At 38.5% G+C, this 1,125,270-nt stretch overlaps 24 protein-coding genes, 5 long non-coding RNA genes, 4 other non-coding genes and 2 pseudogenes across 52 annotated transcripts; 21 read left to right on the top strand and 14 right to left on the bottom strand.

The window, feature by feature from the left end:
* Positions 1 to 14,079: 14,079 nt before the first annotated feature.
* LOC149499627 (uncharacterized) lies at positions 14,080 to 15,987 on the top strand. Its single transcript, XR_016325613.1, has 2 exons — positions 14,080 to 14,410; positions 14,877 to 15,987. It is a non-coding gene; the product is annotated as an uncharacterized LOC149499627 (long non-coding RNA).
* Positions 15,988 to 16,194: 207 nt separating this feature from the next.
* On the top strand, positions 16,195 to 18,074 carry LOC149499626 (uncharacterized; the record flags this gene model as incomplete). The annotated part of the gene is made up of 1 exon (XM_089739335.1): positions 16,195 to 18,074. A coding segment is annotated over one exon (576 nt), but the record flags the coding sequence as incomplete, so codon positions are not given.
* Positions 18,075 to 24,205: 6,131 nt separating this feature from the next.
* Positions 24,206 to 32,482, top strand: LOC149499625 (uncharacterized; annotated as a pseudogene). Its single transcript, XR_016325607.1, has one exon. The product of XR_016325607.1 is annotated as an uncharacterized LOC149499625 (transcript).
* Positions 32,483 to 58,521: 26,039 nt separating this feature from the next.
* LOC149499624 (uncharacterized) lies at positions 58,522 to 60,415 on the top strand. The gene is made up of 6 exons (XM_089739730.1): positions 58,522 to 58,531; positions 58,611 to 58,797; positions 58,872 to 58,937; positions 59,159 to 59,296; positions 59,385 to 59,452; positions 59,548 to 60,415. The coding sequence occupies exons 1-6, from the start codon at positions 58,522 to 58,524 to the stop codon at positions 59,880 to 59,882; spliced, it is 804 nt and encodes a 267-aa protein (XP_089595856.1). The 3' UTR covers positions 59,883 to 60,415.
* Positions 60,416 to 88,154: 27,739 nt separating this feature from the next.
* Positions 88,155 to 104,129, bottom strand: Nup58 (nuclear pore complex protein Nup58). The gene is made up of 13 exons (XM_028174005.2): positions 103,875 to 104,129; positions 103,174 to 103,460; positions 102,638 to 102,730; positions 102,298 to 102,435; positions 96,854 to 96,904; positions 96,462 to 96,539; positions 96,099 to 96,229; positions 94,970 to 95,120; positions 93,788 to 93,931; positions 93,215 to 93,376; positions 92,491 to 92,613; positions 91,730 to 91,813; positions 88,155 to 88,636 (listed from the first exon to the last, which is right to left on the bottom strand). The coding sequence occupies exons 1-13, from the start codon at positions 103,952 to 103,954 to the stop codon at positions 88,515 to 88,517; spliced, it is 1,644 nt and encodes a 547-aa protein (XP_028029806.2). The 5' UTR covers positions 103,955 to 104,129; the 3' UTR covers positions 88,155 to 88,514.
* Positions 104,130 to 185,447: 81,318 nt separating this feature from the next.
* Positions 185,448 to 660,357, bottom strand: brat (tripartite motif-containing protein brain tumor). 12 transcript variants are annotated; one of them, XM_089739319.1, is made up of 5 exons: positions 659,955 to 660,357; positions 538,060 to 538,089; positions 341,191 to 341,284; positions 274,836 to 274,919; positions 185,448 to 191,102 (listed from the first exon to the last, which is right to left on the bottom strand). In XM_089739319.1, exon 5 carries the CDS (start codon positions 191,081 to 191,083, stop codon positions 188,546 to 188,548), a length of 2,538 nt encoding a protein of 845 aa, XP_089595445.1. In that variant the 5' UTR covers positions 191,084 to 191,102; positions 274,836 to 274,919; positions 341,191 to 341,284; positions 538,060 to 538,089; positions 659,955 to 660,357; the 3' UTR covers positions 185,448 to 188,545. The 12 variants fall into 12 exon arrangements, 8 of the variants coding, with proteins under 8 accessions (XP_089595445.1, XP_089595449.1, XP_089595446.1 ...); XM_089739323.1 differs by lacking the exons at positions 538,060 to 538,089; positions 659,955 to 660,357 and adding exons at positions 204,857 to 204,914; positions 341,486 to 341,671 and having other exon boundaries at positions 274,832 to 274,919; XM_089739320.1 differs by lacking the exons at positions 538,060 to 538,089; positions 659,955 to 660,357 and adding exons at positions 204,857 to 204,914; positions 341,486 to 341,671.
* LOC149499623 (uncharacterized) lies at positions 214,198 to 215,960 on the top strand. The gene is made up of 2 exons (XM_089739729.1): positions 214,198 to 214,206; positions 215,403 to 215,960. Exons 1-2 carry the CDS (start codon positions 214,198 to 214,200, stop codon positions 215,943 to 215,945), a joined length of 552 nt encoding a protein of 183 aa, XP_089595855.1. The 3' UTR covers positions 215,946 to 215,960.
* On the top strand, positions 415,840 to 415,946 carry LOC114242764 (U6 spliceosomal RNA). Its single transcript, XR_003624668.2, has one exon. It is a non-coding gene; the product is annotated as a U6 spliceosomal RNA (small nuclear RNA).
* LOC114242768 (U2 spliceosomal RNA) lies at positions 442,052 to 442,131 on the bottom strand (annotated as a pseudogene).
* Positions 660,358 to 688,394: 28,037 nt separating the features above from the next.
* Positions 688,395 to 729,167, top strand: LOC149499622 (uncharacterized). Its single transcript, XM_089739821.1, is given in 6 exon segments — positions 688,395 to 688,677; positions 727,885 to 728,406; positions 728,409 to 728,435; positions 728,438 to 728,732; positions 728,797 to 729,067; positions 729,069 to 729,167. Coding segments are annotated over 6 exon segments (1,497 nt in total).
* Positions 729,168 to 735,721: 6,554 nt separating this feature from the next.
* On the top strand, positions 735,722 to 740,525 carry LOC114242752 (uncharacterized). The gene is made up of 2 exons (XM_028174016.2): positions 735,722 to 736,543; positions 739,646 to 740,525. Exons 1-2 carry the CDS (start codon positions 735,752 to 735,754, stop codon positions 740,096 to 740,098), a joined length of 1,245 nt encoding a protein of 414 aa, XP_028029817.2. The 5' UTR covers positions 735,722 to 735,751; the 3' UTR covers positions 740,099 to 740,525.
* Positions 740,526 to 794,522: 53,997 nt separating this feature from the next.
* Positions 794,523 to 799,885, bottom strand: LOC114242711 (uncharacterized). The gene is made up of 3 exons (XM_089739317.1): positions 799,806 to 799,885; positions 798,598 to 798,634; positions 794,523 to 798,277 (listed from the first exon to the last, which is right to left on the bottom strand). The coding sequence occupies exons 1-3, from the start codon at positions 799,830 to 799,832 to the stop codon at positions 795,564 to 795,566; spliced, it is 2,778 nt and encodes a 925-aa protein (XP_089595443.1). The 5' UTR covers positions 799,833 to 799,885; the 3' UTR covers positions 794,523 to 795,563.
* Positions 799,886 to 812,673: 12,788 nt separating this feature from the next.
* Positions 812,674 to 826,225, top strand: Fib-l (silk fibroin light chain). The gene is made up of 7 exons (XM_028174031.2): positions 812,674 to 812,741; positions 820,930 to 821,012; positions 822,214 to 822,409; positions 823,104 to 823,247; positions 823,898 to 823,986; positions 825,053 to 825,197; positions 825,784 to 826,225. Exons 1-7 carry the CDS (start codon positions 812,706 to 812,708, stop codon positions 825,877 to 825,879), a joined length of 789 nt encoding a protein of 262 aa, XP_028029832.1. The 5' UTR covers positions 812,674 to 812,705; the 3' UTR covers positions 825,880 to 826,225.
* Positions 826,226 to 828,517: 2,292 nt separating this feature from the next.
* On the top strand, positions 828,518 to 841,458 carry LOC114242760 (uncharacterized). The gene is made up of 6 exons (XM_089739333.1): positions 828,518 to 831,941; positions 833,344 to 833,515; positions 834,512 to 835,249; positions 836,022 to 836,180; positions 838,318 to 838,490; positions 841,022 to 841,458. Exons 3-6 carry the CDS (start codon positions 835,055 to 835,057, stop codon positions 841,362 to 841,364), a joined length of 870 nt encoding a protein of 289 aa, XP_089595459.1. The 5' UTR covers positions 828,518 to 831,941; positions 833,344 to 833,515; positions 834,512 to 835,054; the 3' UTR covers positions 841,365 to 841,458.
* Positions 841,459 to 844,495: 3,037 nt separating this feature from the next.
* On the bottom strand, positions 844,496 to 863,457 carry LOC114242719 (uncharacterized). The gene is made up of 9 exons (XM_089739332.1): positions 863,340 to 863,457; positions 860,267 to 860,508; positions 859,390 to 859,630; positions 858,555 to 858,710; positions 857,732 to 857,788; positions 852,697 to 852,857; positions 851,695 to 851,866; positions 851,110 to 851,205; positions 844,496 to 844,627 (listed from the first exon to the last, which is right to left on the bottom strand). Exons 1-8 carry the CDS (start codon positions 863,376 to 863,378, stop codon positions 851,146 to 851,148), a joined length of 1,128 nt encoding a protein of 375 aa, XP_089595458.1. The 5' UTR covers positions 863,379 to 863,457; the 3' UTR covers positions 844,496 to 844,627; positions 851,110 to 851,145.
* A 1,242-nt stretch (positions 863,458 to 864,699) lies between these two features.
* Positions 864,700 to 877,123, bottom strand: Etf-QO (electron transfer flavoprotein-ubiquinone oxidoreductase). The gene is given in 16 exon segments (XM_028174026.2): positions 864,700 to 865,880; positions 866,287 to 866,361; positions 866,876 to 866,989; positions 867,627 to 867,734; positions 868,455 to 868,572; positions 870,344 to 870,468; positions 870,844 to 870,999; positions 872,803 to 873,022; positions 873,584 to 873,696; positions 874,022 to 874,120; positions 874,123 to 874,180; positions 875,360 to 875,451; positions 875,803 to 876,001; positions 876,184 to 876,296; positions 876,502 to 876,606; positions 876,983 to 877,123. Coding segments are annotated over 16 exon segments (1,818 nt in total). The 5' UTR covers positions 877,017 to 877,123; the 3' UTR covers positions 864,700 to 865,791.
* Positions 877,124 to 878,887: 1,764 nt separating this feature from the next.
* Positions 878,888 to 910,725, bottom strand: MCTS1 (malignant T-cell-amplified sequence 1 homolog). The gene is made up of 5 exons (XM_028174028.2): positions 910,587 to 910,725; positions 885,072 to 885,224; positions 884,243 to 884,343; positions 880,295 to 880,496; positions 878,888 to 879,068 (listed from the first exon to the last, which is right to left on the bottom strand). Exons 1-5 carry the CDS (start codon positions 910,595 to 910,597, stop codon positions 878,987 to 878,989), a joined length of 549 nt encoding a protein of 182 aa, XP_028029829.1. The 5' UTR covers positions 910,598 to 910,725; the 3' UTR covers positions 878,888 to 878,986.
* On the bottom strand, positions 907,502 to 909,561 carry AdipoR (adiponectin receptor). The gene has a single exon (XM_028174027.2). It carries the CDS (start codon positions 909,210 to 909,212, stop codon positions 908,052 to 908,054), a length of 1,161 nt encoding a protein of 386 aa, XP_028029828.1. The 5' UTR covers positions 909,213 to 909,561; the 3' UTR covers positions 907,502 to 908,051.
* Positions 910,726 to 910,781: 56 nt separating the features above from the next.
* On the top strand, positions 910,782 to 913,304 carry LOC114242702 (WD repeat-containing protein 18). Its single transcript, XM_028173957.2, has one exon. The coding sequence runs from the start codon at positions 911,946 to 911,948 to the stop codon at positions 913,284 to 913,286; it is 1,341 nt and encodes a 446-aa protein (XP_028029758.1). The 5' UTR covers positions 910,782 to 911,945; the 3' UTR covers positions 913,287 to 913,304.
* A 1,344-nt stretch (positions 913,305 to 914,648) lies between these two features.
* Positions 914,649 to 932,919, top strand: Ankle2 (ankyrin repeat and LEM domain-containing protein 2). Of its 3 annotated transcripts, none has more exons than XM_089739316.1 (15): positions 914,649 to 914,828; positions 914,913 to 915,132; positions 915,424 to 915,453; positions 916,448 to 916,603; positions 919,903 to 920,066; positions 920,699 to 920,839; positions 921,847 to 922,020; positions 922,351 to 922,503; positions 924,566 to 924,726; positions 925,485 to 926,479; positions 927,417 to 927,538; positions 928,426 to 928,562; positions 929,218 to 929,349; positions 929,568 to 929,754; positions 930,352 to 932,919. In XM_089739316.1, the coding sequence occupies exons 2-15, from the start codon at positions 914,949 to 914,951 to the stop codon at positions 930,442 to 930,444; spliced, it is 2,829 nt and encodes a 942-aa protein (XP_089595442.1). In that variant the 5' UTR covers positions 914,649 to 914,828; positions 914,913 to 914,948; the 3' UTR covers positions 930,445 to 932,919. The 3 variants fall into 3 exon arrangements, with proteins under 3 accessions (XP_089595442.1, XP_028029792.2, XP_028029793.2); XM_028173991.2 differs by having other exon boundaries at positions 914,904 to 915,132; XM_028173992.2 differs by lacking the exon at positions 915,424 to 915,453 and having other exon boundaries at positions 914,904 to 915,132.
* Positions 932,920 to 932,922: 3 nt separating this feature from the next.
* On the bottom strand, positions 932,923 to 954,687 carry LOC114242726 (uncharacterized). Its single transcript, XM_089739315.1, has 18 exons — positions 954,586 to 954,687; positions 953,454 to 953,804; positions 952,649 to 952,743; positions 951,462 to 951,615; positions 950,224 to 950,352; positions 949,307 to 949,491; positions 948,205 to 948,291; positions 945,776 to 945,898; positions 945,136 to 945,297; positions 944,387 to 944,821; positions 943,602 to 943,748; positions 941,053 to 941,150; positions 939,827 to 939,988; positions 938,381 to 938,454; positions 937,243 to 937,312; positions 936,616 to 936,702; positions 934,582 to 934,778; positions 932,923 to 934,252 (listed from the first exon to the last, which is right to left on the bottom strand). The coding sequence occupies exons 2-18, from the start codon at positions 953,638 to 953,640 to the stop codon at positions 933,093 to 933,095; spliced, it is 3,552 nt and encodes a 1,183-aa protein (XP_089595441.1). The 5' UTR covers positions 953,641 to 953,804; positions 954,586 to 954,687; the 3' UTR covers positions 932,923 to 933,092.
* Positions 943,275 to 943,467, bottom strand: LOC114242766 (U2 spliceosomal RNA). The gene has a single exon (XR_003624670.1). It is a non-coding gene; the product is annotated as a U2 spliceosomal RNA (small nuclear RNA).
* TRNAR-UCU (transfer RNA arginine (anticodon UCU)) lies at positions 954,018 to 954,090 on the top strand. The gene has a single exon. It is a non-coding gene; the product is annotated as a tRNA-Arg (tRNA).
* A 4,267-nt stretch (positions 954,688 to 958,954) lies between the features above and the next one.
* Positions 958,955 to 962,654, top strand: lsn (vacuolar-sorting protein SNF8). The gene is made up of 4 exons (XM_089739334.1): positions 958,955 to 960,385; positions 960,920 to 961,121; positions 961,913 to 962,059; positions 962,432 to 962,654. Exons 1-4 carry the CDS (start codon positions 960,118 to 960,120, stop codon positions 962,562 to 962,564), a joined length of 750 nt encoding a protein of 249 aa, XP_089595460.1. The 5' UTR covers positions 958,955 to 960,117; the 3' UTR covers positions 962,565 to 962,654.
* On the bottom strand, positions 962,648 to 971,541 carry LOC114242723 (uncharacterized). 3 transcript variants are annotated; one of them, XM_089739327.1, is made up of 8 exons: positions 970,712 to 971,138; positions 970,270 to 970,348; positions 967,749 to 967,932; positions 967,025 to 967,148; positions 966,142 to 966,290; positions 965,069 to 965,167; positions 964,195 to 964,269; positions 962,648 to 963,430 (listed from the first exon to the last, which is right to left on the bottom strand). In XM_089739327.1, the coding sequence occupies exons 1-8, from the start codon at positions 971,081 to 971,083 to the stop codon at positions 963,292 to 963,294; spliced, it is 1,221 nt and encodes a 406-aa protein (XP_089595453.1). In that variant the 5' UTR covers positions 971,084 to 971,138; the 3' UTR covers positions 962,648 to 963,291. The 3 variants fall into 3 exon arrangements, with proteins under 3 accessions (XP_089595453.1, XP_089595455.1, XP_089595454.1); XM_089739329.1 differs by having other exon boundaries at positions 970,879 to 971,047; XM_089739328.1 differs by lacking the exon at positions 965,069 to 965,167 and having other exon boundaries at positions 970,712 to 971,541.
* Positions 971,542 to 971,720: 179 nt separating this feature from the next.
* Positions 971,721 to 972,461, top strand: LOC149499621 (uncharacterized). Its single transcript, XR_016325609.1, has 2 exons — positions 971,721 to 971,928; positions 972,287 to 972,461. It is a non-coding gene; the product is annotated as an uncharacterized LOC149499621 (long non-coding RNA).
* Positions 972,462 to 973,451: 990 nt separating this feature from the next.
* Positions 973,452 to 988,093, top strand: HDAC11 (Histone deacetylase 11). The gene is made up of 8 exons (XM_028174009.2): positions 973,452 to 973,600; positions 973,693 to 973,816; positions 974,464 to 974,574; positions 974,745 to 974,836; positions 975,147 to 975,351; positions 975,889 to 976,055; positions 978,149 to 978,257; positions 985,480 to 988,093. Exons 1-8 carry the CDS (start codon positions 973,593 to 973,595, stop codon positions 985,654 to 985,656), a joined length of 993 nt encoding a protein of 330 aa, XP_028029810.2. The 5' UTR covers positions 973,452 to 973,592; the 3' UTR covers positions 985,657 to 988,093.
* LOC149499620 (uncharacterized) lies at positions 979,317 to 983,436 on the bottom strand. The gene is made up of 2 exons (XR_016325612.1): positions 982,665 to 983,436; positions 979,317 to 979,530 (listed from the first exon to the last, which is right to left on the bottom strand). It is a non-coding gene; the product is annotated as an uncharacterized LOC149499620 (long non-coding RNA).
* On the top strand, positions 983,467 to 983,659 carry LOC149499619 (U2 spliceosomal RNA). Its single transcript, XR_016325724.1, has one exon. It is a non-coding gene; the product is annotated as a U2 spliceosomal RNA (small nuclear RNA).
* Positions 988,094 to 988,603: 510 nt separating the features above from the next.
* On the bottom strand, positions 988,604 to 1,003,416 carry LOC114242747 (RIB43A-like with coiled-coils protein 2). Of its 2 annotated transcripts, none has more exons than XM_089739330.1 (9): positions 999,647 to 1,000,154; positions 997,691 to 997,831; positions 996,165 to 996,325; positions 995,552 to 995,687; positions 991,980 to 992,084; positions 991,049 to 991,188; positions 990,325 to 990,412; positions 989,527 to 989,633; positions 988,604 to 989,094 (listed from the first exon to the last, which is right to left on the bottom strand). In XM_089739330.1, the coding sequence occupies exons 1-9, from the start codon at positions 999,767 to 999,769 to the stop codon at positions 988,953 to 988,955; spliced, it is 1,143 nt and encodes a 380-aa protein (XP_089595456.1). In that variant the 5' UTR covers positions 999,770 to 1,000,154; the 3' UTR covers positions 988,604 to 988,952. The 2 variants fall into 2 exon arrangements, with proteins under 2 accessions (XP_089595456.1, XP_089595457.1); XM_089739331.1 differs by lacking the exon at positions 999,647 to 1,000,154 and adding an exon at positions 1,003,284 to 1,003,416 and having other exon boundaries at positions 988,605 to 989,094.
* LOC114242722 (uncharacterized) lies at positions 1,003,410 to 1,104,529 on the top strand. 3 transcript variants are annotated; one of them, XM_089739312.1, is made up of 17 exons: positions 1,003,410 to 1,003,755; positions 1,062,149 to 1,062,284; positions 1,063,806 to 1,063,983; positions 1,073,904 to 1,074,290; positions 1,077,399 to 1,077,520; positions 1,089,958 to 1,090,227; positions 1,090,994 to 1,091,310; positions 1,091,421 to 1,092,968; positions 1,093,263 to 1,093,461; positions 1,095,472 to 1,095,612; positions 1,097,279 to 1,097,432; positions 1,098,789 to 1,098,930; positions 1,099,500 to 1,099,619; positions 1,100,309 to 1,100,498; positions 1,101,833 to 1,101,988; positions 1,102,283 to 1,102,480; positions 1,103,069 to 1,104,529. In XM_089739312.1, exons 1-17 carry the CDS (start codon positions 1,003,563 to 1,003,565, stop codon positions 1,103,184 to 1,103,186), a joined length of 4,569 nt encoding a protein of 1,522 aa, XP_089595438.1. In that variant the 5' UTR covers positions 1,003,410 to 1,003,562; the 3' UTR covers positions 1,103,187 to 1,104,529. The 3 variants fall into 3 exon arrangements, with proteins under 3 accessions (XP_089595438.1, XP_089595439.1, XP_089595440.1); XM_089739313.1 differs by lacking the exon at positions 1,095,472 to 1,095,612; XM_089739314.1 differs by lacking the exons at positions 1,003,410 to 1,003,755; positions 1,062,149 to 1,062,284; positions 1,063,806 to 1,063,983 and adding an exon at positions 1,064,151 to 1,064,164.
* LOC149499618 (uncharacterized) lies at positions 1,013,160 to 1,020,442 on the top strand. Its single transcript, XR_016325614.1, has 2 exons — positions 1,013,160 to 1,014,918; positions 1,016,451 to 1,020,442. It is a non-coding gene; the product is annotated as an uncharacterized LOC149499618 (long non-coding RNA).
* Positions 1,104,530 to 1,115,303: 10,774 nt separating the features above from the next.
* LOC149499616 (uncharacterized) lies at positions 1,115,304 to 1,121,528 on the bottom strand. Its single transcript, XM_089739726.1, has 2 exons — positions 1,121,237 to 1,121,528; positions 1,115,304 to 1,116,681 (listed from the first exon to the last, which is right to left on the bottom strand). Exons 1-2 carry the CDS (start codon positions 1,121,262 to 1,121,264, stop codon positions 1,116,422 to 1,116,424), a joined length of 288 nt encoding a protein of 95 aa, XP_089595852.1. The 5' UTR covers positions 1,121,265 to 1,121,528; the 3' UTR covers positions 1,115,304 to 1,116,421.
* Positions 1,118,222 to 1,120,410, top strand: LOC149499617 (uncharacterized). Its single transcript, XM_089739649.1, has one exon. It carries the CDS (start codon positions 1,118,268 to 1,118,270, stop codon positions 1,119,840 to 1,119,842), a length of 1,575 nt encoding a protein of 524 aa, XP_089595775.1. The 5' UTR covers positions 1,118,222 to 1,118,267; the 3' UTR covers positions 1,119,843 to 1,120,410.
* A 676-nt stretch (positions 1,121,529 to 1,122,204) lies between the features above and the next one.
* LOC149499615 (uncharacterized) lies at positions 1,122,205 to 1,123,758 on the top strand. The gene is made up of 3 exons (XR_016325598.1): positions 1,122,205 to 1,122,303; positions 1,122,893 to 1,122,967; positions 1,123,576 to 1,123,758. It is a non-coding gene; the product is annotated as an uncharacterized LOC149499615 (long non-coding RNA).
* Positions 1,123,759 to 1,125,270: the final 1,512 nt, after the last annotated feature.

Raw genomic sequence — 1,125,270 nt, 5'->3', positions numbered from 1 at the left:
CACGATATTATATTTAAGTGCAGATAAATCTCAGAATAACATGTTAGAATTATTGTATTATTCTTTTTCTTGTTAAACAACAAATGGATATTCAAAAGTGTTTATTATATTTTATAATTTACGATACAAAACAATTTTATAAGCAAAATAACATTTCTTAATAAGAATATTAAAAAAAAACGCTATCACTGTTATAGTACATTATCAGAAAAATATATATTTATTTATCTGTTTTGATTTTTTATCAACAAAAACTGATGAAGTCGAAATCATCAATGTGGTTTCTCTTTTTTATCTCTTTAGGTTTTCATGGAAAAGTAAATTTTGGTTTTTCCGATTCGAATTTCCTTCAGCTACAATTCTCATTACGGTCTGAGAAAAAAAATTGTGCACATTGTAAGTTACATTTTACACTGGTCGTGTAATTGGTGGACCCATCTTAGGATATTTTATCTCGTGTATTTTTGGAACAAACTGGCAAGAGCAACTGTATCGTGCAACCGCCGCGGTGGTCGACCACAGACTGAGTTAGCTTGACGTTTGTCTACCTCGCCCGCCCTGCCGCTCACATACCTCTGGCGGTAACTATCGCTTCCGCGCACACTATAATAACTTACGTGTTTTTACACCGACTTTCTTCATATTCCAGCACCATTAGTGTCGCTAAGAAAACATCAAGACAGACAAGCTGACAGTGACAGGCCCAGTGACACATCGGAAGCGAAAGTTAATGAAGAAACTTAAATCAAGTCGATTTATAATAAAAAAAACCTCTAACAGAAAGTTAATAAGATAGATAACATAACATCACCCGTCTTGAAAAGTTTGAGAGAATCTTCTATAGCTAACCAAAGTCGCAAACTTAATTAAATATAACTGTAGCTGTAGCTATTTACAAAAAGTCGATTAGAAAATATGAAAATTGATACGTACATCGATCCCATAAATATATATTACCTAAAAAAAATATCTGAAAGCTTATCAGACAAAGATAAACCCTCAAAAAAAGGCTAATATATAATGTTGCCACGGATAAAATAGATGGTTATGAGAACCTAGGCGATGATAAACGATCAAGGGGTTCAAGGGGCTTCAAGGGTTTCATAAAAGTATGAAACAGCCTATTGCACAATATAGAAACCGACAAATTAGCTATTATAATTAAAAGATGCAATTCGAGCTGTAACTAAAGCTGTTACGAGGTAAAGCCTTGTTCGGACTAGGCGAGTATTTTAGTCGAGTACCGAGTAATTTAGTGGCTAAGCTACTCGCTACTCGCCCGAAAAAATAGAAAAAAATGGATTGACTTGACTAAATTATTTACTAACCTACTCGACTAAATTTTTGGTGCTCAGACACATTTAGCTACTAAATTACTCGGTACTCGACTAAAATACTCGCCTAGTCCGAACAAGGCTTAATAGCCACGTTTGGCGATCAGGGACCAACGAACATGGGTGCATTAAATTTGCTGAAAACTTGGGGAAATTCTGCGGAACCGCATTATTTTTCTTGATGGAAAAAAGCCTTTATAATATATGACGTGCCACATCTTTTCAAATCAAACTAGTCTATTGAAATGTTACATTTTTTAGGCCTTACCTTGCGTTTTTTAGAGGACGTAATTTTATTTTTTTGATGTGTACGGGGGGTAAGTGTAAAGCTAAAATCAAGTTTGTGGGGTCGCCACCCTTGTCCCACGGCCGCCATCTTGAAAATAGGGGTTGAAACGGTTTTTACGATATATCTCTTAAACTATTTATCTGATAAAAAAAATTTGTTAACGTTTTTTGTTGCAAATTAAATTCTCTATAACTTTGGTCCAGTAACTTTTTGTCGTAGAACTATAAATAAAAAAGTTATAAGTGAAAATGTTTAGAAATTCGAGAAAAAAATTTATATTTTTCGATATAACTTTTTTTTTATCATTTAAAAAAAAACGATATCAGACCATTTTTGTAGATCGTTTTTTAAGGAACAACTTTTATAGGCAACATTTTTTCATTAAGTCAATAGCTAAGGTTTTACAGCGCTCCGAAGTGAGTACTATTTTTCAGTACTCTTAACTGTACATATTTTATACGTGGGTACTAATAATGTGTCATAAGTTATTTTTTATTTTTTTTATTTTGTTATTATAATTCTTTTAATTAGTAATTTTGCAATGTTATTAATAATTAATTATTGACACTTTTCCACTCCATTACAGAATTTTACAATTACTGATTTTTTAAATAATTTTCAATGTGACGGCCGTTACCGAGAATGCTGTCCAGGTAGAAAATACCCAAGCGACCATTAGGGAACAAAAGAACAGCTGCCTGCTATTATTATTATCATTATTTCTAACCTCTCTTACTGTACGAATAGTTGAGAATATTGTGTTGAAGTTGTCGTTCAACTTATATCTTTTAGTTGTGCTACATATTTCTCTACGTGCGGATGTATTTTATTCTATTTTTAATTGTGAAGACGATTTCGAATGATTTTAGACACGATTTTAACTGCAGTGAAAACTATTCCTTTTTAATAGCATTTAGACTTTTTAAGCGTGCTTTTTCTATTATTCCATCATGAGTGATTGTTTTATTTGTAAAAAACCTTTAGGTGAAAATAAAATAAGAACTGTGAAGGCAAAAGGTGTAAAAACTTTACTAGACCGAGCTGTAGCAAAAAATTATGAGGTTAATGAAAAATTTTTACGAACTGTTTCTGAAGTTACTGTACATATTGCGTGTTATTGTTATTACGTGGACAATCGAACTGATAATGTTGTTCGTCGTCGCAGCAGCAGCTCCAGTAGTTTATCTTCAGTTTCAGAAGCTCCAGAGCCAGACTTTGATTTTATGAAAAATTGCTTCATCTGTGCCAAACTCCAGGAGGGATACTCGAGATTGATCTGGCATATCCGATGGTCAGGAGGGTAGCACAATCCTTGAACCTACTTCCGAGAGATCCCATTCGCAACATCGCGAAGTCATGTTTACGGAAATGATACAGGAACATGTCAATCGCGGCGACCATCATCAAAAATCCACTGTCATTCACCCAATTCCCATAAATTCTCCGAGCCTCGTGTAATGACATGCCTTTCCCTCCACATGACACTACTTGGTCCTCCAGTCGCTTTTGGACAATATCTAAATACTCATCATTGGTGATACGGGTCAGTCTGTAGATCCCTAAGATATATAAGGCTAGGGCCTTCTCAGTCCAATTATGTGGATCCTCGGTACTTGCTGTCCCTGGGTTTACTCCGATCGGGATCATGTTTTCTGTCGGGGTATGAACTCCCGCTTCCTCTATCATTTTTATTACCACCGTATAAAGAGATAAAAAAATGTTCACCAATTACAGTGAGCAAAGCAGGGTCAACTCTCTTGTTGAGAAACAAAGCCGTTCCACTTGCAAACTCTATATGTTTTTCCAGGGTTTTCACAAATTTCATTTTACCGATATTGTAAGGAGCTGAAGTTGTGTCACATCCCGAAAAAGCATGAAGAAACAGCAAGTTATCCGCAATGACATCTCCGTATATAAAACCTGACGCACTATATAATTGTTCTGCTGTTCGTCCTTTTGATGGTTTTAAAAAAAATACATTTGCTTGTTCTCTACCAAGTGCTGTGAGCAATATCACTATATCAAATATCTTCAGCTACAATAGTAACGGTATTGAATAATGGAGATGCAGCAAGAGCAGAGCGAACGATAAGACTGTCTGCATCTGATTCTGCTTGGTCAACAGTGAAACCTATTTCCGAGAATACAGTTTTAAGAAGTATAATAAAGTTAGATTTGTTCTTCTCATTACCAAGAAATTTCTCTTGTGATAACGTTGGTATGGTGTTCTTGTCAAATTTAACTTCTGTCGACTGGTGTTTTTTCGTGCGGCGCAAACGCTCCCAAGACTTTGTTCCTGCGACATCAGGGTCGTCTGAGTAACCGTCAAACACAATGCTTGCAGAGAGCCCGAAGTGTTCTTGTACATATTTGACATATTTAGTAGTTATATCATTGAACGATGAATTTCGATCCCAAACTACTTTATGTAAAAGCAAACCACCGTCAATGACAAAATGACTCCTGGCGTTGATGTTAGAGGATCGTTCCACTGGTGTAGGCATTAAACAAAGATGACTTAGTACCTTTTCTCATGCCATCCTCCGCGAATAATGACAATGGGAAAGGTGCTAATTCATACCCTAAGTACGCTTTGACATCACCGACTGTTTCTCTTGAAATACACATTCGTTGAAATAAGAGTAATGGATTAATAACGTCACGAGATTTATCAACTTCAATAGTACTTGTCATAGCGCTGAAAGGAAGAACCTTATTTTTACGCTGAAATGATAGCCGTTGAAAATCAGTTCCTGTGATATTAGTAATCAAATCTTCTCCTATCTCAAAGGCACGTTGACAATTAATATTATCTGAAGCAACTATACCGTTAGCAATGCAAATTAATTCCAAGCGATCTAGGATAAAGTCATGAGTTGCGAACCAATTATCGACTTTTTCAAGATCTTCATTGTCACGTTGTATGCGTGAATCTCGGTAATCAATATGTTGTTCTGAAGTATCCATTGAAAGGTTGCAGTATTCTGTTATTTGCTCACAAACATCTTGTAGACGTATCGTTCCAAGGGTCCACGATGCCAGCGTACTCTCAAATACCACGGCCGTGCGTTAATCCTCCAGATGATTTGAACATTCCCATAAGAGTCTGCTCAATAGTTTGATCAGACATGATCCCACTCCAAAATTTATCCGTTCGTCTAATAGTAAAATAGCCTAAAGCTGTAAAAGAGTGAAATTCTTCAGGAGTCATTATTTTCTCAAGATTCAGCATATCTTGCAAGTATAGATGACTCGAGTTGGTATACAAGAAATGCCCACTTGAGTGGAAAATCAGGAGCATGTTTCTGATAGTCTTCAGATGCAAAGACCAATTTCCGGAGCGCTCTGCCTCTATAAAATGTTTGAGAAGAGTGACCAATCTGTAATATTGAACCCATAATGTTGCCGTTGGTCCTTTGCTTTCCAGCATACTCAAAGCTTCCTCAAATTTGGTAGTTAATTGTTGAAATAGGGGATTATGTATAGCTTCAAAAATTCTTGTTCTATCAATATCAGTACTATTATCATCCAGAAAATCTCGTTCTTCTTCTGTAAATTCTATTAAATCCATAACTATTTTTGTTACTTATAAATGCACTAGCAAATGAGCACGTACAGCCCTACCATACGCATGTCCAGACATTATGTGCTGTACACAGTTCTCAGCCTAAATTAATTTGAAGATATCTTCGAGTCCACTACCAGACATGATATATCCAATCGCACCTATGAACGACATGAGCAAATGGAACCCACCTAATCGAACTACGACCTTCGATAGATCGGTATTAGGATCAGCAGCAGCTGTTATGTCTCGAGCCTTCCAATATAGCTGTTGATCAAATGTCACAATGCATGTTTTTTTATTGGAAGCTTTACATTTTTCAATAGAAAACAAAAGTGATGTTAGAAGAGTGTCGTAATCTATTGGTGGAGCGTTTATAAATGGCAAACATATAATTCGACTTCTTTGAAAATATTTTTCAGCAGTTGCTTCGATCATAAATCCGTTCCATCCGCTGATATTCACAGTACATGACCATTTACCATACAGCCACATAAAATCACAAGGTTTAGGAATAATTTGTTTGGTCGATTGTGTGGCCCTTTCAATTACTGAAACATTTATTTTACTCAGACCGACGGTTTTGCCTTTTGAGTAGGATGCAAGAGGAATTAACCCAAGCGTAGATTTAATTGAAGCTGGTATTTTTTTGGATACTCGCGGTAAACTGGTATCAGTTTCGATACTGTCGTAAGGTGTAATGCTTTGAATACCACCCATCGCATGGAAAGTATTATTACCATCAATTGTATTGCAATTAAAATCAGCATTGTCAAAAACAAACTGAAAGAAAGCATGAGGTAAGATATTACGTGCCGGACGAAAAGCACAAGAATCTTCGAATAATGAAATGGCATTATAGGATGCGGAGAATCCTAACGATGAAAGAACATCAATAAGATTACTGGAGCCATACTTTTTATACAAGAAAGATCCAACTCCAAGTAGCAGAGGAGAAATAAATGAAGCAGGTCGAGTAGCTGCAATGATAGAGTGAGCAATTGATGCGCACTTTCTTTCCGCTGCATTTAGTGACTTGCGTTTTGATTGGCAAATAATTCCTTTCAATAAAAGTGATAAAGTTTCGGGAATTAGAGTATTAACATCCTTCAGAAAACTATCAGAAGGTGGATACTCCTTTGTCTCGTAATGCTGTGACCGAATATCTTCCAAAATAATAGCAGCTGCATCTCTAACTATTTGTAATCTCCTGAAATCGATTTCATTAAATCCGTCATGAAGAATTGACACTCTTCACTATTATCATGTAAGTAAGCAACAACATCCGCCATTGCTGCGTCAATATAATTTTTTCGTTCATCCTTTCTATTTGTGACCAACCATTTTTTGGAATACAATTGCTTGCTGCAGTTGTTATGATACTTTGCTCCAACTTCCACTAAGCTGGGAACATTAGCTATGCGATTAGCAATGTCCATTGCAACGTCATCGGAACGTCTGTTTATAAGCTCCATAATACTTGTTTTTGTACTCTCATTACATACATTACAAACCCGCGATTGTCGGTTTGTACGCGAATTACTTGGATCCTGAACCGCTTTGGCACAGATGAAGCAATTTTTCATAAAATCAAAGTCTGGCTCTGGAGCTTCTGAAACTGAAGATAAACTACTGGAGCTGCTGCTGCGACGACGAACAACATTATCAGTTCGATTGTCCACGTAATAACAATAACACGCAATATGTACAGTAACTTCCGAAACAGTTCGTAAAAATTTTTCATTAACCTCATAATTTTTTGCTACAGCTCGGTCTAGTAAAGTTTTTACACCTTTTGCCTTCACAGTTCTTATTTTATTTTCACCTAAAGGTTTTTTACAAATAAAACAATCACTCATGATGGAATAATAGAAAAAGCACGCTTAAAAAGTCTAAATGCTAATAAAAAAGAATAGTTTTCACTGCAGTTAAAATCGTGTCTAAAATCATTCGAAATCGTCTTCACAATTAAAAACAGAATAAAATACATCCGCACGTAGAGAAATATGTAGCACAACTAAAAGATAGAAGTTGAACGACAACTTCAACACAATATTCTCAACTATTCGTACAGTAAGAGAGGTTAGAAATAATGATAATAATAATAGCAGGCTTTTTTGCAGGTTCTTTTGTTCCCTAATGGTCGCTTGGGTATTTTCTACCTGGACAGCATTCTCGGTAACGGCCGTCACATTGAAAATTATTTTAAAAATCAATAATTGTAAAATTCTGTAATGGAGTGGAAAAGTGTCAATAATTAATTATTAATAACATTGCAAAATTACTAATTAAAAGAATTATAATAACAAAATAAAAAAAATAAAAAAATAACTTATGACACATTATTAGTACCCACGTATAAAATATGTACAGTTAAGAGTACTGAAAAATAGTACTCACTTCGGAGCGCTGTAAAACCTTAGCTATTGACTTAATGAAAAAATGTTGCCTATAAAAGTTGTTCCTTAAAAAACGATCTACAAAAATGGTCTGATATCGTTTTTTTTAAATGATAAAAAAAAAGTTATATCGAAAAATATAAATTTTTTTCTCGAATTTCTAAACATTTTCACTTATAACTTTTTATTTATAGTTCTACGACAAAAAGTTACTGGACCAAAGTTATAGAGAATTTAATTTGCAACAAAAAACGTTACCAAATTTTTTTTATCAGATAAATAGTTTAAGAGATATATCGTAAAAACCGTTTCAACCCCTATTTTCAAGATGGCGGCCGTGGGACAAGGGTGGCGACCCCACAAACTTGATTTTAGCTTTACACTTATATTACCCCCCCTACACATCAAAAGTATAAAATTGCGTCCTCTAAGAAACGCAACCCCAAATGTAACTTTTCAATGGACTAAACGTCAAAACGAGAGTAAAGCTACCCGCTCAAATTTTGAGTAATACGGTTGCAACTATACTAAAACTAGATTGATAGTGTTGAAAACCAAAGAGAAAGACCGGAAATACTTCAAACAGCACACATGGTTGAAGAACTTGATCAATTATTTAATAAATAAAAATTTGCGTAGATGGGTGTACGAGCTCACAGCCCACCTGGTGCTAAGTGATTACTGGAGCCCCTAGACATCTACAACGTAAATGCGCCATCCACATTGAGATATAAGTGTTGGAATATTTGTTAAGAATAGTTTCTAAACTACTCTGGTACGTATTCACTTAAAAAAAAGTGTATAAGAAAAAATTTAATACAACTCCGTGATGGCTGATTAAAATTATTTATTTCTCTGATCGTTATAACGCTGCACAAAAACCAACAGGTTATGGGCCCAGAGTACCCAGAGTGCATAGAAATTTCGCAAGGTGAGAAAAATAAGTACAAATTGGAATATAATGTAAAAATAATAGTGTCCATTGTTGGAAATATTTTGCAAAAAAAATGGCGTCAGCAGTGTCAGTAACAAGCACCATAAATTATTACCCACAACTAAACGTGGAAAATTACAATAGCTGGAAGTTTCGACTGAGATGTCTATTAGACGAAAAATCTTTATTAGAGGTAGCGTCAAGTGGCGTTATAGAATTAAAACAAAAAACTGATGATGCGGCTGCAAAAGCCCTAATAGTAAAATGTGTACCCGATAAGTACTTGGACATCATAAAAGATGCAACAACTAGCTACACAATGTTAGCCAGTCTGGATAAAGTTTTTGAGAGAAAAGGTATTTTCAGTAAATTACACTTGCAAAGAAAGTTATTGTCTCTTAAGCTGAGGGATGATAAATTGGAAGACTATTTCATGAGATTTGAAAGTCTGATCAGAGAAATAGAAAATATTGATAAAAAGATGGATGAAGAAGATAAAATATTGTTACCGAGTCCTGGCAACCCCCGACCGTGAGCCAGCGCTAAAACTATAAAAACGATCCCTCGCTGCGCCTTTGCCTCTTTTTTGTGCGTGGCGTTCGTGTGTACGGTTCTTGTTGAAACATGTTTGGGACTTGTGTAATTTTAACAGTTTTCGTTAATAATAAATTGAAATCATTTTGTTAAAAGTTTCGTTAATTCAGTGAAATATAATTAGGCCAGTTCTGTGTTATTTATTTCTTTTTGTTAACTACCTCACTTCTAGTCGATAATAATATGTTATTTGCTGACGGGTATGTCCAAAAAGTACAACACAGTGATAACTGCTATTGAAACAATGTCTGCAGGTAAAATTGACATGAAGTTTGTCAAGGCTCGGTTATTGGACGAAGAACTCAAACTGATTAATAAAGGTGAAGAGTATGATACAAAGAATGATGTAAGTTTTACTGCCTCAAGTGTAGAATGTTATCGTTGTCACAAAAAATGTCATTTTGCACGTGAATGTAGAAGCAGAGGTCGTGGCTATTCAAGGATAAACATTAATAATAAAGGTATATGTGGTAAAAGAACTGAAGAACAAAATAATACGACAGAAAGCATCCCAGAGGATAAATATAATTTTCTAGCAATAACGGAGTGTAATCTAAGTAGAGAAGGGCAGTTTACACCCTTTACTCTTGCATAAGCAACCGTACAAACTACAATTATTTTATTGTACAAAATGGGCCAGCTTCTACAAGTGATATAAAAAGAAATAAATTAAGCAAAATGTCAGTAAAAATAGTTTCCACCATAGGAGATGGATTGAATTCGAAAGTAAAATTATAAATTAATTTCATTTCTTAAAATCAGACAGTTAGCTGAGATTGAGAAACATTAGATGTGTAAATGAATACTTAATCACATTGTCATCTCTATAAGCTATTTGGCACTATTTACATTTAGTAAAAAAAAAAAATATATGAACCTGCGTCAATTTAATCAGGACGCATTGGAAAATTTATACGGCCAAATACGTCAACATTGTCCTACTAATAGAAATTGAAGTTTGCAATTCTAACACCAATGCACCACTAAGCAGAGGGCGCAACTGCCAAAAGGATAATAATTAAATCATTATAGACTTTCAGGAAATTGTTTTTCCGAATAAAAAATATCAGTCTGTGAAACAGACAGAGAGTGCAGCTGATGACGATTGTGACCACTTCAAAAACGATGATTTTCAAGATGTTCCTGTTTTGCACTTAGCTGATAATATTGAGCAACAAAATTACTTGACGGACATGGAAGACAAATTCAAAAATTTGAGAAGCAGCCCACAGTATATGTGAGCCACTATTTAGCTTCTGTCCTTCTGAAAGGCGTGGACTGTCTGCGACAAGTATTTTTGATGAGAAAGTGAAACCAAATATCCTCTCAAAATATATGCAGCTACTCTAAAACAGAAATACTTGCAAATGTTGACTTGTCGTGGATGTGTGAGGAACACAAAAATGTAATGGTGGAAAAATTATTGCAACGCGTAAGTCTAGTTTTTATAAGAAATCACTGTAACTTAACAAATCATTCATTTGCGCTCAGTGAAGAGGCCTCTGCAGATAAAGAAGGCGCAACAGCAAGGCGTTGCAAAATAAATATTTTTAATATAGAATTGCTTATGTAAAGTATATTCTTAAGTCTTGTGTGCCTGAAATAGGTTATGCTGTGTTTCAAGTGTCAATATATCATCATCTGCCTAGCCTCAAATACAAAAATGGCTACCAACAATTTTGCCTACAAAAGTCAATCCCGCAGTTGTACCCTAGATTGTGGTCTATCGTTGAACGATTTTTTATAGCATTCCCATCGTCCTATTTGTGTGAACGTGGAACTGTGACAACGCTGCTTACTAAAAAGATAAATCATTTGCAAGTTACCAAACGCGGCGACTTACGACTGTTGTAAAATCGAACCTGATGTCAACAAAGTTATTGACATAAGAACATTCAGACATTAACATTAGAACTTATATCTCAAGGTGGGTGGCGCATTTACGTTGTAGATGTCTATGGGCTCCAGTAACCACTTAACAACAGGTGGGCTGTGAGCTCGTCCACCCATCTAAGCAATAAAAAAAAATACTAAAAAAATATTTGTGTAAAACGCATTATGCGAAAAATCAGAGTTGAAGGTAACATATCCTTCCAACCCACGCAAACAGTGGCGATTACCTTTGCGAGTTCAGCTTCGTTGCCATATTACGTATACCTGAAGATATGGAGATTGCCGGTACTGCCTTTCATTCCTCCGGTAAAGCAGTGCTTTAAGTGCTTGAGGTATGATCACCTATCTAAATACTGTAAAAATTCTAAAACGGTGAGGGACACAGTTTCAAATCTGCACGATTAGCTTTGAGAAGGCTGTGAGCTGTAAAGGTGTACACATAGCCATATCTGGTAAATTTCCGATCAAGCAAAGAAAATAATAGAAAAGAAAAGAAAAAAAATGTTATTCAACGCGTTTTTGCAGTGATTTTCAATGAAAACAACTTTCCAGCTTCGAAAAAGATCCTCAGGATACTCCTAAAGTTATATTGTCTGACAACCCCACACAATGTGGTCTCGCCTTGTCGTGGCGGTGCCAGTTGCTGGTTGCCATGTCCCCGGCTGCCTTTTGGTGGATACAGGGGAGGTCCCTTCAGAGGAGGGTACCGGTTTACCGGCGTGGCTTCGTAGAAGCACACCGCAATCCCTACCAAGTAGAGGGGACGGGGGCTGCTGCCTAGCAGGGGCCGTGAGGATGCGAACCTCTATAAAAAATGCCCCAATCCCATGTTTAATGACACCTGAGGATGGGATGAATGGCTGGCTGGAGGGAGTCTAGTCGCAAGGGTTGTCACATTCTGTAATCCCCACTTGGTGGGGGGCGGGGACCGCTGCCTAGCAGGGGCCGCGAGGATGCGAACCTCTATAAAAATGCCCTGAATGGATGAGTGGCTGGCGGGTGTCGTCGTGAGGGCCGTCCCAGGGGACCGACTCATGGTTAAATAACAAAGGAACAAAAACAAATGATGACATACTTTTTGAAAAAAATACCCCAGGAGGGTATCACATTAAGTGGAGAATCCCTCATTGCTTCCAACTCAGTGGGAGCACGCAGCCCCGCGTATTCTGGGGGCAGCAAAGCATGCCATGACGAAGGAGGCTGTGCGACGGGCAGCGGAAAACCGGCGAAGAGGTGCCAACGCTGGATCCACGCGCGTCAGCGACTGCGAGGCAGCTGGCCGGAAAGGGCCAATCGCCGAGAGAGTTAGGCGGAAGAGGAAGACGAGGGGAGTTTCTTCACGCGAAGGGGAAGGGGGGCTAACGTCGTATTTTGGCGCGGATGCCCCGCCGGAGAAAGTAGTGGTACTCTCCGATGCGGCCTCTGCTGCGGAAGAGATGCCACCCCCTAAAGGAAGACCTGCCCGGAAGACGGGCACACCGTCACCGGCGCCGTCATCGGCGTCGATGTCCGTCGCTTCACTAGACGGACGGACGACAGAGGACAATGAGGACCGTCAAGTCGTATGCGGCCAACGGCACTAAGACCAAAGCCGCTGGCCGCAAGCTGCGAGAAGTGGTCTCGCAAGTCTCGAAGGTTCTGCCTTCGGTTGCTTCTACCAAGGACCAGGTGATACAGCTGATGGCGGAAAATTCAAGGCTTCGAGCACAGCTACAAGCACAGCAGCAGCCCGATGACGAGGTTGCTGCTTCCAAGTGGGGTAAACGCGACGAGGTCGTCGCCCGCATTGCCACATGCCGCTGGGTCGCGGACTCCTCCGGCATATGTGCCGGCGGTATCACCGCGGGTCTCCGTGGTCCCCGTCCCTCAGCGCCAGCAGGCGGACCGGTGACCTCTGCTGCCACCATCGCGTGAAGTACAGTAGCGTTCGCGTCGCCGCGCTCTAGGGGAACGACAACCGTCGAGCGGCAGCAAACATCCGCGGGGCCACGGACCCTGGCCCTGCCAGAATCGAGTTACTACAGCCTGGACGAGATTATGGGCCGCACCGTCCAGGCTGTAATAGAAAGGCTGAGTGGCGGGCTGGCGGCTCTCGAGGCGAGACTTATTGTCTCTGGTGACGCTGAGCAGCCTGCGTCTGCACATGCCGCGGTGTCGGGTGCCCCAGCCACCGTAGAGGCTCCAGCCACTAGGTCGGAACCGGGACGAAACAGAACCAAGCGGGGGGCAGCGCTAAAGCGAAGCGCCCGTTACAAGCACCTCAACTCCGTCCGCTGCCTCCGCCCCCGTCTAACATGGACGAAGGGTACGTTCAAAAAATGATACGATCAAAAAGAAAAAAGAAAAAGAAAGTCGTGCGCAAGAGATACAGTGAAAATTAAGAAAATTGGACAGTACACAGAATAAGAAAGAAGATGTTAAAATTACACAAACTGCATAAGGCGGAAGAAACGGCGCGTTTAGGAACAAGGACATGGCATTTCATGAAAATACCAGGAATATATTGTTAGGAGCAGTGATTGGACTGTTGCTACTTGCAAGTCTATTTGGGTTTTATAAATATTACAAGAAAACACACAAAAAGTAAATCCAGCAAGAAATAAACCTGAGAATGCTACGCAGATCGGTTAGACTGCAACCCACAAATCGAATTCAGAATTCAGATTCAAGCTGTTTAAAAGTGCATTTATCCTTTTTTTTAGAAAATCATTGTGAAGAAAGTGTGCAACATTTTTTAATATTTTATAGTTATTTTTTTCGTTTATCTTTTAGAATAGATATCTAGCTCGACCCATGTTTGCATTCCGATGTCTTTATATGGCAAGCCAGCGCTACTACAGTTATTCACGAAACATGGTATGTAAAGGGGAATGCCCATTTCAGGCCCAAAGCGGACAATAGATTAGAGAAAAAATACTTAGTGCATTAATTTTGTCATAAATAAATATGCATTTACTTTCTTCCAAATGGCCAATAAGTAGTTTAAAAAAAGTAACTATATTGAATAAACAAGGTTTTTGATTTTTGCGGGAAAAATATTGCCAACATCAAAACCTTTTACGTATTAAGTTAAACATTTTAAGTATTTGAGAATACTTAAAATGTTTTATTTATATGTTTTATTATATTAATGAGTTAATAAATCGATTTTAATCGATTATAAGCACATAAAATAACATCAGAGACATTGGACATGGAAATTTCCAATATATATCCAAAAACATAAAAAATAATGTGTACTCGTAAAAAAAAGATTAAGAAAAATAAATCAACTATCGGTTATTTAAAAAAATAATCGATATATCAATTTAATGTAATTATTTTCCGTTATACTGACAACACTGAATTTAATCTGACTGACTGACGCTTCGCTTGCTGCTTGCGCTTACGTTCAAGATGGATGTGTTTTGATTTTTTTCGATTTATTTTAGTGGCTCTGTTTTATGGATCTTATCCTCCCTTCAAAGACAACTTTGGCTCAGCAATTAAGGATCACAGCTACATTCGATTATGGATACCGATCAATAAATAACGTTTCATACTACGACTGAAAAACATTTTATGAATTGTGGTTTTAACCAGACCGAGATTCTAAACCATATATTGGATAAAAATACATTAGGAACATCTCTCTTATCATAATTAATAAATTAAACATTAAGAAAAGAAAAGTTCTTTAAGTATCTCACAATCCGATACTTATTTATATAGAAAATTAACCTCAAAACTATTTTTTATTTATTTAATTTTTATAATAGTGGCATCAAACTCAAAATATTTTTAAGATATCTAATACATTTAAGAATTTGAAACAGTCCATTTTTATAGTAATATTTGATGTCCATCTTGGGCCCAACACACTATGGAGAGTGGGCATTCCCCTTTATAATTAAATTTTAGTAAGGTATGGAAAATGAATTAATAGAATGCTTAGAACAAATTAAAAATATTAAAAAAATATTTGATTAAGAAAGGCAAGTCAAGATTTTTGGGTAATGTAACAAAAAATAAATTTAGAAGCCACAGTCGCAGAAACGGTGTACGGACTTAAGACTCCCCGGAGGCGTATTTCCATTTCCGTGTTCATTAGGAGGCGGTACTGCCTTGAAACACGCATGGGTTTGTCGCGCTAACTCCCGTTAAAAAATCGTGTTCAATTCAAGGCACGTGTCCTCCAATCGCGCACGGGTTTGCAACGCCAACTGCCCTTCTAAACACGTGTTCAAGGTGATGCATGGAACTTAGCCATGAAGTTCGCGCGATTTTGTAAACATCTCTGCGCTGTAGAAAGAAAACATGGGACTGTACTTACCACATCGCTACATTTGAATGACTTGGATCGTCAACAATTTGCAAAATTCGCTCTGGGTGACCAGTTTTTACCGTCATTTTTTGAAAATATTACGGGCACAGATAGTGAAGACTGCCAAAGTGACTGTTGTACCAAACACTTTTGAACTTCCAATAAATCGAGCGGAAAACAGTGTAATTATCAACAATGAAAACTTTGAAAATGCTATTCAAAATATTAAAGCTCAGTGGCAAAGAATTACTGATATCTTGGAGAAGGATTTAAATGCTGCATACACAAACAAAAACAAAGTTTGGATCTGATTTGTCGAAGCCAAAAACTCCATCGAGTATTATATCATTTATAGTTGAAAAAAATGTCCGACGAAAATCTCGAAAACTTAATGTACAACCAACATCGCTCGCTCGCCGCAAAGAAAGAGGTTTACCATGCAGTGGAAGGATTCAATCAGGACGACCAGCCAAATCAAAAACTGTGAAAAGAAAACGTGTTCATAATATTGCATCTAATATTGATGATAATGAGCCTCCTGCCAAAAAACGTTAATTTTATAAAATTACTTAATTATATTTGTATAAGTACCTACGTTGATTGCCTGCAATACAATACCATCTTCATACATCTTTGAATATAGATATATTTTGGTCCTAATAAAAGGTTAAAGACTTTGTTTGAGTTTTCTTGCCCATTCATTAAACACAAAAGTGCCTTCGAACAAACACGGATTTGTGGCGCTTAATCAAGGCGCATACTCCTTGCAAACCCGTACGCGATTGGAGGACGCGTACCCTGAATTGAACACGTGTTTAGAAGAACAGTTGGCGTTGCAAACCCGTGCGCGATTGGAGGATACGTGCCTTGAATTGAACATGATTTTGTAAAGGGAGTTAGCGCGACAAACCCGTGCGTATTTCTCCCCGGAGAGCTGATAATAGCTTCCTCGACACTAGAAAAAATTGAAGATGCCACCGATTTTGTGGTACAATTGCGTGACAAAATGTCGTCTATACGCCCAGTGCCTGCATCTCGACATCGTAAAAACTCTCCGTTTATACTTAAGGAATTGGCAAGCGTTTCTGATGTCTTTCTGAGAGACGATACCATCCGCAGGGTATCGCAGCCGCCATATACAGGTCCATTTAAAGTACTAGAACGCTCCCCTGATGGAAAAACGTTCACACTATCCATGAAATATAACAAAGTTGTCGTGAGTGTAGACAGACTTAAACCGGCTTTCATAGATCACATTGATGATGAACGGAATCAAGCTGAGCATTCGTCTTGTCAACAAAATCAAGCCATACTACCAATGAATCTGGAAAATCCACCGCCGCTGTTGCCGCTTGCAACAAGGCTGCTGTCAATTCCGATAAAAGTTCAAGATGAGAAAAAGATTCCTTTTTGTGATTCGAGTCCAATTCCAAGAGTCCATTCGGTCGCAGCACTATAGAGTCCACAGGCATTGAATAACGCAAAGCAGCCATTATTGAAAAGTTAGCCCCGTTAATGCCGGCAAACAGGAAACAGTTTTAGATTAACATACCAACAAATGAGACTATTAAAAATCTTTTGGAAGAAGACTAGCTTTATATAACGGCCCAGAATTTCCAAAGATATTTATTATAAGAAGTATTTTTTTTAACATGTTATGTGCATCGATACGTTTAACAGACTATTAATAATTATTCCCGATTTTATAATTATATTCTTGTAAAAGAGTCACGTCCTTAATGTGTATTTACTAAGCTTATTAAAATAAGATTAATTTAGTAATTTGACTGAATAGTTCAGAAAAAGTACATATATGTAAGACTGCCAAGTTACTGTGATCTCAGAAAGTGCCAATAATAGAATTAAGTCGTTGTTTTTAATTTTTGTAAAATGTACGAGGTAATTTATTTCAAAATGTTAGTTTAATGAACACCGTTTTAATACATACACAAAATTGATTGTTTTATTTAAGTATACAATATTTACAAATGTAATTATTATAATATACTTGTGATACCAGAAAATTTCCTTTCAATTAATTTAAACCTTTTTTTTAATTAACGCCATCTAGCGATTGTACGTGGCGCAGTGTGGATAATTCGATACTTAATTTATATATGTTACCGGAAATGTATGTAATCCGTCATTGTATACAATTCCTAGGAAATGTATGTAATTCCTAAAATCGCATGGAAATGTGTGAAATAAATTATATTATACTTACACATTACACATTTCCTAGGAAATCTATACATTTTCTAAATAGCAATCGGAAATGTAAAACATTTAAGATATTGGTGGGTACGCGGGGACAGCGGGACGAGTCTTGCACTACGGTCCGTTGCCAACTTGCAATCCACTGGAACCGGCCAGGGATTTAAGAAGTGCCTTTGCAAGAAAAACTGTGCTACATCAAGATGTCTGTGTTTTAAAAATAAAGTATTATGTACTTCCAAATGCCATTCGAGCTTACCCTGCAAAAATAAATAGCTATATGGACTGACAAAGTATTATAATATAAAGATTTACTTTTATACTTTGACATTTATAATTACTTAATTATCAGACTGATTACTTGCCAAATGAAAATTTGATTTTATAAGAGTAAATATAAGTTGATTTTGTGATACGTTAAAAGTTAATAGATAGTTGATTTTAGAAGTTTTAATTAGTAAGATAATATGAATATATTATTATTATTTTACGGTATGACTGTTACCCGATTGTCTCAATAGTGTTATAATAAAAAAATATTATTAACAACGTGTTTTATTACAGAAAGCATTTACTTTATACATTTCCTAATACGATATTGGAATTATATACAATTCCGAGGAAATTTATACATTTCCTAGGATATCTATACATTAAATAGTTTTTCAAACAATATTTTATACATTTCCTAAATAGTATCGGAATTGTACACATTTCCTAGGATTTGTATACAATTCCTTGATTTCATACATTTCCGGTAACACAAATAAGTACACAAATAAGTTCTTTTACTCGACACTGCTTGTGCCATTTTGTCTATTATTCGACGACAAACTTTTCACATCTTTGGCATGCAGAATCTTCGAGAAACGATACCTTATTAATAATATAAAAGGACAAGTTCACTTTGTCTAACTATCTTTCGTGTAACATGCAGAATTGTTTGATGATCGTTATATTGTATATAGGCGAGATCGTGATCTAACAAGTATAAATCCAGAAAAACGGGTGGGGATGTCATAATTGCAATTAAGAAAAATATTAACACATTTAGATTGCACGAATTTGAAAGTAATAATGGGATTGAGGATTTGTGGATTCAGCTCAGCTTTAAGAAAGCCGATAGACTTATTAAAGTTTGTGTATGTGCCATCTATATACCACCACCAGTACACATGGCGGAACTTGAGCAGTTTGTAGAAAAAGCGAGCGCTAACCTCTCAAATGTCGACCATTCTTTAGTTTTAGGAGATTTTAATCTGTCTAACTTATCATGGACACTTAATAATGACAATTCTATCGTCTTACAGGATTCTTCATGCCCATTTTATCACATTATGACCGAATTTATGGCTACAAACGGCATGAAACAACACAATCTCGTAAGAAATCTTAAATCTAAAATAGTAGACCTAGTTCTTTCATCAGAGCCAAATTTATCCGTCACTGAATCTGACAACATTTTAACGTCAGTCGATAATTACCACCCCCCATTAGAATTTGTTTTCACAATAAATTCAGACAATTGTCTTGATCCATGTCAGTTACCAAGATATAACTTCCACAAAGCTGATTTTGATACAATTATTAATGAGTTTAAAAAAATTAATTGTTCTGACTTATTCTCATCTTGTAACAATATAGATGAGATAGTCACACAATTTTATGACATACTTCAAGGTATTACAGGTAAATCGGTCCCAATGACTAAGCCTAACTCCAACAAATACCCTGTTTGGTATTCTAGTAATCTAGTTAAGAGACTTAAAGAAAAAAAATATAAGAGCACGATTTAAGAAATATAATAATCCAATGGACAAAATAGCTTTAGATATATTAAAAAGCAGGACGGATCAGTTGATGAAGCAGTGTTTTAGCGATTATTGCAAAAACATTGAAGAGAATATTGCCAAAAACACTAAGTATTTTTGAACCTTCGTAAAACAAAAGCGTAGTAGCGATAGTAGCGGTAGTAGCGATTTTCCATCTAATACTCGTATGTATTTAGAAGACAAAAATGCTACCGATGCGAGTAATGTAAGTGACCTATTTGCAAAACATTTTTCATCCATTTACAGCAAATGCATAAACTCTCACATCACTAATATCTCTCCTAATAATACTTTAGATTCTAAAGTAAATTTAGAAAATAGAGCTCACTTTCGTTAAACACCCTGATCATACCTGAGTCAGAAATATTGCATAAGTTAAAAAAACTAGACTTAAATAAAGGCCCAGGTCCAGATGTTTTGCCTCCAATATTTTTGACTAGATGTGCTAGGCAATTGTCGTTATGACTAACATTGATATTTAATGAATCTCTTCGATTAGGGCAGTTCCCTGACTACTGGAAAACTGCTAGAATTGTCCCTATTCACAAAGACGGCTCCAAAAATAATATTAAAAACTACAGACCTATATCAATTTTATCAATTATACCAAAGAGATTCGAATCATTAATTTACCCGCACCTAAATAATTTAGCTAAAGTGTCACTAATAGAACAACAACACGGTTTTATACGCAAAAGGTCCACAACTACCAACCTTGTAGCTTTCACGGACAATGTAACTTATCATCTTGACAACGGTATCCAAGTTGACGCCATATACACGGATTTCAGCAAGGCCTTCGACAAAGTTGACCACGCAACACTAAACTCAAGACTTGCTTGTGTTGGAGTTGGGGGATCTGTTCTTAAATGGTTAAGATCTTATCTTACCAATCGTAAATCCCACGTGGTGGTTAATGGTGTTCAGTCTGCTGAATTCTCGGTTACTTCTGGCGTTCCACAAGGGTCACACTAGGGGCCTCTTCTGTTTTTAATTCTAATTAATTCAATAGTACAATGTTTTCACCATACCTCTTTTTATTTGTTTGCAGATGATCTCAAAATTATAAGACCTATAAAAACTTTAGATGATGCTAAACTGGTTCAAGATGATATTGACAGACTTGCAAAGTGGTGTAAGCATAATAAATTGCTACTTAATACTGACAAATGTTATCAGATCTCCTTTACCAGAAATAAAACACCGATAGAAACATCATACACAATAAATGGTAAATCACTTAAAAGAGTGGAATGCATTCGTGACCTAGGTGTTCTAATAGACAGTAATTTTAACATTTAATGCCCACCTGGATAAGATAATACAGAGCATTCCGATAGAGGCACCCGTCACGTGCGGATCGTCCGGCTTTTGTTCGCCCGGCTTTTGTTAGCCCGGCCATTGTTCGCGCGGCCTGTGTTCGTGGTACATCTGCCGACCAAGTGTTTTTCCTGGAAGTTTTTATTTGTTTTGTTTCCTTTTGTTATTTCTGTGTTCGTGGTACATCTGCCGACAAACTGTTTTCCTGGAAGTGTTTATTTGTTTTGTTTCTTTTTGTTATTTCTGTTTTGTTGTTTTTTTCTTTGTCCTGTAGTAATCGCGCCGCATCGCCACCTGTGTTCAATAGAACCGCTCAGTTCCGAGAAGTTCGGGCCTCGCCGCAAGGCGATTGTTTTCTAAGACCCGGGGTAGCCCCACCTGGGCACGTAACCATCATGGACGCTGTATTTGCGGAATTTCTCCGGCTTCGCTACCCAAAGCTCACTTCCGAGTTTCTGGCCTTCAAGGCCGATCACACCGCGAGCCCTCTCGTGGACTCCACCGAGCTCGCTGCTCCTGCGTCGCCTGTACCTGCGTGCAAAGCTTCTGCATCGAGCACCGCAGCCTCCGTCGTGCCTGCCGTTCCCGCGTCGTCTATATTGGCTAGGAAAACTGCTGCGTCGTCCGCCGTGGCCACCGTTCCAGCAGCGCGATCATCCGCAGCCTCCGTCGCGCCCTCCAAAACTCCTGCTCGTAGGTCACCTGCGCCCGCCTCCTCGCCCTCCGACTCTGACTCGGAGATGGAGGTCGACCGCGCCCCTGCCTCATCGACGGATGGATTCACCCTGGTACAAAAGGGTAAGAAGCGTGCCGCGGAGTCTCGAGCTCCCGCGGCCGCTAAAATTAGCAAAGCCGCAAACGCGTCGCGCCCCCGCCCTCAGACTCCCGTTGCGCCTCCAGCCCGTGCTAGTCCGTCGCCGCGTCCGGTGGCACAAAATAAAACCCAGTCCCCTCCTCCGGTAATCCTTCAAGAGAAGGCAGCTTGGGATCGAGTTTCCCTGGCCCTTAAGGCCAAAAATATCAATTTCACGAATGCCCGTAACCTCGCGAACGGCATTCAAATTAAGGTTCGAACACCCGACGACCATAGCGCCCTCTCTTCTTACCTCCGTAAGGAGCGTATAAGTTTCCACACGTATACGCTCCAGGAGGAGCGCGAACTCCGTGCCGTCATACGTGGCATCCCTAAAGAGTTGGATGCCGAGCTCGTCAAGGCCGACCTTCTCGAACAAGGCCTACCGGTTAACTCCGTACACCGCATGCACACAGGCCGCGGAAAGGAGCAATATAACATGGTTCTCGTCGCCCTCCAGCCTACCCCCGAGGGTAAGCAAATATTCAACATCCGAACGGTCTGTAGCCTTTCCGGAATCGCCGTCGAAACCCCACACAGGAAAGGCACACCTAGCCAGTGCCATAACTGTCAATTATACGGGCATTCTTCCCGTAACTGTCACGCTCGCCCCCGATGCGTCAAGTGTTAAGGCGATCACGCCACGGCCCTATGCACTCGCGATCAAAAAACCGCGACGGAACCGCTTAGCTGCGTCCTGTGTCGAACACAGGGTCACTCCGCAAATTACCGCGAATGCCCCCGAGCCCCGAAAATAAATCGCCGCGTCGCCCGCCAAAACCGCCTCCGAGCTTCCGGCCCAGACATCAAAGCCTCGGCACCCTCTGTGTCGCAGGCTAAGCCAGCGTTCGTTCCGGCGCCGGTGCCCATTGTCTCGGGCCTGGGCGAAACCGCTGCCGTACACGAACACGGCTACAACTCCCTCCTTCGCAATTCGTCCCGCCCCAGCGACTCATCCCTCTCCCGCGACTTGCCCTCCGACCGCGTCCGACAATCTCGCTTTAGCGATCGACTTCTTTCAGTCGATCAACTTTGAGCGCGTTAACGCTTTGGGCGACGCCATTCGCGCTGCCTCCACTGCACAATACTTTATCGCCGTTGTGCAGGAATACGCCGACGTATATGCGTCATTAAATACGTACGTCCTCCCCTCCCTCACTCCGCCGGTAATCAATGGCGTATAAGTAGAATAAAGCCCCTATCCGTAACGATAGGATTTTTTAACGCTTACGGTCTCGCAAATCAACGTGATCAGGTTTCTGACTTTTTGCGTGACCATCAAATTGATATCTTTTTAGTGCAGGAGACCCTACTTAAGCCCGCGCGCCGTGACCCTAAAATCGCGAACTATAACATGGTCAGGAACGACAGGCTCTCTGCTCGTGGTGGTGGTACCGTCATTTACTATAGAAGAGCCCTGCATTGCGTCCCGCTCGATCCTCCCGCGCTCGCTAATATCGAAGCATCAGTGTGTCGAATCTCACTGACGGGACATGCGCCGATCGTTATCGCGTCCGTTTATCTTCCACCGGATAAGATCGTTCTAAGCAGTGAAATCGAGGCGCTGCTCGGCATGGGGAGCTCTGTCATTCTGGCGGGCGACCTAAATTGTAATATCAGGTGGAACTCACACACCACAACCCCGAATGGCAGGCGGCTTGACGCGTTAGTCGATATTCTCGCCTTCGATATCGTCGCTCCGCTAACCCCGACTCACTTCCCGCTAGATATCGCGCATCGCCCGGATATACTCGACATAGCGTTATTAAAAAACGTAGCTCTGCGCTTACACTCGATCGAAGTAGTTTCAGAGTTAGATTCAGACCACCGTCCCGTCGTTATGAAGCTCGGTCGCGCTTCCGATTCCGTTCCCATCACGAGGACTGTAGTGGATTGGCACACGCTGGGCATCAGCCTGGCTGAATCTGATCCGCCATCGCTCCCGTTTAGCCCGGACTCTACCCCGTCTCCTCAGGATACCGCTGAAGCCATAGACATCTTAACGTCACACATCACCTCGACATTAGATAGGTCATCGAAACAAGTTGTAGCGGAGGACTTCCTTTACCGCTTCAAATCGCCCGACGGTATTAGGGAACCCCTTAGAGCTAAGAACGCCTCGATACGCGCCTATGACAGGTATCCTACCGCGGAAAATCGTATTCGAATGCGTGCCCTACAACGCGACGTAAAGTCTCGCATCGCCGAAGTCCGAGATGCCAGATGGTCTGATTTCTTAGAAGGACTCGCGCCCTCCCAAAGATCTTACTACCGATTAGCTCGTACTCTCAAATCGGATACGGTAGTAACTATGCCCCCCCCTCGTAGGCCCCTCAGGCCGACTCGTGGCGTTCGATGATGACGAAAAAGCAGAGCTGCTGGCCGATACATTGCAAACCCAGTGCACGCCCAGCACTCAATCCGTGGACCCTGTTCATGTAGAATTAGTAGACAGTGAGGTAGAACGCAGAGCCTCCCTACCACCATCGGATGCGTTACCACCCGTCACCCCGATGGAAGTTAAAGACTTGATCAAAGACCCACGTCCTCGCAAGCCTTCCGGTTCCAACGGTATATCCAACCGCGTTATTAAACTTCTACCCGTCCAACTCATCGTGATGTTGGCATCTATTTTCAATGCCGCTATGGCGAACTGTATCTTTCCCGCGGTGTGGAAAGAAGCGGACGTTATCGGCATACATAAACCCGGTAAACCAAAAAATCATCCGACGAGCTACCGCCCGATTAGCCTCCTCATGTCTCTAGACAACTGTATGAGCGTCTGCTCTACAAACGCCTTAGAGACTTCGTCTCATCCAAGGGCATTCTTATCGATGAACAATTCGGATTCCGTACAAATCACTCATGCGTTCAACAGGTGCACCGCCTCACGGAGCACATTCTTGTGGGGGGATATAAATCAAAAAAGAAATGGACAATCACATCTCCCGTTTATCCAATCGTTTCTTTCAATTGGCAATAAGACAAGCCACTTGCTGAAATTTCGTTTCTTCTTCAACCCTCTGCCCATTCTTCCCATATCGCGGAGGTTAACACTTCTGAAACACCGCTACATTATCGAGCGGTAGACTAAAAAAAGACTTAAAGAAAATATGGTGGACATACTTGAGAAGAAAGAAAGAAGAGGAAATACCAAAATTTAAACTAAGTTAACTCTAAAAAACAAAACATTGAACAAATCAATTTTTTAGATTTAAACTGCCACTGCCCAAGAAAATGTCAAGAGAATATTTCGAGTGAGAATAGAATAGTAGAATTCCAAAAATTTTATGCTTTAGGCTCATATGAACCACAAAATATGTTTATAGCAGCTTGTGTGACCAAAATACCAATAAAACGTTCTTACGTTCCTGCTAGTACCAGTAATTCAAAGAAGAAAACATTTAGTCGAGAATATTATCTAAATAATGTTCTTGTTAGTAAAAAAAAGGTTTTTAAACACTCTTCAGACGACCTTCAAAAGGGTAAGTGTCATCCCTGTGCAAAAAACGAGTAATTGTATAAAAGATAAGCGTGGTCGACAAGGCGGGCACTATTATTAAGCAAGTACTGAAAGCGAAGCTTTTATCGTAAACGTAATAAAGAAACTGCCTCTTTAATCTGCATCCTGTATCTTTAATGCATTTATTTTTTATTTTTTTATTTCTTTCCTGGGTGGACGAGCTCACAGCCCACCTAGTGTTAAGTGGTTACTGGTTCTACAACGTAAATGCCACCACCTTGAGATGTAAGTTCTAAGGTCTCACCTTCGAACCGAAACGCATTACTGCTTCACGGCGGAAATAGGCAGGGTGGTGGTACCTACCCGTCCGGACTCATAGAGGTCCTACCACCAGTAATTACTCTTGAAATAATTTTAAATTTGGCGCCTTATAACTCAATATGAATATGAGATGATATATTATAATCTATGGCAATACTTGCCTCTCTCTCACACACTACTTGTCTCTCTACTCTACAAAGTATAACTGTGTAAAACTTAGTGTTATTTATTTAATCTAACAGGTTATGGGCCCAGTAAAAAGCCTATAAATAATAAAAGTGCTAAATAAACTTTAAAATCAGTGATAGACAGTTTTGCAGTGAACATAACCTCTCAATAAGAAGCGGGAAATTTGTTTTTTTTTAACTAAAATCCACCGAATAAGATTCTCAATCACAATGAATAATCAAATGGCATTCATTGAAAAGCTATCAGGCCGTGATAACTTTGCAACTTGGCGATTTGCAATGCAAACGTATTTGCAACACGAGGAGCTGTGACATTGTATAGAAGAAGATAAGGTAAAAGATACAAAACGAGATATTAAAGCAAAAACAAAGATTATTCTCTCAGTGGATCCGATAAACTATGTTCACATACAAGAGGCGTAGACTGCGAAGGAAGTTTGGCACAAATTATCATCAGCATTCGATGACTCCGGGCTAACACGCCGAGTTGGTCTACTGCGTGACCTTTGTAATGTTTAAAATATTGCTATAAATTACATTGAAATAAAACTAGCGCCACTTTGCTATTGGCTATGAATTATACTGTGTCTATGCCATGTACTTGAATAAAAGTTAGTCTAAAGTCAATCTTTACTGTGTTTTAATAGGTTATGGGCCCAGTGCAATATTTCGTGTTAAAAATAGTATTTTTGCTTAAAGCTATCAGTGAACTGTTTCTGGATAAACTTTATAAGAAGAGTGAAAATCAAACGTTCCTAATTTACCTTTTTGTGTGTGACAATCAGTTACCGTGTGTGTGGTTTGACGATATTACAAAATGGCTGGAAGTTACATTGTTAACGTGCCTAAATTGAAAGCTCGCGAAAACTTCGACGAGTGGGCGTTTGCAGCTGAACATTTTTTGATGTTGGAAGATGTCGATATTCATAAGCTAGAATCATCAACCGATGCTAGTTCTATTGATGAAAGAAAAGCTAAAGCTAAACTTATTATGACAATTGACTCTTCAATTTATGTTCACATTAAAAACGAGCAAACAGTCCAAGGTGTCCACACACCAAGCGTTTCTGTATGATGACTGTGGCTTCACGCGTCGGATCAGTCTACTTCGTCAGCTAATATCAATTCGATTACAAGATAGCGAATCAATGGAAGCATATGTAGCGCAAATGGTCGACACGGCACAAAAACTTAAAGGGACGGGTTTCCAGATCACTGATGAATGGATCGGTTCATTATTATTAGCGGGCCTAACAGATAAATTTGCTCCTATGATAATGGCTATTGAACATTCTGGATTAGCCATTAGTACGGATGCCATCAAGTAAAAATTACTGGACATGAATTCAGAAGTTGGCGGCACTGCAATGAACAATGCCTTTTTGTCAAAAGGTTGGCAGCAACGTAAAAACCAGTGTCACGGAAATGGGAACGTGAGCAAAAATGTGGCATCATCCTGCCACGGCTACCTGAATGCGGACCTGCGCGCAAAAATCAGGTGATGCGTGCGCGCGCCAATCAGGAGCCAACGCGCGGCCGCGTTATCGCAGGTGACGCCGGGCTGCTGCGCCGGCAGTCCGCCACAAAGCCTCGTACTGATCGCGCGTTTCTCTCTCATTTTTGTAAATTCATATATTTGTTAATCGTTTGTTTTGTGTCTCGTTAATTTGTTAATAATCTGTAGTGTATCGTGTTGTCGTAATATATAACTATTTCTCGTATTGTTTCGTTTAATTTACCGACATCGTTTTGCTTGTGGCCGGACGCCGTTCGGGTTCGATTCCTGGACGTATCGACTGTTAGTGGGTTGATACCTGAATATAACCCGCTACAAAAACAACATGGCGGAGCTGTCAAACTCGAAGACAAAAATTATTCGGTGTTATCGATGTAAACAACAAGGACATTTTATGAATAAATGCCCCCAGAATAGTCGTAACAGGACAGAAAATGCGTTTCCTGAATCCAGAGAATCAGTTTCATAATTCGGATTGGTACACCGACTCGGGAGCGAGTTCTCATATGATTGTTGATAAAAATCGCCTGGAAAATATTTTGTTCAGCCACCCAGTGAAGAATATAAAAGAAGAATGAGAAAGATGTGTTGTGCATACCAAAACTTACTACAAACATGCTATCAGTAAGTCAGCTGATTCGGAATGGTAACAGTGTCTGTTTCGATGAAGAAACTTGCTACATATACAACCGACAAAATATACTGATTGGAAAGGCAGATTTAGTAAATGGAGTCTATAGGTTACGCATCAAGCCTGACAAGTTGTTTGCTGGCTCAGCTACAGATGCAACTAGTGCGGTATGGCACAGGTTTGGTAGGTTTGGTATGGTAGGTAGGTAGGAAGGTATTGATGTAGGTGTAGATCTTATTAAAAATATTTTTCAGGCTTGGGAGGAGTCGCATAATGCGCTTGGGGTATTCTGTTTAGAATTATCTAAAGCTTTTGATTGTGTTGAGCATTAATACATTGTTGAGGAAATTACACCATTATGGTATTAGGGGCGTTTCATTAGAACTTATTAAATCTTATTTATCCGGAAGAATCCAAAAGGTACACGTTAAAGGAAAGAGATCTTCCGGTGTCTTACTTAATATGGGTGTTCCTCAGGGTTCCATATTGGGTCCCTTCCTATTTCTTGTACTTGATCAATGATTTACCAAAGTTTATTGAAACCCGTCACGAGGTCGTGTCATTCGCTGACGATACATCTGTATTGTTTAAAATTAAACGATCAAAATCCGTCATCAAACATATTTTTTCCTGAACCTCCCAGCTCTGAACAAGCCATAGAGGCGACCATAGAGGATGTTGCTAATGCTCTTGCATCTTTTCAGATTGGTTCTGCTGGCGGGCTTGATAGCCTAACTCCACAGCACCTTAAAGATCTAACTAGTGGCAGCTGTGGCGCCGTCGGCCAGTCGCTTTTAAAAGGCTTAAAAGATTTAATTAATTTTATGCTTTCGGGTAAAGTCAATAATAAAATCATTGATTGACATTCTCTATGGTGCAAATTTATGTGCTCTAAATAAGAAAGATGGGGGAGTAAGACCAATTGCCGTGGGCACGGTATATCGCCGTCTGGCAGCCAAAATCTGTTGCAAGAAAAACATGGAAAAATTAAAACAATACTTCCAACCAGTGCAATTAGGTTTTGGTTCGCGAGGCGGCTGTGAGGCTGCTGTCCACGCCTTAAGGACTTTTCTCCATGAGCAGGGAGGGGATGTGGTTCTCTAAGTCGACATCAAAAATGCCTTCAATTCAGTAGATAGGGCTACCTTGCTAACACAAATAAAAAACAAAATTCCTGATTGTTACCCATACCTTTGGCAATGCTACAGTCAAAATTTAAAATTAGTATACAAGAATAACCTAATATTTTCTCAAGTAGGCTGTCAGCAAGGTGATCCTTTAGGACCGGCCATTTTTAGTTTAGCAATCTTGAAATCAAAATTAAACATGTGGTATCTCGATGATGGCACCTTTGGAGGCGATGTGGAGACTGTTTTAGATGTTTTTTTATTTTTAAAAGAAATTTTTTATGAAATTGGTCTCCAAATTAATTTAAATAAATGTGATTTTTTTGTTTCAAATGATAAAATTTCGTTACCAACTTTAGAGAAAATTAAGAAGCTTATTCCTGGCATTAAAATTGTAGATAAGTCATCAATTCGTCTCTTGGGTGCTGCCCCAATCTTTGAGGAGTCCATGCAGGACTTCGTTAAAGAGAAAATCCTAAATTTTAGTGCATGTTCAGGCCGTCTACTCAAAATTAACACCCATATGGCTTACAACATCATTAGATACTGCCTTTTCGTTTCCAAATTTACCTACTACCTCCGGTGTTGTCCAATCTGGACACAGAAAACTCTTTTACAGGATTTGGACAACATAGTGAGAGATACACTCGTCGCGGTTCTGAACGTAGACATGGACGACCGAATATGGTCCCTAGCTTCTCTCCCGATAAAGCTTGGGGGCCTAGGCATCCGCAAAATTTCATGTGTAGCATTACCAGCATTTCTTGGTTCAGTCCACAGTACTTACGAACTCGTTTCAAAAATTTTGTCTTCGCCTTTATTGGATCCAAAAATCACTTATATGACTGAAGCAAGAAATGAGTGGTTACTAACCTGCCCTAATACTGATCTGCCCACGGTCCCGACTTCTCAGCGATTGTGGGATGAGCCGCTCTGTGAATTAATACGTAAAAATTTACTTGACTCATATAGAGATTCAACAGAGCGTGCTCGCCTCCTCGCAGTTGCAGAATGGGAATCGGGGCTATGGTTGCAGGCCCATCCATCACTTCACTCTAATGTCCGACAATAGCTTTCGTTTAGCAACCTGTCTTCGCCTGTTCCTTGCTGTGTTCAGCATTACTGCCAGTGTGGCAACATTGTCGACCGCTTTGGTTACCACGGGCTCTCATGCGTGAAAAGCGCTGGCAGAATATCCCGCCACGCCAACATAAATGACATCATCCGTCGGGCCCTTGGCAGCGCCGGCGTGCCAGCCATTCTAGAACCGAATGGTTTGGTGCGAAGCGATGGTAAGAGACCAGGCGGTATGTCGATAATTCCCTGGAAGATGGGTCGGTCGCTCGTTTGGGATGCGACTTGTGTAGATACCATGGCACCGACACATCTTCCTGGGACTAATTCTAACGCTGGCAGCGCTACCTCAACGGCTGAAGGCCTCAAACGACGGAAATATGAAAATCTCTCTAAAGATTTCATTTTTGTTCCGTTTGGGGTGGAAACTTTGGGCCCCTGGGGCCCATCTGCTAAAAGCTTTTTTAAGGACCCTAAAAAAAACTTTTTGAGGCCTCTGGAGACCAGAAGGCCGGTACGTATTTTGCACAAAGAATTAGCATTGCTATCCAGCGTGGAAATGCTGCCAGTCTTCTGGGAACTTTGCCAACCGGCGGTGAGCTAACGCAGATTTTCTATTTATAAGTAGCTTTACATATTATAAATAAATATAAATCTGTATTTCTTTATTCAATTTATATGCTAGACAAGTAGACACTAACATTACTGTAAGTGGAGAGACACTGGAGCTTGTGGATTCAACAGTTTTTCTTGGTATAACAGTTGATTCCAAGCTGCAGTGGGGTCCTCACATATGCAAGTTAGCGAGTAGACTTAGTTCTGCAGCGTTTGCGGTAAAAAAAAATATACACGTATACTTAGTCTGGCCATAAATACTGTTACAATTAAAAATAAATAAAATATTACATTTGAATTTGGAATCTGTCATTTTTATATGATTGCTCATTGAGTTTTCTCATTTTGGCGCCAATACATTGTACAATATTTTGCGATATTATAATGGATAGGGGTGATAAAGAGAACCGAATCGCTGTGATTGCATTACATAAAGTAAGTATGGAGCCAAATGCAATTTTTAAAACTCTCCATACGCTTGGTATTAGTAAAATGTTTGTGTACCGGGCTATTAATAGGTGCAATGAGACCTCCTCTGTTTGTGACAGAAAGAGATCTGGCCGTCCATGTAGTGTTCTTACGAAAAAGGTGGTCAAAGCAGTAAGGGAAAGAATTTGAAGACATCCTGTCCGAAAGCAAAAGATTTTATCTCGGGAGATGAAGATAGCACCTAGAACCATGTCGCGTATTTTAAAAGATGACTTAGGACTTGCAGCCTATAAGAGAAGTACTGGTCATTTCTTAACTGACAATTTACGGCCGTTTTCAATAACGTATCTGAGTTTACGGATAGATAGCTATCTCCGAATATCAGCAAGAGCGTATCTATCCTTAGTTTGCGTTTCACAATCACGGATAAGTGCTATCTCTCTTTAACCAACAGTAGATAGCTTCTTCCCTCCGATTTATCCGAGCCTCTTGATACGTTTCGTTCTACTACAAATACGAAACAACATCAGGATCAAGATTTATTTTATTTTATTCTAAATTATAACTATAATTTAACCAGCATGTCGTAGACTATCATAAACACATTTGTTTATAACAAAAAGTAATAAAAACATATGTAGATTTTTTTAAATTGGATGTATTGCTATTTTTATCCTAGTCGAAATTATGAAACGAAACGTTTTGAGTCCGTTTGCCAATAAGCAGTGATCAGTTTCTTTTGTTTGTTTTTCTATTGTTTACCTACTATATTAGATGATGACTTACCTCCAAAACGCTTTAAAGCTTTCGTTTATAATTCTAAGTGTGCTTATAATTAAAGAGCTACAGTGAAATAAAATGAATTCTGTAAGTATCTATGAACTACATTGATAATAATAATTTTACTTTGAAAACTTTGAGTTCAAGTTTAGAAAATATATATTTTTCAGTCAAGAAAGGCAACACCCATGACAAAAGATGAGACAATGATTCTAGCAGAACTTGTGGCGGCGAAAAAACATTTCAATAATAAGGCAACAAATGCCACAAACAATAAATTTAAGCAGGCTTGGCAAACCCTTGTAAATGATTTTAATTCGTCGATTCTTCGTTTCCCACGAACTCCATCGCAGCTTCGACTAAAATGGGAAAACTTAAAGAACGCTACCGCAACATAAGAAACAACCTTAGTAAGGTTAGTATAATTAGTTGATTGTTTGTCTCTAATAACACATTAATAAACATGATTTTTTCTTCAGGTTGCCGTAGTATTTGAAATAATTATGCTCTTTGTTACATGCTGCAGATGGTAAGGTTTGCAGATGAAATTTTGGATAAAGCATGCACATTGTTGTAGGTCACATATAATATTTTTAACACTTTTACAGCCAAGCGGACACAAGATGGAAGAAAAGAAATGCAAGGCTAGCATAGGGACAATGCATTAGCAGAATATCTAATAGCAAAAAAGAGACTTGACTTGGAAAATAAAGAAAAGGAGATTGTTGTAGCAAAAGTTAAGTTAGATTTAGATAATGCAGTTTAAAAAATAAAAAATTAAAAACTTACTAAACTTAAAAAGAATATTAAATTTCATAAATTAAGTAGGCAATAATAATTTTATGTTAGATAGTTTTTTAAGTATATGTACAAATTCTAAATTAAATATCTTGCATGTATTAACTACCATGTAATTATCATTTTGGAAAATAAAAAATAGTCAAATTATCTTTGGAGTTTATTTTATAAATTATCTTTGGAAGCAATTATTTATAAATACATAGTTGTATTTCAGATGTAAGTTTTGAAAAATTGTTACGAACAATTATATTATTTTCCTGTAATGTATCTGCGACTGAAATTTCTGATTCTAATTCTCTAAATTCATACTTCTGACGATATTATGCAGCATGGCAGCTATAGTAACAGCTTGCATATTTTCTAGTTTTAATCTACTTTTCAATGATATACAGGGAGTCTTCTTTTACAAACACCAATGCATCTGAAAATTATACATTATTCGCTTACATTATTTTACAATACAGTATAACAAACTCTTAACTAAAAAAAAAATTACCTCTCTATAGTATTTCTTGTTTTAATATGTGATTCATTTTAAATCATTCCGATTGAGTATGTGGGTTAATTAATCACGTTAAAAGATAGGGTTGTGGGGATAGCCTCTATCGGCAAGCAAATAGCAATTTCCAAGTCCACCTTGTTATCAATGTTCTCTTGATATGTAGATAATTTATTATAATAGTGTCATATTAAATTCATATAAACACCTAAATATATAATATAAATAAATAAAAATATAATAATAATAATATAAATAAAAAATACCTTTTCAATCGGAATGGTTAATTATAGTTGTATCATGAGTAGACCCAGGCCATCAAGCAACAACATTTTGAAACATCAATGATGCATTGCACACAAATTACACATTCAAAATACTCTTTTTCTATTTCTAAATTCCTCTCCTATATTTGAATCTGTAACACAAATATAAAATGTAGAGGTATCAGTGTGTAATAAGAATGAAGGTAAATAGCCTACCAGGTTATTGTATTAGTATATGAATGTCATTTAGGGCACCATGGGAATCCAGCAGTATTATAGAATTCCTGTTGAGTGTGATTTTGTAACACAACAAAAATTAGGTATAATTTTGCTATTGCTATACACAAATATAAGTTGTAATAACGAGTACTTTTATGGTTAAAATTTATCTTACCTTTTTGACGTTACACTCAAATATGGTCTCATTAAATTGGTCAATTCATTCACAACACCTTTGCTCAGAAATCTATAGTCAAATTCGTAATTATTGATCTTCGCCATGTAATTCAGACGATCTTTATTTTCCTAACCATATGATATCGGCCTCACTATCACTATCTGCATCACAATCCATTATCATTTGAAATAATTCCATATCACTATCATCACTGCTACAATATTCCAATATGAAGAGAAACAATTATTAAATTATAGCGATTTACTTTCGAAAGATAAACATGTAACCGGCCGATTTTGACAGATAAGCGAATGCCTTTACTAGAGATAGCGTCGCCTACCGGAGAGTTACTTAAAACTCATATTGAAACGGAAGTAAGCACGATTTGTATGAGCGTTCTATCTTTAGCAGGCTATCCGTCCTCCCGACGACGGATAGATAAATCCGATAGGAACTGCCGTCCGTCGATAGGTTATTGGAACGTAAGTAAGGACAAAATGATAGATTTGTCTATCTTTAGTAACCGAAACTAGGGATAGATAGGTTATTGAAAACGGCCGTTAGAAGAGAATAGGGTGGTAAAATCGAAACAACTACTGAAGCGGTACGCAAAGGGAGGTCATAGAAAAATTTTGTTTACGGATGAGAAAATTTTTACAATTCAGCAACATTTTAACAAACAAAATGACCGTATTTATGCTCAAAGCTCTAAGGAAGCTTCCCAATTAGTCGACAGAGTGCAACGTGAGCACTATCCGACTTCAGTGATGGTTTGGTGGGGTAAGTTATGAAGGAGTGACTGAGCCATACTTTTGTGAAAAAGGTATCAAAACATCGGCACGAGTGTATCAAGATACCATTCTTGAGAAGGTAGTGAAGCCCCTTAACAACACCATGTTCAATAATCAAGAATGGTCCTTCCAGCAAGACTCGGCGCCAGATCATAAAGCTCGGTCTACGCAGTCTTGGTTGGAAACGAACGTTTCGGACTTCATCAGAGCTGAAGACTGGCCGTCGTCTAGTCCCGATCTTAATCCGCTGGATTATGGCTCCTGGCCTTTTCATTTTTCATTATTATTATTATTATTTTTAATTGTATTTTTGACTTGTCATTTCCTTTATTGTAAATATTTGTATTTATTTAAAAAGAAAGTAAATATTTGAGAGAAAACAAAAAAAAAAGCCCGCTGAGTTTGTTTCGCCGGTTCTTCTCAGGACTGTGGCTTTTTTTGGAACCGGTGGTAGAGTTCACATTGATATTTATATTTTGACATTCAACAAGTGTGTCATACCGACATCTAAGTTGAAATAAATGATTCTGAACTTGAATTTGAATTATGCACAAACCAAAGGCATAGACTACAATGAAGCATTTGCACCAACGGTGAGTATTCCAGTTGACCTTCATGTAAAGTTGTAAAAGGGTGATGAAGAAGCTGATAAAAGTATACCATACAGACAAGCGGTCGGCTCCCAGATGCACGTAGTCAGTGTGAGTCGTCCCGATATCATGTTTGCTGTCAGTCTGGTGAGTCGTTATCTAAATTGTTATAACCAAAGTCACTGGGAACGCAGTGAAGAGGATTTTCAAATATTTGAAAGATAAGTCTCCACACACAAGAATCCCACAAAATAACAACAAAGATATACCCATTGGACTTTAACTTGTAACTATACTTGAGATCTTAGAACTTATATCTCAAGGTGGGTGGCGCATTTACGGCTGTGAGCTCGTCCAGCCATATAAGCAATAAAAAAAAAACTTTACTAGTATTGTTATTTAAATATGTACAACTAAAACAAAAACATAAAAAATAATGTGTACTCGTAAAAAAAAGATTAAGAAAAATAAATCAATTATCGGTTATTTAAAAAAATAATCGATATATGAATTTAATGTAATTATTTTTCGTTATACTGACAGTACTGAATTTAATCTGACTGAGTAACACTTCGCAGTTCGCTTCATTCAAAATGGATGTGTTTTGATTTTTCTTTAATTTATTTTACTGGCTTTGTTTTATGGATTTTATCCTCCCTTCCGAATGCCGATCAATAACTTTTCATACTACGACTGAAAAACATTGTGTGAATTGTGGTTTTAACCTGGCCGAGATTCAAAACCGTGTATATGCCCTCCTGTGCTATTTTTAGATGATTTACTAATTGTGTATGAAGATGAAGAAAATATAGATATTTAAAGAAGCATGTGTGTATTTTATAACCTAAAAACTACAATTGGGTAAAAATACATTAGGAACATCTCTCTTATCATAATTAATAAATTAAACATTAAGAAAAGAAAAGTTCTTGAAGTATCTCACAATCCGACACTTATTTACATAGAAAATGAACCTCAAAACGATTTTATTTATTTATTATATTTTTATAATAGTGGCGTCCATTTCTGTTCTCCTTCAATCAAAGGGGTTAATTGAGGTATCGATTTCATTATCCAGAATTTTTTCATCTTATATTCAACAGGTAGCAACCGGATTGATCCTCCTTCTTCAAGGTTCTTTGTTAACCTAGAAACGCAGATGAATTGGTTAACTCAGAAAATACCCGGGGTCCTTGTCAACGAGATCAGTTCTATTTCACCCCATCTCGAGCTGGAGATCAAGGGAGTTGATAGTGACAACAACCAACTTATACTTCTCGTTCAGGTCCCGAAAGTAACCTCAAGTTTTCAAATATTGAATTTTGTTGAATGGGAACCGGAAATCATCACGGATGGAATCTGTTACACATCTCTTAGGAGATTCATGTATCTGGCATTTCCCCCTGAATCGAATACTGACATCGTCGGGACCTTCTTTTGATTGATCCAGCCTCTTGCCAGGTTGCTGGATATATGTGTGAATCAGATGCTATCCTAGACCACATACCTGACCTGTCCTTGAATAATGTTTGTACTAAACTTAAGAAAACCCATCGAAGGACCAGATCTGTTGAAGATCTTTTTTCCATTGCATCAGAACCATCATATGATATAACAAGGATTCTGAACAAAACACTTTTCCCTTCAAAACGTATGAATCACGCGTAGAATCAGATTAGCCAACTCGAGTCTAGAATTGAGGAACTAATCCGTTCAGCAGAGGATCAAAAACGCAACTCAGACCTACTTATCAGTCAAGCCAAGCGTGATGATGTTCTGATTAAGGTCGTGATATTTCTCTCAACACCATCTATCATTATCATGTTAAGAGTAATTGGATGGTTACTTAAGAAAATATTCACTGAGTTTAAAGAAAAGAAGCAGAGGAAGGATCAGATTGAACTTATAACGGCCATAAGGGAGGCTACTAGCCAGATTTAGGATAATCAAAACCAGTATCAGAAGTTCCTGAATCTACCCAGAAGTAAATGTCATAAACACTATTTATCAATACACTGAGACCCACCGTACCTAAACAGTTTATACGACATTATTCCCTCGTCATTTCCTGCCTCTTGGGAAACCCTTAGAACCCAGGATGTGACACAAGCCTGGCATTCTTTAAATCAAACGGTTATTAAATATTTAAATAAGGAGTTCCAGTCCCAGGGTTTTCTGTTAAAACGGGCGAGACAAGTGTTGACCTCTACAACGTTTAGGACATTAAAAAAGCCACAACTGATACCATTGACACTCACCTTAGCAACAGAATGGGTGGGCCATCAACCCCCAGTGCAAGTACCCCAATTGAAACCATCACAGGGACCCTCCTTAAAACGATGACAAGGGTGAAGAAATTACAGCGGGTTCTGACTTCCGAGGTAGTGAAAGCAAGGAATAAGGACATCAATATCGGCAGGCTACCATCTGTTCTTCTCCCTGCTCTCACCGGACCATCCATAGTTCAACCGACACAAAATCCTCTTGGATTCCCCATAATATCCAGTAAGGAGGACTTGACCTTCTAGGATATTCCATTTAAATTTACTAGGTGCAAACGCCTCATACTACCCTGCTAGGTTAAGAAAAAAACCCGACATATGACATAAATATATAATTTATTTAAGGCGTAGGTTAAATCAAGAGTGACAAACTCCTAGTAACCCGGATCCAAACTTGTACAACAGCATATTTAAACAATGATTAAAGATAAATTTCCTGGGGTGGTGGCAGTATATACCATGTGGGTCTTCATTGTTATATTGATACCATACTCCCAATCTGCAGCGAGCTTTGTATCCGTCCAACAACATCCCTACACAGGAGCACTTGTTGATGCTTATGATAGACAGACCCTCATTATCAAGTTACGCTCACTAGTGTCATAATGGAAGGTGCGTTCAAGCATCTCGACTTTAGAGGAACCGACTCAAATTATCGCACGAATCTCCTTAAAACGATTGGTGATTTTGAGATACATTATATCAAACAGCTCCAGGATCTTCTTGCCTCGGACCGCGACGAGGAAGACACAGCGGAACACACACTGGCGCGTTGCTCTGGATTCGACGAGCAACGCGCCGCTCTCGTCGCGGTCATAGGAGAGGACCTCTCGCTGCCGCGCGTCGTGGCTACGATGCTCGGCAGCGACGAGTCCTGGAAGGCGATGCTCGACTTCTGCGAGTCCACCATCTCGCAGAAGGAGGCGGCGGAGCGAGAGAGGGAGAACTCTTCCCTTTCCGCACCGATCCGTCACCGTCGAGCCGGGGGCTGGAGGCGGGAATACGCCCGTACGTCCCGGCCTCCCCCCGGTGAAGGTCAAGGGGCGACCTGAGGTGGGGAGGCCGCGCGGCGCGCTACCCGCTGCCGTGGAGTAAATAGAGCGACCGGTCGACGGTGTACCGCGTCCCGACCCGGCAGGCTGGTTCTGGTCCAGTGGGGTATTCCGGGACACCAGCGGCACCGTACCGAGACGGCTGACAGTAAAACTTTTCTTTTAGAATGCTGGCCACAAAAAAGTTTATTGAATTCGAATTTCGAATTGTTCATGAAAATAAAAATGTTAACTTTTACAATTTTACTCATTTTTAAATATGGAGTGGACGCTTAAAGAAGACCGTGTTGCAGTTATTGCGATGCATCGTTGCGGTTACGCGCCAATTCAAATTTTTAACATACTGAAAAATTTGAATATAACCAAAAGGCCCGACGGGCTGCCGTACCGAGACGGCCGACGTTTTAGAGCCTTCGATTCGCCTCGAAGGCTCCGTCGGCTGGGCGTCCTTGGGGTGAGCCGCGCCGTCTGGTTGTAGTGTTGACCGCGGTAACCCCCCTACCTCATCCGGGTTCTGACCTCGGAGGGGATCGGACGTCGGGTGTAAGAGTGCAGGGGAGTCGTTTAGTGGGTGGGCCCTAAAATCCTCGGGCCCGCGGTCTGTTCACAACACCATGCAGATTGTTGAGTCTCACATACCCCGCGCGCCCCTTTTGCGCGGGGACCTCGTAGGAGGTTCGGCCCTCTCCACGAAAAAAAAAAAAAAAGATCTTCTTGCCTACCATTCGGAACTCATAGTATCTCCTTATCCAGTTGAAGTCGAGTCAGGAAATGGAAGAATTATCGATATCACATCCATTAAAAAACGTCAAAAAAAACAGATTTGGCGAGCATTCTTCTCAATCTTACGTGCAGTGAGACCTGTGGCTAGAGTTGTCAGGGTGGGCGGCCGTTTGTCTCGTTCTGGTCTTGAGTTTAGTCATAAGCATCCTGCTCTGTTGCCACGTCATTCTAGGTTCACGTACATGATCATCGAAGCAATTCACAAAGAGAATTGTCATCCTGGGTTGGGAACGACACAATATCTTTTGATGCAGCTGTTCTGGGTGTTCTCTTCTAAACGTGCTATTCGCCATTGCTTGTCAAAATGTGTTTCGTGTTATAAAATTAATCCGAAATTATTGGAACCATTCATGAGTGACTTGCCGGCTTCTCGTGTGAATCAAGTCAAACCATTGTCTATTGTTGGCGTGGACTACGCAGGTTCATTCCAAATCAAACTCGGTAAGCAACGCGGTGCCAAAATCGGTAAGGCCTATTTGTGCCTATTCGTATGTTTTAGTACCAAAGCATTTCATTTGGAAGTGGTTAGTGAGCTCTCGTCCGAAGCTTTTATTACTGCCCTGCGTCGTTTTGTTGGGAGACGCGGTAGGGTAAATATTATACACTCCGATTGTGGTACGAATTTTATTAGAGCTCAGAAGATCCTTAATCGTTATATGCATTCTGCTTCTGAGTCTCAAAGCATTGAATTTAAATTCAATCCCCCATCTGCTCCACATTTCGGAGGTGTATGGGAAATACATATTAAAGCAGCTAAAACTCACTTACATCGTATTATAGGTAATCAAACTTAAACGTTCGAAGAGTTAACAACACTTTTCGTTCAAATCGAAGCTTTGCTAAATTCTCGGCCGCTTTGCTCTTTGAGTTCAGATCCTAATGATTTGAGCGTTTTAACGCCGGGACATTTCTTGGTTCTGGAACCACTGACCATCGTTCCAGATTCTAACTTGTTGGATGATAAGATGTCTAGATTGAACCGCTGGCAATTGATTCAACGTTTCCAGCGGCATTTCTGGCAACGCTGGAAGTCCGAGTATCTGCATTCCCTAACTCAGAGAGCAAAGTGGAATAAAAGGGGCGAAACTTTGAATGAAGGTTCTGTTGTACTGATTAAGAGTGAAAATACAATGCCGTTGCACTGGCCTTTAGCTCGTGTCTCCAAGCTTCACGCCAGCCCTGATGGCGTGGTTCGTATTGCCACTGTCCGTACAGCCAATGGCAAATTCTATACTAGGCCATTGACGAAGTTAGCTTCCTTACCTATTTATTCTTATTAACTTCTAAAATTATTGTCTTTAATTTAATTTAGGTTTAAGTAGTAATTTCCTTAATTTTCAATTTATCATTCTAACTTAGTGGAAAATCCAATAACTTGTAGTTAGGTGGGCGGTATGTGCCGTCTTCGCGGCAAATTTTAAACCTGACATTTTACATCACCATTCGATGTCCTCGTTCGGATCCATCAAATGACAGCGAAGCTACATCGCATGCACACACACATCGATTACGAACGGGAGCCGAGCAACACGCAACCAAATATAGAATATTTAAACATAACCGAATTCGACGACCGCGGGTGAAGTTAATTTATATTAAATTAACAAAGGCCTAGTGATTCTAGAACAGTGCACGCGTCCAGAAGCTCCGTGTGGCAGTCCCAGGTGCGTATGTGCAATCACTCATTTTTTGAATCCTAGACGTACATCGGGGACCTAGGATACCTAGCTGGGCAAGTTCCGTATCTATCCCCGACCAGGGATCGATTGGTTTGTCCTGACCCAAGTGTGTGTGTCACGAAGCTAGCCGGCTAAAACAAACTATCGAGCCGGGAACTAACGTCTCACATACAAATATATTTTTTAGATATCCAATACAGTTAAGAATTCGAAACAGTTCATTTTCATAGTAATATTTGATGTCCATCTTGGGCCCAGCACACTATGGAGAGTGGGCATTCCCCTTTATGCGCGGTGCGGCACCTGTTGAGGCTTTGCCAGAGAGGGAGGTATTATGGAATGGAAAAATATAAAAGCATGGCAAGAGATTTGTGTAATTTTAAATGGGAAATTTGAAACTCTGTCAGATAGAGAAAAAAACCAATGATGGTGAGTTGCATTTATTTTAATTAAATTGTTTAATCATAATAGCGTAGATGACTACATAGTCCTCATTATGAATATATATTTTACCATGACACTCGTCCTTGTTCGGAAATAAAGTATTCAGCAAATCTATTACGAACTGCGTTTTCCGTTTCATTTAGATTGCTTCGTAGACTATTTGAACTACGTAAGGTACGAAACTCTGAGTTAGTCGTATTTATTATATCATTGATATTCTCGTATTTATGAACAAAGTAATACGCAGCATAATCTTACTAAATCTATAGACAAATTGAGAGACACATCTAAAGGGCGATTAAAAATTTGCCAATATTGAACATTATTCCAAATGCACATTCTACATATCTTCGAGTTCTGATTAGCCAGTAATTCAAGACGGATTTCGTTGCATCAAGTTGTTGACCACTAAATGGTCGTAGTAAATTGCAATGTAAGACGAATGCTTCATCCGAATGCGTAATTCAGTTGTATTATATTTTTTAAGTTTATCTCGAATAATAATTATTGATATCGACGTAGGAAAGCATATTTGCTGTAAGTAGACAAAATACCTAGTGACTTTTTACTACCATTAGAATCAGAAAAAAAGCCGCATCGAATGACCCGGGTCCTGTGTCTCTACGGTGAAAAATAAATTACATACGCCGTTGAAAACAGCCGTACTTATATTTTTTTAGCAAGATTAAATTCTGTATGTAGACCATAATCTAGTCATTTTAGACATTTTGTACTTACAGCAAAAGAGGGACTGCATTTTTTGCTTTACAAATACATACTTCTTCCCGTTTAAAAACTTAACGCTACTTACAGCATTTCTGCGGCGTATGATTTTTACATTATTTTACAGTTTTTGTTATTTACAGCAAATCATCACGTATTTGCTTTAAAAGCGCACACCACATAATTATTAGAAATTAGAGATAATGCATTTTGATAAATCATTTATCATTTCATTTTACCGTTACGCCATTTAGAAAATGACAGTACTTTGAAGTTGTGTCGGTGTTACCGCATCGCTACCGGCTCCGCCCGCACCCTTCATTCCTTATATGACATTCTGTTATTGTCTCATTATAAGCGTGGCATTAGATTTGGAACGTCGTGTGTGCTGAGTGTCCGTAATAAGTGGTGTGATTTAGATTGAACCTGAGTAAAGTGTCGATAAGTATTTACGTATTGTATATTTACTGGTGGTAGGACCTCTTGTGAGTCCGCGCGGGTAGGTACCACTGCCCTGCCTATTTCTGCCGTGAAGCAGTAATGCGTTTCGGTTTGAAGGGTGGGGCAGCCGTTGTAACTATACTGAGATCTTTAGAACTTATATCTTAAGGTGGGTGGCGCATTTACGTTGTAGATGTCCATGGGCTCCAGTAACCACTTAACACCAGGTGGGCTGTGAGCTCGTCCACCCATCTAAGCAATAAAAAAAAATCGAAACTATCTAATACAAGCAAAGATATTTGTAATCGGCCATAATTAGGTTTAAGCATTTTTTCTAGGTAGTTTCAAAGTATAAAAATAATAAATTTACTTGTCCTTCTACAGATTTTTTATGAATATCGTCACACCTGTAATCCCCGACGGAATAGACATTTCACCGACGTATTTAGTCTCCAATGTGACTGGTGGCGAACCAACCAATATACTACGAGCACAAACCCGATTACGAGCTGCAATTGAAGAAGCTTCACAACAGTAAAACCACAATATATTACATTTTGCCATAGCCGGGAATCAACCCGGAACCTCATGACCTATAATCAGCAATCACAATCACTAGGCCAACGAGGGTAACAAGATATTTTTATATTTTTTATAAACTGCCTTGCTTATTTTACATGGCGAAACGCAGGGAACGGATGGACGAATTGAGACCTCTTCAAGAAAACATTGTTGAAGAGCATTCAAGAAAGAAACATAAAATACAAATATTAAGCAACTAACTTTACCTACAAGGCAATTTAATTCTTTCGAAAATGAAGAAGAACAAAAAATTAAAATACCAGATCGAAGAATCTAATAATTTTTCGCAAAATAATTGCAAAACGACACTATGTCACTCCAACTTTTCGAAACCCAGAAAATACATGACTGCAACCGACCACATACTTAAATAAATTTTACCGCCACCGTTTCAAGCTTTGGGCTTGACGGAAATCTCATCAGACTTGCACAAAGATTGCGAAATCACCCACGAAACATGTATTACAAAACATGCTAAATTAGATTTTACTGTAACCATTGAGAATGAAGATGTTTTGAATGAAAATATTTTACATTTAAAAGCTTGTAAAACCTACTTTCCAGTTAAAAATGACGGTAAGAAAAACCCAATGTCTCTATTCTATCCCAGAATTAGGTGGTGGAGTTGAGAGCAATATGGAACAGCCTCAGAGTAAATCACCAGCTACTGAGAAGAGAGCTATGATCGAAAGCAACGTAAAATTGATGGACCCTGAAAGTCTACCCTCCGGTCTTAGAGCATGTGCAGCAATAGAGAGCAACGTGCAAACGCAACTTCAATGTCTTAAAGTGCTCAAGAAATCTCTTCAGTTCTTTTACAAGTGTTGCTACTCAAAGTAACGTGCTACAGTTTCGGTGTCCATAAAAATTTTGTCAGATGTATTTTTTTATCTGCTAATAGTAGGAAATTTATGTTACCACCTGGTAATAGAACGACATTTAATGTTATTGTCAAAATAAAACTTTCACAACAGTATCGATGTCCGTTAAGTAGTGCGTTATTTAAAAATAGCTAAAATTTTGGTGTATTTTATGGTTCTGTGGCGTGTATATATTTTGTGTAGCTTTAAGTTTATTTTATTGTATAGTGTTATTATTATAGTGTATAGTGTATTTAGTCTAAAATATATTTTATGTTAAATTAAATAATATTATTTCCGGACAAGCAGTTAAATTTTATATATATATAGTGGTGGCTACGCATCCTCGGCGCCCGCGGCCCGATGGAGCGGCTCCGCTGCCGGCCGTGCAGTTCGATCAGTTGGCTCGCCACTACGGACACGCGCGACGTATATGTCTCTAAATAACGCTGCTTCCGATTAGCTATAATTTCCTTGTAACTTCAGCTTTGTTGCTTTCTCGTGGTACATATACTCCTTCTTGTGGTGTTGACTATTATTGTGTTTAAAAATAACAAATAAACTGTATAAACCTGTGGGAACTATTATTCAGTTTTAACACCCTACGCTAACTAAAACCACAGTTCAAAAACTTTAGCTGGTACTTTAAATCTAGAAAGGTATGTATAGAGTTAAAAATATTGCGAAATACTGTGTATCGACATTAGTGATTCAACTTGCTTGTTTCTATGTCTTTTGGCCTGCTGTAAAGTATTTGTTTGTTTACGCCGTCAATGGTATATGCAGTAGAGAAATAAATAAAAAGTTTATTTGTGAAGTATTTGCTGTTTTTGTAGAAACACTTTCGATCTATGAAGGTGTAATTTAGTTATTGTAAATAAATAGAAACAATATTGCAAGTGTGTGTATATAAATTTATCTATATAATTTATTTATAAATTAAATTATAAACAATAATATTGTGTGTGTGTAAATATAATATATTGTGTATATAAATAAATTCATTGAAGTACGGCGTCTAAGCTTACATACGGAGCCGAAACGTAGTCGCTGAACGTGCGACTAGTTTACCAACTAAAAGTAACGCAGCTATGCTTGGTTTATTTATCATTGCGAGACCGAATACGTAATAAAGTCATTCGGTCAAAAACCAAGGTGATTGATATAGCTCACAGAGTCAGCCCACTGCCACTTCACCTTACTGAAGTGGCAGTGGGCTGGTCACATATTATTATGCAGAACCAATAACCGTTGGGGTGGGTACACGTGTTCTGGAGTGGAGACTGCGAACCGGCAAACGTAGTGTAGGACGCCCTCCTGCTAGATGGAGCGACGACCTGCGCAAGGCAGCTGGCAGTGACTGGATGCGTAGAATCGAAGATCGGGTTCAGTGACAAGCTTTGGGGGAGGCCTATGTTCAGTAGTGGACTGCCGCAGGCTGATGATGATGGCGTCTAAGGCAAAAAGCAGCCAGCTGTGGAATCACTTCGAGGAAGTAACTCCGAATAAACAGGCGAAACGTTGCTATTGCTTGCGAATACTGGTCATTCATTCCAGTTCAATAGGAAGCCTGAACCGGCATATGAAATCTGTACATCCTACCATGCAAATTAACAGCAGCAGACAGCTTACAACTGTTAATAACTAGCGAAGCACAGACGGTTCTTTCAAGCGTTGCGCATCTAGTTTTTTTTTTCAGGCCGGGGGCCGAACCTCCTACGAAGTCCCCACAGCTAGGGGGTGCGCGGGGTATGTGGGACTTGACGATCTGCAAGGTGTTGGGAGCAGACCGCGGGCCCAAGGAATTTTAGGGCCCCCCCACTAAACGACTCCCCTGCACTCTTACACCTGACGTCCGATCTCCGTCCGGGGTCAAAACCCGGTCAGAGTAGGGGGGTTCCCGCGGTTAATATTACAACCAGACACGCGGCGCCAGCCCGAGGACGCCCGACCGACGTGTCGTCGAGGCGATAGTCGACGACCAACGATGTCGGTCTGCGCGATACGGCGGCCTTACCAGGCCGCCTGGGCGATGCCGCTGGTGTTCCGGGATACCCGCTGGGCCAGAACCAGCCAGGTCAGAACGCGATACACCGCCGACCGGGTTGCTCTTCCACAGTATGTTCGGCGACGACAGTGACGACGGAAATTCGGACCGCAGCCGCCGACGCGTCGTCCCGTCCTCCTGGTGCCAGCGCGCTAGAGTGACGGTAGCGTGCGGCGCAGCCTCAACCCCCTTAGGTCGCCCCCGTGACCATCACCGGGAGAAGACTGCCTCCTCATAGGGGCCGGAACTATACAAACGCCCTCCTCCGACTCCCGGCTCAGCGGCGGCGGCACGGCGCCGAGAGGGAAGAAGAGTTCTCCCTCTCCCGGATGGTGGACTCGCTCAAGCATCGCCTGCCAGGACTCGTCGCTGCCGAGCATCGTAGCCACGACGGTCGGAAGCGACAAGTCCGGTCCTATTTTTGCAACGAGTACACGGCGTAGCAACAGAAACAAAGCGGTCACACACGGTAGAAGTGAAACTTATAAAAAATAAGAATAATCGCAAGGGTCAACCACCAACTACTCCGCAATGCAATGGAGCAGCCTCAACCTGGGGTAACCGCCTGCATTATCACGGTATATCTACGCCAGGTATTTTGCGGACCCAGTTTGTACGCACCTTGTCATTCATTATGAATGACATTCCAAATTTATCTGAGCAACAGCTCGCCCAACCACCAACCACTACCCACTACCCAAACTACACTCGCGAGCAAAAGTTTGGAATCACTTACTTGAAATTGATTCCGCGCGATCTTGTGTACTAAATATATTTTTGATAATCATAAAAATGAGATCATTTTAAAGGTTGAATTCCTAACTTTAAACTGATACCAAATTCATTAAAATCAAGCCAGTATTTAAGAAGTTATCTTGGATTAAGTGAAGGAATAACGAAAAAGACGTGTTTCAATTGCTTGATACGTCGCGAGTTGCGGCCTACTGACCCCTATAAAAGCACCTGTTATCGGATTTTCTTTATCAGTCGACTTTCACACGTTGACTGGTACATATCTCGGCTACTTTTGACCCTTTACCTTGTACGACAATTGGGACAACACCTACAGAAGTAGCACAAATCGTAGCCCTATTGCAAGAAGAGCTCAGCCAGCGGATTGTCGCTCGTCGGCTCCAAATAAGCCATTCCTGTGTTTCAAAAGTTTGCAAGCGCTTTCAAGAGACTGGTAGCTTTATCCCGAGACCAAGATCTGGACGGCGCCGGGGCACATCGGAGAGGAATGACCGTTTTATCGTGTTAACCTCTCTCCGAAATCGGCATTAACCTGGTGTCGACGTCCAACAGGAGCTCCGAGATGTTCGTAGGGTAGCAGCTAGCAAGTAGACAGTTCGTCGACGACTCAAGCAAGCGAATCTGACTCCAAAAAGGCCTGTCACAGGCCCGAAACTCACGGTAGCTCATCGACAAGCACGCCTTCAATTTGCTCGTACCAATCTTAATTGAGAGGTTGAGCAATGGAGGCAAATCCTGTTCTCCGACGAGAGCAGGATGTGTTTGCATGGTAGCGACCGAAGAGGTTGGGTCTACAGGCGGCCTGGGGAGCGATTTGCGCAGTGCTGTTTCGGTGAAACAGTGGCTTATGGGGTCGGCTCTTGTATGATGTGGGCCGGCATTTCCTTCGACGGTAGAACCGAGCTTGTTTTCGTGCCTGGTGGGGGACGAGAAGGCGGTCAACTTCGGACGGGTACATTTCCAATATTCTGCTGGAACATGTCGTTCCCTATGCGGGATATGTCGGTGATAGCTTCCTCCTTAAGCACGATAACGCTCGTTGCCACACTGCCCGTGGAACAACTGAATACTTCGAAGAAGTCTATATCGCCACATTGGACTGGCCTGCGCTCAGCCCTGACTTGAATCCTATTCAGCACGTGTGGGATGAACTGAAGAATAGGGTTCGTTCCAGAACTTCTGCTCCTTCATGCCTGAATGAGCTGAAATCGGCGTTGATTGAGAAGTGGGAAGGTATCCCACAAGAATCAATTCAAAAGCTGATCAGGTCTATGAAGAATCGTCTTCGAGGAGTTATTGGGGCAAGGGAAGGGAACACAAAGTACTGACATTTAATTTTAAGGCTAAATAAATTTTTTATTTATTAATTTTTGTTTTTTTATGCATTCATTATTTTTCCATATTTCCTTTGTTTCCTACCTCCTTCACTTAATCCGGAATAGCTCCTTAACTACTGGCTCGATTTGAATGAATTTGGTATCAGTTTAAAGTTAAGAGTTCAACCTTTAAAATGATCTCATTTTTATGATTATCAAAAAAATATTTAGTACACAAGATCGCGCGGAATCAATTTCAAGTAAGTGATTCCAAACTTTTGCTCGCGAGTGTACTTCCCAACCACAGAAGAAACGCGCCCGTGGAAAAGGCGCCAAGCAACGTGCAACGGATAAGTTCATCCAAAACACAAACGCAAAGCAGATTCAGGAGAGACGTGAGGCGGCTCAGCGTAGATTAGGCGTATTCAATCAAGATGCCACACTTGAGCATGCTTGAGCAGTCTTAAATCTCTTACGGTCTCCATACAACCGCGTGCTATCCCCTTGTCCGTCGCAACTCGTGGTGTCGGCTTCACTACCGTCGCCGAATACAGTAGATTGGTAAGCAGTTGGAATCATGCAACTGTCGTTTCAATCTGCACAATATATCAGTACTATCGAGTACCTTATTTCTATTCTATTTGAAGGGTGGGGTAGCCGTTGTAACTGTACTGAGACTAGACTAGACATCTAAGCAATAAAAAAAAAATCATCTTTAAAGTGTATCACTCACGATACGTGCAGCATCGCGAGGAGTCTTATCCTCTGTCATCGCGATTCATACTTAACGAGGAATATCGTCAAGTTCTTCAGACAGTTTCGCAGGTTTCAATTAGTATGTATAATATAGTTGCGCATCTAGTGCCACAAGCGTTGACGACCAACCATTACCTAGTAGATCAATTAACCAGAAAGCTCCTTCGATGGCCGACTTTGCGGTATCGAAGAAAACATTACTGACGAGCCGAGTACTACTGCTTGACGAATAGTTGGTGAAAATAATTGCCAGATTAACAACCTTGTAGTTTTCAAAATGGCATTACGCTTTAATTTTTTTTTAAATCGTTTTTGGTTTAGTTTTGGTTTGTAAGCTATTTTACGTTTTAGTATCAATTTAGACCAACTTTTAGCTTTGTGAGAATATTAGACGAATAGGCATTGAGAAACTCTTTTTTGAATTCTCCTTAGACATAACTTGGCTCCAATATTCTTTTCTTCGTTAGTTTCGTATGACTGTGTAACTAGTATTTTCATTTCTTACAGAAAGTTTCAAGGATCGAAAACGAAATGCTATTTCGAATGCCTTGATAACGGTGAGTTTGCACTATTTTCCCGTTATATCATTTGCTAACAAATATTATTAATTATTTACTTGAATGAATTAAGACCAACTAATGGTCCTTCCTTTTTTTATGATTCAGTTTCGATCGAGACAGTCGTTATTAAGTCTCGTACTAACACACCTCAGATAACTGTCTCGAGTGGGTGGCAGCATTTATGTTTTGCAACGCAGCGTATTATATGCTTATTGTCAAGTGGACCCGGAACTAGTTTTTTTGGAATGATCAATTAAAGACTAGCTACTAAAAACTTATATTATCTTAATTTTACGTATTTGGGGGTCCGTTCCATGCATTTCCGAATCCACAAAGTTTGTTATAACAACATTCGCCTTTGCAACAGACATTTCCAAAAGTACTTCATGGACTTACTTAAAAATTCAGTTCCAACATTATTTATTGGTAAATCGTAATAATTAATATTATACCTTTTATTTATGGAAATTTGTTAGAAGTTATACAGTGTAGATAGATTAGTGTAGATGTAATTATAGAATGAAAATATTATAATATAATAATAATATTATAAACAATATTAATTTCTTGCTTGTAAATATTTCAGGCCAAAATTATGCAGCTCACATCGAAATTGATAAGACACAGTGGTTGAGTGGAATTGTGCCGCCTTCAAGTATGAATAATGTGACAAAAATTGAAAGTATCATACAGAAGTATGTAGGTGCCAATATCTGTCTTTTTTAATAAATTACCCTAATACTGAGCGGGATAGTTTTTCTAGTATAATTGATTTTGAATATTACACTTCTTTTCAGCCTTGAAGAAGAGCTCAAATTATAATTTGACTTATTTGAAATTGATGTCACAAGTGAAAGAGTTAAAGAATAAATGTAGAAAGCAAATAGATGATATTAAAATAGCAGAGAAGCTTTCAAGGACTAAAGTTTTTCTTAAATACATAGATAAATTACCTGAACCCATAAATCTTTTTACAAAGATGCAATTGAAAAATGCATCTAAACCTAGAGGGAGGAGATTTTCTCTAAATGAGAAAATTATATCTCTAACTATTCTAAAGCAGAGTCCGAAGGCATAGAGGGAGGAGATTTTCTCTAAATGAGAAAATTATATCTCTAACTATTCTAAAGCAGAGTCCGAAGGCATATGATTATTCAAGACAGATGTTTGTTTTATCATCAAAACGAAGCCTTCAGACTCTGCTTAGTTTATTTTCTGTCAAACCGGGTCTGAATCTACACATTTTAAAAGATTTAAAATCTGCACTGAGGAGGTGCCTGACGAGAAAAGAACTGTGAATCTAATGTTTGATGAAATATCAATTTGTCCTGGAGTGACCTATGATCCTAATACAAATGCAGTGATAGGATTTGAGGATATGAGATCTACTAGTAGGAATAAAACTCGGGCTGACCATGAACTTGTTTTTATGATCAAGAGTGTCAAAAGTATCAAGTGTCAAAAAGCAAACAACCCATTTGTTTTACTTTTTGTAAAAGTTCAACAAAAGCTATACACCTAAAAAACCTCATAAAATTATTATTGTGCTAAAATTACAAAACATCGGTTTTATTGTTATTAGTTAGTTGCGATCAAGCCAGGACAAATGTCAACGCACTAAAGAACTTACATCAGGATACAAGGGAGGATTTGAAGGAAGGACATGGAGGTTACATAGAAAAAGTCATTGAAATTGACGGCAAAAAATATTTCCTCTATTGATCCATCACATTTATTAAAAGGCGTGAAAAATAATTTACTGATTGTTTCGATTACAAAAACAAAAATTATCCAACGCAAGTCACGCGTAAACATAGAACCAGCGACAATATATTCATCGTGTACCAGTCAAGGGACAGACGGTTCCACCTCCAGAAACGACGCTGAGCCCAGGGAGCGCGAGGCAGTGGAAGGAAGGTGAATCGGTAAGTTATCAGGCACTTATTTCGTTCCTTACTGTACACTGATCAAAGATCCTTTATTTGTGCAGGATGGTGTCATGAAGCGAGCAAAATGGGATCATATTATTATTAGAATGTTGTTGGATGTCGATAATGGTGATGACGAAATTAGATTAGTCAATAAATTGACGGAAGCACACATTACAGAAAAGATCCCAAAAATTATTTGCTGCACAAATATTCAGTCAAAGAATCTCATCACCTCTGAGATTCCTTGCAAGTGAGTGTTGTATATGAATTTTTAAATTCAATTTTATTTATGTACAAACAAAGTTTTTACTAGACGTATGATATACTTACATGTATGATTTAGCGGTAAACTATTTGATTATGCTAAGAAATTTATGTTTTTCTCCTGAATAATTCTTGTCAAAGCATTAAATTGCTGTTACGCTTAACCCATATATGCCCAAGAGCACTTAAACGACCCAAGGGTACATGTTCGGTACTAATCCGCCGTAAATGAAAACTATCAACGATTATTTGAGTTTAATACCATCTATCGGTTGTTCAAAGACTGACTTATGTTATAAGCACGGTGCATAAACCAAACTAAGTGACTAACTAAAATAACATTTGAAAAGTGAGCGTACAAGTCGGGACACATTTTTTTCGCTGAAAATTTTATACCTTTGTTGACAAAAATGTAAGTATTTATTATTGAGCTTGGAATTTTGTACATATTGTCGTTAAATTAGTAAAGTTCATATATTTTGATGGTAAACAACTAATAAGATCTCTTTAGACCTATTTATTTTTGCTGATATTGAATAAAAATGTGTGGGTCGAAATCGACCTTTTGGGCATATATATATATATTTTTTATTGCTTAGATGTGTGGACGACATAATTGATATAATTGATAATTTCAAGCTCATTAATATTAAGAAAACTGGTGATTTATGAGGAATATCATTTAAGGTTGTTGGCGACAGCGGCGTCGCGTCATAATTATACAATAAGCTGTATAGAATTTGTAATAGATTAATATAGAAACGTATATAGACATAGATATAGAGTTACATAGACATAGAGTTATAAAATAGATAAATAAATAGAGTGCATGGGCATATAGATAGATAAGTAAGTATATAGATAACGTGCACATAGATTTACCATTGAATAGAAGGGAAGTAGCTATAACCATATCGAAATAAATAATATACATTTTTGCCTTATTATTCCCGATAGTTTTAAGATTAACTTATTAACTTAAATGAACACGCGCCCGGCCCGCGTCCCGAAACCATGTAACAAACAGCATTTATCTGTGTTCAGGACCGGGTATTTTGTTTATACGGGCGCGTAATATAGATTAAGCATAGAATAAGTAATATGTATCGATAGGGAATGCAACATAGAATAGTTAAGTATGAGGCACTTGTATATAGATTTAGTGAATAAATAGATATAACGACAAAACCGAGCCGATCATAGTGAAAATGATCTCGACAAGAGCAGTATTTTGCAAGAGCTCTCTAAAGGATTACACCCCGAGGTAGTTAAGTGACCCTACGACGTTGTCAGGTACCTGCCGACCTACAACCTCCCGACCTGCCGACCGATTACCTGCCAACCGCCGGCCGCCGACCCTCCGAATGAAGATCACCGAAGAAACGCACGAGTAAAGACATCAGCGTCTCGAAGAATTTTATTGAAAAATTAAAGATTTTTATTGAAGAATTGAAGACTATTGAAATGATCGTCGGTTATTGAATATAGAAGAAATTCGGTTGTATTGACAGATCGGTTGGCTCGGTTTTACGTTCAGTAGGAAAGTTTTGAGTTCTAATTTCGAGTGAGCTTGTACGATATCGTACACCTTAGGACCCTACATTGACTGCTTCAGATCGACACGAGTAATCGCCATGAGAGGAGCATCCGGCGTCTTATATATTTCAAAAAATCTTATAAGATTAATAAACCCGTCCAACCCGGGTTGACGTCACTCGCCTTATTGACACGTGTGACGTGCTGCGTACCCAACAAAGGTTATAAAATCCATTATTGATATAATCGCACCTTACCTTGCTACAATATTTAATGACTGTATTAATTGTGGTGTATTTTCTGATCTAATGAAATATAGTAAAATAATACCTTTGTTTAAATCTGGTAGTACTTTTGACTGCTTTAACTTTAGACCCATTTCAGTACTACCTACATTGAGTAAATTTTTGAAAAAATTATTTTGGAACAACTTTTGAACCATTTCAATTCCAATAACTTGCTTCATAACAAACAATATGGATTTACTAGAGGTCATTCATCAACTATTGATGCAGGTGTAGATCTTATTAAAAATATTTTTCAGGCTTGGGAGGAATCGCATAATGCCCTTGGGGTATTCTGCGACTTATTTTGATTGTGTTGAGCATAATACATTGTTGAGGAATTTACACCATTATGGTATTAGGGGCGTTTCATTAGAACTTATGAAATCTTATTTATCCGGAAGAATCCAAAAGGTAGACGTTAAAGGAAAGAGATCTTCCGGTGTCTTACTTAATATGGGTGTTCCTCAGGGTTCAAGGAGATCAAAATTCTAACTTTAGCGTCACAATACATTTTTGAAAATTTATTGTACGTGCGTAAAAACATTGAAGAATTTCTCAGTCTGCGATTTGCATAATGTGAACACTAGGAACAAACATAGGCTTGCGTTGTCGGCGACTCGAATTAAGAAAATAAGCAACTTTTTTAGGGGGCTGGGTGTACAGCTTTTCAACAAGATCCCACAAAACGTTCAATTACTACCTTTTCATAGATTTAAGAAAACTGTCAAGGAACGTTTGTGCAACAAGGCATATTGTAAAGTTAAGGATTATTTACTATAGTAGAATTATTTTGTCCGTGCAGTTTGGGTCATAAAAAATCGGAGCAGTGAAGCGAGCATTTCGCTCTCTTCCACTCACGAGCCTTATGGACGGGCATAGAGCGCATTATTGTTGTCGATAAGCGTTATCGACAGTGTATTTAGTTTTGTCATTTTGTGGGTTAGTGATAAAAATGAAAGAAAACATCACTAATCTAACTCTATTATTTTGATTAAATTCTACAGTTTTGGTACAAAACAAATTGTGTCACTAAAGAAATTCAGAGAGCGAATGCATAAAAACACACAAAGCGTTCGCTCCTGGCCTTTTCATTTTACATTGTTATTATATTTATAATTGTATTTTTTTGACTTATTTTTTCGTTTACTGTAAATATGTTTATTTATTTAAAAAAATATATGAGGAAAAACAAAAAAAAAACCCGCTGAGTTTGTTTCGCCGGTTCTTCTCAGGACTCTTTTTGGAACCGGTGGTAGTGTTAACATTTTTATTTATATTTTGACATTCAACAAGTGTGTTATGCTGACATCTAAGTCGAAATAAATGATTTTGAATTTTGAATTTGAATTGAAGTATGGGACTGCAAGAGTTCAGCCTGGACTCTCTCTGAAAGTGATGTCGAACGCGCCATTGTCCGTGCGTAGATATGCCGCTGACCATATGATTGTGGTTTCTCAAACCCGAAGGTGTGCCTACTGCAAAAGTAAGACGGTAAAAATGTGCCGATCATGTGGAGTCAATCTCCAAGACAAGTGTTTCGAGAAATTCCATGCCTACATAGCCAAATATTTTTATGTCTAAAATGTCTAAAGTTTCCTGTTGCCAATAAATTATAATGTTCCTAATTTGTTGAATAAGATATTCTTAGTTGTAAAGTTAATAACAATAAAAACCAGGTTTGATCATGTAATAAAAAGTGTTTTATTTACCTATACATTTCTTTACATGGCTGGAGTATATTTGACCCAGGGGTCGATTTTGACCGACTGAAAAAAAGTACTTCCAGTTACTGAAACTGAAAATTATTACTTTTCAGGTTAATAAGTATCCTTAGGCACAACAATATCCAAAATTCATAAAAATCGGAGATCTAAATCTTTCTGGGCATATATGGGTTAACCTCGCTTGTGACTATAATTTTATAATGTGAAAACAGAAACAAATTAATCATTAAAGTATTTCTTCTTTTTTCAGAACTAAAAATATTTCCTGAGGATTGTTCACAGACTGCTGACTTCCTTTTAATTTTTGACAAATTATTTGATTCATTTAATGGTCATTCTTATCAAAAATCTCCAAACCAATACACAAATTGCTTAAAAAGAAATTCTCCTCATTTTAAGTTATGGCATTATTTACTGCTCATATTAGAGTCTATTAAATTCGATTCAGTAGTTATAAAAAATAATGTAGTAAATAATAAACACGAATTAATTCCTGCAATCTAAAACTGGATCCATAACATAAAAATATTTAAAGAATTGTGGCATTATTTAAATCAATACCACATTATCAGTAATTTACTAACTAGAAATTTCAATCAAAATTCATTGAAGAATTTTTTTAGTAGTACGAGGGCTGCACTAAAATTATCGGGAATGGAATATTTCCACTGTTCCTGTCATATTAAAATCTTATTAATTGAAAACTCCTTGGTTTTAAAAATCGAATACCATTTATTTATTTTAAAGAGGTTCTCGGTCTTGTCACGAGGTTTTGTCAAACTTGTTTAGTCATTGAGAAAATGGAATTGACTCGAGAAAATTCAAGAGCGATGATTTATTATGACTTTCGAAGTGGTTTAACACAAAACAGTGTATTGACCGGATGATTTCTGCATTTGGTGATGAAGCCCCATCCAAAACCACAATTTATCGCTGGTTGGAACTCAAATTCAAATTCAAATTCAAAATCATTTATTTCAACTTAGATGTCAGTATGACACACTTGTTGAATGTCAAAATACAAATAACAATGTTAACTCTACCACCGGTTCCAAAAAAAGCCACAGTCCTGAGAAGAACCGGCGAAACAAACTCAGCGGGCTTTTTTTTCTTTTTGTTTTTTCTCAAATATATTCTTTTTTTTAAATAAATAGAAATATTCACAATAAAAGAAAAAACAAGTCTAAAAAAATAATAATAATAATGAAAAATGAAAAGGCCAGGAGCGAGCGCCTCATTCCCACGTAGTGCCATCTAGTAAATAATCCTTAACTTTATAATATGCCTTGTTGCACAAACGTTCCTTAACAGTTTTCTTAAATCTATGAACAGGTAGTAGTTGAACGTTTAGTGGGATCTTGTTGAAAAGCTGTACACCCAGCCCCCTAAAAGAGTTGCTTATTTTCTTAATTCGAGCCGCCGGCAACGCAAGCCTATGTTTGTTCCTAGTGTTCACATTGTGCAAATCGCAGACTCTGGGGAATTCTTCAATGTTTTTACGCACGTACAATAAATTTTCAAAAATGTATTGGGACGCTAAAGTTAGAATTTTGATTTCCTTAAACTTGTCCCTCAAGGATTCCCTCGGGTGCATATTATAAATAGCACGAATAGCCCTCTTCTGCAGGATGAAAATCGTTTCGACATCGGCAGCATTGCCCCATAGCAAAATGCCATAGGACATAACACTATGAAAATAACTAAAATAAACCAAGCGTGCCGTATCTTCATTAATATACATTCGTATTTTTTTTACCGCAAACGCTGCAAACTCAGTAGAGTTTCAACGTGGACGTGTCAAGCTCAGTGATGATCCCCGTCAAGGTCGTCCAATAACTGCAGTCACCCAAGTAAACGTAAAAGTAAAGTCATCGTGGCCTAAAGGCTAAGACGTCCGGTGCATTCGTATCGAGCGATGCACCGGTGTTCGAATCTCGCTGGCGGGTACCAATTTTTCTAATGAAATACGTACTCAACAAATGTTCACGATTGACTTCCACGGTGAAGGAATAACATCGTGCAGTAAAAATCAAACCCGCAAAATTATAATTTGCGTAATTACTGGTGGTAGGACCTCTTGTGAGTCCGCACGGGTAGGTACCACCGCCCCGCCTATTTCTGCCGTGAAGCAGTAATGCGTTTCGGTTTGAAGGGTGGGGCAGCCGTTGTGACTATACTGAGACCTTAGAACTATATTTTAAGGTGTGTGGCGCATTTACGTTGTAGATGTATATGGGCTCCAGTAACCACTTAACACCAGGTGGGCTGTGAGCTCGTCCACACATCTAAGCAATAAAAAAAAAAAAAAAACGTTGATGCTGTGCGTAAGCTGATTGAGGAAGATCGACATGTGACATACCGCGAAATTCAGGCAACTTTAGACATTGGCATAAGTCAAATACAAATAATCTTGCATGAACAATTAGGTGTAAAAAAGTTGTTTTCCCGATGGATACCGCATTCGCTCTGTGAAGAGCAAAAAGCGGCTCGCGTTACTTGGTGCGTCAGAACTCTCGAAAGATTCCACGCAGGATCCTCAAATGCTGTATACAACATTGTATCAGGTGACGAATCCTGGATATACGCGTACGAACCCGAAACAAAAAACCAGTTACGAGTTTGGGTGTTCGAAAATGAGTTAAAGCCAACAAAAATTGTTCGTTCACGGAGTGTTGCAAAAAAAATGGTGGCCACGTTTGTTTCCAAAACCAGCCATGTTACGACTATTCCTCTTGAGGGACAAAGAACGGTTAATGCAGAATGGGATGTTAGCATTTGTTTGCCACAGGTCGTTTCTGAACTCCGTAAAGAGAACTGCAACCGCCGCATCATCCTCCATCACGACAATGCGAGTTCTCACACCGCGCACAGAACAAAAGAGTTTTTAGAGCAAGAAAACATAGAATTATTAGACCATCCGCCGTACAGCCCCGACCTAAGCCCTAATGATTTCTATACTTTCCCTAAAATAAAGAATAAATTGCGTGGACAGAGATTTTCATCACCTGAAGAAGCTGTGGACGCCTACAAAACGGGCATTTTGGAGACTCCAACTTCCGAATGGAATGGTTGCTTCAATGATTGGTTCTATCGTATGAAAATGTGTCAAATTTCGCGGAGAATACTTCGAAAAGCAATAAATACATTTTTAAATAGTAATGTTGTGTCACTTCGTTAATTCCCGAAATTTTCAGTGCCGCCTATGTATTAAAAGTAACAGTTTTAGAAATATTAATCCTAATTATAGTCCATTTATTAGTGCTTTTAAAACATTGCTCATTAATAATTTTAGTTCACCTCATTCTCTAGGAGCGAATTGTGAGAAAGACAACAATTATCCAATAAAAATCTTTACAAACTTTTTCAATCAGAGGTCTGATGACATTCCCAAAATAGATAATTCTTTTGATATTGACCACCTAATATTAGTAGTGGGTCAATTAATAAGTAGCGATTGTTTGATTTATGCTGAATCAATGAAATATGTATCAGGGTATATTATAAAAAAATGTAAATCAAAGATTTTTACTGGACGTGCTGCTTATCTTATCTACGAGATTGATTACACTAAGAAATCTTTGTTTCATCTCAATCACAATTTTATCACAAGCTCATTTCATATATTTATTTTAATGCTAATACGCATTTCAGACTTCAATCGATCGTTATTGAAGAGTTGCCACCCGGCCAACCACAGGAGAACCCACGGCACCCTGAGAGGGTATGGGTGCTCCCTCCTAAGGTCGCGAAACACCCAGGGTGTGTATTTCTGGTACTTTTAAATATATTTAAGTTTTTTAATAGCAAAACAGTATCTGTAGCTTTATTTTCAGATCGGAATTGTGGAGGCAAGACCTTCCGACTTCGGACCTGGATGCTTCGGTGCCATCACCTGCCCTGTAACTATATTATTCAATAATATAAACTATTTTATAAATAAATAAATAATGAAAAATATACTACAGAAACTAAATTTTTGAGCCATTAAATTTATTAAATTTTTATTCAATAATTATTGGTTAGTTCGAAATCAAAGAAAAACTTGAATTTTGAGATAAGGTGCCTTAACTTATTTTTTTATTTTATTTTGTACTCATTTCTTAAATCAATTTTTTTGTAGATACTTAGAATGTGGGCCCGGGAGTAGCCGGGCCAGCACCCCGTTCATGGAGCGGCCCGGCACTAGCGGGGCCAGCACCCCGGTTATGGAGCGGCCCGGCACTAGCGGGGCTAGCACCCCGGCCACCGAGCGGCCTGTGTAAGTATACATTTTATACACATGCAAATAAACATATTTTTATTCGTATTTTTTTTATATGTTATTAAATATTCTTTCTATTTTGTAGTATCCCTTCGTTCTCTCGACCTCCTCGTCCTCTTCGCGAAGACGAAATTATGGCTCTGCTGAATTACGGTAAGTACATTATGACATCAACCTTTTTATCAATACTCGCGAAAGTAAAATACCTATTAAAATCGAAACCATAACTAATAACTTTTTCCTTTCAGGCAGCGAAGAGGACTTTGAGGACGAAGATATTCTGCAGCCGCCGCTGGTTCCCCGGTCGACCAGGATGTGGCTGGACGAAAAGGATGAGGAAGTTGTACCAGAAGCAGAGAGGCTTAATATTAATTTGGAGTGGCCTCAACCTCCTCAACCTCTTCGTCCATCCGCATCTGCTCCAGTGGACGTCTCACCGACGTCCACATTAGAACCTATAGATAAGTTTAAATTCGAATGGAGAAATATCTCAATGCCTCAAATAGAACCTCATTTAAGGCGAGAACCTTTCTCCGAAATTATTGGTCCATCGGTTTCTTTCGCGCCAAGTCAAGCTCTATAAAATACAGCCAATAGTAGACCATTTAACGACGTGACGCTGAAGCTATAAACCTCAGCTTCGTCGTTTATAAATTAATAATTATTAATTTTCTTATGATCTATTTCAATTGAACTAAATTGATACCAATTTTGTTTTAAAATAGTTTGTTTAGTTCTTATAGTTATAGTATTACATTTGAATAGTTGTAGTTTGTAAGTTAGTAATATATGAAAATACTGATATAAAATATTGTAAATAGCCTTTTGTAAATTCTACGAGAAGATGATTTTAATTAATGATGGGTTTGTCAACGGTTTTCAAAATTTGCAATTATTTAGATTAACTGTGGAATATGTTGGCTAAGGTGTGTTTTCTGTATGAGGAGATATAAAAGGAAGTGCCCAAACATGATTACGTTTTTTACATTTTCATTCTGTGAAATCTAATATAATATACTTGCGTGACTGAGTATATTAATAATTTCTTAAAACTTAAGTGATAGGCTCAAGCAAGATATCCCTACGCGCTGGAATTCCACATATGACATGTTAACCAAATTCTTAAAAATAAAAGAATCTGTTATCGCCACGCTTGCAATTATGAGGCCAGACTTAAGTTTGCCTCAGGAAGATTGGCCAGTAATCGAAAAGCAACCGAACTTTTGATTTTCTTTTACGACGTCTCCGTAGAAGTTAGTGGTGAAGATTATGTGTCTGCGTCTAAATGCATTGTGTTTTGCAAAATAATAAACCGAATGCATAGCAAATATTCTCCCAACGGCTTAGAAAAAATTGTAAGCCTTCATAACACACTGAAATTGCAAACGCATGCAAGGTTTGCAAAGGTAGAACACAATGTTCTTCTTCGTGAGGCTACAATATTAGATCCGCGATTTAAAAAAGTGGATTTAATAATTTAGAAAATTTTAACAGAGCTGCCACAACAATAAAATCCAGAATGGACACACAAACGGAATCCGTAAAAGAAACACCAATTCCTCAGCCTCCAGTAGCACAATCTGGTGAATCCGGCTCTATTCGGGATGAATTTGATGCCGAAATTGCTATTCTCGTGCCACAAAAGCCAACTGCAGCGGGTATTGTTGAATTTGATAAATACATGGCAGAACTATAAATTAAAAGAACAGAAAATCCATTGCTCTGGTATAATGAAAGATAAGCTGTGTATCCGAGGATATATCAATACATGCTCAAAAGGTTAAATACTCGTATCACTGCCACGTGAGTGCCATGCGAGCGTGTATTTTCGAAAGCTGGTCTGACATTAAATGAAAGGCGGACTCGGCTCAAAACAAAAAAAAGTATCGCAATTACTATTTATAAGCTGTAACTAAAAATGTAAATATTAATTTTATTTATATAAAAAAATCCGTGGTTGTATAAAGAAATCCGTGCTGGGTTCCGGGCTCTCCACGCCCTTCACTCGCTGAAGGGTGTTACCCCTGGAGACGCTCTGGCTCCCTCTCTCTTCCCCTTTTGTTTTTTTTGTATTTCTTCTTTTTTCAGAACAAAAAATACTTCCTGAGGATTGTTAACAGACTGCTGATTTCCTTTTAATTTTTGAAAAATTATTTGATTCATTTAATGGTCATTTTTATCAAAAATCTCCAAAATAATACACAATCGTTCTGGCTATGGGGGTGGTCGTTAAAAGCCGTTTAGAGGACTATTGGAATACCGCGAGGGACATTTTTTATACTCCGGGCTTCTCCGCGGAGATGTCGTATGACCGTTTCCAGCTGTTGTCCAAATGCCTTCACTTTAATAACAACGAATATTGTGACATTGCAATGTTGACACGACGCCAAGTCAAGCTCTATAAAATACAGCCAATAGTAGACCATTTAACGACGTGACGCTGAAGCTATAAACCTCAGCTTCGTCGTTTATAAATTAATAATTATTAATTTTCTTATGATCTATTTCAATTGAACTAAATTGATACCAATTTTGTTTTAAAATAATTTGTTTAGTTCTTATAGTTATAGTATTACATTTGAATAGTTGTAGTTTGTAAGTTAGTAATATATGAAAATACTGATATATAATATTGTAAATAGCCTTTTGTAAATTCTACGAGAAGATTATTTTAATTAATGATGGGTTTGTCAACGGTTTTCAAAATTTGCAATTATTTAGATTAACTGTGGAATATGTTGGCTAAGTTGTGTTTTCTGTATGAGCAGATATAAAAGGAAGTGCCCAAACATGATTACGTTTCTTACATTTTCATTCTGTGAAATCTAATATATATACTTGCGTGACTGCGTGAATCTGTGTTTTGTTAAGTTCATTTTGGTATATGAATGGTTACATAATTAATAAATTTGTTTCAATTATTTTACATTAAACATGTGACAGAATTTATGACCTGACTAGGTACTTTTAGAATTTTACTCATTTTTAAATATGGAGTGGACGCTTAAAGAAGACCGTGATAACCAAAAGATTCGTTTATCGTACCATCAAACGATACAATGAAGACTAGTGTAGATGACAGGTCAAGAAGTGGTCGCCCTCGGTCTGTTAGGACTCCAGCAGTGAAGTTTTTTTTTGCTGGCAGCACTGACCGCTACTTGTCAATATTATTGTGCTCTCCCAATTATTATTTAAATTAAAATATTTATAAGTTTTGTATTGTGCTTAAAATTATTTAAACGTATATCTAAGTGATACTATAAGTTTATTACTACGTAAAACATTGAATTAGTGCATTTTACTGCATAATTGTAATTTTTATTTTATTTTACGAGGGTACTATCAATTATTTTATACAAATCCAAAATGATGACCAGAGGTACCAAAGCTCGTCAAGTTGATGACCAACTTCAAGTGGCTCTTCAGCAACTAAAAACATCACGGGAACAGTGTCAACAACTACTAAAAGAGAGAGAAGACAACGAAGTCGAAACACTCCAGGTAATAAAGAAAAATACCATGTTGAAAGGACAGTTGTCTCAGCTCTTCATTGAATACAATGAAGTTCTTGAGACTAACAAGAAATTACAAATTGTTGTAGACGGCTTCGATCAGTGCAGCGGTGAGTATGTTGAGTCGCTCCAACTCTCAGCTGAACTGAAAGTCAAACTTTTTTTTTTTTTTTTTTTTTTTTTTTTTTTTTTTTTTTTTTTTTTTTTTTTTTTTTTTTTTTTTTTTTTTTTTTTTTTTTATTGCTTTGCTGTGTGGACGAGCTCACAGCCCACCTGATGTTAAGTGGTTACTGGAGCCCATAGACATCTACAACGTAAATGCGCCACACACCTTGAGATATAGTTCTAAGGTCTCATATAGTCACAACGGCTGCCCCACCCTTCAAACCGAAACGCATTACTGCTTCACGGCAGAAATAGGCGGGGCGGTGGTACCTACCCGTGCGGACTCACAAGAGGTCCTACCACCAGTAATTACGCAAATTATAATTTTGCGGGTTTCATTTTTATTACACGATGTTATTCCTTCACCGTGGAAGTCAATCGTGAACATTTGTTGAGTACGTATTTCATTAGAAAAATTGGTACCCGCCTGCGGGATTCGAACACCGGTGCATCGCTTCAACACGAATGCACCGGACATCTTATCCGTTAGGCCACGAACTTTCTGAGGCACATGATTGTATCTCTAATTTACAGTTAGAGATAATAAATCTAAAAGCCCAAAAAACACAAGTGTAAGAGATATTCTAAACTAAATAAGTTTATAAATAAAACGGAGAAACTATTAAAACCTAGAAAATCTATTAATTATATAAAAACTATATGCAAAGACCGAAATGCACTGCGCACAAAACTAAATACTTCACTTGAAGAATTACAACTTGTTCATCACAATCATGAGTTAGAAATAGAAAAGTTAACCTCACAAATAAATTCATTGAAAACAGATTTGGACAGTGTCACTAAAAACTATGAATATGCTCAAAAAGACATATGTGAACATATATCGGTGATGGATAACCTGCTTGATTTATGTAATAATAATAAAGAGCGATTTGAATCTTTGACATTACAATATGCTAATTGTAAATGCCACTGCTCTATAGCGGGTTCTCCAGTACCAGACTGTTCCAATAGTCAAAATCAATTTTCTAGTTCTACCTCTAAGCCCGTTGTAAACAACATAATGAAACCTGTGCTTACTAAAAACATTATTAAAATATTCAGTGATGAACTAGGAAAAAAATATGGGTGTAGCGCTGAATGATCTGTGTTTGGGACAATCTGTCATAAATTATTGTATGCCTGGGGCTTCATGTACCCACATACTTAATAAAATTTTAAATGTGACTCATTGCCCTAACACAACAATAATTATAATGATTGGGAGAAGGGGAAATGCAGATATAAGAGATATAAAATATCAAATAAATCAATTATTAACACTACAGGTGAAAAAGATCATCATGTTTGCATTTCCATTTATTCAGAGTATGCCAGCAGAAAATAAAATAAGACATAGCATTAATGATTTCATGCAAACAGTTTCTAATGTAAATAATTATTATGTCATGACACCATGCAAATCAGAAAATACATTATATACTATTGACATTAATTGCATGATAAAAAATAAATGTATTATTATGACAAAATCTAACAAATACTATTTAGGTAGCTACAATTTTAGACAAGTAGCAAACTCGCTACATTATTTTTTACATATTTATCTAGCCATGAATTTGGCTAATCAACCTACTGCTTCTTTTGAGCAGGAAAAAAATATGACATTTATTAATTTGGAATCCGTTCCAAGTAATTTAAATTAAATCCTAAGACAACAGAGTTTACCTCTTGCAGTAAACATGATTTATTTGGACACAACCCATCAACAAATAATGTTTCTTTGAAAACAACTGTGATCAACCTGGTGCATCAGAACTTCCAAGGTTTGATGGGTAAAGAACTTGAAATTGATTTGTTCCTAGATTTTAATAAAGTCAATGTTCTATGTGTAACTGAACATTGGCTTAAAAAATATGAATTAAATTGTAATTTTAAAAATCACCAGGTTGTGAGTTCCTTCTGCAGAGAGAATGCTATACGAGGTGGCTCACTGATCATTGTTAATAAAGATTATAAATGTAAGGAACGTAGAGACATTGTGAGCCTCTCTGTGCAACGGATTATTGAAATGGCCTGTGTAGAGCTTGAGCGATTCATTGTTGTAAGTGTGTACAGACCTCCTGATGCGTTATATGATTCTTTTGAAAATATTTTGGAAAATGTATTGCTAAAGCTTTCTGTCTCTAATAAACAAATTTTTGTATGTGGTGATTATAATATCAATCTTTTAGAAAACACAAATACCACTATTAGATTCAGAACATTGTTAAAGTCATATAAACTCCCAAACTTATTTCTAGAGCCTACTAGGACAACGACCACATCGGCAACATGTTTAGATAACATATTTACAAATGTAACACCGATTAACAAAAAAATTATTAATCAATTAACATCAGACCATAGTGGACAATTTGTGTCTTTTGAATCTATTATGAATTCTAAAGATAAAAATACTCTTGTGATTGTACCTATTAATAAAAAACGAATTGAGAAGTTTAGAAATAATATTAAGCAAGAACATTCAGAAATTATTTATAACAAAAACCCAAATTTATCATACCAGAATATGTTTGAGAGAATTAATATGGTCTTTACTGATGTATTTATTCCTAAAACTGTAACATTAAAAAACAAAACTGTGTTCAGCGAGTGGGCCACCACCGGAGTGTACAAAAGTAGAAAAAAATTGTATGATCTGTACTCTGAAAAAGCTTATAATAATGATGAAACATTTCATCAATATGTCAGGAACTATTCCAAACTATTTAGAAAAGTTTGTTTAGCGGCAAAATCTTTACATTTAAGTGATTTAATCAAAAATGCCCCTGACAAGATAAAGATGACTTGGAACATCATTGGTAGAGAAAGTGGAAAAGTCAGAAATAGCCATCAAGAATTCTCGTTAAAAATAGACGATAAATTGGTAACTAGTCAGTCATGAAGATGTGGCTAATGCTTTTGAAAAGTTTTTCTCTGACATTCCAGTTTCAACTACCACATCTCTAAATTCATCCCCCACAGCAGCTGAAATATTATTGCATAACCATGTCAAGAAATGCAATAAAATTTTTAAATTTAAGAAAATTAATTCAAACAATATAATAAAAAGTTTTAATAGCCTTAATGTAAAAAATACAGCTGACTTGTGGGGAATATCAGTAAAGGTTTTGAAGTCTGTAATAGACATTATTGCTTCTCATCTTGTTAGTATTTTTAATGATTGTATTAAGTGTGGTGTATTTCCTGACTTAATGAAACATAGTAAAGTGATTCCTCTTTTTAAATCTGGTAGTACTGATGACCCCTCTAACTATAGACCTATTTCAGTACTCCCTACGTTGAGTAAAATCTTTGAAAAAATTATTTTGACACAACTTTTAGAACATTTTAATTCAAATAACCTGCTTCATAATAAACAATTCGGGTTTACAAGGGGTCGCTCTACAACTGATGCAGGTGCTTATCTAATCAAAAATATATTTCAATCTTGGGAGGAATCGCATGATTGTCTTGGAATTTTCTGTGACTTATCCAAAGCATTTGACTGTGTTTAACATGAAACATTGGTGAGGAAACTACATCACTATGGTATTAGGGATGGTGCATTGGAACTTATTACTTCCTATTTATCAGGAAGGATACAAACAGTAGATGTGAAAGGAAATAGATCTTCAGGCACCACGTTGAAAATGGGTGTACCTCAGGGTTCCATTTTGGGTCCTTTTTTATTTCTAATATATATAAACGATTTGCCTAGTTTTATTGAGTCCCGACACGAGGTCGTATTATTCGCAGATGATACATCTTTATTATTTAAAATTAAACGACAATTACAAGTCTATGACGAAGTGAATGATGCGATTTCGTGTGTGGTTCATTGGTTCCGTATCAATAACCTATTATTGAATAGTAAGAAAACGAAATGTATTAAATTTACTTTAAAATGTATTAAATCATCTTTAAATGTGAGACAAGTAGATAGTAATGTAATTGTTTCTGAGGAATCATTGGAGCTTGTTGAGTCAACCGTATTTCTTGGTATAACAGTGGACTCCAAACTGCAGTGGGGACCTCATATTCATAAATTGGCGAGTAAGTTTAGCTCTGCAGCATACGCAGTAAAAAAAATTAGAATGTTAACAAATGCGGACACGGCTCGTTTAGTTTACTTTAGTTACTTCCACAGTGTCATGTCCTATGGCATTTTGCTATGGGGCAATGCGGCCGATCTAGAAATGATATTTATTCTGCAGAAAAGAGCTATACGTGCTATTTATAACATGCACTCAAGGGAATCCCTGAGGGAAAAATTTAAAGAAATTAAAGTTCTCACTATGCCATCCCAGTACATCTTTGAAAATTTGATGTATGTTCGTAAACATATTGAGGAGTTTCCTAAGATGTCGGACATACATAATAGAAATACTAGGAACAAACACAAGCTTGTTGTGCCGATGAGTAGGTTACATAAGATACGAAATTCATTCGGGTGTTTGTCTGTGCGCCTGTACAACAAAATCCCACAAGATGTTCAGAACCTACATATACATAGGTTTAAGAAAACTATTAAAGAACATCTGTGCAATAAAGCTTACTATAAAGTCAATGATTATCTAGAAGATTGGACAAAGTGGGAATGAGTTGCTCGCTCCGGGAATTTCAATATTGTAAAATTGTTATGTTATAATTACTTATTGTAATATGAATATTTAAAAAAAAAAAAAAAATTTAAAATAAAAATAAAAATCTAATATTTAAAAAAAAAAAAAAACATGCCCGCTGAGTTTCTTGCCAATTCTTCTCAGGACGGAGGCTAATTCTTGTGAATTGGCGGTAATTCTTTTGACGTTCAACAAGTATGTACTTTCATTTATGTTGAATAAAACTTTTTTGATTTGATTTGATTTGATTTGAAGGCGCGAATTCAAAGAAATCCCAAACGTAAGCAGAAACTGTTGGCCCTTCAGATGGGGTTAAGCAGAACCACGGTGAAAAGGGTGTTAAATGAAGACTTAGGGCTTCGGGCATATCGAAGAAAAACAGGACATCGTTTGAATGCTCGTCTAATGGACCTGAGACTGAAGATATGCCGTGCTTTGTTGAAGCGGTACGAGGGAAAAAAATATCGGGAAATTCTTTTTTCGGATGAAAAAATTTTTACCGTAGAAGAGAGCTACAACAAACAAAATGATAAGGTGTACGCACACAGTAGTGAAGAAGCGAGCAACCGTATTCCGCGTGTCCAACGAGGTCATTTTCCATCCTCGCTCATGGTATGGTTGGGAGTTTCTTATTGGGGCTTAACAGAGGTACATTTTTGTGAGAAAGGTGTAAAAACGAATGCAGATGTGTATCAAAATACAGTCCTGACGAACCTGCTTCTCATACCATGTTCAATAACAGGCACTGGGTATTCCAACAAAATTCGGCGCCAGCTCATAGAGCGTAGAGCACACAAGACTGGCTGGCGGCGCGTGAAATCGACTTCATCCGGCACGAAGACTGGCCCTCTTCCAGTCCAGATTTGAATCCGTTAGATTACAAGATATGGCAACACTTGGAGGAAAAGGCGTGCTCAAAGCCTCATCCCAATTTGGAGTCACTCAAGACATCCTTGATTAAGGCAGCCGCCGATATTGACATGGACCTCGTTCATGCTGCGATAGACGACTGGCCGCGCAGATTGAAGGCCTGTATTCAAAATCACGGAGGTCATTTTGAATAAACTTTAGTGTCATAAGAATCTATGTTTTGTTAAGTTCATTTTGGTATATGAATGGTTACATAATGAATAAACTTGTTTCAATTATTTTACATTAAGCATGTGACAGAATTTATGACCTGACTAGGTATATTTATGTTAGTATACCACTTCCTAAATGTAAGATCATATTGGGGTAAGTATGGCTTCAAACATATAATGGAAACGATGACGCTAAATAGATCATTCACTTCAATGACAACTCAATACACAAGCCCGTTGGTCACTCAAACCACGACCGTCTGCATAAAATAAGACCTGTAGAGGCACATTTGAATAAATTATATTTGAGTGTGGCACCATTTGAGCAGAGACTGTCCTTAGATGAACAGATGTGCTGTACGAAAGTAGCGCATTTCATGAAACAATACCTCCCCAACAAGCCCCATAAGTGGGGTTCCAAGCTATATGTTCTGTGTTCATTGTCTGGTTACGCCCACAACTTTGAAATTTATTCTGGAAAACAGGATATTCAATACTTAAGTGATGAACCTTATCTTGGTGTAGTAGGCAACACAGTCATCAGATTGTGCCGTTCAGTTCCACGAAGAATGAACCACATAATTTATTTTGATAATTTTTCTTCGTCAATTCCTTTGTTATATTACCTACATACTCAAGGTATATATGCATTGGGCACAATTCAGAGGAACCGCCTCGGTAAAACCTGTAGGTTGCCGGTAGTAAAAGAGTTCATGAAGGACTCTGTTCCAAGGGGATCATATGAGGAACTCGTAGCAGACTATGAAGGTGGATATCTCGGTAACTTGTTGGAAGGAAATAATCAGCTTGTTACGTTGGTATCTACTTATGTTGGTTCCGAACCAGCTGAAACTGTCAGCAGATTTGATAAGAAACAAAAGAAAAAAGTCTTTTTTGCCTGTTGCAAAATTGTAAAAGATTACAATGCCCACATGGGTGGAGTAGATTTGATGGACAGTTATTTGGGCCGCTATAAAATTCGAATAAAAAGTCAAAAATGGTACATTCGATTATTTTATCACATGATCGACATGGCGGTAATAAATTCATGGGTACTTTATAAAAAACACCACCATGACACTAGGTGATTATAGATCAGATTGCCAGTTGTCTACATACATATTTTTTCATAATAAATACCTATTTTTTATACCAAATTTTTTTCATTCTTTTTTATGTTATATGTACCTAAATACCTACCACGTAAAATTTTTTCCAAGCCGCAATAAAAAACCATGCATTTAAGGGTTATTTTTTTTTTCAGGTACTTAATTGACAATTATTATTAAATCATAATACAAAGTCATCTTAAAATGTAATACTGTTTGACACAACAAATTTGTTGTGTAAAGACAATTACATTCTGTGTCCACACCTTGGCTTATCATGGCCTTGGTCTTCGACACATTTTATCAAGGCACCGACATGTTATTTATTACAGATTCCAGGGTTTATTCCAGGTTCGTGTAATAATCCGCTGCATTTTGTATTAAGTATGAACGCTGAAGAAACAAAAATGTTATTACGTTGTTCATTTTACTGGTGCCAAAGATGTGATTTTGCTTTATACGATCACTATCCAGCCGATGAATGTGATTATTATAATTAAAGGTTTTTACTGCATTAGTAGCCGTTAAGCCTCCTTTTTCATTATGGTTCAAAAAGAACAGAAACGATATTTATGTTACCTACTCGAATCAAACTTGTCAAGGTAATTTTGTAATACTAATTAATTGTTAAAATTGTTTAAATTTTTTGTGTTACTTTGATGTATCTGCGCCGTATTTAAGTTTAGAATATTATTATTATTAAAACTAAATAGAGGCATGTATAAATGTTCCTTTAATATTTGAATAGGGTATTTTATAAACTAAAAATATTTAAAAGTCCTTTGACAGCAGTTCATACTTTAGTCTATATATCTTTAAATTATTCTAAAATATAATAATCTAATTATGTATTAAAAATAATATCATAATTATAATAATTATTATAATTTGAACTGCTGTGAACACTATATATAAAATCATAGTTTGTTATTCCATTTTGGTTACTTTCCCATAAAAGCGAATACGTATTTCTTACTTACTGGATGAAGAGGCGAGCTTAGGAAGTGAAGAGGAACAGGAGACAGCTCTCCTTGTTGCCAATAAAGGGTGGAAAACAAAGCCTAAACAAAATAAACAAGTAGAGGTTGAAAGCAATACAAATCAGAACAAAGCAAATAAACATCGGTTCGAATGCTATAATTGTGGCAATTGGGGGCATTTCGCCCGAGAATGTCGTTCTCCTAGACAATCCAAGACTAGAAAACCTCAGCAAGAAGGTGCAGACATGTTAGCATTTTATGTGGAAAATAATTCATGTAATGCTGAAGAGAATACATACTGGGATTCTAGATAACGGTGCCTCTGCTCATATGACATTTAGAAAGGATTTATTTGTGGAACTATTTGAATGTAACCAGAAGTCATTGACGTTGGGAAATAAACAATCTGTAGAAGTATCTGGCATTGAAAAAGTGATGATACAGAGATATGAATCAATGAACAGTGGGAGACTAGTGAACTGAATGTGTCGTATGTTCCAAGTTTAAGAAGAAACTTATTCTCTGAAGGGGTGATCATACAATAAATTTGAGACCAAGGATCAATAGAAATTATGAAGCAAATCTTGTACAGTTGTCATTGCCTCAAACATATGCAGAGGCATTAAATAGTCAACAAAAGGCTGATTGGTCTGAAGCTATTAAAGAAAAATTGTCAGCACATAAAGAATACTATACCTGGACTGCGGTTGAAAAGTGTGGTCAACGAACCCTTGCTACGAAGTGGGTTTTTACCATAAAGAAGAATGAGAATAATGAAATTGTAATGTAATATTTGAAATGTAAATTGATAATAGAATATTCAAAACAAGCTTTTAAAATCAAAGAATTAAAGTTCAAATATTTTGTGGGAATGCAAATAGAGCATAGAAATAACAGTACATACATTCATCAGGAAAATTATATAAGTCCGATTATTGAGAAGTTTTGTATAAGTTATGCAAATCCTGCCAACATTCGAGCAGATGTCAATGTTATTATTTCAAAGAATGTTAATGAAGTTGTTGTTGATTTTCCTTATAGAGAAGCTTTTATCTTTTTTTTGTGTTATTTTTAATAGATAGTTTAATTTTAGTGGGAGTATTCCATATATAAAATGAAAATTAAACTATATAAACATTAGGTGGCATCACTTTAGTAAATGTATTGTAATTGAGTGTTCTTGCTGCGTAGGTGAGAGAGAATAAATAGGTTTGTACTGCTTTTAAATTGAAGTGTTTTCAACCAAAAAACCAATAACGCAATACAGTGACTGTGAACGGCATTTGCTACAGAAACATGATAAAGGAGTTGTTGTGCCCTCAACTGGACGGTATGGATCTGGACATGTGGTTTTAGCACAACAGCGCCGCCTGCCACACAGCGCATGAAACAATCGATTAATTGCAGTAACGATTTCCAGAACAATTTTTCTCCAGAAGTTCTGACGTGAACTGGCCACCAAGATCATGCTATTTTATGCGGCGCGATTTTTTTTAGGGTTTGTGAAATCTTGGGCCTATGCGAATAAACCAGAACTAATTTCTGAGTTCAAATGAGAGATCCAACGCGTCATCGCTGCATCGTTGAGATATAGCTACATCTCTGTGAAAATTCATGACAAATTTAATAAGAAGAGTAATAATAGCCTGCCAGAGCCGTGGGGGTCATTGGACGGATATTTTATTCCATGCTTAATACTTCACCTAACTTTTATTGAATCAATAGCTAATGGGAATATAGGTAAATAGTAACTTCAGAAACCGAGCATTAAATAACTGATAAAACGTAAAAAAGTGTAGATAATGTGTTGGTTTTTAATATATTGTGGTATTCATGCATCATTCATATAATGATCATCATTTATACCATGTTTTATTTTAAAACTTTAGCGATCCGAAAGATCCAAAGGTAAAAGAAATGTGGATAAATGCGACAGGAAGGGGTCCAAGCTGGTTCCCAACAAAAAATCACACCATATGCTCGTCCCACTTTGAGCCAAAGTGCTTTCAACCATTGAAGAAAGTTCGTTGGCTCTTCGAATGGTCGGTCCCAACATTGAAGTTGCGTATGGTATTGATGAATTATATGGAACCTTCCACATCCAAAGTGTGCTTTTATTCTGAATTGGATAAAAAGGATCCTAATTTGGTAAGTTAAACTATTTTACAACCTCAAAAACTTGTTTCTTTTTTTTAATATAAATATAAAACAAAGTAAGTTTTTTATATGAGAAATTATATAAATGCGGAATGTTTTCTTAATTACAGACGGTTGCTTTAAAACTTCCAACCGGAACCGAATCACAAAATCTCACTTGTGAAAAAAACGATAATTCGGAAAATACTGCTCCAACGTCTACAATATATGGTATCGATACAAACTTTAATGCTCGACAAAATAGCATTTTGGAACATCAAGAAAATCTGGAAAAAAATGATCTCATCGAAACACCTAGAAAGCGTAAATTACGCCAATTGATTTTGGTACAAGACAGTTTCATAAAAACACAAAAAATGCAAATCAGAAGGCTTCAAAAGAAAATCAGCCGTTATCAGAAAAAAATTGCTAATTTAAAGGACATTTTGAAAAACCTTAATGAAAAAAACTTCATTAGTGCTGATCACGTTACGCAATTAGAAAACATTGGAGTAACCGACCTTATCCAGCGTTATGAAAGAAATGTTTCATCGGGTCAAAGTACTAACCAGAAATATCCGCCTGCTTTAAGAATTTTTGCCACTACTCTTCACTTTTATTCGCCAAAGGCGTACGCGTATGTAAGAAAAAAAATCCAAATAGCTTTGCCTCATATTCGAACCATAAAAAAGTGGTACCAATCTATCGATGCTCAGCCTGGATTCACGCAAGAATCATTAAAAGCGATAAAACTTAAAACTGCCTGCACTAAACACAAATTGTTGTGTAATTTAGTTTTAGATGAAATGGCAATCAGACAGCATGTAGAGTGGGATGGAAAACAAATGCACGGGTATGTTGATATTTCTAATTCTGCAGAACAAGGGGATTGTTTACCCGAAGCCAAAGAAGTTCTTGTTTTTTACCGTTCTTTTAGTTACCGCAATTAATGGGGCTTGGAAAATACCAGTCGGGTATTTTCTCATTGACGGTGTCACAGGAGAACAACGGTCTAATCTTGTCAGACAATGTTTGGAATTATTAGAAGATACAGGTATTCAAGTTACCTCGATGACTTTTGACGGCTGTCCAGCCAATAACACCATGGCTAAGAAACTCGGATGTTCTTTTGAAGTTGAAAACTTAAAATCATATTTTGAGCACCCCGTTACTCGTCAACCTGTACATATTTTTCTCGATCCATGCCACATGCTGAAGCTATTGAGAAATGCTTTTGAATCATATGGATGTTTCATGGATGCTTCAAATAGGTGTATAAAATGAGTCATCTAAAAAATCTGTATGACATTCAGGATAAAGAAAAACTGCACTTAGCAAATTACGAAAAAGTCATATCTTTTTCAAGAACCAAAAAATGAAAGTTCGCTTGGCTTCGCAATTATTTAGCAACAGTGTTGCAGATGCCCTAAATTTTTGTTGTGAACTTCAAATCGCTGGTTTTGATGATGTAGAAGGCACTGTGGAATATCTAAAAACTATCAACAACTTGTTCGATGTGTTAAATTCAAGGCATATGGCCCAACTCCATTATAAAAAACCAGTTTGGCAACAAAGACAAACAAACAAACAAAGACAAGGTATTTGAAACTTTAGAAAAGGCGAAACGGTGTCTAACATTTATAAAGCTTTCAGATGGTACAAAAACTATCATTACACCCAGAAAAACCGGTTTTATTGGTTTATTAGTGTGCATAAAAAGCCTCAAGGTTTTGTATATACAACTAATTGAAAAGGACCAAAAACTTAAGTACATTCCGGTTTACAAAATCAGCCAAGATCATTTAGAGCTTATGTTTGGACATATACGGTCACATGGTGGATGCAGCACCAACCCAACGGCGCGACAGTTTCAAGTAATATATAAAAAGCTCTTGGTAAAGTCGGAGCTTAGAGATGTAGACCAGGGAAACTGTATAGCTCTTGAGGAGGTTTCTTTTTTGTCGTGCTCTTCAGCTGTCCAAAATATAAATCTGACAATCGAACCATGTAAGTTACACGAAGGTAATGACGAAGACGAGATGAGTTTGTTATATGAACAAGCCGTATTTGATGAGGAAATCAGTATACTTGTACAAGATGTCACAGAATTTAGTAGCCAGGTAGTGTCATACATAGCTGGATTTATAGTTCATCGTTTGCTAAAATTGCTGAAGTGTGATACATGCTGTAGCGGTTTGATTGCAGATACAATTAATGACAAGCACCTCAAGTTAATAAAATTGAAGGATAAAGGCGGCCTTATATTTCCATCTAGTGACGTAATAACCATATGTAAACGGATGGAAGTAATAATAAAAACATATATTCTTTCATCTGATACCACGAAAATTTCATCAAAAAATATTAGACAAGAGCTCATGTCAAAATCTTTATCGCATTTTTTAGGTATGAATCTTTTTGAAAAAATTAATTTTCACCAATTTAATCAATCGCCAATGAATAACAATTTAATAATACTTATAAAAGCCGTAATGGAAAAATATGTAAACATAAGATTACACTACTTAACTAAGAACGCTATACCTAAACTGTCTAAGCGGCAAGTTTTAAATAAATATTTACATTTTACTGGTCAATAAAATCCTTAACAATAAAATTCTTGCAGTTTTACTTGTGTTTCTCTTGATTCGCGAAGTTGATATCCTAACTGTTTCTTGGTAGTTAATATAATTAGTTAATATTCCAATTATGATAAAACTTCGCTTGTATAGAGTACCTACGTTCGAGTGAAACTCCGGTATAGTATTCAAGTCAATTTATTATTATTATTATAAGTATTATAGTCAATAAACTTTTAGGAGAGAGAGCAGATAATATAGTTAACTGAATTTTATTCGATATTTTTCACGATGATTATCACACACACACACACACTATGATTATCACTTAACATCAATAGTTGCATAACTTGCACATGTGTGTTTATTCAGAGTCCGTAGCTACACGTAAATGCGCCGCCCTCTTTTTGCATGTGTTCTATTCACGGAATAGATAAATAAGGTTGGAATGGTAATGTAGGCGGGGCAAGCGTGCCACAGTTATGATCGAACAAACATAACTCGACCGATTCTTTCATTCACCGCGTTTAGTGCGCTTCGGAATACTTGGGCGAACAGATCTCCGCTTTATAGTGCCGTGTTGTGCAATTATAACTTGTAAAACAAAAAATCAGACCTCAAGTATAGAGCGAGGAGGTATATCTTTCGATCGGTAAGTCGAAATTACCATTTAATTACAATATTATTTGTCTAAAACATAAAAATATACTGAGCATTATGAAATTCCAAACATTAACAATATTATTGCAGCAAGTTATAAATAGCATATATTGCACGATGTGTACTCGCCCAATGAACGCAATGACCAAGTCAGCTTCCAATGTACTACATGCATTGCGTTCTCTACACTTCAATCTTTGAAATTTCGGCCTTTGCCCTGATTGGCCGTGGTGCACGGCGCTAGTTTGTCAATAGTGAGGTGACCATGTGGTGAAATAAAATCATCGACAGAATTCTCGACTATATTTACATTTGACATGGATAATTTTTGCATTATTTTATATTTAATTAATGATACCTAGTATATTCTTAGTGAGACGTATTTTGAGTAAAATAAATATGTATTATTATTATTGAATTATTATCATTGAATTAAAGTGAAGGTATAATATAAAGGGACATGTAGACCTCTCATTTACGGGTATTTACTATATTGTCTAAGACGTATTAAAATCTAAGTAAAATGCCATTTGACTTATGCAGATAATAAAAAATTTTAGGTTTCCTAAAGAACCTAACGCCATGGAACAATGGATTGACGTGACAGGTAGAGGAAACTGGAGACAAAGACGAGTACTATTTGCTCTAAACATTTTACTGAAAATGATTTTACCATAAAAAAAATCAGAATACACTTAGTTCTGAAATATTCATTCGCAATTAATAGCAAGCGCCAACTGCTTAACAAATACGTTTTATTCCAGCGACAGTGACTATTTGTAATTAATAAAAGTAAAATAGTTTTTTTTTTTCAATATTTATTTCATGTTTCATTTTCTCCATTCATTCATCAGATAATTTATCGATAAAGAATATCGATTTTATCAAGCACTAGCGTGTATGAACATTTTTATTGCCTTTTTGCGTGTGTGAGTGTGTATGCCTACGGGTGTTTTGTGCTAGTTTGCGAACGAATATCTGTCCTGAGATTTATGTGTGGGTGTTTTTGTTGTGTGCGAAATACTTGTAATCACAGTGTGTCTATGTGTAGAAATTAAAATAGTGGGGATGAAGCGGCGACACTGGTTCTAATACAAAATTAGAGCAAAGGCCTTTCCAACCTTATTTATCTATTCCGTGGTTCTATTAATGAGTTTATTGGTGTTGCTGTAAGTTTCTTCGTGTGCGGGAGAAATATGAGCTCGTGTGCCGTTCTTACAATTTTTGGTTTTGTGTGAGTGAAGTAAGTGGGAGAAACGCGGAGACATCTGAACACGAATAATTTTTTGTACAAAGCTAATCTCCTTGTTTCTATGATCTGTGGCCCTTACACTATTTGTAAAGACTGATTATGGGGACATTCTTAAAATTGACAACACTGCTTTCAGTCATAAAATGAGTCGACTATTATCAAAGCCGGCAATGTGACTTTTGGAGAATTATTGGTAAATCAGAAAAACGAATTATTGACTTTGTATTCCATTGGCAGTCACAAAAATCTTCTGAACGACATCTTAGATAAATAACAGGTTAAGTTAATACTTTATTTAATGCAGGTTTTGAACCGTATTCTTTGAAGGAGACGATTGATATTCAAATCAATCTGTATTGCCATATCAATAACATTTTTTTGTCCAAATGCACAGATTGCCACCTTTGATAATAGACGACTCAAAGAATACAATTAAATCAAATAAATAACTAATTAAGCACATAAAGTTAACCCCACATACGATTTCGATCAAATGAACTAAGAAAATCTAAAAAATATTTTATTATTTTTGAGTATAGTGTTGTGGCTATATTCTTTTATTATAACGCGGTGCTGATTTTGGGCATTGTCCTTTAAAACATCATTCCAAGTTGGTACAGTAACTGCATGCACATGTTTTGTTTCTGAGAATTTGAAAAGACCCGACACTAAAGTAAGTCCTATTGTTTTCTTTCCTGATTTTAATGGCCATTGAAGACAGATGTGGATACCTATTCAAATTGTTTACAATACAGCTTGACCCCCCCCATTACCACTGACGAAGTTAGAGACGCGATCCACAATCTCCAACCTAGGAAGGCATCCGGCTCCGACGGCATTCGCAACCGCGCGCTAAAACTCTTGCCAGTCCAACTGATAGCAATGTTGGCTACAATTTTAAATGCCGCTATGACGCACTGCATCTTTCCCGCGGTGTGGAAAGAAGCGGACGTTATCGGTATACATAAACCGGGCAAACCGACAAACGAAACATCTAGTTACCGTCCGATTAGTCTCCTCCCGACGATAGGAAAAATTTACGAACGGCTCCTTAGGAAACGCCTCTGGGATTTTGTTACCGCGAACAAAATTCTCATAGACGAACAGTTCGGATTCCGCTCTAAACACTCGTGCGTACAACAAGTGCACCGCCTCACGGAGCACATCCTGATAGGACTAAATAGGCGTAAACAAATCCCGACCGGCGCCCTCTTCTTCGACATCGCGAAGGCGTTCGACAAAGTCTGGCACAACGGTTTAATTTACAAACTGTACAACATGGGAGTGCCAGACAGACTTGTGCTCATCATACGAGACTTCTTGTCGAACCGTTCGTTTCGATATCGAGTAGAGGGAACTCGTTCTCGTCCCCGTCAACTGACTGCCGGAGTCCCGCAAGGCTCCGCGCTCTCCCCGTTATTATTTAGTTTGTATATCAATGATATACCCCGGTCTCCGGAGACCCATCTAGCGCTCTTCGCCGATGACACGGCTATCTACTACTCGTGTAGGAAGATGTCGCTGCTTCATCGGCGACTCCAGATCGCAGTAGCCACCATGGGACAGTGGTTCCGGAAGTGGCGAATTGACATCAACCCCACGAAAAGCGCAGCGGTGCTCTTCAAAAGGGGTCGCCCTCCGAACATCACTTCGAGCATCCCACTCCGTAGTAGGCGCGCAAACACCTCCGCCGTTAGTCCCATCACTCTCTTTGGCCAGCCCATACCGTGGGTCTCGAAGGTCAAATATCTAGGCGTCACCCTCGACAGAGGGATGACATTCCGTCCCCATATAAAAACGGTACGCGACCGCGCCGCGTTTATTCTAGGACGACTCTATCCAATGCTTTGTAGTCGAAGCAAACTGTCCCTCCGCAATAAGGTAACTCTCTACAAAACTTGTATACGCCCCGTCATGACGTATGCAAGCGTAGTGTTCGCTCACGCAGCCCGCACCCACTTGAAATCCCTTCAGGTTATTCAATCACAATTCTGCAGGATAGCCGTCGGAGCGCCATGGTTCCTTAGGAATGTGGATCTCCATGATGACCTGGAGCTCGACTCATTTAGTAAGTATCTACAGTCGGCATCGCTGCGCCATTTTGAGAAGGCGGCACGACATGAGAACCCTCTCATCGTAGCCGCTGGAAATTACATACCCGACCCAGTAGACCGAATGGTAAACCGTCGACGTCGCCCAAAGCACGTCATTACGGATCCTCCTGATCCATTAACGGTGCTCTTAGGCACCACAAGCACCGGTCACCGTCCTCGTCGAACCCGTCGCTTGCGACGAAGGGCTCGACGAGCGAACTAACCCACAGACACAGCCCACTGAGTTTCTCGCCGGATCTTCTCAGTGGGTCGCGTTTCCGATCCGGTGGTAGATTCTGCGAAGCACTGCTCTTGCTAGGGTCAGTGTTAGCAACTCTCTATGTCGGTATTAGCAATGTTATATAAAGCAATGTTTTTAATTAGGCGGTCATATAGCATTCAGCCGGGACCTTTGTTCTAGGTTATTATAACTGACATGTTGTTCTAAGCGATGTCGCAGTAAACGGTTTTGATTGTATATGAAATGAGCTTGTGTAAAAAGTTGTAGATGTATCTGGGCTTCGGTAACCACTTAACATCAGGTGGGCCGTGAGTTCGTCCACCCATCAATGCAATAAAACAAACAAACAAAAATTTATAAAAATAAGGGTAATTACGCTTCAGAGGCCAAAGGCCGGGCTTGGTGGCGACTACCACCACGCGTACGGACACGACCGCCACCACGACCACCTCTTCCTCGGCCACGGGCTGCATCACGAAATAAAAAAGTATTACTGGTGGAAGGATCTCTTGTGAGTCCGCACGGGTAGGTACCAGCACCCCGCCTATTTCTGCCGTGAAGCAGTAATGCGTTTCGGTTTGAAGGGTGGGACAGCCGTTGTGACTATACTGAGACCTTAGAACTTATCTCAAGGTGTGTGGCGCATTTAAGTTGTAGATGTCTATGGGCTCCAGTAACCACTTAACACCAGGTGGGCTGTGAGCTCGTCCACCCATCTATGCAATAAAACAAACAAAAAAAGTTGTAAATGTATCTGGGCTCCAGTAACCACTTAACATCAGGTGGGCCGTGAGCTCGTTCATCCATCTATGCAAATAAAAAAGTATAAATTAGTTCAAGAAGTCGGCTTAAGCAATGAATCCAATCACTGGTACAAAATTTAAAAAAATCAAATATCTAAAACAAAAAAAAAAATTATATCAAATTGATATCAAATTTATGTACCGTATCTTTGTTTTTCAGCATCGGCTGTCAAACCCGGTCTGTTAAAAAGCCGGAATCCGGACGCATTGGTGTGTTCGTATCTTTGAATTCGAAATTTTTAAATTTACGACTAAGATACATGTCCTTTGTAATACTTATATTGAAGTTCATTAAAATATTGATCTCATTACAAAAATCGTTTGGATTTTATTAATTTTTCTATTAAAAACGACCGTTAGGTTCAAAAAATGGCGTGACCTTCACGTACCGTGGCTTCAAAAACGGTTTTTGTCATAAAATGCAAATAACATTTACTCCATGTTAATAAAATATAATGAATTAATACTTACGATTCCATGTTCTCTACGAAAAATTTCACAAAACCGATAAATTTATTCGAAATTGACTTAAACGTCCGACCGCTCGAAGCTCGAATTTCAGACTGATTCACACAGCCGCGGTCAGTTATTTTGTCGAAAATAATGTGCGAGAGAGAAGGTCCATTCATTAGGTACAGTTTTAAATGTGTTAGAAAGAATAAAACATAATATGTAGTAGAATATCTGTTAAGAGTCCAAATTCCGGACTATTCGCAACCGGAATCCGGCGGCTCAACAGTTCACGCATATCTTGTTGCAACCGGAATCCGGTTATCAACAGACGAGAGACCTAGACACGTAAGGTTGACAAGTATAGACAGTTTCAAACTTGTACCGACCCGCGCGTTGATACTCTAATGCAACAAGTAGGGTTTATATCCCGGTACATAACTAATTTACCACAATTAGTACCTACTCAGTTAGTATCTGAATGTCAACCTTGCGATACTCTACCATCTACAAGTCAATTTCCATCCACATCTCCTTTTTTAACTAATCCATCACTAACTTCTTGTAAACTCTCTTTGGGAGAATTAGGCACCGAGTTTGATGAAAAATCTATTGTTCCGCCGGCAAATAAAGAACGATTACAAGAACATTATTTATCTGTGGCCAAAATTTGGCTCTAAAACAGACACAAGTACATATAGGCAGTCAGGTTAGTTGTTGCGGAAACATCCAGACCACCATGTGTGCCCTTTCAGGCATATCTCTCAATTGCTAGAGTATTTTAGAAATAGAAGGGACACTGATAACAAAGTCACCAGTTTATTTATATCATTATCAGGAAAATTAAAACCTGCATCTCGGACTATGATTGCAGGATGGATTCATAGTATATTTAATGATGCTAAAATTGATGCTACTCCTGGCAGTATCCGGTCAGCTGTAGCCTCAAGAGGTTGGCTAGAGAATAGACCTGTTCAGGAAATATTAGATAGGGGAAACTGGAAGACATATAGAAAATTCTATTGCCGTCCAGTGGAGACAACTAGTGTTACTAGTCCTAATGTTGATTTGTTGCGTAAAAGTTTTTCAAATATTTAATTATAATAATAATACTTAAGTTTTATTAAGTTTGTTTTGATTTAAATGAAAAATGACTGATTTTTGATACTCACTAATTATTATTTTTTATTTGGAAGAGATTCCAAACAATTTACAGAAGTTTATAATTTTGTTAAACATTTATGTTACACAGATAAGGTTGTGTTATAGGATTACTTTATGTTTATTTGATTTTACTTAATATAAATTTGATTTATTCTTAAACAGTCTTATAATTTGTGTTCATCATAGCATTTGTGTTACCACCAGCAGATACCAAACAGGTCTTCACATCAACGCTGTGTGTTTTAGGAAACCACATAATATAACTGTTTTGCATTACAACAAAACAGGTATTATGTGTTGAATGAAAAACAGCGTTGCAGCAAGTTTCTTACTGGTTATCTGAAGACTCTATGAACTGTCAATGTCAATTGACAAGCGCCTCAAAGGGTAGAAGAGGACGCACGCTGGTGAAAGAACCAGACAGGTATATAAAGCATAGACAATCTGGTAAGTTTTCACCATAAACTATAGAATAAGGGCATTTTCACATCAGCTTTCTTCACATCAACGCTGTGTTTCATTCAACACATAATACCTGTATTGTTGTAATGCAAAACAGTTATATTATAATCTTTAGAAGCGATCGTTTCAAGGATAATTTTGATAAGTGGCACTCGAATTATACTTTAGAGACCGAATGCAATCAAACTATTTCCTCTTTTTCTGAACTATACACTACCTAAATTTACCAAAAGAAATTAACTCTTACAGTCATATCGGTAGGTGTTACGAGCCTCCATTATCCAAAAAATATCTAGAACTTTTGCGAACGTACATGTCCAGGACTTGATTTATCGGACCGATTTAAGTGAACTAGATCCATACAATGAGCTGCATTGTTTACGTCCAGAAAATATGTACTTCGACGTTGAAGTCAGAAAAAATGCTAGTTCGAGATAGGTGCTGGTCTTTATTGTTCTGGGAGACAAAATTTGAGTGACCTGTGGACTAATGATGACACAAGCGTGGAAATATTTAGGCTTGTAGTGTCCAAATAACGCTTTCATTTCATCCAAAGCTGCTTGACCTTTGACGATACTTCTATTCGTGATGAAAGGAAGCTAATAGACAAACTGGCACCAATCAGGTAACTATTCGAAACATTTATTGAAAATTGTTAAATATCTTATGTCCCAGGAGATTATCTAACCATCGATGAAATACTGGTAGCTTTCCGAGGCCGATGCAAATTTCATTAATACATTCCATCCAAGCCGACTAAATACAGTATCACTAAATAGTTTGATAGATGCAAGAAATCCCTACAGCAATAACCTTTAAATATATCCTGGAAAGCAGACTGATAATCGATATTTTATGAGCAATAAACCGTTTGATGTTGTGGATCGCATTGAGCAGCTGATTTCGAAAACAAACCGTAACATTATATTTGATAACTGGTTCACAAGTTATGAACTTGTCGAACATTTTCTCAAGGAACACAAGTTTTTTTTTTATTTACTTTTTTTTTAATTACTACAAGGAGAACTAACAGCCAACTAACATAAAATAATAATGTAACAAATAATAGAGTCAAAAAGCCAATTAAATGTTCCAAAAAGACGTCAATTTTGTTTCTCATGTCCCAAAAAAACAAGATAGCTTTACTGATGTCAGCTTGTCAGCTTGCACCATGACAATAATATTGATGATTCGACTAGAAAAAAACAATAGCCGGAAACCAATACATATTACACCTCAACAAAATATGGAGCTGATGAGCTGTGCGCTACATATAACATGTGTCGCAATTCAAAAAAGTGGACTTTGACAGTTTTCTACGTTATTTTGAACAAGTCTGTCCTTCACGGACTTATTCCACCAGTTCCAAAAGGGTTTATTATATCACTCTCTAAAGCAAAAGATGCTATCCCGGGAGATGAAGATAGCACCTAGAACCATGTCACGTATTTTAAATGATGACTTAGGACTTGCAGCCTATAAGAGACGTACTGGGGTATTTCTTAACTAATCATCTAAAAGAGAATAGGGTGGTAAAATCGAAACAACTACTGAAGCGGTACGCAAAGGGAGGTCATAGATTTTTTTTATTTACGGATGAGAAAAATTTTAAAATTGAGCAACATTTTAACAAAGAAAATGACCGTATTTATGCTCAAAGCTCTAAGGAAGCTTCCCAATTAGTCGACAAAGTGCAACGTGGGCACTATCCGACTTCAGTGATTGTTTGGTGGGGTATTAGCTATGAAGGAGTGACTGGGGCATACTTTTGTGAAAAAGGTATCAAAACATCGGCATAAGTGTATCAAGATACCATTCTTGAGAAGGTAGTGAAGCCCCTTAACAACACCATGTTCAATAATCAAGAAAGGTCCTTCCAGCAAGACTCGGCGCCAGGTCATAAAGCTCGGTCTACGCAGTCTTGGTTGGAAACGAACGTTTCGGACTTCATCAGAGCTGAAGACTGGCCGTCGTCTAGTCCCGATATTAATCCGCTGGATTATGATTTAGGGTCAGTTTTAGAGTACGGCTTGCTCTAAACGCCATGATAATTTGGAGTCCCTAAAACAATCCGTACGATTGGCAGTGAAAAATTTTCCCATGGAAAGAGTGCGTGCTTCTATTGATAACTGGCCTCGACGTTTAAAGAACTGTATTGCAGCCAATAGAGACCACTTCGAATAAGCTTTTTATACTTTAAATTGTTTTACATTTATGTATTAAACTAACACACTGTAAAAGTAATAAATGTTATTTGCAATAGATTTTTTTTTCCTTTGTCTCAGAATTTATGGCAAGACTAGGTATGTATTGATTAATAATAAAGTATGCGTTTTAAGTTACTTTTTCCATTATCATGAACATACTAGGTAAATAATAGATATGTAAACAAGTGGTAATTGCATGCTTGTCGTATAAGTGGCCAGTGGCTGAGTGGCGAGCCCTCTCTCATGTGGCCCGTTATTCTTTTCTTGGAATAAATTTTAATCCAACCCATGGTAGTGCTCAGTAGTTGTTAATGCCTCTCACCGTCAACCTTCTGAGGACTAACCGGGCTGAATGTCGTTTATTTTCAGTGGTCGATCCGAACGAATGCTTCGGTGATAATTACTTATACAATTTAATTATGTTGTTTTCTAGGGCCCCGGAGAAAGCATCAATATGTACTTGAATGCCACGATTCACTCAAAATGTTATCGTCAAGGCCTTACAAAGACCTTGATGTGCATTCGGATCCATCTAAAGAACTACAGAAATACAGATATTTTTTATACACAATCATCCCCCTTCGCTTTACTGATATCTCAAACAAACAACATGAAAAAGAAAGAAAGAAACCCAATTACTCAATCAATCAGTCTCCGCTATACGCTAAAAGGATTTGACAACGTTGGTACGATAGAAAGCCATGAGCCAAGAAAATTCTAAGATCTAATTCTAGATCTCCAAAGATGTTTACCAACACCCTATTATACTAATAGCCAAAGTTTCTATCACAAAAAGCTGTGGATGTTTAAACGGTTATAAACTTTACGGTTATAAACTCAGTTCTAAAAGAAAGCTGGTGTTTCATGTGGGACGTAACCGTGGCGGGTCTAGGTGGAAAGATATGGCATCAGGAATAGTTGAATTTCTTGAACAGACTGTCGATAGTGCATTGAAAGAAGTAACCTTATGGAGCGACATTTGTGCGGGGCAGAATAACAATGTCTACTTGATGGTGGCTTACTTCTGGATATTAACTCAAAAAGAGCATTTGTAAATAATAAACCACAAGTATTTACTAAAAGGACACACTCACATGGAAGTGGATGTGATCCACGATAGAACGCAAAAAGAAAAAGATCCAGGAGTTTTCCAATTGTTACTCCCTGGCACTGGCAGCAGTTTATTAAGAACTGTTCAAGAAATAATAAAATTAAAGTGATTAATATGGAAACCGATCACTTGTAAGTATTTTTCTGCTTTTTGTGAAGGATCATCACTCCTTTTGTTCACAGAAAAAACCGGATGCAGGAGAAACCGTGCCTTATTCGACTATAGTGTGGATGCACTTCCGAAAATATGAGATGGGTTCAACAATATCCTACAAAATTTCTTTTGACCAGGAAACATTCGAACAAGTCAGTTTTATTAGAAACAAACGAAGAGCATGTTCGATAACCACGCCGAAACCTATTCGAGAAACTCGAAAACCCATTTCAAGACTGAAATACAACGACTTACAAAAATTATTGCGAGGGATTCCATCCATGTTTCATGAATTATAAGAATCTTCCACGAGCGGAAGTTCCTGACTTGCCTGAGGTCTACGAGTGTGCTGTTAGTCTCCTACAAATAATGAGATAAATAAATATTTCAATTTCTTAGCACAGACTTATTATTTTTTATATATAAAATGAATCTCCTGCCTCCCTCGTCCCCTTCAAAATTATTTCAAGGTACATTGGTATTACTTCATAATATTGTATACCTCTGAGAAATGCATTTTTAAAAAAAGGTATATAGCCTCAAGTCCATAAAATTAGATAATATATAGATTTATCGTAATTATATGTAATTCATGATACTTCCGTCTAATTATTATAAAAAATTCAGCTAAGTTAATTACTCTGCCTCTATTATAACTTTTATAAACTCTTTTAATAAATTAAAATAATTGTTGAATAAAACAAATACTGTGATTTGTTTTATTATTTTTGTATTAAACACTGCCACGCCTGAGAAGACGGCAGGACACACTTTTTATTGTTATTATCATTATTAAGAATGTGATTTTTTTATATACATATGTTATTAGGAATCATCTGAATACCACGCCGTTCAGTTCGACTATTAGACCACCAGACTCCAGACTCACTTTCGTTCTTATTCAGTTTGATGACAGCAGTTTGTACTGCGTAGTCTCAGTCTGAACGCAAGTCAAGTCAGGTTGAGTTCAGTAGGTGAACCCCATTGCCTAATACTTGAAATTACACAAGACGTTTTTCACTTCCTAAAATACGGCATCAGAATTATTTGAAACTTTAATCGGTACTAGTTATCACACGCACAACATACAAACGGGACCACATTTCGAAAATAAATATAATAAGACAATAAAATTTTATAATACAAAATAATCAAATGTTTTGCTCAGTTTTGGGCAGTGCACCATTATAATATACTAATAAAACAATTCATTATCTCGTGAATGGGATTTCCCACCCTGAGAACGGTCCAAATGGACCGCATTGACAAAACCTATCCTGCAGTCTCATAATAGGCCCAAACATTAGCAAAATGGTGGTGTCGGGCGTCTTGGGAGCTCACACCGGTGTGTACCACCACCCTATTTCAGTCGTGAAGCAGTAATGCGTTTCTGTTTGAAGGGCGGCGCAGCCGTTGTACTGTAAATACGGAGACTTAGGACTCGTGTCTCAAGATAGACAGACGGCGTTGACGTAGTTGATGCCTGCAGGCTCCAGTGCTCACTTAACCACCAGGTAATCCGTGAGTTTGTTCAATTAAAATAACTCAATATAAAAAGCGGCTAAATTTGGATGAGCACATTAAAATCCAGGTGTTGGTCCACCAACCTGTCCATTTATGGCGTGAGGCAGAGATGCGCACCAGCTTGCAGGGTGGGGCGACCGATAGAAGCCTGGAGGCGTCCATATGATGTCGCATGGGATGATATATATGTATACCATGTATGTGTTTATTAATGTACGTAATATTCTTATGAATTTGGTTATTTTCGCATTAAGTAATGCAACTACCACAGTATTCTCTAGACCACCCTTGGTTGACTGACAGACAATGCCTCAGGCATTAAGTCCGCCATTATACCTTTGCACATAAAGTTTAAATAAGTGTGAAATAGTACAATAGTATCTATTCGTTATGTTCATAAATAAAATTACACACATACTCTTACCTTCATTTTCAAGATGGTGTTTTATCCTGTACACAAGTCTTCTTTAAATTTACTCAGACACATACAGCACTACTACAGTACCCTAATACAAATATAATAAATATTAATATTATAAAAACATTTATCTTAATCCTGAAAATTTAATAGTTTTTGGCACTTCGGGGATGGTTTTTGACATAGTAATATCAACGCATAATAGTGGATGGACAAGTAGCTTTAGGAAATATGTGTATTTAATACATTTAGCGATATTCACAGCAGAGCACAATTAGATTTCACTAGTTAAATATGAAAACGACTATTCAACTCGATCATTAAAAACATTATCCGTGCACTAGCACTACACAACAGCGGCCGATAAACAAACACTTCCAGACATGAATTATTTTTAATTATTTTTCAAGATTCACTCGCGTTTATTAGACAGTGCACTGGTCCAATGTCCGATTAGCGCTAACAAAGCGCTATCTAACGCCAATATCATTGTTTTCCTCTCTTCCCGGGCGGTTTCTGAAGCTGGAATGAAGATGGGCCCGTTAACAGCAAGGTAGACGTGGAATTCGTCTGCGGCGGAGGATTCGAATGGGGAGGCCACGAGGTTGCTGAAACAAAACCAGTCAATCAACTACTGAAGACACAAATCGTCTTCTCGCATTAAAACTGTATAATCTCAAAACTTACTAATTTTACAAGAGAGTGAGTTTTAATGGATTAACATGTGGTATTTTTAATATTAATCTTCTTTGCAACATTTATTTTTTATTTTTTAACAGTTGCATTAACTGTCTTTTAAATTAAGATAAAATTATGTACCTATTAATTTTGTTAATAGTCGTAAAAACATAGGTAAACTAAAAAAAAAAACTAAATTAAGCTCTTTTGACAGTATTTATGAGAAAAATACTGGTTGACACCAAATAATTCCGCATATTATCTCAATTTCGAATATTTTTGGAAATTGTACACTTTTAATGCGAAAAGACGAAATGAGGACTGATGCAATGCACTCGTCGAGGCTTTAGGACAACGAACAAATGGAAACCTTACCCAACTCCTGTTTTTATTTGTTTTAATGTATCAAAAGTCAGAAATTTTTACTGGAGACGAGTGAAAGCATTTTTAAAAACATTTTTTTAATGTATTTTATGACCTGGTAACTAAGACCTTTAAGTCATGTCTTATTTTAATTTATATTCTTATTTTTATGAAAAATGATAAAATGGAGTGAAATGAAATGACAATGATTAATTTCAGACATTAATCAACTGGGATGAAATTAAATAAAATGAGATAATATGGGATGAAATATAATCGCAGTAAAATGGTGGTTATTTACTGAGATTATTTCAGTGGACTTTTTGGAGGAACCCGAGAAGTTACGTCCAGCAGCTTTGTTTCATTTTCCCACATTTGTGAACTTTCACAGATATTAAACAGTTAATAAACCACCGTTATTACACATTTAAACCTGAAAAAACACGAAATAGAAAAAATCACACAACTTCACTCCTCGCGTTCCCGCCAAAAAGTCTTTTAAAAACAAAAAACGTACATAACATAGATAATACACATAAATTAGTTATAGATAAGCAACTCAAGCACTCAACAAAAATGTTGACGGTCGTCGGCCACTAGATGGCTTCGTTTCGATTAGTTTCTCATTGCTCCTGTTAATGGCAGTAACAAATTACCTATTATAACGGAACGTAATTTCCGAACGTGCGATACCGCCCCCGCCGCCGCCTTACCGCCCGCTGAGACAGAGCTCTTTGAGCGCGAAAACACACGCCCTCAGCGCGCGCGACGACGACCAGTAAAATATTGCGAGTCTTAGATTAACTGTACGATTCTCAACTCATTTTGTATTTTATGTTAGTTATTGTGTCGCTTTTTATATTAAAACCTCATACCAAATCAGTGTAAACATTATTTCTATATCATCTTCGCCAACAGCCCGGAACAACGAACTCACAAAAACTCACAAAAGTCCCGCCAGTCGGACTTGTAGTGTTAAACTATCCTATATTTTATTTTTAATGAAGGATTTTGTAAATTATCAGAAACCACAAATTTTTAAAATTTATTAAATTTGTCTATAACAAATAAAAACTTGTATGATTTATAATTTTTTTATTTTTTGTGATTAGTCACACAATAATTAAATGCCTTAACTTTAACAATTTAAAAGTTTAGGGGCAACCGCCTAAGATGTCGATAGTTTCCAAAAAAAAATGTATTAAAGATCTCAGTTTTCAGGGCCCTGATAAATAATGTGAAAGGACGTATCGGCGGCAAGTCGTGGTGTGGATCAGCATAGCTCATTCCTGGCATAGCCTCCTTACCGTGGCAGCCGCTAATTACAGATCCGACCCAGGCGACCGGGGCAAGGGAAGGCATCCATCTCCCGATAATTGTATTGTCCGATCCTCCGGATTCTCTCTCGGTGCTTTTAGGACCCTCAAGCACTGATCACCGACCTCGTCGAGCTCGTCATTTACGATGGAGTTCGACGAGCGAACTAGCCCACAGACACGAGCCACTGAGTTTCTCGCCGGATCTTCTCGGTGGGTGGCGATTCCAATTCGTTGGTAGATTCAGTGAAGCACTGCTCTTGCTAGGGTCAGTGTAAGACAATTCTCTCAGGTTGAGCCAGTGAGCCCAGCGTCCACAAAAAGCTGGAGTATCCCTTATACTACCAGCTAATAGATAGGGGAAAATGACATCCTGCTTAGTTTTGCACTAAAGCACTCATGCTTTTCGGTTTAAAGGGCGGGGCAGCTGCTGTACTGCTCTTCGGAGACTTCGAACGTGGGGTCGAGGAAAATAAACGGCGTAGATGCCGCCTCCCACCACAAGATATTAACTCCAGTGGTAGTATCTGTGGGCGTTGGTAGTCACTGAGTACCAGATGGCTGTGAGTACGACCACTCACTCAGTGAAATACAAAAGTATATAATTTGTGTACAATATTAGACGGTAGACGCTTCGAACTTTCGAAAGAGATAACGCAACGACGTTGTCCCCACATCAAACTATCAATTATATGGTGAGATTATTTGTGGTTATGTGTATTGTCCTCCGGGAACCTCACCGGAGCAGTCAATAAAATACTAAGTATATTGACATGTTTATTCGCATCAGCGGCCGCGGTGGATCACTGCACGTTAAACACTGACTAAATTAAACGGGGCAGGGTATCATTCCCATACAATACCATTGCATCTATGTGTTTCAATGATAGTTTAATAACGTCCAGGTTAGACGCCATAGTTCTGTGCCGTATCTCTTTTGCGTATTTCTACTTGTATTTCAAGGTAGGTATAAGAAAATCATAAATAAATAATAGTTTAAAAAAACTATTATAAAAAAATACGCTTTTTTACAATCAAATCATTTTTTGTTACACTATTTTAAATTCAAATTTATTAAAATTTATTTTCTATTTTTTAGTTGAATTTTCTATAAAAGCGTATTTTGTTAGTTTTTTTAAACTATTATTTATTTTTAATTTTTTTGTAGAATATCAATTTTCTCAATACATATATATTTTTTAATTTTAAATTGTCATCGATCCTTAATAAGTATACCAAATTCGAGTTAATCCGACGTTTTGAAGGGGGTCAAAATCATGTTCAATGATTCCGTTAAGGGCATACATACGTCTGAAGCTAATAAAAGCGTATTAAAATACATACCGCTGTTATCAACATTCGTAATCGGCGTCAGATTGGACCCGATATAGCTGAAGGGCGTCGGCCCGGCCAACTGGTGCACGCCTCCTGCAAGCGATCCCATTAGTTAGTGCGTCGTCCTCCCGCCATATTTTTTTTTATTGCTTAGATGGGTGGACGAGCTCACAGCCCATATGGTGTTAAGCGGTTACTGGAGCCCATACATTTACAACATAAACGCACCTCCCACCTTGAGATGTCAGTTCTAAGGTCTCAGTATAGTTACAACGGCTGCCCCACCCTTCAAACCGAAACGCATTACTGCTTTACGGCTGAAATAGACGGGGTGGTGATACCCACTCGCGCGGACTCAAATCGGTGGCACCGGAGCAGAGTTCATCCATATTATCTGGAACCGCTGCGTTCATCGACAGAGCGCTTCCAGATATCTTTTTTGCTACATACCGTCCGGATATGGAATGAATTCCCCTCCACTGTGTTTCCCGAGCGCTATGACATGTCCTTCTTCAAACGAGGCTTGCGGAGAGTACTTAATGGTAGGCGGCGGCATGGCATTGCTGACGTCCATGAACGATGGTGACCACTTACCATCAGGTGGGCCGTATACTCGTCTGCCTACAAAGGCAATAAAAGTTGTTCGTGAACAAGTGCTAGATCCGTATGATACTTCTTTTATGCGGCACCTAGACACCAGCATTATCACTGCACACCGGGGGCATTAATAGCTATGTACTGCAACAAAGAAGACTGAACTATATCCATACCCAAAGCAGCTCTAGGGTCGGCCAGCACGGCACTCACTCGGTTCACTTCACCGGTCAACGTAGACTTAAACTTTCTTTTACCGCTAACATCCTCTTGTAACATTTGGTCTAGGCTTGTGTTATCTGCAATAACATATTCCACTATTTGCGTACACTATAAAAGGAAGCTATTCGCAAAGCAGATGTGACATTAAATAGCTAATGTAAAACATTGGGAAAATATTATTGATATGAACCTCGGAATATCGGAATTATATAAACTTCTTAAAGAAAATTTAACTTTTTTTTTATTGTTTAGATGTGTGGACGAGCTCACATCCCACCTGGTGTTAAGTGGTTACTGGAGCCTATAAACCGAAACGCATTACTGCTTCCCGGTAGAAATAGGCAGGGTGGTGGTACCTACCCCCGCGGACTCACAAGAGCCTACCACCAGTAATTACGCAAATTATAATTTTGCAGGTTTGATTTTTATTACACGATGTTATTCCTTCACCGTGGAAGTCAATCGTGAACACTTGTTAAGTACGTATTTCAAAACGCCTAGCGTCGTTTACTCTTTTTTAGTTTATATTTTAACATTGTACACATATATCTGAACATTATAGATATTATTGAAATATGTAGTGTGTTTGACTTTTAAATATTCCGAGTGAAAACATCCCGCGAATAGAAAGAACAAATAACAAACGACACTATTAGTTTTGTAATAATGTCGACTAACGGTTCTGTAGGAGGTCAAACGTGGCAGCCGGTTCCTTCAGTATGTAGGTCCTCAGGTTCTTGTACTGACGCAGCTGCTCCTCGACTTGGGAATGTACAGTCTGCAGCCGGCCCGCCAGAGCTACCAGCGACTCGTGCATACGACGAATGCCTAGTGTTAATTCTGTAATAATTTTACTTAAATTAGTAAATAATGATATTTTTTTAAAAGTACATGTGGGTTCCATCATTTTTTTTTTTTATTACTTAGATGGGTAGAGGAGTTCACAGCCCACCCGGTGTTAAGTGGTTACTAGAGCCCATAGACATCTACAACGTAAATGCGTCAACCACCTTGAGATATAAGTTCTAAGGTCTCAGTATAGTTACAACGGCTGCCCCACCCTTCAAACCGAAACGCATTGCTGCTTCACGGCAGAAATAGGCAGGGTGGTGGTACCTACTCGTGCGGACTCACAAAAGGTCCTACCACCAGTAAAGTGTGGAATCCATCCCCTCCAGTAAGAACAGCTGCAACGACTGATGGATCTTAATTAGTAATTAAAACACATTATCGCTGTCGTCAAACACTTACCCTTTTCGGTCAGTAATTTGGGTGTCGATTGCATCTGTTTGTCTGCGATTTCCATTTGTCTCCTAAACGTTATTAGATGCTGTTCAAGTTCAGAAATCAGGTCCTTCACGTACTGAGGAGGCGCCATGCCTTCCAGCTCCGAACCTGAAAAAAATTACATGAGTTTCTGATTTTGCTATGTAACCTGAATGACCTCTTGGGTTGACCGTCAATGGTCTTGAGCATCTTGAGTTATGAGAACCTTATCAGCCCACTACACTACTCTCAGAGTTGTTCATATTATTATAATTTGAATTATTACTACATATTACAAATAGCACTTTTTGAGAGTTTGTATAACATGATTAAAGATTTAGTGTGCGATAGGAGATATCAGTTAATTTAATTTATAATATAATTAATTAATAAACGTTATAATTATTTTTCAACACATATGCGGTTATATATTATATAATAGTATATAGCAGTGGTGTTTTTTTTTTTTAGGAAGGTAAGATTACTGGTGGTCGGAAGGCCTTTCCAGTTTTAGCAGGACAGGTGGGCCAGCAAATGCTCAGCCAGGAGAGGATTTATGTTCTATGGATATCATACGTCTCGGTAAGCAGCCATCAGCATAAGCAGATCAACGTGGTCGAAATCGGAGTGGAACGCAGCACCGTCATCATTATTATTTTTTTTATTGCCTTTTTAGTCAGACGAGCATACGACCCACCTGATGATAAGTGGTTACAGTCGCTCATGGGCGTCAGCAATGCCATGAGCAGAGCCAAGCCGCTGCCTACCATACTATTTAGCCCACTGAGTTTCTCACCCGATCTTCTCAGTGGGTCGCGTTTCCTATCCGGTGGTAGATTCTGCAAATCACTACTCTTGCTAGGGCTAGTGTTAGCAACGTCCTCAAGTTAGAGCTCCGTTAGCTCACCTACTCGCTCGCTTACACAGGCAAGGACTCTCAAGGCTACCAGCTTAGATAGGGAAAAAATAGTAATGAGTAATGTATGTATACTATACTTGAAGTGTACGTATACTATACACAGTAACTATACTTGAGACCTTAGAACTTATATCTCAAGGTGGGTGGTGCATTTACGTTGTGGATGTCTATGGGCTCCAGTAACCACTTAACACCAGGTGGGCTGTGAGCTCGTCTACCCCTCTCAGCAATAAATAAAAAAAACATACCGGGCGCCGCGTTGTCCCGCAGCACGGTGTCGGCGGCGGCGAGCGCGGCGGCGGCGGCGGCTCGCTGGCGGCGCGACACGCAGCGCGCACGCGCCACTTCGCCGCACACGCGCGCCGCCTCGCGCGTCAGGACCGCCGCCTCGCCCGCCACCTGCCACAAGCGATATCACGATAGTACTATGTCACTAGGGATGATCGATATTCATTGATGTTTAACTGGTAAACATCGATGTTTTGGTTTCGATAACATCGGTACATCGATATTATGATAATAAATTATCAAATTATCAGATTTTTGGCGGGAACGCGAGGAGTGAAGTTGTGTGATATGTTTTATTTTGTCTATTTAGTGTTTCTTCAGGTTTAAATGTGTAATAAAGGTGGTTTATTAACTGTTTAATATCTGTGAAAGTGCGCAAATGTGGGAAAATGAAAAAAGCCGCTGGACGTAACTTCTCGGGATCCTCCAAAAAGTCCACTGAGAAAATCTCAGTAAATAACCACAATTTTACTGAGATTATATTTCATCCCCTATCGTCTCATCTCATTTCATTTAAGTTCATCCCAGTTGACTAACGTCTCAAATTAATCATCTTCATTTCATTTCATATTATCATATTATTTCATAAAAATAAGATAAATTAAAATACGACGTGACTTAAAGGTCTTAGTTACCGGGTCATAAAATCCCTTAAAAAAAAGTAGGAAGAAATCGCTGTTAGTCAAAGAATATGGGTTTATTATATACTTCGCTAACAAGTAACTAATTCTATATATGTTGATGTGGTGAGTACCGCTGTATATGAGTGCTGAACGTGTACCGTTGTTTTATACTACGGTTTGAGTAAAACGATGTAAAAGTGCTGATGTGAATGCGCGCGTGCCCTCTACGATACATGACTCGTATGCTTACTCGTATTACTTACTTACTTACTCGTATGATACTCGATGTGCCTTCTTCCCTAGGTAGTACAACTATTTTAAACTAGATGACACTGAATAACGTAATCGAAGTCGAGTCCAATAATTAAACGCCCGCTTATAATCCGTAAAACGTGGTTTTAATTAATAAACCTCAAAAGTCACGAATTTTTCTTGTTTAAATACTTAAAATTATTTGTAACCATACCTTATGCAGTGGCTTGATAGACACTCGCATAACTTCAGAACTCAGAGACTTTTGTTTCTTGACAAATTCTTTGAATGAATCCACTGTTGTTGAAATCTCATTTGGCAGCTTGGTTTGCTTTGGTGGCTCAGCTGTAAAATCATTCAAAAAGCACATTGTTTAAACTAGACATTTCAGTGTTTTTTTATAGTTTTATACTACCCAGATGGAACAATCACAATACCATACATATCACAACGTGAATGCTGCCATGGTATGTCTTGGCACATGTGAAATTTCTCACCTTCAAACCAGAACACATAATACAGCAGAGAGAAGATGGTGATATTCCTATTTCAATATAAATTTAGCATATGGACTTACTTTTAGCATCTGTAGTATTCGTCACACCAATACCACTTGTAGCCGGTGCAACTCCTCCAAGGCCGAAGCTTGATGTCCCTGATAATATCCGTATTATTTTAAGTACACACAAAACTTTAACTGGTCTGTAGCGGCGTAACACAGCGTAACTTTACACATTTCAATATAGTAATTGAAACCTAAGAAAATACAGCTTAAATTTTAAGGAATAATTCAGTTTGCTATTATCATTATTATTATACTATTATTTGGATACCACTATTATTGTAATAAATTCTCATATCAATAGAGAGCAATAAAGTTAATGTTACCAAATATTTGCCAAATGTTCAAATTTAAACATCTTTTAAACGCAATGTCAATATCACATGATAAAAGTTTCAGTAACTTACCTAATGTCGATGGCTGAGTACCAGTTAGACTGGTTGTACCAAGCTTAGGTCCTGGGAAAGAAAATTAGGTTTATTCATGTAAATGATGAAAATGATTGGGTGGTTAAAATAATGATCAACATTTCTGCCGTGCTTACGATAAATACAGTAAGTCACATTTTTGTCGATATTGAGTTAAGCATATATTTGGAATGTAGAGATTGAGACCTACATTTCTGTATATTTAAAATTTTTAAATGTGGTATAGAAACTTAAATAAGGATAAGCATAATTACAGTAAGAAACATTTTGCGCCAAAACATACTTATTATAATTGCAGTATGGGCACATACGGTTGATTTTTTCATAAAGTTTAAACCATTTCCTATGTATTGATACAGTAAGTAATTTTGCTATTATTATTTTTAAGATATGAGTATTTTTCATCAAGTATCACTGAAACATATTAACAGTAAGTACCACATACTTTTATTATATTAATTGTTGAAAATAAATCATTAGTTACTAAACCTTAACATATCTACAGTAAGTTCAACTTACTGTGTATATGATAAGTCAGCAAGTTAAAATATTTATTTTTATGCATAGTCGTAACAACAGCAAGATTCACTACTGTAATTATGTTATGGAATACTTTATATTAAGCGTAGACTTGTCTGGAACATGTTAGGTAAACACGTTACTTACTGCAAATATTATAAGGTGTTTAGTTAAAGTTGGGAGGGCTCAATTCATACTAATGTATAAAACAGGTCATAATGAGATGTTTCAATCATTGGACCTTTTACAATTTTACAAACTAAAATTGTAAAAACCCAAAAGTTTCCTGAGGTGAAATCTAAAAATAGTCCCAGAGGAATCACTGCAGACCATAAAGCAGATATTATACAGAAGCTTGTACCTCTGATGCCTGAGAATAGAAGAGATTTTTGGTTAAACATTTCGAATTCTGCAACAAATCTATTAACCGAATAGTTTTGAGTTCTTTTTTTTTTTTTAAATAACAGGGGTTAAAGTATGAAACTGCCGTTTTGTTGTAATAGGTACTTCGAATTGACATAGAACCTTCATGCTTTGAGATTTTTTAGTAAACATGTGCAACTTTCCATTATCGACTTTCAGTTTTTTTTTGTTATTCAGCTTAGACAAGAAAGATCGAAAATTCGAGTGATTTTTTAATACGATTTCCGACGCGGAACTAACGCTGCAGTAACAGCTCGCAATATCAATGTTGCGTTTGGAGAGGGGACTGCTAATGAACGCACCGTGCGATTTAGTTTAAACGCTTTCGTGATGGAAATTTTGATTTGAAGAACGAACCACGTGGTAGACCGGTGAACAACAATGAATTGAAAAATATGGTGGCAGCCGATCCGAGCCAAACTACCTAGGAATTAGCGGCATGGCTTAACGTTACCTTACCAACAATATTTACTATTTGCACCAAATCAATAAAATAAAATAAAATGAAAAATGGTTGCATTATGATTTGACTGATCTGCAGAAAGAAACGCGTGCTGAACCTTGTGTTGCCTTGTTGAATCGATACAGAAATGAAGTAATATTGGATCGAATTGTGACATCTGATGAAAAGTGGATTCCTTACGATAACCGTAAGCGAAAAATGCAATGGCTGACCTCATGTCAAACGCCGCAACAGTGTCCTGAAGCAAAGCTTACCAATCCCTGTATAGTAATGGTACCTAACTGTTTGGGGATCCCAGAATGGTGTTATTCACTATAGCTTTCTCCGATCTAGTCAAGAAATAACGGTAGATGTCTACTATGCCGTCCTCCGAACAATTATAGTTAAAATTGCAGTGAAACAGCCCTTAATCATGAATCGATTTTCACCATTATTGGTCCATGATGACGCGAGACCTCATACAGCACGAGAAACCGTTTTAACTCTACAGGAACTACAATTAGAAACCATTGGTCACCCCCCGTATTTGCTAGACATTGCTCCAACGGACTACCATTTTTTTCGTAATTTGGACAATTTTCTACATGATAAAAACTTTTCTTCCCAGGAAGTAGTACAGAATGCTTTCACACAGTTTGTAGAATCTAGATCACCAGAGTTCTATCGCAAAGGCATAAATGACCTTTCTATTAGATGACAGCAATGTATAAAACAATATAATAATGGAAGATATTATGACTAAATAAATATGTTAAATAAAAAAAAACGAATATCAATTTTTCAGTACAAATCGGCAATTTCCTACTTTAACCCCTAATATACTTATATTACTAATCAATTAAAGGACATTTACTATTTTACCATAAACGATTTATTATTAATTTGTAAGATTGACGACTTATTTGATAAGTTCTTGTATCGAGGATTTCATAATCTACATAATAGTTTAGTAGTAATAACCGTCTTAAGAGGTTAAATGACTTATTAAAGATTTTAAAGTACCTTATTAGATCAGGGTTGTGCAGAGCGTTCTGTCAATCTACGTATTAGTATTTTTATTATAAAGATTCCAAAGAGAAAACTGTCTTAGTTTTTTTAGAAACAAAGTGTTTATTTTTGGTGTTTTTTTATTGTGTACAAAGAAGTACACACACGAATTGAAAAAAAAAGGTACGGTAAAGGTGTTGTTTGTGTAGATACCTACAGAGCTTAGTTTATTTGGTTTATGATTATGTGATGTACGAAGCAGATTGTACAAACACGAATTGATTCTTTTTAGTTAGTTTATGATATGATTTTCAATGCTTAAAAAATTCAATAAATGGAACTGATTTTAAAATTTTATAGTATTAACAAAGTTGTGTAATTATTCTATTAAGCTGTGATTTCATAAGATCTCTTTTGTTTCTTTTATCTACAAATAATATCGAGGAAGAGTAATTAATTATGGTTCCAGTGCTTTATGATAGATGCCATAAGTTTACATATTGCTCCTAGATATAATTACAGTAAGTGATTAAGTTTTATTACGCAAATTGTGCAATTTTTGTTATTCTGTTTAAACATTTACCTCATTCCGTAATCATAATTGCAGTATGTAGTTCAAACTAAAGATTGTTACAGTAAGTCACACACTTACTGTACCAATGCTTAAAAAAATGATTTTTTTTAATTATTAATTCCTTAATATAAATATTTTTTCAAGCTTTATAATTTAAATATTATTTCTAAATAAAAATAATAATAGGCAAATTGTTAAAAAAGCCTATATTTATCTTAAAAATTTATAAAAACTTAGATATGCTTTATACTTCGCGAGAAACGTCAAAAGTAAAATTGAAATCTTTAACCGCGTTTTTCTCAAAAGTGTCTCCAAGGCACTTACTGTATATATCACAAGCACGGCAGATTTGGTTTATGAAAGAGGAATTAAATTGAAAAATTGAGAAAGGAATTTAGGTATTCTATCTAGATTTTAACATTTTTTGAGTCATTAATTATAAGTAATGTAAGTCAAACAATAAGATCGACCATTATCATCCGATGCCTCAACATTTGGATTTATTTTATGTTTTATATGTTATTTCTTGTTCTAATTTATTGGCAGAGGAACAATACTGATAATTTCCCAATTTTTCGCAAAACAAGCAAATAGATATTAAGCAAAATAGGAGAAAGAAATTACTTGTAAAGTCAAGGTAGTAGTAGTAAGGTACTTAATAGTTTTTTCTTTGTTTATTGATATAAAATTCAAACGCATCATATAACTTGAACAACAATATGTGCGAAAACATATAGTGTAAATGTTTTTATTATTGTTTGGTGGATCTATACAGAGTCGCCGTTAACATGACTAAATTTTATAACTGATACTCAATTTACAAGATGCAACGGAACCCTGTTTCTAATACTTTAATAGGTTTTGATCTTTATAAAAAGTAATATGTGTCTAATTATGTAGTGTTACATAATTTCACACTACATAATTAGACAAAACAAGAAGTTATATTGTCAAATAAAATTATTGTCTTATCATGTAATCACTAAGAATGCTGGATAATTCCGAAGGTAACAAATTTAACTACTATCTAATATTATTATGGATAGAATAATCTAGTTTTAGTTTTCACCATATTCAGTTCAGCAATCCCTCTTAAATTAAGACTTCATGACTTCAACTTTAAAAAATCATGATATTGAAAATTTTCATAAAGTAGCATTTACTCATTAATCTACAATAATATATAAAATACACTACCAATGAAAGCTAACGAAGACATCATGCTATTTGTGTCTATGTATTTAAGTATCATAAAGTTATCTTTTATTTACGTTTTAAAAGTTAATAAATATAACCTACTATGTCTTTGGTACTGATCTCAGGAAGTCTAAATATTTTACATATATATTTTCTAATTCTCACAAAATGAAAGTTAATAATATTGATTCGATAAATTCATCTCACCAACTGTAGGAGTGACAATCTGATAACAGTCTCTAGAAGCACATTTTAATTTGTAATCATCACGTTTTACAGGACTTAAATCTTCAGGTATTATCAGGACATTACTAGTGGGTGCTTGAAAAGATTGGAATTTTGGTTTGTAGGATGAGAAATGGTCGGGATACATGGCACTGGAAGGATTATGATCTCAATTTGTATGATGTAGGCATTCTCCACTCGGTTTTGGGTTATAAATGGCTGTAGTTATTGTCAAAATATGGAGAAAGTCATTAATAATTGTTTGTTAATGTTTTTGCTGCATTTTATGCTGCATTTCTTATTGCTTAGATATGTGGACAAGCTCATAGCCCACCTGCTGTTAAGTGGTTACTAGAGCCCATATACATCTACAACGTAAATGCCGCCACCCACCTTGAGATATGAGTTCTAAAGTCTCAGTATAGTTACAATGGCTGCCCCGCCATTCAAACCCAAACATATTACTGCTTCACGGCAGAAATCCAAGCAAACTCACAAGAGATCCTACCAACAGTAATTGTCATCAACTGTCATCGACATGTTAAAACTTTCGCCCTTGTACTGTTGCATCTAGCTTGCTGATAAATTTAAGCACGGATGGATGAAATTACTCATTTTCCCACTCCATTGAGAGGAATTTCTATGCTTGTTTTCAGTATTTTCACAATTTTTCAAACTCTTTCTTTATTGCAGAGATTGTTTGGCAAGCCCACATGGTGTTAAGTTTTTACCGGAGTCCATAGACAGTAATAACATAAATACAGCCATCCACCTTGAGACTTGAGTTCAAGTCTTATTTTATAGTTTAATTTCCCCACACAGCAAACCAAAACGTTTCATTGTTTCACAAAATAAATAGGCAGAGTGGTAGTACATAGCCATGAGTGCAGTGAGTGAGTACTGCCAGTGTGGGCACAATACTTACATAGAACAGCAAATAGTAACAAATTGCATTTAATTTATATGGAACTGTTTCACTTGTGAGCGTAGCTCAGACGGTAAACTGTTGGTTAAATGTTAGTAAATAGTACATACCAAATAAACTACTAGATGTAGTGGCCGTGCCAGTGGCTCCCAATAGTCCAAACCCTGTTTGAGTAGTTGCTGTACCAAGACCAAAACTCAGACCCAACCCAGTAGTTGATGTAGTAGCTGGCTGTGTCCCAAAACCACCTGAAGCAAACAAATAATTTATTAAAATCAACTTAAATAAGTAATCTTAAAACAAAAAACAATATATTTTTTTTTTGTAAAGTCCAAAATTCGTAATAGTGTAATCAATCATTCTATGATTTGTTTTTGCAGAAAAAAATCAATCAAGTCAGACTGCAGTATAGATGTGAAGTATATAAATAATTTATTTACTATGACAGACCTAAAGTATTTGATCCAAGGCTAAAATTTGACCCAGCAGTGCCTGTACCAAAAGCCGGTGTTGTAGTCGTCCCAAATGCTGAAGTGCCTGTGCCTAAACAAGATTATTATTACACAGTTAAAAAAATATAATAAACTAAAAGAATAGTAAGCCTTAAATAAAATTTGTCCATTTAAGCCTTTCAGCCTTTCTCAAAGTGGGCGATAACGCCCGCTTGTGGTCGCTGCAGGCCTAAAGGGGGTAAGAAACCCAAAAAAAAATGGGGCCGTTGTGTTGTGGCTTGGGAAGCGATTTGTAATTTCATCTAGGAGGACTTTAAACACCAACTGAGGTCTTGCTATAGTGGTTTTTTAAGTAGTTAAAAAAATGGGGGTGCTAAAAAAGAATTTATTCTCAAAGTGGGCACTAGACAAAATATGTTTGGGAACCCCTGATTTAAGTGTTTTCAAATTCTAGCCATTATAAAATATGACATCACAGCACAAATGCTTTCCAGACATGCATTAACTTAAAAAATTAACAACAATTAAAAATACCAAAAGTAGGAGCTGTTGAGCCGAAGGCCGGTGTAGTGGTTCCAAATACTGGAGCTGCAGAATTAGCTCCAAAAGCAGGTGTTGAACCAAAACCTGGATTAGTTGTTGTACCAAAGGCCGGAGTGGTTGATGCACCGAAAGCAGGTGTAGTAGTCGAACCAAATGCCGGTGTTGTCGAACCAAAACCTGCACTACCAAATGCGGGCGCTGGAGTAGCAGATGTACTCCCAAAAAGGCCTGTTGATGGCTGAGATGTTGCAGTCATGCCAAATCCTGGGGTTGCAGGTCTGCAAATAAAAATATTAAAATTGTTATGCATCAAAAGGTCTCAGCCACAAGCACTTCATTAAAAATTAAGAAAAACTTAAACAGGTATTTGACATACACTTCTTATCGTATTCTTAGTACTAGAACTAGTAGTCAAAAACTACAAACTTATTGAGAACTTAAAAAGTACGTTTTACAACTTACACTATCGTTGGAGATGTAAATCTTTAACGTTTATTAACCTTTTAGAACGTAACGCACTACTTACATATGGTTACCGCCAATTTTTGAGATTTCCAGAAAAGGAAAACATTTCAACCCACATTAGGTGTTGATGCAGATTAAAAATCCACGTTACCTATTTAAAATACCGAAAAGGTTTTCTACTAAGAAGGTTACTACTTAAAGTATAGTAAAATACGTAAGTCACTTACTTGTTGGTACCGAAACTAAAACCTCCTGCGAGTCCTGTGGTAGCAGGAGCACTTGAAGGTGTGCCGAACGAGAAAGACATCTTTGCTAATTTCAGCACTTTTCAGTTATTCACATATCATTCTTCAAGTGATTTAAATTTGAACTAAAGCCAGTAAGGCCTGTTAATAATAACACAGAGTGATCAAGACAAGTCGTTGCTTGAGCTATGAATTGAGGACATTGAGGTTGAAATAGGTGAATGAAGTTAGCCCCTCAACAATTTTTTTTTTTCCTATTTTATACTTATTTTCTATTAATTGGTTTGTTCATCATTTGTTCATGATTGTTCACTGTTAATAATTGTTTGTTCTGCATTTATTTATTTAAAAAAAATATTTAAAAATATACCTACAAGTTAGCCCCTCTAATGCAATTTTTAATATTTTTTCATCCTTAATGACTCGTAAATATTCATTTTCGATTGTTCTTATATAAAACACTTTTGTTCTCTTTCGAAATTACTCGTTTTTTGTTTAATTTACTATTTTTATTAGTTGAATAAATGTATGCAAAATATGTGTACTGCGCATGCGTCAACTATAATGCCTAAACTTTCTACGCGGTTTTAATCGTGAAAAAAAACAAATATAAATCCTGAAGGAGCAATTAATTGGTATACAGTTTAATTAAAAAAATTAAAAAATAAATAAATGAAATAATGTGCATTGGCGTTAAGTTAGACCAAATACATTTTTTCCATCCTTATCGTTATGAAGGTATAAAAAAGATAGGGAGTTCACATAGGTAATATAAACAAATAAGTAAATATGTTCATTATTTATCTTTCAAGAGATAATGTAGGTATACATTATAATAACTTTTTTACACAGTCGAAATTATATTCCTAACATTAGTAAAATAACATTTTAATACGATAAGTAAGAGGATGGAAAAAATGTATTTGGTCTAACTTTACGCGAATGCACATTATTTCATTTATTTATTTTTTAATTTTTTTAATTAAACTGTATACCAATTAATTGATCCTTCAGGATTTATAATTGTTTTTTTTTTCACGATTAAAACCGCGTAGAAAGTTGAGGCATTATAGTTGACGCATGCGCAGTACACATATTTTGCATACATTTATTCAACTAATACAAATAGTTAATTAAACAAAAAATGAGTAATTTCGAAAGAGAACAAACGTATTTTATATAAGAACAATCGAAAATGAATATTTACGAGTCATTAAGGATGAAAAAATATTAAAAATTGCATTAGAGGGGCTAACTTGTAAGTATATTTTTAAATATTTTTTTTAAATAAATAAATGCAGAACAAACAATTATTAACAGTGAACAATCAAGAACAAATGATGAACAAACGAATTAATAGAAAATAAGTAGAAAACAGGAAAGAAAAATTTTTTTGAGGGGCTAACTTCAGTCACCTGGTTGAAATGACATGCTTCAAGTTTCTTTTATCAAAAAGTACTCTGTGGTAGCTTCAGTGCGATTCACAGATTCATTTTATGTAACAATAGTCAATCAAAAGTTGTGTTTTTACTTCTGTAAATTTACCTGATTTTTTTAGTATTCGTATAATCGCGAACTAATTCATCAACTTCAGTTCATTTCGCTTTACATTATAATAGGTTAAAAGAAGAAAATATTAGACTTGGCTTAAAGGTCACGTTACTAGGCCATCAAATCTTCAAAAATAAATTTGGTAAACTCGACACCTAAGCTGTCCGTGACAACAAAAGTTGTTTAATATTCCAATATAAGGATGAGATTAAACCATAAAACCAGTTTTAAATATGTCAATGAATTGCGAAAACCAAAAACTATAATATTATCCTAGTTTAACTAAAATATGTTTTCACATGTTTCTGTGGGCGGTGGTTAATTAATGTTGTGATACGCTCCGGTAATTATTTGATAGGGGGCCGTGAGCTTGTTCACTTAAGTATGTATTAAATAAATCAAAAGATGTTGATCAAAGGAAATTTAATAGATTCAATTGATACCTTTTTGAACAAACAAAAAAAGTATAAAACTATCATTTGTAAAACGCGAAATGACAAGATATTGTGATGTTTCTGTTTCGTTTCGATAATAAATTAATTAATTCTAAATGAATCATTTGGCGTACGGAGGACATTTGTACAATTCGTGCAGAATTATTTTCAAGACAACTCCGGTAAACACAGGAATTTCCTTCGTTTTGACGGCGTATCCGAAACCATATGTTAGGTCCGAACGGCCTCCAGTTATGGAGCCAATTGAACTCCATAAAAGACTATTTACAGGAAACACGAAGGTAGAAACTGGACTGATGAAAGCAGCTAATATTGTAAATTATACTTACGTTTAAAATAAAAATGTTTTTCTCTTCCTCGTATGTTCATACGTATTGTTACTATACTATGAAGTCGTCGTGGCCTAAAGGATAAGACGTCCGGTGCATTTGTATGTAGCGATGCACCGGTGTTCGAATCCCGCAGGCGGGTACCAATTTTTCTAATGAAATACGTACTCAAAAAATGTTCACGATTGACTTCCACGGCGAAGGGATAAAATCGTGTAATAAAAACCAAACCCGCAAAATTATAATTTGCGTAATCACTAGTGGTAGGACCTCTTGGGAGTCCGCACGGGTAGGTACCACTACCCCGCCTATTTCCGCCGTGAAGCAGTAATGCGTTTCGGTTCGAAGGGTGGGGTAGTCGTTGTAAATATACTGAGACCTTAGAACTTATATCTCGAGGTGGGTGGCGCATTTACGTTGTAGATGTCTATGGGCTCCAGTAACCACTTAACACCAGGTGGGCTGTGAGCTCGTCCATCCATCTAAGCAATAAAAAAAAATCCTTTTCTAGAAAATTTAAATAAAAAACATCAACTTATTTATTCATCAAGTGTTCACCCAATGATCGAAATTCGACCATTATTCCATTATTTTATTTTGTTGTCGACATTTTGGACTATTAAACTTCGAAAGTTTTGAAATAAAAGTATTTTATGATATTTTTCCCCTACCTACTTGTTGGTAGGCTAAGAGGCCATTCCGGCTACGCCCGGAGGGACAGGTGAGCTCACAGGATGAACCTGAGTGAATTTGCTAACACTATCCATAGTAAGAGCAAAATCTTTCACCGGATCGGTATCGCGACTCACTTAGAAGAACTGGCGAGAAACTCAGTGGACTGTGTCAATGGGTCAGTTCGCTGGAGGACGGTGACCGGTGATTGAGGGTCCTAAAAGCATCGCGAGTGAATCCGGGCGATCCGAGAAGTTTCAGGGAACGGCGGCTTTACGTTGCCGCGTTGCGGTCGTTAAGTAACTAGCGGCGCCCACGTTAAGAGGATTTTCGTGTTGCGCCGTTTTGTCGAAGTAGCGTTCTGACGTTTCCTTAAGATACTTACGTATCGGTACTAGATTTAGGTCGTTAGATCTACATTTTACACAAACTATGGTGCTCCGACAGCTATCCTGCACAAAGTAGGATTGGATGACCTGGAGAGAGTTAATATGTGTACGGGCCGCGTGTGCAGGTTTTGTAGTGTCACCTAGTTATGAAGGGACAATTTAATTTGTTTGCAAATTATGGGGATGAAAGCATTCTAAGCTCCTCAATACCACTGAGTCAATAGTAAAATAATAATAAAGGAAAATTATAAACCGAAGATGTAATAGTACTTATTGACCGTTGTGTTTTCTCTTAATTATTTTTATGACATACATATTTGTTCTTTTCTTCCTCATCATTGCTAGGCTGCGGGTTTTAAATATTAAGTGCCTACGGGTCTATTCCAATTTATTATTTCCAATTCCGAATACGGGTATGTAAGCTCACGGACTGAGCCCGATAGAGTGACATTTTATGGCAATTATGGTTATGGAATAAGCTAACGTTATAATTTAGAATATTTAACAGTCTTTAAAAATATATTGCGTGCACAAGGAAGCGAAATCGATGTCAGCGTTGCGGAAATCGTAGTGTAGTGTCTAGATTGTATGTACAAAAAGAGTATTTTGACGCCCACCTGTTCTGGTAAAACTGGAAAGGCCTCTGGGCCACCAGTAATCTCTCAAACATAATATTTTGACAAAACACATTACCAGACATGAGTGATGTGATTGATACAGAAAGTTTCGTGCTGATTCTCTTTAATAGTGCATTGGGAATCCGTGCTAAAATCGTGACGATTTAAAAGCGGATTTTTAGACCTAAATGAATTAAAAAATATATTTATTGGTTCAGGCAAGCTGCCATCTTGTCTCTTTATTCCGAGTAATAAAGGTATTGTCTTATCAAGAAAAAGTATCAACTTATTGTAAAATAAGTAGGCGATTTAAAAAAATAAAAGGTATAAGCCAATAAATATTATACTTAGTCTTATACATCATTTATATTAAAACCCGTCTAATAATTCACGTCTTCAATTCGAAATAATAATACGCCGTTACAATTCACAAAGGCAATTAAACTTGCATGAAGATAGGAAACTGTAGAGCTGATTACTAATAAATTCATTAAGATAACGTGGATTTGAATCAAATAATATAAAATGTAGGTGATTGGGGTTACAATATTTATATTTAACCAGTGTCATTATATTACTGGCGGTAGGACGTCTTGTGAGTCCGCACGGGTAGGTACCACCACCCTGCCTATTTCTGCTGTGAAGCAGTAATGCGTTTTAAAAAAAAAAAGGTATCTCAAGACGAGCCGGTCGAGGTGCCTGTGCTTTGTTAGCGTAATATATTTCAGAGGAATTTTTGGCGGGAGCGCGAGGAGTGAAGTTGTGAGATTTGTTTTATTTTGTCTATTTAGTGTTTCTTCAGGTTTAAATGTGTAATAACGGTGGTTTATTAGCTGTTTAATATCTGTGAAATTGCTCAACTGTAGGAAAATGAAACAAAGCCGCTGAACGTAACTTCTCGGGATCCTTCAAAAAGTCCACTGAAAAAATCTCAGTAAATGACCACCATTTTACTAAGATTATATTTCATCTCATATTATCTCATCTCATCTTCATTTCATTTCATTTCACTCCTATAATTTTTCATGAAAATAAGAATATAAATTAAAATAAGACATGACTTAAATGTCTTAGTTACCAGATCATAAAATCCCTTAAAAAAATATATGTATGTCGTGGTTAACGACTTTTAGTAATATTAAGACGTTGTTTTGACTATTATTTTAAATGATGAAATGTTGTTTTGATAAATATCACAAAATGTAGGTTGGACTCCGTAACGCCACAGTATAAAATGCACTGAAGTAGGAAACCTATGGAAATGAAACGTCAACAAAAAATTCGTGCCACTGTGACGTCATCTGGCCACAAAACATGGCGGTTTTAGTGCTGCCCAGAAGATTTTAATGTTAGTAGGTTTTATCGATAAACGTTCTTGGCTTATTTTATTTTAAATATTGTTGAGTATGAATGTATTTGTAGAATTTATACTTTAATAGGAATTAAGTATATTGTTATATGCAAAGAAGATGTGATTTAGATATTATGTGAAATCTAAGACGAGTTCGTGCTTCAAATTTTCCAAGTAAACGATATGACGATTTTTAAAATTTGCTACACTGATTTTATAAAGGTGTCGTTTGCCGCAAAACATAAAGATATGGCATAGTACAGTGCCATCAACCCATTTCTAGCATGCTGAATGTTATCGTATTTTGAGTACGTGTTTTTCTTAGACTATTACAATCTATTTTAATTGTTTTGCTGACTCTAAAGTCCGTAATAGACTACCGCAGTGCACCTCAAGGAAGGTGCACCGCACCATTTGAATCACTCTCACTTGAGAGTGATTCAAATTTTAAACTTATCAAGGGACCGCCTGATAAAAAAAAACACCTACAGAACATTTATTCGTTAATGAAATTACAAACGTCATTCCTTGTGACTTCCTCTCTAAAATCACTTAATTAATAAATATTTAACGAATTTACAATAGTGTTTTACTCACTGGGGACTAAAACTATTTTATTTAAATAGTTGCGAAGAGATTTTGTCGGTAGCCTTTTTCTCGAAATATCTAAACAGAATGTCTAAATATGTTTTGATGACATATTTTAAAGAGGTATTTATGATTAGTATCATGATGAATAGATTCCGACCGAAAAATGGTGTCCGATATTTCGGATTCAAATACATTATTAAGTGTATAATCTATGTTTCGGATGAGGGCTCCATAATGAATTTAAATATATGTATATAGATAATAGTTTTGGGGCATCGACTTTCTTGAGATCCTATAAAATATGTTTTAATTATTATTTTTGTATGTTTTAAGCATGATAAAATTAGAAATTTTATATAAGCAATCATATTAAATCGATATCAAAGTCAATAAATAATGTACAACCCAAAACAGGCGGCCGAACTGACGTGACAATGACATTTGGCGCGCTAAACATGGCGGATTTTCGGCCTCATTAGACGGAGACGGAGACATTTACGTATATTCATGTTTCATTTTATGTACGCACTGAAATACTGTTATATTGTTTTCCTGCGAGTTACAGTGCTGAGTAAGAACGAGATAGATATATGTTTATGTCTGTGCCTTCAAAATGGGTGCTATTTATATAAGCAATTGTACGTATAGAACAATATGTCGTGTCCCTACTATATAGGTCTATGATAAAATGGCGGTACGTGGACAGAGTTGTGGCCTCTCCCGACAAGGCGCGTCGACACCTCCGCCTCCGCCATTCGCCCAATCACGATGTTCGACCAGCCCATACCGTGGGCCCCGAAGGTCAAATATTTAGGCGTCACCCTCGACAGTAGGATGACATTCCGCCCCCATATTAAGACGGTACGCGACATTGCCGCCTTCATTCTAGGACGTCTCTACCCGATGATATGCAGGCGAAGTAAAATGTCTCTTAGAAATAAGGTGACACTCTACAAAACTTGCATACGCCCCGCCCTATGCAAGTGTAGTGTTCGCTCACGCGGCCCGCACTCACTTAAAATCCTTCCAGATTATTCAATCCCGTTTTTGCAGGATAGCCGTCGGAACCCCGTGGTTCGTCAGGAACGTCGACCTCCATGACGACATGGACTTAGAGTCCGTCAGTAAGTATTTGCAGTCGGCGTCGATGCGCCACTTCGATAAAGCGGCACGACACGAGAACCCTCTCATCGTGGCCGCCGGTAACTACATTCCCGATCCTGCGGACAGAATGGAAAGCAGTCGACGTCGCCCAAAACACGTCATCTCGGATCCTCCCGATCCACTAACGGTGCTTCTAGGTACTTCAAGCACCGGTCACCGTTCTCGTCGAACCTGTCGCTTGCGACAAAGGGCTCGACGAGTAAATTAACTCTCAGACACAGCCCACTGAGTTTCTCGCCGGATCTTCTCAGTGGGTCGCGTTTCCGATCCGGTGGTAGATTCTGCGGAGCATGGCTTTTGCTAGGATTCGTGTTAGCATCGTCGTCAGGTTTGAGCCCCGTGAGCTCACCTACAAACGTTAGGGCGAAGCTGAAATAGCGTCTCAAGGCTGTCAGGATAGGTAGGAAAAAAAAAAGAGTCGTGGCATTCCGTGTCAGACAGTCATTCAGTCCGTATCGGACTGTCCGTCCGTCTCAGTCAGTGAGTCTCTGGCAGTCAGTCAGTCAGTCAGTCGGTCTGTCGGTATGTGGAACGAAACTGTCGGTTTACCCTGTCATTGTGAAAGTTGTGTGTGTTGAGTTTCAATAATTATTATTCAAAAGGTTTTATTGACTTTTTATAAACTGAGTTCAACCAAATACGAGTGATGACGGAAACTACCGCTTAGCCATCCCTGGCGCCCGCCGACATGTATAAATATTTCAGACGTCTTTATGGCCTAAATGATAAGGCGCCCTCTGCATTCGTATCGAATGATACGACTGTAGCGGCGTTCGAAAGCCGCAGGCTAGTACCAAATTTTGTAATGAAATTTTTTATAATGAATAATTGCTAGCAGCGGGATTTGAAAAATGGCACATTCGATACGAGTACATCGTGTTTTTTTTTTTTATTTGTATGTCTTACCTCCTTTGAACTCTCGGCAGAGTGGTCGTGGTCGTCAGTGTGCTTAATGCGATTTTTTTAACGTTCTCCATAGCATAAAAAATAGTTCAAATTTGTATGTACTTGGAACGTATGTCTATATTTGCAGCTAGGGGCGTTGTTCCAACTGCATACAAATTTAAGTTAACTTTTACGCTATCGAGAACGTTAAAAAACTCGCACTAAGCATACTGGTCGTGTGGTGGTGCGCTTTACAAGACGCCATTCCTCGCGTACCGTGTCTTTACTACGACGACATTAAAATTATAACATTTAACTTAAAATAAATATATTATTTTATTATTTGTAATAAATTACTTCGATTACGGCCAATAATAATCTCGATACAATGTTTTCCTTATCTAACTGCTAGATGGCATCTCTACCGATATTTCGAGTAATCAACAGATGGCGCTGTACCAGTTTTGCGAACAATTTACTGCGTGCTATCCTATTTTCATTCTACAACGGAGTTTCTCATAATTAGATATGGTATTTTGCAGAATGATGATTTATGGGCTGAAGAGTATGAGAGAATATATTATTATAGGGCTTTTTTTTTGTTGTAAATATAGCACGTTATTTTAGAAAAACGAAATTCTTTTATGTTCGTTTAGTTGCGTGGACCCTAATGTAAGAGTTTAAGTCGTGAAACCGTTTTGAATGATAATTGAGAGTCTTAGTAATAAACACTTAATGTAATTCTTTCTTAAGGAAACATAAGGGCGTTTTTAAAGAGGTAAGGAAAAAGATATTAAAAAAATCAATATCCGTTTAATCACAATAACCCTCAAAGTTAGTTTGAGTACTTCTCGTTCGCGCTGTAGAAGTTTGGTTTTTCCACGATTCATTACGATTTCAATCCAAAGTCAAGCCGGGGGCGTAACTCGTGGCCAAGTTTAATTGACTTTCAAGATTTTTAATTACAAACTCTTGAAAAGATACACCGGTGAAGAACTGTGAAGTCGTCGCTGGGACGGAATTGGATTAAGAAGAATTATTAAGCTTTATTGATCAAATTATTTTCAGTTAATGGAAAATGTTAATATTTGCTCGTTGTCCGTGCGTTTGCGCATCGATCATGGCGACCGAATTTATTGAATATATGTCTCTCGATATTAACGATATTAACGACATTAAGTCGGATAACTTCCTATGAAGTCGTCGTGGTCTGAAGCATTAAAGAGTTTGTGTTGAAATCCCGATGGCAGGTACTACTGATTTTTCTAAGGAAATACGTACTTAGCACGTCACCACGAACAACTTGCACTGTGTCATTGCTGACGTCCATGGTGGCCAGTATCTCTGATGTGGACCGTGCGTGCACACACGACGGAAGAAAATGTTTTTTATTTTTATTTTTTATTGCCGTATTGGCAGACGAGCATACGGCCCACCTGATGGTGAGTGGTTACCGTCGCTCATGGACGTCAGCAATGCCAGTGGCAGAGCCAAGCCGCTACCTACCGTTTAATACTCTCCATAAGCCTCGATTGAAGAAGGACATGTCATAGCGCTCAGGAAGCACCGTGGAGGGGAGCTCATTCCATAGCCGGATGGTACGTGGCAAAAGAGATCTCCGGAAACTCCCCATGGAACATACGGTACAGAACACAGAGGGAACCGAAGTCCCTCCGCAGACCCAGAGGTTCCAAACGATCCGTAAGAATGGGATTATCTACAATCCGAACGGCTCTTTTCTGTATGGAGTCAAATGGAAGTGGCTGGTATTTGGGAACCCCAGCCTAGAGGTGGGAGCAGTACTCCACGCGAGAAATGTATTGTCGTGGTTAGTGAAGTCATTCAGATTGGTGCGGTAATGCCTATTGGTACCGACAAGAACTTAGACTCTCATGGGCCTTTAAGAACATTAATATGAGCTTTGCGATAGAATTGAAACTTTCAGAAATGTCCTATCTTATTCTCTCGCAGCCTTTTGGCCTTTAATAATAAACGCTGCCATTCATCCTGGCGCTGTGCATCACCGTATCTGTCAGGCAGTTGGAGCTCGGACGGGGCGGCGTCCCTCCACTACAACCATTTCATCGCCCGATCCTGTTCCATCACTATTTTTTATTTTTTATTGCTTAGATGGGTGGACGAGCATCCATTACAGCCCATTTGGTGATAAGTGGTTACTGGCCCATAGACATCTGCAACGTAAATGCGCCACCCACCTTCAGATATAAGTTCTAAGGTCTCAGTATAGTAACAACGGCTGCCCCACCCTTCAAGCCGAAACGCATTACTGCTTCACGGCAGAAATAGGCGGGGTGGTGGTACCTACCTGTACGGACTCACAAGAGGTCCTACATGCCCTAGCCACCTGCGCTGGCCCTCACGGCGTATAGAGAGCGCCCCCGCCTGGCTAATGTGAGAGCGGTCCGTAATACAGCCTAGCTTGCTGCCGGCTAAGTTACATGGGCTCACTGATCAAAGCAAGGTGTGGTCCTCCTGCACTTTTTGGGGTCCATGCAAGGGGCTCGCAATCTTTCGCTACGCTTGCTTTGCTATGAAAGCTTTTTTACGAAGCCCACAAGAAAACAGAAACGATCACAGTCTTCAATTACCAGCTTAATATTATAGCTTACAAAACAAAAGTCGTTTCGCTTGTAAGCCGCATAACCTAAAAAGAACTCACTAAAGTTTTCGACGATTTTCCCCCCACAATTCACATTTATTTCGAAACATTTTTGTATGAGGTTAGTTCTGAATTCTAGCATGGAAAAACACATTTTAACTACCTACTAAATAGATCTAAGAAGGTCTTTGAATGTTCCAAATACAAATCATTGCCACTGAAATACATTACAAAATTGCACACTGAAATAAATTTGTGTTTAATTATTACTTAGTGAACAAAAAATATAGAGACTGTTCAAATATAGAGATTACATAAGTCAAATAATCAATCAAGAAAACATCTTTTATCAATATTATAGTGATGTAATGACACTCATTGTAATGTAAAACAACACGTGATTTATAATCACCACGTGTTATTTCAATACTTAACCTAAAAACTCATACAGGTGTTGATTTGCTAAAATCATTATAAATACCGGCCGCTCTGCCGACGATGCTCTTGCTAGGGGTCGTGTTAGCAACGTCGTCAGGTTTGAGCCCCGTGAGATCACCTACCTACTAGTTAAGGTTACGTGATCCATTCGTGTCCGAGCCGTAGTACAGTACGGATCTCTCTGGAATGTTGTTATGCTTCTCGTGAAATATACGCAGCTCACCAAGTTCTCGTGAAGTTTTGTTTCGGAAGCCCAAATATGAGTCATCGCCAACAAAGCAATAACCGTGACGTCGGCAATGCTGACGTCAAACTTTTAAAAACATTCCGTCAGCGTTCCTCCCTCGTCTATATTTATAACAGAATATTTAAGCGTCATTTTCACCGACAGAAAGACGCCCAATTAACTTGAATATTTGCACACACATCAATGATCGATGACAATACAATAATATTATCAAATCTCTCCAATATTTAGACAAGTGATAACAGGATAAAAACTGTGAAATTAATTGTTATTTCGGTTTGCTTTTTAATTTAAGCACATTTATTTTTTACTTATAATATTATTTGTTTTGCTTTATGTCTACTGATAATTGTTTCGAAAAAGTAAACAGTTTTTTTTCCATCTTTACGAGGAAGAATATTGATAACAAAACTTAAATGAAAATTTAATGTACAAAATTACTAAATCTTGAGGTAGGAGTGTTCATAATCGAATTTCGGCCAATCGAGAAACATTAATATTGATAAATTGAAATGTATTTCGTCGACGTCCTACCGATTACGGGCCTGTAATAATTGGGAAATCCGTTTCAGTAATATTTTGTATATTTTAATATGATTTTGTAAACATTGACTTATTGCTTTATACACATACACGTATCATCTACGAACAATCAGATATATAATTTAAATTGACCGATCTAACTAGCACATCCACCAATCTATGCAATAAAAAATAAAAATCACTAAATAATAAGTATTTTTTTCTTTTTTATTTATTAGACACACAATACACATTACGAGCTAAGAAAAAAGAGATGCACAATAACGAACAACAAGTAAATAATCTGGGTAATAAATTGTAACATAAGCATGTGCGCACGACTAATCAAGATACATAAATATACAATGTTCCTTACAAGTACTACTAAGTACACAATGTTCCTTACAACTATAGCATAAAATAATAATAGAACGAAAACTAATCTAACTTATAATGTTATGAAAGTAATTCTACTCACAATAAACACTAAACATCTGTTAATAAAAAAAAAAAAAAATGTATCCGAAGCAGTTGAATCACCGTGAAGATTATCGAGAAGATACTTTGAAATAAACATCCATCGGATGTGTGAATGGCTGGTGAACTTCAAAATATGCGAATTTACGGAGTTACTGGCACGATATATTCTCTCACACCCCACCGGTAGCTGCGATTGTCTTGTTTGTTCTTTCCGCCAACACAACAGCGTAACTATACAAACTTCGAGCTTATTCTTCAAGGTCGATGGCGGCAATCACTTTTTTGTGTCCTTTCGAAAATATACCCTGATTAATTATAATGGAAAATAAATAATCTTCTTCTTATTCTTCTAGGTTCTCTCCCATCTGCCGGGAACGTGTTATGAGCTTTTTCGGACACATCATGCGGTCTCCCAGACATGAATTAGAGAAGCTCATAATAACGGGTCGCATAGAGGGCAAGCGCGCCGTGGGCAGAACGCCAGCCAGATGGTCAGATCCAGTAAGAGAAGCATTTGGTGGTAGTCTGTACCATGCGTCCATACCACCCATTATCGAACACAGTGGAAGAACGTCACATGTGGTCGCGATCTTCAACAGTGAGGGAACAATATAGAAGAAGTTCTTATTCTTCTTTGTCTCCTTATCTCACTAGGTGGGGTCAACACGGCGAATTTTTTCTATTCCATTCTCCTCTATCAGCCGTCATCTCAATACTTACTCCTCTATCTCTCATATCATCATTCACACACTCCATCCATGTCTTCGATCGACCTCTTCCTCCTCTACCTTGCACTACCATTTCCATACATCTCCTAGTCACATACATCTCCTCTCTACGCATCACATGTCCATACCACGCTAACGGTCCGTTCTTTAATTTATCAATCATTGGGGCTACTTTCATACTGCCTCTGATATACTCGTTCCTTATAATAATATCTAGTAAAGTTTGTAAAAAAAACGAAGTTTGTTTTAAACATTTTCGTTTCATTAAATAGAACCGAAATATCTTGACGGGATTTGCGAAACAAGCTCGGAAACGGAGCGAAAATGTGTCGGACTCGTCAGTCTTTAAATAGATTTAAGGCTTTCAGAGAAAAATGTCGGAGGAATCATAGGAAGCAAGAGCCTTTACACCAAGGAAGCAATTAGCACCCACTCAAAAACGTCGACCCCGGACAGTCAGTGTCTGTCCCGAAGGCCGCATCTAGACGTTTCGATGTGGCCCGCACTTTGAGATTGTTCAATAAAAACATACCTTCCTTTTACTACCGTACTCTGGTCGATGAGCAAACCCATGCTATTCTTCTTTTGTTAGTGTCTCTCTGCTACCGGAGCTTGGGTGCAAAGAAGATATATTCGTATAAAACGATGCGACTTCATGTCGAAGAGTGACGGGCTATTTGGTTTAAGCGATATTTAGCTTAATACGCGACATTTATCTTATTATCATTTATTATAAAGGTGCGTTTTATTTGGTATTAGCATCAACAGTTCGATGTTTTTAATCGATTTGTTTTTAATCAACATGGAACTGCAATTAAAATTAGCGCTATTTAACTTAATCTATCTAATCGTTTCCGAAGACACCCCCGCTGAGTACGTCCCCGTTACCCTGTAATGAAAGATTTTACAATTCGTAAGGAAAAAGTTGATATTTCATTCCGACCGTCGACCGATTTTAACGAACCAACTTCTTTCTGTTTGCTAGGTTTAATTACTGCAATTGTTCCGTTCTGATGAATAGTTCGCAGTTCTTTGAATCGGAAGATCGGTCTGTCGAATGCGAATTAATCTTTCTTGGTTAGTTTTCAATTACAGTAAAACCACTTTATGTAGTCTCTTCTGAACATAATCCGGGCTTTGTGTGTGTTAAGCTTATGATAGGAACAGGCCTTGTTAGAGCTGGTGTTAGTTCGTTGTTGATTGTATAACCCCTTGAGGTTAACTCGTCCAGTGCATTCGCATCGACCGATTCGACTGTGCCGGTGTTCGAAAACCGCAGGCATAGTGCTTAGTGCGAGTTTTTTAACGCTCTCGATAGCGTAAAAGTTAACTCAAATTTGTATGGAGTTAGAACGTTTGCTTACATTCGCCGTTAAGAGCGCCGTTCCAACTGCATACAAATTTGAGTTACCTTTTACGCCATCGAGAACGTTACAAAACTCGCACTAAGCACACAGGTACCAATTTTTGTAATGAAGCACTCAGTTTTCCACAGGAGAAAATCGCTGAATCGTATGTGGGAGTTGAACCTCACTAAAAACTCCTGCCGCTCACAGCCGGTGCTCTACCTCAGACCGGGCTGGAGCTCAGTCGGGGCTAAGACGGCGGGACAGGGTTGACGCAGAGCATATTACATCCATCCCGCCGTCCCACAGATGTCGGACCACGACACGACCACCGGTTCCCTCGGTCGGCGAGCCGAAGCCGAGAGCCCGCCCTGAATGGCGCCGCTCTACACCTTCCCCCGGGGCGGTCGGGGGAACGTGGTCTAACATCACCCGGCTTCCTACTGCGTGCGAGTGTGCAAAGCACGTCGCCCCATGTCTGGGTCCCTCCCCGCAAAAAGCGGGTGGGACTCCAAGCTCTTAGGGGGCCGAGTCACAGAAGCACGTACTTAGCGCATGTTCACAGATGACTTCCACGACGAAGAAATAACGTCGCGTGACAATAAACACGCAAAAATTTAAATTTGCGCAATTACTGGTGGTAGAACGTTTTGTAAGTCTGCACGGGCAGGCACCACCACTCTGCCTGTTACTGACGCGAAGCGGTGATGTTGATAGATGACTCGATGAGATTGATGGATGTAGCCAGATAGAACTGAGACTTAGTGCTGATGTAACCGTTATACTATAGAACCGAGATTTAGATGTCTGATGGTGGGTGGCGGCATTTACATTGTTGAAGTCTATGGCCTACAGTTACCACTGAAAGTAGGCAGGCCAAGTTATTGCTGAATGTTACTTGCTTACTACAGTGGCTCAGTTATCTGAAATAGATCTTTTTTACTGGTGGTAGGACCTCTTGTGAGTTCGCACCGGTAGGTACCACCACCCTGCCTATTACTGCCGTGAAGCAGTAATGCGTTTCGGTTTGAAGGGTGGGGCAGCCGTTGTAACTATACTTGAGACCTTAGAACTTATGTCTCAAGGTGGGTGGCGCATTTACGTTATAGATGTCTATAGGCTCCAGTAACCACTTAACACCAGGTGGGCTGTGAGCTGGTCCACACATCTAAGCAATAAAAAAAAAATGGCATGCGGTTACCACTGAAACAAGGCAAGCCAAGCTATTGCTGAATGTTACTTGCTTACTACAGTGGGTCAGCTATTTGAAATTGATCTGATAAACCTCTATTCACCCTGCTCTGCGATAGAGTATGTGGAACCTCGAGGACTGCAAGACCTTTTCAACATCATCGAGCAACCGGGACCTTGAACGTACAACCGGACGTTTTCTGATCTGACGAAACAGATGTACTCTCCTCATTCTCAATCATTTCCAGAAGCTTACTGTCCATCTGGTATTGATTAATTAGGTACTTATGCTCACAGACTGACGTCACGTACGATGAGACGGTAGTTCGAACTCTCAATTGAATTGTATAACGTCTGTTGTCCCTTTGGAACTGGAACGTGCGACTGTTTCGGGGAAGAAATAGGGGGGGATCGTTTTAATCGGGCTCGCCTTGAACTAATATTTAGACAAATTAAGTTTCAATTGGGGATGCACCTAATGAAATCCCTGTTGTGTTATGCACAAGCGTAAGTGCACCAGGAAGGGCGAGACATCGTGGGATAAGCAATACTTACTCCTAACTCAACCGAATAAGGGCCAAGAGCTCTACAAGAGTGTGTGATCCAATATGATGATATCACGATTTGACTCAAAGCGATCATTGCACCATGAATCTGTAAACGCAATTAAGTCTAAACTTCCCTTTACATAGCTTCCTGGACAGTACAAAAATAATATTAACATTGTTTACGCTCTTAAAACTGCCGTCTTAAGGACTAATTTTGCTGGATGGGGTACATAGCTATGTTTGCCAGACCGCCCTTTGTTGTCTAGCGACTAGACTGCAGGGGTGGGGGCTGCATTTTGTTTTATTTGCTTGGTCGCGACGCCCTGTGATTGTGTGTGTGTTTGTGTTTTGCACGATCGATGCGTGCCCAGCACCTAAAGCGCTCAGAGATTTTAATTAGGAGAGAAATGTTTCAATGTTCAAGGAAAATATATTGAGACAGATCGTTGTATATTAAAGAATACGGAACGAACCATTTGGACTGTTTTCATTCGAAGTATTCAAGACAAGGATGGGAAGGGGAGGGATGCAGACTGGCATAGTCTTGCGCTTAATCTGTAGTTCTTTTTTTTGCCCTTATCCCAGATTACGTGGGATCGGCCCAGCATGTCCTCATAAGGATTTGGCATGAGTCTTATCCCCGGCTGCCGGCCGACGCCAATCCTCCTTGGGTTACATCTCCATATATCAATTGCAACGTGCTATAGAGTGACTTTTTTGTTTATTATTTTAGTGTTACTTTTACTCTATCCATACTTTGTTCTATGATTTGCATTTTATTACTGGTGGTAGGACCTCTTGTGAGTCCGCACGGGTAGGTACAACCACCCTGTCTATTTCTGCCGTGAAGCAGTAATGTTTTTCGGTTTGAATGGTGAGGCGGCCGTTGTAACTATACTGAGACCTTAGAACTTATATCTCAAGGTGAGTGGCGGCATTTACGTTGTAGATGTCTATGGGCTCCGGTAACCAGTTAATCCCAGGTGGGCTGTAAGCTAGTCCACCCATCTATGCAATAAAAAATATAAAAAAATATTAATATTAATATTATTGCTTACTCTACAGATACTCTTCTATATTCATTGCATAAGATCTATTACAATGAAAATACAATACAATTCTATAAAACATTAACTAAATTAACAATTAAATAAAAAATAACGTAGAATAAACTAAACTATATATTATTAAGTTAGTTATTGCCAATAGTGGCGTTTGCGCCCATATGCATTATCTATTGTCTGTACATTGTTTTGAAGGTTTACTGGTGGCCCGGAGGCCTTTCCAGTTTCACCAGGACAGGTGGGCGAGCAAAGGCTCAGCCAGGAGGGGTGGGATTTGCTAACAGCTACCCGAGAGCCTCCGAAGGAAACCTAACAACTCAAGAGTAGCTGCTTCGCGAATGAATCTACTACCGGATCGGAATCGCGACCCGCTGAGAAGATCCGGCGAGAAACTCAGCGAGCTGATTCATGGGTTAGGTTGCACGGCGAACTCTTTGTCGAGTTCGACGAGTACGGTTACCGGGGTCCCTAAGCCTGCTCCTAGTGTTAGAGCTGAAGGCGTCTAATGCAAAGGTTATTGGATCTGATGGATCCGTAAGGACGTGTCTAGGTCGTCGACGGTGACTGGCTCCTGCGTGATCAGGATTCGGGGAGTAGTCAGCGGCGGCAACGATAAGGCGATTATCATGACGCATAGCCTTATTGAAGTACCGTTCCGACGCTGACTTCATGTATTTCTGGATAGATTCGAGGCCCAGGTCGTTGTGTAGGTCAACGTTCCTCACGAACCACGGAGCTCCGACGGCTAACCTGCAAAAGCGGGATTGTAGAGATTGGAGGGTGTCTATGTGTGTGCGGGCCGCGTGAGCAAACACCACACTCGCGTAAGTCATGACGGGCCTTATGCAAGTTTTGTAAAGTGTCACCTTGTTCCGAAGGGACATTTTACTCCGCTTACAGATCATGGGGTAGAGTCTACCGAGAATAAACGCGGCACGGTCACGGACTGATTTTATATGCGGGCGGAATGTCATCGATGCATCCAGGGTAACGCCCAGGTACTTGACCTTCCTGGCCCAGGGTATGGGTTGTCTAAAGAGAGTAATCGGAGGTGTGAGATTCCTCCTCTTAATACGGGAGGAAATCCGTGTGGAGCTTCCCCTCTGAAATAGCACCGCAGTACTTTTCGCTGGGTTGATGTCTATGCGCCATTTTCGGAACCACTGTCCTAGGGCTAGGGCTGCGCTCTGAAGCTTCTTCGCGATTAGGGACTTGTTTCTACTGGAATAGTAAACAGTCCTGTCGTCGGCGAATAAAGCTAAATGGGTCGGTGGCGACCGGGGAATATCGTTAACGAATAAGCTAAATAGGAGGGGTGAGAGGACAGAGCCTTGCGGGACTCCAGCTGTGAGAGGTCGTGGGGAGGAGCGGGTTCCCTCGACTCGATATCGAAAAGCTGTACATTGTACACCGCGTTCCGTAGTATAGGTACTTATAGTGACCCCAAAACAAAAAGCAGCGGTGGTTATTTGTATGCCGTCGGAGTTGGATTTATGGCGACGAATAGTAGAATTAAGTAATTTTTCATCTTTAGTAGCATTTTTTATCTTTAGTAGTAGCTTTAGTTTTTAATAATGTTTCAATCATCGATGTGGTTATTGAATCGATTGAGAAGAGAGAACTGGTTACAGTTTCAGCGCCGAGATTATTTTATTAATTGCCCGTGTATGCCGATGAGCATATGGCTCACCTGATGGTGAATGGTTAAAGGCGCCCATGGACTTCAGGGGCAGAGCCAAGCCGCTGCCAAGGAGGTCCTTGTCGAATATGTTCCAACAAATTATAACATTCTAGATAATGTCTGTGTTCGGGGACTGATTCGTAATACGAAATACTACCTAAAAGTCCATTTAGCACTGTATTTCTACTATCAGATTCGAGTTTTTTATTCTGTCTATGCTTTTGTCGATTTTACAACAATCGGTAGTAAAGATAATTGTGGATATATCGCTCGGACACTATCGCGTCATATCGATCGTCACCTGTGGCCCGGTTAGTGGAAATTTCCGCTTGACGTTTATAATATTATAATCTATATACGAGGGCTGCACTAAAAGTATCGGGAATGGAATATTTCCACTGTTCCTGTCATATTAAAATCTTTTTAATTGAAAACTCCTTGGTTTTAAAAATCGAATACTATATATTTATTTAAAAAAAGATTCTCGGTCTTGTCACGAGGTTTTGTCAAACTCATAGATTATACACTTGTCAAACTTGTTTAGTCGTTGAGAAAATGGAATTGACTCGAGAAAATTCAAGAGCGATGATTTATTATGACTTTCGAAGTGGTTTAACACAAAAACAGTGTGTTGATCGGATGATTTCTGCCTTTGGTGATGAAGCCCCATCCAAAACCACAATTTATCGCTGGTTTGCTGAGTTTCAACGTGGACGTGTCAAGCTCAGTGATGATCCCCGTCAAGGTCGTCCAAAAACTGCAGTCACCCCAGAAAACGTTGATGCTGTGCAATGGCGGATCCAGGGGGAGGGTCGTGAGGGTCATGACCACCCCTTGAGCTGGGTCCAGGACTTAGGTGGACCACTAATTGAATATAATGATTCTATTTATATATTTTGTCACCATACAGATTTTATGTAACTACATACCTTCAATATTTAATTAATTTAATATAATATAATAACTTTGTAAAATGGCAAACGTTTGGAAACGAACGCATCTAAATTTGACTATGTGACCCCCTCCTGGCGACAAAGCTGGATCCGCCCTTGATGCTGTGCGTAAGCTGGTTGAGGAAGATCGACATGTGAGTTACTGCGAAATTCAGGAAACTTTAGACATTGGCATGAGTCAAATACAAATAATCTTGCATGAACAATTAGGTGTAAAAAAGTTGTTTTCCCGATGGATACCGCATTCGCTCTGTGAAGAGCAAAAAGCGGCTCGCGTTACTTGGTGCGTCAGAAGTTTCGAAAGATTCCACGCAGGATCCTCAAATGCTGTATACAACATTGTATCAGGTGACGAATCCTGGATATACGCGTACGAACCCGAAACAAAAAACCAGTCACGAGTTTGGGTGTTCGAAAATGAGTTAAAGCCAACAAAAATTGTTCGTTCACGGAGTGTTGCAAAAAAAATGGTGGCCACGTTTGTCTCCAAAACCGGCCATGTTACGACTATTCCTCTTAAGGGACAAAGAACGGTTAATGCAGAATGGTATGCTAGCATTTGTTTGCCACAGGTCGTTTCTGAACTCCGTAAAGAGAACTGCAACCGCCGCATCATCCTCCATCACGACAATGCGAGTTCTCACACCGCGCACAGAACAAAAGAGTTTTTAGAGCAAGAAAACATAGAATTATTAGACCATCCGCCGTACAGCCCCGACCTAAGCCCTAATGATTTCTATACTTTCCCTAAAATAAAGAATAAATTGCGTGGACAGAGATTTTCATCACCTGAAGAAGGTGTGGACGCCTACAAAACGGCCATTTTGGAGACCCCAACTTCCGAATGGAATGGTTGCTTCAATGATTGGTTCCATCGTATGGAAAAATGTGTCAAATTTCGCGGAGAATACTTCGAAAAGCAATAAATACATTTTTAAATAGTAATGTTGTGTCACTTCGTTAATTCCCGAAATTTTCAGTGCCGCCTATGTATATAAAAATGAATTGCTGTTCGTTAGTCTCGCTAAAACTCGAGAACGGCTGTACCGATTTGCAAAATTTTGGTCTTGAATTATTTGTAGAAGACCAGAGAAGGTTTAAAAGGTAGATAAATATGAAAATGCTCGGAATTAAATAAAAATAACAGTTTTGTTTTTCCTTTGATGTGTCCCCCGTCGGACGGATTCCTCTTGTTTGTTTTAAGTTTATTTTATACAAAAGTTTAGGTCTTTTATTTATCGATTGAGGCACTACGAGGTTTGCCGGGTCAGCTAGTATTAATTAAATTAATATCTACTGGCAGTTCCGTGTAAATGAACGCTCACTATACGCTGCGATTACCGCCATTTTGAAGGTACCCGAGCACTATCTGTCGATCATATGAGGAGAAACATCCCTGAGGTACTGTTACAGGTGCCCTCTGACGCATTGTCTCTATTTCTCTCTTCTTGTATTCCTTTTCCTGTCTAAGGCGTGGTCGGCTTTCCTAATTCGTCTGCGCCAGGAATTTCTAGCCTGAGTTATCACAATGTCAAGATGAGTCTCTAGCAAATTTTCTCACCTTAAAGCCCCCAAAACCCCCCCGTATGTGCTCATTTCCAACTTTGACGAGTCTGGTAACACGCATTGTCTTTTTTTTATTTTTTACTGCTTAGGTTTGAGGACGAGCTCACGGTTTACCTGGTGGTGAGTGGTTACCGGAGCCCATAAACTTGTTATGCAATTCTTCCGTTGTTTTGTTGTTGCAACGTAAATGCACAATCCACCTTAAGATATAAGTTCTAAGGTCTCAGTAAAGCTACAATGGCCGCCCCACCCTTCAAGCCGAAATGCATTACTGCTTCACGGCAGATATAGGTACCTGCCCGTGCGAATTTACAAGAGGTTCTACCACCAGTGTCTGTCTGCTTAAAGCGAATTAATTATTATTTAAGCTCGTTTAGAGTGGATTTGGCTTTTGCAGTGGAAACGCGTCATAGTTTGTATCGGTTCCTTTAATTTTTCTATTTCAATAAGATCAGTGTCAATTAATATTTCTTATGTTTTTAAAATAACTCCTTGGCTCGCCCCGTTACAGTGCTAACTGCAAATGTACAAAGCTTCATTACACTCGATATCAAATCAAATAAGAAAAAAATATTATTCAACATAAATGAAAGTACATACTTGTTGAACGTCCAAAAGAACTACCGCCAATTCACAAAAACTAGCCTCCGTGCTGAGAAGACCTGGCAAAAAACTCAGCGGGCATGTCTTTTTTTTAAATATTAGATTATTTATTTTAATATTAGATTTTTTTTAATATTCCTTTTTACAATGAGTATAATAACGTAAAATAAGTAAGTAGATGACGTCAAACGATCACCTTATGTTAAATCGAGAAGAAGACAGATAAGCGTTTATAACACTCTATTTTAAATCTACTTAAATTGCAAAATCTTTGTTTTGTAATTTTTAGGCGTGTATCGACGAATAAGAGAAATACGATAAAAGCCTAAATCGTGATAATGGCAAATTCAATACATATCGGGAACAGACTAGTATGTCAATCAGTCTATTTCATATAAAATTTTGTAAATTATAATTTTTAAACAGACTTATATATTTTGCTATTCAATACATGCTTACTTACTATGTAACACTGTGTACTATGTATGTATGAAATTTATTAAGAAATTAAAAAAAAAAATTTAGGCGCCGATTATCCGCTTGAATATTCCGTCGGAGGCTAAAAGCATACGGAACAATATTTATAATTTCAATTCATAAAATGACTTGTTTTTCCGTTACTGTACATATTTTTACTTGTTTAAAAAAAAACTTCGAGAAAAGAAAAAGTCCTCTGAGTTTGTTTCGCCGGTTCTTCTCAGGACTGTGGCTTTTTTTGGAACCGGTGCGGTGGTAGATTTCATAAAATTAAATATTTCAAATTTGGATATTTTCCATATATTAGAGACATCATTTTCCAAAGAGGTCGAGTTTCCAACAATTAAAAAAGAAATTCACACATAAATACTTATATGAATTGTTGCAAAAAGTGTATTTTTGTAATAGGCCATAGAAATGAGTTTTTAACATTTTGTGATAATAGTTTCCAGTGGGTCGATCTTCTCACTGGGTCGCGTGATCAGAAGACCGGATCTGGTGGTAGATTCTGCGAAGCACGGCTCTTGCTAGGGTTCGTGTTAGCGGCATCGTCAGGTTTGAGCCTCGTGAGCTCACCTACTAGTTAAGGCTACACTGATATGGTCTCTCTAGACCATCAGCTTAAGTAAAAAGAAAACAGTGTGAGGTGGAGGCGTCCTAAAAAGACTTGAATAGACTGTTCGTTAGAGGATGTGCGAGAGAACCGTGTGTGCAGAATGCAAAGAAACTGAAAATATCCGGATATCTGTCTCCGGCGCCAGCACCGCCATTAGCTGCGTCATGTATGACGTCATCAATCTTTACGTCCATAATTTCGTTGTTATTTGACAATAACTCCGACCTCCCATGTTTCTAACGTAGTCCGTAGTCTTGCTATTTTATATTTTCAACAACATTAACTTTGTAAAATAACAGTTTTTTATTTATTTATTTTTATTGCTTAGATAGGTGGACGAGCTCACAGCCCACCTGGTGTTAAGTGGTTACTAGAGCCCCTAGACATCTACAACGTAAATGCGCCATGCACCTTGAGATATAAGTTCTAAGGTCTCAAGTATAGTAACAACGGCTGCCCCACCCTTCAAACCGAAACGCATTACTGCTTCACGGCATAAATAGGCAGGGTGGTGGTACCTACCCGCGCGGACTCACAAGAGGCCCTACCACCAGTAATTACGCAAATTATAATTTTGCGGGTTTCATTTTTATTACACGATGTTATTCCTTCACCGTGGAAGTCAATCGTGAACATTTATCAAGTACGTATTTCATTAGAAAAAATGGTACCCGCCTGCGGGATTCGAACACCGCTTCAACACGAATGCACCGGAAGTCTTATCCTTTAGGCGACGATGACTTCACATTAGACAACAACTCCGACCTACGGTGTTTCCGTAGTCCGTAGCCTTGCTATTTTATATTTCCAACAACATTAGCTTTGTATAATAACAGTGTGTACTCCCCTATTATAGTTTTATTGGAACTGCGGCGTCTATCAGTGCATAGCGTAGATCCGTGTGCTGGAGCGTCGCGTCGCATCGATCGACACCTGTGGCAGCCTCTGTGGCGGCAGACTTCCCCGTGACGATAGAACGTAAATAGATCGCCTTTAAATTTAATAAATATACAGAATTATCGTTTGGAAATTGCTAAATTATTTCCGTAATAATAATGACTACATTATATCTTTACTGGTGGTAGGACCTCTTGAGAGTACGCGCGGGTAGGTACCACCACCCTGCCTATTTATGCTGTGAAGCAGTAATGCGGTTTGAAGGGTGGGGTAGCCGTTGTAACTATACTTGAGACCTTAGAACTTATATCTCAAGGTGGGTCGCATTTACGTTGTAGATGTCTATGAGCTCCAGTAACCATTTAACACCAGGTGGGCTGTGAGCTCGTCCACCCATATAAGCAATAAATAAAAAAAATCGTTATGACAGATCAAGATAACTGAGATGAAGATTTATCAAAAATATTTATGAGTAGTAACAGCGCCATCTAGCGGCATCAATGTAAGTTTCAAAGTCATATTTTTGTATTAAAGAAAATATGCATAGCGCATTTATCTATCTTCAACTAAAACTCGATACGTCCTTTCAAAGGTCCCATGGTAATAAAATCTTTCAACGACATTGTCACCCGCTTCTATTTCTTATGTGACGTCATCTTGAACTTAAGTTTTTCAATTATTTATATTTCTGATGATCATAAAATAGTACTAAGCCATCGAGCTGTATTTTATTATTATATATTACTAGCTGTAACCGTCCGCTTCGCTGGGCATTTACAATTAACATTATTATTTCTCACCCCCACAAAGATTCTCATCATTAACGACCCCGTAACTGGTGTAGGAAGTCCAACACTCATATAAATATTAGCCTATCTATGAAGTACATGTATTTTCTACATGGATACCAAGTTTCAAGTCAATCGGATGCATGGTTCAGTAGTTATAACGGAACATCCGTAAAAACCACCGTAGATTTATATATTAGTATAGATTGTATTGTTGTATATCATTGTATTTTTTTGGATTTATAAATTTGCGAATAAAATTCAGTTTTAAACTATTCCGGTTGGATTGGTATGGGCTATGGGTGGTGTATTTTTTTTTGTAGTACAATATATGTAATTCAATTGTAATGTAACGGCCTAAAGTTGTATTTTGACGCCATATTTTAAAACGTCGACGTTATTCTTTCGTTGAATTTTTCGCATTCTAAGTTCTATTCATCTAAACCAAATGAATAACGCGTCATTTTTAATCAGTCTCAAAGTTAAACCACCAAAATAATTCGAAATAATTTTCGAGCACGACATTTAACGTTCTACGTCTGTCTGCATTTTATTGCATTACGTATCCCCCGGACAGAGCGTTTGAGAGGCAGGATATTTTGCAGACACATAAATTGCAAAAGCTTTCTGTTTTCCCTCAACTTCCGTGAAGTACTAATGAGAGGTTGATGACAGTCAACTTTGTTAAGTCTTCTCCGCAATGCGACTGCACTTTCTTTGTTATTGAGCTTTTGATAGTGTTCTTTCGGTTATTTTATGTTATTTTCTTATTAGCTGTTATTAACTGACCGAGAATGAACGACCATCTCCCTCCATTTTCACCGGATCGTCCGCGACTTTGATTGACTTATCCATGTTATTTAGATTGAATCTCAGTTTTAATAGTAGCAGCGAGATTATTAGGAAACGGATATTGAAAGTCGAAGCCATCTTGATGCTTCAAGTTCTGAAGCTTAGAATACGTAACACGTGGTCACGGATGACAAAGTCTTTTCTTTTTTTAATTATTAGTAAAAAATATGAACTAATTATATTTAAAAATATTTATTACGATATCCCGGAGAGTAAATAAATGATTAGTAAAAAATATGAATTTACATTTTGGACTTTTTTTAATCGTGGTATATGAAGGAGCATCCGGTCCACCTGGCGCAAAAGGCATGCTGGAGCTCATAGACACCAAGTGAATACATTCAAGCGAAGTAATTCGAATCATGTTTTCAACTCAAGAAAATCTAGCCCATGTTTCTAATATAATTATGTATTAATTCTTTGCTCAAAAAAGTCATTTTGTTCGTTGATAACAACATTGTTTGAGAACGCCACGACTGACTTGACTATTTTTGAAGTAATAACTTCCTATGGGAGGGTAATCGTATCGTTACGTAACGCGTTACGGCGCCAGTCTGTCTAGCTTCTCTTTCTCTCACGCATACGCAGCGGTACTGAGAATGTATGTAGCTCCTAACTATTTATATATCTTTTGTCAATTTATGTTACAATTTTCCTTATATTATCATATTAATATACATAACATTTAAGTAACAACCTAAAGTTATCTCAAGTTAAACTATTCCAATATTAAGTAGTTCAACTTAGATTAGTTTATGTTATTACTTCTGTCAGACATTCAGAGACGCACACTTTTTTATTATTATATTAAGCCATTCCTAATAGTCAAATGTCTCAGCTACAGAAGATCTGGAAGAATAGAGGGATAGGCCTGAAAACTAAAACCAGACTGGTGCGGACTCTTGTTTTCTCTATCTTCTTGTATGGAGCTGAGACATGGACGATGAAAGCAGCAGACCGAATGCGCATCGATGCTTTCGAAATGTGGTGTTGGAGACGCATGCTAAGAATTCCGTGGACAGCCTTCCGGACTAACGTGTCGATATTGAAGCAACTGGGCATCAAAATCAGACTGTCTACTGTATGTCTGAAGCGGATCCTCGAATATTTTGGTCACATTGCGAGGAAAGACGGCGATAACCTGGAAAAACTTATGATCACAGGGAAAGTAACAGATCTAGAGGCCGCAGCCATACTCGTTGGTCCGATCAGATCCGCACCGCTTTGGACAGTACAGTGTACAGCGCGCTGCATGACGCCATGGACAGGGGAAAGTGGAAAAAGATCCTAAGATTGAAGCTCATGGGTGATGGTGGTCACGACCCTCAGACATGAGGAGCACGACTCGAGGAGGAGGAATAGTTAAAAGGACTTAGCGATCCTTGGATCCTTACAGGATCCTTACCGATAATTGGACAAGAAAATTCATGCTACACGAGAACCCTCTCATCGTGGCCGCCGGTAACTACATTCTCGATTCTCCAGACCGAATGGTAAACAGTCGACGCCGCCCAAAACACGTAATTTCATTCGTCATTCACTAATGGTCCTTTTAGGTAACCCAAGAACCGGTCACCGTTCTCGTCGAACCCGTCCCTTGCGACGAAGGGCTCGGCGAGTAAATTAGCCTACAGACACAGCCCACTGAGTTTCTCGCCGAATCTTCTCAGTGGGTCGCGTTTCCAATCCGGTGGTAGATTCTGCGAAGCACTGCTCTTTCTAGGGTTAGTGTTAGCAACGTCGTCAGGTTTGAACCCCGTGAGCTCACCTACTTGTTAAGGTTACCCTGAAATGGTCTCTCAAGACCATCAGCTTAGGAAAAAAAAAGCATGTTAGATCAGCTAGTAATTGCTAATGCTTTGTAAGTGCCATTCTAAGCTCTGCAAAATGTGATTGCAGTGTATTAATGTCAGTTGCTGACGATAATTACGATTTATTGTCGAGAGAAATGTGAGTGAAGCACTAAACGAAAAGAAAAATACGCGTTGCGTCCGTCTCGGTGATTAAGTACAAAGGCCGAAGGACTTTGTCAATTATTCGACCGAACGTGGCTCTGAAATACGCGATTCAAACAAGCGATGTAATTTTTTTTTATTTCCCGGTCCGTTTCTTCTTACGGAGGAGCCCACAGTCGTCGTAGTCTAAAGTATAAAGCGCCCAGTGCACTAACATCGAGCAATGGAACTGTTTCGGTGTTCGATTTCCGCAGACAAGTACAGATTTTTATAAATCTTTTGAAATTTCTTCTATTAAAAAATATGTTTACTGGTGCTAGGACCTCTTGTGAGTCCTCACGGGTAGGTACCACCACCCGCCTATTTCTGCCGTGAAGCAGTAATGCGTTTCGGTTTGAAGGGTGGGGCAGCCGTTGTAACTATACTAAGATCTTAGAACTTATATCTCAAGGTGGGTGGCGCATTTACGTTGTAGATGTCCATGGGCTCCAGCAACCACTTAACACCAGATGGGCTGTGAGTTCGTCTACCCATCAAAGCAATAAAAAAAACCACACGTTCACGAATGACTTCCACGATGTAGGAACTGCATAAGGCGCGGGGCACAGTGAACAATCGATTTCGGGTTGATGCAGGTCACGGAAGGGCCACAGTCCACCCTGCGTATGGTTTCCGACTCCCGTACGGAGACTGCACAACAGGTTTCTACACCGGTTGGTGGGGCAGCTTTCCAGGGTGGAGTTTAGACACCCAAGTTCAGGTTCTCTACTGTCCTAAAAGTAAATGAAGCTGGTAGCGGACACCGTTTCGTTGGGTCTCCTTATACTCTCGTAAAGTACTGCGGTGCTGTTTCAGAGGGGAAGCTCCACACGGATTTCCTCCCGTATTAGGAGGAGGAATCTCACACCCCCGATTATTCTCTTTAGTCAATCCATACCCTGGGCCAGGAAGGTCAAGTACCTGGGCGTTACCCTGGATGCATCGATGACATTCCGCCCGCATATAAAATCAGTCCGTGACCGTGCCGCGTTTATTCTCGGTAGACTCTACCCCATGATCTGTAAGCGGAGTAAAATGTCCCTTCGGAACAAGGTGACACTTTACAAAACTTGCATAAGGCCCGTCATGACTTACGCGAGTGTGGTGTTCGCTCACGCGGCCCGCACACACATAGACACCCTTCAATCTCTACAATCCCGCTTTTGCAGGTTAGCCGTCGGAGCTCCGTGGTTCGTGAGGAACGTTGACCTACACGACGACCTGGGCCTCGAATCTATACAGAAATACATGAAGTCAGCGTCGGAACGGTACTTCGATAAGGCTATGCGTCATGATAATCACCTTATCGTAGCCGCCGCTGACTACTCTCCGAATCCTGATCACGCAGGAGCCAGTCACCGTCGACGCCCTAGACACGTCCTTACGGATCCATCAGATCCAATAACGTTTGCACTAGACGCCTTCAGCTCTAGGAGCAGGCTTAGGGACCTCGGTAACCGTACTCGTCGAACTCGACAAAGAGTTCGCCGTGCAACCTAACCCATGAATCAGCTCGCTGAGTTTCTCGCCGGATCTTCTCAGCGGGTCGCGATTCCGATCCGGTAGTAGATTCATTCGCGAAGCAGCTACTCTTGAGTTGTTAGGTCTCCTTCGGAGGTGCTCGGGCAGCTGTTAGCAAATCCCACCCCTCCTGGCTGAGCCTTTGCTCGCCCACCTGTCCTGGTGAAACTGGAAAGGCCTCCGGGCCACCAGTAATCATTCAATCATAAAAAAAAAATAAAAAAAAAAAAAAAAAAAACATACAAGACGACACAGAGTAGGGGTTTCCCGCGTTCAACACTACAACCAGACTCGCGGCGGCACCCCGGCGACGCTCAAGCGACGGATTGTCGAAGCGACGGTAGGGGTAAGCACTAAGCTCCTTATCTATTTGCGATATCTATTTGCGATTACTTCCAAATCCGTTCACCCATTTTTAAATAATTTAACATGATAAACAACGAACCAGAGTTTCACATTTGTTACATTAGTATAGGTTATTACAGATAAAACAAAGTCTACTTACGAGCTCCAACGGCGTACGCTATTACAGACGCGGACGGATGGGAGACGCGTTCACAAAACGCTCGCGCCTATTTCCCAGAGGACCGGCACTCCGGATCGCTATAAAACGACCTCGACCTTGTCCTAAGGGCGTCGACATCTCAACAACGAGTAATTCTGTCCATGCAAACTGAGTGTGTATTATAGGCATTACTTTTATACATTTAAAAAAAAATTGGATACGTATTTGCTGTGACATTCGGGTATTGTATGCTCAAAACACTCTTACGACTTAATTTACTAGTAAGGTTAGGCACAAGCATGTTGTGTTCCTCTGAAATTTAATTTTCCTTTATCCCATCAGATAGACCGAAATATGTTCTAATGCGATGGTCGAATATAGACACGACTCGGAAAATTATAATGTAAACAAACAAACGTCGACATAAGAAGCTGTGTGGTTCGTTCTTAACGTGTTTTATGTCATGTGAAAACATTTTAAGTTTCCTCCATCAAATACCAACAGTTTCTGTTTACTGGTGGTAGGACCTCTTGGGAGTCCGCGCGGGTAGGTACCACCGCCCTGCCTATTTCTGCAGTGAAGCAGTAATGCGTTTCGGTTTGAAGGGTGGGGCAGCCGTTGTAACTATACTTGAGACCTAAGAACTTATATCTCAAGGTGGGTGGCGCATTTACGTTGTAGATGTCTATGGGCTCCAGTAACCACTTAACACCAGGTGGGCTGTAAACTTGTCCACCCATCTAAGCAATAAAAAAAAAATTAGTTTCATCTCCAAATAATTTAACTGGTTATTCAAATAACGATTAGTATTTAGACCCAAAGATTTGGCATTATAATGACCCGTTTATTTTAAACTAGCGACCCGCCCTCGCTTCGCTTCGGAAACATTAAAACACACATGAAACAAAAAAAAAAAAATAAAAAAAAAAAAAAAAAAAGTAGCCTATGTTCATCAGGGACAATGTCGGCTTCTAATGGAAAAAGAATTTTTCAAATCGGTCCAGTAGTTTCGGAGCCTATTCGAAACAAACAAACAAACAAATCTTTCCTCTTTATAATATTAGTATAGATAAAGAGAAACTGATGGTCCGTCATCCCAACTGGTCGAATCGGTTTTCTATTTCATTCGGTTTTCAGTAGTATTCTAATTGTATTTATCCAACATTCTCTATCTAACCTGTTAATATCATCCACGGGAGCCAGAACGGGAACTGTGTAGCACTTCTTAGGAGGAAATACAGAGGATTATTAATGACAATAGTCTGTGCTAGACAAGATCTTAAGCATTGGTACACCATTTTGTGATTTCCGATTCAAAGTTATCATCGTATTACTCTAAGCCCACTGAGTTTCTCGCCGGATCTTCTCAGTGGTTCGTGTTTCAGCTCGAGCAGCTTCAGGTTTGAGCTCACCTACACATGTTAGGGTGAAGCTGAAATAGCCTTTCAAGGCTGTCAGCATAGGTAGGAAAAAAAATTACTCTAAGTACTCTGACGGATGGGATGACCGTTATTTTCATGAAACCCGGAATCATCGTAACTGACATAGTCCGAAGGATCGCGAAGTTGATGTGATCGTAGAAAAGATACTGCTGGGGCAAAAAGGATCTAGATAGGCGAGCGCGAATCGGAAGACGCAGCATGACTAGGTTTCCCAGATTGTGAACCGATATTGTTAAGGTCGCAGGAATCTGCTAGATACGTGCAGCGCCGGTCTGGTCGTAATGGCAATTGTTGGGAGAGGCCTAAGACTAGCAGTGGCCATCTATGGGCTGATGATGATGATGATGATGATGATGAGTCTTCGAAGAAATCTAAATACGCGCCGACTCGCACTTTGCGTTGAGCAACCCGTATTTAAACTGTGAAGCAATTCAATAATCCCTAATATCTGTCCAAAATTATGGAAATTTACAAAAAAATACATTTCTTATTGGACCGTTGTTAACTCCGTTCTATAGTTTTCTGTTCTGAGATCTTCATTCTAGTTAAAAATTATTTTATTATCTGCAATTTATGAACCCTACAGTTAGAGAAGATAAACGTATAAAAGACTGTGATCTATGATCGTCTGTTCTAAGATAGCGCGAGAGTAATGTATTTTACTTTATAAATTCGCGAATGAAACAAGTATTTTCAAGTAAAGCCGTAAATTCTTAAGAGAAAGCAATTGTTAAAGAGAGAAATTGGCGATATATATTATGATGAGGGTATTAGGGACAAGGGTGGGAACGAATTAAGGATATGTCCACTATAAAGATGTGAAATAAACATGGAATTTTAAAGAGGAAGGCCAAAAATTGTTGGGACAGAAATGAGTGAGGTAGAGGTGTTATAGAGGCAAAAACATAGTCATTGTCGGTTTGGGAGTCATTTGTAGATAAAATAATGCTACGTTAACGCTACGCCGCTACGAAACGTGTTAGTAAAATTTTAAATAGATAGCTTTATTATATGCGGTTTTCGAGGATTTGTTTGTTACTAAATAGGAGTCGGGTGGTACTCGCTTTGATTTCCCACTTTACGAATGATATGGAATTCATATGACAAAACAACTGCCACCTGTTGTACGTTGATGGAACTAAGCCAGAATCCAATTTAAATGCGCCAACAACAACAGAACTGTACAAAATTTCATTTCATTACGTTATAGCTACATTAATAAATTCGAATATTATAACCGAAATATCATAATAGTTTATGTTGTTTTTTTTTCTACATATTACTCTTGTAAGTCCGCACGGGTAGGTACCACTACCCCGCTTATTTCTGTCGTGAAGCAGTAATGCGTTTCGGCTTGAAGGGTGGGGCAGCCCTTGTAACTATACAGAGAACTTAGAACTTACATCTCAAGGTTGGTGGCGCATTTACGTTGTAGATGTCTATGGGCTCCAGTAACCACTTAACACTAGGTGGGCTGTGAGCTCGTCCACACATCTAAGCAATAATAAAAAAATCCTTTTTCTCGTATCAGGGGTCGTGCCCGCTAACTTCCATAACCTCACGCCCTATCCTCTACTATAGTTTAAGCTGTGCAAAACTATTGGAAACACATTCGGCGAACTTCGAATCTACAAGTAAACCGAAACAATTTGCAATGTAAATAAACGTCGTTGTTATTATCACGAAAATCCGAATTTCCCTTCCGACAAAGGTAGTTATAATCGTCAAATTCACGGCAATTAATTGTTTGTGAAAATGTAACGCCGAATGGTCGTCGGCCGGTCGCACCGCTGTTTAGTTTGACAAATCCGCTCGTTAATTGGAAGGCGCGATCGCTACGAGGCTTAGACTTTGTTGGAAGAGCGGAGCGGGAATTGTGCTAGGCTTCTTACCAGAGGATCATATGCGACATTAGTCTGTGATAGTAATCACAATATACGGATCTATAAGCCCCACTTTTTTGACAATTGCTTTTACTATTCTAGTATTCTAGATTTATTTCCGTATTTTCTAACTTAATCCTCCTTATGTGGGATTAAGCTTGCTTAGTAGCAAACAAAATGGCAGTGATAAATTCTTCCTCCTTAGCTTAATTACCTCAATCTGGTGGGAGGACATCTTTTTACTGGTGGTAGGACCTCTTTTTACTGGTGGTAGGAGCTCTTGTGAGTCCGCGCGGGTAGGTATCACCACCCTGCCTATATCTGCCGTGAAGCAGTAATGCGTTTCGGTTTGAAGGGTAGGGCAGCCGTTGTAACTATACATGAGACCTTAGAACTTATATCTCAAGGTGGGTGGCGCATTTACGTTGTAGATGTCTATGGGCTCCAGTAACCACTTAACACCAGGTGGGCTGTGAGCTCGTCCACTCATCTAAGCAAAAAAAAAACTTTTCAATTGGAATAACTAGTATTCTATACGTTGAGCCGGAATATATGATTGTTATACAGCAGAAAGAGGTGGTATCTCCTTTTATATTTTTGTGGAACGGTACCGCTTGATCTCGTAATGTACTTATCATCAGTAATTGCATATAATTTTTATTACAAGTTGTTATTCTTTTATGTTGGATGTCATTCGTTAAGACCTTTTAAGTTCATGATTGATTACGATTGAGCGATTTTTGCTCAACTGACTATTCGTCGGAAGCAAGTCTGTAATGCGCATATTGAACATGTGAGTGTTCCAGTATACCCTGAACATCAAATGTCCAGTGAACTTGTTCGCCCATCGACGTCGTTAAAGTAATTTAAGTCTGGACTTTTATAGGTCGGTCTGAATTACCATGAAATGTTATGACACCAATTATGATATCAATAATTACGTTCAGTTCTTACCTAAATTGCATAGTTACTCGCTCATTTGTAGTTCTAGATTAGTTGAATTAGCGAGACCAAAGTCACGCGCCGCGTACTTGATTTTGGATTCTAGTTTAAATCAATTTCATATTTTTATGACCCGGTTATATCACATTTTGAAAAATAATCGCCATTTCTTCAGAACGGCAACAGCAAATTTAAAATTTTTATTATTCGTCCAATATTAAAATCGTAACCGCTTCAGATTATAAAAACGCTATTTTACGATTAATAAAGCGGCAACCTTAACTAGCGGTTACGCCTATTCAAATAATCGTTTAGGTTTATTGCGGAGAAATTCGATATAGGTATTCCGATGAAGTTATTTATTTTAGGAGTAACAAAGGGTCTTTTGTATCGTGTAATGAATTACCATGTAACAAATTCTCGAAAATTATTAATTTATAATACAAAAAAAAGGAAAATACAACGTAAGTATTAATTTCGAAATGTTTCGTTTCGTATTTACGGGGGTAAGTACGTGAAGCTGTCGAGATTTTAGATCTCAATAAATGGGCGGGACAAAGTTTTTCTTTGAGGTCCCTCACTGGGAAATACAGATGGATGACTAGACAAGAAAAGAGGAGTCATCGTGGATGACTGGATGTTCAGTTCTTCGGTGTGTATGTGCAGTGAAGTTGGCCCAATAAGAATCCGTAAGATGTTCATCTATACTAATCTATACTAATATTATAAAGAGGAAAGATTTGTTTGTTGGTATGTATTGAATAGGCTTCGAAAATACTGAACCGATTTGAAAAAATCTTTCACTGTTTGAAAGCTACACTATTCCCGAGTGACATAGGCTATAATCTTTTTTGAAAAAATTTAGGGATCCTTACTAAAACTCCAATAATGTAACCCAAGGTGTAAAAAAATACCAAAGTTATTCTTTACATCGCGTGCCCTGCGAAAACGATTGATGATAGAATAAAATAATGTACTGCGACTTTGTAGAGTACATTATTATTTACAAATCGTGTCGTGACAGCATATATCTAACTATTATAGTTATGCGCAATAAGTAATTAATAAGTCTTCTTTTATTTAAAAAAATAAATCGTTAAATATAGTTGAAATTTTTGTTAATTATCCGAGCGGAGCCGGAGCGGAGCCGGAGCGGGCCGCTAGTTTTTTATATTTTTCATAACGTCTTTACGCAGACGCTCATACCGCCCATGTCATGGTGAGTGAGTCTGAGTGTCGCTCGTGGACGTCAGAAAGGGGTAGAGCTAAGCCACTACTTATCACGTAACATTAATAATACAAACAGTCCTTAGCTAAGGGGTAATTCTAAATGTGGAACATCGGAGAAATTGAGTGTGCATATCTCTGAAGACTTCACTATCTAGCTTACTGTAGTTCAGAGAAGCCACTTCGATGAAAGCGATACATAGCTGAAGTCATAATCCTGGCTACTTCTGGTTTCATGGCTTCTGTCCTGAACGAACGCGATTGTGTCTTTGACGTCATGTCTCAAGCCGTGTTGGTCGTGTGCCCATTTGCAAGAATTGATATTGGCAATGTAACTCAAACTCAGCGACTATTTCACTTTTCAAACCGGAAAGCACGACTAATTCGAGGTAGAAAATGGCACGGTGACATTTACATCTTACTTAAGCGGCTTTACCGCATGCATTTTTTGCGATTTCGACTTTTATTCCAACACTAGCTGACCCGGCAGACTTCGTAGTGCATCAATCGATAAATAAAAGACCTAAACTTTATTTAATTCAGAGAATTTTCATATTTATCTAATCTTTTAAACCTTCTCGGGATCTCCACAAATGATTCAAGACCAAAATTCGCCAAATCGGTCCAGCCGTTCTCGAGTTTTAGCGAGACTAACGAACAGCAATTCATTTTTATATATATAGATTGTGGAACTCATATCTGATGAATATGTGTTCAGTGGGTATATCATTAGAAAACTTTTTTTTTTTTTTTTTATTGCTTAGATAGGTGGACGAGCTCACGGCCCACCTGATGTTAAGTGCTCATTGGAGCCCGTAGACATCTACAACGTAAATGCGCCACCTACCTTTAGATATAAGCTCTAAGGTCTCAGTATAGTTACAACGGCTGTCCCACCCTTCAAACCGAAACGCATTACTGCTTCACTGCAGAAATAGACGGGGTGGTGGTACCTACCCGTGCGGACTCACAAGAGGTCCTACCACCACGTCCTATCTATACGCGGGGTTCGAGCCCCGGAATAGTGGCATACTAATTCACCGACCCTCTTAACCATTAAGCCGTGACTATTACCAAGCTTATTAGATCGCTCTTAGCGATAAGACCGCCAATTGTACTTTTTTGTATTTAATGTATCGCACTGGGTATCTGTTTTTTGTGTACAATAAAGAATACTCTCTCTCTCTCTCTCTCATTAACCGAACCAAAGCAGTGTATGAACATAAAACATTTCATACAAAGTTTTTCATGCGCCCGCCAAGTTTTGTTAAGTAAAAGCTATTGTGTTCGTTTCAAAATTAGCATATAAATAGGTTAGGAGATGTCTTCGCAAGTAATGAGAGTTGCAAGGCGAGGAATGATGAACGACTGGGAAAGTGCCTTGTGGCTTCAGACGCTACTACGAGTATGCCTTATATATAGCAGTTGAAATAGGTGCGAGTTTCTGTTTGAATCTATGTTTTTTTTTATTGCTTAGATGAGTGGACGAGCTCACAGCCCACCTGGTGTTAAGTGATTACTGGAGCCCATAGACATCTACAACGTAAATGCGCCACGCACCTTGAGATATAAGTTCTAAGGTCTCAGTACAGTTACAACGGCTGCCCCAACCTTCAAACCGAAACGCATTACTGCTTCACGGCTGAAATAGACAGGGAGGTGGTACCTACCCGTGCGGACACACAAGAGGTCCTACCACCAGTAATTACGCAAATTATAATTTTGCGGGTTTGATTTTTATTACACGATGTTTTTCCTTCACCGTGGAAGTCAATCGTGAACATTTGGTAAGTACATATTTCATTAGAAAAATAGGTTCCCGCCTGCGGGATTCGAACACCGGTGCATCGCTTTAGGCCACGACGACTTCAATGTAGGTATTAATATGTGAACCAAAAACTATGTACACCTTTTTACAAAAATTGCGCGGCCGGAGGAGTATGAAATTACCCACACTTATAGAGAATATAGAGAAGGAGCGCCCACAGCCGGCGCCCTACCCCGGACCGGGCCGGACCCCGTAGGAGTTATTGAGACGGCGGGACAGGGTTTACGCAGAGTATATTACATTCATCCCGCCGTCCCACAGACGCTGGACCTGCGGCCGCCGGCGACACGACCACCGGTTGCCACGGTCGACGGGCCGGGAGCCCACCTTGATGGCGCCACGTTGCACCTTCCCCCAGAGCGGTCGGACCACTAGTTCCAATAAAAATGTGAATTCGCTCTCTAGGGTCACGTTTCGAAATTTGCAAACGCCTGCTATTTCGTAAAGTTCCCGTAAGTTTCGTAAAGTATTACCTTCTTGTTTTTTTGTAAAACTGTGTACTCTTCAGATTGCACGCCGACTCAACTTATCCATTTTGTAGAAGCTCGGTATTACCACAAGGCTGACCGCTATCTGTTTCCAGCGCATATTTCATCGCGTATTCTAGCTCAAATACCTCGGTCACATCGATCATAGAGACCTTGATAACCTAGAGAATATGATGGTAGTACCACCAACCAGCGTATTTCTGCCGTGAAGCAGTAATGCGTTTCGGTTTAAAGGGCGGGGCAGCCGTTGTAACTATACTGAGACCTTAGAACTGATATCTCAAGGTGGGTGACGCATTTACGTCGTAGATGTCTATGGGCTCCAGTAACCACTTAACGCCAGGTGGGCTGTGAGTTCGTCCACCCATCTAAGCAATAAAAAAAAAAAAAACGTGGTTGCTCACCTGCCCGCTAGTCAGATCTGATAAAGAAGTCCACCAGTCTGCCAACAACCTATGCCATAAAGATCGGCGAGGACACGAAGACGTGAATAAACATAGTGCATCGAGTGATCAACACTTCAAGCTAGACACGACCTTCAGCAACGAAGAGACGGATTTATTTATTTTATTTTATTTATTTATTAGGCACACAATACACATCACAAGCTAAAAAGATACATGAAAACACAAGTAAAAAGAAACAAAATCTGGCTTGCAACATAAGCCATGTGCGCACAACCAAACAAGATAAAGTGCTGAATTTGTACACAATGTTCCTTACAACTATACGACAAAATAACACGATAAAAAAACTAATCTAACTTATAATCTAAGGAAATAGTTTTATTCACAATATACAATTAAACAATTATACTACTAACTTATTACTAACGTGGCAACCTGTATAGATAATATTTTCACAAATGTAAAACCTTTACATAAATGCATTATTAATCATTTAAGTTCAGACCACAGTGGACAATTCTTATCTTTTAAAATTAAATCTGTTTCAGATGTTAATAGTACAAGAAAGCTACCGTTATTAGACGTTTGGAGAAGCTTAGAGGTAAAGTTTTGGCAAAAATTCCGAATGTTTGTTATAGTGAAGATCCTAATGTTCATTACATGGATTTATTTAATGTTATTAATTCTGAATTTAGTGCCATCTTTACTTCTAAAACTCTGATCTTACATAATAAAAGATCATTCAATTAATGGGCGACTGTTGGAATTCACAAAAGTAGGCAGAGATTATACGATCTCTATCATGAATAATCATAATAAGTCATTTCATGAGTATGTCTCTAAATATTCCAAGCTGTTTAAAAAAGTCTGTACGTTGGCCAAGTCATTGCACTTAGGCAATCTTATAAAAAATGCACCTGACAAAATTAAAATGACTTGGATCATTATGCCCTTTAACATTTTAATAAACGTAACAAACCTACAAATAAATATATCCAGCTCAGTTGACGACTTTGCCAGTTCGTTATAGGTGCGACACATTCGGGTAATTGGATTATAATATGATATATTGTTTTGGTAAATTAGCAATGCAAACAAATTCTTCTTCTTTTTAATCAAAATGCTTGGATTAAAAAAAAAAAGAAGAAGTGTACTCGTATCGAGTGAGGCGACTATGTCCGAACTAGAATTCAAATGCTAATTTTTTCTAGTTAATAAACACCAGATATGTGTTCGCGAATGACTCTCATAAAGAAAGTTCTTCTTCTTCTTCTTCCTAAGGTTTTCCGGGTCTAGTGCTAGAGTCCGCTTTTCTGCGTAAACTCCTTTGATTTGAAATTTGATGAATGTAATTAAATAATTTGCGCAATTACTGGGGTTACGCAATCCTGAGATTAGATCTAGGTGCTACTTGTACGATTTAGCTAATATGTACTGTAATGATTGTAATTTGTTTTGGGAAACAATAAAAAAAATTAGCAATAGATATATTTTGTGCCCCAAAGTATTTTTGCGTAACAATGAACTGTTTGTTGTTTGTTTGACCTTGAGGCTGTAATGTCTACGAGATTCGTTGACCTTGAAATGTTGGCAAAATCTCGATTTTAAATCTAGATTTTTCCATTCATCCGCTTATGATAGATACAAATGATTTATTATGGCTACTTAGTATTTTATTACCAGCGAGTTTTTGCCCGCGACTTAGTCCGCGTGTAATAGTTACTTTGGGATAACGCCAAATTTTACCGACGACTACATTTACGTAGAAGGTGAAAATATTTTTGAATTATAGAATGTTAAGGAGCTATTTAAGGTACCAAAATCACGCTTTTTAACCGACTTCAAAAGAGGAGGCTATTAGTGCTCCACTCGTATTGGTCTTAACGTGATGTTATATTATATCCTTCCTCAATAAATAGGCTATCTAACACTGAAAGAATTTTTCAAATCGGACCAGAAGTTTCTGAGATTAGCACGTTCAACCAAACAAACAAACTCTGTAGCTTTATAATCTATATATATAAAAGAAAGTCGTGTTAGTTGTTACACTATTTATACTATTGCAGCCAAATCCGATTAGAAGACTCAAGAGAGCCGACGTGCTACCCTACTAAGGCGAGACGGAGCATTGACTCTGCCCCTCCAAACCAATTGTTAAATCACAACTCACCTGATTATAGTCTTGGCGACTGATCGCAGGTGTTAAAGTAGAAATTAAATGCCGTCAACAATGTCTCAATAGTGCAAGAATGAGTAGAGAACGTTTAGAAAACAAGGCAGCCGGCTAAAAGATCGAAGATCAAAAGTTTCTTCCGCAAAATCGACACACGACTGTAGCAATTTGGCTCCGAAACACGTCCACTAATTTCGTTTAAAAGTCGAACCTCGATTTATTGGGGCTTATCTGAGTGGATTTATTCGTGCGACTGACTCGATGGTGACTTACGTCTTCCTTTTGCTTGGCTACCTCACATTTATACGTATTTGTGATGTGTTTATTGAACTCACAGTCCGATGGCAAACAGAATTTATGAAGTTCATAAACTAAAGGCACGCCGGTCTTGTGCTAACTCTTACAACTATAATAATTGTATAATGTTACTGGTGGTAAGTGAGTGAGTCCGTGCGGGTAGGTACCATCGCCCTGCCTATTTCTGCCGTGAAGCAGTAATGCCGTTCGGTTTGAAGGTTGCGGCAGCCGTTATAACTATACTGAGACCTTAGAACTCATATCTCAAGGTGGGTGGTGGTATTTACGGTGTGCATGTCTATAAGCTCTAGTAACCACTTAACACCAGGTGAGCTGTGAGCTCGTCCACACATCGAAGCAATAAAAAAAATATAGATAGCAATTAATTGACATTTACATCTTTTTTACACATCGCCCAATCCATCGTCCGCGCTATCTTGCTTTTATCTTTTAATGTCTTCTTTATTTCTTATTCACACCTAAACGCTTTGTTATAAACTATTTTTGTACATTCGTTTTGTTTTTATTCTTACACTAGCGGCCCGCTCCGGCTCCGCTCGGGTTTTTAACAAATTGTTTTATTTTTTTAAATAAAATAACACTTATTACGGCACAACTATAATAGTTACACATACGCTGTCGCGACACTTTTTGTAAATAATAATGTGTTCTACAAACTCGTACATTATTTTATTCTATCATCAATAGTTTTCGCAAGGCACGGGATGTAAAAAAAATGTTAGGTAATTTTTTTACACCTTGGGTTACATTATTGGAGTTTTAGTAAGGATACCTTATATTTTTCAAAAAAGCTTATAGCCTATGTCACTCGGGAATAGTGTAGCTTCCAAACAGTGAAAGAATTTTTCAAATCGGTTCAATAGTTTCGGAGCCTATTCAATACAAACAAACAAACAAATCTTTCCTCTTTATAATATTAGTATAGATTTATGGTATTCAAAGATAAGCCATGACAGTTGAGTTGATCAAACAGATTATCGTTAATGAAAAATTTTGCAACGAATTTGTCGCACAAAAAACACTAGACCGTAATATTTTCTTTGATCCGAAAAAGACTGAATACAGTCGTAAAGCTCAAAACAAACACCTAAAAACGACTCTTGTATGAAGTACCTCGAATATTCGATGGATCTAATAATCCACCCTCAAACTTCCCCCATATAATATATATTTAATAATAACGAGTCCTTCTATGGGGTGAGGGAACACAAAAATCAATAGTGCCGTCTGGGAGGGTCTGGCCCTCTGAAATCGGGGTGCATCCCGTCAAAATGTCTGCATTCGGAACCCTGCAGTGTTGCCATGGAAACCGTGATGAAAGAGCTCGGCATGGGACGAAATCAAACTTCATTGCCAAGGTTACAAAGCCTATGTACGTATGTCTGTGTATATGTGTGTGTCTGGATTATAGTTAGTAATTATTTTTCGTTTGAATGATTTTGAGACTTCAAAGAGATTTCTCTTATAAAGGTTTTATTTCCTTGTTGATCATCGTAAATATTTTCTTTGTTCTTTTGTGAATGATAAAAAGTCAAGTGGGCAGGCAGCGATATAGTATTTGCCCGTAGCTTTACTGGTGTCCATGGGTGATGATCACCACTCATCATCACCGTCTTCGGTAGTAAAAAGAAGTGGTAATATAAGTTTTAAGACGTAAATATTAGAAAAAAAACGTTTATGTTTAAAACACTTATCCCACTCAGTTTGTAATTTTTGTTAAACTTTATTCAGCCTTTCTAAAAGAACTAGCCGTACTCACCCGCTTCGCTGGGCCTTTAAAATTAACATTGTTATTTATTGTCATTATTGTTAGGGAGTCCAACATTCATATTAATATTAGCCTATCCATTAATTACATGTATTTCCTACACGAATACCATGTTTCAAGTCAATCGGATGCATGGTTCAGTAGTTATAACGGAACATCCGTAAAAACCACTGTAGATTAGTTTTTATTTAGTTTATTAGTTAGTTATTAGTATAGATAATTATTAAGCGATTAACTACAAATATAACAGGTTAATAGATTCATTTCATGCAACACCTTAGAATAAGAGCTTAGTACAAACACAAAGGGAACTAAAGCATGTTTATTCCTCGACTAAAGTGATAAAAAATTGCTACAAAGTTCTGAAATATAATTACGATTAAATCAGTCAATTATTGAATATATGTACCAGTTTCGTTACGCATGCAAATTTCAACCTTAACAGTTGGAATAAAACTCGTGCAAATAGAAATATTCGTGTAGTAGTACACGGTCGCGGTAACTGAAAAGCTTTGTGGGTGCAAAATTAAATTTGTCGTTCAGGAATCAAATCGTTTATTGAATTTGTCTCGTGTGGTGCAGCGTTGAACGGTAAATGCAAGTTGGTTGTTGGCAATAGCGAAGTGTACTATTTAAGTTCGTTCATATCACACGATATTACATGCGTGTTTTAGGGTTTTTAATACGCTTTTATTAACTGCAGACGTATGTATGTTTGTAACGGAATCTTTGAACATTATTTTGACCCTCTTCAAAACGACGGATTAACTCGAAATTTTGTATCGTATTAAGGATTATTAAGTATTAAGGTATTAAGGATGTTTGTATTAAGGATCGATGACAATCCAATACTAAAAAAATATTCAAAAAATTGAAATTCAACTAAAACATGAAAAATAAATAATAGTTTAAAAAACTAACAAAATACGTTTTTATAGAAAATCCAACAAAAAAATAGAAAATAAATTTGAATAATTTGAATTAAAAATAGTATAAGAAAAAATATATTATTGTAAAAAAAACATGGGGTGCATGGTATCAGTAGTTATAAAAATATTTTATGGACAGATATGAGTAAAAGGGTTATTTTGATAATATCCTGAAAAACACCCTACGCTTTTTTTACAACAATTTTTTTTTTCTTTCACTATTTTTAATTCGAATATATTAAAATTGATTTTCTATTTTTTTGTTGGATTTTCTATAAAAGCGTATTTTTGGGATTTTTTAAACTATTATTTATTGTATTATAGCATACATTGTCTAAAGCGTATAAAGGTGAACACGTATCAAACGACGCGACTGTGACGGATAATATTTCTATTAGGTAGGCATTGCAGGCAGGCAACTCGTCAAATGTAGAAGTTTACGTAATTACTGATTGAGCATTGGGTATTCACAATAGGTACAACAATCTAGCCTATTTCAGTGACGTAGCTGTTTGTATGGGGAAATAATCCTCATACGAATCTTTTAATGGTAGGCAGCGGCTTGGCTCTGCCCCTGGCATTGCTGGAGTCCATGAGCGGCGGCAACTGGTGGTAGGACCTTTTGTGAGTCCGCACTGGTAGGTTCCACCACCCCGTCTATTTTGGCCGTGAAACAGTAATGCGTTTCGGTTTGAAGGGTGGAGCAGCCGTTGTAACTATATTTGAGACCTTAGAACTTATATCTCAAGGCTGGTGGCGCATTTACATCGTAGATGTCTGTGGGCCCCAGTAACCACTTAACGCCAGGTGGAGTGTGAGCTCGTCAACCCATATAAGCAATAAAAAATAACCGCTCATCATCAGGTGGGCCGTACGCTCGTTTGCCTACGAGAGCAATCAAATAAAACAAATACACTGCCAAAGTCGTAGTGTTTCAAGGTTGGTTTAATTCTGCCTTTAATACGTGCCTCTCATATGAGAGTTTGTGTGCACGATGAGTTTTAGACGATACAATATTTACGAATTACATATTTTAAAAGCAAAAATCTAATATTTAGTTTGAACGTTAAACATGGCCGTCGGTAGCGAAAACTATGATCTTAATTAAATTACGTTTTTATTCAAACAAAAGAAGAAAATTTTCAAGGAAATCATGTTCTATTATAAATACAGAAAAGTATATTAAAGTAAAACTCGTAAAAGAATTAACCACATTGACTTCCAAAAGCTAGATATAATATTTACAATATGATTGTTATTTCGAATTTTCAGAATGCATTTATTCTAATGCAAAAAAACGTAGCTTAAAGCCTCTCCAAAAGTATCCCTCTGAGACGAGTGACCACACCTGACATGAGTGTGGTCAATGCTAAGAAAAACCATTTTGTTTCAATATATGTTTTCTCTACGCATAGATACATATCGAGGGGTGAAAAGCGACATTTTTGCAACTTTACAGGCGAGCTATTTAAAGTTTAAAATTTGGAAAAATACCATAATAAAAAGCTTCTGTAGATATAAGAATCGAGTAAACTTAATTGACGTTCAGTTAAAAACGTCGAGCTGTTGATGCTATTATATTACCAAATAAAAGACATTTAATTACAAAGATAAATGTCGCGTATTAAGCGAATTATCGCTTAAATCAAATAGCTTTTTATCCCTCGATATATATTTTTAAAAGCGTCATATTTTTAAAAGACGTATTTCTTAAATTGCACATGCAGATACAAATGCGATTGCATGCAGCATAGATGCGAATGTTGCGATGGATGTGTGGAGTAACGAGAATGGATAGAATACGGAATGAATGTGTTAGAGGAAGTCTGAAAGTGGCACCTGTGACAGAGAAGCTGAGAAGTGCGCGTTTGGGATGGTATGGACATGTGATGAGACGAAATGAAAATGAGGTTGGTAAGAGAGTGTTAACTATGAATATGGAAGGATATAGAGGAAGAGGTAGACCTAAGAAGAAATGGATGGATTGCGTGAAAGACGATATGTGTTAGAGGGGAGTGAGGGAAGAAATTGTATATGATAGAGAAGTATGGAAAGAGAAAACATGTTGCGCCGACCCCAGGTGACTGGGAGAAGTATAGGAGAATGATGATGATGATATGTATTTCTTAAAACTTCATATTAAAATATACGTCAGAAACGTTCTCTTTATGACCTCTAGAATCTCGTTGGCAGCGATTTGGTCTCCCTGGCATTGCTGACTTCCGTGCTCACCTGTGCTCATCAATGTCGTTTTCATTGCTGATGACTACCCACAATAAATTATGTTTGTATGTTATGAGAACTCATTGATAGATACAGGTATTTCACTTGATGTTCATTGTGTAATTATCAAGTTATTTATTTATATTCTGTATAAATCATAAAAATAAATAATAGTTTAAGAAAACTAACAAAATACACTTTTATAAATAATCATTTTTTCTTACACTATTTTTAATTCAAATTTATTTAAATTAATTTTCTATTTTTTAGTTGGATTATTTATTAAAGCGTATTTTGTTAGTTTTTTTAAACTATTATTTATTTTTCATTTTTTAGTTGAATTTCAATGTTTACAAAAAAAAAATTGAGTTTTTTTTTACATATTGAATTGTCATCGGTCCTTTATAAGTATACCAAATTTCGAGTTAATCTGTTTTGAAGGGGGTTAAAATCATGTTCAAAGATTCCGTTACAAACATACATACGTCTGAAGCTAATAAAAGCGTATTAATAACGTCGCACTCGTTGTGTGTGAACGGCCCGACACGCGTTGCCATTCGTACATCCAATTACAGCATCAAGTCCTATGAATATTCCGCCCATATCGAGAACGGATTCGATTATGCCTCAACTCTGATCAGCGAGAGAGCTTATAAGCTATATATAAGTAACTTCGATTTTTAAATTGCAAATCTCAGTTCTTCGGACAATGCGAGAACATTATTGAATGGAGGTTGAAGTGTGTGTCGAGATTAAGTTAATTTTATTTGCATTTTGTTGATAACTTTTTTTTTATTGCTTAGATGGGTGGACGAGCTCACAGCCCACCTGTTGTTAAGTGGTTACTAGACATCTACAACGTAAATGCGCCACACACCTTGAGATATAAGTTCTAAGGTCTCAAGTATAGTTACAACGGCTGCCCCACCCTTCAACCGAAACGCATTACTGCTTCAAATTTTTAAATTTATTTACAAAATTTTACGTAAAAATATTTAATTTTTTTCGAAACTGTAAAGGATTACATTAATTATATTTATAAATCCCTAAGCTATGCGATATCCTGATGCTTTTTATACCACACATTTCTTGAACACAAATATTTTTTTTGTGAAAAATGTCTAGATACTTTTAAACAATGCTTTATTTGCAGATTTGTCAGCTTTGTAGTTCTGTTAGTGTTTGATCTTCCAACTGTTAAATAGAAGGTGTCCATCATGTAAACTAGGCTGAATGTGAAAGTTTTTATTTTTTGATGCATTAATGTGTGTGATAATTTAAAATTTAATGATAAGTGTACACTTCATAGCGTGTACCCTCATCTCGATCAAATTGGAACGCATGTGTTGTTCGCGGCAGATTGTATCTGCACGTGCGGAACATGCCGTGTCATCAGGAAATACACATAATCTTTATGTTAATTATTATTATTAGTAAATTCTGTTGGGCTAATTTTGATTGCACGATGTTTATCCCTTCACCGTGGAAGACATTCGAGAACATGTCACATACATATTTTAGTAGCAGATTTATGAATCAAATGTTTAAATGTTTTAATAATTTTGCTAATTTGAATTTTAATTTTACTAACATAGTTATAAGTGTTACTCTACTAACAACATATGGACTTATAATGGTCTGAATTAAATGGGTTTTTTTTCACACCAACACGAGATTTGAACACCGGACTATATAGTGGCATCGCTCTCTACAGGCCGTCTTATCCGTTAGACCATTGTAACTTCAAAATCAAAGTATACTGAAAGTTGAAATTAAAGTTATCTAAATTAGATTCCTGATCGGCGTCAGTTTCTTTACTAAACTTATTTGGTACTCTAAGCTGACTCTATTTGTTCGTATCCCGCATGTTTTTACGAGGGCGGCACTGATAATTTCGGGAATTAACGAAGTGACACAACATTACTATTTAAAAATGTATTTATTGCTTTTCGAAGTATTCTCCGCGAAATTTGACACATTTTTCCATACGATGGAACCAATCATTGAAGCAATCATTCCATTCAGAAGTTAGGGGTCTCCAAAATGGCCGTTTTGTAGGCGTCCACAGCTTCTTCAGGTGATGAAAATCTCTGTCCACGCAATTTATTCTTTGTTTTAGGGAAAGTATAGAAATCATTAGGGCTTAGGTCGGGGCTGTACGGCGGATGGTCTAATAATTCTATGTTTTCTTGCTCTAAAAACTCTTTTGTTCTGTGCGCGGTGTGAGAACTCGCATTGTCGTGATGGAGGATGATGCGGCGGTTGCAGTTCTCTTTACGGAGTTCAGAAACGACCTGTGGCAAACAAATGCTAGCATACCATTCTGCATTAACCGTTCTTTGTCCCTCAAGAGGAATAGTCGTAACATGGCCGGTTTTGGAGACAAACGTGGCCACCATTTTTTTTGCAACACTCCGTGAACGAACAACTTTTGTTGGCTTTAACTCATTTTGGAACACCCAAACTCGTGACTAGTTTTTTGTTTCGGGTTCGTACGCGTATATCCAGGATTCGTCACCTGATACAATGTTGTATACAGCATTTGAGGATCCTGCGTGGAATCTTTCGAGAGTTCTGACGCACCAAGTAACGCGAGCCGCTTTTTGCTCTTCACAGAGCGAATGCGGTATCCATCGGGAAAACCACTTTTTTACACCTAATTGTTCCTGCAAGATTACTTGTATTTGACTCATGCCAATGTCTAAAGTTGCCTGAATTTCGCGGTATGTCACATGTCGATCTTCCTCAATCAGCTTACGCACAGCATCAACGTTTCCTTGGGTGACTGCAGTTTTTGGACGACCTTGACGGGGATCATCACTGAGCTTGACACGTCCATGTTGAAACTCAGCAAACCAGCGATAAATTGTGGTTTTGGATGGGGCTTCATCACCAAATGCAGAAATCATCCGGTCAACACACTGTTTTTGTGTTAAACCACTTCGAAAGTCATAATAAATCATCGCTCTTGAATTTTCTCGAGTCAATTCCATTTTCTCAACGACTAAACAAGTTTGACAAAACCTCGTGACAAGACCGAGAATCTTTTTTTAAATAGATAAATGGTATTCGATTTTTAAAACCAAGGAGTTTTCAATTAAAAAGTTTTTAATATGACAGGAACAGTGGAAATAATCCATTCCCGATACTTTTAGTGCAGCCTAGTATATATAATTTAATATAAATAGAAAAATTAAAAAGCCTTTTACTTGATCTTGCTACATTGCTTCTTAATTTTATAAATTTATTTATACTATAACACTACGTTTAATTACTAGCAAGGTCGCCAGGTTGGGTAAAGGCCTCCTCCAATGATGACCACTTCTCTCTATCCTGTGCTAATTGCCACCACTCTGGGCCAGCAGTTTCTTTTATTTCGTCCTCCCAGCGGCCTTCCTCTCTTTTTTTTCCTTGAGGTCCTCTCTAAGCCTCGCTATATGATCGGCTCATTTCCACTTTAGCTTTTGGGCGTAGGTTAAGGCATTATTAGTTTTTGTTATTTCTCTTATATTTACGTGTCTGATCTTATCAAGTTTTTTTATTTTATTTAGAGCATGCTTCTCTCCTCGTTGACAGGATATATTTTAGTGTGTACATATAAATGTACCTAATAAAATTTTGTTCTGGGATTTTCGTATAGAAGCCAAATTCGATCAATTACAGTGACACATATCTTTTGTCGTGCTCAAGATAAAAAGGTCTAAGTGCGTTATGCGTAGACATTTCCATCAGGACACGGTATTTGTTTAGGCCGAAAAAAAAAATCCTTTGGACTCAAAGAATCGTCCCGGAACGCGTGAGAACAGATAAATTATATTTCGTCGAGCGAAACAGAAACGGTATCTATATATTAATACGTGAAGCTAAAACTGTGTATCCCTTTTTACAAAAATTGCGCGGACGGAGGAGTAAGAAATTTTCCACACTTGTAGAGAATATAGAGAAGAAGTGCACAATGCTAACATTTTTTTTAAAATAATGCATAAAATAAACATTAAATCAATAAAGAAAACATTACACACACTACATACCATGTATTTGACGCACACACGCACTATTTATTGTCAAACTTTTGTTCTTGACGTCTATGGTCAAATTGAGAATAGATTAAATATTGTTTGTCTTTGTTAATATTTTTATAGTGTAGTCTTGGCGAAATTTGTGATTTTCATAATAGTGTACAAACTTACAATTCCAATTAATTATAGTCGAATTTCGACTACTGCGGGACCACTAGTTAACATAAAGCTAGGACACGGTACTGATATGAATATTTACGAGTACGAAATTAAAAGTCAGCTTCGGACGTTTCTCTGTCACAATTTAAATTCAAGCTCAATTTATTTGACGATACTTTACGCTTTGTAATACCACAATGCAGTACGTTGTTATGCTGAGAAAAACTCGTAATTCATATTTTTTTGCCTTACCTATTCGCTACACTGCTCGCAATCACTGCTGCTGCTTACTGGTGGTAGGACCTCTTGTGAGTCCACGCGGGTAGGTACCACCGCCCTGCCTGTTTCTGCCGTGAAGCAGTAATGCGTTTCGGTTTGAAGGGTGGGGCAGCCGTTGTAACTATACTTGAGACCTTAGAACTTATATTTCAAGATGGGTGGCGCATTTACGTTGTAGATGTCTATGGGCTCCAGTAACCACTTAACACCAGGTGGGCTGTGAGATCGTCCACCCATCTGAGCAATAAAAAAAAATCAAACTCGAAAATAAATAGCTTGCGATTGATTGTAAAAAAAAATGCTGTGATATTAGAACGGATAGTACTACCGTCTTCCGGTCGAGGTCGAGGGCGAGGCGGGGTGGTTCCGGGACACGATGCGTCGCATTTGTGATGCGTCGATGCCCCGGATCGGCCCTCGACTTCCTAATCGCCAGGCGTACTGGTGGTCGCCCGAAATTGCGCAACTCCGCGTGGAGTGCGTTCGGGCGAGGCGCGAGTGCGCCAGACATCGCCGCCGCCGCCTGCCGCGGCGCAACGATCCGGTTGCGTTCGCGGCAGCAGAGGCCCGGCTGCACGGTGCATTTCGCGTCGCGCAGAGGGTATTGCAGCTGGCCATCAGAAGAGCCAAGAACCAACACATGGAGGGTCTCTTGGAGACGCTGGATGAGGATCCGTGGGGGCGGCCCTATCATATGGTGCGCAATAAAATGCGCCCATGGGCCCCCCCGATCACGGAGCGTCTCGAGCCTCAGCAGCTGCGGGACATCGTCTCGGCGCTGTTCCCGCAGGAGCGGGAGGGATTTGTCACTCCCGCTATGGACGCGCCGCCGGACTACGACGGCGAAGCCCCTGCTGAGGTGCCCCATATAACGGGGGCGGAGCTCCGTGTGGCCGTTCGCAAAATGTGCGCGAAGGACACTGCACCCGGCCCGGATGGCGTCCATGGCCGGGTTTGGGCCTTGGCTCTTGGTGCCCTGGGGGACCGACTCTTGAGACTTTACAACTCCTGCCTCGAGTCGGGACGGTTTCCTTCATCGTGGAGGACGGGCAGACTCGTGCTGTTGAGAAAGGAGGGGCGCCCGGCGGATACTGCCGCCGGGTACCGTCCCATCGTGTTGCTGGATGAGGTGGGCAAGCTGCTAGAACGCATTCTGGCAGCCCGCATCATCCAGCATCTAGTCGGGGTGGGACCCGATCTGTCGGCGGAGCAGTATGGCTTCCGAGAGGGCTGCTCAACGGTAGACGCGATCCTTCGCGTGCGGGCCCTCTCGGAGGAGGCCGTCTCCAGGGGTGGGGTGGCTTTGGCGGTGTCGCTCGATATCGCCAATGCGTTTAACACCCTGCCCTGGTCCGTGATAGGGGGGGCGCTGGAACGACATAGAGTGCCCCCCTACCTTCGCCGGCTGGTGGGTTCCTACTTAGAGGACAGATCGGTCACGTGTACCGGACACGGTGGGATCCTGCACCGGTTCCCGGTCGTGCGCGGTGTTCCACAGGGATCGGTGCTCGGCCCCCTTTTGTGGAATATCGGGTATGACTGGGTGCTGAGAGGTGCCCTCCTCCCGGGCCTGAGCGTAATCTGTTACGCAGACGACACGTTGGTCGTGGCCCGGGGGGGAGTTTTGCTGATTCTGCCCGTCTTGCTACGGCTGGGGTGGCGCATGTCGTCGGCAAAATTAGGAGATTGGGCCTCGACGTGGCACTCAGTAAATCCGAGGCCATGTGGTTCCACAGGCCCCGGAGAGTGCCACCTGTCGATGCCCATATCGTGGTTGGAGGCGTCCGTATCGGGGTCGGGGTGCAGTTGAAGTACCTCGGCCTCATTCTGGACAGTCGTTGGACCTTCCGTGCTCACTTTCAGAACCTGGTCCCTCGTTTGTTGGGGGTGGCCGGCGCGTTAAGCCGGCTTCTGCCCAACGTCGGGGGGCCTGACCAGGTGACGCGCCGTCTCTATACGGGGGTGGTGCGATCAATGGCCCTATACGGGGCGCCCGTGTGGGGCCAGTCCCTGGCCGTGGGCCAATCTCGGCGGTCCGTGCTGGAGTCATGGTCCAGACGGCTGGCTGATCCTTCGGCTGGTCGTAGGACCGTCGAGGCGATTCGCCCGGTGCTTGTGGATTGGGTGAATCGTGACAGAGGACGCCTCACTTTCCGGCTCACGCAGGTGCTCACTGGGCATGGTTGTTTCGGTGAGTTCCTGCACCGGATCACAGCCGAGCCGACGGCAGAGTGCCACCATTGTGGTTGCGACTTGGACACGGCAGAGCATACGCTCGTCGCCTGCCCCGCATGGGAGGGGTGGCGCCGTGTCCTCGTCGCAAAAATAGGAACCGACTTGTCGTTGCCGAGTGTTGTGGCATCGATGCTCGGCGACGACGAGTCGTGGAAGGCGATGCTCGACTTCTGCGAGTGCACCATCTCGCAGAAGGACGCGGCGGGGCGCGTGAGAGACGCACAATCCCGCCGCCGTCGGGCGGGGGCCAGGGAGGCGGATCTCGCCCAAGCCCTGGCCCTCTAAGTGTTTCGGGTCCCCTCACATGTCGGTCTGGGGACCGGCGAGGGGGCCTAAGAAGACGACGTGCAAGCTGCTCTGCACGCGTTTTACGCAAGAGCATCCGGGTGATGGAAGGCCGGCTATCCTCGACCCACGCTGGTTCTGGCCCCGCGGGGTATTCCGTAGGGTAACCCACTCTAACCGGCGCCATCTAGGCGGGCTTCGGACAGTCTGCCGACTGAGAGGGCTGGTGGTCGTGGCGCCGACGACCGCCAGTCCGACGTCCCGAGGGGGAGGGCGATGGGAGAGATGTGCTCCGCACTAAACGCTTCACTTTCCCCCCTTTGCCTTGTCATGAGGTCCAACAAAAAAAAAAAAAAAAGTCTTGCACTTTTCTACCTCAAATCAGTTACCGATTTTTTTTCCTACCTATACTGATAGCCTTGAGAGGCTATTCCACTTGAGAGGCTATTTCAGCTACTCCCGGACGGGTAGGTGAGCTCACGGGCTCAACCTGAGAGAATTTGTTAACACTAATCCTAACGAGGGCAGTGCTTCACAGAATCTATTACCGGATCGGAATCGCGACCTACCTAGAAAATCCGGCCGCCGCATCCAATTGGCGCATCCCACCTTGATACATGAGTACTGTCTATTAATGCAATGGTCAATAGCTGGCCCGTCAAACCGAAACGCATTACTACTGCACGGCAGATATAGGCAGGGTGGTGGTACCTACCCTAGCGAGTACACAATACGACATACCACAAATAAATTTGAAAAAACAAAATTGCGACTTTCATTGCACTATATCGGTATTTCATAGTGACAATATGCGTTATCTTCTCATACGAGTACTAGGCAAATGTGCACTAACAGAAATTTTTTCTTGAAGAATCTACTACAAAAAAAAAAAATGTCCAAAAAACGAAAGTCCATTTTATCTTAATTCACTCTCCGCTTTGACAATTAAACGAAAGAAAAAAAGGAATCATTCTCCGAAATACGTAAGAGGGCCCGTTTAAGACGCGTTATTAATTCACTTTAAAAGGTACGGCGCTAATTAATACTTCAATAGGTCCTAATTATAACGGGAGGGCGAAATGAAAAATGTCTCTTCTAATATATAATCTGAAAAGCATTCGGGGTACCTACTAGTTAATTAGATCGCATTGTAAGTGCGGGCAAACACGAACCTAATATGTGTGATTGAAATACTACCACATCTTATTAGCATTGTGCTAGTGTAGAATTCATTTTGGATAAAGATTTTATCTCTCGCTAAGTAACTGGAAAATTAATAATCTACGAATATACACGACTTGTAATGGTCGTGCTTCTTGCTGATACTTGTTTGCTTGAAGTATTCCTTCGTTGCTATTTTAAAGTTTATACTGGTGGTAGGACCTCTTTGTGAGTCCGTGCGTGTAGGTACCACCACCCTGCCTATTTCTGCCGTGAAGCAGTAATGCGTTTCAGTTTGAAGGGTGGGGCAGCTGTTGTAACTATACTTGAGACCCTAGAACTTATATCTCAAGGTGGGTGGCGTATTTACGTTATAGATGTCTATGGGCTCCAGTAACCACTTACCACCAGGTGGGCTGTGAGCTCGTCCACCAATCTAAGCAATTATAAAAAATAAAAAAACTACCAATGTATCCATCCTTAAAGAGCTCCAAATCAAACAAAGGCTTTCGTCGATTGTGCAATTGCGGATCCTTAATACGTTTGGACATATCATTCGTAATGAAAGCTCATTGGAGCGTTTAGTGGTTCAAGGAAGAGTGGACGGTCAACGCTCTCGCGGCCGATCATCCACAAGTTGGACAAACTTGATTAAGTCATCTACTAAGTGTTCCCTTACTGATTGTACACGTACCGCCACAAATAGAGAGAGAGATGGAGAAGTCTCTCAAAAGCTGCAAACAAGCATTAAGACATATGTAACCACGACCACTCCGTCAGGAGTGTACGACTGAGAAGCAGAATTTTAAATTCAGAAGAGGCGGTTATATCAAAATTGATATACTTGATCCGCATAGAACGTATTTTAGCCACTGAATTTCTTGCCGGATCTTCTCAGCGGGTTGCGATTCCGATCCGGTAGTAGATTCAGCGAAGCACTGCTTTTACTAGGGCTAGTGTTAGCAATTCACTCAGATTGAGCTCGTGAGTTCACCTACCCGTCCGCACGAAGTTGGAATAGCCTCTTAGGCTACCAGCGTACGGATAGGGAGAAAAGTGGCAATTGACCGCTGAATATATCCAGGTACTGTGAGATATGTTTTGGAGCTATTTTATTAATACGCTTTTATTAGCTTCAGACGTATGTATGTTTGTAACGGAATCTTTCAACATGATTTTGATCCCCTTCAAGACGTCGGATTAACTCGAAATTTGGTATACTTATTAAGGACCGATGACTATTCAATATTTTAAAAAAATTGATAAAACTTGAAATCCAACTAAAAAATGAAAAGTAAATAATAGTTTAAAAAAAACTAAAAAAAATCGCTTTTATAGAAAATCCAACTAAAAAATAGAAAATAAATTTTAATAAAGTTGAATTAATAATAGTGGAAGGAAAAATGATTTTATTGAAAAAAAGCGTTGGGTGCTTTTCAGGATATTATCAAAATAACCCTTCTACTCATATCTGTTCATAAAATATTTATAACTACTGATACCATGCACCCCACGCTTTTTTTTACAATATAATCATTTTTTCTTACACTTATTTTAATATTATTAAATTTAATAATAATAAATATTATTATATTAAATTTTTTAAGCTATTATTTATTTTATTTCATCCGTTACTCCGGCAGTTCTCAGTTCATTTGTTTAGGACTAAAGTTACGCAAAAGAAGGAAGACTTAAAATAATTTTGGCAGGAACCATGTTTAACACGTGTATGTTTAACGAAGGGTTTCATGATTGACGTGGCAGTGGGCAGAGGACATTGCTCGTAAAACAGATAGCCGCTGGGCTTGAAAAGCTCTCGAGTGGAAACTGCGCATCGGAAAGCGCAGCGTGGGTAGGCCTCTCACGAAGTACACCGACTTCTGGTTAAAGGTTGCTCCAATCTGCTGAATGCAGGTTTAGCTGGTCCGGTTATTGTGGTGGTCTTTGAGAGAAGCCTATGTTCGCCAGTAGACATCTTTAGTTTGTTAAAAAAACTTATAAAACACAAGACGTCTCTTGTTTTCATGTTCTTTTCAATATTTTTTTTGTGTTACTGTTAACATTTAAATTTAACCTATTTTTCCGCTGTATGTAAAATTGCTGTAATTGTCATAGTGTATTATAAGAGATTGCTGTACATGCCTGTAACTAGCTTACATACCAGTACTTAATTTTATACTTGTTAATTTTAAGTTTAAATGTTTTGTGTGTATTGCTGTTGGTGTGTCTAAATAAAAAAATTAAAATGTCCTTGAGTTGTTAGAAGTCCCCATTATTTCCTATGGATAATTCAGAAATAACCACTTTTATATCTTTATGAAAAACATTTTATTTGGTCAGTGACATCGAGATAGTAATTAAGGGGAACAAGACAGATAATTGTTAGCGAAATTGCTTTTAGCATTACCGAGAACACTTGTCGTACACCCAACTTTTCTCAAACAAGATTTGGTGAATCAATAATTTCCTTTTGAATTCGTCATGGTCGCATCTTGTGTCCTCTGTTCTGGTATTATTGGCCTCTTATTTACTATCCAGAAACTTGTTGTTCAGGGTAGGGTCAATGGTAAGAGCTCTCGTGGACGAATCCCCATGCGCTGGACTGATCAGGTGAAAGACCTTACTGAAACCCCACTTAACGAGTGTGTGCGCCGGGCCTCGGTTCGCAAACTATGGAAAACATCTCTCAAGGCTTTAATAAGCAATAGTTCCACATGATCACGACTGCTCTGCCAAGAACCGATTATGATGATGATGATGATGATGATTTACACCAAGAACTATTTTATTAAAACACAATTAACAGTTGGAATGAAAATTATTACAAAAACCGTAATCTTCTTTGATATGAGCATAAAAATCCGTCGCATTCCTTTAAGTCGTTGTCGGGTATAACGATTCTATCCGGTCGAGTACATTAGAATCCGTTTAATAGGATTATGCGCAGTCGTGTAAAAAGAACTGCTCTGCTGCACGGGCGAACACAGCATGTGACGTATTGTTGACGCGCGGGACTCCAAAGGATTTCTTTATTTATAATACGATTTTTGCTACATTCATTTATGTTTTTTATGGCTCAGATGGGTGGACGAGCTCACAACCCAGCTGGTGTTAAATGTTACTAGAGCCCAAGGACATCTACAACGTAAATGCGCCACCCACCTTGAGATATAAGTTCTAAGATCTCAGTATAGTCACAACGGCTGCCCCACCCTTCAAACCGAAACGCATTACTGCTTCACGGTAGAAATAGGCAGGGTGGTGGTACCTTACCAGCGCGGACTCACAAGAGGTCCTAGCACCCGTAAAGTGTTGTTAGCCGATCAGCAGACTTTAAAGATAACATCTAAGATCGGATTTACGGGTTCAGGAATGACTCGGTGCAGGATATAATGAAAATTAGACATGCATTGATTTTTTTTATTACGTATTATTGAAGTACTAACAATAACAGTGGAGGGCCGCTTTGTGAGCCCGTAGCTTCGTGCTATTTATTTGTGACTAGAAATAATCGGGCCTTATACTTAGAATTGTTGGATAGAGATTATAAAACAAAGAATTATGATAGCATAAAGAAGAAAAATGCACGGGCGTAACGTCGGAAATCACTAACAACAGTGAGTTTGTCTGTTCATAAACCCATCTATGCACGTCATCGTGGCCGTCGGTAACTACATTCCCGATCCTGTGGACAGAATGGAAAGCAGTCGACGTCGCCCCAAACACGTCTTTTCGGATCCTTCCGATCCATTAACGGTGCTTTTAGGTACCACAAGCACCGGTCATCGTCCCAGTGAATTAACCCGTAGACACAGCCCACTGAGTTTCTCGCCGGACCTTCTCAGTGGATCGCGTTTCCGATCGCGTGGTAGATTCTGCGAAGCATTGCTCTTGCTGGGGTCAGTGTTAGCATCACTCCGGTTTAAGCCCCGTGAGCTCACCTACACGCTAGGGTGACGCTGAAATAGCCTTTCAAGGCTATCAGCATAGGTAGAAAAAAAAGACTATTCAAATAAAATCGTCGTGCCCTAAATGATAAGACATCTGAATCATTCGTGTCAAACGATGCGACTGGCCAGTGTTCCCAACAACTATCAATTTTCCTAATGAAATACGTAATTAACACATGTAGCAATATCAAATAGCTTTCTACGGTGAAGGAATAATGTCGTGTAATAAAAATCAAACTCGCAAGAATTGTAATTTGCGTAATTACTGATTGTAGGGTGTCTTGTTAGTTCGCACGGGTAGCTACTACCACCTTGCTTATTTCTGCCGTGAAGCAGTAATACGTTTCGGTTTGAAAGGTGGGCAGCCGTTGTAACTATACTGAAACCTTAAAACTCTTATCTCAAGGTGGGTGATGCATTTTACATTGTAGATGTATATGGGCTCCAATAACCACTTAACATCAGGTGGGTTGTGAGCTCGTCTACCCATATAAGCAATAAAAAAAACATGTATCTATGTATTTATTTTGGCAATGTAATTATAACCTAGTGTTCATTTTACTCATGTCTACTATAACTCTTTAAATGATCGCCATGGATTAACTTCAGCACAGCTACGCAATTCTTGTATCTCTCACTTCATCAACGAGGGTTGAAAGAGAATGCCTGCATGGCGTTAAGTTCGCCTCTTTACAATATTTTTGTGCAATAAAGAATTTCCATTCATTCATTAATTCATTAAAAAAAAATTCAAAAAATCTTTGGCAATTTTCCGTGTTCAACAAACCATTGCTTTAGCACTTGCAAACAAATTCATTTCTTTTATATGTACGTAAATATTTCACGATAAATAGCTGGTATTGCGTTGACTGCAGTACTTTTTAGACCCGCAATGCAGTTAGGATATGTTTATCGGAATGCGGCCTTCTGGTTTACTTCATGCGTAGTGTATATGTATCCACCTGGCGTGATACGTATATGAATTGATTGATGGACATTAAATTAGTTTCTGGGTTATTTTAAGAATTATTTGGAGCACCCACCCGCTAGTAAGATTGAAGGATGAAATGACGTATTGCTTCAGAGTAGCCCGATGTTTCAGAGGAGTATGCAAGTATCCTTTTTTGTTAAACTTGTTTTTGTGAATTTTTCGTAACAGAAATAAATGGAAAGGTAGGGTTTCTACATTGACAAAATTGTACCGGATCTTATCTAATTTTAATGTTTAGTTCTTTTTTTTTTTTTGTATAGATGTAGTGAAAGCTGTACTTTTTTTAATAATTTTTTTATTGCTTAGATGGGTGGACGAACTCACAGCCCACCTGGTGTTAAGTGGTTACTGGAGCCCATAGACATCTACAACGTAAATGCGCCACCCACCTTGAGATATGAGTTCTAAGGTCTCAGTATAGTTACAACGGCTGGCAACAACAACCAATCAACGCAGACCAGGTCGCGAGTGAGTACTCTCAACAAATCGATCTATTTCATATATTCAGTATAGTCGTAGCTGAGATTAGGCGCGTTACTTGCTTTAGAAATGTGTCAAATAAAAAAGGTAAAATTTCTGGTCGAACAACATTAGGTCTACAGGTAACGGACATTAATACGAATAGTAAAACCAACCGGTCGTAATCCACACAAACAAATGCTCTGGTACAGCCACCCTAATCCATTAGGGTCGTCTCTGCGTGGGGTAGACTGGATCGATTGTTTTCCCCATGGAAACACCGTGATGTGAATCAATACTTGTTACATCCCCTTTGCGTTACGGGATTTTGCGCCATGTCAGCATGTTTGATGACAAGAGAATCTAATTCAAGGCCGGGTTTATCAAAGGGTCCCCGATCAACGGGTTTAATTAGTGGGTTTTATTAAGTTATTGCGTGTTTTGTTGCGAAATTGGAAAGACTTATCGATTCGGATATCGGGATGCTGTCTGTTTATTTGTTAAAATAAATTTATTGTATGTATGTATTTTCTTTAATAATGTGTTGTTAATAATACACCGCAACATACCTGCTGTATCTTATGTTATTATACCTTTAAACGAGCAATTCTCTATTATATATTATTATATATAATCTGAATCTCGGAAACGACTCTAACGATTTTCATAAAATTTATTATACAGGGGATTTCGGGGGCGATAAATCGATCTAGCTACGATTTATATTCAGAAAATGTTGTGTTATTCGTGTTTTCAATAATCAACTTTATCGATAATCAACTTTATGACTCTTCCCGGCATCTATTGGCGAATAATAAATAATACTAGCTTTAAAGACACAACAAGATGGCGTTATAAATACTGTATCTTTCTTTATCTGTCCAGAATTTCGGGTAATTAAACGGTTGTCCGGAAGAGATCGCTTTTAGCGATAAGATCGCCTATTGTACAAACGTATCTGCTTGTTGACTGTTTTCTGATGTTAAATGTGTTTTGATGTGCAATTAAGTATGTTCTCTCTCTCTCTCTCTCTCTCTCTCTCTCTCTCGTTCTCGGAGTTGATGATGAATTGGTTTTCTAATGATTTATTAGGGATTACCTACGTCAGTTCTTATATATAAACTATTTGATCAAAACGAACCTCGAAGTTAGAGGTACAAAGTTAGATAAGAATTATTCCAACGTCATTAATCAAAATTATCTCTAAAGTATAATAATGTTATATTTATACGAAAATAGTAAGTTTTTGTTTTTAATTTGATCTATAAATGAGTCGTCTATTATCAAAGGTGGCAATCTGTGCATTTGGACAAAAAAATGTTATTGATAAGTCAATACAGATTGATTTGAATATAATCGTCTCCTTCAAAGAATACGGTTCAAAACCTGCTTTAAATAAAGGTTAATACTTAACCTGTTATTTATCTAAGGTGTCGTTCAGAAGAGTTTTGTGACTGCCAATGGAATACAAAGTCAATAATTCGTTTTTCTGATTTACCAATAATTGTCCAAAAGTCACATTGCCGGCTTTGATAATAGTCGACTCAAATACATTCAACAGTCCTATAAAGTGATTTAAGTTCCGAGATTTATACAATTAGAATACTTAGGTTGTGCGACTATGATAATTTGATGAACAGTAAAATGGAGCGTTGATAAAATAAAATAAAAGCGTTACGTTTTTAATTCGAGATGGCAGTGATTTGATTTATTACTTGAATAATTAATTAACTTAGGTGTTAAAATACTAGTTTTTGAGGACATTATTTGAATTAATTAATATTGTTAATCCTAATGAAGCCGAAAGATTCGAAATTTAAAAATAAATTGTGAGTGTGAGTATGTGTCAGAAAATAAATGACACTACATATAAATATCACGATCATAAAATAATATTGTATCGAATCAACATGAATTGAAAAAGTATGAACTCGTTTTTAATGTTATGAGAGAAATGTTTATTTAATTAGCACCTTCGCCGATAATATTATAATTCAAGGACACCCGTACTTAGAGAGTATTCATATAGAAAGTCAATTCGCCGGATATAGCTGAAACGCATATTTTTTTCTTTTAAATGATCGCACTGGCTCCACCTTTTGTTAAGCGTATAAACATTATAGCCAATATTAATAACTACCCGGTCGATGTTTCAATTGTGTATGTTAAGTTTGTGAATTACTTGTTTCTCCGGCAAAACAGACGTGTTTCAGATTTAAATAAAGGACAATAAGTATACGATCAAATAAAAACTTCGACCTGATGCGACAAGAGGCGACTCTATTCTCTGGTAAATCAATGGATCGTAGACCAAAATATAATTTAAATAAAATTTTATTTTATTAATAATTATAGAGGCGTACAAAGTTATTACCAACACGTACTTCAGTTATATATTTTTATATGTCTCCGAACGCAGTCACGTCACCCATAACGACCCCCTGGAACCTCCGGGTCTGCGGAGGGACTTCGGTTCCCTCTGTATTTTATACCGTATGTTCCATGGAGAGTGGTCTGAGCAATTATTTGAGATGATCCCCTCATCTCCTTTTTATCACCGCACATCGGAGCAGAGTTCATCCATATTATCTGGATCCGCTGCGTTCATCGACAAAGCGTTTCCAGAGGTCTTTTTTGCCACGTACCATACGGCTATGGAATGAGCTTCCCCTCCAAGGGTGTTTCCCGAGCGCTATGATATGTCCTTCTTCAAACGAGGCTTGCGGAGAGTATTGTGCGGTAGGCAGCGACTTGGCTCTGCCCTCGTTATTGCTGAAGTCCATGGGCGACGGTAACCACTCACCATCAGATGGGCTGTATGCTCGTCGGCCTACAAGGGCAATAAAAAAATCTGATCGTTAATGGTCACCATTGACTATATCAGAACCGCTAGAGACTTCAGCATTACGTCATGGGACCGAAACAAAGCGGTCCTTCCATACAAATAGACAAGCTTAATCCGAAAGCCGACAAACGCAGCCTTTCAAATAAGAAATGCGAGGTCTTTTCTCTCAAAGCTTTCTTGGATATTTTTTTACCTGGATGAGCTCAAGCACCCGAGGCGCTGTGTGTCCGACATATAGGCAATTTAATGTGTGTTTAATTATCTAAGAGAATAATTCAAAGCGGATATCTTTGAACGGAAGGTTCGAGTGTAATTGAATATATCTTGAAAGTAAACGAGCTTAATACAAAGGATAATAAACAGAATGAAAATCGTGAACGACATTTTTTGGAAACAGTATCGCAATTAATCTGATAAGTTTGGCGAACAATTTTTTTTTTTTGCTCGGTTATGTTAGCTTGGTAGCTTTCTTATTGCGTGCTTGCTTTTATTGGGTAGACGACCTCACAGCCCACCCGGTGTTAAGTGGTCACTGGTGCTCATAAACATCTTTTATTTATTTATTGCTTAGTTGGGTAGACGAGCTCACAGCCCACCTGGTATTAAGTGGTTACTGGAGCCCATAGACATCTACAACGCAAATGCGCCACACACCTTGAGATATAAGTTCTAAGGTCTCAGTATAGTCACAACAGCTGCCCCACCCCTCAAACCGAAACGCATTACTGCTTCACGGCCTAAATAGGCAGGGAGGTGGTACCTACCCGTGCGGACTCACAAGAGGTCCTACCACCAATCTACACGATAGCAGACTTTATTATAATTTATGTAATATCCTCGCAACTTGTATTATGTACTTATAAATACATAATACACTTGCTAATATTAGTGGGTCGTCGTGTTTGCTCATTTGCGAGCGAACGTCACAAAAAAACCGATCGCATCCGATTTCATACAGGAATTTCATAAATAAAATGAAGTTTCGAAGCACGTTTGAAAAGCGCTACTAGTTTGCACATCAAAAGCGCTTTGTGAATTTCGGACGATACGTAGACGAGTCTACGGAAATGCTACGTGCTACGACGTAGAGCTAATGTAGTCAGTTCATATTCTCATGAAAAGTAAATTCTCAAGGGTGTTTCTTCAACTTTGTTTGTTTCTAAAATTATGATAGAAAACTATTTTAATATCTGATTTGGATAGTTTTCTTTTTTAATTCTAAGGCTGACGACAATACGGCTTCACAGAACGGTAAGCGTGACGTCATTTGAGGCTAAGATAATAATAACGAGCTAACAATTGAGATATATGTATACAGTGATATAGGATATAGCATTACGCTTTGTGGGTGTTAGAATTATTTAATTTTATTTAGTAAATTTTCGTTTAAACCTTATGTAATCTCTATATATACGAATGAATAGCTGTTCTTTAGTCTCGCTAAAACTAGAGAACGGCTGGACCGATTTGGCTTATTTTGGTCTTGAATTATTTGTGGAAGTCCAGAGAAGGTTTAAAAGGTAAATAAATATGAAAATGCTTGAAATTAAATAAAAATTACAATTTTGTTTTTCCTTTGATGTGTCCTCAGTCGGAGGGATTACTTTTGTTTGTTATAAGTTTATTTTAGAAAAAAGTTTAGGTCTTTTATTTATCGATAGAAGTACTACGAAGTCTGCCGGGTCAGCTAGTTAGAAATAAATTCAACGCACTACGATGCTTACATGTATCAGAAAAGCACGACTGGAGGAGGAATCAATTAATATAATCGTTATATATATAGTTATAATCCTTAGTATGATATGTGAATGATCCTTTTAAATTAAGGTACTTTTAGCGGTTTTTTTTATCACCGAGCTAACTCACTGAATCCTTTTTTTTACTGGTGAGCAGAGTCCATGAACATCGCAACGTGAATTCCAAAAAAAAGAGCCTCACTCTTCAAACTGAGAAGCATAACTATTTTATTAGCCTACAGTCGTCGACTCCTGCACGAAAATGTTTGATCAGTGTGTGACCTTTTTTTTGTTTTTTTGTTTCCTACCTAGCTGAGAGCCTTGAGAGGCTATTTCAGCATAACCTTAACTAGTAGGTGAGCTCACGGGGCTCAAACCTGACGACGTTGCTAACACGAACCCTAGCAAGAGCCGTGCTTCGCAGAATCTACTATCGGATCTGAAACGCGACCCACTGAGAAGATCCGCCGAGAAACTAAGTGGGCTGTATCTGAGGGTTAATTTTACTCGTCGAGCCCTTCGTCGTAATCGACGGGTTCGATGAGAACGATGACCGGTGCTTGAGGTACCTAAAAGCACCGTTAGTGTATCGGAAGGATCCGAAATGACGTGTTTGGGGCGACGTCGGCTGCTTTCCATTCTGTCCGCAGGATCGGGAATGTAATTATCGGCGGCCACGATTGACGGTTCTCGTGTCGTGCCGCTTTATCGAAGTATGAGTGTGACCAGTTGACAGTGGTGACATATGGCATGGTAGCTCACAATGGGCCTTATCAGAAACATAACTATTACGTGGAAAATATGTGCAGGATAGCGATACCTACTCTTAGCTCACATTGAATGTATTTTTTATTGTATAATATTCTTCTTCTGAATCGACATCTTCATTTTTGTAGGTCGTGTCTAGTTCGATGACTGTTCTCTCATCAGCCATTTCACAACTCTTCTCGATGAGTCTTGATCTTCAGTAGTTTTACGTGATACAGATACAAGGATCCAGGTAAGAGTTGCTATCAATTTCGACTTACAGGTCGACGCTCGTCTATTATCCAAAACTCATCATTTTTTATTTATTTATTGCTTAGATGGGTAGACGAGCTCACAGCCCACCTGGTGTTAAGTGGTTACTGGAGCCCATAGACATCTGCAACGTAAATGCGCCACCCACCTTCAGATATAAGTTCTAAGGTCTCAAGTATAGTTACAACGGCTGCCCCACCCTTCAAACCGAAACGCATTACTGCTTCACGGCAGAAATAGGCAAGGTGGTGATACCTACCTGCGCGAACTCACAAGAGATCCTACCACCAGTAAAAAAAAACAATAAAAAATATAAAATAAAAAAAATAATGAAAAAGACTCCAGACAGACTCCCGACTAACTAAATCTCCAAAAGATCCATTTAAATTGTTTCGCCGGAGGATTTCGTTCGTATCCCCCGGATCCACGTACGAGGAATCCCTTGTAACTGACAGCTTGATGCATTACCCTCGAGCCGTTTTTATGAGACTCCGTACAGATTGACGGGAGGAGACGCGATATAGCTCCTGGTCGTTGCGGTTTGAGTGCCACGTGCACAAGATAGCCGGACTAGATAAAATATTTATTTATCAAATACCCTCTTTTTCTATCACTACTTCTTGATTGAGGTAATCATAGATATTGATGATGGAATGTGTTACGAGTCCGTGCGGGCTCGTATGAACGTATTTCTATACTGACTATGACAAATTTTCACAACGAGGTGGCCACTGCTTAACTTATTTGGTTGACTCATTGGAGCAATTATTAACATTCTTAATAATGGGGTCGTGGAGAATGTTTTTTTTTAGTCTTTTGTTGTGTGGTAAATATCTGTATACACATGTATTGAAACCAATATAAAATAAATAAATAAAACAATATATGTATGGTCATAGACAACAAGTTAGAACTCACTGGCGCACACAACGTGCATTTATAATGAAAGAATTTGTCTACTATCACGGATAACGGGTCTTAGATAAGCTTAGACGATTTGGAATGACCAAGAATGCAGTGTCCCAGCTGCATAATACTTGGAGATAGGATTATATTGCTCAAGACGAAGATGAAATTTGTGCGCAATCTCGTCACCTTTATTTTTCTCAGTAGGGCTGAGTACTGGACTCTAAGGTCTGCAAGTCGCAAACGGGTTGATGTCTTCGAAATGATGTGCTAGAGACGAATGCTGCGGATTCCATGTACTGCACATAGGTTAAACGCCTCAATACTCGCGTAGCTCGAAATTAAAACAAGGTTTTTTAGTATCTGCCTCAAGCGAATCTTACAATATTTCAGACAATTGCCAAGAAAGATCTAGAAGAATCTAGAAGAATCTAGAAGAATCTAGAAAACTGGTGTTTACTGGCAAAATGAAAGGAAAAAGTTAGCAGGGGCGCAGAGCGATGCGTTGCTCTGGCCAGGTCTGCTCCACTCTCGATTCCATCGTCTACGATGCTGTCAGAGTCACTAAAGAGAAGACGAGATGGCTCAATATCGTAAGGACGAAATTCAGGACCTTAAAACATGAGTAGCTCGATTAAAGGTGGAGGAAATATGTATATGTATCAGTCTCTAGTGCCCATTGTACAGAGCATTCTAATTTGGGCCAGATGCCCATGAGTGATTTGTCTCCCAGTCTTAATTTGCTCAGGGCAAGTGGTAATATATCCAATTCGAGGTGAGTTGCTTGCCCATTTAGATAAGCGGTGGCATTAACATAAATATGTTAATACGCTGCGGTTTGCTAATGACAAGCATCAGAGCGGCATTATTATAGTCTGCACATCATTAAGAAAATTCGATTGCTTTGTGGGTACGAGTGAGCGTGCATCTTATTGTAATTTTTACGGACTTTACTTTAAGATCTTCTTTTTCCCAGTCGTAAACTCTTGACAGAGTGGTCGTGGTCATGCATCAGTCGGATCCTCCGATACTCTCGTGATGCGACGCCATGTGGCACGGTGTTTCACAGAGAGCAATCATTTATGTTGGAGTGAGTCATAGATTTCATGAGGTCGGTCCATCGTGTTGGAGATCGTCCGCGAGAGATTTTAAGCTACTACTTTCTAATACTACATAAATGGTACTGAAACTTTTTTATTATGAATGAAAGATTACTGGTAGCCCGGAGACCTTTCCAGTTTCATCAGGACAGGCGGGCGAGCAAAGGCTTAGCCAGGAAGATACTGAAACTGTCTCGTTTCTGGGACGAGCTGCCATTTATTTTTTTCGAACTATAGGTGTTTGTTTTTAAGTAATTCGAAGTGCATATGTCTATTTGAGTATATAATGTGCTATTCGTGAAGAATTTTGTTGAGTTACTGGTGTCTTGTCGCGTATCTCTGCCACGAAGTATTAACGCGTTCCGGTTTCAAAGGTGGGGCAGGTATCTATATATTAATACGTGAAGCAAAAACTTTGTATCCCTTTTTGCGAAAATTGCGCGGACGGAGGAGTAAGAAATTTTCCACACTTATAGAGAATATAGAGAAGAAGTGCACAATGCTAATATTTTTTTTAAATAATGCATAAAAGATACATTAAATCAATAAAGAAAACATTACACACACTACAAACCATGTATTTGACGCACACACGCATGCATACTATTTATTGTCAAACTTTTGTTCTTGACGTCTGTTGTCAAATTGAGAATAGATTAAATATTGTTTGTCTTTGTTAATATTTTTTATAGTGTAGTCTTGGCGAAATTTGTGATTATAGAAGTATAAAATACAATCATAATAGTCTACAAACTTACAATTCCAATTAGTTATAGTCGAATTTCGACTACTGCGGGACCTCTATTTGTTCTATAGAACTGAGACTTCGAACTAGTCTCAAGATTGGAGGTGGCATTTACGCTGTCAATGGACTCCGGGAACTACTTAACACCAGGTTGATGGTGAGATCTTTTACCCGGTTAACCAATAAAAAAAGCCAAACTCGTAGTCATGACTGCTCTGAATTAATGTTATTGATGCGTTGTCGGCTCTTATCGGAGCACGCGATAAAATTCAATAGATAATATTAGATTATTTTCATTGTAACACGTATCGAGTCGATTCGTTCGCTTGTACTGTTGAAAATGTATTTATCCTTTATATATGAGTATGAGTAATGAAATTATTTGCGTCTTATTTAAACTATAAGTATATCTTTGTAAATAATTTTATTGATTATAATCTTATTGTATGTCATAATGTGGTAACCAGTAATCACAGTAATAATAGTTTATTGGACCTCTTGTCAGTCCGCAGAGGTAGGTACCACCACCCCGCCTATTTCTGCCGTAAACTAGTAATGCGTTTCGGTTTGAAGGGCGGGGCAGCCGTTGTAACTAGACCTTAGAACTCATATCTCAAGGTGGGTGGCGGCGTTTACGTTGTAGATGTCTATGGGCTCCAGTAACCACTTAACAACAGGTGGGCTGTGAGCTCGTTAAACTTTTTTTATTGCCCTTGTAAGCAGACGAGCATACGACCCACCTGATGGTGAGTGGTTACTGTAGCCCGTAGACTTCAGCAATGCCAGGGGCAGAACCAAACCGCTTCCTACCGTTAAAATTACCGGTAAATAAATTTGAATGATTCTTTTATCGTGGAGTTCATTCGTTCACACGTATCCGATACTTTAATATTTAAAAACGCATGCTGTCTTCTTAGGCTCTGCCACATTGTTCGATACAAGTCGAATATATTCATGCCATGGAGATTCTAAATTATCTGGTCTGGTTTATCTTCTTTCTTCTTCTATATTTTTTTTATTGCTTAGACCGTGCTATCTAACGTGCCGGCTAACTAACACTGAAAGAGTTTTTCAAATCGGACCAGTAGTTCCTGAGATTAGCGCGTTCAAACAAACAAACTCTTCAGCTTTATAATATTAAGTATAGAGTATAAATAATGTTAGCTCAGTTCTTTATATTCAGAAGATTTTAAGGATTCACTTTAGAGCTTATAATTTCGGCGCATTAATACAGTTTAAAGCTTTACTGAAATTAGAATTTCAACAAAACAATTCCATACAGCAAAATTATAGATTAAATAAATAAATCGATAGATAATGGGACAACAAAAAATAAAACACAAACTTTCAAACCAGTTTCTTTATTTCTTGTTCATTTTAATACAACGTACAAGTAAAATTATCATCAGATTATTTCTTATCGAGTCCTTAACTACTAACTTAGCTGTAATCTGAGTAACAATGCCTGAGTATCCATAAATTATGTCGACATAATTCAAGAGGTCAACCCACGCGTTAGAAAAAAGAAAATTAAAAAAAAACTCAATAAAAAATTTAAAAATTGCTATCAAAATTGGAATGTAAGTGAGATTAATACGTTCCAAATTACATAGAAATAATATTTAGGAGAAAAAAATATAATAATAATAATGCAAAACCGTACTGCAAACACAACTGTTCAAAATACAAATCATATTAATACGAATGTACGCTAATTTTGTGTAACTTCATATCACTCAAGTTTGTTACAAAGATTATCCTGTGAACGCTATGCACATGAACTGGCATATGCTTATAAGATATTAAATGCGATTATATTTTCGCGAACGCTTTTCATAGTCTTTCGATGGGCGTATTAGGTCACAGATCATCTGGTGTTAAGTGATAAATGAAGCACATAAACATGACAACCGTAAGACCTCCCACTTCGAATATAAAAGTATGAATTCACACAAAACTAACGTTTGATATTAAATTATTAAAAAAAAACTAACCTAAAATACAATATTACGAATAACATTACCAACCGCAGGACATTAATTCCCGTTAATAAAATATAAATTAAAATTATTCAAAACGTATTTATTCATTGTCATCTCTTAGAAGATGATAAACTTGTACCATAACTTTAATGTTGGATTTGTAATATCAAAACCACAAAGTCTAATGCTGGTTTATTGTTTCAAGCGAAACACAACCTCCAGGTTTGTTATGGGATGCAATTTTCCTTCGTGCGAACATTTGCAGATACGACTTTGTGGTTTTGCTAGCAAGAATCGTAATTCGAAATCGAAAAAAAAAACATTTGTCCATATTAACAAACCGCTAAAAGTTCTTAAAGATCTAGATCCCAAAGTACCGGGGAAATTTGTTTTTAAATTGTATTTGATGTTAAATAAAGAAAATACTTTGTTCGACACTTTTCTAGAAACTCGTGGAAGTTTTTATTATTATTTTTTTATCATTGCTTAGATGGGTCCTGGGTTACCTGGTGTTAAGTGGTTACTCGAGCCCATAGACATCCATATCGTAAATGCGCCACCCACCTTGAGATAACTAAGACTTTGATAACTGGTTTTGTGAGGTTTCTTTTTTTTTCTTTTTCTTTAAAAAAAAGTTATATAACTTTCAAATACATTTGCTACAAAGAGAAAAGATTATGGCGGAAAGAATTTTTTTATAAAAATGTCTCGGCTAAGGGTTTAAATCACTGTCTTCTTTGTGTTTGATTTACAACGGAGATTTTACTGTTTTATTTGTCTAGACGTAAATCTTGAAATGTCTTAAAGCCGATTTTGGCTTTTCGAAACTATTCTCTTACAGTACGTGGTAGATTGCGTTTTTGTATAACGAATTCACAGAGTTATTTCGTCGTGCTTTTTAGATGAAGTTTGTGTACAGGGTTATTTGTACCCCTGTTGAAAAAGATGGCCGTAGGTTGATTTGATGATACAAAAAAAGTCTATTAATGTATCACAAGTTTTTTTTTTTAATTTATGGTTTAGATAGTTGGACATGCTCACGGCCAACCTGGAGTTATTGGTTACCGGAACTCATAGAAGCCTCCAACAATATTAATACCGCTACCCACTTTGATACGTGAATTCTATATATCAGTTTTATAGTACAACGGCTGCCCCACCCTTCAAACCGAAACGCATTACTGCTTCACGGCAGAAATAGGCGGGGTGGTGGTACCTACCCGCGCGGATTCACAAGAGCCCCTACCACCAGTAAAAAACTCGGATGCCTTGAATTGAAACTGAGAATTGAAACTGAATGTACTTCGGAATCTAGATTTACAAATAAAATTACAAAGATATAGTCGAACATCGTGACTAGAACGAACGCATTTCGTGTCATCACGAAAATTAAGGAAGTATTACATGTATACAAAGCTTAGCTTGTAACTTAACGCGTAATGGAAACTTAGGGGCTAACTTAACTGATACATGACTGACTAGCGTCGACGCACACAATAAGTTAAATAAATAGTTTAAAAAAGAAAACCAGTTGTTATTTTAATGAAACATTTTCAAGTTTACAACAGTTTTGACAGCAATACATTTATTTTTGTATATTCATTTTGATGTTTGCCTCGTTGTGATCAAAATATGTTTTCGTATATTTGTTTATCTCACACGCATTCGTATGGCAAATACGAGAGTGACAACTTAAAATTTTCAATTAGAGCCCACAATAAAGTCTTAACTGTTTAAATTTCAAAGGAAACTCCCATCAGCCAACATGCCTATGCCTATATGTGCCTCTGACAACGAAACGACAGCCATATCGTGTATAACCAGGAATTTCCGGGAGAGGGCCTATTTGCAAACTTAAAACGGCCTTTTGTTTGCCTATCGCGTCTCGTAAGCGGCACGATTAAAGTTGGCCTCAAGTTTAATTAAGTTCGGTGACATCCGCCCGTCACCGGCTTCATAGCCCGACTGTCAAAACTGCGTATTTTAGACAATCTCGATTGACTTACAACAATTCTAAAGTTACATTTTATTTTATTTTTTTTTAATTGTAGAATGAAGTATGCAGCCTACTTAAAGAGAAGCAGTCATCGTTGCTCGTGGACATCAGCTGTTTCAGCGGTACAGACAAATTACTGCCTTGAATTTTGTATAAAAAAAACATTTTTTTGTGATGCGATTTATCATTATATGTATTGTTATTATTATTATCTATGATATTATTTATCATTATATTTTTTTAACTTGTTTGTCGATTTGAGATAGGGTTGTTTTAATTTAGAGAATTCATATTCTTTCTGATGAGGAGAAATCAATTATAATTGTGGTACATAAACTTGAATGTTTTTTTTACGTAAAAGTCTTGTGAAGTAAGAAACTTTAGGACACAGTAAAAAGGTAACATTGTTTTAAATTAAGCGACTTACGTTCTCTTGCGCTTACTGCTTGTCGCGTAATTGCTGATGCCCATGAGCGTTACTATTGAAATCTTGTTGATTGTGTAGGTACTACATAATATATAGGTCGTAAAATTTTCCGAATGCAAATTGTACTTTTTATTCCTGAAAATCCACAATCAAACTTTACATTCTGCGTAAGTCAATCGACATTGTTCGTTTTGTTAAAAAAAAAAAAGAATTTTCTGAGCAACATTTCAACGTAACGCGTGTATATTTACGAACATTTAACACTGTGGGTTGATATAGATATTAAAATTCGAAGGTGCTCGAGAGGCGGAAACAGGTGTGTCTTAGAGATCATTAAAGAACTGCCCAATACGATCTAATTTAACATGAACACTAAACAACTAAATTAGCATCGGCGGTTCGCCTGTATTAAGAATCGATTCCCGTATTGTCTCGAGTCTCGAGTGAATATTTAAAAAAAATCTAATATTTAAAAAATAATAATCTAATATTGAATATTTAAAAAAAAAAAAAGTCATACCCGCTGAGTTTCATGCCAATTCTTCTCAGGACGGAGGCTAATTCTTGTGAATTGGCGGTAGTTCTTTTGACGTTCAACAAATATGTACTTTCATTTATGTTGAATAATTTTTTTTTGATTTGATTGATTTGATGTAGTCAATCGGACAGGCGTACATTCTATTCGTGTAGCAGGCCGAACCGCGTCAACTAAATTACACCACACGTTATAATACCTAAACAGATTATAATGTTGGTTAGCGACAAAGTTCATCATCATGAAAAAATATATCATCGGTATCATTCAACTCCACATAAATTCAAACCGTCAAAGAGCAATCCGCTTTGGACAATTTCATGTTAACCTTAACAACATTTTGGCAACAAATATCTTTTTTTATTTATAGGTTTGATCTAATTAAACGGTTTACTTCCGATTTTGAAAACATGACGTAATCATCTATCGTCTATGAAGTATGAAAATAGAAAAGTCGATTTCGATAGTGAAATGATTATCGTTTTTAAATGACATGGCGCTATCAAATTCAGATGGCGCACTAAGTTAACCGACCTTTTTTTTTTAATTTATCTATCAATTACATTTAACAAAATTAAACTAACCTCTTAGTGCGCCAGCTAAAGTTACAAGCGCGCGTCCTTATCATATTCAAAAAGAAAAAAAAGAAAAGAAAACACGGTTTGCTGTAATCAGTCTTAGAGTTTGAGTCATACTTTCTATCTAACAAACGAATTCTTAATTAAATGTAGGCCAGAATTAGACTGGATTCAGGTAACTTTTTGAATTTTAAATACTTAAATGAGTTCTGAATTTCGAGAGCCAATTCGACTTGGTCATGCAAAAATGCAAACTTTTTTTTATTTATTGCTTAGATGGGTGGACGATCTCACAGCCCACCTGGTGTTAAGTGGTTACTGGAGCCCATAGACATCTACAACGTAAATGCGCCACCCACCTTGAGATATAAGTTTTAAGGGTCTCAGTATAATTACAACGGCTGCCCCACCCTTCAAACCGAAACTGCTTACTGCTTCACGGCAGAAATAGGCAGGGTGGTGGTACCTAATCGCGCGGACTCACAAAAGGTCCTACCACCAGTTAAATTGTATCTACGAAATATTATTAATTCGCTATAAAAAGTATTTTGGTTGTATCAAGGTTCTAATAAATACTGTCAAGTGACGTAGATTACGATCGATTGTTCTCTACAACAAAACTTATCCCAATTTACGTGCATTATTGCATAACCAAATTCAACTGATGCACGTTTGATTTATTCCCGCGTTTTTTTTTTTGCTATTCTGATAACTTTTAAGATTTTATAGGAGACTTTTAGATTTCGTAACATTACGTGTAATATTAGTACAGAAATGCAGTGCGATTAAGACGATGATATAAAATGTTTGTATACATAAAACGTTGTTCTTTTAACTCGTTACCAAAAATCTATTCGATTAAAATTTGGAAAGGGACTTCATCCGGCTAAGGTAAAGGCGTCTTGTATAGTAAGGCTCTCGGGGAAAATTTGCTGTCACTCATTTATCACTAGGGCGAGACGGACTGAGGCGGTCCTATACGCATACGACAGAAAGTTAATCTTATATAAAAAGAGACATGTTTGTTTGTGTGTGTAAGTGTCGCACCGCGATCTGCCTCTTACCCACACAAATCAGTGATCTTAAATTCCCAATAGAATCGTACGGTTCGTTATTCAAAATGGCGTTGCGTTTTCGCGCGCTTTTGTATTGTCAAATTCGAAAATGTCAGTGATAAGTGTGCAACAGCCGTTAGGTACGTCAATCTTAAAACATACACTACCATCGTTTTAGAGCTACCAACATCGAATATTCATATTATTAATATTAAACCTTAAACGCTAGAGAGTACAAAAAATAAAGGAAATATTGAATATATGAAAATCAACACAGCGAAAATTATCGCTTTTTTTTTTTTTTTTTCAAGAACAACACGTATCTTTTTTTTACGTTTACAGTAACATTATAAAATGTAATTTTACATTTACTTAATATATGTAGGTGTGAAGTAGATTTCACCAAGACTGTTCTCATGAAACCGAAGGAGAGAGAGAGAGAGCGCAGAATCCTACATGAGAAAACTCTGTGCGTTAGTTGAAACATTCAACATTACTTGTTTGTTTCCCTTCGTTTATTTCCAAATGTATCAAAAATATCAGCCAAAATAGCCCTTTCCTTTAGTGAAAAACCTTGATAGATTACATACCGAACAGTCTCAAAGATGAGTCAATACAAACTTCAATGAAGATATGCATAGAAATTAATAGTTACTTAAAGCAATAACTACAAAGAAAACTACCGCGATATTAATCCTTATTACATAGACAATAACGTTATAAGATACATCGCTTACGACTATATAGAAACACGCAAGGGGAGTCTTTATAAAAAATCGAAAAATGAGAACATTACATTATCCGTTAAAGATAAAACATTCATTCAAATTTAAGGCCACGGCGCAATATGGTGTTTCAGTAGTTTTATTTAAAACTTTAGTTCGTTTGGATTATAATAAATTTTTTATGTAAATGGTGTCGTGATATAATCGTCGGTGCGATGGTCCTGTTGGGCGTGCATTCACGTGGCTATATTATGATTTACGTGTACAGATACAAGTTTCTTATGTAGCGAGTGAACTTAAATACTACAACGTTAATACTACGGAGAGCACTATGAGAGACGCGTTATAGACTACATTCGTTAAAAAAATATTCGATTACGGTGATAATAGAACATTGAAGCTCAAATGTTACTTAACAACTAACGTATATAATGCGACCCCTAAAAATACAGACTAAACCGTACGATAACACTACGATAATTAGGACATATAGTTATAAATTTAGTTGATCATAAGCATTGGTTCATTACAAATGGCAGGATGGTTTAATATTGTATAAAACTGTGTGGACAAAGCGTGTGGACGTAAGTCTAACGCCCGGTCAAATACCGCGTTGATATTATTAAGATATAACATTTTAATCTAAAAAGCAATTAGTACGAGGACTAGCATCTTTTGGAAAGATTCCAAATCAGTCAACCGATAGGCAAACATTGGAACGCACTTCAGGTGATTTATGTCAGCTAGGACATGCACCTCCCGCGAACCCTAGTCGGGTATTGGCGGATGTGTGTCCAACATTTGGGAATCCTCATAACCGTTTTGCCTAAGCCATGCCGCTTGGACGATATGTCGTCCAACCAAAAAATTTCCTAATAAACCTTTCATTATCAACTTTGAACAATCCAAACCGAGTATTGTCATATATTACGAACGAAGCGTAATTTCAACATAAACTTCACTAACCGTTCCCACGCCAATTCAATTCATCAATAAAAAACGCATACCTGATATGTAGTAATTTGCTAGACAATCTCATTCATTATTTGGAATCTTTCCTAATATATTATGTAAAAATATTTATAGCTAAAACACACACGCTTACGACAATTATTAATCTAATGAAAAAATTTAAGATGCTTAAACTACTCATGTTTTATGGTTTCACTAAAGATAGACAGACAGACACATAAGGAAAAAATACGTTCTAATGTATTATGGAAAAATACATGTCTTAATTTAAAGAAAGCCGCGTCTATCGGCCCAGTATACGAAATAGTAAAGTAAAGCATAGTATATATATTACGCAACTAGTCCAATATATTATAATGGTAAGTATAATTAATATCGTATAAAACACCTAAAACTTAATTTTAAAATTAACTGTAATTCCGTATCATTACGTGAAAATAAATGCTTTCATATACTAACGTTTTAACATAGAGCGATAGTAAAATACTTTCATTTTGTAATAGTAATAATAATAAAATGTATTATAAATTCAAACGTGTTTCAAATTTAAAAAAAAAACAGCTCAATTTCTTCGAGGATGGATGGTTTGTGCTCATATGTGCATAGTTTCATTTTACCTTAACTTACAACAATCAAATTCTCTTGGGAATCTCAAGGAAAACGTCTCGGAACTTCATTCCGTATTCAAAAGTTAATTTATAACTCAACGTCAATCATGAGAATTCATAAAAAAATTAATTATAAAAATTCAATCTTAATCGATCAATGAAAATTTATCAAAAAATTACGTGAAACACCAACGTTCTGTGCAGTCCACTAAAATTATTATATTTATTAGCGAATCAAATCATTGCTGCTTTATAACAATGAACGTCGCCATACCAAGTTCGCCTCATAAAAACCCACAATGAAAGCGAAATAGATCAATCGAATACAATGTGATCATCGAAATATATATTGCGATTAAACCAATACACAATTCCTGAGCAAAATGTTGGCGAAACACGATAATGTCGATTGGTGAGACGCAAACTAAAGGCCCGTTTACGCGACGCGTTTACTCATATGTGTTCGCGCGTTCAGGTAGAGAGTTATAAACGCGCGAACATCGTAATTAATTCAGGCGCTAAATTCGATTTAGTTTTCATTCATTCTAATGGAAATGGAAACGAAATGCGCAAACAGGCCTCTCTATATACAAACAGCTTACGTTCCAAACGCAAATTACAAATTCAACGACCATCTTAATACAAGATCAAATTTTCAACCATTTATAATCTGACAAGCTAACATCAATATTATAATCTACACGATGTATACATTAACAGGTGAATTTCTAGTAACTGTCACAAATTACCGAATTATTAATTATTTTTTTTTTTTTCAAACAATTTCTCATGATTCGTACCTCTATCGATATGGTTTATTTAAACCCTCATGATTATCCGGTCAAATTCGGATATCATTTCATGCGTTCAACAATAAGCCCCGATTGCGTTCTCTCGACCAACAACATACGTTTAATTCTAAACAACACCTTAACATTATTAATATTATCGTTGATATTATTGTTTTAAATTTATAAAAATACACACTTTACTTTCAACATTCGGACCGTTAGTTCCATCACTTGTATGCACCCCGGCACCCCTTAATCCTATGTAACGCTACAAACATTTAGAACACTACAGTATTTACATTTTAAATACACTTCCTGAGATGAGGTGGGAAAACATTAGAGAAATACGGGCGAAGAGTTGAAGCTTACATATCCATCAATATTAAAGTTTCAAACTTACGGGATGAAGAAAGAAAAAGAAATAAATACATTAGTAGATTGGAATACGTTTTTGGACGTCTCGTTTGGATTTTTCTTGTCAAATTCAATGTAAAAGCTGTTAAAAGATTGTTTTTGTGTTTATCTAAACGGCGACGTCTAAAAACCACCTAGCTTGGGGTAAAAAAGGCAACGCCAGCAGCATTCAAGTCATATGATTCTGTGATTGATTTTACAAATTTTGGTGATTTCGTTGTAAAAGAATTCTTCGTTTTCCCTAATTTAAAATCTTAAGAAATCTTGCCGAGTACAAAAAATTATAAAAACATTGCCGTGGCTAAAGGGCTTAAGTCTAATATGTGCTAATCTTAGTAAAATGTTCCCTATAGTAATTGACTTGGAAAATAGGTATTGAATTGCGCAATAGAAATTTTGATTGATCGAAACTGTCCTTAATTTGAACGTGGATGGATAATTTTAAACTTGAATAATGCGGACGCGAACTAATCAACAGTGTCACAAAATATTAGTCTAAAAACTCGCGTTATTTTTCGCACGCAAAACATATTTGGAAACACATCTCTTTCGTTAATTGATTTAAATGAAACAAACATTTGATGTTTGTTTATGCTTATCGCAATACACGACGAAAAGCCACATTGAACTAACCAAATACTCGTGTACATTACGATTCAATGTATGCAATATTAAATTTTCCAAAAACATTTAATGGTTATTTAAATCGTATATCCAAAGGCGGAACTGTTTCGAAAACTCAACATCTCTATCACCATGCTGCTGTGGAGGGGACAGGTTCAAGGACTAAGGCTGTTAAGAAAGAATCTACCTCACAGAAAGTAATGCTTACGAAGTTATCACTTACGTTTTACTTATCAATTACAAGAGAATATTTATAGCCTAGTCTCATAAGAATGTGTATTTATAAGATGCATCCAAAGCAGATACACAAGATAATTTTAACGAAGTGTTAATGGACAATGTTAAAACGTCTGAATGTGTCATAAATGTCATTTTGATCGGGACATTTTATATATAGAATTCCGATTATACAAAAATATATAAAGAAAACTTTTATTATTTAAAACTCTTTAGTTTTCAAAAAGGATTTTTCTGCAGTGTCATTCAGTGTTATAGAGTGAAGTCTATCATTCTGTAATAAGAGAGTTCAGTTTTGTATAGTTTATTAATACTGTTTAATTTTTTAATATTAATTTTAAAACAGATTACCTAAGTGCTTTAAAGGTTGTCATCTTATTATATGTCAGAAAATACAATTAAATATTTTATTGTTTATTCCTTCTGAAGTACTTCCTCCATATCATTATAATAATACATAATTAAATTTTAAATATTCGAGAGTGTATATTTCCCCTGTGTTATCTTTCGTTTTTTTACCGTAACAAGAAGTTGATTGATTGTAACATGATTGTTGTTGGCATTTGATTTTTGATTACAATTCATTTTTATTTCGAATTCGACGACCCAACTTTATCAATTAATAACATAATGAGTTTTTTCTTCTGAATGTGTATACGTGTTATTTTGATGTTATTTTCGTCAAACTTGTATTGACCTTTATGAATAACATAATATTGACATTTTGGTAACAGTATCAATTGCTATATAAGGTCTATTGCAGTGATTCTCAACCACTGTTCGGCGGCGCTTTTGTGTGCCGCCAAATTTAAAAAGTGTGCCGCCAAATTTTGCGAATATATAATAATGTTAATATTATTAAATTATATAATTTTAAAAGAAAAATATTTTAAACATGAATATATATTTAAATCCACAAAAAACAATTTTATAGTATATTTTAGTTTATTTCGTATATTAAAATTTTTTGATAAACTATTTATGCAGTGTGTTGTAGTAAGTAAATCATTTTTATCTTCTTTTTTTGTGTGCCGCCAAATTTTGAAATCGTTAAATATGTGCCGCAACAAAAAAAAGGTTGAGAATCACTGGTCTATTGTTATCATGTCGTGTTGTGAGCGACTTGTAAGTGTATGTGTCTATTTTTGTGTAACAAATTCTATGAGGGGTCGTTAACAGTTTGCTTAATCTGTAAAACGCCCATTAGGTGAGTTTGTTACACGAATACCACTGAAACCTATACTGAATTAAGGAATCGCATTAGAACCGATTCATTCGTTGAATTAATATTGTTTTTTTTTTTTTTTTTTTTATGATTGAAGGATTACTGGTGGCCCGGAGGCCTTTCCAGTTTCACCAGGACAGATGGGCGAGCAAAGGCTCAGCCAGGAGGTTAATATTGTATTTCGTCACGTCGACTAAATATCAGGACAAGATCAGGGACCAAGTTTGTTTTTCTGATTATTATTTTTATTGCCCTAGAAGGCAGACGCGCGTACGCCCACTTGATGATTAGTGGTTACCGTCGCCCATGGACTTCAACAATGCCAAGAGCAGAGCCAAGCCGCTGCCTACCGTAATAGAAGCATTAATAATAACAGTATTTGTTGAAATAAGAGAACTCGTATGAGATTTTGCCGATGCGGGGGCTACCTATGTTGGACCGACCAGGTTGGTTCGGATCTCCACGCCCCAGTTTCCGACTATCCGATCGAGATTGAGTTCGTCAGTGGATTTTACCAGGCAACTAAAAGCTCAGAGGTCAGAGTCAGATTCAAATATAAGCAGTTTGACATTGTCCCTTAACACTATGCGGTGATAATTTTGAACAAGGACCACGGAGTTCCGAAATCATAGATTAGGAATGTGGCTTTCAGTTTCATGTCAATAAAGAGATTCACGGTTTATAGTGTATTCTTTGAAGTGTGCTTGAACGTATATAGGCAAAATCCTTGACTGAACAGTAACTGCATTATTTTGTATTACCTGATTATGATTGTTCCCTGGTTAACTATCAGTGTTTCTAAAGCCTTTTTTTTAATCCAAGTTATTTTAGACACAGTTAGAAGATCACAATTCATTTATCAACAGGTCCGCGGTATTGCGGGTTTCGCGTGTTTCATAGTTGACTATAGGCCAGGTCACAATGTCAATAGACTGCCAAGAGGCAGTCGTGAGCACTCGTGAACACTTCAATTTTAAGTTTTTTTTCTGTCGCACAAAATTAATACGCCACGCGTGTAATTGTGGCATCAACACTTATTTTAGATGTCTAAGGACTAATTGGTTTTCGCTATACAGTTACCGCCTATTCACTGAGTATTGGGATCGATAAAAAAAAAAATGAAAATGAAAAAAGATAGTCGTAACATATGCTTTGCAATTCGATTTCTATGCACTACTCTTAAAATCAGAAGAGCGTCGCATACTCTGTACAAAACATATTTCGTGATTCTTTTACTTACGTCATATAGAATACTTACTAAATCCATGTAGTTTTGTTCCCGACACCAACTGTTCACCAAAATAGATGCAGTATGTACACACACGAAAACACACTAAAAACTACACCGAGGACATTTGAGTCGTCTATTATCAAAGGTGGCAATCTGCGCATTTGGACAAAAAAATGTTATTGATATGTCAATACAGATTGACTTGAATATAATCGTCTCCTTCAAAGAATACAGTTCAAAACCTGCATTAAGTAAAGTATTAACTTAACCTGTTATTTATCTAAGATGTCGTTCAGAAGAGTTTTGTGACTGCCAATAGAATACAAAGTCAATAATTCGTTTTTCTGATTTACCAATAATTGTCCAAAAGTCACATTGCCGGCTTTGATAATAGTCGACTCATTTGTGCTAAAAGACTTGGGAGAAGATTGACTAAGGAGAAGAGTGAGAGGAATTTCTGTTGTGTTCTCGATTGATTCGATCACCACTTCGCAATCAAGGTTTTGAGAACTGAAGTCAGGTAAAACTGTGTAAGGATTATCGTTCGTAGAAAGATGGGTAGTATTGGCGAATTCTTGATAAATCTAGAGCAATTTAAAAGCAACATACATATCATAACAATTCGTTATAATGTTGTTACATCGTTGAGGCTATTGCCACGGAAAATAACAGTAAGAAAGCACGGTAATATCATTTTTTTAAAGTACTTTTTCGAGTTCTTCTGTATCATGTAAAATTGATTTACTCACAAATGTGTTTAACAACAAAATCCGATCTTTTCTTATAATCAGTTGCGTCTAACACTTTCTGTGATTATTGCTAATTACGTCTCTGTAATAATATAAAAGTTTGCTCTCCAACCGTACCCAGTCTATTAACACAAACATGCATGATTCGATCTCAAATATTTCAATCGAAACGAATCAAGATCAAATACCCGCCACTACTGAAGCGAAAGCGAAAAGGAAAATAATAATAAAAAAATAAAACACACGATAAAACTGCAATGAACTGGTATTATTATAAAAAAAAAGCAATTATACAACAAAAATAATTCAAAACAAAACGACGTACATTAATTTAAAGAACAATTGTTTTATACAAATAATTAAAAAAATATAATAATAATAATAATAATAATTATAACAACAAACATCGACAAAATATATTCAAAGACAAAAAAACATGTTTTCAATTTTAATCAGTCCACGAGATTTCTTTTTGAAATGCAAATATAAGAATGAAATAGTTTTCCATTATTTTAAAATTAATTAATTAATAATTACGATATTATGCATATAAAAACAAATAATATTGAATGTAAAAAATAAGCTTAATTTTATTCTGGTTTGTATCTACTGTCATTTTGTGAAATATAAAATTAAGAAAAATAAAATAAAAAATCAAAACTATAAAAATCAGCTTTACACATGCGGAGGTGTAGTTGTCATAATTTGCAAAATATTATCGTCGAAAAATTAATAATTTCATAAACTACAATACTATACTTAAATACAAATGTAATGTGTTTAAAGTCATTTATATTAAGTAGTAGGTTGATTATGTAAAAAAAAACACGAATGAAAACATAAAATCGATTTTATGGTTATGACGAATCTAGAAGTCTTTACGTCCGTTATCACTAGTTACCTCAGTTCTAGCAAAGGATACTATAAAATACATTGAAAAAAAAATTAAATTTTCTCGACATATAAAAAAATGAAACATGCAAAAATAATTCGGTAAAACAACTGAGGCGAACCTTTTTTACGTCCCAACTGATATCCTGTCTACCTGAATGTAGCTATCAGAGGATTAAGTGAAAAACAAAGGCGGTCTCATCTTAGTTTTATTAGGAACAGGGCAGTCTATATAAAAAAAATCATTGGTGAGTGATCACTGAATTTTGGAACACACTAAGATACGACCGACGAATGTTATTCAGCTAATCCGTTGAGTTTCTAAAGAGGAAGTTCAACTATGCGATCGAAGCAACGCCGAGACACCCGGATATGACGGCACACGATAAAAAAAAAAAAACAAGAAATGAGATAAAGATTTAAGTCGTTCCGCGAGACATTTCGCGCCGAATTCAACAATAACGGTGCTATCGGGGAAGATGGTATCACGGACCACAAACCAGAGCCGTTATCGCGGATATCAGCGTCAATGACAGGTGAAATCAGGAATTCAGATCATCTCTTACTCTTAAAATCAGAATATGGTACATATTTACAAAACAATACTAAATATCACTTATTCAATCACAACATTGTATGGCACATGACGAGCAGGTATTCCAAGAGGCGTTTGGATGTCAGGCAACGGTGACGTCATCGGCGTGGCTTCAATTAGCAATTTAAAAAAATATTATACGAGGATATATCACGAAGCTGTAACGTATAACCTAAAGTAAAATTAATACAGATCAATTTATGAGAACGATCTCGAGCGCACTAATCAAGGATCGCATCAGATCTTAACTTGTCATATGTCAGCGAAGAATACTTAAAATCATTATCGACTAAAAATAAAAACCAAAATCACTAATTAAAAAAAATAAAAATCAAAACTAAAATAATTCAGCTAACACACTCAAACACACGGTAATTAATATTAAAAAAAAAGTAGCATGACATATTGAATTCAAAAATAATAATAATGATAATACGAAATATTAATCGTTACATGCACCGTAAATACTACTTCTAAAAATATTAAAAAAAAAATCGCTTTTCTTAGAAAAAAAATATCTTACCAGTTTAACAAATTGTATAATATTTTTATTAAGAGCAGTTGTTGCAATACTCCATTAAGTAAAACAGAGACACACATCGGTGATGTATCCGAAAAAAAAATCTCAAAACAAAAACCAATCTAATATAAAGAAATTCTAGCGAAACGACATTTTACTAAAAGTGCTCTACTAGTTACTACCGTGTCCAATTCATATTATAAAATAATAATAATAATAATAAACTTACTTATATTTGTATAAAAACGTATAATTAACCGAGAATCTATTAATCGGTAAAAAACAACAAAGAGGAAATTATAGTTCGTGGGATCTCAGTGACTAGGCGGTATCGCGGAGATTGTTGATGAATCTTTCATGAATCAATGCTGTTTCTATTGGGAAAAGAACATTTACTTTCAACGGAGAATTTAGACTATGAAAGACGCCAAACTCACTCAAATAAATGCTGTCCTATAGGTTTGTGATTCTCTAAACTGCTCTACTATCTATAGCTTCAAATGGTAATTCAAAATGGTTCCCGAACGCCGCGGTCAACATTGCCATTGATAAAACCCCTAAAATCACATTCCCCTCTTTTTTTTTTTAATACTACGTCAAATAGGTAGTAACCAAGATTGTCCATTTTCAGCTCAATCAATTTAACACTTACCTAATAATAATGTAACAACTTCTTACTTAAGTTTTCGTATTTTCCACCGACACAGAATAAGTGCTAATTAAAAACAGGAAGTGCCATTGTGCCGTAGAATATTCCTTAAAACTAACAACAATACATCTCGATGCTCTCTCTAATACAATAAAATCACACGCTTAACACCTAACAATTTGTTAAGTAATAATAGTTAAAATATTGGTCCAACAAATGGGCTAAATAATACAAATGCCCTGAATATCATCCCTAATACAAAGGTGTTGGGGATATGAAAAAATATTTTTCGTAAAATCAATAATGATAAGGGATTGAGAACATCGGTCGAAAATTGTTTTCCGATCTGATGGAATAATCTCTATCATTGAATAGGTACTTTAATAACAATGTCAATACTATAAACTAATCTCATTACAGTTTCGTTTGGGAATAATTCATACAGAGATCTCATGTCAGAATACATGATGCTTTATCAATAATAAAATCACGATCACATCGAGACAGGCGAAAGATTACGACACTTGCACTTTTAAATCATTAAGTTCAATTGATTTCAACACATAATTGTCCTTCGGTTGTGTAAAATTGACACGTGCGGTCATTGTTACAGAAGAGTCTATTGCTGGCTGGGTGAGATTGGGTTCGGCCATTCCTTCAATAAAATCTTCTGTAAACGAATCGGAAGGTTCACATGCCTATTGGGGGCACTTGTACGTAGCGGTAGATGTACAGCCGGTAGTCCTTGCTCGCAAGTACAACTGAGCCGTCATCCATGAGCGCTACGTCGAAGCATTGAGCGTGTTTGACTTTACTTTCGAGGGCAGATACGAGTTGGCCCTCCTGCGTGAAGATCGTCAGATTGAAGTTGTTGTGGTTATCGGCGATCAAGATCTCACCAGCTGCGTTGATGCCAACGCCGATCGGATAATTGGTGACACCTTCGCCCCCGATCTGACGCAAGTAAATACCGTCATAATTGAATACTTTGACGCAATGTGCGCGATTGTCACTGATGAAAATCTCCTGCTTATCGTTAACAACGACGCCGTTGGGGAATTCCAAGTGCTTAGAGCAGCCAAACTTCTGTAGTACGTTGCCCACTTGATCGAAAATGATAACCCGCATTACTTTGCATTCGACGACAACGATACGGCCCTTGTTGTCGACGGTGACTCCGCGGGGATGTTGCAAGATGTTTGCCCCGAATTTGCGTACAAACTGCCCGTATTGGTTATAGATCTGGATCTGGTGTGTTGGCGATCGTTCTGTCACAATTATGTCACCTGATGTGCGAACAACAGCGACGCGGTTAGGATACAGTAACTGGCCGTCACGCTTGCCGCATTCCCCGAATTGGAATTTGAAACGACCTTCTTTGTCGAAGATCTGAATGCGGTGGTTGTTTGTATCGGCAACAATGATATCGTTCTGAGCATTGACCGCGACACCGCTGGGTTCCGTGAATTGGCCTTCCATAACGCCAAACTCTCCGAATTTGCAATGGTAAATCATTTTTTGGCGTTTGATTTGAGATTTAGGCGGGAACATAGCAGTGGAAATCAATTTGTTTGTTAGGTCTAGCAGAGGATCGGTATGCGCCACAGCGGTCAGTGAGTATGGGTCAGTTGTGGTTGGTGGAAACAGGGCATCACATCCACCGTTGGACCATTTTTCGTATGGATTAATTCCGTTTAGATTCATATCTCCGATAGCAGCAGAGAAAGGCCCGAGGCTGTTCACGCTGTTGAATCGTTTTGAAATCAAATTAGATTCGAATGGCGAAGTAGACTGGCTAGTAGGCCCTAGAAGCCCATTAGTAAATGGACGATCCAAAACTCCGTTCAAGCCGGTAGGTAGATGAATGCCACCGTTCAAGCTTCCAGAGCTTCCGTTCACGCTGCTGCTGCTGGATGATGAGCCTCCATTCAACAGGGATCCGTTTGTTGGACGAGCGATCGGTGGTTGTTTAGTCGGACCGACGTTTGCTTCTGAGCTTGAGCGTACGTACCCGAAAGTGTTTCGTACGCCTACCTGGATGGCTTGGTAGTTGGAAACAAATTCCAGTTCGCATGCTGTCTGTACGCTTTGTTCGGGGTTAGAGCTCATCAAGGATTGCAGTTTGGTATCGAGAAGTTTCCTGAACATAAGGATCTCAGCGATGTTGGCGCATTTCGTCAGTTTCTCGACAAAGTCGCATGTCTGATAAATCTTATCCACAGTTTCCTGCGCCTTTTGTCCAACCACTGTCAGGGCAATTTGTTTGGTAGAAAATACACTTTCTAGCTCTTTTAGCAGTTCTTGTTTTCGTTCTTCCAACATGGAGCGATAGAACTGGAAAGTGTCGTTTATCTCATTCTGTGCCTTGTGATACTGAACTTGTAATTTTCCAGCGGCGTGCTCTACTGTCTTGACCACGTGCCTTATTTCAGTTGCGCGGGTCTTAGCTTCGTTTACCGCTTGCTGCATGAGCTCCAACTGTTTGGGACCGGCGTCAGAGAGATGCTCGCAGTCGTGCAGAGCTGCTGGGTGCTCTATAATGGTGCATTCCTTACACACCGGCACGGAGCACGTACGGCAGTAATACTTCAAGATGTCATTTTTGTGTCTTGGGCAGAATGCGGTTTTCTCTCCGCTTGTCGTAATAGTAGTTCCCAGTATGCCTTTGTCGTCTTTCATGTCGGTGAATGCAAGAACTCGATGGCCTTCGAAGCAATGCATGAATTGGTGTGCCATGACGCAGTTGGGGCAGAGGTAGTTTGCGCAATCAACACAACGCGCTACGGCGTCAGATTCCTTGGATTTGCAGCCGGTGCAACGAGCCAAGGGAGAGCTTGTCTGTCGCCCAGATGAGAGCAGCTCAGCGTCTTGGTCGACAGCAGCGGCGATCACTAAATTCGTAAGAAGGCTGTCAACACCACCGGGTGGCAATTGAGTGTCAACACGACAAGTAACGCACGTTACTCTGTCGGGGTGGGTCTGTTCTCTGTCCAGGCAAGCCCGGCAAAAAGTATGAAAGCAGTTAAGTACTTTGGGGTCGATGAATGTCTCACGGCAGATGGCGCAAGTGGTATCGAGTCCGTCGAAGTCGCGTAAATCACATACGGCGGAGTCGCTCGCAGGGGGTGATGAACCGCTGAGAGTGAGGGGCGATATGGAGCCACGCTCCAGCGAACCTATTGAGTTGGCACCGGGCAGCGACTCAAGGGACGGGGTGCGTGAGGCCATCTTCAGGAAACCGGCATCCCTGAAACAATATAAAGCAACACTTAATTTTTTCCAATTCTATATTAGATATATACAAATCGTAGTATAAAAAGTGGGATTTCTATCGAATAATGTGAGTTAATCTATGAAATACAAATCGAACAAGTGTAATGTGAGCTCGCAATTTTAGGCGTTTCTATTGGAGAGAAAATGCACTTAGCCATTACTGTGGCGTCCTAACCTTAGATATAAGCAAGGGGGTGCCATAAAAGTGATAAATAGAGATGCTTTAGTCAATATTTTCGGGAAATTTACGATGTGTACGTTACTTTCCGGAAAGAACCGAACGGTATTTTCAAACGTCAATAATGGGCGAAATGCAGGTTCAAAAGGAGAATGTTGTGAGGGCAATGCAGTTTTTGGGATGAGGGGTTGCTATAGCGACGCTTAGGGCGCCCCGCAAGGGAGCTCGAGAGGGGAATTTATTTTAACGCCCCCGTTTTTACCTAAGGGGTGCACATTTCCGAGGTGAACGGCCTCTCGCGGCTAATACTGCCGTTTCAACGCTACATTCACAAATTGCAATTTTGGCAGTTTTCGTTCGTAGAACGTTGACAATTTATCATTTTGATCTATTATCGTGGTACGTGTTTCGGAATAAGTAAATATTGGAAATACTAGTAGCGCAAGAGGTCTCCATTACGTCTCTCCGTTATTAGAATAGACGATAAATTTTAATTTAGTATAACAATGTCTTTGTTGTGAAATCGCCTATATTGTCCGAAGTTCATTTAATTTAGTTATATTTTGCGAAAATGAATTCTACGAAATTTATTGTATGAAATACGTCGAATTACTAACGAGAGCAAATTGAAAATTCCTTTCAATCTTGAAAGATATTGGTAACTACGAGTCTATTCACACATACATCTAACATAAATAAACGTAAAATAATTCTGTCATAATATCAGTAAGGTACAGAAGATTTTAGACAAATGCTTTTTCATGTACTATATAGCGTTAGTCTAAATCGATTCTGTGTGTTTCGTGCAGTACATTAATTTTGAATATATTTAATTGCGTGGATTAGATCACGAATCTATACTAATATTATAAAGCTGAAGAGTTTGGTTGTTTGAACGCGCTAATCTCAGGAACTACTGGTCCGATTTGAAAAATTCTTTCAGTGTTAGATAGCCCAGTTATCGAGGAAGGTTATAGGCTATATAACATCACGCTAAGACCAATACAAGCGGAGCACCAATAAAAAATGTTTCAAAATCGGGATTTTTTCCCTTTTGAGAGCTTCCGCTGTGTGCGCTGCAGAAACGTTAAAGTTTCGTTAAAATAATGTATGACAGAATAGTTGCCCTTTAAAAAGTCAAAAAAAAAGTCCGTGGCAGCATATGTCTATATGTTAAGGTTAGCTAATTATAACGTTTTTTATGTTAGCCAAATTTGTTCTAAAATAAAGCATTATTTGTGAACTCGGAGTCGCGGGCAAAAGCTAGTAAACAAATATTACTGAATGTTTTCCCGAGCGGATAGTGAAGACGAGTGGCAGGCGAATTGAGAATTTGCAATGGATCACGTTCTATGTGAATCGGCCGGACATTCACGTGATGGACTCTAGCCGACGCAACATTACATCGCAGACCAGGAGGTGGACTGCTTTTAACCTACTCAATCTCTGTTTACTGGTTACACATCTTTTTTGGTTCTGATTTTTACTGGTGGTAGGACCTTTTGTGAGTCCGCACGGGTAGGTACCACCACCCTGCCTATTTCTGCGGTGAAGCAGTAATGCGTTTCGGTTTGAAGGGTGGGGCAGCCGTTGTAACTATACTTGAGACCTTAGAACTTATATCTCAAGGTGGGTGGCGCATTTACGTTGTAGATGTCTATGGGCTCTAGTAACCACTTAGCACCAGGTGGGCTGTGAGCTCGTCCACCCATGAAAGCAATAAATAAAAAAAACATCGAGGGGTGAAAGGCGTCATTTCGCTAAATACGCGACATTTATCTTTGTAATTTTAAAGGTGCGTTTTATTTAATATCAGCATCAACAGTTCGATGTTTTTAATTGAACTTCAATTAAGTTCACTCCATTCTAAAAGCTGAAGAAGCTTTTTTGTTATGATATTTTATTCAAATTTTAAGCTTTAAATGGCTCTCCTGTAAAGTCGCCTTTCACCCCTCGATATTGTACGCCGCGAGGAAGACAATTTAAACTACTTAAAGCTTCGCCTTCACATAATATCACAAACAATTCTGACAAGGCAACTGAGAACGAACTCCACGTACTTAATGAATCATACAAATGTTTTGCAGTTTTTTAAATAGATTCGGAGTAACTGCGATGTTATATTTGTAATCGAAGATAATAATTTGGATTGCCTACCAATAAAATGAATTCATATTTTAATCGACTTTAGTTTTATATGAGCGATCTCTGCTTAAAAAAGCAGACAAAAAAAGACAAAAAATAAATAAAAAATTATTTTTTGTCTTTGTAGGCAGACGAGCATACGGCCCACCTGATGGTGAGTGGTTACCGTCGCCCATGGACTTCAGCAATGCCAGGGGCAGAGCCAAGCCGCTGCTATGATTAAAGCTACATAATTTCCTGTCGTGTATGTAAATACATCCTGAGTTTATATTATCATATAATTTTTATTATACAGCTCTGTTTATTTTATGTTGTTACGGGTTTAATTTACATGCCTAGCTCCTAGACCGAGTCGTCAGACAATGCCAGCTCGATTGCATTGCCATAATTTATTGCATACAGAATGACCACTCGGGACATCTCAATGAAGATACCCATCGGTATTTACACAGACAGACGACAAATAGCTCCAATCCGCATTTCTATTGTAGAATAGAGTTGGATCTATGTTGAAATGATTCTACGATCGTAACTTGACTTTAGGATAATCACATCATGCACTGCATTCTCTATGGCTGGGCTATGCATTTTTTTTTAATTGTTCTTGATTTCACCATGTGTTAAGCGGATTCATTGTGACATGGTAATTATGCGTATTGAATGAAAGAAGTGTCATGCAAATCTTGCAGGTACTATTTTTAATACGCTTTTATTAGCTTCAGACGTATGTATGTATGTTTGTAACGGAATCTTTGAGCATGATTTTGATTGACCCCCTTCAAAACGTCGGATTAACTCGAAATTTGGTATACTTATTAAGGACCGATGACAATTCAATATTAAAAAAAAATGAAAAACAGAAAAATTTTTAAATTCTGCCTGTGCCTGTCTGTCTACAAAGGCATTTAACAAGCCTATACACACGCAATATATTTTAATATCTATATCGATGTACGTTAGTTTAAAATAGGATGGCTTTGTTCCAGGGTACCCCTTGGGGGGATATCTTCATTTTGAGATTTATAGATTCTAGAAATGCTGACAAACGACATTTATCGAAATTCTAATTAATAATAATAATAAAAACATTAATCTGTAGTAGAGTAGTACAGTACTAACCAGATAATCAAAGCGGTCAAATTTTAATGTGTTTAAAGAAAACTCGAGAGGTTGACGGAAGTTCGTATGCCATATTATTATTAATACGTGAAGCAAAAACTTTGTATCCCTTTTTACGAAAATTGCGCGGACGGAGGAGTATGAAATTTTCCACACTTATAGAGATTATAGAGAAGAAGTGCACAATGCTAATATTTTTTTAAAATAATGCATAAAAGGTACATTAAATCAATAAAGAAAACATTACACACACTACCATGTATTTACACACACACACTATGCATACTATTTGTTTATTCTCAAACTTTTCTTTGCAGGCTGTCAGTTATAATCTGTCAAATTGAGAATAGATTAAATACTGTTTTCTCTTTATTAATATTTGTCTATAGTCTTGACGAAATCTGTGATTATAGAAGTATAATAAATAGTCCTTGACAATAGAATCATAATAGTGTACAAACTTAAAATTTCCATTAGTTATAGTCGAATTTGAACTACCAGGGGACCACTAGTATTAATAAAAATGATAATTCAATAACGAGCATTTGAAGCTTTAGAAGCGTAAGTTATTTGGTTAACGGTATAAATCTCTCCTAATACCACATTATTATAAGATATTTATTATACAAGGGTATTTCCAGCGAAATTACATCTTAGTTCCGAAGACCAAGAGCCTGTTCTGGGAGGCCATTAATTGCGATCGGGTCGAACAGGCTTAGGGAGCTCCGGAAGGCTTTCTCAACTATCGTAAATCACTGCGACGTTCACACGAAAACAACGCTACGTGCTTAGAAAATAAAATGTAGAATTGTGTGTGGATATCCGATCGGAGGGATGGGTCTCCCGAGCTGGCCGGCGTCACCTAGGTGAGGTGGAAACTATTATTTTACGGTAACATGTACTAATTTTGGATTGTTGCTAGGGATACTGTTGGCATTGTTACGTGTCTTTGTGACTTTGTGAGTACGACACGTATGTATTTTTATGAGAAATATCACATACTAGTGGTAGGACCTCTTGTGAGCCCGCACGGGTAGGTACCACCGCCCTGCTTATTTCAGCCGTGAAGCAGTAATGCGTTTTGGTTTGAAGGGTGGGGCAGCCGTTGTGACTATACTGAGACCTTAGAATTCATATCTCAAGGTAAATGGCGGCGGTTGCGTTATATATGTCTATGGGCTCTAGTAATCACTTAACACCAGGTGGACTGTGAGCTCGTACACTCATCGAAGCAATAAAATAAAAATAAAAACTGTGTTTGGGTAGCCCTACAAATGTGTAATTTAAATTAATTATATATAAAATTACATTTATTGTACATATAAAATACAATAATAATGTTATTTTATTAGTAAAGGTTTAGGGCTATGAAAATCTAACTTTCTACGTGCAAAACATACAAAATCAGAAATATTTAAATTCCAAGTATCAGAACTTTGTTTGTCTTGTCTTGATGGGAGTCTCTAAATTAGAAAAAAGAAATGCCATTACTCGATTGAGCATTAAAAATATGTGAAACAAGTGAAATGTTCCGTTTTGTGACTCGTTGTATCAAAAATATATTGTTAAAACTACACTAGCGCCATCTTTTAACGTCGATGGTACTATAAAAAAACGTAACTTGCAATGCTAAGTTTCATCGCATCGAATCAACGTTAAGATATCGCATCAAAAAAGAACAAACAAAGAAATACCTATTTATTTTATACTAGCTGACCCGGCAGACTTCGTAGTGCCTCAATCGATAAATAAAAGACCTAAGCTTTTGTATACAATAAACTTAAAACAAACAAAAGGAATCCGTCCGACGGGGGACACATCAAAGGAAAAACAAAATCGTTATTTTTATTTAATTCCGAGCATTTTCATATTTATCTACCCTTTAAACCTTCTCTGGACTTCCACAAATAATTCAAGACCAAAATAAGCCAAATCGGTCCAGCCGTTCTCGAGTTTTAGCGAGACTAACGAACAGCAATTCATTTTTATATAGATAGATAGATAGATAGATATTATCTTTGCATTCTACAGATTAATAAATACTTTTTAAACATCGCGAAAGCGTCGTTCGATTTTCGAAATAGATCGAAAAACACTTTGGGTTGCCAGCGTACATTATTCAAAACTTCTCAACACTTGTAAAACTTAAAATTCATGAGACCCCGGCGAGCGAACGGCGAGCAAATTTTTTAGGGTTGGCAACTAAGCCCTTTTTTATACGGTCACGTTCTTTTATAACGTCCATGTACATAGGGGCTGCCATTCTGTAGTTCAAAATAATACATACACGTTTTTATCATCTCCAGATTTTACGATCGACGATCAAATACGTTTTATGTTATTTAGAGTTAAAAAAAATTAATTAAAGTACATATTATCTCCACAATCTCTTAGCCCGATTATTCGTCACCGTTGGAAAGATTTCATATCTTAGCCTCATTGTCTAACGTTAATTTATTAGCTTCCATGTTAAGTGGTTACTGGGGTCCATAGAAATCATAACGCGAAAATATAGCCACCCACCTGTCACCGTAAGACGTGTTTAATATTCCCCTAAGAAGAACCGAGAAATTTTATTGGTTTTTCATTGATTTATTTTCCTCAATTCCGAGAAGAAGATTAAGGCACCATTCCAAAAATAAATACCAAAGCAATAAAAGAATTTTGAGCTTTGCTGTGTTTTCTTTTGCAGGTATTTTTACTGGTTGTAGGACCTCTTGTGAGTCCGCGCGGGTAGGTACCACCAACCTGCCTATTTCTGCCGTGAAGCAGTAATACGTTTCGGTTTGAAGGGTGGGACAGCCGTTGTAACTATACTTGATACCTTAGAACTTACATCTCCAAGTGGATGGCGCATTTACGTCGTAGATGTCTATGGGCTCCAGTAGCCACTTAGCACCAGGTGGACTGTGAGCTCGTCCACCCATCGAAGCAGTAAAAAAATATATAATAATCTCTAGTAACATTGGCTTAGAATCCGTACATGCATCTTAACTAAAGTTTGGGCTGAATTCAAATTTAAGCATTCAATGAAATTCAAACAGTTAGCAGCAATGTAATATAAAATACTTTAAAAAATACGATAAGTTTTAGGAACATTTAAACCATTTAGCTCTATAATTTTCTTATTACAAAACTACGTTATACGTGACTTTTACTTTATCGACAATTAAATTCACGCGAGACATATTGAAATTATTGTTGGCTCGATGTTGGTATTAGTTAGAGAGTTTAAAGCAACCACCGGAAATTGAATATTCAAAACAGTCTGTATAAATATTCTTGTTTCAGGCGCCGTTCAATCTTCCACGTACATTATGCGCTGAAAGTTTACAACGAAAGCAGAATGACGGTAGAGAAAAATTAAACAAGTTACGTGGCGCGACTGAATTACTTAACGTTTAATGAAAACTCAGTAGAGTGGACTAAGGACGCAATTTTCACCGGCCACCCCCCCGTCTAAAGTGGCCAAAAATATTCAAGTCGCCTTCCTACAGGTCTGTACTCGGGTACTGCAATGTTTGACCCCCCATTTTATATTTTCCGATTGTCACAGTTAAGTGGTCAAAAAATTAAGAAATTTATATATTTAGTGAAGTTAAAATCTCAATTGCATTTTATGATAGTTTTCTTTCCCTTCAGACCGGACCGGATGATTTGTTCGCGGCTAGAACAAGCAAGATGGCGGTACCTACCCGTAAATAAGACCCTAAAAATAGGCGCTTTAAGCTATCTAAATCGTCGAATCAATTTACAGAGTTAAATGTACTAAATTAGAAAACATTTTGTCATTTGTATAAGTAAAAGAATTAAAATGTGAAGTAATTAATGTAACGCGGCTGTATTTCAATGGCGTATTATATTTTAAAAATCGCGAACTAACAATAGAATACCACGAAAATCGGATATGTTTTTTTTTCTTTTTCTTCTCTTCTATTTACAATTAGCAAAGCCGACTCTTTTTGCTTCCGATCTTTGATATGACTTAGATCTAATTGCTATCAAATTTCAGAAGGCCAATCCGAAGATTTCCGTTTCAGAGTCTATAGATAACATACTTACATAGGCAGATCGACTGCTACACCTATTTATTGTTATTTTAGGACTAAATTTCGTCACGTAGGTCCAGACAGTCATATGCAGTCATAGTGCTATCATACGAATTCTAATAAATACAATAACAACAGTTCAACTGTTCACATGGGTACTTCGTTTTCAAAAGATTTTATGCTTTACGCTACTTGGACCACGATACTTTTTTACAGATCCTCAAATTTCGACCTTCAGACCCCCCAAATCGTAACGTTAATTTTATTTCACTTAATCCGGGATCACCTGAATCCGGCCAAGAACTTTAATCTTTAATATTGAATGACAAGACATAAAACTTGTTCAATAAAGCCGGAGATATGCAAATCTCGAGTCCTTTATAAATAAATTATGTATGAGAGTTCGAAGAATAGGCGGGGAATACAAGCAGAGACGTGACGAGAGGGAGTGACGTAACGAAGTCATCTTCTTCAGATGTTTGCATCTCCGAGCAGTCGCATAGAAAAAAAATTGCATCAACGATATTTTAGTATTACAATATTTTCTCGTCGTATATAATAGTTTTCGTAACACAAAATATATTCTTACTGTTTAACCCTTTGAGTGCCATATAGGTCACCGGTGCCCTACGCGGTGCACTGAAGTAATTATGCCTAACTGCCTTCTTTTTTGTTAGAATTTTTTCTAATTGCTTATATGGGTGGATGAGCTCACAGCTCACCTGGTGTTAAGTGGTTACTGGAGCCCATCGACATCTGCAACGTAAATGCGCCACCGACCTTGAGATATAAGTTCTAAGGTCTCAAGTATAGTTACAATGTTTGTTTTATATATGTTAATGATGTTTTAGTCTCTTAGGTAAATCAAAAATAGATTCGTTCTCAGTATCTTCGGATTCATCTTTTCCGGAGTCTACTAGATATTCCGGCACCTTAGTAAGATGATTGAAGTGAGAAATCGACGTAATTACTTCAGGGCGCCGCGTAGGGCACCGCTGACCTACACGGCAGCCAATGTGTTAATTTCGCTTTTATTATTATTTTATTATTACGTCTTGAATGCTTTTGCTTAGTTTTCGTGATCACCTTAAAAGCTATTTTGATTACGTGAAAGCTAAAAGCTTTTTTTTCTTCTCGTAAAGGTGTCATAGAAATTTGCTACTACATTAAGTAATATGTGAGTGAAGGGAGAACTGAATCTTTTTTCGTCGTAACACGTGCGAGTTAGGCATTTTTTAAACAGACTCAACAGGTTTTTCCGTAATGGATATAAATAAATATACTGAAGTAACATAATATGTCATTATTTGTCATCTAAAAGTTAATTGACGCTAAGTAAGCTTTATTGGCCTTTTTTATTCAAGTCGATTTACATTCGGAGATAGAGTTCTGGAATAGGCTATTAAGAGCCTATTTGTTAGCTGTCCATAATATATCAATGGCCACAGAACGGTTAATTGTTTTATTCCTTTTTTATTCATAAACTTGTTAGGAAGTATCATACATATCTGGTGGTGGAGATTCCATATTTCAGAAATTTAGAACGAATATTGTCATTCATCAAGTTTTTTATTATCGAGGTTACTAAAGAAACCCACAGACACAAGCCACTGAGTTTCTCGCCGAATGTTTTCAGTGGGTCGCAATTTTGATTCGGTGGTAGATTCAGCGAAGCACAGCTCTTGTCAAGGCCAGCGTTAGCAACTCCATCCAGGTTGAGCCCAGTGAACTCACCTATCGGTCCGTGAGCAGCTGCAATAGCTCGTTAGGCTATCAGAGATTAGATAGGATAAAAATTTACATACCCTCCTTATGGGACATTAAAAAAAACAGCGTGTTATTTTTTCGTGCCGCATCGAAATTTTGTATGAGGCTGATTTATGTAATGAACTAGTCAGACATTAAGTATATGTAAGGATTTTCGCGGCGTAAGTGCTGTTTGTTGTAACTCAACAGGGTGAAATACGCGGGACTACAGAGAGCACGAAGAAACCAGGAAACAAACCTTCGCTTGTATGCGAAACAGATACAGGGTGATTTTTTTTAGATAACTAAACACATGTAGCGTTAGCAAAAAAATTCTTAACACGATAACGATTGTTAATTTATGCTTTATTAAATTTTATGCATTAGACACGATTACATTTTTTTTGTTATTAAAATATAACTTCCTTACTTGTAATACCAGGTGACCGCAGTACTCATAATTTACTTTATAGATATGGAATATAAATTGATAATTACTTTTGTGAAGGGTTATCTATTGAATCTGTTTAAGTTAGTTCTATGGTTGCCTTTTGTGCTTCGTGCACGTTTTTAGAAGGGACATAAAAGAATTGTATTTTTTATGGTAAATAAATTGTGACATATTTAAAAAAAAAGTTTGTTATTCATAACGTGAGCAGTCACTTAAGAAGGGGGGAGTTAATACAGGTCTTTGAGCCTAGTAAAAATTCCAGCTCTCTAAGGATTTATTACTGAAAGAACTAACCGAAAAAAATTTATAAATTTCTTTTTAATCATTGTAAAACTTTGAGAGAAACATATAATAAATATTATTTTCATTATTACATGATTTGTTTGTTCGTAATCTCTACACTCGTCTTTATGCAATTGAATTTCCACTCCTAGCTAGTCTAAGGATATTAAAGGAGGATTAAATAATATATTCTCATATTGTTATTTATGTTTTAACAGACCTTAACGAAAACAGTAAAGGTATGACTATAAAATTTGCTCCAGTAAAACAGTTTTGCAGTTAAAAAAAAAGCAATATTTAATCTTAAATTTACAATATCGCGCACGCTCTATGCGCGAAGGGTTAATGCCTGCGGTGATACATGACACGGCGTCCGGTTATCCGGCAAATAAACGGGATTATGTCAGAAACGGTCACGCTGCACGATTCCCTCTTGTATCATATACTCATGCAGAAACGGATTATATACTGTCGCTTTATGTAACGAAGCAACTGGGGTGTAGGCAGGCGTACATGCTTAGTGCTGATAAATTACTCTCATTTATATCATAATACGAGGGTTGCGTAGTTGGGGAGGGTCGGATCTAACGCACTCATTGTTTCACATTATATTTTTATTATTACGAAATGTTGGCTTTGTGAAAATAATAAACTAGCGGATATAATTGACGATTAGAACATGTTGGCGCTTTGTGGCATAATGTTTACCTCGTGTTTTTGTGGGGTTTGCGGGATTTTATGGATATAGGCAGTGTAAGGGGTGCAGCCAAACCGCTCAGTATTGTTTAAAATTTTTTTTTCTCCATTCATCAGTTTTGGCTTCATACGAATATTTACTGGTGACAGTGGACAACATAGCGTGAATGGCGCTAATTTGTAAAGAGCGTCTACTCGCCGGCAATTAATAAAAAGATGGACGCGACTGTTGATACTGATACGAGGTTGGTAATCCCGGATTCAATTATCAGATGATATTAAACAACGACCATATTTGAAGGTGTGGCAATCTTTCCCTATTTTTTTTATATATTTTGTTATTGCTTAGATGTGTGGACGAGCTCACAGCCCACCTGGTGTTAAATGGTCACTGGAGCCCATAGACATATACAACGTAAATGCCGCCACCCATTTTGAGAATGAATTCTAAGATCTCAGTATAGTTACAACGGCTGCCCCACCCTTCAAACCGAAACGCATTACTGCTTCACGGCAAAAATAGGCAGGGCGGTGGTACCTACCCGTGCGGACTCACAAGAGGTCCTACCACCAGTAAAATCATTCAATCAAACTATTCAATCAAAATATAGAGATTACTAATCGTTTCTCATGACGATCGTACGATTATATAGTTTCGTTATGTTTAATTAATTAATCGCAGACGTTAATGAACGATTCTAAAGATAACGTGACTGGGTTTTGGTATGTCGGAGTCATTATGATTCGCTAGGGATGTACGAACGACGAATTATAACGTTAATGAGAAATAAGCGACGTCGCGCGAATCTGATTTCTTGAACGTTAACTACATTAGTACGATGGTAATTACACTCTATTTGATTTGTAGTTGAACGCCATAGAGATTACGAGGTTTTTTTTGTAGACAAGAATAATTGTCTGATTGGATAAAGGTTTCCTAATCTAAATAAATTTGAAGTCGTCGTGGCCTAACAGATAAGACGTCCGGTGCATTACGGCCTGGCCACGGGGATCGGCGGTGCGAACAGCGAAGCGGTGGACGAGGCGACCATTCGCGCAGCACCGTTTGCAGGCCACGGGTACTCAAGTTCGCCGCCGCGACTAGTAAGGAAGTCCGACAGCGAAATGTCTATATCGAAATTATCTCGATATTGCTTACAAATTAATAGTTTTTTGGTTCAGGACCTATTATTTGGAAAATATTGTGAAGTAGATGATTTGAATAAGAATCGGAGTATACCTATAGATGGAGAATTCCACAAGAAGTACGAGAAATACTTTGGGTGGCTAGACTTCCAAATAGCTGGTCTAGCTAGTATTTCAGCTATATATTTTTTTTATTGCTTAGATGGGTGGATGAGCTCACAGTCCACCTTGTTTTAAGTGGTTACTGAAGCCCATAGACATCCACAACGTAAATGCGCCACCCACCTTGAGAGGTTCTAAGGTCTCAAGTATAGTTACAATGGCTGCCCCACCCTTCAAACCGAAACGCATTACTACTTCACGGCAGAAACAGGCAGGGTGGTGGTACCCACCCGCGCGGACTCACAAGAGGTCCTACCCCCAGTAATTACGCAAATTATAATTTTGAGGGTTTCATTTTTATTACACGATGTTATTCCTTCACTGTGGAAATCAATCGTGAACATTAAAATTTGTTAAATACGATATTCGACTACCGGTGCATCGCTCAACACCGGACGTCTTGTCCGTTCGGCCACGACGAGTTTAAAAATATAAAAAAAAAATTAATAAAAATATAAAATATTAAAATTTCGGCGTTCATTTTTCGCGGCGAAAACAACTAAACTCATTTAATCACTGCACTATTCGCCGCGACTACCGCTCGACTCCGTGGCTTGCGCCGTCCTTATTCATGCATTTGTTTTGCTCGCCCGCCGCATCGTAAGTCGCCCGCGCGATTCGCTCGGTACATTTCGCCGGTCGCTTCGCCGGTCGCCGGTGCGCGTGGCTTGTTAGGTACATTTCTATGCTCTTATTTTAGTCGCTAGACGCTTCGCCGTTCGCACCGCGCGAATATTCGTATCGGCGAATGTTCCGTGGCCAGGCTGTTAGTGTTGAGCGATGCACCGGTGTTCGAATCTCAGGCGGGTACCAATTTTTCTAATGAAATACGTACTCAACAAATGTTCACGATTGACTTCCACGGTGAAGGAATAACATCGTGTAATAAAAATGAAACCCGCAAAATTATAATTTGCGTAATTACTGGTGGTAGGACCTCTTGTGAGTCCGCGTGGGTAGGTACCACCGCGCTGCCTATTTCTGTCGTGAAGCAGTACTGCATTTCGGTTTGAAGGGTGAAGCAGCCGTTGTAACAATACTGAGACCTTAGAATTTATATCTCAAGGTGGGTGACGCATTTACGTTGTAGACGTCTATGGGCTCCAGTAACCACTTAACACCCAGTGGGCTGTGAGCTCGTCCACCCAATCTAAGCAATCATAATAATATTGTCTGATTGAAGGGATCGAAGGCTAAAGGTTACCTAATCTAGATACTACTATATTACAGAAACAAGTCGGGTAAATCAGTCGTTAGGAAGGTCAGGGACGTAAGTTATGTTTTTTTGGGGGGGAAATGATCTTTCGCCGAGCTAGTGGAGTTGCTTGGTAGACCGACGTTTTGGATCTTGTTCGGAACTTGTATACATTTAGGTTTATCTTGATAATATCGTAACCGCTATTTAGGCATACGTTAAATTACTTATTTTATATGGATAGCTACCGATACCATTTTGTTTTGTATCATGTGTTCTCTCAGTTTTGAGGAGTAGGGATTTCTACTATTTCTCTTATTTGAAATCTAAAAAAAATCTAGATAATCGTTCTAAGGAACTAAAATGGTTGCTAATCTTCGAGTGAGGATTAACCAATAAAGAAGGACATCGCGGGCCATGACGTCATTCCCATTTTAAAAACGACATGAGATGGATGTCCCATTCTGTTGTAAAATGGCGAAGGCACCTAACTAACTAGAACGCATCATTGCTTTCCCACAATGCCCAACGAAATACCTATTTTGTTTTATTCAGTTACCTTAATTTTCGCCATATAGAGTTCAATGTCCTTTTCCACGGTGATACCGGATACTTACCTGTAAATAAAATATTAATAAATTAATAAGAAGTAATTAAATAAATAGGCAATCCGACAATACTAACAAATCTATCTAAACGTTTTAAGACTTGAAATAAATTCAATTAAAAAAAAATTGAATGTTTTTTTATTATTAAAATGTATATGGGGTAAGTTCGAACACTTAACACCAGGCGGTGCGTGAGCAGGTCTATCGTCCTGGCTAAAAAAAACACAGAGCGGTACATTTATTGTTAATAACCGATCTGTTTATGACTAACGTAGTGTAAACAAAATACAAAAACTTCAGAGGTGTCCAGGGACACCCGGATGGAACGAAGTTCCTTTCGATTAATTAGTGAAGGAATTGTAATTTTTTTTTAAGATATAATAATAAATTACGGCATTATGAAGAAGAAAAAGACAATACTATGAACTAAATTACTATTGTTGAAACGCTATCTCGAGAAACTGTACTCATTACGCGGACCAATCGGATACGAGCAATGTCACGCGATAAGCGCCTACACGTTGATTGGTCAGAATGACGGATCTAAAAAGTGTCGTGACAACTTTTCGTAAGAATTTATAGCAAAAAGTGTCGTGACAACTTTTCGTAAGAATTTTTTCCGTCTAGCCCCCTTTCACAACGCGCGATAAGGAACTTCGTTCCAAAAAAATATTAACATTTTAAAATCATCAGCTTGAAAGCTCCGACATAAAAACTGTATTACCTAAAAAGCTCATCAAAGGCGAACCGTAAACCGCTTTATGTTTTAAATCGTTAAAATATTGTAAGTGCCAACTTTACTGTGCCGAAAGAAGACTTGTTTTTTTATTTATATGTTTTTATATATCAATTGAAATTAATTAGTTCGCAGATAAATTTATGTTATGAATTTGCGTAATAGTTGGTAGTACTTGCATCTACTAATTACCTAGGTAAGGAAGACTTAGGTGTTACTCATAGACGTACTTCCTAACGACTGTTTAAGATTTTATATTTTTTATGTTTGTTTTTATTGCTTGTTACAACGGCTGTCCCGCCCTTCAAGCCGAAACGCATTATTGCTTCACGGCAGAAATAGGCGGGGTGGTGGTACCTACCCGTGCGGACTCACAAGAGGTCCTACCACCAGTAAAAAACTCTCTCAAGTCTATAAAGTAAACCGAGAAACCGTAGTAAGGAGTCCAGCTGAAGGCCGACCAGACGATCACTGAATGACGCTTAATGAAGCTTAAATCGAAAATTAAACTTTAAGCGCGATCACAACAAAAGCTCGATTACGAGCCGTCAGATTTTATAACAATATTCCGTACGTAAAGCCTACAACGTAATTAGTCTATTTTGCATTAATTTATTTCGCACTCCGCCGGAATTTCAAGTGCTTAATAAACTTTTTGTATTAACTGAAGCCGGCAAACGCTGCCTTTACAATACAGCGAAATACGAACGATGATAATTTCTAAGAATTACGTTGTTACCATTTGATTGTTTTGTTTAGTTTCGGGTTTAAAATAATTTCTCAATTACTGTCCTAAATGTATGTTCATCATCATCATCATCAGCCTTTATCTGCCCACTGCTGGACATAGGCCTTCCCCAATGCCTTCCACATAATGCGGTCCTCCGCCTTCCGCAACGACTTATGTTCGCTTTATTATAATAACGATCAAATTGATACTTAAATAAATAATAATAAAACAATTACTGTCATCATATGGGAAACAGAACTTATATACGTATCGGTTTTAAATATTTATATATGTCTAATTGTTTAGAAAAAAAAATCGTAACACCTTTTTTTGGCCGCGGTTGAATTCGACCTCAGTGGGCTGTGTCTATGGGTTAATTCACTCGTCGAGCCCTTCGTCGCCAGCGACGGGTTCGACGAGGACGGTCACCGGTGCTTGTGGTACTTAAAAGCAGCTGTACTGCATTAATGAAATATTACAGCTACGTTTTAAACAAAATTCAGGAGAACAAGGTTAGATATTGTTAATATTAGTTAATGTTAGAAGTCGTCGTAGCCTAAAGGATAAGACGTCCGGTGCATTCGTGTTGAGCGATGCACCGGTGTTCGAATCTCAGGCGGGTACCAATTTTTCTAATGAAGTATGTACTCAACAAATGTTCACGATTGATTTCTACGGTGAAGGAATAACATCGTGTAATAAAAATGAAACCCGCAAAATTATAATTTGCGTAATTACTGGTGGTAGGACCTCTTGTGAGTCCGCGCGGGTGGGTACCACCACCCTGCCTATTTCTGCCGTGAAGCAGTAATGCGTTTCGGTTTGAAGGGGTGGGGCAGCCGTTGTAACTATACTTGAGACCTTAGAACTTATATCTCAAGGTGGGTGGCGCATTTACGTTGTGGATGTCTATGGGCACTTAACACCAGGTGGGCTGTGAGCTCATCCATCCATCTATGCAAAAAAAAAAAAAAAAATTATTTTCGTATTGAATTTAACTATTATTGGTTGGTGCGAGATTTAGTCAGTCGAAAAGTTAAAAGCCTACGGTTCGCTGTGCGTTGAAGCGAACTTTATGCAAAAACCCGCAGTCGGACACGTCGCCGCGGTATTTCAAAACGAATAGTTGGCTGCATTATGACGCGCCTGATTAACATATTAATCAAAACGTATAGTGCGGTTGTTGGGTTTATTATTTATTTTTTAATCTTAGCCGAAAATGGCCGGAAAATTAAGGATGTAATGTATTATGTGAAGTGGCGTTTTTAATAATCGAAATACATTAATAATGCTTAGAAAGGTTATAGGTAGAAAGGAACAAAGTTTATACCACAGTGTGCTTAGTGCGAGTTTTACGGTACCTTACCACTTATATATAAGGTATATAAGTAATATAGTGCTACCAACAGTTAATTTCACTTTCCCTGACTATAAGTGCTTTGTCAACTAAAGAAAGGTTTTTAATTAGTATAGTAATATATTTTGTGTATTTTTTTATAGTAATATAATAATATGATAATTATTAATAAAATATTCATAACGCCGAAAAATGACGTAGTTGAAATTACTTTTAAAACTCAGCGTCTGCCCTTATACTATTGGTAAAGACTGATTATGGGGAGATTCTTAAAATTGGCAACACTGCTTTCAGTCATAAAATAATACAATAAAATCAAATAAATAACTAATTAAATACATAAAGTTAACCCCACATACGATTTCGATCAAATGAACTAAGAAAAGGTAAAAAAATATTTTATTATTTATGAGTATAGTGTTGTGGCTATACTGTTTCATTATAACGCGGTGCTGATTTTGGGCATTGTCCTTTGAGTTAACTTTTACGCGTTCGAGAAGCTAAAAAGCTCGCACTGAGCACAACGCTTCTTCAATTTCCAGCGAAACAGTACACATAGATGGTGTAACCTCTAACATAATATATACATATGCCGACACGCGTTTATCTATAATTTATTTCGCCAGCTGTTCGAAAAGGTGTTGCAAGCATTAAAACTGTCAATTACGTCAGCTGACGATTGTATAGATAGAAGAAACGATTATCAAAAATCCGTTGCCGACGTAAAATCGTTAGTAGAGAACGAAAAAAAAAATCGGCAAATGAATGATGCTTCAGCTCACTTAAGTCGCCAGCTGTTTCCGTTGCACAGCTGATCGACCGGATATTGGCCGTTAGAGAGCACCTCTCCATCTCTTTCTCGCTCACGTAATACGTTGCATCTGTCCCTTACGGTGTTTTTAATTTTTCACTCCCCGCCCGTTAATGAAACGTCGGGCGCTTTCGTTTTCGTTAGGACTCTTTTTCTGCCAAACAATTTAACGAGTCGAGTTCTCTCGGTAATAATTCCGGTGAAGCAAAAGTTGATGCTTCTATAACGTTCCGATGAAAGGCGATAATGTTTTATATTCAAAACTCATGTTTCGGAATGGCTTTTTAATTACAAAACATAACGTTTTGAAATGGAAAGCAATTTAAAACATTAAAGCTACTTTGAGCGTACAGTTTCCAGTGCATTTCGCGTGTCGTTATTACAATACAATGTAGCTTTTTATTTCATAATAATGTGGAACTTCTGTATTTTTTTTGCTCTACCTATTCGCTGGTAGCCTAAGAGGCTATTCCGGTTTTGTGGCGGACGGGTAGGTGAGCTCACGGGCTCAACCTGAGAGAATTTGCTAACACTAGTCCTAGCAAAAGCAAAGGTTCACAGAATATACCACCGGATCGGAATCGAGAGCCATTGAGGCAATCTGACGAGAAACTCAGTGGGATGTTTCTATGGTTAATTCAGTTGTTGTACTCCGATAACTGATTAGAATTAGGTCTTATTGTACCACCATCCTGCTTTATAAATTTCTCCCATAAAACATTTCCGATTTGAAGCGTGGGGAAAAATATATCTCTATCCATCAACCTTCTAAAAATAAACATAAAAAGTCATTTTGTATTCTTTGAAAATTTCCGAAGAACAATAAACAGCGTTATCCACTTTCCGCATAGAGATTAAATTAATCTGGCAACTTAAAAATGTATAGGTACGTTCATTTAAAAGCTTTACAATCAATTTAAATTGAGTATTGTAATTTTGTTCAGAACCAAAAACGGACAGATTGTTTTGGTTTGAATAATTAAAGAACGCGGAACATCAGAGCATTAAGTGAAAAGTTTCGAAGTCTGTTTGTGTGTTAACAAGGTTTAATATTAAATGTAGTGATCATTCGGGGACTATACATGTTTAAGTCGCCGAAAATAACGAAACAACAGATTCTGGGAACCAAATAATGTTTACGTTCTCTTTGAGATTCCTTTTCAAATGTAATGCGACATTATAATCTTATACCTTTAAACGAGCAATTCTTGTATATACCTATATAATCTGAATATCGGAAACGGCTCCAACGATTTTCATAAAATTTAGTATACAGGGGACTTCGGGGGCGATAAATCGATCTAGCTACGATTTATTTTCAGAAAATGTTGTTTTATTCGTTTTTTTAATAATCAACTTTATGACTCTTCCCGACATCTATTGGCGAATAATAATATTATTTTCCTCAATTGAGGGCAACTAACCGCTTTAAAGACACAACAAGATGGCGTTATCAAAAAAAAAAAACTGAGCAAAGCTCGGTCATCATCTAGTGCATATTTACTTGAAGTTTTCTATAAATTTATTGTTATAATATCATTCAAACGAATTACGTCATTTCTTATGCGAACTAACGTACTTAGTTTGTATACAAATTAAAATTTATTAGTGGAGCCAGGTAGGTTGCCAATGACTGCTATGAAAGATGCTAAGGATTAGGCTATAATTCGTATTTAAATAATCCAATATGGCACAGAACATCTTATAGTATAGAGGGATGCACTATTGTCCAGCCGCTGAGAGAATACGAATTGACTTAAATTTAACGCAAAACTATAGCTATTGTTTTATGTTGACGTAATGATTTTTTAATCATAAGTATTTATTATTATGGCACAGGTTATTGTTTATAACAATAAAATAATTTAAAATCCAATGCCACTTCACAATTGCGTCATTTGTCTGGCTAGTCACGACAAATTTTTTTTAGCGAGTAGGCTATATACCTATAGCAGTTCAGAAAATTACTTAAAGATGTTAAATACCACTGTCTTGTATGTTTCTAATGTGGAGCAATCATGAATTTCAATTTGAAGCATAGGATAGTATTAATACAATAAAATTGAGACTTCGATTGCATTTAGGTATATAAGATAGTCTGTGAACAATTCCTAATTTTCAAGACAATTTTTTTGTTATAATCATTGTACAGTCGATTTTTTTTATTAATTGTTTGTAGCCTAAGGGGTTATTCCAACTTTGCGCGGACGAGTAGGTTAGCTTAAGGGCAATGCAGTCTAAACAATACTGAGTGTGTTATTATTGTGTCTCTGGGAGACACCGCTGCATTGCGACGCGACTGTACACGCAAAGCTATTAGCGCCGCGATTATTGCGGTTTCTTTGAAAACATTCGTGTTTTTCATTGTACACATTGTAAGCAATGGATGTGACAAATTTTTAAACCATATAGACACTAGGTGGCAACACTACCCTAAACTGTATTGTAATTGAGTGTTCTTGCTGTGTATAATTAATGTGATTAAGTAAGTAAGTTCTCAGTGGGTCGCGTTTCCGATCCGGTGGTAGATTCTGCGAAGCACTGCTCTTGCTGGGGTCAGTGTTAGCAACTCTCCGGTTTGAGCCCCGCGAGCTCACCTACAAACGTTAGGGTGAAGCTGAAATAGCCTCTCAAGGCTATCGCCATAGGTAGGAAAAAAAGTGTTTGTATGTATGTACTGCTTCTAATTATATTACTTTTAAAGAAGAAACCGATAACCCGATAATTTTCCATTATACGAGATTGTCGTAACAAGTCTTTTGTTTCTTTAATTCGACTGTTTCACGGAAGGTCAGTGCGATCAGACCTGAGTACAATCTATTAGGCATAAATGTTCCCTATATTACTGTTGATCATACATTGCGCGGTACGAGAGGTTAGAATTCCATCTTTTTTATTGCATAGATGGGTGGACGAGCTCATAGCCCACCTGGTGTTAAGTGGTTACTGGAGCCCATAGACATCTGCAACGTAAATGCGCCATCCACCTTGCGATATAAGTTCTAAGGTCTCAGTATAGTTACAACAGCTGCCTCACCCTTCAAACCGCTACTGCTTCATGGCAGAAATAGGCAGGGTGGTGGTACCTACCCTTGCAGACTCACAAGAGGTCCTACCACCAACAAACCTACCAAAATTTTCCGCTTAATAACAAAATTTCTGTATTATATTTAGGAGTCGACAGAGTACGCAAATCATCACGGTCCATTCAGGAATACGATGCGAACAAACCTCGTGTTCTAAGGTACAAATACTGGCGCATGCTCTCGTCGCTTTGACTTGCAAATGAAGGGCGCCGCGAGTTTGTTACAACCGACCGACGATCGAACCACGATATCCGTGTAACATCGACGACAAAAACATTGTAAGGCCCGCGTGAAAAATCGTTCGGATCTGTCTTCTTATGAGGGTTCCACAACATGATTCCTTAATATATTATACGAAAAAAAAAACAGCGAATAACTTCTTGGTGTTGTACCTTATTATGATTGTATTTCTTTTTAGGATTCCGCATCTAATGAAAACGGTATCCTTAAAATTTTCATCCGGCCGCCGGTTTGTGCTGTTTTTATATTGCGTATCATTGTTCCGCGGCGAAATGATTGTCAAGCAAGGCAGCTTCGTAAAACATTCAGATAAACTTATTTTGGAGGGTATACGCTAGAGAATGCTTCTAAGCAATGTATCTAAGATTGCGATAGGACAAAATAGGTCGGTGATTTGTGTTCTCTTCAACAGGGAGAGGGATTTATAAACTAGATAAAAAATATTAAAATTTAACAATCACTCGCAACGAATAACAATCGTCTGACTCGCTGGTGCAATGTTTAGCGTCCCTGACTGTTGCGCTCAGGGTCGTGGGTTCGATTCCCACATCGGACAAACATTCGTGTTATCACAAGGTTTTTTTCTCTTTGTCTGGATGTTTATTATCTATATACACGTGTATATATTTAAAAAAAGAGGTGCGATGTCGTGGGACACCGGATAGGAACGAAGTTCCTTATTATAAAAATATTAATTTTAAGTTCTATTCGAAGTATAAAGAAAATAAAACTGGAGGTTTCGCAACAACCCACGGTCATTCGGTAACGTGCGAACTTATTGTGGTACACTTCATTCACGGATGCTTGCTTAAGAGTTAGTGTATTGCGCAAACAAACGCTCTGAGATCGTGGTCAATGAATGATAAATAAATATGTTATTTTTTGTACGTTATTACAAAGTTTAGTCGTACACTGTGTGCATTTCTTTTAAAAATCTTACGTTACGGACGTTTTTTCCGTTTAGGGTACAACTCCGCATCGTCCCATAAGGAACTTCGTTCCAAAACAAAACGTATATAAGTATATGTATGTCAGTCTCTGGTACCCATAACACAAGGAATCCAAATTTGGGGCGGATGTCCGTTTATGATTAGTTTCCATATTTTTTTTACTATTATTTATTTAGAGTCACTGTTAAAGTATAGACTACCTTGAGTTAAGCAACCGTTTCTTCGCTAAAATTCAACAGCTAGATACCTTTAACCTCACTTTAACATTGTGAATCGTAAACCATCCATAGCGAGCCGCGAGTCACTACATAGTATAAAACAAAGTCGCTTTCTCTGTCCCTATATCCCTATGTATGCTTAAATCTTTAAAACTACGCAACGGATTTTGATGTGGTTTTTTTTAATAGATAGAATGATTGAAGAGGAAGTTTTATATCGACGCTTCAAAGGCAAACGTGACTAAGCGACAATAATTGCTTTTTACATAAATTATAGGCAATAACCATATTCGATGCGAAAAATAAATAAATTTCTAGGTCTATTAAAATTATTTCAATCCTGCAGCTAGATTCGTTAAAATAGATTTTTTTTTTCAGGTATTTGGACTTTAAATTATTATTAGTCTACTGTAAGTTCACGCATCGTCGCTTAGTCACGTTTGCCTTTCAAGCGTTGATATGTATAATAACATCCATTAAATAGTGGAGATCTCAATAATAAATTACAGTTTCCGAAGCGAAGCGAGGGCGGGTCGCTAGTTAACTATAAAGTGAACCTTGCTTTCAATTAAAAGAGCGCCGCATCCAAAGCAAATCGCAAATGGTCAAAAACCATAACTAAGCTCTTGCGGATCTCGCACTTTTTTTTTTATTGCTTAGATGGGTGGACGAGCTCACAGCCCACCTGGTGTTAAGTGGTTACTGGAGCCCATAGACATCTACAATGTGAATGCGCCACCCACCTTGAGATATGTTCTAAGATCTCAGTATAGTTACAACGGCTGCCCTACCCTTCAGACCGAAACGCATTACTGCTTCACGGCAGAAATAGGCAGGGCGGTGGTACCTACCCGCGCGGACTCATAAGAGGTCCTACCACCACTAATATCAGTTAAATCAAGTTAAATGGTAAACGTTGTAACGTTATTTGTACAGCGCATTTCATTTCAGTGCAGCGTTCCAGAGATTTCAGTGCTTCGTTGTCTAGAATAGTAATAACGCGGTTTTATTAGAGCACAGTGGTTCCTAAACTTTGTAGAGATTACATTCGAAATTGTCAAAATGTAACATTGTGAAGATTCGGTGAGCTTTCGTATGAGTTTCACGTTCAAGTTCTAGACAAAGTCAGAAAGGGACAGATTTTTGTTCATTAAGCCATTAACAATGTTAAGGGTGACAGCATTTAAGATATTTTGTGTTTTTGTTATCCTAAATGGGAAACTGCTTTACAAATAGCTATGCCTAGTAACTATGAGAAGTATGTTTTTAATTTCGCTAGGAAGCTTGGATAGCCTCTATAGTAATGCAGTATTTTCTTCAACAACAAATAATTTTAATGTAAAATTAGGTGTTTGTCAGTACATCTCAAAAATGTCCGCTAGTAACATCTTAGTCATGGTCCTACGAAAACTAATAAAGCATTGAAAGAAAAAAAATTAAAGTAGTTTTAATTATTAGAAAATATCAGGTATTTTTAATTAGTTTCATTAGTATTTTATATCAACATATTTACTGGGACGTTATTGGCTTACTAGATATGTTAATCTTGCTCATTCATCATATCAGTAGCACTGAAAAGTAATCATAATTTATTCATCAATATCTCACGCACCGTCAATAATTTACGAAATGAAATTTTATACTAAAACTAGCTGACCCGACAGATTTTGTAGTGCCTCAATCGATAATAAAAGACCAACCGAAGGAATCCGTCCGACGGGGGACACATCAAAGGAAAAACTGTTATTTTTATTTAATTCCGAGAATTTTCATATTTATGTACCTTTTAAACCTTCTCTGGACTTCTAAAAATAATTCAAGACTAAAATTAGCCAAATCGGTCAAGCCGTTCTTGAGTTTTAGCGAGACTAACGAATAGCAATTCATTTTTATACATATAGATATTTCATCATCATCTTAGGCCTTACAGCGCAGGGTGGGCCTTAACCTGGTCCAGTATGTCTCTCCAGACTGCTCTGTTCAGGGCTTTCTCCTTCCAGTTCTTGACGCCGATATTTTTGAGGTTGCATTCCACGCCATCCAACCATCGGAGTTTGGGTCTGCCACGACTTCTGCGGCCCTCTGGTTTGCGATAGATATTTGGGCCATTAATATTGTGCGAACCAAACACTTATATAAGAATAAAGATCATTGGGCGTTTTTTACCCGCTTTTTTTAAAGTCGCGAACATAAACCAAAACACTTTTAAATCATAGTGCTTCCAATCATATTTAATATTATGTGGTTATTTTAATTCATAACAATGGGAAAATGGAAATAAAAGTAAAATGAAATTCATATTTTAAGTTGACTATTTGTCCTAATTACTAAATATGACCGCTCAGTAAGTTAAAATATCACTTATATAGTTTATAAATATAATAAATGAGAATATAAATAGAGAAAATGAATTGGCTGATTACGTGATTCGAAACAACTTAAACAGGCAAAGAGTTGCATTCACGCCGATAGAGGCAAACAATCCCGAATTAAGAGATTTTCCACAATTAACTTACGACGAGCTATTTTTATTTACCTTGGGAATATACCATTTGAAATTGGCCAAATCTTATTGCCATGAACACATGCGGCCAAACGGAGTGTATATAATGGAATTATACCATCGCAGAGAGTTGGTAGAAAATAAAATATTAATACGAGGCAGAATACAGTCTCGTCACATAAGAGCAAAACGCTATTATACATATATACTAATAAATCCGGCATTGCAAGGAAGACAAAGCCTCGAAGGGTATTACTGTTCCTGTATACACGGCCGCCGCACTGTAGGGAGTTGCGCGCACATCGCCAGTGTGGTATACTTTTTATCTTGGGCTATATATCAAGAAGAATTTCACGCACCTGCGGCGTTTTTAGACGAAACTCTTGTAGATTTGGATGCGGCAGAATAAAAGTAAAGAGAAAAACATGTTTTTTTTATTCCTTTTTTCCTCTTGAATTATTGCACAAAAAAGTAAAAAAAAATATTTTTTTTAATGTCCAGTTTCTCCTTATTCCCACGGCTCACAGATATGGGACCTATACCATTGTAAACTAGATTCAATTGCCTATCCACCAGACCTAATTTCATTTTTGTTCGCTGTAGGTAAGTGTCCCATACAAAGGTGCCCGATGTCCTTTAACGATATACCATTAATATCGCGTTAGGGCTTAAAAGCGTCGTTGTAACGTTATAAGGCTTAATGTATTCACAGTGTTACATAACAAAATTATTCCCAACTGTGAACTGTCAACAGCAGTCTACGTTGCGTGAACAACTTATTTTATAACGTTGTATTGAAGTTCAGAAGCTGACGTTAATTACACCGAAACGCAGCCGGTGTTTGTCGTGATGGCAAATTATATTTCTGAACTACGAAGAAACGTGTGAATACAAATTTTAATTGTCTCCGACAAAACGAAATGAGGTAATCTATACTAATATATAAGTAGACAGAGGTTTTTTTTTTTGACGACTTTTTGGCGGGAACGCGATGAGTGAAGTTGTTGGATTTGTTTAATTTTGTCTATTTAGTGTTTCTTCAGGTTTAAATGTGTAATAATGGTGGTTTATTAACTGTTTGATATCTGTGAAAGTGCACAAATGTGGGAAAATAGAACAAAGCCGCTGGACGTAATCAGACGACCCGTCATCAGCTTTTCACCTCTCGATAAATGATGTTATACTAAACATTATAAGCTATAAACTTTATTAGTGTATTATAAAAAGTCCCAAGTTAGGTTTTGCGTCTGTGACGGTTTTTTTAGGATTGAAGGATAATTCTTTTTTTCTTTTTTTATTGCCCTTGTAGGCAGACGAGCACACGGCCCACCTGATGGTAAGTGGTCAACGTCGCCCTTGGACTTCAGCAATGCCAGATTACTGGTGGCCCGGAGGCCTTTCCCGAACCCGTTCTCAGAAACGGTTGTCCACAACATCTTACCTATTCCTTTTAAGAAGCAGTTCTGAAAAGTTTTTGCATAATTTATGGCCTCCGATAATGGCCTAACACCAGGTGAGCAGTTGTCTATCTATTTAGTTACAGCCATAAAGTCAGTTACTTATAAGCATCAACATAAACATAAAAATCCCTTGCGATTAATACTGCTGAGAAAGAAAAATATCTTATATATAATACCTTAAGCTAATTCACTTACGTAAGTGAAACCCGAAATCGACAAAAGACACACACACACACAACAGAAACAAAATTCGCAATCCCGGTACAATATAGCGGAATCCCGGAATACGGAATCTATGGAATTCCTTTGCCACGAAGTTTTATAGCCCAAAAAAAAACCAATAAAATTGTATAAAGAAATGGCCCTAAAGTTGGACAATGCCACTTACCGGATTGCCTCTGTCGCTATATGTGTGTGAATGTTTCCTCTAAGCCATTGTGTACAATTCTGTTCTGATCTTATTGTTTTGAGGGTAGAAGTAGGTATCTTACCGTCATTGAAACCTGGTACCTTTTAATTGCCAGTTCGTCCGATGATCGTAATTCTACCATACTCAATGACACTTGACTATTTAGATCTATTTATGTATTACATTACGTCTTTAGCTGTGTTACTGACATTTTGAAAAAAAAACTCTTATTTTTACTTATCTCGAGATATAAAAATGAATTGCTGTTCGTTAGTCTCGCTAAAACAACGGCTGAACCGATTTGGCTAATTTTGGTCTTGAACTATTTGTGGAAATCCAGACAAGGCTTAAAAGGTAGATAAATATGAAAATGCTCAGAATTAAATTAAAAAAAAACAATTTTGTTTTTCCTTTGATGTCCTCCCCGTCGGACCGATTACTTTTGTTTGTTTTAAGTTTATCTTATAGAAAAGTTTAGGTCTTTTATTTATCGATTGAGGCACTACGAAGTCTGCCGGGTCAGGTAGTCTTTATTAAATTTGTTAATAACTACAAAGAATCAATATGATCGATTCACAAAAATAATGTTATGCCTTTGCCTATGCCCTCAACGATTGAAGAGGATTTTTAAAACTAGCTAAACATTGATAACGAGATAATTGGTTGTGAATAAAACCGTCCGAAGTCACGAGTCTGGTTGGAGCTTCACACCGAATCAAATACAGCAGACAATAACACCTTTACCCGATACATTAACTGATTAAATTGCAACAAGGGTAGTCTGATGTTACTATGTAAATTGTCGGTGTACAAAGGTCGGATTCGATGCCATCCCAAATATCCATCGGGACGACCGACTGAAGCCTTGCTCGTTAATTCGACAACGGTTGATTAAAACGACAACAACGGAATGCATATTTTTTTAATCTTTTAATGCCCTTGTAGGCAGACAAGCATACGGCCCAGCTGATGGAAAATTGTTACCGTCGTCCATGGACTTCAGCAATGCCAGGGGCAGAGCCAAGCCGCTGCCTACCGCTTAATACTCTCCACAATCCTCGTATGAAGAAGGACATGTCATAGCGCTCGGGAAACACCGTGGAGGGGAGCTCATTCCATAGCCGGATGGTACGTGGCCAAAAAGATCACTGGAAACGCACTGTCGATGGATGAATTCTGCTCCGATATTCATTATTTTCCTCTAAAACGTTAATGAATTTTTAGTATTTTTTTCACAAAAACACGCATCGATACGAACATAATGGAGTTAAAGAGCCGCCGCGTTATAAACCGTTCTTTGTGCGGGCCAAAATCTATTACAATCGTACACGGCACTGTAAAAGAACACTCAATCAATCATTCGCGTTCATCCATCAAAAACATTCAACAAGTAAAAACAAAATGTTTTCGGGCGTTCAGCCCTGAACGAGGCGATGGCTCGCAACGGGCAACACCCTGTAGCGTGCTGAGCGCGTCTGTGTGCGTGCGCCGGCGTACACACCTCCACGTCGGTGTGCGTGACCGGCCGCGTAGCCACGTATAATGAACTTGTGCGAGTGAGTTAGGGATGGCAGATGTACGTTTCACACGCAGCTGTCGACATTTCCCCTCTATAAGCCGTAAAGTGCTGTATTAAACATACGGCACGCGCTTTGCTTTCACATTATTAATTTCGTCTCTTCATTATTATTATTCAATTGTTGTACTTTGTAACGAATGCTGTTGCCATGCGCCGGTGAAACGTTGGCCGATTGTGTTACCGCCGCGATCTATTGTGCGTGAATTAAAACCCTGAATTAATTTATATAGAACGCTTTTGTTATTTAACTAATAACCAGTTTTATTTTTTTATTTTTCGTTTTTGTTCTTGTTTCTATTTATGTATTAACTAGATTATGATCGAGCTATGCTCGTTTTTTTTTTGATAACGCCATCTTGTTGTGTCTTTAAAGCGGTTAGCAATTAAGAAAAATAGTATTATTATTCGCAAATAGATGTCGGGAAGAGTCCTAAAGTTGATTAACGATAAAGTTGATTATTGAAAACACGAATAAAACAACATTTTCTGAAAATAAATCGTAGCTAGATCGATTTATCGCCCCCGAAATCCCTTGTATACTAAATTTTATCAAAATCGTTGGAGCCATTTCCGAGATTCAGATTATATAGGTATATATTAATATACAAGAATGGCACGTTTAAAGGTATAAGATAATCATGAAGCTCCCTTTGATGTAAAGATAGTTAAACTTTATTATATTAAGTTATATTTATGTACATAACAAAAATGTTATGTGATTTAAATATAAAGATTTGTTGAGTTTCTCAACAAAACTCATAACTCACATACAGTGATAAACAGCTTACAAGATAATTCACTCCCTGTGCGTTTTATGAAGTAACACATCAAGTCGAGAGTTCTCAGCCAAGAATGGAGTCATTTTTCAATCCTGGTTTGCGATAAACATTAAGGCAGCGTTCACACACACACGTCTTGATTTGTTAGTCCAACATAAACCCTTTTTTTATACGTTCCATTTTCTGTTACATAGAATTATTTTAACACTACACCGAATATTTTTTTTTTAAATAACTCAGCAGTGTAATTTGAAAGTAAAGTTTTACTTTTGCGACAATTTTGTTATAGAGTTAACGGACAAAAAAATGGTTAGTATGCCCACACCCTATTGTGCCCTACGTTAATTTTAGACAGAAGGAAACACGAATACAAAGATAAAATGTGTACATTAACGAAATTTATGTATGTGGGTGTGACTATGGTTCAGGGTTGCCACGTATCTAGATTTAAATCATTCAGAGAGTGCCTTCTCAAAACGTGATATTACTTTGATTTACGTACAAACATGGCTTTTGAAATTACAGTATATTGTTATGTGACAAATAAAAGGGTAGTATTCTAGTGTTTAGTAGTGTTTATTAGGGCACGGTGGGGCAGTAGATACTGCTTGGTTCAGACTGCTGGGTTGAGGATCGTGGGTTTTACTCTAACCTCTGGCAAACATCCGTGTGACTGACAGATTATTTTGCTCTGTCCTTTGGCGTATATAATGTTTTTAAATTTTATATATTAGTTTATATATATATATATATGTATTCAGTCTCTGGTTCCTTGAGTTTTGTAAATTCTATAAAATTTTATTTGTTTATTTATAGGCAGTAGGAATATAATAAGGCCATGCACTTAATAATATAGATGCAGTTAATAGACACTAGATGATAACCGAGCTTCGTTCGGTTTTTTTTTGATAACGCCATCTTGTTTCGTCTTTAAAGCGGTTAGCTGCCCACAATTAAGAAAAATAGTATTATTATTCGCCAATAGATGTCGGGAAGAGTTTATTATTGAAAACACGAATAAAACTACATTTTCTGAAATTAAATCGTAGCTAGATCGATTTATCGCCCCCGAAATCCCCTGTATACTAAATTTTATGAAAATCGTTGGATCCGTTTCCGAGTACCAGATTATATAAGTATATATTAATATACAAGACTGTTTGTACTGGTTGTTCGACTTTCCGAGGGATGATTATGAAAATAAACTTGGATTAGAAAAACTTGTATATTCAATAAAAATCAATAATCTTCGGATACAGTGTCACTTATGACAAGGGTATCATGACAACGGATTTGCGTATTACAGCGCTCTCTAGTGACGGTTTTAGGAGTTGGAAAAAACAGGGTGAACATTCCGCCCACCATGAACTACAAAAGTTCATAGCCAACAATGAGGCCATCAAATTTTACATGTACAATTAACATTTCCATGAAACCGTAACATCTTAACCTAATAGTAATCAATAAAGAACTGCTCAACATGAACTAAATATAAACTATCACATTAAAGAAACCATAATAACGACAAAGTTCAGTCAAGGGTTGCTTTTAAACAGTTCGTACTTACAACTAAACAATAACAAAATACTTAATAGCTGATGCATCCAAAGATACATTTAAGTTACATACATTGCATGAAATATCTACAGTTATTCAGGTAAGTAATGTTAAAAAGCGATAGGCAAAATGCAAAGTTTGGAGACTGGTCTTACAATTTTAGATTTCTTACATTTGATAGTACCCTTGTGACATTATCTGGAAGTCAGTATGCTCTGGTACGACCTTGACCATTCGATACATCTTAACTATGTCCGCTGCGAAACATATAGGATAAGTACGCCATTTCATAATTATGTGTCGTAACTCTGGTTGAAGCCTTGGACCTACCAATAAATCATTGTTCAATGACTTGCCGCTGGTACCCTTACACGAAGCGTCGAAAACAACGCCGACCTTCGTTGTACTTTTGTCCTCGCGAACAACCAACTGCATGATGAGGTAGATAAACGCATCCTGGCTTAGCAGCTTCTTGTTTGTCATTAATTACTTCTATATGATTCATAGCCAGGTGGCTACATTTATTACCTTGGATTATTCTTGCTTCAAGAATGGATTATTTTCAAGTTTCTTCTTGAGCAAGTGGATTGTTGTCGCGAAAAGGAAGACCTACAACATAACGACCCAAACTGTCCCTAGTTGTAGTGGATTCAAAGTATCTTTCACAGGATTCTTCTTCCTTGGATAAAAGTGGATGATGCTAGTCAGTTTCAATCTCCCAGAACTGACGCAGCAAATCATTGATTGAGTTGTCATGGGTATGTGCGCTAATAATGTAAGGAGTATCCCCACTAACTTAAACTCGTCCCGACAGGATCCATCCCAGCTGTGTATTTTGAGCTGTCAAGGTTCCAGGTGGATTTCTCAATATGCCTTCTGACAAAACCTGACCATACACATCAGCGCCCAGTAGAAGATCTATATTGCTTGGTGTACCATATCCTGGATCAGCCATCTGCAATTGCAACAATTCCGGCCAATCCTGTAATTGAATTTTCTGTGAAGGAAGAGTGGATGTTAGGCAGTTTAAAACATAGGCTTGAACGGGATAGCTAAAAGAGTTATAAGTGGACTGTACTTTAAATTGAACCATATGTTTTACTGAAATACTAGATTTTTCTCCTCCTAAACCAGATATGGTACTTAGAACTGGCAACCTTCAAAGCTGCAAAAGTTGAACTGCGTGTTCACTAATAAACGAGGCTTGAGAGCCCTGATCCAACAATGCCCTAAGTGTGTGATACATACCCTTGTTGGATACATAAACTAATGCGCTAGCTAACATTACTTGACTACTTGATCTCATTTCACTGTTAGAAAAATGGCTGACAACACGCTCCACGTGATCCGCTGCCTGCGGTTCTTGTGCTGGCTCCCGCTGTTGATTAGTGGGCTGACTAGGACCCGCCAGGGTCGGATTGTGAGTGCCGCCTTCCTGGTGCAGCAGCGAGTGATGACGTTGGCCACAGCACCGACAAGCCGTGCGTCGTTTGCACTGTGTTACCGAATGGTTAGCTCCGAAGCAATTGAAACACAGTTTTCTCTTCTGGATGAAGTCCCGGCGATTCCCGATGGCTTCTTGTACAAATTTCTTGCATTGATAAAGCAAGTGATGTCCCGAACAGAATGGGCAGGATACAGACGTCGTCACGCTGAACACCTTCGGTTTATCCGCTGCATCTTTGCCTCTAAACTCTCTTCTTTGGTTTGGTTCTAAAAACTCGAGTGCTCGATATCTTGATTCCAGGAATGATTGGAACTCGCTTAGTGTAGGCAATCGATCAGCCTGTTCGCTTAGTTTTTGTTCCCATTGTTTCTGGGATTCATTATCCAATTTTATTGTGATGAGATATATAATCAGGATGTCCCATGTCGATACAGGTATACCAAGGTTAGATAAAGCGTGCAAGCAATCATTTGTCGTATCGAGTATTTGTTTAACACCGTTGGATGACTCTGAAGATAAAGCCCTTTGGCCCACCAGCCTGGCCAGAATGCTGTTCGCGATGTAACGTTTGTTATTGTACCTTTTGTTTAATAGCTATATTCGTTATTTTCGCATCCCAATATAACATTCTGGTGATTTTCTTCAAACTAACCAGTGTTGTTCCAATAATTGCAATCTCGTTTCGATATATTCCCTTGTTATTCTAGACGCAGGTGACTTTTTGAAATTAATCTTTGCCTTAAATATCTTATTTTGAATATCGGTTTTTTAATATAACTGTCCGGGCCCATTCTTCACATTCACTAGTACTTAGCAACGAAATAGTTTTGTGTTAATTACGGTTTGTAACATTCTTTGCACTTAAAATTGTTGTTTATCATTAGTTGTTTTCTTATCTGGCTCGTATTGGACCATGTTCGACTTTCCGAGGGATGATTATTAAAATAAACTTGGATTAGAAAAACTTGTATATTAAAGTAAAAAATCAATAATCTTCGGATACAGTGTCACTTATGATAAGGGTATCATGACAACGGATTTGCGTATTACAGCGCTCTCTAGTGACGGTTTTAGGAGTTGGAAAAAACAGGGTGAACACTGGTGGTAGGACCTCTTGTGAGTCCGCGCGGGTGGGTACCACCACCCTGCCTATTTCTGCCGTGAAGCAGTAATGCGTTTCGGTTTGAAGGGTGGGGCAGCCGTCGTTACTATACTTGAGACCTTAGAACTTGTATCTCAAGGTGGGTGGCGCATTTACGTTGTGGATGTCTATGGGCTCCAGTAACCACTCAACATCAGGTGGGCTGTGAGCTCGTCTACCCATCTAAGCAATAAAAAAAAAAAAAAAAAAAACAAGAATTGCTCGTTTAAAGGTATAAGATATTAAAAAATATATGCGGAATACAACAAGGAATTTTTTACATACATTACATACAACAATTATTTTTTTCCTCATCATCCAATGTGTAGACGCGAGATAAGCAAACTATGAAAATATTTAAAATTTGGTCGTTGCAAATGAAGGACACAGACTGCGGGAAGAAACGATAAGAAGCGGCAGTTCTGCGTTAAAGGAAGGATGCACAATACCTTTATGTAGTCCTTACTGCAGACTCGTACCACTTCGCGATGAGAAACACCAACGATTTCACTTATTTACGTATTTAACATAACAAAGACACGAAGCGCGCGCGCGGTTGTTCAGCCATATTTTTTCGTCCCGATGTCACCACACGATCTCGCTCGCACGCGTCCGTAGGTAAAGTGCCGGAGAGGGATGGGACAGGATTTGCAAAACCAAATTAAAAATGTTGCTATTTTTCGAAACCTAAAACTAACTAAGTTTTAAACCAGCGCAACCATTCCCCCGGGCTTGAAGGGACGCCTTCAAAGTATTATCTAACTAAAACGTGTATTATCTAACTAAAAACTAAAAAGTGTATTATCTAACAAACGAATAACAATAAATTCAAATAAGTACGCTACGTTTATCTACTACTACGCTATGTTCCTACAAGAATTAAGAATCTATACTATATCTATATACAACTAACCTAAATAATATGAAAAATCTAAATGAGCTACTGGTTGGGTAGTGGGCAGAGTCGCACCACGGGACGCAAATACGATCCGATCGCGGTCTTAACCCGTGCAATGCGTGTAACTCCCGTAGAGTCCGGAAACACTTCTTCCACGACACCCAAAGGCCAGTGTAGAGGAGGCGAATTATCGTTAATCAGAATCACCACCGAGCCGACGACGACTGGATCGACCGGCGTGTTCCATTTGCGGCGTGATTGCAACGTATGAAGGTATTCCCGTCTCCAGCGCTTCCAAAACGATTGAACTAACTTGTCTAGCAAATCGTGTCTAGCAAGAGTAGTTAAATTTTCATCGATTTCTTCCGCAGGCAAGCATTTCAAAGGCGTGAGATTCAAAAAATGCGCAGGAGTTAAGGCAAGCGGTTCTGAAGGATCACTAGAGAGTGTTCTACATAAAGGTCGTGTATTCATTACCGATTCGATCTGAGTGAGAACAGTACATAGCTCTTCAAATGAAAGAATTGTATCACCTATAACGCGATATAGATGAGACTTTAAGCTTTTGATATTAGCCTCCCAATTTCCGCCAAAATGGCTAGCTGTCGGTACATTTAGGGACCAATCAATGCGATTTTCAGCTAAGACGTGACCAAACTCTGTATTATGATACTTTGAACAAAGAAATTCATGAAGTTCTGAAAGCTTGCGTTTAGCACCTATATAATTTGTTCCATTGTCCGAATAAATTCTACCCACCGGGCCTCGTCTAGATAGGAACCGCTTGAAGGCTCCCATGAAACTAGCTGTGCTTAAATCACCAGCCAGTTCTATATGTACTGCGCGCGTAGTCATGCAAACAAATAAACAGACGTAAGCTTTGGTAGAACGAATACCTCGCCCACGTGTTATGGTAACCTTGAAAGGGCCAGCATAATCTGTACCCGTGTGAATGAAGGGTTTAGCGGATTGAACGACACGACAAGAACGATGATCCGCCATTTCAGGGAATGTTGGCTTAGGACGAAGTCGAAAGCAAGGCATGCATTTGTGTATCCTATTCCTAATTAAATTACGAGCAGAAAGTATCCAATACTTCTGACGTAAGAGCGCCATCAGCAGGTCAGGACCGGCGTGACAATTTAATTTATGATGATATTCGACAAGTAAATTCAAGATCGGATCTTTGCTCGGAAGCAAAATGGGATATTTCTCGTCGTAGCTCAAGTCAGAGTTTCTTAAACGTCCCCCTACTCTAATTAGTCCATCTTTAAGAAATGGTTTTAAGTGTCGAAATGCAGGGCTACAAACTTGACCTTCCTCGAGCTTCGTGATCTCAGCGCGAAAATAAAACCGTTGAAGTTCACGAAGAATTAATAACTCAGCGAACTCATAATCCGATGCTGACATGCGATATCTGTGAGGTAACAATTTTACAAATCGACAAACGAAAACTACACTGCGCAATAGTTTAGACCAAGATGAGATACGATCTCCTAGTGATAATATAGGAGATTTTTCATTTAAAGTAGCGGCGAGAAAAGTCTGTTTCTTTTCTTCCGGCGCCTCAGGCTCTACGGAAGGATTAAAAGGAACAGCAGGCCACTGCGCGACATCCAAATGTGCCCAAGGGGGGCCACTAAACCAAAGCGGGTGATTAATTATTTGGGAAGGAGTGAGGCCACGCGACAAACAATCAGCGGGATTGTCTTTACCAGACACGTGATATAGATTTTGTGGAGATAAATAGCTTTGTATCTTCGTCACTCTGTTAGCCACAAAGGTGCTCCATCGATGAGGCGATGAATGTGTCCAACAAAGTGCGACTGTTGAGTCTGAAAACGCGAATATATTGCGAAAAACAATGCGATTTTGACAAGCGACTACTACATTTTTTATGAGCTGAGCGAGTATGAGAATCGCGCAAAGCTCAAGTCTGGCGAGCGACACAACCTTTTTAGGAGAAACCTTTGATTTTGCTGTTATCAAACGTATTGTATTATCATTGTTATTTTGAACGTGAAAATATATCACCCCTCCATATGCTTTCTCACTGGCGTCCGCGAAACCTAAGATAGTCGCGATGCTGTCGACGTTCATACCTACGTGACGTGGGATCTTTATATGAGAAAGCAAAGGAAGTTCTTCTTTGAATCGGCTCCACATTTTTACTATATCTTCGGATGGAGTGTCATCCCAGTCACAATTGCTCAGCCACAACTGCTTAATAATAAGTTTAACGAACAGGACGACCGGTGCGACAAATCCCATGACGTCCCATATTTTAGCAACACATGACAGTATTGTACGTTTAGTACAAATTTCAATCGGAGTGTAAACTTTTATACAAAAACTGTCCGACGTAGGAGACCAACACAAGCCGAGTACTTTATGCTGGTTCGACTCATCGAACTCCTTGACACCTGGCAGGCGATGCGACGGCGGGATCGAATCTAACACTACTTGTGAGTTACTCGTCCACTTCACCAGCTCGAACTGACCGGCCTTCATGAGACCTATCATATCAGAAGCGGTCGATATGCCGATGTCTTCAGTTGGAATTGAATAAACAAAATCGTCCATATACAGGCTAGTATCAATAATTTCTCTGGCCCGCGGGTAAGCGACACCTTCATCAGCTGCCAGCTGTTTAATAGTACGCAACGCATGAAAAGGACTAGACTTAAGCCCGAAAACTACACGATTAAATTCGTAAACTTGTAATGGTTGTTGAGGAGAAAAACGATATAGAATGCGTTGAAAACGCCTGTCAGATTCTCTGACTCCAATACTCAGAAACATCTGACGAATGTCAGCGGAAAGGGCAACCGGAAACAAACGAAAATTAATAATAATATTAAATAAATTTCCTTGGAAATTTTGTCCACGATATAACAGATCATTGAGCGAAACATTAGTAGTAGTCTTACAACTACCATCGAGTACGACTCTTAATTTGGTTGTGACCTTATCTTGTCTGATTACACCATGATGCGGAATAAAATAAGAAATATCTGAACTGTCACAATCTACAGCTGAGAGATAGTTCTTCTCTAAATATTCGAGAATGATGTTGTCGTACGCTAATTTTAGTTGCGGAGAAGCTTGCATCTTTCTCTCTAAGCAGTAAAATCGATTTTCACTCGCTTGACGCGAATTACCGAGAGTGTTAACATCACCTTTAAAGGGCAAAGCCACCACGTATCGTCCGTCACTATCTCGTGTGGTAGTACTGGTATAAAACTCCTCAGACATTTTGTCCTCGGGGCTGAGTACAGACGGCACGTCTACCTCCTCTAATTCCCAAAACTTCCGAATTGTGGAGTCTAACGGGTCTCGGGTACAGCAATATGAAACGCTCTCGTTGCTAGCTACACGAACGGGAGCGTCACCAACAATAACATAACCGAGGATAGTCTCTAACGCGATCGGCGAGGCATGCGAAGGCCGTCCTTGAACCTTGTTCGATAAGAGCAGATGCGGGAAAATCGAAGCTCCAATCAACAGTTGGATCGGGCCTGGGTTAAAGTAAGTATCGTCTGCCAATGCTATGTCTTCGAAATTCGATAAAAGAGAGGCATCAACTGTGGTAGTTGGTAAACGTTCAGTAATTTTATCTACTACTAACGACTCCATAGTATAATTTACGTTACGATCGAAACGAGAATAAAATTTTATTTCTACAGAACCTTCAATTGTTTTGCTAGAACCTCCTATTCCCTTTACTACGGAACAAGCAGGTCTATTATTTATGTTCAAACCCAATCGTCGACAACAATCACGAGTGACAAAATTGCTTTGAGACGCGCCATCCAACAACGCGCGTACACAATGCTCCCTACCACGTGAATCAATAATAACTACACGTGCGGTCGCAATTAGTACCGTAGTAGGACTGCGTAAGATGCGGTTATAACCCTTCGATAAAGTGCACAGCGTTACGTCATCCGTGCTGACGCGAGCTGGAGCAATGCCCATATCATTTAAGCCTACCGAATAAGGCATGGAGGGCCGTGCGACAGCCGATGCTCGTGTACCTGGTGACTGCGTGCGTCTAGCATTCGAATGCGCTTTACTCGCGACGGGTTCAATTCCGAAACATAATAAAGTGTGATGCTTAGAATTACATTTTTTACATAAAGAGGACGACCTACACGCGGAAACACGATGACCGCTACTTAAACAATTTATACATAAATTGTTCGATTTGACGAATTGAAACCGCTCATTCGGTTTGTAACTATTAAAAACCCTACATTTATAAATTTGATCATGTTTGTCACGACACAGACTACATACCGTTGACTCAGAACTAGATGTATAAGCCTGTGTAGATGATAACTTAGAGTCAAACTGCCCTTTGTTGGCAGCCTTGGGAACTGATGACGTGCGCTCTAATACTTTTATGTGATCACGAACAAAAGACACTAGATCTACAAACAATGGTATTTCGCATCCCTTATTATTTAAGCGCTGATAGGATTCAAACGCACGGGCAGTGTCTGTGTCTAATTTTTTAAGCGCAACATGCAAAAATGTAAAATCCGATAGGTCATTGACCTTCAAGTTTTTTAAAGCGGCTACCGACGATGCGAACTTGTCCAAAAACAATTCTAAATTACTAGGCTTCGCAGAAGAGATAGGTTTGAATTCAAATAATTGATCTAAATACGCAGTAGCAGATAGACGTTTATCTTCGTATTTGCTATTTAATAAATCAAAAATTAACGAATAGTTTTCGGCGCTTGGAGTAATTCCCGCGCATATGGAACGAGCCCTGCCGGTTAATTTGCCTATCAAATAATAAAGTTTCTCAGAGTCCGTTAACGATGTATTATTATGTACGACATTCCGAAAGCTAGAGATAAACAAAGGCCAGTTTTTTATATCTCCATTGAATTCGGGAATTTCTATTGGGGGTAGTTTTGGAATCCTATGTTGACCAGCCAGCGTAACGTGATCCCCCGTTTGCGATTGCGATTGTAACCTTTTGGCAGCTCGTTTCACGCAGCCTAAGAGATCCTCAAACGCCGTAAGAGGTTGATAATTAACTAAATAATCGGGATTAGCCTTTAACTCCAACATGATTATTTTATCGAGCACACCCTCAAAATCCTCACGCAATGAATCTACTGTTTCAAAGTCGCACAAAAAAGCGTCAGCGTTGAATGACTTTGAATCCATATCTCTAACTTGGCTAGAAATGCTTTGCATGCGGGAGAATATCCTATCTCTTTTGGCATATAACATCTTTAAATTAGTATCTGAAGGTGCCATTTTAAGATAAACGTAAAATAAATATTTCAAATTAACAAACTAACGATATTCGAAGCGGCGGGAAAGGTAAACACCTACCTACGAGTACAAATTTATGCGAATAGTACAAATGTTAATAAATATTTTAGAGTAAAAAACTAAAGATAATATTCGAAGCGGCGGGTTTTCTATCTACCTAATTTTATATTGTAAATAAGTGAATTTTAAGAAATAATGTGAACGAAAACGATATTAAAGACGAAATCAGGAAAAGCGATATTTTTTCGAAGTACCTACTTGGTACGCGGTTCTAATTATATTAGGTAAATTAGGTAAACCTAGGCAATGGTTGGCGCTGTTTTAACACGAATCCGGCTCGTTTGGACCAAAAAATGTAGACGCGAGATAAGCAAACTATGAAAATATTTAAAATTTGGTCGTTGCAAATGAAGGACACAGACTGCGGGAAGAAACGATAAGAAGCGGCAGTTCTGCGTTAAAGGAAGGATGCACAATACCTTTATGTAGTCCTTACTGCAGACTCGTACCACTTCGCGATGAGAAACACCAACGATTTCACTTATTTACGTATTTAACATAACAAAGACACGAAGCGCGCGCGCGGTTGTTCAGCCATATTTTTTCGTCCCGATGTCACCACACGATCTCGCTCGCACGCGTCCGTAGGTAAAGTGCCGGAGAGGGATGGGACAGGATTTGCAAAACCAAATTAAAAATGTTGCTATTTTTCGAAACCTAAAACTAACTAAGTTTTAAACCAGCGCAACCACAATGTATGACGAGTTATAGTAAGAAGTACAGTGCAGTAAGAAGTTATCGATAATCTAGTATGATAGATTTTTTTCGTCTTTTTTGTCTGTCAACCCTAGCTATTCAGAATTATTAGGGCTCAAACGATTCCGTGCAGCTCCGGTGTATTTACGAATGTTTGCGGATGGAACTCAAAGTTTAGAAAGTTCAACGGTTTCAAACTTTTCTATAAATACGATTCGGAAAATAAAGCCATTTTCAAATCGGATTCGCGTCGATTGACGGTCAAAACGGCTTAAGTAATTACTTTAAAAAAAATTATTATGCTTTTTTATACTTTATAACTTAGATAGATGAAAGCGCTCATAGCCCACCTGGTATTAAGTGATTACCGAAGCTCAAACTGCACAATTCCGAAATAGTAGACCTGTGTTATATCTCCGCCTTCGCGACATTTCCTACCATCATAAAACGCAGATATATCTATTTAATTTTACCAAAAAAATTGGGTCATAAATATTATTTACTCATTCGTTTATTATTAGCATGTGCACATATTTTATTAAAACTAGATAATTAAAAATCGTAAGGCCTGTAGACGTGTGGAAACGCCCTTACTATGGCTTTCAATCAATATTAGGGTACGATGCTCCCTTCCTACACATACACTAGAATATTTATATGTTAATAACCTCAAGGTGTTGTTTTATATGTGGTGAATAATTTCATTTATTTATGAATTTACGAAAATATACTACTATGGATCCGCTGATCCGATATTGCAACATAAACACATTGTATGATGTTGTTATTAATAATAATCGAATATCGGCGCCGCGCCCACTGGGCTTCTCGCCGGATCTTCTCAGTGGGTCGCGTTTCCGATCCGGTGGTAGATTCAGCGAAGCACTGCTCTCGCTAGGGCCAGTGTTAGCAACACTCCGGTTTGAGCCCAGTGAGCTCACCAACACGTCAGGGCGAAGCTGAAATAGCCTCTCAAAGCTATCAGCATAGGTACGAAAAAAAAATCGGCGCCGCGTGTAAATACACTCAGTGTGAGCGCACCCGAGTTATCGTATTACACAATCAATACGATGTAGGTACGAAGGGGAATGCACCCGCTATTCCCCCTAAAATTTGTATAAGCGTGATCACGCATTATAATTAATTAAGTGAATATTAAATTATAGTTTTTAAACTACTACTGAAACTCGATCAAGATCTAATTACTTAGTTTCTTGCCGGACCTTCTCAGTGGATCGCGATTCCGATCCGGTGGTAGATTCAGCGAAGCACAGCTCTTGCTAGGGTCAGTGTTAGCAATTCTCTTAGGTTGAGGCCGTGAGCTGATCTGATTGTGCGTAGTTGGAATAGCCTCTTACTTTGCTGTGACTGGCGCTATTTGTATTAAAAAAATATTTTCTTTTAAATATTTGAGCGCCACCTGTCTCTTAACTTGTTAGCTATTACATTATGAACTTTCTTATTAGTTAAATACAGTTAGTTTTTGCGTAAACGTGAACATCTATCCATTAGAAAACTCTTGTTTATAATATTATTAGAATATTATGTAATGTTATTAGTAGGATGAATGTTAGGTTCCGTAACTAATAAAATGAATAAAGCAATTTTTCTATTTACCTACTCTTACAGAATTATGGTGTTGGTCAGTAGCTGTTGTAGGTGATTCCCGATTGACCACAACAGGGTTGTTAAAAAAATTAAAGATGTGTATAAAAGGTATTTCTTTTTAATCAGTTTTTAATCATCATTTTGTAGCTTTAAACAGATACTAGTGTGGGTTCGTCAACGTTATGCCCTAGATCAACTAAGTTAGTTACGATATATCGAAATACACAAAGAATGGAAACGAAGGGCACATGCAAAAAAATAATAAATAAAATTTAATTTTATCGCGAAAGTTGTCTTTTGTAAAAGGAGTATCCCTCTGCTTTGTGGGAGAATGAATGCGCATAATTATCTAACACGCAGGTAAAGAGGTAATGAAAAACATCTTGGATAAAAATTAAATTAGCATATGACATAGGCGACGGAGCACACGGCGTTCCTTTTTAAAATCTTTTTATACCGAAATAAATGTAGGGGATACTTTATGGCGGCAATTTTTTTTTTTTCATTTTTCGTCCGTCCATTTTCCTTTCGCGCAAAAACATTTTTCCTTTGTCGTCGGATTTAAAGTGACAAATGGGAAATTACGGTGCATTCTGCAAAATGAATTATTCCGTTTAATTTCGAACCCTCCCCGTTTGGATTAAATGACGCTAATTAAATTGTGTAATAGCGTTTATCGTCGGCCATTTTGAATCTAGAACTGTCATTATTGGCGCGTGTTTTAGATAACAACTTATGTTCTATGAGAGTTGGTTTGGCAAACTGAATAACTAATCCAGTTCGTCATGGACTCATTAGTTCTGTGCTTTATTAACCTCCACTCCTGATTAGGACAAAAAGACGAGCTTTTTATATTTATAAATGCACATAATATAGGTTTATCGTATACCTTTTTTCTGTTATGTATTACTAGATGATAGAGATTTTTTTTTATAACGCCATCTTGTTGTGTCTTTAAAGCGGTTAGTTGCCCTCAATTAAGAAAAATAGTATTATTATTCGCCAATAGATGTCGGGAAGAGTTGATTATTGAAAACACGAATAAAACATTTTCTGAAAATAAATCGTAGCTAGATCGATTTATCGCCCCCGAAATCCTCTGTATACTAAATTTGATGAAAACCGTTGGAGCCGTTTCCGAGATTCAGATTATATACATATTATTATATATTAATAAACAAGAATTGCTCGTTTAAAGGTATAAGATTAAAATACAGCTATGCTCCCACCACACTACGTTTACAATAGAAAATAACTATTTCGAGAGAAGAATATCTACATCGTCCGACCCCTCACGGAATCTGTCTGCTAACCTACTCGTTCGCACTTATCAAAACATTAGCGAGTGCGATAGAGATGAAGGCTCCAAAAACAAATTTGGACAGAGCCCTCGACAGCGGCTCCCCTAAATACAACTGACACGTGACCATTTTAGGGATGATTTTATAAAATAGGGTGAGTTTGTGGAGCCCTTATTTAAAACGTTCCCATTTTATTTTCTTTGATACAACCTCAGATATTACTTCAGCTGTGAGATAATTAAATTTTATATTGCACTATCAGAACTAATAAAGTCTTGGTTGTTGGAGAATTTATTGAAGTTCTAGCTTCGACTTATTAAATTTTATATTAATTGAAAGTCTAGTCCTATTTGTAAAGTTCAAATTAATAAAATAATTTAGTATAATAATTTTAAAATCTACATAACTACCGCCGATTTCATTCTATTTTTTGCAGAGGTTTAAATTTACTGTCTGAAAATCCGGTCACCGTCCTCGTCGAACCCGTCGCTTGCGACGAAGGGCTCGACGAGCGAATTAACCCATAGACACAGCCCACTGAGTTTCTCGCCGGATCTTCGCAGTGGGTCGCGTTTCCGATCCTGTGGTAGATTCTGCGAAGCACTACTCTGGCTAGGGTCAGTGTTAGCAACACTCCGGTTTGAGCCCCGTGAGCTCACCTACATACGTTAGGGTGAAGCTGAAATAGCCTCTCAAGGTTATCAGCATAGGTAGGAAAAAAAAGTCTGAAAATGTATTGAAAGCGTCGAATTTGTAAGCAATGTTATGGTGTGCGATTATTTCGTTATTTTTTGCCTATTCATCCTAGTTACCTCAAAGGGTTATAGAGTATAGTTATAATAGTATAGTAACACGTAGTGACCTGACGGACTTAACCTGGATATTTTTTTAACACTAGCCCTAGCAAGAAGACATCGCGATTCACTGAGAAGATCCGACGAGAAATTCAGTAGGTTTTTTTTAAATCGACTGTCGCTGTTACATTGGACAAAACTTTTAGTGCCATTCCATTGAACCGTAGTTCATTAGTAAAAGTTACCAATAATGAGCAAGTGGTACGAATAGTATAGGAGTCGCAGACATAATTAAAACTTTTTTACTGTCATTTTTTTAGCTATTGCATTGTAGCTTTTATCGCGGGCTTTGAACGCGGCGACCGAATCAAGAAATTCCATAACGAAAATAAAACCTAAAAACCCCACTCCGCCCACCATATAGCTCGCGTTCAACACATTCACACGTTGCGCTTGTGTAGGTATTGTTTGTGAATAAGCGCGCGGCGTGACGTCGCACTGCATGCGCATCATGAAAAGTCTGCACATCTCTCTCTTGCGCGGGTCTATAAGTGTGAAGGGGACAGTTAATGTTTATAAATATAGCGTGGTATCATTTTATAATTGTTTTAATATTAAATTATTATTGTCTAATTATAATTGCATAACTTGATAAAAAAATGCTATGCAATAGCTTTACCGCGGCAGTCCCCGAACGCCACACGTGTTTTTTTTAAAGAAACTAAAAAGTCTGAAGTATAGAACTGAGATTTAGAAAACTTATTACTCAATGATCCGAGGCATATAAATTGTTGATGACCATGGGCCCCGATTCCACTTAGTACGAGGTGCGTCGTTTTCTCATCAAACCAATGAAAACATGTAAGCACGAGACGCTGTCACTATTATACTTGTTACTAGTGACTCAGAAGCTCAGTTAGACCAGTGAACCGGATAAGACCGTGGATTCAGTGCTAATATAAATCAATAAAAAGGTTTTTGTTTGCAGATCATCGAGTATATATTAAGGAAGGAATGAGGGTCCGGGTGTAATTACAGAAGTTCCATAACGATAGCGATCGTAAATAGCTTTTAGTTTTATTGTTAACGTTATAATATTATTAATTGCTGTTGTTTTAAACTTGTAATTTATAGGACGTGTATCGGCGTTGCGTTAATTTAAAGCTCGAGCCGAAACGGAGATTGGTATTGCTGAATTTTGTGCTTCGTTATTTGTTTAAATATTGATGTTGTTATTTAAATTGACGTGTTTTTTTTGTTTTGCGTATATCGGTTTAATGTGTCTTTATTTGTTAGCAATAATTACGCTCTGTTTACATATACAATATTTATTTTTATGTACGATTTTATGTACGGTTTGAAGGGTGGGGCAGCCGTTGTAACTATACTGAGACCTTACAACTTATATCTCAAGGTGGGTGGCGCATTTACGTTGTAGATGTCCATGGGCTCCAGTACCCACTTAACACCAGGTGGGCTGTGAGCTCGTCCACCCATCTAAGCAATTTAAAAAAAATGGGTAATCATTTACGAAAATATGAAAAGCTACAACGGCTGCCCCGCCCTTCAAACCGAAACGCATTACTGCTTCACGGCAGAAATAGGTAGGGTGGTGGTACCTACCCGCGCGGACTCACAAGAGGTCCTACCACCAGTAAAAAATTTAAAAAATTAAATAGTAATTACATTATTGCTGTAATGTTTGATAAAAATCCATATTTGCGATACGTAATACATGATCTTACTATTACTACGGTCGATTTAATTATCAAAATATACTGTTTATTTAGCTCTGGGATCGTAGTAGCGATTTTTCCTTTGAAGTTCTCATTTCGACTGTCCCGAAAGTGCTTTTACGTCTTCTCTTCAATTTCACAGGGGTTTAATGTAAGCTCCTTAGCCGTGAGTAAGCCACGTTCAATGCGTGAATACTCATGGATGAAGCAGATTCAGCCGGCTGTACTATTGGAAGGGACATTAACTTTCTGCTTAAATTGTTTTTACGGTTCGATTTATGAGAGGAAGCGGTTTATACTTTATATCTCATTATCGTTCGTACAAAAATCACCTATACAACTGAAAACATCATTTCATAATTTGTAATTAGCTGAAGTATATATACATTTTTTAGAACAACCTTATTTTGGTAACGGGGCGTTTTCAATTTTGTTGCCAAAAAAGTAACGATTTCATGAATTTAAATTTCTCAAATTTTTTCAATTTTTTTTTTGTATTTAGGCATGTCCAGAATAAAAAATGCTTCATCCCAATCAAGTCAGTGACTAATTTATCGATAACGTTATATAATATTCATTTATATTTTTCATTTTACGCATTTGATAACAACGCCAACACGGATGACAATTTAAATAGGATTTTTTTTAAAGCTTAGAAATCGTACTTCTTTTGTTCTTAATAATGTTCTAATATTCAGTTAGTTTTCCTTTATTATTGTATTATATACTGAGTGCTGACCACGTGCCTGTTGTCATGACAACAAATTTACTGCACCTATAATTACGGTAACATTAAGGTTATGAGAATTAAATCAAATAACACGCTTTTGGCCCCACATTTGAAAACGACCTTAACCAAGGTTAGTCATTATTTCCATTCTCTTATAGTTTGGACCACAACGACTAAGTCCCTTGAAGGTACCTGCCAGTGTTAGCTCCCCAGGAGGGCAGGACCTTTATGCTTTACCTGTCTTCAATATATCGGAGTGTGGATTTATTTATTTGCCATTGTAGCGAACATTCCATTTACTTTTCATAACACAGGATTTGGGTACCAGTTTTCTTGTAAAGCTTTTAATAGGTTTGGCTTTTTTTTCACCGTATAAAGCTCGAGTGTCCCGAGAAGTTATTAATTTCGTCACTTAGAACTAGGCAAACTAAAAAATTTTTTTTATTGCCTAGATGTGTGGACGAGCTCACAGCCCACATGATATTAAGTGGTTACTGGAACTCATAGACATCTACAACGTAAATGCACCACACACCTTGAGATATAAGTTCTAAGAACCAGTAATTACGCAAATTATAATTAATGCGGGTTTCATTTTTATTACACGATGTTATTCCTTCACCGTGGAAGTCAATCGTGAACAATTGTTAAGTACGTATTTCATTAGAAAAATTGGTACCCGCCTGCGGGATTCGAACACCGGTGCATCGCTATATACGAATGCACCGGACGTCTTATCCTTTAGGCCGCGACGACTTCAATATACAATGTTTCGTTAATTTTCGTGATTGGCCGGCGCTTTGTCTACAGGACGAAAGCCAATAAGAAGTTAAACAAAAGAGAGTTTTAATAAAACTTTTGGTGTTCCAAACATGCGCCCCGAATCAACTCATTCTACTTAAACAAACTTATTTTTGCTTCGAGTAAACAAAACAAATCCGAAAAACTTTGGTTCACGAACGAACTCCGCCTTCGAACAATAACGGAAGAATGTTCTCGAATATTTCAGTATTTACTTAATTTCGAAATTTAATTAACAGATAATCGAAAGCCCGATAAGAGCCTTAGAGCTTGTAAATCTGCGAACAGATTTTTGTTTGTTTTATAACGCGACGACGTGTATAAATTTATAAAGATTCTGTCTGAAGTTTCGGTCGAGTGAGATCTAACGATTACATATCGACGCTTAAAAGGCAAACGTGACTAAGCGACAATAACTGCTTTGTACATAAATAATAGGCAATAACCATATTCGATGCGCAAAAAAAATATATTTCTAGGTCTATTAAAATCATTTCAATCCTACAGCTACTAGCTAGATTCTGCTACAGCTAGATTCGTTAAAATAAATTTTGTTTTCAGGTATTTCAACTTCAAATTAGTCTACTGTAAAGTTCACGCATCGTCGCTTAGTCACGTTTGCCTTTCAAGCGTCGATATACACATAATAAACAACAACTACACAGTAAGAAAACTATTTAAGAACAAATTGGTATGTCTCATTCCGTGTATTTCTAGATTGGTAGATGGCACCGATCACCTGATGTTAATTAAGGTACAAATTTAAACTAAAAATTGTCACTAACTCACATATTTCTTCCACGAAGTATTAATGTGTTACGGTTTTAAGAGCACTTGGTATATTGTCTGTCTCGTCATTATTTTACGTCTCAAAGTTGACAAGCGCGTTGTGATGTCTATGAGCTCCGGTAACCACTTAACGGCAAGTGGCCGGATAACTATTCCGCCTTGGACCCAGAAAATTTCGCGTAAGTAAAAATTCATTAATAATAATAAATGACTTGATCAACATTTGTCGAATGAAACTGACAGTCTTTTCACTCAAGATTCTTGACTAGACTTCTTCTAAGAGTGGCCCCTTGCCGATTCAGATTTATAATCAGATTTTTAACGGCCGTCTGGCTTAGTGGTGAGTGACATGGTCACTACACAAGGGGATCGCGGGTTCGAATCCCGCCAAGGGAAGATATTTGTTTGATAGGTAAATATAAAATGTGTTTTCCAGGGTTATGGATGTATATTAAATACATGTATGTCTATAATAAAAATCTTACATTTATTTCCATTATCTGGTACCTATAACACAAGTTCTTCACGAACTTAGTACGGGGCCAGTTAACGTGGCGTGATTGTTAGTAAATATTTATTTATTTATATTCATAATTGTAAAATTAATTTAAGTGCGTAGCGTGTTTTCGTTATTTTACTTACAGTTTACAATTAGGCGATGTGACGTACTTACCTGTAAAAAGAAAACAATTATTAAATAAATCAAAATTTTAAGTGTCGATAATTATATTGCTTTTTTTTTCTAAATACGGATTGATGGGTTGATTGACTCATCGTTTGGCGTCTTTTAGTAACTTTACCCATCATCCCAATTTTGAATCATAAAGTATAGGTTTAAATTTTATGATAGCAGAGGCTGCGTTATTTAAGCCAGAACCCGATGCTGCTTGCGAAAAACCTAGAATAATTTTATTGTCGGGCTTCACAGCAGTAAGCTAGAAATTAGGGGTGAAAGACTATTTGGTTTAAGCGACATATATAATACGCGACATTTATCTCTGCAATAAAAGTTCCGTTTTATTTACTATTAGTATCAACAATTAGATGTTTTTAATTCAACTTCAATTAAGTTTATCCCATTAAAATAGATGAAGAAGTTTTTTTTTATTTATAATGGTTTTTTTTTTTCAAATTTCAAAGTTACAAAAATTTTGCTTAAACCAAATGATCTTTCACCCCTCGATATAGATTTTGTATCTTAAGTAAAACGAATTAAAGATGACTTTAAAAAATAGATCCCAATTCAACTAAACGTAATGCTGTAAATCCCCAATATAAATAAGTCTTAACAAAACCAAAAAAATGTACAGCGTTGGTAATCTTTCCACGAATCCTTTTGTATTGTATTCTGTTGAACAAATATTGGAGCAAACATAACATTCGGCTGATACGTGGTAACAAAAATATTTATCAGTTTTTATAAGACACACAGTTTTAATATTTCTTTATATTACGAAAAATAAGTTTATTAAAATCAAATCTGAAGTGTTTTTATTCTTATTTATACAATTTTAATTTGTAAGTGTTTGAAACAACATTTTTGGTGAAAATATAGTCGCGTCTCGCTAATAAACTGAAAGGTTTGGCGAGTTCATAATTTTAAGTTGTGTGTTTGTAAGGTATTACTGAAAATAAAATAAAACTTGTTTTAAAAGCTCGTTCAGCTTAAAATATAACTTCGTACGTACAAATTTGAAAAGATTCATAAATTATGGATATCATTCAAACACATGTTTTGTAGCACCGCGACACGGATGGTATAGGAAAAGTCTTATCTTCACGAAAATAATTCATTAAGCAAGGTTTAATAAATCACAAAATTAACAGTTTTTTTTTTATATAGACGCACGTAAAACCGATTTCTGGCGTGGCGACGCATGCCGTGGCGACGCGTCGCCATGCGCAATCGACTGTGCGATTCTCTCCCACTCGATCCGGCGTTAAGCCATCTCTCTCGCTACACTGAGCTCGGATAGTGTATACAGTGTTGTTTACTACAGTACACATAACCTGTGTTTTACTTGAAAACAAATGATTTTTTCGTAATATTTTATTTTATCATTAGGACATATTTAGTTCCTATCACAATCTGTTCTTTTCTTTCACATTTTTTTTGTGTGTCAACATAACGAAATCATTTGATCCAATATTGGAACAAACACGGGAGTCGACAAACAATTGTGAATGTCAAATAGTCCCCAATCGAGACACGAGAAAGCCGTTTCGAGGTTTAAGAGTTTCAGAGTAAGCAGAATTAAGGGTTGCGAAATAAGGGCAGCACAACTCTATAACGAAATATACTTTTTATTTTCGTTGTATCTATTTGTCCGTATGTCACAGCTGTAACACTTTCAAATATAATTAATGACGTAATATAGACGAATTTTAGAAGGTAATATAAACTATGAACTGCTTTACAATTGTGAGTTTTATTGTTTAAGCGCATGAGCTCACTGTTCATCTAATGTTAAGCGGTTAATGAAGCCACACGACCTGATCGTGTAAGTAGTAAGTAGTCCTTCTAAATAGATGAGATTTAAAGTGAAAAAATCAACGGCACATGCGTACAAGGATATGCGTATGCTTTAGATATGAAAACAATAGGTGTGTTTTTCATTATATTGGTCACTAATTAATAAGGTACTCGTTTTTGAAATCATAAAAGTGTTGAACACTTTGGATAAACGTAAAAAATCATGTTGACACTTTAAGGGAATATTAAACGAAATTAGATTTTTATGTAACTGTAGATATACGACAAAGGGAAGATCTTCCCCTTTTTTTTTCCTACCTAAGCCTCGAGAGGCTATTTCAGCGTGACCTCACTAATAGGTGAGCTCGCGGGGCTCAAATTGCCGATGTTGCTAACACGAATCCTAGCAAGAGCCGTGCTTCGCAGAGTCTACCACCGAATCGTAAACGCGACTCACTGAGAAGATCCGGCGAGAAACTCAGTAGGCTATTGTAGGAACTCAGTAGACTTCAATGAAGTCCATAGAAGAACGAAACACGAGTTCGCTTTATTTTAGAACATGTTCAAAACTAAGACGACGGTTTTTTTGTATAGCAGTGTCTAAGATTCGTCAGCCATAGATGAAACCGCCAAAGGATGCTCTCTGAGCCTTTGAATAAAACATCTCATAATATAATCTATGCCGTTCCCAGACGTCTTTCATTGTGGACGAAATTGAATTTCTCCCTGTACCTTATCTTAGGCATTCACGAATATAGTTTGACTAGACCCTTGGAGGTGTCGCAAATCGAATGAACCGTCGCACGAATTCTAGACAAAAGGTGTCATACGAATCAATAGTGAAATAGTATTCTTGTTATTCGAGTTGATGTTTTGAAATTGCTTGATTCGGTGATTCCGTTGATTGATAACAGATGTCGCACTTTTTCTATTAAATATAGGTTTAATGCTTCAGTGATTAAATAGTAAACATTACGTACTTTACGTCAGTCGGAAACAAAACAAAAATCTGGACCCTCGATACGCCTTGACACTTTAGCTAAAGTAATATTTTTAATAAATCCTTAAAAACCTTAATTATTAATAGAGTAATCATTTTAATAAATTATTAGTTAGCGTAGTATAGACATGTGATGCGTAGAGAGGAGATTCATGTGACTAGGATATGTATGGAAATGGTAGTGCAAGGTAGAGGAGACATGGTAGTGCAAGGTCGACCGAAGAAGACATGAATGGAGTGAATGACGATATGAGAGAGAGAGGAGTGAGTGTTGAGATGACGGCTGATAGAAGAGAATGGAAGAGAAAAGTTAGCCGTGCCAACCCCACCTAGCGGGATAAGGTGAAGAAAAAAAAAGATTTATAGTTTTATTGAGTACCTAGCTTTAAAGAAAGCCCTATTTAAATAACAAACACACTGTTTGATAAAACTGTGGTCCTGATGTTCATTACTAAGTCTATGGCATATTGCTGACGTCCAAAAGCGAAGATGACAACTAACTATCAGATACGTCGTATGTTAATCTGTCAACAATGGTTATAAAGGAAAATTGGAACGAAATTGCTGACGGAAAGGCCATTACAGTGAAACCAACCCGTGCCGCGATCATATGTCAAACAAGCAATTACATAGTAACTGTTTGAATTATGCGCTATAAAGTCATGTTTGGATAGATGAGTCACTCGCGCCCAGTTTTAGGAGCGGTTTGGCCAAACATTAGTGGAGGGCGATAATGTGGGGCACACTTGTTGCTGTGCCCAATTATTTGTAGATTCTTTTTCACTCATGTTTTATGTATATTTGAATATAGTGTTATGTTTTTTTTAAATATTTATTTATTTAACTTAATGCACAGAAGTACAATGGCGGACTTAATGCCTGAGGCATTCTCTAACAGTCAACCAAGGGTGGTGTAGAGAATCCTGTGGTAGGTACATTACTTAATGTGAAAATAACCAAACTGATAATAATACTTCATACCTATACAAACACATACACGGTATATACTTATATATATCATCGCATACAACAACGTACACAATATTATATCATGATAATAATATAAAATTTACACATACATCTATATATAATCTTTATCATATACCCGTATATTCACATACATATTCGTATACACATATATTTAGCGTCATGTTTTAATTAGTTTCGAAAGTAACGCGCTGCCATCAATCAGAAATTCTAAATAAACATCCCTTGAGCTATGTATACTTCAAAAAAAAAACAACGGTCAATGCCCTAGTTCGTGCTTTCAGCCCCTATTTTTAGTGAGAAGCTTCCGGTCAATATAATGTTAGGTGATTCATGAAGATAACGCCGTATTGTGACAAATCGCATCTGAGACTAAGTTTTTTTTATTTTTCTACCTAATCTGATAGCCTTGAGAGGCTATTTCAGCGGAACCTTAACTAGTAAGTGAGCTCACGGGGCTCAAACCTGACGACGTTGCTAACACAAACCCTAGCAAAAGCCGTGCTTCGCTGAATCTACCACCGGATCGGAAATGCGACCCACTGAGAAGATCCGGCGAGAAACTCAGTGGGCTGTGTCTGAGGGTTAATTTACTCGTCGAGCCCTTCGTCGCAAGCGACGGGTTCGACGAGAACGATGACCGGTGCTTGAGGTACCTAAAAGCACCGTTAGTGGATCGGGAGGATCCGAAATGACGTGTTTGGGGCGACGTCGACTGCTTTCCATTCTTTCCGCAGGATCGGGAATGGAGACGTAGGATTGAGATAAGAACAGCTTCAATTCAAGGGCATGAGAGGCAGACTGATGCTATGAACACACTTCGGATGGTCAAAATCAAGGCCACGGTTTCTGTGAAGGCTAATAAGGCTGTTATAAATGCGGATAAACAAAAATTTGTCTAACTTCGAATTATTAACACATAATGTAACCTCAATTTGTTTTAATTCTTTTTTTTTGTTTTTTTTAGATTAATTAATTATTATTATTTTATTATTATAAATAGTTTATCTGTATTTTTTCAGTGAGAAATTGTTAGTTTTAATTCTATAAATATTGTAATATCAATTTTACGTATATAGGTAGATGCTTATTTCTGTTTCATTAATGTACAATTTTTAATAAGAAATGAGTTTTCGTCTAAATAAAAACTATTAATTATCACTTCCTAACATCGATGTTTCTTTTCGATAGACAAATTCGATAGATTTCCAAGCAATTACACGGACTCCACTATTAAAAATTCTAAAATAAATAATTCAAATTCGAATCATAACAGTTCCTCGTATAATGGCAAACGAATTAAATACGATCGCTAAAGGGATTGAAACGTGATCATAAATGGCGCGAACTTGATAATTTATCTACAAGAATCGATTAGGTACATATCGATTACGAGACGGCACGGATTTAGAGACGGGCCATAAAATTTCATTGAGCGTTTGCGTATTAAAAAAAATAATCAGAACGACGCCTATATTTATCCTAATACATCCGCCGTTACCGAATACCGGCCTGTACTAGGACCATATAAATAGATGGATGTAGATAATGTGAACGCGGCCCCACGGTCGGATTGTTATCATTGTAATCTAGCGCTCGGCGAATTGAAAAACTTATATGAAGCGTAACTTTGAATTATCGTTTTGTTCGTTACGAGAAAGTTCCGTACGCGCCTCGATAATTCCACGATATTCGGGTTCAATTTTCGAATTATTATTTGAACGAAATTATTATGAATATTATTATGATGTGTGTAGGTATGTGTAGGCTTCTCGTATTGCACGTCATTGAGCGCGTTCCTCGGCTTCTCTCATCCAGCAGTGGACTGCTATAGGCTGATGTTGATGACGATAATGATGATGATATGTATGTATGTTCATAGTTTTCATTATTTGGTTTGCAAAGTTGTTTCTTTTTTTCTTTAAATACCTTTTAAAGTTTTGTATTTATTGTCTTAAGATACTTAAAACTCGTGCTCCAAAGTCGGTTGTTACCTTTTGTCCATGGGCCTTTACCATGCTTACCAAACAGGCTGAGTCAAGCGTCAGTACTGGTGAATATTGACACGAGAACACAGGGAATTACAGAGCACGCAATGAAAATAAGCAAAATAAAATAAGCACGGGGTGAACGACCCTGTATGATGCAGTGTTTACTATAGATTGCGGCTTTAACGATATCTTTTACTAAATACAAAATTTACTTAAATCAATATTATTCATAATCGCTCGAAGGTTTTTAACGTTTTATAAAAAAAATGATTTTATTTTTCATAATATAAAATAAATAAACTATCTTAATATATTTTAGCAGGCTTTGTATACGCTCAATAATTGATTATGAATTAGTTCTTTAGGCGCTAGTCCAGATTTTCTTAAGTTACACTCCATAGGTATAATAATGAAAAACAATTTGCATATTTCGCGCATTCAATGTTATTATGCAAATATCATGTATGATTAAAAATTATAGATTGGTTGCCAATGGCTTTATATATATATATGTACGTTCAATTCGTTATTTTTTTTTTTTTTTTTAAAACATAGCTGCTCTAATTTATGGCCTTTCGTAAATATTTTTTGTTTTCGCTAAATCTGTCCAATACAACGTGCGAATAATTCAATATCTTTAACCTTTTCTTAAATATTTTATATTAAAAACAGTCCAGTTATTAATCATTAGAGGCGGGTAGAGATACCCACCAGCACCTATTTCTACCGCACAGGCTTTAGCGATGCAATTTGAAAGGGGACGTCTGTAATGCAATTGAGGTTTCGACCTCACGTCTCAAGGTGCATTACGGCATCGTTAAGTCTATGGGCTAGTCAGACAATCTAGAACGATAAAAAATCCTAACGAGACTATCAAAATCTCGAGTTCGGTCATCGCATAGTATTAAAGGCGGTATTTTTGGTAAGCACAGAAAAAAAAAGTGAACATATATGGGACGTTTTAAAGGCACACATGAAATTAACGTTTTCTTATCTATGTCGTAAATCATCATACCACACGTTTTTTACCTCTTTACAAAGGTTTTTTTTTCGGTTTTACCTAGACTCGCGATTTCATTTTTGGACGTGCTCAGACGTTCCTCCACGTTCGAGATTTTAGATAAAACGGAGGGGACACAGTATTTAAATTGTACTTCGTAACCGATTTTCCAAGACCCCCCACAGTGACGCTAGTCGTTTGTCATTTACAATAATTCACATTATTCTGTATTACATGAATTTAGTTCAGTATTTAAGGCGGGTCAAGTTAAGTCGGCTAAGTCGGAGCCGAGCGTTTTCGGGGTTCATTAATTACTTTTTTTTTTAACGTTACACAGGAAAAGGGGGGTGGTTAGGCTTCCGAGTTTTGTTTGTCCAAAAGCTTTCAAGTCGACTGTCACTTTTTATTTACATGCTTTTTTATTCACATATTTCTTTTCTTATTACTTATTTAAATGACAATTTTAAAATTTTCAGTCGAATTATCGTAAGGGGTGGCTTTCGCGTTCATATATCTATGGGCTTCGGTGAAACCTTTACACCACATGAGTCGTGAGCTTGTCAAAGTATCTAGTGCCGTAAATCAACTCTATTTTTAGGAATATGACAATTGGGTTTTGAACACAACGAATATTCAAGGTGAAAATAAAGTTATTGCTATTTAGCTACCTCCAATTCAATACAAGACCTACAATTTTCAAGGACGGTTAACAATGAGTAAATAACGACTCATAAATCTGAGCCAGACCAAATTTCTATTTACAATATTGTTTCGATCCTATTTAGTAGAATATTAGGTCGTAGACGCCAACAAAACAGAAATACTTATACGATACTTACCCTACGTTCGTCATTGTAATATAGGTACTTTAAACAAATCAACTCGATTTTGTAGGTAAATCTAGACTATTATCGAGTCGCGCGCTTCAGCTCTTACAAAAGGGTTGTTACGTGACGTGTTCGCGTTTAGAAGTGATTAATATTCGACGCAGCAAGACCGCAGTTTTATATTCTGTAATTGGCGTAACTTTAGAAGAGCCGTGGATTACTAAGCAATCGACATGTACATTTGGATTGTTCCAATTGTGAAGAAACTTCTTTTTTGGGTTCTCAAATAGTTTGTTCCGTGTTTACTCCGGAAAAACCATACGATTTGGCAAGTCGTCGTGGTCTAAAGGGTTAGATGACATACTGATATTGAGCGATGCGACTAAGCCCATGTTAAAATCCCTCTGGCAGGTACAACCTTGACGAATGACTCCTGCAATGAATGAATCATGTAATAAAAATTGTAGCCTTTTTTTATTGCCCTTGTAGGCAGACGAGGACACGGCCCACCTGATGGTGAGTGGTTACCATCGCCCATGGACTTCAGCAATGCCAAGAGAAGAGGCTAGCCGCTGCCTACCGAGCCTATCCATTGCCGAGTCTATCCATTGCTCGCTTGTCGCAATTAAATTGGGATCAATGAAAAAGATACTACCTTCAAAATCTTAAAATTCGTTTGACCGTCAAATGATAGCAATTTAGTCTCTCTGATTTCACGGTCTCGGTGCAGGCTGGCTACGTGCCAAAACATAGGTTGGCCATTTAAAAGGATCTTAGCGGAATTAAAAGGTTCAACGTTGAAGAGATCCTTTTCGTTTGGTTTTCAATCAAGTCAAATTATTTCTCGGAAGTCTCTTTATATATTTTCTAGAAATAAATTGTAGATATATTCATAAAAGCGAACAAGAAGTTTATTTTATTTTATATTATTGCTTAGATGGGTGGACGAGCTCACGGCCCACCTGTGATGGTAAGAGGCAGAAATAGGCAGGGTGGTGATATCTACCCGTGTGGACTCACAAGAGGTCCTACCACCAGTAATTACGTAAATAAAGTGTACCTTTGTAGATAATTTTGCTTCCTGCATCTGAATAAGGATGTGTGTACAGGCTTCTGATGATATACATTATGCAGGTTTGGTTTTATTAGCGATGTTTTCTTTTTTTATTGTTTCATCCCTAACATTTACTGACGGCTTACAATAAAATGTTTATGTATATTATATTTTTTGATACCAAAAATGTATCTGCCTTACGCTTTCTACTTCGTCTCGCTTAGAGGAATAACAACTGTAGTCGAAATATTGCATGGTGTCTTCAACCAGGCGTTTGACTACAATTGTTTTATTTTTAGCTTACCACCTTAAGCATTAAGGCATATCCTCCTACGCCTTGCGTCATATTCTTCAATGATCTTAATGCCGTCTTTATCACTCTCTCGCACGATCTATCTCCATCTGTTCTTTTCCATTTATAGTCCTTATATCCTTACCAATATTTCATAACAAGCAACGCGATGAGCGGCCAAACACAATCAAAGATAATTTAATTTTGAAAATCGAAACACACAAACCGTTACAGAGCGCCATCTTGGTGTCGTTAAAAAGTCAAGAGACCCTTTTCTAAGAATACACCTGACCGTGTGAATTCGTAGTCAAATAGGGGAATAGTCATAGGGGATCGTAGAAATATTTCGAGCCAAAAGCCAAAAAGCAAGCGAATATGACTTTAATAGCCTCATATTTCTCACATTTATTCTCAAGCTAAGTCTTTAAGAACACGTCGATGATTTTACGGTTGAATTTCCCGTGGAACTCTTAAGTGTATGTTTAATAGTTTTAACGGTTTCGTAACTCTATTGTAAATGATACTAATTTGTGTACGTAGTTGTATTTTCTTTGATTCCGGTGAGAATTTGAAGTCTTTTGTTGCGCAGAGGTCGTTACTTGATTTAATGTCATTGAACTTTTATTATACATATGTGTCTATAATTTCGCAGTTATATCGAAGAGTGTTCTATTGTACTTACTTATTTTTTTATATGGTATATTTTTTTATAGTGATGTTTTTCGAGAAAGCGTTGTGAAATATATAGGAAGATGTAATTTCAATGCAATATATACTGATCCCAGGCTACGTAACCATGACGTAGGGCTCTGAGATTATGTCCCCGGTGACAGGATGTTGTATAAGTTTATACATATTTTTTTATTGCTTAGATGGGTGGACGAGCTCACAGTCCACCTGGTGTTAAGTGGTTAGTGGAGCCCATAGACATCTAGAACGTAAATGCTTGAGACATGAGTTCTAAGGTCTCAGTATTGTTATCGTCATTTTTAGCGCTAAAAACTCAAAACTTATTTTTTAGGCTGTGGATTCGATATAAATAAATATGACCATAACCTTAAACATCAAAATAACAAATAGGCTATCTATATATATAAAAATGAATTGCTGTTCGTTAGTCTCGCTAAAACTCGAGAACGGCCGGACCGATTTGGCTAATTTTGGTCTAGAATGATTTGTGGAAGTCCAGAGAAGGTTTAAAAGGTAGATAAATATGAAAATGCTCGGAATTAAATAAAAATAACAATTTTATTTTCCCTTTGATGTGACCCCCCCCCTCCCCATCCGACGGATTCCTTTTGTTTGTTTTAAGTTTATTTTATACAAAAGTTTAGGCTTTTTATTTATCAATTGAGGCACTACGAAGTCTGCCGGGTCAGCTAGTAATTTATAAAAATATAGTGTGTAATTACCGAAAATATAACGATAACGGATATTAAGTAAGAAGGAAAAAATCTGCTATCTGCGAGCTATTTTTGTGTGCGCCGGAAATATTAGAATCACAAGTATATTATTATATTGTAAATGGAAGTGTTTTTCTCAAACAGTCCTTCAAAAAAGCCCGTTACACCATATAATCTGTTTATTTGTAAGCCATTCTCGTCAAAATAGTGAACCATAACATGTATAAGAAGAGGAAAGATTAGGTTTTGTTTTTTGTTTTTTACGTTGTATTTTTTTAATGTGTTTGTTACTGTGAGGACCAGATTTGTATAAAAGATAATTTATAAAACAATAATACATTACATTTCTCGAAGCGAAACAAGGGCAAGTCGCTAGTATGAATTTTCTAACATTAGACGCATAATACCTAGTTAAATTTAAAACGATAAGTCAATAGCTTGTTTTTAAAAAAATACTAACGTAAATCTGGCTAATCAGTTTCTTAGGTTATTATAGTTTACTAGCGGCCCGCTCCGGCTCCGCTCGGGTCTTTAACAAAAATTTCAACGATATTTGACGTTGTTTTATTTTTTTAAATAAAAGAACACTTATTGCGGCATAATTATAATAGTTAGACATATACTGTCGCGACACTTTTTGTAAATAATAATGTGTTCTACAAAGTCGTTGTACATTATTTTATTCTATCATCAATAGTTTTCGCAGGGTACGCGATGTAAAGAATATTTTAGGTCATTTTTTTACGCCTTGGGTTACATTATTGAAGTTATAGTAAGGATCCCTAATTAAAAAAAAAAATTGCCTATGTCACTCGAGAATAGTGTAGCCTCCAAACAGTGAAAGAATTTTTCAAATCGGTTCAGTAGTTTCGGAGCCTATTCAATACAAACAAACAAACAGATCTTTCCTCTTTTTAATATTAGTATAGAAGTATAGACATAGATTTCACCCTAAATTATGCCACGCCTTATAAATTTGCATTTCGCATTTAACAATATTTTGTTAATTTTTTTAATTTTTTTTCTCCGAATAATTACAAACGTCGGAAATCGTAAAGTAAATCGCAATATAATCACTACCGACCATACACCGATCTATTTATAATCCCCCGGCCAGTGTCAGCGCGTTTCCATTTATCCGTTTATTAACCTTTTCAATCAATTAGCGCTTTATAGCTATATTGTAATGTGCATGTTAATTATGAACAGTCAGAGAGAGCCGCTTTTCAAATCAATTCTAGATCCGAACCGATTTGCGGAGCGTCACATCAAAACGCACGATGCTGTACGATTTTTTATCTTATGCGGAAACGTTAAGGGTGACGTTTGTCTGTTTGATTCGAGAGTCACGACCTTCTTTGTTCCGTGTAACCTTTAAAGGCGGAATGAGTCCTAAGCCTCATTAGGACAGAGACCGCGATTTAAAGGTTCTTGCATTAATTTGTTTGAAATGTTTTTTATTTTTTTTAATTTTAATGTCAATATGAGTTTCATTTGAAAATTCCCGCCATTTGAATAACATTGAGTTTATGCACGATCTGGATCTCATTGTTGTTGTTTTTTTTTAATAGGGCAATTATCGTTCAAATATCGAAGGAGCCGTGGTCTAAGCGATAAGACAGCTCATGTACTTGTAGCGAGCGATACGACTGTGTCGATGTTCTAATCCCACAGGCGGGTATCAAATTTTCGAATGAAAAAACGCACATATTATTATTATGTTTACAAAAGACTTCCATAGTGAAGGAGTAACACGCAAGAAAACGTGATTGAGAAACAATTGATCCACGAACCTCAAATATAAAGGAGGGTGCTGGCATTCGCGTTGTGATGGTCATACCCGATCCTGTAGACCGAATGGTAAACAGTCGACAACACGTCGTTACGGATCCTCCCGATCCATTAACGGTGCTTTTAGCTACCTCAAGCACCGGTCAGTTTTCGCCGAACCCGTCGCTTGCGACGAAGGGCTCGGCGAGTAAATGAACCCATAGACACAGCCCACTGAGTTTCTCGCCGGATCTTACCAGTGGGTCGCGATTCCGATCCCGTGGTAGATTCTGCGAAGCAATGTTCTTGCTAGGGCCAGTGATAGCAATACCTCTGGTTTGAGCCCCGAGAGCTCACCAACACGCTAGGGTAAAAGCTGATATAGCCTCTCAAGGCTATTAGCATAGGTAGAAAAAAATTGTGATGCTCACGGGCTAACCACTTAACGGCGTAACTAACACGGTAGGCCGTGAGCTCGTTCACTCATCTGAGCAATATTATTTTTTACCGAAAACACACTTACGTCTAATAACAAAAAGCTGAGCAAAAACAAAGGATATGTACCAATTAGTTTTCGAAGTCCGAGGCGCTTCTCACGGTAAGCCGAGACAAACTTCGGCCGGAACGGATTGATCACGTTTTTAAACTATCAAAGGCTGTTCCGATTCTCGATTACGGCCGTTGTGACGTAGGAACAGGCCTAAATTGTTACGTGACGTAACGAAGCCTTGAACAAGATACAATGCCAAAAAAAAAACATGGTAACCGACACGCGACATTGACGGACCAACCACTTTTAAAAGTACGGACCGCCTTTGTCAACTGTCAAACTTGTGACCTTTTCGTTCTGAGCGAAATTAGTTTTTAATAATCAATAATAATTTTGTAATAGTGTGTGTGTGTTTTTTTAGTAATGACCGACTCGTTCGCGGTTCTTAGTTTAGAGCATCTGTTGAAACGGTTACATTCTGTTTTCGAATAAAGCCCCGGTCTTATTAACGTTATGAAACGGTGTCACAAATACGTTACTAAATTACTCTGAATAGTTACATAAGAGTAGTTTTAAGTAATACATAATCTTAATCCACAAGTTTCACTTACCAAAGCAAACCGAATCCGTGCATTAAAAAAAATTAAATATGTTTTCTTCGTTTACTTATAAAATACCTAAATTACGGAACACACACAAGAACAGTAATTTCAAAAAAGGAACTCACTTATTCTAAATTTGAACGTATAGTTAATAAAACAAACTAAGTAATTTTGGGAACAATGACTAGAATTCAAAAGCGCGCGGGAACACGACCGCTCGCGTCAACGGACGAATCATAACTGAATGCGAGGGTCATGTTTTCGAAAATAAAAAAAGTTGAGCCGCCGGTACAGGCACCCATACTTTACGGACGAGATCATTACAACAAAAAGAACCCTAAATATTATCGGTTCGAGCTAGTCGCTTCTCAAACTTGAACGCGCAGGTTTAATGCACTTTCCAGTACTCTTTATTATTCAGATATGGGGTCATTTAAGTTTACTAACTCTGGTTTTCCTTAGACACATCAGTATAAATCGAAGTGTAAACTTTACAGAGTTTTGTTAAATTTGACAACTTTAACTTTGTTTATTCTTAGCACGTTACTAGTATATTTTTACTTAGATCATTTATGTTGTTTGAATTCATGTTTAAGACGGAGAATGGTTTATTTTGTGTTTACCAATATTATATTGTGAAACTAATGCATTGATGTAATAATGGCATTATAATTAGTCTTGAAAGAACTTGGATACGCGTGTATTTTATCAATTTTAACATTTAAAATTACGTAATAATGAAATCACTTCATGAAATTAAATTGGTTACTTAACCAACTGTTCGTATTTATTTAGAAGATGCTACGAAAAAAAAAACCATATTATATCGGTTTTTTCGTTCATTTATTCGATTTTTTATATATTTTTATTTATGAATTTTTATATGCAACTTGTCAGTCAACAATTTTAGCTATGCTTCTGATATTTCTAATATCTGAAGACTATTAGATCATAGTATTCATGATAGTGAACAATCATTATTAACATATAAACAACCAGATGTAAGTTAAATAAATTTTCATTGACTCATAGTTTGTTTCTTTGTATTATGTATTAATAAAATTTATTTATCTACCAATTTTGACATGTATTTATTTTTATATACATACGGTTTTGTGTTTGGCGAATTTACTTACATTTTAATGTTCTGACCGGTTTTCAAGGCGAACGGCCAGCGTTCATTGTACTCAATATTACGGACAGGCGAATAAAAATAAATAAATCTATATCATTAGATATAGCTTACGCAACGCTTTATCCGTTTATATCTTTTTACGTTTTCTCACGTTCATCAATCAAATCTTCGGATTTAGGTACTATTCGTTTAAGATCAAATAGTAGAATTAATATTTATTTTAAAGGTTGTTTGGTGAGAAGATGAAAAGAAATGGCTTGGAAAAACATAATAAAACACATAAGTAGGATGTTGACATCAGAAATGTTGTTGGTGTATCTTCGATAAGTTTTTGATTTTCAGTAAAAGCTTTGCTACAACAACTTGCTTCTTTTTTACGACAGAGCATTTGAAATACTAAAATTTATGAAAGTGAAGGTTTTTTTTTAAACCAAATGAAATTTTATATCATATGTATTATCATCACAAGTGTAATTTGATCATGATAAATCGTTACACGTTATTCTTGTTAATAAAATATCCAATCAATAACTTGTTATCCTTATAATAATGCAATTTTGTTCTTCCATCGTCGATGTCATTCATCAGCAGGCGTTAAAGTCGTATTCAGTTCGAAAAATCTCATTATTATTTTTATTGCTTAATAGGTGGACGAGCTCACAGCCCACCTGGTGTTAAGTGATTACTGGAGCCCATAGACATCTAAGGTCTCCGTATAGTTACAACGGCTGCCCCACCCTTCAAACCGAAACGCACTACTGCTTCATGGCAGAAATAGGTAGGGTGGTGGTACCTACCCATGCGGACTCACAAGAGGTCCTACCACCAGTAAACTGTAACTGTCCTATCATTAAAGCCGCGACATAGTCACCACTCACTAATATTCTATCGACTTACTCATTAGACCACGACATATTTAAATGATATGCAGGAATATAATTATGAAATGAACAACGCTACAACGTGTGGAATTGTTTGGTCAAGAGGTTAGCGACGGAGTTGTGTAATACTTACAACACCAAGTTGAGGAAAAAAACAAAAAGCATATACTGTTTTAAATTACTTTTAAATAGGTATGCATACATATTTATAAAAAATACATAATTTTAACGGGCCGTTTAGATCGAAATAATTGTTAAAAACAATTTACTGCGATCTGTTAACCTAGGTCAAGAATTCGAAAATTATAGTTTCTAGACTTCCTGCATCAATATTATTTACTAGAATTGTTGTATTAAGATGTTTATTTTATTTTATTTATTTGTTTAATTCAAACTAAATTTGAGAGCCGCTCGCTTGGGATTCAAGTTGTGTTGCAGCTGTCGTTCCTACACGCACATCGCGCGCGTGTGCGTTACATTTATTTGTATTAGTGTGAGTGTTTTCTGCAGGGGTGCCCAACAGCCATTTATATTGTTTCCGAGGGGGGCCTTTAATTGATTTTTCGATCGATACGCGTACCGTGACTCGTACCAAGTTCAAATAGATCTTATTATTATTACCGATTTCCATGCCTTCGACATTTAAAACGCCCAAATAATATTGACATTAATTATGTAATGACAAAACAGAAATTGTATTTTATTTGATTTTTTTTGTATAATGTAATATAATATAATGTAACTAAATTATGTGTGTATTTATACTGAGATAAAATTTACTGAACAACAAAGGAATTGAGTGCCAACTAACAATTACAAGAAATCCAGGTAGAATTCGTTCCTTACGAAGCAAAAACTCGAGGTGAGTCACCGTTCTCCGAAGCGATTGTGATAAGAGACAGCCAAGCGATTTTCGTCGTTACGCAATCAGGATTAAGAGCGTTCTGTGTAGTTGCTAGGCTGTTCGAAACAGTCTGCCTAGATCAATTGATATGCTAAACGCGACAACGACTAGGAAATCAACAGCCAACGATAAAATACCAAGTTGTTGGTATAAAATGTATTTTTGTACGACTTTTACAATCATAGCTTTGATGAAATTCACGCATTTTAAATGACAAGACTTTTCGGGAACCTTCTATATTGGGTAAGCGGTAAAATGGACTACACTTTTTAATCGAAATATTGCCACCCATGATTAGGCTTACCGCTAATCTTTGTTTGCTGTGACGGTACTTATACAAGCTTAAGCCCACTGAGTTTCTCGCCGGATTTTCTCAGTGGGTCGCGTTTCCGATCCGGTGGTAGATTCTACGAAGCACTGCTCTTGCTAGGGCCAGTGTTAGCAACGTCGTTAGGTTTGAGCCCCGTGAGCTCACCTACTTGTTAGGTTACGCTGACATAGCCTCTCAAGGCTATCCAGCTTAGGTAGGAAAAAATAATATGGGTATCATAGTCGCCTTTTACGACACCACCAATCCAAGTTCTATATTAGAATAATCTTAGTATCTTAATACTGAACATTAAAAACTCAACAAACAACAAATTTGCTAAGCAGATAAAAATGTTTTATTAACCTACCCCTATTCAGTGCGTCACAGTTGTAAAACCAGTGACTCTTGACCACCAGCTGTTTCCTTCGAGTCTAATTTACCTATCGCCATATGGTGTTACAGTCATTCTGGTAAATTTAGGCATGAAATTTTTACGTGGGTCGGTAAAAGAATGTTTCAAATGAATAAATCATCGGCCGCCGGCTGATATCAGGTCTGCGGACTCTTAACACCAAGTTTATCTTGAACGCGTCCGCCTACGTTGCGCCCGAGCTTACACCACTCTTCTTAGATGAACGATATGATGGCTGCCTTTTCAGGTATTATTGATGCGAGATCACAATCCGCCATTTATTAATGACTCACCGGAGTCCATGGACATCAGAAGGTCGACGCCATCATTAACTTTGAGAGAAACCTTCGATCGTTTAAATTACAGTTGTTAAAATGTTCAATCTTGAATCCACGGGTGATGATTCAGTTTCAATAGATTTTTGGTTAGTACAGTTTTCTAACTGATGACAAACCTTTTTCGGAGTCAAAAAAGAATAAACAAAGCCAGTGTATAATATACAGTTCATGTGAACATGCAACGCGTTGAGGTAGGCCGGATGTTTTAGCAATTATCTATAAATAGGTAACCGAAGGTATGGTGCAGGACTGCATTCAGGCGACGGGTACTGGGGGCGATTTGCTATGTTCGCTCCTGAAAACGCGATCTTGATGATGATTATGGAATCGTCTATAATTACTTAATTACTCGTTTTTCTTTTTTTTTATGGTGGAAAATTGTTTCATCATAGTCGGTTAGTCTTGGCAGAGAAGTCGCCCATAGACACAGCCCACTGAGTTTCTCGCGGTTACTCCCGGTTTGAGCCCCGTGAGGTCACCTACACGTCAAGGAGAAGTTGAAATAGCCTCTCAAGGCTATCAGTATAGATAGGAAAAAAAAAGAGATGTCGTGGTCATGTGGAGTCTTTGTTTATTATAGGAATTATGGAGAACAGCTGTCAAGGCTATAATAAACAAGAAAAACCTATTTAGGTGATTTGAAATTTGAATGGAAATTCATCATCATCTATACGATTTAGCCCGGGCCAGAATGAGAACAATTCTGAAGGTTTCACTTCTAGCGCAAGTAAGGGAACGTGCGTTTTTGCTACTATGTGATCCTGATTATTTCTTTTTTTAAATAAATTTTACAATGACTTCCTCATAACAGTTGTAGAGTTAATTAAAAAAAAAAAAAACTGCGCCTTTGAGATTTATTTCTTTGAGTCAATTCTGAAAAAAAAAGCAGTTTTTGTAAACTCATCAAAATAAATCTCTAGTATTTAGAACGTAACGAAACTCAAATTAAAGACTTTGAGTAAAATCAAAGTATAAAATTGCTGAACTTTAATTCTACAGTTGAAACGTTTTCAAATAAATTATTAAATAAACTGCTACGCGATTCAGGTTCAATAAAATTTGCCGCCGATACGAACGATGATAACTAACAAACAAACTTAAATTATTTTCAGTCTAGCGTCTTCGCAAATGCTTGTTTGAACAGATCAACTTAACCTTTGCCCGTGACCTCCTTGCTCCGACCCTGCTCCCATATACTACCAGAGGTCAACGGACCGGTGAACGACCCCACATGACTCGTCACATGGACAATATTTTTTTATTTATTTTTCAACTACCCACAAGTGTGTGATTCAGAGGCGAAGCGTTGACCCAGTTGGTTTCGAATTTCGAACCTTCGACGACGCAGTACACATCCTTTATACCTTTTTTTATAATAGATATACATCTTTTAGGGCTGTGACACTCTTGATAAATGAAAAAATCGATGCGAAAAGTTTTCTTTTTCCAACATAAAACTGATTAACATCTTTTGTGTACATATTCAGTACATTAGTTTGAATCAAACAGTACGACGATTTTAAGCGTTGGAGCTAGAGCTGATATGAACATGTAAATTCATTAATTTATTTATATCAGCAATGTGTTTAATGAATAGTGCGGCCGAGGTAACAACATAATTGAGCCTCGTATCTTATGCTCCACTGTGGCTTTTACGACGTGGTACCGATCTTTGCGAGGCTGCAACGTACCCACCCTATCGTACCGCAGATGGATAGGAGAGTAAGTGCCATAGCTTCAGGGCAAAATCAACCATTTTTTGATACGAAGCTCTTCTGGATTTAAACTTAATGTTTCTTTATTTCTTTTTTAAGGAAAAAAGGTTAGTCGACATCACAGGAGACCGAAGAGCTAGCAGCCACCACGGACAAAGAATTACTTTAGTTATTCAAAGGAGGAACGCTGCCAGTATCTTCGGAACGATGCCTAAAGGGACTCCTTTGAATAATACATTTTAGTTTTTATTATATTTTTTAAGGTTTTTATTTACGATTTAATTAATTGATATTGATATTATTATAAATGCGAAATTAAGTTTTTATCAACATTAACGCGAGGCTGTGGGTAAAAACTAGTATTTAATAATTAAGGCTTTAAGTAAACGCGATCAGCGGGTTTTCCCGAGCAGGGCGGGTTAATAAATAATGCAGTTTCTTTTCAATGAACTTGTTGACATATTACATTACTCGCGTTGGTCGGGCAAGCTTTGATCGGGGGGACATTTTTGAGAAATATTTATACTAAAAGTAATAGCAACGCAAATTTAGTGACAGTCGTACCTTATTCTGGCAGTTTTTTTTTTATTTATTTTTTATTTCTTAGATGGGTGGACGAGCTCACAGCCCACCTGGTGTTAAGTGGTTACCGGAGCCCATAGACATCTACAACGTAAACGCGCCACCCACCTTGAGATATAAGTTCTAAGGTCTCAAGTATAGTTACAACGGCTGCCCAACCCTTCAAACCGAAACGCATTATTGCTTCACGGCAAAAATAGGCAGGGTGGTGGTGCCTACCCGTTCGGACTCACAAGACGTCCTACCACCAGTATTATTTTAAACTGACACTAAATTTAGAGTTTGGTTCTTTGACTATATCTCCTAAATGGAACTGATTCGATACGAACATTTTGCTTTATTGAGAGACTTAAGTAGAATATACTTCAGTATTGAATAGACTGCTCCTTTGTTCGCTGCGGGGAATGCAATCTCTTTCCGGGGTTTCGGAAACCAATTTTTCGATTTCTTTTAAAACGTATTCTAAAGCAAGCTCTCCATTGTACGAACGTTTTAGGTGATCGTGATTTTAAATTTTATATTTGACTAGCTGACCCAGCAGACTTCGTTGTGCCTCAATCGATAAATAAAAGACCTAAACTTTTGTATAATAAAATAAACTTAAAACAAACAAAAGGAATCCGTCCGACGAGGGACACATTGAAGGGAAAACGAAATTGTTATTTTTATTTAATTCCGAGCATTTTCATATTTACCTTTTAAACCTTGTCTGGACTTCCACAAATAATTCAAGACCAAAATTAGCCAAATCGGTCCAGCCGTTCTCGAGTTTTAGTGAGACTAACGAACAGCAATTCATTTTTATATATATAGATTATATAGGTTAGTAAAAGATTTTTGATATACAGTACATATCGACGCTTGAAAGGCAAACGTGACTATGCGACAATGCGTGATCTTTACAGTAGACTAATTTGAAGTTGAAATACCTGAAAAAAAAAAATATTTTAACGAATCTAGCTGTAGTAGAATCTAGCTAGTAGCTGTAGGATTGAAATGATTTTAATAGACCTAGAAATAATATTTTTTTGCGCATCGAATATGGTTATTGCCTATCATTTATGTACAAAGCAGTAATTGTCGCTTAGTCACGTTTGCCTTTCAAACGTCGATATATTAATTATTATTAAGTAAGTACATATTTCATTTAAAAAAATTGGTACCCGCCGGCGAGATTCGAACACCGGTGCATCGCTAGGTACGAATGCACCGGACGTCTTATCCTTTAGGCCATGACGACTTATAAGTATGCTTATAAGTTTAAGGCAACACATGTTAAGTCAGACATCCCCGGCACCTGCAATCGATACAGATGGTGTCCGCTTACGTGTGGTGCAAGGAGATACCCGACGGAAGGACTCGACCGTGCTCCATTTGTTTTGTTTGTTTAAATATCTGAACCGACCAGATCAGGTAGAGAGATGAGAGCTACTCGTGAAAGGACACGTTGCGGCCAACAGGATTGATCCTATTATAGGACCGCGCAATTTTTAAAATTTGTTTTTATTGCTTAATTGGGTGGAAGAGCTCTCAGCCCACCTGGTGTTAAGTGCTCACTGGAGGCCATAGACATGTACAACGTAAATGCGTCACCCTCCTTGAGATATAAGTTGTAAGGTTTCAAGTATAGTTACAATGGCTGCCCCACCCTTCAAGCCGAAACGCATTACTGCTTCACGGTAGAAATAGGCAGTTGGACCTCTTGTGAGTCCGCACGGGTAGGTACCACCACCCCGACTATTTCTGCCGCGCAATTCCTTCCAGTTTAAAGGGTTATTTTGTTGTTTCAGTGTACTTTACGTATTGTTAAAGTGTATTGCGAATTCCACCTGGCTGGGCACTACCAGAATATATCTATCACACAACGACCCAAGCGTTTTGATTTTTAGGGTAGATAAGTCTTTCAATTACGTTGCAATTACAATGTTTCTTCGCGAGTGGTACCGCCAGAATACAACTGTTAGTTCATTCTGTATGGAAAGAAATGTTAAGATTTTTTTATAGCAAATTAGAGGGTAGTCAGCACCAGATTCAAATGTTTATACACCTTAATCGTCCGTAAGCACGAAGCCCTGTTAAACATTCAAAACGTCGGATATAATAACAATATAACAATAATGACTACGAGATTAAACCGTAATAGTACCTGCCACGTGTAATCAATACTCTGTAACGCAATAAATCATTCGATCATAAACAAAATGATTTTGAATCTATGGCCATGGTACGAACACGCAATTACTATATTGCAACAAAACCATATTACGTATTCGATTTAAATTTCATATCGAAAGGTTACTTATATTGTTCATATTATTTTCGCTAGATTAATTAGAAATTAGATAACTTAACGAGGTAGATTTAAAAAAAATAGCACCCATTTTATATCCAAGTAGGAGTTTGCGGCACGGCAATGGAAAGCAAACCAAATCTGAGCCTTGATTGTTTGTTTGAACAATAATGGGCTTTGCCTCTTCATATAGAGACGTAAATGAACACGCTGGATCGATTAATACTTGATGCTTAATACTTTAAATTATTTTGTTCATAATTCATCCTCGCCTCGGCATGCGGTGGCCCATCAGTATAATAATGCAAGCAGATTTTAACATTGAGATCGAATAGAGGCAAAATATGCACATCAGAACTCAAGCTATTGCGTGCTATCAAATAACAGTCCGAAGCGAACGTACAATAAACAAAAGAAAATGATCGACAACACAATTACGTAAAATTAAAACTGACTTTAGGCACGCGAAGACGACAACGCTATGATTTGGGATAAATTATTTAAGAAAATTAAAATACATTATTTATTCTTTATTGACGTGACAACGTCTTATAATTCGATGGAGCCGGCTGCACGCACGAAAAACCATGACTTATGCGGTGTTACCTCGCTCTGAGGCGTTCCATTTAAGGCTTGAAGTGCAAGCGAGAGCGCGCAACGAGCGACAAAGAGGCACAATCGGCTTCCGCGTTCGGCAGCGTTTGACATCTGTCTCTCTCCTACTTGAGTGAGCGATGCATCCGCGTGGACAGCTGCTATACAATAATACATTTACATGTTTTCGTCAAGTATGAAGTTCAGTAAAAAGTTAATATGGTGTCAATTGTCCATACAAAATATCTATCAAAAAAATAAAATGAAAATTATCTTTTGAAAAATGAAACCATTCCATCAGTATTTTCTTATGACGTTGTCACGTTCAACTATCGTCAGTAAACCGACTTTACAGACAACCGATTTGTTTTTTATTACTGCGCCATTTCAGTACACAGTAGTTGTACTAGTGACTATCATATACATTGATCATGTGACAGAATTAGGATGTATGGCGGCACTACTTTGCGTTAGGCAGCGGCTTGGCTCTGCCCCTGGCATTGCTGAAGTCCATGGGCGACGGTAACCACTCACCATCAGGTGGGCCGTATGCCCGTCTGCCTACAAAGGCAATAAAAAAATAAAATAAAAACTTACCCAATTAAAACCTTCTAGTTCATTTACTAACATATTACTTACTGTATGTTGTGTGTATAAAATAGGTATGATTGTGCTGTGAGCACTTAGAGAACGTAGGTTGAACATACTACTACTCCAAGTGCTATTATTCTTAATAAGTTCTTAAAATTAAAACTATATATTTACCTAGAACTTTTTATTTTGATGTTTTATTTACTCTAAAATGAAACCCGAATTTCATCCGAAAATATTTCGCGAGAACTTTACAATCAATACCTACCCTTGAGAATAGGGGACGCAAAGTACCCTATGACATCCCCTTGTAAAGGCCAGGGGTAATCGAACTACCCCTCTTGCAGTGGGAATGTAAACAGACGCCGGTCGGATCGATATGGGGGTGTAAACACGGCGGTTGCCATGACGACCGCGAGATTTCATAGCTTGAAGCTTCCGTATGCCGCCAGACTGTTGCACCACAGAGCATGGTAAAGTAGCAGTATCAGTTTATTTGAGATGGCAATGATGGACACAAATAAACATAACATAAAGGGGAATGTCCATTTCAGGCTCAAAGTGGACAATAGATTAGAGAAAAAATACTTAGTGCATTAATTTTGGCATAAATAAATATGCATTTACTTTCTTCCAAATGAGCGCCACTACAGTTTACAATAAGTAGTTTAGAAAAAGTAACTATTGAAAAAACAAGATTTTTGATTTTTTTGCAGGAAAAATATTGCCAGCATCAAAACCTTTTAGTTATTAAGTAAGCATTTTAAGCATATAAATAAAACATTTTAAATATTATCATCAATCAATCGATGTTAATGAATTAATTATAAGCATAACATGAATTATAAACATAAAATAACATGAAAGACATACCCACTGGACTTTACTGGTATTGTTATTTAAATGCAACTAAAACAAAAACTAAAAAATTATGTGTACTCGTAAAAAAAAAGATTAAAAAAGTAAATAAATTATCGGTTATTTAAAAAAAATTATCAATATATCGATTTAATGTTATACTGACAACACTGAATTTAATCTGACTGATTGACACTTCGCTTGCTGCTTCGCTGCCTGTGCTTAAGTTCAAAATGGATGTATTTTTATTTTTCTTGGATTTATTTTACTGGCAATGACCTTTTTTCCATTTTACTATCATTACTTTTTCTATGATCTTGTAAATTGGCGTTATGAAACATTGTAAATATTTCCACTGAATTACTCCAAGAGCTGCTTTACTGCAACTTAATCTGAACTGTGTCTGTTATGACGCCGACGCCATAGCTTATACAATGTACGTAACAAAGAATTAAACAGTTATTCTTGAAATTATTTAATCAGTTCATTTCGGTATTTGTATACTGACATCCTGCATTATTGTAATATGTACTACTACTATGTTTTGTCTTTGTTAAAAATGTAGTAAGTCGCTATTTTTGGAAACACTATGTCTTGTTTATTAAAACCGTTGAAGGTGAACACATTGAAGTTTACCTGGATATATTACGTGCAATGAAGAATCAATTAAAATTGGATAGGAATTCTCTGAACAGGTTTAAAATTTTTGGTAATGTTTCAGAAGGTATCCAGTGTCTCTTTCCCGCAACTCGGAAGAGGGTATTCACCGTCCCTTTCGCGCAGCGCGGGAGATGATATCGCGTTTGAAATATAAGTGAAATTTCTTTCCGCTGTGTTCTGGTTTTCTTAATTTTTAGCGATAATTTAAAATACTAATCTTTGTAAATATTTTAGAAACTAAACTGTTCACACCGTTGCCCTTGCAATGTATTAGTTCATATATAATCCAATAGATGTCGCTAAACGAAATAACGTCGAGTGGTTTGCGAGACGCTCTGTCTATTTTCTCACTCTCGCTCGTCCTAAATTGTATCATTTCTCTCTAGCCGTAACGAATCTGTCGCGAGTTAAATTTTACCCTCAACGTGCCTAACGAAGTTTCACGAAGTACATACTAAGACGTGCCGACAACTGCACATACAAAAATTCTTCTTTATACTAAATGTAGTATGTTTTGGTTAGTCTATACTAATTAATATATTAGTAAGTAAGTAATATATTACAAAATTAAACATAGCCGAGTATAATTTACATAATATATTCAAAACAAAAACACTAATCAATGTTCACAATACACAAATTGTAAAATGGGAAAAGTATCTTAGAAACGTCAAAAACACGCGCCCCTCGTTCTCTCTCTCCTCTTTTACATTACGAAACAAAACAGCTTCAAACAAACAAACCCAAGTCTAGTATGCACGCCTTCTTGTTCTGCGAACAAACTTTTTGTTACAGCACTTTGTTGTTATTGTTACTGCAACAATACAGTAATTTGTTTACATTTCTAACTTTTTATATTGTTCGATTACAGCTCGCGTTTTGTTTTCTTAAATTGCGATAATCATTAATTCGTTAAACTTTACAAGAAAATTGTGGCGTAGCCTAACTTTATGCCTCCTTTTGCATTTTTAAGCTTTTATTTTGCGTAACATATGATTTTAGGTTGCTTTACGAGGGTAGTTTATAAATATTCTCACTATCTATCATCGATCGATGCTGAACATTCAAATTTTAAATCGGGTATTAAAAATCTATGTTGTATCGAAGTTTGGAACTCAAGATAATGAAAAAACTAAGTGAACGGTTTCGGTTGTCAAGACTGATTCATTTCAATACGATAAGAACGATATAAATTTCAGATAAATTGGATACATTCGATTAAGCGCTCATCATTACGTGAGGCACATTAAACAGACCCTAACGAGCTCTTACTTACTAATGCGTAGACTACCGTCCTTCTTCACGAACGATCAGGGAACGAAATCGATGTTAAAAATTTGCAGATGATTTTTTTTCCCTACCTATTCTAGTAACGTCGAGGGGTTATTCTAGATTTACCGAACTAGTAGGTGAGCTCACGGGGCCCAAACCGGGAGTGTTGCTAACACTGGCCCCAGCAAGAGCAGTGCTACGCAGAATCTACCACCGGATCGGAAACGCGGCCCACTGAGAAGATCCCGCGAGAAACTCAGTGAGCATGATGATATTGCGTACCTACTTTGCGATACTACTAGATGGTTATCGCAACCTTGCCATTTCTTTCGTGAAGCAATAATTCGTTTCCATTCGCAGAATAGGAAAGCGGTAACTAAAAAATTAACGTGACTTTGGCCTGAAGTGTCAAGGTCGCAATCCGTGTTTACATCTATGAGCCCTGATAACAACTTAAGGGCGAGCTGCGAGCTCTATATACTAATAAAAATCAGGATTGTTCGTTTGTTTTTAATACGAACCCACTAAAATCTATCTCACACCAAAATAATGAAAATTCAGCAACGCAAAGTCACATTGAACCTTCCAAAAGCAGTGCTTACCTGAAAAAGAAAAACATTGACTCGTACAATAACAATGCCTTCGAATATGAAACAATAACCGTTCGGTTTACTGAAACCCTTGCGGTAGGTACCCTTTGTTTGGAGAACAAAGGGTACCAAAATACGAACTTCAGTACAACCTATCTGTTTCATAACTCGCGAAAGGTACGTAGGAATGGCTTTAAGAGTTTTCATGATCATGAAAAATTACTAAACCTATCTCTGTTCTGTCTATCTATGGCAATCCTGAAAAATGAACTGAATAGCTAAGAGAATAGCATTTATTTTACCATACACACAACTACCCGCAGGGCTACTAAGATCCGCAAAGCAGCAGTAAAATCTAATTAAACTTCTTCTATAGGACAGAATTATTTGGGAAAATCGAAAAAGAATTATTCTTTCACTTTTAGTAGGGTGTCTTGTGAGCCCGCATGGGGGGTAAAACCACCCTGTCTTATTTCATCCGTGAAGCAGTAAACGTTCAATTTGTTGGGCATTGATTCATTTACCTTGGTGACGTCTATGGATTTCGATAACCATTTAACACCAGGTTCGACAATCTAAGTAAAATAAAATATTAACTAAAAATCTTGTAATTGTTATCTAGTTTGTTTGTCCATATGTCCGTATCTAAGACAGTTTAGTACAGAGATGCAATTTGAAGTTTAGTGCTCTTAATCAACCCAGAAACCCAAATGGGTGATGATTTGAAATTCCGAAGGATATTAACTAAGAGTATATTTATTTAGAAAAACGAGAGGTATAAAAACAATGATCCAGAACGCAAGCTTTTTTATGGGGATCTTTTAAAATCACATCGAATTTAATCTTGACTTGCGTATGTCCCACATATTTGATATAGTTTCTCTTAGTTTTTAACGATAGTGTGATAATTAATATTCTGCAGCCATAAATCGGATGATTACAAGAAAAGCTGGTATTTGTCAATGGTGAGTCACCTTAAATAACAAAAAGTAGCTCACTTAATTTCAAAGGGGAAAAAATGGATTTAAACCATACATTATACATTGGCCTAAAATTTGAAGATCTCAAAAAAAAGATATATAAATCAACTCTATGCTTTTTAAAATTTTAATCATTAACTTTTAAACCTGCCGTGAAAATTTTTCTCGACTGCAGAGTTTAATGATAATGAAACGAAAGCCAATGAAAAATCTCCCTAATTTTGAACAGAAAGAATACTGCAGTATTATCGCTTGGTCGTTCCAATCTCCAGATGCGACATAACCAGTTACATAACAATATGATCAGTTTAAAAACTAAAACAAAACAAAAAACGATGAAATACCAAAAAGAACTAACATTTGATTTTATCTTTTTTATAGTTTTAATACTAGAGCGATTTTTTTAAATAAATTTTTTATCATCGTTACTTGATTCGTGTAAAAAAATTTCAAGTTCATCGGACGTGTTGAGGTCTGTGATAACGATGATCAAAAATGGAAACAAAAATACACACCGACCTAATAAAAACGTGTTAAAAACCTTTATACAATGTTTAGTGAAAATTTCGCACGAAACCCACCTCGACGAAGGCTCTGCGGATTTTCATGCAAATGAACGCGACGAATATGAGAATTACTTAATTATGTATATTCAGGAATATTTGCACGTTATAGAAGCTTTAGAATTTAAATGGGATGTCGGTAGCGTGGCGGTGTTCTCGTATGTTTCGAGTTTCGAAAGAGAACAACTCAAAAAATAAAACCCGGTATTGAATGCGATTTTTTTCCCTAACTATGTATTCGCTGGTAGCTAAAGAGGCTATTCGACTTAAGAGAACAAATTGTGATACACGAACAATAACTGTAGCGGTTAAAAGTGCACCTAGTCCTAATTCCTTTTTTTTTATTGCTTATATGGGTGGACGAGCTACCTGTTAAGTGGCTACTGGAGCCCATAAACATCTACAGAGTAAATGCGCCACCCACCTTGAGATATAAGTTCTAAGGTCTCAAGTATAGTTACAACGGCTGCCTCGCCCTTCAAACCGAAACGCATTACTGCTTCACGGCAGAAATAGGCAGGGTGGTGGTACCTACCCGTGCGGAATCACAAGAGATCCTACCACCAGTAGAAATTCAATATTCCTGTATCGAATTTTTAAATTGACTATTGTATATTGAAAAGATGTCAGGACTAAATCAATACAGCCTTTTTCAGCTCCGAAAGGATGATAGAAAATAATTTTAAAAGTAACAATCATTAAAAATCGCGTTCTCGAATGTAAAGAAAAACCTTTAAGTATTTAAAACCTTTAAAACTCTTTATTTCTACAAAGATTATTCTTTGACGGATTCACTCACCTGTCGTTCAGTAAAGAGAGTAGTTCAGTTTTGCATAGTATATATAATGCTGTTTAAAATATTAATTTAAATAGAGATTTTAATTGAAAAGAAAATTGAAAGCCTTTTAAGGCTTTTAAGGTTTTCAATTTTCTTTTCTTATTTATATTGCAGACTAGCTGACCCGGCAGACTTCGTAGTGCCTCGATCGATAAATAAAAGACCTAAACTTTTGTATAAAATAAACTTAAAACAAATAAAAGGAATCCGTCCGACGCGGGGGGACATTTTGATGTCCCCCCGCGTCGGACGGAAAAACAAAATTGTTATTTTTATTTAATTCCGAGCATTTTCATATTTACCTTTTAAACCTTGTCTGGACTTCCACAAATAATTCAAGACCATAATTAGCCAAATCGGTCGAGCCGTTCTCGAGTTTTAGCGAGACTAACGAACAGCAATTCATTTTTATATAGATAGATAAATAGATAGATAGATAGAAAGATAGATTAATATTTTAATAGATAAATTTCCTGTAACTTTAATTTAACATTGTCAATAAAGTCTTATTTATATTACAGAAAACGCAATTAAATCTTTGATTGTATTCATTCATTCTGGAGTATTAACCATCTAAACAATATTTAAAAAAAAAACCATTTTATTTATTGTCAGTAAAAAAACTGGCAACATTCGAATTTCCATTGTACACGGCGACAAATACGAAATTACGGAGTACACACACGCGTTGAGTATTTAGAATTTGGCACGTCACCGAATTCGCCGTATAAGCCGCTTTGAACGTCTCTGACTCGTGAAATTTCGTGATTACGTATTACATATTATTAATGAAAGCTAAAATTTTGATATCGGTGTTGCCGAGTTTAGAGAAAATTTCGAGAGTAGGTATGTAAGTTTATATAAATTTTGAACAGTCTAAAGATTAGAAAATTTAACCATATAAATTTGGGCTTTGATGCTGATGACGAGTTTTGAAAGAAAAACTATGAATAAATAAATTGTTTATTAGCTGACGTTTCGGATTATTTGCTCGTTAAAATTTAGAGAAAGTCAACGTTGGTTGGTTGAGTGGTATATTTTGTTTGCATGAGATCGATAATCTCTGGATACAATTAAAGATGTAACCGATTTATTAAATTATTTCTTGTGGGCATAATATAAGTATAATGCCCACAGAGGGGATTCGGTTCGAATGCGCTACATTTTATTATATAAATATGTATATAACCTTTATTACGAAGAACATAACACAAAGCATCTTTTGAAATTGAATTACGTAACTAGATATAATGGTTCATTAAGGCATAAGACCTTTTCATGAGAGGACTAATTAAAAAAAAAGATGTAACACAGATGCATAGATTACTTTCGAATTATTTTTTCTAGTATTCGAAATTCAAACAAGCCGCGCATCCACTCACAGCATCTGTTTAGTTTAAAATGAAGTTGAGAAAGAGCAACGGCACATATAAAAACAATTCCTAAGTGTTTGTGTCGTGTGGAAATTTGGAACTTAGGTTTTTTTAAGGTCTCATCACGACTTGTTCATTCTGTTTTTGTTCGATCTATGTAATTTCGGTTTAGATTTAAAACTTAATTTTATTTTTTTAATATGCTTTTCGTAATTCATTCCTTTAATCCGCCTTTAAATTTGGAATCAAAATCTTTTAAGCTTTTAAATAAATTTAAAAAGTTTTTTTTAACATCCTTTTTATTTGTTTAGTTCTTACATTATGAATACGTGAAGAATCATTTTAAATGACAAAATATTGGTACTTAGCTAAAATCAAACTTCTTTCTAAATTCTTTATTGGACCATATTGATTGTATGTTTAACTTGAAATAGCGATAATTAAGCTCCAAAGGCCAATAAAAAAGTTTTAGTTGCGGCCATTTTGGAAATTAATTTCAGACGTTACAATGTGGAAATTGAATAGGTCGATTTCCGGAATTTAAATTTCGCAAACGAGCGAGTCACGCGTCATTTTCAGCAGCCAGTCAGCCTCACTGTGGTTGCATACAACGCGACCTACTCAACCGCAATAACTCGACGCAAACTACTGATTTAAATTTTAATCATACAATAAAACCGACTAATGTTTGGTTTAACTTAAACAAACTGTTAATCTGATGATGAGGGCACATTGCGATATTTTTCCCTACCTATGCTGATAGCCTTGCTATTTCAGCTTCTCCTTGACGTGTACGAGTAGGTGAGCTCACGGGGCTCTAACCGGGAGTGTTGCTAACCTTGGCCTCAACAAGAGCAGTGCTCAGAATCTACCACCGGATCGGAAAGGCGACCCACTGATAATATCCGGCGAGAAACTCAGTGGGCGCTTGCCCTTAAGATGCTACGGTCAACTAATGTTAAAAATGTACTAAGTTGTATCTCACAAAGTCGATTTAAAGTTTTTAAGTTTGTCGATTCATTTATTCGAATAACACGCAAAAATTATCTTTATAGTCGATTCCGAAGATACGCTTTCTTTTTAAAATTTTGATCAGAATGAAAATATGTAGTATATAATGAAAATAAATGAGTTATAATGGTGCACCTGCGATGGTATTACAGTCAAAACCGTTTACTGCGACATCGTTTAATACAACATGCCGGTTATAATAACCTAGAACAAAGGTCCCGGCTGAATGCCATATGACCGCCTTATTAAAAATATTGCTTTCTACGACATTGGTAATAACGACATACCTCATAAAACGACCACATTTAACTAATATTTCGGAGAATTAGATCTGTTAGAACGACCGGCTCAGCTGTATCGTAAACAATTTGAATAGGTATCCACATTTGTCTTCAATGGCTATTAAAATCAGGAAAGAAAACAATAGGATTTAGTTTTCTAATTCCTAGAAACAAAACACGTGCATGCGGTAGAGTCAAAGCCCGCTTCTTCATATCTCTTCAGTTAGTTTGTTACTTATCTATACACAAGATGCACCAAAACTTTGTGGAGTTATTCGTGAAACTTTCAAAATATCGCAAAGAAAAAGAAAACTAATTAATATTGAAGAAAAATCGCGTATTATGTAAATATATTTTTCCAATAATTCCCTATCGATTTATTTGTACTTGCACGATACACATTAACCATCACCGGTTGTTACGACTATCGGTTTTTACGACTGAATATGCGCAGTCCCTTCGATGTCGTTATAACAGATTTTGACTGTATATTAAAAGATTTTGATTGAATCAATAATCGATAATTTTAAATCGATTCACGATTAGGTCTTCTTAAGAAGAGAAACCATCACTGAAATTAGACGAAAATACTTTTTAGAGAATCATTCTAGAAGGTACCTCTAAGCAAAGGAAGTGAAGTTTGTTCTTGTATGATAGAGATGCAGACCAGGGAATCGTTTCTCGACTAGGGGTACTCTTTATTGGAGTTTTTTTTTCCTACCTAGCTGAGAGCCCTTAACTAGTAGGTGAGCTCACGGGGCTCAAACCTGACGACATTTCTAACACGAACCCTAGCAAGAGCCGTGCTTCGCAAAATCTACTACCGGATCGGAAAGGCGACCCACTGAGAAGATCCGGCGAGAAACTCAGTGGGCTGTGTCTGAGGGTTAATTTACTCGTCGAGCCCTTCGACGACAACGATGACCGGTGCTTGAGGTACCTAAAAGCAACATTAGTGGATCGGAAGGAGAGGAGTTAGTAGAACACTCAGATATACAGAAACTTTCAAAATACCGTCCCTCCGAAGGTTCGGGACGCACAAGCCGTAATCACGTAGATCGCATTTAAATAGCAAAAATTATTAATACGCTTAATACAATTACATTTTGAAGGTAAACAAGTTAATTATATTATTTTGGTTTAAATAAACCAGCAAAATATCCGCTCATAATTGCTTCCTCAAACGGTGAACTCAAGTAAAACACGTAGGTAGATTCACTAATTAATTTCTATTTAGCAAAATTTTATTTCTTATTAAATTAAGAGTAGGTACTTTTATGATTTGATCCCGAGTATTTTTTATCTTTTTAATTATCCGGACTATACGTTTTGCATATGGAGGATAGATGTAAGGAGCACTGTCTGAGTGTGCTAAGTGTCTACTAAAACAAGGTGGCGCCATAGTAGCAAGCGGAAAGATTTAAAAAAACAGCGCCATACGGGTGGTAGGACCTCTTGTGAGTCCGCGCGGGTAGGTACCACCGCCCTGTCTATTTCTGCCGCGAAGCAGTAATGCGTTTCAGTTTGAAGGGTGGGGCAGCCGTTGTAACTATACTGAGACCTTAGAACTTATATCTCAAGGTGGGTGGCGTATTTACGTTGTAGATGTCCATGGGCTCCAGTAACCACTTAACACCAGGTTGGCTGTGAGCTCGTCCATCCATCTAAGCAATAAATAAAAAAAATACCGTGTCTGTTACCAGCAGCTTCTCTAAATTGTCAGTCACCTCTCTTTTTGTCACTAACTACGCTAAACCACTAAAATATTTTAATAGATAATTTGGAACAGCGAACGGATTGTGAAAAGAGCATTAAAATTTTATTAAAGTTTTACGATGATAGGTTTTTGTTGATGCATTACAGACGTAACAGGGGTCGAACTATACGAAGAGGTGAATGACATCTCCTTGAGACAAGAAGTGATGTCGCGCTAACCTAAATGCTATTCATTACGGAAATGGCTTTTTTTTCGGGTTTCGATGTTGTCACATGTGGAGCATGCTGTGTTAGTTGAAGTATCAAATATCTTACGTAAGGAGTCGTCGTGGCCTAAAAGATAAGACGCCCGGTGCAAGCGTATCGAGCGATACAACTGTGTCGGTGTTCGAACACCGCCTGCAGCTACTATTTTTTTCATTTAAACACGTACTTTTTTCATGTTCATGAACGTCTTCCACGACGAAGGAATAACTTAACGTAATAAGAATCAAACCCGGACATTTTATAATATAACTAGCGGCCCGCTCCGGCTCCGCTCGGGTCTTTAACAACAATTTCAACGATATTTGACGTTGTTTTACTTTTTTAAATAAAAGAACACTTATTGCGGCACAACTATAATAGTCAGACATATGCTGTCGCGACACTTTTTGTAAATAATAATGTGTTCTACAAAGTCGTATTTTATTTATATTTTATTCTATCATCAACAGTTTTCGCAGGGCACGCGATGTAAAGAATAGTTTAGGTAATTTTTTTACACCTTGGGTTACATTATTAGAGTTTTAGTAAGGATCCCTAATTTTTTTCAAAAAAGATCATAGCCTATGTCACTCGGGAATAGTGTAGTTTCCAAACACTGAAAGATTTTTTCAAATCGGTTCAGTAGTTTGGGAGCCTATTCAATACAAACAAACAAACAAATCTTTCCTCTTTATAATATTAATATATAATATATTAGTATAGAAGTATAGATTTGCGTAATTACTGGTCGTAACGCGTTTTGTGAGCCCGCACGGGTAAGTACCACCGTCCGGTCTATTTTTGCTGCGATGCAGACACAACTACAACACGATTGAGACTTAGACCACACTAGACGAGTGGCGGCATTCACATTGGGTTCTATTCTGTCTATGGGTCTGGAAAAAATGGACCCCAATTTCATAGTCACGGTACCCAACGTCATTTCACATTCTGGTTTCTGCTTAACTCTAAATATCGCTTGGAACGTGTCCCGTAACTATCTGAGATGAAATTCAGATTTGGCCACTTGTATGAAGACGCTGTTTCAAAAGTACATATTTTGTTGTTAATTCGGATTATTCAGTTTAATAATTCTCCCAACTCCAACGTAAATCTCGGGGGCGAATCAAATATTCATGAGTCGAGATACTGAATTTGTTGTAAATCATCTAACTTTGGTCGTTTAAGTGTTAAGCGTTTGCGAGATAGACTCGGCGGGTACATTTTTAAATAGCCTTATGCTATGCTTGACGGGCTTTTGTTTTAATTTTGCGAAAGCTCTCGTGTCACTCTAACGGTACTTAATATAAGACCCGCCTCGTTAGTCTGGTCGTTTGAGTACCAATTGCGAAAATCAATTCGGATAATATGTGGTCGGTATTAGGTAGCTAGAAAATCTTAACTTGGACTTATCAATTTTGAAGGTCTTTGTGGTCCACCTAGTGGAATAAGGTGGAGAAAAAAAGAGTAGTGCAGTCGTTTTTGTGGCGAAACTGCCTTTATGATTTTCACAGACATCTATGCCTACTTAACTCGAGATGGACCGTGACCTCGACTACCTATCTATACTAAACAATTACACATTAAATATGTTTTACTACTTTGCTTGTCCCCCCGCTCGCAATTCCCTTTGCTGACATTAAAGTTATATTTATATTATTACTAGACTCTAGAGATGTAGTTGTAGTTTTGTTTGCTTTATTTTTAGGATTTTTGTTTCAGTTAATATTTCATTTTAATTCTCTATTTTTTTGACATGGGTATTGAAATAATACCCTTGTCACTCCAGCTCCAGACCAATCGAATGATACCTAATAATATGTCGAAATCCATCAAAAGATCGACTGTGCAACGCGCCAAAGAATTAGACATACACACCTTATATATCGCACCTTTAGAAATTAAGTGCCTTAACTAAAAATATTTTGAGAAAATGAGTTTTCCTCTTCGAATGATTTATAAAAATGTATTCTATTAGTTTATAAAATTAAAGTCTCTTTCAATTCAGAGAGGACGAACGTACTCTTTCCATCTCCTTTAAATCATGCGCATACTTTAAAGTATTAAAATCGAAAAACAAGAAAGTGTCAATTAAGCCATTTCAATTCTAAAGGTGCGATAATATGTTCGAAAAACAAAGCCTAAAAATTACAATTTATTGAATTTTAGTCTCTTTTTACACGTACTTACGTTTTGATATCGTTTGTGCGATATCTAATTCATGATTGGCTCTCGGCACTCCGCGTCGCTGATGGTGCGGCAGCTCGGAATAATCTGGAACAATAACGCCAAGATTAGTACGAGTCAAAGAAGTCTGAAGACCGTATTCACCTTCAGTAAATTCTTATTCGACACCGTAAAGCTCATTGGTCAATTCACAAGTGTTATGTGTTCAATATTGTTGGAATTAAGAAAAGAATGGACTTATTGAATCACTCCGAAATTCCTCGAGGCATTTTTTAAAATTTTTCACACTCAATCTTTAATGTTTTCGCAAGAATATTCTATGCTATAATGTTTTTAATTTTTTCCCTACTTATTTGCTAGTAGCATATCGGGCTATTGCAGTTTGCAGGCCCGGACGGGTTGGTGAGCTCACGGTTCTAACCCAGCCCTGAGGTCTAGCTCTAGCAAAAGCAGTGCTTCGCAGAATCTACCACCGGCTCGGAATCGCAATCCAACGAGAAGATCCGGCGAGAGACTCAGTAGGCTGTGTCTATGGGCGGTTTTTAAGTACCGGCACCGGGTTTTAGTACCGCCAGCTTTGATTCCCTTGTTTTTTCTTTTGCACGCGTATTTTTATTTCGAGCGCTAACAGATGGCATGGATAGTGGATTGAGCAAGGTACAAGGGAAAGGAAATACCAACAATAAGTATTGCAGCGGATAATTTCAAAGAAGATGTTAGATACCGGACATCTTTGCAAAAGATATTGTACACAACCGGGAATCAAACTTTCAACCCGTGTAATCAGGCAACGAGGCAATACACCAGCAAAAAACGTTAATTTTTAATGGACTTCAAGGGGAGATTCTCAATTCGAAGTGTGTTTTTATCTGAAACTTTTGGAGATGCAATCTGAAATTTATTCGAGATTATTTTGTACATTTTTGTACGGTACGAAATTCACGATGCCAATCGTTTCGAGCTTGTTAAAAGTTGGCGATGATAGTCAGACTTCGGCGAAAGAAGTTGCTTTTTGGTAACAATCACTATTTTCCGCCGACCGGTATACTTCGTATCTATGAAAATATCATTGTAACGTGAAAATGAGAGTGGCAAAATTTGATTAAATCGAGTTAAATATGAAATGAAGAAGCGTCTATTGTCCAGGATAGGATTTTAAAATAACATATCTAGGCCGAAATTATGCTCGAAGTCATAGAAATGAAAACAGATTATTATACTTTTAGGCAGTCTTTCGTAAATCTTCTTCTATATCTATCCCTCACTGCTGAGGATCGCAACCACATGTGACGTTTTTCCACTGCGTTCAATCATGGGTGGCATGTGCCTCATGGTACAGAGAATAGTAAATCTGACTCACAAAGAACTTTGCGTCCTAAGTAACCCGCAACTATGTCTGCAAGGTCGATCGTTCGGTACATGGTTACGTTCTAAATGGGATCACGTAATATTTCTTATTATTACATTTAAACATTATTGTTTCTGTTATTTGCTATTACATTGAACTGGCATTATGTGTGTTTCCGGTTATAATGTATTTTTGATGGCGGCGTGTTGGCACGTAAATATGAAAGAAAATAATGTTTTGTGAATCGAAAGAAAAATGATTAATTTAGTTTTTTGTTTGGGTCGTTGTGCTATGAGACCTCGTGAGTTGGTATTGCCGTTCTGGCTGAAAGCAATCAAGGGTCTGAAGAGCGAGGCGACAGGCGCTAATTCAACGCAAGCGACGAAATGTCATCCGGTCCTTCATTTCGTAAGGTGACGGTTGTCGCGTTAGTTGTTTTGTTTTTGGGAAAAATAATATCTTGTTTTTCGGCAGTCAACGAGTGGCAGCCACCCCTACTCTACAAATAATTCAACTCTACAATTGAATATGCAATTTCGAAAAGGGCACATGTCGCATATTTTGTCAAATGCGTTTTTTCATGTACATGTAGTTTTGAGGCTTACCTACTCATTTTATAACAATTCCAGTAATTTTCAATTGCTATTTAACACTAAAATATATATCAAAAGTTAATATTTTAAATTTTACGCTGCTTTAGAAAACAATCAGTTTTTTTTTTCATTTCCTGAACATTTTACATTTACAGAGATGTGCCTTTTTCGAAATTGCATATTCAATTAATAATCAGCTAAAAATTAGGGTACATAAAAGTAACGATTTATTTTGCCTTTTGTTGTTTATAAATGAGCTAGCGATCATATTATAAGTAATTTGTTATTCAGAACACACTTCAAGTAGCTACGAGCCTAGACTGTTTTATTTCCACAATTAATTTTGACCTGAAACATAAATAACTATTGTTGAGAACAGATTTCACGAAAAACCTAAGAGTTCACAAAACAACTGAACGCCAGGAACAGTTGGAGCGCTATTTAGGAACTATTCGAGAATTCTTCGCAGAGTCCGGAGGCATCCCGCGAAGCATTCGGTTAATGAAAACTGCGAGATTAATTGCGAAACGTAATCGCAATTGCGAATGCTATTCACGGTTATAGAAAACTGTAATCGAATGACTGAAGTTTTTAGAAGATATTAAGAATTTATTGAATAAATAAAAATCAATTTGTTTCGCTTGCATAGGTACCATAGTAGAGAAATAAATATTCAACAAATAAAATAGACTAAGCTAAAAACTACTCAAATTTAAAATACAATGTAAAATTAACTTGGAATCAAATTAAAAATTGAAAAAAAGGTTGAGGCAATTAGTAAATTATTTCGTCTGGTTGTAGACGTGACCGCGGTAATCCCTATACCTCTACGAGTTCTGACCTCGGAGGAGATCGGACGCTTGGGCGAAGAGTGGGTAGGGCCCTGAAAACATCCTTGGGTTCGCGGTTTCGCAGTTGCGTACCAGTCCCACATACGCGCGGGGACCTCATAGAAGGTTCGGCCCCCGGCCCGAAAATAATAATAATAAATTATTTAAGGCAAGGTACTATCCGACTATTGATCAGCTTTGAATGCCTGTCCGTAACAGGAGAATGTCTACCTTATATTCATGTTTAGCTTCCTTGACTTGAATATCTTAAGTACCGATAGTTGGGAATGCTCTAAGCCCGTACGTAGGTAATAAATAGTACCAAGATCTGCTATTGTCTTCCGGAACAATTGCGCTTTCCGGTCAAAAAGTATACAGGTTATGCATTTGAGATTTTAACCTAAATTGTCTTAAGATAGTCAGATGGTGACATCTTCCGGTGTTTATGGTCTCTTATACCTCACACCAGATTAACTGTGATCTCGGCTATCCGTCTAAAGTGAAAATTCCAAATAAACCACATTAATGCCTAAAAATAAAATACCTTCTCTGGGTGTGACTCCTTAAACTATTCGCAGATAGTCAAATTCTGCTGAAATACTACGTGGTGCGTCCTTGTTCATATTTAATACACGAATAAATTTGCGCATTAAATTATTTTTATGTGAATAAGTGGTTTAAATGTAAGCAACCGGTACTAATATTACTCGTAAACAGAGGAATAGTTAGATCAGATAAAAATCATGTTTTTGCACATAAAACTAGAGTTATACAATTGCTATTACTAAGAATCAAAGCGATATTAATCGCGAAGGCGGTTTAATAATTAGGCCGGCGGTCTCGGGACGAAACTGGGGACCCCGATAATGGACTGCCAAATGAGAGGCAAAAGCACTTCTGCGTAACTGCTCCTAGCTGTTTTTCGTTACGACAGAAAATCGTTTCATTTCTTGGTAAGTGAATTTTGTTATTCATTTACAAGACATTTTTGATGACGCTTTAGAATTAATGAGAGCGAGGTTTTTTTTTTAATTTTGAAGAATAATTTTAGACTTCCCCGAGCGCGATCGTAATTCCTCTGAAAATGGCATACTATATTGAGGACATGCGTTTAAATTCGCAACGCCTTGGCTTTGTGTTGACATTGTAAGGCCAAAATCGAAGTTTATAGGCCATATGAGTACCAGTCTTAAAAAAGAATTACCTCGCTAAATTTCAAACGAAATGCCATTTCGAATGTTTCCACACGAAGCTGGGGAGGGCCACACGTAAAACTCCGATCACCGTTGTGAGTTTTGATTCGAAAACTTTTAGTTTGGCACGTCAGGTGTTCGCCACGTTGTTCATTCATCTAAAACTAATTATAACGAAACGAAATTCGAAAGGAGCTCGAAACCGAAACGTTCAAGGTTATTTGGCGGGATAATTTATTTATGTTTATGATTTTTACCTGGGAGTGCGTCAGCTACCTGTGGGTTCCTTGAATTTTTTGCCCTCAAAGGATTACTTTGGCTTCGCGGAGACCGTTCGGCTAAACAGGCTTGAGTCACGAACGTCTATTATTATTCATTTTAATTCGAATCGATTTTCTCGAAAATTAGAACATCGAATGATTTGAATTTCGTTTAGTGTCTAGACTCTGAATGGCTACAAAGATGATGCCTTTTGTCTTTTACTTATCAAACCAAGGTTGCTTTGCTAGCCCCTCTTTGATTTGACCTTAATCCAGTAACACCAAATAGAATCACCCGCTATGCAAATGTGAAGGTTTCCTACAAATGTAATCAAAATCAGTCGAACCGCTTCGGACTCCATAGGGAACATACACACGTCGACTTTATTATAACATTCTTCATAGTTATAAATATATAAATGTATATGTAATGTAATTTGTTTCCTAAAGTGATTCCTCTCCATCTGATGGTATTCTGGAAGAGCACGCTCTTAGCGTTAAAACCGCCTATTGTATTTAATATTTTGCATTATTGGTTTTGTGTACAATAGGGAGTACTCTCTCTCTCATCGACTTTTATATATTTAGATTACGTAGGTGTGCGAAATCACGGCCCAAATGGTATTGGCGGAAACAAGAGTGCTTACAGTTCACTACGTCAATGTCGCCGCGGCCCGCCAATAGAAATGTTATCGAAATCTCAATTGTATTCCGCAATTCAACCACATCTCAAGCTGGAAAATATTACTACTGCACGGCAGAAATAGGCATTGGAGGTACCTACACGTGCGAGCTCACAATACGCCCTAGTAGTAGGTAAGGTGCATCCGGTATCTATAGACAGTATAAGTCGTCGTGGCCCAAAGGATAAGACATCCGGTGCATTCGTGTCTAGCGATGCACCGGTATTCGAATCCCGCAGGCGGGTACCAATTTTTCTAATGAAATACATACGTACTTAGCAAATGTTCACAATTGAGTTCCACGGTGAAGGAATAAAATCGTGTAATAAAAATCAAACCCGCAAAATTGTAATTTGCGTAATTACTGGTAGTAGGACCTCTTGTGAGTCCGCGCGTATAGGTACCACCACCCTGCGCCTATTTCAGCTGTGAAGCAGTAATGCGTTTCAGTTTGAAGGGTGGGTCAGCCGTTGTAACTATACTGAGACCTTAGAACTCATATCTCAAGGTGTGTGGCGGCATTTCCGTTATAGATGTCTATGGGTTCTGGTAACCACTCAACACCAGATGGGCTGTGAGCTCGTCCACACATCTACGCAATAAATAAAAAAAGACATCTTTCTTAATCTACTATGTTATTTAAGATCGTGTTTCATCTTACTGTAGTCATCAGTGAATAAAATAAATCTAGATGGATGGTCTAACTCGCAACCTATCTAATGTTCAGTGCTGACATATGGGGACGAAATCTCAATTATATTGTAAAAAAAATTATCTACTCTTTATGGAGGAAATTATGACACTGACAGTTTCGCGGTAAAAGCGAATGAAATTGGAGTTCAGTTTCGTGACATTTTATTAACATACCCTATATTATCTTTTTAGGAAACATATTATTATGTAGGTAAAATTAGGATCTCCGAAAGTCTCATTTGTCCCCAACCGACCCCAATGATAAAGCTACGTAAACACGACCTCGCTCGAGGCCAGTCTAACACGTACAGTCAACACATAAACTGTAACTTACTTAAACTTGTTACAGCTAATGAATTGTTTGGGGAATTGTACTAACTCTCGTCTGTTATGCGCGCCTGGTATTCCAGCAGAGGTTGTTACTGAATTAATAATTGAATTATTCGAATATATTTAGGGGGTTTTGATTAAATTTCGATCTAACATGAGAATATATTAACGGTATCTTAATGATACAAAAAAATATATCCTAATAATGATTCAGTGGATTAACGACAAAGGGAAGATCGTACACCGACTGGGTGATATTGTTCGGTAAACCGACGCTTCTAATGTTATTTTTTTTCCCCACCTAAGCTGATAACCTTGAGAGGCTATATCAGCGTCGCCTTAACTAGTAGGTGAGCTCACGGGGCTCAAACCTGATGACGTTGCTAACACGAACCCTAGCAAGAGCTGTGCTTCGCAGAATCTACCAGCGGATCGGAAACGCGACCCACTGAGAAGATCCGGCGAGAAACTCAGTGGGCTGTGTCTGTGGGTTAATTTACTCGTCGAGCCCTTCGTCGCAAGCGACGGGTTCGAAGAGAACGGTGACCGGTGCTTGAGGTACCTAGAAGCACCGTTAGTGGATCGGGAGGACGAATGTTGTTGTTCGGAATTTGTATATATGCAAGCTTATCCTGAAATTGTCGTAAGCGAGATTCAGGCATCTGTCAAATATCTTGTGTTGTATGATGGCTACCCGTCACAATTCTATTACAATTCACATGATATACGCGATTGGTTTGTGGCTTGTGTTACTTTGTTTTGCGTCATATTATAACAATGAAAGTGTTTTTTTTTATTAAGCACTTGCTCTATAACGTTCAAGTGGCCGCCAACGAAATTTGTCAAATAATCGAACACATCATTTACAATAGATCGTCTCGCCGGAACTATCATTCGCACCATCTGGATGGTTGGCGTTCCACTACAATGCGTTTCAAAAACAGTTTTCTGCCACGCACAGTAAATCTCTGGAATTCGTTGCCATCAGCGGTCTTCCCCAACAACTGCGACATTGGGTTATTCAAGAAAAGAGCATATTTTTACCTGAAGGGTAGGCAACGCACTGGCGTCGCTGGTGACCATGGGCGGCGGTGAATCACTTACCATCAGGTGACCCGTCTTGCTCGTTTGCCTCCAAGTTGTTATAAAAAAAAAAAAAAACGGAATGTCGTCTCAGTAACCACAGTAAACAAAAATTTCAGAATTGAAACTACCTAGTTGATGAATGAATATCCAAGAGTTTATCTCTGACAAATTTTGTATTGATGTGTCAGTCTGATAACTTTTTTCGGAGATGCCGGGAGAGATCCCTAATCTAGTTAGAAGAGGATGAACGAACCCTCAAATACAAATATCATACACTACGAGCTCTGGTGCATAGTGTTACTTTCTCTGCCTATCTAACTCACTGGTGGTAGGACCTCTTGTGATTCCGCACGGGTAGGTACCACCACCCCGCCTGTTTCTGCCGTGAAGCAGTAATGCGTTTCGGTTTGAAGGGTGGGGTAGCCGTTGTAACTATACTGAGACCTTAGAACTTATAATATCTCAAGGTGGGTGGCGTATTTACATTGTAGATGTCTATGGGCTCCAGTAACCACTTAACACCAGGTGGGCTGTGAGCTCGTCCACCCATCTAAGCAATAAAAAATAACTGCCAGTAGCCTCGAGGGGTCATTCTGGTTTCACAATGACTGATGGACCAGATCATGGGGTTCAAGAATAAATAATTTACTAAAACTAGCCCTAGCAAGAGCAGTGCTTCGCAGAATCTACCAATGGATCGGAAACGCTACACAGTGATAAAATTCGACGAGAAACTCAGTGGGTTAGTGTACCTTCAGAGACGCTTTTGAAATTTACCAGTAGCTAATGCTGAAAGATTTCACTTGCACTAGAATAGTGATGAGCAAATTTGGTTGGTCTTGCTTTGTTCATGACTACATTAGAGGCAAATGAGCCGGGCGCTTTAGTCAATACGAGGTTATCTGAGAGTGTTGCTACATAAAATGTTTATTCAGTTAGCCAGCACTGACCAGCTATTACGACTCGCTGGGCCGATGTAAATGTAGCATGCGTGCCGATGATTTGCTCACCGGTAACATTAAATTTAAGGGTAATTTAAATGTATATAGACACTTAAAAAACTCGTTTACGGCTTTGGTGGTAAAAAGTCTATAATTACTTGACTTCTGGCATTCACAACTGGGCTTTTAGTGAATATGATTGCAAACGAATTCATTAGGCATTTGTTTTTTTTTATTGCCCTTGTAGGCAGACGAGCATACGGTCCACCTGATTGTGAGTGGTTACCGTCGCCCATGGACTTCAGCAATGCCAGGGACAGATTCAAGCCGCTGCCTACCGTTAAGTACTGTCCACAAGCCACGTTTGAAGAAGGATATGTCATAGCACTCGGGAAACACCGTGGAGGGGAGCTCATTCCAAAGCCGGATGGTACCTACGTGCGATGGTTTTTGTTGACATTGATGACTTTGAAAGTAGTAATTAGGTATTTTTTATTAAATCTAAAAAAATATATCGAGATATTTCGTATGAGATGAGAGTCTGGTTACCGCTTTGTAATTTTCCGATAAGTATTTTTCTATTGATGGCAACATAAAGTGTTATTCCGGCTACTCACGGTCGGATAGGTGAGCTCACGTGTTCATTATGAGAGAACTTGCTGACACTGGCCCTAGCAAGAGCAGTGCTTCGCGCAATCTACCACTGGATCGGAAACGCGATCTCTTGAGAAGATCCGGCGAGAAACCCGGTGGTTTTTTTTATGATTGAAGGATTATTGGTGGCCCGGAGGCCTTTCCAGTTTCATCAGGACAGATGGGCGAGCAAAGGCTGAGCCAGGAGGGGTGGGATTTGCTAACAGCTGCCCGAGCGCCTCGGAAGGAGACCTAACAACTCAAGAGCAGCTGCTTCGCGAATGATTCTGCTACCGGTTCGTAATCGCGCCCCGCTGAGAAACCGGCGAGAAACTCAGCGAGCTGATTCATGGGTTAGATTGCACGAGTTCGGTTACCGGGGTCCCTTAGCTTGCTCTTAGTGTTAGAGCTGAAGGCGTCTAATGCAAAGGTTATTGAATCTGATGAATCCGTATGGACGTGAGACTCGGTGGTCTGTGTCTATGGACTATTTCGTTGACGGTAACCGGTGCTTGAAGTAAGTTTAATAAGTCAGAGACAGCGTACATTCTATATTAATACTCCAATGAAACGTTTCATCCAAACGTGTTTTTTGGCTAAAACAAATCCTTCTCAATAAAACTCGTTACAGGTTTTTTATTATCTCGAACGTTTATGTCAACATTACCAGAACGGTCTTAGATAAATGCGTGTTACTAAATCAAATAAATCAATTTTGAATCTTAAGAAAAATACGAAAAAAAAAAAAAAAAAAAAGAATTTCTTATTTGCGTCAGTCACCTTCACAAGTGTGCCGAGACAGAGAGCAAATTAAATCTATAAAAGCAATGAACTTGATGATGCTTTGTTGGTTCATACTGACAGACAAGCTAGCAGAGAACAATTAATGGAAATACCATTTAACAATAGAGATATACTGTAATAAAGCATTTACATATTACGCGATTTCGGGCGATCGTATTACCCGGGTATTCCCCCATATAACGTGGGGATTTCACACGTTATATATATAGATTACTTATATGCTCACAGCCTACCTGGTATTAAGTGGTTACTGGAGCCCATAGACATCTACGACGTAAATTCGCCACTTACCTTGAGATATAAGTTCTAAGGTCTCAAGTATAGTTACAGCGGCTGCCCCGCCCTTCAAACCGAAACGCATTACTGCTTCACGGCAGAAATAGGTAGGGTGGTGGTACCTACCCGCGCGGACTTACAAGAAGTCCTACCACCAGTAAAATATTTCTGTACATGCTGTGAAATTTATAATACAGTACAGTATAGTACAGTTCATAATTAATTTCCCGTAATTTTGCGCAGTGTGTTATTCTAAATTTATTAAGTTTGTGCTTTCCTAGTTTTTGTATTGTAAAAACATTGGTTATATTATATTTTATTTGTATATACATATTATATTATATTTGTACATAACGCGTCATATAGGGTTATACAAGCGCGTTATGTGAGAATACTCCTGCAATGCTTTCATATAACGCGGAATCAATATATCTTATTATAGTACTCAAATGTGAGGACTTGTTAATATGCCGTAAATTTCTAACGGCAGATCGGAGCCTCTTATCAAATACAGAGTTATCAAACACCACCAAGTACCATCGGAAATCCTCAGACTATTCTATGACTCAGTAGGGATGACATACTTTAAAAAAATGTAGGCTTTGAAACGTATATGGATTGACGAATAAGACGCAACCCTTAAGCCTTGTTCGGACTAGGCGAGTATTTTAGTAGAGTACCGAGTAATTTAGTGGCTAAACTACTCGCTACTCGCCCGAAAAAATAGAACAAAATGGATTGACTTGACTAAATTATTTAGAAACCTACTCGACTAAATTTTTGGTGCTCAGACACATTTAGCTACTAAAATACTCGCCTAGCCCGAACAAGGCTTTAAGGCGCAAAATATAAAAGAGTCCACGGCAAAAATGATATAAACAAAAATGCCTTGTAATGTTATATTTATAAAGTCGAGAACTGAATTCACTATTTTTCTCGGATTTTGTGAGTCGGTAGACACAATTAAAACTAATTTTACTGTTTAATCTAGAGTTCGTAATATAAATTTTATCATTCTCAACGTAGCCACGGACAAGTAAGCTTGCATTCGTCGACATTTTAATATTTTGCAAACTACCGTCAATTTTTCTATAATGTAATAAAATGAAAATAATGAAAGCGAAATTGAACCGTAAAATTTGTTTTAATTATAACATTCATTTTTAATTGCATACTCGAGCTTGGATGAATCATATTAGAATGAAATAAAAACCTTACGTACGCTTTTGTTGCAGGGCTAACAAATTTATAATGAAGTAGGTCATCTTTTCTGTACTCAACTAAAATTTATGAGTTTCGGTTTCTCGCCTCCGAAAACATTACAAACGATGTTATAACTCAATATTTATTTTTATTATTGCTTATATGGGTGGACGAGCTCACAGCCCACCTGGTGTTAAGTGGTTACTGGAGCCCATAGACATCTACAACTTAAATGCGCCACCCACCTTGAGATATAAGTTCTAAGATCTCAGTATAGTCACAACTGCTGCCCTACCCGCGCGGACTCACAAGAGGTCCTACTATCAGTTAATCACAAGAGGTCCTACCACCAGTAAATTATTATTTATATTAAATATTCTGTTATAGGTATAATACATATTCACTTTAAAATATACGCACACGGTCTGGCTTTAAATACTAGTATAATAAATAGAAACAAAAACCATTTAGCCTTGTAACAATATTTTTGGTGACAGTACGCCATATTAAGTTGTAGCAAATTAAGGAAGATCGCGCGGGTAGTTTTACGACTGTAATGAAAAATGGTTTTTATTGTTTTCATTCTATTTTATTCTATCAGCCCACAGACGTCTACTGCTGGATATAGGCCTCCCCCAAGCCTCGTCACAAAGAATGGTCCAGCATCGAACGGATCCACGTGAACCTCGATATGTCGGTCCATCTTGTGGGAGGCCCACCCACGCTAATAGTTGTAATGCTAAGCGGTAACCAAAGCCCGTAGTTATCAATGTAAATGCCATCAACCACCTTGAGTATTGGATTATCCGCGGCAGAAGCGGGACGATTAGGCCAACCGTGCGGACTCACAGTTAGGTACATGACCAGTAATTACGCACAAACAAGCGAATGGTTGATCTGTTGATAAGCGGTTACTGGAGCCAATGAACATCACGGTGATTGCCACCGCCGACTGTGAATCACGCGGTTTAGTTTTCAATTTGGCCGTCCCATTTTACAATCCAGAATGCGGCAGAATTTCGATGTGAGCTCACTCACACACGCCACAAGTAAGTCATACTATATACTTAGAATACTGAAATCAAGTTAACGAATACAATTTACAAACGCCGAATATTTTGGAAACATAAATGTTAACGATGCGAAGTTAAAACTCGATACTTTATATTTCAATCAAACTTCCAAAGTTCGTCTAATAAAAACAGCGAAGCACGAAAGAACACTGCGGAATCTCTTAAGATGCCTTTCTTATCGTGTAATCGTCTTATGAAAGGGGATTCGTTGATAAACGCGCGAATTTCCCGACATCTACTACAGCCATTCGCCGAACACCGGCAAATGAAGTTTAAAATAATAAAAATAATTAAAACCATTGTCTTCTGAGCTGTGGACGTGGGTAGCGCAAAGCCATTGTGGTGAACCTTAGGAGAGGTCTATGTCCAGCGGTGGATGGCTGTGGACTCATGATGATGATATGACGACTGACTCGGTGGTGCAGTAGATAGAGCCCTTGACTCTTGCGCCGAGGGTGTCGTGGGTTTGATTCTCACATTGGACAAACATGCGTGATGAACAGGTTTGTTTGCTCTTTATCTGGGTGTGTATATTTAAACGTATACTTGTATGTATGTATGTTTTACTGGTGGTAGGACCTCTTCTTGTGAGTCCACGCGGGTAGGTACCACCACCCTGCCTATTTCTGCCGTGAAGCAGTAATGCGTTCCGGTTTGAAGGGCGGGGCAGCCGTTGTAACTATACTTGAGGCCCTAGAACTTATATCTCAAGGTGGGTGGCGCATAAACGTTGTAGATGTCTATGGCCTCCAGTAACCACTTAACACCAGGTGGGCTGTGAGCTCGTCCTCCAATCTAAACAATAAAAAAAATATGCATGTGTGTAAGTTAATCTCTGGGACCCATGATACAGGGAATCCTTTGTCATGGGTCCTATTGTTCATTTATTGATAGCTGCTACACTTATTAGAAATATATTTTAGGAGGATATTTTTTATTGCCCCAGCAATTTTTTCTGTGGTCGAAGGGACCTAGGTATTGACAGTTGTGATCGAAAGCTTTTCCCATTACTTGAATGAATATCTGACATACAATTCCGAGGAAAGACTTTCACATGTCGTAGGGATGGTATTCTTGCGTTTTATTTAATTCATAATCAGGATTTCGACTACTTCACAGCTGACAGATCACAGTAGAAGTATTTATGGTTTCGTCGAAATTTGACTTCCACACAATATAATGTTTAAGTGAATTCCCAAAGTATTCATAGTCATCCATCTATGAATATATTAATTGGCTGAGTCAGACTCATCTTGTTAGTCCAAAGGAAGTTTCGTCTTTGATGTCCCGAGTGTGGTTGCTCGCGAACTTTCAGTGCGGTGTAATAGGCCTCTTACAGAAATGGCTCGACCCAAAAAGGCGCATACAACATGAGGTTCTCAAGCCATTTTCGGTGTAATTCCTGAACTAAAAGAGAAGAATTTTGGGAATCGGACGTTTCAGTGAGATCAAAACTCAAAAGGTCTCAATCGTGTCGGGAATTCAGACAAATTTGGAGGTTATTTCGATAGAGATAAGCCTCAGATATGATTGAAGGATGCCATTGATAGAGGGTAGCGTATTTTTGGAGGTAATTGGGCTGAACTCAATTATACAAGAAAATGTTGGAGGTCTGATGGTAAAAGTTAAGTTCTACTTTTTGATTTTATGTAGATCCAGAATGTTCTACGATGCTTTTACAAACAACCGATTATAGAGCAGGTAGCTATGGAGGCTTTAAGATTTAAAAAAAAAAACGCGCCAATTTATAAACTAAAGCAATTTAAAAAACAATTGATGACAAGAGTAAATGAACCTAAGCATAGAACTCACTAAAAAACTACTTCTGCAGACGTGTTGTGAGTTGTCAATTGTACACACTAATGACTTGTCTACTCTATCATTCAACTTGTGTATATTATTCTCAAGGTCCACCCAGTAGACCACGGATCACCCACCAGACCCACCAGAGACCAAGAGACTATAAAAGTTGTCGCTCTCTTCTAACAAAACTGATGGCAGCGTCGCGATAGAAATACGAATCATACCTGAAGAAGGGAAAAGGGTAGGGATATGGTTTACCCCAAAACATAGGTTCTAGTTATACCGAATCAAAATGACCTCTTGACCTTAGATAACCTGTATGGGATCCATTATGAATTATGCTTCGATATAAATGTGGCGCTTCTGCGCAAATCCCACAGACATAGCACGTTCGAATAATTGAATCAAGGCGACTACGCAAGTAAGTCCTAGTTATTTGAGAATTGAGAATATTTCATGGCACTGTCGATACATTACCGGTTACCGTCCTCGTCGAACCCGTCGCTTGCTAGGGCTCGACGAGCGAATTAACCCATAGACACAGCCCACTGAGTTTCTCGCCAGATCTTCTCAGTGGGTCGCGTTTCCGATCCGGTGGTAGATTCTGCGAAGCACTGCTCTTGCTAGGGCCAGTGTTAGCAACACTCCGGTTTGAGTCCCGTGAGCTCACATACATGTTAGGGCGAAGCTGAAATAGCCTCTCAAGACTATCAGCATAGGTAGGGAAAAAAAGAGATACATTAAACTGATTTGATCTACAACCCGAGATCCTAAGTAAAGCGTCATTTTTGATACCACAACTGTATCCTTTATAATCTGACACGTAGAAAATTGTACAAAACGAAAGCAAACACTCAAGACTGTCCATAGATACCGTTACACAATATAGTCCTAAGCAAACAGAGGAATATGAAAACATAAGAGCATTGTGGGTGTATCAGAGAATCTATCAAATGTACCTATAACCCTTGAAATTTATATTTCTCCCATATATTTATTGCAAGTGTTTGATGTTCAAAGTGGTTTTGATTCTCGGAGCTTTCGGATTCGTATATAATTCTTTGCAATGCAAATACAGTCTTTATTCGAAAGGCAGGCCGGATCGAAGGGTTTTTAGCTATATACAGCGGCTTGGCTCTGTACGCCTGACTTGCACAAAAAGAAAAGCTGGTTCTATGAAATGGAAAAATTATAACTTTTTTTTTGTATCGCAAGAATTACAGGTGAAATACCCAAATTGTATTAGAAAAAATCTTGTCTTGTAAACTACATGTGTATCACTGCGTAGGTTACAAAACTGTACTAGCATTATTGCAGTTTTTTTCCTTACTTATTTATTGGTAGCCACGAGGGACTATTCTTTTTTTAATTTTTTTTATTGGTTAGATGAGTGGACGAATTCACAGCCCACCTGGTGTTAAGTAGTTACTGGAGCCCATAGACATTTACAACGCAAAAGCGCCACCCACCTTGAGATATAATTTCTAAGGTCTTAGCATAGTTACAACGGCTGCCCCGCCCTTCAAGCCGAAACGCATTACTGCTTCACGACAGAAATAGGCGGAGTGGTGGTACCAACCCCTGCGGACTCACAAGTGGTCCTACCACCAGCAATTACGCAAATTATAATTTTACGGGTTTGATTTCTATTACAGGATGTTATTCCTTCACCGTGGAAGACAATCGTGAACATTTGTTGAGTACGTATTTCATTAGAAAAATTAGTACCCGCCTGCGGGATTGGAACACCATTACATCGCTAGATACGAATGCACTGGACGTTTTATCCTTTCGGCCACGGCGACGACAGCTTCACCGGGCTGGTAGTCGATATTGCAGACCAATAGTGGAGTGGCTAATTTGAACAGGAGGATATGCTTAATACTACTATAATTAGACATTTAACACGAATAATCTTTATAAACGTTTCCCTGATTTTACTAACACTTTTTTATTAATTTAAACAAAAATACGTTCCGTATTTTATAGAACTCAATTATGTTTTTTTTTACGATCGAAGCAGAAATGTGAATCGGTAAATGAATATTTTTTTACCTAACAATTAGAACGAACGTTAAGCTGGTAGCTTTTTTTAACTAGCCAATAGTTTCAGCAGCGCGAAAACCAATTTTGTTCGCCATGTACAGCCCGCGCTCAATCGAAATGTAGAATTCTATTCAACGGTAATAGAAAATCGTATAAAAAGGCCAGATGCAATCTCGTGTAGCGCTTAAATTCGATTGTGAGAATTTCCTAGTCGCAGATTTTTTCGAACTATTTCCGAGGTATGTTAGTTAAAAATTCGTTAATATTTTTATTTATTGCTTTTAGATGGGTGGTCGAGCTCACAGCCCACCTGGTGTTAAGTGGTTACTGGAGCCCATAGACACCTACAACGTAAATTCGCCACCCACCCTGAGATATAGCTTCTCAAGTATAGTTACAACGGCTGCCTCACCCTTCTAACCGAAACGCATTATTGCTTCACGACAGAAATAGGCAGGGTGGTGGTACCTACCCGCGCGGACTCACAAGAGGTCCTACCACCAGTAATTACGCAAATTATAATTTTGCGGGTTTCATTTTTATTACACCATGTTATTCCTATCTTCCTTATCTACGGTTCACCCGGGACACCGTTAGTCAATTCATCGCAAAGGACTCTTTTTAGTTCACCTTTGAAAAAAGGTGTGCTTTGGCATCCCGGAAACGCCAAGATTTATTTTGCAGCATGAAATAAACACCCCAGCATGAAGTTGTTGATAAAAAAAGTTCTGAAGTTTCGTGATAATCAAATAATGTTCATCATCGTATCTAATGATCACAAAGTTAGTGTTCTGTTTACCCAGTAAATCTATTTTGACATTAAAAAGGCTTAAAACAAACAATAGTGCAACCGTAATGTTTTAATCATCTTATTTTGTTCGCATCAACGCACATTACATAGTCCCATCCACTTCATCCCTCATGTTGAAAACCGTCCACACAATGGAACCCATTGAGGACGCCAGATGGCGCGACTGTCGCGATAAGGGCTCGTGCATGCGGGCCACTTGAGCCAGATAACAGCTGTTCTATTCTGCACTGTACTTTGTAGTGAGTGTAGAATTCCCTTATGAATTTCGGAATTCGGAAGGTAAATAAAGACGTTGGTTAAATCAAAATAAATAATCACGAACAAATCACACAATCATTACTTTGACAGAGGATTGATGGTAATAATCGGGACGGAGTAGCGTTTTTTTTTTAATTTCCATGTGAGCTTTCAAAAAACTAGCAATTTTCTTGTGTTTTAACCGACTTCAAAAAAGGAGGAGGTTCTCAATTAGAATGTATGTTTCTATTTTATATTTGTTACCTCATAGCTTTTGACTGGGTGAATCGATTTTGATGATTCTTTTTTTCATTAGAAAGTTGACGCTTCCCGTGTGGTCCCATTTCAATTTAGTCCAGTTCTAATAATAGTATCCATGAGAAAACTATATAAGTCTTAAATTTGCATTAAGTACGTGCGCGACAAATAGATGAATAACTCAATAACTCAATATCACGCCAACCGATTTCGATGATTATTGTTTTTAGTGTATATTAATTTGTTTTGGAATATATATTTTTTCTACTCGAAGTCTGTTTTTGTTGAACCATGCCTATTTATATTATCGCACGTGTTTTCTCGTGCACGTTCATTATTTGACACCAATCGGGGCCAAAATGTACAACTAACAATATCTTGATCAACAATTTTTTTATTTTTTTTTATTGCCTAGATGGGTGGACGATCTCACAGCCCACCTGGTTTTAAGTGGTTACTGGAGCCCATAGACATCTACAACGTAAATGCGCCACCCACCTTGAGATATAAGTTCTAAGATCTCAGTAGGTATAGTTACAACGGCTGCCCCGCCCTTCAAACCGAAACGCATTACTGCTTCACGGCAGAAATAGGCATGGTAATGGTACCTACCCGTACTGACTCACAAGATGTCCTACCACCAGTAACTTATCTAATAGTTTACGTTGTTGATGTCTATGATTTCCGGTAACCATTGTATCAAATACAGTAATCCCTCCTATTACACGGTAGGGTTGGTTTCGCGTTTTAGGAAACGCGTTGTAGAAATATTCTCGCATAACTTCTCAGGTTATAAGAGGTAGTCGGTACTTCACGCCTGGACAAAGGCTTTTGCTTTATAAAGCACAAGTCCGGCCTCGCGTGGAGTACTGCTCTCATCTCTGGGCCGGGGCTCCCAAATACCAGCTTCTTCCATTTGACTCCATACAGAAGAGGGCCGTTCGGATTGTCGATAATCCCATTCTCACAGATCGTTTGGAACCTCTGGGTCTGCGGAGGGACTTCGGTTCCCTCTGTATTTTGTACCGTATGTTCCATGGGGAGTGCTCTGAGGAATTGTTCGAGATGATACCGTCATCTCGATATTACAATTGCACCGACCGCCACCGGAGTGGAGTTCATCCATACTACCTGTACCAGTCAGAAGTTTTGATCGGAACTTCGACTGTCACAAGGATGCGTCATGATATTTTAATGCCTATTTAACCAGTAATTCCAGGTGGGTCAAGCGCTTTTTAAAAATCCACAGGTTTTTTTTGCTTCAAATGAAGGATGAAAATCCACATGCCGCTTTAAGGGAAATAATGTATTTCTAGAAAGTCTTTTGTATTTTTAACAAGTTGTAGAAATAATTTGAATCATTCATTTAAGAATTGTTTGAGGCGCTCATTTTAATCATGAATTTAGTTTTAGTTTTACCAAACAAAAACAATTGCTGACAATAAAAGTCAATTTAAAACAATACTGTCTCAATTTACGAAACTTAAATTTATTTAGCTCGGGAAGCTCTGTGATCAAGGGACTTTATCGTATTAAGAACAAAGTTCAAATTCCGAGTTTTCGTGTCATTTGAATTGACGTACATGCGGGTACAGCAGTGCTTTTACTTAATGAATAGTCCACATGTGCGAAGATAGGGGCGCCCTCTATACAAAACAATGACTTTATTATACAAAACTTTCGAACTACAACAATCAACCTTATCTTTTAGGCCTTATGTCTGAAACTACGTTAATTTTGTTGTGACAAAACCCGGGAGTTTCACATATAACGATAATAGATGGCAGTGTGATGAGGCTTGGGAGAACACGAGAAATTTCGATAATAGAGTTAAAAACTTTTGCTCAGAATACTTTAAATACGGGTTTCTGAGTATTTTCTTTCAACAAATAACATCTAAGAATTTGTGTTTTGCAACAAATTTATTGAGAAAATCAAAAAGTGTTTTTCTGTTTTAGTCAAGTCAAGCATTCAATAAATAAGATTGAGAGAGCTAACAATAGGTAACTATCAGGACGTGTATGTTGACTTTTGAAGTGGTTACAGGATCTCATAGATATCACCATCAACTGTATCGAATGTCCCAAACATCACCGATTAGCGGACAAAATTAGTGGTATACTAAACTTTCGAATACATTCATTGATGATACATTTAGGTTCACGATATTAAACTGAAGCCCACTGAGTTTCTCGCTGGATCTTCTCAGTGGGTCGCGTTTCCGATCCGGTGGTAGATTCTGCGTAGCGCGGCTCTTGCTAGGGTTCGTGTTAGCAACACTCCGGTTTGAGCCCCGTGAGCTCACCTACTAGTTAGGGTTACGCTTATATAGCCTCTCAAGGCTATCAGCTTAGGTAGGAAAAAAAATAAACTGACTATGAAATATTATGTATTTTAGGGTAATTTTACTTTTTATTTATTTTGGGATTAATGTAGAGAATACTGACGTTCCAACCACTGCAGAAATGTTTAATTCAATCAAATAATCGAAGCAAAGTAATGCGAGGAAAAAAGCTAAATTTTCATTTACAAGTAGTGAAATTAAGTTTGTTGGTTTAGAAATGTTTCACGTAAGAATGGCGTAAATGTCTATATATAATTTTATAGTTATTTTCTAGATAAGAAACTGTATATTATTATAGGTTATTATGATCTCATCCCGATAACATTTGACTGTTTGTTATTTCGAATTTTGTACTTCACACGTCTATATGACGTGTGTACTTCACACGTCACACGGTACAAACAAAGATAATATTAAGTAAAATTAAACTGATGTCAATGTTTGTATTTTTATATTGAAGTTACAGATAAACTAATAAATTATCAGTATTAATTAAACCATTACGAATAATATGCGCTATCGAATTCTTGTTAAAACTTTTGTCGACGATTGTACGTGAGCGTTTATTGAATCGATTAATGTCACGAATTAATCGTCAGAGCCGAAAGTTCTATGCAAAATAGTACATTTGTATATTTAACGAAGGGATGAGGAGGCCATTTGTAGCTTATATAACATTTTGTCGTCGTAATTTATTTGAGACTAGCGGCCCGCTCCGGCTCCGCTCGGGTCTTGCAAAAATTTCAACGATATTTGACGTTGTTTTCTTTTTTTAAATAAAAGAACACTTATTGCGACTTATCTACAATAGTTAGACATATGCTGTCGCGAGACTTTTTGTAAATAATAATGCGTTCTACAAAGTCCTAGTAGATTATTTTATTCTATCATAAATAGTTTTCGAAGGGCACGCGATGTAAAGAATATTTTAGGTATTTTTTTACACCTTTGGGTTACATTATTGGAGTTTTAGTAAGGATCCCTATTTTTTTTTTCAAAAAAGATTATAGCCTATGTCACTCGGGAATAGTGTAGCTTCCAAACAGTGAAATAATTTTTCAAATCGGTTCAGTAGTTTCGGAGCCTATTCAATACAAACAAACAAACAAATATTTCCTCTTTATAATATTATTATAGATTATAGATTATAGATATAGAAGTATAGACAACGTAACTCTGACCCTGTTATTCGAGTGGAGGAGTCGGTATTCATTCGGGATTCGAGAACTCCGAATTTCGGGTTCTGAAGTTACGACTTTTTTTTTTAAATGGCCGAATCCCCTGGGCTCCTAGCCACTGTCCTCGAGACATAGCATTGTAATAGGTTATCCTACATCTCAGACGGGAACGACTAAATGAAAGTGTTTTTATTTTTATTGCTTAATGGGTGGACGAGCTCACGGCCCACCTGGTTTTAAGTGGTTACCGGAGCCCATAGACATCGCAATGTGAATGTCGCTATCTTCGAATGATTAGGACTACGTCTTAATTGTATGGTATAGCAGTTGTCTCAATCTTTCATGGTAGGCCGTATGCCTACAAGGATAATAAAGAAAATCCTTCAAATTGGAACCCCGAACGGTTTCGGAGTAGAAAAAGTAAGTTGGTCATATCTACCCGACTTTGTTTATAATAGCCACCGGTGAATTCACAAATTTAAATTTTTTTCGATTTTTATTACACGATGTCATTTATTTATCTTTCAGCTTACATAAAAACGTAACTTCATCAAGAAAGCAACACCCGCATCTCTCGATACGCCGGTGCTACTACCTCGATTATCCCTGTCTCTAAACGACCAGACACTCGCAATATCAGTATCCGATGTCCGTAACATTAAAAATACCGTAGTAATAAAGCGAAGAGATCCACAAAGAACGTCAAATTGTATACATCCCTTTAGACGCGATCGAATAAAAAATTAAAAGCAACGACCTCAGTCACCTTCCCAGTCGAATATACCCGCAGATGCTAGAAAAAAAATCCAGTTTTTTTTTATGTGAATGCTCGCATTAATAATTCATTCGTAATCCCCCGAAGTTGGTGGTGGGATACGAAATGTATTTTACGACACAATCGACCGCGTCTTATACGCAACGAATAAATAGGGCCGGATTTAGTTCTAAGAAGGCTCAACTCTAATTCTTCTTCCAGTGTTGTTTTCACCGGCAATGGAATTTCATTATACCTATATATAGATAGGAGAAACTTCCCTTCTCTGCTAGTTGTTAACCGATTTTTTTTCTGTAGTAGCTATTGACGAGCTTATCAATAACAAAATTTGAGAACCTTTTTTTGTGACTCCACGTATACTAGAAAAAATGTCAGTAACTAAACTAACGAGAAAAGTACTACATAAAACGATTCTAAGCCTTGAGGTGTCAGTGATTGTGGGCGAATTTGGTTTTTAATCTCTGAGTTCATTGATTATATCGGAGACATTAGATACCTACACTATGAAGATCTTAAAGGTTCTAATCCGATCATTGTCCTCGTCAAGATTTCGACGAGCAAACTAATCCATAGACACAGCCAACTGAGTTTCTCGCCGGATCTCCTCAGTGGATCGCGATTCCGATCAGGAGGTAGATTCTGCGAACCACTGCTCTTGCTCGAAAGTGTTAGCAAACTCTCAGGTTGAGCGCGTGAGCTAGCTATCCGTCCGCGAGAAGCTAGAATAGCCCCTAATGCTACCAGCCAATAGATGGGGGAAACCTGTCCTACTACGCAAGACTGTCTTACTGTGTTATTTCTCGCGTACTCGTATAGCTTTGAGACTACACCGGTATTCAAATTCCATAAGTACATAGATAATACTTATAACGGCCTCTTTTCCTTTTGCCAGACACTTTCCAGGTCAGTGCTCTCGTGGATAGGTGGGTATCGGGCTTTCTTTGTGTGATCACTGAGTAAAGCAGGAACTGGGCGTCTTGGGCATGACGTGGGAGGAGCTAGAACAGACAGCCCAAGACCGATGCAAATGGAAGAATTTGATTCGAGCCCTGACGCCCCAGCAGAGGGTAATAGGAAAGAAAGAAGAAGAATAATAATTATAACGTGTTCACGAATGACTTTAGTTAGGGACGCAGTATCCTGCTTATTGCAACAAAATTAATTAGAAGCTACTTAAAATTTAGGGGGATATTTATTTTTAAAAAGAACAAAGTCTAAGGAATCACTCATCTAATTGATGTGATTTTTCATGTCTGGCATAATGTAATACGGTTATACCCCATTGGTAGTAGTTCATAATAATCGATTAGACCTATTTTCTGATTGTCAAGACAAACTCAACAGTACAACACTACTGCATCAAAAAGCCCGTAATTATACTCCAACTATACTTTGTAAACATCCACGTTATGGACACCAATAACGCCACAATGGCTTAGTATAGTACATCGGGAGCACGAATGGTCTTTTGTCACGCTACCATCTTGCTAATCACTACTTGTGGACTATGAATATACTGGAGTTGCGACTCGAACTTACATTATGCATTGAGCTGTTTCGTTCTTTACTAGTGTTGTGGATAAACTGATTAATCGTTCACCTAGGGTTTTCGAGGCGGATCGAAAATGACCAGTTATAGAATCGAGTATTTAAAGATATGGCACAGGAGATGCTTTTTATTGCCGTTGGAAATTGCCACTGAGGCGATTACTAGCAAGTTCAAAGGCGGGCACGCAATCCAATTCGTTTTGCTTATGCTAGTCTCCTATACAAGTCTAAGCTATTTGAAACCTGTTATCAGAGGATTAATAATATTTATACGGGCGACGGTTGAATTGACTTTTGCCTGACTGGCATTTCAAGACATCTTGCTAATCTTACTAAATTAAAAAAAAAACTTCTTTTTAATTTTAACTCACAAAGTCTGTGTCTGGTAGATAAGCTCACGGGGCTTTACCTGACAGAATGTGCTACCACGGGTCCTAGCAAGAGTAATGCTTCGCAGAAGCTACCACCGGATCCAAATCGCCATCTACTGAGAAGATCTGACGAGAAACTCGGAGGGTTGTTTCTAGACAAAACGATGTTAACACACATGACGTTGTAGGTAGATTTGTCTTAATGTTTTTATGACCATCTGTTTGGCGGCCCTTTTTTATATTCCATACACGGGTAAACGAGCTCATTGCCTATCTAGTTTTAAGTGATTGTCTGAGCTTATAAATGTCGCGATAAGCATGAGGGTCGTTAAATACGTTACGTTACATTACGTTAATAAGATTTGTGTCTCAATTGTATAATATAAGGGCTGTTGATCTCTTCAAACCGGAATATGATTCGCGTCAGAAGCCGGCAGAGTGGTGGTACACAATACCAGAAATAGCCCGTAGAAGCTGAAAGCTTTAAACTGCTTCTGAAATAAGTTTTCAATCAGTGATAGTCTCCACTTAACGATGACTTATTATGATTGTGGTCGGTGTATTTACTAACGTCAAATAATCAAACGAATTTTTGCGAATGTCAAGGAACAAATTGGAAAGAAAAAGAAAAAAACAGCTCCCAAAGTCACAGTTTCGCATGCGGCCCCAAACCACGCGGTGTTTCAAATGAAATTCAAGTCGTCCCAAAAGCTGATAAAACCTTACTTTTTGCGGTCGAATGCGTAAAACTTTTTTTTTCACTCCCATTCGGCGACTCACGATGAACTCTAACGAATATCGCTATGAATTATTCTAAAGAAGTTTCCAGCGTGCAACCGAAACATCGGAAAAAGGACCGGAGCAGGTAAACAACAAGACGCCGAGTTCGCAGATGTCGAACTTATGCTAATGGCGATGGAAACCCTCAATTTGTGGATTCTCTTGCGGTCCGAAATTATGCTCGGCCGACGGAGCCGTCACCCGGCATTCGTATTTTCAAAATCAAGCATCTAAAATTTATATCCACCAATGACGTGTATATATATAATCAAAGCCACCAATCTTTGATTATATACACGCCTAGATGGAGCATTGTCAACAAACGACGGGCAATAAACAGTCTTCAATTGCGCTATATGTGTGAGTATCGGTGGTGTATTTATTGTAGTCACACTGTCAAGGTGTGCGTGTTTAGGGATGCCTGCTCCAAATGATTGACTTACGTTTCTTTCGTTGTTTATTAAGATAATGATTTAAAAAAAATAGGTTTAATACAGTAATTATTTTGTAGATTTATTTTATTTAGTGACAAAAAATTAAATGAAAATACGTGTATATAATCAAAGCCACCAATCAGCTTTCGTTACGTCGAACCGCCAGATTCACGTTCTAAGTATTGACCAATAAGGGGTAACCTTTCGGTCGTGTGAGTTTACGATCTAAGCCCATAGACAGCTACAGGGTAAAAATAGCCTCATCTTCCGTTTTTATGATTTGAGGGAGCAGGGCACGACGTCCGTTACCGTCTCCGGGAGGGTAAACAACGCGGACGGAATTTTTTCATCAGTAAATTTTTTTTTTTTTTTGACTAGCACCATCTGCGGCAATCTCGTCGCGACCAAATATTTGGAGACCGCGTCGCCGTGCAGAGTTAATTATAACAGCCCGGAATGTTTTACGGGTACGCTTATGAAATTTCATTACCATCCTTTCCGCGTGCGAAGCGAGAGCTTATTAAATTTTGTGATTTTTCTAATACAATTATAATTAGACGCCTGTTGAGTGCTCATAGGATTGCGGTGTCGCTACATTAATTTCATACGGTTTTTAATGGCAATTAATTTTTTGTTCCCATCAAATCCATACTGATATTATAAATGCAAAAGTAGCTCTGTCTGTCTGTCGCGCTTTCACGCTAGAACTACTGAACCGATTTAATTTGGTACACAGATAGTCTAGAGCCTCAGAAAGGACATAGGCTACTTTTTAATGCGAAAAAAGGGTTGTATAAACCGTTGGAGTTACTCGTACACATAAGATGTAAAACGGAAATTCTTATTTCAAATATTCCCACAAAAAAGCCCGTGACAGCTTATATCTATCTTTTATTTGTAAGCCATCATTGCCAAAATAGTGAACCATAATATAAGAAGAGGAAAGGTTACATTATTTGTTCGTTACGTTCTTTTTAGTGTGTTTGTTACTGTCAGGACTAGATTTGTATAAAAGATACTTTAATAAGATCAATAATAAATCATACTTCCCAAAGCAAAGTGAGGGCGGGTCGCTAGTATTCTATATTTACCTGTGTGTAAGCTTACAGCCCTGAAACGACATCTTGATGTTAGTTACTCTTTAAACTACGTCATACGTGGGGTGCGCGTTAACTAACTCTTATAGCGAAATGCCTAATAATAACAATATCCGTTTGTTTAACTTTGGTACGACTTTCTTGTCACAGAACATATTAAGAACACTCTGAAGCGTTTTAGGTTCTTTTTTCAATTATCTTAGAAATACGTTATCTTTACATTGTACAAAGATCGGTTTTTTTTGTTGACACCTATGGTAACCTTAAGGAGTTATGGCCACTTCACCTAACGTGTAGGCAAGCTCACAGGTCTCAGTCCGGCGAATTTACTAACACTAGCCCTAGCAAGAGAAGCACTTCGTAGAATCTACCCGCGGATCCAAATAGCAACTATTGAGAAGATCTCAGAGAAACTGTGTTAGTAGTAAACTCAGATATACTGTTCGAAAGTTCTGGTTTTTAAAAAACATATCATTTTGACAGTGACACGGTCAATTTAATTTTCTTCGATAACTGATTAAAAACAAGGCGAAGGGAAATTAAGCGCTTCGATTGTCGTACGTCACCCCGAAATTCGTAGTGTTGCCATATCCCAGTCTAATTCGCAACACGACCGCATTATTTGCGCGTAGTCCTCGACTTGCGGACGGTAAGGTAAACACAACTGACCAAAATAAACATACGTGCTCATTCGCCTTCTGCTCACTGTGGGATTACCTGGAAATAACGAGTAAGTCAGGTTACATTAGAATGAAAATTTAAAATTTAAAAATAATCTTATTAACGCATTCATGTTATTATTAAGAGTCGTTGAACTCCAACTATGGAGATCTTTAGGCGATGTTCCTTCCAACCAATGAAGAAAGCGCAGTTATTAATTAAGACCGGACTCCAAAACTGACCGTAAGTTAATTCGAAAAATTCTAAATTAATCTCGAACATTCGAAACATTCAACTCAATCTAAATCAAATTTCAAATTCGAACACACAGATCCGTAATTTTTTTCTTCTAAAATCAAAGGCCAAGACATTGGGTGTAGTAAAGCCGGTGCAACGGCAGGGGCCACACGTGGCGGCACACACGGCCAGATCCAGAAATATACGACGTAAACACACCAATATGTTCACAAGTAATGAACCGAACACTTGGCCGTCTCTATAAATAGATAAATAAATAACTACGCGGCCCGTTTGTGTGTATGTGGTTGTTTTTGAAGCTTGTTTTTTTTTTCAACTCGCCAGGGGAAGATGCTGTTTACGTCGTAATAAATAAAGTAAACAAAATTAAAATGGAACTAAAGAAATTCAAAACGGTTATACGTTTTTGCGTTCAAAGGTTTTGATCTAGTGATTTGTATGTTTTAAAATTATGTAGACAATTTTGAGATGAATTAGTCGTGTGTGAGCTCTTAGGGTCGCGATTCCGATCCGGTGGTATATTCTCCGAAGCACTGCTCTTGCTAGGGCCAGTGTTAGCACCACTCCGGTTTGAGGCCCGTGAGCTCACCTACACGTTAGGGCGAAGCTGAAATAGCCTCTCAAGGCTATCAGTATAGGTAGGAATAAAAGCCCTTAGGCTACTAGCGAATAGATAGAAAAAAAAAACTACAATTCTAATGTTCGAATTTTCAAAGCCCGTCCACAAAATCACAGTTTCGTAGGTTTGACGCTTCGAAACTGGCTGAAAGGCAGGCCGAGAAGCCGACCGCGCGACAAAACACAAAAAAATAACAAACACCCAGCCCACGGACCTTTGTTGTGGTGGTCAGTGCCTTCTGCAAAACAAAAATAAGACAAAACGAACGGAACAGGTCGGTCGGGCCCGATCGCGACCAGTCAAACGACTTTTAGCGTCCGATCCCGTCTAGCGCCGAAACGCGATTCTCGGCACGCCCTTATATAAACCTTACGTACGTTCTAGAATCGTCTGCGTTAATCGAATATTCGAAAATAGTTTCGTTTTCTTTAGGAATTTCTGTCGCAAGTCGGAACGGAATCTATTTTGAATTATGTAACTACTTACTGATTTACGAAAACAAAAAAAAAAACAAACAAACTACATAATATGACACGGTTTCATTTATTTATTACACTTTATCTATTTATGTATGTCTAACGCATTCTTGACTTTACAAAAGATAGCACACACACGATACATAAATGTTAATATTTAATCAGTGTTAAATTAAACTTAACATAAACAAATTAAACATCAACTCAAGACTATTGTGTTGATTTATCACAGGGACACAGTATAACTCAGATGTTGATCAGTTCGTCCGATGTGATTGTCCTTTAAATGGCATTATAGGAATGGCTTCGATGACGGCTCAACACAGACATGAGGAGTTCCAGCTCTATAGACACAGCCCAACGAGTTTCTCGCCGGATCTTCTCAGTGGGTCGCGGTTCCGATCCGGTGGTAGATTCAGTGAAGCACAGTGGCTCTTGCTAGGGCTAGTGTTAGCAAATTCTCTCAGATTGAGCCCGTAAGCTCACCTACACGTCCGGGCGTAGTTGCAATAGCCCTTTAGACTACCAGTGAATAGGTAGGGGACAAATAAGTACTTAAATTAGACCAAAAACGATCACACTCAACAAGCCTCGATTTATTGGCCACATCCACGTACGCTGTTCTAGAGGAAAACGTTGCACAGAATAGTAGAGCTTTTGGTGGCACATCAGAATCAGCCACATATTCAAAGCGCCTCCTTCCCGCACCCAATACTGAAATCGGTCTGCTCTGATAGAACGAAATTTATTTAAATGGTATCCTTAATCGAATGTGTTTTAGGAATTAGGAATATTCTTCGTATATGGTTTAGTGGTGGTAGGACCTCTTGTGAGTCTGTGCGGGTAGGTACCACCACCCTGCCTATTTCTGCCGTGAAGCATTAATGCGTTTCGGTTTGAAGGGTGGGGCAGCCGTTGTAACTATACTTGAGACCTTAGAACTTATATCTCAAGGTGGGTGGCGCCTTTACGTTGTCGATGTCTATGGGCTCCAGTAACAACTTAACACCAGGTGGGCTGTGAGCTCGTCTACCCATCTATACAATAAAAAAAAAAAACGACCCTTGGAATGAAAGGTTGTCTGTCCGAACCGATCATAAAATTCTATCTGAAGCTATGTATAACGTAAGAACAGGCCTCTTAAGAGGAGCTGCCTAGTGGTTTTATCAAATCTAGAATGTGGACCGCATTAATGCCTTCAGAGGAGCGACCAGTACCAGTAGAGGGACGACCAGTCTAATAATGAACAGTCACTAATGCTCACGGGAGCCGTTGCCTACCACTGTTTTATTGAAGTGCAACTTCGTTCGAGAATAAAATTTATCTCGCGACAGATTCGTTACGGCTAGAGAGAAAAGATACAATTTAGGAAGAGCGAGAGTGAGAAAATAGACAGAGCGTCGCGAGACTACTAGAACATGGAGAGAGGGAAAAAACAAAGCGAGCTAGGTTGTTTCTCTTATACACAGCATTCCCTATTCTCCGTCTCCGCTTTGCGTGGCTCTATGAAATCGGAAAAAATGAAGTTAACCACAATGCTACACGCCGCCGTAAAAGAAGTTTCACTTCTTCACTTCAAAAGAAGTTTCACTTCTTTCACGTGCACCAAGTTGCACACACACCTTTTTTTATAAATTTGCCGGAATTTATTTTGTGGCGTCTCCAAGCCCTGCTATGACCGGAATGTCGACTACCTTTGGAGGGCAATCTAACAAAATTCAAACTGCCAAGACTGCTTTGCGAGAGGCGGGAGTTCACTGTACGTTATACCATCAGTTCTTAGCAGGCATATTTAACAGTAATAAATGTAGTGCGTAATTAAAAAACAGCAAAATCACAAGAGAACATATCGTCTATAAATACCGTCTCCACCCGCGGAGAACTAACCAGACATTCTTTCAAGGCCAACAAAACGACTACAAAACATATGGACTTAAAAAAAAGAACATAAGCGCAACATTCATTCGATGACCAACCTAATATGATCCTTAACAACCAGCCAGTTCCCTTTATTTCTCGTTTTATAATAAGAACACTAAAGAGCTTGGTGGATCTTTGTGCACTGGAAGTCATAAGTGACCAATACGAGAAGAGCTGTCGGCTATATAGAAGTGTAGGTCAATCGAGGTCTAACGTAGTTGGAGGTACAGTCACCCCAAGAAAGGTTCTTTGTGGTCAGTGACCATGGGACAAGAATAACGTGAGCTGGACAAGAATGACGTCAGGCGAGGCAACTCGATTTATGGATGCAGGATTTGTTGATTGCAAAAAGGTATGTAAGACGCTAAAAACATTCTTCGATTCATAAATTGATTCACCAGAAAATTCTCACGAAATGGTATTAGTATGCTCGATTAATGGACTTGAATTTGGTGTTTTTATAAATTAATTGTATTATTAGGCTTCTTAGTCAAACAATCTTAACGTATATTTGCCACATAAATACGCGATGATCGCTAGATATTACTGGTGGTAGGACCTCTTGTGAGTCCGCACGGGTAGGTACCACCACTCCGCCTATTTCTGTCGTGAAGCAGTAATGCGTTTCGGTTTGATGGGCGGGGTAGCCGTTCTACTTGAGACCTTAGAACTTATATCTCAAGGTGGGTGGCCTGTTGTAACTATACTTGAGACCTTAGAACTTATATCTCAAGGTGGGTGGCGCATTTACGTTGTAGATGTCTATGGGTTTCAGTAACAACTTAACACCAGGTGGGCTGTGAGCTCGTTCACCCATCTAAGCAAAAAAAAAATAATTAAAAAAATAGATATATAAAAAATCATATTCTTTTCATTCAAGATAGAAGCATCTCACCACGCAACATGTCTTGGAGAGTTTCATCCAAAACGTCTCCACTAAAAGGCGATAATTTTCCCATACATTTGAATAATGCGAGGGTCGGCCTCCCAGAATAGACTACGCCATAAGCATTCGTATCACGGAGCAACAGTTCCCTGAAATATTACTCCCCGCTATCCACCACTTGTCTCCTAACAAAGTTCCTAAGTAAACACATATAAGTGATAAAGAGAAGTTCTTTGGTACTTAGCTATATGTTTTGTCTCGATACGGGGTTGAAACAGTATGGCGAATAGTCTTGAGAATTGAATAGTCAATAGAGATCCTTAATTAGTGCTATAACTTTGTACAGCCTTACGCACACAGCTAACAAACCAAATAACGATATAGGTAATGTATGTTTGGGTACATTTTGTTAATTTTCTATATTAACAAGTCATATCGACTTCCCGTGACAGCATACGACCCATCGGTGGGCTTAGATTTAAAGTTTACCTACATGTTAAGAGTAATTATTTTTCGGAATCTCAGTCCTAAATGAGGCTTCGCAACAAAATCCACAAAACAATTTAAGGGTTTCAATACTTTTGTGCAGCTAAAATAGCGAGAAACGTCTGGTTTTGTGTCTGAAACACGATAGTTTCCGATGACGCAATATAGAAGAGGGTAGTGGTATATTATATGACATCTTAACAAATACAAAAGGCTGAGTGAAACAAATAAACATCATCGATTTATCTGATGATGCTTTTGAAATATACTTTTAACAGCTATCCACAGGATATACCAATCTTTAGACATACATATGTATATACAACGGAAGTCATAAATAAAATTACGATCACATTACTGAATTTCTGTACTGATTCTCTCGTGCCGTACTTAAAGTAACGAAGGTACTACCTGAGCCTTCACTCGAGGATTTATCGCCAGACGAAATTAACCTTAAGATGTCGTGGGGAGATTTATAATGAAGGAAACGTATTTTTGAGGGCAGTTTAACACGGATTTAACGTCGGAATCCTAAAACGCTATAGGGATTGAAGACTGTAATGCTATTTGCGAATGATTTTGTAATGAAAATTTGCGCGATTTTAGGATTCATCGCTCTAGAGAATGTTTTATGTATCTTTAAAACATTTTTAGAAAATTTCATAGCTTATCTATTTTATTTTTTATTTATTTATTACTTAGATGGGTGGGCGAGCTCACGGCACACCTTGTGTTAAGTGGTTACCAGAGCCCATAGAAATTTACAACGTAAATGTCGCCGCTCACCTTGAAATAAGAGTTACAAGATGTCAGTATAGTTACAACGGCTGCCCTACCCTTCAAACCGGTGGTACCTACCTGGCGGACTCACAAGAGGTCCTACCCCCAGTAAAAACTAAAACTAAAAGATTAGTGAACTAATTTGGTTGATGTACTCGCAAATTGAATCATTACGAGACTTACGATTCTTCCAATGACACTGTAGATCCGTTTCTCTTAGTAAAATCTCTAATCTCAACAATTTTATGAAGTAACATTTAAGAAAATACCTTTGAAGACTCGTGAAAAGGGACGAAATGAAACTCGATCAGTAGCAAGCCTCAATTTCGTCGGATGAGATCTAACGCCTTTGGTCTGAGCTGAATAAGTCCTCAAAAAAAAAACAATTAAGCCCTCTTTATCTACGAGGGAAAACGAAAGTGACAAATTTGACTTCCAAAATCTTTAAGCTTAAGGTTTGGGAGCCATTTACATATACAGATGTAGACGCTGTAATCTTCTTAACGAGGTTTTTTATACGGTTGTTCCTAATTTGGTTCCTCTCTAAATTATTAGAGTAAAAGCTCAGATTATGTGCATTTTCTGTTTATTTGTCCAATACCAATTGAAAGGGTTTAATCTTACGTTTTTCGTTGTAATTATATTACATTTTTCGTGGTGACTGACAATTAAGTATATAATATATCTATGAATAAAGATATCATACATTTTTATTAAGCTACTCGCCGTAGGTACTCACCCGCTTCGCTGGGCATTTAAAATTAATATTATTATTTATTGTCATTATTATTAGGAAGTCCAACACTCATATAAATATTAACCTATCCATTAAGTACATGTATTTTCTACATGGATACCAAGTTTCAAGTCAATCGGATGCACGGTTCAGTAGTTATAACGGAAAATCCGTAAAAACCACTGTAGATTTATATATTAGTATAGATTGTAGTTGATTTATTTAAAAATAGCCCAAATCAGATAGATGTACGAGGCATCTAAATGGTCATTATAATGCGAGACGAGTACAATGATACGTCGAAAAAAAAAAGCAGGAAAAAAACAATTGATAATCAAGAATTTACATATCCAGAATGATTGAATGGACGGAAACGGTTATTTCGTACAATGATTTGGTCATTTACCAGTGGATGCAGGAAAGAGGCGCGGCGGTACCCCAAAAGCTGACGTGAACACGGATACTCCTTTTGGAAATGATGTCATGGGAAGTAATTTAACAAATACGTTTACGAATATTAAAACTTACTAATGAGAAATCGAAGAAGCATTTACCCGCATTACCGTTATTGAAGCGGTTCGGATAAATGGCTACATAATTGTTGGTTAATATTTTAAAATACAGCTAAACTATGTGCGATGTTTTTCAATATTTTCAATACTTTTTTTTCAATACCTTAGGAAACTAGTTTTTTTTTTATATTACCTAATTAAGCCTTTAATTTAATTATTTAAGATAGCGTTGTTCACATTATGGGATTTCTAAAACGAGTAAATATTTCCCCAACAAATCTTTTGCTTCTAAATTATAACCAATTTTAGACTTAAACAAAATTTACGTAAGAATCATTGAAACAAAAACCCTGTGATGACTTTGAAAGAACCTTTAAACTCGAATAAATATTTATGGGCCCTTTTACTCAGTAATCCTCTCGGCGAGACCTCGGCAAGGTTAATCCTGGAAGGAGCGACGAATAATTTAAATAGATAGGTATTAAAAATCATTTTCAGTCTCAAACATCGAAGCAAAACGAAGTATCTCTCGTCTCCGTTTTAAATAATAAATTCGGGAGGAAATTTGAAAACAATAGCGTAACCTTGAATGTCTTCTAAGATCAGTATTATATTAAGCTTGGAAGGATTCTGGGTAGGCGGGGTGCTTTCATCAAATTTTATGAAGATACATGAATTTTGTGCTTTAATGTTCCGACCGTTTCGTCTCTAAGAAAGGTCGATCTTGTGACTCATATGTGAAGGAATGTAACCTGTTCTCATCCTCTTTACATTCCATCTTCGAATATGGTGTCTCAAATTAAAGATCTGTGTGTATCATCGTCTCCTGTCTTTTAATTTTAATATTTTTTGGATTAACGTTCATGTTCGTCGTTGGAAAGGAATCATAATTTGATTGATAGTCCGCAACGTAAGCAGTGATAGTACCGAAAAATCGGATAGATCAAAATCAACAACACCATTCTTCACTTCTATTATCTGGGTCGTAAAGTTTATTATTCTAGGGGTACGAATGGAATTCCAATATGGCGTATAAAGGATGCGTTATAAAAAAGGTTGAACGCATGTGGGCGGTCTGTGCGTGTTCCATCTTGATGTGCCTTGGCAGGAGGTGAAATGATTAAACGTAGACACATTTTTGGTTATGCTTTTGATTCTATGTTGATTTTAAAATGGTAAGAGTTACTGTTATAGAGATTACTTATCGGATTTTACTGTAATATACTTAGCTTTAATTGTTCTGCTGTATTCGCTTAAGAACCCCATTTTGCATTCTTTTTTCTTAAAGAGATCACACATTACGTATTGAAGTTTCATTTTAATTATTTGTTGTGTGGTATTAAAATTTTAGGATACACAAAACGATATTCTGCTATGCGTCAATGTGCTAGAAATTATTAATCCAATAAAATCATCACTTCTTGGAACAATATGAAACACTAAAAAAAGACTGCACATATTTCTTACACTTATTATAATTAAAAAATACTGGTAATAAATGTAGAATAAAATAATAAGTCAAGGTTTTTCTTTGTTGGCTGACAAGGGTAACATCTGAGGGTAAGCGATTATCGTCGCAATTGGCACGAGAAATGCCAAGGGCAAAGCAAAACCACTGCGTAAAAATTACTAATTAAATAGTTAGGAAATGGAGAAATTCTGAAAATTTTACTTAAGTTTGCTCAATAGAATGCTTAGCTCATTGTTCATCTGATGTTAACTGGCTACGGGAGAATACCGCCCCATAGGGCCTTAAGAATATTTGCCGATGGGACATAGACCAACTAAATAGTTTTTAAAGGAACTCGTCTAGGAATATGCAAGCCTTTTTCGGTATTTTTTATAACGCTTACGAAACCTAGACTAGATACAAATACGTGTCTATATCGCATTGCCTAACGCCACGCAACACTTATCCAACTCTTGTTACACATATCGTGTCACATACAAAGTAGTGTGTTATTATTATTTCTGTATTTACTATTACCGACATGTGATTCGGTAATATAGTTAATCAACAGAGGTACGTGGCCTATTTAACACTCCTCCATTTTTCATTTTGGGACTAAATATTGTTATTTAGTCTTTCCGGATTATTTCTTCCCCTCTCCAATCGTTGGTAGCCTAAGCGTCTATTCCAACAGCGCGCGGACAGGGCTAAACTTGAGAGACACCAGCCTTAACAAGAGCAGTACTACGCCGAATCTACCACCGGAGTCATCCCATTTAGCCCTATCTTCCGCCATACGGTTTGGGGATAAAATGGCAGTAATTTTCTACACTTTTGTCCATGTAGACAAATGATGGTAAATAAATGATACGGAGTCCGCAACGGCCATAAGCTTAAGGCGAAATACGTATGCTTTTTTTACGGAAACAGGTCTTGTGGTATATATAATTCAATTCCGTATTGACTCACGAATGTATTTCTTACAATCCCACACAATTATTAGAACACCAGAAAACGCAAGTCAACAATCCATAAAAAAATCTCGAATAATCTCATTACAGGCTATTAGAGATAAGTTCAAATCGCTTACTTCTCACACCGCGCAACATCGTTTCAGTAATTCTAAACTTTAACGTAGCATCATATATGGTTTATAATCGATTGAGTTTCCCCATTTTATTGTGTGCGTTATTGAAATTTAATCCCGTTTAATTCTTTGGAATTGTATTAAGGTATAAAGCATATGACGTACCCAATTCTGTTGAAAGTGAAAAATGTGTGAACAGATCGAGAAAATAAATTGTGTGTGTCAAATAAGCGAAATCAACATTATTTAATAATTTTATTAAATTATAATATAACGTTCTGAAAAAATATTTTTCACGGACAGACATAGCGTAGTGAAAGCTCCTTATTCGCGCTTCCTTAATTCGCGTTTTCACTATTCGCGGATCTAATCTGTACAGGCACATTGATAAAAAGGATTCCAATATGTATATATCCAACGGATCCTATGTAGGCGCGTCGTCAAATTGACTAATAAAAAAGTAAAATAGACCTTATTATTATTATATGTTGTAAACACTGCCTCGCCTGGGAAGACGGCAGGACACACTCCGGCGAGGTGGGCAACAATCGGCCGGAGCGTTAGGGGTCTATTGGGAGAGAAACCGGCGAACTATACGGGCATTATCGAGCAATACTTATTATTATTTCCGACGTTTCTAATACTTTAGTTTCCGTTACTCCGTGACCACGAAAAGTAGTTTTTAATTTTATTACACGATGTTATTATACCTTCACCGTGGAAGTCAATCGTGAACATTTATTGAGTACGTATTTCATTAGAAAAATTGGTACCCGCCTGAGATTCGAATACCGGTGCATCGCTCAACACGAATGCGCCGGACGTCTTATCCGTTAGGCCACGACGATTCACATGCGTAAATGTGGGTAGGTAGCCTCATGTAATTAACGTAATGATTAAATTTGCATTAACACGCGAACGTTTGGCTCGATCACCGCTCGAGAGCCGCTGTACAAACACGATTTGTAATTTTAAGGAATCGAGTATATCCGCCCGGCGTCGCTCTTGGATCTAATCGGTGTTTGTTGAATGTGTATTTTTTTTTACTGCATACCCACCGTTTCTTATTAATTGTTTATTCGTCTACTTGCGCGATGACAGTAAACTTGATGATACATTGTATCCTCTACGGTTTTCGGGATTTATAGACATAATTTGGACTAATTTGACGGTTCGATTTCGCGTGTTTTATTTATTGTTACTCAGGGACGTCTTAAACTAGGATGGGGCCCTTGGGCACATAAGAATTTGAGGCCCTTTTGGAAAGTAAAAAAAGCGAATTATAATAACATTTTTTACTGAGTATGACCATTTATTATAGGTAATCAAATACAGTATGATATAATATGTCATTAATGATATTAGAATGCTGCTGGTTTTTTGGTTACGATTTCGATAACGGTTTCTTTCGGGATTTCTGTTGAGCAAAATCTTCTATTATAGGCATAGTATATGCCTTGTAAATACCTTCTGATTACTGATTTGTGAAAAAAGTGTAATGTGCCCGACAAAAATGTTTTGAGATAAACGTGTGAGAGAAATTGTCGGTCTTTTGGGGCCCCCTGAGAATGGGGGCCCTGGGCACGGGCCCCGTGTGCCCTTATGGTAAAGACGGTATTGTTGTTACTATATATATATTATTATTATTTCCGACATTACGACTACTTTGGTTTTTGTGGGCACGACCAACGTTTGTGCATTAAAACGAAAGATTAAAGCGTAAAAATAGTTTTAATTTTTGATGGTAACATCAGCATTCCACCATTCCACTAGCTTCCTGAATTGGAGGGCCATTTTAAAAGTAATCTTACGCTCTTAGTTGTAACTCCAAAATCTGTGGATGTAATATCGTCACTCAATAAGAGTATATTACCGATGTTGGTTCCAAGCTTGAACATGAGGTATTTCGCGAAATGGGCACGTGTTCTATTTATTTATTTATTAAAGTATGATTGTAGTTTTGTATGTTTGTTTGCGTGGTATGCGTTCGGAAATCTATTGACACCTATTGACTTGGATTTCGTAATTGAAGACTCTTGGCAGGTTTATCCTATACTGTAGGCGATTTATAAATATTATCGATAAATTAATCTATTAAATGTTATAACCACGGTCGCAGTGAAGCGTAATGGGTCTTATATTGACGCTATCCTGACCGCTTTTGGTGTGAAGAAGTCAACGTTACGGATAGAATTGTGATAGAACAGCTGATATACAATGGCTGATTTGGTTGTACATTAATTAGCAACCCTGAATTTGGACAGAGGATGGTAGATTCGATTCCCTAACATTGATTGTGCTGAACAGGTTTGTTTGATCTTTGTCTGGGTGTCTATTCTCTATATTGAGACGTGTAAGGCTATTTATTTAGGCGAAATTTTTGCTATTTTACAGGAGCGCAATTTAAAGTTTAAAATATTATAAAAAATATTATATAAATATTATAAAATATTATATAAAGTTTAAAATTATAATTTGCGTAATTACTGGTGGTAGGACCTCTTATGAGTCCGCACGGGTAGGTACCACCGCCCCGCCTATTTCTGCCGTGAAGCAGTAATGCGTTTCGGTTTGAAGGGTGGGGCAGCCGTTGTGACTATGCTGAGACCTTAGAACTATATCTCAAGGTGTGTGGCGCATTCACGTTGTAGATGTCTATGGGCTCCAGTAACCACTTAACACCAGGTGGGATGTGAGCTCGTCCACACATCTAAGCAATAAAAAAAAAAATTGAAAAAAAATATCATAACAAAAACACTTCTTCAACTATTTGAATAAAGTAAACTCAATTCAAATTCAACTAAAAACATCGAACTGTTGATGCTAATACCAAATAAAACGCACCTTTAAAATTACAAAGATAAATGTCGCGTATTAAGCGAATATTTATTTTAAGGTATTCAAGATGTATCAGTCTCTATTATTAAATATTATAATATAAATAAGATAATTCATTGTATCTGAGATTTCGACATCATGTTTCAAGGTGGATGACGTGATATTTATGAATTGCGGATTAATTAACTAGTTCCATCATGCAGGAACAAATGAGGCCTAATTGGGAGAAGAGGAGGACCCCTGTCTTCTTCTTCTTCTCCCTGTTCTTCTCTGGAGGCGCCGGAGTCCGACATAACCCGGTCTCTTGCCCCCCTCGACCGGGTACCCGTAAATGGTGTCCCCAGCGTTAAAAAAAAAAAATAAAGGAACAAATGAGGCCTAATCAAACGCAGTTAAATCCAAGTCTCAAATATTCAGGTAAACTACAAAACTCGGCCCTAAACACGTCATTACGGATCCTCCTGATCCATCGAAGTATTGCTCTTGCTAGGGCAAGTGTTAGAAACACTCTCGGTTTGAGAAGCTGAAATAACTTTGTTCGGATAGCTACGATATTCTTTATTTTAAAGCAGTTTTATAAAGAATGAGAATATTACTAATAATATGAATTTTAAATGGTAAAACTTCGTTTATTAGTACTTAGTACAGAGTAAAAACAAATTGTGAACTGAATTTGTTAGAGATTTAGCTGCATTTGTTATAACATGAAAACACTAAACCGTGTCCAACTAACTAAACAAGATAGCGCCATTGTTAATCCATTTTACGACATTAAGGCGTTTAGCTGCCTTTGATTTTATAGGCCTCAAATATACATTTATGTATAAAAACAAATCGAATAAGGAGTGGACTACCCGCGTTTTCTTTTCGATTGGACCTACACTGTTGGAACACTAGTAACAGTTCCGGTTTATTTAATTTATCCGGTATCGGCGTTCCGAATACGTCATAATGACCGGAACCCGATGACTTAGCAGTTCACGGCTGATAAAGAAAGGCAACTCGAAGGTGCTTCCGACAAGACCACCTCTTTTGTTTGACACCTTGACACACAGTTTGCCTTTGTTATTTCTTGTATTTCACAGCGTTCCACGTGTCTATTGCAGACTCAGGAAAAGCGGTTCGAAATTCAATGTGACGTTTAACCGACTTCGAAAAGGAGGAGGTTCTCAATTCGACTGTATTTAGTATATTTGTTTCGGTTTTTCGGCAGGGTGGCGGCATTTACATAGTTGATGTCTATGGGCTCTCTAACCACTTAATTACAGGTGGGCCGACAGCTCGTATACCCATCTAAGGAATAATAGTAAAAAGTGTTCTGAGGACTATTTGTCTAGGCGGTCCAATTGCGATGATTCTGTTTTTATTTGAAACTTGGTGCTCCATATTATTTTTATTGCCGTTATATGCAGTTGAGCATATGGCATAATGGTGAGTAGTTACCGTCGCCCATGGACGTCAGCAACACCAGTGACACAGCCAAACCGCTCCCTACCGTGAAATGATGCCATTTAAATTTTATCATTGCATATTTAATTGCCTTCGACAACGTCGATGACATTTTATCATGATGAAGCCACTAGGTAATATCTTTACGACGGAAATACGCTTATTATGAGCCAGACCGGAAGACCAGCTTAGTCAAAAAGCAGTTAAAATTACATACGTATGTTTATTTATAAATATAATATAATTTATTTTCGACTGTCATTGCAACTTTGACAGCGCGATAATTGTTTCTGTTTTTTTTCTCCTACCTATGTTGATAGCCTTGAGAGGCTTATCCAGCTTCGCCTTAACATTAGGTGAGCGCACGGGGCTCAAACCGGAGTATTGCTAACACTGGCCCTAGCAAGAGCAGTGCTTCGCAGAATCTATCAATCAACCACCGGATCGGAAACGCGACCCACTGAGAAGATCCGGCGAGAAACTCATTGGGCTGTGTCTGTGTGTTAATTCGCTCGTCGGGCCCTTCGTCGCAAGCGACGGGTTCGACGAGGACGGTGACCGGTGCTAGTGGTACCTATAAGCACCATTAATGGGTCGGGATGATTCGTAATGACGTGTTTTGGGCGACGTCGACTATTTACCATTCGGTCTACAAGTATGTAGTTTCCAGCGGTCACGACAAAAGGGTTCTCATATCGCGCCGCCTTCTCAAAGTGAGTTTCTGTTAATGACTTATTTATAATTTATTATCTTCGGCCATCCCTCGCCGCACATTACAATTGCAGCTGACCGACTACGTGCCTCTGACTTGGTTTCGTAAACACACGGTCAATGTTTGTAAAACACGTTGCGCAAGTCAAGGTGCAACGCGGACACGTGTGTTCGACATTGTGACGTCATCGAAAATGCGTTGTCGGCTCATGTTATTTTGCTAAATTATTTTATACTCGACTAGCAGCCCGCTCCGGCTCCGCTCGGGTGTTTAACAAAAATTTTAACGATATTTGACGTTGTTTTCTTTTTTAAATAAAAGAACACTTATTGCGGCACAACTATAATAAATAGTTAGACATGCTGTCGCGACACTTTTTGTAAATAATAATGTGTTCTACAAAGTCGTAGTACATTATTTTATTCTACCCACAATAGTTTTCGCAGGGCACACGATCTAAAGAATATTTTAGGTACTTTTTTTACACCTTGGGTTACATTATTGGAGTTTTAGTAAGGATCTCTAATTTTTTTCAAAAAAAATTATTGCCTATGTCACTCGGGAATAGTGTAGCTTCCAAACAGTGAAAGAATTTTTCAAATCGGTTCAGTACTTTCGGAGCCTATTCAATACAAACAAACAAATCTTTTCTCTTTATAATATTATTAATATTATTATTAGTATAGAATTATAGATAACTTCAATCGTAGGTATATGGAACGATTCGTAAAATTTTTGACTTATAACATTCTTCTTCCCAGTCGTTTGCACTCTTGGCGGAGTGGTCGTGGTCGTCATTTCGGGTGGTTGGTTAGGCTATCGTTGACGGGACACTTTAGGTCTGCCTTTATTTGGTCGGTCCTTCCTAACGGTCATCTGCCGCGCGGTCTTGTACCCTCTATCATGCCCTACACCACAAGGCGCTCAACTGAGTCCGACTTAACACAGTGGACATTAATAGACAGTGACGTAATTAAAGGGTGACAGGGCTGACAAAATGGCCCCCGTCCCGGGGGACCGCAAACCTAAAGTAATGGAATCATTACTTTATGTTCGCGTACATCATAACTTTTTTTTAGAAAAATTATAAATTTTATCCAGGGTTGAAAGTCTATTTGGTTTAAACGACATTTATTTTTGTAATTAAAGGTGCGTTTTGTTTTGTATTAGTATTATAATGTGTCGATTTTGAAAGGTTGTCCAGTTCGACTAATGAATTTTCCAAGAGCCTTGGATGCTATGACACTGGTATATAGCTACCAGCGAGGTCATATGCAAAATTTACATTGAAAATTGAATAGAAACATTGAAACAGCAAAAAACAGTTTTTGTTTCCTCTGGAAGCTTACCTTAAATCATCATCATTCTCCTCTGCCCTTCTCCCAGTCACCTGGGGTCGGCGCAACATGTTTTCTCCTACCATAATCCTCTATCATATACCATACCACTCCCCTCTTACACATATCGTCTTTCACACAACCATCCATTGGTTCTTAGGTCTACCTCTTCGAAAAACTTCCTGGAAGCTTACCTGTAAATAAAAACACAAAATACAGTAACGTACTAACTAATTCACTAGTGGTAGGACCTCTTGTGAGTCCCCACGGGTAGGTACCATCACCCTGCCTATTTCTGCTGTGAAGCAGTAATGCGTTTCGGTTTGAAGGGTGGGGCAGTCGTTGTAACTATACTGAGACCTTAGAAGTTATCTCAAGTTGGGTGGCGCATTTACGTTGTAGATGTCTATGGGCTCCAGTAACCAAACACCAGGTGGGCTGTGTGCTCGTCCTCCCAACCAAGCAATAAAAAAAAACTATGGGAATTTTAAGGGACAAATTTCGTCACTAGCACAAGAAACCTATGATCTTGAGATTAACAAGTCAGTTGATGGTTAAACACACAAACGGGCCACACGCCACCCGACCCGAGTAATCCAGCTACTATATAGTGAACGTCAGTACACGATGGGCCGTAATGAGATAACGGTGGGGGGTCAGGTATTAAAACTTCAAACTTAAACGGGTTTAAGTCGGCTTTGAGATTCGTCTTGTATTAGCTCTATGTGGTTTTTGATCAACCTGCGGACGTTCGCGTTATTATATGTTATATGTTAAGAGTTTTAATCGGGTATTTAGGTACGAAGCTGGTATTTATGTATGTGGAAAGTTATTTTTAGGTCGGTGAACGAATAATTGTCCGATTTGGGTCCCCGAGGGTTGTATTAACTGAAACGCCACTGGTTATGCGCCGAAAAATGCACTTTTTTATTGCAACAATTCTAGTAATCTCGAGGGGTTATACTAGATTCACAGAGTGAGTAGGTGATACGGGGCTCTAACCTGACGTACTTTATTAAAAACTAGATGATGATCAAGCTTTTCTCGGTTTCTTTTTTGATAACGTCATCTTGTTGTGTATTTAAAGCGGTTAGTTGCCCTCAATTAAGAAAAATAGTATTATTATTTGCCAATAGATGTCGGGAAGAGTTGATTATTGAAAACACGAATAAAACAACATTTTCTGAAAGTAAATCGTAGCTAGATCGATTTATCGCCCCCGAAATCCCTTGTAAATTTTATGAAAATCGTTAGAGCCGTTTCCGAGATGCAGATTATATACATATATATTAATATACAAGAAATGCTCGTTTAAGGGTATAAGATATATACACCATTTGTTTGTTTCCAGTTATTATTATCATTATGCATTTATTTACCCATTTTACATAAAAAATAAGCAGTAAAATTTCGGTTATTCCCATATATTGCGTGTTTATAATGCTAAATGTAATTTCCTAAAAAAATTTAAACAAAAATTTGGTTATCGTTTTAGTTTAACGCGTATAGAAAAAACATTTCACAAATGTCAGAAATCCCAGTTGCAATTTTCTCCTATATTTATAGTAGGTACGAAAATAATAAAAACACATAACCTAATAAGGTGGGGGGAGGATTTAATTCCGAAACTTTTACTTTAATATTTTTGGCAGATTGTCAACTTAATCCGGACTTAATAATAATATAATCTATTCCGAGTTCAAGCAGAGTTCACATTTCACTGATACAACAGGCAAACAAGAAATTTCCGGGAAGGCCATACTGAAAGCATGTGTTTAGTAGCTTGGATATGCGATATCTCTCACGATCTTCATCTTTGAATGCTTCCGAAATTGTTAGATCTTAACATATAAGCACGGTAATATGACCTATGTCTTTAGTCTCTTACACGTGTTTCCCCGATAACGTATTAGTCTCAGAGTTTTAGTATTTAACATTTAAAATTTGTTTCTACCTGAAAACCAGATTCGATTTTTTTGAGACTTACAAAAAAAAACTTTAAATCTCACTATACTATGTATATATTAATCTATGAGCAAGTTTTTGTACTTGTGCAAGTTTGTTAAGTCCGCACGGGTAGGTACCACCACCGCCCCGCATATTTATGCCGTGAAGCAGTAATGCGTTTCGCTTCGAAGGGCGGAGCAGCCGTTGTGCTGTAAAAATCGAGACTTGAAACTTACGTGGCAAGGTGGGTGGTGAAATGTACGTTGTTGATGTCTATGGGCTCCGATAACTACTTAACACTAGGCAGACCGTGAGCTCCTTCACTCATCTAAGCAATAAATAAAAACACGGAATGTGAAACAAAAACGGATCCAGTTGTTATGAAAGATTTCTTTAGGTGTTGAAGAGCTTATTTATATATTATGTTGGTCATTCTATTTACTTTATGATCATGTGAATTTTCTATCCAAATATTCTGTGATCGTTCAGTGACTCTCGTCTACATTCAGATTTACTTGCGGCAGGGCCATATTTAAACTCGACACGGGTTGGAACCACCTAACCGATTTCTGTAGCGTAGCAGCCATGAAGTTCAGTTTGAAGAGTGAGACAGATGTTTTAATATATTATGCTATTGAGATTTACCCTTTACATCAAAGGTGGGTGTCGGCATTCGCGTCGTGATATCTATGAGACAAGCGACTTAATAACATGTTGGTGCTGAGAACTTCTTTGGTTTTCATCCCTACCTAATCGTTGGTAGACAAAGGGGTTATTACAACTACCGCGGACTGGTATGTGAGAACTTGGTAATACCTGGTCCTAGCAAGAGCACAGCTTCGCTGCGGTAACCACCTGACCGGAATTGCGAATTGAGAACGTTCACACGATGTTATTCCTTCATCGTGAAGTCGATCGTGAACATAATTTGTTGAGTACGTATTTCATTAGAAAAATTGGTACCCGCCTGCGGGATTCGAACACAGGTGCATCGCTAGATACGAATGCACCGGACGTCTTATCCTTTAGGCCACGACGACTTCAAAAGACTTGCAAATACTATACTGTTATCCTCATCAATTTGATTTGCCTTAATAGGCGCGTTAATAGATATATTAAACCTTCAAATCTAAGAAGTTAATAATTAAACAAAAACGAATATACTGTTAATTGTTGAAATGCCTTAAAATTAATCCTCGGTATTCTGCGAAATATAACGTAACTGTAGTTACAGTCTTCGCGTTATGATTAATGATGTAATGGTAACCGAAAGCGCAATTTATTCTCAACATTAAGATATTTTCTAGAACAATTACCTTTAAACTCGATGCAAAACAATGAATAAGAAGATAGGGAGGACTGTAAACATTGAATTGTGTCCTGCTCAGACACCGTATTTTTTCTGTAGGTTAGAAGGGGACGGATACCCTTATAGAATTCGGTATGAGTCAATCACCGCAATGCTGCCTCTCGCTTGCACTTCGTAAACACGTATATTCAAGAGCAGGAAAGATCTATATTATTCTATATTATGGTGTTCATCACGTTTACTCATTATTCGAATACGTGTACCTAAATCGAGGCATTAATTATAATGTAATTTGATTTATTTTGAGGAATCTCTTTGAAGTTTACAGATATAGCTTTAACAGAATCTGTTAGGTTAAATTTTCGAATAGCTCTATTTATGTGTTTTGGCAGAATAAAATTACAGCGAAATAATTTAATCCAATGTGACATATTTGACAGCTGTCAAACTTTTTGGATTCCTTTACCACATTATCTGGTACGTGGTTAATGAGACAAATTGAAAAAAAAAAAAAAAAAACACTAAATTCAAACATCGAATTCGACGGTGCGAGACAAAGGCAGTCGTGACGGTTCGGTCATCCTTCAAGGGAGGAACGTTTATAAAAACCCACGCGGTGCCGACTCCGGGCCCTAATTTTACCATAACAAAGAACGGGGCTGGTCTGTCACTCCATTGTTTAGGCCAGACGTTATTTAAATACGTCCCAACGGCCTCAGTCTGGCTCCAGACTTCCGTTTTTTTTTCTTCTTCTCTTTTTTTATAAGAAATCTGTAACTCGAGTTTATTTACAACAGAAAAGTTTTATACAGTCTCGTTTTTTAGTTTTTAAAGTTGTTTCGCTGCACAAACATTGGCAGTCACGTTTCAAAATTATGGATCGGGGTCTGATATTTGAGTAATATTCTTATTTTTAATACGCTTTTATTAGCTTCAGACGTATGTATGTTTGTAACGGAATCTTTTAACATGATTTTGACCCCCTTCAAAATGTCAAATTACCTCGAAATTTTGTATACTTATTAAGGACCAACTTTATTAAGTCAATATTAAAAAAAATTGAAAAATAATAATTGGGAAAATTGAAATTGAACTAAAAAATTAAAAATAAATAATAATTGAAAAAATATACAAAATACGCTTTTATAGAAAATCCAACTAAAAAATAGAAAATTAATTTAAATAAATTTGAAATAAAAATAGTGTAAGAAAAAATGATTTCAAATTTATTAAAATTTGTTTTCTATTTTTTAGTTGGATTTTCAATAAAAGCGTATTTTGTTAGTTTTTTTAAACTATTCTTTATTTTTTAAAAACAAAATACGATGACATTGCGATGCTTCGTCTGGTAATTGAGTGGTTGGCTGTTCTAAGATGGCCGGCCACGTTTATTTGAGCTACAGATAAATTCGCGTCAGCCAGTCAAGAAGTCAAATTATTGACCTCACTTCCTTTATGAGTAAACAGGGTAGTCTGAATTTCCTTTGAATTATAGATAGCGTGGTAGATTCAGAGAAGCCCTGCAGAGAAGGGCAGATGTTTGCAAATTCTTTCAGGTTTGAACTCCGTGAGCTCAGCCGCTAGTCACGGTGAAGCTAGAATAACTCATCGAGGCTACCAGAAGATAGGTATTCAACATTTTATATAAATAACCTATTATATGTAAGACTTTAATATTTTTTTATTTTTCATCTCTATTTCGACGTTCCCTAGTATGATGGATATCTGCAACATCAAAAAGACAACGAGCATACGCAGACGCAGATACCGAATATCTTAAGCAAAGATGACTCTGATCAGTCATCGAACCTGAACCTCATACGTCATGGTCACGAATCACTAAGCCTTTGTGTCTAAGCAGTGGTCATCAAAATTCATGCTGCACATTTTAACGCGGATCTCACAACTTTAAACATTAAGGAGATTATGGCAGGAGTCGCTAGTTCATTCCGTGATTTGAAATTGGACAGCATCCAGAAGCTTCTATCGGTTCTGTCATATCCGACGTGATGAAGACAAGACATGTCGCATTTGGAATGGGAGAGAACCGAATAAATTTCTTTCGAATTACCCCACCCTTCAAGAGGAAACTCACTAATCTTTGCTATGTATTAGGGCAGGACAGATAACACCGTGCGTGTTCAGGACCTTTTACTACCAGCGCTGCTACTAAAAAGTGATTTTCAGGGGGCAATAACGAGCTGCCCATAAAAAGAAGTTAAAACAGTATTTCAACAAATAAAATCATCACATCTCGGGTTGTACAAAATTGTATTAAAATTACATATTACGTTCGCATTTTGCTGTTTTTATATTGCTCGCGTAAATGCCGTCATAGACATGAGGTTTATATCTCAGTTGCATAGTATTAAGACCTACCCTTCAAGCCGGAACGCATTACTGCTTCGCGGTATAAAGGAGCAGAGTGGTGGTACCTATCCGTACAGGCTCCCAAAACGCGGTACCAGTACGCTCAGTAAAATTTAAATCAGTGTCCTTAGTGCGAATTTTTTATCTTTCTCGATAGCGTAAGAGTTAACTCAAATTTGGCAAACGTTAAAAAACTCGCACTAAGCAGAAGGATTTAATATTCGCTTGAATTAGTAGACCAGGTAGAGACTATACCCACTGATGAGTTCAAATCATTCCCAAAAAGCTACAGATGAGGATTCCGAAATTCTAAACCCGGCCACTCATTGCGTATATGCAGATTCCTGATCGTCGACTTTTATTACTAAGCTCCTCCCGCACTAAGGATGTCTACAAATAGAATTCAGAGTATTCCACAGAGTAGTAAGCTCTGTAACGGAAGCACGAAGCTATTTAAGTTTGTTAAAATAAATCTATTCGGTTCCCTTTATGGCCCTTTCCGTTATACATTCACCCTTTGATCGATATTAAGGGATTTCGTCTTATATTTCTGTTTAAATACTCTCGTGATTATTTTTGAAGATTTAATGTTATTTGAGACTGACAGTTACACTCCTCAATCAAAAGGCCTTAAGTGATATCCATAGAACATTAATGTTATTGACTGTTGACAGCTAATTGGCGATTAACCACTTGAAGATCTGAAGTCATAAGTCTTGATAACGACTGTTTATTCTTCGAACCGAAATGTGATTGCTTTGAAGTAAGATTAGATGAAGTCATCCTAAGATTTGTCTGACTCTGTGATACTGTGGTTGCCGTCTCTAAATGTTGCGTCGAGGGTCCTGGTTCGATTTCAATCCACATCGGGTAAAAATTCGTGTGATGAACAAGTCTGTCTGCTCTTTGTCTGGGTGTTTATTAACTCTATCTCTCTCTCTCTCTCTCTCTCGCTCTCTTTGTCTCTCTCTACACTACACACTACATCTTTTCACCTATTTTGGGTCTTCCTTTAGATCTCCGACTGGAGGATCGAACAGCAGTGCCAAAATTCCGACGTAGTCAGGTGGTCTCTTTTATACGTGACGATACCATGGTTAGGTGTTCATTAAATATATATGTAAGTATGCACATAAGTCTCTGGTTCTCTACGGGGAAACTTAATTTGGGGCCGGATGACCGTACCTTCCCGATTATTATTTAACTTCAAAGCTTTATACAACAATTAACCAAGTTATTTAACGTAATACAATACGGAACATCGGTTGGATCATAACTAGTTTCGGCCAATAAAACAAATCCAAGGAATTGTTTGAAATCGTATACCTATATACATTAGTACTTTTGTTTTTATTTCGCGAGACATCCAGAGTTTTAATGTAAAGCAAATGACCTTAATTCATCTTGGCGTTCCAAGTTTTTTCCTCCTTTTAACTTCCAAATATAAATCGGCTTATATTTTCAATGAGACCAAACAGGATGGTGTTATGTGTGATGTCACGGGTTCAAGATTAGATAGCTTAGTACGATTCTAAGGTTATTAATATCCAAATTACTTAGTAACATCAAGGCTGTTTAGAGTTTTTTCAATACCTTTCACAATCCAACGATTTCACGCGTAGTAATCATCATTCTCCTGTCCTTGTAGTCACCTGGGGTCGGCGCAACATATTTTCTCCTTCCATACTCCCCTATCATATACCGTTTCTTCGCTCACTCCATTCTTACACATATCGTCTTTCACGCGCAGTAATCATCTACATTTATAACTAACAATGAACTTATTTCGTTTAGCATCAGTAAGATTTACGAAACAACGTCTTTATTAACTCGTGCCGGTTGATTTAAAGCTGGACGGGTGGGATGCACCCGCCCCGCTGGGTGAGTAAGTTGGCCACGTCACCCCGATGACCCGAGATCTTGTTCGCTATTACTTAACGAAACCTCAAGCACCGGTCACCGCCCTCGCCGAACCCGTCGCTTGCGACGAAGGACTCGGCGAGTAAATTAACCCACAGGCACAGCCCACTGAGTTTCTCGACGGATCTGCAAAGCACTGCTCTTGCTAGGGTCAGTGTTAGCAACATTCCCGGTTTGAGCCCCGTGAGCTCACCTACATGTCAAGGCGAAGCTGAAATAATTCCTTAAGGCTATCAGCATAGAAAGAGAAAAAAGAGAAAACAAAAACAAAGAATTAAACAAAACAAAAAAATAATCTCTGGCATGTAAACCGACAACGCTAGAGATAATAACGAATAGTCGCTAAACAATTTCAGTAGATTCAATTAAGAAACTTGTTACTCTATTGCAGTCCCGCAATTGAAAGTCAACATGACAAGTGACGTCACAAACACTAGTAGGTACGCAAAGCCGAACGTATAACCTATTTTATTTGATGAACAAACAAATCTGCCGAAATTGACACATGTCGAAATATATAAATTAATTGTTTAAATAGCGAATTATCGACAGCCGGCTCGATATTATGTACCGTTGACAAAACAAAAACCTCTTTTTTTATGACTTAATTTCAAAATTACTTCCAATCCGAGCAGCGTTGAATCCATTAGACGAAAAATTAATCGTTCAAAATCTAACAAAGCCACAATAGCTGTTAACCTGTTGAACGACATTCGTTCACGACTGTACCGAATGCGCCAAGGGTTGTTCAGGTAACCGTGTCAGAAAAAACAGGTAGCGCGAGAGCGAGACAGCCTTATCTGATCTCTTTCACACTCGCGCACGTAATTCTCCCGAATAACGTGTATTCATGAATAAATAAAGCGGGTGCCTTCTTTGTTCTGTGGTATTGTTGGAGTTATAATTGAGATATTGGACCATTATATTGCATTTTAAATCTGAACTATAGACTTGTTTTAAGTGACATACAATATTATGATGAAAGATCATGAATTGAATTTATGGTTTAGATTTTTTTTTATATTAAATCCAATTTTAAACGTCGACACCATTGATTGAGAAAACAGTTTATAGGATATACTAATAGTGGATGTCCTTCCTTTTTTAAGAGCACTGCGATAAACTGTAAATATATTGTAAAAAACTTTAAGATAAGTCTCCTTCGTTCTCCCGTGCAATTGAATAAAAACGATACAATATGTCATAAAATTTAATCGATTATTTTATTTCGATTAGATAATATGTATCGGAATCTAAAGACGCCTATGTCAAAAAACTGTCTATAGGTTTCAGGCTTTAGAGCATGGCTAAGAATTACATTCATATGTATAAAAAAACACTATATTTTGTTGTGCATACAGTCATAATGTTTGAAACGTTCTGTTTTTAAACATCGAATAATTTTCCAAATTTGAATTTAAAAAAAAGAACATCTCAAAATCTCGTATTCAACGTGCCATTACACGCAACATAAAAGTCAACAAACGATACGGCTCATACTAAACCGCAAACACTAATAATAAAACTCAAATATATATATATATATTATGAGGTTTTCATAAACAAAATTTCCGTGTAAAGATACATCGGGTCGTCGACCCAATCACCCGGCTGTGCCTCAAAACGTTTCGGTTATGACGTGCGAGAGTATTGACCGTTTTGCATGTTTACTCCAATGAAATACATGTACTCCGAAACGGATTGAGTGAAACGGAACGACGCCGCGACTCGTAAAACTCTTAACGCGTTCTAAGTTCGAATGGAAATGGAACGGAAAAATAAGGAGTTACGGATTAGAATAGCCTCTAATCAATACGTATTAGAATTGGATCGGTACGTATTAGGTTAGAATATGTTCGACATTCCCTTTACGATTAAATTTTATATTTAAGATATTTTTTCGAATGGTTAAATTGTTAGGTTTAAAATTTTGTAGGTTATAGATGACTCTCAGACAGCCATTGACAATGTCATTGTATTATAAAACTCAGCCCAGTCTTTGGCTTACGGGTTTATATGATAATGGCGCCCCCCCTACATCTATGATATGACAAAGAAGTTTTTTTTACATGCAAGCCGATTCCATCCTTTTATTGAATGTTCTGTCGTTTTTTTGTTGGCTAACAGAAAAGGGTAAGAACGAGGAATCATAATCATGTAACGATTCTTTTCGCCTAGCTTTATATCTATCTTAATGCTAAATCATTAAAAATATATTAGTACTTACAATGTCTCGTTAAATATACTACGGAACATCAGAATGACTTATTAATCTTGTATGCTCACCTCGAGCTCACAGTAATGATCGATGTTGGCCTTTTGTTTGGTTTATCAAAGAACAAATGATCATAGGTGTGAACAAAGTATTGATAGGAAACAGATATTATACAGGGTTGCTTTGTTCAATAGTCAACATTGCAATACATAACAAGCGGTTATCGGTTGGCGATAAATAACTAATGACTGATGAAACTCGGCGCTATGAGAATTTGTTGAGCGATAGAAAAGCTATGCCTTTAAAGGAATTCAGTAATACATCAATTTTAATTAATCCTTTGAGCGCGTGCCGTCGATAGATCGACTCTTTTAATGCGTATAAAGTGCAGAGCGACGGAAAACCGACTATTGAGCGGTTTGATTATAGGTATTAGGCATCGACTTGTAACAGACGGGTCTTGGCGCGCGCATGTATAACGTATTCAATAAGTTAATATAACATTTATAAATAACCATATAAAATTATTTTGTTGTTAATTCAGCCATTGGTTTTTGTATTTTTTTTTTAGTTAGTTTTAATAAGGTACTTTTTTTAAAAATCCTTTAGCATTTTCTGCAAAATACATGTCAAAATAAGCTCAACACGCAAAGGATTAACTGAACTCAGTGTCCAAGCGGAGGTCTGATAGCATGAAATTTATTAAAAAAATAGGCGACAAACTCAAGACATGTTTGTAAAAAAATATTTAGTATTACTAACGCGTACATTAAAAATACCAGTTATTTTAGATCCATGCCTACGTAAAAATAGAACGTCTCTCTCAAAATTCAAAACAAGCGAATTTCAATATTCTCTTAGAAGTCTTGATTGAATTATTATTCACTTATGAACTACTCGTAAATAGAAAACAATGGTGCGAATTTAAAATCTTACATTTTATGTAGGTACATTACGAACCTTTATATTTGACGTTATTATCATAGAAAGGACCCGTTAAATTTGTTTGGAAACAATAGTAATTTGATCGGGTTCCTTTTTATCCTGTATTTTCCAGAGTTGAAAATATAATATGAATCATTACAACGTAATAGATTAACAATACAGAATGGTTAGTGCTACTGTTCACGAAAACATTTCTCGGAATCATCTACTCGAGTGGAATCACGTAGGCATTACACTAACATTGTTACCGTTTAATTAATGTCAACAAACTGACGTTCTTTTATTTATTAGTCACACACATTTCGAAGATAAGTAAACGAGTTAACAGCCCGTCTGGTGTTAAGCTGTTATCGGAGCCCGCGATCATAGCGACATGAGATGTAAGTCTCTATTGTTTGGCACAACCGTGATCCTACCTTATCACCTGATGTTAAGTGGTTACCGGAGCCCATAGACCCCATAGACTTAGTTTTTCAGACCTAAGGCTGGCCTACCCTTCGCACCTAAATATCTTGGTGCTTATCCATCTGCTTTACCTATCCGTGCGGGCTCACAAGAGGCCCTATCACCTGTGCCCTTGAATCAGGGACCTCTCGCGTGCGAAGAATGCGTGATTGCGCTAAGCTACAACCGCATTTTTTTCCATAAATACGTGTTAATTAAACTATTTTTTTAGCGTTTAAGGAGTTATTGACTCATCGCGACTTCCGCGTCATAATTGGTACATCGGTCAAGACAATGAAATGAATGGTATTGTGTCATGTTGTATGTATACGTTATCTTTAAAAACCTTATGACCTATGGACCTAAGGGATTAAAGCGTTGCTTTTTTATTTATTTTTATTGCTTAGATGGTTGGACGAGCTCACAGCCCACCTGGTGTTAAGTGGTTACTGGAGCCCATAGACATCTACAACGTAAATGCGCCACCCACCTTGAGATATAAGTTGTAAGGTCTCAGTATAGTTACAACGGCTGCCCCACCCTTCAAACCGAAACGCATTACTGCTTCACGGCAGAAATAGGCAGGGCGGTGGTACCTACCCGCGCGGACTCACAACAGGTCCTACCATTGCTACTATACCGTTGATCGAAAGCGCAGTCAGGTACCAATTTTTGTAGGAAAATAAGTTTCAACTACGTGCTTCCGAACGAGTTCAAAGATGCGGGAATAACATCGTATAGTAAAAATCTGACCAGCTAAATTAGGTCCATTAACCACTCAAAAATAGGTGAACAGCGAGCTCAACTAGCTTGCGCATTAAGCCTCACTTAGGTCCTTTCGAACCGGAAAACGTGGTTGCCTAATACCTTCAAAACATATTATGGTGGTAGGACCTCTTGTGAGTCCGCATAACTAGGTACCACATGAACCTTAGGTACGTGAAGCAGTAATGCGTTTCGGTTTGAAGGGTAGGGCAGCCGTTGTAATTATACTGAGAACTTAGAACTCATATCTCGGGGTGGGTGGCGACATTTACGTTGTAGAAGTCTGTGGGCTCCGGCAACCACTTAACACCAGGTGGATTGTGAGCTCGTCCACCAATTAACGCAATAAAAAATGAAATAAAAACACGTTTTTTATCGCGTAAATGTGTGAAATGGCTCTTTTAATTAGATAACTGAGCTAATATCTCTTGCCAACATTGAGAAGTGTCTCAATTGCACAGTGTCTCAATGAGGGGTACGTGTGGACTTATAGTGGGACGGTCTTAACCAATAAGTACACAAACATATTTAAAAAATAATTAAAATACGTATTTCCTATGAAAAATTTTCCAGGGCATAGTCGGTCCATTTCCAAGTGTCTCCTTTTCCTTTAGGACGATTTTTATAAAGTTTTAATGATTTTATCGATATTTTAAATGTGATTTATTGTACAGTTCATTAAACCAAAAACGATTCAATTAAATCATTACTATCGATATCTCTTAAAATTACTTTCAGACAGAGCTGAAACTAATATTCCTTCAAGATTCCAGATAATTCTTTACAAAACGCGACAAAGGGTTCCGAGAATAAGCCGAACCTGCTATTCCAAGAGAAGCACTCATCCCCATGTTTCATTTCAGAACCAATCGACCCCATTGGACATTTAAAGGCGTAAGAAAAACACGAGAATAATAATAAAAAAAAACATTAATATCGCACTTTACAGCCAAGATAAAACATCGGGCCCCGTATCTAAATTGAGACATTTTATTATTAGGAAATACGATTCCGACAGTCATAAAGCCACCGACAGCGAAACGAGTTATTATATCTGTTTACGGGTTCTGAATGTTGCAAACAATACCAACACCGAAATGAGAATGAATCCGGAGAATTATTCAGTAGAACATGCCTCATCGCATCGAAAAACGCTTGTCTATACTTCTATACTAATATTATAAAGAGGAAAGATTTGTTTGTTTCTTTGTATTGAATAGGCTCCGAAACTACTGAACCGATATGAAAAATTTTTTCACTGTTCGGAAGCTACACTATTCCCGAGTGACATAGGCTATAATCTTTTTTGAAAAAAAATTAGAGATCCTTACTAAAACTTCATCAATGTAACCCAAGGTGTAAAAAAATTACCTAAAATATTCTTTACTACGCGTGCCCTGCGAAAGCTATTGATGATAGAATAAAATAATGTACAACGACTTTGTAGAACACATTATTAATTACAAAAAGTGTCGCGACAGCATATGTCTACCTATTATAGTTATTCCGCAATAAGTGTTCTTTTATTTAAAAAAATAAAATTTTGTTAAAGACCTAAGCGAAGCCGGAGCGGGCCGCTAGTGAAATATAATAACGACAAAATAAGTCTTTGTGCTGAGGCGTTTCTTCCGTTTTCCGCGTTCGAGCAGCGAACCAATGTCAATGCCATTATCCCCGGCAAGGTTATCGCTGCAGTGCGTGTTCTAAATTCGCCATTTGCATTGATGCCTGATTGTGGTAGCTCGCTGCGCTAATAGATGGCAGCACCGGTCGCGGGCTGGGCCGCTCGCCGGTGACTCACGTTTTTCGTCTGTGACGCAGTTTTTCCTGTCGCCAGCCGCGTACGACCGTGACATTTGTGTGTCTGACCGATTGCACGGCCTTCGCTGGCGGTCATCAACTCCGCGCGTGAGTCTGTACGCGTTACCTTACGCTGCGTTTTCACTAGCCGAATGAGAATAGTCAACGTTCTCGCTCCCACTTGCGTAAACACTGCAGCTATCAAGATAAAGAACGCTCGTTTGTTCCTTTGAGCGTAAAAAAAACGTTTCTCGCTCATGTAAAATAGCTTTAAAATGTTATTATTTTAAGGTCGTTGCCAAGCGATTCGAAGCGAGGTGTTCTTTAAAATAATTATCGCGAACGCGGTGCTTTAAAATAAATTGTTGGCGAAACGGACGGAATGGAATTCAAGCCACAGGAAACGTCTGATGTAAATCAGATCTGTTTAATAAAAATAAAAAAAAACCGCCACGGTGTTTGTTCGTTGAAACAATGGACGCAATTATTTGACGGTAACAAAAAAACAGTTCAAATTTTTAGTCAATGTCCTCTTTCAAGTATATCTGTAATTGGATAGAACGAATTCATAATTGTGTTTGGAATGGAAGATTTAACATAAAAAAAATTGTATGTGACTGGCAACAAAGTGCCTCCAGTTTATTGAATTAGCCGCTTGTTTTGCGACGATCAAAATAATCGATCGATTTTATTATACGTTCAAAAAAACACTAAAACGTAGTTGAAGTCAATTACATCAGCATTATTGAGGATAACTCAAAAACTACTGGTCAGATCTTGATAAAATATATGGAATGGAATCACACGACAAACACCGACTTGCAAATAAAAAAAGGGTTTTTTATTGCTTAGATGTGTGGACGAGCTCACAGCCCACCTGATGTTAAGTGGTTACTGGAGCCCATAGACATCTACAACGTAAATGCGCCACACACCTTGAGATATAGTTCTAAGGTCTCAGTATAGTCACAACGGCTGCCCCACCCTTCAAACCGAAACGCATTACTGCTTCACGGCAGAAATAGGCAGGGTGGTGGTACCTACCCGCGCGTACTCACAAGAGGTCCTACCACCAAAACCGGTTCCTATCGATAACCTAAAAAAAGTTGAGGTCAAAAAAAAATACAGTCAAATTTCAAACCTCATTTTTTGAAGTCGGTTAATAAATACCAATGAATGACCTGAAAATCGATGTAAAGAAGCGACGGTCAAATCCCTTATCGCTTAGATAAAAAGGCTTTTAATCGACGCGTTCGTTACATTGTCACGATCTTGATCGATTTTTATGTTAATTACGTGTCATATTTTATTAATGATTTAGTGAAATCGGACCACACACGAACATATAATGGGATATATCTATATCAGGTACTTCGTCTACAACATCAACAGAGCACGAGTCTTAGAATACACAGTAGTGATACCAAGAAAGGCTTTGAAATGTTTGCGGAACTATTGGTCTATACAAGGAAACATTCACTATACCTACTATATCGGCAAGGTTAGAAGTGAAGGCGTTGCAGATAGTTACGAAATCCCACGTTCTTTAGGTTCATTGAATACTTTAAACTATTCGAACGCATTTGACACAATGAATATAGTGTAATTTGTTTCGATAACGACATGTCAGCCGTTGAAAGTTCGTCATGTTAGGGACAAAAACAATGGTAGAAGTGAGGTCACAAAAAGAGTCAACGCTCCCAGGTGATTACGATCTTTAGAACATTCTAGAAAGAACAATACGTGACCGGAATCTACGTCGTTAAAGAACGTTCTTCGATCATTCAAATATATTGTTAAGTATGTTTACTTTGGCCGGATGTTGCAAGCTTGGCATCGTACGCTGGAAAAATAAATCGTTTAGGTCAGCTATAGTGTGTTTAAAATGGTTCATTAGAACGCATCTTTTTTTCCTTACCTTATCATTGGTAGCCTAATGGGATATTCCAAATTCGCGTGGACCGGTAAGTGAGCTCACGGGCTCAAATTAAGTTTTTTTTTTATTGCTTAGCTGGGTGGACCAGCTCACAGCCCACCTGGTGTTAAGTGGTTACTGGAGCCCATAGACATCTACAACGTAAATGCGCCACCCACCTTGAGATATAAGTTCTAAGGTCTCAAGTATAGTTACAACGGCTGCCCTACCCTTCAAAACGAAACGCATTACTGCTTCACGGCAGAAACAAGGGCGGTGGTACCTACCCGCGCGGACTCACAAGAGGTCCTACCACCAGTGGAATTGCTAACACTAGCCCTAGTAAGAGCAGTGCTTCGCTGAGCCTACTACCGGATCGGAATCGCGACCCACTGATGACTGATGCACGTATCATCATCGCACGAACTAACGTACGAACATTAAAAATTAATATCTTCTATTGTGTCAAATGAAATCAGAATTAGATTAAATTCCATTACCTTTCCAAGTATCTTTGTCCCTGCTTCACGTTATTCGGAACGAATAGTCGTGTTAAGTTTTATTTCTCCTTGCCCCAGAACATGTCCAAGTGATTTTAGCCTATATTCCATTATCTTATCGATCGAATTACATTACCGTCGTACAGTACGATAACATTATTTTAATACGCAATCCGTTTTAGACGCATTAACAACATTATCGATAATGTTATACTAGACAGATGCAATTCTTAAGTATCAGTGTGTTTAGTGCGAGTTTTTTAAGGTTCTCGTTAGCGTAAAAGTTAGCTCGCATTTGTATGGAATGGGATCGTTTGCCTACGTTTGCCGCTAGGGGCGCTGTTCCAACTGCATACAAAATTGGCTTTTAACTTTTACGCTATCGAGAATGTTAAGAAACTCGCACTAAGCACACCGGTGTAGTGGTGACATCTCCACTGCACAAGGGGGTCGCGGGTTCGAATCCCGCCAAGGGAAGATATCTGTATGATAAATATAAAATGTATTTTCGAGGGTTATGGATGTATAATATTAAATATATGTATCTGTATAATAGAAACCTTACATTTATTTCCGTTATCTGGTACCTGTAACACAAGTTCTTTACGAACTTAGCACGGGACCAGTTAACGTGGCGTGATTGTTAGTAAATATTTACTAATTATTATTATTACAAAATTTAATTGTGTTGTCAGATTAAGAAAGCATTTTTTTTCTTTAAATCCAAAATCTATAGTCATCATAATCGTTACGATTAAAACTACTTTTCGTGGCCACGGCAAAACGGGAAACTAAAGTATTAGAAACGTCGGAAATAATAATAATAATGTCTATTTTACTTTTTTATTAGTGAATTTGACGACGCGTTTACAAAGGATATTCGGTTGGACTCTCGCACTAAGCACACAGTTTTACAATAGTACGTATTAACATCAGAGCGACAAGTTAACGTTTAGCATGCAACTGGACACGCGTAAGTCAGACAGAGGAATATAACTAATTTAAGTCGGCGATAGTGAGTCAGAGTATGTACTAAATCGGTACAAACAACACGAGCATGGGAAACGAACTGCGTGGCGTCACGCTGCGTGGACAAAGAAAGAGGGGGTTCGTTAAGAATCGGTGTGTGACGCTGAGAATGCGTTCGTCCTGTGTGTCTAATGAATCGCGCTTCCCAATCCCAATCAAATGTTACACGAAAGAACTTGTAATTTGTCGGAGAAGTAATTTTTCAATTTTACGGTTGTTGGAGGGAGACGGGTGATGGGAGGTTAAGAGTTAAACAAAAAAGAAAACATAATGTTCTTCTTGTTGTGACTGTCGTGTCTGTTATTACATTCGATTGTTACAATCAAATGAAAAAATTGTCGTATGATTTGGATGTATTTATCTATACTATACTTAGTATCTGTGGGATATAGTTTGTATCTGTTTATAAAATAGTATTTGGGAATACGATGGAATTTCAGGACGAATTGACATCGAAAATCTAATCAAAAACAAAAATGTCGAAAAACTGTAATTTGGAAATGTGTATAAATTTTTTGGCAACTTTTAGATTGGTTGGCAATACTTTTAGAGCTCATCGTGTGGGTTAATGAAGAATACATCTGTTTTCCAACAATATATTAATGTTATACATATCTATAAATTAAAATTTCATTAAACGTTCTGGTTCCAATTGTTATTGCGGTGAGGCGTCACCAATAAAGAGACTTTGACCTCATGTCTCAAAAGTGAAGTCGTTATCACTCATGGCCGTGAGTATCAAAGTATTTTCCATTACGTATATCCTATGTTTAAATAATAATGATAATAAATAAATAATAAATGGAAACAATACACGCACGGTCATCCGGCCCGATTTAGAATTCCCCATGTTACGGGTATCAGAGACTGATAAACATATTTATATATACTAGAGGTCCCGCAGTAGTCGAAATTCGACTATAATTCATTGGAATTGTAAGTTTGTACCCTTTTAAGATAGTATTTTATACTTCTATAATCACAAATTTCGCCAAGACTACATTATAGAAAAATATTAACAAAGACAAACAATATTTAATCTATTCTCAATTTGACAACAGACGTCAAGAATAACAGTTTGACAATAAATAGTATACATGCGTGTTGCGTCAAATACATGGTATGTAGTGTGTGTAATGTTTTCTTTATTGATTTAATGTATATTTTATGCATTATTTTAAAAAAATATTAGCATTGTGCACTTCTTCTCTATATTCTCTATAAGTGTGGAAAATTTCATACTCCTCCGTCCGCGCAATTTTCGTAAAAAGGGATACAAAGTTTTTGCTTCACGTATTTAATATATAGATATGTTTAAATATACATCTGTTCATCACACCAATGTTTGCTCGAAGTGGTAATCCAACCCACGACCCTCCGGACAACAGTCAGGTGCAGTGACCACTGCACCACGCGTTTTTTTTTTCTACCTAAGCTGATGATAGCCTTGAGAGGCTATTTCAACGTAACCTAACTAGTAGGTGAACTCACGGGGCTCAAACCCGACAACGTTGCTAACACGAACCCAAGCAAGAGACGTGCTTCGCAGAATCTACCACCGGATCGGAAACGCGACCCACTGAGAAGATCCGGCGAGAAACTCAGTGGGCTGTGTCTGAGGGTTAATTTACTCGTCGAGCCCTTCGTCGCAAGCGACGGGTTCGACGAGAACGGTGACCGGAACCACCGCGTCCGTCGGTCAGACAGTGTATAGCTAGATATTTTATAGTCCTTAAGCACACAGCCGTTCTTACGAGTGTTTGTGTGTGTGTGTTGCAGAATAGAATGCCCCGGATGATCGGACCGCTTCTCACGTTTATTACGCAATTATTTAGCAATTAACAAGTTCAATGTAGACTAGACAGACGGTTTCTTCTTGAGGAAAACAATACGAGCACTAAACTTGACGATTAATTATCACGCGATGCGATTTTTTTCATTAAATTTTTGTATAGATTGAGTAGATTCACAATTTATGATCTTCGAATTCTGTAGTTAACCTTTGAAAACCTACTGATTTTATTATTACAATTGTAAGTAATGGCAATTGTTTTTATTTTATTTTTTATACTCGTAACTCGCTTTTATTAGCTTGACCTCTATCTAATGTAAAGGAGTTTTTGAATTAAATTTTTCCTAACTTCAGAATTTTGATTGTTTCGATAATTTGCTCACATATCTAGTACCGACGACAATACAACAATTTTATTACTTTTTCTTAATACCCTAATCAGGATTACCAGCATAAAATAAAGTTTATATTTTTATTTCGTATGATCGTTATGTATTGTTAAAAGTTATGCTATTTATAATATTTATTAGTTTTTAATGTACCTATTTTTTTTTATGTGTAACTAGACTTATCGGGTAGCTTGGTGTCTTCAACCCGAAGTCAACCGTACGTTACACGATTAAAGCCTCATTTGCATTGTCATTTCAGTTATTCTCTTCAAAAGACCTTTGGTTCAGTGCGGGCATTAATTAATACAAGATTTTTGTGCAAGACTTAACATTTTGTTAATCTAATCTAACTTTTATCGTTGTTACAACGCTAAGTTTCTTTCACTTACGTCTAACTTTGGGACTGCGGGAATATTTTTATAAAAGTTTTTACGTAGTTAAGCGAGGGTTGTCAATTTATATATATTTTTTGTAAATTTAAATTAAATACCGAGACTTTTGTTTGAATATTTTAAGAGCGAAAATTTCATTCCAAATTATTAATATAATTTGTTCTAAAAAAATCAATGTATTTCATCCAAGACGTGTGTTTGGTCTTTCGAAGAATTTGAGAACCATGTATTCAAATCCAATCGAATCTTCGACTTAGTATCTCAAGGCGGTACCGACTCTGCGTTCCGCGAAACACCAGGTGAGACATCTTGACCACTCGATCTGACCGGCAGTTTCTTCGATGGAAAAATTGACCTTTAAACCTAGCAAACTGCTTCATTTCTTAAGAATAAGACGTGTTTGAAGGTTTTTAGCACAACGTCAATTCCAGGGTAGAACTTGCATGTTTGTAATGGCAATTGACTTTCGTTACCATAGCGATAGTAACGAGTCCCCTACAACTTTAATGATTGCGTTCTACAATTGAATGATTGTCCTTAATTGCAGCCCGGCCGTTTCGTAAAAGCACCCAGGATGCGGTATAACTGCCACATGCGTTTACAGGGAAAAAAAAAAAAAAACCATGGGAAACATGAGTACGGAGGAGAACGGACAAATTGCTAGTTACGTAATGTCGGCTTTACGGTCTCGTGAACTTGGATTTTGTCGCCAAGGTATTTGACAGATGTCAAAATTGTTTTTTTTTTCCCGAAACACTCCCAGTGTTAGTAGTTACTGAAGCCATCGTGAGATCGAAGTTACTTTTTTTTTCTCCTACCTATGCTGGTTTTTTTTTTAATTGCTTAGATGGGTGGACGAGCTCACAGCCCACCTGGTGTTAAGTGGTTACCGGAGCCCATAGACATCTACAACGTAAATGCCACCAATGAGATATAAGTTCTAAGGTCTCAGTATAGTTACAACGGTTGCCCGACCCTTCAAACCGAAACGCATCACTGCTTCACGGCAGAAATAGGCAGGGTTGTTACCTACTCGTGCGGACTCACAAGAGGTCCTACCACCAGTAATTACGTAAATTATAATTTTGCGTTATATATACTACATGGCAGTCAAATGGTTATATTAAGTGGTTAATTTGTAATAAAAAGGTTCGATTACTATTTCATTCAAAAACAACAGTCCGCGCTTAATTACCATAGTTACAACGGCTGCTCCACCCTTCAAACCGAAACGCATTACTGCTTCACCTAGAAACTAGTGGTAGGACCTCTTGTGAGTCCGCGCGGGTGGGTACCACCGCCCTGCCTATTTCTGCCGTGAAGCAGTAATGCGTTTCGGTTTGAAGGGTGAGGCAGCCGTTGTAACTATACTGAGATCTTAGAACTTATATCTCAAGGTGGGTGGCGCATTTACGTTGTGGGTGTCTATGGGCTCCGGTAACCAATTAACACCAGGTGGGCTGTGAGCTCGTCCAACCATTTAAGCAATAAAAAATATATAAAAAAATACCATAACACAACATAATATGGTCCTTCGAGGACCAAGACAAGGTAAGGCAAGGCATCAATTTTATAGTTTTCTTATATGAAGTGATTAATATGTTGCTCTTGGAGGCTGGAAGACGCAATAGTATACCTTCCCGCCTGTTTCCTTCTCGAACAGAACTCACTTGACCGTTTCAAGGACGAGACAAAGTTAATACGATAAACTTTGACAATTACCGAATGATCCAAGGTTGGATACTTTTAGTGGAGTTCCTGTTTTTGACGACGGTACAGCCTTTTCAACCTGGGTGATATCAAGCTGATATTGTCTGGTGTTTCTGCTTTTGATGCCATTGGTACAAGTAGACTACCCTTAAGGGAGCGGCGTCGGTGCCAGGACTACCAGGGAACTAGAATGAATCCTCAAGGAACCAAAGCGTCACCATCTTAAAACATTCCGTTTGTCATCTTAACAAAAAAAAAGGTCACAGTATTCCGAACTCGTTTCTGTCTAAGTAACTCATTTATTTGTTCTCTAGAGAAGAAACAAAAAAAAATTAAGAACCTTTTAGCTTTGTCACTGTCGGATAAAGGCCCCTTTGAATTAGGAAAGCATATTATTATACCGGACTCTCATAGAGTACGTACAGAAATAGAAGGGTCGTCGGATTAATGCCTACGGGCCCAGAGCGATCGGTCCCTTTGATTCGACACGATTTGCATCGCATTTCAATCCCGACGTGCATGTCTTTGTATTTGGGTTATACGGGTTTCAGAATTTATCAGTGAAGAGAAGATATTTTATATGAATCAATAACATCATAGTTCGTTTTAACAAACTAATGTTATATCTTGATTGTTGTATGAAACTAAGCGATTGTTGTATGGTTTCTATGCAACAAGATAACAATTTTAATGTATCATAAAATTAATAATCTATATTTTTTTTCCTTTGCAGGTTGATGAGCATACCCAAGTCGCTACTTCATGAGTACTCTGCACAAACCCTGTTTGTAAAAGGACATGTCATAGCCCTGGAGAAAGACTTTGGAGGGGAGTTCATTCCAATGCCGAATAGATCGTGGCAAAAAGATGGCATGTCACAGATCTTCAGATACACATTATGGTTGAATTCAGGGGTTCCAGGTACTACGGATTAGTCCTGCTCCGGTGGCTGGAGGCGCGATGCTAAAAACGGTATCGGTGCATCGTTTGGAATAATACTTCAGAGAACTGCCCATGGGATGTACGGTATAAGAGAGAGAGTCTCCGTAGACCCAGACGTTTCAAGCGATCCGTGAGAACGACTTTATCAACGATCGGAACGTTCTTCTTCTGTATGGAGCCAAAGGAAAGTAGTTGGTATATGAGAACCCCGGCCCGGAGGTGGGAGCAGTACTCCACGCGACGCCAGACTAGTGTCGACTACGGCTTCATTCTCTCCAAGACTCCCAAGAATTTAGAAGCCAATTTCGGTAAATTTCATGTTTGACAACGTTTCATGGCTCCATGATATTATTATTTAAGCAATAAAATATGTCCAACGAGCAATACGATTCATTTTAACAATTTCTCGTTAACTCTTAACGATTGTTATCAACTTTTCAATTGAATTTTATCACTAACACCAACTGGACGTAGTGTTCTTGTAAACAATGATATCACAGCGATATTAAAATGTTTGAAGACAGATTATTGACCTATTATTATTAGTTTTATCGCGAGAAAAACTTGGAACTCGTTAGGAAAGTACATAATTTATATCACGACAATAATTAAACAATTTAAATTTTAAGTATAGGTATGAACGGAGACGGTAATATTACGGGTGCGTTCCAAAAATACTTGGATGCACTGTGTGAAAGAGGATATGCGAGAGAAGGGGGGAATGTAAGTTCAGAGATTTCGTGTGATAGGCCTGAATGGAAAAAGAGGACATGCAGGTTCGACCCCACGTAATATGGGACAAGAGCAAGAAGTAGTGTAGGTTCCAACATGCTACATTGTTTTGCCGGTAACAGTACCGACTTCGAGTTTGAAAGTTGACAATTGAGATTCAACCCGTTGACCGTGAGTATGTTTACTCATAATATTTCCAATAAAAATACCTTCCTCGATACATTTAAGATTTTCGTGAGGAATACTGCGACTACGCAATTTTAACTGTACAACAAAATTATGCTACTAAATTGAAATTCCATATTACTGTTAACTGCGCCTTTAGTTGTTAATTAATTAGGAATGTAAATATTATTTAGCATAGTCTACGGTGACATTACGTTTGTTTCGAAGTATACATATTATGTGCTTAGAAGTAGTTGGATTTACTGATTTACCATGACAACGCAGTTAGTCCGTGGGTGTAAGACGTGGGCACAACGTTTGACGAAACCACACTTCGAATGATTTCTACACCATAAAAAAAGAAACATATGAGTCGTCTATTATCAAAGGCGGCAATCTGACTTTTGGACAATGATTGGTAAATCAGAAAAACGAATTATTGACTTTGTATTCCATTGGCAGTCACAAAACTCTTCGGAACGACATCTTAGATAAATAACAGGTTAACTATTAACCTTTATTTAATGCAGGTTTTGAACCGTATTCTTTGAAGGAGACGATTATATTCAAATAAATCTGTATTGACATATCAATAAAAAATTTTTGTCCAAATGTACAGATTGCCGCCTTTGATAATAGACGACTCATATTTTGTTGATACATCAGGAAGTTCATTCACGTCTTCACTATGTTACAATACACCGATTTAAGCTTTACATAGTGAATACGTACCACGAAAATAGATCCAGTTTGAAAACAATCCCGACGTAAATAAATTCAACAACAATAACATTACCTTACGTCTGCCGCTGAATATACAAATCGCTGGAAGCAACAAGTAACAAAATACTCTGTAAGCCATTTGAAAGGCTTCAAATCAAATGTCAGACAAAAGGTTAACGATTATGTAAGTCACACGAGAACCTCGATTCCATGCATTGACATGCAATACAATAGTTTAATTACATATTCGAACACGGATAAGACGTTACGTAAGGTAGACGCAAGTTGCAATAAAAAAAATTAAGTCTTACCTACTTAGCGCGACCATTGAGGTCAATGACACAAAAACGGATTATGAATCCGAGCGGCAGATACGTTGTAGGCATTACAAATTGTAATTAGTCATGCGGAGACGTCACTTGATCTATGTATCTGATTCCAAATTTGAAATTTTAAAATGCCAGTCCAACGTGTATCCAACGTAACGGAATAAATGAAAGAATGTATTGTTCAAACATACCTGTATCGAGTCGAATGAAGATCGTTCACCTTCCGACAACGTGAAGCTTTGTTTCCACACAACTCGACGGCTCCGATCAATCCAAACAGTTTATCTGGAAATCAAAAATGCCTTTGTTCAATATGGAAAAGCAGATTCATTCCAGGTTCCACCGCCCGATTTCGTTTGTAACGGACAAAAAAAAAACGAAAACATGTGCAAGGTATAAATAAAGATGTAAACAATGAACATGTGTAGACGAGGCGGGTGGCCGACAATAAAAATTTAAAAACGCACAAAATACAACATTACTAACGTAGTTAAAAGTTCACGTTCACAATTAGTCCACTGGCACGATAAAACAGCGATACACGGGTTCGATGGTCGTTCCGGTACGAAACTAGTTTATGTTTCGGTTCGCTTGTACAATGCGACAGACATCCGCCGCCTACGACGGTCGACGCGAGACTGAGCGACCGCAGCGCCCTCACGCCGCCCCGCCGGTGTCGCGTGTGTGCGTGACTGCCGGTGCAAGCAGGGTGCCGCCCTCTCTCGCCCCATCTTCCTAGACACCATTTATAAATACAACCTATGAGTATATTTTTTAATTTTGAAAATAGAACTTTCACATTTCGAACTCGCGCACATACACAATCGTTAGAATTGTAATTAAAAAGAGATATTATTACGTAATAATAACGTACTTTTTTTTTTTGTTTTACGCACGACCGTGAACCTAACTACGGTCATTGGCATCAACGCGAGCAACGTAAATATTGTAAATGTTCACCTCGTATGTAACAATGGGGCATCTGTTCGTTTGAATTAACGCGTGAAGAAGCGTAATACAGATTTTACGCATCGGACTTGTACTATACAGGTATTCTACTTTTGTGTTCGTTTATACGGGAAACATTATCTGCGTTTAATTATAAAACAAAAATATGACGCTCAGTCTACGGTGACCACGAAAACTGTGAACTAAATACTTTAAATTAAATAATTATATACAGAATACTTTAGATTACTTAGATTAGACGCATTATACGAAAACAGTGTAAGTTGTTAATGCAACATCGCGATAGAAAACCAAAGTGTATGTATTCAGAATTATCATCACAATCTTGAGTTGTTTTGAGTTTCCACGAAATAGTCTTAGCGTTTGCATTTAGGCTTGCCTAGAAAAAACAGGCTTTTAGAAGTTTGCCTTCACACATGACAAAAAAACGTAGTGGACAAAAGAAGCAATGAGTCAACACAAAATAAAAACATGCAGTCCAAATTGAGAATCCCGTCTTGAAGTCGGTTGAGTCTGTGTTTGATCGTAAACAATGCCTTCGCACACGATTTGCCCGATTGTTTTGAATTTCGGTACAGTAGTTGTTAGGGTTCAGGTTAGGTTTTTGGCTTAGAGCCTCTAACGCACGACAGGTGACGCGGGAGTAGCTTTAACTTATTTTTAAATTTCATACATTTAGCGATAAATACAACGGATCATGACCGGGTCTTTAGGTGTGGTCCTTATAGACAAAACAGGTACCAAATTGACATCTGCTTACCAATCGATTAGCTTGTTGTTTTTAAAAAACATTTCGAATTTTTTCAACCAATGATTGCGCGAAGAATAGTTATTATGTTCGAAATTCGATCACCGGGCGATCAGTACATAATATATGTATTTTTAATATTTTTAAATGCTTACTCATCGACTACCTGAACAGATAGGTGGAAGGTGAGGTTTTTTTGTGTTTCTTTTTCAAATATCGAATGGAACAGTGACGAAAACCTGAATTAGAATATTTGAGAGATTTATATAAATTAATTTTAAAATTGTCCGAGGTTCGTATTCAAGTAAGTCTCGCACTACGATACGTGACCGTCAGAGAAAGGTTTCCATAAGATCAAACTAAATTGGTTTGCGGTCAATGACGAAAATACCGAGAAAAATAGGTAATGTCTTTTTAGTTTAAGCATTCATCATGCACTGACGCATCGGACGGCCTCAACTCAAGTCCAATCACATTTTAAATATATTAAATTTTGAAACTGGTTTGGAATTTTTCTATTTTTTTCTCTCAAACAAGCAACATTAAGATATAAAGAACTTTGTTACTTACACTCTAGACAGAGCGCAGCCTGTACTGAAGAAATTAAATATAGATGTCAAGTCATACATGTTGTCTTCAAATTACTATGGCGTCATTACTAGGAAACATATCACTTGTCTAATATTGTTATGCACTCAATTTATTCGCACTGGTGCTGTAGAATGCGCGCGTTTTTATAATAACGCGTTCGTAATTCAGTGGTACGGTAGCGTACTTTTCAATCGGAATTATAGAGGTCGGCTAAGGAATAGGGTGGTATGTATTGTTTTTTAATGTGTGGACGCGCTCACGTCCCTCCTTGAAGTGTTAAACTATTGACTGCTGTCCTTGATTGATGATTGATTTCTTCTAGCATTATTTTTATATTGTTGACATTTTTAATTATACTTAAGTATTGTTACGCCGGTAAGAGTAGCGCCATCTATCGCCGAATAGCCGAACCAATATCGAAGGATCTAGTAGCATCTAGAACGCGCAAGAAGTACAGCGCCATCTATTGTCAGATAGCGGAAACATACAATACTCGACTTGTGTGGAATATTCTCGACGATTCTAGGGATTTCGTCTCGACTATAAAAGCGTGACACGTAGTTAGTCAGTATTCGGAACTACTCGAAGCGAAGCGGAAGAAGCGAATTGAGAATTTTCAAATGTTCTGTGTGTGTTCTAAGTGATAAATACAGTTTTAATTTGTACTTCGGTAGAATTTTTTTATTTATCCCGAACCCCCAGCGCGTAACAGTATATTTTCTGGGGTTTTCACGAGTCCTAGTCATAATTGAAACTTTAGATTACCATTACAAACGTTATTATTTCCTGGCCTGGTTAGGCCAGGAAATAATCTACGGTTGTAGAGGGCGGCTTGGCTTTGCCCCTGGCATTGCTGACATCGATGGGCGACGGTCATCACTCACCATCAGGTGGGCCGTATGCTCGCCTACAAGGGCAATAAAACAAGGCGTTTGTTGGAGATCTTCTCAGGTCAGAAAGTGCATTTGTCGTAAACAATGTTTAATGAAAACCAGAATTAACTACGTGATCTTTTTGGATACTTGCTATATTTCGCATTCATGCAGTAAGGCGGATTTCATATTTTTTCGGAAGATTTTGAGTTTACTCTGCGAATCAATTTTTTTGATCATTATGTCTATCACTGAACTAAAATAGCCTGTTAATGAAATGACGCGTCGATGTGAATAAAAAAAAACGCGGGTCTATACAATTTTTTTTTTATTGCCCTTGTAGGTAGACGAGCATACGGCCCACCTGACGGTGAGTGGTTACCGTCGCCCATGGACTTCAGCAATGCCAAGGGCAGAGCCAAGCCGCTGCCTACCGTTCAATACTCTCCACAAGCCTCGTTTGAAGAAGGACATGTCATAGCGCTCGGGAAACACCAGTGCGTGGTTCTAAATATGAATTCTACACTACAAACGCATGCTCACCGTAAACGGCTAATGACGCATCTGCTTTGTAAGCGAAATTCTAAATTCAAAACGGCTGACTCAGGCGACGGCCGGACGCTCCACATAAAAAGTCTGTTTAAACCAAACCGATTTCCTTCGAATTAATATTTTCCCATTTTCCGTTTTGCTGATCGTGATTCTAGCCATTTTAAATTAGGTTCTCAAATAAATTCCGTAACAATATATATATATTTTATTAATTTCGATGGTGACGTAATTTTTTTGTTATTGTTGTGTAGTCTGGTCTTCAAGTACCCACGAGCTTCTTCCATTTGACTCCATACAGAGGAGGGCCGTTCAGATTGTCGATAATCCCATTTTCACGGATCGGTTGGAACCTCTGGGTCTGCGGAGGGACTTCGTTTCCCTCTGTATTTTGTACCGTATGTTCCATGGGGAGTGCTCTAAGGAATTGTTCGAGATGATACCAGCATCTCGTTTTTACCATCGCACCGCCCGCCACCGGAGTAGAGTTCATCCATACTACCTGGAGCCACTGCGGTCATCCACAGTGCGTTTCCAGAGGTCTTTTTACCATCCGGCTATGGAATGAGCTCCTCTCCACGGTGTTTCCCGAGCGCTATGACATGTCCGTCTTCAAACGAGGCTTGTGGAGAGTATTAAGCGGTAGGCAGCGGCTTGGCTCTGCCCCTGGCATTGCTGAAGTCCATGGGCGACGGTAACCACTCACCATCAGGTGGGCCGTATGCTCGTCTGCATACAAGGGCAACAAAAAAAAAGTCTGAGAGCATAATTAAAAGTACTTTCTCAATTTAATACTGAATTATTTATTGTCATTATATCGAGGGTAGACAGGGTATTTAGTTAAAGCGATATTTATGCAACTCTACAGGAGAGCCATTTAAAGTTTAAAATATCATAACAAAAAAGTACTTCAGCTATTTGGCGTAAATGATGGGGTAAATTTAATTGAAGTTCAATTAAAAATATCGAATTGTCGATTTAAATAGCAAATAAAGCGGAAATTTCATTACAAAGAGAAATGTGGCATTTTAAGCGAAATGTCGCTTAAACCAAATAGTCCTTCGATATGTATAAATTATGACATGAGTTTCAAAACTGAATAGAACACTAACAGAGCCCCAAGATTTTCTTCTGTAGCAACCAAGTAAATTAAAAAAAAAATCCAACAACATTGGATAAACTTCGAAAAAAAAAGTCAAATTATTTTTATCCATAAATTGATGCTTCCCCCTTCTGGCTAAGCCTGTGCTCGCCCTGTCGTGGTGAAACTGAAAAGGTTTCCGGGCCAAGAGTAATCCTTCCTTCACAAAAAAAAAACGATGACTTGCAGAATTTGAACCCAAGATACGCGCATCGCTTCGCGAGAATACACCGGTCGTCTTACACACCGGACCAGAGACAATTTTCTAGTCATCCTCGTGTTCCAACTAAACATAGTCATATAGAGCTGATGTTACCTGCAGTAGGTACCTATGATTATGCATATGATTCTGATATAAACAGAGACATCGCAGATAGTGTAGGGTGACCGTGAACGATTTAATTATGCGCTCAACCGCCACCCCTGTCTGGCCGTCTAGCCGTCTGCCGGCATCAGGAAGGGTCGGTTGCCTAGCAACCGGCTCACACACGTACAGCCACACCAGTAGTAGCCGACGCGCCGGTATATTGACTCGTTCGCAATTTTGGGGAGTGGCCGTCGAATATCGAATGGAATTATTGCATTCAATCCCTACTGATGACGTCTGTGTCGATTGCAACATCAAAATATATCTCTCGTTGTTGAACGATAAAAAAAAATAGTTTCGTCCAATATTTTTGTTGTCATGATCGGATGACCGATGACGCAGACACATTGTTGAGTGGAGACCGTGTAGTGGCAAGTGGGATGACCTATCAAGGACCGAAGACCTAATAAAAGTCGCTGGGACCTAGTAAAAGGTAGATGCATTCGGCAACGGATCGGTTACATTGGAGATCGATTGAAGAGTCCTATGTTCAGCAGTGGACAGTCACAGCCTGAGATGATAATTGCCCAATGTTGATACCCAAAATTATTTTATTAACGCAATCAGAGACTCTATTATTTCATGTCCACACGATTAAGAGGAAAACCTCGTTTAAAAAAGTACTTCATAACGCGTGAGGTTAATTTCAGAGTCGGACGGGTACATGGCGTAATGAACTTTGGAAACGCTCTGTGGAATAACACAGCTGCTCCAAGTGCTAGAAAGGACCGAATAAGTATGAACAAGTCGTCGTGGCTTAAGGGATAAGACGTCCGGTGCATTAGTGTTGAGCGATGCACCGATGTTTGAATCTCAGGCGGGTACCAATTTTTCTAATGAAATACGTACTCAACAAATGTTCAAGATTGACTTCCACGGTGAAGGAATAACATCGTGTAATAAAAATGAAACCGGCAAAATTATAATTTGCGTAATAACTGGTGGTAGGACCTCTTGTGAGTCTGCGCGGGTAGGTACCACCGCCCTGCCTATTTCTGCCGTGAAGCAGTAATGCGTTTCGGTTTGAATGGTGGGGCAGCCGTTGTATTTATACTTGAGACCTTAGAACTTATATCTCAAGGTGGGTGGCGCATTTACGTTGTAGATGTCTATGGGCTCCAGTAACCACTTAACACCAGGTGGGCTGTGAGCTCGTCCACCCATCTAGCCATAAAAAAAAGAACGCTGGATGAGGCGGTGGTAGAAAGAACACGACATGATCATCTCAAACAGATCCTAAGTGTATACGTAACTTCTTTTCTTCCTAATCGTACACTCGTGACAGAGTGGTTGTGGTCATGCATCTGTCGAATCCTGCGATACCGATGCTCTCGCGATGCGACGCCATACGTAACTAGACTGATGAACTGAAGAACTAGATGGCGTTGAGGCATCCTCTGTTCTCTAAAAATCATCTATAACGGAACTAATATCAAAGTCGAAATGTCGAGAACATCTCTAATGATGTTCATTTGCTGAGCCCAACAACTTTATCACATGTCGTGAAGGTGTAATGTATAGCGAAGTTTTTTGAAGGACAAATGCCGCCGCGCCGTCCGAGGACGTTGACCTCGCGATTTGTTATCTCGGTCGATTTTAAATACATTGCGTGGATTGAAAAACATAACAGTAACTACAATATCTATTCTCCAGCAATTCCTTTTCTTAATACGTACATGAGGTCAAAATGCGAACGGGCTTACAAATATATTAAGCTGGTTATCAAATGTTTCGTGAAATAATCGCTACGTCTAAAATCGTAAATAAAGTAGTAAAAAAAAAACAAAGATCAAGAAAATCTGACAGACATAAAACTGGCGTTGAAAACCGACCCAACGATAGATTAAAAATATTAGGTAGTATCTTAGGTAGAAAACCTTTCCATTACGAAACATGGTTTTCTTCAGTTTTCTCGAAGTATGGTCTTTTTTTTTATTGTTTAGATGGGTGGACGAACTCACAGTCCCACCTGGTGTTAAGTGGTTATTGGAGCCCATAGACATCTACATCGTAAATGCCACACACCTTGAGATATGAGTTCTAAGGTCTCAGTATAGTTACAACGGCTGCCCCACTTTCAAACCGAAACGCATTACTGCTTCACGGCAGAAATAAGCGGGGTAGTGGCTGCTACCTACCCACGCGGACTCACAAGATGTCCTATCACCAGTAGGACCCGAATTAAGTTACTTATACGACTAAATCTCATTACGAAATTTGTCGTCCGCGTCCAGGAAGACCGCAGAATATTCGTCGCGTCGAAAATTGTCAAACGTGAATAATAAAACGCTAGATTAAACCGTAAAAGTCTTTATTATTCCTCGAGTACCAGGGAGTGCAATAAGACGTTCATTTAATTGTAAAGGGGTAGTGGAGTTTGTATGAAAGATTAAAACGAAGCTAGAATGAACGTGTATTAGTCAATTCGAATTAACTATAAAGGAATACGTCTTGCATTAAGTTTGAAGATAGAAGATTGAAGAAGAAGAGACGAGACGAAGAAAGAAGAAAGAAATTCGGTCCAACCCACAAAACCATGCTTGCTACTTTCAATCCTGCACTTCATCACCCCTGCCTCAATAGGCAAGGAGATTCAGTCAGGGCGGAGGGGTTTCCCCGCGGCCCGCTCCGCGCCCCCGCAAGGGGACGCGATGACCCCACGGATTTTTAAGTTTGAATTAAAAAAAATATTTATATATTTTTTATTGCCCTTGTAGGCAGACGAGCATACGACCCACCCGATGTTGAGTGGTTACCGTCGCCCATGGACTTCAGCAATGCCAGGGGCAGAGCCAAGCCGCTGCCTACCGCTTGTAGATTAAAAACATAAAATATACGTCTAAATAGTAAACCGAAGTAAGAATTTTTTCCATTTTTTTATCCTGTCGAAACTGTTCAGGATATTAGAGTGAAGTTATAAAATTATTGTATCGTGATTGGTCCTTGATGCAAGTTTTCAAGTTAATTGAAGGCGATGGCGATGACGTTCAAAGATTCCGCTACATACAAACATTTATACATACCAAACACAAAGTGTGTAAAAATGTTTGAATTTTACGAGCACTGCAGACATCATAGAACACCAAATATCTGACAGGGACTTTTTGGCGGGAACGCGAGGAGTGAACTTGTGTGATTTGTTTTATTTTGTCTATTTAGTGTTTCTTCAGGTTTAAATGTGTAATAACGGTGGTTTATTAACTGCTTAATATCTGTGGAAGTGCAAAAACGTGGTACAATTAAACAAAGCCGCTGGACGTAACTTCTCGGGATCCTTCAAAAAGTCCACTGAAAAAATCTCGGTAAATGATCACAATTTTACTGAGATTATATTTCCTCCCATATCATTTTCATTACATTTCATTTTACTTGGTATCAGTAGTTATAAATATTTTATGAACAGATATGATGAGTAGAAGGTTTATTTTGATAATATCCTGAAAAGCACCATGGTTTTATTTTCAATAAAATCATTTTTTCTTACACTATTTTTAATTCAAACTTATTTTGTTTTTTCCTCGCATTCAAAAGGCAGTGATCGCGACACGTGCCTTCCTATAGCGCACAGTTTACTTTCGTTCAGTCCGCGGAGGCGTGTGATAACGGCTCGACGCTCACATCCGCGCCAAGCCTCCTGGAACGTTGATCACGTCAGGGAAATACAAAAAAAGCGAACTGTATCCTCTGCGAAAAATCGACCTGCACTGTTGAGTTATCTTTTGTATTTCTGCGGCCATACATTCAAACATTAGATAGGGTTGTGTGAATAGTAGGGTCACTCCAGATACCATGGTTTTTTATTTTTTTTTATTGCTTTGATGGGTGGTTCTGGTGTTAAGTGGTTACTGGAGTCCATAGACGTCCACAACGTAAATGCGCCACCCACCTTGAGATATAAGTTCTATGGTCTCAGTATAGTTACAACGGTTGCCTCACCCTTCAAACCGAAACGCATTACTGCTTCACGGCAGAAATAGGCAGGGCGGTGACACTTACCCCTGCGGACTCACAAGAGGTCCTACAACCAGTATGATATGATTCTGTACATGTTGATATTCAAGCAACTGGTACTGTACGCGAGATCAACATTAGCGGAAGAATCTAATATCTCATACCAAGACCAGTTTAAGATCTCAGTTCCTATGGCTTCCAAAGAAGTAGAACCCGAATATGCCTGCGAGTCTGCGAAACCAGTATGACATATATGTAGGATTGGTAAGAACGGAACGTATGAAAAGAGTGTTGAACGGAGCGTTAAGATGTGAGTGAGAGAAAACGGAAAGAAAGAGAGAAGAGAACGACAGATGGAAGATGGCGAGGACGGTTGAAAAATGAACAAGACGTAATAAAAGTGTTAATTATTATTATTAGAACTGAAGATTTTGGAACAGTGGAAGTTTTATTTTATGCGCTGCGATCCTTATTCTACATATATTTTCACAGGTGCTCTCACAATGGATCCATTGTTAATTTTCATTCGGTAAGTGAATAAAGATCAATCCGGCTGGTAATATGCCAACGCCGATAATCCATAATTGAATTCGACACTGGACTTAATGAGGTTCCACACGAACGAATAGACGGATATTTATCAGTGTGATGCAGGCTTTATTCGCCGGCTAGTGTTTACATTGCAGAGCGATATACTACATAGAGCGGGCTGAAAGGATTAAATCGATTGTTGGTGCTACGCGGTCTAGGTCTACTTTAGAAATTTTATCCATTAACTGTCTAACAATATGACATGATCTGTGAACGCGCATATCATTTGCAGCAATAGACAATATCGTCACAACTTTTTTTCTTGTTTAACGTTGTAGTCCAATAAGATTCTGTTACTTTTCTATACTTCTATACTAATATTATAAAGAGGAAAGATTTGTTTGTTTGTTTGTTTGTATTGAATAAGCTCCGAAACTACTGAACCGATTTGAAAAATTCTTTCACTGTTTGGAAGCTACACTATTACCGAGTGACATAGGCTATAATCTTTTTTGAAAAAAATTAGGGATCCTTACTAAAACTCCAATAATGTAACCCAAGGTGTAAAAAAATTACCTAAAATATTATTTACATCGCGTGCCCTTCGAAAACTATTGACGATAGAATAAAATAATGTACTACGACTTTGTAGAATACAATTTATTAATTACAAAAAGTGTCACGAAAAAGTGTCCTTTATTTAAAAAAATAAAACAACTTCAAATATTGTCGAAATTTTTGTTAAAGACCCGAGCGGAACCGGAGCGGGCCGCTATACGTAATATTTACGTCTGACGTTTCTACTAAAAACTTAATTATAATTCTTAGCCCTCGTGTGATAATTTTCTGTCAAACCCTCAATGATAGAATGTACGAATATTGGTAACCAATAAAAACCTTTAATATGTAGACAAAATAACAAATATGTTTCAGTGAATTCACGAATGAATTCAGTTAAGAACTTATAAAAAAATTTTTTGTGTAATTACTGGTATTGGACGTCTTGTGAGTCTACACGGGTAGGTACTACCACTGCCTATTTCTGCCGGGAAGCAGTAATATGTTGCGGTTCGAAGGGCGAGCCAGCCGTTGTATTACAGAACTAAGACTTAGAACTCATGTAACAGGGTGGGTGATGGCAATTACGTTCTTGATGTCTATGGCTCCTTAGTTAAGTCAGTTAAGCCTTGAGCTAACTTCATTTCAATTCACTGGTCTAAAGCAATTAAAAAATTAAATACGTAGGAGATCATTTTTCAAAATAAAGACTTTTTTCTTTGAATATGTCTTGTCAGATCGTGTTTTTAGTGGTGTGCCGAACATTCGCCGAATACGCTCAGTAGACTTCTTTGTCAAAACATCTATATGTCGCATCCGGGTCAATAGTTCGGAATATCAACGATACACAAACGTCAAAGTGACAGAATGGCCGTGTCGTGGTTGACGACTTTTAGTAATATTAAGACGGTGGTTTTGATTATTATTTTAAATGATGAAATGTTGTTTTGATAAATATCACAAAATGAAGGGTAGACTCCGTAACGCCAGTTATAAAATGGCGGTACGTGGACAGAGTCGTGGCATTCGTGTCAGACAGTGATTCCGTCCGTCTCTGTCAGTCAGTCAGTCAGTCGGTCTGTCCGTATGTGCAACGAAACTGTCGGTTTATCCTGTCATTGTGAAAGTTGTGTGTGTTGAGTTTCAATAATTATTATTGAAAAGTTTTATTGACTAAACTGAGTTCAATCGAATACGAGTGATGACGAAACTACCGCTCAGCCATCCCTGCCGCCGCTTACGACATCAGAAGTGGGATCAGGACTCTACTCTCACTGGCGTGACGTGTTTGAACATGTTCGAAGTACAGCAAAAAAAAACATGATGCAGATCAGAATACTAGTAGTGGTACGCCACAAGAGCGTGAATGCAGCATACGTAAGTCGTGTCATAACGTCTGCTACCTCGATGGAAGATCTGAGCCACGAAGAAATCGTCACATCTTACGTTCTGGCTCATGTTGCCCAGTTGACTCTCGACTTATCACATGGCATTTACTAGCGGAAATACGACACGTAACAAGCTATTGCAAGAAATTAAGGCAAGTGCAAGTCTCAGGTGAAACTTCGATCGCAATAATGGATCTGTCATGACGAGTGGGTAGTTCCGACAAGAATTAATTTTAAGCGGCTGACTTCTGCTAGAGTTACATGGCACTAGTGCAGTAAACCAGGACATGAGACTGTGAATTGTCGCTGAAATTTTAGAATCTACTAGATTCAATACCAATAACATTACACGTTCGATGACTTCGGGCTCCAACAAGCAAGCAAACAAGAAAGCAAGCAAGTTTCCGTGGGGAAGAAAAATTGACACATCTGAAGTCGTCGTGACCTGTAAGATAAGACGTCCGGTGCGTTCGTGTCTGGCGACGCGGCGGTGTTCGGATCTCGCTGGCGGATGCAAGTTTTTCTTGTGCGTGCTTGACAAGTGTTTGCGGTTGGCTTCCGCAGTGTGGGAGTAACATCGTGTAGGAGAGGTGGAACCCGCAAAATTGTAGTTTGCGTGGTGGCTGGTAAGATTTGCTGTGGTAAAAAGTTTGCGTGGTGGTAAAATGTCTTGTGAGTCTGCACAGGTAGCCGGAGGTGAGAATTCCGCGGTCGCGGCCCATCCAGTCCGCGAGAACCGGGCAGATCGCCTCGACGGTACGGAGGCCGGCCGACGGGTCCGCCAAACGACGAGACCACGCCTCCAGCACGGACTGCCGAGATTGGAGCCCCCGCGCTCCGGCCGCACTTGCGCTAGGGCGCGCCGCCTCGTAGGAGACTGTGAGGTATCCTTGAATAACTCTGACTGCGATCGCGCGCTGCCGGCGTCACAGCGCGGCGACGTTCTCGTGGGTAAGGACGTGGCACCAGACGGGTACTCCGTATAGTGCCATTGACCGCACGGGTACCATCACCCTGCCTATTTCTGCCGTGAAGCAGTGGTGTATTTCGGTTTGAAGGGTGGGGCAGCGGTTGTAACTATACTGAGACCTTAGAACTTCTATCTCAAGGTATGTGGTGCGTTTACGTTGTGGATGTCTATGGGTTCCAGTAACCACTTAACACCAGGTGGGCTGTGAGCTCGTCCACACATTAAAATGAAGAGCGTAATCAAACGAAATTAGATCCGAAGTTTAAAGGGCCGTTTAAAGTAGTTGAAGTATTGGATGGTGACCGTTGCACATTGAAAGCTTTAAATTCAAATCGTACTTACAAATACCCACATGATAGGCTAAGAAAAATGCCAGCATGACACATACCAGTCGAGGTTGATGTAAATGATGATGATGAAGAGCAAGCTTAAATTGTGGTGAAAACTCGAGTAAGGATAGTCTATCGGTCGTATTGTGTTCGACCGTACCAGTAGCTATTACGTAGTCTTAGCCCGGTAGAAATCGGTTGTCTCTTGAGGCAACTTAAGTAGTCCGTGGGTGCGCGGTGCGCGTTTGGCTCTGGCGGAGGTCGGGGTCTGTAAAGACCATCGTGTGTAGTCAGCGGGTGATGCACACGGGCGATCCACGCTGTGGATGCGCATCATGAGGGCAATTGCGATTGCTGGTTGGCTGGAAAGCCGTGGCGTTAGATATTTTTACTCGGAAGTTTTCTTTGATCTGAGTTCCTGTAAGCTATGCCTGATTTGTACAGAGTAAATTTGAAGTTTGATGAACGACTGTGGTACGTACTCTGGCTGCTGAATAATGAACTTTGTATACCCTATTGTTTGATTTGGTTAAAATGGTATTAAAACAGTTTAAAGCTTTGATGACTTTAAATTTTCCGATAAGTCGTAAAGTGTAGTCAGGAGGGATCGAGCGGAACAAGTGTTCTCGTGGATGTTTTTGATTGTAGGTTAACCATCACACGAGGACGTGTACAGCCAGGAAGACCGTGTCGCAATCAACACTTGATTGCTGCAGCCAATACGAGATATGGGACGCAAGCGCCGTCTGTCGGCGCTCGATGGGTCAAGTATTCACCGGCCGAGCGGAGCGACATGCCGGTAGCTGTGTAATATCGAGTATTTTTGGTAAATGAGAGCAATCTGGTGAGTCGTATTATTTTTATTTGGATTCTGGTGCTGAATGTTCTCTTGTCGAGAAATCTATATGCGATGGTTGTCATAAAAGGTCTGTTGATTAGAGTCACAGGGATGACTGTTGATTAGAGTCACAGGGATGACTATCATTGAACACTTGGAGTCACAGGGATGACTATCATTGAACACTTGGAGTCACAGGGATAACTATCATTGAACACTTGGAGTCACAGGGATGACTATCATTGAACACTTGCAGTCACAGGGATGACTATCATTGAACACTTGTAGTCACAGGGATGACTATCATTGAACACTTGCAGTCACAGGGATGACTATCATTGAACACTTGCAGTCACAGGGATGACTATCATTGAACACTTGTAGTCACAGGGATGACTATCATTGAACACTTGTAGTCACAGGGATGACTATCATTGAACACTTGTAGTCACAGGGATGACTTAGTTACTGTGTACATGAATTGTACGGGGAGAATTTGCAGCAGTAGTAAATCACTTATTTTCGTTTGTGTAATCTTACAATGTCGTTATAGAATTTGTGATGACACAAGACTTTTATTTTAGTAGAGTGGTCAGATATGGCCGAGCGTGAATGATACTGTGCGGTATTGGCTTTTGTTTCAGATTAACACACGAGGACGTGTGTAACACAGGATGGCCGTGTCGCATCCGGGTCAATAGTTCGGAATATCAACGATACACAAACGTCAAAGTGACAGAATGGCCGTGTCGTGGTTGACGACTTTTAGTAATATTAAGACGGTGGTTTTGATTATTATTTTAAATGATGAAATGTTGTTTTGATAAGTATCACAAAATGAAGGGTAGACTCCGTAACGCCAGTTATAAAATGGCGGTACGTGGACAGAGTCGTGGCATTCGTGTCAGACAGTGATTCCGTCCGTCTCTGTCAGTCAGTCAGTCAGTCGGTCTGTCCGTATGAGCAACGAAACTGTCGGTTTATCCTGTCATTGTGAAAGTTGTGTGTGTTGAGTTTCAATAATTATTATTGAAAAGTTTTATTGACTAAACTGAGTTCAATCGAATACGAGTGATGACGAAACTACCGCTCAGCCATCCCTGCCGCCGCTTACGACATATATATTAATACGTGAAGCAAAAACTTTGTATCCCTTTTTACGAAAATTGCGCGGACGGAGGAGTATGAAATTTTCCACACTTATAGAGAATATAGAGAAGAAGTGCACAATGCTAATTTTTTTTTAAAATAATGCATGAAAGATACATTAAATCAATAAAGAAAACATTACACACACTACATACCATGTATTTGACGCACACACACATGCATACTATTTATTGTCAAACTTTTGTTCTTGACGTCTGTTGTCAAATTGAGATTAAATATTGTTTGTCTTTGTTAATATTTTTTGTAGTGTAGTTTTGGCAAAATTTGTAATTGTCTATACTAATAATTTAAAGAGGAAAGATATGTTTGTTTGTTTGTTTCGAATAGGCTCCGAAACTACTGGACCGATTTGAAAAATTCTTTTTCCATTAGAAGCCGACATTGTCCCTGATGAACATAGGCTTAATTTTTTTTTTTTGTTTTTGTTTTCATGTCGACACCTCCATGCAATAAAATTGTAACTCATTTTTTGAGATTTTTGGTGAGAGTAAAATGAAAATTCCAAATATCATAGCTATTCAAGGTTTCACTCTACAATCTTCGAAAGTGTTGTTATCCTATGTTTTTAATGTGCACTATTGTCATGTACTTTAAGATTATAAAAAAAAAGTTGTTTTCATGGCTTTTCATGACTTACGTGAAAAACAATGCCTAGTCAAGTCACTTGAGTTACAGTGACAAACATTGTATGTCTGAGTTACGTCCTTTATTTTTTTACTTATTATGTTTTTTATCTTTTCAAACAATTGTAACTCTGAGTTACAATTTTATTGCATGAAATTTGTATGTAAACGTTCAATTGTTTTTCATACAAATAATTGCAAATTTCTTAAAAATCCTATCATAATGGACATAAGTCACTATAACAGGATTAATATTAATTAAAATATTTGATTGTAAGACTAAAACTGCAGCTTACTGACAAAATTTATTAAAAGTTAATTAGAACAAACACTTATTAAAGCATCGCACGCAGTACCTACCTACCATTTAAAATCAGCCGTTAATGACAGGAATAACAAAAAAAATCAACTCCATTTTCTTGTTTGGTAACATTAATAAAATAGAACTCAATAACAATTAATTTTCATCATCACTTTTGTTATCTTCAGCTAATTGAGTTGAATGTGGAAGATTTAAGTAAAATTCTGGAATCGCGTTGCACTTGCATAAACTTACGAGATCTTTAAAATTTCCTGTGGAAATTGGGAGTATTTTATCGTTGAGTAATATTTTTTTTATTGCTTAGATAGGTGGACGAGCTCACAGCCCACCTGAAGTTAAGTGGTTACTGGAGCTCATAGACATCTACAACGTAAATCGTAAATGCGCCACCCACTAAAACGGGTAACGGAATACTTTCTTCCTCTGGCTGTTCACATGAGTTGTTTCTTTAATTCTTGTCGATTTTTAATGCGTTTCCAAGCAACGTTAATAGTTAGATATTGGCTGCTTAAATAATCATATTGGAAATATATTAAATCTTGGTTTTCTTTTTCTATTTTAATGTGTTTTAATTTAGACCACATTACTTTTTCTCATAACTATCCAAGTTGTTTTTATCCGTCAGAAGCCTTTAAAATCTAGAATTACATTCTGATCTAATTCAGCTACGACTAAGGCTCGCATGTTGTTATAGCACATCTAATTAAAGTGATCCATTGCTCTAGTACGTAAATAATTTGATTTTTGTTCCGTAGTGCATGCAATGCATGCATGGCATATCCTTCAGATTGCGAATGTCCAACTTCAAAATAGTTATGTATAATCGATATGCCAAATATTTTACACGCATAGGAAACATAGCTATTATTATTCGGTTATGGTTTTGTCCGCCACAGCAATTAGAAAAAAAGTTAAATATTTAAAAGCCTTCTTCATATTTCTGTTTAATAAAAAGAAACACAGCCTGTTGTCTCATTCCATACGTACGAATATCCTTTGGACTTTCCTAAATTTAAGATGGTAAAATTATATACAGCAAATTTCCTTCTATAGTAAAATAATGAAAGTTCAGACCAGGGTGTTGTCAAAACATTATGTAAGTCATAAATGGCTGTGACTATGCTTGGATTTCTTTTGGATTGAAACTTATAAGTCAGATACAGAGGTTTTGGCTTATGAAATTCTATGTTGTATTCTTTATAAAACATATCTTTATACTGTCTAGAATTTGACACTTGTTCTGTTGGACAATTAACTTTCATCCGATCAACATAAAGTCCATATAATTTAGAGTATGTTAAAAAGTATAATTTGTAAAGTATAATTTGAAAGTTCTTTTTCTTACGGTATGGGAATCAATTCTAGGGGTTAATGATAATAATTTCTGACAGAATCTTTCACTGCATCTGGGATCAGATTTGTTCGACTATTATGACTTCCTCTCAAACCCCTTGTTATAATTCCTGTCCCTCCTGCATCTATCTCCTTGTAAATAGTTTGCAACCACATGTCGGTAATACAGAGAGTGTCGAAAATCATATTTTTACAAAACCTTTTCTTGTCGCCATCAGCATATAAATAGTAATTAAAGGACTAATGACGTCGTGAGTGACAAATAACTGATGTTGTTATTTATTTTCGTTAAACTCTGTCTACACATCTACATACAAAATTTACTTGCCTTGACTCAGACACCAAAAATCTTTAAAAATCGCATATCTCGCCGTTTCCGATATCCTTTCTTTACAATTTTTAATCATGTAAATCGCACACACAATGCAAGTACACTCGGGCGACAAGATCGTAATGCATCTTAGGGGTCAGGCCCACACAAAAACTAATATCAAAGTCCGTGCAAAAACATTGTAACTCAGGTTACAATGCAGTAGCATGGTATTTTGTGTTCATAAACTCCAGAGTCATGCTGTGCAAAGATTGTGAATAAAGTTACAATTTTGTTGTATGTCATTGATTAGATATTCGTAATATTTTGTGTATTGTAAATAAAGTTACAATAACCTTGCAGGTTAATCTGTTTTTTTTGGGGATTTACAATGCTTTTACCTCTTTCATAAAATCAAATTGAATAGGCGTAGAGTTACAATTATTACACAGAAAAAATCCTTTTACTTTTTGTATAAGAATAGCATTGTAACTCAAAATTTGTAAAAAAATGAGTTACGATGTTGTTGCATGGAGGTGTCGATGTGTGTTTTAATGTTTCCGAAGCGAAGCGAGGGCGGGTCGCTAGTAGAAGTATAAAATACAATCATAATAGTGTACAAACTTACAATTCCAATTAATTATAGTCGAATTTCGACTACTGCGGGACCTCTAGTTTTATGAAATACGTACCTACTGTTAAAATAATTTTGATTAGATAAAACATATTAGTCGTGGTGTAGCGAGAAGACGTGATCGCGTTTTTGGTGAACGAAATCAATACGAAATTTACGAACGCGAAATATTTCGTGAGGTAAATCTTTGTTAAATATTATATGTATTTATATAATAACTAGCTTTCCCGTCCGCTTCGCTGGGCATTTAAAATTAACATTATTATTTTTCATCCTCACAAAGATTCTCATCATTAACGCCCCCGCAACTGGTGTAGGGAGTCCAACACTCATATAAATATTAGCCTATCCATTAAGTACATATATTTTCTACACGGATACCAAGTTTCAAGTCAATCGGATGCATGGTTCAGTAGTTATAACGGAACATCCGTAAAAACCACTGCAGATTTATATATTAGTATAGATATATATTTACGTTGTAGATGTCTATGGGCTCCAGTAACCACTTAATATCAGGTAGGCTGTGAGGTCGTCCACCCATCTAAGCAATAAAAAAAAAAAAATCTGTGAAGACGATAAATTCTCTTCGATGTTCACGATTCGTAAATATATAATATAATTAATACTATTATAGTTTTACGGTAAATTTATTACGCGTTGATTATTTTAATTATATTAAAAAACATTTAAATTATGTTGCCGTATTCGTGATTACGGAAGGCTACGATGCTATTCGGTAATATTTCAATATTATGCTAACTATCGTTTAATTTTTATTAAAGAAACTAGGTGACACGGCAAACGTTGTTTTGCCATATAAATTATTTTTAGGAAAAATAAATAACCTAGATACCGACTGCAGCGCCATCTGCTGGGCAGATTTGTAAATCTAAGCCATTCTCGAATCCACATGAAGGTACACAGAAAATTTCATTAAAATCGGTCCAGCCGTTTAGGCGGGAGTTCAGTGACAAACACACGCACTGAAGAAATATATAATAACCGATTGTCGCGGTATTTTGATTAGAAGCCCCAAAATTTCTATAGCAATGGGATCATATCCCTACCTACAAGATGGCAAAAACTTATTGAACAAAATGGTACCTACATACTTTAGTTAAATGTAAATAAACTATTTGGGAGGCTTAAACGACAAAGGGAAGATCTTCAATCGAGCGGGTGATATTTGCTCGGTAGACCGACGGTCCGAATGTTGTTGTTCGGAACTTTTTTTTAATTGTTTTTGTAGGCAGACTAGCTTACCGCCCACCCGATGGTAAGTGGTCACCGTCGCTCATGGACGTCAGCAATGCCAAGGACAGAGCCAAGCCGCTGCCTAAGATTAAGTACTCACCGCAAGCCTCGTTTGAAGAAGGACATGTCATAGCGCTCGGAAAACACCGTGGAGGGGAGCTCATTTTTTTTTCCCTACCTATGCTGATAGCCTTGAGAGGCTATTTCAGCTTCGCCCTAACGTTAGTAGGTGAGCTCGCGGGGCTCAACCGGAGAGTTGCTAACACTGACCCTAGCAAGAGCAGTGCTTCGCAGAATCTACCACCGGATCGGAAACGCGACCCACTGAGAAGATCCGGCGAGAAACTCAGTGGGCTGTGTCTATGGGTTAGTTCGCTCGTCGAACCCTTCGTCGCAAGCGACGGGTTCGACGAGGACGGTGACCGGTGCTTGTGGTGCCTAAAAGCACCGTTAATGGAGAGGGGAGCTCATTCCAAAGCCTGCGTATATATGTAAGCTTATCTTGAAAATGTCGTATGCGAGATTCAGGCATCTCAAGTTCAAATATCTTGCGCTGTATGATGGCTACCCGCCACAAACTATATTAAAATTGTTGTGAATTTTCTTAAAAAATGCGAAGAAATTGTTTCCCCAACCTATTATATTCAAATATATATCGACATTCATGTTTCTGGAGTCACACAAAGAACTAACAGCTTCTTGAGGTCTGACAGTTTGTTTGACTTGGATTTTCATTTTCACCATGAGAATGTTGTATAAGGGAAAACGAACTTCTTTATTAAAGTTGCATGTTTTAATTAGAAACATGATAATTAATGTAAATTGTTTTCTGCGACTCTTTCATTTGGGTTTCAGAGACGTGATTATCACAGTATTTGATTTGTAGTGATTTTAATAGTTGGCATTGACAATGACCTCCTGATTTTGTTGCCATGTTATTAACATTGTAAAAATTGCTAAAAAGGCCAACCGTACAGCCAACAGTACTCGTGAAACACTTCCAAATAACAGGTGAGGGCACAATCGATTTAATGGTCGATTTAATTTAGCTAGTGGTAGGACCTCTTGTGAGTCCGCACGGGTAGCTACCACCACCCTGCCTAATTCTGCCGTGAAGCAGTAACGCGTTTCGGTTTGAAGGGTAGGGCAGCCGTTGTAACTATACTGAGATCTTATAGCTTATATCTCGTGGTGGGTGGCGCATTTACGTTGTAGATGTCTATGGGCTCAAGTAACCACTTAATAGCAGATGGGCTGTGAGCTCGTCCACCCATCTAAGCAACAAAAAAAAAATGATTTGTAGTGATTTTAATAGTTGGCATTGACAATGACTTGCTGATTTTGTTGCCATGTTATTAACATTGTAAAAATTGCTAAAAAGACCAACCGTGAGTACTCGTGAGAAAACTTTTCCAAATATCAGGGCACAATCGATTTAATATGAAGAAAAAAAAAACTTCATGTTTTTCGGTATTTTGTTATTATTTTGAACTCAATAGTATGTGCCTAAAGTTTATTTTCATGAATTCGTAACGAATTGAAAGCAAATAAACAATCTAATTATACGTCTGCGGTAAAAGGAATTGATATTCTTTTGAACGCAAAATTCTGTTGAAGTGATGCTGTTTTATTACACTTGCGTCGGATAAGTTGTGTAAGCATTTTGATTTTATATTTATAGCACTTATATATGGGCTTTTAAATAATTTCTTAAATAATCTCATGATGGGCTCCGGTGAACACTTAACGTCAGGTGGGCCGTGAACTCGTCCGCAATCCTAAGCAATATTTTTATTTATTAATTATTAAATAATTATTAAGCACAAAAAATCAATACAGAACAGCGATATTCACGTGAATGATGTCTATGGGCTTCTTAAGTGTAACTCAAGCTTAACGTAGCTTAACGTTGTTTGTTCATGTACGTTATTAATAAAAAACTTGTGGTAGCTTAGAAGACACTGGTGGTAGGACCTCTTGTGAGTCCGCGCGGGTGGGTACCACCACCCCGCCTATTTCTGCCGTGAAGCAGAAATGCGTTTCGGTTTGAAAGGTGGGGCAGCCGTCGTAACTATACTTGAGACCTTACAACTCATCTCTTGTAGATGTATATGGGCTCCAGTAACCACTTAAGACCAGATGGGCTGTGTGCTCGTCCACCCATCTTAGCAATAAAAAAAAGGCCGAGAGCTCGTCCACAATCCTAATCGATATTTTTAAAATTAATTATTATGCAAAAAAAATCAATACAGAATAGCGATATTCAGAGTGAATGATGTCCATGGGCTTCTTAAGTGTAACTTAAAGCTTAACGTAACTTAACTTTATCTGTCCACCTACGTTATTAATAAAAAAACTTGTGCTAGCTTAGAAGACAATACAATAAAATTAAATAACAAAAAAAAATCGTACCTATCTCTTATTCGAGTTGAAAACTGATTCAATTGCTCAACAGATTGCTTCCAACTTCTCTTTGTGCTATTCGAAACGAAGCTCATTTGAGAGAGGGGGGAAAAGTTTCACAAAAGCTTATTCCCGCGTCCACTTACTCTCAACGTATCCGGAATTCTATTCTTCGGTTTTTGAACTTTTTAATTTCAGTACAAATTCTTTGTTAGTTTTGTTCGAAGCTTAGCTGCGACCGTTGTTCGTGATCACAAAAGCTTTATGAGTGGTTTTCTTTTATTAGCTAAAACAGGAACGTAAGCTCAATATTTCACTGACGCTGAGAGGTAGTCGTCGGTCGCGGATGCTGGATATAATATACATGCATGCAACATATTTCTTCGGACACATCGACAAGGGAAGTTTATTTCAGAGCTTAATTTATTATGTATTAGCTGACCCGGCAGCCTTCGTAGTGCCTCAATCGATAAATAAAAGTCCTAAACTTTTGTATAAAATAAACTTAAAACAAACAAAAGGAATCCATCCGACGGGAGGGACACATCAAAGGAAAAACAAAATTATTATTTTTATTTAATTCCGAGCATTTTCATATTTATACCTTTTAAACCTTCTCTGGACTTCTACAAATAATTCAAGATCAAAATTAGTCAAATCGGTCCAGATGTTCTCGAGTTTTAGCGAGACTAACGAACAGCAATTCATTTTTTTTCATTTATACATATAGATTATTAAACGAAAATATCCATCACAGTTTAACTGGTGGTTTTATCAACCCGCCCTATATTTGCCGCAACTTAATTGCGTAAGAAAACCTTTAAAACCCATAATTACTTTTAAAATAAATATTTTAAAGAATATTAATAACGCACTATACGGAATCTGACTACAAAACTGAATCTCTCTAATGAATGACGATATGAGAGAGAGAGAGAGAGAGAGAGAGTCAAGACAACTACAAGGGCAATAAATAAATAAAAGTGGAGACAAAGAATAAGATGAATTGTTAGATGTTTGGGGGGTTTAGCTACTTTTTTTGGCACTCAAACGATTTAGACTCTCCTTGTGAGGCAACGCTGTCCGGCTAGGGGGAAGTACTCCCCAAACGGGGCATTGGCCACTGGGGGTGCACAATGGGTCCCCAGATGGGAATACCCATACCAGGTGTGAGGGCAAGAATAGGGTGGTGAACAATACAGGCCCGCGAGGGGCTCTTATTATGAGCGTTCCCATACCACTCCGGTTGGATCAACTATCGCACACTAGCCGGGGGGCTCAAGGGTTCCTCACAGGGCCTTAATCAGGTGGTGTGGCGTGCAAGCTAGCTATTGTAGAGTTGCTTGTGGGTACTACCATCAGCCTGCTCGTAAATAGCACGAGATAGTCTCCAGATGTAACTCTCAAGCGTTTCCACCCACACCCTGATCACGGGCCAGAGTAGGTTTGCTACCCTAAAAAGAAAGTTTGAACGCAAGCCATGACGAAATTCTACGTTCTTCACATAATCGTCTCTTACAATGTCCTATCCATCGCTCAGATTTTTTACATTCTTCTTTCTTTGTACAGTCCATAATATTATGGAATTCGCTTCCCAAAGAAATCAGGATGATCAGCAATCGCTTTACTTAAAAACTCAAAGTTCGCGAACACATCCACAAAAAACTGGAAGAATCATCTCCAAACTAGTTTATTTCATTTTTCAATTATTATTATTATATTATATATATATATATATTTACTTTTAGCCATTCTTAACTATAATACTAAATTGTGTATTTTCATGTGTTATTGTGTGTAATTATGTGTATGTATGTATTTTACTATTTTATACATAGGTATATTGAATTGTAGTATATGTATTCTATAATACTGAGATATTATTTTAAGGAAGATTTTTGTTTTGAGTTTGTTCTTTTTTTTTGTTTTGTTGTTGTTGTTTGTTTTTTTTTTTGTCAATGCACCTACCATGCATTATCTCTGCACCACCCTATGGTCGACTGGAAGAGAATGCCCATGGCATTAAGTCCGCCTGTGTACAAGTTTTGTTTTGTGCATAAAGTATAAATAAATAAATAAATAAAATAAATAAAACATCGATCATGATAAGCACCCCTAGATTTTTCCTTCTAATCTCTCTCATTCCATTACCACGGCCTTTGTCAGTTCTTAAATAAATGACGTAATAAGTTGCTATCAACATTTCGTCTTTTATTTCATTCAGGAATGTTTCTTAGCGGCATAAAGATGTAAGTTAATGCGGAGGCACGCCGAAAATTGTCTTAAATGCGTTCTGTGCGAAAAAAATTGGGTTTTTTACATCTGCAAAATACGCTTTGGATTTTTCAGTACATACACCGAGCATCTAGAAAAATGAATGAAATGTAATATTTTTTTCACTTTTTGGTATTTAAATTTTTTTTTTATTGTACTTTTTCACAATAACAATAGATGTATGTATTATATTTGAACATGTTATAGAACCAATAACAGATCAATGAATCTTATCGGAGACATAATCCGAGGATGGTTCACGTCAGACAAGGGGCTAGTCGTAAAACCAATGCCATAAACTTATGCAAGATAGTCTTTCATAATCTGGGATTAGGACCAGAAGAAGATACACAGAGTTTGTAATTTACATACACTATTTACATACATTAATTTATACTTTACGAAGTCGCTTTTCTCAAATAGAACTCGCTGCGTACTCAGCAAATAAACAAACAAAAAAATCGTAGTAGGTGCTATTCACGATACCTCTGTTTCGGTAGCCATCAGACAACACAAGATATTTAACAAATGCCTGAATCTCGCTTACGACATATTCAAGATAAGCTTGCATATATACAAGTTCCGAACAACAACATTTGGTCGCTGAGGTCACTGAGTTTCTCGCCGGATCTTCTCAGTGGGTCGCGTTTCCGATCCGGTGGTAGATTCTGGGAAGCGCGGCTCTTGCTAGGGTTCGTGTTAGCAACGTCGTCAGGTTTGAGCCCCGTGAGCTCACCTACTAGTTAAGGTTCCGCTGAAATAGCCTCTCAAGGCTATCAGCTTAGGCAGGAAAAAAAAAACAACCAACATTTGGACCGTCTGTCTACCGAACGATTTCACTCACTCAGTTTAAGATCTTCTCTTTGTCGTACTGGTGACCCCGACGTGATCTGAACACGCAACCTTCTGATCTGGAGGGGACTATTGGTGCGATTTTTACAACAAGATGGTATTCTTCCAGTAAACAAAAGACACCGCATATATTATTTTGTAACAGAAGCGATTATGAAACTATAATGTTATGAAGTTTATCCAGTTGCTAGCCTCGCGACATCTCTCAACTTTATGGTAAAAGCTTTCAAGTGAAAAACGACTTTATAACTACAATAAATAAGGGTTTATATTCATCCGCAAAGTTTCAAAGCTTTTGGGCTCTCCCGAGATTTCTGGGCGCGGATTACGTTCGTCCACCTGAAGCAACGTAAATAAAATACTTAAGGTCTTTATGATGGAAGGCTTTTGATTAAAAACCGTTTTTCTTTTTATTTAGGACAAGATTACGTCAAAGATTAATCAAACTGAGATAGATGTGCCAGAGAACAGCTTCAAATTTTTTTTTTTTATTGTTGCTTAGATGTGTGGACGAGCTCACAGCCCACCTGGTGTTAAGTGGTTACTGGAGCCCATAGACATCTACAACGTAAATGCGCCACACACCTTGAGATACAGTTCTAAGGTCTCAGTATAGTCACAAAGGCTGTCCCACCCTTCAAACCGAAACGCATTACTGCTTCACGGCAGAAATAGGCGAAATAATCGCTGAAGCCCAGAGATAGCTCAAAGTTAATGTCACCGTATTGAAACAAAATCAATATTAATTGCATTACTATTTATGATTGATGTTTTACTCTTCAAACCAAAAACGCACAATTGGGACAAAGCACATCATAGCTTTGATGTAATTTTCACAACTTTATAACATTTTATTAACTCTTATATTTGTATACGGATCAAAGACATGGTGGCGTGATGACAACATATTTGCCTAACTTCCTGACGAGGACCACAAAAAAAAAGGAAAATTAAATATTAATTTAAATTGCGTGTTTACAGCTTTTAAACACATTTTTGAAGTGAAACTTTTTTAGGCGCGTTGAGAGTAAAATTTTACTTGCGACAAATTCGTTGCGGCTAGAGAGAAAAGATACAATTTAGGACGAGCAAGAGTGAGAAAATAGACAGAGCGTCTCGCGAACCACTCCACCGTGGAGAGAGTGGGAAAGCGAGCTAGGTTGTTTCTCTTAAACGCAGCATTCCCTATTACAAGAGGAATTTAATTTAAGGATAAAAAATGAAGAAAACCACAATACTACACACCGCTAAAGAAGTTTCACTTATTTCACGTGCACCAAGTTGCACGCGCACCATTTTTATTTTATTTTAGTGTTTATTCTTCTTTCTTTTATATTCAAAAAGAAAACACATTGGCAATAATTTAATTGAATGGTCCGTAACGAACATCTTATTCTCTGTCTCTGTGCCCGTTGTTAGGTAATTATTAACTTGTATCAACATATCTCGCACACCGTAAAATATGAATATATCGCGCATAGATAGTAGATACACATCGAAAATCATTTATTCAGAGTTCATTAGCCGTCCGATACAATTACCAGTTTCGTCTTAAATAATTATAATATATTAAATTACAAGTCAACAACATGTTCACGGAAATAACAACACGGTTAGCGAATGGATAACTCGTTGATACAACTCACTTTAATTGTAAATCTTCATACTAGCACGTGTAAATTTAATGTGATTGTTTTTTTTAATTTATTCATAGATAGAAAACATAATTAGATGGACCTTTTCTGAATCATTGCAGAGAGGTACACAAAAATTTTCTCGTAATGCAGCTATTGCAATCATATGTAGTATGTATATAAGATTATCTATTATCTTTCTTCTTAAAACAAAACACTATGTGATTCATCTAAAACAGAGTTTTATTTATTAAATACAGTTAAACCTTTACTTAACAAATATCAACTAATGAAATGACTATGTACTAACCTAAAACAGAGAATCGACAATTAAATGTTCATGCTTTACTGTTCTTATAATCAAATTTGATTCGTCCTTTTTACTTTTATAATTAACAAAGAGTTTTATTAAAAATTGTTGAATGTTTTTCTGATACCTACCTACACACCCAAATATTAATGGTTCTGTCAACGTCAACGTCAACACAAAGCTTTTTTTTTTTTTTTTACCACAGGAGAAAATCGCCGGATCCCCACCCGCACGGCATGTTACATGTATGTTGTTGTTTTCTTTTATTACTGTGTCCTTACTAACTTATTTTTAAGAAATAACTGTTACTAACATTTATATGGATCATTATCTGAAATAAAGAATTTAATAATAATAAAAATAATGAGCAAATAGGACACACTCTACGGCGCAGCGGAGTCAACGCAGCATCAATCAAAATGAGTGGCAACCGCTTGGCAGGAGAAGACCTGGTCGCCCTGTACACACTTGGCGACGCACCGTAGAGAGTGAGATGAGAACTGCCAACGTGACCTGGAGTGATGTCAAGGAGCAAGCGCAAGACAGGGTAAAGTGGAGACAACTATGTACCAGCGGGGTACCCTAGGACTACAACAATAATAATTACTACATAGTATAAAACAAAGTCGCTTTCTCTGTCCCTATATCCCTATGTATGCTTAAATCTTTAAAACTTTTTTAATAGATTGAGTGATTGAAGAGGAAGGTTTATATGAATAATAACATCCATTAAATAGTGGAGAAATACTGTTATTTTTGAAGTTTCTAATGTGATGTCGTAAATAATCAATATAAAATTTCATTTTTCCGAAGCGAAGCGAGGGCGGGTCGCTGGTCAGAAATAAATTAGTGTCTTTCACGATGAAGCAGTTACATCTTGTAGGACTGAGTAGGTATCAACATCCTCCCTTTTCTGCCGTGAAGCAGTCATGCGTCCGACTCGAAGAGGGGCGGGGGTACACCCGTCACCTGAACCCAATTACGACTTCTTGGCGGCGTCATTGTGCTCTAAGTTCATCGGAGGTCAAAACGAGATGGCCTCATTTAGTCGTTGTGAACTCATTAACTTGGCCCGCGCTTAATTTTGAGCCAAAAAAACGCAACAATTTTCTTGATAAAGCAGGAAGAAAAAAAAAAACGTAATTTTCCCGTCCTATTGCTACGAAGTGGTGCTTCGAGTTAACGATGAATCAGGGCGGTTGTCAGCCAACTCATAAAAAAAATTGCAGCCACAACCCTGATTTGGTTATCCTAAATTGTATTTATTCATTAGTTTGGCTATGCTTAGTTTGTCATTGCGAGACCGAATACGCAATGAGGTCATTCGGGCAAAAACCAAAGTAATCGATATACCTCGCAGAGTTAGTAAGCTGAAGTGGCAGTGGGCTGGTCACATATATCGCAGAACCGATAACCGTTGGGGTAGACGTGTTCTGGAGTGGAGACCGCGAACCGGCAAACGTAGTGTAGGACGCCCTCCTGCTAGATGGAGCGACGACCTGCGCAAGGCAGCTGGCAGTAACTGGATGCGTAGAACCGAAAATCGGGTTCAGTGGCGAGCTTTGGGGGAGGCCTATGTCCAGCAGTGGACTGCCGCAGGCTGATGATGATGATGATGATTAGTTTGGTATACGGACTTACTGGTCATCTTTTGTTAAGCGGTTGCTGTAGCTAATAGCATCGCTACAAGAATACCATAGTAGGCTTCGAAACAGAAGTTAGTATCAATTGTTTTGTGTATCGACGGGTCCATACTTCGCTCAGAGATTCTTAACTGATTTGCGTCAGAATCAAGGTGGATTTTTGCTCCAACTTAACGATTCAGTATTATCTTCGGTTTTCGCGAGTCCTAAACATAATTAAAAGTAATTAATACGCTTGTATTAGCTTCAGACGTATGTATGTTTGTAACGGAATCTTTGTACATGATATTGACTCCCAACAAAACGTGCATGGTATCAGTAGTTATAAATATTTTATGAACATACATGAGTAGAAGGGTTATTGTGATAATATCCTGAAAAGCATCCCACGCTTTTTTTACAATAAAATCATTTTTTCTTAGACTATTTTTAATTTAAATTTATTAAAATTTATTTTACTATTTTTAGTTGGTTTTTCCTATAAAAGAGTATTTTGTTAGTTTTGTTAAACTATTATTTATTTTACGATTTAATTTGGATTTTTTTACTGTCATTATTATTGTCATTGTTTCTGACTTTTCAAATGTTGTACAGTTTTCGTGATCACAGCGACTTTCTGTCAGTGATAATATAACCGCGAGATTGTACCGTGAAAGTTTTTCGTTGTAATAATAGCTTTAAAAATTATAATCCGTAATTTTATTTTTGTTAAACATGTTCATAATATATAATGTAAGAGACAGCTGAATTATTCCAATTAAGGCACAGTACCTGTGGGAGTATTAGTTAGGGGAATTTCGTAATTAACGACAGGGGCTGCGAAGTTTTGAAGATATTTCGGGAATTCTCTTTAACGCTCGTAAAGTCTGCAGGATTAGATTCTAATATTTAAGTTTCGGTGTTTTCTGAACTGTAAGTGAGCTTGTCTACGCCGTTTATTACTTTACGAAGATCCGTGGTCTTGTTAAGTAATATGCGTTCTTTATGTTTTAATGCTGGCTGTAGGACCTCTTGTGAGTCCGTGCGGGTAGGTACCACCGCCCTGCCTATTTCTGCAGTGAAGCAGTAATGCGTTTCGGTTTGAAGGGTGGGGCAGCCGTTGTAACCATACTGAGATCTTAGAACTTAAATCTCAAGGTGGGTGGCGCATTTACGTTGTCGATGTCTATGGGCTCCAGTAAACACTTAATACCCGGTGGGCTGTGAGCTCATCCATCTATCTAAGCAATAAAAAAAATGCACTAGGAGGTGGGAGGAGCCGGAACTTCTCAGCGAGTCTGCTGGTATTTCATTCATTAGCGAAGTAGCTGTTTTGTTAGGTCTCCTTTGGAGGCGCTCGGGCAGCTGTTAGCAAATCCCACCCCTCCTGGCTGATCCCTTGCTCGCCCACCTGACTTGGTAAGACTGGAAAGGCTTCCGGGTCACCAGTAATCTCTCAAACATAAAAAAGAGGTGGGAGGAGCTGAAGGCCCAACTGCCTGAGGTGATTTGAGGCAACCTTTTAATTATTTCTTCATAAACACTCTAAGACTCTCTAGAGTACTCTAAGTACTCTAAGACAGTTTACTCACTGACTGCTCTCCAGTCTCCTCTTAAGTCTCTAACTTGGACCGTCCAGTCAGCGGTTCGAGAGTATCAGCATTCGAGGGTTCAGTACAGATATATAAGAGTACGCTCGTCGGTCTACTAGGGCAATAAAAAAAACATGAGTTTTAATTCTCAGTTTTATACTACGACGGCTGCTCCACTCTTCAGGCCGAAACGCATTACTGCATCACGGCAGAAACAGGCAGGGCGGTGGTACCTACCCGTGCGGACTTACAAGACGTCCTACCACTAGTAAAGACGTCCTACCACCAGTAAGACGTCCTCACCAGCTTGTCCCACCACCACAAGCACCTGCTATGTGCTTGATAGCTGTCTTCTGTCTATTTGATATCATTCACCCACGCTTCAAAAGAGCAACCATTTTTTTACTTTATTGCCTATAAAAGCATGTAAATTCAATCAGAATCGTATTTTTGTTTCGGAATGTGACATATTATTTTTGCTGTATTTACTTTTACTTTATTTATTTAGCTTCTGTTTCCACCTTTTGATCGCAATTCGACACGTGCGTCTGTTGTTTTTTTTATTACCAAAAAGCGACTGACATGTGCATTTTACGTGAATTGTTTGTTTGCGTTGCTTAAATTAATTTAGGGTTCAGCTATAGCGAATGAAAGCCTCACAGAATTGCGGTTGCGTCTGTCTGTATGTCACGGATTGTTTGTGTGAATCTAGTGAACGGAACCGTTGATTTTTTTCTTTTTTATTGCTTTGATGTGTGGACGAGCTCACAGCCCACCTGGTGTTAAGCGGTTACTGAAGCCCATAGACATCCACAACGTAAATACGCCACCCGCCTTGAGATATAAGTTCTAAGGTCTCAAGTATAGTTACAACGGCTGCCCCACCCTTCACACTGAAACGATTACTGCTTCACGGCAGAAATAGGCAGGGTGGTACCTACCCGCGCGGACTCACAGAAAGGTCCTACCACCAGTGTATATATTTAAGCGCACAGTGTTAATTTGTGTAGTTAATATTAAATGATTATCTTATTTAAAAATACCTATGTGTTTTATGCTATTTAAATATGTATTAAATTCAATAAGTAACAAAACAAATCGGTCGAATTTGTATATGAGTGAAAAAATTTTGAGACAGAGCTGTAACAATACATCAGTTAACGCAACTGAAAAGGATCAATACTGTTATTCATTTAATTCGATTTAAGACAAGTGAAATTATCCCATCACTACTTTTTACCAACACTAAGTAAATTATTTTGTATTTTATTACAAATCAAATAAATTGGTTTCCGTAAGATTCTTATTACTGTAAGCGCGTCTTCAATATTATTAATAATATGAACTATATAATCTAAATCTGTTTCTATATTTTAAGGTTTCTTTTTCTACTAAACAAATTCTGGATACTTCGAATATAAACTTAATTTAACTTGAACTTAATTAAGCTTAAACTAATTTTGTCACATGTCTACAATTTCGTAGGATATCTACAATGGTCTACGCCGTAGAGCTCGTAGGCGGCGAGGTAAAATGTCAGATGCCTTTCATAAAATTTGAATATATGATTTTATTTAGTAATGAGTTTCGCCATTAAAAATAATAATTGAAATTACAGAAATTTCATTAACGAATAAATAATTTAAAATATATATCACTTTGTTTATGATTTTAAATCATAGTTTAACAAAACTGATTTCAAGTTTAATCTATATATCAGAATTTCTTCGTAATATTAATATCAAAGAAACCACAATTAACTTATACTGAGATAGGGATTAGATGTGTGATAACAGCAGGTCTACAAGCTGAAACTCCTTATAATTACATCGAATTTCATATCTAAATCGTTTTCATATAACAATAATTAAATATTTGTCTATTTTCATTGTTTTTATTAATTAACAGCAACGGTACTTAATATTTATATGTAAATATTGACCAGACTCGTAAGACACAATGTTTGTTGAGGTGAAATCATGTATTCTGAATTTTTCTTTTTTTTATTGCATGGGTGGACGAACTCACAGCCCACCTGGTATGAAGTGGTTACTGGAGCCCATAGACATCTACGACGTAAATTCGTCACCCACCTTGAGATATAAGTTCTAAGGTCTCAAGTATAGTTACAACGGCTGCTCTACCCTTCAAACCGAAACGCATTACTGCTTCACGGCAGAAATAGGCGGGGTGGTGGTACCGACCCGCGCGGACTCACGAAAGGTCTTACCACTAGCAGGAAGCTTCTAAATCGGAAACATAATTTTTGTAAGATATATTGAGGCAGTACGCAATATAATGTAAAAAAAAGCAGTAGAATATGGGTTCATAGATATCTATAATACTTTTATATTTACTGAGTTAGACACTAAATAATAGCTGTGATTGAATTGCTCCTTCGTGGCCGATTAAACTTTGAGGTAGCTTAAGCTTCAAAGGAGAGTTTAACTGTGATTGAAATTACGAGCTGATCATCAGTGATCGCTTAAACATTCGAGTTTAGTTTAGTTTTACGGTAAATAATAAATAATAAAAATTAATAATAAAAAAAAAACTGATACGATTGATATACATAGTTTACACGGTGGTAAGATTTTAAATGTTAGCCTAGTCGAACCTGTATATTTCTGTCACCACACAAAATTAACAAAGATCTTGTGTCTTAATGTAATGTAATTTAATGTAATGTAATGTAATGTAATGCAATGCAATGCAAAGCAACGCAATGCAATGTAATGTAATGTAATATCCATCGGCTTTGGTAGCCGCTTAACGCCAAGTGGGCAATTCAAACATCAAACCCATTAAAAAGTGTTTTAAGCCATAGTGTGTAAGCCATTAAAAAGTGACAAATAATACCGAGGTTTCGCTTTTCAGACCTTTTCATAGCTGTTTTGAAGATTAACTATCGGGTTTTAATTCAAAATAGTGAAATTCACGGTAGAACTACCATTTGGCCACGGAGCCAATGGTGATCACAACACTAATAATGTCCAACTTGAAAAATGAGAACGAATTCTCCATTGCATTCTTCAACTTAACTACGAACTTGGACACGATACTGAAACACAAGGAAGAGGCCGTCCTAAAAAGATTCCGATGGACTGCGTGAAAGAGGATTTTTTTTTTCTTCTACTTTTACACCTGCGATCAGTCGCCAAGACTATAATCAGGTGAGTAGCGATAGGTTATGGTTTGGAGGGGTAGAGCCAATGCTCCGTCTCGCCTTAGTAGTGAAAGAGGAAATGCGAGAGAAAGGTGTGCATTTAGAGATGCGATAATAGGCCTGAGTGAAAAAATAGGACATGCTGTATCGACTCCACACAGTCGAATGAAGCCAAGACGAAGAACTACGTACTTGGATTCATTACTGAAATGCAAGAAAGAGGCCGACCTAAAACACTCAGATAGACTGCGTGAAAGAAGAATTGCGAGAGAAAGGTGTGCATTTAGAGATGTCATAATAGCTTAAGTGAAAAAAGAAGACATGCTGCCACGACTCCACATAGTCGAATGACAGCAAGACGAAGAACTACGAACTTGGATCCATGACTGAAACGCAAGAATCCGTCCTAAACTACTCATATGGACTGCGTGAAAGAGGAAATGCGAGAGAAAGGTGTGCATTTAGAGATGCGATAATAGGCTTAGGTGAAAAAAGAGGACATGTTGTATCAACTCCACACAGTCGAATGAGGGTAAGACGAAGAACTACGTACTTGGACCTATGACAGATTCGTGACAGAAAAACTCATAATAGTGGTATCCGACTAAGCTGGTTAAAAATACGGTCTAGCTCAAGCATTAGTCAGTTACAGCTTTTAATTAACGTGTTGACGTAACAATGAAATGTCATTAGCACGATACAAAAGTTAATGGATTATTTTACGAATCTTACTATAGGGTAGAGACGAAAAAAATCAACCGTCTCGGTATAATGTAATATTTTATCTCCTTACACTTTTGCTGATGAACCGATTTTTTTAATTTTTTGTACTAACCTAAGAAATCAATCTCAGCACTTATTCATCATTTCACGGTTTTTACTCGGATAGGATTGAAATGTATAATTTTAGCACACGTAGTCAAATCGAAACGAAAATGATGTTTATATGAAGAATCCGTCTTACAAATTCGATTATTTTTTTAAATATATTGTTTTTAATGTTCGCGAAAGCTATCAATCGTAGATTGTTTGATGAAACAATGCTTGTCGGTAGCAACATCCTATCTATTTATAGTAAATAGTGGCCTTCTTGATGACCTATTCCATTTCCTATTCCATCCTCCGTGACCTATTCCATTTCCTTCCGCACCTTTCTTTTTTTCTTTTTTTTATTGCCTTGTATGCAGACGAGCATACGGCCCACCTGATGGTGAGTGGTTACCGTCGCCCATGGACTTCAGCAATGCCAGGGGCAGAGCCAAGCCGCTGCCTACCGAAAATTCTGTTCTTTTATGGCTTTCATAATCCGGTTTGAATCGGCTCTTTCCATATAAGCGTAATTAAAATAAATTTCATCAAAACGGTTCCATAGATCACAGAGCATATATGTGAAATTAATATTCGTATAATTAATGTCTATATAAATATTAAATATCTATAAAAGTCGATGTATGTATGTCTGTACTCTGTAGTTTAGGTGATTCTCTGAAGTTTGGTAGTGATCAGACCAAGATCCATTCACAAGATTTTCCAGCAAAGCGAGCTGGGTTTGATTAATAAAATATTATACTATTACTTGTTCGGACTGACTTATTATCAACGCAAAGCCGAAACCACTATGGCTAAAAAACTGTTATACGAAATTGAGTAAAGATTTTTTTTAAAAGATTTTAATAATAAAATAAAAAATACAAAGAATTATAACGACAATGATGGCAAGTGTGAAGCGTAGAATTAGGAATAGGACTGACTGGGAAAGAAGGAATTGCTCTATAATAAAGGATCATAAGTGCTGATGCTATAAATTGACGATGAAAGCAGAGTTAGGAATCAGAGGGTATTGTAAGAAAACGAGAAATTATAGGTCACCGTCCTCGTCGAACCCGTCGCTTGCGACGAAGGGCTCGACGAGCGAACTAACCCATAGACACAGCCCACTGAGTTTCTCGCCGAACTTCTCAGTGGGTCGCGTTTCCGATCCGGTGGTAGATTCTGCGAAGCACTGCTCTTGCTAGGGTCAGTGTTAGCAACTCTCCGGTTGAGCCCCGCGAGCTCACCTACAAACGTTAGGGCGAAGCTGAAATAGCCTCTCAAGACTATCAACATAGGTAGGAAAAAAAAAAAAAAAAAATTATCGCTATTGGTGCTTTTTGCTATACTTGCGGTACCTGAATCGCGCTAACGACATTTTCAATATAAGTTTCCTTATACACAAGCTACGAACAATTAGGCCGTTATGGAAAGCAGTCGACGTCGCCACAAACACGTCATTTCGGATCCCCCCGATCCACTAACGGTGCTTTTAGGTACCTCAAGCACCGGTTACCGTTCTCGTCGAACCCGTCGCTTGCGATGAAGGGCTCGACGAGTAAATTAACCCTCAGACACAGCCCACTGAGTTTCTCGCCGGATCTTCTCAGTGGGTCGTGTTTCCGATCCGGTGGTAGATTCTGCGAAGCACGGCTCTTGCTAGGGTTCGTGTTAGCAACGTCGTCAGGTTTGAGCCCTGTGAGCTCACTTACTAGTTAAGGTTCCGCTGAAATAGCCTCTCAAGCCGTTAATCTACGGAACGACTCAACCGCGCGGCGGAAGATATTCCCTATGTATAACCCTTATCCGATTCCTCTTAAAAGCTATTGGCGGCCCAATTATGAAAACGCTGTTACTAGCTTGACCCGTATTTGTTCTTCTATGTATCTATCTATGTATGTACGATTTAGGAAAATTTTAACGAGATTTTTACCAACTTCAAGATGACTGATAGTATTGAAAATTATCAGACTTATCAATAACTTATAACAATACTTTAGCTTCATTCTGACCAGAATCACTGGGATATTGGTTTTAAAAATCCACATTTACGATTTAATCACGTTTTTGTCATTATATTAAATCCAACGTTTTTAACATCGTACAGTTGTCGTAGTCACGAAAGACAAGGGCTTAAGGTGTGTTAAGATTATTTTTATTTTTTTATATTTTTTTTATTGCCCGAGCAGCCATTCGGCCCACCAGATGGTAAGTGGTTACCGTCACTCATGGATGTCAGCAATGCCAGGACAGAGCCAAGCCGCTGCCTACAATTTAATACTCTCCACAAGCCTCGTTTGAAGAAGGACATTTCGTCAACATTTGAATATTGTATTAATCACCGTGTATCTTAGTATTTAAGCACTTTCATGTTTTATTTCACAGGGAACGAACTAAAAGTGGCTTGAGGTCTGATATGCAGTAGGTGATTTTTTTGCAATTAGCATAGTTTATTTACATACTACATCATATACTACATTCTCTTAAACACCAGTATCAGTGAAATATCAACAGCATTTCATGAAATTATTGTTTAATAACGACTAGCAAGACAATATAAGTTGCCAAATCTAATTAACTCGGCAACAGTCGCGTAGACTGCTAATATTTGGGAGCTGCATACAAATTATTCCACTTACAATGATATAGGTATGTAAACTGGAAATGGCATATTGAGAATTCAAAATTTTAAGCACATTGAACATGTCTATTAATTTTTCATCATTTTTACTGATGGTAGGACCTCTTGGACGTGTGGACCCACACCCGGGTAGGTACCACCACCTCGCCTATTTCTGCCGTGAAGCAGTAATGCGTTTCGATATGAAGGGTGGGGCAGCCGTTGTAACGATACTGAGATCTTAGAACTTATATCTCAAGGTGGGTGGCGCGTTTACGTTGTAGATATCTATGGGCTCCAGTAACCATTTAACACCAGGTGGGCTGTGAGCTCGTCCACCCATCAAAACATTAAAAAACAATCGCGGCAAGTTCCTTACAGCGACGCACGTGACATCGTAGCCCCTGACACATAATGACGGCGTTCTTTTCTTTAACGATAACCATACGTGATACGTCAACTGTCAAACAGACTCAAACGTCAAACCGTCCGAAACTAGTGTTGCCATCGCTGTATCGATCTTACTCTAGCTATTTGACGTTTTCGACTAAACTCGATTGATCACGTTTGCTGAGACTGCGACATACATATCGACGCTTGAAAGGCAAACGTGACTAAGCGACAATAACTGCTTTGTACATAAATGATAGGCAATTACCATATTCCATGCGCAAAAAATATATATTTCAAGGTCTATTAAAATCATTTCAATCCTACAGCTAGATTCGTTAAAATAGATTTTTTTTCAGGTATTTCTCAGGTATATTTTAAATTAATTTCAACTTTAAATTAGTCTACTGTAAAGATCACGCATTATCGCTTAGTCACGTTTGCCTTTCAAGCGTCGATATATAATAGTAGTTAAAAGGAAGGAAAGAAAGGAGCAACCGACCTTCTACCGAGTAGTCCTTTTGATAATTATTGATTTTCTGTTAATTTGTTTTTTACAGTGAAAATATACGTCTATATTAATTATCTAAACTGTTACTTTAAGTTCTCTGCAATGTGTTACCAAGGTCAAACGATCATCCTGCTTCGTATATTTGTTCTGTAACTGGTGTCCGGTTGCTTATTACCGAAGTGTATATTCATGTCGCTTCCATTACTAATACATTCGCGACGTGACGTCAGACGCGACTCGAGCAATATCCTCAATATTACCTACGTCTGTTATTAATATACAACATACGTGCATTGCTCAGTGCCTACCTACATACGTACGTGTGTTGAAGACAAACCATATTATTAAGTTGGTAAATCGACGTAAAACAAAATTCCTCTGAATGTAGGTTCGGTATGAAGTACTAGCTAGCGAAGATAAATAAGAGAGAGAGAGAGAGAGAGAGAGAGAATACACTTTATTGCACACCAACTTAATTTACATTAAAAAAAAAAAAAAACAGTCAAAAAGCACATATGTACAATAGGCGGTCTTATCGCTAAATAAAGTTGTCTTAAAATTAGTTATCCAAATATTTTATTGGACTTTTTTATGTTTGTCGTTTTTTCGTTAATCAAACGTTCCTTACAATATTTGTTCAAAATGTTCTTGTCTCTCTCGCAAATATTTTTCCGCAAATCGAACTTGTGCTACTTTAGTAAAAGATCAGAGAGGTCAATGAACCACTTATTTCTGGGATTTTTAACAGGAAAAGTATTATTATTTATTAAGTATTTAACAGAAAATGTCATTCTAAGCCCGCACTGACTAGAATACAAACCCACCACTAGAATGGATCCTCAAATAAAATCGTGGCCATGTCTGATAATACCAATACGCCAGTCCTCTGAGGAGTCGTTTGAGGTAAACCCGTCATCTCTATTTACTGTCGCAACACCCACCATCGGCTCAGAGCTTATTTTTACTTCTGAAACTATTCTGTTGGTTGGGCAGTAATGTGATTTTTTTGTCTTGAACCACTTGGGCTTGTAGTGAAATTTCTTCTACTGTTTCTAGCGCGCCATGAATCATCACCTTTTTAATCAAGATTTGAGAAAAGGCATCAGCGATAAGTAACATATTGATAAACCACAGTCGCCACTCATCATAAGATATACGTGTACATCGCCATACCTATTTGCTATCAAAGGCTATAAAATAGCGTATATTTGAATCTGGTATGATTCTATTTATATACTGGTGGTAGAACCTCTTGTGAGTCCGCACGGGTAGGTATCACCGCCCTGTCTATTTCTGCCGTGAAGCGTAAGTAATGCGTTTAGGTTTGAAGGGTGGGGCAGCTGTTGTAACTATACTGAGTCCTTAGAACTTATATCTCAAGGTGGATGGCGCATTTACGTTGTAGATTTCTATGGGATCCAGTAACCACTTAACATCAGGTGGGCTGTGGGCTCGACCACCCATCTAAGCAATAAAAAAAAAACTCAGTAACTAACTTATTTGCTTTTGTTCAACAGAAAAAATTGTACCAGCATCCTGTCTATTACCGCCAGTCATGGGCTTTGAAGGATGAGATAGCTTTTAGTGCACTTGGGCTTTCGATAGCACGTCTCAAGTGGCCGATCGCCATCCTGTTGATTAGTACTGCGATGCAATCACACTTAATGGGTAAAAAAGCTCTCACTACAACACAATCGAAGCTTCGATTACATGACTCCTGGGTGCGACATTCAGTTCAAGATAGACGTCTCGTGAATTACAAAATAAAATTGGCAACGAATATCTCATTTAGTTTGGTCCATATAATTATCACAGTCACCAATGCAAATAGACTGTAAATAACTCAAACCTTTTTTACACAAATGTACATTATTGTAATATTTCGACAATACTTCTCATTGTTTTTCGTATAAAAAATATTCAAGTGACGAAAAGACGAAAACTATTAACTTTATGGACCCGAGTTCTAAGTTACGAAGCCTGCAAGGATCCCACGTCAAAACGAAACTTTTATATGTTCGCGGACGTGTCAAAAACCCTTGCAGATTTCCGTGACATTATTTTGTTTTTTTCACGATAAACGCGTATGTCGCCGGTAGTTTTGGGATCTGTACTATAATGTTATAAATGCGAAAGTTCGAATATTCGAATGTATTTTACTCAAAAAACTGAAAATTGTGAATCAGATTAAGATGAAAGATTTTTTTATTGCTTAAATTGGTGGACGAGCTACCAGCCCACCTGGTGTTAAGTGGTTACTGGAGCCCATAGACACCTACGACGTAAATGCGCCACCCACCTTGAGATATAAGTTCTAAGGTCTCAAGTATAGTTACAGCGGCTGCCCCACCCTTCAAACCGAAACGCATTACTGCTTCACGGCAGAAATAGGTAGGCGGTGGTACCTACCCGCGCGGACTCATAAGAGGTCCTACCACCAGTAATAAAAGTTCGCACGAAAAGTGAAAACTGGATTAACAAATAACGTACTTTCTATCAAGTTACATAACGTGATCTGGGTAACGCTTCTGGCTTATATATTCAATAGTAAATACGACAAGGTAATACATAAGGTACATACACTAGGATAAAATAGGAATCTACAAATCGACCGGTGCTTTCTTGACTAGAGTGTATTTAAGAGTGCACTTGAAATGGGAGCTCCGCTTATATTGGTTATCAATTAAGATTGAGAGGGTTTTAAAAGATTTTAAGACCCTCTCAAAGGGTCTTAAAGTTTGACACTTATAGACATTACGCCTTAGGTACAACTAAACTTTTTGTTTTATTGCCCTTGTAGGCAGACGAACATACGGCCCACCTGATGGTGAGTGGTTACCGTCGCCCATGGACTTCAGCAATGCCAGGGGCAGAGCCAAGGCGCTGCCTACCTACCTAACAAATAAATAAATAAAAATAATATAGAAAAAAGTCATATGATATCCAAATTTATTTAAATAAATTGGAAATCGATTCTTATAAATTGATAAATTATGTTTTATAGTGTAGACGATTTTATTGAATTTTTGGCAAAATGAATACTAAATTTTAAAATGTGAACGGATTTAATACAATGGTCAGTTCTTGTTTCAATGAAATATATTGTTCGAAATGGAGAGGATTGAGGCAATCAACATTAAAACAATTGGTAACGAGCAAGCATTATTGAGCGTAATATTAATTTTGATATCTTATTTGATATCTCCATAATTTGCGTTTGTATTTTATCAGCTTAAATAGCTTAGTCTAAGCAGTTACTAGAAATAAAAATCCTAAATTGGTTAGACCCACCAATGCGGGATTTTCAACTCACAGCACTCATTAGACTCATAGAATTATTTTGTTTACTACGAAATATCTAAATAGCTATGTCTGTATAAACAAAAAAATTATATTATTAATAATACTAGCGGTCCCGCAAAGAATTATCCAATTTGTTGCCAGCGTTCTGAAGTTACATTACAATACATTAGGCAAATTCATTTTTATATATATAATTATTGTAGTATAGTTATAGTATATGTAGTATATATATATATATACCTATCTTGCTGAAGCTTACATGATACGCTTAATGTATTTTTTTAACAGTGAATATTTAAAAGTCGTTTCAGTAGTAACGGCCACCCTGCCCATTACTGCCGTGAAGCAGTAATGCGATTCAATATGTAGAGCTATATACTATGGTAAAACTGAGACTTAGAACACGTGTCTCCATGTGAGCGATGGCATTTACGTTGATGATGTCTATGGGCTCCGACAACCACTTAAGTGAACTCGTCATTCCAGTTAGTAGAAAAAAAAAATCTTAAGCTTACTCACTACTTAATCCCTGGATATATTATTGCTTCATGTGTATCATCGACAAACAATACTAAGTCAATCTTCAGTATCTAAAGCATTTAAGAACAAAATTCCCGAAACAATTTATTTTTAGAAGAAACACAATCTTGTCATCCAATCATTGTGTGGAAAGCTAAGCTAGCTATTATATAGTATATAAAAAAAAAACAACATAACAAAGACACAATGTCGGCACGGTAAACCCGGCCCGGTTCAATGCAATCATACAACAAATATGACCCGGTTCTAATCGCGGACCGGGTCGCAATCGGTCAAAATGTCCGGCCGAATTGCCAGCTTATTATGGCCCCTAAATTTTATTGTTCTAACCTTTAATAGAGCTCTTTCGTCTTGGCCAATATCGATTTGACCGTGCGTCATCTATCTTTGCTTATAATAAAATTATAAGCGGGTGTTTATTTAACTTACTTACGACTTTATCACAGTCGCCGTAATGCCTAACCATTATTCGAATTTGGTATTAATAGATTTATTGAAATAAATTTGGGCTATCATTTAGTTCAGTCAATAAACAGAGTTAGTACATTGTATATAGCATCTATTTTTCCTTAAATTTATCAACCAATGCACTTACTATGTTATTTTCTGAATCATCGTTGATTGACCGGTAGAGAATGCCTTAAGTATTCTGTCCGTGAATGAAAAATAAATCGTATGAAGTATGTAATAAATTGATAAATGAAATTAAGTTTTATTTTGCTTCATTTTACAAATACACTAGAAACTTAATTTGACTTGTTTTAAAGTCGGCGCACCGCTGATAATCCTAATTTGACAAAAACTAACGTTTCCAGTTGGTGTCGGTTTTAACCGGATTTTTCTAGTAAGTTCTGGGCCTATCTTTTTTTTTTATTGCTTAGATGGGTAGACGAGCTCACAGCCTACCTGGTGTTAAGTGGTTACTGGAGCCCATACACATCTACAACCTAAATGCGCCACCCACCTTGAGATATAAGTTCTAAGGTCTCAAGTAGGCCAAATTGTTAACTTAAGTACTGTTCTGTGAAAGTCGGTGATGTTTTCAAAACAAACCAAGCGAAAACTAAAATACACAAATCCGTTTGAGACCAACACAAACAACCTAAGCTGATTTAATTAGGGAATCGGACGACTTGTACATTAATTTACGGTTTAATTCGCACGAAAAGGTCGAAGCGAAATTTTAATACAATTAGGATTGCGAATTTTAAAATCAAAATTAAAATGTCGACCGCCGTGCGGACGCCGCGGACTCGCAGATTTAATTTTATAATTGAATTGTTTTCCGGGCTGTAGTGATGTCGGTCGCCGCTTCGAATTCGCTAACGACCGCTCTCTGTTTTACAATGAAACCTTTTGGACTGGCGAGAAAATGGTTAAGCATGTTTGTGCGTGTGTCGTAAAGTCACCTCGCAATCGTTCTTCAACGCAAGTCGGATATTATACAAAACTAGCTGAACCCGTCCGCTTCGCTGGGCATTTAAAATTAACATTATTATTTCTGACCCCCACAAAGATTTTCATCATTAACGCCCCCGCAACTGGTGTAGGGAGTCCAACGCTCATATAAATATTAGCCTATCCATTAAGTAAATGTATTTTCTACATGGATAACAAGTTTCAAGTCAATCGGATGCACGGTTCAGTAGTTATAGTGGAACATCCGTGAAGCCGCGGGGTGAAGCTAGTCTAAAAAAAGTAGCCTAAGTTACTCCTTATATCATCAGCTACCTATTTAGTGAAAGTCCCGTCAAAATCGGTCCAGCCGTTCCAGATATTAACCGGAGCAAACAGACAGACAGACAAAAATTGTAAAAAATGTTATTTTGGTGTGTATGTACCGTATATATATTCATATGCATGTAGTAAAAAGCGGTTATTTCTATATTACAAACAGACACTCAAATTTTATTTATATGTATAGATGATATTTCAATTACTCGAGACCGCTCAAGTGTCTGTCTGATATTGACTTCAAAGTCACATTACTACGCGTTCGATTAGCCCACTGAGTTTCTCGCCGGATCTTCTCAGTGGGTCGCAGTTCCGATCCGGTAGTAGATTCTGCAAAGCACTGCTAGGGCCAGTGTTAACAACACACCCGGTTTGAGCCCTGTGAGCTCACCTACACGTCAAGGTGAAGCTGAAATAGCCTCTCAAGGCTATCAGCTTAGGTAGGAAAAAAAAAACGTTCGCCTATTTTCAATCTTTTCAATCACTATTCGCTCAGTTGCCGAAATTAGACTATTATCACTGACAGCTAAATATTTGTATTAATTTTATTGATAAAATGGTATTATGTTGTTTACATATTTTTTCCGAGAGTCAGGAAAATACAGTGTACTATTTTTTATTTTTAATATAAATCTTAAATAATATTATAGCTTAATATATAATACTAAAAAATACGGTTTTGTTGCTACCTGAACTAAAAAGTACAGAATGAGTTTCTATGTACAAGTAAAAAAATGTTAAAGTAATTAGTAAAATTATCGTAAAAATGCGTGCGGAGCTAGACATCAATTATTGTAAATATTTTAATGGCAGCTAATGGTAAAAGCAAAATCAACATAAAACATCGAAAAAGCAACCGATAGTTTTTTTTACATGAAAGTATTTTTTTAGTGCCGTGTAGGTCACTTCAGGGACGGCTGTCATATCTAACGAAGACCATAGCATGCACAGACGCGCCTTAATACGTGGCACAAGATACTACCGTGCTATCGTGCTTCGCCGTAGTAAATTCATTAGCGAAGCAGTTGCTCTTGAGTTGTTAGGTCTCGTTCGGAGGCACTCGATGAGCTGTTAGCAAATTTCACGCCTCCTGGCTAAGCCTTTGCTCGGCCACCTGTCCTGGTGAAACTGGAAAGGCCACCAGTAATGTTTCAATCATAACAAAAACACAACACCGTGCTACAATAATCCGTACCGTCGTCAGTCTGATCTGAATTATTGGAATTTTTTGTTAAATTACTATATTATCGTCCATTCTTGATAATTATGGGAAGTTTCAATTCAATGTCCCTTCACCGTCCTCGTCGAACCCGTCGCTTGCGATGAAGGGCTCGACGAGTGAACTAACCCATAGACACAGCCCACTGAGTTTCTCGCCGAATCTTCTCAGTGGGTCGCGTTTCCGATCCGGTGGTAGACTCTGCGAAGCACTGCTCTTGCTAGGGTCAGTGTTAGCAACTCTCCGGTTGAGCCCCGTGAGCTCACCTACAAACGTTAGGGCGAAGCTGAAATAGCCTCTCAAGGCTATCAGCATAGGTAGGAAAAAAATAATTCAATGTGACTCTTTAAAGCCGTTGAAAATCACGTTCAAAGATTCCCTTACATACATAAAATACGTACCGAGCTAATAAAAGCATTTAAAAAAACATAGTCTTACACAAGTACAAAAAGTTACTAATCATCTATTTATTTAAATACAAAGTAATAATTGTATTTAATTTCATTGTGGGAGCCCACGAGGTCCTACGTATGTCCTTTAGATGTAATGTTAAAAACAAATTACAGGGCGAAGTAACATTTAATTCGCGGCGTTACCAAAAATGTTAATGAAGGGTAGGCAGAAAAGTATAATAATTTTATACGTAAAAACTTCCCTGGCTTTAGGTATAAATATGTTAATTGCATGAAAACGAACGAAAGGGTGCGTTAGTAGTCGCGATGGAATGTTATGAGGGAAACATTCTCTGGATTCATTTAAACTTCTATTTTATCACGATTCTATATATGTGTTGAACTGGGATGTCTTGCTGGTACAGATGGGCGATATGACCGAAAAGCTCACGAACGAAAGGCGACTGACAGGAAGATTGAAGTCGTCGTGGCCTAAAGGATAGGACGTCCGGTGCATTCGTGTTGAGCGATGCACCGGTGTTCGAATCCCGCAGGCGGGTACCAATTTTTCTAATGAAATACGTACTCAACAAATGTTCACGATTGACTTCCACGGTGAAGGAATAGCATCGTGTAATAAAAATCAAATCCGCAAAATTATAATTCGCGTAATTACTAGTGGTAGGACCTCTTGTGGGTCTGCACGGGTAGGTACCACCGCCCTGCTTATTTCTGCCGTGAAGCAGTAATGCGTTTCGGTTTGAAGGGTGGAGCAGCCGTTGTAACTATACTTGAGACCTTAGAACTTATATTTCAAGGTGGGTGGCGCATTTACGTTGTAGATGTCTATGGGCTCCAGTAACCACTTAACACCAAGTGGGCTGTGAACTCGTCCACCCATTTAAACAATAAAAAAAACGCTAATTTAGTATAGCATTAAGATATTTATATACACTTTTAGATATTTTCTCTTCGAACAAAAGAAATATGCGGTGGATTCCAACCGAGCGACCAACTTTATTTGAAATCTGAGAATTCTTAGTTTCAAAAACTTCCTCACCTATAACAAATTTTTCAAAATTTAATTCAAATCAGTCAATCTGGGATCTTACAAGAAGATCCGTCCCGAAACAAAAAACTGTGATTTTAATTAAATGACAACATCATGGCCTTACTTCTTGGATTGCTTTGTGTTCAGTTGCATAATCTTACATAGAAGGGACTTAGGTTAAGTTGCGATTTAGTTATTTAATAAAACGTTGTCCGCACATGTTGAAGGCGAAAACGTTTGCAAATTGTATTTGTGAAAATTAAGTGTGCGTTCGTTTATCACACCGATTTTCTAATTATTACCTTTTTAATGCTGTGAATGGACATATAAATTCACACTCCATCCAGCAGCTAAAGGAGTCAATGAACATTGTAAAATGGAGGCCGTACTACCTTGAGACAAGAGATGGCGGCCTCAATAGTATCTCACAACGGCTGCCCTACTCTTCAAATCCGAGCTTAAGATTGATTCATTACAGAAATAGACAGAATAGTGATACTACCACTCACAAAACGCTCCGCCCAAAAATGTCGGCCGGGGATCGCAGTATGCATGTGCAGTATTGAAATTGCTGCTGCCCCTTCACCGATCTATTCTTTAAGATTCCTAATTTCAATTCTTTAATTCTATTATTCTTTAGATTTTATTAATCGTTCTTCATTTGATATCCGAAGTTGAATTTGAAAACGATCGTCAATAAAATTAATTTAATTAAATATTACATAATCATTATTATTTAAATGTAATCAGGGTTTAGTTATATACATATTTCTTTTCTAATACCTAAGTGTAGAAATACATTTTTTTTTACTGACAGTGACAAAGTATTACTCTGGATTATATATTTCTTAAAATAGCTCATTGTATTTTTACTTTTTTATCACGAGTATGTATCAAGATGTTGTCAACCATTCCACTGTCCATTGCACATATACTTTAAGTGAGAAATGTCATTACTGATTGTCAAATTGTCAATTTTTTGTATTAATGACTAGCGACCCGCCCTCGCTTCGCTTCGGAAACATTAAAACACACATGAAACCAAAAATATAAAATTTTTTTTTTTTTTTAAAAGTAGCCTATGTTCATCAGGGACAATGTCGGCTTCTAATGGAAAAAGAATTTTTCAAATCGGTCCAGTAGTTTCGGAGCCTATTCGAAACAAACAAACAAACAAATCTTTCCTCTTTATAATATTAGTATAGATCACTTTGTTGGTGCAATTTAATAAATAAATACTAATATTAATGTAATACTACATACAACACAGCATTCTCCTAAGTTAAGCTAAGCATAAATTTAGTTATTACTGTATAATTATTCTCGTAGTTCGAGCGACCATCAAAACAGCGGTGTTCGCGGCGGAAATATACGCATTACATACGCGTTCGCATTGCCCATTAAACATACAGTACGGTGTAACACGCGGCCGCATTTTAATGGCGTTCCGGCCATTTTAATTACAATTACGGCCCTTTTATTGTGACTCCATTTGTAATGTTAGCGAATGTTGGAAAATAGCCTTTCACGTAAATTGAGCTGTTTGTCTTCCATAGATCAACTTTAAGGGGGGCTTGTGTATGCGAAATGTATTGTCGTTTTAAATTATGGTGAGTTGGAACAAATTTTGGGTCCAACATGGGATTTTGATGGACGTAAGTGGGAACCAGTGTTGTGTATCCGTTTTTTTGGGATCGATAGAGCCTTTTTAGAGTAAATGCCGAGAAATTTAAATAGTATATTGTAATGAAAGTAGAATTCGACATTTCGTTTTCCCCTATTTCGAAAGCGGAACTGTTTTTTTGAATATTTTTTTTATTGCTTAGATGGGTGGACGAGCTCACAGCCCACCTGGTGTTAAGTGGTTACTGGAGCCCAACGACATCTACGACGTAAATGCACCACCCACCTTTAGATATAAGTTCTAAGGTCTCAAGTATAGTTACAACGGCTGCCCCATCCTTCAAATCGAAACGCATTACTGCTTCACGGCAGAAATAGGCAGCGTGGTGGTACCTACCCGAGCGGACTCACAAGAGCTCCTACCACCGGTAATAAATCAAATCCACTACCTATCTCAAATCTCAAGGGACGCAAATTCTTATGCTACTTACATAATTGGTAATCGTAATCGTAGTAGTAAAACCATTTCAGAGTAATATTACTGTGAGAGGGATTAAGAGATGTTTTTTTTGCTTTTTTTTATTGAAGTTTCCGCGCGCGTATTTTACGATCATGTGTTATTCACGTGTAATGGATGTCCGGGTATCTGAACACGAAATTCCTGATACGGAATCCCGATGTGGACGTTCGGTGTCATAATGTGGAAATTGTGGCTAATTCAAAATATTTTTGATTATCCTGACTATGCAGATATTGGAAAAAAAAATCGGTTGTCTGTAAAGTCGGCTTACTTACGATAGTTGAACGTGACAACGTCATAAGAAAATACTGATGGAATGGTTTCATTTTTCAATTATCGCAATTATCGTTGCTATAAACATATGACACCACATTCACTTTTCACTGAACTTCATACTTGACGAAAACATGTAAATGTATTATTGTATCGCAGCTGTCCACGCGGATGCATCGCTCACTCAAGTAGGAGTGAGACAGATGTCGAACGCTGCCGAACGCGGAGGCCAATTGTGCTTCTTTGTCGCTCGTTGCACGCTCTCGCTTGCACATCAAGCCTTAAATGGAACGCCTCAGAGCGAGGTAACGCCGCATGAGTCATGTTTTTCGTGCGTGCAGCCGGCTCCATCGAATTATAAGACGTTGTCACGTAAAAAATTCTTAAATACCATAATGATATTCCTGGCAAATGCTGTCTTCGGAAATGAATACTAATCGAAAATTAAAAAAATATTTACATCCCTTCAAATAAATATATATTTAACCGAAACATTACTATTATTGATCGGCACTTTAGTAATTGGTATTTATTTTATTGTGTGCTTGGAGGACTCAACCGGTTTTGGTGTAAATGGCTACTAGAAATAATAATATAATCACATCTTGAATACTGGTGGTTGGTTGGGGGTTGGTGCTTCCCGCTTCCGTAGGTTTAACCCGCGATTCCCTACAAGTGACCCCTGGGTGGTGCTAAACGGGAGCCGAAAACATAACCGGTGGTAGGACCTAGTCCGACTGGCTGGCGACCACCCTCCAACTAGAGTCCGCCGCCAAATAGCCTAGCTGTGTTCCGGCGTGTGGGTTGGAGAGCCAGTTCTATTCCTTCCCTTTCCCCTTCCTTGCTGGGGGTGAGTCTTGGTGACGCCTGGAACATGCGGAGCAGACGTGCGTACGAGCTCACGGGGCGTGATTGTTTGACAGGGGTATAGGGAGACCCAGTGAAACGGTATCCGCTGCCGCCCGCCGGTCAGTAGGGGACCTGAACCCGGGTGTCTCTACTAAACTCCGCCCCGGGAAGCTGTCCCGCCAACCGGTGCAAAATCCTGTCGTGCGGTCGTCGTGCCGGAGTCGGAGACCGGAGTGGATCCCGGCGATCGCACGCAGAGTGGACTGGGGGCCCTTCCATGCCCTGCGTCAGTCTCTCACGCAACCCGTGGTCGAGCACGTACTATGTTCCGCGCTTCATTCAGGTGTTGCCTCGATCTCACCTCCAACATCCTACCTCTCCTAATCCTACTCTCCGGAAATATAATTTATGAAGTCGAAGAAAAAGAAAAGGGTTTTACAGGCGGTTCCCCATTCCACATTTAATGTGGATTTCAGCAATGTCAGGGGCCTACATAGCAACCTTGACGCCGTACACCACCACCTTGAGACGGCGCAGCCTGCCCTGCTTTTTTTAACGGAGACGCAGATATCTGCTCCGGACGATACCTCATACCTTGAATACCCCGGCTACGTATTGGAGCACAACTTCCTGCGTAAAGCCGGGGTGTGCGTATTCGTCCGGGCTGATGTCTGTTGTCGCCGTCTTCGGGGCCTCGAAAAACGGGACCTGTCCCTCTTGTGGCTGCGCGTAGATCACGGGGGCTGTACCCGAATCTACGCGTGCCTGTACAGGTCCCACAGCAGTGATGCAGGTTCAGCTCTGTTTGAGCATGTGCAAGAGGGGACTAACCGCGTGCTTGAGCAGTACCCATCTGCGGAGGTGGTGGTTCTTGGAGACTTTAACGCTCACCACCAAGAGTGGTTGGGGTCCAGAACCACTGACCTCCCGGGTCGGACTGCCTACGATTTCGCCTTGGCCTACGGCTTCTCCCAGCTGGTGACACAGCCCACCCGTGTCCCAGATATCGAGGGGCGCGAGCCTTCTCTGTTGGACCTTCTGCTGACCACGGATCCGGCCGGATACAGTGTGGTGGTCGACGCTCCACTTGGATCGTCTGATCACTGCCTTATCCGTGCTGTTGTACCGCTCTCTCGTCCTGGTCGTCGAACGACGACCGGGTATCGAAGAGTTTGGAAGTATATGTCAGCAGATTGGGATGGATTGCGTGAATTTTACGCATCCTACCCATGGGGGCGGTTCTGCTTTTCCTCTGCTGATCCTGACGTCTGTGCGGGCCGTCTTAAAGACGTGGTGCTCCAGGGGATGGAATTGTTTATTCCGTCCTCTGAAGTGCCCGTTGGGGGTCGCAGCAGACCCTGGTATAACAATGCCAGCAGGGATGCTGCACACCTCAAGCGGTCCGCATACGTGGCATGGGATAGTGCCAGGAGACGTCAGGACCCTAACATCTCAGAGGAAAGGCGGAAATATAACGCCGCTTCTAGGTCCTACAAGAAGGTTATTGCCAAGGCGAAGTCGGAGCACGTCGCTAGAGTTGGCGAGCGATTGAAGAGCTATCCCTCCGGGAGCCGTGCTTTTTGGTCGCTCGCCAAGGCTGCAGAAGGAAACTTTTGCAGGTCTAGTCTCCCACCACTGCGCAAGTCCGATGACAATCTGGCCCACAGCGCGAAAGAGAAGGCTGACCTTCTGGTCAAACTCTTCGCCTCGAACTCGACTGTGGACGACGGGGGTGCCACACCACCGAACATCCCTCTGTGTGATAGCTCCCTGCCAGATATCTGCTTCACACAGTGTGCAGTCAGGCGGGAGCTCCGACTCCTGGACGTCCATAAGTCGAGTGGGCCAGACGGCATCCCCGCAGTGGTTTTGAAAACGTGCGCCCCTGAGCTGACACCTGCGCTAACGCGTTTGTATCGCCTCTCTTATTGCACTAACAGGGTTCCGTCTTCATGGAAGACCGCCCACGTCCACCCTATCCCCAAGAAGGGTGACCGGTCAGACCCATCGAGCTACAGGCCTATCGCGATAACTTCCTTGCTTTCCAAGGTGATGGAGCGAATAATTAATACACAACTCCTGAAGTATCTTGAAGATCGCCAGCTGATCAGTGACCGACAGTACGGTTTCCGTCACGGTCGCTCAGCTGGCGATCTTCTTGTATACCTTACTCACAGGTGGGCTGAAGCCTTGGAGAGCAAGGGCGAGGCTCTTGCTGTGAGCCTTGATATCGCGAAGGCCTTCGACAGGGTCTGGCATAGGGCACTTCTATCGAAGTTACCTTCTTACGGAATCCCCGAGGGTCTCTGCAAGTGGATCGCTAGCTTTTTGGATGGGCGGAGCATCACGGTCGTTGTAGACGGTGACTGCTCTGATACCATGACCATTAACGCTGGCGTTCCACAAGGTTCGGTGCTCTCCCCCACGCTTTTCATCCTGTATATCAATGACATGCTGTCTATTGATGGCATGCATTGCTATGCGGATGACAGCACGGGGGATGCGCGATATATCGGCCATCAGAGTCTCTCTCGGAGCATGGTACAAGAGAGACGATCAAAGCTTGTGTCTGAAGTGGAGAACTCTCTGGGGCGAGTCTCCGAATGGGGTGAATTGAACTTGGTTCAATTCAACCCGTTAAAGACACAAGTTTGCGCGTTCACTGCGAAGAAGGACCCCTTTGTCATGGCGCCGCAATTCCAAGGAGTATCCCTGCAACTTTCCGAGAGTATCGGGATACTTGGGGTCGACATTTCGAGCGATGTCCAATTTCGGAGTCATTTGGAAGGCAAAGCCAAGTTGGCGTCCAAAATGCTGGGAGTCCTCAACAGAGCGAAGCGGTACTTCACGCCTGGACAAAGGCTTTTGCTTTATAAAGCACAAGTCCGGCCTCGCGTGGAGTACTGCTCCCATCTCTGGGCCGGGGCTCCCAAATACCAGCTTCTTCCATTTGACTCCATACAGAAGAGAGCCGTTCGGATTGTCGATAATCCCATTCTCACGGATCGTTTGGAGCCTCTGGGTCTGCGGAGGGACTTCGGTTCCCTCTGTATTTTGTACCGCATGTTCCATGGGGAGTGCTCTGAGGAATTGTTCGAGATGATACCAACGTCTCGTTTTTACCATCGCACCGCCCGCCACCGGAGTAAAGTTCATCCATACTACCTGGAGCCACTGCGGTCATCCACAGTGCGTTTCCAGAGATCTTTTTTGCCACGTACCATCCGGCTATGGAATGAGCTCCCCTCCACGGTGTTTCCCGAGCGCTATGACATGTCCTTCTTCAAACGAGGCTTGTGGAGAGTATTAAGCGGTAGGCAGCGGCTTGGCTCTGCCCCTGGCATTGCTGAAGTCCATGGGCGACGGTAACCACTCACCATCAGGTGGGCCGTATGCTCGTCCGCCTACAAGGGCAATAAAAAAAAAAAAAAAAACCACCATTCAGCATGAGACATGAGACAGCTTGAGGCAATGAGATTTGAATTGTTTTTTTATTTTTTTATTTTATTTGGGTAACCAATAGTACAAAACAAACATAGAATATGTATGTAAAAAAAATTTGCTAAAACAATAACCAAACAAGTTTCCATTATCAAAACCACATATAAGTAGAAAGTGAACAAAGGAAAAATAGAGAAATTTATAATTTATCGTATAAAGGTTTGACTACGCCGTAGCCAAAGCGATCAGAATGTTAGTCACTTATCGGTCGACATTCAACGTGTCTGACTATTATTAGCATATCTCATTTTTTAACATACATTTATGGTAAATAAATGTGTCCTTTTACTGTCTCATGTGTGTAGCTTAAATGAGTTAGTGCACGTGACTAATTAATGTGCAAAAATAACAAACTTACACCAAAAAGTCTCGTTGAAACAAGCTTTAAAACCTTTACAAACCTGACTAATAGACAACTGTAGCCTATACTTGACTAAACTAATTAAATTAGGAACCAGTTTTTTCCGATTACAGTTTACGTTAATTACAGAAAAAACAAACCAGTTTCTGGTTTGATTCGCTGAATCAATTTAGATTGAATTCGTTTTAAAATGCAAGCAAAAAGGCGAAAGCTAGTTAACTGATTTTAATTATCAACTAATTCTGGTTGTGTCTAATTTAACGAAAGATAAACTAGAGGTGTTTGTTTATACAAAACGTGTTTTAGATGTAATTTAAACATTTTTCTACTGGTGGTAGGACCTCTTGTGAGTCCGCGCGGGTAGGTACCACCACCCTGCCTATTTCTGCCGTGAAGCAGTAATGCGTTTCGGTTTGAAGGGTGGGGCAGCCATTGTAACTATACTGAGACCCTTAGAACTTATATCTCAAGGTGGGTGGCGCATTTACGTTGTAGATGTCTATGGGCTCCAGTAATCACTTAACACCAGGTGGGCTGTGAGCTCGTTTACCCATCTAAGCAATAAAAAAAAAACATTTTTTTTTTAGCTAAAACAAACAAAATTATCTGGGTTTCGTTGTTGTTTTTTTTTGCTTAGCTGGGTGGACGAGCTCACAACCCACCTGATGTTAAGTGGTTACTGGAGCCCATAGACATCTACAATGCGCCCCCCACATATAAGTTCTAAGGTCTCAAGTATAGTTACAACGGCTGCCCCACCCTTCAAACCGAAACGCATTACTGCTTCATGGCAGAAATAAGCAGGGTGATGATACCTACCCGTACAACCGCGCTTAAAAACTTAGCGCTGTTTTTACGATTCACATTTTCTCACGTCACTTTCGAATGTAATTTTATTTGTTGGTGATCCTGTTTTTTGTAGCTGTCTGAATATATCCGAATTACGTCTCGAGATGAATCTTTTTAAGTAAACGAAGAAAAACAGGACCCTGTCAACGGATACACGCCCTTAATTTGATATATATTTTTGGTTTATATTCCTTATTTTTGGTTTTCTTAGTTGGACATTTATAACATTAAACAGATGTGACCGAATTACGGCTATTTCAAAAGAATCGGGAATTTAATTGGCAAGGTTTTCATACATATTTTTAAAACGCAGACAGATGTTTTTTTTTTTTCCTACCTAAGCTGGTAGCCTTGAGAGGCTATTCCAGCGTAACCTTAACTAGTAGGTGAGCTCACGGGGCTCAAACCTGACGACGTTGCTAACACGAACCCTAGCAAGAGCCGTGCTTCGAAGAATCTACTACCGGATCGGAAACGCGACCCACTGAGAAGATCGGGCGAGAAACTCAGTGGGCTGTGTCTGAGGGTTAGACAGATGAAAGGCGAATACACAGCTCTATTGTCGTAAGCTAGTTACCGAAGCACTTAAACATTACAACATAATTACAATATGTGTGTATTTTTATATATGTTGTATTTTACTGTCTCAATCTCCAGGAGCCTGCCTACCTCTAAGATCTTATTATACTCACTACCATTAGTAAATGCGCGTGAGCGATCTTGGTGGTAGAACACTCAAAGAACACAGTTGACTGTTAATTATCCGGAGAAGGGCGGAAATGCGGGCGGGTGTGTGGCGACAACGCCTTTGTGATATCCTTACCACCCTTATTGGTGGTAGGACCTCTTGTGAGTCCGCACGGGTAGTTACCACCATCCTGCCTATTGCGGCCGTGAAGCAGTAATGCGTTTCGGTGTGAAGGGTGGGGCAGCCGTTGTAATTATACTGAGACCTTAGAACTTATATCTACATGGTTGGTGGCGCATTTACGTCATAGATGCCTATGGGCTCCAGTAACTACATAACACCAGGTGGGCTGAGAGCTCGTCCACCCATCTAAGCAATAAATAAAAAAAACTTTGAGCTTACATAATTTAACACCTTTAGTTACAATTGGTATTTGTATTATGCATAATTCATTATATTATTGTGAATAAAAAAAAAATTGTAAATGTTATTGTTGTTTAATTTTTTTATAAATAAAAACCAATTGATCATGGAGTGTTTTGGTAGGGACCAGGTTAGCAAACCAACGACATCGATCTGAACAAACATCTCAGGACTTGGCAACACCACAGCACGTGTCGATTTGGACAAAAGCGTTCACGAACATTGGCCCATCTTTCCAACGCGTACATACTAAATGAACTCTACACCCTTATTAACACAAAAGATGCTTGCAAGCAAACACATTTAACCCACTCAACCTCAATAACAAGATGGTTGTTAACCCTAAAATACACGGGCATTAACTTTTACAAGCGAATTAGAATAAAGTGCGTTGTAAATTATTGTCGCAGTAAAGGGCTAGGCCCGGTTTAACTCATGCTACGTAATGATGTAATGGAGTTATGTGTACGGCGTTGGGGAGTATACATGTTTGAAATATATATAAATGTAATGTACTGTTTTGTAAATATCTATCTATCTGCCGTGAAGCAGTAATGCGTTTCGGTTTGAAGGTTTGGGTAGCCGTTGTAACTATACTGAGATCTTAGAATTTATATCTCAAGGTGGGTGGCGCATTTACGCTGTAGATGTCTATGGGCTCCAGTAACCACTTAACACCAGGTGGGCTGTGAGCTCATCCACACATCTAAGCACTAAAAAAAGTATCAATGTAAATAACAGTTGTTTTCACTGAAGCAAGAGCGCTACGGCATATTATTTTTCAAACGAAGTTGGAAAGTTTCATATGCGATAGGTAGCGGTTTGGAAGTGCTTCTGTCGACATCCATGGGCGAAGATAACCACATACCATCAGGAGGACCAATTGAACGTCTGCTTTTGAAAGTTTAAAAAAGACGGTCACCCGTCTAGAATAGGATAATCAAGTCATAATTTAACTTTTCATGTCGCGATTCTAAACGCGAATAAAATAATATCGATGCATACAAATAAAGTCGTGGAATTGTTTTCATTAAAACAATCGTTATGAATAAGCCGAATCGCTAAAGTCAGTGAAGCGAAATCGATTGAAAAGAATATGTCCGTAAAAATGACATCACATTTTTACGTGCGGAAAACCTCTGAGGCCGTCAACGGCGCGTTCGGGTTTCAATAATGAGGCTGTACATGACACAAATAGGATTGCGTCCTAATTCAGATATTGAGGTTGAATTGGAAAAACGTCAGTATAAGTATGTAACTACCTACACACATTAACAATAATTGATTGTGAATGTATCAAATTGATTTAGTTTATATGAAAATAATTTTAATATTAAATATATTGTAAACAAAACGCGCATGGTGCCAGTGAAAGTGAAGAATTGACGTGTTTATAGAATTATACCTCTGGATGATTCCGTCGAAGTAAACATTGCACTATATGACTCATGTGCAACAATGCGATAATTGCTGGTGGTAGGACCACTTGTAAGTCCGCGCGGGTAGGTACCACCGCCCTTCCTATTTCTGCCGTGAAGCAGTAATGCGTTTCGGTTTGAAGGGTGGGGCAGCCGTTGTAGCTATAACTATACTGAGTTCTTAGAACTTATATCTCAAGGTGGGTGGCGCATTTACATTGTAGATGTCCATTGGCTCCAGTAACCACTTAATATCAGGTGGGCTGTTAGCTCGTCCACCCATCTAAGCTATAAAAAAAATATCCAATGGTTTGAGCTATGTAACAAACTTAGATCATTAACACTGGTGGTGGTGGAGTGGTATATAATCTAAGGTAACAAATTAAGAATCATTCGTAATAGAAATATTTTCAATTTGTGAAATGTAACAATTTTTACTGTAGTTTTTCCATATACATATACACTTTATACATAAATGAGTTAAAGAACAAAGTTAAAGCAAAAATGGAAATATTTTTTTCACATTTTAGATTTAGAAGCAGCAGAATACTTATTAAGTGTCTAAGATGCGAACTACTGTTTTCTTCTCGGGCTAAACTATGGAAAGTTTGGGGACGCAGAAAGAAAACAAACGGTATTTTGCAAAAGGTATTCATTAAAATTCGCATCAACCGTGTTTGTTACCTTATAAAATGAAACCGCAAATTATAGTGTTTGATAAGGGTAGGTTTGTTATGAGTAGGCTTGAGATGAGCTCGCAAAGGGCTCGAAAAGTGTCGTAGTGCTCCTAGGCCGGGCATGGAACGGGTCTTCGGAGTGAACCCCCTGCTATCCGGGCATGGGCTCCATACCTTTAAACGGGCAGGAGTGAAGACTAGCCCAGCAATGATGCTTTTAAATTTAAAGACAGTGCACGCGTAATTAACTTAGAAATAGACACGTCGTCCATGGGTTTTGGTAATATTTATTCAAAGGCAAACATAATTAGACTGTTAAGTATTTTTGGATTAGTTACTACAATTAATTTAATATACATATTATTATATAAAAACGAATTGCTGTTCGTTAGTCTCGTTCGTTAGTCGTTATAGTTAAATTATTTGTGGAAGTCCAGAGAAGGTTTAAAAGGTAGTTAAATATGAAAATGTTCGGAAATAAATAAAAATAACAATTATGTTTTTCCTTTGATGTGTCCTTTTGTTTGTTTTAAGTTTATTTTATACAAAAATGTAGGTATTTTATTTATCGACTAGCGACCCGCCCTCGCTTCGCTTCGGAAATATTAAAACGCACATGAAACAAAAAAATAAATAAAAAAAAGTAGCCTATGTTCATCAGGGACAATGTCGGCTTCTAATGGCAAAATAATTTTTCAAATCGGTCCAGTAGTTTAGGAGCCTATTCGAAACAAACAAACAAACAAATCTTTCCTCTTTATAATATTAGTATATAGATATAGATTGAGGCAGTACCTTCGTACTGTTCCTCGTACCGTACCGTACCTCGTTCTACCGGGTTAGTTGCTAGCTAGTTGTTAAATAAATAAATGAATAACTATAAATTTGTTCTGAAACTGTTAGCAAAAACGAATCTCTGATAGTAAGAGATACCTGAAAAGTTCACATTTAAAAACCAGTTTAATTTTTAAGGACGCGCAATGTAACACAATTAAAAGTTAAAGAAGTCAACGCTCTCGGCTGCCAGCTGCCATCGCGTTCCATTGCGGGATCACGATAAATATACTAACTGAAACTAGAATTATTTGTCTAATATTTAATATAAATAAGATAATTAAAACAATGTGTTATGTACCAATTTAAATTACTGTTAAGTCGATACGAAAAAAAATAAACTTATGAATAAATAAAATTAACTAATTGTTTTACAGCAAAATATGCTCATGTCAAGGCAGCGCGTTCTCTCTTGAAGAGTTGAAGAAAGAAAATATTGCTAACTAGCTTTCAGTTATGCTGAGTTGAGCATTGGATATAATACTACTTAGTCTCTCGTTCATATAAGGGACAGGAATGTTTCTCAAATACACACTTCAAATAGTTCACGATTTCAGAGCACTTGTTCGCACCGCTCTTGTCTAAATGTTGCCATAAAAAGGAATGGTGCCAAAAACTAGGACATTATATGGTTCGGGGTCATTTAATGGGCAATGTGGCTATGTTAATGTCATATTAAGACGTTTAGGGGTCATGTTCTTAGGTGCTTGCGATTATGGAATCATGTTGTAGAATTAGTGAAAGTCTTGAATTTTCTAGTATACTTGAATATTTAGGGATAATCATGAAATAATAGTTTTGAACCATTTTAAAGGGTTGTAATGTCATATTCTGGAGGAAATTGTTTAATTGCTAGTGACAAATTTTAGCTCGTATTAGGTACAAAAATCCTGTGTGGTCTTAGTTACCATAAAAGTGAGACACCATATATACAATTCAAATTTAGAGTTCGTCATCACTTTTCAAGGATGGTGAAATTGACTATGTGACCTCTATGAGCTTTAGCAACTACTTTACACCAGGACAGTAAGCTTGTTTTCCCGTCTAAGCAAATAAAAAAGTAGGTAGTGGCATACCCGTTATTTTGTCCACGAGCTAGGCTTAACATTGGTTTTGTCGTTTTTTGCTCGTAATGGAAAGGCACCATTGGGGTCACCTGTAATCCTTCCTCGGTAAAATATAAATAAAAAACCATTGCAGCATTAGTGTTACCAACTCTCATTCCTACAAAACTAACAATTATTTATTACCAAGCATATAGCATATAAATTTAGCAATAAGATTGTACTCATTAAATGAATATTTGACGTCATTAATTTAGTACTCAGTCTTCCACTGTACGGTACAAATACAAACTTATCACATAACGCCTTAGGAACTTATGTTATGAACAGTCTTAACTTGCGAACTAGTTACATCAATAGGGAGCATCAGAGAGGAGCCGGTGTGCTTAATCCGGCCGCGAAGCAGTCATCTATTCCAATTACTAGAGTGGTTATCTCAAAATTAATTCAAATTTCGACCCGAGGGTGGGTTTGACGCAAGAGGACGCTTATTTATATACATATTTAGATGATTAAAAAAACATGTATGGTCTATTTCTGCCCAGTTTGGTATTTTCGTCGTCTCAGAAGAGTTCATAGAAATGCTCATGGAAAGTGTGAATCGAACCGACCCTCGGCCTCGGTGTCAGTCAGTAATTTCATATACATTAGAGGTGTAAGGCACTTCTTCTTATTTCACACGTAGTGTTACTCGCGGATAGTGTTGCTCTTTTATGATATCTGCCTATTTTCGGGAAAAACTAAAAACTGCTCCTACAGCCGATTTATGTTCTCCTCTGTCAGCCATTAACGACGCGACCGCCTTGAACTAAAGCTAATCAGCTTAATGTAACAATCAAAACTATTAAGAAATCGAAACAGCTTTAAAACTTCACAGCCATCTATCTCTGCATTCGAACTAACGTCATTAGAGACGCCCTTAATGAGTGATGCGAACAATTAAATTAACGTTCTGACACTTACCAGTTAATTACCTCAGAATTAGAGATACGGCGCGTTCATTACACTGGGAGAGTAAATCATTAGTTGTAATGACAATTATACAAGTTCTAAACTCATTAGACGTGTTCGCGTTTAATGGACTGTGTCTCGAAAGTTGAGAACGCCTCAAAAATGTAGGTATCTGGCAATACCAAACAGTTTTTTTAAAAAATCCCATTCTCTGAAACCCTTTTTGTTAGTAATTCATGAACGGAAGATTATCAGTTAGGCATGCGAGGCACGAAATCAGAAATAGGGTGGTTAATAAAAAAGTATGTCGAGAAATTTTTATCGAATACCGGAAATCGAAATATGGTGTGTGACGTCGTTGTCTTAGTGTGCAAAAGGGATAGCTAGATAGATGTTCTCATTCTGCCTCATTCTTTTATTCAGCCATAAAAACATTCTCAATCACGATAAATTCGGTTCACCTCATAGATGAAAACGTTTATTCATTCTCATGAAAGGCTATGTGTGGTAGCTGCGGTATCGAAATGAAAACTGTAACATCGTTGCACGCGATTCTCTAGGGTCATTGCGGTTTTTACGGTCACCATGATTCTGGTCAACGTTTTGTATGGATTTGTTTTAGTGAATTTGATACCACGATCAAAGGTAAAAAGGTAAACATAAATGAATCTTTGTGAATTATAGCTTTTTATCTATTTGTAACCTCTACCAAATGACAAGTTGCTTCATTTTCTTCCGATAAGTGAGATTAACATCACTCGTAGAGGCCCCGATAACTTAGAGAAGCTGATGGTAGTTGGTCAGGTTAACGGGAGAAGATCACGCGGACGCTCACATACCCGCTGGTCTGATCTGGTAAAGACGCTCATCGACTTGCCAATGACCGAGGCTATAAAGACCGCCGAGGACAGGAAGACGTCGGGGAGCATTGTGCATCGAGTGGTCCATATTTCAGACTAGACTCAGAAGAAGAAGAAGAAGAAGTAAGATTAATAAATATTTATGGTGGAACGTATTGAATGTTTGCCGTACCACTTGTGGCGTCTTGCCCTTTGTGGCGTTGATTCTCATAAGTGGAAGGAAGGGGAGGGAAATTTTATCAATCTAATTAATAGTTTATTGTTTTAGTGTGGGCGAAGAAACATCTTCTTTGTTGTATCTGTACGGAGTTACAACGATAGCAGTTTTAATTACATGGACCAAGAGAATTTGTTATTACTTAGATGGGTGGACGAGCTCACAGCCCACCTGGTGTTAAGTGGTTACTGGAGCCCATAGACATCTACAACGTAAAATGCGCCACCCACCTTGAGACAATAAGTTTTAAGGTCTCAGGTATAGTTACAATGGCCGCCCCCCCTTTCAAACCGAAATGCATTACTGCTTCACGGCAGAAATAAGCAGGGTGGTGGTACCTACCCGCGCGGACTCTCAAGAGGTCGTACCACCAGTAGTAAACTGCTTCTACAGCCAATTTATGTTCTTCTCTGCCAGCCATTAACGACGCGACCGCCTTGAACTAAAGAATTTGTTATTACCTATTTTAATAAACTAGATAGGATATGACCAGTCTGCTTAGTGCCAGTTTTTTAACGTTCTCGATAGCGTAAAAGTTAGCCCAATTTTGTATGCAGTTGGAACAGCGCCCCTAGCGGCAAACGTAGGCAAACGATCCCATTCCATACAAATATCAGCTAACTTTTACGCTATCGTGAACGTTAAAAAACTCGCACTAAGCACACTGAAGGACTACCTATTGTTAAGCGATTAATACCACGTATCGGATTTAAGCGAGAACACCGCTTCCCATTTTGAGAAAATTCGAGAAGGAAAGTTAACTGAGAAGAGCCTGCTATTACTATACACAAGAAAATCAAAAAAACTTCAGAGGTGTCAAGGGACACCCGGATAGAACGAAGTTCCTTTCGATTAATTAGTGAAGGAATTGTAATTTTTTTATTAAGTTATAATAATAAATTACGGCATTATGAAGAAGAAAAAAACAATACTATGAACTAAATTACTATTGTTGAAACGCTATCTCGAGAAACTGTACTCATTACGCGGACCAATCGGATACGAGCAATGTCACGCGATAAGCGCCTACACGTTGATTGGTCAGAATGACGGATCTAAAAAGTGTCGTGACAACTTTTCGTAAGAATTTTTTTCGTCTAGCCCCCTTTCACAACCCGCGATAAGGAACTTCGTTCCAAAACTGGAAAGGCTTTTGGTTTAAATTATTGGTCACCCTACCAGTTGGATTATGTGACCTTGTCATATCTGGGGTAACACAGTCCCAGTGCACCTAAGGTAGAATTGAAAATGTGACCTTTGTCCTTTTTATTTAATATTAAATTAAGCTTCACTCACAGATCGTGTTAGTGGTTAAAAGTTAGAGGGTAGTTTTAAATAACTAGGTTAAGTGACTTTTACGATAAATTTTGACGTGGCACTAATTTAAAAAAATGTTTTATGTCTCATTGTCTTCACATATAGAGCACAGCGTGAAAACCATATTTGAGACTGAGTTGAATTGAAGTCAAGTGAGCACTGTTAGTCCAAACGATAGTGGTACATCAGAAGTTACAACGGCGAGCTTGCAAAGCATGCTACTCTTCAGATAATAAAAAGAAGTCATTCTAGAAGTTCAGACGGAAATAAACCCCTACTCTCATATCAACGAAAAGCACTATTCACTTACTAACACAAAGGGAGCTGCTCAATCTTTTTACAATATCTGGTGTTTGCTGTTGTTGTTTACACTGGTGGTAGGTCCTCTTGTGAGTCCTCGCGGGTGGGTACCACCACCTTGCCTATTTCTGCCGTGAAGCAGTAATGCGTTTCGGTTTGAAGGGTGGGGCAGCCGTTGTAACTATACTTGAGGCCTTAGAACTTATATCTCAAGGTGGGTGGCGCATTTACGTTGTAGATGTCTATGGGCTCCAGTAACCACTTAACATCAGGTGGGCTGTGAGATCGTCCACCCATCTAAGCAATAAAAAAAATTGCTGATTTTCAATTATAGTAAATTTCTTCTTCTCAATCGTGTCACTCTTGACAGAGTGGTCGTGGTAGTCATGTAGTGTGCGTCTTACGATGTTAGTATAGCAAATAAACTACTGAAAAATAAAATGTGTTTTTTAATTACGTTTTTTTTTATTGCCCTTGTAGGCAGACGAGCATACGGCCCACCTGATGGTGAGTGGTCACCGTCGCTCATGGACTTCAGCAATGCCAGGGGCAGAGCCAAGCCGCTCCCTACCGCTTAATACTCTCCACAAGCCTCTTTTGAAGAAGGATATATCATAGCGCTCGGGAAACACCGTGGAGGGGAGCTCATTACATAGCCGGATGGTCTTCTTCTCCATCGCTCCCTCATTGCTGAGGATCGTGACTCCGTTTTAGCTTGTCGACTGTCAGCCTCCATCGGTTCCGGTCAGTTGCCTGGTGTAGTGCAGCGCTAAGTGGTCCGCTGGTTTGCTCGGAGATCTGGTCGGACCAACGTTTGGGGCTCCGGCCTCTAGGACGTTTTCCTTCTACTTTCCCAGTGACCATCAGACGTTCCAAGTTGTCTACACCTCTGCGGGCAACGTGGCCGTTATATAAGCTGATGTAGGACCGAGATGTTCGTGCGATGGGCTGTCCATGGAATCCTTAATAGGCGGCGCCAGAAACAGCCGGATGGTACGTGGCAAAAAAATATCTTTGGAAACGCACTGTCGATGAACGCAGCGGTTCCAGATAATATGGACGAACTCTGCTCCGATGGCGGGAGGAAATCCGATGGCGAATTGATTCGATTGTTTCATAATAATTTAAAATTATTAAGACTCCAATTTTGATTCAGTGACTCCACGGAGAAGTGTTTGAGTGCATTTGTAAATGTCGTTCACGCTTAGTCGAAGAGCGAATTTTATCATTAAGCGTTGAATATTTTTATTGCTTATATGGATGGACGAGCTCACAGCCCACCTGATGTTAAGTGGTTACTGGAGCCCATAGACATCTACAACGTAAATGCGCCACCCACCTTGAGATATAAATTCTAAGGTCTCAGTATAGTTACAACGGCTACCCCACCCTTCAAACCGAAACGCATTACTGCTTCACAGCGGAGATAGGCGGGGTGGTGGTACCTACCCATGCGGAATCCCAAGAGGTCCTACCACCAGTGATTACGCAAATTATAATTTTGCGGGTTTGATTTTTATTACACGATGTTATTCCTTCACCGTGGAAGTCAATTGTGAACATTTGTTGAGTACGTATTTCATTAGAAAAATTGCTACCCGCCTGCGGGATTCGAACACCGGTGCATCGCTCAACACGAATGCACCGGACGTCTTATCCTTTAGGCCACGACGATTCATAACGTGCTGTATTTCCCCTTAAAAAAAATAACTATCGTCGATCAGCTCTTTTGTAACATAAAATCCACTTTACCTAAGCCCTTGCGAAACGAAGTGTATAATAAAGGAAACAAATCGCACTGCAAAAAAGCTTTCGAGCGCTTATTTCCTGATGATTTTTCGCCGACGTGTGTGAGAGAGCTTACAGGGACTTTCGACTGCGTTGGCATTACGGTCCTCAGTGTACGTGATACGTTTTTAAATCGTCTTATTCTAAGGGTTTCCTTACTATTGAACGAGTCAATAGGTCTGCTGTTTGACGCCGAAAGCCGTTTCAGAGTTATTGTAATAGTTGCAAATAAGAGTTTGTTATTTGGGCGAATAGGCTGACGATATCGCACGCGTCTGTTCACTAAATTTGACGTCAGGCCTCAAAATGGGTGTTAACATTTCTTTTGGAGTCGGATCTGGATTTGCGGCAAAAAAACTGCATAATATACCGTCGAATTCTTCTATATTCTTTACTAGTGACCCGCCCTCGCTTCGCTTCGGAAACTGTAATTTATTATTGATTTCTCCACTATTTAATGGATGTTATTATAAATATAAACCTTCCTCTTCAATCACTCTATATATTAAAAAAAAACGCATCAAAATCCGTTGCGTAGTTTTAAAGATTTAAGCATACGTAGGGACAGAGAAAGCGACTTTGTTTTATACTATGTAGTGATTGATTATTTACAAAGGAACTCCAACACGTAGCTAATTATATTTATTTAAGCAAAAGTAATCGTGAGATATCTCAGAGATAATTGATATTATGATCATTGCGAATTCAATTTCCTTCATTTTCTCATCGGATAAAACTGGAAAAGTGTTAAATCGAGCGCCCGATCTAAAGTACAGCCGGTCCGACGCGACGTCACGATCGCTAATGCGACGAAGAAACAAGTTATCGTAACGATAACGGCACACGAATGGCTTTCCGATATTTAAAGGCACAAGGGTGTCGATTAAGATGATACTTTGATTTAATATTTACGAAGGCATTAATTGCTTTAATGTGAGGCGAAGGGATTTGATATTGCAATTATGGCCGATCCCACAAGTCTGAAAGCTAGTGTCGGAACATGCACATATAACGCATTCAGACATCGATGACTTGGGCGTGTGGTTCTTTATATGTACAGTTTAACTCTTATAGAAGGTTTGCAGTCTATCTATATCGGAGTTCATGGATATCACAACATTAGTGTCGTCCACAGTGTTGCCAGGTTGGATTGAAAAAAATACAGTGTTCCGTTTAGGAGGTTTACGACGAAGGAAAGATCTTCCACCGAGCGGGTGATATTGCTCGGTAGACCGACGGTCCAGGTGTTGTTGTTCGTAACTTGTACATATGCAAGCTTATCTTGAAAATGTTGTAAGCGAGATTCAGGCATCAAATATCTAGTGTTCTGTGATGGCTACCCGCCACATCACTCCCCTCCGAGACCGGAGGTCGTGTCATTTGGTGAGCGTAGTCCGTGCTGAGATTAGCTTGCAAGTGTCAGTGCTGCTCGAAGTTTGCGGTGAGTCGAGACTGAGTTTGAATGCTGCGTGATGAGGCAGTGTAGTTGCGTGCCGTAGGACAGAAAGCGCGGTGAGTCGGCTGCGATGGTCCTGTTGAGGCTGCGATGCTGGCTTGCTGTGGGACGACTGTCGATGACTTGCTTTTTATCTGCGAGAATGCGGAAATTGTGGTAGTCGAAGCTCTTGAAGCGCTGATGATGAAGTGTGAAGGCTGCAATTGTTCCGTCGCAGGTCACCAGTTTGGAGGCTTAACGACGGAAGGGAAGATCTTCCACCGAGCGGGTGATATTGCTCGGTAGACCGACGGTCCGCATGTTGTTGTTTGGAACTTTTGTATAAGCGCTTTATCTTGAAAATGTCGTAAGAGAGATTTAGGCATCTGTCAAATATCTTGTGTTCTGTGATGGCTACCCGCCACATTCCGCATGTAAAATTACAGTAGATCGGAAGGAAAATGCAGTAAATCATAAAACTCATTAGAGTGTTTTTCAGTGAAAAAAGACATACTTTTATTGGAAAAGACTTTTGAAAATTTCTGCTTTTAAGTTCTCTTTTTTTCGGCGTGGAGGGTCCTTCGCCGTCGCTTTCACGAGCTGACATTTTAGTGACAATTTTAAAAGTAATACTAATTATAATACAATTAATCCAAACAATGTAGCCACTATTTCAAAATGAACACTTCATTGTAAGGTTCTAAACTTACCTACTATTATCCGCAATATTGCAACGGTAGCTTACAGTAAACAAAGAATATGCTAAATATAAACATCACAATTTTGTCAAATAATAGTTATCTATAATCTATTCCCCGTTCTGTGGGAATTCCCCGACTGAAGAGGTAATGCTTACTTAAAGTAGAACACAGTGCGGTTCGTTTCATGCAATGAATGACAAATCTACTTTTTTTTGGTCGTTAACATTAAAAGTAACCGTGTTTTTTGCTGTTCACTGTACACTGTATAGCCGGAATACAGTGTACAGCAAAATCAGTAAAATTACAGTAAATCTCCTGTAATTACAGTGCACCTGGCATTACTGGTCGTCCCATCACCTTGAGTCAGAAGTATTTTCGTCACATTTCAAATGTAAATGTGTGTGTGTGTTTTAACTTTACTAACAAATATGAATAAAATTTTACGACCCAAGCATTCTATTGCAGGGTTGTCCCTGACTATATATACTGAGGGTCTCTAAGCTACAATTTTACGATTGTTTATTGAAAGGGATATTATAATGAACACATTTGCTTCTAGCAAAAACGATTTCGAATCTACAAAACTTGATATTAATGGATGTACGTTCGACTTTTTTCATTATATTGATAAAATAGGGAGGGAAGAGAAATTTTATATTCGAAGAGAGAACTTTGAAGGGCTTTAGGAATTTTTTTGGAGGTTCGTTGCAAATCAAAGGAATATGCGGAATGTCGGCTTCTTAATGATAAGCCCTAGAGGTGTGACCGTGAGATTTATCTATCTTTATCTGTGGTACAGATTACAATTGGGAGGTTTTAGAGGAAAATTTTTTTGTTCGCTCCTGACTGCAGACTCTTTTAGTGTTTTTGACGGCAACTTCATGACCGATATACATATTAATAGCCTCTTTAGGTTTAAAAAGATTTTCTTAAACAAGTTCACTCACCTGTCGTTCAATGAAGAAAATAATTCAATCTTACTTAATAATAAAAAATAATAAAAGAAAATAATATAGTTTCAAATATTAATTCACATAGAAATATTAATGACTTTAAATGTTGTTTTCGTATATAGATTTGAAATTGTCGTGGCCTAAAGGATAATACATCCGGTATATTCGTGTTGAGCGATGTATATTTAAATCAATGGATGCATCGGTGTTCGAATCCCAGGCGGGTACCAATTTTTCTAATGAAATACGTACTCAACAAATGCTCACGATTGACTTCCACGGTGAAGGAATAATATCGTGTAATAAAAATCAAACCTCGGTAGGACCTCTTGTGAGTCCTCGCGGGTAGGTACCACCACCCCGCCTATTTCTGCCGTGAAGCAGTAATGCGTTTCGGCTTGAAGGGCGGGGCAGCCGTTGTAACTATACTTGAGGCCTTAGAACTAATATATCTCAAGGTGGGTGGCGCATTTACGTTGTGGATGTTTATGGGCTCTAGTAACCACCTAACAGCAGGTGGGCTGTGAGCTCATCCACCCATCTAAGCAATAAAAAATAAATAAAAAAAAGATTGAGGGGGATTATAGTGATTTTTTGGGCAATTGATAATTTGGATATTTGTAATCTTTGAGCTTAGTACAGACTAGCTCTATCAATGATTTTACTATAAACTGATACAATTTTATTAATTTTAAGCAATGCATTGTATTGCATTTCTAAATCTTTAAGAGAAGATTGAGATATCATTATTATATTATTGTTATTACAGGGCATTGATTCTGCGAGGAATCCAGTGGCAGCCTCACGCCATCAAGCTGTTAGGTATTTAGTCCAACTGCATACATTAGAAGCATATTCGCTTACCGAAATGCATTATATTGCATTCTAAATCTTTAAGAGAGGATTGAGATATTTTATCATTATTATATCTATATATTAATACGTGAAGCAAAAACTTTGTATCCCTTTTTACGAAAATTGCGTGGACGGAGGAGTATGAAATTTTCCACACTTATAGAGAATATACAGAAGAAGTGTACAATGCTAATATTTTTTTTAAATAATGCATAAAAGATACATTAAATCAATAAAGAAAACATTACACACACTACATACCATGTACTTGACGCACACATGCATGCATACTATTTATTGTCAAACTTTTGTTCTTGACGTCTGTTGTCAAATTGAGAATAGATGAAATATTGTTTTTTATTTTTTAATATTTTTTAGAGTGTAGTCTTGGCGAAATTTGTCATTATAGAAGTATAAAATACAATCATAATAGTGTACAAACTTACAATTCCAATTAATTATAGTCGAAATTCGACTACTGCGGAACCTCTAGTTATTGTTATTACAAGGCATTGATTCTGCGAGGAATTCAATGGCAGCTTCACGCCATCAAGCTGTTAGGTATTAGATTAGTCCAGCTACATTATAAACATATTCGCTTATCGATTATACCGGAACTGCCTTTTCCCCTTCTTACAAAACAGTTTCGCTCACCATTTTGTGTTGTCAGATAAATGAACTCGCGTTTCATCGCCGGAAGATCGCTCATCTCGCTTAATTAGATCGAGGTTTGATTAAACAACTCATATTGTATTTTCCTTTCAACCAAGATCAGGTTTTTTTTTGTATTGCCTTTGTAGGCAGACGAGCATATGGCCCACCTGATGGTAAGTGATCACCATCGCTCATGGACGTCAGCAATTCCAGGGGGAGAGCTAAGCCGCTGCCTACCATAAAGTACTGTTTTCACTGGTGGTAGGACCTCTTGTGAGTCCGCGCGGGTAGGTACCACCACCCCGCCTATTTCCGCCGTGAAGCAGTAATGCGTTTCGGTTCGAAGGGTGGGGTAGCCGTTGTAACTATACTGAGACCTTAGAACTTATATCTCGAGGTGGGTGGCGCATTTACGTTGTAGATGTCTATGGGCTCCAGTAACCACTTAACACCAGGTGGGCTGTGAGCTCGTCCATCCATCTAAGCAATAAAAAAAAAAATAGTGCTCTCCGCGAGCCTTGTTTGAAGAAGGACATGTCATAGCGCTCGGAAAAGACCGTGGAGGGGATTTCATTCCGTAGCCGGATGGTACGTGGCAAAAAAGATCTTTGGAAACGCACTGTCGATGAACGCAGCGGTTCCAGATAAACGGTCAACGTGTATTCAGTAGCAGCAACAAGCTTTTTCTCGAATATGATTTTTATACGGTTTCGTGGGTATTTTTACATTTTTTACCAGGTCCTTATTAGCGAGATAGCAGGTGCCAAGTTATAGTTGTAAATATTGTAATAAATCTTAGCCTAAAATACTACGAGAAGTCATATGTAGTCTTCTTAAAGATTTATTTTCAATTGAAATGAGAGCTCAGATTATCTAAAGTATAAAAAGAGGCTAATACGTTTTTTTATTGTGGAGGTTGTTGCTTATGTTTGATCTAAATTTTTGTTTAATGCCCTTTAGGCAGCCGAATATACGGCCCATCTGATGGTGAATGGTCACTAAGGGTCGTGAAGTTCAGCAATGCCAGAGGCAGAGCCAAGCCGCTGCCTACCGCTAAATTTGGCTCTCCGCAAACCTTGTATAAAGAAGGACATGTCATTGCGCTCAGCAGACTTCGAATAAAGGGAAGTTCATTCCAGAGCCGGGTGGTAGTGGTAGAAAAGATCTCTCTGGAAACGCACTGTGGATGAACACAGGGGCTCTAGGTAGTAAGGATGAAATCTGCTCTACTCTCTGCTGAACTATGGTAAAAATGAGACGACGAGATCATCTCAAATACAAGGCCAATAAAAAAAAATCTTCAGAGCACTCTCCATGGAACACATTGTACAAAACACGGAGAGAACGGAAGTCTCTTCGCAGAACCAGAGGCTCCAAAAGATTCGCGTGAACTTGATTATCGCAGATTCCGAACGACCCTCTTCTAAATGGAGTCAATCCAAAGGAGGCGTGGTATTTGGGAGCCCCAGCCCAGAGGTGGGAGTAGTACTCCACTTGAGGCCGGACTCGTGCTTTTTAAGGTCTTTGTGCAGGCGTGAAGTACCGCTACGCTCTGTTGAGTACTCCCAGAATTTTTCTCGCCAACTTGGCGTAGAAAAGACACGAATGTATATCAAAGATGTCCTATTGAAACAGAACACTTGCCAGAGACGTATTAAGAGAACCGACAAAGACAAGTTTTTGTCAACAAAAAATAAATAGAAGCCATTTAAAAAAAACGTCAGAGCATTTTCATAAATTTAAATTTCATTTACAAATAACATCCTCGCTAAGAAAAAAAGAAACAGATCGACGTATTTCGAAGAGGTCTTTCAACTTGACACAGGTTACGGTACGTTTATTTGTAATTTTGAACGAACATACAGTGTGCTTAGTGCGAGTTTTTTAACGTTCTCGATAGCGTAAAAGTTAACTGATATTTGTATGGAATGGGATCGTTTGCGTACGTTTGCCGCTAGGGGCGCTGTTCCAACTGCATACAAAACTGGGTTAACTTTTACGCTATCGAAAACGTTAAGAAACTCTCACTAAGGACACAGATGTATATTTTTGTAGCGAAAACTCCTTTAGTGCTGTTGTGATTTGAAACTCCATGAAACGGGAATGACGCTCGGAAAGCGAAGCTGAAAATAGTAATGTATACATACATCTATAGGATTTAGCCGGCAAGAGAATTAGATTCACTAAGTGCCTCATTTGCACTGCATGTAAGATTTCTTGTTGAAAAAACCTGTTTTTTTTATTGCTTATATGGGAGGACGAGCTCAGAGCCCACCTGGTGTTAAGTGGTTACTGGAGCCCATAGACATCTACAAGGTAAATGCGGCACCCACCTTGAGATATAAGTTCTAGTCTCAAGTATAGTTACAACGGCTGCCCCGCCCTTCAAACCGAAACGCATTGGTGCTTCAAGGCAGAAATAGGCAGGGCGGTGGTACCTAGCCGTGCGGAATCACTGGAAGGCTGATGAAAAAAGTGCTCGAATAATATCCGCATTTACGCGGATTCCACAATATAATACTTAAGTTCAACGACACTGAATTTTGTTGGAATGGAAACAATTATGCCATTATTAAAATTTGAGTTCGATGAACTTAGCAAACGTAAATCCACAATTCCGGCCTTGTAGAGGTCGCTTGCCTATTACACACAATATATAGATTGTATGTACGTATATATATGTATTAAGCTAACTTTTGTTCGTCCGTATTTCACGGGCTGCCGCACGATCTGATTGCGATTAATCTTTGTCAACTTATTGCTTGTTGCTTGCCCGAAGATTGTAGACATAGTACAATGAATAAATACACTGAACTTGGCGCGCAGTTAATTTCAACGAATCGCTATCCTTACCATCAGTTGTATTCGTACAATAATTAATACACAACACTAACCATTTTTTACAATCGTTTTTCAATACACTAACCATTGCAAATTTAGTGTATTTTAGAAGCATCTGCTTAAGTTTTCTGGAGCTTCGCAGTGCCTAAAATTGCTGATGTTCGTGAGCGACGATGATCACTTACCTTCAATGGAGCTGTATGTTCGTGAACATACAGTCATACATTTTGAAGTCGTCGTGGCCTAAAAGATAAGACGTCCGGTGCATTCGTGTTGAAGCGATGAACCGCTGTTCGAATCCAGCAGGCGGGTACCAATTTTTCTAATGAAATACGTACTCAACAAAGTTCACGATTGACTTCCACGGTGAAGGAATAACATCGTGTAATAAAAGTGAAACCCGCAAAATTATAATTTGCGTAATTACTGGTGGTAGGACCTCTCGTGAGTCCGCTCAGGTAGGTACCACCGCCCTGCTTATTTCTGTCGTGAAGCAGTAAAGCGTTTCGGTTTGAAGGGTGGGGCAGCCGTTGTAACTATACTGAGACCTTACAACTTATATCTCAAGGTGGGTGGCGCATTTACGTTGTAGATGCCTATGGGCTTCAGTAACCACTTAACACCAGGTGGGTTGTGAGCTCGTCCACCCATCTAAGCAATAAAAAAAAAGAACATGTATGGATACATATACGAAGCTAATGGTTTTTCTATGACGTCTCCTTAGGAGTTAAGTGCATTTCCGTCTGCGGCGTTCGAATCCCTCTCGGCTAAGGCACTCTTTGTTTTATGTTACCGGTATCAAGGACTTTAAAGATTTAACGTATATATGAGTCGTCTATTATTAAAGGTGGCAAGGAGTCCCGCAAGGCTCCGCGCTCTCCCCGTTATTATTTAGTTTGTATATCAATGATATACCCCGGTCTCCGGAGACCCATCTAGCGCTCTTCGCCGATGACACGGCTATCTACTACTCGTGTAGGAAGATGTCGCTGCTTCATCGGCGACTCCAGATCGCAGTAGCCACCATGGGACAGTGGTTCCGGAAGTGGCGAATAGACATCAACCCCACGAAAAGCGCAGCGGTGCTCTTCAAAAGGGGTCGCCCTCCGAACATCACTTCGAGCATCCCACTCCGTAGTAGGCGCGCAAACACCTCCGCCGTTAGTCCCATCACTCTCTTTGGCCAGCCCATTCCGTGGGTCTCGAAGGTCAAATATCTAGGCGTCACCCTCGACAGAGGGATGACATTCCGTCCCCATATAAAAACGGTACGCGACCGCGCCGCGTTTATTCTAGGACGACTCTATCCAATGCTTTGTAGTCGAAGCAAACTGTCCCTCCGCAATAAGGTAACTCTCTACAAAACTTGTATACGCCCCGTCATGACGTATGCAAGCGTAGTGTTCGCTCACGCAGCCCGCACCAACTTGAAATCCCTTCAGGTTATTCAATCACGATTCTGCAGGATAGCCGTCGGAGCGCCTTGGTTCCTTAGGAATGTGGATCTCCACGACGACCTGGAGCTCGACTCTTTTAGTAAGTATCTACAGTCGGCATCGCTGCGCCATTTTGAGAAGGCGGCACGACATGAGAACCCTCTCATCGTAGCCGCTGGAAATTACATACCCGACCCAGTAGACCGAATGGTAAACCGTCGACGTCGCCCAAAGCACGTCATTACGGATCCTCCTGATCCATTAACGGTGCTTTTAGGCACCACAAGCACCGGTCACCGTCCTCGTCGAACCCGTCGCTTGCGACGAAGGGCTCGACGAGCGAACTAACCCATAGACACAGCCCACTGAGTTTCTCGCCGGATCTTCTCAGTGGGTCGCGTTTCCGATCCGGTGGTAGATTCTGCGAAGCACTGCTCTTGCTAGGGTCAGTGTTAGCAACTCTCCGGTTGAGCCCCGCGAGCTCACCTACTAACGTTAGGGTGAAGCTGAAATAGCCTCTCAAGGCTATCAGCATAGGTAAAAAAAAAAAAAAAAGGTGGCAATCTGTGCATTTGGACAAAAAAAAAATATTGATATGTCAATACAGATTGATTTGAATATAATCGTCTCCTTCAAAGAATACGGTTCAAAACCTGCATTAAATAAAGTATTAACTTAACCTGTTATTTATCTAAGATGTCGTTCAGAAGAGTTTTGTGACTGCCAATGGAATACAAAGTCAATAATTCGTTTTTCTGATTTACCAATAATTGTCCAAAAGTCACATTGCCGGCTTTGATAATAGTCGACTCATATTATGTATACGTGCTTGATAGAGGCATTGGTCGTGAAAAGATAATGGTGAGCGTTCATTGACCTTTTTTAACAAATTACTTATGTAACTATTTGAATTATTAATTAAAAAAAATACTAAACTATATAGTTTCATATTTAAATGTTTTATTATTATTAAATCTTTATTTCAGTAGAGAAATCGTACGTTTTGCAAGTGAGTATTATGTACTTATAATGTATGTGTATGCTAGTATCTGACAATTGATTCTTTCCCAAATGCCTGCTGCAAAGGCTATTAATTAAAGATATTCTCAATCTTACAGATAAATGTCTCGATATAAACATTCTACTTTCATTGCAAGATGAATAATGAACTGAATTACATTATGCGGAATAATATGAAAGTAGTGCAGAATCTATTAACAATAAAACAAACAATTTTAGTACTCAACAAGGCGCCTGTGCATAAGCGTACTTACATAAGACTTGGAACTAGAATAACTTGTTCTTAAGTTATGTCTAAGCACGCCGACCGCAGCCGTTAAAAGGGAATCTTGTATAAGTGAGAGTAATCTGTTTGCCTTGCGGTCATTAAGTTTGAAATTGTGATTAATCTTTATATGCCACTTATGAAGAAAAATGTGTGACTCGCTTCAGAAGTACATATCGTCGTTGTCAAACCAAAATCAAATCTGCTATGTACCTTTTTTGAGATTTTTTATTTTGACCTTTTCGTATAGTTCACAGCCCTGCATATAGCAGATTTTGGTTTCATAGCGACGATATACTGAAGTTGGGAAGCTACAGAGAAGATTAGCATGACCCGTGCGCAAGGATGACAGGAAAAGCCATGCAGTGTTCCATATTTTTGCCCACCAGCAATTCAATGGCCCTACCCTACTGAGTAGGAAGGTTATGCCCAGGCTGAGGGATACGCCCTAATGCCCGTACCATACCGGAAATTTTTGCCCACCAGCAATTCATTGGCCTTACCCTACTGGATAGGAAGGTCATGCCCAGGCAGAGGGGTACGCCCCAATGCCCATACCATACCGGAGTAAGGTTGAACAAAACCCGTCTATTACGTGTGACTTTGTTTTATTGCTGCTAAGAAAGATCGCAGTGAAAACTGCGTCGAAAAATTATGGCTTCAAAGCACTAAAAAATATATATATTGAGTCAATTTTGGTTGCACAATATAGAGAAATAAATATCTAACAAATAAATGGATTAAATTGAAATTATTAAAATTTAATTTGGATATAAATATAATTATATTAAAAGACTAAGTCTAAACTGGGCCAATTCTGTTTTAAAAAGGGAAGCGTGCGTGGGGAAGTCAGTCTGTAGATTTTTTTTGATTTTGTACATAGTTTAAGGCGCAAGAGCTCCACTACGTTTTTTTTTTGTTGCTTAGATGGATGGACGAGCTCACAGCCCACCTGGTGTTAAGTGGTTACTGGAGTCCATAAACATCTATGACGTAAATGCGCCACCCACCTTGAGATATAAGTTCTAAGGTCTCAGTATAGTTACGACGGCTGCCCCACCTTTTAAACCGAAACGCATTACTGTATCACGGCAGAAATAGACAGGGTGGTGATACCTACCCGTGCGGACTCACAAGAGGTCCTACCACCAGTAAAATACACCGCAACATTAAATTTAAGTCGCATTAAAAAAACCTAACCCTTGCCTAAGCTTACCCTTAACAATGATATATAGTGAGGTTCGTAACACTAAGTATTAACTAGCTGTTTACTCGCAATGTGGTATTGATTTATATAGTACACTAGCGACCCGCCCTCGCTTCGCTTCGGAAACATTAAATTTTATTATTAATAGCTGAGTCTCGCGATGCTACCCGCGGTTATTGTCGTACCGCGAGTGACGCCGCGAGGCGAAGCTAGTCTAAAAAAAGTAGCCTAAGTTACTCCTTATATCATCAGCTACCTATCAGTGAAAGTCTCGTCAAATTCGGTCCAGCGGTTCCAGAGATTAGACAAACAGACAGACAGACAAAAATTGTAAAAAATGATATTTTGGTGTATGTACCGTATATATATTCATATGCATGTAGTAAAAAGCGGTTATTTCAGTATTACAAACAGACACTCCAATTCTATTTATATGTTTAGATATATGTATAGATTACATTTAAATAAACAGAAACGTGTTCGTTAAGTGAAATGAGATAAGCAATTCGGTAGAATGAGCCCGTTAAAACCGCACGCTAGTATGCGCAGAGGGCTGAGACGGTATAGCGTTACCAGAAATAGTTATATATATGTTTACCTGAAATTCATACCGTGAATCTTCTCCAGCGGTTTCATTTTAGTTTATTTTATTGTTCTGTTTATTGTAGCATTTATAATTAAAATCACGCTTTTTACTTACACTATTTTTTCAACTAAATTAATAAGTTTTATACCCATTAATGTTTTCGTAAACTGGGACGTATTTAGAGGTATTTTACTCGTGGTAGGACCTCTTGTGAGTCCGCGTGGGCAGGTACCACTGCCCTACCTATTTCTGCCGTGAAGCAGTAATGCGTTTCGGTTTGAAGGGTGGGGCAGCCGTTGTAACTATACCTTAGAACTATATGTCAAGGTGTGTGGCGCATTTACGTTGTAGATGTCCATGGGCTCCAGTAACCACTTAACACCAGGGGGACTGTGAGCTCGTCCACCCATCCAAGCAATAAAAAAAAATCCTTTGAGGTTAATCGGAAAAGTACCGAGAGGTTTTGTTATTTGTAAATGCAATGGTTAATGTTGATTTTGTAGGGATGTCGGTTTCCGTATCACACCTCGGCTCGTCTATCCTTATCCTCATATCATGTTTAGATTTGGCATGAGCTTTAGCACCGTCCGCTTGTGTGATGTCAACCCTCATTGGGTTAATTGATTAATTAATCCCTTCTAAATCGTGTCACAGGAAGGAACTTTTCCGTTGCTTCTCTCGATTTTTCTTTTACTTTATACGTTTTTGGTTTTATGATTTGCATTTTATTCTTTATGAACATCACTACATAGTATAAAACAAAGTCGCTTTCTCTGTCCCTATATCCCTATGTATGCTATAATCTTTAAAACTACGCAACGGATTTTTATGCGGTTTTTTTTAATAGATAGAGTGATTGAAGAGTAAGGTTTATATTTATAATAACATCCATTAAATATTGGAAAAATCAATAATAAATTACAGTTTCCGAAGCGAAGCGAGGGCGGGTCGGTAGTTAAGAATAAGGCTTAGATTTTCAAATAAAAAAAAAATAATTGTATTCCACCACACATTCAATTCTTTTTTCTGTATTTACATAATAATGTCCGTGACTAGCATATCTGTAAAGTGCATTATTCGAAGCATTAGAAATTGCAAATAAAAATAAGTTAAAGGGTGAAACCGCAAAATGGTTCAACTAGACCGAATACCGAAGAAAATAATTTACTACTGCTTTACTAATACTTTACTACTCGCGAATACCGAAGAATACTTTAGTAGTAATGAATGTAGATCGATTTACTTTTGTTGAATTCAGCTTAATGTGGTGTATTATAAAAAACATTTGAAGCTCTTAAGTTATTCAAACATTTTTATTTTAATTCTAATTATTTAGAAAAACTCTCACTTACGGACAGCAAATGATTGTTGTTCGATGGTGATTCTTACCTGAAAATAAATAAAACAGAAAAATTAGTAATATCATTTTTATAGGTTCATATTTAGCTCCGTGCTGGGCAATTACTGCTTGCTGGCCATGATCGATACTGCCATCACTAGACATAAAGTTCTCACGTCATTGATTCCATCCCGCAAATGGACGCCTACTAATATAATCTACTATTGTTTAAATAAATATGTGGTAATATGAGTCGTAGTGTAAATTTTTGCACTATAAAAATAACTATCAATGAGCAAGTCTAATGCATTTTTTTCTTCTCCTTGCTCATTCATTTCTACTTCTTCCGAGTCTTTGGATTAGGGTGTGAACGGAAACGGTATCACATCTGTCAATTCTCTATCTTAGTCTATGTCTAGCCTTTGTAGGTTGTATGCCCTGTCAAAGAAGTTACACGCCACGACAGGATGGGTGGCTCCGGAAACCAATTACCTATTTTCTTCCTCATCGTTCCCTCATTGCTGAGGATCGCGACCACATGTGACTTTCCTCCATAGTGTTCGATCATATTTACTGGTGGTAAGACCTCTTGTGAGCCCGCATGGGTAGGTACCACCACCCTGCCTATTACTGCCGTGAAGTAGTAATGCGTTTCGGTTTGAAGGGTGGGGCAGCCGTTGTAACTATACTGAGAACTCATATCTCAAGGTGGGTGGCGGCATTTACGTTGTAGATTTCTATGAGCTCCAGTGAGGTTCAGGTGAACTGTGAGCTCGACTACCTATCTAAGCAATAAAAGTTTAAAAATCGTGAGTGGCATGGTATAGATTGTCCCGAGGGAGAGGGTGATGGGAGAGATGTGCTCCGCACTAAACGCTTCACTTTCCCCCCTTTACCTTTTCATGAGTTCTCTTTCATGCGAGGTTTGGATGCTGGTTGTTGAGCGACAGGAGGTTTTAGTCGGTTCAACTCCTCCATCCCCAGTGGAGGGCGGAAGTCCGGTGATTTCCTCTTGACAAAAAAAAAATATATTGGTTTTACATTAAGTGATCCAGTGAGCATCGATAATTGTGATGAATGAAACGTTTTTCGTTTGACCGACGGAGGTGCCGACCGAGCGACGCATTAACAATTGCGATTGTTAAATAAACGTTTTCGAAACAACAGATTAATTATGTTATTGTAAACGGCGCGGGGCGATTGCTTCGACCGGAAAACGAATTTTCACGTGAATCGTATTCCCGGAAAATACATTACCGGTTTTTATTTTTATGTGTGCGCGGATGATAAATGATTTTGTGCATTCGTGTTTCACTGAGATCGTAATGTTTGCTTACGTCATTTTTGGTGACAGATTACCAGAATTACTGGTAGTAGGACCACCCTGCCTATTTTTGCCGCGAAACAGTAATGCGTTTCGGCTTAAAGGGTGGGCCATCCGTTGTAACTATACTTGAGACCTTAGAACTTTATCTCGTGGGTGGCGCATTTACTGTCTATGGGCTCCAGTAACCACTTAACACCAGGTGGGCTGTAAGGTCGTCCACCTATTTAAGCAATAAATGAACAAGATATAACGGTGGCTAGGTTTGTATGAGCAGGAGAAAATCACCGGACTTCCTCTAACGCGAGCGGGGTATGATTGGGCCACTACTAGTAAGGTATTAATCAACAACCCGCCTCCGAACTTTTTTTTTTTTTTTTTTATTTTTTTTTTTATTGCGTAGATGGGTGGACGAGCTCACAGCCCACCTGATGTTAAGTGGTTACTGGAGCCCATAGACATCTACAACGTAGACGCGCCACCCACCTTGAGATACAAGTTCTAAAATCTCAGTATAGTTACAACGGCTACCCCACCCTTCAAACCGAAACGCATTACTGCTTCACGGCAGAAATAAGCAGGGCGGTGGTACCTATCCGCGCGGACTCACAAGAGGTCCTACCACCAGTAATTACGCAAATTATAATTTTGCGGGTTTGATTTTTATTACACGATGTTATTCCTTCACCGTGGAAGTCAATCGTGAACATTTGTTGAGTACATATTTCATTAGAAAAATTGGTACCCGCCTGCGGGATTCGAACACCGGTGCATCGCTTCAACACGAATGCACCGGACGTCTTATCCTTTAGGCCACGACGACTTCGCCAGAGATGGAACTCGATCGAGAGAACGTAGGCGAGGTATTTGAGAGGTCAATGAACTTATCAAAATTCATTTTTCAGATCAAACCGAATATGTGTATTTTTATGGGTTATTGATTCCTGAGACGATGACTGTAAAACTCTCATCGAAATTTTATTTGTGCACTGCACGTAATGTAAGACAATTAAAAAAGGATAATGGCCTTAAAGGGCAATGAACTTTTAAAACGCTATGTTTCAATTACATTGATTGCCAGATGAGGAAAAAATATGACACCCAAATGTTGTAAGCTTTTATTTATTTATTTATGTACACACAAAAAGGAAGACATAGTACAGAGTAATAGGAAAATTATGTACAAAGGCACTGCTTATTTCTTTAAGAAATCTCTTCCAGAAGACCTGCGAGAGGATTATGAGAATAATAATTAAAAGTGATGAGTGTTCTACACGAACAGCTCAAATAACAAATACAACATGAAAATTATAGTAATGCACATACACATAGCAAATATTGTTAAACTTGAATACAAAATATTATAAGTAACACAGTATATACGAAGAGTATAGAACAATGATCATTCGGTTGATGAGAGATAGAATCTTTGAATGAAGAATCTTAATATTTATCTAACATACCGGTTACAATTATGTAGCCGCATTAGATTAAGTTACATTCTTCCCTGAAAATGTTGAGAACGTAAATAAAACAAAAGGCATGTTCGTAAAATATTGCTTATGTAAAAAGGATCGCGAAGGGGATAAGTCCATTACGGACCATCTGGTACAGTCGAGTGTACAAGTGGGATCGATAGGAATTCAATAAAATTAAAGATTCAAGAAGCGTACTCGGGGAAAACTTCGCAAATACGTTCGGTCCAAATCAATAAACGAACGATATTTTATTTATTTATTCCCTGTTTATATTAATACACAATGCTTTTAGGATTATGGGATTATATTGCACCAGAAATTGTAGAGCGATTTTTTACTAAATATGTAAATATAAAAATTTACGACACTAAAAAACCTTTTTTTTTAAAGTCAAATAAGCTTGAAGTTATGCTTCACTGAATAGATCTCTGGTCGGTATTCGGTATATAAAGACGAGTTCTAGTTACACGCCAATTAAAAAAAATCTTTTAAGCTGTGTTTATTGGAAAAGCAGATTAATTCGTCGAAAAATATTGAAAACGCTACAGCTTGTAACTTGAGAGGATTGGTCGCGTCACCACTTACGGTTAATATATTTATTTACAAAGTACTGTTCCGGCGGAGCGCTTCCGATGACTACGCCAGCCCACTGAGTTTCGCGCCGGATCTTTTCAGTGGGTCGCGTTTCCGATCCGGTGATAGTTTCTGCGAAGCACGGCTCTTGCTAGGACTAGTGTTAGCAACGCCTTCTGGTTTGACCCCCAGGAGCTCACCTACACCTAAAGGCTATCAGCAGCAAAAAAAAACTCCGCCTTTAGCCTATCCTTCCTTCAGCATAGCTCTATGCGTTTCTATTAGACCTGCTGATGCAATAGGTCTATGGGCTCGTACAAGGAAACAAGCTGCCTATTTTTGAAGAGAAATGCGCTGCGGATTGAATGATGCCACATCTTCTTCTTTTTGTCTCCCCCTTAAACCACTAGGTGGGGTCGGCACAGCGAATCTATTCTATTCCATTCTCCTCTATCAGCCGCCATCTCAACACTCACTCCTCTTTTTCTCATATCGTCATTCACACACTCCATCCATGTCTTATTCGGTCGACCTCTTCCCCCTCTACCTTGCACCACCATTTCCATACATCTACTAGTCACATTCACCTCCTCTCTACCCATCACATGTCCACACTGCGCTAACCGTCCGCTCTTTAATTTATTAATTAATTTAATGATTCCACTTCTGTTAAATATCATACCCGTCACTTTAATTCAAGGTGTGAAGTATCTGAGCATTAAGCATCGAGCGAGTCGGGGGCTTTGTCTACGTATTCAGCGCAATGGAATAAAAATCTATGTAGGTATGTTAATGTTGTTAATGTTACCTTTCCATCTAATTGCGATGAAACTTGTTACAGTTGCTCTTAACGCTCCAGGTAAGGGTTGGTGAATCCATTTGATCCTTTCATCAAACCGTTATCGATCTGGTGAATTGTGAACCTCAATTTATTCGCACACTTTTGAATGGCGTGCGCAATGTGTGTTGGAGTCGTTCTCGTAAACGAGAAAATACGAAATCAGAACAATAAGCTTTAAAAATCTGTTTTTTTTATTTTGCAAAGCACGCGAAATGTAATCTATTTCAAATTCACAGGGCGGTAAACGTACTCGCGAAATTCAGATGACAGTTGATAGCTGCATTCATTATTGCATTATTTGTTCACCAAATGAATAATAATAAGCCTTTATTGCTGTTTTCATAATTTAATAAATTACTTAATAACATATTAAATTTAAAGTCAAATTATAATTAAGTATTTCGTTCGGCGTTCGGTGTGTTTTCAAAACAGCTTGTCTCTCGACAAAGGCCTCCCCTAAACATTGCCAATATTCTCTGTTTTTGACCATTCGACTCCAATGCGGGCCGGCTACACTCTTCATTTCATCTTGCCAACGTTTTGGCTGTCTTTCTTTTTTTCTACACCACCAAATATAAGCTGGTAAAACAATAAGTACTTAAATAGAAAACCGGCGGCTTTTGATTAAAATACCACTTGTGTTACATTTGGAGGTCTTGTTGGCTTATTGTTATAAAGTTCAATAATCTCTTAAATAAACATTTATGTGAATAAGTTATTTGTTGCTTTTCGAGAGACATGAGCCTACCGTCAAGCAGATGTTGCTGAAATACCCATAAACAAAACCCATTGAGTTTCTTGTCGGATCTTCTCAGTGGGTTGCGATTCTGTTTCGTTGGTAGATCCGGTAAAGCACTGCTCTTGCTGGGGTAGATCTTAGCTCACCCACTAGTCTATTGGCAGATATGTAGGCAAAAAAGCTGTAACGTTTATGCGCCGTTGAGGCAAAAATGAATTACCACTTTTTTGTATCTACCTGCTTGGATTCAACTAATGTATGGGTAGACTAATAAATAAACAAGAATTTTATTTATTCTTAGTTTCGTAAATGAATGATATTTCCTGCAAACTTTAGGTCGGAGTTTATCCTTCGGCTGCGAGAATGGTGTTTTAACGTCCTGTGTACGCCTGCCCTTACTGATTTGTATTCAGCATACGTTGTTTACAGGCTTTAGTTTGACTTAGCTGTTTTTTCTATTTGCCTTTTTTTTTGGTATTCACAGATAGTCCATTCGATTTACCTACATTCGTGACGTGAGAAACTGGATCCCATTATTTGATATTTGTTGACTTGCCGTAAAATAACCATATTAATGTTACCGTTGCTGCTGAATAGGAATTCGTAAGCTCCTATTATAGTTCATATCGGCTTTATGTAGCAATCTTGGATGAGTAGGTTGCACCATCCTGCCTAGTTATGTAGGTACAATGGCTTTTTTTTATTCCTTAGATGGGTGGAGGAGCTCACAGCTCACCTGGTGTAAGTGGTTACTGGAGCCCATAGACATCCACAACGTAAATCCACCTTGCGATATAAGTTCTAAGGTCTCAGTATAGTTACAACGGCTGCCCTGCTCTTCAAACCGAAACGCATTACTGCTTCACGGCAGAAATAGGCGGAGTGGTGGTGGTATCTACCCGCGCGGACTCACAAGAGGTCCTACCACCAGTAATGTTACAATAGCTGTTATACCATTAAACATTCATATCCTCTGTGGTTACTTCTTAAGGCCAGATGGACAGTATGTTTCTGTTTGGCCTTTGGTTTTTATTGCTAGTTATATAACTAAATATCCAAGTTGCCACGTCGAATCGTGCACCCGAAACTAATTAATTCCAATAATTTACAGAATAATCTACATCCTACCAGATTCCGGCTTACATACGAGCAACTTTGGCCAAGTTCCCTCCGACGTCTTGTTTGACGCCTTAATGGATTTTAGCGGATGGCTGCGACGAAAACCGCGAATCGGAAATTAATACGAACTAAGTGCGCCTATCGGGTGTGGGCTATGGAGAAATGCGTGATGACTACGGTAATGACTACTTAGAACGTGTCAAACTGGCGCTGGGGCATCTTGAGGGAGTTTGTATAGATAAGTACAGTTTCCATTATCGTTATGACCTAAATAATAACCACATTAACGTTTTCGTGCGTGTGAAAAACCAGATCTCTTCATGTGCACTCTATTCATTTTTTTTATTGCTTAGGTGGGTGGACGAATTCACAGCCCACCTGGTGTTAAGCGGTTACTGGAGCCCATACACATCTACAACGTAAATGCGCCGCCCATCTTGAGATATAAGTTCTAAGGTTTCAAGTATAGTTACAACGACTGGCCTACCCTTCTAACCGAAACGCATTATTGCTTCGCGGCAGAAATAGGCAGGGTGGTGGTTTTTTTTTTTTTATGATTGTTAAATTACTGGTGGCCCGGAGGCCTTTCCAGTTTCACCAGGACATGTGGGCGAGCAAAGGCTCAGCTAGGAGGGGTGGGATTTGCTAACAACTATCCGAGCGCCTCCGAAGGAGACCTAACAACTCAAGAGCAATTGCTTCGCGAATGAATCTACTACCGGATCGGAATCGCGACCCACTGAGAAGATCCGGCGAGAAACTCAGCGGGCTGATGCATGGGTTAGGTTGCACGTCGACCTCTTTGTCGATTTCGACGAGTACGGTTACCGGGGTTCCTAAGCCTACTCCTAGTGTTAGCGCTGAAGATGTCTAATGCTAAGGTTATTGGATCTGATGGATCCGTAAGGACGTGTCTAGGGCGTCGACGGTGACTGGCTCCTGCATGATCAGGATTCGGGGAGTAGTCAGCGGCGGCAACGATAAGGCGATTATCATGACGCGCGGGCGCGCGCGGACTCACAAGAGATCCTACCACCAGTTGAAATTTCGGTCTCTTGCCTTTCGCATCCAGTTCCTACCAGCTATTTTGACCAGGTCTTCCACTTCATTAGTTGTCTACCCACGTTACGGCGTCCAGTATTAATTTTTTAGACGTTTGCAAATACCAACGCCCCTAGCTGAGCCCGTGCGTCCGTGAAACTGGGAAAACTTTTGGATCACAAGTAATACCATCCAAAAAAGGACAATTGGAATACAATCGATACTTTAAATCTCATTTCTCAAGGTTGCTGTCAGAATTCACGTTGTGGTATCTGTGGATTTCGGAAAACACTTAACACCTCATCGGCCGTGACATTTCTTGCTATTTTTTAAATAATATTCCTTTTTAATTCTTCAGAAAGAAGAAATTCTCAAATCTGACTAATGTAGTAATTGGTGTATTAATAATATAGGTACATACAATAGAAGTATTCATAATTCAAATCAATACCTAAATAATAAACATTGATGTTATTGCGATTATTACATTTTAAAATCAGCAATAACTAACCGTTTACTGATTTGTAAATAGAATATGAAAAAAGTGCTTGCTCCATCAGTATCCTTTTGAAATTAGAAACATTTATGTTTGAAATAAACCGAACGGGAATGGTGGATAGACAGACAGACAGTTTTTAAAAAAACAAAACCTCTCTCCCGGTCAGTTTTCGTAATGTTCGTTTTAGAAATGGGGATTTTACATGAAAACATCAGATACCACGGAAAAAGCTATTTCCAAAAGAATTAAAAAAAAAAAAACGTTAAAATTAGTAGAGCGCTTACTTCATTGAGATAAGCTTTGAAGTTATTCACATCAAGTTTTAAAGTGGATGATGTTACCCGGTAAGTTTTAAGCTTATGCCAGCAGCTATTTAAAGCTCTGCACGTTTTACGAGACTTTAGCTGTAAAGCGATTTTTAAATTGTTTTTGCAAATACGGGAGAGCGATCTCCAAGCTCATATAACTTTAAGTAATTAACGGACCCAAAAAAATTACAATGCGATTTGCGTCAGCCACCTTGAGACATGAGGTCGCTGTCCTAATGTCTGTTCTACCCGTCAAGCTGGAACGTATGGTTGTTACTCGTTAAAAAAGTCACTATGGTGGTAGCTATGCGTGTTCACATAATTTCTACCACTAGGAAATAAAATAAAACAAAATGTTGCCAAAAAATAAAATCGACTGTGAACAAAATAAAATAATAGATCATGAATTTAGTCAAAGCAAATTAAATTTCCATTTTGAAGGATAACTCAAAAAACTACTGGTCGGATCTGGTAAAATTTTAATAGGATGGTCAGATCTGGTAAAATTTAATCTGGTACCATCGCCCCGCCTATTTCTGCCGCGAATCAGTAATGCGTTTCGGTTTGAAGGGTGGGGCAGCCGCTGTAACTATATTGAGACCTTAGAACTTATATTTGAATGTGGGTGGCGCGTTTACGTTGTAGATGTCTATGGGCTCCAGTAACCGCTTAACACCAGGTGGGCTGTAAGCTCGTCCGGCCATCTGAGCAATAAATAGAAAATGGATCCGGCATGAACGAACAACTTTCAAATAAAAAAGAACCATAAAAACCGGTTCACCTAAAAGTCGCCTCGATAGTTTACTCCATACCACAACGGTCTTTCTACAACCCGCCAACACAATACCTGAGTCTTCAAGCTGTGTAACTTTGTCTAAGTGAAGTTACGGAACAGGGAATTCCCTCAAGATTAAGTATATAACGGCCCAACTTGATTGCACTTAGCTTCATCGTAGGCTGATGTTAATTATGAATACTAACGTCCTCAGAGATTTTCGCGCACGAAACTCGATTTAGTCGTAGCTTTGCGATTGTGATTTTTAACTATTAACAAGATATTTAAAATCTTTAGAATACAAATAATTGATGACCCGAAAAGTGTAGTTAATGAACGGGATTTAATGAATTGATTAGGTGACAACAAATTTTTCAGTGAAATAGTGAAAATTTATTGAGAGTGCAATGGATTTTTGGAAGAATCTGAAAGCTTTTTCACTTTTTACTGATACTCAACGGATAATAAGCGACTAGCTAGGCGTATGATGATGTGATTGCCAATAAAATTATATGGTCAAATATATGTAGCTCCTGTACGTGGTAGAAGTAAAGTTTTAAGTTAATTACTTAGTTTATTTTAAATCATATTTTATATTATTTCGTTAAGTTAATTACTTAGTTTATTTTAAATCTTATTTTATAGTATTTCGTTTTATTTTTTCATTTTTAGATTTATATCATCTTTGTGTCACATTTGTATTCAACACATGAATACCTATAATACTAATAGTTGGGCTTAGAGTTTCTATGTCTATTCAAGAAAATTCAATTCTAAATATACATAGTGGCTACATATTTTTTTAAATTACGAACATATGTACATACATTTGCATAAATCAATTTGAATTTGTTCGAGAGAATATTGTAAATTCAAACTTAAAAATCTTAAATTATGATTTTTCGGTTCAATGTTCGATTAGAATAAAATTCTAAATCAATGTTAATGTCCTCTCGATTCCACAAGATTTTAGTAAATCAGAATTCACCTTGAAAAAGTTCTCATGAATTAGTAATTGTACGTTAATTAGATTTCTTTCTAATTTCGGATTATTTCGGCGATTTTTTCGCGAGTGTGACGCCTACTTCGTGCCACGATATCTTACGTTCCATATCTATACTCTATACTAATATTATAAAGAGGAAAGATTTGTTTGTTTGTTTGTTTCAAATAGGCTCCGAAACTACTGGACCGATTTGAAAAATTCTTTTTCCATTAGAAGCCGACATTGTCCCTGATGAACATAGGCTACTTTTTTAAAAAATTTTTTTAATTTTATTTTTTTGGTTTCATGTGTGTTTTAATGTTTCCGAAGCGAAGCGAGGGCGGGTCGCTAGTGAGTTATAAAAACGGATAAAACATGATTATATGACGGTAGAAATATGGATGATAATATTCTTCTTCTTCTTAGTCGAATACTTCATTGCTGGAGGTCGTGTCCCTGAAAGCCCTTCGTGGCTCTTTGTACCATCAGCTTCCATTTGCTTCGGTTTTCGGCTTCTCTCAGGGCGTTCGCAACAGAGGGCCCAGTGAGCGCAGTTATCTGATCCGACCAACGGTTCGGTGGCCGGCCGGCGGGTCTTTTCCCTTCTACCTTGCCCACCACAATCAATCTTTCAAGGTTGTCTGGTGGCCGCCGAGCAATGTGACCAAAGTAACCAAGAACCTTCTGGCAGCAAATCGTCGACAGTCTCGTTTCTATACGAAGTTGCTCGAGGACAGATTTGTTTGTTCTCTTGGCGGTCCACGGCATGCGGAGCATTCTTCGCCAACACCAAATCTCGAACGCTTCTATTTTTTCCGCTCTATTGTTTGTTTAATTTTATTACCCGTGTATATATTATAAGCGAAAACACAAACAGACTTTAAAAAATAATCGAAAATCTATAACAAATTGAAAAAAAAGAGCATCTAATATACAACCCAATGCTTGAACAACATGTACATTGTATTAGCACGTGTGTTTGTGTGTGTTAATGGCATATCAGTGTAACTGCGAGCTTTAGATAACCTAATTCGTAGGGCCGATTCAGTGTCCAATGTGTTCATTGTGTTAAGTAAGCGATTCGCTAATGGTCATTGTTTTGATACAGGTCGAATGATGTGATAGTTTAAATATGTTTTTTTTTGTACGCGAAAACGATGCTGCTACCTTGAGGTTGAAGCCTCAAAGGTTTCGGAGTTAGGAGTGACAGTCTCACAATACTCTCTACCACCGTTACTGTTATTGTTTAATTTCATCCGGCTACACTACTCAAGGTCTCAAATCGCCTCATGTTCATACGTAACAATAATCTATACTAATCTATACTTATACTTATTACTTATAATATTATAAAGGGGAAAGATTTGTTTGTTTGTTTGTATTGAATAGGCTCTGAAACTACTGAACCGATTTGAAAAATTATTTCACTGTTTGGAAGCTACACTATTCCCGAGTGACATAGGCTATAATCTTTTTTGAAAAAAATAAAGGCATCCTTACTAAAACTCCAATAATGTAAACCAAGGTGTAAAAACATTACGTAAAATATTCTTTACATCGCGAGCCCTGCGAAAACTATTGAGGATACAATAAAATAATGTATTACGACTTTGTAGAATACATTATTATTTACAAAAAGTGTCGCGACAGTATACGTCTAACTATTATATTATAGTTATGCCACAATATGTTCTTTTATTTAAAATAATAAAACAACGTCAAATATTTCTGAAAATTTTGTTCGGAGCGGGCCGCTAGCATAAATAATAAAAATAACGACCATGGCATCTTTCATCCGACAGGAAATAATACACAGACAGCAGTAGTTCACTTAATTCTGTTCTAATTTATTTGTTATTCCTCTTGTACAAATTTTTAGGTCTTTGCTGACTACAAAGTATAGAGCATACCACTTTTTTCCGACTACCCCCCTTTTATTTCGTTCTTTGCCGCTTTTTTGATATGCCTCATCCCACTACAGTCATCGCTCCCACTAACATGTTGCCATATGACAATCCCAAAATCTGTCTTAACCTTAACATGTAAAATTTTATATTAAAGTTATTTTACAACAAACCTTACAAAGGTAAAGCATCTATCAATAGTGTATTTTTCGGTATTGGCGAATCATAGACGTAATTGAAGTAATGACAGTGGTCGTCTGTGAGAACACGAAAATTAAATATACGTAAATCATTCAAAACGTTGGAAATAATGCAGTGATGATAAAAAAAAGCGCGAAATTAAAACCGATAAGTGTAATGATAAGCAATGCAATAAAGCTAGTAAGTGATGGTGATAGGGCATTATGGATAATTAATAGTAGAGTACGTATGGCTAGGTAATATTCGACCTTTTTCTGTCGCAAAACAATTTGGCGTTTCAGTTTGACGTGTGGGACAGTTGCTATGCAACATAAATGAAACTTAGACCTCATGTCTCAAGGTGAAAGCCTCATTCGCGTGACGACAATGCCGCGGATAGCTTCACCTAAATAGCGCAATATAAAAATCTTGGAGTTAACGTAGCGCTGACGTGGTACGTAAGAACTAGTCAATTTATCTGCTCTCGTGAGTTAGGAGAGTGCTCGACCTCCTCCGTGCGGGCACTCAACTCTAGACAGACTCTTAATTAGTTAGGTATAAGTTTGACATTCAATAAAACTCTTGTTGACATTTGGTGTTGTTTCCCAATTCACATTTGGTTCTTTTTTCTCAAACAAAAAACTTAGGGTGGCATAAAATAAAAAAAATACAAGTATACACCTATATCTGGCATAAAACAAGGAAGCATTTCGGTATGCACCTATTATTGGACATTACTTCATCATTAAAACAATCTAAAATTTGTAACAGAAAATGTTAATCTTTAAATAAATGGTAAAAGACAAAATAATTAAGCACTATCTTCTGGACTATTTGTCAACCTGTTTTCTTTTTATATTTAGTTTTTCATAGGTTTTTATCGTATCAATATTTTATTTGGAAATAATTAGTGTTGATTAATCAAAGTATTAACAAAAAAAGGAAAGGAAATATATTAAGACGCTCGGTCCATCGTATCGAGCGATACAACCGTGCCAGTGTTGGAATTCTGCAGGCAGGTAGTATTTATTTTCCAATGAAAAAATACTTGACCTATCTATGTTCATGAAGTCTTGTGAGATGTAGTGTAGGGTACTAAACAGTAAATAATGCGCTTTGATTTTAAGGGTGAGGCAGCCATCTTGCTAAAAATCCGAGACTTTGAAATCGTGTTTCAAGGTAGGTGACGGCATTTGCGTTGTTGTTGTCTATGGGCTCCGATTACCACTTCACACCAGGTAAGCCGTGAGCTCATCCCCCATCTAAGCAATAAAAAACTACTAATGCTCTACGCGAATACTATAATAGCTTGTAATTTGTTTACTACCAAATGACGTCATTATATGGGGAAGTTGCCTTAAACCGAGTTAAATAATGTGATATATTCTCTATTCGACTATATATCTCAAGGTTAGCTTCAGGTTGTGTGACTTGGTGCTGTCCATGAGCTCTGATACTTATAATTTTTATTACAATTCATTTCATTTCATTACATTACATTAATTTCCTACGGTACTCTAAAATTCAACTCTAAATAAACTTTCAACGAAATTAAATATGAAAGTGTCGCAAGAAATGTCGCAATTTTTCTTTAGAACTCTCCCATCGCCGAGTTCGTGTATTGAATTACATTGGATACAAGGTATACACGAATCATTTTAACTCGATATGAGCTGGAAGCTGAAAAATTGTGTGCCCGCTCCGGAGGGTTGTAACGTGAAAATGTATTTTCAGATACACACTGGAACGGGAATGTGTGTGTACTATGATTAATTGAAACTGTATTAGACGACAGTATTCGTGATATTCTCTCGCGGATACTGTGAATTAGTCGAGATATATTTTTTACACACACTACCATGTATTTGACGCACACACGCATGCATACTATTTATTTATTATCAAACTTTTGTTCGTGATGTATGTGGTCAAATTGAAAATATATTTATAGTGTAGTCTTGGCGAAATTCGTGAAGAAAGTAATTTGAGAAGTATAATAATCTGTGAAAATAGAATCATAATAATGTACAAACTTACAATTTTAATTAATTATAGTCGAATTTCAACTAGTATCTATAGAACGGCCGTCTGGTGTAGTGGTAAATGACATGGTCACTACACAAGGGGGTCGCGGGTTCGATTCCCGCCAAGGGAAGACATTTGTATGATAAATATAAAATGTCTTTTCTAGAGTTATGGATGTATATTAAGTATATGTATAATAAAAATCTTACATTTATTTCCGGTACCTGTAACACAAGTTCTTTGCGAACTTAGCACGTGACGTAACGTGGCGTGATTGTTAGTAAATATTTATTTATATTTATTATAGATTATATTTTGCCGCGTATCATTCTGCTTTGGAGTGTGCTTTCTTCGACGGTATCTCTTCAGGGCAATGACATGTCATTTGTCAAACGAGGTTTACTTAGAGTATTCAGTCGTTGCTGACATTACCTTGGCATTGCTGACATCCATGAGAGACGAACTACTCCTTCCATAAAGTTATAGAGTCGTGTAAAATCTCTACCTATGCTGATAACCTTTAGAGGTGCCGTCAGCTTCACAGAGCGAGTAGGTGAGCTCACGGCGTTTTAGCCTGAGGAGTTTGCTAACCCTAGCCCTAGCGAGAGCAGTCCTTCGCAGAATCTACCATCAGAAGTTTAGGTGCTTTGATCAAATAAATTCTCAATTAATATATTGGTGGTAGGACCTCTTGTGAGTCTGCACGGCTAGGTACCACCACTAGCCCGCCTATTTCTGCCGTGAAGTAGTAATGCGTTTCGGTTTGAAGGGTTGGGCAGCCATTGCAACCATACTTGAGACCTTAGAACGTATATCTCAAGGTGGGTGGCGCATTTACGTTGTAGATGTGTATGGGCTCCAGTAACCACTTAACACCTGGTAGGCTGTGAGCTCGTCCATTCATCTAAGCAATAAAAAAAATTACATAATTTCGCTATAGAAACGGACAAGGTTTTATGCATAAGTCCTTTTCGTTATACGGACAGATCGTGTCGGAACAGTGTGAATTTATTACAAGCAAATGTTTCACTCGGATTTCAGTTCTCGATCCACGTTCAAAGCGCTAAGAGAATACCGTAAACGATGCAGAAACTTTCATTCAGTGGATTGAGAAAAGCAGTATACTATTTTGTTTGGTCCGTGAAAATTGTTCTCCAATTTTCGCTTAAATATAAACTAGATGATGGTAACGCCATCTTGTTGTGTCTTTAAAGCGGTTAGTTGCCCTCAATTAAGAAAAATAGTATTATTATTCGCCAATAGATGTCGGGAAGAGTTGATTATTGAAAACACGAATAAAACAACATTTTATGAAAATAAATCGTAGCTATATCGATTTATCGCCCCCGAAATCCCCTGTATACTAAATTTTATGAAAATCGTTGGAGCCGTTTCCGAGATCCAGATTATATATATACAAGAATTGCTCTTTTAAAGGTATAAAATAATAATAAGCTAAGATTCGTTATTTTAGAACCGAAAGCCACGTGGCACTTAAAGGCTAGTTGTAAAGGCGGATGTAAAGGGGGATGCTAAAGACCGGGCAATGAGGAGGGGCTTAAGTAGGAAAACTAGACTAGACTAGACTAGATAGAATACTAGACCGGGAAAACGTTAGGAAGAAGAAGATGAAAAATATTTTCAACTAATATGTGTTCATTTGGTACATATCAAGCGTCTTTATAATTTGGATGTTTTATGAAAAATCTGTTGTCGCGATCGGTCAAGTTTTTTTTTTTTTTTCCTACCTAAGCTTGTAGCTGTGTAGCCTTGAGAGGCTATTCCAGCGTAACCTTAACTAGTAGGTGAGCTCACGGGGCTCAAACCTGATGACATTGCTAACACGAACCCTAGCAAGAGCCGTGCTTCGCAGAATCTATCACCGGATCAGAAACGCGACCCACTGAGAAGATCCGGCGAGAAACTCGGTGGGTTGTGTTTGAGGGTTAATTTACTCGTCGAGCCCTTCGTCGCAAGCGACGGGTTCGACGAGAACGGTGACCGGTGCTTGAAGTACCTAAAAGCACCGTTAGTGGATCGGGAAGATCCGAAATGACGTGTTTTGGGCGACGTCGACTGCTTTCCATTCTTTCCGCAGGATCGGGAATGGGTCAAGTATTGAACGGTGTTTCGCTTTTATTGTACCGGCCTGCCTTAGACGACACATTCGGTCTCGGCTGAAGAGTAAAGTAATCGTATCGCATAAGATGTCCCACCTCATCAGTCAAATTGGACAAAGGTATTCCCTTCGCAAAGAAGCAATGGAAACTTATTTTCAATAATTTTTTTTCGATTAGCCATTATTACTAATATAAATATTTACGACCTTGATTATTTAATGGCGTCGCGTCGGTAAGCCTTTGTAATACAAAGCGATCGGTGAACGAGGAATCACTGCTGCCACGTCACTTATCCCCTACAAAGCGCCAGGTAAATTGATATTGCTTAACTCCACCAAATTGGAAACCGCCTCGACTACATCGGTCCCGGATCCTGAGTGTACTCGACCCAATTTAGTCGCATCGCAATCGTAATCCGACAGAGGATCCGAGAGCTCGAGTTTATGCAAATGATTAAATATTCATTAAATACAGATCATGCAAATTTCAGATTGTTATTTTGCTAAGGGTGTTTTGTTAAAATAACGTCCCGGTGTTAGTTTGTGCTTGTGATGAATTCTTTAGACTGCGCGCATCCAGTTGATTAGTTATGATAGGTACATGTAGATACTGGTGGTAGGACGTCTTATGAGTCCGAAAGGGTAGGTACCACCACCCAGCCTGTTTCTGCCGTGAAGCAGTAATGCGTTTCGGTCTAAAGGGCAGCCGTTCTACTGTAAAAGCTGAGACTTAGAACTGATGTCTCAAGCTGGGTGGCGGCATTTACGTTGTAGATATCTATGGGCTCCGGAAACCACTTAACACCAGGTGGGCCGTGAGCTCGTCCATCTATCGAAGCAATAATAAATAATTAAAAAGTTCGACTGGCGAGCTTTGAGCTCATTTTATAGGAAAGAGTAATTAACGATTGTAATAATCGGACAAGATACCCGATAGTAATAGACTATACAGATCTCGTGATAGTATTATGGTAGAAAATGCCTTTAGTAACTGAAGCCCATGGTCTACAAGGGTACTATAATGACGGAAGCATGCGTTAGTGTTTGAAGGGTAGGGCAGAAGGTAATAACGAGATAATAATTTCGGCTTGACCTTTTGACTTTCGCAGATAGATGTCACATCAATGAACTCGGATGAGCACTTAATTCCCGGCAGGCCCCACCCATGATAAGTAGTTATTGTCGCTTATGAGCACCAGCAATGCTATACACAGTAAATTTACTGATTATTGCAAGTTTAAATGTAACATTGTTATCTAAACAGGCTAGCCTCAAAGTCCGGCGCAGCTCACTACGATGACGCAGACAAACAACATAGTTACCTAACAGGCAGGGTTTAATTTACGTCCTTATTTCGTAACCAACTTGCGTAACCCATGATCTACTGACACACTGCTGTAAAGGATGGACAACACTGAATTAAATTGTTACTAAGAACTTTTCATATTGTCCGATTCTCTGATGTAATTAAAACTAATTTCACGGTTTAATCTGGCATTACTGCATTGCAATACCGGTGGTAGGACACCTTGTGAGTCCACACGGGTCGATCACCCTGTCTATTTCTGTCGTGAAGCAGTAATGCATTTCAGTTTGAAGAGTGGGGCAGCCTTTGTGACTATACTGAGATCTTAGAACTTATATCTCAAGGTGGGTGGGGTATTTACGTTATAGATATCTATGGGCTCCACTAACCACTTAACAACAGGTGGGCTGTGAGCTCGTTCACCCATCTAAGCAATAAAAAATAAAAAAAATATTTCCCATTTTTTGGTAGGTAACAGGTATATTCCTATAGCTACTGTCAAGGATAAACGCGAAAAGACGTCCTATTTATCACTGTCGCAAATCACTTTGACGGCTACTTTAATAGCCAAAAACAGTTTTTGTATTTTTGAATAATTATTATTAAGCGTTCTCTTGAACCGTGTGTCCAGGCTTCAAAGCACACGATAAGCTTTACATAAGCGCTATCACGTAATACAATGACAGTCTACCCTTGTATGCCCACAGAAGGCACATGCGACAGGCACGTGGGTGGATTGACAGTTTTCACTCTTTGTTCTATCTAGTGTCAATAGGCAGTCATGATCATTTCCCTGTTCCAGTTTACCTTGAGACATGAGGTCGGGGTTATACTGACTTTAGAGGGCACAGGAATGCTTCGCGGTCTTGTAACACTCGGTAATCGTTAACTCATATATAGTAGAGGAGACCGTGAGAAATCGAACTTCACCCATCAGATTATAATTATTAAACACTTGCATCGGTCCTTAATACGCGTGCGAATTTTCAAGTTAATCGGAGTCTTCAAGTCGGTGAAACTAACTATCAACGTTTCCAATGGATTCAAACTAACTTACGAAGATAATAAAAGCGTATTAAAAAACCATGCGATCTTTCGTCTTATAGTTTATGTGCTGTCAGCTCTGCATTTTCCAAACACATACACAAAAAAAAAAAAAATTAAGCTGTAGTTTGTCTGTCTTTTAACTAACTAGCCCCTGTATATATATTGTGTGTCTTATCTATATATTAATACGTGAAGCAAAAACTTTGTACCCCTTTTTACGAAAATTGCGTGGACGGAGGAGTATGAAATTTTCCACACTTAAAGAGAATATAGAGAAGAAGTGCACAATGCTAATATATTTTTAAAATAATGCATAAAAGAAACATTAAATCAATAAAGAAAACATTACACACACTACATACCATGTATTTGACGCACACACGCATGCATACTATTTATTATCAAACTTTTGTTCTTGACGTCTGTTGTCAATTTGAGAATAGATTTAAATATTGTTTGTCTTTGTTAATATTTTTTATAGTGTAGCCTTGGCGAAATTTGTGATTATAGAAGTATAAAATACAATCTTAATAGTCTACAAACTTACAATTCCAATTAATTATAGTCGAATTTCGACTACTGCGGGACCTCTAGTTTGTTTTAGCTACATCAACAGCGATCCTGTCATCAAACATTCTTAGCTACTCACTTAATTCTTAGTTACAATCTGTGACCTTGCTTGTTCACGAAGCCCGCTATAGAAAGCAGAGTATTAGTATTATATACTCTTGACAATTGACATTGGCGAAATCTAAAAGGAAACGCTATAAACCCAAGAGATAGATAGATAACATTATAAGGTGATTTAGCCCGATAAGTAGTATAGTTGATGTATAAAATAATGTGTGCATATTGTGTTGCTCTTGTTTTTTTGTAATTTAAATTTCTAAATTTCTCTTCTTGTTCACTCTCTACTTATATGTGATTTTGATTGTGGAAACATATTTGGTTATTGTTTTAGCTATATTTTTTTAAAATATTATATATGTTTGTATTGTACTGTTTGTTTCCCAAATAAATATATAAATAAACTAGCGACCCGCCCTCGCTTCGCTTCGGAAACATTAAAACACAAATGAAACAAAAAAAAAAATTAAAAAAAGTAGCCTATGTTCATCAGGGACAATGTCGGCTTCTAATGGAAAAAGAATTTTTCAAATAGGTCCAGTAGTTTCGGAGCCTATTCGAAACAAACAAACTAACAAATCTTTCCTCTTTATAATATTAGTATAGATTAGTATAGATAACACAAAAAAATTATAGTCAATTATTTCTTTAGATATTCGGTTGGTGATTTTCTTGTTAAGCGATTACAGATATGGAACAAAAACCATCTGTTTCTCATGTCCGTGTTTGTTTTTCCGTCGTGTGTGCGTTCGCATTTTATTTGTCCATTGAACTTCAATGCAGAGTTCTTGGTAATGCTTCGGCTATGGTTTCTGGCACAGCACTAACAAATCATGACAGGTGGGACCGTAAGTGGTTTCAAAAAATTAATATTGTACTTTGTAATATATTTCGATAGGTAAAAAATAGGTGTAACAATTTTTTGTATTCTAATTATCACAGACTAATTCTTGTACGTAATATTTTAATGGCATTACCACATATTTTACAACAAACAATGAGATACGGCCAGTCTATTATTTGTTATTGATGCAAATTACCCAAACGGGAATGAGGGGATTATTCTGGATTCAATTGCGTTTTAATTAATAGTTAATAATGGGTTTTAGATTATCCGTATCTGTGACATGCAATGGATAATAATGATTACGGATTAATTTCGGGACATCGTTTTTAGTATCGATACATTGTCGAGCATGATATTAATGATATGAGGATTATAGACGAACTAGTATATATGAGGCCTATGAAATCAAAGGCAGCTAAACGCCTTAATGTCGTAAAATGGATTAACAATGGCTCTTTCTTGTTTAATTAGTTGAACACGCTTTAGTGTTTTCATGTTATAACAAATGCAGCTAAATCTCTAACAAATTCAGTTCAAAAATTTCATTTTTACTCTGTACTAAGTACTAATAAACGAAGTTTTATCATTTAAAACTCAGATTATTATATTCTCTCTCATTAATATTCTCATTCTTTATAAATCTGCTTTAAAATAAAGAATATTGTAGCTATCAGTACAAAGTTATTTCAGTTTCTCAAACCGGGAGTGTTGCTAACACTGGCCCTAGCAAGAGCAGTACTTTGATGGATCAGGAGGATCCGTAATGACGTGTTTAGGGTCGATTTTTGTAGTTTATCTGAATATTTGATAGACTTGGATTTAGGCCTAGGCGCACTACGGTTTTTTCCCGGGAGCGGTTAACCGCTGCAACCGCGAAACCGCTTAAGACGCACACACTACAATTATTAACCGCGAATGCGTCCGCGATTTTCAAAGTTTGAAGATGGATAAATTTCAAAAGAGCAGTAGCAGTGTGGCTCTGGTACTAAGAAATAGATAAAAAGACAACGGAAATTTCACAAATGTTGGGTCTAACCACTTACTAGCCGTAGATTTGAGAAAGAATTCTTTCATAAGAAATATCAAAATTTAAGAAAACTCCTAGAGAATTTTTTCAATTACTATCTGATGTCAGTAGCCAGTTTCATGGAAACAATTTGTATTCGAATATTTTGTATTCGTTTTCGTGTTTCATAAACTCACACGGTTATTAACCGCTGCGGTTTCAACGTAGTGCGGCCTAGGCCTTAGCTGCCTTTGATTTTATAGGCCTCATATACGTCATACAGCAGTAGTGACGAAATTAAATAGTTCAATAAGTGTCTCGCCGGATCTTCTCAATGGGTCGCGTTTCCAAACCGGTGGTTTAATCTGGGAAAAACTGCTCTTGCTAGGCCTAGTGTCATCACATTCGCCAGATTAGAGTCCCGTTAGTTCACATACTCGTTCAGAAACATGTTTAAAATACAATAAGGTCTATCAACTGTGTAGCATCTCGTTACCGCGATTCAGGAATTGTTGAATTTACGTGCAGCGACATCTGTTGATAACAAACTAAATAGAAAAAATCTTATGTTACGGACGTTTTTCCCGGTTAGGGTACCCCTCCGCGTCGTCCCATAAGGAACTTCGTTCCAAAAATAAATTAATTAATAGTCCTGTAAGTATGAGTTTGGTAAATCCAACACGAGGGCATTTAAATGTTGTGAAGTAAGAACGTTGTGTCATAAATATCCCAGTCCACGAAATTAGTAAATTGACGTAATCACTACACATGTGTTATGACTATGCCACTCATACCTTCCATCGTGAAGCAGTCATGCGTTATGGAGTGAAGTATGGGAGTGATGTTGGACCAAACTATTTGGGATTCCTAACTCAAGCTCAAAGGGGAAGGTATTCCATAGTGACGTGAACAGCTTCTCTTCGGAAAAAAACTTTGGTTTGACACAACAACCGTTTAGTAACAATTTTTTCTATAATCTATATATATAAAAATGAAACCCGTTTTCCGTTGTCACGACATAACATGAAAACGGCTTGACCGATTTGGCTAATTTTGGTCTTGAATTATTTGTGGAAGTCCAGAGAAGGTTTAAAAGGTATAAAAATATGAAAATTCTCGGAATTAAATAAAAATAACAATTTTGTCTTCCCTTTGACGTGTCCCCCGTCGGACGGATTCCTTTTGTTTGTTTTAAGTTTATTCTATATAAAAGTTTATGTCTTTTATTTATCGATTGAGGCACTACGAAGTCTGCCGGGTCAGCTAGTACTATAATAGAATTCTAACAAGTAGGGGAAACTGTAACAAAATTGTCCTCGACTACTATCGATGCGAACTTTTAACTTACGTGAAACAAATTGTAAACAAATGACTTTGAAATACATACTTTGTGAAAGTATTCTGTTGATGTGAATTCGTTGCTTTATTTTAGGGTAAGAGTTTTCAAATGCCGCACTGTTGCCTAAATTGAAACAAGACTGAAGTACATCCTATCCATAAATGGATAACAACTTTTTTTCTACTTATTCGCTGATAGCTTCACGGTCATCCCAGTTACGCCCGGATGGGTAGCTGAGCTCATGGGCTCAACTAAAGTTTTTTTTTTCGAACTTCCTTCGAGGTTCCCGCTCCTAGAGGGGTGTGGGACTTGAGGATCTGCAGGTGTTGGGAGCAGACCGAGGGCCTAAGGAATTTTAGGGTCCTACCGCAGTAAACGACTCCCCTGCACTCTTACACCCGACGACCGACCGGTCATCGAGGCGATAGTCGACGACCAAGACCAACGACGCCGGTCTCTGCGGTACGGCGGCCCTACCAGGCCGCCCGGGCGATGTCGCTGGTGTTCCGGGATACCCCGCTGGGCCAGAACCAGCCTGCCGGGTTGGAACGCTATACACCGCCGACCGGGGAGAATTTGCTTACCAGCCCTAGCACAATCAGTGCTTCGCAGAATGTACCACCGGATCGGAATCGCGACCCATTAATTAAATCCGGCGGGAAACCAATGGGTGAGAGTGATTAAATTCAAATGCGTAGTAATGAAATGCTAAATATGAATAACTTGAAACAAAATAAGAAAAAAAACGAAAATTTGAACCTTAAATGTAGTTTTGATCACGTCATGCGACTCGCGAAATATTAATTTTCCGCCTGTCCAATAAATTAATTTAATGTTACAAACAAAAATTCTAGTGTTTCGTGGGCGTTTAGGTATATATATTATTATACTTAACCACCAATACTATCACAAAGCTGTCAGCATCAATGTAATGTTAAATAGCTGATCTTCGTCAACGACTAATGAACTGTCGCAGATCGGTCGTAGCCGCAGAGTAAACACGGGCAGTGTGTTTAAAATTACGAATGGCACAATTACTATTAATAGATGTATTGTGAGTGCGTATGCAGTTTTTATATCGAGGGATAAAAGGTTATATGGTTTAAGCAAAATTTCGGCTTAATACGCGACATTTATCTTTGTAATTAAAGGTCGTTTTTTTTTTGGTATTAGCAACAACAATTTGATGTTTTTAATTGAACTTGAATGAAGCTAGTTATGATATTTTTTTCAATTAAAAAAAAAAAAAAAAACTCTGTATGGCTTTCCTGTAAAGTTGCAAAAAAAAAACCAAATAGCTGAAAAGAACAGATACTACACTTTGATCTTAGCCAAAAGGCTGAGAAGCGAGGGCTCTAAAAAAAAAAAAACCTGGTTATAATAAAGAATAAAAAAAAAAGAATAAACCCAAATAGCTTTTCACCTCTCGATATCATTTGTTTTACGTTTGTTTCGGAACTTTAAATTCACGAAATTAATTTTAAAACGTCACCTCTACTAAGAATACGTTCTATGTAAGGTTCATTATGTAAATTGTATGTACAAAGACGGTCTATTTGCGCTGGATAGCCTTTACAGTTTGGGTCCGCGGTCGATTCTCATTGAGAGCTCACTTGATGAGCTAGGTAGGTTTGTTGATTACAACCACAACTCATTAGTACTTCGAAAGGTTTTTTTATTATTTTTTATTGCTTATATGGGTGGACGAGCTCACAGCCCACCTGGTGTTAAGTGATTACTGGAGCCCATAGACATCTACAACGTAAATGCGCCACCCACCTTGAGATATGGGCTCTAAGGTCTCAGTATAGTTACAACGGCTGCCGCACTCTTCAAACCAAAACGCATTACTGCTTCACGGCAGAAATAGGCGGGGTGGTGGTACCTACCCGTGCGGACTCACAAGAGTTCCTACCACCAGTAAATACCAATTTGAACGAAAGCAAAAAAAAACAATATTGTTTTCTGGGGTCTTCTTACGAGTCGGGGACATAATTAAGACAATTTTCCTTGGAAATAACAAAATTAAATTAACAAATACGAGGTTAAATTATGATTTTAATTTTTATATTTGTCACTTCAGTGATAGCAGGAGAATCGTTATCGCATACGAATATCTAAGACTAGCCGTACTCACCCGCTTCGCTGGGCATTTAAAATTAACATTATTATTTATTGTTATTGTTATTAGGGAGTCCAACACTCATATAAATATTAGCCTATCCATTATGTACATGTATTTTCTACATGGATACCAAGTTTCAAGTCAATCGGATACATGGTTTAGTAAGTACTAGATGATAACGCCATCTTGTTGTGTCTTTAAAGCGGCTAGTTGGCCTCAATTAAGAAAAATAGTATTATCATTCGTCAACAGATGTCGGGAAGAGTTGATTATTGAAAACACGAATAAATTTTTTGAAACATTTTCTGAAAATAAGTCGTAGCTAGATCGATTTATCGCCTCCGAAATCCCCTGTATACTAAATTTTATGAAAATCGTTGGAGCCATTTCCGAGATTCAGATTATATTATATATATACAAGAATTGCTCGTTTAAAGGTATAAGATAACGGAATATCCGTAAAAACTACTGTAGATTTATATATTAGTATAGATTACATTTCTATTAGAAATTTCATTTCGGAAGAATTGTACGACATAGAAGAGTAAGGTTTTTTTTTAAGAAAAAAAAAAGCATATTTTATAATGCATCATCCATTTGCAGCATCCTTCAATATAATTCGGAGCGCGCCGACAGGTTGCCCGATGGCTTATGACGTGCTCTATCGCTTTTAGTAAAGATGTGCTTTTTTGTGTGTGGTACAAGCTTTAATTGTGTCCCGAGAGAAATATATAAATCGCTTCTAGCCCACCAGACGTACGCACGTCCTTACGTATCCTCCCGATCCATTGACGTTGTTTTTAGGCACCACAAGCACCGGTCACCATCCTCGTCGATCCCGTCGCTTGCGACGAAGGGCTCGACGAGCGAATTAACCCATAGACATAGGCCACTGAGTTTATCGCCGGATCTTCTCAGTGGGTCGCGTTTCCGATCCGGTGGTAGATTCTGCGAGGCACTGCTCTTGCTAGGGTCAGTGTTAGCAACACTCCGGTTTGAGCCCCGTGAGCTCCTACACACGTTAGAGCGAAGCTGAAATAGCCTCTCAAGGCTATCAGCACAGGTAGAAAAAAAAAACCAGACGTACGCCACTCGAGACGCTTTGTTTAGAATGAGCTGAATGTCGGGCTAATTCTAAAATAATTAGTATATTTTTCGGTAAAATATTTATTTGGTTCTATGTTTGTGTTGTTTTACGCGTTTTTTTCCCATTGAAACTTAGGTCGTTGTCGGAGTTTTGGAAAAGGCTTTCTATTTGGAATGTTCATATCATTTCTCTGACTCATTAACTGCATGATCCATCAACGAGATCCTTCAACCGCTTGTAAGCTTGCAATTTTAGCAGCCATTGAATTTGTAAGCACTTATGGAAGGATTTTTGGAAATTCCACCCCTAAGAGCGTAAAATAAGGGATGAACTATCAGGTGTTTAAAATTATTTGCTGTTGGTAGGGCGTCACGTTAGTCCTCACGGGTGGGTACCACTACCCTGCCTATTTCTGCCGTGAAGCAGTAATGCGTTCCGGTCTAAAGAGTGGGGCAGTCGTTGTACTGTAAAAACTGAGACTTAGATCTAAGGTCTCAAGATGGGCGCCGGTATTGACATGACAAGGTAATAACATTTTTATTTACTAAGTCGCTAATTGTACTAAAAGTATAGGTTTCTTGAAACCTGCGAAGCTGTTTTTCACAAGTTTAAGGTATTTTGTTTACGAACGCATCGACGAGAAACTTTCATATACACAAACAGTTTTATTTATGTACTAGCTGTACCCGTCCGCTTCGCTGGGCATTTAAAATTAACATTATTATTTCTCACCCCCACAAAGATTCTCATAGGGAGTCCAACACTCATATGAATATTAGCCTTATCCATTAAGTACATGTATTTCTACATGGATACCAAGTTTCAAGTCAATAAGATGCATGGTTCAGTAGTTATAACGGAACATCCGTAAAAACCACTGTAGATTTATATATCTATATATTAATACGTGAAGCAAAATCTTTGTATACCTTTTTACGAAAATTGCGCGGACGGAGGAGTATGCAGTTTTCCACACTTATAGAGAATATAAAGAAGAAGTGCACAATGCTAATATTTTTATAAAATAATGCTTATAAGATACATTAAATCAATAAAGAAAACGTTACACACACTACGTACCATGTATTTGACGCACACACGCATGCATACTATTTATTGTCAAACTTTTGTTCTTGACGTCTATTGTCAAACTGAGAATAGATTAAATATTGTATGTCTTTGTAAATATTTTTTTTAGTGTAGTTTTGGCGAAATTTGTGATTATAGAACTATAAAATACAATCATAATAGTGTACAAACTTACAATTCCAATTAATTATAATCGAATTTTGACTACTGCGGGACCACTAGTTAGTATAGATTGATAAATATATCGATCTGGCGTAGTCTGCGTAATTCACGCTACCGCTTCTCAATTGAGGCGCTCCTTAGAGGCCCCTCAGCCGTCTTGCCGACACCCTCGTTTTCAATATCAATAATCAAATCCGACCGCTCCGACAAAGCGATGAATCAAGTTTAACTTTGTTATTTCACTCGCTTCAGTATATTTTTATACGGAATATAAAAAGAAAAAAGATGGCGATTTTATTTACTATCATGTCACATGAGTTCGTTTTTATTATTATTAAATCTTTATCTCAATTAATAAAACATTAATTTTGTTAGTAAGTATTACTTATAATATAGGGAAGGACCAATGGGCAAAAGATGAAGAGTCCGACCAAGGAGATGGATGGACGAAATAATAGGAACAACAAGAAAAGAAAGGGGAAGTTCAAAGCCAAGAATAAGGAAGAGTGAAATAAGTTGGAGGAGGCCTATACCGGAAGTGGGGTTCCAATAGCATAAGTTCATATTTGTAATTTTTATTCGATAAGGTGTTTTCTTTTTTTTGGAAATAAAATGAGCCTATTATTGTTATTATTACTTATATAATGTTAGTAACTTAAAAACCTAGCACATTACTATTCTTACGCCCGTAAGAGTAACGCCATCTATCGCCAAATAATCGAACGAATATCGAAGGATCTAGTAGCACCTAGAACGCTCGAGAAGAACAACGCCATCTATTGTCAGATAGCGTAAACACAATACTAGAGATGTGTGGAATATTCTCGATAATCGTTGTGGTATAAACTATAAAAGCGCTGCAGGGATGGCATGCAGTCAGTCAGTAATCGGAACTACTCGAAGCGAAATTCGAAGCGATGTTCAGAAGACTGTTGCTACTGTCACACACTCGACGCAATAACCAATTTTTAACACGTTTTTATTTCCTAGTTCTGTATCTATCTTGACACATTGCCAGAAAGAGAGGCGATAATTTAGAAAAGCTGCTGGTAACAGGCAACATATGCGGAAGAATGCCCAGAGGCCTTGTCCAATGCGCTAATTCTTCGTGTCTTAGGTCGTGCTACATCATCGTTGTGGAATCTATGATTCAGTCGTTGTACACCACAATTGAGACTGCTTATCCGACCCGCAATGGGGTAAAGCAAAGCCGCCGTCGCCAGATACATGTCTAGTCGTATCCCTCAGATTCACGCTCGGTGCTATTAGGACCCTCAAGCATCAATCGCCGTCCTCGTCAAACTTCTCAAACATGACGATCGACGATCGGACTAACCCATAGACAAAACACACTGAGTTTCTAGCCGGACATTCTCAGTGGGTCGCGATTCCGATCTTGTGGTAGATTCTGCGAAGCACTGCTCTTGCTAGGGCTAGTGTTAGGCGTAGCTAAAATAGCCTCGCTACCAGCAAATAAGTAGGGAAGAAATATAACTGAGACTAAGTTAGGTTAGTGGCATTGAAATGAGCTTGTCCGCACATTTTGGGCGATAAAAAAGATCATCTTTCAGGAGCGATAAGATATTTTGTAGCTACATAATTAAGCAAAGACGTGTACGTCCTTATTGAATTAGCGTTAAGTGTCCTCATAATTACTTTATCTTATTAACGTTATTGTAAGATAAATCTTCGGAATATTATTTTTGTCTTAATATCGGAGACGTTGGATTTATTCATTTAGCTTATGTTGGTAGTTGATTCAATTCGTGATTCGTAATCTGATTAGTTTTTGTAGCGAATAAGTTTTTATCAGTTGGTCATATTATAGTAGTAATGAAACAGTTGAGTTTGTTTATTCTTAGTTTGTCAGCCGATTTTTTTGTACTAGTATTAGATAAGTTTCTTTGTTAATAAAACTTTATTCTCACCTTTACCAAAAAATATGTAAATAACATAACATAAGTAAAAATTAAATATATAGAACGAGTGTATCTAAATTATAAGGTGTAAAATGGTTATCAATACTTGTAATGGAAGTTAATATTTCAGGATCCCCGATGCAAATTGAAGGTAGTTGTCTAATAGCCCGCTGAGTTTCTCGTCGGATCTTCTTAGGGGGTACCGATTCCAATCCAGTAGTAGATGCATATGCGAAGCTGCTGTTTTGAACTTTCCTATCTCCTTCTGAAGAGTTCGTTTTGTTTGCAAGCCCCACCTCTCCTGCCCGAGTCCTTGCTCGTCCATTAGTCTTGGAGAAGGTGGAAAGACTTCTGGACTAGTCACAGTCCCTCCACCCCAAAAAAATCTAGCAAATACACCGCTCGTTTCTTCAAAGCTATTTACACTACATGTCAGGTGACTTTTATTTGTGTTACATTGCGTGTTTGCAAAGCGCCTTAACCCTTAGAACGTTTTTTTTTTCTATTACGTCAAAAAACAAGGGAACGTTTTCAATATACCCCGTACAAACGGTTGGCTTTTAATATTCGATTGTATATTTTTCAACGGGCGAATCATAAAAGAGAAATCACGTACAAACAGAAGCCATATTTCAAAGCGGCGTCGATGCTGGAAGCGTTCGAAGTAACGACGCGAGTTAGTCGTGTGACGAGCGTGAAAAATGTACGTAAATTGAGTGAAAATATTTACTTCAATTTGTTTACTGAGATTCGTATCATCAATACGCTTTTATTAACTTCAGACGTATGTATTTTAATGAGTAAGTGTGTTAATAGATAAATATATGCCACAGTATGTTAATATGTAACGGAATTTTTGAACTTAATTTTGACTCCCATCAAAACGTCGGATTAACTCAAATTGGATCGATCGATCTGAATCAGGATATTATCAAAATAGCCCTTCTACCATATCTGTTCATAAAATATTTATAACTACTGATACCATGCACCCCACGCTCTTTTTACAATAAAATCATTTTTTGTCACACAATTTTTTATTCAAATTTATTAACATTTCTTTTCAATTTTTTTGTTGGATTTTTTATAAAAGCGTATTTTGTTAGTTTTTTTTAAACTATTATTTATTTTTTGTTAGGTCTCGTTTAAATTGACTTTAGACGCGTGTAATTGTGCCAGTGATTCCGTGAATTGTTTACGTATTCGACTAATTGAGGACATGAGTGGATGAAGGGGTTAAGTATCATTTTTAAGATTTTTGAGTTTTTACATTGAATGAAGATATTCTTCTTCCTATTCGTACACTCTTGACAGAGTGGTGGTGGTCATGCATCAGTCGGATCCTGCGATACCGATGCTCTCGCGATGCAACGCCATGTGGCACGGTGTTTCGCGCAAAGTGAGAGCAATCATTTATGTTGGAGTGAGTTACATATTTTATGAGGTCAGTCGATCGTGTTGGAGATCGTCCGCGAGATCTTTTGTCCTCGACTTTCCCTTGCACCACCAACCGCTCAACGGAGTCCTCATTACGAGTGATGTGCCCGAAGAACTTGAGGATCCGTAATTGGACTGTTGACGATAGTCTCTCCTAGAATCAAGGTATTATGTGCCTGTAAACCATATTAGACCTTAAAACTCCGGGTTTAAAGGCTATTTTTAGAAATTGCATGTGACGAAGGATTTATGTACGAAGAAAAAGTACAAGTAACAAAAGCTTGTTGCCCGTTTTGTCAAAATTAACAAATTGTATTACATATATCCCCTTCGTCCACTCACGTCTTCACGTCAAAGCTCAAAAACTCGAATTTCGCTTAAGGCACCCCAAAACAAGAAGGGCCAGCGAATACCTACCAATTACAAAACGCTGTCGTGTACAACGCAACTGGCGTACGAGATTCGATTCAGGCCGGGTTCCTAAATAAATAAACAAAATGAAACAGCGTCCTGATTTTGCCATTCATACGATGAATCGGGCAATTTCGTTGCGGGCCCATTCGGCTTCGGCGTTTGTGAACATCTTTTGTGTCATTGAGAAGGTCTGGCGTTTGCGTCTGCATGGTCACGCAATCGTCCGGTATGAATTTCGTATTCCGGACAAAGCGAATAAATTGAATTTTAGATTCTGTCAAGCGAATGTTGCGGTGGTGGTTTCGAAAAAAAAAAAGCTTGTAATGTAATAGTTTTGAACATGGCATCTCCTAATGCCGCCATGCCGTAACCAAATTTGACTGGCTCTCTCTCTCTTCAATCGGTCCCTCATTGCTGAGGATCGTGACTCCGTTTGATTCCGTCAACTAGCTTCTACATCGATCCCCTTCTGTAGTTTAATGGAGTGCGTCGCTGACAGGTATTTTTGGTTCCTCCACTATTTGGTCCGACTATCGTTTGGGACCCCTAGGCCTTTTTCCTTCGATTTTACCGGTCCACCACAAGGCGTTCCAAATTTGACTCTACATGAATGTAATTAGCTATGGATATACATAGTTAATCTGTAAAAACACGTGTGGCACTCGGTGACTGTCGCGGTAAAGCTATTGCATATAATTTTTAATCAACTTATGCAATTATAATTAGATAATAATACTTTAATATTAAAACAATAATAAATTAAGATGCTATATTTATAAACATTAACAAAAGCAAAACATTAACTGTCCCCTTCACACTCATAAGCTAGACCGCGCGAGAGAGAGATGGGCAATGATGAGAGATGACAAATTTTTCATGATGCGCCTGCAGTTCAACGTCACGTCACGCGCTTATTCACAAGCACTACACAAGCGTAACGTGTGAATGTGTTGAACGCGAGTTACATGGTAGGCAGAGCGGGGGTGTTAGGTTTTATTTTCGTTACGAAATTTCTTGATTCGGTCGCCGCGCTCAAAGCCCGCGATAAAAGCTATGCAATAGCTTAACAACGAAACGGTGTAACTGACATCACGTTTAAATTTTAAAAGAATGCTACATATTTTCATATGTAGCTCAATGTTTTGATAGTGTCGGTTGCTGTGTTATCACAGCTGACAGACATAATGTGGTACTGTTATGTCAATACAGTAAGTGGATCACTTGAAACGGCTAGGTCAAGAGCATGTCGCCTAACTACAATGACCCAACCATGCGTAACCCAGTGCCTAAATCTCAACACCAAAGAAAAAACAAAAATAATTGAAATACGAAACCACACGACGCTGCTCCGGACTATAATCTTGATGAAAGAAGACATCCGTCCCCGAATTTCAGAGGTCTGGCTACATACAGTTTACGAGTGTCATAAAACCCGATAATATACTTAGCGGGATATGTGCGTGATCGAAATATGTAGGGCCGTGTCTATTTATTTGTTACAATGTTGAATGGATAGAAAGAATTTAGGTCTTTTTTTTAAAGGGATTTTTTGACCTAGTAACTAATACCTTTGGGTCAAGACTTATTTTAATTTTAATGAAAACTGCACTATCACTTTTTTATATATGACACATGATCATATGAAATGAGATGAGATGAGATGATATGGGATGAAATATAATCTCAGTAAAATGGTGGATTTACGGGGACTTTTTCAGTGGACTTTTCGGACGATCTCGAGAAGTTACGTCCAGCAGCTTTGTTTTATTTTCCCAGATTTGTGCACTTTCACAAATACTAAAAAGCCAATAAATCACCGTTATTATACATTTAAACATGAAGAAACACCAAATAGACAAAATAAAATAAATCACACAACTTCACTCCTCGCGTTCCCGCCAAAATTCATTTAGGTTTTCATCACAACTAAGCATGTAGTAATGGTAAAAATGTTCGGTAAAATCGTGGCTGTATGTAATATAAACCTTCGCTTGTTGTTAATAATAAGTAACAGAGTAAATAATAATAGAGTTTTTAATACTTAGAATTGTGATATCTAATTTAGATATATATAACATATAAATTCTAAGATTATTTTGAGGAATAGCGGACTTAGTACAAAAGTCTGACAGATAAAAAATTATCCAAAAATACAAAGCGTTCTTTTATTTGTCACGTGCTGTAACTGAACTCTTTTGAATAACAATGAACTGTGAAATACGAATCGATTGTGACGTCACAAGATGGTAATCTTATCTTGGTAGTGTCCCCGTTCGCTCTACGTTCCAAGCCTCACACGGCACTCCACTCGGAACCTTTGTCGAAGATTTTGAGGTCGTCGTGGTCTAAAGGATAAGACGTCCGGTGCATTCGTATGTAGCGATGCACCGGTGTTCGAATTCCCCAGACGGGTACCAATTTTTCATATGAAATACGTACTTAACAAATGTTCAGGATTGACTTCCACGGTGAAGGGATCGTGTAATAAAAATCAAACTCGGAAAATTATAATTTGCGTAATTACTGGTGGTAGGACCTCTTGTGAGTCCGTACGGGTAGGTACCTGTCTATTTCTGCGGTGAAGCAGTAATGCGTTTCGTCTTGAAGTGTGGAGTAACCCTTGTGCTATAAAATTTGAGAAATTAGAACTCATATTTCAAGGCGGCACTTATGTTGTTGTAGATGTCTATGGGCTCCGGTCAGTACTTAGCATAAAGTGGACGGTGAACTTATCCATAGCCCTAACCAATAATAATATAAAAATTGGTCTATTCTTTAAAAATATATATGTTTTAAACTGTCTTTACTAGTGTATAATGACTTCTACAAGTAAACCGTATATTGGGCACGTACGGAAACTCTATTACGACATCAATAACGTACATATATTAATGGTGTCGTAAAACGAACTAATATATAGTATAGGCGAACGGGCTTGTTTATTTGCGTCATATTATGGCTCTATCTCTAGATAAGAGGTTTTATCAGGCAACGGTTACTATGTAGCTTTCGAAGCTTTCGTCGGGAATTCATGCATCGGATTGTACTTGTCAGTGAAAGTTCTTGTGTTGTTAGGGCTTATGGTGAGCCTTTAAGGGCAGTATCCACCACTCTATTTTTGCAGCTAAACAATACAATACTGCGTTCATTTTTGAAGGGCAGATTAGCCTCTTTAGAGGCCTCAATTGGAGATTTTGGACCTTATTTCTCTAATGGGGGGTTAATAGGGCGAAGTTAGTCTAAAAAAGTAGCCTAAGTTACTTCATATACTATCAGATACCTATCAGTGAAAGTCCCGTCAAAATTGGTCCAGCCGTTCCAGAGATTAGCCGGAACAAACAGACAGACAGACCGATAGACAGATGTAAATATTAAAAATACATTTTTGGTGTATGTACCGTGTATACATTTATTAAAAAGCGGTCATTCAATATTACAAACAGACACACTTCAATTTTATTTATTTGTATAAATGTAGCAATCAGATTTTCAATATCGGAGTAGAGCAAATGAAGTTGCTTGATGCTAATAAATTTCATCGATTTCTTTTCCCTATTTAACCACTGGTAACCGAAAGGGCTATTCCAGCTTCGCTCGAAGCTCGAACGGACTGGGTTTAGTGATTGACGCTCGCCAGATATCCAATACTGGCGGCTTGACCTGTACAACCACAAGGTAAACTGTAATGCTGAATATCTTTCTTTTTTAGTTATTTTCATTGCTAAGGTCAAGTGATTACCGGAGCCCATACAATATCTACATCAATAAATCAATCAATGTTCATCAAGACGGCCGTCTGGTGTAGTGGTAAGTGGCATGGTCACTACACAAGGGAGTCGCGGGTTCGAATCCCGCCAAGGGAAGATATTTGTATGATAAATATAAAATGTATTTTCCAGGGTCATGGATGTATATTTAATATAAGTACGTGTATAATAAAAATCTTATATTTATTTCCGTTCTCTGGTACCTGTAATACAAGTTCTTTACGAACTTAGCACGGGACCAGTTAACGTGGTTAAAAAAAAAATTAGGCATGAGTTCCTTATCGTTCCCTCACTGATGAGGATCGCGACCTCATGTGACGTTCCTTCACTGTGTTCGATCATGGGTGGTATGGACCGTATGGTACAGACTACCACCAAGAGCTTCTCTTACTGGATCGGACCATCTGGCTGGTGTTCTGCCCACGGCGCGTTTGCCCTCAATGCGACCCGTTATTATGAGCTTCTCTAATTCATGTCTGGGATGATGTGTCCGAAGAAGTTCATAACACGTTCCCGGCAGTTTTTTTTTATTGCTTATATGGGTGGACGAGCTCACAGCCCACCTGGTGTTAAGTGGTTACTGGAGCCCATAGACATCTACAACGTAAATGAGCCACCCGCCTTGAGAAATAAGTTCTAAGGTCTCAGTATAGTTACAACGTTTGCCCTACCCTTCAAACCGAAACGCATTACTGCTTCACGGCAGAAATAGGGAGGGTGGTGGTACCTACCCGCGCGGACTCACAAGAGGTCCTACCACCAGCAAATAGGATGTTTAGTTGATATTAGATGCTTAGTTTTATAGATCAAATGTAATGAAGAGTTCACCTGTACAACGTAGAACCACTGCCTTCATTCACACAGTGCGTTTCCAGAGATTTTTTCTGTCCTCTACGTACGCCATCCGCCTTAATCCAATGACTTCAACGATTCTATAATCTATCACTCAATTCCACTGTGAAATTTTTAGAGTATGCGCTATTACAAAAGCAAGTGTCACGTTAAAACTTTACTTAAAAATAGCAGTTAATTGTTATTTTTTTTTTTTTTATTGCTTATATGTGTGGACAAGCTCACAGCCCACCTGGTGTTAAGTGGTTACTTGAGCCGATAGACATCTACAACGTAAATGCACCACACACCTTGAGATATAAGTTCTAAGGTCTCAGTATAGTTACAACGGGTGCCCCACCCTTCAAACCGAAACGCATTACTGCTTCACGGCAGAAATAGGCAGGGTGGTGGTACCTACACGCGCGGACTCACAAGAGGTCCTACCACCAGTGATTACGCAAATTATAATTTTGCGGGTTTGATTTTTATTACACGATGTTATTCCTTCACCGTGGAATTTTATTTAACTGTCGCTGCGTTATTCAAAAAGCGTTAATCGTTAATAGTTGTAGCGTGCCACAATACATTAACACATTTTATTGTTCATTATTCTAATTAATTCTAACACGAAAGGAAGGCCTCGTTTGAATAGTTTTTCTTATTATCTTTATGTTTAAGAGCTGACCTACTTTATTTATCTATTTGAAAATTTTAAGATAGAATAAAAAAATAAAAAAAGAATTAATTTTAATTAAGATTTATAGGTTATTTAATTGTTTCTCAAACTTTTTAAATTTTTACGGTAATAAACAAAAACTCGACAAGCATTTCAATAATTTTTTCGCAAGTTGACTAATAAAATTAATGTAGATAACGGTAAAGCATGTATCCTTGGATGCTTTTTTTATTTTTATTGTTTTAGATGGGTGGACGAGCTCACAACCCACCTGGTGTTAAGTGGTTACTGGAGCCCATAGACATCTACAACGTAAATGCGTCACCCACCTTGAGATATAAGTTCTAAGGTCTCAGTATAGTTACAACGGCTGCCCCACCCTTCAAACCGAAACGCATTACTGCTTCACGGCAGAAATAGGCAGGGTGGTGGTACCTACCCGTGTAGACTCACAAGAGGTCCAACCACCAGTAATTACGCAAATTATAATCTTGCGGGTTTCATTTTTATTACACAATGTTATTCCTTCACCGTGGAAATCAATCGTGAACATTTGTTGAGTACGTATTTCATTAGAAAAATTTGTACCCGCCTGTGGGATTCGAAGACCGGTGCATCGCTACATACGAATGCACCGAACGTCTTATCCGTTAGGCCACGACGACTTCATATTGAGTCTTATTTTTGAAAAAAAAAAAATTGTTTTTATTGCTAGATGGGTGGACGAGCTCACAGCCCACCTGGTGTTTAATGGTTACTGGAGCCCATAGACGCTTAACGTGCGAGCGAGATAGATGGATGAACGATCTGTTGTGTAACGCAGCGAGACACGGGTCAGCACGTATCGCGTTATAGTTATATTTAAAACGTAGCGTAGCCTTACAAAGCGCAGCGTAGCTCTATTATAGCAGCCTTTTTTCCGCAGTAATAGGAGCGAACACATTGACGTAACATGCGTTGATATCGATTAGTTATCCTTACAAAGGATGGGCTTTGCTTAGGTTGTTTTTTTTCCCTACCTATTCGCTGGTAGCCTAGGGGGCTTTCCAGCTATGCCCAGACGGGTAGGTTTTTTTTTTCCGGGCCGGGGGCCGAACCTCCTACGAGGTCCCCGCGCCTAGGCGGCGCGCGGGGTATGTGAGACTTAACGATCTGCAGGTGTTGTGAGCAGACCGCGGGCCCAAGGATTTTAGGGCCCACCCACTAAACGACTCCCCTGCACTCTTACACCCGACGCGACGTCCGATATCCGTCCGCTGAGTAAAACCGGCGAGTCTCTCAGTGGTCTGTGTCTTTGGGTTAATTCACGGAATATTAGGTACGAAGCAGAGCACAAAGAGAACCCCGAATATAAGAAACACTGTATAATACTTCCTATATCATTTTCTCCCATGTTAAATCTTATGAATATAAGTGTCTGTCTCTTTTTACTGTCGGTTTTTCGTTTCATCGGCTTTCGAATCACATAGATGCCAAAGAAGTTTTCACATCAAAAAAAAAAAAACTTCAACAGCTTTATGCACAAATAAAACATGTCATTCCAGTTTTCATTCGCGGTTTATTCGGTAAATACGCTTTGCGGAACATTACGTGAACACAAGCACCCATTCCGTATGTACGTATTTTGTGCAAACAACTCTGTGACGGGCGTAAGCAAAATAAATATAAGGGTAAAACCGTGTAGGTACTTGGCAGCGGAATCGTTTCGGTAACCGTTCGGGCTATTTAGCATAGATCCTGATTATTATTTTTAATACGCTTTTATTAGCTTCAGACGTATGTATGTTAGTATGTAACGAAATCTTTGAATACGATTTTGACCCCCTTCAAAACGTCGGATTAGCTCGAATGGACAGTGCCCAAAAGTGGGCCAACTTTATGTCAAAACTATTTGTAGTTGAAAAACTATGACTTATTTTTTCACGTTGTTTAGTTTATGTATCAACATTTTTTCACTCTGGCATTGTTTTACAAAAAAATTAATTACTTATTAGATAACATTCCAAAACTGAGTGCCATAGTTTTTAAATTCGCCAATAAGCAAAGGGCTTAGCCCATACAGCCTTATAGTAAACTTATATGCTGCCAAACGAAAGAGTTGTCTGTGACTTGAACAACAAATAAAAAAATTGCTAATGGTTGTAATTCACAGACTTTTTAGTTTATTTTTGTTCAATTCAATATTTATATATTGTAATCATAATTATTACTTAAAACCATGAATTATTTAATATTTTTGGATATTAATGATTCCATTAGTAAAAATCTCAATGGCCTACCATTACTCTATTCTTATTATATATGATCAGAGAGTTTTGGCAGCAACCCGAGTGAAGTGTCACTTGAAGTTTTATTTTAATGATTTTTTAATAGTTTATTGTGATGTATAATATATAAATTGGGTGTTGCTTTGTGTATTAAACGTCAATAATCGTTGTTCACGATTATTGCGGCATTGGAATAAAACTGTGACTAACATAGCAGTGACTGTTTTTTTTTTCAAGATAAAAGATCTGCGGATATTCACGCTCACTCAATGTGCTATTCATCGAGTTGACGTCAAAACTCCCAAAAAGCAATAAAAAGAGATACACCGGCTTTTTATTGACATGAAAATAATATAACTACGACAGACTAGGCTGTATAGGCTACACTCTTTGCCTGCTTATTGGCGAATTTAAAAACAACAACAACAATATCGTTGCCGGCTTCCGGATTTTCATTTCATTTTATTATTATTATGAGGATATAATAATAATAAAATGTACGTAAGGGCTTATTTCTAGCAACATTAACCACAATTAACTTATTTAATATTGTAAATAATGATAAATAATAATAAAAAATGTAAATGATGAGAGCGATTATTAATTTCGAAGAAAAAAATTAACAACTTAATTTTAGCTGCAGAAAAAAACAGATTTCTCTTAAATCTGGGTGAGAATATAAAAATCGTTTTCTGGATATGAAACGATATTTCTTAGTCTATCAAATTAAGTTAAAACCATCATCACCGACAACTTTTTTTAGGGGCCCAAACGCCCATAGAAAATGGGCATTGTCCTTTGGTATACTTATTAAGGGCCGATGACAATACAATATTAAAAAAGAAATTAAAAAAATATGTTGAAAAAATTGAAATTCAACTAAAAAAATAATAATAGTTAAAAAAAACTAAAAAAAAAACGCTTTTGTAGAAAATCCAACTAAAAAATAGAAAATAAATTATAATAAATTTGAATTAAAAATAGTGTAAGAAGACATTATTTGATTGTAAAAAAAGCGTAGGGTGCTTTTCAGGATATTATCAAAATAACCCTTCTACTCATATCTGTTCATAAAATATTTATAACTACTGATACCATGCATTGCATGCAATATATTAAAATTTATTTTCTATTTTTTAGTTGGATTTTCTATAAAAGCGGTTTTTTTTTGTTTTTTTTTTAAACTATTATTTATTTATGTCACTAGCGCACGTACTATAAAGGTAATGTCAAAAAAAGATATCTACCGCCATCGAAGTAGAGTTTTACAAATTGTAAGTTTTTTTTTATTGCCCTTGTAGGCAGACGATCATACGGCCAGCCTGATGGTGAGTGGTTACCGTCGCCCATGAACTTCAGCAATGCCAGGGATAGAGCCAAGCCGCTGCCTACCGCTAAGTTATAATGGTGTTGTTTTTTTAAGACTGGCAGTTATCCAATACGCGCTAATTCACTGTATGTTTCATACAAAATTCACGACGTTTTCTTTTTATTGCCGTATAGGCAAACAAGCATACGACCCAACTGATGGTGAGTGGTTACCGTCGATCATGGGCATCAGCAATGTCAAGCAATACCAAGCCGCTGCCTACCGCTGAGTATTCACCGGAAACCACGTGTGAGAAATTAAGCCACGCGTATTAATTAGATCGCAAAAGATTTGAGTATATCGATGGTTGTGTTCCTAGTGTTGTTTGTATAAATTAATTGATCAATACCGAATCATCGACAATATTCTTTCGTGATCATAAAAATAATTCAACATTTCTATATCACTACATAGTATAAAACAAAGTCGCTTTCTCTGTCCCTATATCTCTATGTGTGCCTAAATCTTTAAAAGTACGCAACGGATTTTGATGCGGTTTTTTTTAATAGAGTGATTGAAGAGGAAGGTTTATATGTATAATAACATCCATTAAATAGCGGAGAAATCAATAATAAATTACAGTTTCCGAAGCGAAGCGAGGGCGGGTCGCTAGTATAATACATTCGAAATAATTCGACATTTCAAACATAATTAACATTAACAGACCATTATCAGACCGTTATGACTGTCGGTACTTGAACCATTGTACCATGGTTCAATTGCAGATTAAACAATAATAATAATAAGAATAATGGTTGGTTCGAAGTAGGTATCAGTGGAATGGAATATTTGAAATGTATTCCACTGATAACTACTTTTATTAAATGTATATTTTTTATTTGATTGGCTTTGTTAATTTTAAGTATGTTTCAATGATACTATGTACGCATATGGACTTATTGTTGTCTGCAATAAAATAAATCATTCATTCATTCATTCGTTCATAAGCCTGTAGTTAGCGTTGTATACAAGACTTTATAGTACCCCATTAGGCTGGCTACACCCTTTAATCGTAAATTAATTAATAGAAATACTCTAACTTGGAGAAAATTTACGCTGAAACGCAATTTCGGTTTGCGGTTTTAATTTAGCAGCAGGAGGTTCGATGCGGGACCCAGTTTTTGTTGGTACGAACCGATTTTAATTATAAAGTAATTTTACTCCATCCATTTTTTTGTATATATTTTTTTATTGCTTAGATGTGTGGACGAGCTCACAGCCCACCTGGTGTTAAGTGGTTACTGGAGCCCATAGACATCTACAACGTAAATGCGCCACCCACCCTGAGACACAAGTTGTAAGGTCTCAGTATAGTTACAACGGCTGCCCCACCCTTCAAACCGAAACGCATTACTTCTTCACGGCAGAAATAGACAGGGCGGTGGTACCTACCCGCGCGGACTCACAACAGGTCCTACCACCAGTAATTACGCAAATTATAATTTTGCGGGTTTCACTTTTATTACACGATGTTATTCCTTCACCGTGGAAGTCAATCGTGAACATTTGTTGAATACGTATTTCATTAGAAAAATTGGTACCCGTCTGCGGGATTCGAACACCGGTGCATGGCTTCAACAAGAATGCACCGGACGTCTTATCTTTTAGGCCACGACGACTTCAAAATGTACCCATTATGCGTGTGTATATCATCATCAGTCATTAGACGTCTAATTTTTGACATAGACCTGCCCCAAGGTTGACCACAATGACCGGTCTTACGCAGTCGCAGTTTTTACTGGTGGCAGGCCCTCTTGCGCACAGGTAGGTACCACTACCCTGCCCAATTCTGACGTGAAGCAGTAATGCGTTTCGGTTTGAAGGGTGGCGCAGCCGTTGTAACTGGTGGTAGGACCTCTTGTGAGTCCGCACGGGTAGGTACCACCGCCCCGCCTATTTCTGCCGTGAAGCAGTAATGCGTTTCGGTTTGAAGGGTGGGGCAGCCGTTGTGACTATACTGAGACCTTAGAACTATATCTCAAGATGGGTTGCGGCATTTACGCTGTAAATGTCTATGGGCTCCGGTAACCACTTAACACCAGGTGGGCTGTGAGCTCGTCCACCCATCGAAGCAATAAAAAAAAGTCCGCTTCCAGACGATTCTATGACCACGTCGGCCCCATTGCGAGAAGCCTACTTGCGCTGCGTTTCGCGGTGTGCGTTCATCATTCCAGAACTTTTCGATCTCAACAACCACATGTTCTTTGAGCCCTTTGTCTTATTGTGCCCTGCCCACTGCGCACTTCCAGCTCGCAAGCCTTCGGGATATGTTCGAGATGATACCGGTATCTCGTTTTTACCATCGCACCGCCCCCCACCGGAGTAGAGTTCATTCATACTACCTGGAGCCACTGCGGTTATCCACAGTGCGTTTCCAGAGGTCTTGATTTGCCACGTACCATCCGGCAATGGAATGAGCTCCCCTCCACAGTGTTTCCCGAGCGCTATGACATGTCCTTCTTCAAACGAGGCTTGTGGAGAGTATTAAGCGGTAGGTAGCGGCTTGGCTCTGCCCCTGGCATTGCTGAAGTCCATTGGCAACAGTAACCACTCACCATCAGGTGGGCCGAATGCTCGTCTGCCTACAAGGGCAATATCCCAGCCACTTCGGAAAGCGTTCACGTATTAGGCACTATTGAGTATTAGACCAGTTTACTGCGATTGGGAACTGGTATTTATAAGAATCTTTCTGTCCTGTCCTGGTCGATCTTCACGTTATGTGGCCTGCCCATTGCCACTATATCTTGGCAATTTTACAGTTTCATACGAGTATATTTACCTATTTGGTGAAAGTTACTCATTATGACGTTCTCTATAGTGAGTATTACTATTCGCCAAGTTCATTATGGTAATGAAATCAATCTCAAAACAAAAACAAAAATGAGGATGACATTAATTTTTAACTGTACTAATTTTAGCCAGCCGTTAAGAATTCATTAAAAGACCTAACAGTTACTAGAACATATATATATATTTATTTTTTATTGATTAGATGGGTGAACGAGCTCACAGCTCACCTGGTGTTAAGTGATTACTGGAGCCCATAGACATCTACGACGTAAATGCGCCACCCACCTTGAGATATAAGTTTTAAGGCCTCAAGTATAGCTACAACGGCTACCCCACCCCTCAAACAGAAACGCATTACTGCTTCACGGCAGAAATAGGCGAGGTGGTGGTGCCTACCCGTGTGGACCCACAAGAGGTCCTACCACCAGTAATATTTATCATTATCATTAACAATACAGATACCTATATTTTTTTCGAATCAACACATTCAAGAACTGTAAGTACAAATAGCCACGTGCAAGTTGTGTAATAAAATCGAAATCAGTTGCATAACACCGAAGAAAATAGCTGACATTGGCATTACTTAGTGAAAGTGTAACCTAGAAGTGGTGCAAGGTGAAATGCACTTTAACTCCCTTGGTTTACGGTTCAATTGAAAAGGCGAATTCATTTCAATGTTACCTAGAAAATGTACGACTCAAAAAATGTCTTATTCGCGTGAGTTAAGGTTGCTTTTAATTGACAGCGTTTTCCAATAGAGGTCGGGGCACGTTAGTTTTTTTAAATCGAATTCGAACGATGTCATTTAACGTTTGACGTTTTATCAAAGAGTATTTTAACAGTAGGTAATTTAATTTAGGGTAAGAAGATTCGATATTGACCGATGTGTTATTGTATTGAATAAATAAAAAAAATTGTATATATACAAGATGCCATATCCAAAAATGTCGTGAGAACTGACATTAGGTATTTTTTTAATTTATTTTTTTATTGGATATATGGATAGATGACTTCACAGCCAACCTGGTGTTAAGTGGTTACCGGAGCCCATAGACATCTATAACGTAAATGCCGCCACCCACCTTGAGATATGATGATTCTAAGGTGTCAGTAAAGTTACAACCGCTGCCCCACCTTTCAAACTGAAAAGCATTACTGCTTCACGGTGCGGACTCACAAGAGTTCCTACCGCCAGTAATTACGCAAATTATAATTTTGCGGGCTTTATTTGAGCCGACCCGAGTTTTTTTGAAATCTGTAGTTTGGTTGACAATCTGACGGCACGGCTACTAGAAATTATGTATCAGTTTGAAAGATGTAACAACTATTCTATTTTACAATTAAGACTGTGAAACCACATCTTAAGGTGACTAGTGGAGGTCACGTCCTAATGTCCATGGGCTGCAGTAACTAGCCCCATATAATTATTATTAGCTAATTTAGCAATCAAGTGCATCGAGAATTAAAGATATTTGGTGATTTATATTATTATTTTTTTCCTACCTAAGCTGAGAGTCTTGAGAGCCTATTTCAGCGTAACCCTAACGTTTGTAGGTGAGCTCACGGGGCTCAAACCTGAGGACGATGCTAACACGAACCCTAGCAAGAGCCGTGCTTCGCAGAATCTACCACTGGATCGGAAACGCGACCCACTGAGAAGATCCGGCGAGAAACTCAGTGGGCTGTGTCTGGGAGAGTGATTTATAATAAAACAACTACTTACATAATCTTTGAAATGTGTCCATTATTTAATTCTGAAAGACCCTAATAAGTCACGTACATTAAATTTAGGCAACACGAAGCATATTTCAAATGATAGCCCGCTCTGTAATCCTTAATATATGATGAAATTCTGTGTGCGTTTGTTCATAATTAGATATAGAATATTGCTATATACAGCCTAAATATATTTGGGTAATTCTTTCTTCTTTTGTAATTTTTTTTTATTTTTATCTTCTATGTAATTGTTTATTGGTAACATTTCATCGTTGGACTACGCGATTTTTTAATAGGTATTTTTTGTGAAGAAATTGTTTATCTATTTTTTAATTTACAAATTATGAAAACATTAACGGCCGTCTGGTGTAGTGGTAAGTGACATGGTCACTACACAAGGGGGTCGCGGGTTCGAATCCCGCCAAGGGAAGATATTTGTATGATAAATATAAATGTCTTTTCCAGGGCTATGAATGTTTATTAAATATAATAATATGTATGTGTATAATATAAATCTTACATTTATTTCCGTTATCTGGTACCTGTAATACAAGTTCTTTACGAACTTAGTACGGGACCAGTTAATGTGGCGTGACTGTTAGTAAATATTTATTTATTTATTTATTTATGTTTTACGGTAGGCAGCGGCTTGGCTCTGCCCCTGGCATTGCTGAAGTCCATGGGCGACGGTAACCACTCACCATCAGGTGGGCCATATGCTCGTCTGCCTACAAGGGCAATAAAAAAAAAAAAATTCGATGTTTCATACAATTCTGAAAGCGACGACCGAATTTTTTCTTTCCCTTTTTATTATTACCTATTCGGAAAAATTTTGGGATTGTGGACAATTAACTAAATAAACTTGTCTATAAAGGCTTATGACGTCACAGTGTTCCGTCGTATTACCACGTCAGTTCACAAAGAATTCCAATTCTGTTTTCAATGTGAAGTTTAAAACAGTTGCACGCAATGAATACATGTGTACATACATTGACTTTTCCCGAATCTTGATCACGCAGGAGCCAGTCACCGTCGATGCCCTAGACACGTTCTTACGGATCCATCAGATCCAGTAACCCTTGCATTAGACGCCTTTGGCTCTAACACTAGGAGCAGGTTTACGGACCCCGATATTCCTACTAGTCGAATTCGGCAAAGAATTTGACGTGCAACTTAACCCATGCATCAGCCCGCTGAATTTCTCGCCGGATCTTCTCAGCGGGTCGCGATTCCGATCCGTTAGTAGATTCATTCGCGAAGCAGTTGCTCTTGAGTTGTTAGGTCTCCTTTGGAGGCGCTCGATGAGCTGTTAGCAAATCCCACCCCTCCTTGCCGAGCCCGTGCTCGCCCACCTGTCCTGGTGAAACTGGAAAGGTCTCTGGGCCACCAGTCCATTCATCATTCATAAAAAAAACATTGACTAATTCCATAAGCATCGTCCATCATTTCAGTCCGTAAGATCGAATTCTTAATTGTGCTACCCTGTTGTACCCCTCGAATCGGAACGCGTTGAACAGAAATAGGGTAGTGGCATAGTATTGACTACTTAAGTGTGCCGTATTTATTACGATTTACTTCCACGATGAAGGAATAACACCGTGTAAAAAAAATCAAACCCGCAAAATTATAATTTGCGTAATTACTGGTGGTAGGAACTCTTGTGAGTCCGCGCGGGTAGGTACCACCACCCTGCCTATTTCTGCCGTGAAGTAGTAATACGTTTCGGTTTGAAGGGTGGAGCAGCCGTAGTAACTATACTAGAGATCTTAGAACTTAATCTCAAGGTGGATGGCGCATTTACGTTGTAGATGTCTATGGGCTCGAGTAACCACTTAACACCAGGTGAGTTGTGAGCTCGTCTACCCATCTAAGCATTAAATAAATAAAAACTATGCCGAAAATGGCAATCAAAAGTCTTTCGATCTTTCTTAGGGTCATTGAAAAGCTGGTAAATTTTAAGGTTTCACATACATTGAACGACGCAGCAATGTATTCGTAAAAGGCTTGCAGACTTCGTTACGTAATAAAGAAAACGGCGATGGAAAAATGTTCTGATGCAAGTCGAATAAGAGTCGGCCAGTCATCAAGGAAATTATACGTAGATCATTAATCATTTCGTACGACCTCTGGTCTCTCTGTTGCGCTGACATTACATCAGTAAGAATTTTTTTACCTTTAAAATATTTATATTGACATCAGAATCTAAGATTCACCCTAAATAAGTTTTAGTTTGAGAACAAATTTAGTGGAAATAAAAAAAGTGTGTGTGTCCGCTCCGACGCACGACTGGAGTTTACTGGATATAAAAAATTAAACGAAACAATACGAGAAATAGTTCTATATTACGACAACACGATACACTACAGATTATTAACAAATTAACGAGACACAAAACAAACGACTAACAAATATATGAAAATACAATAATGAGAGAAACGCGCGATCAGTACGAGGCTTTGTGGCGGACTGCCGGCGCAGCAGCCCGGCGTCACCTGCGATAACGCGGCCGCGCGTTGGCTCCTGATTGGCGCGCGCACGCATCACGCAATCAGGAGCCAATCAGGCGCATAACGCATTTCGTGTGACATGCTAGTACGATTTTGATTGGCGCGCGCACGCATCACGCAATCAGGAGCCAATCAGGCGCATAACGCATTTCGTGTGACATGCTAGTACGATTTTGATTGGCGCGCGCACGCATCACGCAATCAGGAGCCAATCAGGCGCATAACGCATTTCGTGTGACATGCTAGTACGATTTTGGTCCCCATAATTTTCATACCCCGGGCCTATATATGTAAATCGATTCTAAAGGAGTAAACTCCAAAAATAAAAAAAAACATTTATTCTTTTCTAAATTCAAAACATTCACAATTGAAGAACAGACGGGAATAACGCAATTAATAATAACGAGCTCTGAATTCGAAATTTCAAATTCTCGTTTTGGAACAACGCTATCTCGGGCCGATCGTGGAACCGGTGACGTCACCGGAGACGACCCAATCGTATCTCAATAATTCATATTTCGAACAAGAACAATTGGGTACAAGCGAATAAAATACCCGAATATTTAAATAGTGATTGCTTGCTGGTTGCTTTTTAGGCAGCGGCTTGGCTCTATCCCTGGCATTGCTGAAGTCCATGGGCGACGGTAACCACTCACCATCAGGTGGGCCGTATGCTCGTCTGCCTATAAAGGGGATAAAAAAGTCAACAACTATATTAAAAGGGTAGACAGATATAACACACGCCTGTAAAGAGAAAATAATGTATGCTATGACTAGCATCTCATTACATACAGTTAATTAGTTTTTTATTTAGTTTAATTAGTTCAATATATTGAAATAATTGTTACGTTATAATACCTCTTGTAAAAAATAATCTTTTTATTTATTTATTTAATATTTAAAATAAAAAAAGACATGCCAGCTGAGTTTCTTGCCAGTCCTTCTCAGGACGGAGGCTAGTTTGTGTGAATTGGCAGTAGTTCTTTTGACGTTCAACAAGTGTGTACTTTCCTTTACGTTGAATAAAAAAAATTGATTTGATTCGATTGTTTTTTTTATTGCCCTCGTAGGCCGACGAGCATACGGTCCACCTGATGGTGAGTGGCTACCGTCGTCCATGGACTTCAGTAATGCCAGGGGCAGAGCCAAGCCGCTGTCTACCCTTGATTTATATTAATGTTGTAAAAATTTTATGGCATAGAGAGGAGGCCTGCGGTATTAGCGGTAGTTACTCCCTCTTTCCTCCCCGGTTCCGTGTCGGGCGGGATTAGATGCTCGAGGAAGCAGGCAATCGTAAAAAGGAGACGTCTAATGGATTGCGTCGTAGCTACTATGTTCGGCAAGGACACGAGAGGATGTTGTACATGTTTATGGGCTCCGGTAACCACTTAACACCAGGTGGGCTATGAGCTCGTCCACCCATCTAAACAATAAAAAATTAAAATACCGGGAGCCTATAGACATTAACGACGTAAAAGGCGCCTCCCAAACCCACCTCACAAGACGCTCTACCACCAGGAACAAACCAAATAATAATTTTGCGGTTTCGATTTTTATCACACGTTTTTTCCTTCATAGTGGAAGTGAATTGTGAGTTTTCGTTAAGTAAGTACATAAGAAAAATTGACTGTCCAGTTTGCTAGATTTGAACCCTGGCGCATCACACCACGTTATTATGCAGTCTTATCCTTTAGACCACGACGACTTTCGTATTATTTAGTATGTTTATCCAATGTCTAATTCAAAATCCAATTCAACGACCGTCTGGTGTAGTGGTAAGTGACATGGTCACTACACAAGGGAGTCGCGGGCTCGAATCCCGCCAAGGGAAGATATTTGTATGATAAATATAAATGTCTTTTCCAGGGATGTATATTAAATATCTGTATGTGTATAATAAAAATCTTACATTTATATCCGTTATCTGGTACCTGTAACACAAGTTCTTTACGAATTTATCACGGGACCAGTTAACGTGGCGTGATTGTTAGTAAATATTTATTTATTTATTTATTTTATATATTAAATTTCTTATTCAAATTCGTTCGATTATGTTGTTCATATTTCGAATGGATCGCAATTGGCAAGCATGTTTTTTTTTTCTTTTCTTTTTCGTGTTTAATTTTAGAACATTTTTGTCGGACACGTTGGCTACATTGTACTCGTTTTACATCGATACGATCTGTTGGCGTGAATTGGGCGTTATTGTTCCATAATAGGGTACCTACCTACCATTGTGGCGTTGTTCCATTGTTCGTGGAAAATTTATAATTGGAACGATTCACGAATTTGTTTAAAGGAAAATGTTTTTTTTTTGTAAATGATATTGCGCGTTTTTTTTTTTTTGTTTGTTAGTTAATTCGATTTGCGAATTTATTTTGTGCAAAAATTTTGTACACAGGTCTTGCTGAAGAAAATTAAGAATTTTAATTCCGTTCGAATTGGTTTTATTTGGTTTGGCTTAAAGGAACATACGAGTATTAAAAAGCGGTAAACGTTTACGGGAGCCAACAGACTCCGGAACGAAAGCTTCGAGACATGAGGCGGAACCGGTGGTAGAGCCTCTCGTGAGTCCGCGCGGGTAGGTACCACCGCCTTACCTATTTCTGCCGTGAAGCAGTAAAGCGTTTCGGTTTGAAGGGTGGGGCAGCCGTTGTGACTATACTAAGACCATAGAACTTATATTTCAAATGTGGGTGGCGCATTTACGTTGTAGATGTCTATGGGCTCCAGTAACCACTTAACACCAGGTGGGCTGTGAGCTCGTCCACTCCTCAAGGCAGTAAAAAAAAATTTAGGTCGCCAGTACCCTACGCGGTGAACTAAAGTAATTATGTCGATATCTTCTTACTAAGGCGCCGGAATATCTAGTAGACTCTGGGATAAACGAATCTAAAGATACTGAGAATGAATCTATGTTTAAGAGGCCTAAAAGATTAAAACATACATTAAAAAACAAAAGAAGACAAAGCAAAAATCGACTTGATTAGGTATTTCAGTGCGTCGCGTAGGGCACCGGTGACCTACAGGCAGTCAACGTGTTAACATACGCTACTAAAAAGACTAAGTATTAGAAACTAGCGACCCGCCCTCGCTTCGCTTCGGAAACATTAAATTTTATTATTGATAGCTGAGTCCCGCGATGTTATGTCCCATCGTACCGCGTGTGACGCCGCGGCGCAAATGTAGTCTAAAAGAAGTAAAGCCTATGTTACTCCTTATATCATCAGCTACCTATCAGTGAAAGTCCCGTCAAAATCGGTCCAGCCATGCCAGAGATTAACCGGAACAAACAGACAGACAGACAAAAAAAAATTGTAAAATTGCTATTTTGGTGGTTGTTTTTATTGCCCTGGTAGGCAGACGAGCATACGGCCCACCTGATGGTGAGTGGTTACCGTCACCCATGGACTTCAGCAATGCCAGGAGCAGAGCGCTGCCTACCGCAATACCGTGTATGTACCGTATATATATATATATTCATATGCATGTAGTAAAAAGCGGTTATATCAATATTACAAACAGACACTCCAATTTTATTTATATATATGTATAGATGTAACTGCACGATTACCCTATGCGATATGAAAACCTCGAAACATGGTAAATGACCCCTAAAGCCTGTTTTCGCTTGACAGTTGATTCTGAAATTGGTCGAAAATAAAATAACAAAACAGTGGCAACTTGCATGTGATTTTGAGCCTTTCGTCTCGGAGGTAAAACGTACATTAGTAGCGAAGTTTAAACGACTTTAGGCTTTACTACCTCGAAGTAAAGTACAAGTGATTTATGTTTATTGAAAAATTAAAGGCCAATCAATTTTAAGCCTTACAACATTGGATTAGAGTTCATGCGAACGACGTGTTTAAAACGGAAATACTCAAAGATTTCCACAGTTCGTTAACCTTTCGAGGAAAACATTTAGATTATATATTTTTTTCGTTTATAAGATTTCAATTTATTGGGTATATTATTGTGCTCTTCAATGATATGTTGGAATCGTTTATTCAAATAAATATATTATATACCAAATTCGTAGCAATAGGTTATTAGAATTGAGGCTTATAAAATCAAAGGCAGCTAAATCCAAGTCTGTCATATATTTAGGAAAACTACAAAAATCGGCTATAAACACGTCATTACGGATCCTTCCGATCCATCAAAGTACTGCTCTTGCTACGGCCAGTGTTAGCAACACTCCCGGTTTGAGAAGCTGAAATAACTTTGTTCGGGTAGCTACAACATTCTTTATTTTAAAGCAGATTTATAAAGAATGAGAATATTACTAATAATCTGAATTTTATATGATAAAACTTCGTTTATATTTGAGTACAGAGTAAAAATAAAATTTTTGAACTGAAATTTGCTAGAGATTTAGCTGCATTTGTTATAACATGAAAATACTAAAGCGTGTCCAACTAACTAAACAAGATGGCTTCATAGTTAATCCATTTTACTACATTAAGGCGTTTAGCTGCCTTTGATTTTATAGGCCTCAATTGTTCATAGTTTATTGTGAGTTTTTTTTCGGGTTGCTTAGTGTTTAGTAGCTACCAGATACTATCAAACTTTCATCCACCTTCAACCTTTAAAACTGAAATATGAGTCGAAGACTATCATGCTATATGAAGGCTAACCCGCTTTTCAAAACGAAACGCAAGACTGCTTAGCGGCAGAAGATATCCAGGGTGATGAGCCCGATATACCGGTAGCTCCTAAATTTCACTTCTTTTTATCACACGATGCTATTTCTACACAGCGGAAGTGGTTGTTTTTCTTTTCTATTCGCTGATAGCCTAAAGGCCAGGTTCACACGGACTGGTAGGTGATCTCACTGGCTCAACCTGAGAGAATTTGGTAACACCAGTCCTAGCAAGAGCAGTTCTTCGTTGAATCTACCATGGGATCCGAATCGCGACCCACTGAGAAGATCCGGCGAGAAACTCAATGGACATAAGTATTAGAAGAATTGGTAGATGCCTGCGGGATGGAACACAGGTACAACTGCTTACTTCTTCACGAGTAAACCGGGCTTATGCTTGAGACCACGACGATTTCAAAATAATATGTTGGACTACTAATCTGATAGGTTCATTGGCCTCGTAAGGCCATTTAGAAAATAACCTTATTGACTCGAGCACTACCAAGGAAAGTTATCAGAATTCGTTCCATTCGGAGGGTAGACGGTAATTTCATTGTTGTTTAAAATTCGACCTCATGTCTGAGCGCATGCTTCTATTAGTGCCCCTACAAAAGAATCTCATTGACTCGAGCACTGCCAAGGAAAGTTATCAGAATTCGCCCCATTCGGAGGGTAGACAGTAATTTCATTGTTGTTTAAAATTCGACCTCATGTCTCAGCGCATGCCCCTACAAAAGAACCTCATTGACTCGAGCATTGCCAAAGAGAGTTATCAGAATTCGCCCAATTCGGAGGGTAGACAGTAATCATTGCTGTTAAAATTCGACCCCGTGATTCATTCCCGTTTATCTGTGCTGTTACGAAAAGATACGTACGTTCAGTCTTGACTGAGGCAATATTATTATTTCCAACAGCGTGGCAGCCACGACGTACTTACCTAAAAAGAAACAAAAAAATATATTATGTAATAAAATCATAATGTACCCCACGAGCTTCGAATCCATGCGTTATTATTACTCCAATTAACGTTGACAACCCTATTCTTTATTGTAGCGCTTCACGAATAAATATGCGCTCTAAAATATATAACGTAAACCCGAAACTCCTTTGAAAGTAATACACAATGGGTTGATTTAATGCGCGTTTTTTTTTCGTTTACATTTGTTTGCAAGACTTTTTTGGTTCGCGTTAATTTGTATCGTTTTTAACAATGTACTATATGATTTTGGGGAGTAAGGGGAGTTCGGAATGCTACCTTCACCGGCCCTATTGTCAACCCCACCTGCACGCACCGGATGGCGGCGGCGACCAACAGGTTGCCGTGGTGCTCCCTGCTAGAAAACCAACGGGGCAATGGCGGTATAACCATACACACCCGTCAGGACAACCTGTACGGAAGAGGCGTCAGAAACCTTGGGGATCAAATACCCCCTAAAATTCTGGTGCAGAAGGCAACGGGAAACCACTGCACTAATTTCCCACGAGAGTCATGAGCAGGTCGTATCCGACTGATGCATGACCACGACCACTCTGTCAAGAGTGTACGAATAGGAAGAAGACTATATGATTTGGTATTAACGTGTCAAGGAAAAATGGTTTATATTAGCGATTTTGTGTGGATTTGGTGGATTAATTTGACACGCTGTAATTAACTTGTTAGACATATATTTTAGAGAATTGTTGCAAATTCAAATGCATTGCCATTTAAATGGCCGCCATAGTCGTTCAACATGCTGTTTTATCGGCAAACGCTCATCCGCACTGCTGACAGATATTTTGACGTTGACAACTGACAGCCTATAAGACGTCAGTCACGTTGTGCGATGTTGCCATACTAATTGATTAACTCTGACATACGTATATGTTATTACATAATCTGTACGGAATCTTTGATATAGATTTCTTACTACGTAGAACTAGAATCTTAGACTTTAAGACGGTCGATTATAATAATAAAAAATCACACATGGCAACACCGACAATAATACACATAGCTTCTATATAATGACTAATATGAAACAGGATTAACAAAAATGTTAGTTCGATTTGATATTTAAACGTGTTTCTGATAAGAGTAGGTACACCGGGCATCTAATCCATTCTCACAGTAATGAGCTGGTTAATGAATTTTACAGAAACTGTAAGGTGATTTGCCTTCTGCCTAACACGTAATGTAAATAAAAAAAATACCATGCATGCTATTTCGATTTACATTGCTGGTTCATTAAACGACTAACACAGAGAGCTTAAGGTCAGCTAATTAAGATCGATTTTCCTGAGTCTTCTGTTATAAAAGGCAAAGGTAACGTAGGTCGCGTTAGAGCCTGCATTTGGCGGGAAACGAAACAAAAGTTCAATGACCCTGAAATAACATGTATGAATGAACTCACAGAGCCAATTATGATCATTATAGAGTCCGTGTGAATGTATCGCTAAACGTGTGTTGTATGTAAAGGAATATATTGATTATATACATACTTTGTGTTGCCGTAATAAATATATATTTAAGTAAATAGAGCGGTGACTCTCTAACGACATCTTGAGAAATTTTTTCACAGTCACATCATTTTTTTTATTGCTTAGATGGGTGGATGAACTCATAGCCCACCTGTTGTTAAGTGGTTACTGGACCCCATAAACATCTACAACGTAAATGCGCCACCCACCTTGAGATATAAGTTTTAAGGTCTCAGTATAGTTACAAAGGCTGCTTCGCCCTTCAAACCGAAACGCATTACTGCTTCACGGCAGAAATAGGCGGGGTGGTGGTACCTACCCGTCCGGACTCATAAGAGGTCCAGTAATTACGCAAATTATAATTTTGCGGGTTTGGTTTTTATTACACGATGCTATTCCCTCACCGTGAAAGTTAATCGTGAACATTTGTCAAGTACGTATTTCATTAGAAAAATTGGTACCCGCTTACGGGATTCGAACACCGGTGCATCGCTAGAGACGAAATGCAACGGACGTTTTACCCTTTAGGCCACGACGACTTTTAAAATGATGATGAACATTTCTTTAATGAACAATAACCGTTATTGTGACGCAACTGATCTAAGTGCGTCAAGCCAAGCTTAACACCGACTGGACTGTGAGCACGATTCGCGGCAGATAAAATCATATTTCAAACTATCTTTAATACAAAACGTTTCACGAGAAATTATATTCTCTGTAACACCTATTATTAGAGTCGAGTCGTGATGTTTCAATGTACTTAATAACAATGACCCGTGTGTCGTCCGCGCGTCACGACTCCGACCTCAAATCCTTGTACACGTGAAACGACTGTCAAGTTACTTTATAATTAATTTTCTCGCCCGCTCTGTTGCCTTGAAGACTACATACGTGTGAGCTAGACAAGCTCAACTGTAAGTCTACTTGTTTTAGTATTTGTTTGCCTTCAAAAGCAGCAGACTTGACGGAGAGCTTTCGTAGTTTCTGTTAACAGGTACCAGCAGTGCCATGGATGGAGCTAAGTCTGATTCGAAATCTAAACTCGAGCTCATTAACCCTTTGAGCGTGAACCGTCGATAGATCGACTGTCTATTCATGGGTATAAAGCGTGGAGCGTCGGAATACCGACTTTTGCGCGTATTATTAACCTCGACAGACGGGACTTAGCGCGCGCATGGATAAAGTTTTTAATAAGTTAATAAGCATTAAAAATTACTTTTATGTGAATTTAGCATTGATTTTTGTAATTTTTTTAAGTTAAATTGTTTTATGAAGTTATAGGATAATCTAATATATTTTCTTGTGAAAATAGTTTTTCAGCTATCCATTGGAGGATTTGGACACGTGACTACCATTACCTAACGCCACTGAATCCCCTAAACTCATCTGCAATAGCAATCTTCTTCTCGCTTCGGTTTCCTCAATACTGAGGGTCGTGACCACCTCCTTGCAACAAGAGTTTATTCCGGATCATTCCAAGCCATTTGCTTCTATCTGCCGCCGAGTGTAGATTATTGTGAACTGTGGTGTCGAGGGTAGTGCGGATCTGGTCAGTCTTCTTCCGACCACCCTGCTAGTCGCAATTAGCTTCTCCAAGCTGCCGTTATGCTTTCTTGCAATGTGGCCAAAGTATTCCAGAGCTCAACGTAGGCAGATGGTACAAAGTCTCGTCTTTATCTGGAGTTCTTGGAGCATCAACGCGTTGGTGCGACGTGCTGTATAATAGCAATACCTTCTCTTTATTATCTTCTCCATCCTAATTTTGTTCTACGTCCTGCCCCCCACTGATGTCCCCTAACCGCGTAGGCTCATGTTTCGTAAAACAGCAATGTAACGCAAATGTAGTTGACGTCTGATTGTTGTCAACCTCGCACGCGGTTCCCTGAAGCTGCCATACTTTAAGACAAATATTTTTTGTATGGACCCTAACGCCATCTTGTAGCGGATGCCTCTAAACTTATATGTTGTTAAAGTCTTTATTTGTTATAGACAAATTGATTAAATTTTATCAATTTGCAGTTTCTGAACAATTTACAAAATCCTTCATTAACAATAAAATATAGGATAGGTAATATGTTACTGCCATCTATAGGAGAAATGAAAAACTAATCGAAGCAAAGCCATCTAGTGGCCGACGCCCGTAAACATTTTTGTTGAGTGCTTCAGTTGCTTATCTATAACTAATTTATATGTTTTATTTATGCTTGCGCGTTTTCTTGTTTTAAATCGCGTAACATTGCTTGTAATGCCAAAATAATACGGTAGTAGAACATTTTCGAACGCCTCTCTCACAGTGGTGCGTTTTTATTTTGAAGAACAGTCCTTATACTCCCCGTGTGTAGTGTTGATTTTGGCTCGTTTTTCGCGATTCGCACGCAAAATAAACCAGATTTTAATGTTCAATTACACTTTCCGTGGTTACAGATGGTAATAATAAACGCGTCATTAAACAGTAAAATTAGTTTGAATTGTAATAAATGGTACTCAAACTGTGTTCGCCCTAGTACGTGTGTAATACGTAAAATACTCTGCGATACGCACTGTATGTGTTTAAGTTTTAGAAACATACCTGTGTAGGGTTGTAAGGACATAATTTCGTGTTATAACTGGAGGGAGGACCTCTTGTGAGTCCACGTGGGTGGGTACCACCACCCTGCCTATTTCTGCCGTGAAGCAGTAATGCGTTTCGGTTTGAAGGGTGGGGCAGCCGTTGTAACTATACTTGAGACCTTAGAACTTGTATCTCAAGGTGGGTGGCGCATTTACATTGTGGATGTCTATGGGCTCCAGTAACCACTTAACACCAGGTGGGCTGTGAGCTCGTCCACCCACCTAAGCAATAAAAAAAAAAAAAATAAAAATTCACATGAGCTACATATTGTGACATTGTATTGAAGAAAAACGTATTAAATGATAAGGTGAACGCCAGAGGACGCCAAGGAACCCTCGATTGGGGCGGAAATGCTCTGAGGTATTATTTGAGATGAATCCATTTTATCATCGCAACACTTGTTCCAAGAGTAGAGGACATCTTTAACGCATAGAAACAGTGCACTCTTTTTTTATGATTGAAGGCTTACTGGTGGCCCGAAGGCCTTTCCAGTGTCACAAGAACAGGTGGGCGAGCAAGGGCTCAGCCAAAAGGGGCGGGATTTGCTAACAGCTACCCGAGCGCTTCCAAGGGAGACCTAAAAACTCAAGAGTAGCTGTTTTGCGAATGAATCTACTACCGGATCGGAATCGCGACCCGCTGTGAAGATCCGGCGAGAAACTCAACGGGCTGATGCTTAGGTTAGGTTGCACGTCGAAGTCTTTGCCGAGTTCGACGAGTACGGTTACCGGGGTCTCTATTCCTAGTATTAGAGCGAAAGTCGTCTAATACAAGGGTTATTAGATCTGATGGGTCTGTAAGGACGTGTCTAGGGCAACGACGGTGACGGGCTGCTGCGTGATCAGGATATCAGTGCACTCATTAAGGATCTGTTTTGAGATAAATATTTTTTCTAGAAGGACGTGTGGTAATTGACAGCGTACTTTTTTATTTTTTTTTTATTGCTCAGGTGGATGGACGAGCTCACAGCCCCCCTGATGTTAAGGGGTTACTGGAGCCATAGACATCTACAACGTAAATGCGCCATCCACCTTGAGATACAAGTTCTAAGGTCTCAAGTATAGTTACAACGGCAGTATGAGACGATAGCACAGGGCGATAGCGTCAGCGCAGGACAATGTGAATTTTGGTTAATGCCTCGACCGCATGCATGCCTTAAGGAAAGGAAAAAAACAGCTTAACTTCGGGCGAGTCTTTAAATTTCGGGTCTTTATATTTATAAAAATAATAATAACAAGAGCCGGACAACCCTAAGTACACGGCAGTATGCGAGCCTCCAAACTATACATATATTTTACACATGGCAAAGTTGCCAACAAACATTAATCATTCACAACTTCTGTACAGATGCTTCTAACGTACGACTTTCGTGCTCTTTGTAAAAATATTGTTTTCGTATTTACACATCACTAATCATATATTTTTTCAGTTATAAAAATTGGATCGATGTAGGTGTACTGGAATGGTTTATTTCTAGGTGTTCTGTCGCGTTTGAGTGGCAACCTCGTTTTTTTTATTGTTTAGATGTGTGGACGAGCTCACAGCTCACTAGGTGTTAAGTGGTTACTGGAGCCTATAGACATATACAACGTAAATGCGCCAACCACCTTGAGAAATAAGTTCTAAGGTCTCAGTATGGTTACAACGGCTGCCCCACCCTTTGAACCGAAACGAATTACTGCTTCACGGCGGAAATAGGCAGGGTGGTGGTACCTACCCGCGCGGACTCACAAGAGGTCCTACCACCAATACACTAGGAGCAAGCGCAAGACAGGGTCAATACAACAAAAACAACCAGATGTCCTGTGACTATTATTCTTGAAAACTCTGCTGTATCACATTTGGAGTTCAGTCACAGATTTCTTATATCACAGCCCAATAGTCACAGCTCGACAACTCCCTCAGACTCTCGCTATCGATACTATCATTACCATCACCGCGTTTCAACCTAAATCACGGTAAACACGCGAAATAACTAAAGTTTCAGTAGCTAATTACATAGTATCCGGAAAGCCCAGCTTACGACTACCGTATAAAACATTTAAAAAAATTGCACCTGCTTCAAAGCTGTATCAACGTAGCTTTACATAATTAACACATTAACTGGGTGACACACCCATTAAGTCAGGAACGGAACTATTTTGCCTAGAACGAAGGTACCTTTCGAGTACCTAGTGCATATATTAGGGCTTAATTATCGCATGCTAGACCGCAATTCACCTTATCTCAGCTCACACTGGTGATAGGACCTCTTGTGAGTCCACACGGGTAGTAATGCGTTTCGGTTTGAAGTGTGGGGCAGCCGTTGTAACTATACTTGAGACCTTAGAACTTATATCTCAAGGTGGGTGGCGCGTTTATCTTGTAGATGTCTATGGGCTCCAGTAACCACTTAACACCAGGTGGGCTGTGAGCTCGTCCACCCAACTAAGCAATAAAAAAGAAATACTATCTTCGTTAACTGGATTGGATTTTACGAACATCAGTAATTATTATGACATCATGTTTATATAGCAGATATATGGAGAAAGTATTTAGTAATACCGTAAGAAGCAGACGTCATGATAGTTTATGACTGTTTTTTATTCGGGCCAAGGGTTCCCGTTATATATCTCTAAAATGTTGGGAGTCCTTAACAGAGCAAAGCGGTATTTTTATATACTTTTTTTTATTGCTTAGATAGACGGACGACATAGACATCTACAACGTAAATGCGCCACCCACCTTGAGATATAAGTTCTAAGATCTCAGTATAGTCACAACGGCTACCCCACCCTTCGAACCGAAACGCATTACTGCTTCACAGTAGAAATAGGCGGGGTGGTGGTACCTACCCGTGCGGCTCACAAGTACTGCTCCCACCTCCGGGCCGGGGCTCCCAAATACCAGTTACTTCCATTAGACTCCAGAAACGGACATTTCGGATCGTCGATAGTCCCGTTCTCGCGGATCGCTTGGACCAATCGCCCACCTGACATCAACCCTCCTTGGCTTATATCTCTATTGGTATATCCATTACAACGTGCCATAGGAATGGAATTTTTCTGTCTTTGCTTTTGGTTTTTTTTACTTCAGTTCCGTCTTTGGTTTCATTACACGATTTGCATTTCATAAATATAAAAATTTACGCTAAAATTTAGAATTTATTTTCAAATACAAAAAAAATAAAATATGATCCGGAATTGTCGCATCATTCAATACAAACATACCGGGCGTCTTATTTGTCAGGCCATGGACACTTCACAAGGAAGTCTGAAGAAGGTCTGCCCTTCCTTAGGCTATTAAAAAGAAACGTATGAAAATTTTTATCATTAAACAGGGAATAAAATTTCTGTCTAAGTTGTTAAATGTGTGTATAACATAATGTATGAATTTGAGTTTGTCCTTACAATATTGTACGGTTGTTTGAATTTAAATATTATTTTGTAAATTCCATGTAATATTTTTTATTCTTGTTCATCTAACGATTATCTGGAAATCTCTTTAATTATTATAAGTACAATCGTACTTCTAAGCTTTATTGATTCATCAAAGAATTGTATTAGTGTAATATTTATTTATTACAAAAACATACAATTTTAATCATAATAACAAATATTGAAACGATATTATCTGCTGTAGTCATAGACTGTGTTGCAGATAACAACGCCAACCCCCACACACAACGAACAATAACATATAAATTTAAATATTTCATAAACCCATTATAATAATTAATTTTAGATACAATTATCAAATTAATACAATATTATTTCAAAATCTAGAAGTACAATTAGTGTATGTGTGTGTGTGTGTGTGTGTATGTCTGTAATAATAAAAAAAACTTGGTCTATATTTTGTATTATCAACATATTTCTTCCTTAAAACAAAAAAAAAACATTAGTTTCACACAAAGAAAACATATTACACATCGAAATACGTATTCGCATGTAAATTGACGAAACCCTGATGAATAAATAGAACAAATGCTTCGAAGGAGAAAAGGGTCAAAGGACGTTTTACTGCTTTCATGTAAATGCGGGACTCTTGGAAGGAAATTTCAATCTTTGATGTTTAGTTGTCAATAGGAAAGGTGTTTACAGAACGATAAATGTGCTTTGTATTGTGTTTCTAAAGAATTATCGGTTTTTCTCGATACGCGAACGAATGAACTCACCTGTTGTTAGTATCCACCGAAGTCTATGTCGTCATTTGAGACATGAGGTCGAAACCTCAATTTTACTGTTTAACAGCGACGGAATGGCGTAAAACTATCACTAAAGCTATATCTATAAAGTCACGAACGAATGCTCATTTTTAAATATTAAATTATTGTACAGTAATTGTACAATATGTTTGAGTTCGTGACGTAGCAGATAGCTTGCAGGCAAGTCGTCTCCGATGATGCCTCAACCTCGACATACTAGATCCAAGCTCCCATGGTAGGCCCAAGACACGCTGGTTGGATGTGGTAAAGGTGGATATTAAGGGGAAAAACCTCAAGCAGAACAATGTCGAAGGCCGGGCTAAGAGCAGGAGTTTAAGTAGGAAAGCGGACCGTGGCACTAGGTCGGGAAAACGCTAGCAAGAAAAAGACACATGTATTGTACCATAGGTTACGAAGCTATTGTAGGGTCTAATTAGTCATAAATGGTCCCTGTTCCTACTACATCGGCGTTTAATTATCTAAGTATTTTAATATAGTTTAACTAACGACATGTGTAGATTTCGTTTTGCTGATTTTCCGAAGTAAATTTTCGAATTCATATTATATTCATATTATTATTGGGAGGAGGGTTGTCTAGTGCTTGGCTTTGCCCCTTATATTTCTGACGTCGAAGGTCAGTGACCATTTTTAATCAGATAATATATACAGAGAGGATATCGAAAATAGAGAGCGGTTGAAACGGTTCCTTAAGCCGACAGTTCGAATGTTTTCCCTTGAGGCATGTAGTCCTAATCTATAATGTTTTACCCTCAGGTTTTACCATAAGGTTTACCCTCAAAACGAAACACATGACTGCTTTTCGACAGGACTAAGCAGGATAGCGGTGAGCTTATAATATTCCCTACTAATTCAAAATAGTTTCGATAGTCCGCTACCACCGTTATATTGGTATGAAATTACCTGACTGACCGCATTCTTTGATTTAAATTATCAACTTGATTGATGGATCTCTCGTTAGGCCATTTTGAAGACGTACTGAAAATTCCATCCAAATATCCAATCCAGCCATTTGCGAGTCTGTAAATAACATATACATTTCGACTTTATCGTTTTTTTTTCTTTTAAACTGTTTTGTTCCTAGATTGCGTTTTAACTACTTTTAAATATGTTACGTACGTCCGTATGTATATTTCCATGTTTTTTTTTAATTATTATTTCGAACGTACGATTATAACTTATGTAGTTGTCTTCTGACAAGTTCAACGTTCCGCGCGTCTCGAGGTCATCGCGGTATTGTATTATTTACACCGATGCTGTCCGGATTTTCGGTGTTTTATTAATGTGTATGAGCTAGGTCAGTGGTCGGAAACTTTGTCAACCAAAAGAGCTAACTATAGATAACACACAATTGAAACTTATTCAAAATGTCTTGTGTTTCATAAATGTTTACTCGTCTCTTACAAGGTAGCATTCCGAGCCTAAACTAAGCATTTTGCGCGGAAAACCGTAGCCAAAGAGACAAAGAGCTGCGCGTTGCCAATCACTAGGCTAAGTGATTTTAATCAATGACTTGACGTCATATCTTGATTCGTCAAAAACCTTTTTTTTTCGGGCCGGGTACCGAAACTCCTACGAGGTTCCCGTGCCTAAGGAGCGCGCGGGGTATGTGGGACTCAACGATCTGTAAGATGTTGTGAGCAGACCGCGCGCCCAAGGAGTTTTAGGGCCTACCCACTAAACGACTCCCCTGCACTCTTACACCCGACGTCCGATCCCCTCCGAGGCCAGAACCCGGAAAACCTTGCCTAAACTGGATCGATTGATGTTTTTTACCATGACACTGAAAATCGGTGGGGCACAAAAGTACTGGAATTGAGACCTTGTACTGGACGTCGTAACGTGGGCAGTCAAACGACGATGACGAGGTCAAAACAGCTTGGTAGGGTCTGGATGCGAAACGCAAGAGACCAAAAAGAATGGAGTTCATATGAAGAGACTTATACTCAACATTGGGTCGACACAAGTTAAAGATATACCGTCTTTTTATTAGATCGACCTATATGTAACGAAATCTTTCAACATCATTTTCACTAGCTTCAAGAATTCCGATTAACTTGTAAGTTTTCACACGCATCAAGGACATATGATAATACAATAATTCTATACCTTTAGCCTTTAAATCAAAATCAGAAGTGAAAAATTAAACATTCGATTTGTTGTTAGCCCTTTTTCTTTAGCTTTAAAAACATTCTTTAAATTAGATTGATAAACGAACTCACGGTACGACTGCTGTTAAGTTGTGACTGAGTTCGTAGATTTCACAAAGTAAATACCGCGCCCATATTGATTTGGAATTGCGTGACCTCGTTACAAAACGGTGTAAATATAAAACTTAATTAAAAGTATTACTAAAATTTTGCACGTAACATATTTATTGTTGTATATTCATTTTGGACAATGGAATAGACTATTGCTGTTTTGTATTGATAAGCTCAATGACCTGACTTTAACTAGTCGATTGTGACCTTAACATGATAGCAAAAAAAGCTTTTTGATACAGAGATTGTTTGATAGGCAGAGATTTTGTACGGGAACAAAGTGAATTGGATTCCTTGTCGATTTTAGTAAGATTTCTTAGGAGCATTCAGCGTAAAAGTAGAGAGGTATTTTCTTCTTTACGCATCGATCTGTCACCATTGGGCTGGGGAACAGAAGAAAGTTTGCTCCTAGTACCATTTAGCACATCACCATCGTACTGCACATCACCGAATTAGATTACATCCAAACTATTTGAAACTGTCTACGCTCATTCCCAGTCCTTTCCAGAGACCTCTTATGCCACGTACCATCCGACTTTGGAACAAACTTCCCTCATCACTGTTTCCTGAGCGCTGTAAATGTCCTTTTTCAAACGAGATTACGAAGAGCCTTTAACAGTACGCAGCAGTTTGATTATGAATAATGTAATTAAAAAAAACCCAGATACCACGTAATGTAATGCTTAAAAAATTACCACGTCAATCCCTGATGCTAAATTTTATTCGAATAACTTCTATTCGTCAGTTGATACCATTGTTTTGCTGAAAATCCTTTTTGGGTTGCAGTCTGAAGTGGGGATAGCCATTTATTGCCAATACGATCGGCTTTCGGCGATCAACGTTGCTTAATACCACCTGGGTCGTGCCTTCACCAACACTGGGAGCTTATAACATAGCACTTCGGTGTCGATTTTACCCATATACCAAAAAAACAGAGCATAACATATCTTTAACAATACCTTTAACCTGTAACGTGCACGTCAAATAATGGCATATTTCATTCGGGATACCGAATCCCGGAATGATTTGTGACTTCGACCCACTGAAATTGGCATTATATCACGGCATTGGCACAAAAAAAAGCGACACGCAATATGTCATATTTGGTGGTTGTGATTCTGCGAGTGTTAAAATATGGGTATCGGTTTTCGGTTAAAACTGAGAATTCCATTTATTTACCGCGTTCTAAGTATGTCACTTGTGTGCCTATTTGTGTGTCACAAAGAAAATACTTAGAACATGATTGAGAACATTAAATTGCATAATATGAGTATATAAACGGGGAAAAAGTCGTATGACTTGGTCACTTGGCCTCAAATAGGACTTCCTGTACTATGGGAACCAGAGAACTAATATTACGTTACTTACGTTTACATAATATGTATACACATATACACATACATACTTATATAAATATAAATAAATTTGCTTGTCACACGATTGCTTGCCTCATGTGGAAATGAACTTGCTAAACCTTAGTCTAGCAGGACCACTAACTACAGTGTCCTCAATCAATTTATTTACTACTTCACGACTAATTCATGAAGCTGTGTATGAATAAACATAGAAAACAGACGCAAAAAATAAACCTAAACTATTTTCTTCCGTGTTAAAAACTCTCTCCCTCTCTTCCTAAATATTCATCCGGCATGGTGGTGGGGTCAGCTTTCCTTATTTCTCTCCTCCATTTCGCTCTGTCTTCGACATCCTCGTCAGTAAAATTGCATTCCCTCTTGTTCTTCAGGGCTAAATCTTTCCACCTTGACTTGTGTCTTCCTCTAGGTTTCCGACCGGGGAGGTCGAGCTGCAGTCCCAAAATTCCGACGTAGTCTGATTTTTTACGTGAAAGAAAGTACGTAAAATGTACGTTAAAGTATTTAGCTTTTTACGTGACTAATATCAGTTCAGACTCGTCTGCAACTTGTCAGCGATATTGCTTAAAAAATATATATCCACAAGGCGTGTACAAAATAGTTAAGCTGTGGACTTCGAATGCCATAGTGGCGCGTTCTAAAGTTCCACCACCTAACACAGGGTAATTTGCAAGAAAACCAGTGCACAACAGAAATATGTACCATTTTACGTGTGTAAAAAATTCTGTCGAAAACAAACTATGAAAAATAACTGTACCCTTCAGTTGGAATCCATTCTTTGCGCTTTCAATTCTATTGTGTCGTTGAATAAAAAATAATAAAAAGCGAACTGTCTATTGAATTCGTAGTAATACTTATCTGTTGACACTGTGCCAAATGTCGGCTCTGTTAATAGGCGATTTGCTATCAACGGGCTTGGTTTTTTGCCTTAGTGTCTAGAAGAGGAATTGTTTGAGATGATTCCATCATCTCGTTTTGATCATCGTACCGCCCGCCACCGGATTAAAGTTCATTCATACTACTTAGAACCACTGTATTTATCCACAGCGCGTATCCAGAGACCTTTTTTGCCGCGTAACATCCGGCTTTAAAATGAACTACCCTCCACGGTGTTTCCCGAGCGCTATGACATATCCTTCTTCAAACGAGGCTGGTGGAGAGTACTTAACGGTAGGCAGCGGCTTGGCTCTGCCCCTGGCATTGCTGACGCCCATGAGCGACGGTATCCACTAATCATCAGGTGGGCCGTATGCTCGTCTGCCTACAAGGGCAATAAAAAAAAACACCAAAATAGATATTTTACAATTTTTGTCTGTCTGTCTGTCTGTTTGTTCCGGCTAATCTCTGGAACGGCTGGACCGATTTTGTGCTCTGAGGAATTGTTCGAGATGATACCGGCATCTCGTTTTTACCATCGCACCGCCCCCCACCGGAGTAGAGTTCATCCATACTACCTGGAGCCACTGCGGTCATCCACAGTGCGTTTTCAGAGGTCTGCCACGTACCATCCGGCTATGGAATGAGTTCCCCTCCACGATGTTTCCCGAGCGCTATGACATGTCCTTCTTCAAACGAGGCTTGTGGAGAGTATTAAGCGGTAGGCAGCCGCTTGACTCTGCCCTGCCATTGCTGAAGTCCATGGGCGACGGTAACCACTCACCATCAGGTAGTCAGGGGGCCGTATGCTCGTCTGCCTACAAGGGCAACAAAAAAAAAAAAAAAAAAGTCTGCCTACACAGGCAGTAATTTTTATGCTCCAAGCTTGCTTTTTTTTTATTTTTTTTATTTCTTAGAAGGGTGGACATTTGTATGCTCCAAGTTTGCTTTTTTTTATTTTTTTTATTGCTTAGATGGGTGGACGAGCTCAAAGCTTGCGTCATAGAGTCATGACTGGCAGTGCAATAGTAAAATAGAGATAATTTTGAATGATTCCTTTCAGTGTTACAAACTTATTCAATGCATGTATGAACGCGTGTTTAAGTTTACATACAATTATGGCATTCTTGTATATTAATGATTAAACATTTAATATTCATTGTTTAATTCAATTATGTGTAGTTTTAACTGGCTGTTTCTTTGTCTAGTGGAGGTCGCCGGAGTTATTCGCGGGGCTATTGCTCGTGCGAAGGTTTTCTATACATTTCCCGATATTTAATATGAGGTTTTATTATTTGATTGGCGTTCATAAGAATTGCTTAATGGTTTTTTTTTCTGCACATTGTAGCGGTGTATGCGCTCCATCTAATGGTAAGTAGTCATTGTGGTCCATCGAAATGAGGAATGAATGTGGTTAGTACAATATTAAGAAATCGGCGAATAAAATCTTGATCCTCCATGACTGAATTTTTTTTTTTCGTTGTGGTAGTCTATGTTCCTGACGAACCACGGAGCTCCGACGATTATCCTGAATAACGGGTTTGAATTATTTGAAGGGTATTCAAGTTAATGCGGGCCGCGTGAGCGAACACTACACTTGCATAGGTCATGACGGGGCGTATGCAAGTTTTGTAGAGTGTCACCTTATTTCTAAGAGACAATTTACTTCGATTGCAAATCATCAAATAGAACATGACCACTGTAAGCCGTTTAAAACGTTGGAAAAAAAATGATAAACAAGATATTTTTTTTATTGCCCTTGTAGGCAGACGAGCGTACTGCCCACCTGATGGTGAGTGGTTACCGTCGTCTATGGACTTCAGCAATGCCAGGGGCAGAGCCAAGCCGCTGCCTACCGCTTAATACTCTCCACAAGCCTCGTTTGAAGAAGGACATGTCATAGCGCTCGGGAAACACCGTGGAGGGGAGCTCATTCCATAGCCGGATGGTAAGTGGCACGAACAAGCAACGAACAAACAATAACAACAACTTAAACCAATTATCGTCCGGTGCATTCACGTTGAAGCGATGCACCGGTGTTCGAATCCCGCAGGCTGGTACCAATTTTTCTAATGAGATACGTACTCAACAAATGTTCACGATTGACTTCCACGGTGAAGGAATAACATCGTGTAATAAAAGTGAAACCCGCAAAATTATAATTTGCATAATTACTGGTGGTAGGACCTGTTGTGAGTCCGCGCGGGTAGGTACCACCGCCCTGCCTATTTCTGCCGTGAAGCAGTAATGCGTTTCGGTTTGAAGGGTGGGGCAGCCGTTGTAACTATACTGAGACCTTACAACTTATATCTCAAGGTGGGTGGCGCATTTACGTTGTAGATGTCTATGGGCTCCAGTAACCACTTAACACCAGGAGGGCTGTGAGCTCGTCCACCCATTTAAGCAATAAAAAATAAAAAGTTATCACGTTATTCCTTACGCAAAAACAATGAAAATGCTTGTAATGCACCATATATAGGGCTGCTCCAAGCGAGTACGCAGACCGCTTTTAGCTCAACAAGATTAGCTATGATAAATGTACATGCTGTATGATTTGTGCAAACAATGGGTAATAATGTCTTCGAGTGGGCGTTATGTGTCACAATGACCCGGTTATTGTACATAGTCTTGTTTGTTTTAGGCGCGACCGTTAGGAAGGAACCTGTCACCCGATAATTTCGATCCTCGTAATTCTGTTTTCTGCTCTTTCAAATATCCATGAAGATACGAAAACACGCATGGAAATTAATAATTAATTGAAATTGATTTAAATATCGATTTATAGAATATTTCTTTTTAAAGTTGACACTTTTAAAATTTTTATTTAATAAATAATTAATTTGCAAATTTTTGTTAATATAACGTATTACTTCTTCACCTTTTTTTAAATTTTTAATTTATGATTATATGAATGATAATGATGCTACGATAATTTGAATTATTTTATACTTTATTTTTTAAATATAATAATCTATTTACGTAATTAGCTTGCCTTTATAGTTTGACAAGCGGCCCGCTCCGGCTCCGCTCGGGTCTTTAACAAAAATTTCAACGATATTTGACGTTGTTTTATTTTTTTAAATAAAAGAGCGCTTATTGCGGCATAACTATAATCGTTAGACATATGCTGTCGCGACACTTTTTGTAAATAATAATGTGTTTTACAAAGTCGTATTTCACAGGGCACGCGATGTAAAGAATATATTAGGTAATTTTTTTACACCTTGGATTACATTATTGGAGCTTTAGTAAGGATCCCTAATTTTTTTCAAAAAAGGTTATGGCTTATGTCACTCGGGAATAAAATAGCTTCCAAACAGTGAAAGAATTTTTGAAATCGGTTCAGTAGTTTCGCAGCCTATTCAATACAAACAAACAAACAAATTTTTCCTCTTTATAATATTACTAGCGACCCGCCCTCGCTTCGCTTCGGAAACATTAAAACACACACGAAACCAAAAAAAAAAAATTAAAAAAAAAATAAAAAAAGTAGCCTATGTTCATCAGGGACAATGTCGGCTTGTAATGGAAAAATAATTTTTCAAATCGGTCCAGTAGTTTCGGAGCCTATTCGAAACAAACAAACAAACAAATCTTTCCTCTTTATAATATTAGTATAGATTCCACTTTATAATATTATTATATTATAATAATATAAAGTAAAAGTATAGATATCGCATTCCTTAGTTTATCTGTTCTAATTGTGAAACGGTGTTTAAAACAGTTTTAATTAATTGTTATTGTACATGTTTATTCTAGACTATGCTATGCTTGCTTTAGGGATACCTCATATTAGCTTATATATTAGTTTCATTAATTATCTGTACAATTCATTCCATATTAGCCTATGTTTGGTCTTATAATGTATGGTATTTACACTTCATTCAAGGACGAATCAACAAAGGGAAGATTTGACATCAAACGGTTTTTGTTTTTGTTCGTAACTTGTATAGACCAAAGTCGTTGGCGCGTTTTTTCCATTGGCCCGCCCTGGACGCACCGCACGCAACGGGTTATATTTTGCTTAGTATTTTTTGCTCATAAATGCCTTTTTTTTCCTACCTAAGCTAATAGCCTTAATTTACTCGTCGAGCCCTTCGTCGCAAGCGACGGGTTCGACGAGAACGATGACCGGTGCTTGAGGTACCCAAAAGCACCGTTAGTGGATCGGGAGGATCCGAAATGACGTGTTTTGGGCGACGTCGACTGCTTTCCATTCTGTCCGCAGGATCGGGAATGTAGTTACCGGCGGCCACGATGAGAGGGTTCTCGTGTCGTGCCGCTTTGTCGAAGTGGGCTATAAATGCCGGCGTTCGATGCGTGCAGTGCAGATAGCGCACGCAGTACTATGTATTATTAAATCATACAGAGCAAAATAAAATCCGTTGTGTACGGTCCGACGATGGCCAATGGACGCGTATCTTTAGACATCTGTCAAATATCTTCCATTCTACAATAGCTATATAGCGATAATTTAACCCACTGAGTTTCTCAACGGATCTTCTCAGTGGGTCGCGTTTCCGATCCGGTGATAGATTTTGCGAAGCACGGCTCTTGCTAGGGCCAGTGTTAGCAACACACCCGGTTTGAGCTCCGTGAGCTCACCTACACGTCAAGTAGAAGCTGATATAGCCTCTCAATGCTATCAGCATAGGTAGGTAAAGAAAAGCGGTAATTACAACTTTTTGTAGCTGAAAATGTTTACTCTTGTTACATTATTTAGAGAATGTGTTTTATGGACCAACAGAAATCTGCATTTTATTAGTGTGCCGAAAGAATTACCAACAACCATACGAAAAGCGAAGAGTAGATAAAGCCTAATCAAAAACAAAAGTTGTATTAAATAGGTTGTTAGACAACAGGCTACATGCGGGTATTAGGGAGAAAAATACGACTTCGAGCTACTACTAACAACTGCTGCTGTTTATAGTGCTTACTACACGTTTTTATTTTTTATTGCTTAGATAGGTGAACGAGTTCACAGCCCACCTGGTGTTAAGTGGTTACTGGAGCCCATAGAAATCTACAACGTAAATGCGCTACCCACCTTGAGATATAAATTCTAAGCTCTCAGTATAGTTACAATGGCTGCCCCACCTTTCAACGAAACGAATTACTGCTTCATGGCTGAAATAAACAGGGTGGTGGTACCACCCATTCTAACCGGCGCCATCTAGGGGGGCTTCAGATAGCCTGCCGACCGAGAGGGCTGGTGGTCGTGGCGCCGCCGACCGCCGGTCCGGCGTCCCGAGCGGGAGGGTGATGGTAGAGATGTGCTCCGCACTAAACGCCACACTTTCCCCCCTTTGCCTCTTCATGAGTTCTGTCTCATGCAAAGTTCGGACGTGGGTTGTTGAGCGACAGGTTTTAGTCAGTTCCAATCCGACATGCCCCGCCCACCATCCTCAGGGGAGGGCGGAAGTCCGACGATTTCCTCCTGACAAAAAAATAAATAAAGGATGGTGGTACCTACCCGTGCGGACCCACAAGACGTGCTATCACCGGTAATTAATTGATGCTAGAAAACACAGACAGATAAAATCAATTTTATATTAATGTGTTTAGTATTTAGGGCCTCCACGGGTATTATGCACTAAAATTAAAATTTTGTCCAACGTATATAATAATATACACTACTAAAAGTCGGTTGTAATCATAATGTCACACCTATGGAAATTATACACGAAACAAAGACTTTTCTTCATTAGACCGACATACTGTCCCGCATGAAATATTACGTAGCTAACTCATTAGCGCCGTTTTCGTTCAGCACAATAGCACAAAAAGAAACAATTCCACTGTTCTAGTTACCTGACGAACTAATGCGTATAAATGTGTACGTTATCATGTGTAGTTTCGTGTAAGGAGTTGGGTGGTGCAGTAGCGTGTGTCCTGTTTGACAGCGGGCTTATGAGCGGATTTAAATTTTGTATATTTAATTAAAAAGAAGTAAAAGAAGAAGAAAGGGAAACGGGGGTGGTTGAAAATCAGTGCTGTTAGATTTATCGATCTTGAACACGACACGAGAACCCTCTCATCGTGGCCGCCGATAACTACATTTTCGATCCTGCGGAAAGAATGGAAAGCAGTCGACGTCACCCCAAACACGTCATTTCGGATCCTCCCGATCCACTAACGGTGCTTTTAGGTACCTCAAGCACCGGTCACCATTCTCGTCGAAACCGTCGCTTGCGACGAAGGGCTCGACGAGTAAATTAACCCTCAGAGACAGCTCACTGAGTTTCTCGCCGGATCTTCTCAGGGGGTCGCGTTTCCGGTCCGGTGGTAGATTCTGCGAAGCACGGCTCTTGCTAGGGTTCGTGCTAGCAACGTCGTCAGGTTTGAGCCCCGTGAGCTCACCTACTGGTTGGGGTTTCGCTGAAATAGCCTCTTAAGGCTATCAGCTTAGGTAGGAATAAAAAAAAACCACCTTGAACAGCATTCGCTGAGCCACCCCCTTTTGCCTTTTTATTTTCTTTTATTTGTATTTTATTTTATTTAATGTGAAGGGCAATAAATGAAAGACTTTTTGGCGGGAACGCGAGGAGTTAAGTTGTGTGATTTGTTTTATTTTGTCTATTTAGTGTTTCTTGAGGTTTAAATGTGTAATAGCGGTGGTTTATTAACTGTTTAATATCAGTGAAAGTGCACAAATGTAGGAAAATGAAACAAAGCCGCCGCGGCGCCGGCCGTAGCTTTTCGGGACCCTCCAAAAAGTCCACTGAAAAAATCTCAGTAAATGACCACCATTTTACTAAGATTATATTTCATCCCATATCATCTCATCTCATTTAATTTCATCCCAGTTGATTAATGTCTCAAATTAAACATCATCATTTCATTTCACTTCATATTATAATTTTCATAAAAATTAAAATATAAATTTAGACATGACTTAAAGGTCTTAGTTATCAGGTCATAAAATACCTTTAAAAAAACAATAAATGATTTTATTATGATTATTATAATCTTGAGATTCTAACATCTGGATTCTTATGATTATTATTACAAATAAATTATTTATGTAGCATTGAAAATTTCACCCAAGATCTGAATGTAATATTTCGTTACTTTTCGCAAGTCGCGGACGTGATTAAAGTTACTTAACATGATGGGTCGTTAACTCGTCCACATGGTATTAAGTGGTTATCGGAGCCCATAGACATCTACAACGTAAATGCCACCACCTTGAAATATGAGTTGTAAGGTATCACTTTTAACAGTACAGTATTATAATATCCAATTTTTCGCTTTGTTCGCTTTACAAGTGAAATGGTTATTTTCTTTTATGATTGAGGGATTACTGGTGCCTCGGAGGCTTTTCCAGTTTCACCAGTACAGGTGGGCGAGCAAAGGCTCAGCCAGGAGGGGTGGGATTTGCTATCAGATTCCCGAGCGCCTCCGAAGGAGACCTAACAACTCAACTCAGCAACTGCTTCGCGAATGAATCTACTACCGGATCGGAATCGCGACCCGCTGAGAAGATCCGGCGAGAAACTCAGCGGGGGTGTAATGGTTAATCCTTTAATTCGATTCCCTGCCCGCGTTCATATTCTTATCGAATATATTTGTTACTTAGGGCCGGGTGTACTTTTTCTTGTCTCGTGTCTTCCATACCCATAATGCTGGAGAATAATTTAACATAAGACTTTTGCAATAGAAAGCACCTTGAAAACCGAATATATTAATTCAACTCTTAACACCACAAAACTGCTCGTAACAATAATTTAAATTAAAATTAGTTTGCATTGATTAGGTTTTCAATAAGCTTGCTGATATTGGGTCTTTTTTTTTTTTTTTCCTACCTATGCTGATAGCCTTGAGAGGCTATTTCAGCTTCACCCTAATGTTAGTAGGTGAGCTCGCGGGGCTCAACCGGAGAGTTGCTAACACTGACCCTAGCAAGAGCAGTGCTTCGCAGAATCTACCACCGGATCGGAAACGCGACCCACTGAGAAGATCCGGCGAGAAACTCAGTGGGCTGTGTCTATGGGTTAGTTCGCTCGTCGAGCCCTTCGTCGCAAGCGACGGGTTCGACGAGGACGGTGACCGGTGCTTGTGGTGCCTAAAAGCACCGTTAATGGATCAGGAGGATCCGTAATGACGTGCTTTGGGCGACGTCGACGGTTTACCATTCGGTCTACTGGGTCGGGTATGTAATTTCCAGCGGCTACGATGAGAGGGTTCTCATGTCGTGCCGCCTTCTCAAAATGGCGCAGCGATGCCGACTGTAGATACTTACTAAAAGAGTCGAGCTCCAGGTCGTCGTGGAGATCCACATTCCTAAGGAACCAAGGCGCTCCGACGGCTATCCTGCAGAATCGTGATTGAATAACCTGAAGGGATTTCAAGTTGGTGCGGGCTGCGTGAGCGAACACTACGCTTGCATACGTCATGACGGGGCGTATACAAGTTTTGTAGAGAGTTACCTTATTGCGGAGGGACAGTTTGCTTCGACTACAAAGCATTGGATAGAGTCGTCCTAGAATAAACGCGGCGCGGTCGCGTACCGTTTTTATATGGGGACGGAATGTCATCCCTCTGTCGAGGGTGACGCCTAGATATTTGACCTTCGAGACCCACGGAATGGGCTGGCCAAAGAGAGTGATGGGACTAACGGCGGAGGTGTTTGCGCGCCTACTACGGAGTGGGATGCTCGAAGTGATGTTCGGAGGGCGACCCCTTTTGAAGAGCACCGCTGCGCTTTTCGTGGGGTTGATGTCTATTCGCCACTTCCGGAACCACTGTCCCATGGTGGCTACTGCGATCTGGATATATTGGGTCCGCAACTTTTTCAATATATAAAGAAACTTCGCGAATCCCGATTGATGGACGCCAATACAGTAACGGAGCGTAGGAGGCGTGGTAATTTTCAAAATACGTATTCAAGACTCTTGTACTTATATAGTATATTATGTTTGACGAATCATTTCTCTTCATCTTCTAAACATACATTTAGAAGTTAAGTGTTAATTGGGAATGTCAAAGCTTGTTTAGCTTTCAATGTCTCCGAGAAACCTCTAGGTATTGTAATACAAAGATATTAGCGACTAAACTTCAGTGTTTCATTAAATAATTAACGATTTTAGGCTTTAAACGTGTCTAGCCGTCTGTTTTTTTTTTTATTGCTTTGATGGCTGGACGAGCTCACAGCCCACCTGGTATTGAGTGGTTACTGGAGCCCATAGACATCTACGACGTAAATGCGCCACCCACCTTGAGATATAAGTTCTAAGGTCTCAAGTATAGTTACAACGGATGCCCCACCCTTCAAACCGAAACGCATTAGTGCTTCACGGCAGAAATAGGCAGGGTGGTGGTACCTACCCGTGCAAACTCACAAGAGGTCCTACCACCAGTAATTACGCAAATTATAATTTTGCGGGTTTGATTTTTATTACACGAGGTTATTCCTTCACCGTGGAAGTCAATCGTGAACATTTGTTGAGTACGTATTTCATTAGAAAAATTGATACCCGCTTGAGATTCGAACGTCGGTGCATCGCTCAACACGAATGCACCGGACGTCTTATCGCTTAGGCCACGACGACTCCAAAGATATTAGCGACTAAGCTTCAGTGTTTCATTCAATAATTCACACGATTTTAGGCTTGAAACGTGTCTAGCCGTATGCTCTTTTGTTAGGGATAAATGTTTGGATTTATTTTTTAGTTTCCTGTTACGTACATCGGCAAAACGCTCTTCCCAACCCTATCTTCAAGGAACTGCCTAGTCACCGCACTCGATCACATTTCACGTAACGACCTGTCTACTGTAATGCCGTAATATTTTTTTTTTGTAGCGATCTTCAAATTACGGTCTATGTTACGAGTGTAGATGGGGTAATTAAATTTGTTGGTAGAGTAAAAAAATATTTCTGGCGTGAAGCAGTAATACGTTTCGGTTTGAAGGGTGGGGCAACCGCTGTATTGCAAAAACTGGGACATTAGAAATCATATCTCAAGATGGGTGGCGGCATTTACGTTGCAGATGTCTATGGGCTTCGGTAACCACTTAACGCCAGATAGCCTGTGATCTCGTCCGCCCATCTAACCAATAAAAATAAAAAACAATTTATTATAGGTGGGAAATTTTTAATTAACGATTGATAAATTGAACTAAATCTGATGATGGAGATAAAAACGGGTATGTCTTTTTTTTTTTTTTATTGCTTAGCTGTGTGGACGAGCTCACAGCCCACCTGATGTTAAGTAGTTACTGGAGCCCATAGACATCTACAACGTAAATGCGCCACACACCTTGAGATATAGTTCTAAGGTCTCAGTATAGTCACAACGGCTGCCCCACCCTTCAAACCGAAACGCATTACTGCTTCACGGCAGAAATATTATAGGAAAAGTATAAATCAATTGATGACAGAGCACTTTATTTCGTACTACGTAGATGATGTACTGAGAAATAAAAAGAACTTTGCCCACGAAGATAAACCGACAATTTTGTCGCATCATACACACTCATAGGTAGGTGGGCTTGAAACAATTTGTATCTAGGATGTAGCTAGATTTCAAAAGTTTTGTGAAGAATATTCGTTGAGGATGGCTTTGAATATTCAAACCAGACTATGAAATAGGGGGATAATTAAGCTCGAAAATAATTTGAAGGTTATGAACGATAGAGAAAGTAGCAGAAGAGTAGTCGTATCATATGATTTCTATTAATTCAGTGTTCAACTTTTATTAACGTTCCCATGATTAATGTTCTTTGAGAACCATACAGTGTTCTTGTTCTATTGAGGTTTTAAAAGCGCTTTCAGCGGTAGTTTGGCTTCATTGTATTGACTCACCATTAAGGCGAATTTACATTACGAAATTAGTGGCGTGAAATTAATTTCGTGACATTAGTTTTACCAACAGTTTCACGTGTAATTTAATACTTTCGTAATGCATGCATTAATTTCATGCATGCAAATTAGTTTCGTGCCCTGCGCGATTTTTTGGTGAAATTAGTGTCATGCAACTAATTTCATAGTGTAGACGCGACGTGAAACTAATGTCGCGAAAGCGCCTGCGCTGTGCGGACGTGTGTATTGTTAGTTCGGACGCGCTTCAAGCGTTGAAAATGGCAAACCAACGATGGAGTACAGAAAAAAATATAGATCTTATTAATGAATATCAGCGACAACTACAGTAAAAAATCAAAATTATCTTCACTCATTCGAAAATAGTTTTTATAGCTCTCAGGATCTTCATCTGCTAATTCAGAGCATTGCACCTAAATGCCTTCTTGGTAATCATCCTCAAATCTACCAACGTCTTTTTTTCTTGATAGTCTATTTTTAAGTTTATAGGTATATAAGCGTTTCTGTAGCTACATTGAATATAGCAAAATATAGCTTTGATGCTGAAGGCGCCATGGTTACTGCGATACTGTGAATTTCGCGACACAAATTTTTTAACGAAATTACTTTCGCATATATCGAAACTATTTTCGTGAAACTCAGCTCAACATGCATGACACTAATTTCGTAATGTAAACTCCGCATTAGACCTTATGCTCATCTATATCGTTAGAAAACTAAAATGTATATTAAATCGCTTTCACTCGCACCGCAGACTGCGTCAGCGGGATTTTATACGTAAATTATTTCTTTACGCGGGAGACGGGCATGTTTCTGTTATAATTTGAAGATAAGAGGAGGCGGCGTGCCGAGCAACGATAACGCTTATTAAAACCCCAGAGGACCCCTCTGACAGATGATATTACTGAAAGTGTATTGTTAGCGATATATAGTTCGTGTGAATACCTATACTAGAACATTTTTATGTGATTGAAGGGTCCATTGTGAGAACGCGTATAAGGTATTACTATGCAGACTATTTTTGCCGCGAAGTAATCGTACTTTTTAGTTTAAAGGATAGGCATTACCAATCCAAATGTAGGTGGCAAACTATTAAGGCTAATTTGCGGCAGAAACAGACGTATTAGCACCTTTCACAGGTGAATTTAATATGGTAACTGGTGTACCACGGGTCGTAAAGTTGATGACGGCATTTTTATATCACATCCATGGATTCTACCATCAGCTTTAGTCTTGTTGAAACTTTTATATACTATAAACATCTAAAAAAGACTTCAAATCACTCTTAAAGGCTCTATAAATTCAAGGTATGTACAGTTTTTAACGTTCAAACATCCGAAACTACTAGAAAACAAAAGAAAAATGTGATAATTTACCTTGAGGTGTTGAGGTTCGGTAGAGAATTCTCGAATTTCATATTAGTTTTTTTGAGTAAATTTGTTTATATACGATCTTTGTGTTACCTGTAACAACAAGAGAGGCTAATTAAGTATATGTTATACGAATGTTTACTACAGATATTAATAAAAACTAGAGGTCCCGCAGTAGTCGAAATTCGATTATAATTAATTGGAATTGTAAGTTTGTACACTATTATGATTGTATTTTATAATTCTATAAACACAAATTTCGCTAAGGCTACACTATAAAAAATATTAATAAAGACAAACAATATTTATTTAATCTATTCTCAATTCGACCACAGACGTCAAGAACAAAAGTTTGACAATAAATAGTATGCATGCGTGTGTGCGTCAAATACATGGTATGTAGTGTGTGTAATGTTTTCTTTATTGATTTAATGTATCTTTTATGCATTCTTTAAAAAAAATATTAGCATTGTGCACTTCTTCTCTATGTTCTCTATAAGTGTGAAAAATTTCATACTCCTCCGTCCGCGCAATTTTCATAAAAAGGGATACAAAGTTTTTGCTTCACGTATTAATATATAGATGATGGGCTCATATGAATGATGTCATAAACTGTTTTCAAAGCGTTAAAAGTAGTTCCACTTAAAAACGAAGAAAACTTCACTTTAGTCGCCTCATTAGTCGAGTCAAGGTGACGTCATTAGCTCTTTTGACTACTTAAAGCCATGTATTTATATTTATACATTTTACTTTTTTATTTATTGCTTAGATGGGTGGACGAGCTCACAGCCCATCCGGTGTTAAGTGGTTACTGGAGCCCACAGACATTTACAACGTAAATGCGCCACCCACCTTGAGATTCTAAAAGGTCTCAGTATAGTTACAACGGCTGTCCCACCCTTCAAGCCGAAACGCATTACTGCTTCACGGCAGAAATAGGCGGGGTGGTGGTACCTACCTGTGCGGACTCACAAGAGGTCCTACCAACAGTAACAAACTGCTTATTATATGTATCCATATATGTATGTATGTATTTATGTATTATGTATGTATATGTGATTGTGTAATATATTTTTTGTGTGTATGTATTTGTAATTTAATATAAATTTCATTGCACCTACCACTATTTACTCTGCACTACTTTTGACTGGTAGAGAATGTCTTAGGCCAATGTAAATTTTACATGAATTGTAATCTATATCTACTTATCTATATATATAAAAATGAATTGCTGTTGGTTAGTCTCGTTAAAACTCGAGAACGGCTGGACCGATTTGGCTAATTTTGGTATTGAATTATTTGTAGAAGTCCAGAGAAGGTTTAAAAGGTAGATCAATATCAAAATTCCTTTTGTTTTTTTAAGTTTGTTTTATACAAAAGTTTAGGTCTTTTATTTATCGATTGAGACCCTACGAAGTCTGGCGGGTCATCTAGTAAATAAGTAAATAAAGTCATTGTTAGACTTTCTCGAAATCTGTGAAAAACAACGTCAAATAAGCGCGTAGTATGAATACTCAGGTCGTTCGTTCAGCGCAGGGTTGGACGGGAGCCAACGTGTTGCTCTCGTGCCGAAGACTTACTGAAGACAGCTGTCAATGCGATAATAAATCTTTTATTATCCGATCGGTTAATACGCCCTATAAGTCAGACTTACACGTGAATTTAATAGGATCTTTCAGTTCATTTTACACCCAAGAATAATTGTTATATCAACATGATACTTTGCAATTGTGTTTATTACTTTTTTTTTTGTTTTAGCTTAGACGGGTGGACGAGCTCACGGCCCACCTGGTTTTTAGTGGTTACCTACCTTGAGATATGATTTATAAGGTCTCAGTTTTTACAGTACAACGGCTGCCCCACCCTTCAAGCCGAATCGTATTATTGCTTCACGGCAGAAATAGGCAGGGTGGTGGTACCCACCCGTGCGGATTCACAAAAGGTTCTACCACTAGTGATTATGATGAGTGTACTGAAATATTGCAGTATTGAGGTGATGATCAAGCCGGTGAGCAATCGATGGCTACTTGTCAATTTATCATTCTTGGGCTTAAGGCTGAACGATGAGCTTTTCTTCACCACCTTTGGGACACCTTAGCGATTATAGCATAGTTATGTTTGTTTTAGATGTGTTTAATGTCTTAATGACTTAGTTTATTGAGGGGCTTAATGTTACTAACCGGGAACAAGTCCGCACGCGGTTACCTAGCCCTAAAATAGGATTCCCTCTACTAGGGACTAGATACTGACATACATACTTAAATACGTTTTAATTAGATACATATATAGAAGAAAAAAAAATTATCTAGATACAAAACAAACCTGTTAGACACACGAATGTTTGCCCAACGTGGGAATCGAACCCACAATCCTCAGTCCAGCAGTTATAGGTGCTAATTACTGCATCACTGAGTCAGACAAAATCTTGATTATTATTGTTTTGTTTATTTAAATTTGTTCATCGTTTTTTCACAAAATTCTCAATAGATTGAGGAGTACTAAACTGACGCCTTTTTATAATTCAATCGTGAGTCTTCTTGAGCACTCGACATGCTTTTTTAGTTTTTTTATTACCCTTGTAGGCCAACGATCATACGTCCCACCTGATGGTGAGTGGTTACCAGAGCCAAGCCGCTGCTTACCGTTTAAAGTCCCTGTCTACTGTTTCAATCATTTAGAAGGTCGCGGTGCATATTTATGTACGACCACCCTCAATATACCACCCTCAACGTTTTGACCGTAATTCAAATGAGAATAGTTGAATGTAACAAAACTGTAACAATAATCAGTTTAGATTAAATACCAAAATGAGCGAACAATTATTTTTAATGAAAACAGTTGTAGTCAGACGCCACACAATCGTCCTTCAGTCGTACCTTTATCTCAGGAAATTTACATATCATTAAGATAGTAAAATCATTGACTTCTCATTACCTAATGCGGGTTCCGTCTGCAACGTCACTGGAGAAGGACATTAGCATACAGACCAACAGTTCTGTCTTGGATATTATTGGTGGACTTTTTCGATATTAATTGTAGTTTTTAAGAAATTCTCGCCCAAAACACGTCATTACGGATCCTCCCGATCCATTAACGATGCTTTTAGGTATCACAAGCACCGGTCACCGTCCTCGTCGAACCCGTCGCTTGCGACGAAGGGCTCGACGAGCTAATTAACCCATAGACAGAGCCCACTGAGCTTCTCGCCGGATCTTCTCAGTGGGTCTCGTTTCCGATCCTGTGGTAGATTCTGCGAAGCACTGCTCTTGCTAGGGTCAGTGTTAGCATCACTCCGGTTTGAGCCCCGTGAGCTCACCTACACGTTAGGGTGCAACTGAAATAGCCTAATTCAAATTCAAAATCATTTATTTCAACTTAGATGTCAGTATAACACACTTGTTGAATGTCAAACAAAATATAAATAACAATATTAACTCTACCACCGGTTCCAAAAAAAGCCACAGTCCTGAGAAGAACCGGCGAAACAAACTCAGCGGACTTTTTTTATTTGTTTTTTTTCATTATTATTTTTTTTAATAAATAAAAACATTTCAAGGCTATCAATCAGCATAGGTAGGAAAAAGAAAAAAGAAAAAAAAGGAATTCTTTGTTGTACATTGCTTGTTGAAGTCAGTCGTACATATCCCGTCCGACACGGCAGAAACTTGACAATAGACGGAGTAAAATCGGAACTTCGTTTTATTTATAAAGAACAGTTATCACCTTTACCACGCCTTGTGAACCGTTCAGTGTTCCTTACCAACTGTACATTCGTAAGCAGTAAAATAAAATAAAAGTACTGTAGTATAGTATATAATAATATGTAGGGTACTTTGTAGCATACCATTATCTCCATGTTTGAGAGAATAAAAAAAAAACTGTTTTTTTTACATTTAAAATTGGTAGAATTGTGATCCTAGTGTATCTGAATTTTTTTCTAAATTTGAATTAAAAATAAATAAATTACAAAGTGAATTGGCACAATGTGAAAGATCTTGTATCACTGTTTGTGAAGGATAGTCAAAGTCAGGGTGGCAATAGCAGGATGATATTGTATCAAGGGCGTAATACATTACGCTTCGTAGAAACATTATTTCGTGCGACATTTTCGAAGGAGGAATCATATCGATAAAATATTCAAGGTGAAGGAATTTAAGGAACACGGTAGATCGCAATAAAACAGTGTTATCCAAACGAGATAGCTCGCCGGACGCCTTGGCTCCAGTTGCATTGTAATATTAATCTAATTGTAATTATATTTCCAAATGGCCAGCGGCTTGGCTGACCCCCGAAAATTGCTGATGCCCATGGACGATGCTCACCGCCCACCATTATATAGACTGTATGCCCTTCATTTTCGTGAGTAATAATATAAAATACGAATTCTTAATAAAACTTGTAAAATTGATCATGAAACATATCTTTATCACAACTCTAAATTTGTAGTTGAAATGATCTTATGAGATGACTCGTGTCGATGTGAATCTTAAACTTATTCTAATATATTGAATCTTTTGCCTCTATCCCGGTTCAAAACCGTTAAATCAACGTCGCGGCGTCGTTCGAAACCTTGAACTTGACAAAGCGCTCCTTGTTCCCGAAGCACTAACAAATGGCTATACAGTTCACCTAATTAAACATCTTACTCAGAAATCCTTGAAGAACGCAATAAAAACGAAAGCAAAGGTTTGTGACCTATGCAATAAAAACTGCATGAAACCATTCGAACTAAAACGGTAATGTCGACGGACTCACCGACTCGGGTGACCTTAACCAAATTCCTACAAAAATCATCCATAACCCGTTCTGCTTTGGTCCAGAACCACATAAACGGAACGAGTCCGTTAAGCTCTTCCTGGAATAAAAGACAATTGCCGTCGAGTACCGAGCGATTTCCAGTACGTCATATTCCGAAAACACATAAACGACAATGTAAGCTTTATTGCCGTTAATCTAGAATCGATTTTATCGTGCATCGAGACGCTGAAACAGCTGGAGTCTGCGTAACGTTCTTTGTGGAGCGCTAACGCATACCAATACCCTATTTAAAACTGACGAATATGGTTCATTTTTCTTCATACAAACGAATAACTAAATAGCGGAGTATATTAAGCGACGGAAATAGATTGTATTGGAAAATGGGTTTTATTGTTTAGGGATAAAGTCGATCGTGGCTTGTTAATAGGTACGACATTGCATTCCAGTCGGTGCAAACGACTTCTCGACGACATCGTCCAGACAAGGGCAGCAATCGTACGAGGGTATCGCCTACACATAACATATTCAATAACAAGGCAGAATGAATGCTTAATGTTTTGCGCTTCATTCTCGTACTACGAATAGTTCAGTTTTTTACATTTGCAATTTGTTTTTATTGTGTAACTAGCGACCCGCCCTCGCTTCGCTTCGGAAACATTAAAACACACATAAAACAAAAAAAAAATTAAAAAAAAGTAGCCTATGTTCATCAGGGACAATGTCGGCTTCTAATGGAAAAAGATTTTTTCAAATCGGTCCAGTAGTTTCGGAGCCTATTCGAAACAAACAAACAAACAAACAAACAAATCTTTCCTCTTTATAATATTATTAGTATTAGTATAGTATAGATTTTATGAGACATGATTTACTGGAAACTCTCCAACTAATCAACTCCCTACGAGTCATTAATCATATCGATTTTAGCAAGTGCATCATCAAATTAGCCACAAGAAATTCTTGGTTAAAAATATTCACTCCTTTGACGTCATTGCTTGGTGCATTTTTTTAAATGATGTTTATTTGCTACATAGCGAATGCGAGAAAAGAATTAATACTCGATGAAATTTGAACCCAACATTTTCAATCTACTGCATAAAATTTCTGCTTGGGTCAATTAGATTCATCTATATATTAATACGTGAAGCAAAAACTTTGTGTCCCTTTTTACGAAAATTGCGCGGACAGAGGAGTACGAAAATTTTCACACTTATAGAGAATATAGAGCAGTGCACAATGCTAATATTTTTTTTAAATAATGCATAAAAGATACATTAAATCAATAAAGAAAACATTACACACACTGCCATGTATTTGACACACACACGCATGCATACTATTATTTATTGCCAAACTTTTGTTCTTGACGTCTTTGGTCAAATTGAGAATAGATTAAACATTGTTTGTCTTTATTCATATTTTTCTATAGTGTAGTCTTGGCGTTGAAAATACAATCATAATAGTGTACAAACTTACAATTCCAATTAATTATAGTCGAATTTCGACTACTGTGGGTCCTCTAGTATTTAATAAATTTACATGTGAAACACGCTTCAGTTTTTGAAGATATAAGCGGATCTTTCTTATCCTATCCTATTACATATTTGAATTATACATACCTATTAATTCTCGTGTATGTTTGTATTTTCTTTGAAATACATTAAAGATGAAAATGAAGACTCATTTGTTTGAAATCGTGTAAAAATATCGCTTGTAATCTGAAGATAACACTCAGAGATCCTTTTACGTTTTGGCTACTTCCCAAATAAACGCGCTATGAAGCTGTGAATTTATTTGAGAGCCCCAATATATGAAAATAGTAAGGAAACTGTTCCAATTGGTTAATAAGAATTACATTATTTTTTACTGGTGGTAGGACCTCTTGTGAGTCCACACGGGCAGGCACCACCGCCCCTCCGGTTTCTGCCGTGAAGCAGTAATGCGTTTCGGTTTGAAGGGTGGGGCAGCCGTTGTAGCTATACTGAGACCTTAGAACTTATATCTCAAGGTGTGTGGCGCATTTACGTTGTAGATGTCTATGGGCTCCAGTAACCATTTAACACCAGGTGGGCTGTGAGCTCGTCCACACATCTAAGCAATAAAAAAAAAAAAAACTTTCTTTTTCTCGTAATTTGTATAGTATAATTATGTATGGTGTAGTAAATTCATTATAGTACATTACCTAATAAAAAAATCATCTAAAATCTATTTTTAGTATATAATAGATAATAGAATTTGTTAGTATTAATAGAAGTAATAATAGAATTTGTTAGTATATAGGTTAACCATTTTAAATGTTCAATTATTTTTAAATGCATTAAATTTTTAAGTTCCCTTTTACGTCAGAACCGCCTTATAAACTAACCGAGGCAACACAAAAGATGCAACTTCATCACAAGTTTTGTCGCGACCAGACAAAGCCGCATTTACAAACTTTTCTGATCAAACATTTACACGGAATTTACACAAAATGAAACTAGAAAATTCAATAAGGCGTATCCTTTTTAAAGTTTAAGAAACTTTGAGAAACTAAAACTTGATCATGCCCCGTCCGAAGTATTAAGCTAGACTTGAAGACGGGATTCTAACAGTTCCCGTTTCGCTGATGGCTCATTGAAGATTCACTTGGAAATGGAGCTTGGCCAAGTTTGAGACAGGGTTATTCGTATTCTCGACTTAGTTAGTTTTGGAAAGATGCGTTATATTCATTCAGTGTTAACCTATGAATGAATTTCAATTTTTTTTTGTTTAATCTAGATGATATGTACATTTATTTCTGTTGAAGTTTCAAGCATTGTCCAAGGTAAATAATGTTTGCCATTAGGCAATTTAATATTATTGTAGCTTAAGGAAACAATGAATAAGAGTCTTAAAACAATTATTCTTAGTGCATTATGCGCTGTACCAAATTTGCCTTGAATATTTTATTAGATAAATATTTTATTACGGCGAAATAAAAAACGCTAAACTATTCAACAAAAAAATAGAGATAATATTATTAACAAATATGAAATACTTACAGATAATTTTTGGGTATTTGTGCTGTCTATTAGTATTTAAAATAAAAGAAAGTGACAAAATAAAATTGAAACTAACAATACAACATAATGTTTCTTAAAATCACAGTTAATATTTATATGAGCATCATTATCCCACAACAGTGTTCTTCTGTTATTTATGAAAAACAAATCCATCACAAAAATTATAGAAATATCTTCCACGCCTATGACTTTTCAAAATCACCACCTTTATGATTTAAAAACACATAAAAATTGCTTCAATAGTAACATAATTAGAATCAGCAGATTATTAGAGAATTGACGCAACAATGTAGACGTGTATTATATTGAAGGTGTAAAATTTTATACACTCATTTTACGACACTACATTTTGGAATCTTCATTACTTTAAAAGTATGGCAGTTTTGCAGTCTCCTAAAAGAGTTTATGAAGCATTAAGCCGTATCTGTCACAGCGATCTTACGACGGCACTGTAGCTTAGAGCGATGACAATGCAATTAAAGTGATTTAATAAATGTCTACACCAGTGATTCTCAACCTTTTTTTTTGTTGCGGCACATATTTAACGATTTCAAAATTTGGCGGCACAAAAAAAAAAAATATTTACTTACTACAACACACTGCATAAATAGTTTATCAAAAACTTTTAATATACGAAATAAACTAAAATATACTGTAAATTTTTTTTTGTGGATTTTAATATATATTCATGTTTCAAATATTTTTCTTTTCAAATGATATAATTTAATAATATTAACATTATTATATATTCGCAAAATTTGGCGGCACATTTTTGAAATTTGGCGGCACACAAAAGTGCCGCGGAACAGTGGTTGAGAATCACTGGTCTACACAGTAATAATACGTGTAATATGATGAAACCCGAGTTGGTGTCACCTTGTTACTTTAACTTTCCGCAAAACATCAACTAGCCCGTGAGCTTGTCTACTTTTATATACAAAAGAAAAAGAATTCAGCCTCCCAATTATAACTTTTGTGTGTTCCCTGTAATGATGGTCCAATTATTTTGTGTTGCGAAATAAATGTCTTCCAAATATTCACATGAGATATTCCAAGTCAAATCGATGATTGTTAGCTTCATACTCAATCTTTCAAATTATAATTCTTAACGATTGTTCTTGTCTATACATATAAATAAAATTGGAGTGTCTGTTTGTTTGTTCCGGCTAATCTCTGGAACGGCTAGACCGATTTTGACGAGACTTTCACTAATAGGTAGCTGATGATATAAGAATAAACTTAGGCTACTTTTTTTAGACTAGCTTCGCCCCGCGGCCTCACCCGCGGTACGACAATAATAATAACCGCGGGTAATATCGCGACACTAAGTTATCAATAATAAAATTTAATGTATCCGAAGCGAAGCGAGGGCGGGTCGCTAGTATATTATAAATGTGACTAGGAGTTGTATGAAAATGGTAGAGCAAGGTAGAAGGGGAATAGGTCGACCGAAGAAGACATGGATGGAGTGTGTGAGTGAGAATATAAAAGAAAAAGGAGTGAGTTTTTTTATTGCCCTTGTAGACAGATTAGCACATGTCCCACGTGATGGTGAGTGGTTACCGTCGCCCATGGACTTCAGCAATGACAGAGGCAGGATCAAACCGCTGCCTACCTACCGTAAAAGTGTGCGTTGAGATGACGTCTGATAGAGGTGAATGGAAAGGAAAAAATCGTTGTGCTGACCCTACCTAGTGGGGACTAAGGTGGAGAAAAAGAAGAAGAGATTCCGACCTCACGTATCAACGTATCCGCTTAACACGACGCAGACTAAGCTCGTTCATAAAAATCTTAGCTGTCGTATCGAAAATGGTTAGAAGCAACTGAATATTCTAAAACAATTGGCACAAAGGCGCATCACAATACAGACAATCACTTGGATTTAGCGTCCCAGTACAATACTCAACGCAGTTTGCATATTAATGGAGCAATCTCGGAATATCGCGAACGACTCTACTGTTATTGTCACTGTGCCAATGTTCCATAATCCCCAACTCATGTAGCACAAACATCACAGACTAAATCAATAAGGAATATTTAAATACAAATATGCAATCTATCAATATTAATTGAAGAATATAAACTGTTAGTTACATAATAATCACACGTAGATTTGCTATCATATTTTAAAATGGTATGCGCCCATGTTTATTTTGTTAACTTGGAGGCTTAATAAAAATTTGAAACCACTCAAGAAACAGCTGCAGTGTAATCACAAGCTTTTGAAAACCTCCTTCCGTCTTCATACGAAACTTATACCACCGCCACCACCACCCACCTTGAGATATAAGTTCTAAGGTCTCAAGTATAGTTACAACGGCTGCCCCACTCTTCAAACCGAAACGATGCTTCACGGCAGAAATAGATTTTTTTTTTATTGCCCTTGTAGGCAGACGAGCATACGGCTCACCTGATGGTGAGTGGTTACCGTCGCCCATAGACTTCAGCAATGCCAGGGGCAGAGCCAAGCCGCTGTCTACCGCTTAATACTCTCCACAAGTCTCGTTTGAAGAAGGACATGTCATAAAGCTCGGGAAACACCGTGGAGGGGAGCTCATTCCATAGCCGGATGGTACGTGGCAAAAAATATCTCTGGAATCGCACTGTGGATGACCGCAGTGGCTCCAGGTAGTATGGATGAACTCTACTCCGGTGGCGGGCGGTGCGATGGTAAAAACGAGATGCTGGTATCAACTCGAACAATTCCTCAGAGCACTCCCCATGGAACATACGGTACAAAATACAAAGGGAACCATCCCTCCGCAGACCCAGAGGTTCCAAGATAGGATATATTATATAATATATGACATATGTGTAATATTAATATGTAGGACGGAACGTCTTTGTCAAAGTTTCAGCGGAGTCCACTCGACGTTTGTCTGTGCAAAGTTTGACCATGCTAGACGAGGCACGTCACTAATTAGGCACTTGGAACACGAAGCACGCTAGCCTTGTAACGCCTAATTCGACAAGCTTATGTTGTGTTTTAATTTAAATTGTTTCCTGCTAATGAGTATATGGTGCCCGAATAAAAAGACAATACTCTTTAAGGATCGTTCATTGTTGCGGACTATGGAAGAGGCCTACATGCAGTACTGGATTTGAAGTCGTCGTGGCCTAAGGGATAAGAAGTCCGGTGCATTCGTGCTGAGCGATGCACCGGTATTCGAATCTCAGGCGGGTACCAATTTTTCTAATGAATTACGTACTGAACAAATGTTCACGATTGACTTCCACGGTGAAGGAATAACATCGTGTAATAAAAATGAAACCCGCAAAATTATAATTTGCGTAATTACTGGTGGTAGGACCTCTTGTGAGTCCGCGCGGGGGTACCACCGCCCTGCCTGTTTGTGCCGTGAAGCTATAATGCGTTTCGGTTTGAAGGGTGGGGCAGCCGTTGTAACTATACTGAGATCTTAGAACTTATATCCCAAGGTGTGTGGCGCATTTACGTTGTAGATGTCTATGGGCTCCAGTAATCACTGAACACCGGGTGGGCTGTGAACTCGTCCACCCATCTAAGCAATAAAAAAAACAGGCTGATGATGATGATGATTCTTTGATAAGTATATTATTGTCCAATAACATACAAACTTATTCTTACGCTGGTAAGAGTAACGCCATCTATCGCCGAATAGTCGAATTAATATCGAAGGATCTAATAGCACCTAGAATGCTCGAGAAGTACAACGTCATATATTGTCAGATAGCGGAAACACACAATACTCGACTTTAGTGGAATATTCTCGACGATTCTAGGGATTTCATGTCGACTATAAAAGCGTTGCAGAGGTGGCACGCAGTTAGTAATCGGAACTACTCGAAGCGAAACGGCGAACGGATCACCTGAAGCGAAGTGAAAGAAGTGAATTGAGAAATTTAAATTGTTAAAGAAGTGTTTTAAGTGTTCCAAGTGCTAATACAGTCTTTAATTTGTACTTCGGTAGAATATTATTTATCCCGAACCCTAGCGCGTAACAGTATTATTCTATCTAAGTTCTTATATTGTAACTATACAATTAACCAATTATCCAACTATAATCCATATTAATACTCCAATCTCCTAGTATCTTCGACAGCAGAACTCCTTTACGATCAATTTTTATTTAAGGACTTCGTCGGCCCGTTCATATGAAATAAAATAAAAACGTAGAATTAACATGAACACTTTGAGTGCCGCTGGTGTGTATTTATTGTATATGAACGGAACTGATACAGGGTGTGAGTAGATGTAGTATTTTTTTTTTTTTCGTTTTTCTCTCGTCTTATATATAATTAAAAGTACTTTTACGCTTTAACCGGTTTTATTATATTTGACTACAATTATTAAGGAACGGACGTATTGTTTGTGATCTAGAAAACTGTCAAGCGTAATAATACCTTTATTTATTTAAAGGGACTGTTTCCGATCTTACCACGGCAACGGTATTAGTAAATTCGCGAACTTATTTAATTGACTAGTAAGAGAATATTACTGTCGGGCGCCCATGTTGACCTGACACTATACTTATACACTAACTACACTTGAGACCTTAGAACTTATATCTCAAGGTGGGTGGCGAATTTACGTTGTGGATGTCTATGGGTTCCAGTAACCACTTAACACCAGGTGGGCTGTGAGCTCGTCCACCCATCTAAGCAATAAAAAACACCGTGTCGACTGATTTCAATTGTTCTTCAAAACGTGGAGTACAAATAATTTAATGAAAATGCTTTTAAAACGCGATATTAAAAGTGCAGGTGTACCCATAACTGCGGTCGTTATTTGGTGGTACAATTTATATTTGGAAAAGAGCTCTCGAAGAATCAGTGGCTTCAGGTAATAGTCATGATTCACGAAGGCTGGTGCGATGGTAAATGAAGTTGACGCATCACATCATACATAGTATAAAACAAAGTCGCTTTCTCTGTCCCTATATCTGTCTGTCCCTATGTATGCTTAAATCTTTAAAACTACGCAACGGATTTTGATGCGGTTTTTTTTAATAGATAGAGTGATTGAAGAGGAAGGTTTATATGTATAATAACATCCACTAAATAGCGGATAAATCAATAATAAATTAGTTTCCGAAGCGAAGCGAGGGCGGGTCGTTAGTCTCAAACAACGTTTTCAGGAACAACTGAAGAACACCCTGTATAGTTTTAGTAAAACGGAAAACCTATTTTCTCGGTAAAAACAAAAGGTGCTTTATTCGATTTGGCCGTGTACGCTGTGATTGCGACGCACTCTTGCTACAGCTGATTTCGTTACCTGAAATTGTTTGAAGGGCCGTCACACGTTTATCGCCTGTGCGGTGTTTGGGAATGATTCTATTTTCTGATGTTGTAAACGATTTGTTGGCAGCGCTTCGACAGAGAAAGCTTTTTAGAATTTCTTTATATGTTTATCGATGTCAACGTAAAATGTATCTTCTGTCTGTTTAAATTAAATGAATGTTCCTCTGGACGCACCTGTATGTCCTCTATGCGATAATAAGTCAGTATATTGAGTTAAAAATTTGTAGTTACTATTAGGTAGATTTAAAGAAGACCATAAAATAATTAACGCGCGAAAGACGGCGTGTGAGTAGCATTAACAAACGCATATTTTTAATATAGTCAGCAATAGTCCACAGCGGAGTGTGGCCGGTTTTACGATTGTTGTGCAAAGCTCTTAGGTCTTAAAAAACGACAAATAAGCATCCATTGGTGGAGGTATTGAGGAGGTATTTGACGTGAATATAGGACGTGACTTTTGGCTCAAGTTCTTTTACAGTTTTGATATAATAACGATCAATGACTTATTCGAGATTAAAAAAATAATACCGGCGACAAGTCCTACACAATCATCTGATCCAAAATTAAGATTCCCTTTATTATTTGAACCAGAAACTGATATACATACATACTAAATATGCACTCAGCCAAAGAGGCAACAAATCTATTCATCACAGGTATGTTTGGCCGACTTGAGAATCCAACCCACGAACCCAAATCCAGTCGGGGTGCTAATTACTGCACCACTACTGTAAAGCTGTTATCATTGAATACGTTAACTGCAATTAACTGCAATTAAAGTGGCCTTTTGAGGGCAAGAGTTGGCGTCTTAAACAGACTTGGATGAACGGCAATAGATGGTGAATAAGGATATCCGAGAGAAAGGTGTGGGTGCAAAGTAGAAAGAATGAAAGAGAGAACATTTTACAATGATGAATGTTACTGGTGATAGCACGTCTTGTGAGTCTGCACGAGTGGGTAATACGACCCTGCCTATTTCTACCGTGAAGCAGTAATACGTTTCGGTTTGAAGGGTGGGGCAGCCGTTGTAACTGAAACCTTAGAACTCAAATCTCAAGTTGGGTGGCGGAATTTACGTTGTAGATGTCTATGGGCTCCGGTAACCACTTAATATCAGGTGGGCCGTGAGCTCGTCTACCCATCAATGCAATAAAAAAATGAGACCACATAGTAGGATAAGGGTCAGAAGAAGAAGACAAAATCGTAAAGAAAACACTTTTAGCAATAGAACTAGCGTAAATTTTGTAACGTATTATAACGTTTTGTATTCATATGTATTGTTACATTGTAGTTTCTTGTAGTTAATTTTATGTAATTTTTTGTTATACTAGAGCAATAAAAAAAAAATTAATCAGATCCCAAAGAAATTAAATATCCTTACATTAATAGGCCCATCTCCAGGATCTGATATTAAAGCACAGATCTCCTCCTAAAACGTTTCTGCAGTACTCAATACAGTTACAACGAGACATTGCATCTTATAAGCTACTCAAATTAGATCCAATACACTTATCGAACTAGTCTCAAAGCGAAGGACAACTTGGCGCTTCAAAGGAGACGTAACTAAATAATTAAACCATCTCTTAGTCGTCTTCAATCTTGATAATTAATAGCTCTAGTGCAGTATTAGCTGATCAATGCCTAAATATCGCTTTGTACATTGTGTGGTTTGATACTAAACCAGACTTTGGAATTGGAAGCATTAAGTCGAAATTCGACTATTTACAGTGAAAATCTCTATTATACAAATTCGCGTAGGCATTTAAAGTGAATATTCTATTTATTAATTCTGATTGATTCTCTTTCTATCTATTCTAATGAATTGTCTTTGTGCGCGATTTTATTGAAAAACAAAAGTACAAACTTTCACATTTATATTATTGCTACGCCCTGGGGTTCGGGATAAATAAATGTTCCAGCAAAGTACGATTAAAAATGTATTCAACACTTAGAATAGCTAAAACACTTTAAAGTTCTCACTTCGCTTCAGTTGATCCATTCGCTGTTTCGCTTCGAGTAATTGCGATTACTAACTGACTGCGGGCCATCTCTGCAACGCTTTTATAACTGATACCACATCCCTAGAGTTATAGAGAATATTCTACACATTTTGAGTATTGTGTTTCCGCTATCTGACAATAGATGGCGTTGTACTTCTCGAGCGTTCTAGACGTTACTAGATCCTTCGATATTCGTTCGGCTATTCGGCGATAGATGGCGTTACTTTTACCGGTGTAGCATTATTATTAACAGATAAATTTTATTGTTGGATGAACCAGCTCACGTACGATCTGATGTTAAGCGGTTACCGGAGTCTACATCACAACGTGAATGCCGTTTAGCCTTTGAGCCAGAACACATGACTACCTCGCAGCGGAAATTGTATCTGATCCTATCAAGGCGACTTATATACCTGTATCAAGTGAGAGAGTAAATTGCATTAGCGCAACAGTTAAGCTCAGAAAGCTTTATATTTCAAAGCCGGAAATATTAGAAGTGATTTTAAATAGGGATAGGCAACTGATCTTCCGTGTGGTTTTTGGTTTTTTTTTATTGCCCATGTAGGCTGACGAGCTTTAAAGCAGTTAGTTGCTCTCAATTATGAAAAATAGTATTATTATTCGCCAATAGATGTCGGGAAGTCATAAAGTTGATTATCGATAAAGTTGATTATTGAAAACACGAATAAAACAACATTTTCAGAAAATAAATAGTAGCTAGATCGATTCATCGCCCCCGAAATCCCCTGTATACTAAATTTTATAAAAATCGTTGTAGCCGTTTCCGAGGTTCAGATTATATAAATATACTAGCTGACCCGGCAAACGTTGTGTTGCCTTAAATAAGATTTCTAGGGAAATTCTACTGTAGAAATAAAAACCTCATTTAACTACATAATACCTCATTATAAACAAAAAAAATATATCCACAAAATTAAAATAAAAAATAAATGTTTGGGGTGGACAACCCTTTTCACTTAGGGGTATGAAAAATAGATAGTAGTCGATTCTCAGACCTACTGAACATACTATTGATACACAAATAAAACCAAAAAAACATGGCTGAAAAATTTATAGTATTGTATAGCTCTCAAATTATATATTAAGTGTATAATCTATGATGTATAGTGAGTAAGTAAGACAGGAGACCGGCTTCGTCCTCATCCCTACTACGTGATGTTTGCTGGATGAGTGGTGACACCTGGCGGGGATAGCTGATCAATTGATAGTTGATCAGTAGTCGACCGGCGAGGGCGGGAGATCAAATTCAATTAAAAAAAAATCATAATTAAAGGAACTTGAAATTATAAACTCTGAATAAGAATTTATCGTACTACAATTATAAAATTTGATTGCCATCTTGCAACCTTATTGCAGATCTGTGCATAGAAAAAAAAATATTAATCGGGGTGGAAAAATAGTGGTTGATCATATAAGAGTGAAAATTGAGAGTAATATGATTTTTTTTATTTTAAGGCATAACAAAATGAAATAAAAAACTTGCCAAAAAAATTAAAGTTTATAATTAACAAATAAAAAATAGCGGTTGATCATAGAGGGATGAAAAATTGAGAGTAACATCAGATTTTTTATTTTAATTAATGGCGAATTAAAAATAAAAATGAAAATCTTGCCAAAAAAATTAAAGTTTATAATTAACAAATAAAAAATAGGGGTTGATCATAGAGAGGTGAAAATTTCAGAGTAATATGATTTTTTTTATTCTACGTCATGACAAAATAAAAACAAAATACTCGCAAAAAAATTTTAATTTTTTAATTAGCAAATAAAAAATAAGGGTTGATCGTAGAGGGGTGAAAATTTAGGGTTGTATGTATTTTTGTATGCTGTATCATAAAAAAATAGAAATTAAAAATTTTGTCTAAAAAATAAATAAAAAAATTTAGGGGTGGACTACCCCTAACATTTAGGGGAATGAAAAATAGATGTTGGCCGATTCTCATAGATACCGGATAAGCACAAAAAATTTCATCAAAATCGGTCAAGCCGTTTCGGAGGAGTATGGCAACGAAAACTGTGACACGAGAATTTTATATATTAGACTAGCGACCCGCCCTCGCTTCGCTTCGGAAACATTAAAACACATATGAAACCAAAATAAATAAATAAATAAAACAATTAAAAAAAGTAGTCTATGTTCATCAGGGACAATGTCGGCTTCTAATGGAAAAATAATTTTTCAAATCGGTCCAGTAGTTTCCGAGCCTATTCGAAACAAACAAACAAACAAATCTTTCTTCTTTATAATATTAGTATAGAGTATAGATATAAAAGAATTGCTCGTTTAAAGGTATAAGATAAGATAAGATAAAACTAGGAAAAAGAAACTGCTTTTGAACATTATCTTAATTTCCGTCGCAAGGTTAAATTTCGAACGTTATACACTGCTTTTCGTAAAATCACATTTATGTTCGGAATATATTGGGCCGTTTTCAATGAACGAGAGAGTGTTTTATTGGTTTATATCACGCGAGTTCTAAATCTAGGATTGTAAAGCCTAAATATTTTAGTGCCTAAATAAATTCAGGACAAGGTTATTTTGGCACGCATTGGCCTAGCCGAAAATAGGGTCGGTGCTGTAATCACAGCGTAATGTCAATTCGAATTCATCGTGTAAAGGATAAGATACCCAAGTTGCTGGTATGAAGCGATGCGACCTGTGCCGGCGATGTCGACGTCGCCCAAAACACCTCATTACGGATCCTCTCGATCAATTAACGGTGCTTTTAGATACCACGAGCACCGGTCACCGTCCTCGCCGAACCCGTTGCTTGTGACGAAGGGCTCGACGAGCGAATTAACCCATAGATACAGCCCACTGAGTTTCTTGCCGGATCTTCTCAGTGGGTCGCGTTTCACTCAGGTTGATAGGAGACTTAATCAGCTGAGAAGACCCGACAAGAAACCCAGCGAGCTTAAGCCATGGGCGAGTATCTCTTATCCCGACGTCGGAAAAAAATCGTATTTAAACTAAAACTAAGACGGATAAAGTTTTTAGACATGACTAAAAATCAACTGTGGGTAGTTCTAGTTTTACCTTTAACAAATCACCGTACAATTGTCCAAGCATTACCTTGGTACTTGAATAGCTATTTGCCTCGCGCCATTAACTGTGATAGACCATTAACCCGCTTCAATTTTTTTTTAAAGAACCCAAATCTCATCACGGTTCCTCCAAGGCTCATTTCCTTTTCCACGTACGATTTCTTTTTAATCAATTAGCCGGAAAAATCCCTGACACATGACGTTCGCACTCTAAACCCTAAAGCGATTGCTTTAAGTACCTACCCAATCTCAGGGATAATGGTGTGGTGCAAAACGTGAACTGAAGGCGTTTTTGTCTTATTCGAATACATTATTTATTTATAACTTCATATACTAGAAAGTATAAAGGCGGACTTAATGCCATAGGCATTCTCTAACAGTCTACCTTAGGGGAGTGCAGAGATGAAGCTTGGTAGGTGTAGTGTGAAGGTGATATTACTTAAGCGTATGTGTGTATATAACATACATAATATTTATAGATACAAATATTCGTACTTATAAATACAAATACATAAATATATACATATAAAAACATATATAAACAAATATTATCATAGCTTTAATGCTTTAGAATTGCTTGTTGCTTATGAATCGCGGTATTTTTTAATTATTTATTGAGCGACATCAAAAACTGGGAATTTTCTTCGGTTTCCATGAGCCATAGAAATAATTAAAACTACTCTTAAGATTTTATTACACGTTACTTATTGTGTGTGCCGGCGTTCGAATTCCGCAGGCAAGCACCGATTTTTGTAATGAAATATTGCACTAAGTTCATATTCACGAATCACTCGATGAAGGTATAAAATCGTTTTTATATTGAATCGATAAAATGTCATATATATAAATAATACATTTTTAGGTAAACTATTCTGCGAAAAGTTCATTACTTTTGAAATATAACGATTAGTTATCGCTAACATAATTAATTAAGAGGGTCTAATTTAAAGCAATCTATATCTATACTAATATTATAAAGAGGAAAGATTTGTTTGTTTGTTTGTTTCGAATAGGCTCCGAAACTACTGGACCGATTTGAAAAATTCTTTTTCCATTAGAAGCCGACATTGTCCCTGATGAACATAGGCTACTTTTTTTATAATTTTTTTTAATTTTTATTTTTTGGTTTCATGTGTGTTTTAATGTTTCCGAAGCGAAGCGCGGGCGGGTCGCTAGTGTTAATATAAAGTTAAATGAATCTAATCTCATATTTTTAACATTATTACCTATAATTATTTTGGTACTCTTTTATAAAATCACTGTTAAAATTTGGCATAACTGTGAAATTACATTACGGTAAATTTACTCCACATTTAGTACATTAAAACTGTAACATAGAGATTCTACTAAATTAGATACTTGTTTTTTTTTTATTGCCCTGGCAGGCAGACGAGCATACGGCCCACCTGGTCGTGAGTCGTTTCCGTCGCCTATGGACGTCAGCAATGCCAGGGGCAGAGCTAAGCTGCTGCTTACATTCTCTCTACAGACTCTAGATAGGAATAAAATAATATTATTTTTGCACAGGAGAAAATCGCCGTATCCCCACCCGCGCGGCAGGTGGGGTATGTGGGAGTTGAACCTCACTAAAAACTCCTCCCGCTCACAACCGGCGCCCTACCTCGGACCGGGCCGGAGCCCAGTCGGGGCTATTGAAACGGCGGGACAGGGTTGACGCAGAGCACATTACATCCATCCCACCGTCCCAAAAATAATATTATAATTATAATTTATAATTAAAATAATATAAAATAATATTATAATATTTTTCTTGTCACCGCTCGATTTTAGTGGCCACCAATCTGTCGTCTTGAGTGAGCCGTATTAAATGTTTCTGAAGGAGTAAACACAAAAAACTCCTCGCTACCGCATATGCCTTAAGCCATGATTTAATCGTAAGAACTTGACTCTCGGCCTCACAAGATTGCTTTTCGAGTATCATTACCTAATGTTCACTGAGATACGATGTTTTATTGTACTTTATTCTATATAGGTTTCTTCTCTGTGCATTACCGGTGGGCATACGTGATGAGCCTTTACCTTCAGATGGGCGCTAAGCTCCCATGTTTGTAAAAAAGGGTTTTGTTTGAAGGGTCTAATAACCCTGGCCGATATTCGTGTTATGTTATCTATCAACTTTTTACATTACTCTATTATTGTATACCAATTTAAAAATAGTAGTAACCCGTTTTTTTTTTCATTACCCTTGTAGGCAGACGTGCATAAAGGCCACCAGAAGGTAAGTGGTGACCGTCACTCATGGACATCAGCAATGCCAAGGGCAAAGCTAACCTAATGCCTACCATTGAAAACATTAAAAATAATGCCGAATGGGGAATTTTGGACTTTGTCAAATATAAATTTTAAAATTAAATTTCAAGAAAAAAAAAAAAAAAATACAAAACATAAATATAACACAATACAAACACGCACACGACTATTACTGAAATGTACAACTTAGTGTATCAAGGTTTTATTTACCATATTTATTAACAATTTCAACAGTCCCTAAGCCTTATGTGAAATACACATTACTGGAGGTACGGCGTCTTGTGTGTCCGCACGGGTAGGTACCACCACCCTGCCTATATTTGCCAGCCATCTATTTGGTTTGAAGAACAAGACAGCTGTACTGTAAAACAAGACAACTGTACTGTAAAAACTGAGATTTAGAGCTCATGTCTCGAGGTGGGGTATTTATATCGGTAACCCCTTAGCATCGGTTGGACGGTGACCTCATTCACAAATCTAGGCAATAAAAGAAACATTCAAAATACAATGAAGCTTCAACCAGGACGCCGTGTTTCAACATCGCCAAATCCACCAGAAAATAATTATCAAAATAACAGCCGATTGTTATTGGAAATCTTTAATTGGAAACGAATTCGCTTTGATGTAACAATATCTCTATTTAATCATTGAATCATTCAGTTTTAATTATCAATTAAACAACGGACTTTGTAGGGATCTATTTTACCTTAAATTATTTCAAAAATACTGCAGACAGGTACTGATTTTTATAATAAGTCATATACTCACTTAGCATGGTTTCACGAATGGCTACCACGCTTTATCCTTTTAGTGCTGCGCTTATTTGCACATATTTTGCAAAAATTGCTAAAGGATTTTCGAAAAAATGTTGGCACCTTGTAAAAAACTTTAGCCTAAAAAAATACAAAAATAAACGGTAATTATAAACACCCATGATTTTTGACACCACCTTTTTTATTTAGTCATTGAAAAAATCTCTTGTAGGCAACCTAAAATATTTGCTATTAAGAATAAAGTTTCCGATTTTTATTCTTAAATCATTCAAAATTTTGTCGTTAACGAAGTCCTCAAAGTACTTACTTACAATGTCTTAAAAAAATTGAATTAAAACACACTCTAAACTCATATCGAGAGAAAGATTCGATAAGGGTGACTGAATTTACAAATATTTCTATTAAAATTTTCTTTGATGAGAGAACCCGAAAGTTTTCCGAGAAGAAACGGCAAAGGAATATCAAGTGTTGTTTCTGTTTTCTGTTGGATTTAGTATATCTGTGGATTTTTTGACACAACAACTAATTAAAAAAGACTTTAGAGGAAGAGATAGACCTAATAAAAAATGGATGGATTGCGTGAATGACGATATATGTAAGAGGAGAGTGAGCGAAGAAATGGTATATGATAAAGGAGTATGGAAAGAGAGAACATGTTGCGCCGACCCTAGTTGATTGGGAGAAGGGCAGGAGAATGATGAACTAATTTACCAAAATTTGATAAAATATATAATTGTAGAGCGCGTTATCCGAGATAGCCTGACGGCTTGGCTCTCTCCCTGGCATTGCTGACATCCATGGGCGACGGTAACCACTCACCATCAGGTGGGCATCGTCTACCTGCAAGAACAAAAAAAAATCAAACAACCCTAAATAAAGCGGGTCAGTCACCCTGTGGTGTTCTTCGAAGTCTATGCTATGAATTCACGTAACAACTGAAAGCTTACCTATAAATATAATTGTGACTTTGAAGCTGTGTCCCAAGTTATTCTCGTAACCACTTAGTACCAGGTGGTTCGTAAGCTTGTTTTCATGTGCAAACCAAGCCAACTAAGCATACTCCTACGATATATAATTGTTTCCATACTTAAGTGTAATGTTAACTTATTATGTTAATTTATTTGGGAAACGCTACATACATTAATATATAACATATAAATATCATATATACTGTATATAAAGGAAGAAAACTACAATGACGAACATTTTTAACAAGAAATATTTTTGTTATAATTATAGTAGTTAATTATAGCAGTGTCAAATTATGGAAGTACCTACTTGAAATAGACCAATAAAAACTGAACAAAATATAATATAAAGTTACTGTTTCTCGGGCAATGCTTTTCTATTTAGGTGCGACGAAGCGAATTTGTCTCCGTTTTACAATTTTAAAATCACCGTTGAAATGAAAACGAAATGAATGAAAATCTAAAGCTTTCGAACAATCAAAGAGATTGGCACTCGCAATTCAGGAGAGGAAATTGATTCAAATTCAATTTCGGCCAATTAAAATTCACGAAAAATCCTTTTTTCGTATTTTCAATTCGCCAAATGGATCGAGTACAGTTATCCATTTAGTTTATTTAATACAAACGGGCGTTTACAAACTTTAGAATTTTTTATTTGTTACTAGCTGACTCGGCAGACTTGGTAGTGCCTCAATCGATAAATACAAGACCTAAAGTTTTGTATAAAATAAACTTAAAACAAACAAAAGGAATCCGTCCGACGGGGGACACATCAAAGGAAAAACAAAATTGTTATTTTTATTTAATTCCGAGCATTTTCATATTTATCTACCTTTTAAATCTTCTCTGGATTTCCACAAATAATTCAAGACCAAAATTAGCCAAATCGGTCTAGCCGTTCTCGAGTTTTAGCGAGACTAACGAACAGCAATTCATTTTTATATATATAGATAGACAGGCTGTTTATCTATAAGCGCTTGCGAACACACTTAATATAACATATCTGTGTTTCAGCCCACAGATGTCCAGCTTCCCCCAAGCCTCACCACAACGGTCGGTCCTTCCCTGTCGGCATCCACCGGATCCCCGCGAACCTCAATAGGTGGTCGGTCAATCTTGTGGGAGGCCATAACGCCATAACACATATTAATCTACAATTTCACACACGCGTCCACTGGTCCAATTTTAAATCTACATTCTAGAGATTTAGCCATAAATTATTTAAAAGTCTTTTATTAAATTTCAAACGTTTTTAATGTAAAATTGTTTTCGAGCGTTTAAAAATACGTAAACAAAAAACGCCCGTATACATTGGTCGTGATGAAGGATTTCCTGAAATCCGCCTCTATTTTCAGGAAACAATGTTATCGACGGGCAACTTAATTTTTAAAAATGAAATCAACAATGCTGTAGTTTTTAGCGGTCTGTAGTTCATTTGTTATTTTGCTCAAATTGGTCTTAGTTAGATGTCCATGGACAGAAGCGCTATCGTATTAAGTGGACACAGAGGCCCATAAATATCACAAACTGAATGCAGCCAACAATTTTTAAAGCGAAGCCTTAGTGTGTGGAGCTTCACATTTCCTCTCTGTCATAAATAGTGGCGCAGATTTAAATTGACTTTTAAATAATCTGTCATAATAGCTGGGTTCTTTTATATATTTTTTATTGCTTAGGTCACGAACGGAGCTCACAGCCCACCTAGTGTTAAGTGGTTACCGGGGCCCATAGACATCTAAAACGTCAATGCCGCCACCTACCTTGAGATATAAGTTCTAAGGTATAGTTACAACGGCTGCCTCACCGTTCAAACCGAAACGCACTACTGCTTCACGGCAGAATTAGGCAGCGTGGTGGTACCTACCCGTGTGGACTCATAAGAGGTCCTACCACCAGTCCTTCACCTTGCGAAAACTGGATGCGAAAAGTAGGAGACTGAAAATAATGTAGTGCACATGAAAAGACCTACACTCAATATTGGTTGGGCATAGGTTGAAGAAGAGAGAGAGCAAAGTTGACTTTCATTACCCGCCTAGTACTAGTGCCCAATATCAACCCTGACAGACCATGAACATCAAACAACAGGTCCCGGTGTAACATTGTGACATCCCCAGGGAATTAATATCCATTAGGTATATCGCATCTAGATGTCCGAGATCCGAGAGTTCAAATAGCAATTTATAATTAATTCATTCATGTAGCATAGGTAGTGGGGAAACAGTATGACAAGGTTTTATTTAAATAGCGCGAAAATTCTTTGGCTTAGTAAACAGTAAGTATGGTGCACTTGAAATCACTGGATGCTACTATTTAGTGCTTTAAAAGTGCACATCACGTCCTCTTTCCATACGAAAACCACAAAATTTATATATTTTTTTTATATTCTATGTTAACTAATACTCAGCAGATCTTAGAAAAAATTACTGTTTTGTCATCGGTGGCTTACGTGTGCGCAAATTTTCAAGTTAATCGGACTTCTTAAATGGGATAAAAAAGACGTTGAAAGATTTCTTTATATACAACAAACAACCGAAAGAAAAAACTTTTACTGGTGGTAGGACCCCTTGTGAGTGCTCAAGGGTAAGTATCACCACCCGCCCATTTCTGCCGTGAAGCAGTAATGCGTTTCGGTTTGAAGGGTGGGGCAACCGTTGTAACTATACTGAGACCTTTGAACTTATATCTCAGGGTGGGAGGCGCATTTACGTTGTAGATGTCTATGGGCTCCAGTAACCACTTAACACCAGGTGGGCTGTGAGCAATAAATCTATATCTATATATATAAAAATGAATTGCTGTTCGTTAGTCTCGCTAAAACTCGAGAACGGCTGGACCAATTTGGTTAATTTTGGTCTTGAATTATTCGTGGAAGTCCAGGGAAGGTTTAAAAGGTGAGAAAATATAAAAAAGCTCGGAATTATATAAAAACAAACAAATTTTTTTTCCTTTGATGTGTCCCTTTTTTTTTTTTTTTTTTTTTTTTTTTTCCTACCTAAGCTGAGAGCCTTGAGAGGCTATATCAGCGTAACCCTAACTTTAGTAGGTGAGCTCACGGGGCTCAAACCTGACGATGTTGCTAACACGAACCCTAGCAAGAGTCGTGCTTCGCAGAATCTACCACCGGATCGGAAACGCGACCCACTGAGAAGATCCGGCGAGAAACTCAGTGGGCTGTGTCTGAGAGTTAATTTACTCGTCGAGCCCTTCGTCGCAAGCGACGGGTTCGACGAGAACGGTGACCGGTGCTTGAATTACCTAAAAGCACCGTTAGTGGATCGGGTGGATCCGAGATGACGTGTTTTGGGCGACGTCGACTGCTTTCCATTCTGTCCGCAGGATCGGGAATGTAGTTACCGGCGGCCACGATGAGAGGGTTCTCGTGTCGTGCCGCTTTATCGAAGTGGCGCATGGACGCCGACTGCAGATACTTACTGATGGACTCTAAGTCCAGGTCGTCATGGAGGTCGACGTTCCTGACGAACCACGGGGCTCCGACGGCTATCCTGCAAAAACGGGATTGAATGATTTGAAAGGATTTTAAGTGTATGCGGGCCGCGTGAGCGAACACTACACTTGCATAGGTCATGACGGGGCGTATGCAAGTTTTGTAGAGTGTCACCTTATTTCTAAGGGACATTTTACTTCGCCTACATATCATCGGGTAGAGACGTCCTAGAATGAAGGCGGCACGGTCGCGTACCGTCTTAATGTGGGGGCGGAATGTCATCCTACTGTCGAGGGTGACGCCTAAGTACTTGACCTTCGGGGCCCACGGTATGGGCTGGTCGAACATCGTGATTGGGCGAACGGCGGGGGCGGGGGTGTTGACGCGCCTAGTCGGGAGAGGGATGCTCAGCGTGGTGTTCGGAGGGCGACCCCTTTTGAAGAGCACCGCTGTGCTTTTCGTGGGGTTGATGTCGATGCGCCACTTCCGGAACCACTGTCCCATGGTGGTAGCTGCGGTCTGAAGTCGTCGATGAAGCAACGCCTTCTTCCTACACGAGTAGTAGATGGCGGTGTCATCGGCGAAGAGCGCCAGATGGGTCTCCGGGGACCGGGGTATATCGTTGATATACAAACTGAATAGTAACGGGGAGAGGGCGGAGCCTTGCGGGACTCCGGCTGTGACGTGACGGGGCCGGGAACGCGTTCCCTCGACTCGATATCGGAACGAACGGTTCGACAAGTAGTCTCGTATGATGAGCACGAGTCTGTCTGGCACTCCCATGTTATACAGTTTGAATATCAAACCGTTGTGCCAGACTTTGTCGAACGCCTTCGCTATATCGAAGAAGAGGGCTCCTGTCGGAATGGGTTTCCGCCTGTTCAGCCCTAGTAAGATGTGCTCCGTGAGGCGGTGCACTTGATGGACGCACGAGTGTCTGGCGCGGAATCCAAACTGCTCGTCTATAAGAATTTTATTCGCGGATACGAAATCCCAGAGGCGTTTACGAAGGAGCCGTTCGTATAATTTGCCTATCGCCGGGAGGAGACTGATGGGGCGGTAACTCGCGGTTTCGTTATTCGGTTTGCCCGGCTTGTGTATGCCGATAACGTCCGCTTCTTTCCACGCCGCGGGAAAGATGCAGTTCGTCATAGCAGCATTTAATATCGTGGCCAACATCGTTATCAGTTGGGCTGGTAACAGTTTTAGCGCGCGGTTGCGGATGCCGTCGGAGCCGGGAGCTTTCCGTGGTTGTAGGCTATCGATCGCCTCCTTAACCTCGGAAGTGGTAATGGGGGGTAACGCGTCCGAGGGCGGCAGGGAAGCTCTGCGCTCGACCTCCCTGTCGACGAACTCGGTGTGTTCGGGGTCCGCGTGTTGAGTGCTGGTGGTGCACTGTTCTTGCAGTGCATCGGCCAGCAACTCTGCCTTGTCATCGTCATCGTAAGCCGGTGGTTGGCCTGAGGGGCGTACGAGAGGCGGCATAGTGACGATAGTTTCGGACTTGAGGGTCCTAGCTAGTCGCCAGTATGCTTGGTGAGTGGGCGCGAGTTCTTCTAAATAACTATCCCAGTTTTCGTTTCGGGCGTCGCTCAAGCGGGATTTGACCTCCCGCTGTAAGCGACGCATCCGAGTCCGGTTTGAATCCGTGGGATATCGATCGTAGGCCAATGTGTCCCCTTGATGTGTCTTTTATTTATCGATTGAGGCAATACGAAGTCTGCCGGGTTAGCTAGTAAAAAATAAAAATAAAAATCGAAAAAATCGGAAGACGCTATACTGTTTCTCCGCGCGCGAGTTACACACGTAACGGAATGAAATACTAAATCCCCCGCGAACGCTTGTTAGCTTTTCATTTATTTCCCCGCGACCCTGCTAATACGTTTTCATTACCGGATCGGAGGATCTTCACGTGCGACGAGTGTTTGAAGTGGTCTCAACAATGTTCCCAGATTCAGAGGCACCTGATTTCGCTGGATTAAATTTAATCTCGGGGAAGTGTCACAGAAGATTGCAGGCTTGTGACGTTAGCTGACTGGATCATTGTATCATGCTCTACTGCCAAACAGAAGGTGGAACGGGGTATATACTAAAATAGGTTCTTCATGATCGGTCAGAGGTCAGAGTCTAGGCATCATTAAGGTAATATCTTGATAGGTTAGTAGTACAGAAACCATCGTAGAATGAGCTCCCATTCCAATCCCAATTTGAACGGACTTTTTTTTGACTTTTTTTATTGCTTAGATGGGTGGACGAGCTCACAGCCCACCTGGTGTTAAGTGGTTACTGGAGCCCATAGACATCTACGACGTAAATGCGCCACCAACCTTGAGATGTAAGTTCTAAGGTCTCAAGTATAGTTACAGCGGCTGCCCCACCCTTCAAACCGAAACGCATTACTGCTTCACGGCAGAAATAGGCGGCGTGGTGGTACCTACCCATACGAACTCACAAGAAGTCCTGCCACCAGTAGTAAATAGTGCGAATGAAACTTCAACATAAATTTCAAGCCAACTACTACAAGTCAACTAACAAAACCGTTCGGGCCATTTTGGGCCGGAAAGACCATTTGGGCTCTTCCAATGATTAAAGCAACAATAAAAATCCAACTTAACTTCGGATACAATTGAAGTAGAAAATTCGTAACATTTAGTTCATTTTGTACTAATCAAACGATAGTCAGAACAATGAGTCACGGCGGTTGTAAAATAAAAACATTGAACTAGTAACCTAAATTCTGGAAATTGCATATATTTTAATCGACTTAAAAAAATGAGGAGGTTGTCATTTCGACTGTTATAGTTCGAAGAAAATTTATTTATTTATTTGAAAACTGATGCTTCTCTTGTAGTCCCACTTATCAGAATCTGTTTTTTGTTTTTTGGGTTATTGCTTGATAATGCACGTACAATTGTTTAAGGCTACATTGTTATTATTCGGTGTCTTAAATCGAAATTTAATTATTTTGTATTAATTATAACAAATAAATGAAGATAAAACATCCTTTGTCAATGTGATTATTGTATTGCTGATTTTTGCTTCATCCCTAGTATTTTTTTCCTACTTAATAATTATTGGTAGCATGAGGGGCTATTCTAGTTACGCACGGTTCGGTGATTATAGGGGGCTCAACCTCTTGCTAACGCTACGCAGACTTGCTAACACTAACCGTAGTTTGAGCAGTACTTCGCTGAATCTACCACTGGATAGGAGTCTAAACCCACTCAGAAGATCTAGTGGGAAGCTCAGCAGGTTGTGTCTATAGGCTAGGTTATGACCTTATGACTATATTAATACTTATCTATTATGACCTTAGAACTCATATCTCAATGTTGGTGGCAGTATTCACGTTATAGATGTCTATGGGCTCCAGTAACCACTCAACACCAGGTGAGCTGTGAGCTCGTTCACACATAAAAGATAAAAAAAAGTGAACTCTTATTCGATGGGTTTGACGAACATATTGGCCAGTGCTTTTAGGGCCTAAGAGCACCGTCATTAGATCGGGAGGACCCGATAGGTCATGCTTAGGACGACGGCGGCTGCCTGAGCTGGATATGTCGTTTGAGGCGGACACGATGAGAAGGTTATCATCGTATCACGCTGATTTCTCGAAGAACCTCTTTAGTAATCATTGGAGTACGTGGGCAGCACGATGATCTTGAGACATGAGGTAAAAATCAACATTTCTCTGTGTAACAGCTGTGTCAAATCAAAAGGCACGATGACTTTGCGAGCGGGTTCACGATACGCCATACCACAAGTAGAAAAGAGTTTGCATAAAATACTGTTCGTATTTTAATTACACTACGTAAAGTTAATACGTGTAATGTTATTGTCTAGACTAGGTCGCGCCGAACTAGGTCGGCAGATAGTGTACAGGAAACAACAAAACATTTGCAATTAATTAATTGTAATTTTTGTCATTACGCACTAAGAAAACTTATAATTAATCGTACTTATAGAACCGATTGCAATACGATTTGATGTAACAAATTTGGAACGTTATTAAAAAATTATGACGTCACAAAAACAACAATCCGCTTTAGGACACAAAAAAAATACAACAATACAAAACAAAACAATATAAGCAGCGAAAAACAAATTTACCTTTCAAATTTCGAATTGTTTCGAACAATGTTCCAATTGACACTCAACGAACTCACTCAAAGGACAGTAAACACTTAATTCGTATATTTAAAAACAAATGGTCGACGTATTTTTTTTTTTTGGCTCAGAGTTTAAAAGCACGCGGCCACGGAACGAACGTACGGTTTGTACTGAATCGAACGATAAACTAATATTTAGTGACGCGATTAGCGGTTGCGTATCGATGTCGATAAATCAGATATGACGTCACTAGTTTTACGACGTTTTCGAATAGAAAATGAAATTATATTTGCATTACTTCAATGAATTAAGAAATGTAAATTTTTGTTGTTCGAATCTTGAAGTCGATTTTTATTAGTGTTGTTTATTGATAGACGATTTCATGACCAGCTAGATTTAATCTATCCTCCCTCCTCTTCATCCTTGCGTCGCTCTCCCCATTGCTGAGGGTCGTGACTCCCCCGCTGCATTATTCTCTGATGTACAATCGCTCTCCTCTTCCACGATCCTGGGTTTCGTGGAGGGCATCGTGGTACTTGATGTCCAAACAAGACCGCATTTTTTTTTATTGCCCTTGTAGGCAGACGAGCATACGGCCCACCTGATGGTGAGTGGTTACCGTCGCCCATGGACTTCAGCAATGCCAGGGACAGAGCCAAGCCGCTGCCTACCGGTAATTTGATCCGACCATCTCGTGAGACTGCGTCCTCTAGAACTTTTGCCCTCTATCTTGCCTGTCACGATCAGCTGTTCAAGGTTGTGGCATTTTATCTAAACATTACCCATACAAATTATAGTAATATTTATGGGCTATCACTTCCATATAGAACGCATCACACCTTCGTGACAGAAATAATAATACCCGAACCGCAATTTTTATCTATTCTATACTAATATTATAAAGAGGAAAGATTTGTTTGTTTGTTTGTTTCGAATAGGTTCCGAAACTACTGGACCGATTTGAAAAATTCTTTTTCCATTAGAAGCCGACATTGTCCCTGATGAACATAGGCTACTTTTTTTTATTTTATTTTTTTTTGTTTCATGTGTGTTTTAATGTTTCCGAAGCGAAGCGAGGGCGGGTCGCTAGTTTTTATATATTTACGTTATGTCTGGTGGTATTGTGTGGTCGCACAAACATAAACCTCCATTGTAATTACTACAAAATTTTATTACTTTTATTACTTTGACAAGTGAACGAGGTCACAGATTACCTGGTGTTGAGAGGTTATCGGAGTCCATAGATATCATAAGGCGAATGCCCTTGAAACATGGAGTGTTTAAGTCTCAATTGTATATATCCCATCTTTCGATCCAGAACGCATGACTGGTTTGAAGTACCTACCGGTGTGAGCTCAAAAGACGCCCTGCCACCAGTAATTACGCAAATTAGAATTTTTACGATTTTGATTTTTATTACACGATGTTATTCCTTCATCGTGGAAGTCATCGTGAACATCTGCTAAGTACGTATTACATTAGGAAAATTGGTACCTGCTTGTACGATTCGAACACAGACATAGTCGTATCGTTCGATGCGTGTATATCAGATGCCTTATATTTTAGGTGACGATAACTTTTTTTTATATATATTGAGGTTCAAAGAATAGAACAGTCTACAATATAATTCAAACTTCGACCTTATCCAGCTTGACGTAAGACATCATTTACATTAGTATCCACGCTCGTTCACTGGTTACCAATAAAAACCAACTAAAAGTTAAATCAAACCAAAAAAGAATTCGAAAGGTGTTCGACCTAGCCCAATAAATGTATAGTTAGGATTACATAATGTCGTTTTTTTTTTGTGTTTATCATAATTAATTATGCATTCAACATTGTTCGCCGTTGATCAAAATACAAATATGAACTTTCACAGCGATAAAATACGTCGGTTGGCATTGTCGATTTATTAAAGAGATATCCGCATAAAACTAGAAACTTCCTGCATTCTTCTTAAAAAACGTGATTCCAAAAATGTTTCAAGCATATCGGTAACTGTCAGATTTATGGCACAGGATTCTTTATTGTTACTGCATTAACGGAAAATCATTTGAATTTTGACAGCTGTTTTTGAGAGTTGACAGTTAACAACGAATTATTCTTTTTTAGAGATTTCACGTTCTGCTAACGAGGCTTTTAAGGCAAGTTTTATGTTTTCTTTTTACCTTTTGTTCCCTTAAGAAATATGAAAATTGCCCGACGGCAAGGTCTACGGCGTCGTGTTGTTCATTGCTTGTTTTTTTATATTGATGATTGATTGATCGTAGTTCAAAAAGTTTTCCTAAGTCCGCCTAGACGGCACCGCTAACTATTACCTTCGGAATTAGAACCAGTGTGGATTAGGAAGTATTGTTACCTGGGACCTGGCTGTTCGTTTGCAAGACGTGTGTAAGTAAGCTCACTCGCCATATTCTGTGGTCTGGATCCGAAACATCCGGGTGGTGGTGGGGATCCGAAACATGGGAGGACAAGGATTTGGATGAGATCCCTACCTCAGCCCCCGACTCTACGGCGGCAAACTGGTCCAGATGGATAACAGTTCTCTCTCTTTTACCTACCTCTGCAAGATGATGTACAGAAATCGAACATCTCAGCATTTATATAGAAGGTAACAACCTCCCACCTATGGTAGACTGCGAACGTATGCTCAGCCATCTCCAAGTCAAACCATACTGATGCCGCTTTGCCCTCGGCTCAGCTCTGATCTCAAGCATGTTTTTATTTATTTATTTTTATGTTGCTTAGATGGGTGGACGAGCTCACAGTCCACTTGGTGTTGAGTGGTTACTGAAGCCCATAGACATCTACAACCCACCTTGAGATATAAGTTCTAAGGTCTCAAGTATAGTTACAACGGCTGCCCCCCCTTCAAACCGAAATGAGTAGGGTGTTGGTGCCTACCCGTGCGGACTCACAAGAGGTCCCACCACCAGTAATTACGCAAATAAGAAATTTCGCGGGTTGATTTTTCGATTTGAAAGCTTGGTGTCAGAAGTCAACACGGTCAGTTGTCAGTCACAGACAAGTTTTCTTTATCAGCAAACTATCTCTAACATGATAAATTTCTAAAATGGTTAATGTTTTCACATAAATATTTAAAAAATTTAATAAGAAAATAATAAGTTTAGTAACTCAGGAGTTCGGAGAGTTTATCATTTAATTCTAATAAGAAATTCTAGAGAGCATCCCCCCAAAGCCTTGCGTTCCCAGCTTAGCCTTGGACTGACTTACATCATTCCGTGGGTATCATAAAAGGCGACTAAAGGACATCTTCTGGCTACCATACAACTATAGTATCCCCAAGGAGGGTTGACGTCTGCTAGTTGTAAAACTCATGCCAAGCCCCTATGCAACATGATGAGAGGACTTGCTACGCCGACCCCACGTAATGTGGGATAAGGGCAAGAGTCTCGTGATTGAGATGATATTGAATCAATTAACATTAATTAGTTGAAGCTAAGTGGTAAGGCTATGGTAGATGAGCTTACATCTACCCAGCCGCAAAAACAACAAACCAGTGCCAGTAGCTGGGTAGATGTAAGCTTATCTATCCAGCTACTAGCACACGGTGTTACTGGAGTCCATAGTCATGACCTCGCCAATGCCGCGACCCACAGTGGTCGATTTCCATTTTCATTTCACATGTATACACTATCAGATCTTAATAAAACTGGCCCGGATAATTAATTGAGCAAGGTATAATCAAAACAAAAACAGCTTTGTTTTTCCTTTTTGATACAAGTTTTAAACTACGACTTTGTGTAAAAGTTTTTAAGATATAGTCCAGAGGTGGGCGATGAAATTCTGTGTTCGATAAAAATAATTCACTATCATTCGCATTGCACGCAATGTAACACAAATACAATTCAGCCGGTGCACAGGGTCAACGACCTCGGGATGCGGTTTACGGATTCTCAAAGAATATTTCTCAGCATATTAATATTGTTTTTTGTTTACAATGAAATACTTTATTACTATTGTATCGGTTTTGCAAATACTCTATTTAATGAACAGTAAACGTCTTTAGAGATTTCTATTCTTCGAAATTATTATCAAAATATTCAATCGAATATCTTCAAAATCTATCTAGATTAATCCTGAACAACTGAATAGACCACTTTCGATTCTCTCGTCTCATTATGCTAATCGTTTCTTTATCTCACAATAATCAATACATACATCAAACAACAGTTAATTTTATGGGCCAAAATCTTGTGCTCTCCGTTTAAATTTCGCGTGTATTTTACATAAAAAAAAAGCTCACATATTTATTTAAGGAAAGAAACTTGTAAATAAATGTATTGATTTTATCTTATTTCCGCTTCGTTTCTCTTCCTAGACCTTAATGTGGGCTCAGTTTTCCCCGTCCTCTCTGTTTTACTGTTAGCCAAACAAACAATTTAGAATGTCACGAAATACGATACGTCGTAACATAATTTTATAATAACAAATTAGTTTAAACGAGAAACGCTCCTTCGAATCTCTTACACAATATCTTAACCAACTATATTTGGAGCACAATTTTGAACGTCAGTGAAAAAGGCACTTACGACATTACAAAACCTAATTACTATGCAACGAATTTCATCACGGCTCCTATCGCAGTAACGGGGCAGGCATAATAACACGGACAAGAGCCAGTTTTAAACTTAATAACACTGAAGCTTAACGTGTCTGTTAGCTGTTAGTAGATCGCGGTACACAAAGAGGTTCGGTTGCGGTGTTTGTGACGAGCGGAGCGGGAGGTCGTTGAAGCTAGATTGATTACTAAACGATTTCCTTACCGCTAGCTTACATTACTTAGCCGGTTTAGAAGCATACAAGTTTACATTCACAACAATAACAACAAAACAACTGTTGGCCTATAATAGCACAACGTCACTTGTTACCCACAAGTATTGTATTATTATAGTATTGTATTGTATTTTTTAGTTGGATTTTCTATAAAAGCGTATTTTGTTAGTTTTTTTAAACTATTATTTATTTTTAATTTTTTAGTTGAATTTCAGTATTTATTTTAAATATTGAATTGGGATCAGTCCTTAATAAGTATACCAAATTTTGAGTTACTCCGACTTTTTGAAGGGGGTCAAAATCATCTTCAAAGATTCCGTTACAAACATACAAACATACTTACGTCTGAAGCTAATAAAAGCGTATTAAAAAGCCACTTGTGAGTGTCATTAAAAGCCTCTAAAAGTTTCATCCGAGGATGGGCAGCAGCGCTATTTGAGTTTCAGCGATTCTGCCTATTACTACCGCGAAGCATCGACTAAAGTGGATGTCGGGATTACGATATCTATGTCCTCTGGTTACCAATTCACACCAACTAGACCTTGACCTGGTCCACCGTTCTACGTAAATAATAATCCAAGTGTTGATTTAAATACGCAGAATGATCTTATCTAGTATAGTGGTATATAAAAAACCTTTCAAGGGGCTACGCTTTGGATCTTTTCTTCTTGAGGCTAGGTTAATAAAAACTTACTGGGCAGTGGTGCGATTGCGTATGACACAAAGGGCTCGTCTTCCAACGCCGATATACATTCCCGCTATATCTTCACACCAAGACCGTATCTCTTATCCTTATAGCTAACACCAATTGCATTCAGAAACTCATTTCGTGCGATACGCTGCTTTTTTGTTAGAAAATTATCCTGAAAACTTAATTTTGATTTAATTTTTGAAGTTTTTTTTTCTTAAATCCATTTTGAAATGAGGAAACAAGAATTTTAAAGATACTATGAATCAATAATTTTAAAGATACTATTGCACTACTTGGCGACCTATGCACGTGAATTGTTTTTGCTACAGGCACATACAGGCAACCCTGCTGTAACGACACGATGATTATTACATCAATTCGTGAACATTTGTTAAGTACGTATTTCCTCAGTAAGATTGGTGTCTGCCTGATGGATTCGAACACCGACAAAATCGCATCGCTCGCTGCAAACGCACCTGGCGTCTTATTCTGAAGAATACAGATAGAGTCCTCGACGTGAATTTACAGAATATTAACGAAAAACGACCACTGAGTTTTTCGCCGGATCTTCTCAGTGGTCCGCGCTTCCGATCCGGTGGTAGATTCTGCGAAGCACTGTTCTTGCTGTCAGTGCTAGCAATATCGTCAGGTTTGAGCCCCGTGAGCTCACCTACTTGTTAGGTTACGCTGCCATAGCCTCTCAAGGCTATCAGCTTACATAGAAAAAAAAGATGTGTGGTGTCCTGGGACACCGGATAGGACCGAAGTTCCTTATTATAAAAATATTAATTTAAAGTTCTATTCGAGGTATTTAGAAAATAAAACTGGAGGTTTCGCAACAACCCACGGTCGCTCGGTAACGTGCGAACTTATTGTGGTACACTTCATTCACGGTTGTTTGCATAAGAGTTAGTGTATTGCGCAAACGAACGCTCTGAGATAGTGGTCAATGAATGATAAAAAAATATGTTATTTTTTGTACATTATTACAAAGTTAAGTCGTACACTGTGTGCATTACTAATAAAAATCTTACGTTACGGACGTTTTTTCGCGGTTAGAGTACCCCTCCGCATCATTCCATAAGGAACTTCGTTCCAAAAAAAGACCTGAACTTACAGAATATTAACGAAAAACTAAAAAAAATCGGCTTACAAACTTCCGTTTCACTTCGAAGTCGTTGTTATTTCTTGACGACTTCATCAGATCGCACTTTATCACGCTGTTATCGCGGCTGGTTACATAACAATGACGTAAGCCTAAGAACTTATTACTCTAACATTAACCAAGTCTGTGTCTAAGCGATTTTCACAGTGGTTCGCGCGTGTACGTATAGTAAGTCGACGTGAATTTAATACGAGCTAATGTGACGCACGTTAGGAAAGAGTTTCAAAACAGAACGCGTTATAAGATAAAAAATAATAATTACAATTACAAATTGAGATTCGGGAGACCAATTAATCCAATAGTAACATTACCAAAGTTAGTATCAGTATCCATTTGACATAATATATCAGTCGTGCTAAAAAATTGTAAATGAAACATACCGATCAAATAAAAATTACTTTTTTTTATCGCTTCGATGGGTGAACATTGGAGCGTTGGTCTACCGAGCAATTACAGCATGCAGCTTGTTAGAAGATCTTCCCTTTATCGTAATCCCCAAAGCTAAATGATATTAAAATTCTCAGTTTTCACTGGTACATTTTGAGAGCATCACTAAGGGCCTCTTTCAGAGCGGCATTATATTCATTTCCCTTTTCACACCTGTCCGTATTGGGTGAATCGATCCTCGAATTCTTTCATTAAACTTTGTTAATTTCGTCCCCTCTTTATCATCTTAAATTGTTCGTAAGAGAATTTTTCTCCTCATCTAAAAGGCCCTGCTATTGTAAGCTCGCCGGGTGTGGGGGGTTTCGTTGTTTCCGAGTCTTATGATTTAAATTTTGAGAGCATTTTCGGAGCTAAGAAAATTATTACATAAATAGAACATGTAATAACATTGTTTATCTGAATTGAATTGGTTTCTGTATACTTTAGTAGAACGTAATTAAAGCCCTAAGGATACAACATCTTCGAACAACGCTGTGAACGATACATCGATTCTAGAGCTGAGAAACGCGTCTCGATTATCGATTATCGATATTTCGCAATTAAAGTGGTCACTGTTTAGAGAAAACAAGATTTTTCTCTTTGGCTCACCTTCGAAATCAGAACATGACATGACTTTATTGGTAGGGCTTGTTGTAAGTCCGCACGGAAAAAAAAAGTACCAACACTCTGCTTATCTCTGCCGTGAAGCAGTAATGCCTTTCGGCTTGAAGAGTGGGCAGCCGTTGAACTATACTGAGACTTAGAACTCATGTTTTAAGATGGACGGTGGCATTTGCATTGTTGATGTCCATAGGTTCCAGCAACCACTTAACACCAAGTGGGCCGAGAGCTCGAGCTTCCATCGAAGCAATAAAAGAACAACAAAAACACATGACGTGAAAGCCTTGAGATATGAGAGTGAAGTTTAAATTATATTGAAGAAATCAATCCCAGCCTTCCAATCGAAACTTTCGATCTTCTTCTAATAGGTAAAATTAATTGATTGATTATTATCACAGTTCGCATTACAATACAATAAGAATAATAAAACTTTGACTTTCATTATATACCATTGTACAGCGCAACTGATACTGATAAAAGGGAATTTTCATTTATTAGTATTATCGATTTATTATGCAGGCATTTTAGGGATATATTATTATTAATATTTTCGTTCAGGTAGATTTGAGCGACGTATTAAAAAAAAATTTGTGCGCATTCGACATGAAACTTCTTTTGCGGTGTGTATTATTGTGGTTTTCTTCATTTTTCAACCTTAAATCAAATTTATCTTGTAATAGGGAATGCTGTGTATAAGAGAAACTACCCAGGTCGCTTAGCCCTTTCCCTCTCTCCACGGTCGAATGGTTCGCGAGACGTTCTGTCTATTTTCTCACTCTCGCTTGTCCTGAATTGTATCTTTTCCCTCTAGCCGTAACGAATCTGTCGCGAGTTAAATTTACTCTCAACGCACCTAAAGAAGTTTCACTTTAACAGATCCTTGATATATCTGACTACCTCCATTTCCTTTTAATGGTTTTTTTTTATTGCTTAGGTGGGTGGACGAGCTCACAGCCCACCTGGTGTTAAGTGGTTACTGGAGCCCATAGACATCTACAACGTAAATGCGCCATCCACCTTGATATATAAGTTGTACAGTCTCAATATAGTTACAGGTCTCAACTCTCAATATAGACAAAGGTTTCAATATAGACAGAACAAATGCAGACATATAATATAATTTCCGCACTTAACATCGATATGGTATGTTTCCCAACATTATAATGCAGACACGGCTTGCAAGAGACGCCGGAAGCTATATTCCGGAAACACGTACCGACATTCCAGATATCAATTTGATTCTACGCAATTTAAATAATCATTAATTAATGTTGAAAGAAAATTGTTCATTAATTTTGACTGTTAATATTTATGAGACTTTATTACACGCGATTGTAGAGTTCGACCATAGAATTGTGGTGTTTTATTTACAATATTTGATGTCAGTAGGGTTGCCACAACACGTGAAATTCAGATGGTCAGTATATTTCACCATACAATGCTGCTTCTGTCTTGCTGTATAAGAATTTGCCACTGGTCATCAAGCGATTATTGCTGCTGTAGTCACTGACCTTGAGATATAGTCAAAGTATCATAGAATAAAGTTGCAAAGGTCACTTTTTAGGAATTTATAAGTGTGTATCGCCTAAACTACATATTATTGTCAAACCACATCATTAAGGATGTGGTATTTGAAGATACCCCAACCTACCGAGAGGACAATGGTTATGGTTCTAAGACTTGCCAGTGGGGCATCGAGTTGGCGTGAGGTGATGAGATTTAGACTCCAAACTAAACGCATCACTTTGGCGAAATACGTACTCAACAAATGTTCACGATTGACTTCCACGGTGAAGGAATAACATCGTGTAATAAAAATCAAACCCGCAAAATTATAATTTGCATAATTACTGGTGGTAGGACTTTTTGTGAGTCCGCACGGGTAGGTACCACCACCTTGCCTATTTTTGACGTGAAGCAGTAATGCGTTCCGGTTTGAAGGGCGGGGTAGCCGTAGTAACTATAGTGAGACCTTAGAACTGATTTCTCAAGGTGGGTGGCGCATTTAAGTCATAGATCTCCATGGGCTCCAGTAACCCCTTAACACCAGGTGAGCTGTAAGCTCGTCCACCAATTTAGCAATAAAAAAAAATTACTGTCATTTTCATACTTCGTTCAGCTTGCCTCAAAGATTACAGGACCATGAAACTTACCTTACATCAGTTGAGCTATAAGCTATTCAGAATTCCAGGCAAAAATAACAATAGTGACATTTGATTCTACAAAATAAATAAGGCTTGACAACACCAAAACAACATTACGATTTCAAATCGCTAAATAACATCCGACGTTTTGTATCATCGCGCTACGTACGCCGGATTCGCACCTAATGACCGCCATTTAATGTAAGCTTTTAACGTTTATTTGTATATCAAATTAAGGATACCTGTTGATCGGAGCCCGTACCAGCGCCCGGTGCGTACCTATAATTTGTTGATTCAATGTAAATTGCATCTTCGGCAAACGTTTAGCTAATAAAGCGCTTCGGGTGTTTGCTCCCTTTTTTTTGTTTGCTAAAATTCTTGATTGACTTGTATTATTTTAGCTTATTGTGTGGTTATATTGACCTAATGAGAATGAAGGAGTTATCCCTACTGCTGATTATAAATACTGAGATCCTAAATGTTTCACGTGCTATTTATTAATTAAATGCGTTTTGTTATATCGCAAATATTTTGATAAAGAAAAGTTTGGCGCATAAGGTGATAAGTAAAACGCTTGGAAAACATCATAGATATATGCTTGGTCCAAAGTTAGATGGTACATTCCAAAAAAAGAGACCGAAAAGTTACTAAATGAGCATACTAGTATGGATGCACTCTGCTCCGTTGGTGGGCGGTGTGATGGTAAAAACTTAAAAAGAATAAAACAGTCTCATCTTGAATAATTCCTGATTCTCCATGAAACATATAAAATAAAAAGAGAGAGAACCGGACTCGTTTCACAGACCCAGACGCCCAAGGGATCCATGAGAACGAAATTATTGTCAGCCTCAATAGCCTCTTCTGCTTGAAGTTAAATTGACGTGGCTGGTTTTGGGAGCTCATGCCTAGAGATGAGAGCAATATTTCGCGTGAGGTTAGGCTTGCGTTTTAAAAAGTTTTCACCTTCCAAATGACTCTGATCCTGAATATCACTCGAAATATCGACCCCAATAATCCCAGAACTTTACCAAGGTTACAGGCATCCTTCTTCAAAATTACGAATAAAATACAGGTCTATTTCCAAAACAAAAACAGTTAAATGTGAAATAATATAACTAGAGCAGTGCAATTCCGGTAAAAAACGAATTAATGGCAGCACCGAAAACGGAAAAATTCATATAAACGTCATTACTTGTCGCAACAATTGCTCGTGTACTACTACAAAGAGATGACAAATGTAATCAGGACAATTACACTTGGGCTGCGAGTCGGATCAAAGCGAATTGCTTTATCCGTCAACCGCGTTTATTGTTGTCTTTTTTATATTTTTTAAAGCGGCTCTCAAGGAAACGAGACGCCCGGAGACATCTCCGGGGGCTTTGAAGTGTTTTCGGTCATGAGGCTGTACCCACAATTGTTTCTCCTTTGTTTTATTGAGAAAGGCTTAGCGCACCGTGTGCTTACCGCGAAATACGGGAACGGGTAATTGATTTGTAAATAATGCGAAACGTTTTCCTGAAAATTTCATTACTGTTTGTTCTGTATTTATTTATTTTTCGTCTCGTTTTCTTATTATTTGGTGATCATCTGCTGCAATTTTTTTCTGTGGAAACCCATCTCCTTCTTATTTTATCTTTTGTGACTTAGATAATTGCTTGTGCTTAGCACATTGTTTTTTTTTTGACGATGTTATTAAATTATCTGACGTTATTTTTTTCGTGCAATAATAAGCCTTTTAGCAATCTGTGGTTATACAATTCATTTGACTGTTTAAGTTATTCTGGTCGACAAAACATTAATAAAAAAACATAATATTATAAGTTCATCATATTAATGAAACTATTTTTATATTATATTTATTGAAATACTAAACCTACCTTCAAACATCCACATCTAACAAAATTAGATATGAACTCTTTCATATTAACCGACCCAAATGGTTTCGAAAGATCGAGAATCCATAACGATAAACTTTTTAATATAATCATTCGACCGATTAGATGTACATTAGTAGAAATATCATCAGCGACTTAGCGTCAAATGCATTGACATTGACGGCACCTATTTAAGAATTGCCACGACGAAGTATTTGAATTGGAAAATTTTGTGGATCCGACCATTATGATTGAAATTATTATTTTTCAATTCCGACTGACTCGGTGGTGTAGCGGTTAGCGGCCCTGAGGTCGGTCCATCGTGTTTGAGATCGTACGCGAGATCTTTTGCCCTCGACTTTCCCTTGCACCACCAACCCCTCAATGGAATCCTCATTAAGAGTGATGTGCCCGAAGAACTTGAGGATTCGTATTTGGACTGTTGACGATAGTCTCTCCTGGATGTTGAGCTCTTTCAGGATCGAAACGTTGGTACGGTGCGCGGTCCACGGAATTCTGAGGAGACAACCCATAACACCGGGCATATTAAATTGTGTCCAGATGACCGTGCGTGTTTTGTTTCCAGCTATTTTTATTATTAAGTCTCTCAGCGCACGTGTCTTCCAGTTGAAAGAGTTAGGTAAATTTATTTATTTATAACTTCATATACTAGAACGTATAAAGGCGGACTTAATGCCATAGGCATTCTCTAACAGTCTACCTTAGGGGAATGCAAAGATGAACCTTGGTAGGTGTAGTGTGAAGGTGATATTACTTAAACATATATATATATATATATATATGTTTAAGTATATATAGTATAAGTAACATATATATATATATATATATGTTTAAGTAATATCACGATATATATAGCGATACAATCGAAAATGTTACCTTACATCTCGAATATCCATTTAATGTTAAAATTATTTAAAAATTATAAATTTATGTCACCGACTATTATTTGTTTTTATATGCTTACTTTGTACATATGGTGTAAATAAAGTGTAATATTATTATTATTATTATTATTATCCACGTGCTCCGTAACCAATCGCTACACCAAAAGCAACTCACCTTAAACACTTCCAGCCGCCCAGCAAATACCTGTAACAAAAAAAGTAATACAAACCTAGAAAAATATATATATACAGAGACGAGGACCGACATTTTGGCCATCAGTAAAAACTGTACTTAATAATGTCGGATAGCGCCGTTTATACTTCAGTGAAGCGAAGTGAAAGAGCTCGCATTAGGGCGGATCATTCATCACGATGACAGATCATCTCGACTCGGCCCGGTGACAAATGTTAGGGGGTCAGGTAAAAAGAGATACGGTCCAGAGTTTCACTTAACGAATTCTTGATGACTCTAAATATAGAACGGGCTATGAAGAGAATGCGAAAATAAAAAAATAAAAAAAGCGAATCTTTGTTGCTTAAGAAGCCATAAATTAAGATTTCTTTTTCATTAGCATTAATTAGGAGGTTGGCTCAAGACTTTTGCTGTACACTCTCTCTTTTATGGTTGCTTAGATAGGTGAACGAGCTGACGGTCAGCCTTCGATATAAGTGTGCTTAGTGCAAGCTTTTTAACGTTCTCGATAGCGTAAAAGTTAAGTAAATTTTTTATGCAGTTGGAACAGCGCCCCTAACGGGAAACGTAGGTAAACTTTACAACTCCATACAAATTTGAGTTAACTTTTACGCTAGCGAGAACGTTAAAAACTCGCAATAATCACATAGAAGCCATAGAACAAGGGTAACGCTCCGTCTAACTTAAGACGTGAGTGCTGCACCACCCTTAAAACAAAAACGCATTCTTCACGGCAGAAACAGGCGAGATGATGGTACCTACCCGGACTCACAACACCTACCCCAGCATACCCTCAAAACATTACATTTATATGACGTTATTTTTTTTATTGTCCTTTTAGGCAGACGGCCCACCTGATGGTTAGTGGTTACCATCGCCCATGGACTTCAGCAATGCCAGAGGCAGAGCTAAGCCGCTGCCTACCTTTAAGTACTCTCCATAGGCCGCATTTCATAAGCCGCGCTCCATAAGCAGTGTTTGAAAAAGGATATATTAGAGAAAGATTGTATCCTTTAAACATATTATTATTTAGAAGCCACAATTGCTTACTTTTACGATTTGATTTTGCGTTGTTTATTTTCGTTTTATTAATTCCCACTATTGAGTATGCTTAATATTTCTTGTGGTCCCGGCAGATTGATGAAGATATTTTTCGCGTTCCTGTTCGACAACGATAATATTGTTATGCGCTGGGGTTCGGCATAAATAAAAAAAAATTGCTTCAGCGCTTCAGGTGATCCGTTCGCTGTTTCGCTTCGAGTAGTTCCGATCACTGACTGACTGCGTGCCATCTCTGCAACGCTTTTATAGCCGATACCACATCCCTAGAATTATCGAGAATATTCCACACATTTCGAATATTGTGTTTCCGCTATCTGACAATAGATGGCATTGCAATCCTCGAGCTTTCTAGGTGCTACTAGATCCTTCGATATTCGTTCCCCTATTCGGCGATAGATGGCGTTACTCTTACCGGCGTAACAATATGATTCAAGGTTTCCGTCTTAAGTAGAACCGTCACTGTCGGAGCGGTGTCTACGAAAACATCACGATGCAAAAACCCCAGTGTCGTGACAAAGCCGGTAATCAGAGTCAGGGAATTCTCGCTTCCCCAACGACAATGTATAATTATACGAAGGAGTTATTACGTAAACACGAAATCATTAACCCGTGAACAATCGGCGGCCCGTAACTGATAAATAACGGTCGGCCACGTATCATGGCGTTCGGAAAATTTTGTATAACAACGTTCGAAATTTGAATCGAATCGCTGATTTACGACGCGTCCGATGATTAACCAGACGATATTACCATTCGAATACGATTTGGTTTAATTAGAATGTATTGTTACACTGATATCGGGAAGGTACTTCTGAAATGGAACAAAATTTTGAAATTTAACTGGAAGTTACGTATTTCCTGGCAGGAAAGAGCAGGTGTGTTCACTCCGGGACGGCCGGGCTCTTTGTTCTCGTTTGGAATTTTACATAAATCCCAGATTAGAATATTTATAAATTGTTAATTCGAATTTCGCAATTTAAATCTGACATTTTTTTTAACGCTACATCTGTTGACATGTGTTTAAATAAAAACTTTTTTAACTTAATCGTCACAATGTTTTCAATATATATACTATAATAATATTATAAAGAGGAAATGTTTGTTTGTTTGTTTGTATTGAATAAGCTCCGATACTACTGAACCGATTTGAAAAATTCTTTCAATGTTCGGAAGCTACACTATTCCCGAGTGACATAATGAAAAAAATTAGGGATCCTTACAAAAACTCTAATAATGTAACCCAAGCTGTAAAAAATTACCTAAAATATTCTGTACATCGCGTGCTCTGCGAAAACTATTGATGATAGAATAAAATAATTTTCTACGACTTTGTAGAACACATTATTATTTACAGAAAGTGTCGCGACAGCATATGTCTAATTATTATAGTTATGCCGCAATAAGTGTTCTTTTATTTAAAAAAATAAAACAACGTCAAATATCGTTGAAATTTTTGTTAAAGACCCGAGCGGAGCCGGAGCGGGCCGCTAGTTGATAATATAGAGGACAATACTGACTTAGAGATGTCGAATAAAAAGCGGTGTATCATGTTTGATTGTACAAATACACGTTTTTTAGACGACTACGCCTTCAAAAGAAACCGATAAGTGAAGCTAATTTGAGTTTTTCTCTCATAAAGTAACCAATGAAATTCTCCATTACGCTTCGCCATTATTCCTAATTTACCCCGCAAAGGCGATATTACGCAAGCCCGATTTAAAAAGCCCGCTCTGGTACTAAATTCGCATTTTCTTTTGCCTCGAAAGTAAACTGTTCAACCAAGAAAGAAACAGGGTATGTTACAAAATGTCTTAAGGTATTAAAAATATCGAAAAAGTCGGTTTTCTGTAAAGTCGGTTTACTGACGATACTTGAACGTGACTACGTCATAAGAAAATACTGATGGAATCATTTTTCAAAAGAAAATTTCATTTTATTTGTTTGATAGATATTTTGTATTGATAATTGACACCACATTCACAAGTACACAAGTAGGAGAGAGACAGATGTCGAACGCTGCCGAACGCGGAGGCCGATTGTGCCTCTTTGTCGCTCGTTACGCGCTCTCGCTTGCACTTCAAGCCTTAAGTGGAACGCCTCAATGAGTCATGTTTTTTCGTGCGTGCACCCGGCTCCATCGAATTATAGGACGTTGTCACGTCAAAATCGTATTATTTTGACACTACGTACACAAACATTATAACTTAAATTACACTGGTCAACATAAGAGATAGGTCTATAACCAAATAAACCACGCGGTTTCTGTTACCGATGCTTATAAACGCCATTCACGCTCAATATAAGACACAGTTAAAGTATTGACTGATCCTCACTTATTGTTAATGCAGATAAGCGCACGGTCCAGTGTTAAATGGTTACCAGAGTCCTTAGAACTATGTGATTGAACTGGTCATTGTATTTTATAACTATTTTCCCACCAATTAAACTGGAAGGCATTAAACTATGCAATCTTGAAGTCGGAAGGCGCGGTATGGTAGACAGGGACTTGGTTGTGCCCCTGGCATTGCTGACGTCCATAACGTAAGGTAACCCTTTACAATCAGATGGGCCGTATGCTTGTCTGCTTGGAAAGGCAATAAAAAAAAGAAGTACGATAGCACATTCTTATTCATTTGGAAAACAACCAATCTATATTGCATCTAATTGTGTCCAATCTACGCTAGGGGCGCTGTTGTAGCACCATTGAAAATCGGGAATTTTGATCTATTTGACAGCTGCGAGGGGATTATCGGTTCAGGGATTATCAACTAGGTTGATAACTGGTCCCTCTCTTGGTGTTCGACATTTAGAGTATGACAAATTTATAGATCAAGGATGTTACGTTTTTAAAAATAAGTAGTGGTCCCGCAGTAGTCGAAATTCGACTATAATTAATTGAAATTGTAAGTTTGTACACTGTTATGATTCTATTGTCAAACACTATTATATTTCGATTATATAATTACAGTATTCGCCAAAACTGCACTATAGATCAATAATATTAAAGACAAACAATATTAATCTATTTTCAATTATTATTCGACCACAGACTTTAAGCAATAACAAAAGTTTCCCAATTTACAGTAAACAAAGAGTATATTTTTATGTATGTGTTGTGTCAAATACATGGTAGTGTGTGTAATGTTTTCTTTATTGATATAAAGTATCTAATATGCATTATTTAAAAAAAATATTAGCATTGTGCACTCCTTCTTTATATTCTCTATACGTGTGAGAAATTTCATACTCCTCCATCCGAGCAATTTTCGTAAAAAGGGATACAACGTTTTTGCTTCACGTATTAATATATATGTCGTGGATAACGACTTTTAGTTGTCGTGGATAACGACTTTTAGTAATATTAAGACGGTGGTTTTGATTATTATTTTAAATGATCAAATGTTGTTTTGATAAATATCACAAAATGAAGGGTAGACTCCGTAACGCCACAGTATAAAATGGCGGTACGTGGACAGAGTCGTGGCTCCCCGTCATCTGACTGCCGGAGTCCCGCAAGGCTCCGCACTCTCCCCGTTACTATTTAGCTTGTATATCAACGATATACCCCGGTCTCCGGAGACCCATCTAGCGCTCTTCGCCGATGACACGGCTATCTACTACTCGTGTAGGAAGATGTCGTTGCTTCATCGGCGATTCCAGATCGCAGTAACCACCATGGGACAGTGGTTCCGGAAGTGGCGAATAAACATCAACCCCACGAAAAGCACAGCGGTGCTATTCAAAAGGGGTCGCCCTCCGAATACCACTTCGAGCACCCCACTCCCCAATAGGCACGCAAACACCTCCGCCGTTAGCCCCATCACTCTCTTTGACCAGCCCATACCGTGGGCCTCGAAGGTCAAATACCTAGGCGTCACCCTCGACAGAGGGATGACATTCCGTCCCCACGTAAAAACGGTACGCGACCGCGCCGCGTTTATACTAGGACGACTATACCCAATGCTTTGTAGACGAAGCAAACTCTCCCTCCGTAACAAGGTAACCCTCTACAAAACTTGCATACGCCCCGTCATGACGTATGCAAGCGTAGTGTTCGCTCACGCGGCCCGCACCAACTTGAGACCCCTTCAGGTTATACAATCCCGATTCTGCAGGATAGCCGTCGGAGCACCATGGTTCCAGAGGAACGTGGGCCTCCACGATGACCTGGAGCTCGACCCCGTCAGTAAGTATCTACAGTCGGCATCGCTGCGCCACTTTGAGAAGACGGCACGACATGAGAACCCTCTTGTCGTGGCCGCTGGAAACTACATAGCCGATCCTGTAGACCGAATGGTAAACCGTCGACGTCGCCCAAAGCACGTCATCACGGATCCTCCTGATCCATTAACGGTGCTTTTAGGCAATACAAGCACCGGTCACCGTCCTCGTCGAACCCATCGCTTGCGACGAAGGGCTCGACGAGCGAATTAACCCACAGACACAGCCCACTGAGTTTCTCGCCGGATCTTCTCAGTGGGTCGCGCTTCCGACCCGGTGGTAGATTCTGCGAAGCACTGCTCTTGCTAGGGTCAGTGTTAGCAATTCTCCGGTTTGAGCCCCGTGAGCTCACCTACACAAGCTAGGGTAAGCTGAAATAGCCTCTCAAGGCTATCAGCATAGGTAGGAAAAAAAAAAAAAAAAGAGTCGTGCCATTCCGTGTCAGACAGTCATTCCGTCCGTCTCAGTCAGTGAGTCTCTGGCGGTCAGTCAGTCAGTCAGTCAGTCGGTCTGTCGGTATGTGCAACGAAACTGTCGTTTTATCCTGTCATTGTTAAAGTTGTGTGTGTTGAGTTTCAATAAATATTATTCAAAAGGTTTTATTGACTTTTTATAAACTGAGTTCAACCAAATACGAGTGATGACGGAAACTACCGCTCAGCCATCCCTGACGTGTGCCAACATATAGATTTAGTACTCATTATAATTCTATGTAAAATATAAGACTTCCTTTAAGACTTCCTCTCCTTATAAGAGATCCTTTACATTCACTTACATTATTAAAATGTTTGATTCATTAATATGAGCACCCTAAACACAAACACACCCCTAAATATAATTACGTATATTTGTATAGTAGATAATGTACACAATCAGCATTCAGTTACAACGTTCTTCTTTAATGCAGTGTAACCATTGAAATTTTGGAGGCCTACAAATTCAATATCCCTATAAACAATCGCAGGAGATATTGTACATTATATTTTGTAAAGTTCATTCTTTATTTTTATTTCTATTCATGTGGTAGCTTCGTCTTACAAGCATTGTGTTTAAAGCATTTTTTTAATATGCTTTTATTAGCTTCAGACGTATGTATGTTTGTAACGGAATCTTTGAACATCATTTTGACCCCCTTCAAAACGTCGGATTAATTAGAGATTTGGTATACTTATTAAGGACTGATGACAATTCAATATTCAAAAAAAAAATTTGAAAAAATTGAAATTCAACTAAAAAATTAAAAATAAATAATAGTTTAACAAAACTAACAAAATACGCTTTTATAGAAAATCCAACTAAAAAATAGAATTTTTTTTTTAATAAATTTGAATTAAAAATAGTGTAAAAAAATGATTTTATTGTAAAAAAGCGTGGGGTGCTTTTCAGGATATTATCAAAATAGCCCTTCTACTCATATCTGTTCATAAAATATTTATAACTACTGATACCATGCACCCCACGCTCGTTAGGTAGAACTAGTTACAACGGCTCCCCACCCTTCAAACCGAAACGTATTCCTGCCTCACGGCAGAAATAGGCGGGGCTGTGGTACCCACCCGTGCGGACTCACAAGAGGTCCTACCACCAGTGAACTCCTAAACGGCTGGACCGATTTTGATGAAATTTTCTGTCTGTGCTCCAGTAGGTTCGAGAATGGTTTAAATTCACAATTGAATATTGAGTTTTTTTTTATTCATTAAAACAGTCTAATATCTTTACAATTCAATTACAAATTTATTCAAAAAAGTTTGAAATTTATGACGTGTACAGGACAACGTCTGTCGGGTCCGCTATTCACATATAAATTCGATACACTAAATCAAGCATCCAAGGGTTAAGATATGTAAGATCGAATGCAACGTACTTGGCCTAGATTCTGATGTCGAAACCGTTGCATTACCGCAGTGAAGGTGCTCCAAGGATGCCAGCGCGAACGTCGCAACTGTGTGAATGTAATTGAGGTTATTTTATTATTTAATGTATCACCACCGGCGGCGTCACGTACGCTACACAATCAGAGTTCTGGGAATGTACCGTAAACACGTTTCACTGCTTAGATTAATGGACCTCACCTGGTGTTAAGTAGTCACCGGATCCCATAGACGCCTACGACGTAAATGCCGCCACCCACCTCGAGACATAAGTTCTAAGGTCCCAGTTTTTACAGTACAACGGCTGCCTCACTCTTCAAACCGAAACGCATTATTGTTTCACGGCAGAAATAGTCAGGGTGGTGGTACCTACCCGTGCGGAATTATGCATGTTTAAAAAATCATTTTGTATTAGGTCTAATTTTCACGTATTTTACAGATGCGTTGGAGCCACGCTATCGAGGGAAAGCTAGGAGCGTTACACAGTTGTTGGCTAAATACATTACCGGTCATTTAAAAAAATTAATGTATTCCATAGTTGATCTAGTAAATGGATAATGTTTTACATTAAGAATCGAATCTAGAAGTTCATCTGTACCCGTAATGAGAATTGTTAATACGAGCTACGACTGCCTAGTAGTCAACGGCTACTTACTTGTACGAACCCAGGAAGAACCCTTAACATCTCAAGCTATACTGTACACTGATTCTTCCATTCTCTCCTGAAATAAAAACAAGGATCTCAAAGGATCACAACGAGATAAGACCACACCCTGTATAAGAAAATATTTACAGCTACAAATACAGAGAAGCGTATGTAATATTTTTGTTATTTCTCTGAAATTATTTGGTCTTTACGAAATAGGAGAAATGTTATTGAGAATCCCTCAAGTTTCGAGTGATTTAAGTATTTACGAACAGCAAGAGTTACCCTTCATCACTGTTTTGCATTAGGATAGTGGTGTGACAGTTCTCAAATAGATCCAGGTTTGTCGGAAAAGATGACGCATAGCTGCCCATTGCATTCTTAAGCATCAATTTTGCTATATACGTTCTGCAATTAATTTCTCGATGATTCCGCAAGTATCTGATATATCGAAAAAAAAAAAAACTAGAGAACGTTTTTCAACAAACAAACATCTGGCATTAACCACTCGTGTTGTGTAATATGTGTTTATAGTCATTCAACATTTTTACACTGGCCGTTACACAGAAAACTAACGATTAACGCCAACCGTGCTATTAAATATCAATTTGCGGTAACGGGTTAAGGTTATAGACAGAGAATACGTACTTTAATAATAGCTGTAGTTGTCTAAAGTTTATTTGTCACTGGAAAAAAAAGATGAGGTCCAATGACCTTTTAAATTAAACCAACCAATATTAAGGCCAAATTAATGTGTGTGTATAAAAAATCACCTTCTTTCTTCTACAAAGATAAATTCGAAAGCACATTTTCAAAGACTGGAACTGACGTTTCGCATTTAATAAACTGCCCCTTTGATCGTTTATATCCCTTAAAATTTCTTACGAAACTTTATTCCGCTCCATCTTGGGCCCTTCAAGTCAAAACGCCATAAAATATCGCAAGTTTAGAGCGAGCTACCCGTAAAAACGGAACAAATTGTATGTAAAATGAAATGAGATTCAGGGTAAGGTCGTTTCGGTAAAACACAATAAATTGGCTATACTTTTATTATTTTCAGTCGAGCCCATTACCTTTTTCAAGCTGATACTCCAACCCATAGATATCGTAACGTGAACGCTGCAATCCACCTGGGGGCATGTGGTCGTAGTCTACATTAAAATGTTGAAAGTCTCTCCCACCCAACACTTGGCATATGGTCGTAGTCTAGATTGAAATTTTATAAGTCTCTCCCACTCTTAAAATCCGGACGTGGAACTACTTAGTGGCAAAAATGGGCAGGATATTGGTACCTCCCTATCAAAAGCCCATACGGCTGCTGCTATTCTAGGCCACATATTCTAGGAACCCATAGCTAAAATATATACCCCTTTATACAAGCAAAACTAGCATAATGCTATAATAGTCGCTTACAATAGTCATAATCATCATTATCACGCCGCGTCTTTCAGCACGCGGTCGCCACTCGAGAACGTTTTGGCCCTAGATCTCCTTCTGCTCTACTAGAATTGTGACCTGCCCTTTGCCACTTTAACCTCGCGAATCTTAGGGTTATGTTAATGACCATGCACCCTATGGATCTCTTAATTTCTGTGTCAGTTTTGCAGGAAACCTCCGAACAAAACCCTTTTCATTTTTCTTAAGGTAATTTCTCTTGATAAGATTCATTGGTCAAATACTTTCATCTTGATACCCTGCGGTAATTGGGAAAAGAAGATTATGCGCAGCTTTCCGTCCTTCCTTTAGTAAAAAGAAGAATCTAGTTCGTAAACGCAATAAAAACAAGGATTTTGAAGGAACACCCTGTAGTCATCGCCATGACGACGCAATGTTAGTAATCGTTGTGTATAACACTTCTTTTCGTACATAAATATATATGAGCGGGGCACAATTTTCTTTTGTGCATCTTTTCATTACTAAGGGCCTCTTCGCGTCTCGTTCAAATGAGAAGACGGCGTAATGTATAATACTCAGTCGTGTGTATTATCTTTATTACTGTAGATTTTTTAGGAACGACCGTGTATTAATTTTGAACTACGTTGTTTTGTTTTTTTATTTATTTATTTTTCCCTACCTAAGCTGGTAGCCTTAGGGGGCATACTAGCGTAACCGAGCGAGTAGATGAGCTCACGGGGCTCTAGCCTGAGGATATTGCTAACACCAGCCCTAGCAAAACGAGTCCTTCGCAGAATCTACCACCAGATCGGAAACACGACCCACTGAGAAGACCCGGCGAAACTGGGCTGCGTTGGCTGCTATGGGTTAATTTACTCGCGGAGCCCTTCGTCACAAGCGACGGGTTCGACGAGAACGGTGCTTGAGGTATCTAGAAGCACCGATAATAGATCGGGAGGATTCGAAATGACGTGTGTTTTTCTTACTAAGAATCACATTTTTGTCATAATAAGTTCGCTGGGAGCGGAAGCCTCTGCTGCTACTTCCAAACGCGACTTGGTGATGGAATGTCGTCGGTGTTTTTTTTTTTTTTAAACTGTGTAAAATAAGCAATCAGAATTCGACGATAATCTCTGACAATATTCAATTTGTGTACTATATTTTCTTTTTGTAACGATATTTCTTCTTTAGAGATTTTGAAAGGAATCCTAAAGAAAATAATAAGAAAACAAAAATTGGTAACTAAACACTTGAGAAAATCTTTTGATTAGCTTGGATGTTTGATAATATAATCAAATTTTCGATTTATCTTATTCAGATTCAATCGGCGTTCGTTAACAGGATTGACGTCATGTTGAAATGATTTATGCTCTTTAAATTGATGCGATATAATTATTTGAAAATTTCGATTTCATTTTAACAGAGCCCAGATTGAATTATTAAGAATCGTTTATCGTAATTAAATTTGAATTGTTGTTGTTTGACTGAGTGGATGCATCCAAAAAAGTGGACTTTTTTATTACGTAGATTGGTGTACGAGCTCACGGCCCATGTGAGGTTAAGTGGTTAGATGAGCTCTTAGACATCTACAACGTAAATGCCGCCACTCACCTTGACGCATGAGTTTTAATGTTTCAGTTTTTATAGATACAACCCAGAAATCACTTCAGATTTTTTTTATTGCTTAGATGTTTGGACGAGCTTACAGCCCACCTGGTGTTAAGTGGTTACTGGAGCCCATAGACATCTACAACTTAAATGCGCCACCCACCTTGAGATATGAGCTCTAAAGTCTCAAGTATAGTTACAACGGCTGGCCCGCCCTTCAAACCGAAACGCATTACTGCTTCACGGCAGAAATAGGCAGGGCGGTGGTACCCACCCGCGCGGACTCACAAGAGGTCCTACCACCAGTAATTACGCAAATTGAATTTTGCGGGTTTCTTTTTTATTACATGATGTTATTCCTTTACCGGGGAAGTCAATCGTGAACATTTGTTGAGTACGTATTTCATTAAAAAAATTGGTACCCGCCAAGAAAGAAACGCATTACTGCTTCACGGCAGAGCGGTGGTACCTACCAGCGCGGACTCACAAGATGTCCTACCACCTGGCGGACAGTTGGATCCCATCAAACAGATCAGCTCATCCATCTAGATATATCAGTCAAAAAAGGAGCTAACACAATGGATAATCTGAAAATTGTTGTATCGAGTCGACGGAACCTCGCACAGAGCACCGGGTCATTGACATCGTACTACCTACTTTATTAAAGTAATTACCCGCTCGGTCAGGACAGTTCATTCACTCAATTGTTCCGATCCGTGAATCGTTGGATTTCGATCTGAGAGTTGAGAGTGCGTTGACTGGGTACGAAATAATGGACACGATTTTTTTTTTCGAATCACTCTACCCGCCTCTCCGAACCTGTTAGATAATTGCGCGATTAAAGTACTTTTATTGACGGTCAAAGTCGCTTTGCCGTAGACTATATGCTTCGCGGAAGACACGAGCAGAACGATGGGCTTACTTATACTTTTCCTACCTATGCTGATAGCCTTTAGAGGCTATTTCAGCTTCACCCTAACTTGTAGGTGAGCTCACAGGGCTCAAACCTGACGTTGTTGCCAACACGAACCCTAGCCAGAGCCGTGCTTCGCAGAATCTAACGCCGGATCGGAAACGCGACCCACTGAGAAGATCCGGCGAGAAACTCAGTGGACTCTGTCTGTGGGTTAATTTACTCGTCGAGCCCTTCGTCGCAAGCAACGGGTTTGACGAGAATGATGACCGGGTGTAAATCAATAGAAACGCGGTTATGACCTTATGCCTGAAAACGAGCAGCGCTTGCCAAAGTTTCTTCAAACTTTTATAGTTAAGTGGGGACTTGGTTTCCAACTTTTCAAACTTGGTAAGCTGAAGTTCAAAAGTTAACACACGAGTCACCATCGAGTATCAGTGCAGTTTCAAGATGATATTGTGGGTGTTAGAAAAATGTATTGCGTGGCTTAAGTCAGATCCCTGAAGCTCTGAGACAGTCGAGTTTCTTTGGTGTTAAGGCGAGAAAAGTACAAAAAGAGCAAAGATCAAATAACAAACGTCCTTAACAAACTTACTTCGACGATCATATCTAAAACCAGTGGTACAACAGTACCCAACGCTATTCCATTGCAAAGCTAACCGTTCTAATGCTTTCAAAGATAAATGAATGTACGTTATATTAGGAGCGCAGCTTACTGCTTAGTTCCTTCAAACCTCATCTGAAGGCTATGTCAATGCGTCCAGAAAACACTTAGTAGAAGCTTTCATTCTAGAACCAGGTAGTTTAAGGGAAAATTAGGTCTGAAAACGGCTTCGAGCAGAACAAATTCTGCTCCAATAACTATGGTATCAGTAGGCAGACGAAGATACGGTCTACCGTCGCTCATGAACGTCAGCTATTCTAGAGGCTTACTGGAGCTTACTGGTGGCAGGACCTCTTGTGAGTCCGCATGGGTAGGTACCACCACCCCGCCTATTTCTGCAGTGAAGCAGTAATGCGTTTCGGTTTGAAGGGTGGGGCAGCCGTTGTAACTATACTGAGACCTTAGAACTTATATCTCAAGGTGGGTAGTAGATTTATGCGGCTATGGGCTCCAGTAACCACTTAATACCAGATGGGCCGTGAGCTCGTCCACCCATCTAAGCAAAAAAAAGGCACAGCCAAGTCGCGGCCTGCTACAAGTCTTAAACACTCAGCAGTACATATAAAACAACATGCAAAGTCGCAAGTCTGGTCAGATAATGCGATAAAAATACCTCAGTATACTGTATTCAGCAAAATAATTTTAATCGAATCGTTTCAGATCAGTCCCCAGTTATCACATCACTATTTCGTCGATATCGGGTTAAGCCCAGAATATATTTATTAATAGAGCAATTCAATTTACAAAGTGACCCAACGAGTATCGATATGACCCCGAATTTGATTATTTTTCCATCGATACCGATATTCAATAAACGAAAAACGTAATTTATTTTAATGGTACGTTAATGAAGGAAAGTTATTTTGTTTATTTTACGCACAATTTTTTTGTATACAGAACCGTGAAGGGTAGTTTTAGAAAATTTTGCTTTTATTTGAGGTGAAATCTTTTGTATCGGATATACTCTATGGCATATGCGTATCCTTAACAAATTCCACCTGAAATTACTCGATGATATACAAACAAAAAGTGGTTTAATGGGTAGGACCCTAAATTCCATGTTTGCGTCTGCTCCTAACATCTTCAAACCGTCCAGTCCCACAAAACTTGCAGGCGTTCTAGACGCGAGGACCTCATTAGTTCGGCCCCGACCTTACAAAAGGAGCGTACTACTAGTAGAGTAAGCCAGCTTGGATAAATACCAAAATCCTGCCTATCTCTGCCGCGAAGTCAAAACAAGGCATTTCTGATTAAAGCACAGGATATTCGTTTTCTTTTTTTTATTTCTTTTTTTATTGCTTCAATGGATGGACGAGCTCACGGCTCACCTGGTGTTGTGGTTACCGGAGCCCATAGACATAGGCATGGGCAATGTAAATGCCGCCACCCACCTTGAGACACGAGTTCTAAGTCTCAGCTTTTACAGTACAACGGCTGCCATGCCCTTCAGATCGAAACGCATTACTGCTTCACGGCAGAAATAGGCAGGGTGGTTGTACTGACCAATACGAAATCATAAGACGTCCTACCACCAGTTTCAATACAATCAATATCTCGGCCTCTTGTCTCCAGATGTATAGCAATAGTAACATTGACGGACCGTAAGCTCTCGACGAATGTATGCAATGATATAATAAAATGTTGTCTTTAGGATTACCTTATGCATTCCTGAAGGTAGCTCGGACGGTCCAAATGCTGCTTTAGGGAATTCGTGTATCCAGGTTTGTCTTGAAGCTGACGTTAGCAGTATTTATCCGAAGTTGGGTGGTGCTTTACAATGTGGTGGATTTCACATTAGGTTTTATATGGGCTTCAATACTTAACATCAGATAGATCGATCTAATCCATAAAAATATAACAGTAAAACATTTGGAAGATTGTTTTTTATCATTGTCAAAACTTCCAAACGATCTTTACCACTGTCTTTAAAATAATAACATCTTTTGTCTTATTCCTTAAACTTAATTTCAAATGAAAATCATTAACAAATTAAACTACGACCTCTCATTAACAAGAAGCTTTCGGAAGCACCGAAAATGCTTTCAATATTACGACGTCATCGAAATATGAAAAGGGATGATCCCGTATGACTTCACTTCGCAGTCCCGACAATAGCTTCTATTGAAAATTGCGAAACACGTATTCGATTCGACAGAATGAACTATTGAATGAGATCCGTCGGGAGTGAACGAATCTTTTGAATGAACCCCGCGTTATCTGTGGAACGCAGCGATCGGGTAAGGTTTTGAAGATTTCTAAATAAAGTAAGGCGTTATAGGATTTTTGTAAGTTTAAATAGACAGACTAAGGGCGTTGCCTTGCATATAATCCTAGTCAGTTGTTAGTTAGCAAGGAGAAAAGTAAGAAAACAGAATGAAACGATATTGTAAAACGGAAGAAAGAGAAAAGAAGGAGCAGCTAAAGGAGGTTGCCACTGACTTACGTCACATCGAGTCCATCAATGTTAAATTATGTTTATTTATTAAACAGGTTAAGCATTTTATTTTATCGATTAGATGGGTGGACGATCTCATAGCCCATTTGGTGTTAAGTGGTTACTGGAGCCCATAGACATCTACGACGCAAATGCGCCACCCACCCCAAGATATAAGTTCTAAGGTCTCAAGTATAGTTACAACGGCTGCCCCACCCTTCAAACCGAAACGCATTACTGATCACGGCGGAAATAGGCAGAGTGGTGGTACCTACCCGCTCGGACTCCCAAGAGGTCCTACCACCAGTAATTACGCAATTTATAATTTTGCGGGTTTGATTTTTATTACACGACTAGCGACCCGCCCTCGCCTCGCTTCGGAAACATGAAATTTTTTTATTGATTATTTACGACATCACATTAGAAACCTCAAAAATAACAGTATTTCTCCACTATTTAATGGATGTTATTATACATATAAACCTTCCTCTTCAATCACTCTATCTATTAAAAAAAAAACGCATCAAAATCCGTTGCGTAGTTTTAAATATTTAAGCATACATAGAGATATAGGGACAGAGAAAGCGACTTTGTTTTGTACTATGTAGTGATGTTATTCCTTCACCGTGGAGGTCAATCGTTTGTTGAGTACGTATTTAATTAGACGTTCATGAGCAACGATACCACTCGCCACCAGCTAGGTCCTATGCTCGTCTGCCTACAAAAGGAATGAAAAAATCTCAAACCAGCAAAACATTCCAAGTTTTATTAACACATATAAATGGACTATCGTATGTTTGTCTAATGCGAACGGATGAGTTCTCGTGACATTCAGAAATGTGCACCCGAAGCTATTGACTTTGAGGTCCACCGGGTCGGTAATAATGATCCGCTTTGACCGGTCACACGGTAACTCGCTACTAAACGCCGCCAAATGGCGTTCGCGTGCTACTTTTATTTAATTCCTTATCTACTGTAGATAAAACAGTTTTATGGTCAGATATTTTTTTATAAGCGTTGATAAAATATTTCGATTGGTGTTTATAAACTCCAATAACGGTAACACTAATGTCCTCATCAAGACGTGAGGTCAGAGGCACTGTTGCGTTTCCTAGTGCCCCCATGTCTGGTCAGGAGGTTCCCTTAAGGGGTTATGACGACCCCCACAACGTTCCCTAGTTGAAGAAGTTGTCGTAGACTACGCGACAGAATTATGATAAATACTCGTGTGGGCTCATAATGCATAAAAGCGCCCCCTATTACTACCATGAGTAACGCAAATTTATTAAATTTTCAGATTTGATTTCTACTACACGATGTGTCACTTTATTCGTGGATGTCTTTCTTTTTTTATTGCTTAGATGGGTAGACCAGCTCACAGCCCACCTGGTGTTAAGTGGATACTAGAGCCCATAGACGTCTACAACGTTACGCAAATTATAATTTTGCAGGTTTGATTTTTATTACACGATGCTATTCTTTCACCGTGGAAGTCAATCGTGAACATTTGTTGACTACGTATTTCATTAGAAAGATTGGTACCCGCCTGAGATTCGAACACCGGTGCATCGCTCAACACGAATGCACCGGACGTCTCATCGTTTAGGCCACGACGACTGCCAAGTAGGTAGAAGAATTGTTACTTGCCTTTGGGAATTTGAACAATGGCATAGTCGTTTCGATGAGAGGAAAGCGTCTTATCCCACAGGCCAGAACAACTTCGAATTTAGTTTGTTGACGGTTGTTACATGGTGAGACTTTTACTACAAGATACTTGAAAAAGTACATCTAATTATGTTGTTTTTGCCTTGACGCTTCAAGACAGACCGGCATCAAATAATCTCGTAACAACCTGCACCAATCCCTACCAATTTAAGGTGAAACATAATCATGAATGCTAATACTCTTTAAGGCTCATAAAATGAAACTGTCGTTGTGTTGATGGGAAACTATATGGATTTTTTTGAGATAATCCCTCCATCCATTTACTGGTGGTAAGACCTCTTGTGAGTCCGCACAGGTAGGTACCACCGCCCTGCCTATTTCTGCCGTGAAGCAGTAATGCGTTTCGGTTTAAAGGGTGGGGCAGCCGTTTTAACTATACTGAGACTTTAGAACTTATATCTCAAGGTGGGTGGCGCATTTACGTTGTAGATGTATATGGGCTCCAGTAACCACTTAACGCCAGGTGGGCTGTGAACTCGTTAAGCTATAAAAAAATCTCCTTATCACAATTGCACCCTTCGCCACCACAGCAGAGTTCATCCATGTCAACCATAAAGCCCTTGCGTTCATACACAGTGCGTTTCCAGAGATATTTGTGACGTACCATCCGGCTTTGGAAACTCCCTTCTATGGCTCTTCAAACAAAGAGGAACCTGAGTATCTGACATACGCGAACAATAATGACCACAGGTAGGCCGTATATCTAAAAATCCAATTTAAAAAAAGACATTTTATTCGACGCCTAACTTACTATCATATGTAAATTGACTTAAGCTAAATACAGCCTGAAAAATCAATGGGCGTGAAATTAGTGTTATATCTAAAAATCAATACATCACTGACAAACGTTATCAGATAAACCAGTAAAATAAAGCCGTGGGTCTGTTGGAACTAGCACAAAAATACGATTGGAAATGGTTCACGGGAGAAAAAAACCTTGGCTGTACATTAAACCGGTCCATGGGCAACTCCAGATATTCACGATAACCACGTCATCAGGTAGGTCGCTAGCTCAACTGTCTCGATAAAAAAAACTTTTACTAACCATTCACAGAGATAGTTGATAACTGAAATTCATATAGGTGGTTGGCTAATTTAGAAAAAAAAAAAGTGGTTGTAGATCGAAATTGGGTGCCTTTCGTTCTCGCTTATCTATATCTATGCTAATATATAAATCTACAGTGGTTTTTACGGATGTTCCGTTATAACTACTGAACCATCCATCCGATTGACTTGAAACTTGGTATCCATGTAGAAAATACATGTACTTAATGGATAGGCTAATATTTATATGAGTGTTGGAATCCCTACACCAGGTGCGGGGGCGTTAATGATGAATGAGAATCTTTGTGGAGGTGAAAAATAATAATGTTAATTTTAAATGCCCAGCGAAGCGGACGGGTACATGTAGTAAATATATAAATCTTGTGTAACATCAGTCACGTTATCATATCATTCACAAACATATTTAATAAAAAAGTGTTTGTGCTTTTGTTTGCTATTCTTCTCTTCTGTTTGGTTTGTAGGTTGTCTTTTTTTCAAGCATAATCTCTTAGCACCCTGTATACATGTGATCAAATTGGGAACATACTCTATGTTTAGTTAAAAAAGGCTATTAATAAGATAATTTGGTTTGTCGGTCTTTGTCATGCGAAATTTTAATGATGACGGTTATTTTGAAGTCTCCTGCTAACGCAAGCTACTGAGCTGATCGCTAAACGATTTTGATTAGAAATATAAATATGTATATGTCTAAGTATATATCGAGGACTTATAGGTTATATGATTTACTGGTGGTAGGACCTCTTGTGAGTTCGCACGGATAGGTGCCACCACTTTTGCCTATTTCTGCCGTGAAGCAGTAATGCGTTTCGGTTTGAAATGTGGGGCAGCCACTGTAACTATGAGACCTAAGAACTTATATCTAAAAGTGGGTGTCGCATTTACGTCGTAGATGTCTTTGGGCTCCAATAACCACTTAAGACCAGGTGGGCTGTGAGCTCGTCTACCCATCTAAGCAATAAAAAAAAGACAATCTGTTCACGCAAGCTTCGTGGGTGTACAATGAGAGATTACGTTCATTGCCTTTAATTTTGATTAACGACATTCAAATTTTGTTCAGATATGATATGTCGGCATCAAGGGATTTAAATTTACAATAGTCACTAGTCAAACTTGGCCCGATTTGGGATTTTCAATGAATTTCACACAAAAGATCCTAAAAGACAAATGCTTTAAGTACCTTATGAAAATAAATTATCAAGGGTTTTGGCTTTACGAAGACGTGCGCTGTGCGAATCTGAAATTAGCGTATTCCGATCCACACATACTACTACTAGCTGATGAAATACTATCAGAAAGGTGATAGTTTATTTCCACACTACTTTTTTTATAATAATTCCTATAAACTAAATCTGTGACATCGGAGTGCATTAGTTTATACTAATATTATAAAGAGGAAAGGTTTATTTGTTTGTTGGCTCCGAAAGTACTGAACCGATTTGAAAAATTCTTTCACTGTTTGGAAGCTACACTATTTCCGAGTGACATGGGCTATAATTTAAAAAAAAAAAAAATAGTGATCCTTACTAAAACTCCAATTATGTAACCCAAGGTGTAAAAAATGTACGTAAAATATTATTTACATCGCGTGCGCTGCGAAAACTATTGATGATAGAATAAAATAATGTACTACGACTTTGTAGGACACATTATTATTTAAAATAAAGTGTCGCGACAGCATATAGCAATAAGTGTTCTTTTATTTAAAAAAAAAAACAACGTGAAATATCGTTGAAATTTTTGTTAAAGACTCGAGCGGAGCCGAAACGGGCCGCTAGTATTATTATAAGGTGGAATACACTTGGTTTGGCCGGCTCATAGAATACCCAATGAAATATTCCGTACCCAAGATACTAAAGTTATAATCCGGGACTTTCGGCCCGAACCTCTTTGTTCCTAACCTCAACCAGAGATTCTCATGTGAACGGTTATCTTTTTGCGGTATATACCAAAATAGGTTCTCCACGATCGGTCATAGGTCACAGTCTAGGCACGATTAAGGTAATATCTTGATGGCTTAGTAGTACAGAAACCATCGTAGAATGAACTCCCGTTCCGATCCCAATTTGAAAGGACTTTTGTTAACTATACTAACTTTAACCATACTGACTCAGTGATGCAGTTATTAGAACCCCTGACTGTTAAGCCGAGGATCGTGAGTTCGATTCCTACATCAGGCATATATTCGTGTGATGACCATGTTTGTTTGCTCTTTGTGTGAGTGTTCATTGTCTATATATGTTTCTATTTAAAGCGTATATAAGTATGTTAGTGTCAGTTTCTAGTACCCATAATACAGGGAATCCTAATTTGGGACTAGACGACCTTGTGTGATTTGTTCCCAGATATAATTAAAAATAATAACCAAAAATTACTGTATTAAATTAGATTTACATATTTATTTTTAATGGCGGTAGGAGCTCTTGTGAGTCCGCACGGGTAGGTACCACCACCCTGCCTATTTTTGCCGTGAAGCAGTAATGCGTTTCGGTTTGAAGGGTAGGGCAGCCGTTGTAACTGTACTTGAGACCTTAGAACTTATATATCAAAGTGGGTGGCGCATTTGCGTGATGTCTATGGGCTCCAGTAACCACTTAACACCAGGTGGGCTGTGAGCTCGTCCACCCATCCAAGCAATAAAAAAAAAAAGGTGGGGAGCCATTGTAACTATACTAGAGAACTTAGAACTTATATCTCAAGGTGGGTGGCGCATTTACGTTGTAGATGTATATGGGCTCCGGTAACCACTTAACACCAGGTGGGCTGTGAGCTCGTCCACCCATCCAAGCAATAAAAAAAAAAAAGGTGGGGAGCCGTTGTAACTATACTGGAGAACTTAGAACTTATATCTCAAGGTGGGTGGCGCATTTACGTTGTAGATGTATATGGGCTCCGGTAACCACTTAACACCAGGTGGGCTGTGAGCTCGTCCACCCATCCAAGCAATAAAAAAAAAAAAGGTGGGGAGCCGTTGTAACTATACTGGAGAACTTAGAACTTATATCTCAAGGTGGGTGGCGCATTTACGTTGTAGATGTATATAGGCTCCGGTAACCACTTAACACCAGGTGGGCTGTGAGCTCGTCCACCCATCCAAGCAATAAAAAAAAAAAAGGTGGGGAGCCGTTGTAACTATACTGAGATCTTAGAACTTATATCTCAAGGTGGGTGGCGCATTTACGTTGTAGATGTATATAGGCTCCGGTAACCACTTAACACCTGTGCTGTGGGCTCGTCGACCCATCTAAGCAATAAAATAAAAACATATATCAGCATTAAAACAAATTTATGCAAGCAAATTCCTATAAAACAACATTTATTGTTTGAACCACAAGGCACTATTCCGTAATCGAGGTCAAATATCTCAGAATGAGCGGAGTCTTATTAGGCGTAGAAGCGGTCCGAGGGTCCTACAACTACTCGTGGTAATGAGACAGCTACGTTCAGCTAGCACGAGCTGTTTCTTATCTTAATAAGGCAAGACACGGAATCTTCTTCGCTTTTTTTCCCTAATCTTCTCTATAATCGCTTGGGGCTATTTTAGCTCCGCCGGCTTAGCACGCTTATGGGGTTCAACGTGAGAAAATTTGTTCAATTGCCCTAGCAAGAGCTGTGCTTCGCTGAATCTACCAATGGAGCTGAGAAGATCCGGCGAGAAACTCCGCGGGTTATGTCTGTGGGTTGAGTTAGACGAAAATTGTGCCAGGAATGCGTAAAAGCACCGAAAGTGGATCGCGAGGATCCGAAAGGATATGTCGAAGGAGCTTTATCGTGGAAGTCGCTAGCGTACTCGCGTTAAGTGAATATTGTAAGCACACCTATTCCTATTAAGCTAAGCCTATTTCTGCAGTAATTCGTCTCGGTTTGAAGGGGTTTTTTTATTGCTTAGATGGGTGGACGAGCTCACAGGCCACTTGGTGTTAAGTGGTTACTGGAGCCCATAGATATCCACAACGTAAATGCGCCACCCACCTTGAGATACAAGTTCTAAGGTCTTAAGTATAGTTACAACGGCTGCCCCACCCTTCAAACCGAAACGCATTACTGCTTCACGGCAGAAATAGGCAGGGTGGTGGTACCCACCCGCGCGGACATACAAGAGGTCCTACCACCAGTAATTACGCAAATTATAATTTTGCGGGTTTCATTTTTATTACAGGGTGGGGCAGTCGTTGTGGATATCTATGGGCTCCAGTAACCACTTAACACCAGATGGGCTGTGAGCTCGTCCACACAATTAAGCAACAAACAAAAAAAATTGTTCTTTATGAGCTTCTTTGAATGCCGACAAAGCCGCATCGCTCGATGACTATATCGACCGTGACGAATTCATGAGCAATCTGTTTTCAAGTTGAATCATTAGTCCGCCATTAAGACACTTCAAGATGGGTTAATGCGTAATTCTTCTTGATTGAATTTTCCTGTCGTTGCGCATATCCGTGGCGTATTGCGTTGCAGCATCTTGCGAAATCGAATGCGAGAAATTGCACAATAATATTGCGCAAACACAACGTTGTCGGGCTCCGCGGGACACAGCACAAGCCATACTTACAATCGGTAGTCAAGCATACAGAGCACGCAATCGTAATAATTTATAAGGGTTTTGTTAGTATTTTAAAATACTAAGTACCGAAAGCCTGATCGCTGAATTAGCAATGTCTGTTTTTTTTTATTGCCTTTCTAGGCAGACGAGCATACGGCCCACCTGATGGTAAGTGGTTACCGTCGTCCATGAACTTCAGCAATGCCAGGGGCAGAGCCAAGCCGCTGCCTACCGTTAAGTACTCTCCACAAGCGACTTAAAGTGCAAAGACAAAAAAATCGCCATCAAAAACTTGCAATATTACGTAAATTATTTAAATTTTATTCGAAACAACAAGCAAACGTGTCTTAAAATGAAATGCCAAAGCACATGGTAACAATAATCAATAAATAATCCGACTAAATTTAAAAGTTATGTGTTTTTTATAGTCTGTGTAGGACAAAGTACAGTGCACTGTATAGAATGCAAAACAACGAGACTACCTCAACGCAGCGCAGATAGGGCAAGGGCATCGGACGCGGTGCAGGGCGAGAGTGCAAACGGACATAGATTAAAACGCCTATACATGTAGACGTATTTTCTATTTATTTATTAGGGAAACCAACAGTGTTATGTAAGTATTATCTAAAGATATCGTAGTTAAGTTAATAAAAGTTTAATATAAAACATATCGTAGTTAAGTTTATAAAAATTTAGTATAAATAATTAAAGACTGTCAATTAGTGCATAGAAATGTGCAATTAAGCTAAGGAGCACTAATTTTGTTGATTTTTACGTGTTTATCTTTTGGAAGGTTTAAAAATTTATTTACGAGATTCTGCAATACAGATTGTTGTTTTATTTACTAAACCATTAGACAATAAAGCCATTACCATAAATTAATTAAATATTTTTTTAATATTATTGAAATATCTTAAGTCAAAATATCGGGTAGTTATGACCCACCCCCACATCCGTGTAGTCATTTCTCCCCCATGACACCGGGTTAAACAAATGTAGGTTTAACGACGGGGGGAAGATCTTCCACCCAGCGAGTGATATTGCTCGGTAGACCGACGGTCCGAATGTTGTTGTGCGGAACTTGTATATATGCAAGCTTATCTTGAAAATGTCTTAAGCGAGATTCAGGCATCTGTCAAATATCTTGTGTACTGTGATGGCTACCGCCACACAAACATATAATATTTTTAAAAAAAAGTGCGTGCGTACAAAGTACACATGTCAGAAGTGAAACTTTTTTGGCAGTATTTTTTATATTTATACAAAGCTAAAACTTTAGATTTCCGAGACTTAGAGGAAGGGAAAAAGGAGGATATGTTCCCACCAAAAGTCTGTCAAATGTCAATCTCAAACCTCAGTGTTGACAGTCACATTATGTTTAGATTTCTAAATTGCAAATGACTAATATTTTGCCAATTGAATTGACAAATTTAATTTCATGCTATTTGATTAATGTTCCAAATTTTTTTCATTTCATTTCAATTCCTATTAACATTCTTCACAAAAAAATTATAAAATATTAGGCTGTATGGTATGATACATTTGCCTTTCCAGTTGGAAAAATACAACAACTACTACTACTGACATTTGACAAGTACTAAATTTCAATAGTAGTTTGATGTCACTTCCGTTGCATACCTGCGTGACGTTCTGTAAAAATTTTACCCTCATGCGCCTAAAGAAGTTTCACTTAAAAAATAGCTAAAATAATAAAATAACCTTACACTTTACAACTTAATAATACTCATCGGACTAAATAGCTCTGTAAATATTATTAATAATATAAATATTAAAATTCTCACGGATCGTTTGGAGCCTCTGGGTCTGCGGAGGGACTTCAGTTCCCTCTGTATTCTGTACCGTATGTTCCATGGGGAGTGCTCTGAGGAATTGTTCGAGATGATACCGGCATCTCGTTTTTACCATCGCACCGCCCGCCACCGGAGTAGAGTTCATCCATACTACCTGGAGCCACTGCGGTCATCCACAGTGCGTTTCCAGAGGTCTTTTTTGCCACGTACCATCCGGCTATGGAATGAGCTCCCCTCCACGGTGTTTCCCGAGCGCTATGACATGTCCTTCTTCAAACGAGGCTTGTGGAGAGTATTAAACGGTAGGCAGCGGCTTGGCTCTGCCCCTGGCATTGCTGAAGTCCATGGGCGACGGTAACCACTCACCATCAGGTGGGCCGTATGCTCGTCTGCCTACAAGGGCAATAAAAAAAATAAAAAAAAAATTATATAAATATTATAAATTTATGTTTTATTCTTTTTTATACTAACCATACTCGTGATGACATCTCTGAGCGAGTTCAAGACCTATGCCATTGTATTCTCATCTATCTACAACTCTCAATCTATTAATTATTATTAAACGTACTAAATTTTTAAAATCATTCGAAAGATACCGAAACTTTTTGCGTACGATGACAAAAAACATCAAGGTTATTTGGGCCAATTATAATAAAAAAAACCTTATAATATATTGGTATTTCCAGTCATTTCAGAGACAGCTTCTTGTAGGCAATAAACAGTACGATGATGTTCTTTCTGTACAATGCGTATTCTACGAGAGTCTTGACCCCGGAACGTGACCAGCGCGCGATCGTTGCCACTGAGTTCAATCAGACGACTTATACTTATGTATGCATTACAGTACTTCCGCGACTGTGAGAGACTTTATTGTTTATTTTGTTACTTTATTAAGAAGATTACTTTATTAAATCTTTAGAACGACACCTTTGATCTATCTATTAACGACAGGGTTACTTTTTTTAAAATTTAGATAGATTATAATTGTCACAGTAGCGCCATCTATTAGTGTGTAGTACGAATTAGATTCCAACATCGTTTTAGGGTATTTGGTTTTTTAGTTACCGAATCTTTTACATATTCTACGCGACGTTAACCTCTATTGAGATTACACTACGTTAAACGCGTTTACTTGTAAAGGGTGTAAGCAGAACATCATTGAAGCCGAAATAAGAACAAAGTTATTTAATTGAAAATAGCATTATTTCGCACCGCACTAGCGTCGACCCCCATTTTCGTTTGTCATACATTGCGTGCAATGCAATAAGTCGCACAATGCTCCCACTCGTTTTCCAAAGCCATAGAGCGAGAACAAAGCATTTTGGTGTTAATTAATCTCATAGATACATAAACGCCATCTCCCACCCGAGACATCAGTTCGGAAACTCGAGACATTGGAATAATGTCTTTCCCACCTTATAAATTAGAATGAATTTTCACGTTATGCATGTCGTACCATAAGCGTCAAGATGCAATTGTTACTAACTCAGGATAATTAGATGGTTGTAACTAAATTTATTGGGTAATTAAATAAATCTGGCAACAATTTTAAATCAGTCTTAACATACATGGTAAAGCTGGTTATGAATGTTAATACGTACTCAACAAATGTTCACGATTGACTTCCACGGTGAAGGAATATAATCCTGTAATAAAAATCAAATCCGCCAAATTATAATTTGCGTAATTACTGGTGGTAGGACCACTTGTGAGTCCGCGCGGGCAGGTACCACCACCCCACCCATTTCTGCCGTGAAGCAGTAATGCGTTTCGGTTTGAAGGGCGGGGTAGCCGCTGTAACTATACTTGAGACCTTAGAACTTATATCTCAAGGTGGGCTGTGAGCTCGTCCACTCATCTAAGCAATAAAAAAAAATTTAGTAGCAGGACGCCTGGTGTTGCCGTATCAAATGTAAACCACAAATTTACAGGCTTTGGTCACAAATCGCCGGACTTCCGCCTACATATTGAGGGCGGTAGGCGAAGCGTGCCGGAATTAAATCGACTGGAACCGCCTGTCGCTTCACAATCCGCATTAGAACCTAAGGGGGCAGTCCGAAACGTTTCGCGCTGAGTGGATTAATTACTCCTAAGAGACATACAAACAGTCGGTGTCTCAGGTGGCCTCTAGATCAGCCAGCTATCTGAAGATCGTCTAGACGGTGTCATTAACCTGCTGGATCAAAACCAGAAAATTTATAGATTTGCTCAGTTATTGGCCTTTTGTATATCCAGACGAGTAAGTACCAATATACTGTCCATTTTTGCCGTGAAGCAATCATGCGTTCGAAGAATGACGTAATATGACTTCGACCTTACCTGAAGCTGGTGTTGAAAGTTGCGAGGTGATGCCCTTGGGCTCAGGAAATCCTTATCACCACGTCAGACATGATTGTCTGCCCAATCACAATAATAAACGAACAGTAATAATTAAAAAAAAAACTTGCGAAACGACCTAACTTTACACCTTGAATATCCAGCCAGCCATTGTTAATTATTCTCAAATATAAAAATAAAATTTATGATTTATTATTGACTTTTGTAATATGCCAAAGCTAAATCTAGCACTATGCAGTTCCTGACAGGTTTTCCCACAGCACGTGCGGTCTTCTTGCAAGCGTCGATATAAGCGGAGCGGGTTTTATTAAGGTTTTATTTTTCGTGCTATTTTTTTATTTTTTTTTATTGCTTAGTTGGGCGAACGAGCTCACAAGCCACCTAGTGTCAAGTGGGTACTAGAGCCCATAGACATCTACAACGTACATGCGCCACTCACCTTGAGATATAAGTTCTAAGGTCTCAGTATAGTTACAACGGCTGCCCTACCCTTCAAACCGAAACACATTACTGCTTCACGGCAGAAATAGGCGGGCCTCGTTTGAAGAAGGACATATCATCGCGCTCGGGAAACACCGTAGAGAGGAAGTAATTCCAAAGCTGTCGTTATTAGTTCCATAAACGTCCAATAGGTGGCGCGTATATCGTTTCAAATGCTAACTGTTCGGTGTATAGTATATTTTGCGATAGTCCTGATAAATAGATAGACCCGGATGTAGCTCTGAGTATTTCATTATAAATCAAAATTTTACATATATTCGCTTATGATAATTTCCGCCGTCACTGGTACCGCACGCTATGTAACCGACAGTTGTATAACAGGCCTCGTTTGAAATATGCTCATTGTTATTAGTATGGTTTCCAACTGATTACGCAACTAAAGCTTCGGGTTATGAAGTTTCGCTGAGTTTTAAAACTGAGGACCGATAGAATTGTGAAAGCTTTTAATTGTTTCCCGACTTATTTTCTTACGTCGAGTATTGTTTGAGTTTTACTAAAAAAGTTTTTCACTGAAAATTTTTTTTGTTTGGAAATATAATGAACACGTACAAGATTTTATAAAGCAACTAGCAGAACCGGCCCCACGTTGCTGTGGCTAAGGTTTTTGTTTCTAAATAACACATGACCGGCTATGCTAATACCAAAAATTAACAAAGTAGGAACAATTGGATTTCGCTGTAACGCGTTTACTGCGAAATAAATTTCATTTATACTTTAGCCTCAGCAACACGTGATGTTTTGCCATCGAATTGTAGCTTATGTGAAACGTTGGTATTTTTAACACAGCGCCATCTATGAGATATTAATGTCAGACAGCATGACGTAAAAACTGATTTAAGGTGCCATCTGTTTTAGACTTATGAAACTTACAATTAATAACATTAATGAACATAAGAAATCATTTTATTGTTATTCAATAAATATTGTGAGCATTAATTGAAACAAAAACCATCCCATGGCCTAAGTTGGAACAAAACACATATTTAAAGAAAAAGTTAAAATCGGTTCAGTAGTTTAGGTGTCCATCGCGGACAAACAACGTGACACGAAATTTTTAAATGTTAAGATATTTACTATTTAATTAATCTATTAATGAAAAAACTAAATATAGTTGTTTATCTAAAGATCAGCTGATAATGTCTTAGGCATTCAGTCTCACTAAGATCGTTACGCCAATTTTCACTACAGCGTTGAGTGTCGACAAAAGCATATGGACATCATCTCGTGATATCGACCAGTATGGGTTTGGAGTATGCTCTACTCCACTAAATGCAGTTTTGAGATCGTAATATGCAGGTTTACTCAGAGAAAATTTCGACACCGCAGGAAAGCCATGGAGTAGGGCTATTCTAGGCCGGCAAGTAGTCAGCAAACGTCATAAGAGACTCCTTCTTCTCCTTACGTCATTCTCCTCATTACTGAGGGTCGTGACTCCCTCGCTACCTCAATCACTCTTGTACGATTGTTCTCCATCTGCTGCGTTTTTTGGCCTCGTGGAGCTTGATGTCCAACTAAAACCGAATTTGATTCGACCGTCTTCTGGAACTGCGTCCTCTGGGACGGTTACCCTCTAGCCCGTCACCATCAGCTGCTCAAGATTGTGACCCTCTTTTCGAGCAATGTGTCCAAAGAACTCCAATACTCTACGAACGCATATTGTGGAGAATAGACAAAAGTATAAGAGACAACCGAATCTATATTTCAGTATTATCAAAACTTTTGCGGTTCTTCTTCTTCTTCTGCTTTTTCTTCCCGGTCTAGTGTCAGGGTCTACCTTCCTACTTAAACTCCTCATCTTTGCCCGGTCTTCGGCACTCTGGGTGAGGTCATTCTCCTCCATAAGCGATTACAGTTTTAAATACTAAGCTTATGAAAATTAAAATATATATTTTTTTCAAATCGCTTGCACAGCCGCCAGGCGTCATATCACAAATTTACCGAATCTATGCAAAGCGTTTATCGGTTGGATCACGGCGCGCGCGTTGCAACGCTGATTTATGTATCGGCCCGGCCCGCGCAACCGGTCCGACCGGTGCCGCTATTGCAATGCTAGTGAACCAACGACTTTATAATAAGCACGCAATTTTCTGAACGAAAATAGCTTCTGCGCGTTTCGTTAGAACTAGCTTTCCGGTTTTGTATCATCTGATCTTTTTTTTTTCTATTGCTTAGATGAGTAGACGAGCTTACAGCCCACCTGGTGTTAAGTGGTTACTGGAGCCCATAGACAGCTACAGCGTAAATTCGCCACCCATCTTGAGATATAAGTTCTAAGATCTCAGTATTGTTACAACGGATGCCCCATCCTTCAAACCGTTTTTTTTTTTTTTTTTTTTTTTTTTTTCCTACCTATGCTGATAGCCTTGAGAGGCTATTTCAGCTTCGCCCTAACGTTAGTAGGTGAGCTCGCGGGGCTCAACCGGAGAGTTGCTAACACTGACCCTAGCAAGAGCAGTGCTTCGCAGAATCTACCACCGGATCGGAAACGCGACCCACTGAGAAGATCCGGCGAGAAACTCAGTGGGCTGTGTCTATGGGTTAGTTCGCTCGTCGAACCCTTCGTCGCAAGCGACGGGTTCGACGAGGACGGTGACCGGTGCTTGTGGTGCCTAAAAGCACCGTTAATGGATCAGGAGGATCCGTAATGACGTGCTTTGGGCGACGTCGACGGTTTACCATTCGGTCTACTGGGTCGGGTATGTAATTTCCAGCGGCTACGATGAGAGGGTTCTCATGTCGTGCCGCCTTCTCAAAATGGCGCAGCGATGCCGACTGTAGATACTTACTAAGGGAGTCGAGCTCCAGGTCGTCGTGGAGATCCACATTCCTAAGGAACCAAGGCGCTCCGACGGCTATCCTGCAGAATCGTGATTGAATAACCTGAAGGGATTTCAAGTTGGTGCGGGCTGCGTGAGCGAACACTACGCTTGCATACGTCATGACGGGGCGTATACAAGTTTTGTAGAGAGTTACCTTATTTCGGAGGGACAGTTTGCTTTGACTACAAAGCATTGGATAGAGTCGTCCTAGAATAAACGCGGCGCGGTCGCGTACCGTTTTTATATGGGGACGGAATGTCATCCCTCTGTCGAGGGTGACGCCTAGATATTTGACCTTCGAGACCCACGGAATGGGCTGGCCAAAGAGAGTGATGGGACTAACGGCGGAGGTGTTTGCGCGCCTACTACGGAGTGGGATGCTCGAAGTGATGTTCGGAGGGCGACCCCTTTTGAAGAGCACCGCTGCGCTTTTCGTGGGGTTGATGTCTATTCGCCACTTCCGGAACCACTGTCCCAGGGTGGCTACTGCGATCTGGAGTCGCCGATGAAGCAGCGACATCTTCCTACACGAGTAGTAGATAGCCGTGTCGTCGGCGAAGAGCGCTAGATGGGTCTCCGGAGACCGGGGTATATCATTGATATACAAACTAAATAATAACGGGGAGAGCGCGGAGCCTTGCGGGACTCCGGCGGTCAGTTGACGGGGACGAGAACGAGTTCCCTCTACTCGATATCGAAACGAACGGTTCGACAAGAAGTCTCGTATGATGAGCACGAGTCTGTCTGGCACTCCCATGTTGTACAGTTTATAAATTAAACCGTTGTGCCAGACTTTGTCGAACGCCTTCGCGATGTCGAAGAAGAGGGCGCCGGTCGGGATTTGTTTACGCCTATTTAGTCCTATCAGAATGTGCTCCGTGAGGCGGTGCACTTGTTGTACGCACGAGTGTTTAGAGCGGAATCCGAACTGTTCGTCAATGAGAATTTTGTTCGCGGTAACAAAATCCCAGAGGCGTTTCCTAAGGAGCCGTTCGTAAATTTTTCCTATCGTCGAGAGGAGACTAATCGGACGGTAACTAGAAGTTTCGTTTGTCGGTTTGCCCGGCTTATGTATACCGATAACGTCCGCTTCTTTCCACACCGCGGGAAAGATGCAGTGCGTCATAGCGGTATTTAAAATTGTAGCCAACATTGCTATCAGTTGGACTGGCAAAAATTTTAGCGCGCGGTTGTGGATGCCGTCGGAGCCGGGTGCCTTCCTAGGTTGGAGGTTGTGGATCGCGTCTCTAACTTCGTCAGTGGTAATGGGGGGTAACGCGTCCGAGGGCGGCAGGGAAGCTCTGCGCTCGACCTCCCTGTCGACTAACTCGGTGTGTTCGGGGTCCGCGTGTTGAGTGCTGGTGGTGCACTGCTCTTGCAGTGCATCGGCCAGCAGCTCAGCCTTGTCATCGTCATCGAATGCCGGTGGTTGGCCTGAAGGGCGTATGAGGGGAGGCATAGTAGCGGTAGTTTCGGATTTGAGAGTCCTAGCTAGTCGCCAGTATGCTTGGTGGGAGGGCGCGAGTTGTTCTAGATAACTATGCCAATTATCGTTACGCGCGTCGCTTAAGCGGGAGTGGACTTCGCGTTGTAGACGACGCATCCGAATCCGGTTTGAATGCGTCGGAAGACGATCGTAGGCCCGGATTGCCGCGTTCCTAACTCTTAAGAGATTCCTAAGATCGGGGGACAGTCTGATGCGGTGGAAGCTGTCCTCCACATCGACTTCTTTAGAAGATCTAATGATCGCGGAAGATATGTGATCGGTAATGATGTTTATGGATTCGACGGTGTCCTCGGGGGATAGATTCGAATCCGGGCCGTAAGGGAGGATTGGCGGAGCGGTGTCGGCTAGGCACGTGCCCAGCTTATTCCAATCCACCATGGTCCTCGTAACAGTGACTGGGTTGTGGGGGCGACCGAGCTGCATAACGACAGGTCGGTGGTCTGAGTCGAGCTCTGACATTGCTTCGATGGAACGCAAGCGCAGAGTTACGTTCCTAAGCAATGCCAGGTCTATAGTGCTCGGACGGAGCGCGATGTTATACGGATAACATGTTGGAGTTGGGGGACCGACTATTTCAAAGGTGAGGTCGTCTATAAACGCGTCGAGACGCCTACCGTTAACGTTAGTACGATGGCAGTTCCACCTAGTGTGGTGGCAATTTAAATCGCCTGCCAGGATGACGGAGTCTCCCATGCCGAACAGTGACTCGATGTCACTGCTCAGAAGGGGCTTGTCCGGGGGGAGATAAACGGATGCGATGACGATCGGCTGGTGTCCCGTCAGCGAGATACGGCACACTGACGCCTCGATATGTGAGAGCGAGGGAGTATCGAGAGGGACAACGTGCAGGGCCCGCCTATAGTAAATGGCAGTCCCGCCTTTGGAGGCGGTGAGTCTGTCATTCCTAACCATGACGTAATTCGCGACTTTCGGGTCGCGACGCGAGGGCTTCAGACAGGTTTCCTGCACTAATAGAATATCTACAAGATTATCGCGGAGGAATTCGAAAATTTGATCGCGTTGCCGCGCGAGTCCGTTAGCATTGTAGAATGCTAACGTAAGGGAATACGGTTTTTCTCTACCTTTTTGCGCCATTGGTTACCGGTAAAGATTTTATAACGTACGCGACACGGACTCGTAAACGTCCATGTGATCGAAAGCGGCCGCGAGCCGCTGTTCGGGGGTTACCGACCTACGGATAGCGTCAGCGAACGATCGCAGACGGTCGAAGTTGACCGCGGTGACGAAGTCACGCACGAGCGCGAAGTCGTTGGCGGCAGAGGGTTGCTGGGGACGGAACGCGGGCGCGGGGCGAGGTGCGAGCAGGGGCTGGGGCGCGGGGCGTGTCACGAGCGGGGGCGGGGGTGCGGTTTCCGTTCCCGCCTTCGTATACGGCAGCGGTTTTTTCCACGCCGACACCGTGGGAACTGCAGCCGGCACGAAGGCGGGTTTCGGCACTGAAGGCGCCGAAGTCTTTGGGCCGACGGTTCGGGGGGCTGGGTGGGTCGGACGTTTTCGCGGAGCCCTAGGACATCCACGGTAGTTCGCGGGGTGCCCTTGCTTAAGGCATAGGACACAGCTGGGAGGTTCGGTCGCGGTTTCCCTATCTCTAACGCAATCTAACGTAGCGTGATCGCCGAGGCATTTCACGCAGCGGGGGCGCGCGTGGCAATTACGCGCCGAGTGGCCATAGAGTTGGCACCTGTAGCACTGCCCGGGAGTGCCACGCTTGTGGGGGGCTTCGATCGAGATCCCGGATAGGCCGCAAATTGTCGTGAGACATGCGATCTTCTTTTTGGCCTCCGGGGTGGGTTCTAACGCCACGAGTATCATATTATAGGGCTGTTTGCCCCGCCCGCTGTGCATCCGGTGCACACTAACTATCGGGAGGGCCTGAGCGGTCAGATCCTCCTTAATGTAGTCTATTTCTAGCTCCTTAGGGACTCCGCGTATTACTACGCGGAGCTCGCGGTCCTCCTGAAGAGCATAGGTGTGGAAACCTATGTTCTCCTTTCGGAGGTATGCTGAGAGGGCCCTATGGTCGCCCGGCGTTGCGACCTTGATCTGAATCCCATGCGCGACGTTACGCGCATGGGTGTAGTTAATTTTATTTGCCTGAAGGGCCTGGGACACGCGATTCCACGCTGTCTTCTCTTGAAGTATCAGCGGGGGCGGGGCAGCTACTTTGGGAGCGGGCGCGGGCTTGGGACGCGGCGGTGGGGTTACGCGGCGCGCGGAGTCCGACTCCGGTGTTACTACTACTTTCGGTCGAGAGGCGGACGCGGATTTCGTCTGTTTTGTCGTGGAGTTCCGGGACTCCACGGCGCGAGTACGCTTCTTTCCACGTGTCACTGTTTGGAAACCATCCGAGGTTCCGGGCTGAGGGCTGGACGCGGATTCAAAGTCCATCTCCGATTCCGTATCGGAGCCTGAACTTGAGACTACGGAGGTCGCGACGGACGATACGAGCGATGACGTAATCGACGCGGGCGCGGGGGTGGGGGTAGCGCTAGGCGCTTCGTGAGTCGCATCGTCGGAACGTGCGCTCGAACTTAACGCGGCGGCGGGGGGCGCGCGGCGTGCCGCCGAGGCACGGTTGAAATACGCGGCGACGGACGCGGGGGGGGAGGGATTGCCACGAGAGGCCCTAAATGCTAAATATTCGGCCCTAATTGTCGGGTACCTATCCCGGAGGAACCCGACAAGATCACTGTCACAAACACTTGCACTTTCTTCCATGTTTCTTCTTGCTTCTTGCCCGGGGGGGGCGGCCCCGGGACTTTTGTTGAACTCGCCGAAAGGCGAGGCCCCGGATAGGATTTGTAACCCCCCTGTGCTGCAGGACAGCAAGGAGCAGGGGGGGGGAATGCCTATGCCGTGAAAACGGCAATCGGCGGGGAAAAGGAAAGGAACCCGCTCGGGCTGTATAGTGCTACAGCAGGCAGAATCGCGAGCGGGGGTCTAGTCTTGAAAAAGACTGTTGTTTTTGGGAAGGGTTAGGAAATCGCTAGCCTGTGAGTGCCACAGGAAGCTGAACGTAGCGATTGGTTTTGCCTTGAAAAAGGCAGTTGGTAAGGGTGGGTTCGCGGTTACAAAACTTTAGCGCACAAAAATGGACCTCGATACGCAGATCGCAAGCGACCAACGGATCGGCACGTCCGCACTACCGAATTGTACGCACGATGTATTCACGGTCACTACACTGTCGAGCACAACTGTGAGTTCAGAGACGCAGCTCGCAAGCGGGCCACGGATCGGAAAGCACGTCCGCGCACGACCGAGTCGTGAGCGAGAATAGCTGTTCCAAACCGAAACGCATTAACGACAGAAATAGGTGGTGGTACCTACCCGAGCGGACTCAAAAGAGGTCCTACGACCAGTAATCACGCAAATTATTTTATAATTTTCTTTCAAATTCTTTGTTTGTGGCTCCGTAACACAGCAAGTCTACTTGGTTAAAGCATCTCATATCGTTTCATTTAATTCCAATTGATTAGAGACTCAAACTGAATCATCTCATTTCGCTTCACATCGTTTTTAATATAACACTATGTGTACACACATATAACATGTGTGTTCAAAAAGAAGAAGGAAAACCGGAAGAGACAAATTCATTTATTTTCGAAGGCCTAAAAACATAAAAATAAATTCCTTTATGACGTGTCCGTTGATGTAACATCGGCCGCGATTGCAACACTGAACGCTAAAAGATTAATAATCCAGTTATTTCGCTAAACTCCCGAGTTAACAGTTTTGTTGCGACACAAGACTACGAGCTCGAACACGTGTCCCCGGTTACAAAACATTGCGAACCTAACAATTGCTTCGTTACATAGTTCTGTCAAAGGTAATTCGATTTGATTCATGTTTTAAGTATCGAAATCATCCGTGATGAAATGTAATTTAGATCTATTTATGAAATTTAATAGGTTGATAAGTTAGGCGTTTAGGACATTGTACTATTTTATTTGATAAATCATTGAATGATTTTATTATGGATTGTAAATTAAATGACGTTTGCAGGAAAACAGTCACGCGTTTGATGCTTGGGACAATATTGGTACCTCTATTACCCTAATATAGGACCTCTTGTGAGTCCACACGGGTAGGTACCACCGCCTCGCCTATTTCTGCCCTGAAGCTGTAATGCGTTTCGGTTTGAAGACTAGGGAAGCCGTTGTAACTATACTGAGACTTTAGAACTTATATCTCAAGGTGTGTGGCACATTTACGTTGTAGATATCTATGGGCTCCAGTAACCACTTAACACTAGGTGGGCTGTGAGCTCGTCCACTCATCTAAGCAATAAAAAATAAAAAAGACTAGAATGATCCGTGAATCTTACATACTTTTCTCCTTGCCTTCATTCATTGGCAAATTAAATTACTTACTCAAAAGTCTTCATCAAGATTTCCTTATTAATTCAATCGTACCTGCGAACCAAAAGAAAATCAATTAATGCATAATTCTTCATGGCTGATTTATTACGGAGAACAGAAGAGTCGCATTCGTACAATATTGATATTAAACACGACTCATTAGAGTTTTTATTTTAGTGACAAAGAACGTATTTGATATATTAGACTGATTGATGATACCGCAAAGTCGCGATTCTGCTCAGGCCGTAGATTTATTGGAGCAGCTGGCCTTGTGCTGTCTGGTGTCGTTGGGAGGGGCTCGGACGGCTATTAGCAAATCCTTTCCCTCCTGGCTGAGCCTATGCTCGCCCACCTGGTGAAACTATAAGGCCACTATGGCACCAGCAAACTCCGTCCCAAAAAACATATTTTAATCACAATGTCAAGGTATAGGTTGCCTGCCACTAAGCCTGAGGTTTTGTCATACACATTAGTTAGCATTTTAATGAGGCAACACGGTCAGCATAACAAAGATGGAAGATTGTTGCATATCAATTACTAAGTGCATTATCTGCAGACTGATACTACTAGGATTCCAAAAGGATAAACAAACCAGCAACTGTTCATTCATTTATGGTCTATCAATTCACAATCTGAACATTAAGCAAGATAAAGCACCTATAAAGCAGTGTGCTCTCCTTTATCAAGAGCTCTCGCACTCGCAGCCTTTTCTAATACTGTCATCGCTTCATCGCCTTACTGTAACTTTTTTTATTTATTGCTTAGATGGGTGGACGAGCTCACAGCTCACCTGGTGTTAAGTGGTCACTGGAGCCCATATACATCTACGACGTAATTGCGTAACTCACCTTGAGATATAAGTTCTAAGGTCTCAAGTATAGTTACAAAGGCTGCCCCACCCTTCAAACCGAAACGCGTTACTGCTTCACGGCAGAAATAGGCAGGGTTTTTTTAAATTTTTTTATTGCTTAGATGGGTGGACGAACTCACAGCCCCCCTGGTGTTAAGTGGTTACTGGAGCCCATAGACATTTACAACGTAAATGCGCCCCCCACCTTGAGACATAAGTTGTAAGGTCTCAGTATAGTTACAACGACTGCCCCACCCTTCAAGCCGAAACGCATTAGTGCTTCACAGCAGAAATAGGTGCGGTGGTGGCACCCACCCGTGTGGACTCACATGAGGTCCTACCACCAGTAATGTTCCATAAGTAATGTTCACAAACACTTTTCAGAAATTATTTCTTCAATTGGCAATATTTACGGTCAGATCCCGAAAAGACTACATTATTAAGGACAAAATTTGCCCCAAATATCATGTCGGCGTCAATGTTGATAGGTACAAGTCATCCGAGGCGTAAGTGTATAATTGATTTAATGAAATATGCACTTCTCAGAATGTTTGCGTTGTGATGATGTCATGCAGTAATAAAACGAGTCTCGCTGATAAATTGCCGATTTAAGTGACAAGAGCAAGCTATTGAAACTGTATCTGGTATAATAAAATCAAACAGTCCGTGGCCTGATGATTGATAAGCTCGGTTTGGTTCGAGTGATGTGGCCCTAAATACAGGGAAAGGGATGTTTTTTTCACGGTAGACTCGCGTTGAAAAATATTGCTACGCCGGTAAGAGTAACGGCATCTATCGCCGAATAGCCGAAACGAATATCAAAGGAACTAGTGACTTCGAGAACGCTCGAGGAGTACAACGCCATCTATTGTCAGATAGCGGAAACACACATCAAAAATACTCGACTTGCCCAGAATGTCCGCGATAAATCTATGGATGTCGTATCGACCACAAAAGCGTTGCGGAGATGGCAGGAAGTCAGTTAGTAATAGAAGCTACTCGAAGCGAAACAGCGAACGGATCACCGGAAGCGAAGCGGAAGAAGTGAATTGAGAATTTTAAATTGTTCGTTAAGTGTTGAATACAGTTGTAATTTATACTTCGGTAGAATTTTTATTTATCCCGAACCCCAGCCCGTAACAATATTGTCTTCTCTGTGCAATAAAATAAAACCGGAAATTCTATTAATTACCACAAACGCTGTTAGTTTAGATGGATTTTACTATCATCTTCGTCTATCTCTGTCGGGTAATAAGCGTTCGAAAGCCGGGCACATTAATCAAAAGAATCTAGATGTCTGTGTGTAGGTCATGTTTATTGGAATACAATTGACAGACCAATTTCAAATCAATCTATCAATATCTACCTGTTACAATGTGTTTACAGTAGACGATTATGGTATCAATACTAAAACCTACTCTGAGACAAGAGAATGCATTTTCAACTGTGTTTTTTTGGAACGAAGTCCCTAACCGGGACAAAAAGTCCGTAACGTAAGATTTTTTATTAGTATTGCACACAGTTTACGACTTAACTTTGTAATAACTTACAAAAAATAACATATTTTTTTATCAATAAAAAAATCATAATAAAAAATGTATACGCGAATAATTATTTCCTTTATACCTCGAATAGAATTTAAAATTAATATTTTTATAATAAGAAACTTCGTTCCTATCCGGTGTCCCACGACACCATACTTTTTTTTTAAATTATAATTCACACGACTATGTCTATGTCTACAAACTAACTAATGAGTTTGCCTATTGTCAAACAAACAAAAGCAACGGTTACAATACAGGAATTTATTGCGACACCAAATCTCGTTAATCGATGGACATTTCTGGAACTAACTGGAGCAGTATAGATACGGTAATGTTTCTGAGAACGCGAGAGGAAATGAAACAATGCGATATGACTATAATATGTTGTGTGTTTAGTCTATCAACGCGTCTGTGGGAAGTCAGAATCGTTTAGATACCATGGGGTGCATGGTATAAGTAGTTAAAAATATTTTATGAACAGATATGAGTAGAAGGGTTATTTTGTTAATATCCTGAAAAGCACCCCACGCTTTTTTTACAATAAAATCATTTTTTCTTACACTATTTTTGATTCAAATTTATTAAATTTTATTTTCTATTTTTTAGTTGGATTTTCTATAAAAACGTATTTTGTTAGTTTTTTTAAACTATTATTTATTTTACATTTTTTAGTAGAAATTCAAGCTTTTCAATATTTTTTTTAAAATATTGATTTGTCATCGGTCCTAAATAAGTATACCAAATTTCGAGTTAATCCGACGTTCTGAAGGGGGTTAAAATCATGTTCAAAGATTCCGTTACAAACATACATACGTCTGAAGCTAACAAAAGCGTATTAAAATACGCTCTGTAGATACGCAAATTTATAAATTTAGCAATTTTCGATTTTTATTCCACGAACTCAATATTGAATCATCGAATTTCTTCGCCAACACATATTAAATACTAGCGTATATTTCCTTGAAAAAATGGTACATTCCTGTGGGATTTGAACACTAAGACGGTCGTATCTATTAATACAGATACAGTCGGCGTCTTATCTTATAGGCCACGATGACTTTTATTCGATCTTGGATCGCGAGTTTGGCAATAAAATCAAGTTGTTAAACATAAGCCATAGTAAATTTATCTTGCAGAGATTCTTGAGCCCGCTTTACTCTGATAAACATAGATATTAGCAGAAACAAGCGCATTAGTGATACTGTCCTAACGATGTGAGTCCCGAGTGAACTAAACACAGTTGACCGACTGCAACTATTTCCTGCTGTGAGCTATGACGCAACTTAAACATAATGCATGACATCAGGCGTTGCGCTGGTCATTTAAATATCACACTGATTGGTTCAATGAACTCCATTCTATTATTATTATTGCATTTCTAGATAGCCCAGCATACGGCCCAGCTGATGGTGAGTGGTTACCGTCGCCCATGGACATCAGCAATGCCAGGGGCAGAGCCAAGCCGCGGTCTAGCATTAAGCACTCTCCGTAAACCTCGTTTGAAGAAGGACATGTAAATATACCAGAGCGGTGAGCATTATTAGGGGAATGTGTGAGTATTAGAAGTTGTCGAGTATTTTATGCGAGTTTTTTTAACGTTCTCGATCGTGTAAAAGTTAACTACAATTTGTATGCAGTTGGAACAGCGCCCCTAGCGGAAAACGTAGGCAAACATTCCAACTCCATACAGATTTTAGTTAACTTTTACGCTATCGAGAACGTTAAAAAGCTCGCACTAAGCACACAGAATTGCTACCGGTAAATGTACCGAGTTTCATAATAAACTCATGAATGGCTTAGAGATGCATCGTGGACATATAAGATACATACATACCTAAAAAGATAAATTGTATTATAACTATATATAAAAGTAGAACGAAATATAAATAGCCGTTCGTTGGTAATGTCGTGTAGTGAATTCAATTTGGTCGAAAAGCATCCAAAGCTCCAGGGATCGGAGCTTTCATAAAAGTTTCTGCGAACGGACGTAGAAGTGGATTACAGTGGTTGCAAATTGTGTAACGGGAGATTTAATATAATATGTTGTTTTATATTATTTATTATTAATCGGCTCACGTTCCACTTACTATTAAGTTATGATCTGGGCCCATAGACATCAGCACGTGAATGTCGTCATGAATCTTGTTGTAACGTTGCAAAGTCACTGTTCTGGTCGTCAAAATCATTGGATTGTCCTCACATTAGAACCTTTTTTTTATTGGTGGTTTTAGATTGGTGGACGAGCTCACAGCCCACCTGGTGTTCAGTGGCTACTGGAGCCCATAGACGTCTACGACGTAAATGCGCCACGCACCTTGAGATATAAGTTCTAATGTCTCAAGTGCAGTTACAACGGCTGTCCCACCCTTCAAACCGAAACGCATTACTGCTTCACGGCAGAAATAGATGGGGCGGTGGTACCTACCCGCGCGGACTCACAAGAGGTCCTACCACCAGAGCCTCATAATTGTTTGTCATAACTGCGTGTTTGATCTCTCCAAAAGCGCCACTAATTATCGAACGCGTTAAATCACTCCGGATCCATTCAGAATCCGTTCGCGTGTAAATTACTCGGAAATTCCATTGTCGCTGAAGAGCTCTCGACTCTCAACTACAACATTCAATATCTCGACGCGTCCGGCGGGCGGTAGCGATTCACGAGATTCCGAAGACAGTGTTACAAGCACTCGGATATATCCAGATGTTTCGGGAATGTTAATTATATAATCTATATATTATATAAAAATGAATTGCTGTTCGTTAGTCTCACTAAAACTCGAGAACGGGTGGACCGATTTGGCTAATTTTGGTCTTGAATTATTCGTGGAAGTCCAGATAAGGTTTTAAAAGTAGATAAATATGAAAATGCTCGGAATTAAATAAAAATAACAATTTTGTTTTCCCATTGATGTGTCCCCCGTCGGACCGATTCTTTTTATTAGTTTTAAGTTTATTTTATACAAAATCTTAGGTATTTTATTTATCGATTGAGGCACTACGAAGTCTGCCGGGTCAGCTAGTAATTATTATTTTTCTGACGATTCCCATCAAACTATTGGGGCAAAGTATTAAAATCATTATTATATTGTAATCTGTTCTTGATACTTGTGCAAATTTTCAAGTTAATCAGATGTCTTGAAGTTGATGAAAATCATGTTGAAAGATTGACGTTACATTGATAGATGTAACTCAAGGTATTTACAGCGTATTAAATGCAGTTTGGTGAATAATTAAATATCGTTTGCTGATGTTTCCGATTGTATCGAGAGTATTAATTGGATCTACAAATAGCAGCGTATCGTTGTTTTGTTAAGAGTTTTCTATCTATTCATTAATTAATATCATTTCAATTTAGCTTGAGATGATTCAAAATTTATTTATTTATTTATTACACTTCATGTAAAATTTAGATTGGCGGACTTAATGCCTAAGGCATCCTCTACCAGTCAACAAAAGGCAGTGCAGAGTAAATTCCGACAAGAGTAAGTTTATCAATTATCTATCTCGGCTGTCAAAATGCAGAGTAACGAATTAATGTGTTAAAAGCACTAAAATCACTTCGCACAAAGATTCAACTTACACCTTATTGGTTGTGCAAAAAAAAAAACTATTTTTCAATACCATCAGTCTAGCAACCCACTTTCTCTAGAGACCACTAAACTCACAAGGCTTCCGCTTCCTGGCAACACAACTAACACCAACCTACTCCGGATTCACTCAAGATTACGTTAATTAAATCTATAAAATCTGACTAACTCAAACATATTGATTGGGTGGTCAACAGTTGAGTCTCTAGGACGTATGTCTGTAAACGTCAATTAAAAAAAAATCGCACACGATGCCTGTGAGCTTCGGCCGTAACATTTACTCAGTATCGAGTGATTTAACGTCCTCGATAGCGTAAAATTTAACTCATTTGTATGCAGTTGGAACAGCGCCCCTAGCGTCTAACGTAGGCAAACGTTCCAACTCCATACAAATATGAGTTAACTTTTACGCTATCGAGAACGTTAAAAAACTCACACTAAGCACACAGTCATAAAACAGTTTTACTGGCTCGATTCACACTTACGTGTTAAATATTATTACTTTATTAGTCCATTCCTGGGTTTATGTGTGATATGAAACGTGATTTTTTCCGCTTAATTCGTTGCCAAGTCGGTTTTTGGAGGTAAGCGAGTCCGCGAATCCGGTAATTGTAATTACTTCTCGTAACGTGAAGTTGTTTTAAAAAAAAAAAAACATTTTTTCGGTTATTTACGCTGTGTTTGTCTTGTTTTCAATGTTACCCAGATAAGATAATCACCACAATTGTAATACTGGCGTTGACTAGACCAGTTAGTGGATACTATATAGAAGAATATCATTCGTGTCGAGTGATTCGACAGTACTGGCATTCAAATCCCGCAGGCGAGACCCTAACTTTCCTAACGATATACGCACCCAGAAAAATGTTCACGAATGACTTCGACGCCGAAGGAATAACATCGTAATAGCATTTAATATAAATCCAACCCGCATATACCTATATTATGATTTGCGTAATTACGGACAGGTTTGCTCATTGTCTGGGTGTTTATTATCTATATAGATGTATTCGCAAAACAGCTGTCCTTGTGATGTTAGGTCTCATTCCAAAGCGCTCGGACAGCTGTTATCAAATCCCACCCCTGCTTGAGCCTTTGCTCGCCCACCTGTCCTGGTGAAGCTAGAAAGGCCTCCGGGCCAGTACTCCTACTTCCTTCATTAAAAAAATCATAAATGTCAGTCTCTGGTGCCCATGACACAGGGAGTCCTAATTTGGGGCCGGATGACAGTCTGTTATTTTCTCCCAGTTATTTATTATTATTTAGTTACTAGCGAACCGCCCTCGCTTCGCTTCGGAAACATTAACACATGAAACCAAAAAAAAAAAAAAAATTTTTTTTAAAAAAAGTAGCCTATGTTCATCAGGGACAATGTCGGCTTATAATGGAAAAAGAATTTTTCAAATCGGTCCAGTAGTTTCGGAGCCTATTCGAAACAAACAAACAAACAAATCTTTCCTCTTTATAATATTAGTATAGATTACTAGAAAATTGAGATATAGCATTCGAGTCTCGACGTGGGTAGCAGCTTTCACGTTGTGATGTCTAAGGGCTTCGGTAACCGTTTAACATCAAGTAGGTTACGAGCTTGATCACCCGTCTTTGAATGTATATGAATCTATATCAAACTGTTCTTCTACCAGGTTACGTAAGAATTACGAGGGAGGGTCGAATCACGAATACGGAGTAACGGTTCAAGGCTTAAAAAAATAACCAAATAAACTCTGGTTTAGACACACGATTCTTTTTTTGGGTCCTCCTTGAAGGCGCTGGATTTAAGCAAAACGGATATCCAAAGAGTGTAATTTTAAATTTGAATCCCTTGCAAGCTCCGATCATATTCCCGCTTCTTTAAGCGTTACACGCAAAGTATTATAATAGCTGAATTAAGTCCACTTTTTGCACCGTCATTGCATAATACTAGATCTGTCTTTAATATTAGGCAGTGCTGACCTCCTCTTCGTCGCTGAGAGACCACTAAGGAAGGGGAGATATGAAGAACCTCAAAAGAGTCACCACGAGTGTTATATTATCTGATTTAAGCTGTATTTTCCTGTCTTCACCCCGCTGCCAAAATATCTCTACCGCTTGCGCATCACATAATTTCGAACCATATTTCATCCACATACATACATGGTGTAAAAATTTGAAAGCCACGCGAGTTAGTAATCTATTTCTAGGATCAGAACATTCTAAAAGATTTTGTTCTGTAATTTTTTTGACAAATGAGTAAAAGACTCATGTAACAATTTGATTATGGTGAAACTTTGCCGACCGAGAGGGCTGGTGGTCGTGGCGCCGACGACCGCCGGTCGGGCGTCCCGAGGGGGACGGTGATGGGAGAGATGTGCTCCGCACTAAACTCTTCCCTTTCCCTCCTCTGCCTCTTCATGAGTTCTGCTTCATGCGAGGTTTGGACGTTGGTTGTTGAGCGACAGGAGGTTTAGTCAGTTCGACTCTGACATGCCCCGCCCTCCATCCCCAGTGGAGGGAGGAAGTCCGAAGATTTCCTACTGACCAAAAAAAAACAAATATGGTGAAACTTTAAAAGCAGTCACCCCCACCCTGTATCATGGTACCGTGACAATAATTTACCCGCCTTCCAAGACTAAACAACATTAATTATAGTAGTATCAACGAAATTTATTACACGGAACATCGCTATAAAAACAATTAACGACGCCTTAACACGTATAAATAAATATTTAGGATGTGTTAATCTAATCGATTTGATTCTAAGTAAACTTTAGATGTATCTTCATTTAAATAATAATCAAATTAAATAATATAATATTATATGTGAAAAAATAATTTTATTTGAAATTAATTCAAAGAGCACACAAATGTGTCTTTTTTTTGTTGAGCAGGGGATCGAACCTGTTACGAGGTGACGGCGCCTAGGAGGCACGCAGATATGTGGGACTTGATAGTATATACAGATATTGGGAGCAGATTGCGGGACCAAGGATATAATTAATAAATATAAAAATGAATTGCTGTTCGTTAGTCTCGCTAAATTCGAGAACGGCTGGACCGATTTGACTAATTTTGGTCTTGAATTATTTGTGGAAGTCCAGTAGATTAATATGAAAATGCTCGGAATTATATAAAAACAAACAATTTTGTTTTTCCTTTGATGTGTCCCCCGTCGGACGGATTCCTTTTGTTTGTTTTAAGTTTATTATATACAAAAGTTTAGATGTTTTATTTATCGATTGAGGCATTACGAAGCTGCCGGGTCAGCTACTATGATTCATAAACTTATAGAAGGTAGTTGACAAAATATTGATATTTCGACGAAATAAACTAGAGTCATCCGTGATCTTGGAAATTTGGAAGTATTCGAATAAAAAAACACACATCTCTTGCACGTCTCACCAAAAAAATATTGATTGATACACTAATACCCTATCAAGTAATGAAAGATACGTATATCCATGACCTTAGAATGCCATGCCTTCATTAGGAAAATTTAAATTCAGGTCATCGCGTAACTGATGGTCCTTCAGAGCTGTAAATGGTAATTTTAATAAAATATAAGCTGCTAAGTACCTCTGAGACTGCGAGCTGTTTCAAACCAGGGTAATACTCGGGCGAGGAAATAGGTCTTCTTGCAAAATGGTGTTTAATATACTTTGACAGAACAGATTCTCAATTGTTTATTTTATTTTATTTTTATTGCTTAGATGGGGGACGAGCCCACCTGGTGTTAAGTAGTTACCGGAGCCCATAGATATCTATAACGTAAATGCCGCCACCCAGCTTGAGATATGAGTTATAAGGTCTCAGTAAAGTTACAACGGCTGCCCGACCCTTCAAACCGAAACGCATTACTGCTTCACGGCGGAAATAGGCGGGGTGGTGGTACCTACCCGTGCGGACTCCGAATAGGTCCTACCACCAGTGATTACGCAAATTATAATTTTGCGGGTTCGTTTTTATTACACGATGTTATTCCTTCACCGTGGAAGTCAATCGTGAACATTTGTTGAGTACGTATTTCATTAGAAAAATTGGTACCCGCCTGCGGGATTCGAACACCGGTGCATCGCTACATACGAATGCACCGGACGTCTTATCCTTTAGGCCACGATGACTTCGAAAATCATTATACAAATATAACAAGACACAAAAAACATACTTAAGTCTAACTCTAACGTTCCTAACTGCGTCCCACGCCAAGTTGCGCGTTTTATTTAAAATTTATTGCAAGTTAAATGCACAAAGGGACGCATTATATTTTAGCTTGCACAGCATTCGTTCCCGGATGCTCCGTTTCTTCCCGGTTCATCTTCATTCTGTACTCTTTATCGCTAGTGTTTCGCGAAATAAACAATATTTGCTTAATACCCACTGAATTCAAAGTCTTTACTTGAATGAATAGCGGAAATAATTAACTCGAGTCTAATAGGCGGATGCAATTCTTTGAGTTTTAATCTTGCATTAAATTTTCGGTTATAATAAAAATAAGAAAAAGCCGGTGGTGGCCCAAATGCAAAAAGCAGTCTTGCTGGACAATGGACAATCAAGTTCGCAGGTTTCTCACCCAATAGTCCCTAACGCTCCGGCCGATTGTTGCCCACCTCGCCGGAGTGTGTCCTGCCGTCTTCTCAGGCGAGGCAGTGTTGAATACACATAACAATAATAATAGCTGGAAACAAATCAGGCACGGGCATGCGGCCCTAAATTAGGAAACCCCGTGTTATGAGTTGCAGAGACTGACATACATACTTATGTATGTTTTAATTTGATGTTGCCGTGGCCTAAAGGATAAGACGTCCGGTGCATTCGTATTGAGCGATGTAACGTTGTGTAAATCCCGCAGGCGGGTACTAGTTTTTCTAATGAAATACGTACTCAACAAATGTTCACGATTGACATCCACGGTGAAGGAATAACATCGTGTAATAGAAATCAGACCCGCAAAATTATAATTTGCGTAATTACTGGTGGTAGGACCTCTTGTGAGTGTACCTACCGCCCTGCCTATTTCTGCCGTGAAGCAGTAATGCGTTTCGGTTTGAAGGATGGGGCAGCCGTTGTAACTATACTGAGACCTTAGAACTCCATCTGAAGGTGGGTGGCGACATTTACGTTGTGAATGTCTATAGGCTCCGGTAACCACTTAACACCAGGCGGGCTGTGAGCTCGTCCACCCATCTATGCAATTTTTTACTTATTTCATAATACCAACAGATTTTTCAACATAGCTTTGGTGCATATAGTTGCAATTTTATTTATTCTATTAGAACCACTTTGATGTTTTGATCCCGCATTTTTTTATCGCATTACGTATTAATTACCGATGTTTTCGTACTGCTTTCGTCCACGGAAGACGGAGACGAAAACTATACATTGTAAAGGGGAACCTCAGAAGAAACGTCTTAACACGCTATGACAATAAATACTGTTACGCCCGTAAGAGTAACGCCATCTATAGCTGAATAGTCGAACGAATATCGAAGGATCTAGTAGCACCTAGAACGCTGGAGAAGTACAACGCCATCTTTTGTCAGATAGCCGAAACACAATACTAAAGATGTGTGATGTATTCTCGATAATGTGGAATTTTATTTATCTCGAACCCCAGCACGTAAATATACTATCGGCACATTAAATAAATACGAAATCGCTATTTAATTCATAATTTTATTAACCTTCGCTCACCGCTGTCAATAAACACACTTCGTTGAACAACACTAAATACATTACGAAAACAATTAAACTCGAAGCGATGGAATCGAATCTGTCGACTTATAACACAATTAGTACGCGCTCCGTATAGCGGCCGGTTCGCGATGTTCACACGCAACCGGTTGCGCAACTGTCGTTGATTGGTCGACACGGTGTAAACGGGGACCAGTTCCTTACACACGACAGCGAAGAATCGCTAATTAATTTTTCATGGTACGCTATTGTGATTTCTAGCTCACTGAGTTTCTCGCCGGATCTTCTCAGTGGGTCGCGTTTCCGACTGGTAGATTCTGCGAAGCACGGCTCTGGCTAGAGTTCGTGTTAGCAACATCGTCAGGTTTGAGCCCCGTGAGCTCACCTATACGTCGAGGAAAAGCTGAATAGCCTCTCAAGGCTATCAGCATAGGTAGGAGAAAAAAAAAGTAACTTCGACCTCACGATAGCTTCAGATAACTAGTAACACCAGGAGCAAACTACGCTGATATGTTCTCTCTAGACCATCAGCTTAGGTAGGGAAAAAAAGCGACCCGAACGACACCTCCTTAGGAGAGTGATCACAGACTCTAAGCTAATGGTCTCAATGTTTTTTTTAACTTTCATTCATTTATTCCCGTAACTTCAATTGCGTTTACTAGTTCTCGCGTTTAATAAGTACTCTGTTAACTATATATTAATGTAGCTGCAAAAAAACCTAACAAGCTCCGGTTATATTTCATCAACCACGGAATCCGACTTCATTTAAATTTGTTTAGACTCTTCTGACAATCACAGCTCAATAAATAATATTATGACAAATAAACAATACAATAGTGGTTAACATGTGCTAAAAAGGCAATATTCATGTCGAATCTATGGGCTTCAATTTAACAAAAGACTTTTATCTCGAAAACCGATCGCGGGCGAAATAATCAGTTATAAATGTTCGGTGTTGGAAACACGTTACAAAATATTGACCGTTGATTATATGCGCTAACGTGACTTGGGGTCGTTGTACTCCCTGATGGGGGACACGGAGCGGGGGATCCCACTGCCCCATCGTAATTTCCCTGACCAGGCAGCGGGCTTGTTATCTCCTAGTTCGTTCGTTAAGTACTTAACTCTTGCAAACATTAATTATTTATTTATCGTATGGCATTTGTTTACACTGCGTGGTTATAATTTAAGTTTACAGTTTGTGAAATAATCGATAACTTCTTCTGTTACATTTTTGAGATCTTCCACTTGGCCTGCGAATCTCGTTAGTGGGCATTCCATGACAATGTGGCGTATAGTTTGCTCTGGGCATCCGCATTCACAGCTTTCTTTTCCGTCCAGCCCCATCTCTTCCGCAGTTGGTTACAGTGACCAACTCCCGTTCTTAGGTGGTTAAGCATGCACCAGATTGGGCGTTTTTCTTTGAAACTAGGTGGGCGGGAGTGTGGGTTCAGCTCGAACAGTTCAGGTGGGATACATCTGGCTGACCATTCTTTAACCCAGGCCTCGTTTGTGTTCCAATTGGAGTGTGGTTGGTGTGTCTGTAATGCCGGTGGGTTTCGTGACTTCAATCTCGTCGGTTTGAAGTTGGCTAGGTCCCTGTTGATAGGCAGCTCGGGTCGTCTAAGCGCCTTTTCTATCTCTGCGTATAGGTGGTGGGTGCGGCGAATAAATATAATAAATAAAAATAATAAAGCCTTTTATTTCCCATTACCTAAGTAATACATGTAAATATTCTTAAATATATATGATTTTTATATTTTGATCAAATTTTATTGCTGTTTATTTTTCTTCGATAGGAACCCCTATTTGGGTATAGGCCTGCCATCTCAATCCAATTTTTTTTGCTCTTAGCTCGTTTCGTCCATTCTTTTCCAGCGGTGACTATGATATCATCACTCCATCGTTTCATAGGTCGTCTTTTTCTTCTTTTCCTATTAGGCCCTTCCCATTTTGTCGCTTCGATTGTCCATTGTTCGTCACTGTAGCGTGCTACGTGGCCAGCCCATCGCCACTTTAATCTTTTAGTGAAGTTTAGGACATCAATTTGTTAGAGAGAGATAGAGAGAGAGAGAGAGAGAGAGAGAGAGAGAGAGAGAGAGAGAGAGAGAGAGAGAGAGAGAGAGCGAGAGAGAGAGAGAGAGCGAGAGAGAGAGAGAGAGAGCGAGAGAGAGAGAGAGAGAGAGTATTCTTTATTGTACACCAAAAAATAAATAAACATTGCGATACATTAAATACAAAAAAGTACAATTGGCGGTCTTATCGCTAAGAGCGATCTCTTCCAGACAACCATCAGGTGGACAAGAATTATTTGGAAACGAACTACGCGCGGTGTACCAATCCAGTGAAATGCATATACATATATGTACACATACATATACATATATCCGTAAATATACATACAATTAATACACAATGTATTATAACATAAAAATAATTATTAAAAAAAATAGTTTTGCCTTTTTTCGTATAAATTCACTTGCAAACATTACCAACGATAAGTTCGCCGTTCTACGCAGCTGTGTGTATTGAGGTCGCGTGCGTCCGCGCACGTGCATTACTCCGTGACGTGTCGCGATAACTTTCTTTGTTTTCGATGCAAATGTGCGGCGCGGCGGCGAATTGTTTTATTTATTTCGTAATGTAACATAATCATTGTTTCCGAAACATGTTGTTTTAAAAATGTCACATGCCGTTATTATTAAGCAGTTGTTCATTATTAAATGGCTTGTTTCGGCCACGAAGTTTAATAAAGCTTACGCGTTAGGATTTCTGTATTGTTTAATATTCATTAATGAAATCTATACTAGTCTATACTAATATTATAAAGAGGAAATAGTTGTTTGTTTGTATTGAATAGGCTCCGAAACTACTGGACCGATTTGAAAAATTATTTCACTGTTTGGAAGCTACACTATTCCCGAGTGACATGGGCTATAATCTTTTTTTAAACAAATTAGGGATCTTTACTAAAACTCAATAATGTAACCCAAGGTGTAAAAAAATTACCTAAAATATTCTTTACATCGCGTGCCCTGCGAAAACTATTGATGATAGAATAAAATAATGTACTACGACTTTGAAGAACACATTATTAATTACAAAAAGTGTCGCGACAGCATACGTTTAACTATTATAGTTATGCCACAATAAGTGTTCTTTTATTAAAAAAAATAAAAAACGTCAAATATCGTTGAAATTTTTGTTAAAGTCCCGAGCGGAGCCGGAGCGGGCCGCTAGTTAATAATATAATGGTACAATAATAATCGTATCTAGTTAGGCAAAGACAAAATACATATGTAGTTATGTTCTATTAGTTGCTCTGTTAATAGATCCATTTTTTTCTTTTGCTTAGTACTTATAAAGTTTCGGTGTTACCAATTAGAACGATTCGGCACTAGTCAGTTAACTTTTTTACAATGTCAATAAGAAAACGAAAGAGTCAATGTTATAAATAAAATGTATCTTATGGAAAATTAATTTTCGATTTCGTTGATTTACGATCATTTGTCTAACTAACACTAATCTAAAAAATAATCCATAATGACATTAATATCAAACATGTTAGCTTCGTGACTGAAGATAGAAAATTTATAATGGCAAAATAAAGTAAGTGAATAAACAAATCCTGCTCAGGTCAATGAAGCTTCTTTAACCTTAAAGGATTAATTCAAAACAGAGTATTATGAACAATACGTGAAACGAGAAAATTATCAGAATGTTTATTAGCAGGTTATTCTGTAAAAATTAAATGAAAACACCTGAGTGGGTGAATAAACAAATCCTATATTCAATGTAGCTTCTTTAATCTTAAATAAATAATTAACTAAAATCAGAGTATTATGAATAATACGTCAAATGAGAAAATAATCAGAATGTTTATTAGCAGGATATTCTCCAAAAGATTAAATGAAAACACCTTTCCGAATTGGAAATTCTAATCCTACCTTAATCCTTACATTGACTTGCAGAGTGAATTCTAATTACGACATCATCAGTACTCACCCCACTGCTGGATATAGGTCTGTCCCAATTCACAAAAAAACGAAAAGTGACAGTAGGTTTAAGTGAGCCAAAAACTAGACTCATCGCCAACAAATTGGAATAAATTTAACAGGGACACTTGTAATGGATGTTAAGAAGTCATTACTCTTGGAACTCTGACCTCATCTCGTACTTAGATAAGGTTTTTTGAGTATCTTTTGCACGATAGCCGTCGGAGCACCATGGTTCCTACTGAATGTGGATGGTTTTAGGCACCTCAAGAACTGGTCACCGTCCTCGTCGAACCCGCCCGACGAAAGGCTCGACGAGTAAATTAATCTATAGACACAGCCCACTGAGTTTCTTGCCGGATCTTCTCAGTGGGTCGCGTTTCCGATCCGGTGGTAGATTCTGCGAAGCACTGCTCTTGCTAGGGCCAGTGTTAGAAACACTTCTGGTTTGAGTTTGGATTATAGTGAACATTCATTTCTTTTAGGTCACATTCAGTCTCAGCTGAGTGTATCAACGGACCTCAGAAACTGAAAAGTATGCGAAGCGTCGAAAATAATATCGAGGGTGAAAGACTATTTTTTTGCTTAGTTGAATGGATGAGCTCAGGCAGGGTGGTCGTACCTATCCGTGTGGACTTACCACCAGTAATTACGGAAATTATAATTTTGCGGGTTTTATTTTTATTACACGATGTTATTCCGTCACCGTGGACATCAATCGTGTACATTTGTTAAGTACGTATTTCATTGGAAAAGGTGGTACCTGCCAGCGAATTTCGACCTTAGGGCGAACATTAATAAAATTAAAGATACAAAATGGATTTAAAATATCGAAATCGGCTTTTCAATCACACGTAACGTTCACGTGGATCCAGCAAGGGGGATCCGGAGAAGACTCTCAAAGTCGTCGTGGCCTAAAGGATAAAACGTCCGATGCATTCGTGCTGAGCGATGCACCGGTGTTCGAATCTCAGACGGGTACCAATCTTTCTAATGAAATACGTACTCAACAAATGTTTACGATTGACTTCCACGGTGAAGGAGTTATTCCTAATCGTGTAATAAAAATCAAACCCGCAAAATCGTAATTACTGGTGGTAGGGCGTCTTGTTGTGAGTCCGCACGGGTAGGCACCACCACCCTACCTATTTCTGCCGTGATAATGCGTTGCGGTTTGAAAGGTGAGGCAGCCGTTGTTACTATACTGAGACCTTAAAACTTATATCTCAAGGTGGGTGGCGCATTTACGTTGTACATGTCTATGGGCTCCGGTAACCACTTAAGATCAAGTGGGCCGTCAGCTCGTCCACCCATACAAGCAATAAAAAATAAATAAATAAAATTACTTTGTGGTTCGGTTCAGTTAAGAAATAAGTTGCACATATATAGTAATGAGTGATTAGGAAGCATTTGCGGCAGCTACAGAAGGCCGACGCCACACACAAGAGGTACACCGGTTAATACTCAGACGGTCTTTTATTTCCTGAACGAATGTTTTCGACAAACCAACTGTTATCAAACAGTCAATTAGCGAACAATCAGACCGTGACGGTTACGTAGTCTCCAAGGTCGATTGACTCCGACACGCTCCAGAGACCACGGTACGAGTCTACTTTACCGCTTGAAGGTCGACACCCGAAATAGCTGAGTTGCGGAGACGCTTAGAGAGGAGGAATAGAGATAAGAACCACAACGATTTCATTACCAATAATCAGTATAATACAATTAATAGATCGCCAAAAAAATAAAAATAAAAGCACAGACGTTGGATGTAGTAATGTAAATTATTTCTTCTTTTTAATCAAAACTCCTTAACTTAAAACCGAAATACACAATCAATTTGCGGGAGATTCAGACGAAATGGTGATACTTAAACATTCGCGAACTCATAATATATCCAGCCGCCTTTATCCTGAAAACGACACAGAGGGTAATAAAAGTCATAGTCAAACAAAATTTATAAAATTTCTACGTCTACGGACGTCTAATATCAATAAACACGAAAATTCCCATAAAGTTGACGACCACGGTCGTTTAGTCATCGATATTAATCAACAAATGAATGGTGATGAAATAAAAAAAGCGTTAAAATGAATCCCCGAATCATATACATGGCGTTCGATGGCCTAATTACGGTCGCGACAATGATAATTTCCGCGCAAATCCCGAGTAAAAACAGAATTTAGCCGAATCACCGCCGAAGCACCGCCGCACGGCATTTTAATCGCCGAAGCGCCGCCGCACTATGACTGTGACGATTTGAATTTTTTTATGGTCGCCGAAGCACCGCCGCACCATAGCCGCGACTGCTTACGTAAAAGTGGGTTCGCTGCTCTACCGCCGAAACACCGCTGCACGGCATTTTAATCGCCGAAGCACCGCCGCACCATAGCCGCGACTGTTTAATAAGAGTGGGTTCGCTGCACTACCGCCGCACCACCGCTGCACTACAGCAGTGACATATCATTCTCATATACATACATATGTGTGTGTGTGAATGTAAACGTTTTTTACGTCGAGTGTTTATTAAATGTAAACGTAAAAAAATCGAAACGTTCGGCTATGCTTCGGCTGTGGTGCGGCGGTGCTGGGAGATTTCTTTCGAAGCGTGCGGCGGAATTTTCCGCCAAATGGCGGTGGTGCGGCGGTGGTTCAGCGTTTTGGTGCGGACACCGTGCAGCGGTGGTTCGGCGATAGACTTGAAATTATTATTTTTATCAAAAAATTATAATTTCATTTTTACTCGGGATGGAAATTAAAAACGTGCTACCCCTAGCTGATACGAGCGAATATGGTCCGTAACATTATATTCCTTGAAAAATGAGGTCAGATATGATTCATGTTCATTTTATTTCATTGCTTCTACTGTACTGTGTAGATATTGAGGAACTAAATAATCTGATGCGAAAAGGAATTTGGACAAACGAACGTATAGTTCGTTATCTCGTGAGCGTTATCATTGAGATTCCTTCTCAACTATTTTTTTATTTTATTGCCATTGTAGGTAGACGAGCATACGGCCCATCTGATGGTAAGTGGTCACCGACGCTCATGGACGTCAGCAATGCCAGGGGCAGAGCCAAGCCGCAGAGCCAATATCGACGAGTGAACGAGTTCAAGGCCTATCTGATGCTAAGCGGTTACAGGGGACCCGTCGATATCAATAACGCAAATGCCCCCCCCCCTGCTCGAGACATGAGTTTTAATCTTCGTTTTACAGAACAACGGCTGCAAAACTCCTCAAAGCGCACAAAGCCCAAACCTCGCAAAGGCATTATCACGGCAGAAATACGCAACGTACATACCTGTGCAAATTCACGAGACATTTGTGGTTAATCGATAAGAGAACACAGCAGGTGATGATGATGACGTAACAGTCATATTCCAAAGATAGAACCCAGATTAACGTTGCCACAATTTTCTGGGGACTTGGGATCATAGCTTCCAAACTTAAGGCCTGTAATATAATTCTAGTACTAACTAACAAAACCCAATGCTTAAGCGGTCACTCTACGATCAGCGGGTAATTTTAATCATTGCTAAATTATCTTTTGGAGTTTGAACTGTCTCGAAGTTTGGCCACAAAAGGGCAGTTAAATTCTCGCATAGGGTTTAGACTGTTATATTGAAAATTGCGGGAAATTTATAGCTTTTATTTAGCTTCGAATCTCGTATAACTTACGTAACTATACTGAGACCTTAAAACTCATATCTTAAGGTGGGTGGTGGCATTTTTGCTGTAGATGTCTATGGGCTCCGCTAACCACTTAACACCAGGTGGGCTGTGAGCTCATCCATCCATCTAAGCAATAAAAAATAATAATAATAATACCGCATTGCTTTGTTGAGAACTCCCATCATTTTAGATATAATATATATAGCTTGCGGGAACCCTTGGCCCGAATAAATAAATCATAAACTATCATGACGTCTGCTTCTTATGGTCCACCCATCCACCCATCCATGCGAAAAAATAAAAAAATATATACAAAACTGTAATGTGTAGGTAAATTTTGTGTTAAAAAGCTAAGTTTATTTTAAATACAAGTAACATGGACATCATCCATCCGGTAACCACTTAAAACCACTTAGCACCAGGTAGACCGTGAGCTCGTCCACACGTCTAGACAAAAACAGGGTTCGACAATTTAATTATATTTAAATTTTTGAGAAATGTGTTAATCAAATTTCTGGGAATTAGTAATAGATATGTCTGTTTAACTTCTAATTTATAATAACACTGTTTATAAACATTTCCACTGTCTTATTTTATCTAATACAAACTAACACGAACGAATATTGAGGTATTTACGATTTTATTAAAAGATCGTTATCCGAAACTTATTAAGAGCTTTTCTTTATTAATTCCGTTAGCTTTATAAAGCGCCGGTCATTACTCGTTGCGTAAGACGCGACGATTAATCATCTCGCTTCATTTTCGTCAGGCTTGACGGATTTTGTTATTAAACTAAATAGCGAATCTTTTTCGTGCCGAAACAAATATTTAAACTAATTAAATTGGACTTTTAATCGATATTCACATAGATTTGGAGGTATTTTTTCTACCTATTCTAGTGACCTCGAGGGGTCATAATAGATTCACCAAGCGAGTGGGTGAGCTCAATGGGATCTAACCTGAGGACGTTCCTAACACTAGCCCTAGCAAGATCAGTGCTTCGCCTAATGTGCCACCAGATCGAACGCGCTCCACTGAGAAGATCCGGCGAGAAACTCAGTGGGAAACATCATGAAAGATTTGGGGGGATTGTATGAAAGAAGATATGTGAGAATGCAAAGATGACGTATATAACTAAGAACAAACCATGCATGATCATCTGGCCCCAAAATAGGATTCGCGATTATGCGTACTCACTGGTGGTAGGACGACTTGTGAGTCCGCACGTTCGGTTTCAAAGGTAGGACAAAAGTTCTACTATGTGGGTCACGGCTTTACGTTGTTGACAGCTATGGGCTCCGCTAACAACTTAAAACCACGTGGACAGTCAACTCGTCTGCCCAATCTCTTCTCACTCTCGTGTTGATAGAGTGGTCGTAATCCTTATTTAATGATGGAGGGGGCAGAGTTGATGCGGCTCACGATGCCCCGCCATCTCTACCGTCTCAAAGCCATTCTTCTGTACTCATTTAGGGGACCTTCCACTGTAGTTTTAATTTGGTCGGTCCACCGCATTGGTGACCAGCAATATAGAAAATTTCAAAAAAATTCCATTCACCCACATAACTTACTTAAAAACCTCAAAGATATCAGGTACAATGACAACGTATGAACTACACGAAAGGTTGTTTATCAAGAAGCCAGGTTAAAAGGGTACGGAACACGATAACTGCGTAACGACCTCAACACGACCTCATTTGTAACGCCGATAAGACGACCTATCCTAACTTTTATCTTTAACGTTGAATTGTAAATTTTTCCGAGACGATAAATTCAAGTTTATTTTTATTTTATACGGTTTAAATAAACTCAATGGTTATTTTCCGTATACCTTGAATTTTTGGTTAATTGTTTAGACTTTATGTATAGAAGACCGTAGGTTTAAGGCGATATTTTATTTATTTGCATCTACCGTTCCTTTAGTCAATAAAAACTATACGGTACTAGATTAAATTACTTTTTGATATTTTATTAATTCAAATTTGTTGTAATGTTAAAAACGTGTGTGTAGTTTCCACTACAAGTGGATGAATTAAAACTAGTTTTAAAACGCTTTGATCTTGTGACTTTTTTTTTATTGTTGCTTTATTATTTTTGATTTTTCGATTACTGCACAGACGACTAAGTTGTTGTTTGTCGGCTTTTGAATGTATCACTCAACGCGAGATTAAAAGTTAAAGTAGTTTTATTTATGTCTAGTACTTGCGAAAGACGAAAAAATTAAGTGCTTAGTAACGGTAGGGTTGATAGTCCCACAGAGACATCCCATGAGTGAGTGGGTTTCATGCCGTATTTAGTGGGTCGCGATTTCGATTCGGTGGTATATTCTTCGAAGCACTGCTCTCGGTAGGGCCAGTGATAGCAAGTTTGAGCAGGGCTAGTGTTAGGTTTACTGGTGGTAGGACCTCTTGGGAGTCCGCACGGGTAGGAACCACCAACCTGCATATTTCTGCCGTGAAGCAGTAATGCGTTTCGGTTTGAAGGGCGGGGCAGCCGTTGTAACTATACTGAGATGTTAGAACTTATATCTCAAGGTGAGTGTCGCATTTACTTTGTAGATGTCGATGAGCTCCTGTAACCACCTAATCCAGCCATTTATTTCTGTATGATTGAGTCCATAATAATAATAGAATAATTATTTTTTAAATTATTATATAAATACTTATTTATAAAAACAAAAATGGACCTGTTGTTGAAATCCCACCAACATTGTCACCGGCATAAGTACCGCCACCAATTAGTGGCGTGTCTCCGATACGCCCAACCATTTTTGTGACCAACCAGATAAACCGAGAGGGAATACAATGTTGCTGACGAGGATGTCGAAGATAGAGCGAAGTGGAGGAGTAGAATAAGGAGAGCTGAAGAGAGTCTCAAGGCATCTCGTACGCTCAACGTTGTTGCGCTCATAGGCTCCGGAATGCCGCCACATCACTCCTTATCGCCGCCAGCAAGTTTATTAATTATGCGGGTTCCGATTTACATACAAAATGACCGATAATGAACAGGTTATAGATGCTCATAATTCTATTTAAGTACAGTTTAGTAGAACGATAGCAAAGCCGTAAATCATTAGCATTATCACTTCACTGACGTGTGATTGTTCTAAAAGTGGCCACTGGATTGGAGCATTACTACAACTTTATAATAACTGAGAAGTAATTGTAATTTATTATAGTCTATTAGTAGTATTTTTCTTTTAATAAAGTTTATTGATATTATTTTTCGGTGGTTACAGATGCCGATCACAATATAACTGATGCCACTTCGAACTTTTTTTTTATTGCTTATATGGGTGAACGAGCTCACAGCCCACCTGGTGTTAAGTGGTCACTAGAGCCCATAGACATCTGCAACGTAAATGCGCCACTTACCTTGAGATATAAGTTCGAAGTGGTAGTACCTACCCGTGCGGACTCACAAGACGTCCTACCACCAGTAATTACGCAAATTATAATTTTCCGGGTTTGATTTTTATGACACGATGTTATTCCTTCACCGTGGAAGTCAATCGTGAACATTTGTCAAGTACGTATTTCATGAAAAAAATTGGTACCCGCCTGCGGGATTCGAACACCGGTGCATCGCTAGATACGAATGCACCGGACGTCTTATCCTTTAGGCCACGACGACTTCAATTATTCGAACTTCAATTATCTTAACAGCTACCCCCGTCTTCAAGCCGAAAGACGTGACTTGTTCTTGGTGGGAACAGCGAGGACGGTACTTTCTACCCGTGCCATACAACTCCACCTGGATAATGCCATACGTTTTCAACTGGACAATACCATTCTATTCGTGTCTATGAACACCGGTATGAACTTCACTAGTGTGAAGACTGGTGATGCACCGTGAACTCGTTCACATCAGACGAGCGTACGACCCACCTGATGGTAAGTGATCACCGTCATGGACGTCAGCAATTCCAGGGGCAGAGCTAAGCCGCTGCCTACCATTAAGTACTCTCCGCAAGCCTCGTTTGAAGAAGGACATGTTATAGCGCTCGGAAAACACCGTGGAGGGGAGTTCATTCCAAAGCCGGATGGTGAGTTAAGCTCCTCTACTTTTCCCGATCTTCGGGTCTATTCTATGCAATAAATAAAAATGTACTCAAGTTGTTTGTCGTTTTATTGTACGTACAGGAAGTTGTTTTTAAGAATTTTAATTGAGAGGGATTGACGATTGAATACTCGAGCATCTGCGCGTGAATCAACTATGAGTAATACGGTTCTTGGCTTATCGTAATGGCGACAATGTGTTTTGCGAGATAATTTTATTTGAACGCAGAGAGCTACCGGCCGTCTTGCTACTGTGTTTCACGGTAGTATCATTTTTTAAATAATTTTACTAGCTTCAAACTCTATGTAACGTAATTTTTTGCAAGGTGACTTCTATAAACTTCAATACGTTCGATGAACTTGAAAATATGAACGTGTATCAGGGACCGATTGCAAAAGAACAATTTTACTTTTTCTAACCAAATATCCGGAACAGTATCGTTCGGTTGAAATTTTTCTAATAATTTTTAATTGAGTTTGCTATTTAATACTTTTTGGAACGAAGTTCCTTATGGGACGATGCGGAGGGGTACCCTAACCGGGAAAAAACGTCCGTAACATAAGATTTTTATTAGTCATGCACACAGTGTACGACTTAACTTTGTAATAACGTACAAAAAATAACATTTTTTTTTTTATTCATTGACCACGATCTCAGAGCGTTCGTTTGCGCAATACACTAACTCTTAAGCAAACAACCGTGAATGAAGTGTTGTACCACCGTAAGTTCGCACGTTACCGAATGACCGTGGGTAGTTGCGAAACCTCCAGTTTTATTTTCTTTATACCTCGAATAGAACTTAAAATTAATATATTTATAATAAGGAACTTTGTTCCTATCCGGTATCCCGGACACCACATCTTTTTTTTTAATGTCACTCACATATATTAGCAGTAGGACGTCTTGTGAGTCCGCACGAGTGGGTACCTCCGCCCTGCCTATTTTAGCCATGAAGTAGTGATGATTTTCAATTCGAAGGGTGGGGACAGCCGTTGTACTGTAAAAACTGAGACTTAGAACCACGGCTTAGAACCTATTGCGGGTGGTGGCATTTACATTGTCTATGGGTTCCGATGTCCATTTGACATCAGGTCGACCAAGAGCTCGTCCTATCATCTAAGCAACAAGAAAAACGTTGAAGAATGGGAGAATAGTTATTAAATAGAACTAAGAGCATGTACGACTTTAAGTATCATAGTGCCGATATTCACGGCGCGATAGTCTCTTGAGACTTTACGAGAGCAAAATAATTAATTATCAAAAGGTAGCGGTTTCTTTGCAATGGCTCGTGTATATAAATGAATAGAAAGTAAATACAAAATTTGTTTCGTAATCGAACGCTTCGAGTTTTGGGAAATTTAACGTTTTGTTTACATAATTCAGTTACGAACAATGGTTCGTAGCTTCGCACGCGTAATGCGTAATGAGTGTGGTATTTTTTTTTTTTGGAAAGACTTTTTTTTGATGTCAAGCGAGTAAATTGTAAAAGTACAAGTGAGTAAATGCTCTCACTTATACTGAGACATAAAACCGAAGATGTAACTGCTGTTCCGCCGCTACAGGTGGATCCCATTTTTTTTTATTACTTAGATGGGTGGATGAGCTCACAGGTCACCAGGTGTTAAGTGGTTAGTGGCGCCCATAGACATCTACAACGTAAATGCCACCTTGAGATATGAGTTCTAAGGTCTCAATATAGTTACAATGGCTGCCCCATGCTTCAAACCGAAACGCATTACTGCTTCACGGCAGAAATAGGCAGTGCAATGGTACCTACCCGTGCGGACTCACAAGAGGACCTACCGCCAGAAAACATTTTCAAAAAACCTCTTTTAATTTATTAAGGTTGGTGATTTGCCTATTACCAATAATGCTGAACACAACATTTGGTTGCTCCTGCGTAAACACGAACACTCGACCGCTGGAAACCCTCGAATTAATTAGCTTGTTTCACAGTAATTAGCTGTCAGATTGTAATGTAACTTTAATTGGCATATCCGTCAGATGCTATTAAATGTTTAGGATTGTTCATGCATCAAATCTATACTTGATATTATAAAGAGGAAAGATTTGTTTGTTTGTTTGTATTAAATAGGCTCCGAAACTACTGAACCGATTTGAAAAATTCTTTCACTGTTTGGAAGCTACACTATTCCCGAGTGATATAGGCTATAATCTTTTTTGGAAAAAATTTGAGAACCTTACTAAAACTCCAATAATGTAACCCAAGATGTAAAAAACTTACCTAAAATATTCTTTACATCGCGTGCCCTGCGGAAACTATTAATGATAGAATAAAATAATACTACGACTTTGTAGAACACATTATTACTTACAAAATGTGTCGTGACAGCATATGTCTAACTATTATAGTTATGATGCAATAAGTGTTCTTTTATTTAAAAAAATAAAACAACGTCAAATATCCTTGAAATTTTTGTTAAAGACCCGGGCGGAGCCGGAGCGGGCCGCTAGTAGATAGATATATATATATACGTTGAAGGATATGAACGGCATGATTGAATTAGGTGGTTTAAGGTTAGACAGTATCAAGCCGTCCACCTTGGGATTTTTTTTTTATTGCCCTTGTAGGCAGACGAGCACACGGCTCACCCGATGGTGAGTGGTTACCGTCGCCCATAGACTTCAGCAATGCCAGGGGCAGAGCCAAGCCGCTGCCTACCGCTTAATACTCTCCACAAGCCTGGTTTGAAGAAGGACATGTCATAGCGTTCGGGAAACACCGTGGAGAGGAGCTCATTCCATAGCCGGATGGTACGTGGCAAAAAATACCTCTGGAAACGCATTGTGGATGACCGCAGTGGCTCCAGGTAGTATGGATGAACTCTACTCCGGTGGCGGGCGGTGCGATGGTAAAAACGAGATACCGGTATCATCTCGAACAATTCCTCAGAGCACTCCCCATTGAACATACGGTACAAAATACAGAGGGAACCGAAGTCCCTCCGCAGACCCAGAGGTTCCAAACGATCGCATATAGCGATATATCGCATCGCAGCAATATATATTATATATAGTTTCTACCGATATCTAATATATATATATATCGGTAGAAACAGGCCGAACTCCAAAAGAGTGGGATTTAACTGTTGCTAAATTCGCTTTTGGGACATACCCTTTGCCGATTATGTTATTGTTTCGTAAAGAATTGTCGGCTCTATAAGACATCTAACGCAATTATAATATTAAGCTTTACGCTGACATCATAACTAATTAGAATTGTAAAATTTACATTGCAATCATAGTGTATTGATCGCCTGCTTGGGTTTACAACACCATGTCTAGGGTTAGATAAAGGGCAGGGTCGGTGGTATAATCTCATCTCTTTACTGGTGGTAGAAGCTTTTGAGAGTCCGCACGGGTAGGCACCACCAGCCTGCCTATTTCTGCCATGAATCAGTAATGCGGTTTGAAGGGTGGGATGATAGCCGTTGTAATTATACTTGAGACCTTAGAACTTATATCTCAAGGTGGGTGGCGCATTTACGTTGTAGATGTCTATGGGCTCCAGTAACCATTTAACACCAGGTGGGCTGTGAGCTTGTCAACCCATCTAAGCAATAAAAAAATAGACACGACGCACAGATATTTTCAGTGAGTCCAAATTCTAAGGCAGACGTTAACACATTCTTCCAGGTTGAGCCCTGTGAGCTTATCAACCAGCCAGTACGGTGAAGTCAGAATACCCCCTCTAAGTTATTGGCAGATCATCATCATAGTCGGTTACTCTTGGCAGAGTAGTCGTGGTCATGTCGAATCCTTGTTTATTATACCTTGACGGCTGTTTTCCATAGTTCGCAAACTGACGCTTGGCAGATAGGAAGGCAGAAATAAAAGTTGAGATAATTAACTCTAACTAATCAGGCCAATAAAAAAGCAAACTATTTTTCTTACAGTTCTAAGCAACTTTGATTTTTTTTTGGTAATTAAAATTTAATAAATTTCCAAATAATCGCTTAGGCAAAATGAAGTCAAATCTTCTACAACAGTGTGGTTGAGGTTTGAAACCTCGATACTCGAATCTCGCAGGCGAATAAAATAGAAGATATTTTTATCAGAGTTCTAAAAAACTTTGATTCTTTTTTGTTAATTTGTTAAAATTCGATAAATTTTTAAAAATCGCTAAGGCAAAGGGAAGTGAAATCTTCACTAACCAGGCCAATAAAAAAGCAAGCTATTTTTCTTACAGCTTTAAGCAACTTTGAAAATCTTTTGTTACTTCATTAAAATTCAATAAATTTTCAAATAATCGCTTAGGCAAAAGGAAGCCAAATCCTCACCAAACAGGCCAAAAAAAAAGCAAGCTATTTTTTTTACAGTCCTAAGCAACTTTGAAAATCTTTTGTTACTTTATTAAAACTAGAGGTCCCGCAGTAGTCGAAATTCGACTATAATTAATTGGAATTGTAAGTTTGTACACTAGTAAGATTGTATTTTATACTTCTATAATCACAAATTTCGCCAAGACTACACTATAAAAAATATTAACAAAGACAAACAATATTTAATCTATTCTCAATTTGACAACAGATGTCAAGAACAAAAGTTTGACAATAAAATTAAATAGTATGCATGCGTGTGTGCGTCAAATATATGGTATGTAGTGTGTGTATTGTTTTCTTTATTGATTTAATGTATCTTTTATGTATTATTTTGAAAATATATTAGCATTGTGCACTTCTTCTCTTTATTCTCTATAAGTGTGGAAAATTTCATACTCCTCCGTCCGCGCAATTTTCGTAAAAAGGGATACAAAGTTTTTGCTTTACGTATTAATAATATATAGATTCGATAAATTTTCAAATAATCGCTTAGGCAAAAGGAAGTCAAATCTTCTACAACAGTGGGGTTGAGGTTTGAAGCCTCGATACACGAAACTCGTAGATGGGCGCGCCGGCGATTTCGTCGTCGCGAATTGCCATTACTTCGCTTCGGAGACTTGGAATCAATGGATATTATCCAATTGGAGAGGACCGAACTATTCATCGGGAATGAATGCAGGCTATAAACCATAATTTGGGGATTGGTATTAGGGCAGCCCCATACCCCAGAAAAGCTGCTTTCCTGTGTAGAAACGGACTTCCCTCGTGCAACACACAGACGAGGGTATATATCCGTCTAAGCTTGAAACATTCACAAACACGATTCAGGCTTTAACCACTCATTCCAATGAAAACAACTGTTTCTTATAAGCTAAAACTAAATAGATCGCCCTCTTATAAGTCTGTAATGATATTTTAATGCTATTTTCGGTGGTATGTTATTGAATAACAAAAATTGAATGAGAATTTTGTAAATGCCCGAATCGGTTTTGAGTGCGTCAGTGAACAGCGCCATCTAGTTACCGTGAAAGTAACAAATTTGGAAAAAGGTTGAGAATGTTACGTCCTTACATTGTAATTTGATTCGAATAACATCTTTTTCATTATAGTTTTGATGAAAAATTTTGTTGGTTAAATTATTAGTAGAGATTTTTTGCAATGCACACAACTCTGTAAGCGCCCTAAGCATGTAAAATATATGTATTTCACGCTCATACTATACAAACTTTATTTGACTATAATATTATATTTTTCTACATAGTTAATATTTTTCAAAAGTCCTAATGCAACAAATTTAATCATCCAAATAATATAGCCAATTAGAAATCTTCTTAAACGTAATGTCGCTGTGGTGAAGATGAAGCTTCCCTATTTCAGCTTTTCACCATTATTTTTTTTCCACAGCATAAAATCGCCGTGAACCTCACTAACAGCATTTTGGCCTAAGCTAGGTCGATCGCTTTTTTTTCCTACCTCAGCTGATAGACTTGAGAGGCTATTTCAGCGTAGCCTTATCTAGAAGGTGAGCTCACGGGGCTCAAACCTGACGACGTTGCTAACACGAACCCTAGCAAGAGACGTGCTTCGCAGAATCCACCACCGAATCGGAAACGCGACCCACTGAGAAAATCCGCTGAGAAGCTCAGTGGGCTGTGCACCAATTCTTACATCCATTCATGAAACAAAATATTACACCATAATAATAGAATTGATCGCTTCCTAGTTACTGTATCGCGACACCCGAGTTCGGTTCCCAGTCGGAACCACTGCTTTACTTAATTTCATTTATTGACAAGCAAAATTTTAAATAAAAAAATATTAATTTTGTATTAAGCTAAAGTTCGTGAGTTAAAGTTTTAGTTCATCTAACAGACAATCATCTCTAGCACTCTACATATATCTACTCTACCTGTACACAACTCTATATGTCTCTATATATCAACTCTATGAAGTAGTTTTACGAAAGACATTTGTTAACAAGTGTTCTGTATTTTAAACCGACTTCAAAAAAAGACGAGGCTCTCGATTCGACTGTATATTTTTTTATGTTTCTTACCCCTCATAACTTTTGACTGGGTGAATCGAATTTGATGATTCTTTTTTTACTAGAAAGCTGTCGCTAGAATTTAGTCCATTTCTGATAATGGTATCCATAAGAAAACCGTATAAATCTTAAATTTCCATTAAATACGTCCGCGACAAATAGATGAATAACTCAGTAACTCAATATCACGCCAACCGATTTCGATGATTATTGTTTTTAGTGTATATATTAATTAGTTTTGGAATATCTTTTTTTTTTCAATTTGTAGTCGGTTTTTCTTAAAGCATGTATATTTACAATTATTTTACTTGCGTATAGATAGGCCATAACTCTGTACCTATTTGTTCGCGCTCACAATACTCATACGTCTTTGAAATTTTCAAACAGAACATATTATTGTATTTCGTTCGATTTTAAGCGTCTAATTTGGATATTTATAATTGTTTGTCCAGCTTGAACGCTCATGTGACGGGTTCAGAACGCAGAGCCAAAACCAGTGGGCCTACAAACTTGAAATGTTAATGATGTCTTTTATATTTTAAGCATTGATTGCGGAAAGAAATTTTGAAAATTCATCTCGGTAAGGGTGAAAACGGACGATTTAAAAATGATTATGTAAAAAAAGAAGCTATCCATTTTTTAATTAAACTTAGAGAATTGCAGAGAATCAGGTACACATTGCACCTGCTTATTTAGAAGTCGTCTTGGCCTAAAGGATAAGACGTCCGGTGCATTCGTGTTGAGTGATGCACCGGTGTTCGAATCCCTGGCGGGTACCTATTTTTCTAATTAAATACGTACTCAACAACTGTTCACGGTTGGCTTCCACGGTGAAGGAATAACATCGTGTAATAAAAATCGAACCCACAAAATTATAATTTGCGTAATTACTGGTGGTAGGACATCTTGTGAGTCCGCGCTGGTAAGGTACCACTACCCTGCCTATTTCTGCCGTGAAGTAGTAATGCGTTTCGGTTTAAAGGGTGGGGCAGCCGTTGTAACTATATTTGAGACAAGGCCTCAACGTAGGTCAAGGTCTCAAGGTCTCTATAAGTTCTAAGGAGAACTTATATCTTAAGGTGGGTAGCGCATTTACGTTGTAGATGTCTATGGGCTCCAGTAACCACTTTACACCATGTGGGCTGTTAGCTCGTCCACCCATGTAACCAAGATTAAAAAAAGAAGTAGAAATAAGTACATGAAATTTTGCAAATTTTATTCTTGAATGGTAACATTGGGGGGCTTTTTATTGCTTAGATACGTGGACAAGCTCACGGCTCACCTAGTCTTAATTAATTGCTTACCGGAGCCCATAGACTTCAACATCGTAAAAGCTACCACCCACCATGCGACATAAGTCTTAGTTTTAACATTATACTTCAGCAGAGGATAATAAGAAGGAAATATGAAGAAGGTAAGTGATAATATGGCCGTAGTTATATTTTGAGTATGGGTTAAATTAAAAACTAGTGATGAAAATTCTCAAACAATTCATCAATCTCATTTTTGCAGTGATTAACTATGAATTATTTACAAATTGTTTTAAACATTCGTGGCCGTTTAGCAAACTCTATTATTGTACGGGTGCTCCATTACATTGATGACGACTGCCGGTTATCAGCTGGTAAGTATACTGACAGTTCTACCCGTGAACATGGCGCTTGCAATTACTGAAAAAAAAATCCGGAAATTCATAAAATATGAATAATGTTTAAAGAATGTATTTGTAACGCGTATATACGTGTTAAACATAAGATCATTTATTTATATTTAACACTTCCTAACTATATTATATATATATTTTCGCGTAGGTACTATAAAAAAAATAGAAACTTTTATTTCACCCATAAAAAAAAAAAAAAAAAAAACTATATATATATTTAACACAATGTTTTTTTTTATTAATTATTACTATGTTATTATTTTTATTTAATTTCTTTAAGTAGATTTGTTTTAAGTTTAAGATTAGCGTGAACCCCTCTTTTTGAGGGTAAAGACCTCCTCCAAATTCGTTTACTTAATATTAATGATAAATTAAATGTTTTTTAAATGATATAAATAACAAAAGGAAGTCAAATTTTCTACATCAGTGGAGCTATAAAAAAAATAGAAACTTTTATTTCACCCATAAAAAAAAAAAAAAAAAAACTATATATATATTTAACACAATGTTTTTTTTTATTAATTATTACTATGTTATTATTTTTATTTAATTCCTTTAAGTAGATTTGTTTTAAGTTTAAGATTAGCGTGAACCCCTCTTTTTGAGGGTAAAGACCTCCTCCAAATTCGTTTACTTAATATTAATGATAAATTAAATGTTTTTTAAATGATATAAATAACAAAAGGAAGTCAAATTTTCTACATCAGTGGAGTTGAGGTGTGACCTCGATCGATACCGCGACGGTTTCCCCCATTGGGGTGAAATCGACGGGGAACTTCTGGAAAGCTAGCACACATGCGTTGCTGCTGACTTGACTCTGGGACGCGATATGCGCCATCCGAGGGGCTCCTGTACCAAGCCGTCAGGCCTGAAGGAATCACGACACTGCCTTTTAAGGTCAAGGCTGAACCGGGAGAGGGTATTTATGGGATTAGAACAGCCCCATCAACCCCATCACAACTGCTTCCCTGTGTAGAAACGGACTTCCCATTAAGTTGAACGGAATTATACTATATATAGGACAAACTGTGAAAAAATCATAAGCGAGATTTAGGACTTGTTTCGTTTTATCAATGAAAAAAATACATTATTTATTTTTAGATATTTTTATTATTATTAAATACAAATTCATATCTGAGTTTATATTTTTTTAAATGATTTTTTTTATTTTATTTTAAATTAAAACGTTGAACGGAGTACGCACATGCGGTATAACGTTAGTGCAAGTGAGATGCCGCATTACTTTGAAAAACACCACGGATCAGCGCCATCTAGTTTTTCGTTACAGAATTAATTTTATGGTAGAGTTTTGTTTTGTACTTATGGAATTATTTTATTTCATATTTTTGTTTTACAATTATAATTATTTTTCTTGTCTGCAACGCTTTTACGTAATAAAGACTTATTATAAAATAAAGATTGGTTATAAAAAACAAACTTTGTAGCCAAAATTATTGGACTAGCTATTTTAAAGACACACCGGGTTATGTAATTACGGATAAATAGGTTCTTTTAAAAAAAAAACTTACAGTAGGTAGTAACACTGCACAGCTTAGTAATAAGTACAAATAGCAATACATTGGAACTATGATGGACTATCCAGGATAGGCATTATCGGATTTGCCTCTCAAATGAGGGCTACTTACCAGTTTTCTGTCAGTGGAATAGTGAAGAACCGTGTTCACAAATGCTCACGGATGCTCACCCGTACTTACGTTCAGTAGTGGTTTTCTTTAATCTAATTCGACCTAGTCCGTTTCTATTTTCGCAAACTAAGGTACAAGTAGATTACCACCACCCTGCTTATCATTCCCGGGATCCTTTGAGAGTGTTAGTATGAAATTCAGACTTCAGACTTCGTACTTAGGTGTTAGTTGGCATTCGCGTAATGATTGTTCAAGGGCGTCTTGTGAGCCCGCACGGATAGGTGCCACAGCCATTTTTCTGCTGCGAATCAGTAATGCATTTAGGGCCTCAAGAGCACGGCAGCCCTTGTAATGTAAAAGTGGGACTATATCTCATATCTCAAGGTGGATAGAGAGCAATTATGTTTTATTTTATTTCCTTTGTAGGGAAACAAGCATACGGTCCGACTGATGGTAAATGGTTACCGTCGCTCATGTTCGGGATCTAGTCAAGTCGCTGTATAACATTACACCGCTGGGCTCCGGTTAACAGTTAATACTATCCGGGCAGTGAGCCCGTCTGCCTATCTGAGCAATAAATCGTCTTCTCGCATTAAAACTGTATAATTTCAAAACTTACTAATTTTACAGGAGAGTGTTTTAAATGTTTAAAACATGTGATATTTTCAATATTAATCATCTTTGCAACATTAATTTTCAATTTTTTGGGTTACACAGTTACATTATCTGTCTTTTAAAGTAAGATAAAATTATGTATTAATTTTGTTAATAGTAGTCAAAACATAGGTAAACTAAAAAAAAAAAAACTAAAACTAAACTACGCTCTTTTGACAGTATTTATGAGACAGTGTCATCACGGATCCTCCTGATCCATTAACGGTGCTTTTAGGCACTACCAGCACCGGTCACCGTCCTCGTCGAACCCGTCTCTTGCGACGAAGGGCTCGACGAGCGAATTAACCCACAGACACAGCCCACTGAGTTTCTCTCCGGATCTTCTCAGTGGGTCGCGTTTCCGACCCGATGGTAGATTCTGCGAAGCACTGCTCTTACTAGGGTCAGTGTTAGCAACTCTCCGGTTTGAGTCCCGTGAGCTCACCTACACACGCTAGGGTAAGCTGAAATAGTCTCTCAAGGCTATCAGCATAGGTAGAAAAAAAAAAAAAGATGATACCAAATGATTACGCATAATAACTTAATTTCGAATATTTTTGGAAATTGTACACTTTTAATGCGAAAAGACGAAATGTCTAGGAGGTTCGAATTCCAATATAATAATTAATGAGGTTTAATTAAGAACATCCGATGTCGTTTCAATATTATATACAAAATTTTCCTGTCCCTTTTCGAACATTTGAAACAATTGTAGTCACTATTACATACGAGTTAAGTCCGAAAATAGATTACCATTGAATATTTACCTCTTATTTTCCTTATTAGTTTGAAACAAATCGGAGTTTTATGTCATCAATTAATATTATGTTCATTTTGCCGATGAACGAATGAAATGTTAAAACTGAGAAAGTAATGTAACATCAAAATCGATCGGGATGTTTTGTTTTTTTGTTAACCCTAGCATAGGCAGTTGGAGATGACCACGACTTTTTGTTATTACCAAAAAATAGAACGTTAAAAAATTCGCACTAAGCACACAGATAATGTTTTGCGTTTACTGGTGGTAGGACCTCTTGTGAGTCCGCGCGGGTAGGTACCACCACCCTGCCTCTTTCTGCCGTGAAGCAGTAATGCGTTTTGTTTTGAAGGGTGGGGCAGCCGTTGTAACTATGCTGAGATCTAAGAACTTATATCTCGGGGTGGGTGCCGCATTTACGTTGTAGATATCTGTGAGCTGCAGTAACCACTTAACACCAGGTGGACTGTGAACTCGTCCATAGATCTAAACTATAACAAAAAATATATGTTACAATAAAAAAAATCGTGTCCACCTGTGGGTTTCGAACACCGGCGCATTCACATCGCTCGCTACGAAGACACCGGGCGTCTAATCTTCCAGTCCGCGCGTGAGCACACAGCATTAGTGAAACCGTGCACGCCAAAACTTAAGGCGAAGTCTATTCGTGGCATGTATTTTCAATCGCAGAGTGACACTCTGCTCGGGTGATAGACAAACAAAGCTTAGCGGCAATATAATTTCTGCTTTTTAATACGCTTTTATTAGCTTCAGACGTAGGTAGGTATGTATGTTTGTAACGGAATCTTTGAACATGATTTTTACCCCCTTCAAAGCGTCGGATTAACTCGAAATTTGGTATACTTATTAAGGACCGATGACAATTCAATATAAAAAAAAATTGGAAAAATTTAAAGTCAACTAAAAAATGAAAAATAAATAATAGTTTAAAAAAACTAACAAAATACGCTTTTATAGAAAATCCAACAAAAAAATTGAAAATAAATTTTATTAAATTTGAAATAAAAATAGTGTAAGAAAATATGATTTTATTGTAAAAAAAACCATCTTGCGTACGCAGGGCCTTGGGCCTACCCAAGCTACGCCTTCTTGCAGTCACCGCTCGAGAGCGTTTCGGCCCCAGAACCCATATGTTCTAAGAGGAATGTGCCCTGCCCACTGCCACTTCAACGTCGCAATCTTTTGGACTGTGTCGGCTACCATGGTTTTCCTGCGAATATACATAATTCTGTATAACTCCAAGCGTATCCCTCTTGGCTTTATAGCATTGCTCTTATGGTGGCCTTGAACTTTCTGATAAGGCCCGTTGCGAGCGATCAAGTTTATTATGTAAAAAATTAAAAGCATAAAGAAACATTTAAGCCAACACGAAAATAAGCGGACACTAAATCCGCGTTTTATGTAAAAAAATAGCGTAAAAACGTATACGTCTAGTTACTGGGCTCGGTTTATTGGCAATAAATGCAGGAGGCCACTTAAAAGAAGGGGTCGGGGTGAAGAGTAAGCGTGTGGTCTAAGAATATAAGCTTAGCGATTTAGTTACCGTTAGTTAGCGTTATCTACGTAGATTAGTAAATGACCTCATTGCTTAAGTCTCAGCTGCATATCGGTTGTCGGAGCCTTCAAGCCGGAGGTAATGTTTGCCTAGCGCCAGAAATAGGCTGGATGAAGGTGGTGGCTTGGTGGCTAGCTCATAGACACAACCCACTGAGTTTCTCGTCGGATCTTCTCAGTGGATCGCAATTCCAATCTGGTATTAGATTCAGCGAAGCACTGCTCTTGGTAAGGCTAGTGTTAGCAATTCTCTCAGGTTGAGCACGCGAGCTCACCTACCGGTCCGCGTGAAGTTGAAATAGCCCTTAGGCTGCCAACGATTAGGTATGAAAAAAGGTAGTGATAATTAACGCGAAAACCAATAGAACAAAAATATTCCAATGAGTGGTATTAACCAATTTGAGTTTCAAATATAGAACCAAACGCGGATTAAGCATAAGAAACATCGAAAAGATGAAACAGAAAAGTATTTACCTATGGCACGTTGCAATGTTTAAGCCAAAGAGGTTTGACGTCACATAGGTGGCCAAACGTAAATTTCTTGCCTAATCTCTACGCAGCGTGATAAGAGAACATTCTGCACCGACCCCAAGTAATCTGGGATAACGGCACAAAGAAGATGATATTCTGCCTATATCTACGCTCCGATTTTGGCCTCAAGTTTCAAAGAGGCTGGCCGAAGTCGCGTCACATGTCAATTGGGTTCGATAACATCCCGAGCAAGCACCGTCTAATGCGCTATGAAAACAAGACCCTTTTATTTTGTACTAGCTTTTGCCCGCGACTCCGTCCGCGTGGAATAGTTACTTTGGCATAACGCTAAATTTTAGCCCCACTTTATTTACGTAGAAAGTGAAAATATTTTTCAATTATAGAATGTTAAGGTGCCATTTAAACCCCTATTTTAAAACATTAAATGGGCTATCTAACACTGAAAGAATTTTTCAAATCAGACCAGTAGTTCCTGAGATTAGCGCGTTCAAACAAACTAAATCCTTCAGCTTTATAATATTAGTATAGATTATATTTAAGACTGTATCAAGGTCGATAATGGCTTGCAACTCGCTCGCCAATCTGCTTTGTACCACAGGTGCCCAATAAATTAGTGTTGCAGCCCCCGGCCAGCACTTAAACGGACTAACGGTTATTGTGTTCCTTTGCCATTTCTTCACGGAGCTCTCTCTCAGCTTTTAGTATCAATCTTCGTTCTCCCGCAAGTGGTTCATATTTTAATCTCAGTATTAAACCAGCTATAAAATTTTGTATTTTAAACACAATTAAACCCTTTATGATACGGATTTTTTTTTTATATTTTGAGTCTAAAACGCTGGTTTGATGTAGTAAAGGGGGATATGGAGGAGCATAACCTCATCCAGAACGAAGCCAAAAACCGGGCTAAGTGACTTTAAGTAGGATAGCGGATCGTAGCACTAGACCGGGAAAACGCTAAGAAGAAGTCAGCATCAACGTTTTTGATATTGTATTTATTATTAGACTGATAAGCGATTTCTAAGTCTTAGTTTTATAGTACAACGATTGCCTTGCACTTTTTTTATTACTCTTGTAGGCAAACGATCATACGGCCTACCTGATGGTGAGTGATTACCGTCGCCCATGGACTTCAGCAATGCCAGGGGCAGAGCCAAACCGCTGCCTACACAAGTCTCGTTTGAAGAAAGACATGTTGTAACGCTTGGGAAACACTGTGGAGAGAAGCTCATTCCAAAGCCGGATGGTACGTGGTAAAAAAGATCCCGGAGGGAAGAAATCCGGAGAAGCCGGATGAAATCATCTCAAACAATTCCTCAGAGCACTTCAAACGGTAAAGCATCACTGATGCGGTAAAACTATTCTGCTCAGAAGAAGCCCTACTACCAGTAAAACTTCGACTCTCAAGTCTCAGGAGTGTGGTTTTCACTCTGAACGAAACAAGTAGAAAAGTCGATGACAGAAATAGATAAAATAAAAATTATGAAGGACTTCAGACGGAAGGAAACTCGGATTTATTCCCCGAAAGGTTGCCTACTTAACGTCAACCCTTCTCAGGAGTTTGAACTTAAGTAGATAGATTCATGAGACGACCGAAATGGAAGTGGATTGACGTATAATACATATGAAGAATGGAGTGCGGAAGACATCACCGCTGCACAGTTTGGTTTGGATGAAATATTTTCTCCAGTTGAGAACGTCACACACGCCGCCCTCAAACTATGTCTCCCTCTACTATAAGAACCAGAGGCTGATATACTCTAATGCGTTTAAATATTTTATTTTTTTATTTTTTTTATTTCTTAGATGGATGAACGAACTCACAGCCCACCTGATGTTAAGTGGTTACTGGAGCCCATAGAAATTTACAACGTTAATGCGCCATCCACCTTGAGATAAAAGTTCTAAGGTCTTAAGTATAGTTACAACGGCTGCCCCACTCTTCAAATCGAAACTCATTACTGCTTCACGGCAGAAATAGGCAGGGTGGTGGTATGTATCACATCAAATAATCAATGTAATTTCATCCCTTTCAATTTTGCCGACGTCAGCTAAACAATATTCGAAGTAAAGAAACCCGAAATACACAGGACTTAGCCCCTTGAATTCACAACAAAGTTAAACGCGAAAACGAAAAAAAAACCTCGTTAAAAGAAACGCCTCTGCGACGTCGGAACAAAGTATTACACGATGCAAAGAACAGCCAAAAACAATAAAAACTAGTGCTCTGTTTGCTGTGGGTTCAGTACTCGCTAGTTCTTGTCAACATTTACTAGTAATTTTTACTATAAACTCAGACTTAGCTCAGACAGAAGTACCTTTTTTTTATTGCTTAGAAGATGGATGGACAAGCTCACAGCCCACCTGGTGTTAAGTGGTTACTGGAGCCCATAGACTTCTACGACGTAAATGCGCCACCCACCTTGAGATATAAGTTCTAAGGTCTTAGTATAGTTACAACGGCTGCCCCACTCTTCAAACCGAAACGCATTACTGCTGCACTGCAGAAATAAGCAGGGTGGTGGTACCTACCCGCGCGGACTCACAAGATGTCCTACCACCAGTAAAATGTTATAACATTCTTCTTATTCCGCATCCAACTGTCCAAATTAACAACCTTATTGGTGGCCTATGTGTTTCTTGACTCCCGAGGGGCAGGGTGATTTCCTCCTAACCAAAAAAATAATAATAATAATGCGTTTCTTGCAAAATACCCAGTAAAGATGGCTTTTGAATGAGCGGAACATTCTGTTCAAACCATTAGTTAACCATTATGAACTCTATCAATACTTTCCTTGACATAGCGGTGATACCAGTGGTGGCTTCTGAGGTATTTTTAAGAACAACTCGTGATTAATATCACTATTGGTGGAGCACTTCGTGACCTACAGCTTAGATTGATGGGTGACACAGCTGTTATATTACTGGTGGTAGGACCTCTTGTGAGTCCGCGCGGGTAGGTGCCACCACCCTGCCTATTTCTGCCGTGATGCAGTAATGCGTTTCGGTTTGAAGGGTGGGGCAGCCGTTGTAACTATACTGAGACCCTTAGAACTTATATCTCAAGATGGGTGGCGCATTTACGTTGTAGATGTCTATGGGCTCCAGTAACCACTTAACACCAGGTGGGCTGTGAGCTCGTCCACTCATCTAAGCAATAAAAAAAAAAAAAAAAACGAATTTAATGGTCACCCAGTAGTCGAAATTCGACCACAATTAGTTCAAATTATAATTTAAACATTATTATGGTTATTTAACCAGTCCAAAAACTTTAATCACAAATTTAACGAAGGCTACACAATAGACAAATATTATTAAAGACAAAGAATATTAATCTATTCTCAATTGAACCACAGATTTTAACACTAAGCAAAAGAGTATATTATATGCATGTCTACCTTTTTTTAATTTTTTTATTACTTAGATGAGTGGACGAGCTCACAGCCCACCTGGTGTTAAGTAGTTACTGGAGCCCGTAGACAACTTCAACATAAATGCGCCACCCACCTTGAGATATAAGTTTTAAGGCCTCAGTATAATTACAACGGCTGCCCCACCCTTCAAACGAAAACGCATTACTGCTTCACACCAGAAATAGGTAGGGCAGTGGTACCTACCCGTGCGGACTCACGAGAGATCCTACCACCTAAAATAAACAATGATAAAATATAGTTTCGACCAGACGAACTAAAGCCCTTTCAAGCTTATTCACATTCCCAGTTGCCAATTCACTTCTTCTTCTCACTACTGAGGATCGCGACCACATGCGACGTACTTCCAATGTGCTCGATCATGGATGGCATGGACTGCATGGTACAGACTACCACCGAGTGCTTCTCTTGCTAGATCTGACCATCTGGCTGGTGTTCTGCCCACGGCGCGCTTGCCCTCTATACGACCCGTAATTATGAGCTTCTATAATTCATGTCTGGGAGACCGCATGATATGTACGAAGAAGCTCATAACACGTTCCCGGCAGATGGAAGAGAGCATTTTTCGGATGTCTAGCTGCCAATTCACTTACACGGATCTAAGCGCAGCATATCGTGAATAACGTAGTGTGCGAATTGAAACTGAATTTCCAGTGAACACAGATGAAAAATAAAACTGAAAGTGTACTGCGCTAAACAGCAAGCACACTTCCCTCGAAACAATTGATTCTAGCTGAATTAGCTTTGAAATAATTTCAAACTGTTTTCGAACTTTGAAAACAGCTTCCAAATTGGCTTCCCGGCTTTTGGTGCCTTCTTTAATTTAGTTTGGAAGTGTAATTGTTGGTTGGTTGTATTTACATTCCTTAAATACATCTCACATATGTATTTGGGCTAGTGGTCCCCCGGTAGTCGAAATTCGACTATAATTAATTAAAATTACTAGTTTGTACGCGTAGGTACACTATTAGGTATGGTTCTATTGTCAAAGACTATTTATACTTCTATAATCACAGATTTCGCAGACAAAACTGCACTTCAGACAAATATTAATAAATACAAACAACAAAATAACCTGAGCAGAATTTCTGGGATGATATAAATTTTAATTTTGGCTAGAGATTAAGATTTGGCTAATTTTGGTCTTGAATTGTTCGTGAAAGTCCAGAGAAGGTTTAAAAGGTGGAAAAATATGAAAATGCTCGAAATTATATAAAAAAAACCTTTCCTTTTTTCCTTTGATGTGTCCCCCGTCGGACGCCCGAGTAAAAACAGAATTTAGCCGAATCACCGCCGAAGCACCGCCGCACGGCATTTTAATCGCCGAAGCGCCGCCGCACTATGACTGTGACGATTTGAATTTTTTTATGGTCGCCGAAGCACCGCCGCACTATAGCCGCGACTGCTTACGTAAAAGTGGGTTCGCTGCTCTACCGCCGAAACACCGCCCCGAGTAAAAACAGAATTTAGGCGAATCACCGCCGCACGGCATTTTAATCGCCGAAGCGCCGCCGCACTATGACTGTGACGATTTGAATTTTTTTATGGTCGCCGAAGCACCGCCGCACTATAGCCGCGCCTGCTTACGTAAAAGTGGGTTCGCTGCTCTACCGCCGAAACACCGCTGCACGGCATTTTAATCGCCGAAGCACCGCCGCACCATAGCCGCGACTGTTTAATAAGAGTGGGTTCGCTGCACTACTGCCGCACCACCGCTGCACTACAGCAGTGACATATCATTCTCATATACATACATATGTGTGTGTGTGTGAATGTAAACGTTTTTTACGTACAGTGTTTAAACGGCCGTCTGGTGTAGTGGTAAGTGACATGGTCACTACACAAGGGGGTCGCGGGTTCGAATCCCGCCAAGGGAAGATGTTTGTATGATAAAAATAAATGTCTTTCCAGGGTTATGGGTGTATATTAAATATATGTATGTGTATAATGAAAATATTATATTTATTTCCGTTATCTGGTATAAATGTATAAACGTAAAAAATTCGAAACGTTCGGCTATGCTTCGGCTGTGGTGCGGCGGTGCTGGGAGATTTCTTTCGAAGCATGCGGCGGAATTTTCCGCCAAATGGCGGTGGTGCGGCGGTGGTTCAGCGTTGTGGTGCGGACACCGTGCAGCGGTGGTTCGGCGATAGACATGAAATTATTATTTTTATCAAAAAATTATAATTTCATTTTTACTCGGGCGGATTCCTTTTGTTTTTGTAAGTTTATTTTATACAAAAGTTTAGGTCTTTTAGGCACTAGCCTAAATCGATAAATAAAAGACCTAAACTTCGTAGTCGAAGTCAGCTAGTTTAAAATATATTTCCACACATAAAATCTAGGGAAATTCCTTATAGTCTATCGATAAGTTTTTAATAATGATAGCTTGAAGCTGCGTTAAATAGCAAGGATAGTCTTTTCTTTATCATAGACACTTGCCTGCTGTGTACCGTTGGCAAAAATAGTAAAAAACACACTAAATATTACACAACACGTCCTCTGAAGAAACACCTTTATAATCCCAAATCTCGATTCAAGGCCTCATGTATTCAGAATGTAAATTGCGAATAAACCAAGCGAAAGTCGTCACTCGAAGACAAATTGCCAATCAGGAGGTAAGTCAGTTCTAAATGTCTCCGGTACGTGTCAGACGCAATGACAACTTATTCGCGCCAAATACAGCCGCGGGACACACTGCCTGCGTCTTTGTCAAAATTGCGGACAGCGCCATCTTTTGTACGATTTACTAAACAAATAACACAAGTATTTTTTGTTTTACTATTCATACATTTCAATAATTTCTACATTTAAATGTCTACGACTCGCTTTGGTGACCATTTTATTTGATCGATAAAATTATTAGCGTTGCTAGTAAGCTGATAGGTTAGGAATACTTTTATCAACGGGCACATTGTAAACTTAATGGACCTATTTTACCATTTCTGCTGTGAAGCATCAAGCGTTGCGGTGTGAAAATTACACTACCGCTTCAATACAGTTTACAGATCATATTTTATTAATGAGACTGTGTAGCCGGAAGCGCTATGACATCTCATTCGGCCTAGCATCTTCCTTTCTCTAGACCAGTGTGCGTAGTGCGAGTTTTTAACGCTATCGATAGCGTAAAAACGTAGACAAACGTTCCAAATCTATACTTGAGATAACTTTCACGCTATCGAGAACGCATAAAAAACTCGCACTGAGCACACTGATTAGACTATTTCAAAGCAGGCTAAACCGCATAAGAAATGTATAGTCATAAATATTATGCCTCTATGTCTAATACAAAGCGTATTTTACCCTAAAGCCAATTAATAAAGTTGTCCATCCCGGCGAACGGTGTGTCACTAGCGTAAGATCGATTGGGAGCTCGGTAATTTACGGAGGTACGAATGCGGTCCGACTACCCGCGAAAACGGCGCCGTTTCCTGGCAATCTTGTGCCGGAATTATGAAAATCGACCGTTCCGGATAAAGGAGCGTTAGCCGCCAAATTGAAAGACATCGAAAATCTCGTTGATTTATTACACAGGATTTTAGTGTTGCCATGTTTTGAAAAAAAGTAAAAAATAATGGTGAAATAGTTTAAAGTCGTCGTGGCCTAAAAGATAAGAAGTCCGCTGCATTCGTGTTGAGCGATGCACCGGTGTTCGAATCCCGCAGGCGGGTACCAATTTTTCTAATGAAATACGTACTCAACGAATGTTCACGATTGACTCCCACGGTGAAGGAATAACATCGTGTAATAAAAATGAAACCAGCAAAATTTTTGAAAATGAAATATAAATAATTAAACGTTACAAGATAACGTCGATGCGCCACTTCGATAAAGCGGCACGACACGAGAACCCTCTCATCGTGGCCGCCGGTAACTACATTCCCGATCCTGCGGACAGAATGGAAAGCAGTCGACGTCGCCCAAAACACGTCATCTCGGATCCTCCCGATCCACTAACGGTGCTTCTAGGTACTTCAAGCACCGGTCACCGTTCCCGTCGAACCCGTCGCTTGCGATGAAGGGCTCGACGAGTAAATTAACTCTCAGACACAGCCCACTGAGTTTCTCGCCGGATCTTCTCAGTGGGTCGCGATTCCGATCCGGTGGTAGATTCTGCGAAGCACGGCTCTTGCTAGGGTTCGTGTTAGCATCGTCGTCAGGTTTGAGCCCCGTGAGCTCACCTACTAGTTACGGTTACGCTGGAATAGCCGCTCCAGGCTACCAGCTTAGGTAGGAAAAAAAAAAAGTACCTAACGTTGACAACGGGAATTATCGAGGTTAACGCGACCCTGTATCAAAACACCGAAACAATATTATATATTTTTATCGCAACTATTTGAACGCACAAAAATCAGTTCTAGATAAGCGGTTTGATATTTTCAACACAGTTTCGAATTTAGAGTCTAGTTGTCTGTCTCGCCCAAAGAGTTTCTTTGGGATCTAATGAATCATTTTTTAAGGTGTAGAAATTTAAATAAAGGATTAGTAGAAGAAAATTAATTTAAATTTGGAACTCACACACACACACACGTCACTCGTATTCCGCTTCTTAAGGCGAAACACGCAGCGTTAACTGAAAATAATAAAGTCTAAATTGAGCCCGCTTATTTCTACGTATGCTACATCGTTGTGTGTATAACTTTCAATTTTACGTTAAGAAGTATTTTCCTGCCGTTGTCCGCTGAAAAGTCATTGAGGAACCCTACCGCTGCAGAGGTCGACTTGGAGATCATCTGGTGAGTCACGAATTTCGCATTCTCTGATCCCGTCTGTGTTCTCTAATTTCACCGCGCCGCCTTCCCATTCGCATACGTAAGTGGCGGTTTGTGTTTGAAATCATTATCAATTTATAAAAAAACAATCACTAGATCAAAACGCCTATCATCAAAGCTTTGGTTTATTTCTGGTATTTTGCGGTTATTACATATATTCTGGGTGTTTCTGAAGCTACCACACCAGTCACAGTTATGACGTCGAGATCTCGCCCTCAAAAACGCCAACGTAAATCAATGTTCGAAATTCGACCATAAACACAGATACCTTAAGACACATTTTATGTAATTTTTTTTGTCTCGTTATGATGTTTACGATACTAAGAAAAAAAACTGATATTTCAAAAACGATAGTTTGAAATAGTTTTTTTTTTGTGGCTACCTATTCCTCGTGCGGTTATACTAGATTCAACGAGTGATAGGTGAGCTCACAGGGCTCAGCCTGGGGAATTTGCTAACACTAACCCTAGCAAGAGCAGTACATCGCAGAATCTACCACCGGATCGGAAACGCGACCCACTGAGAAGATCCGGCGAGAAACTCAATGGGCTGTGTCTGTGGGTTAATTTGCTCGCCAAACCCTTCGTCGCATTCGACGGATTTTGAGCTAATAATATGATTAAAAACTAAAACCGACCAATGGCTACTACAAAAATAAAAACAGTAGACAGATCAGAGAGCAAAACAGTGCTGCATAGGCAGTCAGTGGTTAACGTGCAGCGATCATCATGAAACCTCACACTGGTGATGTTGAGGGCTTACTGTGCGCTCTCCTCCGGAAACCTCATCAGAGTGGTCAAAAAACACTGACTATAATTGTATGTTTATTCGCCTCAGCAACCGCGGTGGATCGCTGCACGTTTACCACTGACTGACTAACGTATGTTGCTCATTACTGTAACTGCATAGTGTAAGGTTTGTGGTAAAATAATTAAATTTGTTAATGTTAAGGCAATTTTCGGATTGCCAAATAGCAACACTGTCGGTGGGAGCAATTACAGTAGTGGGGACGTGACATAATAAAAAAGGCGGTAGTCTGAAACTGGACAAAAATCAGTGTATTCGGTAGTGAGCAGATGTCTAAGATTGTAATAGTGGAGTTACAAATAAAGCAATACAGAATTCTCATGGTGGGTGGCGCATTTACGTTGTAGATGTATATGGGCTCCAGTAACCACTTAACACCAGGTGGGCTGTGAGCTCGTCCACCCATTAAAGCAATAAAAAAAATAAAAAAAAGTAAACTACTGCAATCTGTGTATTATTTCCTGACTGTTGGAAGTGGAGTTGTACAATAGTAAGCAGCTAAGCGCGGCGGGGTGTCATTCCCCTACACTACTTAATGTTAGTTACATTTGTCATTTCTGGATTAAAAAAAAAATACATGTGTGCAATTCACACGTGGTAGAAGTGAAACCTTCCAAAATTAAAATACAATTATCCTAAACGTTTTAAGTATATGTAAAATTTTGTCATTAGTAAATAATTGTAAGGTAGCGCCCTCTGTGAATTGATATTTTAATTTCACGTATAATCCTAAATTAAAATTCACTACAAGAGCTTTCATACACACGTTAGTATTAAAAAATCTCACAGATGGCGCTGTATTAAATAGTATGTATATTTCTGTCTCATTCTTTGCTGACTTCATCCTATACATTTTTGTATTTGTGTCTCTTACCTGTCGTTTTTTCCGTTGCATCCGGTTTGAAATCACAACGATTCTAAAGAAGTTTTCACTTCAAAAAGAGACAAAAAATTACTAGCACATCCAGTGAACTCATTTAATACATTATTAGATTAATGTACAAGTGGAGAACGCTGGGAAATTACTTTCGCAGCTCGCGGAGGCTGCTCATCAAAAGTTCATGCCGGTTTTCTATTATTTCCTTTATTCAGCAGAGCAGCGTTCGCTGTAAACATAGTTTTAATCCTTCAGCGCAAAGTTTCGCCGCGGGCTTATTAAACACCTACACTTTAGTACACTTTAATAATATTATTATGTAGCTTTGAGCAAATATTAATATCTATATATTAATACGCGAAGCAAAAACTTTGTACCCCTTTTTACGAAAATTGCGTGAACGGAGGAGTATGAAATTTTTCACACTTATAGAGAACTAGCGGCTCGCCCCGGCTTCGCTTGGGAAGTAGCGTACGCGATGTAAAGAATATTAGGTAATTTTTTTACACATTGAATTACATTATTGGAGTTTCAGTAGGGATCCCTATTTTTTTTAAAACATATTATAATAAATATAGCCTATGTCACCCGGGGATAGCGTAGCTTTCCAACAGTGAAAGAATTTTTTAAATCGGTTCAGTAGTTTCGGAGCCTATTCAATACAAACAAACAAACAAATTTTTCCACTTTATAATATTAGTATAGATATATAGAGGGAGTGCACAATGCTAATATTTTTTTAAAATAATGCATAAAAGATACTTTAAAACAATAAAGAAAACACATACACAACACATACACAAAAATATACTCTTTATTTACTGTCAATTGGGAAACTTTTGTTATTGTTTAAAGTCTGTGGTCGAATTGAAAATAGATTAATATTGTTTGTCTTTAATATTATTGATCTATAGTGCAGTTTTGGCGAATACTGTGATTTATTATCGAAATAGAATAGAACCATAATAATGTTTAAACTTATAATTTCAATTAATTATAGTCGAATCTCGACTACTGCGGGGTCACTAGTTAATATAAATCGATGTATGTACGCTTTTGTGATAATCGCTTTGTAGGCTTAGAGTTGAAACCGGCCCTATATACTAAGGATATTGGCGACAATTTTTAGAAGACGATACGTTGGAGTACCCTTTTTTTTTTGCTTCGATGGGTGGACGAGATCACAGGTCATCTAGTGTTAAGTGGTTACTGGAGCCCATAGACATCTACAACGTAAACGCGCCACCCAACTTGAGATATAAGTTCAAAGGTCTCAGTATAGTTACTGTATACTGTAAGTTCCAGTGGCATTAGCCCAAAAAGGATGAGGGTAGACAGATTTGGCTGGTCCTCAAAACTCCACCGGCAGTCTTGTGACAGTATCATGGCTTGAAACTCACTAAAAATAAATTTTCCTCTCTATGTCTACTAAGCGCTATGACATTATTACTCCTTATTACCGAAGGTTACTCTGCGGTAAGCAGCGGCTTGGCTATGCCCCTGGCATTTTCGTAAAAAGGGATACAAATTTTTGCTCCACGTATTAATATATAGATATAAATTATGCAATCAACTCTAACAATGAACCTAAAACTAAAAACCTTAAAAAAATAGTAATTATAATAATAATTTAATAACTAAAGTATATTATTAAAAGGAGTCCCTTCAGGCAGGGTTCTAGATACTGGCAGCGTTCCCCCTTTGAATAGCTAGAGTAATTCTTTGCTCTTCGGTCTCCTGTGATGTCGACTAACCTTTTTGCTATTTCCTTAAAAAGCCTTATAGCCCTAGAACCCCACGGACCAAGGGTCTGTGTATGCATTAATTAACGTACTTTTGAATATCACTAAAATAAGGGGAACACACTTTACATTTGAACTGTTGCCTTAAGATTTTACCAAGGTCAATGGGCAGTGAAGGAATTGCGCTCAGAGCGTGCTTCCCCATTCGCTATTAATTAAGATCCATATTCAGTTTTTTTTTATTGCCCTTGTAAGCAGACGAGCATATGGCCCACCTGATGGTGAGTGGTTACCGTCGCCCATGAACTTCAACAATGCCAGGGGCAGAGCCAAGCCGCTGCCTCTGTCTCTCGACAAGCCACGTTTGAAGAAGGAGATGTCATAGCGCTCGGGAAACACAAAATGTGGGTAGAATTAAAGAGATTTGTTCTGTGACGTCATTTCGGCATTTAAAATTTAGGCCACGAAGTTGTAACACCATTTTGTTTGTCTCCATAAATAATTTCTCACGCAACATCGTCATGGAAAACGTATTTAATGTTGTTCCGATACACTTTTATAAATTTGTATGATCTCATTTTGTTATTACGGCCGAGCTGCGGATGGTCTATTTTCGTTGTTTGAGTAACACCTTATAGTTAGTATATAGTATGTTATACTCAAATGTTATTTTGCTTTTAAAGTGTTATTAATTTATTTCTGTTCTTGTTCGATGTATGTAGGTACGTTAAAATTACGATTCTTATATAAACAACATCGAAGATTTTAGTGTCGGTAACAAATAAGCCATTACCTCACCGTGAGTCGGCATAGATCGATAGATACGGCCGTCTGGTGTAGTGGTAAGTGACATGGTCACTACACAAGGGGGTTGCGGGTTCGAATCCCGCCAAGGGAAGATATTTGTATGATAAATATAAATGTCTTTTCCAGGATTATGGATTTATATTAAATATATGTATGGTATAATAAAAATCTTACATTTATTTCCGTTATCTGGTACCCGTAACACAAGTTCTTTACGAACTTATCACGGGACCAGTTAACGTGGCGTGATTGTTAGTAAATATTTATTTATTATTATTTATTATTATTATATAGACGTTACTAGCGGTAGGACCTCTTGTAAATCCGCGCGGGTAGGTACCCCCGCCCTGCCTATTTCTGCCGTGAAGCAGTAATGCGTTTCGGTTTGAAGGGCGGCGCAGCCGTTGTAACTATACTGAGATCTTAGAACTTATATGTCAAGGTGGGTGGTGCATTTACATTGTAGATGTCTATGGGCTCCAGTAACCACTTAACATCAGGTGGGCTGTGAGCTCATCCACCAATCTAAGCAATCAAAAATAAAAAATAATGTTTCAGCTACGAAGTAATCATGCGTTCTCCCTTGAAAAGTGTTACAGTGATCATTAACCAACGTATCGCTCAAAGTACGTAGCGTCGTTCACCTTGGTGTCCATGGACCACAAATATTTTACTTTTACCTAACTAACCCGAAGTACGTTTTCCAGTTGAAACTTCAACATGAAAAATAATAGTTTAAAAAAACTAACAAAATACGCTTTTATAGAAAATCCAACTAAAAAATTGAAAATAAATTTTAATAAATTTGAATTGAAAATAGTGTAAGAAAAAAATAGTTTAAAAATCCGACGTTTTGAAGGGGGTCAAAATCATGTTCAAAGATTCCGTTACATACTAACATACATACGTCTGAAGCTAATAAAAGCGTATTAAAAAATCGTTGTCTTTCGATAACGCTCGTTTTCGATATCAAAAAATGCTTTACAGTGTACATTCACATTAAAAAAAATAAGAATTCTTACTCTATAGGTATATCAGTCAGCGTCACTTTAGTAAGTATATCTGGGAACAATCAGCTTGCTGTGATTGCAAAGCAATAATTCTCGGGAGTAGACTATGATTTTTTTTAGGATGGAAGGAAAACTTGCGACCTGAATGCCTTTCCAGCTTCGCCAAGATGGGGGGTGAGCACGAGCCCAGCCAGAAGGGGGTGCGTCCACTAACACGTTTTCTGTTATACAGGGTGTCCCAAAAGTAATGAAAATTGAATTATATAGAAAACACCATTTTGAAGATTATAATTTTTTCATTAAATTTTAATGGAATAACACATCGGGCAGATGATCTTGCTAGCGACACAGGCTGTGGACTTATTGAACTAGACTAGACCTGTGACTTCAAATAAGCACATAAGTAGAAATCTAATCAATCACACCATCAAGGTAGCCAATTTTGATCACGGAAACAAGAGAGTGTACGAACAGGAATGTTTCATGGAGTAATTGGAATGCTTCACTGACTGTCTGGGATTTTGCACCGTCTTGTTGAAACTGCAGCTATATCAATAGCATCTAATTTCAGTGGAAAGAACTATGTGATCATGTCGCGAAATCGAACACCAGTAGCCGGTACTGTTTGACCAGTCTCAGGTAAAAAAAAAAGGTATAATAATGCCTCCAGCCCAAAATCGGCACCAAACAGCGAGAGGATGCAGGTACTTTTGTTGTTCAACAATCACATGTGAGTTCTCCCAACCCCAAACACGGCAATTTTGACGATTAACAAAGCCATCAAGGTGAAAACATGCTTTATCGCTTAGGATGATTTTGGAGCAAAATTTCTTTTTTTTTTATATTGTTCAATAATGAAAGGATGTTGTTATTATAACCCTTCTTAGCAACTCTCAGGAGTCAAATTTTTTACTTTTTCAGGGCTGCCATCAATTTATTGCAAAAATCTCGGAATTGAAACCCTGCGTTAATTTTTGGACACCCTATAAATACAAGTAAATTTGTAGAAAAGTACACGCTCAGGTCGGTACACGAAAAACTTCAACAAGCACAAAACTCTGATAAGCGAAAACTCGAGAATCAACGGTAGGGCTCGTTACGTGTGGAGCAAGTGTTAAGGGAATCTAAGTTTAGTATTTCGGTCAAATATTGGCTTAAGATTATTTATTTTGGAAAAACTCAACAATTGTGAAAAAACATTAGAACCGTAATATTGATTAAATACTCGTGCTTCATGATATCATTCTCATTGATATGTGCAGACGCGAAATAAGCAAAACTAAGAAATAAAACAAATTTTCGAAATTTGGTCGTTGCAAATTGTAGGACACAGACAGCGGAAAGAAACGATAAGAAGCGGCAGTTCTGCGGTAAAGGAAGGATGCACAATACCTTATGTAGTCCTTACTGCAGACTCGTACCGCTACGCGATGAGAAACACCAACAATTTCACTTATTTACGTATGTATTACAACAGAGACACGAAGCGCGCGCGCGGTAGTTCAGCCATTACATTTCGACTCGAGTCGATGTCGCCACGCGATCTCGCTCGCACGCGTCGGTAGGTAAAGTGCGGGAGAGGGATGGGACAGGATTTGCAAAAACCAAATTAAATGTTGCTATCTTGCGAAACCAAAAACTATTAGTTTTAAAACAGCGCAACCAATATCAATATGAAATTAAACCGTAAGCTTTAGTTCCATCTATAACTAGATAGGTCTTTTAGTCCTAATGTAAATAATTGTGTTTCAATAACTTTATGCGAACCTAGTTTAGTCGGCTTTTGTTTTTCAAGAAGACTCCTTGATGATAAATACCTGAAACAAAAAAAAAATTTAGCACAATGTTCATAAGCTGGCCTCTCGTATGAGAGGTTGCAGATTCAAAGCTGTTCCCAGCTCTTTATTTTCTTCTGAATCTCATCAAATGCTGATATCTTAAGATTTACTTGAAACTATTTATTGCCATAACAAGCATACTAGCATACGGCTTATCATGTCCTCTTAGCTTACGGCATTACTGGTCATAGGACCTCTTGAGAGTCCGCGCGGGTAGGTACCACCACTCTGCCTATTTCTGCCGTGAAGCAGTAATGCGTTTCGGTTCGAAGGGTGGGGCAGCCGTTGTAACTATACTTGAGACCTTAGAACTTATATCTCAAGGTGGGTGGCGCATTTACGTTGTAGATGTCTATGGGTTCCAGTAACCACTTAACACCAGGTGGGCTGTGAGTTCGTCCACCCATCTAAACAATAAAAAAAAGGTTTGGCATAGGTTTTACGGCCAACGCCTTACGTCAAACTTCCATAGGTCATATCTGCCATAGAGTATCCATTGCAACGTGCTATAGGGACGCATTTTTTAGATCGATTTATAAGACGTTATCACATCACAATACATATTTTTATTCGTTTTTCGGTATTTTCATACAAAAATGTAGAAAACTTTCCATTGATACACGTCGCTTATGCCTTGTACCGCAGCGCTGTCGTAATAAGCAATTCGCAGAACGACGCAACGTTGATAACGCGGTCGGGATCCAAACACAAACGTACGAATGTTCTATTTGGACAAGAGTATCTAAATAGCCGTACTGGGCAAAATTAAGTCTGTCCCTCCGTTTTGTAGGCTTACACATAAACCGTATCGCTTGAGGTCGATATTCCATTTCGAATTTGTTTCGAAAAATTTGTCTTCCAATGTCACGCAATGTGAGTTTGTTTTGCGTGGAGTGCTCTGAAGGACTGTTTCGAGATGATTTCGTTTTAACTTTTTTGACTTGACAACGTCTTATAATTCGATAGAGCCGGCTGCACGCACGAAAAAACATGACTCTGCGGCGTTACCTCGCTCGGAGGCGTTCTATTTAAGTCTTGAAGTGCAAGCGAGAGCGCGCAACGAGCGACAAAGAGGCACAATCGGCCTCCGCGTTCGGCAGCGTTCGACATCTGTCTCTCTGGTGTCAATTGTTTATAGCAACGATAATTGCGATAATTGAAAAATGAAACCATTCCATCAGTATTTTCTTATAACGTTGTCACGTTCAACTATCGTCAGTAAACCGACTTTACAGACAACCTTTTTTTTACTATAGCACCTTCCCAGAGGTCATTTCTGCCGAGTACCGTCCTATGAGTCTCGATTGCGACCCGATAGTAGATTCTGCGAAGTACTGCTCTTGTTAGGGCTACTGACAAATTCTCTCAAGTGTCAAGATATACTACGGAACCAAGATTTATTCGAAATGAATTAAGATTCAGCTGTTAATATTCATGCTTTAATTTACTAAATAATTCTAACGATCTTTTAGTGTGTCAGTATATTGATATATTAACGAGTGCGAAAATAGTATGTATTTTCGTATCACCTTTACCCAACCACGGCCATATGTTTCTAATTCAGACATAATATATCCTGATTAACGTGTATCAGAATAGTTGTATTAAAAAAAAATCGATTATGCGAGTTTGAAGGGAGGCCCTTAAAGCCCGCATTATTACTTTGCGGCAGGATATTGGTGCCTACCCGTGCGTGGTATGGCCAATGAATGCTTAGGAAACTGAGTATGTAAATTCATCTTCACAACTTGTGTGGTGAATCGAACGCATATGATCAAATGTTAGTAGTCGGTGTTATCGGGAGGCCGTACTGGTAAGTGCCAACAACCTTAGTGTTTCTGCGGCAAAGCACTCAGCATGACGGCTTAAAATGCAGGCATTAAATAAAAAAATCATGTCGTCGTTCATGTCATGTTTCGCTTGCCAATACTTTTACGCCTTTGTCATGCTTCTTCTTCTTCGACGCTTTCTTCATTACCGAAGATCGTGTGCTTAATACTAGACTGTGGCCTGTCCCGTAAGCTGTTTCCACCTCCTCCGGTCCTCAGCTTCTCGTAGGGTGGTTGTAACTGGCAGCCCAATCAGAGTGGTTATTTGGTCACACCAGCGGCTAGGTTTTAGGCTAGGCTAGGATTGTCATGCTTTTTGAATTCAAATTCGATAGCTTCATCCGAACTGTTGGTAATCAACAAATATTTCAATGTTGTAAAATATTTTTTTGAGTTTTGAAGTCCTAGGTTTCTTTGTCTCGTGTATATTTCCGACTTCTATTACCCATCAGAAAAACTTGAGGTTACATCTGACCGTTACTAATTGAAGACTTCTGTTTGAATGCTAGGTGGGTTGTAAGCCCATTTAGCTATTAAACTTAAATCAATAACAAGGGCAAATCATGTCCTACACACACCCTTGTTCTAGAAATCTTGATTGTGAATTCGAGCCCCTTTGAGATTGGATCCGACGGATTGAGGGGTTGTATGTTAATTAATTTTAATAATAACGATCCCCAATTATAATAACAAGACAGGATCGTAACTAAGGACTAAAACATAGCGTCATTTCGTAATTCATATTCGATGTTCGCCCGTGGAAACAGAAAATACTAAAAATTGCCAGGCGAACTTTGCACGCCGATACATAAACGGCCGTCGGGTGTAGTTGTAAGTGACATGGTCACTACACAAGGGGGTCGCGGGTTCGAATCCCGCCAAGGGAAGATATTTGTATGATAAATATAAATGTCTTTTCCAGGGTTATGGATGTATATTAAATATATGTATGTGTATAATAAAAATCTTACGTTTATATCCGTTATGGTACCTGTAACACCAGTTCTTTACGAACTTATCACGGGACCAGTTAACGTGGCGTGATTGTTAGTAAATATTTATTTATTTATTTATTATTTTATAAGCTCATTGCGCGTGACCTCATTCGAGGCTAAAATAATCATTATGCTAACCATCAAATGATTATTCATTCCTCGCTGATTTCGGCAACAGTGACTTGCTCATATTGATAAGCTGGTGTTTCTCAATCATATTCGAAGAAACTTTGGTAAAAAAATAATGACAATAAGAAACGCGGGATTAAACCGTAAAAGCACTAGCGATTATTTTTTTATTGCCCTTGTAGGCAGACGAGCATACGGCCCACCTGATGGTGAGTGGTTACCGTCGCCCATGGACTTCAGCAATGCCAGGGGCAGAGTCAAGTCGCTGCCTAAAATTGTTAACTGTTACTAATTAATTAGTGATTATATGATATTTTCAATTTAATTAAATTTTCATATAGCTTGTAAAATTATTTTTGTTAGTTCTATTTCCTTGACAGGGCTGTCGCACCGTTGAAATTCCTGACCAAAAAATATCTATAAGTTCTTTTTTTTTTCTTTTATTTAGTTCAGTAATTGCGTGAAAACGACAACTCAAGAGCCCGAATATCGTTGTGTCAGAGCATCCCGACCTACACGATTCGGCCGAAACTCAAAACTACGTATATAACTAAAGGAAATTGCCAATTGTGCAAAGGGTCTCGCCATCAACTTCCCACTTACCCCTGGAACCGCAGTTTGATTGGTTCGGCGAACTAATACCGAACTCAAGAAAACTTGTGAAAGGTGGCCCTTTATCGATAAATCGGTTAAAACGCCGAGAGTGTTCTGCGAAAGTTGTAATTCACTGTTTCTATTGACTTTCGGTTCCAACTATTCATAAACAGTGAATTTATTTGCGTCCGACGCTGCGAAATCGTCAATGAGTTTTTGATTAAAAATAAATGTTTTAAACTAGCTTATATATATATATTTTTTGTGGTAAGTATAGATATTAAAACTTTTTGTTGTTGTTGTTGTTTTGTTTTGTTTGAAAAGTATTATTCTGCATTTCATGTTTCTTAAATTTAAAAATCTTAAATTTAAATTTCTTAATATTCATTGTATCTTTATTCAATTATTCTTGCTTTTCTAATTTCAAGATATTATCAAATATTGCATTGTCGATTGCACCTATAATTGAGGTGACGTATGTCATGTACTTATCTGTACTGTCATAATTATATTGTCAATGTTTTGTATTGACGATCACTTTGTTGGTGCAAGTAAATAAATAAAGAAAAAAGTTAACCACTTTTACAGTTTATGCTCGCGTTTTTACTACCATTGTTTTATCATATAGTCGATAGAATCGTACAAATAATTTTAATTCTGCCTATGACTACCGAGAGCCGAAAATCTATACCAAACTTTTTTTTTTTTTAAATTATGTTGTCATTCAAAACTCCCCTAAAACCAGTGGCTACGACAGCCGGAACAATCCAATTATTCACTCAGTTTTTGTACCTTTTGCATTTATCACTTTTACTTCATCACCGAGCCGCCCTCAAAGTGAGCCACGAGATAAGAAAGTGTTACATAAATGGAAGCGAGAGGCCCGTTCCAAAGTCCCGACGAATTCGCAGCTCTAGAGTCGTGTAACTGATTTATCGATAATAATTATACCCACAGCACTACTTGTTCCATAGTTTTCGAATTAGATTTTTATCCGCTAAATACGAAACGGAAACGTAATCATGTCTAGATTGGATGTGTGAGCAGCTTCGCATTTGGATAATGAATATCGCGCGATGGGTTCATTAGATAAGGATTCATACAATTCTCGATGGCTTATTTAATGATGTTCCGTTATTTAAATGAAAGTGAAGTACAGGATGTAATAAATGTATTTTATTTAATTCCTTTTATTTTCTTATGAGCGAATGATTTTATTAAATCGTTTGGCTGTTAAGAGAAAACCTGCAGAGTCGGTTTTACTTTATCGTTAACATATCAGCTGTTAAACTTCCCCAAATAGCGCGTGAAAGAAAGAGATAACTGCAATTATAACTGGAAATATCCAGTAAAAGTCGATATTTTGTGTTCTTCTGTCAGCTAATCCAGAACAAGACTAATCCACTCACACAAATATGGTAGCAGTAGATGCAGATACTTTGATATAATTTAGAATATTGTATGTCCTCGGATTTCTCTATGGATAGAGAGTAGTATCCTTCCCTTTTCTTCAATCCAAATATAGTGTATTGCTGTGAAGGAAGGCTATAATACCGTCTTTTGAGATTCCTGCGATCCTATATGGTACTAGCCTAAATAACAACTTAACGTAACCAACCTTGAGGCTAATGTCTAAAGTCGAGAGCATCGCGGTGACCTCCCGTAAACATTTACTACTCAGTGAACAGAGTTGTAATTACTTAAGTACTCGTTAAGGCAAGGCAAACAGCGGGTTTGTTTTGCCTCTGACAAAGACAATGTCTATGAGCCGTTTATGAACAGTCAGCTTGTGTGCTGTGAAGGCAAAAAAAAAGTGTGTGCGTGTGCAAGTCACACACGGTAGAAGTGAAATTTATAAAAAATTAAAAATAATCGCAAGGGTCAACCACTCCGCAATGCAATGGAGCAGCCTCACCTTGTGGGCCTGCATGATCACGGTATCTCTACGCTAGATAAATACGATTTAGCAAGAGAAATATAAAAACAATATAAATAAAATACGAGAACGTCTATCAACTGTTTAAATCTCGTCACCGCGATTCAGGAATAATGTGTTCTATGTCAATCTCTCGCCGGCTGAATCCTATACATTTATGTGTTTGTGTCTCTATGGACTTATTTTTTCGTTTCGTTTCGTATCGTTTCATCGAGTTACAAATCACAACGATTCTAAAGAGCTTTCACTTCAAAACGAATCTAATAATCCGAAATGTCAGGACTTAACCAGCCATTCAAGAATTCCTTCCATTTCCACCATGTAATGACTACCAAAGCTATTCGCAAGAAAGTTGCCGCATACTACGAAACAATATTCAGAATTGGGTGAATTTTATGACACAGTTAATGCATACAAGAGATTCGATACATAATAGGATTACAGTAATTAATAGGATTATGTGCAAACGAGTTAATCCGATCGCGTCTTTATTATATTGGGTCGAATCGGGCCCTTTATTACAGCACTTTGGGGTCAATACCTTACAATGATATAAATTCTAGGGAAACTTTAGTAGGGTTCGTTCAAAAATCGAAGTTCCCAAAATAAAGACACGCTTCATATGGATTGAATGCCTGTCTTTTTTGGCAAGCATCATTAAGTATAGATTTAAAACTTAAGTTTAGTTTGTATTGTGAACATCAGTAGAATGTCCTGAGCGAAATGACAATGTTATTGTTGTTTTTTTTTATTATTATAAAGAACTACACCTTTTAAGCTTTCTTGTTTCTTCGTATTGTCATTCATAGTCTCTCGATGCGCTTCTTATATTCAATATTTCAAATATATATTTTCATCAGAAATGTAATTAAGTAAGACGCTAATTGAAAAAAACACGCTTCAATATCAAACCGGACCAAAAATCAAAATAGGTAATAATAATCTTTTTATTACGGTGACCCTGATTAGGATATTAAGTCAAAGTAGATAAATTATTATTTTGTCATCGATCCTTGATATGACTGAAGTCTTGAATTTGGTGAATATTAGAAGTCGGAGAAGATAGATCTGGTACAGATCAATTAAAAACATGCTAAAGTTCAGAGGTCAATGAGAAACTAGTTGAAATCAAATTACAAATCCGAACCAATATGCTCATGGTAGGGCGTATTGTAAGCCCCCACGGATAAATACTGCCATTCTGCCTATTTTAGTCACAAAATAGTTACAGTTTTCCGGTTCGAAGGATATTACAACCTTAATCAATACAATTGAGGTTTCGACCCCACATCTCAAGGCGGGTAATGGCATTCGCGGGATGATGTCTATGGACTCCGATAACTATTTATAACCAGCTGAGCGGTTATCTCACCCATCTAAGCCCCAAAAAAACACGGCAAGAAAACGTCGTAAAATAGATTTTATCGACACAGAAATATCGACGTAATCTCCTCCCTGCAAGTTACATAATGGGCCCGCGAACTCCAGCTGACAGCAGGGGCGCCCTATCAATCATCTAGGGATATTATTAAGTAATTCAAGAAGGCAATAAGTGGATTTTCGAACTGATTGTCGACCTCGCGGCTTGGTCTCTTGACAACTTCGCTGATAATTTTCATGGATTTGTTTCGTAAATTTTCTGTGCATTCAAATTATGAAAAATATAAATCTTTCAAAATATAGCCTTTTTTTTTTTTTTTAACGCTGGGGAATCCATTTACGGATACCCGGTCGAGGGGGGTAACGGACCGGGTTATGTCGGACTCCGGCGCCTCCTGAGAGGAAGAAGGGGAGAAGAGAAGGACCGAGGTCCTTCACCTCCCCCAATTTCTCACAGGAGACTACGCCTTGACAAAGGCGCCCGAAGCACTTGCCCCGCAGAACGACTACCGACTAAACCCCATCGAGCTCCACCACACCGACTACACGAAACTTACGGTACCGCGATGCGCGCCGAAAGTCTCGCCTTAGGCGGTACCCGTACTGATGTTAAGACGGGATTTCATCCCCGGGAAAATCCCGTAGAACCTCGTCTCGGGAGACACACCGTGAGCGGCGCACAGGAGCCACCTTGCACCGCTTCACCACCGGACCAACAGTCGAGTGCCGGGTGCCCCCGCACCCGGCACTCAGTCCCTACGAGGGCTGAGCGGCGGCCTCTCGCACGCGCCGTCCACCCGCCTTCTGCGCTGAGGAGCCGAAGAGGGATCCCATTCCCTTTCGCGCTCCTCAGCCTCACGAAGCGCCATGACCAAGTCACAGAACCCAGCCATGGCCTCCCACGAACTCCGGTCCTCTACCATACGGGCGACGATAGCCCTCAAAGAGAGGTCCTTCCCCAACACCGCGACGAGGTTTCGCCGCGGGTGCTCCCACCGTGGGCACGCTTCTAGCGCGTGCTCAAAATATAGCCTAAGTCAATAAAATTTCGCAGATTGTTTTTACGAATTTTTTACTACATGTGTTTAGTTCAAAAGTATTTGGTAAATTGGATAAGTTTCAGGTCAGGTGCTGTAAGTCTTATTGGTGACCAGATTCTCGAATGAAACCCGCTCTGCTCATTTAAAATGCGCTCGCAGAGATTATCTTACTATCCGATATCATCATTCGATAAACATCTCTCTCAATGAACTCTCGTCAACGATGCTTCCTAATGTTTCAAAAGGTTCCCCAACGGCAATGGTAGCTTAACACTTACCATTACTGAAATCCGTGAGCAGCAGTGACCACTTCCCACATTGTAAATTAGTCTGCTTTCACAATATGATTTCAAGGTTAATTAATTTCTGGTCAAGGCCCGACTAATTTTGTCAACTTCATTTTTAACTTAACTTTTTGATGGTAGCCTAAGGGGTTATTACAGCTACGCCCAGACAGGTAGGTGAACTCACAAGATTAACCTGAGAGAATCTGCTAAAACGATTAATAGCAAGAGCAGTGCTCCAATCCAATCATTTGGATTAATACAACGAATTCTAAAAACCGAACCGCGGATACGAACGCGCAAAAATGTACCTTGAAATATAAGTTTATACACCCCAATGATATCATAGCGGAGCGACCAATCATCGGGTAAGGCCTGGCATGTCACCGCGAGCTATACTCCTGGGATATACGTTGTCAGATCCGAAATTGGATTTGACACCCACACACTCAAGATCACCTCGGATCGGATAGAAGCTTATTCCCGATATTTTTGTAAACTAAGTATTTTCAAAGAAAATGCAGCTATAGAACGCTGGAAGGGACTTAGAGCTACAAGCCTTCTTATGCTCACAAAATACCATGAGAATTGAATGTGGAAAATGAAGAGTTCGTTTCAAAATTTTGCTAACAATACTCAGTGGGAGGCAACGGCTTGACTGTGCCCCTGGTATTGCTGATATTGTCCATGAGCCACGGTAACCATTCACTGTGTCCGTGTCATCGGCAAAAAAAGGAAAAAAAAAAAACTGACGAAAAAAAAGGAAAAAGAACTGACGAAAAAAAAGCTTGCATTTCTGATTTTCTTTTTATTATTTCCGCCGTTTTAATTGATCACAGACGACTAAATCGCTATTCGTCCGCATTTGAATATTATGCTACCTATTACCTATATGCCATGCTATTATATGTGATACTAGCGACCCGCCCTCGCTTCGCTTCGGAAACTGTAATTCATTATTGATTTCTCCACTATTTAATGGATGTTATTATACATATAAACCTTTCTCTTTCATCACTCTATCTATTAAAAAAAACGGCATCAAAATCCGTTGCGTAGTTTTAAAGATTTAAGCATACATAAGGATATAAGGACTGAGAAAGCGACTTTGTTTTATACTATGTAGTGATGATACGAAGAAACTAATTTTTTTTTTTATTAAAATTTAAGTTTAGAATAAATACTATGAATACGTCATTGAATTAATAATGAACGCGAAACCGTTAAAATAATTTAATTGTGTCTATGACTAATGAAAATCGATGAAAAGACTAAAACTTTCCGCCTACGAACTACGCCTTCTCTCGTCCTATTTGTCAGTGATATCTTATCTATCGATCTATAAGCGAGGTATCTATTGATATACTCGTATAAAGCGTACGAAATAATCTACATATAGTATATTAATTAATTTCTTTTCGTTAGTCTCGCTAAAACTCGAGAACGGCTGGACCGATTTGGCTAATTTTGGTCTCGAATTACTTGTGGAAGTCCAGAGAAGGTTTAAAAGGTAGATAAATATGAAAATGCTCGGAATGAAATAAAAATAACAATTTTGTTTTCCCTTTGATGTGTCCCCCGTCGGACGGATTCATTTTGTTTGTTTTCAGTTTATTTTATACAAAAGTTTAGGTATTTTATTTATCGATTGAGGCACTACGAAGTCTGCCGGGTCAGCTAGTATTTTATAAACCATCATCAGTCCGCATACGCTTCCACTGTCAGACTTAGACGTAACAAAAGAGTCGCTACAATGACCAGTCCTGCACCGCCTGTATCCAACAGGTTCCCGTGATCCTCAGCAGGTCCAGTGTCTACCTCATGGGAATCCTACCCACGCTCCATTTTCCGGTGGGCGGGTAGCGTTTTTGACATAACACTGTCATAATTCAAGGATCATGTCGAAAATATTTACAAATTATATACGCTTTTTTTATTGCTTAGATGGGGGGCGGACGAGCTCACAGCCCACCTGGTGTTAAGTGGTTACTGGAGCCCATAGACATCTACAACGTTAATGTGCAACCCAACTTGAAATATAAGTTCTAAGGTCTCAGTATAGTTACAACAGCTGCCCCACCCTTCAAACCGAAATGCATTACTGCTTCACGGCAGAAGTAGGCGGAGTGGTAGTACCTACACGCGCGGACTCACAATAGGTCCTACCACCAGTAAATAGCGAGCCTTCCTCGTTTATCTTTCTTTCTATTGACGCAAACCGAAAAATCGGAAAACGGACAGAGAAAAATAACAACTTGGTTTTATAGTATTTATTCATAAGGACATGTAGTATACTTGAAATGATACAAAGACGCAATAATTATTTTAGACAGTGATAAAATGCTTTTTTTTTCTACCTAAGCTGAGAGCCTTGAGAGGTTGTAACAGCGTAGCCTTAACTAGTAGGTGAGCTCACGGGGCTCAAATCTGACGACGTTGCTAACACGAACCCTAGCAAGAGCCGTACTTCGCAGAATCTACCACCGGATCGGAAGCGCGACCCACTGAGAAGATCCGGCGAGAAACTCAGTGTGCTGTATCTGAGGGTAAATTTACTCGTCGAGCCTTTCGTCGCAACCGACGGGTTCGACGAGGACGATGACCGGTGCTTGAAGAAGAAGCACCGTTACTGGATCGGGAGGATCCGAAATGACGTGTAAAATGACTCTCGAGCATCTGACTATGCATTAGTCTTGTCTGGTAGGCCAATAAGTTATAAACGACATACTGATGTATTTAAGAAATTGTACACTTTCAAACAAGTTTACGCTATCGCACTATTTTCATTTGATTAATAATTTGTTCTTCCTCAACCAATATCGGTTTCTTTCCATAATTAGTTATGATATTAACAATAAAATTTTATTTTATTGTTTTTGTATCATCAACGACTCGCGGCTCACCAGCTGCTAATTGTTTACCGCAGTCCATATGCATTGTAATGTTTTAATAAATTCTTAGATATTTTTTTATATATATATATATAAAAGAAAGTCGTGCTAGTTACACTATTTATAACTCAAGAACGGCTGAACTGATATGGCTGAAAATGTGTTGGGAGGTAGCTTAGAACCAAGAGAGGGACATAGGATATTTTGATTTATTATATATTTTTATCACGTTCCCGTGGGACGTGACATAAAACGTGGTATAAAAAAACGCAACTGATATGGAATAACAAAACGTAACTGACAGCTAAACGTAAGTAATATAGTCTATGGTTAATTATAGTAGAATTTTGAAGTTGACTGGTTGATGTGTTTGTTTCGAGTTTTTATTAGCTTTTTGTGCCGGGATAGGTAATCATTAAAAAAGCCATGTCGCGACCGTCACGATTAAATATTCCCCGTCGAAGCCGTAATGCAACTAGGATTCGAAACATTGCGAGTGAAAAGACTGAAGACAAGAACAAGAAAATATAATAATAATAATAATAACAACTAAAAAACATGGCCAATAAAGTATCATTAAAATACTTGCTTTTTTAATTTACATTAATTATCCAAATTAAAAATTGACCTTGATAAAATCAAAAGTCTGCTCGTTTATTGCCTCTAAGGCGGAACAAAGTTCGCCGGGTCACCTAGTTTTACAATAAATAATAAAAATGATAAGAAAAAATTCGTTGAGACGAACGACAAAGCCATTGAAATTTGTCACTAGGCCAATGATGCTATACGAAAAAGAAAATCGGGCCGCTAAATTGGGTGACGAAAAACGTATCTACTCTACGGAGATACGAACGTTAAGATGGATGTGGGGATTTAGACGAATGGATGCGGCGAGGCATAGGGTTTTTAGAGGAACTGTCACAGTAGACCTCATTATTAGACACGTGGTGAGAAAATGGCAAATGTAAGTCACTACCAGCATGAGGCGTGTGCACATGGATGCAAATGAAATAAAGAGAAAATAAAAAAAACAGATATGAAGGGAAGCTTAAGACCTCTGACAACTCTAATAAATAGAAAGGGTAAAAAAGTAGATGATGATGAGATAATTAAGCTTAGTTGATTGCTCTACATTCCGCTTTCACGATTTGCAGCTGTATCTTCAGTTAATGGTATAGCCTCGAACCAAAAGAAATAAGTACGTTTTTGTATAAGATGAGATTGTAGTGTCAGCTTATTGAAAAAGTATGATATTTTCGTGCTGAAAGGGCGTTGCTTTATTGACTATCAGATAACAGTAACCTTTTTGCCAAACTACATTAAAATATGTAATTAATAATGGCTATTGATGGCTCATTATTCTAATCCTTAATACTAATAACAATGCTGATTGTTTGGCCTTATTAGAATCAGACCACAGAATTGGTTGCTCTTCAAACCGTACTACATGATTTATCTACCAGAATAAACCACGAATCAACTTCCCACTAGATGCAAATAAACTTGAAGAGCTATAGCAGAAGAATCCCATAGGACCTTATTTAATTTTTTATTTTTATTTAAATTTAATTTCTTAATACACGGTTTATGTTATTTTTAATTTTTTTTAGTTACATATTACACATACATTTATTGTTATTGTATTATTTAATCACAAAAGACGACGACTTTTAACACAACTGACCTTATACAAGTCGTGTTCACACCGAAAAGGGTGAATTCAATAGTGTACTCCTTTTTTCTGTTTAAATGTTATTGTGTGTAGGGATTGTTTCAGTTTTATGGATTGGATTGATTAAAATTTAAAAATGTAATCATTTTTAAAGTACTAAGAAAGAACTAAGTACTTTCAATTGTTTAAAATCTTTTCAACACTGATCACAAAATCACGCATCTCCCAGTATGGCGAAGGCCTGAGGAATCTTCTTCTTCTTCTTCTTCGTCGCTTCCTCATTACTGAGGGACGTGACCACCTTGATCTAGTTTTTGCACCAGCTTCCTCCAATGTTGCCTGCATTCAGCTTGCTTAATGGCGCCCGGGACGATGGTGAGGAATCACACAGATATATTACCAACAAGTCACCCGACATTTCTGTCAATGACCCAATAATCTGCATTCAGATATGGCGTTCGTAAAACACGTTAATTTCACATAATCAAAACGCGAACTGCCGAAGTGAACGTATAGATCAATCAGCAAGCAACCTTGAGAACGTTATTGCTTTAATATTCGCTTGGTTATGTTATTCTCCATATTAAATAAAAGCCTGGTCGTGTTTATACAAATATTGTGAAATTGTGTTTGGTTAAATTTAGAATTTATTTCGATTTTTTCATTTATTTAATTACTAGCTGACCCGGCAGACTTCGTAGTGCCTCAATCGATAAATAAAAGACCGATGGGGGACACATCAAAACAAAATTGTTATTTTTATTTAATTCCGAGCATTTTCATATTTATCTACCTTTTAAACCTTCTCTGGACTTCCACAAATAATTCAAGACCAAGATTAGCCAAATCGGTTCAGCCGTTCTCGAGTTTTAGCGAGACTACGAACAGCAATTCATTTTTATTTAAAGAGATTAAACTTCATGTAAAATTTACATTGGCGTACTTAATGCCTAAGGCATTCTCTACCAGTCAACCAAAGGTAGTGCAGAGTGAATAGTGGTAGGTGCAATGAAATTTATAATAAGTTACAAATACATACACAAAAAATTATATACATACATATATACACAATTACATATACATACATCATACATATAATAGTTTAATTACAGTATTAAAAGGATTAAATTAATAACTGGTGGAATATATTAATAATCTACTGGTGGTAGGATCTCTTGGAAGTCCGCGCGGGTAGGTACCACCGCCCTGCCTATTTCTGCCATGAAGCAGTAATGCGTTTCGGTCTGAAGGGTAGGGCAGCCGTTGTAACTATACTGAGATCTTAGAACTTATATCTCAAGGTGGGTGGCGCATTTACGTTCTAGATGTCTATGGGCTCCAGTAACCACTTAACACCAGGTGGGCTGTGAGCTCGTCCACCCAACTAAGCAATAAAAATATATATATATTTACGAATTAACCTAAGTTATGCTCCAAAAACGATTCAAAAAATTGTGTGTTCGGTTTGCTAATAAACAAAATACACCTATGTTTTAGTTTTAAACTTCGTATATCGTTATATATAGATTTATACACGATATTTATAAATGTATTTTGTACCATATTCAAAGGCGAGCGTAATACGAAAACTGCGACATTTTTATTTCATCTCGTCACATCGCTGCGACTCCATTCAGGAGGCTACAGTCTAAAGAAATTATTATAACAAATTAGTCTCGGGAGTAACGAAGTTTCATTCTCTAGTGAATGAAAGACGCGGAATTCGTTCGAATAAGAGATCTTATGTAGCCAGAATCGGCCTAGTTATGAAACACTCTCAATTTATTTTCTGAGTTTGTTTCTTTATTGTTCTAACGCTTATTAAGATGTGTCTTTGCTAAATTAGGCGCGTGGGGAGTGTCATGAGTGCGCCCTGGTGCCAGCTACATTATGTTGAATTGAAGATATTCGAAGTCGTCGTGGCCTAAAGCATAAGACGTCCGGTGCATTCGTATCGAGCGATATCGTTCCCTTCCGAGGGAGCAGTTCGCCCACAAGAGGTCCTACCACAAGTAAATTATGGGCATGAAACCTTTACACATTTTACCAAGATGGGTGTATCAGTTGTGAGGGGTGTTTGGGAGATTTACTAACTCAGGCAGTTGTATTAAAGCTTCACGACAGAAACAAGCATATCAAGTGGTTTTTCTTCTTCTTCAAAATCGTTCCCTCATTACCGAGGATTACGACTGCACGTATGTAAGTCTTTCCATGAAGATCGGTCCCCTGCGAGGTGGACCGCCTTTTGAATGCTGTCTCTAACCGTCCTTTACAGTAACTTTACAGTGTCCGACCATCTTGATGGTGCTTCTCCTTTGGCCCGTTTCCCCGCCACTCGACCAAGAAGCTCTTCCAGACTATACCTTGGAGACTGCATGATATACAACACGCTCATCCACAAGTGAAAACAGCGGTCAGTTACGCAGACTTACGTTGCTCTCTTGTCAACATTAAGTCGATGTTGTTAACTTAAACACGGATTTATAATCGTCTGATTTAACCGCATTTCTAAACCAATAACTCACCGACGAAGATTTTACTGATTAAATTAACGTCAGGTTTAACTGGTTATGTTACGGATGCGAAAGTAAAACTTCTCAGCCATTGCTTTTTCCAGTAGATAGATAAGATTGCTTTGATATCAAAGATATTATCAAATTGAAATGTCATTGAATTAAATAAAGACTGAATTACACAAGATTAGTAATATTTTAAAAGCTCTCGATCAGTGGATGACATCCAGTGGATTTTATGGTAGGCAGTGGCTTGGCTCTGCCCCTGGCATTGCTGACGTCCATGAGCGACGGTGACCACTTACCATCAGGTGGGCCGTATGCTCGTCTACTAATTTTTTACCCCGGTATAGAAATAAGCATGAATAACTGCTTCGCGGCAGAAGCTCGCAGGATAATGGTAGTGGTCCGTGCAGGCTCGCAGTTTTTTTTTTTGAGGAAATCGCCGGACCCGCCCTTTTCTGGAGATACAACCTCGCATGAGACAGAACTCATGACAAGGCAAAGGGGGGAAAGTGAAGCGTTTAATGCGGAGCACATCTCTCCCTTCACCCTCCCCCTCAGGACGCCGGACTGACGGTCGTCGGCACCACGACCACCAGCCCTCTCGGTCGGCAGACTGTCCGAAGCCCGCCTAGATGGCGCCGGTTAGAGTGGGTTACCCTACGGAATACCCCGCTGGGCCAGAACCAGCGTGGGTCGAGGATAGCCGCCCTTCCTTCACCCGGATGCTCTTGCGTAAAATACGTGCAGAGCAGCTTGCACGTCGTCTTCTTAGGCCCCCCTCGTCGGTCCCCAGTCCGACATGTGAGGAGGACCCGAAACACTTAGAGGGCCAGGGCTTGTGCAAGATCCGCCTCCCTGGCCCCCGCTCGACGGCTCTATACTATATAACGCTCCTGAATACTATACTATGTTTTTCAGTGTGCTTAGTACGAGTTTTTAAAGTTCTCGATAGCGTAAAAGTTAACTCAAATTTGTAGGCAGTTAGAACGAGAATGACATAACTTTTACGCTATCGAGAACGTTAAAAAACTCGCACTAAACAAACTTTTCCTTATTGCTTATTATTTTAAATTACATCAAAACCTCATCCATTTTATAATAGATGTATGTATGTATATCAAATTCTACGTTACATATTACATGTGCATACATATTTTCCAATCGATTTGCATGGAAGGTACTTGCATTAGTATCCATACGAACCACGGTTATATTACCTCGTCACGTATTCTCGATTATTACCGAACTTACACGAGCTGTTACCATCCCATTAACATATATTTTTACTGATGGTAGGACCTCTTGTGAGTCCACACGGGTAGGTACCACCACCCTGCCTATTTCTGCCGTGAAGCAGTAATGCGTTTCGGCTTGAAGGGTGGGGCAGCCGGTGTAACTATACTGAGATCTTAGAACTTATATCTCAAGGTGGGTGGCGCATTTACGTTGCAAATGTCTATGGGTTCCAGTAACCACTTAACACCAGGTGGAATGTGAGCTCGTCCACCCATCTAAGCAATAAAATATATATATGAATTAACCTACATTATGCTCCACAAACGATTCATACCTTTCCATTCTATTAAATCCACGGGTAATTCGCTCTTGTAACATAATCGCAAGCGATCTCACTCACTCGTATTCGAGAAACTTCCTCAGTGTAAAACAGATTTAACAAAAATAAACCACTCTCTCAGGGTAACAACAAAAAAAAACCAGTCGCGAAGAAAGTATTTATTAACAATCAAATGTATGCAAAATTTTTATTACGACCGTTTCTTTTATGATCAATACGGTAACGAACAGAGAATGTTTGGATTACCTCCCGATCCTCTCTTGGAGTTTTTGCTATACCACGGTACGGTCGCATATGTAAAGCAGCTGCATAGGCGCCGCGGGGTAATTAGTTTTTTTTCCTAACTAAGCTGATAGCCTTGAGAGGCTATTTCAGCGTAACCTTAACTAGTAGGTAAACCCACGGGGCTCAAACCGGAGTGATGCTAACACTGACTCTAGCAAGAGCAGTGCTTCGCAGAATATACCACCGGATCGGAAACGCGACCCACTGAGAAGATCCGGCAAGAAACTCAGTGGGCTGTGTCTATGAGTTAATTCACTCGTCGAGCCCTTCGTCGCAAGCGACGGGTTCGACGAGGACGGTGACCGGTGCTTGTGGTGCCTAAAAGCACCGTTAATGGATGGGGAGGATCTGTAATGACGTGTTTTGGGCAACGTCGACTGTTTACCATTCGTTTCGCAGGATCGGGAATGTAGTTTCCAGCGGCCACGATAAGAGGGTTCTCATGTCGTGCCGCCTTTTCAAAGTGGCGCAATGATGCCGACTGTAGATACTTACTGACCTAGTCAAGTTCCAGGTCATCATGGAAACCTAATTAGTTACGAATCAATATACGCTATTTTATTTTTCCACCTATTCTTTGATAGCTTAAGGAGCTACTTCAGCCATGCTATGGCTAGTTGGTGAGATCACGGGACTCAAACTAAGAGAACTAGCTTCTTATTTGACCCTAGCAAAAGCAGGGCTTCACAGAACATACTACCGGATCGAAATCGCGACCCAATGATCCGGAAGGAAGATCCAATGATAAATAGTAGGTCTCACACACTCACACTCACACAAATTCAAAGTCGTCGTGGCCTAACGGATAAGACGTCCGGTGCATTCGTGTTGAGCGATGCACCGGGTGTTCGAATCTCAGGCGGGTACCAATTTTACTACCTATAATGAAATACGTACTCAACAAATTTAATGTTCACGATTGATTTCCACGGTGAAGGAATAACATCGTGTAATAAAAATCAAACCCGCAAAATTATAATTTGCGTAATTGCGGACCTCTTGTGAGTCCACACGGGTAGGTACCACCACCCTGCCCATTTATGCCGTGAAGCAGTAATGCGTTTCGGTTTGAGCATGGTGGGTGGAGCATGAGCAAGGTGGGTGGAGCATTTACGTCGTAGATGTCAATGGGCTCTAGTAACCACTTAACACTAGGTGGGCTGTGAGCTCATCCACCCATCTAAGCAATAAAAATAATAATAATAATAATTTAATTAACAGTCATTATTAATTTCTCAGTTCTCTCGCGTCGGAGTAGGACGTACAATCAAAGTCAAGTTATCGTGGAACGCGATTGCCAAATGAAATGGAACTACAAGCGCCAGCGTGACTCGTTAATAACTCTCTCGACTCGTTAATAAAACAATCGCCAATTATCCCATTATCGTATTAACTCAGACGCGATTACTCAATTCTTCCTATTAATAACGCAGCGATGAATCAATTAAAATGCTTAAGCTACAAGAATCTCTTTATATGTTTTTCAAGGTGGGTGACGCATTTACGTTATAGATGTCCATGGGCTCCAGTAACTACTTAACATCAGGTGGGCTGTATGCTCGACAACCCATTTAAGCAATAAAAAAATAAAATGTTCTACTGTTAGTATTTTGTCAACGATCAGAGTTTTACTGCATTTTAAAATAACTAACATTCATTTTTACGATGTAAATTGACACTGAATAACTTACATTGATTTAAATTTAGATAATGAAGCCAACATTTTACAACCTTTAAATTTAAATTACCAGTTTTCAACTTTTGATATATTATTATATTAAAAGCGGTTTTGCTTATCAAAAAGATTTTATGTCGCACAAGTAAAAGTTCTTAATGCATACAGAAATCAGTTAGAAATCTTTCAAACATGTCAACCACAGTTGTCAGATTACAAAAAAAGTAAGAATGATAATAACAACTAGGAACAAATCACGCACGGTTATTTGGCCCCAAATTAATATTCCTTATTTTATGGGTACCAAAGACGTAAAGACAGACAGTACCTACTTATATACGTTTAAATATATACATATATAGATATTAAAAACGTAAACGAAGAGCAAATAGATCTGTTCATCACACGAATGTTTGCCCGGTGTGGGAATCGAGCCTACGACCCTAAGCGCAACAGTCAGGGGTGCGAAGCTCTCCACCACCGAGTCAGTCAAAAAGTATTATTAAAACTTATGACATCAATGCCTACAATGTGCGAGAGAGATAGCGAACGTTTCCCGCCAACCACTAATCTACCACAAAGCTTTTTAGAATTTTATTTTTTTACGTCATTTCGAACATATTTTGACAATGTACAAGATGAATTTTATTATACATGACATCCCTATTTGTTCTTATCGTGTGCTTAATTCAGTAAGACTTTTTGGCGGGAACGCGAGGAGTGAAGTTGTGTGGTTTGTATTATTTTTTCTATTTAGTGTTTCTTCAGGTTTAAATTTGAAATAACGGTGGTTTATTAACTGTTTACTATCGGTGAAAGTGCACAAATGTGGGAAAATGAAACAAAGCCGCTGAACGTAACTTCTCGGGATCCTTCAAAAACTTCATTAAAAAGTCTCAGTAAATGACCACCATTTTACTGAGATTATATTATTTCATCCCATATCATCTCATCTCATAACATTTTTCATATAAAAAAAGCTTTTATTAAAATTAAAATAAGACTTGACCCAAATGATATAGTTAAAAAAAAAAATCAATAATACTTGATTTCAGTCTATTCAAGAAAAGAAAGAAAAAAAAACATGCGCGATGCATCACATTACTCAGAAGATTCACCAAGGAAAGGGTTGTTACAAATTTATTGTTCGTCATTTTTATTGGCAACATAAGTTTTTTACTGTTATCAAGTGTGAACTGACGTCACGATCTGAATATCGCCAGAAACCTTGAGATATGAGATCCAAGTTTCTTTTAGTAAAGTCATTGTTCCACCATTCAAAGTGTACGACGTGGACACTTTCTTTTATTGCTCTAGTTGTACCGTAAATTCATGGCCCATCTGTTATTATCCGGTTTCCGGGGCCTGCGGTCACGTGAATAGCGCCGCCCACTTTATTACTTGAAGTTGAAGTCTCAATAGTGTTGTACCACAGCCGTTTCTCCTTCGAGCCGCAATGGACGAGAGCTTCGCGGCAGAAATAAGTTGGTTAGTAGTCGATAACCGATCTGTGTGGGTTCTCACCTCCACGGACTCTCACCTACTGGTGGTAGGACGTCTTGTGAGTCCACACGGGTAGGTACCAACGCCTTGCCTATTTCTGCCGTGAAGCAGTAATGCGTTTCGGTTTGAAGGACGGGGCAGCCGTTGTACTGTTAAAAGGGGGACCTTAGAATTCATATCTCAAGGTGGGTGGCGGCATTTACGTGGTAGCTGTCTATGGGCTCCGGTAACCACTTAACGCCAGGTGGGCTGTGAGCTCGTCCACACATTCGGGCAATAAAATTTGTAAATAACAACTTCGTGGGTAGGACTCCTACGAGGATGACAGATGACAAAATGCGGATATCCATTTGATGTAAGCTACAGAAGACTGGTTATAGCAGTGAGGTCTATGTCTAGTAAAGAGCTAAAAGAGAGAAAAAAACTAATTCAAAATCTCCTTTCTAGTTTTTTTTAAACAGTTATGTCAACGAAAACACTTTCACAATATTTCGCGGATGCGGTTAACCTGAACCTCGGTTCAAACTTAGCTCAGCAAACAGTTTTAGTCTTTATGCGAAACAGGTAAGTACCAAATTCGCGTAACACATATAACGCCGGTCGTAAAAATCGTTCGCCTTAAAATGCTGTCAGAATCCTTTTGATCGAGAATAATCTTATTCGTTTCTTTGAAAGAGAAAGCGTTTATATTAGTGATTAGTAATCTAAGGTTCATCGTTCGAATTCGTCTGATCGAAAGACCGTCATTAATCAATGAAACTGGCAATAATTAATACGGTTCTTTAAAGAGGAACTTGCCTATGGGCCCCCATAACCTTTTAACACGTTGAACGCTTTACGACCCATCGGCGGCTCTTTTTTTTTGGGCTGGGGGCCGAACCTCCTACGAGGTCCCCGCGCCTAGGGGGCGCGCGGGGCATGTGAAACTCAACGATCTGCAGGTGTTGTGAGCAGACCGCGGGCCGAAGGATTTTAGGGCCCACCCACTAAACGACTCCCCTGCACTCTTACACCCGACGTCCGATCTCCGTCCGGGGTCAAAACCCGGTCAGAGTACCCATCGGCGGGCCTAGCCTAACTTAGCGTACAATACCATTCGGGCCAAGCCGAAATCAGGAAATCAGTAATTTTTATCAAGTCGAGATTTTAATTCTAAAATTTATAAAATGCGATAATTTGGACGGAAGATAAAAATTAGCGACTTTTATCGTCTAGTTTTTATGACACCTATTTATATAAAAATGAATTGCTGTTCGTTAGTCTCGCTAAAACTCGAGAACGGCTGGACCGATTTGGCTAATTTTGGTCTTGAATTATTTGTGGAAGTCCAGAGAATGTTTAAAAGGTAGATAAATATGAAAATTCCTGGAATTAAATAAAAATAACAATTTTGTTTTTCCTTTGATGTGTCCCCCGTCGGACGGATTCCCTTTGTTTGTTTTAAGTTTATTAATTTATACAAAAGTTTAGGTCTTTTATCGATTGAGGCACCACGAAGTCTGCTAGTTTTAAAGCTAGTTTTAAAATATTAATTAAATTTAAATTTAAAAACCGATGATAAAAACTACAAGTTTCTATTAGATTTGTAAACCACGCCGTTTGGTTCGGCTAAAGGGCCACGCGGCTCATTTCCATATGCGTTTTGTTTGATAGCTGCAATCTGTGGCTTGTAGGAAGTGGTCACGTTGGCCTAAATGAAAATACTTTTTCATTTGGCGTTCAATGTGTTAATGTCAGATATGTTGTGAAATCGTCTCTCCATCTAGAGTATTAGACTGTTTTCTATTCACGAACTTGTCACTAATAATTTTCAATACATACAACTTTCTTACGCTGAATCTTAGTTTAGACAATATGTCTGTGTCTTACTGGTGGCAGGACGTCTTGTGAGTCCCACGGGTAGGTACACTTTCAGTTTCTTTTAAATCAAGCGCATAGGTACCTCTTAAATTTCAAGGTACTGTTATAAAACCCTCTGGTATCTAGCTTTGCTTCCATCATCACTTTTCCCGATTAGCATCAGCACTCGTGATCCTTTATTACAGAACAATCCCCTCCTATCCAGTTTGTCCTATAGTCATATTCCTAATTCCACACGGCACGGTTGCCGTCATTGTCATCGTAAATCTTTATATTATGCTTATTTCATTATTAAAATATATTTTTTAAAAAGATCTTTTCTCAATTCCGTATAACAAGTACGCGCTTTAAGGCTTAAAGTATTAAAATCAAAACTGAAAAATTTAAAATTCTTCAAATACATTTTTTTGCGTTTAACAAAAAACAAGAATTTTGGATTAAGCCTCTTCAATTATAAAGGTGCGATATATAGTTTCCGGTGATGACGTCACATGTCTTTACTGCACGCCTCGATGACCCAAAACCTGTGGCGGGATCCCCGACCCGCCTCATACACTCTCGAAAATGTTAACGGTTGTGTTGGAAAGTTTTCATTTAATTTGGTAAATCATCAGCATCATTATCCTGGCCTTCTCCCAGTTACCTGGGGTCGGCGCAACATGTTTTCTCCTTCCATACTCTTCTATCATACACTATTTCTTCGCTCACTCCTCTCTTACCCATATCGTCTTTCACGCAATCCATCCATTTCTTCTTAGGTCTATCTCTTCCTCTATATCCTTCCACATTCATAGTTAACAATGTCTTACCAACCTCATTTTCATCTCATCTCATCACATGTCCATAGCATCCCAAACGCGCACTTCTCAGCTTCTCTGTCGCAGGTGCCACTTTCAGACTTCCTCTAACATAATATAGTTTGGTAAATCATGAACCGATATTGCGAAACTCAAAAGGATGTTACAAATTCCTCAACACACGTTCGTGTCAAACTCGCTTTTTTCGAAAGGATGCATTGGGTTATGAAGTTTCTGAGCAGGGCCGTATTCAGATTTAAGTAATGGGTCTTTTTTGGCACTTGCTTCAAAGTTTTTTCGATACTGAAACTCGCGTACTATCAGAACAAACAGCGAACTGTATACGCGTCTTACATTACATATCTTAAAAAATATATATTCAATTTGAAAGTACAGTTGAAAGCGTTACGTCTTCAGCTCACGACACATATGGCCTTAACTGGTGGTTAGCGCTAACAATACAACATCAATGCTACCAATATAAACCATATCGTCGTAGTCTCAAATAATTATAATTACTGATTTTCTTTTAAGTACAGGCGCACGACCGCTTCGCATCAGAAAGGATCCTCAGGGTATATTTACACCATTGAATTCTGATCGTTTCATAGACAAGCATAATAAATAATATGGAATACAGAGCCACCTCTGCTCTAAATACACTGGATTACCTGGATAGAAGTATTAAATATACACAAGGGAAGATATTACGATAGGTTTTAATTATAGTCGTATTTTTTATTAGTCGAAGTCAATTGACGATTACTGTGTTGTCGTATTTGATGAAATAAAAACAGTGGCCGTCTGGTGTAGTGGTAAGTGACATGGTCACTACATAAGGGGGTCGCGAGTTCGAATCCCGCCAAGGGAAGATATTTATATGATAAATATAGATGTCTTTTCCAGGGTTATGGATGTATATTAAAATATATGTATGTGTATAATAAAAATCTTACATTTATTTCCGTTATCTGGTACCTGTAACACAAGTTCTTTACGAACTTATAACGGGACCAGTTAACGTGGAGTGATTGTTTTAAAAAAAATCTTGAATTAATGAAATTGCCTCGATTGTCTAGTGAATAGTTAGTGTGCCGAACTGCCGATCTCGGGTATGGGGTTCGAATTTTAGTCGTGCTTTGTACATACCAATGAGTTTTCGACGATTATGTTCCTATAGTATCTACCTATACTGAATACCGAGTGTTTTAAACATTAAGGAAAACATTGCGCGGAAACTTGTGAGACTGTTCTATTTTCAAAACATCATATAGTTGAAACTATAGATGTTTAAAATATAACAATTATAGGTAGGTACCTAATGACATTTAAAAAAAACTGATTGTTGAGCTCGTCCACTCATCTAAGCAATAAAAAAAAGGTATATTTATAAGACCATTACCATTTCTGCCCCACATTACAGTCTCACTCCGGGCCTGCACTCGGCTACGCAAAAGTTATCGAGCCAACTTAACAAAAGTACGCCATCAGCTTAGTATTTACCAAAGCCTTTATTTACTCGAACACGAGGCGAAAACTCGGCGAGTTCGTAAACTTTCAACTTCGCATGTGATAAATTATTATGTTTGTTGATATTTAATGTTTGCCATGAACGCGAAAATTACGTCGAGGTATGAGGAATTACGAATTGATTTACAGCTTTGGCTATTTATGTTTTTTTATTGCTTACATCTACAACGTAAATGCGCCACCCACTTTGAGATATAAGTTCTAAGGTCTCAGTATAGTTACAACGGCTGCCCCACCCTTCAAACCGAAACGCATTACTGCTTCACGGCAGAGATAGGCAGGGCGGTGGTACCTACCCGTGCGGACTCACAAGAGGTTCTTCAATATACTATAGATCAATCTACTATCCACTACAATGTACTATAGTCAATATACTATAGATGGTGCTCTTTAATTTTTTAGTAATCATCTAATTAGTCCTATAGTTAAGGTAAGCAATAAAGTAAATCTCATTCATCCAATTTTAAATGGCTACCGCAGTCATAGGCCGTGAAGCCAAAAAACGTGGCACGTGAATTTAGACAAAAGCGCGAAATACCGCCCCAAATATTAAATAAGTAAAAAAAATTGTAAGCTCAATACGGGTTAGTACCGACCTGTTTCGGTGGCGACGGGATCACGTGTACCAATTCAAAGAAAAATATACTGGAACGCGATTGAGAGAGTTGCCTGCTTCTACGGAACAAATCGAGCTTATGAAGCTTGAAACTAAGCTTTTGTGTTCCTAGAATAAGTTAATATGGTTTTCGAATACGTAATTACCTAACTCCAATATTGGTTTCATAACTGTGAAAATACAAAAGAACTAGAAATGAAATGCGATATTTCTTTTAATCTATTTTGGTACTTAAAAATCAAAACTGTTGTGTAAATGTATCAAATAATAAAATGAAAGAAATGCAAGTTGTAAAACCAAAATAAATTTAATTTTACTGGTGGTAGGACCTCTTGTGAGTCCGCACGGGTAGGTACCACCGCCCTGCCTATTTCTGCCGTGAAGCAGTAATGCGTTTCGGTTTGAAGGGTGGGGCAGCCGTTGTAACTATACTGAGACCTTAGAACTTATATCTCAAGGTGAGTGGCGCATTTACGTTGTAGATGTCTATGGACTCCAGTAACCACTTAACATAGGGTGGGCTGTGAGCTCGTCCACACGTCTAAGCAATAAATAAAAAAAAAAAATAAACATGTATTACGTAAAATAAACATCACAAGAAGAAACAAAGGAATTCCCTCTCAATGGCACGTTCTTGTAGTGGCAGTAGATAAATGAAGATGTAACTGAAGAAATATTACATTAGGTGGGGGGCGGTGCGATTTGACATGAGTTTATTAGCATGAATTGGACGTATATTGGCCAATTCCACATAATATGGGAATAGGGATAAGGACAAGAAAATGAAAAGTTTTTTTTTTTTTGCCTTTGTAGGCAGACGAGCATACGGCCCATGAGGGGAGCTCATTCCATAGCCGGATGGTACGTGGCAAAAAAGATCTCTGGAAACGCACTGTATCTTCATCGCGTGCTTAAACAAACACCGCACGGTCGCTCTGATTAAATTCGTTTGTCTATATTTAAACGTACCTTGTTTGAATCATTTAAAGATTAGAGACTAAGACGGTCTTCGTTAATATTGAACCTTCAATTAAAATAGATAATGCTTTTATACTTTTTTAATACGCTTTTATTAGCTTCAGACGTATGTATGTTTGTAACGGAATCTTTGAACATGATTTTGTTGACCCCGTTCAAAACGTCGGATTAACCCAAGTTTGGTATACTTATTAAGGACCGATGACAATTCAATATTTAAAAAAATTAAAAAAATTTAAATTCAACTAAAAAATTAAAATTAAATAATATATAGTTTAAAAAACTAACAAAATACGCTTTTATAGAAAACCCAACTAAAAAATAGAAATACCATTTCTGGTGACCTTGAGGGGTCATACTAGATTCGCCAAACGAGGAAGTGAGCTCACGGAGCTCTAACCTGGGACGTTGCTAACGCTAGTCCTAGCAAGTGCGGTGCTTCGCAGAAACTACCACCGGGTCGGAAATGGGACCCACTGGGAAGATCCGGCGAGAAACTGTGTCTGAGGGTTAATTTGTTCGCCGAACCCTTCGTCACAAGCGACAGATTTGACGGAAACAGTGACCTCAAGCATCGAGGACCCTAAAAGTACCGATAGTGAATCGGAAGGATCCGAAATGACCTGTGAAGAAATACGCGAGACTCGAGTCTGATTAAAAATCGTGATCAAAAAATAAAAATGAAATCTTCGGAACTTAAATTTTATAGCATACGCATTTCATCAATCTACCTATGCAGTCGTGCATTCCGGTTAGAAATGCAGATCAACCATTATTCATAATAAATACGGTGGGGACATGTCACAAAACGTAAAATTCTGTCAGTGTCCAAAAATATTTTTCGATCGTAGAGAACTTTCCCTTATCGAAAGTAGACAACTATTGACTGTAATTAGTCACCGACAACTTCTAATAATGTTTAATTAGGACACAAAAATAAATATCACGCTCATCATCTTCGCACTCATTTATAATTATTCATAGCTACATACGTCCAGCACACGCTGTTACTATGAATCAGTACATTACAGTCTTCGAGGAACGTTTCATAAAATCAATCCAGAGATCCTAAAGATATTCTGAGCATCACAGATACACTACTCCGACTTCTACATTCCCTATCCGAAGTAGACATACACTTCACCTCTTACTTATACACTACACTTCACTCTATCTGTTTCTAAAAAACTTTATAACCTTTGAATTTGCCCTAAACTTAGTGGTGCAGTTAACAATGATCATATGTATTACTATTTTATTTAACACTAGCGACCCGCCCTCGCTTCGCTTCGGAAACATTAAAACACACATGAAACCAAAAAAATAAAATATATTTTTTTTTTTTAAAGTAGCCTATTCACCAGGGACAATGTCGGCTTCTAATGGAAAAATAATTTTTCAAATCGGTCCAGTGGTTTCGGAGCCTATTCGAAACAAACAAACAAACAAACAAACCTTTCCTCTTTATAATATTAGTATAGATAAAGGATACGACAGTCTTAATTGTATTACCATTGTCATAAGGTCACGGCTAGACATAGGCTATCTGTTATCCCGAAAAAAAACCATCTCATTCTCACGGAAATCATGCATCAAACAAAAAAAAAACAAGATTAGTAAATCTAAAAAGAAGGCATAATGAAATTATTGTTAAGAAAAAATGGAACGCCACCACGATTAAAATCATGAACCAGCCAAAGCCGTCCTATTTATTATATCATAAACACCCAGCATTGCCTGGGTAATCCGGATAAACTGTACGAAAACCTCATTCAAATCTGTTCGGCCATTTTTACGTGATTAAATAACTTTTACATTTATAATACTATTATTTAGATTTATAAAAGACATACTCGAATAAAATATATACGGAGAAAGACAGATCCACTCGAATTTCTGATATGATTGACAGTTAAAAGTACATACGACATTCTATTTAAACCATAGACCAATATAGTACATACTTCAGTGATTTAAACACTACTTAAGCTTTAAACAAATGAATAGAAGCCAGCCTCCGAGTTATGTTTTAGATTCAATCAAATACAAATTTCTTCAAAGAGATTCAAGACCAAATTCGCCATTTACGTCTCTCCTTTACGCCCTAAAATAAATCAATGAGGTATTCACGTCCATAATTACTCACTCATTAAAATTATACACATCAACTAACTAAGGCGTTAATCCTTTTGTAAAACCTTCGAGAATAAAACGACACAGCTTTCCGTCATTATATACAAATTTACATTGAATTAACAAATACCAAATTGATAAAACAATACCAATATATCTAGGTCGCACCGATTAAGCTGTTAGCCAGGTGGCCCAGACAATATGGTTGCGCCACATAAGGCGGCTGACACACCGACTTTAACTTAATAGCATTTAAACAATATTTCTCAATAATAGAACCAGCCGTGCATTGCCTTGCCTAGCACAATTCGACAGATTTACACGTCATTACGGATCCTCCATTAACGGTGCTTTTAGGTACCTCAAGCACTGGTCATCATTCTCGTCGAACCCGTCACTTGCGACGAAGGGCTCGACGAGTAAATTAACAAACGCAGCCCACTGAGTTTCTCGCCGGATCTTCTCAGTGGGTCGCGTTTCCAATCCAGTGGTAGATTCTGCGAAGCACTGTTCTTGCTAGGGCCAGTGTTAGCAACACTCCGGTTTGAGCCCCGTGAGCTCACCTACACGTCAAGGAGAAGCTGAAATAGCCTCTCATGGCTATCAAGCACAGTTAGAGAAAAAAAAAACGATAGCTTTTCGAATTTCGTTTCAAATCGATTTAATTATCATTAATCGAACGCATACCTCGGAAACAAACAAAAATATTCATTTCTAAACATTATATTCGAACGTGCTTGTTTTAAACTGTTTTATCGTTATTCACTTAAATTTAATGCACGCATTTAGACCTTCATAAATTCCGTCTAAAAGAAAACCCGTATCTCACTTAATAATAATAAAGCCTTTATTCAGACAAATACTTTTTTTTTTTTTACATATACAATTATTATTTCTTTTTTTTTTACAATGTTTTAAGTAAGTATTGGTATTAATATTAATTAAATTTTTATGGAAGTTTTTTTTTTATCTATATTATTATTAGTTTTTGTCTGTTTGTCCATTATAGACATAGGCCTCCTCCAACTGCCATCCATAAGCTTCTATTTTCAGCTGTTCTGGTCCATGTGCTTCCCGCAACTGCCTTAACTGCGGAGGGACTTCGGTTCCCTCTGTATTTTATACCGTATGTTCCATGGGGAGTGCTCTGAGGAATTGTTCGAGATGATACCAGCATCTCGTTTTTACCATCGCACCGCCCGCCACCGGAGTAGAGTTCATCCATACTACCTGGAGCCACTGCGGTCATCCACAGTGCGTTTCCAGAGATCTTTTTTGCCACGTACCATCCGGCTATGGAATGAGCTCCCCTCCGCGGTGTTTCCCGAGCGCTATGACATGTCCTTCTTCAAACGAGGCTTGTGGAGAGTATTAAGCGGTAGGCAGCGGCTTGGCTCTGCCCCTGGCATTGCTGAAGTCCATGGGCGACGGTAACCACTCACCATCAGGTGGGCCGTATGACCATCTGCCTACAATGGCAATAAAAAAAAAAAAAAAAAATAAAAAAAAAAAAATAAAAAAAAAAAAAAAAATGTCGTCCACCCATCTCCTAAATGGTCTACCTCGGTTTCTTTTTCTGTCTCTCGGATACCAGTACATTATAGTTTTACACCATTTCTCCTGTCCTCTTAAAGTATGCCCCGTCCACTTAATAAATACTCACTTAATAAATAAACACTCACTTAATAAATAAAATATAAATAAAATTTAAGTTTGAAACGAAGGCGATTGAGACGGAGGCTTCAGGTTTTAATAACACTTTAGACGTTTTCAATTTGATAAGTGTGGAGAGCGCCTTACTCAAAGGTTGCAGAGTGAGAGGTTCCGGAGATTGGCAGCCTGAGAAGGGATGTTGGCAAGGCTGCTTATTCGAAACGATCGAATCAATTGCATATTCGAAGCCTTTAAAACATTATTAGCCTTTTTTTGGTCGAGACTGGTTGGTATTAAGCTTTTATCGAGGATTTACTTCAGATCGTCGTCCCCTTAATTAAAATATTGAGAATGAATTCTTAGTTGTATTGTGTAATGAGTGTTCTACTTCTCGAACTAAAATGTTTAATTGCTTCATGACAGGAATGGGCATGATGCCGTAAAAATTGTCAATTTCTTAAGTACTTGTCGGTACCAGCTCTGTTGAGATTCTGGCGGACAAATGCGATCGCCTGTATAAGATCAGGCTATTCGTTTCCATGTTCTAATGACTCTAAAATCCAATTTCGCATTATTTTATTTTAATTTTATTATTATTTCCATTTATAATAAAATTAGTTAAAATATAATTAATAATGGTTGACTTACTTTACCTGGTGACGTAGCATTGAACTACTGACTTTTATAACACAGGTTTTCCTAGCATAAAAGTCAGGGAATATTGTTGTTGTGTACCTCATAAAAAAGCCATGTATACTTAATAGTATTACAATGACTAGTGTTATAAATTCTTGTGCGTGTTTGTATTTTAAGAGGCTTGAATAAAATATTATTATTATTATTATTATACAGGGTATCTAAGAACCATCTATACTAATATTATAATCTATACTAATATTATAAAGAGGATAGATTTGTTTGTTTGTTTGTTTCGAATAGGCTCCGAAACTACTGGACCGATTTGAAAAATTCTTTTTCCATTAGAAGCCGACATTGTCCCTGATGAACATAGGCTACTCTTTTAATTTTTTTTTTTAATTTTTTTTTTTTGGTTTCATGTGTGTTTTAATGTTTCCGAAGCGAAGCGAGGGCGGGTCGCTAGTTAATACGTATAGTGGTTCCCACATGAATCTCCAACATTTAAATATAGCAAAATTATTCAAGTAAAATCGAAATCTATTTATTATTTTTTCAGAGCACAAAATGTAATACAATTAGACTCAACTAACGCGCTAGGTCAACGGCCTCGATTGATCCCTCTGCAGCTACGGTAGCATTACATTACGTGCTCGCGAATTACGAACCAATTAAGACGAAAGATTCTTATATTTTGCATCTAATAGGCGGATTTATTTCTCACATGGAGTGATAATGATACTGTTACGCCGGTAAGAGTAACGCCATCTATCGCCGAATAGTCGAACGAATATCAAAGGATCTAGTAACATCTAGAACGCTCGAGAACTACAACGCCATCTATTGTCAGATAGCGGAAACACAGTACTCGGTTTTTGTGGAATATTCTCGACGATTCTAGGGATTTCGTCTCGACTATCAAAGCGTTGCAGAGATGGCACGCAGTCAGTAATCAAAACTGCTCGAAGCGAAACAGCGAACGGATCACCTGAAGCGAAGCGGAAGAAGCGAATTAAGAGTTTTAAAGTGTTTTTAGTGTTCTAAGGGGCTGAATACAGTTTTTAATTGTACTTTAGTGGAACTTTCCGGTCATCGTTCTTGTCGAACCCGTCGTCGTAAAGATTACTATGTAGGTCTTAATTTTTATTGTTACCCACACTTCCGACATAAAAATGTAAAACGCTCACTAGACTTGTTAGTTTTTTCAATATACCGTAAACTTAGGATCCTCCCGATCCATTAACGGTGCTTTTAGGTACCACAAGTACCGGTCACCGTTCTCTTCGAACCCATCGCTTGCGACGAAGTAATCGACGAGTAAATTAACCCACAGGCACAGCCCACTGAGTTTCTCGCCGGATCTTGTCAGTGGGTCGCATTTCCGATCCGGTGGTAGATTCTGCGAAGCACGACTCTTGCTAGGGTTCTTGTTAGCAACGTCGTCAGGTTTGAGCCTCGTGAGCTCACCTAGTAATTAAGGTTACGCTGAAATAGCCTCTCAGGTTATCAGCTTAGGTAAGAAAAAAAAAAGGAATTTTATTTATCCCGAACCCCAACGCGTAACAATACAAAACTCACCACGACCCATATATTATTATATACTCAGACAGAGCATTGATTTAAGAGTGTGGAAATTTTTGGTATTGAATATCCTGACCAAAAGGGCATCACTGACGTACTCGCTGATAAAGAGTATAATGCACGCTTCATCACGATAGTATCTCCTTTGTGCAACATTGTTACTTTACATAAACAGAAATAAATATTTAATTCATTTAACATTTTTAGTTGCCGGCAAATTGTTTTTTTTTAACTAATTACTACGATGGGTGGACGAGCTCACAGTCCACCTGGCGTTTAGTGGTCACTCTAGCCCATAGACATATACAACGTAAATACGCCACCCACCTTGAGATATAAGTTCTAAGATCTCCGTATAGTTACAACGGCTACCCCACCCTCCAAATCGAAATGCATTACTGCTTCACGGCAGAAATAGGCAGGGTGGTGGTACCTACCCGTGCGGACTCACAAGAGGTCCTACCACCGGTCGTCTGGAGTAGAACATAATTAAAACTATATTTACGGATTAATCTTGCGATATTTTTATTGTCATTATAATATTTCTGACGTTACTTATACGTGTTAAGCTCTAAGAGTCGTCCGAAGACCGTAGATCAAAAGGGTTCCTACATAATTAAAGAATTTTTTTCCTGATTTAAGTTTAAATTAGTTTATTTCGAAGCCAGGAAAACAATAGTAATAAAAAAAATACATGAGTCGTCTGTTATCAAAGGTGGCAATCTGTGCATTTGGACAAAAAAAATTTATTGATATGTCAATACAGATTGATTTGAATATAATCGTCTCCTTCAAAGAATACGGTTCAAAACTTGCATTAAATAAAGGTTAATAGTTAACCTGTTATTTATCTACGATTTCGTTCCGAAGAGTTTTGTGACTGCCAATGGAATACAAAGTCAATAATTCGTTTTTCTGATTTACCAATCATTGTCCAAAAGTCAGATTGCCGGCTTTGATAATAGACGACTCACATCTAAAAAAATTTTTTTTCTTGGTTATCCTAGTCAGTGTATTATGCCAAAGTAATAAAATTATTATATAGTGATCGGTATTTGTAATTCAAGTTTATCAGATGTCATCGACGATTCGTGAATTTTACCTTTAATGATTCTGTTACATCCATACATACAGGCCAATCTAATAAAGACTTATTAAACTTACGACTCGACTGTGTCCCTGACATTGCTGATGTCCCTGAGCGACAGTAAGAACTAACCATCAAACAGGCTGTATGCTCTCTACCTATATAAAAAAAATTTAAAAAAAAAACAAAGTCCCAATTTTTTTGTGTGTGTGTGTGTGTGTTTTTAAAAACATAGATACTCCAATTCCAGCTGGGAATCAAAACCCCGGTACTGGTAATATTGAAGATCTCAAACCACTAGACTCGCGAGCCGCAAGTACTACACACATTATTACGACACAGCGAACAGTACCTACTCGGTAACCGGAGCGCGTGGCAACGACCACATTTACTAGATACACATTACGTCATGCAAGCATTCACCCAAGCCGGCTAATGACGGTGCATCGCTGTCAAAACACGTTCACACACATCCTACATTCGGATTGCACGCTCTCAATCCCTTTGCCAATTATTATACTATAGAAAAAAAATAGAAACATAGATTATCACTACATAGTATAAAACAAAGTCGCTTTCTCTGTCCCTATTTCTATCTGTCTGTCCCTATGTACGCTTAAATCTTTAAAACTACGCAACGGATTTTGATGCGTTTTTTTTAATAGATAGAGTGATTAAAGAGGAAGGTTTCTATGTATGATAACAATCATATAATTGATGATAATCAATAATAAATTACAGTTTCCGAAGCGAAGCGAGAGCGGGTCGCTAGTATTTTATACGCGAAACAAAAAATAATTATTCTAGAAAATAATAGATCAAGCAGTGTATTTTGAGATTCATTCAATAAAATAGTGTGGTTAGTTACGATCGTAGCATACATTGTGTTGCAATTTGCAATGAATGTTTTATATAGGTTTTCCTTAATTTGAATAGAACCCGTAAAATAAAATCATAATAAGATTTCACCTACTAAACATTCTTCGAACTTCTATAACATTCATTGAGTTTCCATGTCTTAATTTCGTCGAAAATGTTCAATGTTGTTTTTATGATGCCCATATAAATAAACATTAAATTGAACGCCAGATGTTTCATTATCAAATGCGCGTTGTATTACAACAGTGTTCACAGCTGTTTATCAACTACCACGGAAGCCAGAGCTGTATTATCGCCCTTTTTCCTGTATGAACACGGTCAAACGAATATATGTATGTCATGTTAAAATAATTAAAAAAAAAGATCAGAGTAACACAATTTAAATTATTGACATTTTAAAAAAAAAAGCGCGGGTCATTTTCGAAATGTCAAAACATTCGAACATAAATCATAATAATATTCTTCTTCTCTATACCATTTACACTTACCTTAAGATCCGTCAATCGTGGATTTTATCAGATTGGGAATTGGGAACGACTTTTCTTGCGCACCAAAAACTATACTAAAAAAAAAAATACAAAACAAAATAAACCCGCGAAATTATGTAGAGATAGTTTCACAACGATACTGTGTACGGTCACTTAACTAGACACTGTAAATACAAATTTCACAGGGAGCCGGCTTTTCCCGGTCAAAATAAAAACACAAACAATAATGTTTCGGATGATAACAGAACAGTTCGAAATCTCAGAGCGAAGTTTCTAGAGGTTTTCCGTGATCTGAAGAATAACACACCAAATATATTTATTTTAATTGTATTATTGACAAACGATTTATTTTATATTTTCTGTATTCTGACAGCCGCTGGCAGAACGCACGTTGCCAAGTCGCGCCCGACACTGAGTGAGGTAAAAAAACAAACTCCACGAGTCCACACTCAACTTGACGGCACGCGGGAAACGCAATTGGAAAACTCGTATCGTCGCTCTCGGATTTATCGTTTTCGCGTATGCTCCATCTCTTTTACACACTTTAAGCGTTTTGACTCAGTCTTCGAGTACCAAGTTTTGTTGTTACATCCAAGTGGATGTTTAATAAACAGATATCTCTTTACTTATTTCAGAGTAAAATATTATAATGCACATTTATATGGGAATATTGGTAAAGGTTCGTACGATACGGTAATAAAGTGTATTGGCAAGGTTATTGGAGATTTATCCTCTTTTTTTTTTTCTGTAGAACCATCAGAGTGAGTTTCAAGGTATTATTTTATTTATTAAATCAAAATGCAAGGTAGTTTAATAACCTAAAAGTACATACTATTAGACTTTTTGGCGGGAACGCGAGGAGTGAAGTTGTATGATTTGTTTTATTTTGTCTATTTAGTGTTTCTTCGGGTTTAAATGTGTAGCAATGGTGGTTTATTAGCTTTTTTTTTTTTCTGTGAAAGTGCAGAAATTTGGGAAAATGAAACAAAGCCGCTGGACATAACTTATCGGGATCCTCCAAGAAGTCCACTGAAAAAATCTTAGTCAATGACCACCCATTTTATCCCATTTCATTTCATTTAATTTCATCCCAGTTGATTAATGTTTCAAATTAATCATCTTCATTTCATTTCACTCCATAATATCATTGTTCATAAAAATATGAACATAAATTAAAATAAGACATGACTTAAAGGTCTCAGTTACCAGGTCATAACATCCCTTAAAAAACATACTATTATCCGCAACACACTTCGTCAGATTATAGAAACAAAGTAATTTGACAACAGAGTAACAGAGGTTATTTGTGTTAACTCTTGAAGAAAAAACATCCAAATAATTAATACCTTAATTAATCTTTGAATTTTCAGAGATTGTATGTCTTTTCTCTGGTGTCATATCTAAAAACGCTGATATGCACATGTCATTCTGAGGGCTGTCAGCGTTAATAGATAAAACATGGAATTTTTTTATTTCGAACTAGCTGACAGGCAGACTTCGTAGTGCCAAATAAAAGACTTAAACTTTTATAAAATAAACTTAAGACAAACAAAATGAATCCGTCCGACGGGGGACACATCAAAGGAAAAACAAAATTGTTATTTTTATTTAATTCCGAGCATTTTCATATTTATCTACCTTTTAAACCTTCTCTGGACTTCCATAAATAATTCAAGAGCAAAATTAGCCAAATCGGTCCAGCCGTTCTCGAGTTTTAGCGAGACTAACGAACAGCAATTCATTTTTATATTTATTAGGGATTAAATTATTTTTAACAATACAATTAGACCTTCGACCTTCGTCGCTTCTCAAGGCAGAGGTAAATAAAAACTTCAGTTGTAACCCTAAATCATATCACTTTTACGCTAGTAACAAGGATGGGAATAAAAATAAAGACACATTACGAAATTTGACATCGAAACTTTTGGACTTTGGCGGCAATATGAAAAGTGAAGTCGTTAATAATATTTTTGATTGAGTACAGTAGACATTTTAGAAGTCGTCGTGGCCTAAAGGATAAGACATCCGGTGCATTCGTATCAAGCGATGCAACGGTGTTCGAATCCCGCAGGCAGGTACCAATTTTTCCAATGAAATACGTACTTAACAAATGTCCACGATCGACATCCACGATGAAGGAATAACATCGTGTAATTAAAAACAAAGCCGAAAAAAATTAATTTACGCCACCACCCTGCCTATTTCTGCCGTGAAGCAGTAATGCGTTTCGGTTTGAAGGGTGGCCGTTGTAACTACACTGGGACCTTAGAACTCAAATATCAAGGGTGGCGGCATTTACGTTATAGATGTCTATGTGCTCCGGTAACCATTTAACACAGGGTGGGCTGTAAGCTCGTCCAGTCATCTATACAACAAATAAATATTATAAAAATTCGGAATAATCCCGAGGAGCTATGTACATCTAGCAATTTTTCCACATTAATGCACTTTCACAGATGATAAAGGAGGTTAATAAATTTCTTGCAAGTTCAAACCTCAAGTGACACTACATTTACAAAAAAAAACAGTTTCGATGATCCCGAAATCTTTTTGAATTACAACAACTTCTTGATTATAGAATACATGTAAATCCGAAGAGGATTTATGTAAATATATAATAGTTTAAAAAAACTAACAAAATACGCTTTTATAGAAAATCCAACTAAAAAATAGAAAATAAATATTAATAATTTTGAACTAAAAATAGTGTATGAAAAAATAATTTTATTGTAAAAAACCGTAGGGTGCATGGTATAAGTAGTTATAAATATTTTATGGACAGATATGAGTAGAAGGGTTATTTTGATAATATCTTGAAAAGCATCTCACGCTTTTTTACAATTAAATATTTTTTTCTTACACAGTTTTTAATTCAAATTTATTAAAATTTATATTCTATATTTTAGTTGGATTTTCTATAAAAGCGTATTTTGTTAGTTTTTTAAACTATTATTTATTTTTAATTTTTTTGTTGAATTAAAAATTTTTCAATATGTTTTTTAAGTATTGAATTGTTATCATTCCCTAATAAGTACCAAATTTCGAGTTAATCCGACGTTTTGAAGGGGGCCAAAATCATGTTCAAAGATTCCGTTACATACTAACAAAGTACATACGTCTGAAGCTAATAAAAGCGTATTAAAAATAAATATATTTCTCATTCATTATTCCTTCCATGAAGATGACCCTCAAATGGATATAGATATTTCCCAGAAAAAAGGCGCGATCGAAAACATACAATTACAAATTTAACAAGGGTGTGCCGGCGTGACACATCCTACTATATATAGGTACTATGTACATTATCTTGTTTTGTGACTTTACCTACAAATCATATTTTCACTGTTTATTGCATGGTAGTGACATATTGTGAGCTTGCATGGGCAGGTACTACTACCGTTCCCCGGGTTTCTACCGCAAAACACAATGAAGCCGTAACATTAACGGCCGTCTGGTGTAGTGGTAAGTGACATGGTCACTACACAAGGGGGTCGCGGGTTCGAATCCCGCCAAGGGAAGATATTTGTATGATAAATGTATTTTCAGGGTTATGGATGTTTATTAAATATATGTATGTGTATAATAAAAATCTTACATTTATTTCCGTTATCTGGTACCTGTAACACAAGTTCTTTACGAACTTAGTACGGGACCAGTTAATGTGGCGTGATTGTTAGTAAATATTTATTTATTTATTTATTATTCCTCAGAATAATACACTTAATAAGCACTCCAATATGTTCTTTTTTTTTCTTAGATTGGTGGACGAGCTCACAGCCCACCTGGTGTTAAGTGGTTACTGGAGCCCATAGACATCTACGACGTAAATGCGCCACCCACCTCGATATATAAGTTCTAAGGTCTCAAGTATAGTTACAACGGCTGCCCCGCCCTTCAAACCGAAACGCATTACTGCTTCACGGCAGAAATAGGCGGGGTGATGGTACCTACCCGCGCGGACTCACAAGAGGTCCTACCACCAGTAAATGAAATATAAATAATCACTAGCGCGATTGCACCAGGTAGATGGGAAGTTTCGTGTTTTATTTTCTAAGTTTCAACACACTTTCATAATATCATTCACTTTCACTAATAAACTTACATTCAATTGAACTTAACATTACGGAATAGAGATAGAAAACTCGCTTTCGTCATTGATCGACTGAATAATAAAAGCCAACAATAAAAACTTTCTAGACTTTCTAGACTTTTTCACAATACAGTTCACGGCTATTTAGAGCCCAGACTATTCTAAGATCTAGTCTACTTGAGGGGACGTACGTCGTGAGGAGAGCGGTTACCGTTAAGGACCTAGACCGCAATCTATGATTCACAAGAATGTAAAAGAATTAAAAAATAACTTCTATTTACGTCGAAGGTCCACGGTTTTCGCGGTTTTTTATCTTAATATGTTAATAATTGGTCGGTCGTGTCTGTTATAGGTAACTAAGTTCACGATGGCGAAGAGTTTTCAGCTGCTGTCCTCGTTTTTAATGCGAAGATCGATGAACGACCTTATATAATATGAATGCAAATCTTGCAATGCAATGCTTTTCAGGATATTATCAAAATAACCCTTCTACTCATATATGTTCATAAAATATTTATAACTACTGATTCCATGCACCCCACGCTTTTTTTACAATAAAATTATTTTTTTAACACTATTTTTAATTCAAATTTATTAAAATTTATTTTCTATTTTTTAGTTGGATTTTCTATAAAACCGTATTTTGTTAGTTTTTTTAAACTATTATTTAAGTTGAAGTTAATTTTTTTTCATAATATTGAATTGTCATCGGTCCTTAATAAGTATTCCAAATTTCGAGTTAATCCGACGTTTTGAAGGGGATCAAAATCATATTCAAAGATTCCGTTACATACTAACATACACACGTCTGAAGCTAATAAAAGCCTATTAAAATGGATGGAGGGTTGGCGTCATCACGGTTGATGAGTGAACAAGCTTATGATTTACTACATTTTCAATGGTTTCCGAAATCCATAGGCATCACGATATTAATGCAGTCACCTAATTATATCCTTCCACTGAACCACTTTTCAAACCGCAACACTGGTGATCGGCGGGAAAAGTAGACATTGTGGCACCTACCCGACCGAGCTTACAATACGCACTAACACCAGCAAATGCCCTTTAACTGTCGCATTATGGTATAATACTCAGATAAGCCCAGTCTCTCGTAAAAAACTTAGTGTGGCCTTGACGATACCCACGGGCAGAGATAGAGGATGCTTTTATATGAGGACACACAACCAGTCCGATCTATTATTCAATTATCTAAGTCTTTGAAGCCTACTCAATAGCCAGTGGTTAGTTCGATCAACTCGAGCTATAAAAAAAAGACAAAGTAAACTAGCTATTTGTTTCTGAATTCAACGTCATTCGACTGCTATCTCATTCAAACGATTACATTCGAAAACAAACATACTTTTATATTACTTGTGGTAGGACCTCTTGTGAGTTCGCACGGGTACGCGCCCTGACTATTTCTGTCCTGAAGCAGTAATGCGTTTCGGTTTGAAGGATGGGGCAGCCGTTGTAACTATACTGAGACTTTAGAACTTACACCTCAAGGCAGGTGGCGGCATTTACGTTGTAGTAGTCTTTGGGCTCCGATAACCGCTTAACACCAGGTGGCCCGTTGAGCTCGTCCACCCACCAAAGCAATAAAAAAACGTACATATGTCTATTTAAATTGACCCAATCGCTCATGGTAACTTTCTTTTAGGCCACGTTAACGCTATTAAAGCCCAAAACTAATAGCATATGAAAAGCCCAACGATCCAATAGATGATCCCTAGATAGAATAGGATACGCTCACGCGAATCCAAGATCCCGTCTTTCGATTTTGAGTAATAATTTTGATAAAAAGAGACCGTGCATTAACTTGTGCAACATTTTTCCTGTTAGAACATGGGCTTAGTTTTATATGGCCGGTCGCCTTTCGTCAGCACAATACAAATCTCGGAGACAGAGGTGATCGCAAAGCACAATGCGGTTAGCTATTATGTAGCTCGCTTTTGGACATGCGAGATTATTTGTGAATTATATTTCTGCAGCGGGTTTTGCACTGCGAAATTTTCGTTTCCTCTTTTTTGGCGGTAGTCTTGTTATTGTCACAGTGTACCTATATACAATGGTCTCGAATGAGGATTTAAAAGAAAGCCACCTTTTAACAGTAGTGTGACTAGATGAGAGAGAGAGAGAGAGAGAGAGAGAGAGTATTATTCTATCTCTATCTCTAACAAAAGAAACAATGCGAAACTTTAAATACAAAAAAAAAGATAACGTTAGGAAATACTATGGAATTCCAAAAAGAAATGTGTGAAACGCGAGGAAAAAGAGAGAGATTTAATTTTTTTATTGCCCTTGTAGGCAAACGAGCATCACTTGATGGTGAGTGGTTACCGTCGCCCATGGACTCCAGCAATGCCAGGGGCAGAGCCAAGCCGCTGCCTACAGTTAAGTACTCTTCACAACATTTGTTTGAAGAGGGATATGTCATAGCGCTCGGTAAACACCGTGGAGGGGAGCTCATTTCAAAGCCAGATGGTACGTGGCACAAAAGATCTCTGGAAACGCACTGTGGATGAACTCTACTCCGGTGGCGGGCGGTGCGTTGGTAAAAACGAGATGATGGTATAATCTCAAATTTAAAATTTCCGTTGCTATTTTATTACACTGGGATTCCGTTGCCGTTTCTAAATATTCTCTTGCTGAAGCTTGCTTGCGTATAAACAATGAATTAACTTTTCAATACTCGCTCTCAGGTGAGAAAACTGTAAATCCTAATTTCAATTGCAATCCACAAACGTCAGTGCCACAATACTGCTATTGACAACAACCCTGCATATACTGATTAATTTTGTAGGGAGGCCGCTTCAAAACGCCAAAACACGTATATGGATGTAATATAAATCGGAATTCATTTTAAAATGTCATTACGATTCGCATTTTTGTATTAACGTCAACATAGCCTTTTATATAGTCGTAAAATGTCCGCATTCTTGTCGAGTGATGCTACTGGCATTCAAATCTTAGGGCAAGTAACAATATTTCCTTACATGTATGAACATCCTTCGCATGTGTATGTGCAAAATCGTAGAATTACGTATTTCAAATCAAAAAGTCCCGTTTATTTCTGTCGAAAACCAGTCATGATCTTCTTTTCTTTTCCATATCGTCCACTGCTACCTCTTATCTCAAGGCGATTTCCCTACCTAATCTGATGGTCTTGAGAGACCATACCAGCATCACTGGGCGAGTAGGTGAGCTCATGGGGCTCAAACCTGACGTTGTTGCTAACACGAACCCTAGCAAGAGCCGTGTTTCGCAGAATTTACCACCGGATCGGAAACGCGACCCACTGAGAAGATCCGGCGAGAAACTCAGTGGGCTGTATCTGTGGGTTAATTTACTCGCTGAGCCCTTCGTCGCAATGGGTTCGACGAGAACGATGGCCGGTGCTTGGGGTACCTAAAAGCACCGTTAGTGGATCGGGAGGACCCGAAATGACGTGTTTTGGGCGACGTCGTTTGTTTATCATTCGGTTCGCAGGATCGAGAATGTAGTTACCAGATATACGTGGGTTAGGCCACATTAGGTATCCATAAATGGTTCTTAAGAATGCATATACTTCCACAAAAAAAACATCATTAATAACACATGATTCACTGAAATTCTATATAAGGTCAATGTCGTATAGCTTCGCTTCGGGCTAACACTGTACCGGGATCACAAACACTGGTCCTGATCGAAAATTGCGGTCAACTGCGAAATTGTGGCGATATTCACGCTAAAGCCGAATGCAGGGGTGTGACGGGTCCCAAAGAAACCAGCTCAATCGCATAACTAAAATTGGAGGCGCTCTTACGAATACATTCAGACTATTTACATGGCTATTATGTGCTTTTATTTACGAGAAAACTAGTATTAACAATGACAGACTGAGTTTGTTTCTATAGGTCAGGACAGGTCTTTTCGGAAACAATAGCAGGGTTGGTCTTCTTCGTCATTTCATGACATTTTATTGGAAATAAATCGTTGATTTTGAACTTCCGGTGGGTGTCGTTTCAAATCTGTAATTAATAAAAAATAACATTTGAAAAGTTTATTATTTTATTATGTACGATTTTGGTCGGCCTCCAGTGGGATGTAGTAGCAAAAAGTGCAATGCCTACCTGGTTTAAAGGACTTAATAGGACTTAATAAAAAGCACAACGTTACATAATTAAAACTAAATACTTTTACTCTCTAATCTATTATTGTCATTACATCATTTTCGACAAATCGAGTACTATGCAGCTTTCGTGATCACAAACAACTAAGGTCTTATTCTGTTGACATTGGAATAGTTTGCTAAATACCATTTGTTTTTCTATGATATCATTCTTGGCTTTAACATTTTGGAGACGAGCGTTATGTGCGCGACTGTGCTCGGATGAGATTAGGGCGGTTACATTAATTGGGCCTTTTTAATTGGGGCTTTGATTTCGTGCGTTATAGTACCTGAAGCCGAAAACATTTCCTCACAAATGCGTCTATTCAAATTGTGCTCATAACTAAGACTCGTCATTATTTTTATGACTTAAGGCTATGAAAGAACACCTTCTTGAATGTACACACACACGTCCTTATGAATCCATCAGATCCAATAACTCTTGCATTAGATACCTTCAGCTCAACTAGGAGCAGGCTGAGGAGCCCCGGTAACCGTACTCGTCGAACTCGACAAAGAGGTCGACGTGCAACCTAACCCATGCATCAGCTCGCTGAGTTTCTCGCCGGATCTTTTCAGCGGGTCGCGATTCCGATCCGGTAGTAGATTCATTCGCGAAGCAGTTGCTCTTGAGTTGTTAGGTCTCCTTCGGAGGCGCTCGGGCAGCTGTTAGCAAATCCCACCCCTCCTGGCTGAGATTTTGCTGGCTATCCAGTTATGGTGAAACTGGAAAGGCCTCCGGGCCACCAGTAAATATTCAATCTAAAAAAAAAATGTACACTCTTATGTCCCGAACATTATTGAACAAAAAACTGAATATTACATGACGTTTTTGGTTTGATGGTCTACATGACCCAATCAATACCTGCACTGATCTGTATAGACGAACAAAACGAAAGGTTTCTGGTACATTCGTACAAACGCGCCTCATTGGATAAAATATGTAATCTACAATGATTATGTGAAATTGATTGGTGCCAGATAGCGCTTGAAGCCAGCAGATAGCACCTAGAGTTTTTGCAATACTGTATTAATAAGACAGTAGTAAATAATGAAGTTAAATTAATTGATAAAAAAATACCGTTTTTTTTAATTGCTTAGATGGGTGGACGAGCTCACAGCCCAACTGGCGTTAAATGGTTACTGGAGCCCATAGACATCTACAACGTAAATGCGCCACCCACCTTGATATATAAGTTCTAAGGTATCAAGTATAGTTACAAAGGCTACTCCACCCTTCGAACCGAAACGAATTACCGCTTCACGGCAGAAATAGGCAGGGTGGTGGTACCTACCCGCGCGGACTCACAAGAGGACCTAGTACCAGTAATTTCGCAAATTATAATTTTGCGGGTTTGATTTTTATTACACGATGTTATTTCTTCATCGTGGAAGTCAATCGTTTTTTTTTTATTTGCTCTTCTTTCTTCTCTGCTTTCTTGCTCTAAGCAGACGAGCATACAGCTCATCTGATGATAAGTGGCTACCGTCGCTCAAGGACGTCAGCAATGCCAAGGGCAGAAGCCGCTGTCTACCACTAAGTACTCTCAGACTTCGTTTGAAGAAAGACATATTTTAGATTAACACGTAGATTAACGTACTCTCTTTGAGATATAAGACATGAACTTTATCGTCAACTCTCGAACGCGTGAATTGAAATTACAAAATCAAATTACTAGTGGTAGGACGTTTTGTGAGTCCGCGTGGGTGGGTACCACCACCCTGCTTGTTTCTGCCGTGAAGCAGCAATGCGTTTCCGTTTGAAGAGTGGGGCAGCCGTTACCTCAGAACTCATATCTCAAGGTGGGTGGCGGCATTTACGTTGTAGATGTCTATGGGCTCCGGTAACCACTTAACATCAAATGCAATAAAAGAAAACATTTAAATTTTGTAATATTTTCGCAGTGCCAACCTTTATGCATTCGCTTCATCAGTGTGGGTAACAAGTCCCTTTGACAAACTGTGAATCGATTCAAATCATTTTGCTATTAACTCTCTGTCAGGAGCCTTTGTGATGATATTGTATGAACTGTCAATGCATTCGCCTGTGAAATACTAACGTCCAAATCTCATTGAACGAACTCATATAGATTTATCATAGACTAGGTAGTGGTCCCCCGGTATTCGAAATTCGGCTATAATTAATTGAAATTATAAGTTTGATTATACTTCTATAATCACAGATTTCGCCAAGACTACACTTTAGACAAATATTAATAAAGACAAACAATATTTAATATGTTCTCAATTTGACTAATAAGAAAAGTTTGACAATAAACATATTGTATGCATGCATGCGTGTGTGTGTGTCAAATACACGATAGTGTGCGTAATGTTATATTTATTGATTTAATGTATTATTAATGTATATATTTTTTTTAAATATCAGCATTCTGCACTCCTTCTCTATATTCTCTATAAGTGTGGGAAATTTCATACTCCTCCGTAAGCGCAACTTTCGTAAAAACGGATATAAAGTTTTTTCATCACGTATTAATATATAGATAATACTTACACATAAATGAATTATAGATAAGCAACTCAAGCACTCAACAAAAATGTTTACAGGCGTCGGCCACTAGATGGCTTCGCTTCGATTAGTTTCTCATTGTTCCTGTAGATGGCAGTAACATATTACCTATCCTATATGTCATTGTTAATGAAGGATTTTGACAATTTTCAGAAACCACAACTTCACAAAATTTAATCAATTTGTCATAACATATAAATATGACGGCGGAAGTCTCACCTCCGGCTACCTGTGCAGACTCACAAGACATTTTACCACCATGCAAACTTCTTACCGCAACAAATCTTACCAGCCACCACGCAAACTACAATTTTACGGGTTCCACCTCTCTTACACGATGTTACTCCCACACTGAGGAAGCCAACCGCGAACACTTGTCAAGCACGCACAAGCACGCACTTCACCGGAAAAACCTGCATCCGCCAGCGGAACCCGAACACCGCCGCATCGCCAGACACGAACGCACCGGACGTCTTATCTTACAGGTCACGACGACTTCAGATGTGTCAATTTTTCTTCCCCACGGAAACTTGCTTGCTTTCTTGTTTGCTTGCTTGCTGGAGCCCGAAGTCATCGAACGTGTAGTGTTATTGGTATTGAATCGAGTAGATTCTAAAATTTCAGCGACAATTCACAGTCTCATGTCTTGGTTTACTGCACTAGTGCTATGTAACTCTAGCAGTAGTCATTGGCTTAAAAACGATTCGTGTCGGAACTACCCACTCGTCATGACAGATCCATTATTGCGATCGAAGTTTCACTTGAGATTTGCACTTGCCTTAATTTCTTGCAATAGCTTGTTACGTGTTGTATTTCCGTTAGTAAACGCCATGTGATGACGTCGACAGTCAAACTGGGCAACATGAGCCAGAACGTAAGATGTGACGATTTCTTCGTGGCTCAGATCTTCCATCGAGGTAACAGAGACGTTATTACACGACTTACGTATGCTGCATTCACGTTCTTGTGGCGTACCACTACTAGTATTCTGATCTGCATAATGTTTTTTTTTTTTTGCTGTACTTCGAACATGTTCAAACATGTCACGCCAGTGAGAGTAGAGTCCTGATCTCACTTCTGATGTAAGCTTGAAGGTAGATATTATCTTGTTGAACACCAAGTAAAACGATGTCACTTCTGATTCCTGATCTAATCAACAATATGTTATCTTAACAATTCACTTTAACACTTGTCCAACTTTAACCAGTACGTACAACAATCACAGAATCACACAACGTAACAAGGATATAGTAAGTGCACCAGGCAAGCGCAGTCCAACGAATGTTTCTCGCAAGGCACGCACCGCCTTTTTATACTAGCCGGCGCAGCTGGCTTATGAGTCACTTCTGTTGCACGAGTGGAACGACACGGCCGGCGCACCCGGCTTGTGTGAGTCACGCCTGTTGCACGTGATGTTTATTAGAAATATTGTTAACGCCGTCCGCGGTCGCGGCCCACCCAGTCCGCGAGAACCGGGCAGATCGCCTCGACGGTACGGAGGCCGGCCGACGGGTCCGCCAAACGACGAGATCACGCCTCCAGCACGGACTGCCGATATTGGAGCCCCCGCGCTCCGGCTGCACTTGCGCTAGGGTGCGCCGCCTCGTAGGAGACTGTGCTGTGGCAGGTCCAACCAGAGACGTCAACGTGTGTTCCAGAGCTTCAGTGTGTTACAGATAAGTGGTTTTGGCTTCCCCTTTATGTTCCATTCAAGGTCAGAATGTAGTAGCAAAAAAAAAAAAAAAAGAGAAAAAAAAAAAAAAAAAAATTGTAAGTCATTGAAGGGTGTATCCGGTCCAATGACTTGGCTAAAGGGATGTTAATCCGGACTAGCAAAAAAAAAAAAAAAAAAAGAGAAAAAAAAATGTAGGTCGTTGAAGGGTGTATCCGGTCCAACGACTTGGCTAAAGGGATGTTGATCCGGACTAGCAAAGAATAAAAAAAAAAAAAAAAAAAAGAAAAAAAAAAAAAAGTAAAAAAAAGTGTGAAGTCATTGAAGGGTCTGTCCGGTCCAATGGCTTGGCTATAGGGATTTTCATCCGGACTAGCCACAACAATTAGCTACAGGGATTGCGATCCGGTCTAGCATTATCCGGTCCAGTTCGAAAAACTGAAGGGATAACAATTCCGATTTAAGTTAAAAGGGACATACTTACATACCTGAAGAGATTTAAATGAACTGGCCCAGGTATGTAAGCAGTCAGTATTTATAGCCAGTATAGGATTTTCTGAAGAATTATGCGAACCGAACCGTATTAGATTGTTAATATCATAGACCACGTTTTAAGTTGCATCCGTTAATGTCAGGATGAACGAATACGCTTATTGTCTACAGAACAACCATAAAAAGGCGCACGAGGACGAGCGCATGTCAGTATGGCCGTGACGGCGTTAACAATATTTCTAATAAACATCACGTGCAACAGGCGTGACTCACACAAGCCGGGTGCGCCGGCCGTGTCGTTCCACTCGTGCAACAGAAGTGACTCATAAGCCAGCTGCGCCGGCTAGTATAAAAAGGCGGTGCGTGCCTTGCGAGAAACATTCGTTGGACTGCGCTTGCCTGGTGCACTTACTATATCCTTGTTACGTTGTGTGATTCTGTGATTGTTGTACGTACTGGTTAAAGTTGGACAAGTGTTAAAGTGAATTGTTAAGATAACATATTGTTGATTAGATCAGGAATCAGAAGTGACATCGTTTTACTTGGTGTTCAACAAGATAATATCTACCTTCAAGCTTACAAATACTTTTATGATTTATATTTCTTTTTTATTTTCTGCGTTTAGTTTTACAATAATAAGATGCCTTAACTTTAACAACATATAAGTTAAAGGGCATCTGCTACAAGATGTCGCTAGTTACCATACAAAAAAATATTTCACTTAAAGCATCGCAGTTTCAGGGCCCTGGATTTATTTGAAGGTATTAAATATTTTTTACGTGAACCTTAAACTATATTTACGAGTATATTGGTTAAAAAGGAAGAGTTTTAGGGATGTCGGTAAACTATGCACATAGCGTTGTTTAATTAGACAACGCAATAATCTTCGGTCAAAGATAAAACCAAAAAGCGATTGTATATCCGATTTTATGTTTTTACAAAAACGAAATTATATTGTCTCGAGGGGCTATGCTATCTTCACGGAATGTGTAGGCGAGCTCACGAGGTTTAGCCCGAGAGACTTTGCTAAGGTCTGCCCTAGCAAGAGCAGTGCTTCGCAATCAAATGAAAAGATCCGGCGAGAAACTCGATAAGCTAAAAAAAACATCTGTAAAATTTTGATAATTTTAGCTTTTTCGTAATTGAAAATCTAAATTTTACTATAAATGTTTATAATAATAAAACGCAATTCGTATACCCAAAAACGGTTTAAGTAAAAGAAACATCAAAAAGACGACACAGAAAAAATCCTTCCCTGTGGCACATAACAATGGATTGAAGGGGGATTAATTAATTGATCAATTAAATCAAGGACGGTTGATTTCGATTAGGTGGCCAATCGTGAACCTCATACCAAATCCCTATGCAGCATGATAAGAGGATATGCTGCACCAACCCTACATAATATGGTATAAGGACAAAAAGAAGAAGACGGCACAAAAATGCCCAAGCTCTTCCAGTTCAAATTATTTACCATCTTCTTTTCTTTTCACAGAATCATGTTCGATTTAGCTTCCTATATCCTAAGATATATTTTTTCCCTACCTAGCCGCTGGTAGGCTAAAGGGCTATTGCACCTACCTATCCTATTAATACTAACACAACATACGTTCGAACAAAATCTATATTTTTATAAGTTAATCACCGATTTTCCTTACGCTAGGACACACCGCCGAGAACAGAAGAAGATGGCCAAACATCATCCAGTGAAGAATAATGGGAAGAGGTGGTCACGAGCCTCAGACATGAGGAACGCAACTCAGGGAGGAGCAAGACCGTGTAATGGCCAGTAAAAACAGGACTTAGGCAGGGGGGTCCTACGAATAGAATTCTCCAAGTCGCAATGACCACATTTGCCAATAGCCAAAGTATTAAATACACATTAGTTCAAGTTGTTGACATGTTACATAGATATAGGGCAAACCACATACAAAACCGAGTTGGATCTTTGCCAGTAACATCGGTGACGCGGTCGGAATAAACTGGAAAGATGGCTTAAAATTCGTGTCCAAATGATATGTGTACAGTCTACAAATTACGTTATAAACTCTCTGAATTTAGTATGATTTTCCAGACCTTACACACTAAAATGTTCTTACGTCCGTTAATTTTACGAACCTTGTTATGATGGCTTCCTTCACGCATAGCCTATAGTATAGTAGTATACTATGACATGTACTCGTAATTGTCATTCCGATAGAGGCACCCGTCACGTGCGGACGTGCTCATCGACCACTCGATTGCCCGGCCTTTGTTCGCCCGGCTTTTGTTAGCCCGGCCATTGTTCGCGCGGCCTGTGTTCGTGGTACATCTGCCGACCAAGTGTTTTTTCTGGAAGTTTTTATTTGTTTTGTTTCCTTTTGTTATTTCTGTGTTCGTGGTACATCTGCCGACAAACTGTCTTCCTGGAAGTGTTTAATTGTTTTGTTTCTTTTTGTTATTTCCGTTTTGTTGTGTTTTTTTTTTGTCCTGTAGTAATCGTGCCGCATCGCCACCTGTGTTCAATTGAACCGCTCAGGTCCGAGTAGTTGGGGCCTCGCCGCAAGGCGAGTGTTTTCTAAGACCCAGGGTAGCCCCACCTGGGCACGTAGCCATCATGGACGCTGTATTTGCGGAATTTCTCCGGCTTCGCTACCCAAAGCTCACTTCCGAGTTTCAGGCCTTCAAGGCCGATCACACCGCGAGCCCTCTCGTGGAGTCCGCCGAGCTCGCTGCTCCTGCGTCGCCTGTACCTGCGTGCAAAGCTTCTGCATCGAGCACCGCAGCCTCCGTCGTGCCTGCCGTTCCCGCGTCGCCTATACTGGCGAGTAAAACTGCTGCGTCGTCCGCCGTGGTCACCGTTCCAGCAGCGCGATCATCCGCAGCCTCCGTCGCACCCTCCAAAACACCTACTCGTAGGTCACCTGCGCCCGCCTCCTCGTCCTCCGACTCTGACTCGGAGATGGAGGTCGACCTCGCCCCCGCCTCATCGACGGATGGATTCACCCTGGTGCAAAAGGGTAAGAAGCGTGCCGCGGAGTCTCGAGCTCCCGCGGCCGCTAAAATTAGCAAAGCCGCGACCGCGTCGCGCCCCCGCCCTCAGACTCCCGTTGCGCCTCCAGCCCGTGCCACTCCGTCGCCACGTCCGGTGGCACAAAATAAAACCCAGACCCCTCCCCCGGTAATCCTTCAAGAGAAGGCAGCTTGGGAACGAGTTTCCCTGGCCCTTAAGGCCAAAAATATCAATTTCACGAATGCCCGTAACCTCGCGAACGGCATTCAAATTAAGGTTCGAACACCCGACGACCATAGGGCCCTCTCTTCTTACCTCCGTAAGGAGCGTATAAGTTTCCACACGTATACGCTCCAGGAGGAGCGCGAACTCCGTGCCGTTATACGTGGCATCCTTAAAGAGTTGGATGCCGAGCTCGTTAAGGCCGACCTTCTCGAACAAGGCCTACCGGTTAACTCCGTACACCGCATGCATACAGGCCGCGGAAGGGAGCCATATAATATGGTTCTCGTCACCCTCCAGCCTACCCCCGAGGGTAAGCAAATATTCAACATCCGAACGGTCTGTAGCCTTTCCGGAATCGCAGTCGAAACCCCACACAAGAAAGGCACACCTAGCCAGTGCCATAACTGCCAATTATACGGGCATTCTTCCCGTAACTGTCACGCGCGCCCCCGATGCGTCAAGTGCTTAGGCGATCACGCCACGGCCCTATGCACTCGCGATCAAAAAACCGCGACGGAACCGCCTAGCTGCGTCCTGTGTCGAACACAGGGTCACCCCGCAAATTACCGCGGATGCCCCCGAGCCCCTAAAATAAATCGACGCGTCGCCCGCCAAAACCGCCTCCGAGCTTCCGGCCCAGACATCAAAGCCTCGGCACCCTCTGTGTCGCAGGCTAAGCCAGCGTTCGTTCCGGCGCCGGTGCCCAGTGTCTCGGCCTGGGCGAAACCGCTGCCGTACACGAACACGGCTACAACTCCCTCCTCCGCTATTCGTCCCGCCCCCGCGACTCGTCCCTCTCCCGCGACTTGCCCTCCGACCGCGTCCGACAATCTCGCTTTAGCGATCGACTTCTTTCAGTCGATCAACTTTGAGCGCGTTAACGCTTTGGGCGACGCCATTCGCGCTGCCTCCACTGCACAATACTTTATCGCCGTTGTGCAAGAATACGCCGACGTATACGCGTCATTAAATACGTACGTCCTCCCCTCACTCCGCCGGTAATCAATGGCGTATATAAGTAGAATAAAGCCCCTATCCGTAACGATAGGATTTTTTAACGCTTACGGTCTCGCAAATCAACGTGATCAGGTTTCTGACATTTTGCGTGACCATCAAATTGATATCTTTTTAGTGCAGGAGACCCTACTTAAGCCCGCTCGCCGTGACCCTAAAATCGCGAACTATAACATGGTCAGGAACGACAGGCTCTCTGCTCGTGGTGGTGGTACCGTCATTTACTATAGAAGAGCCCTGCATTGCGTTCCGCTCGATCCTCCCGCGCTCGCTAATATCGAAGCATCAGTGTGCCGAATCTCACTGACGGGACACGCGCCGATCGTTATCGCGTCCGTTTATCTTCCACCGGATAAGATCGTTCTAAGCAGTGATATCGAGGCGCTGCTCGGCATGGGGAGCTCTGTCATTCTGGCGGGCGACCTAAATTGTAAACACATCAGGTGGAACTCACACACTACAACCCCGAATGGCAGGCGGCTTGACGCGTTAGTCGGTGATCTCGCCTTCGATATCGTCGCTCCGCTAACCCCGACTCACTACCCGCTAAATATCGCGCATCGCCCGGATATACTCGACATAGCGTTATTAAAAAACGTAACTCTGCGCTTACACTCGATCGAAGTAGTTTCAGAGTTAGATTCAGACCACCGTCCCGTCGTTATGAAGCTCGGTCGCGCTCCCGATTCCGTTCCCGTCACGAGGACTGTGGTGGATTGGCACACGCTGGGCATCAGCCTGGCTGAATCTGATCCACCATCGCTCCCGTTTAGCCCGGACTCTACCCCGTCTCCTCAGGATACCGCTGAAGCCATAGACATCTTAACGTCACACATCACCTCGACATTAGATAGATCATCGAAACAAGTTGTAGCGGAGGACTTCCTTCACCGCTTCAAATTGTCCGACGATATTAGGGAACTCCTTAGAGCTAAGAACGCCTCGATACACGCCTACGACAGGTATCCTACCGCGGAAAATCGAATTCGAATGCGTGCCCTACAACGCGACGTAAAGTCTCGCATCGCCGAAGTCCGAGATGCCAGATGGTCTGATTTCTTAGAAAGACTCGCGCCCTCTCAAAGGTCTTACTACCGCTTAGCTCGTACTCTCAAATCGGATACGGTAGTAACTATGCCAGCCCTCGTAGGCCCCTCAGGCCGACTCGCGGCGTTCGATGATGATGAAAAAGCAGAGCTGCTGGCCGATACATTGCAAACCCAGTGCACGCCCAGCACTCAATCCGTGGACCCTGTTCATGTAGAATTAGTAGACAGTGAGGTAGAACGCAGAGTCTCCTTGCCACCCTCGGACGCGTTACCACCCGTCACCCCGATGGAAGTTAAAGACTTGATCAAAGACCTACGTCCTCGCAAGGCTCCCGGTTCCGACGGTATATCCAACCGCGTTATTAAACTTCTACCCGTCCAACTCATCGTGATGTTGGCATCTATTTTCAATGCCGCTATGGCGAACTGTATCTTTCCCGCGGTGTGGAAAGAAGCGGACGTTATCGGCATACATAAACCCGGTAAACCAAAAAATCATCCGACGAGCTACCGCCCGATTAGCCTCCTCATGTCTTTAGGCAAACTGTATGAGCGTCTGCTCTACAAACGCCTCAGAGACTTCGTCTCATCCAAGGGCATTCTCATCGATGAACAATTCGGATTCCGTACAAATCACTCATGCGTTCAACAGGTGCACCGCCTCACGGAGCACATTCTTGTGGGGCTTAATCGACCAAAACCGTTATACACGGGAGCTCTCTTCTTCGACGTCGCAAAAGCGTTCGACAAAGTCTGGCACAACGGTTTGATTTTCAAACTATTCAACATGGGCGTGCCGGATAGTCTCGTGCTCATCATACGGGACTTCTTGTCGAACCGCTCTTTTCGATATCGAGTCGAGGGAACTCGCTCCTCCCCACGACCTCTCACAGCTGGAGTCCCGCAAGGCTCTGTCCTCTCACCCCTCCTATTTAGCTTATTCGTTAACGATATTCCCCGGTCGCCGCCGACCCATTTAGCTTTATTCGCCGACGACACGACTGTTTACTATTCCAGTAGAAACAAGTCCCTAATCGCGAAGAAGCTTCAGAGCGCAGCCCTAGGACAGTGGTTCCGAAAATGGCGCATAGACATCAACCCAGCGAAAAGTACTGCGGTGTTATTTCAGACGGGAAGCTCCACACGGATTTCCTCCCGTATTAGGAGGAGGAATCTCACACCCTCGATTACTCTCTTTAGTCAATCCATACCCTGGGCCAGGAAGGTCAAGTACCTGGGCCTTACCCTGGATGCATTGATGACATTCCGCCCGCATATAAAATCAGTCCGTGACCGTGCCGCGTTTATTCTCGGTAGACTCTACCCCATGATCTGTAAGCGGAGTAAAATGTCCCTTCGGAACAAGGTGACACTTTACAAAACTTGCATAAGGCCCGTCATGACTTACGCGAGTGTGGTGTTCGCTCACGCGGCCCGCACACACATAGACACCCTCCAATCTCTACAATCCCGCTTTTGCAGGTTAGCCGTCAGAGCTCCGTGGTTCGTGAGGAACGTTGACCTACACGATGACCTGGGCCTCGAATCTATCCAGAAATACATGAAGTCAGCGTCGGAACGGTACTTCGATAAGGCTATGCGTCATGATAATTGCCTTATCGTAGCCGCCGCTGACTACTCCCCGAATCCTGATCATGCAGGAGCCAGTCACCGTCGACGCCCTAGACACGTCCTTACGGATCCCTCAGATCCAATAACGTTTGCACTAGACGCCTTCAGCTCTAGGAGCAGGCTTAGGGACCTCGGTAACCGTACTCGTCGAACTCGACAAAGAGTTCGCCGTGCAACCTAACCCATGAATCAGCTCGCTGAGTTTCTCGCCGGATCTTCTCAGCGGGTCGCGATTCCGATCCGGTAGTAGATTCATTCGCGAAGCAGCTACTCTTGAGTTGTTAGGTCTCCTTCGGAGGCGCTCGGGTAGCTGTTAGCAAATCCCACCCCTCCTGGCTGAGCCTTTGCTCGCCCACCTGTCCTGGTGAAACTGGAAAGGCCTCCGGGCCACCAGTAATCCTTCAATCATATAAAAAAAAAAAAAAAAAAAAACTCGTAATTGACTGCAAAAGCTCACAGACCACATAATTTCAAGTGCAGAGCTCATTAATAACTTAACGCCGATACCACCTTCTACCCTGAGACATGAAATATATATATATACATTGCTTAGATGGATGGACGAGCTCACAGCCCACCTGGTGTTAAGTGGTTTCTGGAGTCGATAGACATCTACGACGTAAATGCGCCACCCGCCTTGAGATATCAGTTCTAAGATCTTAAGTATAGTTACAACGGCTGCCCCACCCTTCAAATCGAATGGCATTACTGCTTCACGGCAGAAATAGGCAGGGTGGTGGTACCTACCCGCGCGAACTCACAAGAGGTCCTACCACCGGTAATTACGCAAATTATAATTTTGCGGGTTTGATTTTTATTATACGATGTTATTCCTTCACCGTGGAAGTCAGTCGTGAACATTTGTTGAGTACGTATTTCGTTAGAAAAACTGGTACCCGCCTAGGCGCCTGCGGGACTCGAACACCGGTGCATCGTTAGATACGAATGCACCGGACGTCTTCAAAATTGTCTTATAATTCAAATCAAAATTATGTACCTATTCGAACGAACTCAATGTACTCACTTCTTAGTCTGTATCGCTACACTACTACTCTCCACAAGCCTCGTTTGAAGAAGGACATGTCATAGCGCTCTGGAAGCACCGTGGAGGGGAGCTCATTCCATAGCCGGATGGTACATGGCAAAAAAGACCTCTGGAAACGCACTTAAACCCTAAGATCCATGAAACTCTCTAGTACTCCAGTTCCTACTATCTCACCGATACTATCGATTGTAGAATGAAATTATGTCTCGTTTGAAGCAGTAGCTAGGATAGGAGCGGCACTAAATCTAGTATCGCGACGCATTCAGACATTACAACTCCCTGTCATGTGTGTCGTGAAATTATCAAATATGATGTTCCTATTTTGACTGACAGATTTTTACAGTTACATTCTCTTACTGGTTTTAAATGAAAAGTTATTATTTACGAAATTCTAGAATGCTAAAGTAACATGAAAGGTAATGCAAAGAATAAATAAAACAATAAGCTGACTATATTTAGTAAAACCTGGTGGTAGGACCTCTTGTCAGTTCGCGCGGGTAGGTACCACCGCCCTGCCTATTTCTGCCGTGAAGCAGTAATGCGTTTCGGTTTGAAGGGTGGGGCAGCCGTTGTAACTTTACTGAGATCTTAGAACTTATATCTCAAGGTGGGTGGCGCATTTACGTTGTAGATGTCCATGGGCTCCAGTAACCACTTAACACCAGGTGGGCTGTGAGCTCGTCCACCCATCTAAGCTATAAAAAAAAAACCTAATTTAAATTGTTAACATGAAAAGAGGACTGACTCGTTGGTGCAATAGTTAGCGCCTCTGGCTATTGCGCCGAGGGTCGTGGGTTCGATTTCTACATTGAGCCCCGGTCACCGTTCAGAAGGGCTCGGCGAGTAAATTAAACCACAGACACAGCCCACTAAGTTTCTCGCCGGATCTTCTCAGTGGGTCGCGTTTAAGATCCGGTGGTAGATTTGGCGAAGCACTGCTCTTGCTAGGGTTAGTGTTAGCAATGTCGTCAGGTTTGAGGCCTGTGAGCTCACCTACTAGCTTGGTCAATCTAGATTAACCCCTGGAGTTACTAAAATAGATAGAAGAAAACAAAAAACACATTGGGCAAATGTGTACTGAATAGGTTTGTTTGCTCTTTGTCTGGGTGTTTATTATTAAGGTAAACAAGTGGAATTGCATCTCTGAGGTCCATTTTCGGTAAACACACAACAAATGATTACAAAATGTTAACTGTGCAACAACGTTATATAGATTGTTGATGTATAATTTAATAAATGTATCTAAAAAACATTATTATGTAAAAAAATGTTAAAAAAAAACTAATAAACACGCTTTACAGAAAAACCAACTAAAAAATAGAAAATAAATTAATTGTAAAAAAAAACGTGGGGTGAATGGTGTCAATAGCTATAAATATTTTATTGGCAGATATTGTTTTATTTTTGAAACTATTATTAATTTTTCATTTTTTTAGTTTGAGAGCATTTACGTATCATAAATTTTTCATTAAATGTGTACATACATACATTATTTACATACATTACATTCTAGCAAATACAACAGTTTCCTATTTGCTAAGCGAAAAAAAAGAGGCGCTCAAATGAATTTATTGTAAATGACGAGTCTAACTGTTTATCTATATATTAATACGTGAAGCAAAAACTTTGTATCCCTTTTAACGAAAATTGCGCGGACGGAGGAGTATGAAATTTTCCACACTTATAGATAATATAGAGAAGAAGTGCACAATGCTAATTTTTTTTTTCAATAATGCGTAAAAGATACATTAAATCAATAAAGAAAACATTACACACACTACATACCATGCATTTGACGCACACACGCATGCATACTATTTATTGTCAAACTTTTGTTCTTGACGTCTGTTGTCAAATTGAGAATAGATTAAATATTGTTTGTCTTTATTCATATTTTTTATAGTGTAGTCTTGACGAAATTTGTGATTATAGAATTATAAAATACAATCATAATAGTGTACAAACTTACAATTCTAATTAAGTATAGTCGAATTTCGACTACTGCGGGACCTCTAGTAATATTAAATTGTCATCGGTCCATCATAAGTTTGCCAAATTTCGAGTTAATCCCACGATTTGACAAAATCATTTTCAAGCATTCCGTTACATACTAACCTACATATGAAGGTAATAAAAGCGTATTAAAAACCTTTCATCATCATCTTAGGCCTTACAGCCCAGGGTGGGCCTTAGCCTTAGCTCGACGAGCGAATTAACCCATAGACACAGCCCACTGAGTTTCTCGCCGGATCTTCTCAGTGGCTCGCGATTCCGATCCGGTGGTAAATTCTGCGAAGCACTGCTCTTGCTAGGGTCATTGTGAGCAACACTCTGGTTTGAGCCCCGTGAGCTCACCTACACACGTTAGGGTGAAGTTGAAATAGCCTCTCAAGGCTATCAGCATTCAGCATAGGTAGGAAAAAAAAAGTTACTCGTTTAGTTTGCGTGGCCAAGTAAAAAGGCTAAAACCCACTGGTCCAGACTTAACATACACTTTAGCAAGAAAGCTCGAAATTACAATTTGTTTCGGTACAAGTTTTAATAAATTACTATTTTATGTTACTATAGGTACTTTCTCATCGGAGTTCGTTAATTAGATCGGGAGTCCTTTGAACAAACCCATCAATCAAATTCCTACTCGCACTTAGTAGATTACCAATTACTTTTGCTAGTTATTAATTAAAAAGCCCATATTTTCTTGAAGCGAGTAGTCGGCGTTGCAACGTATTAAATAGTACTAGTACTCCTGGTAGTCGTTATTCGTCTATAGTTGATTAAAATTATAAGTTTGTACACTATTATTATTCTATTGTCAAAGACTATTATATTTCTATAATTACAGATTTCGCCAAGACTACACTTTAGATAAATATTAATAAAGACAAATAATATTATTTAATCTATTCTCAATTTGACCACAGACTATAAGCAATAAGAAAAGTTAGACAATAAAAAAATAGCATGCATACGTGTGTGTGCGTCAAATACATGGTGTAGTGTGTGTAATGTTTTTATTTATTGACTTTATGTATTTTCTATGCATAATTTAAAAAAATCTGCACTTCTTCTCTATATTGTCTATAAGTTTTTTTTTTTTATTGCTTAGAATGCTTAGATGGATGGACGAGCTCGCAGTCCACCTGGTGTTAAATGGTTACTGGAGCCCATAGACATGTACAACGTAAATGCGCCACCCACCTCGAGATATAAGTTCTAAGGTCTCAGTATAGTTACAACGGCTACCCCATTCTTCGAACCGAAACGCATTACTGCTTCACGGCGGAAATAATTGTGGGAATTTTCGTAAATAAGTCAATTTTGGTAAAAAGGGGTACAAAGTTTTTGCTTCGCGTATTAATATATAGATAGCTGATTTTATTTAAAGCAAATACTATACTTTTCTATTTTAGTATAATATTAATTCACTTAAAAATCATATTTTTATTTATTACTCAGACTTTTTTTTTATTACTTTTATAACGTGACCATCCTTGAAAGTTGAGGTTTAAATCTTAAATTTTCAGTACAACGGATGTACCGCCTTTCAAACCAAACATCTAACTGCTTTGTAACAAAACCGGGCCGGGTGTTGGTACCTACCGGTGCGGCTTCACAAGACACAAGGCTTAGGATTTGAACTTATAGCAAGAATGAGCTTACATGCCAGTTGAATTAGGCATCCAATCACACTAAAAACTATTTAGTTTTATCATAAACGAGCTAAAATTGAAAGCGCCTGAATGTCTTTTACGGGCAATAGTCAATCCCATATACTGAAAAATTGCTAATAAAACTCTCGAAAGTGACTGATGACAAGTGAAAGTTGACTTATAAAACAGAGAAAACTCTTTTATAAATAACTAGCAGCCCGCTCGGCTCTTTAACAAAATTTCAACGATATTTAATGGGTTTATTTTTTTTTTTAATAAAAGAACACTTATTGCGGCACAACTATAATAGTTAGACATGTCTTGCTGTCGCGACACTTTTTGTAAATATTAATGTGTTCTACAAAGTCGTAGTACATTAGTTTATTCTATAATCAATAGTTTTCGCAGGGCATGCGATGTAAATAATACTTTAGGTAATTTTTTTACATCTTGGGTTACATTATTGGAGTTTTACTAAGGATCTCTTATTTTTTCAAAAAAGATTATAACCTATATCACTCGGGAATACTGTAGCTTCTAAACAGTGAAATATTTTTTCAAATCGGTTCAGTAGTTTCGGAGCCTATTCAATACAAACAAACAAACAAATCTTTCCTCTTTATAACATTAGTATAGATATAGATAATAAATAAATAATTGTGAACAAATCACGCGCGGTCATCCAGGCCCAATTTAGGATTCTCTGTATTATGAGTACATGGGTAAATACATAATATAGATAATGAGCACCCAAGCAAGGAGCAAACAATTCTGTTCATCACCCAATGTTTGCCCGACGTGGGAATCGAACCCACGACCCTCAGCGCCTCAGTCAGGGCCGCTAATTATTGCACCACCAAGACAGTCCTCTTTTAATGTTAATACTATTTAATTACTGGTGGTAGGACCTCTTGTGAGTCCGCACGGGTAGGTACCACCATCCTGTCTATTTCTGCCGTGAAGCAGTAATGCGTTTCGGTTTGAAGGGCGGGGCAGCCATTGTAACTAACTATACTGAGACCTTAGAACTTATATCTCAAGGTGGGTGGCGGAATTTACGCTGTAGATGTGGGCTCCAGTAACCACTTACCACCAGAAGGTCTGTGAGCTCGTCCACCCATCTAAGCAATAAAATCATTTTTTCTTACACTATTTTTAATTGAAATTTATTAAAATGTATTTTCTATTTTCGAGTTGGATTTTCTATAAAAGCGTTTTTTTTTAACCTATTATTTATTGTGGAAATCGGTTAAAAAACTTTTAACCTCGCTACCATTAATTGTCTCGTCTATTTCTATACATTTCTCCGGGAGGTTGAAACCTTTCGTATTCTTCAAAGGATAATTATGAAGCTTTAATGTAGTAGCACGTCGAGGAAACGGCGGCGGCATTGTAACAGCTTGGATCTGCGCCAGTACTCCGAAGACCACCGCAAAAACCGATAGAAAACTGAATTTATCATTGTCTTCTCGGCCTTTGTCGGTTTCCATTCAAAGTTTTGTAATGGGATTTTTACTTACGTGTTTCTTTTAATATTCCATTCCATTACTGCCGCGACATTTACCATACGCGAAGGCGACTCTAGTGGATAAGACTTTAAGTTTTGGAATGAAGTTTCTTATGGGACGATGCGGAGGGGTACCCTAACCGGGAAAAATGTCCGTAACGTAAGATTTTTATTAATAATGCACACAGTGTACGATTTAACTTTGTAATAACGTACAAAACATAACATATTTTTTTATCATTCATTGACCACGGTCTCAGAGCGTTCGTTTGCGCAATACACTAATGCCCGTATCTTTAGACGTTTCGTAAAATAGTCCTCCACTCTTAACTCATCCGATGATGCTCGAGAATTGGAGGGATCGAAACTTACTCAAGTTTGGTATTTTTAGTCGACCATTACAATATTCCTCAACTGTCCTCGAGTGAGGTAATAATGATGAAAATTTGATCAAGCTAGCATCAAACCCATAGAGTTCTGTAGTCTATGGTCATTGTTTAATGTCAAAGTCAAGCTGCCGCTGTCTGTTTGACACTAGATGAACTTGTTTGATGTTTTGGTTGCTGAGTTATTCGTAAATATGTGTGCGTGCGGTAAATCAGAAAGTGTATTATTTATTTTCTAACCTATTATTATTTTAGATTTCGGATCCGGCTTTGTATTTTTATTCGCCGCTTTTGTGTGATTTTGGTTGCATCGTGTTGTTGAAGTGCTTTTCCACAACCACCAGTTTATTATTAAATAAATAAAACTTATAATCGCATTGACTTTATTTATCAGGTAGTAAGCAAAATATGTCTCTTATGTAGGTAAATAAAATAAAGAGTTTCAAATGTCTAACCTCGATCTATTTACTTTATTAATAAATATTATCAAACCTAAATTATCAAAATATGCGGGAATCATGCACAGATCCAGGCCATTGCACAACAATATCATATATTTCCATTTGCGGTCCACATACCTACTATTTGGACATTGATAGAAAACCAGCCTTGAGGAACGTTCAAGGTACGTCGCGACGTACCTTGACTTGACAGTTCGCTTACTTCACTCCGGTTAGGAAAAATTTCCAAGGACGTTTGAGTGGAGTTTATTTTTACGACTAATCATACCGAAACGCGCGTTGGAGGTTGAGTCGAGTCAAGTTAAGCTCGTGTAAATGACTAAAGATACGGGTGTAACTCTTATGCAAACAACCGTGAATGAAGTGCACCACAATAAGTTCGCACATTACCGAATGACCATGAGTTGTTGCGAAACTTCAGTTTTATTTTCTTTATACCTCGAATAGAACTTGAAATTAATATTTTTATAATAAGGAACTTCGTTCCTATCTGGTGTCCCACGACACCACACACCTTTTTTTGAAGTGAATCTTCTTTATCGAGGTAGGGAGGAAAAAACGTATGTAACGTTTTTCGGTTACGCGTCATCTTAATTTCTTCCGTTACGCGCCATGTTTTTTTTTGTAGGCAGACGAACATACGACCCACCTGATGGTGAGTGGTTACCGTCGCCCATGGACTTCAGCAATGCCAGGGGCAGAGCCAAGTCGCTGCCTACCGCTTAATACTCTCCACAAGCCTCTTTTAAAGAAGGACATGTCATAGCAATCAGGAAACACCGTGGAGGGGAGCTCATTCCATCGCCGGATGGTACGTGGCAAAAAAGACCTCTGGAAACGCACTGTCGATGAACGCAGCGGTTCCAGATGATATGGATGAACTCTGCTCCGATGGCGGGAGGTGTGTTTATTTTATTTCCTTTTAGTTTGTTATCTACAGATGTCGCTGCACGTAAATTCAACAATTTCTGAATCGCGGTGACGAGATATTACACATTTGATAGACGTTCTCGTATTTCTCTTGCTAAATCATTTCAGTTCCGATTGCATCGCCGTTCGGTCCGGACGCGTTTTTGCAAATTATTGTCGCTGCCGTCGCGAACGTGAGTCTCGAGTTGTCCAACATTGTCGTTGTCGCACCGATCGCGGCATTGTTGTGCATTCTTGACGCGCTGTCGCTGGCGTCGCGACCTTGAGTTGTAGAAACAGTTTGTACTTGAGTTGTGCATTCGAAACGCCAACTTCACTATCATTTCACTCATCCATTCATTTATTAAATTTAATTATCTTATTCGGCGTGCAAAACAGTCTTTTTAAAGACTAAAACCCCGCTGCGATCACCGCTTGTTGTGGCACTCACAACCCAGTGGGGTCCCCACCTTCCCAACTTCCACCCCAATCCCCAGCCGACTGCCGTTTTTCACGGCAAAGGCACTCCCCCCCCTTGTTGCTGGTAAAGCGCAGGGGGTGAACTCCTACTCAGGGGACTCGCCTTTCGGCGAGTTGCTTTAAGTCCCGGGGACGCCCCCCCTGGGCAAAACTACGATGGAAGAAGATGAAAACCCCGCGTTGTTCGCGAAATTCGTTCGAGAGTACTGCCCGGACATTATGTCGAAGTTTAGGGCGTACAAAGCTAGCCTAGTAGCCGCGACTATCCCCGACTCACCGATGTCGCCCCCCACCCCCGCGCCCGCGTCGATCGCGTCATGCGCGGCATCGAGCTCCGGCTCCGACTCCGAGTCGGAAATGGAGTTCGAGTCGGCCGCCAGCCCCGAACCCGGACCCTCGGATGGGTTCAAAACCGTCACGCGCGGCAAAAAACGCGCCCGTGCCGTGGAACCGTCCACGGCGCCAAAACAGCCTAAGGCCGCGAACGCGTCGCGTCCTAAAGTCGTGGTCACACCCGACTCCCCTCGCCGCGCAACTCCGTCGCCGAAACCCGCGCCCGTCAACAAAATCGTCGCGCCCCCGCCCGTAATCCTACGTGAAAAATCCGCGTGGAACCGGGTATCCCAGGCCCTTACGGCCAACAAAATCAACTACTCCCAAGCGCGTAATCTCGCGCACGGGATTCAAATAAAGGTCGCAACGCCGGGCGACCATAGGGCCCTCACTTCGTACCTCCGAAAGGAGAGCATAGGATACCACACCTATGCACTCCAGGAGGACCGCGAGCTCCGCGTAGTAATACGCGGAGTACCAAAAGAGCTCGACGTCGAGCTAATCAAGGAAGACCTAATCAGGCAAACTTACCCAATCATAAGTGTGCACCGTATGCACAGCGGGCGCGATAAATTCGCGTATAACATGGTTCTCGTCGCGTTGGAACCAACCGCCGAAGGCAAACGAATTGCCTCAAGCCTCCGCACCGTTTGCGGGTTATCAGGGGTCACCGTCGAGGCCCCACACAAAAAAGGCACTCCCGGTCAGTGCCATAGGTGCCAACTGTATGGCCACTCCGCGCGCAACTGCCACGCGCGTCCGCGGTGCGTAAAGTGCCTCGGTGACCACGCGACAGCCGACTGTTCGCGGGTCAAAGAGACCGCGACCGAACCGCCGAGCTGTGTGCTCTGCCAGAAGCAGGGCCACACAGCCAACTACCGCGGATGCCCCAAGGCCCCGCGGAAGCGTCTGGCCAACGCGCCATCTAAATCCGTCGGCCCAAAGACGTCGGCGCCCCGCGCGCCGAAACCTGCCTTCGTGCCGGCACCGGTGCCCACCGTCTCCGCGTGGGCAAAACCGCTGCCGCTCACGTTGGCAGGGAAACCACCGGCACCCCAGCCCCTGCTCGCGCCGCGCCCCGCCCTCGCGCCCGGTCCCGCGCCTCGCCCCGGCCCCGCGCGGCCTGCCGTAAACGATTTTTCAATCGTGCGGGATTATATCGCCGCGATAAATATAGATCGCATGCGCTCGTTCGCCGACGCCATGCGCAGGGCGGTCACGGCCGATGACCGCCTATACGCGACGTTCGACCATATGGACGTCATCGAGTCCGTCCAGCGTACGCTGGCTTGATTACCGGTAATCAATGGCCAACAACGGTAGGGTTAAACCGCGTTCCTTAAAGTTAGCATTTTATAATGCTAACGGACTCGCGCGTCAGCGCGACCAAGTATATGAGTTTCTCCGTGACAATCTCATCGACATCCTTCTGGTGCAGGAGACCTTCCTAAAGCCCTCGCGTCGCGACCCCAAAGTCGCGAATTACGTCATGGTTAGGAATGACAGACTCTCCACCCGCAAGGGCGGGACTGTCATTTACTATAGGAGGGCCCTGCACTGCGTCCCTCTCGATACTCCCTCGCTCCTACATATCGAGGCGTCAGTGTGCCGCATCGCGCTGACGGGACACCAGCCGATCGTCATCGCATCCGTCTATCTCCCCCCTGACAAACCCCTCCTGAGCAGTGACCTCGAGACACTGCTCGGTATGGGGGACGCGGTCATCCTGGCAGGCGATTTAAATTGCCACCACACTAGGTGGAACTGCCATCGCACGAATGTGAACGGTAGGCGTCTCGACGCGTTCATAGACGACCTCACATTCGAAATATTCAACCCCCCGACCCCCACGTGCTATCCGTACAACGCCGCGCGTCGTCCGAGCACAATAGATCTGGCACTGCTGAGGAACGTAACTCTGCGCTTACGCTCCATCGAGGCAATGTCAGAACTCGACTCAGACCACCGACCTGTCGTCATGCAGCTCGGTCGCCCACTCAACCGCGAACCAGATACGAGGACCATGGTGGATTGGAAGAAGCTGGGCACGTGCTTAGCTGACACCGCTCCACCAATCCTCCCTTGCGGCCTGGATTCAACTCCATCCCCCGAGGATACCGTCGAATCCATAAACATCTTCACTGATCACGTCTCGACGGCGATCATAAGATCCTCGAAACAAGTCGATGTGGAGGACTGCTTCCACCGCATCAGACTTTCCCCCGATCTTAGGGACCTCGTTAGAATCAGAAACGCGGCAATCCGGGCCTACGATCGATATCCCACGGACTCAAACCGGACTCGGATGCGTCGCTTACAGCGGGAGGTCAAATCCCGCTTAAGCGACGCCCGAAACGAAAACTGGGATAGTTATTTAGAAGAACTCGCGCCCACTCACCAAGCATACTGGCGACTAGCTAGGACCCTCAAGTCCGAAACTATCGTCACTATGCCGCCTCTCGTACGCCCCTCAGGCCAATCACCGGCTTACGATGACGATGACAAGGCAGAGTTGCTGGCCGATGCACTGCAAGAACAGTGCACCACCAGCACTCAACACGCGGACCCCGAACACACCGAGTTCGTCGACAGGGAGGTCGAGCGCAGAGCTTCCCTGCCGCCCTCGGACGTGTTACCCCCCATTACCACTTCCGAGGTCAAGGAGGCGATCGAAAGCCTACAACCACGGAAAGCTCCCGGCTCCGACGGCATCCGCAACCGCGCGCTAAAACTGTTACCAGCCCAACTGATAACGATGTTGGCCACGATATTAAATGCTGCTATGACGAACTGCATCTTTCCCGCGGCGTGGAAAGAAGCGGACGTTATCGGCATACACAAGCCGGGCAAACCGAATAACGAAACCGCGAGTTACCGCCCCATCAGTCTCCTCCCGGCGATAGGCAAATTATACGAACGGCTCCTTCGTAAACGCCTCTGGGATTTCGTATCCGCGAATAAAATTCTTATAGACGAGCAGTTTGGATTCCGCGCCAGACACTCGTGCGTCCATCAAGTGCACCGCCTCACGGAGCACATCTTACTAGGGCTGAACAGGCGGAAACCCATTCCGACAGGAGCCCTCTTCTTCGATATAGCGAAGGCGTTCGACAAAGTCTGGCACAACGGTTTGATATACAAACTGTATAACATGGGAGTGCCAGACAGACTCGTGCTCATCATACGAGACTACTTGTCGAACCGTTCGTTCCGATATCGAGTCGAGGGAACGCGTTCCCGGCCCCGTCACGTCACAGCCGGAGTCCCGCAAGGCTCCGCCCTCTCCCCGTTACTATTCAGTTTGTATATCAACGATATACCTCGGTCTCCGGAGACCCATCTGGCGCTCTTCGCCGATGACACCGCCATCTACTACTCGTGTAGGAAGAAGGCGTTGCTTCATCGACGACTTCAGACCGCAGCTACCACCATGGGACAGTGGTTCCGGAAGTGGCGCATCGACATCAACCCCACGAAAAGCACAGCGGTGCTCTTCAAAAGGGGTCGCCCTCCGAACACCACGCTGAGCATCCCTCTCCCGACTAGGCGCGTCAACACCCCCCCCCCGCCGTTCGCCCAATCACGATGTTCGACCAGCCCATACCGTGGGCCCCGAAGGTCAAGTACTTAGGCGTCACCCTCGACAGTAGGATGACATTCCGCCCCCACATTAAGACGGTACGCGACCGTGCCGCCTTCATTCTAGGACGTCTCTACCCGATGATATGTAGGCGAAGTAAAATGTCCCTTAGAAATAAGGTGACACTCTACAAAACTTGCATACGCCCCGTCATGACCTATGCAAGTGTAGTGTTCGCTCACGCGGCCCGCATACACTTAAAATCCTTTCAAATCATTCAATCCCGTTTTTGCAGGATAGCCGTCGGAGCCCCGTGGTTCGTCAGGAATGTCGACCTCCATGACGACCTGGACTTAGAGTCCATCAGTAAGTATCTGCAGTCGGCGTCCATGCGCCACTTCGATAAAGCGGCACGACACGAGAACCCTCTCATCGTGGCCGCCGGTAACTACATTCCCGATCCTGCGGACAGAATGGAAAGCAGTCGACGTCGCCCAAAACACGTCATCTCGGATCCACCCGATCCACTAACGGTGCTTTTAGGTAATTCAAGCACCGGTCACCGTTCTCGTCGAACCCGTCGCTTGCGACGAAGGGCTCGACGAGTAAATTAACTCCCAGACACAGCCCACTGAGTTTCTCGCCGGATCTTCTCAGTGGGTCGCGTTTCCGATCCGGTGGTAGATTCTGCGAAGCACGACTCTTGCTAGGGTTCGTGTTAGCAACATCGTCAGGTTTGAGCCCCGTGAGCTCACCTACTAAAGTTAGGGTTACGCTGATATAGCCTCTCAAGGCTCTCAGCTTAGGTAGGATTAAAAAAAAAAAAGCTAAATCATCCTTACCTGGCATAGGGATACCGTGATCATGCAGGCGGCTCCCCCAGAGTGAGGCTGCTCCTTTACACGGCGGAGTGGTTGACCCTTGCGATTATTTTTATTTTTTAATAAGCTTCACTTCTACCGTGTGGACTTGCACAGTGCACACACACACACACTTTTTTTTAGGAAGGGACAGGTCACTGATACTCTAGAGCAGTGATTCTGAACCTTTTTTTATTATTATTATTATTAACACTTTATTTCAGTTTTTTTTTTTTTTAAAACCATAACATTTTGTTAGTAATAATTACTTATAATCTATGTTAGTAACTTAAAAAATTTTTTTTGTTGCGGCACATATTTAACGATTTCAAAATTTGGCGGCATTCAAAGAAAAAGATAAAAATAATTTCATTACTGCCAAATCACATACATTTGCCAATTTTAACGAAAGAAAAGGTGCAGTAACTACTATGCAACACCTTGTGAATCCCAACTATCACTAAAACAACACGTTTTGTACGCAGAAGTGGCAAGTGTGCGCCGACTTGAGACATATCCCTATTGCTATGCACGCCGCTTCATCATAATTTGGCACTAAGAAAAACCGCGTTGCAAAGCAAATAATAAAATAATTTATTTTTTTGTAGATTTAAATGTATATTCATGTTAAAAATATTTTTCTTTTTAAATGATATAATTTAATAATATTAACATTATTAAATATTTGCAAAATTTGGCGGCACACTTTTGAAAATTTTTTTGTTTTTTTTTTTTTATTGCTTAGTTGGACGGACGAGCTCACAGCCCACCTGGTGTTAAGTGGTTACTGGAGCCCATAGACATCTACAACGTAAATGCGCCACCCACCTCGAGATATAAGTTCTAAGATCTCAGTATAGTTACAACGGCTACCCCACCCTTCGATCAGAAACGCATTACTGCTTCACGGCGGAAATAGGCGGGGTGGTGGTACCTACCCGTGCGGACTCCCAAGAGGTCCTACCACCACACAAACACAAAAGTGCCGCGGCACAGTGGTTAAGAATCACTGCTCTAGAGGCTTTTTCAGTTTCACCAGGATAAGTGGCGAGCACGGGCTCAACCAACAGGGGTGAGATTCGGTAATAGCCGCCGGAGCTTAACCGGATTCTCATTCCGGATCCTCTCAATCCATTCTTGGTCTAAGATATGATTATCCAAATTAAGCGTCGAATCAGTTAAAACACGCAAGTATTTAGACTGTAAATATAAAAGTATGTGTCGGAAACAGAAACCGCTGTCCATCATAGGTTTTTCGCGCGACCAATTATATTTTCCGTGGTATTCCCAGTGTGGTTACGTCGGTCTGCGTGTTGGAAATTGAATTATTAAATTTTCGCTAGTTTTTTTTTGCTACTCTTTGTTACAAAAGTTTTATAAAAAGATCGATGTTAGCTGCATTTAAAAGGGCTAAACGAAAAAAATTGATTTCAACAGACTCTCATGGTGAAGGTTTTGGTCGAAGCCGGGAACTATCAGTATTATAACAGTAATTTGCTGTAATAAAATGCATTATAATAACAATATAAAGGCTGATACATCTATACGATAAAAGCCATTTACACTCAACTACCCAAAAAGTATTTCCAAGGGAAGTTAAAGTAAACCGATCACACATCAAGTTTTTTGTGATTTTTTTTGTCTTTGATAGCCATTGCTTGGGATAGGCCTCCCCCATTTTATACCATAATGTTCGGTCGGCCATTGTCATCCACATCTGCCTCGTGATCCTGACTTAGGGCATAAGTCTTCCAGAACGTCTAGGTCCTAATATTGGCCTTCATTCCATCACTATCTTACTCCATCTGTTATCAATTCGCCTTGCTATGTATCCAACCCAACTCTATTTCAGATCCACTACTCTTCTACCAACATCTGTAATTTTTTTGGCATCTAATCTGGATAACACGGACCCATCAGATTAATACCCAGCTTATAACGTTTCTTTCGCTCGCTGTTAATCGCTCATTCTGTCTATAGCCATACGAGTTAGGGTCAATCTTTCTAATTTTAACATAGTTAATTAACCGGACGAACGCTTCCATCCTCAACGAGCTAAAAGTTGACCAGAGGCTATCCACCAAATGTCTATATAGAGTGCTCCAATACTTTGGTCATATAGCAAGAAAACCCTCTGACAACCTGGAGAGACTCATAGTGACGGGTAAAGTGGATGGAAGACGATCCAGAGGTCGTGGCCGAAAAAGATGGAGTGACCAAGTGTCTGAGTGTTTGACATGAGACTGAGCCACGCACTTCACTGTGCCACTGACCGACATAAGTGGCTAAAAATTACAAAAAAAGGTCACAGGCGGGCGCATCACGATGCTCAGCAATGAGCGACCGACTGAAGGAGGATGAGGAGGAGGAATTAACATAAATTACAGTGCGTGACGTCACATCTGGGTAGCATCTGCATTTCAGTATATATTCTACGATTATTGCGTACACTTATATTGGCACCCAATGACGTCATACGTAATGAAGCAATGCTCAAGAGGAAAATCGAATCCGGTTCTTTGTTCAGTAGCTACTGAATAAGGAAATACTGTTCAACTGTTACTGTTTACTAGTGGTAGGACCTCTTGTGAGTCCGCACGGGTAGGTACCACCACCCCGCCCATTTCTGCCGTGAAGCAGTAATGCGTTTCGGCTTGAAGAGTGGGGCAGCCGTTGTAACTATAGGTACTGAGACCTTAGAACTTATATCTCAAGGTGGGTGGCGCATTTACGTTGTAGATGTCTACGGGCTCCAGTAACCACCTAACACCAGGTGGGCTGTGAGCTCGTCCAGTCATCTAAGCAATAAAAAAAATCGCTCATTCTGTCTATAGTCACACGAGTTAAGGTCAATCTTTCTAATTAACATACTTAACATAAATTTCAGAGCGTAACGTCATAATAATATGTGGGTAGCATCTGCATTTCAGTGTATATTCTACGGTTATTGTGTACACTTATATTGGCCCCGAGTGACTTCACACATAATAAAGCAATGTTCAAGAAGAAAATCGAATGCGGTTCTCTATTCAGCAGCTACTGAATAAGGAAATATTTTTCAACTAAGTAAATTGTAAAATGTATTAAAGAAAAACTTCAAGAAAATCTATGAAATAATTAGAACCACTATTTTTTTTTTATTGCCCTTGTAGGCAGACGAGAGAGGCCCACCTGATGGTGAGTGGTTACCGTCGCCCATGGACGTCAGCAATGCCAGGGGCAGAGCCATGCCGCTGCCTACCGGGTTTGATTTCGCATTTATTATTTTTATTACATAATTTCAGCTGTTTCGAATGGTTTTCTCGTGATCAGGAATTACTAAGATGGTATTCGTTGATTTTTAAACATAAAAATAAATCCTTCTTGCATTGATAATCCTCAATAGTCGTGGCATCTCTGAATAAATTTCTCTCGGACTATTTTGCGCCAACTTAGCTGCGTGAATGGCATTAAGGACTGACATAAATATTATAATGAAAATCACAAACACGAGGCTAGATAACGCCTTTGAAGTAGTTTTAATTATATCTACGTCTCGCGGAAACCGCAGAAAATACTGATTCGGTGAAAATTATTCACCGCATCGTTTCTATTAGGGGTAGTAAAAAAATATATGAAAAAAAACATCATCATCAAGTGATTAATTCGGTCGAAATGACGTCACTACACCCTACGCGCGGTTTTTCCGATGACAGCACTGGCAGCCAATCAACGTAGTCAACGCTTTGTGTTGTCAGCGCACAGACAACTTGATTGCAATGTTGTAATGTTTGGTATTTCCAGGTCGTATTTGACGATATATCTTCGGTATTCGCAAGTCGGAGATATAATTAAAAGTATTTTTTTACGGTTTAATTTCGCATTTTCAGATTGTACTTAATTAATTTCCGACGTTTCCGATTTTTTTTTTTTACATTTGTTGTTTGACCGTCGTCTAGGACCGCGAAAACGGTAAAAGTAACTTTAATTACGAACAATCGAACGATGCAACGAAAAAAAACTTTATTTAGCCTAGTAGTAACGAATGATTTGTGATTGAAGAGCGATTTTGTGAACTTTGGAGTAATTTTGTTATTGTTACGCTGGTAAGAGTAACGGCATCTATCGCCGAATAGTTGAACGAATATCGAAGGACCTAGTAGCACCTAGGACGTTCGAGAAGTACAACGCCATCTACTGTCAAATAGCGGAAACTACGATTAGAGATGTGTGGAATATTCTCGATAATTCTAGGGATGATGTATCGGCTATAAAAGCGTTGTAGAGATGGCACGCAGTCATCCGCGATCATAAGATCCTCAAAAGAAGTCGATGTGGAGGATAGCTTCCACCGCATCAGACTGTCCCCCGAACTTAGGAACCTCCTAAGAGTTAGAAACGCGGCAATCCGGGCCTACGATCAACTTCCCACGCACTCAAACCGGATTCGGATGCGTCGTCTACAGCGGGATGTAAAATCTCGCCTAAGCGACGCCCGAAATGAGAATTGGGATAGTTACTTAGAAGGACTCGCGCCCTCTCATCAAGCATACTGGCGACTAGCAAGGACTCTCAAGTCCGAAACTACCGCTACTATGCCTCCTCTCGTACGCCCTTCAGGCCAACCACCGGCTTTCGATGACGATGACAAGGCAGAGTTGCTGGCCGATGCACTGCAAGAGCAGTGCCCCACCAGCACTCAATACGCGGACCCCGAACACACCGAGACAGTCGACAGGGAGGTCGAGCGCAGAGCTTCCCTGCCACCCTCGGACGCGTTACCCCCCATTACCTCTGACGAAGTTAGAGAAGTAATAGACAACCTTCAACCTAAGAAGGCACCCGGCTCCGACGGCATCCGCAACCGCGCGTTAAAACTCTTACCAGTCCAACTGATAACAATGTTGGCTACCATCTTAAATGCCGCTATGACGCACTGCATCTTTCCGGCGGTATGGAAAGAAGCAGACGTTATCGGTATACACAAGCCGGGCAAACCGAATAATGAAACCGCTAGTTACCGACCGATCAGTCTCCTCCCAGCGATAGGCAAAATTTACGAACGGCTCCTTCGGAAACGCCTCTGGGACTTCGTTACCGCGAATAAAATTCTAATAGACGAGCAGTTTGGATTCCGCGCCAAACACTCGTGCGTACAACAAGTGCACCGCCTCACGGAGCACATTCTGATAGGACTAAATAGGCGTAAACAAATCCCGACCGGCGCCCTCTTCTTCGATGTAGCGAAGGCGTTCGACAAAGTCTGGCACAACGGTTTGATCTACAAACTGTACAACATGGGAGTGCCAGACAGACTCGTGCTCATCATACGAGACTTCTTGTCGAACCGTTCGTTTCGATATCGAGTAGAGGGAACTCGTTCTCGTCCCCGTCATCTGACTGCCGGAGTCCCGCAAGGCTCCGCACTCTCCCCGTTACTATTTAGTTTGTATATCAACGATATACCCCGGTCTCCGGAGACCCATCTAGCGCTCTTCGCCGATGACACGGCTATCTACTACTCGTGTAGGAAGATGTCGTTGCTTCATCGGCGACTCCAGACCGCAGTAACCACCATGGGACAGTGGTTCCGGAAGTGGCGAATAGACATTAACCCCACGAAAAGCACAGCGGTGCTATTCAAAAGGGGTCGCCCTCCGAATACCACTTCGAGCACCCCACTCCCCAATAGGCGCGTAAACACCTCCGCCGTTAGCCCCATCACTCTCTTTGACCAGCCCATACCGTGGGCCCCGAAGGTCAAATACCTAGGCGTCACCCTCGACAGAGGGATGACATTCCGTCCCCACGTAAAAACGGTACGCGATCGCGCCGCGTTTATACTAGGACGACTCTACCCAATGCTTTGTAGACGAAGCAAACTGTCCCTCCGTAATAAGGTAACCCTCTACAAAACTTGCATACGCCCCGTCATGACGTATGCAAGCGTAGTGTTCGCTCACGCGGCCCGCACCAACTTGAAACCCCTTCAGGTTATACAATCCCGATTCTGCAGGATAGCCGTCGGAGCACCATGGTTCCAGAGGAACGTGGACCTCCACGATGACCTGGAGCTCGACCCCGTCAGTAAGTATCTACAGTCGGCATCGCTGCGCCACTTTGAGAAGGCGGCACGACATGAGAACCCTCTTGTCGTGGCCGCCGGAAACTACATACCCGATCCTGTAGACCGTTTGGTAAACCGTCGACGTCGCCCAAAGCACGTCATCACGGATCCTCCTGATCCATTAACGGTGCTTTTAGGCAATACAAACACCGGTCACCGTCCTCGCCGAACCTGTCGCTTGCGACGAAGGGCTCGACGAGCGAATGAACCCACAGACACAGCCCACTGAGTTTCTCGCCGGATCTTCTCAGTGGGTCGCGCTTCCGATCCGGTGGTAGATTCTGCGAAGCACTGCTCTTGCTAGGGCGGTGTTAGCAATTCTCTGGTTTGAGCCCCGCGAGCTCACCTACACAAGCTAGGGTACGCTGAAGTAGCCTCTCAAGGCTATCAGCATAGGTAGGAAAAAAAAAAAAAAAAAAAAAAAAAAAAACACGCAGTCAGTCAGTAATCGGAACTACTCGAAGCGATACAGCGAACGGATCACATGAAGCGAAGCGAAACAAGCTAATAGAGAGTTTTAAAGTGTTTGTTGAGTGTTTTAAAGTGTTTGTGAAGTGTTTAAATGTTGAATACAGTTTTAAGTTGTACTTTAGTGTAATTTGATTTATCCCGAACCCCAGCGCGTAACATTATTTTGCACTTAGTCGATAGGCACTGAATCGATATTGTTAGCAGTAGTAAAGAGATAATGACAATTCGACGATTAGAAATTTATTGTTTCCGAATTCGAAAAAGATTGTTTCACAAAAATCGTTTTTAGATCCGGATTGACAAAGAAAATATATCATATATGTCGGCGCAAATATGACTATTTACCTACTGATCATCAACTAATTACTCTGTGATAAGAAATTGATGTTAAACAGTTCCTTTTATTGTAATTTCAATACTTTAAAACGTGTTTGAAAAACGTGTAAACCCGCTCACGTGTTTGAAAAACGTGTAAACACGCTCACGTGTTTAAAACGTCACGGGTACGAAGCCCCATAACGGCCCTGCTGTCTAGCACGATTGATTCATGTCCGAGCCATAGTACAGTACGGATCTCTCTGTAACGTTGTTATGCTTCTCGTGCAATATACGAAGTTCTCGTGAAGTTCTCGTGAAGTTTTGTTTCGGAAACCCAAACATGAGTCATTCGTCAAGAAAGTAAGAACCGTGACCTCAGAGGTGCTGACGTTACACTTTTTAAAAACAATACGGACGTCCCTTTTCCTTCATATATATAAATAAATAAATAGTGTACGTGTACAAATTTGCAATGGAAATGAACATTATAATGCTGTTGAAATATCGGCTGTATGCGTGACATCGTTGACAAAATGCTGACTAGGTATGGAGAGTAGGCTGAGATGGTATCATCACGTAAAAATAAGGTCACCTGACTACGTCGGAAATTTGGTACTGCTGCTCGATTTCCCAGGTCGGAGACCTAGAGAACGACCCGAGACAAGGTCGAAAGATGTTGTGCTGAAGGACATGAGGAAACGCAATGTTACTGATGAGGATGTCGAAGACAAAGCGATGTAGTGGAGTATAATAAGAAAACCTGACCCCTACCCCGATGTGGAATAAATAGCTAGGAAGAGAGATGGAGAGAGAAAATGCTGTTAAACTATAGATTTCGTTTAGAATTAGCCTATCTAGTTTCGCTCGCCAACAAAAATTACGTTTGTAGCCTAGTGGTAGTAGGATCTCTTGTGAGTCCGCACGGGTAGGTACCACCGCCCCGCCTATTTCTGTCGTGAAGCAGTAATGCGTTTCGGTTTGAAGGGTGGGGCAACCGTTGAGACTATACTGAGACCTTAGAACTATATCTCAAGGTGTGTGGCGCATTTACTTTGTAGATGTCTATCCAGTAACCACTTAACACCAGGTGGGCTGTGAGCTCGTCCACACATCTAAGCAATAAAAAAAAATATATATATAGAATTATTTTCAAAGTATAAATTAATATAATAATATTTAAAATATATAGTAAAATATCGCTATAGACTATATTGTTTCTTTGGTTTTATGATTAGCGCACTCATACTTTTATATAGAGACAGCAGAGCGACAGTACCTATCCAAGCGATGGCATGCCACGCTCTTTCCGTTGTAATGAAATATCGGTGACGTTAAATCTCAAACTACCTGACCACAAACTATAGAAGTTTATAATTTAATCTTGGCAACACACGCGATAACTTCCCAAAGTACGTGAGTCAGCGGGTTTCCCAAATTTCTGTGCTTCCGTATACAAAATCACCCTCGTTTTCTTCGCACTGGGTTTAATATCCAAATGACTCATTCGTATTTAGTAATCGTCGCATGTATTAACAAGCTTTCGTTCAAGGAATCATTCAGTGATTCCAAGAGGTTTCATACTTTATTATCTTTCAATGACATGTAATTTATGACTTTGAAACGTCCTCGGCTCTTTATCTAAAAGGCTCTTCATTCCGAAATTAGTCTTAAAAAAAAAACCACAATAATGTCGGACCAATCAGACGATCCCCTTTTGAGTAACAGAACAGTCATTGCGATTGAGGAGTACAATGGACCTCGAGGTAGTGAACACAAAGCCCCTTCAAACCAGAGGATCGGGACTTGTCTTAGTGTCGACAAATACCACTGTTATAGTCACTAAAATTAACGGACTTAGATTTTCTTTTATTAAATTTTTTTTTAATGCAAAGAGCGCTGGGTGGACGAGCTCGCAGCCCACCTGGTGCAAAATGGTTACCGAAGCCCATAGACATCTACAACGTAAATGCCACCACTCTCCTGGAGATATGAATTCTAAGGTCTCAGTGTAGTTAGAAGGGCTGCTCCACCCTTCAAAACGAAACGCATTGCTGCTTCACGGCAGAAATAGGCGGGCGGTACCTACTCGTGCGGACTCGACTACTAACACCTTACTAAGGTCGGAGACCAAGTAAGCTATATGCTAATCGAAACATCCGAAATAATATAATGACAAAAACCGCATAAACCGCTTAATTAAAAAACCGCTTATAATCTCATTTTCGGGTACCTACACATTATTTACAGTGTGTCTTTCAAATGACTTATAAATTTACTAACTAGATTAGATGTTGAGTTTGAGGCCAGTTTAATTGTCTTAGTGAGTTCTTCAACTAACAAATTTTGTTTCCATTTACTTTCGTAATGAGATGAAGACTTTAGTCCTTTAATTAATATCCCGAGCTGGAGAAACGGCGGTGTTGGTAATTACTGAAACAATAAAGGCAATGGACCACTGTACCTACTACTTAATGAAATAAATAAACACGTGTGGCACTCGGGGATTGCTGCGGTATAGCTATTGCATAGCATTTTTTATTATCATATGCAATTATACTTAGACAGTAATAATTTAATATTAAAACAATAATAAAATAAGACCACGCTATGATTATAAACATTAACAAAAGCAAAACATTAACTGTCCCCCTCACACTCATAAGCTAGAGCGCGCGAGAGAGAGATGGGCAGAATTTTCCTGATGCGCATGCAGTGCGACGTCACGCCGCGTACTTATTCACAAACACTACACAAGCGCAACATGTGAATATGTTGAACGCGGTACATGGCAGGCGTAGTGGGGGTGTTAGGTTTTATTTTCGTTACGGAATTTCTTGATTCGGTCGCCGCTGCGCTCAAAGCCCGTGATAAAAGATATGCAATAGCTTAAAATAATTTCTCAGAGATTTTAGCACAACACGCAATGTATTACAACTGAAAGTCGGTTAGATTATTATTACACAATATTCTGTCTTCATCGTGTAAGTAGTTCGTGAATATTAATTAAGTACTTACGTGTTTAAAAAACTAATACCTCCCTGCGGGATTTGAACACCGGCACAGTTGCATTGCTCGATAGGAATAAACCGGGCGTCTTATCGTTTAGGCTACGACGACTTTAAAACCGTATTGTATAATGGCCATCTCACACTTCAAAACGGAATGAACATTTGCTTCGTGGTTAAAATGGCTAGATTAGTAAAACCACGTGTGCAAGCTCAGAGCGCGCCCTAGGAACAGAATTTAAGAAAACATTTGCAAATACGATTTTCAGCACACTGAGTTTCTCGCTGGATCTTCGCAGTGGGGCGCGTTTCCGATCCAGTGGTAGATTCTGCGAAGCACTGCTCTTGCTAGGGCTAGTGTTAGTAACGCCCCCTGGTTAGAGCGGGTTACGCTGGCATAGCCTCTCAAGGCGGCTACCAGCTTTCCTTTAATTATAACCCGAGGTAGGATGGTGATTTTTTTTATTGCCCTTGTAGGCAGACGAGCACACGTCCCACATGATGGTGAGTGGTTACCGTCGCCCATGGACTTCAGCAATGCCAGGGGTAGAGCCAAGCCGCTGCCTACCGCTTAATACTCTCCACAAGCCTCTTTTAAAGAAGGGCATGTAATAGCGCTCGGGAAACACTGTGGTTGGGAGCTCATTCCATAGCCGGATGGTACGTGGTAGAAAAAAAAAACAATTTTTATTACACGATACTATTCCGGTTATTCTTCGATGGGCGCGGCCGTTCACTCCATATTCACTTACCACGTATTAATTAGCCTGAAAATATCATATACGATTTTTTTCAATGATCCATCTTCAAAATAAACTATTCTATTTTAGTTTCACAATAACGATAGGATTGCGAACAAACATTTGTTCCGTTTTATAAAACAAAGCAAGGAGAACGTTATTTGAATATCAAATACAACGTTACAATTCCCTGACAGTCCCGTAAACAATGTTATCAACGTAAATATTACAAAACGGAGTTTGCTTATTCAATCCAATGAAATAAATTTTCATTAGACGCTTACTTTAATATTACCTTGCCTTTTCGTATTAATTAAACATCGGACGTTACGGAGGCATCTCGAGACGAAACTTTCGAAATAAAGAGCCTTATATAAATTAGACGGTAACGAATTATTGTTCGGAACAAGAAAACAATTTTAGCGTCGTTTAATAGGGCTGTGACCGCGTCAAACACTCGTCCGGTTCTAGCGATTGAATATTAATTTCGTGCAACTGTCGCCGATTAGGGGATCGGGTATTAGTTGTTCGCAAAGCCGGCTTGTAATTTCATCTTTATTTAAATACCGGCCTGTTCCAGCTCCGCTCGGGTCTTTAACAAGGATATTTGACGTTATTTTATATTTTTAAATAAAAGAACACTTATTGCAGCATAACTACAATAGTTACATTATTTTATTCTATCATCAATAGTTCTCGCAGGGCGCGCGATGTAAAGAATATTTTAGGTAATTTTTACACCTTGGATTACATTATTGGAGTTTTAGTAAGGATCCCTAATTTTTTCAAAAAAGATTATAGCCTATGTCTCTCGGGAATAGTGTAGCTTCCAAACAGTGAATGAATTTTTCAAATCAGTTCAGTAGTTTCTGAGCCTATTCAATACAAACAAACAAACAAAACTTTCCTCTTTATAATATTAAGTATAGATTTCTTCTGTGCGTGGGTTTATCACTGAACTCCTCCTAAACGGCTGGATCGATTTTAACGAAATTTTCTGTGTACCTTCAGGTGGATTCGAGAATGGCTTAGATTTACAAATCAGCCCGGCAGATGGCGCTGTAATCGGTATCTAGGTTATTTATCTTTCCTAGAAATAATTTATATGTCAAAACAACGTTTGCCGGGCGAGCTAGTTGGAAGTATGATTATTCTATTATGCCTCGAATTTATTAAACCATACCGTTATTATTGCGGTAGGCAGTGCCTTGGCTATGCCCCTGGCATTCAGGGACGTCTTAAATTAGGCTGGGGCCCTTGGGCACACAAGAATTTGAGGCCCTTTTGGAAAGTAAAAAAATATTTTTTTACTGATTATGACCATTTATTATAGGTAATCAAATACAGTATGATATAATATGTCATTAATGATATTAGAATGCTGCTGGTTTTTTGGTTACGATTACGATAGCGGAAACCTTTATCGTGATCGCTAGATGGTGTACTTAGTAAATTAGGTAGGATGCCTTCGGAAATATTACTAATTAGTACAGTAGGAATAGGCGCAGTCATCGATGTAATGGCGTAGTATATGCCTTGAAAATACCTTCTGATAAGATTATGGATTTGTGAAAAAAGTGTAATGTGCCCGACAAAAATGTTTTGAGAATAAATGTGTGAGAGATTTTGTCGGTCCTTCGGGGCCCCTTGAGAATGAGGGCCCTGGGCACGGGCCCCGTGTGCCCTTATGGTACGGACGGTATTGCTGGCATTGCTGAAGTTCATGGGCGACGGTAATCACTAACCATTAAGAGGACTTTATACTGCAAAAAAAAAAAAGATATAATATTTTCGAAACTGCTGATCATGCATCAAAAAATGATTTACGTTCAAAGCATTTATAAACAAACTAGCGACCCGCCCTCGCTTCGCTTCGGAAACATTAAAACACACATGAAACCAAAAAAATAAAATAAAATAAAAATTAAAGAAAAGTAGCCTATGTTCATCAAGGGAAAATGTCGGCTTCTAATGGAAAAAAAATTTTTCAAATCGGTCCAGTAGTTTCGGAGCCTATTCGAAACAAACAAACAAACAAATCTTTCCTCTTTATAATATTAGTATAGATATAGATAATGATATAACTATATATATATTTCAAATTGAAAACCAATTTTTACGAAATAAAATTATCGATATCAAGTAAAGTTTAGCTTTTGACCTTCGAATAAATTTCGTAGCTTTTGACAATAGAAATCATTTTCAAAATCGATTTGTAATTCCAGAGAACGTACAAGTTCTAGTATTTTTACCTCTTTATTATATGTATTATAATGATCACAGTATTGGGTTGTCAAATCTATTGGCATCACATTTCAATAGATTCAAGCTGATCACTTCCAATGATTTGATTTACCCTATTTTTGTCATTAATCCCCAAGATAGTATTAGCGCGTAGATCAAGACATCTACAAGCTCGCCGCTGACTACTCCCCGAATCCTGATCACGCAGGAGCCAGTCACCGTCGACGCCCTAGACACGTCCTTACGGATCCATCAGATCCAATAACCTTTGCATTAGACGCCTTCAGCTCTAACACTAGGAGCAGGCTTAGGGACCTCGGTAACCGTACTCGTCGAACTCGACAAAGAGTTCGCCGTGCAACCTAACCCATGAATCAGCTCGCTGAGTTTCTCGCCGGATCTTCTCAGCGGGTCGCGATTCCGATCCGGTAGTAGATTCATTCGCGAAGCAGCTACTCTTGAGCTGTTAGGTCTCCTTCGGAGGCGCTCGGGTAGCTGTTAGCAAATCCCACCCCTCCTGGCTGAGCCTTTGCTCGCCCACCTGTCCTGGTGAAACTGGAAAGGCCTCCGGGCCACCAGTATCCTTCAATCATAAAAAAAAAAAAACATCTACAAGCAAAAGGCGTTGCGTTTTCCCTGTCCTGACAAGGATGACGCAAGAAGTCAAAACTACTACTCAAACAAATACTACTCAGAAATCAGACTCCTCAGATAGACAAATTATAATTTTGGTGGGCAATATAATATTCTCTTATATTATATATTATAATATATATTATCGTTATAATGTTATTAACGTAATATTCTCTCTCTCTCTCTCTCTCTCTCCTCCTCCTTGCGCGGTTTCCTCACTTCTGAGGGTCGTGACCTTCATGTTTGGACAGGTTTGGACATAAATCAGACATATATGTACTAACCCAAAGGCACGAAAATGAACTACCGTCATAAAACATAAATACTTATTTCGTAACAAAATACCGAAGCTGGCTTCAACTGGTGGTGACCTCTTATGAGTCCGCGCGGGTAGGTACCACCACCATGCCTATTTCTGCCGTGAAGCAGTAATGCGTTTCGGTTTGAAGGGTAGGGCAGCCGTTGTAACTACACTGAGACCTTAGAACTGATATCTCAAGGTCGGTGGCGCATTTACGTCGTAGATGTCTATGGGCTCCAGTAATCACTTCACACCAGGTGGTCTGTGAGCTCGTACACCCATCTAAGCAATAAAAATATAAAAAATAAAAAAAAAGCCGGCTTCAAAGCTTATCATAAAATTCACGTCCCTACATATTATCGCAAAATTATTTCAGCGAGGCGTTATTTCGGGAAGCATCCCTCAGCAATGCTATTATAATACCATTACGAGATTTACATTTTGATCGACTGCAAATTTACCTAACGCCAACATTACAGCATAATCATTCAAATTATTGTTTACTCATAATCATTTTAAGAGCTTCATTTATGCCTCACAGAATAATCTTAAGTTTCATTTTAACGTAATGTACTTTGAAAAAACTAATATATCCGAATAAATATCTTAAGATAGGTGGCGTCATTTATGTTGTTAATGTCTATGGGCTCCGGTAACCACTTAACAACAGATGGGCCGTGAGATCGTCCGCCCATCTGAGCAATAAAAAAAAGGTTAATTTAAAGTTCAAATTACGCTGTTGATAAAATGAGAAAAACCGACCTGGATTCTTTATTCTGGATTGGAGTTGCCGAGCAGCTCATCTGGTTTGCAATAAAACAGATTATATTATTTTATATCTTTAAACGAGCAATTCTTGTATATAAATATAATATATATATAATCTGAATATATAATCTGAATTTCGGAAACGGCTCCAACGATTTTCATAAAATTTAGTATACAGGGGATTTCGGGGGCGATAAATCGATCTAAGTACGATTTATTCGATCTTCGATCGACTTAAACATAAATTTTTTTTTGTTTAATTAATGAAAATAACAAATAATATAATATAATATCAATATGTAATTCGTATTTAAACATAATTTCTAAAAAAAAAAACAAATAAAAAAAACCGAGTAAAGCTCGGTCATTCTCTAGTTCTTTATTAAAAGCGATCCTCATTCTACTTCGAGTGGATCTATTTTGTATTGAACTAGGTAATAAGCTTCTTACAGTTTGTGGGACGTCATTACAACGTCTCCTGACTAGTCTTTTTTTTTATTGCATACATGGGTGGATGAGCTCACAGCCCACCTACTGTTAAGTGGTTACTGGAGCCCATAAACATCAATAAAGTAAATGCGCCACCCACCTCGAGATAAAGTTGTTCTAAGGTCTCAAGTATAGTTACAACGGCTGGCCCACCCTTTAAGCCGAAACGCATTACTGCTTCACGGCTGAAATAGGCATGGCGGTGATAGCTACCCGTGCGGACTCACAAGAGGTCCTACCACCAGAAACCAGTCTACCATTGACTGTTTTCCAGTACAATCTGAACTGCTTTTTTTAGTAGTATACTAGCTTTTCAGCTGCTTACATGGTCTACCATTTACATTGCGTAGACAAATACTACTGCTCAATGATGTTGCACAAGATAATTGTTGACAGTTGATAATTAGGAACTGGTGAACGAATTGCAATTCTAACCAGCCATCTAATCATTTATCCAGAAGCCATGGTTCCATTTCAATAGGAACAGCCAAAATGAATATCTTATGTTAATTACAAATTAAACTGTTGAGTCTGTGCTTATATAGAGCGTGTGTGATGTTATGCAGGGTGATAATTATTAACGAGACACGACAGTTTGCAACCTGATTATTGTACGACGACTCGACACAGACTGTCTAAGCTAAGCCAGCTACATCATTCCCCCCTAAAACATAAGACATAAAATGAAAATTTTATTACAAACTAGCTGACCGGCAGACTTCGTAGTGCCTCAATCGATAAATAAAAGACACATCAAGGGGACGCATCAAAGGAAAAACAAAATTGATTGTTTTTATATAATTCCGGGCTTTTTTATATTTTCTCACCTTTTAAACCTTCCCTGGACTTCCACGAATAATTCAAGACCAAAATTAACCAAATCGGTCCAGCCGTTCTCGAGTTTTAGCGAGACTAACGGACAGCAATTCATTTTTATATATAGATATATAGATATTACAAATTAATAAATTAAAATGGGTAACCAGTCTTCAAAAGAAGAAGTTCTAGTAAATCAAAGTGGCATTACTGCGACAGATACCACTGCTCTGGTGGGGATAGCAGGTATTATCATTGTAGGAATACTCATGTTCTGTATCATGTACAGTCGATGTCGGTCGAGTGTAAAAAAATCACGTCGGGGTCACCACTGTTGAGTTTTATTTTTATTTTTTATTGCTTACATGGGTGGACGAGCTCACAGCCCACCTGATGTTAAGTGGTTACTGGAGCCCATAGACATCTACAACGTAAATGCGCCACCCGCCTTGAGATACAAGTTCTAAGGCCTCAGTATAGTTACAACGGCTGCCCCACCCTGCAAACCGAAACGCATTACTGCTTCACGGCAGAAATAGGCAGGGCGGTGGTACCTATCCGCGCGGAGTCACAAGTGGTCCTACCACCAGTAATTACGCAAATTATAATTTTGCGGGTTTGATTTTTATTACACGATGTTATTCCTTCACTGTGGAAGTCAATCGTGAACAAAAGTCTGTGCTTATATAGAGCGTGTGTGATATTATGCAGGGTGATAATTATTAACGAGACATGACAGTTTGCAACCTGTTTATTGTGTGATGCCTCAACACTTGTCTTTTTTTTATTTTACTTTTTTCGGACCGGTGGCCGAACCTCCTACGAGATCCTCGCGCCTAAGGGGAGCGCGCGGTTTGTGGGACTTGACGATCTGCAAGGTGTATAAGACAGACACAGACAGACTGTCTAAGCTAAGCCCGCTACAAAACAACTGCCGAATTTAATCTGATACAGTTATTGACAATACGAGGCTAGTGAAAGCATTTCTTCACACATAGCAGTCTCGGAATGCCGGATACAAAGCCCTGCCGAATGTGTTTCGCGTCAGTAAACGAAGCGCTGTTCGGTTCTACAAGTCAAAAACAAAGGACGAATGTACGAATTGAGGCATCGTCCATTTCCTTTGCTGTAAATGAAGGATCTTCTCTGGGTAGTCACGGTCTCCCGGGAGTAGTCGCTCTGAGGTTACACGTCGTAAACTCGAATTTGCCCGAGCCGTACTACGTAATAAATTACGTTATTCACGAGTAAGTAATCCTTTGGAATCCTACTTCTGACGCCTCCTTCGAGCAGCATGAGAGCATGATATACATATGTTCATATATGTAGTCGTCATGACCTTTAGATATGACGTCCGATGCATTCGTATCTAGCGATGAAACGGTGTTCGAATCCCGCAGGCGGGTAGCAATTTTTCTAATGAAATACGTACTCAACAAAATTTTCACGATTAACTTCTACGGTGAAGGAATAACACCGTGTAATAAAAAGCAAACCCGCAAAATTATGATTTGTGTAATTACTGGTGGTAGGACCTCTTGTGAGTTCGCACGGGTAGGTACCACCACCCTGCCTATTTGTGCCGTGAAGCAGTAATGCGCTTCGGTTTGAATGAGGGCGGGGCAGCCGTTGTAACTATACTGAAACCTTAGAACTTATATCTCAAGATGGGTGGCGCATTTACGTTGTAAATGTCTATGGGCTCCAGTAACTACTTAAAACCAGGTGGGCTGTGAGCTCGTCCACACTTCTAAGTAATAAAAAAATATATTGAGATCATTAGACCTGTCGTCCTGTCTGGATCTGAATGTTGGGTGACGAAAGTAAAGCATGAAAAAGGAGCTCATGAAGCATTGATGCAAATGTTGAAATGGATATGTGGAGTGACAATAATGGACAAGAAAAGGAATAAGTATATTACAGGAAGGGTGAAAGTAGCCCCAGTGATTGATAAATTAAAGAGCGGACTGTTAGCGTGGTGTGGACATGTAATGCGCAGAGAGAAGATGCATGTGACTAGAAGATGTATGGAAATAGTAGGGCAAGGTAGAGTGGGAAGAGATCGACCGAAGAAGACAATTTTTTTTAATAATAATAATAAATAAATATTTACTAACAATCACGCCACGTTAACTGGTCCCGTGATAAGTTCGTAAAGAACTTGTGTTACGGGTACCAGATAACGGAAATAAATGTAAGATTTTTTATTATACACATACATATATATTTAATATACATCCATAACCCCGGAAAAGACATTTATATTTACCGTACAAATATCTTCCCTTGGCGGGATTCAAACCCGCGACCCCCTTGTGTAGTGACCATGTCACTTACCACTACACCAGACGGCCGTTAAATGAATGGAGTGTGTGAATGACGCTATGAGAGAAAGAGGAGTGAGTGTTGAGATGACGTCTGATCGAGGAGATTGTGACAAGTTTTGTAGCCGTCACCGAGTATTTTGAGCACGCACGGGCACAACCATCCTACCTATTACTATCGCGATGCAATCTTGCGTTCCGATTTCAATAGCGGCACCGCCAATTTGCAATGTAATTGGAACTTTGACCTCATGTCTCATGAAGGGGGCAGTCGTGTTGATGGACTGTTGTAAGCACTTTTTTTTTCGGGCCAACGCCGAACCTCCTATGTATTCCCCGCGCTTAGGTGGCACGCGGGGTATGTGGGACTTGACGACCTGCTGATTTTGGGAGCAGACCGCGGGCCCAAGGATTTAGGGCGTAGTAAACACTTAACATAAGGTGGGCCGTAAGCTCGATCGTCGTCTATCCAGTCAAAATAATAAAAGCTGAATAAACAATATACAGTGTTTTCATTTTTCTCAAAATACTTCACCAATAACTCCATGCTTTATTTAATAAAAGCCTAAAGTAAGTTTGACGTCCAATGAAGCTAACCGGAAATAGATCCGGAGCGCAAATGGCCGCTGTTTCCTGCTGAAACTGATCCCGTGGCCGACCACATCCGGTGCGGGCGGTTTCGTTATGGTCGCGTTTCCGGTTTGCAGCAAACGTTGATTTATAATGTCTTTATTTTTGTTGTTGAATTCAGACTTAATAGTTTTTGTTTCCGATTTCATGTTTTCCTAGTTTTGTTTTGTGATAATAATAAGATTTGTAGAAATATTTCATTGCTACTCGAGATTATCAAGGCGCTCATCGAAGTAGCCACCCTTGAATTTTAGTGAGATAAGATAACCGTTTATTCATTGACGAGACCAGAATGAGATGTTTATATGGGATAATGGTCTACGTCATTTATCTGACCTCAAACTATCACTTTAAAAAAAAAACAATCCGTTGCTGTATTTCGAAGTAAAAGAAGGACAAAGTACAGACAAACACACAAACGCACTTTTACATTAATAATTCTTAAATAAGCACGTGAAGCAAACATTTTTTAGGTACATATTTTTAGGAAAATTGAAACAGACGGAGGAGTAAATTTCCCACACTTATAGAGAATATAGAGAAGGAGTGCAGAATGCTAATATTTTGTTTTAATTATGCATTATTAAGACATTAAATCAATGAAAAAAAAAAAATAAACATTACATACACTACCATGTATTTGACACACAGACATATAAAAAACTATATACATATACTCTTTGTTAAAAGTCAATCTTTTGCTATATATTGCTTAAGTCTGTGGTCAAATTGAGATTAATATTGTTTGTCTTTAATATTATTTGTATATATTGTAGTCTTGGCAAAATCTGTGATTATAGAAGTATAATAATAGTCTTTGACAATAGAACCATAATAATGTTCAAACTTATAATTTCAATTAATTATAGTCGAATTTCAACTACTGCGGAACCACTAGTATTAATAAATTTGTGAACTTTTAATCGACCTCAAAAAAGAGAGCTCGGAATTGGACAAAAATCCTTTAATGTGGTGTTTTTTAGTACATCTTCGTAGGTGAGCCGATTTTAGTGATTCTCTTTTTAATTTGAATTTATTTTATTTTGTCTGTTTCTCATTTAATCACGAAAAAATATTTTTTTTATTGCCCGAGCAGGCAGACGTGCATACGGCCCAGCTGATGGTAAGTGGTTACCGTCGCTGATGGACGGCAGCAATGTCAGGGGCAGAGCCAAGCCCCTGCCTACCGCTTAAATTTTATCAAGATCTGATCGATTGTTTTTATTGTTATCTAAGAATAATGCAAGGCATATTTAATTGAATTCGACTAAAAAAATGTATTATTTTATACCTTTAAACGGGCAATTCTTGTATATAGATATATATATGTCGTGTTTAACGGCTTTTAATAATATTAAGACGTTGTTTTGACTATTATTTTAAATGATGAAATGTTGTTTTGATAAATATCACAAAATGTAGGGTAGACTCCGTAACACCACAGTATAAAATGGCGGTACGTGGACAGAGTCGGGGCCATCCCGACAGGAGCCCTCTTCTTCGATATAGCGAAGGCGTTCGACAAAGTCTGGCACAACGGTTTGATATACAAACTGTATAACATGGGAGTGCCAGACAGACTCGTGCTCATCATACGAGACTACTTGTCGAACCGTTCGTTCCGATATCGAGTTGAGGGAACGCGTTCCCGGCCCCGTCACGTCACAGCCGGAGTCCCGCAAGGCTCCGCCCTCTCCCCGTTACTATTTAGTTTGTATATCAATGATATACCCCGGTCTCCGGAGACCCATCTGGCGCTCTTCGCCGATGACACCGCCATCTAGTACTCGTGTAGGAAGAAGGCGTTGCTTCATCGACGACTTCAGACCGCAGCCACCACCATGGGACAGTGGTTCCGGAAGTGGCGCATCGACATCAACCCCACGAAAAGCACAGCGGTGCTCTTCAAAAGGGGTCGCCCTCCGAACACCACGCTGAGCATCCCCCTCCCGACTAGGCGCGTCAACACCCCCGCCCCCGCCATTCGCCCAATCACGATGTTCGACCAGCCCATACCGTGGGCCCCGAAGGTCAAATATTTAGGCGTCACCCTCGACAGTAGGATGACATTACGCCCTCACATCAAGACGGTACGCGACCGTGCCGCCTTCATTCTAGGACGTCTCTACCCGATGATATGTAGGCGAAGTAAAATGTCCCTTAGAAATAAGGTGACACTCTACAAAACTTGCATACGCCCCGTCATGACCTATGCAAGTGTAGTGTTTGCTCACGCGGCCCGCATACACTTAAAATCAGTGTCCAGATCCAAATCATTCAATCCTGTTTTTGCAGGATAGCCGTCGGAGCCCCGTGGTTCGTCAGGAACGTCGACCTCCATGACGACCTGGACTCTTAGAGTCCACCAGTAAGTATATGCAGTCGGCGTCGATGCGCCACTTCGATAAAGCGGCACGACACGAGAACCCTCTCATCGTGGCCGCCGGTAACTACATTCCCGATCCTGCGGACAGAATGGAAAGCAGTCGACGTCGCCCAAAACACGTCATCTCGGATCCTCCCGATCCACTAACGGTGCTTCTAGGTACTTCAAGCACCGGTCACCGTTCTCGTCGAACCCGTCGCTTGCGACGAAGGGCTCGACGAGTAAATTAACTCTCAGACACAGCCCACTGAGTTTCTCGCCGGATCTTCTCAGTGGGTCGCGTTTCCGATCCGGTGGTAGATTCTGCGAAGCACGGCTCTTGCTAGGGTTCGTGTTAGCAACGTCATCAGGTTTGAGCCCCGTGAGCTCACCTACAAAAAAAAAAAAAGAGTCGGGGCATTCCGTGTCAGACAGTCATTCATTCCGTATCAGACGGTCCGTCCGTCTCAGTCAGCGAGTCTCTGGCAGTCAGTCAGTCGGTATGTCGGTATGTGGAACGAAACTGTCAGTTTATCCTGTCATTGTGAAAGTTGTTTGTGTTGAGTTTCAATAATTATTATTCAAAAGGTTTTATTGATTTTTTATAAACTGAGTTCAACCAAATACGAGTGATGACGGAAACTACCGCTTAGCCATCCCTGCCGCTGCGCCTACATGTATATAATCTGAATCTCGAAAACGACTCCAACGATTTTCATAAAACTTAGTATACAGGGGATTTCGGGGGCGATAAATCGATCTAGTTACGATTTATTTTCAGAAAATGTTGTTTTATTCGTGTTTTCAATAATCAACTCTTCCCGACATGTATTGGCGAATAATAATACTATTTTTCTTAATTGAGGGCAACTAACCGCTTTAAAGACACAACAAGATGGCGTTATAAAAAAAAAACCATCATCATCTAGTAATATAAATACAGGGACAGACGGCTTATTCTCGAGGCTTCGTCATACGTTTATCGAATTCTGCCTACCTACGTGGAGCGTAAATATATGCGCCATCAAGCTTGACGATCTTTTGAACGCGCCCGCTCGCACGGAAAGACGCCTCGTTGCATTTTCCGGACGTATCTGTCGGCAGGGCGGCTATCACAAAAGCCTTCGACATTTTAAGTTTTTAAGGCTCAAAATCGTCATCAAAGCCCCTTGCCCACTGAGTTTCGCCGGTTCCGGTTTAAGCCCTATGAGCTCAACTACACGTTAGGGTGAAGCTGAAATAGCCTTTCAAGGCTATCAGCATAGGTAGAAAAAAAAGAAAACAAAAATTTCAGATGAGCCAGAACCCGCTCGAAGCAGCTATCACTGGCCCTACCGAGAGCCGCGCTTCCCAGAATCTACCACCAGATCGGAAACGCGACCCACTGAGAAGATCCGGCGAGAAACTCAATGGGCTGTTTCTGTGGGTTAATTCGCTCGTCGAGCCCTTCGTCGCAAGCGACGGTATCGACGAGGACGATGACCGGCGCTTGTGGTCCCTAAAAGCACCGTTAATGGATCGGGAGGATACGAAATGACGTGTTTTGGGAGACGTCGACTGTTTACCATTCGGTCTACAGGATCGGGTATGATCATCTGAAGCTCGTACGCGAAATCTAAAGAACGTCTTTTGTGTACTTACCCGTGCGATTTTCAATAAGCTCTGCTCTTTTCGACTTGATATTACAAAATTTGAAATGTCTTATGGTTTTAAGAATAAGCAGCTGCTCAGTGTTATCGTTTTTACTAGTTTTATGTAAATGCGCAGAGTCGATCGAACCTTAAAGAATAGGTGCCAAGTTCTCTTTCATGTCGTTACACTAAAGCATATTCAGGTCAGCACACACGGTTGCTTTCGGCTTGTGTTATCAAGAAGTTATCAATTAAGTTTTCTAAAGTGTATTCTTTTTTAAGCATAATAAAAGAGCTTCCCGTAGGAATGAGATTTTTTCCGAAATAAAAGCTAGTGGATGTAACTCTCCTGGCCTAAAATTGTGGCTTTAAAAAAAATTACGCTAATACGGTGTTTCACTTCAACGAATTCGTGTTCATTTGTTTGTCTGTGTGTTTGTTTGTCTTTCTTTCACGTCGAAACTTTTTTTCTCCTATCTTTGCAGATAGCCTTGTGAGGCCATATCAGCGTTTCCCTAGCGTGTAGGTGAACTCTCGGAATCAAACTGGAGGTGTTGCTGACACTGGCCCTAGCAAGAGCAGTGCTTCGCAGAATTTACCACCGGGTCGGAAACCCACTGAGAAGATCCGGCGAGAAACTCAGTAGGCTGTGTCTGTCTGTGGGTTGTCCACCCGATGCTGAGTGTAGGTATTTTCATAATAATATGCACTCCATTCTTTTCAGTCTCGTCTCAAACATACTTATAGTTATATTTGGTATAAGCGTTTAATACGCAATATTTGTCTTTGTAATTAATAATGCGTTTTATTTTGTATCAGCATCGACAGTTCAATTAAGTTTACTCCATTCAAATAGCAGAAGAAGTTTTTTTTTGTTATGATATTTTTTCCAAATTTTAAACTTAAAATGGCTCTCCGGTAAATTTCCATGTCTCTGAAACCAAATAGGCTTTCACTCTTCGATATATAGATAATGTTGCCCGATGTGGGAATCGAACCCACGACCCCCGGTGCAACAGGGGCGTTACTAACTGCTGCACCATAGAATCAGTCTAACCACCGAGTCAGTCGCATTGTCTGCATCAAAACAACACGAAACATAATTACACTACAACAATTTGTTATGCAGCGTCCACTAACCAGATTCCGTGTCTCGCGTGAACACGTTACAAAAGCAGACTCGGCCGTTCCAGTGAAACATTAAAGTAGGCGATCGCACTAGCCTTCGAAAACTCGCCCAAACAAACGCTCTTTCACAAACAATTTTAGGTTTTCGCAAAACGTAGTTGCGATTTAGAGCAGTGCTACGACTGAATATGACGCTCTGTTTTATTAACTCACTAGCTTTAACATTAAAAACGTTATAGTGAGCCAACCTTAATATGCGGTAGCAGACTTTTTTTTAGATCTTTTAAAGGGCAACAATTCTCTCATACATTACTTTAGCAAAACTGTAACCGTTTCCGCAGCGCACGCAGTGGAAGCTCTCAAAAGGGACTAAAACCCCGATTTTGAAACATTTTTTCTTGGTGCTCCGCTTGCGTTGGTCTTAGCGTGATGTTATATAGCCTATAGCTTTCCTCGATAAATGGGCTATTTAACACTGAAAGAATTATTCAAATCGGACCAGTGTTTCCTGAGATTAGCGTGTTCAAACAAACAAACTCTTCAGCTTTATAATATTAGTTAGCTCATAATTTCGACGCGACACCTTTTACTTTGTCATCGTTTTCTTTAAAACAATGTGGCCCATTTAATTGTATAGTAGCTACCGGCACCCGTGTGCTTAGTGCGAGTTGCCTACAATTCCCGCTAGGGGCGCTTTCCCAACTCCATACAAATTCGACTTAACTTTTACGCTATCGAGAACGTTAAAAACTTGCACTAAGCACACTGTGAATATCAGCAATAGCAGAAACACCGCTAAGTTACCTCGTTTGATTCAAGGCAATGAAGACTTCTTCCTTATGGCACGGCAGAGTTATATCACGTTGACCTCCGAATGAACTAAGAACACATCAGTTCATTGTTAGTAAAAATTTCGAAATATAACTTTTTTTTTATTGCTTAGATGGGTGGACGAGCTCACAGCCCACCTGGTGTTAAGTGGTTACTGGAGTCCATAGACATCTACAACATAAACGTGCCACTCACCTTGAGATAGAAGTTCTAAAATCTTAATAGAGTTGCAACAGCTGCCCTACCTTTCAAACCAAAACGCATTACTGCTTCACGGCAGAAATAGGCAGGGCGCTGGTACCTACCCGTGCGGAATCAAGAAGTCCCACCACCAGTAACTAATTCGTAACTTTTCGTTACCACAGCTATCGACTGTAGGAAGCTAAATTAGAAAATAAAGCGTTAATGACATTGTCTTTCCTAAAATCACATTTACCATTAATATTTAAATAGCATTTAGAGGAAGAAGAATTTAGAGGAAGAGGTAGACCTAAGAAGAAATGGATGGATTGTGTGAAAGACGATATGGGTAGGAGGGGAGTGAGCGAAGAAATGGTATATGATAGAAGAGTATGGAAGGAGAAAACATGTTGCGCCGATCCCAGGTGACTGGGAGAAGGGCAGGATAATGATGATGATGATGATGATTTAAATAGCATTTCTACTGCTGCCTTATTATAATATTTCCAAGGAAATAATTAAAACTACTATGTTACTGTTTAAATAAACGTTTTTATTGTCACTAGAGGTCCCGCAGTAGTCGAAATTCGACTATAATTAATTGGAATTGTAAGTTTGTAGACTATTATGATTGTATTTTATACTTCTATAATCACAAATTTCGCCAAGACTACACTATAAAAAATATTAACAAAGACAAACAATATTCAATCTATTCTCAATTTGAACACAGACGTCAAGAACAAAAGTTTGACAATAAATAGTATGCATGCGTGTGTGCGTCAAATACATGGTATGTAGTGTGTGTAATGTTTTCTTTATTGATTTAATGTATCTTTTATGCATTATCTTAAAAAAATATTAGCATTGTGCATTTCTTCTCTATATTCTCTATAAGTGTGGGAAATTTCATACTCCTCCGTCCGCGCAATTTTCGTAAAAAGGGATACAAAGTTTTTGCTTCACGTATTAATATATAGATTATACTCGTATATTCATGGCGTTTCGAATACTCAAATTATATACAGTTATAGCAAATCAACCTGTACGTCACTTTCGCGGCCGTATGCCCACACGCTCTACATAGTTTCATACAATCTATATCCGTCTTTTGACAGATAATTAAGATTGTTTCCCCGGGGCTTCCGTTTTAAGTGTGAGTAGCGTGCACCCGCGTCATAATGTAATTATTGTTTTCTATCGTAAATTGTTTGTGTAACAAGACTAGAATTAGACATTTGATATTAGTGACTAACCCATAGTTTTATTAAATAATACCCTGAGACCTACCCCTCACTGTACAGTTCTATTATGCAGTTATGATTATTATTATAAAGATGTAGAGGTCAAGGAAGACCAGTAAGATTTTATTTCTCGATATCTACCTAGTCAGGTCATAAATTCTGTCACATGTTTAATGTAAAATAATTGAAACAAGTTTATTCATTATGTAACCATTCATATACCAAAATGAACTTAACAAAACATAGATTCTTATGACACTAAAGTTTATTCAAAATTACCTCCGTGATTTTGAATACAGGCCTTCAATCTGCGCGGCCAGTCGTCTATCGCAGCATGAACGAGGTCCATGTCAATATCGGCGGCTGCCTTAATCAAGGATGTCTTGAGTGACTCCAAATTGGGATGAGGCTTTGAGCACGCCTTTTCCTCCAAGTGTTGCCATATCTTGTAATCTAACTGATTCAAATCTGGACTAGAGGAAGGCCAGTCTTCGTGCCGGATGAAGTCGATTTCACGCGCCGCTAGCCAGTCTTGTGTGATCTTCGCTCTATGAGCTGGCGCCGAATCTTGTTGGAATACCCAGTGCCTGTTATTGAACATGGTATGAGAAACAGGTTCCACAAGGTTCGTCAGGACTGTATTTTGATACACAACTGCAATTCGTTTTTACACCTTTCTCACAAAAATGTACCTCTGTTAAGCCCCAATAAAAAACTCCCAACTATACCATGAGCGAGGATGGAAAATGACCTCGTTGGACACGCGGAATACGGTTGCTCGCTTCTTCACTACTGTGTGCGTACACCTTATCATTTTGTTTGTTGTAGCTCTCTTCTACGGTAAAAATTTTTTCATCCGAAAAAAGAATTTCCCGATATTTTTTTCCCGCGTACCGCTTCAACAAAGCGCGGCATCTCTTCAGTCTCAGGTCCATTAGACGAGCATTCAAACGATGTCCTGTTTTTCTTCGATATGCCCGAAGCCCTAAGTCTTCATTTAACACCCTTTTCACCGTGGTTCTGCTTAACCCCATCTGAAAGGCCAACAGTTTCTGCTTACGTTTGGGATTTTTTTGAATTCGCGCCTTCACAGCTTTTATCACTGCTGGAGTCCTAACAGACCGAGGGCGACCACTTCTTGACCTGTCATTTACACTAGAGTCTTCATTGTATTGTTTGATGGTACGATAAACGAATCTTTTGGTTATATTCAAATTTTTCAGTATGTTAAAAATTTGAATTGGCGCGTGACCGCAACGATGCAACGCAATAACTGCAACACGGTCTTCTTTAAGCGTCCACTCCATATTTAAAAATGAGTAAAATTCTAAAAGTATACATTTTTATTTTCATGAACAATTCGAAATTCGAATTCAATAAACTTTTTTGTGGCCAGCATTCTAAAAGAAAAGTTTTTACTGTGTGACAATACTTATGACCTGACTAGTTATATATTAATACGTGAAGCAAAAACTTTGTATCCCTTTTTACGAAAATTGGGCGGACGGAGGACTATGAAATTTTCCACACTTATAGAGAATATAGAGAAGAAGTGCACAATGCTAATTTTATTTTAAATAATGCATAAAACATACATTAAATCAATAAAGAAAACATTACACACACTACATGCCATGTATTTGACGCACACACGCATGCATACTATTTATTGTCAAACTTTTGTTCTTGACGTCTGTGGTCAAATTGAGAATAGATTAAATATTGTTTGTCTTTGTTAATATTTTTTATAGTGTAGTCTTGGCGAAATTTGTGATTATAGAAGTATAAAATACAATCATAATAGTGTACAAACTTACAATTCCAATTAATTATAGTCGAATTTCGACTACTGCGGGACCTCTAGTTCTCCTAATTTCCAAAGCGAATTAATAAAACACACAAAAATGACAGTCGTTTGCGTTCTTTTTTTTTATGATTGAAGAATTACTGGTGGCCCGGAGGCCTTTCCAGTTTCACCAGGACAGGTGGGCGAGCAAAGACTTAGCCAGGAGGGGTGCGATTTGCTAACAGCTACCCGAGCGCCTCCGAAGGAGACCTAACAGCTCAAGAGCAGCTGCTTCGCGAATGAATCTACTACCGGATCGGAATCGCGACCCGCTGAGAAGATCCGGCGAGAAACTCAGCGAGCTGATTCATGGGTTAGGTTGCACGGCGAACTCTTTGTCGAGTTCGACGAGTATGGTTACCGGGGTCCCTAAGCCTGCTCCTAGTGTTAGAGCTGAAGGCGTCTAATGCAAAGGTTATTGAATCTGATGGATCCGTAAGGACGTGTCTAGGGCGTCGACGGTGACTGGCTCCTGCGTGATCAGGATTCGGGAAGTAGTCAGCGGCGGCAACGATAAGGCGATTATTATGACGCATAGCCTTATCGAAGTACCGTTCCGACGCTGACTTCATGTATTTCTGGATAGATTCGAGGCCCAGGTCATCGTGTAGGTCAACGTTCCTCACGAACCACGGAGCTCCGACGGCTAACCTGCAAAAGCGGGATTGTAGGAATTGGAGGGTGTCTATGTGTATGCGGGCCGCGTGAGCGAACACCACACTCGCGTAAGTCATGACGGGCCTTATGCAGGTTTTGTAAAGTGTCACCTTGTTCCGAAGGGACATTTTACTCCGCTTACAGATCATGGGGTAGAGTATACCGAGAATAAACGCGGCACGGTCACGGACTGATTTTATATGCGGGCGGAATGTCATCGATGCATCCAGGGTAACGCCCTGGTACTTGACCTTCCTGGCCCAGGGTATGGGTTGTCTAAAGAGAGTAATCGGGGGTGTGAGATTCCTAATCCTAATCCGGGAGGAAATCCGTGTGGAGCTTCCCCTCTGAAATAGCACCGCAGTACTTTTCGCTGGGTTGATGTCTATGCGCCATTTTCGGAACCACTGTCCTAGGGCTAGGGCTGCGCTCTGAAGCTTCTTCGCGATTAGGGACTTGTTTCTACTGGAATAGTAAACAGTCGTGTCGTCGGCGAATAAAGCTAAATGGGTCGGCGGCGACCGGGGAATATCGTTAACGAATAAGCTAAATAGGAGGGGTGAGAGAACAGAGCCTTGCGGGACTCCAGCTGTGAGAGGTCGTGGGGAGGAGCGGGTTCCCTCGCCTCGATATCGAAAAGAGCGGTTCGACAAGAAGTCCCGTATGATGAGCACGAGACTATCCGGCACGCCCATGTTGAATAGTTTGAAAATGAAACCGTTGTGCCAGACTTTGTCGAACGCTTTTGCGACGTCGAAGAAGAGAGCTCCCGTGTATAACGGTTTTGGTCGATTAAGCCCCACAAGAATGTGCTCCGTGAAGCGGTGCACCTGTTGAACGCATGAGTGATTTGTACGGAATCCGAATTGTTCATCGATGAGAATGCCCTTGGATGAGACGAAGTCTCTGAGGCGTTTGTAGAGCAAACGCTCATACAGTTTGCCTAGAGACATGAGGAGGCTAATCGGGCGGTAGCTCGTCGGATGATTTTTTGTTTTACCGGGTTTATGTATGCCGATAACGTCCGCTTCTTTCCACACCGCGGGAAAGATACAGTTCGCCATAGCGGCATTGAAAATAGATGCCAACATCACGATGAGTTGGACGGGTAGAAGTTTAATAACGCGGTTGGATATACCGTCGGAACCGGGAGCCTTGCGAGGACGTAGGTCTTTGATCAAGTCTTTAACTTCCATCGGAGTGACGGGTGGTAACGCATCCGAGGGTGGCAAGGAGACTCTGCGTTCTACCTCACTGTCTACTAATTCTACATGAACAGGGTCCACGGATTGAGTGCTGGGCGTGCACTGGGTTTGCAATGTATCGGCCAGCAGCTCTGCTTTTTCGTCATCATCGAACGCCGCGAGTCGGCCTGAGGGGCCTACGAGGGGGGGCATAGTTACTACCGTATCCGATTTGAGAGTACGAGCTAAGCGGTAGTAAGACCTTTGGGAGGGCGCGAGTCCTTCTAAGAAATCAGACCATCTGGCATCTCGGACTTCGGCGATGCGAGACTTTACGTCGCGTTGTAGGGCACGCATTCGAATACGATTTTCCGCGGTAGGATACCTGTCGTAGGCGCGTATCGAGGCGTTCTTAGCTCTAAGGAGTTCCCTAATATCGTCGGACAATTTGAAGCGGTGAAGGAAGTCCTCCGCTACAACTTGTTTCGATGATCTATCTAATGTCGAGGTGATGTATGACGTTAAGATGTCTATGGCTTCAGCGGTATCCTGAGGAGACGGGGTAGAGTCCGGGTTAAACGGGAGCGATGGTGGATCAAATTCAGCCAGGCTGATGCCCAGCGTGTGCCAATCGACCATAGTCCTCGTGACGGGAACGGAATCGGGAGCGCGACCGAGCTTCATAACGACGGGACGGTGGTCTGAATCTAACTCTGAAACTACTTCGATCGAGTGTAAGCGCAGAGTTACGTTTTTTAATAACGCTATGTCGAGTATATCGGGGCGATGCGCGATATTTAGCGGATAGTGAGTCGGGGTTAGCGGAGCGACGATATCGAAGGCGAGATCATCGACTAACGCGTCAAGCCGCCTGCCATTCGGGGTTGTGATGTGTGAGTTCCACCTGATGTGTTTACAATTTAGGTCGCCCGCTATGATGACAGAACTGCCCATGCCGAGCAGCGCCTCGATATCACTGCTTAGAACGATCTTATCCGGTGGAAGATAAACGGACGCGATAACGATCGGCGCGTGTCCCGTCAGTGAGATTCGGCACACTGATGCTTCGATATTAGCGAGCGCGGGAGAATCGAGCGGGACGTTTGCGTTCTGTGCGGGAACGCGGCATTTATTAGACTCCAGTGCGAAGATGATCCACGTCGCCCATATATTGCGCGTTTATAATGCAAGCCTGAAGCGCATGGATTCGGTACACAATAGCTTCACTTTAAATTTACATACCCACTTCGTGCTGCAACCGTGGGGGGAATATATATTTTTGGTTACATTGTTTGGTTCCCTTAAAAAGATCACGTCATCATATTGGCGGGACCAATACTCACGAGGACAAAAGGCGACGACATTGAGGAAAGAGCTCCTCAATTAATATCTTGACCAATAAGCTTAGCCTGCTGAGTTTCTCTATTTTTTTTATTGCTTAGATGGGTGGACGAGCTCACAGCCCATCTGGTGTTAAATGGTTCCTGGAGCCCATAGATATCTACAACGTAAATGCGACACCCACCTTGACATATAAATTCTAAGGTCTCAGTTACAACGGCTGCCTCACCCTTCAAACCGAAACGCATTACTGCTTCACGGCAGAAATAGGTAGGGTGGTGGTACCTACCCGCACGGACTCACAAGAAGTCCTACCACCAGTAAGATTCTCAGCGGATCATAGCGGATTACAATAGACCTTTCCTCTCCTTGCCTAGACAACCCGTTACCCGGGCGTCCTCGGAAGAGCCGCGATGCTGGTGTAGTGTTGATCGTGGGATCCTCCTTACCTACCTTGACCCGGTTTCCGTCTCGAGCGATGATCGGACGTCGGGAGAGTGATCAATGGAGTTTATTGGAATCCGACATAGTCCCGACCTGATTCCCATGGACCGGGTAACCATAAACTGGATTCCCCAACGTAAAAAAAGGCCTCCTCTATTCTGGCTATATCTTCTTTCCTACCTAACGGTACCAGTTACGATACGAAGGTATTCGAGCCTCAGCAACACCTCCCTAACAAGTGTGTTAGGTACTTTCGAGAATTCTCTACATTTTACATTTTAAGCTTAGACGACCTTAGGAATAGTAGAGCAAATATTGATGAGATGATCTTATCGTAACAAGTATTTTGAAATAAATGATATTGTAACATACATTTTTCGTCGCACTGTATTTTTGATAGAAATTTCTTGATACTCTTTTGCCTATTAATTGCTATAGATTGTGTTCTTACATGTAGACTAGCTGTGAAGTTTCCAATATGTGAAATATAACACAATTAAATTTAAAAAATACACTTACTTACCTAGAACCAAAACTTTGAGCCCCCAAAAAACATAGGAATCCATTTGCAGCGAATTTAATTAAAAACATATTATTATCTCAGTTTAAAATGTAATTTAACAAAACAACACAAAATCTCATCATCACCATATTGTGCTTTATGCAGCTCATAACAGAATTCACAAAGAGAGCACACAGCTTTTTCTAATTTATCTTTGCATCAACAGATGGCGCTGTGTGTACTTCTGAATCGCGTCATCGTTTACTGTCACGAGTGTTTAAGACCGGCCTTCGTTCAAACTAGGATCGACACTCAGACCAAATCATGGTATTAAATTCAGTCTTATCTTCGGGACTAGAATAATTTTTGTATAATCCGTGAGCGCGTTTGTGCTGCGGTCATTAATAGAAATGGGAACCGATTACTATTTCTGGCTTCGGTTTAAATCGGTAAAAAACCGGTTTTGTAAGGTAATTTAGGTTTTTTCCATAAAAGCAAAATAATCATGAAATAAAACAAATTTACATGCAAACGAAGAGTTTTCTTTATACAATTAATAGGGTGAGCATATTTTATATAGGCTTAATGATCATATTTGTATTATTCAATAAAAAGCTTTTTATTTTTGATTTAATACTATTGTATTTTTTACAAAGGAGTTTTTTCTTATATTTCACATGGTAATTGCACTATAGTTTTTAAATGTAATGCACGGTAATTTGAGTCTGAAACACGGTATTTTTTATCTAGCAGCACGGTAGTTTTTATGTTTGATCTGATAACACTGGTGTGAACTGTGAATGTAGCGCGTAATTAAAAACCGATATTCTTAATTAAAAACCGGTGTTTATCGGTATATATAAAAACCGGTTATCTCCGGTTTTTTCCGAACCGGTTTACGTCCCTAGTTCCTAGTTTTAAGAAATCAATACTCTTTATTAATATCTCGTTACATTGCTCTTTACTTGTGCTATCTGATAACACATAGCATAATTATACGGTACGAAGTCTGATATCGCGACTTTTGTACTTCGTACAAAACATACTTCGCATACTTAGCTAAGCCTAAGGTGCATTTTTAAGTTAGGCGTTATTATTGTTACGTATTATTATTACTTAGGCGTATTTCGAACTGGTCCTGTGCTTATGTTTAGTTCGATTTAATAGACTCATTGGTTAGAGCTGCTAATGAATTGTATTTATTCCAAGAATCTGACGGAAAACTTCTGAATTTTTCAATATTTTTTTTGCTTTGATGTGTGGACGATCTCACGGCTCACCTCTGGTTACTGGAGCCCATAGACATCTACAACGTAAATGCCACCACCCACCTTGAGATATGAGTTCTATAGTCTCAGTTTTTACAGTAGAACGGCTGCCCTACCCTTCAAACCGAAATACATTACTGCTTCACGACAGTAACAGGCGGGATGGTGGTACCTACCCGTGTGGTCTCACAGCACGCCCTACCACCTGTAAGTTTGCAGTAATGGATTTACTGTAAAATTAAATTGCAAGTAACGCAATACATTCGTGACTAACGTTTTGTTATTTCGATATCTTGGATTTACGTACTCATTATTACAACATACGGCTTTCTAGGACTCTACTGGTTTAGAAATTACATAATTACGGCCGTCTGGTGTAGTGGTAAGTGACATGGTCACTACACAAGGGGGTCGCGGGTTCGAATCCCGCCAAGGGAGGATATTTGTATGATAAATATAAATGTATTTTCCAGGGTTATGGATGTATCTTAAATATATGTATGTGTATAATAAAAATCTGACATTTATTTCCGTTATCTGGTACCTGTAACACAAGTTCTTTACGAACTTACCACGGGACCAGTTAACGTGGCGTGATTGTTAGTAAATATTTTTTTATTTAATTTCACCTCACTGATACACTTTTACTGGTGGTAGGACCTTTTGTGAGTCCACACGGGTAGGTACCACCGCCCTGCCTATTTCTGCCGTGAAGCAGTAATGCGTTTCGGCTTGAAGGGCGGAGCAGCCGTTGTAACTATACTGGGACCTTAGAACTTATATCTCAAGGTGGATGGCGCATTTACGTTGTAGATGTCTATGGGCTCCAGGAACCACTTCACATCAGGTGGGCTGTGAGCTCGTCTACACCTCTAAGCAATAAAAAAAAAACACTAATTCTAATTAATACTTTAATTAAAGTAAACCTCCTTGCGTTGATGCCCTTAATGCCGACGGTCGTAATATCGCTGGATAAAGTTCTCTTGGATTATTTTGCGCGAGCTCTATATCTTCGGCTGCGTGGATAGATTGTGGACTATGATGGCGAGGGTTGAACCACTGCCTTCGTCCGCATACCTTGCCTGTTATCGGCAGTTGTTCTAAGTTATCGCCTCTCTTTCTGGCAGTGTGTCCAAAGAACTTAAAACTCCTCCGCGTTTAAAACACCAAAAATCACTATTACACGAATTCTTCTGTATCATAACTGTTTCATTCATTGCTATGCCCTCAATCTCAATGCTGGCGGTGTCTGCGGTATTCTCTATTGCCCATGTCTCTGGTTTGAACTGGCGTGTTATGAGTCGAACTTTATCATGAAGATCTTTCGTCTGTAACCAGTCTGTGTATCGTTCTAATTCCTCACATGTACCTGCCAATGTGTTATATATAAAACCTTGCACACGAAACGATCTGCCACAAAATGTAATAACTACCCACTTATCTTCGCTATATCAATTGCGAGCAAAGTGATGCTCCACATCCTTAACACAAGGCTAAAGGCTTACCTCTCGAACCAAATTGCACCAGAACAAGCTGGATTCGTGAGGGGAAGAGTCATACGGGAGCAAATAGTCATATCACGGCAGATAATAGAGAAATCAAGGGAGCTCAACACACCACTCTTTATTTGTTTTGTCGACTTTCGAAAGACATTCGATGCGGTCATATGGGAGTGTCTATGGAAAGTACTATTGGATATGGGAGTCCCGCAGCAATTTGTCTTTGACTTGAGGAGTTTATACGAGGATGGCATTGCTGCAGTACGGGTGGATGAAGTCCTCTCAGATGCCTTCAAGACTGAGTTCGGTGTTCAAAAGAGGTGTATATTGTCGCCGTTGTCCTTTAACATCTATACCGGGTACATCATGTGAATCAGTGTGGAAGGATGGGAAAAAGTTATTTCGGTTGGAGGACGAATTATTAACAAACTACTGATGATACTACGCTTCTTGCTTTCTTCTGACTTTAGAAGAGCTGCTGGCTCGACTTGAATCCACCAGTGTCCGCTTCGGTCTTACTCTAAATAGAGATATGACGAAGATCATGATAGTAGACCGGGATGAGCACAACACGCAAGGAGTTCCGCGTATAGCAGACTGTGAAGCAATTCATAAGTATTTTTACGTTTTTATTTTTATTTTTTATTGCTTAGATGGGTGGACGAGCTCACAGCCCACCTGGTGTTAAGTGGTTACTGGAGCCCATAGACATCCACAACGTAAATGCGCCACCCACCTTGAGATATAAGTTCTAAGGTCTCAGTATAGTTAATCGGTTCTACTATATCCAACCTCCAAAGGATGTGAAGACAAAAGCAAGGAAGATTTAGAGAGACAGACCTATAGCCAAGAATACAAAGGTTCGACTAATGCAAAGTCTGGTATTTCCAATCTTTCTGTATGGGGCTGAAACATGGTCGCTCAAATTACAAGGTCGCCGGAAAATCGATGCCTTGGAGATGTGGTTTAGGAGACGACTGCTGAAAATTCCGTATACAGCGTTTCGGACCAACGTTTCCATCCTCGAAGAACTTCGTGTACAAAATAGACGTTCGTCGACTGCTCAGCCACGAATTCTCAAGTTCATCACAAGGGCACATCTCGAAAAAGGAAGATTCTTGAGGAGAAGAGAGGCTTGTCGTACAGGGTCGTAGAGGGCAAAAGACCTCGAGATCAATTCCCACGCGCTAGATTGACGTCATCACCAGTACTACAAAAGCCATCGCAGTACAAACTGCTCGCAATGCTAACAGCCGCCTCCAATGGAGGAACATCGCTCAACGTGCGACTGTCTTGGAAGTGAGCGACGACGACGAGATGCAACCCTGTCCATTGACAGTCACGACTACTCTGCCAAAATTATTCGACTAAGAAGAAGGAACAGGTAAAAAGGGGGGTGCCTGATTCAAACATTAGCGATGTCGCATCGCTTGATACAATTAACACTGAACTTCTAATCTGTTAGGCTACGAAAAAATGCCAAAATTACGTAATCAAAACGTAACACCCTGTATATAGCTACATACGCTTTGCTGGAACCGATTCTTCACTTAACTGACATGAATATGGCGACGCTATACTTATGAAGAGAAATGTCGGCTTAGATGTAAAAAGCCTGGGGGAGTGTGTGCTTGTTTTCATGAGACAGGAGATGATACTAGAAGCATAAATTCGCATCAACCTTCGGCAACATTGCCTTTATATATATATTTTTTTTTATTGCTTAGATGGATGGACGAGCTCACAGCCCACCTGATGTTAAGTGGTTACTGGAGCCCATAGACATCTACAACGTAAATGCGCCACCCACCTCGAGATATAAGTTCTAAGGTCTCACTATAGTTACAATTGATTCAAGTTTGATTTTTTGGGTTTTCCCTGGAATCTCGGTCGCTAAAGTGTTTTACATTAATTATTATTCGTAAAAATGTTATTATACTATAAGTTCCATGGGTAGTGCTCTGAAGAATCGCTTTTGCCGGCGTCTACTGGAGTAGAGACCACTGGTTTCTCGGTCCGTTTTCCAGAGATATTTTTGTCACGCACCATCCGACGTTGATATGAAGTTCCCTCGACTGTTTTATCCAAATGCTGCGAGGTCTCCTTTTTTAAAAGAAGTTCGGGAAGATCTCTCACTCTCTCTCTCTCTCGCCATACTATACCAGGACCTTATGTTCCTCCGACTCTAATAGTAATTAATAAATTCTTACAGAGACATTTATAATACATAGGAACCAATTATATTTGGGAAAGTTATCTCAAATGTTACAAATTACATTAAGGCGCGGCGGTTTTGTCGCTAAAGTACTGAGTACTCACGATTCTAACAATAGAATTTCCGCAATTCCACCAAATTCAATAAGGGACCTCGTATATCTGATGTCTGAGGCGTTGAAGTCAGCGCGAACAGCCTGAAAGGCAATTACGACACATAGGAGCTTCACCCAGAACTCCAATAATGGGCTGTCCTAATTGGGATCCATATGGTGTGTGATACTACGTCTCCTAATTTTTATTAATTATGAAGCCGTCGTGACCTAAAAGATAAGACGTCTGATGGAATCGTATCGAACGACGCGACTGTGCCAGTGTTCGAATCCTGTAGACAGCTACCAACTTTTCTAATGAAATACCTTCTTAAGATACAGGTATGTCCACGAATGACTTCCACGGTCTCTTCTTCTTTGTCTCCACCTTGTCCCACAACACGGGTCGGCACAACGATTTTTTTCTATTCCATTCTCTTCTTTCAGCAGTCATCTCAATCACGCTAACCGTCCGCTCTTTAATTTGTCAATCACCAGAGCTACTTTCACACTTTGTTTGATATAATGATGATCAAAGACTTCCACGATAAAGGATTAATATCGTGTAAAAGGACTTGTACACAGGTACCACCACTCCATTACGATTTGAAGAGTGAAGAAACCGTTACAATGTGCTATCGAAACTTAGACCTTATACCTGAAGGTGGGTGGCAGATGTCAGGCTTCCTTGGAGTGAGCTGCGTATGTCATTGCAGACTGCGGTTACTCCAAAATCTCCAAGTTTCTATCTTTGGGCTCGCAGGTTCGAGCGACATTACAGGGGGGTTGTTTTGTAGGTGGCTTCAACGGCCCCAAATCAAATGAATTCGGTAATCATTGCTTGAAAAAATAAATCTTTAACGCTTCTAATCGTTGAACTAGTTATGAAACCGTCAAATATATAAAAAAAATATATAAAAAATTGGACATGTGATGCGTAGAGAAAACATGTGACTAGGAGATGTATGGAAATGGTAGAGCAAGGCAGAGGGGAAAGAGGTCGACTAAAGAAGACATGGATGGAGTGTGTGAATGACAATATGAGAGAGAGAGAGGAGTGAATGTTGAGATGACGGCTGACAGAAAAGAATGGAAGAGAAAAACTAGCTGTGCCGACCTCACCTAGTGGGATAAAGTAGAGAAAAAGAAATATATAAAAAATTTGACTCACTTTATCCGCGATGAACTTCTTAACTAATTAACTGATTTTAATGAAACTTCATACACTGTGTGTAGTTTCGCCCAACTTGAGAAATAGAACAGTTTTTATCTCAATATTGCTAATTATTTGTTTAATATATGATAAAAATAAATAATATTAATTTAAGTAGGACGTATCGACTCCCAATAACTCCATTATTCGATGCACAGCCACCAACACGAAAGCCAAGAGTTGTGTATAATTTTTCAAGAAGTTCCAGCTAATTAGAGGCCAGTCCGTACGGTCTCGCCTCTGGGCAATTAGTCTCAGTTAAAACTGAAGTACCCCTGATACCGACAGACTAGGTTTTACAATACTTTCATCAATTCTACTTTTGCTGGATTCTTTTCGCAATGAAATTCGGAACTAATAATTCTTCGGAATTAACTTAATTAGATAATATTTCATTATTGATTTGAAATTATAATAATAATAACCGGGAACAAGTCACATAGGGCTACCAGGCCCGTAACTGGTAAATATTTAGTGGGAACCGGAGTATGAGATGTAACTATAGTGAGACCTTACAACTCATATCTCAAGGTGGGTGGCTGACTTACATTGTAGATGTCTACGGGCTCCGGTAACCACTTAACACCAGGTGGGCCGTGAGCACGTCCACCCTTGTAAGCAAAAAAAAATTGTGTCAGTCATTAAATAAGATTGCATTCACATTGTCATATTCGCACACCGGTAACGATTTAATAATACGTCAGCTCGCATACCCCTCTACAACCAACGTGATATTTGATTCCTATGTCCCATACTCCTACTGGTAGAACCTCTTATGAGTCCGAGCGGATAGGTACCACCACCCTGCCTATTTCTGCCGTGAAGCAGTAATGCGTTTCGGTTTTAAGGGTGGGGCAGCCGCTTTAACTATACTTGAAACCTTAGAACTTATATCTCAAGGTGGATGGCGCATTTACGTTGTAGATGTCTATGGGCTCCAGTAACCAATTAATACCAGGTAAGCTGTGAGCTCGTCCACCTCGTCGATAACGCAATTTTTTATTTATTGCGGTTATGATTTTTATGAGGGGAGTGCTCTGAGGAATTGTTTGAGATGATCCCCTCATCTCCTTTTTATCATCGCACCTCCCGCCATCGGAGCAGAGTTCATCCATATCACCTGGAACCGCTGCGTTTATCGACAATGCGTTTCCAGAGGTCTTTTTTGCCACGTACCATACGGCTATGGAATGAGCTCCCCTCCACGGTGTTTCCTGAGCGCTATGACATGTCCTTCTTTAAAAGAGGCTTGTGGAGAATATTAAGCGGTAGGCAGCGGCTTGGCTCTGCCCCTGGCATTGCTAAAATCCATGGGCGACGGTAACCACTCACCATCAGGTGGGCCGTATGCTCGTCTGCCTACAAGGGCGACAAAAAAAAAATTATGACACGACGTTGTTCCTACATCGTGGAACTCAAACGTGAACTTGTGTCCAGTAAAGCTATTTAATTGAAAATAATCGGTACCCGTCCGCTGTTTTAGGGCGCTGTTAATTGAACATCTTAGCTTTTAAGCTATCACGTGTTCTAAAGTATATCGATCAACATCAAAATACTAGCCGCCACCTACGATATGAGTTCTGAGGTTTAAATTTTTACAGTACAACGTCCTAATTCACGTAGCTCACGGAATAGCGGGCTTTATTGAGAAGCAATTCTTGTCCCGAAACGTAATCTTAGAATAATCCAGTGTCGAATGTGTTTGTACAACTGAAAGGTTTTGGCGGTAAACGTTGAGCTTACATGAAACATTCATACGGTGTGTCCTTTTCCCTCGCGTAAACTTCCCATTATCCGTCTCTTTCGTTCAGCAATGAAGGAAATCTCCGAATATTCGGAAGGTTTGTACGGGTGGTGCTCAGAGAATGTGATCTGAAAATGAACGAGGTTTTTTTTGCGGGAAAATTTGAGTCTGACTTATTACGCAAATGCAAGATGTTCGATATATCAATTGTATTTATATTTATTTATTTAACTTAATGCACAGAAGTACAAACGGCGGACTTAATGCCTGAGGCATTCTTTACCAGTCAACCAAGGGTGATGTAGAGAATCCTGTGTTAGGTGCATAACTTAATATGAAAATAACCAAACTGATAATAATACTTCATACATATACAAACAAACACATACAAGGTATTTATATATAATCACATAAACAACGTACACAATATTATATCATGATAATAATATAAAATGTACACATATATCTATATATAATCTCTATCATATACTCATATATTCACATACATATTCATATACATATAGGTATATAGTACAATGAAATAGTATATTGCACAGAACACACTACATTGCGAGTCAAATTGTTAAGTTTTTAAGTTTCTCCAGAAGAAGTTGGCGAACCTTTATTTTGAAAGTTAAGCGATCAGTGATCATCCTAACAATATGAGGAAGTGAATTCCAAAGTTGAACAGATTGAACTACGAAAGACGAACGGACCAAACTAGAGTTGTGCGTGGGACAGTGGAGGAGTAAATTACTAGAGGAACGCAAGTCCTTATCGTGCGAAGAATGTAAATATTTAAAGTACTGAGTCAGATAGGAGGGAGCAGTTGGGCATGTTAGTATAGAGTGAAGTGTAGTAAGAGCATGTAGATTGCGGCGCTCGCGTATAGGAAGAAAATTTATTTCGGAGCGGTAAGTAGACACGTGGTCATACTTGCGAGGATTAAAAATGAATCGAATGCAGTTGTTGAGAAGGCAGTCGAGTTTGTTCAAAAGGTCTGCATTCAGGTCAAGATAACATGCATCGCCATAGTCAATTATGGGGAGGATTAAAGATTGAACAAGCATCAACTTTATCTTGAAAGAGAGAAAGTTCTTGAAGCGATAAAGGGCACGCAAAGATCCAGTAACCTTCCGACTAACGTTCAACACCTGTACCGCCCAATCAAGTCTAGAATCCATATACAGTCCAAGGTTTTTGACTGATGGGCTCAGAGGTATAATTGCTCCATTATAAGTTACGGGTGGGAGTGAGCTAAAATCTAACCGTCCCAACAAACGGGGACTACCAATTGACCGTCAAACCAAACCTACCAGACCAAGCGCATATAGCCTCAAGATCCCCATTCACTCTGCGAACCACTTCAGACACACAGTCCACAGTAGCCTGCGAATACAGCTGTAGTTCATCAGCGTACAGGTGATACGAACACTGACTGTGTTATGAGATTGATAAAGAGAGATAAAAGCAAAGGGGAGAGAATTACGCCCTGAGGGACACCAGTATCTAGATCACGCCATGAAGACGAAGACTCATCAACGCGGACCGATTGCTGGCGCCCTCGAAGATATAATGTAAACCATTTCAGCACCTCAGGCGAAATCATAAGATAGGACATGTTAGATAAAAGAATTTCGTGACTTTCGGTATTAAAGGCATTAGAGAAATCCACCAAAGCCAACAAGTAGTGTGTATATAGTCAAAAGTTAATATTTTTTGCTGCAGACAATACTCACCCTTACAAGCAGCATGAACAGTCGTAGGCTTTTGTGCAACTCCCTGGTAAGTGGTCATGGAAGTCATACGCCATGGGCTGTGTCGTGTCCTAAAAAAGCACAATCCCATCTTTTCGGGATTGTCGCAAGACTACTTTTTTTTATTGCTTAGATGGGTGGACGAGCTCACCTGGTGTTAAGTGGTTACTGGAGCCCGTGGACATCCACAACGTAAAAGCGCCACCCACCTTGAGATATAAGTTCTAAGTTCTCAAGTTTTAGTTACAACGGCTGCCCCACCCTTCAAACTGAAACGCATTACTGCTTAGGAATAGGCAGGATGGTCCTACCACCAATAAAAATTGCATCTATTACCGAATCAGAATAGCGTCCCGCTGTGAAGAACCCGCGAGAAACTCTTCAATGCGCGTGTTCAAGTTCAACGACATTTTAATAAAAATGAACAAGGTTTAAATTAATTCAAAAAACTATTAATTTTATAATCAATAGGTAAACAAAAAAAATGACTATAATCGTATTGTATAATATTATTCATTCGAAAAAAATCTAAATCCTCTATAATCTACTGATAAAATACTTAGTTGGTGAATTCCATCAATAAACAGATATTTTGCGTGTCATTAATTCAGTCGCTACATTCGTCTTTGTTTAATTATCTAATCAACGGACCCCGACCATTATTATTATAAGTTTATCGGTAAAGAGATAAAATGGTTTTATATAAATTAAAAGGAAAACGTTCTCAAGTTTCACATTAAATTATTTTCGTAGCGATGGGGGGCTTAACATTCGAAGGCGCATTGAAAAATATCAGTCACATCCAGCTTGAATTTATCAAGGAGGTCCTCGAGAAAAGGGGATACAATGACAGAGTGGTTCATGTAGAGGCGGTCGGGGCGGCCGGAGACAACTTCATCGCCAACGTCAAAAGGATAACAGTCGATGGCGAGAATGGCCCCTTCAAAATGATCGCTAAAATCGCCCCTCAAAATGAAAACGTTAGAATGGCCACACAAACACAGGTCTTATTTGGCAACGAACACCACATGTACACTGTTGTTTTGCCGAAATATCAGAAATTAGAAGAAGAAGCAGAGATTCCTAATGACGACAGATTCAGATTTGCCGAATGCTATGGCTCAAGCACTCAAGTCCCGCATGAAGTGATATTACTAGAAGATCTACTGGTGCCGGGTTTCAAGATGCTGGACAGGTTCACGTCTCTATCTGACGAATGCATTCGGTCCACGCTCAAAAACTTCGCAAAATTCCACGCTCTCTCGTTCACGCTTAAAAATAAACAGCCAGAAACCTTTAATTCGCTCAAGAGTAAATTATTCGATATGTGGAGTCACATGGATAGCTCAGCTGATATATACTTCGGAAGACTGGAAGCTGGTGCTGAACAGCTCGTGGAGGGCGAAGAAAGGAAGAATATAATCAGGGGTGCCATTGGGAAGGCGCTTTCTATGGCACGAAAAGTTGCTCAAGTTGAATCAGGGTCAAAATATTTCGTCATTCAACAAGGAGACTCGTGGACTAACAACATAATGTTCAGATATGATGTAAGTTTAGATGTGCTTAGATGTGTTTGCTTTTGGTAGGGCCTCTTGTGAGTCCGCTCGGGACAGTACCACTTGCCTATTTCAGCTGTGAAGCAGTAATGCGTTTCGGTTTGAAATATGGAGTAGCCGTTGTACTGTAAAAACTGAGACTTGAACTCATTTCTCAAGTTGAGTGGTGGCATTTCAATTGTTAACGTCTATGGGCTCTAATGACCACTTAACACCATGTGGATCGTGAGCTCACCCAGTTATCTAAGCATTAATCAATATAAATACTAATCATACCAACACTTACTAGTACCTATTTCTACCATAGCGGGTGGGTAACGGTATACGACAAGTATTACTCAAGATAAACAAAACAAACCAAAAAAATAGTATAATAACTGTAGATTAATAGGTAAGAAAAATTCACGGAGCCAAATGTGCAAAAGCAATAAGATGATACGTACATTTTCAATGCAAAAGTTTAAAACGGGTCATTTGAACTGTTACAGTATGTTTAGTGTTAACTAATTACATTAAAACATCTGCGTATTTAATGGAAACTGCCAGTGCGTATTGTCAACAAGTCACCAGTTCCGCTTCCAAGGGCCGTTATAAAATACAAATGAGACTTCGAGCTCATGTCTCAAAGTGGGTGATAAGAATTAGTGTACAGCCAGCTGTTATCCGTCTACACAATAAATAAAGAAATAAACATCAGTAAACACTATGTTTACTGTACTGTTGTATATGTTATATGTTCTCAAGTAATAAATACAATAGAAAGTAATAATGAATTGCGTACTGCGGTAGATACTTTCCTCTGATTACGGTGTCGCTCTTCGTAATTGTTCAATCCAGTATGCGTTCCAATTTCAAGACTAAGATAACAATCTTATGTATCATCAATGTAGACACCAATTGACAAAAGAAAAAAGACATGCCCGCTGAGTTTCTTGCCAGTTCTTCTCAGGACGGAGGCTAGTTTCTGTGATTTGGCGGTAGTTCTTTTTCGCGTTCAACAAGTATGCACTTTCATTTATGTTGAATAAAAACGTTTTTGATTTGATTTGATTTGCAATTCGATCGTAAATTTCTGAGCAGCTATCTCGCTGAGGAATCAATGGACTTTCTTCTTCTCAGTCGTTCACTCCTGGCGGAGTGGTCGTGGTTACGTAAGTCTTAATGTTTGGTTGCGGCTTTTGAGAGACTTCTCCATCTTTCTCTATTTGTGGCGGTACGTGTACACTCAGTAACACTTCGTAGATAACTTAACCAAGTCTGTCCACCTTGTGGATGATCGGCCGCGAGAGCGTTATCCGTCTACTCTTCCTTGAACTACTAAACGTTCCAATGACCTTTCATTACGAGTATTTAGTTGGACGTAAATTTGGCCGTTGGCTGATAAACAACCATATTATTATATCCGCGCTTACATAATGTTTACCGCGTAAAATTCAACCTTTTGAGTCGTATACGCTTACAATACTACGCCGATAATGTATTCAAAACAAAAAACGTTTATCATTTTATCTTTTGGACTAATAAAAATAATTTAATATATTTTAACTGTCACTTCGAGAGAGTTTTGTTGGTCGCTGTTAAAAATAAAATTCTAAGAGTAATATTATCTCTAAATAGTCATTTATGTTCTTGATAATAACGCATTATGTTAGTTGTGGGTTATTGTTCAAGAAGAATTTGCTTCATTAAAGTTAAATATTAAATTAATAGTTGAGGAGAAATCACGCACGCTAACCTGGCTTCAAACTTGAATTAACTGCACTATGGAAATCATATACCGGTATAATAATATACTATGTCAATATACCTTTAATTCATGTGTATATTTGTATTGTATATTAAACTCATAGACTTAGACCAAACAAACCTGTTCGTCACATGAGTCTTTACCCGGAATTTGAACGCAAGACCTTCAACCCAACAGTTAGGGGTGCTAAATATTCCGTCACCGGGTCATTTAAAACGATTTACTAATGTTATTGGATTGTAATTAATAGTAGGAGCTCGAAGTCCAACCTGACATTTATCTTCAGATTTTTACCGAATCACGCAGTATTCTATCATTAGGTACTGTGACATAAATGCCAATGCCAATTTTCTGATAACCGGAAGAACCATTAGATCCTCTAATACTTCATCTGAAAAACTTTCCATACGATAACACCCTTGTAACAAATTGTTATCATTTGGAGCATATAATAATCGGAACATGACTAATGACTTTCAAAACCCTGGAATTATGATTAAAATTAGATAAGTTATTAAAATGAAAACAATAGTTTTATGATAATAATATGATCAATGATAATAATGTAATGATAAAAATATCCGGCTATCAACGGAAATTATGGGTAATTTCCAAATTATAATTACGAAATGATAGTAGGCACGCTTTTACTCAATTCAAACCCACTGAGTAACTCGTCGGATCTTCTCAGAGGGTCGCGATTCTGACGGTAAATTCTCCAAATCACTGCTCTTGCTAGAGTCAGTGTTACCACAGTCTTTCAGGTTCAGCCCCGTGAGCTCACCTACCAGTCACAGCGTAGCTAGAATGGCTTCTTTCTAGCTACTATCGAATAGGTAAAAAATAACAACTTAGATTTGATTTTTCTTTATACTATAGGATTAACAAAACAATACGCAACTTGATGCGTTTGGATGTTCATTACTGTGAGAGATTTCTATCTCTGTCTGAATAATAAATTTTTAGTAGTACGGTGAGCTACAGATGTTTTTAGATATACCTAAAAATTTAGCACACTGTTAATACAATAAAATGATGAATACAAGTAATAAGCAAGTTGGCATTGCTGGCCAAACGCTGCTCACTTGAGGAATTGAAGGGATTTTAAATTTAATTTAATTTTAATTTTTCGAAGGCCACTATAAATTAATATTTTCAATCTCATAGCAGCTTTATAGCAGCAAATATTGAAGAAACTGGGAAACAATCTGGGGAACTGGGAACAAATACAATTGATAACGACCTTTTTGTAAACCATACCACCAATATCAACTATAAACATGTTGATTTTAACTAAACTTTACCCAAAGTATGTATTCAGTTTTGGTTTTGATTTTTTTTTTCAGGGTGAAAACCTCGTCGAGTCAGTATTGATCGACTATCAAATCTCCAAAGAAACGAGTCCCGTCTGCGACATCCAATACATGATCTTCAATTGCACTGACCACCAAACCAGACTCAAATATTTTAACGAATGGCTCGACTATTATCACGCAGAATTAGAAAAACGCCTTACGAATTTCGGACTCAAAATCGAAAATGTCTACCCCAGGGAACAATTTGACGCTGACATGAAGAAATATAGTGGAATGATGTTGGGGCTCTCTACTATTCTCGCAAGCGTACTAACCATGAATTCAGAGGACGCTGGGAAAATGAAGGAAACGATGGAATCGACATCACCAGATGAACTACCAGCAAACAACGAAGTAGAAGATTACAATGTTGAGCACACGATAAAATTTAAAACTAGACTCGAAGGTCTTATAGATAGTTATCTTGAATTCAATTTAATTTAGTTTATCAGTATTATAGAAATATGAAAGCTATATAATTCAAGTGTTTATAAAACATACCGTACGTTAGTGAATGATAATGATAAATGTAGAATGCGAGTTTTTCAAATGTTAAATGATATTATTGAGTTAAAAATAAATTCTAAAAGCGTTTTCGATTGTATTAGAGGCGTCAAAGCCGCATTGGATAATTGCAGTTCTCAGCAAACCCCTACCACAATGATGTTGTTAATAACTATATAGGTATATTCATTCTCATTTTTCCTATCATTTAATCCTAAATGGATACTAAATCTATGCATGGAAAATTCCTTTAATATAATAGATTAAGCCTTTAAATGGTTTTCGCTGCTGTAAGTGTAGACTTCTTTGCGGAGTATTATCGGATTCATTAGGTTATAGATTAATAAAATTTTTGTTTTAGTTATTATTCCACTTTTCTCAATCACTCACAACCTTTAATTCGAGATATAAATTGGTGTTACAACTTATCTGTGGCCTTTGAGTAATCAAGAAGTCGCTATAAGGCGTAGAATCCCATGGGCGCAACACCAGCTCAAACTGAATTAGGATCAGAAGATGACTCGTTTTTCACAATATTCGTCGGCGACTAACACTTCGCTTCCTTCGCTGAACAAGATATTTAAACAATTTAGTTTTTATTCGTATTGACGAAACATCTCAAAACCTTAAGGTGACTTGTTTCAATTTGTTTTCGACGTCAAAAGACCCCTTAAATTGACACTTTTTGGATCCCTCCAAAAACGTTCCCACGCGAGGAGCAAAGTCGTGGGAATTGTTTTTTTTTTTTAATGTAGTGTTTCTTCAGGTCTGAATATGGAATAAAAGTGGTTTATTAACTGCTTAGCATCTTAGCACACATCTTAGCGAAGGCGATGCCTTATGGCCGAGCTGTGATTTTCTACCACATTAAGTTAGGATATCCTGCAGTCGGATGGAAGATCGCGCTCCTTGCCCCTAATTGTTTTGATCCAGCGAAGTATTACATAGAATGGTAGTGCAACCGTCTGGACTAGCTTTGGACTATCGTCGACTGCGCCGGCCGAGGGTCGGGTTGTCGACGACCGCAGATCGACTTTCCTCCCGTGGCCCCCACAATTACGGGACCGGGGCTCCCGGTTAGCTGGAGTAGAAGAGGTCGATGGGGTTTAGTGGGTAGTCGTGACGCGGCACGTTGCTTCACGAGCCTTCCTCAAGACGTAGTCTCCCACAATGAATCGTAGTACCTCGCTCTTCATTCGTTTGCTCTTCTTTTCTTTGGGAGGAATCTGAATTCGGCATTACTCAACCCGTACCCTCGTGGCCGGGAATCCGTATAGTATGATTTCCCAGCGTTAAATAAAACCGGATTCAATTCAATTAAAATAATGAATTCTAACGTTGTATACTGTAAAATCTATGTTAGTAAAAATGTTTAGATACAAAGTACAGTTTTACTACAAACAATAGACAATTTCATATATCAGTTACTCAAGATTATTGCGATCAACCCACTCGCATTTACGTTTACCGAATATTCTGTTCCCAGAAGTGCTATTTCATGATTTATTTATGACTACTTCATACTCGGCTTATGTTTGTAAAGCCATTTATTGCGATTCAATTTTATTACGAAATGTTGGCTTTTGACTCGTGGTCCTGTCATATATTGATATTATTTTATTTTGTCTTCGATAATGTTTATGATTTTGGCTTTGATAATACCAACAAGTGCTGATTCTAATTTTTTTATTACTTGAATATCATATTCCTGAGTATATCAGAGTATGTATATATGATATATGAGTATATATGAGTATATATGAGTATATCAGAGGAAGTTTGAAAGTGGCCCCGGTAAACAACAAATTAAGGAGCAGACGGTTAGCGTGGTATGGACATGTGATGCGTAGAGAGAAGATGCATGTGACTAGGAGATGTATGGAAATGGTAGTGCAAGGTAGAGGGGGAAGAGGTCGACCGAAGAAGACATGGATGGAGTGTGTGAATGACGATATGAGAGAGAGAGGAGTGAGTGTTGAGATGACGGCTGATAGAAGAGAATGGAAGAGAAAAATTAGCTGTGCCGACCCCACATAGTGGGATAAGGTGGAGAAAAAGAAGAAGACTTGAATATCATATTCCTGGTGGCAATTTGATCTCGCAAGAATATTTCTGGTGCAAAGGAATCTTTAAGGTTTTTAACGAAATTTTTTTTTTATTGCCTTATGAGCAGACGAGCATACGGCCCACCTGATGATGAGTGGTTACCGTCGCTCATGGACGTCAGCAATGCCAGGGGCAGAGCCAAGCCGCTGTCTACCTACATCTTTGAAGTTGTCGTGGACTAAAGGATAAGATGCCGAATGCGTTCGTATCTAGCGATGCGACTGTGCCGGTGTTAGAATCCGGCAGGCCGAACCATTTTTCTGATCAAAAATGTAGCCCACTGAGTTTCTCGCCGGATCTTCTCAGTGGGTGTCGTTTCTGATCCGGAGGCAGATTCTGCGAAGCACTTCTCACTGCTCTTTCTAGGGTTAGTGTTAGCAACGTCGTCAGGTTTGAGCCCCTGAGCTCACCTACTTGTTTAGGTTCCGCTGAAATGGTCTGTCAAGACCATCAGCTTAAGTAGGACAAAAAAAAATTGTTCTTAACAAATATTCATGACTGAAATTGTGTAAGAAAAATTAGACGCAAAAATTATAAAATCGCGAATGTATTTTCGATATCCTTTACACAGGTATTCTAGCTTCATAAGCATGATAGTTGATAATTTTTGTTATTTGCAATAAACACAAGAAGGCCAAAATATGATTGTTTTGAAAACAACTTTGTTTGTTACTAATCTCAAGCAGTTGTAGCGTGAGGTCATTTCGATTGATATAAAATTATAGTGGTATAAAATCCGGCATGATTAACTGATAGCCTAATCTTTGGTTGGCTTTTGCTGATAAGACGGGAACTGGAATCTTCGTTTTAGTTTGTGTGAACGAACTCTCAGTGAACTGAGAGTTAGTAGTATCTATAGTAGCCTATAGCCCGTTGTCTATAGCCTATAACCCTGTTTTCTATAGACATTGCAACGTGAATAGCTCGCCTCGACATATGAGGCATTATAGCATTACGACATATGAGCTCGTCTCGACGTTAAAAATAGGAGCTGCAAATTTAATCAACTTATCTAATCATTGTATTTCCTTCGGCATTCGCGAGTCCGCGTATCCGCTTACGGTTCAGTCTCGCATTTTTAGAGACCATTTTTTATTTATTGCTTAGTTGGGTGGACGAGCTCACGACCCACCTGGTGTTAAGTGGTTACCAGAGCCCATAGACATCTACTCAGCACAGTCTATAGACATCTAGCAATAAAAAAAAAGCTTGACATAAGAGTTCTAAGGTCTCAGTATAGTTACAACGGCTGCCCCATCCTTCAAACCGAAACGCATTACTGCTTCACGGCAGAAATAGGCAGGGTGGTGGTACCTACCCGTGCGGTCTCACAAGAGGTCCTACCACCAGTAATTACGCAAATTATAATTTTGCGGGTTTGATTTTTATTACACGATGTTATTCCTTCACCGTGGAAGTCAATCGACAACATTTGTTAAGTACATATTTCATTAGAAAAATTGGTACCCGCCTACGGGAATCGAACACCGTTGCATCGCTCGATACGAATGCACCGAACGTCTTATCTTTAGGCCACAACGACTTCTAGTCCAACCATCCCGCAGGAACCAAAATACATGACCCCTTTGCTGGAGAAATAGGCTGAATGGCGGTACCTACCAATGCTGGTTCACAATATGCCCCACCACCGGAAATAACGCATTCCATTCCGAAGCAAAACGTTATTCATCTTCGTATTATCAAGAATATCCCTACAACAATAAAATACATTCGCGAAATACAGACCCCCCTAACCCCATAACACGGAACAAAAGGAGCCCCGTTTTAATTCCCGCATCCTCGTGGCGAACGCAACGAGAAATATAAGACAAAACAATATTCGGGACGGCGATATAAAAGAAAAAAGAAAGAAAAAAAAAGAAAGAAAGAAGTACCACGCACATAAATCAACGACCCATCCCTCAGGGAACGAGTAGGAGAAATCGTGAAATCGCCTAAAATGAAATTTCTCACATTCAGACGTACAACATACTGGAAATACGGATTCGTTGCGTCGAATTTTGAGTCTTCGATACATAGTAACAGAGTGCAGTTTCGTTATGAAATTCACTCGTCTGAAAATCGCGCTTGAAATGTATTCGCAGGAGCAAATTGTGGCCCAAATACAGTGAGTTAGAATCTTATAAGGCAGGTTTATTTTAGAATCGGTCTTCTTGGATCGATAGCTCACGATTTTGTCTAATACAAAGTGACTGTGGTTTACGTGTTCGTTAAGACAAATTGACTAGCTATTTTAGGAACTTATATCCCAAAACTCTTAGTACATGTGGCTTCTGACAGGATAATAATCTATATATTAATACGTGAAGCAAAAACTTTGTATCCCTTTTTACGAAAATTGCGAAGACGGAGGAGTGTGAAATTCTCCACACTTCTAGAGAATATAGAGAAGAAGTGCACAATGCTAATATTTTTTTAAAATAATGCATAAAAGATACATAAAATGAATAAAGAAAACATTACACACACTACATACCATGTATTTGACGCACACACGCATGCATTATTGTCTTATTAATTATATTTATTGTCAAACTTTTGTTCTTGACGTCTGTGTTCAAATTGAGAATAGATTAAATATTGTTTGTCTTCCTTAATATTTTTTATAGAGTAGTATTGGCGAAATTTGTGATTATAGAAGTATAAAATACAATCATAATAGTGTACAAACTTACAATTCCAATTAATTATAGTCGAATTTCGACTACTGCGGGATTTTATTATTGCTCGTAGATAATTTAAATAAACAAGTACACATACCCCAAAATATGTCAAAGATTTAATCGCTACTAAGTAGGCCTTATTTTACTTGATATTTTATTTGTAAGAGATGATCAGAAATTTGCAGCCACTAAGGTCACAATAAAATAATGTCACATAACATCGCACTTAAAAGCGATGGAGTATCTGACTGATCATATGTAGGAAAACTTTGGCCCGTTAATGTTGTGATATTTGCGAACTCTGGTAACCACCTAATATCAATTAGATCGTCAGTTCAATTAACCGTTTCAGCAAAAAAATGTGAAACTAAACCATGTTAAATGCTTCAACAAATTGTAGAGAAGGCACACGTAAAACTTTTCAAAAAGAAAACAACTTTCCACTGTCGCCATCCGATTCAGAAATGATTAAGTATGAAGATACGACATTAATTTCCGTTTCCGTGAGGGTTGCCAACTAATAACACTTATCCGCGTAATGAAAGCATGATAACGCCACGGTTGAGCTTTACCATCCCTAATGTTGCATGCATTAGTCATTGGGCCACTAAACTAGCCGAAGCCGCAACTTAAAACGCTAATACACCATAGTGGTAATAAATTCGCCTTTTGTCATAGAGATTGGTAGTTGATGTGTATTGCAGTATATATTTTAGTATTACGTTCAGCTTAGAAGGATGGAAGAGCCATTAAAGTACAGTAGGATAGGATAGGATAAGGCAATATGTTCTACCGCTCGTTTGTGGTTAGTTGGTGACGAAATAAGTGCTTAAGAATGCATCTATACTAGTACTAATATTATAAAGAGGAAAGATTTGTTTGTTTGTTTGTTTCGAATAGGCTCCGAAACTACTGGACCGATTTGAAAAATTATTTTTCCATTAGAAGCCGACATTGTCCCTGATGAACATAGGCTACTTTTTTTTTTTTTTTTTTTATTTTTTTTTTTTTGTTTCATGTGTGTTTTAATGTTTCCGAAGCGAAGCGAGGGCGGGTCGCTAGTAATTATTATTTTCATTGTTTAGATGGGTGGACGAGCTAAGTCCACCTGATGTTAATTGGTTACTGGATGTATTATCCTTTAGGCCGTTTTAAAAGTCCTTCCCGCTAGAAGACTGTCGAATATGAATAGATGTGTTCATATTTTTATCCAACGAAGGCAGACAAAGCTACGTCTTATTTTAAACAGACATGAGTAGTAGAGTATGAAGCTATAACAGCGACAACCAAACCGCTGTCATTTTAATGAGATACTGGTGATCTGACCTTTCCAGCTTTACCTTGTGACGATAAAATTGAGGGTCTGACTTCATATTTCAAGAGTGGATGGCAATATTGACGTTATGGTGTAAGTACAATCCAGTACCAGTTCATACCAAGTGTCCTATAAAGTTGTCTACCCCACCAAAGTAGTAAGAGTTTTGTAGCGTCTTGTTTATATTGCTAGTGCCCAACCGTTTGTCATACCATTGCTTGTCAGCATATGTATAATAATTAGAAGAATTAGAAATGAACTAGTAAGACTGATTATGAAGAATACCAAACACTGAGATCAAGACCTTTCTTCGCTGTAAGGCTTTTCATGAAGTATGGTTTTTTGCATTATCTTTCTATCGCAATAAAACATTTACTGTTTATCGTCGTTTATGCCGTGGCCACACAAACGACTCGTTAGGAAACCCTTTAACATCTCCTCGGTGTTCAGGAGGGGTTTCCGACCGACCGCACATCAAAGTGCACTGGACAGATACATGTGTGGCAGTGCTACTGATCAAATGAGATTATGATGATGATGTTAATGATTTTCTTCCAGTTGTATCTTGGGTGCCTCTCGACTAAGGCAAACGAGGGCCGTAAACAATGCTTCAATCGTTACAATTATGCAAAGACTCGTATTTTTTGGGTTGTAGTGTCCCAGTAGGAGGAACCGAAATGGTTCGCTATAGTCCCCCTGTCTGCCTTTTTTTTTTGTCGCTTAGTTGGATAGACGAGTTCACAGCCCACCTGGTGTTGAGTGGTTACTGGAGCCCATAGACATCTACGACGTAAATGCGCCACCCACCTTGAGATATAAGTTCTAAGGTCTCATGTATAGTAATAACGGCTGCCCCACCCTTCAAACTGAAACGCAGTGGTAGTACCTACCCGCGTGGACTCAAAAGAGGTCCTACCACCAGTAAATTAAAAAGTTAAAGTCTCAAATATATTATATAATACCCCCGCAAACTTTTTAACTGAAACACATGTCTATGTCCCAGCAGGTATTCGTTCGTCAACCAAACCACATTGACAATAAATAATGTTTGCTTCTCACAAAAGTTTGCCTTTATATGCCTGCGATACTTTCGCACGGGACCATTACTGTTCCCATGGTAATATGAGGGGAGCTCCTGACACGTGCCGATGATGTGAGAAACATTCAAAAATTCATGAGAAGGACGAATTAGCGAGGGAAATTGGTTCTACGAATTCATGTTAATCGTTCTACGATTTTTTTAGTGGATGAATGGAGGAATGCGGCCACAACCCTGTGAAGCCCATAGACATTACCACACAATAGTATCATTAGTATGTATAATATTAGTATTATCAGAACAAAGTTCTTAGAAATCTTCTGGTTAATTAAAATAATTACAACCAACTAATTTTCGCGTCCGCTGCAAAACGAGGTCACATCTAGGAACCCTGAACATTCAGATGTTAAGAAAATCTTCGTGAATTTACTGAGTGCATCCAACTTGGTTTATGTTCTTCTACGAAATATGCATGGAACTATAAAGCTAAAAAAAACACATATTATTATCTAAGTGTTTTTATTGCATTGTGGAGTGAACGCGCTTCCGGCCCACGTAATTAAATGGATATAGGAGTCTATTTGAAGTCGACATGGCCTAAAGGACAAAACGTCTGGTTTATTCTAATCGAGCGATGCGACTGGGCCGGTGTTCGAATCCCGCACGCAGGTATTAAATTTTCTCTTGAAAAGCTGAAGGGATAACATCTGCGTTATACATTTGTGGGTTTGATTTATATTCTGTTTTTTTTTTTCTACCTATTTCTGCCGTGAAGCAGTAATACGCTTCAGTTTTGTAGATACGGCTGCCGTTGTACTGCAGAAACTTAGAACTTATAACGCTTAGAAGAGCCTAGAACTAAGCTCTCGAGGTGGGTGGTGGAATTTGCATTGTAGATGTCTATGTTCCGATAACCACTTAACACCAGTTGAGCCATTAGGCTCGTCCATCCACGTAATAAATAAATAAAAAAGTCTCAATTATATGATAAAACGGCTGTTGACTCTGTGTCGGTGTGCAAATCCCGTAGGTCAATATCTTCTTAATAAATACGTACTTATAATTTGTCTTCCATGAACGAAAGACCTCGTGTTACATATTACTGGTGGTAGGACCTCTTGTGAGACCGCACGGGTAGGTACCACCACCCTGCCTATTTCTGCCGTGAAGCAGTAATGCGTTTCGGTTTGAAGTGTGGGGCAGCCGTTGTAACTATACTGAGACCTTAGAACTTATATCTCAAGGTGGGTGGCTCATTTACGTTGTAGATGTCTATGGGCTCCAGTAACCACTTAACACCAGATGGGCTGTGAGCTCGTCCACCTATCTAAGCAATAATAAATATAAAAAACTTTAAACTCACGGAATACCGCTCTTTCATCTTAACTGAGTAATCGTAAACAAAACATGTTTATTTTTTCAACAGAATTAACATTTAAAAAAATACCCTACGCGATTCTCCCTAAGCCTATTCCCGCCGATGTTCGTTAAAAGTTCTCATGCAAGCTTTCAACGGAAGCTTTACGTTCACACGAGACCCGAACAATTCACACGGCCCTCTGTGATTCTCGGAAGTTGGCCATTTGGCATAAGCCAACCAACACAGTTGACTTACAACACTAGATTTTATTTTATTACCCAAAGTAGTACTTTCAATGCAAAAGTGAGTCAATTTGATAAGCTTACATCTTAATTGCTTAATTGATTAACATGAAAATTTCTGAATACATTTCCATGGATATTGGGTACATCCAGAAAAAGTACTATTCCGGGGGAACTTTTTTCTAATTTTAGTGATACATTGTGTAAGGTTTTTTGTTAAATAGTTGATATAAACTTTTTTTTATTCTTTATTTGTACACGCAGTTAATATAATACAGTAATTGCGATAAGATATAAAAAATGGCGAGCTTAACTCAACAATTGAGCTATCTACCAGCTAACCGTTCGTAAAGCAGGAAAGCTTTACATGAGTGGGTAGATGAGTACAATCTAATCAATTTATTTATTGATACTATACACAATAACAATAACAATAATAAAAATAAACACTAATACATAATATATCAGACTATATACCTACATACACAATTACACACATAAATAACATAAACATATACATACACGTACATATATAATGAAATAAATAAAATAAAGACATATAAGTAATACTAAATTGATAGATAGTGCTCATTTAATGCCTTCCTGAATACTTCAAGTGAGGGACTTGCACGGATTGAGTGTGGAACTGAGTTCCACAGACGCACAGAGTGCACAGTGAACGAACCGCCCTAGCGGCTGGAGGAGTGAACTTTAGCATGTTAAAATTAAGACAATTTTCAGGTAGCAAATAGCAACATTGGTGTGGGAGCATTGCAGTAGTGGGGACGTGACTTAATAATAAAGGCAATAGTCTGGAAAAACGGCAGAAAAAGCGGTATATTCTATAGTGAGCACTTATCTAAAGATTGTATCACGCAATCTGTTATTTATTTCCTGGCAATTGGAAGCGAAGTCTACAATTGAAGGTAGTAACGAAACTTTCAAGTATGTACTTATTTTACTGCAGTAGGCACAGTGACAGATGGTCGTATGGCCTATAACCATCTGTCAGCCATCACGGAGGTCGAACCCGGTCACCGCAACTAACTTTAAAAGTTTACTTTGCAAAACAAAGATATGTTTCGTGGCATCTATCGTTAGAGCAATCGTACGTACACTTTAGGCTCTTCCCCTGGCATTGCTTTTGGACCTAAGCGACAATGACAACTTACCATAAAAAGGACTATGGACTATGTGGACATTTGACGGCCGTCTGGTGTAGTGGTAAGTGACATGGTCACTACACAAGGGGGTCGCGGGTTCGAATCCCGCCAAGGGAAGATATTTGTATTATAAATATAAATGTATTTTCCAGGGTTATGGATGTCTATTAAATATATGTATATGTATAATAAAAATATTACATTTATTTCCGTTATCTGGTACCTGTAACACAAGTTCTTTACGAACTTACCACGTGACCAGTTAACGTGGCGTGATTGTTAGTAAATATTTATTTATATTTATTTATTTAACTCAAGTGTCAATCTACCTACAGTAGAAAAATTATAAAAACTAAATTAACTAATTCTGGTAGGCAGCGGCTTGGCTCTTCCCCTGGCATTGCTGACGTCCATGAGCGACGGTGACCACTTACCATCAAGTGGGCCGTATGCTCGTCTGCCTACAACGGCAATAAAAAAAAGTATATTTTAACAATATTAAAATGAATTAAATAGTCATGGGATAAAGTAGTAAATTATCAATCGCATTCGTTCCCCAAAACTCGTTCAAATTCAACTGAGAATTCGAGAATTCACATGAGAACATTTCGGATCGTGTTGTGGGAACCTTGACAGGGTAATAGGGCTGGCACGCGACCGTCAATTGTCATACCAATGTGTCCTTTCGAGTGATATTAACCTGGAGCCAACAGGGGTGTATGCTTTCAAGCCTAGGGGAGAGTTTTAACACTTTTAAATACCAGATGCCAAATACACAGTAAATATACATAGATTTTAAATTAACTGTGCTAAAAATCTTGTTAGTTTATTGATACCATTTAGATTGCAATCCAGATTAGATCTAGGTACTACTTGTACGATTTAGCTAATCTGTACTGTAATGATTGTAATTTGTTTTGTGCATCAATAAATAAAAATAAAAAAATAGAAAAATCCAATATTTCATATTACGGCTTTCCGATAAAGCATAAAAAACATTACAAGTTTATGAAATAACAAATAAATGGTTTTTAGCTTTTAGCATTTTAGTGGCAATAAATAGTCTGTATTGTCAGAGTGATCCAACCCGTGCGGGCTGCTACTGATCCTAATTGCTTCAGCCGTCAATTTTTGGTTTAAAGGTTCTTACCTGTCATCAGTCAATTGAACTTTTATCTTCATGCCTCAAGTGAGGTGGCATTCATATTGAGATGTCCATGGACTCTGGCAGCCACTTAACACCACATGAGTCGAGAGTTACTATGAAAAAAAGTCTACTTCCTCAGTTAGACATACAGCATTTCTAAATTTCCAATTTCTGGTGGTAGGACGTCTTGTGAGTCCGCGCTGGTAGGTACCACCACCCCGCCTATTTCTGCCGTGACCCAGTAATGCGTTTCGGTTTGAAGGGTGGGGCAGCCGTTGTAACTATACTGAGACCTTACAAATTATATCTCAAGGTGGGTGGCGCATTTACGTTGTAGATGTCTATGGGCTCCAGTAACCACTTAACATCAGGTGGGCTGTGAGCTCGTCCACCCATCTAAGCAATAAATAAAAAATAAAAATAAATTACACTCTCGCTCCACCAGTACATTTTAGTATTACAAGAAAAAATCATTAAAAATCTATTTTCCTGATGGTTGCACCCCTATTCTCATAGACGTGCTGCGGTGTTGGATTTAATGGCACGTGTCAAAGGGCCCCTAAATAGTTCCTACCTGAGTTTCCGGCGCGGTGAAGATAATTCCAAACTCGAATAAAAAAAAACCAATAAGTCTAATCAGAAGGGTCACTCGGGAATTATTTTTTTTATGTTTTTGAACACACTGCTATTAACTTAACCTTTTCTACATAACGGTATTTAAGCGCCACTTACGCTAACTTCAAGGCATTCGATTAACTTGAAAATTTGTTCAGTTAAGGACCAATGGCAATACAATAAATTACATTATTTCGGCCTAACGTTTTTAGAACGATCATAAATGATAAAAATTATTTAAATTATTAATTCGGCTTACTATTTAGGCGTATTTTAAACTAGACTTAATTACTAGTCAAACCCAACCCATAGTGCTGGTCGATCCTCGATTTGACTTTCATCAGACCGGTACCAAAATTGAAGATTTCCTCAAAACCTCATCGAAATTGGCTCAATCGTTTCAGAGTCTGTAGGAAACATACAAGCTTCGACTTATATATTTAGATGATAAGCAATTTTCGTGTGGTATTATTGGCAAGATCCTGACAATGGCGAATGACATATGGTATGCGTTAGCTTGTTTCTATTTCTTTGTTTTTTCTACCTAAGCTGATGGTCTATAGAGAGACCATGTCAGCGTCACCGCGCTAGTCACCTGTCCAGCATGCATACGACATATACGACAATCCTTTGCTCAATTTTTAGCTCGCCAACCTATCATGCCTTTCGGCCTATTATGGGGGACAGTACCAGTAAAATTAAGACTTCGAGCTCACATTTCAAGGACGCATTCGCGTTATTATGTCTCTGTGTCCCGAAAACCTATTCCTATTGCCGTTCGACCACTTAGAAGTAAGTAATACGACTCACGATGTCCAATCACCAAAGTCGCCAATTTTATTTTTTATACACGCACTGACTTGTTTTTCAAAAATCTACATCCTTTCTTCTGCTACTAAGAAAAAAAAAGATATGGTTTTAAGCGAATGTGTTCATCTACAATTCAACCCTCCTCTTTAAGTCTTCATTTACGTTCCCTTCCCGTCAAATTCCCACGGAACATCGGAATGGTTCGTGTCTCGTGTGAATAACTTATTAGTCGTTTTGGGAAAAAATGTGCTCTAGCGAAAGCGTTTTTTTTTTGTTTGACGGGATAAACATGCCGTAACATATTGCCACGTACCTTCCGGCTTTGGAATGAGCTCCCCTCCACGGTGTTTCGCGAGCGCTATGACATGTCCTTCTTCAAACGAGGCTTGTGAAGAGCATTCAACGCTAGGCAGTGACTTGGCATTGCTGATGTCCATGGGCGACGGTAACCACTCACTATCAGATGGGCCGTATGCTCGTCTGCCTGCAAGGACAATAATAAAAAATCTCGAAATATTGTCCATATTTTATTAGTACCATAAATTATGTAAATTATAATGCATCAATCTCAAACGAGGATTTATAGTTTGCTAACCTTTTTGTAATATTGGAACTAAATGGTGTCACCAGATACCTTTTAAGTAGCTCCTAAACTTAGAACCGAAACCTAGCCAATAAAATGACGATTCATCAGAGAGAGAAAAAATCATGAATAATCCATTTTGTATTTATATTCCTTTGAAAACCCAACACCAAAAAAAAAATCGAACAAAAAATATTTTTATCTGTTGAAACTTTTTTTTGTTACAATTCTCACACCAAACATTCCCAGGAGAATCAATTTCTCACGGGAACGTAAATAGCTTCCCGCGGGTACAAATCCGCGAGCTCGTAGGACTACTGCCCCCGATAACGACCTCTGAAAGGGACAAAACATAACTTTAAGAGACAATTTCATATATTTCTGGTAGAAGAAAGAGAGAAAAAATGTTTACAGTTACTACGTTGTGAATTCTAGGCTTAAAGGACATTAAAACTTCGAACCCGTTTCTCGAGATATTCTTTGTAAATTAGATTGTCGTCGATGCGTACTTTGACTGTGAATTCTCAGACCTTTGGAAGTAAACTCACGCCTTCTTTTCTTTTTTTTCCTACCGATGCTGATAACCTTGAGAGGCTATATCAGTGTTACTCTAGCGTGTAGGTGAGCTCTCGGGGCTCAAACCAGGAGGTGTTGCTAACACTGTACCTAGCAAGAGCAGTCTTCGCAGAATCTACCACTGGATCGGAAACGCGACCCACTGAGAAGATCCGGCGGGTTAATTTACTCGCCGAGTCCTTCGTCGCAAGCACGATGAACGGATTTAAAACTTAATATTTCAGTCTTGAAGGTCGAATAACGAATAACATATTAACGATATATTTACATAAATAAAGGACATTTCCCACGACCTTGCGTTTTATCAAATAATCGGATGTTCAATATTTACTTAAACAAACAACCTTCGAAATGCGATAAATGCACTTCAAGGTTCCTCATTGTTGAATTGTGCGCTCGTGCAAATTCATATCACTCATTCAGCTGACGTGTTTTGTAATCTATGTTACTGTGAACAAATTTGACATTGTAATTGGTAATTATAAGTATATGTATATGTATACATATATATATTTTTATTACTCTGATGGGCGTACGAGCTCACAGGCCCACCTGGTGTTAAGCGGTTACCGGAGTCCAAAACATCTACAGCGTAAATGCGCCACCCACTTTGAGATATAAGTTGTAAGGTCTCAGTATAGTTACAACGGCTGCCCCGCCCTTCAAACCGAAACGCATTACTGCTTCACGGCAGAAATAGGCAGGGCGGTGGTACCTACCCGCGCGGACTCACAAGAGGGAAAATGAAACAAAGCCAGTGGACGTAACTTGTCAGGATCCTCCAAACAGTCCACTAAAAAAATCTCAGTAAACGACCATCATTTTACTGAGATTATATTTCATACCAGTTAATTAATGTCTCAAAGTAATCATCTTCATTTCATTTCATTTCACTCTATTTTATCATTTTTCATAAAATTAAGAATACAAATTAAAATAAGACATGACCTAAAGGTCTTAGCTACCAGGTCATAAAATCCCTTAAAAAATTTAAATTATATTATGACGACCGCCAGTCCGGCGTCCCGAGGGGGAGGGTGATGGGAGAGATGTGCTCCGCACTAAACGCTTCACTTTCCCCCCTTTGCCTTTTCATGAGTTTTGTCTCATGCGAGGTTTGGACGTTGGTTGTTGAGAGACAGGAGGTTTTAGTCGGTTCGACTCCGACATGCCCCGCCCTTCATCCCCAGTGAAGGGCGGAAGTCCGGCGATTTCCTCCTGACAAAAAAAAAAAAAAAAAAAAAAAAAAAAAAAAAAAAAAAAAAAAAAAAAATGATGGCGCGATAATCACAGAGTGACGCAATTCGACCTAGTTTGACAGTTGACCGGTGTGTACCTAATGAAAATAAATAATAGCTTAAAAAAACAAAAAAAATACGCTTTTATAGAAAATCCAACTAAAAATAGAAAAGAAATTTTAATAAATTTTAATTTAAAAATAATGTAAGAAAAAATTATTTTATTGTAAAAAAAGCATGAGGTGCATGCAATCAGTAGTTATAAATATTTTATGAACAGATATGAGTAAAAGGTTCGTAGGTAAAAGGACTATTTTGATAATATCCTGAAAAGCACCCTTTTTATATAAAAGCGTATTTTTTTTGTTTTTTTAAACTATTATTTATTTTAAATTTTTTAGTTGAGTTTCAATTTTTCAATTTTTTTTTTTTTTTATATTGAATTGTGATCGGTCCTTAACACGTCCTTAATAAGTATACCAAATTTCGAGTTAATCCGACGTTTTGAAGGGGGTCAAAAGAATGTTCAAAGATTCCGTTACAAACATACATACGTCTGAACCTAATAAAAGCTTATTAAAAAAACATACACGTCTGAATGTTGATATTATTTCAAAAATTTCTCATGACGATCATTCTTCGTGGGAATTACATTTGTGGGAACCCTCGAAGGACCGAAGGGGCATGCACGTGCCGACTGATAGCGTGTCAAACTTATTTTTTGTATCTAACATAGGTACCTGCTCGAAAATCTATTGTCACTACTGTTCGCCGAATAATCGAATTACGACCATAATCATTGATACTTGAAGATTTATATTCGTTTTACGAATCCCCTTTTTTCGATCTTAAAGAAAAACTGAAAATAGTATTTTTTTAGTTATTGTTAACAGTACCATAAGTAGCCGTACATAATTTGGAAAAATAAAATTTCCAAGCCACTATCACCCCGATAGACGGAAGAAGATCTCTTCTTAACACTATAATAATATTTCTAGAACGCTGCCATACATAATCCGGCGAACTTAGCCTCCTTGATCAGACCCACGGGAAAACATAGGATAGTGCCACTCGACCTCTATTTGATATTAATTGTGTACATTGAAGTCGTCATCGCCTAAAGGATAAGACGTCCGGTGCATTCGTGTTGAAGCGATGCACCGATGTTCGAATCTCAGGCGGGTACCAATTTTTCTAATGAAATACGTACTCAACAAATGTTCACGATTGACTTCTACGGTGAAGGAATAACATCGTGTAATAAATATCAAACTCGCAAAATTATAATTTGCGTACTAATTACTGGTGGTAGGACCTCTTGTGAGTCCGCACGGGTAGGTATCCCCACCCTGCCTATTTCTACCGTGAAGCAGTAATGAGTTTCGGTTTGGAGGGTGGGGCAGCCGTTGTAGCTATACTTGAGACCTTAGAACTTATATCTCAAGGTGGATGGCGCATTTACATTGTAGATGTCTATGGGCTCCAGTAACCACTTAACACCAGGTGGGCTGTGAGCTCGCCCACCCATCTAAGCAATAAAAAATAAATAAATAAAAAAACAGTTCATAAACATCAGAACACGAATCTTTCTACCTGATACCTTCAGCACTAACAAGGGACCCCTGTAACTGTACTCATCGAACTCAGCAGAGTTCGACTTGGAACCTAACGTAAGCATCAGCTCGCTGAGTTTCACAACGGAACTTCATAGAGGGTCGCGATCACGATCCGGTAATAGATTCATTTGCAAAACAGCTTCTCTCGAGTTGTTAGGTCTCCTTAGGAGGCGCTCGGGTAGCTGTTAGAAAATCCAGCCCCGTCCCCCCTGGCTGAGCTCGTGCTTGTCCAGCTGTCCTGGTGAAACTGGAAAGACCGGGCCACTAGTAATCCTTCAATTTAAAAAAATATCCTTCTACCACTACCCACTCTGAGACAAAATATCGAAATCATAGCATAACATTTTTTTTTCGGGCCAGCGGCCGATCCTCCTACGCAGTCCCCGCGCCAAGGAGATGCGCGGAGTATGTGGGACTTGACGATCTCCATATGTTGGGAGCAGACCGCGGGCGCAAGGATGTTTTAGGGCCCCACCGCACTAAACGAGTCCTCTGCACTCTTACATCTAAGGTCCGATTTCCGTTTGGGTACAGAACCCCGTCAGAGTAAGGGGGTTCTAATATAACAGTTACCCCAATCTTTACTTTAACGCATGCCTGGTTCGCGTCGTAATTGGATAGGATGTTGGTAACTACCCGTGTGAGTTTACGTTACGTTATTCTTCTGATTAATAAAACTTGAAAGATGTATTAAAGTATTAAATTCTAACAATATATTCATATCATTAATGTTTGAGAGTATGCGCTCGAGATGGGGGCGCGTGCCAGGGGTGTGTCGGTTAACGAGGCGCACCGCGGATACCGAGCTATTAGCCCCATAAATCCGGAGCGAATGTGTGAAGGGTTTATGAAAGAAACCGGCTACTGAATAACCGGGTTTTATTAACTTTTAACGGTGATTTAGCTTTGCGGCATAATAATTTTATAAAGCTCGATATGTCGGCAATAGAGGAATTCGAAATTTTAAAAAGCGTTGCTGGTTTTAGTGATTAGACAGATCTGCGAAATGTTTAATCTAGTGATTTAAAAGGATAGCTTTATTACTTTTTAGCTTTTTAATGCTGAAGGACAAAAGAGAATGCAATGTTGCTGACGAGGATATCGAAGACAGAACGAAGTGGAGGAGTAAAGTGAGGAGCTGACCCCACCACCATGTGGGATAAATAGCTTGGAAGAGAGAAAGAGAGAGAGAGAGAGAGAGCTTTTTAATATATTGACGTCAGTGGGTTCCATTTTTTTATCCCTACCTAAGCTGTTAGCCTTGAGAGGCTATTTCAGCGTAACCTTAACTAGTAGGTGATCTCACGGGGCTCAAACCTGACGACGTTGCTAACACGAACCCTAGCAAGAGCCTTGCTTCGCAGAATCTACCACCGGATCGGAAACGCGACCCACTGTGAAGATCCGGCGAGAAACTCAGTGGGCTGTCTATGGGTTAATTTACTAGTCGAGCCCTTCGTCGCAAGGGACGGGTTCGACGGGAACGATGACCGGTGCTTGAGGTACCTAAAAGCACCGTTAGTGAATTGGGAGAATCCGAAATGAATCTATTTATCTGCATATTCAGAAAAAATATGCAAACCGAATCAAATTTTTGTCTAGTTTATCCCGATCAAGGTGTTACAGCCTGGCCACGGGACATTCGCCGATACGAATATTCGCGCGGTGCGAACGGCGAAGCGTCTAGCGACTAAAATAAGAGCATAGAAATGTACCTAACAAGCCACGCGCACCGGCGACCGGCGAAGCGACCGGCGGAATGTACCGAGCGAATCGCGCGGGCGACTTACGATGCGGCGGGCGAGCAAAACAAATGCATGAATAAGGACGGCGCAAGCCACGGAGTCGAGCGGTAGTCGCGGCGAATAGTGCAGTGATTAAATGAGTTTAGTTGTTTTCGCCGCGAAAAATGAAATTTTTATATTTTATATTTTTTAATATATATTTTTTTTTATATTTTTAAACTCTTCGTGGCCGAACGGATAAGGCGTCCGGTGTTGAGCGATGCACCGGTAGTCGAATATCAGGCGGGTACCAATTTTTGTAATGAAATACGTACTCAACAAATTTTAATGTTCACGATTGATTTCCACGATGAAGGAATAACATCGTGTAATAAAAATGAAACCCTCAAAATTATAATTTGCGTAATTACTGGGGGTAGGACCTCTTGTGAGTCCGCGCGGGTGGGTACCACCACCCTGCCTGTTTCTGCCGTGAAGTAGTAATGCGTTTCGGTTTGAAGGGTGGGGCAGCCATTGTAACTATACTTGAGACCTTAGAACTTATATCTCAAGGTGGGTGGCGCATTTACGTTGTGGATGTCTATGGGCTTCAGTAACCACTTAACACAAGGTGGACTGTGAGCTCATCCACCCATCTAAGCAATAAAAAAAAATTAGCTGAAATACTAGCTAGACCAGCTATTTGGAAGTCTAGCCACTCAAAGTATTTCTCGTACTTCTTGTGGAATTCTCCATCTATAGGTATACTCCGATTCTTATTCAAATCATGTACTTCACAATCTTTTCCAAATAATAGGTCCTGAACCAAAAAACTATTAATTTGTAAGCAATATCGAAATAATTTCGATATAGACATTTCGCTGTCGGACTTCCTTACTAGTCGCGGCGGCGAACGTGAGTACCCGTGGCCTGCAAACGGTGCTGCGCGAATGGTCGCCTCGCCCACCGCTTCGCTGTTCGCACCGCCGATCCCCGTGGCCAGGCCGTTAGACCAAAGCAAATTATATTTTTGCGCTCATTGATAGATGATATACCTCTGAAAGTTTCACTTCTACCTTGGGGTAGCTACATACAATTTGTTCCTAAAAAAAATATTTTAAATGTCAGTTACCTTTACTCATGGGAATCAGAGTCATAGGCAAACCGCTATCTACCTTCTTTCCAAAGAGCTTTGTAAAGAATACAACCTTTTAATGCTAAATACAAAAAATATTGTATACATAAAAGAACCCAGGAAAAAAATCTTTTAAAATATATTCATTAAAAAAATCTTTGAAACGTACCTGAGCATTAAATGATTGTAAAGCGGTCTGTTCACGGATCGGCGGAGAGTTCCCACGGTCAAGGGTCATCCGATCGTGACCTTGACCTTGCTCACAGACAAGGTGATATTGAATGCTCAAATTGTATTACCATATTACAAAAATTGCCATAATTTTTTGATTTTATCTCACAAATCGCGAGTTCTGCTGTTAACAAGTCATCGGAGGTCATAAGACCAACAACGGCACAGTACTGCTTTGCAGCATGAATACGAACGCTGATAGCATCCCGTATGAGCCGCAGTCGAGCCTTACTAGCAGTTATTCGATTTCATTAATAAGTCAGAGCAGGACGCCCTCAGTCTCGGTAGAGTGATGATCTGTGCAGGGTGGCTGGCAGGAGCTGGATGAGAGAAGCCAAGGATCGTGCTCAGTGGCGAGCCTATGTCCAGCAGTGTACTGCTATAGGCTGATGAAAATATGTATTAAGACGGTTTAAAACCATTGAACCATAAAAATTCGAAACAAAGGTGCTTTTGAGAAACCAAGTATAATAGCCGGCAAACTTCTTGAGCATTTGTTGACGTAGTGGGGGTAAGTTTGCGCATGGTACACTCACGTGCAAAAACATTATTTACTCTGCGTCATAATGCAATTAAATTATTAAAATCAACATTTGTATTTATTTATATATTTATTAGAACATCAACAAAAAATATAGGTTAATAATTGTAATAATTTAATCTTGGGGTAAAATAGATATTCCTTCTATTAAGTCAAAACTAGAGCTGTTGCCAGGTCTTCGTTCAGTTGAAGCGAAGCTGGTATTTGTAATTTTTTTTTCGTTATCATAATCTTGACCATTATCATCATCACTGTTTTCATCACCCGAGTCGCCATCATCGTGATAAGTCGACATAGGGCTCATCGGTGTAGTTTACGACTCGGTCGGTTCGATTTTCTTTTTTGTCTATAATTAATTATTTTTTGAAGATATTCGATTCGTAGTAATCGAATATTACTTTTTTCAATTACCAGCTTCCGATTATTTTCTGTTTTTTTTTCCATCTGAAGCCTAGCTCTGTCATAATTCGTCGTAAACTTCATTCCGAGCCATTAAAATGTATATCTTCTTTAAAATTTTCGAAGCCTTTCTACGGTACGGAGTTTCGCTGCTTGTTATGTAGTTATTATGATTACATCTTTTTATTACAGATTGAATGAAACTATCCATTCCGGTAACTTTCTTCTTCCCTGATCTTTTCTTACCCGGAGTCCCAAGCACGATGAGCAAGCCAGAGCCTTTAGCTTCGTTAATAATGCACCTAACAGTACTCACTGATGTTTTTGTTGCTTCCGAAGTCTGTTTTACTTTTTCCATAATATCATTCTTCCCCTGTTTTATAATGAAGCAATATACGTCGTACACAATTTTTCTACCCTTTCTTTTGAATACTACACCAGTTTGTCGCGGCATAGTGTATTTTTTATAAAAAATCAACAAACACTCAACAAATAGCAATGGCAACAAAGTCAACAAGCAATTATAACAAAATATAACTTAACGATTAATAACGATAGATTTTTCACTGTTCGCAAGCGTACTTTTGGGAGCAAGCGGAACGAGGGCGCGGTGCGGGACGCAAGGTTCGACTGATCTACCAATAACGCGCTCGATAAGATTTCCCCTGCCGTCGCGCCTCACCCTCACCACCAAAGTGATCTAAAATTCGGTTCTGCGCAGTCAAGGTCATTTGCTCACGATGTTTGCCGGTTACTATACATGTTCTAATAATTTTTGACTCTAGAATTTTCAACTTCATCAGCTGACTATTGATCAGGCCTAGGAGACGGCCTAATATTAATAACGTAGAAAGACCTATCTAGCTGTCGTGCAGATCAGCTCAGGGCCCACTCCGCCTAGAAATAGCAAGACCGGTAAGTCTCGGAAGACAGACAGCAGTCAAAACATTGAAAAAAAAAAATACAAAAGAAAATTTAAAAAATCCCCCAATTTTATGTCGTTTTTAACCAGGAATCAAAGCAAATAATTCAAAAACCATAAAAAGAAATAGCACATCAATACGTTCCATTCTCTGGTCCTAAATTGCTCCTGTGTGCTTAGAGTGAGTTTTTTAACGTTCTCGATAGCGTAAAAGTTAACTCAAATTTGTATGCAGTTGGAACGTTTGCCGCTAGGGGCGCTGTAGGGGCATTAAGCAGGAGGGTAATTGAGATTTTCTCCACTTCGTATCCTTACAGTATTTGGCTAAGCGACAGCTCAGCCTGCACTGTCTCTTGCTTTCGAAGGGAAGATACGAATATACCTGATTAAGTTCATTACCCCCAAGACAAATTAGCTTTCAGTCCGGAAGCCCGAACCTTATAGCTCAGATCCTCTTCGTGTGGTCGCCGCAGATCCCAGATCCAACACAATAGATACGTTAGTGAGAATGATCAGGGGCAAGTAATACTGGGAACAAAATACATTTAAAAGTTTAGATAATTTTTATTTTTGAGTAGGCAACCCTTTCTGATACCTAGATTCTGAAGCAATTTCGTGAACACGATATTGGAACATAATACGTTACAGTACTGTAATTGTAATATAACTTTATTTAGAGTTATTTCAGCCTAACTCACAATATTATCGCCTTAGGTTGACGAGATGAATATGCTGATAATTAAGCTGGTTCAACATGTACGAACGATATTGCCAGTCTGCTATTAACAATGCCAACTAAGTTGATCCTAATCTATATATATAAAAATGAATTGCTGTTCGTTAGTCACGCTAAAACTCGAGAACGGCTGGACCGATTTGGCTAATTTTGGTCTTAAATTATTTGTGGAAGTCCAGAGAAGGCTTAAAAGGTAGATAAATATGAAAATGCTTGGATTTAATAAAAATTACAATTTTCTTTTTCCTTTGACGTGTCCCCCGTCGAACAGATTCCTTTTGTTTGTTTTAAGTTTATTTTCTACAAAAGTTTAGGTCTTTTATTTATCGATTGAGGCACTATGAAGTCTGCCGAGTCAGCTAGTTTAAAATAAAAGTAGCTTTTTTTTCGGGTCCGGTGCTTATTTCAACAGGACCTTGACTCAACGTTGACCTCGAGATCCTTTATGTATACGGCCCTCCTGTTGGTTAGTAGTCATCGTCATTTATAGACATTAACATGGTCAAGCCGAGGACGCTCCTGAAGACTCGTTTGATGAAGGACATGTGACATAGCACTCGGGGACCATTGTCCAGGGAAATTCATTCCAAAGCTGGGTAGTTGAAAAAGAATCATCCAGAAACGCACCGAGGATAAACGCAGTGATTCCAGACCGTATGGCAGGCGATGCGAGGCTCAAAATGATATGAATGAATTATCGTACCAAATTATATGTTTCGATGCAAACTCAACTGCAGTACTAACAGTAAGGTCGTATGGGGATTTATTAATGAATAAAAAAACCTTTCAAAAATTAGTATAAATAAATTATTAATAGTTTGAATAATAGTTTCAATATTAACAATTTGAATATCGCTAACATGAATTTCAAGAGTGGAATCTATCCCATAGAATATCTTCATTACGAGACCAAAAAGGCGAGGATCAAAATAGTGTGTTGAACGAATTCTTGATATCATTTGATTGATAACATTTTTATATATTATTTTCTATTGAGGCTATCAAATATAATAAATAAACCTATACTTAAAACTAGTAAAAAAAATGACGAAAATATAATTATTTAGCTAGTTCCACTCAGATAGTAATTTATTACAAAAACTTCCCATAGTTATTGTTGTCATAACGAAGCTTTGACAATGTTATTGGCATGCGCCATACTTACTCAAAAATCCAATTAATAAAACCGAGAAACAACTTTTTAGTATATTACGCCATTATCCCGCCTCATTTTCTTATAATAATACTTATTAGTTTAATTAAGTACAATCGGCTTAATTTTTTTTTTTTTGCGCCTCACACCTTGAGGTAGAAGTTCTAAGGTCTCAGTATAGTTACAACGGCTGCCCCACCCTTCAAACCGCAACGCATTACTGCTTCACGGCAGAAATAGGCGGGGCGGTGGTACCTATCCGTGCGGACTCACAAGAGGTCCTACCACCAGTAATTACGCAAATTATAATTTTGCGGGCTTTGATTTTTATTACACGACTAGCGACCCGCCCTCGCTTCGCTTCGGAAACATTAAAACACACATGGAACCAAAAAAATAAAATAATTTTTTTTTTTTTAAAAGTAGCCTATGTTCATCAGCGACAATGTCGGCTTCTAATGGAAAAAGAATTTTTCAAATCGGTCCAGTAGTTTCGGAGCCTATTCGAAACAAACAAACAAACAAATCTTTCCTCTTTATAATATTAGTATAGATGTTATTCCTTCACCGTGGAAGTCAATCGTGAACAATTGTTAAGTACGTATTTCATTAGAAAAATTGGTACCCGCCTGCGGGATTCGAACACCGTTGCATCGCTACGAATGCACCGGACGTCTTAGCCTTTAAGCCACGACGACTTCTACCCTTTAGGCCACGACGACTTATTTTTTATGTATTATACTATTTGTTTCTTAAATAAATAAGGATCATGTTTTTTCCAAATTGCCGCGAAATTCACTAAGCTGTGCCGAATGCAACCTCATTAAAATAGCTAATATAAATTATACGCTTCACTACTTAAATCACATATTATGTATTTGTAGGGCAATAAACGCCTACCATCAGACGAATAGCAACCCTACCAAAAAAGAATCATATCAGACAAGAATTTTTAACAGAAAAATATATATTTAAGATAGGCCGTCGAAAATGTAAGCTTATACCATAAAATTATGCGATATCTCTTGAGTACTTTTGTGAAGTAACTTCTGTCGTTGCTTAAGGCTGTATTATTCAAATCCCTTTGCCGAGACGAAAAACGAGTAATAAAAATGCTAAGAGAATGAAATCTCTTTGTTCTGTTATAGTAAAAGGCTGAGATGAGATTTTAGCGTAAAATCTTTAGTAAATTTGTATACAGTAATTGTTACTAAGCACCACAGTCAGTAAGTACTTACTTCGATTCTGTAAATGTTTTATAAAATATATAATGTATATAACCTGTAAATGCCGCCACTCACCTTGAAACATGAGTTCTAAGGTCTCAGTTTTAACAGTACAACGGCTGCTCCACCCTTAAAACCGAAACGCATTACTGCTACACGGCAGAAATATGCGGGGTGGTGGTACCCACCCGTGCGGACTCACAAGACATCCTACCACCCGTAATTACGCAAATTATAATTTTGCGGGTTTGATTTTTACTATACGATGTTATTCCTTCTCCGTGGAAGTCAATCGTGAGCATTTTTTACATACGTATTTCATTAGAAAAATTGGTACCCGCTGGTGGGATTCGAACACCGGTGCATCGCTACATACAAATGCCCCGGACTGCAACTATTCGAAAATAAAATAGGTACCTATACTATAATACTATAATAATAACTACTATAATAATTTGCCAATTTTAAACTAATTATTGAAAGCTGCACGGTAAAGATACAAAATTCAAATTAAATAAAAATTAACCACAAAATCGAAATTATTAAAAAGTCTTCATGTTACGTTAAAAACACATAAATCAAATAAAAAAGTTATATAAATTATAATAAAATAAACATAAGTGGCGTTTGTTTGATTCTTTTTTTTGTTTTTACATTTTATACAAAAATTATATCGTTCATGGGGAACATATAATAATAAAAATTAAAATGTTCTTACACTTCAACTCAAAATTAGAACGGGGACTTCGTTGGAGTTCGGATCGTTAGAGTTTTTTAACTTCGCATCTATCTATCTTCCATATAAGAAAAAATATTTGCATGTTTGTCCTAAGGCATCCCTACGTCGATAAGGCAATGCGTCATGATAGTCGCCGCTGACTACTTCTCGAATCTTGATCACGCAAGAGCCAGTCACCGTCGACACCCTAGACGCGTCCTTACGGATCCATCAGATCCAATAATCTTTGCATTAGACGCCTTCCGCTCCAGCACTAGGAGCAGAATTAGGGACCTCGGTAACCGTACTCGTCGAGCTCGGCCAAGAGTTCGACGTGCAACCTAACCCATACATCAGCCCGCTGAGTTTTTCGCCGGATCTTCTCAGCGAGTCGCGAATCCGATCCGGTAATAGATTCAATCGCGAAGCAGTTGCTCTTGAGTTGTTAGGCCTTTCTTAGAGGCGCTCGGACAGCTGTTAGCAAATCCTACAAATTCTGGCTGAGCCTTTACTCGCCCGCCTGTCCTGGCAAAACTGGAAAGGTCTCTGGGCTACCAGTAATCACTCATTCATAAAAAAAGCATCCATCCGATTGTGATAAAACTTTGTACAGTTGTTTTCTGAACTCTCCGAAAGGTTGATGGTACTATGGCAGAAATAGTACCATCAATTGACGATGCGAACAATTTTGAGAAATCGTGGTTTGTCAGACAATTTCTTACTAGGCTGCACTAAAAGTATCGGGAATAGAATATTTCCACTGCTCCTGTCATATTAAAATCTTTTTAATTGAAAACTCCTTGGTTTTAAAAATCGAATACCATTTATTTATTTAAAAAAAGATTCTCGGTCTTGTCACGAGGTTTTGTCAAACTTGTTTAGTCGTTGAGAAAATGGAATTGACTCGAGAAAATTCAAGAGCGATGTTTTATAATGACTTTCGAAGTGGTTTAACACAAAAACAGCGTGTTGACCGGATGATTTCTGCATTTGGTGATGAAGCCCCATCCAAAACCACAATTTATCGCTGGTTTGCTGAGTTTCAACGTGGACGTGTCAAGCTCAGTGATGATCCCCGTCAAGGTCGTCCAAAAACTGCAGTCACTCAAGAAAACGTTGATGCTGTGCGTAAGCTGATTGAGGAAGATCGACATGTGACATACCGCGAAATTCAGGCAACTTTAGACATTGGCATGAGTCAAATACAAATAATCTTGCATGAACAATTAGGTTTAAAAAAGTTGTTTTCCCGATGGATACCGCATTCGCTCTGTGAAGAGCAAAAAGCGGCTCGCGTTACTTGGTGCGTCAGAACTCTCGAAAGATTCCACGCAGGATCCTCAAATACTGTATACAACATTGTATCAGGTGACGAATCCTGGATATACGCGTACGAACCCGAAACAAAAAACCAGTCACGAGTTTGGGTGTTCGAAAATGAGTTAAAGCCAACAAAAATTGTTCGTTCACGGAGTGTTGCAAAAAAAATGGTGGCCACGTTTGTCTCGAAAACCGGCCATGTTACGACTATTCCTCTTGAGGGACAAAGAACGGTTAATGCAGAATGGTATGCTAGCATTTGTTTGCCACAGGTCGTTTCTGAACTCCGTAAAAAGAACTGCAACCGCCGCATCATCCTCCATCACGACAATGCGAGTTCTCACACCGCGCACAGAACAAATGAGTTTTTAGAGCAAGAAAACATAGAATTATTAGACCATCCGCCGTACAGCCCCGATCTAAGCTCTAATGATTTCTATACTTTCCCTAAAATAAAGAATAAATAGCGTGGACAGAGATTTTCATCACCTGAAGAAGCTGTGAACGCCTACAAAACGGCCATTTTGGAGACCCCAACTTCCGAATGGAATGGTTGCTTCAATGATTAGTTCCATCGTATGGAAAAATGTGTCAAATTTCGCGGAGAATACTTCGAAAAGCAATAAATACATTTTTAAATAGTAATGTTGTGTCACTTCGTTAATTCCCGAAATTTTCAGTGCCGCCCTCGTATAGCCTTAAAAAAGTCCCGACCGGATTTCAATAACACATCATTTTCGTTGTATTTCAACGTCCGTCGGTACCACATTCTATTGTTTAGCTGTAAATAATCTACTACACGGAATAATTGCTTTATAGCTTGAATATACACAATTAAAAATTTCTTTTCACATTTCTCAGTCTCTACTCTTTTTTTTTTCTTCGTTAATTTAAAACGAGTTTCGCATATACGCATTCTCCCGCCCAAGGTCTCAGATCCCGAACCGTTTATTTGATTTCAATTAGACAACTCTGCCTCGAATCGATTAAACATTCACGAATTCGATTACAAAAGTAAAGAAATTACCGATACATTAAGGCGAATCGATTCGTTCTGTCGCCGAGACGCAACCGCCGCAAATTGATTGCAATCGAATGTGATTAATTCCGATAATTAAACCGCTCTCGTTTCACACCGATTAGAATAAACAAATGGATTCGTGTGTTTTGAACAGATATTGCGAGTCGCTTCCCTCGTCTGACTAACGTACTGAAGTGAATAACATAATCAACTTAGTGACTAAATCACTAAACTCGCAAAAAAGCAAAAGATTTCATGAAATTTGTCACAAAGTCCTTATGTTTAACATTATCTGAATATGTTTATTTAATATACATATAAGTCCATTATTAATTCCTGCCTTATGCCTACGTAAAATACTGGAGTTATTTGGACACATTACTCGAAAGGAGGGTCACAATTTTGAACAGCTTATGGTAACGGGCAAATTAGATGGCAAACGTTCCATAGAACGCAGTCCCACGAGATGGTCGGACCAAATTTGGACATCAAGCTAGGCTCTCAGCTAGGCAGGGCCAACTTTGAGAAGGAAGCTGATAGGCGCATACAGTTGGGCTGGGCTGCGTATGGAAAACTCCGTCATATCTTAAACTCAGCAATCCTGCAATCCCTAAAGACAAAAGTCTTCAATGCTTGCGTAGTACCGGTCATATATGGCGCTGAAACGTGGACATTGACCGTAGGTCTGGTCCGTAAGTTCATAGTCGCTCAGCATGCTATGAAAAGGTATATGCTCGGAGTTTCTTCGATGGATCGAGTCAGAAATGATGAAATCCGTCAAAGAACCAAACTAACCTACATAGCCCTAAACATTATCAAGCTGAAGTAGCAATGGGCCGGACATACTTGCCGCAGAACCGATGGCCGATGGAACAGACGTGTTCTGGTCTGGAGACCGCGTACCGGTAAGCGCAGCGTTGGGCGTCCCCCTGCCCGTTGGACCGATGACTTGCGGTGATATGCTGGGAGAGATTGGATGCGGAAGGCAGAGGATCGTTCTTTGTGGCGGACTATGGGAGAGGCCTACATCTAGCAGTGGAGAGATTACTAAGAAACTTCGTTCCGAAAATAGGTACTGAATTGGAACAGATTCCGAAATTGAAGACAACTGGTGAAACTGATTGATAATACCTATTTTAAATTAATTTAAAAACAATGACTATGGACTTATCAAGACTATAGAATCAAAACCCTAAAACTGCAGACTATATTTAAAAAAAAAACCCAAATTTATTTTGCCTATGCTGTATTAATAACTACATTAGTTATATCGTGACAATAAACAGAAGGCGGTCGAATAAAAACAATTTATAATGAGAACAAAGCATTTAAGATACCAATCAAAACATTAAACAATACCACAATAATTAATTTAGTTACAAATATCTCACTGTGTACTACATGATCCCTAAGTCTTAACCTTGTAATGAATACAAAACATATAATCTTTACATTTTATATGATTTCTGTATTCAGAAAACACTAACGATTGTATTCATACAATTGTTCAAATAACGAGAGCTGTTTGTCTCGAACAATACGCTTATTTTTGTTATAATTGTTCTTAAGAAACTCAAATAAAAACGTCCTTCTTTTTGTGATGAAAACAACTTGTGTTGCGTTAAGCACGTCTATAGATTTAAAGTATAAATAGATATTTTTTGTTATAGCCCTTGTAGGCAGATGAGGAACCTGATGGTGAGTGGTTACCGTTGCCCATGGACTTCAGCAATGCCAGGGGCAGAGCTAAGCCGCTGCCTACCGTTAAGTACTCTCCATAAGCCTCGTTTAAAGAAGGACAAGTTATAGCGTTCAGGAAACACCGTGGAGGGGAGCTCTTTCCAAAGTCGGATGGTACGTGGCAAAAAAGGTCTCTGGCAACGCACTGTGGATGACCGGCCCTAAACACGTCATTACGCATTCTCCCGATCCATTAACGGTGCTTTTAGGCATCACCGGTCACCGTCTTCGCCGAACTCGTCGCTTGCGACGATGTGCTCGGCGAGTAAACCGACCCATAGACACAGTCCACTGAGTTTTTCACCGAATCTTCTCAGTAGGTCGCGTTTCTCCTTCATCCTTATTATTCCAATAATAATCACAGTGCATTGTTGCACGACGGTGTAAATATACAAACCCTAACTCAGAACTCTATAACTCTATTACCGGAACTTGTAGTTCTAACTTTATAGCCGAAGTTTATTTTATGGAGCCAGTATCTTCTGGTTGTGTCAGCACTCCAATACAGTGTATACTTTATAGACCAACTCTGATGTCCAAGCCTTCTCTTAGCGGAGTGACTTGCGGGAAAGAACTAAATTTGGAGAGTTCAAACCCGCTTCCAGTCAACTGGATTGGAGATTATAACTGTCAAATATAGGAGCTGCATTGTTGACTGGATTGTACTGGAGTTCTTGTTTTGACACGTTAAGCCAGTCAGAGGAAAAACTCTCTCGCAGTTGGGTATTTAGCTTTATTGCCATTGTTCAAACTATCTACGATTATAAAACCATAGCAAAATTATTGCTGTTTAGTATACTTTTTCTTTGGGATAGCAGAATGAATGTGCGCAATAAAATTCTCGTGGCCAGAAAAGTTTTAAGATACAGAAAGTTTTGTAACACACAAATCAAGAGACAAAGAAAATCTTTCGGGAAAGTATTATTAGATTAGGAATTTGTTATACGGATGTCTGCTTAATTACAAAGAGGAGATGCCTTTAATAATAGAAAACAATATCAGCCGTATAACCGTCATAATTAAGCTTGCAGGAAAATTCTGATTTAGCAGGAGATATGAATTATTTTCCTGCTTTTTTTTATATTCACCAATTTGCGATAGTTTCACGAATTCTATTTTTCTTCGAGCAATTGTTTTTGTGGACTAGCTTATGTCGGACTCCTCCTCCTTCGAAGAGACTACACCTTCAGATAGGCACGCGAGACAGCTTGAACCATACCAAACGACCAATGACTAAACCCTAACACCCAGTTCCCATTTAAGACTGGAAAGATAAGAGGGATTTCGCGGTCAACACTAAAACCAGACGCGCAGCTTCCCCAAGGTCTGTGTATCTATTGTCGAGGTCTCGTCGTCGCAGTATCAGACAGTGTCGCTGGTGTTCCGGAATTTCCCGCTGAACCAGAACCACCCTGCTCCATAGAACTGTATTTCCTCGGAACCATACAGCGTATTCTTCGAGCAGACTACCCTTCGGCCTATCATGGTTCTTCTGCGAATCTCTTCATTCCTGATTCAATATCGCAGGAAAAGACCCTAATTTAAAATGGGGCCAGGTCAATAACGCATTACGCACATATTTTTCACAATATTACTATGCCCCCAAACATCGACTTGACGAACTTCCCTCATTGTTCTCACCTTGCGAAACTCTGACGATCGAAATAAAAACAAACATGTTTTAAATTCACTGAAACATGAACTAACATGAAAACATTAATCCGCAGTCAGCTTAATTCAGGCGATTAGTCTCTACCGTGCAGCTTGCTTGAAAAATTAGCACTAAGCGCAGGTTTAACCGGATTTGGCAAAAGTCGAGCGAACGTAGTGAATCATTTTACTAGCGCACTCCGGTCGGCGCGCCGGTTATAACCGGCTGTTACTGGTATTGCACCGGATATTGTCGGTTTTATTTAGATCTTTTACGTTCTAGACGGTATTAATTCTGCTTGTTTTTTATTTATACTTTATTATTAAACCGGTAGTTCGAAATCTGCTTTGTGATTAATTGTTGCAGCCACAACTAATCCTTGCAAACAGAGTTTACAACATAACAGTGGTAAAGTTTTTTTATTTTTATTGCTGTGATGGGTGGACGAGCTCACAGCCCACCTGGTTGTTAAGTGGTTACTGGAGCCCATAGACATCTACAACGTAAATACGGCACCCATCTTGAGATATAAGTTCTAAGGTCTATAGTTACAACGGCGGCCCCACCCTTCAAACCTAAACGAATTACTGCTTCACGACAGAAATAAGCAGGGCGGTGGTACCTATCCGTGCGGACTCACAAGAGGTTATTGAGTAACCTCATTCTGTTGCATTTCAGCTATCTGTCTAAATCTGGACCCAATTCAAAATAGCCACTGAACTTACTTGTTGCCGTAAAGTAGGCAAAAAAATCTCTATAATTATCATCGATGACATTATGAAAAGTCATTGAGGAATACGACAAAAAAAAATCAAGTTTATCCACACAATATCAAAACGTACACTACTTATATAGTAAAAATCCACTTTGAATGATTTTATTTCATTTTATAAGATCCATTTAATCCCTCCGCTCAGCGTTCAAGTCCGAACGTGGAATATTAAATGCAATCTTAGCATTTATTAGTGCAATGCAGTACAGATTAGTTAAGGCTGTCTGTAATTTTACGATTTTCTGTACATTAGGTCATTTTCTTAACTAGAATTGTACTAGCTCTTTTTTTGGTCAGGAGGAAATCGCTGGACTTCCGCCCTCCACTGGGGATGGCGGGCGGAGCATGTCGGAATCGAACCGACTATATCCTCCTGTCGCTCAACAACCAACGCCCAAACCTCGCATGAGACAGAACTCATGAAAAGGCAAAGGGAGGAAAGTGAAGCGCTTAACGCGGAGCACATATCCCCCATCACCCTCCCCCTCGGGACGCCGGACTGGCGGTCGTCGGCGCCACGACCACCAGCTCTCTCGGTCGGCTGGCTATCCGAAGCCCGCCTAGATGGTACCGGTTAGAATGGACTATTCCACGAAATACCCCGCTGGGTCAGAACCAACGTGAGAGCTGTACTAGGTAAAGCGTGTGACGACGCTTGTACGGTTTTTTGACGCCGCCCCAACTATTGTTTATTTAAAATAAGTTAAGCCTTCGATACAATTCCTTATGAAGGACGCACATTCACGTTGCGGAATCAATGAGCTCTGTAAACCAATCGAAACCAGCTAAATCGAGAGCTTACGAGATACGAGAAAACAAACTGATTCATAAATAAAACAAATAGATCCCCAAAACGAACTCAAAAATTAAGTCGCTTAATTTAAGTCTATGTATCCATTTCGACAAGGATCCTAATATTACATATTACAACTATAAAAATTGGACGCCTACGATGGGCAGGACATGTGGTTCGAATGGAGAATACCAGAATGCCAAGACAACTGCATTATAGCAAACCAGAGGGCCGCAGAAGTCGTGGCAGACCCAAACTCCGATGGTTGGATGGCGTGGAGCGCGACCTCAAAGTTATCGGTGTCAAGAACTGGAAGGAGAAGGCCCTGAGCAGAGCAGTCTGGAGAGACATACTGGACCAGGCTAAGGCCCACCCTGGGCTGTAAGGCCTAAGATGATGATGATCCATTTCGACAAACGGCTTTCTGGCTTCAAGGAACCTATTAAAAGAACATAATTCACATACAATTTTATTAAAGTCGTATTGTCAAAGGAATTCCTTTTATCTAGTTAGCAGATTTAATACGGGAAGAGCTCGCGTAATACTCCAGATAAAATTTACGTTTGCACGGACAGGAATATTCAGCACTAAGGTGATTAAAGATGAATTAAGTACGTTATTACACGCTTTATATTAGCTTCACTTGTATGTATGTTTGTATGACTCTGAACTGACTCCTTAAGACGTGATTTTGACCCACTTTAAACGGCCAGATTTCATTCAAACTTTGTAGATTTATCGAGGACCGATGACAATACACAAATTTGATAAGATTATTCCAGTATTCAATTTAACAAAAAAAAATTAACTAAAAAATGAAAAATAAATAATAGTTTAAAAAGACTAAAAAACACGCTTTATATAAAATTCAACTAAAAAATAGAAAATAAATTTTCAGTAACCACTTAACATCAGGTGGGCTGTGAGCTCGTCCACCCGTTTAAGCAATAAAAACAAAGTAATCACAATTTACCTCTTTATTGAAGTGATTCGTTTATAGCTTTGCTTTGCATAGATACACCACATACCATCTATGCTACACCATTATAATCGCTTCGATGTCTAAAATGTTCTAGAAAATTCCAGTTTTTTTTTTTCGATATACGGTTTTGCTATTTGACGTTTCTCGTACCAGCATAACACAATCTATCTCCAGTTCATGAAGTACATGCTTCATCAATCTATAGCAGCACGTTGCTTGTTATACCCCCGAATGACGTCATACAAAATGCATTCAACCACGCTCGGGTAGTTTGTACAAGCATTTCTAAAAATGATACGGTCCATATCCATATTACACTTCGTTCGTCATGAAAGCGCTGGTTGTAAATCATGACACGTATTCCCATTCCCGGTAACGGGAAGTGAATTTTATTAAAGCTGTAGAATTGTGGCCGCGACAGCCTGGCTACAAGTGCTAGTGAGTAGTGAGACACCTGCGCAGTCATAAGTCGGACGTACGTAAGAGCTTACGACTGAAAAATGGAATGTAGTTACAATTCTCTTTCAAAATACGATATCCTGAAAAATATTAAGCCCTTTTTTACTCGATTAGTTCGCTTTTGGTGATAATGTTGTACAAATTAGTGTGTAATTTATAGTCTCCAATACGTACACTTGAATACAAATAAAGAACCTCACGTAAAAATTCTGACAAAGACACATCTACGTGCAAGAAGGGGCGCAAGAGTCCTCTTAAAATAATTACGTTTTTTTTCCCCTACCTATGCTGATAGCCTTGAGAGGCTATTTCAGCTTCACCCTAACATGTAGGTGAGCTCACGGGGTTCAAACCGGAAGTGTTGCTAACACTGGCCCTAGCAAGAGCAGTGCTTCGCAAAATCTACCACCGGATCGGAAACGCGACCTACTGAGAAGATCCGGCAAGAAACTCTGGGCTGTTGCTGTGGGTTAATTCACTCGTCAAGCATTTCGTCGCAAGCGACGGGTTCGACGAGACGGTGACCAGTGCTTGTGGTACCTAAAATCACCGTTAATATATAAATATAAATATTTACTAACAATCACGCCACGTTAACTGGTCCCGTGCTAAGTTCGTAAAGAACTTGTGTTACTGGTACCAGATAACGGAAATAAATGTAAGTTTTTTTTTTTACACATACATATATTTAATATTTAATATACATCCAAAACCCTGGAACAGACATTTATATTTATCATACAAATATCTTCTCTTGGCGAGATTCGAACCCGCCACCCTCTTGTGTAGTGACCATGTCTAATTCAAATTCAAACTCAAAATCATTTATTTCAACTTAGATGTCAGTATAACACACTTGTTGAATGTCAAACAAAATATAAATAACAATGTTAACTCTACCACCGGTTCCAAAACAAGCCACAGTCCTGAGAAGAACCGGCGAAACAAACTCAGCGGGCTTTTTTTGTTTTTTCTCAAATATTTACTTTTTTTTAAAATAAGTAACCGTATTTACAATAAAGGAAAAAACAAGTCAAAAAATACAATTAAATAATAATAATAATAATAATAATGAAAAATGAAAAGGCCAGGAGCGAACGCCTCATTTCCACGTAGTGTCATCTAGTAAATAATCCTTAACTTCATAATATGCCTTGTTGCACAAACGTTCCTTGACAGTTTTCTTAAATCTATGAACAGGTAAGAATTGAACGTTTTATGGGATCTCTACACCAGACGGCCGTTAATGGATCGGGAGGATCAGTAATGACGTGTAAATTACGCTAGTCAATAATCGTAATAACAATTATTCCCAAATGGTTAGAAACAGTAACACTATACGCACACACACTACTTTTTTCAAGTGTCAAATCTATCTGTTGCAAAAATCTATATATTAATACGTGAAGCAAAAACTTTGTATCCCTTTTTACGAAAATTGCACGGACGGAGGAGTATGAAATTTTCTACACTTATAGAGAATATAGAGAAGAAGTGCACAATGCTAATATTTTTTTTAAATAATGCATAAAAGATATGTAAGCTTGAGGGTAGATATTATCTTGTTGAACACCAAGTATAACGATGTCACTTTTTGATTACTGATTTAATCAACAATATGTTATCTTAACAATTCACTTTAACACTTGTCCAACTTTAACCAGTACGTACAACAGTCACTGAATCACACAACGTAACAAGGATATAGTAAGTGCACCAGGCAAGCGCAGTCCAACGAATGTTCATTTCAAGGCACGTTCCGCCTTTTTATACTAGCCGGCGCAGCTGGCTTATGAGTCACCTCTGTTGCAGCTGTTGTTTACGAGTGGAACGACACAGCCGGCGCACCTGGTTTGTGTGAGTCACTCCTATTGCACGTGCTATATAACATAAATATCGTTAACGCCGTCACGGCCATACTGACGTGCGCTCGTCCTCGTGCGCGCATTCTTATGGTATGTCTGTGAACAACAAACGTGTTCGTTCATCCTGACATTAACGGATACAACATAAAACGTGGTCTATGATATTAACAATCTAGTACGGTTCGGTTCGCATAATTCTTCAGAAAATCCTATACTGGCTATAAATAACCTTCAGACTGCTTACATACCTGGGCCAGTTCATTTGAAACTCTTCAGGTATGTAAGTATGTCCCTTTTAACTTTTTTCGAACTGGACCGGATAATGCTAGACCGAATCGCAATCCCTGTAGCTAATTGTTGTGGCTAATCTGGATGAAAATCCCTATAGCCAAGCCATTGGACCGGACAGACCCTTCAATGACTTCACTCTTTCTTTTTTTTTTTTTCTCTTTTTTTTTTTGCTAGTCCGGATTAACATCTCTCTAGCCACATACAATTCTAATCTGCGTGTACGGTAGCGTTTGTTAAAACATTTCTTAAACCAGAACATTTATACGGAATTTCTTCAGAAATAGTGCGAGACCGACCATCGTTTTCTACATTACCTACACCTGCAACTGAGGTGCCTGAGCTTACAGACATTGTATCACTACCCACAGACTATGTTTGCTGTATCGCTATTTGCGGACAAAAATGTCGCTTCTATTGTCAGTGATAGAGTCGTCATCATTAAGATCAGTTTCATGAACAAGATTAATTAACCCATCTGTGTACGCCGTCACGTCATCGTCACTATAATTTTCAGAAATTTCTAGTAGGCCTGATGGGCCTCGAGGTATTTCACGTAAGTTTTCATGGGGAAATTTGTACATCTATTAGAACTATTTACATGTCTCAATTTATACCTATCGTTTTCCAAAACTGTAGTAATGTTGAAGGGACCTTTACATTTTCGGTCAACTTACGAAAACAAAATCCCCAGCGGAAAAGAGTTTGACTTTAGCTTTGCCTCGACTAAACTAAGCTTCTGTTTGTGCCCTTTTTTTTTTATGTTTTCGCCGGTCTTCGACCGTGCTAAATCAAGATCTAATCTAGAGGGATTATCACTCTGTTGAAACTAAGATATTTCAAGTGAACTACCCTGAACGGCAAACATATATTCTATTGGAGTAAACCCTGTTACTAGACAACGTGCACTATTAAGGGCGAGTTGAATATCCCCTAAGTGCTCTTGCCATCATGATTGGACTAAGTTACTTTCAGATCAAAGAGTGACTTGTTCATGAAACCGCTTACCATTGAATAAATTACTATGACTTTGTTTTATAAGACTACATTCTGACCCTGAATGGAACATAAAGGGGAAGCCAAAACCACTTATCTGTAACACACTGAAGCTCTGGAACACACGTTGACGTCTCTGGTTGAACCTGCCACAGCACCTGGAGCAGTGTCGTTTTTCTTCTTGTAGCGCATGGAACACCCAGAAGCTACATGGCTCGCATCACCGCACACGTAACAGCCGACTTGCAGGCGAGAGCCGGGCGCCCACGGATGAGGAGGTTGTTCAGGTTTTGCAGGCTGTATTTTTGTGAGGCAAGTAGCAGCTCGAGCCTTAAGCGAATGTGTGAGAGTCAAAATTAAATCGACACCATCCAATACTTCAACTACTTTAAACGGCCCTTTAAACTTCGTATCTAATTTCGTTTGATTATGCTCTTCGTATTAATGTGTGGACGAGCTCACAGCCCACCTTGTGTTAAGTGGTTACTGGAACCCATAGACATCCACAGCGTAAACGCACCACACACCTTGAGATAGAAGTTCTAAGGTCTCAGTATAGTTACAACCGCTGTCCCACCCTTCAAACCGAAATACACCACTGCTTCACGGCAGAAATAGGCAGGGTGATGGTACCCGTGCGGTCGATGGCACTATACGGAGCACCCGTCTGGTGCCACGTCCTTACCCACGAGAACGTCGCCGCGCTGCGACGCCGGCAGCGCGCGATCGCAGTCAGAGTTATTCAATGATACCTCACAGTCTCCTACGAGGCGGCGCGCCCTAGCGCAAGTGCAGCCGGAGCGCGGGGGCTCCAATATCGGCAGTCCGTGCTGGAGGCGTGGTCTTGTCGTTTGGCGGACCCGTCGGCCGGCCCCCGTACCGTCGAGGCGATCTGCCCGGTTCTCGCAGACTGGGTGGGCCGCGACCGCGGAAGTCTCTCCGGCTACCTGTGCAGACTCACAAGACAGTTTACCACCATGCAAACTTCTTACCGCAACAAATCTTACCAGCCACCACGCAAACTACAATTTTACGGGTTCCACCTCTCTTACACGATGTTACTCCCACACTGAGGAAGCCAACCGCGAACACTTGTCAAGCACGCACAAGCACGCACTTCACCGGAAAAACTTGCATCCGCCAGCGGAACCCGAACACCGCCGCATCGCCAGACACGAACGCACCGGACGTCTTATCTTACAGGCCACGACGACTTCAGATGTGTAAATTTTTCTTCCCCACGGAAACTTGCTTGCTTTCTTGTTTGCTTGCTTGCTTGCTTGCTGGAGCCCGAAGTCATCGAACGTGTAGTGTTATTGGTATTGAATCGAGTAGATTCTAAAATTTCAGCGACAATTCACAGTCTCATGTCCTGGTTTACTGTACTAGTGCCATGTAACTCTAGCAGTAGTCATTGGCTTAAAAACGATTCGTGTCGGAACTACCCACTCGTCATGACAGATCCATTATTGCGATCGAAGTTTCACTTGAGATTTGCACTTGCCTTAATTTCTTGCAATAGCTTCTTACGTGTTGTATTTCCGTTAGTAAATGCCATGTGATGAAGTCGACAGTCAAACTGGGCAACATGAGCCAGAATGTAAGATGTGACGATTTCTTCGTGGCTCAGATCTTCCATCGAGGTAACAGAGACGTTATTACACGACTTACGTATGCTGCATTCACGCTCTTGTGGCGTACCACTACTAGTATTCTGATCTGCATCATGTTTTTTTTTGCTGTACTTCGAACATGTTCAAACACGTCACGCCAGTGAGAGTAGAGTCCTGATCTCACTTCTGATGTAAGCTTGAGGGTAGATATTATCTTGTTGAACACCAAGTATAACGATGTCACTTTTTGATTACTGATTTAATCAACAATATGTTATCTTAACAATTCACTTTAACACTTGTCCAACTTTAACCAGTACGTACAACAGTCACTGAATCACACAACGTAACAAGGATATAGTAAGTGCACCAGGCAAGCGCAGTCCAACGAATGTTCATTTCAAGGCACGTTCCGCCTTTTTATACTAGCCGGCGCAGCTGGCTTATGAGTCACCTCTGTTGCAGCTGTTGTTTACGAGTGGAACGACACGGCCGGCGCACCTGGTTTGTGTGAGTCACTCCTATTGCACGTGCTATATAACATAAATATCGTTAACGCCGTCAGATACATTAAATCAATAAAGAAAACATTACACACACTACCATGTATTTGACACACACACATATACTCTTTGCTTATTGTCAAACTTTTGTTATTGCGTAAAGTCTGTAGTCAAATTGAGAATAGGTTAGTATTGTTTATCTTTAATATTACGAGTATTTGTCTACAGTGTAGTCTTGGCGAAATCTGTAACAATAGGACCATAATAATGTTGAAACTTATAATTTCAATTAATTATAGACGAATTTCGACTACTGCGGGAGGGACCACTAGTATTGTTTAATATTTAATAAATAAATTGTTGGATCGAATACGACAGCTCTAGCGTGAGACCAGCTGTGAAATAAGAGTATTAAGTTTCGCTCAGTCGACGACACACCCTTGCAACCGCACAAGATGTATCGCTCCGCTGTTGCAACCGTAATGGCTCCAGTCGAATCGAAACTGCAGTCTGCGAACTGAAAAGAATTTCGGGAAAATTATTTCTTCCATAACTTTGAAATAAGTTTATTTTCTTACTTTGTTATTGTTGTACAATAGATAAACGAGTTGGTATCACATTTGCCCAAAAAGCGTCATCATCATCAACATAGTCGGTTGCTCTTGGCAGAGCAGTTGTGATCATGTGAAATCCTTGTTTATTAAAACCTTGACAGCTATTCTCCAAAGTTCCCGAACTGAGGCTTGGCGCCTACTGTACCAGATTTTAATGGTAGGCATACTTTTTCTTCTTCTTTGTCTCCACCTTATCCCACTAGGTGGGCTCTATCAGGCATCATCTCAAAACTCACTCCTCTTTCTCTCCTATCGTCATTCACACATTCCATCCATGTCTTCTTCCATCGACCTCTTCCCCCTTTACTTTGCACTATTACCTTTTTCCATACATCTCCTAGTCACATGCATCATCTCTTGTCTACGCATCACATGCCCATTCGACGCTAACCGCCCGCCCTTTAATTAATCAATCGCTTGCTACTTTCACACTTCCTCAGATATACTCATTCCTTATCTTGTCGTTCTTGTCACTCCACACATCCATTTCAACATTCGCATCTCTGCCGCATGCACTCCTCTTTCATGTTTTACTCCCGTCGCCCAACATTCAGATATTTAACAGATGCCAGAATCTTGCTTACGACATTTTCAAGATGAGCTTGCACATATACAAGTCCCGAACAACAACATTCGGACCGTCGGTCTACCGAGCAATATCACCCGCTCGATGGAAGATCTTCCCTTTGTCGTACACTCCCGAATGTTCAATGATCAAAGATTCTTTATGTTTTAGAAATTTAAGTGGAAGAGACCAACATAAAAACGTCTAGAAACAGAAGGCCCGTCCGCAAGATATACGTTGCGGGTCTTGGCACCATATATCAACCGGGACACAATCTTTCAACGGTCAGTGTACTCGTGCCTTAATAAATCTACACTGATGAAAATTCAGTGTAACCGCTCGTGTACACTCTCTCCAAGCTGATCCGTCGACTTTGAATCGTATTATAATCATTCAAAATCAATTATTATTATAGTCAATACGTGGATGTGCTTATGCAACAAATCGCATAATTGCTGAAGCAATCGCTCGATCGAATTGTGGGATAGCCGTTATTGTTGTTACCCTTGCTTTGTTTTATTATTATTATTAAGTATCTTTATTCCAGTAAAGAAACCATCCCTTTTGCTAGTAAGTATTACTTATAATATTAGCAGTCCCTCGATCTTGCTCGATATGATGTTCAGTGTGCTTAGTGAGAGTTTCTTAAGTTTTCGATAACGGCGGTCACGGATCGGGCCCCGGGGCAAACCCCTCTGCCCGGGTTTGGACACCCTGCGTAACGAGGCAGGAGTGATGTTTCTGCTGGATGACGATGAAATGACTGAGGCGAAGATGTTGTGATTTGAAGATAGTGGATGGTAAAATGATAAAGAGACGTTGGCTTGATGGTTAGATGGAGTAGATGATGAAGGGTTTAAAAATCATACTTAGTAGGTGGATTTTATTTTAACTATCGCCACATTCACCGATCCAAACACTGGGCCTTTTGCTATGAAGTTCTTTTTTTATGCGACGGCTGCTTTGACACAATAGGTACAGGCGGAAATATTCGGATAAAAAAATGAGTAATACAGATAAAGGAAGGAAGGTTAGTGAGAGCAGGAGGTGTTATACCGTCCTCGCCAGGGGCTTTGCGCCTTCTCATCGCTTCTCGATAGCGTAAAAGTTAACTCGAATTTGTATGCAGTTGAAACAGCGCCCCTAGCGGCAAACTTAGGCAAACTTTCCAACTCCATACAAATTTTAGGTAACTTTTACGCTATCGAGAACGTTAAAAAGCTCGCACTAAGCACACCGAAGACTGTAGCTACTGTCACGCATTTGACGTAATAACGATGCACTTCTTATCTACATTATTGCAATTATTGCACTAGATCTTTAATCGTATTGGCGGTCTGTTTGTGTGGCTAGGACCGTAAAAATTAAAAAATAAAAATATATTTAAATCACAACCAAAAATGAAATATTCCAATGAGAGTTTTCAGACCAAAAACGTGTCCCGGATAACCTCTCACACACGTGTTTTCAAATGTACCCTCCGCATTTGCATAAAACAGCTCTCTCTGTTCCAAGAACGTGCTCTGTTGATAAAATAATAATAAAAAAACGCTATCTTTTAAAATTTCAACGGATGCACTTTACAAAGCAGCTTCTTCGGCTAAAACGGCTAGCGCTGGAGCGTAATACGAAAATGATAAAAGGCAAAAACACAAGCCGGGGGTGGGTGCCTTTTGAAAGACTTCCGTAGAAATCCGTATAAAGAGTTCTTTTAAATAAAATATTATTACACCATGACCTTTTTTGAATTCATAAAAAATTGGGTTAGTGCAAATGTTTGTTAACCCTATAATTTTAAAGTTTCACTCAGACGATCACATTCTACTGGTGGTAAGTAGGTGATAGGAGCTCTTGTGAGTCCGCGCAGGTAGGTACCACCACCTCGCCTATTTCTGCCGTAAAGCAGTAATGCATTTCGGTTTGAAGGGTGGGGCAGCCGTTGTAACTATACTTGAGACCTTAAAACTTATATCTCAAGGTGGGTGGCGCATTTACGTTGTAGATGTCTATGGGCTCCAGTAATCGCTTAACACCAGGTGGGCTGTGAGCTCGTCCACCCATCTAAGCAATAAAATAAAATAAAAAACAGTCGAGCCAGCGACGCCAGGTTGGGGAGGAAAGTCCTCGAATGGAGGCCACGGATGGGTACCAGGAGCGTGGGGCGCCCTCCAACCAGGTGGACCGACTTAGTGCGCACGGCGGGAAGTCGTTGGATACGGAAGGCGGAGGACCGCGTTCTGTGGAAGGCATTGGGGAAGACCTATGTCTAGCAGTGGGCAGATAAAGGCTGATGATGATGATGATGATCAGACTGGATCAAAGTTCGTCTGGTATTAAACGGCTACCGACTCATAACATCAATTCTCTCGCCTTGAGAAGATGCATCAAAATCTCAATTTTAATGACAACTCACTTCATTATCTCGTAAGTTTGGGTATTGCCTATCGAGGCATTAACTGTAATATAACTATTGTTAACGCTAGCACAACGCATACATACGGTACAGACATGCTCTTATAATAAATAACAGTTTAAAAAAATAACAAAATACGCTTCTATAGAAGATATATATATCTCTATAGAGAATCCAAATAAAAAATAGAAATGTAATTTTAATAAATTTAAATAAAAAATAGTGTAAGAAAAAATGATTTTATTGTAAAAAAAAAGCGTGGGGTGCATGGTATCAGTAGTTATAAATATTTTATGAACAGATATGAGTAGAACGGGTTATTTCGATAATATCCTGAAAAGCACCTGAATTGTCATCGGTCCTTAATAAGTATACCAAATTTCGAGTAAATCCAACGTTTTGAAGAGGGTCAAAATCACGTTAAAAGATTCCTTTACAAACATACATACGTCTGATGAAGCTAATAAAAGCGTATCAAAATGAATCCCAATATCCGTTTCATTCGTCAAACAAACTAAATTCCCGAGTATTAATCACCAACCGGATATTCTCCCGACTATACTTAGTTAGGTAACGGAAATTCATTCATTAATAATTCAACGTTCGCTAACAAGACAAAGTGAACTAACATCGCCTTACAAACTGCATCCTAAACGCCGAACGTACGAATTTCACACTCAGGTTCCGTACAATATTATTAATGGGGTGTGTGTGTTGTAAATTTGGAATAGGTTGATTTAACGGGTCGGGTGCCGCGTTGCTACGATGTTTAACCCTTGTCGTCGATATGCCAAAGATGTTTCATTGCATTGCTCAGTTGCAGTCATGCCTATTTGTTGATTTATATGTATTTTATATCATAGATGATTTGTAGGAGACGAGAACTAGTGATACAATAGAGAATCTACAATCTACGATAGAATATACTCCTATGTGGTGGTAGGACCTCTTCAGAGTCCGCGCGGGTATGTACCACCACCCTGCCTATTTCTGCCGTGAAGCAGTAATGCCATTCGATTTGAAGGGTGGGGCAGCCGTTGTAACTATACTTGAGACCTTAGAACTTATATCTCAAGGTGGGTGGCGCATTTACGTCGTAAATGTCTATGGGCTCCAGTAACCACTTAACACCAGGTGGGCTGTGAGCTGGTCCACACATCTAAGCATTAAAAAAAAATCCCATCACGGCTGACCCATGAATTTTAATTCCTTCATTCGCCATTTTATGAAGAAGGATAGTAACCAATTTCAAATAAGTCTTTCAATCTTACGGACATCATTGACTGATTAGCCAGCAGCCAGCCTTTAAATCTCTCCTTAGTACATCGAGATCTCCAAACATTATCCACAGAGATTTTTCTACTGTATCGTCAAATTGACTCGCGTATTCTAATGGAGAATGGCAACGAAAAATCAACAACGTAAATGAAATCACAAGCCTTTTGTCCCTTGCAAAGTTTGAAATTGTTCGTCTCCCTCATTAGGCTAGTGCCTAACTCGTGTTCCATAAAAGATACTCGCAAAAACCCTGTGCTTCACATTAATAAACTAAACACTAAACGCCCTTAGCACGACACCGCTGACAAATCTGCGAATCCCAGTCTTAGACGCTTTTGCCTGATTTCTCAAGTTCAGGAGATATGGACAACAGTATTTGAAGTTTTTAAGACTACTAGTGGTCCCGCAGTAGTCGAAATTCGACTATAATTAATTGAAATTATAAGTTTGAACATTATTAAGGTTTTATTGTCAAAGACTATAATATTTCTATAATCAAAGATTTCGCCAAGACTAAACTCTAGACAAATAATATTAAAGATAAACAATAATAACCTATTCCCAATTTGACCACAGACTATTTACAATAACAAAAGTTTGACAATAAACAAAAGTATGTAAGCTTGAGGGTAGATATTATCTTGTTGAACACCAAGTAAAACGAAGTCACCTTTGGTTTCTGATTTAATCAACAATATGTTAACTTGACAATTCACTTTAACACTTGTCCAACTTTAACCAGTACGTACAACAGTCACTGAATCACACAACGTAACAACGATATAGTAAGTGCACCGGGCAAACGCAGTCGAACGAATGTTCATTTCAAGGCACGTTCCGCCTTTTTATACTAGCCGGCGCAGCGGGCTTATGAGTCACTCTGTTGCAGCTGTTGTTTACGAGTGGAACGACACGGCCGGCGCACCTGGCGTGTGTGAGTCACTCCTATTGCACGTGCTATATAACATAAATATCGTTAACGCCGTCACGGCCATACTGACGTGCGCTCGTCCTCGTGCGCGCATTCTTATGGTATGTCTGTGGACAACAAACGTTCGTTCATCCTGATATTAACGGATGCAACTTAAAACGTGGTCTATGATGTTAACAATCTAGTACGGTTCGGCTCGCATAATTCTTCAGAAAATCCTATACTGGCTATAAATAACCTTCAGACTGCTTACATACCTGGGCCAGTTCATTTAAAACTCTTCAGGTATGTAAGTATGTCCCTTTTAACTTAGACCGGAATTGTTATCCCTTCAGTTTTTCGAACTGGACCGGATAATGCTAGACCGAATCGCAATCCCTGTAGCTAATTGTTGTGGCTAATCTGGATGAAAATCCCTATAGCCAAGCCATTGGACCGGACAGACCCTTCAATGACTTCACACTTTCTTTTTCTTTTTTTTTTCTCTTATTTTTTTTTTTTTTGCTAGTCCGGATTAACATCTCTCTAGCCACATACAATTCTCTTTTTTTTTTTTTTTTTTTAATCTGCGTGTACGGTAGCGTTTGTTAAAACATTTCTTAAACCAGAACATTTATACGGAATTTCTTCAGAAATAGTGCGAGACCGACCATCGTTTTCTATATTTCCAACACCTGCACCTGAGGTGCCTGAGCTTACAGACATTGTATCACTACCCACAGACTATGTTTGCTGTATCGCTATTTGCGGACAAAAATTTCGCTTCTATTGTCAGTGATAGAGTCGTCATCATTAAGATCAGTTTCATGAACAAGATTAATTAACCCATCTGTGTACGCCGTCACGTCATCGTCACTATAATTTTCAGAAATTTCTAGTAGGCCTGACGGGCCTCGAGGTATTTCACGTAAGTTTTCATGGGGAAATTTGTACACTCTATTAGAACTATTTACATGTCTCAATTCATACCTATCGTTTTCCAAAACTGCAGTAGTGTTGAAGGGACCTTTACATTTTCGGTCAACTTATGAAAACAAAATCCCCAGCGGAAAAAAGTTTGACTTTAGCTTTGCCTCGACTAAACCAAGGGATTATCACTCTGTTGAAACTTTAGATATTTCAAGTGAACTACCCTGAACGGTAAACATCTATTCTATTGGAGTAAACCCTGTTACTTGACAACGTGTACTATTAAGGGCGAGTTGAATATCCCCTAACTGCTCTTGCCATGATTGGTCCGAGTTACTTTCAAATCAAAGAGTGACTTGTTCATGAAACCTCTTATCATTGAATAAATTACTATGGCTTTGTTTTATAAGACTACATTCTGACCCTCAATGGAACATAAAGGGGAAGCCAAAACCACTTATCTGTAACACACTGAAGCTCTGGAACACACGTTGACGTCTCTGGTTGCACCTGCCACAGCACCTGGAGCAGTGTCGTTTTTCTTCTTGTAGCGCATGGAACACCCAGAAGCTACATGGCTCGCATCACCGCACACGTAACAGCCGACTTGCAGGCGAGAGCCGGGCGCCCACGGATGAGGAGCTTGTTCAGGTTTTGCAGGCTGTATTTTTGTGAGGCAAGTAGTAGCTCGAGCCTTAAGCGAATGTGTGAGAGTCAAAATTAAATCGACACCATCCAATACTTCAACTACTTTAAACGGCCCTTTAAACTTCGTATCTAATTTCGTTTGATTATGCTCTTCGTATTAATGTGTGGACGAGCTCACAGCCCACCTTGTGTTAAGTGGTTACTGGAACCCATAGACATCCACAGCGCAAACGCACCACACACCTTGAGATAGAAGTTCTAAGGTCTCAGTATAGTTACAACCGCTGCCCCACCCTTCAAACCGAAATACACCACTGCTTCACGGCAGAAATAGGCAGGGTGATGGTACCCGTGCGGTCGATGGCACTATACGGAGCACCCGTCTGGTGCCACGTCCTTACCCACGAGAACGTCGCCGCGCTGCGACGCCGGCAGCGCGCGATCGCAGTTATTCAATGATACCTCACAGTCTCCTACGAGGCGGCGCGCCCTAGCGCAAGTGCAGCCGGAGCGCGGGGGCTCCAATATCGGCAGTCCGTGCTGGAGGCGTGGTCTCGTCGTTTGGCGGACCCGTCAGCCGGCCTCCGTACCGTCGAGGCGATCTGCCCGGTTCTCGGGGACTGGGTGGGCCGCGACCGCGGAAGTCTCACCTCCGGCTACCTGTGCAGACTCACAAGACATTTTACCACCATGCAAACTTCTTACCGCAACAAATCTTACCAGCCACCACGCAAACTACAATTTTACGGGTTCCACCTCTCTTACACGATGTTACTCCCACACTGAGGAAGCCAACCGCGAACACTTGTCAAGCACGCACAAGCACGCACTTCACCGGAAAAACCTGCATCCGCCAGCGGAACCCGAACACCGCCGCATCGCCAGACACGAACGCACCGGACGTCTTATCTTACAGGTCACGACGACTTCAGATGTGTCAATTTTTCTTCCCCACGGAAACTTGCTTGCTTTCTTGTTTGCTTGCTTGCTGGAGCCCGAAGTCATCGAACGTGTAGTGTTATTGGTATTGAATCGAGTAGATTCTAAAATTTCAACGACAATTCACAGTCTCATGTCCTGGTTTACTGTACTAGTGCCATGTAACTCTAGCAGTAGTCATTGGCTTAAAAACGATTCGTGTCGGAACTACCCACTCGTCATGACAGATCCATTACTGCGATCGAAGTTTCACTTGAGATTTGCACTTGCCTTAATTTCTTGCAATAGCTTGTTACGTGTTGTATTTCCGTTAGTAAACGCCATGTGATGACGTCGACAGTCAAACTGGGCAACATGAGCCAGAACGTAAGATGTGACGATTTCTTCGTGGCTCAGATCTTCCATCGAGGTAACAGAGACGTTATTACACGACTTACGTATGCTGCATTCACGCTCTTGTGGCGTACCACTACTAGTATTCTGATCTGCATCATGTTTTTTTTGCTGTACTTCGAACATGTTCAAACACGTCACGCCAGTGAGAGTAGAGTCCTGATCTCACTTCTGATGTAAGCTTGAGGGTAGATATTATCTTGTTGAACACCAAGTAAAACGAAGTCACCTTTGGTTTCTGATTTAATCAACAATATGTTAACTTGACAATTCACTTTAACACTTGTCCAACTTTAACCAGTACGTACAACAGTCACTGAATCACACAACGTAACAACGATATAGTAAGTGCACCGGGCAAACGCAGTCGAACGAATGTTCATTTCAAGGCACGTTCCGCCTTTTTATACTAGCCGGCGCAGCGGGCTTATGAGTCACTCTGTTGCAGCTGTTGTTTACGAGTGGAACGACACGGCCGGCGCACCTGGCGTGTGTGAGTCACTCCTATTGCACGTGCTATATAACATAAATATCGTTAACGCCGTCAAGTATATTATTTATATATGTGTGTGTGTGTCAAATATATTGTAGTGTGTGTGATGTTCTTTTTATTGATTTATTGTATTATTAATGCATATTTTTTACAAAAATATTAGCATTATTAATATGTATATAGATTACTAGTAGCTGACCCGGCCGACTTCGTAGTGCCTCAATCGATAAATAAAAGACCTCTAAGCTTTTGTATAAAATAAACTTAAAACAAACAAAAGGAATCCGTCCGACGAAAATTGTTAGTTTTATTTAATTGCGAGCATTTTCATATTTATCTACCTTTCAAACCTTATCTGGACTTCCACAAATAATTCAAGACCAAAATTAGCCAAACCGGTTCAGCCGCTCTCGAGTTTTAGCGAGACTAACGAACAGCAATTCATTTTTTTATATAGAGATAAGCTCGTCAAATAAAAAAAATCACTTTAAAATTAGTTTGCGCCGCAGAACCCTAAAACAATGAACGTTCTTCGTGCTTCATACCGTTTTGTGGTGGCGATGAAAAATGCACGAAAGTGGTAGAGCAAAAGAGGAGGTGGGAGAGAGTGGGCTAAAGTTTATAATATTCTTTACAGTTTGTAAAACGAACTAGAACTTTTATGAATTAAAAAATAGCATGCATTCATGCAGTCGATTTTTACTTCCTTTTTTTGTAGATTGTTGCACATTAGCTCATCTGGTATTAGGTGGTAACAGAACCAATAGAGATCATTTACACGTCCAATTAGCTTCAGCCTTGATTTTGAAATCTTAAGTAATTTTTTTTATTTTTATTGCTCAGATGCGTGGACGAGCTCACAGCCCACCTGGTGTTAAGTGGTTACTGGAGCCCGTTGACATCCACAACGGAAATGCGCCACCCAGCTTGAGATATAAGTTCTAAGGTCTCAAGTATAGTTACAACGGCTGCCCCACCCTTCAAACCGAAACGCATTACTGCTTTACGGCAGAAATAGGCAGGGCGTTGGCACCCACCCACGCGGACTCTCAAGAGGTCCTACCACCAGTAATTACGCAAATTATAATTTTGCGGGTTTCATTTTTATTACACGATGTTATTCCTTCACCGTGGAAGTCAATCGTGAACATTTGTTGAGTACGTATTTCATTAGAAAAATTGGTACCAGCCTGCGGGATTCGAACACCGGTGCATCGCTCAACATGAATGCACCGGACGTCTTATCCATTAGGCCACGACGACTTCTTCTTAAGTAATTGTGTAAAAATTTTCCCATCATCGCTGTTTTTACTATTGGATCGCCTCTCACCGGAGAGTAGAGTTCATCCATACGATCTAGAACCACTGCGTTCATCCACATGGCTTTTTAAATAATAATAAAAAAAATTCTTCCACCTACCGGCTTTGGAATGAGCTCCACTCTACGGTGTTTTTCGAGCGCTATGACATGTCCTTCAAACGAGGTTTGTAGAGACTTCTTAATGGTAAGCAAGTTAAGCTCTATCTCTGGCATTGCTGAAGACATAACCGACGGTAACCATCATCAAGTGGGCCGTATAATCATCTACACACACACACATACATTCACACTTCACATTCTACTATCTGACTCAGGTGTGCTCGTAGTAGGGTTGTCTTCATCTAAATCGATTATCACTTGTAATTCTAGCCTAACTAACTAAGCTAACTCAGCTAAATAAAGTTACTCTACTTGTCTAGCCGATATACTCTCGTGTTTCCACTTTTCGTAACACGTACGTATCTAAAAATAATATTTCTTTATATAATATACAGAAAAAGCAATTTAACACTGCCACCTGTTACTAATCGTCTGATTTTTTTTTTATTGCTTAGATGGGTGGACGAGCTCACAGCCCACCTGGTGTTAAGTGGTTACTGGAGCTCATGGACATCTACGACGTAAGTGCGCCACCCACCTTGAGATATAAGTTCTGAGGTCTCAAGGATAGTTACAACGGCTGCCTCACCCTTCAAACCGAAACGCATTACTGCTTCACGGCAGAAATAGGTGGGGTGGTGGTACCTACCCGCGCGGACTCACAAGAGGTCCTACCACCATTTCCTAACTTTGACTTCTTTTGTTTGTTAATGTATGTTTTAGTCTTTTAGGTCTCTTAGAAATAGATTCATTTTCAGTATATTCGGATTCTTCTTTCCCGAAGTCTACTAGATATTCTGCGCCTTAATAAGAAATTCGTAGAGAGAAATTGACATAATTACTTCAGTGCGCCATTTAAGGCACCGGCGACCACGTGGCAGTCAACGTATTAAATAAGGAATACATTCTTAATCTACTATATTCATATTCGAATTAGCATACATAGCATGTCGGAAAACTATGAAATAAGTTCGAGATTACATCGTGAACCAGCAAAACATTCCCTTCAAATTTATTGCTTACAATCAACTAGCAAAAATTTACAAAACAAAAAAAACCGCTAAAAAAATTATAATTTATGAAAATTGACAGATTCTGTTTGAGAGCCGTACCTTCGTTAAACATCAAAGGGGCCCTGTTTGATTATGTTATTCAGGGAAATACAATTTGCATGATTTCAGTCAAAAAGAAAAAAATATATATAGCGAATTCTTTTCGGGTTTCCAATGTCGGAAAACAACTGCAGATGCTTATTTTAGACAGAAACTTAAATCTCTCTAATCTATTTGATTACAACTTCAAGATATTAGGAGAATCCGTGTGGACATATGTACATAGTCCGGAGAAACAGTCTCGTAGGGTTGAATTAAATGCTAAGTGCAAAATTTATCGATAAGTCAATTTATCGATGTCTGTAGTGTTTCGCTGTGTCGTATTTCCTCATCAGTAATAAAAAATTCGAGACTACCAGTACCGAAAATCTATTTTTATATATATATCTAGTATTTAAAAATAATAGTGATTTAGTATATTTTTTTATTGAGACCACGTTGTTTCTATACTTATCAATACTATTTTTAATAATATACATATTATACAAGTGTATTTGTTACTTGGAGACGAAGCAATAGATTGACATGATTTTTCTGAAAAGTGATAGTATCAGTAACGCGACTTAAGTTGCCCTTAATTCCGCAAAGATATCTCATTCCCACGGGAAACTACTCTAACATTTTTTCATTCCTTGAACACGCAAGCAAAACTGCGGGTAGCATCTAATAACTTACAAGTTTAAAAACAAAACGTACTGTAAACAAGAATACTAGAAGCAAATTAATTAACAAAATAAATGCAACGAAACATTTTCAAAACTCGATTGCATGTCAAATACAGAATTATTTCTTTCAGAAGCACTTCACTTATTCCTGAGTCGCTATAAAGTTACGTGCAGGAAGAGTAAATAAGTTGAAGCCGCCTGTATGGAACTGAAACATTTACTGCGCCACGGGACTCGCTTGTTTTGCATTTTCTCTACACTGCATTTTATAAGAGTTAGGTTAACGTGGATAAGATTGCGGACCAGTCCGATATCCCCGCGCGCCCCCTAGGCTTGGGGACTGATAGGAGGTTCCACTCCAGGTAAAAAAAACGTGCGCGTGAAACTTGGTGTACGTGAAAGAAGTGAAACTTTTTTGCGGTGTGTAGTATTGTGGTTTTTTCATTTTTCATCCTTAAATCAAATGTCACTTATAATAGTGAATGCTGTATATAAGAGAAACCACCTAGCTCGCTTTATCCTTTCCCTCTCTCTACGTTCGAGTGGTTCACGGAGATGCTCCGTTTGTTTTCTCATTCTCGGTCTTCATAAATTGTATCTTTTCTCTCAACGACCTAGCTTGCTTTATCTTTTCCGTTTCTCCACGGTCGAGTGGTTCACAGAGACGTCTGTCTATTTTCTCACTCTCGCTTTTCCTAAATTGTATCTTTTCTCTCAAGGCGAAACGAATCTGTCGCGAGTTAAATTTTACTCTCAACGCGCCAAAAGAATTTTCACTTCAAAAACGTGTATAAGATATACAACGTTAGAAAGTCGCAGCATAAAACGCTCGGTGTCCTCGTATCGAGCGATGCGACTGTGCCGCAATTAAAATTTCGTACATTCGTACCACCAATTTTGCTGAGGAAATACACACTAAACACATTCACGAACGACTTTTATGAGAAAGGAATGCCATCTATACTAATATTATAAAGAGGAAAGATTTGTTTGTTTGTTTGTTTCGAATAGGCTCCGAAACTACTGGACCGATTTGAAAAATTATTTTTCCATTAGAAGTCGACATTGTCCCTGATGAACATAGGCTACTTTTTTTTTATTTTATTTTTTGGTTTCATGTGTGTTTTAATGTTTTCGAAGCGAAGCGAGGGCGGGTCGCTAGTGATATAGTAAAAATCAAGTTTGTAAAATAAATTTGCTTGATTACTGGTGGTATAGCATATTTATAAGCCTACATAAGTACAGTCCTGCGTTTTTATATCGTAAAGGCTTTCCTCGAGTCCATTGACATCAAGCGTCAATTAATATGTGTTACATTGCGTGCTATGAAAAAAGGTTCTGAAGACCAAATTTTCGAACGTATTCTTTGGTCCATGTTAAAAATCACATTAGACTGGGTTCTGCTAACCCAAAAAGATTATATTTTACCTTTTCAATGATAATTCCAATGTTTATAGCAGGGACTATTATAAGCCTGAGTACTATAAGTTCCTGTTCATTTCTGCCGCGAAACAGTCACGCGGTTTGAAAGTCGAGAGAGCAATTTTACAACTCAATAATACAAATCAATAATAATTATATTTTGCATCAAAAGTATGCTCGTCTGCCTACAAGGGCAATAAAAAAAACGTTCATGTTCTTGGACAACACTTTAAAACATGAATTACCCTCACAACCAACTTTCAAACCGTGAACAATTAATATGATGGTTATTATTAACACACGATGGTATATACAGAAAAGTCAATAAAAACAAATCGCGCAATGTAATTAATAAATTAAAGATTCAAAAATCAAGAACAAACAAAACTTTAATTTAAATATTATTATTATTTATTCGTTTATTTATTCGTTATCCACATTATCCTTACTTGGTCTTAGCACGACCGCGGCGCACAGTCGAGCACCCAACAAATATTTGATATCGCCGCCACTCCACATCCAACAGGCATACCTTTACAGTTCAACTATTCCATCCCGTAACATATTAGAAACATACAGAGTGTTTTACAATCTTGCACGAAAATAAATGGGAAGTGGCACTGGCAAGACCAGTGATACTACCTTTTTTTTTTCCTACCTAATCTGGTAGCCTTGAGAGGCTATTCCAGCGTAACCTTAACTAGTAGATGAGCTCACGGGGCTCAAAACTGACGACGTTGCTTACACGAACCCTAGCAATCGCCGTGCTTCGCACAATCTACCACCGGATCGGAGACGCGACCCACTGAGAAGATCTGGCGAGAAAATCAGTAGGCTGTGCCTGGGGGTTGTGATACTACCAAGACAACACTAAATGTCTTTTTTTTCGTACTGACGCTGGTTACGTAGGTGGTTATGCCAGCGTAACCGGCCAAGTGGATGAGCTGACCATACCTATGCGAGTTTCGAGAGCAGCAGTATTTCACAGCAGACAAAGGCCCATACTTTACAAATCATAACCTCAGGAACTTTAACTGATGGAGCAATGCTTTGAGGATTATTTTACGGCGCAACTCACCATCAATCAAATAAACCGTAATACTGTCTACTTTTAAAAACCATTTAAAGACTAGTTTTAAAAATAACTACCTAGTTACAATGGAACTTCGAATTTTCAAATTTGGTAAACTATCTGCAGATATGATTATGTTGTGTACATAAACAATTATATTTGATATGTGACTGTACGCAATGATGGCGGATTAAAAACAAAAAGCGTGTAAATGCTCAAAAATTTTATTAAAAATTCAAACCAAATTCCCTCAAATTGATAAGCCGACATTTATTTCTCGCTGTAACTTCATTTATCTATCTATGTTAACCTGAAAATAAATAATTATAAATATCCAGCTTGGAATGGAAATGAGGTAATCAATAAATAGTATTCGCAATTCAGGTACTTTAACTTTAAAACTAAATAAACAGTTTTTATTGCTCACGGTACACGTGCTTGTTACTGGAACCCCTAGACATCAACAACATAGTGCTACCACTAAATTTAGACACGAGCTCTAAACCTCACTTCTGTAGTACAACGGCTGCCCCGCTCTTCAAAATAAAATGCTTCGCGGCTGAAATAAGCGGAATGGTGGTACCTATCCGTGCGGATTCATAAGACGCCTTACCGGTAGTTCAATCTACAGTTAAATTAGCGACCCACGCTTGCGTTGCATGAGATTTATTCCATATGATTTAAAAGGACAGCAAATTAAACAGATATATATATAAATAAGCCAACCACCCTTTTTACGGGCAGGGAGCCAAACTTCATACGAGATGTCCACGCCTTGGAGGCACACGGGGTATATGAGACTTGGCGGTCTGCAGATGTTCGGAGTAGACCGCGAGTCCAAGGATAAGCAAACCACCCTGACCACCTGGTGTTAAGTGGTCCTGGCGACCCCTACATAAGGTGGATTGCGCGACCCACCTTGGAGGTGATGTCGGGAATTCAGTCATATTCAAAAAAAAGTATCTCTTCCTTCAATGTTGAATAATATTCATAGTTACTCATGTTCATAATTATGATGGTACCTACCAGTGCGAGCTCACAATAATCTTTACCTATCAAATAGATTTGTGGATATTATTTTACTACACTATTTTGTTACTTTATCTCAAAAGTTATGCGACACGTGTTAGACATGGATATATATATTCCTGCGATAACACTTGAACTCTGGTGTTTTGGGGTCAATAATTTTTTAGCCTGAATGCCACGACGATTACGCTGACGAATATTAGATAAAAACTGACTCACCTCAGCGTCCACAAAACACTTTTTTCTGACAGACCGAGACTCCATTGTATTTGCAGAAACAACGATCACAAGGAGTTATCACTTGAGTGCCGATTCTACACGGATAATACTTCATGTAAACGTTTCCGTAACCTACTTTCGTCATTTCCAAATCACTATAAGCTTGATTATTAAACAAGGCCTTTAGCTGATCGCTGTTCACGAAACAGTTTCCATTGTCCAGTCTCAAAATTATACTTATGAATTTCTGTAGATACGTCCATTTTGATCTAATCATTTTAAGGAGTTCGATGAGTTTCTCCCTCAGCAGTGGCAAATTGTTGTTCTGGTCGATCGAGTTGAGCTGCATCACGAATATTTGTTCATCGGATAAGCTCCCCATAGAATCTTTTAGTACACTAGCAATTGAAAACCGATCGTTGACGTTGTTTAAATTATATTTATTGTTAATGAAGATGGAATTCTTAATGGTTTGGCTGTCCCTTCGATCGTAATCGTCTTTAATTTGAGCTTTATACCTCAAATTCTGGTAATTTTTTTCTGGCATATTTTGGTTAGAGCTGCTTAATTGCCCGCTTATCGACATCTTGTGTTCTTCGTTAAATCTTTCATTGGAGCTATTCTCGATGACTTCACGATTATAAGGAACTCTTTGGTCGATAATCCTCTGTTCGCCTAATGAAGTAAAATCAATTTTGTTTCCTTGATACAAGCCAATTTGATAGCCAGTTGGATTATTCACTGAAGTAAATTGATATGCGCCTTGTTCTTCTTTAAGGTGCGCTGGCTCAAATCTTGACTGTTCTCCGATGATAAATTCTTGATAGTTCAACGGTAATTGTTGACTTTGCATCAATTCTAACTTTTTATCGCTTGCCATGTAATTAAATTGATTATTATTATTCATGTTTGGACTGAATTTCTCCTTTACTGAAAACTGAGTCTCTACGTCATCTTCGTTTTCTGTTTTTATCTGTTCATTTCCAAAGATAGTGGGAATATTTAATTTCGATTTAACTTTTTCTGTTTGTCTGGCTTTGAACTTCAGCGAATTTGAATTCGAATCATCCTGTGCTAATTTCGTCGCTGCAGCTCGTCGTAAGAGCGAACCATTTTCAGCGCACTGCATATTTCCAAAACGAGCACCTGCGACTTGAAGTTCCTTCAGTGTAATCCTAAATTTATTTATACTTTGCGCTATAAGATCTATTAATATTCCACGTTCTAAAGCACTAAGGGTTTCTTCTTTAGTTTGGCCCCATTTATCAATTGGTGCAACAAAATTTACTTTAGAATTGTACTGGTTTTTTAATTCCTCTGTATCTTGGAACTCCTGGAGCACTGTGCCGGCTTGATAATTAACATTGTTTTTTTTTAACTCAGTTAATTTTATCGAACCCTTGCTGTCTCGAACAGATGAACTGGTTGGGTAATATTGTTGTTCGTAATTAATATAGTTTTGTTTTTTATCAACTCTGGTTAATGGATTTTCGTAATGGGTATATCCTGCAGTGCCTTTAAACCTATCAAGTTCATTATTACCGTACGGTTTTTGCTGAACGTCTACATAGTTTTGATAGTTTTTCATTTTGCTTTTATATTCAAAGTCTGGACTGACGCTCTCAGTATTGAAATTTATTTTTTCCTGCATACTTTGCGTGGTATCTACGATTTGTGGCTGTTGATAGTTTTCGAAGTAATTTCCGTAATACGGTTTCAGTTTATTCTTTCCAGAGCCGTAACTATTAACTGCAAAAGCGTTTTGATAACGTTGAGCAGGACTGTGACCATAGGTATACCTATCTTTTATCACGTTCTCTCGTTTATCGTATAAGTCATATGGACTATAATTTTCTTTTTTTTCACTAACCACTTCAATATCAGATTCTAAAAATGTAGGATCCAACTGCCTTTGTCCATCAATGTTGTATCCTGCTTCCTGATTTATAGCTTTATATTGATCGTGATTCAAACTATTACTGTGCGATTCATAGAATCTCTTTTGTTTTGCGTACTCATCACTGTAAGCACCGCCACGCAGATTTTCGGCTCTTATATAATTTAATTCAGCGTCTTCTTTGTATTCTACCGATCCCGAAGTTGATTCGTCACGTATTTCATCATGCGTATTGCTTCCGAGCTTTAACTGAGAATCAATATACGTGTTCGGTGCTTTATGCATGTACTTACTGGAGGCATACTCTTGTTCTGCGACAAACTTGTTTGGTTCTCTTAAAGTATCTGTTATCTTGTAACTCGATAGGGACTGAACATTATTCAAACTATTGCTTCGGAGATCCTGGGGCTGGATATATTGGTCCGGTACTTTGTATTCAACGGTTTCAATTTCTCCTTCGGGTGACATTCTTTTTTTGAGTACAACACTGAACGAATTTTGATTTTCAGAGCTTGGAACATGATACATACGAATTTGTGAGTTGACTTCTTGGCCAAAACCATTGCGTCCTGCATTTTGATCTGCAACCGAGTTTTTGGCCATGACTGACATGAGATTTGCGATCTTCATAGCATTGTTTCCGTTTACATTAGAGTTGACATTAGTATCTAGCGGATTGTAATCTACCCTCACTGATTTAGAGACGACATCGCGTTGACTTCCGTATGGCCACGGCTTCAAAATCTCGTAAGGATTCGGTCTTTTAACGTTTTGTTCAATAATTTGTAGATATCTGCGACTGGGAACATCTTCAGCCACTGTTTAATGAGAAATAAAAACAAATGGTTACCGGGTATTGTTTTTTAATTTGTGAATTAGACAGTATTATTTTTTATAACATAGTGAATGTTATTCCTTCGTCGTGAAAGTCTGTCGTGTTAGGCACTTATATGTCTTCTTAGAAAAAACGGAGCCTGCCTGCAGAATTGGAATACAAGCATAGTTAAATAATTATAAAGTACATAGTACAATTACATAGTTAAACAATTACACCGTTCGACTTATCATTTTGGCCACGACAACTACCTGAGAACACTACACATACTACTATCAAATTTTTATTTTGTCATCTGCTTACCATCTTGATCAGCGGTCGCTGATGCCGCGAGGAGGACCTGTGAAATAAACAGCATAAAATATATTTAATATAGAAACTTCCATCAGCTTGATACTCACATGGATTGATCATCGTAGAGAGAGAGAGAGAGAGAATACACGTTATTGCACACCAAAACACAATTTACATTCAAAAACAATCTAAAAGCAGATACATTTGTACAATAAGCGGTCTTATCGCTAAGAGCGATCTCTTCCAGACAACCGTTTAATTTATAGAAATTCTGAAAAATATAAAAAATATAGCAGGTATGTTGCGGTGTACTACAGATAATACATTATTATAGAAAATATATACCGTTTACATATAATATGAAATATATACCAATATACATACTTACATACAATACATACTAATATACTTGCATACACATAATACATCAACAGTATGGAAATAACAAAATTAAATGATGATGCAAACAGCACTAAGAAGATAAGTAGTGTTCCTTCACCATTCTTTTAAAACAGTTTAAAGTTTCGTACTCATCGTACTTACTATACTGCGAATTAAGATCGAATCTGACTTAGATGAGAACGGCGTACAGGTTATTCTGTCCATTCAATAATCTCCGGGAACAGACTACCAGAGGACCCTTTTGCTTCTCATCACCTTGATAAGTATACTTACAATAAATCATTAGATATCAACATCTATTCGGACTCTGATTCTGTTTACCTAAGCTGACGAAAAACACAGATATGAAGACAGATAACACATTGGCGTTCTCTGTTACAGAGACATAGACCAAATGTCTCCTTGCTGTTACGAGAACTCTTCTTCTTTTAGCCCTTATCCCAGTATGTGGGTTCGGCGAAGCAAGCTCTCTTTATCCATTCAGACTTATCATAAGCCATCTCTGCACTCACACCCTTTTGACTCTTTCACACAGTCCAAGTCTTTTTCACACGTTTTCACATTTCCTTGGACTTTCATATCCAGATGTTACGAAAACTCAAGGTAGTATAAATTAAAATCCGAAAGTAGGCCCAAGTCACAACCATAAGTTCTCATATTAATTTCTCGTTTACAGATCAAAGATTCAACGGTTTTTATGAATGGAAAAAGATAATGATCAAAAAGAAAATACGATGTTTTAACCCGAAGAAATAAGTGAATTATATAATGTAACGAATAATGAATAATACAATGAATTCATAATAGAAATTTACCCCCACAAATATTATCAGAAATTCCATTATGTTGACTGAATGTAAAACTACCTTTCCTCGACAATATTTATAGTCCAACGATTTCGATTATGTAACTGTAACTGTGTAATTCCATTAGTTATAATAAATAAGAACATACAAAATTATTTTCATGAGCAATACAGGGTCAGGCGATTTTCGCTTTTATTCCTGAATAGGTTCGGTTTAGAATACCTTTCTGCCGGCCCCTGTAAGTTTATGTGATGTAGCATTTAATTATCCGTGTATAATGTGCTATTTCGTATTATTTTTCTTACAATTTAATCGATACATATCTTTGGTATTAATAAGGGGTTATTACGAAAAAAATTGTTTTCACGGCGTGAATACAACAGGCCTTGTTGGGAGTTTAATTGATTATTATTTTTAATCGCCCTGTTGTTCAAGTGGTTAGCGACTCAGACAGTGAAACATCAGAGTACGCGTTTGACTCTCGGTCCCAATTATTTTTTTATTAAAGTTGTTTTGTGTTTTAGGTCAAAAGTCCGATGGCGAATCGCCAATCTTGGGACTGCTGGATGTAGACACATAATATTTACTTTCAACATTAGATACGCCCAGCGATTTGAAATGTTAATGAATGAAATTTGTTACATTACCCGCGACAAAGGATCGCTCGTGTGACTCGTGTCTCAGGTCCATACGCTATCAGCCTATTTGTAAATCCGTTTGTATATTTCATTGTTATGAACCTGTCGATATCGTGCCGTATTTATTATACCCGGCATTGATTGGATCATTACGATAATTTAAAGTTAGTTCAGCTATTAACTGTCCTTATTCAAAATTACATTAAAAACAAACACCCAAAACATATTACCTCAAGTATTTATATTATCAATACATATTTATTTAACTTTAGTTAAAATTGGTTTTTAATATTTATAGCAAACCTTATTTCTTAAGAAGTCTACCAAGAACCTATCCAGTTAGGTGAGTTTTATTTTTATTTTTTATTGCATAGAATGGGTGGACGAGCTCACAGCTCACCTGGTGTTAAGTGATTACCGGAGCCCATAGACATATATAACGTAAATGCCACCGCCCACCTTGAGATATAAGGTCTCAATATAGTTACAACGGCTGCCCACCCTTCAAACCGAAACGCCTTACTTTCACGGCAGAAATAGTCAGGGTGGTGGTACCTGTTAAGATTTTATATGGAAGAATAAGCAGACTCTTTTTATTATCATCAATTATATTTTATTCACACGACACAATCTTATGATGTAGAGAATGTATCCATGGTAACGAGTCAACATTACTAGTGCGGCGATACGCAGCTAGTTCTATATCTCAACACTCCTCCTAAATGATAGCATGGTTTACAGTTATTATTTAATACACAACTATATCTAACTTAACTAAACAAACAGTAAACTAACTAATTATGAATTAGCACAAAAACTTATTAATGCATTTATAAAACTTGTCTGTGCTCAAACTTTTAGTCATAACATCCGCTAAATTTTCATTGGTACAAATATGTTCTATGCTGATCACCTTATTGACAACCAAGTCTTTTATATAATGAAACCGTATATCAATGTGTTTTGTACGCTTAGAGTTCTCATAATTCTTGGCCATTGATATTGCACTTTTGTTGTCAACAAATAGCACGGCATTTACATCACAACCTAGGTGCTTACATATGCCTTTTAAATTAACAATTTCCTGTGCTAATGATGAGGCAGCTACGTACTCGCTTTCGGCAGACGATAAAGTTACGCATTGTTGCTTCTTTGAAAACCAAGCAATGGGGTTTTGTCCTTGTAGGATAATACCACCGCTAACACTTTTTCTGTCGCTTTTATCTCCAGCCCAATCGGCATCAGAAAATCCGTATAAATTATTGTCATTTGTCTTTTTAAATAATAATTATTTTTCTTTTGTTTCTTTCAAATAACGTACTACTCTTTTTCCAGCTTTCCATAATTCTTCGTTCGGTTTATCTAAAAATCTGCTCAGATATGACACTGCAAATGTTAAATCCGGTCTTGTTGTTACAGTAAGATAAATTAAACTTCCTATTAGTTCTCGATACGGTACGTCCAAAACTTCTGTATCGTCCTTTATTTCTATATTGTAATTTCTTTCCATGGGAGTTTTAATTCCGTTACATCCATCCATTTTGAATTTAGTCAATATCTTTTCAATCATTTTAGTTTGTTTCAGTTCTAATGTATCTTTATTTCTTTTAACTTCCATTCCGAGAAAGTTCTTCATTTCGCCCATATATTTTGCGTTAAACTCCTCCTTAAGTGCTTTAATAATATCTTCCCCGTTTCCAATGATTAGGATATCGTCCACGTAAATCAGCATCCAGCAATCTTCTTTGTAATACAAACAGTAATCATATTCTGATCTTTGGAATCCCTTAGCTTTTGCAAATTCGTCAATTGTTTCATTCCAACATTTTGGTGATTCAACCAATCCATACAGTGCTCTCTTTAGTTTTAATACTGTATTATTATTTTTTATTTCTAATCCTTGGGGTATTTTGATAAATACATCAGACTTTAATTTTCCATTTAGGAATGCAGTGGGAATATCTAGCTGAATAATCTTTAAATCATCTTGTACAGCTTTTGATAAGATCATTCTTATGGTCGAATGTCTAGCAACGGGTGCATAAACGCTGTCAAAAATTTCTTTTTTCTTTTGTTGGAAGCCTCTAGCTACCAGTCTTGCCTTTTTTGTTCCATCTTCTTTTTGTTTCAATATCCATTTTGTATCTATGAGCTTTCTTCCATCGGTTATTTCTTGTTCTTCCCACGTTTCTAGTCTTTGGAGTGCATCTAGCTCTTTATTGATTGCGTTTTTCCATTCTGGTTCTTTTATAGCTTCTTCGAAAGTTTCTGGTGCATTTGTACTCAAACATATAACAATGTTAGTTTCATTTATGTTTTCTATATTCGTCTCGTAATCTTTAAGATAAGCAGGAGGATTTATCGTTCTTTTGGGTCTGATTATTGCTTCTTCAATTTGATCAGTGTTCATTTCTGCATCTTTAAATTCATCTTCCTGTTCTACAATATCTTCCTTTTCTTTATTGATTTCTTCTTCTTTGTCTTGAATATACCTTGCTTGTTTCACTTCTTCTTTGTTTTTGAATTTAATGTCGCTTTCATCAAATCTTACATCTCTGGAAATAACTATCTTATCTTCTTCTGGATCCCATAATCTGTAACCAACAGTTCCATAACCTACCATTCTTGTTTCTTTTGCTCTCTTGGCAAACTTGTCCGGTTTGGGTACTATAGTAGCCCAAGCTTTGGAACCAAATACTCTCAACCTCGATAGGTCGTTTTTACCAAAAAATATTTCGCTGGGTGTCTTGAAGTTTATGGCCCATGATGGCGATCTGTTTAATTGGTAAACTGCACATTGTATCGCTTCGCACCACAGATGTTTTGGCAAATTTGTTTCCGCTAATAGAGTCCTTGTTTTGTCGCATAATGTGCGGTTCATTCGTTCTGATATGCCATTAAGTTGTGGTGTGTATGGTAATGTATATTCTAAACTAATACCTCTATTTATGCAAAAAAGTTTCAAACTATTAGCAGTGTACTCTCCACCATTATCGCATCTAATTCTTTTTACTTTATTCCCCGTTTCGTTTTCAATTCTTAATACATAATTCATCAGTCGTTCTGTTGCTTCAGATTTGCTCTTCAGGGGATACACTACGCAAAAATGAGAGAAATCGTCAATAATTGTCATAAAATATTTTTCACCATTAGGTCCTTGATGTCTGATCGGTCCTGCTATGTCTGTGTGAAGCATCTCGGCTGTCATTTTTGTTCTAGGCTTTGGGATAGGCGTGAACGGGCTTCGGGTGGCTTTGCCCTCCATACAAGGACTGCAAATTCTATTAGATACAGGTAAGTTTAGTATATTAAGGCTTTTCCTATTTAAGTGACCTAAACGTTTGTGCCATAGATCTGTCGCATCAGTAACATTACAAACTTCGGACTTACATAATTCGGCTTGTAGCTTATACAACTTTCCTTGCACGGTGCCGCATAAAAATGTATTTTTATTAAATATTTTAACATTGTATTTATTAAAGTTTATGTTAAAACCTGCCTCGACAATCTTTTTCACTGATAATAAATTGTATGAAACATCTTTCACAATTAAAGCATCAATATTAATCGTAGTATTTTGATATTTTACTTTAAGTTTACCTCTTTTACTAGTTGTAATACATTGGCCGTTAGCTACGAATATTTTGACATGTTTATCTAAGTACGTAATATCCGTCATATAATTTTCATATTTTTCATTTATTAAATGCTCCGTACATCCTGAGTCTATAATTAGTTCTATGTTACCGCATTCACCCACATTAGCAATAATATCGCTAGCAATGAAACCTATTTCTTTGTTGTCTCTGCCTGTTGCTGAAGTATGTTGATACGTTGTATGTCGTGAACTTGAATTTCCTCTAAATGAGCGTCCATGCGATCTTGGATAGCTCCGTCCTCGTGTCAATGACTGTCCTCTACTCGGCCCTTGTCCTCGTCCTGATCCTCGGCATTCGAATGATTTGTGTCCACGTTTTCCGCAGGAGTGGCACATGATAAAGGCATTATTCTCATAACTTTCACTATTTCTGTCCATTTTTAACTTTGTCTCCATATCAAGTAGTCTTGCTTTAACAAATTCTAGGTTCAGTTGTTTTTCGGAAGCCATAGTCTCAATTGATGTAATTACTTGATCGTATATCTTTGGTAAAGAAGATAGTAGATAGCAAATTTGGTCTTCTACTTCGACGTTTACGTTGATTGCCGCTAATTCGCTAAGAATTCCTTCAAATTTTAGGAAATATTGTTGTAAGTTGGTTTCATTATCATAGCGCATTGTTATGAGTTTCCGTTTTAAATAAAATTTGTTACAGACTGTCTTTCGTTCAAATATGGCCTCCAATGACGTTAACATTTCTTTGGTCGTATTCGCATTTTTTACAATGTCAATATATTTGTCGCTCAGACATTGTACCAAAATTGATTTTGCTCGTGAGTCATCTTTATCCGTCGGTTTCTCTTTTAAAAATACATTGCTTAATTGCTTTTCTTCCAGCAGTAATTTCAATCTAAATTTCCAATGACTAAAATTTGAATTTTCCGTCAAAATCGGCAGAAGAGACCCCGTAGTTGTCATCTATCTTTTTTTTTTTATAATTTTCGCCGATATTATTTCTCGTGGATCGCAACCCAATATATTTTTATTTACTTAACCACGCTCTGCTACCATGTTAAGATTTTATATGGAAGAATAAGCAGACTCTTTTTATTATCATCAATTATATTTTATTCACACGACACAATCTTATGATGTAGAGAATGTATCCATGGTAACGAGTCAACATTACTAGTGCGGCGATACGCAGCTAGTTCTATATCTCAACAGTACCTACCCGAGCGGACTCACAAGAGGTTCTACCACCAGTGAAACACGAGTTTCCTTAGATATTGTTACTCGCCTGCGGCATTTCAACATCAATATGCCGCGTCGTTCGATGCCAGTACACCGAGCGCCTTATCACTTGGACCAAGACGTCGTCTACTGATAACGAGTTATGCCTTAAGTCGCGGGCATCTTCACCGGCGGGAAAGAAAGCCTTTGTTTTCTAATCCTATAAATAATTGTAAAATGTATAAGATTTTAATAAATGCGCCATAAATTGCATATTCTCTTCATAGTAACAGTCACGTATTTACCAGGCAAGTCTTTAATTCTTGACACTGTAATTCCTATCCAATGCTTGAAATGAAACATGGCTCGTTATCACCAATTAACCTGTTTCGTTTCTACTTTGTACCGTAGGATAAGGTAGGAAGGTAATTTCTTCTTCTTCTCAGTCGTGTCACTCTTGACAGAGTGGTCGTGATCGTCATGTAGTGTTGGAAGGTAATTAGCAGTATGTTAATACAATAGCATTTACGCCTTTTCCCCCCACCTATTCGTACTACCTATGATAGCTAAGGGACTAATCCAGCTACGCCACGACGGGGGCACGCCTATGGACTCTAGTTACCATTTAACATGAAGCGAACCGTATATGCTTGCCTTTTTTGTGATTGGGGGATTACTGGTAGCCCGGAGGCCTTTCCAGTTTCAGCAGGGTAGGTGGGCGAGCAAGGGCTCAGCCAGGAGGGGTAGGATTTGCATACACCTTCCCGAGCGCCTCCAAGTCAGACCTAACAACTCAAGAGAAGCTACTTCGCGAATGAAACTACTAAAGGATCGGAATCGTGACCCGCTGAGAAGATTCGGCGAGAAACTCAGCGGGCTGATGCATGGGTTAGGTTGCACGTCGATCTCTTTGTCGAGTTCGACGAGTACGGTTACCGGGGTCCCTACTCCTAGTGTTAGAGCTAAAGGCGTTTAATGCAACGGTTACTGGATCTGATGGATCCGTAAGGACATGTCTAGGGCGTCGACGGTGACTGGCTCCTGCGTGATCAGGATTCGAGAAGAAGTCAGCGGCGGCAACGATAAGGCGATTATCAAATATGTCTGCCAATTTTATTGAACGAAAAGTTTTCTCAAGCCCTTCGCACTAGAACCCATAGTATTAAACTAACTATAGTTATTAGATTAATTATTCCATAAAATACTAATAACCATTTAATTTTTATCATTATAATTAAACGCTTATTATTTATTACTGTCGCATTAATTTTTATTTGTGCCGTCAATAATTTTTTTGTTCTGTTAATTCATGATTTTAGAATAAAGTCGTATTCCATTTTTGTCCATGAATTTGAAACAAGAATCATCTTGTTTTGGTCCGACGCGAATTGTACCTTAACAAATGTGACCGAATGTCTCTAATTGCACTATACATTTGGAGGGGCGAAAAGCTATTTATTTTAAGCGGCATTTCGCTTAATACGCGACATTTATCTTTGTAATTAAAGGTGAGTTTTATTTGGTACTAGCGACCCGCCCTCGCTTCGCTTCGGAAACTGTAATTTATTATTGATTTATCCACTATGGATGTTATTATACACATTTATTATTGATTTCTCCACTAATTAACGGATGTTATTATACATATAAACCTTTCTTTTCAATCACTCTATGTATTAAAAAAACCGCATCAAAATCCGTTGCGTAGTTTTAAAGATTTAAGCATACATAGGGATATAGAGACAGAGAAAGCGACTTTGTTTAATACTATGTAGTGATTAGCATCAACAGTTCGTTTTTTTTTAATTGAACTTAAATTAATATTACTTCATTCATAGCAACAGCTGAAGAATTTTTTTTGTTATGATATTTAATCCAAATTTAGGACTTGAAATGGCTCTCCTATAAACAAAAGTGTTGCATAAACCAACCACTCCCTCCCTCCATTTAATACAGACACAGAAGGCTCCTGAAGATGATAGAACATGAGCAATCAACTAAGAATACAACGATAACAACGATAATTGAGAGTCAGCGTAAAAGTAGCCTAATCCACAATTTTGTAATTTATTTAATAAAACATAATAAATTTTGATGCAAAACCGGCCTATCCCTAGTCTCCGATGAGTCGTGGAAGGCGAGATGCTCGACTTCTGCGAGTGCACCATCTCGCAGAAGGAGGCGGCGGGGCGCGTGAGAGACGCACAATCCCGCCGCCGTCGAGCGGGGGCCAGGGAGGCGGATGTCGCACAAGCCCTGGCCCTCTAAGTGTTTCGGGTCCCCCTCACATGTCGGTCTGGGGACCGGCGAGGGGGGCCGAAGAAGACGACGTGCAAGCTGCTCTGCACGCGTTTTACGCAAGAGCATCCGGGTGATGGAAGGCCGGCTATCCTCGACCCACGCTGGTTCTGGGCCCAGCGGGGTATTCCGTAGGGCAACACACTCTAACCGGCGCCATCTAGGCGGGCTTCGGACAGTCTGCCGACCGAGAGGGCTGGTGGTCGTGGCGCCGACGACCGCCAGTCCGGCGTCCCGAGGGGGAGGGTGATGGGAGAGATGTGCTCTGCACTAAACGCTTCACTTTCCCCCCTTTGCCTTGTCATGAGTTCTGTCTCATGCGAGGTTTGGACGTTGGTTGTTGAGCGACAGGAGGTTTTAGTGAGTTCAACTCTGACTGAGAAATAGGCGGGGTGGTGGTACCTACCCGTGCGGACTCACAAGAAGTCCTACCACCACATTGTCATTCCTTCACCGTGGAAGCCACTCGTGAACATTTGTTAAGTATGTATTTCATCAGAAAAATTGGTACCTGCCTGCGGGATTCGAACACCGACACAGTCGCAACAATTGATATGACTACACCGGACATCTTATCCGATCACGACTACTTGAAAATCATTCTAACTATCATCAAAAATAAAATTAACCTTAATATTTAGCGTTAACAATTTTGCCAATATCTGATTTTCAATTTTAAGCTGTCATCTATTCCGTCAGGCGGCAGCAAACAAATTTCATCTAATGCAAATACTCTAAACGCAAAATACGTACAAATCTGTTCGTTCAATTCTTATCTACCCTCCATTCTAAGAAACTCGGAGCAAAAAATATTTTCACGGCCCAAATTAAATCGATCGTTTTCGGATGAAACAACAATGATAATTCGAACTACCAACGAAATTTACATTTTATAAATAAATATAATTAGAGGTTACAAAACTGAAAAAATAACCTTTCTAAACATTTAATTTCCGTATTTTTTATACCCTGGCTTCTTTATGGCTCTATATTTTATCGTTTTAATAATATAATAGCTGACCTGGCTTAACCTAAATATTGAACGCAGTGAATATCAACACAACCTCACAACGGGAATGTCGCTACCCATCTTGAGACACGAGGTAGCTGAAGATTATATTACCCATTACTGCATCTGTATGTTGATATCTTCTCTTGCAGGCTTCCAAAACGTCCCTTTTTCTTTTCTTTTTGGCCTGGGGCGAACCTCTTGCCAGGTACCCGGGCTAAGAGGACGCAAGAAATGTCGTTCGTTGGTCGAAGTTGATACAGGTCAGGGCTGAAAATAATAGGCGCCCACGCACTAAACTACTCCCCTGCACTCTTGGGCGTGCAGTGATAACGCTAGATCCCCACTCTAGACAGAACTCGGACAAGGTGTTGGGTACCACAATCAATACTACCACTATATCTCATTTTAAAACCAGTTTTCTGTGAACTATCTAACTAACTAACATTGCAACACCATACAATCAACAAAATGAATAAAGGTTTATTATTACGTATCTCTCATGGTACCGTAAATGATGACATAACATAAGAAATTACTGAGTAAGCTGTAGATGCTGGTCATGGTCACATTAAACTAAAACCGTCCTTCAAAATTGAGAGGTCGAATTAATAATGAAAATGGACATCTCAACAGGGCACCTACCTCTAAGCAAGATCTTCTATAAAAATCAATTACGTTTAAACATTACCAAATGTGACAGCCCTAATAAAATTAGGGCTCCGTCAGTCTTTAAGAGCAAGTAAACATTGTAGCATCCATTAACAGCAACTTAAACAACGAAAATGCTCCACGTGAGTTTATCAGGCAAAAGGACACTTCGTCCTACTGTTGCCATTCCACCTTTCAGTCTCTTTGTTAGCCGAGCTCCCGATCTCGTACACAAAGGAGATCCCGCGGGGGAGACTGGATAATCTACAGATTTATCTGCAAGCTGTGCTCTAGGGAGGTGGCGCCCGAGATACGGCGTTTAACTGAATAGGAATTATTATTAATCAATGTGCTTAGTGCGAGTTTCTTAACGTTCTCGATAACGTGAAAGTTAGCTCATATGTGTATGGAATGTGATCGTTTGCGTACGTTTGCCGCTAGGGGCGCTGTTCCAACTGCATACAAAATTGGGTTAACTTTTACGCTATCGAGAACGTTATGAAACTCGCATTAAGAACACAGTTTCTGTAAGACTTCTAGATAACCCGTGTATTCGTTTTTAAGACAGAGGTAATGGTGAGATATACCATCATGGTGGCTCATCAAACCTCAAAAACCCAAGGGACACAGTCAATCCAAAGCCTAAAGCTGCAAATTCCCCTCAAACCTTTGAAGAAGTACAGGTCATAGTGCTCTAGAACCATCGTGAACGGAAGTTCATTCCAAAGCCAGATGGTACTTGGCACAAAAAATATTTGGGAACGTTCTATGGATAAATGCAGTAGGTAAATAGTATAAATGAAATCTGCGGCGGCGGTGAGCGGTGTCATGTTAAAAAGAAACTCCACCCATCTTATGCATTCATTACCTATGATGTTATTTTAATGTAGTAAATTTGGATTTGTTCTACACTCGTTGGTATCACATTACTATATTTTTAACTGCGAAGCAATAAAGCGCTACGAAGCAATAACACGCTTAGACGTGTTAGACGAAGATAACCGGTCAAATAAATTGTGATGACTATGAATTCCGGTAATCGCGCAGTTAAGATTGCCCATGAGTCTGTTGATCACCACTTTCAGTACTTATACACTCCTAATAAAGCAACTTGGCCATACGAAAAAACAAAATTATACACTTCCGTTATTTGCTATGCGGCGAATCAAAAAAAAGTATTCCAACAAATTCGCGAATATTTATTTCTTTAATTATTACATTTCGTATAAAATTTACATTGGCGAACTTAATACCGTTCACTACCGGTCAACCAAAGGTAGTGCAGAGTAAATTATTTTTTTATTGCCCTTGTCGACAGACGAGCATACGGCCCACCCGATGGTGAGTGGGTACCGTCGCCCATGGACTTCAGCAATGCCAGGGACAGAGCCAAGCCGCTGCCTACCGCTTAATACCCTCCACAAGCCTCTTTTGAAGAAGGACATATCATAATAGCGGTAGGTGCAATGAAATTTATATTAAATTACAAATACATACACAAATATACATACATACATGTACACACATATACCTATATAAATACACACATATAATATTTATATGAATATGTTTGGATCGTTCTTCTAAAAACGAAACATGAACACTTTTTAATATTACGTTAACATTGATCGCTTCAACTCATACCCCACCCTTCGTTCGCAATTTGACTTTGTAAGACTTCAATAATACTTCGTCGAGTGTACTGTTGTTTCATAAATCTTCGGAAAACTAACTCCCAAGAATTGTAGTCTTATTGAATATAAATATAAGTAGAATTTCAGGGTACTTGAGTAAGAAAATGGAAATGGGATTTATGTCTAATATACAGGGTGTAGAGAAACCATAATATCCGAAATTGAAATACCAGTGAACTAAACCTATAAATAACTAAGTGGAAAACCAATAATATTTTACAAAAAACTGTCTAATCATACGGATATTCACTAAATGAACAGTTTAGGAATTTGTTACTATTACTGCTTCGATAGCCACTAATAAATAGCCATCCATCACTTTTCGCTACCTCCTACCTCATACCTCACTTTTAGTCGTACTGCTACATTTTTTTTGGTACAATTTTTCCTTATTAGGAAAGGCAAGGGGATCTAAGCCCATACAGCCTTGTCTGTTCTATATAATTTCTGAAATAAATTTTCAAAAAAGCCAAAGCCAGGTCTTATACGATTTATATTATATCCTGAAATAAAAATTTCATTAAGGCCGAGGCCAAGTCCTATAATAATTTCTTCCTGAAATAAAAATTTCAATAAGGCTGAAGCCAAGTCTTATATATAACGTGCTGCTACATTGCAAGTGACAATAAAGCATCAGGAAGAGATGAGTGTTCACTATTTAGAATTTACTACTAATTTACTAACCTACCCAGCTTTCAATCCGAAACTGAAATGCGATCTCAACTTTCCCGAGACGCTATTATGCTCCCTTTCCTATTTTATATCCAAGTTAGTTCAAGGTCCAATTTTATCGACTAGAATAGACCTGATAAGCGTATGTAACATTCAGACGAAATCAAATAACAACGTGATGCCTATCCCACTTTTTGACCCAGACGAAGAAAATAAGGGTTTTCCGTGAGCTGAAAAATGAATTTTAATAAACAACAAAAATAATGACGAAAAAGTACACAGGAGTGAAATATAAAAACTAAAAAACTAATTGCTAAAAATTATTCATCTCGTGAATATGATTGAGCGCGATAATAACGCAGTGCTATCGGAGAAATATTCTATGTTTAATATATTAACGATATGAAATAATAATTTAAATTTACTGGTGGTAGGACTCGAGTCCGCGCGGGTAGGTACCACCGCCCTGCCTATTTCTGCCGTAAAGCAGTAATGCGTTTCGGATTAAAGGGTAGGGCAGCCGTTGTAACTATACTGAGATCTTAGAACTTATATCTCAAGGTGGGTGGCGCATTTACGTCGTAGATGCCCATGGGCTCCAGTAACCACTTAACACCAGGTGGGCTGTGAACCCGTCCACCCAACAAAGTAATAAAAAAAAAATTGTAAAAAAACATGCATAGATTCATTACTGTGTGAATTATTTAAAATGTCATTTACCGACATTGACATAACAGACGACGTTAACGCTACAAAACATTTTAATTCCACATTGTTACATATTCAACAGTTAAATTTGCGTTAATTCTCGATGCGAACAAATATAAGAACAATCGGATCAATTAGATCGCTTTGTTTCGAACAGCACTTAGTTTAACTAGAGGCGTACACCTCAAGAAATCATCTTCATTAGAAACTAAACCTTAAAATCGCAATAATAAAGCATAGTCAATTTTAACTGAAATGCAAAATCTTTTGAACGTTAGATGCTGTCAGCGTTCGTTGGTACAGTTGTTTGATATTTATTTTAATTGTCTTTTTATATATAAATAGTGGAACATTAATCACGGAATCCTGTATAGTATATACCGATTGGTCACATAACAGACCACTAAAATGAAGCCTATATTTTTGGTATTACTCGTCGCCACAGTAAGTAATTTTAACTTTTTTCAAATTTATTTAGAATATATTATACTCACCACGTTTTCAAACAATTTTTACAATTCTAGAACTTTCGTTCTGTTTTTTCTTTGTTTGTTCAATTTGTGTATTTGTGGATTCCCTACAATATGGAAAAGATGTTTTCGTGTATATTTTCACAGATAAAAGAAAAAACAATTGTCTAGCTAGAGCGTAGACAATTAATTCTTATTAATTAGTTTTTGACTATGACATAATATATAGTTACATTTGCTTTTATTTTAGTATTATTTACGATTTTTATAAGGCAGTGTAATTATTTAAAAAAATATTTTACTGCATTGTGAAATTGTTAATAAAAAAATATTCTATACGTGAATCGCGCTCGAAGCGATTTCAAAAATTAAGACGTCAAAAATCCTTTCGCATTACAATGTGAGATTAAAAATAAAATTATGCGCGGAATGGCCGGCATTCACGGTATCGCAATCACTACATAGTATAAAACAAAGTCGCTTTCTCTGTCCCTATATCTGTCCCTATGTATGCTTAAATCTTTAAAACTACGCAACGGATTTTGATGCGGTTTTTTTTAATAGATAGAGTGATTGAAGAGGAAGGTTTATATGTGAGTCGACTATTATCAAAGCCGGCAATCTGACTTTTGGACAATGATTGGTAAATCAGAAAAACGAATTATTGACTTTGTATTCCATTGGCAGTCACAAAACTCTTCGGAACGACATCTTAGATAAATAACAGGTTAACTACTAACCTTTATTTAGTGCAGGTTTTGAACCGTATTCTTTGAAGGAGACGATTATATTCAAATCAATCTGTATTGACATATCAATAATTTTTTTTTTTCCAAATGCACAGATTGCCTCCTTTGATAATAGACGACTCATGCATAATAGCATCCATTAAATAGTGGAGAAATCGATAATAAATCACAGTTTCCGAAGCGAAGCGAGGGCGTTTCGCTAGTTGTAACAATAACTTCCAAAGTCGACAGATATGTTTCCTAGTTTTTATTTCATTTTGTTCATTGCCCGAGCCCACGAATATCACAATGTAGGGCACCAAGTGGATATACCAATATTGTAATGCTTGGTTCTATTAGACCAGATTTTGAATATAACGAAATTATATAACATCGTGTAACAAAAATCAAACCCGCTCTGGTTTGATTTTTGTTACACGATGTTATTCCTTCACCGTGGATGATCGAGTACTTTTGTTAAGTACATACCTATTTCATCAGAAGAATTGGTATCTGCCTGCGGGATTCGAACATCGGCACAGTCGCATCGCTTGATACGAATGCACTGGACATCTCATCCTTTAGGCCACAGCGACTTCTAAGCTCTTTTTTATCCATACCTATTCGCTTGTAGCCTAAAGAGCACTTCCAGCTTCACGTGAACGGGTAGGTGAGATCACGGGTTCAACCTGAGAGAATTTGCTAACACAAGCCCTAGCAAGAGTACTGCTTCGCAGAATCTACTACCGGATCGGAATCGGGACCCACTGAGAAGATCCGGCAAGAAACTCAGTGGGCCATGTCCATGGATTAAGTTCACTCGTCAAACTCTTAATCGACTAGTTCGACGAGAACGGTGACCGACTCTTGAAGATCCTAAAATCACCGAGAGTGGATCCGCAGGATTCGACAAGACATGTTTCGGGAAAAGGTGGTTTTGCGTTGCTTCGTCGCCTAGGTCGGATAGGTAATTAGCGGTGATCATAAGATCATGGGAGTGGTATCGCGGTATATTCGTGGTATATTACTGGTGGTAGGACATCTTATGAGTCCGCACGGGTAGGTACCACCGCCCTGCCTATTTCTGCCGTGAAGCAGTAATGCAGTAGTTTGTTTTAATATAAATATTTGAATATACTGTTTTATTCATTTATTTATTACACTTCATGTAATATCTACATGGGCTGATTTAATGCTTAAGGCATTCTCTACCAGTCAACCAAAACTAGGGCAGAATGAATAATGGTAGGTGCATTAAAATATACATTTTATTATTTTTAATAATTTTATAAAGTATTATTTATGAAATTATTTTATATACATATTTATAAAATAGTTTTAATATTATTTTCAATATTCTTAGTTCGTACGGCCGTTAAATAAAATTGATGATGATAAGTTTCGCGGAAAACTGATAGTATATCTCAATTCGCACGAAAAATTTAAAAACACTTATTTCTCAGAACTTTATTAGCCAATTAGGATTAGTTATTTAAATCGTGTATTAAAAACAATGAAATATTTACTCAAATTGGACACAATAATAATATATAGGACACGGCCCATGGCTGGAGCGGTGTGGCCACCCACGTTTTTTTTTTTGCTTAGATGGGTAGACGAGCTCACAGCCCACCTGATGATAAGTGGTTACCGGAGCCCATAGACATCTACAACGTAAATGGGCCACCCACCTTGAGATATAAGTTCTAAGGTCTCAAGTATAGATACATGTGAATTCAAATAATTATAGTAGAATAAATAAAATGTGATGTAAATAATACATTGACGTAAGAGTTCCATGTCGAGTTCGACACTAGTTAGTGGAAACATTAGGGAACAGTAATCAGTATCGGTATCAGTATCAGGATCAGTACAGTATCAAGATCAGTGTCAGTATCAGTGTCAGTGTCAGTGTCAGCGTCAGTGTCAGTATCAGTTTCAGTTTCAGTTTCAGTTTCAGTTTCAGTTTCAGTATCAGTATCAGTATCAGTATCAGTAACAGTATCAGTATCAGTATCAGTATCAGTATCAGTATCAGTATCAGTGTCAGTATCAGTATCTGTATCAGTGTCAGTATCTGTGTCAGTATCAGATTAGTATTAGTATTAGTATCAGTATCAGTATCAGTATCAGTTTCAGTTTCAAAGGATTTGAGTACATGCAATCTAGCCCGTAGAAAACCCACTGAGCTTTTCACCGGATTTTCGCACTGGATCCCGATTTCCATCTGATGGTAGATTCTGCGAAGCACTGCTCCTGCTAGAGCCAGTGTTAGCAAATTCTCTCAGGCTTAGCCAGTGAGCTCACCGTCCCGTCCGCGCGTATAAAAAAATAGCACCTTAGGCTCTCAGCCAATAGGTAGGGGATAAAAAGAATTAGATTATTGGTTTTAATAAAATTTTATATGAATTACGTACTAAACGAGACCCTGGAAATAAATAGGTCGTAAATGCAAAACGTAAACATTATAACCATCCCTAAGCCCGTCATTAAGTAATCTGACAGCATATTTTATATGAACAACGTGTTGCGTGTTTTGAATATATAAATATTATCCGAAGCGTGCGGTGAAACTTTCCAAATTGGAAATACTCCAACGTAAATACTTAGAAACGTTAGTATTATGCCCTACGACTTGTTTCGCTTCTCTTCTGTCTTATTATATCACATCCAATTGCTTATCTATACTAATATTATAAAGAGGAAAGATTTTTTTGTTTGTTTGTATTAAATAGGCTCCGAAACTGCTGAACCGATTTGAAAAATTCTTTCACTCTTTGGAGCTACACTATTCACGAGTGCATAGGCTATAATATTTTTTGAAAAAATTAGGGATCCTTACTAAAACTCCAATAATGTAACCAAAAGTGTAAAAAAAATACCTAAAATACTCTTTACATCGTGTGCCCTGCGAAAATTATTGATGATAGAATAAAATAATGTATTACGACTTTGTAGAACACATTATTATTTACAAAAAGTGTCGCGACAGCATATGTTTAACTATTATACATAGTTATGCCGCAAGAAGTGTTCTTTTATTTTTTTTAAATAAAACAACGTCAAATATCGTTAAAATTTTTGTTAAAGACCCGAGCGGATCCGGAGCGGGCCGCTAGTTAAATATAAACTGCTTTTACAGTTTGATTTGACATTTCATTATTTTTTACTTTATTATTTCTGATATACTTTCCAGTTTTCGTGGCCACTTCTGACGTAAAAAAATTATGTTTAATCATATCTACGCTTCGCCAAAGCCAAAGAAAATAAAGTTTATTGGCGTTTCAAATTATGGTGCATTTTTACGAATAAATAGACATTGGGCCGTTATATCGTACTTCTTAATACTTCATTACTATCAAGAACTAGAATTTGTATGTATTTAGCTATATTATAACGTTTTACGGTGGATGTACATTGGAATAGCCACATGTCATAATACACGCCAAGCAAAGCCCTGGTCAATTCTGATCCACAACTTATAGATGATTATTTATGCTGTAAGAAATAGACTTAATTTGTCTTCACAATCTATTAGTGGCGATGTTGGAAGTAGAAAAAAAAGAAATTATCTATAAGATAAGAAGCCTAGTGTAATCGTATCGTCTGATGCGACTATGCCCCTATTCAAATTCTAAAGGATGTTTAAAGATGCTCACTGTTTTCTCAATAAATAATTGGTAAGTAAGACCATATGGACACATAATTTTAACTATGAAAGAATTAGACCGCGTAATAAAAATCAAACCACCAAATTTTTTAAGCTTTGCGTAAACAGTGTGTGCACAAATTGTAAGCCGCTACAGGTAGGTATCATAGTTTTGCCTATTTCAGTCATACCACGATTTGAAGAGTGAGATAGCTTTGAAACAATTTCTACATCGACAAGATACTTTCAAGGTTGTTGCATTCATGCCGTCTATAAGCTACGGTAACCGCTTAGCTGAGGCGAGTCATAAGCTCACTTGGCCTTCTTTTTTTGTGTTTGAAAGATTACTGGTGGCCCGAAGGCCTTTCCAGTTTCACCAGGTCAGGTGGGCGAGCAAAGGCTCAGCCAGAAGGGGTGGGATTTGCTAACAACTGCCCGAGCGCCTCCGAAGGAGACCTAACAACTCAAGAGCAATTGCTTCGCGAATGAATCTACTATCGGATCGGAATCGCGACCCGCTGAGAAAATCCGGCGAGAAACTCAGCGGGCTGATGCATGGGTTAGGTTGCACGTCGACCTCTTTATCGAGTTCGACGAGTACGGTTACCGGGGTCCTTAAGCCTGCTCCTAGTGTTAGAGCTTGAAGGTGTCTAATGCAAAGGTTATTGGATCTGATGGATCCGTAAGAATGTGACTTGGCCTATTTGCCTATCTGCCTATAAAAATGTATTCCGTGAAATCAAAATTCAAATTTAACGTCAAATTTATATGTGAATTACATATGTATGAGGAATGCGTGATCGTGTGAAGTGCGGACCGTGGAAAATTGAAATTGGCTTTGAGGATGACGGGTCTGATTAGGTGCCTGAAGCGCGTTCATTCCGTAGAATTGAAATGTTCGGACTTCAATTGGATGTTCAATGGATATAATGTCAAAAAATATCATTTTTACGATTTAATCTTGTTTTTTTTTTTACTTCGTTCGTGACCAAGATAACTAACTGTAGAGTGATTGAAACTTCGGAATTATCTTGTAAATAAAACCAGCGAGATTAAACCTTAAAATTAAAGATTAAAATTAAGTTATTTTAAATATGTCTATAATTTTTAATTTTTTTTTTTATTGCTTATATCGGTGGACGAGCTCACAGCCCACCTGGTGTTAAGTGGTTACTGGAGCACATAGACATCTACAACGTAAATGCGCCACCCATCTCGAGATATAAGTTAAATATAGTTACAACGGCTGCCCCACTCTTCAAACCGAAACGCATTACTGCTTCACGGCAGAAATGGGCGGGGTGGTGGTACCTACCCGTGCGGACTCACAAGAGGTCCTACCACCAGTAATTATGCAAATTATAATTTTGCGGGTTTGATTTTTATTAACTACACGATGTTATTCCTTCACCGTGGAAGTCAATCGTGAAGATTTCTTATGTAGTACGTATTTCATTAGAAACATTTGCACCTGCCTGCGGGATTCCAACACCGATGCACCCCTAGATACGAATGCACCGGACGTCTTATTTTTTAGGCCACGACGACTTTTAAAACCAAATAGATAATGAGGTATTGAGGGAGTACTTCGCACTCCACAGCCATTCCCCCGTTATACCTCACTTCCTCTACATTCAAATGCGCATATATCGTAATGATGCAACACAAATCGGTTAAAATGAAATTTACAAAAGACACTAAATACAAAATCATGATCGGATTGTGTCTTACTGCGAACGAGCTGACACACAAGTCCTAAAGCAAAACAACCGTGCATTTTATTCGTGTATACAATGGAAATATTTCTCTCGCCTTGTCATTCCTCAAGATGGCTTCATACGTCAAACGCAGGATATACCGGTACATCGCGGCGAAGCGTTTCGTACCGGATTCGCGTGTCAGTATACTCAGATTTGCAGAGCGAACACAAAAATACTGACGGCTTTTCTTGGCGGGGAAATTAGCTTGGAATCATGAGTGAATTATTTGATGTTTCTTCAGTAGTAAATAGTAATTAAATAACATATAATACATAAGAGATAACGAATCTATATATTAATTCGTAAAGCAAAAACTTTGTATCCCTTTTTACGAAAATTGCGCGGACGGAGTAGTATGAAAATTTCCACACTTATAGAGAATATAGAGAAGAAGTGCACAATGCTAATATTTTTTTAAAATAATGCATAAAAGATACATTAAATCAATAAAGAAAACATTACACACACTACATACCATATATTTGACGCACACACGCATGCATAGTGCATACTATTTATTGTCAAACTTTTGTTCTTGACGTCTGTTGTCAAATTGAGAATAGATTAAATATTGTTTGTCATTGATAATATTTTTTATAGTGTAGTCTTGGCAAAATTTCTTGGCGAAGTATAAAATACAATCATAATAGTGTACAAACTTACAATTCCAATTAATTATAGTCGAATTTCGACTACTGCGGGACCTCTAGTTCAGATAATTCTGCGATATAATCTCAATGTGCTACATTAAGATATAATTAATTTTAAAAATACTGTTACTGTTTTATTTCACGTTTTTAACTGTCATTATATTATTTCCTGTTTTTCGAATACTGAACGGTCGAATGACTACTTGAACGGTCGAAGGTCACTTGAACATCTTATATAAGAAGGGTCGATTCGTTCTTTTTCGTCTTTTTGTATGTCTGTCTTTTCAGAAGTCAAAAAATGTACTGCCGTGCCGCTGGTCACGTACGCCCTCGTTCCATTTATTTTCGAATTATTTTCAAATCTCTGTCTTCGTCTGTCTATGTCTAGTCATTGTAGGTCTTATGTCCTGTCAAAAAGGTCACACGCCACGACAAGTACTTTACCGTTTTCGTGAACACGGACGATTTAATTACTATCAAATTCTCTAGGAAAACATTGCTAAAGATTCTTAAGGACCGTTTAGAACGTCTGTTCGTTCGTTTGGTAAAAACAAAAGGAAACACAAAACATAAAAATTTTATCTTTGTAATTTCTCGCAATCCCCTTTTTTTACGGAAATACCTACCATGCGTTTACGAACTAACTTTACTGATGGACCTCTTGTCAGTCCACACGGATAGGTACCACCACCCTGCCCATTTTTGCCGTGAAGCAGTAATGCGTTTCGGTTTGAAGGGTGGGGCAGCAGTTTTAACTATACTTGAGACCTTAGAACTTATATTTCAAGATGGGTGGCGCATTTACATTATAGATGTCTATGGGCTCCAGTAACTACTTAACACCAGGTGGGCTGTCATCTCGTACAATCATCTAAGCACTAAAAAAATAAAAATAACTTCCTCACCAAAACAATATCATCGCGTATGTAGTTATAGTGAAATAATTTATTGCGAGCTCGCACGAATATCCTCCCTATGCCTATTACTGCGGCGAAATAATACACTTTCCAAGATGAAACAATATAATAATACTCAGACTACAACCTCATGTCTCAAGGTCTCATGTGAATTTGTTTGCCACCGAGCGCTATTTAACGTGAGATCGAACGCGAACTCCATCTAGAACGATAATATAATAATCATTAGAATGTAGTAGGCCGTCTGAAATTCGATTCTCCGCTATAACCCGTTAATCTAACCTGACCATTAAGTAAATAAAAATTAGCTCTAGATGAGCTCCCGGCGTACCTGGTCGCATTAACACATCGATCGGTGGAGCGACAAAGCTCTTCGCTCTAAGCCTCAAAAGAACAATCCCGAGAAAACAATTTGTTGTGTATAATTTAAACCAAAACCCGAATTTAATTTTTCGCAGAGCGCCTACGCTGCACCATCGGTGACCATCAATCAATACAGTGATAATGAAATTCCACGCGACATTGATGATGGAAAAGCTAGGTAATTATGTAAGCTTTAACTAATATTAATATAAGTATAATATAACCCGATAGAGGCAAATGGGCTGAGCGTCTTCCGCAATAGACCACGACGACTTCGACTAAAATTTTTTTAATACTTTCTAAAAAAATATGAAAATACGGCTCATTGAATGGTCAATAACTACCGTCACAGATCACATCAGCAGTGCCAAAGACACATACACTAACTGACACTAGACTCTTTTCCAACCCCATTTAAAGAAGGAAATGTTATAGCGCTCGATCTGCGCCATAGAGGGTGAATCATTTCAGGATTACATGGCAAAAATGTACACCGAGAATGCACTGTAAATGATCGTAGTCAAGTGGCTTTAAGAAGTGGAAATGATCTCTTCTCCGTTGCTGAGTTGTGTGATTCACCTCAATTGACAAATTCCTCAGAACACTGCCCATGGTAAAAAGTAAAAAATACAAAGGAAATCAAAATCCCATCTTAACTCCAGAAGCTCTGACTGATCCTTCTGTATGGAGTCAAACAGAATTATCTCAATTTAAGATAGAAATTCCGTACGCCAAATAGAAATTAAAAGTCTTTATATTGGAGAGAAAAGACTCTCACCCAAAATCCCTTGACCCTCCCAGGCCTCGATGAGTGAGTGATCGATATCTGAACTTCCATGACCAAGACAGTTACTGATAAACTGAGACCTATCAAGTTAGGCCAAGTTCTCTAGGAACAGCATATTGATAAACCACTCTATCATCTCGGAAAGCAGAGTACTCATAGTTATCGTATAGGCCTTAACTCATAGTCAGTTACGTCATTTTATTTGGGAAGAGAATGGACGTGAGTATTCTGTCACAAAGACGAAATCCTATTGCCATGTGTCTTTGAATCTAATTTGGGTATCGGAAAATCTGGGAGTTGTACGGTCTACACATCGTTTGAAGCAGACTATATAATACGAATCGCAAGTATGAAGCTAATCGTCACAGTGCATCTAGTGATAATAGACATCACGACGTCAATGGCACCGACTATCTTGAGGCTAGAATTTAAACTGCCTGTTGCATTGAAATCTATTACATCGAAATCGTTTTACTGCTTCAAAACTGTAACAGGCAAAGCTCACAGTATCCTTTCTTTAAACTATGTTTTTATTGCACAAAACTTTTCAATCATGGTTCAAGTGTTAATATAATAATTATTATAATTTTAGTTCCGTAATCTCACGTGCATGGGACTACGTCGATGACACTGACAAAAGCATCGCCATCCTCAACGTTCAAGAGATCTTGAAGGACATGGCCAGCCAGGGCGATTATGCAAGTCAAGCATCAGCGGTGGCCCAAACCGCCGGAATTATCGCCCATCTATCTGCCGGTATCCCCGGTGATGCCTGTGCAGCCGCTAACGTAAGTAGATGCCGCTGTTAGAAACAATAAAACAGTACGTCTAAATATTTATTACCCGAAACTGATAAGACTGATAAGAAGAACTGATAAGAAGAAGCAGTGTCACTTTTGCGAGACTTTAGAAAGAAAAATCGGTACCGTAGATTGGAGGAAATCGGGACCCTTTCTAAATCCGACACAAATTTCAATGGTTAGGGTAATTACCAATAAAATAGAGGTTAAAACGGTTCCGGAGGGTTAAATTTTAATATACGGTGCGTTATTATACATATTTCATTACAAAATCTACACAAAAACTGAAAAAACTAGCTTGACCCGATTCACCTTGGCTTTGTGGTTAAACCGGTTTCGTATGGGGACAATAGAGTTTTTCGATAGGGCTGGCACTATTTAGTTGTTAGGTAGGCACGTGACTTTAGATAATTAACTTTTTAATATCCCTAATGAGTTACAAAATTCTGATGACTGAATTAGACTATTTAAAACTAACACTTAATAAAAGTCATTTTCAGTTCAACAAAGTTAAATTTAACAACTCAACAAAAATATTGTGACATCACAGATATATCCCTATACTAACTCTTAGTCTTTATTCCCCCAATCTACTGTATCCAAAATTATTCTTTAAACATCCAATATTACCTGTTGTTTCAGTAAAAGGAAATGGAAAATCTAATTAAAATCTTCTTTGCAGGTCATTAACTCTTACACAGACGGCGTCAGGTCCGGAAACTTCGCCGGCTTTAGACAATCTCTCGGTCCCTTCTTCGGACACGTGGGACAAAACTTGAATCTTATCAATCAACTCGTCACCAACCCTGGTCAACTCCGATACTCTGTAAGTACTCAGCAATTGTTACCGAAGAGTTACATACTTGAATCATGGTCGGGGCTTAAATATTCGATTTATGGATTAGAGAAATCCGCACTGAGGTCAATATAGCGGTATGAGGTTACTACCCTATCGCTTTTTATTCTGAAGAAAATAGAATATAAAAGAATACAAAAAAGGTCAATTACGAAACCTCTTGTCTCGTGCCAAACGGCAAAATATATTCTGTGACGTCCATGGGCTCCGATAACGACTTAGTGGGAGGCACTTGATTCTTATCCTGGGTAAAGTGATCGTTTCATCACGGGATACTATCACCATCCAAGCTAAATAGTTTAGTAGAAATCTACTAATATATGCTCGACGGTTTTTGGTAGGATGGCCGTGATCCAATGCAATCGATAATTCGACTTCATGCCTCAAGTTAGGTAGTGGAATTCAATTCTATGGATTCCTAACCGTCCTAGGACGAACTTAAGTGAAAACGAACGCTAATTGTGTAAGATAATTTAAAAGTCAACTGTATTTTAAATTTTGTATTCACAATTCTAGTATTAATATTAAACTATTGTTTTTCGAGAAAGATGATAAATCACACTAGTCCAAATCGAGTACGTTTGCCAACGGGTAAGAATAACAAGTGTTGTTTTTTTTAGGTCGGACCAGCCCTGGGTTGTGCCGGAGGTGGAAGAATCTATGACTTCGAAGCCGCTTGGGATGCAATCTTAGCCAGCAGTGACTCTGGGTAAGCATATTGAGCGTTCCAAACATGAATGTAAACTGGCACACGAGGAACCAATCACTCTAAGAATTTATCTCTAGTATTTCATTAGAGACATTCATTCTTTTGCAATATCAGATCCTTCTTATCTTAACCTTTAGAAGCAGCAAAAAGAAGACGTTTGCACCCTTGCCATCCTTTGTGTCGTTTCCCTGTCCTCAACTCCTCACCTCCAAACACAGATTGCAGGAGCTTTTAGCTAATTACACACGATAATAAGATTTTAATCATGAGCACCCATTTAAATGAGTGTGATCTTAGCTGTTCTAATATAGCACGAATTACACGTGCTTTACGCAAGTTTATGTTTTACTGTAACTGTTCTTGACCCAAATTCATCTACTTTATCTCATCTAGCATCTTTTCTTTAGCAATATGTGGCTCTATAGCATTGATAACAAGGTTGTGTTATGATCTCGCACGGTTGGCACAGATTGGCAGGATAGTGGTACCTATTTTTGCGGACTTCCGATACGTCCTAGCTCCAGAATATATATTTCAACTAGCAGTCTCGGCCACACGTTGCTCTTGCTAAGGTTTTCGTTTCTAAATAACACGTGGCCGGCTATGCTAATACCAAAAATTAACAAAGTAAGACCAATTGGATTTCACCTTATTGCGTTTACTACGAAATAATGTTCACTTATAGTTTAGCCTCAACAACACGTGGTGGTTATGCTATTAAATTGTAGCTTATATGACACATTTATAGCCATCTATTGATTACTTACTCAATCCAGTCAACAGATATCGCCATCTGTTAAAATCGTTTGAAGTTAACAGATAATTGTGAATGTCAAATAATAGACAAATAATTTGCAATAAAATAATATTGCGGCTATAAATTAAGATGTAAGCTATCCTATCTTTCAAGATGGATCAAACTGCACACGGTGTGCAAATTTAATTTAAAATCGGTGAAGTAGTTTAGGAGTCCATCGCGGACAAACAACGTGACACGTGATTTATATATATTAAGAAATGTACCGACGATTGAATTGTATTTTACTTTCCTTCAATTCGATTACAGTTTCTTAAATGAAGAGTACTGCATCGTCAAGAGATTGTACAACTCTCGCAACAGTCAAAGCAACAACATCGCTGCCTACATCACCGCTCACTTACTTCCACCAGTTGCTCAAGTGTTCCACCAATCAGCTGGATCAATCACAGACGTAAGTTACGTTAAATTACCGAGCGTCTTTATGTAATTTTGTTATTAGTAATGATTGGACAAATGAGCTTATCGCCGATTCGTCACAATCACTCGTCACTGATGTCACAAAGGTCACAAAGTGAACGTGTATTGGACTTGATAGATATGGAAACTTCTTATCAAAAAAATATATATACATAGACAGCAATTACAATAGGTGTCTTAAAAAAAAGTGAAAAATATGTCTGTCGGTTCGAGAAGTAAAACAAAATAACAAAACTGTGATTTTGATAAAAAAAATCTAAAGCATCCACGTAATTAATTCTAATTTATAAAAGTGTGTTAGTATGTTATTTCGTAACTGCCTACACTCTGCGATTTAAAGATTGGACTCTGCTACCAAGAACTTTATATCAACGTGACATCACTATGAGACTTAAGCTGAAAGTATTGCTTTCAAAGCACGCTTCACAGATTTAAAGCTGCCCTTCAATCGAGACATATAAGAGCTACGAATCAAACTTAGGCCAGTAAGGTGTCCATCTTGTTTTTACCACCTAAATTGGGACTACTATATATTAATTCACGTTTTTAATTATCCACAGCTCCTGAGAGGCGTTGGCAACGGTAATGACGCGACCGGTTTAGTTGCTAATGCTCAAAGATATATTGCACAAGCAGCCAGCCAGGTTCACGTCTAAATAAGAACTGTAAATAATGTATATATATAATTATATAAAAGATATATATAACCATATACAAACATATATATCATTATAAGACAATCTACCTATATAAAAACAGACTAAAATTAATAATTATGTATACTTTAATTGTGTTTAGGACATTTTATGCAAATTGTGTTTGCGTTAGGATTTTTTTTGGAAGTTTTTTAGATTATTTATGAATATATAAATAAATATACGTTAATATAATATATATTATATAAATCAACGACACGGCTTTTCATTTTGGTGATGATCAATCTTATTGTTCTTCTAATTGATTTTTTTGTACAATAAAGATGTATCCAGTTTTCCAGATAAAGAATTTAGTTTGTTATTTCTGGCCCCATTAAAATAAGTACGGTATTCGATAATACCATATACGGTATATACAATGGATTTCGGTGCTGTTGTCAATGGCTTTCCAACTGGAGAGACTGTATGCGATTTTTTTCATGTATTCGGAGATTAAGCTGCGAAACATACAAAAATGTACCTTATTTTTTCATCGCATTAGGGACAATTCACTTTAATAAAGCCCCTATAACGAGAATGTAGTCCAAAGCAGCCACACATAAATCTCAATTCTATATTTAACCTACCCCAAGAAATTTCAAGTGGCATTTTTGACGATATTTCATTGTTTTTCAAAGGCACATCAATATTTCAACATTTACGTTTTGGCGAATTCCAAAGAGTGAATGATGTTATTTTATCCGGGATAAAGAAATGCTTGTCAACCTTCGATCCATAAAGTACCAATGGATTAAGACATAAAGACGCAAGCGACTGTTGTCTGAATTACTGTCGTATTTATAATAACAGATATACCCGGATTTGGCCGGACGACGTTTTTTTTAAAATTTATTGCCTAAATGCGCAGACGAGCTCACTGCCCACCTGGTGTTAAGTGGTTACCGGAGCCCATGGACATCTACAACGTAAATGCGCCACCCACCTTGAGATATGAGTTCTAAGGTCTCAGTATAGTTACAACGGCTGCCCCATCCTTTGAACCGAAACGCATTACTGCTTCACGGCTGAAATATTCACGGTACCAATTTTTTCAATGAAATACGTACTTGACAAATGTTCACGATTGACTTCGACGGTGAAGGAATAACATTGTGTAACAAAAATCAAACCCGCAAAATTACCACCGCCCCGCCTATTTCTGCCGTGAAGCAGTAACGCGGTTAGGTTTGAAGTGCGGGGCAGCCGTTGTACTATTAAAACTGAGACCTTAGAACTCATGTCTCACGATAGGTGACGGCATTTACGTTATCGATGTCTGTGGGCTCCGGTAACTACTTATCATCAAGTGAGCCGTAAGCTAGTCCACCCATCTAAGCTATAAAAAAGATTTAAAGATCAGCCTCTTTTGATTGTTGATCTATCAACAAACATCCAAACATAAAACTTCGTCATTTATAATATTAAAATAAACGATAAAGAGATAAAGGAAAAATAATACCCAACTCACGCAGAAGCCAGTCACAGTCGACGTCTTAGACACGTCCTTACGGATCAATATGATCAACTATCTACTATAGGACGCAGCACTAGCAATCAGGTATAGGGACTCTGGTAATCTAACCCATACACCAACACGGTAAGTTTCTCGCCGGATCTTCATACCTGGTCGTGATTGCAATCCGGTAGCGGACGCTTACGCGAGGCAGCTCTCCAGATGTCAAGTCGGACAGCTGTTAGCAAATGCCACCCCTCCTGTCAGAGCCTGTGCTCGCCCAACTGACCTGGTCAAACTGGTAGAGCCTCCGAACCACCAGCAATTCTTACTACCTACCAAAAAAATATATTTTTTATTGCCCAAGCAGGCAGACGTGCATACGGCTCACCTGATGGTAAGTTGTTACCGTCGCTCATGGACGTCAGAAACGCCAGGAACAAAGCCAAGCCGCTGCCGACCGCTTGCCCAATTTTAACTACCAAAAAAAAAGCAAAAGTACATAAAAATTCACCTAGTGAACACATTTAATTATTTTTACATTGTTATTACAAGGAAATTCACGCATCAAAATTACTTTGAAAGAGTTGACATTTGATCGAGTTAACATATTTTAAATTTTTTTTGCATTAAATTACCAAATCCAGCTACACAGTCTACCTGTTATAAACGACTATTAGTTTTATCTTATCACAAATCCTAATGCCAATCTTGCGTTAATATTAACGGGACATTAAGGGCGTAGTGTTAGGAAGAAAATTGGGAAGGAGAAAATGATTGAAAACAAGGTACTAATGTTACAAATGAGTTAAGGAAATACAGTCCTCACCGCCTAAAGCATACGACTCCCATTATACTCGTATCGAACGTTGCAAAGTCACATCGCCGGTGTTCAAATCCGGCAGATAAGGAACAATTTTTCTAATGAAATAAATACTTACATAGCACATGTTGAGGAATGACTTCCACGGAGAATAACATCGTGTAATTAAAATTAAACGTGCATCTCAGCGGGTAGCGGCATTCACGTTGTCATCAAGCTCCGGTGACCACTTAACAACAAGTGGGCCGCCAGCTCGTTCACCTGTCTTTTTTTTATTGCTTAGATGGATGGACGAGCTCACAGCCCACCTGATGTTAAGTGGTCACTGAAACCCATAGACATCCACAACGTAAATGCGACACCCACCTTGAGATATAAGTTCTAAGGTCTCAGTATAGTTACAACGGCTACCCCACCCTTCGAACCGAAACGCATTACTGCTTCACGGCGGAAATAAGCGGGGTGGTGGTACCTATCCGTGCGGATCCCAAGAGGTCCTACCAACAATAAAAATCTACGCAATAAAAAGTAAAAAAAAACAGAAGTAGCATAGGATGCATATTAGCTATAATCCACTGATGAACAATCGAATTGTTTCACAACTCTTTTGACGTAAAACCTTCGATCAATAATAGTATAATAACCGGCAAACTTCTTGAGCATTTGTTGACGTAGTGGGGGTAAGTTTGCGCATGGTACACTCACGTGCAAAAACATTACTTACTCTGCGTCATAATGCTATTAAATTATTAAAATGAACATATGTATTTATTTATATATTTATTAGAACATCAACAAAACATATAGGTTAATAATTGTAATAATTTAATTTTGGGGTAAAATAGATATTCCTTCTATTAAGTCAAAACTAGAGCTGTTGCCAGGTCTTGGTTCAGTTGAAGCGAAGCTGGTATTTGTAATTTTTTTTTCGTTATCATTATCTTGACCATCATCATCATCACTGTTTTCATCACCCGAGTCGCTATCATCGTGATGAGTCGACATAGGGCTCATCGGCGTAGTTTACAACTCGGTCGATTCGGTCTTCTTTTTTGTCTATAATTAATTATTTTTTGAAGATATTCGATTCGTAGTAATCGAATGTTACTTTTTTTATTTACCAGCTTCCGATTATTTTCTGTTCTTTTCTTCCATCTGAAGCCTAGCTCTTTCATAATTCGTCGTAAGCTTCATTCCGAGCCATTAAAATTTATATCTTCTTTAAATTTTTCGAAGCCTTTCTACGGTACGGAGTTTTGCTGCTTGTTATGTAGTTATTATGATTACATCTTTTTATTACAGATTGAACGAAACTATCCATTCCGGTAACTTTCTTCTTCCCTGATCTTTTCTTACCCGGAGTCCGAAACACGGCGAGCCAGCCAGAGCCTTTAGCTTCGTTAATAATGCACCTAACAGTACTCACTGATGTTTTTGTTGCTTCCGAAGTCTGTTTTAATTTTTCCATATCATTCTTCCCCTGTTTTATAATGAAGCAATATACATCGTACACAAAATTTCTACCCTTTCTTTTAAGTACTACACCAGTTTGTCACGGCATAGTGTATGTTTTATAATCAACAAACACTCAACAAATAGCAATGGCAACAAAGTCCACAAGCAATTGAGTCGTCTATTATCAAAGGTGGCAATCTGTGCATTTGGACAAAAAAATTTTATTGATATGTCAATACAGATTTATTTGAATATAATCGTCTCCTTCAAAGAATACGGTTCAAAACCTGCATTAAATAAAGGTTAATAGTTAACCTGTTATTTATCTAAGATGTCGTTCCGAAGAGTTTTGTGACTGCCAATGGAATATAAAGTCAATAATTCGTTTTTCTGATTTACCAATCATTGTCCAAAAGTCAGATTGCCGGCTTTGATAATAGTCGACTCAATTATAACAAATAACTTAACGATTAATAACGATAGACTTTCCACTGTACGCAAGCGTACTTTTGGGAGCAAGCGGAATGAGGGCGCGGTGCGGGACGCAAGGCTCGACTGATCTACCAATAACGCGCTCGATACGATTTCCCCTGCCGTTGCGCCTCACCCTCACCACCAAAGTGATCTAAAATTCGGTTCTGCGCAGTCAAGGTCATTTGCTCAAGAAGTTTGCCGATTACTATACTAGATTAAAGATCAGGAAAAAAAATAAGACGCTCCAGTGGCCACGTTTGCAGACACGAAAACATCTTCATTTCTTAGAAAAAAGTTTAATAATGTTAACGACTTCAGTTTATTATAAACCTTAATACTTAAACATAAAGTTTATTACCATTGCAAAATATATGTATTTAGGTCATTTCGTCAGAAAAAGAATATTATGGAATAAATTTAAAATGTCACTTGAACATAAAAAGACATCAGTGCAAAAATATTTATTCTAAAATGGTACTTAAAGCCTAATTTATAAGGTTAAAAATATTTATTTAAAATTTCGTGCTTATTGTATTGTGGAACTAGATGTAGTTCTTGGTATTACATTTCAATGCTCAGAACACAGTAAGTATTGAAAGACATAGAGTTGCAGAATATACATATTTGTTTTAGTTTTGTTTTGTATGATCGCAACTATTTTTGACCGATTCAAAAAAGTAGTAGATAATATTTTACATTGCCGCTATTACAACAAATAGGTGATAAAAAATAAAATTGAATAAAGTAAAAAAAATATGAAAGGAAACACGAAACATGTTTTCCACGTATTCTTTATACAGAAGTAATTAAAACAATAATGTAGGTTTAATTACCTTTAAACAGATTCAGTTTGTTATAAAGCTGTCTTTTAGAAGTCATTTTTATATGAGCGGTTTCTTTTTTACAAATATAATGTAATCTTATATCAATGAATTTTTCTATAATCAGTTTAATTTAGGCTTATTTTATGGCTGTGTTCGTTTCCCCCAGAAAACAAATCCTTTTCAGCATATACGCTTAAAATATTTACACATACATATAAAGTTTTTTTAATACTTTTTTGCATTGATTTGCCACCACCATTGAACAATTCTAGAATTTTTATAAGAGTTCTATATTTCTTCCCTTCTTTCTTTCGCGACAATATATATCCGTTGTGCACAGCGACAAGGGGCTACTAGGAAATCTACAAACAAAAATAACATTATAAAATAACAAAACTACTCTATGCATTCCCTGTTCAAGAATTGGTGATGTTTGTTACAATAGTTGGTGTCTTGTTGCAAACATTGGCCAAACAATTACAATATTCGTAAATTGTGTTTTATTTACAATATAATTGTGTTTATTATTTTATGAAAAACACTTAATAATATAAATTTACCAAAAAAAGATATTCCTTCCAAAACCTTGGTGTTACGGTGGTTTTTTACTCAGTTTTTGAACGCGCATTGCAGCGTTTTGACGTCTTAGTGTTGGCTATGATTGGACCATACTAATTTGAAATAAGACCACAAATTTATTTGTGGTCTTATTTTTCGGGCCGTTTTTGAAGCGCTAATCGCGAATCTAGTAGTATTATTATTGATCGAAGCGTAAAACAACATAATGTCAAATTCAATTTATTATTTTCCTGTATGTTTACAACATCGATCACAATTTTGCGTTTTCCTTCTGTGTTCCGTAACTCCGAACCCAGACTTTGGTTGGCATCAAAACAATATTGTCGTTTAAAAATGCAAACATCTTGTTATTCAAAGGTTATTATAATATTAGCATTTATTCTCGTACATTCCGTGGAGCTGCAAAATTTTAAAGGTAAGTCCCTAAATTACTTTGGCATTAACGTTATTAGGAGCTGAATTTAAGCAGTAAGCAATTCCGCTTTGTCAAATTCTCTTTTGTGATGTTCTAATAGTGATTATAATCGCTTACACTGGCGGAGAAGCAAGCGGTTCTAAATCGCAAAACACAACAATTGGCAGTGCTAGATAATAATTTAAACTTAATACTACTTATGGTATAAATTCTATCAGTTTAATTCAGCATTTAGTACACACTTCATTTGGCATGTATGTTTGGTATGTAAGCGGAGTAAAAATATGTCCCCTCGGAACAAGGTGACACTTTACAAAATTTGCATAAGGCCCGTCATGACTTAGGGTCAATTCCCACTGAAAGAGCAGCGGCCGGCAGCGTCTTTTTGAAGCAAAATATTACAAACTATTTTGAATCTTATCTACGTGATTAAAAAATTCATAGTCATTTGAAGGCAAAGGAGGGGTAGCGTGGCGTCGCGAGGCTGCACGAGCCTTCTACCGACTAGTCAAAAGAGGCGCCGCGCGGCTGATCGCGGCGCAGCTAGCTGACGTGCGGCCGACCGCGGTGCAGCTGACAGACTCGCGGCTGCGCGCGAGCGACCATTTCATTCCCGCCCGCCCTGCCGCTTGCGCATTTCGCGTCATTTTATTAGAGGGTATCTTGTTCTTCTTCTACAGCCAGTGCTATGATACATAAATCCAAATCCACCATATTTATTGCCACACAACTTTCCTTGAGTGAAGTAGATCGCACACTAGTTTTCAAAGCTACCAGAGCGCGGAGGCTCATTGCGGCGCCTCGGAATGCCGCGCTGCCTCTCGCGGTGACGCACTGCCCCGCGCGGCGCCACACTGCCCCTTGCGGCGCCGCGCTCAGTCACTTGCTCTTACGGCCGCTGCGCGCCGCTGCTCTTTCAGTGGGAATTGACCCTTACGCGAGTGTGGTGTTCTCTCACGCGGCCCGCACACACAACAAGCACACACAAGTTCACAGTATAGTTACAACGGCTGCCCCACCCTTCTAAACGAAACGCATTACTGCTTCACGGTAGAAATAGGCAGGATGGTGATACCTACTCGGTACTACACAAGACGTCCTACCACCAGTAAAGTCGAAATATTTCATCCGTTTAGTTCTTTAATCAGAATATTTTCTGAATACACTCGTTTTTACACTTTGCCTAATATAATCAATGCTGTTTAGTTGACTCTCTGTCACTTATCAGAACAGTGTACTCCACACATAGAATATGCGCTTTGAAGGATGAATCACACGTAATACAGTACTGTTAAAGATTCGACCTCAAGCGTCCAACAATTTTCAGCAACAACCAATTTACAATCAGCATTCAACTAACTAGACATCGGATGAAGATATCAAACTTTATTTTTAATTTCAGAGAATCCGGTAAACAAAATTATATTATTAGAATCAAAAAATGCACCTCCGTATGCGCAGTATATGTATAAAAATCTGCATAACGTATTCAATCGATTCAAAATAAAATTTGAAATTTGCTACCGATCTAGAGCAGACGTGGAAACCACAATAAAAATTACTAAACTGAACAGGTGAGTTAGGTATGATAGTTATAAATAAAATTAATGTAAATAGTTTTAGCGCAATTACTGCTGCATTACTGCTTCACGGAAGAAATAGGCGGGGCGGTGGTACATACCCGTGCGGACTCACAAGAGGTCCTACCACCAGTAATTACGCAAATTATAATTTTGCGGGTTTGGTTTTTATTACACGATGTTATTCCTTCACCGTGGAAGTCAATCGTGAACAATTGTTAAGTACGTATTTCATTACATAAATTGATACCCGCCTGCGGGATTCGAACACCGGTGCATCGCTATATACGAATGCACTGGACGTCTTATCCTTTAGGCCACGACGACTTCATTTTTTTTACGTTTTTAACGTTCTCGATAGCGTAAAAGTTAATTCATATTTGTATGGAATGGGATCGTTTGCGTACGTTTGCCGCTAGGGGCGCTGTTCCAACTGCATACAAATCTGCGTTAACTTTTACGCTATCGAGAACGTTAAGAAACTCGCACTGAGCACACAGAACCCCATTTAACAAGTGCGTTCGCCAAGCCTCAGCTCGTGAATTATGGGGAACAGCTGTATAGGCTTTAAGAAATAAGAATTCCACATGACCACAACTATTCTGCCAAGAGTAACCGGCTATGATGATGATGATGATGATGATGATGATGATAATGATAAAAACAATTGCTTCATCATCTTCAAAAAAAAACGAACTGAATATTTTCAAAGGTTTTAACTAGATTTATGAATGTGTTTTTCTATGTATTAAGACAAACAGAAAAAAATGATACCGACTAATAATAATATAGTCTTTGCATATTTAGATATAGAGCCTTTCTATTATCACTGCTTTTATTAGTGATAAAAGAGATTTTTTATTAACAAAACAGAAGAACTAATCCTTAACATCTAAACATATTTAAAAACAAAACATGACAACCAATTTGATAGAGAAACTAAACATTCAAGGGTCTGTAAAATTCTTGATTATTTTTAAAAATTTACAGAAACAGCACAGTGATCAATATCTACGTAGATGATTTCTATAAAACGAATTACGATGAAATTCTAAAAAACAATCTCTTGTACGCCGGCGATATCGATCTCAACACCTCAACTTTGCTGATAAACAACGGGGTTATAAGGAATACAAATTACGTAACTGAACCACAAGCCGCCAGGAAGATCGCTAAGCTAATGACAGCAAACATAGCGAGAATGAAAGAATTGGAGCAATATATATTTGGATTCCCCAATAAAAAATTAAGTATTGACATTGACAAAAACCCAACAAAGTACTGATATGTTTGAATAAGTTCAATGTTTATGTGAAACACGGGCTACATTTCAGTGACGATATAGGTTTGAATTTAATTTACTCGGATAAATGCGAGGAAGATATCAAAATTCACAAGGAAACTATATTGGCCGTATTAACGCCGAAACATATAGAATCAAATCTCGCAAGCCCGATAATTATCTATGAAAATTCTCAGCAGGATTATTATGATAGCAGCAACGTTTTCAATCTAGTCAATGTGAAAAAATCAATGGAGTTCTTCGAAATAGGATTTAAAAGTTTCTTAAAGGAAACCTATTGGAATAGAGTCGCAGTGATTTCCGATACATGGGCATACAGCTTAATGTTTCAGGACATGCTTACTACCATGTTCAAGAAAGAAGGAATACTTCATACAGCACTTGAATGTTTCGAGAATATTCACGGTATTATCGATTTCAAACCAGTGAGTTCTTTTTATGAACACTTACGATTTGTCTAACTTATAATGAGTTTTTCTGTTTAAGCAAAGGGCACGAATCTGATGTTTCATTATTATGATCGCTGTTTTGTGAAAATCAGCTTCGAACTTCGCTCGAAAATTAAAGATTACATTATTGTTCGAAAGGAATTTCTTTATCTGGGTCTCCCGAGGGAACACCGGCTCTCAAAGTTGATAACGTCATAAACATTTTTCTTTTTAATACGCTTTTATTAGCTTCAGACGTATGTATGTTAGTATGTAACGGAATCTTTGAACATGATTTTGACCCCCATCAAAACATCGGATTAACTCGAAATTCGATAAACTTATTAAGGACCGATGACAATAAAATACTTAAAAAAAAAAAAAAAAATTGAAGAAATTGATGAAGAAAAAATGATTTTACTGTAAAAAAAAAGCATGAAGTGCATGGTATCAGTAGTTATGAATATTTTATGAACAGATAATGAGTGGAAGGGTTATTTTGATAATATCCTGAAAAGCACCCCACGCTTTTTTACAATAAAACCCTTTTTTTGTACACTATTTTTAATACAAATTTATTAAAATTTATTTTCTATTTTTTAGTTGGATTTTCTATAAAAACGTATTTTGTTAGTTTCTTTAAACAATTTTTTATTTTTTAATTGAATTTTTTTTTTTTTCAATATTGTATTGTTATGTTGACAGTTACAATTGTCACCACACCCGCGTTCAGGTACTAAATAACTAAACGTGTGCATATTATTTAAAGGCACTACGTAAACTCAGAGTGGCGGATGCCGGAATCGTAATAGTGAATATAGACAAACGAAATGGGATGCAACTGGCCAAACAAGTTCAACAAGTGATGAAGCTGAATGGTATCGTTTGGGTGTCTAGGGACTGGCCCTTCGAGGAAGACGTTTCCACGGTAAGAGTTTTGTATAATTTCGGCAGCAAAACTGAAAGTAACAATGATTGGGATTTAAATCTCTTGTCTCAAGGTAATTTTTTTTATTGTCTAGATGGGTGGACGAGCTCACAGACCATCCGGTGTTAAGTGGTGACCGGAACCCATAGACATCTACAACGTAAATGCGCCACCCACCTTGAAATATAAGTTCTAAGGTCTCAGTACAGTTACAACGGCTGCCCCGCCCTTCAAGCCAAAACGCATTACTGCTTCACGACAGAAATAGGCAGGGTGGTGGTACCTCTACCCGTGCGGACTCACAAGAGGTCCTACTACTAGTAAAAATGGTGATGCTTTAAGAATCAGGTAACCGTGCTACGTCTGCTTATTTATACAAAATAGTGGTCGCTCAGTAGTCGAATTTCGACTATAATTAATTTAAATTATACATAGGCGGCACTGAAAATTTCGGGAATTAACGAAGTGACACAACATTACTATTTAAAAATGTATTTATTGCTTTTCGAAGTATTCTCCGCCAAATTTGACACATTTTTCCATACGATGGAACCAATCATTGAAGCAACCATTCCATTCGGAAGTTGGGGTCTCCAAAATGGCCGTTTTGTAGGCGTCCACAGCTTCTTCAGGTGATGAAAATCTCTGTCCACGCAATTTATTCTCTATTTTAGGGAAAGTATAGAAATTATTAGGGCTTAGGTCGGGGCTGTACGGCGGATGGTCTAATAATTCTATGTTTTCTTGCTCTAAAAACTCTTTTGTTCTGTGCGCGGTGTGAGAACTCGCATTGTCGTGATGGAAGATGATGCGGCGGTTGCAGTTCTCTTTACGGAGTTCAGAAACGACCTGTGGCAAACAAATGCTAGCATACCATTCTGCATTAACCGTTCTTTGTCCCTCAAGAGGAATAGTCGTAACATGGCCGGTTTTGGAGACAAACGTGGCCACCATTTTTTTTGCAACACTCCGTGAACGAACAATTTTTGTTGGCTTTAACTCATTTTCGAACACCCAAACTCGTGACTGGTTTTTTGTTTCGGGTTCGTACGCGTATATCCAGGATTCGTTACCTGATACAATGTTGTATACAGCATTTGAGGATCCTGCGTGGAATCTTTCGAGAGTTCTGACGCACCAAGTAACGCGAGCCGCTTTTTGCTCTTCACAGAGCGAATGCGGTATCCATCGGGAAAACAACTTTTTTACACCTAATTGTTCATGCAAGATTATTTGTATTTGACTCATGCCAATGTCTAAAGTTGCCTGAATTTCGCGGTATGTCACATGTCGATCTTCCTCAATCAGCTTACGCACAGCATCAACGTTTTCTTGGGTGACTGCAGTTTTTGGACGACCTTGACGGGGATCATCACTGAGCTTGACACGTCCACGTTGAAACTCAGCAAACCAGCGATAAATTGTGGTTTTGGATGGGGCTTCATCACCAAATGCAGAAATCATCCGGTCAACACACTGTTTTTGTGTTAAACCACTTCGAAAGTCATAATAAATCATCGCTCTTGAATTTTCTCGAGTCAATTCCATTTTCTCAACGACTAAACAAGTTTGACAAAACCTCGTGACAAGACCGAGAATCTTTTTTTAAATAAATAAATGGTATTCGATTTTTAAAACCAAAGAGTTTTCAATTAAAAAGATTTTAATATGACAGGAACAGTGGAAATATTCCATTCCCGATACTTTTAGCAGAAGCAAAAACTTTGTATCCCTTTTTACGAAAATTGCGCGGACGGAGGAGTATGAAATTTTTTACACTTATAGAGAATATAGAGAAGAAGTGCACAATGCTAATATTTTTTTTAAATAATGCATAAAAGATACATTACATCAATAAAGAAAACATTATACACACTACATACCATGTATTTGACGCACACACGCATGCATACTATTTATTGTTAAACTTTTGTTCTTGACGTCTGTTGTCAAATTGAGATTAAATATTGTTTGTCTTTGTTCATATTTTTTATAGTGTAGTCTTGGCGAAATTCGTGATTATAGAAGTATAAAATACAATCATAATAGTGTACACACTTACAATTCCAATTAATTATAGTCGAATTTCGACTACCGCGGGACCACTAGTTTATTATTATTTACCGTTTGATTTCAGAGTATGGGTTCGGTTATTTCGTTATCACTAACACCGGCAAACGTTTATAAACTTCAAGATAATATCGACGGAATACACACCAAAAGGATATTTACATTGGTGAATTTAATAGCGAGAGCTTACAAAAATACTGCACACGTCCCCAATAGTATCATGAAAAAAGATTTTTATAGGTAACTGCTCATTTTGATAGTATACCTATCTATATAACTAGTCAGGTCATAAGTATTGTCACACAGTAAAAACTTTTCTTTTAGAATGCTGGCCACAAAAAAGTTTATTGAATTCGAATTTCGAATTGTTCATGTAAATCAAAATGTATACTTTTAGAATTTTACTCATTTTTAAATATGGAGTGGACGCTTAAAGAAGACCGTGTTGCAGTTATTGCGTTGCATCGTTGCGGTTACGCGCCAATTCAAATTTTAACATACTGAAAAATTTGAATATAACCAAAAGATTCGTTTATCGTACCATCAAACTATACAATGAAGACTCTAGTGTAGATGACAGATCAAGAAGTGGTCGCCCTCGGTCTGTTAGGACTCCAGCAGTGATAAAAGCTGTGAAGGAGCGAATTCAAAGAAATCCCAAACGTAAGCAGAAACTGTTGGCCCTTCAGATGGGGTTAAGCAGAACCACGGTGAAAAGGGTGTTAAATGAAGACTTAGGGCTTCGGACATATCGAAGAAAAACAGGACATCGTTTGAATGCTCGTCTAATGGACCTGAGACTGAAGAGATGCCGCGCTTTGTTGAAGCGGTACGCGGGAAAAAAATATCGGGAAATTCTTTTTTTGGATGAAAAAATTTTTACCGTAGAAGAGAGCTACAACAAACAAAATGATAAGGTGTACGCACACAGTAGTGAAGAAGCGAGCAACCGTATTCCGCGTGTCCAACGAGGTCATTTTCCATCCTCGCTCATGGTATGGTTGGGAGTTTCTTACTGGGGCTTAACAGAGGTACATTTTTGTGAGAAAGGTGTAAAAACGAATGCAGTTGTGTATCAAAATACAGTCCTGACGAACCTTGTGGAACCTGTTTCTCATACCATGTTCAATAACAGGCACTGGGTATTGCAACAAGATTCGGCGCCAGCTCATAGAGCGAAGAGCACACAAGACTGGCTGGCGGCGCGTGAAATCGACTTCATCCGGCACGAAGACTGGCCCTCCTCCAGTCCAGATTTGAATCCGTTAGATTACAAGATATGGCAACACTTGGAGGAAAAGGCGTGCTCAAAGCCTCATCCCAATTTGGAGTCACTCAAGACATCCTTGATTAAGGCAGCCGCCGATATTGACATGGACCTCGTTCGTGCTGCGATAGACGACTGGCCGCGCAGATTGAAGGCCTGTATTCAAAATCATGAAGATCGTTATGAATAAACTTTAGTGTCATAAGAATCTATGTTTTGTTAAGTTCATTTTGGTATATGAATGGTTACATAATTAATAAACTTGTTTCAATTATTTTACATTAAACATGTGACAGAATTTATGACCTGACTAGGTATATATAAATGAATTGCTGTTCGTTAGTCTCGCTGAAACTCGAGAACGGCTGGACCGATTTGGCTAATTCTGGTCTTAAATTATTTTTGAAAGTCCAGAGAAGGTTTAAAATGTATATAAATAGGAAAAGGCTCGGATTTCAATAGTAATAACAATTTTGTTTTTCCTATGATGTATCCCCCGTCGGACGGATTCCTTTGTTTGTTTTAAGTTTATTTTATACAAAAGCTTAGGTCTTTTATTTATCGATTGAGGCACTACGAAGTCTGCCGGGTCAGCTAGTAACTAATAAAAATCAAAAACTGAATATCTTAAATGAACACCTTAGATGCTGGCTACAGAAACCCAAATTTGCATATTAGTTTTTGTTTTTCATACATATGCTGATAGCCTTGAGATGCTATATCAGCGTTACAGCATGTAGGTGAGCTCTCGGAGATCAAACCGAAGGTGCTTCTAAAACTGGCCAGAGCAGTCGTCGTCGTCGAAGTCGTCGTGGCTTAAAAAATAAGACGTCCGGTGCATTCGTGTTAAGCGATGCACCGGTGTTCGAATCTCGGGCGGGTACCAATTTTTCTAATGAAATACGTACTCAACAAATGTTCACGATTGACTTCCACGGTGAAGGAATAACATCGTGTAATAAAAATGAAACCCGCAAAATTATAATTTGCGTAATTACTGGTGGTAGGAACTATTGTAAGTCCGCGCGGGTAGGTACCTCCGCCCTGCCTATTTCTGCCGTGAAGCAGAAATACGTTTCGGTTTGAAGGGTGGGGCAGCCGTTGTAACTATACTGAGACTTTAGAACTTATATCTCAAGGTGGGTGGCGCATTAACGTTGTAGATGTATATGGGCTCCAGTAACCACTTAACACCAGGTGGGCTGTGAGCTCGTCCAACCATTTAAGCATGAAAAAAAAACATTACCTCTCAAGGCTATCAGCATAAGTAGGAAAAATCCCTTTTTCGATTTTTTACATCAAGCAAGTAAATATTTTCCGGCAGATTTCTAAAAAAAATATTGCTAAATTGTCAAGAGAAATAGGTCATAAGTGCCATACAGGTCCAACTAAAACAGCAAGCTATAGCTAGTACAATATGAATGCTAAATACAAGCGTCATATTTTAACATAAAGCGTTGAAAAACATGACAATAGCCTCTAACCATTCCTCAATTTTTTTCAGGAAAATTACGGCTGAACTAAAAACGTCAATACGAAATGGTAACATCGATGTTTACATAACAGAGATGCTTGGCGACAGATACCCCAAAACCGTTGGAAAAGTTTTAATCGAGAAACGCGGTGCTATCGTATTTGAGACGCATCTTAATTCGGAGCTGGAGCGGATCTCGAATGACGCGCAGTGGTGCTTCCGGGGCAACGATTACTACAAGCCGTGCAACAACACCGAATTCATTCACATTATGCTTGTCCTGATAGTGTTCGCTTTGATGATGCTCGCGATCCTTTTTGTTTTCTCGAAAATAAACGAAAACAGGAACGCTTATAAACGAATGTGTGAATAGCACACAAAAATATCCCGGTAATGGTATTAAAATACGTTTCCAAGGTTCAATTTGCTATATTATACATTTGTGAAAGCTATATGTAGTATATATTGGTGAAAACATTAATTTGTTTCGTATCACTACATAGGACCTCTTGTGAGTCCGCGCGGGTGGGTACCACCACCCTGCCTATTTCTGCCGTGAAGCAGTAATGCGTTTCGGTTTGAAGGGTGGGGCAGGCGTTGTAACTATACATGAGACCTTAGAACTTGTATCTCAAGGTGGGTGGCGCATTTACGTTGTGGATGTCTATGGGCTCCAGTAACCACTTAACACCAGGTGGGCTGTGAGCTCGTCCAGCCATCTAAGCAATAAAAAAAAAAGTCGCTTCCTCTGTCCCTATATCCTTATGTATGCTTATTTATTTATTTATTTAATTTACTTCAGATTTTACATCCATATTACACGTCTTCATTACATTGCATTAACATTTCATTTATACTAAAATTAAATAAAAATAATAACAAATCTCGGACTACAACAAAAACAAGAATAATAATAATAAAAACAAAATCTTTAAAATTACGCAACGGATTTTGATGCGTTTTTTTTAATAGATAGAGTGATTGAAGAGGAAGGTTTATATGTATAATAACATCCATTATAAATAGTGGAGAAATGAATAATAAATTACAGTTTCCGAAGCGAAGCGAGGGCGGGTCGCTAGTACTTTTTATATAATGATTACTAGTTTAATCCGACAAATTACTTGGTAACAATTCGTGAGCACTTACATTCCAGATCATAAGTCCCAATGACAACGATAATAATAGGAAAACATAAATTGAGTTAACAATAATTAGGAGTACAAACTAATCAAATTAAGAAGAGACAATAATTTGAATGTTGATAAATTCGCTCTGATGGAACGTTTTTTTTTCTATTGCTTAGATGAGTGGACGACCTCACAGCTCACCTGGTGTTAAGTGGTTACTGGAGCCCATAGACATCTACAACGTAAATGCGCCACTCACCTTGAGATATACGATCTAAGGTCTCAAGTATAGTTACAACGGCTACCCCACCCTTCAAACCGAAACGCATTACTGCTTCACGGCAGAAATAGGCAGGGTGGTGGTACCTACCCGCGCGGACTGACAAGAGGTCCTACCACCAGTAAGGTAAATGTAAAACGTGAAAGATATCTCAAGCCCTTTGTTAAAAATAGATTACGGTCTTATTCTCGAGTTATTGGATCTTTATATGCCCGTTATTTTTATATGACGAAATCGGACGGAGTCACGATCCTCAGCAGTGAGGAACCGATCGAAGAGAGAGATATGCCCGTTATATGTATAAAGACTGTTAAAAGCGCTATTATTTTGTTATAAAGTAACTATTTTTTAGCTTTTAGTCCGCGTAAGCAGTAACTTCCCCAAGATAAAACCGTATTCAAATTCATTTAACGGTTTATGCTCGATTTAGTGAGAAACGTGCAAATATTTTTTTGATAATACTACATTTATAATATTAAGGCGGGAGAGGATACTTAAATTTGAACCTTGAACACCGCGGCGGTAGATAATCCATCATATCCCACGTCGCAGTGAAAGGGAGAATTCCTTGCAAAACAGGCTTGCATCGCAATACTAATAACATTTACTTGACGCAGAATAAGCCAATATCTTGACTGTTTCTTGACATGGTGGGCGTATGGTGGGTAATCGTGTAAAGAGATTGGCAAGAACGATACGATGACAGTTCCGAGACGTCTTCACTCTTCCTAAATCAGGCAACGAATGTGTTTACTGTTTCGATTCCACTCGAGCGATGACACCTCGATTCTACCGAAGCACACCATAGATAATACAAATAAATTAGTTATAGATAAGCAATTCAAGCACTCAAGAAAAATATTTACGGGCGTCAGCCACTAGATGGCTTCGTTTCGATTAGTTTCTCATTGCTCCTGTAGATGGCAGTAACATCAATTACCTATCCTATATTTTATTTTTAATTAAAGATTTTGTAAATTTCAGAAACCATAAATTGATAAAATTTAATCAATTTGTCTATATAACAAATAAAGACGTATGATTGATCCATTTTTTATTTTGTGTTTACTTGTACAATAATTAAATGCCTTAACTTTAACAACATATAAGTTTAGGGGCATCCACTACACGATTTCGCTAGTTTCCATACAAAAGAATATTTGTCTTAAAGTATTGCAGTTGGAGGGCTCTGAAGCACACCACCCGAAGTGAGTCGATGTTTCATGAGTAGTTGTGGCTCACGTTCACCAGGTGACACGCTTTCGCTTCGTTCGTCGTATCCGGATGCGACATACTTTTGTCCCAGGGAACTCGTTACCGGAATAAAAATTATTCTGTGTTTTAATTTTAATTAAAACGATCTTTCTATGGGCCAATTTTCAATTCCAAATCTGTACAACGGCTTCAAGGGCTATTGAGTAACAAACATCGTCACAAACTTTCACATCTATATATATATAAAAGAAAGTCGTGTTAGTTACACTATTTATAACGCAAGAACGGCTGAACTGATTTGGCAGAAAATTGGTGAGGAGGTAGCTTAGAACCAGGAGAAGGACATAGGATACTTTTTATCACGTTCCCGTGGGACCTGACATAAAACGTGGTATAACAAAACGCAACTGATATGGAATACAAAATGGAACTGACACCCAAACGTTGTCGGTGGTTAACTGAAAAAAAAATTGACCTTGATAGAATCTAAAGTCTGCTCATTTAGATACCTATTGCCTCTAAGGCGGAACAAAGTTCGCCGGGTCACCTAGTTTATAATATTAGTAAAAAAAACACTTATTTACAGGTCTTCTTGTAACGGGATTATGATGGTTCGATAACTCAGTTTCAATAAAACGATAGTTTACTAACTGCCCCTAACTAAGGGGCATGCGCAAACACAGTCTTTGCTATTACTATCACGAAATACTCATGCATTTCGATTTGCAGATCTATAGCACGGCCAAATGAAAGTGCTATTTCTATCTCTACGAAAATGGTGCCACGTCTTTCTGGGCTCCTATTATTATGAGCAGTAATATCTTTACAAAGAAAATTTTTAAGAATAAAAAAATTTTTGAGTAATAATAATTAACCAAGATTTTTTATTAGTTCTTTCAAATATTTAACGTCCTTCCGATCGTATAGCTCCTCGTCATCCGTTTCTAGACGAGGATGAGACGTACGAGTGACGGGAGGAGACCCCGGAAGATCAGAGATGAAGGAACGGATCTACAAATAAAAATGGTTAATTTATTGAATTTGGCTGTGTGGATTCTAAGTCGCATATTTTTTTTTTATTGCCCTTGTAGGCAGGCGAGCGCACGGCCCACCTAATGGTGAGTGGTTACCGTCGCCCATGGACTTCAGCAATGCCAGGGGCAGAGCCAAGCCGCTGCCTACCGCTTAAAGCATAGCATAGCGCTTAAAAGCAAGGCATATAGCCGCCTCATCTCTTTCCACAGTCATCGCTGAATATATAACAAGGAGTCCACCTTGAAACCGATCAGCGTGTACCTACTGGTCCACCCTGCTTACTTATTTTAGATATGAAGATTCTGCTTTCCAGTTTTAAGGGTAGGACCAATGTCCAATATAATTGAATATGCAATTTCGAAAAAGGGCACAAAACATTCTCGCTCACGACTCGGTCGTGCGCGGACGTGCCGATCCGTTGGTCGCTTGCGATCTGCGTATCGAGGGTCCATTTTTGTGCGCTAAAGTTTTGTAACCGCGAACCCACCCTTACCAACTGCCTTTTTCAAGGCAAAACCAATCGCTACGTTCAGCTTCCTGTGGCACTCACAGGCTAGCGATTTCCTAACCCTTCCCAAAAACAACAGTCTTTTTCAAGACTAGACCCCGCTCGCGATTCTGCCTGCTGTAGCACTATACAGCCCGAGCGGGTTCCTTTCCTTTTCCCCGCCGATTGCCGTTTTCACGGCATAGGCATTCCCCCCCCTGCTCCTTGCTGTCCTGCAGCACAGGGGGGTTACAAATCCTATCCGGGGCCTCGCCTTTCGGCGAGTTCAACAAAAGTCCCGGGGCCGCCCCCCCGGGCAAGAAGACCGAAAATGAGCAAGAAGAAAGTGTCAGTGAGTGCTAGTGACATTGTCGGGTTCCTCCGGGATAGGTACCCGTCAATTAGGGCCGAGTACTTAGCGTATAGGGCCTCCGTGGCAATCCCTCCCCCCCCGCGTCCGTCGCCGCGTATTTCAACCGTGCCTCGGAGGCACGCCGCGCGCCCCCCGCCGCCGCGTTAAGTTCGAGCGCACGTTCCGACGATGCGACTCACGAAGCGCCTAGCGCTACCCCCACCCCCGCGCCCGCGTCGTTACGTCATCCGCGCTCGTCCGTCGCGACCTCGATCGTTTCAAGTTCAGGCTCCGATACCGAATCGGAGATGGATTTCGAATCCGCGTCAAGCCCTCAGCCTGGAACTTCGGATGGGTTCCAAACCGTAACGCGCGGTAAAAAGCGTACTCGCGCCGTGGAGTCCCGGAGCTCCACGACAAAACAGACGAAATCCGCGACCGCCTCTCGACCGCAGTAGTAGTTACACCGGAGTCGGACTCCGCGCGCCGCGTAACCCCACCGCCGCGTCCCAAGCCCGCGCCCGCTCCAAAGTAGCTGCCCCGCCCCCGCTGATACTTCAAGAGAAGACAGCGTGGAATCGCGTGTCCCAGGCCCTTCAGGCAAATAAAATTAACTACACCCATGCGCGTAACGTCGCGCATGGGATTCAGATCAAGGTCGCAACGCCGGGCGACCATAGGGCCCTCTCAGCATACCTCCGAAAGGAGAACATAGGTTTCCACACCTATGCTCTTCAGGAGGACCGCGAGCTCCGCGTAGTAATACGCGGAGTCCCTAAGGAGCTAGAATAGACTACATTAAGGAGGATCTGACCGCTCAGGCCCTCCCGATAGTTAGTGTGCACCGGATGCACAGCGGGCGGGGCAAACAGCCCTATAATATGATACTCGTGGCGTTAGAACCCACCCCGGAGGCCAAAAAGAAGATCGCATGTCTCACGACAATTTGCGGCCTATCCGGGATCTCGATCGAAGCCCCCCACAAGCGTGGCACTCCCGGGCAGTGCTACAGGTGCCACTCTATGGCCACTCGGCGCGTAATTGCCACGCGCGCCCCCGCTGCGTGAAAGTGCCTCGGCGATCACGCTACGTTAGATTGTTAGAGATAGGGAAACCGCGACCGAACCTCCAAGCTGTGTCCTATGCCTTAAGCAAGGGCACCCCGCGAACTACCGTGGATGTCCTAGGGCTCCGCGAAAACGCCAACCCACCCAGCTCCGCGAACCGTCGGCCCAAAGACTTCGGCACCTTCAGTGCCGAAACCCGCCTTCGTGCCGGCTGCAGTTCCCACGGTCTCGGCGTGGAAAAAGCCGCTGCCGTATACGAAGGCGGGAACGGAAACCGCACCCCCGCCCCCGCTCGCGACACGCCCCGCGCCCCAGCCCCTGCTCGCACCTCGCCCCGCGCCCGCGTTCCGCCCCCGCAACCCTCTGCCGTCAACGACTTCGCGCTCGTGCGCGACTTCGTCACCGCGGTAACTTCGACCGTCTGCGATCGTTCGCAGACGCGATACGTAGGTCGGTAACCCCCGAACAGGCTCGCGGCCCGTTCGATCACATGGACGTATACGAGTCCGTGTCGCGCACTTTATAAAATCTTTACCGGTAATCAATGGCGCAAAAAGGTAGAGAAAAACCGTATTCCCTTACGTTAGCATTCTACAATGCTAACGGACTCGCGCGGCAACGCGATCAAATTTTCGAATTCCTCCGCGATAATCTTGTAGATATTCTATTAGTGCAGGAAACCTGTCTGAAGCCCTCGCGTCGCGACCCGAAAGTCGCGAATTACGTCATGGTTAGGAATGACAGACTCACCGCCTCCAAAGGCGGGACTGCCATTTACTATAGGCGGGCCCTGCACGTTGTCCCTCTCGATACTCCCTCGCTCTCACATATCGAGGCGTCAGTGTGCCGTATCTCGCTGACGGGACACCAGCCGATCGTCATCGCATCCGTTTATCTCCCCCCGGACAAGCCCCTTCTGAGCAGTGACATCGAGTCACTGTTCGGCATGGGAGACTCCGTCATCCTGGCAGGCGATTTAAATTGCCACCACACTAGGTGGAACTGCCATCGTACTAACGTTAACGGTAGGCGTCTCGACGCGTTTATAGACGACCTCACCTTTGAAATAGTCGGTCCCCCAACTCCAACATGTTATCCGTATAACATCGCGCTCCGTCCGAGCACTATAGACCTGGCATTGCTTAGGAACGTAACTCTGCGCTTGCGTTCCATCGAAGCAATGTCAGAGCTCGACTCAGACCACCGACCTGTCGTTATGCAGCTCGGTCGCCCCCACAACCCAGTCACTGTTACGAGGACCATGGTGGATTGGAATAAGCTGGGCACGTGCCTAGCCGACACCGCTCCGCCAATCCTCCCTTACGGCCCGGATTCGAATCTATCCCCCGAGGACACCGTCGAATCCATAAACATCATTACCGATCACATATCTTCCGCGATCATTAGATCTTCTAAAGAAGTCGATGTGGAGGACAGCTTCCACCGCATCAGACTGTCCCCCGATCTTAGGAATCTCTTAAGAGTTAGGAACGCGGCAATCCGGGCCTACGATCGTCTTCCCACGCATTCAAACCGGATTCGGATGCGTCGTCTACAACGCGAAGTCCACTCCCGCTTAAGCGACGCGCGTAACGATAATTGGCATAGTTATTTAGAACAACTCGCGCCCTCCCACCAAGCATACTGGCGACTAGCTAGGACTCTCAAATCCGAAACTACCGCTACTATGCCTCCCCTCGTACGCCCTTCAGGCCAACCACCGGCATTCGATGACGATGACAAGGCTGAGCTGCTGGCCGATGCACTGCAAGAGCAGTGCACCACCAGCACTCAACACGCGGACCCCGAACACACCGAGTTAGTCGACAGGGAGGTCGAGCGCAGAGCTTCCCTGCCGCCCTCGGACGCGTTACCCCCCATTACCACTGACGAAGTTAGAGACGCGATCCACAACCTACAACCTAGGAAGGCACCCGGCTCCGACGGCATCCACAACCGCGCGCTAAAATTTTTGCCAGTCCAACTGATAGCAATGTTGGCTACAATTTTAAATGCCGCTATGACGCACTGCATCTTTCCCGCGGTGTGGAAAGAAGCGGACGTTATCGGTATACATAAGCCGGGCAAACCGACAAACGAAACTTCTAGTTACCGTCCGATTAGTCTCCTCTCGACGATAGGAAAAATTTACGAACGGCTCCTTAGGAAACGCCTCTGGGATTTTGTTACCGCGAACAAAATTCTCATTGACGAACAGTTCGGATTCCGCTCAAAACACTCGTGCGTACAACAAGTGCACCGCCTCACGGAGCACATTCTGATAGGACTAAATAGGCGTAAACAAATCCCGACCGGCGCCCTCTTCTTCGACATCGCGAAGGCGTTCGACAAAGTCTGGCACAACGGTTTAATTTATAAACTGTACAACATGGGAGTGCCAGACAGACTCGTGCTCATCATACGAGACTTCTTGTCGAACCGTTCGTTTCGATATCGAGTAGAGGGAACTCGTTCTCGTCCCCGTCAACTGACCGCCGGAGTCCCGCAAGGCTCCGCGCTCTCCCCGTTATTATTTAGTTTGTATATCAATGATATACCCCGGTCTCCGGAGACCCATCTAGCGCTCTTCGCCGATGACACGGCTATCTACTACTCGTGTAGGAAGATGTCGCTGCTTCATCGGCGACTCCAGATCGCAGTAGCCACCCTGGGACAGTGGTTCCGGAAGTGGCGAATAGACATCAACCCCACGAAAAGCGCAGCGGTGCTCTTCAAAAGGGGTCGCCCTCCGAACATCACTTCGAGCATCCCACTCCGTAGTAGGCGCGCAAACACCTCCGCCGTTAGTCCCATCACTCTCTTTGGCCAGCCCATTCCGTGGGTCTCGAAGGTCAAATATCTAGGCGTCACCCTCGACAGAGGGATGACATTCCGTCCCCATATAAAAACGGTACGCGACCGCGCCGCGTTTATTCTAGGACGACTCTATCCAATGCTTTGTAGTCGAAGCAAACTGTCCCTCCGTAATAAGGTAACTCTCTACAAAACTTGTATACGCCCCGTCATGACGTATGCAAGCGTAGTGTTCGCTCACGCAGCCCGCACCAACTTGAAATCCCTTCAGGTTATTCAATCACGATTCTGCAGGATAGCCGTCGGAGCGCCTTGGTTCCTTAGGAATGTGGATCTCCACGACGACCTGGAGCTCGACCCTTAGTAAGTATCTACAGTCGGCATCGCTGCGCCATTTTGAGAAGGCGGCACGACATGAGAACCCTCTCATCGTAGCCGCTGGAAATTACATACCCGACCCAGTAGACCGAATGGTAAACCGTCGACGTCGCCCAAAGCACGTCATTACGGATCCTCCTGATCCATTAACGGTGCTTTTAGGCACCACAAGCACCGGTCACCGTCCTCGTCGAACCCGTCGCTTGCGACGAAGGGTTCGACGAGCGAACTAACCCATAGACACAGCCCACTGAGTTTCTCGCCGGATCTTCTCAGTGGGTCGCGTTTCCGATCCGGTGGTAGATTCTGCGAAGCACTGCTCTTGCTAGGGTCAGTGTTAGCAACTCTCCGGTTGAGCCCCGCGAGCTCACCTACTAACGTTAGGGCGAAGCTGAAATAGCCTCTCAAGGCTATCAGCATAGGTAGGAGGAAAAAAAAAAAAAAAAAAAAAAAAACTAATTATTTTCTAAAGCAGTGTAAAATTTAAAATATTAACTTTTGAGTTAAATTTTAGTGTTAATTAGAAATTGAAAATTACTGGAATTATTATATAATGGGTGTAGGTAAGCCTTAAAACTACATGTATAATATGAAAAAACGTATTTGACAAAATATGCGACATGTGCCCTTTTCGAAATTGCATATTCAATTGAAAATTCGATTTCAGGCTTCAAAGTTAGCGGTAGCATTCGCGTTGTGACGTCTATGAGCCTCACGAACCAGTCAACATGAGAAGCTTCTTCATCCGATTATGCATCGAAAAAAAAAATGGATACAAAAACTTTGTTTTTTTTATCGCTGTCACTATAACGTTGGATGGGTATCCATTTTGGAGTTCCATAAGCCATAGTTGTATTTATTTTTGTTAAATGTATAAATAAATAAATAAATACGGGGAAGCGTACGTCTCCTGTTCCCGCACACACACACCAGTAAATGTTAGTATGGAGAAAAATAAAGAACATCGGTTTTCAAACTACCGGCTTTGAGTCCAAAAAATATTATACGTAAAAAATCGGTTATCTGTAAAGTCGGTTTACTGACGATAGTTGAACGTGACGACGTCATAAGAAAATACTGATGGAATGGTTTAATTTTTCAATTATCGCAATTATCGTTGCTATAAACAATTGAAACCACATTCACTTTTCACTGAACTTCATACTTGACGAAAACATATAAATGTATTATTGTATAGCAGCTGACCACGCGGATGCATCGCTCACAACGCCTCAGAGCGAGGTAACGCCGCATGCGTCATGTTTTTTCGTGCGTGCAGCCGGCTCCGTCGAATTATAAGACGTTGTCACGTCAAAAAATGACTTACAGTAAAATTTTGAATCAATGAGTTAATAAGTACCTTATGCTCGACTGGCTTAAGATTTTTGGAGTAGCTTCATGCGATCCTCTTTTCAGTGGGATGCGATATTTGATAGATGCGCAATCCTCTGTGAAACTGTAATAATTAATCTACTCACTAACAAACACCGTTTGGAAATGAACAGCAATAAATACCCTATCTTAGACGCGAGCTGTGAAGATACTTAGACCTTGAGATATTAGGTCGAAGATTACAAAGTTATGACAGTCGTCTGACAGACAAACTGACGAAATAAAAATCAAAACACGCAAAATTATTATTTGCGTAATTACTGGTGGTAGGACCTCTCGTGAGTCCGCACGGGTAGTACCACTACTCTGCCTATTTCTGCCGTGAACAATAATGCGTTTCGGTTAAGGTGGAGCAGCCGTTGTAAACTATACTGAGACCTTAGAACTTATATCTCAAGGTGAGTGGCGCATTTACGTTGTGGATGTCTATGGGCTCCAGTAACCACTTAATACCAGGTGGGCTGTGAGCTCGTCCACCCATCTAAGCAATACCGTTGGACCCTATCAAGCGATGCGACTATATCCGTGTTCACAAAGCCATCAGCCGGCTTACCCTTTCAAGAAGACACCAGGTATCTCGGTATCTATGCAAGAACACAATCGGTATCAATACAGTCGCGTAGATCGCAGCCTCCCGGTCCAGCTTGTCGTCGCCTTCGGCCATCGCGTATATCGTCCCGCGGAGCTTGTGAAGGAACTCAATGTTCGAATGATCCTTGTCAAAGCTGGATGCACACAAAGCAGATATTAATATGATATCGATTGATACATATTCTTCAGAAGATGAAACTGCACTCAAGAGTTCAGTCAAAATCAAGTTCACGGTGACTTCAAACGTTTACAGAAACCTATTGACGTTATGACGTCATCATACCTTGAGACTATAAGATTGAACTTAGACTTGCTTTTATAGAACAACAAAAAACGCCTTCGCGGTATATAAGTATAGGCTGAATAGTGAAACCCAACAGCGAAGATTACAACTACAACTGCAAGTAGAGATTAACACTGAATAGTAAATTAAAATTTAATATTAGCAATTGAAAACTGAGATCTTAGAACTTATATCTCGAGGTGGGTGGCGCATTTACGTTGTAGATGTCTATGGGCTCCAGTAACCACTTAACACCAGGTGGGCTGTGAGCTCGTCCATCCATCTAAGCAATAAATAAAAAAAACAATTGAAAGCGATATATATTTAGGCATCTTCATCTTCTAAACCATAATCCGAAAATACATACTGAGCTCTCCTGATTTCAATTGATTTTTCAAGCAAAATCCATTTTGCACAAATCCACATGCAAAATTAACACAAACCATCTCTGCTTCTCTCTGGATAATAAACTATACAGAAAAACTTACTGTTTGATTTAAGGCCTTTTTTTTGTTGCTTATATGGGTGGCTAGCTGACAGCCCACCTGGTGTCAAGTGGTTACTGGAGCCCATAGACATCTACAACGTAAATGCGCTGGTGGTATCTACCCGTGCGGACTCACATGAGGTCCTGCCACCAGTAAAATAAGGACGAAATTCGTAAATTCTAGTGTAACTAACTATGGTAGGATAGCATAAAAGCGCTTTACGAAGTCCTTGCTTGAGGGGTGGACGTTTGAACAGGCGGCGCTCAATAAATCCTGTTGCTTAGCGTTCCTGAAGACCCAGCGGTCCTCGGGGAACTCCGTCTCGAAAACATCGTCCGCGCACGCCGAAGGACACTAGATATAATAACGAAAGTTTTAAATTGAAACAGCATCGGCCTTCGTTAGAACAAAAACAAAAGCCGATACTCGATAATTCCATTCGTTCTATATTCAACTCCCCAAAGAAGCAAACGGGGATCTGCGGTGTTATGAGGACTAATGACACCAATAGAACAACAATAGGTACAACAGAAAATTAAGTACAAATAGTCCCACTAAGTTTCTCGCCGGATCTTCTCAGTGGGTCGCGTTTCCGATCCGGTGGTAGATTCTGCGAAGCACTGCTCTTGCTAGGGTTCGTGTTAGCAACATCGTCAGGCTTGAGCCCCGTGAGCTCACCTACTAGTTAAGGTTTTTTTTTTTATTGTTTTGATGGGTGGACGAGCTCACAGCCCACCTGGTGTTAAGTGGTTACTGGAGCCCATAGACATTTACAACGTAAATGCGCCACCCACCTTGAGATATAAGTTCTAAGATCTCAGTATAGTTACAACGGCTACCCCACCCTTCAAACCGAAATGCATTACTGCTTCACGGCAGTAAGGGGCAGGGTGGTGATACCTACCCGCGCGGACTCACAAGAGGTAATTACGCAAATTATAATTTTGCGGGTTTGATTTTATTACACGATGTTATTCCTTCACCGTGGAAGTCAATCGTGAACATTTGTTAAGTACGTATTTCATTAGAAAAATTGGTACCCGCCTGCGGGATTCGAACACCGGTGCATCGCTAGATACGAATGCACCGAACGTCTTATCCTTTAGGCCACGACGACTTCAAATTCAGGTTACGCTGATGTGGTCGCTCTAGACTAGACCATCAGTTTAGGTAGGAAAAAAAAACAAATAGAAAAAAAAACGACCTTTAAAAACCTCATTGTGTCCAAACTTTGTCGGTGTAACTTCATTTGTTTCTGTACCTAATCATTTGGTGCCTAAGTATTCCAACTCCGCGCGGACCGGTATGTGAGCTCACGGGCTCAACCTGAGACAATGGCTAACAACAGCAATACTTCGCTGAATCTACTACCGGATCGCAATCGCGACCCGTTCAAAAGATCCGACAAGAAACTCAGCGAGCTGACGCTTAGATCCCTCTTCTCTTTCCCGAGTTCGACGAGTACTGTTACCGGGATCCCAAAGTCTGCTTCTAGTGTTAGAGCTGAAGACGTCTAATGCAGGAGCTATTGGATCTGATGATCCGTAAGGACTTCTCTAGGGCGTCGATGGTGAGTGGCTCCTGCGTGATCAATGTGCTTAGTGCGAGTTTCTTAACGTTCTCGATAGCGTAAAAGTTAACCCAATTTTGTATGCAGTTGGAACAGCGCCCCTAGCGGCAAACGTACGCAAACGATCCCATTCCATATAAATATGAGCTAACTTTTACGTTATCGAGAACGTTAAAAAACTCGCACTAGGCACACGGGATTCAGAGAGTAGTCAGCGGTGGCAGCGATAAGGCGATTATGACGCATAGCACTAGCTCAAACTCTGGTAACGCGAACAGTGTAGCTACATAAGGCCTTTTTTAATAGAGATTATCACGTAGCTTCTAGATCCCTTTTAGTATTACCAACGAGCAATAAAGCTAGTTTTATTTATAAGAAAATCAATAATGTGTGAAATACCGTCAAGCAAATCCATAATACGTAAACATGATAAACTTTCAAAGCCATAACACAAATAATTTGTTCATCTTCACTAGTTTAATTTCGAAAGCCTCGTGTTTAATATAATCAATGAAGTAACCAACAATACGAAATGTAAACAGACGGTAATTTATCCATGCTATTTAATCCAAATATCAAAACTGACAGCAAAGAAAAACTTCAACGTAGATACATTATTTGACAGAGATATAACTGTCTATAATGTTCTAGCACAATAATATTGTCTTTAGTATTTCTTTAATAAAAAAATACGTTTATTGCCTTTTGGATATAAACTCTTACGTAGTCACTGATATATAAAATACTAGCTATACCCGTCCGCTACGCTGGGCATTTAAATTTAAATTATTATTTCTCACCTCCATAAAGATTCTCATCATTAACGCCCCCGCAACTGGTGTAGGGAGTCCAACACTCATATAAATATTAGCCTATCCATTAAGTACATGCATTTTCTACATGGATACCAAGTTTCAAGTCAATCGGATGCATAGTTCAGTAGTTATAACGGAACATCCGTAAAAACCATTGTAGATTTATATATTAGTATAGATATAGATGAATGAAAAATAAAGGCAAAGGGAAACCTCCCTCGACTCGTCTCGTGCTCAGTGAAGTGTATATCGATTTTTAATACTCTAAATCGATCTAGATGAGCTCGCGATCCATCTTGTGTTAGGTGATTAGCAGAGCTTCTAGACAGACACAACGATTTTTTTCCTACCTATGCTGATAGCCTTAAGCTTAAGAAGCTATATCAGCGTTACCCTAGCGTGTAGGTGAGCTCTCGGACTCAAGCTAGGTGTTGCTAGCACTGGCCCAAACAAGAGCCGTACTTCACAGAATCTACCACCGGGTCGGAAACACGACCCACTGAAAAGACCTAGCGAAAAACTCAGTGGGCTGTGTCTATGAGTTAATTTACTCGCCGAATCCTTCATCGCGAGCGACGGGTACGACCAGAACAGTGACCGATATTTGAGGTACCTAAAAGCACTGTAAGTGGATCGGGAGGAGGACACTACGATGTGAACTATGCTGCCTGCTTTGAGACATCAACTGTAACGATTCTCACCTTCAAAAACGAGACGCGACTTTGTGGCAGACATAAGCAGGACCCACACGACTACCTACCTTAATGAAGACTAGATTTACCCTAACCCGATGACGGCTCTTCACTTCAAATACTTCAATAAATTTAATGACAATAACAGTTTGATTTTACTTCTTTTTTTTTTCTACTTAAGCTCTGATAGCTCAAAAGGCTAGTTACTCACGGACTATTAATTGAACTCATCGGGTCAAACTGAAAGGATTTGCTAACACTGGTCCTAGCAAGAGCAGTGCTTTGCTAAATCTACTAACGGATCGGAATCGCGACCCACTGAGCAGATCCAGCGAGAAACTCAGTAGGATGTGTCTATGAGATTTTACTTCAAACTTCGATGACCGTTTACTACAAACATCAAGTTAATTTAAAATGGCTGCGTATAATTTGTGAATGAATATGATAATTAGCATAGATTTTGTTTATTCACCACACACATGAAACGATCAAAATCATCGTTGAAATTAAATGTATAATAAACTTTAATATTATAAAGCTAAGTTTGTTTGTTTGAACGCGCTAATCTCAGGAAAACTACTGGTCCGATTTGAAAAATTCTTTCCAATGCAAGTGGAGCACCAATGTTTCAAAATATTTTCACTTTCAACGTAAATGAAGAGGCGGGTAAAATTTGCCAAAATGCCAAAGTAACTATTCCACGCGGACGAAGTCGCGGGCAAAAGCTAGTATATAATAAACTTTAATCTCATAATAAATACAAAACATAAATTTACAAACAGTCAAATTACAAAAAAAAGAATCACATAATTCCAAATGTAAAAATAAACATTCATATAACAATAAACAAAAGAAGATGTTCAAAAGATCTGACACTGTAGCCGAGCTGTGTCCGATATTCGTTACTACAATTTGACTGCCATCGTTCACGTCAAATTTTCTAGTAGCCTTAAGTTTGGTGGTAGCAGTCTTGGCAGCAGGAATTGGGCCAGCCCGCTCCTGTAGAAGAGTCTCGATTAGTTAAACAGTTAAAGGGCTTCGATCATGAACAATTTTATGCTGCAAATTAAAAAGCCCGTCATTAAAAACTGACGCTAAAGTAAATTCTATTTTCTTCAAACAATGTGTTTTTTTTATTGCTTAGATGGGTGGACGAGCTCACAGCCCGCCTGGTGCTAAGTGGTTACTGGAGCCCATAGACATGTACAACGTAAATGCACCACCCACTTTGAGATATAAGTTCTAAGGTATCAGTATAGTTACAACCGCTACCCCACCCTTCAAACCGAAACGCATTACTGCTTCTCGGTAGAAATAGGCGGGGTGGTGGTGTCTACTCGTGCGGACTCACAAGATGTCCTACCACCTGTAAAATTGTACCATTGTATCATTGTACATTGAAACAATCATATTGATTTCAAGAATTTAACAGTCGTAGGTATCTTAACGCAGTCCAGTCTTTAACCCCTCAATGTGCATTTAGATTGTGGTGTGTTCATTTGTCGCAAATGACTTTTTTAAGTGATTTTATGACCTGGTAACTAAGACCTTTAAGTCATGTCTTATTTTAATTTATATTCTTATTTTTATGAAAAATGATAATATGGAGTGAAATGAAATGAAGACTATTAATTTGAGACATTAATCAACTGGGATGAAATTAAATGAAATTAGATGATGTGGGATGAAATATAATCGCAGTAAAATGGTGCTCATTTACTGAGATTTTTTCAGCGGACTTTTTGGAGGATCCCGAGAAGTTACGTCCAACGTCTTTGTTTCATTTTCCCACATTTGTGCACTTTCACAGATATTAAACAGTTAATAACCCACCGTTATTACACATTTAAACCTGAAGAAACACTAAATAGACAAAATATAACAAATCACACAACTTCATTCCTCGCGTTCCCGCCAAAAAGTAGCAAATGACTTATGTGTTATGTATAACCAATGAACCCACTTAACCCCGTGAGCTCTCTTCTAGCTGTGATACATTTTTTATACGGTCACAGAATTCTCCATTCTAGAGAATTCCATGAAATATGTAAAGAAAATCTATTTTTTAGTAAAAAAAAATCTATTTTTTTTTTTCTTCAAATTATTTCTATTTGTAAGAATTCAATGAAATCATGTTGGTTATGAGCGTACTATCTTAGGGTTTTCTTTGGGACCGTGTTTTTGTTGTTTCTGACCAAAGGACACCTCCTGAAACAATTAAACTCCTTTAGTACTTTCAACAGTGTAACATTTTCTTACACATAAGTGACGGCCATTAATATTTTAATAATTTGATCTCGCGTTGTTTACAACATTAAAGACGTAGTCGTCGCGAACGAATTAAAAAAAATGGCAAAAAAATAGCGCGTACCTAATGCAAAAAAGTTGTCATAATTTTTATTTATATCTCAATTATTTTAGAATTCACTATTTTCGTGATCACAGTTGTAATTAAAATAGCTTATAGGTGATTTTTTTTATCTTTTCTAAATTACCGTTGTATCACAGATAATAAGAAAAAACATGTAAAATTTCACTCACAAAGGAAAAGGTCAGATTATGTAATATATTAGAATAGAAGGTCAATATATTAGAAGCGAATGATAAATTTTACGAAGCCATATTAATCTACAGACGTACGTACGCGTGTGAGGACTTAATTACTATCTACGAGAATGCTTTTTCCTTTGGCTTTCTTTCTTTCTTACTGGTGGTAGGACCTCTTGAGAGTCCGCGCGGGTAGGTACCATCGCCCTGCCTATTTCTGCCGTGAAGCAGTAACGCGTTTCGGTTTGAAGGGTGGGGCAGCCGTTGTAACTATACTTGAGACCTTAGAACTTATATCTAAAGTGGGTGGCGCATTTACGTTCTATATGTCTATGGACTCCAGTAACCACTTGACACCAGGTTGGCGGTGAGCTCGCCCACCCATCTAAGCAATAAAAAAACCCATTAGAGACCTTTTAGATCTTACCTTCCTCCGTCCGATCAGCTTTTGATACATATTGAGGGGCGTTACGTGCTGTACGAATTCCTCCATGACGAACCTAGCTCTAGCTAAGACCGGATCCAAAGACCTCATGTGCTCAGCAATGTTCACCGGCTTGTTTGTCGTCAAATATTTTGTGACCTTCAACAGAAGATATCCAAAATTCGTGTCCTCGGTATATATTGATTAAAATAAACGTTAATTGCCGTTGTACTGAAAAACTGAGACTTAGAAGTTATGTCTCAAGGTAGTGTAACAATTTTTTGTTTTTGTTATTGCTGTGATGACTGAAAAACAAACCTTAAGATAGGAGTTCAAAGTCTCGAGTTTTATACTACAACGGATGCCCAACCCTTCAAACTGAAACGCACTGATGTTTCGCGGCAGAAATAGGCAGGGTGGTGGTACCTACCCGTGCGCGCTTCCATCACAACTTTTTTTTTTAATTGAAGGATTACTGGTGGCTTGGAGCCCTTTCCAGTTTCACCAGGACAAGTGGGCGAGCAAAGGCTTAGCCAGGAGGGGTGGGATTTGTTAACAGCTGCCCCCGTGCCCGAGAGGGAGATCGGATCGGAATCGCGACCCGCTGAGAAGATCCGGCAAGAAACTCAGCGAGCTGATGCATGGGTTAGGTTGCACGTCGACCTCTTTGTCGAGTTCGACGAGTACGGTTACCGGGGTTCCTAAGCCTGCTCCTAATGTTAGAGCTGAATGCGTCTAATATAAAGGTTATTGGATCTGATGGATCCGTAACTACGTGACCATCACACCCTATCATCAGTCGAGTTTATGTAGAATAAGTTAGCATTACATAGATAACCTTGTTTATTGGACACCATCCGTACTTGGTCGTAGTAGAGGCGTCTGTAAGGGTCAACCAGACCGCAGCCAGGATCCTGGGAAAGGTCTTGTGTGGCTCGCCCATCATCACATTCGGAGTCTTCACCAGAGATTCTAAATCCGGTTCGGATTCCAGCGTTGACGTTTCTATGAGTAGCTTGGCCCGAATCAAAGCTTGTATTAGGTCCAAGATGATCGGACCTTCGTCGCCTTCAAGATTCCTAGAGAATTTTGTATCTTCAAGAAATCTCAACACAATTTTCTATTTCACTAATTGCGGGAATATAAGCTTACGGTTCGTCTGTTTGTTAAATATTTACTGCAGTCCACGTGATGTAATCTCGAAAACTCGATTATAATATATAAGGTCTATCCGATCCTTATGATCGAATCGCTTGACTTCTTCACGGAAGAAATATGGTATGTATCTTAGACGGCTTACAATATCGTGCGTCGTGCGCTAATTCAAGAATCTATCCAATAAAGTGGTTGTCGGAACCCAGAAAGACCATAATGTGAATGCCATCACACAATTTAAGACGTGAGATCGATGATATATGTATATGTTATTGTATAACAGTTGTCCAATATATTCCCAGTATAAATATTCACCGTCCGCGTCGAACTCTTCGATTATGACGAAGAGTTTGACGTGCAAGCTAACCCTATACATAGAACACACTGAGTTTCTTGCTGAATCTTCTCAGTGGGTCGCTATTCCGTTCCAGTGGGAGTTTCTACGAAGCACCTGCCGTAAAACTCACCTGCCAGTCCGTGGGTAGCCTCTGGAATAGCCCTTAGGCTGCCAGCGATAAGGATTAGAAAAAAAATGGGAAAGATATAGATGCTAAACTAACTTCAACAGCTCCAACAAAAGCCTAGCAATTTTTTCGCTCGGCGGTGTCGCATAGCCCATGCAATCGGTTAAGATCATTCTCATCGGTGGAGCCTGTTCTGTTTCGAAAGCCGCCACCATCTCCCTCTGGCGGGAGTCCTCGGCCGCCAGCCAGTCCAGCGTCAGAGCGGAGCGGTACGCGGCTATCCCGGGAATGGTAGAACGTGACACGTTCGGAGTATAGTAGTAATCTTGTGCTGTTGCCTGGAGTATGTGTTATTATAATTAAAAAAACTTTTACGGTTTAATCTCCTTTTAGAATCGACGGTAGCACAATATTTATTTATTTATTTATTGCACTTCATGTAAAATTTACATTGGCGGACTTAATACCTAAGGCATTCTCTACCAGTCAACCAAAGGTAGTGCAGAGTAAATAGTGGTAAGTGCAATGAAATGTATATTAAGTTACAAATACGTACACAAAAATGTACCTATATAAATACACAATCACATATACATATCTATACTAATATATAAATCTAGTGGTTTTTACGGATGTTCCGTTATAACTACTGAACCACGCAACCGATTGAGTTAAAACTTGGTATCCATGTAGAAAATACATGTGCTTAATGGATAGGCTAATATTTATATGAGCGTTGGACTCCCTACACTAGTTGCGAGGTCGTTAATGATGAGAATCTTTGTGGGGGGTGAGAAATAATAACGTTAATTTTAAATGCCCAGCGAAGGGGACGGGTAAAGCTAGTACATACATATAATAGTCAATATAATATTCAATATCCGAATATATCGACGAACCTTTCAAAATTATTTGTGATTTCTTAAACATAAAGCATTCGAAGCGTCAGAAATAATATAATGACTTTATGAAAACGCAAGAATAAACCGTAAAAGTAAACGCATACCGTATAGTTTTTATTATATCTACAACTCGCGAACACCGATGGCAGTCCGGTTAATATTATGGTAATACAATTCATGTCGTTTGTCATAATGATTTCGTATTTTGTCTGATTAGATTTTTGCGTAACTTTAATTCAAGCTACAAGGTCTGTTAACTAGAAATTTAGATATTTTTTTTTAGTGTAAGTAAATGGGCAAAATAATTGACGGTCGAGCTGATTTTTAGACGTTATTGAAGTACATGGCGGCAGAGGGTAATGACTTTTGGCTATTGTTACAATCATGCATCATCATAGTTGAAAACGAATAATAGTCTTTATTCCAATGCAATTGTTATTTCGAACTCATGTCTGAAGATCAGCGGCAGCATTCAACAGGCTACGAATTGGTAGGTACGGTGAATATGTTACGGTAAAAGTAGATATTGCGGCAAATGTACAAATTTTTGGTAAATGTGCTCATTTGCCTCCTCGTTTGGGTAATGTGCATTCAACTAACATTTACAATTATTTCAAAGAAGGGAAATGTACATTGAATTCACAATGACCATGTCGTTTTAGTAAATGTAAGCATGGCATATAAAATACGAAATCGCAAGTGCTAGTAATGTGGTGTGCATTCGCAAGCGCATTATTTTTTAGCGCCCCCATTTTTCACCTACTTAAAAACAACTATAGCGAGAGCTTAGTCGGTGTCTAAGAGTCATCCTAGATGAAATTACAAATCGCCTCTCAAGCCTCTACAAAACGCCCCCTTTTTTTTTGTGGGTCTCTTACCGGCCCCCTTTAGGCCTGCAGCGCCCATAAGAGGCGTTATCGCCCACTTTGTGAAAGGCTGCTATATACGAATAAATAATTTCGGAACTTCCAAAAATACACTCGAGCAGCAGAGCTAAATAAATACATTCGACAAAGAGATTTTAAAATAATAAAAAAAAACACTCGCTGAAGAACATCAAAAACGGAATTGTTCTAAAGTCGAATTAAGTAAACGAAACTTTTTCAATTTTCGCTTCCGCGTACAACTCTGATGACTGTTTAAATGAGTTTATAAAATACTTTAGAAAGAAAAATATGTATTTTTTTTGTAGACAATTTCCGCGGAAGATAATTTCCCTTTTTTTTTAACTGTATAATAGGTGAACTTAGAGGAGATGCAATTTCTTTCACGGGAGCATCAACATTGAACGTACCGCACCTACAAGGCCGAAAATTGCGCGTCCATATTTCTCCAGTTTGGGGGTTTTGTTACATTTAGAAGATCGTGATCTTCTAAATGTAACAAAATTTTATTAATTTCGTTAAAATAACTCCTTATCAAAACAAAAAAAAACACTATGTTCTCACAAACGAGTTAACCAAAAATCGATACGTGATTAGTCTATATTCCGTCGAAGTAGGAGCGACGTACCAGCGAAACCTTTCTATAAGCTAGTAAAAGACATTGGCTTGTCAAGCAATTTCGTAAATTGTATACTTGAAAGAACATCTCAAGCCGCCAGGTTCCTATCAAATTCGGCTAATCAGGGAGAGGAATGCGGAGTATGGAGTTGAGCGTAATATGCGCATTGATAGGGACCTCTTAATCCTACACCAGCGTTGCAAGTCGCGACCAGGGTCTCTTGTTTACTGGTGGTAGGACCTCATGTGAGTCCGCATCGGTAGGTACGCAATTTAGGATTTCCTGCGTTATGGGCACCAGAGACTGACAAAGATACTTATATACGTTTAAATATATACATTTATCGATAGTAAAAACCCAGGCAAAGATCACACAATGTTTGCCCGATGTGGGAATCGAACCCACGACCTTCGGCGCATCACTCAGGGCCGCTAACTACTGCACCAACGAGTCAGTCACCGTCATTTATATAATGTTAAAAAATTAATAATTAATTAAGTTCATTTTCAAGGCTTACAGATAATTATAACCTATCCTCTTAAATCTTTTTATTAACTCGTCGGTTGTATTATTTACCTCCACGCTCAAAACGCTCTATAATCCATTCCACTTGAGTTTACGACAGTGACGCTCGCAAGCAAGTGGAACGGGAAAAATTGCGATCGTGAGCGTGATTGTTGTGGGCGCTTAGTGGGCCGCACCCGTTAAAGAGCAAATTCCTACTCATTCAATAACTTCCAATCGCTTTCTTTGAATTCACTTACCTTTACAAACAAACAGCATAAGGAAAATATTAATAACATTATGATAAATACATGTTCGTTTAAAATTAAACTAGTTAATAAATAAAACTAAGTTAACTCTTGATTTGGTCATATTGTCAAATAAATGTCAAATTATGTCAGTAGGACTGTCGCTCTGCTAGAAAACTTAATAATAATATAATCTGTGATAGAGAAAATTTCAAAAAGTACCTACTACATTTCAATATCCAAATTAATCACACATATTTTTATTAATATATTTAAACACGGCCAAAGAATTGTTTAAGATAGAACACAAAATGCAAAATCAAATTTATACAAAGTCTTTGAACATAAATACAAAAACCCTTTGGAGTATTCATGATTATCCTATAATCGGAATTCAGTTTTAAACAATTCGCAAACAAAAATCTTTTCTAAGTTAACGTAAATGTCGTCATAGAGAAGTCGCCGTGGCCTAAAGGACAAAACGCTTGATGTACTCGGATCGAGCTTTTCTTTTCCTACCTAAGCTGATGCTAACGCAGCCATGCTAACACGAACCCTAGCAAGAGCCGTGCTTCGCAGAATCTACCACCGGATCGGAAACGCGACCCACTGAGAAGATCCGGCGAGAAACTCAGTGTGCTGTGTCTGTGGGTTAATTTACTTGTCGAGCCCTTAGTCACAAGCGACGGGTTCGACGAGAACGATAACCGGTGCTTGAGGTACCTAAAAGCACCGTCAGTGGATCGGGAGGATCCGAAATGACGTGTTTGTGGCGACGTCGACTGCTTTCCATTCTGTCCGCAGGATCGGGAATGTTACCGGCGGCCACGATGAGAGGGTTCTCGTGTCGTGCCGCTTTATCGAAGTGGCGCATCGAGAGATTCATCTGTGTCGATGTTCGCAACCCACAGGCAAGTATCAATTTTTCCAATGAAAAACGCACTAAGTGCGTCTTAATAGTGTTATGTTCGCGATGGAGTTTCACAGCGAAATAATAGCACTGTCTAAAAAAAAAACAATCCACAATTTTTTTTAAATTTGGATATTGATTAGTGATTAGGCGTATTGAACTCGCTAGAGTAGATATCACCAGTCCCGTGTGATCTAGCTCCGATAACCGCTTAGCATCAGATGAGCCTATCAAGCCGTACTCGTTTACCTATGAAGGGCAATGACAAAATAAAAAGACATTCTTAAAAACAATAGCAATAAAAATGAAACGCAAAATAATGTTATTGTATCGCATTGCCGTATTCCGGAAGTCAAGTTATAAGTATATAACATCGCTACAGTACAGCGGGGGTCTAACCCATCAGGCCACACACGCTTCGAAACCGACAACCAAATCCGAGGTTTTCTAATAAAACACAACTTTATCTAAAATAATTTATCTATTTCTTTTTATAATATAATTAACACTTATCTCTATGATTGTACTTCAATCAAAAACATTTATTTCCTCATACAAACATTATTATAAGCACCGTTTGAGAAAGATTCAGTTGTCTTTTCGTTATAAATATATAAAATAATCATAGCTTTTTTATATTTTCCCAATACACATACAATCTTTGTAAACGTTCAGATGAATGAATGATTTAACTTAATTCAAACACTAGGAACAATTAATAATTTTGTGTGTTCATTTTCTACCTCTTGTACGATATCTCTTAAGCATACCTTTAATTTTAATAATTTTGAATATAAAAAAAACAACATATGCAATAGTTTATCTTAAGTATATTAGATCAAAAGTTTTCAAAAATAATTTCGATAGTTTCCTCAGAGAAATGTAATTTTTCTTTATTTTTTCTATTTTGTTAACACAATTGGGAACTTTTCTAATCTTACTCTAGTGAAGCCAGTTGACTCCAAATCTCGTTAGAAGATATTAGAACATGATTTAATTACTTCACAGATAATAACAAGAATCGCCATATTGTGCGAAATTGTGTGACGGTCGCTTCATTTTTAAAAACGTTTTAAATGATTTCATATAATAAACCTAAGTCAGTTACTCCGCTGGCCTATCAACGTCTTAACGCATACACAAAGCTGCGCAATTAATATTATAAAATGATCAACAAAATTTCACGATAGATAAAACAGTCGAAAAAATAAACTAAATATAAAATTTTATATCTATACAATATCTCATACAAACTGCAGTGACATTTTGACGTACATTTGTCAGTGTCAACTTGACAGTGACAGTTGTTAGGTTGAAAATTAAAATGAGGCTTTTTCAATCAGATCGTTTGCATTGCCAGCGATCCGCAGTCATGCTCTTCGCTGTTGAAGATTTTTGATGAGTTTTCTAGTAGCACGTGGCTTTTTAATTGTAAAATATTTAGTTAAAATTAAAATTTCAAAATTGCTGACTGTTTGATTGAATATTTTCTAAAAGAATCATTGTGTTGTTCTTCCTTGATTCCTACGGGTTTAATGAATATTTGGTATCAATTTACATTCCGTTGTAGGCAGGTCCGCCGCCGCCCTCGGGCACAACCCAGTTGATGTTCTGCGACGGGTCTTTAATGTCGCACGTTTTACCTTAAAAGACGACATTTTTTTTTAATTATACCTTATTTACATCTGTTATTATTGGAAACGAGACCAGAAAGAGATATTTAGAAATGGCATAGACATCGTTTTTTTTATTGCATTGATGGTTGGACAAGCTCACAGTCATCTATAATTTGGTAGGGCCTCTTGTGAGTCCACACGGGTAGATACCACCGCCCTGCCTATTTCTGCCGTGTAGCAGTAATACGTTTCGGCTAATGGGTGGGGCAGTCGTGGTAACTATACTGAGACCTTAGAACTTATATTTCAAGGTGGGTGGCGGCATTTACGTTGTAGATGTCTATGGGCTCCAGTATCCACTTAGCACCAGGCAGGCTGTGACCTCGTCCACCATCCTAAGAAAAAAAAAAAAAAATTATGCAAGTGCACTTACAGTGGATGCAGTTCTGGGCATTGATCTGCAGCCTCTGACCATCACCCTCCTCCAATGGTACGAACTCGTATACACCTGGAAATTATCATTGCAATCTAATTTCAATAGTTCACAGTAGTCCCAGGACTATCTAAACTGATAGAATGTATATAAATTTGTGGTGATACTTCATCCGTTCAGAAAGACATTTTTGGATAAAAAACCCTTTTAAGACTTTTTTATTACAATTAATACAATTAAAATGAAAATAATAACTTGTAACTAATAACTGAAGTAAAACCTATTTGCAAATCGCCGACATCTTACGAGCATACCAAATTGCTTTTTCATTTTTAAATACTATTCATCATTTTTTTTTAAAAAAAACACTATTATCAGATACATAATTTCTTAAAACATCTCTGTTTACTTTAGTTTTAAAATGTTAATGAGAATGTTTGATTTAAATAGTTACAAAATGTACAATTATATTTACAAGTCTTCAGTAGTCTTTCAGTCTAATGTACTTTTTTTAGGCAAAAGGAGTCGCCTCGTCGTGCCTCCCCGGCAAAGGTGTCTAGATTAGTCTAATTATTAGACGACAAATTACCTGCAGGACAAAACCTGGCCTCGGGTCCATCGTATACTCCTAGGTTGGTCTTAACCGGCACCGTATCGTCTTTTAGCGTCAGATGCGGAGGCTGATCCGCTTCGTGATTTGTGCCTGGAAGTTGAGAAAATCATCATTACGTTATTGATTTAAAAAAAATCACCTTAGTGAGGATTTCACGATATTGCGTTTTGATGGAGTCTATTGTCATCGCTAAACGTTTGAGACGCCCACTTTGAGACATGAGGTCTAACATTGAATATACAAAAAGTAATTTGTTTAATGAGGATTTCACTATATCGCTCTTTTTGGTTAAGTCTATTGTCGCATCGCAAGCTAAACGCTTAAGACGCCCACTTTAAGAGGTGAGATCTAAATTCCAGCTGCGTATATCGCCTGTTCCTACATATCTATATATCTCGTCACTGTATAGATATGCATAAAAACAAATAGTTGTACGTGTCCTCTTTTTACTGGTGGCAGGACCTCTTGAGAGTCGGCGCAGATAGGTACCACCACCTTACCTATTTCTGCCGTGAAGCAGTAATGCGTTTCGGTTTGAATGGTGAGGCAGCTGTTGTAACTATACGTGGCGCGTTTACGTTGTAGATGTCTATGGTCTCCAGTAACCTTTTAACACTAGGTGGGCTGTGAGTTCGTCCACCCATGTAAGCAATAAAAAAATTGTAGCTCCTAATGAATTCATCCGAGTGTGTTGCAGCTTGGTGCAGTGGGAGACCGCGGGCCACACCTGTGAGCGCAACAGAGGACAGCAGATCGAAGGTGACCACCCCGTCCGGCTTGGGGTACTCGATGGGTTGGCACTCCTGCGCCGGCCGCAGGCGTGAGTGATCTGCACCTGGAATATTAAAATGAGTTCAGAACCCGTTAAGTGGAGCCCATTTACACTGACATCCAAAAAGTCGTCGTGGCCTAAAAGATAAGACGGAGTTCGAGTCCCGCAAGTGGGTACCAATTTGTCTACTGAAATACGTACTTAACAAATGTTCACGATTGACTTCCACGGTGTGGGAATAGCATCGTGTATTAAAAATCAAATTCGCAAAATTATAATTTGCGTAATTGCTGGTGGTAGGACCTGTTGTAAGTCGGTGCACGGGTGGGTACCACCACCACGTGTCGGTTTCGGTTTGAAGGGTGGGGCAGCCGTTGTAACTATACTGAGACCTTAGATATCCCATGATGGGTGACGGCATTAACGTTCTAGATGTCTATGGGCTCCCGTAACCACATAACACGAGGTGGGCTGTGAAATCGTCTACCCACATATGCAATAAAAATAAATATAAAATTTAAAAGTATCAAGAATACAACGGCTACCCCACCCTTCAGACCGGGACAAACATGAGGTTATCATTATACATGTGGGAAACGGAACGTTTAGAGTGAAAGGGATGAATGTATGAGGAAGAAAGGGACGGAAGGGAGATGGTTAAGATGGCGGATCGGGCATTAGGAGTGTGAACATTTTACGACGTGTGTCTAATATATTAAATTTTGTTACTTTTCCAAAGAACTGTTATATACTTTGGGCTAATTCCACACACATGTAGCGTACCTCCGTGGCTGAGGGTCCAGGGTTCTTTCCCGCGCACGAGCGTGCTGAAGGCGGAGTACGCGACGCCTCCGTACAAGCCCAGCTTCGTGTGGAACGAGGGCCGACAGTTGCGAACCTCCTGAAATTTTAATTAACAGTAGTTCATATTTGCTCCTGGAGTTAGCTTGTGGCGTTTAAGAACGCACCTTTTTATGATGCGTAAGCCGGAACGCACGAGAGGTGGAAAAAAAGAAGATAGTCTGTGACACGGGACCTTTTTACCGCCGAAAATTTAAAAAATAAAAATAAAATATAATGTGTATAATATGTAACTAATATAATATAATAACTTAGAATTGTTAATGCCGCTACAACAATAAAACTCCTATTGTTTCAACTGTGGTGTTAATTACATAAAATACGATTTTACGGCGAAATAAAGAAGGGACTCTGGACTCCCTCAAGATTATCGCGACTCGCAGAAGCAATTAATGCTACCATTACGATTCAATGTCGCGTTTATTATAGTCTTTGTAGTCGAAATTCGACTATAATTAATTGGAATTTTAAGTTTGTACACTATTATGATTGTATTTTATACTTCTATAATCACAAATTTCGCCAAGACTACACTATAAAAAAATATTAATAAAGACAAACAATATTTAATCTATTCTCAATTTGACCACAGTCGCCAAGAACAAAAGTTTGACAATAAATAGTATGCATGTGTGTGTGCGTCAAATACATGGTATGTAGTGTGTGTAATGTTTTCTTTATTGATTTAATGTATCTTTTATGCATTATTTTAAAAAAATATTAGCATTGTGCACTTCTTCTCTATATTCTCTATAAGTGTGGAAAATTTCATACTCCTCCGTCCGCGCAATTTTCGTAAAAAGGGATACAAAGTTTTTGCTTCACGTATTAATATATAGATTATTTTCATTATTTACATGATTTCGATGTACATATTACAGTTGTCCTGGTTTCAGACGACTAAGATGTTAATTATTAATGTTGAGTCTGTACTTATTTATAGAGTGTGTTTATTATGTAGGGTGTTAATCATATATTATGTAGCACGTGAAGCAAACACTGTGTACCACTTTTTACGAAAAACACGCGGACGGAGGAATATGAAATTTCCTACACTTGAGTCGACTATTATCAAAGCCGGCAATGTGACTTTTGGATAATTATTGGTAAATCAGAAAAACGAATTATTGACTTTGTATTCCATTGGCAGTCACAAAACTCTTCTGAACGACTTCTTAGATAAATAACAGGTTAAGTATTAACCTTTATTTAATGCAGGTTTTGAACCGTATTCTTTGAAGGAGACGATTATATTCAAATCAATCTGTATTGACATATCAATAAAAAAAATTTGTCCAAATGCACAGATTGCCACGTTTGATAATAGACGACTCACTTATAGAGAATATAGAGGAGTGCAGAATGTTAATATTTTATTTATTATGCATAAAAAATACATCAAATCGATAAAAAAGAAGCAATACACACACTATCGTGTATTTGACACATACACGCACGCATACTATTTGTTTACTGTCAAATTTTTCTTATTGTTTATTGTCTGTGGTCAAATTGAGAATAAAATTAAATATAGTTTGTCTTTATTAATATTTGTCTAAAGTGTAGTCTTGGCGAAATCTGTGATTAGAGAAGCATAATTGTCTACAAACTTATAATTTTAAAAAAGCACATTTAATTATATTCTTGATTTTTTTTTTTCGTATTCCTTAAAGATTGTATTGATATTCCGTGTGACTATCTCAAAAGACAAGAATATCACAACAAACATATTATAACGACTAATAAAAATTAATTCAGTTTGTATTGTATGCAAGTGCAGAGTAATGTTACTACCGGAACGTCGGTACTACCTTGAGTTCTTTATAGACGAATGAATTTTTTAGTTTCTCTTCGTACGACTCCGGAACGACACCACGATCGTGTGTCGCGTCCCCGGACAGCACCAGCTCCATGGCGGACTCGGCGGCTAGCATGCCTGGGAACCAAAACCAATACTTCAGTACTGCAATGGGCAATAATGACAATCCCGATCCTGAGAATCGAATGATAAACAGTCGACGTCGCCCAAAACACGTCATTTCGGATCCTCCCGATCCACTAATGGTGCTTTTAGGTACCTCAAGCACCGGTCATCGTTCTCATTGAACCCGAGAGACAGATGTCGAACGTTGCCTAACGCGGAGGCCGATTGTGCCTCTTGGTCGCTCGTTGCGCGCTCTCGCTTGCACTTCAAGCCTTAAATGGAACGCCTCAACGAGTCATGTTTTTTCGTGCGTGCAGTAGACTCCATCGAATTATAAGACGTTGCCACGTCAAAAATAAAAAAGGGTGGAGACCAGTAGGAACGTACCACTCTTCATGGCGTTGTGCGTGCCCTTGATCCGGGGCACGTTGAGGAAGCCCGCCGTGTCCCCGGCCAGCACGCCCCCCGGGAACACCGGCCGGGGCAGGCACTGCCAGCCGCCCTCCACCAGCGCCCGCGCGCCGTACGCGATGCGGGACCCGCCTGGTACAGACGACAATAATATTTTATATTCAATTACAACAGTTATTACTAGGAACAAAACTTTCATTGTTTAATGCAAAAAAAAAAAATATTGCTTAGGTGGATGGACGAGCTCACTGCAGGACTCACAGGTTCTACCACCACCAGTAATAACGCAAATTATAATTTTGCGGGTTTCGCTTTTATTACACGATGTTATTCCTTCACCGTAGAAGTCAATCGTGAATATTTGTTGAGTACGTAATTCATTAGAAAAATTGGTACCCGCCTGCGGGATTCGAACACCGGTGCATTGCGAGATACGAATGCACCGGACGTCTTATCTCTTAGGCCACGACGACTTCAAAAAGAATAATATTAATACGCTTTTATTAGCTTCAGACGTATGTATGTTACCGCATGGTATCAGTAGATATAAATATTTTATGAACAGATATGAGTAAAAGGGTTATTTTGACAATAACCTGAAAAGCACCGTACGCTTTTTTACAGTAAAATCATTTTTTCTTACACTATTTTTAATTCAAATTTATTTTCTATTTTTTACTTGGATTTTCTATAAAAGCGTATTTTGCTAATTTTTTTAAACTATTATTTATTTTATATTCAATTACAACAGTTCTTACTTGGAACAAAACTTTCATTGTTTAATAATTATTCAATCATATATATAAATAAAATAAAATATTTTATTTTATTTACATAAAAACAAAAAATTAACGCAATGTGATCTATGCGATTAATTAACTAGTAAATATGTTTCTTGAATAATATTAGGTACTATTTCCTACTTGCAAGAACACTTCCTCGGCTAAAGGCCTTCTCCAAGGTTAGCCAATCTTCTATAGATTGGGCAATTTTAACCCAATTTGTATATATCTTCTTCCTATCTAGTATATGGTCTTTCCCTCTTTCTTTTTCCTAGTGGGCCCTTCCATATTGTTATTTTATTGGTCCATCTCTGGTCCTAAAGGTGTGTGTGCTACATGTCCAGCCCATTTCCATTTTAAAGTAAAGGTTTGAACTAACAGTTGCTTTGCTAATTTCTCTGACTTTTGAGTGACGGATCTTTCAACGATATATACAACTTTTGTTTGTAAAATATGGGTATAAAGTTGACTTATCACTCAAAAAATATTTTTTACTTTGTCAGGTATATGTGTGGATATACGACAAAGGGAAGATCTTCCACCGAGCGGGTGATATTGCTCGGTAAGCCGACGGTCCGAATGTTGTTGTTCGGAACTTGTTTATATGCAAGCTTATTTTGAAAATGTCGTAAACGATATTCAGGAATTTGTCAGATATCTTGTGTTGTATGATGGCTACCCGCCACAATGTGGTATAATATAATATGGTCTATTTTGATGGACCTATCAGGACAACTATATGAACAAAACTGTCTGGAAGAGACCAGTTTCAGTCATAAGACCACTGAATGGAAAATTATCCTGGGAGTATGTTCCACGCTATGTTCTACTGGTGGTAGGACCTCTTGTGAGACTACACGGGTAGGTACCACCGCCCCGCCGCCTAATTCTGTCGTGAAGCAGTAATGCGTTTCCGTTTGAAGGGTGGGGCAGCCGTTGTGACAATACTGAGATCTTAGAACTATATCTCAAGGTGTGTGGCGCATTTACGTTGTAGATGTCTATGGGCTCCAGTAACCACTTAACACCAGGTGGGTTGTAACCTCGTCCACACATCTAAGCAATAAAAAAAAACTTCTTGAAAAGCGTCTTGACTGATCAGGAGTGGTGTACAGTAAAAGTGTGTACTAAAAATAATTTAAATCAAACTAACCTTCGAACATAGGATTCACATAAGGATGCAACTTGAATCTCTGGAATTCTCTGAAGGGACTAATGTAAGGGTTGGTGTAGTCCAGCCCTACCACGAAGCCGACGGCCACTAGGGGTGATTCGCCCTCTGCCACATTTAAGTGGTATATGAACGATCCTCCATATGTGTTCTTATCTAATGGCCAACCTATTGTGTGTTCCACTAAGCCCGGTTTGTGGTTCTGAAAATACAAGTTATTTTGTTAAATCAATTGAGACAGTAAAATTATATGCAGCAGTGAAGCTCAGATACAGAACTGATCTCACGTTAACATTAAGCAAAACTATATGATTAACAAACAACTGAAACCCACTATACTAAAACTAAAATCAATCCTCCTGTATATTTAGAAGTATAATTCTTAGAACAGATAATCTGACACAATGAATGAGTTTACTTTCAAAAAAAAAAAAACAGTATTATTGTCAGTATCTGACACAAAATTCTAACTAAACAATGCCTTACAGACAGCAAAATAAATACATAAGAAAAGTGTGGTTCAATCCTAAACTAAATGGTGTTCTAGAAATTAAAAGAAAAATATTTGAGAATTGAAAAAGAATCAAATTGCTATAGTCATAGAACTGCAAGAAAATTAAAATGCACAGATTGAAAATTGTCAGAAACCTTTCTCAGGAGCCACGTCACTCTGAGTATCCTGTGTTCCAATGTCTCTACATCATAAAAATATAGTGGAAGAATAAAAAAGTTCATTTTTTATAAAATTTGATGACCAACTTACCTCTGGCTTAACTTCCCAAAGCTCTTTCAATCCAATACCATAAGACTGTGGCTCACTCTTCTCCCTGAGATTGAACTTGTTCGAGACCATTTTCGTTAAATGTCCATGACAGCCTGCAATTAATTTGTATCATTAACAAAGAATTCAGTAAGCTAAGTAATCTTCATTTGATTGTGATCACTAAGATCTTAGTTAGTTAGTTCTTTTTTTTTTATTGCCATTGTAGGCAGACGAGCATACGGCACACCTGGTGGTAAGTGGTCACCGTCGCTCATGGACGTCAGCAATGCCAGGGGCAGAGCCGAGCCGCTGCCTACCAATAAGTACTCTCCGCAAGCCTCGTTTGAAGAAGGACATGTCATAGCGCTCGGTAAACACCGTGAGGGGAGTTCATTCCAAAGCCGGATGGTTCATACGTTCATACATTTACAGACCGACCTTCGGTGAAGATGGTTATTTTGGAGTGGAACTCCATGCCGCGTTCGAAGGCGTCCTTAGGGCTCCCGTCCTTGGCGATGCCGACGTCGCCCGTGGCCACCCGCGCACCGACCCGTCCTCGCGGTACAGCACCTCGGCTCCAGCGCAGCCCGGCCACACCTGCACGTGACACGGAAATCAACAATATCTACTCCTTAACAATGTAACAAGTTAGCAAATATTCTTCCCAATAGTACATTTATACTGATATTTTCTACAAAAGTGAAATAAAATGAGACCCCTTACCAGTGGCGGATTGTCCGTAAGGCAAACTAGACACGTGCCTAGTTTGTTACAAGGGGCACGCAAGCTCAGAATTTTAAATAAATAAAGACGAAAGAAAGAATAACATATCGACGATTAAGAACTAAATGCCTGAATTAAATGTCTTGGTCTACTAAAGTCTAGGGTTTGATGATACAACATCATCTTAATTGCAAAAACAACTAGTTATTTATAGTATTATGATGGCCATTTATGCCTGGTACAGGGGCGCCGATAAAGTGATTGCCTAGGGCGCTCTGGACCTTTAATCCGCCACTGCCGCTAACTAATTCAAACTCTATTCAAATACACAAATCAACATGGTGAATTGATTTTTTGTGAAAGATATAGAACAACTATCACGACCAAAGCTTTTAAGCAGTTACATCCCAAGTTTTGTAAATTGATTTAAAATGTTTCATATTATTAAATAATGTAATACCATTTACATATCCATTCACATATTCATGTACATACCATAATATGTATTATATTGAATTTCTTACTAGAAATAGACAGAAATAATGATATATATTGATATGTTTCAAAGACTTCAATCTCTATAGATATGAATAAAAGTTTTTAAAATCACTTTAAAAGCAGTTACACAAACATTAACATCAAGCTGAACTCATGAAAGTGTGACTAAAAACTTCTTCTAATACCAAAATTATTTTAAATAATATTTTTCATAATTATTTAATTTATTATAAAAAAAGAACATAATATTCCTAACCTAAAAGTACATGTTATTATCCACAACACGCTTCGTCAGATTACAGTAATAGAGTTATCAACAACATGCTTTGACAAAATTTTAATACCATAACTGCAGTCATGAAAACTCATATTCCACAAACATCATTAAAACTTTATTAGTAATTCATACTAATTCACATCCAATCAACCAACGGAACAGTGCATTGTTAACAAAAATCTTTATATTAATATTTTTAGTAAGGTATGGTACGTAGGAGCTTCACAGTAATACAATAATTTGGCATAGAAGACACCGTGTATTGGACCATATCTTACCTCAGCACCGAGTTCTTCAGCTTGCTCACCAAGCCATTTAACTAGATGTCCCAGTCTCACAACGTAGTTACCATGATTGTAATTCGGTAAACCTGTAAAATTAACAAACGTAGTTTAAAAAATGCTGACTGAAGTCTTCTCTCTCTTATCTACCAGTCTCTGTGATAGCTACCCGCTACGTTTAAAATAGAATATCTCTATATTTGAGCACAAAGCAGTTTGAAACACTTTGAAAACATCGAGACCTAAAGATCAGTTGTAGTCTCCATGGGTCTCCTCCATCATTTGAAAGATATATCATATGAGACACAGATAGTTTAATAAAATGGTGGTGCTTGAGCATTAATGTTAAGGAAAATTTCATCTTTAGATGATATTTGTTAGAATCAGAAATTAGATTCTCATTTTATTTAAAAGATTATGCATTTCATTTTTAAACATACCAGGAAATACAGGTATAGGTATTCTGCTACTCTTCGTCAACAGACCAAACTTATCCGATGTAACTGGAGTATTCATAGGAGCTCCTCTCTCTTTCCAGTCTGGGATTAACTCATTCAAAGCTATCGGATCAACACAGGCTCCTGATAATATATGCCCTCCAGTCTCTGCCGCCTTTTCTAGTAAAGTCACTCTTACTTCCTGAAATATGTCATATTTTATACTTTACTTATGCCCTGTCTTGTCATCTCTACAATTGATTTTTTTTTATTGTTCTATAGTGCTTCACAAATCCACATATAATGTAATAAACATGCATATTTTCTGCTCCTATCATGGCATACTGAGCATTTATAATATACTGAAATATATAAATTACTCACTGCCCCCTTTTCAGCTGCTATTTGTCTTGCTCGGATTGCAGCTGCCATACCCGCTGGGCCCCCACCAATTATGAGGATGTCCGTCTCCTCCGCTACGCGTTCCATATTTACCTCTAAACATTGTTCTCAATTATTTAAATAGAATTTATTTTATAATCTTTGAATAGGAATTAAACAATGTTTTACAAAACATTCCATAATCAAGACATCTTTTCGAAAGCTATCAAATTTATCAAATTTATTAATTGTTACCAACGAGTTGTTAATAATTATGACGTAAAATTATATTGATACCAATCCAAGGTTATCATCACATACCTTTCCATCTTGGATCCTTATCTCTTGGATGTATTGTATAATGGGTTGTTATTTTAGGATATACATCAGAATAAAGCCTCCTGGCTGCGTTTGTTAGCCTCCCCACTAAAAAAGTATACGAGAATTTTTATTAGATCAAAATCAAAACAATGACTGAAAACTTCAAAATTTGAACTTTGATCTCACTATATTTGGCCTTACATTGCGTAATATTCGTTATTTAATGCAATTTTACAAAATTTAATTAAGCCTTTGTGTAGAAAATAAACAGTGAACGTGTATTAAATTAAGAAAATATTTTCAAATGTTCCAAAATTTAATTAACAAACAGCTGATATGCAACGTCACATAACAGAACTTTTTTCTGTATAGGTCATTAAAGTTTTGAGAAACTCTTAATTTATTTATGTGACTAATTAACAAAACAAGCACTTTAGATTGATTTCGCTGCATGTTTAATTTAAAAAATTATTTTATTTACCCTGTCGAGCCGAACTAACAATAGCCACCGCCATTTTTAAAACAACTGCCGTTCCGATTCACGATGATTCATGGAATCATCGCTATCGGTCGAAACTCAAACAGTCCAAAGTCCAACAATCTCCTAGTTATCATGTAAATAAATTAAATTGACAAAATGAAAGTCGTCTTATTGAGAAACTTCAAATTATCAAAGTATAAATTTTAGGTAATAAGAATACTATGCTTAACATTTTAAAAAAGAAATATGTGAAGCTGTTTGATTCATTTTGGTAGCGTAAAATAAAAATATATGTAGTAGCATAGATTATACACTTAATATATTTGAGATCTAGTAGTACCTAGACGGCAGACTTCAGAATAGCTTTAGAAACTCCATTGGATTTACTTCTTTAATTCGCTTTCCATTTGCTAAAAATTATTTACGATAAAGTTATCTTATAATTTTAACAACTTTAACTTTTTTAACAATTTCTTCTTTGGCGCTAGGAGCCTAGGAGCCTCGACACAATTATAAAACGCAAATACATATTATCTTTAATACCTATTACCCTACTGCCTATCGACACCTATGTGACTACAATCACTATAACTATCGAAGTCACCGTGGCCTAAAACATAAGACACCCGAATTCGTGTCGACTGGGCGTGTAATAAAAATCAAACCCGCAAAATTAAAATCAGTGTAATTACTGGCGGTAAAGGCGGCTTGTGATCATGTACGGGTAAGTACCACCCACGCTGACTATTTCTGCAGCGAAGAAATAATGCATTCCGGTTTGAAGGGTGGGGCAGCCGTTGTACTGTAAAACTGAGACATAAAACTCTTTTCATAAGGTGGGTGTCAGTATTTAGGCTTTAGATGTCTATGAGCTTCAGTTACCACTTAACCACTCGGGCCGTGAGCCTTTTCACTTATCTAAGCAATTAGAAAATTGAAAGTCTTGTTTAATGGAGGTTGAGAATTTTGGAACTTATCCGTAATAATCCGTAGGTACTATTAAGAGTAATTTGCTTCTTTAATTAAACCAAGTATTTATTTAGCTTCATTAATCATACTAAGCGGTTATCTCGAGGGGAGTTTTTTTTTTTATTGCCCTTGTATGCAGACTAACTTACGGCCCACCTGATGGTGAGTGGTTACCGTCGCCCATGGACTTCAGCAATGCCAGGGGCAGAGCCAAGCCGCTGCCTACCGCTTAATACTCTCCACAAGCCTCGTTTGAAGTTATAGCATTTTTTTCGGCTTCCTGACCACAAGCATTATTCAAATTGAGGAAAAAAAAACCTATACGCAAAGTTCCTAATTTCCGAATTTGCAAGCCGTTTGCAAACGTAGAATATTTTCATTTTCCTCCAAAAATATTATCATCACGAATCTTGGGTCCGTATCACGTTAAAGCGGCTTCATTTCATTTAATGGGACAGTCATGTGAAAAACTTAATAAACCCATTTAATTTTTTTTTTATGATTGAAGGATTATTGGTGGCCCGGAGGCCTTTCCAGTTTCACCAGGACAGGTGGGCGAGCAAAGGCTCAGCCAGGAGGGGTGGGATTTGCTAACAGCTACCCGAGCGCCTCCGAAGGAGACCTAACAGCTCAAGAGCAGCTGCTTCGCGATTGAATCTACTACCGGATCGGAATCGCCACCCGCTGAGAAGATCCGGCAAGAAACTCAGCGAGCTGATTCATGGGTTAGGTTGCACGCCGAACTCTTTGTCGAGTTCGACGAGTACGGTTACCGAGGTCCCTAAGCCTGCTCCTAGTGTTAGAACTGAAGGCGTCTAATGCAAAGGTTGCCCATTTAATGCACACTGTAGGTACCTACACTCGAAATACATTTTGGGACTATCATGTAAAAAAGTTAATCACTCCATGTGTATTTTCCAATGAAACGACCGAATGGCTTTCGCAAGTTATTTTTTATTAAATACAATTTAGTAAAGCCAGTTACAAGTTAATCGAGCATCTCGATCGATCACGCGTCGCCTTCTATTTGTTACTTTACTTCACGGCCTTCATCTGCCACAGCCCGTCATTGAGATAATGACAATTTTCAACGCCGACGCCTTTGTTCACTTTAGCTCTGAAAAAAAAAAAAAAAAAAAAAAAACAATTATGCCCATTTATCAAGCTAATAACCTTGAGGGGTTTTACTAGCTTCATCGAACATATAGGCTCACGGGCTCACTCACGGGGCTCAGCCTGGCTAATTTGGTAACACTAGCCCTAGCGAAGGTGGTGCTTCGCTGAAACTACCACCGAATCTAAATCGCGACCCACTGAGAAGGTCCGACGGGAAACTCAGTGTGCTTTGTCTGTGGATTCATTTCATCAGGACGAACCACTCGTCGCATTCGACGGGTTCGACGAGAACGGTGTGTACTATATAGTGGGAACATATTTCACAAGTGTTATGCACTCTCTTCTCTCAACAAGTGGTTTTACTGGTGGTGTTGGCTAGACGTGTTTTAAAGCCATCACGGGCGTGTTCCAGCACCCTGCCTATAGTAGAATTATTTTGTCCGTGCAGTTTGGGTCATAAAACATAGCCCGGCTAGGGCGGTGAGCATGTTGCGCGGGCGCAACGCCATTATCGATAAAAACAAATGAGTCATCGAAGGCAGGTACACGGCGGCGGGGTAGTATACGAAGGGTGGTGAGACATTGTTATATATAAGAGTCATTTGTACTTACCTGCAAATTATAGTACATTATGTCGAAGAAAAATGTGTTTTTATGCATTTGTTCGGTGAATTTCTTTAGTGACACAATGGCTACTGCTTTGTTTTGTATCAAAACGGCAGGATTTATTTAAAATAATATTTGCACGTGTTGTTATCAACAATGTGTTAAAAATTTTCACTGAAATAAGAATAGATCCCGAAAAGTTACAAAGTGTTAATTTCTGCCGTTCTCGTTAACTTGCTGCGGCGATATGTGGTGTAAGTGTTCGATTAGTGATTTTTTCTTTCATCAATCATCATTAACCCACAAAATGACAAAACTAAATACAGTATCGATAACGCTTATCGACAACAATAATGCGCATCCCTATGCCCGTCCATAAGGCTCGTGAGTGGAAGAGAGAGCGAAATACTCGCTTCACCGCTCCGATTTTTATGACCCAAACTGCACGGACAAAATAATTCTACTATAGTTCTGCCGCAAAGCATGCGAAGGATGCGACAACCATTATACAATTAAATTAAGACTTAGATCTCAGGTCTCCAGGTGACTGGTGACCAAAGACCAAGGGGGTCATGTGCCTATCTAATAAAAGCCATTAACTATTTAAACTCAATAACTCACATGTCTTCTGTTGAGAGAGTAGTGATACCGATAGCTAGAGCATGTTCTTTCCCCTCGGCCATTATGGCGACGACTTGACCCTTGTCGCTCGGAGACATCTTCGCGTTGGCTGAAGTCAGCCCTGGACACATGATGTTCGCGCCGCTGAGCACGAAGCGAATAGCGCCTTTATCGACTTGCTGCATCGGAACGAAGAACGGATCTAGAAGTTTCCACAGATTTTTATTTAGTAACGGTATTTAGTACGGTACGATTAGCGTGATATGGACATGTGCACATAGCAACACACCGCTAACTCTCCGACTCATCGTGCTGTCTCGCTACTCAATGGCTTGCTAGCCTATGCTCCGGAAATGGATATATTCCATGATGGTTTGCAGCGGTTTATTGTTGTTGTTAGAAATTACTTAAGCTAATTATTAATACCTTACAAATGTTTTGGTTTATACTGTTAATTTGTAAGTAGACTAAATAAATAAATAAATGTGATGCGTAGAGAGCCTCAGGTCATTACGAATCCTCCCGATCCATTAACGGCGCTTTAGGTACCTCAAGCACCGGTCACCGGCCTCGCTGAACCCGTCGCTTGTGACGAAAGGCTCGACGAGTAAATTAACCCATAGACACAGCCCACTGAGTTTCTCGCCGAATCTTCTCAGTGGGTCGCGTTTCCGATCCGGTGGTAGATAGGTGCGAAGCACGGCTCTTGCTAGGGCCAGTGTTAGCAACACTTCCGGTTTGAGCCCCGTGAGCTCACCTACACGTCAAGGGGAAGCTGAAATATCCTCTCAAGACTAAAAAAAACGAGAGGAGATGCATGTGATTAGGAGTAAATGTTGAGAAGACGGCTGATAGAGAAGAGTGGAATAGAAAATTTCGCTGCACTGACCCCACCTAGTGGGATAAGGTGGAGACAAAGAAGAAAAGGGTAGACTTTAAATAAAATGGCTGGAAGTCGACGTTCTCTTTTTTTTTTTTTTATTGCCTAGATGGGTGGACGAGCTCACAGCCCACCTGGTGTTAAGTGGTTACTGGAGCCCATAGACATCTACAACGTAAATGCGCCACCCACCTTGAGATATAAGTTCTAAGGTCTCAGTATAGTTACAACGGCTACCCCACCCTTCAAACCGAAACGCATTACTGCTTCACGGCAGAAATAGGCAGGGCGGTGGTACCTACCCGTGCGGACTCACAATAGGTCCTACCACCAGTGATTACGCAAATTATAATTTTGCGGGTTTGATTTTTATTACACGATGTTATTCCTTCACCGTGGAAGTCAATCGTGAACATTTGTTAAGTACGTATTTCATTCGAAAAATTGGTACCCGCCTGCGGGATTCGAACACCGGTGCATCGCAACAACGAATGCTCCGGACGTCTTATCCTTTAGGCCACGACGACTTCAGACTCTCATTCTGCAAGTACTCTGCCACTCTCATCGGGTTATTGAACGGTGAGTGTAAGGAGAGAATTCAGTGACGTCGACTAGGTATGTTCAGCCGAAGACAAGACGACCTCAGTTCGAGACTAGATACGTGCACTCAGACGTAATATATGTTATTCTATATTTTTGTTTGAGGTATTACTGGTGGTCCGCAGGCCTCTCCAGTTTCACCAGGGCAGGTGGGCGAGCAAAGGCTTAGCCAGAAGGGGTGGAATTTGTTAACAGCTGCCCGAGCGCTTCCAAAAGTGATCTAACAAGCCGCTTCGCGAATGAATCTACTACCGGATCAGAATCGCGACCTGCTGAGAAGATCCGGCGAGAAACTCAGCGAGTTGGGAATGAGTTAGGCTGCACGAGTACGGTTACCGGGGTTCCTAAGCCTGCTCCTAGTGCTAGAGCTGAAGGCGTCTAATGCAAAGGTTATTGGATTTTTTACTGGTGGTAGGACCTCTTGTGAGTCCGCACGGGTAGATACCACCGCCTCGCCTATTTCTGCCGTGAAGCAGTAATGCGTTTCGGTTTGAAGGGTGGGGTAGCCGTTGTAACTATACTTGAGACCTTAGAACTTATATCTCACGGTGTGTGGCGCATTTACGTTGTAGATGTCTATGGGCTCCAGTAACCACTTAATACCAGGTGGGCTATGAAGTCGTCCACACATCTAAGCAATAAAAAAATAAAAAGTCTGCTGGATCCGCAAGGACGTGCCGTAATATAACTACGGTACGGTACAGACGGTAATATATTAGGATTATATTAATGACGTTGACAACGAGAAATTCCTGCCTATTTCTTCCACGTACAACCACATCATACAAGGTTGACCGCATTAGCAAGAATATTAGGAAGAACAACAGGGAAATTCCATTTATACGTCAGACAGGTATGAGGAAATTTATGAAATAATATCATCATGCTCATTTCCAATAATTGTCTGGTTCTTAATACAATAAGGCAGTAATGACGATAATTGTTATTTATCGAATCATAAAAAGCAAATACACTTCATTTATTTTCCCTAAAATAGTGCGAATAACTAAAATTACGGTTGCGTATTTCCAAAATGAAACTTTGCTAAAAACCTTTCACTGGTCTTACGTGTTTTATTTTAAACAATAACAAAATCTCTTTTCTAATTGGAACGAGATTTTGTTATTGTGAACATTAGATGTTTGTACGTGCTCACAGCCCACCTGGTGTTAAGTGGTTACTGGAGCCCATGGACATTTACAACGTAAATGCGCCACCCACCTTGAGATATAAGTTCTAAGATCTCAGTATAGTTACAACGGCTGCCCCACCCTTCAAACCGAAACGCATTACTGCTTCACGGCAGAAATAGGTTTATGCACCTAAATCGTGGTTAGATCAACTCGGATACTTTGAAAATTGACTAGAAACTGTTTTTGACGTAGAATAAAGCTAACTACCCGCCTAACGTTAATCAATAGCTGAAGTCCACATAAACACAACTAAATCGCCCCTACCCGCCTTGAAATATTGAAAAAACCACTCGAAATTTCAAAATACAGTACCTGGCGATAAATATTGCACATCGACTTTCAGAAAGACACAATCGGCTTAGTTCGTAGAGCGTCATCTTTTTGTTTTTTTCCTATCTAACCTGATACTAGCTATACCTACCTATCTACTACCTACCTACCTAGCCTACGGTACTACCTACCTAGCCTTGAGAGGCTATTTCAGCGTAACCTTAACTAGTAGGTGAGCTCACGGGGCTCAAAACTGACGACTTTGCTAACACGAATCCTAGCAAGAGCAGTGCTTTGCAGGATCTACCCCCGGGTCGGAAACGCGACCCACTGAGAAGATCCGGCGCGAAACTCAGTGGGCTGTGTCTGAACTAATTGCCTATATCCAAAAGTCGGTGTGCAATATTTACCGTCGTTTACAACTTAAGATTAAGGGTGCTACATCGTGGAAATTATTCTGTGTTATCTACCACTCCGGCGTTAAACACGCTCACCCTAACACCTAGAAACAGATAAAACTAATTTTAGGTTGTCGTTGCCTAAAGGATAAGACGTCCGGTGCATTCGTATCTTACGATGCACCGGTGTTCCATTCCCGCAGTCAGGTACCTACCAATTTTTCTAATGAAATACGTACTTAACAAATGTTCACAATTGACTTCCACGGTGAGGGAATAACATCGTGTAATAAAAATCAAACCCGCAAAACTATCATTTGTGTAATTACTGGTGGGAGGACGTCTTGTGTGTCCGCACGGGCAGGTACCACCACTCTGTCTATTTCTGCCGTGAAGCAGTAATGCGTTTCGGTTTGAATGGTGGGGCAGCCTTGTACCTACTGTACAAACTGAGACCTTAGAACTAATATCGCAAGGTAGATGGGCATTTACGTTGTATATGCATATGGACTTCGGTGACCACTTAACATTAGGTGGGCCGTGAGCTCGTCCACCGAATTAAGCAATAAAAAAAAAATAACAAAAAAAATATTTAAATTCCTCTTACATTTGTGCAGTAGTTTTAAGGTTGGCATCCAGGGACCCTCGCGATGTCTGAAGAATAGCAAGTCGCCGGCACTGTTCACCATTATCTCGAGGTGATCGTGACTGAAATTTTAAAGTATACTCTCAAAAATTGATTTCATATTACTATGACAGGACGGAAAAACAATGATGGAACATTATTCCAGAAATTGACGCTGAAACTGAATTGGGAAGTAGATTTTTATTACTGCTCTAGACGGGTAGACAAGGTTACGAAACGATAAACGTCACAACGCGAATGCTGTCTTGCACCTTAAGACACGAGGTCGAAGTTACAATGGCATTTCATACTCTCCCATTAAAGCGGAACACAAGATGGCTTTGGTACAGAAACAGGCAAGATAGCGGTAACATTGCAAGCTAAAAAAAACCCTAACACCAATAAAAGTCTGTATTCCATCAGTGCTGGATAGAACCAACGCGGGACCCTTAACATATATTAATATGACCAAACGAGCCCTTAAATTGTGAGCATTGGTTCACTAGTCCACCCGTGATCACGTTGTTTGCATATGCAAAATAATAATATTTATAATTTGAATGGACTTGTACAAGTACAGTATGGGCACGGCTATAACAATTTAAATTAGTTGTGCGGTTTTACTACTAGTACTAAGTATTTTGCGTGCTGGGGCCCTTCAAGGCGCGGAGGAGCCCGAAGCAATTGTGCTTCCAGCTGAATGGCGAAACCGGCACTGTTCTGCTGTGGACGTCCTGCTTCTGTATACCACAAGAATTTCAAACATCTGTCGAAAGTTCGTCAATGAACTGCAATGATTATAAGTACTAACCATTTGACAATCCTAAACGTATCCTTCTTGGGTAAGATCTGGTCAATGTAGTTGTCCAAATGAGGGTACAGTTCCAAAAGGCGAGCCCTTATGCCCTTCTGGACCGAGGACTTGAGCTGTTGCACACCCGATATGCTTTCCTTTTCATCAAACCTGAAAATAGAGAATGAAAATTATTATTAATTTATTCTTAATACATACACAGCACGAAGTTGATCTCACGTTGATGCTTCACAATAAAATTGTACAGTTTTGAAGTTAAAGCTATGGCTATGACAATTCTCGAAGCCTATGTTTTTAAATTGAAGACGATCGTGTTGACTTGATTTTTTAAAGATTGGTAAAATCAGTAATCGCGATGCGGAATGTCCACAAAAAAGGACGAAAAGAGAAAGACGAAAAAGATTCCGGTCGAGGGCAACAAGCCATGCTCTAGCGGTGATTTTGATGATATTTTGACGGCATCATGATATCAGTGTTGTTTAACAACAGTAGTCAGACTTGCGGCTGTTACGTTTATGATCAATCGAATTACAGGCTTTTGAAATCGCAATCGGAATTGTAATGTAATAGCCACTGTTCATTCTTTAAAAACTTATAACGGATTCACAGCAAACATAAGCTTCGTGGGGGCGCCCTTTTTGAAGGTAGATTCAGAAGTTTGAAACCGTAATATTTCGATCACTGTAACTATATTCGTTCTTTTCGCCAAAACTAGGTTCTTGAAAGAGAAACGCGGAAATTTTTTTTTAGTGCGAGGCTGTTTTAATGTTTCGTAATAACACGGTTTCGTTCGCCATACACATTTGCAGGCTAAATGCTCGTGCATACGCATTGCAACTGTCGCTGGGTTGCTTAAAATGTAAATTTTACCATATAATTTTGAAATGCCGTTAGTCATATATGTAGTGATAGAAAGAAGGCCGAATTCAACAAGCGTGGAGCATGTATGACGAAAATATCGCTTCGATCATAATGAATGTATGTAATTGTGTATATAGCTGATTCTTCCAAGCCTTTGAATTTACATGGGTAATGCACAATTTTAATATAATAATCATCAACTTCTTATTGCTGTTTCACAATGAAGCAGAGCAATTAGGATGACATACATACAATAATATGGTACAACATAAACTTGTGAGGTGAATACTAGAGCCATTAACTACCAATAAACTCATCTAGGTTCGGCGTGTTCATTAAGTATATTTATTTAATTATTTAACTTCCAATCGCTGACGGCGACCACGACGCTTCAGACTGTGTGGGTATGAGGCCTTACAGCTACAACGTGTGATGCAATTTTCGTACGTACACACACGCATAGTGACGGAGCATACAATAACGGCTAGCTGTCAACACTGGCAGCCATAATAGTTAGAGAAATATATCTATGTAATTTAAACTTTAAAAAAACACGCTTAAATGACAATGAGAAATGACTTTTTTTCTGTTGGTATTAGCCAAGATTTTAGAGCGAAGTTATAAAATTATTGTCTCTTCATAAGATCCTTGAAGCCTAGAGATATTTTTAAGTTAATCGACAAAGAGTTTATCTTATAGACTAATACTAAACGAAAATATTTGGCTGATATTTAAATTGGAAAATTAACAATTTTTAAAGGAAAATCAATCAAATTAAATTTTCAAAATATAATCTATATGCCATAATAATCTATACAATATGAAAATCGATTCTTATAAAGCCTTCCGTCTATTTCGTTATTATTTGATTGAATTGCTTCCGAGTTTCGTTTTTTTCGGCCAACCGCAATTCGTGGATGTGTCAATAGGTCATTGCACCGGCCCTGTTAGATTTTTATTACACGGCGGGCGCTCTCTATGATTAACTTGGACGAGTCGTGTGTTCAACGCCTTAAATCAATATTTTCGTAATTAAGCCGCAAATCGTTCACACCGTTACAGTACCTCCGTCGACCTTGACACAGCAGGGAATCGACCCTGTCACTAAAACGTAACATTACTTTGTGGTGTTAGCGACCTGTGATTTGGTGACCGCGTCTTCCCTGTAGTTTTATGTTTAAGGATAATTTGGTGACAGCTGTCTTTAAGAACGGAACGTATATAGCCCGAGAGCGTAGGAGATATACAAATTTCAGGAACAGACCTACTTTTTTTAAGCCTGAGAGGTTATTCCAGCAATACCCGAACGAATAGGTGAGCTCACGGGCTCAACCTGAGAGAATTTGCTAACACTAGTCCTAGCAAAGAGACCTACAATTAACATACACTTATGTGTTATTACATAGGTCGACTCAAGTTTGATGTATAAGACAACGAGTCTGTTAATATGGACCAGTAAAAACATTGTAAAAACCGATCAAATATATTATTTATCGTTTTTTTGCAACAATCGTACCACACGTACCCACAACGTACCTAAAGTATGTACATATTACATACATACGAGTATACTTAGTCTGACCATAAATACTGTTACAATTAAAAATAAACAAAATATTACATTTGAATTTGGAATCTGTCATTTTTATATGATTGCTCATTGAGTTTTCTCATTTTGGCGCCAATACATTGTACAATATTTTGCGATATTAAAATGGAGTGGGGTGATAAAGAGAACCGAATAGCTGTGATTGCATTACACAAAGTAGGTATGGAGCCAAATGCAATTTTTAAAACTCTCCATATGCTTGGTATTAGTAAAATTTTTGTGTACCGGGCTATTAATAGGTGCAATGAGACATCCTCAGTTTGTGACAGAAAAAGATCTGGCCGTCCACGTGGTGTTCGTACGAAAAAAGTGGTCAAAGCAGTAAGGGAAAGAATTCGCAGTAATCCTGTCCGAAAACATAAAATATTTTCTCGGGAGATGAAGATAGCACCTATAACCATGTCGCGTATTTTAAAAGATGACTTAGGACTTACAGCCTATAAGAGACGTACTGGTCATTTCTTAACTGATAATTTAAAAGAGAATAGCGTGGTAAAATCGAAACAACTACAGAAGCGGTACGCAAAGGGAGGTGATAGAAAATTTTTGTTTACGGATGAGAATTTTTTTACAATTGAGCAATATTTTAACAAACAAAATGACCGTATTTATGCTCAAAGCTCTAAGGAAGCTTCCCAATTAGTCGACAGAGTGCAACGTGGGCACTATCCGACTTCAGTGATGGTTTGGTGGGGTATTAGCTATGAAGGAGTGACTGAGCCATACTTTTGTGAAAAAGGTATCAAAACATCGGCAAAAGTGTATCAAGATACCATTCTTGAGAAGGTAGTGAAGCCCCTTAACAACACCATGTTAAATAATCAAGAATGGTCCTTCCAGCAAGACTCGGCGCCAGGTCATAAAGCTCGGTCTACGCAGTTTTGGTTGGAACCGAACGTTTCGGACTTCATCAGAGCTGAAGACTGGCCGTCGTCTAGTCCCGATCTTAATTCGCTGGATTATGATTTATGGTCAGTTTTAGAGAGTACGGCTTGCTCTAAACGCCATGATAATTTGGAGTCCCTAAAACAATCCGTACGATTGGCAGTCAAAAATTTTCCCATGGAAAGAGTGCGTGCTTCTATTGACACACCATATATGAGACCACTTCGAATAAGCTTTTTATACTTTAAATTGTTTTATATTTATGTATTAAACTAACACACTGTAAAAGTAATAAATGTTATTTGCAATAGAATTTTTTTTTCCTTTGTATTTATGGCAAGACTAGGATGTCGCACCTTTAGAAGTGAAGGGGCTTAGCTAAAAAATGTAAGGAATTTTTTTTATTGCTTAAGTGTCTACTGGAGCCCATAGACAACTACAACGTAAATTCGCCATCCACCTTGAGATATAAGTTCTAAGGTCTCAGTATAGTTATAGTATAGAGTTTTATACTTCGAACGACTTATAAACATGTCACGGTTTATAAAATTAAAGTCACTTTTAGTTCAGAAAAGGACAAAGTACTCTTTCCGTCTCTTTCAAATAAAGCACATACCTTAATGTATTAAAATCGAAAAACTAAAAAATAACAATTCTTGCATTACATTTTTGGATTTAAAAAAAAATAAGAATTGTGGATTAAGCCACATCAATTCTAAACATATATCATCAAAGTTACAATGATGAACATCCGTGTTTATAAATTGATGTTATCTCGTGCCGGATGACAGATCTAACGGTCTATTTGTTGAAAAACATTGTTATTAGCGTCAACTTATATAATATTTCACAATTTCTAATCTTTCACTGGAGCAAAACTTTATTTTGAGAATCCCGAATTCTCTGACTTGAGATGAAAGATTAATAAAAAAAATTATGTTACGTGTTACATACAATAAGAATTAATTAGATACGATTGGAATCCGTTTTGCGATAATATAGCACTGTTATTTATCGCATTAGTTAGGTATATTGACGCGTAATATTATTATTAAGTTGACGCGTAATATTTTATAGGAATATAAAAATTTGAAATCCTTTTTTTTTATTATGCAGGTACAGACGAGACAACGCCCTTGATGGTGGGTATTTTTTACAGGGTATTTTAAAGCTCGGTGTTGATGTAACCCGATACTGGATTTATAATTCTTTTCACTACTCCCACAGTAAGACGCATCTCACACATTTTGTAACATGCAGTTTTACAGACGCGAACCTATAGCTAATCTCGCTGTTCCCTTCTTTTCAGGGGATCAACTGACCCCTTAGGCCCTTAGAGAAGACAACGTAGACAATTTACCGTCAGACATTAATTCAATCACGCATTTAAATATCGCAATGTCCCGCCTGTCCGAACCGGAATGTTTACTTTATGACAAAATCAAGCCGGACGATCTAATACCAAGTGTTCCCATAAATGTAGGCCAACTTTATCGTATTTGTCGCGGAGCAGCTGGTATTTTTATAGCCTTTGTAGGCAAACGAGCATAAGGCCCACCTTATAGTAAAAGGCTATCGACGCTCGTGGACTTCTATTGAATTATTATGCCAAGTCACCAAGCCAAATCGCTGCATACTCACACAGGTCACGGCGCAACAAAATTTTTTCATCCACATGACAAACGCCCTGGCGTACAAATATTTATTTTTATTTTTTATTTATTACACTTCATGTAAAATTTACATTGGCGGACTTAATGCCTAAGGCATTCTCTACCAGTCAACCAAAGGTAGTGCAGAGTAAATAGTGATAGGTGCAATGAAATTTATATTAATGGTATAATAAATGGGAATAAAATATATGATATGCATAATCTCAAAAAAATAATAAAAAAAGTACGTCTAGTATGACTAATATTCTTATCATTAAGCAAGTCATACATTTTGGCGTACAGACCGTATTTTCAAAGATAGGTAATCTATCACTTATCAATAGCCGTAAAATCGAAAGGCCCCTTTTTCCCTTAGGGCGCAGTCTTTGGAGGTCATACCGGACACTGCCAAACTAAGGCAAGGTTGGAACGCCATTGTAAATAGAAACACGAATGAATTGGCATATTATTTGCTAATGTTGATGAAGGAGCAAGCAATCTTGATCTCGATCGTCGCTGGTACCAATAGTAATTAAACTAAACGAGTGCCAGCTACAATTATCAACGCATCTATTTTACGTACACCGTTTATGTTACGTAAAATGCATATGCCTAATTTGAATTGAATTGGTGGTAGGACCGCTTGTGAGTCCGCGCGGGTAGGTACCACCGCCCCGCCTATTTCTGCCGTGAAGCAATGATGCGTTTCGGTTTGAAGGGTGGGGCAGACGTTGTAACTATACTGAGATCTTAGAACTTATATCTCAAGGTAGGTGGCGCATTTACATTGTAGATGTCCATGGGCTCCTGTAACCACTTAACATCAGGTGGGCTGTGAGCTCGTCCACCCATCTAAGCTATAAATAAAAATAAAAAAAATTACACAAGAAACGTAATCAAAATAAACTTATTGTTAAAATGCTTATTAGAATTTTTTGTAAAATTCAATTTGAGGACACTGTTTGCAATCCTTGGAATATCTCTTTTTTTCCCTTCCTAAGCTGACGGTCTTGAGAGACCATTTCAGCGTAAACTTAACTAGTAGTTGAGCTCACGGGGCTCAAACCTGACGTTAATGCTAACATTAACTCTAGCAAAAACAGTGCTTCGCAGAATCTACAACCGGATCGGAAACGCGACCCACTGAGAAAATCCGCCGAGAAACTGAGTGGGCTGTGTCTGTGGGTTAATTTAACGCAAGCAACGGGTTGGACGAGAACGATGAACGGTCCTTGGGGTACCTAAAAGCACCGTTAGTGGATCGGGTGGATCCGAAATTACGTGTTTTGTCACGTCGACTGTTAATCATTCGGTCCGCAGGATCAAAAATGTAGGTATCGATGAGAGTGTTCTCATGTCGTGCCGCTTTCTCGAAATGGTATCACAATTCCTGATCCTGCGAATACCAACCACACTTTATTTAGTAATACGAACACGAATGCCTTGATGGCTTCGAATGGCATTACAAATTATAACAACGTAACTATTTTGGATTGTGAAAGATTTTTGTTCAAATTCATTTCCTAAGTGATGTTCGTTTTTGTGAGCTAATTAGTCAGAGTGTGTTGAAACTAACCTACAGCTTCAGTGGCGTAGCGAGGGGGAGCATGGGGGCATCATATCCCGGGCGCTACTCAAAAAGGGGCGCCAAATAATCCGCAAAACAAAGAATTGCGGTATATTTTCTATTTTTTTATAATTGATTTTTGGAAAATGTGTTTCAGATTTAATGCCAGTGTAATACATAAATGTTAATTCGTAAATAAAAAGGAAAAGGGAAGGGGGGCTAAAAGGTATCCGCCACTATACAGCTTAGGTACTACAGTGGGTTCATCCATCTTGACGTCTGACACGAGAAATGTTCATTGTTTACTGCGAGATATTTTTCATTGTTTACTGCAAAATATTTTTCATTGTCGAGCCAACGGTATCCCGGTCGTCTGACTGGACGTTTTTCGTTCGAAAATAACAGATACAGCTAAACTATCCTCACCAGAGCCGCCACTGCAGTTAGAGCGATCGAGAACCTTCCCCCACCCCGATTATACTTTAACAAGAGTTCCTCATTCTCCCTATTTTTTCGCTGACTCAGACTTTCCGAACTGTCCACGATAAATTGAAAGAGAAACATATCGTAAAGTGAACCCAAATACATTAAAATTATGACAAAGTCAATAGTTTTTACTTTGGCAGTTTAGTCAAAAATATCACATCTAGAAGACGGTACGGTACCAACGACACACACCAATGAAATCTCATTACCGTAACTTGCCCGTTGCTTTATCGCGATGATTTCTATTTGAGGTCGTTGTATTTGAGGTTACTCGAGTTTGTTCAACTTACCGATTCTTATTAGCTTAAAGGGGTTGTCTCCGCGGGAGGTCGCCCCGAAAAAACATTATTGTTTCTCACGTTACATTCATTTCAATTAGACATTACTTTTACTATTATTGATTCAAGTGTCTAGTCCTTACAAAGAGTATTTTCCTATCATGTCAATAGTTTAAATTGTTTACTAAGAGATGCCTGTCTGCGTTCAAAATTAGATTTAGGTACGTTTTTTTAGCTTTAAACAGGCAACCATTTCAGTTTTAAGTATGCAAATTAGTTGGGAGAGTGTAATAGCTGTATCACTGAGCGGATGGGGACTTGTCTTGAAAATGGAACAACAATACTCTGGAAATATTGGTAGCCAAAAAGATACGACTCCTGATGTACCTACTCGTGCAGATGGATGTGGCTATGCCGGTGTCAAAATTAGGCAGGCAGGTACAAATTTCTTTAATTCTTTTTTTTGTTTAGTTTTTATTGCCCGAGCAGGCAGGCGAGCATACAGCCTACCTGAAGGTAAGTGGTTACCGTCGCTCATTTACGGCAACAATGCCAAGGGCAGAGCCAAGCCGCTGCCTACCGCTTAATACTCTCCACAAGCCTCGTTTGAAGAAGGACAAGTCATAGCACCAGGGGAGCTCATTCCAAAGCCGGATGGTACGTGTCAAAAATGATCTCTGGAAACGCATTGTGGATGAACGCAGCGGCTCCAGATAGTATGGATGAACTCTACTCCGGTGGCGGGCGGTACGATGGTAAAAACGAGATGATGGTGTCATCTCAAACAATTCCTCAGAATGAAATACGTACGTAACTCATGTTCACGAGTGACTTCCACGATAAACGCGTAATTTAAATAATTACTATTCGCTATCTATGTGCTGTTTTCGTCTCCTGTTTTTTTCTATACCTATAAAACAGAATAAAATCGTAGCTTTAAGGCATTAGGTGTAGAACATTTTCTAATGCACATGTTTAGTAATAAAAGTTTAAATAAGTGATTAACAAAAAAATATAAGATATTTGTAAGTCCGTATGTAAGCCATTCAGCCAACCAAACAGGAACGTAATGAACTTTTGGCATTGAAAAACGCAATGGCGACAGTGACTTCTAAAACGTTTGCTATCAGCTTAAAAAGGTCACAGAAAAACAAACTGAATATTATAATTATTTTCAAACCACGAATACGAGGAAACTGGTGCGAATTCGCAATATTTCCACGCAATAGCTCGTGACTTCTATGCCACAATCATAGAGTCTACTTTACGATAAATTAAAATATGTTGATAACAAAACTAGTTTTTGCAATCGATCGACCTATTTGTGTGACGCACGAATTCTTTATTTGCGTATAATTGAACAGCTGTACGAAATAACATAATATGTCTGGGCACTGTAGGCATTTAATTTTAACCTAATCTATACTATACAAATTATTACGTGCCTCTATATAAATTCATCAAAAATACAATGGGGAAATTATAGTAAGCCGAATAAAAATACTTAAGACTTGGCCTAAAGGTCTAGATACCAGGCCATACACTCCATAAAAAAAATACAAATTATTATAGACAAAATGGCGTCCGGCGAATGTAAAATGTAAAATGTAAATAAAAAAATACAACTATGTACTTCAGAGTTTAAAAACTAACCTAAATAATATTGCCCATGTGATTATATTAATATCTATTTGCAATCAAATGAAGTTGAATGATGAAACAGTGAATATTTTAGGTATGATGTTTTAAAAGTAAAAAGCCATCTTTCGTTGTGTAGGTATTAAATTTTTAAATAAACAAATAAAGTCTTTGAAATAGGTACCTATTGCGCGTCCCACGCTTGCGTCGGAAACCGTGCGTTCAATGTCGTAATACTCGGAACAAAACCAAACACGTGCGACTTTCCAGTCCGATCACGTTTTCACAAACACAAAACAAATCAAGACATTATCACTATGTTTTTCGTACATTGTTAATTGAAAAACAATTGGCTCAAAGCATACATTAGAATTCGCGTCACATTTAATTAGGTAATTAAAAAGACACGTTGTACGGACAAACAATTATAAATTTTGAGTAATTAACTAAAATATCAAAAGAAAACGCGAATATTATTGTCATTTTCAAGTATTGATGAGTGCTATTTCTACATAGGCAAAATAGCAATTCTGTATTATTAATATTTTTTAGGCCCCAATGGCAAGGCTAATGATACTAGATTACTGAAATTTGTGCTCTTTATTTACATTCACACAATAATAATAGACTTATTCGAAATTATTATTTTTACTATAGGTACATTGTTGAGTACACGTCCCTACAGATGACGCGATAAATCAGTACCTATCAAATGTGTGTCTTTTTTATGATTCTATTCTTTGACGTTATTCTATATTGTTATTTTTTATTCATTTATTGCTTAGATAGGTGAACGAGCTCACAGCCCACCTGGTGTTAAGTGGTTACTGGAACCCATAGACATCTACATCGTAAACGCGCCACCCACCTTGAGATATAAGTTCTAAGGTCTCAGTATAGTTACAACGGCTGTCCCGCCCTTCAAGCTAAAACACATTACTGTTTCACGGCAGAAATAGGCAGGGTGGTGGTACCCACCGTGCGGACTCACAAGAGGAGGTTTGATTTTTATTACCCGACGTTATTCCTTCACCGTGGAAGTCAATCGTGAACATTTGTTAAGTACATTATATTTCATTAGAAAAATTGGTACCTGCCTGCGGGATTCGGACACCGTTGCAGCGGTGTATCGCTAGATACAATTGCGCTGGATCGCTTATCCTCTAGGGCACGACGACTTCGAAGAAATTCTTGAAACACGACAAAAATAATATAAAATAGTGTGTTCCTTACTTGAATGATTAAATTTAATGAAAATCTGTTGCACGTGTAAAGGTTTTGCCGATCGATTACTTTGGATGTTAGCTTTATCATGATACCAAACTTTAAATGGGAACGGCGTAACCTATTAACCTATTTTATTACGTTGTCTTAGCTTCTTAAGGCCACTACGTCCTTGGCAATAGACGTGACGCTTACACAACGCGGTTTGTTTTCCTAACACTCCTAACTCACGTCGTAATCCGTAATGTTCGAGAACATTCCACGTTAAGCTGTAGGTACATATCGTATTGGAATTTTACTTCTACGTTTACACTTACTGTCACAACTTTATTGTTCTCGTCCATGACCGGTTTTCGTTAATAAAACTAAGACGAACAAACATCAGACGGCATAGCTGGTGTTAAATGATTACCGCATCCTATTCTTCTTCTTCTTCATCGTTCTCTCACTGCTGAGGATCATGACCACATGTGACTTTCCTCCACAGTGTTCGATTATGGGTAGCATGGACCACATGGTATAGATCACCACAAAGCCACAAACCGCTACCTTAACCAGATCTGACCACCTATAATGGCATCTATATCAATATATTTTAGATTTCAAACTAGAAATCATATTACAAGTTTGACGTGTAAATATTGTTGTAATTAAAACTATATAGTTTAATGCTTTAATCTAGCCTTTTTATAGTCATCGCATTGGTTATGAATATGAATACTTTGGTTTTCGCCATCAAGGACGACTGTAAAATAGAAAAACGTTTATCTTTATATATAAAAATGAATTGCTGTTCGTTAGTCTCGCTAAAACTCGAGAACGGCTGGACCGATTTGGCTAATTTTGCTCTTGAATTATTTGTGGAAGTCCAGAGATGGTAGATAATTAAGAGAATGCTCGGAATTAAATAAAAATAACTATTTTGTTTACCCTTTGAAGTCCCCCCGCGTCGGACGGATTCATTTGTTTGTTTTAAGTTTATTTTATACAAAAGTTTAGGTCTTTTATTTATCGATTGAGGCACTACGAAATCTGCTGGGTCAGCTAGTTGACGATAAAAAACGCGGAATTAAACAGTAAAAGTAGTTTAAATCATGTCTCCGACTCGCGTAGACCATCGAGAAGTACTAAGTTGTATTGTTTTCAATTACGTGCTTAATCAAAGTGGATGGTGCTTTGGGAAATGGGTGTCAATTGCCTTGAGACAGCGCCTCAACCTCGTAAGCCAAAGATAATGATATATCCAATTCAATTATAGATACGTTTTACTATACTTTGGGACTTGTTGACCCCACGAACTGCGACCTAGTTTCGGGTCATCCACAGCAAAGTTGTTTTTGCGACCAATAACTGAAAAATACTTTTCCTTCATTTGTCACATAGTAGAGCATCTTAGTATATTACGTCGTAATTGAGTACCAAAAATACGAGACTGGTGATCGTTATCGATAATTCAAGTAAACTTGTAAAATTGGAAAAGGTCCGTTTCTTTTATTAGATAGTTTCTCTTATTAGAATAAGGGTTTTCCAGTATTACGCTTAATGTTCATTGTTAAGTCCTTACAAGTACCAACCCGATCCTGTGGACCGAATGGTAAACAGTCGACGTCGCCCAAAACACATTACTGATCTCATTACGAAACTCATTACGGATCCTCCTGATCCATTAACGGTGCTTTTAGGTACCTCAAGCATAGATCACTGTCCTCGCCAAACCCGTTGCTTGCGATGAAGGGCTCGGCGAGTAAATTAACCCACAGACACAACTCACTGAGTTTCTCGCCGGATCTTCTCAGTGGGTGGCGTTTCCGATCCGTTGGTAGATTCTGCGAAGCACTGCTCTTGCTAGGGTCAGTGTTAGGCAACACCTCCACTTTGAGCCCCGAGAGCTCACCCACACGCTAGGGTAACGCTGATATAGCCTCTCAAGGCTATCAGCATAGGTAGGAAAAAAATACAAGTAACTATGGCACTGGTACTTTTGCCATTGGCATGATCAAGACGTGACCAGGATGTCGTTTCAGCAGCAAGCAAAAACAATCTCCGATTATTTATTATCTTATTTTTCAATTATTATTATTATTATTTATATCTTATCTTATTATTATCTTAATAGAGTCGAAACGTTAACTGCAAAACAAACGTGTCACGATAAATATGTAGGTACTTACATAATTTTTGATCATTGAAATAGGTACGTGATTTTCGTCCGCAATTTTAATAATACATCTTTATACATACATACATCTATCTATATGTATATACATACATCTTTATTCACGCCCATCATGAAAATCCCATTCCTAATTTCTACTTCTTGCATTCCTTCATTGATTCTTTGAAAAAATAAATTATATTTTCGTCTTGCTTGTCGAACAAGGAAACATTGAGTTTACTACGAACCTACAAAATCAGAAGCTACGATTTGTAATCTAGTATGAAGTCTAGTTGTAGTCTAGTATGAGAAAATACCAGCTTATTTCAGACAGAAACGTTTTAGTGAACAGTAAAATATTGAAATTCCCCTATTGTTGAGTCTGGCACGTCGTAAAAACTTCATCAAAGCTTAAACGTAAATAAATCTCTAACAGACTCGCCAAAATTTGTTTAGTAACTGTGTCATCTTTTTTTGGCATATCGACATTGAAAGCAAGAGCTAACCTAGAATATGTTTTTTAAACAGAGTAATTTTTGCAAAGATGGTTTTGTACAAACGAATGAGAACTTACTACACACGCATACTACGACACATCATACATACTACTTAAACGCATATCAATTAAGACGTATCTGTGGCCAATGCGTACTTTTTGGGCGCATGCCACCAGAGGCCAAACAAGGCAAGTGTCGACGACCTCGCTGTCGACAACGACTGCCATGAGCTCAAAGCTGTAGAGGCTGTAGTACATTATTTAGTTAAAACTGCAAGCCGTTGCTTTATATTTCCCAAATCAGACTTCGCAAGTCCGAGAATGACTTTTGACAGACTGATGTGTTTCAACATCTCACAAAGCCTTAAGGGCCCCATATACCGAATGATCCGTCTGTAGTAGCCAAGAGCGGATCCAGCTTTGGCGCCAGGAGGGGGTCACATAGTCAAATTAAGATGCGTTCGTTCCCAAACGTTTGCCATTATACAAAATTATATTATATTCAATTTATTAAATATTGAAGGCATGTAGTTACATAAAATCTGTATGGTGACAAAATATATAAATAAAATCATTATATTCAATTAGTGATCCACCTAAGTCCTGGACCCAGCTCAAGGGGTGGTTATGACCCCCATGACCCTCCCCTGGATCCGCCATTGGTAGTAGCATGTTATAATAAATCGTTAACGATCTTTACATACACTATCGAACCGTCGTTTCGATCGGTCTGAAACGACGGATCGTACAGACGGATCGTTCCGTATGTAGTACGTTCCCTTTATGTAGTACTTCGGGATCGCAACACACCTGCTCATTACACCAAAGTACACAAAATTCTTATACTAGTCACTCTCGCACTGTCTTTTCATTTTACCACATTTGTCTTGGGTCGCTCTTTACATACGATTAGTTCGCAGAAAGGAGCCGAAAGAGTGAGTTTGGCCGAGATGGAGACTGAACCTTTGATTGCCGTTGGTGCTTTTATCCACTTTTTAAAACGTTTTTTTAAATATGAATATAATTTCGTAAAATGGTTCTCAAAAACCTTTGTCTTTTCTAGCAAAAAGACACCGAGACACTTCATGCAATAGATTGAACTAGGTATTCAAATTTCTAAGCTTAGTGAATCCGTAAAGGGCGTCGGTGACGCAAGCACGGGATTAGACTGTAATGCTATACCTATTACGCAAATACTTATTATTCAAAGTCTGCTTCAGAGCGTCCTCGGCTAATATTTACTAAGGGATTTGTATTGCTAAATAAACCAAGGTTGGGTCTACAAGGAAACTGTTATTTTCTATGATACACATAAGCATTTTTACCAAAGTTGTTTTAAGAAACAATACCGTTGATACAGCGGCCGATGATGAAAGTAAAGACATTGAGATTAATTCGAATGATGCTAACTAAACTAAATGCGTAATTAAGTATTTAGTAATAGAATTAGGTACGGTATGGCTGTCGAAAGACTGGACTATTATCAAACAATATTAGGGATTCATTGATACGCATATCGGTAGATACTTTATCGACTTATCATGTATATCGGAGATGTCGATCAAAATACCCAAAGAGAACACAAACTAAGAAACACCTAATATTGAAGAGAAAACGTTAAAAATGATAATTATGGAAGTGGACAAAGGCAAATTCATTTCAATGAGATTTGTTGCGTTAGAAATTATCTCTCGGCTAACGCCAGGGCTTAATGATAATGATGAAACCCCAAACAAGCACATTCAGACAGACCTTAAAAATCGCAGACAAATAATCAAGTCTGCGACTAACGAAAACCTATGTAACAATATTTTGTGCAAACAAAAATACAACACACTAATACAACCTCGCCGCGATGATGTGTTAAAAGAACTTTTAATTAAACGAAGTCAATTTCGAGGTTATCATATTTTTGATTTTACATTTAACGCTATATCTACTGCATTAAATATTATGATAAATCTACTTCCGTTTTCCTGTTTAATTTGAATATTCAATTTCGTATCATAGATCGTATATTATGAATATATTTAATTTTGATTACAGCTCTAGGACTAGCTTAATAAATGTTACTTTAGCGTTGAAACTAAAGGCGCTACGTTTAATTATTAACTAAGCACCGGTTCCGATTTCGTACAGTTTTTTTTCTACTCTGATAGCCTTGAGAGGCTATTTCAGCTTCATCCTAACGTGTAGTTGAGCTCACGGGGCTCAAACCAGAGTGTTGCTAATACTGGCCCTAGCAAGAGCAATGTTTCGCAGAATCTACCACAGGATCGGAAACGCGACCCACTGAGAAGATCCGGCGAGAAACTCAGTGGGCTGTGTCTATGGGTTAAGTCGTACAGTTAAAATAAATTATCGTATCGAACACTACGTCAGTAAGGAAATATAAAACTGCGCATCGCTCTCTTAATTCCGCGCTGATAGATATCGCCCCGTTTTACGGTGAAGCTACTGTAGAGGATACGATTTAATATCCGTTATTCCATTTTTGATTTCATTTTCCAGTTGTTAACCTACTATTCTAGACTATTCCAATACCGCGCGGACCGGTAGGCGAGCTCACAGACTCAAGCTGAGATAATTACTAACACTAGCCCTAGCAAGAAGCAGTGCTTTGCTGAATCAAAGATCTTAGTTTGCTAAGTCAATGCGAAGATAAACTACCTATATGTATAGAATATGTCAAAACTTCGTTTTTGAGACACGTCTTGGAAGTCATCCACATCATTAACGATTGATCTATTTTATTATAAATAGATCACAAGACGATCTATGCAGGTCTCGATCTTTGTCATAGAGTTACACCAAGAAAAAAATTCTATATCTGATTTTGAAAGTGGCATATTTTGAAAGTAAAGTAGGTATCTAGGCAGATTTCCACCTTTTCATCATGCGAATAGTGAGCCTGTCTTCTTCGCTACATAAAAAAGGATGTTAGTTTCTATGTTTATTTGTCCTCTTTTCACGTTGAATCAACGGATTGATATTTCTTTTAAACTGATATTTTTAGGTCAGGAGATTGAAACTATATTCTACCCACAAAAATTCCCATGAGAATGAGATGCTTTTTTATTATGTTTAGAAAAAATATGAAATTAAAGAAAAATAATTGCTCCTTGTTCTTAGTCACACGGGCGAAGCCACGGTTAACAGCTAATATATGACACACAAGAGCTTTTAACACTTTTCTGGATGAACAAAACGATTCCCTTCGATTTTAAGAGGTTTGGTGTTGACACCGTTATGACATTAATTGAACGCCTACCTACAAGAGTTATTACCGCTACATCGTAGGGAATATCAAGGACGTTACTGGCGGCAGGAAGTCGCCATTTTGTCCTTTTATTAGGTCGTTTCAAATAATAATGGAAAATTTCTGCGCATATAAATCATATGAGGCCAGGAAACGCTACATTTTGGAATTACTATTTTGTTTTGTTGAATTGTTCAAGTTATAAGCAGATGCACAGAAAATGGTCTATGTCTGATTTACGAAGGATACATCGTGTGCTAAAAATCAAACCAGCAAAAATTTTAATTAACGTAGCTACTTGTTCTATGGCGTTCTGGAAACCTGTTTTTTTTTGGCGCGAAGCTGATAAGCTTTCCGGTTTGAAGAGCGGGATAAAAGTTGTATTATACATTACGTTACGCTATATACCTACATTTCCATTTACAAGATTTTTTTCAAGTGTATCTAGCTCCTCTCGTTCGCGTTTGATAAGGTTAAATGTTTATTTGACATTCATTGTAACTACGACTTAATATTTATAACGATGATGTGGTCACAAACATTGATATGAATTAATATATTTAATTAGAAACGGAGACAGAAGAATTCGCAATTAACCTTGCTGAGGTTGATCATTTACGGCCTGGCCACGGGGATCGGCGGTGCGAACAGCGAAGCGGTGGACGAGGCGACCATTCGCGCAACACCGTTTGCAGGCCACGGGTACTCACGTTCGCCGCCGCGACTAGTAAGGAAGTCCGACAGCGAAATGTCTATATCGAAATTATCTCGATATTGCTTACAAATTAATAGTTTTTTGGTTCAGGACCTATTATTTGGAAAAGATTGTGAAGTACATGATTTGAATAAGAATCGGAGTATACCTATAGATGGAGAATTACACAAGAAGTACGAGAAATACTTTGGGTGGCTAGACTTCCAAATAGCTGGTCTAGCTAGTATTTCAGCAAAATTTTTTTTATTGCTTAGATGGGTGGACGAGCTCACAGCCCACCTTGTGTTAAGTGGTTACTGGAGCCCATAGACATCCACAACGTAAATGCGCCACCCACCTTGAGATATAAGTTCTAAGGTCTCAAGTATAGTTATAATGGCTGCCTCACCCTTCAAACCGAAACGCATTACTACTTCACGGCAGAAATAGGCAGGGTGGTAGTACCCACCCGTGTGGACTCACAAGAGGTCCTACCACCAGTAATTACGCAAATTATAATTTTGAGGATTTCATTTTTATTACACGATGTTATTCCTTCACCGTGGAAATCAATCGTGAACATTTGTTGAGTACGTATTTCATTACAAAAATTGGTACCCGCCTGATATTCGAACACCGGTGCATCGCTCAACACGATTGCACCGGACGTCCGTTAGGCCACGACGACTTTAAAAATATAAAATAAAAAATAAATAAAAAATATAAAAATTTCGGTTTTAATTTTTCGCGGCGAAAACAACTAAACTCATTTAATCACTGTACTATTCGCCGCGACTACCGCTCGACTCCGTGGCTCGCGCCGTCCGTATTCATGCATTTGTTTTGCTCGCCCGCCGCATCGCGCGATTCGCTCGGTACATTTCGCCGGTCGCTTCGCCGGTCGCCCGTGCGCGTGGCTTGTTACGGCCTGGCCACGGGGATCGGCGGTGCGAACAGCGAAGCGGTGGACGAGGCGACCATTCGCGCAGCACCGTTTGCAGGCCACGGGTACTCACGTTCGCCGCCGCGACTAGTAAGGAAGTCCGACAGCGAAATGTCTATATCGAAATTATCTCGATATTGCTTACAAATTAATAGTTTTTTGGTTCAGGACCTATTATTTGGAAAAGATTGTGAAGTACATGATTTGAATAAGAATCGGAGTATACCTATAGATGGAGAATTACACAAGAAGTACGAGAAATACTTTGGGTGGCTAGACTTCCAAATAGCTGGTCTAGCTAGTATTTCAGCAAAATTTTTTTTATTGCTTAGATGGGTGGACGAGCTCACAGCCCACCTTGTGTTAAGTGGTTACTGGAGCCCATAGACATCCACAACGTAAATGCGCCACCCACCTTGAGATATAAGTTCTAAGGTCTCAAGTATAGTTATAATGGCAGCCTCACCCTTCAAACCGAAACGCATTACTACTTCACGGCAGAAATAGGCAGGGTGGTAGTACCCACCCGTGTGGACTCACAAGAGGTCCTACCACCAGTAATTACGCAAATTATAATTTTGAGGATTTCATTTTTATTACACGATGTTATTCCTTCACCGTGGAAATCAATCGTGAACATTTGTTGAGTACGTATTTCATTACAAAAATTGGTACCCGCCTGATATTCGAACACCGGTGCATCGCTCAACACGATTGCACCGGACGTCCGTTAGGCCACGACGACTTTAAAAATATAAAATAAAAAATAAATAAAAAATATAAAAATTTCGGTTTTAATTTTTCGCGGCGAAAACAACTAAACTCATTTAATCACTGTACTATTCGCCGCGACTACCGCTCGACTCCGTGGCTCGCGCCGTCCGTATTCATGCATTTGTTTTGCTCGCCCGCCGCATCGCGCGATTCGCTCGGTACATTTCGCCGGTCGCTTCGCCGGTCGCCCGTGCGCGTGGCTTGTTAGGTACATTTCTATGCTCTTATTTTAGTCGCTAGACGCTTCGCCGTTCGCACCGCGCGAATATTCGTATCGGCGAATGTCCCGTGGCCAGGCTGTTAGGTACATTTCTATGCTCTTATTTTAGTCGCTAGACGCTTCGCCGTTCGCACCGCGCGAATATTCGTATCGGCGAATGTCCCGTATACATTCTGTACGAATTTAACGAAATTTATTTGAAATCAAGCTATCAAAAATAAAACTATGTCCGTCCGTCATGAAACAATAAAATCTATTCGATCTCATGGAGGTATGCACCGAGAACGCGATAATCGCAGCTATGATTAAATTAATTAATATTAAATGTAATTTGTGTATTATTAAGGTAGATAGACAGACAGACTCACAGACTACTTAAACATCACAACAAGAATACCGCAACTCACCTTGAGACATCGAAGCCTCAATTGTGGTGGCCCAATTCTTGAAGCCGGAACTTAATAAAATTATGTTCCTATCTAAAGTATAATCATAAACAGATAAAAAACGGTTAAAATATTTTGTTTTGAGCCGATAAAAGCAACTTAAGGATTTAGGTCGATTGAACACTCACAAGTCGGTTCACAAACAAACTATCGTGCCGAGATAAAGACTATCTAAATATTGTATGTGTGTCTACAGAATTTGTATATATACTATAGGTATACATATAGACTTTTATATCTATATCTTACTTTTCTTTGACTTGGGCTTAAGATAGTTTGGCTTTGAGGAAAACCAAGCGACAATTGGACCAAGAACTTTACAAGATCATAAAAACAAATTGGGTGCAATTCGCCAACTTTCAAATACTTGTAAAGTATGGAAAACGGGAGAATAATATTTAGGTATGATATCCAAAATACAATAGAGTAGGTATTAATTGACATGTCACTAATTCATGATTTATGTTGTAATTACAATGTCCAATACGGCTTTACCTTTCATGTACCAAGGTCAGACGCGATCGATAAATGTGCTAGAAAAACTTTATTGTAATAAAAACATTCATTAACTAACTACAGAGGTTTTGGTAAACTTTTTCTATTGATAGTAGATGTTCCGATGAGCTCCCAGGCCAGATATTGTTAAATAGTTATCGGGAAACCTTGGATATGATATTCATGTCTCTTCACCTCGAAGTCGAACTCTTTCGTAACAGAAAGAGGCATGATACGGACCACTCGTGAGGCCAGAAGGGCTGGATCCAGCGCATCGTTAATCCAGCGCGGACCTGCACCAATTTTGAACGCCGAACCCTTGCATTCTCAATAGAATAGTTTATGCTTGCAATAGCCCCGAAATATAGCGAACTCGTTGAACTAAAAATTATCGTGGAATCCCGTTATAGAAATACATAATTAAGAAGAATTTAATATGAATACTGGTAACGTATCCACAAAATTACAATATGGTTAGCGCTAAGTATATATGGAATAGTTATTAGATGCAGGGTTTTGATTTTGGTATTTTTTTGGGTACATGGGTACTGCTTTCAGGTATATGACGAATCCTGAATTGGGAGGGAAGCTGAGTATCCATGGTTCACTGCTAATGGGAAATAACGCATAAACTTTACAAGTTTGATGTTTACAAAACGCGCCATTCCTTAATCGTGGATCTTTGTGAACACGTTTTAATTGGGACATAATATCTACTTGTAAAAATTGGTACCTGCCGTAGTACTGAACCCGTCGCATTGGCCGATACGAGTAGGCACGCCTGATATTTTACTCCAGATTCTTTTTTAGTATTAGGCTAAGCACATACCGAAATTCTAGGGCATACTTCAATACAGACATATTTTGATTTTTTTTATTGCTTAGATGGCTGGACGAGCTCACAGCCCACCTGGTGTTAAGTGGTTACCGGAGCCCAGACATCTATAACGTTAATGCCGCCACCAACCTTAGGAGTTGAAAATCTCGAGTTTTATACTACAACGGCTACCCCACCCTTCAAACTGAAACGCATTACTGCTTTACGGCAGAAATGGGCAGGGTGGTGGTACCTACCCGTGCGGACTCACAAGAGATCCTACCACCAGTAATTACGCAAATTGTAACTTTGCGGGTTTGATTGTTATTACACGATGTTATTCCTTCACCGTGGAAGTCAATTGTGAACATTGCTCAAGTACGTATTTCATTAGAAAAATTGGTACCCGCCTGCGGGATTCGAACATCGTTGCATCGCTAAATACGAATGCACAGGACGTCTTATCCTTTAGGCCACTCTTCACATCTTTCAATCGATTCGAATTACAATATTGAACTTGCATTACCCTAAAACTTTTAGTAGCTTTTTGTACCATGAAACATGAACGTAATTCACGAGACAGATAACGCTATTTAAATCACTTGCATCATGAATGGCTTGAACCAATCTATAATTCGGGATTCGGTTTTTCCGTACTACACAGAAGATAAAATAATCGATTTATCTGATTTTATTGCTGATTCCATGGCAAACTCTATTTTCTTCGATTTTAAGTAAAAAGTTTTGGATTCTTAATATCAGCGCCAAGAAAGTCGATCAATAAAAGAATACGAGACACTTATTTTTTTTAAAATAAAATACATTAATGGATTTTTTCGTATTTTATTTCTTAATTGTTAACCCACCAAAAGAAAAGGTAATCAAACAATTTTAGAACAATGAAAGCAATCTATCTTTCCTAATATTTAACTTACATACAACAATTTTAATGTTACAAAGTTTCAAATTTAACACTAATTTCAGTTTCCAATGTGTATTCTAATGAAATTAATTATTGCGGTCTATAAGATTTAAGTAAATAAACAAAAACTTAATGATAATATTGCAGGCAAGAACTAAATTAGCTAATAAAAAACACTTTGGATCAACAAAACTCCATAATTTTCTGTGTAACTAACAGAAGGTTAAACTAAAGTTTATTTTTGGCAAACAAGCCATCTACGCTGAAAACTGTTATTTTTAAATGTTTTCCTAGTAAGACGATGTTATGGATGTCACGAAATATTTATGAATTTGGTAATTTTAGAGAATTTAAAATTATAATATCGTCTTTAAGGAGCAAAAACTAATGAAAGCCAATCTTTATTTGATATGCAATATTTTAGTGGTTTTTGATGTTTTAAAACTTAATCAAAGCATAGGTAGGTTTTTGTTCATATTATATTTGTCTTAGTGATAACTGACCACAGACAATTAAAGTGCCAGTAATTTCTTATTATATCAAAATATACTTTTTTAATGATAATAATACATAATTTTCGTTTTCATAATACGTTAATATTATTTCGTATTTCTCATATTTTTATAATTTATAATCATTTATTTATTTATTTATTATTTGAACACTTAGAATAATTTAGAATATAAATTCAATTAATTTATATTTTTTTACATTTATCACTGTTCTTTCATGGTTATAATTGAATCTATGATATGAATAAAAAAATGGAATGTATCAACATTCATAAAAGTTTAATTGTTAAATTTATTATTACAATGTAAAAAACCATAAGAAAATATGAAAATTTCCACATTAATAAATCAATGGCAATATCAGTTAATTACCATTTGGAATTGCAATATGTAAAAGTGTAAAATGTTGAGATTCAATTGAAATATGAAATAAACATGTCTTTAAAAATTAATAATTTTTTTGTGTATATGTGTTAGTAATAAATTAAAAAAGGTTTTTTATTATTAATCAAAGCATTTTTATTTTATAAAACGGCATAATTGGATTTTACTTATGGTCTGACCTACAATGATATTTTTTAATTATTTAAGTGCAAAAAAAAGCAAGGAATTAAGTAAGCAAATCAAAGTTAAGTACAATTATTTCAATAAACAATGAACACCAAAAACTTCTTAAACTGTATACAATGTTTTCTGTGATCTTTAATCTACAATAACAACATTTCAGTGCAACAAGATTATTCAACACAATTAAAATAAAATTAAATAAACAACTAATTTTTAACAGAATTTATTATTACCATCAATCTAGATTCCAATTTGTGAACTGTTTTGTAATTTCAGTACATGTATCAAAATCTTAACAGATTTAAAAAAATGCCAGATTGACTATTTGATTATTTTTTTCTCAATAAAAATGTACAAATACCAGTAACTTTCATTTAATGACACTATAATTATGTACAGTGCAACTAACAGATGTTTCTGTTATTTGTTAATATGGTAATTTATATGGTCTACTATCACATTTTGGTCTAACTTGTACTAAAATGCCATTGATGTTGGTGGCATGGAGCACTCTCCTACTGTGACTCTGTAAGATGCCAATTCGCTTATACCGTGGTAATGTACAAAAGCAGCTACAATCACAAGAACATGGAATATTTGATGGGACTGAAACCAAATATCACATTTGCCAGGGAACCAACGTTCTGGCACTCTTAAGGCATAGAACATGGCACCTAAGATATAGAGTAATCCCATCAAAACTAACCAGCCCAATGATGCTTTGCTAACTTGACTGAACCAGCCTTCAGTAATCCCATAGTGAATTGCTGGGACTATACCAGACAAACCAAAGCCCATAAAAACTCCTGCTCTGAGAGGTCTTAGTCGAGGTTCTGAGAATCTATCCCACAAAGACACTATTATTGACAAAATTCCTAAAACAACTACTACAGATAGGTATATGATCTTCGGTCTGTAGTGGCAGTAGAAACTGTAGTACAACCATGGAACAAAGGAGCCCATGATGAGCAATGCTATTCCACAATAATCCAGCTTTGAGAACAGCTTTCCAACCATCTCAGAGTGGCAGTACAGTGTGTGATAGGCAAAAGAAAAACCGAGGCATACGATAGCGCCGACAAAAAAAACACCGAATATAACTTTCTCTTGCATTTGAATTTCGATAGATGGACGAGACAGAAAGTAGATCGCGACGCCAATGAATGCCACGCAGCCAAGGAGATGCGTCCAAATGTTACCTGTCTCAGTGTGGATTCGGAAAATTGATGCAAAACATGCGCTAAACGAAGGCAGAGGCGGTCTATGTCCTTTGTGTAAATAATCGTTGTCTTGCAGCCAACGTGGCAAATGTCTGAAATGGCACACGTTCCACGACGCCTCCCATACTTTGCGAACGAATTCCTCGGCCTGTTCGGCGGCGTTATGGGCCAGTGCTCCCAAATCAATCTCATCGGATAACACGCCAGCTTTCAAAACTTCAGCCATTTCGGCATCCAACAGATGTTGATCCTCCGGTGTTGAAGGCAGCGGACATCCTTCTTCTTCTTCTGCGAGGACTTCGTCGAGCTCGTCCATTTGAGAGGCAAGGCTCTCCGCATCGGGATCCCATCCTTGCCTGCGTCGCAATCCATCGGAGGACACGCTTTGGGATCCAATATCAGATTCCACTTCCCACATCTTCGCTTGTTTCAATCACGCGAAGATGGGAAATTGGCAACCATTGGCCGCCGTGACCTTTGTTAGCGGTACACGAACAGTTATTCCAAAATCAAAAGTTCAATTACGTCACAAAAAATTTACACCCAATGACTTCTGATTGTGTTGTTTTTGTTCGATAAAAATCACTTCGACAGACCACTAGCTTAAAAATTTTATACACTGAAATGAACTATCGTCAGTTACTATTGCAGAGGGTGCGATTTCCTACAGCTGTAAAAACTTTACTGACTATCGTTGTCGTTGTGGTACCTACCTACTGAACTCTATGCGTGACACTGCGTGAAGTGTGAACAGTATTATAGAACACTAGAATTAATCTTTGTATTATAGTCTATGGTAGCTAGTATTTATTATAGATGGATAACTTAAAGATCTCAGTTACCAGGTCATAAAATCCCTTAAAAAAAACTATAAAAGGTTGTTAGATCAAATTTATCAAATTAACCGATGGTATTTATTTTTTAGCTTAAATACATTTTTAAAATAATTTACCTATTTCATTTTCGATATCGGGATTCTGGAATTGAATATGTGTCAGAGCTCCTCCCTTCACGTGATTATGAAACTTAAATTTCTATAATTTTATTCTCTTATAATAAATTAAAATAGTTCTTAATAACAAAGGTACAGCTTAAAAATCTATATAGGACAACATTAAAAAAGTTGCAATAAAAATTTGCTTTTACCACGCTACGTCATTTTGAAGTCGACGTGATACGACGATAGAAGAGATCCAGAATACTAGTCTTGAGCGATGGGACTGTGCTGCTATATAATTTCGTGCTGTCGTGTACCAATTTTGTTAATAAAATACTTAACAGATTAAATCACACACATACTCACAAAATACTTCCATAACGATGTTACTCCTTCATCGTGGAAGACAATCGTGAACAGTAGTTGAGTACGTATTTCATTAGAAAAATTGGTACCCGCCTGAGATTCGAACACCGGTGCATCGCTCAACACGATTGCACCGGACGTCTTATCCCTTAGGCCACGACAAATTCAAGAGATGTAACAGATTAAACAAATTTTAGTACTTTCCAAGATAGAACCATTTTAATATATTACTCCACAAGTTGTTTAGGAGTAAAGTAATTATTTATACTATTAGGAATAAAATTTAAAAACTTGTAACACTGTTACAGTAATGGCTGGCTGCTATTGGATAAACCGACTAGTGGATGAACTAGATGACAATTGGTTTGACCAATTGCCAAAGAGTGTGTGAATGACAAGATAACCTCTAAACGCTAGAATTTTAAGAAAAATACTCAATTTTTGTTTTACATAACGAATAATAATGCATGCATATAAACTAGAACTTACTTTTTAAACATATTGATGTATTTGTAGCACAGTTAACGATCACTAAAAAACACAAAACCAATAAATTATTAGAGAACCACAGACTCTTGTCTTCCTCGAAACAAACAAAAACAGCCAATTGCGATTGACTACAGACTAATAATAAATTTAGTAATGCAAGATAGTGTTATGAAATATCAGTTTTAATTCTTACTTAGTCCCAAATTATCACTACAAGTAGTTGTTCGCCGGAGAAAAGTAAGATGACTAATTCAATGTTGATTTTTTCTTTTTTTTTTTTTTCTTTTTTTCCTACCTACCTTGAGCCTTGAGAGGCTATTTCAGCGTAACCCTAACTTTTGTAGGTGAGCTCACGGGGCTCAAACCTGATGACGTTGCTAACACGAACCCTAGCAAGAGCCGTGCTTCGCAGAATCTACCACCGGATCGGAAACGCGACACACTGAGAAAATCCGGCGAGAAACTCCGTGGGCTGTGTCTGAGAGTTAATTTACTCGTCGAGGCCTTCGTCGCAAGCGACGGGTTCAACGAGAACGGTGACCGGAGCTTGAAGTACCTAGAAGCACCGTTAGTGGATCGGGAGGATCCGAGATGACGTGTTTTGGGCGACGTCGACTGCTTTCCATTCTGTCCGCAGGATCGGGAATGTAGTTACCGGCGGCCACGATGAGAGGGTTCTCGTGTCGTGCCGCTTTATCGAAGTGACGCATCGACGCCGACTGTAGATACTTACTGATGGACTCTGAGTCCAGGTCGTCATGGAGGTCGAAGTTCCTGACGAACCACGGGGCTCCGACGGCTATCCTGCAAAAACGGGATTGAATAATTTGGAATCAATGTTGAAAATAATTGCAAAGAATTTATAAAGTGCTGCACTCAAAAGAGAACCGCATCTGTAGCTTTATGACATGACGGCTCGCTTTACTTTGTTCTCAAAATAAATAAATAATCAAAAAACATCATTTATATAATGAGCGAGTATCATCACAAAAGTCATGAGTAGTTAGATATTTCTAGTAATTAAAAAAAAAAATATTCCAACAAATTACAAAATCAATAAAAATAGACCTTCAGTTTTGCCGTGTTATTATATATGCATTTCTTTTTCTCATTGAATGAATGCGTTTTTTTTTAAATGGTACGGTATGGTACGGTACCAAAGTAGGTAGGTACCTACCATAAGTACGGTACCGTACCCTAATTTAAGGTGAACAGAACTGTCAATTTGTTAAAGTATCAAACGTCAGACATGCGCACATGTAACCGTTGCTGCTTGCTATAGGAGTTTGTGACAATGTACTGGATCTGCACACGGTAATGATTTTATTTTGTGAAGTTTGCAAGTAAATTACATCAATAATGGCAAATTTACTTGAATTACTGGTTACCGCTGACTGTAACAATCCTTTGTGGACAGCAAGCATCTGGGATTCACATATCGGTACGAATCTCATGACGTACAAAGGTGGAGGTACTGCCGAATCAAAAACGCTTTCTTTCATCGGTAACGATTATATAGCAGCAGTAGAAAAGACTAAACCAATATTACACATATGGCCCTTGAATTCACATCAGCCGGTCCAAGGAATGCGGTTTATTTTACCCGGGAAAGCGAGTGCCTTGTCTATAACCCGAGACGGCTCCTACATATGTGCTGGAATCGAAGAGAAAATCTACTTATGGCAGACTGCGTCGGGAAATCTGTTGACTATAATCAGCCGTCACTATCAGAAAGTTGTATCATTAAAATTCACACCAGATGGAAAGTATTTCATATCAGCGGCTGAAGATGGAATGGTAATGGTTTGGTCGCTTGCATCTGTGGCAGCACATCCAGAAATCGATCTTGTGACGCAGTCGTCTGCTGGCCAACATGACCCAGTTCATATCTTCTCAGATCATTCTCTACCTGTAACTGATTTGTTTATAAGTAAATTTGGTATGCATGGACGTCTGTGTACTGTGTCTAGTGATAGGACTTGTAAAATATATGATCTATCTACAGGAGAGATGTTATTGAATCTAGTCTTTGATGTTCCTCTGTCGGCTGTCACTATGGATGTTTTAGAATTGAATGTGTTTGTTGGAAGCAATGAAGGTAAAATATATCAGTTCAGCCTTGCCCATCCACCTAGGAGCAGAGATTTATTGATCAATTCTGAAAATGGATCTCCAGTCTTTACGTTACATACTAAAGCTATAACATGTCTCTCTGTCTCATTAGATGGTGAAACTCTCATGTCAGGTTCCAATGATGAGCATGTTATTCTATGGCACATACCTAGTCGACAGCCAATAAGAACTATAAGACACAAAGGGCCAATTACAAATGGATTTTTTACTGTAAATCTTCCAGCTATTTTTCAATCTGAATTTTCTCCTGACATAGTTCTACATAGTTTGGAGAGGACACTTGAAAAAGATTCTGATGAAGCTACTGAAATAGAAGTCTTGATAAATAAGAAAATTAGTTTTTGGCCAGAACAAAATTCGTATGAAATCAAAGAAATAATACAACAAACTGAGACTTCATTTATGGGACAAGAAAAGAAATGGAAAAATGAAATAGAAACTTTAAAAGCAGTAAATGCAAAACTTTATGCATTTTCTATAAATAAAGCCATAGATGCAGTTCCATTAGTGAATGAATCAATTATAAAAAAGGCTAAAAAGAAGAAAAACAATAAGAAAAATAAGTAATAAATATTTAATCAATGATCCTTGTGTTTTATTTATATGCTCAGTTATTTTTTATGTGGTTCTGTGAATAGTTTGTGCAAAGTTTTGTACTAACTTCTATTGTGCTATATACAAACTGTATTGTATAAAACAAGGTATGTGTAGTAATGAGGCCTTGTCTTGCATTAAGTAGAAACTTAAACAAAACCTCAAAATAATATTAATAAAAGCAATGTGCACTGTATTATATCGAAACAATGTGTAAAGTTTTATGGTACATAATAGCTTTAAATTTAATGATTTTGCCATTGATGTTGGTGTTTCTCTCCAATTATATGATATAAAATTCCAATATCTTCTTATCATAAACATTCCAACTGAATTTTTTACATACCACATATTGAAATTATTATCCACTTATAAACTTGTAAAAAAATACTATTAATCACTTTTTATAATGTAAAAACCAAATAAAGCCAAAAATTTATCAATTTCAATAAATTGAGATTACCTTTATTAGATGCAATTCAAAGAAAAAAATTAAATCTCAAATGCATATTCGATTTTTTGATGTCGTGTTATATTAGACTGTTACAATTATTCTCAATTCTTGGACTGTGTAATATCGGTACAGTACCGTGCTGGTATTGTTGTTGTAGTTGTAGTTGGAGTAATGGTAAAAAAAAAACAAAAAAATCCAATAATAGCCACTGATACTGAGCTTGTTAACCAGCCTCTAATAAAATGAAGAAGTGTATGCCTCATCATCACCAGCCCTGCTGGACATAGGCCTCTCCCGATCCACACCACTGAGCTCGGTCTTTGGCCCTCCTCATCCATTTCTTATTTGTGTATAGGTACTTCTTAATATTCCATTTGATGTAAAATAATGAAATGAAGCTACAACTATTTTCAACCCAGAATTTCTCGCTGCATTTTAGTGGGTCGCGATTCCCATCCGGTTGTAGATTGTGCGAAGGACTGCTCTTGCTAAGGCTAGTGTTAACGAATTCTCTCAGGTTGAGCCTGTGAGCTCACCTATCCGTCCGGGCATAGCTGGGATAGCCTCTTAAGCTACCAGCGAATAGTTAGGGGAAAAAAGCATACTATCGAGTCAAAGTAAAGACAAAAGTGCTTCTTTATCATGAAAAAAACAAAGTAGTTATTTTTTCGACATTAAAATTTAAGCCGAATAATATTGCTTTATGTAAGTTTTTAATTTTTCCACAATTCAGATTTGAATTTTGACAAAGTATCTGCTCTTTACTCTACGAATCTTGAATTCTTAAATTTCACTGTGTCTGATCAGAAGTCATTTGGATTATAAATGGCTGTATGATACCTAGTAATGCTTCAATCAATCTGTCAAATGTCACCTATGACTGGTAACGTTTTCCGTCCGACGTGATCCAACCAACGCATTTCAATTTTTCTGTTTCAAAATACGTTCGTTTTTCATTCAGCCAAACAATCTGTGTTAATTTTGAATCAAATCGCTTTTCACATTTAAAATTTAGGATACAACGAAGCAGTAAATATGTGTTAACAACATACATTCGCACGGTAATGAGTTGGACACAATTCAAATGGGGTGATCTTTGCGTCATAAACAAAACAAGTTGTGTTTACCATTTTTAGATGTCGAAGGCGGTTGTCATACCTGGCAGCAAAGATATCGGAGGAATGAGAGAGGAGCTGTCGATATCTCCCAGCGAAAAGAAAGATGGTGCCATAGGGCTCTTGAGCCGCTTTTTACGTTTCGAATCCCTAAAGCGATCGAGTCCAGTGAGTCCCACCAGCCTTGAACCTTCCGTCACGTACTATGGCGTCTATATACCGTGCGAGATCAAAAAGGGACCAGATGAAGGTATTTTTTTAAATTTCCTGGAATTATGAATAGGATTTGGTTAATAAAACAAGCATTGTTTCAAACTGTTGTTAGTTGGTATTATCGTTTTATCTCTGATAAAGTATGTAGGTCAAATCATGTTTGCTTAGGTTGATATGCAAAATTATAAATTTGGATATTTTAATATTTGCCATAGATAAATATTTCCTTAATGAACATAATGTTTTGACAGCAAAAAACTCTTACCAAAACTTTTGAATTAACTCTGATTAATCTTACAACATCTTTTACTTTATATTGCCACCGAAGGCAGACGATCGGCCTATGGTCTACTTGATCGTAAGTTGAACCAGTTAAGATTTTATAGATTTAAGACCACTAACACTTATTAAAATTTTAAGTCCTTCTTTTATTTATTTTTTTTATTTTTATTTTGCCCTTGTAGGCAGACGAGCATACGGCCCACCTGATGGTGAGTGGTTACCGTCGCCCATGGACTTCAGCAATGCCAGGGGCAGAGCCAAGCCGCTGCCTACCGTTTTCTCAAAAAGGAGAAATTGGTAACCCTGGTGACTTGATATATTTACCAAAAAAAGCTACCTGAAAGAAGGTTTGTGTTGATTTGGTTACACCCAATATAGCACAATTAAAAAGAAACTAAGATGCCAAATCAACAGACTAACAATATACAATTTAGATTTAGAGTTCACTAATGTGCTTGTGCTAAAGTATAAGTAATTATGCTTAGTTTAACAAATGCAAAATATTTTCCATTCATGTGAAGGTGAGGCCTGTGAACAACCATTTTGGCTTTGTCATTAATTCTCTTGCACATTATGTTGTTTGTTAAGAATGAAAATGCTTTAATTAAGATAGTCAATAATAACAATTTATTTGATTATATTAAGTTTATTGGCTTATTATTAGTTAAAAGATTGAGGTCAATGCAAATTAACAAGAGCTAATATTACAACTGAAAGTCTCTCAAGTACCCGGTGTTTACAATTGTTACAACACTTAACCTACTTAGAGGACATATTCACATCTGCTTAATACCAGACTAATTTTGAGCAAATTTAAAAAAATTGAGAAACTGTTTAATATTCTATGAATGTATCAGAATGCTTGTACAAGAATACTACTCTATTTTCATAACTTTCACAACAAATTAATGTCTTCCAAATACTGCACAGTGAATAGTTTGAAAAAATATTAACATCTTGAAGTTCTTGTACCAGAGCTTAGAAATAAATGAATAAATAAAAGACAGTTTTCAGTACAGCGTCAAAAAAAATACAAAAAAAAAATACAATTTATGTTTAAAAATCAACAGAAGCCCTGCATGTATACGAGAACAAGGCTGACGCTTTAGAACTCGTGAAGAGATATAAATTAGCAAGATTCAAAGCATTCCGGAACCGACAAGATGCTATTTCATTTGCACTACGGGGTGCCGAGCCTGTTGACTCCACAGACGGGAATGACAATTGTAAGTAAACACTACTATAAGACTTTTTTTTTTATTGCTAGATGGGTGGACGTGCTCACAGCCCATCTGGTGTTAAGTGGTTACTGGAGCCCATAGACATCTACGACGTAAATGCGCCACCCACCCAGAGATATAAGTTCTAACGCATTACTGCTTCACGGCAGAAATAGGCAAGGTGGTGGTACCCACCCACGCGGACTCACAAGAGGTCCTACCACCAGTGACTGAAGATTTGACTAAAGATTTTCAATTAAAAGAAGAAGGTATTAAATAAAGTGAGTTATATGATGTGACTGTGTTATATTGACTTAGAATTGTACTAGTCTTTTCTCTTTATGTGCTATAAATGTGACTAGAGGATTCTCTGGAGAGATGGCAGTAGTGTTCTCAGAGTTTAGCAGTGTACTGCAATCACACAGCGTTTACTGGTAGTAGGGCATATTGTATGGATATAGCAGATACTACAAGTAGCCACTGCAATCATTACTTCTGGCACGAAACAGTCATGAGTTTTGATTGATAGGGTAAGACAGTTATTATAAAATACAATACAAAAGATGCTTCTGCTTCATATCTCCAGTTAGGTGGTATTATTGTGATTACTGTGGATTGTGGTAACCACTTTAACACTAGCTGGGCTATGAATTCCCCAAATTTAAATAAAGGTTTTGACTGTGTTTTAAAATTTGCTTATTATACAAGCTAAAAGATGGTTACAATATATATATTTTTTTTATTGCCCTTGTAGGCAGACGAGCATACGGCCCACCTGATGGTGAGTGGTTACCGTCGCCCATGGACTTTAGCAATACCAGGGGCAGAGCCAAGCCGCTGCCTACCGATACAGACCAATACAGACTTTAATTAAATTAAAACAGTTATTCTATCCCTAACATAATGCAATATTAAGTAATTCTTTATATTTGGAGTCTGTAAATAAGAAACTAATAATTCTGTACATTTATTCACACCACAATAAACATAATTCTCATTCGAATCGAATATGTTGTTAAATTTACATTTGGTTGGCCCCAAATAACGTCACAGATAATTAATAAGAAGCGGCGATTTAAAAAAAAGAAAAGGAATGTCCTGATTTTTATAATGATATAATTTTACATCACACCAAAACATTGCAAACCAGTTTTTTAGGCACACAGCCAACAAACATTTATTGCCTACTTGAATCTATGTTTGTTTTTATTTGTAAAACAGATACAGAGTAATGACCTCATATCATTATAAACAGTGAACACGTTATCAAAATAACAATATTCAATCAATCAATAAATAATTTAGATAAATGTGCTTGTGGTAGTACTGTTTACTATGAATATGTCTGTCTCCAATATGTAATTAACGAATGTAGCATGATATAAAATATGTTTATTAAATATTTCAGCTACATTTTATGGATCATGTTTAATCGTCTAATCACTAACTATCTAGGTTAATGTTTAAGGCACTACCCAATTATGTGCGTCATTGTATATTTAGACTAATTTAATTAGTTATTTATTCAATTTCGTTACATGAATTGGACAAATGCCAAATACGTCGTACTCCTATTGTCTTTATATACTAGCGACCCGCCCTCGCTTCGCTTCGGAAACTGTAATTTATTATTGATTTCTCCACTATTAAATGGATGTCATTATACATATAAACCTTCCTCTTCAATCACTCTATCTATTAAAAAAACCGCATCAAAATCCGTTGCGTAGTTTTAAACATTTAAGCATACATAGAGACAGAGAAAGCGACTTTGTTTTATACTATGTAGTGATATCTAATTATTGTGTCTGAACAAGCTCACGGCCCACCTGGTGTTGGTTACCAGAGCAAATAGACTACGCGATGTCAATGCCGCCATCCGAACTTGCAATATACATGCGGGATCACAGTAAGCTCTGCCACCAGTGCTTTACTTAAACTTTTGGCTTACTTTTGTTGCCGTAGTAATATATGTGACTTTATAGTTTTTTATTTTATTTAAGTTTTAGTAAAATAAAATCGTAATTCAATGCTTGTGTGACCGTTTGTAAGAATAAAATATTCACACTTCGCACACAACAGAAGCGTAACTGATTGTTTTTCAAATAACCCAGTGATGTGTGTCAAATTAATTTTACTTTCCACTTTGTGCTAGTCTTGTTTCCTAAAGAATAATAATATTACAACAATCACCAATGTGATAATGTCGCAATGTTATTTATGATCTATTAGTTCAGCTGACTGATATTCATTTGACTGTATAGATCACTATTAAACATAACAGAATCAGCTAGTCCAGAGGTAGGCAACATTTTGAGTTGCCTTAGCCAAACATTACAATTTACAAAATTACAAAGGTTTTAAAGAGCCACAAAAAAAATTCTTGCCAACAATAAAACGAATCTAATTATTGATAAGAAAAATGTCTATTTATTTTTATGAAGTAGTGTTTTTACAACAAATTAGATAATACATGTATGGTATTATTAGATAATCACTTATTCTTTAATGAAACAATTAAATATTTACTTACAACAATGTGCTGAGAGATATGAGAATGGTGTCCAATCCTGGTTAGTCGATCCTGAACAATTTTAATTTTTTTTTTATATAAAATGAATAATATTTGCGCATGGGACTAAGGAGGTGCAGTTTTATATCCAAAGAGCCCCATGCGACTCATGAGCCGCAGGTTGCCGACCTTTGACCTAAACCAATCTGAAGATTACCTGAAAATAGCATCGAAATCAGTCCCGCCTTATAGAGGGACATATATGCATCGACTTATATATACATATTGTATAGATTACATGATTCTGTTTGGTTTGGTTTACAAAGCCATCTGTTATCCATGGGTGAAACTAGGGATAGGCCAAACGAGGCTTGTGGAGAGTACTTAACGGTAGGCAGCGGCTTGACTCTGCGCCTGGCATTGCTGAAGTACACGGGCGACGGTAACCACTCACGATCAGTCGAAATTTTAGCCATCAAATATTTTATATCTCGAACTTCTTGTTAAGTCGATCACAGCCCAATGAGTTTCTCCCCGGATCTTCTCAGTGGGTCGCGTTTCCGATCCGGTGGTAGATTCTGGAAGCACTGCTCTAGCTAAGGCCAGTGTTAGCAACACTTCCGGTCTGAGCCCCGTGAGCTCACCTACATGTTAGGGTGAAGCTGAAATAGCCTCTCAAGGCTATCAGCACAGATAGAGAAAAAAAGTCGAGGGTCAATGGATTTCCCCTTCGACATTCGAGATGACGAGATGCTAATAACTGTATTATGATATAACTGTTGATTATTTCCAGCTCTTATGGGAGAGAAGCCGTATCCATTCAAAGCGCCGTCCCCCCAGGACATGGTGTCGCTACGGAAGGCCATCGAAGCCGGACTGACCTGTACCGTCAGGGACAGGGTGTGGGACAACCCAAGGTTCTTAGTCAGCAGTGGGAACACACCAGCCATAATGCAGGTAGAAGTGATTTTTTAATACATGTCGGGATTTCCTTTTCCTTCTTCAATCCACTATCCACGCCATCTATTGAAAAATAAACTAAGCATGCGATAAAAGTAAAAACACTGTGCCGATGCAAAATTTGTGATTATTGTTGATCAATTCGTACATAAAACTCTTATCACTGAAAATTCAAAAGAACATTAACGAATTATGGAGTGAGTCAATAAGTTTATCCTTTTCTCAGTTACAACAAATACATTTAAAAACTCAAAACAATACATACACGGTGTATCCAAAGGCCCCCTGAAACTTAATGATTCTTAATTCAGTGATGGTCACTTTGGTACTATACCTCAAGTTAAATGTATTTTTTTTATTGCTTAGATGGGGGGATGAGCTCACAGCCCACTCGGTGTTAAGTGGTTACTGGAGCCGATAGACATCTACAAAGTAAATGCGCCACCCACCTTGAGATATAAGTTCTAAGGTCTCAAGTATAGTTACAACGGCTACCCCACCCTTCGAACCGAAACGCATTACTGCTTCACGGCGGAAATAGGCGGGGTGGTGGTACCTATCCGTGCGGACTCCCAAGAGGTCCTACCACCAGTAAAATGTATATCTAATATAATAATATTATTTGACAGGAAGGATCTCGTTACAACGCATTGCACGTAGCGGCCAAGTCTATGAATGCTGAGATCTGTAATCTCATACTGACGACCGTCGGGGACCCCGCCTTCGTGCAGAAACTGTACGGAGGCGATGCGGACCCGGAATCCTGCAAGGTGACTGAATTTCCATCTTACTTGTGTGGCTCCAACGCAGCCGGTGCCACGCTGGTGGTGCCACCAGTGGCTCGTACCCGCTACTTTGCATGCGGATGCTTTCAAAGCGAATATCCAGTGGAAATCAATTATTTATAACGGTTTGAAAAATCCCGACATCGTAACTCAAAAAATCTGATACAAAATCCAATTGATATTTATAATCCAATCTATATATCTTTTATAGCTTCTATGGGTGGACTATTATTAGTACTGATAATTACTGGTTTTGATTTTTATTACACGATGTTATTCCTTTACTGTGGAAGTCAATCGTGAACATTTGTTTAGTACGTATTTTATCAGAAAAATGAGTACCCGCCGGCGGGATTTGGCACAGCAGTATTAGTATAATAACACCGGGAGAGTAGTATTACTACTGTGTACTATATACGAATACGCCGGGCATCTCATCCCGCAGGCTACGAAGTCTTCAAATAAAATGTAGGATTGGTAACAACTGAACGTATGAAAAGAGTGTGGAACAGGGCGTTAAGATGTGAGTGAGAGAAAACGGAAAGAAATGGAAAAGAGAATGACAGAGAAAAAAGGGAAATGGCCAAGCCGGTTAAAAAAATAAGCAAGGCATATTAAAAGCGTTAATTTATTTTTAATTATCATTATAGCAGAAGATTTTGGAACAGTGAAAGTTTTATTTTATGCTCCTTTTTTAATTCCTACCTATGCTGATAACCTTGAAAGGCTAGTTCAGCATAACCTTAACAAGTAGGTGAGCTCACGGTGCTCAAACCTGACGACGTTGCTAACACGAACCCTAGCAAGAGCCGTGCTTCGCAGAATCTACCACCGAATCGGAAACGCGATCCACTGAGAAGATCCGGCGAGAAACTCAGTGGGCTGTGTTTGTGGGATTTTATGCACTGCGATCCCTATTCTACAGAAATATAGTGAAAACTTTAAGTCGTTGACTTGATCTTTAGCCATTAATATAAATTTGTTGTCTTCAGGAATTCGCGGGCATCCTGGTGGATCGTTACCTGAACACCCCGGACAAGGCCATGAACGAGACCCCGCTTCACTTCGCCGCCAAGTTCGGTGCCGAGGAGGTGGTGGACGTGCTCACTTCCTTCCCGCAGTGCGACCTGTCCGCCGTCAACAAGTACGGAGAGCAAGCCAAAGATGTGAGGCGCCGTCACATGTGTTGTTGCTCTGAACAGTTTGTTTTTAATTTTTTTATTGCTTAGATGGATGGACGAGCTCACAGCCCACCCGGTGTTAAGTGGTTACTGGAGCCCATATACATCTACAAAGTAAATGCGCCACCCACCTTGAGATATAAGTTCTAAGGTCTCAAGTATAGTTACAACGGCTGCCCCACCCTTCAAACCGAAACGCATTACTGCTTCATGGCAAAAACAGGCAGGGTGGTGGTACCTACCCACGCAGACTCACAAGAGGTCTTACCACCAGTAACATTGGAGTATTCATATTGGATATGAATGTTCCTCCAGATAATATGCAAGCGAGCGTCGGGCAGGGTAGAGGAGCGCGCGGGCCGCATGGCGACGTTGCTGCAGCAGCGCTACTACGTGCCCGTGCTGCACTGCGAGGACGGCAGCGCCGCGCCCGAGGTCGGCCGCCCCTTCACGCCCGCCGCGCCGCCGGTGAGCACGCACCCCGCCCCCAACACCCCGCGCCCCCGGGCCCCAACCCGTCATTAAGCTATACTAGTGGCCCCCCGGTAGTCGACATCCGACTACAATTGAGCCCATCAGCGCAAAAGTAATCTAACCCACAATTTCGTATATTCAAGCTTGTATTTTTTTTCTTTCTTTTTTTTTTTGCTTAGATGGATGGACGAGTTCACAGCCCACCTGGCGTTAAGTGGTTACTGGAGCCCATAGACATCTACAACGTAAATGCGCCACCCACCTCGAGATATGAGTTCTAAGATCTCAGTATAGTTACAACGGCTACCCCACCCTTCGAACCGAAACGCATTACTGCTTCACGGCGGAAATAGGCGGGGTGGTGGTACCTACCCGTGCGGACTCACAAGAGGTCCTACCACCAGTGATTACGCAAATTATAATTTTGCGGGATTGATTTTTATTACACGATGTTATTCCTTGATCCGATCCAATGATCGGAGGCGCTGGCGGGACATCACAAGGAGTAAAATCATGTCGAATTATAATGGTCACGACCCTCAGCAGTGAGGAAACGACGCGAGGAGGAGGAGTTATTCCTTCACCGTGGAAGTCAATCGTGAACATTTGTTGAGTACGTATTTCATTAGAAAAATTGGTACCCGCCTGCGGGATTCGAACACCGGTGCATCGCTTCAACAAGAATGCACCGGACGTCTTATCCTTTAGGCCACAACGACTTAAAATGTATGACGTATATTGGAATTTATTTAACATATAATAAATTTGGATGTAAAACCTGCCTATCCACAGTTTCATCCATAGATAACATACAGCTTTGTAAACATTATTTTTGCGCGGATTGTTTTTTGGCTTACTCAAATTCAAATTCATGAAAATTCAAACCTAATTGCCTCCATACTAACTATGATAAGCTTAGGCCACTTTTGCGCTGACGGCCTCAATTAATTGAAATTATAAGTTCGTAGATACACTATTGTCAAAGACACTATAATCTATAATCACAGTTGAAATTATAAGTTTGTACGCTATTATGATTCTATTGTCAAAGACTATTCTGCCATAATTGACAGATTTCGCCAATACTACACTTTAGACAAATATTAATAAAGACAAACATTATATATTTAATTGAATTTATTCTCATATTTTCAATTCAATTTCAGCATATTTAATTTATTCTCAATTTGGCCACAGACAATAAGCAATAAGAAAAGTTTGACAATAAACAAATAGTATGCATGCGTATGTGTGTCAAATATATGAATTGATTTAATGTATTTTTTATACATAATTACAAAAAATATTAACATTCTGCACTCCTCTATATTCTCTACAAATGTGGGAAATTTCATACTACTACGTCCGCGCAATTTTTGTAAAAAAGGGTACAAAGTTTTTGCTTCACGTATTAATATATAGATTCTATATATATGACTTGCCACCGCCCCTGCAGAGTATAATCTTATTTCGTCATCTTTTCACTTAGCTGTTTAATTGCTAATGTGGCTTGGAGTTGACTTTGATGGCGTTCTGTCTAACACATTTCTTGGAATTTGTTTTTAGTAACCAATTTTTTTTTCAAATCCTTGGTTATCGTGCTCTTGTTCAGAAGGTTTTAATGATTTAATCTATAATATAATATATATAAATCTACAGTGGTTTTTACGGATGTTCCATTATAACTACTGAACCGTGCATCCGATTGACTTGAAACTTGGTATCCATGTAGAAAATACATGTACTTAATGGATAGGCGTTAATGATGAGAATCTTTGTGGGAGTGAGAAATATTAATGTTCATTTTAAATGGCCAGCGAAGTGGACGGGTACAGCTAGTTCTATAAAGCTAGCTAGTTTTGTTTTCTTTTAACTTAGCTGTTAATAACCAGCTAGGAAATATCCTAAGGTGGCTTGGAGTTGACTTTGACGATGTTCTGTCTAACAAATTTCTTGGTTTTTTTTTCTAATCCTCGCTCATCAAGCTCCAACTTAAAAACGTTTTAATGATCTAATGAATGATACGACTGAAGCTAGCGTGTGTTTCGTTGGGCAGGACATAAACTTGGATCCCCTGAGTCCGCGGTACGAGATCCGCGCGTACGCCGGCCCCATGCGGGCGGAGCGCGCCGCCAGCCTGCGCGTGCGCTGGAAGACTCCGCCCCGCGCCGCCTTCCGCCTGCACGACCTCGCCAAGGGACTCGAGACCGTGGGCAGGTACCGTCTGCCGACCAACCTGCTCCTCTAGGTCTCGTGTCGAAAGACTGATGACCACATAAAACTGGTGGTAGGACCTCTTGTGAGTCCGCGCGGGTAGGTACCACCACCCCGCCTATTTCTGCCGTGAAGCAGTAATGCGTTTCGGTTTGAAGGTTGGGGCAACCGTGGTAACTATACTTGAAACCTCAGAACTTATATCTCAAGGCGGGTGGCGCATCTACGTTGTAGATGTCTATGGGCTCCAGTAACCACTTAACACCGGGTGGGCTGTGAGCTCGGCCACCCATATAAGCAATAAAAAAAAACCGCGCTAAAAAATTGTTTAGCAATTTATTCTGATGTAAGCTGCTAAGTAGTGACGACATATAAACGATCGCCAGTGTGCTTAGTGCGAGTTTTTAACGTTCTCGATAGCGTAAAAGTTAACTCAAATTTGAATGCAGTTGGAACGTTTACGTACGTTTGCCGCTAGGGGCGCTGTTCCAACTGCATACAAGTTAGAGTTAACTTTTACGTTATCGAGAACGTTAAAAAACTCGCACTAAACACACTGGTCCTAAACACGCCGCCTGCCACAAACGAAGCAGTCCAAAAGTTATCATAGTATAAAAAATATTGCCATTTAGCGGTAAAACTTTCATGTTGTCATAATAAAAACATTAGATATCATCAAAAACTGTTAGAACCATCAGCCCAAATTTACAAAACCAAAAGTAGAAATCCTGAAATTTTTACTTCCTTTTTTCTTTTTTCAGAAACCTAGCTAACGAAATGAATGTGGATTGGAAGGAATACTGGCCATTTTTGGAAACCTTTACCGATCTGAGGACTACAGAGGGACTGACACTCTTAGAGAACTATTTGAAGGCCAAGTACGAGAGCGCGTGGTCGCTCGCGTACAGTGACAGTTGCGTAGAGTCGCGGCTGGAGGACTCCTCGGTGTCCAGGATTGCGCTCAGCCTGTCTCACAACAGTCCCGTGGTCGAAACCAACCTCAGCCCCATGTCGGAACTGTGCGACGCGATGAGAACCTGCAAGATATCAAACGAGCGACCCTCTCATTGGAACAGAACCGATCCGGTCAAGCAAAGGTTGTGTCGCCAGCCCCACAAGCTCGCCGCCAACGGGGACTCATCGCCCATCGCCAACCACACCGTCAGCCGGCTCCTCTGCATCGAGAGGACGTGCCAAGTGTTCGCCAAGAGGATAGCGGACGCGCTGGCGCTCTCCCTCTCCCTCCGCTCCGAGGCGAAGCACCTGCAGCACACGATCTCCACGTACATGGACGACGAGCGTTTTCAGAAGATCGACTTCGCTCTGATCCACTCGCGCCTGGCGCAGCTCGTCGTCTCCAAGCTGAGGCAGCGGACGGAAGACGTCAGCACGTTACTAGAGTTTCTAGTGAAGCTGCGGTGTCCCAACGAGGACATCTTCAGTTCAGACGAGGAGAGGCGGCCCGGCCACCGCGCTCGCCACAAGCTGTCCCAGGTCATCGACGAGCACGTGCGCTGTCTGTCCAGCTTCGTGTGCGAGGAGCTGAACGAGGCCAAGGGCTGCAAGGGCCCCGCGGTGTCGGAGAGCGAGTGCTCGCTGCTGTGGGAGCACGCCTGCAAGTGCCTGTGCGAGTGGAAGGTGGAGCTGGACCGGAGCAGCAAGAGGAACTCGTCCTTCCGGAAGAATCGCTCGACCCTGTCCACCAGTCCGAAGAGTGACAGCTTTATAAGGAGATTGAACTTTGACCATGACATCGGTGAGTATAAAATTCGTAAATTTAATTGAATTATTATTTGGTTTATTAACTATTTGCAGACAGAAGAATTTAGATAATGTTGTACTGAACCCGTAGAAACTACAACGTGAGTGAGTGATCTGTTGCACTGAACAATCGTTATAAATGTATGAAAAGTACACTAGTGACTGCTTCCCATTAGAAATTAGCAGTCTAATAATCTGGACTCCTCCATACTCACACATCCCGATTTTACCACCACATTTTTACTATGATTTTTTCTACTTAAATTTCGCTCATTAACCCCAATTAGCAGTTCGTAAGGAACGTCAACGTACACGACGACCTGGGCCTCGAATACGGAAACACACGGAGTCAGCGTCGGAACGGTACTTCGATAAGGCTATGCGTCATGATAATCGCCTTATCGTTGCCGCCGCCGACTACTCCCCGAATCCTGATCACGGGGCCAGTCACCGTTGATGCCCTAGATACGTCCTTACGGATCCATCAGATCCAATAACCCTTGCGTTAGACGCCTTCAGCTCTAACATCATGAACAAGCTTAGGGACCCCGGTAACCGTACTTGTCAACCTCGACAAAGAGGTCGACGTGCAACCTAACCCATGCATCAGCTCGCTGAGTTTCTCGCCGGATCTTCTCAGCGGGTCGCAATCTCTATCCGGTAGTAGATTCATTCGCGAAGCAGTTTCTCTACAGTTGTTAGGTCTCGTTCAGAGGCGCTCGGGCAGTTGTTAGCAAATCCCACCCCTCCTGGCTGAGCCTTTGCTCGCCCACCTGCCCTGATGAAACTGGTAAGCCCTCGAGCCACCAGTAATACCACATTCATAAAAAAAACCTATTAGGAATATAATTAATAAATAAAAAGTATCTTTACTATATCTCATTTGCTATAAACATAAAATAAAAAATGGCACATGACATGTATTATTTCAGGCGACGGTAAACTCCAGAACGTTGAATTTGAGAAGCCGGTGTTGCTGAACTCTCCAGCCGGCGACGGCGGCCCCACCCTCGTCACCGTCCAGATGGACAAGTGTCAAGTTGTCGAGGCTGAGGTATTGGAAAACGATTTTATTAACAAACTAGCGACCCGCCCTCGCTTCGCTTCGGAAACATTAAAACACACATGAAACCAAAAAAATAAAATAAAAAAAAATAAAAAAAAAGTAGCCTATGTTCACCTGGGACAATGTCGGCTTCTAATGGAAAAATAATTTTTCAAATCGGTCCAGTAGTTTCGGAGCCTATTCGAAACAAACAAACAAACAAATCTTTCCTCTTTATAATATTAGTATAGACAAGCGGCCCGCTCCGGCTCCGCTCGGGTCTTTAACAAAAATTTCAACGATATTTGACGTTGTTTTATTTGTTTTAAATAAAAGAACACTTATTGCGGCATAACTATAATAGACATATTTGTTTTAGTCCGAGATTGAGGTTATTATTTTTATTTAATTCTAGTATAAATGAAATGCTAATGAGTGTAGTAGGGATGCAAAATCTGAAGAAAATGAAATAAATAAATAAATAAAATAAAATATGCTTTCGCTAAACTTTTTGTAAATAATAATGTGTTCTACAAAGTCAGTCAAGTTTTCGCAGGGCACGCGATGTAAAGAATATTTTAGGTAATTTTTACACCTTGGGTAACATTATTGGAGTTTTAGTAACGATCCCTAATTTTTTTCAAAAAAGATCATAAGCCTTATGTCACTCGGGAATAATGTAGCTTCCAAACAGTGAAGGAATTTTTCAAATCGGTTCAGTAGTTACGGAGCCTATTCAATACAAACAAACAAATCTTTCTCTTTATAATATTAGTATAGACAATCGCTGTTGTGACAAGTTAACCAAACTATAATGAAAAACCATGAGATGAGCTCTACAATTGTAAATTCCTTACGATTATTTTAGATATATAGCTTAAATTACAATTTGACAGTTATCAGAAGATGAATCGATAGCGTCGTGCAACTCTGAAGGGGAGGAGGCGTACGTCACCGCCTCCGAGCACTCCGAGGCAGAGGAGGAAATGTTCGAAGCACTAGACAGGGCTGCGGCCGAACCATTCATATACGGGTAAACGAATGCATTTATTTCTATTTGATTCTCATTTTTATTGTATGTATGTACGCATACAAAAACGACAACTAGACATATAATAGCACGACCTAAAGATATTTGTCTTATCTAACGAATAAAAAGTTGTCCTAAAAACCCGTTAAATAATTGTTGTAAGAACCCTTTAAATAATTGTTGTAAAAATTCTTTAAGTAATTGTTGTAAGAACTCTTTCAGTAATTGTTGTAAGAACCCATTAAATAATTATAGTAAGAACAATTCAAATAATTGTTTTAAGAACCCATTAAATAATTGTTTGTAAGAACTCTTTAAATAATTGTTGTCAGAACCCTATAAGTAATTGTTATAAGGACCTGTTAAATACTAGTGTTATAAGCTAAATATGAACGAACGTTTCTTATTTGTTGCTTAGGTTTGTGGACTCACAGCCCATCTGGTGTTAACTGGTTACTGGAGCCCATAGACATCTACAACGCAAATGCGCCATCCATCTTGAGGTATAAGTTCTAAGGTCTCATAGTTACAACGGCTGCCTCGCCCTTCAAACCGAAACGCATTACTGGTTCACGGCAGAAATAGGCAGGGTGGTGGTACCTACCCGCGCGGACTCACAAGAGCTCCTACCACCAGTAAAACCTTACCACCTTCGCAGCGAGGAGCCCAGCAAGGCGGACCGGCTGGTGTACGACGCGCTGGCGGACTGCCGCGTGTCTCCCGACGAGTACCCCTGCGTGTACCGCTGGCGCCACGCCGTCGGACTCTACGCGCCGCGCGATAGGAACAGGTCGGCCCCCAGTGTGCTTAGTGCGAGTCTTTTAACGTTCTCCATGGCGTTAAAGTTAACTTAAAACTTGTATGAAACTGTGTACTTAGTGCGATGAACGATGACCGATGCTTAAGGTACCTAGAAGCACCATTAGTGTATCAGGAGGATTCGAAGTGACGTGTAACCGCCGCTAATAAAGTTAAACAGTACAAGTAAAGTTGATTGATTGTTCGCAGTTGGCGAGAGCACGAGCAGCGCGCCGAGAGCCGCACGTTCGCCGCCCCCGCGCACTGCTCCACGCCGCGGGGCGGGCCGGGGGGCGGGGCGTGGGGCACGCAGGGGGGCGGGGCATGGGGCACGCAGGGGGGCGGGGCGGGGGGCGCGCCGGGGGCCGCCAGCCCCGACCGCACCATCTCGCTGCAGGTATAGACAGAACGTGGGGCTGGACAAGTGTTATTAAGCTTTCCTAATTCTGCATCTATGTTCATGAGTGGTCATGGCCGGTCACTTGGTACGTAACTGACGATCGGGGTCTGCAGACGTCAAAATATGAAAACTGATTGCGGTCAAGCTTTGTCAATGTAATGTCTGCACGAGTGTGAAGGATAATGGTATGATACGTTAATGCCGCCAATAATTTAATAAATGGCCGTTATTGCATTAGACGGTGGTAGGACCTCTTGTGAGTCCGCAAGGGTAGGTACGGCCGCCCTACCTATTTCTGCCGTGAAGCAGTAATGCGTTTCGGCTTGAAGAGTGGGGCAGCCGTTGTAACTAGGTTGTCAAAGTGGGTGGCGATATTTACGTTGTAGATGTCTATGGGCTCCGGTAACCACTTAACACCAGGTGGGCTGTGAGCTCGTCCACCCATCAATACAGTAGAAAAGAAAGGAAATAATTATTACTATACTCACAGCGAAGCATGATTGGTTTTCAATAGCCTTAAATATAAATGTGAATGTTTGTGTTGTGAGCAACTCAAAACTACTTGGTACAGTCGGTGGTGTTTAATGTCGGCAGGTGTCGCGGTGGCTGCGCGTGACGGGCCCGAACTCCCCGCGCTCGGCCCCCGCGGTGCGGTCCGCGGGCCACAACGTCAGCTTCGGCTTCTGAGTCGACGGGGGACAGACGTTGGACTTCAGGTCGAATTGACTTAGAAAACCTTTATCCAGTGAATGGCGCGACGGTTTCAATAAATATTCTATCGATAGGCGTTTTAAATTTACATTATTATTGATATCGATACCGATACCGATAAATAATACAAAACGCGTATTAGAAAAATAATTAAAGTTAAACAAAAGTCGCATCGCTGAGAGGTTTTCTAAAATTGAAACAATTATCTTGTTGTGTAGCTGTGATATTGTATTCATAAAGATACATTATAATAGTTTGGAAATTGAGTTTTTTTTTCTTCAGTTTTTTTTTTTGTATCAGAATCGCAACCGAAATACACAATACAATTCGAGGGGTGAATGGCTCTATTTGGTTTAAAAGTCATTTATCTTTGTAATTAAAGGTGCTTTTTATTTGCTACTAGCGACCCGCCCTCGCTTCGCTTCGGAAACTTTAAATTTTATTATTGATAGCTGAGTCTCGCGATGTTAGCCGCGGTTATTGTCGTACCGCGGGTGACGCCGCGGGCCGAAGCTAGTTTAAAAAAATCATCAGCTACCTATCTAGTGAAAGTCTCGTCAAAATCGGTCCAGTCGTTCAGAGATTAGCCGGAACAAACAAACGGACAGGCAAAAATTGTAAAAAATGTTATTTTGGTGTATGTACCGTATATATATGTTCATTTGCATATAGTAAAAAGCGGTTATTTCAATATTACAAACAGACACTCCAATTTTATTCATATATAATATATAGATTAGTATCAATAATTCGATGTTTTTAATTGAACTTCAATTAAGTTTACTACATTCAAATAGCTGAAGAAATATTTTTGTTATATTTTTCTAAAATTTAAAATTTAAATGGCTCACAGGAGTAAAGTCGCAAAGATGTCGCTTAAACCATAATAGCATTTAACCCCTCGATATGTTAAGTTCGTAATCTAAATATAGGGTTTTTTAACATCAAAAATGTTAAAATTAAAACTAACATGTGTATGTTACTTACTTTTTCTTATTCATATGTGACTAAACAATTAAAAAAAAATGGTTTTATTGTTATTAATATTCTTAAATATGCATAATTTTGACGAGTGGCCAGTATGCATAATAGAAGTTTTAATTTCCTTGACATGTGAATAAATATGACATTACATTTCAAAAAAAAAAATTGCAAGTCGCAGAATGTTACATGCAACGTTTCAATCTGGCAGTGTACCTTATTTAAAGGATAAATCTCAGTTTATTTTTTTGTATAGTATAAATATTAATTTTATGTGTAGTTGTAATAACGATGAATTACTAATTTAGAAATTTTCCTCTCGATGAAAGACATCCTAATTATGTCCTTTTCTGTATTTTGACAATGTGTATCTAAAATTTTATTATGATTAATTGAATATTGAGTTGTGAGTGCAACAAACAATCTCACATAATTCATAATAATAGTATTGATAAATATTGTTTTCCGGTTAACTTGGGATGATAGTTTATTTGGACCTATTTAGAGGCGGTTTGTTTGTATCCTGTACAGTTTGGTCGCGGACTTCGACAGTTATATATATACATATATATATAGTTATTTTGGTCCGAAGAGGGTTTTTAAATTGTAAATTTAGGATGATAAGTTTTAAATTTATGTTAGACATTCAATGTTTGCGGGACATGATATTGAATTGAATTGATTAGTTAAAATGTTTGACTTGTGTATAATAATAAATAATTATAGTTGATTTTTCGCTTTGCACTGAAGTGACGGATACCAATAGAAGGTTTTTTTTTAAACATTTATATTAAGGCATAAGGTACATAAAGACAGAGTGATTACAACAACATTAATATTCTAAAACACTTTCAAAACTTGCTTAAATATAATCGAAATACTCGAAAATTGAGAAAATTTATAATGTTCTTTTTTTTGTAATTTTCCATATTGCATTGGGAGACTCCGTTTATAAAGAAAGGCCTTAAACAAATAATTTAAGAGGATTGAATAAAAAATTTAAAATAGTTAAAATTATTGTTCGTTACATTTTACACTCGTGATGATAAGGTTTATTTTTTGACTATTTTATTCAAGAACCGTTCGTTCTATTTAAAACTATATTTTTCTAATTTCAACATACGGTTTAGTGGCGGGTTCGTGATCTTGTGACTTCAGTTGTATCGAGTTTGATTTCGATTTTCGGTAAAATGTATAGAGAGAACACTGGATTTATATTTATATGACAATAACATAATAATGAGGTAATATAGCATTTATAGAGTCGTTTTAGATGTATAATATTATTATTGTATTACGGACTTGTATAAAGTGTGAACGTTGTACCGATTAAAGAAATGTTTGTACTTTCATATTATAATAAATATAGATAGATAGAAAGTAAATTGAATATCTATGTTGTTGTTGTTTTTTTATACATAAAATGCGATTTGATTTATACAGATAGATATAAAGAAATTATGACACACATTCTGTTTGTTGTTTTATTTATGTTACCAATTTTCTTTTAAAATGTTACCAATGTTTTTTTTTTTTGACTACTTTAATAAAGTATTAATTAGATTAACTAATGTCCAAAAAATATCGATTTTTTTTATATATTATAATTTATTAGTGATACCTGTCGAATCGCAATTGAAGTTTCATGAATCCCAAAACTGTTCATCTTCGTATGTCTTAGGCAGCGAGACGGGAGAGTCAATTTCGAAACCCGAGGATCGGCTGTTGTAATTGTCGACGTCTGCCGAGAAATCGTCTCCGTAGTCCTTGTCGCCGGTCCTTCCTTCGCTCAACGAATCACCCTCTTTCTCTAGCTCTATCTGCAAGTCCACACTGGACGCGGCCTCATCGTTCGCCTTGAATATCGAGTCTAGAACATTCGCGGAACCTTCCAAGTCCGGATCGGATAGTTTATTAGTCGATTCTCCGGGAATACCGCGTTTCGGACTAACCAGTATAGTCATTCGCGGCGATAAGCTATAGTCGACTTCGCTTCGTGGACTGACCAATACCGACATTTCCGTTTTAGAATCTTTGTTGCCGACATCTTCGCTTTCAATTTCAACTCTTAGTAAATTGTTATCCGTTATATTAATTTCTATTGGTTCTGCAGACGGTACTGTTTCTATACATTGCGTTTTTACATCGCCTTCCGATATCGGAACAGTTTGGACCGTTTCAATCATAACACTATTTGTTTCTATAATTTCATTTAAAACCTCATCTGCTTTTGTATCGTCACTGACAGATTTCGTTACGGCACTAAGCATCATTGTTTTAGATTTCTCATTGTCAATTAATATTTCATTATTTAAAGTTTCTTTCGCTAATACATTGTCTTCTTCATTATTATAGTCACCAGATTGTTTATCAATAACTTTAACTTTATTTATTTCATCGATATCTGCACTTGAGTGTACAACGTTATCTTTGCTGGGTACACTACCAATATCTGAGGAGTTATTTTGAGCGTCCAAATCGATATTTTGTTTGCGCGCGTTCGCATTTCCATTTCTAAGAATTCTGTCGGTTTGATAATATTTCCTGAACTCGCTAAGAGGAGTTTCCAGGTAGTTGTTGAGTTCGTTGTCCTGGAGCGCGCTGTGGCCCGCGGGCACTGGCGCCGCCGCTATAGAACTGGTGGTTCTATTCTTAAAACGCGTATCTATGAGATCAAGTTTCGTCGCGTACTGTTTGAGATGTTTATCGATGTCTCTCTTGAGGTCCTCCTCGATTTGTTTCCTTTGAAATTCTAATTTCTCTTGACTGTTTACTTGTTGTAACGACTTGCTTCTCTTCATATCTGTGCATGTGTGTGTATAAAAATAATGGAATATTTATTTATTTATTTAGATCAAATATCACAATTAAGGAAAAATACTTTATAATGAGCATCTTGTGAGTCCGCGCGGGTAGATACCACCACCCTGCCTATTTCTACCGTGAAGCAGTAATGCCTTGTGGTTTGAAGGGAGGGGCAGCCGTTGTAACTATACTGAGACCTTAGAACTCATATCTCAAGGTGGGTGGCGAATTTACGTTGTAGATGTCTATGGGCGCCAGTAACCACTTAACACCGGGTGGGCTGTGAGCTCGTCCACCCATCTAAGCAATAAATAAAAAAAAACTAACCCAGGCCCAGGGCAGTCTCCGGGTGCGGTCCGGCGCCGCCCCTCTCCTGGAAGCTCCGCCCCCGGAACTGTAAGTACGACATCTGGACGGCTTCTGCTTCGATCTCCAGCTTCCGGAGCCGCAGCTTCGCCTCTCGGAGAACAGAGCTCGGGCACTCGTCTCTGTGCGATGCTCGCCGGGGAACTTTCGTTTCATTGCTGTCGCAAAACATATCTTATAACTTTAAACGAGCAATTCTTGTATATAAATATATCGACGCTTGAAAGGCAAACGTGACTATAGTCGGATTTTTTATTAGACGAAGTAAACTGACGTTTACTGTGTTGTCAGTTTTTGATGAAATAAAAATAGTGTTGTGACAAAGTGAACGATTGAAAAAACTCCTGAATTAATGAAATTGCCTCGATTGTCTAGTGAATAGTTAGTGTGCCGAACTGCCGATATCGGGCACGGGGTTCGAATTTTAGCCGTGCTTTGTACATACCAACGAGTTTTCGACGAAACATTATGTTCCTATGGTATCTACCTGTACTGAATACCGAGTGTTTTAAACATTAAGAAAAACATTGCGAGGAAGCTTGTAAGACTGTCCTATTTCCAATGCATCATATAGTTGAAACTATAGATGTATAAAATATAACAATTATAGGTACATAGGTAATGAAAAAAAAAAAAACTGATTGTAGTTACATACTACTAGTAACATATTATTATATTGGATCACTTTAATACAATTTTATTGTAAAATATAAATAATATTCTTTTATAGTTTGAAATTAATGAGTAACTCTTCACACTCATTGTTCATTTATGTGATTGAACGAGAACTGAACGCATCACTATTACTTTAAATATAGCAACATTATTTCACAAAGTGACATTAGCTACTGTCAGCTCTCTTCGTCTAATTAAAAATCCGACTATAAGCGACAATGCGTGATCTTTACAGTAGACTAATTTTAAGTTGAAATACCTGAAAATTTTTTATTTTAACGAATCTAGCTGTAGGATTGAAATCATTTTAGACCTAGAAATATATATTTTTTGCGCATCGAATATGGTTATTGCCTATCATTTATACAAAGCAGTTATTGTCGCTTAGTCACGTTTGCCTTTCAAGCGTCGATATATTTCTTATGAGACAATGGGTCTTTTTGGCGGGAGCGCGAGGAATGAAGTTGTGCGATTTTTTTATTTTGTCTATTTAGTGTTTCTTCAGGTTTAAATGTCTAATAACGGTGGTTTATTAACTGTTTAATATTAGAATCTGTGAAAGTGCACAAGTGCGGGAAAATGGAACAAAGACGCTGGACGTAACTTCTCGGGATCCTCCAAAAAGTCCACTGAAAAAATCTCAGTAAACGACCACTATTTTACTGAGATTATATTTCATACCATATCACCTCATCTCATTTAATTTAATTTCACCCCATATTATCATCCCTACTAATATGTAAATGTGAATGTAAGTTTGTTTGTTACGCTTTCAACGCGAAAACTACTCAACCGACCATCATGAAACTTTGTACACATATTCTTGGAGGTATTAGAAGTAACATAGGATACTTTTTATTAAGAAAAAAAAAAAAAATTTTATCGAAAAATTAATTTTTTTTACGCCATCTACCGGTTCAGTAATGAAGTTCCAATCCTGAGTTCCAATACTGTAAATGAAGTCGCGGGTAAAATTTAGCGTTACGCCAAAGTAACTATTGCACGCGGACGAAGTCGCGGGCAAATGCTAGTTTTTCATAAAAATAAGAATATAAATTAAAGCAAGACGTGACTTAAAGGTCTTAGTTACACGGTCATAAAATGCCTTAAAAAAAAAAAATTTATGAGACAATGTTGATATCACTGACCCTCGAGTAATTCTTTTAGTTGGTCTCAACGTTTTGTGAGAGGGGTTTCCTAGAATGTGGAATGTGTGGATGAAAATACGCTCCTATTGACTTTTTTTAGTGTAGGACAAGGTGTCGATCCGGTGTCCCATCAATAAAAAAAAACAAATGGTAGTAATAATAGTCGACTTACGATTTCAACTTTCTTCTAGCGGCTCGGGGGGCGGAGTGGGGTGTCTCCGCGGGGGGCGGGGGACCATCTCTCGACATCCGAACGATACTACTCAAAATAAATATACATATTTTTTTATCAAGACTCAGTCTCGTGTGATCTTTATAGGACCGATAGCGATATTATAAGTAATCTATGAATAATACACATACTTTGTGTAATAATTTAGAACAAATTAAAAACTGGCTGTAGCCATTATAGAACATTATGTGACACATGCCTGAATCTCGCTAACGACATTTTCAAATAAAAGTTGCAAACAACAACATTCGGACCGTCAGTCTACCGAGTAATTACACTCGCTCGGTAGAAGATCTTTTTTTTATTGCTTAGATGGGTGGACGAGCTCACAGCCCACCTGGTGTTAAGTGGTTACTGGAGCCCATAGACATCTACAACGTAAATGCGCCACCCGTATTGAGATATAAATTCTAAGATCTCACTACAGATTTTCAATTTTTTGTACATATATCTCTAAAAGTCAATTGAAATCTTTGGTAAGTACTGTGTGCGTCGCTAAGGTCGACCGATGACGAACCACCCAAATGTCGTTTCAGTGGAAGAGTACAGATAATATAAATAACGCACCGAGGTTCGTCTGGAACAAGTCCCGGGACATCATCTGTATTTCCAAGCAGCTCCGAATCTCGACTGCAACCTGCAAATGAATTAGTAACGTATCGGTTATAATTACTGCCGTGTTGGACAATAGTGAGAATGATTAATGGGTTGCCCGATCCACCTTACTGGTGGTAGGACCTCTTATGAGTCCGCGCGGGTAGGTACCACCACTCTGCCTGTTTCTGCCGTGAAGCAGTAATGCGTTTCGGTTTGAAGGGTGAGGCAGCCATTGTATAATAAGCCGATGATATAAACGTCACGTCAATTATGAGTACAAACATCAGTTTAATGATACAAGAAGAGTTATAATATAAATAAATGATAATTTTAAAAAAAACTAACAAAATACGCTTTTATAGAAAATCCAACTAAAAAATAGAAAATAAATTTGAATTAAAAATAGTGTAAGTAAAAATGATTTTATTGTAAAAAAAGCGTGGGGTACATGGTATCAGTAGTTAGTTATAAATATTTTATGAACAGATATGAGTAGAAGGGTTATTTTGCTAATATCCTGAAAAGCACCCCACGCTTTTTTAAAATAATTTTTTTTTTCTTACTCTACTTTTAATTCAAATTTATTTAAAAAAAATTATTTATTTTTTAGTTGGATTTTCCATAAAAGCGTATTTTGTTAGTTTTTTAAACTATTATTTATTTTTTTAGTTAAATTGCAATTTTTTTATTTTTTTTTTAATATTGAATCGTCATCGTCATCGGTCCTTAATAAGTATACAAAATTTCGAGTTAATCCGACGTTTTGAAATCATGTTCAAAGATTCCGTTACATACTAACATACATACATATACGTCTGAAGCTAATAAAAGCGTTTTAAAAAAAAGATTATGTTACGTTACGTACTAAAAAACTTCCGTGATTTTACTGATAAAAGATCATTTATTATGGTATTTTTCTTATTTTTCATAAAATGGATTTATATTTAAATTTTAAATGCAAACTTTAAAAAAAAATCGATTTTTTGCACCTCGATTTTTTTGTGAATCGATTTATTAGGTTACGATTCGAATCGATTTAAAAATCCATCTTTTTCGTAAAGAATCGCATCCCTACCGCGAACTCCCGTTACGTGCGACGTTACCGTACCTCGGCTCCCGGGAGGGTCCCGCGGGGCGGGGAGGTCGCGGCGGGCGGCGGACGCGCGCTGCGGGTACTTCGTTCTGCAATCAAACGCGGGCTCTTAAGTTTCTTGATGTAGCTTGCAGAGGTCAAACTCACGGTGACGTCACCGCCAATAATATCGCCCATTTAATTATACTAGTGGTCCCCCTACTAGTCGAAATTCGACTATAGTTCTACTGTCAGACTATTATACTTCTTTAATCGTAGATTTCGCCAAGACTACACTGTAGACAAATAACATTAAAGACAAACAATATTAATCTATTCTCAATTTGACTACAGACTTAAAACAACAACTAAAGTCTGACAATAAGCAAAGAGTTCCATATATTAGGATGGCAAAAAAAACTTTTTTTTTTTCTTTAGGTACTACAAAAATATCGTCCAAGATGATGAAAAAAATTCTGGTAAAGTTTGAGCTCTTAATATTAATATTGAGATGTGCCGAATCAGGATTTTTGATTTCCCATTTAATAACACGGAATTTTTGTTTTCATTGGAGTTTTATTGTATCTCACGAAATTATCATGTAATAAAACGGAATACATATTTTTGTAGGGAATTAAACGGCCTACAAAAAAGGTCTGAAATAATTTTTTGCTAAATCAACTCGGTTAAAAGTTATTCGGAGTTAAAGTTTTACCTAAAATGATATATGATGACTCACAATGAAAAACAATATATACTTTTTTACAAAAACTAGGCTTACAAACATATAAATAACAACATATTTTTTCATTTTTACTTTCCATATTTATTGAGAATGAAAGCTTTGAAAACTTCTACCTTTTAAACACAATTTTAAAAAAATATTAGCATCTTACACTCCTTCTCTATATCTATACTTCTATACTAACATATAAATCTACAGTGGTTTTTACGGATGTTCCATTATAACTACTGAACCGTGCATCCGATGGACTTGAATCTTGGTATCAATGTAGAAAATACATATACTTAATGGATAGGCTAATATTTAAGTATATGACTGTTGGACTCCCTGCACCAGTTGCCCCCGTTAATGATGAGAATCTTTGTGGGGGTGAGAAACAATAATGTTAATTTTAAATGCCCAGCGAAGCGGACGGGTACAGCTAGTTTTTTATAAATGTGGAAAATTTCACACTCTTCCGTTTTCGCAATTTATATAAAAAGGGGAATTATATAGATTAACTATATATATAATTATATAGATAGTATTAATTATATAGATTAACTAACGGGTTAATGTCGTCACGAAGTAATCCTCAAGATTTCAACGTCACGTTTATGGGTAGGGGCGTGAGTCTGCCGTCACCACCACGGGGACCGGTAGACTCACGCCACAGATAACCCCCAATCCCCAAACCCCAAATGGGGGTTATCTGTGACTCACGCAAACAAAGCCCAGTTTACAAGTTCTTCAGTTACCGCGTATCTGCCCCGGTCCTGCTCGCTACGACGCCGATAAAAGGCACGAGGTCACCGGGCAACAGCACCCGAGGCCTCGTGGTCGCGAACCAGGACAACTCCTCCCCGGACCCTTGGTGATGCCCAACTTGTGACGGGTTGAACGCGACCGGTGGCGAAATTCTGTGCATTATAATACTGTACTGATTTGGTTCAAAATCTTATTTTTTGTTATTGCTTAGATGAGTGGACGAGCCCTCAGCCCACCTTGAGATATAAGTTCTAAGGTCTCAGAAAGGTTACAACGGCTGCCCCACCCTTCAAGCCGAAACGCAATACTGCTTCACGGCAGAAATAGGCGGGGTGGTGGTAACTACCCGTGCGGACTCACAAGAGGTCCTACCACCAGTAATTACGCAAATTATAATTTTGCGGGTTTGATTTTTATTACACGATGTTATTCCTTCACCGTGGAAGTCAATCGTGAACACTTGTTAAGTACATATTTCATTAGAAAAATTGGTACCCGCTTGCGGGAATCGAACACCGTTGCATCGCTCGATACGAATGCACCGGACGTCTTATCCTTTAGGCCACGACGACTTCATCGAAGTTGTACGATTTATTTTATTTTGTCTATTTAGTGTTTCTTCTAACGGTAGTTTATTAACCGTTTAGTATCTGTGAAAGTGCACAAATGTGGGAAATGTACTGATGGTAGGACCTCTTGTGAGTCCGCACGGGTAGGTACCACCGCCCTGCCTATTTCTGCCGTGCAGCAATGTGTTTCGGCTTGAAGTGTTGGGCAGCCGTTGTAACTATACTGAGACCTTAGAACTAATATCTCAAGGTGAGTGGCGCATTTATGTTGTAGATGTCTATGGGCTTCGGTGACCACTTAACACCAGGTGGGCTGAGAGTTGGTCTACCCATCTAAGCAATAAAAAAATAAAATAAAATGTGAAATAAAGCCGCTGAATGTAACTTCTCGGGATCCTCCAAAAAGTCCACTGAAAAAATCTCAGTAAATGACCACCATTTTACTGAGATTATGTATTTCATCCCATATTATCTCATCTCATTTAATTTCATGCCAATTGATTAAGTTTTCTTCGTTTTTATTATTATTCATAAACTATACAAAATTAGAACTGCGAATTATCAAAATCTTATTACTTGACGCTGGCTAATGCACAAACTGTGCCGGAGCCAAAAAATAAAGAAGAAAAATATGTATCAATACCTACCGGGGATATCCGGGTTCCGCGCGCATCACACCCGGCGCGGGCTCATGGTTGTGGCGTTGCGACGGACACATCAGTGGCACTTGCGAGACAGCACACGCCTCCATAGACAAGCGAAATAAAGCGGTTTAAAATATGGAACAGTCTTTGCAGAACATAATCAAGACTTCGTCATCATGATTCAAGATACACAGTGCCATTCACAGCGTGATGTCTATGGGATCTATCGCTTAATAGTTCTGTTTGGAGAATAGGGTGACCAACATTTCGATGCAATAACAACTTTGAACTTTGTAGGCAGCGATTTGGCTCTGCCCCTGGCATTGCTAAAGTCCATGGACGGTAACCACTCACCACCAGGTGGGCCGTACGCTCGTCTACCACCAGGTGGGCCGTACGCTCGTCTGCTTACTAGGGCAAGAAAAAATAAAAACTTCAATTCGGCTGTATGGGTCAAGGAATTCTGTGTTCATTTTGTATAATTCCTACGGATATTTTCGCCGGATCTTCTTAGTAGGTTGCGATTCTCATTCGGTGGTTTATAAGGCTCTTTCTAGGGCTAGTATTAGTAAACTCTGTCAGGTTGAACCCGTGAGCTCAGATATCGATCCGCGCGTGACTGGAATAGTTCCTTAGACTACTAAAGATTAGGTAGGATAAAAAAAAAGAAAAAACTTAATAAAAGATTGACCCAACTCAAAAAAGCAAACTATTGGGAAATCGCAAAAACGTTTTATTATTTTGCAACTTATCTGATTTCATCATATATCCTTCTCATCCATAATGACAATAGCCTGATCAATAAAGAAAAAAATGTATTGGAAGATTATTTGATTAAGTAATTCATGAAATTGAAATGTAATTTTTAGGATTTTGTGTTTTTAATTTTAATTTTTAACGTTTTGAAATTTTATCTCTTAGTTATTTTCATTACTATGTTAAATTGCTGTACTATTTAGGACACATTTTGATTACATGTCTGGATTTTATTAATAGTTTCACTAATACTTTTTAATGTTACATGTAACTTTTTGTATTACAGTAATCTAATAAACTGTTTTATTTATTATGTGCATGTAAATATAATTAGTATGTATTGTATGTAAGAATATAGGTATATAAATAAGTTAGTTATACAGGGGGTCCCAGAACTCAACGTCAAGCCGAAACGGGGTGACAGGATTGATTGTAACCATCAAGAGAAAAATAAAAAAAAATCTATCCCATGCAGTTTGGAAATTATGGGCATTAAGACTATTTGTTAAAATATGTTTTTTTTTATTGCTTAGATGAGTGGACGAGCTCACAGCCCACCTGGTGTTAATTGGTTACTGGAGCCCATAGACATCCAGAACGCAAATGCGCCACCCACCTTGAGATATATAAGTTCTAAGGACTCAAGTATAGTTACAACGGCTGCCCCACCCTTCAAACCGAAACGCATTACTACTTCACGGCAGAAATAGGCAGGGTGGTGGTACCCACCCGCGCGAAATCATTATGAATCAAAAAAATTGGAATTGGATCAAAAAAATCATAAAAATTTTAATGGCTCGGAATGAAGCTTACGACGAATTATGAAAGAGCTAGGCTTCAGATGGAAAAAAAGAACAGAAAATAATCGGAAGCTGGTAAATGAAAAAAGTAACATTCGATTACTACGAATCGAATATCTTCAAAAAATAATTAATTATAGACAAAAAAGAAGACCGAATCGACCGAGTTGTAAACTACGCCGATGAGCCCTATGTCGACTCATCACGATGATAGCGACTCGGGTGATGAAAACAGTGATGATGATGATGGTCAAGATTATGATAACGAAAAAAAAATTACAAATACCAGCTTCGCTTCAACTGAACGAAGACCTGGCTACAGCTCTAGTTTTGACTTAATAGAAGGAATATCTATTTTACCCCAAGATTAAATTATTACAATTATTAACCTATATGTTTTGTTGATGTTCTAATAAATATATAAATAAATACATATGTTGATTTTAATAATTTAATAGCATTATGACGCAAAGAAAATAATGTTTTTGCACGTGAGTGTACCATGCGCAAACTTACCCCCACTACGTCAACAAATGCTCAAGAAGTTTGCCGGTTATTATACACGTTTTTTTTGTTACTCTTAACACCTCGCTTAATCATGACAAATGACAATAGTGTTAATATCCTATAATTTACTTATTATATCAAAGTAATTCAATTTCAAAGTGATTTCTGAGGGCCGATCCCGGCGGCACTGCAATGCCGGGCCGACCCGTGACGGGAGTGGAGCGAGCCCCGAACATCCCGTCGTTTTACAAAAATCAGTTTAATATACTGGTCCCTCAATGAGGGAACTTTCAGATATTAAGCTGAAAAGAACAGATACTACACTTTGATCTTAGCCAAAAGGCCGAGAAGCGATATCGAAAATGTTCGACCGCGATCTCCTGATTCGACCGCGGAGCATCTCGTCATCGCGATCTAGAATTTGTTCTAAAATGAACAACGACATCTATTGGTGCACTTTATAAACTTTTGAAAAAAATATTCACCTACTTGTTGCGAAATCATTCTCAGTCTATTGTTCTCTTCTTGCAAACGTAATAATCGTTCGACATATCTGAATTCAATTTCTATTGTTCTCCTGGAACTTGATTCACCGCGGTCCCGACTTGGTTCCCGCTTGACATCATAGACGCTTGCCTAAATAAACATTTCGTAATGAAGAACAATGCATAGAACTAATACACAAAATTGTTCATAAATTCGAAGTAAAATAGGCACTATAGACACAATTTTTTTGTTTATCGATATTTATATCTTTGACTTTTTGGCGGGAACGCGAGGAGTGAAGTTGTGTGACTTGTTTTATTTTGTCTTTTTAGTGTTCAGGTTCAGGTTTAAATGTGTAATAACGGTGGTTTATTAATTGTTTAATATCTGTGAAAGTGCACAAATGTGGAAAAATTAAATAACGCCGCTGAACGTAACTTCTCGGGATCCTCCAAAAAGTCCCCTGAAAAATCTCAGTAAATGACCACCATTTTACTGAGATTATATTTCATCCCATATCACCTCATCTCATTTCATTTTATTTTATCCCAGTTGATAAATTAGAAAACAGACATTAATGTCTCAAATCAATCATCTTCATTTAATTTTCACTTCACTCCATGTTATCATTTTTCATAAACATAATAATATAAATTAAAATAAGACATGACAGGTCTTAGTAACCAGGTCATAAAATCCCTTAAAAAAAAAACTATATCTTTCTAAAATTAAATATAAAACTTTTTTTTTAATTACTATTGTATGGACTCAAAATAAAAAGCACGTACCTGACAAAAGTTGACATTCTTCAGTCTCTTCAGATCGTTAACAACATTACTGTCTTTCACTTTACCGTCACTCCTGTCACACCCGACATCATTACTGTTGTTCAGCACATGGACATCACCAGAATCGGTAATAGTGCTTTTCTCCGCGGTACACTTCATTTTATTCGATTCGATGTATCGTTTCAATATCGATATTTCATCTCGCAAACTGTCGTAACGCGAACCGAGATCTTTATCGATATTATTCGAGTTTTTGGATATCTTCAATTGTTGTAATTCGTCTCGTTCCTTGTTTATGGCTTCTCGTTCTGTCCGCATCGTGTCGAGATGTCTCGACAGTGTGACGAGTTCGTTCGATATTTGTGTTCGCATCTCTTCGGCGCGTTCTCTTAGAAGTGTTTCTGCTTCGGCTACTTTCACTCTCAGATTTTCTTCCTGTTAAGCGTTAAAGAAAAATTTGATAAAAAAAAACACCCCTTATATAGATACAGCGGGTACATTTTGTATCTTAATAAAAATTTAATTTTTTTTATTTTGCCAAGAAAATTAAGAGCCAATACAATTTATTATTTTAAATACCACATAGAAACTTACCCTAATTCAATAATGACTTTTCTTTCAATTAAAATGTAAAATAATAGAGATATAATCATCATCATCATTATTATTATTGTTTTTAAATGTTATCATCATAATTCTGTTCTAGACTTAGATGTAAATGACTTAGATGTAAATAATGAAATGGCTACCTTGAGACGCAGCCTGTCGGTCTCCTGCTTGAGGTGGGTCATGGCACGCGCGACGTGCGCGTGCTGGTCCCGCAGTGACCGCGCGAGGCCCCAAAGGAATTTCTTCTTCTCCCTGATGTTCGTCTCCAGTTTCGCTTCACGAGATCTATATGTTTCTTCTAACTGTTTAATAAAAGCGACACAAATAAATAATGACATCTTTTTCTTGTTTTTTTTTTTGATATATAGTACTAATTAAGGCTAAATATTGTATATTATATACAAAGTATTAAAACCGCCCGATAAGCCAGGATTGCTTACAATTCACTAACGATAATTTCACCTTTCATTATTCCTTAAATGGTTACCGGGGCACATGGGCTCAATTTCCATGCACCTTGAGACAAAATAACCCTCAATTTTATTAATACAGCATGGGTAATGACCTTATTCGAGTGGGAAGATCGATACTTTTTGGTTAATTAACACTGGCACACTAGTTTTATTTTAAAAGAAGAAAATATTAATGACTGATAACAAATTGATTTAACGATGTTACAAATAGTATTTTTTTAAGGGATCAAAGATTTTGTTGTTTAACTAAATATCCACTAGATTTCGCCATACCATCCCACATCTTTTTACCTAGGAGTATTAGTACCTCATCACACTTCTCCTGCAGTTGCTGAGCGTGACCGGCCAGAAGTCTCTTTCTTTTCTTCTCTTCTTCCTCCCTTAACATCTGCACTTCTGTTTCATAAACTTCCTTAAGTTGCTTGAACATCTAAAACATATATCAAACGTTTTTACTTAGTCAAGACTTTGAAACAACACAGTTGTTACGGGTGTTAGGACCTCTTGTGAGTCCGCACGGGTAGGTACCACCACCCTACCTATTTCTGCCGTGAAACAGTAATGCGTTTCGGTTTGAAGGGTGGGGCAGCCGTTGTAACTATTCTGAGATTTTAGAACTTATATCTCAAGGTGAGTGGCACATTTACGATGTAGATGTATAGACATGGGGCTCCAGTAACCACATAACATCAGGTGGGCTGTGCGCTCGTCCACCCATCTAAGTAATAAAAAAAAGTTCCATTTTCAGATTCAAATTAAAATTAAATTTTTTTGAAAACATAATATCTCCCTATCTCTTTCTTCCATAAGTATAAGGTAAAAGAACTCCCGTATCAGCTGACTTCCTCCAGTGCGGGTTACCAATGTAAAATTTGCAATATACTATGTAAAATTCAATGTATGTTTGTTCGTGTATTACTCGCTATACCGTTGATCAGAGTCAAACTAATTTTACCAAATCATTCCTTGCAATTTATCTTCGCTAAAGGCATAGTAACATCAATACACGACAGATGGCACGCGAGTAGTTTCAACAAATATGTTTATTATTGACAGTTAGCTGTAGGGACGTGTAGTGAAAAGTGACTATAATATAGTTTTAAAGAAACGGCTCTTGTGAGATTCAAGTATCTCTAGATAAAAATTAATATTTCACACTATACTATTGAGTGATTTTAATGAATAATATAGTGTGAAACATTTTCTATGTAGAGATAGATACTTGAATCTTGGAAGGAGCGATTTTTTGTGGCACGATAAAATTACGCCTTTTTAAGTTATTGGTTTAAAAAATATTAATAATAAATATGTAATTTACATAAAAAAGGTTTATGGAGAAAAACGCATTCGTAAACGTTCTTTTGCTGACACAATAAAGACTATGGTATTGTGAATATAATTATGTGAAACTTTTGTGGGTACATTACGAAATACCCTACAAATAGATTTTATAAGCAATATCTTTAACATATTATTATATTTGACTATATACCGGTAAAATGGGGCGATTAGGGATTGACAGGCGAATCGGGAAAAAACCGGGAAAATCTTTCGACGCTCAATATAAGTTTTATATTCGTTGCAAAATCTTCCATTTTTTGTAGTTTAATAGTAGAATGTTGAAAGTTCACAAAACAACTCTGAATATGCATGATAATAGCTGCTAACTTATAAAAAATCGCGTTTCAAATTAACTTCCTGTGGTGGTAATTATTTTAGTGCTAGAAACTTTGCTCTCTTTTATTTATTTGATAATAATAGAAGACGACTATGATTTATAAACGTTATTTAGTGTTTGAACCAGCATATATATTAAAGGAAAGTCTCAGTTGTTATTGGTTTTAATGTATTTGATTAAATAAAAATAAATGTAAAAATCTGTTGTTTTTGGGGATATTGGGGACGTCTTAGGTACAAATAACAACGAAAAAGGGGTCAATTGGGATGAGAATACGTGAAATGGAAACGACTTAAGTATAAATAGGTACATGTTTGTAGGGTTGTCTATGTAGTTATAACAATATTTTTTAAATTTGTTGGTAAAAATCTGGTTTATTCGAAGCGAAATTGGGAATAAGTCTTTATTTGAAATAGATAAGCAATTTAATATAAGTAAGTCCATTTGGCAGAGACATGTAACAAGATCAATGAAATCTCAAGGTGGACAAAAATGTCTAAGTAATACATAATAAAATATTTAATATTTGTTCAGAGTAGGGGTATTCATCTGATTAATCCATGGAATAACCGACACACCTAATCTCTTAACCCAGATAGAAATATCAGCACTGTCGATTGCACCTATAATTGAGGTGATGTCTGCCATGTACTTTTGTCAGTTTTTCAATTTTTTTTATTGATGATCACTTTGTTGGTGCAACTAAATAAATAAATAAATTAAAACTATATATAAAAATAAAAGTAGTGCCAACCCTAGGAAATTTCTCATTTCGTCCCAATTAACCGCAATTTTCGGGTAAATAGGGATTACACCTATTTTTGCATTTTTTGCTTAAACTGGAATGCTAGTTGCATAATTTTAAATTAGACAACAAAGATGCCCCCAAGACTCAATCGTTTTGATCCTGATATAGCATTATATACATCAACAACTACCTTAAAATTGCTCATAAAGTTGGAATTTGTCCCTAATCGCCCCATTTTACGGTACTTAAAAAGATTTAAAAAAAAAAAAGTTTAACACATTAATATAAAAAATATTAATTGTATATAAACCTCATCTAAGAGACTCTTTTCCATTAGATCAATGTTTCTCATCATTAATTCCGTATTGATGGGATTGTTTTGCGACTCATTTAAACTCTGAAATCCAAAAGGTTATTAATTGTCTTGCATTTTATATGTGCTCTCGCTTTACTAAAACCGACTGTTATGGTTTTAAGGTGATCGTTGCCTAGCAACGGATATTTGAAACAAGATAGATGCGATGCACCTTTTTTTTTAATTTGTTAATTACTTTCCGCCCTGGGTTCTTGTCCTTTAGCCAAAACTTCATTTCTAATTTATTATTATACAGTTTTCTATGTGTAAATTGAAATCGATTGTAATGAGAGATGTAATGCAATGATATCTGAATACCGAATTAAAATGCGAAGAAGTGTTTTTTTGTTTCGCTTCCTTCAACCGATGATCAAGAAATTTTGTGTACCTACATGTTGTCATGTGTATAGAAAAAGGCTATATGGTTACATCCAGAACACAAAAGCGGTCTTATTCGGAGGAATATTATGTGTGTTTTTTAACTCTATATTAACGCGAGCGAAACCACTTCTTAGCTATTATTATAATAATTTCAGTTTTTATGTATATGCTAGTAATATAATAATTTCAGTTTTTATAGCCATTACGTATATTGTTGGCTTGCATTGCTCGAGTATATGCATACATATATACGTAACGTTTAAACTATAAAGATAATAATTAAGGCATTATTCATGCAAATACGTTCCGCATTTTTTCAAACGCTTAAGATTCTCGTTTTGATGATTGAACTGATGATTACAAGTTCTCGTATCTTTTTTTCCCTACCTAAGCTGATGGTCTAGAGAAACCATATCAGCGTAACCTTAACTAGTAGGTGAGATCAAACCTGACGATGTTGCTAACACGAACCCTAGTAAGAGCCGTGCATCACAGAATCTACCACCAGATCGGAAACGCGACCCACTGAGAAGATCCGGCGAGAAACTCAGTGGGCTGCGTCTGTGGGTTAATTTACTCGCCGAGCCCTTCGTCGCAAGCGGCGGGTTCGACGAGAACGATGACCGGCTCGTATCGACAAAAGCCCGTCAATGGGATGCTGTAAAACCTTTATTACCTCAACGAAAGATTCTTTTTTTTCCTTGTACCTTCCTTTGACTTTCTTTATGTTATCTTGACACGTTTTACAGTAAGCGTAATGTTTGCACGACTCTTCCATTGGAGCGTATCTGCTGCAGTCTGTGCTACCGTCTTCCGTGTCTGATGCTTTTATAGAAGCCACGCTTTCCTTCGAAGGATGCTCTGAAAATTTTACACATGTAACAAAAACTTTCGACTTCTGTCTCAAGATAGGCACCGACTTCCACGATGGACTGTGAGGTCTTAGGTTATACGCAATCGAAGGGTGAAAGGCTCTATTTGGTTTACGCGACATTTATCTTTGTAATTATAGGTGCGATTTATTTGATATTAGCATCAACAATTCAATGTTTTTAATTGAACTTTAATTATGTTTACCCCATTCAAATAACTGAAGACGTGTTTTTATTATGATATTTTTTTTTAAAATTTTACTCTTTAAATAAGTTGAATTCTCTGTACAAAATTGAATCGTAGTTTGTAAGATTAGCTTGTTTTATATTTTTGTCACTTTAACATTTGGCTCTAAGTGGATTGCAGTCGTAACTCAGCGTTTTTTATTAGAATTTTTCGAACAGTACGGTCATGCCTACACAAAAACAAATTCCATGCGTGGGAAAAGAAGCACAGGCCTCATTATAAAATAAACATTGTTTCCTTATGGTTATTACTTAGTGATGACTCTCTTGGTCGCAAGGACGTTTCTCAAAACGTAATCCTTTTCAATAAAGATTGCATATCCTATATACTTGATGAAATGTAAACTGATCGTATTTTTCATTAATCACGATTAGACTATCCATAACTTCCAAAAAAATGGCTATCCGGTAAAGTTGCAATGCAATGTCGCTTAAACCAAATAGCCAAATTTCACACCTCGATATATTTGTTTACCTTTTTCAATTCCATCTTCGATTTCGTATTTGGCGTTACATTGAATGATACACATCAGTAATGGAATGTCCTCTCGACTCCGGTACAAATAAACGATTCTCGATGCGTATTCCGAATCACATTTGATACCTGTTTTGTTATTAAATCACTTGTTAATCAGATTAGATAAATTTAATAAAAATAAAAAATTTTAATTTTTCCAGTCGCGTAACCAGGGTTTCTTCCTAATGTCTCATAAAATTAAAGTGTTCTCCAAATTTATCTTTTAATAGCTTTTGCCCGCGACTTCGTCCGCGTGGAATGGTTCACAAATAATACTTTATTTTAGAACAAATTTGTTTAACATAAAAAACCTTAGTTTAAAGGGAAACAATTCTCTCATACATTACTTTAGCGAAACATTAATCGTTTCCGCAGCGCACGCAATGGAAGCTCTCAAAAGGGATTAAAACCCCGATTTTGAAACATCTTTATTGGTGCTCCGCTTGCATTGGTCTTAGCGTGATGTTATATAGCCTATAGCCTTCCTCGATAAATGGGCTATCTAACACTGAAAGAATTTTTCAAATCGGACCAGTAGTTTTATGAGGCTAGCGCGTTCAAACAAACAAACTCTTCAGCTTTATAATATTAGTATAGAAGTATAGATGAAAACCAAAGCGGACTGTCGAAATTTTTTTCTTATGACGCACTCTTGCATACTTGAATGTGACAGAAACCATAATAATTAATTATTATTTTTTTTTTTTTTAAAGATCGAGTAGAAGAAACTTTCGTAAAAAAGCAGAGCTTATAAGTCCATTAATCGAACTAAAAAAATATTTACCCTCCACCATCCACATTGGCATAGCTATACCGCTGGAACTTTCGAACGTATGATGGGTAGATGGGTAGATGAAGACTAATAGATATTAAATGAGTAACCGCTTATAGACACCAGTACGTGAGTGTTGGGTGTCACCCCAATTTGGGTAATGGTGACACCCCACATGAGGTACGCATCTCAATTTGAATCACATTACGGTTGTTCCGCTCTTAAACGCGGAAAACGTGATTGCTTCAGGCAGAAAGAGGCATTATTGTAGTACCCATCCGTAGAAGTTCATCATCTACCCCACTAGTAAAGACTAATAGTCAAAGAATGCTGAAGTTCACTGTCATGTGGTATTCCAAGACTTTAGCACAGTTTAGTAAAATATTTTATGATGGAGTTTAAAAACTAAAAATGTTAAAATTACCCAGATAATTTATAATAGACCAGACGTCATTCTCTTTCAATCGGAGTCCAGAGTAATCATCAGTGCCATGATCCATAAGCGTCTTGGCAAATCCAAATACCATATTGGCTAGTGGTATTTCAGAGACAAATACTGATAGTGTGTAGTTAAATTCCTAAAAATAAAGAGGTTCTTCATCGTTTAATAGGTTTTGTACCTTTTTTACTTTAAGTAGATAATCATTTTGGTTTCTCTCAAAAGCAAAAGCAAAGCGTATTCCAGATATTATAATATCGCAAAACAAAAAATAATGCACAGTATACTAGGCTAAAAAATATTAAGAAAATATTAGCTATGTTGTGATTATACAATTCTCAAAATCATCTTGTCTATTGTTGCACCCAAATCTCTCCCAATTTATTTTACTGAGTATTTATACAATCAATTTCAATTAAATAAAATATGAGGATATTAATGATAAAATAAATTAATGTCTATATCTTATACCTTTAAACGAGCAATTCTTGTATATTAATATATATATAATCTGAATCTCGGAAACGGCTCAACGATTTTCATAAAATTTAGTATAGCTACGTTTATTTTCAGAAAATGTTATTTTATTCGTGTTCTCAATAATCAACTCTTCCCGACATCTATTGGCGAATAATAATACTATTTTTCTTAATTGAGGGCAACTAACCGCTTTAAAGACACAACAAGATGGCGTTATCAAAAAAAAACCGAGCAAAGCTCGGTCATCATCTAGTTAAATTAGTACCACCATTAAATAGATTCAAATGTTTAAATTTTATTAAATTTTTGCTATTGAAATGTTCTAGGTAAAGTAGATATCTCCATTCATGCCATTCAATGCCAGTCAAGTGACAGAAAATTCAAATTTTAATTTAACACACTTCAGCTAATCAAGTTTGTAATCATCATTTTGGTAAGGTATAATTGAAAAACTATATAACCACACATACATACAACAACAATAAAACCTACAGTCTACCCTCTTTTTTATAATATAACCTATTTTTGCTCAATCAGGTTCAGAATTACCATTATATCCCTAAAAGAACATACATTGTTTTTGTTATCCAATTTAGTTTTGTAGCCTATTAATTGTTTTTGTTGCTATTAAATAATTTCTAAAATTTATTTCAAATATTAAATTAATAGTATGTGTATCAATAAATACTCACCAGACGCAGTAAATATTCTGATATCAACATATTCATAGCTTGGTAAGTGAGTTCAAGTCTTTGTGCAAAGTGTTTTTGGCATTCTAGAGGAGTACCTGTTTAAAAAATAATAATATATTAAAAGAAAGAGTATATATTATAGAACGAGTTTTTAAAACACAGTTATAACATGGAATTTTTTTTTGCAAAATTTCTTTGTGGTTATCATAATTAAATTGTTTATTGAAATTACTAGAATGCATGAGACTACTTATTTCTTCAACAACAATACTGTGCGCTTACAGTAAAATTTAAAGGAAATACTTAGCTTACAGACTGGAAAGAATTAATTGCCATCCAAGTCAGAATTCACTGATATAAAAATTATAACTTAAAAGGTTTGTGAGCAAAATCTTTTTCTTGTCTCTATTGTCAATGTTACCCATTTTGCAATGTTTTGTATTATTTTTCAAACCAAGTTGCAGTTTACGGATCCTTGTTATTGTTGTTGAAATGAAGCTTGCTTATCAGGTAGATCTTATGAGCAGTTTCGCTGTTAGCGATACTTAATGTAGTAGATATGTATTTGGACTTTTAAATCAGTTCCATTACTTCCAAATTTTACCCCAATCATACAACAATTTTTGCCTGTGGACCTTAGTAGTTACTAAATATTAATATAACTCTGACTTTTATTTCAATTTACACAGAAGTAAGAGAATAAATAAAAATTGGCTAATGTAATAACTTTGCGATAAGCTGTCTATAAGTTTGTTTACATTCAGTGGTCTTAAGCGCGTAAAACAATAAAACAAATACGACTTACCTGTTCGTGCACATTTTAAAACGTCGACAATGTGCCCTCGAAGATAAGCTCTTAAATCATTTATTACTCCATTTCTTTCAAATAAATTATACATGAATTTTTGAAAATTTTCCGCTGAATCGCTTTGCTTTGTTTCATTTTGTTCTTCAATCGAAGCTCTATCAACATTTAAATTGAACTCTTCCATTTTTATCGGTTAATTCATTTGTGAAGTTACGCGTTATTGCTCATTAAAACTTGTGTGCATGTTAAGTATTTTATTGTGAATTTTAAAAACATGGTTCACTCATCCCTGTAATTTCAAAGTTCCCAAACAGATTTCTGACGTTTGTTGACTATTTCCGACGTTCCCTGCCTGCAGCAATACAAAACAATTTCCGGATAAAAGCTCTATTATTATTAAAGTTTGAAGCATATACCGCAAGCTTAAATTTTATAAAAGTACTCATAATTTTTTTATGTTAAATATGATTAATTTATTAAATAATATATTAAAATGTATGTAGCCAGTAAATTTAAAATTATTACAGTTAGAGATACAGTATTTCAACCCATCTCATAACAGTCCCTGTGGCGCAGAGGATAGCGCGTTGGACTTCTAATCCAAAGGTCGTGGGTTCGATCCCCACCAGGGATGCGCATCTGTTTTGGCATTGTTTTTTTTTGAATATGATTTTTGTCTTGTGGTCATCAAAAGTTTCATTTTAATTTAAATATGCTATTGTTCCATTATTATTCTTAGAAAAGAGTTTCGGTTAAACACTATTTCCTTTGATTGGCGTATTGTGAACTGTCAGAATTTAAGGGCGAGTTCATCAGCATCGTGGAAAACCTTTAAACCTAAAAATGCGAGCTTATCTTTTTTTCTGTCCCCTTTGGTCAAAGCTTAGACACCGTAAGCTATTTTTCAGATTATGAAATGAGCCAAATCGGAACTTTTTGTAACTAAAATAGTTTCTTTTTGTCATCTTAATGAAAACGATTTATTTAGTTCCCTTTAAAAAACCTTCAAAAATTACAAAAAAATAATTATTTAATGACATGAAAGATGATTAACTAATTGACAAATATAAAAATAGAAAACTCTTTAAAAATAATTATGGTTTACTATGGCATATTAAGTCCATTTTACCTCTTCACGTGCACTTATGCATAATTATGTGTTTTTTGGTTACGAAAATGTAGTTTTCGCTTGCATTATTTATATCGATATTATCTTTACTAACAGGAAGTGACCGCAATTTCGTTCTTCTCCTCGGAACCAGGGCACCTGCTGACTACAATTTGTTCTACGTTCATCACATACTCATTAACTCCATGGTTCATCATCAATCAACATTTTTTTTCAAGTTTTTGGTATTAGGTTGTACGCCCAATCAGTACCATAAGCTGCAGAGTATTCCAATGTATTTAACCCTCTTAGCGCTGAGCTTGTTTTCAAATATTTTGCAGAAATTGCTAAAGAATTTTATGAAAAACTCAAAAAAAAATCCAAAAATCAACGCTAATGGTACACCGCGCGTAGTTCGTTTCCAAATGATTCTTGTCCACCTGATGGTTGTCTGGAAGAGATCGCTCTTAGCGATAAGACGGCCAATTGTACTTTTTTGTTTTTCATGTATCGCACTGTTTATTTGTTTTTTGGTGTACAATAAAGAATACTCTCTCTCTCTCTCTCTCTCTAAATTCAGAGTAAAATAATTTTAAATGGTTATTTCTAAATGTTATTAACTTTTTTAAAACGTTATACCTGCATGTGCGCGGTGAGACACGTCCGTCCTAATACCTATATTCAAACTGCGCAAATAGTATTCCGACACTCTACACTTTTTACGCATTAATAGAGAGTCGATCTATCGACGGTTCGCACTCAAAGGGTTAATTAATAATTTGTTATTATATATTGAAGCATGTCATACCACCATATTCAGTAGGTTTTTGATCAATTGTTGTCTATAGCTTACCGCCGGATTATTGGGCGAGCGAAGTGGGAATTCTCATACATCAAAATGAGAATGCCTCCATTCACTATATGACCGAAGCCTATTGTATAGTGGTTTCAAATGGAAACGCATGACTGCGTTACGTCGAAAGTATGTAGGAATCTATTGCTTTCTCGTATGTGATCACAGTAATTCATAAGAGCAAAAATTTGGCATTTTTTTTTACTCAATAGATCTCCCGAGGAGACAGTACACTGGTCCTCAGAAGTGCAAATATGCGCTGAGTTCTTGCGATGCTGGCCGTCAGTGTCTGTTGCAGAAACATAATGGTACGTAATGGTAGTTCTATTAAGAGTTTTTTTTTTCTACCTAAGCTGATAGCCTTGAGAGGTTATTTAAGCGTAACCTTAAATAGTAGGTGAGCTCACGTAGCTCAAACCGGAGTGATGTTAACACTGGCCCTAGCAAGAGCAGTGCTTCGCAGAATCTACCACCGGATCGGAAACGCGACCCACTGAGAAGATCCGGCGAGAAACTCAGTGGGCTGTGTCAATGGGTTAATTCGCTCGTCAAGCCCTTCGTCGCAAGCGACGGATTCGAGGGGGATGGTGACCGGTCCATGTGATACCTAAAAGCACCGTTAATGGATCTGGAGGATCCCTAATAACGATTATTAGAGCTGTGTAATCCTTTAAGGAAGATTTCGTTAACATTGTTGTCCTTGTATGTTCAAAGTTTAGGTCGGTTAATATGATCTAGAAATATGTGCTAATTAACTAATTTCTACAATTTATTAATATAATCTAAATTAAATATTTGTTATTTTAAATTATGTTTTACAATGGTAGGTAGTAATTGTGTATAAAAACAATATTTAAATTTTGTATTGAGATATTGTTTATCTTGTGGACCCCGACGTTTATTGCATAGGCAATAAATACATAATGAATGATAATGAAGTGGGTATTTTCGAATATTCAATTTCTTTTGGAACGAAGTTCCTTATCGCGCGTTGTGAAAGGGGGCTAGACGGAAAAAATTCTTACGAAAAGTTGTCACGACACTTTTTAGATCCGTCATTCTGACCAATCAACGTGTAGGCGCTTATCGCGTGACATTGCTCGTATCCGATTGGTCCGCGTAATGAGTACAGTTTCTCGAGATAGCGTTTCAACAATAGTAATTTAGTTCATAGTATTGTTTTTTTCTTCTTCATAATACCGTAATTTATTATTATAACTTAAAAAAAAATTACAATTCCTTCACTAATTAATCGAAAGGAACTTCGTTCCATCCGGGTGTCCCTTGACACCTCTGAAGTTTTTTTTGTGTGCTACGTAATGACTGTACCTATGTTATTCCTAAATAAATTGACAAAGAATTGAATAATATTTTCGAGTCTCATTTGAACTGACACGGTGTTTTTCATTTATCATCGTGAACACGTTTCACAAGCAGATACGTGCTTGCTTAGAAAAAATGCTATTCGGTTGCTTGAGTCTCAGTATAATCCCATCACTGCATACACATCATCAATCAAAGAATTATGGTATACACAGCAGAGGTTCAGCACAATAATGACTAGGTAATGCTTTTATTTTTCGGTTTCGTGACTTTCATGAACCAGTTACTTTCACTTGGTTCTCTAGCAAAGAGGGCCATTCAGATTGTTAAGCATTTCGATTTCCTGTTACTTGTTTAAACAAATCAAAGAAAAAAATAAACGTCATTGCTTGTGACTTTTTGGCGGGAACGCGAGGAGCGAAGTTGTGTGAATTGTTTTATTTTGTCTCTTTAGTGTTTCATAAATGTGGGAAAACGAAACAAAGTCGCTGAACGTAACTTCTCGGGATCCGCCAAAAAGTCCAGCACATTTAAACCACAATTTTGCCGAGATTATATTTCATCCCATATAATATCATCTCATTTCATTACATTTAACTTCAGGCCAATTGATTATTGTTCCAAATTAATCAACTTTATTTAATTTCATCATTTTTTATAAAAAAAATTGTACAGTATTGGGCTGTAGGGTATGACACCTTTGCCTTTCCAGTTAGAAAAAAGAACTACTACTGAGTCATTGCCACTGAAGTAGGAAACATATGGAAATGAAACGTCAACAAAAAATTCGTGCCACTGTGACGTCATCTGGCCACAAAACATGGCGGTTTTAGTGCTGCCCAGAAAATTTTAATGTTAGTAGGTTTTATCGATAAACGTTCTTGGCTCATTTTATTTTAAATATTGTTGAGGAGGTATGAATGTATTTGTAGAATTTATACTTTAATAGGAAGTAAGTATATTGTTATGTGCAAAGATGATGTGATTTAGATATTATGTGAAATCTAAGACGAGTTCGTGCTTCAAATTTTCCAAGTAAACGATATGACAATTTTTAAAATTTGCTACACTGATTTTATAAAGTTGTCGTTTGCCGCAAAACATAAAGATATGGCATAGTACAGTGCCATCAGCCCATTTCTAGCATGCTGAATGTTATCGTATTTTGAGTACGTGTTTTTCTTAGACTATTACAATCTATTTTAATTGTTTTGCTGACTCTTAAGTCCATAACACACTACCGCAGCGCACCTCAAGGAAGGCGCACCGCACTACCGCACCTCATGCAAATTTTAAACTTATCAAGGGACCGCCTGATAAAAAAAAAACACCTACAGAACATTTATTCGTTAATGAAATCACAAACGTCATTCCTTGTGACTTCTTCTCTAAAATCACTTAATTAATAAATATTTAACGAATTTACAATAGTGTTTTACTCATTGCGGAATAAAACTATTTTATTTAAATAGTTCCGAAGAGATTTTGTCGGTAGCCTTTTTCCCGAAATATCTAAACAGAATGTCTAAATATGTTTTGATGACATATTTTAAAGAGGTATTTATGATTAGTGTCATGATGAATAGATTCCGACCGATAAATGGTGTCCGATATTTCGGATTCAAATATATTAAGTGTATAATCTATGTTTCGGATGAGGGCTCCATAATGAATATAAATATATTATTGTATGTTTTAAGCATGATAAAATTAGAAATTTTATATAAGCAATCATATTAAATCGATATCAAAGTCAATAAATAATGTACAACCCAAAACAGACGGCCGAACTGACGTGACAATGACATTTGGCGCGCTAAACATGGCGGATTTTCGGCCTCATTAGACGGAGACGGAGACATTTACGTATATTCATGTTTCATTTTATGTACGCACTGAAATACTGTTATATTGTTTTCCTGCGAGTTAAAGTGCTGAGTAAGAACGAGATAGATATATGTTTATGTGTGTGCCTTCAAAATGGGTGCTATTTATATAAGCAATTGTACGTATAGAACAATGTGTCGTGTCCCTACTAGACATGCGCTAATCATGTTCGGAAAAGGATTGAACATGACATCGTTCTTTAGAGTGTCGGAACTAGTTCCAGTAAACATGTCCGCGGAACTAAACATGTTAAGTCTAGTAGCTGTTTGTAGCTGCTCAGTTCCGCGGACATATTAAGTCTGGTAGCTGTTTGTAGCCGTTTAGTTCCGCGGACATGTTAAGTCTAGTAGCTGTTTGTAGTGTAGCGAATCACGTATTAAATTATCATTAATTACACAATATTTTTCAAAAAAGATATTATAATACAATTTTTTAAAAACACTATAAAAATAAATTGCCGCTGATGGCAATTATTACTATAATTATTATTTTGTAAGGTTTTTAATTTTAGGTTCATTGTTAGTTTGTTTCATAATTTATTAATGTACTATTCCACTTTGTCATAATTTCAATTAGTCTACTACTTTCATTATTTTTCAATGTATTGTACGATGCACCGGAAACTATAACCTATCAATTGTCAATTAAAATACCACGTTATTCTGATATACAACATATTGAGCTCGTTTTAGCTTTACAACCTTTTTCCCATAACCGAGATAACAATATATTTTATTTTCATTACGTAATGTAGCTAACAAAACTAGCGAAAGTGGTGAATGTTTTAAAATTCTCTAATTTTTTATTATGATTTTCTAAGAAATGGTCTACAAACACTTAAGGTTAAGTGCTCGTAAGAATGATGCATGGTCAAGGTCAAAATCCTAAGCAAAACATTTTAATTCATTCAACTATCGACTGTAACACGTAGGTCGTAGAACATAACTTCAATATTCATAAAAATGTAATGTGAAAGAACTCCACACGCAGTTGCATGCACTCGCTCCATCTCACTCCCTCGTATTAGCGCTATATTTCGCCTTATCTCTTTACGTGGACTCGTGTCGCTTCGGGACTCATTCGGGTGGACTCGCCGCGCCACGCCTCCGCGCCGCGCGATACCTATGCTCTAATCATGTCCGCATGTCCGTCATGTTCAACGCGTTCGTATAACAGTACACTTGGAATGGAAATGGAACTGTCTGAACATGTTAATTTTGACAACTCGGATTGAATGATATAGTTCCATATGAGGACATAGTTCCAGGAACTATTTCGGTCCGGAACTACGCATGTCTAGTCCCTACTATATAGGTCTATGGTCATTGCACTGGTCATTGTTTGTCACATCTGACTTCTGACATTATTTACATTTATAAGGTTCATTAATCGGCTTAAAATTTTTAAACAGATATTAAATTAATATATGTAATTCTTAATAGAGTACTATTAGCAACGTAATAATATATTTTAATACAATACAACCAAAAATGCGACGCCGCGCAGGTGTAGGTGCAATCCAAAAACACAGATTGGAACAAGAGAAATATAAAGAAAAGGGAACAGAAATACAAGAAAACCAATTCCAGCAGATGTCCAAACAACTGGAAGTGTTTAGGGAAAATTTGGAAGATTTTGCATCAAAACACAAGAGTGAAATAAAGAAGAATGCTCAGTTCAGAAGGCAATTTCAGGAAATGTGTGCTGCCATCGGTGTGGATCCACTGGCTTCGGGGAAAGGATTCTGGTCTGTTCTTGGTAAGAACTTTATTGAAGATAATTATTTTTAGAACATAAGTATGTACTTTCATCATACTCAATCTCACACCAATTTGGTGGTGGCCGTGGAGTTTTAGCCTGCACAGGATGGTTCTATTAATAACTTATCTTTGCTCGCAAGCATTTGGCCACAGGATTTGCACCTCTTTACGTCTGGGTGTGCTTGTTTGTCTGTTTGTGTTGTTATCAAGTATTTGAAACATCAGTAATAACACAATGGCAGTAAAAACTATTGATTAAACTTCAAAAGCTGTTTAAATCCTAAACATAAAAAACATTGTTGCGCTAAGTCTGTATTTCAAGTCTTTGGCTTAATATATTGGTGGATAATAAAAACCAAGTCTGTTTTTCACTGCTCAGTGTATCATAAATTATTATGAAGATCTAATTTTCCTCATAGCATTGATGGTGCTGTTTAAACAAGAACAAAAAAAAAGAATAGTGAAGTGAAATGTTTAGGGAAAAAATTGAATACCTCGATATTATTGAACATTCTTATTTCTTATTTTATAGGTATTGGTGATTTTTACTATGAGCTAGGAGTGCAAATAGTAGAGGTGTGCTTGGCTACCAACTACAAGAATGGAGGTCTCATAACTTTAGAGGAATTACGTACCAGACTTATAGCTTCTCGTGGCCGAGCAAAGAAGCATCAAGACATTACAAATGAAGATCTGCTAGCGGCAGTGAAGAAACTAAGGATATTTGGAAATGGGTATAAACTTTGTATTTTTATATTTATATTATATTTAAAAGTGTGACTGCAATGCACTGTTTTATGGAGGCTGAACAAGAACACCTTTGGACTATAAATACATAATTATACTTTCTTGACCAGTTTCACTATTTTGTGTACAATTGTCATATATTATCTAACACCAAGTACAAGCCAATTACGTACAATTTACAATTAATTGTTATACTAAAACAAAAATTATGGGACTTGGACGACTTGGACTGAAGTGATGCCAGTGGGCCCTGGTCTATTTTTGTGGTGGTACCTACCCGTACAGACTCACAAGAGGCCCTACTACCAGTGATCAGTCACACTTGTCTAGGTGACATAGTGATCTATGTAGTATGTATGACTATTTGTAGGCACATATGCCATTAGTTGTCAATTACGAAATTGTGAATTAGTAAAATGCATGTACCTAGAGTATGTGATAAGCATTAGTGGTTGTTATTGTGAAATCAAGTAAAAATATGTAATCTTATTAAAGTTGTTTCCTGTGTGCTATGACTTGCCCTTCTTCAAACGAGGCTTGTGTAAGGTACTTAATAATAGGCAGCAGCAGCAGAGGCAGAGCGCCTCTGACATTGCTGAAGTCCATGAGCGACGGCAACCACTCACCATCTGGTGGGCCGTATGCTAGTCTGCCTGCATGGGCAATAAAAACATAAATAAAAAAAGTTTTAAAAGACTTGAGATTCATAAAATTATATAGTGCTTAGAACATGATCTTACTAATTGTTATACCCACACAATTCTCACATTATTTCCAGGTTTACTGTAGTTCCGATCAGTAAAGGCAAATGGCTGGTTCAATCGGTGCCTGGTGAATTAAACATGGATCAAACACTAGTTCTTCAGAAGGCCAGTGGACTTGGAACAGCGTGGGTCTCTGTTAGTGTTCTCACTAGCGACCTTGGGTGAGTTTATAGTAATTTTAAACATTATAACCATTAATGGGTAGGTACTGTATTGGTTTTATTTACATAGTAAACCAACATTTGTATGCTCAATATTATTCTATCATGTATCATTTCCCTAAAACCCACATTATCTAACACTGTATTCTAATTTTTGTTGTTAATGAGCAATTTTATTTAGTCAGTAATTATATTTATAGTTTCTATGTGTGTATATGTTCTTGAGTTGTGCGTGCGCTTCTGGTACACAAATATAATATCAGAACTCAGCTATTTTTAACTGATCTTTTTTTTAATAAGTTTTTGTACCCTCTTGCTCTTTGCTGAATAAAAAAACCTTCAAAACTGATTTAAATTTTGCTTACTTTTCAGTTGGACTGAAACCAGAGCCGAGAATGCTTTAAACCATATGGTGAGAGAAGGTCTCGCCTGGGTGGACTCTCAGGAACCAAAAGAGACGTTGTACTGGTTCCCTAGCATGTTTGCGGAATGCGTATCAGCATGAACTATAAGCCTATGTGATATATGTATGTAATTCTGTAAATTATTATAAAATTTATTTTTGTACATAAATAAAAACATATTACAATCGTTCGAATTCGTTTATTATTGCACTGATTACATTTAATAAAATATTGTAAATACATTTTTCACTTAAAATAAAATAACATAATATTAGTGCCTATTTTATTTTATTATTTGTGCAATCATAACAAAAATATAAGTGCTCTCTCTAATAACATTTGTAGATTTTTACCATTATGTTCTTGGTATTGCCAATGATCATGATTGATGACAATAGTCTATTTACCAGACACGGTTTCCAGTTTGAAGGTAGGACAACTATTATTTTATTGTTATTGCGACTTCAATCTCCTATCAAAGCCTTAGTGGTAATAAATAAAAATAACGCCATGCGACTAAATATATTTTCAACCCGCAATGTAAAGCATATAATTTCTTTTCGGTCAACAATGAGTTTACGTGACAATTGGCAGACAGCTTTTATAATCTGGAAATTTTAGGCTGTAGAGTATGTCAAAGACATACAAGAAACATTGCCTTCTTTAGGTAGACCAGACCAGACCGAAATACTAGGTCAAATACTAGACTAATCCACAGTAGAGTTGGTAGGATTAAATTTTTAAATTTCAACAAAAAATCAGGTGCGATTTGATACAGCATGTAACAAATAAATTCCATATCAGCTCAATTTCCATAAAATATTTGTATCAGCTCTCCGTACTATCCTCGTGATTGAATCCTGAATTTGGAAGTTTCAATTGTATTCGCAATTCGCTGTTCTCGTTTTCTAAATCGTTCAATTGCTTCTTGAGTTTCTCGGTCATTTCCACGTAAGACTCTTTCCACCTACAAATATTATTACATAACCTATATTATGGTGGTAGGACCTCTTGTGAGTCCGCACGGGTAGGTACCACTGCCCCGCCTATTTCTGCCGTGAAGCAGTAATGCGTTTCGGTTTGAAGGGTGGGGCAGCCGTTGTGACTATACTGAGACCTTAGAACTATATCTCAAGGTGTGTGGCGCATTTACGTTGTAGATGTCTATGGGCTCCAGTAACCACTTAACATCAGGTGGGCTGTGAGCTCGTCCACACAGCTAAGCAATAAATAAAAAAAAAAAACCTAAAATTTTGTTTTTGCCTATTTAAATGACCTGTGTGCTTAGTGAGAGTTTTTTAACGTTCTCGATAGCGTAAAAGTTAGCTGATATTTGTATGGAATGGATCGTTTGCGTACGTTTGCCGCTAGGGGCGCTGTTCCAACTGCATACAAAATTGGGCTAACTTTTACGCTATCGAGAACGTTAAGAAACTTCAAGGTTTTGCATGGGGCACGTAAACGATGAGAAATCATTATTAATGATTCCCAAATAATATATTAAGAAATTAGTGACCGCGCATAACAATTATAATACAAGGATGGGCATTATGGAAAAAATCTCAAAAAATTAGTGTTCCTAAAGCAGATAGGAAAAGTTAAATTGATAGGTAGGTAGGTATTGCGAAGAGGACAATAAGGCATTTAAAATGAAAAAAAACAGTTTTGGAAAACGTATGTATAGTTTTGAAGTTTTCAAAAAAAAAACACAGGTTCCAAATTTACTCTTACCTTTTACTGAGCTCCATTTGATTTTCTAAATGTTTATTCAGTTCGTTCAATTCGTCTTCTTTTGTTGAAATTATCCTGAAATAAAACATTTTGTGACAAATGTAGTTATAGGTTCATCGAGAAGCAAAAATTAGTTCCAGTCTAAGTGGTACGATAGCCTTTATTTCAATGCAATAAGACTCAAAGTGGAGACATGACATTATTTTTTAGCGTAGTTAGCTGGAAGAGTTCATTTAATCTTAAATGTTTTCCAGAATAGACACCAAAATGAACCTAGAGACAAGAAGACGAAGTATATTTTTTCTCTATATTGAGATATCATACCGCTTGACTGTTTTGCGGCAGAAATAGGCATAATGATGATAACTTACCCGTGCGGGCTTATAATAATACGTCCAACCACAAGTTGATTCCCGTTAGAGATTTCGATACTACTAGAGGTCCTACTGGTGGTAGGACTTCTTGTGAGTCTGCACGGGTAGGTACCAGCACCCTGCTTATTTCTGCCGTAAAGCAGTATTTTTTTTTCCTACCTATGCTGATAGCCTTGAGAGGCTATTTCAGCTTCGCCTTAACGTGTGTAGGTGAACACTACGGTGCTCAAACCGGAGTATTGCTAGCACTGGCCCTAGCAAGAGCCGTGCTTCGCAGAATCTACCACCGGAACGGAAACGCGACCCACTGAGAAGATCCGGCGAGAAACTCAGTGGGCTGTGTCTGAGGGTTAATTCGCTCGTCGAGCCCTTCGTCGCGACGGGTTCGACGAGAACGCGTACCGGTTTGAAAGGAGGGGCAATTATATCAAGGTGGGTGGCGGCATTGTCTCTAGAACGACCGAATTAGTACTTCAATGGGGTCAACAAAAAATTAATACTTTTGACTGAGTTCTGCTCTAGAGGACATCATTGCTTGAAGCTTGTTCACCATTCCGTGTGTTTCATTGAGGGACTTTTGAGAGTTTTCCAATTGCAAACTGTAAAAGAACCATCATATGAAAATCGAGTTTTTCTCAACACTACTATTTTAATCGATTTTATAATTCACTTCGCGAGGCAGCCTAATCGATATTCAATGTAGAAGAAAACGAATGTAGAAAGTGATGAATGTGTATTGCCGTTGCAAAACGAAATTACTATTCTGAGGTTTCACTGCGAATTAAGATAGCTGTATTCTTAAACGTCACATGAAGAAATGTCACGTTCATCCATCTTACTGGAGTTACATGGCTGAAGACCAAAACGTGGGTATATTGTATAAACAACAGGTGAAATGTTTATTATATGTTTTCACGTCTCGTTAGGAAAACGGATTTTTTAAATTTTTTTATTTAAAATTTCCTTTTCGTAAAAGCCAATTACAAGCTTTCACGAATACCCAAATATGAATTGCCGTACCGTAACCAGATAAACATTTACTCATATACTTAATCAATTGTGAACATTTTAATCTTTGTGTTTATTTGATTCTTTTATTTTTTAGTGGATTTTGCACAATGTAGGTTCCAGTAACCTGCCTATTGTGCCGCAAAATGATTATACTTTCGAATTAAAAAGGTGGGTTAGCCGTTTTACGTTACGATAGACATTTTGATTTGTATCCATCCACGTTCACTTGTCTACAGTAGTAAAAAATAACGTGAAGTAACTAAATCACATTTATAAATCTGCTTATGAACAAAATTTTTTTTTTATTGCTTACTTGGTTGGACGAGCTCACAGCCCACCTGGTGTTAAGTGGTTACTGGAGCCCATAGACATCTACAACGTAAATGCGCCACCCACCTTGAGACATAAGTTCTAAGGTCTCAGGTATAGTTACAACGGCTGCCCCATCCTTCAAACCGAAACGCATTACTGCTTCACGGCAGAAATATGCAGGGTGGTGGTACCTACCCGCGCGGACTCTCAAGAGGTCCTACCACCAGTAAATACAACAAATACAACGCACGTGAGCTCTTCGCAGCGATTCTTCAACAATTTTTCTTCCCAATCTCTACGCTTCGTTTCTCTAGCTTGTATCTCTTGAATTCTCTGTACGTCGAGCGCCAGACATTGCTTCTCGCACACGAGTTGGACATTTCGTCTCTCCGATGATACCTAAATTCAAAATTCGTATGGACGTTACGTCCGGATGCTAATAAATTCCGCCTCTTTGAGCTTAAAAATCGTCTCATTTAAGTTTTTTTTCTTTTATTGCTCTCGTACGCAGACGAGCATACGGCCTTGATGGTGCGTGGTTACCGTCGCCCATGGACTTCAACAATGCCAGGGGCAGAGCCAAACCGCTGCCTACCGTCAAAATTCAAATATGTAAATAAGATCAAAATCTAATACTCGATAATAAAAACCTACAAATTGCCGTCAAATATTTATTAATATACTGTTTATCCACCGAGCGCCATGTAACGCAATAAAATATTGCGAGGTCAACGCCCCTGCGGCCTCGCGTGAATTAGAGGAAACTTACGCTTTACATTGCTGGCTCTCTAACGACCTTACCAAAACAAGTCATCATCGCTCTCAGCAAATAATACCTAATGTTTAATGTTTACCTAATGTTAGAATGATAGGTACTTTACGTAATAACTACCTATGGGATATTAGTACGTAGTAATCGTAGTCTAAATAATAATATAGTGTATCTGTTTAAAGGTCATGTACCTAATGTTCTACTGATGTTTTGTATTTGTCAAATCTTCAGTGCAATACCTTTGCCGATATTATTTAAAACTTTCGCGTGGAATTGCGATGGAGATTTGGTTATTCGTAGTGGTTAAGTAACTTAGAACAATATTTTGTCTATATATTTATTTTATTATCGAATCACGAACCAATTCCTGAAACATTATTTCCATTCGCTGTTCGGCCATTCTCAATTTCGGCTCCAACGATTTCAATTCTTCATTATGTTGCTTAATGTAATTTTCATTTGCTTGACTTAATATTTTGTTTTCCCTATAAAATAAGCAATTGAAGATTTTTTTTAAATTTTCGATACCACGCTCCACAGACACGACATTGCGACTGATACTGCCTACATCCAGATATAAGGCATGGTTGCTTTGTCGTAGAAATTAGATGGCGATAGCTTTTGAAGTCGTTATGGCCTATAGGAAAGACGTCCGGTGCATTGGTGTTGAAGCGATGCACCGGTGTTCGAATCCCAGGCGGGTACCAATTTTTCTAATGAAATACGTACTCAACAAATGTTCACGATTGACTATCACGGTGAAGGAATACCATCGTGTAATAAAAATAAAAAACCTGCAAAATTATAATTTGCGTAATCACTGGTGATAGGACCTCTTGTGAGACCACGCGGGTAAGTTCACCACCCCGCCTGTTTCTGCCGTGAAGCAGTAATGCGTTTCGGTTTAAAGGGTGGGGCCATTATACTATACTGAGAGATTAGAACTCATATCTCAAGGTAGATGGTGGCATTTACGTTGTAGATGTCTATGGGCTCTGGTAACCACTTAGCATCAAGTGGGTGGTGAGCTCGTCCACCTACCTAAGCAATAAAAATAAAATAAAAAATTCATAGACCTTCTTTACCTTTGAACTTTATTTAGAAGTAATCCCTTTTCAACTAACTCGGCATCAAGATTCTTTATATGTACAAGCATATCAGCTATTTTCTCGTTATATTTGTCCTTCATTTCGTCTATTTCCTTTCTGTACACAGCTTCTAAGTCGTCTTTGACACTGCACAGGGCACGTTTGACCCGATTTAGTTCAGCTGCAAATTTGATGCCATTAAGCTAATAGTTTAATTTGAGCATTATGGGTTTAATACTTTAGTTTGACCAACAAGCCTAGAGTACTGTCAACAACGTCCTTTCTACGGTGTTCCTACAATACTATGTCACGTCTTATGTGTACATGTCCTTTTAAAAATGGAGATAAAGAGATCTAACTTATATGGTGGAAAAATTGAAACAGTGTCCAGCCATAAACAATAAGTTGCCACTCTAAAACTCGCAAAATTAGCGCCTGTAGCGAAGCGTGTTATACTGGTGGTAAGACGTCTTCTGAGTCCACACGGGTAGGTACCACTACCCTGCTTTTTTTTGTCGTGAAGCAGTAATGCGTTTCGGTTTGAAGGATGAGGCAGCCGTTGTACTGTTAAAAGTGAGACCTTACAACTCGCCTCTCAAGGTGAGTGGCGGCATTTACGTTGTAGATGTCTATGAGCTCCGGTAACCACTTAACATCAGGTGGGCAGTGAGCTCGTCCACCAATCTAAGCAATAAAAAAAAAGAATTAACAGTTGTCAATATAGCGAATAGTGCCGTGTTGAAAAACTTAATATAATAACGTTTGGCGTGATCTTCGAAACTACACCACTTGCTACGGTGGCGCCACTAATTGATCGCCTATCCACATAACACTTTTCATACAGAGAGATCTTTACTCTCTACACTTTAACGAGGTCCGAAAGGAGTTCTCAGAAAGTGAATGAAATGAAAATATTTCTGTAGGTATCTCAGATCACGTGTACTGATATAAATATATACATATAATATATTGTTATAAATATATATATAAATACATATATAAGTACTGATACGACAACACAATTCTGCGTCTTACAAATTACAGTTACAAATATTAATTTATTAGTAAGTGCCACAGAAATAAATCAAGATTTCTGTGATAAGTGCCTAGTATCAAACATATGATGAGTCCTTGGCTGGGAACGTCAATTCATAGCTATCTCGTTCGATATTCGCGAGTCGTAAATATAATTAAAATAACTGCCACCAAGAAATATTTTAATGAAATAATAAATAATTGACGGTAGTTGTCATAATTAGAAGTCGTCGTGGCCTAAAGGATAAGACGTCCGGTGCATTCGTATCGAGCGATGCACTGGTGTTCGAATCTCGCTGGCGGGTACCAATTTTTCTAATGAAATACGTACTCAACAAATGTTCACGATTGACTTCTACGGTGAAGGAATAACATCGTGCAATAAAAATCAAACCCGCAAAATTATAATTTGCGTAATTACTGGTGGTAGGACCTCTTGTGAGTCCGCACGGGTAGGTACCACCGCCCCGCCTATTTCTGCCGTGAAGCAGTAATGCGTTTCGGTTTGAAGGGTGGGGCAGCCGTTGTGACTATACTGAGACCTTAGAACTATATCTCAAGGTGTGTGGCGCATTTACGTTGTAGATGTCTATGGGCTCCAGTAACCACTTAACACCAGGTGGGCTGTGAGCTCGTCCACACAACTAAGCAATAAAAAAAAAAAAAAAAAATAATATAATAGCGACAAAATAAATATCATCATAGTCGTTTGTGACTATAGTTAATAGATATGACCGCTGTGGATATATTTTTTTATGATTGAAGGTTTACTGGTGGCCTTTCCAATTTTTTACCAGGGCAGGTGGGCGAGCAAAGGCTCAGCCAGAAAGGGGCTGTAGATTTATTTATTTATTCAATTCAATACAAAGTCAGGCTTACAGTTTGCACCAAAACGCCTAACTCGTTAACACAAGGAACATTATTTTAGACAAAAGTATTCCCCAACTATCAGCAAACACGTCAGCATTCTGGATTTCGGACATAAATATACTAGGTATTATACTAATGTACAAGCTGTGGTATAAGCCCATATTTAAGGAGGCCACTTAGACTGCAAAGTATTCGAAGCGTGGGAAAATAGTAAGCCGAAAACAATAAATGAGTCGTCTATTATCAAAGGTGGCAATCTGTGCATTTGCACAAAAAAATGTTATTGATATGTCAATACAGATTGATTTGAATATAATCGTCTTCTTCAAAGAATACGGTTCAAAACCTGCATTAAATAAAGGTTAATAGTTAACCTGCTATTTATCTAAGATGTCGTTCCGAAGAGTTTTGTGACTGCCAATGGAATACAAAGTCAATAATTCGTTTTTCTGATTTACCAATAATTGTCCAAAAGTCAGATTGCCGGCTTTGATAATAGTCGACTCAAATGCAACATTGAACCATAATTTTTTTTTTTTTAAGCAAGATGTGGCCCGGAATCCTTTTCATTTTCATCACGACAGGCGAAAGGTTTTAATTGTGTACATCATACCTGTCTGTTGTTTAATTGTTGCGTTTGCATCATTCTTCTGTTTCCTTACAATATCGTAAAGCTCTAAAGCTTCTGCGACCTGCAGTTTTTAATTTAACATGAATTATATAGTTGTTTACTGAGTTAATGAAGATTAGCGGCTGCGTTACAACTAGGTATATTAAGTTAAAAATTATTATAATTCCTTGGCAAATGAAAATAGGCCATTTCAAAAAGGTACTAAATTTATCTAAGTGATAAAAAACCAAACCCGCAAATATTACAGCTACTACAAAAAAGCAGTTTTTTTGTTATTTGTCTCGAGATTCGGAGTAAGGGATTTTAATCGGGCTAGGACATTATGAGGTAAGTTGACCAATAATTATTGGGTAAGATACATTCGTCTAGCACTACGCCGTTATGTGAATATGTGGAGTTACATAACTAATTTGGATATGCTCACCTTTGACTTAGCTTCCGCATGTTTCTTAATTTTTTCCACCAACTCTTTCTGAGATAAAACCAATTGCTTTTTTAAATCTTCTCTACTTTTCTTCTCTGCTGCCAAGTTAATTTTGTATTCTTCTAAATTTTTCGCATGTTCCTCTATTTTAATTTCCAACTCCTTACCTCTTTCTTTGTAGGACGCGATCTCTTTCTCCTTAATTTTAACATCATTGAGTAACGTCGAATTCTTTGTTTGCAGTTCTTTATATTTCGTTTCTAATTCTATATAATCTGTTAGCGCTGTTTCTAGTTTTAATTCGAGTTCTCTTTTATTTTCCATATCGTTTAGCTGTAATAACAATTTCCAAATTTCGTTCGATTCACGCATGACTCTTAAGCCCCGAAGTTGTGAATACTATGGCAGTGTTCTAATCATGGTCTGTTAAAGTTTTCGTATCTGAACTAGTTTAAATCTATTTAATATTTAAAAAAAAAGCGATCTTAATATGCTATGCTGTTTCACAATATACCGATGGTGTTTTATCGAAGCTACACTCAACAATATTGAACTAAAGTAGATACTTAATGTGAATTTAAAACTAAATACCATACTACCTGGAGCCACTGCGGTCATCCAGAGTGCGTTTCCAGAGGTCTTTTTTTCCACGTACCATCCGGCTATGGAATGAGCTCCCCTCCACGGTGTTTCCCGAGCGCTATGACATGTCCTTCTTCAAACGAGGCTTGTGGAGAGTATTAAGCGGTAGGCAGCGGCTTGGCTCTGCCCCTGGCATTGCTGAAGTCCATGGGCGACGGTAACCACTCATCATCGGGTGGGCCGTATGCTCGTCTGCCTACAAAGGCAATAAAAAAAATGGATGAAATAAACTGTTGCCGATTATAATTCTCATGATGTTTATAACTGTAACTGCATTCGAAAATGTTGTCCTCTAGCACTAGTTACAGAAGACAAGGAGGCTTCGTTCTCTCATGTCCAAAGAACAGCAAATAAAGTCTTAATTGCTAGTAAAATTGACCTTTCGATTCCAGAACAACCAAACAATCGTCGAACAAGAGATCAAAATGCTGATCGCTGACAATCAAAAGCTTTCGCATCAGCTCGGTGTGCTGCTCAAGGAGAAACTGGAGAATGAGAAGCAGTCGGCTGATTCTAATCAAGAACAAAGCAAAGAGCTAGATGAACTCAAGAGACAAGTCTCTTTATTTACTAAGGTCTGTAAACGAATTGGGGGTTAAATGTACATAATTTAACCCAACCCCCCCCCCCCCTTTTTATTGCTTAGATGGGTAGACGAGCCCACAGCCTACCTGGTGTTAAGTGGTTACTGGACCAACGTGGAAATCGATCAATAACGCACGTGACATACATAACGAATGCTAATTAGATATTTTGTTGGCGGCTCCGTGAGTGGATCAGACCAGACTCGCATGAGACGAAGCATCTTATTAATTGGCCCCAAATATTGGTAAAGATATAGCCTGTTTTTCTTTGAATTTTGGTATACTCTAAAATTGAATTGAAGCAAACTAATGGTAAAAGCTACGATTACATGTGTCCGTTTTAATTTAGGAAAGGGATTCTCTCCACGTTTTATGGCAAACAGCTCAGAGGACTATTGAGGCTTTAGAAACTGAGTTAAAAACTTACCATTGCTACGATAACAGAGGGAAGCAGGTATATTAATATTCTGCTTTATTATTTATGAAATATTTTGTTGGAAGTGAATTTTTTTTTGTTTATTGCCCTTGTAGGCAGACGATCGTACAGCCCACCTGATGGTGAGTGGTTACCGTCGCCCATGGACTTCAGCAATGCCAGGGGCAGAGCCAAGCCGCTGCCTATCGTTGAGTACTCTTCACAAGCCTCGTTTGAAGAAGGACATGTCATAGCGCTCGAGAAACACTGTGGAGGGGAGCTCATTCCAAAGCCGGTTGGTACGTGACAAAAAAGATCTCTGGCACGCATCTAGCATGAACTCCAAATTAACATGACTGTTTCTTTGTAAATCAGTGATTGGGGGAAGCGTTTTGATTACTTCCTCACATGAATGAACCAGTTATTGGAATACTTGTAACAAATAATTAAGTAAGTAAGGATATACGGTGATTATACTACTAACGCCCACCAAGACCACCGATTGAACTGCAGGATATCCGTAATTCCCATGGGGTTGAAACCTTTAATACGGTGTGGCACTGTGGCGTCGCTTTTGGCCAGTGTGGTGGCCTCTTCGCCAAACTACTGCTACATTACTAACAAATGCTGCTGGAATTGGAAAAATATAAATAGAATGTAAATACGGTACCCTGTAGAACTCCACTTCTGTTTGGAGAGCACTTATTTCTGTATTATCCATAATTCAATTATATTCCTGAATAGTCATATTAAAGTCATATTATATTATTACTTAAAAATCAATTTAAAATATGCATCTATGTTCGAACTTAATGTCACTTTCGTTTAGTTTGTTTACATTTTCCCGCTTAGTGCTGATATACCGTTGCCTAGCAACTGAAATTATGTTCAGAAATATTTTCGGTATTGTGACTACCTACCAATTACATTTTTATTTTTCGTTATTGTTTTTGATAGCTCGTTGAAAAGAAAAAAATAGTCTAAATTATAAAATTTACAACTGTTAGAGATCAAAACTAGGTAGTCAATTTTGTCTTATTTACGAATACAAGATACCATCTTAATGTTTTTGGACGAAACATGTTTGTCTAAACGTCAATTCAATATTGATGTTTTCGCAAAAATGGGAAATTCGCGAAATTGCGTTTTTCCGAGAAATGAAAATTCCAGAAATTTAAGTGAACATAAGTCTATAGTAAATTAAAAATTTTCATCAATCAATAAAATCAAATCAGAGAAAATGACAAGGTTTAACATTTATGTGCTCAATATAGTTTTCTATTTTAATGAATCGTGACTATCTGAAAATAAACTTTTAAAACAACATTGTTTTTTTTTAGTCTGTACTTCGATATAAGCCAAGAGCAATGGCCAATAGTATATGATGACAAATACAATGTTTCGGTTTTTGGTCTCGAGAAGTTTCATGTATTTGACGCTAAAAAGTGGCGGAATATTGTTCAGGTAGAGTATAAGTTATAGCACATTAAAACGGTATTATTACCTTTAGCAATCTCTTACAGATAACCATAAGCATGGGTAGGGTAATCTAGGGTATGAAGGACATGAACATGGTAGGTAACTGGCCATTAGCTGATAGCTGATAGCTAGCTTATTATTTTAAGTATAGAATGGTCAACAAAATCATGTTCTTTATGATTTTATGAAAAAAGACTAGAGAATAGAAGGATAAAATTTCAATTTGATTCTAGCTATCTAAGTGCAAACCATAATGAATTAATTCAGGCAGAAATATGCAAGATGATGTAGTGAGCAACAATGCAGGGAGGCATCAGAAAATGCGTATTTATAAACATTTATTAGAAATTACAATTTTGAAACAATATGAACAGTAGCTAAATTGCTTTGGATTAAACATGGCAGTTGGAAATCTGTGGGTATTGATTATAAAGTTTGAAAGAAACTTGAGAAGATCATTTACATAAACAAAATATTGATTATAAAAAAAATAAGCTAATTATAATTAATTAACAACTGAGTTAATAATATGCTATCTTTGTGAATGATCCAATTAAATTACAATTAAAGACAATTAAAGAAATATTGAAAACTGAATAATGAATAATGTTATGTCTCACCTCTTTGTCTAGTATTTAAGAAATGCACAACTAATAACGGACGAACGCCTAGTGAGGCCAAAAGAAGCCCAGAAGAGTGATTTGCTTGTTGTCCATACAAAGCGGTACCTCAAATCTTTGAATGTAAGTAAAGCATTAACTTTTAAATAAAGCTTAAATGAAGCAGTATTCTAATTAATTAACAAAGCTATTGCTAAACCGCAAACACATTTCCTGTCAATTCCATGTTTTATGTGTGAAATGTGATTTAAAAAATTTGGAAAATAATATCAAAATAAATTTTTAAATTCCAGTGGAGTGCAAGAGTGGCTATAATCGCAGAAGTGCCACTTGTATCTTTATTACCAAATTTCCTGGTTCAATATGCTTATTTAAAGCCAATGAGGTAAATAAATAGTAATGTAAAATGTGGTAGTAATAATATTGGTTGATATACAGTACCTTAATAAGTTTTAACATTGTATATCAATTCAAAAAGAGTAGAAAGCATGATCTGTGATTACACTTTCCAAATTTTATATTTTAAAATGTAATTGTGTATAATGATTTATAAATAGCTATCCTATAAAATGAATTATAATATGTTTTATTTATTATTCAACACATAACATTCGACATGGTGGTTTCACAGTATGCTTAGTGCATATAGTATAGTGGTATTTAAAAGTAATGGTAGTATTCCAATTTGATTAAAGGTTACAAACAGGTGGTTCAGTTCTTTGTGGTAAGTTGGCATTGGAGCGTGGGTGGGCTATCAATGTGGGTGGTGGCTTCCACCACTGCAGTGCTCAAAAAGGCGAAGGTTTCTGTCCGTATGCTGACATCACGCTACTGATACGGTTCCTCATGATGAATAACTTGATAGAGACTGCTATGATTGTCGATTTGGATGCTCATCAGGTAAGATTATTGATATTTTTTCTCAATATAGAGACTGCAAGATTAAAATGAATACATCTGTGGTGGGTAGCCATTATACAATACAAAGATATTTGACAGATGCCTGAATCTTGTCTATTACGACATTTTCAAGATAAGCTTTCATTTATACAAGTTTGCTTACGTTTGCCGCTAGGGGCGCTGCCCCAACTCCATACAAATTTGAGTTAACTTTTACGCAATCGAGAACGTAAGCACATTGATCTGAACACACAACCACTGTGATGGACAGTGTCCGGACTATGTCTATGGGCTAATTTACTCGTCGAGCCCTTCGTAGCAAGCGACGGGTTCGGCGAGGACGGTGATCGGTGATTGAGGTACATAAATGCACCGTTAATGGATCGGGAGGATCCGGAATGACGTGAACCTTCGGTTTGTTGATATAGGTAATAAAACGATAAAAAAATTGAGCTGCCTCATTTATATCCACACAAAGGTTCCGGACGTAGGATCTTCTTCTGTCTCCCGGGGTGCAATATTAATGTTTTATTTCAGGGCAATGGTTACGAAAAGGATTTCCTGGGTGTTCCCGAGGTATACATAATGGATATGTACAATAGAAATATTTTCCCGAAAGACAAAGAAGCGAAGAAGGCGATACGTAGGAAAGTGGAACTCGGGAACCTAGTTGAGGACATGGAATATATGCTGAAATTGCGATTGTGAGTTGTTGATGAACTAGACGTGCCCCGCGGTACCGCCTGCGCTGGATTTTTATTCGGCACGAATTAAACAGCGTCTGTTATTACGGGATAACATAAACTAGCAATCGATTGAGTTTTTTTATTTATTACATACATGTGTGGACGAGCTCACAGCCCACCTGGTGTTAAGTGGTTACTGGAGCCCATAGACATCTACGACGTAAATGCGCCACCCACCTTGAGATATAAGTTCTAAGGTCTCAAGTGTAGTTACAACGGCTGTCCCACCCTTCAAACCGAAACGAATTACTGCTTCACGACAGAACTAGGCAGGCCGGTGGTACCTACACGTGCGGACTCACAAGAGGTCCTACCACTAGTGGAAATAGTAGGGCGTATTCGGAATTGATCGGGATTACCAAGGTGAAAACTATCTTATGTGTTAGTGTTATGAACTATTTTTCTGTGCGATATTCCATGTAAAAACGTTCAGCCAATTATAGGGAATTAACATATCGACGGATGAAATGTTATTTGGTTTAAGCGAAATTTTTGGAACTTTACATGAGAGCCATTTAAAGCTTAAAATTTGAAAAAAAAAATCATAATAAAAAAAACTTCTTCAGCTATTTGATTGAATGGAGTAAACTTAATTGAAGTTCAATTAAAAACATCGAACTGTTGATGCTAATCACTACATAGTATAAAACAAAGTCGCTTTCTCTGTCCCTATATCCCTATGTATGCTTAAATCTTTAAAACTACGCAACGGATTTTGATGCCGTTTTTTTTAATAGATAGAGTGATTGAAGAGGAAGGTTTATATGTATAATAACATCCATTAAATAGTGGAGAAATCAATAATAAATTACAGTTTCCGAAGCGAAGCGAGGGCGGGTCGCTAGTACCAAATAAAACGCACCTTCAATTACAAAGATAAATGTCGCTTAAACGAAATAACCTTTCGTGCCTAGATATATTCAAATATACAAACTTTCGTATTTATAATATTAGTATAGATTTGATAGTGATTTGAAAATGTGTCTAAGTCAAATAGAGTTTCAATTGTAGTTCATTTTTTTAATTGCTCTAGATCAGGGGTGGCCAACCGATAGATCGCGATCGATCGGCCCATCGTGGCTATTAGTTAAGTCGATCGTGGCAAGACTAAAAATATATAAATACATAGAACAGACTGCGTTACGTAATCACCAACTACTGCGCGCATCATCTTCATCTTGTATCATTTGTTAATGACCATAAAGTCACATTATTGATCATCTCTTCTACACAATAGTTCTCTTTTATTATATAATTTCAGGTTTATTTTAATTATTTTAATAAAGAAAATATGCTACTTATTTGTATACTGAACTACATTGTTTCATAAAATTTCAAGAAAGGTCATTGATTGGTAGATCGCAGAGTGCTTCGTCAGTAGACAGTAGATCTTGGTTCTAATCAAGTTGGCGACTCCTGCTCTAGATGAAGAGATGAGGTCACGGCTCGCCTGATGATGAGTTTCCAGAGCCTCAAAGTAGATTGTGTTTGCATAGTTGCTGCTGTCCCTAGGCCATACGCGTGTTTGTTTCGTGCCACAGATAGGTAGGTGCTTACGGGCACACCACAGGGTGATTAGTGCGAGTTTATTAACGTTCTCGATAGCGTAAAAGTTAACTCAAATTTGTATGGAGTTGGAACAGCGCCCCTAGCGGCAACCGTAGGCAAACTTTCCAACTCCATACAAATTGGAGTTAACTTTTACGCTATCGAGAACGTTAATAAACTCGCACTAAGCACACTGAGTGATTAGATAAGGGTTCCACTTTTGAGGAACGGAACAAAAAAAGAATCAAGATTAATCGAAATAGTTGTTCAATTACATTCCTTCATTACATTTTCCTAAGTTTTCACGGGCGCCTTGGACTGTTACACCTGATCTACGGTTATATACATTGCTGAAGTCTATGAGCGACGGTAACCACTTACCATCAGGTTGGCCGTATGCGGCTATAAAAAACATACTTGTGCCGAATAACGAATTTTTGTATTGATTATAATTAATTAAACAAACAAAAAACCGTAATAAACGTTCATCTTTGACTTTTCAGGAATTTAAAAGCAGCATTTAATGAATTCAAACCGGATATAGTTGTGTACAACGCGGGCACTGATATTTTGGACACAGATCCGTTGGGACACACGAGCATAAGTGAATGTGTAAGTATTACGTAACACATGTACTTTCAGTACTTTTTTTTTTAAATTTCTATAGTAGAGCAGAGGATCGTTTATTATATACCATATATTATATACCAAAATAAGGACTTTTTTTTTTCTCCACCTCATCCCACTAGGTAGGCTCGGTACATCTAGTATTGCTCACTCCTCTCTCTCCATCCATGTCTTCTTTGGTCACTATCTTGCACTACCATTTCCATACGTCTCCTAGTCACATGCATCTCCTCTCTACGCATCACATGTCCATAACACGCTAACCGTCCGCTCTTTAATTTGTTAATTACCGGGGCTACTTACACACATCCTCTGATATATCAAAATAAAGACACATATGCAAAACATTAAGTACAAGCTCGCTCAGAGCGATCTCTTTCAGAGAATGAGGTGGACCAGAATCACTTTAGGAAATAAATTAGCCATGGTGTCCTTGTAGATTGAAAAAAACAATATATTTATCTTATTTATAAAATTCTCGTGTCACAATGTTAGTTACCATACTCCTCTGAAACGGTTTTACCGATTTTTATGAAGTTTTGTATGAATGTTCAGTAGGTCTGAGAATCGGCTACTATCTACTTTTCATACCCCTAAGTTATAAGGGTTGTCGACTCCTAACATTTATTTTCTATTTTTTGTGCAATTTTTTTGTTTGTTATAATTAGGCATTATGTGGTTAAATGAGGTTTTGTTATTTTTATATTCCCTCATCGTTCACAGCGCCACATGCCTCTTTCACTCATTTACCACATCCTTACACACTTACAATAAGTTAGTTTTTTTTTTCTACACTAGAAATTCCTTTGAAATCTTATATATGGTAAAACAACGTTTGTCGGGTCAGCTAGTAAAGATATAATTATCAGCAATATAATGATGATATTGCTACTTTACACATAAGATATGAATAAACAATTTATAATGTTTACCTGCTCATATTAAAATACTTCTAGTAAAAGGTGTTAACAGTTTACATAGTGCACCGATAGGTGTCGCTGTTCATTTTTGTTGCAAATGATGTGACAATAAAAACCAGCAGCGTAACGACAAGTTCTTTTATTTGTGCGAGAATGCAGAAAGCAGGTAGAAATGGCTGGCACGGCTTGTTTTATTAACACTATCCCCCCTTCGTTGGCTTTGGCTGGCGGCGGCGGTGGCTGTGGCTGTGGCGGAAGGGGGCGTGTTAACATGGCTTGGCGGCTTGGCTGGCGGCAGGGCATGACAGCTGACGTCACGTCCGTTACATTCGGCCATCCTGCAACAATTGCTCCCGCAATGGGGAACACACAAAAACATTTAGTTCTCAAATAAATCAATAAGGTCTTCAGTTTCGAGCTGCTCATCTGAACTACTAGCGCTTTTATAGGGCCTTAATGAATCTGTGATACCAGGCTAGGGAAGTTTTTATAACTTCGTAAACCTTTTAGATATACTTCTAATTCGATACCGATTGTTACCTACACTTTAGTTACTACATACGGACCTGAGTACAAATCGTCTAATTTGGTATTAATCCTAGCGGCGCTACTAACCAGTTGGAGCCTGTCTCTACGATACAAAATCCCTTTTCTTATAAACATGAGCATTTTTTTTTATATTAATGTTGTGTGTCATTATTGTACTGGCTTGTTTTATCCTAGCTGTAGCTATCTTACGCCGTGCGTCAACAGTTCCTAGTTCGCGACCAAGAATCGAAACATCAAATATTGACCTACCAGAGCGCGCAAAGATTAAATCACAAGGCTTGTAGCCGCTGCTACTTTTAATTGTGTTGTTTGTGCCTCAAATGACGGAGTTCACTAAATTATTTGAAGCTTCACTACGATCAGTTGCCCGCAACACATAAAATTGTATGTTTAGTTTGTTCAACCTGGCCAATTAGCGCGCGGACAAGCAATACCGTTTAACGTATGCCTAAACTGTTTATCTTCTGATATATTTTTTAAAGTACCTACTCGTAAAAGCTTTTCCATAGTCTGTCACCACGTGATTCGGGTATCTGAACAAACCCTATTAATATATTTTTCAATGCACGAATGGTCCCGATTGAATTTACAGTACGCGTAAGTTCAGCTATCACAAATTTAGACAACGCATCTTTCATTACGAACATGTACTGGTTGGTGCCCTTTAGATGTCCTACAGAAGGGCATCATGTTATCTATTTGTGCCATGCGCATAGTATCAGATGGTTTAGAGATCGGATATAGACATGTCTTCTTTTTTTAACATAGTTATCCTTCTCATGTGTGTATAATAAAGACATGCTGCCACGTATTTCCTAATAAAGTGTGTCTGTCATTTTAAGAAACCAATATTGGCTTTTAATCAAAGCTAAACGATGATTTAGATCCACGTGACAAATGTCGTCATAGTGCATTTGTACAATTTTCCATTTAGCCGAAGGGACTGAGAGTCTGTTTCCGTTAAAAGTTTTTCGAACTAGTTCATTCATAATTATCTTTAACATCAGCGCGACTTCGTCCGCGTGGAATATAGTTCACAATGAATGCTTTATTTTAGTACAAATTGATTAGCATAAAAAAAACGTTATAGTGAGCCAACCTTAACATATGCTATCGCGGACATTTTTTTTTTAGATCTTTTAAAGGGGTACAATTCTGTCACATTATTTTAGCGAAACTTTAACAGTTTCTGCAGCGCACGCACCGGAAGCTCTCAAAAGGGAAAATAACCCGATTTTGAAACATTACTTACTGGTACTTCGCTTGTATTGGTCTTAGCGTGACCCAGTGATGGTCTTAGCGGTGCTAGCGTTATATAGCCTATAACCTTTCTCAATAAATGGGTTATTTAACACTGAAAGAATTTTTCAAATCGGACCAGCAGTTCTTGAGATTAGCGCGTTCAAACAAACAAACTCTCTTCAGCTTTATAATGTTAGTATAGATTGCTTTATAATCGAACTAAGCTTTTCGTCCTGACATTGCACAGTACAGAATCAATCGGTAACTAAGACGATTCACGTTCATCATGTCAACAGGATGCCTATTAAGCGCGTCTACAAATTTTCCATACGTTCACCAGGTCTATACTCAACACTAATGTCATAATCTTCTTTCAAAACTCACCATCGCGCAATGCATGGTATAATGTCGCGTTTGGTAAGCGTAGCACAAACCACAGTACAATCAGTTTCTACTATATCATGTTTACCTACTTCATAAACACGGAACCTACGTAGCGATTGTACGACCGCCAGGTTATGAGCTCTTAACTATGATACACATTCTTCCTTCCTAGTAACCCGGCTAAAATAGTTTATCAGGCCGCAGTGAGTTGTCAGTTTGTTTTTGTAATAGTATACCAGAAATTCCTAAGTTACACGCATCGGTTTGTATTTCTGTAGGAAGCATAGGATTATACAGAGCTAGCACAGGTTTGAAACGTAAGCTGTTTTTCAGTTGTTCGAAATTCGCGTTTTGTTCACGGCCCCACACCCATGATTTATCTTTTTTTTTCTTTTTAAACCAATAAACTGTCGCACACTATAAGCATTATTTGGCACAGGACACTGCGAAACGGCCGTCAATTTTTGTTGCACCCGGCTGTATACCGTCTGAAGATATTTCATGACCTAATAAGTGACTTGTTCCTCCAAGAATGAGCATTTACTCATATTTAATTTTAAGTCTCCACCATAAAATTTCCCAAGTACTTTCTCAATAATTATTGAACCTGATTTTATACCAACTGAGGGTAGATGTAAATCGTTTAAAATTGCTAGTATCTCGATCTGACCTACATTTATTTTTACCCATTTCTTTTCTACCCACAGACTCAATTATTTTATTTATTAAACGCATTTAACTACCCCACCTAGTGGAATAAGGTGGAGATAAAGAAGAAACGCATGAATACAGATGGCGCATTTGCTAAACCAAAAGGAATTCTAGTGTACTAGAAATAATGACCTTGCGGTGTAATGAAAGCAGTTGTGTGTCTGGCACAATGCTCAATTGATGGTAGCCCTGGGCTAAATCTAAACTCGTGCAGTACTGTTCGGTGGATACTTTTATATTTTACCATAGCGTTTAACGCACGATATTCAACGCATAGCCTACTGTCGCCGTTCTTTTTCTTAATAAGACCACTGGTGAAGCATGACTAGATTCAGATTATTTTATAATGCCGATGTCTAAAAGTGGCGATACACGGGCTGATCACTAGTAAGCTTAATTTGCATTTGAACTAAATTGGCAATACCTAAATCATGTGTATTCGTAGCAAAGCAATGCTTATACTGTATTTTTTTAAATCTGAATGACTCCTAATATTTAATGGCTCCTTTTAATTTTTTTTATTTCTACCCACAAATCTCGAAATATTTGTAATGGCATGGCTAGGGCAAGTAGAAATGCAACACACCTGGCTGTTTGGCTGTGGCTCCTCGCAGCTGTTGGCCCTCGGCAGGACCTCGCCCGGCGGCCACAGGATGGTCTCCGAGCCCATGTTGATGTCTTTGATGTAGCTGTCTTCGCCGTTCAGCAGCGTCGCAGGCAGGGAGAAGGAAGCTCGTAGCCGTGAATCTCGTGAAGCGCCGTGAAGCTCGTAGTGCCGCAGTGGAGTAACCACGTTGCTGCTCTTTTAGTTTCCCTCTACGTGAACCAGAATGATGGAAGGACAGGGCGGCAGGCGCTTTTGGTCCGACGACGTCGAAGTCCCTTTGATTTGATTGTTCCAGGTTCTTCATCCTGTAGCTCAAGTATCGCCTTGTGGACCTCTTTCTGAAGCAATTTTTCAACACTTTCCTCGCCAGTGAAATAGGAGCTTCATCTTCTTCAAACTTGTCAGAAGACCGAGACATCTGAGCGTGTATATGACGTTGTTTCATTTCTTTATGCCACTTCTGATTGTTGCAAATGATGTGACAATAAAAACCAGCAGCGTAACGACAAGTTCTTTTATTTGTGCGAGAATGCAGAAAGCAGGTAGAAATGGCTGGCACGGCTTGTTTTATTAACACTATCCCCCCTTCGTTGGCTTTGGCTGGCGGCGGCGGTGGCTGTGGCTGTGGCGGAAGGGGGCGTGTTAACATGGCTTGGCGGCTTGGCTGGCGGCAGGGCATGACAGCTGACGTCACGTCCGTTACATTTTAGAACAAATTCTAGATCGCGATGACGAGATGCTCCGTGGTCGAATGAGGAGATCACGGTCGAAGATTTTCGGTATCGCTTCTCGGCCTTTTGGCTAAGATCAAAGTGTAGTATCTGTTCTTTTCAGCTTAATATCTGAAAGTTCCCTCATTGAGGGACCAGTATATTAAACTGATTTTTGTAAAACGACGGGATGTTCGGGGCTCGCTCCACTCCCGTCACGGGTCGGCCCGGCATTGCAGTGCCGCCGGGATCGGCCCTCAAAAACCTATTATTTGATATTCCTGTATACAGACTTATGACTGTCAGTCACCCAGACAGATTTAATTAACTTGGAAATCATAATATAAGATACATGCATGTCATGAAACAAAAGAACCTAGTGATCTGATCTACTAGTGAATAGAACTGAGTTACTGATACGTTCGGAGCTAGTGTGAGCTAGTGATACATTCTATCGGTGTGAGTGTTAGATATCTTTTATAGCACTCACTCAGGAGCTTACACATTAGACTTGCGCAAAACATCACTTCCCAATGTAATGTGATATGACATCACTTTTACAGACAGGTGATATTACTCGAAAACATTACACATCACTCTTAACATTACTCGGTGCGTTCAATAGATACTGTGACGACGAATACATTGTATCTATACACCCGAATCATTACCTAAGTGATGTGTATCAACACATCACTTAGGTAATGATTCGGGTGTGTCATTACAGTAGTGTATTACAATACAAAGTATGAACTTTGTATTGTAATACACTGTTATATTACTTGACAGAGATTGACTTACTTAATAATATAATAATTTTATTTTTTACTTAATATAATTTATTGTGGGATGAACGGATTTCATATGGCGACTTAGACTGCAAATTGAGCTCGACAATAATGTTAATATACGAGAGCAGTAGATGCATTGTTTCGGCGCGATATCCTCAAAGTGCATCCAAGGAGGACTGTACTTTCATTTAGACGCCGTTATTTCTTTCACTTATTAAACACGCATTAAAACAAATAATAAAACTATCTTCAAACAAGTGCTTAAGTAATTCAAATCAAACACAAAAATTAATATGAAATATTACTAAACAATTACGAGCGACTAGCGATTTTACAAAAGTTGCGAATAAAAAATTAAGTAAGTACTTGCGGGAAACTACCGGCTGGCCGCATGAAAAATATAAACACAAATACCTATATTAAAATTCAGTCGTACCATAGGTATAAAAATGTACCTAGCGGCCAGGACATACGGTTCCAAATCACTAGGAATAATTCCGTGTCGCTTGCTCATTTATTTTGCGTCGATCGGTCTGTCTCGCTCGCTCGGTTCCGTTCGTGTTATAAGCAACATTACACGACAAAGAAAGAAACATGTTGGGTCATGGTGTGATGTTTGTTTCCTTCGCGTAATGTGTGATGTTGCATTACATCGTAGAGTAATATTACCCGAGTAATATCACTCGCATTACTTACACATGTCTATTACACATCTTTAAATATAATTCATGAAGGGGCTTGTGCAGTGGGGGTCGAGCGTACTTTACTGACTCGCATTCAATAGATTTACATAATTACTTTAAGACCTTAGTGATTTCGTATCGATTTCGACATAGCGACGTTGCCGATGGTCATATAAATGTGTACAAACCAATGCCATATAAATGTGTAAACACATTAGTTCTATTTGCTCTGTTCAGAATAATTTACCAACTATTAGTCACAATTTTTTTTATAAGCTACAAATAAAATTATAATTTGCGTAACTACTGGTGGTAGGACCTCTAGTGAGTCCGCACGGGTAGGCACCACCGCCCTGCCTATTTCTGCCGTGAAGCAGTAATGCGTTTCGGTTTGAAGGGTTGTGACGGAAGGGCAGCCGTTGTAAATATACCTTAGAACTTATATCTCAAGGTGGGTGGCGCATTTATGTCATAGATGTCTATGGGCTCCAGTAACCACTTAACACCAGGTGGGCTGTGAGCTCGTCCACCCACCTAAGCAATAAATAAACAAAATGGATTCTTCTCACGCGAAAGCAAAATTTGAAATCTTCGCTCATTTAAATTTCAGGGGATAATAAAACGGGATGAATACGTATTCGAGATGTGTAAAGGTCTCCGCGTGCCCATAGTCATGCTGACGAGCGGCGGCTATCTGAGGAGGACCGCGCGGATCATAGCCGAGTCGATCATTAACTTGCACGGGAAAGGCCTAATATACGGTAGCTGTAAAGACAGTAAATGGTAAATGAAATGTTGAATGGCGTTATCGGAACGTGAGGGTACAGAGAGCTGTTAAGACTTGTGTAGTAGTGAAATTGTTATTGAATATTATTATTTTCCTACCTAATCTGATAGCCTTTTGAGAGGCTATTTCAGCGTAACCTTAACTAGTAGGTGAGCTCGCGTGACTCGAACCGGAGTGATGCTAACATTGACCCTAGCAAGAGTCGTGCTTCGCAGAATCTACCACCGGATCGAAAAACGCGACCCACTGCGAAGATCCGGCGAGAAACTTAGTGGACTATTGAATGATGAAGATGTTTCTATTATATATACATACGTTTTATAGTTCCCATGTTTGTTCGTATTCAACGCCCGTCCTAAGGCTGGGTTCACACGACATTGTCTACGATTTTAAACGGACACTCCGAGGATTGTTCTCACGATCGATTTTCATTTGTATTAAATACGAAAGGCCACGAAAGTTATCACAGAGTTTTAAGCAGGAGTATTTTAAGAACCGTTTTCAAAAATTCAGACCCAGAGGTTCCAAGCGATCCGTAAGAATGCGATTATCGACAATGCGAACGGCCCTCTTCTGTGTGGAGTCAAATAGAGGTAGCTGGTATTTGGGAGCTCCGGCCTGAAGGTGGGAACAGTACTCCACGCGAGGCCGAACCTGTGCTTTGTAAAGCAAAATTTTTTGTAAAACCAAATCCATATATGCAAACAAAGAGCATTATCAGAAGGCGAAGACAACATGCCTTATGTATGAAGGGAGAAGTCCGTTTCTACACAGAGAAGCAGTTGTGATGAGTTTGATGAAGTTGCCCTAATCCCATAAATAGCCTGCCGGTTGAGCCTTGACCTGATAAGGAAATTCAGAATTCTCCGAGCCCTCGGATGGCGCATCGCGTCCCAAAGTCAAGTAAGAAGCAACGCATGAGTGCTAGCTTTCCAGAAGTTCCCCGTCGATTTCACCCCCCATGGGAGGAAACCGTAGCGGTATCCAGGTTGATGATGAAGGATTTGCTCTACATATAATAACTATTTGCTACGTCTTTTGAGAGGAATACCAGAAGATACGCGGAATGTGCCTTTTGGCGTCTTAGTAGGAAAACTGAGGATCTTACATAAGGCTATTGATGTTTCAACAAGTCTAATTATCAGTAATCGTAAAAACATGCATTGCTTTACACAATGCCGTGTGATCTAAGAGCTGCTTCGATCTGGTTGCACATTGTACGGTAACGCGAACAATACACATCCCGAACATAAATTTATTTTAGATTCGCAAATTACCAGTATTTTAGCGGACCGTCGCTATTGTTTATATTTGATTAGCCGGGCTGACTCGGCTAATCTGGTTTTAATTTGTTATCGAGGCCTAGTTTGAAGGGAAGTGCATTCTCAAAATAAGAATGAGAGAAAAAAATCTTTCAGTCTTAGTACTATTGTTGATCGAAGGTCTTAAGGCTACGTCAAACAGAACGCGTGATTAGCTCGCGTCAGAGCGCTAAACTGACGGCGCGCTATGACGCCGAGACGTGTCGTACTACTATGGTAACATACCGTCAAACAGGGCAAGTACGCAACGCTCTGTCGCGGCGCTAGGACGCTTTGACGTCAGGCGTTGTAATTTTTTACAAATTTTATTTTAGCGTCCGAGTGAATGTGTATTAAAATACTAGATAATGCCCTAAAAATTTATAGAAATAGTTAGTAAATACCCATGCTTATACAATGCCACATATGAATCACTCGACATCTTGATACTTTTAGATGTTCACACTGCTATCGAAACTATGATTTGGCGTTACGTTGCGTCAAGGAGCGTCGGACTCATCTAGTCAATTTGTGTGACATGAAAAGAGCGCGACGTTAAAACCCAGCGCTAAGTATACGCGTTCTGTTTGACAAAGCCTTTAGTCTTTTGTTTTTGCGATGGAAGTCATCAGCAGTGACCACACCGCCTCCTGAGCTCTGTACCGAAACCATTGTTAAACACTAGGTTTAGTTAGAAATAATTGATGTATTAAAGATGCTTTGTGCCAAATTACTTAGTTATGTCATCAAGCAAACTATAATATTTGTTGTTAATGAATTCCTTAATGTTGTAGCCATGTGGTAATAAGCAACCGGGCGAACATTAAAAACGAAATATAAATAGCAAATATAATAATATGATAATTAAAAATATTTTAGTGAAATATTACTAAAAAATTTATCTGAAATATTCTAGAAAGTTCGAATAATGTTTCTAAAATCGATTTAAACACAAATCAAAATGTTATGTTTCTAATGTTTGTTTAGTTTTCAAATGACGTTATTGGCTGTAATTTAATTCAACCAACTTCTATAAAATTAGCGCGAATTTTTTGAAAAAGGAACATCCCGTTTCCTATTCTTGTATTGATAGATTATAATTGTTTATTTGAAAATAAATGTTTCTATGTTATAAATATTGTTTTATTTGCTGTCTTCAGTATTAAATTTGTCACGTAAATCTAATAATAAAAAATGTTCGTAAAATAAGAAACAATAATTTGTTTTTGTCAACGTACAAAATGTACAATATATCCGCAATAATAATAATGTATAAAATCCGCAAATCTTACAAATCTGTACAGATTGTGACGTTTTGAGCTCTCAATAGTACGTGTCCCCTGCCTATTTCTGCCGCGAAACAGTCGAAGGGCTTGAAGGGACATCATTAAAATAAAATAATCTAATGTCTCGAAAAAGAACAACCGACGTGACGCTCTAACTTTATAGTTCCGTTAACCGCTTATAGATTTTTTTTTTAAATTAACGCTCAATTGAACCATCAGTGTGACCATGCTTAAAAGTCTATGCTACCAAAATAAAAAATATGTCAAAAACTGTCCGTTTAATTTAGAAGTACCAAAAGCAAATGCGGTGTAAAGCCATCGTTAACAATATAATAATCATTATATTGGTCGCATTATTAGACTTTAAAATAGCAGCTACAAATTTCGCGTTCCCATTATATTATAATAATTATAATGATCTCTAATTAAAATCGTAGTTAAAAAAAATCATGCAAATATAGATGTTGTGGCGTTTGGTAAGATTTTAATTATGAAATTTGTTATTTATTAAAAGCCACGAGTTCTATCATCGCGGTGACTTACTTTGAAACGATTTCTATCTTAATACGGCAATTGTAAATTATTACAGTACTAACAGATTCATTTTAAAGATTTACTCTACTCAAATATATGTGCATTATGACTTTTAAGTTTTTCTGTTTAATATTTTGTTTATAAGACATCAGTAATAAAAGCGCTCGAATCAAATTTATCTCGTGGTAGTGTTGAACTGAGAGTAATAATCGTCGGTTGGCGTGTTGTTGTAGACCACTTCTCGGAAGTATTTCTCCCTTTCCTTTTGCTGTAAAGCCATCAGTTGGTTCTCTTCCATCAACTGTCGAGCCATTTCCCTGTAACAATGTTCTGATAAAAATCCCTCGAACGGATCTAAAGGGCAGTCGTGTTAAACCAGATCCACCTCATCTTGCAAGATGAGTCGCGATATTAATTTTTTTAATCATCTTTCACACCTCGATATTAAACTAAATCCACCTCATATCGCAAGATGAGTGGCGATATTAATTTTTTAATCATCTTTCACACCTCAATATTAAACTAAATCCACCTCATGTCGCAATATGAGTGGCAATCTTTCACACCTCGATATGTTCATCTAACTTTTCTGTCAGAATTTAACGCAAGTAAATTCCAATTTGGCCTCATTGTTGCCGACAAGTGACGCACCGCACGAGTCACATATTAAAACTTATTATCATTTAAGCTCGCTAAAGTACATTCTTGTACCGAAAAATGACACTAGTTTCGAATCCAAAATAGCATACCTTCGTTTTCGTTTATCCTCAATGTCTTGGACAGCAACTTCTCTCTGAATTGATTTGGACAGCGCTTGCCATTCAGCTTCCATCTTTTGTTCGGCCTCACGTTTAACCTAAAAAAATAAAATGGAATGTAAGATTTAACTCCAAAAGCTTCGTCTCCCATATTAAGACAAAATCTCAAATTTATCATAATAATTGCTTCGTATCATTGAGAAAATAGGAAGGCTAGTGGTAGCCACTTTCGCGGGCATATAATACGTCTCAATGAATATCGGTTGGCGTTCGTGGTACAATATAACACGACATAGAAATAGCTGCTGCTTAGTCTCCGGTGAATAGCTTAGTCGTCTTCCACGGCACGCACTTAAACAGTGTGCACCATGTGTAGGAAGCTTCCTCTTTTACTATGTGAACATAGAAAGCGGCCCACTGAGTTTCTCGCCAAGTCTTCTCAGTGGGTCGCGATTCCGATCCGGTGGTAGATTCTGCGAAGCACTGCTCTTGCTAGGGCTAGTGTTAGCAAATTAACTCAGGTTGAGCCCGTGAGCTAACCTACCAGTCCAGGCGTAGCTGAAATAGTCCCTTAGGCTAGCTATTATTACTTTAATATGTATTTTTTTAAACATAATATTTCTTTTATTATTATACATAATATGTACTTAGATACAGAAATATTGGGATTACTTACTCATCAAAAGTTATTGTTTACTTATCAATATACCTAAAGACTGTCATATTTTACAGTAATTTTAAGAAGTTTTAGTTAATATTGGCCTACAATATTTTGATTTACGAACATACCTTCGCAGCTTCCATTTGTTCCTTTTGCCCTGCGTAGAATTTCTTAAGCTCCTCTTGATTCATACCCTTGTACATGAACCCGATCGCTCTGTCGAATACACATATTTATTCACCTCTATAATTTTCCACGATGGCGTAGTTAATGCCAGAGACATTGGACAGATTTCAAACTATAGCTATCTAAGTAGGCCCTAAAAAGCCAGTATTGTAAAAAAATTACATTGTAGGTACCTATCTGGGTAGGCCCGAACAAAATGGTGGGCGAGTTTACTGCGCCCAGACTAAAAGAAACTGCTAATGTCTGGTCCAGCAAGAGGAGTGCTTTGCTGAATCTCCACCGGATCGGAATCGCGAGTCACCGAGAAGATTCGGCGAGAAACTCAGTGGGAATTATACAACGTGAATACAGCCTTCTTTGACCCAGATAGTGGAATCGAAGTATTTAATCGAAATGACGGTTACCCTATTCTCCAAACAAAAATATTAAACGATGGATACCATAGACATATTAATGTGAATGGCGCTGTGCATCTTGTCAGTCGTGATGACAAAGTTTTGATTGTTATGTGAAACGGTTATCTCATCTATTAAGCCGCTTTGCAGCAAGAAGCTGGGTTGTTTGAAGCTAAAGCTTTGAACTGTAACTTCTTACCTAACAGATTGGTATATTTTATAGCTTTCAACATAGTACAGTATAAGTATATTGTAAAAATATACTTCTTACCTGTTTTGTCCCAGTGCACTCTTGGCGACATCAGGGTTCTCAGTGAGCATGTCCGATGTAAGATTGTTGTACATTTCAGCTGTGTTGTCAGCCTCTTCCTGCTCTTTCATTATCTGCTCAATTTGTTTCTTTTCGGCGGCCTGAAAATATAATTTCTAGGTTATTTCTTTTTCTCTAACCAATCATTGGTAGTGCAAGGGGCTATTCAAATTATTCGCGGACCCGAATTTCTAGTGCTTTTACGAATTCAATTCGTTACGTTTCCTATCTATTTAATTAGAAACTATTATTTTTTTATTGCTTAGATGGTGGACGAACTCACAGCCTACCTGGTGTTAAGTGGTTACTGGAGCCCATAGACATCCACAACGTAAATGGGCAACCCACCTTGAGATATAAGTTCTAAGGTCTCAAGTATAGTTACAACGGCTGCCCCACCCTTCAAACCGAAACGCATTACTGCTTCACGGCAGAAATAGGAATTAAACATGTTCACGAAATTCTGTCATTCCAAATATGTTTTTGTCCTTTCTGTTCATAGCGAAGAAATGCGTGTGTAAAAGTTTGTGAATCTTACATGGTAAAATAGTCTATTTCGGGAATTTCATTTATCAGATGACGATTGCGTGGAATAATCTGCTTTGTAGCAGAGATATCCTAGATGTTAGTACATACTCATTTATGTGCTTTCTTAGGGTACCTTGCCATAACGCTATTACTAAGATCGCTTCGTTGGCAAATAGACTTATGACCAAATCATTGTACCATATGGTCAAGTATGTAGAGAAGACAATTGATCGTTAGAATGTAGATGCTTATTTATGTATTTATTTTATGAAGTAATGAACGTACTCACGGTTGTTAAGTGGTTACCAACTATATTGAGACTTGAAACTTTTAAATTTCGATATAAAAAAACAAGGTGACTTACCAAAGCTTCATTGTACCGCAAATTAGCTTGCCCGAGTCTGTAGCGACATTCTCGCTCAAGTTTGTCAAGCTCACTGGCTCTTAGGTCGCGAGCTTTTATTGCCATCTGTCGAGAAGTTTTATTCATCATTGCTGTGCGTCAAACTTCTTTGATTGTTGTAGAGCCCATGTGGTACCACCAACGCCCCTATTTGGCCGCAAAACAATTGCGCGTACCGGTTTATTCCTTATTGTTTAGATTGGTTAATGAGCTGATGACCTAACTGATGGCCTGATTCGACGGCCGTCTGGTGTAGTGGTAAGTGACATGGTCACTGCACAAGGGGGTCGCGGGTTCGAATCCCGCCAAGGGAAGATATTTGTATGATAAATATAAATGTCTTTTCCAGGGTTATGGATGTCTATTAAATATATGTATGTGTATAATAAAAATATTACATTTATTTCCGTTATCTGGTACCTGTAACACAAGTTATTTACGAACTTACCACGGGACCTGTTAACGTGGCGTGACTGTTAGTAAATATTTATTTATTTATGTTAAATCGTTACTGGAGCCCATAGACATCTACAACGTAAATGCGCCACCCACCTTGAGATATAAGTTCTATGGTCTCAGTATAGTTACAACGGCTGCCCCGCCCTTCAGCGGCATCACGGCAGAAATAGAGAGGGTGGTGGTACCTACCCGTGCGGATTCACAAGAGGTCCTACCACCAGACTAATGTCGACAAATAATTCTTTAGTCATCGGTGACCACGAAAACTGTATTCGTAAATTAAAATGATGACAATGCAAAACTCGAACTTAAATTGTAAAAGTGATTTTAATTGCATCGCATTGTACTTGTAAACAAGCCACCCACATTGTGCCTTGTTTATCTTATCCTTGGGGTCTCGACATTTATAACCTAATCGGGTTTTCGTGGGTCGCAGTCACAATTCAATGACTTAATTAATTCTTATTACATGACCATGAAAACTGTTAGAATTGTTGGAAAGAAAATTAGAATTTGAAAATTAGAAATGCGAGATTAAAATAAAACAAAAAAAGCTTTAATTCAGATATAAACTTTAAAAAATAATACTCCATCAGTTTCTAAAGAAAATTTATGCTAAAAATCGTCGAATAATTATGTATTTGTGTATATATATATAGCAACTACAATTTGAATGATATGTAGTTCATAAGCTCATAAATCATGGTAATGGATTTTTTATTCTGAAAAGGTTGGAAGTATCAACATTTAAAAAATAGACTTTTATATTAAGGAATTAATTTACGTATCAGCTTTTTAAAGTATTATAGCAGTTATATACACGCCCTTTATATATTATATCAAATATTGATGACGTAAAAATAAATAGCTTTACGTACAATTACATAATATTATTATAACATAAATAGGCACAGAAAAAACGGTTACGTATTATATTTTCCTTTGTCTGTCGATCTAAGATAGCGTTATTATAACAAAATATTAATTGAACATTTTTATTTCAAATGTCTATAATAAAACAAGAAAATGTAATACGTAAAATAATTTTTTTTTTCTGCCTAAGCTGAGAGCCTTGAGAGGCTATTTCAGCGTAACCCTAACTTTTGTAGGTGAGCTCACGGGGCTCAAACCTGATGACGTTGCTAACACGAACCCTAGCAAGAGCCGTGCTTCGCAGAATCTACCACCGGATCGGAAACGCGACCCACTGAGAAGATCCGACGAGAAACTGAGTGGGCTGTGTCTGAGAGTTAATTTACTGGTCGAGCCCTTCGTCGCAAGCGACGGGTTCGACGAGAACGGTGACCGGTGCTTGAAGTACCTAAAAGCACCGTTAGTGGATCGGGAGGATCCGAGATGACGTGTTTTGGGCGACGTCGACTGCTTTCCATTCTGTCCGCAGGATCGGGAATGTAGTTACCGGCGGTCACGATGAGAGGGTTCTCGTGTCGTGCCGCTTTATCGAAGTGGCGCATCGACGCCGACTGTAGATACTTACTGATGGACTCTAAGTCCAGGTCGTCATGGAGGTCGACGTTCCTGACGAACCACGGGGCTCCGACGGCTATCCTGCAAAAACGGGATTGAATAATTTGGAATGATTTTAAGTGAGTGCGGGCCGCGTGAGCGAACACTACACTTGCATAGGTCATGACGGGGCGTATGCAAGTTTTGTAGAGTGTCACCTTATTTCTAAGGGACATTTTACTTCGCCTACATATCATCGGGTAGAGACGTCCTAGAATGAAGGCGGCACGGTCGCGTACCGTCTTGATGTGAGGGCGGAATGTCATCCTACTGTCGAGGGTGACGCCTAAATATTTGACCTTCGGGGCCCACGGTATGGGCTGGTCGAACATCGTGATTGGGCGAATGGCGGAAGCGGAGGTGTTGACGCGCCTAGTCGGGAGAGGGATGCTCAGCGTGGTGTTCGGAGGGCGAGCCCTTTTGAAGAGCACCGCTGTGCTTTTCGTGGGGTTGATGTCGATGCGCCACTTCCGGAACCACTGTCCCATGGTGGTAGCTGCGGTCTGAAGTCGTCGATGAAGCAACGCCTTCTTCCTACACGAGTAGTAGATGGCGGTGTCATCGGCGAAGAGCGCCAGATGGGTCTCCGGAGACCGGGGTATATCATTGATATACAAACTAAATAGTAACGGAGAGAGGGCGGAGCCTTGCGGGACTCCGGCTGTGACGTGACGGGGCCGGGAACGCGTTCCCTCGACTCGATATCGGAACGAACGGTTCGACAAGTAGTCTCGTATGATGAGCACGAGTCTGTCTGGCACTCCCATGTCATACAGTTTATATATCAAACCGTTGTGCCAGACTTTGTCGAACGCCAATAAATCTAAATCTCGGGTTGTCGGTGATTATGTTTGGGTGAATACAATAAATTTATTTTGTTGCTGAGATATCTGTGTTCTTAGTACGAGATTTTTAAAGTTCTCGATAGCGTTAAAGTTAACTCTAATTTGTATGGAGTTGGAACGTATGCCTACGTTTGCCGCTAGGGGCGCTGTTTCCACCGCATACAAATTTGACTTAACTTTAACACTATCGAGAACGTTAAAAAACTCGCACTAAGCACACTCAACGAGTTCACCGCCCATCTGGTGTTGAGTGGCAACCGGAGTTCAAGGCATCAGTAGGTAACAGTCGTAGCCCATTCAAAGACGTAAGGTCCAATTTTCCCTGAGACATAAAGTCCAATTTTCAATTGTGTTGTGGTGCCTACCTTTGCCGAATTACAAGACCCCTCACCACCAGTGATACCGCATATTTACTATATACCACAGCGGTCGGGGAACTTTTTTAATTGTTACCCCAAAATATTTTTGTGTAAGTTGATATTACCCCATGGCGGAGAACAAGAAAAAATCTTTTTAGCATCTTTCATAATATAGCCCCCATGATAATTTTGAAAAGAAAACAATAACTAAAAATTTAACGATTCTAAAGAAGTTTCACTTCATTATATACTTTTTACTCAAAAAACTTTCATTTTTACCCCCCACAATTTCATTTTACCCCATTTGGGGTAATTTACCCGGGTTCCCCGACCGCTTGCTCACCATATATGCTGCTTCGGCTTTTTTGCGTTCTTCCTCGGCGCCCTTCCGTTCTTGGACCTGCTGTTCGAGCCAGGCGTTCTTCTGAGCCGCCATCAGCTTCTTCCGTTCTTCGTAATTTAAATCTTCACCTTCGAATCTATGGATAGTGAAGTACGCATTGATTTAACAACCCACTTTCTATCTCTTTTTTGTTGTTCTTTTTTTTATAGCTAGAGGCTATTTCAGCCTTCACCCTAGCGTGTTGGTGAGCTCTCGGGGCTCAAACCGGAAGTTTTGTTAACACTGGTACTAGCAATACCAGAATCTACCATCGGATCGGCAACGCGAGCCACTGAGAAGATCCGGCGAGAAACTCGGTGGGCTGTGTCTATGGGTTACTTTACTCGTCGAACCCTAGGTGCTTGAGGTACCTAAAAGCACCGTTAATGGATCGGGACGATCCGTAATGAGGTGCTGCCAGTATACGAGTTTAGTCGTATCATGTTTGGATTAAAATCCCTGATCCGAAAACGAATCGTAACTTGTATGGACTATCTCATATGATCTCATATTAACACGACATGAATAAGGCATACTACTGATGCTAAAACACACACACACAGACGGTTCATACTTTTGTGCACTGGACATTCCGACAGGATCACCATCGGAAGCTCTCGGAGGCAGCTGCTTTTTAAGAACGTCGGGGTCGTTCAGGTCAAACTCGCGTCGATCCTCGGTTCGTTGATAATTCTGACGGTACTTGTCAATTTCCAGGCCGATACGACGACGTTCCTGCGATATCCATTATGATTATCACTACATAGTATAAAACAAAATCGCTTTCTCTGTCCCTATATCCCTATGTATACTTAAATCTACTACGCAACGGATTTTGATGCGGTTTTTTTAAATAGATAGAGTGATTGAAGAGGAAGGTTTATATGTATAATAACATCCATTAAATAGTGAAGAAACCAATAATAAATTACAGTTTCCGAAGCGAAGCGAGGGCGGGTTGCTAGTGAAATATAGCTCTTAAAACATTTCGTCTCCAACCCGCAAATTTAATTAATTACTGACTATCGTCAAATTGTTATATCGTAGGGGAACGAGTCGTCGTGGCCTAATGAATAAGTCGTCGTGGCCTAATGAATAAGTCGTCTGTTGTAGTCACATTGAGCGATGCGGCTGTGCCGGTGTTCGAATCCCGCAGACGGGTACCAATTCTAATGATATACTTAACACATACTCACAAACGACTTCCACGATGAAGAAATAATATCAGGAAATAAAAATGTAAGCAACCAATACATTAATTTGGATTATAGCAATATAATTGAGACACATGTACATCTCAAATATATTGTTTGGTGGCGGCATACGCCATGTGTATAGGCTGCGTTAACCACTTAATACCAAGTGACTATGACATGTCCTTCTTCAAACGAGGCTTGTGGAGAGTATTAAACGGTAGGCAGCGGCTTGGCTCTGCCCCTGGCATTGCTGAAGTCCATGGGCGACGGTAACCACTCACCATCAGGTGGGCCGTATGCTCCTCTGCCTACAAGGGCAATAAAAAAAAAAAAGGGAGCCGTGAGTGTTTTCACACGTCTAGACCGTTAAAAGAAATGTCAGCATCCTATATCTGTCAGGAAGCAGCCAGAAGAGAAATACAATTATCTCTACTAGACAAAACTAGGAATAATTCTAAGCTAATTATTATACTAAAACAAAGCTCTTAAACAGAAGGTTAAACAACAAACAGTCTACTGTTTTCTATTTCATTCTCAGCAATCATAAGCGCGGCTACGAAAATTAAGACAGATTTTCAAATTCCATTGCGTTGTCAATAGCGGAATCCTTGTTGGTCTCCGGTTTGTTTCACGAGTACTCGAGGTCACCATTTAACCCACAGACATAGCCCACTTAGTTTCTCGTCGGATCTTCTCAGTGGGGGGTCGCGTTTCCAATCCGGTGGTAGATTCTGCGAAGCACTGCTCTTGCTAGGGCCAGTGTTACCAACATTCTAGTTTGAGCCCCGTGAGCTCGCCTACATGTTAGGGTGAAGCTGAAATTGCCTCTCAAGGCTATCAGCATAGGTAGGAGTGAAAAAAAGGTCACCGTGCTAAATGATAATTGGTAACGAATTTAACTCACTTCTCTCTGTCTGGCTTCTAAGACCGCGGCCAGGTTACTGTCTTTGATCATCTGTTGCGCGAAGGCCAGCTCCCGTCTCTGCTGCTCCTCTCGCTCTGATCTCTTCTCTTGGACCTGACGCTCGAGGAACGGAACATCTACCTGAAGATTAAATGTTACGACGATAAACATAAAAAATTAACTAACAGTACCCGGCGATAAATGTTGCACATCGAACGCGGGAAAGAGACGGTTAATTTTTGCTTTGTAGAGCGTTATATCTGTCGCACATTACCTAATTGACATTTATGCCCGTATCTTTAGACGTTTCGTAAAATAGTCCTCCACTCTTAACTCATCCAATGATGCTCGAGAATTCCCTCCAAACTTACTCGAGTTTGGTATTTTTAGTCGACCATTACAATATTCCTCAACTGTCCTCGAGTGAGGTAATAATGATGAAAATTTGATCAAGCTAGCATCAAACCCATAGAGTTCTGTAGTCTATGGTCATTGTTTAATGTCCAAGTCAGGCTGCCGCTGTCTGTTTGACACTAGGTGAACTTGTTTGATGTTTTGGTTGTTGAGATATTCGTAAATATGTGTGCGTGCGGTAAATCTGAAAGTATATTACTTATTTTCAACCTATTATTATTTTAGATTTCGGATCCGGCTTTGTATTTTTATTCGCCGCTTTTGTGTGATTTTGGTTGCATCGTGTTGTTGAAGTGCTTTTCCACAACCACCAGTTTATTATTATATAAATAAAACTTATAATCGCATTGACTTTATTTATCAGGTAGTAAGCAAAATATGTCTCTTATGTAGGTAAATAAAATAAAGAGTTTCAAATGTCTAACCTCGAACTATTTACTTTATTAATAAATATTATCAAACTTAAATTATCAAAATATGCGGGAATCATGCACAGATCCAGGCCATTGCACAACAATATCATATATTTCCATTTGCGGTCCACATACTATTTGGACATTGATAGAAAACCAGCCTTGAGGAACGTTCGAGGTACGTCGCGACGTACCTTGACTTGACAGTTCGCTTACTTCACTCCGGTTAGGAAATTTTTCCAAGGACGTTTGAGTGGAGTTTATTTTTACGACTAATCATACCAAAACGCGCGTTGGAGGTTGAGTCGAGTCGAGTTAAGCTCGTGTAAACGACTAAAGATACGGGTGTTAATCTCTATAGATACGGGATCGTTGGTGTTTCATCGCACACAGGTAACGCTCTACAACAATAACAAAATTAGACGACTGTCTCTTTCTAAATATCGATGTGCAATATTTTTTATCTGGTACTGTACACGTTGATTTTTAAATCGATGACATTGTGTTTGTCACGAAAACTGATAAACGATGTCGTTTTCTTGGTGTTGAGTATGTACACACTCTTCGTCGGTTCTCCAAAAAGGTCAATAAATCAACAACCATTTTCGAAATGCAGCGGGAATTGAATAATCTGCAGTTCGGGCTGAGTGGCTTGTATTGATAGCAGTCTTCGGCGCTAAATGTTTTATAATGATGGTATCTAAGATTGCCGATTAAAAGCTAATCTGTTAATTATCAGAAAAGTGTTAGGCATTCATTCATTTATATTCAATTTATTTGGCTCAAAAGTCCTAAGGTCGTAATTTTTTTGCTCTTTACGATCTAAACCTACCACAGTACTCTAAACCATCGTCTTTATGACTGGTAGAGAGTGTCTTAGGCACTTAAGTCCGCCATAAAGTTAAATAAGTACCTTAATAAAGTACCTTATTAATCTAATAAATTGTGTTATATTGTATTACTATTATTACTAATCTGTTATTTTCTCCTACAATGGTTCAAGATTTATTGCAAGAATTGAAAATAACGCTAAATTATCCAAATACCTAAAGCGATTTAACAATTTACCATGTCACCAAGCACTACCATATCAGCCTCTATTGAAGTAAATTTTGATTTGATTTCTTACACCAATTTTCCTGTTTCTCGCATTGAAGATCCTATTTCTCCTTTCTAGTTCACACTGTCTCCTCCTCTCTCTATTCTGTGCTTCTTTTCTGTCCTGTTCGTTGGCTATTTGTAATTTCAGCATTTTTTTCTTTTTCTAAATCCGTTCCGATATCGCTAACGTCCGTCCGTATTAGTGCTCCGTTCCCTTCCAAAATAAACTAAGTATTACCTACGTTCCCAAATTCTGTATCGAACAAATAATAAAACATAAGCGTTGTCATGGAAACCGAGAAGGACAGAAAGAAGGTCGGTAAGGAAAAGCGGGTCTTCCAATGTTTTGTTAAAAAATATATTCGAAACCTTCTTCAGTTTAATTTATTTGTTATTGTAACTCAAATCCGAGGTTGAGGCGTGAACCGTGTAATAAAATATGGTTCAATTGAGATAGCATTATATAATTATATTCATGTGTAAATAATATCAAAAATCTTGTTACTTAGTGAAAAAGTACTATTCTAGATTTCGTATTTCTTAAAATTATTTATTAATCTAATCTAATCAATTAGTAATTTCAAGATCTTGTCCACTATTGCACTGTCAATTGCACATATAATTGAGGTGACATCTATCATGTACTTATCGTCAATTTGTCAATGTTTTGTATTGATGATCACTTTGTTGGTGCAACTAAAAAATAAATAAATAACATATCTCTTAAAAGAAAGGAAATTAATTTCCCGTAATTGAGTTTTGAAATGAACAAAAGAATCAGGTCGTTGGCGCGTTGTTCTAAGCCGGGTATGCTGACGTCACAAATCAATGAAGCGATTGAATGTTAAATGACTGGTTTTTATTAGAGCTGGTGGGCAAACGAGTTTACTGTCCATTAGTTGGCAACAAGTTGAATTATCAGTTATGCTACAGTTCTAACTGTGAAGTTCTATTAGTACCTAATAGCTGGACTTTAGTATCTCTATTAATCCCTGCCTTGGTATGTATGTAGTATAGCTTTTGAAGTCGTCGTGGCCTAAAGGATAAGACGTCCGGTGCAATTGTGTTGAAGCGATGCACCAGTGTTCGAACCCCAGGCGGGTACCAATTTTTCTACGATGCAATACGTACTCAACAAATATTCACGATTGACTTCCACGGTGAAGGAATAACATCTTGTAATAAAAATCAAACCCGCAAAATTATAATTTGCGTAATTACTGGTGGTAGGACCTCTTGTGAGTCCACACGGGTAGGTACCACCACCCCGCCTATTTCTGCCGTGAAGCAGTAATGCGTTTTGGCTTAAAGGGTAGCCATTGTAACTATACTGAGATCTTAGAACTTATATCTCAAGGTGGGTGGCGGCATTTACGTTGTAGATGTCTATGGGCTCCGGTAACCACTAAACCGGTAACCAAAAAAAAAGCTATTTCAGCTTCGCCTTAACGTGTGGGTGAGCTCACGGGGCTCAAACCGGAAGTGTTGCTAACACGAATCCTAACAAGAGCCGTGTTTCGCAGAATCTAACATCGGATCGGAAAAGCGACCCACTGAGAAGATCCGGCGAGAAACTCAGTGGGCTGTGTCTGTGGGTTAATTTACTCATCGCGCCCTTCGTCGCAAGCGACGGGTTCGACGAGGATGGTGACCGGAAAGTACCTAAACGTGATATTTAAGACATCGTATTGAGGAGTGGAATGCTATTTTTGATTTAAGTAACATTTCACTTAACACGCGACATTTATCATTGTAACTAATGGTGCGTTATCTTTGTTATTAGCATCAACAGTTCGATGTTTTTAATTGAACTTCAATTAAGCTTACTCCATTCAAATAGCTGAAGTTTTTTTTGTTATGATATTTTTTCTAAATTTTAAACTTTACGTGGTTCTCCTGTAAAGTTGCAAAAATGTCTTTTAAGCCTAATAGCCAAATTTCATCCCTCGATATATTTGTTTACCTTTTTCAATTCCATCTTCGATTTAATGATACACATCAATAATGGGAGGTTGTAAAAGTGTTGTTACACGTCCTTAAGGATCCATCAGATCCAATAACTCTTGCATTAGACGCCTTCAGCTCTAACACTAGGAGCAGTCTTAGAGACCCCGGTAACCGTGCTCGTCGAACTCGGCAAAGAGCTCGACGTGCAACCTAACCTAAACACCAGCCCGCTGAGTTTCTCGCCGGATCTTTTCAGCGGGTCGCGATTCCGATCCGGTAGTAGATTCATTCGCGAAGCAGTTGCTCTTGAGTTGTTACGTCTTCTTCGGAGGCGCTCGGGCAGCCGGGCGCGCGGGTTAGCAAATCCCACCCCTCCTGTCTGAGCCATTACTCGACCACCTATCCTGGTGAAACTGGAAAGGCCTCCGGGCCACCAGTAATACATAAATCATAAAAAAAGTTTCTCTTAAACCAAATAGCCGTTCACCCATCAAATATGACGTAGGCTTTGTATATTATTATGATAGCTAGTGAACACTTTTTATTGCTTAGACGTGTGGACCGGAGCTTGTAGGCATCTATAACGTAAATGCTGCCATCCATCTTGAGACCCGAGTTCTAAAGCTTCAGTTTTCCAGTAAAAGGGCTGCACCACCCTTCAAAACGAAACGCATTGCTTTACGGCACATATAGGCAGGGTGGTGATACCTACCCGTGCGGTCTCACAAGAGGTCACAAGGGGTCAAGCAGTAATGCCTTTCGGTTTGAAGGGTGCGGCAGCCGTTGTAACTATACTGAGACTTTAGAACTTATATCTCAAGGTAGGTGGCGCATTTACATCATAGATATCGGTGGGCTTCAGTAACCACTTAACACCAGGTGGGCTGTGACCTCGTCCACCCATGTGAGCTATAAAAAAAAAAACGACCTGTGCGGACTCACAAGACGTCTTATCACTATTAATTGCGCAAATTATAATTTTGCGGCTTTGATTTTTATTACATGATGTTTTCCCTTTATCATCAAGGTTAATCATGAATATATTATGCATACGTTAAGTACGTATTTCATTAGAAAAATTGGCACCTGCCTATAAGATTCGAACATCGCATTGCATTAAATAAATCTAATAACAACGATAGTTGTTAGAGTCTAAATATAATATAATATAAATATTTACTAACAATCACGCCACGTTAACTGGTCCCGTGCTAAGTTCGTAAAGAACTTGTGTTACAGGTACCAGATAACGGATATAAATGTAATATTTTTATTATACACATACATATATTTAATATACATCCATAACCCTGGCAAAGACAATTATATTTATCATACAAATATCTTCCCTTGGCGGGATTCGAACCCACGACCCCCTTGTGTAGTGACCATGTCACTTACCACTATACCAGACGGCCGTTAAATGAAATGCAGGAAATGCAGTCACGTAACATTTTCCATTTTAATCTCAAACAAAAATCGATTCGCCGCAACCACATGCGCATGACAAATTGAATAGAACTAAACATAGATTATACGCTTAATATATTCCAGGAACTAAAGAAGTAAATAGGTTAGAACATTTCGCGTTTTAATCGTATACATTTTTTTTAATGTGGCAACCCGAAAATGCGGTAAGGGCGCCGATGTGCGGTCTTACGGTCACGAACTTCAAGTCACCGGCTCGGCGTCCTGTTTGTATTCAATAATGTACCTACGTATTACTCGCTCTATGCCGCGGAGTGCGGAGCCACGCCGCTCGAACAAGGTTATCTCGCTCGGATTACTTCGTAGTACAGATTCAGTCGTCGTCATTCGTTCGATTGCCGCGCGATACGTAGCACGTGCCCGTCACAACGCGATAAACGCGATAAACTAACGCACTATTTACGAAGAAACACTCGGTTGGTGAATTAGAAATTAAAAAAAAACAAAAACAAAAAAAAGCGTTCTGTGATTTCAGTGTACTATTTTTATTGCGCTGTGCTATGTGAATTATGACAAGTGTTTTGAAAAAGCCAAGAGGCACAAAAGGCAAATCGGAATCCATGCAAGAAGACTTACCCACAAGATGGGGGTCGATCTCCCGTGAGGAAAAATACGAAGACAAGGAGAAGTTGATCAGAGCCATCGACGACAATGTTATTGGCAAAGGCAACTCGTTTTGTGGGCCCTACGGAAGGAGGAAAGGTAAGATGAAAATTTTAAATATAATTTTAGCTATCTTTTTTTTCAAGGACCTTAATAAATCTGGCATGGCAACACTTTGTTTTCAACTCTAAATTATCTCTGAAAATGATGTTATGCAAAATTATTATGGAAAAAAAATACGGTTTTGTTTTTATGGATGTTTGAAGTTATATCAACATTAAAAGTTGTGATAACAAAAATGAGTGCAGGTGTCCTTATTATTTTCACAATAATTTATTAATTTTATTTTAGTGCTGGGGTTTAATTTAGTAAACTTAGTTTTATTGCTACAAATGTATCTGCTTTTTTCGTGTAAAAAAATCTAGATGAAAAACGAACTTTTAAATGAATAATTATACAATAACAATAATCAGTATCAGCAGCGAGATATCCGACCTCATTACGCGCTCAAAAACAAGTAAGAAGTCCGTTACGTTTAAAAAAAAAGGAATGTCAAACTTGAAAATGCGGCTGCGATTTTCCCCATTATCACTGTGCACGATTAGAGCTATGTAAAAAAATAAAACAGACACGAAGCCACATGTTATTTTTGTTATTTAACACACATGCGTATCAACTCGTTAACTGTTCCAAACGATCAAGGTTAACATATTTAAATATTTTCGCAACGCGTTCGGCGGCCATTAATCTATTCTCGTATGTCAGTGTGTTGATATAAAATGAGCATTTGTGTTTGTCCGGTTAAAAAGCGTTTTTAATTCGAGGTGGTGATCATGGTTGTTGACCGGGCAATGATGGTATTGGATGTTGATTTGGGTATCTCGATTTCGTTGCGCCGTTTTGTGCGTTAGATTAGATTAGGAACTCGTGGCTTTGAATTATTAGAAGAGACTGGTATAAATGATGAAAGCGTAACCTTGTCTTTTATTTAAGTTACTAATATTGAGATTCGATTATCCCAACCCAAATGTTTGTTAATTGATGTATGGCAAGCAGTCACCAAATATTTGCAGATGAAACTCGAACAATACGATTACAATGAAGAAGTTTTACTGGTGATAGAAAGTTTTGTGAGTCCGCGGGGGTAGGTACCACCACTTTGCTTATTTCTGCCGTGAAGCAGTAATGAGTTTCGGTTTGAAGGGTGGATCAGTCGTTGTATTGTAAATCTGAGACATTAGAATTCATTTCTCAAGGTGGGTGGTGGCATTTACGTTGTAGATGTCTATGGGCTCCGATAACCACTTAACACCAGATGGGACGTGAACTTGTGCACCCATCTAAGCAATAAAAAAGGTAGCCTAATGGGCCTAAACAATTAAGCCTTTTCATAAAAACATCTTCCCATGTTTGGAATCCATGGAAATTGGAACTGTGTATCAGATATTTAGCTAATAAGTTTTTGAAGTGAAACGATATAAATGCCCCGTCAGTTTTTAGTTTTACCTCTTCGAGCTTTGAGCTTATACGAGTAATATCGAAGCGTTTACACTCCGACTTGTAAATGCCAAAAAATGCAAGTAACCAAAACTCAATCGATCTCATTCATCAAATCTTTTCTATTCATATAAAATAGTTTTTTGCTCTATTAATTTATATTTTATAGTTATCAATTATGATTACGATCGTGAATTACATAACAAAGCGCGGACTAAGTCTATGTTTAGCAAAACATTCTTGTCGCAAAAGAAACGGGCGCCAAAATAGCGTTTACATGTTGGCAGTGTCCTTCGTTCATTTGGCTCGGCCAATTACGGCCTATCAGTATGAATGATGTCAATACTTTGATATTAGTATCATTGGCAGTTTATTTTCTCGTATCTTTTGGACTTTGTTGATGAACATCAGCGTAATCTTATGGCTAAGGTGAGTACCATTATGTATCATTTTGGTATGTAAGTAATTTAATACTATACGTACATACATTGTAGGAATTTACTGATGGTAGGACGTCTTGTGAGTCCGCACGCGTAGGTATCACCACCCTGCCTATTTCTGCCGTGAAGCAGTAGTGCGTTTCGCTTTGAAGGGTGGGGCAGCCGTTTTAATATCTCAAGGTGGGTGGCGCGCTTACGTTGGGGATGTCTATGGGCTCCAGTAACCTCTTAACACCAGGTGGGCTATGGGATCGTCCACCCATTCAAGCAATAAAAAAACAATGTTTGACTTACCTACTTCACGGAAATATATATGCCGTATATTTCTTAGTGTTTCCTTATGTGAAAATGGTTGTCCGGAAAATATTGGTTTTAACTTTAAGATCGTCTACTGTACATAATGCACCTGCCCATTGACTGATTTCAATGGTACCTACTCATCATAAAGTAAACTCAGGGAGAGTTTATTTTATGATGAGTAGGTACAACAATTTCTCAAACTGAACCGATTTGTTTTATTCTTCGTTGATTTAAATTGTTCTCCTCCACTTGAAGCCGTATTGGTATCGAGATAAATAATGTACATTAATTTTCACGCGTGCATTTTTCAGTTCAAGTTCATTGACCGAAACCGCGTAGATTTTGCACGGACATTTAATGTACCTACATCTTCGTTGTGCTGTTGTGTTTTTTTTTTTTTTACGAATGATTCTAGACATGTACCACGCCCCTGTTGATACATTTAATCGTTCCATTTCCCTCTATATAGTTTACAAGCGGCTCACTCCGGCTCCGCTCGGGTCTTTAACGAAAATTTGAACGATATTTGACGTTGTTTTATTATTTTAAATAAAATAACACTTATTGCGGTATATATGGTGTCGCGACGCTTTTTGTAAATAATAATGTGTTCTACAAAGTCGTAGTACATTATTTTATTTTATCATCAATAGTTTTCGCAGGGCACGCGATGTAAAGAATATTTTAGGTATTTTTTTAAAACTTTAGGTTACATTATTGGAGTTTTAGTAAGGATCCCTAATTTAAAAAAAAAAAGATTATAGCATATGTCACTCGGGAATAGTGTAACTTCAAAACAGTGAAATAATTTTTCAAATCCGTTCAGTAGTTTCGGAGCCTATTCAATACAAACAAACAAATCTTTCCTCTTTATAATATTAGTATAGAAGTATAGATAATCAGCGAAATTTCCGAAGAAAGGTCTACGTCCGAGAAACAGGTTCCACAAGATTGCCTGACGGAAACAAAAAATAGTACAAAAAGTATGAACGACAAACCTTTTTCGGCGGCCGGTTCACCTTTTAACGAATTTCTCAGCTGACTGGGAGAATTAACATTCCGAGGCCACTGTTTAGATATCATATTCAAAGCTTAAAAACAATAGGTTGCGTATCTATATATTAATACGCGAAGGAAAAACTTTGTATCCCTTTTTACGAAAATTGCGCGGACGGAGGAGTAAGAAATTTCCCACACTTATAGACAATATAGAGAAGGAGTGCAGAATGTTAATATATTTTTAAATTATTTCTAAAAAAACATTAATACAATACAATACAATTAATGCCATGTATTTGACGCACACACGCATGTATACTAGTTATTTATTTTCAAACTTTTGTTCTTGACATCTGTGGTCAAATTGAGAATAGATTAAATATTGTTTGTCTTTATTAATATTTTTCTATAGGGTAGTCTTGGCGAAATTTGTGATTATAGAAGTAAATAGTATTTGAAAATATAATCATAATAGTGTACAAACTTGGACCACTAGTTAATTTAAATGCATCAGCTATCACGGAAATGTACCTACCGCCATATATGGAATAGTTATCGCATGCGTGTATGCGCCACGTTTTTTGTCACGTGTCAAACAATTAGTCACACACAAGCATAGTGCAACCGTTGTAATTGTTACACATCTTATTAATTAACTCCGTTTTAATGTACATAAACAATAGTAAAACTGTACTAGTGAAAACATAGTTGCAGCTTCTAAAACTGCAGTTTACAATGGTCCTGAATAAATTTGAATTAAAATTGAGGTCGTTAGCACTAGTCCGTGTTCGTTTTTCATTCCCAATACGGATTGTATATCTAAGAAAAAAAAAGAGAATACAATATTACAATCGTTTATTTGAGATGTATCAATTAATTTCATTGCACAAACTTAGGTAATAGCACATGCCAAAGTAATAACATGTCTGATAAGCTGCTAATCGCGTTTTGGCTAATAATTTGCATTGGACAAGTCACCTGATAAACTATTGTATGCATTGTCTGTAAATTGTTGATCATCGTGCCCTTAATGTATGCATCTATGCTATCATATTACGGATTGAAGCGCTTTATCCAATCCAGGATTTGAGTGAAGTTTTTGAATGAATTTGAAAAATTGAGTGAATTTAATTAAGAATTTCACAGTTGCCTTATCCATTTTATGCCAACAGATCAATTTACGATACACAAATGAATTTAGTTTATAAAGATCTAACATTATATGACGCAGATACGAAGACGGCAAGTGAGCTGATTATATGTATATTTAATTAAATATAACAGGTTTAAGGTTTTATAAAATCTTTTGATAAAGATAATAATTTATTATGAAACGATTATAGTCTTTTATTTTTATTTTTTTATTGCTTAGGTGGGTGGAGGAGCTCACAGCCCACCTGATGTTAAGTGGTTACTGGAGCCCATAGACATCTACAAAGTAAATGCGCCACTCGCCTTGAGATGTATGTTCTAAAGTCTCAAGTATAATTACAACGGCTGCCCCACCCTTCAAACCGAATCGCATTACTGCTTCACGGCAGAAATAGGCAGGGCGGTGGTACCTACCCGCGCGGACTCACACGAGGTCCTACCACCAGTAATTACACAAATTATAATTGTGCGGGATTAATTTTTATTACACGATGTTATTCCTTCACCGTGGAAGTCGATCGTGAACATTTGTTGAGTACGTATTTCATTAGAAAAATTGGTACCCGCCTGAGATTCGAACACCGTTGCATCGCTTCAACACGTATGCACCGGACGTCTTATCCTTTAGGCCACGACGATTTCCATACATTTTTTCCGATAACATTTTTTTATTAATACATTTAAGTTTACGTATTAAATAGTTAGAAACTTGCATGATACATTGCGTTGGCCTTATCTGTCTTTCGTGGCCTTGCGGGCGTGTACTAGTTAATAAGAATGCAATTAAGTTCGAAAATTATTACAACGTAGTTATTATGTATGGAATTCTTATAGTGCATATTTACGGGCAGCGGTAAATAAGCGTTAATTTTATATGGCAAATCACTACACTATATATTATATGATCCGAGGGCGTTTTTTTGAGAGCATTTAAAGATTTGTTTACTAGTTCAATCAAATAGTGAAATGTATTGTACCGTAAGTGGATTTATTAAAACCTCAATTACCAATGGAAATGAAACAGTAATGCGTTTCGGTTTGAAGGGCAGCTGTAGTTAAAAGCGAGACCTTAGAACTCATGGCTCAAGGTGGATGGTGGGTGGTGGACTCCGGTAACCACTTAACACAAAGTGGCCCGCACTGGCCCGTGAGCTCGTTCACCCAACTAGGCAATAAAAAAATTTAGCATGTTTAAAGAAATTTGCGATTTGACTAGTAAGTCAAATAACTGTAAGTCAAATCGCTAATTTCTAGAATACTTTAGATATTTTGTGTATATATTGTAGAATGCGTTCACGGGGCTCTTGGAGTTTCTAGTGAATCCCACCCACTTCGAGATTTGAGGAGTTTTTTTTCCTTCCTTCCTTTTCTAGTAACCTCGAGGGGTTATACTAGATTGTCAGGTGGAGTAGGGGAGCTCACGGGTCTCTAGCCTGGTGACGTTGCTAAACACTAGCCCTAGCAAGAGCAGTGTTTCGCAGAATCTACCACGGGATCGGAAACGCGACCCACTGAGAAGATCCGGCGAGAAACTCAGTGGGCTATTTGAGATCAAAGTTTCAATTGTTTTAAATAGACAATACGGTGATGGCCAGATATCGTCATAAAAAATGTGTAGACACAATATTACATTTACGATTTAATTTCGTGTTTAGTGTTTACATTTTTATTATTCCCGACGTTTTAAATCTTTAATAGTGTTTGTGGTCACGGACGACACTTGCGAACACGTTATTTTTTATTTATATTTTATATTAATTTCTATACTTATGTTGTATTTTTTTTGTATCAATTAAATTGTAGGGATATACGACAAAGGGAAGATCTTCCATCGAGCGGGTGATATTGCTCGGTAGACCGACGGTCCGAACGTTGTTGTTCGGAACTTGTATATATGCGCTTTATCTTGAAAATGTCGTAAGCGAGATTCAGGCATCTGTCAATTATCTTGCGTTTTATGATGGCTACCTGCCACAAATTAGTTTAATTTAAATAATTAACTGTTGAAAATGTGAGCATGTTTTTCGGCGATCACAAATATGTATAATATACCATTAATATCGGTATAGAACGACATTTAAAGAATACACAATTAAACAAAAAAAAATTATTTATTTATTTTATCAATAATTGTTTTTTGCGTTATCTGGTTCATTGTCGCGAGATTTTAATTAATAATTTTTATCGTTATAAAACACTACCTTATCAATACGAACGCTATATTTATTACAGGTTTATAATACATTGAATGTAAACAAAACGTGGGTCGGCAGATAATTTTCTGATTAGAACGTACCGAACGGATAAGTACCGCTATCCTGCTTATATCTGCCACGGAACGCTATTGGCTGTTGGATGGGCAATTTCTTTTTCAATTCACAGTACCTATTAAAGAGGTAAATGTGTTGAGGCTTGAACGAACTCACAGCTATCTATCGCTGAGGGGTTGTCAGTTTCTATAGATCAGGGCCTCCCAAACTTGTTTTTTCTACTGCCCACTTTGAGAATAAATTATTTATACGCGCTCCCATTTTCTATCCTACTTAAAAACCAATATAGCGAGAGCTCAGTCGGTGTCTATGAGTCCTCCTAGAGGAAATGGCCTACACAACGCCCCCTTTTTTATCTGGTTCTCTTACCGCCCCTCTTTAGGCCTGCAGCATCCACCAGGGGGCGTTATCGCCCATTTTGGGAAAGGCTGTTATGGATGGTGTGGCGATAGCCAGCATAGAACATAAGATAATTTACAATTGCCCGAATCTCGCTTACGACATTTTCAAGATAAGCTTGCATATATACAAGTTCCGAACAATAACATTCGGACTGTCGGTCTACCGAGCAATATCACCCGCTCGGTGGAAGATCTTCACGATCATCACGATGGTAATAAATAAAGCCCAAGGTCAGATGCTAAAAGTAGTGGGTGTGTAGATCTTAGTGTTAACTGCTTTTCACACAGTCAACTCGGTCACACGGCTATGTAGCTCTGTCACATGTTAGCAATCCTAGCAACCTGTATGCTTTGATCCCCGATATCTATACGTGTAATGTCGTGTATAGAGAAGCATTACTTTAAATTAGATTTTTCTAAATACCCAAATGACGGTATTTATAAACCAAAAGATATGTCCTAAAACTGCTGCCCTAAGTCGCCATTCCACGCGGACGGAGTCGCGGGCACAGCTAGTTCTCAATAATATCGTAGTATCCAATCGGTAGTTTAACCATATCACCAGTATATATTGTAACTATACTGAGACTTATATCTCAAGGTGGGTGGCGGCATTTACATTGTAGATGTCTATGGGCTCCAGTAACCACTTAACACCAGGTGGGCCGTGAGCTCGTCCACCCATCTAAGAAAAAAACAAAAACAAAAAAAACCTAACTTTTTGTCATGTCATTGTATGTTTATTTACTTAGTTAACTCAGTTTACCTCTGTAATATACACTGCTTCACACTAGTTTTTGTTAAATTCTAGTTTCATTTATTGTCTTTCAGAACAGCTATCGTCCGTCTAAGTTAAGTTTGTCTCGAGGTCATATTACAGTCGGTACATTCGTAACCTCTCGATATTAAAATATTATTGATAATTTTAATGAAGTTTATCGTTATCATTACCGAGCAAAGCTCCGCTTAGTGCAGTGTTTCCCAGCCTTTTTTGTGCCATACCCCACTGTAACATTTCAAAAATGTTTATGCCCCCATACATATTTTTAACATTAAAAAATTTTTTTGTTTACTTAAGAAACATAAATGATAGGTTTTAGGAAGAAATCACTATGAAATTGTTATCAAATAATATTTCAAAAAACATATAATAAAAAACTGGAATTCAAATTCAAAGCAATTTTAATATAGATTTTCTATATTAATTTAGTGCGATTGCCCCCCTTAATTAGTAAATTGCCCCTTTGTGGGGCGTGGGCCCCACGTTGGGAAACACCGGCTTAGTGTAACTATCACTAAGCCTTTGAAAAGAATCGCTAAAACTACTCATACCTCATAAATAAATAAATAATAAATATTTACTAACAATCACGCCACGTTAACTGGTCCCGTGATAAGTTCGTAAAGAACTTGTGTTACAGGTACCAGATGACGGAAATAAATGTAAGATTTTTATTATACACATACATATATTTAATATACATCCATAACCCTGGAAAATACATTTATATTTATCATACAAATATCTTCCCTTGGCGGGATTCGAACCCGCGACCCCCTTATGTAGTGACCATGTCACTTGCCACTACACCAGACGGCCGTTATTCTCCATATTTATGGCTTCGTAAAAATATAAGCGATCCGTGAACAGCCATAACCAGTTTTGAAGTTTCAAACTCGTCCGGATAAAGGACGCGATGATAGATAAAGACATTAAAGATCAAACGTATTGACTTAATTATTTTTCGTTATTAATGTATAGCTGTATGTATTTTTATTATTATGTATGTATTTTTTACATATTTAAATAATTAATGAAATACGTACTTAACAAACGTTCACGATTGACTTACACGGTGAAGGAATAACATCGTGTAATAAAAATAAAACCCGCAAACTTATAATTTGTGTAATTACTGGTGGTAGAACCTCTTGTGAGTCAGCACGGGTAGGTACCACCACCCCGTCTATTTCTGACGTGAAGTAGGCTCCAGTAACCACTTAACACCAGGTGGGCTGTGAATTCGTCCACCCATCTAAGCAATAAAAAAACATTTTTGGATTTATACATTTTATTTCTTATAATACATATCGCAATTCGGCGTGGCTCTTGGCATAGACCTCCTCCAGCTCTCTCCATTGAGCTCGGTCTTCTGCAATCCTGGTCCAGTATGGTCCTAGGACTACCCCTAGACGTATATCGTCACTCCATCTTGTCATGGGACGCCCCTGTCTTCTGATGTCCTCTCTGGGACACCATAAAGTTACTTGTTTGCTCCATTTATTTTTTTGCAACGGGCATAGGTCCTATCCAACTATAATTTTAAATTTTCTATACAGCTTATTATATACGTTACTTTTGTCATACTTATTTAAATAATTAATAACAATTTAATATAATTAATAGTTAATAATAATATTATAATAAAGAACACAATAGAGAATGATTTTAATAAAATTACAAATATGTAAAAGTTTTTTTATCGATACTTGAATACCTTAGATGCATACAAGGGTTAGAAGCCCGCTTGATGATAAGCCCTTATCAATGTCCATATCACGCCCGCGTAGGACATAATATCAAGTCCTTGATTTTTAAATTTCAAATACACTTTATTTACTTGGCTCGATAGACCACCCGATTAGGTCCATATATTCTTTACAATACAAGATTTCTTGGATTTTTTTTATTGCTCTTGTAGGTAGGCGAGCATACGACCCACCTGATGGTGAGTGGTTACCGTAGCTCATCGACGTCCGCAATGCCAGGGGCACAGTCAAGTCGTAGCCTACCGCAAAATCAATTATTAGGCATAGTTCATGTCGACAAGAAATAACCTTAAATTGTTCTGTTGAATGTAGAATGCTGAATAATTTTAAATAAGCCAAACTAATTCAGCTATAACCCGGTGCTGTAGTAGCTAACCTCGCTTCCCACACTACGGACACGAGCTATTACATGTAATGATGATTCATAACAAACCTTTTCGCTCCTTAACACTCCTCAATACAACCAATTTTCTTTAATAAAACATTCGTTCTTACGAAACCTATAGCGCGTGGACTTTTCATTCCGTACAATCGAATGTAATTGGCAAACACTCTTTTATGATTTCGTAATAATATAATTGTTGAGTTTCTAATGAAATGGAGAAATCGTTATTTTCTTGATGTATTCAATTGAATGCGTATTTTAAAGCAGTATTTAGTCTTGTAATCGTATTTTATTTAATAAGTTCATTAACGTATTAAGATTTTGGTAATTAAACAAGTGTTGCGTTTAGAACTTAATCTCGTCAAGCTACATCAGCTTCCTATCCAGTAGTGATATTCCAGCTTGTTACATTGTATAACAAAACACTGGAGCGTTGCTCGTATGCCCGCAAAAGTTGATACCATTTACATGTTTGAGCTTGAATGATGCGATAGCCGTTTGGATTTGATTCAATTGAGGATTCGTTACCTCGTGTCTCAAAGCTAGTGGTGTTGAGTCTTTACTTACGTGTGAACAAGTGATATTGTTCACGAGATCAAATATGTTTAGATGACCCGTCAAATCATCTGTCCCACTATGATAAAAAAAGATGATTTTCCGATTTAGAAACGTCATCTACTTATATACTCGATAATAAAAGTTAAAGCGACTAGGTAATTGTTGTTTGACTGTTTCATTGACGGTTGTTTCAACAAGAAATCTATAAATTTTGTATTAAAGGCACCTAATGTAATTATTGCGTCAGGAAATGATCTTGAAGTGTCCTTTGCAAATGTCGCAAGCGCCGATAGAAAGGCGGTTGGTAATGACAGTGTATGTAGTCCAATATTTATAAAGGACATTTTCGCCTCCTGTTATCCAATTAATACGAGGTTGGGATAGTCTTGAAGAGAACATGAGCCCATTTCTTCTCTAGAATAGCTATATTGGACTCAATGATGCAGTTAATAGGATTTGATATTGAATAAGCATTTTATGATGACACTTAATCTATATATGTATATAAAAATGAATTGCTGTTCGTTAGTCTCGCTAAAATTTCGACAATGGCTGGACCGATTTGGTTATTTTTTGGTCTTAAATTATTTGTGAAGTCCAGTGAAGGTTTAAAAAGTAGATAAATATGAAAATGCTCGGAATTAAAAATGAAAAATAACAATTTTGTTTTTCCTTTGATATGTCCTCCGTGGAACAGATTCCTTTTGTTTGTTTTAAGCTTCGATCAATAATACTACTAGATTCGCGATTAGCGCTTCAAAAACGGCCCGAAAAATAAGACCACATTTCAAATTTTTTTTCCTGATCTTTAATCTAGTACTATTATTGATCGAAGCATACATATAAAGTTTTTTTAATACTTTTTTGCATTGATTTGCCATCACCATTGAACAATTCTAGAATTTTTATAAGAGTTCTATATTTCTTCTCCTCTTTCTTTCGCGACAATATATATCCATTGTGCACAGCGACAAGGGGCTACTAGGAAATCTACAAACAAAAATAACATTATAAAATAACAAAACTACTCTATGCATTCCCTGTTCAAGAATTGGTGATGTTTGTTACAATAGTTGGTGTCTTGTTGCAAACATTGGCCAAACAATTACAATATTCGTAAATTGTGTTTTATTTACAATATAACTGTGTTTATTATTTTATGAAAAACACTTAATAATATAAATTTACCAAAAAAAGATATTCCTTCCAAACCTTGGTGTTACGGTGGTTTTTTACTCAGTTTTTGAACGCGCAGTGCAGCGTTTTGACGTCTTAGTGTTGGCTATGATTGGACCATACTAATTTGAAATAAGACCACAAATTTATTTGTGGTCTTATTTTTCGGGCCGTTTTTGAAGCGCTAATCGCGAATCTAGTAGTATTATTGATCGAAGTATGTATGTGTAAATATTTTAAGCGTATATGCTGAAAAGGATTTGTTTTCTGGGGGAAACGAACACAGCCATAAAATAAGCCTAAATTAAACTGATTATAGAAAAATTCATTGATATAAGATTACATTATATTTGTAAAAAAGAAACCGCTCATATAAAAATGACTTCTAAAAGACAGCTTTATAACAAACTGAATCTGTTTAAAGGTAATTAAACCTACATTATTGTTTTAATTACTTCTGTATAAAGAATACGTGGAAAACATGTTTCGTGTTTCCTTTCATATTTTTTTTACTTTATTCAATTTTATTTTTTATCACCTATTTGTTGTAATAGCGGCAATGTAAAATATTATCTACTACTTTTTTGAATCGGTCAAAAATAGTTGCGATCATACAAAACAAACCTAAAACAAATATGTATATTCTGCAACTCTATGTCTTTCAATACTTACTGTGTTCTGAGCATTGAAACGTAATACCAAGAACTACATCTAGTTCCACAATACAATAAGCACGAAATTTTAAACAAATATTTTTAACCTTATAAATTGGGGTTTATGTATCATTTTAGAATAAATATTTTTGTACTGATGACTTTTTATGTTCAAGTGACATTTTAAATTTATTCCATAATATTCTTTTTCTGACGAAAGGACCTAAATACATATATTTTGCAACGGTACTTAAACTTTATGTTTAAGTATTAAGGTTTATAATAAACTGAAGTCGTTAACATTATTAAACTTTTTTCTAAGAAATGAAGATGTTTTCGTGTCTGCAAACGTGGCCACTGGAGCGTCTTATTTTTGTTCCTGATCCTTAATCTAGTACTATTATTGATCGAAGGTTTTAAGTTTATTTTATACAAAAGTTTAGGTCTTTTATTTATCGATTGAGATACTACGAAGTCTGCCGGGTCAGCTAGTTTATCATAATAATCAATATAATTATTACTATGCTGAATAATCCTCAAGCGTTTTATAACGGCGGTGAAAAATATCGCTCAAATAGATTGATCTAGATACTTGAAGCTTCGTATAACACTATAGTGAAAACTAAATAGTTAGCTATCAGTAGAAATCCATTTTTGCTTCTCGTATTCTTCGTCGTCTTTGATGATTGTTTTTTTTTCATTTTTAATTAAAGTCATGTCCTTTTGAGGTCTATTCTTGAAGATATTTAACTTTAGAAACAAGAACATTATCTGAAAGTTGATTCCACGCAGTCACAACTAAAAAAATGAAAACGGTTTCTTCGCGTTTGACGTAGGTATTTCATCCAAATTGTTTCTTATGGGTATAAAAATAAAAGTTAAGATCGTCCAACTTCCTTCGTGACATGTTTCTTTGTTCGAATTTTCGTAAACAGGCGGCGGTTTCTGTGGCCCTAAATCTTCACCGCCATGTTTTGACGGCAAAGCTAAATCGGGAAACTAGAACTTCAGATCAAAGATAAGGAAATACGATTAATAATTCGAAACAAACCAAAAGAAAAAAAGTAACCTTAGAAAAATCCATTCGCTAAGTCGAATAGATAAATAGTAGTTAATAGCAGCTGTGTGTTTTTAGATGTAAAAAAATAAAATTGTTATTTATGTCTGTACAAAAACTAGGGCATAGGTTGTCGTCCGAAAGATTTTAATAGGTTTCTCGTATCATATTTAAGCCAAAAATATAGTTTGAAATGTAATACATATTTCCCGTTTTGTTTGAAAGTGTTTAAAAAATTGGCAAAATTTCCCTAAAAATACTATAGTAACTGAACATTCATGTTACAAAATATATTTAAAAAAATCGATAGTGGCACAAATTCTTGTTCTCTGAGGTTAATGGACTTTTGTTTTTGCGGTAAGTAACAAAACAAGAATATTTTAATAATAGTTTGAAAATCTTTTGTTACCTGATTCATGCATATTTTGTTGCATGCCCCACACTTGGTTTGTTGACTTTATTAGTTAAGGCAAATTGTGTTCATTTTTAGTGTATCGTATATTGAGGTCGGTAGTTAGGTGGTAGCAACCTTTTAATTTTCAACAACTGTTGGATGCTTGGGTTTCTTCAATAAAACTTCCACAATCGATTTTGTGCTTGTATTTTCTTTATACAGGTTTTTGTTAAATTTTACGTTGAGAACAAGTTAGCTTGGCACGGCCATTAATTGAAGTGTGTAAAAATTGTGTCGGTGAACATAAATAAAAATTTAATATTGCTCAGTAAAACTTCGTAGGCGTTAACAACAACCATTATATCATTAGGGCCTAGACTTCATGTCTCTAGTTTTAGAGGTCATGTCGTATTGAGTTTAACATGCCGAATGATGCCATAGGCTATGAATCCCGTAATGTTTGGATTTTTATCTTCACCTAATCGTTGGTAGCCTAAAGGACTATTCCAACTAGTCATGAACCAATAGATGAGCTCATGGAGTCAACGTGAGAGAATTTCTAACACTGACTGTATAGAATAGCTTTATTTTATTAAATAAGATTGCTTTTTTGCAAAAAGAGAAACAAGATAAGGACTGCCTATTAAATAAATATAAACGGTTTTTAAGCCACTATAATCACGCATGTAAACTTGAAGAAACACTAAATTAACGCATATCATCGATATTCCAAACAGCAATCCAGTTTACTTTATTTAAAATATTATATATCTTTTTCAATAATATACCGGGAAATAAACTCTGTTTGTACTCAATTACTGTTCGTTTTTTCGTATTCTACGAATTACAATTTTGTTTCTGTAATCCAATATCTCTGCTGTTAAGATAATCAACGAATTGTAACATTACACCGTACAAATACGGGCGCACATTGTCCCGTACATGGTTGTTCGTCATTGTGAGAAGCCCCCCAACCCCCCTCTCCCCTTTGATTACATACGTGGGCCAATACCCTCACGTTTGTTACGAATCAGTGTAATTACGATAGGTACTAGTTGTTCAACTAACTTGTGATAGTAGTTGTTACGGAAATAATGGCACGTATGTATGTTGAAGGTAACCAATAGTGTCCGACACTGAAAGTGTATAAAGTAATATCAGCGGGTGATATTGCTCGATACACCGACGGTCCGAATGTTGTTGTTCGCGGCGATTTTACAGTTTTCACTTTATAGATTACTTAATTCCTAGTTTTCTTCGTTGCGATACGTTTGAAATAAAAATGAACTGTCCATCTTTTTAAAACCGCCAATTGAAGAAATTTGAATATGTCAATTGTATGCAAATGGATTCGTTTGTCAAACGAAGCAAGAAGTTTTGGGTGCAAAGAATAAAAATACATTTTTCCAAAATCATTTAAATGTGGGTCCCGAGGTTTATCTTGTGGGTCCCAGTGACCCGTTAAAATGAATTGTAAGCTCATTTGCCCAATTTAGCTATAAGATAACGTTATGTGTATTTAGGTACGGGATGTCCATACAGGGGGGTCGTTAACCTTTCGGTTTTCGGCAGTGAAATCCTACACCCATCGGGGTGCGTCATTTTAATTACCGCACGCTATTTAGTCGGCAAAAAAAACTAATGTAAATGATTAAATGGCACAGACAGCTCGACGCCAAGTTCAATGGACTTCAATGAAGATTAATGAAACACTTTTTTGCTTGTCATTTTTTTTTGAACATATCACATGTTATTAAAATTGGTCGATGAAAATTTCCATTTAAATTCATCTGTTTGAAGCATACAAACGTCAATTCGTTTCGTTTCTGGACATTTTATCTTAAATGAAACTAGCCGTACTCGCCCGCTTCGCTGGGCATTTAAAATTAACATTATTATTTATTGTCATTATTATTAGGGACTTTAACACTCACATACAGTCAAACCAGGATAAGCGAGTGTTCAAGGGAACACAATCTCATTCTCGCTTATAGAGGTTTCTCACTAACCCGAGTTTCTCGCTAATGCTCCCTCTGAATTTCATTTCGCGATTTTCCGGATTCAAACGCATTCACTATTTTAAGTTTATCACTTAATAGCAGTACTTTATTTTTCCGTTTTGACATGATGCAGAACAGAACTTTCCTTCGCAATTGATTAACGATAAACTGAGTAAGTCCAACAAACAGGACGGTACACAGGCACACGTGTCTATTCGAAAAGAATGCAATAAATTAACAACGTTATTTAGTTCCACGAAATAGAATAGGTTCAATATTGACGAAAAAACAATACAAAAACAGTGGTCGGAAGTTCCACGAAAGTTAAGAAAGAGTTATAAAATACCACATGTTAAATTTGTAATTTGTTATAGAGAGTTTGTTATAGAGGTGTAGATAAGTAGCAGTCTCACTTACGGAGGTCCATGAAGGAAAAACGACTCTCTCTTACACAGGTTTCTGTTTCTCGCTAATAGAGGTTTTGAGAGCTTAAAATGACGGGTCCTGGCTATTACTCTCACTTATAGAGTTTTCTCACTTATCCAGTTCTCACTTACCCAGGTTTGACGTATATATTAACCTATCCATTAAGTACATGTATTTTCTACATGGATATCAAGTTTCAAGTCAATCGGATGCATGGTTCAGTAGTTATAACGGAACATCCGTAAAAACCACTGTAGATTTATATATTAGTATAGATAGCCCGTAGTATCTATCGGAATCAGTTTATTTAGTTTATTATTAGTTTTATAATAATAAACTAAATAAACTGTATTATCCATCTTAAAACCACATAGCATTATAACCACTAATAATTATTAACATTTTTTTTTTAAATGATGCCGCTATAATATATTTAGCTTAATATGGAACTGTAATGAAGTCAGTTCTTGCCAGACAGCCTGCCGCCAGAGAGAGCAATGACCCTCGTTTCTTACATTCACACAAAAACTATAACATCAAAAATAAACATGTTATTTTAATATCTAAAAAAGTACAGACGCGCAAAAAAGCGATTGGCCCAAACAAAATTGAAATTTAATTTGCCATCGAAGTTATATTTATCTATTTATACGTACGTAATTTATTAAAAAGCATGCTTAATCACCCAAAAATTATCTTCCAGTCAACTAAAGGTGTTGATAAATTAGTAGCAGTAGTAGTAGTAGGTAGCTGCAATCGGGAAGTAAATTTAACGTACGGTAACACAGTATTTTCTTTGGTATCTTGAGTCGTAGGCATAATTAATTTCATCAGTGCGAACCTTTATTATTTTCATTGTCTCGAGGGGTATCGAAGGCTTTATTTGGTTTAAGGAACTAATGGCTTAATACGCGACATTTGTCTTTGTAAATAAAGGTACCTTTTATTTGGTATTAGCATCAATAATTCGATGTTTCTTAATTGAACTTCAATTAAGTTTACCTTATACACATAGCCGAAGAAGTTTGTTTGTTATGATATTTTTCCCAAAATTTTAAACCATACATTGTTCTCCTATAAATTTGCAATGCATGTCTACGCCACATAAATGGTAGCTTTTATTTAGGATAAGTTTTGTTTATTAAATATTTTTCTTTTTTTTGGAATATACATTCTACATTACGCATAAGATACGTGATTCGGGTCACTTTATATGGCGTCCATGGTCTAAATAGAAGAGGACCTGTTTGGGGTGAAGCGAATACGAAGCTCAGCACCGATCACCGTTCTGATCAATCTCGTCAAATACCTACAACGAAGAGTTCGATGTACATCTTAACTCAGAAATACAACCCACTGAGTTTCTCGCCGAATCTTTTCAGTGGGACGCGATTCCGATCCGGTGTAGATTCATCGAAGCACTGCTCTTGCTACGAGCAAGATGAGACCCTATGAGTTCGCCCACAACCATGGTGATACCAGAATAGCCCCTCGAGGTCACTGGCAGTTAAGTAGGCAAAAAAAACAATACACCGGCATTTAGAAATGTATTATATTTACGTGATGTGATATCCATGGAGCCCGCACGGGTGGGTATCGAAGTGCTGCTATTTCTGCTGCATTTCCGGCGTGACGAGCAGGATGGCCACTACAACAGTTTTCCAACAATACCCAAGTCACCCAGTCTCAAGTCAATACGTAGTCCTCCTTCCTCATTCGATCGCTCATCGAGTATCGTGATGCGTCCGCCTGTGACTTTTTTTGTGATTCGTACTAATTCGTAGCCATTTATGTCGGTCAGTGGCGTAGTGAAGTGCGTAGCTCAGTCTCGTGTTCAAATGCTCGGACACTTGGTCACTCCATCTTTTTTGGCTCAGACCTCTGAATCGTCTTGCATCCACTTTACCCCACACTATGAGTCTCTCCAAGTTTTTACTGGTGGTAGGACCTTTTATGAGTCCGCGCGGGTAGATACCACAACCCTGCATATTTCTGCCGTGAAGCAGTAATGCGTTTCGGTTTGAAGGGTGGGGCAGCCGTTGTAACTATACTTGAGACCTTAGAGCTTATATCTCAAGGTGGGTGGCGCATTTACGTTTTAGATGTCTATGGGTTCCAGTAACCACTTAACATCAGGTGGGCTGTGAGCTCATCCACACATCTAAGCAATAAAAAAAAAGTTGTCAGAGAGTTTTCTTGCTATATGACCAAAATAGCTTCTGATCAACTTTTAGCTCGTTGAGGATGGAAGCGTTTGTCATAAAAGCCGTCAAAGGAAAGTGCAACTTGCGCCGCCAGCCAATACATAGTAGTGGTTAGTATTTCAAAAGAAAAGTTCTCATAAAAATTCGCTCCCGTGCAACGTAAATAAATCCATACTATTCTAGCTTAATCTTAATAAATCTATTCGTGTCTATGTATTCTTGTGTGAACGCCAAGATCGCGTCGACAGATACCGGAGCATACAAAGTTTCCCTTTGTGCTGTATTCAAAATGTATTCAAAACAGTGAATAAACAGATAAGGTTTTCTTTGATGAATCCTTCAGTGTGGTTCGTTGAGGAAATATTTTTGACATAGATCCCACTTGCGATCCGTCTTGTTGTAGGCTCGTATATAATATAGCAATAGTCACAAATGAATTAGAACTATTCTAACCCGTAGATCCGAATCCATTACTGCTCCGCGTTACACCTATTCCAATTATCTCGATTACATCAAATAAAACCCACAAAACATCATTGCCATTTGTCAGAACACGAGCCACAGTGTAATCAACCTACGGAGACATTATCTATATATTAATATGTAAAGCAAATACTTTGTACCCCTTTTTACGAAAATTGCGCGGACGGAGGAGTATGGAAATTTGTAACACCTATAGAGAATATAGAGAAGGAGTGCACAATGCTATTATTTTTTAAAAATAAAGCATAATAGATACTTTGAATCAATAAAGAAAACATTACACACACTACCATATATTTGACACAACACATACATGAAAATATACTCTTTGTTTACTGCCAATTGGGAAACTTTTGTTATTGTTTAAAGTCTGTGGTCGAATTGAAAATATATTAATATTATTTGTCTTTAATATTATTGATCTATAGTGCAGTTTTGGCGAATACTGTGATTATATTATCGAAATATAATAGTGTTTGACAATAGAACCTTAATAATGCTTAAACTTATAATTTCAATTAATTATAGTCGAATCTCGACTACTGCGGGGTCACTAGTTAAAAGAAATCTACTTTAAGATAATTAAAAAAAAATATTTACTTGTTTACCTTAAATAGAATTGTGTACATTGGCGGAATTAATGTCTGAACAATGTTCTGCTGGTCAATCGAAGGTAGTGTAGAGATATAAAACATTAAATGCATTCACAAAACACGCAGCATTCATACATCTACATAAGTACAACGTCGTAAATATCATATCATAATATAATATACAATTAAGCAATAGTATCTATATATTAATACGTGAAGCAAAAACTTTGTATCTCTTTTTACGAAAATTGCGCGGACGGAGGAGTATGAAATTTTCCACACTTATAGAGAATATAGAGAAGAAGTGCACAATGCTAATTTTTTTTTTAAATAATGCATAAAAGATACATTAAATCAATAAAGAAAACATTACACACACTACATACCATGTATTTGACGCACACACGCATGCATACTATTTATTGTCATACTTTTGTTCTTGACGTCTGTTGTCAATTTGAAATTAAATATTGTTTCTCTTTGTTAATATTTTATTTGTGATTATAGAAGTATAAAATACAATCATAATAGTGTACAAACTTACAATTCCAATTAATTATAGTCGAATTTCGACTACTGCGGGACCTCTAGTAGTTATATAATAGAAGACTAATCAAGTAACATGAACCAATGATGATGCTATTTTCGCTTGTCATTAAAAAGGTCAACGAACTGGTCACCATGATTGACAGTTGACTAATGTGTCGACGTTTTTTGTTTCTGTACACAAGTTCAGGGTAATAATAATTTCAGTATTCAAGTTCGAGGGCACAATGCTTTCGATCATACATTTACTATTCGACGAAGGCATCTAATTGAAATTGTAATAAGAATTTTTGGCGGGAACGCGAGGAGTGAAGTTTTGTGATTTGTTTTATTTTGTCTATTTAGTGTTTTTTCAGGTTTAAATGTGTAATAACGGTGGTTTATTAACTGTTTAATATCTGTGAAAGTGCACAAATGTGGAAAAATTAAACAAAGCCGCTGGACATAACTTCTCGGGATCCTCCAAAAAGTCCACTGAAAAAATCTCAGTAAATATTTTATATATTTTACTGAGATTCTATTTCATTCCATATTATCTCATTTCATTTAATTTCATCCCAGTTAATTAATGTCTCAAATTAATCATCTTCATTTCATTTCACTCCATATTATCATTTTTCATAAAAATAAGAACATAAATTAAAATAAGACATGACTTAAAGGTCTTAGTTACCAGGTCATAAAATCCCTAATGAAATAAATTGTAATAATACGTCGAGTCTTGTTGACAGTCAGTTGGCATGACAGCGCTCCGTTCCACGACCGGATTAATCGTCTGGTAATTCCGAGATCGCGGAACACAGCGAATAGCTCATGAACTATTGATGGGAACTGATAAAATATGTATGTCGAATGTGTTTTCTTGTATTTTAGCGTTATAAGAAACAGTTATATATATTTATCTCTTTTTTTTAATCGTCGTATGGTTACGCGATTCGTAAATTAAAAACATCGCAATTTGATCTCGGTTTTTTTTTGTAATTTTAATTTCTTGGTGACGTAAAAATTAGAGTGAGATTAGGGACGTCACCTCTCCTACTTCGGTAGTGTCGTCAAATCGGGATAATACGTTTAGTATCGATTTGGAAACAAAATAATATGTTTTTGTTTATGACTTTTTTCTTTTTTTTTTTATTGCCCTTGTAGGCAGACGAGCATACGGCCCACCTGATGGTGAGTGGTTACCGTCGCCCATGGACTTCAGCAATGCCAGGGGCAGAGCCAAGCCGCTGCCTACCGTAAAGGACTGAAGGATTACTGGTGGCCCGAAGACCTTTCTAGTTTCACCAGGACAGGTGGGCGAGCAGAGGCTCTACCAAAAGGGGTGGGATTTGCTGACAGGTGCTCGAGCGCCTCCGAAGGAGACCTAACAACTCAAGAGCAATTGCTTCGCGAATGAATCTACTACCGGATCGGAATCGCGACCCGCTGAGAAGATCCGGCGAGATACTGAGCGGGCTGATGCATGGGTTAGGTTACACGTCACACTATGTATGTTGGCTTTTTAAAATCCGTTCACAGAAGTTATAAAGCCATCCGATGTGGTTAGTAGTGGGGGGTGGTATTGAATAATAAAAATGGATACACAGTGCAGTTTATGACATCATCGCCTTTAAAGCGCATGCGCATTCGTTTTACGAGTTCTACGAGAACGCTGACCGGTGCTTGAAGAGCCAAGCTTGATAGCAATACGTAGTTTGAGTATTGACTAATTGAGTATTATTATAAAGCCTCTTGTGAATTAAACTATTGTGTGTCACGGAGTATCTTATCTTATACCTTTAAACGAGCAATTCTTGTATATTAATATATACATATATATATAGTCTGAATCTCGGAAACGGCTCCAACGATTTTCATAAAATTGAGTATACGTATATAAAATACGAGTATAAAATGTTGTTTTATTCGTGTGTGTTTTCAATAATCAACTCTTCCCGACATCTATTGGCGAATAATAATACTATTTTTCCTAATTGAGGGCAACTAACCGCTTTAAAGACACAACAAGATGGCGTTATCCAAAAAAACTAGTCATCGTCTAGTTTACATCCAAGAGAACATCCAAGAGAACAAAAATTCTAACAAGATAAGTCGAGAGAAAGACGAAAAAATCCCACGAAATTGATGGTACATACCATTGTTGGTTGTAGTCGTCTGACTAAATTGTTATTGATAGTTAACATTCCGGCGTTCCGCTACTTATGCTTTTATTGGAAGTTGGGAAGCTGACGGGTGTTTCGATTGAGTGACATAATATTGTTCTGAGAACGCCAAGACGTTCTTTAACTATAAACTATTAATAATAATCCATACTTAATGGTTTAAGTTTTTTTTTATTGCTTAGATGGATGGACGAGCTCACAGCCCACCGCGTGTTCAGTGGTTACTGGAGCCCATAGACATCCACAACGTAAATGCGCCACCCACATTGAGATACAAGTTCTAAGATCTCAGTATAGTTACAACGGCTGCCCTACCCTGCCTTCAGACCGAAACGCATTACTGCTTCACGGTAGAAATAGACATTCCCGATCCTGCGGACAGAATGGAAAGCAGTCGACGTCGCCCAAAACACGTCATATCGGATCCTCCCGATCCACTAACGGTGCTTCTAGGTACTTCAAGCACCGGTCACCGTTCTCGTCGAACCCGTCGCTTGCGACAAAGGGCTCGACGAGTAAATTAACTCTCAGACACAGACCACTGAGTTTCTCGCCGGATCTTCTCAGTGGGTCGCGTTTCCGATCCGGTGGTAGATTCTGCGAAGCACGGCTCTTGCTAGGGTTCGTGTTAGCAACGTCATCAGGTTTGAGCCCCGTGAGCTCACCTACAAACGTTAGGGTTACGCTGAAATAGCCTCTCAAGGCTCTCAGCTTAGGTAGGAAAAAAAAAAAAAAAAGCAGTGCCGTGGTACCTACCCGCGCGGACTCACAAGAGGTCCTACCAATAAGTCTGCTTATATGTTCTTCTGTAGCGAAGTAAAGAAGCAATATACTGACATGATTTTTTACAATGATAACATTAGGTCGGAAGAGTACTTGGTTACCTTTTATCCCAACCTGTCAGTTCCACGGGAAACTTCACTGACAATTTTCCTTGATCACGTGGGCGAAGCTGCGTGTAATAGCTAGTAAAAAAAAAATAATACCGTTGCCATGCGATAACCGGTTTCTTTAAAAAAAAAATATGTTATTGCCAGTATAATAAATTAGATATTAGCGATATTGCTGTTTGAATTGTTGTTTACATATATATATTTTTTGCAATTTACAAAGTGGAATTGTTTTGACGCCTTTTTCCTCCAACTGTTCTTGTATTATTTAGTACTGGACATGAAAAAAGTTAAATTAAACACGTTGCATTTTCGCGCGAAAAAGACGCTTGTCTCATTGTCTGGTTCATAAGCTACGATACGATTTGATACGTCAGATCACAAGCCAGAGAACCAAATGTTGTATCTGTTGTAACAGGTATAAATAACCCTTTATGTTTAATATTCCACTTATCAAACATTGATTGCGTAGAAATAAATAGCTTAGCATATTTAAATAGGCACAGATAAAACAATTGCAACGATTTTCTCTTCTGTCTGTCATCCGAGCTGAATATTATTTATTAAATAGACTATAGTTTATTTATTAACTATAAATGAATATATTAATCTATTCTCAATTTGACCACAGACTTTAAAGAATAACAAAAGTTTCACAATTGACAATACACAAAGAGTATATTTATACGTATGTGTTGTGTCAAATACATGGTAGTGTGTGTAATGTTTTCTTTATCGATTTAATGTATTTTTAATGCGCAATTTCTAAAAAAATATTACGTTCTGCACTTCTTCTCTATGTTCTCTATAAGTGTGGGCATACTCCTCCGTCTGCGCAATTTTGCTTCACGTTTTATTATATAGATTAGCTGAATGTTTTTTTTTTTTAAATGTCATTAACGAAAGGAAAAAGTAACAGTAATATTAATGTATGTATTACAATCTGTGAATCTAAGCCTTGGAGTATCCGATTACGATTATCGATTTTTGAGCACAATTTTTTTAATTTTTTGTTTTGATAGGTGAACGAGGTCAGGGCCCATCTGGTGATAGGCGGTTACTGGAGCCCATAGACATCAACAACGCAAATACCGGCACCAGTATTTAGGCAGGAAGACGCCCTACCACCAGTAACACAAATCATATTAAATATTTGCGGGTATGATTTTTATTGCATGTTAGCATACGACGTCATCCGACGAAGTCATTCGTGAGCATGTGTTTAGTACCTACACTTCCTTGTACAACACTTCGAGTTTAAATTAGTTTTATTATAATGATGTCTAATAAGTGAAAGATAGGTTTGTCAAAGAAACTAGATTACACTAAGTAAAAATACGCTATTTTGATAGTTAAATGATTTTATCGGCTCATATCCGAGATTATTGTTGCTGTAAATGCCATTGTCAAATCGATATTTATAATTGACAAAAAAAAACTCATCAAAATTAAGCAATACTAATTTAAATAACCACGAAAGTCTAAATCAACACTACAATATGAATCAAAACGTTTCCAACTGGAATCTAAAGATTATTTCCGTGCGAAATAATTATTATATAGTTCACGGAGCGCATAAATATGTACTTTATTGTTTAGCCTACAAGATATAGATAAGATTGAACTTGTAACGTGTTTTACCGAGGCTATCAGGCCGACCTTCGCGCGAAGCACGTCAAACGATTATGTTTCTCAAGGAAATTGCCGTAAAACTTAGTTTACAATGCGCTGCGAACTTTGATATTTTTGCTAGACGTAGACGTAGGAAAGTAAACAAGACTTGTTATTATATTCGTTGAGTACAAAGATTGGTGGTCTTGAATGATAAATGAGTTAATTAAAATGTTTTTTTTTTTTAACACGCGTCACATCACGTAGGCTGTCCGCCCACGGATTAAAAAAACCTGAATACAGTGTGCTTAGTGCGAGTTTCTTAACGTTCTCGATAGCGTAAAAGTTAACCCAATATGCAGTTGGAACAGCGCCCCTAGCGGCAAACGTACGGAAACGATCCCATTCCATACAAATATGAGTTAACTTTTACGCTATCGAAAATGTTAAAAACTCGCACTATGCACACACGTCCAAGATCGACGGTGACCAATCACCATATGATGGGTTATATGCTCGTCTGCTTTAAAAATCCATAATATGGTAAATCGTAGTTTGGTAGTCGACGGGGCGATGACTTGCGTAGGGTGGCCAGCAAGAAATTGTCGAGGATAGCCGAAGACCAGGCTCTGTGGTGTAAATTGGGAAAGGCCTATGTCCCGCAATGAACGAATATTGGCTGATGATCATAATAATGATATAGATTAGGGTCGTTCGATACGAAACTCTTTTAATTAATAGCAATTTACGGGTGGTAGGACCTCTGTGAGTCCGCACGGGTAGGTGCCACCATCTATTTCTGCCGTGAAGCAGTAATGCGTTTCGGTTTGAAGGGCGGGGCAGCCGTTGTAACTATACTGAGACCTTAGAACTTATCTCAAGGTGGGTGGCGCATTTTCGTTGTAGATGTCTATGGGTTCCAGTAACCACTTAACGGCTGTGAGCTCGAGTCCCAGTAAGCACTTCACACCAGGTGGGCTGTGAGCTCGTCCACTCATCTAAGCAATAAAAAATTACCACGACATGAAAAAAACAAATTTTCAACCGATATTTAAATTGTAACCTCGGTATGATCTTTCGAAAGTTTCGTTCCTGCTTATTTGTAAATTAACGCTAACTTACAACATTTACATTTCGTAAACGTGAGGTGTTAATTTTTAAAACAGTGGTACGACGAAAAAAGACCGAAGTTTCAAATGAGACTTAATTATGGAAATATTTCCGCAAGTTCACCGCCTGTAGCGCTCCCTATCTACAATTACAATTGATTTCGGGCAGGCGAAGACTCATGCTTAGTAGTAACTTTATTCTTTCTGGGTTCAAACTAGTACCCGGCCGAATTCCGTCATACCAGTTCAGAGATCCGAGCGTGAAAACCTAACAGAGTTATTTTTGTATTATTGAGTTCATTCAAATCTTACTTATGGCTTAGTTAATCTAAACAAGAAGTAATCATTCTTTGTCAGTACCTATAGAAAACGTGGATGCTATAGTTCAAGTTTTACCAAATTTTTTATTTTTATTTTTTTTATTTATTTACTTCAGATTTTGCATCCATATTACACTTCATTACACTGCATTAACATTTCATTTATACTAGAATTAAATAAAAATAATAACTACAATATATGATCGTGCAAGAATCTTTAATACATTAGAACCAATTGCATTTCGACGTAGTTGACTTATGTCCTTAATGACGAGAACAGTTGTCGCCGTTCTGGTATTTTATATATTTCCATTGAAATTAAAATACCTTAATAGATTAAAATAAGTAATACATAGTTTAATAGTTTAAAACCTTGATTGTTTAAAACTCGGTGTATTATCATAAAGTTCATTTTCACAGTATCTCGTTACTGTGTTATCACAACACGTGCATTGAATGTGTTCGGAATCATCGATTAGTTTGTTTACACACTCGACATATCACTTGTCGTGGCGTCGATTAATAGTCATCTCTGCTAAGTTTTACAACGTCAATTTTTTAACATTCTCGATAACGTTAAAGTTAACTCAATTTGTATGGAGTTGGAACGTTTGCCTACGTTTGCCGCTAGGGGCGATCTTTCAACTGCATACAAATTTAAGTTAACTTTTACGATATCGAGAACGTTAAAAAACTCTCACTACGCACACAGGTGGCGTGAGTCGAGAACTCACACGTACGGTATCAGATTATATTAATCGCTAACTAGTCATGCATTTCGGTTCGAAAGGCGGACTGTCTATATCTGTACGACCTCACTACAAACATTTTGTTCGATTGTCTTTTCCTAAATTTATTATTCTAATTTTTAAGGAACCGTACTTCAAGTTAAAAAGGTATTAAGTCTCTTTCTTAACGTTTATTTTAATAAGTACCATTCCTTACAAGTATATGTCGGACAATTGTTGTTTCTCACCTTGTTCTATCTACATATCCGACCCAGACCCAGGCAACAGCAACATAAAGCTGTCGCCAGAAACATGTCTACAAAAACAAATATAAAAATAAGCTCTTACACTGATTTAATTTGCTTACCGGCCTATTCTTTATCAATAAATTTTTTGGTATGGTCAAATTTGACGCCTTTTCAATGTTTTTGATCGTAGATATAGAGATACGAGCGTATCACGTTATCAATTCTATTTTAGTTTATCTGTTTCAGTGATTTGGTAATCATTTGTCAATCGATATCTGCTGTCCGATTCGATTCCGATTATATTCGTGGGTTCTTCGTGAATCCTGAAGGGCGAGGCCGATACTCTCTCTTATCTCTTTACACCTAGAAATTATTGATACAAAAAATTATGAGTGTTTTCGATGATATTATTATTGAAATTTCCCACACTTATAGAGAATATAGAGAAGAAGTTCACAATGCTAATGTTTTTTTTAAAATAATGCATAAAAGATACATTAAATCAATAAAGAAAACATTTCACACACTACATACCATGTATTTGACGCACACACGCATACTATACATTACATACATACTATTTATTGTCAAACTTTTGTTCTTGACGTCTGTGGTCAAATGAGAATAGATTAAATATTGTATGTCTTTATTAATATTTTTTTATAGTGTAGCCTTGGCGAAATTTGTGATTATAGAAGTATAAAATACAACCATAATAGTGTACAAACTTACAATTCCAAATAATTATAGTAGAATGTCGACTACTGCGGGACCTCTAGTTACTATATTTAAATGAGATGTAATCTTATTAATGATACAATATTTTTTATTAATGAATGATTTTTTAAGGATTAATGATAAAAAAAGAGAAAATAAAATTATTGTTTCTTGTAGTTACGCATTAACATTGTAAGGGCAAATTAAAGACTCGACATTACATAGAATCTGTGAAGTTATTTACGCAAGAGTTTCAAAAGTTTGCACATTGCTACCAAGTTCCATTCTAGGAAGTTTCAAAGATCTTAGATCATTGGCAGCTTAAAAAAAACAATGATTCAACGAATTAAAATTGTGTAATTTCTGAAAAATATATATCGTTATCAATATGAATTTTGAGTGTCCGTCATCCATTAAGTCTGGCAGAGCAAATATTTGTAGACGAATGACGTGGATTTAGTGAATCGTTGCCACCGGCTATTTTTGGTCGCGTTTAATTAGCGTATATTTTTGCTTTGAGAATGTATTTTTATACGATTGAGAGGATGTCGATTTTTTTTTTAAATAATATTTTTAAAAATATAGTCAAATTCGGCCCGATTTGCTGACCGATCCTTCATTTGTTTTTGATTCGATCGCCGCCAAATTTTATAAGATCACGCACTGTTCTATACTGAAAAATTTCGTAGTATATAGAGAAAATAATATCGACTTTTATACAAATTTATACATATTGGTTTCTTTCTTATTGATTCTTTGGTATGGTTGATCGGAATAGATTATTGTGTATATTAGTAGATACTAGAGGATGATCGAGCGTTATACGGATTTTTTTTTATAAATTGTGTTTTTTTTTTTAATTTTATTTAATTACGAATTACATATTGATATTATTCTTTAGATAAAAAAAGTTTATTATCGATAAAGTTGATTATTGAAATAACACGAATAAAACAACATTTTCTGAACATAAATCTTAGCTAAATCGATTTATCGCCCCCGAAATCCCCTGTATACTAAATTTTATGAAAATCGTTGGAACCGTTTCCGAGATTCAGATTATATATATTCATATTTATATACAAGAATTGCTCGTTTAAAGATATTAGATTTAATGTAGGTGTGTACTTTTGTTTTGTATAGAGTAAATGTATTATCAGTCAAGAGTTTTAAGTTACGATTTCACACTTGACGTGGTTATGTGTGTTCGGAAATACATACAAGATAAGAGAAATAAGTCTGACCGAGTCTTAAATAGCTTGAACAACTTTGACTGGGAATGAAATCTGGACCTCGGGGTTTACTAGTCATTACCAATCAGACGAACGAGCCGGTAAATTGAAAAGTGAGTGATAAAACATTCCAAGGTCGTCGATAAAGCTAACTGCATGATTGCTGCTTACTGCAACATACTTTTTTATGGCTCAATAGAAAAATGTATAGTCATTGTATACCTTGTTCGTGATTCATAGATTTTTCTTCAAGGTCAATGCCATCATCCACTTTGAGATAAAAGATCAATGTTTTATTGTATAACATCTGTCAATCCGGAACGCATGGCATCACGGCAAAAATAGTAGGCAGTCAATTTTAGTAGGCAACGGCTTGGCTCTGCACCTGGCATTGCTGAAGTCCATGGGCGACGGTCACCACTCACCATCAGGTGGGCCGTATGCTCGTCTGGCCACTGGCACCTGGCAAAGGCAATAAAAAAAAGGCAGGCTGGTGATGCCCTACCCGTATGGGGGCCTACAATTAGTCATATCACGAGCTTAATGCTTAAATTGTAGAATTTATAAAAGTAACAGTATACAGCACTTTAGGGAAGATTTCTCAATAAGTAACATAATTGTAAGCCAGATCAAAATAGAGTGGTTCACACAGATAGTTTTTTTTTTTTTTTTATAGGCAGACGAGCATACCGCCCACCTGATGATGGTGAGTGGGTACCGTCGCCCATGGACTTCAGCAATGCCAAGGGCAGAGCCAAGCCGCTGCTTACCGCTCATGAGTGTTTCATTTAAAATTTCACCTAAGAAGCCGCAGTGAATCCGAGTTTCGCTCGGTACATTTCCATTTTCAATTATATTTACCATTAAATTTATATCTCGGCGATCCAGCGTATAATAGTGCATAGGACGTAAAATAAACAAACGCTCTTATAAAAGCAAATGCAGTGAGTAACGAATTCTGACTCGGTAGGTCTCGTGTTTCAGAACGTGATGGCTTTATCGCGACGAACAGTTTGTTTACCATCGAAACTAATCAAAATCACAGAATTTCTCTCTAGACCTTTGAAGTCTTTATATAAACGGACGCCTGGTCTAGTGGTAAGTGGTAGTGCTCACTACACAAGAGGGTCGCGGGTTCAAATCCTGCCAAGGGAAGATATTTGTGTGATAAATATAAAATGTCCTTTCCAGGCTTATGGATGTATTTTAAGTATATGTATGTGTATATTAAAAATCTTACATTTATTTCCGTTATCTGGTACCTGTAACACAAGTTCTTTACGAACTTAGCACGGAACCAGTTAACGTGGCGTGATTGTTAGTAAATATTTATTTATTTATTTATTACATATCGATTTGGACGCGTGCGATGATCTTACGTATATAAAGAATCGAATCTATCCTGATAAATTTTAGTAGTCAGTAGTCTATTACGGCCGTATAAGAATGACTACTATTGAAATTTATCAGCATTGATTCGATCCTTCCTAGGCTACCAGGTAATAGGAAGGAAAAAAGGCTGTTACTTCGGAAGAAAGTACCCTGGCTATCATTCGGCTATTCCCGATAATCTACTAGTAATCTTAGTATTCTCTCCACTTTTCTGATCCAATTTTCTTCTTTGTCTCAAATGGGTAGGGCATGTTGTGAATCAAATTTCGTACTTTTTGTATTGAATTTTAATGTTCCTTTGGTTCTTTCGACTTCGTTCTCATGTCTTTTTCACATGGTAATGTTCCCTGATGACTACTTAACATTACTGGTGGTAGGACCTTTTGTGAGTCCGCGCGGGTAGGTACCACCAACCTGTCTATTTCTGCCGTGAAGCAGTAATGCGTTTCGGCTTGAAGGACGGGGCAGCGGTTGTAACTATACTTGAGACCTTAGAACTTATATCTCAAGGTGAGTGGCGCATTTACGTTGTGGTTGTCTATGGGCTCCAGTAACCACTTAACACAGGGTGGGCTGTGAGTTCTTCAACTAGAACAAAAGCCACGGCTTATACAGATAACAATAGATTATAATCATAACTGTAGATCGCGTTACAAACTTTCCCGTTATAAGTGTTAGGTTATATCAGCAGTTTTAGGTACTTTCAGACACGTGTTAGGAGTTGCGATAGTATAAGTATGTTTCTATCGAGAAACGTGCTAGGCGAATACGTAAACAGGATATTAATGTTATGCGAAATACGATCTTTGCTTGACATCATGTAATTTCTGTATCGTGCCTCCTTTGTATGCTAAAACACAACAAAATGGTGTCAATAAGTTATTTTCCGTACACAATTTGCTAAGGTCTCGTAATAGGATCTAATAGGTAAGTGTTGTGTTTTATTTTTAACTAACTTTTGCCTGCGACTTCGTCCGCGTGGAATAGTTACTTTGGTTGTATAACGCTAAATTTTACCCGCGACTTCATTTACGTAGAAGTAAGTATATTTTGGGATAATAGAATGTTTAGGAGCTATTTAAGGGGTTCAAACAAACTAAACTTTTCAGCTTTATAATATTAGTATAGATTGTTGATAGCTGAGCTTGTAAATAAATTGTTTTTTTTTGTGTTTGTGTATAGTTTATGTCGAAGAACGATTGCGTGACCTACATTATATTTAAAATTCCATTATGACTTGCTTCTTCGAGTCGAGTGAATCACGCGGTCGTATTGTCCTCGTGTTCGACCCCCGTTTTAATTTATTTACTGTTGTTGCGATCGTCAGTGCGCCGTATAAATGTAATTAAAAAAACAAACCTAAATCACGCTTCGAGAATAGACCTCTATGCACCGATTGGAACATTCCAATCTCGAAGTTTTAAAATTGTCAAAAAATAGTTTTACTCTTTTTCTTATTGCAGTCATATTACATTATGTAGGTCGCACGCAGCATGTCCTCAGCGTGTCCCAGAAGAGTGACACAGCCTACCTTTTATCCCGAAAAAACTCATTCACACTGAAAACTACATCGATACTTACCGTAGGCCACGCGGACGAAGCCGCCGGTAATAGTTAGTCGTTCTTCTTCTTCTTTCTTTCCTATTACCCTCTGTTGGCGTGTAGGTATCGAACGAAATTCTTCCATTTGCATAGGTCTTGGGCAGTCTGTTCTAACTCCTCCCACGTCATGCCCAAGACACCCAGTTCCTGTTTTACTGAGCGACGCCAAGTTGATCTGGGACGGTCTCTCTTCCTTTTGTCAGACACTTTCCAGGTCAATACTCTCTTGGATATCAGTGGGTATCGGGCTTTTGTAATGTGACCAATCCAACGCTGCTTGCGCGTAAGGATCTCTTCCTTCTGTTACTTAGTTCTACTGGTGGTAGGACTTCTTGTGAGTCCGCATGGGTAGGTACCACCACCCTGCCTATTTCTGCCGTGAAGCAGGAATGCGTTTCGGTTTTAAGGATGGGGCAGCCGCTGTAACTATATTTGAGGCCTTGGAGCTTATATCTCAAGGTGGATGGCGCATTTACGTTGTAGATGTCTATGGGCTCCAGTAACCACTTAACATCAGGTGGCCTGTGAGCTCGTCGACCCATATAAGCAATAAAAAAAAGTATATAAATAAATTAAATAGAACTAGTAAATTTTAGTTTATGGTCACAAATGTAAAAGTATTTAAACAGTTGCTATTCCGTAGCACCAGTCACATCCCTGTTCGGTTTGCGGTATATAAATTATGGTGCAAGAACTTTATGGGGCACGATATTGTATTTGCAACGGGCACAGACCAGTGCACCGCTAGTCGCTCACGATGCAGAACTTTTTGTTGCCTTCCATTGAAATTGAATAGTGATTCTACAATGTTGTCGCAGCGTTAATTATTTATTAATTATTTTCCGTTAAGATAATTCATAGCGTTCAATTTAAAAACAATCGTAGATTGATTGTTCTTTATCCTGCTTCGTCGCATGCCAATTGTGTGCTTGAAGATTCTGATGAATTTTGTTATGAGTTTTAAAAATAAAAAAAATTAAGTTAATTCTAATGGGTTCTTTTTTGTTGATCGAAAGAAGACGAGTCTCTGTTATGGCTGCACGGATGTAGATAACACCAAGCTTATTTCAAAATTTTGAACGTAATGTAACTAATATCGTTTTTTTTCCTACCTACCTAAGCTGATGTTCTTGAGAGAACATTTCAGCGTAACTGAGCGAGTAGGTAAGCTCACGGGGCTCAAACCTGACGTTGTTGCTATCACCAACCCTAGCAAGAGCCGCGCTTCGCAGAATCTACCACCGGATCGCGCAGAATCTACCAGCGAATCAGAAGCGCGACCCACTGAGAAGATCCAGCGAGAAACTCAGTGGGTTGTGTCTATGGGTTAATATACTCACCGAGCCCTTCGTCGCAAACGACGGGTTCGGCAAGAACGATGACCGGTGCTTGAGGTGCCTAAAAGCACCTTTAGTGGATTGGAGAATCCTGATATAGTACGGAATTCTTGGGCTTTGAAGATAGCACATTCAATTTATAGAAAATATTGTATCGGCTTGTCGGGAGGGAGAATTGTAGGGAACAGAAATAGCTGATAATAGTATTAGTGAGTACGAAAGAAGAGAAAGATGATGCTAATAAAATACATAACGAAACGGGAAACGTTTGTAGCTAAATAGAAATGGTGGAATTTTACGTAAGACACAGATACAGACCGTTATGGAGAATTATGCGACTCATAATGTATCATTTTTATTGGAAATACTACTCGGAATATTTATCATTTATTTAATTTGTCACATATCTCTACATCGTGTTGCTCAGTGCTGAGGGTCGCGACCTTTACGGAGTGCTTTTGTTCGGACTATGTTCCTCCATTCTTTAATATTAGAACTCATTTATAAAGATTTCCTTGGGAAAATTAATAATGGTGGGTACCCGCATCCTTCTATAGCAGAATTTCAGAGATTTAGTTCCGCTGGGTTAAAGAAGCCATTATTCGAGTTACTTGACTTAAGGAATACATGAGGAACGACTTATTTGAGGAATGAATTAGTTAATAAAAAGTGTCTAGTAATAAAAACATTAAGGCGCAATAAATTTTAAATTCGTGGAATAAAATTTCGGAGTTTGCAAGAAAGCTGTTAAATCGGTAATTCCAATTCTGAATTGCGCATTACAATTATGTATAAATTGCGCGTTTGCATTTGTATGCCTATGTTTTTCTTGTTTTTTTTTTCTCCTATTTACGCAAACCAATGTAAGCTGACCTACGTCCGGAATGTGCTGAACTTCAGTGAAATACAATACAATTGTTTACGTTTAGTTTGTGACGCGTAAACAAATCGATTGTGTCACAGGAAATGGGTCTCTGTTACATCAAGTTTAGGTTTTCTTTTTCATAACACGTCTTGCGTTTACACTTCCAAATTCTCGATAATCGAAAAACAATATGCGAAAAACAATGCGGTAGGCAGCGGCTTGGCTCTGCCCTTGGCATTGCTGAAGTCCATGGGCGACGGTAACCACTCACCATCAGGTGGGCCGTATGCTCGTCTACCTACAAAGGCAATAAAAAAAAAATTTAAAAGATCGTGTATAGTTTTTTTTGTAGGTACTTTTCGTAGGAACTGAAATTCGGGATGATAATTTCTAAAACAGTTAATATTATAAAAAGAAAAGTTATTCTATAAACTGTCGTCTCTGTTGAACATTAAAAACAATTCATTTGTCAAATTTGGGAAGTTTAAATCACGGACTTTCGATCTTCGGCTTCCAATGTTATTGCATCAGAACAAAAAAATATTTTTTTTAATGACAACAATATGAAGTTAGTTCGTTGCAGACTTTCGAATTCATGTTTTATTGTTAATGATTGGCAATAATTAAATATACATATTGTAATAGGAAACGATTAAACACCACGAGACTTCTATCATGATCATAGCCGTGAATATTTAACTAGTGAAGCAATATTAGTAACTAGCGACCCGCCCTCGCTTCGCTTCGGAAACTGTAATTTATTATTGATTTCTCCACTATTTAATGGATTTTATTATACATATAAACCTTCCTCTTCAATCACTCTATCTATTAAAAAAAACGCATCAAAATCCGTTGCGTAGTTTTAAAGATTTAAGCATACATAGGGATATAGGGACATAATGCGACTTTGTTTTATACTATGTAGTGATTAGACCTACTTTTATGATTTAATTTTGCGTTTATTGTTATGATTATGTTATTTTGGACATTTTAAATGCTTTATTATACAGTTTTCGTGTCCAGGGAGACGTTCATAAAATTACTTTTAATTATGTCTTCGACTAATGAAATACTAAGAAAAACTATAATAGTAGCCTCGATTTAACAGGCAACTTTTCTCGAGTTTTTAATTTTTTTCTCGAATCAACAAGAAAAACGGTTTAGACCATTGTATATTCTTTCTGTGAATCGTTTTTATTTATTTATTGCTTAGATAGATTCACTGTACACCTGGTGTTAAGTGGTTACCGGAGCCCATAGACATCTAAAATGTAAATTCCGCCACCTATCTTGCGACATGAGTTCTTAGGTCTCAGTTTTTACAATACAATGGCTGCCCCCCACTCTTCAAACCGAAACGCATTGTTGCTTCACAGCTGAAACAGGCAGAGTGGTGGAACCTTACCCGTGCGGACTCAAAAGAGGTCCTACCACCAGTAATAAAAATTGGGTAAATAATTATTTTATTTTGGTGTCCTGTATAAAGACAGGACGATTGAAGTTAACTCTTAAGGTACAACCGCTTAAATCTGTTTACGTCGGAGTAATAGCCACGATTACTCTTCCATAATCTGCGATGTGTTCTCGACTGTCATTCCCTAACCCGATTGTGTCAAACCGATGCGCGTTCCCAACGTAGCTGGCATTGGTCCATCTGGCGTCGTGATCGAGTCTTAGTGTTTTTCCGCTTTACACAAAAGCGATTAAAATTATGTACCCAAGTAAACAAATGATATGGCGTAATGTGCACTTACAGGAGAATTCGCTTAAGACCTAATTAATTTCAGATAAACGCTTTGTTTGGATGCACACAACTTTGATATGCGTGGTGTAGCTGCAACTGTCATTGGATAGAATAAATTCGACAAAACCTAAGTATATACGCTAATAATATTTGTAAGAAGATTTTGCAATTAAACATTCGGAATACAGATTACAAAACAGAGAGGAATGTCACTATTATAGTACGTGGAAGATATTCCCTTTGACGGCTTCCTGTAATAACCAAGTATTTTAATACTAAATTTTAAACGCCTCGTTGGTTGAAATAATCTGATTACTTAATAGCGGGATTCGTTTTTTTAAATAATAGTTTAAAAAAACTAACAAAATAGGCTTTTATAGAAAATCCAAGTAAAAAATTGAAAATAAATTTTAATAAATTTGAATTAAAAATAGTGTAAGAAAAAATGATTTTATTGTAAAACTATTACATATTTATTTTTCATTTTTTAGTTGAATTTCAATTTTTTCATTTCTTTTGTTAATATTGAATTGTCATCGGTCCTTAATATTCCAAATTTCGAGTTAATCCGACGTTTTGAAGGTGATCAAAATCATGTTCAAAGATTCCGTTACATATAACATAGTATACGTCTGAAGCTAATAAAAGCGTATTAAAAATAGTTCCTGATTAAAACTAATTCAAATACAGCTCGCCATGTATTAAAGCATCAGAGACAGATTACAATTATTTATTTCACGACCAAGCTATTCGAGTTTATTTGCAAATCTTTTTCTTGGCGACCTGGTTGCGTCACCCACATGCATCATTCAGCTGCTCGAAGTAGGTCTTTGTTGGTTTTCCTGATATAATAATATGTCGCTATACAAATACATATCGCATTCGTGCTGTTATTGTGAAGCTCTTTGTTTTAAAGAAATTCCTATCGGCAATTTAACTCACATATTTTATTTAGTAGTGTCGTAGTTATGGACCGTCTTAAAATGAGCGCAAGGCCAGACTCGCCTTACTGTATTTTTTTTATATAACAACGATACAGTTGTTTGGAATATTGACCAAAGCTGAGCAAAATACGTAGCAAAAACTTTGAGAGAGAGAGAGAGAGATAGTATTCTTTATTGTACACCAAAAAACAAATAAACAGTGCGATACATTAAGTACAAAACGTACAATTGGAGGTGTTATCGCTAAGAGCGATCTTTTCTAGACAACCATCAGGTGGACAAGAATCATTTGGAAACGAATTACACGCGGTGTACTAATCCAGTGAAATATATATAAACATATATGTACACATAAATATACACATACACATTAATTTTATTAAAAACACATTTGCTTGCCGATTGCTTTTTCAATCAGCCGAACAACCATCGAGCAACAGGCATTGCAACATTTTCGACTAAATGGTCGATACGCGACTATTTAGTACTGATGAATTTACGAAGGTAGACCGGGTCGATTGTATGCGTATCGCTAACTACTAAACGATATTGTGTTTTTTTTTATTGCTTAGATGGGTGGACGAGCTCACAGCCCACCTGGTGTGTTAAATGGTTACTGGAGCCCATAGACATCTACGATGGAAATACGCCACCCACCTTGAGATATAAGTTCTAAGGTCTCAGTATAGTTACAACGGCTGCCCCACCCTTCAAACCGAAATGCATTACTGCTTCACGGCAGGAATCGTGACTTAACAAACACCCGGAACTGTTTGAGCCATACGCAATTATGTATGCGTATGGCTTGTCACGTAATCGTCTAGCTACCAGTTGTAACAGACCTGGTTTTTTTCATTTTTTCATCTTTTCTGTCTCTCTAGATTAGATGAAAACATGCTTGCTTAATGTAAATGGGTATGTATTGTTATCAATTCTCTCAGGTTCAGCCCGTGAGCTCACCTACTGGTCCGCGCGTATTTGGAATAGCTCCTTGCGCTACCAACGATTATATGGGGAAAAAGTGAATGGATAGAAACGATGATGGCTCGAGTAGATAGGTTTTTGAGTGGAGACCGCCCAACGGAAAACGTAATGTGGGACGCTCCGCGACCAGATGAAGCCGTCCATGGCAGGCAGGATATCGATGAGGAGAACCATAGACTGAGCTCAGTCTCACTCAGGCGAGTAAATCGCGTGAAGCCTATGTTCAGTTGTGAACGATGATGATGATGATGATGATTACGTAAATGATGTCTACGAAGCGAGAAGCTTCCACTGGCATGACAGGTCCCGTTGTTCGAGGCCTCGTAGACGGCGACAACGGACATCAGCCCAGATGAATACACACACCCCGGTTTTACGCAGGAAGTTATGCTCCAATACGTAGCCGGGGTATTCAAGGTACGAGTACGAAAAGTAGGGCAGGCTGCGCCGTCTCCTGCCGATCGAGAGGGCTGGTGGTCGTGGCGCCGACGACCGCCGGTCCGGCGTCCCGAGGGGGAGGGTGATGGGAGAGATATGCTCCGCACTAAACGCTTCACTTTCTCCCCTTTGCCTTTTCATGAGTTCTGTCTCATGCGAGGTTTGGACGTTGGCTGTTGAGCGACAGGAGGTTTTAGTCAGTTCGACTCTGACATGCCCCGCCCTCCATTCCCATTGGAAGGCAGAAGTCCGGCGATATCCTCCTGACCAAAAAAAAGGCTGCGCCGTCTCAAGGTGGTGGTGTACCGCGTCAAGGTTGCAAGGTTGCTTGAGATTTGGCATCCCACGCGTTGCCTTCTATCTAGAGTATTTTGTGCCAATGTCCTTTTTTGTATTCTGAATCAATTTTTACGACACTAAAATGTCTGTGTTGCGAAAAAATAATATTTGTCTTGAGAATTGTTTATAATTAAGTGTACTTATTGGACTTCAGTACATCTCAGTTCAGTGTTAATAAAGCATCGACTCTGAGCAAAAGTGATTTCGTATGAAACAAAAGAAGACCTAACATGATTAAAATATAAGCTGCCTCTTATTACGCTCCGGACCATAGACTATACACTTAATATATTCGAGACTAGCGCAACCAAAACACACGTAAGACATTAGTTTTATTACACTAAAATAAATTTTAACATTCATTGGTTGCATTTCCTGTGATATGTTTAGAGACCCTAAAATACATGTGATCTAGATCAGTTTATTTAAATTGAAATTAAAAGCAATATAAACGTAAATATAATTGCCTGTATTTTACGGTGCTGTCCCGTTTTGTCGTCTATTTGGATTCGTTCCAGATTACTCGCTATCAGAACCGTAACGTCGGAAGTGCTGATATGCGAAAGCAATAATTAACCTTACTGTAAATTGGGCTATAAAGGCTAGGATTCTTTCAACTGTAAATCGGACTACCGTCTTTTCAGGGTTGTGACATACAGATTTACAGACACGTTTTCTGTCGTTGTCGAATGTGGAACGTAATATTTTAAAATGTATTATTTTTCTGCATTGACAGATGTTATGATGTCTCATCGTTACAGGAAATTAGGTTTCAGTTTTTAAATAGTCCTTTGTGTTATTCTATCGGAAAAATAGTATTTTTATTCAGTACTAGCTGACCCGGCAGACTTCGTAGTGCCTCAATCGATAAATAACACACCTAAACTTTTGTATAAAATAAACTTAAAACAAACAAAAGGAATCCGTCCGACGGGGGACACATCAAAGGAGAAACAAAATTGTTATTTTTATTTAATTCCGGGCATTTTCACATTTATCTACCTTTTAAACCTTCTCTGGACTTCCACAAATAATTCAAGACCAAAATTTGCCAAATCGGTTCTGCTATTCTCGAGTTTTAGCGAGACTAACGAACAGCAATTCATTTTTATATATATAGATAGATTTAGTTCAGATGGTAATCTTCTTTCGATCATGTCCACATTACTCCGAGGTCAAATCATTAACCACTTTCCGTGGTAGTTGGCGTAGCGTAAACATCTGCCGTCTTTTGTACATTCGTATCATTTTTGTGATCATGTTTCGATAAGTAATCTTAGATTTCCATCATGGGTAGTCCGCGGACCAGGCATATAAAAGCAAATAAGGTCAACCCGAAATTCGTTACGAAACTGTAACAGAAGAGTTTACCAAAAAACCATTGTCTTTCATCTATCTTGTTTGTTCGAGCATCACTCAAAATTTATTCAAGAAACTTCAATGAAAATTTCGTAATAATAGTTTAAAAAAACTAACAAAATACGCTTTTATAGAAAATCCAAGTAAAAGATAGAAAATAAATTTTAATAAATTTGAATTAAAAATAGTGTAAGAAAAATATATTTTATTGTATAAAAGCGTGGGGTGCATGGTATGAGTAGTTATAAATATTTTATGAACAGATATGAGTAGAAGGGTTATTTTGATAATATCCTGAAAAGCAACCCACGACTTGCAATTTTTTTAATATTGAATTGTCATCGGTCCTTAATAAGTATACCAAATTTCGAGTTAATCCGACGAAATCTATTTACCAGTAAAGAACGTATGAATATACGTAGTATTTTAGTTGCTATATTCCTAGAAAACCTTACTTTAGGTTAGTTTTATCTTCAATGAAACTGAAGCTAGTTAATAACACAGTAACTTCAAGGTCTGCACACCAACGTAAATCCCTAGACACACGTTACATGGTAACAGCGTAGGCCTTCGAAAATATTTCCGGGTGAGAAACCGGTTTTTCTCAAGGACGGCACCGAAAGGGATGAAGGCATATGTAAGAAAGAGAAGGATAACAAACAAACGTGACCCTGAACGTACTATGGCCTACTCTCGGGACGATCAATAGTAAGGGGAGACTCCGGGACAAAGACTCGGGAGCGACGCATCGACGCCTTGTTACGTAAAAGGAAAATCTATGAACGTAATTCATGAGACATTTCATTAAATATCTAACTATAAGTTTTTCTTCTTATTTTTTTTGCTCCGGTACGGTTTGTGCATTAGCCAACGTCAATTATTAAGATTTTTATAAATCGCCGTTTTAATTATTCACAGTTTATGAATAATATAAAACGAAGGAAACTTAATCAATTGGCATGAAATTAAATGAAATGAGATGAGATGATATGGGATGAAATATAATCTCAGTAAAATGGTGGTCATTTACTTTGTCAGAGACTTTTTCAGTGGACTTTTTGGAGGATCCCGAGAAGTTACGTCACAAAACTTCACTCCTCGCGTTTCCGCCCTCCTCGGTAGACAGTGGCTTGGCTCTGCCCCTGGCATTGCTGAAGTCCGTGGGCGACGGTAACAACTGACCATCAGGTGGGTCGTATGCTCATCTGCCTACCAGGGCAATAAAAAAAATGATACATAATAATACATTTAATAAATGGTTTAATAATTGTTTTTTTTTTATACCACAGACCTATGAAAGATCTGATCTGTTTATAGGTGCTGTAAATTCGAACAGTTTGATCGGAGAAATGATTCGTCACATATCTATTTATTTGGTTATTGTAATAAATTTAAAATAGATAATTTAAGCTAAATTTATATGTAGATATACTCGTAGTGCTATTCTTATACAGGAAATGACCTTAAACTAAACAAGACTAAATTCGGTGTACAGTCTTCAAAAGTTTATTATATACGTTTCATAGCAATAACGTAAGTGATTTTTTTCTACGTCTATAATAAAATTGTATTACATACAGTGTGACTTACATTTTGTTATTAGGTTTAACTATTTTTTATTAGAAACTAGCTGACCCGGCAGACTTCGTAGTGCCTCAATCGATAAACAAAAGACCTAACTAAAATCCGTCCGACGGGGGAAACATCAAAGGAAAAACAAAATTGTTATTTTAATTTAATTCCGAGAATTTTCATATTTATCTACCTTTTAAACCTTCTCTGGACTTCCACAAATAATTCAAGACCAAAATTAGCCAAATCGGTCCAGCCGTTCTCGAGTTTTAGCGAGACTAACGAACAGCAATTCATTTTTATATATATATAGAAGATATCGTTGGCATAGTAACGAGTCTTAAATGATCTTCTGGGTCTTATTCTCTCTCATACAACAAATCAATAGCTAATAGGTTCTTAAATTTTGATAATAAATATAGTAGATTAATATTCTAATTTGAGCTACTAATTAGCTACTAATTTCGTTGAGGTCAACTCTTGTTCTTACTTATATTTTAATGTATTTATTTGTAAAAGAATATCAGACCGAAGCGGTTATGTTAGTGAATTATTCATAACAAAAGTCGCGTGTCAAGTACGCATGAAGCTCAGACATGGTATTTTGAAATTTTGTTAATTATTCACGATTACCTCATGCTAGATTAGGGTTCGAAATAGGGAGACCTTTCGGTTGAACCGCATGTTTGTATGTAACAGCCATTTTTTGGCCCTATATTCCTGTCCCTCTTGTTCACTGGCCACTCAAGCAAGATCACGGTAATTCTTAGTTCTTGAAAACATCGTTAAGTGAATTTGGAAAATATTCAAGAAAAGGATTTGATGTAGCTTACTCAGTACTTTTTTCCATTTCCAAAAAAAAAAATCCGTAGTCATATCTACTACTGTTCTTGCCCACTGAGTTTCTCGCCGGATCTTCTCAGTGGGTCGGTAACGCGACGGTAGTAGATTCTGCGAAGCACGGCTCTTGCCAGGGTTCGTGTTAGTCGTCAGGTTTGAGCCCCGTGAGCTCACCTACTAGATAAGGTTATGCTGAAATCGCCTCTCAAGGCTCTCAGCTTAGTTAGGAAAAAAAAAGATAATTCTAAATATTAAATATCCTTAGCCTGATCCGGGTTCATACAAGTATCTTAGAATCTCTAGGATCCTTTGATCAGCGTGTTGTTATTACAAATACAAATGTAATATTGTTATCATTTATAAAAACAACGCGGCGCCGTCGGTCGCGTCGTCATCAGTCTCTGACGTCATCAGCAATGCTGACGTCATCATTTTAAAAACACCATGGAACTCTCTCACTTTGTCATAATATATGTTCATGATTGTTGAAATTTTGGATGTCTTCCCCATACAAAACGAATAGTTTTATTAGATTAAAACCACTTTAGTTCCAGTATAATCTATTTCAGGCGCAAACAAGGAAGCAACTTATTGTTTCATTGTTACAATACATATGTTACGAAATTTTTCAATGGCGGAAGCGAGACATTGAATTTGTTTAGAATGCGAGACTTGTTTAGAATTTAAAAAAATAGCTCTAATTTTTATCACGTCGCTGCTCTTATCAAACAATAGCATACGGGATCCCGGCAACTTTGTTAACCTAGATATTGAATGACGACTCTGAATTGAGACGATTAGCTTGAAAAAAAAATTTTGTTCATTTATTGCTTAGATGGATGGACGAGCTCACAGCCCACCTGGTGTTAAGTGGTTACTGGAGCCCATAGACATCTACGATGTAAACGCGTCACCTACCTTGAGATATAACTTCTAAAGTCTCAAGTATAGTTACAACGGCTGCCCCAACCTTCAAACCGAAACGCATTACTGCTTCACGACAGAAATAGACAGGGTGGTAGTACCTACTCGCGCGGACTAATAAGAGTTCTTACCATCAGTACTTACACAAATTATAATTTTGCGTCTTTGATTTTAAAATAAAAATACGGTTAAAATACAGTATTCTAATCACACGCACGACCCGTGATAGCCTCAGAAAAATATTTCTCGATTCTGTCCATTTACGTTATGCAAGTTCTTTTTTTTTAAACTTAACATTAGACAAAGGTTTCTGCCATTTTGAATCTCAAAGTGGAACACATAGGAACTTTGCCTATTTCTGTCGTGAAGCCGTATTACCTTTCGGTTTCAAGGGCGTGGCAAACATTGTACTGTAACACTGAGATTTAGGACTCTTGCCTCTTAAGATGGGTGGTGGCATTCACGTTATCAATGGGCTTCGGTAAACATTTAACACAAGATGGACCTTAGGAATTAACTTGGAGAAGCTAATGGTGACTGGCAAGGTGAATGGAAGAAGACCACGAGGCGGACACGTTGGACTGACCGGATCCGCACTACCCTCGACACCACAGTTCACGATGCTCTACACTCGACGGCAGATAGAGGCAAATTGCGTGTAATGGTCCGTAATAAACTCTTGTGCGAGGAGGTGGTCACGACCTTCAGTATTGAGGAGACCGAAACAAGAAGAAGAAAGGACCTTAGGCTTCTCCACGCATCTAAACAATAAAAGAAACATAATGAACTGTTTGTAAAAGAAAATGTTTTATAATATATGTACTCAAGTCACGTACGTTCGCAATTCTGTACGAGACAATGGATTCTTCTCGTGTTTGTGTGTACATGTTGACTAGTGTTGCTTTATCATTTCGTATCACTGACTTATATTGTTCGTTTATCAGATACTCTTCAGCACGTTACACACTGTCTGTTCTATGCTATCAACGTTTCAGCTTACAAATGTTAATGATTATTAACTTCGGCTATTGATCGCAAGACACTTGCCCTATCAGTTTTCTGTGATAGTAGTATCCTTACAATAATGGCATTCTCAATGTTCAAAATAATCGGAAGACGGTTTTTTTTTGGCCACGTGTTAGGCTATGCGGCGTCAGTCTAGGATGGCACAGCCTCTCTTCCCGTGGGTGTCATTGTAGATGACAACTAAGGGATTCTCGGAGAATTGACAGCAGCATTTTCGAGTATTATATCGCAAACCAACTTATGCTAACGAGGTATTGTAATCTCAAACGGGAGATACCACAATTTTGCCTGTTTCGGTCGCAAACACAATTCATTCCTACTTCGACTCTACGGGCCGGGGTGATGCCTATGGACTCCGATAAGCATAACACTTGATTGCTCTTGATAATACACTTGCGACTGCGACTAACATCCTATCGTCGATCTACCAGCGCGTATGTGAATGTGAGCGATAAAAAACAGAACGTAAAAAAAAACATAACCGTCTTATTTAATCTAAATTGTCTGAATTGGCTAAAACGTGTTTGTTATTTTCAAGTTTTCGTTACGTAATTTCGTGAACGAACCCATTTGTGGGTCTAGGACGTTGCGTCACACTCACACGTGAGCCGTGTGTGTCGATGCCGTGTGTGAATCGATTGTGGTTCGATACAACTATTTCGGTGCTCAAGCTATTGAACACTATGGTAGTTTTCCAATTACAGCACAAGAGCGCATTGTGCGGCATAATGCTCAACGTTGAATGTTCCAACTACAGCAACGCTTCGCACAATCGAGCACTCTCAAAAGTACTGCTCTCGCGTGATACTCGCAATCGATACCGACTCAGTGACAGAAAATGGACAAGTGTTTTTTCTTTAAGTTGGCATCGATCGAAATTTTGTTTATGTTATCGTTAGTAATATTATATAATGTTGAAAAAATTTTGTTTTGTCGTAGTTTCTTAGTAATAATCAATGTTAATTAAAACTGTGGTAACTTAGCGCACTCTGCTGATGCATTTGAAAACTAATTCACGTTCCAATTAAGCTTCAGCATAATTCGGCATTGTGCGTCACTGAGTCACATTATGCTCTGTAATTGGAAAACTACCTATAATAGTTGCTTCAAGATAAACAGATAAAGATAATCCACAAAATTATTCTAATAAACAAGGTATCGTTAGAGGAAGTTTGTGGATATGTATCGTATGTGTTCTGAATATGATAAATACGTGTCTTTTTGTCCATCCGTGTGCTAAGTGCGAGTTTTTTAACTAGCGGCAAACGTAGGGACGCTGTTCCAACTTCATGCAAATTTGAGTTAACTTTTACGCGAGCGAGAAGTTAAAAAACTCGCATTAAGCATACTGATACGTCTTAAGTAGTCACCCTATCCTGGTATTTGATTGCCTTATGATATAGGATTGTGGTGAAGTTGAACTTTAACTTTTTTTCAGGACTTTAAAAACACATAAATGTTTTCTTGTATTGCTTTGATTTCATTGTAAGCACGTCCTCTGCGCATAGATAGACAAATATTGAAATGATTAAAAGAATATTTTAATTGTAATAAAAAAAATAACGGACCAAAAAGTTTTGGATGATAATTCTGCTAATACTAACAGCCTTTTTAGCGTCACTGTAAATGTACTTAACGCAATGAGTGAAATTTTATGTTGACAAGTTCGTCTATATAATTAGATCTTATCTGGACTCTAATTTATTTGGCTATCTAATCTATTATTAACGTAAAAATGTTTTGTAGTGTCCTCGTAATTAGATAGCTTAAATGGAAAATCTTCATGGCATTAGCGAATTAATGTGTCTATCTGTTGTGTTCTGAGTGGCAGCAAGAGCTGGTATTAGCCACGTGTCTCGCATACATAATACGAGTCAAGGTTGATAGGACGGAACTTGTTCCGATGTGTTCAGACTGTCGTTTTGTGATTTTTTTTGTTTCTTTTTTTTCTATTACGTATGTACTTTTGCATTTTGATTTTCGAACTTCATTTACGATTATTGTTTCTTCTGCTTTATTTTAATATGGCAATCGTGTTCTTGCAATGCCATTATGGCCATCGTCGTGTTTACTTACGAACCAATTACGATTTTTATCGACTCATTTGAGGTAAAGCAAGGATACAAGGGGCAAAATGATACTACATAAAGATGGACTACAAACAATCAACCAGATACGTTTTAATAATTATTTTGGATTATTTATGTATGAAAGTACGACTGAGTTATTCTTAAGAGATAAGTTTGTGTAAGGTGACAAGTAGAACATTGTTTTTTTTGAATCTATACTTAATATTATAAAGCTAAAAAGTTTGTTTGTTTGGACGCGCTAATCTCTGGAACTACTTACTGGTCCGATTTGAAAAATTATTTCAGTGTTGATAGCCCATTTATCGTGGAATGCTATGGGCTATATAACATCATGAGACCGATACAAGTGGAGCACCAATAACGAATATTTCAAAATATTTTCACTTTCTACGTAAATGAAGTGAGGGGTAAAATTTAACGTTATGCCAAACTATCTATTCCACGCGGACGGAGTCGCGGGCAAAAGCTAATTTATTATAATAGTTAATACGTCAAAACAACCAGCCGTCTTCAAGATTATGATATAACAGGCTTGGAACACCATTAGTTAATCCTTTGACTGTCATGTAGGTCACCGGTGCCCTACGCTGCACACTAAACTAAAGTAATTTAACTATTTCTGTTACTAAGGTGCTGGAATGTGTAGTAGACTTTGGGAAAGAAGAACCCGAAGATGCTGAGAACAAAACCTATTTCTAAGAGACCTAAAAGACTAAAACATACATCAAAAGGAAAAGAAGACAAAGTTAGGCGCTTAGTAACAGAAATAGACATACTTGTAATTACTTCAGTGCACCGCGTAGGGCACCGGTGACCTACACGCCAGTCCTACCAGACGTACATGCCAGTAATTAAAACTGTGTTGCAGCCAAAATGTTGGGCATTTTGACTACAAAACGCAACTAACAACAACTGCAACAATTAATTACTTAATTACTTACATTAAGTCTATATAAAAATGAATTACAATGTATGGTGTCATAACGTGAGGTTAATTGTTATGTATCAGCGGATGATATGTCGTAAACATGTTATTTATTTTGATTTTACACGCAATGAATAATTGAATTTTGAGAACCAGGCGTCGGCCAATGTTGAAAATTGGATCTTACCGGATATTACTAAAGAAACGGTGCGCGTGCCACTTGGTGTACGTGAAAGAAGTGAAACTTCTCTTGCGGTGTGTGGTATTGTGGTTTTCTTCATTTTTCATCCTTAAATTAAATTTCTCTTGTAGTAGGGAATGCTGTGTAAGAGAAACGATCTAGCTATCACTCTCTCCACGGTCGAGTGGTTCGCGAGACGCTCTGTCTATTTTCTCACTCTCGCTCTTCCTAAATTGTATCTTTTCTCTCTAGCCGTAACGAATCTGTCGCGAATTAAATTTTTCTCTCAACGCGCCAAAAGAAGTTTCACTTCAAAAATGTTTTTTTTTTTTTGGTTTGAATCTTTGTTACGCAGTCACACAAATTTCGTACAAATTTTATAACCTGGATTAAAGTGGTATACGTATTATCATTAAATAACATGACCCGGGCAACGTTGCGTATTTCTGCTGTAACAATTACGACAGTGCGTTCACTGGTTCGTGGTCTTATGTTTTTTTTTATTGCTTAGATGGGTGGACGAGCTCGTAGCCCACCTGGTTGTTAAGTGGTTACAGGAGCCCTTAGACATCTACGACGTAAATGCGCCACCCACCTTGAGATATAAGTTCTAAAGTCTCAAGTATAGTTACAACGGCTTACCTACCCTTCAAACCGAAACGCATTACTGCTTCACGGCAGAAACAGGCAGGGTGGTGGTACCTACTCGCGCGGACTCAGAGAGGTCCTACCACCAGTAAAGTATCTTCAAATCAACTGGTTAGGATTCAAAATTGTTTGTCTTGAATAAAAATCAACGGATTTAATTATTACCGAATTGAAAAGTCAAACTGTACCTAAGTTTGAATAAAAGCAAGTATTTTGTATTGTGAAAAAACATTTGAAAAAAAAAACTCTTAGCGACCTATATATTTATATTTTATAAATATCAATGACTAAAACGGTACAAACAAAAATCAAACAATTGATGTAATTAATTTAGCACCTGTTTTTGATCCTTTGTTACAGAGTATGCGGAATTTGCGACGCAAATTTTTATTGCTTCGAATCATTGTTCTATTCGCTAAAGGCTGCTTGTCTAATTTAGGATTACGGGAAAATCAATTTTACGACAACACGTTAAAGTTGATTTTTGAACCTTCGTAAATGTATATGTGTCGCTTTTGCGCTACATGTTTTCATTATTTGTTTGTGTTCGAATACACGTGGAAGTTCAGAATATAGGTTAAATTTTAATTCCTCTTTTTAATTGTGATGCTTTAATTAACGGGTGACTCATAGTTTAATTTAAATAATCGAATACAAAATTCTCATAATGTATTGTGTGGTTGCGATTTTATGCTATTCAAACAAAAGTATAATAATTACAAAATAATAATATTATGTAGCGCGTGATTACCTACATATTGTAACTTTTAAAATGCATCTGCAATTTAAAAATGGAACAACGTTTCCTAAATAATAAAAAAAAGAATTAGGAATTAAAAAAAAAGTTTTTAACTAATACAGTTGAAACCTTTTTCATGAGAAAATAAAATTGATTTCGCTCACTTGCAAAATTCTCCGAAAATTCAATTCAAACGAATTGTAGCACTGTGTTATATAATATTCCGTGGGTTTGATGGAACGATATTTTGTGGGATTTTGTTCGTGTTCTCGTGTGCCGAATTATTTCTATAACGATAAATCAAGGTCCCTGTGATGTCCGGGAGAGTTTAAAACTAGATTTACGTTTATGACATTTATTTTCGTACGCACGTGCACTAAGCGCGTGATAATCTGTGCTCGATGTTGAAAAACTAGAAAAGATATTATTAAATATATGTTACGGTAAATGTTCTAATAGTAGGTACTTTGATTATAATTATAATAATAATACTGTTTTTATTGCAAGTAACCATGACTCATATAAATTGTTAATAAGACTTAGACCTATGTTAGTAGTTATATTTACATCACAATGAATTACTGTCGTAACATCCCATGGGAGATGGCACCACAGCGACCCATGTATACACAGTCCAGCCTGCTTGCGATCACGCTCAGGATACTGTTGGAGCTGGCCCTCACTCGGCTTACCAGAGATGCACACCTCTTACGCATGGTAGCGTAAAAACAATCTATGTGCGCGTCTGCAAACATCCCTGATGCGCTACAAAAGCGGGGCAGCACCACCAGCACCCTAAACGCGTTATTATATTGAACTAGAGGTCCCGCAGTAGTCGAAATTCGACTATAATTAATTGGAAATGTAAGTTTGTACACTATTATGATTGTATTTTATAACTCTATAATTACAAATTTCGCCAAGACTACACTATAAAAAATATTAACAAAGACAAATCATATTCCATTCGCAATTTGACAACAGATGTCAAGAACAAAAGTTTGACAATAAATAGTATGCATGCGTGTGTGCGTCAAATACATGGTATTTAGTGTGTGTAATGTTTTCTTTATTGATTTAATGTATCTTTTATGTATAATTTAAAAAAAATATTAATTAGCATTGTGCACTTCTTCTCTATATTCTCTATAAGTGTGGAAAATTTCATACTCCTCCATCCGCGCAATTTTCGTAAAAAGGGATACAAAGTTTTTGCTTCACGTATTAATATATAGATAACGTTATTATAATTATAAACACGTCGTAGGTATTTGTTTTTTTAGCGGGAATGTTAGGCGTCAAATTGAGTGAATTGTTTTATTTTGTTAATTTAGTGCTTCTTCAGGTTTCAGATGCGTAATAATGTTCGTTTATTAACTGTCTAGAATTAGAAAGTACGCAAATAAGGGACGTAACTACGCGGGTTTTTCAAAAAAAAATCAATGAACTCTCAATAAATTTTCACTATTTTACATAACTGAGAGGTTATTTTATTTCATGGCATACAACATTCACGATGCCTTGTCTCAAATGAAAAACAAAGGAATATGCGATTCCATTACATTTCATTTCATTCGTTTTAATTCCATAATCAATTTTGTATTTCCGTATTCAGTTGAATTACTCTTTTCATACAACCTGGTATTAGTTACAAAAGATTTGGCTGTATAATTGTGCTCTCTTTGCCCGTCCAATAGGCGAAACAAAAAACAAATAATAAGTTAAAATTTCAATTTTTCACGTTCTCATAAAATATTCAATAATTTATTATATCTGTCGTGTTTGTACATGTTATGTCACATTTTTGGTTTACGTAATGACATTTTTTCGAGTTTAATGACCTGTGGCTGGTTGACAAATATTGTTGAATAAAGCATACATGAGTCGACTATTATCAAAGCCGGCAATGTGACTTTTGGACAATTATTGGTAAATCAGAAAAACGGATTAATGACTTTGTATTCCATTGGCAGTCACAAAACTCTTCTGAACGACATCTTAGATAAATAACAGGTTAACTATTAACCTTTATTTAATGCAGGTTTTGAACCGTATTCTTTGAAGGAGACGATTATATTCAAATCAATCTGTATTGACATATCAATAATTTTTTTTTGTCCAAATGCACAGATTGCCACCTTTGATAATAGACGACTCACATATTATAACAACTAAAAGAAATGCTTTAATCTAGTTTGTGTGTATGTATATGTCGGCGTTACGACAGGGTTTATTACTGTTAATTATAATATAAATTATTATTAATATTTATGCTTTATTAATATTTAATTATTTATACAGTCATTTGTGTTTTTAAACAATAATATAAACAATAATCATATTTTGAACATTTTTCCATCAAAACAGTTTCTGTTAAATATTAAATATAGTAGAATAACAGTTTCATCTTGCTAATAATAAATAAATATTAACATAGAATAAACTAAAAAATATATATTATTATGTTAATTATTGCCTTATTGCCAACAGTGGCGCGATGGCGTTTGCGCCCATATATACGTATAACGTTACCAATTTCGATTGGTGCTCGATTACTAAGCCGCTCACAACATTAATACGTGTTTTTAAACTGAACGATGGTCGCTTGGTTTTGTTTACTCGCCTAATTCTGAAATAGCGTCAAATGACCTTGATCGAAACGTGAACTCGGCCAGAATGAAATCAATTCGTTATGTGGTTATGAAACTGTTTACAGAATACCATTAAAATAATAAAAAAATTAAACTCATATGTAATTGATTCAACAATTCATTTAGACCAGTGGTTCCCAAACTTATTTTGTTTACTGCCCACTTTGAGAATAAATAATTTTTAGCGCCCCCATTTTGTCTACTTACTTAATAACCACTATAGCGAGAGCTCAGTCGGTCTAAGAGTCCTCCTAGATGAAATACAAATCGCCTTCCAAGCCTCTACACAACGCCCTAATTTTTTTCTAGGTCTCTTACCGCCCCCCATTAGGCCTGCAGCGCCCACAAGGGGACGTTATCGCCCACTTTGGGAAAGGCTGATTTAGACTATAAATGTTTTGGATATTATTGAACTTCGAACTGAAGTCGCGGTATTGCTTATAAAATTTTATTAATATTATTTTTATCATTTTATGATTAACTGTCTATTATGTAGTGTATGGTAAATATGTAGAAACCAATTACAATAATGTTATGATCCACTTTTTGTTTGCCTATCCAAACGATTCACCAGATTGTCATGTTACACAAATCTGTTATTGACACTCCGGGGAAAGTTTCTGTCATAATACCATCAACATGAGTGAATACAATTGATGTATTTGGATGACCGGATTACGTTAGTCGTCCAGACCGGATCTCGAGACCACTTCGCGACAGAAATAGACAAAATGGCGGGACCTATCCGCGCCACATTTTAATAAGCCTTTCCAAACATAACTATGAAAAATGTGGAACACTTTGTCTGTAGTTTCAAATCTGCGACATCTAACACGTTGACACCTTCAGCTCTAACACTAGGAGTAGCGAACCCGGTAACCGTACTCGTCGAACTCGGCAAAGAGTTCGACATACAACCTAATCTAAACATCAGCCCTGAGTTTCTCGCCAGATCTCAGCGGATCGCGCCTCCGATCTGATAGTAAATTCATTCGCGAAGCAGCTGCTCTTGAGTCGTTAGGTCTCCTTGGGAGGCGCTCGGGTAGCTGTTAGCAAATCCCACCCCTCCTGGCTGAGCCTTTGCTCGCCCACCTGCCCTGGTAAAACTGGAAAGGCTTGTGGGCCACCAGTGACTTCTCAAACCTAAAAAAAAATTCTAACACGAGAGATACATTCAATATATTGATTCAAAATAACAGATTCGGTACAAACAAATGTTTTGACACAAACACACACGCACACCCGCACACCCACAAGAAGTCTGTGTATTCGTTTAATGGATAATTATTTAACTAAGTATTAACATATTTAATTTGCATGATCTTGTCAACATGCCCGCGGAAAATCACACGTTCGACGTGACCTGAATTATTTTTGGTGTTTGTCGATCACCAATGAATATATTTTGCTGTTGCTAAGAATTAATCTTAATGCTAATACATAGGTTACTCTAAAAAAAAAACAGTTTTAAACTACTCGCAAACTGAGTAATGATGTAAAATATAAGTTATCTTATCGCTCGCCTCACTCCCTGATACGCCTTAACAACAGTTCTGTTATTGAACACTTCCCTCACAGATAAACTATTCGCTATTTACTATACGGATTCGCGATAATAAAAATAAAAAAGACGAAATAAATGTTTCCATTGTTCTGCGTAGTGTTTTGTTTAGTGACTTGATCATTTGTTACTTGTTGTAAACCTAACGGTGAGCCAAAGACGCTTCTTAAGTTCAAAGAGTAAGAGACGATAGTATTTTCTTCGATTAACGCGATATTACATTTACGCTTTAAATCTCGCATTTTTACTGTAATTATATCAAGGGGTGAAAGGTTATTTAGGCAACATTTTTGCAACTTTACAGGAGAGCCATTTAAAGTTTCAAATTTGGAAAATATATCATAAATCAATTTTTATTCAGCTAGTCGCGTCGCGTTTCCGATCCGGTGGTAGATTCTGCGATGCACTCACTGCTCTTGCTAGGGCGAGTGTTAGCAACACACCCGTTTGAGCCCCGTGAGCTCACCTACACGTCAAGGAGAAGCTGATATAGCCTCTCAAGGCTATAAGCATAGGTAGGGAAAAAAAAGCAGGCCTGTCGTACGTCGTCTTGTTGGTAGTATTGTGCGCATAGAAAGTTACTAATTATTAATAGATTGTAAATCGAATTAAAGGTAATATAAAAAGAAAAAAACACCCATAGCTTTTGCGATGTCATCAGTTCATCCAGTTTGTTTTGACTTATTGTACAACCAGTCAGATTAGTTTAGCTGTGTAAATAGTTTTAAACGGCACATTTATTAATACTGCAAAGAAATACATTAATATCAAAGCTACAATAGAACATTTTTGCACAGAAATTCACTGAAATTTATAATTGTCAGAAAGTTGACGCGAAATCTAATTTATTTCCTTGAAAAATTGTACTGTAAAAAGTTGTTATTCATTAAAAAATTAGAACAAAATGTTTTTATGATAAATAATGTTGATCAAATAGCATCGCAACCTTCAGAGACATAGAGAGATTGGGACATAAATTGTATGTCCCGAACTAATTCATCAAATCCATGGACATTTGAAAAATAATAATTCCCATTAATTTCATTTAAATTTATACACAGCTATTATTTTTGCGTGAACAAGGACAAATATTTACGTTTTACAACGGCTTAAACTTTATAATTAGGTGGTTTATTTAAAAAAAAAACTTGTGTCCACAATCCTCAAAATTTATTACATAAACATAATCGAATCTGTTCGCTAAAACTAATCTTTCGTTTTTCTTCAAACGATGTTTGTGGAGAGTACTCAATGGTAGGCAGCGGCGTGACAGCCCACGAGTTTCTCGCTGGTTCTTCTCAGCTAGTCGCGTTTCCGATCCGGTTATGGATTCTGCGAAGCACTGCTCTTGCTAGTGCAGTGTTAGCAAGACTCCCGGTTTGAAAAAAGCGGCGTGCCGTGACCCTGGCATTGTTGACGTCCATGGGCGACGTTAACCACTCTCCATCAGGTGGGCGTATGCTCGTCCGCCTACAAGGGCAATAAAAGTTGAATCTTTCAAATCTTGGACATTGTAAAACAAACCAAAGATTACATTAACATCCAAAACTTATACTTTTAAAGACATCTTTACATTATTTCTGCCCTGCCTGTATTTGTTTATAGTCTCTGTCAAATAGGACATGCTGAGCCTTTGTTCGCCCACCTGTCCTGATGAAACTGAAAAGACCTTCGAGCCACCAGTAAACCTTCCTTCCTAATAAAATGACCTGCTATTTAAAATTGTATATTCCTTGATCATATTTTTGATTTAATTTAGGTACAATTCGCCAACCAAATAAATTATTACGGTTAATGTTTTTGAATAAAATCTGAATACCTAATGTGTTTCAATGTGATTTTTCGAGTAAACAAACAGCCTCTTTTGAATTCTAATTATTACGAGTCGAATCTGTTTTTGAATATATGATAACTATTAACAATGTATTTATTATGTTGGTTGTGACTCGAATTAATTATGTAAATCTTTATTTTTGCAAAGAAGTTTAAATTCTGGAAGCACGACCGTTTCTTTTAATGAATAATAAATATGTAAGATTTCCGTTGAAAATGTTTTCATGTTTACTAATGAGTGATCAACACTGAACTATGTCATGTCTACGTTTGCAATATATACGACTTCTTCAAATTAACATTTAAATATTAATTATTCAACTCAGCTTATACATATTTGCATAACGCGGTCTCTTTTTTCACACAATAAAGTTAAAAAAAAAACACGAATTTTAATATTATTAGATATATTCCTTTGTAATATACTGCTTTACATGAACATCTTTTTGTCTTAGTCGCATCTCAATTATGTCTAGAACCAACATCTCGATTATTAATTACTATTACATTATTATTATTTAAATTTATTATATAAATTATTATTACAAAAACGCTATCTATTAGTGTGTCTAGTCACCCACACGCGCAAATCAGATTCGGATAATTTAACAATATTTAGCTACTTTATGATTTATTATAAATCTGGTCCGATTTGCTGGCCGATCTTTGTTTTGATGCGATTGCCACCAAAGAGGAGTAGCCGCTGAAGGAATCTTAAGATTTCCTAAAATTGTTGAAATCAATCCAGCCATTTCGAAGTCTACACCTGTACACATCAACTTTTACATTTAGATTTGTAGACGCTGAATTATCCACTTATGGCATTCTGTTGTCAGGCATAGGTCGGTGCTCATACGCATATCGACGCTTGAAAGGCAAACGTGACTACAATAACTGCTTTGTACATAAATGATAGGCAATAATCATATTCGATGCGCAAAAAATATATATTTCTAGGTCTATTAAAATCATTTTAATCCTACAGCTACTAGCTAGATTCTACTACAGCTAGATACGTTAAAATAAAATTTGTTTTCAGGTATTTCAACTTAAAATTAGTCTACTGTAAAGTTCACGCATTGTCGCTTAGTCACGTTTGCCTTTCAAGCGTCGGTATGCTCATGCGTCGGTGATAATAGAGAAGAAATTCACGTGACTTCTACAGCCAAGAACATGGTATTTACACGTGACGATAAAAAAAACCAATAGATTTGCATTTGACGTTTGTTTCGCCATTAATAAATCGACGCGGGAAAATTACTGTGGGAATGTTAATTGTAATTGGTTGCGCGCTCAATCATGCAATCATAGAATCTCGAAAAAGGCGAGATTGTCGTTTTTTTGTTTTTTAAATAGAAATTACGCAAGTATAAGGAAAACCACTAATATTTACTGGAAATAGAATTGATTTTTGGATAAAAACTGTATGTTCTTTTATGTCTTTTTGACAGCTGCAAAGCTGTATAGTAGTCCAGTGTTTATTGAATATTGGTAGATTGTTATGAATTACTATTAATTAGTAGGGCGTCTTGTGAGGCCACACGAGTAGGTATCACCACCCTGCCTATTTCTACCGCGAAGCAGTAATATGTTCCGGTTTGAAGGATGGGGCAGCCATTGTATTGTAGAACAGAGACTTGGAACACATTCGTTAAACTACGGATCAAATAGCCGCTATTTCTGTTGCCGTTACATATAGAGCTGTTATTTCCAATTCTATTTGATTATATCTGATAAACTTATTCACACATAAAATGGAAGTCAATCGTGAACATTTGTTGAGTACGTATTTCATTAGATAAATTGGTGCCCGCCTGGGATTCGAACACCGGTGCATCGCTCAACACGACCCGTTTTGTGAATCTAGTATGACGCCTCGAGGTCCCTAGAGTAAGGAAAAACGCATCTACATATCTCCGCCATTTTATGCACGTCTGAATCAGGATTAATATAAACATTTCTTCTAACTAGTGGTCCTGCAGTAGTGAAATTCGATTATAATTAATTGAAATTATAAATTTGGACATTATTATGGTTCTATTGTCAAAGACTATTATAATTTTATAGGCACAGATTTAGTAAAGACTTACACTATATTAATGAAGTTAAACAATATTAACCTGTTCTCAATTTGACCACATACTTTAAGCAATAACAAAAGTTTGACAAGAAACAAAGAGTGTACCTATGTGTGTGTGTCAAATACATGGTAGTGTGTGTAATGTTTTCTTTATTGATTTAATGTTTTATTAATCCATAATTTAAAAAAAAAATAGTATTCTCCACTTCTTCTATATATTCTCTATTAGTGTGGGAAATTTCATAATAATAATCCGTCCGCGCAATCTTCGTAAAAACGGGTACAAAGTTTTTGCTTCACATATTAATATATAGATTAGTAGGCATGAGCCATATTCCCGATCGATTTGTATATTTCTATTGAATACATTTCAACTTGATTATGCAAAGAGAATTTCGTAGAAGAACAATTGTATAAAGTTCATCGCCCGTTTGCAGTTGGCTCGTGTGTGATCACATAAGGTCGTCTTGTTTAGATCTTATCAACAGACGTGAATAACAAACACAAGTTCACCATTGTTTGTTGTTATGTGATAACACTATGCGATTATTGATAAAGCCTTAACGTATTTAACGTAATTAAATATTCTTAACTTTGTGTAAATATAATTTGTTGTTTAATTTTGTATAATTAATTGTTTTGTCTTTATCGTACGTACGGAAAATATCACGATCGCGAGTAGGTTTAAACTATAACGTGGAAATTGCGAATCTTTGGACATCGATACAGTGGCGATTTTTCTACCAGAGTCACTCAGGGGTTAAATGTTAAGATAAGCATAAAAGAAACCATTCTTTTTTTAAACGCTAAGTTGGGTGTACGAGCTCGTGGCCCACCTGGTGTTAAGCGGTTAGCGGAGCCCATAGACATCAACAACAACACGAGTTCTAAGTCTCAGTTGTTATAGTACAACGACTGCCTTTAAACCGAAATGCCTTTGACCATTACCTACTGCTTCAAGACCAAAATAGGCACGGCTGTGGTACCTACTCATGCAAGGCAAGACGTCCTACCACTATTATTAATGTTTATAGATTACCTAAACAAACTTTCACAATCGCGTTTATTTTCCTGTTACTTCAACTCTAAAAGATCTATTATATTAACTTATCTCTTAACCTATAGGTAGATAGCCTTTTCAGACTCTTCAGTTATAAGTAGGTATTCGGTCAGTAAGAATCATGTGGGAATTTGTGTCTGTTCCTGTCCTTGCCAGTCATCACGCAGAGTTCATGACGCATTGCTTCCATCTAGAATCTTCCATGCTATTACGAGCAGAATCATAAGCCATTCTATCGTCTGTTGTTACAGTCGTGTACTGCGACTTCAGCGGGTCTGGACGCGGATTGCAGTTCATCGAGGATTACATCGTTAGAGACGTTCTGCCGACACATGCTACTAGGTGTACAGCGCTCTCGTACACTTCCGGCCAAAGCGACATTTACAGGTTAGTCAAAAAAAAATTTTTTTTTCCTACTAAGTTATAATTTGCGTAATTACTGGTGGTAGGACCTCTTGTGAGTCCGCGCGGGTAGGTACCACCACCCTGCCTATTTCTGCAGTGAAGCAGTAATGCGTTTCGGTTTGAAGGGTGGGGCAGCCGTTGTAACTATACTTGATACCTTAGAACTTATATCTCAAGGTGGGTGGCGCATTTACGTTGTGGATGTCTATGGGCTCCAGTAACCACTTAACACCAGGTGGGCTGTGAGCTCGTCCACCCATCTAAGCAATAAAAAAAAAAGCTGATAGCCTTGAGAGGCTATGTCAGCGTAATCCTAACAAGTAAGTGAGCTCACGGGGCTCAAACCTGACGACGTTGCTAACACTAAGACTAGCAAGAGCAGTGCTTCGCAGAATCTACTACCGGATCGGAAACGCGACCCACTGAGAAGATACGGCGAGAAACTCAGTGGGCTGGTTCATCGATATATTACCACGTGGTAATATATCGATGGGCTCGTTAGTCAAAAATGATGGGTTCTGTTACATCATACACCATAGTCTGTGACACGAGTATATCCGGCACTTACGCAATATTTTAAAAATCTCAAAATAATTTTCTTGTACAATATGATGGAGTTGAAAATGTAATTTATAATTAATTAGTGGTTTATTATAACTATTTTTACGTTGTAATCTTGTGTTTTTTTTTGTCATACCATTATTTCCGACTTTTTACGTTTCTTTTCACACAGAACGAACGAATGATATTTAAAGTAGTTTTAATTATTCCTACGGCTCGCGAATACCGAAGAAAACACTAAATTGATGTCTGGGTATTACGACGAAGGGTAGATCTTCAACCAAGCGTATGTTATTGCTGGGTAGACCGACGGTTCGAATGTTGTTGTTCAGAACTTGTACAAATGCAAGCTTATCTTGTTAATGTCATTAGCGAGATTCAGGCATCTGTCATATCGTCGCTGTCAAACCAAAGTCTGCTGTGTGCAAAAACTCTATTTTGAATTAACGAGTAAAAACATTTTCGTATAAAATTTTATATGTAGGTGAATTTTTAAGAACTATATCAGATGAAAGCTATAGGTAAATATTAAAGCTATAGACACATAACAGTTTTTTTATACGGTAGATAGGGCTGTAAACTATACGAAAAGGTCAAAAAGTAAAAATCTCAAAAAATGCACATAGCAGATTTTGGTTTGATAACTGTTAGCCCACTGAGTTTCTCGCCGGATCTTCTCAGCGGGTCGCGTTTCCGATCCGGTGGTAGATTCTATGAAGCACTGCTCTTGCTAGAGTCAGTGTTAACAACACTCCGGTTTGAGCCCCGCGAGCTCACCTACACACGTTAGGGTGAAGCTGAAATAGCCTCTCAAGGCTATCAGTATAGATAGGAAAAGAAAAAAAAAGGTTTGACAGCGACGATATATCTTGTATTGTATCATAGCTATCGAAACAGTTGTTTGAATATTATCGAAAGACTTTAGTTTTCTCTTGTCGTCAGATCTGAATCGAAGAGTATAATACGCAGCGCCGTAGGAGCTTCTCCTGAAGATGTTTTGGTCCTCGGCGCCTCTTTACCCATGTTCCTACGAGCCTTGCGGCCGCAGAAGGTGGCTTTGTTCGTGTCTTCACGGGAAACGGAGACCCAACTGGCGCCATGGAGGGAATTCAAGTCAGAGGTAACTTTTCAATACATTTGGCAAAAAAAGCTTTCGTTTGGTTATATTCCGACTTTGTACCTATTAAACCAATAGAATTTAAACTTTAATGTTAAATCTATGTACGTCTAGGGATGTACATTGATAAACAAATATTTTAAAAGTCCCAAAAAATTTTGACTTCAGGGAATTCAATTCAGAGGTAAGTTTTCAATATAATTGACCAAAAAAAACTTTCGTCTGATTATATTCCAACTTTATGCCTATTAAAACCAATCGAATTTTAAATTGAATTTTAAATCTGTGTATGTTTGGGGATTGATAAAAATATATTTTAAAAGTCCTAGAAATTTCTGACTTATGCATGTAGGTACTCTTCTATTTTCCGCAGAGTGTATACAATTTGTTTGGCGCGTGAACATTGACGTTACTATGTATTACTACAGTCTGTTCTCTGGTTAAAGTGAAATTCAAACGCTTAGGTTGACTTTTAAGAAGGAATAAAGGTCATTTAACTATCCAATTCGTTTATGAGCCTTGCTTCTTGAACTGCATTGTGGCGAAAAAAAATTAGCTTCAACGTAAATCGTATCGCAGATCATATAATGTATCCTGGAAGAAAAAAAAAACGGTTGTCTGTAAAGTCGGTTTACTGACGATAGTTGAACGTGACAACGTCATAAGAAAATACTGATGGAATGGGTTAATTTTTCAATTATCGAAATTATCGGTGCTATAAACAATTGACACCACATTCACTTTTTACTGAACTTCATACTTGACGAAAACATGTAAATGTATTATTATATAGCAGCTGTCCACGCGGATGCATCGCTCACTCAAGTAGGAGAGAGACAGATGTCGAACGTTGCCGAACGCGGAGGCCGATTGTGCCTCTTTGTCGCTCGTTGCGCACTCTCGCTTGCACTTCAAGCCTTAAATGGAACGCCTCAATGAGTCATGTTTTTTCGTGCATGCAGCCGGCTCCATCGAATTATAAGACGTCGTCACGTCAAAAAACATACATAAAATATGCATATAAAATACTAATTCGGAAAAATCACATTCCGACCAAAACGGTTTTCTAATGCAAATAAACACTCTCTCACTGGAATATCTTCTCTAACGACTACGATCGTTTAAAATATAATATTAAACAGCGCTGTCCATCCTGTTTAATTTTTAACAGCGCGATTAAATTACAAAAACCTCATTAATTTGGTTGATAAATAATGGAGTTAACACATACCTTAGTGGTTTAGGTCACGTCCCTACATAATGCCGCCCGTTGTCTCACTGTGGTTACGTAATCAACTAGTACTTGTGTGCGTTAGTATGTATTATTAACATAACAAACGTTTGTATACAATAGTTTTGTGTGAGTGTGCGTGTGTGTATATTCAAATGGCGATATGACTCGTGTATATATTTTTTTTAAAGTATTGCGTTGAATTGTGTTTTTGCGATCGGAATCTGCTGAATTGGTACTGTTTTGTTTTTGTTTTTGGTCGGCATATTAATGACGTAGCTTAGTGCGTTGAAAACTTGTAGTGGTATATGGAGACTTGGACCCACTAAACAGCTTTGTTCCTGGTCCATCCAGTGGTTTGATCTTTAGGCTGAGATAGAAGTCGGAAGGTCAGGTTTGGCTATTGCTGGTTTACGCGAATTAGCTAATTTATGCCACCACCAGTTATCGTTATCACGTCCACTGGTCCTGTTGCTGATATTGTCAGCGATGTGATGTGTTTTTTTTTTATTGCTTAGATGGGTGGCCAAGCTCACGGCCCACCTGGTGTTAAGTGCTTACTGGAGCCCATAGACATCTACAGCGTAAATGCGCCACCCACCTTAGATATAAGTTCTAAGATCTCAAGTATAGTTAGAACGGCTGCCCCACCCTTCAAACCGAAACGCGTTACTGCTTTATGACAGAAATAGGCAGGGTGGTGGTGGTACCTGCCCGCGCGGACTCTCAGAGGTCCTACCACCAATAATTACGTAAATTATAATTTTGCGGGTTTGGTTTTTATTACACGATGCTATTCCTTCATCGTGGAAGTCAACCGTGAACATTTGCGGAGCACGTATTTCATTAGAAAAATTGGTACCTGCGCGGACTCGCAAGAGCTCCAACCACCAGTGAATGAATAGAATTATTTATATATTTTTTTATATTTTTAATTTATAAAAAAATAGGCATGGTAATTAGATATACCAACGCGTATAATTATAAAAAAGAATATCATTTTATAATAACGCAAACCCAATGATCTTAAATCATTTAAATTGTAAAGTACACTATTTAATGAATATTGAATTGAATTAACTACGCTGTTATATATTTTACCGAGACAATACGTCTTCAGATCAATATAAATTAATAATACATATTTATATGGATACTCTTTTACTTATAGAACGCAAGAAGAATACTCTCGGCGAGCATGACATTAATAAACATATATAGTAATAAGTTTGTCTGATATTTAACGTAATATAATTGTGTTAGATCATAAATATATTAACATTTATAAATCCGTTATTAGATAGTTATTTATTAGATAGCTTTAACAAACTAGGAAGTGGAGTCAATGTAATATTGACTTAAATCATTTACATACATATACATACATTGCTCAACGCTATATTGTGGTCCGGTTTAAGTCTGCTGATGGCGGACCGTAATATATTATATACTAGCTGACCCGGCAGACTTCGTAGTGTCTCAATCGATAAATAAAAGGCCTAAGCTTTTGTATAAAATAAACTTAAATCAAACGAAAGGAATCCTTCCGACGGGGGACACATCAAAGGAAAAACAAAATTGTTATTTTTATTTAATTCCAAGCATTTTCATATTTTTCTACCTTTTAAACCTTCACTGGACTTCCACAAATAATTCAAGACCAAAGTTAACCAAATCGGTCCAGCCGTTCTCGAGTTTTAGCGAGACTAACGAACAGCAATTCATTTTTATATATAGAGATTCGAGCATTTTCATATTTATCTACCTTTTAAACCTTCACTGGACTTCCACAAGTAATTCAAGACCAAAATTAGCCATATCGGTCCAGCCGTTCTCGAGTTTTAGCGAGACTAACGAACAGTAATTCATTTTTATATATAGAAGAAGAAGAAGATTTTTTTATATAGAGATATATTTTATATAGAGATATATTTTATATATTTATTATATATTTTATATAGAGAAGAATATTAGTCGTCGTGGCCTAACGGATAAGACGTCCGGTGCATTCGTGTTGAAGCGATGCACCGGTGTTCGAATCCCGCAGGCGGGTACCAATTTTTCTAATGAAATACGTACTCAACAAATGTTCACGATTGACTTCCACGGTGAAGGAATAACATCGTGTAATAAAAATGAAACCCGCAAAATTATAATTTGCGTAATTACTGGTGGTAGGACCTCTTGTGAGTCCGCGCGGGTGGGTACCACCACCCTGCCTATTTCTGCCGTGAAGCAGTAATGCGTTTCGGTTTGAAGGGTGGGGCAGCCGTTGTAACTATACTTGAGAGCTTAGAACTTGTATCTCAAGGTGGGTGGCGCATTTACGTTGTGGATGTCTATGGGCTCCAGTAACCACTTAACACCAGGTGGGCTGTGAGCTCGTCCACCCATCTAAGCAATAAAAAAAAAAAAAAAAATGAGAGAGCGAGGTAAGCGTCGAATTTTCTTAGTTGCCTTGAATGAGAATGCGTTCCTGATACTCCGATCGCTTTGTCGGCAAAAATTATGTGGGAAAACATAAAATTTTCATGCTACATTAATATTTAGGACTCAAATAATATAGAATTGCAAATTTGTACAGCAAAGGGGTTCCGCTTGGCTACTGATTATAAAAAGTATTTTTGAAGTGAAAACTTCAACTTATCATGTTTTTGTTGCCACGTTACGTAATGGTATTATACATTGTTGATAATGAACATTGATTTTGTACATAGAGAAAATGTGTGCTCTTTTAATCCATGTAAAAGAATTTTGTACTTTAATATACTATATTCGCAGCTAAAATATAATTTTTGAAAATTAATAATAATTATTATTTTACCAACCACAATTTTTTTTTAATTTTTTTTTATTGCTTAGTTGTGTGGACGAGCTCACAGCCCACCTGATGTTAAGTGGTTACTGGAGCCCATGGACATCTACGACGTAAATGCGCCACCCACCTTGAGATATAAGTTCTAAGATCTCAGTATAGTTAAAATTTTGAACCTTGCCGTCATTGCCATGTTCGTATAATTTTTAAAATTTATCATATTTATTATTTTACCAACTACAAATTTACTAACTTTTCCGCCATTTTTAGAATCCGTTAAAAATTTTTAGAAATAAAACCGACAAGCATTGTTTCTGTCTTTGGGCACTCTCTCTTAGCAGTTAGGCGCTCTTAAAAACTTTTTCAAAGAATATTAAGGGTATCGGCATTTATTAGCTGTAATTGTTACGTTTGTGGTATATTTAGAGCAGTTTTGTTAATCTATTTGATGAAATTTGACAGCTTAACCTTCATATCCTCGTTTGCATAGATTAATCAGGATTGACAATACATACTTATATAAGTATAGGTATATAGGTAATCTAGTAGTCTTTTTTGAGTAGGATAAAAAATAATATTAAAAAGTTTAATTCTATTTGCTTTAATTACAAAATATGCTATTTGATATCTAGAAAGAATACGTACAACGCCAACAATTAAAATTAATCACGGATCTGGTTTTATGTAAACGTTTTTAACTATCGGCAAATTCCGTGCGATATGTGTGCGCGCGCTTGTGTGTGTGTTTGTGTAGTATACTGCTATGAATGCATTTACCAACATGTGACCGCCAGGTCTTGTTATTTATTGTTAAATTAATAATGTTATATTTATATTATATATTAATAGTGTTGTCACTGTCATCATTAGCCATACGTTTTACAAATCAAAATGTTTATTTTCTTCGATCGATTTTATTAGTAACGTTTTCACAAAAATTTCATTAAAGGCTACAAATAAATAATAAGATTAAAGGCACAAATTATAATGGATGTACATAAAAGAACGAAGTCGAAACGTTAACGAAAAACACTTATTAGGCATAAATGCATTAGTTACTAATCATTTATCTTGTTAATTGAACTCGCAAAATAGTGCAGGTAGCTACAAAAAGATAGCTAGAAAAAAAAACTAGAAGCCACACATCCCCCGCGCTTTATTGTGACCTACGATGTTGATTTTTATTAAGCTATTAATGATTTTCCAAGTCGCCATCTATTTTGGTGTCCGGGCAAAGGTAATGTACATATTTTCTCATAGACACAGCCCACTGAGTTTCTCGTCGGATCTTCTCAGTGGGTCGCGTTTCCGATCCGGTGGTAGATTCTGCGAAGCACTGCTCTTGCTAGAGCCAGTGTTAGCAACACTCCGGCTAGAAACCCGTGAGCTTACCTACACGTCAAGGCATCTCGAGCATTTGTCTGACCAAGATCTTGCAGAACACAGTGTCGTATAGGTCGAACGAAAATAGTTGCTCTGGGCGTAATTTACTTTTAAAAATACTTAAAATTACGTATTTTATTTGAATGTGTGCGCAGACAAGATCAAAACCCACTAAATTTATTATACGAAACCTCTATGAACATATTATAGAACGTAGAAAATTTACTACCATTTTTTTCCCTACCTATGCTCATAGCCTTGAAAGGCCATTTTAGCTTCGTTTTGACGTGTAGGTGAGCTCACGGGGCTCAAACCAGAGTGTTGCTAACACTGGACCTAGCAAGAGCAGTGCTTCGCAGAATCTACCATCGGATCGGAAACGCGACCCACTGAGAAGATCCGGCGAGAAACTCAGTGGGCTGTGTCTGTGGGTCAATTTACTCGTCGAGCCCTTCGTCGCAAGCGACGGGTTCGCCGAGGACGGTGGCCGTGCTTGTGGTGCCTAAAAGGACCGTTAATGGATCGGGAGGATCCGTAATGACGTGCTTAGGGCGTACTACCATAGTTTATGGTGTTGGTACTGAAGCCATCCTTTTAGTAGGTTAAGACCGCGGGTCGTAACGTCACTTGACACCGGTACAAACATCCTGTATGTACATATATGTATATGTCAAACATACGTGGAACTTTTTTAATTACAACACAATCGTTACTTGCAAGACTTAAAGTAATTTAGGGCATTTACATTATGGCATCTATAGGGCGAGGTCGTACATGGTTATACAAATTTTATGTGGTCACCTTGGTCAGCTTGTTGACAGTTTATTAACATTGATAACGGCTCGAAGGATTTTTGCGTTTTACCGTTTTGTAAAACTTTGTATATATATTTTTTTTATTGCTTAGATGGATGGACGAGCTCACAGCCCACCTGGTGTTAAGTGGTTACTGGAGCCCATAGACATCTACAACGTAAATGCGCCACCCACCTCGAGATATAAGTTCTAAGGTCTTAGTATAGTTACAACGGCTGCCTCACCCTTCGAACCGAAACGCATTACTGCTTCACGGCGGAAATAGGCGGGGTGGTGGTACCTACCCGTGCGGACTCCCAAGAGGTCCTACCACCAGTGATTACGCAAATTATAATTTTGCGGGTTTGGTTTTTATTATACGATGTTATTCCTTCACCGTGGAAATCAATCGTGAACATTTGTTATACACACATATTTAAATCCTCGTCTAAAGTATATCGCATGTTTATCAAATACGTAGAATGTTCCATTTGAAAAACAGAAACCCGTTGTTCCCCGAGGTATGACGTCATACCGCGTGCCCGCAACGCAGTAGATGTCGTGCTTGGGGGAACTCAAAGCGTCCTTGTGGGTCTCATTGACCATGAAAACACCATAACTCTTCAAACCAACCCATAAGGAAAAAATTAGTCATTCCAATAAATGAATATGTTTGTTTGGCGTTATATTTAAATTATTTTGTTCAATATTATTGTTTAGTTGATTTAAAACTTTATACACTTATTGTTTGTACAAGAGGGTAGGTTTCCGGCGTAGTAGCATCAACGAATAAATAGTGATGTGCTGGTAGGTTCAATATTTATTTCATAATTATTGATTTTTGCATACCAACCTGACCTATGGTCCTGGTTTCGAGATATTATTCTGTGGCTCTTAGGCCCACTGAGTTTATTGGCGGATCTTCTGAGTGGATCGCGATTCCGATCCGGAGGTAGAATCTGCGAAGCACGTCTCCTGCCAGGGCTAGTGTTCGCGAATTCGCTAGGTTGGGTTCCGTAAACTACGCGTTAGGTGAAGCTTGTATAACTTCTCGAGGTTACGAGCATAGGTAGAAAAAAAAAATCCGAATTTACTTATGAATGAATACATGTTTGATATTCAGAGCAGCGAATTAATAGACATTAAGTCATTTTATTGGTGTTGGGTAGAACTTGGGCTATAAAGTCGAATATATATATTTTGTCTCGACGAGTCTAAACGCTTATTTATCGTTATAGTTAATACAAACTTACTCACGAAATACTCAATTAATTTCTAGTAACTTACCTACAATTTCATTATGAACGTCTATTGACAAAAACGTTCACCGTTGAAAATAGGCCACTGACTGATTACCTGATGAAGATCGTATGAATCCCCTGGATGCGGGCGCTTAGAGCGATTAACTGTCGGGAATATTTTGGCCCATGTTTCCCACTATTTATTTACAATTAAATAACAACATATTTACCGTAGCGGACTATGGGAGAGGCCTACATCCAGCATTGGAGAGGTACAGGTGGTGGTAGGTACATTACTGGTGGTAGGGCCTCTTGTGAGTCCGCACGGGTAGGTACTACAACCCCGCCTATTTCTGCCGTGAAGCAGTAGGTAATGCGTTTCGGTTTGAAGGGTGGGGCAGCCGTTGTAACTATACTGAGACCTTAGAACTTATATCTCAAGGTGGGTGGCGCATTTACGTTGTAGATGTCTATCGGCTCCAGTAACCACTTAACACCAGGTCGGCTGTGAGCTCGACCAAACATCTATGCAATAAAAAAATAAAAAAATAAACTGGCCAGGAATCGAATGGTCTCCGCTAATAAAAACATAACAATGAGTAAACGTCGATTACCTCGCAAATTCACATTTAGCATTCTCGTTTCCTGCACGTTTATTTAGCTTATGACCTGCCAAAATATTTATTGTACCAAACGTAACTCCTTATCGAGCAAATGGAGGTCTCCCCGGACATGAATGCGATCATTATCCTTTTCGCTCAAGGTAATTTTATAAATGTATTTTTGTAAACTTTAATTCGCCTCTATTTTTAGATAAATAAATATACGAAAGCTGGCTTAAAGGAAAGAAACGTAATAAAAATCTCGACGGGCCTCGTGAAATCTCTTGATCTCGATGACTTATTTGGTTGAAAGGGCACTTGAAGTCGTCCTCTTGGCTGAGCCCTTAAGTTTGCCCATCCATCCTAGCGGCAAGGTCTTGGACCAACCGCGATACATCCAACCCAAAACAAAACTGTAAATTCGAATGAGCATACTTCTTAGTAAATTGCTATCGTATTTTACGTTTCTTTCGTGTAGTTAGATAGACATTCTCTTAATATTATTCATTTATATTAGCTACTTGGTAAACAGCCTTCACCTGTTTTTTTTTAACTGCCTCTTATGCCTCTTTGATACTTGATGAAGTATTATCTATACTGTTACCCTCGGTTCGATTCGGTAAGGGCGAGAAACTCTGTTGAGGTTATTTCCAATTTCCGGTCTGAGAGTATTGTGGTGTATGTACGGGTGTGTGTTTATATTTGGATCAAATGAATATTGTAAAGTAATATAGATAATAATATTAGATGATAAAATTGGGTTATATTTCAATATTTACTTTATTTACAACATTTCACTTATTTACTTTATACATATAGGCATGATTACTATTCTCTAATCAGTATTAGATTTGAGTCGACTATTATCAAAGGCGGCAATCTGACTTTTGGACAATGATTGGTAAATCAGAAAAACGAATTATTGACTTTGTATTCCTTTGGCAGTCACAAAACTCTTCCGAACGACATCTTAGATAAATAACAGGTTAACTATTAACCTTTATTTAATGCAGGTTTTGAACCGTATTCTTTGAAGGAGACGATTATATTCAAATAAATCTGTATTGACATATCAATAAAATTTTTTTGTCCAAATGTACAGATTGCCGCCTTTGATAATAGACGACTCATTTGTTCTTAAAGCCGCTAGAATATTTTGTGTTCTTCCTTGCATGCACTGATCAGCCACCGCTCAAAATTAACTAGGCCTATGTCTGGTCTACCATTAAAAAAGAAAATTTTGGCACGTCCTAGAACATTCCAAATTATATTATTTATTTTATTCAGGATGTTTAATGTTTACTCCAACGTGTTTTAAAACGATTTGTATTTCAACGTTCATATATTTCAACTAGAAAATATTGATCAATTTTTATTTATATTTATTTGTTGTATCTGGTATCTGTATATTTTTGATATTTGTATCTGGTCGTGGACTTTGGGCTAAGTTTAGAGCAATCAAAAACGGTTTGGTTGACAAAATATTGTATGTATCTAAGTCTGTCTTTTATGTCTTTAGTCTTATGCGTTTTGTCTTTAAGTCTTTTATGTTTCCCTAAACTAACCTAACTTCTGACTAGAATAGACTACAGTATGCTGAATTGTAATATATATTATCTAAATCATAGATTAAGATATCATGATATAGTTATATTTATGATTTTGAAAAGTCTAAAACGCCACTTGGCGTTCCTAATTTTTACGAAGGTATGTTTTGGGCGTTTCAACTCATATTGTTGGTTACAGCTAATTCGTAATTTTCTGTAATTTGTGATCAAGTGATTTAAGAAAAATGAGTTTAGAATAGTGAATATTAATTTACACTATAAGTGCTTAATACAATTTTTATCTTTGCAGATAATTAAAATAGCAGAAACAAAAGAAGGCTTTATTGATCTCAACAATTTGGAACAAAAACTGCAAGAGAACTCTGGCACGGGAAAACGAATGATTGGATTCTTTCCTGCTGTATCCAAATTGACCGGAGTCCTCGCTGATGATGTTGCCACTACCTTGCTGCTACATCAATACGGAGCCTGGTCTTTCTGGGACTACACATTGGTTGCTCCCTCCTCGACCGTGGAGATGAACCCTGTAATTCCGGGAGTGGAGGATGAGATGGTCAAAAAGGATGCGGTGTTCTTTAACTGCGAGAAATTCGTTGGGGGCGTTCAGGGACCCCATGTCGTCATCTTCAAGAAGGAAGTGTTCAAGACAAGTCCTGTTTATTCTGACGACGTTGACGTGAGTTTGGGTTTGGTTTTTATTTACTGATAACGTATTATATGATATATGGTTTTTATTTTTATTGCTTAGATGAGTGGACGAGCACAGCCCACCTGGTTTTAAGAGTGGTTACTGAAGCCCATAGACATCTTTGACGTGAATTCGAACATCGGTGCATCGCTCAACACGAATGCACCGGACGTCTTATCCTTTAGGCCACGGCGACTTCAAATTGGATGGCATCGAATTTGGGATACTAAATAGATGCTCTGTCATGGTTGATGGCAAAAGTAAGCTGCTATTTTAATAACGTAATGATTGATTTTGCGAGATACGACTGGCTGGTGCAGCGACTATAAATAGAAGCACTCAAAATTTATTTTAAAGATTTCATGAACGCATACGTTCGTCACAAACCAATCAAGTGTGTTTGAGGGCTTGAGGAGGACGGAGGACCTATTGAGGTTCGCGGGGATCCGCTAGAAGTAAGCAGCACAGGACCAGTCGTTGTGGCGAATCTTCGAGGAGACCTATGCCCAGCAGTGGACATCTGTGGGCTGAAAGACAGATAGATATAAAAATGATATGATTTTGTAGCTGCGTTTATTACTATAGGTTTATAAATATACTGGTGGTAGGACCCCTTGTGAGACGAGGTAGGTACCACCATCCTGTCTATTTCTACCGTGAAGCAGTAATGCGTTTCGGTTTGAGGTTGGCGCAGCCGTTGTAACTATACTGGAGACCTTAGAATTTATATCACAAGGTGGGTGGTGCATTAACGTTGTAGATGTCTATGGGCTCCAGTAACCATTTAACACCAGGTGGGCTGTGAGCTCGTCCATCCATCTAAACAATAAAAAAAAATTAAAAAAGCAAGTGTATGTGAGTGTGAATTTGACAGAAACCAAGGAATTAATATTGCCGTAATAATATATTATTGCAACGTGAATTTTAAGATAGAACATGTAATATAATGACATTAAATGGGACGTGCGCATTTCTTAATGGCACCAATGCAATGATTTGTCTTTCAAAATTCTTATTGCGGACGTACATATTTACGTGTTCGAAATGTTTCATTGATAAACATTGCCAAAGTCCGAACATGGATGTGTTTTGCAGTGTTTTTTTTTTTAGATAAAATAATTTAAATTAATAAAAAAAAATAGCATAGTAATCAGGTGTTCCAGTATGAAAACGTTATTGTAATTGAGACTTCTGTATTCCCTCTGGTTTTTGTAGGATATGTTAATCGCTTAATTAATTTTTTAAAGGTGGTAGGACCTCTTGTGAGTCCGCGCGGGTGGGTACCACCGCCCTGCCTATTTCTGCCGTGAAGCAGTAATTTTTTTTTTTTTTTTTTTTTTTTTTTTTATTGATTAGATGGGTGGACGAGCTCACAGCCCACCTGGTGTTAAGTGGTTACTGGAGCCCATAGACATCTACAACGTAAATGCGCCACCCACCTTGAGATATAAGTTCTAAGGTCTCAGTATAGTTACAACGGCTACCCCACCCTTCAAACCGAAACGCATTACTGCTTCACGGCAGAAATAGGCAGGGCGGTGGTACCTACCCGTGCGGACTCACAATAGGTCCTACCACCAGTGATTACGCAAATTATAATTTTGCGGGTTTCATTTTTATTACACGATGTTATTCCTTCACCGTGGAAGTCAATCGTGAACATTTGTTAAGTACGTATTTCATTCGAAAAATTGGTACCCGCCTGCGAGATTCGAACACCGGTGCATCGCAACAACGAATGCACCGAACGTCTTATCCTTTAGGCCACGACGACTTCATAATGCGTTTCGGTTTAAAGGGTGGGGCAGCTGTTGTAACTATACTTGAGACCTTAGAACTTATATCTCATAGGTAGGTGGCGCATTTACGTTGTAGATGTCTATGGGCTCCAGTAACCACAACAGCAGGTGGACTGTGAGCTCGTCCACCCATCTAAGCAATAAAAAAAAAACTTTTCAAGAGACCAACTAAAGAGACGCTACAGAAATATTACTATTAAAATAAAATAAAAAACAGAGAGAATCACGAATTAATGTTAATGCCAAATAAAGGCACAATATTCCATGTGGGTATCTTAAATTAAAATCTAATTTAAATAAGACTATTCTGTGTAATTTTTGATATTGTTTCTCCTACCTGTGGGTTTGTTTCCTCTACCTATTCGTTAGTACTCTAAGAGGGTACTACAGCTACGCCCATACGGGTAAGTGAGCTCACGGGCTCAACCTGCGACAATTTGCTAATACTAGCCCCAGTAAGAGCAGTCCTTCGCGGAATCTACTACCGGATCGGAATCGCGATCTACTGAGAAAATCCGGCGAGAAACTCATTTTTTTTATTGCTCTGTAGGGAGACGAGCATACGGCCCATCTAATGGTGAGGTGTTACCGTCGCCCATGGACTTCAGCAATGCCAGGGGCAGAGCCAAGCTGCTGCCTACCGTTAAATACTCTCCACAAGCCTCGTTTGTAGAAGGGTATGTCATAGCGCTCAGGTAGCATCGTGGAGGGGAGCTCATTGCAAAACCGGATGGTACACAGATCTCTGGAAACGCACTCATTCCCGATCCTGCGGATAGAATGGAAAGCAGTTGACGGCGCCCCAAACACGTCATTTCGGATCCTCCCGATCCACTAACGGTGCTTTTAGGTACCTCAAGCACCGGTCATCGTTCTCGTCGAACCCGTCGCTTGCGACGAAGGGCTCGACGAGTAAATTAACCCTCAGACACAGCCCACTGAGTTTCTCGCCGGATCTTCTCAGTGGGTCACGTTCCGATCCGGTGGTAGATTCTGCAAAGCACGGCTCTTGCTAGGGTTCGTGTTAGCAACGTCATCAGGCTTGAGCCCCGTGAGCTCACCTACTAGTTAAGGTTACACTGAAATAGCCTATCAAGGCCCTCAGATAGGTAGGTAAAAAAAAAAGAAAAAGGAAACGCACTGTGGATGAACGCAGTGGCTCCTGGTAGTATTATTAACTCCGGGTAGTAACGAGATGTATTATTATTTGTGTCAGTCATCGAATCTGTCAAGTTAGTCATGATGTGCGCCATTTAATTCATATTCGGAATTTGATAGAAAATATTTTTTCGTACAGGTATTGAGCGAGAGAATCGCAGAGATAAGATCGACAGACGCAGTGCGGGCTGTCATTGTTATGCAGTTGAGAGACTCGGTAGGACTGCAGAACATAGTGCAGCGACAGGATTCCATAACCAGGTAAATGACAAACTACCAACCCTAACATTAGGGTTGTCAATCTATTGATACCAAATAAAAGTTTTTAATTTGCGGGGTATATGCGGCGAATATAGTAAATAGGAATGGTAATTTACATATGTACGGAATACGTTCGTAGGTGACAAAATAAAAAACATACTTTAGGCTTAGTTGTAATAAGGCTTATTTTACTTTGTTATTACTTCATTTGTTGACGCGATTACAAAGAATATTCGGTTGGATATCTACATATTGGAATTATTTTTAACAATGTGTACGTACCGGTGTGCCGATTAGATCCGCGATTAAAGAAACCTTTAGAAGCGAATACTCGTATAGCGATCGGGTCGCATTTTCTTAATCCGCTAATGAAGGAAGCGCGAATAGTATTTGTGATTTAATGCGATTCCAATTAATGTCCATCAAATAAATACTTTTTCTAATTAATTTCGTAAACTGCGGTTTGTTGATTGAATTTACAACTTCCGTTTTGGACAGACCGGAAATTACATTAATGTCATCGTAAAATATTATATTAAATTGGGTTGGGTTAGAAAGTATTCGGAGAGATAAATGTATACACACACATCATCTTCCAGAAGTTATTCTAGTTCTGAATTAGAATGTTTTCCACAACCAGGCATTTGAAAATTTAGATAAGTAATTTATTTATTTTTTATTTATTGCATAGGTGGTTGGGCGAGCTCACAGCCCATCAGGTGTTAATTGGTTACCGAAGCCCATAGACATTTACAATTTAAATGCCGCCACCCATTTGAAGATATGAGTTCTAAGGTCTCAGTATAGTTACAACGGCTGCCCCACCCTTCAAACCTAGACGCATTACTGCATCACGGCAGAAATAGGCAGGGTGGTGGTACCTACCCGCGCGGACTCACAACAGGTCCTATCAGATAGAAAATTGTTTGAACATAACCGTTTATTATTTATTCTATTTATATTTTACAACTAAAATTAAGTTTAATGTTAAGTGGTTAACGTCGCCCGTGGACTTCAACCAAACCTGGAATAGCTGTTGCAAATGTCGTAGCATTTCACACGCACCTAATAGATATTTATTTTGCTTAGTCAACTGAACAATTTCAATTATTTTAATCCCAAGCTTTCAATGTCACCGGACAATTTATAAGCTACTAAAGGCCCGCTCCGGCTCCGCTCGGGTTTTTAACAAAAATTTCAACGATATTTGATGTGGTTTTATTTGCTTAACTAAAAGAACACTTATTGTGGCATAACTATAATAGTTAGACATATACTGTCGCGACACTTTTTGTAAATAACGAAATCGTATTAAATTGTTTTATTCTATCATCAATAGTTTTCGCAGGGCACGCGATGTAAAGAATATTTTAGGTAATTTTTTTACACTTTGGGTTCCATTATTGGATTTTTAGTAAGGATCCCTAATTTTTTTCAAAAAAGATTATAGCCTATGTCACTCGGGAATAGTGTAGCTTCCAAACAGTGAAAAAACTTTTCAAATCAGTTCAGTAGTTTCGGAGCCTGTTCAATACAAACAAACAAACAAATCTTTCCTCTTTATAATATTAGTATAGAAGTATAGATTCACAAGAGAATTCAGGGGGGAAAAAAACCGGCAATAATGTAACCGATCAGATAAACAAGAACATTTCCGCAAATTTGCGGTGACACAACTTCGCCCACGCCGCGGTACTGTATCGGTTCATTTGTGACATAACAAGATGGCGTATACGAACGCTTTGGCAGATTCTAAACATTAAAAATCAAAATGAAAAAAATAATAGTTTAAAAAAACTAACAAAATACGCTTTTATAGAAAATCCAACTAAAAAATAGAAAATATGCTTTTCAGGATATCATCAAAATAGCCTTTCTACTCATATCTGTTCATAAAATATTTATAACTGCTGATACCATGCACCCCACGCTTTTTTTTTTTTTTTTAAATCATTTTTTCTTACACTATTTTTAATACAAATTTATTAAAATTTATTTTCAATTTTTAAGTTGGATTTTCTATAAAGGCGTATTTTTTTTTTCAAACCAATTGTCATCTGTCCTTAATAACTATACCAAATTTTGTTTACTATATCGTATACTATACGTTTTGAAGGGGGTCAAAATCATGTTCAAAGATTCCGTTACAAACATACATACTAACATACATACGTCTGAAGCTAATAAAACCGTATCAAAAAAAACATAATTCAAGTTCTATAAAAATTGACTATTGTTTACGGGACAGCGGAATTAATGGTGCTTGATTTAATTGGGGGAGCTTTGTAAATTTGCTGGGCGAGTCTCCAAGAGCACTTGATAGGGCGGGGCGACAGCCGATATTGGAACGTGCCGTAAATTATGACAGCTTCACCACAGCTGAACCACAAGCGCTTCAAGAACCCCTACAAATTTTGTTCTAAAAAAAACATGTCGGCATCTTGCGAAATGTAATTTTGATATTTCATTTCTACGTTCAAAATGTCTTAAAAGATACCGAGTACCAACATTTGGGACATAATTTTAAGTGTGTTTCGTTGCAGCTAATGTTTTAAAATATTAAAAGTTAGATTATAGTGTTGATACTCATAAGTTTTTCTTTAATGTCGCCGTACCAGAGGATCGGAGACTTCGCTGTCAGTTGAAAATATATAAAAAAGAAAAGCTTGATATCCGTAGGTAAACCCCAAATTGAGGTCTTGATGAGCTGTCCCTGCGATTTTTGTGTCCAACAAAATAGTTTAATTTATTGTATAAAAGCGATCATTTAAAAAAAAGCTTAATTATTTACAATACAAAATAATTTTTTTTTTTCTAAATTTCAAATACTATTATTTCGATGTGAGCACTAGATTAATCCGTGAATTCGTTATTTTCAATGAAGCCCACGAGCTATTGAAACAAGAAAATACTATTTACGAAACATAACATTTATGGCGTCAGCTCCTACGGGTGGATACCACCATCTTGTCTGTTTCTGCCGTAAAGCAGTAATGCGTTTCGGTTTGAAGGATGTGGCAACCGTTGTACTATAAAACTGAGACTTAGAACTAAAGCCTCAAGGTGGGTGGCGACATGGTCCACCCATCAAGTGTGGGGATATATGACAACTAAGAAGATCTTCCACCGAGCGACTGATATTGCTTTGTTGTTGTTCGGAACTGGTATATATGCACGCTTATCTTGAAAATGTCGTAAGCGAGATTCAGGCATCTGTCAATTATCTTGTATTATATGATGGCTACCCGCCACATAGGCAATAAGATAACACCATCCAATTTTTCTCTGGTTTCAAAAGTCTAGCAGGCCTATACAATTGAAACAAAGACTTTAAGTCTTAAGATGAACAGCCACGTTCACGTTATGTCTATTCCACGTGCTCCACGTGGTCAGCTCGTGGACCGTGACCTTTGTCTATGCGATGTTACGTCGCAGAGTATACAAGATATTAGAAAATAAAGTTAATTATATTAATCGTAAGACGTAACGTAGACCTTCGCAATAAATCACAAGTTCATCTTGCGTAATTGTACCTCAAAGTTGAATGGGTTCCAATTTGAAGATGTCCACGGTTAATACAATACGACGCGACTCCACTCAACACTTACACTTGGTCGTATGCTGGTTCCTCGCGTTCCTAACTGGGGCAATGATAATAGCAAAATGATATTGTATAAAAAAAAGTTTTTTGATTCAACAGTTCTGTTCTTTTTTTGTTCTTGTAACATTAGCACTCACGAGGTCAATGGTTTATTTGTTTTTTTTTCATTGCCTTATTTATGACTTTGACTTCTACATGTGAATTCGTGTGGGTAGATGTGGATTTATTTAGATTTTATTGGCCAAGAAGTTACTCATTAAATTGTTTACGTTAGTTTCACTGTCATCTTCTCGATTGTATGAGGCGAATTGATATCGGGAGTAAATTAGGGAAAAAAACTAATTTATTTGTGTATTCAAAATAACACTTTTTTCACTTTGTGATTCGTGAAGTAACGCAATGATTTAGTACTGTAGTCATGCGTTACACTTCGTACATAATTTAATTAAAATTCTATTTAGATTCCGTTATCACATCACAAATAATTATAGAAAGCCATCTCTTTCTAACACATCTAATTAAGATTAAAAATCACGTTAGCCGATATTAATTAGTTTACGGTTTTCATTCGCAGAAATGTTTTTAATAAACACGGGTTACAAATTAATCAATTACGAACAACGGACAACGGAAAATCACCGTGGCGCTAATCCAAATCGATTTTTCAAACATTGAACCGCTCGGCAAATAAACTGCGTCAACATTGGTCTTTCGGTTTGCAGTTTGGTAATAAATTGACTTGTGTGTGCGGAAGACGCCGCGATCATGCGTTGTCGGAATGAAATTGTTTACGTCACGAAACCCACGCTCATTCTAGGCTGGTACACAGTATATTAATAATCAAATCGTTAGAAACACGATGATAAAAAAAAAAAACAAAAAAATATTGAACGATCCGAATCGACGCATGTGACATATAAACTCCTTAGTTAGGTATGAACTTTTTAAATGATAGTGTTTATGATGTATACTAGCGCTGGAATAGCACACACTCTCTTCTTAGCTATTAATCTTATATGGTGGTGGGGTCAGCTTTCCTTATTCACCTCGTCCATTTCGCCATCATTGAATTTCTTGTGGTTCTTCAGCACAACATCTTTCCACATTGTCTTGGGCCTACCTCTAAGTCGACGACGTCACGACCGCATACTAATTTTGTTAAATTTTCTGAAGTTTTAGATAGCTTTAAAAACTTATCCTCGTATCGTAGTCGTTCACACGAGTTTAACTCGACTCGACTCAACCTCCAACGCGCGTTTTGGTATGATTGATCGTAAAAATAAACCTCCACTCAAACGTCCCTCGAAAAAATTCCTCACCGGAGTGAAGTAAATGAACTGTCAAGTCAAGGTACAATTATACGAAAATCTGTCTATATTTATTGCGTACTAGCTGACCCGGCAGACTTCGTACTGCCTCAATCGATAAATAAAAGACCTAAGCTTTTGTATAAAATAAACTTAACACAAACAAAAGGAATCCGTCCGACGGGGGGCACATCAAAGGAAAAACAAAATTGTTATTTTTATTTAATTACGAGCATTTTAATATATATCTACCTTTTAAACCTTCTCTGGACTTCCACAAATAATTTAAGACCAAAATTAGCCAAATCGGTCCAGCCGTTCTCAAGTTATAGCGAGACTAACGAACAGCAATTCATTTTTATATATCGACGCTTGAAAGGCAAAAGTGACTAAGCGACAATGCGTGAACTTTACAGTAGACTAATTTAAAGTTGAAATACCTGAAAACAAAATTTATTTTAACGAATCTAGCCGTAGTAGAATCTAGCTAGTAGCTGTAGGATTGAAATGATTTTAATAGACCTAGAAATACAGTCAAACCTGGATAAGCGAGAACTGGATAAGTGAGAAAACTCTATAAGTGAGAGTAATAGCCAGGACCCGTCATTTTAAGCTCCCAAAACCTCTATTAGCGAGAAACAGAAACCTGTGTTAGAGAGAGTCATTTTTCCCTCATGGACCTCCGTAAGTGAGACTGCTACTTATCTATACCTCTATAAGCGAGAGTCGAGCTTTATTTATTTATATTATTTAGGAAGAACAAAGGATAAAAAAAATTACCAATTTAACATCTGCTATTTTATGACTCATTCTTAACTTTCGTGGAACTTCCTACCATTGTTTTTGTATTTTTTTCTCGTCAATATTGAACCTATTCTATTTCGTGGAACTAAATAACATTGTTATTTTATCGCATTCTTTTCGACTGGACACGTGTGCCTGTGTACCGTCCTGTTTGTCGGCCTTACTCAGTTTATCGTTAATCAATTGCGAAGGAAAGTTCTGTTCTGCATCATGTCAAAACGGAAAATTAAAGTACTGTCATTAAGTGATAAACTTAAAATAGTGAATGCGTTTGAATCCGGAAAATCGCGAAATGAAATTCAGAGGGAGCATTAGCGAGAAACTCGGGTTAGTGAGAAACCTCTATAAGCGAGAATGAGATTGTGCTCCCTTGAACTCTCGCTTATCCAGGTTTGACTGTATACTTTTTTGGCGCATTGAATATGGTAATTGGCTATCATTTATGTACAAAGCAGTTATTGTCGCTTAGTCACGTTTGCATTTCAAGCGTCGATATATAGATAGATTTAGACTACAACATCGGGTCGTGTAGTCCAACGAATATTTTCATGTTAGCTCTCTGATGTTATGAACGAATTCAAAATATTATTTAAGGAGCGTTGTAGTAATTACGTAACGCTTGATACACGCCGATCCGTCTATTAATTTTAAAGACGGCAATCTGTATTTTTTTGTTCGCAATGAATGTTACTTGCTGCCTAGTTGCCATAAGCTTTAATACGTATATTTTATTCATGCTTGCGCACTTTGCGATAGGATATCATAGCGATGCATTTACCTGGGTATTGTTTATACCTCTCGGCAATCATGCTCGATTACAAAAGAATGCCTTTGGATAGCCGAACCGAATATGTAATACGTCTATTTATTTTTGTTATAATGCCGATTCATTTTTTTAATGGCTTTTGGTGGACGAGCTCACGGCCCACCTGTTGTTAAGTAGTTACCGGAGCCCATAGACATCTGCAACATAAATGCCTCCACCGCTCTTGAGACATGAGTTGTAAGGTCTCACTTTTAATAGTACATCGTCTGCCCCGCCCTTCGAGCCGAAACGCATTACTGCTTCACGGCAGAAATAGGTAGGGTGGTGGTACTTACCCGTGCGGACTTACAAGGCTTCCTACCACCAGTTAAATACATCGCAAGTTATACTGATATTGACGGGTGCGGTAATAGACGATCAAGTTTGTTAATTTTCATGTACCGTCCAAATATTATAATCGAAGCTATATAACAGTTTATCTAAGAACTTAAAAAAAAAACACTAAAAGACAAATAGTTTTTATAATTAATAAATATAAAGACAGAGGCTTTGATTTTCTGTACGAGTTAAAATATTTAACATCCGAATTATTACTAAATGGAAATTCTTTAGGGCTGAGCCTTAGAATTGAGAAACGTCGTTTTAGAACTATAATTTAAAAAAAAAGATCGAGAATAGACTCGGCGGAGACTCGGATCCGGGTCAGTGCATTGCGTGTGCCCTCTAAATAACATAATATGGGTCACAGTACTCACAGCACTGCGGGCCGCCACGCCTGCAAGATGTACTGAAGAACAGTATGCTGACATTTATCAGAGTTTAATCATTCGAACAAAAAAAATGTTGTTATCATTATATCATTATTAAAACATTATAACTAATAAAGCAACTTTAGTGAAATTAAGCGATGCGAACTTGCCATCGGAAGTCTTTGTTCTGATACAGTTTTTTTTTCATTAATATTATTTTAACAAACTAATTTGTCAGGGTCATTGTAAGTCTTGTTTTAATACAGATTTTTTTTCTTCATTAATATTCTTTTAACAAACTGATTTGTCAGTGATGTTATAGTTATAGCGAATCTTTAAAATAACGCCTGCGACATAAAATGATCTAGAAGTTATTGTCAGTCAGAAGTATGATAAGTAAGCCGAGTTATCGTAGACATAATATAAACCTTCAAAAGATACTTTATAATCATATCCATTCATTATTTGTGTAAAATTTCACGAAAAGAATATACATATATATCCTTTCCCCATATTATTTATAATATATTATGTCTATTAACTGAGAAAGTTTAAATGGTTCTATGAAATATACTCTTTTACAATAATTAAAGTTGTGGTACTGTTTTTAGTTAACCGTGTAATAACAAATTATCTGAACTAGAAAAATAGAGCGGTTGCTAGGGGCGCCCGGCATCACGAAACGATTCCAACAAATTGCCTGGCAAATAAACCTACATAATATACGATACTGTATTACGTTTGTCGATACCAATTAATATTATATGGCTTGGGTGCGGGGAAACTAGAGAATAGTGTTGTTGTTATAAGGGCAAGTACCGCTAAGACAAGCAAAAAGTTAAATAAAAATGACATTTGAAGTTTACAATACTTTTAGGCGCCATATTGAGAGTTAATATGACCAAAATGAAATCAAACTGAGTCATATGTTTTCTATTTTAGTCAATGAAGTTAATTTAGTCAATTTCAATCACGGAAAAGTTCAGCCACCTCATTCGGGCTTTGACTCGAGACTGGAGAATGGCTTTCGTAGACGCTTTTGTGTTTTTAAAAAAACATTCGACTCAATAAAACAAATGTTTAAAAGAAAAGAATTCGATTTCGGGATGTGCAATTTGGTGAGTGCGTGGTAATTTGGGTAACAATATATTTTTAACCATACATGCGATGCTCTAAGAAACTTCGGACACCACGGGCCCGCCACCTTTTGAACATCGATGAAATTATGAAAAATAAAAATCTTACGTTACGGACGTTTTTTCCCGGTTAGGGTACCCCTCCGCATCATCCCATAAGGAACTTCGTTCCAAAAACTAACTACTGCAATATGTTACAAATGAACCGGCTAAACCATGTTAGAACGCACACCATATGGACAGATTAAAATTAATTAATTAATTAAAGACTACTTCCGAAATCATAGTGGTGTTTGACAAAAAGTTGAAAAGCTTTACAACTAAGGGCGTATCGCGAGACTTATCTATGGCACTGGGATGAATCGTCCAATATTTTCCGATATTTTTTGTGTATTTTGCGTAAGTGTGCACCAAACGCTAATTTCTGACATGAAGCATTCATTTTGGTCTGGAGGGCGGAACAGCCATTATATAATCAAATTTCGACCTCAAATTGCGGGGCAACCGGCAACCACCTGTTTAGTATACAATAAACTTCATGACTCTACACAAAAATAATTTCTTTTAAACGCTTTTATCTCCTAAGTCCGCTTTAAGGCCCTAATAATAAAATCTTGCATAATTTTTCTCAACGATTTATAGCATCCTAAAAGATTCATAACACTTGGGATATTACGCAGCGGCTTATAAATCAGTTAAATGACACGATTCCTAGAAGATATGGGTTTAGCTCAGATATTTCATGAACTAGTTCACGGCTGTAAAACAATGTGTATCACTTGACATAGTGTCTGTGTGCCAAGTTGACGAAAACAGCGGTGGTCTTATCTGAATCACCGTTTTTTTATGACTTATTTTTCTTGTTATTCAAAGGGAAGTCGCTCGATTAAGCAACGGAATGAATCTAATGGTTTTGATGTTAATTTTATTATGTAAAATGTGATATTAATAGTAAACTATTTATGCAAGCGTCGGTCACCGTCCTCATGGAACTAACTCATAGACATACTCCACTAAGTCTCTTGCCGGATCTTCTCAGTGGATCGCGATTCCGATTCGGTGGTTTCCGTGAAGTACAGAAACACAGTAGCAAGAGTACTTGCTAGGGCTAGTGTTAGCAAATTCTCTCAGGTTGCACCCGTGAGCTCACCTAACGGTCCATACGTAACTGGTATAGCCTCTTAGACTACCAGCGAATAGGTATGGAAACAAAACAACGACAACTCTGGTTCAAACACCACAACTTTATCTCTCAGTTCGTATTTATCAATATCGGTCCTCACTCGGTCCTCAATGGTAGGTTATTTGTTGCTTAATGCAATTAAATCTTTCCTTCACGTCTCAAATTGACCTATGGGACTTGGGCCAGGGTATAGCCGGCTCGTGTAAACAAAATATCGAACAAGATCAACATTAACCAAAGATTTCGATTGCTAAAAAACATTATCCCGCAGATTGTTATGCTCGCAAACTAAAGTAGCGCTATCCAATCTATTTTGGGGCTCGTAAACATTACCGCTTTGTTTGAAACGCGAAATAAAACAACGGAAAAAAAACACGTTTTTACAATTACCGTTCTAGAGCTATGAGAATGTATAGTGAATTTTTGTTATCTGCAACGCGAGATGAACATTGTTTTTGCCTCTAATAATTTCGGTATCGGCTTACATTTCGAGTGGTGCTCTCACGGATCCAATGTTTGGCAAACATCCAATATTTTTATAGTTTGGACTTTAAATTGTGGATTCCGTACTTAGTGGTAACTTAATATGGAAAGGCTATGGCCTACATTTATAAATTACGTTCAAGAAAGAGATCGAGATTGTAGACGGAAAACATTAAGTCTTCATTTCGTACATAGATCAGATCTTTTAGTTTGATCACGGGATATCATTAGGTTTTTGAAATTCCCGTGAAATATCTGAATAGGAAATAAAGATGGCGCAACTTGAACACAAGAAAAATGGGACGGAAATAATAAATGGTAACAATGTCTCAATGTCTCTAATACGGGCAGTCCAAAATAATTGACTATAGCAAGTGTCTTGGCCTCTTGAGTGTAACTAAATTCTTATCATATAACATGAATCCGCTAATTTAAAGTTATTAGAATATGGATACCACATGCTCCCTGTATATTTCTGATATCCCATGAAGTTCACGCGAATGTATTCAGTTAATATATCAGTCGTCTGAGATCATACGAACTGTTAAAAGTATTTGAAAACCGATGAAGCACAATAATATCAATAGCCACTTATTTCTGAGGTCTGTCAACAACTCTTGTTCTATATTAGGTCATATAGAACGAGGTCAAGGTCAAACAAATTTTATCTTCTAATGCCGTCTCTCAGGTGCCACAAACGGTATTAGGGAAGCGCAGTATTTTTGGAACGAAGTTCCTTACAGGCCGATGTGAGGGGGTACCCTAACCGGGGAAAAAACGTCCGTAACGTAAGATTTCAATTATTTATGTATAGTCTTAGTATGATGGCTATACAGTGTCTAATGTATAGTCTACGTGATGACGGTTATTATTATTATTCACATAAATAGCTGTTTCGTTCTATATTATTATATATTTTTTTATTGTGAATAAAATAAAGATGATAACTTTGTAAAGTATATTAGTTTTTTATTTATTTTTATCAATAAAAAAATCATAATAAAAAAAGTATATCCGAATAATTATTTTCTTTATACCTCGAATAGAACTTAAAATTAATATTTTTATAATAAGGTATTTCGTTCCTATCCACCACACATCTTTTTTTAACGTAATTTAATTATTCATTAGTCACTTCCGTATTATCAGCGAGAGAATCCTTCCATTAGGCTGCGCAAGTCCACACAAAGTTCAAGGTTCGATCTCGTTCTATATTAACCTTAGTGCAGAGAAATCATTCAGGTCACGTTTTTACGTCTGACATACAGGAAACGTGTGTGCGACATCCGTGTGTTAGCAGGGACTTAACACTACCTAGTTTTCTGTTCTATAAAACTGGTTTGTCTATCTTTAATTGTGGTATTATGAACTTGTCGGACTTGGTACTGCTCTGCCTGTATCTACCTTGGAGCAGTTATACGTAATGCTACTTTCAAGTCCTGTTGATCGCTTCAATTAATAATAATAATAAGCCCATTTTATTTCCAAAAACAAAAAAAGAAAAAAAAAAGAAAACACCTTATCAAATAAGAATTACAAAATTAAATTTAAACTTGTGTTATTAGAACCCCATTCGGGTATAGGCCTCCTCCAGCCTACTTCGCTTCAATTAAATACAAAAAATCGATTAGGAATCATGACAAAATTCTTTCTTTAAATTTCACAGCAAAACACAATAGTATATTATTATGATTATTCAAAGTGGTCGCTGTTTATGTCGCAAATAACGGGTATGGATATACATAGCTCATAGAATTAGCACATAAATTGCACGATCAAGGTCTACCGAATATGCCACAACGCAACACAAATGTAAAATGGCCTCCAGATAGTACGGTTTCGTATTTGAGCTGGGATCTCGTTACTGGTTGTGCCGTACGATTGGAATCAATAAGAACAGCCTAATGCTATTAACATCACAGTTTATTGGTTCTAAGAATGAATATTCCACGGGTTTTGTATTCGACTTATTTTTAGATTCGATTTTTGTATTATTAATTTATTTAAGATCGCGTCTTCTAAACACAAACCTTCGTAGAAGCAGTTTTGTTATTAACTCTTTACAGCCAGTAGCTGGACTAACCATAGAGTCAGAATAAGATGGGACATTAGTTTGACTTGCAACGGCTTCTGTCTTCTTCTTTTTCTCTTTTTCCTTTTACCCTCTGCTGGAAAGCTCGAATCAAATTCTTCCCTTTACTTAATTAGGCTTCTGTCGGCTAACACAATAAAACATGATCGCGCTAGTTCTAATTACAGGATACCTCGCATAGATAGTTTCTCGTCGGCCATTATGACCATTGGTCTCACAGTTTACAATGACGAAAGTTTATGGGTAAAATATAATATAGTTAATTTAGATCCTAGTGTTCACATTTGATTGTAATATATATTTTTCTTTATTACAGACAAGTCCTGTCACACATAAAGAACATCCCAGAGCTAATTCTTCTAGGAAACGTCTCGCCAACTGTCAGAAGGCTTCCGATTTTTTCTATCATGGTGAAGCATCCCCGGGGGACTTTCCTGCACCACAACTTTGTTTGCGCGGTCCTGAACGACGTTTTCGGCATCCAGGCCAGAGGCGGCCTCAACAGTAACTTGAACTACGGCTCCGATGTCCTGGGTATAGATGACCAATTGCTCAAGGAGTATGAGAAGCTGCTTGATGTCGAAGCGTAAGTATCATCTGATAATGAAGGCAGATGTATTCACCGTCCAGCTGAACTAATAAATTTCAGAAATCTAAAGGCACCTAATGTGAATGATAACTTACACGATCCTGTAATCTATACTAATATATAAATCTACAGTGGGTGGTGGTACGGATGTTATAACTACTGAACCATGCATCCGATTGACTTGAAACTTGGTATCCATGTAGAAAATACATGTACTTAATGGATAGGCTAATATTTATACCAGTGTTGGACTCCTTAATAATAATGACAATAAATAATAATGTTAATTTTAAATGCGCAGCAAAGCAGGCGAGTACGGCTAGTAGTTGATAAAATTCAAGTGAAGGCTACGCTATGATGGCAATTTTAGCTAAAAGAAAAACAATCACCATAGAATGTTCTAGAAGTTTAAAATACTGTTTTTTTTTTTTCTGTTAACCGTGAATTGAATTACAAGGCCAAACACATTCGTTTAAATAATAAGTGTTAATAAATCACGGAGTTTCGTAAATTTTGTTTGCGTAAGCTACATTCAAAACAAGACAGTGGATAAACAGTTGTCATTTTATTTCAGTTTATTATCTTTAATACTGTAGAGTAGCTTAGTTTTTAAAATATCAATGGGTCAAAACTAAAAGACAAGACTATAATATATTATGCTATAGAAACAAGGAATGTTAATGTTCAAACTACGGTTATATTTACGCTGGTCTTTGTAGGCTTGCGAAGAATTGGTTTGAGATTTTTAATTTTCTGACTGCAGACAAAAGGAGATTGCTCGTGTCCGCAAACTCAGTAATGTGACGTCTCCAGAGGTTCCTATACACAACGAGCACTTGAGGCCTGGATTCTGCAGGGTTTCGCTACCGTACTTCATGTCGGAAACCGAATTGGCATTTGTTCTTGAAGCACTGAAGATGGTCGCCACTGAAGGTTGGAAGATTCTGCCGCAATACGTGGTGAACCCACAGACCGGACAATGGAAACACCACACGTGTTCAGTTCTAAGAGACAAGAAATCTTTGTATTCAATGAACTTCAACACCGGTAAAATTTCGGTCAACGAAAGACGGATATCAGGTGAGTTTTTAAAAAAAAATCCGTACAAAATATCACATCCGAAACCGTTAACTGGGAGATTATTAAAAAATCTAATGATAATAATAAAAAGGTTTTGCGTTTTTTTTAAGGTCCTGGAATATTCCCGCAAACGTATACCGAGTGCTTACAAACTGCTCGGAATTTGTTCAACAAAGCTAGAAAACTGGCAATGAAATTTTCGTCAGCCGATCCGGAGATGACATTCAATCCTCGCATAGATTACCTACGTTGGTTTATGTTGCCGAAAGAGGCTCACGATCTGTTACTCGGGCGCTCGTCGAACGTAAAACACATAGTGCCATTTGATCCTTCCGGGTACACGGGAGCAAGAAAAAGCCTTCACGTTTCGAGATCTTCAATAACTTCCTCGCCGATATTAGGATCGTCAGCAAGGCATTTCAGTTTGTCTGCCATTGATGACTGCCATGTATTTAGACTGAAACAGAAGACCAAGTTTTATTCAAGAGAAACCAGCCTCCGGGAGGCACAGAAAGAGGAGGACACAGTTTCACGGCCCGTTCAGTTCACAGTTGGTGAATCCGTTTCGCCGTTGCGCCTAGGTCCTTCAAGACAGCCCCTGCTGGTGCGATCCCGATGCTACAGCTTGGGCTCTGATAGCCCTCCGGTTCCGTTAAGTGCGCAAACAAAAATGAATTTAGGATTGAAAGAAGCGAGTCCTAATAACGTTATTGAAAAGACTAGTAACTTCTGTAACTGCGGCAGTCAAACGGACCTATTTTCGTTGGACGATCCGCTGATCTCACCCGGAAAGTCATATCCGTACAGCACGCAAAGTAGCACGTCCATATCGGACTGTAGTCAAGTCGGTCGCAGCTCACCCACCACTTCTCTGACGTCACACACGTCGGAGGATCTCCAAGCGTATGTCAAAGAGATGACCCGAGAAATTGCAACGGAAATCAAGTCGGAAATACGTGAAGTAATCTCAAAGGTCGACGATATTCTCGAAAACTCCGATGCAGTAGAACAGTCTAATGCCAGCATAACTTCAATATCTAGTCAGAACGAAAAGGACTCTGTATCAGTCATAGATGTAACTGAGTATTTAATGGAGATGTCAAAGGAAATGGCTTCAGAAGTCAAACACGAGATAAGAGAGATGGTCAATCAAGTCGACGGAATGATATCCCCTGATTATTCAGGTAACTGTGCAAGAAGAGGCTCTCCACCTCAGACTGGTCGTAGAAGGGTAGGTTCAGGTCCAGAATTAGGTCTCGATTTAAAGAAATCTACTCAGTTCCTAAGGAAATGTCCCACCAGTCCAGTTCTGCCGTCGCAGTACGACGAGGAAGACAGGTTCTGCAAGCGATCACCTCAGTCGCCTAAATCGGCTCAGTGCACTCCTTCGCACGAGGCTTCAGGACCGAATAGCATTTCGTTTAATTCCAGCGAAACCTCTACTCCCGACACCATAATCCAAGTGGTCACGACGCAAAACTCGCCAAATCTCCCAAAATCATTAAGCTCGAATAAGTTGTCTGATGATGAGGTTTGCAACGACGCGACCTGCCGTCACTGCTGTATCAAAAAAACTTGGTGCCAAAACCCGTCGGTCAGTTCCCAAGATAGCGGCATCAACATGACCTTCACGGACACCGACACTTATTTAGACTTTGGTAAGCTCTTCTGACTGTTGTTTATGGATGAACTTTCGTATTGCATAACAAATATTTTGTTGGCTTTCGCGAACTTGAAACAATTCAATGTCAAGACGAGACGCGTTGACAGCGACGACGATTGGTTATAAGTAAACAGGGATTTATTGCTTTTGTTCAATGTGTAAATTGATTTTGTCTGTTGCTCGAATAATTTATTAGAGACCATTCATTGTGAATAATGCATAAGGTTCGCGGTGCATATATATTCGAATGGAAAAGAAATAAATTTTAATCGTGTTCTTTTTTTAATAGATCCGACCACGAAACAGGCAAGGAAGATCCAGGGAAGACTTCGTATGTGCCCGAAGTATGAGAAGAGTGAAGTGCCGGATATAATTGAGGGAGTTCCGGTGTGTCCAGGGGAACACTCAAGACAGACTGCCAAATATGAGACAACTGGTGACGGCAAAATCGTCTTTCAAATACCTGATGATGCGAATAGGAAGAATAGGTAATTTGACTTTTTTATTTATTACTAAAGTGGGTGGATGAGCCCACCGCCCACCTGGTGTTAAGTGGTTACCGGAGCCTATAGACATCTACAACGTAAATGCCGCCACCCACCTTGAGATATGAGTTCTAAGGTCTCAGTATAGTTACAACGGCTGTCCCACCTTTCAAACCGAAAGGCATTACTGCTTCACGGCTGAAATAGGCGGGGTGGTGGTATCTACCCGTGTGGACTCACAAGAGGTCCTACCATCAGTAAACTTAGATAATGGGTTATAGTTTAGTTGGCATTATAGGTCCTCGCTGCCTATTTCTGTTACGTGGCAGTCAGATCTTCGGACTTGAAAGGTGGGATAACGTTTATAAAAAAAAACCACTGGGATAATGCTAGAACTCTGGACGGTTATCCACTATTCAGCATTGGCAATGTTAATGACTAAAACAATAGGAATAACCGTCCGTTCGTGAAGTGTACCAAATAAATTCTAGTTCTTTTTATACAATTTTGTTATGCTACATTATATAAGTGCATAAAATTCAAAATAGATGAAAGGAGTTACTCGATTTAATAGTGAACAAATTCTGAATGCGCTCTATGATTGAGTTTTTAATGGACCCAAATCATTTGAAAAAGTTTGAAGTGAACTTAAATGTAGTTCAATCTGTCGTTTCATTTCATTCTAGATAAATGAGGCGTTTCTTCAAAGTTTGAACTGTCCGCCCAATGATATTTCATGTGTCGACACTGTTTTTGGTTCATATTCTATTTCTTCTTTACATATTTCAACATTCGATTTGTTTGTATGTATTTATTTCACCTACGTGTACGTTCTATCTACTGCAAAATCTGTTGCAAAGGCTGTTATGACTATTATTATCATCGACTAGCTGTAACCGTCCGCTTCGTTTGGCACTTAATATTAACATTATTATTTCTCACCCCCACAAAGATTCTTATCATGAACGCCCCTGCAACTGGTGTAGGGAGTCCAACACTCATATAAATATTAGCCTATCCATTAAGTACATCTATTTTCTACATGGATACCAAGTTTCAAGTCAATCGGATGCACGATTCAGTAGTTATAACTGAACATCCGTAAAAACCACTGTAGATTTATATATTAGTATAGACAAGACTATTCTACAATATGCCTAAGACTACCTCATCTTTATCTTTCCGTCCCATTACAAACCAGTAAGAATGTACTGATATATTTTCCTTTCTTAAAATAAAATTCGATGTCGAGTAAGAGATTATCCAACTGAATAAAAAAGGTGTTGTCTATACTATCTATACTTCTATACTTAATATTATAAAGAGCAAAGATTTGTTTGTTTGTTTGTTTGTTTATATTGAATAGGCTCCGAAACTACTGAACCGATTTGAAAAAATCTTTTTCTGTTTGGATGCTACACTATTCCCGAGTGGCATAGGCTTATAGTCTACCTTTTTTGGAACAAAAAATAAGGATCCTTACTAAAACTCCAATAATGTAACCCAAGGTGTAAAAAAATTTCCTAAAATATTCTTTACATCGCGTGCGAAAACTATTGATAATTGAATAAAATAATGTACTACGCCTTTGTAGAACACATTATTATTTACAAAAAAGTGTCACGACAGCATATTATTATGTCTAACTATTATATTTATGACGCAATAAGTGCTCTTTTATTTAAAGCAAATAAAACAACGTCAAATATCGTTGAAATTTTTGTTTAAAGACCCGAGCGGAGCCGGAGCGGGCCGCTAGTTACCTATAAACCTATTCTTTTTTATATATTTTTTTTTATTGCTTAGCTGGTTGGACGAGCTCACAGCCCACCTGGTGTTAATTGGTTACTGAAGCCCATAGACATCTACAACGTAAATGCGCCACCCACCTTGAGATATAAGTTCTAAGTTCTCAGTATAGTTACAACGGCTGCCCCACCCTTCAAACCGAAACGCATTACTGCTTCACGGTAGAAATACCTACTGTTGAACGTTCGTGGTTTGTTTCAATAGTGCTAGTGCATCAGTGGGGGACTCGAAGCGTTTGAGCAGGTCCTCGAACGCTTCCTCCAGCTGTTCTGACCGCAGCAGCCGCTCCAGCGGATACGGCACCGACCAGCGGTCGTCGCATGAGGAGAGGTTTTGCGATAGGAGGTTAGATAATCTATGTGTTGTTGTCATTTTGAGACGGGCCGGTTTTTCAATAGAATTAATCATTTTGGTCTTATGGGTTATAATTATTATTGGCCAATGTCTGTTAGACTTTTATCTATTTGATTAAAATTAGTTCTGGCGGAGAATTATTATCTGGTTTATTATCTTATTATTATTTTAGTCGTCGTGGCCTAACGGATAAGACGTCCGGTGCATTCGTGTTGAGCGATGCACCGGTGTTCGAATCTCAGGCGGATACCAATTTTTCTAATGAAATACGTACTCAACAAATGTTCACGATTGTCTCAAGGTGGGTGGCGCATTTACGTTGTGGATGTCTATGGGCTCCAGTAAACACTTAACACCAGGTGGGCTGTGAGCTCGTCTACCCATCTAAGCAATAAAAAAAAATCTGCATCAGCCTACCATGAGATATGCCATAGCTATCAGAGAATAGGAGATGGCAAATCCTGATTCTTTTTCCATAAAACGTCTATTTTAATCAAGCTTCGAACAACAGCAGCTATAGTAGAATTATTTTATCGCTGCAGTTTGGGTCATAAAAAATCAGAGCGGTGAAGCGAGTATTTCCCTCTCTCTTCCACTCACGAGCCTTATGGACGGGCATAGTGAAGCGCATTGTTGTTGTCGATAAGCGTTATCGATAGTGTATTTAGTTTTGTCATTTTGTGGGTTAATGATAAAAATGAAAGAAAAAATCACTAATCGAACACTTACACCACATATCGCCGCAGCAAGTTAACGAGAACGGCAGATATTAACACTTTGTAACGTTTCGGGATTTATTCTTATTTCAGTGAACATTTTTAACACATTGTTGATAACAACACTGCCGTTTTGATACAAAACAAAGGAGTAGCCATTGTGTCACTAAAGAAATTCAGAGAACGAATGCATAAAAACACATTGCTCTTCGACATGATGTACTATAACTTGCAAGTAACTACAAATGACTCATAACATAACAACGTGTCACCACCGTAAATTACTGGTGGCGTAATTACTGGTGGTAGGACCTCTTGTGAGTCCGCGCGGGTGGGTACCACCACCCTGCCTATTTCTGCCGTGAAGCAGTAATGCGTTTCGGTTTGAAGGGTGGGGCAGCCGTTGTAACTATACGGGAAACTTTAGAACTTGTATCTCAAGGTGGGTGGCGCATTTACCTTGTGGATGTCTATGGGCTCCAGTAACCACTTAACACCAGGTGGGCTGTGAGCTCGTCCACCCATCTAAACAATAAAAAAAAAAAAAAAAAAACCCTTCGTATTCCACCCCGCTGCCGTGTACCTGCCTTCGATGACTCATTTATTTTTATAGATAATGGCGTTGCGCCCGCGCAACATGCTCACCGCCCTAGCCGGGCTATGTTTTATGACCCAAACTGCAGCGACAAAATAATTCTACTATAGACTGTAAGTCTGTTATGCAACGACACCAGCTTGGGTCAAGATCTTCTTTAAGTTACCCCCAAAATCTATACGAACATACATTTAGAATGAATGAAATGATAACAAGTAGAAACTAGATCGAATTTTTTTTATTGCTTAGATGGGTGGACGAGTGGTACCTAGCCGCGCGGACTCAGAAGAGGTCCTACCGCCAGTAGATCCACCACTACAATCGAAAACATTTGTTTTGATTCCAGTGAGTCAGAATGTAGAGCGTTCAAGCACGAGTGTTGGGAAGAAGAGGCCGACGACAGCAGCGCCTGTAGCGACACATCCCTCGCGGATTTCACGTTTGACGACGAGGGAAAGTGGCATTGCCCTCCCAAAGCTATCTGGAAGGCCACCGTTGAGGTATGATATTCACCGTATGTTCCATGGGGAGTGCTCTGAGGAATTGCTTGAGATGATCCCCTCATCTCGTTTTTGTCATCGCATCTCCCGCCATCGGAACAGAGTTCATCCATATTATCTGGAACCGCTGCGTTCATCGACAGTGCGTTTCCAGAGGTATTTTTTGCCACGTACCATCCGACTTTGGAATGAGCTCCCCTCCACGGTGTTTCCCGAGCGCTATGACATGTCCTTCTTTAAAAGAGGCTTGTGGAGAGTATTAAGCGGTAGGCAGCGGCTTGGCTCTGCCCTTGGCATTGTTAAATTCCATGGGCGACGGTAACCACTCACCATCAGGTGGGCCGTATGCTCGTCTGCCTACAGGGGCAATAAAAATAAATAAAATTTTAGAAAGTAAGGTGTTTTTGCGTCTTCTCCTAACCGATTGCCAATAAGATTACCCAGTGTTGTATAAACAAGGTTTGTTGAATTAAATTTGAATTCCCAGAAAACTAAACCGACTAAAAAGGGGGAAGGTACATACTCACAAATGCTTGCTTGATATTGTTTGTGGTCTTCTGTCGCCGGGGCACTGTTCTGGATGCTGGAGTTTAAGACACACGAACACACGCACAAGTTGAATAGCAAAATTTGCGAAAAACAATATTTTTTAAATTAAATAGCTTTTTTATAATGTTGCGCGCGCGGTGCGAAAACGTCGAGTCAGTTCTATTTCTTCGCCCGCTAGGAGGCGCGTTACAATTCTTCATAAAGCCGATAGATGCCGTGGATTAGAAAAAAGGGAATTTTAGTCGGTTTTCTAACACCCAGTTTCCCTTATCAATTAGTTTCATAAAAGCTAGTTCATTATTTCAACAGTTTTGCTTACCATACCCCTTCGCTGAGCTATGAAATGTTTTCTTACTATAGTGGGTGGTGAGGCGGGCTAATGAACCAATTGTTAAAGCGTTTTCCCATAGACGCCGCAATGCGAATGTCCACTTTACACATGAGGTCTCATTCTTTGGAGTAAGGTGTACAAATAGTAGTAACCATTGTGCTGTGAGACACTACTGGTGCTAACGCATCAGTCTGTTGAATTTCTTGTCGACCATTCTCAGTGTATCGCATTTCCAATGCTGCAGTAAATGTTGAATAGCTACCCGGGAACCGTTAGGCCTTCTTCAAGTGCTAGGGCAGAAGTTAGAAAACTTTTCCCTTCTAGCGGCGGGCCAAGAGTTCGCCCATCTATCCTAGTTAAGCGGCATAGACACCAAGTCCGTGGGAATTCTTTTAATTAAAAATAATCAACAACTTAAACTTCGACGGTGATGGTTTAAGATTTGCGTGTTATATCCAAACCAAACTGTTCAACAGGCCATACAAGAGTTCAATATGATCCGACCTGGAGACAAAGTGCTGGTGTGCCTCTCGGGAGGCCGGGATTCTATAGCCCTCCTGCACACGATGCATCATTACCAGCTCTATGCCAGGTCTAAGGGCATGCACTTTAGCATTGGTGAGTGACGTCACCTGGTGTTACTATTATTATTATTATTATTTAGGGCGTTAATGGTACAATGAGGTCACGGCTCACTTGGTGTCAAGTGGTAATAGGAGCTCATATCACAATGTGAATGCATCCACTCTGCTTGAGGAGTAAAGTCGAAGTCTCTATTGTATTATATAACAGTCGTGAGCATACTTCACTTTACACATGACTTCAGATATTTTCAAATAGTAGCTCGAATCTCGTGTGATAATTACAAGGAATATTATCAGAAGCACTCATTAAATTATTGGATTAATGTGACAACTGATTTGCATTGAGTCACCGTGAACCCTAATGAACATACGTACTACATTTAAGGTATCTTTATATTGCTATTTGTCATCTGGTTTTAAAGAGTCATGATGTAATTATTTTGAAGTACGACTCAATTAATTATGGTATAACTCTTTTAATTTTTTACCTTTAATATACCCTTTAATATACCTTTAATATAACCTTTTAATTTTATTATTTACAATTTCATGTATCTCATCTGGCACTAAGTTTTAACTTTTACACTGATTTAATTTTTTCAGGTGCTTTGTATGTCAACGAACCTAAGACTCAAGTGGATCCACTCCATCTGATGGCGTATTGCCGGACGCTGGGGGTCAAGTTCATTTACCAGGACAAATGGGAGGACGAGGACACCGAACGTAAGTCCTGATGCATTGTCCGCCATTGCGTGCTCGTTTTTGCCTCCCGTCTAATTAACGTCTAGATCAGCCTTTCCCAAAGTGGGCGATAACGCCCTTTTGTGGGCGCTGCAGGCCTAAAGGGGGGGCGGTAAGAGACCCAGAAAAAATATGGGGGCGCTATGTAAGACGTTCGATGCATTCGTATCTAGCGATGCAACGGTGTTCGAATCCCTGGCTGGCGGGTACCAACTGTTCTAATGAAATACGTACTTAACAAATTTTCACGATTGACTTCCACGGTGAAGGAATAACATCGTGTAATAAAAATAAAACCCGCAAAATCAAATCACCCGCAGTTTGCGGTCCTACCATCGTAGGACCTCTTGTGAGTCCGCACGGGTAGGTATCACCACCCTGCCTATTTCTGCCGTGAAGCAGTAATGCGTTTCGGTTTGAAGGGTGGGGCAGCCGTTGTAACTATACTTGAGACCTTAGAACTTATATCTCAAGGTGGCTAGCGCATTTCCGTTGTAGACGTCTATGGGCTCCAGAACCCACTTAACACCAGGTGGGCTGTCAGCTCAAACAACCATATAAGCAATAAAAAAAAATCTGTAGAGACGGGCAGAGAAGGTACCGATATAGGTTCAGTAGCATAGACTGTAGTTGGTCGAGCGGCGGTGTCTGAGCGGTGCGTGTGTCCGCAGGGAGCGGCGCGGCGCCGTGCCACCGCTGGGGCGGCGCGGGCGTGCGGGCGGGCGCGTACGGCGCGTGCGGCGCGCACGGGTACGGCGTGGCGGCCCTGGCGCAGCACCTCGACCGCGCCGCCGCCGCCTTCCTCGCCGCTGCCATGCACTCGGCCAGGCTCGCCACCCTCAAAGCTCACTACAGCATCAGGTATTATACCCACTCATGCTTTACTGGTTCTTCTTAGTTCATCCTAGTCTTTTTGAAGCGCAAATGCTTAAGGTAACTTGCGACGAAATTTGCTAATAGAAATCGTCACGTAACGAAAAAACGTTATGCCCCTTCATGCAACTCTCTCTCTAGGTCTTTTTTCTATTATATACGAGTGTGTGCACGCTACTAATGAGATTTGAGCTGATGAATACTGTCGCGTCCGGTTAGATAACCTAAAGGTTAAATTTGACAGTTGTTACATAAATTATTACTCACTACTTTATATGTGATTGAAAGTATTTTTATGGTTTAAAATATCTTATATCTTGAAACCTGGTAGCTTGAAATGGGGTTTCATCTTCGTTCTAGAAAGATTTTATAGATAATAAACGGTAGCTAGCACGAATAGTCAAATCTTGACGAATAATAACTACGAATAATACGAATAATAACCGCGAAATTCTATTTATTAAGTAATTTCGAAGATCGGAAATAATAAAAAATACAAAATGAAACCGCAAAAATCATTTCAATTAATTTTTTAATAATTTAATTAATTATTAGTTATCAAAAATATTGAATGAAGATGTTTTAAGTAAGGATGGATATCTTTTTGACTCTGGACAGCACACGAATTACTTTTTTAAATCTCATACCCGAAATTCCGTTGCGAACTATTCACTAATGACACTGACATGGACCTCGATATATTTAAAAAATAATCAGTATAAACAGTACATTTTCTTAATTTGTTTTCATTACATGGCTGTCTTAAAACTTACAAAGTAAACGTTCGTTCAAACAAAACAAAAGTTCAACAAAACAAAATGAAAAGTTCGCAAATGGTATTTAGTAGTGTAATGTAAAGTCGGCGGGGTTAACGTTCTTAGACGAACACAAGCGGCTTCCGCCATTGCCGTACCCGCATCACGGTCCAGACAGAGAGACCGAATAGATAGATTCTATAATTCAATTATTATTAGTAAATGTGGCTTTTCGGTCGAAACGCGAGTCGCTGTGTGTTTTGCTAGGTTTTATCAATTAAGACTTTTTACTCCCAATTAAACGCGTAACAAGGATGTTTAGCCGTCCGTAACGCTGTTGGTAAAATTCCAAACAAAACCATCGAATGTCATTTCTCGAGCTCTTCTAAAAACTCCATTGTACTCTCAAGTCAATTGCCATAATTTTAATGGGTCACTAACTTCTGGAAGTTTCTACGGTGAGATTTGTCAGCGGTTTCTGCTTACGGTGACAGTCGGTGCTGCGACCATAGATTAGCTGTGACCTTATATGTGAGATGTGTGATCGTATAATATGATTGGTTACAGGGAGCACGACCTCCGCGTCATCCGTCCTTTCATTTATGTTCGCGAGCGAGCACTGGACGCGTTCGCGTGCGCTCGCGCCCTGCCAGATTTCCGCACGGTGCAACCTTCCTCGTCACCGGAGTCCACGCCACCCACAGACGACAGTGGCGACAGCGGGTGAGAACCTAACATTTTTATTTTTTATTTTTTATGACTTAGATGGGTGGAGGAGCTCACAGCCCTCCTGGTGTTAAGTGGTTACTGGAGCCCATAGGCATCTACAACGTAAATGCGCCACCCACCTTGAGATATAAGTTCTAAGGTCTCAAGTAACAACGGCTGCCCCGCCCTTCAAACCGGAACGCATTACTGCTTAAGTGCAGAAATAGGCAGGGTGGTGGTACCAACCAGCGCTGACTCACAAGAGGTCCTACCACCAGTGTGAAATTAATATAAATCTTCATATTCAAGGAAAGAGTTAAGCGACGTCGCCTGTGCGGTCCCCGGACCTCGTGCATCGACCCAACGTGAGGCCGGCTCGTGTCAGTCGGACGAGTTGCACGTCGAACCACTCGACGCCGCTCGGGACATGCTCGCGGCACAGGAGCGAATGTACCCGCACTTGTTCGCGAGCCTCAAGAGTGCACTGCGCCCACTAATGAGCGGCAGGTACGATACAAAATGCAGAATATTCTCATCATTCATAGCGTGACCATTTTTTTTTTCGTTTCAAAGCGGGACGCCTACGGACTTTATAAATAAATATAAATAAATACATATATAGGGTACGTCAGGGTAAGATGTAATATTTAAATGCAAAATAAAAAATATGGATTAAAAAATTACTTAAAATAATTTATTATGGTATTCTTACCTTCACTGACATCTTAATCCTTATACCAACTTTCCCTTAAAATAATATTTATAAATAATTTCGCAACGAAAGTAACTATTCCACGCGGACGAAGACGCGGGCAAAAGCTAGTATCAAATAAATGTCATTACAATTTTTTTATTGGCATTATAAGCAAAGGCGTAACAGGGCGTACAGCCAATAGCATAGTGAGCGGTCATCGTTCCCGCCCGCCCAAAGCTGGAATAGCCCTTTATGCTATTAGTGAATAGTTAGTTAAAAAAATAACCATTGCTTATTGTGTCAAATGAACGAGGCTTTGGATTTCATTAATCTAAAACATGGCTTGACCAAAAGGCTTTTTGTGTTTATCTAATTTAAACAGTCCATTGGGTTGATTGTAGGTTCATCGATAAAGACAAGAAAGAGCAAAGACACAGGAAGAAATCGGTTATACAGATGAAAAACGGAGCGCCAGTGTACGACTCTGACGACGGAACCGAAGAGGAGCCCGTGCCATAGATAATGTCAAATCTCCCGCCAAATTTGTAAAAAATAGGTACATACAATTAGTACATATAACCTGTAATCTCTGTTCTAAATACGACGGTGCGTGACATACTGATTTGTTTTGATGTTCCAACTATTAAAGCTATATAAACTATTATACAATACATACTATAAATGCTAATATATAAAACTGTATGTATGTACCAGTTATATGATTATTAAATAACTTCTATGTTGAAAAATGTTTTACATTTAATTGTCAAGGTACATATTAATTGTAAATAATTGTAACTGGCAATTTAAATGTCCAAGTTCTGACACGTCCGTGTTTTGACAGCTGTCAGACATATTTCGTATTTCGAACAGATCCAATGTACGGTATCTCGTGTTTTATAAAATCGATTATGTGATTTTAAGTGATTGTCATGTGATCAACTAAATGTTATGAACACTTTAATGTTGTCATAGTTCGTAAGTATAACGAAGCGCGCTTGAAATTGACGTTGTGTTTGTTTGGGGTTACCATGATTATTAATGATTCTCCCTGAATTTCGATATTAGGAAGCGAAGCGGACGGTGGATTGATAAAAAAATGTGCATTTCGTACAAGCTAAATATTTGTGGTAGTGTATTTTTCAATATTGTTGAACGTACGAAATCGGTAGAGCGTGTTAATATTTGAATGTTCGAAAGTTTATTTTAAAATTTTAAGATGGACGTTATAAATGTAATAAATACATTGTAAATCTGATTTTTAAGGTGCCTATACTACTTAAGATGTCCTAAAAGGTACCTTAAATAGAAAAGAGTTATTTTTATGTACTTTATTGTATCGCGTTAATAATTATTTACACTTTTACAGAAGAATATTAGAAGTTAAAATTTATAATATTTATATAGATCGTAGATGTAGGAATTGCCTAATTTTTATACATATTCATTTCTCTGTAGAGTGCGTCTTCGGTGAATTAAATCGAATGAAATGTTTTTTTCGGCTTTTAATGAAACAATATGTGTCATATTTTTTATACTGAATTCGTGTTATAGTAGAATTCATTGCGAGTTACTGGCAACATCAACGTTCAGCTTCCAAATGGTAGATTTTTTTGGAATATGACTGCTGATGTCAGACTGAGTTTGTGAAATGTTGTAACTGTGCTATATTACTTTGTATGTTTTGTATTGCGCAAATATATTTTCTATAAGGATTTAATTATAAGATGAAATTCCTAATTAATTAGCATTTACGCTGTTAAGGATATATAACGATTTATCAATCGAGTCCCATTCATTGCTTCCATGATACAAACTATATTCATATACATTTGTCGTAAAAATAAAGTGTTTTAAAATTTTCCTTTGTTTTACTGAAATTCTAATTTAAGTGTACCTACATAATATTACTAATCAATTACGTTGTTACGTAAAAACTTACAGTTTATAATACAGATGCTCCCACTATATTTCTGCAAAACATTTATTTCTTCATTAGTTGTCAAAAAGCGATAATAAGTGTCACATGATTTTGAATATATTTGTCGTGAAGCAGCTATGTGTCCTATATGATAGACATGACAGTCATTACAATACAAACAAATCAAACAATACAAATCGACCTCACGTCTCAAGGGGGCTAGCGGCAGATCATTTAGCAATCTTGGGCTATAAAATTCAAATTAAATGTTTATGAGTTCTGGTTATCAACCGCGCTTTTGTTGACAGCAGGCAGCGGCGTTGGCATTATTGATGTCCATCAGCGAATGTGGCTAATCTTTTCTTTTTTAGATGCGTGGACGAGCTCAAAGTCCAGCAGGAGTTAAATGGTTACCGGAAGCCGCGGATATCAACAATGTAACTGTAGTTAATAAACATGAGTTTTAAATCTCAGCTTCAAAATACAACGACCTACGGTCCTACCTTTCAACCATAACTGTGTGGCAAAAATAGACAGAGTGGTAGTAGCTATCCGTGTGGGCTCACAAAGTGCCATACCACCAGTAAAATCTCAATTTCAAGGTCGTTCGCCTATTACTGCAATAAAAAAAAAGGTTTACATTCAGTCAAAAAATATTTATGGTTCCGAACTAAATTTTTTTTTTGTTGTTAGATTGGCACAACTGTTTCCCATTTTGGCGCGGAGTTTGAGTTGCATCTTCTGTTTAGGTTAAGCATAGTGCTATTTTTAGTTAGTTTTTGTTAGTTACGGTTATATCTGGTGTTTTTAATGCGAATTTAATAATGGACAAAAAATCAAAGAGTTTGTCTTAAAATTTGCATCGGGTATGGAATTTCGTGTTCGGAGTCGCTTAAAATGTTACAGAAAACTTACGGTGAATCGACTTTATCAAAATTACGTGCCTTTTTGAAGTGAAAACTTCTTTAGAATCGTTGTGATTTCAAACCGGATGCAACGGAAAAAACGACAGGTAAGAGACACAAATACAAAAATGTGTAGGATGAAGCCAGCAAAGAATGAGACAGAAATATACATACTATTTAATACAGCGCCATCTGTGAGATTTTTTAATACTAACGTGTGTATGAAAGCTCTTGTAGTGAATTTTAATTTAGGATTATACGTGAAATTAAAATATCAATTCACAGAATGCGCTACCTTACAATTATTTATTAATGACAAAATTTTACATATACTTAAGACGTTTAGGATAATTGTATTTTAATTTTGGAAGGTTTCACTTCTACCACGTGTGAATTGCACACATGTATTTTTTTTCTCCTACCTATGCTGATAGCCTTGAGAGACTATATCAGCATTACCCTAACGTGTAGGTGAGCTCTCGGGGCTCAAACCGAAAATTGGATGAATACTATTTTTTTTTCTTTTTTTAGATGGGTGGACGAGCTCATAGCCCACCTGATGTCAAGTGGTTACTGGAGCCCATAGACATCTATAACGTAAATGTGCCACCCACCTTGAGATAAGTTCTAAGGTCTCAGTATAGTTACAATGGCTACCCCACCCTTCAAACCGAAACGCGTTACTGCTTCACGGCAGAAATAGGTGGGGTGGTGTTTATTATTTTGATATTTTTTTTGAATATTTTGAGAGTTGAGAGTATTTCTATTTAATGAAATCCGGTCTCGCTGAGCTGCAGCTATTATTAATGACTTTAAAAAAAAACACGAACCTGCTGACAAAAATCCTTCCATGTAACGCCAACCACAGAGATTCGTGAATAAAGGACACGCAAATGTTCATCCTTCTTTAAGATTTAAGAAGATCTTCTTCTTGCTCTTATCCCATATTATGTGGGGTCGCAGCATGATCTGTCTTCGTGCTGCATAGAGATTTGGCATGAGCATTACGACTGGCGATTTGCCTGACGTGATTATTAACCCGTCTTTGGGTTATATCCACATACATTGCATATTTTGATGTATCTGTTACTTCACCCGTTATTGCTTCTATGATTTTATTATTCATTTGATTATTAAAAAGATTTATTAAAATTTAGATTTTGAAATTCCAAAAAATTAAATTAACACATTTTATCAATCTTTCTGTAAGTATACCATTAAAAATCTCTATATGGAATTATAACTGTATATTAATTTATTATATTATCTGTATCGAATATAATATGTGATTGGGAATATTTGGGGCGTTGAAATGAAACACAAATTCTACAAGCTTACTTTATTGGATTAATCATAGACAATTATTACATCGATTATTATGCCTTTTACGTATTATTTTGATAACCTTAAAATTAATGAGTATTATGAGTACTAATTTTCTTGTATTTAGATAATATTAAGCTTAATTTTAAAACATTGAATGTGATAAGATTATAACTTATATCTAGGTCTAAAAGCGGAGAGACACTTATGCAGTAAAATCTACGTTTAAATATTTAAAACTAAACATAAAAGCGCTTAACAATATAGTTCCATATCGTACTGACATTATTATCATTACCATTGCTATCATTATCATTACCTTTGCTATCATTATCATTACCATTGCTATCATTATCATTACTCTGATTATCATTATTTTCGGAATTTAATTGAAACGTTATTTTATAAGGTTATACATTTTATAATGTTTGAATTCTACATTACAATATTAATATTAAATAGATTCTTCATTATTGAAGTGAAAAATTAGAGTTAAAGTTAAATTAATTTTTGCCGCCCTGGCAGCATGGCTTGTCCCCTGGAAAAAAAAATTAAAATTGTGTGAAAAAATGCGTTTATTAAATGACAAATCTGTTTGAAAGTATTCAGAATTGATTGAGCTTAGAATTCGTGGGTTTAATGAAGGTAGATTTTAAAAAAAAAACCTTAAGATGGCGCCTCTTATTTTAAGCGGTTATGTGACTCATAGCGACAATCGGAATATAGCTATTCACTAGGGATATAACTATACACCGAGACAAGATTAGGGCCTTAATGTAATTTGTACAACGACATTGCTTATTTTGTTTTAATCGCTAGCGTATGTAATGTGTGTAGTATGTAATGTGTGTAGCATGTAGGGCTGTACTAACCGGAGGGCTTGCCATCTCCGCAGGCGCAGCTGGGGCCGCATGTGCAAGCGGCACCGCACGCCGCCGTGCCTCCGCCGCACGTGGCTACCGACATTAAACACAAATATTATAAAAAACCATTCAAACAAAAACAATTCGAATACATCCAGCCTCCCTGTGAAAAGCTAAAGATCGAAACATTAATCATAAAAACGAAGCGTGGTGAAAGTTCTTAAGAGAAATCGATAATGTCCAAAATCAGTAGGTAAATGAAATCGTTTATTATAATATACGCACTTTAAATAAAACCATTTAGATATTAATAATAAAACGAAACTAATAATAAATATGAAATTAAGAGCGAATTAAACAATAATTTAGAATTTAATTTACCTTTGCAAGAATCGCAGGGTGTAGGCATGGCGTCCCGAGCTGGGAATGCGCTAGGTCTCAGGGCGATGCGCGCGCAGCCGTCTAGAACCGGCGGGTCAATAGCTGAGCTGGTAAGGAGAGGGGATCGGACGATCGACCCGTCTGTCTCCAAGGGGGCAGGAGCTCGTAATGTTTCGACAAAACAATTTCATAAAACACATAACCTAATTCTTGCGAAAAGATAATGCTTGAGTGAATAAAGTCACGGCCCGCTTAGAATTTAGTGACTAAGTACCCGCTTTGATACCCGAGGCCGAAAGTTCAATTTAGACTGATTTAATGCTGCTAAATCAGTCTAAATTATCAAACCGACGTGCATGACTTGGTTCATGACAGAAACATTTGGTATCTATCAGTACACACTCTCTCTGTAGATCCATAGGTTCTAAACAAAATAAAAGGTTTGAATTTTGGAAATTGTAAGCGGAAAGTGAGATTCATTCTTTACTTTTTGTTCTTAATTAAAACAAATATTTCGGCTACAACCGCGAAAACTTTCATACGACTTAAATAAGAAAATTTTATAATAATAAATAATGATAAAATAGCTTTATTTTATTCCAAAATAATTAGATAGAGCTTAATTAATTTAGTATTTAACAATTATATTACTGAGTAACCATAGTAAATCTACTACTCATGCAATTTAATCTCCTTCTAATATGGACCCCTTGAGGGCAAAAGCCTCCCTCAAGGAATTTTCCCTTATCTTTAGCAGTGGTCATGCAGTCTCGTCCTGGTTTGGATACAATCTCGTATGCGTACTGAATTAGTCATTCTCCTCTGTTTCCAAAACCATGAATGCCTGCTATTCTGCTCTCATAGTTCTTCGGTTTACCTATCTGTGCGTTGAAATCATGATTTGAAGAAAATATTTGACATGCGTAAATATTAATATCGACGCTAGAAAGGCAAACGTGACTAAGCGACAACAACTGCTTTATACATAAATGATAGGCAATAACCATATTTGATGCGCAAAAAAAATGATATATCTAGGTCTATTAAAATCATTTCAATCCTACAGCTAGATTCATTAAAATAGAATTTTTTTCAGGTATTTCTCATGTATATTTTAAATTAATTTCAACTTTAAATTAGTCTACTGTAAAGTTCACGCACTATCGCTTAGTCACGTTTGCCTTTCAAGCGTCGATATGCTTAATGTAGACTGCCTCTCGGACTACAATATAATAGTAACCCAACTGAGTTCGTACGAACCGACAATAAAATGATCGGAAGGCCGTAAACAAGAACACGAATTGGCTCCGGAACCGGTCGCTCCCCTCTCACGAGTCACATTTAAATCTATATGTACTCACCATAACAATAATATATTATATTGTAACTACTTACGAATAAAACCTTATTATTTATTTGTAGGTAACTACTTTTATTTGTTATGAATTATTTTCTTTTATGGTTTTTATTGCGCAGATCGGTCAACGAGCTGATGGTCCACCTGGTATTAAGTCGTGACCGAAGCCATACGTACTAGGCCCCAATTCTATATTACAAAGGCTGCCCTACCCTTCAGATTGAAACGTAGTACTGCTTCACGGTCTAGAGAGACCATGTCAGCGTCACCGGCCTAGTAGGTGATCCCAGGGGGCTCAAACCTGACGATGTTGCTAACACGAACCCTAGCAAGAGCCGTGCTTCGCAGAATTACCACCGGATCTGAAACGCGACCCACTGAGAGGATCCGGCGAGAAACTCAGTGGGCTGTGTCTGAGGGTTAATTTACTCGTGGAGCCCTTCGTCGCAAGCGACGGGTTCGACGAGAACGATGACCGGTGCTTGGGGTACCTAAAAGCAACATTAGTGGATCGGAAGGATCCGAGATTACGTGTTTTGGGCGACGTCGACTGTTTACCATTTGGTCCGCTGGATCAGCTATGTAGTTACCGGCGGCCACGATGAGAGGGTTCTCGTGTCGTGCCGCTTTATCGAAATGGAGGGTGGTGGTATTACCTACCCGTACGCGTTTACAAAACATTCTACCTTTAGGACTTTAATATACTCCAGTAATGGGTGGTATTAAGACCTCTTTTGAGTTCACACGGTAACCACCGCCCTGCCTATTTCTGCTGCGAAGCAGTAATGCGTTTCGGTTTAAAGAGTGGGGCCTTTGTACTGTAAAAACTGACCTTAAAAGTCATGTCTCGAGGTGGTGGCGGCATTTACGTCGTATGTGTCTATGGGCTCTGGTAACCACTTAACACCAGGTGGGCTGTGAAGTCATCCACTTATATAAGCAATAAAACGCAAAAAAACTGGTGGCAGAGCGTCTCATAGGTAACCTCTAGCTTTATTATTAGTATTTCTGTAGTCATTATTAGACGGGTAGTGAAGTCGTATATTTGGAACAGGGCTACTGGGAAAAGATAATTAAATATTATGAGGATAAAGCCTCAATTACCTTGAAATTACGTCTGTCCTGCGGCTTAACCTTCAATTACCTTCCCGACCAAGAACAGCGGTAGGTACCAAAATTTGGTTTAGTTGGTAGTCGGTTCTGTGGGGCAAGTGCCTCGCGCACATTTTTCAAGGCGTAGTCTCCTGTGAGAAATTGATGGAGGTGAAGGACCTCAGCCCTTCTCTTCTCCCTTTCTTCCTCTTAGAAGGCGCCGGAGTCCGACATAACCCGATCCGTTACCCCCTCGACCGGATATCCGTAAATGGATTTCCAAGCGTTAAAAGAAAAGAATGGTACCAAAATTTCGTAATTCAACTAAAAACTGGTTCAGAATGTTATTAAAATTATTACGGACACAACATTACGTTCAAGCAACGGTATGACGGTGTTATTAACATGTCGTTAACCAGCCTCACTCAATTAATTATTGTTACAGTTAACTTTTATTGTTCCTTCAAAGTTTTACACGTTCATATTTTCATTTTTACTTGAGGTTTGTGTTTGTGTTTCCGTTTGAGGGTTATCAAAAAGTATTTGATACTTCAATCTTATGCGTCAAGGCTCGGAGATGGGTATTTATTGTGTCCCTGGCCTAATTTAACTACGTAAATGAAGCATGTGTTGTTGCAATGCATCTTGAAATTTTCTTCTAACAACTTATAATGCATTTATTATTGAAATGTGGTTCTCAAATTTAGAGGCAACGATTCGTAGGCAGGACACAGAGGCCACCTTAATTTATCAATTAATGATATTTTGTTTTAAATTTATTTCTAACTAGCTGACTCGGCAGACTTCGTAGTGCCTCAATCGATAAATAAAAGAACTAAACTTTTGTATAAAATAAATTTAAAACAAACAAAAGGAATCCGTCCTACGGGGGACATATCAAAGGGAAAACAAAATTGTTATTTTTATTTAATTCCGAGCATTTTCATATTCATCTACCTTTTAAACCTTCTCTGGACTCCCACAAATAATTCAAGACCAAAATTAGCCAAATCGGTCCAGCCGTTCTCGAGTTTTAGCGAGGCTAACGAAAAAGAAGACAGATAGATAGATTATACATTACAGCTTATTCATATTAATTATCACTAATAGTAGAACGTTAAACCAACGTCTTTTTTTTTTTGCTTAGATGGGTGGACGAGCTCACAGCCCACCTGGTGTTAAGTGGTTACTGAAGCCCATAGACATCTACGACGTGAATGCGCCACCCACCTTGAGATATAAGTTCTAAGGCCTCAAGTATAGTTACAACGGCTGCCCCACCCTTCAAACCGAAACGCATTACTGCTTCAAGGCAGAAATAGGCAGGGTTGTGGTACCCACCCGAGCGGACTCACAAGAGGTCCTACCACCAGTAAAAACCGTATTACACATATACTGTATTTTCGGATACTTATTAGGCAAGTTAGATAACGTTAATACATATAACAATCATTAAAAACAAAATAATTAGAAAATCAACCAAAGATCAAACAAACAACATAACAATTGCCATCGAGGTACTCTCCACGCAAGACTCATAGTAATAAAAAAACGAATAAAAAATAACAATTGCATGATTTATCTTAATCACGAAGATGATTGCCGTGAAGTCGATGACCTGCTGATTCTGACGTGATATCGGATATTGTGGAAGTTCACAGTGTAATACAGAAAATTGTTATCTAAATAACATTGAACATTATAGAATATTATTCTAAATAGAGCATTGATATTATGAGGCTGAATGGTACCAACCTTCTGCGTATTCCTAAAACGTTGCTCGTTAGCAGAAGAATAGTAAAAAACCCTCCAAGCAATCTTTTGTCTGTCCAAAGTTTCTTTAAGGTTCATAAGGCTGGACTGTATATTTTTTTCATTTTTTTTTGCTTTAATGTGTGAACGAGCTCACAGCTTACCTGGTGTTAAGTGGTTACTGGAGTCCATAGACATCTACAACGTAAATGCGCCACCCACCTTGAGATATAAGTTCTAAGGTCTCAGTACAGTTACAACGGCTGCCCCACCCTTCAAACCGAAACGCATTACTGCTTCACGGCAGAAATAGGCGGGGTGGTGGTACCTGGTGGTGGCCCGCGCGGACTCACAAGAGGTCCTACCACCAGATTGCCCATAACTTGAGGTATTTATGTTGCGATGCTAGAGGCTTTACTGTAAATACTTCGGACCGCATGCTAAACTCTAAAGACCAAGCATTTGTGCCAGAAGTAGGGCGTCTTATTACTCCGCACGAGTAGGCACCGCCAGTATGCCTGTATCTACTGTGAAGCAGTAATACCGAATTGAAGAGTGAGGCACGTGGTAATGTATAACTGAGACTTAGAACTCATGTCTCAAGGTTGGTGGCGGCACTTACGTTATTGGGCTCCAGTACCACTTCGCAGCAAATGAGCCTGAGCTCATTAAGTCAGGATCTTTTGCATCTCCTTTAATCTAACAGTTGATTTCCGCTACAGAAATATCATTAAACCCTGTATATTTATGTATGTAAGTTTAAAAAATACAATAACACTACCCAGAAAAGCAGTAATTTCACGCTGATTTTTACAACCATAAATTGCGCTGTCCGGACCCCACAATCTCAGGTTTTACGACTCATAAACGATTCTCTCGGTGCCTTGATGAATTCAATACTATCCAGACTACAAAACCTGACAAGAATAGTTCGTACACACGATACGTGACTAAAGATAGACGCTTGCAATTGTCAATAGGTACATCGGGACCGATCTACATAGGAAATACCGTCAATCGTACACCGTTTCCTATTGCATAACAGCTGACCTACTCTTCAGACTGAAAAACATGACTTCTACATGGTAATAAAACACAGGATCATTCTAACATCATCTCGGCCTGTCCACTGTCCATTGCTGAACATAAGTCTCTTCAATTGATGTCCAGTGCGGCTGGTCCGTTGCCACTTGCATCCAACGTGACCCAGCGATTCTAACTAAGTCGTCGATCCATCTGGTCGGTAGCCGCTGGATGGTGATAATAACCATTGTCCAGTTTATCAAATCTGAGCCGAAATCATGTTTCGATTAAAGGTGATAGTATTTCTTCATTGCGGAAATAATCTATAGGTTAGTTTTTGGTCACTATTCGTTCATTTGCTCCCTTATCATATCTTACACTTAGATTAGTTCCCATTCTATCCCCAGCAATCGGGAGTGCATGATAATTATAGTATTAGTAATATATAAACATCGGGCGTTATTTATATATTTAATTTATTTATATATTTAAATGGCATTTCATTAGATCTCAGAACTAGCTCAGATAGAAAAACATAGGATTGTAATAAAATTATCTGGTCTTTAGGCAACACAAAGTTCAACCACAAAAGCTTCGCGCCAATAATAGATAGGATGGTGATACTCAATCAAGCAAGAGCATCCATTGTTCCATTATCATAGCTCTAAAGGTATATGACGCCTTAGTTAAATAACGACTGGTAAACACATTCTTGTTACAGAAACTCCATAAGCACAACATTGGCTTCCCTCTTAGTCTGTCGTTTGATATAATTTTTTACCACAATTAGTCCCGCCACGTTGAGTTCAACGCACTCATGTTACCGGCCGCTGTTTTTACTTCAGATGTGTACCGACGCTTGAGATCTGAGATAACATAAAAGTTTTTGTCATCATTTCATACGTATTACTTCTGCGCAACGTTTTATATAATATTGTTGGTTTGTAATCACTCACAAAAACTCCCCCTATTTCTATCGTGAGGCAGTGATACGTTTCGGTTTTAAAAAGCGAGGCATGTATCCAATAACGTCTTTACCGTAAGGGCCCACGGGGCCCGTGCCCAGGACTCCCATTCTTAGGGGGCCCCGAAGAACTGACAATTTCTCTTACACATTTATTCTCAAAACATTTTTGTAGGGCACATTACACTTTTTTCACAAATCAGTAATCATATCAGAAGGTATTCACGAGTAATAATATTTCCGAACGTATCCTACCTAATTTACTAAGTGTACTTATGGTGTACCATCTAGCGATCACGATAACGGTTTCCGTTATCGTAATTGTAACCAAAAAACCAGCAGCATTCTAATATCATTAATGACATATTATATCATACTGTATTTGATTACCTATAATAAATGGTCATACTCAGTAAAAATGTTATTATAATTAGCTTTTTTACTTTCCAAAAGGGCCTCAAATTCTTGTGTGCCCAAGGGCCCCAGCCTAATTTAAGACGTCCCTGCATGTATCTGTAAAACGGAGACCAGGAACTCATGTCCTAAGATCTTCTTCTTCTTTCTTCTATATCGTTCCCTCACTACTGAGGATCGCGACCACATGCGACGTACTTCCAATGCGCCCGATCATGGGTGGCATGGACTGCATGGTACAGACTACCACCGAGTGCTTCTCTCGCTAGATCTGACCATCTGGCTGGTGTTCTGCCCGCGGCGTCCTAAGATAGGCGGCGGCATTTACGTTGTTGGGCTCCGAAAACCCCTTAACAGAAGATGAGCAATGTAAGCAAAAAAATCACCCAGATAGATAGCAATGCGATGATCGAGATCAATTTAATTTTTAACGAAAAATAAACAACGACAAATTTTCACTGTAGATTTTATTAATAAATTAAAGTCATAAATTATTTTTTTTGGAACATTTTTTCCTTGTTAGGAAAGGCAAGGGGATCTAAGCCCATACAGCCTAGTAATTAAAGATAACAAAATAAATTAAAAGGGAAATAAATTATTCAGTGCAACAATATGCTAACTTATTATCTAAATAAAATACCCGTCACAGGAAATTTCCTGCTTTTCAGTTATATTTGTTACCTGTTTTTTACTCGACTCCAAAAAGGGAGTTTTATCTCGGAACTTTTTTGGGTGGACCGATTTTTATGTTTCTTTTATTGTTTTATAGCTGGTGTCTCTTATCGTAGCGATGAATTTTATCAGCATCTGACCAGTTGTTTACGAGTTAAATAATGAATATTTAATGTACATCGACAACATTAATGTTATTTTGAATATTGCTGAAGTCGATTTTTTCTTTTGTTTTGTGTCATTGTAACTTATCTTATGATGGCGGACTAGCACGGAACCCTAAACATTGGACTGCCTCATTAAGAAATAACACGGCAGATGAAGTTTAAAAAAAAAACGTCTCTAGTAAAGTACTGCTGTCTCTTTTTTGATTTTACCCGAACACTGTAAGAAAGAGGACAACTACAGATCTGAGTGATTACATCTATTAAAAAACCAAATTCTTTATACCCACATAAATGAGTAAAATTGAATCGTACTGCGTTATTAACAGCAATAAAAAATGTTTGCCTGTTTGTTTATACCGGTTAATCTCGAAAACGGCTTGATCGATTTTACAACGACTTTCACTGACACATACCTAGCTAATATCATAACGAGTTGGTTAGGTTAAGTTTGTTTTAGTAAATTAAATAGGAGCCGGTAGATGGCGCTGTATAGTGGTTTCTAAGATTTCTTCTATGGATAAGACCACATCTAGCGAGCCCGTTAGTTTTACTCATAAAACCTGTTTACTAAATGTTTGAAAGTCGTAGTTGTTGATCTTGCGAAATAAAGATATTTACTTTAATGTTATTATTTAGAAAGGTAAGAGGAGAATTTTGTATGGACTAAACACATCGCCCATTCCTTCTAACAACACAGTACATTAAAAACATTGTATGACTGTTAATTGTGACGTTAAACAAACAGACAATTTAAATACAAGCTGGTACGTACGTTTCCTGAGTCCTAGACGCGATCGTTAATAACCTTAAACACCTCAAAGATCACAATATCCTTAAACATCAAGTGGATTTGTCTAATTCCCGTTCTCTAAGAAATGATTTCTAGAATGACGTAGCTTATCTAAAAACTATAAAATAATTCAAGCTAACTTCTCATGCGTCTTAGATTTCAACATCAGACGTCTTAGCACGGAGTAGCAGATCCAAAATACGAGGTATAGATTCGAGTTTGTACTGATAATCATGTATGAGGCAAGCAAAGCAATGATTATTCCTATGGCATTAAACAAAAGCTTGATTGGTCCGGTATAGCTAGGTCTCTTGCACGAGCACCCTGGTGGACACAACGGCATCTCCATTCTCCGAGTTTTTCTTTTTCTTTCATTGCCTGTGACGTATTCTGAAAAGATATTAATAAATAAATTGATTTTTCTTAACTCAATTCTCTTGTAATATAATTCGGGTTTATGTTCCTTTTACTGTTTCTATTTGTGACTTTTCAAACGCTATCAAAAAATAGTGTATATTTTTGCACACTAAAATAACGAACACTAAAATAAGTACAAGCAATTTTCCTAGTGTCGTAAGTAAAAAAAAAAAGCATGAATTGACGTCCTTCCTCGGGTAGGTAGGATATACCAATACGTAGAGATTGGAAGTGAAAAATTAGGTTACAATTTCGAATTCTAACGGAATTCAAAAGCTGGTCTGCTGTTCAACTTTGAACTATATAACTCTCCGAGCTCCTGCTAGCTTTTTTATAGCAATAGATATATTTTACTGTAGATGTAAGCTGTCACAAGTTTTACACACGATACCAATTTGAGAATTTTCGTGTTGTATCTAACGTTCTCAACTTCCAAGCTTTCAAACGCACGATGTTGTCTTCATATTTGAATAATTAATCTATGGTGGACTATGTTTAGTAATTGTTTGTTTTTTTTACAAGCACCCTAAAAACCTTAAGGCGCAAAAATATACTTCTGAATATCACTACATAGTATAAAACAAAGTCGCTTTCTCTGTCCCTATATCTGTCTGTCCCTATGTATGCTTAAATCTTTAAAACTACGCAACGGATTTTGATGCGTTTTTTTTAATAGATAGAGTGATTGAAGAGGAAGGTTTATATGCAGTGGCGTACCTAAGGGGGGGCGGTGGGTGCGGTCCGCACCGGGCGGCACTTACCCTGGGGCGGCATTGTAGCATTTAATTTTAGTTGTATAAAGCAATTTATTCATTTCATATTTATTTTCTTTCTTGAATAATAAATGATTATTATGATTATTATAAGTTTAATATTTGATTTCTATAAATTATGATTTCGAATATTATTCATCGGTGTATATAAATGCATATTAGTGTAAATTTTGAATTCTAATTCAAGAACAAGGTAATAATTTGATTTTATTGTATTCATTAAAATTCTTTGAATTCGTAAAAGTATCTTTTCGATTTTGTTCGGAATTTTTTTTAATATCAGTTTATAAATGTCATTTCTTTTGAAAAGTTTATATGATTACTTTGAAGTAATATATCAATATTTTTTTATTCATCGATTTTTCTTTTGAAAAACAGGGCCGGCAGAAGGCGGTCTGCTAGGTCTGCAAAGCATTAGGGCGCCGGCATAAGAACTATCTTTTTCAAACAACAAAATCTAAACGAGACAAAACAAAAATACTGATGAAGTTACAATTTCAGAACTCGCAAATACATAAATATTCTCAGTCCGTTTTGAAGAATTGTATTTGGATTGATAAATTGCTTATAAACCATTTTGTTCATTAGCGATTCAATCTTTTAACAGTGGAGAGTGAAACAAATTATTAGGGTGCAAGTGCATTTTGAGAATTTATAATGTTAAGCATATTGTATTACGTATTGTAGATATAGATGTTATTCAGCGAAGTAAAATGACTCTGCTGTTTTCTATACATATTATACTATTTATTTCGACAAGTTATATTTTTATTATATATCCCTAGGATGAAACGAGTAAAAGAAAGCGGTGCGTCATTTAGAAAGAAAAGGGAGGAAATACCGATTAAAAACACTGGAGCACTACTCAAATACATCTCTCATAAGCCAAATTCTAGTTCTTTTAGTATTGTTGCCTCAAATACGGGTGAAGAAGCAGCGCTCGAAGGCGAAAAAACATTATCCAATGTTGTTCAAGAGGAAAGACCTGCTTCACACACTGGCGAAGAAGTAGAAAGTTTATCAAGTCCTGATGAAGAATCTGCTGCACAAATTATTCTGTCTGTTTCTATGAAAGATATTGGATTATGGCCTAACAAAATTGACGACAATACAAGAGTATTTCTGGTACGTCAAGGTCCCTTTTTAATTCAAAATTTAGACGCCGACTTCAGCGAAGGAATAAAACGTTCTAATAATACAAGCAAAGCCAAAGGTGAAACAAGAATACTGAGTCGGGACTGGTTTTTTCAAATTTTGCCTAATGGCGAAAAGCTCTTAAGATCGTGGATGGTATATTCACCATCGAAGAAAAGTATTTATTGTTTCTGCTGCAAACTGTTTGATAATCTTTGTCAAGCAGGTTTTAATACGGAAAATGGTTTTAACAAATGGTGGAAACTTAATCCTAAAATTAGTCAACATGAGGTTAGTCCGCTGCACATGCGATCATATTACAAATGGAAGGAATTAGAAATAAGACTTGGAAGTAGAGCAACTATTGACAAACTACAACAACAGAATATTGATAAAGAAATAAAAAAATGGAAGGAAATTCTAACAAGAATACTTGATATAATTAGATTCTTAGCAAAACAAAATTTGGCATCTCGAGTACATCGTGAAAGTGTTCATCAGGAAAACATCGACTTACTGGAAAATAGAGGAAATTTTCTCGAGGTTGTTGACTTATTGGCTAAGTACGACCCAGTATTACGAGAACATGTAATAAAAATTAAGATGGGTAATAAATATAGTCTCTCTTATTTGTCGTCGAAGATTCAGAACGAATTCATAAAGCTATTGGGAGGCGCAGTCAGAAAAACAATTATGGATCAAATAAAGCAGGCTAAATACTTTTGTATTATATTTGATAGCACTCCTGACATTTCACACAAAGATCAAACCAGTCAAATTATTAGACATGTAGTTCAAACTCGCATTAAAGAAATAAATCCAAATGCAGAATTTGTAGCATGTACAAATCATTCCTTAAACCTGGCATGTTTGCACGCAGCTTCTACAGCTATCAATTCCATCACATTTTTTGGAACTATCGAACAGTTGTTTTCGTTGTTTTCTTCTTCCACTCATAGATGGAATGTTTTACTTTCGGTCACTGGTCAAGGTGTTAAACGTAGTGTAGAAACTCGCTGGAGCGCTAGAGCTGCCGCGGTAACTATAGTAAAAAAACATTTTTTTTACATTTTAAGCGCTTTGGACAAATTGACATCTGAAGAAGAAAATAGTAAAACGCGATCAGATGCTGGAGTATTACTCAATTCTATGCAATCTTTTTCTTTTCTATGTTTCCTTCATTTATGGGAATCCGTTCTTTTGGAAATTAATGACGCTCAAAAATAACTGCAAATAAAGGGGAAAATATTCGTGTATAATACCGTGTAACCTACTAAATGAAGAATTTGAATGTCAAATAAATGATTTGATCGACATTGATAAAGAACAGTTCCATATTGAAAGAAAAAGGATCCAGGTTTTTATGGCTGTATCTACACTAAAAGAAGAGGTAAAACATTAGAAAAACGGGGAGAAGGGCCCTCTTGACCTGCTAAAATTTATTCAGCAGTATAGGTTGGAAAATTCTGTTCCCAACATTGTAATTTTGTTAAGATTTTTTTTAACAATTTCAATCAGTGTCGCTAGTTGCGAAAGAAGCTTCTCAAAATTGAAGTTGATAAAAAATTATCTTCGTTCTACAATGAGTCAATCAAGACTACAAAATCTTGCAATATTGTCAATAGAACAAGAAATTACAAATAATATAAATTTTGAGAGCATTATACACGATTTTTCTAGTATGAAAGCTAGAAGAGTAGATATTATATAAATATGTTTACGAGTGCATACAAATAAGTCTAAAAAAATTTACTCTGTGTATTAATTAATATTGATTAAATAACTTAATAATTTATTTATGTGTATTAATTTATAAAAACCACTATTTGATTGACTTATAAAAGAAAGGGCGGCAGACTGGAAATCGCCCCGGGCGGCAAAAGTTCTAGGTACGCCACTGTTTATATGTATAATATCATCCATTAAATAGTGGAAAAATCAATAATAAATTACAGTTTCCGATGCGAAGCGAGGGCGGGTCGCTAGTTAATTATTATTATAAACAATAAAAGAAAAGATCCAAATAATAACAACGTTAAAAAATATACACATTATTAGATTGAATTGTTTAACGTTATTGTGATAATAGCAAATAATAATAATCAGGAATATTTATGTTTAATTCACAGACACACACCTCCTTGCGTGTTTCTTGCGCATGCGCAAACATGCATTTTGAATTTTTGACTTTATTCCTTAAACTGAACAATGGCGTCGAGAGATCTGTGTGCTTAGTGCGAGTTTTTTAACGTTCTCGATAGCGTAAAAGTTCAGCCAATTTTGTATGCAGTTGGAACAGCGCCCCTAGCGGCAAACGTACGCAAACGATCCCATTCCATACAAATATGAGCTAACTTTTAGTTGAATTATGGATGAATGGAATGGTAAATTATATAATATTATAATATCCTGCACTGCACTAAAATTCGCATGTCAAATAATGACAAAGCATACACGCTGCTTTTAACTTAATGTAATAACTCATTTTCACTATGCTTGGCGAATAAATGATTTCTTTCTTTTACGCTATCGAGAACGATAAAAAAACTCGCACTAAGCATACAGGGTTCCCAAAGTCACTTAATACAAAAAACGTTTCGTAATCTAAACATAAAACTTACGTTCGACAGTTTGAGTGACGGTGGCCATGTCTGCTGCTGATTCCGTTGTCGAATGAGTGCATCAATATTAATTTTAACAACTTAAATATCGTTCAAACGTTCAGAGAAGGCTTTGTGACAATAAACAAAAAAAAATACAACTAGGAAATGCAGCCATTCAACGGAATTCTTCCGACAATTCGAATCGTGCGGAACGGCTCAGTACTACGAGTCTTCCTTATCACAAAAAAAAATGTTTACAAATACTTTTTTTCTGTCTTCTCAGTTGAGTAAACAACGATATAATAAAGAGGAAAACCTTAAAACATCTCTCTACTCTGTCTGGCCTTGTAATGTTCCACAAATTAAATAAATTTCAATACAATACATTTCAAAAATCACTCTTCAAAAACTACACTACATTTCAAAAAAAAAATGTCAGCCGTCACGGGACGCCTGGCAGATGTGAATCGACATTATTTTATTATTCTCGGTATTCGAATCTCAGGCAGGTACCAATTTTTCTAATGAAATACGTACTCAACAAATGTCCACGATTGACTTCCAGGGTGAAGGAATACGATCGTGTAATAAAAACCAAACTCGCAAAATTATAATTTGCATAATTACTGGTGGTAGAACCTTTTGTGAGTCCATGCGGGTAGGTAGCACCACTCTGCCTATTTCTGCCGTGAAGCAGTAATGCGTTTCGGTTTGAAGGGTGGGGCAGCCGTTGTAACTATACTTGAGACCTTAAAACTTATATCTCAAGGTGGGTGGCGCATTTAAATTTTAGATGTCTATGGGCTCCAGTAACCACTTAACGCCAGGTGGGCTGTGAGCTCGTCCACCCATCTGAGCAATCAAAAAAAAGAATATAACATTAGCGTACTTGGTCATAGACGACTATTACGATGGACAATATCGATGTTATAATAGACTATTTTTTTCTGGCAGCCTTGCTCTAGTTTTTATCGTTTTTGTCGCATTTTATTAGTATAAAACAACGTCGCTTCTCTTACTTCAACATAGTTCGGTGGACTGAACGACAACAGACAAAATGCCCGCCCCCTGTGAACCGTGCAAAGGTGAGTCCTATTTAAACATCCTATTCAGGAGCTGTTCTCGAAGTCTTGCGCGAGAAACAACACTCGCTTGAGAAAATCCATTGAAAATCCAATAAACATTCAAGTTAAACTTCAAACTTATCGAGTACGTAAATAAATAAATTAATAAATATTTACTAACAATCACGCCACGTTGACCGGTCCCGTGGTAAGTTCGTAAAGAACTTGTGTTACAGGTACCAGATAACGGAAATAAATGTAAGATTTTTCTTATACACATACATTTATTTAATATACATCCATAACCCTGGAAAAGACATTTATATTTATCATACAAATATCTTCCCTTAGCGGGATTCGAACCCGCGACCCCCTTATGTAGTGACCATGTCACTTACCACTACACCAGACGGCCATTATTATTTATTTATTATTTTAGCTGGTTTAGCTCATATGCGGCTATGGTTTTCGCATAGATCTATCATCTATCCCAACAAACTTGAACTTCTAAAATAATTTATTTGAAATTAAAATGTTTAAACGAATAAATTCACGGTACACAATGTTTAATATAAATATTTATTATTTAATGTACTTTTTCCGTTGCCAGATTCGTGCAAAGACGGTAACTGCACTACAGATTGCGCCTGTCCAGAAAAAGACTGCAACGATTGCTCTACTAAAGGTAATTAATGTGAAATGTTTGGTTAGATATTGTTTTTATTGCTTTGTTGCGTGGGCGAGCTCACAGCCCACCTGTTGCTTGCTATATGGTTACTGTTACTGGAGGCCATAGACATCTACAATGTAAATGCGCCACCCACCTTGAGATATAAGTTCTAAGGTCTCAAGTATCGTTACAACGGCTGCCCCACCCTTGAAACCGAAACGCATTACTGCTTCACAGCAGAAACAGGCAGGGCGGTGGCACCTACCCGTGCGGACTCACAAGAGGTCCTACCACCAGTAATTACTCAAGTTATAATTTTGCGGGTTTGATTTTTACTACACGATGTTATTCCTTCACCGTTAAAGTCAATTACGGGTATTCCGGTGTCCAAATCCGCAGACTGTTGAATTTGCGGATTTAGATAACACATTTTTCTAATGAGTTACTTTCAAAGGTGCCTTTTCTTAATACTGTACAAAAGAATAAAAGGGGCCCCTGAAGAGTGTATCACTTCCATCCCAGTTAGACTAACTGACTTCACACAGTTCGAATATCTGCGAAGTTGCGGGTACCCATTCTACACACCTATGACATCTATGACATCTACCTTCTCTGGTTTTCAGGCGGTTGCTGCTAAATAATGGACAATGACAGGAGGAGCTCACGCTCGAGGTCTGACCGCGGCTCACTCTGGTCCCGCGTGAGCTCCACGCTCGAGACATGTTTCCCTATCTCATTCTCTCTCGTCTTCTTCATTACGATAATGCTGTTCTACTGTCTTATCTAAATAAACATCTTCATAACTATTCGCGGATTTTCATTTCTGGAATGTGCCCCAGTCACATTTAGCTTTAGTATAAACACAAATAATAATTCCGGATCGTCAGAGACCCTTACGGGGTACGGGTCTGGCCTCGAGGTGAACCTTCCTATCCGGGAGGAAGGTCTTTACCTTCTAATGCAGTGGTGATTGGGTGCTGTGTGTCAATCTGCGGCTGAACGGCTATCATCATGTATACAGAGACATAAAAGTAGTGTGATTTTGCATATATTATTATATTTTTTCGGTTCGGGGGCTGAACCTCCTACGAGATCCCCGCGCCTAGGCCGCGTGCGATTTATGTGGGACTTGACGATCTACAGATGTTGGGAGCAGAATGCGGGCCCAAGGAGTTTTAGGGCCCTACCCCACTAAAAGACTCCCCTGCACTCTTACACCCGACGTCCGATCTCCGTCCGGGGTCAGAACCCGGTCAGAGTAGGAGGGTTCCGGCGGTCAACACTACAACTAGACTAGCGGTGCCACCCAAAGGACGCCCGAGCGATGCTGCTGGTGTTTCGTGATACCCCGCTGGGCCAGAACCAGCCTGCCGGGTCAGAACGCGATACACCGCCGACCGGGTTGCTCTTCCACAGTATGTTCGGCGACGACAGTGACGACGGCAATGCGGACCGCATCACAGGCCGCAGCCGCCGCCGTGTCGCATCCTCCTGGTGCCAGCGCGCTAGAGTGACGATAGCGTGCGGCATAGCCTCAACCCCCTTAGGTCGCTCCGCGATCATCACCGGGAGTCTCCTGCCTCCTCACAGGGGCCGGAGCTGGAAGAACGCCTACCTTCGACCCCCGGGCGGCGGCGGCAGCACGGCGCCGAGAGGGAAGAAGAGCTCTCCCTCTCCCGTTCCGCCGCCTCCTTGTGGGAGATGGTGATGATTGCACATAATAATCTCGACTTCATCAAATGAGTCATCTCACCTTTGCACATTAAATGGCTTGTTTATCACGACTTATTAAGAATTTGTGTTTTTAAAAATAATGTACCAATTAAGTTCTCGATATTATTGTCGCGACATGTCGTGAGTGATTGCGGCAGTGTTATCGCAGCATTAAGAGTCAATAAAATCATTAGCTAGAAGGTCACATTTAACATTAAAAACACAAATAGTGCTAATAAATACGTTAATTCAGGTACATACGTCGTACGACAACAATGATAATAAAAACTCGGTTTTTTTTTCAAAGTAAATATTACAAATACAAATAAAAATTAAATAAACAGTAGTTTCAATATTGTTCAATGTAAAAGCGACGGTAATGATTTTAATTCAGTGACACGTGAAAGCCGCATCTTCCTTAGAATGGGCCACTGCCTTTTTTTTATTAAATTATAGACATGTTTTGCTTCATTTAAACTCGAATCAGGATGAAGTCAATGGCTTTTTTCCTTTAAATATGGTCCAGCGGTTGGCGCAGTCTGGACATAAAGCCAACATTGGTAGATTTTAGTAGAAATGGCATATTTGGAGTTTGTTGACAACTC

This window comes from Bombyx mandarina, chromosome A1 (genome assembly GCF_030267445.1).
Source record: "Bombyx mandarina strain Sakado chromosome A1, ASM3026744v2".
Lineage (NCBI taxonomy): Eukaryota > Metazoa > Arthropoda > Insecta > Lepidoptera > Bombycidae > Bombyx > Bombyx mandarina.
The sequence above is the reverse complement of the archived record's forward strand: the minus strand, read 5'-3'. Positions and strand labels throughout refer to the sequence as shown.

What these genes read in the sequence shown, in the direction of transcription:
- LOC149499624 (XM_089739730.1), top strand. An exon ending in CCGGCCACCGAGCGGCCTGT is followed by an intron (nt 59,297 to 59,384) that starts GTAAGTATACAT and finishes TCTATTTTGTAG; the next exon opens with TATCCCTTCGTTCTCTCGAC. An exon ending in TATGGCTCTGCTGAATTACG is followed by an intron (nt 59,453 to 59,547) that starts GTAAGTACATTA and finishes TTTTCCTTTCAG; the next exon opens with GCAGCGAAGAGGACTTTGAG.
- Nup58 (XM_028174005.2), bottom strand. Translation starts at nt 103,954, where the DNA reads ATGTCTTTCTCGTTCGGCACACCTTCAAGTGCTCCTGCTACCACAGGA. An exon ending in TACTCAGCCATCGACATTAG is followed by an intron (nt 96,540 to 96,853) that starts GTAAGTTACTGA and finishes GGATATTATCAG; the next exon opens with GGACATCAAGCTTCGGCCTT. An exon ending in GTTTGACCTCCTACAGAACC is followed by an intron (nt 92,614 to 93,214) that starts GTTAGTCGACAT and finishes ATGTTATTGCAG; the next exon opens with ATAACACAAGCCTAGACCAA.
- brat (XM_089739318.1), bottom strand. Translation starts at nt 252,537, where the DNA reads ATGCACGGATTCGGTTTGCTTTG. An exon ending in CACGGATTCGGTTTGCTTTG is followed by an intron (nt 191,103 to 252,514) that starts GTAAGTGAAACT and finishes ATATTGTTTCAG; the next exon opens with GGATGCCGGTTTCCTGAAGA.
- LOC114242752 (XM_028174016.2), top strand. Translation starts at nt 735,752, where the DNA reads ATGGGGGGCTTAACATTCGAAGGCGCATTGAAAAATATCAGTCACATC. An exon ending in ACATAATGTTCAGATATGAT is followed by an intron (nt 736,544 to 739,645) that starts GTAAGTTTAGAT and finishes TTTTTTTTTCAG; the next exon opens with GGTGAAAACCTCGTCGAGTC.
- LOC114242711 (XM_089739317.1), bottom strand. Translation starts at nt 799,832, where the DNA reads ATGGAATTTCTGATAATATTTGTGGGG. An exon ending in TTCTGATAATATTTGTGGGG is followed by an intron (nt 798,635 to 799,805) that starts GTAAATTTCTAT and finishes TTTATTTCACAG; the next exon opens with GTCCTCCTCGCGGCATCAGC. An exon ending in AGCGACCGCTGATCAAGATG is followed by an intron (nt 798,278 to 798,597) that starts GTAAGCAGATGA and finishes CTCATTAAACAG; the next exon opens with TGGCTGAAGATGTTCCCAGT.
- Fib-l (XM_028174031.2), top strand. Translation starts at nt 812,706, where the DNA reads ATGAAGCCTATATTTTTGGTATTACTCGTCGCCACA. An exon ending in TGGTATTACTCGTCGCCACA is followed by an intron (nt 812,742 to 820,929) that starts GTAAGTAATTTT and finishes AATTTTTCGCAG; the next exon opens with AGCGCCTACGCTGCACCATC. An exon ending in ATGCCTGTGCAGCCGCTAAC is followed by an intron (nt 822,410 to 823,103) that starts GTAAGTAGATGC and finishes TCTTCTTTGCAG; the next exon opens with GTCATTAACTCTTACACAGA.
- LOC114242760 (XM_089739333.1), top strand. Translation starts at nt 835,055, where the DNA reads ATGGAGTTCTTCGAAATAGGATTTAAAAGTTTCTTAAAGGAAACCTAT. An exon ending in GTATTATCGATTTCAAACCA is followed by an intron (nt 835,250 to 836,021) that starts GTGAGTTCTTTT and finishes TATTATTTAAAG; the next exon opens with GCACTACGTAAACTCAGAGT. An exon ending in TCGAGGAAGACGTTTCCACG is followed by an intron (nt 836,181 to 838,317) that starts GTAAGAGTTTTG and finishes GTTTGATTTCAG; the next exon opens with AGTATGGGTTCGGTTATTTC.
- LOC114242719 (XM_089739332.1), bottom strand. Translation starts at nt 863,378, where the DNA reads ATGTTATTAATATTTTCCTTATGCTGTTTGTTTGTAAAG. An exon ending in CTTTTGTTGGAGCTGTTGAA is followed by an intron (nt 859,631 to 860,266) that starts GTTAGTTTAGCA and finishes AAAATTCTCTAG; the next exon opens with GAATCTTGAAGGCGACGAAG. An exon ending in CCTGGTGTCTTCTTGAAAGG is followed by an intron (nt 851,206 to 851,694) that starts GTAAGCCGGCTG and finishes TAATTATTACAG; the next exon opens with TTTCACAGAGGATTGCGCAT.
- AdipoR (XM_028174027.2), bottom strand. Translation starts at nt 909,212, where the DNA reads ATGTGGGAAGTGGAATCTGATATTGGATCCCAAAGCGTGTCCTCCGAT.
- MCTS1 (XM_028174028.2), bottom strand. An exon ending in CTTAAAACTACTGCACAAAT is followed by an intron (nt 880,497 to 884,242) that starts GTAAGAGGAATT and finishes GGAAACTTCTAG; the next exon opens with ATCCGTTCTTCGTTCCGATG. An exon ending in ACTCTCTCAACAGAAGACAT is followed by an intron (nt 879,069 to 880,294) that starts GTGAGTTATTGA and finishes TTTTTTTTTCAG; the next exon opens with AGCTAAAGTGAACAAAGGCG.
- LOC114242702 (XM_028173957.2), top strand. Translation starts at nt 911,946, where the DNA reads ATGGCAAATTTACTTGAATTACTGGTTACCGCTGACTGTAACAATCCT.
- Ankle2 (XM_028173991.2), top strand. Translation starts at nt 914,904, where the DNA reads ATGTCGAAGGCGGTTGTCATACCTGGCAGCAAAGATATCGGAGGAATG. An exon ending in CGGACCCGGAATCCTGCAAG is followed by an intron (nt 920,840 to 921,846) that starts GTGACTGAATTT and finishes TGTTGTCTTCAG; the next exon opens with GAATTCGCGGGCATCCTGGT. An exon ending in GCGCCGCGCGATAGGAACAG is followed by an intron (nt 929,350 to 929,567) that starts GTCGGCCCCCAG and finishes GATTGTTCGCAG; the next exon opens with TTGGCGAGAGCACGAGCAGC.
- LOC114242726 (XM_089739315.1), bottom strand. Translation starts at nt 953,640, where the DNA reads ATGGAAGAGTTCAATTTAAATGTTGATAGAGCTTCGATTGAAGAACAA. An exon ending in TTTAAAATGTGCACGAACAG is followed by an intron (nt 952,744 to 953,453) that starts GTAAGTCGTATT and finishes TTTTTTAAACAG; the next exon opens with GTACTCCTCTAGAATGCCAA. An exon ending in GCTAGAAGAAAGTTGAAATC is followed by an intron (nt 934,779 to 936,615) that starts GTAAGTCGACTA and finishes GTTTTGCGACAG; the next exon opens with CAATGAAACGAAAGTTCCCC.
- lsn (XM_089739334.1), top strand. Translation starts at nt 960,118, where the DNA reads ATGCGACGCCGCGCAGGTGTAGGTGCAATCCAAAAACACAGATTGGAA. An exon ending in AGGATTCTGGTCTGTTCTTG is followed by an intron (nt 960,386 to 960,919) that starts GTAAGAACTTTA and finishes CTTATTTTATAG; the next exon opens with GTATTGGTGATTTTTACTAT. An exon ending in CTAAGGATATTTGGAAATGG is followed by an intron (nt 961,122 to 961,912) that starts GTATAAACTTTG and finishes CATTATTTCCAG; the next exon opens with GTTTACTGTAGTTCCGATCA.
- LOC114242723 (XM_089739327.1), bottom strand. Translation starts at nt 971,083, where the DNA reads ATGCGTGAATCGAACGAAATTTGGAAATTGTTATTACAGCTAAACGAT. An exon ending in AACAATTAAACAACAGACAG is followed by an intron (nt 967,933 to 970,269) that starts GTATGATGTACA and finishes TCAAATTTGCAG; the next exon opens with CTGAACTAAATCGGGTCAAA. An exon ending in AATCGCTGCGAAGAGCTCAC is followed by an intron (nt 965,168 to 966,141) that starts GTGCGTTGTATT and finishes GTTCTTTTACAG; the next exon opens with TTTGCAATTGGAAAACTCTC.
- HDAC11 (XM_028174009.2), top strand. An exon ending in AGTGGCGGAATATTGTTCAG is followed by an intron (nt 973,817 to 974,463) that starts GTAGAGTATAAG and finishes CTCTTTGTCTAG; the next exon opens with TATTTAAGAAATGCACAACT. An exon ending in GCTTATTTAAAGCCAATGAG is followed by an intron (nt 974,837 to 975,146) that starts GTAAATAAATAG and finishes ATTTGATTAAAG; the next exon opens with GTTACAAACAGGTGGTTCAG.
- LOC114242747 (XM_089739330.1), bottom strand. Translation starts at nt 999,769, where the DNA reads ATGCTGAAATTACAAATAGCCAACGAACAGGACAGAAAAGAAGCACAG. An exon ending in TGCGGTACAATGAAGCTTTG is followed by an intron (nt 991,189 to 991,979) that starts GTAAGTCACCTT and finishes TTATATTTTCAG; the next exon opens with GCCGCCGAAAAGAAACAAAT. An exon ending in AACAAATGGAAGCTGCGAAG is followed by an intron (nt 989,634 to 990,324) that starts GTATGTTCGTAA and finishes TTATTTTTTTAG; the next exon opens with GTTAAACGTGAGGCCGAACA.
- LOC114242722 (XM_089739312.1), top strand. Translation starts at nt 1,003,563, where the DNA reads ATGACAAGTGTTTTGAAAAAGCCAAGAGGCACAAAAGGCAAATCGGAA. An exon ending in AAGCTGCTTGATGTCGAAGC is followed by an intron (nt 1,090,228 to 1,090,993) that starts GTAAGTATCATC and finishes TTCTGACTGCAG; the next exon opens with ACAAAAGGAGATTGCTCGTG. An exon ending in CAACGAAAGACGGATATCAG is followed by an intron (nt 1,091,311 to 1,091,420) that starts GTGAGTTTTTAA and finishes GTTTTTTTTAAG; the next exon opens with GTCCTGGAATATTCCCGCAA.
- LOC149499617 (XM_089739649.1), top strand. Translation starts at nt 1,118,268, where the DNA reads ATGAAACGAGTAAAAGAAAGCGGTGCGTCATTTAGAAAGAAAAGGGAG.
- LOC149499616 (XM_089739726.1), bottom strand. Translation starts at nt 1,121,264, where the DNA reads ATGGCCACCGTCACTCAAACTGTCGAAC. An exon ending in CGTCACTCAAACTGTCGAAC is followed by an intron (nt 1,116,682 to 1,121,236) that starts GTAAGTTTTATG and finishes ATATCTTTTCAG; the next exon opens with AATACGTCACAGGCAATGAA.